Source organism: Schistocerca cancellata, chromosome 3, assembly GCF_023864275.1.
Source record: "Schistocerca cancellata isolate TAMUIC-IGC-003103 chromosome 3, iqSchCanc2.1, whole genome shotgun sequence".
Taxonomy (NCBI): Eukaryota; Metazoa; Arthropoda; class Insecta; order Orthoptera; family Acrididae; genus Schistocerca; species Schistocerca cancellata.
Window position 1 is genome coordinate 680,034,829 of NC_064628.1, and position 1,153,433 is coordinate 681,188,261.

General features: G+C 42.1%; 3 protein-coding genes, 1 long non-coding RNA gene and 1 other non-coding gene across 5 annotated transcripts; 2 read left to right on the forward strand and 3 right to left on the reverse strand.

The window, feature by feature from the left end:
• Positions 1-33,371: 33,371 nt before the first annotated feature.
• LOC126176505 (26S proteasome non-ATPase regulatory subunit 2-like) lies at positions 33,372-247,093 on the forward strand. Its single transcript, XM_049923661.1, has 17 exons — positions 33,372-33,395; positions 50,310-50,366; positions 58,160-58,288; positions 58,469-58,644; positions 66,901-67,128; positions 73,214-73,372; positions 93,861-94,008; positions 112,585-112,789; positions 131,150-131,256; positions 154,147-154,273; positions 159,255-159,506; positions 180,757-180,926; positions 201,785-201,976; positions 215,218-215,402; positions 240,088-240,293; positions 243,538-243,656; positions 246,895-247,093. The coding sequence occupies exons 1-17, from the start codon at positions 33,372-33,374 to the stop codon at positions 247,081-247,083; spliced, it is 2,673 nt and encodes an 890-aa protein (XP_049779618.1). The 3' UTR covers positions 247,084-247,093.
• Positions 247,094-247,127: 34 nt separating this feature from the next.
• LOC126175658 (betaine--homocysteine S-methyltransferase 1-like) lies at positions 247,128-326,166 on the reverse strand. The gene is made up of 9 exons (XM_049922566.1): positions 326,042-326,166; positions 284,771-284,900; positions 283,662-283,780; positions 267,349-267,540; positions 255,366-255,525; positions 255,117-255,287; positions 254,898-255,012; positions 249,745-249,858; positions 247,128-247,727 (listed from the first exon to the last, which is right to left on the reverse strand). Exons 1-9 carry the CDS (start codon positions 326,051-326,053, stop codon positions 247,556-247,558), a joined length of 1,185 nt encoding a protein of 394 aa, XP_049778523.1. The 5' UTR covers positions 326,054-326,166; the 3' UTR covers positions 247,128-247,555.
• Positions 320,595-512,572, forward strand: LOC126175659 (uncharacterized). Its single transcript, XR_007535599.1, has 3 exons — positions 320,595-320,803; positions 511,934-512,127; positions 512,504-512,572. It is a non-coding gene; the product is annotated as an uncharacterized LOC126175659 (long non-coding RNA).
• On the reverse strand, positions 480,754-877,340 carry LOC126175657 (ABC transporter G family member 23-like). Its single transcript, XM_049922565.1, has 18 exons — positions 877,278-877,340; positions 713,307-713,394; positions 650,998-651,115; positions 630,411-630,570; positions 615,547-615,701; positions 596,028-596,135; positions 560,252-560,345; positions 550,253-550,393; positions 539,721-539,816; positions 539,374-539,480; positions 532,285-532,519; positions 527,128-527,305; positions 516,628-516,743; positions 513,288-513,358; positions 513,038-513,126; positions 497,765-497,941; positions 497,291-497,377; positions 480,754-482,724 (listed from the first exon to the last, which is right to left on the reverse strand). Exons 2-18 carry the CDS (start codon positions 713,329-713,331, stop codon positions 482,498-482,500), a joined length of 2,184 nt encoding a protein of 727 aa, XP_049778522.1. The 5' UTR covers positions 713,332-713,394; positions 877,278-877,340; the 3' UTR covers positions 480,754-482,497.
• On the reverse strand, positions 616,397-616,471 carry Trnas-cga (transfer RNA serine (anticodon CGA)). Its single transcript has one exon. It is a non-coding gene; the product is annotated as a tRNA-Ser (tRNA).
• Positions 877,341-1,153,433: the final 276,093 nt, after the last annotated feature.

Below are 1,153,433 nucleotides of genomic sequence, written 5' to 3' on the forward strand. Positions count from 1 at the left end.
ACACCGCTATGTCTTTCCAAAATATTGGAATAACAGGTTCGCTTCCCAGGTTGTTGTCATACTTATTGACGATAGTCATCCAGGACAGTGTAGATCGCTGTTCGTGGCTGAACATAATGCGACGTAATTCATCAGTACAACATTGCAGTCCCTACAGCAACTACAGCCATCATGAAATGTATTCGCAATTGCGAATATAGACAAGCATCAGCTGTTTAATGGAATGACAAGAACAAAAAGATCTGCCAGACGGGGACTCGAACCCGAGCTTCCCTCTTATCACGAGTGATCGCTTGGGTCCCGGTCCGGCACAATTTTTCAATCTCGTGATTCCATTCCACAGTTGAAGGTTCCGCTGTAGTGCCTGTTCCTTCAGACATGCATGGATGTCCCAAGGAACTTTGCATAGTACTTCTGAATAACACAGGCACTGCGATATCATATTTACCCGCAGAAACCGGCCAAGCGATGTATAATTAAAATGTCTCCCCTGTACGGGAAAATACACAATGGATCTACGAGTGCAGGTTGTAGACACATGGTTGACGACATAAGGAAGTTCGGGTCTGGACGTGATTCGTGCTCGGATAGCCGAATGGCGATAAATGGGAAATACGGTGTCGAGTTCCGGTTCTAAACAAATTTTGATTGTCGTAATTCCATTACACAGCTGACGGTTGCCCATACGCGCAACTGCGAATATATTTCATGTAATTCATCAATAGGCCACGCTTCCCAGTCATAGCACCACTCCAAACGCAGTCTTTTGAACTGCGTGGTTAACGGCAGCCAACGCATTGAACGGTAATTCTCTACTCTGCCTGCTGTTAGTTTCCAACCACTGGTGTGGGATGACGCAGAATGTTGCAGAAGAAGTAAGCACATTACAACTTTAACACTTTCACTTGTTACTGTGCTCTGTGTGCCAGACAACGAAACTACCACAAAAATGTAACTAACGCACTAAAAAAATGACTAATCGTACTCATCACATAATTTACACACTATAACACATTTATCTTCCTGAATATCTTTTTCGAAATGTAACCTCAGCGGCACCCACAGCAAAGGAAGCTACCCTCACTTCGTATTAATGACAATGTGAAATTAAGTGCACATGCACCTAACGATGGGAGCATGCTGGCGAAACGCTTCGTGCTCATAAAATATTAGTAAAACGTGATTGTTGGATATATATTATTGTCCTTATATATAAAATCCCCCCCATGAACCATGGACCTTGCCGTTGGTGGGGAGGCTTGCGTGCCTCAGAGATACAGATGGCCGTACCGTAGGTGCAACCACAACGGAGGAGTATCTGTTGAGAGGCCAGACAAACATGTGGTTCCTGAAGAGGGGCAGCAGCCTTTTCAGTAGTTGCAGGGGCAACAGTCTGGATGATTGACTGATCTGGCCTTGTAACATTAACCAAAACGGCCTTGCTGTGCTGGTACTGCGAACGGCTGAAAGCAAGGGGAAACTACAGCCGTAATTTTTCCCGAGGGCATGCAGCTCTACTGTATGATTAAATGATGATGGCGTCCTCTTGGGTAAAATATTCCGGAGGTAAAATAGTCCCCCATTCGGATCTCCGGGCGGGGACTACTCAGGAGGACGTCGTTATCAGGAGAAAGAAAACTGGCGTTCTACGGATCGGAGCGTGGAATGTCAGATCCCTTAATCGGGCAGGTAGGTTAGAAAATTTAAAAAGGGAAATGGGTAGGTTAAAGTTAGATATAGTGGGAATTAGTGAAGTTCGGTGGCAGGAGGAACAAGACTTTTGGTCAGGTGATTACAGGGTTATAAATACAAAATCAAATAGGGGTAATGCAGGAGTAGGTTTAATAATGAATAAAAAAATAGGAGTGCGGGTTAGCTACTACAAACAGCATAGTGAACGCATTATTGTGGCCAAGATAGACACAAAGCCCATGCCTACTACAGTAGTACAAGTTTATATGCCAACTACCTCTGCAGATGATGAAGAAATAGATGAAATGTATGACGAGATAAAAGAAATTATTCAGGTAGTGAAAGGAGACGAAAATTTAATAGTCATGGGTGACTGGAATTCGTCAGTAGGAAAAGGGAGAGAAGGAAACATAGTAGGTGAATATGGATTGGGGGGAAGGAATGAAAGAGGAAGCCGCCTTGTAGAATTTTGCACAGAGCATAACTTAATCATAGCCAACACTTGGTTCAAGAATCATAAAAGAAGGTTGTATACCTGGAAGAATCCTGGAGATACTAAAAGGTATCAGATAGATTATATAATGGTAAGACAGAGATTTAGGAACCAGGTTTTAAATTGTAAGACATTTCCTGGGGCAGATGTGGATTCTGACCACAATCTATTGGTTATGAACTGCAGATTGAAACTGAAGAAACTGCAAAAAGGTGGGAATTTAAGGAGATGGGACCTGGATAAACTGAAAGAACCAGAGGTTGTACAGAGTTCCAGGGAGAGCATAAGGGAACAATTGACAGGAATGGGGGAAAGAAATACAGTAGAAGAAGAATGGGTAGCTCTGAGGGATGAAGTAGTGAAGGCAGCAGAGGATCAAGTAGGTAAAAAGACGAGGGCTAATAGAAATCCTTGGGTAACAGAAGAAATATTGAATTTAATTGATGAAAGGAGAAAATATAAAAATGCAGTAAATGAAGCAGGCAAAAAGGAATACAAACGTCTCAAAAATGAGGTCGACAGGAAGTGCAAAATGGCTAAGCAGGGATGGCTAGAGGACAAATGTAAGGATGTAGAGGCTTGTCTCACTAGGGGTAAGATAGATACCGCCTACAGGAAAATTAAAGAGACCTTTGGAGAGAAGAGAACCACTTGTATGAATATCAAGAGCTCAGATGGCAACCCAGTTCTAAGCAAAGAAGGGAAGGCAGAAAGGTGGAAGGAGTATATAGAGGGTTTATACAAGGGCGATGTACTTGAGGACAATATTATGGAAATGGAAGAGGATGTAGATGAAGACGAAATGGGAGATAAGATACTGCGTGAAGAGTTTGACAGAGCACTGAAAGACCTGAGTCGAAACAAGGCCCCGGGAGTAGACAACATTCCATTTGAACTACTGATGGCCTCGGGAGAGGCAGTCATGACAAAACTCTACCATCTGGTGAGCACGATGTATGAGACAGGCGAAATACCCTCAGACTTCAAGAAGAATATAATAATTCCAATCGCAAAGAAAGCAGGTGTTGACAGATGTGAAAATTACCGAACTATCAGTTTAATAAGTCACAGCTGCAAAATACTAACACGAATTCTTTACGGACGAATGGAAAAACTGGTAGAAGCCGACCTCGGGGAAGATCAGTTTGGATTCCGTAGAAATGTTGGAACACGTGAGGCAATACTGACCTTACGACTTATCTTAGAAGAAAGATTAAGGAAAGGCAAACCTACGTTTCTAGCATTTGTAGACTTAGAGAAAGCTTTTGACAATGTTAACTGGAATACTCTCTTTCAAATTCTGAAAGTGGCAGGGGTAAAATACAGGGAGCGAAAGGCTATATACAATTTGTACAGAAACCAGATGGCAGTTATAAGAGTCGAGGGGCATGAAAGGGAAGCAGTGGTTGGGAAAGGAGTAAGACAGGGTTGTAGCCTCTCCCCGATGTTATTCAATCTGTATATTGAGCAAGCAGTAAAGGAAACAAAAGAAGAATTCGGAGTAGGTATTAAAATTCATGGAGAAGAAGTAAAAACTTTGAGGTTCACCGATGACATTGTAATTCTGTCAGAGACAGCAAAGGACTTGGAAGAGCAGTTGAACGGAATGGACAGTGTCTTGAAAGGAGGATATAAGATGAACATCAACAAAAGCAAAACGAGGATAATGGAATGTAGTCAAATTAAGTCGGGTGATGCTGAGCGAATTAGATTAGGAAATGAGACACTTAAAGTAGTAAAGGAGTTTTGCTATTTAGGGAGTAAAATAACCGATGATGGTCGAAGTAGAGAGGATATAAAATGTAGACTGGCAATGGCAAGGAAAGCGTTTCTCAAGAAGAGGAATTTGTTAACATCGAGTATAGATTTAAATGTCAGGAAGTCGTTTCTGAAAGTATTTGTATGGAGTGTAGCCATGTATGGAAGTGAAACATGGACGATAACTAGTTTGGACAAGAAGAGAATAGAAGCTTTCGAAATGTGGTGCTACAGAAGAATGCTGAAGATAAGGTGGGTAGATCACGTAACTAATGAGGAGGTATTGAATAGGATTGAGGAGAAGAGAAGTTTGTGGCACAACTTGACTAGAAGAAGGGATCGGTTGGTAGGACATGTTTTGAGGCATCAAGGGATCACAAATTTAGCATTGGAGGGCAGTGTGGAGGGTAAAAATCGTAGAGGGAGACCAAGAGATGAATACACTAAGCAGATTCAGAAGGATGTAGGTTGCAGTAGATACTGGGAGATGAAGAAGCTTGCACAGGATAGAGTAGCATGAAGAGCTGCATCAAACCAGTCTCAGGACTGAAGACCACAACAACAACAACATATATAAAATTCTCGTGTCACAGTGTTAGTTGCCATACTCCTCCGAAACGGCTCGATCGAGTCTGATGAAATTTTACACGTCCATCGGTACGTCTGAGAATCGGTCGTAATCCATTTTTCATACCCCTAAGTGATAAGGGTTGTCCACCCTAAAAATTTTTTTCTTATTTTTGGACAGCACTTTTTATTATTTTTTTATGATGTGGCATTAACAATACACTCAACCCTAAATTTTCACCCTTCTACCACCAACCCCTATTTTTAATAGCGATTTTAGTAATTTAATAATTTTCAACCCCAGTCGATAACTGATCAATTACCACTTGATCAGTTATCCCCTCCAGGTGTCTACCGGTGATAGTCTTTCACTATTCTATAGATAGGTAATTGAAGAAAACGTACCAAAAGCAACGACTCGAATATCCCTCTTTGTGTCGACGTAACTAGACCGAGAAGTTTATCTAGGTAGCACGCGTCATTCGCCAAACCGACATTTAGGCCTAGAGCACACGCATCGATTTTTATCGTGCGGAAATATATCGTAGATCAAATTCTTTTAGTGGAACAAAGAAGTTCCTATGCTCTCCTTTGTTCCTTTAAAAGAATTTAATCGTACAACATTTTTACGTACGATAAAAATCGATGCGTGTGCGCTTGGCTTATTCATAATGCTGGTGAACACGTTTCGACACGAAATCGCCGCTGTTTTTGTATGCTCATGGGCAAGCCGTGTATCGGCTGCAATTGTTAAATCCGCGCGATCTACCGTAGAAACGCTAGAACTAATAATGACCGATACTGCCGGATCCCCTAAGCCTTTTCTCACTCCCTATAGAGTTTTCGGCCGTTATTATTGTTTGTGTCACGAGTTCCCGCCAACACCGGCTATTGTGTTACACGTATACATTGTGTTACCCGTATACATTATTCTTATAGACTAGAGGTAATTTATATGGCAAAACAACGTTTGCCGGGTCAGCTATAACTTATAAAGGTTTTCAGAGGCGGAACGAAGTTCACCGGGTATAGCTATTTATTTCATAAGACTCTTGCAATAAAGTCGCAGGCTTCTACATCCATATAAAATGGATAAATTTAAGCTATTACTGGATGCCTGCAGTCTGTACCACCCACCAAAGTTAATCATGACAGGTATTGCTGCCCTGAATGTCTGTAGTGAGGTTGTTGCAATTGTGGAAAGCACGGGTCTGATCGCCCTGCATAGCGACCCATTACATGGTTATGCACCAACGATCTAGAGACTGAGATCGAGGAGAAGCTTCATGAAGAACAACGTCTTGTAAAACGATTCCGCGCACTGCAAGAATGGAAATGTAGAAAGCACAGATTATAAACGATCCACTTTGGCCTCAACAATCTGTAAATCTCCGTCTTAGCCAGCAAGAAACGTGGATTACGTGGTATGCTCTCAGACGTCTATGCTCGGAAGATCCAGATGTAGTCTCTAAAACGAGGATTTCCAATTGTCATTAGCAACTGCGACAGCAGAAAAGCTCAAATCAAAAACCACTCGCTTTGCTGCCGGCCATAAACCGAGGGCGATGTACTTCAAGCAGCTCCAAACGCTCTCGGTAATCCATGGTGTAATCTTCTATGCGTTTAGATGCGTAATTTAAGTTATTGTTTTACGTATTCTGTAATTTCTCCTTTGTGTTTCTTTGTAATGGAAGGTGGAGTAAAGCGGCCAGGGCGGGAAAAGAGGGCATTGCATATGTTTTGCGCAGAATAGTGTTACTGCCTGCCGACACGTGGTTAAAGAAGTTATAACATGCACCATCTTAGTTGTAAACATGTTTAATAAAGGAAGTTTGTTTCGCTATTTTCTAGTAAAAATGTTCTGATTTTCAGTCGTATGATGTAAGATCAGTCATTTGTAACCTCATTTATAGGCAGAGTAAGACTTTTTTTATAGTATCAACGTTTAACTAACATCTTTTGGCTTACACATTTGGTTCCTTGTTGTTTCTTTTATAGTTTCATCTGTGAACCACTAACACCGAAATGGCGTCCGATCGGGCAAAGTGGCCACATTACTTGTTCATTTTTGTATGTTTAACTCATAAGAGCTACAAACAATCCAGTCGGAGGAACATCCGCAACTGAGTATTATATCAGAGGTTGAAAATATCGCTACAGTTGTAACATTTTTTTATTTAACACACGGCCGGTTTCGTGCTCTTATACGCCCATCTTAGGATGTCGTTAACTTCGTACTGTGACCCCGAGCGCCGCGGTGGACGTGTACAAGACACGGTGTCCTACCAACGACCGTATTGCGTACTGGTGGGCGTATAACAGCCAGAAACCGGTCGTGTGTTATGTAAAAAAAGACCTTACAACTGTAGCGGAATTTTCAACCTCTGTCATAAGAATTAGTTACTTCCGTATATTACGCATAATACTCCAGATTGACTTCTAAATCCAATTATAAACAAAGCTGTCATCTGTTATTCATCCCTTTGTGACGATTTGGAAGTAATTGATTACTGATTTTTAATACTATCTCTGTTCTCTTTGACCCAGTAAAAGATTCCGATTGAAAATGGTCTGCCGCAACAGTAATGAGGCATCAAGATGCATTGAAAATATGTCCGGAAATCAGAGCAACAAACATGGGATACCACTGCGACGGAACATGCAACTGAACTGGCGAAGAATGGAAATGCCTTTTTCTGCAGCAGCAAAGCAATTTAATGTTCCACGCAACATGCCGAAATGAAAGATATAGAGATGCAGTTGGAAGTAAAAGATTACGGGAAGCTTAATGAGTGTGTTCAATGAAGAACAAGAAAACCCTAATTATATTTTTAAATGGGAAAGCAATTTTCTGAATTTGCAGTGAATGATCAACGGAGACTAGCATTCCAGTTGTCGGAGTGGAACAAAATACCAAATCGTTTCTATTGTAATAATCTACACTGATGAGCCAAGATATTATGACCACCTACTAAACAGCTCATTTGTCCGTCTTTGGGACGAAATACATCACTTATTCCGCGTATCAGGGATCTGACATTTCATTTGTAGGTTTGTGGAGGTATGTGGCATTAGAAGCCTACACACAGGTCATGCGGTTCGCGTAAATAACGGGCCGCTGATATTCGTATGGAGCATGGGGCCCGATAGCGACCCAGGTGGGTTCCATAGGATTTACATCAGGCGAATTCGAGCGCCGAGACATCAACGTGAGTTCTCTATAATGCTCCTCAACCCGCTGTAGCACGGTTCTGGCTCCAGAGCATGGACAATGATATTGCTGGAAGATGACATCGCCGACTTCAAGCATGAAGGGATGCAGGTGGTTCGCAGCTTTCAGCGTGTTTTCGATTACTACCACAGGTCCCATGTGAGGGCAGGAGAATGTCTCCCACAGCATAATACTGCTCCCACAAGCCTGCGTCCGTGGCGCGCTGCACGTTTCGAGCCGCCGTTCGCCTCCATGACGGCGTTTATGGAGAGACTATCGACCTAGCGTAGCAAAAATGTGATTCACTCAAAGAGCCGACACGTTTCCATTGATCGACGTTCGAATCCCAATGGTCCTGTGTCCACTGCAATAGTAATTGACTATGTCGTTGGGCCAACATCTGAACAAGCAGGTGTGGCGCTGCGGATCTCCATGTTCAACAATATACTATGTATGAACGGTGTACTTGTGCGTGCACCTCTTTCGGCAGAGATGCCACATATCACCATCTATGCTACTTTATACAGAAGAAAAGCCTCCAAACCCCACTGCCTGTGATGAGTCGTGGACGGCCAATCATTTAGTGCCTAGTGGTAGTTTCACTTTCCTTCTACCTCTTACCGTAGATGCTCACGACAGTAGCACGTGAACATTCGATCGGCTTCGCCGTTTTCGAGATACTCGTTTACTGGTTTACTGGCTCTGCGTAATAATAACCTGCTCTGTGTCAAAGTCGCTTATCACAATGGATTTCCCCATTTGCACCCCATATCTTCAATAGGACAAACGCCGTTCATGTCTGCTCCGATTACACACTTCTGTTACTACGTCACATGCCCGCAAAGCCACCAGGCGTCATCCAACGTCGTAATGGGCAGTGGTCATAATGGCTCAAAATGGTTCAAGTGGCTCTGAGCAGTATGGGACTTAACATCTGAGGTCATCAGTCCCCTAGAACTTAGAACTACTTAAACCTAACTAACCTAAGGACATCATACACATCCATGCCCGAGGCAGGATTCGAACCTGCGACCATAGCACCCGCGTGGTTCCGGACTGAAGCGCCTAGAACCAATCGGCCACACCGGCCGACAGTGGTCATAATGTTTTGGCTTATTAGTGTATATGGAAAAGTAGCCAGACACTGACCACATTATCACCTAAGGTGGGAAAAAGCCTACAGAAAATAGCATGAAGTTCCTACATATTATTTTCCTCTTCACTTAAAAATATTTGCCATAACACTTTATAATCTGTAGGTTCAGAATGTGTAATCGGTTACTGCTATCAATAACTATGAATTGGTGAAATGTCAGTTTTCCTTATAGTGTCCACTTTACCCTACTTTCCCCCTACTGATGCTTCTGATATGAATAAACAAATAAATTGAAGAGAAGTTTTCGGCAACACTAATAATTGCTCTAAACGGATCATTATCATTGTTAACTACAAGTAAGTTTACTGGGAACCGCTCACAGTTAAGTGAACAAGTTGCTCACGTCTCACTGTCCTATAGTCCGCCTCGATAGCTGAGTGGTGCAGGCACGATAGCTCAGCGTGTTCGGTCAGAGAGATAGCTATCATCTGTAACAAAAAAAAAAAAATGGGAGAATGGATGAACAACGAACTTGAACAAGCGTCATGGGACGCCCCGAACAAATACAACGACCAATCATGAACAAAATTAGATTTAAAAAAAAGTGGTCAGGGCGGCAGAATGCCATACAAGGGGCGCGGGTTCGAGTACCGGCTGAGTTGGAGATTTTCTCCGCTCAGGGACTGGGTGTTGTGTTGTCTTCATCATCATATCATCCCAATCAACACGCAATTCGCCGAAGTGGCGTCACCTAAAAAGACTTGCACCAGGCGACCGGTCTACCCGACGGGAGGCCCTAGCCACACGACTTTTCATTTCACTGCCCTATAAGCCCACGATCGTGGTGGCTCACAAAATACAAGCAAGAGCGAACTTCACAGATAAATATCGGATTGATGCCTTCTGGGACCTCCAAGTTTTTCAGGTCAGTTCCAAATGCTATTATAATGTTTTTCCTCCCTCTATACATCGTACTCGTAGGGAGCGTCGCTCGTAATTACGCATTCCCATTTTACTGTGGCGCCACAGACACAGCATAAGAGTGAGCCCTGTGCAGTTGCGGCGCACCCTCCGCTCCGCTTCGTTCTTCTGCTGACTCACCGCAGTGGTTGCATCTTTGGTTACGCCCGGCGCCCGAAACACCCGTATCATCGCCGGCACATTGCAGCCGGCACTCCACCGAGCGCACCGCTATCAGTCATCACGAGGAACGCGATGATGGTTCGTCGCGCTCAAGAGCAGGTACTGTGCTTCTTGACTGCTTCTTGCCTTCCGCTCTGCTGCTTATTATGTTTAGGTTCATATGCAGTTGCTCTTATTTGGCATGAAGAGTGTCAGCAGCTAAGTGCATGAGCTTCACTATTTTTCGAGTCTCGGAGTTTTTTCTGTTCTTTATTTCTTCTTATTGTACGACGAGATACGCTTAAAATGGCTACGTGAATCATGTTACCATGTCACGAACTTCTGTAACAATTAAACTGTTATTTATTAATTGTGCAAGACGTAACTGTTCATTGTGATAATGTAAGGGGTCGTACTAACATTAAAATGTGACACCTTTCGAATGAGTTCTGTTCATTTACTAAGTCTAAATGTGGCTCATAAAACTGGCTTTCGTAACTCGACTTTCACAGCCTGGTCAAATTTCGGTTCCTCCATCGTCAATTGTTTTACTCAATGGTCTCTGGAAAGCAGCTATTTCATTTTCCGATTTAGTCAGCATGATGACTATTTCCCTTCAATTAAATATGGGGTGTGGGTAACTTCGTAGCCAGTCCCATATTTCTTCTTCCCCTTTGCTGCACAGAATGTCACTCCATGCACATCAGCTGACATTTTTAAAAGCAAGAATCTGTGAATTCCAGCATACTTACAAAGTGGTTGAGCGTTACACAGAAGCCAGCAGATTCAAAATGTGACTGGTCATGTAGAGACTCAAATAGTGTTCTGAAAATACTAGTTGCCGGATTTCCTCTATCGCAATCGATTTTGTTGTTGTTGTGGATTTCAGCTCTCCACAATGGTCTATTTTGTACAAGCTTCTTGACTACATCCATAATTTGAATCTTCTGTATCACATGCAAACGCTTAACCATTTTTGAAACGTGCTGCAGTTGCCAGATTCTTACTGTTAAAAATGTCGGCTAATATGGATGGAGTGACTTTCTATGCAGCGAAGGAGAAGTATAGGATTAACTAAGAAGTTATCCACCTCTCATATTTAATTGAAGAGAAATAGCCATCATGCTGACTAAGGGAAATGAAACAACTGGATTTCAATGGTCGGTCATGTAATACAATCGATGAAATCAAAAGCCAAAGAAGTCCTATACTCAGAAAATGATAGTAGGCGAACAGATGCAGCAATCCTGCGTAACGTCCTGGTGGAGATGTTTTGTCGTTTTCTTCCTACGACCTGTTAGGAAGTGTCAGGTGTGTGCGTGTGTGTTGCTTGAGAGTACTTGTACAGTGTTGTGTTGGATTTGTGTTATTATGTGTGAAGGGAAGAGACAAGACGAAACACGGTGCCGGCATATAGCCTACTCCTCTGGAATAGCACGAAGTGGCTGCCAAGTTTAACGATCGACAGTGCCATATGCCCTCACTTCATGAGACACTGCGGAGAGGCTTAGAATTTAATCCAGAACATTGGCGCAAAGACTGCCGATCCGGAACTTTACGTAACCTCTTATTCTCCCCTTGCAGAGCAAATACCGACAGTGAAAATTTTCCACCACCGAGATTCGCACCGCCTGACCTGCCAGTCGAAAGCAGCGGCTCAAGTGTGCCTTAACTACCTCGGTTACGGCGATGGGTAGGACTTGACTGGTCTAGGAAAATCGAGTCAGATATTAACAAGCTGTCAAAGAAAATCGGTTTACGATATTCTGTTTTAGTCTTCAAAAAGTTTTGTTGCATATAAACATAGTGATTGTTCGGCATATGACATAGGGAACTAATAAATTATCGTCATGTTTGGTCTACATACGGTCCCTATATAGCAGTGGGGAACTGGAGACGGTAGTGGCTCCCTGATTTTGATTTCATGTCTTCTTCGTCCTGATTTCCATAGTAGTTTGGATGATAAGGAAGACGCTAGCGGCAACGACACGTACACTTAAGGGCCAAAACATTGTGACCACCTGATTAATAGCTTGTTTGTCCGTCTTTGGAACGTCATACGTCACTGATGTTTCGTATCAGGGATCCGACAGGTTGCTGTCCTTTAACTTTTTGTCAAGATCTGTGGATCTTTTCCTTCTTTTTTGAAGAAATAGCCCAATGGAATCTTTTTGATTTCAGATATATCATTTATTGCTTTCTCCTTCAGCTTATTTATATGAAGTCTATTTTCGGATGGTTTTGATTTATTGAGAAGTTTAGTTTCCATTGACAACTTTCGACAGCATGTTTGGTTCTCAGCCATGGATTAAAAACATTCCACATTTCAACTAGTGTAATAGGGTGTTCCATTCATTGAGTGACGACATAGCATGCGAATCTGATGACGTTATCTCCACTGAGCATTTCCTACGCTTCATCAGCGCTGTTTAGTGGAAAGCGTGCCACTGAAGCACACGTGCGGCAGAATAATCGGACTTCTCTATCCCCGTATTCCTCCTTTAGTACCAGATCTTGTATTTTCTTGCACAGATATTGGTTGAAGTGAAAACTGTGACCGAAGAAGGATATTACAGGGATCACTGTTTTCATAGCTTTACTTTTAGCCATTTGCAAGTCTAGCACTGCAGTTTTCGGTGATCACACACTGATCTTATTTTTTCAGTCCAGAAACAAGCCTTTCACATATTTTTCATTTTCATCTGAAAGCAAAGCAAATGAAACCGGAAACACCTTCGTCTCTTCTTACGTGCTTGCGACGTCAACGTATGTACTGTACAGTTGTTTGACCTGTTTCGAAGAACCGTCAAATGTCTTGTCCACAAGATCAGTTCCTTTTTCACACAGAATTTTCTTGAAACACTAGGAGTCTTCCTTTCAGAAAAAGACCTATCGTCAATTTTCAAAGAAGTATGACTTTCAGTTAATTTCAAAATGTCTTCGCTTAGCTGAATCTGCGAACTAGTAGCTGGGTTCTGGGACGTCCCAACAGCTTCCCTTCTTGTTTTACGCAATGCAGTCTTAGAGCTAGCCTAATATGGCATATTTGTGACGAAATCTAAAACTTTATTTTTTTAAATCTTGAAGCTCGTCTTTCAAAATTTGTAAAATAGTCGCTGTCTTTTTTTTTTTCGTGGACTCTTTTCGAGCAGGTATGCTTTTATGTCTTAATCTCTACACCAGCTTCGTCGCCTCTCTTCAACGGCCTCTGCACTTACTCTGTTCGGAATTCACGCACCAATTCGTATATTCTGTGCACCCGGTAGGGATGACCATTCTTGAGAAGATACAGCTTCCCTTTCGTTGTTGTAATTATTTTCATTACCGACAGTGTAGCTCAGGCTTACGAAACGGCTAAGACAACCGGCGGCCCGTGGGCCTGGTCTAGCCCGAGTTTTATTTCAATATGACCCCGGAAAGAAATTCGTGGGAGAGAGAATCGCTGCAAATTTTTTTAACGGGTGGTTTTAAGACAGCTATTGTAAAACGTCGTAAATAAAGACACAATGTTCACGACGCTTAAATAAACGTAAACATCTGAAAATGGGGTGAATATAAAATTAATGTTATCTCAAAAACACGTGTTTTGAGCCATTATTTGTTGGCAAAGCGTTTCGGGAAAGGGGTACCAATCAAATCGGTGCTTTATCTCATAAACATTAACGTGAAGGACGCTTATAGATTTGACTTCATGCGCTGAAAGCATTGCTATCGCGTCATGTGACGAGGTGGTCAATGAACTTAAGTATAGTGTAGGCAAATTAGATTTTTGGTGGCCAATAAATATGCACAAGTTAGAAATAATTTTAATCGACGTTAGGCATCTGAGACAAAAGTTAAATGAGTCTGCAACGATTCTTGGATTGAGCTAAACTTTGGAGGTCCGAAAAATCATAATTTTTTTGTAATTTTTCAGCTTTTAGCTTATAATTCTAAAACGATAAATCATACAGAGAATTCTGAAAAACACCAAAATGAAAGGACATAAAATTCCGCGTTGAATGACAGACTTAAAAGTTAAAATCGATTCAGCCATTTTGCCAACTTGGCAGGCATGTCCGTTATGTTCATGTCCGAACACCTGTAATTCAAAAACAACTACTCCAAATGGAAAGTGCCATGCATAAAAGTAGCAGAACATCAAATTCTGCGTAAAAAGAGCTCCTAAATTTTAAGATTCACTTATTCCTTTGCAAAGCCACAAATAAAAAACGTGAAAGTCCTCGTAGCGCTAAATTCCTGTTAAGACTGTTTTCTGTCGTCAGATTAATTTTGAACGCCAAATCATCCAAATTCCTCCAAATATTGAGATTTAAGGACAATTTAGTTAGGTACCTGCCGATCAAGGCCGTTACCTGTATGTGTTAACATTAATTAATTAGCATCCCAGTCCAAGGTGACAAACGGGTTAAAATGAAGAAAATCATATCAAATAAAAGGTTTTATTAATGGAAAAATACTTCAACTACCATGTAAAATTGATGACAATTTTTTCACAAATATTCCTTAAGAAATTGTTGTTCCGTATTTACATTCATTTCCAATTTCCAATGGCTCTGAGCACTATGGGACTTCTGAGGTCATCAGTCCTCTAGAACTTAGAACTACTTAAACCTAACTAACCTAAGGACATCACAAACATCCATGCCCGAGGCAGGATTCGAACCTGCGACCGTAGCGGTCCAGGCTGTAGCGCCTAGAGCCGCTCGGCCACTCCGGCCGGCATTTCCAATTTATTATTTTTTTATGTTTTTCTGCGTTACGGGAAGGTGGTCCCACAGAGGAAATGTCGTCGTCCAATTCTTCATCTTCTTCTAGGATACGATCTAAATCAATTTCGTCCTCGGTTATATCAATCTCATCGTCGATTTGCGTCCAATCAAGAAGACGTCCTCTTCTTTTATCATATTAAAGCATGGAAGCTCATTGGAATCGCTGCATGCAGCCAAGCACTTTATACAGGCTTTCCTGTAGGAACTAGCCGCTTGGCATTCCCTCTTGCGCTTGCAGGATATTGTTGAGCATTTCCTGGGGCCTTGGTGGTTGTGTGGTTGCAATGGGGATCAGACCGCTTTTCTGTGGTCTACCAGCCCCAATTCAGATCCAGATGTTTGATCCTCTAGATCTGAACATACAAGTAGACACTGAGGGAGTGCTGCCGAGCGGCGGCTCCGATTGGAGGCAAAAATGCCAAACTAAAATTATTAGTTTTCGATAAAGCTCTCTGGAACATCAGCAGACAAATTTTATTCAAATGTATGGAGCTGCCACCTGTACAGTAACGCACAATGAACTTCACTCCATAATTTCCTTTACTTTACGTTTATGGTCACAATTTTTTTTTTTTTTTTGTCACCAGTCTACCGGTTTCAGTCTATAATGACCATCTCCAAAGCCGTTTTATAAAAACCTCTCCTAATGTACTGCAGGCTTTGTTTAACATTTGACGATGCCACTATGGCTGCTGTACATTAGGACATGTTTTTATAAAACAGATCTGAAGATAGTCATTATAAACCGAAACCGGTAGTCTAATGACAAAAACATTTGTGATCGTGAAGTAAAGGAAATTTATTCTATATTCGGGTCACTGTTTTATTTGCGACCATATCGCAGCTTGTGGAACTCCACTCCATCAGCGACCTTGGAGGTACGCGTTCTGTTGAAATGCGTTTGTGAATTGATTTTACCCAGCCGAAAAAATGTAGATGTGGTGTCACAGCCACCGATCTCGTCAGGAAATAAAACGTGGCTTTTGTTTTGGCTTCTTCAGAGAGCTTAGATCCGTTGGGGATGTAAATGAATGTGTCTTGGTTGCCTGTTCCAAGTTTCATAAGGAAGATATTGATGGCGGGTTGTTCCCGCTCACTATTATGCAAAGCTGGTACTTTTTGCCGATGATACAAGTATAGCTATCACACCCAACAGAAATGAATTAACTGGTGAAATTGTAAACGATGTTTTTCAGAAGATCATTAAGTGGTTCTCTGCAAATGGACCCTCATTAAAATTTGGCAAAACACAGTATATACAGTTCCGCATACTAAATGGAATGACACAATTAATAAATATAGACTTCGATCAGAAATCGGTAGCTAAGGTAGAATATTCAAAATTTCTAGGTGTATGTATTGATGAGGGGTTGAACTGGAAAAAACACGCTGAGGATCTGCTGTAACGTTTGAGTTCAGCAACTTTTGCTATTAGGGTCATTGCAAATTTTGGCGATATACATCTCAGTAAATTAGTTTACCACGCCTATTTTCATTCTCTGCTCTCGTATGGCATCATATTCTGGAGTGTTCATTGCACAAAAGCGTGTAATCAGAATAATTGCTGGAGCTCATCCAAGATCATCCTGCAGACACTTATTTAAAGAGCTAGAGTTCTTCATTGTAGCCTCACAACATACTTGTTATTAACAATCCGAACGAATTCAAAAGTAATAGCAGTGTACATGGCTGAAACACTAGGAGAAAGGATGATCTTCACTACTCAAGGTTAAATCTAACTTTGGCTCAGAAGGGGGTAAATTATGCTGCCACAAATGTCTTTGGTCACTTACCTAATAGCATCAAAAGTCTGACAGATAGCCATATAGCACATAAAAGGAAATTAAAAGAATTTCTTAATGGCAACTCCTTCTACTCATTAGATGAATTTTTGCAAATAGTAAGTGAGTAATTTCCCCAACTCCCACAAAAAAAATTAAAAATATTAAGTGTCATGTAATATTTTGTGTAATGTAATATCTTGTATAGACACCTTTTATAAACCTGACACGTTCCACATCATTACGAAGTGTCGTATTCATGATCTATGGAACGAGTACTAAACTAATCTAATCTAATTATCAACTATGTGGTCAGTCAGAATCTTCTCCGACAATGAAAACGTTGTCTCCTTGTTTCGACTTTTCTATTGCTGTGCCAACAATCAAGGGCTATGCGGTACTCCGTGGCCTGCTTGACCTGATGCCCTTCACCATGTAATTTTTCTGTCAACATTGACATTTGACTTTTCTTATTAAATTGGTTTAGTAAGAAACGATCATCTGACACAGTTGATTACATTGTCTCATCAAATAAAACAGAAGCCAATGACATAACGCGGGCACTTCAAGCACATTCAACAGATTTTATGCTTTTCTCAACTCCCTCCTAAGGTTATCCATCAAACACTATGGTGCAGTAGGACCCAAAGTGTGTTGTGCTTTTTGTTCAAGGATAGAGGAAAACAGTTCATCCGAATTCCACACAACTCGGTGTAAGAGGAACGCGCTGTCAAGAACGAATTCTGTGTTTCTTGTGGTTTTAACATTCACTGTATTGTACAGTTTAAAGAGATCTGATTTTCTTGTCTTGTGCATTATTCCATCGTCATCCAAACGAGTTAATACATGCGGAGCTAACGCAAAGGGAAAGTATGACTCAAGCTGTTGTGATGATTTCACATGCAAAAGGATTCGAGGGAAAATAGTTTCAGGACTGACAATGACTGGTTCACCACTCACTTCAGTACTCCTTGATCGATTATCATAAACACAACTAATTAACACAAAAACAAGATAAATTACCTACTTGAATAATTAAATTAGTAAACAGAGCTAACTATCTGGGTGGATATATCCGAAACTAAACTGCCCTTAAAGTTGAGTATGACGAATGGGATGATTGGTGTAGTGTTGGCAGAAGAGCCAACACCTTGTTACGAGAGACCGAAATGCACGCGTTTAGCTCACGCAGGCTGGCGTGAGGAGGGAAGGACTATACTGACGTGAGGTCTGGAACATGACAAGGAATTAGAATTCAGAAAGCGGACGTAGCTAGTCTGATACTTAACTTTAATTCATTAATAATGAACGTTGCTCTTGACAGTACATGAGTCACAATTTATCTGTTCAGAAGACATATATGGCGCCTTGCTAGGTCGTAGCAAATGACGTAGCTGAAGGCTATGCTAAACTGTCGTCTCTGCAAATGAGAGCGTATGTAGTCAGTGAACCATCGCTAGCAAAGTCGGCTGTACAACTGGGGCGAGTGCTAGGGAGTCTCTCTAGACTAGACCTGCCGTGTGGCGGCACTCGGCCTGCAATCATTGATTGTGGCGACACGCGGGCCCGACGTTTACTAACGGACCACGACCGATTTAAAGGCTACCACCTAGCAAGTGTGGTGTCTGGCGGTGACACCACAATTGGAGTTCAAAAGTAAATTGACTTAGAGTAATTTGACGTCACAAAAAGTCTTAGCAGGAAGTTAGCTCTACGAATACTTCCACGTTTTTATTTCTATCTTTGCAAATTGGTGAGTGAATTTTAAAATTTAGGAGCTCTTTTTACGCAAAATTTGATGCTTCACAACTATCATGCTGGACAATTTCAGTAGCCGTTTTTTAGTTAAAGGCGTTGGAACAGGAATGTACTGACTTTTCGCTAAGTTGGTAAGAACTGCGATTTTTTTGATCGATTATGGTGAACAGCTGGACCGATTTTAACTTTTAAGTTAAATTTTAAGCTGAATTTTATGCGCTTTCATTTTAGAATTTTTAGAATTTTCTGTAAGGTGTATCGTTTTCGAGTTACAAGCAAAAAACTGAAAGAAGTGCAAAAATTTCGTGGTTTTTCGGCCCTCCAGAGTTTAGCAGAAGCCAGATATTGTCGCAAACTCATTTAATTCTTTTTTGGGACATCTAACGTCGATTATAATTATTTCCAGCTTGTGCTTATTTATTGGCTAGAGGGGCGTTTTTTCGGGCCAATTTTACTGAGGTAATAAGTGAATCAGGCCCGATGGTCAGTAATGGTAGCCTATACACAGAAACGAAGGCTGTCGGCGAAGGCACTCCCTGACTGACGGTGAAACGCATCTGCTGCTGCTGCAGTGGGGGACGCCCTGCTTGGAAAACCAATAATGCACAAACAACTCCTTGGTCGGAAGTCCCATGGTACCTACAAAACAGCCGCAAACACCTCGGTGATGGTCGGGTAAAGGAGCGTTGGGGGTGGGGGGCAAGCTGTGTTTTCCTCACAGAGTGCCGTGCTGACTTTACGTATGTCAGTACTTTTTTTGCATTGCAAGGAACAACGATGTCTTCGAATGTGCTACATTCACACCTGCACTCTATTGTTGGATCGCCACCATTGGCAGCGCCGAAGTCGATCGACTTCCGCAATTCAGAACTAGGGAGACATTGTTCAGGACGTTGTGAACAGATAGTGAGTATACGCTAGTACTATGTGGAACAACATCAGTATGAATAAAGAATTTTCCTATACTTAGGGTGATTTTGTGTCTTATAATTTAACTGTAACGTGTAAGCAGTTCTCTAAGTTTATCACTCTGTAAGATGCTCCGCAGAAGTTTAGAATATTTGCCAGATCCATCGGTCCGCAATCTGTTCATGTGACTGTTAGATGACTAAGGCCGTGCAATTTTTCACCAAATATGAAGTAACCAAGAGATTCTGAAATCTATAGTAATAATTTTTATTCAATTACTTTCTTACATGTAGAGAATTGTTGAGTGCAGGAGTGGGCAAAAAATTAACAGGCGTAAGTTACTGCCAAAGAAAGTCACATAAAATTGCATAATTTCATAAATCTAGGGACATGCAGAAAGTTAAGGTATCTGTCATTTGACCAACTCTAAGAGAAGGGAGGGTGTCGAGGTCTTTAGAGACACAAACATGGATGTCACAAAGAAGGGGAAACATATCGGATGTGTCTTATTCAAAGGAATCGTTTGGGCATTTGCCTCAGTCTGTTTCATGAAATCTCTAAAACCCAAATCCGGATAGCCAGTCTGGGATTTGAACCCTACACCTCTTCAATGCTAGTCCGTTTCTTTAAATAGTGAGCCACCTCCTTCGGCGATCGTTAGAGAAGAGCGGATACAGGAAGAGGCTGTAATATAGCCATCCGGTAATTAACTGCAAAAGGTTTGCAGAAAGGACAAAACGTGTAAATCAGAACATCTTGACAGTTGCCAACGCTACTCCTCTGTTCGAATTCCACGTTAAACTGTAGATCAGCGGTAGTCAACCTTCTCCCTACTGCCGGCTAGTGGAGGTTCCAGCTTTCAATGTGGGCGCTAGACGGTAGGGGTTTTAAAAATATTTTCATTAAGTTTTCATAAAATTTTGACATAAAGTATTTGGCAAGTTAGCCAGTATCCCTGCTTCATAAATTTTGTAAAGTTACTTCCCTAATTTATAAATCACCATAACGAGGAGCTGCTGGGTTTTAGAAAATTTTACTACTACCAGAGTTACAAAAGTGAGCAGTTGGTAAAGAAGTTGAGTACTCCTGCTGTAGATCCTCCTATAACTGGCTGTGTATTATTCGGGCAAAATAAGTTGACACTTAGCGCGGTGGCTGACAGGAGCGACCATAGAGGTCTTTCTTATTTTACGGTCGGTTCCAACCATTGACCTATCATGCTCGCTGTATTAACTCCGTATGACAGCGTGATTTTACAAATAAATAAATAAAAAACTGCTTTCCAGTCCTTGCACTGGCAGATTTTGGCATTTACGTGTTACATTTATATGTAGGATATATTTGAAGATAGAATATACAATGTTCAGTTACAGCCCTGCAGTGACGCACAAGAGATGTCAAATAAAATGTTTTATGCTATTGTTATTATTCTTCCAAACTGTAAATAACATTCTAGGAAAACAGATATATTTATCCTGACACCAGCGGCTTTATGTATGAAGGTTTTACCTATCGATGACACATGAAAATTTGTGCTACACCGGGGCTGACGAGACTTGTAATATTTATTTTAACCATGCCCGAAGAAACAAACATTGGCGACGATCTTGCAGCTGTACTTAATTCATTAAAATTATTCACGATTGAGGAATCTTTCTGACATTGGCTACATTATGTATGAGGTTCGTCACCAACGTCTGCTTCATCTGACATTGTTACAATAAGCATCATTAGCCTCGGGGGTCAAAATGATTATCGTAATACCATCGTTGAACACGTTTGCCTCCTTGAAACCCTGTGGCTGGAATCCAAGTAAAGTTGTTTGCAATGGGGTCAGTATGAGACACGAAAGTTGGGGCCGGTCACGTAATCGTGCTCAGATACCATAAGTGTTTAAGACGGCTGCTCGCAGCAAGCTGGACATCTGAGTTTGAGTCCCGGTTCGATACAAATTTTCATGTGTCACAGGTAGGTAATATCTTCTTACGTAATGCAGCTAATGTCAGAAAGATTCTGCAGTTGTAAAAAAATTTCATAAATTTAGTGTCGCTGCAAGATCGTCACCAATGTCTGTTTCTTCAGACAGTGTTAAAATAATATATATTTATGGTTGCATACTACGCATATCATTTCCTTAATCCACTGATTTCTTCGTTCGCTGTCCACAGCCACAGAAAACATTGTGGACACAAAATGTTTTAGCCTTTGTTACTTCTATCTGTTCGACTGTTAGGTTGGTAGCGAGAAGCAGTTATAAAATTCTTTTTCAGTAATTCGTACAGCAAAATACAGTTAAACAATAATGTAACAAAATATCCACGGGTGTACTGCCGGTCTACAGTGTCCAACGGGCCCGTTGGGCGCTGTAGACCGGCAGTATACCCGTGGATATTTTGATTATCAAATACGCCGGGAGAAACTCAAGAATCACACAATAATGTAACAGTTTGAACAGAAGCTGATTACAGAACAAAGTTTAATTCTATCCAAAGTTATGATAACCGTGTAGCTTTTTTAAAATGTGTTTTGGATAAAAAATTACTGCTCTAAATCCGTTCCCTATGCTCATTCGATGATATTGTAAATTTAATGAGCTCAGAATAGTGGCATAAATAATTTTTTTCCAAATTGTGGTCTCTGACTATGAGTGGTATAGCAATGAGTGCAACGACTGTATGATTAAGTTATTCTTTGTCTTATTTGATTTCCAGTTAAAAATTTTGTACACAAGAGACGCATGGAGGGAGTTAATAACAGCTTGTGAAGATCGTAAAGAAAAATAGAGAGGGCACAATGGATTTATATGAAATCAAAGTAGACCGCAAGGCCCAAAAACTCTGAAATCCTCTGCAGTAATGGCGTTTCCTCATGCATTAAATTTACTCCTGACTAACTGTTAAGAAGAAAGTCAGTAAGAAAACATAGATAGTGCGAAGCTGCTGCTGTCATACCCACTGTTTACTGCAGCTTTCTTCATTTATTTACATATTCATTCCTTAGTAGTCAATCACCTTGTCAAAATAATGGACCATCACAATCAAAACTCCTTTTTGAATTATTTGTGCTTCAAAATTTAAACAGTCTGCTATTACATTTTAACATAGACGCGCTTTACTTGTACTACTATTAATTATAATTCTGCTACTGCTACTGCAACTACCACTACCACTACCACTGCCATAAGTCTTATACCAGATTCAACCACAAATACAAAGACAATAGTTACTGCTTTTAGTATTAACTCGTCTCTGACCTATGCGAAGTTATGCTGCCAGGCCTATTACCATCGTTGACTAGTGTTGTAACTTCTCTCACAATTTTCGCAGGCTTTCCGCTCTAAAGTCAGAAAGGTAGACTTTTGATATTTAACCAGTTTTCAACGTCCTATGTCCTATCATTCATGTTGACAGATTTTGAGTCATTATATTGAGTCTACATTACATGATTGCGAATCATTAAGAATTTTTAGTTATCAATACTTACCAACATCTCGTCTACAACACGTCCAAAAGTGATAACTAAGAACTATTGTTTTGTGCATGAGATCTTGCTGTGTAAGAAGAAAAGTGCAACGCAACGTCGTACCGCAAATTTACGTGAACAAAAATCGAAAAAATGAGAAAATCGTTTTATATTTAATTTTTTTCCAAAAATCAGCAATTATGTTCAGCAAGGAAGTTGCTGATTTAGTTTAAGACGTCTGAAAGGAAGTGTTGCTATTATCTTACTTATCTGAGTTTACAGTTACTTTCGTGAAATGTATGATTAGGAATCTAAAGGTTTGGGGTTCACTTCCCATATGTTCCTATTTTTCTAGAAATTACTGTGACTTTCGACTTGGACAATACGTTGTGTGCGTGAAAAATGTCAAGTCGAACTATCGTTTGGATTTCATGTAAAATGCCTGACTGGACGAACTGGTTCTAAACTCTGAGGAAACATGAGCACCTTTAATCAATTTCATCATGCCCAGGAAAGCACTGCTGCGCTCAAAAAAATCAGAGGTTTGCTGTTTGGCTTAATTGATCACTGTACAATAGCAAAATATTCTACTTTTATTCATCAGCTTGTCCTCACACATTACGATTAGAGTCCTAAGTAAAACAGGCTCTTCCAGATTCTCGTTATAGTTGCAGGAGGATTACATCATTCACTGTAACATCACACCACTGGTGAACATATGTTTGTAACTGATACATCTATGTAAAATAGGTTGCTGTCAGGCAATTTGATTTTACTAACCTGCGAAAGCAGCATAGAGCTGTGGTATCCTTCTCCGAATGACATCCCTCTCTTGCAGATCAAGTGGCATGTCTGTTTTTCACCTGTATACCACCTGATAATAAGAAGTAAAACCAATAATTACTTAGTGTCTTCTAGTCTCGTTCACAAACATAAAGTTAAAACAACAGCTACATTGCATTACTGGCAGTATTAGAGTCCAACAAGAAACTTGCATAAGTAGTTTCCTTGCGAAATGGCAATACAGTATTTCCACAATAATTTGTTGCACGAAAACTTTCAGTTTATTTAGATCATTAAAAATATCTAATAAGGGCTTAACATGATTTCAAGTGGAGACACCTCATTGAAAACTGAATTATTATAGTGTTTTTAGTGCAGTATGTTGTTGCATTCATCTTTATAATGATTACAGGATTCATTCAAATACCTTCTGATTAAGGACTTGTGGAGGTTGAGCACAGAACATAAAACTACAGGTTGTCCTACAACTACAGTCAATTTGACAGTCAGAATTTTCATGAAACTAGTGATCACTATAAAGAGAAATAGGCCATACAATTTGTCCAGTTTGGCCCATTACCAAGAATATCATGAGGTTTTTGTTATATTCTAACAGCAGTTGATGTGTTTTCTAGATTCATTCGACTATACTCTTTGAGAAAAGCTACTGGTAAAGCTGTGTTTATAAGCTTATTTTGCAAAAATAAGCAAATGTAAAGCTATTTATTTGATAATGACCCACAATTTGGTTCCAAGATACAGAAAACTAGCATGCTGGTTGAAGGAGTAGAACTAAAATATATAACAGCAAGTAATCTCATGGAATATTATATGATGGAGATAGGGAAATTTTGTCGGACATTTTCCCATGATAAACGTAGCAGTTGGGGAAAATATGTACCTGATATTGGAAATATTTTAAATAACCTTAGACATGGAATTACAGAAATTACACGTAATGAAATTATGAAAGGACTAAAAGAGCCTAATAGTATAGCAGAGAATGTTAAATTTCATTCCAAAATTAATATCCTATTAACAGAAAATAAACAGTAAGTCAAAGTATGGAGAAGCAAAGGAAAATCTGTAAAGAACAGCCGCGCAGGATTAGCTGAGCGGTCTAAAGCGCTGCAGTCATGGACTGTGCGGCTGGTCCCGGCGAAGGTTCCGAGTCCTCCCTCGGGCATGGGTGTGCGTGTTTGTCCTTGAGATAGTTATGTTAAGTAGTGTGTAAGCTTAGGGACTGATGACCTTAGCAGTTAAGTCCCATAAGATTTCACACGCCTTTTGTAAAGAACACATAATGAAAAACTAACTGAAATACAATTAGGAGACATATTGATCAAGCCCCATGAAATATCCAAAGAAATTACTGCTAAAACATCTAAGTTATTCCACATGTACGAATATACCTTTGAGGTGGCTGAATACTTCATTCCAAAGCCTATTACCTGATTTTTCCTGAATCTGGAAGCAAGTATGGAGTAAAAAATACTGTGAACTTTCAATTTAAATAGTAAATGAGTGGCGAGTGCGTGAATGTAGTAGATATAATGTTGTAAATACAAAGGCACTAAATACTTATTAATATACAAAAAACATAGAAAAAACTGGACTGTGCAAATTACCAGTAAAAATTCTTGACAGCCAAACAGAAAATGAACTGCACATGTTCAACAATTAAGTGGTAACTAACACTAGATATAGTAGGGGTCAGTGAAGTGAAGTGGAAGGAAGACAAGGATTTCTGGTCAGATGAGTATCGGGTAATATCAACAGCAGCAGAAAATGGTATAACAGGTGTAGGATTCGTTATGAATAGGAAGATAGGGCAGAGGGTGTGTTACTGTGAACAGTTCAGTGACCGGGTTGTTCTAATCAGAATCGACAGCAGACCAACACCGACAACGATAGTTCAGGTATACATGCCGACGCCGCAAGCTGAAGATGAACAGATAAAGAAAGTGTACGAGGATATTGAAAGGGTAATGCAGTATGCAAAGGGGGACTAAAATCTAATGGTCATGGGCGACTGGAATGCAGTTGTAGGGGAAGGAGTAGAAGAAAAGGTTACAGGAGAATATGGGCTTGGGACAAGGATTGAAAGAGGAGAAAGACTAATTGAGTTCTGTAACAAGTTTCAGCTAGTAATAGCGAATACCCTGTTCAAGAATCACAAGAGGAGGAGGTATACTTGGAAAAGGCCGGGAGATACGGGAAGATTTCAATTAGATTACATCATGGTCAGACAGAGATTCCGAAATCAGATACTGGATTGTAAGGCGTACCCACGAGCAGATAGAGACTCAGATCACAATATAGTAGTGATGAAGAGTAGGCTGAAGTTCAAGAATCAATACGCAAAGAAGTGTGATACGGAAGTACTAAGGAATGACGAGATACGTTTGAAGTTCTCTAACGCTATAGATACAGCAATAAGGAATAGCGCAGTAGGCAGTACAGTTGAAGAGGAATGGACATCTCTAAAAGGGGCCATCACAGAAGTTGGGAAGGAAAACATAGGTACAAAAGAAGGTAGCTACGAAGAAACCATGGGTAACAGAAGAAATACTTCAGTTGATTGATGAAAGGAGGAAGTATGAACATGTTCCGGGAAAATCAGGAATACAGAAATACAAGTCGCTGAGGAATTAAATAAATAGGAAATGATGAAGCTAAGACGAAATGGCTGCAGGAAAAATGTGAAGACATCGAAAAAGATATGATTGTCGGAAGGACAGACTCAGCATACAGGAAAGTCAAAACAACCTTTGGTGACATTAAAAGCAACGGTGGTAACATCAAGAGTGCAACGGGAATTCCACTGTTAAATGCAGAGGAGAGAGCAGATAGGTGGAAAGAATACATTGAAAGCCTCTACGAGGGTGAAGATTTGTCTGATGTGATAGAAGAAGAAACAGGAGTCGATTTAGAGGAGATAGGGGATCCAGTATTAGAATCGGAATTTAAAAGAGCTTTCGAGGACTTACGGTCAAATAATGCAGAAGGGATAGATAACATTCCATCAGAATTTCTAAAATCATTGGGGGAAGTGGCAACAAAACGACTATTCACGTTGGTGTGTAGAATATATGAGTCTGGCGATATACCATCTGACTTTCGGAAAAGCATCATCCACACAATTCCAAAGACGGCAAGAGCTGACAAGTGCGAGAATTATCGCACAATCAGCTTAACAGCTCATGCATCGAAGCTGCTTACAAGAATAATATACAGAAGAATGGAAAAGAAAATTGAGAATGCGCTAGGTGACGATCAGTTTGGCTTTAGGAAAAGTAAAGGGACGAGAGAGGCAATTCTGACGTTACGGCTAATAATGGAAGCAAGGCTAAAGAAAAATCAAGACACTTTCATAGGATTTGTCGACCTGGAAAAAGCGTTCGACAATATAAAATGGTGCAAGCTGTTCGAGATTCTGAAAAAAGTAGGGGTAGGCTATAGGGAGAGACGGGTCATATACAATATGTACAACAATCAAGAGGGAATAATAAGAGTGGACGATCAAGAACGAAGTGCTCGTATTAAGAAGGGTGTAAGACAAGGCTGTAGCCATTCGCCCCTACTCTTCAATCTGTACATTGAGGAAGCAATGATGGAAATAAAAGAAAGGTTCAGGAGCGGAATTAAAATACAAGGTGAAAGGATATCAATGATACGATTCGCTGATGACATTGCTATCCTGAGTGAAAGTGAAGAAGAATTAAATGATCTGCTGAACGGAACGAACAGTCTAATGAGTACACAGTATGGTTTGAGAGTAAATCGGAGAAAGACGAAGGTAATGAGAAGTAGTAGAAATGAGAACAGCGAGAAACTTAACATCAGGATTGATGGTCACGAAGTCAATGAAGTTAAGGAATTCTGCTACCTAGGCAGTAAAATAACCAATGACGGACGGAGCAAGGAGGACATCAAAAGCAGACTCGCCATGGCAAAAAAGGCATTTCTGGCCAAGAGAAGTCTACTAATATCAAATACCGGCCTTAATTTGAGGAAGAAATTTCCGAGGATGTACGTCTGGAGTACAGATTGTATGGTAGTGAAACATGGACTGTGGGAAAACCGGAACAGAAGAGAATCGAAACATTTGAGATGTGGTGCTATAGACGAATGTTGAAAATTAGGTGGACTGATAAGGTAAGGAATGAGGAGGTTCTACGCAGAATCGGAGAGGAAAGGAATATGTGGAAAACACTGATAAGGAGAAGGGACAGGATGATAGGACATCTGCTAAGACATGAGGGAATGACTTCCATGGTACTAGAGGGAGCTGTAGAGGGCAAAAACTGTCGAGGAAGACAGAGATTGGAATACGTCAAGCAAATAATTGAGGACGTAGTTTGCAAGTGCTACTCTGAGATGAAGAGGTTAGCACAGGAAAGGAATTCGTGGCGGGCCCCATCAAACCAGCAGATAAAACTTATTTTCAGCAGATAAAACTTTATTAAATGATTAAAAGCACACATGAACAGTTTATGTATCTAACATCTAAAGAATTGTGTAGGGGAAAGGTTAGTTTAGGAATGATCTATTCTTTATTTATTTTTCATGAGCAATATTTTGAACTAGTCACGTCTTCTGTGTTTTAGATATTTAGTGCAAGGATAAGATAATTATGAATTGTTGATTATTATAAATAAAAATACACATGTCTGAGTAGATTGAAAGATAGATAAAAGAATGAACAAAGTAATCTTCCATAATAATTACTTATAAAGATACCTATGTGTTTACATTATGTTCTATAGGGTGGCGAAGTTAGGACTGGCAGTGTTACAGTTAACAAAAAAATTAATAGGATACTACTGGTTGGTTTAGCTAACAGGTTTGCAGAAAAACCAAGTCCATAGTTGGGTAAAAAGTTTTTTAATACAGCAGAGAAGCAGACACTTTCACTTAGACAAGGTAGCCGGTTTTTCCATGTCGTCTTTTGGATCCTGGTGCGACAAAATTCCTAAAGCCATTTGGAAGGATAAAGTGCAGGTTGGGATCGTACAAAGAAAAAACTTGGATTTTTTTTGCGGCATAGTTTGGTTGAAAAATTAGAAAAATACAGTCGTTTAGGTGTCTGTAGTGTTAGATGAGGTGTCCTGTGTCTTGCGCAGGTCAAAAGGAGGGGTATTTTAAAACTATATTCAGGAAGCACAATTGTGCAAGTAATGGCAGTGCTTTGGGCTGTTATTTTAGAGAAAATGGCTACCAGTTTCGTCCTACTGAAAACAATTTAAACATTATACATTTCGAACTCAAAGGCAACGATTTTGACATTTTAGTAGACCTTGGAATTTATGCTCATCGCCGTACTAACCCAGATAATGTAATCAAAGAACAAGTAACAAGTAACTGACAATGGTTTTTCAACATTTCTGTTGAGGTGCTAGCTTAATTTCTCCTTTACAGTTTCCACTAGTACTATCCTCTGTTTTATTTGTGACGTACACATAGTGTACATAAAACAAGTTATATATAGTTTTTATGCGTAAATTTTATCTTTTTACTTTAATATTTTAGCTTTTACCATGTGTCTTAAATATATTTTGTTTTGCCTATATGTTCGCATGAAATACCCGCCACTTCAAATTTGTATAAATATCTATTCCTGTAGTAAAATAAATCACACGAAAAAGTAATGATTCACTATCCTGCGCCACCACCCGTAGGCTATCTAGCATCAGCGAATTTACTTACGCAGTACTGATAGCTGCTTTATTCATTCGCCAATTGCCTGTGTATATGTCAAATCAGTATTACTGTCCTTATGTGAATGTAGTTATTTCATGTCTTTTAAGTCGGAAGGCCTCTTTGTCACAGCAATCTAATCATACTGCGTTGTGGTACGTATTTCAGTATACAACTTTCATGAATTTCAGTTCAAACCACTTTGCCTGTATAGATGTGTTTCTGCATGCGTTTACATTTGTAGCGTAAAAATGTGTTATTAGTTAACAGGTCATGTCATGATGGACCACGCCCGAAACGCGTTATGGAAATAAAGGAGTTCCATTAACATTTAGTGCCTGCTTCTTGCGATCTATCAGCTATTTTAGAATCATTATAAAAATCGTACAAGTCTGTGCCACCACATACTTGTACAATGTTTTCGACTTATACATTTCTATACCTCCTATTAATGATTGATTATAAAGTAATATAGGATTTATTTATTCAGAACTTATTCGTGAAGTGCATTACATCCATGTTTCTGTATCGATATATAGTCGTAAAAGTCACATGTCTTTGAGAAACAGTCTTTCTACACTCATGGTCTCCTGCTGATATTGTGTGTACCGTCTGTTTAGTATTATGTTATCTGATAATGGCCTAGAAAGCAGAAAGCTTGTTCATAACGAATTGTTAAATAAATTTTACTGTGAAACATCAACATAGTGTATTCAAGATTTTAACATTTCTGTGTTTCTCTAAGTACCGACGGAATATTCCATAAATACTCTGATAAATACTGTACTTAGAAGCACTCTAGTTTTAACAGTCTCGTTCCATTCCTCAGTCAGCAAAATTCGAATGCCTACAGCCAAACAGTGTATTCGCTTCAGCATGAGCTCGCCCAACGTTTGAGATCTTAACAATACTGTAGCGAAGTTGTAGCAACAGCTCCAGTGTTGGACATGAGCGAGCAGCCTGGGCCTCAATTGTGTGAACCAAGTGCACTGTTGCCACGTATACAATGGCACCCACAGGTGTATGCTTGGATGAAATGACACTGACAAGAGCGTGCATTTACAGTCATCGGCAGAGGGAAAGGCTTCTTGTAGGCAGAAGATAAGAACACGTGGGGTAGGAGAACTCACGTATTTCTCTCGGTTAATTTTTAAACCGTCTTTTTTTTCAGCTGGTCAAGTTTTGTGCCGCCTTGTGCCTGCGCTCTTGGCGGGGGTCTATCTTAACCTTGGGAATTTATATTACTAAATTACTATAGGGAAAACTAAAGTTTTATTTTCAATATTTCATATATTTTAAAATGCTATCATAATCTACCCATTATGAGGTATTATCTTACATTGAAGGTTTAACACAAAATTCAAGTATTTAAGTTAAAAACAGTGTATGTGTCTCCAGGCAAGGTAACTCACTGCACTTTAATTAGCCGGACTAAATGCATCCAGTACTTGTGAATGGCAGCATTTTGTGTGTTCCAACCAACTTTATACGTAGTTTCAAACCTTTTCGAAACTTTTTCTTGCTGACACACCCACTAAATTGTATTCCAGTTGCAAAAAAAGGCTACCAAATTTAGAGCAGTACTTCTCCAAGAGAATCTTGTAAAGGTCACTTCAAAGAGCTCAATATTTTGACAGTCCCTAGTTAGTCTCTATATATAAGTTGCGTTTCAATGTTAAAGAAAATTTAAACAATTTTAACCTTAGAACGTCTGCCCATGGACACAACACGAGAACTGGACAATTAATTAATATATCCTACACTAAACTAGCTAAGGTACACAACAGCCACAGATATCTAGGTACCAGATTTTTCAGTAGACTCTCAAAACCTGTCCACTCTGTTCCCTAGTTCCCTATAATGCATTTAAAATTGTTTTAGCAGAGTGGTTTAGGAAGAAAGCACACAACTCCATAAACAAGTATGAGGAATCAGATGTAATTTACATCAAGTTCTAATTACTGTCATACTAAGTTGTAAAAATTCATTGGTTAAAAGATTCTTGCATACATAGTTTTCAAATTATATGTAACACTGCGTCACTGATGTAAACCTCATAAAATTTTATGCGCTTCATGTCTCTTAGCTTTAGGTAAAAATAGTTGCACCAGTAACATGTAAAGGGATGTAGTCTTTCGCCTGTACTGTTTAGTCTACACATAGAAGAAACAGTGATGGAAATAAAAGAAATGTAGACGAGTGGAATTAAAATTCAAGGTGAAAGGGCATCAATGATAAGATTCGCTAAGGACGTTGCTATCCTCGGTGAAAGTGAAGAAGAATTATAGTATCTGCTGAATCGAATGAACAGTCTAATGAGAGCAGAATATGGACTGAGAGTAAATCGTAGACAGACGAAAGCAGGAGCAGCCAAAATGAGAACAAACTTAACATCAGGGTTGGTGATCACGAAGTACGTGAAGATAAGGAATTATGCTACATAAGCAGCAAAATAACCACGATAGACGGAGAAAGGAGGACATCAAAAGCCAACTAGCATTGACAAAAAGTGCATTCCTGGCCAAGAGAAGTCTACTAGTATCAAACGTAGGCCTTAATTTGAGCAAAAAATTTCTCAGAACATTACAGAATTTTATGGTAGTGAAACAATGACAGTGGGAAGACCGGAATAGAAGAGAATTGAAGCACTTGCGATGTGGTGCAACAGAAAAGTGTTGAAAATTAGGTGGTCTGATAAAGTAAGGAATGGGGAGAATCAGCGACGAAAGGACAACAATAAGGGACAGGATGGTAGAACATCTGCTAAGAAATCACGGAATAACTCCCATGGTAATAGAAGGAGCTGTAGCGGATCAAAACTGTAGAGGAAGACAGAGCTTTGCGCGGCTGACTACCATGCGGAAGAACTAGGTTCGATTTCCGGTACTGCCCGGGAGGACTGTAACGGGGTGCACTCAGCCTCTTGAGACCAACTGAGGAGCTACTTGACTGGGTAGTGGCAGCTCCAGGTCACGAAAAACTGACAGTTGCCGGAAAAAATGTGTGCTGACCCCATTCAATGATGCCACTGGCAGACTATGACATGGCGGTCGGTCGATCCCGATTTGCCCACCAGCGTCTGTTGACTGAGTATACAAGTTTATCCACACGTAACACTGAACATAGTTGAAAAATTGTATCACTGTACGGCACATAGTTCAGAAGATATAACGTCATAAACGTTCAAAAGCTTGAAAAACTAGCTGTTTTTCTAAAACTATGTCCACATTTTGCAGACTTTACTCATCCAGTGTTTAACAATGAAAGCATTTAACGACTTCAGACTAGATTTAAACATAGTTTCAAACCTATTCTAAACTTCGTCTGTTTGGTGATCTGCTAGTGAATAATCTGAGACTAATAAAGCCGACATAATTAGGATGTTGCGTCTTCAACCATGCATGCTTAACGTCACATATTTAATACATGAACTCATTTGTAAAGTAATGGGATATATATAGCTGTTTTTCACATGGGAGTTCGATTCCTTCCAGAACGGTGGTTATTTTACTAACAACTAAGTTCTCTGCAAGTACGGCTCGCTGAAGGGCAACATGGAGCTCTTCATAATTTCGTAATATATAGACCCTGTCCAAATAAAAAAGTAGTCACCATTTCTGTAGGAGCCGAATCAATACATAACAAACCATTCGATGGCACTTATCTCGGGGCAAGAACGTGTAACAACAAATGACACGAAAACTGAGTAGTAGCTCTGTTAACAGGTGAAACGACGTTAACTATAGATTACTTAGGATATGTACTACAGTGTGCACGTCGTAAAAGCAAAACAATGGGGCCTATTTCAGAGATTCGAAACACAATGGGAGACCTACCTTACTCAGTAGCAGCGGTAATTACTTCTGATCCCACATTACACTTGAGGTAACTGATGTATTCTCAAAAAATTTTCTATTTTATCCATTGACGTCGATTAGATTTGTAAATGATAGCACGGTGAACTATGCATCACAGATATTATTCCACCGCACAAGAGCTAAATATTAGATCAAAAAATCAGCGAATACTGTACCGGTGCAGTTAACAGAATCATGGAAACTTCGGTTCTAAAACAACTGAAGATATTTCAGATGAATTTTTGTGTTTTTACATCGTACACCGGCGTTAATAAAAACGTCACTTCCACTGATGTGGCAGGCAAGCATCGCTCAGTTGTTCTGCTTTCATCCTTTGCTCTTTGATTAGTACTAGCGCCAGTGCACATGAGATAGGTGTCTTGTTATATACACTGCAATTTACTACAGAAATGGCAGCTACAAAGGATGAGGAAGTAAGTGACTGTACTGTAATTTTCGCAAAAGAAATCGACCGAGACGATAGTCATTATATTCGCTGATTTTTTTTTCCTTTGACACTATTTACAGATAGAATCGTGCATTACTGAATTACCGGTAGTGATGTTACATTGTTATTACACCTTCTCATTTTATTATTTCGTACCAAACTCTAGAAAAGTGCATTGTTGACCCATACCTATCGATGAGCATATACATTAACTACAAATCGACATTTATCCCCACGTTAATGAACAAGCTAATTTGTCACACGAGTCGAATGCAAGGGTGATCGGCAAAAGTGTGGGACACTGAATTTTTCGTTTTTATTTAAATCTCACCATGCAGTGATGTGTTGCTCATAATGAGAACTGTTTATTTTCATGATCGCAGGATGGCCAACATTTGAGCAAATATCGCATAGAAATAAACGCTTCACCTCTGTTAAATGTCTGTTCGAGACAACAGACGTGTTTCAGCACCAAAAATGTAAGCTTTAGTGTCACTGTAAACCACAAAAAGTTTTCTTTATATCCCTCTGTTTAATCTACATTTTATCCTACGGTACCTCATCTGATACCTAACTGTATCCTATTTTACAGCAGATGTAGACTGGGCTTAGGACATTCAAAAGACATTTGTCTCACTTGAATCTCATTTAGAAAATTACTCAGTGAACTAGAAACATATTTCCTCTTATTTATTTGCCACTGTTCCTAATTTTCGACTACCCAGCTTCTGAGGAACTATTCACTTTCGCGTGGTTCCCCATTTCTGGCCGGCCGTTGTGTCCGAGCGGTTCTAGGCGCTTCAGTCTGGTACCGCGCGACCGCTATGGTCCCAAGTTCGAATCCTGCCTCGGGCATAGATGTGTGTGATGTCCTTAGGTTAGTTAGGTTTAAGTAGTTCTAAGTTCTAGAAGACTGATGACCGCAGATGTTAAGTCCCATAGTGCTCAGAGCCATTTGAACCATTCTTTGAACCCTATTTCTGAAACGGTGTAAGTTGGAAGACTTGGTCCGCTAGTGTTTATCATCCGGTCGCTGCCAGTGTTACAACACAATTTGTATTAGCCGGCAAAGCAAATGGGTAACTGGGCAAGGTGGAAGCTCCTCTGTGTACGCCACATGCAACACGTCTGGCTGCGCCTCTGTATCATGTGCCCCTTGAGAATAAGAAAAGGGACAGTGCGTACAGTATATCGCGTACAGTATATCGCACTCACCATGGCTGCTCACGGCTGCTCTGGCGGTATCTCTAAAGCTGCCTTCCCTGTTTATGTCGCTGTTTTCCACAGCTGTGTCTGTTTAGGATTTCCAGATGCCCCGATTGTCCTGAAAAATACTTTCAGGACAGAAGTTCGTCCCGGACTTCTGATTTCAGAGAAATATTCTCATTTTTTTTCTCCAGCCTCTTGCTTGGATCTATATTTCAGCTCCAGCTGTTAAGGTGAGATGGAAGACAATTTGTATCCCTATTCTGCCAATGCTATTTTACCCTATGAATAGGTACACTTTTCAAAAGAACTATAAGTGATAAAACAATGAAATTTTTACTGCATATATATATATATATATATATATATATATATATATATATATATATATATATATATATATATATATATATGCCTCAATTTACAAGTAAAATGAACATAATACCTCTTATGGTTTTGAAGGAAAAAATGTATTCTTTCCCTAGTAAAATTTAATTTTTTTGTGCATCAGTTATAATAAAACAGTTTCTGATTGTTTGGGGTTCTCTATTGACTTGTAATAACAAATAACCATCCGCAGTACAACTTGACCAAATTTCATATTTCTAACCCCATTCGTTTATCAAATAATGGTACCTGAAAGTAAAAAAATGTAGTTTTGAGAAAAATCCATTTAAAGTTTAATATTGCTATTCTAGTATAGTTATTGATGGGAATTACTTACCACAAATATTTTCCTGCGCCATACTGAGCATCCCCTCTTCTTTTCTGTCTGGCTTCTTTTGTGCATTTCAAATTAGCAACATTTGCTATGCAGATTCTCTCTTCATCTATTTGCACCTAGGATTTTGCAGTATTTCCACAAGATTTTAAGTCGAACATCCAGTTTTTTAATTACACCATCATTTAAGCATAAAATAGCATCATGAACACTAAATTTGGGGGTTGTAAGCCGAACAAATTCAGTTTTAGGTAAATGGAACCAAATGACAGAATTCACACATTGATTTAAATTTTGGGTTTTCCCATGAAGACATTTCTTCAACAAGGTATCTTTACAAAGATCTCTAAATATGGGTTTAATTTCATTCATCATTGATGCAGGTAGAGAACGTTTGTGGTCATATCTGGCACTTCTCCTATACTTGCGTCAAGTGTCAGATCATTCGGGCAAAGACCGTGCACTGAATTTTCATTTGTGGAGAGCTTATGGAAAAAGATAGCCCATACAACTTTTTTCATGTTTTCTGAATTCCCTACATTTCTTCTTATGGCCATGCCGAGGATACCAAGTTTCAGGAATGACCTCTCACCAGGACAACGCAGTGGCCGATGGCCTGCACTTAACGATAGAGAGCAGCGATGTTTGCGCTAAGTTGTGAGTGCTAACAGACAAGTATATCGATAGTAGATACAGGGTAGGAAACATTGAAGCGTTAAAACAATATAAGCGTGAAATAATATACAAGGACTAAAAGAATACTGCGCATTATCTCTGCATGGCGCAAAATGGAAGGCGTCAGAGCATATCTCACGAAAAAATGGCCGTATTTATATAAAACAAAAACTGTTTCACGCAAGTAAGACCAGGCATTTCAAATACGCTAAAATCTAAAAATCGAATTTTTGAAGCCCACTTGCCTTCCGTCTCCCCTTAAGATAAAAGTTGTTAAGGAGTCTTACTGCGCGATAACGCTGCTGAGTTTCCATTATTGTCCCTCATCTCAGTTCGGTTTAAGCTTCGCAGCAATGTGGTTCTCTGTTCATCTGCCTGAGTCGTATCGCGGTTAATTTGTTATCAAAGTGATTGTTTCAAGTGAAGTCGAAATGCCAAAGGAGAAGTGTACGTTCCAAGAAAAATATTCCGAAGTTGGTGCTACATAAAACAAAGGAGAAGTGACTATGAAGTAGAATGTGTAATTTGTCAGTATTACTTTTCTATCGCACATGGGGGGAAGGGTCATTTGGTTTGCGTTGGTTTTTGGTTAGTAATACTGAGGTCCCAGGTTTGATGCCTGGCTACCCTCTCACATTTTGCTCTGGTGAAAAGTGAAAGGAGGTCCTCTCAGCCTTGTGAGGCCAACAAGAAAGCTGCTTGAATATAAAAGCAGCGAAATAGACACGCTCACGTCTTGGAAGTAGTTTTTTACATCGAAAGGCTTGCACTAGGCTGAGTTCATGACGTTTATTTATTAGCAGCAAAAGCACCAGCTATTACTTTCTCAGTTTGGGGAACGAGATGCTTGACGTATTACGCCCTCGAATCTTATTCTTTGCAAGATTCCATACCAGTCATATATGATTTACGTCTAGTTGGTACAGCGACAGTGGGAAGTGGACCACTTTCTCGCAAAATTTTGTCAACGGAACGAATAGCTGAACGTTGGTCCGTTCACAGTGCAGTGTGTATGAATCCACGGTGCGTCTACGTAAACCACCAATTGCATACATGCAAGATCTACGTTGCATTAAAAATGAAACATATTAATAGCATATAAATCTCACCTATTATGTCTGAGCAAAAGATCTATGGAATATTTATCTGAATCGGAAATAGTAAATAGCTTAATTAGATTTAACTCTGCACAGGGTGATGTGTAACGAGATAGCGTTGTCTCCTGAAAAAAGCCATTGATGGAGACATTGATCGCCATCGTAATAAGAATAACGAATGTATCTGATGCTCCAGAATAGACTTATTTTCTATAACAAGATAGTGCTTAGAAGGAAAAGTAAGGCATTTTCTAATAAAAAGATAGATTTACACTCTGGAAGTTTTTATAGATAGCGACGCCAAAGTACTCGTAATAGATTTCGCTTTTATGTAATATAGCGTTCCTGAATTTAGCTTGCGCTTTTAGTTACCTGCAAAGAAAAGTGTATTAAATGTAGAGCAAAGATTGGTGATGACGAATTTGTCAGAAATTAGAACCGGCTGAAAGTATCATAGAACAGGGTTTCCATTCATAATGACACACATACAAGGTGTTCTATAACAATCTTTACAACTTTGATCACACATATTTCAGTAACTCAATCAGGTACAAAACTGCAGTTTACGGTGTAACGTTCATACATACCTATAGTCCTAGGGCCGTTTAAAAGAGTTCGCTGTGTGTCCCATCTGTAGGCAGTTGCGGATTTAAAAATTTTGTGCCCCTAGGCACACCATATTATATGCCCCCCCCCAAAAAAAGACATGTTTTAAATAATAACTATAACCCGATCACTTTACAATTGCCGTTTTGGGTGGGAGCGCTATGAGCTGTTACCGTACTCTGCTATTCGTTGTTCTGGAGGATGCGTCAGCGGTCTAGTTGCGCTCAATCAAAATGTAATACGGTTCCTGAACTGTACTTGGCAGCGTATTTAAACATTTTGCGCCCCTAGGCACGCCATATTCTATACTCCCCCTGCCCCCCTTCCCCCCAGCGGATAAAACAAACGTAAAACTGCATTGTGTTAACACATTCTTCTGTCGAAAGACAACAGAAACGAACACAAGGAAAATAACTTTTCTTTTATGGCCTAAAAATTCAGCACAGTGTGTAGGAGACAACGGATTTTTGTTAAACATTCACTTTTAATATGTTCTTTTACACGAAGCCGTTGAAAATGAAAATAAAAGTTTTGTTACGATCTAAAATTGAAGCGAACGTGTCACACATTAGAAATTAATAGGCCTACGTACATTTACAGAGATGCGTTCAAAATTAAAATGTCGTTTTACGATTTAATAACTTGCATGTGTAGCAGATAAAAAATACACGTTCGATACTAATACGTGATCTATAGGAAAGGGAAAAAAATGAAAATCAAATAGAGATTTCGGTGCACGAACTAACAGCTAAATACAGACAAACAAACAGAACTGGATTTGCTATTACATAATTTTACAGACTAGTGTAGAAAAATCTAATTTGTTTTATAATCTAATAGTTAACGTGTAAAGCGTTAGGGCCTGTGTAGCTAAATGCTGCATAATAAGTGTACACAATACCTGTAATCCATGTAAGGGCTGAACAGTTTTGTACTCAACTACTGCTCTCACCATAGTTCTTGCTAAAGGTATTAGCAAAGCTTTTACGTATTTATCGATAGAACCGAACTACGTTGTTTATTAACACTTTTTCATTTGAGCGTATTCTCCGATAACTTATATTTCCGCGGTACTATACATTCCAGCAGGCGCCAAGAATACGCATCAGCTGTAATACTGTATACTATAATACTACAGTATCAGTACGATGACTGTACAGCGCCGAGCGGCCTGGGTCATTCAGGTATTGTTTCGTATTGTCGGACGCCTTCGGTCACGTCTGCATGTACACGAGGTTTAGTTCCGCGTTCTGCCATCAGCAATTGTAAAATAAACAGGCAATACGTAGTTTGTAAATCCAATGAATATGCTCTAAGTTATAATAAAAACCACATTATAATCTTAAATTTTTAAAACTAATATAAGTAAATAAACAAACTCACTAGTTAGCAAAGTTTGCGTCTGGCTTTGACGGCAGAAAACTCGTTGATCATATCTTCATAATTCAGACGGTTATCAGTTAGGAGGTCAGCTTCGATGTTAAGAATGGACAAGGCGTTAAATCTCTCCTCAGGCAACGTAGAACTTTGGTACGATATCAATCTTTTAAGAGCCGAAAACGAGCGTTCCGCTGAACAATTTGTAAGTGCCATACATAAAAATATTCTAAGAGCAATGTCAACATTCGGAAACACGTAATGTAACCTCTCTTTTCGTAAAAAATTACTCATTTCGACTGTTATACCACTAATCTCAGTCAGAAGATTTCAAAAGTTCCGCGAAATGTGCACATTCACTAGTGAAGGAAGCCTATAACTTTGTGTCATATGACGCTTGGAGTTTTGCTGCACGTTCAGCAATATCGTCAGGTGAACTGTTTGTTCTTAAGGTTACTGAAAACTGTGATGGAGTCCAACAGCGTCCTATAGCTTTCCTCCCTCCTAACTAATTTAGTGTACAAGTTGTAGAATACTGAGGGAAATGTTTCGGCTATAAATTTTTCCCTTCCAGTCAGAACTTCTTCACCGTCCGCTTCTTCGTCATCATGAAGTTTGCGTTTTCGTAGTCTTTTATAGGTTCACAGGGGCGATTCTAGAAGTCGGTCAAGGGGGGGGGGCGGCTAATGGGGGGAGGGCGGGGGTTTCTTGAGGAATGAAATATCCCTTAACAAAAGGAGAGTTGGGGTCCTCCACCGACAAATTGGTAAAATTTGGTGTTGCTTAAAGTAGTTTTTGGTAACTGTTTTGGAGTTCAGGGTAAAAAAATGTGCATTAATAAATAAAATTAAAGTTTAAGCTAAATGATATTTATTGATTTAGACAGTAAGCTATTTGCCACTATTATTCTTTTGTTAACATGTGTTTGAAATACATCGCAACTTACATTGCTACATAATTATAAAAAAAAAGATTGGATCTGTTGGAGTAATATATTCGCTGATTTCGGAAGTCATTTTATCCAGTGTAATATGATACTCAACTGGGGGGGGGGGGGGGGGGCTATAGCCGCCATAGCACCCCCCCCCCCCCCCCCCCCCCCGCTGCCACCGCCCCTGTGCAGTTATAGTCTATACCAGTCACAGTCTCCATGGATTTATTTTCATAATAGTCAAACATGCCACGAATGCAATAAATCCTACAAGTGATTCATACAATTCATACGCTATTTTAGTATCAATATTTACACTTTGCAATTTCAGATTTACACTATTAAATCTCTGGAGTATGTCCTTCCAAACTGCCATCGTGAATACTGTTTCTAGTCTGCTGAGTTGATTCAGTTAAGCTGAAGCCTCATTTCGCACAAGTGGTTTTTCAAACGTATTACTGGCAATATGTGCGAGGGCATTTTAACGTCCTCCCAGTTTTCAAATAGACTTACACACTCTTCCTCTCTTGCTGACCAACGTATTTTTGATACACTTTTTACCGTTTTTCTTCCTTGTTTCATGAAAGAAAGAACTTTATCCCAGCGCTGTGTGGAAGCAGAGAATTATAAAGGTTTTGCACTACATTGAAAAATGAACATAGGCCTACTTCCCGTGCTGCAAAAGGCACATAATGTGCTTTCGGATTTCGTTCTTTAATGCGTGCATGCAAACAAGTGTAGGTTCCTGACATATTGTTTGCGTTGTCATATGATAGGCCTATATAGTCAGTATTTTCAACAGTCCTGTCTAGGACTTTTAGTACAGCCTCAGCTAAGTTTTCGGACTTCTGTCCCGGGTTTGGTAAAAACAGAAGGAAACGTTCAACAGGTTCACTATTGTCGTTCACAAATCTTAATATGAAAGATATTTGATCAATATGTGAAATGTCTTTAGTAGAATCTATTGTTATAGAGAAATATTTGACCTGCTTTATTTCACTTACGGTAATTCTTTTCATTCGTTCAGAAAGAAGCTCTATTATTTCATCACAGATTACTGAAGAAAGATAACTTGTATGTCCCTGCCCTGGATTTCCATATCGTTCAATGTGCTCTGCGAGAAAACGATCAAACTCGGCTATAAGTTCAAGAGACATAAATTGACAATTATGTAATGAATGGAATCATTCAACGTGTCCACGTAGGGGCAGCCCGCAACTTGTTAGCTTCTTCACTACTACAAACATCCTTTTCAACACACTGCGCCAGTAATTTTTTTCTGTCTCAACATATGACTCGAAACGGTTATCTATTGTTCCAAGTGACTTTTTTCCTTGTTACGTGTGATAACTCAGAACGTTTGTGTTCAGGTGGCTTATCATGATAAGATAAAATATTATAAATATTTTTCCAGTCTGCAATACCATTAGCAGCAATCACGGACTTACCTCCGAACAATTTACATGGTGCACAAAAAACAGCGCCGGCGCTACAAAAGTATACTAGAAAACCACGCAAAGCTGATTCACCATTTAAAAGTTTACGCTAAAAAACATTTTTGTTCAAACATCTGGTTTTATCGCCTACTGATCTCGAATTAGAAAAATCACCGTTACAATTTTGATTAATGCCACTTGTAAGAGAATGTCGATTATTGATTCATTGACACTACATTCTGCAGGATCATCACTAACGAGGTTATTTATTTTTGTAATGTCTGACTCGACACTTAGTTTTTCGTGGAATTAGAAATCAGGAACAATTTGCTTCTCTTCATTTTTAACGTTTGTGTCGTCTGTATTTACTTCTTTCAAAACAGCTGCAGCTGCTGTACTACTTGAACCAGAAGTCGAACCAGCAACATTTTTTGCGCAAAATTTATCTACTTTGCCAAGAGTTTTTAGAACATTGCCTTCTCGTTCTCGCCTTTCCTTCTATAATTTCCGAAATGCCGCCCCACTTAATTTTACAAGTTTGCTTTTTTCACTGTTATTCATGTTAACGCACTTACAAAATTGTCAACCAACAGTCAAAACAAAAGAAAAAAATTGTAAAAGGATAGAAAGAAAGACTCTATCCAGTTCCAGTCGTACTACACCGCACATGAGCACAAAGCTTTTTACTTTGAACACGGCCACAAAAGTTTTTCCTTTAAACACGAAGCGATGAAGTGACCAACTCGGACTACTCGACGTAACCGTGCTATGAAAGACTAGACGTAACCGTGTTATGAAAGAACGACAATGCAGAATAATTTAATTTCATTGTCGCCTGTTTCTCTATTGTCGGTGGACAGTAGAAGCACATCTGCCGGCTGGAAATCATTTCCTAAAGAAAACGGCACAGTCCCTTTTTTGGCTTGTTTCTCGCGTCGCCTGAATTTTAGCTGGGGCGTAAATATGTTCAGAATATTCGTGACACTGTCTTTCTAATTTAAAAAGCAAATAATTTTTGCAAGTTCTTGCAGTGAGGTGTGCTGGATTGACTCTCATCCTACTTATAACATTTTAGCTGTTTCTGTGGGCTGAGAAGACAAACTACAAAGTTTAAGTAGTCTTGTTGGCAGTTGCGGTGTATAGTCATTTGTGTGAACATTGCTGTTATGTGTACAGGCAAATGCACCTTTTGTTCCAACATAAGATAAAAATAACCTTTCCTCGAAGAAAAAAGCTTAATTCAGGAGTTTAATATAAAATTAGCAATGCTACGTACTATTCGACTGCACAGAGGGGGAGCTTTGATATCGCTCAGGCTACAGCACAATATATGAGACAAACGAAAGTTGGTTTCGTATACTTTTTCCGCCAAAAAAGGTAACTAAGTAAATAAATAAATAAAATTTTTAATCTGTTGTGAAGTGTATTTCACACGTTATTAGATATTCTGCGTATGTTCTTTTCGCATAAACATGTGTTTAAAAATGTAAAACATTCCCAGTATCAACATTTTTTGTTAAATGGGTGTCATTAAATCAAAGCTCAGATATTAAAGACCACAGAGCTTAATTACAGTAATGGGTCGCGTTTTACATAATGAAGTCCACACATGTTACAGTATTTAAGAAATTGCTGATTAGTTTATCACAGCTTTTCAGGGGTCCCGGTATTTTCACGAGGAAAATACGGTAGGGTTAAGTGGGAGCCGACAACATTCTCGAAATAATAACGTTTCAAACATTGTATTGTAGATTGCCGTCCTGACAGCTTACTTCAAAATATCTTGAACAATCATGAAGATGATACCAGACAGAAACTCAATGTTAAATTTCCATTCAGTCACCAAGTAGGCTAAACTATGTATATTTCCAAGCTTGTATTGTCGAATTTCGTCCTTAAGGCTTATTTAAACTAGCAAGCTGTTTAACAACATTACAAATTTTTGTCTTTTGTAAGCGCAGTTATTTTAAAACGTAAAAGATGCAAATGAGTACAGAGCAAAAAATACCACCCCCTCCCCCTTAAGGTGCAGCCCCTAGGCCCTTGCCTAGTGGGCGTATATGTAAATCCACCGCTGTCTGTAGGACGCAGGATATGCAAGAAGTATTCCAGTACCACCCATGTACGGCCTAACATGTCCTCTTTAACATGAGCAAATGTTGCCCTGATGCAAAATCGAACGATGTGGCCGAGCGGTTCTAGGTGCTTCAGTCCGGAACCGCGCTGGTGCTACGGTCGCAGGTTCGAGTCCTGCCTCGGGCATGGATGTGTGTGGTGTCCTTAGGTTAGTTAGGTTTTAGTAGTTCTAAGTCTAGGGGACCGATGACCTCAGAGGTTAAGTCCCATAGTGCTTAGAGCCATTTTGCAAAATCGAAATTTTTGCACAGAGGTCTGGTAAACAGCACAAAGCCCCAAAGAAACAAAATTAAAAGGGATTATGCCTGGAAACCCTAGGGGCTAAGAAATGGGTCCTCCTCTGGCAGTGCAGCGCGCTGGGAATGCGTCGTCCACAGCCTTCCTAACGATCGAGGCCCTGTTAGATGGGGCACCATTCTGATGCGGCATGATGTCAGGTTGCAGTTCTCCAACCTGTGGAAATGCAAACTGTTCTAACATATCGAGATTACTGACGCCTCTGCACAGAAAAATAGTCACGCAACACGATAATGAAGCAAACCACTCCACACGTTTACCTTCTGGACTGTGGATCACAATTTCCATGTTAAAGCAGGTATTCTCAGAATCCCAGGTTCTCACTTAGCCTGGACACATTAGAGCAAGCTTCGTTCGTGAACATCTCCTTCTGGTTCATCGCCATTGCGACTCAGAATCTCAACTGCAAATGCTGTGTGCTTTGGCCTGTCATAAGGTTGGAGCACATGCAGCATCTCCACCTTATAAGCTTAAAGCTTCAGTCTCTTCTGTAGCATCCTGTGAACTGTGACTGGTGGTAGCTGCAACTGTCGAGATGCTCTTGATGGATTGCTTTGGTTGGATTCTGGATAAATCACTATTGCACCCGCTCCACACCTACATCACTCGAGTTCGGACGCCCAGAATTCGCACCCTTCATATTTCCGAATCCCCTGAACCTTGTATACCACTGCTTGATCATTAGACGTGATGGTGGTGCGCTTGTGGTACTTCTGTAGTGTGTCCATATGATGTGCCGTCTGCAGGGGGGGGGGGGGGGGGGGAGCAGTAGGCGCTGGATGAGAGGCGGCGCGGGAAACAACCTGCACTTCTCTCGCGCAGTGCTGATACCATACATTCGAGGGCTGTTAAAAAAAAAAAATCCGGAACATTAGTAATTTCACGCTAGTGGCATTGGAACGAAATGCGGTTGGCATCCCTGCACACGCCTGTGTTTGGTGTGTAACTGGAGGACGTTTCAGTGTTGAATGTATGTAAGTTATTGTTCAGTGCTGCATAGTGCATTGAATAGAACGTCGTATCGCACAGTTGGCGAATTTCGACTGCATTAAATTTTGCGTGAAACTCAAGGAAACCTTTAGAAGACACACCGAATGATGCAGGAAGCCTACGGTGACGAGTGCTGAAGCTGTACTCTGTATTACGAATTGTCCACAGAGTTGACAAATAACCGGACGGATGTTACTCATGATTCTCCGTTCAGGACGCCCTTCGACGTCTGCCGAGTACGCTCAAGTAAGGAACGTGAACGAAATTGTGCGTGCCTGTCGAAGACTGACTGTCCGAGAGGTTGGAGAAGAATGTAGGCCTAACATTTCCGTTGGATCATGTCATGAAATCTTGATAAAGCATTTTGGAATGCATCGTGTTGCCGTAAATGTCGTCCCACGGCTCATGAGTCAAGACCAGAAAGACCTTCGCCTCACAGTCTGTGAAGAGCAAATGGATCGCTCAAATGATAACGAATGCAGTTTAAAACTTCAGCTTTCGTTTCGCTGTCTTAAACTGTCACAACTGACTGGTTAACAAGTGACTGGATGGAAGCCTTAGAGCTACTCAGCGATTTTACATATGACCAGAATTTTCTCAGGCCACATCTTTTGTTAAGGTATGGCGGTGGTAGTAGTTGTATGCTTCTCACATAGACCTTTTCACAGATGCACGAATCTGTACTAACCTTTGCTTGTTGTCATATTCGCATTCTCTTTTGAACCAAGAGTGCAACAGCCTCTGATTTTTCAGCATTTTTCGAATCTCGTTATTAAACCATCGTGGGTCATTGGCATTCTTAATACACTTGTTGTTGTTGTGGTCTTCGGTGTGAAGGCTGATTTGAAGCAGCTCTCCATGCTGCTCTACCGTGTGTGGTCCTCTTCATCTCCAAATAACTACTACAACCTACATCCTTCTGAATCTGCTTACTGTATTCATCTCTTAGTCTCCCTATACGATTTTTACCCATCACACTTCCCTCCAGTACTAAATTGGTGATGCCTTGATGTTTCAGAATGCGTCCAATCAATCGATCCCTTCTTCTAGTCAAGTTGTGTCACAAATTTCTTGTCTCCTCAAATCTGTTCAGTATCTCCTCATTAGTTACGTGATCAGTCCATCTGATCTTAAACTTCTACTGTATCACCACATTTCGAAAGCTTGTAGTCTCTTTTTGTATAATACACTTACTAGGCACATAATCCTCCATGCCACAGTTTACTGTCTGTTTAAACTTTGCCCATAATTCCTCTGCATCTATCTTACTGGAAATAAGTGATGTCAGTTCACTGTCTAAGAGAGATGCTAACAACTGCTTATCTTCTGTTTCTAGCAGAAACACTCTTCTGGCCTCCATAGCTAATTTATTAACTTTAGAAATCATAGTTGCTATAGTGAGATTGTGATCACTAATCATCGTTTCTGTACTTATGTCGGCCTATTTGTAGCTACAGGTTCTTAGATATTTCCATTGGGTGTGGGCTGCCAAACTAGGTGCTCAAGACAGTTGGTGGTGGTGGTGGTTAGTGTTTAACGTCCCGTCGACAACGAGGTCATTAGAGACGGAGCGCAAGCTCGGGTGAGGTAAGGATTGGGAAGGAAAGCGGCCGTGCCCTTTCAAAGGAACGATCCCGGCATTTGCCTTAAACGATTTAGGGAAATCACGGAAAACCTAAATCAGGATGGCCGGAGACGGGATTGAACCGTCGTCCTCCCGAATGCGAGTCCAGTGTGCTAACCACTGCGCCACCTCGCTCGGTTCAAGACAGTTTTCAGAAAACGTGTTCAATAGTACTTCACATTACTGTCTGTCTGTACCCCCATAGACATCCCAGTTTATACTTGATAGGTTAAAGTCACTTCCAACTAGTTATGCGTGATCTGGGTATTTACACGCCACTGACCATAGACATTCCTTGATTGACTCTAGAAATGACAGCAGAATTAGGTTGCCAGTAGAAACATCCGACAATTAACTTTGTTTCTCATAGACGTGTGATATGCAATCAGATAACTTCAACATTAATAGAGACAATATTTTGGTCAACTGCAATAAACACTCTCCCTCCTATAGCTTACACTCATTCTAGTCCACAAAAATCTTCATAATGGACAGGTCAACAGGTGTGGAAACTGTCTCAGGGTAGTGAGAAATGATCAATAGTGTGAAGAGTGCATATGTGTTTCTCCTTTTTGGCGCTGTGAAGCGACCATTCCTTGATTATGAAGAAAGAGCAGGTGATCGTAAAACTCAAAGCTAATTTACCACTAGCACAGCCATAATTAAATTCATTGAGAGCTACAATCTGTAGCTGTAAAGTTAGGAATAGGATAGATGATTCAATTGAAGTCATAAGTGCCATATGATATGATAAGATTGACTATATTCTTTTCTTCATCTGATGTTAATGTGACAACACAACAACAGCTGAACATCAGGAGGCTATAAAAACTGGCTAATAAGCTTACTACAGGTTCTAGGTTCCCATTAGAAAAAAAAAAGTGTGTGTCGGTCTTAACCATTAATATTGGAGTACTAACCAAAGCTGAAAATTGATAACATTTTTTATCTTTTTTATTTTAGGAATGTGTATGATCCAAGCCCAGTAGCTAACCTGTATGCCACACATTTAAGTCTTGAGAACATCATCATCATCATCATTTAAGACTGATTATGCCTTTCAGCGTTCAGTCTGGAGCATAGAAAAGCATAGAATCATTGAACATTTTAGAAATGCCTGTACAGAAAAATTTGTGATGCTGACAGGTCCTGTCTGCTGCAGAACATTTGTAAGGTCCCAGTTAGATCAGGGCAGCATTGTTTATGGATCAGCTTGACCCTCCTTTACTAAGAAGGGTATCACCTTAAAGTATCAGGCTATCAACATATGCCTATGTGACCAGATCAGTTTTGAGTCTGTGGCTAGACCCTAGTGAATCATTACTCCACATACAGTAATGCCTCCTCACAGCAAGACAGACACTGAAAATATTAGCATCACCTCAACCATTGGCCCTTAATGTAGTGGGTTGTCCGAACAATGAACAGATTTCAGGAATAGGTCACATGTGACCAAGCACTAGGGCTTTGTGTTAAAAAATGTCTCATGGATTGGATGTGTGAGGCATCAAGATAAGGAAACAGCAATGAAACAAACTATCAGCATGGCATCTTCAAAGCCCAAACTGATTTTATACTTGACAGAAATCTTGTACTTCATAACATTTTTTAGAAAGTTTGTTTACTTCAGTTTTAGGAATGTATGTCAAGATTTTACGATTGAGTATATGGCTCAATCTAAGGAGAACACACTCAGTCATTCATCTGTTTTGCCTGATAGAAACTTCCGAGTTTGCCTCTCAGAGCAAATAACAGTTTATGATGTCAAAGAATATGGAGCTCTGAAGGCACTGGAGCATTTGAGATGTCATAACAGTAAAAAGTTCACAGCAGATCCAGTTCTGTTGGTACAGGGACACACTGTGTTATGAGGATATAATGCTGTTGACAAAGAAAGCAAAGGTGTGTGTACATGTGGCATTGTGTTTGTTTTCTGCCCCCCTGCATGCTGTAATCTTATTGTCAGACACAAGAGCCACTTTCCAGTCCAAATATGGTGGTAGCAAGTGATAAACAAAAAACTATAGGTAATAAAATCAGCCACCCAGACATGCAAGCATGGATCTAGTGTAAGATTCTTGGGAGGGGAATGGGAGGAGATCACAGTTTTCACTTTGTCTTCCCCCTCTCCCCTCTCTCCCACTTTTAACATGCTCACAAGAGTTGCCTAGAATTTAATAATAACGTTGAAGTATATATAATGTTTTGAGTTAATAATTTGTTTACATTAATGGATAGTAGCTTGCATTAGCATAAGTTACAAGAAGACTAATTTACACAACATGAAACTGAAGTGTATACTCATGATTACAGCAGTTCACATCGCATCATAGTTGTGCACAGGTCTGTAGACTGTAGCTCTGTGAGTGTGTAAATGAGAGGAATGCTGTTTACTTCAGTTGTTTCTGACTCTTTGGGATAGTTAGTCTTTCTGTTATTTTTTCCTAGTGGAGGGTCTTTCCTTCATTTCTTGTGTTACCATACTTCCTGTAGTTTGCCAGTTCTACCTGTGGACTTACAATGGCCTGTTGTCATGTTTTCTGCAGCTAGTCAGCTGACAAATGCATCCCTGTGGGCTAGCCCTTAAACAAGCAATTGGAAATTGTCCTGTATTAAGCATAGCTTGGAATTTTCTAGAACTCCCCACGTTTTTAAAGACAGTTATGAATCCTCAATATGTGAAACTTGTGGACTACCACTATAGATACGGTACTACATATTTCAACTATATGTTTCATATACTGAGGTATGGGAAGCCTCTTCTTGGTTGGAGACATGTCCACCAATCTAGCTGACAATGGCAACTGTGAAAACTTCTTATGAAATGTCAGGCCTCACCTATCGATGCAGAGAATCAATGACTTCGAAGTGGATAATTTGGCATCTGATTTTTAAGCAACCATTGCTCATATAACAGGCAGTTTGTCATTAAGAGATTTTTAAAAATGATTGGAGAATTTTAATACATGCAGAGCATGTGTTTGTTGTGTTTGTTTTGACACAGCCACACATTCTGTAGAAATCTTCAGAATTTTAACACTATCTCATTTCAATTATATATGCTTTGTTAATCCATTTTTTGATAAACTTATGTTCTTCCATTTCATCTTTTCCTTGTATGCCCCTGGTAGCTGAGTGGTCAGCGTGACAGACTGTCAATCCGAAGGGTCTGGGTTCGATTCCTGGCTGGGTCGGAGATTTTCTCCGCTCGGGGACTGGGTGTTGTGTTGTCCTAATCATCATCATTTCATCCCCATCAACGCGCAGGTCGCCGAAGTGGCGTCAAATCGAAAGACCTGCACCAGGCGAACGATCTACCCAACGGGAGGCCCTAGCCACATGACATTTCATTTCATTTCATCTTTTCCTTTTTCAAGGGTTGTAAAATAATGAATTTTCCATTAACATGTTTTTAGAATCTAGCATTGATAGAGTAATTGTGGTTCAGTTAACAGCATATGTGTACTAACTTTGTGTTGTGGTATACTCATGACATGTATGTGAGGCATCTTATGAACAGTGAATTGATTAATACTGAATGTATTTAATGTTTATTGTTGGATTGAAAGGCAGTATTTGGCCTCATTGCTATAACTGTCAGCATAATTTTTAAAAAAATGCTTAGTGATTCTATCCTAGGACAACTTTTTTTTCCACTGTTAAATAACCCCAACAGTGGTTAGTGTACATGAATTGGGCATCATGGCATGCGGCCCTTTAATTTTTATTTCCTTTTCATACTCTGACTGTTTGTGTTGTTATAGATGCACTTGTAAGACAATTATATTTTTCTTTTGTTTTTAGTCTGAGGAGAACAAGCACATCGAAGAGGAAATTAACCTAATGATGGAAAAACTGAAGGTTAGTGCATGATGCAATCTACATTCATTAATGTTTTAATATATTTGACTAATAACGTATTTTAAAATTGTAAAGAGATAGAATGTTAGGATGAGGAGAAGCAAAGATGAAGAAGGAGGTGTTAGAGAGAGTACTGTACTAGGATAAAGGTAGTAAGTATATTGGTAAGCACTGTTCCAGCTTCAATCCAGAGATGATACGATAGAATGAGAAATGAATATGAATACAGGTAAACAAAGAAGAATTGAAATAAATAGCACAATTACTAACTGGGAAGGCAAAAGGGAAGAAACAGTGTGAGACAAGGAAATGTGGATAAAATAGTACTTGAGTAAATAAATAAAAACATAAAATAGTGTAACTATAATATCAGGTCTCGGGAGGGGGGAGGAGGTTATATTAAGAGATTATTTCCAAGAGGTTAACTCAGGAAGTGATAGGTGTTTATTATTCTACCATAAAGACTACATACTCTTATTTATGTGGATTACCTATCAGAATACACAATTGCTGACACCAGTTAGGAATGTTCAAGCCTTTCTATGAAGAGTATTCTCAACTATTGGCTAAATTCAACATAGACAATGGACAACAACAATAAGCTATTTCATGCCATCATCAACAACATTAACAGATTCTGCAACATATGAGTTTTGGAGCTTTCTCATCTGTCAAATGTAAACATGAATCCTATGCAGCGCAACAAAAAGTATGCTAATTCTGCAGCATTCACTCAACACAGTGTAGTGAATAAATGTGCCAAAGTGGGACCACATTTCAAATCAATGGTGACCTATTCTCTACCAGATCCAACGTTTACCCAAACTGTGTCCACAATTATGGGCTCCGCCCTTTACGCCAATCCTAGTTCAAATGTGATTTGTGGTAACGGGAAACATATTTCAGCAGCAACAAGTGATCAACAATGATGAACAGTTTACTTTGGTTATTACTACTTTGGACCTCTAATCCACAGCATTAGTTTCAGACATTATTGTGCACCTGCCACCAGATTGAGCTTACAGAAGACTAGAAGACAAATTTATTTCTCTCTTTACAATATCCATCAACCTCTGGTTCAGACAAATGGTACATCAGGAGAAACATGTCACCATGAAAGGTCCGGTGGCATCTGTGTAATTTACTAGACAGCTCCACAGTGTCCGACAATTTGTTCCTACACATTCGGCAGCAACAACTAGTGGCACAAGTATGAACAGTGTTGGCAGTATACAATGATAAATAACTTCGCAAATTGCAGGTTGCCAACAGGGTCTACACAATACTCAAGTTGCCTGCAACAATTGACGTGACAACATTGATGGACTTGCTGGCCAAATGACTTAGCGATGTCAGTCATGCCTATAGCATACTTGTCAGCTGAGGTGTTCACAATATCCGTTGCATGATTCATTGCACCCTCAGTGGATTTTCCTTTCCTGAAACCATATTGTGGGGCGCTCATGCTTTCTTATTGTCTGTAGTCCCTCAGGCAATGGCACAAAAGCTTTCATTTCCTCTACTTTGGCCACAACATTTACCAAGAAAGTCGGCCTGTAAGATCTTGGTTCTCTTGAGTCTTTGTCTTCCCCTTCTTTAGTGTAATGGTATTTGAGGTTTTCCAGATTCTGGGCACTCAACCCCACAAAAGATTTGTTTAATAACACTGTTATCTAAGGCTCAATTTGATCCACTATCTGATGCAAAACTTCTGCTTGTATTTTATTAGGTTTTGATCCAGTAGCTGATGCAACACTTCTGCCACTATTCTATCAGGTCCAAGCGCTTTCTTCTTTTTTAACTTTATTATTACCAGCCTCACTTCCTCCTGGGCAAATGAATTCATAACACTGTTATTCACATGCTGCTCTATCAATTCAGAGCAAAGTTGCTGATGGAACTCCGTGTCTTCCATTGTTGTATCATCCAACAATCAAGTTGTGAGTATGCGCTGCTCTGATGTTTCCCTCTCTGTTGTCATTGTGCCATTGGATCTTCTCAAGGTTGATAATACAGGGGGTGATCGAGCCTTATTTGTTGTCAGTTTTTGTGGAAAACCCGAAACATCTGGTGCGATTTGGTCCTTAATGTATGCCTCCCATTTTTGTATTCATGTTTGGTGTAGCGTGTTTTATATTATTGTTTGACTGTTCAATAGAAAATCAGCCTACTTTGTCATTCTGTTTCCCCTTATGATATATATCTTCACCTGCCTTGCACTAGGTCTTAAGGACTATGAGGCAGGACTCCAGGGAATTATAAACCCTTTTGACTTCCTAACAAATGTTGGGATCACTTTGTCTCGTGCCATCTGCAGTACTCATACCAGTTCATATGCTTTGGTGTCAACAGCAAATCTGCTTCCTTGCAGTGGATGTATTTTGAATTCTGCCTCTAAAAGTTCCCAGTCTGCTCTGAGTGGATTGTATAATTGCTCGGGCTGGATGTTAGTGTGTCATTATCTGTGTTTGTAATTGTGAAGTAAATGAGACATGACCACTTGTTGTAAGTCCGTCACAGACTTCCAGTTGGCAATGTGGTCACTGACTTTCAAGTTTGCAAAAGTGATATCTATATTTGTTGCCACACTTGCACAATTTTGGAAAGTAGGTGGTTTTAGTAGCCTATTAATGACATGAAGGTCAAGTTCTTGTGTAGTGTACTGAAGGCAGAGTCCTCTTTTATCCATCACTCTGCTAGGCCACAATGTTGATTTCACGTTTGTGTCCACTACAAAAATGTGTCTGTCATGTTGATGCATTGTTTCTGCTGTTTTTAATTCTTCTATGTGTGATTATATGTCTTGACTGTACAGAAAATATTGATTAGTTATGTAAAATTTTTGTAAGACAGTCATTATTTCTGTTGTCACCACTTTTCCATCACAGAGTTTATGTGTCTTTGCTACTGTCATGTCTTTATCCGGCACTACAATCATGGCCACTGGATGTTGACCTGATTCTATGATCTGTAATGTAACTGGCATTTGGGTCAATACCCTGCTTTTGGAATGTGGCTCCTGAACACATAGTCGCAAGGCCTTGTATCACCATGACACTGTGCATCGCATTTATTGGGCTGATTTTAATCATTTTTCTCTGTTCCATCGCATTTGGTGTGCAATTTGGTTGTAAGTGAATGCCATGGAAACCTAGTGAGCACATAGCTATGGAGCAAGTCTAACCTGTCTGTTTGGCCGTGTATCATCAGTAACTCCCTGCAGAGATGCTATCAAGTGTCTACTGCCTCCTCTTAAAGACAATATCAGGTAGAGTCTGCAGTTCCTTTGTATTTGTAGGCAAGTTGTTGACACTGAGCTGAATAAGATCAGCTTCCTCCATGACAGGAAAATTTCTGGTACAGCCTTCTGGATGACTGTACCTAACTGGATGGCTTATTGCTATGGTTAATAAATGCTTATCCTCTAATTTAGCAAGTCTCACTGCGTTTTCATACATTTCATAGACAGGCTGCAAGTCCGGCCATAAACTTCTTCCATTTTTCTTCTCATGTCCATCACAGTCTGTATCCTTTTCGTAGTTCCTGTAGCCATATGTAGGTTCTATGATTTGTATATTTCTGTAATCTTCCTCTATTAGCTGTTGTATGCTATCCCACTCCATTACTACAGAGTGTTGTGTGCTGTCACATCTCGCATTTATTGCAATTTGAACTTTTTCTGAATTTGGTAGTATATGCTTCTTTAAGTCTTCATTATCCAGAGGTAGGCACAATCTCCATTCCTTGTTTTCCTTTCTTCTTAGCCACTTCCAGAAACTCCACTCCTTCTCTCCATTATTCTTACCATTGGTCTTTTTATTGTCCATCTTATTATTGCCTCATCCATATGGTCAGTCACGTTTGGTTTGTGTTGCTATGTGTCTTCTCATTCTGCCCTTCACAGTGGATGAGAATATTTTGGCCATTTTGGCTCTTGCAGCATCTCACTTTCTTTTCGATGGAGGTTTCCTTTTCTTACAAAGATGACAGGTAATTTTATAATCTGCTTGATCAGTGGGTTCAGGTTTAGTAGTTTTCTTTCTGGACAGTGTTTCATCTTCTTCAACTGTCACCAGTGGATTGCACAATGCACAATCCATATTCAGTTCTTTGAATTTACCTCTCCAAGAACATTTGGCACATCACAGTCTTTACCTCATTGGCTGCATGATTTTTTTCCTTTTCACATATGTTGTGCACATTGGAGCTCACTTGGTATTTTTACAGTTCATTTTTAGATGGTCACACTCTCCGCTGTTGGAGCATCTTGACTTGTTTTCCTTACAGTACTTTGCAATGTGCCGTTAGTCATGGCAGTTTGGTGACTGGAGCATAGTCCTTTGTAATGGTTGATTAAAATCCATTTTATATTCTTTTCTGCATAACCAATTGTGCTCTTACTTTTGGATTTACCTTCGGTACATAATTTACTGTCAGCTTCACCCATGGGCATATTTTAAACCTGGCTTTTGTTTCTTCTAAGAATTGCTCCCTATCTGTCATTCCCTCCAAGTTCTGTTAATATAGTGATTCAATTAATTTACTTTCTGGCATAGTAGCTGGAACATTGTACACCAGAGGTCACAAAACTTCCTTCACTGTGGGCCAGATACCTGAGAAAATGATGAGTGTGGATTGCACCATCATTCCGTACAGCATTTACAGGTCAGAACAATAGCCCCGAGAAAAAAGATGAGGAGCTAAGTTCAGCACTCCATGTTAATCATGGGTGATTGGCATGGCACAACCAACATAAGTACTTACTAAAAAATTTATCAAAGAAGGTGATGTTAGCAGAAAGATAGTTACATTAGATCAAGTATGCACATATCCCCATCTCACAGACTAACAATAAGCAGCAAAAAGCGTTAGTGAGATTTGTGAAACTGGCATTTCGTTTTCAAAATTTCAGCCATGTTTGGTTTGGTTTTGCTGCATCCAATCAAGAAAATTGCTTTCAAATGTTCATCAGTCAGTCTCACTTGGTGTGCTGACTTCACGTACTTCATTTTTGAAAATGTTTACTCATATACATAAATGCCATAACAGTGACAGATTTATTTAGTTTCAGAAACTCAACATCAGATAAGCAGTGATAAAATTCAACAAGGTTTCCTTTTCTGTACTTCTCTTTCAACAAGTCATTTGCTTGCGAATCAGTGAAGTTCAACTGGTACAGCATCAAGTTTACAGTCATACAGATCTGGAACAAAAGAGTGCCTTTCAGTTCTATCAAAATATGATAATATTTTGAAAAAATGTCTCTTTAGCTCACGAATATTTTTCTTTTTTCAGGAAACAGAGTTGACCTCTCCAAGGACTGGAACGAATATGAGAAATGTTTTCTCCTTCCAGTTGTGCTTCAAACAATGACAGCTTTCTTTGAAATCCTTTAAAGATAGTTTGCGAATCACAGATGAGGTTATCCCTTCCCTGAAATTTCAAATTCAGTTCATTCAGGAGGGAGGGGATATCAAGCAAAAATGATTACTTTGACAACCAGGCAAGATCTGACAGCTGTGGATCAGCTCTCCATTTCAGTGAGAAAAAAATATGTTTCCTTTCAGAGCTTACAAGAACAAAACAGGGCTTTACTGCAGCTCAGCCACCTCACTACTTTATGATAAGGCAAGTCACAGAAATCTGAATCAGTTTCTTAAAAAAAAGCCTGGAACTGATGGTGACTGGTTGCGTGTCACGGAACACACTGTAACATGTAACACTCATGTAAAATGTTTGTAAAGGTGGTTTGACAGAGTATGTTCCCAACATAACATGAGAACACATCTGCAGATCCTTGTGTATGAAGATATCTTGGTCTATATGTCAGGATGGCAGTGACGAATGAAATTTAGAAATGAAACTCTTGACTTTCTGAAGCTGGGACAAAGGTTCACATGATGAGTGGTCATGTTGTTGCTTGAAAAATTCAGAAAGGACTGTGAGTGGGTCACCATACACAAATTCTTCTGCAGAAGCTCCATTGTCAGATTTAACAGCTGTAACATCAGCAACATGGCAGAAATGTCTCATGTACCATACAGTCATCAAGCAAATCAGGTATTGTCGACATGCCGGATGAACAGCTGTCACAGGACGGATCCAGCCTGTGGGCCATAGTTTGCCGACCCCTGTCATACACTGTCACTTTCGGCCTACTTTCAGCTCCCTGATTTCTTCTTCTGTTTCAGTTATGTCTTCATTGTCTGCTGCCTTTGTTTTCTTGATTCTTATCTTTTCTTTCTTCAGGTCAGTTACGTCTACCACAGGTGTCTGTATTTCCTTTTTATCTTTTTTGTGCTTGGTCTTGGTAAATAGTATGCTACCCTGCTTGGCTTGTGTGGTCTCTGTCTTTCATTTTGTGGTGACCATCTGAATGAGCGGACCAGTGATTGCCACATTAGCAAATGAACGGATCGTCTTGTTTTTGTTTTCTTCCCTAAGCATGGCATTGTCTTTTTCTAATTGTTCTATATGCCCAGTCAGTTTTGCTTGTGATATTGTCCAGTGAGTGAGTTTGCATTTCAACTCTAGTATTTTCACAGCAGTAGCCATTCTGGTTACAAGGAATTCCTCATCGGTGTATAGTACTATGTCCTCACGTTTGTCCAGCTGCACATTACTTCTTTCTGAATGCTCAGAAGTTCTTGTGGAGGGCTTTGTTGCAATCTCTGTGTTGCTTTTTGACTGATGCATGTTTCTTAATATGTAAATGAGATACCTAGAAGTTGATATGTTGATACTCTCGTATATGTACAGACGTCATTGTTACTGACGTGTCTGCTGTCTCTGAGTTGCCAATGTCACACACCTCCCTGCCACCGAAGCTGATGCCCCCCCAGTGGCCAGCAGTGTGACAGCTAGTGCTGGTGTCACTTCTCATGCAAGTTGCACTCCACATGGCCTGAACACTGATGCTTCACAATCCAATGTGGCACACCACAACAACCCTCTCAAGCATAAACATCCTGTATAGTGGCATGCCCTTAAAAGAACTTGTGAAACTGGTGTGGATCTTTCCCTCAAGTATTCCAGATGTCTCACAAATACTTCACACCATGACAAGTCCAGAGTCATGAGATCACACTCCCTAGACACTGATCAGCCCCATCTCACAGCATGTGGATAGCCTTTGCTGCAGCTACTCAGCTTCATGGGCACCACAACATCTGACTTACACAAGGCTTGGTTTTTGGATCAAGTTGCAGTGTAAAGACATTCTTGAAGGTCTGCACTATAGTATTGTATCCCAGTGATGCATTTTATGCTGATGCCTTGTGAGATTATCGACAAGTGCACAGGATCTCTCTGAAACTTATTTTTACTATCTTTGCCGTAATCTGTAAGTTTACTTCTTATCCTTATCTTTTTGACTTAGTACATTTTAGTTGATGAATAAAAGGTTATATCCGTATCTTGAAAGGTTACATACTATTTCTTATGTGGATCACTTATCGGGCTACACTGTCTTTGACCTCTTACTCCCTCTGACTCTGATACTTTCCTTTTATTGTTTTTCCTCCCTCTTCTTCACAACTTGTGGATCCCCCACAGTCTAAGATCTGAGTGACCTGTTCCTCCATTCTAATCTTTCCAGTCTGTTCTTCTTCCCTGAGGAAGCAGATAATAGTTATGAATAATAGGAAAATTTTCACTTTTAAATTTGTGTAGTAGGCAGTATTGGTGTTTCACCTCCTTATGGTAAGTTTTGGTTAACTTTTCTTCTCTTTATACTTTTTTAGTTTTCTCAAGTGAACTTTCCTTTTGATACTAACAATATATTTTCTTTTCAGGAAGATGATTACAGCCAATATAGACATGCACTTGAAACTCTTCGTAATCTTATCCGCTCAGCAACAACCTCAATGACAAGTGTTCCCTTTCCTTTAAAACATATGCGTTCTCATTATCCTTCACTCAAGGTTTGTGTAATTTTTTTTGCCATATATTGTAGAAAAGTGCAGTAATCTGGTAATCAAATGAAAGTTGCTTCTTCCAACAAATTAATGGCATTCTATTCTGCCACAATTTCTAATAAATATCTGCAAAGCTGTACTCTATTTTTCCTCTGAAATTTATTTAGATAGCATTTCTTATAACAGGAAATTCACAGAAAAATGAAAGAAGGGAAGACTCGAAGCCTGTGTGCAGATGTAATATCTGTTGTATCAATGGCTATGTCAGATGTTAAAGAATTAGAAGGAAAACGAGAGTGCCTCAAATATTGCCTCCAAGGTCTGCAGAGAGATATTGCTGATTGGGGACATGAATATGTCAGGTGGGAGATGTACACTTCTATTCTAAATATTACTATAAAAGTAGGTAACCGGACTTATTCCACAGAATTTTATATGTATGTCGGTAATCCCATTATCCCTGTTTGTTATCAGAAGAAAAGCAGTTATTCATGTATAATTCATAATGAAAAAGTAATTAGTTTTAATTTTTTTCACATTTGTTTAGTAGTAAGTAGGTGCAGGTAAGTAGTTGCAGATTGTAAATAATCAGGATTGCCACAGATTCTGGAAATCAGAGAATATGAGGGAAATTTGAAAAAAAAAAACACTGTAAAAATCTCATTTTTGTCTCAGTAGATGAAATGGTTTGTTTACTGAGGTGTCATGCATCATCACTGGCTGGGTGCAGCTGAGTATGTGCACCACTTCCCCATTCCCCAATTCCTACTGCTTCTCCCCTTCCTATCATGCCCCTCGGCTTGCGGTCAGTGCTGCCACCATTTCTTGCTGCTAGCCTAGCAGCTGCCAAAAAGAGCCAGGGAGGCATGAGGAGTGGTTTATTTGGATATTATTCTTAGAGATTGTAGACACAGCAGCCAGAGATGGCGGTCGTGTGTGCATGAGTTGTGTCTGAGTGATTGTGTTAATGTGTGTGTGCTCTCATTTTCTGACAAAAGCTGTGGCTGAAAATTTAGATGTGAGATTATGATGTTTTTTATTTCTACTTGCCTGTCTGCAGCTCAGCAGTCATCCTATCCGCCTTATTAATAATTCTCAGAGTATTTGAACAAGTTATCTACTGCACAGATTGATCACCGTGGTCTCATTTCATCAACATGCTGTCTGAGGCTTGTGAATAGCTGGCCACATGAGTGGATTTCCGCAACAGGCCAAAACCACAGACCATTTCTGCGGGTATCTGTAATGGATCAGGCTTGCTGATCTGAAGCCATTCGGTTCCCAATAATGTGCAGGCTCTGCCTGTCAGATCTGGTCTCACCGATCTGTCCGCATGCCGGGTCTGTTTGAGTGTGATGTAATGCAGCGGATTTTCATGGTTTATCCATGGACCCAGGACTGCAATCCTCCTCAGCAGGCCAGAGGCCATGGACATGGATTTCCGAAATTGCAGCTGTCTCACCGCACATACGTTGTACATTGTGACATTTTATAGAAATTTTATTTGTTCTGGTACATTCTGGCTCTTCAAATGTAGTTTATGTGTTAGAAAGTATGGACAATAAGAAGAAGAAATTTGTGTCAGTCACTGGTGGTTTGCATGCTATGTACTCATATATTTCTCAAAAGAAAAGTCATAGCTGTAAAATAGTAGATATAACACAGTGGGCAATAACTAACAATAATGAACATATTAGAACCAACATTTTATTGGCAGTCACCTGCAATATTGGTTTACACAATTCTTCCCTGCCTTATACACTTCTTTCAAGAGCCCTACTTTTTCTGAGGCTATTTCTGAAATCAGTGAAGGTATTTTAAATCTGTCTTGTGACTCCAAGGAAATGTATATTTTTGTCACCGAGTATGTTTCATTTGTTTCATTTTATTGAAATAAAATAACATCAGTGGTTTTAATGAAACACAGATACCATTTGGCTTGCCTTCCCCATCTAACAACAATTCATTAAAAAAGGTGTTGAATTTATCACTTAAGATTTGTGCTCACATCAAGAAACACCATTTGCTTGCAGTATTATTATTATTTTTTTTTAGATATTTCCTCATTTGCACTATTGTTTCGTGTAACATAGCTGCAAAGATAGTTTGTCAACTTACTTCGTAACTTACTCTTGAGATCTCAAAATCTGCCAGGAAAAAATAATAAAACTTGTTTGTAAATCAGGAAAATATCATGACATTTCATGTGGGAAAACTTGTGGCAACCCTAATAATGCTCCTGTATTATTTTGCGACTCAGCATCTCTGCTATATGGTGAGTAGCAACTTTCCTTCTCTGGTATTGTTACATTCCATCCTGGATTTTCCATTGTTAGATTACATACTGAAATTAACATCAGCTGCAAATATTATCAAGATATAGAAGATGTAATAACAATTTTCTCTAAAATTTATGTTGCAGTAAGGTACTTAAAGGGCTCTATAAAAAGAATCATGACTAATTTTTTTTTTAAATAGTGGTTATTCCAGCTCTTTTGGTTGGGAATGAATACTCTCCTAAAACACAGACCTGAATCTCAAATCAAAGCAGCAGAAATGATACTTGTATATGCAGATAAAACTGCTCCAAAAGAAACCACATGTCTTTCAGAGAGTGCTTCATTATTGATAACTGCAAAAAATATGGTTTTATTATTAACATTGTCTTCTGTGTTATTAATACACAACATGGACAGCAAGGATATCAACACACTTTCATCAGGCATGCTGGAAACTAGTTCTATATGTTTTGATGACTCTCATACATAATAAAATTCTATGTCCTCCCTACCAAGAAATCCTCAATCCAATCAAAATTTTTGTTTCGTATCCCACATGACTGTACTATCATTAATAATTGTTGGTGTCACATTAACTCAGCTGCATTTACCTGTTACCTTGAGCTAGGCTTTGAGAACATTCTTTGAAAAGTGCAAGTTGGATATTCACATGACCGATGCTCTACGAATCCATGGTGGTTTGCATGGAGGAAGTCATACTGTTCAAAATAGCTCATCATATTTGAGCTCAGAATATGTTCCAGTGTCAATGATAATGGATGGTAGTTTTGTAAGTCACTTCGTCTACCATACTGGTTGACAGGTGTTACCCATGCCTTCTTCTAATATCTGGGTAGAGTTTTTGTTTGAGTGATCTACCGTATTTAACAGTTCAGTAGTAAGCTAATTCCATCAGTCCCTGGGGCCTTGTTCAATTTTAGGAATTTCAGCTGCTTCTCAATGTCACTGGCACTAACGTATGAGAGATTCACCAAAATTGTCACCGCTTTTTAGACAAGTAAAGGAACAAGCTGGCTTTAGAAATGAGTACAGTGAATGGACCATTTACAACTCATAAATGAAATTACAGAATGGTGCAATGAGTACCGTGCAATGTACCACTTTATATGGGATGCATAGATTTTCAGAAATCTTTTGACTCAATTTCAACAGTACTGAACCACTTTTGAGAAATAGGGTGTTGATCCAACTTATTTTAATACACTGAAAAAATAGACATTAATGCAACAGCTTCCATTACATTCAAATTCTACAACTTTATTCAAATATGACTGAATAAATTTATTTTCATTATTGGCCAACTTTGGGATAATGTCATTAGTAAGTTGGCAGTATGAGTGTAACTTGTGCTAGCCCCAGCAATAGTGTGGCCACTAAAAACAAAAGTTTATTCATCCACATGCAAGTAAATGACAGATATAGAAACACTACAATAAGCAGTAGAACACAATCTGAGTAGGAGCTGTCTTTAATATAAAGGAAGACTTCTGCAGGCAGCATGGTGGACATCATACCATCTGCACCAGAGGCTGTGTGAAGTGGGTCCACTGCAGGCAGCGTCTGGTGGCCGGCCTGCACAGCTGCCAGTGGCAGACTATTTGAAGTGTAGTGTGATGGCGGGCTGGTGCCGCAGTGCTTATCCAGTTGTTGCATATGGAGTTATAGCATCCCTCCCCCGGTGGGGAGGGGATGCTCCTCTGATGTGAGGGTTGGGGCAATTGAGGACACATCCATGGCTTCTGTGGTGGGTGCCGCATGTGATGATGGTGACAGTGGAAGAAGATTCTGGGCTGGAACTGGTGAATAGGTATGGAAGTGGTGCAGCCACAGACACGTGCAGAGTACCATAAGGGAGGGCCAGCAAACACTAAAAGCAGAGACAGAGGGAAAGATAGTTACATAAAGGATCAGAAGCCCTGCCCGGAGGCCCATCCAGCCAACCATTACAAACGATGTGAGCAACTTGGCACAAAACCAGATCAGCAGCAATAGCATCTGCAACCCAGGAGCCTGTAATAGGAAACCCTTCCACTATATGTTGTGCTTCAACATCTAAGTGGAAAAAAAAAAAAAAAAAAAAAAAAAAAAAAAAAAAAAAAAAAAAAAAAAAAAAGTCGAGCTCATTCTGACCAAAAGTAGCATCTGGCCCCATCGGAATCTGAGATTGAGATATCGCATCAGCACTGGCATACTGTGCATTAGGCTGAAAATGTGCCTCATAGTTGTAGGGAGATAGAAACAAGGCCCAATGCTGTAGGCAGTGTGCTGCTTGGTCAGGCAATAAAGCATAAGGATTGAACAATGAGAACAAGGGCTTGTATTCTGTAATGAGGTGGAACTTAGACCCACACAAGAATACATGAAACTTCTCTAGATGACAGTAAGTGCTTCCTTTTCAACTTGGGAGTAGCATTACTGAGTGGAGTTGTATGTTTTGGATGCTTAAATTATTGGATGTTTGAAACCATCATCATAGCAATGTGTAAGAGTGGCCCCAAGGCCATACTGAGAGATATCTGTAGCCAAGACCAGGTGTTTGACCAGGATGGAAGGTAGCCAAACAAGGAGCAGAATGCAATTTAGATTTCACAAGCATGAACATACATTCAGAGGCCAGTGTCTACTGAAAAGGAATGTCCTTGTGGAACAATTCACGGAGAGGATGGGCCATCCTGGGCACACCCAGGATGAATTTATGATAGTAGGAAATTTACCCTAAAAATGCTTGGAGTTCTTTGACATTGTAAGGGTGAGGCAGAGCTGTAACAAAGATGACATGTTGACATAGAGGCTTTACACCATCCCAAGAAGCCTCAAACCCCAATTACACGGGATGGCTGAAAGAAGCATGACTTGGCCAAATTTCACTTCAACTCTGCAGTGTGTAAAACTATGAACAAGAAGCATAATTCGCATAAATACTCTTCTGTGGATGCCCCCATCATGACAGTGTCATTGAGATAGTTGATGCATCCTGTAATGGACATCATCAGTCATTGCAAAAAGTGCTGAAAAATTGGTGTGGCGCTAGTCACTCTAAATGGAAGCTGATATTGTTACAGTCCGAATGATGTGTTATTTACAAGGAGGAGTTTTGAATCTTCATCCAATAGAACCTGTAAACAGGCTTCAGATAAATCAGTTTTAGAGAAAAACTGGTCTCCATCAAGTTTGGCCAATAATTTGTCCTGATGGAACAAAGGGTAGGTGTCAACGATAGACTGAGTGTTAACAGAAACTTTAAAGTTCCAGCAGAGGCAAAGCTGGCCTCTTCATTTTTTTAACAAACACAAGGGAGTTGGCCATTCACTTGATGTAATAGGCTGTGTGACCCCAGTGATGTCTGCCTGTACAATTCTGATTTCACTTGATCATGCAAGGCCACTGTTATAAGGCACACCTGGAAAAACTGTAGATGAACCATAGGTTTCAGCACAATTTGGGCCATAAAATTAGTGGCACAACCTAACCCATATAAAAAAAAGAGATGGTCTAACTCCTGGTAAGGGCCCTGGGCTGAAACAAGGTGCACTGCATCCACAATGGAACCAGTACCATGCATCACCAGAAAAGACAAGGAATGAACCACAGATTTATACAAAGCAGGAGTCATAGATTTCCCCAAAATTGGAATATATTGCTTGTTGGAGCTCACCAAACATCAGGTAATGGAGACAATGCTGGAGATCCCAAGTTCATATAAATTTGTGAATCAGCAATGTCACAGCTGCACCTGTGACCAGGTGTTGTCAGAGCACTTTATCCATCAATTGCACTTCCATAAACAGTTTGTTATTATTTGTAAGCACTGGAGACACACAATTAGCTTCCTCATCCATATCTGCAGGGGAGGGCAAGGAACGACACACAGATGCTATTGTCCTTTTTTTTCTTACAGTTGTTACAATTCACCCAACACTTAGGACACACAGCCCTGTCATGTTGCACGAAACAGTATGGGCAAGATGGGAGTGCTGACCACTGCTGCTACTGTAGTTGCTGTTGTTTGGCACATTACTGTCCAGTCCAGTGTGGTTGTCATATTTGTACAGCTGCCACGTTGTCCTCCCCTGAAGAACTAACTAATGCTCAATGACCAGAAACAGGAGCCACTGTGGTCATGTCACACCAAGCCTCAATCTGATCACTACCAGCACAAGATGCCTCAAAAGATTGAGCAATCTTCAAAACTTCAGCCAAAGATGGATCCTCACTCTGTAGTGTGTATTGACACACCTCCTAGTCAGGAGCCAATCAAATGATGGTGTCACAGACCACTGAATCAGCATAGGAATCATAATGGGAATCAGTAACAAACTGACATTTGTGGCTGAAGCCGTAGAGGTTGTCCACTGAAGCCTTGTAGGGCTGTTTGGGCTCTTTATGACAATGAAAGAACTCAACACGTGCTGCTGTGACTTCTGTGTGAGTATCTTGATAATTGGACAACTGACACATTTTGTCAAACAAAAGTAACGCTGGTTCATGGAGCTTGGCTAACTGGTACATCAAGTGGTAAATTTGAGGGGAAATCCAAGAAAGAAACAAAGCTGTACACAAGTTTGTATCACTGACACCAAAAGCAAGGAAATGTTGCTGAAGCCACTTCTCAAAGCCTTTCAGTTTTCGGCTGCATCGTAGTAAGGGGAAAAGGTGTTAGGTAAGGTAATGGCATAGAAGCCTGATTAGTCAAGATGGCCCACAAATTTGTGATAGCCACTGTAACAGACTGCTGCTGCTCGAGGAGAGATTTGAGCACTGCCTCCATGTACAAGAGAACTTATGGAACAACCAAATAGACTGAGCCTATGTAAGTGAACACCACATTTGTTGATGGGGTTTACATGTCCTCAACACCAAGGTTATCAGCAACTCATTGCCAATTGCATCTTAACAACCAATAATGTGGTTGCGAAGAACTGAAGCTTATTTAACTACATTCAAGTAAATGACAGACATTGAAACAGCGCATTAAGCAGTAGAACATAGTCTGAGGAGGAGCACCAGCTGTGCTGTCTTTATTGAGAGAGGAGGGCTCTGGTAGGTGGCATGGTGAATATCGTGCCATGGCCTCTAGTCTTGTGACCCACAATAGGCAGCCTCTGTCCACTGGCCCATGCAGCTGCCAGTGGCAGACTAGTTGAATGGGAAGTCAGGTAAAGAAATTTTATATCACCAGTTCTCAGCAGTCCTAGACAAAATTTAAACTGGGAAAACAAATATGTGTTAGTGAAATATATCTGAACAATCATTGTCAAAAATAATGCATAACCATCACATGGAAATGTAAATAATGGAAATTAACAATGAAGTCATAGAAAACATTTTTGGATTTTGTATTTAGGGCAATTACAAGCAGTAACTAGGTGAACAGGAAAACAAGAAAATAAAAGAATAAAAATCACCTGATTTGCATTTAGTAAACCAAACAAAATTTTTCAAAAAGAAGTGTCAGAAATATGTTTACATTATTTGGAAAGGAGGGATAGTTACTTTTGGATACTGCATACTATAGATTTAAGTGTCAGGAAGTCGTTTCTGAAAGTATTTGTATGGAGTGTAGCCATGGATGGAAGTGAAACATGGACGATAAATAGTTTGGACAAGAAGAGAATAGAAGCTTTTGAAATGTGGTGCTACAGAAGAATGCTGAAGATTAGATGGGTAGCTCACATAACTAATGAGGAGGTACTGAATAGAATTGGGGAGAAGAGGAGTTTGTGGTACAACTTGACAAGAAGAAGGGACCGGTTGGTAGGACATGTTCTGAGGCATCAAGGAATCAACAAATTTAGCATTGGGGGGTAGCATGGAGGGTAAAAATCATAAAGGGAGACCAAGAGATGAATACACTAAGCAAATTCAGAAGGATGTAGGCTGCAGTACGTACTGGGAGATGAAGCACTTTGCACAGGATAGAGTAGCATGGAGAGCTGCATCAAACCAGTCTCAGGACTGAAGACCACAACAACACTTCATCCGCTATTATAATTATTAATGGCGTATCAGTAAAGAATGGAATTTAGTTAAACTTTATTTAAATAGATTTGGAAGAAAGCTCACATAAGCATATGGTTGAGTTGCTACAACTAATCTTATTTTCTGAAAATAGTGAGTTAAACTTTTAGTGTAAGTTCTGTTTTCATACTTTCTTATTCCTTACAGAAGGCCTGAGGCACTTTTCTTCAGTTACCGGTATTGCATTTTGTTTTGTGTAGTAGGGTGCTCAATTTCTACAAAGGTTATTAGTTTTGTCTATATAATAATTAATTTTTGAAATTTACTTATGTAATTTCATGTCTGCATGTTATAATGCAGGCAATTGGAGACAGAAATAGCTGAAGAATGGTTGGAGACCCCTTTGTACAATAATGACAGTACTAGAGAGCAATTACTCAAGCTTGTCAAAGCAATAGTAGAGTTTGATACAAAACATAATGCAGAAATACAAGCCTGTGATCTTTTAATGGAGATTGGTTGCCTTGATGTCCTTGAACCCTATGTTGATGCAGCAAATCACTCACGCATTTGTCGTTACCTTGCAAGGTAAGACTGATACATATTTATTGCAGAACAGACATTTTACTAGCAAAAAATGTTTTGTTTTTTATCTTATTGTAGCCAGGATGCATTTTAAGTGATGATAAAAACTGATAAATTACTAACAGCAAATCTCTCCACTATATCTAGTTATTTTATTGAGAACTGAACATTTGCAATGACGCAGTCTTTATCACATGTACATACTAATATGGTAGGGAAGTCAGTGAATTTCAAAAATCTAATTCAGTATTACACTTTCAAAACTCTTTAAAAATGAAAATAGTATTCTGATAGTCATTTGTACAACTTTTATTTTTAAAACTGAAATGTTGTCAGCTATTTCAGTGGAAAGGCAGTGCCAATTTTTAAATAAAAAATATTTTGTTTGTTTCTGGACTATCTTACAACTTACTGTTAGGACACAGACTGCAGACAGGTGGTTTCAAGGTTTTGTTTGAAAATGGAAAAGGATTTTGTTGCCATTGCAAAGAAAAGAAGGCAAAACTGTATTCTCTGAAATTTACCAGAAACTCCTGCATGACATTTCTAACTGAAACACTGAAAATCTGTTATCAGAGCTTAGGACATTTTAACTACTGACCTAAATGTGCCCCCTAAATATGTGGAAGGAATTAACGTTTGAGGTATGAAGACACCAGAATTGTGCATCATCTGCATTTAAAGCAAGCAAACAAGACTTCCACGTCACAAGAGAATGAGCAATATGTCAACTGGAGGTAGTATACAGTGAAGTCATGGGTTCTATTACTCCTATGTCTTACAACAAAAAGAGATACAACATTACATTTCTGTATGACTGTGCCCATTTCACAGCTGTATATATGATGGAAAATAAATTCAAAGTACTGGAATGTGTTAAACAGAATGGAATTGCAGCTACTGCTCATTTTAGTTTGAGGATTAATAGGTTCTGCTATGATAATGGACATGAATATTTGTCAAACAAAATTAAAAACTGTTTTAGAGATAAGGGAATCCCAAATCAATTGGCAGTGAGATAATCACAACAAAATGAAGTGAGTGAGTACATGAATAGGAACATAACAAACAAGGCTCACTGCATGTTGTTGACAGTGGACTTAAAAAATGTTTTTGGACAGACACAGTATGCATTGTGTTCACTTGATAAATAGAAAACCAATATATACATTGAAAATAACAGTTCCTGCTATTCTGTCATATTGTGAATTCCCAAAGTTGCAGACACTTTCTTGACATATTCATAACTTCATGGAGAAGTAATCACTGAAAAATTTGATTGCAAAAGAAAGAAGTACTTAGTGTTCATATTGTGTTAATGGATGTCAGCTAAGTTGTCTGGAAGAGGTTGCATCCCTCTTGGAAGAGATGTCAAGATTGATAACAATCGTTTTGATTTTAGCGATGACAATTGGTTCTCTTGCAAAAAAGACACAAATGATGAGGTTATCATTGGTGAAGAAAATGCCAATGACTAAGAAAATTACTCTCAAATGATAATGCAGCTGAAGACATGAAATATTCTAAAATCCACAAAGTGTAAGAGAAAGAAAATATCCATCGTGGATGGAAGATTATGCTGTATTAGCAGAAACGAAAGTCGAGCATGTTCCGGAGAGTTTCAATGAGATCTACAGCAGATTGAATAAAAGAGAATGGTTTCACATTGTAGCAGAAGAGATGTGAGTAATAAATGGAAATAGGACATTACCTGAATTACCTAATAACAGAAAGGCTATCAATACAAAGTGGATTTGTAAAGTTAAATTTGATGATGTTAGCAGTGGTTGTACTCAAAGAAAAGTTTTTGACTATGATGAAACATATATGCTCCTGTAGCAAGGTTGACAACTCTGATATCATTACTTGCTGTTATGAATCATGAAAAATTGATTGCAAATCAAATGGATGTAAAAGATACTTGTCTCAGAAAAATTTAAGTGAAGAAATTGATTGCAAATCAAATGGATGTAAAAGATACTTGTCTCACAAAAATTAAGACGAAGAAATTTGTGTAAAGATACCAGTAGGATTTAAGTAAAATGAGGTACTGTAGGTAAGCTAAACAAAGTAATTTATGATCTAAAGCAGGCCGCAAGATCTTGGAATTTAAAGTAAGAAAGTATCTTACAGGGAGTTATTAGGATGTTTGCTCTATGTAACTCAAACAACACAACCTGATTCTCACTATACTGTTACTTATTCTAGTTGTTATCAAAGTGATTGAAAGAAATCACATTGAAGTAAAATATTGCATTTCATAAAAGTCACACTAGATTGTAGGATGTGTTATAAAAATGAGGAAAACAATGAAACTGTAGTAGCTTATGTTGATGCTGATTGAGTCAATGAGTCAGACAGATAATCAACATCACGTCATGCTATCAACCTGTTTGATATCACTGTAAGTTGGGGAAATTAAACCAAAATACTAAATGGTGTCTTCTACAGATGTTGAATTTCTATCACTTGCAACTTAGATTGTAGAATATTTGTGATTTTAGGTATTCCATTACCTAAAAAATTTTCAAAACGAAAAACTTACGATTTATGGAGAGAGTGTCTTGACTTTCTTGTCTTTGTAAGTGAGAATATAAAAGGTAAAACACATAGGTACTAAACATGTGTTTTTAGAGGTTCATGATTGAAAAGGAAAATAGACGTGTAGTACATTTGTTCAGAAAATCGTTTAGCTTACTTTTTTCAAAATCATTGTGCAAACAAAGATTTGAAAAATTGTCACAAGGACTGAGAATGTGTAAAATTGTTGACTGATGTTATGTAGAATTGAGGCAGAGGGAAAGAACAGCAGTTCTATATTTTGCTCATTAAGATTAGTGTACAATGCATTCACCTATGGTAATGGAGAGCCTTCAAACTGTTCAGAGTATAGAGAGAGAGAGAGTGTGTGTGTGTGTGTGTGTGTGTGTGTGTGTGTGTGTGTGTGTGTGTGTGTGTGTTTTGTTGTAAAGTAGTATGTATGTTGTCATTGTAAAGTATGTCTAATATATCGTTCTTTCTTCAGTGAATAAATTTATTAAAACTAAACTTTCTTGCCTGCTAACTATGTTGTATTACCAACACCATATAGCACCTTATAGCCATCTCTATGAAGAAGAGCTAGAAGAAATTATGGTGTAAGATCTTGAACTCATCAATTTATCAACAGAAACAATCAATTTTTGAAAATGTACTGTAACTGTATAGATAAAAATTTACTCACCAAGCAGTGGCAGCAGAAGCACACATATAAGTTTGCAAGCAATCGGAGCCAGTGGCTCCTTCTTCTGTAGGAGTGTTGAAGAGGAAGGAAGAGGGGTGAAGGTAAAGGACTGGCATCGCTTGGGAAAAAGGAGTAGAGTTCAGAAAAGTTGCCCAGAACTTAGGGAAGTCTTACCAGGTGGGATAAAAAGGAAAGACTGGTTGGTGGGGTCTGCACTGGATGAGATTTGAAAACCTGAGAGTTTAAAGGTGGAACATACACAAGACATAGATAACTGCCAAAAGATAGTGCACTGGTTAATAAGAGTGGAAAGCTAAGTGCATTGCATGTAATTGGGGGGGGGGGGGGGGGTTAAAAAATAAACAGGTCAGAATATGAAAGATATAGAAAATGAAAAGGGAGTGAAGAAAGGAATGGATACTGTGAAGAAATCTTGAGACTGAAGAAATTAATGTAAATTAAGGCCAGGTGGGTGGCAGAAACAGAGATGTCTTGTAGCACCAGTTCCCACCCACCAGCAAGTTCTCAGAAAATGGTATCTGTGGGATAAGCCAAGATGGTATGTGCGGTGAAACAGATACAAAGGTCATGAGTGACATGTTGTAGAACATGTTCAGCAACAGGATATTGTGTTTTACCATGCCTGTGTCCATTCATCTGAACTGACAGCTTGGTGGTAGTCATACTGATGTAAAAGGCCAATCAGTGTTTACATAACAGCTGTTATATGATGTGTCGTTCACATGTGGCTCTCCCTGTGCTAGTATGTTTTGTCAGTTACAAGGTTGGTGTACATGATGGTAGGGGATGCATAGGTCAAGTCGTACAGTGGGGATGGTCACAAGTATAGGAGCCATCAATTAGGGAGATAGGTACAGAAGGAGCATACGTTCAGACAAGGATATTGGAGAAACTGGAAGTACGGCGGAGACCTATTCTAGGTGTGGTGGACAAAATGTCAAACAGAATGGACTTCATTTCAGTGCATGATTTTAGGAAGTTATAGCCTTGTCAAAGTAGCTGATTAATACATTCAAGACCAGGATAACACTGAGTGACAAGTGGTGTACTCCTAAGTCATTTTTTGGAGGGATCAGCAGTACTAGGACTGGATGTGATGGCCCAAGAAATCTGCTTTGGAACTGGCAGACAACTTCATTTCAGTATATGTCAATTTTCTCCATTTATGGCACACATCCAATCCAGTAACAGTGATATGAAGAACACTGTTCTGAAAATGAGATTTTTGAATCTTGTATTTGACAAAAATATCACCTGGGGAATCTAAAACGAAGCTTGCATAAAGTACTTCTTATGATGTCTTAACTACACATTGTGGGGAGCCTTTTCTTATGTTGAAGCTGTGAGCATTAGGTTCTCTCCCAAGGTTGTGATGAGAATGGCTTCTCATAAATTTCATTAGCAATTGTAAATATTCTGAGGGTACAGTTGGAATGCTGATCCCTTGAAGAGGTGTGAAAAAATGATAAAAATTATGAACAACACAAATTATACTCACAGATAATGCTTGTGTGGTAACTAATTTCGATATAAGTTATGAAATAACCCAAAATATTGGGCCATAAAGCATTAATGGGAAGTAATATACCAAATATGTAAAAAAGTTGATTTGTTTGTTTCTGAGACTAGTAATTACATGAAGAGAAAAAGTTGCATTCTTGCCTAAAATGCATTATTGAGAATTTCTTCTGATGTTTGATGTCTGCTTAGTGGAATTTCTTTTAAATACATAATGTAGTAGAGTGCACATAAAATTGAACCTTCTAGGGGCCATGTGTTTTTTCTCCCAATTACCAAAATCTCCTTTCCTTCCTTCATTCATTGAACAATTCTGAACCCATTAAAAAAAGTGGGATTCATAGCTGCTGTGTAATTCATAGCTGTTGTTTGCATGCCATAGCTGCAAGTTTGAAAACAATATTGTACAATAAGTTGTGTGGCTATTTACTGTCCCGTCAATAGCCAATGTGAATTATTTGCCCATGTATACTTTAGCAATGATTTCTCATTCTTTTCTTGTCTCATTATTTGGGATGTGGTATAAGAGAGAATATATTTTCACATTCCTTAAGATTTCCACTTCTTTTGCTCAAAATTTGTTATTAACTTTGCCAAAGGCTGGTGGTTCACACTCATGTAAGAAGACACGTCAAGTTCCAGACAGGTTTAATTAAAAGAGTTTCTTTTAATCATGCCTGTATGCAGCATGACTTATCTTCTTTATTGTAAGTAGCAATCTAGCAATCTGCCTTTTCCTACATTGTTGATATTCCTACCTGGAGTTTCCATTGTTTGATCATTGCCTAACTTCTTTAGAAACATCTATAGTTCTGTTGAAACTACCATAGCTTTACAATATACAAACTGTGTCTGTTAATGTTTTGTCTTTGAAAGTTTTGATTTGATAATGTTCATTGGATTGTTCGTAGTTGAAATTAGAAGTGCTGGTTTTCAGTGAATAAAATAACTTGTTTAGTTAGATGTTCTTTGCGATTTGTGTTACCCAATCCATCCATTGAGTGTTAGGGGCTATTACTTGAGTATATATTTATATAGTTAATGGAGGTGAGGATGCAACAGAAGCAAATAGCAAATGGAATGCAAATCATTCATAAGAAATATGACTGCCGAAACATCTAAGACTTTAAGTTGACAAAAATTTATTTTACATAGGGAATGACACAACATTACACTAGTGTGCAGAAACTGCAACACTTCACCATGATTGCTAAAATCTGTTGTTTTTTGTGTATATTTTAGTTATGTTTTCTTGCCATAATAAGTGATTTGTGTGAATTCTTCAATTACGGGTAGAAATTTGAAGTCTGTTTTAAACGTTTTCAGTTGTGCTTTATATGTTGATGAAGCTGAACGTTCTGCAATACTAAATACTGTAATGAACACATATATGAAGTTTCAAGAACATGGCCGTGCACTCTGCTTAGCATTGCAGATAGGTGACATGGAGAAAGTTGGTGCAATTTTTAATGCATGTACAGATCTGTAAGTACTTTGTTAATAATTAAGTATTAATTGTTTAAGAAATTTAGCCCACAAAAGCCTTTTGTGCAGTGATGATAATGTCATTAACATATTTTCATTGATTGAGAAGCTACTGTGACTTGATAACCAGCAACTACAAGTGACAAAGTGTAAGTGGTCAGCATTATTGAAAGAACTAAGTAGAGATGATGTAGGGCTCATACTCATTTTATTTTCATGGGGGCATATAGCAGCTGAGTAGTGGCCTGAGTTATTTCAAATGCTTGCACTGTTGACACCAAAATAGGGTTGGTGTGCTTGTGTACTATGGTGGGTGCATCTTTGACTGACACAGAAGTGAAAATCACATAGAAAACAAAGTCATTACTCGTAAATACTAATTTTTACACTGGTGAGGTTGACAGGTGACTTCCTGATTGCAACTGAGGCCACATGAGACAATCAGCTATGCCAAATATGATTGACAGGCTAGTGAAACTGAAGATAGGCTAACACTTCCTGGTACTGGGTGCATGGTACATGAAATTTAAGTCTTTAAAGATATACAGATTTCAGAAAATGGCATGCATACATTATTTATGAATTGGAATAATTTATAGAAGAGCTGATATGACTTGTGGTCCAATCAAGGTTTAAAAGTTGCATCCTTTTTATTAGGGTAATTTACCTGGAATTACATTAAATTATAGCAGAGTAATTGCCAGCTGCAAGGGTATTATGTTCCTTGACATCAAACAGTTAGTAAAGGAATAGAAAGATAATGCCATGACTAAGATCAGAAGTACCATAAACAGAGAAATAGACTATTTTGAAATACTATCAACTTTACCTCAAAGGTATTACTGTTTCCAGATTACATTCTAACTCATTTAATCCAAATAATAGTTTGACATTATATGTGCTGTTTCAAGTGCAAATGACCAGTCTACCAGTTAATTGTGACCTTATGCTATGATGTGGAACAAGTTAGCTGTACAATTATGGTATATCTTCTCAGCAGAAAATACTACAACAAGCTAACCATTTATATGATTTCTTATAGTTTATTTATTTATTCTATATTTATTTCTGTTAAGTGTCTCTCTCTCCGTCTCTGGAACACACACACACACACACACACACACACACACACACACACACACAGTAGTACTACTACTAAATTAAAAATTCTTGAGTAGAAGAAATTTTCAAGTGGATGCGATTTCAGTGTTTTGTGTTTGAAGCTAATTTTATTATCTTTTAAGTGCTTTACGTCCATGGGCAGATGGTCAAAGATTTTTATGACTGAATTCCTCACTCATTTCTGTGCCATACTAACAGTGAGTGATCGTTTGTGTAAATCGGTCCTCCTTCTAGTATTACACACTGCCAGGAAAAAAAAATAGTACGATCTCGTAGAGTTTTCCAATTCACTCAAGATGTATTGTTGCAATAGTGCATGCGGAGTTCTTGAAATGATTACAGTTACAGATCAGTAGCACTAGCAGTTCTGAGGTACCACATATCAACCCATGCTGAAACACCCACATTAATATGTGGTGTAGCCTCCACGGGCAACAATGCAGGCACTGACTCTGGCATCCAGCCAGTTGTCAAGATGGTGAATACTGTCCTGAGATGTGTTAGTCCATGCCTACTTGACCTATTCACATAGTTCTGTAAGAGTTGTTGGTTGATGAGTCACTCAAGTCACTTCTCATTCCATCATATCCCACATGTGTTCAGTTGGAGACAAGTCTGGAGAATGTGCTGGCTGGGGAAGCTGCTGTGCATCTTGCAGAGTACATTGAGATCCACAAGCAATAGTATTACCCTGTTGGAACAACACATCACCTTCCTTTTGTAAGAATGGGAAAACAGTTGGTCTAACAACATTCTGTGTGCTGAGTGGATGTTAGCATCCCCTCCAGAAACAGCAGAGGTGAATGAGAGTTGTAGCTTACCACACCACAGACCATAAGACCTGGGGTCAGGTCAGTGTGTCTTGGACAAATGCACTCTAAGAGACAGCAGTTACGAAGTCTATGTCATGTGCACAAACTACCATCACTTGCATGCAGGCAGAATCCGCTTTTATTGGTGAAGTCCACAGCATGTCATTCCATCTTCCAAGTGATCCTTTGATGGCTCCAGTCAAGCCATGTGTGTTGATGCTGTGGAATGAGTTGAAAACAGACAAGGGGTGTGCATGTCCATAGACCAGCTGCTAATAATTGGTTTGCAACAGTTTGTGTTGACGTGTCTGGGCACATAAGACCTCTTATCTGTGCTGTGGTTGCTGTACAATCTGCCACTGCTGCCTTTACTGTACAACAATCTAGGTGAGCATCTGTACTGCTTGGCCATCAGAACCTCATCTAAGGATGTGAGAATGTTCACATGACCACTGATACAGCATTGTTGCATGACTGAACAGCACATACACCTTGTGTGGCAATTCTCCAAAAGAACCCTTCCACCGCTCAGAAAGCCACAATTTGACCGCTTTCAAACTCACTCATTTGGTTGTAGGAAACACAAGTACATTTCTGTGGCACAGTTGCCTGCTTGCTTCACATGTTTGCACCACACTGAGCCTTCTGTCAGTGAGCATTCCCTATTGAAGGGTAGGCACATATGGCACTACAGTGACTGTGCCAGTATGTCACCTGTTGGCAGATGATGTTGAAAACATGAACAGTACATCTAGTACCCCCAGGTATCATGTGTCATCATCAGATTAAAATCGATGCTGTCTTTCCACGTATACTATTTGTTTTTCTGGCAGTGTACTTATGAAGTTATTGTTGTTTTAAACTGTGATAACAAACTTCATAAGGGAGTAAATGTACTGTTAGACTGTTGTACGTATGCCCACCTGTTAAAAGGGCTGTCTACAAGAGATTCTAGAGTGGACATCACATATTACCTGTATAAAATGTTCTTGGTTTTCAAACTGTGTTGGTTTGAATTGACACGGCCTGAATACTGAGAAAGACCTGAGGACACATTTTATATTACCCTTATTAGGTCCTTCTATACAACAAACACTTTTTTTCTCAATGATGAGTTACCCTAGAATATGATGTCATAAGACATTAGCAAATGAAAATTTGAAATGTAAGTCAGCTTTTTGAAATTGTAATCTTAAAAATCTGATATTATCCGTAACACAAATGTTGCAGAGCCTATATGTTTAAGAATATATGTAACATGTAACTTGCAGTTCAAGCTCTTATCAGTAGAAACACTTAAGTATTTAGAATATTCTGTTTCATATATTTATTTTTCCTCATGGCAGAAACAGTTCACCTGCTGACCAGTTAGGTACTCATAGGTACTCATTGTTCTACCCTGCCTATATGTGCAGATTGCTCCAGATACTTATGTTATATCTGGTCTTTGTTGATTAAAAACATAATCAGGAGATAAAGGTTATGCAATGTGTATTATGTTCTCATGTGGAGAACAGGGTTAGAGCCATACAGCCTTGAGTTTTCTTAAAGTCATTCACCACAGCAAGGAAACTGCTTATTATGATGGTTCTTTTTAACATTAAGATGATTGCTTGTATGTTGTCACAAGCACCAGCAATTGTAAAACCAATTGTAGAACCAAATCAGAACAAATACACAAGCTTTTGTATGTAAATTGACCAGTATTCAAATATTCAAAATTTATTCCAGTTAAGATGTGTTGCCCCCAAGCAGACAAAGAAAACAGAAGCAGTGACAAAGTCTTCTTGGGTGATCAGCCAAGTGGTGATGTCATCTTGTCACAACATTTCAATGAGTTCTGTACCCTTCACCTTCAGTTAAAGGGTCACTTTGCCCGAAGATGAAGAGTATGAAATTCATTGAAACACTGTGGCAAGGTGAGACCACCACTTGGCTAATCACTTGAGAAGATTTTTGTCTCTGGAATATACCAAGAAAACCTCCAGTCACATAAAAGAAAAGTAGTTACTTCCAAAAGAAAGAGTCATTATGTGAAAATAGTAAATGTCTAATGAAAATCAGTAACAACACTGAAAGGACAGTACTAAAACAAACACATCCTATTTCTGTTGTAGTGTACAACAAATTATAAGAGTACACCTCTAATGACGATAAAGAATTTGAAACATTCCTCAAGGGACCAAAAAGCCCTTTCCATGAACCACTATAGGCACATGTCCCCAGATTGAAGCTAGTGGTAGGGATAAAATCAGTAGTGGCAGGGATAAAATAAAATCACATCAATATGGTGACTCACATGCTATAGTGTAATGTAAATGAGTTGAGAATGCATGTGGAGCAATTCTGTATTTAACTGCAAATCAGGCCACTATTCTGGACCTGCACTCTTCCTTCCATGTCTTAACATGTGTTCCTGACATTATAAACAATACACTGCAGGAAATGGTTGACAGTTTGAATTGCTGTGACCATTCGACAACCTGGTTACACAAAAGAAACTGAGAAGTATCTAAAAACAGACCACAGTGATGGATGGTCGGATGGTCACAGAGGCTAAATTGATGCTGTGTAGCCAATTGGCTGTATTTTAACATCAAAACAGCTTTTAAAAATGTGCAGAATGCATTACAAACATGACTCACAACACTGCTGATTTACTCTTTCATAGCCTTCAGCTCATTTATGAAATCCAACCATTTTCTGGTGCAGTAAGTAACTCCACTCTGCAGTCAGTCATAAGCATATAGTACTGTAACTTTTGAACAGAGAACCTTACAACTATTAGTATAACAAAGACAATGTTTCACCAAAATAATACTATAGAGATTATGGTGTGAATTTCTGATCACAAGAAAACATTCAAATAAATTCTCAGTAGTCAGCAGGACAAACCTCGAGTAAAATTTTTGAGTGTCATGGGAGGTGCTGAGTTACTGGACTGATGCAAATTTGTGCTCTCCATACCAACCTTAAAGAAATAACCCAGGCTGTGGTATAACATCTGATTACAGTGAGAGCCCCCACCATTCAGATCAGTGTAAGTGCCAGTTGAGACTTTTGTTCAAACAAGGAAGAACTTCACAGATTTTCCTTCACAATGTGGTGACTGAAGTCGACACTGTCTACAGCAGATGTCACAACACCAAGTCATGCTATTCCCATTACACCATAGTCTTCACTTCACAGGGCCAGTTAATAAAATACTCCTCACACTGTACGAGTAAATATGAGAAACAAGACACTTTTCCTACTCATGGAGGGATAAGATTTTCTAAACCATAATTACTGTACATGCCCAAGTAACTACCACCATTCAGCATTAAAAACAATGTAAAAAACTCCTTGGAGCAGATAACTAAGTATCATCTTGTCTATGTCTCATATTTAAATTGCTCCTAAGTTGTGTACCTTGAAGTTTTCTTAGAATAATTAGTATTGGGTGAAGTTTTGGAATTACAGCCAGATATTTTGACTTCTTGTCGCAATATTTCAGCTGACAGTAGATGTTGTTGTTGTTGATGTTGTTGTGGTCTTCATTTCTGAGACTGGTTTGATGCAGCTCTCCACACTACGCTATCCTGTGCAAACTTCTTCATCTCCCAGTACATACTGCAGCCTACATCCTTCTGAATCTGCTTACTGTATTCATCTCTTGGTCTCCCTCTATGATTTTTACCCTCCACACTGCCCTCCAATACTAAATTTGTGATCCCTTAATGCCTCAGAACATGTCCTACCAACCGATCCCTTCTTCTAGTCAAGTTGTGCCACAAACTCCTCTTCTCCCCAATCCTATTCAGTACCTCCTCATTAGTTATGTGATCTACTCATCTAATCTTCAGCATTCTTCCGTAGCACCACATTTTGAAAGCTTATATTCTCTTCTTGTCCAAACTAGTTATCGTCCATGTTTCACTTCCATACATGGCTACACTCCATACATACAGTATATGTTCAGAAACGACTTCCTGACACTTAAATCTATACTCAATGTTAACAAATTTCTCTTCTTCAGAAACACTTTCCTTGCCATTGCCAATCTACATTTTATATCCTCTCTACTTTGACCATCATCAGTTATTTTGCTCCCCAGATAGCAAAAGTCCTTTACTACTTTAAGTGTCTCATTTCCTAATCTAATTCCCTCAGCATCACCCGACTTAATTTGACAACATTCCATTATCCTCGTTTTGCTTTTGTTGATGTTCATCTTATATCCTCTTTTTGAGACACTGTCCATTTCGCTCAACTGCTGTTCCAAGTCCTTTGCTGTCTCTGACAGAATTACAATGCCTTCGGCAAACCTTAAAGTTTTTATTTCTTCTCCATGGATTTTAATACCTACTCTGAATTTTTCTTTTGTTTCCTTTACTGCTTGCTCAATATACAGATTGAACAACATCGGGGAGAGGCTACAACCCTGTCTCAGTCACTTCCCAACCACTGCTTCCTTTCATGCCCCTCGACTCTTATAACTGCCATCTGGTTTCTGTACAAATTGTAAATAAGTCCTTTGCTCCCTGTATTTTACTCCTGCTACCTTCAGAATTTGAAAGAGAGTATTCCAGTCAACATTGTCAAAAGCTTTCTCTAAGTCTACAAATGCTAAAAACGTAGGTTTGCCTTTTCTTAATCTAGCTTCTAAAATAAGTTGTAGGGTCAGTATTGCCTCACGTGTTCCCATATTTCTATGGAATCCAAACTGATCTTCCCCAAGGTAGGCTTCTACCAGTATTTCCATTCATCTGTAAAGAATTCTTGTTAGTATTTTGCAGCCGTGGCTTATTAAACTGATAGTTTGGTAATTTTCACATCTGTCAACGCCTGCTTTCTTTGGGATTGGAATTATTATATTCTTCTTGAAGTCTGAGGGTATTTCGCCTGTCTCATACATTTTGCTCACCAGATGGTTGAGTTTTGTCAGGACAGGCTCTCCCAGGCTGTCAGTAGTTCTAATGGAATGTTGTCTACTCCCGGGGCCTTGTTTCGACTCAGGTCTTTCAGTGCTCTGTCAAACTTTTCACGCAGTATCGTATCTCCCATTTCATCTTCATCTACATCCTCTTCCATTTCCATAATATTGTCCTCAAGTACATCGCCCTTGTATAGACCCTCTATATACTCCTTCCACCTTTCTGCTTTCACTTCTTTGCTTAGAACTGGGTTTCCATCTGAGCTCTTGATATTCATACAAGTCGTTCTCTCTTCTCCAAAGGTCTCTTTAATTTTTCTGTAGGCAGTATCTATCTTACCTCTAGTGAGATAAGCCTCTACATCCTTACATTTGTCCTCTAGCCATCCCTGCTTAGCCGTTTTGCACTTCCTGTTGATCTCATTTTTGATACGTTTGTATTCCTTCTTGCCTGCTTCATTTACTGCATTTTTATATTTTCTCCTTTCATCAATTAAATTCAATATTTCTTCTGTCACCCAAGGATTTCTAGTAGCCCTCATCTTTTTACCTACTTGATCCTTTGCTGCCTTCACTACTTCATCCCTCAAAGCTACCCATACTTCTTCTACTGTATTTCTTTTCCCCATTCTTGTCAATTGTTCCCTTATGCTCTCCCTGAAAGTCTGTACAACCTCTGGTTTAGTCTGTTTATTCAGGTCCCACCTCCTTAAATTCCCACCTTTTTGCAGTTTTTTCAGTTTTAATCTACAGTTCATAACCAATAGATTGTGGTCAGAGTCCACATCTGCCCCTGGAAATGTCTTACAATTTAAAACCTGTTTCCTAAATCTCTGTCTTACTGTTATAATCTATCTGATGCCTTTTAGTATCTCCGGGATTCTTCCATGTATTTACACAGAAAAACAAGTATGCTAATGTACCAGATGATTGTAATTAAAATGAGGGTGTTCTGAGTGCTGTAGTGCAGGCTGTATACATTATTGCAGAACACTGAAACATTTTAGTTACGTTCATTAATTTTGTGCTCATAAGGTATGTTGAAAAATTAATAGTTCCACTTTCTGCCACCAGATGAAAGTGGGCCCAATGTGGTGTGGATGCAGGAAAAGGGGAGGAATTATCAAACACGTGATAGAGTGGTTCTGGCATGTGTATTAAGATATGATCACAAGTTCAACATGTGTACAGTATGGTCTCCCAACCCAGCAACATGCTTTATCTGTAATATAGCATGGACAACAGTTGCACAAGGAGGTCATTATAATGTGCAGATGTCACTGTACATTAACAGGCTTGCAACGTGCCTCCTCTCAAAGAAAAACAGACCGAGAATGAAGTATATTGTGATATGATGCCATGCAGTCACATAAGCTGAGTACAGTGGATATTCCTGCACAGCTTGTGGTGGAGTAGAGGCCCATGTGCAGCAGTTCTACACATTCAGCCATTGTGCAGAGCAACATGTGCCTTGTCTGTCCAAAGAACATTCACCAGCTACATTGCACCCATTTCCATGCATCCCAAAAAATGAAGGGCAAAGTCACGGAGTCGTAGCCTCTCTCGGGGCTTTATTTGTTGCACATTCTGAATCTTGTTTTGTTATCAGTGTTAAACATGCTGCAAACCTTTTGAAGTGTTGACCAGGGGAGAGACAATTCTCTTGACACTGCACGAACACTGGCTGCAGAATTTGAGGTATGTGCTGCATGGTCAGCTAGAGCTACAGCAACTTCATCATCAACTGTCACAGGAATGGGCCATCTCCCTCTCTCTTCTACACCAGCTAATTCTCCTGTTTCTTCAAGTTTCTTGATTATATTCTTTGGCTCATTTATTGACATGAAGCCTCTTTGCAGTTGTTTCTGACAGTGATATTCCCACAATTCAATGCTGCTATTGCTGCCATTCTTATGAGAACTTTAAAAGGAGTGCAAGATCTTTCTTGTCAACTGTCATAGCATTTCTTTGGAAAACATGAACCTTCTTAACCCTATACACAAATAGTCACTTCACAAAAGAAATCAAAATGCATCACCAAGCAACAAACAACATGCTGACATCAAAACAGGAAACATTTCACATTCTGGTTGCTTACAGTGCTATATTTTCATCTGGTGGCAGAAAGTAGAACCTGTTATGTTTTTCAGCATACAAGGTCTGTTCAGAAGCTTTGGAACTTTATCTACAACATTTTTCTATGCTTATCTTTTGCTTATTGTGTATGTTCCCTTTCAAACTACTCTTCTCCACAATTAATGCACCACTCCCAACTCCATTTCCACTTCCAGAAGCAGGCTTGGCAAGTCTCTTGCTGGATTGTACAAAGTACTGTCTGTGAATTTGCTTCTGTCATGTCTATCATTGCCCATCTTCATCCTTTCAACAGGTTTTTCAACTTTGGAAATAATAAAAAGTCTGCAGGGGCTAGGTCTGGAGAGCACAGAGGATGAGACAGCAGACTGATTTCGTTTTTTGTGCAATAGTCATGCACCAAGAGGGATGAATGTGCAGGTGCATTATTCTGATGCAAGAGCCATGAATTGCCTTGCCACATTTCGGACCACTCTCTCATCTTCTAGCGGGTATTGCAATATGTTCTGATAATACTTTCGATTAACATTTTTTTCCTGTGGCATGAATTCATGAGGAACTAATCCTTCAGAGTCAAAGAAAACCGTCAGCACGGTTTATGATATTTGACTTGACCTAATGATCTTTTTTTTGTTCTTGGAGAATGTTCCCCAACCCATCACAAAGATTGAACTTTAGTATAACCATATACCCACATCTCATCACCAGTTATGATTCTCTTAAGGAACAACTTGTTCTCATTTGTGTGCTCGAAAAGCTCTTCACAGAATGCAAGGTGAAGGTAATTCTGGTCTTGACTCATGGGCTGTGGGACAAATTTGGTAGCAACATAATGAATTCCAAGAAGCTATGTGAGAATTTCATGACATGACTCACCCGAAATGTTACATTCTTCTGCAATCTCTCGGACAGTCAGTCTTCGATTGGCATGCACAATTTTGTTGATATTCCTGACATAAGCGTCATCAGTAGATGTCAAAGGGTGTCCTGAACGAGGGTCATCTTTAACTTCTGTCTGCCCATTTTTAAACTTTGGAAACCAATTGTAACACTGAGTATGGCTTAAGCCCTCATCACTGTAGGCTTCCTACATCACTTGTTGTGTCTCTGTAAAGGTTCCAAACAAAATTTAATGCAGACACATTGCTCCTCTAACTCTACAATCTCGAGATCCGCAAACTGTGCGACACAACATTCTGCTCGATATAGCACTAACAGACTAACTAACAGACATACAACAATGAAACTTTCAGCAATTACGCATTATACACAGGCATGTGCAGAGATGCCAACCACATTTCATTCTACACACCATTGGTGTGCAATTTCATATGTTCTGGAATTTTTTGAACAAACCTCATACTCTGCAAGCACACTGATTAATGAACATAGCTATGATGTTTCAGCATCCTCCGATGGACACAGCCACTCTGCAGCTCTTGGAATACAGTCAGTTTAATTATAACCACCCAGTACCTTCCACAGATCCCAAGCAAAATGGTCCTCATGGCTGTGGACTTGGTCAAAAAATCTTAAACATGTTTTCATATAAACAACAATGAATAACCTGCAACAAAACACATAAATGTTGTATACACTCAGGTCCATATGATAATTCTTAGGCTACATGTGGCCAGGCGTCATCTAACACACACACATAAACACCTATTTACAGTGATTGCACTACTCGACTGAGTTTGTACAGCACTCTGATTGTTCTAATACTCACATTATTTGGTATTATTAGTAACACATACACATCAGTTGCTTCTACTTAGAAATTTCAGTGGAGTAGGAGGAGTTGGCCACCAATAAATCTCTTAGGCTCCTCTCAAACTGAAATTTATTAGTATTCAAATTATTTATGGCTACTGGCAGCTATTGAAAACGTATAAAAATCTCTTGTGATATTGAATGTAAGTAAGCTTAGTGTGCTAGCTTTTTTTATTTTTATATCACCTATGCCTCCAACATTCACAGAGATTTGTTTAGGTGCTTCAGCATTTCTATGGTATGCTTCTCCAAGATGAATTTATTATCAAGTTGTAATTCCAAGAATTTAACAATGTCAACATCTTCAATCTGTTTGTTGTGGTGACGAGTGCAACAGGTGCCAGCAGCTACCCACATAACATACATCATAACAGTGGTACTGCATTCTGTGTGAGGCAGAAATCCAAACAGGCCAGCTTACTAGCAGATCAACAGAGAGTGATACCAGTGGCTGGGCCATTGGCAGCTCCAAGGTGCACACACAGCCCTGATCAGCATGCACAGGCCGAGTATTACCTGCTTCTGCCGAAACTAAGTTTGAGTCAATGAAACAGAAATGTCACTCCACAAGATGGCTATTTAGGCCAGTATCACAATGGCACTCAGCAGTTCCAGTGCAGCAATCCACACCGGGAAGAATTCTCTGAGATGATGCACTACCATGATCAACTCCTCTGCTCTACACTCTCACCCTGAAGTGAGATTTTGCCAAACAGGATGGCTCTGGCTGGAGAGGACTTGGTATTCTAGTTTTCTACATTTTCCATACTTGGAAAATATTGGACTTAATGTCAGCATTATGAAGTGCATTGATACAGACTTTAAAGGGTTGAAACTGTGACAGTTACTTTTTGGGACTCAGTCAAATGAAGAAAGTTTTTTTTTTTAATTTTCCTTTTCCTCAGAAGTTAGTTTTATATTAATACCATATCTGTGAAGTTATTTCTTGTGTTGCAAGATAAACTGTTTAATGGTGTACCTGGTGAATGTTTCAAGTAATATAAATTAAGGAAGGGGCATATCACTGTTTGCCATCATATTTTTAGGCATATGCTGGTGGAAAACCTCTTACAAGTTCTAAACTGCATGTAATTGTTTTTTTTTTAAGTAAAGTGACAAAGAATTTATTAATGTCAATTAAAATTTCTTTAATCTATCCTTCTAAGATTACAGTTGATTTTCTATATATTGCAATGTTTGTTTCATCTGCAAGCAAAACAAATTTGGTATCTGGTTACATTACAAATGAAAGGTGATTGATAACTAAAGAAAAAGTAAGGGCTCTAATATAGCAACCTGTGGGATACCATATGTAATTAGTTCCCACGTAATTGATGCCTGATAGCTTAATACAGGTCTCTTCCCTAGTGAAACCCTTTATTTCCTGTCAGAATTGTGGAGTTTGAACCATTTGACAGCATTTCTTGTCACCATATAATACTGTTATTTACTTAAGAGAATAGTGTGATGTACACAGTCAAATTTCTTTGCACAAAGTTAATGGTAGTGTGTAATTTACTGTCTAATCAGTTAAGTATATTTGCACCTTACATATAGACAGTCTTCTCAATATCAGAATCCTTTAGAAATACCAACTGTGACTTTGGCAATATATTATTTGTTATCAGATGTTTAAGAAGCTGATTGTATATTACCTTTTCTATATTTTTGAGAATGCTGACAAAAGTGAAATTTGGCAGAAATTTGTCCATATTTCACCCGCTCCTTTCTTAAACAAAGGCTTAACTTCAGCATATTTCAACCATTCAAGTAATGTTCCATGGCTAAATGACTGTTTTTAATATATTACTATACTCCAAAGCACATTCTTTAGTTAACTTTGTTGATGTTTTATAATAATCACCAGAATTTTTATTTTAAATATTTTATGGTAGTTATTACTTCTACTGGTATAGTGAGGATTGTATTCATATTACTGAAGTTACTGGTATTGACTGGTCAGAAATATTCCATGGCAGCATCTACTGACCTTGACAACCTCATTCTTCCAGTAACAATTGTGAAATGGTTGCTAAGAAGTTTTGCAACACTGTGCACATATGTTACCAGCATACAATTTATTCATAATGCTGTCTTCTATTCTTTATGTCTGTCCCTACCAGTCTCCCCCTTTTCTGTATCCCATATTATATTTTTCATGTTATGTATTAGCTTTGTTATCCATATTACTTCTGTAATATTTTGCAGTATATCTTGTAATGAGCTACAGAATCAGCATCAGAGCTGTTTCTGACTGAAAGATGCAGTTTTCTTTGTGTTTTGCAAGACAAATTTGCCTCTTAAGTAATCCATGGCTGCTTTGATGACTTTGGTCCAATCTAGGTTACTTTTTTTGTGAGGGGGGACAGTAATAGAATAAGGTAATGGTTTTATTAATAAAAGTATTGTATTTTTAATTCATGCCATGAGCACTGTCCACTCCAGTTCTCATGTCTCAGGAGTGTCCTAAAACAATCAGTTTTTGGCTTGCTGACTGTCCTCTTGAATTCAGATTTAGTAGTCTATTAGTGCTGTTCAGTGTTAACATTTAACAGAATTAAGTGCTTTCATGATCTCAGATATTGGTTTTGTAATATAAGTCTAGCTGCCATCGCCCTGCACAAACCATGGGAGTCCTTAGAAAACTGGTGAGCTGGGCACTTGTCATGTCTGATAGCAACAGCCTTGAAATGGAATTGGACCACCTACAATCTGTGTTCAAGGGAGATTTTACAGTTTTAGAAAGGAATAAATATGACCACTCATGTGATACAGAGAATAAGTAGGGTATTCTGCCCACATGTGGACAACATATGATTTAAATAGGCTTAATCATAAGTTTCCAGCAACTTAAAAAGACCATTGCTCTTCTCAGCTTAGTAAATGATAATCTGTGTTTGCAGAAGTTTGGAGTCTACAGGACACTATGACAAAGTCTACAGACCACATGCACAATACATGAAACTTGATTGAAAAATGATTGCCACACAGTCTTTTTCAGCCCAGTAAATCAGCCATAGCTGAGCATTGTGTCCCCACACAACATTCCAGTTATTATTCTGTCAAAAAAATATTGCCCTAATGATATCCATTTTATATGTTTTAATTGAGGATCAGTTTGACCATTGAATTTTAACTCCACCGATCTGCAGTTTAACAGCATGCTTGCGATAACACCACATGAAGCAATACTCAACAGTTGATTCTAAATTTGAGAGGGGGCAGTTATTGGTAAAGACTTGTGTGCATGTGTGAGCATAACAATATTTGGTATGACATTAATGACATGCACCAGCAATTTGCAGTAGTAAAACTCACCTGGAAATGGCTGCCCAGTTGTCAGTTAAAATATGGTGGCAAGAAGTCAGTATTATAAGGCCACAAATTCAAACCTCATGGAATAGCTCGTAGACCCTTATTCACTTCCTCTGTGGGTTCTGGTGATATCATTCCATTGTGGTAAAAAAGAAGAAAAAGTTCATTTGGCTCAGACCCTGAAGCAAACATTTTGATTTGATGCCAATTTGGTAACTTGCATGTGAAATTACAACTGAATATTGACAGAGGCATCTCGAAAACTAGCTGATGTTATGCGCACAACACTGAATTAGTGTCTTCTTAGAAACTGAAGATATATATACTAGTGCTACTTGGAGGCATAATATCCTTGAATGGTTTCATCACAATGCTTCCATGGACATTTTATTGTCTTTTTAAGGTTACCCATATTGTATAAAGAGTGTGGGGTAAAAATCATAGAGGGAGACTAAGAGATGAATACAGTAAGCAGATTCAGAAGGATTTAGGTTGCACTAGCTATTCACAGATGAAGAGCTTGCACAGCATAGAGAGCTGCATAAAACACGTCTTTGGACCTACAACCACAACAACAACAACAATATGGTCCTTTTTATTCAATCACTATTTCACAAATTGAATGCTTTTTTCTGTCTGACCATTTGACAGCAGAATTTTGCCTGTCAAGAAAGTATTCTAATTGTTATCATCATCATTTTTAAACATAATATTCACTATCAGAAGACAAGTCGAGTTACCTATATTCCTGGATGATTTTCCTTCAAAGCAATAGCAGCCATTGCTTGCAGTTCACCATGGATTAAACTTACCAGGTTTGAGTGCTCAATAGAGAAGTCTATGTCCACTTACTCCACAAACTGCTACACACTTCTTAGTTGAGGATACTTTTGTAACAGTATTAGATCCTCCATGTCATAATCATTTCATGGATAGCTCTGAGGGAGGGGAGGGGGTGACTGAGGAATCCCAGTGTGCACTGTGTAACAGTTTGGGTATGCCATTTGATTACTTGATATTTATTTTCTTAGAAGTCATTTGGTTCAGGAGTTTATGTTTTGCTACTTGTAAGTTTTCTCGATAATTCTCTGAGTGAATAAGACTAAATAGACATCAGTGGATTTGGTACTAACAAACAACAAAGACTTCTGATGTAACAGTGCTGTGTTATAGTCGTGTGATAGCTGAAAGGGTACTTCAGCTGCAGTAAAATTACAGTTAAGCCCATGCACTGTGTATACTGGAGATAGCCTGTAATAGTTAACATTTTAAATTAATAGGAGGAATGGTGAGGTTAGCATGTATTTAATTCAAAAAGATTTTTATTATACTGAACTGATTGAAAATTAGAAATTAAAAGATTAAACAATGGAAAATCCAGGATGGAATGTAACAATACTATGAGAAGGAAAATTGCTACTCACTAGGTAGTGGAGATGCAGAGTTGCAGATAGGCACAACAAAAAGACTCTCACAATTAAAGCTTTCAGCTATTAATGCCTTCGTCAACACTAGACAAACATACGCACACACGTCCAGTCATGCAAATGCAACTCACACTCATGACTGCAGTCTCTGGCAACTGAAACCACACTGTGAGCAGCAGCACCAGTGCATGATGGGAGTGGTGACTGGGTGGGGGTAAGGAGGTGGCTGGGGTGGGGAGGGGGGAGGGATAGTACGGTAGGGGCGGTGGATAGTGAAGTGCTGCAGCTTAGATGGAGGGCAGGAGAGAGATGGGAAAGGGAGGGGGGAAGTAGAGGAAAAGGAGAGAAATAAAAAGACCGGGTGTGGTGGTAGAATGACTGCTGTGTAGTGCTGGAATGGGAACAGGGAAGGGGCTGGATGGGGGAGGACAGTGACTAATGAATGTTGTGGCCAGGAGGGTTACGGGAACATAGGATGTATTGCAGGGAAAGTTTCCACCTGCACAATTCAGAAAAGCTGGTTCTCGTGGGAAGGATCCATATGGCACAGGCTGTGAAGCAGTCATTGAAATAAAGGATATCATGTTTGGCAGCGTGTTCAGCAACAGGGTGGTCAACTTGTTTCTTGACCACAGTTTGTCAGTGGTCGTTCATGCGGACAGACACCTTGTTGATTGTCATGCCAACATAGAATGCAACACATTAGTTGCAGCTTAACTTGTAGATCACATGACTCATTTCACAGGTAGCCCTGCCTTTGATGGGATAGGTGATGTTAGTGACCGGACAGCTGGAGGAGTCATTCCACCAGGTAATCCTTGCATTTCAAAATAACAGTGGTGGAGCCTTTGTCTGCAGGTAGGATTATAAGGTCAGGATCAGTTTTTAGATGGTGGGCTGTGGTTCTTTCTGTGGATGTAAGGTTAGTTTGCATGTTGGAGGATTTGGGGAATGATGGCAAGGCAAGGTTCGAGCTTAAGAAATTCTGGAAAGTTAACAGGGGGTGGTTTTGGGGCAGTGGGGGTGGATCAAGGTTGGATGGAGAAGTGCACTGAGTTACGCAAGATTCAGTATTGGTCTTTGGTCAAGTCTCATTGGTAAGGTTGGTGGCGAAAAAGTGTTTCCACTGTAGGGACCAGGAGAGGGAGAGAAGCCTTCAAAAAGTCCTGCGTGACTGAATTTGGGAGTGGGGAAAAAGGGGAGGCCTTTGGGAAGGACTGCTGTTTCTGTGGGGGCTGAGGCTTCTGGAGGAAAGGCTCATGACTGTGTTGCAGGTATGTTTAGGTTCTGGATTATGTGTGGTGGTGGGAGGGAGTTTTGGAGTGTGGGGTAAGCGTAGTAGGTCTGCAAGACAGGTTTTGTCAGCTATGAGGGGAAGTGGGGAGGTTTGATGAACAGTGGTACTCCAAGGTGGGAGTAGGAAGTGAGCAGGATGGGGAGCTTTTTGAGGTGTCATTGTGCATTTTTCTCAAGTTCCTGCAGGGCAATAGTTTCAATGTGTGTTATGGGTTCCAAGAATTTGGGACTGCAAGTGGACCACCTTGTTGCTGAACACGCTGCCAAACATGATATCCTTCATTTCAATGACTGCTTCACAGCTTGTGCCATATGGATCCAACCCACCAACACCAGATTTTCTGAATTGTGCAGGTGGGAACTTTCCCTGCAATACATCCTACATTCCCATAACCCTCCTGGCCTCAACCTTCATTAGTCACTGTCCTCACCCATTCAGCCCCTTCCCTGTTCCCATTCCAGCACTACACAGCTGTCATTCCACCACCACACCCAGTCTTTTTATTTCTCTCCTTTTCCACTACTTCCCCCCCCCCCCCCCCCCCACACACACACACACTTCACACCTCTCACCTGCAGCACTTCACTGTCTGCCACCCCTACCATACTATCCCTCCCCCTCCCCACCCCAGCCTCCTCCTCACCCCCACCCAGTCACCACCCCCATCATGCACTGGTGCTGCTGCTCACTGCGTGGTTTCAGTTGCCTGAGACTGCAGTCATGTGTGTGAATTATGTTTGTGTGAGTGGGTGTGTGTGCACATGTGAGTCTATTGTTGACAAAGTCATTAATCACCGAAAGCTTTAATTGTGAGAGTCTTTTTGTTGTGCGTATCTGCAACTTAGTATCTCTGCTCTATGGTGAGTAGCAACTTTCCGTCTTATAAAATTAAAAGGTTAGTAGGTTATTGTAGTGGGGCAGAATATTCTCACTTTGAAGCCTATAGAAACACATAATTTCACAGAAATCAAGGGCTTTCTTGAATTATATGAGTTGCTGTAGTAGTCATCATCAGTGTTACAGTTGTACCGTAATAAAATAATTAATGAAGTAATATTGATGAATCCAGAGTAAGCATTAACTATCAGAAATCACTATATTTCATTTCAAAAGTTTCAGAACAGTTGTCATTGTCACATGAGAGGTAGTGTGTTCATACACCTTAACTCCCATTGGCAATTAATCTGTCTGCACACTGACACTATAAGGCAGAGTGTAGGAGAGCTAATCAGTCACAATTACTGAGGCTCTGTAGTTTCATAGTAATGATTGGTGATATTTATAAGCTGGGATCTCCCAGAGTGGTACCTTTTACCTTTCTTGGTATCCTGGATGGATGTTGCAGATTTAAGCAACCTACCTCTAGAGCCCACGGAGGAAATATAAATTCCAGAGGCAGCCTATCAGTGGACAGAGTCTGTAACCTCACTATGCTTATAATCCAGAGCACAGTACTCATGTTTGTTTGTTACTGCTGTGTGTACATTAATTCAATGATAGAACTGTTGGTTTGGACATTTGGAACTTTAAGTGCATTGCCTAGCTATTCAGTGAACTTTTGGCTTACTTCTTGCTCATTGTTTGCCCTGTTAAGAGTTCTAGTTGCCCAGTATAGACTGTGAATCCCTATTGTTAACTTTTTATTAACTTGTTACTAAATATTCACTCATTCATCATCTTGCACAGACTTCACAAAGGAAAGTGTTGTGAAATGAGTTTAAGTTCTATGTTAACAAACAGAATAAGCTGTTGTTAACAGTTAACAGTTATTAAACGGTCATAAACTCTTTGTGATTACTCAAACTTAGTTTAACAAAGTAAAATCATCATGAAATTTGCTACTTTGGTGGAAGCTACTGTTTATTTTTCCTATTAGCTTAATATGAATATGATGAAATTTCTTTCAGTCAAAGAGCAACATTTGACTACATTTGCAACAGCTAAGGCCTGATTACAAAGAATACTGCTAATTCTTATCAGCTAACATGAAACTTTAATCCATCATCAATATAACTAGGTAATTTTTGGAAGTTGTGACTAATTAAGTACGTCTCTAATTTTCATTTAAATTTGCAAGGATTCCTAATTTCTTATTTTATGTTAAATTGAAGCATCATAAAAACCTCTTCCACAGAAAATAGAAGCTCCATTCTGAATCATAATCAATGAGACAGAGACTACTTGAAAGTTCTTATTGTCTATTGTAGTGTTGTATAAGACACAGTGGTGGAAACTATCCCTAAAAGGGGGAAGAATCAGCAATCATCAATGGCATGAGGATGCACTCCATTGGCAAAAATTCCAGATTTGTTCCCTATTAAGATATCCAGGAGGGGACTGCTGAGGAACAGGTAACAAAGAGAAGAAGATGGAATGACGTAATGATAGGATAACATTCTACAAGTTGGAGCATGGGATGTCTGAAGTTTGGACTTAATGAGAAAGCTAGAAAATCTGAAAATGAAAAATCAAAGACTCAATAGATGTATTGGGTGTCAGTCACGCAAAATGGAGAAAATATAAGGATTTCTGTCCATATGAATATAGGGTAATATCAACAGTAGCAGAAAATGACCAAGGTTACCAAGAACTGTTACTAATTTTAAATTATTATGCACGCTAAAGTTCACATTGAGTGTAAGATCATAGTGCAACAGACACTGGAAATTTTATTTTGAGACCCATTTGCCTTTAGTTATTTAGTTCTGAAAGTGATAGCAAATGGTTTATTTAAATGTATGTGATTGCTCAGCAAATTTTATTGTTATATTTGACCAATTGCTAACAATGAAACTTTCTGACCAGTTAAATGAAGATTATGTAGGGTAAACATTGTATAATGTTGTAATCAATGACTCACCAACAGTGGTGAAAGCTTTTAATGTAACTCAGTGTTCTTGTCATTCCCTCTTGTGCTTCTGCAATCATTTGCATTGAATTGCTGCAATTTGCCTTTGGTTTTCCTTTCATTTCTTCATTGTAAATTTTGTTTTTATATCATTATAGTTATCTGGAAACATTCTTTGTTTACTAGAGTACTATTTGCAAATTTTCGATTTTAAACCTTTGAAAAAACAGGGAAAAAACATAAGATAGTGTTGCACTTACCATTCATACTGCATGTCTGTTAGATCTCCAGTCACTCATGGTCTTGTATGTCTACAGAGAGTGGAAACAAATGCTATACAGTTTGTAGTAAATTTTATTAAATTTAAGAACTTGACAAATGTCTGCCTACATTGCCACATTTCACAAATAAGTAAGCTGAGAAACTGATAGCTGTTGTAATGTGCTTTTGCATAAATCAATAATTGTATGTAAATTCCTGTGCCTAAAATGTTGACTATTATACAACAATCAGTGATACTTGCTGTGATAAGTTTATTGTTTGGTGTTTCACAGCACAGCTCAAAAGAAAAATGTGTTTTCTTATTAATAATTGACTTTCAGTTATTCATTTGAGGAACTCTTTAACCATATTATCACTTAGTAAACATTTAATGAAATGACTACAGATCAGTAGTCGATATTATAGAAGAGTAGTTAAATATTACCTACAGGAACTTAAACATGCATAACTTTTTCTTTCATTATCTATTTATGATATGATCCCAAATTAAAATCTATTTTCACTGGTGGGACATCAGTGTTGTTATTATAATTAATTGTGAAACAAATCTAGCAAATGAACCCCTTTTTAATCTTTTATGATACTGCTATTATGCTTTTGAAGGAGCATGCGGAAGCAACTGGCCTTTATAGCAGCACGGCAACTTGTGTTTGTGGACAGTGTTGATGATGAAAGTGTAGGAGCTCAGGAACTAATCAGTGTGATGTCAAACACTCACCTTAGTGATCATTTTCACAAATTGGCAAGAGAGGTAAGACTCTTAATGAGCTCAGACATCAGAGCTTTATATTCATTATCATTTTACATGCTCAGAGCTGAAGCTGACAAAAGTCATAACTGAAAGATAGCTTCATTGTTTATATACTTATCTCACAAAATCTTAATATCTGATTCTAAAAGTTCAGAACTGTCTTTACTGACAGACAGGGAGAGTCTATCTGAAGTCAATGTTTATGTGTGGTAGATATTGTTTCTGCTTTCTGCAACAAAAAGTTAAGAAAGAATTTGTGCCAAATACTTACCTTATATTCTATCAGTTGGCTGTGATTTATTTATCTCTGTTCATTTGCTTTGGCTACAGGAGACATGAAAAAGTGTAGCTTATTTCAGGAACAGAAAACTTATGTTGAAGAGATATAGAAGTATGATATATTAATGTTAATGTTGTTAATATGATGCTTTTTTCGAAACTGGGAATGGATGTACACTTATATTGGTAATTATCATTTCATCCATCATCAGTTCCTAATGAGTAGGAATATCTAAACAGAGATTCATAGAATTTTGGCTTCATGTCATGGAATTTTAGCTTCATGTTCAGCATTTTCTTGCCTTTTAATTTTTGTATTCTTTTGTTCCCATGTATTGTGAAGTACATGTGTATTTTTTATGTGATGAATCATATGCGTAAAATTATTTGTATCCTTTGCACTACCAGTACATGAATGTTCTTAATGATTTTCCATGAACAGTTAAATTTTACTGTATAAGAAGATTACATTTCAGTAGATACATGAGGGATGAACTGGTGAAAATTGTGGGTAATGTACTTCACAGCAGATTCAAAGTAACAATGGAATGCTACTTTCCACATGTTTGTGCAGGTGGCAATGAATAACCGTGCGCTGCAAATGAAAAAAAATTTAGTCCAAGAGATTTGAGACCCACCTTCATCATGTATTCATTTTTATGACTTATTTCAATTTCATGATTTTTGCTGGATCTGAACTGTACTGTACCGGAGTTCTTTTTAGATTGTCAGGGAAAACTGAAACTGTTTGTGAGCTATGCATGCATTAAGAATTCAGTTAGGAATTTGTTATGTTTCATGATTTTCAATTAATACACCATATTATTTCCAAACAAAATTCACTGAGACTTTATGTTGATGAGTAAATCAATGACATAGAACAGTAACAGATTTAGTAGTAGAATGAATTGAGAGGCACTTTCTTTTATTATTCGTTTTCAGTTTGAAAGGGTAATAGATAAGTAATTGAGAAAACAATTATACTTCACCCTATGGGAAAAGGTGCAAGAATGTTAATGGAGATAAGCCCAAGAGGGTGGTGGAAATAGAAGGTTGGAGAGGAAGTGCCCAACTCTGGAGTTCAAGCAAAGTAGTGGGTGGGGGGATCCAAATCACCTGTGTGACACAGCAAACACTGGGGTCTCTTGAGGCATGCTGTAATGTATGCACCTGTGTACTGGGATAACAATGGCAAACAGTTCTTTCTGTCCATCCATGCATTTTACCTGTTCAGTGATGATCATTCCTGTATAAAAAGCTGTACTGCTAAACACATGAATAGTTTCAAATGCTCTGCCTTCAACGTTGTAACACCAGTTTTGTAGATTGAGTAAGGTAATCAGTGAGTAGGTTTTGCAGTGGTAACAACTGCAGGGGTAGAAATGTTGGTGTGGATGATGTGTAAATTTGGAGTTCAGCTGAAAGTGAAAGTGATTAGTAAGGCAAGGATATCGACAGAGGTTGTCTCAATTGAGAGCTTGACTTTAATATGTGATAGCACATCTCTCTCTCTCTCTCTCTCTCTCTCTCCCTTCCTCTCTCTCTCTCTCTCTCTCTCAAACACACACACACACACACACACACACACACACACACACACACACACACCATCACCACCACAACCACACGACAGGTTACCTAACTTCTGTGCTTGTGGCTGTGAGGTCTGTCGGTGCCCATTCACATTTACTCATTATGATGACCAGTCATCATCATTCCAGTTAGTTAGAATTTTCTTAATATATAGCAATTTTTTCATTAAGTAAAATTATCTGATCTTACAGTACACAACATTTTTCAGGATTTACTGTAACTAGTAATTCAGTGTTCTTAAAAGAGAAGAACAGCCATATCTGTTGTCCCAGAAGACCTTCATCAAAATAAGTGCATATATTTCAGTAGTAACTGTAATGTGATAGTGTGTCATTCTGTTGTAAATAAATTCTCTACTCCTGCAGTGTGTAAGTATGGTAGATAAAAAGGAACATGCACGGACTTATGAAGAAACTTGCTAACTTACTATACATTTTGTAAGTTCCCTACTCTTATTTCCATATCCAAATTTATCACCAAAGGAGGTTACTCACTCGTACTACATCAGTACACGGCTGTATATCAGTATACAACTTATATAATATTTCTAACTGTATACCCCTAAATTGCTAGCTGCATTCCTTACAACTTGCATGTACCTACTTAATTGTTGAAATATCTTCATTTACATTCAATTAATGGGTATCTAAAATCAAAAACATGTTTTACCAAAATTGCTAATAATGATAAGGAAAATTTTATTTTAGATGCATTTTCCATAGATACATTGGTGTGTGTAGACATTTACTTTATTACATACATGTCATTTCTATTATGATTCTTTACGTAATGATTCCCAAATGAATTGGATTGTGTACTGATATGAAACTTCCTGAAAGATTGAAAACTATGTGCTGGTTTGGGATTCAAACATGGGACCTTTGCCTTTTGTGGGAAAGTGCTCCACCAACTGCGCTACCAGAGCATGACTCGCAATGCCTCCCCAAAGCTTTACTTTCATCAGTACCTCATCTCCTACCTTCCAAACTTCACAGAAGTACTCCTGTGAAACTTGTGGGACTAGCACTCCTGGAAGAAAGGATATTGTGGAGACATAGCTTAGCCACAGCCTGGAGGATTGTTTACAGAATGAATTTTCACTCTGCAGCAGAGTGTGTGCTGATATGAAACTTCTGGGTAGATTAAAACTGTGCACCAGTTTGGGACTTGAACCTAAGACCTTCTACATACCAAATATTTAACATTACACACACAGATAAAAACAGTCATCTAATTATGAGTTACAGAATGTAATTAAGATATCACATAGAGATTCATCTAGCAACAAAGAATAGTATTATTTGTTGTAGAACATTAAAAAAAATGTTTAATATAGCACAGAAACAGCAAACTGACTTATGTGGAAAATAGTCTCTGCATATTTGATGCAAAATTCATATAGAGATTAAAAAGATCATTCAAGCAAAAAGCCTTTCAGCTTGCTTTTAATTAACTTATTACCTCATAGGCATGTAACATCACTTGGAAGCAAGTTAAATTTTTGATACTACCGTTTTTCAAGCCTTGAGAAATTCTTCATGACAGTGTAGGTCATGTTTTCCCATTGAGTTGCAACTGTGATGTGAACAGCTCATTTCACAGTGAGATGGATTATCAGTTATGAAGGTCATAATTGAACAGATGTAGTATGTGGTGGTGGTGGCCACTTTCCCAGTTGTTTGAAAAGACTGTAGCTGAATATTCTTGGAGGCATTCCATACACAATTCTGATGCTTTTTTCTGTGTGGTAACTACTTTGTTTGATAATGGTGTATTGCCCTGTACCGTGATTCCAAAATGCATAAGTTAATGAAAATAAACAAAATAGCATACTTTGGTATACTCATATCTCAAATACTTGAAATTATCTTGATGACAACCTTTTTTAAGATTTGGAGAATGTGATGGTTCCCAGCCAAGCCTGCTGTCTGTATTGTGACCGGGATTTAAAAAACGATCAGGGACAACTCAAGAAATCAGCTGGAGCTGGTTGACCAGCCTGAAGCTTGCAGTGGCAGATCACTGAGTACAGACAGGAGACAACAGTGAGGAAAATGAGCAGTGGAGATGGCACTACATACAAACAAGTTCAGCACATATCCCAAGAGAGAAACTGAATGTAACAAAACAGAAACCAAGAAAAATGGTGTGTCATGGCTAGTGATATGATTACAAGATGGATACAGCTCCAAAAGCAGGGCCAGAGTGCAGCAGAACTTATAGTCCTGCTGCAAGAGAGGTGTGGTACCACGGCAGGGCAAGGCAAGCACTGAAGAACATCATTGTGCATGCTCATGGACATAGCATCTTTGCCTGCAGACTGTGGTCAACTTCCTTCCATCCTTTCTAGTTGGCTTACAAAGTCATCAGACCAGGATACCTGATCCATAACCCTTGAAATGAGCACTTACGGCTAAAACAATCAGGCTGATATTTCAGGAGTTGAAGTGGTGGTGTGGTTGGTGCCCTGGTGCGAGGACCCGGGAGTAGCCAGCATCGAACTGGGATGTGGTAACATGAGCATTGTTGGCCATATTTGCGAAGGCCAGGTGGAGACCTCCACCCCCCTGCCCATGTCCACAATAACTGCCGCTGATATTCTGGTACACAAGCTATTGTGCAGTTGTGGAATTGGCACAGATTGTCTAGAAAAGGGTGGCCCACAGGTGGCAGTGCAGTCAGTATGTGCGGATAGGGTTGATTGGTACGATGGCTCCCCAAAAATTTCAGAGTGTTAACCGGCACAAGGTGCTGTCCAGTAGCTGGTGTCCATGTGTTTTTTGCACTGAATGATGTGGTGGTGGTGGTGGTTCCCACTGCTTTCAATGTTTGCTGAACAATATGCTCCACATTGCCATTGGAGGACGGTTGAAAAAGGAAGATTAAAAGAGTGTTTAATGTCATTGAAGGGCTCAGTCTTCGACATCATGATTCAGGGTAGCTTTTCAGTGGTGACAATCTGTAGGAGTGTGTTAATTGTGGCATCTGTTGTGGTGGACATCGTGCTGACCACAAATGAGTAATTAAAGTAAGCATCCATGACTATGAGCCGCATAGAGCCCAGAAAGGAGCCTGCAAAGTTTAAATGAATGTGGTCCCAGGGGTGATGGTGGGTGTGGCCAGGGGGTGAAAGAATGGGGTGGAGTGACCTGATCCTAGCGCAAGTGGAATGTCGTGCACCATCGCTCCTACATCCTTGTTTAACTCTGGCCAATAAGTATGTTGCCACACTAGGGATTTCACCATTGACATTTCTCAGTGTCTGTGATGGAGTAGTTGTGAAATCTGAGATCCCATGGCAGTCAGAATGATGACATCAGTGAGTATCTGCTTCAGCATCAATCAGGAGGGATGTGGAACAAATAGCTTACAACATGACATATTAAAACCCTGATTATACTAACTTACGATCCTGGCTCCAAATACTAACACCGGTACAAGCCCCACTGTCAAATGGCTGATTCCTGGGTTTTTGACAAAACATCAGTCATCAAGATGGCATTTACAACTCATCAACGAAGAAGTACTTGAAACATTGGTTTGGCACTACAAGCAACCACACAAAGTGGAAAATGGCATCTACTGCTACCAGTAAGTACCTACACTCCTGGAAATTGAAATGAGAACACCGTGAATTCATTGTCCCAGGAAGGGGAAACTTTATTGACACATTCCTGTGGTCAGATACATCACATGATCACACTGACAGAACCACAGGCACATAGACACAGGCAACAGAGCATGCACAATGTCGGCACTAGTACAGTGTATATCCACCTTTCGCAGCAATGCAGGCTGCTATTCTCCCATGGAGACGATCGTAGAGATGCTGGATGTAGTCCTGTGGAACGGCTTGCCATGCCATTTCCACCTGGCGCCTCAGTTGGACCAGCGTTCGTGCTGGACGTGCAGACCGCGTGAGACGACGCTTCATCCAGTCCCAAACATGCTCAATGGGGGACAGATCCGGAGATCTTGCTGGCCAGGGTAGTTGACTTACACCTTCTAGAGCACGTTGGGTGGCACGGAATACATGCGGACGTGCATTGTCCTGTTGGAACAGCAAGTTCCCTTGCCGGTCTAGGAATGGTAGAACGATGGGTTCGATGACGGTTTGGATGTACCGTGCACTATTCAGTGTCCCCTCGACGATCACCAGTGGTGTACGGCCAGTGTAGGAGATCGCTCCCCACACCATGATGCCGGGTGTTGGCCCTGTGTGCCTCGGTCGTATGCAGTCCTGATTGTGGCGCTCACCTGCATGGTGCCAAACACGCATACGACCATCATTGGCACCAAGGCAGAAGCGACTCTCATCGCTGAAGACGACACGTCTCCATTCGTCCCTCCATTCACGCCTGTCGCGACACCACTGGAGGCGGGCTGCACGATGTTGGGGCGTGAGCGGAAGACGGCCTAACGGTGTGCGGGACCGTAGCCCAGCTTCATGGAGACGGTTGCGAATGGTCCTCGCCGATACCCCAGGAGCAGCAGTGTCCCTAATTTGCTGGGAAGTGGCGGTGCGGTCCCCTACGGCACTGCGTAGGATCCTACGGTCTTGGCGTGCATCCGTGCGTCGCTGCGGTCCGGTCCCAGGTCGACGGGCACGTGCACCTTCCGCCGACCACTGGCGACAACATCGATGTACTGTGGAGACCTCACGCCCCACATGTTGAGCAATTCGGCGGTACGTCCACCCGGCCTCCCGCATGCCCACTATACGCCCTCGCTCAAAGTCCGTCAACTGCACATACGGTTCACGTCCACGCTGTCACGGCATGCTACCAGTGTTAAAGACTGCGATGGAGCTCCGTATGCCACGGCAAACTGGCTGACACTGACGGCGGCGGTGCACAAATGCTGCGCAGCTAGCGCCATTCGACGGCCAACACCGCGGTTCCTGGTGTGTCCGCTGTGCCGCGCGTGTGATCATTGCTTGTACAGCCCTCTCGCAGTGTCCGGAGCAAGTATGGTGGGTCTGACACACCGGTGTCAATGTGTTCTTTTTTCCATTTCCAGGAGTGTATTTCTCTGTTTAGTGCACTGAAGGGTTCCCATGTAACTAACAAAAAATTTTTCCATTGGGTGTTCTGCTCTGTGCGAACTTAGTTTTCCTCTCTGTGAACTTAATTCTCCTCTCTTGGAATTAGGATTAGGACATTCTTAATTAAGGCTGACCACATTAAACTCTCTTTAATTTTCATAATAGTTTTGTACTAAGTACCCAGGTGCCCTATACAAAGAGGAAAATACTTAAATATAGCTGGAACTAAATCACATGGTAAACAGATCTTAACTTTTCTGTCACACCTAATTTTGTAATTAAAAATTCCCTTGCTCAATATATACTCTAGAATCACCTTTCCTGCATCCAGTGTACTCTTAAGAACACCTAAATGAGGGTCATTGTCTTGCTTGGCACTTAGATTATCAAACAGCTATGGCACTTCACTAAGGACAGCCCCAACACAAAATTCATTGAATACATCAGATGACAATTCCTCAGGTTCCTCCTCATGCTGAAACATGTGGCTCTTATGTCATTGGCGACTTGGTTACCAGTTTCTCTAATGTGATGAACCTTGAAATAGAAAGCAGATACACAAACCACTCCCTTGCTAGTCTCCCTGTCTTGCAAGGATGCACCAACATCCAGGATAATGCTTGGTTGTTAGTTTCCAACAAAAACTGCCTGTTTTCCAAATAAAACTTGAACCTTTCAACACCAAACAACACCACCAAAGCCACCAATTCATAGACTAAATATTTTAATTTTTTTCTGCCTCTGGTAAACCCTGGGAAGTGTAAGCTATGCAACAGTCTGAAATATGAATTAGTTATTAAAATACAGAATCCCTAAACCAGGTGCACTGGCTAGGGCAATCTTCAGTGTGTCAAATGAAGCTCATTGTAACACTCTTCAACTAGAAGGTTTCCCATTCCATCATGACTGTTTAAGTGGCACGGCTAACTGAGCAAACTTTGGAACAAAATTCCAAAATAAATTCACCATGTCTATGAATCTTACAATATCTTTCTTTGCTTGTGGAAATAGGGAACGTATGCTTTGTTGCTGATCAATAACCACTCCCTCAGCAGAAACTTTATGACCCAGAAATGAAATTTCTGTGCACGTTAAGTTAACTTTGGAAGGCTTAACAGTAAGACCAGCCTCACATAGCTGCTCAAGCTCCTGGGAAACAGACAATAAATGATCTTCAGAGTTATTGCTATAAAGAACATCATCATTGAGAGAGTTGTACACACACTTCTATTTGAGGTCTCCTAATACCAACCCAACCAACAGGACAATACAGCTGTTCTTGTGGCAAGACCAAATGGGACCCAGTTGTATTCGAACAAATTCCAGTCTGTGGTAAATACAATTATAGGTTTAGAGTCTTTTGCCAAAGGTATTTGATGAAACACTTGATTTAGCTCAAGGATGGAAAAATACTTTTCCATAGAAAACCAAGCAGAAGTATTGTGTAGACCAGGAAGAGGAACAAATTCAAGAACGACCCTTTGGTTGCGGGCCCTGTAGTCTGCTATCCTTGGAGTTTCATCATCAAAAACATTGACGAGCCATAGGGAGATTTGTAACATGTAGTTACTCCTTTCATGAGCAACTTATCCATAAGCTTCCTCAATTCCCTCATTTTAGGTGGAGATAAACGATAGGGAATTGATGGACTGGCAATCAGGTCTTGCTAACACTATTTTCATATTTTGTGTAAAACATTTAAAACATAGGTGACTCTTTGAGGATTTGAACATGTTACCTGCTGAACTTCAGTCATATGTGCTATTCACTGCACCACAGAATGGCTGACAGATGCATTCTTTCTGCTGAGGGTTGTAGCTCATGACTAATGGTTGGCAATCTAGGTATAATATATGACCCATTTGCAAAAGTTACAATTCCTTAGTTTTGAGTGAGTTTAATGATTTGCAGGAAGCAGGGAAAGGAATGTCTGTTGTTGAGCACATAGCCGCTCTAAATGGGTGGAGCACAAACGATCAACTTTCTCAAGGCTTCCACTATCAGTATTCACAAAATTCCTTTCTATTGTTATTTTAAAGTTGTAATTGCATTTTCGATTACTAAATAGCTAAACTGTTTGCAGTAAAAGTACATAAAAACCTAGTAACTTTGGCTAACACTCCTATAACACAAGTATAGCTTTGTCTTACTCCTAGCCTGTGGTGTCATCAGAGCATCAGCCAATAACAGAGAATTTTCGATCATGTGAACAGACCTTGATATTTTATGATTTTTAAACTTTAATTACATAAAAATAACAGATATTTTTTGAGAATATTGGCTGTAAATGCTATTTAAATGTTCTAATCAATCAGAATAACAACAATCTGAACTATATTTTTAACATAGCAAAATAGCCTATACTACAATCCGGCCATCTGGTAGTCAGGCACAGTTGGCCAGAACCTCAATGATGATTATGCCTGCCGTCATGTTCATATATTGCCTAACACTGTGTGGGGTGGTAGGTTAAATTATTTAGAACATTTTAGTTGTTGTTTATGTAGTTAATTAATGATTTTAGTTTGCTGCCTTTCTCATGTAAACCTGGCAACTATTTTTGTGGTCAGCCAGAAAGCAATGGAGAACATACTGACAATAGTTTCCAGTCTGCATGGCCACATTCTGGTCCAGCCCACTGAAAGAAATTACTACTTAGTGGGATCAGGACTATTATTATAAATGAAGGTATAAAGTTCTCGTTCATACATATATTTAGTAAAGTATCTCTCGCACAACACTTTGAAAATCACTATGTTCAATTGACAGTAAATATTTCTATCCTAAACAGCACTTTTATCAGTTCAGAGGTGACCTCTGTAGTACATTCCTACCAAATTGCTTTCGCTCTGACTACTAATACTGAAACACATGTTCAAAATAAATGCTCGCCACAAAAGTGCAAATAATAGTCACCACTTGCCACTCAGATTTATAATTGTCATGGATGGCACACTAACAGTTACTTTAGCAAAATCTAGGTGATGGTGTACAGTCCTCACGAGTTCACTATCAGTTATTACACAAAATACGCATTTGTCACAGCCCGTCTCTGACGTCAGCTGAGGCAGAACACAATCCACCATTTAACAGACGTGGATCTTGGCTGTTATTAATACTACTATTCAAAAATTTGTTACAGCTCTATTATTTAGTAGGTTTTATCATGCGTGGTAACCAAAATGTTCTATCATGAAAATTATAGGTACTTAATCTACTACAAATGGGTATATTTTAGTTACAAATTTGGTTTTCATTAAATTACTCAAAAACTACAAGAGGTAGCTTAACGTGGTCTCTTAGTTATTGTTTTTAGGTTGACCTGACGCATGGTATAAATTTTTATATTTCTAAGTCTAATATTTAGCACCTTCAATTTTTCTTAAAAATGTGGATTCTGACTATAATTTTTATTCTATTATTTTGAAACTTGTACCATTTATTAATGACTTACATAGGCACATTCTGACCAAATTCTGGCTTTCTAGCTTATTTAGCACCACTTTTTTTTCTTAGAACTGAATTTTATTGAAAACTATTGATTTAACTACTTTAAAACTTGACATTTAAAACTTTATTACATTAAAGTATATGTTGACAAAGCTTGAATATAAAATTTTGACTTTTAATTTTATACGTAATTATGGCACAATACTTGTGTGCTATGTGCAGATGCATTACGGTGACATGGTGCTACTAGCAGTGAACTGGGGTAAATCCTGGCACACTCGTTGCCTTTGTATCTCACCAACGATACAGCGCTTGTTTCACTTCATTGGTACATCCAAATGCTTCACAAATCTGGGCATTCCACAGTTCAACCATTTGCCCAAATGGAGGGTCACAGTGAGGACCTGTCCAAACTCTGTCAAGTGCAGGCAATGCTATCCCATGAGTATGTGTCAACATGCCGTTCATGCCCCTGATATACCTAAACATGAACAACACTAATGTTCTCATGTGGCCGTTCTACCTACCATAGACCATTGCAGCCCTAATCATTTACATACCCACCAATAGTGTGTAAGTATATCAATTTATACTGCTATTTGACCATATTTTCTAGTAGCTTCATTTTTCTGTTAGGCAGTGTATATTCTCAAGTTCTAATGAGCAATTTTTCCAAAACTGTTGATGTTTTTGCCACATGTAGTTACCCACATTTTTTCTATAATTTTGCAAAGTAAGGTCACTAAATAGTCTTTCAGTGCCACTTTTGATTAAGTCCATGATTGGTGTGAAGTTCTCTATTAAATTTGTATACCTTAATAAGCAAGTACACAGATCGCTGCTTAGTGCTTATTTATATTTCTCGCTACTTTATTTACACAAGAAGATTGAACTGAATCATGTCTATGGGAAATATCAAGAACAATTATGTGGTACGTGCAGAGCTGTTCTTAAGGTATTAACAACAAGTATTGTGTTCGAAGGCATTTGAGCTACTGCAAATCGCAGTTAGCACCAGGTCATGCAACTTAATGCACTTCTGATGTGTTTCTAATTTCTTGAGGTATGCTTCAAAGATACTTGTCACCCAACAAAATTACCTGGTTTTTCCTGCCATCTTCTGACAGGTTTATTACATTTCCTGTCCTCTTCAATGTTGATTTCCTGATGTTTCTCTTTTTGAATGACCATTTTGGCTGATATGGATCTGCAGTTTATCTAATAATTTTGTGTGTTTGTTGATACAGTTCTTTGCTATATGGCGCCAGTACAAAATGTAAGAGAATCTGTGTAATTATAAATTTGGCTCGAGCACTATGCGACTTAACTGCTGAGGTCATCAGTCGCTGTGTAATTATAGTCTCATTTATGTATTGATTGGTAGATGTCTCTGGACAATGTCCAAATGTTTCTTACATGGTTTGTTGCTGTGTAATGTGTTCTGTATCTCTCCTGGTGCCCATCACAAACTTGAATTGAGATTCCAAACTATTATGAATGCATGAAACTGTTACTTGATTTGGTTTTTCTAAGACGTTCTCATGTTTCTCCTGTCACTGGCCTTTGACAACATTCTCAGTTTTCCAAAGCCACTCTGAAATGTTATTTGGTGATAAAATGACTCTTGCCATTCAGTTTTGTATTATAATGTGATAACAGTAAGACAGTGCTAGTATCTTACATGTAAGTGTGATTTGTTAATCCATCCATCCATTCTCTAGGAGTAAAAAATACAGTAGTTGAGCACCCATGATTGTTTGCACTTGCGACACTGTAACATGCAGGCTTGCAGGTCTTTGTAGGTGCTTGCACACACGTATGCATGTATGCTCATGCGCACGCACACACACACACACACACACACACACACACACACACACACACACACACACATGCTGGAGTTCAACTTTATGTACTTTAAATTTATGTGCAAAAAGCAATATTTGATATTATGCTGTTGAGAATAACCATGAGAATTGTGGGAAAGAGAAAATGCTTCTCTAACCTCTAGAATATCTCCTCAGGGAGCATTAATCCAGAATGGATTAGTTATTTGCTTGCTATTTTTTTCTTTAATTATGGTCAAAAAATTTTTATGTGGAACATCCTTTTGAACAACAGCTTAATTATTTTTGAAAATGATGGGTATACAACTAATTATGGAGGACCTATTGATATGTAAATTACAATTTATTTTTGTTGAAAAGTTTTCTATGATACAGAAGTAGTTCCTACAGAGGAATTATTGCAATTTGGATTCAAAATTATCTCTTTTCTCTGTCAAACATTTGACTTCAGGGCTAGAATATAAAAGATCTGTGTAACAGTATACTTAACTCTTCCTTCAGGCAAAGCTATAGTTGCTAGAGGGTAGTGCAAGTCATTATAACTCTATATACGTATTTATGAATATAATTGTTATTCTCAAGTTGGAACTGATCTTGACAATAAATTCCATCTGTGGTGAAGCTCTCAGAGTGTTGTCAGTGGATTGGAATGTTTCAGTGAACCATTAGCTCATCATCTTCAGTCAGTGTCACCTGAAAATGAAAAGTGGTACTACACTGAATTTTCGCAAGTCTCACCCATTCCATCTACTGCTTCACAGGATAAGCTGTTGTTTGAAGCCTGAAACAGAAATAAATATATTGTGGGGCTGTTACTATGACCAGTTGCTGAGGTAGTTATTCACAGTCACATCTCATTGTAATACACACATAAATGAATTATCTTTTATGTGATCTGTGAATGTATATGAACCATTATCTAAATGAAAAAGTCGTTGAAGAATTCAAACTGTGATGGACTAAGTATCCCATAATTGCTCAGTTGGGTAATATCCCATGAGCACATTGCCTTTTCATAGAACTTACAGGACATAGACATATTGACTGGGAACCATATAGATCTGTGGAATCGTCATTCTTATATGTTTTGATTTAATTTGATTTGAACTGAATTTTATTAATCCCAGAAATCTTGTTGAATGCTGTTACACATGGATGTTGAACAAGACTCAGTACAATTACATTGTAATAAACTCATTATGATAAAAAACAATAGTTACATGTAGAATGAAATAAACCAGTTAAAAACTAATTTTAGAAAAACCATTAAACTCGGTCATTTCAAAATTGTAATAAGGAAAATAAGAGTATCCATCTCTATTCAGCTTTAAGCTTTTGAGTAGGTTTTTATTTTTATTTTTATTTTTATTTATTTATTTTTTATTATAGAAGAATTCACATGTGTGCCTTACACTGCTGTGTCCTTTATATAGCCTTTTACTAATTATAGCTGCATCAGTGAAATCACAGGACAATTCTATTGATGGTGGATGTTTTTTTTTTTTTTTCTTTTTTTTTTTTTTTTTTTGTAAAAAAGGTAAATTTTCATGCATAAACCACATTGTTTCATGAATATAACTACAAGGCACTGACAGGATACTGAGGTCCAGAAATATATGTTTAGTGGTGGAGGAGATGGGCACTAGTCTCATTATCTTAGTTATTCTCGTGCATAGTAAATATCTCTGTATATGAGATGTCCCAAAATGGAAAGCAGTGTGTACAAGTGCAAAGTATGCACATTTTATTGTTTTGGTGTCATGGACTTTACTCAGGGCATTAAATGCATGGCATAAATTGCTCATTTGTGTGTCATCTATCCACATTCTTAGGAATTTAGTGGTTACCTGTTGGTGTACAGGTACATTTTCAAATCTAGCACCTTCTGTCCTTGTTGAAATAACATGTGATAGTTGAAAATTTATATACACAGTTTTGTCCTTATTCAGTGATAGTTTGTTTGTGCTTTACCAATTTACCAGGTTGAAGTTTATATCAGAAATAATTTTACGCGTTTCATTAGAATGTGATTCAAATACAATATACCAGTGGCATCATTACTGGAAGATCTCAAATGCTTTGGGGCAAATGATTGATTAACATAATAAACAGAAGTGGACCAAGCTGGTACCTTGACGAATGCCGTGTCTTATTATATGCTCCATTAACTGTATGCTTCCAACATTTTTTGAGGTGATTACATCTTTTTATACTGTCTGAGAGAAATTATCTAAACCAATCATTGCATTTTCTTCTAATTTTATACTCTACCTGTTTATCCATAAATAATAAATGGTTGATGAGATCAAAGGTCTTTGTGAAGTTTTTTAATACTCCTGTTGTATGCTTTCTGTCATTGAGAGCACTACAAACTTCATTTAGAAATGAATATAGAGCCCCATTTGTTGATCATTCTTTTTGAAAGTCAAACTGATAAGGGCTCAGTAAGTAGTTCTTTCCAGTAACTTAATAACATGAGTATATACTGCTTCCCCTAGAACCTTGGATGTGCTTGATAAAATCAAGATAGATCTGCAGTTATTGTCATCACTCCTTTCCCATTTCTTAAAGAGAGGAATCATTTTTGTTGCCTTGAAAATTTTGAAAAATTGGCTTGGCTCATTCAGGAAGGAGAAGTTTATTATATCTGACAGGAGATAAGACACATAATGGCAGATTTATTTGGGAAGGTAACTGGATATGCCATCAAAACCACTTGTGCAAGAGTTTCGTTTCTGTTTTATAACACTGCAGATTTCACGTATTTTGAATAGACTAAGAAGCAGTGTTTTGGGGAATAACTCTAGGTCAGAATACAGAGAGGGCACTTGGTTACTGATCTGAGAAGAAAGTTTGTTGCCAATGTTTAAGATGTGAATATTAAATACCCCCTTTGTCAGAGAAATTACAGGAGAGGGTTTTTATTTCTGAGTTTGCAGTACTAAATGGGAACAAATGTTGTTTTTATGTTACCTGGTATGTGTGGATCCTTGAAATACCCTTGGCCATGTTTCCATGCAAACTCACTAGGTGGCAGGGCTGTGTTCAGCAACACACTGTTTGGGTTCTTGATGCATTAGTTATGGTGATGCAGTCACTTTAGATTGTCAGCAAAGAGTGAACATTAAGTGCTGTGTTAAGTTCAGGAAAACCCCTAATGAAATTTGGGCATGATTTAGCAATCATATGGAGGCAAGGCACTTTCATGAAGTCATGTTTTCAAGTGGCACAAAAGGTTTTGTGAAGGTAGAGATTCATTGCAAGATGATACCAGAGCAGAGTGGCTATCTACAGCATATACTGATGCAAATGCAGAGTATGTACCACAGTTATTGCAAGGATACAATCATGTAACTGTGCTTAGTGATACCAGAGGAACTTAATTTGAATCATGATGTGTGTCATAAGATTTTGTGTGAAGCTTTAGTCAAATGGAAACTCAATGCAAAACTCATCCCTCACACACTAACAGAAGAACAGAGAGAGGGTAGTTAAAGAATTTCAGATGAACTACTGGATAGAGCTAGGTGTGATACTACATTTCTGTTAAAAATTATTACTGGAGATGAAAGTTAGTACTACCAGTATAAACCTCACACTAAGCAGCAGAGTGCTGAATGGTGGAGTCCTGGATCACCAGCCTAAAAAAAAAGTCAAATGACAACCTTCAAGAACAAAGACAATGTTGATAGCATTCTTTGATAGTGAAAGATTACTTCACCATGAATATGTCCCTTCAAGTCAAACAACGAACCGAAGTCTTGAAACATTTGTGACAAGCAGTTCAATGTTGATGCCCTGATTTGTGACATTCACAGGACTGGTTCTTACTGCACAACAGTGCAAGACTCCATACTTCATTATCTGTTACTGAGTATCTGGCCAGACGTCCGGCCAGACGTCTTGCCTTGTGACTTTTGCTTGTTTCTGCAAGTGAAAAAGTGACTGAAAGGAAAGCTTCATGAAGATGTAGCAGACATCCAACAGACTGCGACAAATGAGCTTACAAGCCTCACAGTCGAAAATTTCTCTGCTTGCTTCCAAGGCCTCCAGAAAAGTTGAAAATTGTGTATATGTAGCCAAGGGGACTACTTCAATAGGAGCTGGGATCTTTACTTGGTAAGTGCAATTTTATATTTTTAAAAGAACCTATTCTGCAACTTTTCTGACAAAGGGAGTACTTCACATACTTACTCATTCTTAATGTATGTTATTGAGTGACTCCTTGCTTTTCTTCCCAACTGTTACATTAATAACTTCTCACATGGTCTTAGATTCGTTCCTAGAGTTGACTGTAAGCTGCCAGTCATCAAATAATGTATTGTCTGTATTTCTGCTATACAAAAGCAATTTTTTTTTTGCATTGGTACATTGCAGATGTAAACAAGATTGGAAGTGCTACATCATCAGAGTATTGGAGAGTATTCATCAATTCACCTGCCCTACCTGCCCTATTGTCAACATTACAAGCACTACAAATACTTGTCTTGTGAGCTTCGTGGAGAAAATGTGTGAAAGTTGCTATTTTTTTCATGTTGTACACTATGCTCATTTGCATGTGTGTTGTTATGTTCTTGTCTGTGTTTGGAAAGGTGCTATTTCTTTCTTGCTGCACACTGCTGTTCATTTGCCTACATGTTGGTATGTTTCTGTCTGTGTTCAAAATAGCTATATCCATTGTGAAACAGTTGTGGCTGGATATACCATTGAAAATGTTGTTTAATTTCCATGTTAATTGTAATTTGGTATTAATTGTGAAAATCTGTTAAGAGCAGAAAAACTAGTAGCTTCTATTCTTGTAAATTTGTAGTTCATGTTTTCCATGTTATAGCATTTTAACACACTCACTAGTTTTTGCCAAGCTGAGGACTCTTTTAAAATATTTGTTTTAAGGTCACCATAAATCAAAATATTTGGGCACTTTTGCCTGAAAAGTTGTAGCCCTATGTCTATTTTTGAAACAAATATTAGTACATGATCAACAGATGATCAGTATTAACATGTAACTAAAACCTTCATAAACTTCATATTTACTGATACATGTTCAAAATGTTTTTCATGGTTCAGCCATTTGGTTTTAAGTGTGGAATTGCACTCTACATCGTCTCTCATAAGAACTGGACAGCTTCTTTCCTTTTTGTCAGTTCCACTGAAATTATTAACACAGTGGTGATCTGGAAGATAAAAATAGGCAACTTCACCATCTTTGAACCAGTGATCAGCTACACAGAGCAAAGCTACAATTTCTGGGTGGTTATTTAAGAAAATCAGTGTAGTAATCCGCTGGTTACTACACATACCACCAAACGAACATGAGCTGGTCCAGTGTGGCAAGTGTAGTGGGCACCGACATTCAATCAACATGCCCACAAATTCCCAAGGCAGCCATCAGGTTAGCCTGGTCACCGACAACAGTCACCTGGCCTGCCGTGGATTCACAGCACTACTAAAATGACACTTTTTTTTTTGATAGTGTCTTTATAAGGACATGGAGGGGCCTCTGGTCCCTCAGTTGTTACTATATTTGATACATGTACGCTGCTCGCATTATGGTCTCATTGAAGTCACTCCACGACCCTCATTACCTGCATTGTGTTCTTGTTGATATCACTACATGATCCAGTAAATTTGTATTTCTTTTACAGCTGTGTGCTTCCTGGTGAGTATATTATGTAGTTCTGCACTTTTGTTTTTTACATTTTTAAAAATTTTGGAAAAAAAACACAAAATTCTGATTATTTTGTATGGGTGCACTGCTTTTAGTTATTATTTCTGCTGCTTGCAATCATTTTTAAAATTTGGATTCTTGTTGAGGCAGAATACCAAAAATCATTAAGGCTTATGACTTTTGGCTTCTAATGTTCTTCTGTTAACTTGTATTGCTGTTCCTGCTGACTGCTGAACATCGGGTGTTGATGGAAGTGCCTCTGTTAGTGGTGATATTGCGTCTGCTGTATGTGGTAGTAATGTTTTACTTGGATATTTCTCTTCTCATTTTTATTACATGTGACTAAAAAGCCATTTGGATGATGAGGATGAATAGTTTCCTTGCCATTCACTTCACTATCCCATGTCACATCTGTTGATTCCTCTTTTTTTTGTTATTTTTGCTATTAATGCATTTTTTTGGTAAATACAGCTATAATGTATAACGATGGCATTTCCAATCTGTGTTGGAAATATCAGCAGTTTGTACTATATATTTGATTATATAGCTGCAGTAGTCCAAAGCCACATGACTCTAAACCTATTGTCTGATAACTGTAACAGATTATGTGCCATGTAAGCCACACTTAAGTGTAATTTTGTAATATTATAAGCTCTTTTCTGTAGCATGTTCAACAGAAAAAAACTGTGTTACAGTTGGATATTTTAGAACCTAAGACACCAGAAGATGTATACAAAACCTGGCTGGAAAATACTTCATTGACCTTTCCTACTCTTGACTCAGCACGAAATAACCTTGCTTCAAGCATAGTAAATGCTTTTGTCAATGCTGGATTTTGTTCTGACAAGCTCATGACAGCTGATAATGGGAAACACTGGATATACAGAAACAAAGACCGTGGTGAGTTTCTGTCATTTTTTCTATCAGTCCGAATGTTCAAGAAATGATGCTATCTTCTAAATGAAACTGCTAGCTGAGATACAAGTTTCATTAAGTATGTTGGGTATCATGAACCTATCCCGAAATACTGTTTATATTCACAATTATAGTTTATAACAGTATCCACCATAATATTTTAGATTTAAACACACAATTTATAAATAGTAATATTGTTACCCATTTGAAAACGCATGTTAATAATACTGAACTGTACAGGAACTGTGTAAAACAGGAAATACGAATGTATCTGAACTATCTGAATTGACTTTTAACATTTTAATTGCTTGCATTTCACATATCTATTGCAAATTTGTGCTTGCTCTGTGCTAACAACATATATATAGAGCTGGAGTCAATAGTGTCAGTGGTACTAATGTCAATTGTATATGTTTCAATGTTTTATCATGACATGAAAACACAATGTGACCTGTGCTTCATTCAGTTTTTAGTGATATTAATAAGTTTATTAAAGTCACTCATAGGTGGCAGAAGAAGCTCAACAAGCTCACTAGTGCCACTGAATTGGCACCACAGAAGCATGGGCATCCACAGAAATTTATGCAGGGAGAGGAGGGGGAGAGAGACTCTAAAATTGTCAGTTTTGATGTAATTGCATTGGTCAGTTTTGAAATGTGTCATACAACAAGGACTAAATTTTATAGATGGCACAAAATCTTATTATATGCCTGAAGACTGAGGATTATTAATCTAGTATATCAAATATCAATACAAACTCTGTACTCCATATTCAGAGCAGTGGGGGGAGAGGGGGGGGGGGGGGGGGGAGAAGGCTAGTACGTCCCACCCCCATGTCCCTACTTGCAGATGCCCATAATAGAAGAGATGTATGGATGTTATCCATGTGTCATGTAACTGAAATTGCATCAAAGTATTAATTGCAAAAGACTGTTTTGAAACAAACATGAAATGGTATAAGAATTCTTTTTTCACAGACTAGACATACATGCAATAAATTCTCACATTATTTAGTAAATCCATATGGAGAAAACATTTATCAGTGTCATACATTCACTGACCATCATTTGTGGGATTCTCGACAAACATTATAAGGAAAAAAACAAAATCAAAAGATCACCGACTAGAATAGAAAAATCTCTTGTGACTGTGAGGAAGGCACTTCCCAAGCATTGTTGAGTCATCTCAAAAAGGCCGAGTCATCTGAAAAAGGAAGCCACTTAGTGAAAATACATCTCACTTGCAGAAATAAAAATAAGCAGGAATTGCAATATTGTGATACAGGACATATGGAGAGCCGAGATTAACCTATGGTTCCTGAAAACAGGGCAGGGGGATGCTGTTTCATTAGTTGTAGGGATGTCAGTGTAGATGATTTACTGATTTGGCCCTGTGACATTAACCAATATGGCATTTCTTACATTGGTACTACAAATGGCTGAAAGCAGTGGGAAACTGCAGCTGTTATTTTTTCCTGAGGGCTTGCAGCTCTACTGTGCAGCTTAATGGTAGTGGCACCACTTGACCCCCTGAGTAAAATATTCAAGATCTCAGAGTGGGGACTACTCAGGAAGATGTCATTATTCGACAAAATGAAATTAGCATTGTTCAGGTTGGAGCATGAAATTTTAAATCCCTTAATTCGGTAGATACATCAGAGAATTTAAGAATGGAAATGGATAGGTTGAGGTTAGATACAGCAGAAAGTAGCATGGCAGGAAGGACAGGATTTGTTGTCAGGACAGCACAGTATTATCAAAACAAAGTCAAATAGAGGTGATGCAGCAAATTGGAATGAACAGGATAGTAAATGGATCATTGTAGCCAAGATAGATACAAAGTCAGAGTCCAACACAGTAGTACAAATTTATAATCAGCCTAGCTTTGCAGAAGATGAATAGATTGAAAGAATGTGTGATGGAATAAAGGAAATTATTTAAGTAGTTGAGGGAGATGTAAAGTTAATTGTGATGGTTGACTGGAATTTGCTAGTAGGAAAAGAAACAGATGGAAAATTGTAGGAGAAAATTGTCAGAGGGAAAGGAATGAAAGAGGAAGCCACCTGTTTAGTGTTTTGCGCAGAGCATAATTTAATCTTTGCTAACACTTGTTTCAAGTACCATGGAAAAGGGTTGTATACAAGGTGTTAATTTTAAATAAAGACATTGGAATATTTTGAAAACTACACATGAGATCAAGAAAAGTTATAATTCCAATTTTTTTGTTTCAGAGGGGCCATCCAATGATACCACACTTGATTCCAAGCCACCTCACACATGAGCAACTTGGAAATCTTCAATGGGAACTCCAATTTTTTATTGCAGATTACAACTCAATGACAAAATCTATAGACATTTTGTCTGATGCATTTTCTATGTTTTGCCACAGATGACACTGTAATCAGAGGAATAGAAATGGGTACATAATCAAAATTTACGACTTGCTACTCAGTGGCCCACGAATATCCAGTGGCACATGGTACTCCACCTCCACGCTACAAGGGTAGGACAGGCCAGTATTTCATAACTTCTAATTGGAAACTCAATTCGCATACTGAACAGGGGACTACTCGATGTGCCACTGTAGCCTTGGCTTGAGCAAACACTACTCTACTTTTCCGATTACAGTAAATGTTCAGACATAGTACTGCCGACTTCAACTTCCTTAGTGATCTCCTTTTTAAATGATTGTACACAGGACAGAAGCATATCTGTGGGAATATCAGCACAGGCATTTCTGATGCAGTTGACCATGTCTTCATGGCCCATTGGCACTTGATGGTACACCTTATCTTTTAAATATCCCCACAGAAATAAATCTGGCAACGTCGAATCTGGTGACCTAGTAGGCCAATTAATAGGGCCAACTCTGCCAATCCACTGACCAGTAAACACAGTTGAATACCTCCTGTGCTTCAATTGCACAATGTGCTGGGCAACCGTCATGCTGAAACCACATGTGTTGTCAAACGTCCAGAGCAACATCTTGCAGTAGTAACAGTAGTTCCTGTTCCACAAACGTTAGATATTTGCACCCTTTCAGGTCTTGTCAATAACATACAGACCAATGAGAGTGTTCCCCATGATGCCATAACATATGGTGACCAACCAAGGACATTGATGGTCAACTTGCCGTAACCAGTGGGGATTTTGTACACTCCAGTAATGCTTGTTACGCTGGTTAATGTTACCATGGTTTGTACATATAGACTCATTGGAAAATAATACCTTGGGAAGAACATGTGGGTCATTTGCCTTTGTTGACATGCCCATTAATAAAACACTACCAATTATGGAAATTGGTGCCATGAAGGTCTTGATGCAGTGACATGTAGTATGGATGATACTTATGGCAATGCAATATCGTAACAATACTACCTATGGACATACCAGAATTGCAGTGTAAGTGCTAGATGCTTATCTGTGGGCTGTGGTGCACTGTCACTTGTACAACCATTTCATTAACTTCTTCTGTAACATATTTTCTTGATTTCCTTTTGCCTGTCTGTATGCTGCCATTAGACATAAAGGTGTCCACAACCTTGTAAAGAATGAACAAGGGCAAGCTTTCTCTGGAAAACATTCAGCATACAAGGAAACAGCAGCCTCAGCATTCCACCTACATTCTCTGTAAATCAGGATAATTTCAATTTTTTTTCTATGGTTGCAACATTTATTGTCCAGTTGCATATCTGTTCTCCAAATGATAGATAGGTGTGCAGGCAATAGACAGTGCCCAAGTACTGTAATGTTTAGAGATGCTATCTGTTCCATGTCTGCTTGATAAGTGAGCTCCAGTCACTTTTACTGCCTGTTATGATACGTTGTAGCTTGCTACATGGCCACAGTGTTGCATCAAGTAGTCCCCTGTTCAATATGTCAGAGGAATACAACATTGCAAATTGGGTTTCCAATTAGAAGCTATGAACTACTGGCAAGTCCTACCCTTGCAGCATAGAGGTGGGGTCCCACATGCCATTGGATTTTCAAGGGCCTTTGAGTAGTATATCATATATTACAATTGTATGCCCATTTGTGTTCCTGCAATTACAGTGAAGAAAATGTTTAAGTCAAAACGTATGTAGACTTTGCCGTAGAATTGATATCTGCAATTAGAAAATGGGGATTCCCTTTGAAGATTTCAAAGTGCCCCCCCCCCCCCCACCCATCTCCCCCCCCCCCCTGCCACCATCACCCACACATGGCATGAGATGGAGTGTTGATTGTGGTATTTTGATGCCCCCCTCTGAGACAAACAAATTGGAATTATAACTTTCTTTTTTTATACATTAAAATGAATGCCCTGTATACAGAAAAGTCCTGAAGATACTGGATGGTTTCATATTGATTAGATAATGGTAAGACAGATATTTTGAAACCACATTTTAAATTTTAAGGTCATGTGGCTGTTATTAGTGATCTATAAGCATTGGTTGTAATTCTTATAGATAAAAAGACAGGACCTAGTAGAAATCTTTGGATAACACAGGAGATATTGTATTTAATTAATTAAAGGAGAAAATATAAAAATGGAGCAAACGTAGTTGGTGCCAGAGAACAGTGAATTCAGAAAAAATGAGACTGAAACAAAATGCAAAAGGATAAACAGGAATGCCTAGAAGACAAATGCAAGGCTGTAGAAATATGCATTATAAGGGGAAAGATAGATGCCACCTATAGGAAAGTTTGTTATTAGAAAAAAGAAGTGGCTGTATGAGAATTAAGAGCTCAGCTGACAAGGCAATACTAGGCAAAGAAGGGAAAGCTGAAAGGAATATATAGACAGATTACATAGGTGGAAATAAAATTGAGGACAATATTATAGAAGGAGAGGAGGAAGTGGGTGAAGATGAAGTGGGAGACATGATATTATGAGTAGAATTCGACAGAGCACAGAATGACCTAAGTGGAAACAAGGCTCCTAAAGTAGAAAAAATGCCCTGAGAATTGTAGAGGTCCTTGAAGAATCAAGCCATGGCAAAACTATGCCACCTGGTGTGCAAATCATATCTAATGACCTCATTGTCAATGGGACGTTAAACAACTAACCTACCTTTTTCGTGTGTGTGTGTGTGTGTGTGTGTGTGTGTGTGTGTGTGTGTGTGTGTGTGTGTGTACAAAATATGAGAGAGGGGCAAAATACTTGTAGAATGTAGTTTAGTAGTTTAGAAGGGATGAGACAGTGTTGTGGCCTATCTGAGTAACTTGTGAAGAAGTCAAAGGACAAATTTGAAAAATGAATTAAACTTTAGGGAGAAGAAAAAAAATTGCAGTGCACCAATGACATTGTAAGTCTGTCAAAAATGGCAAAGGACTTTGAGGAAAAGTTGAAGGGAACTTATAGAACATCAATAAAAGTAAAACAAGACCAGTGTAATGTAGTGAAAATAAATTACATGATGCTGAAGAAATTAGATTATTAAATCAAACACTGCAAGTACCATAATAGAAGTAGAGACAGTACAAAATACAGACTGGCAATAGCAAGAAAATCATTTCTTAAAGCAAGGAATTTATTAACATTTAATATAAATTTAAATGATAGAAAGTCTATTCTGATTGTATTTGCCTAGACTGTAACCTTATATGGAAGTGAAACACCGGTGAAAAACAGTTCATACAAGAAGAGACTAGAAGCTTCTGAAATTTGCTGCTATAGAAAAATGCTGAAGATTATTTGGAGGGATAAATTAACAAACGAGGTAATACTGAATCACACTGAGGAAAAAAGAAATATGTGCCACAACTTGACTAAACGAAAGGATCCTCTGCTGCCTTCCCCATTTTCTCTCTCAAAGCTGTGAATTCATCATCTATCTTATTCCTTTCCGCTATTTCAGTCCAGTGTTGCCTGATTCTCCCTGTGAAATTCTCTGCAACCCCTGCTTAATTTACCCAGCTTCCATCTCCTTAAATTTCTACCTTTTTGCAATTTATTCAGTTACGTAAAGGATATTAAATGATTAAAATTTCATTGCATCCAGAACGGATGGCCATTTTCAATGTCAGTATGTGCACTAATACACTCTTGTATTCACACTTTTCTCACATCCAAAACCATTATTCATTGTCAATGATAAAATTTGCTACAGTTATAAAAATTATTTATTTCTAAAAAGGAAAGCACCACCCAGTTTCAGTATACATGTTCCATCTTCAGGTTCTTATTAAAGTGCAAGTCCACAAAGGATGCATAACTAAGGTTAAAATATGTTAAAATAGAGCATACCTGGTACATGAAATGCAAGAAAACATCCTCTTCAGTCCTAGGTCAGCGAGAAAGCCTTTAGCAGAGGAGGACAATGGTCTGATCCAAATGAAGACAGGATGAATGGTCTTTCGAACACAGGGATGCACTATTTCAACATACTTTAATCTATTTTAACCTTAGTTATGCATCATTTATGGACTTGCATTTTAATATGCACATGAAGATGGGGCACATGTCCCGAAACTGGACAGTGCTTTCCTTTTTAGAAATAAATAATTTTTACAACTGTACCAGATTTTATAATTGACTCTTGTATCATTGTGGCATGGAAGCAAAGAGCTACTGAATGTCATGTTGAGGATTTTTGTGCCATGTCTGTACCACATGTTGTGTCAGTTCAAAAAGATTGCTGACTGTAGGCTGGCATCTCAGACAAGCTCTGTGGGTAACAAATCAGAAGACTGAACATGCAGTCAAGGATCTGTACATTCATCAAGTTGTTTATGATGTCAACTTCAGTAGATAATCTTGCCTTATCCTGCCATTTGGTAACCTGGTCATGAAGGGTATGAAAAAAGAATCTGTGATTCTCGCCACATATAGTAAGCATTCAGTATCTTTTCAACAGTTACCAGATCAATCCTGTTTTCATATTCAATTGATCCTCACACCATGATGCCAGGTTTTCGAAAGGTATGGTTCTCAAGAACTGCTGCTTCATGTGGCCTTTAACCATGATGTCTGTGGGCACATTGATGTTGATCCTATCACCACAAACAGAAGTGAGGCTTATAACTGAACATCACAGAATATAACTCATTGTCCCAGTTGGCTCTGGTTCTACATCATGTATGTCACTGGTGTCTGTGTATGAGTTCAGCAGTAAACAGTGCACAATAAATCAAGATCTCTACCCACCTTTCAGTAATCTGTTCCCATCAGTTCATTGTGACACTCTGCCTGTAATTTCTATCCCGATTTAGCTGTTGTCCATCAGAACAATTGTATGATGATGTTCTTCTGGGAGGACCAATGCCTACTCTTCTTACCATGCTGGTGCTCTGAGTCCATCTCACCACCACTCGATCTGCAGTCATTGCAATATAACCAGTCGTCTGTTGATGCGATGGCCCTTTTATCTCTCATGTCAGTGTTTCAACTTCTCTCGATGGTGATGTTGACATCCTCTGAGCATGCTGTGTTGCAATCTCCACATGAAAATTTCCAGTAACATTAAATAATGGAAACTCCAGGTAGGATTATCATCAATGTAGGAGAACACAAATTGCTACTTACCATAAAGAAGACACATTAAGTTGCAGACACGAACAATTAAACGGCACTTACATATAGCTTGGCCACAGTCTTCATTAGTAATGTGTCTTTTAAGTGTGCCTATCTGCAACTTAACATGTCTTCTTTAGAATAAGTAGCAGTCTGTCTTTTGCAATAACAGTAAAATGTGCCCAACAACCATCTTGTACTCACACTATTTATCTGTAGTAATGTTTCATTTTCTGTACTGAAAGTACTGAATAAAAGCTCGCATAAGGATTATAAGTGGCCAAGAAAATCTTGTCATCTAATGTACAATGTCCCGTCAGGATGGTGCTTAGGTTCTGAGGTAAAAATGAAAAGAGTGAAAGAATACCATCACTGAGAGAAAAAAGTGTTATACTCAACTTCGGTACAGAGTGTCTTTGTCAAAATCCATAAAGTCCTTGGCAAAGCCAGGGTAAATCAAATGCTATACCAGTTCATAACACAGAAATAAACTTAAGTCTTGAGCCAGTTCTGATGGACTACTTTTGTTGAGAAAGTTCAACTGCAGTATGATGATCCTTGCTTGTTGCTAAATCGAACCACTCAACAACTGGGCAAAAACTCAGCAAGAAGTGGCTAGAGTTGCAGTTCGGCAGTCTCTTATCTATGTGATCCTTTGCAACACACTGGAATCTCTAATGACATGCTCTGTACATGCAGAAATTGCCCCCATGAGCTATTGACTGGTTACAATACCACAAATCAAATTTTAATCATTATATCTCACAAGCATAGAAATACTAGAACTTGTTTGATATCTTTTGGTCAAGGTGTTCATGGTGTAACATTTCCATGTGCAATTCTGCAATCCCCCCCATCTTATTCCCCAATCTGGGTCTGCGGCATAGTACATGTTATAATACAACATTTTGAAAAGGAAACATCCCGCTAGCTCCAAAAAGCTATTGGTATTTACATGTAGTTTGATGCGACATCCATATTCCATCTGTAGTAAATTGTTATTCTCTAATTCATAGAGATGATGTGACATATAGTAGTTATGAACATATGAAATATGTTTTGTCACTTATTTGATAGTCTGTTTATTATAAAGTATGATTTGATTTTTATTTGACAGTTTGTTTACTCTGATGCTATACTCCGATTCTATATGTTTACAAAGTATAGTTAGCTAAGCAATGGTAGTGTTGTGCAGTATTTCACTGAGTGGATTTTGCTGTGAGCAAAAATAAAGAAAAGTATGAAAAATCTAATGCAGTAGTGACACACAATGGAAAGAAAACATACGTTTTAATTAACCCATGCAAGCCAATACTACATGCTCAACCAAAAGAACATAAAACTTTTAACTCCATCTTCCCTGTAGTGAACTGTATCAATTGTCGAACGTATCTAATAAGTAAAAAAATAAACAAATTACTAACAAACTCACATACTTTCAACAAAACATACACAACAAAAAACATATATAGCCTGGCAAAAGCTATAAAAGATAATCAAGTTATAGCCAATGGCAGATTTGTTTCTTTTAATATTACAAACTTATATACCAATATGCCAATACAAAAACCATAGAGACCATAAAACACAGTGTCTTACAATACAGGAAAACGTCTACCAAAGGAAGCCATGAAATTAAAGACCTAAAAATTACCTTATCTCAAATTCAGTGACAAAATATTTGTGCAATCAGATGGAGTAGCTATGGGAAACAATGTAGCTGGTGCAATAACTAATATTTTTCCCAACACAGTGGAAGAAAAAATTTTCAACTCTTAACTACCAGTACTCAATAAAATCATTTACTGTTGTAGATAAGCGGATGACACCAGAATGCTAACTGATGGAAATATTACAGACATCCAAGAAACCCACCAAGCACTTGACAACCTACATCCCAAAATCAAATTTACCAAGGAAATAGTAACAGGCAGTTCAGTAAACCACCTAGGCCTGTGGAAGGATGGGGAGGGTGGGGGGGGGGGGGGAGGAGGAAAATGCCACACACTTGACATTTACAGAAAATCTGCCACTTCTTAGATAACATTATAAATGCCAAATCCTGTCATATAAAATCACAAAAGCACGCATACTTTCACTCAGTGATCAATAGTCTAATCAATAAATCACTAGAAAAACCAGCAATACAGACAGGGAGGGCTCTCAACAGGGAAGTGTCCAGGTATCTCAGAGAGAACCAAACTGATGTTGTTCAGTCATGGAGGAGATACAGAGAGACAAGAACTGTCGATGACATGCCTCACCCAACCCAAAAAACCAAAGAGGGAGGCCAAGAGATGAATACAGAAAGCAGTTTCAAAATGATGTAGCTTGCATGCAGTAGTTACTCGGAGATGAAATGCGCAGGATAGGATAGTGTGGAGAGCTGTATCAAACCATCTTTGGACTGAAGACCACAACAACAACAGTTGCAGTTTGAGCATCTTGAGACAAAGAAAGCTGGGCACCCTCACCCATATACTATGTTTTCTTCCCTCATAATTATTATTTTATTCCCAAATTTCATATATCTCTGCAAAAACGTGGACATAGTATGTGGCAGTGACATAAAAACTGCAAATCATTAAATAAGCCTTCTTTCAATCATTCCGCATCCAGTGGTATAATTAGTTTGCCTAGAGAATATAGTAACTGAAAAATATCATAAACTGAAAATTTTCATGCAGTATGACCCTGAAGATTTGGGGTGAGCAAGGAGACATAATTATTTTGATATAAGGACCCTTACCATTCAGAGTGCAATATTCCAACTTCACAGTATAGATTTTCATTTTTCCTGAAATTAATTATCTTCCATGATAATTGAATTTGAATTTCAGAGAGGCTGTCACTTTCCATTGCAAATTCTGCCATAACTACTGTGAGATTCTGGAATTTGACTACATACTTTTGTTGCCTGAACCTTTCTGAATAATTATACGAAACAGAAATAATTACACAAAGAGTTCTTATGGGGCAGCCACAACTTAAGTAATAAATTACTTCATTAATTAACAGTTTCATGTAAGGTAATATAATTTTCAACATGACTTATACTCTTGTAAATGATGGGATTCACCTTGCAGAGAAAAAATGTAGCCACATATTTTTCTAAATTTGTAACTAGTAACATTTTCTGTAATCCAAAATTCTATTGGTTCTTGTAGTTAATCAAAAACAGTAAAATTCAACCCAGCACTTCTTAAAACATTATGTAGATTTCAAAATAAGTTCATTCTTATGTCACTATATAAGATCCAACCCTGTCACAAAAGAGTGAGTCTGAGATGAGTCTGTAATGGAGTAATACCAGTGTCTGCCTATATGGAAAATGTGTCGCAGTTGGTCTGGTGGATAAGTTAAATCAAAAATGTGTGCCACATTCATGACATGTTTTGAGTCCTACTTATTACTCCATAATTCAGGGAAAGTCTTTGGTAACTTCTTTTAATGTGATCTTATATGTGATATCAATGACTGTGTCAGTCTCTAACGATGACTCATAGTGGCAGTATTTTTTAATGAGAACAAAGTCTTATTGTGCACATTATGTTCATTGTGATTTGTTCATTTTGCTCAGAAGTACAGCATATTGAGTGATTTATTAAGTGACTGTGTTGACTGCTAATTTGTCGCATGAAGACATTTGTGATTGATCAAAGTCAATATTAGATTACTGCACTTGGAGAGCAGCTATTGTATGACATAAACCAAGTGTAGTATGTGGCTTCCCATTTATCTCTACAAAACTGATATATGTGAGATCTGTACTAGCCATAAACAACAGTTCAGAAAATATTAAAATGGCACAGTCTTCCATTGAAGAGATTTTCACCAGGTAGCTACCACAGCATGGGCACTGCTAGAGCTGTGTTTTAGAGGCCACTCACTGTATATATACAATTATTACTGCATAGCACAAACATTATAAGATCCACCAGATATGCACCAGCAGAAGGAAACAACATAAATGAATCTTTTAATAAAATAATTGGTTTTTTCTGTTTGGGCTTATTGAGGGGCAGGGCAGGAAAGGGGAGGAGTTCATACATTTTTATAAAAGGCTTATGTAACTTTCGGCAGTAGCTATACATCATAGGGAAAAGCAACACGTAAAACAGTTTCTTCAGAGTTTCTGGTGTGCATATTAAGAAGAACTTGAAATGTAAATCAGATATTACAGGTTTCTTACTACTTAAGTTAAACAATTTTTGCTTTGTGTGCAGTTACTGATATTGTAGGGGAAAAGGTAGAAAGATTATTCCCTGTGGTTGCTTCTGTGTGTGCATTAATAGCAAGCAGAGCAGCATTTCTAGCCAAACTTACTCTTAGCCTTAATACAGTAATGACATAAAATTATTCAGTAAGGGTTATACATGGTGTGCAATGATCAGCCTCCTACAGTACTGATTAAACTATTAGACATATTAATAGACAGCTATATAACCCTTTTTTCCTTCTGAAGTTTATCACTAACAACCATTTGAATACAGCTGCAGCATTCATAAATGCTAAGAATGTAAATTGTTGTAAGTCTGGTGTTTAAACAACACAGATTTTATGAAGCACAAATTAGTTACAATTAAATGATAGAAAGTAACAGTTTATGACTCTTTTGGAATTACACAAAACCAAAGGCTTCTGTACCTGAATACATTGTGTTTAATACTGTATTGTGGAAGCTGGGGAGCACTATTTTCAGGTTCAACTAGAAAGCACTTGGATATAAACCATGCTCTCACATCTAAACCTCCTGATGTGAGACAGTCAGATCTGCATCAGAGATTGTATATCGATAAAATATCAACCAAAATTCCAATATAATTTGTACTATGTGCTGTCCAGTAGGATGTGTGTAAATGGCAAGTAATAAGTAACACCTGACTCACAGACCACAGGAAAAGCATAACTGTGTGTATCTTTCATGTAGAGCTCCAATGGGGAAGTCGATAAATCATAGTTTGTCATACCAAGGGTTCTGGGTTCGAGCGCTGGTCATGCCAGTTTTTGTACTGTAGTTTGTATCAAACTGTTACATGGGATGTGTAAAAGGGCTGTTTTCTCTTCATTTATTTGAAAGTAGCAAACCTATTACATTTGAAGTTTCATAGAAAAAAAGATAAACAGTCAGAACAGAAGAATAAAGAAATAGTTGCATCACACTTGTGGAAGTATTAATAGTAGTAGTAGTAGTAATAATAATGATAACAATAATCATAATAGCTCTTATTTTTAATATTAATACTTTCACGCATGTGATGTGATTGTTTATTTTTATTCTGTCAAAATATAAATGTACTCTATAGGTTTGCTACTTGCAAAGAGATGAAGTGAAACTGGACTGCCAATAGAACTGTGCTATATAGTCTGAACAGGCCTTTTACAGGTCAGGAACATATTTTCCCATATAACAGAACAAAAACTGGCATCACAAGGGCTCAAACCTGTGAACCTTGGTAACACATATGAACGCTCTACCAAATTCCCCATGGGAGCTCTATATGTCAGACACTCACAATTATGCTTTTCCTGTGCTCCTTAGATTAGGCATTACATATTACATAGTATTTATGCCCCCCCCCCCCCCCCCCCCCCCATGAACCATGGACCTTGCCGTTGGTGGGGAGGCTTGCGTGCCTCAGCAATGCAGATAGCAGTACCGTAGGTGCAACCACAACGGAGGGGTATCTGCTGAGAGGCCAGACAAACGCGTGGTTCCTGAAGAGGGGCAGCAGCCTTTTCAGTAGTTGCAGGGGCAACAGTCTGGATGATTGACTGATCTGGCCTTGTAACACTAACCAAAATGGCCTTGTTGTGCTGGTACTGCGAACGGTTGAAAGCAAGGGGAAACTACAGCCGTAATTTTTCCCGAGGGCATGCAGCTTTACTGTATGGTTAATGATGATGGTGTCCTCTTGGGTAAAATATTCCGGAGGTAAAATAGTCCCCACTCGGATCTCCGGGCGGAGACTACTCAAGAGGACGTCGTTATCAGGAGAAAGAAAACTGGCGTTCTACGGATCGGAGCGTGGAATGTCAGGTCCCTTAATCGGGCAGGTAGGTTAGAAAATTTAAAAAGGGAAATGGATAGGTTAAAGTTAGATATAATGGGAATTAGTGAAGTTCGGCAGCAGGAGGAACAAAACTTTTGGTCAGGCGAATACAGGGTTATAAATACAAAGTCAAATAGGGGTAATGCAGGAGTAGGTTTCATAATGAATAAAAAAAATAGGAATGTGGGTAAGCTACTACAAACAGCATAGTGAATGCATTATTGTGGCCAAGATAGACCTGAAGGCCACGCCTACTACAGTAGTACAAGTTTATATGCCAACTAGCACTGCAGATGACGAAGAAATTGAAGAAATGTACGATGAAATAAAAGAAATTATTCAGATAGTGAAGGGAGACGAAAATTTAATAGTCATGGGTGACTGGAATTCGGTAGTAGGAAAAGGGAGAGAAGGAAACGTAGTAGGTGAATATGGATTGAGGGTAAGGAATGAAAGAGGAAGCCGCCTGGTAGAATTTTGTGCAGAGCATAACTTAATCATAGCTAACACTTGGTTCAAGAATCATGATAGAAGGTTGTATACATGGAACAACCCTGGAGATACTAAAAGGTATCAGATAGATTATATAATGGTAAGACAGAGATTTAGGAACCAGGTTTTAAGTTGTAAGACATTTCCAGGGGCAGATGTGGACTCTGACCACAATCTGTTGGTTATGAACTGTAGATTAAAACTGAAGAAACTGCAAAAAGGTGGGAATTTAAGGAGATGGGACCTGGATAAACTAACTAAACCAGAGGTTGTACAGAGTTTCAGGGAGGGCGTAAGGGAACAATTGACAGGAATGGGGGAACGAAATACAGTAGAAGAAGAATGGGTAGCTCTGAGGGATGAAGGCAGCAGACGATCAAGTAGGTAACAAGACGAGGGCTAGTAGAAATCCTTGGGTAACAGAAGAAATATTGAATTTAATTGATGAAAAGAGAAAATATAAAAATGCAGTAAATGAAGCAGGCAAAAAGGAATACAAACGCCTCAAAAATGAGATCGGCAGGAAGTGCAAAATGGCTAAGCAGGGATGGCTAGAGGATAAATGTAAGAATGTAGAGGCTTATCTTACTAGGGGTAAGATAGATACTGCCTACAGGAAAAATGAGGAGACCTTTGGAGAAAAGAGAACCACTTGTATGAATATCAAGAGCTCAGATGGAAACCCAGTTCTAAGCAAAGAAGGGAAAGCAGAAAGGTGGAAGCAGTATATAGAGGGTCTATACAAGGGTGATGTACTTGAGGACAATATTATGGAAATGAAAGAGGATGTAGATGCAGATGAAATGGGAGATATGATACTGCGTGAAGAGTTCGACAGAGCACTGAAAGACCTGATTCGAAACAAGGCCCCTGGAGTAGACAACAGTCCATTAGAACTACTGACGGCCTTGGGAGAGCCAGTCCTGACAAAACTCTACCATCTGGTGAGCAAGATGTATGAGACAGGCGAAATACCCTCAGGCTTCAAGAAGAATATAATAATCCCAATCGCAAAGAAAGCAGGTGTTGACAGATGTGAAAATTACCGCACTATCAGTTTAATAAGTCACGGCTGCAAAATACTAACACGAATTCTTTACAGACGAATGGAAAAACTAGTAGAAGCTGACCTTGGGAAAGATCAGTTTGGATTCCGTAGAAATATTGGAACACGTGAGGCAATACTGACCCTACGGCTTATCTTAGAAGCTAGATTAAGGAAAGGCAAACCTACGTTTTTAGGAATTGTAGACTTAGAGAAAGCTTTTGACAATGTTGACTGGAATACTCTCTTTCAAATTCTGAAGGTGGCAGGGTTAAAATATAGGGAGCGAAAGGCTATTTACAATTTGTATAGAAACCAAATGGCAGTTATAAGAGTTGAGGAGCATGAAAGGGAAGCAGTGGTTGGGAAGGGAGTGAGACAGGGTTGTAGCCTCTCCCCGATGTTATTCAATCTGTATATTGAGGAAGCAGTGAAGGAAACAAAAGAAAAATTCAGTGTAGGTATTAAAATCCATGGAGAAGAAATAAAAACTTTGAGGTTCGCCGATGACATTGTAATTCTGTCAGAGACAGCAAAGGACTTGGAAGAGCAGTTGAACGGAATGGATGGTGTCTTGAAGGGAGGATATAAGATGAACATCAACAAAAGCAAAACGAGGATAATGGAATGTATTCAAATTAAATCGAGTGATGCTGCGGAAATTAGATTAGGAAATGAGACGCTTAAAGTAGTAAATGAGTTTTGCTATTTGGGGAGCAAAATAACTGATGATGGTCAAAGTAGAGAGGATATAAAATGTAGACCGGCAATGGCAAGGAAAGCGTTTCTGAAGAAGAGAAATTTGTTAACATCGAGTATTGATTTAAGTGTTAGGAAGTCGATTCTGAAAGTATTTGTATGGAGTGTAGCCATGTATGGAAGTGAAACATGGACGATAAATAGTATAGACAAGAAGAGAATAGAAGCTTTCGAAATGTGGTGCTACAGAAGAATGCTGAAGATTAGATGGGTAGATCACATAACTAATGAGGAGGTGTTGAATAGGATTGGGGAGAAGAGAAGTTTGTGGCACAACTTGACTAGAAGAAGGGATCGGTTGGTAGGACATGTTCTGAGGCATCAAGGGATCACCAATTTAGTATTGGAGGGCAGCGTGGAGGGTAAAAATCGTAGAGGGAGACCAAGGGATGAATACAGTAAGCAGATTCAGAAGGATGTTGGTTGCAGTAGGTACTGGGAGATGAGGAAGCTTGCACAGGATAGAGTAGCATGGAGAGCTGCATCAAACCACTCTCAGGACTGAAGACAACAACAACAACAGTATTTATGCTTGGTCTTGTGGATGACAGCACATAGCAGAAACTGTACTAGAGTTTTGGTTGATACTCTGCCGATACACAGTGTTTGATACTGACCTGGCTCTCTGACATCTGAAGGTTTGGATGTCAGTGCACCTATATGTCATTGTTCAGTGACAACACTATGGTTAGCTGTACAGCCCTACATTAGACAGACAGGCAAGTCTGAGCCCTTGTGAAACACTGGGAGTAAGTAGCAAAAAGTCCAAATCACAGTCTACGAGAAAACCATGTAGTGCAGGGTCATGGTCAAAAGGCACACAAGAAAGCTTGCTGGGAACATTGGCTGTGAGATGTTGGTGTTTCACGGTAGTCCTTGAAACTGCCAACAGTGTTGTGTCATGTGGTCTGATGCTGGGGGAATTATCATTCCGCACTGTGCCTAGTAATCCTCCCAGACATATGCGATTACATCTATTAAAATAAATAAAACTCCGCCCAAACAAACAATGAAGGCCCAATGGTACCAAACAGCCGCCGTGCCATCCTCAGCCCACAGGAGTCACAGGATGTGAATATGGAGGGGCATGTGGTAAGCACACCCCTCTCCTGGCCATATGTCAGTTTACGAGACCAGAGCCACTACTTCTCAATCAAGTAGCTCCTCAGTTTTCCTCACAAGGGCTGAGTGCACCCTGCTTGCCAACAGTGCTCAGCATACTGGATGGTATCCAAGTGCTAGCCTAGCCCGACAGTGCTTAACTTCGATAATGTGACGGGAACTGATGTTACCACTGTGGCAAGGCTGTAATTATATCAAGTGATCTGCCAATATATCCACCAAGATTACAAGAAAAATTACTTTGACTATTCAAAGTATTTTAATGTCTGAAATTCTAATTACTTCTTGTACACAGAAATAGATATGAAATAATGAAATCACTATCAAAAATGAAAATAAATGGTGTTATTTGTTTCCACTGTAATTCATTCTTTGAGTAAATGAAGATACTGAAGACAGCATGTAAGGTAATATAAACAGAAAAAGGAACGACACATTCCATTCCATCAAAGTAGTTGTAATATACACAGTATGTAGTTGTATTTGGCAGGATGGAAGTTTTGAGTAAAATGAATGTTCTTGTCAGATAAAACTTGTGGATTGGGCAGGGACTCCAACTCAGATGTTTGCCTGTCAAGACAGCTCATTTCAGTGCACATTCCAATGCAGTATAGAATTGGAACTTTGATAGTAGATCCATCCATTGTGTTGTACGGCTGCTCAAGGGCACCCATACAATAGTTTGTGGGGAGGGGGGGGGTCTAGACCTGGGGGGTGTGGAGTATTTTTAATATTTTGGAAGACAAATGACAACTTGTAAGCAGCCATAAAAATTTCCCAGTTCTGACCCTGTTAAAAACCTGCCTAATACCAATTTTTAAATTATTGTCTTGAAAGAAAAGCACCTGACTAAACCGTTTTTTTTTTCTTTCTGTGTGAGCTGGGGGGACAAGGGAATGTCCTTGCTGCTGCTGCTGTTGTCCCCACACTATGTGATATCTGGCAAGGTAGGTTGGAACAATGGACTTACTGGAGCATTCCTAGAGAGCTCAGTCTCCACAAAAGAAAAAAGCCAATCCAGAATGGCATATATTTTTTTTATTTTTAGGAATCTTCGTAATAAAATGATTACTTAATAGGTAGCACTATGGGGAGATATCACAACATTAAATTCTCATACACAAATTACATTTCTTGTAAGGCAGGATCAAATCACTTTCCCACAGAAATAAAAATTTCATTTTTTGAAATTTTTTCTGGTGTCAGATTATTGCAAAAATTTCTGGCAATGATGTGACTGATTTTTAAGTTCTCTTAGAATGAATATTGTAAAATTACTTGTATTCAGTAAAATGATCTTTTCTCAACACTGCTTTAGAATTTCACAGGAGAGAAACAGTGGATTCAGTGTCAATAAATTGTGTGTTAATGTTCGTTCAGGAATGTTGTCAGCAACTGCATCACTGGGACTCATTTACTTGTGGGATGTAGAAGGAGGTCTTTCACCAATAGATAGATATCTATATACAAGTGAAGATTTTATAAAGGTGAGTTTTAAATATATAAGGACTTCATGTTGTAAGTCTTTGTAATTAATTTAAAGATTATAACAATTTCATTCAGTGTTGGAAAACTTCCTTCACATCTAAAAGACCCATTATATTAGATCAGCAATAAAGATAACATTCCTTTTTATGAGTTGTCAACTTTGTTATTTATGTAATCAAAGCCTGTATTAAAAAGCTATCAGCTGTTTTAGAAAAATAATAAACACGAATAGCAAAAACTGAACCCTCTGTAATCTATAGACACTAATCTCTCACTTACAGAAAGTACTAAAAGATACTTTTAAAAGATTAAGTAGACCATTATAAATTACTTCACCATTAACTGCTGTTGTTGTGTACTTGGCACAGAGCAAAAATTTTGTATTACTGTTATTGAATTATTTAGTGATGACATCTTCAATACTAAACATGACCTAAACATCCATATGTCCTGTTGTTATATAACATTTCAGTTAAATTCTTTAAAAAATGTCTGATTTAGATGCATATATTTTTCTTGTGTACTATTTTGCTAACCATTTCCTAAAATTAAGTAATGATACATTACTTTTCACAGAACCATGAACATATAATTGTAATCTATTCACTCAATAAAATACAAAATTATTCGCCTAGTTTTAGGAGAGTACATTCAGAGTGAACAATGACACTTTAAAAGTTTGCACTTGGACATAAACTGATCACAGAATGGTTCTCATGTAATTCCTTTGCTAATACTGTACGTGAAGATTGTACCTTGTAGTTTTTAAGATTCATTTTGTGTTCCATTGGTAATTGAATATATGTCCCAGCTACATTCAGTTTCTGCCATACCACATACAGCATAGTGACTTCACTGTCTTGAAGTTTGTTGTAGTTACTTGTCCCAAGCTTTTCAAATATAGTCTGCAGAGTTTGTGTAAAAATACTATCTTTGATAAGTCATCAGAGGTAAAGTGTTGCATCCAGCAAATGAGAAAGTTGCACAATGGCTCGAGCTCAACCAGCCCACTGACTTGAAAATTAGTCATTAAGGAAATCCTGCATTTCCCCAAAGTAGTGTGTTGTGTGCCATCTTGATGAAAGTTTCCCAGTAATACAAGTTACATTAACTCACTGCTTGCTCTCTCTAAAAAAATAAAGCACCCTAAACTTTGCTCTTGCTTGAGGCATGAAGACCTTAAATTTTGAAATTTTACAAATGTGTTTTAAAGATTGTGATTAATTCATAGCACCACAAATCTGAATGTATTTTCTTTGCTTCACAAGTGGAAGTTGACTTGCACTGAAGATTATGTTCCCAGTATTGCCTTTATCCCACTAATTTTTTAATATTTTATCATAAATCTCATTACAAGACACTTAATATCTTTTAGTTCTTGCACCATTGTAAATATATTTGGCTTAAAGATATTTATCCTCAGAATATACAAAACAAATTCATGTGGTTTGCAAAGCTCAAGAGATAGAAACAATGTCAGTTTTGGTGTATTATTAACAAAATGTTGCCCATGCAGTTTGTCATCAGCTGGCAGACAAAGATGTCATGAAGATTTATTGTGACATTCTAAATAGCCAGTAATAAATGTTATGACTGCAGGAATGATGTCTGCAACATATGGTATGAAAACTTTTATACAATTGTCACAGACTGCAGTACTTCCTAACAAGACACAGAGTGAGAATTTTTGATAGCAGCGTGTTTTGAAAGTAGCCACCTCTGAACAACTGAAAGTATATGAGGAATGACTTAAGTGCTGTAGTTTAGCATTGAGCCATTGCATGTTTCAGAACTTGATATATCTGTTAAGAAATATGCTTTGAGATCAAAAGTATGCAGACACCTGGCTAAAAATGACTTACACATTTGTGGCACCCTTCATCAGTAATACTGGAATTCACTATGGTGTTGGCCCACCCTTAGCCTTGATGACAGCTTCCATTCTTGCAAACATATGTTCAGTCAGGTCCTGGAAAGTTTCTTGGGGAATGGCAGCCCATTCTTCACAGAGCGCTGCACTGAGGAGAGGTATTGATGTTGGTTGATGCGGCCTGGTATGAAGTCGGTGTTCCAAAACATCCCAAAGGTGTTTTATAGGATACAGGTCAGGACTCTGTGCAGGCCAGTCCATTACAGGGATGTTATTGTCATGTAACCACTCCGCCACAGGCCGTGCATTATGAACAGGTGCTCAATCAAGATGAAAGATGCAATCGCCATCCACAAATTGCTCTTCAACAGTGAGAAGCAAGAACGTGCTTAAAACATCAATGTAGGCCTGTGCTGTGATAGTGCCATGCAAAACAACAAGGGCTGCAGGCCCCCCTCCATGAAAAACACGACTGCACCGTAACACCACTGCCTCCGAATTTTACTGTTGGCACTACACACACTGGTAGATGGTTTTCACTGGGCATTCACCATACCCACACCTTGCCATCAGATTGCCACATTGTGTACCATAATTTATCACTCCACACAACATTTTTCCACTGTTCAATCGTCCAATGTTTACACTCCTTACACCAAACAAGCAATCGTTTGGCATTTACCGGTGTGATGTATGGCTTATGAAGAGCTGCTTGACCATGAAATCCAAGTTTTCCCACATCCCGCCCAACAATCATAGTACTTGCAGTGGGTCCTGATGCAGTTTGCAATTCCCATGTGGTGGGGTGGATAGATGTCTGCCTATTACACATTACGACCCTCTTCAACTGTCAGCGGTCTCTGTCAGTCAACAGACGGGGCTGGCCTGTAGGTATTTGTGTTGTATGTGTCCATTCACACTTCCACTTCACTATCACATCAGAAACAGTAGACCTAGGGATGTTTAGATGTGTGGAAATCTTGCATACAGACGTATGACACAAGTGACACCCAATCACCTGACCACGTTTGAAGTCCGTGAGTTCTGCGGAGTGCCACATTCTGCTCTCTCACGATGTCTAATGACTACTGAGGTCGCTGATATGGAGTACCTGGTAGTAGGTGGCAAAATAATGCACCTAATATGAAAAACATTTGTTTTTGGGGGTGTCCAGATACTTTCGGTCACATAGTGTAACACCAGAACTTGATACGTGGTTCATCACATTAAAGTTGTAAAGTCCTAGTAGAAACATCCACACATGATAAAACATCTCAAATTACCTATATTTGCATTTTTGACAATATTATTTGAAGGATAGATGGTATTTCACAATATAGTGGAAATACTGAGTCACAAACAAACACAACAAAAGACCCGGCTGCAGGAGACAGTCGTCTCTTGTGTGAGAGTTAGAACTGTGTAAATGTGTGTGTGTGTTTTTTGTCTAATCCAGGAGAAGGCTTTTTGGCCAAAAGCTTACTTCTTTAGCAGTTTGCCTATCTGCAATCTATCATTTTCATAACATTGTCACTATTCCATCCTGTATTTTCCATTGTTATATTGGTAGTAATCTTGATTGTAGCTGAAGTGGTTCAGGTTTCATGAGATCCAGTGAACCAAAACCACTTGTTCATTGACAAAGATTATTAATTCACAAAATGCTGATAAAAATGTTTTTGAATATTTGGAAAAGATTAAATGAGATCACTGTACATCTTCTAATAGATTTTACAATGGCCATACTGCCAAAACTTGCTATTCCAGCAAACAAAAAAAAGGTGAGCAAGACTGTGAATTCTGCAGTTTAATAAGAAAAGGATATTAAAATCCCAGAGATGTAAGATTTGTGGTAGTATATAAATGAATTACACAATAGAATAAAAGGTTCTTAACTATTTGGAGAATCTCCTGCACAGTATAAAAGGACTGTAATGATGAAAATCTAATTGCATGTGGGATTTTGTCTGTTCATTGCTGTACATGACAACATATTTTAGATGACATGAACATGTACACTCAAAGATCAGTTATTAATTAGCATAACCAGTTTTTAGGCTGTCAAAACCAATTTAGCACAAGTCTTCAGCCCAGAATGGACAATACAGTGGCAAAGTATTCAGTTGTGGCACAATATAAATGATTCACATGTACATGGAATTATCAGTGTTCACACTCAGCACAGTCCTTTAGTAATTCATTGGATTTAATTACACTGCAACAGTTCATTGACATCAGTCCCTAATTAGATTCACCATATCCAACAAAAACCAATTTTGATGAAGATATACACTCTTGACAAACCCAGTGCAGTTCAGAAGGAGTGTTCATTAATTTTATCTACTGAAGTCACTCAAAAGCAATTAAGAATTAAAGTTCACGAATTTAATTTGTTCTGTTGCACATATTCTCATGTACAGAAGTTACATAATTCAAACAATGGAAAATCCAGGATGAAATGTAACAATACCAGAGAAGGAAAGTTGCTACTCAACATATAGCAGAGATGCTGAGTTGCGATACGCATGACAAAAAGGTTCACACAATTAAAGCTTTCGGCCATTAAGGCCTTTGTCAGCAGTAGACACACATACACACACGCGCGTGTGCACACACACACACACACACACACACACACACACACACACACACACGTAAACGCAACTTGCACACACATCTGCAGTCTCAGAGAGCTGAAACCACACTGCGAACAGCAGCACCAGTGCATGATGGGAGTGGCGACTGGGTGGGGGTAAGGAGGAGGCTGGGGTGGGGAGGGGGAGAGACAGTATGGTTGGAGTGGCGGACAGTGAAGTGTTGCAGTTATCCACAAGTCAAACAACAAGAGCAACTTGACATGGATGTTACTCATTTACTTTTAAACGGGATTGACTGTTTTGGGTGACACCTTACAACTTACAGACAAAAATTTTCATTTATTTATAACAACACCACACACTCTCAGAACTCTGCCCTGTTACCATTGTAATGGTAGGAAGCATGGGTCTAGGAATGGTAGCTGGGCATAGAAGACTCAGATATTTCACACTATTATTATTATTATTATTTTACTTTTAATTCTCAATGTATATGATTTCTCAACTGTGCCCCAGAGGCACCCAAAATTATTGGCAGCAGCTTAGAAAAAAAAATCTTTTGTATGATACTTTAACACCAGAAACATTTAAGAAAATATACATTAAAAAGACCGTCTACTAAAGAGTCAAAATCAGAGGCATTTGCTTACAGTTTTGAAAGACAATTTCAAGGAGCTTTTAATACAAGTGTTAGAATAACTGCTGTTGAAATTTATAGAAAAATATTTTAGGTTTTTTACTCAGATAATCTTTTAAATTCACCAACACAACAAACAGTATCAAGGTACCAGTACAAGAAAAATTTAAAATACTCAAATCACCACAAGTAAAAACAAATGCTCTGATTAACAGGTTCACAGCATAGTTAAAAGGGATCTGAAATTTAATGCATTTACCAAGATGGGGCTACCAACATGAACTCAAACTGTTGCTTCATTCAGCTCAGATTCTAAAACATACAAGGGATACACATTAGAATTATATAGCAGATATGCATGTGGGTGCTTTCCCACAGAAGAAAACAGACAGTTGAACATACAAATATTTTAAAGAATTTGAACACCTGATGATTCAGAATGAAATGCTGAAATAATTCTAAGGAATCACCACATCAGTGATTTAAATTTAAAAACTATTAAAAAGTCTGAAGCCCTGAATGTTCAAAATAAGGCACATATACAGATTTTAAAGAAACAATCTTGGTACTTAATCAGGTAATAATGGAACTATAACTGGCCAAAATGTGATCCCCCCCCCCCCCCTTTATAACTATCTTAAAAATAACTCTATCACCTCATATTTCTGTGCCAGATCCCTGAGGCACAAGGAATGCTGGAAGGCCCACATCCTTCAACCAAGACACTGTAAATGGGAAATGGCCAACTCAGAAGATGCAACCTGTATCTCTGAAGACAAAGTGAAGGTACGATTCTTCAGATGGCACTGGTACACTCTTCATGGTAAACAGTCAACTGCAATGTGGCAACCATGCCTTAATCCTAAGTGAGTGAGCCCACATAACATGCAGAACAGACAGCCAGACAAGACACCACAGAGAGCTGCAGATGCTGTTAAAATCCCTTCAAGCTGTGAAGCTGCCCCTAGCGAGATGCCAGGAAGGTTGTCGCAAGGAAATGAAATCAGAAACATATTCAAATAGCACCTGAAATTGATATGAGTGCATTATGGCTGAATCCTCCCTCCACATTAAAAAGGCACAGGGAGCAGGAGTGGGATCCACTAAATTAAGGATGTGTGGCTCAGTATCCTGGTTATTCGAACCAGCCTTAAGCCGACACTAAGGGGCTCTGTCTTGCAAAGGAAAGCAGATTGGGGATATAAACTTGATGAAATCATGTGGACTAATAATGCAAGGAAGCATCTTGGCTGAAATCTTCTGGCTAGCCTTACTTTGTACCCAAAAGTTTTTTTTAAATAACTACATCGCTAACTTTTAGTGAATTGGGGCCTCCCTTGTTATACCTTGGGGCAACGGCCTTGCCGCAGTGGATACACCAGTTCCCGTGAGATCACCAAAGTTAAGCGCTGTCAAAAAAAAAACATCATAACGACCGCGAGAGCGGTGTGCTGACCACACGCCCCTCCTATCCGCATTCTCAACTGAGGATGACATGGCGGTCGGATGGTCCCGATGGGCCACTTGTGGCCTGAAGGCGGAATGCTTTTTGTTATACCTTACAACCTCCCTCTGGCATTTGTGGCGAATGTTGTTTGCAGCTTGCAGAATTCTGTTTTGTGACTTTGCGATTAATTTCCTCTGGAAGGAAGTCATTTATTGATCATAGATTAGATATAGTTGAGTTAACTGGATACGCAAACATCAACCTGACATGTGTTTTCCTATGAGTTTTACGCACTGCCTAGTACAGAGGGAAAGATCCTATTATGCCTGAGACTGGGCATGAAAAGTCTGATATCGATTTACAGTGGATTCATTCTGCAAATGATGGTTACAGGTAATAGTTTGTAGTCATGATGTGAGAAACTGCAGTACTGGAACAAAATTTCTTAAATTTCCTGGAGCAAAATGTTGTTGCATATTGTTTATTAGGATCTTGGATGCACCAAAAACAGAAAATATCTTTGCCATATGCTGGAGAGTGACATGGGCTGTCACAGATTTGCTCAAAGGTAGCCAAATGAAATGAGTGTGTGTGTGTGTGTGTGTGTGTGTGTGTGTGTGTGTGTATCAGTTGCCATTTTCAGTACAGAGGAGAGACACCAAATAATCAAGAAAAACTGTATCCATGGGCTTCTCCAGTCAGCTGAAATCAAGATGCTCTGGCAAACACTAGAATTAGACTTGGGCATACTACAATCCGAGATTGCCTAACTATTTTGTTACATCCAAGTTCAGACTCTCCCATGTTCGATGCTCCTTTATTTTCATGATGGTTTTGTTAGTCCACAAATGCCCCCCCCCCCCCCCCCCCCACAGGGATTGGCAAAAATATTTAATCCAACTAGAATTAGCTCTTTAGGAAGACAAATCTTCTATTTGCCATCATAGCAGATACAGTAACACAAAAGACTTTTGTTTATAAATCACCATGAAACCTGTTGACCTTTTTTTGAGTTGCCATTATATGTTGCTTAACTAAGCATCTTGCCCCTGTTTTTGTTTGAAGTCACTGAATATGGACGGTGTCTCCCTTAGGGCAGTATACACACAGATGGATTCCTGGCTTACTTGCAGGATCTCAGTTATTTCTGGCTCACACTGAAACATCAAACTAAGGGCATACATGATTTGGTTGTTGGCAACTTGGAAACAAAAGGCAGAAATCCTAGCAGCCCCATGGGCAATTCTGCTTGTTTTTCAGGACCTGGCCAGTACCAAGTTCGAAGCACTGAATAGTTAATTTTGGCAGATGTAAAGGCCCTCAAAGCATAGACTACCAGCTTCCATTCACTGTCGTAGTCTTGGAGTAACATAGTGTTTATCTTATAATGACATCCATCAGTCTGGAGAATAAACCCACACTTGAAATCAGGAATAGCTTGGACAGGAGCGCTACATAAGGCCATTTTCAAAGCATCAAAAGTGAATTGCTGGGTGTCAGTGCACTGAAATTTTTTCCCTCATGATGTAACAGATTTAAAGGCGCACCCAGTTAGGCAAACTTGTGGGCGAATTTCCTAAAAAAAGTTTCAACATGTCCATCAGCCAAGACTATGTGTCCCAAAAAGAAAATCTTATGATGGTCCAAATTAAACTTGGAAGGTTTGAGGGTTAAGCTGGCTTCCCATAAACAGTGCAGAACATGCCCAAGATGATCAAGGTGATCAGAAAATGTTATACTCTACATAACAACATCATCTAAATAACTGTAAGTGCATTTGAACTTAAGTTCACGTAACACAGAAGCCAACAAACTTAACAACCACCCTCACGGCCAAACCAAAAGAGACACAGTTATAGCCAAACACAAAATACAGTAAGGAGCTTTGGCTCTTTGCCCACTCGGATCTGATGATAGGCTTGGTTAAGATTGAAAATAGTAAAATGTTGAGCTCCAACAGTTATGGAGATCAGGCAAGGGTACTAATTCCAATACCATCTTTTGGTTCTGGGCCCTGTAATCTACCACCAGCTGATAACCAACACTATTGGGTTCTGGTGCTAGAAAAATAGATGACACATATTGTGAACCTGACAGTCTAATTGCCCCATTAGCCAAACATGATCTTATATAGTTCCTTCATTTTAGGAAGAGACAAGTCATAGGGAGCTTGACAGACAGGAATTTGATGAGTAAGCTGAATTTGGTGCTCTTTATTTATTCATGACCCCTAATTTGCTGGTATGAACATCAGGAAGTTGATCAAGTACCTTAAGTAATTGCAGACTGTGTGGTTTGCCCAGGTGAGCCGTATCAAAAGGGAGAGCCTTATCTTGAACACTAGAAATTCCCTGGATGTATTCATGACTACACAGTCAAAACTTTTTTGGGGGCTGGAATTTAAAATAAAATTTTTTACCCACATAATCTAAAACACAGCCTCTTTTATTTATGAAGTAGCAGCTAGTGGACAACACTTTCACCTTGGTAAAATTTATTGACTGGGACAAGCCATAAATTCTCAATCTGCCATAGACTTCACCTAACACAGGCAGCAATTCCTCATTAATAGCATGACATTTGCCAACAAGGTGCTCACAATACATTTCTATGCTGGTCTCCAGAGGCACAAGGAATGCTGGAAGACAATATCCGTCAACTGAGACACCAGAAATGAGAACTGGTGGACTCAAAAGATGTAAACCACATCTTTGAAGGCAGAGGGAAACAATGAGACAGTATCAACATACTCTCCACGGTAAACAGACAACAGCCACTACATGGCAACCACACCTCCATCCTCAGTGAGTCAGCCCTCTTAGCTTGCAGGATAACCAGCCAAACAAGACTCCACAGTGAGCCATGCATATTCTTAAAATCCTTTCAAGTCACAAGGCTGTTGCCAAAGAGATGCCAAGATAGACTGTCACTAGGGAATGAAACCAGATGCATTGAACTAGCATCTGGAATTGATATGAGTGCAGGCATGGCTCAGATAGATTCAATTTCCTACTTGCTTGATTCCAGTTATTTCATGTAACATAATTATCAAGTAACACCAGCTGCTAAGAGCTGTGGATATTTATTTGCCAGTACCAATGAAATTTTGTTCCATTTGCAACCTACTGACAGGACGTGATGATTAAACAGTTTGCACAACTCTGGTGTATCAGTAACAGATTCACCTTCTCACAAAAGAGATCTACTATGTTGAGCACTCACTTATGGACCATTTGCTTCTCTCCAAGCTGCTCATATAGTTTTAACTTTGATCTGAGAGCTTCGTATTCTCTTGGCACATTACAGAATTTTAGCATGTCTAATGGCATTATTCAGCACTTTTCAGCAGTTTCTTAGCAATTTTTTTAAGTAGGCTGTAATTGTCATGATAGTTCAGTGCTGCTAGTTATCTGTAATGGTTACTTATTAGTACTGCATTTATGACTGCCTTTTTTAATTGAAAAGGTGATGGTTTGTAAAAGTTTTTCATAGACTGCTCAAATAAATCTTTGCACTACCCTCACACATGCATAATTTGTGTGTTTTTGATCATAAAACTCTTCGTCAGTACTCTTTTGATCATATGAAATTGCTACATACAGCCACTTGTGTCATGGAGATAAAAATAAACCATCAATCATAGTGTAGTTCAGTAGAGCATGCTGTGTTTCTAATTGTGAATGTGATAATGTGTCACATGTACTGTGTTCAGTCTAGCAACATGCCTTAAGGATCATTTCAAGCTTAGACTGTGTGGGCATGAACACTTTGCAGCAGTAACGTCTGTCAGCATGGTAAGTTGCCTACCACAGCAACATTATTCAAACATTCAACCAATATCATGAGACAAAATGTTAAAGATCTCCCATTTGGTGGTCGCCTATTGTCAATAACACCAGCTACAAATAATGGCTTGTAGGTGCCCAAAAAGAAGTCAACAGAAGTGTGCACTGCCATTTGGTGGCAACTGGTGGAGTTACGTCAACCCAGATAGTGCACAACATTCTCCATATGGCCATTTTACTCTCGAGACAGCCATTACAAGTAATAGTACAAACCCCACCAGCACTGTAATGTGCTTAGGTGATGGGCAAGAGAATACTTGGAGTGGAACTTGGATGAGTGCCATGGGGTTCTCTTCACTGACAAGTGTAGGATTTCTTTGACCCTTGATGATTGTCATAGGAGAGTGCAGAGGTGGGTACCAATGCATGCCTGGGTCATTCATATTTTTGGATGATCTTATATGTGGATTAAAATTTCTCATGTAAGGAAATGAGAAAGAGAGATCTGTTTAAACAGGAAAATGTTATTTATTTTCAATGGGCTTTGCTGTCATCTCCTGGTCTTCAGAAAGTTTTGTTACAAAATTTTTCATTGTGAGTTGGAACCTTATTCCAAGTCTCTGTTGATCCAATGTGGATGTGGGACAGTGGTGGTGAAATATTTAACAAGGAAAATTATCAAATAGCCATGCAATTTGAAAAGTTATTTTATTTTATTTTCATGAGGTTCAGCAATTCAGTATGCCATCTTCAGCTGTCATATGACCTTATGTATAGACATTCAAACTTGTCGATATAGGCATACTGGAGCCATTAGTACCTGGATGTTGTGAATTCATATACCAAGCCATCGTATTAGTTGATAAAACGTTGCATATTATGCAGACGTTAGTCAAAAATCAAATGTTTACACTCAAAAAGCACTTTGTTCACATGAGTGCTACATTTCTGGACATTACCGTCTGCACAAGGTGTTTTTTGAGTGTATATGTAGTACTCATGTGCACAGGCTGCTTTTTGAATGTAAACATTTTATTTTTTACAAACCTTTTCACAATGTGCTGCATTTTATCTGCTAATATTACAACTTAGCATGAGGTTCCAACTCACAGTGAACATGTTTTGTAACAATGTTTGAAGACCAGAAGATAGCAGCAAAGCCCTGCGAAACTGGTTGTCAAAAATAAATAAGTATTTATGTGATCTTGGTTATATGTGGATACTGGACATGTTTCACTACTATCAAGGGCAACATAAGGGCTGTGAAACATTAGCATAGAAATCTCCATTTTGTTGTCCAGCTCTACAGCCAAAGTTTTGGCAGTGGGTCCTTATCAACAGAAGTTTGCAGGATTTCCGCTCACTGTTGATGATGAAAGGAAGACAGCTGATAAAGTGTGAGACATACTTGAGCAGCAGTGCCTCAGACTCTTTGTGGGTAGCATGTCAAGAGGGATCCCAACATATTACAACGCATGTAGTGGAGCAACTTGGAATTGAATGTTACCCAACAGCAGACTTTGATGTCATAGTTGTGAAAATATTTGCACTATTAAAGAAACTTCTTATATTTTGGTTGTAGTTTTGTTTTTCTTTCACAGTAAAATTATTTTTTATGTTTCATAAGGCTTAGTCTGTTATTTCTTAGATTTTTTAAATCTTATGCTGGTGATAGAAAACTTTTGTTTGAGAAGTTTATATGTCATCAAAGTTATTTGTATTGTAGACTTATTTTGAAGTGTGCCTTTCATGTTTGGCTTTATATGTCTGCTTTGCTAACAAACTCTTCTCTTTTATTACCATGTAAACTGACTATTATATTTCCTTTCGGTGATAATGTTGTGCAGCAGGTTCTGACATTCCCATACTATTTCATCTCATAGTGTTCTTCACAACTAGTGAAAAATCTATGAAGATATTATCTGTGAATGTGCTACTGGTTTGATGGGCCTTAGCTTGATATTGACTTTATCTGGCTGCAGGACTCTACTAGACCCATCAACATATTGGACCATGGAGAATCACTTGAAAAGTTAATTTTGAAAGCCCCACATGAAAGTAACTTTGCATGTTTTGCAAGGACTGAGCATAATGTAGTTTCAAACCTGGAGAGTAAAACACTGCATTCTGAACTGGAATGTCTTTAAAGGAGATGCAAATACTCCATCACAGCTTTTAAATGCTTGTTCTGCAAAATATTTTTGTGTGTCAATATTTTTGAATAAAGTATTACATTTGGCATCAATGATCACTCTACCCCTTCTCCAAACCTCTTCACCCAAAAATTGCGCATTATATATCTCTGTATAAGAAACCTAGCAGTCTTCTCTACAAATATCATTTATTTATCACATGTCATTATTACAAATGACATTGATGAACATAAGCAAAGAATAACATCCTTATGGAAACATCAAGGTTATGTGTGGTGTCAAATGAACCATCAGTCATATTCAGAAAGTCTTTAAATTGTCTGATGTAGGCTTTTAATGAACATGTCTGTACTGTATGCTTGATTATCTGCCTTTCTGATCCACAGTTGCACATTGTAACTGTATTTAGTTTCCATTTATACCATGAGTTCACACATTTACATTGGTTAGTTTTAATTCCATGTAGCCGTATCCAGGATTTTCTCTGCAGCTCAAAGCTGTTTATTTTTTCAGAGATTTCTTGAGATCTGTAGCACTAGCTTCTCAGGTTTTCTCCCAGTGTTACACAATATCAAAGTTATTATTTTCAAAGCAAATAGCTTTTGAAAATAATTTTTCTAGTGTGGAGTCATTTAATATTCATGTAATCAGAGAATGAATGAAAAAGCTAGAAGGTAGAAGTACTCTTAATCATGCTCAAAATCAACTGAAATGTGTGGTATAGCTTCATGGGTGTTTTCCTGGTGTAGAAAATATTAAGCCAGATGAGGGTGCAGCATTCTCCTACTGAATAAATCAGAGCTAAAGCTGTTGTTTGTAACTAGATACTATAGAGCTACTGTAAGGTGTTATACCTTGTACACAGTTTTTCAGCCATCTTTGTAAGGTTTTCCTTATAGAATTGAAGCAAAATTCTACAAAAACAGTGATTGGGGATACAAATAATCTTGGAGTCTAGGTTGACCAGCAGTGCATGAACACTGTCCATGATTCCCCATGTATTTCGATGAAACAGTCTTAATAAGCTTCTGTATGCATTACCACTTACTGAACAAATTTTTCCCACTAAAGAACACTTCTTCTATAAAGATACCTCTTAAACGATTCCATCATAAAAAAGTCTTGTGTTTTATCAGTTATAATAAAAATGTGGCTTTGACTGGGTGCAGGTCCACTAACTGAATTATTACTTATAAGCTTAAACAACATTTCATTCCCAGTGGTATTGAGGGGCAAATCATGTATACTGTAAACTGACACAGGGGTCAGTTCCAGAATGAAGCTCTCTCTTTCCAGTGGAGTGTGTACTGTTTTAAAACTTCCTGACAGGTTAATAGTGTACACTAGGTCATCCTAGATCCACAGGGTATGAACATGACTCATTTGACACCATCAAATTGTTAATCTTGTCAGCAGTCAACAGCACAAATTAAAGTTTCATATTAACTCATTTTGGGTTCACCATAGCTTGGCAGTGCTGTACAAAGTAGACAATAGTGGTGAAAGGCTGAGTTTTACCCTTATCCAAGTTATCACTCATATTATAAGCTCAGTTTCTATCAAGGCTCATGAATTAATCTTTCGCTATCGTACAGTACGTATGTTGTTCTGAAACTTCCTGACAGATTAAAATTGTATGCTGGACTAGAATTCAAACACAAAACCTTGCTTGTCAAATGTAACCAAAGTAATAAGTGATTGTTTCCTTGGCACTGCTTTGTAAACAGAAATTTTTATTGGTTTCAGTTCATCTTTGAACACCCACATAAGTGATTGCTGCTTATTTTGGAATGTTACTATCCTGGATTTTCCTCAGTGGTCTCACTGCTGCTTCCTGATGCCTGGTTGCTTGCTGTAATTTGGTTTTGTAACAAGTTTGAAATGCTGGAGACAATACTGCATTAGTTAACTTGACACATTTCCTCAATTATTATCACTATTAACATGCAATGTTAAGCTTTTCTACAACAATTCATACAGAATATTAATCACAGGCTAGTACAATGACTAAACAATGAAATATTTCGACAGTGGCAACTTTTATTCCCCAATTCTGATTGTCACATGACCTAAAGTTAAATTTGCTTGTGAAGGAACGATAACTGTTCAAATTTTCATTAGTGATCAATTTTACACTATTAACAAACTAACTGAAGCAGAAGTGTTCACTTTTTGGGGAAGATTATTATTGAAACAAAATGTGACTACATAATATTACCCAATTGATTTCCAAACATCAACATTGACTGGGAGATATTGACTTCATGCAAAGACAGACTGACTGTGGCATTATCCATTACTTACATTTATGGACATGAGTAATAATAAATTTCAAAATATAAACATACACATTGATTATTGATACAAAAGAAAATAAATATAGGGAGTACAAAACTATACTGTGCAAAATATTGATTTTGTTTAACTGTGAGGCTGTATAATGAGAAAATTAATAAGATAATAGGAACTATGTTGTGAGTAAATACAATGTATGCTCTCATGGAGATTCACAATTCCCATTTACAATTTATGTGAGATACTAACTCAGCATTAATGACTCAAATCACATTTTTCAACATTTTTTAATCAACCACCTTTAGAAAAGACTGTTTACAAGGATCTTCATGTTGTAGTGTGTTGAGTTTCATGCAGCAAGGCTGAGCCATGGTAGATTTATGTGGTTAAAGAAGACACATGTATCACTGATCATTGACGCATCATTTGTGCATCTGCACATAGTTTGTCCTTTGAAGCTTTACCACATTGTGATGCAATTTTGTACATTTTGGGTGCGAAAATTTTTGTGAGAAATGATAGTCACTTTACCGTAAAAAATGTTATCACTCAGAATAATATCTACTGTGGGAGTATCTTAAAAAGACTTGGGGTTGCTCCTTTCATGGGTCATTGTTTATACAGGTTGATATTCCACAGAAGATGCATAAGGTGGCTACAGATATATGAACTGAAGTTTTAAGAGATTCTCTTCTGGTCACAGACATACAGTCTACAAAGAGAAAGAATTCCTCTCAACTGAGATTTTACTGGCCGTGCTTCAGCATCATTCTCAGCCTAAAGTTTTAACTTCTGCTACAGAAGACATTGCCAAAGTTTGTTCAGTTCAATAATTTGAATTCTCTGATGTTATTCCTTCTAAAAATAATGCTTTGTCCTAGTAGTGACAGTAAAAAAGCACAATTAATTTTTACTAAAAAATGCTTTAGTCTGTGTTTTAAATCCCATAAATCACATGTTGGTTGGTTGGTTGATTTGGGGTAGGGGAAAAAACAGCAAGGTAATCAGTTCCATCAGATGAGGGAAGGATGGGGAAGGAAATTGGCCATGTCCTTTCAGAACCATCTTGGAATTTTCCTGAAGCAATTTAGGGAAATTACGGAAACCCAAATCAGGATGGCCGTACATGGTGCTAACCACTGTGCCAACTCACTTGATCATAAATCATACATATAACTAAGGAAGTAAATGTCAGGCACAAAAATCAGTTTTGCAACATTTATTGCTATGACAGAAAGCTGCTGCATTTTGATTCATTAAAAAGAATCTTATGTTGTGAAATAAATATTGAAGCAGTTTGTATTATCGTATCACTGTTTTTATTTTTATAATGTTGATGGATTCTTCATCATATCATCAGTGTAAGTTATAGCCTGAATACTTCAAGCTTTTTGCTGTAACAACTTTATACAGATGTAAGTGACAGTTTTTCTGAAAGAAGTATCATTGACAATACAGCATGTAAATGGCATAATATACACTATGTGAACAAAAGTATCTGGACACCAGGCTGAAAATGACTTACAAGTTTACAGCGCCCTCCATTGGTAATGCTGAAATTCACTATGGTGTTAGCCAACCCTTAGCCTTTATGAGAGCTTCCACTCTCGCAGGCATATGTTCAATCAGGTGCTGGAAAGTTTCTTGGGGAATGGCAGCATATTTGCTGCACTTAGGAGAGATACTGATGTCGGTTTGTGAAGCCTGGCATGAAGTTGGCATTCCAGAACAAAAGTGTTTTATAGGATACAGGTCATGACTCTGTGCAGGCCAGTCCATAGCAGGGATGTTATTGTCATGCAATCAGTCCCTGCCACAGGCCGTGCATTATGAACAAGTGCTCGATCATGTTGAAAGATGCAACTGCCATCCCTGAATTGCTCTTCAACTGTGGGAAGCAAGAAGGTGCTTGAAACATCAAAGTAGGCCTGTGCTGTGATAGTGCCATACAAAACAACAAGGGGTGCAAGCCCACTCCATGAAACACATTACCACATCATAACAACACCACTCTGAATTTTACTATTGGCATTACACACACTAGCAGATGACGTTCACTTGGCATTCGCCATACCCACAGCCTGCTCTGGATCATCACATTGTGTACAGTGATTCGCCACTCCACACAATGTTTTTCCACTGTTCAATAGCGCAATGTTTACACTCCTTACACCAAGCTAAGCATTGTTTGGCATTTATGAGCATGATGTATGGCTTATGAGCAGCTGCTCCACCATGAAATCCAAATTTTCTCACCTCCCGCCCAACAGTCATAGTACTTGCAGTGGATCATGATGCAGTTTGGAATTCCTGTGTGATGGTCTGAATGGATGTCTGCCTATTACACATTACAATCCTCTTCAACTGTCAGTGGTCTCTGCCAGTCAACAGACAAGGTCTGCCTGTATGCTTTTGTGGTGTACATGTCCCTTCACTTAATAAACATTCTCGGGTTTCAAGCCGCGTCAAGTGGTTTACTGCCGACGAGCTTTCAGCAGAGATCTCCTCTGCCATTGTCAAGTGGATGACTGTCGGGTGATTGTCATTGCCATGCTTATATAGCCACACTGTCACTCGAGACGTCGCTCATGACATCAGTGGTGCTCAGTCCTGCACCATGCATGGTAATGTTTTGGTCGTGCGACTACCGGGTTCGCTTCAGCTCCCTCAGCACTGGATCCCACACTGTACTCAGCTGCATTCCACTGTCTCTACTGAGGGTGTTGTCAGACATTCTAACCTCTATGGCCTCGTTTATCATGCTATCCCAGAAGCCATTAGTCCATTTCATAATAGACGTCATTTTCCAGAGCATGTTCTGCTACAGCAGACTTTTCAGGCTAGCGCAGACAGTAACACCTTTCATGTTCTATGCAGTGCTGTTCAATAGCGTGAACAGTGTGAATGACATAGAACTGCCCACATCCACACAGTATCATGTAAATTCCTGGCATTCTCAGGCCTACATCATCTTTCACAGATTTCATTAGTTGCCAGATCTTTGCCAGAGGCCCAAAGATTGTGTCTATTTTATGCCTCTCCAGGAGTCGATTAATCTTCCCTGTTGTCGAACCACAAAACGGTAAGAATGCAACCTGCTTGGTGTCTTCTTCAGAGGTCTTCTACCATTGAGACTTGTATGACGCTGCTTGTAAGATCTGTTTGTCGTTGCAACCATTTCCCTTAAAAACTTTGCATAAGTGGCTCAAATCTCTCAGCACGTTTTCAGCATCTGAGGCAGTTTCATCTCGATGTACTAAGGTCCTCAGAAGTGACTGTTTCTGTGCTGGGTGATGGAAGCTGGCGGTGTGCAGATACCAATCCATGTGGGTAGGCTTGGGGTAAATGCTATGACCTAAAAACCCATTGGGTTTATGGCAGCAAGCAAGTCCAAGAACAGCAGGGAACACTCTTTCTCTACTTCCATTGTGAAGTTGATGTAGTCATGGATGCTGTTGAGGTGCTCCAGGAACTCTTCTGACTTGTCATGTCCATGTGACCAAATGACAAAGGTATCATCGACGTAGCGATAAAAATGGCTCGGCTTTGCAGGAGCAATGTCCAAGGCGATGTCTTTGAAATGCTCCATAAAGAGGTTGGCTACTACTGGAGTTAATGGACTTCCCATCACTACGCCGTCAGTTTGGTTAAAATATTCTCCATCCTGTATTATATATGATGACACCAGAGTGCGCCTAAATAAATCCATGATGGTGTCATCAAAGAGCTGGGACAGCAAGTCAGTAGAGTCTCTGATGAGAACACATGTGAATAAAGAAACCACATCGAAGCTAACCATAATATACCCTTAAGCAAGTTGCAGACCTTTAATCTGATTGATGAAGTCTGCCGAATTCATTATATGGCGTCCACAGTGTCCAACGTGTGTAGAGCGTAGGCTGGCCAGATGTTTAGCAAGTTTATAGGTCGGCGATCCAATGGTACTCACTATCAGCCTCAAGGTGTGCATCTCTCTAACTAACTAACCGCTTATGCGCCCAAAAATCAGAGTTACAAGTACATCAAAGATCATAGTGACAAAAGAAAGAATACACATAAGAATAATATCATTGCAATACAAACATATCGATATATCAAAGTACCTCTACATTAATGAAATCAAATCTGAATTTTGTCTCAGAAATACGTCAACTACTTTACAGAAACGCAGTAGAATATTGCTGGTATCGAGAGGTTGAGTTGAGGTGCCGTAATGGTTACATAATTCAAGTACCATTACAACGTGGGCAGTGTTGGTGCCTTGGGGAGGAGGTTCTTCATAGTATTTTCTTCCAGCGATGACCATTTGAGAAGCTCTGAAGTCTTCCTCACTATTCTGGGTGTTGGTTTCTCAGGTAATTTTTGGTATGTGTCTTCCTGAAACATCCGTCTGATTTTTGCATCATAGTCGGCTCGTTCCATTAAGACAGCAGCATTGCCCTTGTCAGCTGGTAGGACTGAAACATGTTCACTATTTTTATATACTTGAATTTCGCATATTTTATGACAGTACTCACTTTTGCATAAAATGTTTATAAGATGATATTTGACTTTTTTGTGTTGGCTTCAGTTGTCTAGTGAAAGTATGATTCCATAATGCTGTTTCGTCAGCTGTGGAAATGTCCTGGTTCAATGCATTTGCCTCATTTTTGGTACTTCAAATACCATTTTTCTTAATGTGCTACCTTCTCGATGTTTATATGATAAGGTGGTAGAATAACTCATTTTTGCTGGTCATTTGCAAATTATTATAATGGGGACCAGTACATTGTTCCACCGTGACACACCGAGAGTTCACTGCCGACTGACTACGGTCAAAGACTCCAGCATCAAAGACATTTCACACATCACAGAAGCTTCCACTTGTAACCAGTCTCTTTGATATTCTTCGTCACATCTACTAATATTAATCAATATGCTGTCACTCTCGAACATATAAGCAAATTAGCATAAAATAAGGCAAATTACAATTCACAAAAAATATTCTGACAAAAATATAAGAAAACATTTACAATCTCCCTCATTAGATCTGGTATAGACAAATCCAGTAGAAAATAACACATCTCATCTCCCAGATCCATTACAGGACAACAGTGAGAGGATCATTCTGGAGAGCATGGAGGCCACTGTGTTCAGCTCTAGTCATCTTTGAAGCTGCTAGTTTGGATTTTAAAAGAACACAGCTCGTTTCTCTACGAATTTCATCAGCCACATCACTTGTAAACTTACAAACCACTTGTTTAACACCACTCAATAAGTCAGCGAAGGGGATGCTTTGTGATGAAGGAGCAAAGTTAAGTCCCTCCTAGTGAGTACCATCAGATCGCTGACCTACAAACTTGCTACACATCTGGCCAGCCTCCTCTCTATGCGTGTCGGACACTGTGGACACCATATAAAGAATATGACTGACTTCATCTATCGGACTAAAGGTCTGCGACTTGCTGAAGGGGATATTATGGTTAGCTTTGATGTGGTTTCTTTATTCATGTGTGTCCCCATCACAGACTCCATTGACTTGCTGTCCCAGATCTTTGACGACACCATTGTGGATTTATTGAAGCACACTCTGACGTCATCATATTTCTTACATGATGGAGAATATTTTAATGAAACTGACAGCATGGCAATGGGAAGTACATTAGCTCCAGTAGTAGCCAACCTCTTTATGGAGCATTTCGAAGACTTAGCCTTGGACACGGCTCCTGCAAACCCAAGCTGTTTTTATCGCTACATCGACGGTACCTTCGTCATTTGGCCACATGGACAAAAAAAGTTAGAAGAATTCCTGGAGCATCTCAACAGCATCCATGACCACATCAGTTTCAGAATGGAAGCAGAGAAGGAGGGTTCCCTGCTGTTCTTGGATGTGCTTGCCGCCGTAAACCCAATGGTTCTCTAGGTCATAGCATTTACCACAAGCCCACCCACACGGATCGGTATCTGCATGCCACCAGCTTCCATCACCCAGCACAGAAACTGTCACTTCCAAGGACCTTAATACATCAAGCTGAAATCATCTCAGACGCTGAAAACTTGCCGAGGGATTTGAGCCACTTACGCAAAGTTTTTAAGGGAAATGGTTGCAACGACAAACAGATCTTACAAGCAGTGTCATCCAAGTCTCAATGGTAGAAGACCTCTGAAGAAGACACCAAGCAGGTTGCATTCTTACCATTTGTGGTTCAACAACAGGGAAGATTAGTCAGCTTCTGAAGAGGCATAAAGTAGACACAATCTTCTGGCCTCCGACAAAGATCTGGCAACTAATGAAACCTGTGAAAGACAATGTAGGACTCAGAATGCCAGGAATTTACAAGATACCATGTGGATGTGGGCAGTTCTATGTCAGCCAGACTGTTCGCACTATTGAACAGTGCCGCATAGAACATGGAAGGTCTTACTGTCTGTGCTATCCCAAAAAGTCAGCTGTAGCAGAACATGCTCTGAAAAACGAACACCAAATTTCATTCGATGAGATGTCTATTATTAAACGCACTAATGGCTTCTGAGATAGCATTATAAACGAGGCCATAGAGATTAGAATTTCTGACAACACTTTCAATAGAGACAGTGGATTGCAGCTGAGTACAGCATGGGATCCGGTGTTGAGGGAGTTGAAGGGGGCCCAGCGGTCGCACAGACAAAACATTACCATATACGGTGCGAGACCGAGCACCAGTGACGTCACGAGCAATGGTGCGGCTATATAAGCACGGCAATGTGGGCAGTAAACCACTTGATGCAGGTTGAAACCCGAGAAAGTCGTATTAACAGATATCATTGCGAAAGCATGCATTCATACATGTCCCTTCACGTTTCCACTTCACCATCACATTGGAAATGTGGACCTAGGGATGTTTAGGAGTGTGGAAATCTTGTATACAGATGTATGACACAAGTGACTCCCAATCACCTGACCACGTTCAAAGTCCGCGAGTTCCGTGGAGCACCTCATTTGGCTCTTTCATGATGTCTAATGACTACTGAGGTTACTGATTTGTAGTACCTGGCAGTAGATGGCAGCACAATGCACCTAATATTAAAAACGTATGTTTTTAGGGGTGTCCGGATATTTTTGATCATATAGTGTAAAAGTGAATTTTATCATAGATCTTGTAAATAGTACAGTGGTATCTTAAAAACAACAGTCTTAGCTTATCTATAAGGAAAGATTTTGGGGCATCATAATTATTTTGATTCATCCTGTTAAACAGATTTGCACAAAAAGGCTCATCTTTGATCTTCTTGATTGTGTGTGTGTGTGTGTGTGTGTGTGTGTGTGTGTGTGTGTGTGTGTGTGTTGTGTGTGTGTGTGTGTGTGAACTTGTGCATGTTTCGGAGAGAGAGAGAGAACTGACATATTTTTGGGGGCCTAATATTCTGGTCTCTTAATGTTACATTGTTTATCATTTATTTATCCTTCTCTACCTTATAAATCTTTTCTGTGTGCTGTTTTTGTTCCCTTGTAAAATTTGTGCAGTTATTTACCTAAATCTGTACTGTACTGTAAAATCTAGTACATCATTATATTTTTACTCATAAAGTTTTTTGTTTGTCTGTAACAGTCACACACCCAGTATATAATATAGATGATTCTTCTCACATTATAGAAAAAAATTGTAAATAATGCGGACTGGAACATGCCCTTCATGTGTGTGTGTGTGTGTGTGTTGTGTGTGTGTGTGTGTGAACTTGTGCATGTTTCGGAGAGAGAGAGAGAACTGACATATTTTTGGGGGCCTAATATTCTGGTCTCTTAATGTTACATTGTTTATCATTTATTTATCCTTCTCTACCTTATAAATCTTTTCTGTGTGCTGTTTTTGTTCCCTTGTAAAATTTGTGCAGTTATTTACCTAAATCTGTACTGTACTGTAAAATCTAGTACATCATTATATTTTTACTCATAAAGTTTTTTGTTTGTCTGTAACAGTCACACACCCAGTATATAATATAGATGATTCTTCTCACTTTATAGAAAAAAATTGTAAATAATGCGGACTGGAACATGCCCTTCACTGACATTGCTTCCTAAAAAAATTTCCCCATTGATAATTTAATTTCTTTTTCTAATTTAATTTTTTACATTGCTCTTTGTGCAGTCTGGAGCTCTCTTAGCCTTGGGAGTTGTTAACTGTGGTGTAAGAAATGAATGTGAACCAGCAAAAGCACTGCTGATGGATTACGTTTTACATGACAGCAATATACTACGTATTGGATCAGTTCTAGGTGATTATCAAATTCATTTACATTCTGCTATTTACCATAAAATATAAAATAATTTTTTTACCAAAGTAACTATAGCAACGTTTTTGAAAAATTTGGAGAGCCAGGACAAAGTTAATGAAATTCTAGAGGGGAATGTTTTGTTTCCTGGCTGTAATAATAAAGTTGCACATGCATATGAGGAATTAACATGAAAAATGAAAAATAGCCTAAAATTATAATTGATAATGGTCAGATTATCACTTCATATTTATTTAGTACTGTAACACTTAAGAGCAACAGAATGAAAAGTAATTGCTGTTTGTAGAGAGTGGAAATTGGCTTTATCAGATATCATGTTTCATTCTATTGCACCAAAATAATTATAAAAAATGTGTGGTTCTTACTAATAAATAACTTATCAACATCTCAACATATTTATGATATATGGCAAAAAATTTTGCTGCTATATGGTAGACAGCAGCACAGTCATGTGAAGTAACATTGTTTTTCTGTAAAAATTAGTTAATCTGTTTCAGAGCCTCATGTATAATTATGACTTGTTCCATATCCATGAAATTCTCTTGTATACTGGATCAACAAAATATGAATTAATTAATAAATAAACCATTATGATGAGAAATAGACCATTATGATGAGAAAATACTGTATGCATGTATATTCATTTCTTAATGGTTTCCAAGGAACAACAATTTAAAACTTGTGTCATTAGCAGTGTTGGGCAGTTAAATGTGTACATTATTTGTATTGATATTTGTTGACCACTTGCATAAAGGAATGACATGGCAGATTGTACTGTTATAACCTCACTGAGTTAAAAAAAAAAAAAATAACTTAGTAGTGCAGTTTGTATTCCATTCTGTAATGCCAGCAATGATTATACACAAAGATCCATTATATGATGAAAAATACCCTTATGTAGATGAGAGGGCCATTGAAAGTGCTATACAGTCATGTGTATGTCTACAATAACTGCAGTAAGACTGTGAGGTCATCTGTTTAAGAATGTCAGTGGCAGTTTCTTGTGTGAAGAAGACTACAAAGAGCAGTGTTTCCTGTGATTTCCAACTTTAGTGTGAATATGAATTTCTCACAGTAACCTTGTTATATTTGAACACCAAATCAACATAATGTAAATGATAGAGAACACTGTGCTAGCAACTGATTGTTGCTCAACAAATGTCTGTGGAAATTTTTTTGCATGACTAGGTATTTAGAACACTGTGCTAGCAACTGATTGTTGCTCAACAAATGTCTGTGGAAATTTTTTTGCATGACTAGGTATTTCAAAAATTGCTAGCATGTATGCCAATTTGTGTATGCAGAGAATGCCAGCTAGATGGCATTTTATGTCTGGGTAATTATTAATGATGGATTGATTGAACATGTTATGTTTATGAGTAAACTAATGTTTTCCCTCTGTGGAGCCAACAGAAGTCATAATTGTGACATGAACAGATGAAAATTGTAATATGAAGTATAACAACAGAGTGGATAATAATTTTCAGTCTTGTTTTGCAATTATGATCTAGTGTATTCTTATTTACAACAGTCATTAATCCAGGTTTTTAGTGACCAATCTTAGTGAAGCGCAATATCTGAAGTTTCTTTTGAGAACTTTTGCTGGGTTACTTAAAAAATGCTCTTATCACAGATAGATATGGAATTTACTAGCAATAAAAGAATAAAGCATATACAGAAAGATTCAAAAGAAAGTATTCATGTGATTACAGTAATGACTTTATTTTGGAAATCTGGATATAGACTGAAAGATTAGCTCTCACAGTTTCTATGGACATTCACAGACATTTGGTGTGGGCTCCATTTGTGACATGCCAAATGTCCATATGATGCTGTATTTTGCCAGACCCAATACAATGTAACTTGGTCAATGGATCTAGGTTAGCTGCTATAACTCCTGTGGAAAATAGGGGTTTGTAAACCATGCTCTTCACACATTCCCAAAAGAAAAACAACATTGGTGTTGGGTCAGGTGATCCAGGAGGCCACAACAAGAACAACGCATCATTTGACCCAGCATGACCAATCCAGCACTGAGGAAGATTGTCACTGAGGTGACTGCATACAAGGTTAGAGCAATGTGGAAGGGCTTGGTCCTGGTGCTAAATGAGGCAGCAACCATAGAGGAAGCATATTGAGATAGGTTGTGTCTGTAATGGTAGAATCTGTGAAGAAGAGAGGACCGGTTACTCTGCAATTGGTTATTCCAAAGAAAACATTCAGTTTTGAGACATATGTTCATGTTCCAGAGAGGCATTTGTATTTTTTGTACTCCGTATTCTCAAATGATGCTTGTTCACTTTGCCACTTAAGTGAAGTGTAGCTTCATCAGAGAACACAATCCTGTCTGTGAAACCATCCACTTCTATATGTGCTTGAAAATCATTGCATAACTGTCTCAGTTATTATTTATAGGATAGTTTTAGGGTCTGGAAATTAGAATTCTGTAAGGCTTGAATTGTAGACATTCGCACAACACCATTGATCTGGCACAATGTGTGGATTTTCTGGGGCTGTTTTCATGATCGTACAAATGTTTCTATCTTTGCATTCACAACAGATGGCCATCCCGTGCTTTTCTTCTTGCATATGCATCCTGTTTCCTCAAATTTCTTGGCCAGCTAGCAATGTTGTACCAGTGTAGTAGCACTTTACCAAACCTGATCTGAAAATTCTTCAAGGAACGATTATTGGTGATGATTTTGTGTACTCTATAACATGACACCACTGATGGACAACAGCAGTGACTTTCCATTGTTTCATTGTTGCCAACCTAAACTGTGTGAGTTAATGTTTCAGTCTATATGTGTATTTCTAAAATAAAGTCATTACTGTAGTCAAAAGAATATTTTCTTTTTGTCCCATTCCTATCAAATCACCCTGTATTTACATCATGGTTTCTATTCAGAATTATCCATAGTTCATCTCTTAACATTCATCTGTTAAACCTTCCAAAACGTAGGTGTATCAGTGCTTTGTTACTCCCAATATAGTAAGGAAAGTTATGGCAGACTGTAAGTAATTTAGGAGTAAAAGGAGCAGCAGCAGCAGAGGTTTTGAGTCCTCGACAATCATACAAAAAAGAATGAAAACTTTTCTAGCTTTCAGAAGAAATCCTTTGATGAGTTAGAGTACAAATACACAAAGATGCACATGCATATGCACATGCGTCTGTGTCTGTGTGTGTGTGTGTGTGTGTGTGTGTGTGTGTGTGTGTGTGTGTGTGTGTGTGTGTGTGTGTGTGCACCTCGACAATCATGGGTTGATTTTAAGTGATCGATATATTGTGAGATGCCAAGTCTTTACTCTTCCCTGTAGTAACAGTTAGCTTCTTTTCCGAATTTCCTGGTCACTGTCTTGTTCTCTCTTGATGTTCTGGTCCTGCTATGCAGTGCCACATATCTGACCACCGACTTCTTTTCCAATTGCAGAGGAGAGAGAGCTATAAGAGAGCTTCTACAATTAGACAACTCACTACAAAATCACAAAATATGGTTTCCATAATTCTTCTATATTCAGATAAGTTCTCAATTCACAATAACATATAATTAATAAAGCTTTTCAGACAACATGTTCATCCATGATGCTTCAGTGCTCGACCAAAATCATAAGTTTGTACTTAAGAGAGCATGGCACAGAGTGTATATAACAATATTCTTTCTTGGTTAGTGCTTGACCATTGTCATCAGGCCACTTTCTTCTTTGAAGAACACAGCATCCCCAAAGCATGACTGCAAAGTGCAATTGACCCCTCACTGGCCAGTCCAAATTACTTATTGCTCATCACTTTCTGTGCTGTACTCACATTTTTCTTTCTCATATCTGCACATGAGTTCCAACAAACACAGACACAGTGATGCTCTTTACACTACTACTAATTAAAACTAGTCAAAGGAAAGTGAGATGTGCTGCTCTCTTCACAGAAACATGTACCACTCCAGTGTGTGTGTGTGTGTGTGTGTGTGTGTGTGTGTGTGTGTGTAGGTACTGTAGCTCATAAAAGGGTTTATTCCAAAAGATAGCAAAGGCTTCATTCTTATTCACATGCCTGACCATGACTCAACACTCGCTATTTGGTGTATGGGCTCCATTACTCATAAATTATGTACGTCATTACTATCAGGTATTTGTATGACCTGATGCACATAATCTGTGACCTACTGACAATATAGTCAAAGTTTACTGTACATTTAAATGAAGTGGAGTGTACACAATAATGTTCTTCCGTATCTAGAACCAGCTACAGTTTTTCCTTGATACCTTAAATTACTTCTCTCTGTTAATGTGTACAATTATTCATTCCTGAAAGTCTTTCTTTGTGATAGACTGTACAGGATAAAACGTATGGAAGAAAGTATAAGTGCTGGATTATTTAAATACCAAATGTATTTTTGCAATGTTGAACATACAGGCTTTTGCATACTTCAGTTGGTAACATTGTCCCATAAAATTTGAGACAGAAGATCATATGTCAGTATTTGTTTGGTGTATTTATGATATGTGATGATTATAATCCTCTGAGAAACACCCACACATTTCTGATGAAATGTTTTTAAGATAATTCATGTGATATTAGCAACTTCTGCTGGGATACCCAAAAGCTTGGTTTGAGCCCATCGGCATGAGTTATTGAGTATTCCACTGAAGCAGTTCCATACTAAGGTAAGGTGAACCACATGGATGCTAGTCTTCTAAGCCACTTAAAGAAGGCAATTACTGAATCTTTAGCAAACATTATGTGCCACAGGCATGTGCTTCTGGTCAGTCTTTCTCTCTCTCTCTCTCTCTCTCTCTCTCTCTCTCTCTCTCTCTCTCTGTGTGTGTGTGTGTGTGTGTGTGTGTGTGTGTGTGTGTGTGTGTGTGTGTATGTGTAAGATAATGACATTTTCAAGAATGTGAAATGTGTCTTGACTTCAGGAACATAAATAATATTGCTTGTGTGTACTACCATTTTTGTCAACAGGTCTTGGGTTAGCATATGCTGGCTCGAATCGTGATGATATTTTGGAATTACTGTTGGTTGCTCTGGCAGACGAGAACTCCAGTCCTGAAGTGGTTGGTCTAGCTGCTGCAGCTTGTGGTCTCATTGCTGTAGGTACTTGCAATGACACTGTTGTCAGTGCAATTGTTCATCGTTTGCTCCATATATCAACAATATTGAAAGCTAGCACATATGCTCGTTTTCTACCACTGGGCCTTGGTCTCTGTTTTCTTGGTAAGTGAAAATATTTAAATATATTTTTAATAATATTCCCCCATCATCAGTGGGTTCCCTTTATTTTTCTGTCAGATGTGTGTACCTGTAAATTGTAACTGTAATTGTAAACATTGGCCAGGAATGCCCTCTCACAATTTTATAGTTTTTGGAAATGAAATTTCCTTTTAACACGGTGTACACCTAAATATCACACACTAACAAAATTGAAAGGGTAGATTGCTACTCACCACGCAGAGGAGGTGCCGAGTGACTGACAGACGCAATGAAGTACGCTACTAAAATAGAAATCATCTTTATTGTTCCTGTCTGCTGTTCAGCACTTTCTCTATGTGGTGAGTACCAGCCTATCCTTTCCATATTGTTGTTATTCCATCCAGGACTTCCACATCACATACTGTTGCTCACATAACTTCTTTCATCTGCAGTACAATTGATATTTTTGTATAGTAATCATAACTGGCTAAGATTGAAACTTCTTGGCAGACTCAGACTGTACGCTGGATCAGGACCTGAGTTGAGAAGTTTGCTTTTCAAGGGCAATACAAATACTAGTTGAGGTATGTAAGCAGGACAGACACTCAAATCTTAAATCGAGCCAGCAGCTCTATTCCTTTTCCGAACTTCATATTTTTCATCTGTCAAGAAGTTTCAAAACAGTAACGTACTAGTTAGTTAGTTAATTATTGCAGAGTGAAAGATTCATTCTGGAATAACAGAATTAATTACAATAATGTTTTATACAAGATAAAATGCTGTTTTATATATCCACAAGTAACAAATATTATGATTTTGAGACACTACTGGTGAAGTATCATGAACTATTAGTGAAGTGTAATGAACTTGAAGTGGCAGTAACCAATAAAACCACAAACAATGAACTCGTTATCCACACACCGAACGTAAATATCAGTAACAAAAACTGGCATTTGACGGGACAACGTGCTACGAGAAATAGTCAAGCCGTAAATTGTGCTCAGAATGCAATGCTCCGAAATCGTGTGTTGTCTAGCGCCACATGTGATCGTAGCCCTGTAAAATCTGAATGTAAACAAACTGCGACTGAAAACAAAGCTAATGTGGGGGTACGCCTACGTGAAATGGATCCAGAAAGTGATTTTAAAAGTGTAACTACTGATAACCGCCGGGTGCAAGATGCTAGCAAGGTCAATTTGCAGTCTAACTTTGCTCAATATCTTATGCAAAAATGAACCCAAAGTGAACAATCCACCACAAAGTGTATGAATAATCCGCCGATGAACATAATCTCTCAAGCACCAATATGTGTGCAGGACAAAAACGAAAGAAATTCCAGAACGTTACATAGCAAGAAAATCTCAGAAAAAATGAAAGTACTAATATTAAATGACAGTCATGGAAGAGACTGTGCTCAAATACTGTAATACAAACTAGGGCCCTCATACCAGGTGAAAAGCATAGTAAAACCTGGCGCCCCACTAAAAGAAGTGATGAAAAACGCAGAATATTTGACAAGAAGCTTCGGTACATGTGATACTTTGATTGTAATAGGGGGTTCTAACGACATAGACAAACCTCTCGATCTAATGTTGAAGCATGTGGTAGAACCATTGGAACCAATACTCACTCTAAGTCACAAAATGAATATCATTATCCATCCTATACCCAGGAGATATGATGTTCAAATTAATACTGCAAACCTCCACCTGATACAGGCTCTGAATTTAGCTAAACAAGTGTACAAAAAAAGAATTGCTGTGAACTTTGAAATAGAGAGACTAGCCAGAAACCACTTCACAACACATGGCTTACACCTAAACAAATGTGGCAAGGAGATTATCTGCAATAGACTGGCCTTCCTGACAACTATGGGTGACAATAAGAAACCAAAAGTCAGAAACCATAAACAGACGCTAATAAGCAATTGGATAAAGACGAACAAGATGGGAAATAAAAAGAGTAATAGTGGCCATACTGTGTAAACTACACTAGACAAATGGGTCACAAAGTCACAGAGATGAAACACAAACCCCCTGACCCCTCAAAAAGGTCAGGAACCTGAAAGGATCAATAATGTGATGGTGAACATTATCGAGACATCCCTCCAAAATGTCAATGTGATGCCCCAACAGTGTGAAGTGCATGTGGATACTTTTCAGGCCCACCTGGAAGATGAGATGGCTACCAAGGACGACCAACAGAACCAGCACAACTGCTCAGAAGTAAACACAGCACAATTTAAACTAAAGGTCAGTGACACAGTAAATATGACTTCGAGCCCCCTGAGTAAACCCCACTCAGACCTGAAAATCTATTATCACAATGTCCAATCCTTGAGCAACAAAACTGATGACTTAAGCATTTTGCTGACCAGTGAACTCAGTGATATCTCAGTAGTATGCCTAGCAGAGCACTGGCTCTGCACTGATGTGGTTAAGCTAATCTCACTACCCAACATCAAATTGTGTGAACACTACTCCAGATCAAATGATGGACATGGTGGGGTTGCCATCTTCATCAAACAACACATTGAATATAGCCCACTTCCTACCCTAAAGGAAATATGAACAGATAAGATCTTTGAATGTGCAGCCATTAAGCTTACAGATCTAAATCTAATTGTAGCTACAATCTACCGTCCCCCCTCCAGTAGTATTAATGATTTTCTGTTACAAATGGACTTATTTCTATCCAAAATAAGTCAGTGGAAACAGGAGGTGATTATATGTGGTGACTTTAATATAGACTTTTTCACCCACAACAGAAGCAGGGAAACATTGATTAACATTGCAAAAACTTATAATCTGCATGGCCTTGTAAACGAGCCCACTAGAATAACACCCACATCCAAGACAGCTCTAGATCAAATTTATGCAAATAGAAATAAACTTAATCCAACTCTAGAAGTATACAATGCAGGATTCAGTGACCACCAAGTTGTCATTCTAAAGGTCGATGTTAGCAAAGATACCTCAAACTCAGTCCCACCTAAAACTTTACGAAGGTTTTTCACCTGAGAGAACTTGAACAAGCTAAATGCCCTCCTTAGTAAAGAAAAGTGGACAGAGATGTACACAGCCAATGATGTCAACATGAAATTCAACATATTTCTTCACAAAATGATCCACCACTTTGAAGAGGCCTTTCCGCAAATACCAGTAAGAATAAATAATAATAGAAACAAGAGTTGGATTACACCAGCTATAAAAATCTCTTGCAAACATAAAAGAATACTCCACATGTTATGTAAACAAAGTAGTGACTCCACCCAACTAACAGAATACTATAAAAACTACAGATGTATCCTAAGAAGAGTGATAAGACAAGCAAAAAGGATGCAGAATGATGAGTACATTGACAAAACCAGCAATAAAGTAAAAGCAATGTGGAATATCATAAAAAGGGAAAGAGGGGAAATGAAAGCTTCACATACGAACATAGAAATCAAACTCCACAATGAATCTATATCTAATCCCGAAGTTGTGGTGAACTCATTCAACAATTTTTTTACAAGCATAGCTGAAAAACTGGTCCAAAATAATCCTAACACAAATTACCAACCAGCAAACCAAAAATATCACACATGTGCAGAGTCAATTTTCATTACCAAAGTCACTGAAAATGATGTTGCAAAAGCCCTCAGAGAGTTAAAAAATTCATACTCAGCTGGAATTGATGGTATCCCAGCAACTGTAATCAAAAATTGTGAACACACAATTGCTGAATCATTAACTCACCTCTGTGACTGTTCTTTCCAGGCAGGTATCTTCCCTGAAGCTCTGAAACTTTCTAAAGTAATGCCTGTCTTCAGAAAAGGTGATAATAAAGATATGAATAACTACAGGCCTATCTCAATCTCATCCTGCTTTTCTAAAGTTTTTGAAAAAATAATGTCTAAAAAAATGATGGACTTCATTGAAAAAAAAGGTTTACTAAGTTTAGCTCAGCATGGGTTCAGAAGCAACAAATCTACTGAAACTGCAGTATATGATTGCATAAATATGCTTTTAGAGCTGTTAGATAGAAAACAACCCATAACAGGCATATTTCTGGATCTGTCAAAGGCTTTTGACACTGTTGACCACAAAATATTACTGGAAAAATTAGAACACTACGGTATCAGAGGAATTGCAAACAACTGGATTGCTACATTCCTAACCAATTGGATGCAGAGAGTCAGCATGAAATATACTAATAGACAAAGCAACTCAATAACCGAAATACTATCAAGTAATAAAACTGTAAAGCAAGGTGTTCCACAGGGCTCAGTATTGGGATGCCTACTTTTCCTCCTGTATATTAATGACTTGAGCCTGAATGTTGATGCACACAAAACAATAATATTTGCTGATGACACAACTGTACTCCTCAAAGGGGAGAATACAGAGGCTGTGCAAAAAGCTGTGAACTTGGCTACTGATCAACTCAGCAACTGGGCAAAAATCAACAGATTAACTATCAACATCAAAAAGACAGCTTCCATGAACTTCCACACAACACAAAATGCAAATTCCTCTCAGCCATCTGTCACTATAAATAACCAGTCAATAGATACCAACACTGTTTTCAAATTCCTAGGTCTGTGGGTTCAAGATAACCTGAAATGGAATACACATACAGGAAAGGTAAATGCCAGGATTTGTACTGGCTGTTATGCATTGAGTGTACTGAAAGCATGTGCTAGCCTGAAAACATTAACCAGTGCATACTACGCTTATATACAAGCCCACCTAAAATATGATGTAATATTCTGTGGAAATGCTCCAACTGCTCTGAGCACATTCAGAATCCAGAAGAGAGCAATGAGGATTATTACTGGGAGCAAACCCAGAGACTCCTGCAAACCCATCTTCAGAAAGTTGGAAATCCTTACACTGCCTTGCCTCTACATTCTTGAGACTCTAAAATTCTTCAGAAAACACATAGTGCCAACTGACCCCAGAGTCGTAAAAAATAATGAAATACATGAACAACACCAGGAAAAACGCAAACCTGCATGTTATACATACAAACACTCAACTGTGTAAAAAGGGAGTTTTCCACATGGGCCTCCAACTGTTCAACAATCTTCCCACTAGTATTAAGTCCATCGAAGACAACATAAAATTTAGCAAAGCTGTGAAGTCATATTTGTTGTGTCACTGTTTTTACTCTGTAAATGAATACTTAGAACAGTAATCTTGCTGTTTGTGTTTAATTGAAAACATTGAGCAATATAATACATTAGGATACTATAGGCTTACGTTAATACATGTTAACAATGTTAAATGATATTTTCCGACATCTGCAACACACTGTGTACCATCAGATCACATGGAATAAATAAATAAATAAATAAATAAACATGTAGGTCTTAAGATGACTTTTTTATCTACAGTACATACATTACTTGTTCATAATTTTTATTCAGTACAGGTACACTCATGATTATTTTGTTATCAAAAAACAGTACTTAAAAATTCCTATTACTCCATATGGCAGTTTTACCATTGTACATTTTTAGTTTGCATGAAATTTTGAAAGGTTATTGACAAAACGTTTGTCTCCCTTCTGACTCACAGCAGGTGGGCCCCTTTCAGCCTGATGTCTGAGTGATTTGTCATTCCTTTTTAACCTTCCCAAATTGATCTTTCTTTACCCTCTCAAGAAGAAATTATGAATTCAAAAAGCTAGAATACTTTCTTGTAATTTTGTATGCCTATAGTCAGTGCTAAGAATATTGCCTCCTGAAGTAAGTACTGTCCAGCAATCCTGGCCTATCTTTTTATAGTTTTTAAAAAAGTCTCTTTAGAAGTACACCTTTAACAACAGGAGTATTAGTACAGATTTAGCCTGCTGTTCCATTTTCCATTTCAGTATTTGATTTTTCCTCCTCTTGGCTATTTACCACTGGACTCAGTGACTGATTACTTTATACTTTTGGAATAAGACTAGTGAAAACTCATCTCAAAAATGGCCTTACTCTTTGATTATTTGACCAATTCTTGAGGACTGGTTGTAATCTAGAACTCTACTTAGATTCGATTACTAGAAGAGACTAGATATGATTACTAGAAGAGACAGAGAAGATCCAAAGAAGAGTGACACTTTCATCATGGGGTTGATTTAGCATGCATGTAAACATTATGTTGTGCTCATCATAAGCCAGTGGCAGATGCTGCAAGACAGGCATATATCATACAGACATCAAAAAAAGTTTTGCACCACACCAGTTCCCAGAACTCCTGAAGATAGATGTTGACTGTGGTTATTGTATCACAGACACAGTCCCTTTGACTGTTCAGAGATGTCACTATACCCGCCCAAAGAGTAAACAACCATGCATGATCAGCGCCTATTAGATGGAGGGGGTCCAACAACCAATCAGTTCCAGTCATTCCACCAGGAGATACATGGCTCATGTTGTCTGCGGTTCAACCATGCCTAGACAGTCAGTACCACGGTTCAATCACGTCTACATTTTTACTTTGTACTAGGAAGGGCTCTCAACAAGGGAAGTGTCCAGGCATCTCAGTGTGAACCAAAACAATATTGTTCAGACATGATGGAGATACAGAGAGACAGGAACTGTCAAAGATATGCCTTGCCCAGGCCACCCAAGAGCTACTACTGCAGTGGATGACCACTACCTACGGATTATGGCTCGGAGAAACCCTGACAGCAATGCTACCATGTTGAATAATGCTTTTCATGTAACCACAGGACGTCATATTACGATTCACACTATGTGCAATATGCTGCATGATATGTAAATTCACTCCCAATGCCCATGGTGAAGTCCATATTTGCAACCAAAACACCATGCAGTACGGTACAGATGGGCCCAACAACATGCCGAATGGACCGCTCAGGATTGGGATCACATTCTCTTCACTGATGAGTTGGTTGGTTGGTTTGTGGGATTAAAGGGACCAGACTGCTATGGTCATCGGTCCCTTTTTCCAAATACTAAAAACACCCACAGAAAATAAAAACGAGTAACAGAATAGATCACATATGACGCAGAACAAGAGAAACTTAGACAAAGACCAGACAAGACGAGCTAAAATCACATAGAGTGTGACGGTGGTTGGCAGACCATAGAAACAAAAAAGGAAAAGCCAACCACCGAGAAACACATTAAAAACTCAGATTAAAATCGTAGGCCAATGGCCAGAATCAACACAAAAGAACATAACAAACACTCAGATTAAACGATAAAAACCCCCTGCCCGAATAAAACGCAAAACTAAGTCCACCATGGCAGAGTCATCGATTAAAAGGGCAGAGAGCGTGTCAGACAGCACAAACATCTGCCTGAGCACAGATAAAAGTGGACAGTCCAACAAAATGTGGACCACTGTCAATGCCGAGCCACAGCGACAGAGACGGGGGTCCTCACGACGCAATAAGTGGCCGTGGGTCATCCGTGTGTGCCCAATACGCAGTCGGCAGAGGACGACAGACTCCTTGCGAGAGACCCGAAGGGACGACCGCCACACAGTCATCGTCGCCATGATAGGGCGAAGTTTGTTGGGCATGGGCAGGTTGCGCCATTCAGTGTCCCAGAGGTCGAAAATGTTGCGACATAATAGTGCCCGCAAATCAGTCACTGGGAGGCCAATGTCCAGAGACGATGTACTGGTGGCCTCTTTCACCAGGCGGTCAACATGTTCATTGCCCGGGATACCGACATGACAGGGGGTCCACACAAAGACCACAGAGCGGCCGCAATGGGCAAGAGTATGCAGGGACTCCTGGGTAGCCATCACCAGACGTGAACGAGGGAGGGAAACACTGGTCGAGAGCTCGTAAACCGCTCAGGGAAACGCTACAGATAATGAAGGACTCACCTGAGCAGGAGCAGATATACTCTAGGGCACGAAAGATGGCGACCAGCTCAGCAGTGTAAACGCTGCAGTGATCCGGCAAGGAACGTTGTTCAGAATGGTCCCCTAGAGTTAGCGCATAACCGACGTGACCAGCAACCATCGAACCGTCAGTGTATACAATGCCAGAGCCCTGATACGTGGCCAGGAAGGAATAAAAGTGGCGGCGGAAGGCCTCTGGAGGGACTGACTCCTTCGGGCCCTGTGCCAAGTCGAGCCAAAGGCAAGGGCGAGGAACACACCATGGGGGTGTACGCAAAGTGGCCCGGAAAGGAGGTGGAACAGTGAAAACCCTAAGCCCGGAGGAAAGCTCTTTGATGCGGACCGCGATCGTACAATGGTGGGTGCGAAACGAAAGGCTCCGACGTTCCATCCGCTCTTTAATGGAGCGGAAGGCCAGGGGGTAATTCACAGAAGCGGAACTCATAGCAAAATGCTCTGCCAAGCAGTTTGCAATGACGTCGGAGTCAGTACAAACTGCTCCATTCAGTGAGAGCGCAGGGACGCTGACAGGGGTCCGATAGCCATAGACGCGTCGAATCTTGGCCCAGACCTGCGATGGAGTGACATGGAGGCCAATGGTGGACACATACCACTCCCAGCACTCCTTCTTGCCTTGGCGGATAAGGAGGCAGGCCCGCACACGCAGCCATTTGAAGGCGATAAGGTGGTCTATGGAGGGATGTCGCTTGTGACGCTGGAGCGCCCGCCGGTGGTCTTTAATCGCTTCAGCGATCTCAGGCGACCACCAAGGCACAGTCCTCTGCTGAGGGGACCCAGAAGAACAGGGAATGGCAGATTCGGCGGCAGTAACGATGCCGGTGGTGACCGATTGAACCACCGTATCAATGCCATCACTAGAGAGAGGCTCAATAGCGGCAGTGGAGGAAAACAAGTCCCAGTCAGCCTTATTCATAGCCCACCTGCAAGGGCGCAGAGAAGACTGATGCTGTGGCAGTGACAGAAAGATCGGAAAGTGGTCACTACCACACAGGTCATCATGCACTCTCCATTGGACAGACGGTAAGAGGCTAGGGCTGCAGATCGAAAGGTCGATGGCGGAGTATGTGCCATGCGCCACGCTGAAGTGTGTGAAGGAGCCATCATTTAAAAGTGAGAGATCGAGCTGTGCCAATAAATGCTCAATGATGGCGCCTCGACCTGTCACCACTGACCCACCCCACAGAGGGTTATGGGCGTTTAAGTCGCCCAGTAACAAGAAAGGTGGCGGCAATTGGGCTATCAGAGCAGCCAGGACATGCTGCGTGACAGCACCATCCGGTGGAAGGTAAAGACTGCAGATGGTAACAGCCTGTGGTGTCCACACCCGAACAGCTACAGCCTCTAAAGCTGTTTGTAGAGGTACAGACTCGCTGTGAAGAGAGTGAAGGACATATATGCAGACGCCACCAGACACCCTTTCATAAGCCGGCCAGAGTGGCCGAACGGTTAAAGGTGCTACAGTCTGGAACCGCACGACCGCTACGGTCGCAGATTCGAATCCTGCCTCGGGCATGGATGTGTGTGATGTCCTTAGGTTAGTTAGGTTTAAGTAGTTCTAAGTTCTAGGGGACTTATGACCACAGCAGTTGAGTCCCATAGTGCTCAGAGCCATTTGAACCATTTTCAACCCTTTCATAAGCTGCCCGGTTCTTATAATAACCCTGATAGCGACGGAGGGTGGGGGTTCGCATTGCTGGAAACCACGTTTCCTGAATAGCAATGAAGAAGAAAGGGTGAAGGCTGATAAGTTGGCATAGCTCAGCTAGATGGTGGAAGAAACCGCTGCAGTTCCACTGGAGGATGATATTGTCCACGGATGGGAAAGGTGTGAAGGGACTGGGGAGACAGATTACGCCTCCTGGGCTCCCGCCACTACTGAGTCACCACCTGTGCAATAGCCATCCATTGCGTCCGAGGGACTGGCAAGATCCAGGTCCTCAGCGGACGCCAGAATCTCCACCTCATCTTCGGATGCAGAGTTTGAAGGTTGCGGTGGTACAGGTGCCACCACAATGTCAGGATGCTTGGGAGCCTTTTTCTTGGACTGCTTTGCGCGCTGTGCCTTTGGTTGTTCTGGCTGGGAGGGCCTCACTGAGTCAGTCTCAGGGACTGAAGACAACCGTGACGCCCTACGACCAGCAACCGGTGGTTGTTTGAGATACTTGCGGGTGTCCGCTTTGGTACTGGGCAAAGCCTGGGACGGGAGGGCCCCAAGGGACCCCTTCTGGGCGTGAGGAGCCGAAGAAGGCTCACGCTTCTCCGGCTGGGAAGGGGGAAAAGATGTCCCCGATGGTTGGGGTGGTGTTGCTCCTGAAGTAGATGGAGCAGGAGCAACAGGGAGTGAAGTGCCCCTCACAACCAAGGGGGCCGGTGAATTCTGACAGAGCTGAGATCGAACTGTAGGTGACGACACAGTAGAGGGTCGAACCAGTGTTGCAGCAGCGGCATAGGTGGATGTCATGGGCACAGGAGGTAGCCGCTCATATTCCCACCTTGCCTCGGTGTAGGTCAGGCGGTCCAGGGTCTTATATTCCATTATCTTCCTTTCCTTCTGGAAGATCCGACAGTCTGGTGAGCAGGGGGAATGGTGTTCTCTGCAGTTAACACAGATAGGAGGCGGGACACATGGAGTAGTGGGATGGGAAGGGCGTCCACAACCTCGACATGTGATGCTGGAAGCACAGCGGGATGACATGTGCCCGAACTTCCAGCATTTAAAACACCGCATCGGAGGAGGGATATATGGCTTCACATCACAACGGTAAACCATCAGCTTGACCTTTTCGGGTAAAACATCACCTTCGAAGGCCAAGATGAAGGCACCGGTGGCTACCTGATTATCCCTCGGACCCCGATGGACGTGCCGGACGAAGTGAACACCTCATCGTTCTAGGTTGGCACGTAGTTCATCGTCGGACTGCAGAAGAAGATCCCTGTGGAATATAATACCCTGGACCATGTTCAGACTCTTATGCGGCGTGACGCTAACTGAAACATCCCCCAACTTGTCACAAATGAGCAACCTCCGTGACTGAGAAGAGGATGCTGTTTTGATGAGTACTGAACCAGAGCACAATTTGGACAAGCCCTCCACCTCCCCGAACTTATCCTCTAAATGCTACACAAAAAACTGAGGCTTGGTCGACATAAACGATTCCCCATCAAGTCGCGTACACACGAGGTACCAGGGGGAATATTCTCCACAGCCTTCGTTAGCCATACGTTCCTCCCATGGAGTGGCCAGGGAGGGAAATGATCTTGGGTCATATTTGTTGCCGTTGAGGTTAGACCTCGATCGTTTAGAGACTGCTGGTGGAGGCCCACCAGCGAGAGATGATGTACCACGCTTCATTGCGGGTCATCCGCCCCGATGCCACCCACTCCGACCAGGGGCTCTCCCCACGGGCGCCACGCAGCCACAGCAAAGACCACCTGGCAGGATGGCCTTTGCCGGGAGTCCCGATGCCCCAGAGGGATAGGCATCTACTCCTCGGCATACATGGGGAAGTAGCAGCTCAGGCATCAGCAGTGCGATCCCTGTGTAGTCAGGGGGCTACCACCAAGAGGGTACATGACGACCCCACCACAACGGACTGGCTACCGTGCTGGATGTCGGGTGTCGAATATCCATATGTGTCAGGAGGGCAAAGATGGAAGTTCATAATGGAGGGCATGTATGCTGCCCGGAACACACAGCAGCTGATGTGGCCGGAAGCTCGGTGTAAGGCCAACTCCATGACAATATCGATTGTGCCAGATCTTAGGGCAAGATGGATATATAATACACCACGTAAGGCATCCTTCCCCAAATGGTACGCACTAACAGAAAATTTTGAAAGGTGGTGGTCAAACCCCTTAGGGGACCATCACATTAAGGCCGAAACGTTTGAGACTCCTTTTAGTCACCTCTTACGACAGGCAGGAATACCGCGGGCCTGTTCTTACCCCCGAACCCACAGGGGGAACTGATGAGTTGCATATGCCTGCAACCAGACAATAATCAGAGACATTTTTGGAGGCAACTCTATCAGGTTGAATGCCTTAGACACACTGTCCAGCGATTGAAGCAAGATGGATGTTCCCTGCTGATTTTGAATGGCATTATTTGGGGCCGACGCACATCGCTGGTGGTCATGAAAGGCACCGTAATGGCTGTACAATACGTGAGTGCCGTCCTCTGACCAATAGTGCAACCATATCGGCAGCATAATGGCAAGGCATTTGTCTTCATGGACGACAACTTGTGCTCCCATCATGCACATCTTGTGAATGACTTCCTTCAGAATAACGACATCACTTGACAAGAGTGGCCAGCGTGTTCTCCAGACATGAACCCTATCAAAAATGCCAGGGATAAATTGAAAAAGGCTGTTTATGGACAATGTGACCCACCAACCATTGTGAGGGCTCTATGCCAAATCGCCATTGAGGAGTGGGACAATCTGGACCAACAGTGCATTAATGAACTTGTGGATAGTATGCCACGGTGAATACAGCCATACATCAATGCAAGTGGACATACTACTGGGTATTAGAGGAACCAGTGTGTACAGGAATCTGGACCACCATATCTGAAGGTCTCACTGTTCAGTGGTACAGCAGACAGTTTGTGGTTTTCATGAGCAATAAAAAGGGCAGAAATGATGTTTATGTAGATTTCTAATCCAATTTTCTTTACAGGTTCCAGAACACTCAGAACCAAGGTGATGTGAAACCTTTTTTGATATGTGTATGTTGGTTCACTGTTAAAAGTCCAATAGCATATTTTCCCAGAAGAGTCAAGCAATGTAATACTTCCTCACACATTCACTTTGCGAACGTAGCACATAAGAAAAATCAAAGAAATTAGATATCATAAAGGTTCTTACTAAGCCATTCTTCCCACATATTATTTGCAAATGAAACAGAAAAGGGGGAAGGGGATGATAGTGTATCAAAAGTACCCTCCTATTTGGAGCCATATTTCAGGTTTGTAACTTCCTAGTGAAATACCGGACACAAAATTTTTACTTAAGAAATATAATTGTTATTGGCACTTTCTTTCCTTGCTATCAAATCTTCACAGACAGTAGACCACAAACAGAATTTTAGAAATGTAAGAGTTACTTATTTTCATAACATGCGAGTACATAAAAATCATGTGTGGTCCAAAGGAGTATCTGCAGGAATGCCACATATATGTGAAAGTTTCTAACTAGCTCATGAAACTTGAATTTATAAGCCCTTCACACTTTTTACATATTATTCAAATGAAACTTTACTAAGAACTGGAGGATAAGCTTTTACTTACTATGAGAATTAAGGAAACCAACCAGGATGGATACCACTGTCCAATCTAAACATGTTGTACAACTATCCTCAAAGTAGTAAATCTTGATGGACTGCTTTATAGGGAACAAATATGGATGAAATGCTCACTAACTTGCTCTGCAGACAGTGTGATAAGTCAAGCTCTGCTGATTGTTGATCAGTGTTGAACCAATCATGTTGATCTATGCCTGACCAAAAAATACTCTGGTCTGCATTGCTGTGAGTGTAGCAGCACTGAGTTAGGTGATGCAGTGCTAAGACACTGCACCTGCATTCAGGAACATTGCAGTTCAAATCACTGTCTGGCCATACACAATCAGGTTTTATGTAATGTCCCTAAATTATGTATCTAAATCCCTTGGAAAGAAAATGGTTAATCTTCCTCTTTATCCTTCCTCAATGTGAACTTGTCTTCCATCTTTAAAGACCTCATGGTCAACAAAACATTGAACCTTAGTCTTCCTTCCTTTTGTCAGCCTACCCCTGTCAAGATTTATCACTGTTCACTGTGTCTTGGGTAACTCTTTGGTCTCTGGCAGGTTAGTGTAACACGAGCAGGTTTGTGCAAGGTCCCCACTACCATATGATGTCAGTATATGGGCATGGGTGAAATAATACTAAGATTAATGGACTGAGGAAACTCAGCCAATTGCTTTAGGCTATGGGGCACACTTTACTACATGCCATTTGGCTAAGTAGATAAAAATGTCGACCTTAGAAACACAACTGCTTTATTTCAGAAGAACAGTTTGCCAAACTGTCAGATATGAACATAGATTAGTGCTATTGCAAAAGGAGTTAAATTATATGTGTTTTTTCCCTGTTACTTTATACTATCCAGTATTTATCAAAAATAAAAAAGTAGTTAAAAAAGAAAAATGAACAATTGCTGGATCACAATACAGATATAGTTATTCACACAGTGAAAAAGATTGCTCAACAAAATATCCACATGTAACTCATCACCTCAAGTGTCTCATCATCATAATCTATTAAGGTAAGGTAAAATTGTTCTCAGTTTAGTTTGAATACTGTAGTTCTTTATTAGGTGTGGTCCTGTTGAATGTGACATGCCCTCACATTTATATGATTTTCAAACTGACTTACCCAGCCACTTATAGGATGACCTACAACAAAATATGGACCTTGAACCACAATTTGCTTTGATATTGTACACATACACAAATCATTGTCAGAGGTGTAAGTATCAATAACTGGCAGTAAAAACTTATATTCAACTGGAAATAGATACATGGAGCTGTAGTTTGTAGTATGAGACTTTCTGACTCAATTGATTTACAAAAATAGGTACTATAAGATTCCAAACAGAAGTTCAAAATAAGCAAAAAGATTGTCAAATCATGATTATGTGAAAATGTCATCAACAAGATGAAAGCTGTATTTAATACTGCAAGAAAAGACAACTAAAATAACACAACATGAAGCTCCTGATAAACTTGGGTGTATCTGCCACATTCATAAGAACTTTTAGATGCTATTAGGGACTTACCTCAGAAGTCTTCCTAGTGATGACAGCATTCCAAAAGCATGCCCTCCCTCACTGCTGTTCTTTAAATTAAAATAAAAAAAATATGCACAGTAGTAAAAACCTTTATGGACACCTGCAGTTTTTCATTAGCAGATTTTATCTCCCAGAAAAATTGTAGAAACTGCAGCTGCTGAATTTGAGAGAGTTAACAATGTATATGCCCATTCTGTGAAAAATTTGTAAAACACAGGTAACATAACAGTTTTTTCCAGAGACAATTAAAGAAGATATTGAGACTGCTTCTTTGGCCAACAACATTAGACTTCAGAGAAATTTTAAAAAGTGGACCAGAGTGAAGTCTACAACAGCACAAATTCAATATATTTCTCAATAATTTTGTATTTATTTATGAAAACAATGTGCCTCAAAAATAAGAGTGTCTGCAGACATAGATGGAACATCTGTGAAGTAACTAGACTCAGAAATGAGATACAAACACTTATTACAAACAGTACCGTAATATATTAAGAAAAGTAGCAAAAATCTCATTCACATTTTGTCTGGAATTCAGAGCTCATGTAGTGGTATAACATCAGTGCAGAATAATGTTAAAAGACAGATAAGGAAAGATGTCATTTAAGAGAAGACAGATACTAGGGTAATTTTTAAAGTAAGAAACAATTTGTAATGGTGTAAGAGAAACTTCATTTATGAATGTAAATTGTATGACAAACTACAGTATGCACAATTTTTCACTTTTAAAAATAGTCACCATTAACATTTAAACATTTGTCAAGTTGTGGAACCAGCTTTTGGATCCCAGCATCAAAGAACTCCACTACCTGACCATTAAATGAGCTAGGAACAGTTTCTTTCAACATTTCATCATTTCCCAAGCACTTTTCACCAAGAAATTCCTTCACTTTTGCAAACTGATGAAATTATGATGATACTAAGCCATTGCTGTATGGTGAATGATCCAGTAATTCCCTATGGAACCTGTCCAGTTGTGTCTTTGTTTGTGCTGCAGCATTAGGTCGAGCATTGTCGTGAAGCAGAATTACACTGTTAGGAAGGAGTCTCGCCAGCAATTTTGAGTACGCACCTAAGCTTTAATAATGTTTCACAGTACCTCTCAGCATTTATTTCGATTCTTCTCAAAGTCTAACAGAAGAATGCCTTCCTGGTCCCAAGAAACTGTGGCCATGATTTTCCATTGTGAAGGTTCTTGTTTGAATTTTCACAGTTTCGTTGGGGTGTTTGAATGATGCCACTCATTGGATTGACATTTATTCTCTGGAATGTAGTGTGCAATCCATGTTTCATCATTGGTCACAATGTGACTGAAGGACCCATCACCATCCTTGTGATAGGGCTCCAAAACAGACAAAGAATGTGCCATTTGCTTTGTTTTGTGTTCTTGTGTCAACATTTTAAACACCCATCTCACTTTTTTGTTGTTAAGTTTGTCACCAATGATGTGATAAACTACTGATCTTGAAACTTGTGAAAATTTCTGATGCAGCTCATCAGTGGTGAAGCGCCAGTTTTGGCAAATTGCCTCATCAACTTTTTGTGTCATGCACATTTCCATCATTCATTACACCTGCACCATAAACTTCAACATGCTGACAGTGAATTTCTGCAGGATGAACTTTTTTTGCACTTAAGAACCAAATAAATGAGTGCACTTCACAATCAGCAGGATTACTGATTGACATGATGGTGAACCAAGCCATATAACCATGACGTCACATGAAAGGGTGTGCGTGCATGATGCGCTATTAGTTCTTACTTTAAAAGTGACCATCTTAAGTTTCATTAGCTTAAAATATGGCTGTTGCCAAGGTGATGAACATAACATGAATACTTTGCACAGTATGTCACATCATTATACTACTTCCCTATCACACAGTAATTTTCACTTAGTAGTCACTATGTAGTGAATTTCACTCTGTCATTAAAGTTGCAGTCTCTCTTATGTTTACTCTCTCAGTAATTTTACCACTGATGAACCAAGTGTTCAAATTTTGTAATGCTTTCCCTTGGTAAGATATTCCAGTCATTTAGTTCTCTACTGGCATTCCAGACTGTTATTCCAGATTATGCATTTATTTTATAATGATTTATAATGATGGTTTTTTCTTCTCTTACATACTTTATTTGTAGCTAGCCTTTGCCTTGTGTCTTACCATCCATGTATACTTGGTATATTCTCCAAATTTGGACTCTTCTTCTTTCTTTCTGGAAATCTGTCCTTTTGAAATCTCACCATAATTTTCATGATACTTGTACTTCTGTAGTCCAACAATACACACCTTCTGCAGCACACTTCATTGTGGTTTGCAGAGTAAATAAGTATGTATGTAAGTATGTAGACATCTGACTGGCTTCTGCTGCACTCCTTCTATCTGTTTTGAAAGGTATTTATGCAAGGATCCTATATCCCTGCAAGATATTCCTACTGAGGTCTAAAAAGTGACTAGTAGGCTTAATCTTACAGACATTAACTTGTGCCCTCTTACATACACTTGTTTGTACCCTCATTAACAAGTGCAGGAACTTAAGATATTTACTACATCACCTACATGTAGCCCTAGTGTAGTTTCTCAGCATCCAGTGTCACATCTAGGTTATGGCATTGTCCCTCTACTGTGATGTTGTCTGGCCATATTTTATGCTAATGTTTAATGATAGTCCTGTTGTATATGAAAGTTATTAGTTGACTCTTCTTTGCATTTCCAGTTATTTGTCCCAGTACAGCTTCTGATGATGAGTTCTAAGTCTTTTTGCTGTTACTTGCAATGTTTTCAATTTTTGTTTCCTTTGGCACTACTATTGGCATTATCAAAGTCTTATTTCTTATTGTACTCCATTACCATAGTCATTTATATACATCAGTAAAATTAATAGCTCTAATTTACAGCCTTATAGTGAATCACTCTCTGCCATCATTACTTGTGATGCAAGACCCACCTCCCTTACTCTGTGTTGTAGATATGGTGACACCCAGTTTACTTATCTTGCATCAAGTCCCAGCACTCATAATTTTGTTAAAAGTCCCATGTTATCTGCCGAATCAAAGGTTTGGTAGAGATTAACAGCTGTACAGTCGAGTTATACTTCTCTGTCAACCAGTTCCGATAAATCCCACTTTAAACCTGCTAAATGTGATACACATGGAAACCATATGCTGAATAAACTCTGGCTCCTACAGCTTCATTTTGTTTCTTGCTTTCTACAATCTTACCAAGTGGCAACATAGAGATAGAGATGTTTGAAGTCTCATCAGCCAGTGCCATGTGTATGGAATCCAGTATGTTGGGGAATGAATCAGTGAAGTGCACCACTTTGCTCCTTGTGTCAACTGCTTATTATTCACATTTCACCTCTGTACAAGGCTCACTCCAAACAAATATCTTCTGGAAAAGACTTCCTGATACTTAAATTTATATGTGGTGGTGGTCTATCTTATGTTTTGATTGAAAATAATGTACATCAGTAGATGGTATGGGCTTTGAAGACTGTCTTGTTGTTACTGGGTTCACAAATTGCCTTTGCTGCAATGAGACGAATGAGCCACAGAAGAACTTTAGATGACTATTATGACTGTTGCTGGCAAGGTCATAAGTAGCACTGATGTAAGAAAGTGCTAGCCCACTATATCACATGAAATTAACAGTACAGCAAACCACTTTTCTTCTCTTTTCATGAGGCATCTAGGAACATATAATCAACAGTTCAATGATAAAGACACTGTTATTCCACCTGGACTTTCTTAGGTTACTGCCAAATTGTTGTTCACTAATTTATGTTAACTTCATATGTAAGTTCTAGTTGTAAGCTGGCTCACAAGTTACGCTATTATTTTGTTTGCTCTTTTTCATCTTGATTTGATTAAAACCTCTTCATTAATTAGCTGACCTGCCCATCTAATGCTTAGCATTCTTCTTAGCACCACTTTTTCAAAAGCTTCCATTCTCTCCTTGTGTCAACTGTTTATTGCTGACATTTCACTTCTATGCAAGGCTACACTCCAAACAAATACCTTCTGAAAAAGACTTCCTAATACTTAAATTTATATGTGGTGTTAACAAATTTCTTTGTGGTTCATTCTGGTGTTTTGATTGAAAGTAGTGAACATCAGTTGACTGGTATTGGCACCGATGACTGTCTCACAGTTACTGGGTTCACAAATGGCATTTGCTGCAGGTAAAGAATGTGACCACAAAACTTGTGATGGCATTATAATACCAAACAACACAATTGTAACAATTGATATTTTCCCAAATGGTGCAATCTCCCCATCTAGTATTGTACTATCTGTGTAATTACAAAATTTAATGCAGATCATATAAAAGTATTTGGAAAAGGTATAAATTTAACTACCTTAGATCTAAGTAGAATGACCAGGGAATGTTATATGAGAATTACCCTTCATTTCAATAACAGAGACAACAAATAAGTGAAGAGGTTATCCCAGCAGTTGTTGTCATGCATGGCACTTCTTCCAATAGAACAAACCTGACTGTGATTTTTGACCACTCAATTTATTTTCAGCTTTGTATACTTGCTTGTGCATATTTATGTATATCTCATCAATTGTGAAGCAGTAAATGCAATGTCGAATAGAAAAATGGAATGCATATGCTCTTCAGGTGTAGGAATACAGCAGGATTAGGATTGTTGGTGTACATTGGACCAACAAATGATGAACTGCATGTTAGTTTCTAATAGACCACTGGAAATGCGAGGTGCGACAATAAAGTAATGAGACTGATTTTATTTGCAAGATGTGGCAACCCTGCAGGCTTGCATAGGCACAATATCTTTGGCCTTGGTCTATAAGCTGCTTCTAGTCCAAGCTACACATCGATGCAACTGCTCAGTCGTGAGTTGTGCTGTAATAAGTTAACATGTGTTTGTGTCTGTCGTCACAGAAATGGAACTGCATAATATTGCAAAGTGGTATGTAGTTTCTTTTTGCGTTAAATTGGGTGAAAACGCAATGACTACTTACAGTGAGCTTCAGAAGGCTTTTGGAGAGGAGGTTATGTGAAGAGCTTAAGTTTTTCGTTGGTATAAAATGTTTAGTGAAGGCAGAACGAATGTTGAAGATGAAGACTGCAGTGGACGACCATCAACCTCACGGATGAATGTCAACATAGTCAGGGTCCGTGAACTCATACAATCTGATTGAAGATTAGCCATGAAAATAATTGCAGAAGAATTGAACATCAGTCGAGAAATGGTTTGTCTAATAATAACTGAAGATCTTGGTATGAGAAAGATTTGTGCAAAAATGGTCCCCAAAAATCTCACACCACAACAGTGAGAAACACGGAATAATGTGGCTGCCGATCTATTAGAGCAAATGGAAATCAATCCAGAACTGTTGAGCTGTGTTATCACTGGTGATGAAAGTTGGGTTTTTAGTATGATCCAGACACAAAACGCCAAAGTTTGCAATGGTGCTCAAAGGGATCACCCAGAGCAAAAAAAGCTCACGTGTCAAAGTCAAAAGTGAAATGCATGCTTGTGTGCTTTTGGATTCCAAGGGAATTGTTCATAAAGAGTGGGTGCCTCCTGGACAAACAATTAACCAATATTACTACAAAGAAATTTTAGAAAGACTTCCTAAAAGAGTTCTTCTTGTCCGTGACAACATTGCTGATAATTGGATTCTGCATCACGATAATGCGCCATCCTAGTACAGCTCTGTCAGTACACCAATTATTAACCTCAAAACAAATTTCAGTACTACCACAGCCAACTTATTCACCACATATCGCTCCATGCGACTTTTTTCTATTTCCAAGAGTCAAAATGGCGATCAAGGGACACCATTTACAAACAACACAAGATGTCCAGAAAGCTGTGACGAGGGTCTTGGAGGATATTACAAAAGATGAGTTCCAGAAATGTTACCATCAATGGCAGAAGTGCAGGGAAAAGTGTGTGCAATCAGAAATGAACTACTTTGAAGGAGACAACACTAAACTTGACTAAAACAGTAAGCAACATTTTTTTTACATCACTCTCATTATTTTATTGTCGCAGCTCATAGTCATACCTTCTGTAATTTTTAATGTTACCTCATATTAGGCTGCAGTGCTAACTCTGTTGCAATTAGAATGTTTTGTGTGACATTCATTCATTCTCGAATTGCATTTCCTGACATCAGCCTTCTGTTTTGTTGCTCTGTTTAATCCCTGGGCCTCTTGCCTTCTCTTTGTACATACTATTCATAAAAGCAAAATTAGACTTTTCATAACAAAAGACTTAGATGTATGTAAGGAATAGCCATATGTAAAGTCAGTGTGACATGTCCTATCTGAAATTTTATTTTTGTTGCTGCAATCATTCTAATAGAGACAGTGGTTAGTGTCATTGACCTTTATTTGTAATTTGTCTCCGGTTTTGGCTAGAAGTTGTTAAGATCAGTTACATCATGTTAAACTCTTAACGAATTCTGTGTCATGTGTTTGTGGGGACTCTTTCAAAATAGAAGACAAAGACTAATAAAGAGAACAAATTTATCAACAGACTTAGCAATGGTTACATTATTTATGTAAATTATTATTTTATTGTTTTGTTTTAGCACAGAAGGAAGCAGTTCAAACATGTGTAGCAGTTTTGGATGATGTGTCTGATCCATTAAAACAAGTTGCGCAGACAATGCTTCAGATATGTGCGTATGCAGGAACAGCCAACGTGCTAGTAATTCAGCAGATGCTTCACATATGTTCTGAGCATCATGAACCACAAGAGGTGATTGTCACATTATGTTACTTTCAAGGATAATGATGGTACATGTAAAAAAAGATAGCATATCTTATTTTATCTGTAAATTAACATAATCAAACACTGGAAACTCCAGGTAGGAACATCAACAATGTACAAAAAGACAGATTGCTACTTACCACAAAGAAGACACATTACACCGCAGACAGGCACAATTAAAAGATACTTACCTAAAACTTTCAGTTACAGGCTTCATCAGCAAAAGAGAATAGACATAGACAGAAGCAAGCACACCTCATGCACACTTGACCACCATGTCCGGCAGCTCAGACCAAGCATCCAGAGCTGGTTGTCATGTGTGCGTGGGCTGCTGATAAAGGCTGTTCAAAACTAAAAATTAAAATTGAATTCTCATTATTAAACAAATTATATAAAATCCACATGAGGTTAATATAAACTTGTTGTTGATGTTGTTGTTGTTGATGGTGGGGGGGGGGGGGGGGGGTAGTGGTGGTGATTTGGAGCTACTTTTTATTAAACATGTTGTTCTTTTTTCTGGATACTGCCACTATGAAATTACTTCACTAATTAATAGGTTTCAAACTTGCTTTAGATACATGCAGTGCTATAGGGCAGTAAGAATATGCCCAGTAAATTAATCCATTGTGTCATTTTCTTTTCTTATATTAATTAGTTTTACTACTTTTTAGTGTTATGATTATATGTTATTAATTTGCTATAACTTATCCAAGAGTGGCTGTAATCAGCCCTAATTGAAAATCTTAAAAGTTACTATTTCTTTCTTTTGTAATACAGTGCTAGACACAATGCAGTCTATCCTTCAAAGTCCACCACACGCAAATCATTTTTGAGAAGAATGGAAACCTCAAATCTTGGGTACAGATAGATGGTAATTAGCTCCTATAAAACTTTGATTAACTTGTTAATTTTACATCATAATGAAATATGTACATATGTTCAGTGGTAGACTTAAGTAACTCAGTACCTACAAGTTTGACCTATTTACCCAATTTAACTAATTAGCAACCACCGTTTGTCATAGGAAACAGACAAAGAGAGGAAAATAAATGAGTGGAATACTAATAGTTGAGAAGGCATTATAAACATAGCCAAACATACAAAAATCACAAAACTACTTGAGAAATACTTATAGAAATTGACTAAATCATGATAATTGAACGATTTATTGCAGCAGAATAGCCATTATAGTTTTACATTAGATTACAATCATTTGAGAGTGAATTATAAGGATGTATTGAGTGTCTGCATAATTCTTAGTAGATTACATGCAGTGCAGGTATTATAACAGATTATCATTGGAACCATTTATTGCATAGTCTCTAATTGATCTGGTCTTCTTGTTGCATGTTACTATATGGTATCTCTCACAAGGCTGCCCACATAGTGTACACTTGCAAAGGTTTGACAGTTCATGGTATGCTGTATTTGCACAAATTTCATGGTGGAATCCGTGTACTGCGAGTCTTGTAAGTACGTGTCTCATCTCAAAATTTGCTGCTGTCCAAGTGCGGTCGATCATGGCCCCGGATCCATAGAATTCCGTTGGTACTTCCTCTCTTTTCTTGAGTAGTGATCTTAGCAGGTTCTCCGATGCTGATGTGTTGGGAAGTAAGAACATTGTCCTTAGATCCTCGATGAGGAAAGATTCTCAGGCGAGAAGGTAGACTAATCTTGATCTTGTGGTTTTTGCTACCCCTAATGCTCTTTTGATATAGGTTGCTTTTACTCTTTCCAATGTTTCTAAGTTCTTTTCATTTAGGTGTATCCATATGATTTCTATCCCATAAGCCAGTATCGGTATTATTTTTGATTTGAAGAGTGCCATAGCTGTGTCTAGATTTAGTGTTCTGATGGAACTTATTTCGTTTATCGCTCTGATGGCCTGCGTCGCTTTCTCTGTTGTGTGTTTAGTGAAGCACTTTGCAGACGGCTGGAGTGTTATCCCTAGATATTTGTAATCTTTTGTGATAGATATTTCCTTTCCTTGTAGTGCAATTCTTGTTTTTGGGATTTGCCCACCTGGTCTGAATACCATCATTTCCGTTTTGTTGGTGTTGATTACAAACTTGTGTTTTCTACACCATTTTTCCACGTCTTCTATAGTCTCCTGTAGTTTCATTAAGTTTTTTGAGCCTATCACGATGTCGTCCGCGTAGGAATATGCTTCGACATCTTCGTCATGAGCGATTTCCATAATGTCCTTTGCTGCCAGAATGAACAGGAGCGGGCTTAGTGAGTCTCCTTGGAGTACTCCATTTGTTTGCCTTATTGGTTCAGACAGGTCGAGGTTGTCCGAGATTCTTATCTCATTCCATTCATTTATGGAGTTTATAATCCTCGTCCAGACGCTGTCTCTTCCCAGAGTTTCGTCGAGCATCCTTTTTACTAATGATTGGTCGAGGAGATCGAAGGCCTTTGTGAAGTCTGTGAATACAGCATAATGTTTTTGCTTCTTATCGATGGTTTGCCATATGTTTTTTAAAAGCAGCTCCACTGCTGTGATAGTGGATCTTTTTTCCCTGAACCCAAATTGAGATTCTGGGAGGTGGTCTTCCAAAGTGTGTCTTATTCTTCCTGTGATTAGTTTTGTGAATGCCTTAAAAGGGTTGTTTTCCAAGGCTATTCCTCTGTATTTGTTTGTGTCCTTTGGGTCGCCCTTCCCTTTGTACATTACCCTTACTATTGATTTTCTCCACTGGCCTGGGATTTTTGCTGTTTCAATGCATTTGTTATAAAGTTTTGTCCAGGTTGGTGCTAGCAGATGGGCTGTGTCTTTAAGGTATTCATTGTAAAGCATGTCCGGTCCTGCTGCTTTCTTCCTTTTTGTTGATTCAATGATGTTTCGGACCTCATTCGGAGTGAGTGGGGACCAGGCTGCCATCTCTTGCGGTGTGAGCTCTTGACTTGCTACCTGTGCTCCTTCTGTACCATCTTTGTTGAGAATGTCTTTGAAATGTCTCGTCCATTCGTCCATGCTTATATAGTGTGACTGTTCCTGCTTTCGGGGGCGGATTGCAATGAATGGGTCTCTCCTGGCTTCTTCAGCTAGTCTTCTTCCCTCTTCTTCCCTGTGTGCCGTTCTCTTCTCCCTTGTTAGTGTTTTGTAGGATCTTCTTTTCTCAGCATATGTTTGTAGTAGTGAGTGATTATCTGTGTCCGTTTTTAGTCGGTGTAAGGCTTGGAGTACTTCTTTTCTTTGCTGATAACACTCTTGATCGAACCATGGTTTAGCTCTTCTCACTTTCCTTGCTTTAGGAGTTTCTTGCTTTAGGAGTTTCTCCAGTTCAAGTGCTGTCTCCTCTACTTTTGAGTTGTCAATTAAGGACTCAATTTGTTCTATCTGGTCGTGGTATTCTTCCACTTTCCTTGGATCCAGTCTCCTTGAGAGCAGTCTCTTCTCTTGGTTCTCTCTTGCCTTCCAATCACTTTGTATGACTATGTTCATTGGGATGTGTTTTCTTATAGGTGTGTGGTTTGCATTCCAAAGTGGGCTTATGTCCCCTTTTATGTTTCCTCTTATGAGGGCGATATCATTAGCACTTTTGCCATTATGGCAGAAGTACGTAGGGACATTTGTGTCGTTTAGCAGGATGAGGCCTTCTTCTTGTAGTGACTTGATTACTAATTTTGTTTTGTGATTCAGTACATCCAACCGACAGTTTAAATCCCCTGCGATAAGTAAAGGGATTTCTTTCTTGCTCCGTCTTATTTGTTGGCCCAGTTCATCGATTATGTCTATGGCTGATTCGCTTGGCTGGAAGTAGGTTGCTAATATTGTGATGTGTTTTACTTCTATTAGAATGGAGTGATTTAGTTCTGTTGTCGCTATAATTGGTGTTATCCACGGTTTCAGTAGGACTGTTATTCCCCCTTGGGGTCGCACCCTTTCTCCTTGCTTTGCCAGCATATTTATGTTATAGAATTTAGGGTGTTGCCAATGATCTGTGAGAAAAGTTTCTGTGAATATTGCTACGTCATAACCTTCGAGAAAGTCTGTTGGAGCTATGCATGCTGCGTTTTTCAGTCCTTCTACATTCCATAACATTATCTTCATGTTTTTTCTCCCTTCATTTTCTCCTGGTTTTGTCGTCTCCGGGTACATCTGGTTTTGACACTCTAGTACTGGTGTGCTTCTCATATTGTCTGCTATGTTGTGGCATTGCTCGTCTTGTGCCAGTGAAAATCCTGAGTCTCCTTCAATGACAGCCTCTTGTAGGTTGGCCGGTTTCGGGCTTCATTATATAGGAAGTCCTGATCCCTGATAGGTTTCTTTTTTCTTTCTCCCCTCCCATATCTTATCTGTCGGGTCTCTGATGACCTTACTTCTTTTCCTGTTGTTTGCATTATCTGTTCCTCTTTTGGGGGTGGGGGTAGTGGGTCCTCTTCTGTTGCTGATGATGTTGCTTCTTTTTCCTCTATCGGGCATGGTGAGGTTTGTGGGTCTGCTTCTGTTGGTGATGGGGTTGTTTCTTTTTCTTTTATGTGGCACAGTGGAGACTTTCCTGCCTCTTCCTTCATTGGTAGCATTATGGGTATGTGTGTCTGCCCTTGTAGTTTGTCAAATTTTTCCAAAATTTCTTTGCACAGAATAGTTTTTCCATGGAAATAGATAATATTGAGGGTGGAAAAACCAGAATGATACATGAACTGATGCAATAAACAGTGTTCATTTTGTTCTTGATTATCAGAGGTGCCATAAATGGTGCACTGAATTGTGAAAAAGTCAGAAGAATGTGAAGAGGTCAGTTTCCATCAACTATTTGATGGTATACCTTATAAAATCCAACTCTGTAACCTTATACCTGCAGTCTGTGTTGAACTCATGATACTTTCAAATAAACCTCCATTAACTAATCATCTTGAAATGTCAGGCTTCTAAATACTACTGAATTGTGAATATCTTTCTGTCCTCCACATGTGCATTTTTGTCTATCTGTCAATATCCTGTAGTTGTCATTCTGTTGATAAAGAAACTACACTAGTAAAACCAATTACACACCAGTCAAGATGCCCTGATTCATCTTGTGGAGAATGTGGTCTCTGGTATTACTTGGTCTACAACTCTTCAGTAATACTGCATAATGAAATAAGAGACTATTCTGGCCACCTTACACTCAGCTATATATTTCAAATATAAGCATGTCTGATAGTGTAACATCATTAATAAAGTTATTTAACCTTTTGAAAACTGTTTACCCATAAAGGTAACTCAAATCGAACAGAAGTCAAAAATTAATCATGGATTACACAAGGAATAAAGACGTCATATGGGACAAAAAGAAAACTGTGTATACTACCTGTGAACAATTCAGATGTTAGCATTATAAAGCATTACAATGAATACTGCAAAACTACTGAAGCAAGTAATCCAGAAATCTCAGCAGCTTTATTATGAGAAAAAGATAATTACGTCAAGCAACAAAATGAAAACTATATGGGATATAGTGAAGACAGAAAGAGGTAGGGCCAAAAAGGAAGAAGAACAGATAGCTAAAAATAAACGAGACATTGGTAATAAGTGTATGTAATGTTGCGAACCTCTTAAACAAGTACTTTGTTTCTGTTACCGACAGATTGGGGTTGTCAGGTTCGGTAAACAGTGCAATGGAGTATCACTGTTACAATCAAAATTAAGTAAAATGGAAATGACAGTCTTGTCTCCTAAAGAAGTAATGTGGACCACAAAATCCTTGAAATATGAGTATTCTAGTGGTTATGATAACATATCAGTGAAGTTAATCAAAGAGTGCTCATGTGACTTGAGTTCTTTCTTAAGTTATTTATGTAATCAATCTCTTATCGGCAGGGCATTTCCAGACAGGCTAAAATATACTGAAGTTAAGCCTTTTTGCAAGAAGGGGCATAAAAGATACCATGAAACTATCTACCAATTTTACTTTTGCCAGATTTTTCAAAAATATCTCCTTAAGCATCTGACTGCAAATAGTATATTGTCCAAGTCACAGTCTGGGTTTGTTAAGGGTTCTGATATAGAAAAAGCTATTTATATATATGGTAAGAATGTAGTTTATTCATTAGATAACAAATTAGAGACTACTGGCATTTTCTGTGATTGTCAGAAGCCTTTGACTGTGTGAATCACAACATTCTCTTAAGTAAATCAGAATATTATGGTGTTACCAGCAGTGTTGTGAAACAGTTTGAGTCTTACCTAACAGGAAACAAAGATCATCATTGCAAAATACCTATCCAGTAAGCAGTCAGTCTTCATCTGATTGGGAATTAATTACATGTGGTGTTCCTCAAGGTTCCATCTTGGGCCCATTGTTTTTTTGTGTGTACAGTAAAGACCCCTAGCATGTTACTTTGCCAGATGCTAACTTTGTTTTGTTTGTAGATGATACAAACATTACAATAAGTAGCAAGTCAAGTACAGATTTAGAAATGGCTGCTAATGAAATTTTCCCTGTCATTAAACGTTTAAAAGACCCACTATATGCAGTTCAGAACATGTAAGAGATTTCCTTCCAGCATGTTTATGACATATGAAGACACACAGATTGAAGAGGTTGACAGTGTTAAATTTCTGGGATTACAGCTTGATAATAAATTCAGTCGGGAAGTGCATACTGCAGAATTACTGAAGTGCCTAAACAAGTCTGTATTTGGAGTGAGAATGATGTAAGATGTAGAAGATATGAATATAAAAAATTGCATATTTTGCTTACTTTCATTCTCTTATGACATATGGATCATATTCTGAAATAACTCATCAAACCGAGAAAAAGTTTTTAGCATGCAAAAGCATATGATAAAGTTCATTTGTGGTGTAAATTCAAGAACATCACGTAGAAACCTGTTCAAGAAATTTTGTATTCTAACCACTGTATCTCATTATATTTATTCCTTAATGAAATTTGTTGCAAGTAATACATCTTTATTTCCAACCAATAGCTCAATACATAGCACCTATACTATAAATAAGAACAATCTACATAAAGACCTAAAATCCTTACCTTGGTCCAAAAGGCACCAATATTCAGGAACAAACATTTTCAATAAATTAACAGCAACCATTAAAAACTTGATTTCAGATAAAGCATAGTTTAAACAGAGTTTTAAAGTCTTTTTGAGAGACAACTCCTTCTACTCTATTGATGAATATCTTTACAGGGTCTGTTAGATCACTTAAGTAAAAATGTCTGTTAGATTTCAGTTTTGGCAGCCCTTGATCACAACAGTCAGGATTAGATATTTTGGGTATGATCAGTTTATTAAAAGTGTATAACTATGTTTCATTCTCACAGTGTATTAATTCTGTAAATATTAGCACTTCCAGTTTACCATAATGTATTCAATTCTTTTGAAAATCTCCTGACAAATGATCAAAGTTGTGAGCATTACATTCAAATTTTTTAATGCTTTTTTGTGTTATTCTTTCTGACTTGTTCCACAGCCATGAGAATCATTGATTTTTTTGGTCTATGGAATGAAAACTGAATCTAATCTAATCTAAGCACTTGAATACAGCGTCAGTAAATCATGTGTCTGTAGTGTAAGTATCCACTTCAATGGGAGTGAGTGATGTACAACATGGCTTGTTGGAATGTGTTACATGGCAAGCTTTTGGTTGCATAGAAGATATCAATCACAGTGTGGGGTAACAAATTCCACTAGGTGTCCCAAAATTTAATTTTGAAGCTTTGAACTCATTCTCAAAGTGTAATATGTATTCTTAAAAGTTCAAGTGATATCATCCTTCAGTAATCACAGCCATAAATGATATTAGTCCTCAAACATAGGCTGCTATAGTAGGTGACAGACTGCCCTTCAATGGCAAGTCAAGTAAATGCAATAGCATTCATTTGAGGGGCAACATGTTACAGATGTGTGAGTATTATTCAATAGCCACAGTCATTATGCTCCAGACCTTAATCCAGTTGAGCATGCTTCAGATTCATACATTACAGATCTTATTGCTGTTGCTGAGCTCAAAATTTATCTTCTCAAGGAATGGAAAAATTTCACTTCGGAGTGCATTACAGTTCCATGTAATCAATGGCATGCAAGTGGAAACCAATGCTTTGCATTCACAGTGACCACTCGGAATGTTTAATTACATTAATTACATATTTTTTAAATAGTGGTAACAACTCAGCATATAGTTTAGGTGCTGAGTGATAACTAGTCACGTAAATGAGATTGAAAACTTTTCTAAGTCATTGGACAATGTCCTTCTTCACAGAACACACACACATGTGAAACCTCTTTATAAAAACAGCAGGGAGCACACACAAAGATGCAATACATTGTAGATGAAAGAGCGCATTTATTTTAACATACATGCAGGCATAATAACAAGAAAACAGAAAAATATACGTCAAAGTTCACACGACAGCTAGTCCACCTCACTGACAACTCCCTTCATTCTTGACCCCCATTAACTTCTGATGATAAGTTTTCAACTTCAGGTCGTCAGTTGCTTTCGTTAACAATCAGCCACATTCTTCTCACTTGCAGTATGTTGTTGGCTTCCATTTTCTACATCTACATCTACATTTATACTCCGCAAGCCACCCAGCAGTGTGTGGCGGAGGACACTTTACGTGCCACTGTCATTACCTCCCTTTCCTGTTCCAGTCACGTATGGTTCGCGGAAAGAACGACTGTCTGAAAGCCTCCGTGCGTGCTCTAATCTCTCTAATTTTACATTCGTGATCTCCTTGGGAGGTACAAGTAGGGGGAAGCAATATATTCGATACCTCATCCAGAAACACACCCTCTCGAAAACTGGCGAGCAAGCTACACCGCGATGCAGAGCGCCTCTCTTGCAGAGTCTGCCACTTGAGTTTGTTAAACATCTCCACAACGCTATCACGGTTACCAAATAACCCTGTGACGAAACGCGCTGCTCTTCTTTGGATCTTCTCTATCTCCTCCGTCAACCCGATCTGGTACGGATCCCACACTGATGAGCAATACTCAAGTATAGGTCGAACGAGTGTTTTGTAAACCACCTTCTTTGTTGATGGACTACATTTTCTAAGGACTCTCCCAATGAATCTCAACCTGGTACCCACCTTACCAACAATTAATTTTATATGATCATTCCACTTCAAATCGTTCCGCACGCATACTCCCAGATATTTTACAGAAGTAACTGCTACCAGTGTCTGTTCCGCTATCATATAATCATACAATAAAGGATCCTTCTTTCTATGTATTCACAATACATTACATTTGTCTATGTTAAGGGTCAGTTGCCACTCGCTGCACCAAGTGCCTATCCGCTGCAGATCTTCCTGCATTTCGCTACAATTTTCTAATGCTGTAACTTCTCTGTATACTACAGCATCATCCACGAAAAGCCGCATGGAACTTCTGACACTATCTACTAGGTCATTTATATATATTGTGAAAAGCAATGGTCCCATAACACTCCCCTGTGGCACGCCAGAGGTTACTTTAATGTCTGTAGACGTCTCTCCATTGATAACAACATGCTGTGTTCTGTTTGCTAAAAACTCTTCAATCCAGCCACACAGCTGGTCTGATATTCCGTAGGCTCTTACTTTGTTTATCAGGCAACAGTGCGGAACTGTATCGAACGCCTTCCAGAAGTCAAGAAAAATAGCATCTACCTGGGAGCCTGTATCTCTTCCATGACGAAATTTTTAGATCCATGTGCTTGGTTATTTCCAAAGCCTCATGATTTTCAGTTTCCTTGTGCTATGATTCTTGATGAAAATCTTCATAGGACAGGACAGAAAAAAATCTTGACTAGTCTTACTGAGAAAACTGTTCATCCAAATTGCTTCTCATACTGTTTCACTCAGTGCAACAAACTCTGCTTCAACAATACTTATTTCATCAATTCGTTGTTTTCTGCTGTTCCAGCTGGTAGCAGCACTCCAAAAACTGTTAAATATCCACCAAAGGATTTATGGTGATGTGGCTCAGCTCCCAGTCTGCACCAGTATACATCTAGGTTTTCTTATCAATCTTGTGGTAAAAAAGCGCATCATTTATTGTCCCTCACACATAACATAGTGTGTGTTTGATGGCTCGCCAGTGCTCCTCGCTCAGATTGATGATGAACTGTCTGAAAAGTCAGTAGATTTGCCACATCAGTCCTGGTACCCATTGTCAAGTATAAGCTTCCACTTGCAGTTCTATATTTTTGTGCTTCATGTTCACTGAGCTTGTCTTTATCTTTTGCATTTTGTAGTTTTATATTCATGATGAGAGGTGTTTATACAGGATCGCAGTTTTCCATTTGGAATTCTCTTAAGATTTCTTTTGCATATGCTGTTTGGTGTAAAATCAGTGTTCCATCTTCTCTCATAATTCAGACTGACTATACCTGTCATTTTACTCCAAGATTTTACTTAAGATATTTTCCATTTTCTTTATTTCACTTATCTCATCATGCAACATTATATCATATACTTATGAAGTTAGTATGAGTTCACAGCGCAGAGTATAATAAACACATGGGTCAGCTGCTGATCACAAAATCCCTTGTTTGCACAAGAACTCTTCGAGTGTCTTATTCCATCTTCTGTCAGATTGATGCAACCCAGAGATGCACTTTTCAAGTGTGCATATCCATTTGCCATTGTTCAGTTCCTCTTGATTTGCTATTCTCTTGAATTTTCTTTGAAGTTTCTCAGTGGTATCTCTGAAACCAATGGGTAGTTCCACATAGACCTCATCTTCTATGTTAGCCATCAAATATGCCACAATGACATCTAAGTAATGAATTTCCAAATCTTCTTCAACTGCTATTCCCATATGTAGTCATATAGTTTTCATTTTCATGACTGGACTGTAACATTTGTTAGAACCAGTTACTGGTCTCTGCTCATTGCATAAAGCTACTACGTGTGTACTATGCCAGGCAGTTCTTCCAATTTCAGCGTACTTCCGCTTCAAAACCTATTTTGTGGGTATCATTTTTGTGACACAAATATCGAGGTCCAGCTTTGCATTAGGTGTTCCAGCTCTTGTGACATTACTTCTTGCCATTTGTTTTTATTGTCAGCTGACATGGCCTGCTTTATGGACCTTTTTCTCTTGGAGTATTCTCTTTTTCAATTGCACATGCCTTCTTATTTTCATTTGTCTTGTAGTCCATCAACATTATGGTGGTTTAACTTGTCACCCAGAACTTTTTCTGTAGTTTCTGTTCATTATAAGTTCTTGTAGTTCACAGTTATTATCATCTGTTATAGGGTAATTGTCCTCATCACTCTCATCCGCCCCTCATTCTCCTTTCCTTCATCAATGTGTTTGGAAGCCACACGTTTCCAGTCTTCACTTTGTTCATCATCAAGTGCTTCTCCTCTTTCCGTAATATCTATATTCTGTAATGCTCCTTCATCATTTGTGATAGTTGTAGTCTTCAGATCAATCACTTTTGTAAACCTTCATTCAATTCTGCAGTAAAGATACTGTTATCAGATACAACATCCCTGCCAATTGTTAGATTTACTGTTTATGGATTCCTCAGTCTGCAGGCTTTCATGACTTCCGAATATACAATCATTAAATGACGTTATCCTTTTGGTTCAAATTTGCCATGTCTGTTTTTCATTTTTGCTGATGCATGACAGTCGAATAACCATAGATGATTAAGTTTGGTTCTCGTCCATGCCATCATTTGCAGAGAGTTTCTCCATCATTTGCTCTTGTTAGATATCTATTTTGCAACTAATTTGCTCTTGCTATTGCTTCACCCCAAAAATTTTGTGAAATTCCTCTCTCCAAAATTGTATATCACACAATATTTGAAAATGTTTGGTTAACCCTATCAGACCTGAATTTTTCTGGGGGAAGGAGAATTTTTATTGATGTGGTAATGCTCTTAGGTGATTTTTTAATTATTTTAGGTGCAAGGCTTATACAAAAACATATACCTGTTTTCAAAACATACTTTCTACAGTTGGCTTAATTTTATCAACTAAAATAACTAATTACAAAATACTTTCTATTGTAATAGACAGTGAAATGATCATTCAATAATTATCATGCAGAATAAGAGTAGCAGTATTCAATTAAACAGTGGAATATAGCGAACCAACCACATCTGTCTATGCCGGTGGTCTGGTGGTTACAAGCTGCTGTGCACTGTCATGAGCTGTTGCACACTGGTACATTGACTGGCTGATATTTTCATAGTGATGCCCAACAGTTGTTAGCACTTGCATATAATGAAAAGATTTAACAGTCACACATGTGTACCTCAGGTTTCCATTAGGAAAAATACTTCTGTTGCAGCTAAGGCATACTAAAAGTTAATGTACTTACTTATAGCCGAAGAGTCTGAAAGGCTTAAATCATTTTGCAACACTGTTTTGTTGAGGTGTGTCAGGGACAGTCAGTTGCCTCCAAATTCCTTCTTTTAGCTGATATTCTTCAAGTTCTTTACTCATATATTCTTCTCCATTGTCCAAACATAGCATTTCTTATCTTCTCCATTGAAAATTTTCTGCTTACAGGGTGTATTCGTTGAATGCTTGAAATACTTCACTTTTAACTTTAAGTAAAGCTATTACAGCATATCTCAAGATCTCATAAATGAATGTGACAATGTATTTCACTCCCCAACATGACTGGAGTCCATATACATAAATTACATCAGAGTGTATCAAATGTAGAGGTTCATTTGTCCTGTTTTCAGTCTGTTTGGGGAAGTGCTTGGCGCTCATATTGCCTTCGTGCACATACTGCGCTACTCTTTAATTTGGTCTACTGACACTTCAAGAATTATTCCATTGCATTTGACCTTTTCTTAGCTTTACCAATGTGAATGTACCCTAGCCTTCAGTGCCATGAATCCATTTCCCGACTAATGGTAAGATTTGTGACAGAGCCGAGTCCTCGCATTGAGATACTGGAGTTTCTGATACCAATGTAGTACAAATTGCCTTTCTTTGAAGCATTCATGATTATTTCCCTGTTTTTTTTCCTGATTCTAGCTTCGGTTTTTGCAAAAGATATTATCAGTCCTTTACTGGTCACCTGAGGGACTGATATCAGATTGCACATGATGTCTGGAATGAGCAATGTATTATGCAATTTGGTTGACCTACACATTCTTCTGATAGGTTTACGAAGTCTGTCTAAAAAGTATCTGATCTTTGATTTTCCCAAACAAAATAGAGATGCTAGCGTAGCACCACTGTACACAGTAGAGGAAGAGAGCTTCATTCGCATGCGTGAATTTTGTCCCTGCCTTCCAGCACATCAGTTGCTGCCTGTCGGTTGCTGAGTGAGGTGCTACACAATGTGTTTGTCGGATTACCGATTCTCTCAAGATGACTGAATGTGTTGAGCAAAGATACTGCATCAAATTTTGACAAAACCTTGGTGATTCTCAAAGCAAAACAATTCATAAGATTCAGCAGGTGTTTGGAAAATACGCAATGGGTGTAACACAAATTAAGGAGTGGTTCAACCGATTCAAAAATGGCTGCACATCAGTGGAGAGTGGCCAGCACTCTGGCAGGCCCCAAACTGCTCAGAGTGCAGCTGTTGTTGAGAGGGTGCAAAATTTGGTTGTGGCATATCGTCGTTTGACTGTGCGAGAAATTGCCCAAGAGGTTGGAGGGAGTAAAGATTCTGCACATGCAATTTTTTGTGATGATTTGAACATGCACTGAGTGGCTGCAAAATTTGTGCCCAAGTTGTTGTCGCCAGATGAATGACATTGCAAAGGACCTTCTGGATACCACCAACACTGATCCTGGGTTTCTAAACACTGTGATAACTGGAGATACGTCATGAGTGTTTGGGTACAACCCAGAAACAAAAAGACAGTCATCGCAATGGAAGCATCCCGAGTCTCCAAGGCCGAAGAAAGTACAGCAGGTGCGAAGCAAAATCAAGGTGATGCTGACTGTCACCTTTGATGTCTGTGGAATTGTGCATCACAGATATGCACTGGAAGGACAAACTGTGACAAAGGAATATTACGTAGATGTTCTCTGGTGACTCTGTGATGCAGTTTGGCACAAAAGACCAGACATGTAGACAGCGAAAAATTGGCAACTGCATCATGAACGCACCTCACACATTCATCCCACTTGATCAAAAATTTCTTGGCCAAACATGGAATTACAGCCATTCGCCAACCTCCCTACTCTCCAGACATGGATCCTTGCGACTTCTGTTTGTTTTCAAAATGAAGATGCCACTGAAAGGATCCTGTTCTGAGCATAGAGAAGAGATATTGTGGAACACGATGATGGAGCTAAACACGATTCCAAAAGAAGACTTCCAAAGGTGTTTCCGGCAATGGAAGGATCGGTGGACTAAGTGTGTGCAAGCACAAGTGGCCTACTTTGAAGGGGATTAGGGTCCCAATCCCGTCAGGTATTCGAAATACTTTTTCTAGCCAATGGTAGGATACCTTGTAGACAGGCCTCATATGTGCACAATGCTGAAATCAGTGCTTTTCAAATGCCCACTACTGGCTACTTGCAATGATTCTTCATGTTTGGTGAGAGTGACAAATTTGTCGTGCCGGTAAGTCATGTAGTTTGTTACTCCACTGTCCAGAATCCACACATCATCTCTTTAATTTTCTCGTAAGTGATGTTTGTGCTTATGAATATGTAACAGTGTCCAACATGGTTGCACTTAATACATTTGTAGAACGACAAATGTATCATTATGTTTCACTCTCAGTAATGCACTTATGCTAGCAGAGAGTGTTAAAGAATTTGAAGACGTTTTGTCTGCCTCTTTTCTATGGTTTGCTTGCTCATTGTTTGAAATGCGGTCAACAATTTGTGGGTAATATTTAATAATATGTCTGTGCTCTGTACAGTGAAAGTGTCATTGACAACTATGATATGCTTTTTGTGTAATTGCTGTGACTGTTATCATACTGGCTGTTGACATAGCCAGTACATTTCTGCTCCACTTTGTTTGTTGTGACTGGCATTTTCTGACAGCTGAAACTTTTAATGCTCTCATTGACTTTCACATTTTGTGCTTGTAAGTCATTGAGCTTCTTCTAAGAGATGATTTTTTTTAATTTCTGAAGAGAGAAATCCATCTCATTACACTGCATTCTTCTTGAAAAAGTCTTGTATTTGAAAGAAAGACCCATAGAGGTGTGCACAGCTGCTTGTTTGTCATATAATTCTACACCAGATCAGCATACTTTTCTCATCAGGGCATTGCACCTCCCAAGGTAATCTAACATTGATTTGTCCACTTTCTTTTTGATGTTTGTGTATTCCTATAGTGCAGGCATTCCTCCCCACAAGTTAAAATCTGTATGGGAATCTTTCAACAAGTCGCATTATTTATTTATTTCACAGTTTCACAGAATTGTGTATCATCATCTAAACTATCATCTGCTGTTGTTAGTAGACTTCCAGCACAATTTCATTTGCAGTTTATTTGTCTGGTGCCTTTAATTCCCCTGCCAGGGTCAATTGCATGCTGACACTGTTTACTTATGAGAATTCTGTTAATTCCTTGCAACTAGTACTGGCAGTTATCTTGATTGAACTGTTCAATTTTTCACTTGTCTACTGTGTTTGATCATTTATCTATTATGCTGTAAATACACTCCTGGAAATGGAAAAAAGAACACATTGACACCGGTGTGTCAGACCCACCATACTTGCTCCGGACACTGCGAGAGGGCTGTACAAGCAATGATCACACGCACGGCACAGCGGACACACCAGGAACCGCGGTGTTGGCCGTCGAATGGCGCTAGCTGCGCAGCATTTGTGCACCGCCGCTGTCAGTGTCAGCCAGTTTGCCGTGGCATACGGAGCTCCATCGCAGTCTTTAACACTGGTAGCATGCTGCGACAGCGTGGACGTGAACCATATGTGCAGTTGACGGACTTTGAGCGAGGGCGTATAGTGGGCATGCGGGAGGCCGGGTGGACGTACCGCCGAATTGCTCAACACGTGGGGCGTGAGGTCTCCACAGTACATCCATGTTGTCGCCAGTGGTCGGCGGAAGGTGCACGTGCCCGTCGATCTGGGACCGGACCGCAGCGACGCACGGATGCACGCCAAGACCGTAGGATCCTACGCAGTGCCGTAGGGACCGCACCGCCACTTCCCAGCAAATTAGGGCCACTGTTGCTCCTGGGGTATTGGCGAGGACCATTTGCACCCGTCTCCATGAAGCTGGGCTACGGTCCCGCACACCGTTAGGCCGTCTTCCGCTCACGCCCCAACATCGTGCAGCCCGCCTCCAGTGGTGTCGCGACAGGCGTGAATGGAGGGACGAATGGAGACGTGTCGTCTTCAGCGATGAGAGTCACTTCTGCCTTGGTGCCAATGATGGTTGTATGCGTGTTTGGCGCCGTGCAGGTGAGCGTCACAATCAGGACTGCATACGACCGAGGCACACAGGGCCAACACCCGGCATCATGGTGTGGGGAGCAATCTCCTACACTGGCCGTACACCACTGGTGATCGTCGAGGGCACACTGAATAGTGCATGGTACATCCAAACCGTCATCGAACCCATCGTTCTACCATTCCTAGACCGGCAAGGGAACTTGCTGTTCCAACAGGACAATGCACGTCCGCATGTATCCCGTGCCACCCAACGTGCTCTAGAAGGTGTAAGTCAACTACCCTGGCCAGCAAGATCTCCGGATCTGTCCCCCATTGAGCATGTTTGGGACTGGACGAAGCGTCGTCCCACGCGGTCTGCACGTCCAGCACGAATGCTGGTCCAACTGAGGCGCCAGGTGGAAATGGCATGGCAAGCCGTTCCACAGGACTACATCCAGCATCTCTACGATCGTCTCCATGGGAGAATAGCAGCCTGCATTGCTGCGAAAGGTGGATATACACTGTACTAGTGCCGACATTGTGCATGCTCTGTTGCCTGTGTCTATGTGCCTGTGGTTCTGTCAGTGTGATCATGTGATGTATCTGACCCCAGGAATGTGTCAATAAAGTTTCCCCTTCCTGGGACAATGAATTCACGGTGTTCTTATTTCAATTTCCAGGAGTGTATATCATACAGTAAGAAAATTTTCCAACTTATTTTCATCAGATTCAGTCACATCTAACACTTTTCACACTAATTTTGTATATATTGCATAGAAATCCTCTTCTCCATATGCAAAATGGAAAATTTTTCTGCATTAACAGCTTCTCAGTGTTTTGAAAGGTGTTCCAGCCTGAAACTTCCTGACAGATTAAAACTGTGCTCTGGACTGAGACTCATGCTGAGGACCTTTGCCTTTTATGGACAAGTGCTTTACCAGCTGCGTTACCCAAGCATGACTTTACTTCTGCCAGTGCCTCATCTCATACCTTCCAGACTTCATAGAAGTTCTCCTGCAAAACTTGCAGGACTAGACTCATGGAAGAAAGGTTATTACAGAGACAAGGCTTAGCCACAGTCTGGAAGATTGTTTCTGTAATGAATTTTCATTCTGCAACAAAGTGTGCACTGGTATGAAACTTCCTGGGCAAATGTCTCCCGTTCAAGTCCTGATGCAGCACACAGTTTCAATATGCCAGGAAGTTTCATATCCACTTCATTACCATCTCATCAAAAATACAAAAACCATGTACCATGCATAAAATATTCCCAGAAAAAAAAATCAAAAGCAATTTGGAGAATTATTAAGGATAAAAATGAATAAACTCAGTAAGATTATGATATCCAACATCTTGATTACAGTAATGGCAGCAAGACAGATGAGATCAAATTCAAATCATTAGCTAATAATGTCAGTAATTTTTTCCTGGTGGTAGTTGAAAACACAGAGACAAATTAAAGACCAAAGGAAACAGGTCCAAAGGATTTACTTTGTCAGACATTGCCTATTCCATCTCAAGACATCAGTTTTACCAAATCATCAGAATACTAAAATCTTGTTGTGACTTGGTAGTACAGCTCCCTCCCCCATTCCCCCATCTTCCTTTGATTAACATTGTAGCCAGTCAGTGGGTCAGTATGTATTTCCCTAAAGACTGAAATATGTGTTAGTAGCACCCGCTTATAAAAGTGGAGATAAGCAAGTGATCTTTAATTACTGAGCTACCTTCCTATATTCTAATAGAATTAAAAATTGTAATGGTCTTCATCCCAATATAATGTAATTACAACTTGTGATAACCAGTTTTGGTTTACTAGCAACCATCCTCAGATCATACTCAAGGTATAAATGGTGCTGAAGTACAGCGTTAACTACAACAACATCCTTACTAAGCATAACTTTTCAGTATTAAAAGCCTGGTCAAAACATGAATAACTAGTAGGGTAATGATTGCTGCACAGCTTCCTACTAGTTTATATGCTAACAGTCATGCTTTGACTATTCTCTTAATATTGGCAAATTACACCGATGATTTTGTGGTTAACGCTGTTCTTAGGTGCCATTTACAAGTGAAAATAGTTGCTATCAACTAACAGCTTATAATTTAGTTGCAATTATTGTGATCAAGACCATCAAAATTTATAATAAATAATAAAGACTGTTGTTTCTCCTCCACCTGATTTCATGTCTTACAAATAATGCTCTTAGAACTAAACAATAAAAATTACCCCATTGTTATTTTCTGTGATCTTTTCAAGGCCTTCAGTTATGTAAATCATAAAATTCTACTAGGGTGACTAAAATGGTACAGTTTTAAAGGCATTTTCCTTGCATGAATGGCATCATATGTTAACAATTTTAAACCAAGTGCCACATTAATAAATGATATTACAGGAATAAGTGGGGAAACATTAACTTACCTGTGGTATCCTGCAAGTTTTGTATTGCGTCTGCTTTCCTTGTTGCACTACATAAACGATTTACCAAGGATGTTGGAGAACTCATAAAAAAACAGTAAAGTTTGTGATGTTTGTATACTGGTAAATGGCCTGAATTATCAATCAGTAATGGAACAGGCTGACAAACTGGTTCGCAGCTAAAAGCCTAACCATTAATCTTACAAAAAGTCAGATTATATAATTCCAAACAAATAAAAATGACTTACAGTTACCAGAAGTGGACATCAGTTAGTATATACTGGCTAAGTCATCATGCATGAAGTTCATAGGCATGCAGATTGATAATAAACTGAGGTGGTAATATCTTGTGGAAAAATTAGCCAGTAAGCTCAGCTATATTTGTATTGCTCTTAGAAATCTCTCTCTTTATGTTACTAGTGTAGTTTTCGTAGCATCACTCATTATGTCTTACAGAATAATTTCTGTGGTAGTGCAGCTAAGGTCAAAAAAGTATTTAGTCCAGAGATGCTTGCATTAAGGATATCAATCAAATTTGATAACCAAACATCTTGCAGAAACCTCTTGAGGGAACTAGGCTGTCTTACAATCTAAAGCATATTATCCAAAATTATATTTGTTGTTAATAACAAGAATGGATTTAAAATGAATTGTGCTGTTCACTGCCTCAGTTCTAGAAGTAAGAATAATTGTAATATAAACTACACCTCCTTGTGTAAGTTTCAGAAAAGAAATTTATATTTTGGTACAATTATCTAGAATAAGTTACTGGTAGACATTGTGCAGGAAAATGAAAATCCCCAGATATTTATAAGTAAAGTGAAATACTGCATTCTTAGCATCTCCTACAATTCATCAGAAGACTTGTACTTACGGATTTAAATTTCTCATAACTCTGATGTTTATGTTAAACACATCTTGAATTTGTCAGTATACAGTTGTGTCTTATGAGAGGTAACACCCTTTTATTTCATGAATGGTTCAGAATATCACAGTTAGGTTTTTGGCAAACTATAGTATGCAAAGGCTCATGCAATTCTGAGCTATGTTTAATCCTTGTAACTCTTCTATCAACTGAGATATTGGAGAAATTATGTTTTTTAGGAACTACATACTTTTTAAGGACTAATGTGTTATAGATTAGATTAGATTAATACTTGTTCCATAGATCATTAATACAACACTTCATGATGATGTGGAACATGTCAGATTAATAGAAGGTGTCTATACAAGATATTACATTACACAAAATATTACATGACACTTAATTTTTGTGTGTGTGTGGGGGGGGGGGGGGGGGGGGAGGGGGGGAAATTACCCACTTACTATATCCAAAAATTCATGTAATGAGTAGACAGTTGCCATTAAGAAATTCTTTTAATTTCCTTTTAAATGCTATATGGCTATCTGTCAGACTTTTGATGCTATTAGGTAAGTGACCAAAGACTTTTGTGGCAGCATAATTTACCCCCTTCTGAGCCAAAGTTAGATTTAACCTTGAGTAGCAAAGATCATCCTTTCTCCTAGTGTTGTAGCCATGTACACTGCTATTACTTTTGAATTCGTTCAGATTGTTAATAACAAATTTCGTAAGTGAATATATATATTGTGAGGCTACAGTGAAGATCTTTAGCTCTTAAATAACTGTCTGCAGGATGATCTTGGATGAGCTCCAGAATTATTTTGATCACATGCTTTTATGCAATGAACACTCTTTTACTCAATGATGAGTTACACCAGAATATGATGCCATACGAAAGCAGAGAAAGAAAATAGGCATGGTAAACTAATTTACTCAGATGTATATCGCCAAAATTTGCAATGACCCTAATAGCATAAGCAGCTGAACTCAAACGTTTCAGCAGATCCTTAGTGTGTTTTTCCAGTTCAACCCCTCATCAATGCATGCACCCAGAAATTTTGAATATTCTACCTTAGTTACCGATTTCTGATCGAAGCCTATATTTATTAATGGTGTCATTCCATTTACTGTGTGGAACTGTATGTACTGTGTTTTGTCAAAGTTTAATGAGAGCCCATTTGCAGAAAACCACTTAACATATGTTAATGTTGGTGTCACCAATAATTGAAAGTAAGTGCAGAGTTCTGGTTACTATCTGTTAACTTAATAACTATGTTTGCAGGAACCGGAAAGTGTGTCCACTGATAAGAAGCAGACTAAAATACACCAGTCAAAAAGTGTGAGGTCACAACCAGAGGTTCCCTTTAGTGAAGATGTGACCTCTGTCCAGTCAGTAGCAGCACTTGGTGTTGCTGTTATAGCTATAGGAGAAGAAATAGGAAATGAAATGACTATCAGAATGTTTGGTCATTTGGTAACATTATAAATTTTTATAAATTGGTTTTATATTGGTTTTACCCTATTATTAATATCATGAGCATTAATTAAATCGTGTTGCCTGACAAAAAAGGTGAAGCCCCTGGAGGGGAGTAGGAAACAAAATGAATGTTCATGGGTTTAGAGAGTATGTGATGTTATTTCAGAGATTAAAAAATAAGGTCTCAATTTACAAAGAACTTAGCAGTATGAGCCCACTTATCAATAGCATGTTCCACCCCCCTCGGGCCTCAATGCATGCACTGATTCAGCTGAGAAGAGCGTAATACATCTGTTCTATTCTCTCCTGAGGTAAGCTGGCCCTCAACTGTTGTAAGTAGTCCTTAATATCCTGGATCAGGCTCATCCAAGAATTGCGCCCTGCGGGCACGCCCGCACCCCGGGGGCGCAAGGCAGTGTAGTTCAGCACTCGATACACAACAGTGTGTCACTAGTGTCAGCGTAGGAGTGAGAGAGATAGCTGTGGAGTGAGTGAGACTGCACAGCACTGCTCTGCTCTGTACTGTCCCGCGGTCAGATCAAACGTAAGCAAAATATTCTATTTTAGAAATAATTTTATGTAAGGGGTATAGAGTCTCATTCTTACTGTTAGTAGTTACAAGTAATTATTTTTTGTTATACTTCATGCTACAGCTTTTTGTGTCCCTTTTCAGAGTTTAGAAATCGGATCCTTAGTTTGCCGTTTTGTACGTAATAATTTTAACTGACGAAGTTAGAAAACTTATTAAAAATAGAATTAAGGTTATAAAGCTCTTTAATTCTTACAGTCAACATTGTTAAACAAGACAATTAACATTTTACACGTTTTTCTTTTTTGAGGAAATGATTTTGTCTAGGTTTGGCACAATATTCCATGAGACTGCTAACCTCAAAGAATTAGTCAAATTTTTATCGCCAAGTAGTGAATGGTTCTTAGTTTTAGCAAGCTTGAAAAGAGAGTAAAAGCGCTCACAAATATACATGGAATCAAACATTGAGAGAACTTTGGCCACATGCTTGTGCAAAATAGGATATTTCTCTCGTGGAAGACAGCTGTAAAAGTCATTCAAAGTTTTACGTATAAAAAAGTGGTCCTTCAGGCAGATATCACACTGCGGGTCAATCAGCTCTAGTTGAAGCACTTGTGAGATATCCTCTGCCCGAAGGGAAAACGGGTGAACAAATATATCTAAGGCCAGTTGAAGCTCACTTATCTCCAAAAATCTGTTTTCAAACTGTTCTTGTAATTCGCAAATGATTTGAACATATTCTGAAAAATCCACATCTTCTTTAACACTGTCTAGTGCAGGAAAGTGTCCACAATTCTTCTTGTGCAACTGTTTCTCCCACAAAATAAGTTTCTTTTGACATGCTTGAATCATCTGCACTAAATCAACAACAGAGTGATTTTTGCCTTGGAGTGAAATGTTCAAAGTGTTTAAATGACCAATAAGGTCACACAAAAAAGCCAAATTCGCCACCCACTAAGGTCACAAAGTAATTCATCTGGTCGTCTTTTCGTTTCCAAAAAGGTATTTATTTCACCCCTCAAGGAGAAAAACCAATGAAGTACCTTTCCCCTGCTCAGCCATCTTACTTCGGTGTGGTAGGGGATGTCTGGGTATTCCGCTTCAATATCAGCCACAAATTCTTTAAATTGGCGATGTGTGAGTCCATGTGATCAAAGATAATTAACGGTTTGAAGAACTGTGTCCATAACATTTTTCATGTTGACAATCTTCGCACAAAGTGCCTCCTGATGTATCAGACAATGGACTGCTGCAAATAAGGAACAGCTGACTTCAGCCATTTTTGACCTGACGTAACCCAGGAATCCAGTGTGTATCCCTCGTAGTGCAGGGGCTCCATCCATTGTTACACTGGTCAGGCATTCCCATTTTAAACCAATTGACTCTAACACGTTTTACATGGCTAGAAAAATATCCAAACCCACGGTTGTGTCTTTTAATGGTATAAGGTCGAGAAATTCTTCTGTGACACGCAGATTGTCATTGACACCTCGAATGAATATGATGAGGTGAGATATGACCGCAACGTCCACGGACTCATCAAGAGCGATAGAAAATGAAATGAAGTTTGCCGCTCTCTCCCTTAATTGCTGCTCCATATCTAAGGCCATATCTTTGACTCGGCGAGCAACAGTTTGAAGCAAAAGAGCTATTTTTTCAAATTTTTCTGTGAGATCTGCAGGATAAATACAAGCTGCCAAGTTGACCAGGCCATCCTTGATGAGATTCCCAGCTGCAAAGGGTTTCCCTGCTTTCGCAATTCTCAGCAAGCATTTGTAACATGCGCGCAAACTCGGCCCACCTGTTTTCTGCTCCTACCATGACAAAAAAAGAACACATTATTAATTTTGTACAATCCTGTTTTTTAAAACACTTTTGTCATTTTAACAATTAATTGTTTCATTCATTGAAATTCAAATAAAATACCAACTAAAAAAGATTGGTTTTAGGTTTGTTTTCCCCCAGTTCCTCTGAAAAGCTGCCTTAGATGCTAGCAAGGACAGTGAAATGTGGTCGCAAAATAAATTTTTATCTATTGAAATATTTGTGTTGTAATTAATTGAAAACATAGATCAAACTACAACATATGTTTTCCCGCCCGAGAGAGCATTTGTGATGGCTTTTCAGAAAGTGGAAAAAAATGATGCACATGAAACTTTTTCTTATGTCTGTGCAACGCGATTTAATGCAGCTCAAATATAAAAATTAACTGAAAAGAAATGTTCCTTGTTGCTGACAATCTGATATTCGATAACTGGCACATTGCTAAGTGACATATCAGATTATAAAATATAGTTATGTTTATCATCTTTATAAATAATAAAGTCATACGATAGGAAATACTTACTTCGCTGTAATGCTGCTTGAAATTTTCTTTCATTTCTTCAAGCACTGACTGGCATTCCTCTAGTGACAAATTTTCGAACTGATATTTGTGACAGGTATTAAAATACCAAGCAATCGAGTACTTTTTTAAATACATGAGGTTCTGATGACATACTAAACATTTGGCATGATTTTCGACAGCAGTACAAAGGAAATTAATTTCCCACTTGCGTTTAAATAGTGCGGACGCGCCACTCTTCCTTCTTTTTGACTGCTGCTGTTGACCATCCATCTCAATCCTCTGTAGCCTTACTTCTGCTGACTAACGGCTCTGCGTTGCTTTTGACTGCTGCTGGTGTAGCGGTCTGTCATCCTTACGAAGCGCGCGTACAGGGGCATGGCGAGGCGCGGCGGGCGGTTGCGCGGTCCGCACAGCCAGCTGAGCGACACGGCTCGACCACTGCGACAACATACGAATTTGCCCAGGGAGCTGGCCATGGGCAATCGCGAACGCTAGCGTCCCAGGGGCACAGATTGGACGAGCCTGTCCTGGATACTGGTACTTGGAGGGAGCTGACATACAAGCTAGCCTCACATGTGGTCTATTTTGGATAGACCTGGCGATGGGAATACCTCAACACCACACAGATAGGTCAAAAGACTGGCTGCGTGTGGATGAACATTCTCATATTGTAAAATGGCACCACCATACTGTCATACGAGAGGTAAGACATGAGGAGGCAGGGTGTTTGTGATGTACCATTGTGCCATCAGAGTTCCCTTAATCTCCAACAGCCATGGCCTGAAGTCATACCCGACAGCTCCCCAAACTGTGACACCTGGAGTAACATGACTGTGCCTCTCCAAAACGCTGGAAGGATGGAACTACTCCTTAGGTCAGTGCCACACTCACCGGTAATTCAAAATTGCAAATTCGTCACTGATTACAATGTGTGATGCCATTCATCAGCAGTCCATGCTTCCAAAACACAGCACCACTCCAAATGCAGCCATTTGTGTTGGGATGCTTACAGCAGTCTGTGCATGGAATGGTAGTCTAGCTGCTGCTGGTCTCCACCCTGTGGTGTGAAATGACACAGAATGTTGCAGGGAGTCCATTTCTTGTCTCTGGATGGCAGGTTTAGATGTAAAGGGGTTACAGTGTGTTTGGTGCACCCTACAGCAATTCTCTGTTATCATGGTCAGACATGGTCAACCAGAATCTTGACGAAGATTATATCTGCCCTCACATTCCCATCCAGTCCAACATCTGGCCATTGTCCCATCCAAATGTGTGTCTCAGATAAGTGTGCAGCATATCTGTGTTCTGCAATGTGGTCACTCAACATCTGATGCTATTCATGCCCCTTATATATAGGCCAATTAACAATTCTAAATATGAACAACACTGCTCTGGTAGGTGTTCTGCCTATCACAGAGAATTTCAACTCTGCCAACCATGTCTTCTGGGTGCTTCCCTTTTTTGTCAGGCAGTGTATACACAAGAGCATTAAATTGCAAAGTTTAAACAGATGCTCATAGATAAATAAAGAATAAAAGAAGTAGGAGATTGGTGGAGAAATAATGAAATGAAAATTACATATGCATTATGATTTTCGCAAAATAAAGCGCTTTTGAATGAAGGACATAAGTTGGGGTCAGATGGATAGTTAATATTCTTGTTTCTGAATTTCAGTACACATATAAATGCATTCAGATATTATATATGGCCTTAAGAAATTTTCAGCAGCTTGTGACATGTGGAAAAGAATAAGATGAATCAAACAAATGTCATCTAGTTTTTTGCTGATCTTCCTTGAACCAAAGCCCTGATGGCTTTCCTTCTTATCCCTCAATATTTTCCTAGCCCTTACTAGACTTGAGCACCCCTGCTTCCACAAAACAGTGTTTTTCAACTTATGTTTCTGCTCTGCTCTGTACTGTATCTGTAACTGGTGATATTTCATCTCAGTCCTTAGACAGATTCATAATAGACTGTGAGTGGAGCAAAGGGTACTGAAACTTTTTACCAATTTATACTAGAGAAGTAATTTGCACTTTTCAAACCCTTCTGATAATCATATACGAATTTTCATCAGCTTTTGGAGAACAAATACAGGGTGGCTATAAATAAACGTTTCCTATTTAACACATTATAACATGGCAACTAATTACCATATGATTACCAAACTTGGTAGCATTAATGTCCAGAGTATGGAGTGTATGATTTCCATGTGTCACAGCACCACTATACAGTTCCAACTATGGTCAACAGGTGCTGTGATCAGTCATTGTTATTCATAGTCTCACACGCTTGACCAGTTGCAGTGCACTTGTTGACATATCAACATGAACTTAGATAAAATGAGTGGGGCATTATTGGTGATGCTCTATTATCCCAGCTGCACTTTGAGAATATCATCAGCTGAAAGGATTATGTAAGGGTCCTCTTTCTCCACTACTGTGTAGAGCATGATGAAGTAGTTCAAACCAACTGGAGAAGTGGGTGTCACTCCAGGAAGAGGCTGATGACCGGTTGCACCTCAGTTGGTTGACGAAATCACTGTTGCTATGGCAGACAACACTGTGTGCAATCCCTGATTGCCAGGCAGCGTGTGTGCTAGGTCACAACAGCTGAACACTGCATGGTCCACTGTACGAAAGGTGCTTCGAATCATTCTCAAATGGTACCCATACGAGATCCATATTGTACTGCAGCTTGCACCACAGGACACACAACAACATGTTGACTTCACTCTCCACTCTCTCACAAGGATACAGTTGCCAAGGGCTGGCCCTGGACCATCCTATGAATAGATGAAGTTCATTTTTCTCTGATGGGTGAGAGGAACACACAGAATTGCTGAGAGTTGAGATCTTCACCTCCAGTCATGGTGCATGAAGTTCATCTATATGGTAAACATGTCACTGTATGGTGTGGCTTTGTGGCCACATTTATCATTGGCCCATTTATTGAACAGGTTTGCAGTCAAGTACCAAAGATGTGCAGTGTCACTGGCCAGCATTACTGTGATATACTTCGCCAGCATGTCATACCTGCCCTACAGACAGACACTCATTGAACTCAACAGTTTTCATGCAAGATGGGGCCCCACTGCACATTGCTCAAGTTCATCTGCTTCTCCGAAACACATTTGGAAATGATAGAATTATCAGCCAATCATTTCCAAATACTTGGGCAGCACGATCACCTGATCACACTCCATGTGATTTCTGGTTGTGGGCCTACCTGAAGGACAGGGTTTACCAGGGGGACATTCACACATGTGCTGATCTGAAGCACAACATATCAAGAGAGGTAGCCAGCATAGTTATGGAAATGCTTCGCTCTGCTGTGCTCAATGAATCCTCTGCTTTCAGGCACTTCTGGACACTGTTGTACTCATTATTGAGTCCCTTCTGTAGCATAATGGTACCAGTACGTAGTAGTATGATGTACCGTAGCAGCACATTTAAGTGTTTCAGTTGAATTTATTCTGCATTATTTCTCTTCCCTGTGTCCTTGACATTAATGCTACCAAGTTTGGTCCTCATACAATAATTAGTTTCTGTGTTGTAACTATTAAACAGGGAAGTTTAATTATAACCACACAGTAGATACACAGTCTTGTTCAAACTTTCAGATCATGTAACTGTTGCTTGCACAATTACAACATCAAGGACAAAGACTGACCAAGTAAGTCTTACATGCTACATAATGTATAATCTGCCATTTAGGTGTTATGTTTTTACAGATAAGTTCAAAAATTTAATGTATCTGAAAATTTATTCCATCATTTTGGTCCTACTTTTTTCCCTAAATCACTTTCATATTGTTCTCTGCATTGTTACTTATAGTTACTGTTCATTGTTGGCAACATCACTGCAGATATTTCAATACAAATTACATGAAAGAATGTTGAGTAATGCTTACTAAGTAAGAAATATATGTGTTTCAAATATGATGACACTTTCACTGCCTACATTGTCAGGCACTGTGAATATACAAAAAATACTCTCTCTCCATGTAGCCCTCCTTTACTTGCCCATACCTCCTCCCCTTGACTCCCACATACTTCCTCTCCCAGCTTTCTCCTTTCCTGTCTTTGCTGCAAATTCTTCCCGAGTAATTCTTTATATCCCTTTCTTCAGTCCCTCAGTCCCATCATCGTCTAAGCATCATCCGTCCACTCCGTCCTCTCTCTGTCCTTCCAACCACATCCTTTCCTCACTTCCCATTTCTCCCTCTCCCTAATTTACCTTCCACTCCATTTCTCTCTTTCTTTCTTTTCTTGTGCCACTATCTCTATTTCTCACTCAACTTGTTTGTCTGTGTGAGATCTGTAGAGAATTAAAAATTTCCTCTCTTGGTAAGACTGCCCTTGAGCTACCTTTTAATCGTACAATGACTGAAAGACCTAAATCATCTTTATTGCTTCTCCATGATAGGAAGAATTGTGCTGCCAGTAGCAGAGAAAATTGGCACAAGTTAAAGAATATTCACTTACTGTCAACAATCAGCTAACAAACTAAATGTTTTTGAACATATAAGTAACTGGCTAGACTAAAAAAAATCTACTCTCCCTGTGGCAGCAGGAGAACGCTCATATAAAAAGGCATTACAGTTTACACGCTTTCAGAGCCATTGGCTCTTTCTTCTGACAGAAGTGTTGAAGGAGAAGGAAGAGAGATGAAGGCAAAGGACTGGTGAGGTTTAGGAAAAGGGGTAGAGTTCAGAAAATTTGCCCAGAACCACAGGTCAGGGGAGACTTCTCACTCAGACAGGGTGAGAAGGAAAGGCTGATTTTGGGGACTGCACCAGATGAGATTTGAAAACCTGAGAGCTTAAGGGTGGAAGATAGAGATTCAACACAGAGATTACTGCTAAAATATCATGAATGAGTTAATAAGAGGTGGCAGGGGGGTGGCAAAAAATAGACATGTCAGAAAATGAAAGCTGCAGAAAACTAAAAGGGAATGAAGAAAGGAATATTTACTGTGAGGAAACGGTGATACCAAAGAAATTAATATATATTAAGGCCAGGTAGGTAGTGAGAAGTGAGGACATGTTGTAGCACCAGTTACCACCTGCAGAGTGCTGAGAAATTGGTATCTGGGGGAAGAATCCAGCTGACACATATGGTGAAACAAGCACCAGGGTCATGACTGTCATGTTGTGCAGCATGTTCTGCAGCAGAACATTGTGTGTTGCTAGTATACATGCTCTGACTGTGCCTGTCCTAAGTGACAACTTGGCAGTAGTCATGCTGAAACAAAAGGCTGAATGCTGTTTTCATAACAGCTGGTATGTGAATGTGTCATTTCACAGGTGGCTCTCCCTTTGATAGTATATGTTTTGTCAGTTACACAGCTAGTATAGATGGCAGTAAGAGGGTGCATAAGGCAAGTTTTGCAGCGGGGGTGGTTATAGGGGTAGGAGCCATAGAGTAAGGAGATGGATGCAGAAGGAGCGTAGAGTCTGACCATGATATTGTGGAGATTGAGAAGCGATGGAAAGCTATTCTAATTCTGCTAGACAATATCTCGGACAGGATGGACCTCATTTCAGGGCATGATTTTAGGAAGTCTAGTCTTGGTGAAGTGGCTGATTAACGTGTTCAAGATTAGGATAATACTGAATGACAAGTGGTGTACTACAGATGTTTTTTGGAGAGATCAGCATTACCAGGACTGAATGTGATGGAGAGAGAAATCTGCTCTTGAACTGGGCTGGAGGGGTAATTACTACCAGTGAAGCCCGAGATGAGAATGGTGGCATATTGCTGTAAAGAGTCTGCATCTGAACAAATACATTTGCCTCGAATGCCAAGACTGTATGGGAAGGAACTTTTTACATGGAATGGATGAAAACTGTCAAAATGTAAGTAATGTTGTTTGTTACTAGTTGACTATGAACATGCGTGTATAGCTGACCTTCAGAGACAATGAGATTGACAGCATCAGAAGTGGTATGGGTTTCAGAACAGGATCATATGAAATTTAACTGGGAGAATGTATTTAAAGACTCCAGGTCACCATAAGTCCATGCGACAAAGATGTCATCAATGTATCTAAACCAAACCAGGTGCCGAAGGCTTATGGATCTGAGGAAAGCCCCCTCAAAGCAATGCATGAAAAGACTGGTATAGGAAGGAGCCATCATGATTCTTATGGCCATACCCTTTAGCTGTATAAAATTGCTTAAGATGAGCAGGAAGGATGTCATAGATTTGGAAACACACTGTTTTGATAGAACTGTAGTACTCATCACTAGTTTACTTTACTGTGCCATGTTTATGTGTTTTCCTGTTTCGTCAGTATCTTGTTACATTGTAAAATGAGTGAAGGGGCCTTGTCTTGCTCATTAAGGGAATCATTTAATTCACTATCAATACAACATGAAAAAGGAGATTCATAATTCATGGCTCTGAGTGGAAAATGATGAAAACATATTAAACTGCAGTGACTGCTGTTGTGCAGTCTAAAATGAGAGCTGCTACATACACAGGCAAAAGCAAATCCAGTTTAACAAGAGTAAGCAGGTTTTCCCAATCTCCCTATTGCATCCTGATTGTTTTAAAATGTGTATTCTGTTATTCTTGAAAAACTTTGTATGCCTCTTTCTGAAATGAATACTAAGACTCATCTGTAAAATGCAGATAAAGAAGTTCCAGTCTCAGATATTTGAACCTTTCCAGCATTTTCAGCAAATCTTGAGAAAGTGCCTGCACAATGGTAATCAACTTTTCTGACCATAGTGTTTATTAAGTACCTCACAGTGTTTGAGGTGATATTCTCTTATTGTGATCCAGAAGGCTATATCACTTATGCTGTACACAGTGCAAACAACCAGTTGGGTGGAGAATTATCTGAGTAAATGTCTCAATATTCATTTGGCTCCAAGACATCAACTGCTTCATATTGCACATTAATTCATCCACCATGAAACATTTCCCCCTTATGCATGTGTAATAGTTCAGGAAGTGGAAAGGATACTAGCACAGCCAGGTACTATCTTGCATAATTGTGTTGATGGTATCAAACAACAGAAAATGCAGGATGGAATAATGACAGTGTTACAAAAAGGACAGATAGCTACGCACCATATAGAGGAGACGTTGAGTCACAGGTATGCACAACAAAAAGATTGTCAGACAATTAAGCTTTTGGCCAAAAAGGCCTTCTTCTGAGTAAGAGAACACACACAGCTGGAAGAGCAGTTGAATGGAATGGACAGTGTCTTGAAAGGAGGATATAAGATGAACATCAACAAAAGCAAAATTAGGATAATGGAATGTAGTTGAATTAAATCAGGTCAAGCTGAGGGAATTAGGTTAGGAAATGAGACACTTTAAATAGTAGATGAGTTTTGCTATTTGGGGAGCAAAACAATTGATGATGGTCAAAGTAGAGAGAATGTAAAATGTAGACTGGAAATGGCAAGAAAAGTGAGTATAGATTTAAGTGTCAGGAAGTCGTTTCTGAAAGTATTTGTATGGAGTGTAGCCATGTATGGAAGTGAAACATGGACGATAACTAGTTTGGACAAGAAGAGAATAGAAGCTTTCGAAATGTGGTGCTACAGAAGAATGCTGAAGATAAGGTGGGTAGATCATGTAACTAATGAGGAGGTATTGAATAGAATTGGGGAGAAGAGAAGTTTGTGGCACAACTTAACTAGAAGAAGGGATCGGTTGGTAGGACATGTTTTGAGGCATCAAGGGATCACAAATTTAGCATTGGAGGGCAGTGTGGAGGGTAAAAATCGTAGAGGGAGACCAAGAGATGAATACACTAAGCAGATTCAGAAGGATGTAGGTTGCAGTAGATACTGGGAGATGAAGAAGCTTGCACAGGATAGAGTAGCATGGAGAGCTGCATCAAACCAGTCTCAGGACTGAAGACCACAACAACAACAACAACAACAATTCTTATTTCGATCTTGGCCTATAGAATCCAGAAAATAATAGAAAATTATTTTTTCGCAAATATTAGGCAGGCTTGTAGTCAGATTTATACTAAACAGACACAAACCCGTACGGCGAGAGATGAAATAACTGTCGCCCTCAAACTTGGGGCTCGATTAAATAGAAATCCATAATTCATATATAAACCTGAGAAATCGTGAGAAAAGACCCACATTGAAGCTGGAGGAAAATACTGATCTACCCTGAGATGAGAGATATGCGGTATTGGAACTGAAAATTTAAGCCGGATACGAATATACAAAAAATTAATGTAAGGACCAAAGTGCATGAGCTCCTGTTTTCGCACGATTTTGCAATCGATAGTACAGCAGATAATTCATGGTGCACAGTGAATATTTGCAAAATTCTGCACTTCAGGTAATTATAAATGAAACAGAGAGTCATTAAGCGAAAACAAGGGACATTTTATCTTTGTAATCCATTCAAGTTCACATACCATGCCATATTTAAAACTATATGGGTTTGTACTACTCTATTTAGAGTGAGTGTTTATGTATGCAACTTTGACTCGTGTGAAAATACGTACTGTGATTGGGCATCAGATATGGTAAAATTTGGACGTAGAATGAGATCAGGACTCAATTCAGATTTAGTGTCACAGGAAGATGTACCTGAGTTAGGTAATGCCAAAAGTGATAGCGTAGCCACTGCTGCAGTAGTTACTATGGTGGGGGTAGGTGGCGACTGTCAAACAGAACCCATTTCACGTATTGCTAATCAGAGTATAGGAGCAGTAGTTCAGGCAGCACATACTCTGATGGGAAGTAGGCTGCAAGCAGATAGAACAATAACGGCACCGATATGTTCACTGCTGCCATATCCTTTTGCCGAATTGTTACGAAAACTTGAAGAACTAGATAAAGAAAGGAATAGGCAATTAGAGCAGAACTTGGTCGATCGTGACAAAGAACGCCGTGGACAATTTGAACAAAAGTTAGCCGAGAGCGACAAGAAACTAGTGTCACAAATAAGCAATCAGTTCGAAAATGTACAATGGGAAACATCCGAAATGGAAAAGTCTTCCAGATTTAATTGGCAATCTTGCTATTGAAGTACAAACTTTACAGTCTGCACCTGCAGGGTTTAAAGATGATGTGCAAAACCTGGCTAGCCACATAGAGAACCTTGAAATAGTGCATAGAGGAAACATCCATCAGCACTTAGCTGAACAGGCTAAGAAAGCCGAGAAAGAGTTTAGGGACTAGCTAGAGGCTAAGGACAATGAGATTGCGGTTCAGATTAATGCAAAGGTAATAAACGCAATCAAGCATGCCAGCAACGGTGTAGCTTTCGGTAATAATCAGCGCCCTGAAGTGATTAAAACCGAGCCAGACTAGAGACGTTGAGTCACAGGTATGCACAACAAAAAGATTGTCAGACAATTAAGCTTTTGGCCAAAAAGGCCTTCTTCTGAGTAAGAGAACACACACAGCTGGAAGAGCAGTTGAATGGAATGGACAGTGTCTTGAAAGGAGGATATAAGATGAACATCAACAAAAGCAAAATTAGGATAATGGAATGTAGTTGAATTAAATCAGGTCAAGCTGAGGGAATTAGATTAGGAAATGAGACACTTAAAGTAGTAAAGGAGTTTTGCTACTTAGGGAGTAAAATAACCGATGATGGTCGAAGTAGAGAGGATATAAAATATAGACTGGCAATGGCAAGGAAAGCGTTTCTCAAGAAGAGGAATTTGTTAACATCGAGTATAGATTTAAGTGTCAGGAAGTCGTTTCTGAAAGTATTTGTATGGAGTGTAGCCATGTATGGAAGTGAAACATGGACGATAACTAATTTGGACAAGAAGAGAATAGAAGCTTTCGAAATGTGTGCTACAGAAGAATGCTGAAGATTAGATGGGTAGATCACGTAACTAATGAGGAGGTACTGAATAGAATTGGGGAGAAGAGGAATTTGTGGCACAACTTGACTAGAAGAAGGGATCACTTGGTGGGACATGTTCTGAGGCATCAAGGGATCACCAATTTAGTATTGGAGGGCAGTGTGGAGGGTAAAAATCACAGAGAGAGACCAAGAGATGAATATATTAAGCAGATTCAGGAGGATGTAGGTTGCAGAAGGTACTTGGAGATGAAGAAGTTTTCACAGGATAAAGTAGCATGGAGAACTGCATCAAACCAGTCTCTGGACTGTAGACCACAACAACAACACACACACATTCATTCAAACGCAGCCAAAGACAGTGGTCATATGTGTGGAAGAAGGTCTTTTTATCTACATTATCTGTTGATCGTATATCACATCTCAGTTACTAGACATATGTGTACACCTCTAGTGTAATAATGAAACATTTTTATTCTAGAATTTCAGGAGTTGTTTCAATCTCAGCTAGTAACAAAGTGAACAGATCTGTAATACTTTTGCATTTTTTGCAGAGTCGCTACGGTGAGCTCGCTGTACGAAGAGCAGTCCCTTTAGCTATAGCACTTAGTTCCATTTCAAATCCTCAGTTGGCTCTGATTGAAATGCTGAATAAGTTCTCCCATGATTCTGATCCCGAAGTAGCGCAGAATGCCATTTTCTCAATGGGACTGGTTGGAGCCGGCTCTAATAATGCAAGGTCAGACACAACACAGAGGAATTCCTTCTATGTAATAACAACTAACTACAATCAATAATAATTAACAGAATCCATTTACAAGTAAGGAGAGTGGAGTTTTATGCAATTTGCTTTTGTAGTTCAGGCAATGCACTTCTCTTATAACTATTTGCATGGGCTCTCTCTTAGATTAGAAGGTAGCAAATTTGGTTTAATGTTCTCCATATCATACTCATGATAAACAGTACACTGTAGAAGAAAAGATGCATATATATATATATAAAATAGAAAGAAACATTCCACATGGGAAAAATGAATTAAAAACAAAGATTCCATGACTTACCAAATGGAAAAAAAAAAAAATAAAAAAAAATTTCAAGCTTTCGCAACCCACAGTTGCTCCGTCAGGAAAGAGGGAAAGATGAAAGGATGTGGATATGATGTGACTTGCCAAACGAAAGCACTGGCACGTCGATAGACACACACACACACACACACACACACACACACACACATATATATATATATATATATATATATATATATAAAAAAACAAAGTAGATGTGACTTACCAAATGAAAGTGCTGGCAGGTCGACAGACACACAAACGAACACAAACATACACACAAAATTCAAGCTTTCGCAACAAACTGTTGCCTCATCAGGAAACAGGGAAGGAGAGGGAAAGACGAAAGGATGTGAGTTTTAAGGGAGAGGGTAAGGAGTCATTCCAGTCGAAATGAAAGTGCTCATATATATATATATATATATACACTCCTGGAAATGGAAAAAAGAACACATTGACACCGGTGTGTCAGACCCACCATACTTGCTCCGGACACTGCGAGAGGGCTGTACAAGCAATGATCACACGCACGGCACAGCGGACACACCAGGAACCACGGTGTTGGCCGTCGAATGGCGCTAGCTGCGCAGCATTTGTGCACCGCTGCCGTCAGTGTCAGCCAGTTTGCCGTGGCATACGGAGCTCCATCGCAGTCTTTAACACTGGTAGCATGCCGCGACAGCGTGGACGTGAACCGTATGTGCAGTTGACGGACTTTGAGCGAGGGCGTATAGTGGGCATGCGGGAGGCCGGGTGGACGTACCGCCGAATTGCTCAACACGTGGGGCGTGAGGTCTCCACAGTACATCGATGTTGTCACCAGTGGTCGGCGGAACTTACCAAACAAAAGTGTTGGCATGTTGATAGACACACAAACAAACATACACACAAAATTCAAGCTTTCACAACCAACGGTTGCTTCATCAGGAAAGAGGGAAGGAGAGGGAAGGATGAAAGGATGTGGGTTTTAAGGGAGAGGGTAAGGAGTCATTCCAATCCTTGGAGCAGAAAGACTTCCCTAAGGGGGAAAAAAGGACAGGTATACACTCGCACACACACACATATCCATCTGCACATATGCAGACACAGGCAGACATATGTAAAGACAAAGAGTTTGGGCAGAGATGTCAGTCGAGGCGGAAGTACAGAGGCAAAGATGTTGTTGAATGACAGGTGAGGTATGAGCGGCGGCAACTTGAAATTAGTGGAGGTTGAGGCCTGGTGGGTAACGGGAAGAGAGGATATACTGAAAGGCAAGTTTCCATCTCCGGAGTTCTGATACGTTTGTGTTAGTGGGAAGTATCCTGATAACCCGGACGGTGTAGCACTGTGCCAAGATGTGCTGGCCGTGCACCAAGGCATGTTTAGCCACAGGGTGATCCTCATTACCAACAAACACTGTCTGCCTGTGTGCATTCATGCAAATGGACAGTTTGTTGCTGGTCATTCCCACATAGAAAGCTTCACAGTGTAGGCAGGTCAGTTGGTAAATCACGTGGGTGCTTTCACACGTGGCTCTGCCTTTGATTGTGTACACCTTCTGCGTTACAGGACTGGAGTAGATGGTGGTGGGAGGGTGCACGGGACAGGTTTTAATGTAGGATGGATCTCATTTCATGTGCTGGCCGTGCACCAAGGCATCCACCTTCCAAATCCTCCCCACTCCACCAAGAGTGTCTTTCCGCCGTCCACCTAACCTTCATAACCTCTTGGTTCATCCCTACGAAATCCCCAAACCACTTTCCCTACTCTCTGGCTCCTACCCTTGTAACCGCCCCCAGTGTAAAACCTGTCCCATGCACCCTCCCACCACCACCTGCTCCAGTCCTGTAACGCGGAAGGTGTACACGATCAAAGGCAGAGCCACGTGTGAAAGCACCCACGTGATTTACCAACTGACCTGCCTACACTGTGAAGCTTTCTATGTGGGAATGACCAGCAACAAACTGTCTATTTGCATGAATGGACACAGGCAGACAGTGTTTGTTGGTAATGAGGATCACCCACGTGATTTACCAACTGACCTGCCTACACTGTGAAGCTTTCTATGTGGGAATGACCAGCAACAAACTGTCCATTCGCATGAATGGACACAGGCAGACAGTGTTTGTTGGTAATGAGGATCACCCTGTGGCTAAACATGCCTTGGTGCACAGCCATCACATCTTGGCACAGTGCTACACCGTCCGGGTTATCTGGATACTTCCCACTAACACCAACCTATCAGAACTCTGGAGATGGGAACTTGCCTTTCAGTATATCCTCTCTTCCCGTTACCCACCAGGCCTCAACCTCCGCTAATTTCAAGTTGCCGCCGCTCATACCTCACCTGTCATTCAAAAACATCTTCGCCTCTGTACTTCCACGTCGAGTGACATCTCTGCCCAAACTCTTTGCCTTTACAAATGTCTGCTTGTGTCTGTATATGTGCGGATGGATATGTGTGTGTGTGTGTGTGTGTGTGTGTGTGTGTGTGTGTGTGTGTGTGTGTGTGTGTGAGTGTATACCTGTCCTTTATTCCCCCTAAGGTAAGTCTTTCCACTCCCAAAATTGGAATGACTCCTTACCCCCTCCCTTAAAACCCACATCCTTTCGTCTTTCCCTCTCCTTCCCTCTTTCCTGATGAAGCAACCGTTGGTTGCGAAAGCTTGAATTTTGTGTGTATGTTTGTGTGTCTATCAACATGCCAACGCTTTCGTTTGGTAAGTTACATCATCTTTGTTTTTAGATATATTTTTCCCTTGTGGAATGTTTCCCTACACACACACACACACACACACACACACACACACACATATATATATATATATATATATATATATGATATGGTTATAATAGAAGGAAACATTCCACGAAGGAAAAATATATCTAAAAACAAAGATGATGTGACTTACCAAATGAAAGTGCTGGCAGGTCGACAGACACTCAAACGAACACAAACATACACACAAAATTCAAGCTTTCGCAACAAACTGTTGCCTCATCAGGAAAGAGGGAAGGAGAGGGAAAGACAAAAGGATGTGGGTTTTAAGGGAGAGGGTAAGGAGTCATTCCAGTCCCGGGATTTTTATTTTCATGCACATTACTGAACAGTTTTTGACTATGAAACCATTTTCAGATGTAAATCCAGAAACATACATTAACATAATACCATACAAAGATAAATAATCTCATGTTTTATTATTAAAATTTGACAAAAGCGCCATTTGCATTCACAGAAGACATCTGAGTAACCAAACTTAATTCAGGGTGCAACAACCAAACAGTTTGTGCACACAAAAGTGTGACAGTAAGACGTTGCTCAAATAGGCAATAAAATTTTTCATTGTTAAAAATGTAATTAAAAAACATTAGGTAGTAGTAACTAAGTGGCCAAATCACAAGGTGGTGAAACTTAACAATATGAAATGCTCCATCATTTCTTTACTCCCATGTAATAACAACCAGAATGGATAAATGTTATCATTTAAACAATTTGTTGTAGCTGTGGGCCTTGTTGTAACAGAAATCAACACAACCAATGTATTTGTTACAAGAAAACAACAACTGTATTGATATTTAAAACATTTTTATTGTATTATTTATTGTTCTGTCCAAATTGTACATTTTGTTTATGTAGTGTGACGTTTTGATCTCTCTGATTCATCTTCAGACCTGAATAGTTGCATCAGCAACTCATGATATCTGTATCAGAATCACACATCAGAATACTATCAGTATTCTGTAGTGTGTCTATATGGCTACATGTTGGCTTTATGTTGGCCATTTGGATACAAGACATACTCTATGGCATAGAAGGAGATGTTAAGGAGAAACAACTTTGACCTATATTTGAGTTGATTTATTGGTCCCCTTCATATTTCTATGGATGAGTACAATGAGATATAGCATAAGGTAATTTATGATGAGAATATATTCAAATCATATTGTAGACATATGCGAGGAAGACTTAAAAGACCTGTTGAAAAGAATAGACAGCACACTTAACACAGAATTTGGCTTAACAACAAACAAAGCAAAGAAACAGGTGATAAAGTGTGCTAAATGATGAATAGTGAGTTACTTATCATCAAAACTGGCTCTGACACAGTAGTGAAAGAAATGAGAGAATTACATGTATAAAGGAAGATTACACAAGATGGTCAAAACAAAGAAGGTGCTAGAAATAGGCTGGTGCAGGTGAAGAAGACTTTCTTTAATGAGATATTTACACAGAAATCATCAACGTTTGTGTCTGGAGCAGAGAATTATATGGAAGTAAATTGTGGGCCATAGGAAATATGGAGAAGCAGTAAATGGAACCAATATGGTACTATTGAAGAATATTAAAATTAAGCGGGCAGATGAAGTGCAAAACGAAGAAGTACTGATAAGAAAAGACAAGGAAAGAAATCTATGGAACACCCTTACCAGAAGATAGGTGTCCATCTAGTTGTTTTCAGTTGACCTAAGTATACAAATTCATCAACTGTTTCTATAATTTATTCATCTGTCTTTACTATTCGCCTTTTGGCATACTGGTTTTTGCATTATTTTAGTCTTACTATAATTAATATTCTGGCCTGCTGTCATAACTCCTCTGTTCATTTCCTCCATCCTATGCTTCGTATCTAGTGGCTCTAAGAAAATAAAATGTCATGTACAAATTGAAGGGGGTTCATCAGGTTAGATCCTTTTATGTGTATTCTTTCTTCACCCAGTTTAATGATCTGAAGACTAACTATGGAAAATAGTTTTAGTGAAACTAGGTCAACTTTTCATTATTCTTTTCTCAAGTGTTAACATGTCATTCTCTTAATGCCATCGAACAGAAGCCACAGACCTGTTGTATATGTTCTTCAACAAACTAATGTCAGTTGTTTCTCTTCTTGGTTCTCAAGTTCTGGCTGCACAGATTTTATTGTGACAAATGATTTATAATAGTCTAAACCCCATGCAGATTGGCAACTGCTAATCATTGCTTCTTTCTGTAACTTCAATGAAAACATCTTACTAATCCATTGGTTTATACCCATTTCTAAGACCAGCTCGTTCTTTCCATTTGGTCCTTTTTACAGCCATTTCCTGCCTGACTTTTTCTGGAAATATGTACAGCTAGTTATTCTCAGTGCATTGCACTATCATGACTACTCTGTCTTATGCTGAATCCAAAGATCCTGCCTGATGAGTCACTTTTTACTTTCTCCCTGCAGTTGAATTAAAGTTGCTCATTGCTAGCCTATAGCAAGAGTTTGCCTGTTTTTAATTGTTGTTGTAACTCATCAAGATCATCAGCTTCTTCATCATATTCTGAGGAGGTTGTTGGAGCAAAAACTTGTGCTATTTCCAATGAGCATCTTATACCTATTTTCAATATTATTATTTTATTTATTTGTTGTTCTTTTACAAAACATGCACAAAACATACATTTAATATAGGACAGTAAGTATGATGTTCGCCTGCTTTATTTCTTCATTGAGAGTCCTCAGTGTTGACGTACTGCATTGTTGTACTGGCTGAAAAAAATTGGGGGTGGAAGTTCAACACTGACTACTGTAAATAATGTAGCCAACAGTTCCACAACTGTGTTTCACAGATCTTTACTTCCCCAATATTACACAATTATATGGCCAGTTCACTATTGGTAAAGGTTGATAAGCCTCATTAACAGGTTGCAGGCAACATCAGCATACTGTTACAATAGTTTGCTGTTGAACACCTATGAGCAGTAAAAACCTAACCACACAATTCACAGTTCTTGCAGAATAATATGATACGTGTGACACTATTTTTCAAATAAATCAAACAGACATTGTCATTAATTGTTCTAATAAATGGCCTATCTGTGTTACACTTATTCCACTGTTAAGTTGGTGCATTGTTGTTAATCTAACCAATACACATTTCATGTCTGAAAAACAGCTGTGGACTGACTGTCTCGGACCAAAAATGGGTCCTTTATATATCCTCACAATAATAGGAACTGAAACTATAGATTGTTTGATGTTTAAGTCACAGAAATTACAATTAAAACATAACTCATTTAGTTAACTGAAAACATCAAAAAATTCCTTCTTTTTAACAGTTCCTTCTACCACAAAGATTAGACTGAATTATTTGCTTAAGTAATGAAATTAACAGATATGCAAAAATGCTTTCAACAAACATGGTCATTATTTTGGAATTAATTAAGGGCTGGCTTTGCTAATATGTTTTCAAATAGAGCCAAATAAATACTTCAAGAATCCTAGTAGTTCTTCTTCCAAATGTTTATAATTAGTACAGAATTTATATTTGTCTATAAGTCAGCAATAGAATCTAAGTTATGAAACAATTCCTGATTTCACCCTATAATGATCTGTAGCAAGCAATATTAACTAGAAATGGTGAAAATAAATTAGGAAATTAGTTACATACACAGACTAAGCACAAAATTAGATCTGGTTCTATATTCATTAAGACTGAGGGCCAGCCTTTCCCTTGTATGGAAATGCAGATTATACTCTACATGTTAATGGTAATTAGGCAAAAATGAAAATAAAATGAATTTAAGGAAGCAGATGGCAGAACAAGAGAGGAAGTAAAGAAATCCCAGCTTGCTTCGTCACATAAGGTGTGATGATTTGATGATGTGAAGTGATGCAATGACAATTTACAAAACATGATTCTACATAATTATTATTTCTTACAGTTTTATTTTAGTTTCATGTCACTCTCACACATATGCAAAACAAGGACCTGGTTGGTACAGTTATGGATTAAAACTCATTACAAAAATATTACAGTTTCACATTTACCTCCATCCCACCCCCTCCTCCTTCTCCTCCTCCTCCTCCTATTCTCTCATCCCCCCTCCCACCCCACCCCCCCTCCCTTGCTCCTTCCTCTTCTCTTCTGCAGAAACACATTATCATGAGGAACCCCAGTGTTTATTTGTTCTGGATCTGAAACATACTTCTCAGTACATCTGGATGCATTTCGTATCTGAGGTACCCACCTGTTGAAGTCTGTGTTTCATAAGTAGGACTGCAATCATTTGTTAACTATCCAGAAATCTCTCTATCTGTAGTTTGTTGTTGATGCTGTTGTCACTGACATTGTTATTGTTGTTGTTGTCATCAATCTGAAGACAGATTACATGCAGCTTCTCATGCTGCTCTACCCTTTGCAAGAGTCTTCATCTCTGAATAATTACTGCAACCTTTATCCACTTGAACCTGTTGCTGTATTCATGCCTATAGTCAAGATGACATAAGAAGGTCTATGACAGTTAGCAGTGCATTTACCAGCTTTCACCTGTGAATCCCATACAGCTGCAGGTGAGAGAATAGCTTTTTTTAGAGCTACAACAACACTGAGGCATTGGCATAGAGGCGTTTAAAGAACCACATTACATGAGTGGTTGAGGGAGGTGCACAAACCTGCCATGCCAAGCCCACCGCTCCTGCCTTGGCCATAGGTCTCCCTATGCTTTTTAGCCCCCTACCTCACACTTTCAGGAATGAAAACTGGCCAGTAAACTCAGTAAAAGTCAGTACTTTTTCTGATTGATCAGTTGTAGTCTATATTTTTCAGTTTTGGTTTGTTAATTGTACACCATAGTTTTCTTAGAAAAAGATTTATGTTTCAGAAGCAAATTTTGTTACCAATAAAGTTATGTTTGGCGTGGCAAATGGATTGAAAAATTAGAAAATACCATTGAGAAGGCTCTGAGTTATAGCTTCATTAATATCCTTGTGCAGCAGAGGTTGATTCTTGATCTCTATATTGGGAATGTTATCCAGCTGATGTAATGTCACTGAAAACATCAAGACATTTGACAGGTCTCAAGATAAGTTACAAAATTCACACAATAAAAATGATACAATTAGATATGAAGCTGTTGGGTCCTAAATTTATGAAACTTGTTTCCTCTAGATGGAGAGAGACTTCTAGAACAATGGTCAACTGTAAAAAAGTACTTTCTTCAGATCATATCCCAGAGAGAGAGACATTTGGAACAATGGTCAGTTGTTAAACTTCTAAAAGACAACACTACCAAAGCAGTAACTATGCCTGCTTGTGCAAGTGCTCACCCATCTTCAAGATTCACTGGTTTCTTCAGAAGAGACAGGCTTTAATGCATCTAATCTCTAATGGAGCCACAAACTTCGTCAAACTTTCATGAATTGATTTGGTGTTAGTGCTGCCACATTGAGTCTGGAAGTGTATTGTGACAAGTATTACTTGCCATTGAAAAACTTAGTTAAATGATAAATAGAATGACATCCACTTAAATGTAATAGTGATTTATTCAATCCACGACCAATTTTGTGATCTTAAAATCCCATCTCAGGTGTTTAACAATTTTTTTAATGTAAACTTTCATTTGTTTGAAATTATCTAGATGGCAGGTGGTTTGGATAACAAAAATTTTGCATAAATGGAAGTCCCCCTGTTTTCACCTGTGAAACCACCCGAATTGCGTCAGCACCACAATATGTGATCGTAAAATGTGTGTAGGGTATGTAGAATGTTATTGATATGGTTGTGAATAGGCCTGCATGTTTTGACTAAAAAAATTGTGTTGATGTGTTAAAAAGGTGCCAAAGTATGATTGAAAACTCAAAGTTTTTAAATGCTGAATAACAAAGCTAATTTATTTTGCATTCTTATTATCAATGTAGGTGAAAATGCGATCAGTAATGTTTCAGATTTCGAGGTAGAATGGGATAGGAATGATGATGGAAATAGGATCACATTTGAGGAAGTGGAAAAAATGGTCAATAGATTGCAGTGCAATAAAGCGGCTGGGGTGGATGAAATTAAGTCGGAACTCATCAAATACAGTGGAAAGTCAGGTCTTAAATGGCTACACAGGATAATTGAAATGGCCTGGGAGTTGGGACAGGTTCCATCAGACTGGACAAAAGCAGTAATCACACCAATCTTTAAACATGGAAACAGAAAAGATTGTAACAACTACAGAGGTATCTCTTTAATCAGCGTTGTGGGTAAAATCTTCTCAGGCATTGTTGAAAGGAAAGTGCGAGTATTAGTTGAGGACCAATTGGATGAGAATCAGTGTGGGTTTAGGCCTCTTAGAGGTTGTCAGGACCAGATCTTTAGCTTACGGCAAATAATGGAGAAGTGTTATGAGTGGAACAGGGAATTGTATCTATGCTTTATAGATCTAGAAAAGGCATATGACCGGGTTCCTAGGAGGAAGTTATTGTCTGTTCTACAAGATTATGGAATAGGAGGCAAACTTTTGCAAGCAATTAAAGGTCTTTACATGGATAGTCAGGCACAGTTAAGAGTTGACGGTAAATTGAGTTCATGGTCCAGAGTAGTTTCAGGGGTAAGACAAGGCTGCAACCTGTCTCCACTGTTGTTCATATTATTTATGGATCATATGTTGAAAACAATAGACTGGCTGGGTGATATTAAGATATGTGAACACAAAATAAGCAGTCTTGCATATGCAGATGACTTAGTTGTGATGGCAGATTCGATTGAAAGTTTGCAAAGTAATATTTCAGAGCTAGATCAGAAATGTAAGGACTATGGTATGAAGATTAGCATCTCCAAAACGAAAGTAATGTCAGTGGGAAAGAAATATAAACGGATTGAGTGCCAAATAGGAGGAACAAAGTTAGAACAGGTGGGCGGTTTCAAGTACTTAGGATGCATATTCTCACAGGATGGCAACATAGTGAAAGAACTGGAAGCGAGGTGTAGCAAAGCTAATGCAGTGAGCGCTCAGCTACGATCTACTCTCTTCTGCAAGAAGGAAGTCAGTACCAAGACTAAGTTATCTGTGCACCGTTCAATCTTTTGACCAACTTTGTTGTATGGGAGCGAAAGCTGGGTGGATTCAGGTTACCTTATCAACAAGGTTGAGGTTACGGATATGAAAGTAGCTAGGATGATTGCAGGTACTAGTAGATGGGAACAATGGCAGGAGGGTGTCCACAATGCGGAAATCAAAGAAAAACTGGGAATGAACTCTATAGATGTAGCAGTCAGGGCGAACAGGCTTAGATGGTGGGGTCATGTTACACGCATGGGAGAAGCAAGGTTACCCAAGAGACTCATGGATTCAGCAGTAGAGGGTAGGAGGAGTCGGGGCAGACCGAGGAGAAGGTACCTGGATTCGGTTAAGAATGATTTTGAAGTAATAGGTTTAACATCAGAAGAGGCACCAATGTTAGCACAGAATAGGGGATCATGGAGGAACTGTATAAGGGGGGCTATGCTCCAGACTGAACGCTGAAAGGCATAATCAGTCTTAAATGATGATGATGATGATGATGATGATGATGATGACAGAAAAAATCCGCCTTATTTTGCAGCAGGAAAAAATAGGATTTTTAATTTTATTACCTACTCTTTTGAATAAAAAATAAACTACTCTACAAAATTATGAAACAAATCTAGAGATTACTCAAAGGAATGAAAAGTTTGTCAAGAGGAACTTTAAAGTAAAAAAAACAAAAAAAATTAACTTATTAATGTACAAGTTCTGGGAATTTATTTTTTGGTAAAAAAGGCTATAATGGTTTTTTGTTTTTGGTTTGAGAAACTTTTGTTGCGGCAATATATCTCCAATGTTGGAAACAAACTATTTCAGGATAAGTCTTCTCCTCCTGTTCGCTGATGTACCAGGGGGGTTTGCATCGCTTTGTAACCGAATGTGTGAGAATTTTTTTTCTCTGATCCATCATTAGAGACATATTCTTCTGATGCTTTCTGATTGGTCAGAATTTGGATGATTTCTTCCTCAGTCAAATCAGAAAAGTTGTTTTCCATCCACTCTTCAACATCTTCGAAGTTCGCGTCTTCACAGCCCAGTAGTTTCTCCAGTAAATTCACCAAAATTAAGTCATTTTCATCTGTTTCTGACACGCCAGCTTGAGTTTCAGTGTTGCCTCCTCCTTCTCACCATTGATGAGTTGCCTTATGATCTAAGAGCTGTTCCTAAGACCTAACAAGAGAAATTGGAGGAATGAGATTCCGAGCCTCAGCAATCCAATGAATGACACTTAAAACATCAATTTTTTTAAGAGCTTGCACAAGATCTTCTTCAGCATCAACTGCAACAATTAAGTATTCCACCAGCTTGTGCCTGGGTTTTTCCATCGGTTGACATAGAGATATTGACATTTGGTGGGAGAAACACAACTTTAATATCCCCATATTGTAGATCATCTGTGTGAGAAGGAGCATTGTCCACTAGGAGCAGCACTTTTCCTCTCTGTATTTTTTTATGGCAGGAACAAACTCTGCCTGGAACTACTCTTTGTAGGTGGCATCATTCATCCAGGCCTTAGACTGATCTGTGTACTGAAATGGCAGAGATTTATCAGCTGGTTGCCATCTAAATGCTCTTGGTTCTTTGGATTTGCCAATTAAATTAAGGTGCAGTTTATGATTGCCAGTGGCATTACTGTATGCAAGGACTGTAACTCTTTCTTCGCTTCTTTTATATATCCAGATGGTATATTTTCTTGTTTAGAGGCAAGGGTTTTCACCGGCAACATTTTGTAATTCAACCCAGTTTCATCACAGCTGTAAAGTTGACCACTGTTATAACCTTCTTTGTCAGATGATTGTGTGCAGTTTCTTCTTAAAATCATTGATAGCTGATTCATCCCCTGATAATGATTTGCCACTGATGGCAATTTCATGAATGCCATGCCACTTCTTGAACTGATCCAGCCAGCCATCACTTCCAAAGAATTCTTGCTCCTTTCCTTCAATCAGTTCATAAAAAGTCATCGCTTTTTGGCAAAGTAGAGGACCTGAAACTGGCACACCTTTGGCTCTTATTTGCTCATGCCACAAAAATAAGGCCTCTTCTAACCAAGGCTGTGCATGTTTTCTCATTGTTTTTCTGGATTTCACTGTGCTACCTGATGCTTTGATGGAATAAAAATTTTCAATTTATGATCGATTTGTCTTCCAATCAGTAATCAAACTCCTACTGACATTCAAATCTGTAGGAACTTTTGTGGGTGGCTCCCCACCATCAATTCTCTGCAATGCACGGAGCTTTTGTTCCAACGAGATCACATTCTGTGTTCGTTTCGCACCGGTAGTCAAGTTACGCGTTCTTTTTACTGACACTCAACTGATTCTTTTTTTGTCTTTAGCCACTTTTATCTCTTGACATTTTAAAGCATGTAGCATTAGCACGAAACATTAAATCAAAAACACACAGATGCACAACTTGACAACACACAAGACGCACTAGACAAAGCTTTTGACTTTTGAAACCAGGCTGTGGCAGCCATCGAATGAATACATTCAATACATCTGCCCCTCTCCCCTGTCCTACCCAAGCCCTGACACCAACATGACAGTGCTTTGTATTTACTGTTAAATTGTTAAGTGTTGGCTTCAGCTGTTGTAAAGACAACAGGAGGAAAGTCTTTGGCACCGCACTCTCATTGTCGGTTTCGACAGGGCTATGTCACACTGCATAGAGCAATACTATATGTACTGTACCTCCAAGGAGTTCCAACAGATGGCAATAGCATGAAACCATGCAATATTAACAAGAAACATGCTATAACTTCAAACAACACACACACAAGTTGATGACACTCAGACTTTTGACACTCGACAGTGCGCAGATTAGCAGTAGATTACGGAAAAACACCACTGAATGCGTGGCCCCAGATGCAGACAAGTTGAAACTTGTCAAGCATCAGTCTTGCTATAATCTATTCCTCATAAGAATAAACCTGATTTAAACAAACACAAATGTGATGATTGGTCAGAAGCCATAGCACACATACACTGGTATTGTTACGCTCTTGGAAGTAGGTCCTACTTACGTATTAGATATCTTATTACTAAGTTACGTTAAATGAAACTTTAAGATACTCTAATGTATTAACAGACATCAACATTATTCTCAACCACACTTTAGCTACATAGTTTTTATTTCAAAAATCATGTACAGTCATAGCCTCTGCAGCGTTGTGCACTGATTGTCGCGCTGCTAACGTGCAGTATGAAAATGACTGAGGCTGCTTTCTATTCTGTAGTGAAACACATGCATTGGACCTTGTTAAAAAGTGCCGAGAAATAAGCTGTTCTTAATGTTTTTCATAAATTTGTGGAGATAATTAGCTTTGAAGTTTTCCGTGCCTTTACATCCTTCAAGCTGTGGTCTTGTATTATCGCTAAGTCAATGTGTGCATAATGCACAGCACAAAACATACCCTTATTATCATACTTGACAGTACTTGAGACAGCTTGGCTGCAGTCCCACGTGAAATGGAAATCCAGTGAGCTTCCATCAAACGCGGAAGAATACATAGTGAAATGTTTGTATCAGTTTATTCTTATGATGAACAGATTATAGCCAATAGCATAGCTGTGTGATGCATCAGACAGCGACAGTGTCAGCCACAAAAATCGGAAAAACTTGTTCAAAATAAAGGCAGATTTTGGATAAATGCGATTCAGATAAGTGGGAGTTTACTGTACTTGGTTATGTATAACAAACAGTTGGGCTAGTAAGTGCAATTTTCTGAAAAATATAGTGTTCAACATTTAGAGAAAGTGAATATCTCAAGAAGCTAAGCACACAGGACAGGTGCTATATTTCCATGCAAACTAGAAAGCTCTATGAGTCTGCTTGTACATGTATTTTGGAAAAGTCTTATTTTAATAAACCTGTGTTGTGGTATCTTCAGTGCTTGTGCCCTGGGAAAAGGGAGAAAGAAGAATTGTTCAAGAACATAGTGAAATTAGCTGCAGTTCTTCCAACTGAGTACTGTGAGCATACAGTAATTAATAAACGGGAGCTATTGATGTGAGAAGAAGAGAAACAACATAGTGACAAGAACCTACTGGATGTCTACTAGAGTCACTTTTATGAGAATACATATACCTCTGAAGAAAAGAAATGCCCTAGTGTTATGAAAATTGTGAAGGCTGCACTTGCACTTTCACGTGACACTGTAGATGTAGAAATGGGATTCTCATATAGGGGAACATCTTGAATGAAGATGCTGCAAATATGTATGAAAGAATATTAATGCTCATTTCACTGTGAGAAATGACATGGTGAATGTGTTTGAGGGAAGGCTCACTTAGTAATTATCATTCAGCAACTTCTCCAATTGTGCAACGGTACCTAATGGTTACTGCAAGTGAAGTTTTTCTTCCTAACAGCATTCTATACAAACAAATCGCTTGTAACTTTGCCTGATATTACTTGTACCTTAGGCACCTGGCTATGCATGACTGTTTGAAAAGAATAGCTTAATGTAATCATAAGGTCAAGCCATGCACGAATGTTTTCATGCCTTGCAGACAATTCAGTGTGCAAGTAGTAATCTGTAGCTGTGATTCTGTACTTAAAAAGTCTATGCATTGGCTATAATTGTGAATTAACAAATTACACAGAAACGCAAAATAAAAGTTAACTGAATGATAACCAGTGTTCTATTCTAACATCTGTAATTGATGTAGATGGCAGAGAATCATGTTGAATAATGTTTGTTCAAAAAAGGACATTCCAAATAAATGGGAAGGGGTCCTATAGTATTCAGCCAATAAATTGTGGTCATCAAATCTGTCCTTGGAAATGTCTTACAATTTAAAAACTGGTTCCAAAATCTTTGTCTTGCCATTATATAATCAATCTGAAACCTTCTGGTGAAAGAGTTCACATATACAGCCTTCTTTCATGATTATTTAACCATTTGTTAGTGATGATTGAATTATGCTCCATGTGGAATTAAGCCATGAGACTTCCTCTCCCATTCCTTTCCCCCAGTCCATATTCACCTACAATTTTTCCTTCTCTTCCTTTTCCTACTGTCAAATTCCAGTCCCTCATCACAATTAAATTTTCATCTTCCTTAACTATCCGAATAATTTCCTCATTTTAGATTTCTTAAATCTCTTCATCGTCTTCGAAGCTAGTTGTCATATAAACTTATACTACTGTGGTGGATGAGGGCTTTTTGTCTATCTTGGCTACGATAATGCATTCACTATGTTGTTCATAGTGGCAAACCTGCATTCCTATTTTCTTGTTCATTATTAAACCTACTCCTGCATTACTCCTGTTTGATTTTGTATATGCAAACCTGAATTCACCTGACCAGAAGTTCTGTTTCTCTTGCCATCAAACTTAACTCATTCCAACTTTATCTAACTTCAACCTATCCATTTCCCTTTTTAAATTTACTAACCTACCTGCTTGATTATGGGGTTTAAATTTCCAAGCTCTGATCTGTAGAATGCCAGTTTCATTTTTCCTGATGACAATTTCCTCCTGAGTGCTCCTCACCTGGAGATCTGAATCTGTTTAACCTCCAGAATATTTTACCCTGGAGGATGCCATCATCATTTAAACATACAGTAGAGATGCATGCCATCAAAAAAAGTTACTGCTGTAGTTTCCCCTGGGTTTCAGCCAGTCACAATACCAGCACAGCAAGGGTGTGGATTGTTATAAGGCCGGACCAGCCAATCATCTAGACTGTTGCCCTGTGATAACTGAAATGGCGACTGCCCCTCTTCAGGAACAATATACTTGCCTGGCGTCTCAACAGACACCCTTCCCACGTGATTGCACCAGTGGTATGGCTATCGGTATCACTGAGGCACACAAGCCACCCCACCAATGGTGAGGTCCATTGTTCATTGCGGGACTAAACTGATATGTTACAACTATATTTAAATAAAGAAATGTCATAAACATTTGGCCATCCTACGTTCATTTACCTTAAATATAAGCAATAGTTGGTTCACAAATAATAAGCCACCATTCTTGCACAAGTGTGCTCATTATTAAATGACAACAGATTGTCGTTAAATGTTACTTACACAATTACTTACACCTTCTTGACAGAAATGTCTTTTGGTTCTCTTTTCAAATGTGGTGTCTGCTAACGCATGTGCTTTACCATTTTAAAATTATCACAATTTTAATGCACTTGCAATCAACATTTAAATAAAGTTACTGGAAAAATAGTATTCTGTTCATTAAATAACTGCACAAGTATGACAGTATGATGTATTGATGCTATATTCATTGCTTTGCAAATGTAGTGGATATGTTGCTCTGACAAACAATTGCATAATGAAACAGATACAAACACACACACACACACTGGTCGTGTGTGTGTATGAGGAGCTTGATTTGTGCGTGTGTGTGTGTGTGTGTGTGTGTGTGTTGTGTGTGTGTGTGTGTGTGTGTGTGGAGAGAGAGATCACCAATATATTCAGATTTGCATTAATATGTAACTGTGATTTATTTTCAAATGTCAGAGAGCTGTCAAATGTCAGAGAGGTGTCAATTAGGCATCTTTGAGATAATCTGACACTCCGCCATTTCTAGGAGCATTGTCCGTCCTCCTAAGCAACCGTCCATCACCAAAATTCCCTGTACTGACATTAACCCACATGCAGTTCTTTGCTGACACACCTGGGTCGCTTGGAGTGGCTGTGGGATGCCCTGAGCACTTGGGCCTTCTACCGTTCAGTTGTACATCAATTTCACATTACCTTGTAGCAATTACAGGTAGGCAATTAGCCTGCCTACATACTCATAACATTACAATTGGCACACATAGCTCATGTCAGATACAAGTAGTTCTGTGAAGATTAGAAGAGAGTGGCTGAGGAAAAACTGAGGAAGCAAGAAGAACAGTAAAAAGAAAAATTGTTGTAAGCAAGTATGAACAGAAGTTTGAAAAACAAAAAGTAAATATTGAATATGGTGAACAGGTAGTGAAGAAAATGAGAAAGGAAGACAAGAAGGAAAGATGGACTGTTGGAAGATAATACAGACAAATGCTTAAAAGAAACAATTAAGGAAAAGAACTTGATGGGAACAAGAAGTGAAGAAAATTAAAGATGTAGGGAAAAAAAGCAGAAAGCAGCTGATTAGCAAAAAAATAGTGTTTTAATATTTTACCAAAAAAGCAAAAACGAATTGAAACTTTATGACCTAATTTTGTAGAGAAAGATAGATGATTTGCTGAATTACATTTAAAAATTAAAAGTTGGAATAAAATTTGTATTACTCTGAAAATGGTATGGTACAGCTGCAATTTAATACTTTCTTTGTAGTTTTAGGTATATTTGTGCTGGATAGGAGCATATCATAATAAACTGAAATGATTTTCATTACTGTATGGTGTGCTGTAATTTTGTAGTAGTTTTATTTGTTGATTTGAATTTAAAAAATAAATGAGTGTGAGTTGGCTTGTTATAGGCCTGGGAAAAAAGGAGTGAGCTTTTGACCCTTCTTTCCTAATGAGAAATATGATTCAGTATTTAGTCTGCTTTTTTTATGTCGAAATCAGTAAAGGTCAGTTAGTCAGTTATTCGAGTATTGTACTTGGTTTTCATCCTTTACTTCACTCCTTTACTAAATTGACTATTCCCTGATGCTTCAAAAAGTGTCTAGTCAACCAGTCCCTTCTTTAGTCAATTGTACCATAATTTTATTTTTTCCTCCAATTTGCTTCAGTACCTCTTCATTATGCAATCTACCCATCCAATGTTCGGCATTCTTTTGCAGCACCACATTTCAAAAGCTTCTATTCTCTTCATGTCTGACCTGCTTACTGTCCACGTTGCACTTCAGTACAAGGCTTCACTTCAGCCAAGCATCTTCCGAAAAGACTTCATAACACTTAAATGTGTATACATCTTAACAAATTCCTCTTTTTCAGAAGTGGTTTTCTTCTTGTTGCAAGTATTCATTTTATATCCTATCTCTTTTGGCTACCATCAGTTATTTTGTGCCTCAAATATAAAATTGTATCTACAACTTTTATGTCTTGGTTGCTAATCTAATTCCCTCAGCATTGCCTGATTTAATTCAACTATATTCTATCACCCTTGTTTTATTTTTGTTGATCTTCATCTTATAACTTTTTGCAAGTCACTAACCTTTCTATTCAACTGCTCTTCTAAGTTGTTTGCCATCTTTGATCTGAATTACAGTGTCATTGGCAAACTTCAAAGGTTTTTTTTCCTTCTTTCTGAACTCTAATTCAGTGTCCCAATTTTTCCTTGGTTTCTTTTATTACTTGCTCTGTGTACAAGTATAGGATTGCTATCAGGGGTAGGCTAAAATCCTGTCTACTTCTTTCTCGGCCACTGCTTCACTTTCACATCTTTCTACTCTTGCAACTGCAATCTGGTTTCTGTCCAAGTTGTAAATAACCTTTCAGTCCCTTTATTTTTCTTCTGCTGCTTTCAAAATTTCAAAGAGTGAATTCCAGCTAAAATGGTCAAACGTTTTCTCTAAAGTTAAGGCTTACCTTTCTTCAATCTATCTCGTAAGATAAGTCATAGGGCAGTATGATCTCATGTATACCTGTATTTCTCCTTAACCCAAACTGATCTTTCCCAAGGCTAGCTTCTACTAGTTTTGCCATTCTTTCACAAATATTTTGTGTCAGAATTTTAAAACCTCCATTGGTTAAACTCATAGTGTGGTGATATTCACACCTGTCAGCACTACCTTCTTTGGGATAGAAATTACCACATTCTTCTTGAAGTCTGAGGATATTTTGCCTATCTCATATATCGTGCACTCAAGGTGGAATAGTTTTGTCATTTGGGATCTTCCAAGGATCTAAATATTTCTGAGGGGATGTTGTCTACTCCAGTGGCCTCATTCCTACTTAGGTATTTCAGTGCTCTGTGAAATTCTGCTCGCATTACCCTGTCTCTCATTTCATCTTCATTTGCTTCCTTTTCTCCTTCTGTAATGTTGTCTTCAGGTTTTTTTCCCTCATTAGACCCTCTATATATTCCTTTCACCTTTCAACCTTCCCTTCTTTGTTTAGTAAGGGATTGTCCTCGGAGCTTCTGTTTTCTCCAAAGGTCTCTAACTTTTCTATACATTGCAGGTATCTTTCCCCTTAGTTCTGCATGCTTATATTGCCTTGTATTTCTCAGCCAGCCATTCCTGCTTTGCCAGTTTCAACTTCCTGTGAGTCTCACATTTTTGATATCTATCTTTCCTTTCACCTCATCTTTCAAAGCTACTCATTCATCTTGTGTTGGATTCTTTTCCTACATTACAATCTATTGTTGCCTAATGATTTCTGCAAAACTCTCAACTACCACTGGGTCCTCCAATTTATCAATGTCCCACTTCCTTAATTTCCTACCTTAGTAATTTATTCAGTATTAATCTGTGATTTACAATCAATAAATTATGATCAGTGTCCACATCTGCCCATGAAAACGACTTACAGTTTGAAATCTGATTTCAAAATATTTGTATTACCATTATATAGATCAATTTGAAAACTTCCAGTGTCTCTACATCCCTGTCCATGTTAACAGCTTTCTTATATGAATCTGAAACAAAGTGTTAGTGATGATTAAATTATGCTCTGTGCAAAATTCTACCAGGAAGCTTCCCCTTTCATTCCTTTCCCCTTTTTCTATTACTTTCCTTCTCTTCCTTTTCCAGCTATTGAATTCCAGTTACTCGCCACATCTAAATCTTCATTTCATTTGACTATCTCAATAACTTCTTTTATGTCATCATACATTCTTATAAATTCTTTCAATTTTTCATCATCTGTGGAGCTAGTTGACATATAAGTTATTGTGGTGTGTGTTGGCTGTGTGTCTAGATTAGTTACAATAATGTTTTCACTATATTGTTAATAATAGCTTACCCACATTCACATTTTCTTATTCATTATTAGATGTGCTCATGCATTACCCCATTTTATTTTGTATTTATAACCGTGTACGTAAACCAGAAGTCCTGTTCATCCTGCCATTAAACTTCACTAATTCCAACTTTAACCTATCCATTTTTTTTTAATTTTCTAACCTACCTGTGGATTAATGGATGTAACATTCCATGACACTCCAATCTTTAGAATACCAGTTTTGTTTTTCTTGATGAGGATTCCTCCTGACAGTCCCTCAAAAATCAAAACCTTTCTGTTGTACATGATAGAACTTGAATTAAAAGAAGAGCGATAATGGCAGGGCTATATTCTAATAACTTTTCATCCTACTTTTCTTAACACACATTTCTGTGCAGAAAATGAGACTACTGATTTTTGCAGAGATCTACATAAATATTTACTCCATTCTCTCAATACAATTTGGAGCTGAAGAGAGAAGTTTAGTGCACAGCACCCAAAATCCTGGTCACCAAATAAGCACACTACAAAGCCAGAATTTATGGTCCTGGATGTGCCTTGTCTATTCCAGGTGATGGATGTTTCACTGGCAGGCCTGGCCAGGCACATGGCGTTAGACATGAAGATCTGCTGTGTATGCCGGCAGCCAAATGGCAGTCAATGTGTTAAATGCAGTGGTCACATTTTGACTCTTAAGTCATTGCTCTGATTTATCCAAATGTAGTACATAACTGTGCACCTTAATAACCTATAACAAACTCTCATTATGCATGTTCCTTACTTGGGTATTCTATAATTTACATTTCGCTCAGTACAGCTTTCTGACAGCCAGAGAACTCAACTCAAATTTCACTTATTCATTTGTGCATGCATATAATGACAGTATCATCAGTGTAGTACTGAAATTCATATGTTAATCTCTGACTACCACACGTATAATGATGGATGTTTCACTGCCAGCCAAGCCCAGACAATAGTGTCAGTGTGGGGTTCTGCTGTGACCATTAGTGGCCTCATGGCATTCAACATGTTAAATATAAATACACTACTGGCCACTAAAATTGCTACAGCATGAAGATGACGTGCTACAGATGCAAAATTTAACCGACAGGAAGAAGATGCTGTGATATGCAAATGATTAGCTTTTAAGAAAATTCACACTAGGTTGGCGCCGGTGGCGACACCTACAACGTGCTGACATGAGGAAAGTTTCCAACCGATTTCTCATACACAAACAGCAGTTGACCGGCGTTGCCTGGTAAAATGTTGTTGTGATGCCTCATGTAAGGAGGAGAAATGCTTACCACCACGTTTCCGACTTTGATAAAGATCGGATTGTAGCCTATCGCGATTGCGGTTTAACGTATCGGGACATTGCTGCTCTTGGTCGAGATCCAATGACTGTTAGCAGAATATGGAATCATTGGGTTCAGGAGGGTAATACGAAACGCTGTGCTGGATCCCAACGACCTGGTATCACTAGCAGTCCAGATGACAGGCATCTTATCTGCATGGCAGTAACGGATCGTGCAGCCACGTCTCGATCCCTGAGTCAGCAGATGGGGACGTTTGCAAGACAACAACCATCTGCACGAACAGTTCGATGACGTTTGCAGCAGCAAGGACCATCAGCTCGAAGACCATGGCTGCGGTTACCCTTGATGCTGCATCACAGACAGGAGCGCCTGCGATGGTGTACTCAACGACGATCCTGGGTGCACGAATGGCAAAACATCATTTTTTTTTTTTCGGATGAATCCAGGTTCTGTTTACAGCATTATTATGGTCGCATTCATGTTTGGCGACATCGTGGTGAACACACATTGGAAGCGACATTCATCATCGCCATACTGGCCTATCACCCAGCGTGATGGTATGGGGTGCCATTGGTTACACGTCTCAGTCACCTCTTGTTTGCATTGATGGCACTTTGAACAGTGGATGTTGCATTTCAGATGTGTCATGACCTGTGGCTCTACCCTTCATTCCATCCCTGTGAAACCCTACATTTCAGCAGGATAATGCACGACCGCATGTTGCAGGTCCTGTACTGGCCTTTCTGGATACAGAAAATGTTCGACTGCTGCCCTGGCCAGCACATTCTCCAGATCTCTCACCATTTGAAAACGTCTGGTCAATGGTGGCCAAGCAACTGGCTTGTCACAATATGCCAGTCACTACTCTTGATGAACTGTGGTATCGTGTTGAAGCTGCATGGGCAGCTGTACTTGTATACGTCATCCAAGCTCTGTTTGACTCAATGCCCAGGTCTATCAAGGCTGTTATTACGGCCAGAAGTGGTTGTTCTGGGTACTGATTTCACAGGATCTATGCACCCAAATTGCGTGAAAATGTAATCACATGTCAGTTCTAGTATAATATACTTGTCCAATGAATACCCTTTTATCATCTGCGTTTCTTCTTGGTGTAGCACTTTTAATGGCCAGTAGTGTATCATGTAAATAGTAAGTGTGCTTGTCCATGCAATGTTGCAGTCAGGATGTATTTAGGCTGTGGGATCCAGTTGTGTAAGTTCTTTAACCACTTCAAAAATTGTGTTTTAGAAGGGTATGGCACCATGTCAATCAGTATTGAAATAAAGGTAAAATACAGAGTTATTCAAAACGATCTAGATTTATTGAAACAGCAGCTCAAGAAGTTTTTCAAGCCATGTTCAGAAATGTTTAGCATGTGGACCATTAGTCAAATAGCACATGTCCAGTCTATTGTCCAGTACAACCCCCCACTCATCCTAAATTGTCTGCACCAATGGCAGTTTATCCTGATAAGTCAGTGATGTTGTGGGGAAGTGGAGATGTGAAAAGAGTGCCTTTGATGTAACCCCAAAGGTAAAAATCACACAGCAGCAGTTCCAGAAAACTTGGCGGCCATGTCAGCAACTGGATATTGATACACAACCAATCCATCATCACAGTTGCTAAGGATCCAAGAACTCAAGAACTTCCTGTTGAAAATTAAATTATCACTGTTGACTTGTAATTGCAGCGTGAACTACACAAAATGCCTTCTCAATGGTCTGGCAGTAATGTTGCTGGATAGCACTGTAACAAAACAAACTTTCCAGAATATTGAATTGTATAGTATCATACCTGAATAAAAACATTTTTATACAATCACTTGAAAGAATCTTGATCGTTTTGAATAAACATTGTACTGTATTGTTTTCAAGTGGTTGCTGCATGTCTCCACAGGCATTGATCTGCCCTTATATGCAAAATATGAGGGCTGTTCCAAAAGTAACAGACATTGGTCTGTTGAAGCAGTGATTGGAGCTGCAGCTGCCATCTTGATGTTATAATGTGCCCACCCTCAGTATGCATCCAGTGGTGGTAGCATGTGGTTTGTGTTTCAGCTACTTTGCTTTCTCCTACGTGCTGCAATAGAAAATCCCACAACCTTTGTGGTTCATTAGGTAATTAAGTTTCTGTTGCTGAAAAACTGCAAACCAATCGAAATTTATCACAACCTTTGTGCTGTGTACGGAAAGGGTATAATGAGTGAAAGCTGATTAAGCAGTGGTGCATTGATTTTAAAAATGGCTGTACCAAAGTTCATGATTAGGATCACAGTGGTAGTCCTATCCTTGTGGCTGACAAACTGGTGATGAAAATCAATGAAAAAATTCATGATAATTGTTGTTCACGATTGCGGAACTTTTACAACATTCACTCCAGATTTGATGGAGTTTGGTACATTACATTGTGGTGGAGAAACTTGGTTACCACAAATTTTGTGCTAGGTAGTTCTCAAAAACCTAACACGAAGACCACAAAAAACAGAGACATATGGCAGCACTGACCTTCCTTAAAGATTGAGAGAAAAATGGCACTGTACTGTATGTAACAAGCTGAGACATGGGTGAACTATGTCAACTGTGAACAAGAAGGCAGTTGTTTTGGAATAGGGACACTCAAATTTTCCAAATAAACCAGGAAAGTGTTTGCTAATGCTGTCAAGGCTGTTGTGGGTTGGGACTCTAAGGGAGTGATTCTCATTGATTTCCTTGAATGTGGCAAAACAATTAACTCAGAGAGGTATTGTTTAACACTGACAAAGTTAAGGCGAGTGATACAAACCAATTGTTGGTGAAAACTTAGTGCAAAAGTTTTGTTTTTACACAACAACATACAGCCACACACGGCCAACGCACCTGAGACGTACTGGGTTACCTACTGGGTTTTGGATGGTATGTGTTCGATTATCCACCACACAACCCAGAATTGGTGCCAAGTGACTACCACCTATTGCAGCAATAAAGACATAGCTCACTACACAATGCTTGGATACTGGTACTTTACTGCATGCCAGTATAGACCAGTGGTTGCAATCAAAGGTGGCAAATTTGTACAGAGATGGTATTGAAAAACTTTTGCCACAGTATGGTAAGTGCCTCAACTTGAATGGCTTATGAAAAAATAGCTTAAGATTATACTTTTAAAATGTATATAATAAAATTTGATTTTTCCATACTGTTAATTTTTTATTTCAAAACATCTGTTACCTTCTGGATAGCCCTTGTACTTAATAACAAGAAAGGGATGCTGAAGCATCCATGATTACTGAAAAGAGCAACTAACAGAAAATAACTGCTTCCACTGAACTCTATACCCTCATCTCATTTTCCCACATCAGATACATCTCCTTTTCATGCTTTGTATATAATGTTTTTGATCTACATATTTCAGTACATGTTTACTAATGGCTTGTTTGTATTACCTAGGTTGGCCACTATGTTACGACATCTAGCACAGTTTCATGGAAAGAATCCTGAAATGTTGTTTATGGTGCGGATTGCACAGGGCTTAACACACATGGGAAAAGGTACCATGTCATTGGCACCATTTCATACTGATCGACAAGTGCTGAGTCGTGTGGCACTTGGAGGCCTCTTAATTGTCCTTACTGGATGCCTTGATATTCGAAATAGTATGTGGCTCCTTTTATAGTTTCAGCTTCACTCGTTAACTTAATTAAATGCTATAACTTATGTTACAACTGTTTCAATTACAAGTACTTTCTTGAATTTGGCTATAAAATGATAAGTAATATAAATATAATAAAAACACATTCACAGTTTCAGCAATAGCGATACTTTCTTCACAGCAAAATTTCGTGACTGTTCAGTAAGTTCCTCATACCATAACAATGTTATGCTAGGAAAGACTGATTGATAAACATGAGAAAATAAGAAAACTCTTATAATGCAGAAAACTTGGCTATAAACATGCTGACTGCAAATGCTTAGTAATGTATGGTTCACTATCAGAGCAGGCCAGGACAGGCTCACGGCTCTAAGTGTGAGGCCTAAGGCCATGTGGCAGTCAACATTTTAATGATGCATAATGATACGTGGCTTGAATTTAGTTGTTTGTTATGCTCTCTGAGAATTAAAGTTACCGGAGAGGGCTGGAGTGTACTCACAGGAAATTTCTTAGAAGGAAACCTCACCAACTTTACCTCATATTATAAGGAGAAAGAAACACACTTTCAGGGTATCCACTCATGAAATCACTTCCTTGTGAAAAGTTGGACCATAATTCTGATTTTATGCACGGCTTTTAAACTTTTGAGCACATCAGTTGTTTTCCACTTGCTCTGCCCCACTGCAGCTGCCTCTTGTCCGAGCACAAAGTATGGTATAGTGGAGTAAGTAAGAGGTTTGAGAAGTAGTGTTTTGATATTAGTAACATGCTTTGTTCATTGTGACGCAGTGCAAGGCTCTAACATGTAGCTGGTGTCAGAGATCCTTTACTTTGAACATTTTTTTGTTGATTCAGAAAAGCAATCTAAATAAATGAAACTAGTTATTGTGTCATTAAAGCAATATCATAGTTCTTTTTAATTATTAACTATGCTGTTGTACATTATTTTCCTTCTTTCTTAATGCTGTCACTGTTCAGTTAAGAACATTTGCAGGAGTTGTGCTATTCTTCGACATGATCTAGGTAATTCAATTGAAATAAAAAAATCATTAACTTCATTCGATAATAATTTTTCATTTTAATTTTGAAGCATGTATATAGCTGCAGAATATCAACACAAAAATATTGTTAAATAATATTGAAGATATACTGTATGAGCACGAGATTAACATATTATGTACTCTCATATTACTTACTATTTTACCCCTAGAATGATGTGTTCTCAAACGAATATTTCATAAATGTTGGTAAGATGTGTCCACCTCCCACTTCTCTTTCCTCATCTTTAACATCCCACGAATAGGGCTCTAGTTGTCACTCCACTGAACAATACTTTGCACTTGGGCATTAGGTGGCTGCAATGGATTGGCCTTAGTGATAAACAACCTTTGTGTGCAAAAGTTTAAAAGCTGTACTGTCAGAAGATCATACCTGCATGCTTAGCTCACAATCAATTTTTGGGGGTAATATCTTGCAGGTGCACTTTTTCCTCCTTAAAATGTGAGGTCAAGTTGGTAACACTTCCTTGTTGCGTGAAATGCACTGTCTTTCAATTCAGTCTCTTTATACATCCATTAACAATATGCATTGTATGGATGTAGTCAATTACAATATAGTTTCTTATATTTAATTTGTTTCAAAAACTTGGATAATGAATACAAATATTTTACATCAGTATATATAAATAATGTTACTTTTCCATATTAAGATATTCTTCAATTTTATAAAAACTACGTGTTAGTAAAAACTGTTTAAGATCTACCTTGAATTTATGAAATTCTTTCATTTTCTTTATTGTAGAAGGTAATGCACTAAAAAGTATTTTGGGCTGGTAGTTTACACCTTTTTGGTAGAATGCTCCTTTGTGGGTGTGCCTGTGAAAATCATCCCTGTTCTTTGTTTCATGGTTATGAACCTGATTATTTAATGTTGAAAATTCCTAGTGAGTTTTCAGAAAGCACACACATTTTATTTCCCTGCATGACACACTGGAGGGAACCCCTTTCATTATTCTAATAGCCCCCCCCCTTTTTTTTTTAAGCTTGAAAGCTTGTTTTGTCATACCTGTATTTCCCCAGTTTCCCCAGAAGATCACACCATATCTAAGCAAACTGTTCATGTAAGCATAATAGGCACATAGCAATGATTCTGTGTTGCAACATTCCCGAAGCTTTCTTAGCACATTGCAGCATTTACTTAATTTTTTTCTCAAAACTTGTAGATGCTTTTCCCATCTCAAGTGCTCATCCACCCATATACCTAGGAATTTTGTGTATGGAGCTTGTGCATTAACATAGTTCCCTAACTCAGCTTTTAGTCTTCTTCCAGCTTTACTTTTAATATTACTGAAATTCATCAATGCTGTTTTATCCTTATTTATGATCAAAGTGTTATCGCTAAACCATTTACCTGTCTCAGTTATTGTCCTAGAGACACTTTGCTGTAGATTATCCTCAGTGTATCCTTTTATAAAAATGCTAGTGTCATCAGCAAACATCACCAATTCTGTAACTGTCAGATGGTTTGGCAAATCGTGTATGTACATCAAAGTAGGATACAGAAAGAATTACATTTTTTTTGTATAAACTATAGTTTTTCAGTGTCTCAGTTTTTCTTTTTTTTCCCCTTGGCCTTTTAAACATAATATGGCAGTAATGCCATTCAGCAGCTGTATGATCTGGGATGAAAGGCATGATTGGTTTCACACATTCAAAAGTTAAGTTTTGGATTCTTCTATCAGCTACATCATTAAATTGTACTGTCTGAAATAAATACCATAATAAATCTGTCTGCTCATGCTTTGAAACTGTGCAGTATGATATTGTCTGTCATTATAACAAACAATTTAGATGTTACATTGGCATAAGTTTCTCTTAATGTTCTGGCCCTCTAATTACTAATTCTTACATGTAACAGTAAATAAAATGGATAGTAGTATCTATCTTAAGAAAAAATCCAGTATGCATTAATAACTATTAATTCACAGGAAGTGTTTTGCTTATTGACTCTTCCTACACATTTAACATTAGTTACATAAAATTTTTGGACCTTTTTCATTTCATGTAAATGTTTCAGTTAGCAAATCTAATTCATTTCTATCAGCCTCAGATTTGTACTTTTTGTTAATTACAGAAAATCACAATACTGTATTGTCAACTTATGATACTTTTTGTATTTTGAAACTTTAAACGCATTTTAAAGAACCCAGGTATTTCTGTTCTGGTACTAACAGATTTATTTTGTTGCAGTTATACTGGGCAAATCTCATTACCTTTTGTATTGCTTGGTAGCTGCTATGCATCCACGCTGGCTTATTACTTTGGATGAAAACTTGGAACCTGTGAATGTATTTGTTAGAGTGGGACAGGTGAGGGCACATACACAGATACAAAAATATTTTTATGATTTTGGACACTTAAGTTTTGCAGTTACTTAGCACTTTTCAAAATATTATATGTAAGTAATTTGATATGAAATTCAAAAATTTCTCATTAATTTGTATTTATATAGTGTTCATTGTGGGTTTGATTAAATGAGTCAGTATGGAGGTACTTTATCATACCACAGTTCTGAATCAGATTGTTTCAGGTTTTCTGTAATTATGCATAAAGTCTTCAATGAACCTTCAATTTTATATATCCCATTAAACAGTAACTATTTTTACAACCTAGCTGTACATGCTCTTAATTTTTGAATATTTTTTTCCAGCACTAAGTTTTCTAGTTTTCTTTTTGAACTTTTAACAGCAAATATGAACCAGTAGGTTTAATGAACTGCTTTTATGAGTAAATATGTTTTCCGAAAACCAGTTACCTGAGCACACATGTTCGTAGTGCTGATTATGTATCACTGAAAATTATTTTACTTTTAGAACTTCATCTTCATGTGGCCTTTGCACTACTCATTTGTGTAATGTTAGGTAGTGTTTTGTTAATGTTAGCATATATTGAGCAAGAACCTGACATTGAAGGAACAAATCTAAGACATATTATCCTTTCCTATGTGGCAAACAAAATAGCTGCTAATTCCAAGCACATTGCTATGTTAAACAGGGAGGGGAAAAAGATAGCACATCTCAGTACATGCACTAAAGAACTTCATGCATTTTTCATAAACCATACTTCTCAACACATACTAGTATGTGAGCACACTTCTGACATGACTATTCCATGGCACTCAGCATGTCTTAGGATAACATTAGGCTCAGATTTTTGTGGAATGTGCCAATACACAGAGTTAAACAGAGGTGTAGCCATCTAATTTACAACAAATATGCAATCTAGTAGACCTGCTATGCCAAAAACATGAGTAAAATTTGGTTATTTCTTTTGAGCTGTATAATTTGGTATAAGTAGGGGATAGTTTTACTAAGCTAAATACTTGTAATCTATACTGATGGTTACAAAAGAGTAATTGTGGGCCTGAGAATATTCCACATATTTCACTTTATTTTCTGGAAGATGTAATTTGTTCCCAAAAGATATTACTGTTGAAAATTGAAAAACAGTGGGCATGCTTAGCTATTTGAAGGCCCCTAAAAATTTCAAGGTCATCAAGCAACTAGTAGCTCCTCTTTGTAGGTTGTTAGTGCAGGTATGACTGATAAGTGCATTTTTCTAGTGGGTAGGCTTTTTTAAGTTCATTAGGTACAAAACCTTTTGATTGGGTCATTGTAAGTATGGTATGCATTAGATCATTTCCTCTGTAGAAGCCTTACATTATTTCTTCCTTACCTCCCTCTGCTGCATCTTTATGCTATGTCTAAAATGTGCGTGATGTGTTTGAGTCTAAGTATTTCTGCTCTGGAAGTTGCTTAGGAGACAAATCACTTACAAAGAATGTTTGCTTAAGATTTTTATTTGTATTAAATCAATAAAACAGAATTCTGTACATCACTTATTAGGCGGAGAAAGTTATTGCTATGACTTAATACGTCACTCCTTTCATTGTCACACCAAGGTTGGTTGATGACTAGTGTAAATCAGTTTTAGTCTTATGTAATTATAAAAGTTACAGTTTACAAACTGCAAATGTTCACAACAAACTTTGTAATGGAGTGAACATTCTGTGACACTAATTGCCTTTGGTGCAGGATTCTGAAATGTTCCACAAATTTTCAACATGTGCAATTCAGCAAACAGTGCGATAGAGGAATCTGATAGTATTTTGGAATATCCTTAGTACCACTTTTCCATTTAAAGATAAAATTTACACCCACACGGATTGCAACTCTGTATTCTGGAGTCACTAAAGAAACTGTTGTACTATATATTTTATTTTGTTATCCGACAGTGGGAAAAAAACTTATGATTTTGAAAGTAAAGTTTTGAACTAAGATAAGTCATAACCCACTTCAGTGGAGTAGTAAATAAAGCTTTATTTAGAGGAAATCAAAATGCATTTGTATCGTAAAATTATCCAAATAGGCTTTTATTTCTGTTATTTATTTTTGTAAATAAATATTTCCACATAAGAAGCCAGATGTCCTGGCACATCAATCAAGAATGTGCCAATTTAAAGCCACATACCTATATTCACAACTGCTGCTGCTACTACAGGTGACTGTTTTGTGCTCTTAGTAGCTGCTTTTGAGACCACACAAAAGTCAGTCTGCAAGAAAATGTTATAGCTACATTCTTTGAGAGTAGTTCCTACACAGTCAGTCAGTCAGTCCATTTGCATACAGCACAGTTCAATATTATGAGCTGCTCGAGAATTTTATTCCCCTTGAGACTCTAGTGAGATAATCCCATCCCTAGTGTTAAACACAATCTTCCACCATTTAACAGAATGGCCTCTTCTATATATATTTTTATTTTCTTATAATAGAAGGAAACATTCCACGAAGGAAAAATATACCTAAAAACAAAGATGATGTGACTTACCAAATGAAAGTGCTGGCAGGTCGACAGACACACAAACGAACACAAACATACACACAAAATTCAAGCTTTCGCAACAAACTGTTGCCTCATCAGGAAAGAGGGAAGGAGAGGGAAAGACGAAAGGATGTGGGTTTTAAGGGAGAGGGTAAGGAGTAATTCCAGTCCCGGGAGCGGAAAGACTTACCTTAAGGGGAAAAAAAGGACGGGTATACACTCGCACACACACACATATCCATCCACACATATACAGACACAAGCAGACAGGTCTTTAAATATGTCTGCTTGTGTCTGTATATGTGTGGATGGATATGTGTGAGTGTGCGCGCGCGAGTGTATACCCGTCCTTTTTTCCCCCTAAGGTAAGTCTTTCCGCTCCCGGGACTGGAATGACTCCTTACCCTCTCCCTTAAAACCCACATCCTTTCGTCTTTCCCTCTCCTTCCCTCTTTCCTGATGAGGCAACAGTTTGTTGTGAAAGCTTGAATTTTGTGTGTATGTTTGTGTTCGTTTGTGTGTCTGTCGACCTGCCAGCACTTTCATTTGGTAAGTCACATCACCTTTGTTTTTAGGTATATTTTTATTTTCTGATTTTTGAAGTATGCTTATGTACTATCTGCTGTTTTATGTATTCCTGTCACAGTATTTAACAGATATTTTTAAAAAGCTTTTATTGTTTCATAAAAGTATATCTAATGAGATACATTCAACAATTTTTTTTAGGCTTTGGATGTTGTTGGGAAAGCAGGGACACCAAAATCAATCACGAGAGGTCAGACACACACGACTCCAGTTCTACTTGGCGTAGGTGAACGTGCCGAATTGACATCTGAAGAGTACATACCGCTTTCACCAGTAATGGAAGGCTTTGTTATATTACGCAAAAATCCAGATTTTGAATTAACTAACTGAAAATAATTAAGTATGTATAACAGCCACACATATATTCTTAATGTCTGTAGTAGAATAGGTCATTTAAAATACTTATTTTAATGAAATACTTCGATATTGTTTAAAGTTTTCAAGAAAGGGCTAATTCATAGCTCTCTTTTTGTATTTGAGTAAATGTATTCATCAAATGAGTCTCCATGAAGAATGATTTCAAAGACAGGTCAGTAAATAAGACACTATTGCTTGTTTCCATTTTAAGAGAAGTGATTTTTTTTATTTTTTATTTTATTTTTTTTTTTTTAACCCAGGAGCTATACAATTGTCCTTCATGAAACATGGAATAGTGTAACAGATTTCATTGTTGTTGATCACATACTTTTCTTTATATAATGGTAAACAAGATCAAATTGCTATACTCTAACTGATCAGTCTTAAGTCAGTACTTCATAATAAGCAACCAACAATACATAACACTGTGGTCTGAGTAATTTAATTATTTCTTGAAAGAAGCCAGCTTCTTTATTTCATCTTCAGTTGTGGCTTCTTTGTGCTGTTTGAGATCCGCATTGCCAGCTGTGATGCCCCAGTCATCAGGGTGTGACATGGATGGGCAGTATGGGCGGCCTGACGCTGGTTTTATATTTTCCCAATAAGACCTCTGTGCTCTGTAAATGTATTGAAATTAATTTCTTTGTCATGATTAATGGATCTTCTATGTATTGTGAAAATAACAATTATTTGATCTAACTGCACTATTTAGTTCACACAAATAGTTTAAGGCCCTGCCTGTTCTGAAGTGATATGTGCACAAATTATGGTTAGGTTATACACATACTGATTACATTACTGGAGTATAATGTACAATAATAGCACGGGTATGTCTCAGAAAGTCGTTTTGGTGGAACACTAGATAGTGCCTGGTGTGCAATTTTTTGCATGGTTTACTTTCCACTTTATGACATATTACAAGTATATTACTTATGTAAAATAAATATGGATTGCCACTGACAACTGGAATGATAGACAACTTTCAGAGATTATGTGAAGCCTTTCCAGATAAATACCTAGTATGTGCAGCTCTAACTCAAGAAGAGGAAGGAAGAGTTTTGGTGAATTTAGAGCATTAACAACTTTCATCATAGGTCTTTACTTAGTTTATAATTAGGATGTTTGCACTCCCCTATGGTTCAGTGAACAGATTTGTTCACTCCAGTAAGGCCCTGTGTTGGTGTTGCAACAAGTACTGAAATTCTGTTGCCACGTATGACAGTAACTGTCTACTGTTACTCTGCCTGACAAAGTTCCATACCACCTCCACAAAATTTTACCATGCAGTACATGGAAGAATCGAAGTATAAATAAGAATGAAGACCAAGAACTAAGTATCTGCATTAAGAAGGGTGTGAGACAAGGATTCAGTCTTTTCTCCGTACTGTTCAACCTGTATGTCAAAGAAGCAGTGACTGAAATAAAATGTTCTGGATTTGGGATGAATTCATGGTGAAAGTGCAATTGTAGGATTTGCTGATGTGACAGACTCAGTGAAAGTGAAGAACTATGGCAGGACTTTTTGGAGGGAGTTCATAGTCTGATGAGCACACACTGTAGATTGATAGGAAACCAATGAAATATCAAAGTATTGAGGATTAGCAGAAATGAGGTTAATGAAAAACTGCAACATTTGGGTCACAGAGTAGACCAAGTGAAGAAATTATGCCTTGGAAGCAAAGTACCACATAGTGAACCAAGCAAGGACATATAAACAGACCAGGATAGCATTCCTGGCCAAAAGAAGTGTACTAGTATGGAAACATCATCCTACATTGGAGGAAAATGTTTCTAATAATCTGTGTTTGGAACACGGAACTGTATGAAAGTGAATCATGAACTGTGGGGCAACCAAAAAAGAAGACAAAGTGAAATGTAGTGCTACATAAGGGTACTGAAAATTAAATTGTCTGACAAGGTAAGAACTGAGGCTCTCCAGAGAGAATAGTGAGAAGAGGGACATGCTGATCACAGACAAGAGGAGGCAGTTAGATGATAGGACATCAGAGTCACTTCCTTTGTACTAGAGGGAGCCATAGGGATGAAAACATTTGGGTGTTTGAATCATTGTGGTAACAGGTTCAGTTGGGAACCTGTAAACTATTTCCGTCTGTTGTGAACTGTGGAAGGGACACTGGAAAAACATTACAGCAGCATGGGTGACACGAGGACATGCAGTACACTATTATCCAGGTGCACAATAAAATTTTTCTGGTTTTAAAGTTTGAGATATGGCAAGTGTTGGTGAATAGAAACTGTGAAAAAGTAAAAAGTATGCATTGTCACTTAAGGCTTAACACTCAAATTAACTCAGTCTACAATGCTTTTGAATTAGTTTATGTAAACCAGAAAATTTACCAGTATTAGAGGGTCACTGGTTTCATGAAATACAGTACTTCACATGTCTTGTCTTACACCTCTGACATTCGAGAATTCTGCATAATTATGTCAACTTTCTGCAAGCAGTAGGCTTGTACAGTTTCTATAACTGTATAGAAAGTGTTGTCTGGTTAAGTTTCAGTTTCATATCAAATATTCTGCTGAACATAATTTAGCTGTGTCAAAAATATAAAAACAATTTGAAGCCGTTGCCAAATGAAAACCTCTAAATTCAAAATTGTAGAATTACCTTACCTGGCTCTAACCCATGGCTTTGTGTGCATCATTAAACCACCACCCCATAAATCATGTTTTTCAGTGGCCTTTGACTGTTTACCACGCTCCTCAATAAGTTCTTCTGAAATTGCCCTGTAAATGAAAAATGTATATTTTACACCATCTGAATGTAACTGTTTTGTGCATATATCCATATAAATAAACATTAAAGAATCAACAGATAATTTTCCCTAATTGTGGCTTGAACACAGTGTCAAATTTCTGCTGTGTTAAACCCAGATGTACGTCATACAAATAAAAAGGACTTATTTCACTGTAGGCAAGGAGAGAGTAAAGAGGTGATTCATTCAGTATAATTGAAAATGTATCTCAAATTTGAGCTACCAATCTCTGAAGCATGTGTATTATGTTACTATTCTATGTAGAAAACTGCAAAGGTCCTGCACAGTATTTGTCTACAGGTGTTAGATGTAAATAAGGACAAAACAAATATAACACGATTGGTTGGAGTCCAGGTTGTGAAAACACACGAGACTATTGCTTATGGCAGTTTATGGAAAAAAGTCCGTTGTCAAAGTACTGTATGTGAGCAATCCAACTGGACCACCTGAAATCATGATGTACATCTTTACTGACTTCAAACCATCTGCAAATAGTGACATCTTGTTTGCAATTTTAGTGGTAACACCTGTGGTCTATTGCTCATTGCTGTCTAACTAATGAACTATTGCTATGAAAGGAGTGTCACAGTTAATAATGACATCAATAAAGGGTAAGCTAGCAATTTTAGTAGTGTTGTATAGCTCTAATACTAGAAGATGATACCATTGTTGCAATACTCTGATACTTCACTGCAAATATTAGCAAGCTTGCTTACATGGAGTCTGCAGAGCAAGAGTTTCATACTATAAGTTGATTCTAGATTCTGATTACAAATTGCTACAGCTTATGGAGGGACACCAGCAGTTTGAGTTTGGATTAGAATGTTTGTCTGGACTGTATTCTTCCCATTACAGGGGAAACTTTTGCTGCTTACCTAAATATTTCACATTGTGAAATTCCCTGAATTTAGTAGAAGCAGGTGTGTTCTTACATTCTTGTGTCCAGGAAATTTCTCACATCTTTCAGCCGAGTATTAGGCCATATTCAATGCTTTCTTGTCAAGCCGAAGGTCATCAACAGTACCTCTGGTGGTGTAGTTGGGCCATTGTAAAAGATGTTCCATTGCCTGGGCTTCATTACATTGGCATTTGTTGTCTGCTCCATCTTTAAGAGTTCATTTAGTTAGATTTGTTTTGACTGATGTTACATCCATTCTGATGCAATTCAGTGTTCTCCACATCTTCCAGCTTAATGTATTGTCACTTTGCAACTCTTGGGAGGCATAGTGGTCCTTCAGAGGCTGATGTAGCTGATCACTAAGGAACCTTGTGGATTTAAGTCTCCCCATTCTACATAAAGCACCATGTACAGGGTGCCACTTGTTAAGAATCTGTTTAAATTTTTGTGTACGCTTGTGTAAAGTACATCGGGATTTATGGTCTTGGAATCTGAACGCACTATATAGTTTCCAAAGTGGGGTGGGTTTCATGCATTCTGTTAGCCTGCATATGTCATTTAGGAGCACACAGACTTTTTGGCACGTGCAGATCCGCAAAGTGCTTGGGCAGATGTTTCCTTGTTCATTTCCTATTCACTTTTTTTTCATAAGCTGTTTACAGTGACAATCTTTTGGTGAGTCTTCTCACAGTGATATTTGAATGTCAGTGATGTGTTGAGCATGAAACCCAGATATGTTGCTTTGTGTTCCAGATTGCTGCCATTCCAGGTGACATTCATTTTCTGTTTGCTTGTTTTGAGCTAGAAGCAGGATTCTTACATTTTAAAGTTGTCAGGTCAACAGTCATTCATTTAATGTGTCTTCTGGCCTATATGTCAAATTCTTTCTTCAAAGTTATTTAGACCCTATAAGGGCTTGGGTGAGTTAGTGTCACCAGAAGAGGTTGGCCACTTATGGTGGTACAATTTACAGTAAAATGCACTGACATGCACTACTCATGTTTATGAAGATAATTTTTTTAGAATGCATGATGATTCTTCTTTCTATCAGGACATGAGTGGCTCTGGTGAAATGTGTGTTTAAAGTCGACAGATTCAAGACAGGGTTCTCAAGAAACTTGAAAGCTAGAAGAAAATCATTACTTCATGAGGTGGAAGCCATCCCCTGCATAGGTACAGTACACTATGCACGGCACACACTGGAGTGTGTTGCACATTAACTGCAGCTGCGTGGTTACCCTGTTCATAATGTGCATACATTGACTATCTAGTTCTGCACAATAAGCCAACTTCTCTATGTTTTCTGTATTTTTGTCTGGGATCCCTGTCAACATTAAACTGTTCTCCCACGAAGCTGAACTAGCTGAACTCACTAGGCAAGATAACCACTGAGACACATTGCATACCTGAAAAGCCACCTGTTGCATACCTGAAAAGCCACCTGTGATATATTCCATGGATTCCAGGGTATGTTCAACACTAGTAAGTGGGAAGTTTGTTCCCATATACCTCCAACTGCACAAGCCCACAGCATTACAGAACCTCCACCAACTTTAACAGATTCACAAGGTTGTCTCCATACATTTACACATCCATCGACTCAATAAAATTTGAAATGAGACCCATCTGACCAGGCATTATGTTTACAGTCATCTATAGACCAATGTCGGTGTTGATGGGCCCAGGCAAGGTGTAAAGGTTTGTTTCATGCAGCCATCAAGGGTACACAAATGGGCCTTCAGCTCAAAAGCCCATATTATTGATGTTTCATTGAATGGTTCACACACTGACACTTGTTGAGGGACCAGCATTGAAATCTGCGGCAGTTTGCACAAGGACTACACTTCTGTCACATTGAAAGATTCTATTCAGTCATCATTGGTCCTATACTTCCAGGATCTTTTTCCAGCCACAGTGATCGAGATTTGATGTTTTGCCAGATTCCTGATATTCATGGTACACTCGTGAAATGGTCATACAGGGAATCTCTATTTCATCACTATCTCTGAGACGCTGTGTCCCATCGCTCGTGTGCTGACGATAACGCCATGGTCAAACTCACTCAAATCTTCATAACATGCCGTTGTAGCAGTAGTAACCAATCTAACAACTGCACCAGATACTTCTTGTCTTATATAGGCATTTCTGACTGCAACTCTGTATTCTGCCTGTTTATGTATCTCTGTAGTCACCTAGTAGCGATACTGAACAATTTATGGGGTTCTTATAAAATCTGTTTCTCTATGCAGAATAATGCCAAATACTATATGTTAATTTTTGTTGATTTAAACTTTGATATGATCTATAAGCTCTTCTGTATAATTTATTCCAATTCTACAAGGCATCTTACCAATCTTGATCTCATTACATGTGTGAAAAAATTTACTTCAAACTATGATTACTTACCATTTACTGTCAGAATGCAAAGAAGTATGGGTAAAACTTACAATTTAAGATCCAGAAGAAGATTTTTAAATTCAGTAAGGCCTCCATTAGGGTAATAAATGATAAAGACTTAACAGCTTCTGAGATAAAATGGAGAAGCCATACTGTAATAATATATATGCTGGCAAAATCTTTAATTCCTTTGGGAAATTTGTCAGCACACACAAATTTTGACAGCCTCTGCCCAATTGTTATAAAACATAATAAAACAAAAGTAAGGAGACATGCAAAAAAATCATAAGTAGTTCACACCTCATTTACAGAATCTAGGATGGTTATTTATACTGTGTCATAAGTTCAAAAGTGGTATAATAGCGTAAATTATGTATAAAAGACAGTATATATCAGAAATTATATTAAGGGAACAATTATATCGAAAACTCTCTTACTAAATCAATGTTACTTTGAAAAATCCAGGAGGGAATGTAAAAATATTATGAGAAGGAAAATTGCTACTCACCATATAGCAGAGATGTTGAGTTGCACATAGACACAACAAAAAGATCCTCACAATTATAGCTTTCAGCTGTTAAGGCCTTCGTCAACAAAACACACACACACACACACACACACACACACACACACACACACACACACACACACACACACACACACACACACAGTCTCTGGCACTTTGAGTATCATTGTCATTGATAATTAGAAGTAGGCATGAGAGTTGCAAATGCCAGTACTACTGCAGGTAACTTTGATCTTATTTGTTAATGCTACAAGGTCCAGTGCCTCATTATTTGCTAATACTGAGTCCAAACCTAATACTGCTTGTGCTTATCCCTTTCTACAAAAACCTGCATACAATGACACTGTGTACCCAGTAATAAGTAGAAGTACAAGGCGATACTGAATCAATGGTGAAACTGAACTGCTCTGAGTCTTAAGACAAACGTGTCCCATCAAACTTTGTAATTAAAGAGATAAAGGAGTTAATAATACACGACATCCTCTGTGCACATTGATAAATTGGTTCTTTGTTGGCAGTACTGTCCAGTATGTCTAAGAAAGACAATGGCTGTTATCTCCATGAAAGGGGTGACAAATATTGTACTAAGAATTATTGGCCAGTTTCTCTTGGTCCCTATGTTTCCCAAAATAACTTAATGTTTATACACCAGCAAATAGGTCTGCATTTGACAAATAATATCATCTTGACAATCTCATGGTTACATGCCAGCTGTCCACAGCCAAACCTGTTTAAAATGTTATTTCTTTTGCACAGATCTCTTATGAAACAAACCTATGTGCTGAAGCTACACTAGTTGATACGATCAAGACATTTTATTCACTAAACCATAAAATATTGCTGGATAAACTGTAGTGCTATGGCATGTTGGACTGAAAGTCTTAAGTCTCTCCAACAATTCCTACTGCAGTAATAGGATACAAATCACACTAAAGCATTTTTTTTTTTTTTTAAGTTACTCAAGTTGTTTCCAAAAGCCAGTGCTAAGACCACTGCTGTTTATAATATTTATAAATAACCAGCCCAATAAACATGCTGTGTAAATATGTACTTTATGCAGATGACATTCATTCATAAATTCTGGAGAGATGCGAACAAACCAAATGTAAGAATACTTCATAGACACTGAAATCATAGGGGGGAAAAGCACCTGTTTGTTTACCACTAAGGAGAGAGGGAAACAGCTTACCTAATGTGGTATGGTTCAAAGCCACAGCAGCCTCCAATGTAGCGTATGCCAAGTTTGTATGCTTCTCGAGCATAGCGATGAATGTCCCAGCGAGTAACAACTCTAGGTTCTAGAGCTATAAAATTAGAAATTACATTATTTAGTGACATAGCTAAAATTAAACACAATATTTTCACAAGATAAACATATTTGAAAACTTTGCAATTATTTACTGCCTACCAAATGGAAATTCTGGCAGATCAATAAAGCCTTGGCGACCAGCATCTGGAGTGTGGTACGCTAGTGGCTGGCTCATAAGGTGAACTTTGATTCCTTCTTTATCAAGAGCTTCCTTCATCAGCTTTACAGTGTCCAGCACAACAAATGGATCAAAATGACAGTTTACACCAACTGCAAGAAATGATGGCTATAAAAAAATTCTGTAGAAGGAAGAAAATTAAGAATAAAAATTTAACAATGTTTCATTACCAATATCAGCTCCTGCTTTTGCCATTCTCACTGCACATGCTCCTGCTGGAATATTGTGTAAGTCTCCAAGTGGACCAATGCACATTGTGGCTGCTACTGCTTTGCCAGATGCTTTGCAAACTTCAATAGCCCATTCCATTTCTTCTACATGTTCAAAATACTGTTAAATATTTCAAGGTTAGTGCATATATTATGGATTCTAATTTGATATCAGACAAAAGAAGGCTGTTTCTTTAAACAGCAATAGTAACTTTTAAAGAGTCTTACAACATTAGTTTCATTTTCATTTAATGAAAGATACGCAAGTCTTAACAGATAAATAACAAGATGTTAAGGAGGGCAGAATGTAATGTAGGGAAACTTTTGGCTATAACAAGTTCAGCAAGTTAAAAATCTAGTATTAATCTTCTATGGCTACAACAGAATATTACCCATCTTGGAAATTTGACATCTACATGTTTTGGATGCTGATATTCACCAAATGTGCTATTCCATTACACACATTTTTGTGTGTCCATTAAAATGCCAGTACATCTCAAATCCTGCAACATTACCCACCAGCAAATGTCATTCGTTCCATACTAAGTTTTAATGTTTCCACGGCTCATGAATTATAATCTAAGGCAAGGGCAATGTGTTTTCATGCCCATATATGGTCAAGGAAATCCTGCTACAATTGAGAGGATGTGGATGAACTTTACTGGTTGAAGTGTGCCCTTCCAAAACATTAATTTGAAATTTAAATGTGGAGAAATAATTTTATTCCGTGTGTCTTAAATATAACTGGAAAAGATGTGTGATTTGTCTTAGAGTAAGACAAATGTAACAAAATATTTGAGTCAGTCCCAGGCCAAAAGAAAGTCTTAAAATAAGACACACAAGGCTGGCTAGTGGTAAGGAGCCAATAAGGCACTTCCATGATATCAGAGGAAGAGAAGTGTGTGGGCATAAGGGACACTAGACCATTCTGACCTATGCCTGGAAGCAGACTGCCACCATTATTACAGAAAGTATAATCGGAATGCTACTGTGGGAGGGATGGGAAGAATAGTGAGTAGGACAATCCTCATTCCTCATTGTTGAGCAATGTCCTACTCACTATCCTTCCCACCCCTCTCACAGTGGTATTCCACTGCCCACTGACTCTACAATTTATCATCATCCATCACTACACAACCCTGCTCCCAAACCCTTGCCTCGTGGCTCATACCTGTAAAAGACCTAGAAGCAAACCTGTCCCATAGATCCTCCCACCACAACCTACTCCAGTTCAGCCACAAGCATCACCTATCCCATCAAAGGCAGGGCTACCTGTGAAACCAGTCATGTGATCTATAAGATAAGTTGTAATCAATGTGCTACCTTCTACACGAGTATGACCACCAACAAGCTGGCTGTCTGCATGAATGGCCACTGATAAACTGTACAAGTGGACGATCCCATTGCTGAACATGCTGCCAAACATGACATCCTTCATTTCAATGATGGCTTCACAACCTGTGCCATATGGATCCTTCCCACAAACACCAGCTTTTCCGAATTGCGCAGGTAAGAACTCTCCCTGCAATACATCCTACGTTCCCGTAATCCTCCTGTCCTCAACCTTTGTTAATCATTGTCCTCACCCATCTAGCCCCATCCCTGTTCCCATTCCAGCACTACACAGCCCTCCATTCCACCAACACACCCACAGTCTACTTGTCTCCTTTTCAAGTACCCACACACTTCTCTGCTTTTCAAGTACCCACACCCCCTCCCACTCTTCAGCCTTCGTCTAACTTCCCAATCACACCTACCTGCCCTACCTTCTCTCCATGTCATCCCTGTGTGCTCTGACAAGTAGCACTTTTCTGTCCCCCACCCATACCATGCTGTCCCTCCCTGTCCCTGTCCCAGCCTCCACCTCATCCCCACCACCAAGCTGTGTGCCATCATGTGCTGCTGCTAGCAGTATTGTGTCAGCAGCCAGAGACTGTGCTACTGTGCTCCTGTGTGTGTGTGTGTGTGTGTGTGTGTGTGTGTGTGTGTGTGTGTGTGTGTGTGTGTGTGTGTGTGTGTGTGTGTGATTTCCGATGAAGGCCTTGCTGCCTGAAGCTTATTTTCTGACAGGACAGCCTTTTTGTTGTGCCTATCTGTGATTCAGCATCTCCACTATATGGTGAGTAGTAGCTATCCTTTTCATAATATTCTGACATCTTTAAATACATATGAAATTTGACAGACTTTATGAATAATTAACTTTCACTGTATGTAGCACATGTGAATGGAAGCGTGGGCACAACACAGCTTCCATTTTCTCTAAATTGGAGATAGACCTCTTGGCAAAAGAAAAATGCACCAGCCTCCCAGTGTAGCACATTGGCAAGCTGCCACTTCAAAGTGAACACAGAATTTGTTCATATCAGCTAGGCAGGCAGCACCTGTTCTCTGCCATTGGCACTGACATATTTTGTATAGCAGACTGAAGGGAACTGTCATTAGCTTCAAGGCTCATCCGACTACGGCTGAGCCCCACAGCTTGCTGCTCATGGTTTAACTAACAGGCAATAATGTGAACCTTACAAGCAGTTGTTCTGTTACTACCAATTTGGGGTTAAAAATTGCTAAACCCTAGGTCTGAAGACATGTTTCAGATTTGAAATGGAATTTAACAAGAGATCAAACAATGGAAAATCCAGGATGGAATGTAAAAAGAATAGTGCTGTATTAAGTACGGTGAAAAAATGAAGTCTTAATTTGAATTAAGATGAGGACAGGAGTTGTCATGGAGAAACAGAACAGATGTAGACGTTTTGTAAATAAGAAAGTTAAAAAAATCAGTTATTTAAGGAGTTACAGGCAGAATAGCAGGGCTTTATTTAAAAATAATTATACACCCCAGAAATTGTTGGTATCTGTGCACCAATGAGGAGATGGAAGCCCCATTATGGAATGCTAATGATAAATTTTAATTTAGTATTAGTGAACCAGTAAACAAGTTTTCAGGAGAAAACTTTGGGTACAGAAGAAACCATAGGTATACATTAGTAGAATTGGACAAAATGTTCTCTCTCTTCACCCTCTCAGAATAAAAATAAGACAAAGGCCAAATTTAATGAAGTTTTGTTTGAAAACATGTGTACTTCAACTTTCAAGCACTAGCTCTTTCTTTAGCTAGCATGAATGCTGCTTTCTGTTGTTTGTTCTTGTGCTCCACTCAGTGTTCCACTATAGGTTTGTGGTTGCCTTTCCCTTATTTTGCATAAAAATTAGTTTGACTTTTTTCAGGATGGATGGATATGTTGGTATGGGCACATGACAGCAAGGCCTACAGTGCATGCACAAACACAGTTTGAGACAAATCTCAGTAAAATGCACTAAACAGGAGTATAAAACAACATGTAAAATAAAGGTAAAAACGGTTGAAAAACTGTGTGCATACCCATACAGGAGCATGGACAAAGTATCATGTCAATATTAAAACATTAACTGAAAAGGAAGAAAGTGGTATAAGGAGCTAAAACAATAGAGCAGATAGATGTGACTGGTTGCCCATAAGAATACAAAAGGAGAAACCAGCCACTCAGCAACACACTAAAGCCTCCAGCCTTAAAGCTTAGGCCAGAGTCCTTTCACCCAACTTTAAAACCTTAGTCACACACATATCATCATCAGCAGCAGCAGCAGCAGCAGAAATAACAGGCAGATCCCCACCAATATTTGCTTCTGCCCTTGCATCATGGTATAAAATACACACTGTTAAAATATGGCAGATAGAGATGTGGTTGCCAGAAGCATCACAAAATGGGGAATCCTCTCACCATAGTAAAAAACGATGTGTAAGAGAGCAGTGCCCAATGCAAAGATGTGTGAGGGTCACTTCATCCTGCCCGAGCAACTGGCAAGAGAAATGTCATGGGTGGACAGTCTACTTCACCAGCTGCAGCTTATTGTCCATTACTGCCAGCCATTCCTCATTCCACAACTGCATTAACTTCCTGTGTAGTGAAGAAACAACAGCCTGCAAGGGAATAGGACAACGTACCACATCTTATTCTCTGCAGGCTTCCTTAGCAGCACAATTGGCCAGTTCATTTCCCTGTATCCTTACATGACCTGGCACCCAGCAAACAACACCTGCTTTCCCTGTCATTGGAGCAAGTGTACCTGGTCCTATATCAGCTGGGCCAATTTCACAGCTGGATGCAAATTCTGTAACAGTCTTCCGACTAACATCACTTCGACTTTTTTTTTCTCTCTCCTTCAAACAATAATGCTGGTTATCTCTCAACAGTTACATCATCAGTGACAAGCTGAACCCTAATCTTCAACTTTTTGAGAATTTCCCAAGTTTTGTGACTAATGTGAACCAAACAAATACTAGAGGGACTCCTGAAAATTCCTACATTTTAAAACTAATTATTATGGAAATACATTGAAAATTATTCAGTTTATTATGAAATAAAGTAAAATAAGTACGTTTCATCTCAGAAATTAGTTTGATCAGCATAGCATGATTAGGCGTGGTCTTTAAGTCAGCTCTTGCTGCCTGCTGACTTGAAATTTCCTTAGTCAACCCATTATTATGAGCTCTCCAGTTTTATATGGAATCCAAATATTGTTCTTAATGTTGTACACATACACATAAAATTATCAGTTGTCAAAGTGAAAAACAAGTCTTAATACTAACTGGGAATCAAATTTCTGAAGTTAGTTTTATGAAATGTCAATTATCTTGAGAACTTGATAAGCGGATTACAACACGTAAGCATCAAGAGTCATCACACAAGGTGTGCCTCTGAGCATGCTCATGCTTCACGGGGACATCAAAGTAGGGTTTTTAACAAGACTACCCATAGTGACCATCAGAGCTTGATTTGTAAAGAAAGAGGTTTCAGTACTGTGGCCTTCTGGACTGGGGGGGGGGGGGGGGGCTGTTTTTTAAATTTAGACTTCTTAAAACATATTAACAGAATCTTCCGTCAGTTCTTGGTAGAACAACATTATAATAATAATAAATGAAAAGCACCATTTTGCTTTTGTTTTTGTGCTTTTCATTTATTATTACTTCTTAAAACGTTATTTTAATCATTTTTTGCACATTTTAAAAGCATGAATACAATATTTGTACTGGTAAAAATAAAGTTTTGTTGTACCACACCTCTATCTGCAGTTCTGATTCTTTCTAGGTACTGGCATTGAGGGCCAGTGCATACTATCACAATTCAAGCACTAGTGAGAGATATTTTGGAACTGATAAAGATACATTTTTCCAATGAGAGAGAATTTTTTGACAGCCATTAGGGGCTTCTTAGCAACAAGTAGGCAGAGACATTTCACAGGAAATGATTACAAAGTTTCTTTCATTCGTTCATTATCCTATCAAGGAGGCAAAGCTTTAGGAATGTGGAACAAGCAAAGTATACATGAACAAAAGACAAGTAAATCAAGAAATTGACCTGCATGTTGTATTAATCTATTCACTATACTGCTTATTTTAATCAAGTAAATTAGAGAAAATTTGTAACATTTTCAGTTCTACTATACAGCTGCTGTGTATCACCTGTTGGTAGGTGATATTTACTTGATAATGGCAGTTTTTGAAAAAAATTTACATTTTTAAATACTGAATCTTATTTACCATACTTATTCTGCAACTTAACAGCACACTGCTAGTTGCTCTGCAGCCGACAAAAATTTTCAGTCATTAAATCTAAATATTTGAATAATGTGTGGAAAGAATGGTTAATGACATCTGCTTTTAATTTTCTTTTTAACAAGTTGAGACTCCCAATAATCTAAGACAAAAAGGTAAATTTATATGAAAATTATTTTTATGTCCTCTTTTGTGATTTTGCATCACAGCTGAGCTGAAACATTTTCCCCCCAACAAGAAATAAAAACTTTAAGAGTAAATGAATTCTCCATCTACATCCATATTCTGCAAACTACTGTGAAGGATGTGGCAGGTGCTTCTCATTCCATTCACATATGGAGTGTGAGAAGAATGACTGAATGCATCTGCATGTTCTATAATTAATTTAATTATGTCCTCACAATCCCTGTGCGAGCCACACTTTGGGAGATGTATATTCCTAGAGTCATCACTTAAAGGTAGTTTTTGAAACTAAGTAGGCTTCCTCAGAACAGTTAACACTCATCTTATGGTGTCTGATAGATCAGTTACTTTAGCATTGCTCTGACACTTTTCATGGGTCAAACAAACCTGCAACCATGATCTGTATAGGTCCAATGTCACCTGTTAGTCCTATCTGGTAAGGATCTACCACACTTGAGCAATTTCTGGCATGATCACACTTGAGCAATTTCTGGCACGATTACATCTTATGTCAGATATGGAAGAAGTGACAAAATACATTCTTAAATTTTATATAACTGTTTACATCACATATGCTATGAAACATTAAAATGTTATGACCAGTTTCAGTTGAGCTTAGTCAACCATCTTCCCATCATTCATGGTAAAATAAATGTCAACGTAAAGCATAGTGACAAAATCTGTGCCATGTATGTATCCTGGAGTATGTATGTGTGTGGCACTTTTAATACAAAGCTGAATAACCAGCAATGTAAAACCAACTAATTGAAAACCAAGCTTAATGAGATTCCAGCTATTCAGTCTTATATTCAGTGTGTGTGTGTGTGTGTGTGTGTGTGTGTGTGTCACATACAGATGTGCTCCAAGCTACATAGAAGTTGCAGAGTTTGTCAGTAATGACATTTAGTTTATCATGAGTGACCTGAAGATGGTTTCTTAGTCACCTGAAACTAGTCTTCACATTTTAATGTTTTATACTGTAAACAGTCTGGACAATCATAAAAAGTTGTTAATTTTTTTTAATTTTTAAGAATTACAGAATGGGTTACATGTGTTGTTGACTGACTACATTTCCCTAGGACAGTCTGTGCATGTGATCATCTAATTTCATATCCTTGGAAGTAGTTACATCCATGTACTTTTAAGAGTTTATGTTGATATTTTAGTCACACATTTCTACTTTTTTTTCATTTTGTGATGTGCACAATTTTGAATTTTTGAACATTTAAAGCAGATTGCTAAATTTTAGTTTACATCTCTTACAGTTGCACTTTTGATAATATGCACAGGTGTGGTACCAAGTCAATGAAAAGCGAAAAGTGCTGCGTCCACCTAACTGCCACAATCCATGGCTTTCAGGATTTCATGTGAGAATTGCTAGTTGGATTTCATGTGATTTAAGTTTCCAGAATCCACACCAGTTGGCATAGAGTTTATTCCATTAGAAATCTCATTACATCTGAGCTCAGAATACTTGAAGACTCTACAACAAATGTGTGTCAAAGTTATTGGACAGTAGTTTTGTGGATCACTTCTGCTACCCTTCTTGTAGATGTGTGTGACCTGTGCTTTCTTTTAACTATTGGGCACAGTTTTTTTGTTTGAGAGATCTGTTGGATCACAGTTAAAGAGGGGCTAACTTGCCCACAAGTTTGATACGGAATCTGATAGGGAATCTATCAGGCCTTGGAACTTTGTTAAGTTGTAGTGATTTCAGCTATTTCTCAACATCATTACCGCTAATATTTATGATATCTGTTTTACTTTCATTTGTAATGGTGCAAGAATTAAACTGGGACAATACCCCTGGATTTTCATTTGTTAAGGAACATTTCAAAACAGAGTTCAGCATTTCTGTTTTTGCTTTGATACCCTCAGTTTCAGTCCTTGTTTTGTTTATGAGTATGTGGACACTAACTTTGGTACCATTAACAGATTTTTACATATGATCAGAATTTTTAGTTTTTGAGAGATTTTTTTAGAACAGCCTAGTGAGGTATATAAGCATTTCAGGACACATATGTGCAAGATGCATGGTTACCTATGGCACACAACATTCTTACTGCTTGCTTCAGCTGAATGATCACTATTAACTCTAAATGCTCTAAACTAGAACATTATACCACAAGACAGCATGGAGTGTAAGTATGCAGAGTAAGGCAACACACTTCTTCAGGTCAACACAATGAGAGATGGTTCCAAGGGCACAACACACTCAGTGAGCATCTTGATTAGTTTGTTTACCTCATAAAATCTGAGGCATTTTACACAGTTGCTTCACGCACTGTGTGACAATGTCTTCTCCTGGCACTAATGGGTCACAGTTTGGTTGTTTGCTATCTCGATAATGAGAGAGAGTTGGTTGTCAGCCCTGGTGCAGATTGCGCAGACTTTAATATTGAGCTTGTGAAGATAAGTAATTAATTCTATAATAACTGTCAATTATGTTAATATTATACTGTAAGGAAGTTAGAGTGTTTCATATTATCTATTGAAGGTTTCATTTGTTTCAAAGCATTTCTCTGAGAGGGGGGGGGGGGGGGGGGACTTAATCTATGGGCCGGTTTCCACTTAAGACATAGGTTTACATACAAATTTAAGACATTTCATTAAGTATTAAGTGAAGAATTTAGATTGTTTTCATTACACATATATTTAGTAGTGGCATATCTATTTTGGAAATTAAAGGTTTTAAGTTCTATCTTATTTCCTTTCAAAACACAAAGTACGTGTTGCACATACACAATCTTAGGCCCAATTTTTCGGGTATACGAGTTTTTATTTTTAATGTTAGTTTAAGTGCATTGTGTTGCTATATTAATAGTATACATGTATATTAGTGTTCCACATAACATTAGTGAATCTTGTGATCTGTAGGTAATATAATATTACTGTTATTGCCTAGATAAATTTCATAAAAGTATTGTAAACAACCATGAGTGAGAAGTGTTTAAGCTGCTGTAAGAAAGTCAGTTCTGGGATTCTGTGCAGCTGTTGGGGCAGATAGTTATACTGGGTTGAATGTAGTGCCATGGGAATTGGGGAAGTAAATGGGTCTCTTCAATGGTATTGCGAAGGATGTTCAAAGCGATATGAAAATAGCAGACCAGGAAGGGAGGATTAGAGCCCTTATGGCTGACCTGGATAGTGCTAGGGAGAGACTGATGACGTTAACAGGGGAGAAGGGTGAAGATGGTGGGAAGTGGTAGCAAGGAACAAGGGCCACAAAAAGAGAACAGTATCTGATAGTTTCATCACTGGCACAAACAACAGATTTGCCTTGCTACCTCAGTCACCTAAGGAAGAGGCTCAAGTAGATGTAAGTGTAGTGAGCACTCAACAGACTTTCACTAGGAAACCAACTGTTTCAAAAAAGTAGAAATTAGGAGGAAAGTTCTCTTTGTTAGATAGTAGATGTGGAAGAGGTGTGGGCCAGATCTTGCAGGAAAAAATTAGGTGACAGGTACCAGGACATGTCTTAGCCAAGTGATAGATGATGTAGGATCATTGTGCAAGGGCTTTATAAAGCAAGATCATGTTTTAGTAGTGGGTGGAGCAGGAAACAGTATTGATGGGGATTAGGGCTACAATGTTGAGTGTGACCTGGTAAAAATAGCATCTGCAATGAACCACACAAATGTTGGTTAGGTTCCTGCTTTCATGTGGTATGATCAGCCTCAATTGAACAGCTCTGTCAGGAGGATCAATATGGAGCTAGATCAGCTGCTTTGGGCAGCTGCTTTGTCAGGCATAGGTTTGATTCCTGCTGATGGTATTAGTTGGTGGGACTTCACAAGACATGGCCAGCATCTCAGAAGGAAAGGGAAGAGTAAATTGGCTGGGATGATTGCAAAATCTTTAAGGGGGCACTGAAACTCAAAGGAGTACTTCTTTCGTAGGCTAAGATCAGTGTCCAATCATCCAACATCAATTGAAATTAAGCTTAATGAGAAGCTCAGACAGACAGGTACTAGAGATGTTAAAATATAACCAGAATCTGATAACAGTACAGTGAAAAATAATGTTAGTATATTGCATCAGAATAACGAGGGAATAAAAAACAAAGTATATGAGCTTCTTGTTTGTTTGGAAGATTTTGAAACTGAGGGTGGAATAGATGTACTATGTCTGTCTGATCATCATAAAGTCGCAGGTGTGGAAATGGTAAGTCAAGGTGGATATAAGCTTTCAGAGATTAAGACAAACTGTTAGTTATTAACTACTTTTGGGCCTGCTTAGCTATCATCTAAGCAGAATCTGTTAAGATTGAGTTTGGACCTTTTTTATGTTGGTCATCAGAAAACATATTTGAACCATACTTTAAGTGTGTTGAGTGTCTGAGGCAACTGTAGTGGTAGAATGTAATTTTACCTCGACTTACATGTCATAACCCATTTACAAGACTGTCTCCTTACACTTTATATATTTCCTAACTGTTATTGCTGAAGTTTATGTGGCAAACAATCAAGAACTTCTTTCAATAATACACTAACACTGTTTAAAGTATACATTGCTCCATTTCAAAAAATATTTTCTTCGATAGCTTTGTGAAGTATGCAGTAGAATATATGCCTAGTCTTAGCAGTGGCTTTGAGGCCTCTAAATATGACTTCCATACAGATCATGAAGGTAGAATTAGATTAATACCAGTTCGTAGAAATGCTTTAGCAGTAGACCACACGATGATCAATCTGAATTGAGCAGGAGAAACCAATAAATAAAAGCACCTAAGCAGTGCATAGTTATTTGCAAATTACATATGTGGGTTTACCATTGGATCATGACAGTGTAACTGTCTTTTGTATTATAATAAGAAATAGGAGCATGAAATGACAGTATTCAAGATTGGTAAAGCTAAACACTGATTGGGCAAAAAACTGTAGAAAACATAGGGTATATCTTGAGTCCAGATAACAGACTAGAACAGTGAGTAACACATTGACTGCCACATGCTTAGTGGTGGATGTTTCACCACCAGGCCAGGCACAAAGCATTAGGCCAGAGGCTCTGCTCTGGCTGCCTGCAGCTATACAGCAGTCATTGCATTAAGGAGAGCATGTAATGATGTGAGTTGAAGCAGGGTGTGATCATCAGCTGATGTGCATCTGACCTGACTGTTGCATTCAAATCATGAATTCCACTGATCAGATAGCTCATTGAGGCTGATGACTATGCCATTAAGCATATACTGAAAAAGGCTACTCCAACACTGACATATGGGACAAGTGCACATTAGCTCACCTGCAGGCAGGCGCAATATACACTAATTGGCTACCCTCCAGGTGGGCCTATTTCAAGTGTTCTGTGCATGCACAAGCCATCTGACCGCACCACCCTATGGCCATGGTCACAGCCACAGCAGTGAGGTCTGTCACACAGCCCCAGCTGCTTGACTGCTTGTGCTTCAGTTATTTACCTACTTGTAACTGCAGACACCTGGCTGCCCAAATCTTGACAAAGAGATCAAATTCAACATTATGACTAATCAGTTTCAACTTTCATTCACTTGAGAACTGCTGTCAAAGTGTTTATGCACATACATTCCCACCACACCATTTGCCAGGAAGTGAACCATTTATGTTTGTGTATCATTAAATAATTGTGATAAATATCACAACAATACGCCTTCTTATAGTTACATAGTACGTGAAAAACGTTTTCCTACCACAAGCAGAGATTAGTATTTTTCAGTCTGGAGATTAGACATCAAACTAAAGTCTAACATCAATATTCACAGGCATGGTTATATTAACTGCTAGAACCTTCTTATCTTTCTTATACCCTTACAGTATACAGAATGAATACTGTATTGATGTCAGATTTATGTTTCTTCCTTATTTGTGATCACGTTTGTTTGGTATACCTGTATCCTCCTCAAAGAAGTGGTCTGGAGTAACAAACTGCTATGGAACCAAGCTCCCTTATGTTATCTGTTGTGTAGTGTCTGATGTTTTGTGATCTTAATAAAGGTATAGACTTATCATGGTAAGATACATACAATGTAATCTTCCTGGACCTTGAATATCAGCTTTGCTCAAATTACAAGTAACATACACAGGTTAATGTTAGTATAAGTAATCAACATGTTTAGACATTTAATTTGGCTTTCAATACAGCAATCGCCATATTTTACTCTGGGAATGGATAAAGTTGCAACTACCATACCTCACATATGAGAAAATCAACATCATTTTGAATGAAGACATCAACTTGGTTCTGGAACTCCTTCTGAACTTGTTCTTTTGTGCCACCACTGAGATAGGTAGGAGTCTGGCTCAAACCTCCTGCCACAAGAGCATCCCCTTCAGCAGCAACCTCTTTAGCTATGTCACATGCTGCCTTATTGATTGCTTTTCCCTGCAAATTTCCAGATATATCAGTTTAATCATTGCATCTCCTAGATCCTATTGAGAGTGAGGCCCTCTAGGGATATCTTTCAAGTCTTGGTAAATGTTATCCACACCATAATGCTTACTGTGATTATGGTCCATGAAATTAATGAACTAGAAATTAGTAGCTGCTTCTTTCCATTTATTGCCAAACGTGCTTACAAAAGTAAAAGCTAACAAAACTATCAACAATGTTAATTATTTAAGAAAAGCTATTTCCTCATTTATATTTAATAATTGCTGCTTATCTTTTACTGCCAGCTATATGCTCACATGACCACATTTCTACTTATCATAAAGTTATCTACACTCAACTCAAGCCAGTCTACAATGAACATTGCTAGTTGTAATGCAAGTAGGTTATTTCCACTCCACCAACCTAGATAACCAGATTATCAAATGAACCATTGTTAATTTCCCATTCACTTCAGCACGCATCAAAAAATTATTCAATTTCATTCTCTCCAGCAGCCATGATATATCAGTAACAGCGGTGCTCCATTTTTGTTAAACAAAGACATCCAAAGGAAACAGTTTACTGAATGTATTAGTCTTTTGTTTTTATCACTATCTGTGTGTTTAGTTAGCAGTACTACAAAGAAAAGGTCACAGCCAAGCTATATCAAACCAAGATAAAATCCAGGATTTGTTCAGAGATTCTGTAGGGAAGAGGGGGAGGTTCAGCTTGGCTTTGTGAGAGCACTGTGATGAGTCCATTTTTTTTTTTTACATTGTCACCTTAGGTCACTTTTTTAAAATTTGTTACATTTTTCAACCTCCTTTGTTCTTTTAGGATCAAAATAAGTTATTTACTTTTATTTACAGGTTTCTGTATTCATGCTAATTTAAATTTTTAGAATGCTTCAATGATAAAAGTAGATAAAATCTAACCTGAGGGACTTCTGAAGTTTGAGATTGATTTTTTTTCATTTTTCACTTTTGAGCATTTTTTATATTTTCTTCAACTCTTATTAGTGTCTAATATTCCTCTATTACTACTGCTTCTTTTTGTTCTGGATTCCAGTTTTGCAGTAGTAACAAAACTCCTTCTGTGGTACTTGGTTCAGTTGTGAAAATAAACTTTGAGATATCCACAGCTACTAGTTTGAAAAAGATAGTTTGAAAAGTGAAGTGTCTGTCTGGGGAAAAAAGTTAGTGAAAATGATGGATTTTGTAGTGTGTGTTCTTGCTCTATAAATGGTGACAAGAGGTTTTCAGGCAATTTTTAACCACTCACTTTCAACAAAACTTAAGAGTAACTATGAAATTAAGTGCAGACGATAGCAGGTACATTTGTAACTTTCACACCAGACAATCCTCAAGTTGAAGTTCAGTAAGTGTGCCAATAATATGGATCTTAAGTATCAAGGATAGTTACATCATTTCTGAATTGATTTGGAAAACAAAGTAAATGATAATTATGCTATGGATTTGTCAAATGATGTTTATAATATTTTTAAGATGGTCCTATGATAGTGTTCCTGAAGATGAAGGAACCATTTCATGGCATTCACTTCAGAACTATTCCAGAGATTTTACAGGCAGTAGACTGCACCATTCGCGCCATCAACAGAACAGGCTCTGCTAACGGTATACTATGCCTTCCACATTGCTGGCAACGGGTTCTACACAACAATGGTGACCACTTTGAAGGACTTTAACATATGCAAACATTTAACTCTTTTGTGTCGGTTGTGAGTAAATAGTTGCCACTATGTAAGTTCCAACCCTCTAATTTTTTCCTTTCATTAATTAAAGTCAGTATCTCTTCTGTCACCCCAGGATTTCTACTAGCCCTTGTCTTTTTTACCTACTTTATCCTGTGCTGCCTTCACTATTTCACCTCTCAAAGCTGATACCATTCTTCTTCTACTCTATTTTCTTTCCTCTATCTTGTCAATCGCTCCCTAATCCTTCTTCCTTCCATCAATCCTATACCCACCTCTATCTATTTATCTAATCTATATCTACCTACCTACCTATCTCTCTCTCTCCTACCTCTCTCTCTCACTCTCTCGTCTCTACTCTCTCTACTCTCTCTCTCCTCTACTCTCTCTCTCTCCTCTACCTCTCTCCTACCTCTCTCACTCCTCATCTCTCACTCACACTCTCCTCACCTCTCTCTCTACCTCTCTACCTCTCTCCTCTCTCTCTCTCAACACCTCTCTCAACCTCTCTCTCTACCTCTCTACCTCTCTCTAACCTCTCTCTCTCTCTCTACCTCTCTACCTCTCTCTCTCTCTCTACTACCTCTCTCTCTCTCTCTACCTCTCTCTCTCTCTCTCTACATCTCTCTCTCTCTACTCTACCTCTCTCTCCTCTCTCTACCTCTCTCTACCTCTCTCTCTCCTCTACCTCTCTCTCTAACCTCTCTCTCTACCTCTCTCACTCTACCTCTCTCTCTACCTCTCACTCTACCTCTCTCTCTACCTCTCCTCCTCTCTACCTCTCTCTCTACCCACTCCTCTCTCTCTCTCCTACCTCTCCTCTCTCTCTCTACCTCTACCTCTCTCTCTACCTCTACCTCTACCTCTCTCTCTACCTCTACCTCTCTCCTCTACCTCTACTCTCTCTCTCTACCTCTACCTCTCTCTCCTCTCTCTCTACCTCTCTACCTCTCTCTCTCTCTCTCTACCTCTCTCTCTCTCTCTCTCTACCTCTCTCTCTCTCCTCTCCTCTACCTCTCCTCTCTCTCTCACCTCTCCCTCTCTCTCTCTCTCTACCTCTACCTCACTCTCTCTCTCTACCTCTACCTCTCTCTCCCTCTCTACCCTCTCTCTCTCTCTCTACCTCTCTCTCTCTCACCTCTCTACCTCTCACTCTACCTCTCTCTCTACCTCTCTCTCTACCTCTCTCTCTACCTCTACCTCTCTACCTCTCTCTCTACCTCTCTCTCTCTACCACTCTCTCTCTACCTCTACCTACTCTCTCTCTACCTCTCTCTCTACCTCTACCTCTCTCTCTACCTCTACCTCTCTCTCTCTCTACCTCTACCTCTCACCTCTCACCTCTACCTCTCTCTCTCACCTCTACCTCTCTCTCTCTACCTCTACCTCTCTCTCTCTCTACCTCTACCTCTCTCCTCTCTCTCTACCTCTACCTCTCTCTCTCTCTCTACCTCTACCTCTACCTCTCTCTCTCTCTCTACCTCTACCTCTACCTCTCTCTCTCTCTACCTCCCTCTCTACCTCCCTCTCTCTACCTCCCTCTCTCTACCTCTCTCTCTCTACCTCTCTCTCTCTACCTCTCTCTCTCTACCTCTCTCTCTCTACCTCTCTCTCTCTACCTCTCTCTCTCTACCTCTCTCTCTCTACCTCTCTCTCTCTACCTCTCTCTCTCTACCTCTCTCTCTCTACCTCTCTCTCTCTACCTCTCTCTCTCTACCTCTCTCTCTCTACCTCTCTCTCTCTACCTCTCTCTCTCTACCTCTCTCTCTCTACCTCTCTCTCTCTACCTCTCTCTCTCTACCTCTCTACCTCTCTACCTCTCTCTCTCTACCTCTCTACCTCTCTACCTCTCTCTCTCTACCTCTCTCTCTCTACCTCTCTCTCTCTACCTCTCTCTCTCTACCTCTCTCTCTCTACCTCTCTCTCTCTACCTCTCTCTCTCTACCTCTCTCTCTCTACCTCTCTCTCTCTACCTCTCTCTCTCTACCTCTCTCTCTCTACCTCTCTCTCTCTACCTCTCTCTCTCTACCTCTCTCTCTCTACCTCTCTCTCTCTACCTCTCTCTCTACCTCTCTCTCTACCTACCTATCTACCTATCTACCTCTCTCTATCTACCTATCTACCTCTCTCTATCTACCTATCTACCTCTCTCTATCTACCTATCTATCTCTCTCTATCTACCTATCTATCTCTCTCTATCTACCTATCTATCTCTCTCTATCTACCTATCTATCTCTCTCTATCTACCTATCTATCTCTCTCTATCTACCTATCTATCTCTCTCTATCTACCTATCTATCTCTCTCTATCTACCTATCTATCTCTCTCTATCTACCTATCTATCTCTCTCTATCTACCTATCTATCTCTCTCTATCTACCTATCTATCTCTCTCTATCTACCTATCTATCTCTCTCTATCTATTTATCTATCTCTCTCTATCTATTTATCTATCTACACTCCTGGAAATTGAAATAAGAACACTGTGAATTCATTGTCCCAGGAAGGGAAAACTTTATTGACACATTCCTGGGGTCAGATACATCACATGATCACACTGACAGAACCACAGGCACATAGACACAGGCAACAGAGCATGCACAATGTCGGCACTAGTACAGTGTATATCCACCTTTCGCAGCAATGCAGGCTGCTATTCTCCCATGGAGACGATCGTAGAGATGCTGGATGTAGTCCTGTGGAACGGCTTGCCATGCCATTTCCACCTGGCGCCTCAGTTGGACCAGCGTTCGTGCTGGACGTGCAGACCACGTGAGATGACGCTTCATCCAGTCCCAAACATGCTCAATGGGGGACAGATCCGGAGATCTTGCTGGCCAGGGTAGTTGACTTACACCTTCTAGAGCACGTTGGGTGGCACGGGATACATGCGGACGTGCATTGTCCTGTTGGAACAGCAAGTTCCCTTGCCGGTCTAGGAATGGTAGAACGATGGGTTCGATGACGGTTTGGATGTACCGTGCACTATTCAGTGTCCCCTCGACGATCACCAGTGATGTACGGCCAGTGTAGGAGATCGCTCCCCTCACCATGATGCCGGGTGTTGGCCCTGTGTGCCTCGGTCGTATGCAGTCCTGATTGTGGTGCTCACCTGCACGGCGCCAAACACGCATACGACCATCATTGGCACCAAGGCAGAAGCGACTCTCATCGCTGAAGACGACACGTCTCCATTCGTCCCTCCATTCACGCCTGTCGCGACACCACTGGAGGCGGGCTGCACGATGTTGGGGCGTGAGCGGAAGACAGCCTAACGGTGTGCGGGACCGTAGCCCAGCTTCATGGAGACGGTTGCGAATGGTCCTCGCCGATACCCCAGGAGCAACAGTGTCCCTAATTTGCTGGGAAGTGGCGGTGCGGTCCCCTATGGCACTGCGTAGGATCCTACGGTCTTGGCGTGCATCCGTGCGTCGCTGCGGTCCGGTCCCAGGTCGACGGGCACGTGCACCTTCCGCCGACCACTGGTGACAACATCGATGTACTGTGGAGACCTCACGCACCACGTGTTGAGCAATTCGGCGGTACGTCCACCCGGCCTCCCGCATGCCCACTATACGCCCTCGCTCAAAGTCCGTCAACTGCACATACGGTTCACGTCCACGCTGTCGCGGCATGCTACCAGTGTTAAAGACTGCGATGGAGCTCCGTATGCCATGGCAAACTGGCTGACACTGACGGCGGCGGTGCACAAATGCTGCGCAGCTAGCGCCATTCGACGGCCAACACCGCGGTTCCTGGTGTGTCCGCTGTGCCGTGCGTGTGATCATTGCTTGTACAGCACTCTCGCAGTGTCCAGAGCAAGTATGGTTGGTCTGACACACCGGTGTCAATGTGTTCTTTTTTCCATTTCCAGGAGTGTATTTATCTATCTCTCTCTCTATGGCTCTATCTCTCTCTCTCTATGGCTCTATCTCTCTCTCTCTATGGCTCTATCTCTCTCTCTCTATGGCTCTATCTCTCTCTCTCTATGGCTCTATATCTCTCTCTCTCTATGGCTCTATATCTCTCTCTCTCTATGGCTCTATATCTCTCTCTCTCTATGGCTCTATCTCTCTCTCTCTCTGGCTCTATCTCTCTCTCTCTCTATGGCTCTATCTCTCTCTCTCTCTATGGCTCTATCTCTCTCTCTCTCTATGGCTCTATCTCTCTCTCTCTCTATGGCTCTATCTCTCTCTCTCTCTATGGCTCTATCTCTCTCTCTCTCTATGGCTCTATCTCTCTCTCTCTCTATGGCTCTATCTCTCTCTCTCTCTATGGCTCTATCTCTCTCTCTCTCTATGGCTCTATCTCTCTCTCTCTCTCTATGGCTCTATCTCTCTCTCTCTCTCTATGGCTCTATCTCTCTCTCTCTCTCTATGGCTCTATCTCTCTCTCTCTCTCTATGGCTCTATCTCTCTCTCTCTCTCTATGGCTCTATCTCTCTCTCTCTCTCTATGGCTCTATCTCTCTCTCTCTCTCTATGGCTCTATCTCTCTCTCTCTCTCTATGGCTCTATCTCTCTCTCTCTCTCTATGGCTCTATCTCTCTCTCTCTCTCTATGGCTCTATCTCTCTCTCTCTCTCTATGGCTCTATCTCTCTCTCTCTCTCTATGGCTCTATCTCTCTCTCTCTCTCTATGGCTCTATCTCTCTCTCTCTCTCTATGGCTCTATCTCTCTCTCTCTCTCTATGGCTCTATCTCTCTCTCTCTCTCTATGGCTCTATCTCTCTCTCTCTCTCTATGGCTCTATCTCTCTCTCTCTCTCTATGGCTCTATCTCTCTCTCTCTCTCTATGGCTCTATCTCTCTCTCTCTCTCTATGGCTCTATCTCTCTCTCTCTCTCTATGGCTCTATCTCTCTCTCTCTCTCTATGGCTCTATCTCTCTCTCTCTCTCTATGGCTCTATCTCTCTCTCTCTCTCTATGGCTCTATCTCTCTCTCTCTCTCTATGGCTCTATCTCTCTCTCTCTCTCTCTATGGCTCTATCTCTCTCTCTCTCTCTCTATGGCTCTATCTCTCTCTCTCTCTCTCTATGGCTCTATCTCTCTCTCTCTCTCTCTATGGCTCTATCTCTCTCTCTCTCTCTATGGCTCTATCTCTCTCTCTCTCTCTATGGCTCTATCTCTCTCTCTCTCTCTATGGCTCTATCTCTCTCTCTCTCTCTATGGCTCTATCTCTCTCTCTCTCTCTATGGCTCTATCTCTCTCTCTCTCTCTATGGCTCTATCTCTCTCTCTCTCTATGGCTCTATCTCTCTCTCTCTCTATGGCTCTATCTCTCTCTCTCTCTATGGCTCTATCTCTCTCTCTCTCTATGGCTCTATCTCTCTCTCTCTCTATGGCTCTATCTCTCTCTCTCTCTATGGCTCTATCTCTCTCTCTCTCTATGGCTCTATCTCTCTCTCTCTCTCTATGGCTCTATCTCTCTCTCTCTCTCTATGGCTCTATCTCTCTCTCTCTCTCTATGGCTCTATCTCTCTCTCTCTCTATGGCTCTATCTCTCTCTCTCTCTATGGCTCTATCTCTCTCTCTCTCTCTATGGCTCTATCTCTCTCTCTCTCTATGGCTCTATCTCTCTCTCTCTCTATGGCTCTATCTCTCTCTCTCTCTATGGCTCTATCTCTCTCTCTCTATGGCTCTATCTCTCTCTCTCTATGGCTCTATCTCTCTCTCTCTATGGCTCTATCTCTCTCTCTCTATGGCTCTATCTCTCTCTCTCTATGGCTCTATCTCTCTCTCTCTATGGCTCTATCTCTCTCTCTCTATGGCTCTATCTCTCTCTCTCTATGGCTCTATCTCTCTCTCTCTATGGCTCTATCTCTCTCTCTCTATGGCTCTATCTCTCTCTCTCTATGGCTCTATCTCTCTCTCTCTATGGCTCTATCTCTCTCTCTCTATGGCTCTATCTCTCTCTCTCTATGGCTCTATCTCTCTCTCTCTATGGCTCTATCTCTCTCTCTCTATGGCTCTATCTCTCTCTCTCTATGGCTCTATCTCTCTCTCTCTATGGCTCTATCTCTCTCTCTCTATGGCTCTATCTCTCTCTCTCTATGGCTCTATCTCTCTCTCTCTATGGCTCTATCTCTCTCTCTCTATGGCTCTATCTCTCTCTCTCTATGGCTCTATCTCTCTCTCTCTATGGCTCTATCTCTCTCTCTCTATGGCTCTATCTCTCTCTCTCTATGGCTCTATCTCTCTCTCTCTATGGCTCTATCTCTCTCTCTCTATGGCTCTATCTCTCTCTCTCTATGGCTCTATCTCTCTCTCTCTATGGCTCTATCTCTCTCTCTCTATGGCTCTATCTCTCTCTCTCTATGGCTCTATCTCTCTCTCTCTATGGCTCTATCTCTCTCTCTCTATGGCTCTATCTCTCTCTCTATGGCTCTATCTCTCTCTCTATGGCTCTATCTCTCTCTCTATGGCTCTATCTCTCTCTCTATGGCTCTATCTCTCTCTCTATGGCTCTATCTCTCTCTCTATGGCTCTATCTCTCTCTCTATGGCTCTATCTCTCTCTCTATGGCTCTATCTCTCTCTCTATGGCTCTATCTCTCTCTCTATGGCTCTATCTCTCTCTCTATGGCTCTATCTCTCTCTCTATGGCTCTATCTCTCTCTCTATGGCTCTATCTCTCTCTCTATGGCTCTATCTCTCTCTCTATGGCTCTATCTCTCTCTCTATGGCTCTATCTCTATCTCTCTCTATGGCTCTATCTCTATCTCTCTCTATGGCTCTATCTCTATCTCTCTCTATGGCTCTATCTCTATCTCTCTCTATGGCTCTATCTCTCTCTATGGCTCTATCTCTCTCTATGGCTCTATCTCTCTCTATGGCTCTATCTCTCTCTATGGCTCTATCTCTCTCTATGGCTCTATCTCTCTCTATGGCTCTATCTCTCTCTATGGCTCTATCTCTCTCTATGGCTCTATCTCTCTCTATGGCTCTATCTCTCTCTATGGCTCTATCTCTCTCTATGGCTCTATCTCTCTCTATGGCTCTATCTCTCTCTATGGCTCTATCTCTCTCTATGGCTCTATCTCTCTCTATGGCTCTATCTCTCTCTATGGCTCTATCTCTCTCTATGGCTCTATCTCTCTCTATGGCTCTATCTCTCTCTATGGCTCTATCTCTCTCTATGGCTCTATCTCTCTCTATGGCTCTATCTCTCTCTATGGCTCTATCTCTCTCTATGGCTCTATCTCTCTCTATGGCTCTATCTCTCTCTATGGCTCTATCTCTCTCTATGGCTCTATCTCTCTCTATGGCTCTATCTCTCTCTATGGCTCTATCTCTCTCTATGGCTCTATCTCTCTCTATGGCTCTATCTCTCTCTATGGCTCTATCTCTCTCTATGGCTCTATCTCTCTCTATGGCTCTATCTCTCTCTATGGCTCTATCTCTCTCTATGGCTCTATCTCTCTCTATGGCTCTATCTCTCTCTATGGCTCTATCTCTCTCTATGGCTCTATCTCTCTCTATGGCTCTATCTCTCTCTATGGCTCTATCTCTCTCTATGGCTCTATCTCTCTCTATGGCTCTATCTCTCTCTATGGCTCTATCTCTCTCTATGGCTCTATCTCTCTCTATGGCTCTATCTCTCTCTATGGCTCTATCTCTCTCTATGGCTCTATCTCTCTCTATGGCTCTATCTCTCTCTATGGCTCTATCTCTCTCTATGGCTCTATCTCTCTCTATGGCTCTATCTCTCTCTATGGCTCTATCTCTCTCTATGGCTCTATCTCTCTCTATGGCTCTATCTCTCTCTATGGCTCTATCTCTCTCTATAGCTCTATCTCTCTCTATAGCTCTATCTCTCTCTATAGCTCTATCTCTCTCTATAGCTCTATCTCTCTCTATAGCTCTATCTCTCTCTATAGCTCTATCTCTCTGAAACACTCTACAGCCTCTGGTTCTTTCATTTTATCCAGGTTTATTCAGGTCCACCTTTTTGCAGTTTCTTCAGTTTTAATCTACAGTTAATAACCAATGAAGTGTGGTCAGAGTTCACATCTGCCACTGGAAATATATTACAATTTAAAATATTGTTCCTAAATCTCTGTCTTATTATATTATCTATCTGAAGCCTTCTGGTGTCTCCAGGCCTCATCCATGTATACAACCCTCTTTCACGATTCTTAAACCAAGTGTTAGCTCTGATTAAGTTATGTTCTGTGCAAAACTCTACCAGGTTGCTTCCCTTACCCCAGTCCATATTCACCTACTACTTTTCCATCTCTTCCTTTTCCTACAATCGCATTCCAGACCCATGACTATTAAATTTTCGTCTGCCTTAACTATCTGAGTAATTTCCTTTATCGCATCATACATTTCTTCAATCTCTTCATCTGTGGAGCTAGTCGGCATATAAACTTGTACTACTGTCAGACGTGATCTTTGTCTTTATCTTTGCTACAATAATGTGTTCACTATGCTGTTCGTAGTAGCTTATCTGCATTCCTATTCTTTTATTCATTATTAAACCCACTCCCGCATTACCGTTATCTGATTTTGTATTTATAATCCTATATTCACCTGAACAGAAGTCTTGTTACTCCTGCCACCATATCTAATTTTAACCTATCCATTTCCCTTTTTAAATTTTCTATCCTACCTGCGCCATTAAGGGATCTGATACTCCATGCTCCGATCCATAGAACACCGGTCTCATTTCTGCTGATAACGACATCCTCCTGAGTAGTTTGGAGATCTGAATGGGGGACTATTTTACCTTTGAAACCTGCATCATCATTTGCTGCATGCCCTTGGGAAAGATTACAGCTGTAGTTAGCCCTTGCTTCCTTCACCATATATGATTTTAAAAAATATTCTGCTACTGTTTAGTCCAAATCCTATAATGTCATTGTGAACGCTGCAAAAAGCCATCACTGAAAGTTCCCCCATAACTCAAAATATGGACAGCAAGCATATGCAAATTCTCGTACTATCCATAAGGAAGAATGTGAAAGGTGGAGAAAATTTGAATTAGAATAAAAGCAAAAGGAAAATCAAAACCAAAGGTATCTTGATGAGACTAAAAAGATGAATTACATGAAGCAACAATTGACTGAGACCAGTCTATCTAAATAGGCAAAAGAAGAACTTCTCTTGCCAACTTCAGGTAAACCAAAAAGAGCACTTCAAAAAAAATTATTTAAATGAAGCACAATTGGACTGGGGTGAGACTGAATGTGCAAAAACCTTGAAAGAAGAAAAAAATGAAAATCTTTAGAGAATAAATATAGTACGATTACTTCATTTCTGCTAATATTCCTAAGAAACTTTAATCTAAAAATATTTTGTTGATCTTTCTCCAATATTAAAATGTAGAATGTCATTAGATGCAAAAATGTGATTTACATTTTGCTCATGCAGTACGATTATCAATTTTGAATTACCAATACTGGATTTCCTATGTTCCTGCATATATTAATAGACCTGTATGCAGGGGAAAAAAATGGCAATTTCCATTCAGGATCACGAAAGAGAAAGTTAAATAAATCTTAGGTGGCCTGTTTGGTAGGTTATTACAAACAATTAAAACAAATCATTTGTGCCACATCCGATAAGTGAAATAATTTTTCACATTTCCAAAATTTTTCAAGTGCCACCTTGGCTCTTCAGCCTGTGAAAGGAGGTGGTGTGGAGGATGCAACTCTCATTTTCTTGAAAAGTAAACTTTAAACTGTTTATAATGTAGGCCTATTGAACAAAGTATAGTTAGGATGAAATTTATAAATTTTAATCTCTAGCAGGTAACATTCAGATACATACAAATACTTAATACATTATTATTTTTAGTAGTTTTTTACACTGGCTGGTATAATGAGGAAAAAACATCACAAATTAAAGTATGACACCACTGCGGCCTTTTGGAAACTACCACCACCTAACATTTTCAATTACATGGATAAATAATTAGAATAGTAAAATATTTTAGAGATTTCACAACAGATGGTTCTGAATACATTTGTTACACATCTATATTCATTGTGTGTTTCACAGTTTTCTTTGTTCTGCTACTGGCCTGAGAATTCAGTCTGTGTGATGGGCAACATACGAGTTAACTTTGCGAAAGTCAAAATTGTTTGCTAGTGGGGAGTGGGAAGCTTCTTGCCCTCTCCTGTCCCTCACTGGACACATCCATGTATCAAACTAATTGGAGTTGGAAGGGGAATAAAGCAAAGAAAGAGAAACCACACACATTATGAAATGCAATTTTAACTAGGAAGATGATTAGGAGGAGTCATAATAAGCTCAGTAGTTTATCCAGCATCTTGGCATTTAGACTATACTGCAGCAGAGGACTAATTATCATCAACAATTTCTAACTCTTCTGTCAGACATGTTCTAGGTATTCATACATACATAAAATTTCTGGTATAAATTTATTATTTTTCATACTCGATCCCCAAGTATATATATATATATATATGACTTACCAAATGAAAGTGCTGGCAGGTCGACAGACACACAAACGAACACAAACATACACACAAAATTCAAGCTTTCGCAACAAACTGTTGCCTCATCAGGAAAGAGGGAAGGAGAGGGAAAGACGAAAGGATGTGGGTTTTAAGGGAGAGGGTAAGGAGTCATTCCAGTCCCGGGAGCGGAAAGACTTACCTTATGGGGAAAAAAGGACGGGTATACACTCGCACACACACACATATCCATCCACACATATACAGACACAAGCAGACATATTTAAAGACAAAGAGTTTGGGCAGAGATGTCAGTCGAGGCAGAAGTGCAGAGGCAAAGATGTTGTTGAATGACAGGTGAGGTATGAGTGGCGGCAACTTGAAATTAGCGGAGATTGAGGCCTGGTGGATAACGGGAAGAGAGGATATGTTGAAGAGCAAGTTCCCATCTCCGGAGTTCGGATAGGTTGGTGTTAGTAGGAAGTATCCAGATAACCCGGACGGAGGCAACTCACTCACCCTTCACAACCTTTCCAGCAAACCTCAACCACCTCTCATTGCACACAAACCCAGTCTCTCCCATCTACTCAATCTCCCACTTCCAGCTCCACTCCCTCCAAAACCTCAAAATTCCGATCAACACAATCTGGCACCACAACACCCTAATTCAGTAGTTAACCTTTCCTCCAAACCTCTCTCCCAATCCGAAACCTCTGTCCTATCCAAAGGCCTCACCTTCAGCCCCACTCCCAGATTCAACCAAACAGCCCTCGTCAAAGATTTACTATCCTACACTCGTACTCTCTGCTGGAAGTATCACTTTGCCACGAAGAAAAATGATCCTAATCCTACCCCTAATGATCCAACTCCCCAAGACACTATCAAAATTGAACCTTGCCTGGAACAGTTCCGTCCTCCGTCACAGCGTGACCCACCTCCTCTTCCTCAAAATCACCCTCTCCAAACCTTCCAGGAATTTCTGACTTCCAGCCTTGCCTCTCAATCCTTCTTAAAAAACCTTAATCCTACTCCCAACATCACCACTGCTGAAGCCCAGGCTATCCGTGATCTGAAGGCTGACCGGTCCATCGTCATTCTTCCGGCGGACAAGGGTTCCACGACCGTGGTACTTGACCGTCGGGAGTATGTGGCTGAGGGACTGCGTCAGCTTTCAGACAACACCACATACAAAGTTTGCCAAGGTAATCCCATTCCTGATGTCCAGGCAGAGCTTCAAGGAATCCTCAGAACCTTAGGCCCCCTACAAAATCTTTCACCTGACTCCATCAACCTCCTGACCCCACCGACACCCCGCACCCCTACCTTCTACCTTCTTCCTAAAATTCACAAACCCAATCATCCCGGCCGCCCCATTGTAGCTGGTTACCAAGCCCCCACAGAACGTATCTCTGCCTACGTAGATCAACACCTTCAACCCATTACATGCAGTCTCCCATCCTTCATCAAAGACACCAACCACTTTCTCGAACGCCTGGAATCCTTACCCAATCCGTTACCCCCAGAAACCATCCTTGTAACCATTGATGCCACTTCCTTATACACAAATATCCCGCACGTCCAGGGCCTCGCTGCGATGGAGCACTTCCTTTCACGCCGATCACCTGCCACCCTACCTAAAACCTCTTTCCTCATTATCTTAGCCAGCTTCATCCTGACCCACAACTTCTTCACTTTTGAAAACCAGACATACCAACAATTAAAGGGAACAGCCATGGGTACCAGGATGGCCCCCTCGTATTGCAACCTATTCATGGGTCGCTTAGAGGAAGCCTTCTTGGTTACCCAGGCCTGCCAACCCAAAGTTTGGTACAGATTTATTGATGACATCTTCATGATCTGGACTCACAGTGAAGAAGAACTCCAGAATTTCCTCTCCAACCTCAACTCCTTTGGTTCCATCAGATTCACCTGGTCCTACTCCAAATCCCATGCCACTTTCCTTGATGTTGACCTTCACCTGTCCAATGGCCAGCTTCACACGTCTGTCCACATCAAACCCACCAACAAGCAACAGTACCTCCATTACGACAGCTGCCACCCATTCCACATCAAACGGTCCCTTCCCTACAGCCTAGGTCTTCGTGGCAAACGAATCTGCTCCAGTCCGGAATCCCTGAAGCATTACACCAACAACCTGACAACAGCTTTCGCATCCCGCAACTACCCTCCCGACCTGGTACAGAAGCAAATAAACAGAGCCACTTCCTCATCCTCTCAAACCCAGAACCTCCCACAGAAGAACCACAAAAGTGCCCCACTTGTGACAGGATACTTTCCGGGACTGGATCAGATTCTGAATGTGGCTCTCCAGCAGGGATACGACTTCCTCAAATCCTGCCCTGAAATGAGATCCATCCTTCATGAAATCCTCCCCACTCCACCAAGAGTGTCTTTCCGCCGTCCACCTAACCTTCGTAACCTCTTAGTACATCCCTATGAAATCCCCAAACCACCTTCCCTACCCTCTGGCTCCTACCCTTGTAACCGCCCCCGGTGTAAAACCTGTCCCATGCACCCTCCCACCACCACCTACTCCAGTCCTGTAACCCAGAAGGTGTACACAATCAAAGGCAGAGCCACGTGTGAAAGCACCCACGTGATCTACCAACTGACCTGCCTACACTGTGATGCATTCTATGTGGGAATGACCAGCAACAAACTGTCCATTCGCATGAATGGACACAGGCAGACAGTGTTTGTTGGTAATGAGGATCACCCTGTGGCTAAACATGCCTTGGTGCACGACCAGCACATCTTGGCGCAGTGTTACACCGTCCGGGTTATCTGGATACTTCCTACTAACACCAACCTATCCGAACTCCGGAGATGGGAACTTGCTCTTCAACATATCCTCTCTTCCCGTTATCCACCAGGCCTCAATCTCCGCTAATTTCAAGTTGCCGCCACTCATACCTCACCTGTCATTCAACAACATCTTTGCCTCTGCACTTCTGCCTCGACTGACATCTCTGCCCAAACTCTTTGTCTTTAAATATGTCTGCTTGTGTCTGTATATGTGTGGATGGATATATGTGTGTGTGTGTGCGCGAGTGTATACCCGTCCTTTTTTCCCCATAAGGTAAGTCTTTCCGCTCCCGGGACTGGAATGACTCCTTACCCTCTCCCTTAAAACCCACATCCTTTCGTCTTTCCCTCTCCTTCCCTCTTTCCTGATGAGGCAACAGTTTGTTGCGAAAGCTTGAATTTTGTGTGTATGTTTGTGTTCGTTTGTGTGTCTGTCGACCTGCCAGCACTTTCATTTGGTAAGTCGCATCACCTTTGTTTTTAGGTATATTTTTCCTTCATGGAATGTTTCCTTCTATTATAACCATATATATATATATATATATATATATATATATATATATATATATATATATATGTGCTTGGGGATTGAGTATGAAAAATAATAAATTTATACCAGAAATTTTATGTATGTATGAATACCTAGAAAAAAAAATATATATATATATATATATATATATATATATATATATATATATTTGAAACTCTTTGCCTTTACAAATGTCTGCTTGTGTCTGTGTATGTGTGGATGGATATGTGTGTGTGTGCGCAAGTGTATACCTGTCCTTTTTTCCCCCTAAGGTAAGTCTTTCCGCTCCCGGGATTGGAATGACTCCTTACCCTCTCCCTTAAACCCATATCCTTTTGTCATTCCTTCTCCTTCCCTCTTTCCTGACGAGGCAACCGTTGGTTGCGAAAGCTAGAATTTTGTGTGTATGTTTGTGTTTGTGTGTCTATCGACCTGCCAGCGCTTTTGTTCGGTAAGTCTCATCATCTTTCTTTTTGAATATATATATATATATATATATATATATATATATATATATATATATATATAGCTTTCGCAATATTTGTGTAATGGTCAGATGTTTGAGAGTTATCTGCTTTGATTACAAAATGTCATACATATTACAATAACTTTCCAATGTTATTTCTATTAGAAACCTTTTTTTTACTTACTGTAAATTTTTCTCCTGCATCATGACCTCTGTTTTCAAGCTTCGTGTCACATGCATAAAATGTGAAAGCCTGCATCACATCTGCACCAGCACGTAAAAACTCACGATGCAGCTGTCGTACTGAAATAGTAATGGATGGAAATGTAGCAATTTAAGTGATTCTTAGTATCAGGATGTTATTCTGTAACTTTTCATGGATATTGTTAACTTGAAAAAAATAAATAAATAAATAAATAAAAGGTATTGAATTAGGAGAGAGAGAAGAGAGATCTGAAACTTAACTGTCTCACTTCCCTCTAGCTGCAGTTGCCTCTGAACATCATTTAAGAAATACTGTAAAACATTTACATAATTTTAGGTATGGTAAATGCCCAACATAAGTGCATGTGAAGTAATTAACTACTTAGAAAATTCTTTTATAACAGTAAGTACACACACATTTTGTCTCGTGTTCCACACTTTCTGTGTTTCAAATAAAATTCTGATGCAAGCTTTTGACTATTGTTTCCCATACATTTTACACTATTTTGATATTATCTCATGAATTTATGAATCTTAAAATACACTAAAATTACAAACACAGGATACTAAAAAAAAGGAATGCCAAACACAGGATACTAAAAAAAAGGAATGCCAAACATTTTGCAATAAAACGGCACCTGGGTAAGTTTTACCATTTGCATAACTTAGCAAAATGTTGTCTGAGTGGCAATTTGTTCTTTGCATATGTTGCATTATACTTGCTATCAAGACAAAGTAATTTGTACTGGCTTTATTGGATTGATCTTTCCCTCTCACTTTTATCACAGATTTTTTTGCTTATTGCTGCACAGTTAATTCCTCCATTACTACACCTTTGCTGTTGTATTCTCTCCCATTACCTATTTACTGCCTCTTTTATTTAGACTTCATTCTGATGAGAGTCAGTATTTTTACCTTTACTATTTCCTATGTTTTAATGTGTGAGAAAGACCTGTATTGAGCTTTAAAACATCCAAAATTTTAGTCTGTAACATACAACAACTCTTCATCCAAATTCTATTCCACACATTTTGACAACAGCAAATCTATGTTTTACATGTCTTCTGCTAGTACAGATTTACACCATACCTGCTTCAGGGTTTTCTACAGTAGCCTCTGGAGTCCATGGTCCAGCTTTCACATAACCCCTTTTTTCCAGTGCAAATACAAAACCACCATCACCAATCACCACTCCCTCTTCTAGACGTTCCAAGATCCCCTGTAATCACAAAATATGTTTTAATATTTTGTTTTGTTTTATGTTTTACAGAAATCATATGTGAAGTGAGAAAAAATAATTCATCTTCTTTTAAATAAGCAAAACTCAAAAGTTTTGCTCAGGTCACTTCTTAAATCATCCCCTTTACATAAACTACAAAGCACCTTTTTACCAATACTTTAATACTGGTCATCAGTCTGGGATCCATACGAGATAGGATTGATAGAGGAAATAGAGAGGATACAAAGAAGAGCAGCATGTTTCATTACAGGCTGATATAATAAGCACAAAAATGCCACAGAGATTCTGAGCCAATTCTAGCAGGTGGTGTTGCGAGAGGTGCACTGCAAGAGATGTGTTCTACATCGTGGTATGGTCTACTGTTAAAATTCTGAGTGTCTACATTCCTAGAAGAGTCAACCATTATATTTCTTTCTCCTATGTATACCTCCTGAAAAGACCATGAAATGAAAGAGGTGTGAGCCCACATTAAGGTTTCCAGCAATTGTTCTTTCTGCAAAAAATACATAACAAGCAGGAAAACGGGGAAGTGACAGTGGTACAAAAAATACCCCTACCATGCACCACTAGGCAGCTTGCAGGGAGTAGATAAAGACATATAGTGAAATGCCAAATAAACTGGTATATGCATGCGTATTCAATTTCAGAGAGATGCACACAGGCAGAATACAGCACTGCATTCAACAATGTGTATTCAAGACAACAAGCATCTGGCGCAGTTTTTAGATCGCTTAATGCTACTACAATGGCAGGTTATCAAGATTTGAGCGAGTTTGAACATGATATTATAGACAGTGCATAAGCGATGGGACACAGCATCTCTCAGGTAGTGATGAAGTGGGGATTTCTCCATATGATTTTTCCATGAGTGTACCGCGAATATCAGGAATCCAACAAAACATTAAATCTCTGACATCGCTGTGGGTGGAAAAGATCCTGCAAGAACAGGACCAGTGATGACTGAAGAGAATTGTTCAAAGTGACAGAAGTGCAACCCTTTCACAAATTGCTGGAGATTTCAATGCTGGGCCATCAACAAGTGTCAGTGTGCAAATCATTCAACAAAACACCATTGATATGGGCTTTCAGAGCTGGCTTGATGACTCCATGACAAAGCTTTAGGCATCACTTGTGCCTATCAAGACTGACAGTGGTCTGTTAATGACTGGAAACATGCTGCCTGGTTGGATGAGTTGTTTCAAAATGTATCGAGTGGGTGGACGTGTAAAGGTATGGGGACAACCTAATGAATTCATGGACCCTGCATGTCAGCAGAGTACTGCTGAAGCTGGCAGATGCTCTGTAATGCTGTGGGCATGTGCAGTTGGAGTTATATGGGACCCCTGATATGTCTAGATATGACTCTCAGGTGACACATATGTAAGCATCCTGTCTGATCACCTGCATCCATTCATGTCCATTGTGCATTCCGACAGACTTCAGCAATTCCAGCAGGACAATGTGGCACTCCACAAGTCCAGAATGGCTACAGAGTGGCTCCAGGAATACACTTCTGAGTTTAAACACTTCCACTATCCACCAAACTCCCCAGACATGAACATTATTGAGTGTATCTGGGATGCCTTGAAAAATGCTGTTCAGAAGAGATCTCCACCCCATCACACTTACAGATTTATGGACACCTCTGTACGTTTCATGATGTCAGTTCAATCCAGCACCATTTGAGACATTAGTTGAGTCCATACTATATTGTGTTGCAGCTCTTCTGTGTGCCCTACAGAATATTGGGCAGGTGTACCAGTTTCTTTGGCTCTTCAGTATAGATGTACAAAAAGAATGGTCCTGGACAGTGTCTCGAGTAGTTGGCAAAACTGTGAGATGGAATGTGGGTTTTGCTGCAGTTTTAGAGACTTGTCAGTGGCAAAGATTGTCCAGTGTGTATCTGTTCCGTGTCTGCCCTGTACAATGACACAAGAAACTTTTACCCTGGTTCAGAAATTTTGCATGCTGCTGTGTTTTTCTCTAAATTGGTGCCGACTTCTTTTCTTGTCCAACAGAGTAGTGTCATTGGTATCTGCATGAAGGGAAAGAATAATCTGTATGTTGAAGTTGCATTATGCCAAACACAAAATGCTGAACTCTCACACCCACACTTCTGGAAATGTGTTATTTGAGAAGAGGCTAATGCTGTCATAAATACCAGGATACTTTTATCTGTTACAAACACAGACAACAGCCTTTCATATAATAGTGTTCATTATCACATCATCAGCACACTCTATTGCCTCTATGGCAGCCTCAGAAACTGCCCCTCACCTCTAAAATCCTGTTATGTCTGCCATTTAGACTGAACCTTACCATGTGTGGATCTAGGGCGTCTTAGTTCTTTACCAACCGCCCCCCCCCCTCCCCTCTTTATCTATTCCGGAACCCTATGAATGCAATTATGTTTTGAAATGATGTCTTTGTATTAATGAATATTTGTCTTGATGAATAATGAAGCTTGTTACCATCAAATTGTGATGTACATCCAATCTGCCAAGACTGCAATTTTCAGCTTTCTGCTTCGTGAATGTGGTGCAAGAGGACTACATTGCTACTGATCTGAAAGAGGGAGGGGTCTTTTATAGAAAGATGTGTACAATCTTTCAATAAAATGTCCGACATTCACCTATAAAGAATGAAAGTGTTGCAGTACAACACAACTGCTTTGGTGGTGGTGGTGGTGGTGGTGGTGGTAACTATTGCAACATAGTGCTAAATTATTTCATAAGAAATCTAAGGAAAAAATTATGACTGACAATGTTCTACTATTTCACTTGGCAATGGTATCATTTCACATTGATTTATTGTAAGGCTGAAAATCAGAGGGAAATTTTTTTTTATGTGAAGCTATATACCACAAATGGGTGTCACAGTCTGCCTGTCTGCTTGTTTAGCCCCTGTTCACTCAGTGTAGCTAATGATAGCACAAAAGTGATGTCATTCCACATGGTTTGAGTGGTTGCTTGGACTGAGGGAGAAAAGCAGGACAAGCTTCAGGCTACAGGCAAAACCTATAGCTGTATACAGGTGGACCTATTCATGCAGCACAGAAGGCATTATACAGTGGTACAGATGACATGCTTCCACTACAAAGACAATCACTTGGATAACTGATGGAAGGTTTCAAGAGTACAGCCCAAATTAGCAGTCAAGGGCCTTCATTTAGTGCACAGCCATTGAGATCGTCTATTGGTACAAGGAGTACTAATTTACTTTTTGTAGTGGTTTTCAGTTTGTACTGGTTTAGGCCTACACTAGTTAATGGCCCTCGCTACTTTTTGTACCCCAATTACAGAACAATGAAACTATTACAAATAGAGCATGTGAATGATAAAAACCCAAATCTGAGTCTTAGTCCAGAGAACACAGTACTTCAGTATTGATAGTGATTGCTACTTCCTTAGAAACAAAATATATACAAAAATTTAGGTTAACGTGAGTTCAAAGTAAGCAGCCTAAAATTTTTGTTACTACAAGGTGTACAACTTTGCTTCTCCCATTTTTTCCCCAACATTTGATCCTTTAATGAAACAAGTTGGTTACTTTATGTATCATTTAAAGTGTTTTCCATCGCTGGCACTACTTTCTCCCAATTTTTGGGCAGTGTATGAATCCCGAACACTTTTTCATCTTCTTGAAGCGATCCACGAATCTATCCAGTTTGTGACTTCATGAGATCGGAAGTGTTGGTCAGCCAGGCCATGTGCCATTGATCTAAACAGGTGATAGTCACAGGGAGCAATGTTTGGAGAACACAGCGGGTGGGGTAGGACTTCCCATGTTAATGTTTCCAAGTATATTTTGACCTCTTTTGCAACATGGGGTCGAGTGGTGTCGTGCTGCAAAATCACTTTACCGTGCCTCTTGCTGTATTACAGCCGTTTGTCTTTTAATGCTCTGCTCAAACACATTAATTGCATGCGATAACGAGCATCTGTGATTGTTTCATTTGGTTTTAACACCTCTTAGTACACGACGCCGAACTGGTCCCACCAAATGCAGAGCATGATCTTGGAGCCATGAATATTCGGTTTGGCCGTCTAAGTGGAAGTATGGCCAGGATATCCCCATGATTTTTTGCATTTAAGGTCGTCATAAGGAACCCATTTTTTGTCCCCGATCACTATGCGATGCAGAAATCCCTTCAGTTTTTGCCTCTACAGCATCTGTTCACAAACACAGAAATGCCATTAAACATCTCTTGGTTTCTGCTCACACAGGACTGAAGTTCCTTCTTTCTGAATCCTGTCCATAACCTTGAGACGTTTTGAAATGGCTTGCTGTGTCACTCCCACTAATCATGCCAATTCTTGAGTTTGAGGCGAGTCTTCACTCAGCAATGTCTCCAATTCTGCACCTTCGAAAACATTCTTTCTTCACCACTTTGCCAGTCTACAACGTTAAAATCACCGTTCTTGAAGCGTTGAAATCATTCACGACACGTTCTTTCACTAATCGCGTCCTTACCATACATACATTGAGAGCATTTATGAGATTCAGTCGCTGTTTTCTTCATATTTAAACAAAACAGTTGGTTGGTTGGTTGGTTTGGGGGATGAAAGGGACCAGACTGCTACGGTCATCGGTCCCTTTTTCCAAAGACAAAGAACATCCACAGAGAATAAAAACGAGGAACAGAATAGACACAGACGATACAGAACAAAAGAAACGGAGACAAGGACAAGACAAAACGAACTAAAACCACACAGAGTGTGACAGTGGTTGGCCGACCATAGAAATAAAAAAGGAAAAACCAACCACTTAGAAACACATTAAAAGATCAGTGTAAAATCATAGGCCAAAGGCCAGAATCAAAACAAAAAATAAAATAAAACAAACACTCAGAGGAAAGAATAAAAACTCCCTGCCCGAATAAAACGTAAAACTAAGGCAGCCATAACAGGGTCATCGGATAAAACGGCAGGGAGCGTATCAGGCAGCGCAAATGTCTGCCTGACCACAGCTAAAAGGGGGCAGGCCAACAGAATGTGGGCCACCGTCAAAGCCGCCCCGCAGCGACATACAGGAGGGTCCTCCTGGCGCAGTAAATAACTGTGTGTTAGCCGGGAGTGGCCAATGCGGAGCCGACAAAGGACGACTGAGTCCCTGCGGTTGGCTCGCATGGAGGACCGCCACACAGTCGTCGTCTCCTTAATGGCACGGAGTTTATTGGGTGTAATCCGATCGCGCCATTCAGCGTCCCAAAGCGCAAAAACTTTTCGGCGGAGGACTGCCCGCAAATCAGCCTCTGGGAGGCCAACATCCAGAGATGGTTTATTCGTGGCCTCTTTCGCCAGGCGGTCAACATGTTCATTGCCCGGGATACCGACATGACCGGGGGTCCACACAAAGACCACAGAGCGGCCGCAACGCGCAAGAGTATGCAGGGACTCTTGAATGGCCATCACCAGACGGGAACGAGGAAAACACTGGTCGAGAGCTCGTAAACCGCTCAGGGAATCGCTACAGATAACGAAGGACTCACCTGAGCAGGAGCGGATATACTCTAGGGCTCTAAAGATGGCGACTAGCTCAGCAGTGTAAACGCTGCAGCCAGCCGCCAAGGACCGTTGTTCGGAATGATCCCCTAGAGTTAGCGCATACCCGACACGACCAGCAACCATCGAACCGTCGGTGTAAACAATTCCAGAACCCTGATACGTGGCCAGGATGGAATAAAAGCGGCGGCGGAAGGCCTCTGGAGGGACCGAGTCCTTCGAGCCCTGTGCCAAGTCGAGCCGAAGGCAAGGGCGAGGAACACACCACGGGGGTGTACGCAGAGGCGCCCGGAAAGGAGGTGGAACAGGGAAAAACCCAAGCCCACAGAGAAGCTCCTTGACGCGTACGGCGATCGGACAACCCGACCGGGGCCGACGGTCTGGCAGATGGACGACTGACTGCGGGAACAGGACACGATAATTTGGATGCCCGGGCAAGCTTAGAACATGGGCAGCATAAGCGGCCAGCAAACGTTGGCGCCGGAACCGCAGTGGGGGTACACCTGCCTCCACTAGCACACTGTCCACAGGGCTGGTGCGGAAAGCACCAGTGGCAAGGCGTATCCCGCTGTGGAGAATTGGGTCCAGCACCCGTAACGCAGATGGGGATGCTGAGCCATAAGCCAGGCTCCCATAATCCAGACGGGACTGGATTAACGCCTGGTAGAGCCGCAACAGGGTAGAGCGGTCGGCGCCCCAGCGGGTGTGGCTCAAGCATCTCACAGCGTTGAGATGCCGCCAACACGTCTGTTTAAGCTGCCGGATATGAGGCAGCCAAGTCAACCGGGCATCGAAAACCACCCCCAAAAACCTGTGGGTTTCCACCACAGCAAGGAGTTCGTCGCCAAGATAAAGCCGCGGCTCAGGATGGACTGTTCGGCGCCGGCAGAAATGCATAACGCGGGTCTTGGCTGCCGAAAACTGAAACCCATGCGCTACAGCCCAAGACTGCGCTGTACGGATAGCGCCCTGTAGCTGACGTTCAACAGCTGCAATGCCAGTAGAGCTGTAATAAAGGCAGAAGTCGTCAGCATACAGGGAAGCAGAGACAGAATTTCCCACGGCCGCAGCGAGCCCGTTAATGGCTATTAAAAACAGACAGACACTTAAAACAGAACCCTGTGGCACACCGTTCTCCTGGACGTGGGTGGAACTATAGGAGGCTGCGACTTGCACGCGGAAGGTACGATACGACAGGAAATTGCGGATAAAGATCGGCAGAGGGCCCCGAAGACCCCATCCATGAAGCGTAGAAAGGATGTGATGACGCCATGTCGTATCGTACGCCTTCCGCATGTCGAAAAAGACAGCGACCAGGTGCTGACGGCGGGCAAAGGCAGTACGGATGGCCGACTCCAGGCTCACCAGATTGTCGGCGGCGGAGCGGCCTTTCCGGAACCCACCCTGAGACGGAGCCAGAAGGCCCCGAGACTCCAGTACCCAATTTAAGCGCCGGCTCACCATCCGTTCGAGAAGCTTACAAAGAACGTTGGTGAGGCTAATGGGGCGGTAGCTGTCCACCTCCAGAGGGTTCTTTCCAGGTTTCAAAATGGGGATGACAATACTTTCCCGCCATTGCGATGGAAACTCACCCTCGACCCAGAGACGGTTGTAAAGGTCGAGGAGGCGTCGCTTGCAGTCCACTGAAAGGTGTTTCAGCATCTGACAGTGGATGCGATCTGGCCCGGGAGCGGTATCAGGGCAAGCGGCAAGGGCACTCTGAAATTCCCACTCACTGAATGGAGCGTTGTAGGGTTCAGAAGCGTTGGTGCGAAAAGAAAGGCTCCGACGTTCCATCCGCTCTTTAATGGAGCGGAAGGCCTGGGGGTAATTCGTAGAAGCGGAACTCATAGCAAAATGCTCTGCTAAGCGGTTTGCAATGACGTCGGAGTCAGTACAAACTGCTCCATTCAGTGAGAGCGCAGGGACGCTGGCAGGGGTCCGATAGCCGAAGACCCGTCGAATCTTGGCCCAGACCTGCGATGGAGTGACATCGAGTCCAATGGTGGACACATACCGCTCCCAGCACTCCTTCTTGCCTTGGCGGATAAGGAGGCGGGCCCGCGCACGCAGCCGTTTAAAGGCGATAAGGTGGTCCATGGAGGGATGTCGCTTGTGACGCTGGAGTGCCCGCCGGCGATCCTTAATCGCTTCAGCGATCTCAGGCGACCACCAAGGCACAGCCCTCCGCCGAGGGGACCCAGAAGAACGGGGAATGGCAGACTCGGCGGCAGTGACGATGCCGGCGGTGACCGATGTAACCACCACATCAATGGCATCAGTTGAGAGAGGCTCAATAGCGGCAGTGGAGGAGAACAAGTCCCAGTCAGCCTTATTCATTGCCCATCTGCTAGGGCGCCCAGAAGAGTGACGCTGTGGTAGTGACAGAAAAATCGGAAAGTGGTCACTACCACACAGGTCGTCATGCACACTCCAGTGGACAGATGGTAAGAGGCTAGGGCTACAGATTGAAAGGTCAATGGCGGAGTAGGTGCCATGCGCCACACTGAAGTGTGTGGAGGCACCATCATTCAAAATCGAGAGATCGAGCTGCGACAATAAATGCTCAACGGTGGCGCCTCGACCTGTTGCCACTGACCCACCCCACAGAGGGTTATGGGCGTTAAAGTCGCCCAGTAATAAAAAAGGTGGCGGCAATTGGGCTATCAGCGCAGCCAGGACATGCTGCGCGACATCACCCTCCGGTGGAAGGTAAAGACTGCAGACGGTAAAGCCTGCGGCGTCCACACCCTAACAGCGACAGCCTCTAAAGCTGTTTGGAGAGGGACAGACTCGCTGTGAAGTGAGTTAAGGACATAGATGCAGACGCCACCAGACACCCTTTCATAAGCTGCTCGGTTCTTATAATAACCCCGATAGCCACGGAGGGCGGGGGTGCGCATTGCTGGAAACCAAGTTTCCTGCAGAGCAATGCAGAGGAAAGGGTGAAGGCTGATAAGTTGGCGGAGCTCAGCTAGATGGTGGAAGAAACCGCTGCAGTTCCACTGGAGGATGGTTTTGTCCATGGCTGAGAAAGGCGTGCCGGGACTGGGACGGCAGATTACGCCGCTGGGTCACCTGCTGCCTCCGATTGAGCACCCGTGCTAGTGCTATTGCTATTCACGGCGTCTGAGGGACCGGCGAGATCGAGGTCCTCAGCGGACGCCAGAATCTCCACCGCGTCCTCAGACGCAGAGCTAGAAGGTTGCGATGGGGTGGCTACCACCGCGCGTTCCTTGGGCTTAGAGCTGCTCTTCTTTGATTTCTCACGCTGCTCCTTGGGTTTAACTGGCTGGGAGGGCTTCACCGATTCAGTCTCCGGGACTGAGGAGGATCGGGAAGCCCTTCGACCTGCAGATTGTGGGCACTTACGCCACTGTCTATCGTCAGCCTTCCCGCCGGTGGAAACCTGGGAAGGGAGAGACCCAAGGGACCCCTTGCGAGCGTGAGAAGCCGAAGAAGTTGGACACTTCTCCGGCGTAGAAGCGGGGACCGACGTCCCCGATGGGGGGGATGGTGTTGCTCCTGAGGGAGGTGGCACAGGAGCAATCGGGTGGGTAGAGCCCCCCACTGGCAAGGGGGCAGGAGGAGTTGTACCACTCGTCGATCCGGCCGAAAGGCGCGAAACTGATGGGGCTAGCACAGGTGTTGTAACAGCGGCGTAGGAAGTTGTCATTCTCACTGGATGTAATCGATCGTATTTCCGTTTGGCCTCAGTATAAGTCAGTCGGTCCAGGGTCTTATATTCCATGATTTTGCGCTCTTTCTGGAATATTCTGCAGTCTGGCGAGCAAGGTGAATGGTGCTCCCCGCAGTTGACGCAGATGGGAGGCGGGGCACATGGAGTATCGGGATGAGATGGGCGTCCGCAATCTCGACATGTGAGGCTGGAAGTGCAGCGGGAAGACATATGGCCGAACTTCCAGCACTTGAAGCACCGCATCGGGGGAGGGATATAGGGCTTGACGTCACATCGGTAGACCATCACCTTGACCTTTTCCGGTAACGTATCACCCTCGAAGGCCAAGATGAAGGCACCGGTAGCAACCTGATTGTCCCTCGGACCCCGATGAACGCGCCGGACGAAATGAACACCTCTACGTTCTAAGTTGGCGCGCAGCTCGTCATCAGACTGCAAAAGGAGGTCCCTATGGAAAATAACACCCTGGACCATATTTAAACTCTTATGTGGAGTAATAGTAACGTTAACATCCCCCAACTTGTCACAAGCAAGTAACCTGCGTGACTGGGCGGAGGATGCCGTTTGTATCAGTACTGAGCCAGAGCGCATTTTAGACAAGCCCTCCACCTCCCCAAACTTGTCCTCTAAATGCTCGACGAAGAACTGAGGCTTTGTGGAGAGAAAAGACTCCCCATCAGCTCTCGTGCAAACTAAGAATCGGGGCGAATAACTGTTACTTCCATCCTGGGACTTACGCTCTTCCCACGGCGTGGCCAGGGAGGGGAACGTTTTCGGATCGTACTTCTGAGCATTAAATTGAGCCCGAGAACGCTTAGAGACTGCTGGCGGCTGGCCGCCAGCGAGAGATGATGTACCACGCTTCATTGCGGGTCATCCGCCCTGATGCCACCTACTCCGACCAAGGGCCCTCCCCACGGGCGCCACCCAGCCACAGCAAAGGCCACCTGGCAGGATGGCCGTTGCCGGGAGTCCTGATACCCCAGGAGGATAGGCATCTACTCCTTGGCATACGTGGGGAGTTAACGGCGCAGGCATCAGTAGAGCGATCCCTGTGTTGTCAGGGGGCTACAACCAAGAGGGTACATGGCGGCCCCACCACAACGGACTGGCTACCGTGCTGGATCTTAGGTGCAAAACTGTCCAAGGTCGTCGCCGCAGTTAAAAGAAACACTGCAGAGGGCAGCGTGGTAATCGCACCCAGGGACGTATCCCCGCCCTAAAGATCGAAAACGAGCGGGACACCATGGCAACGACGTGAAAGCCGGCTAAAGGTCTAATTGCACGACGGATACAGTGCACCACGTAAGGCGCCCTTCCCCAATTGGCTCGCTCTTCGGAATAATTTAGAAAGATGGAGGTCAAACCCGAGAGGGGACCATCACATAAGGCCAAAACATTGAGACTCCTTTTAGTCGCCTCTTACGACAGGCAGGAATACCGCGGGCCTATTCTAACCCCCGAACCCGCAGGGGGGAAACAAAACAGTAACACCTCCCACAAATGATGAGAATTAGGCTCGTAAACTGACATTTTCAATCGAGAACAACTTTACGATTTAGACACAAATCGACTAATGTTTGAATGACGTTATGTTGACCGAGATCGAAGCTAACTGCCTGATGTCTGCGATCTGTTTCTTTCGACCGCTACTTACGGTTGTCGCCACCTATCGGCAAACGGCGTAAGCAAAGTTGTGCACCTTGTAATTACGTACATTATAAGAATTTTTAAAAAGCCGAATTATCAAATTTGTCAGGCATAGACATAAATAAATGAGTATAATTCGGAAGTACTCGTGATGAAAGAGTTCGAAGTATGTCACAGCATTAGTTTGTTTTCAAGGCGTTAAAAATTATACGTTCCCATAAAAATCGAGACAACAATATTTTTGGATACAGGTAGTGAATGAAATACAGACAAAGATCATTTTCGACGGAATAACAGGAAAGTATTACTAACTATAACCGCCAAAACCAAATATGTGAGATCTGAAACTGACACAGTTTGATTATAATCGTGCTTTCGCTACCTAAAAGGGCCCCCGTGGAGAAACGAGTGACGGTAGGATAATGAAACTTCGTGGAAACATTTGTGAGGGCACACAGAAGAGAAATAACTTATAAATCATTAAAAGAAAACATTTTAATTTCCACATTTGTTAACTGTGTACCAAGTTCACGTTCCAGTTTACAAACTTTGCTCGACGTGATGACTGACTGTCCACCACAGCTGGAACCACACTACAGATTGTTCTACTGTCCGAAGCATTGCAGGTGGGATATTGGCTACCTCGCTCACTATGCTCATCTTCAACCTCCAACGTGTGTTAGTGTGCCGTGCCTCAGCCATGACGGTAGTTATTTCAACAACATGTGGTGCGATTGGCCGTCAGCCTCTCCCAGGAGCATTTCCTAATTCGCTATTTAATTCGAACTCTAATCGTTCTTCAATCCCACTGAGGAAAGAGGATCTCTCCATATTCCATTAATGCATCGATATTCTCAAAGACAGCCGCCTTAATACTTACACTATTAACAACGCAAATCTTGCAACGCAACGTCCGAGCCTCGTTTCTATAATGTTAGGTCCTCATTTGGAAAATGCACTGCTCAAAATAATTGTGGGAACATGAATTTGGGCGTCTGCCACACTCCACTGAGGAATAGCTAAGAACTGGGTAGGCCTGTGTTTTCAAATTATTACCTTTATCTTTCAAAAACTAAGTACACAATACATCATTACAACCTCGATTGTTTACGTAAAAAGAACTGAAATGTCCGACAGGTGTCGAAAACAAAGTGGAAACAATCATTCATTGCGTAATTCTTGAGAGCTTCAATAATGTGAGCCTGACACCTACATGGCACACACTGTGAGAGTCTACAAGAGGTCACCATGTAGTATCGATCCCCATTCTTCAACGAGAGCCCAAGAGAGCTCTTTGAGAGTTTGTGATTGAACGGGACGACCACGAATTCGTCTGTCAAGCGTGTACCACATATGCACGATGGGGTTAAGGTTATGGCTCACTGCCGGACATTCCGTTACTTCAATGTCTAGGCTTCGCAAGACACTCCTGCTGATGCCCGCTACAGAGTCTGACATTAGGTGTCCATAGCCACTCCGTATGCAGCAGCCACCATGTGGTCCAAGAGGATCTGTTTGCCGCACTGCCATGCAGTAAGACGACCATCGACGACAAGATCCGTGTGGTTGGCAACACTGAAGCTGCCTCAGTACTGTACTCCAACATAATGAATCACCTCAAGGAAAACTGTTTACTGACAAATAGCCAACATGAATTCAGAAGATATCGTTCTTGTGTTCTAGCTCTTTATTCTCACAAAGTAATGAGTGCTATCGACACGGGACGTCAAATTGATTCCATATTTTTTTTTATTTCCAGAAGGCTTTTGACACCTTTTCTCACAAGCGACTTCAAATTAAATTGCGTGCCTATGGAATGTCGTCTCAGACTGGATTCGTGATTTTCTGTAAGGAATTTCAAAATTCGTAGCAATTGACGGAAAGTCAGATAAAAACGAAGTACATGGTGTTTCTCAAAGAAATTTTGTAGGCCCCTGTTGTTCCTGATCTATATAAAAGATTTAGGAGACAATCTGAGAAGTCTTCAGATTGTTTGCAGATGCTACTGTCATTTACAGTAACACAATATCATCAGACAACCAAAACCAGTTGCAAAATGATTTATGTAATATATCTATACAGTACAAAAAATGGCAGTTGACTCAACCATGAAACGTGTAAAGTAATCCACATGAGCCGTAAAAAGAATCCGCTAAATTTCAGTTACACAATAAATTGCACAAATCTGAAGACGGTAAACTAAACTAAATATTTATGGAATACAGTTACGGATAACCTGAATTGGAACGATCACATAGATGATCATGTGAGGAAAGCAAAACAAACCAAAGACTACGATTTATTGGCAGAACACTTAGAAAATTTAACAGGAGTACTAAAGAGACTGCTTACACTAAGCTTGTCCGCCACCCTCTGGCGTATTGCTGGGCAGCGTGGGATCTGCATCAGATAGGATTGACGGATAAAGTTCAAAGGAGGACAGCCCCTTTTGTATTATGGCGAAATAAGGGAGAATGTACCACAGATATGATATACGAACTGGAATGGCAGTCATTAAAATAAAGGCGTTTTTCACTGCGGCAGGATCTTCTGATGACATTTCAATCATCAGCTTTCTCCTCATAGTGTAGAATATTTTGTTGGCGCACACCAACGCAGGGAGAAATGATCATCACAATAAAATAAATCAGAGCTCGCACAGAAAGACATAAGTATTCATTTTTCTCGCTCGCTGTTCGAGAGTGAAAAGGTAGAGAAGTTCTTAAAGGTGGTTCGATGAACACATTGCCAGACACTGAACTGTGAACTGCAGATTAATCACGTAGATCTAGAAGAACCTAGGAAATCTAGTCGATTTCCTGGGCAACAATAGGCAAGTATCGGTCACAACGGGTTTCCGCACAAGAAGACGGTCATCGTCGTGCGGCAGTGGCTACCTGTACTCGTCTGTGACTAACACGTTTCGCCAGTTGACATGGAAACGGCAGAACTGGAAGCGAGCTGCAAGATGACGTGTCAAGTGGGGTACTCTGACAGGAAGTCTGCGACATAAGGTCCTTTCTCGTGACATTTTCGTTACAGTCTGATCGGACACAGCGACTCCAATGGCCCTCCTGAGATAGTCTTGCAGTGCTCTGGCTGTATCCGCACAACGTTGCAACGCAGAGATGGTCAGACATCTGTCTTCACGTGCGGTTGTAACGCGTTGGCGACCTTGTCCAACTCGCACTATATACTGACCTGTCTCCCTGTAGCGTGTCCACGACGTATGGATGACAAGGTGAGAGGCATTGGCATCAGCAGCAACGCTACCGAAATTCCATCCTTTTGGATCAAACAGATCGCCCTAGCAACCTGCACTCCAATAAGACGTCGAAATGCATGTGCTTGGTTGAATACAACGTCCAGAAGACAACTGCCATCTGCGCACCTCCTGTGGGATCACCTGATACTGTAATAATATTGAACAGCCAGTAGTTGGCGAATAATTTTAATTTTCTTTTTAACAATTCGATATGGTAGTTAAGTGAAAAATACAGTGGCGTTGTTTATTGTTACTACTAACTAAACTGAGTGGGAATTGATGTCAGTTAAAATGAGTGGGCAATTCAGTAGGCAAACCTCTCCGACTGCTGGACATGTGGAGATAGTAACTTCAGTGACAGTATTTCGCATAATTTTAGTGTGCAAATGCGAAGGATCACAAGTTATGATCAGGTTGATATTCTAATTATAAACCGATAAGCCATGAATACAACTTTTCTGTATTATGTTAAAATTGGCTGCGAGTAAGAAAACGAAACTGCACATTTTCATTGCGCAGTATTTTATAGCTTGCAGCTGGTCTCAGCAGAAAACCTGCACATTATTGCTGATGTCTATATGGATGTTTATTAGAATACCGTGTAAATATATGAAGTGAAATCCGTCAACGTTTCGAGATTTTTGGCAACTATGTTACATTTTCACTTGGCTTTGTACAGATATCCAAATCACAAAATACTACAGATCCGAATTATTTTATCGAAGAAATACTGATGAAAAGAACTGCTTCTGTTGTACCCTTTGTACAGATATTAATTGGTCATTCCAGAGGGGGGGAGGAGGGGGAGTGATAAAACGTGTCACATCTCTATTCAATAACTTATCTATTCTTTGTCATACCATACAGGAACGTATGCTCTACTATTTTCAACGAACTATTACTAGGGTGACCAGATGCAATCCTTTAAAAAGGAGGACAAACAGCTTCAAAAAGGAGGACAAAGGAAGAAAAAAAGAGGACATACCAAACGAGTCAACTGCAGATGAGAATACCACCCGTCAGTTTTGGACAAGTCACGTGACTGGCGAGAATTACCGGTAAAACTAGTAGTTAATTATTACTGATAGTCAGGTGGTGGTTAACTGAGCAATATAAAAAAATTAAAAACATTGAGTGTGCTGACAGTGTGGCGTCAATTGTTTTTTTTGTCAACAACACGGAATTGTTTACAAAGCGAAAAACGTACGACCATTCACGTACCCCTTCATTCGACGCACTGCTACCAACATCTACAATTCAAGCAGCGGCTGACGACATGTAAATTGCATGATTATGACACAATGAAATAAAACCATGACAGTTAATCTGTCGAGTTATTTGTTACCTTTATTGGCCACTGAGACGTACGTTCCAGCTCCACATTTCTTACATTCCGTTTCAAATTCATTTCTCCCTTTCTTGAAAGCCGGATATTTGCAGGAAAGGACATAAGGAAACGTATACTTTCGTTTACGCACAGCCAAATATTTTACGTAACTCACTCGGTTAAAAATTACACTCAAAAATCGCACGTGCACTACAGGAAGCCAAGCCAATACAAATCGAAAATTTTAAATAGTCAATATTTGCATTCGCTCATAGGTCGATCAACGATAACATCGACGATCCTGGTGCCACCTACTAACACCACCTTCGTGCGTGTTTATCACGAAGGCTGTGCCAATAGTTAAAGTATTTAAGGAAAGAGCAATAGAACGGTATGAACTGTAAATTTAACTGTACTACGCTCAACTTTGCGTAAAAGCCGGACATTGTAAAAATCCACCCGGACCCCGGGCAAAGAGCTAAAAAGGAGGACATGTCCGGATTAATTCGGACGTCTGGTCACCCTAATTATTACTAACATGATGTTTCAAAACCACATTGTGTTAATGAAATATCGCCCTACTGTTAAATACACGAAGTGACCCTCCATCAGTCAACTTCAAGGAATATTTGAATATAGTGCGTCCTCATAACACGTTTCTTATTTCGACTTCGTAGGTTGGGGGAGTGCAAATGATGTGCTGAACATCGCTCTGCTTATGACACAGGTTGCTCGTTTAACACTGGATTACTAAACCCTCGTAAAATTTACGATTGCGGTTTGTAGTCTTCCTGGTTTTCACCAATCTGGACGACACGTGCCTTCATGGCAAACACTATAGCTAACAATGGCTTAATTATTTATTGTCGGACTAACGGTTTGCTTATACTGGTGCTCTTGTTAACATTACGACTGTCTAGTACTGGTATGTCTAATAAAAGTGTTCTCTGGTTTGCAGCCGGATTATGAAGTCACCTGGACACAATGTTTCGGCAGTCCACTTGGCTGCGATCTTCATATACGTATGTTGTTGCTAGAACTCGCCGGAACTTAATTCGGATTGCGAGCGGCGGTTGCGCATGAAACTTTAACTGCCTTACAGCACTTTAATGGTGGTAGCTGGCGAAACCAATAAATCGCTATCAAAAATTATTCTGTTGGCAGAATGCAAGACCATTGTTTCCTACTGTCTGATAAGACAGGGTTCCAAGTATTACGTAAAGGGTAGCCCTGGTTCCTATTTATAAGATGTCAGTTATTCGAATTTCAAAAGATTCTTTTAGAGCACTGTGAGCCGTCGCTCGCAGTCTGATTCGGTTCCACCGAGTTCGTGGAATAGCATTCTACCCTGAAGATGTCAGCACGTGGACTACTGAAATATTATGTCCCGATGAATTCATGATCCGGCTGCTGACCGGACAAGAATATCAGTTACTACGCTGGAAAAGCCTACGCAGTCACGATGGCTTGTGATTTCTAGTAGTAGGTATATTTGTTTTATCGTTTAGAATAACCGATCTTAGTGTGGCATCTTAGATGAAATATCAGGCAGTCAAAAAATGGTTCAAATGGCTCTGAGCACTATAGGACTTAACATCTATGGTCATCAGTCCCCTAGAACTTAGAACTACTTAAACCTAACTAACCCAAGGACATCACACACATCCATGCCCGAGGCGGGATTCGAACCTGCGACCGTAGCGGTCTCGCGGTTCCAGACTGCAGCGCCTAGAACCGCACGGCCACTTCGGACGGCCCTCTTCAGTCCTAATCTTGTCTTTTACTACTGAAATTAGCAGAATATGGATGGCGATGAGTGATTTTGACACTTATATACTGGTTATTTGCTTGAAGAAGCTGATTGACACACACACACACACACACACACACACACACACACACACACAATGGATAATTAAATGATCATTTCCCTGAGTAAGACAATGTCGTGCGCACAAATGACAGTGAGTTTGAAGCACCAAATGAGGAAAACGAGGAATTTGAAGAATAATCCATGGAAACTTGAAAGACCAAACTAGGTCTAGCTTAGACTGAAATAATAGTGTCTAAAACAGAAGACTACCCTTTTGTATGCAAAAAAACCCTTGGGATCATAACTTTTAATTAGTTCGTAACATAAAATTTAACTTTTTTCCCAGTAACATTTTTAGCAGCAAAACTTTTGTAGGGTATAAAACTGGACATTTTGTTATTTTGTATGTAGCGTCCCACTGGAGGTCTAGTAATTGTAATTAACTAGTGCATTACCTATAAATTAAGACTACCTTTAAAGAAAGTTTATAGTAGTAAAATTTACGATGGCTTAGTGGCAATGTACCATTTTCTCCCTTTAGTGTTAGGGTTGAAGTTTGTCGTTGTCTTGTTAAATTTAAGTTTTATTTAAAATGCATGGCTGCGTTGTAACAGGGGCGCCTCTCATAGAATAGGAAGAAAAGACGTGGATATAATCTACCACCATTAGTTCCCAAAAGACTATGACGCAAACTGTAAGCAATAGGTTGGTGATGCACAACTTCACTCCCAACATCCCCTGGCAAGGTCCATCTTTGCAACCACGACACCATGCAGCTCGGTACAGATTGACGCAACAACATGCCGAATACACCGCTCAGGATTGGCATCTTCACCAATGAGGGTCGCGTATGTCTTCAACCAGACAATCGTCGGAGACGTGTTTGGAGGCAACCCTGTCAGAGTGAACACCTTAGACACACTATCCCGCGAGTGCAGTTTTGGGGTGGCATTATGTGGGGCCGACGTACGCAGCTGGTGGTCATGGAAGGCAGCCGTAACGGCTCTACAATACCGATAGTGCAACCATATCGGCAGCATATTGGCGAGGCACTCGCCTTCATGAACGACAATTCGCGCCCCCATCGTGCACATCTTGTGAATGAATTCCTCCAGGATAACGACGTCGCTCGACTAGAGTTACCAGCATGTTCTCTAGAAATGAACCTTATCGAACATGCCTGGGATAGATTGAAAAAGGCTGTTTATGGACGAGGTGACCCACCAACCACTCTGAGGGATCTACACCGAATCACCATTGAGGAGTGGGACAATCTGGACCAACAATGCCTTGATGAACTTGTGGATAGTATGCCACGACGAATACATCCATTCATCAATGATAGATGACGTGCTACTGGGTATTAGAGGTACCGGTGTGTACAGCAGTCTGGACCACCACCTCTGAAGGTCTCACTGTATGATAGTAGAACATGCAATGTGCCGTTTCATGAGCAATAAAAAGGGCGGAAATGATTGTGTTGAGCTATATTCCAATTTTCTGTACTCGTTCCGGAACTCTAGGAACCGAGGTGATGCAAAATTTTTGGTGTATGTATGTGGCTATGGAGAAAACTCATTTGTCAATCTGTATGTGGCGGACATGCTGGTATCATTACTATCGCAATTTATTCTAAATTAATCATAACATGTATCTAATGTGCCATCTAACGCAGGTATGAAGCCTCCGTGAGGAACCATCTGGTACTCCTGTCTCAAGTCTTCGCCACCACAGCTTTACATGAGTGGAGGAGAAGGCCCAATATACACTTTTGGGGAGCCTCTCGAACCTAATCACGACAGCAACTGGAGGCTAGGTGGTCAGTATGTGAGGAAGGCACGCAACCGTTGAGTTCGGGTAGGACAAGGGGAACGTGCTAAATCTAAAGCTCTTTATTAATCTACACCAAGTCCAACCAGCAAAACCACTTCCCCGCGGGGAATAAATGTTTCAGCTGAAGTGATTGAGCCCGCATCTCGTGGTCGTGCGGTAGCGTTCTCGCTTCCCACGCCCGGGTTCCCGGGTTCGATTCCCGGCGGGGTCAGGGATTTTCTCTGCCTCGTGATGGCTGGGTGTTGTGTGCTGTCCTTAGGTTAGTTAGGTTTAAGTAGTTCTAAGTTCTAGGGGACTTATGACCACGGCAGTTGAGTCCCATAGTGCTCAGAGCCATTTGAACCATTTGAAGTGATTGAAGTGTGCAACTATACCTATCAATATCTTAATAGGAATATTAAACATCCCATCGACAACAAGGTAATTAGAGACGGAGGAATCGCTCTGACTTGTGAAGGACAGCAAAGGAAATTGAACATGTCTTTGCCTTAAGCGATTGAGACAAACACTAAGCTACACTTGGGTGTCCAGACAGGGAGTTGAATCGTCTTAATAGCTGAGCCACCCCTTTCGAATTTATCTTTAAATTTTACCGCTTTGTAGACCGCCGACCACTATGTAAGTCACTGCCCCAGCAGAAATCTCTGACTGCTTGCAAGTACTCCATTTAATTATCAGTTTTCCGGACAGCGTATTGCAACATCTCCATCTAACAACAAAGGACCCTGAGCTTTAGATATGAAATGTAAGGATCTTAATACATTCTGCAGTTTAGTACCACAGTTAACTGCACACATTTTTTAGATTGTAGTGAAATACCCATATGCAATGAATTTAATAGTCCATAAATGTTAAGCCTTACAACTGCATTAATCATATGTAAGTTCCACAGTAAAAAAGCGATCCTACAGCTTGACATCCAGTTGGTGGAAAAGGGAGTCTTCTCCCGTCTCGAGCAAAGAAATGTTCGTGTTTTGACACCCGCATACAAATGGCAGGATATATCGCCTCTGCGCTACGTAAAGCCAGGCGCGACATGCGTAAATACGTAACTAAGAGCGCATAATTTTAATTTTTAACTAGAGCTTAACGTTCCGTTAACAGTCAAGTCATTGGAAATGAGATAATAGTTCTGTAAGGACGGGGATTCCCTGCAGCTTTGTTTGAGAAACCGTAACGACATTCGTCGGAATGGAATGTCTTTTCTACTCAACAACCGAGCAAGGTTAATAATTGGCTCCTTTTACCGACCCCCCGACTCAGCAGCATTAGTGGCAGAACAACTGAGAGAAAATTTGGAATACATTTCACATAAATTTTCTCAGCATGTTATGGTCTTAGGTGGAGATTTCAATTTACCAGATATAGACTGGGACACTCAGATGTTTAGGACGGGTGGTAGGGACAGAGCATCGAGTGACATTATACTGAGTGCACTATCCGAAAATTACCTCGAGCAATTAAACAGAGAACCGACTCGTGGAGATAACATCTTGGACCTACTGATAACAAACAGACCCGAACTTTTCGACTCTGTAAGTGCAGAACAGGGAATCAGTGATCATAAGGCCGTTGCAGCATCCCTGAATATGGAAGTTAATAGGAATATAAAAAAAGGGAGGAAGGTTTATCTGTTTAGCAAGAGTAATAGAAGGCAGATTTCAGACTACCTAACAGATCAAAACGAAAATTTCTGTTCCGACACTGACAATGTTGAGTGTTTATGGAAAAAGTTCAAGGCAATCGTTAAATGCGTTTTAGACAGGTACGTGCCGAGCAAAACTGTGAGGGACGGGAAAAACCCACCGTGGTACAACAACAAAGTTAGGAAACTACTGCGAAAGCAAAGAGAGCTTCACTCCAAGTTTAAACGCAGCCAAAACCTCTCAGACAAACAGAAGCTAAACGATGTCAAAGTTAGCGTAAGGAGGGCTATGCGTGAAGCGTTCAGTGAATTCGAAAGTAAAATACTAGGTACCGACTTGACAGAAAATCCTAGGAAGTTCTGGTCTTACGTTAAATCAGTAAGTGGCTCGAAACATCATGTCCAGACACTCTGGGATGATGATGGCATTGAAACAGAGGATGACAAGCGTAAAGCTGAAATACTAAACACCTTTTTCCAAAGCTGTTTCACAGAGGAAGACCGCACTGCAGTTCCTTCTCTAAATCCTCGCACCAACGAAAAAATGGCTGACATTGAAATAAGTGTCCAAGGAATAGAAAAGCAACTGGAATCACTCAACAGAGGAAAGTCCACTGGACCTGACGGGATACCAATTCGATTCTACACAGAGTACGCGAAAGAACTTGCCCCCCTTCTAACAGCCGTGTACCGCAAGTCTCTAGAGGAACAGAAGGTTCCAAATGATTGGAAAAGAGCACAGGTAGTCCCAGTCTTCAAGAAGGGTCGTCGAGCAGATGCGCAAAACTATAGACCTATCTCTCTGACGTCGATCTGTTGTAGAATTTTAGAACATGTCTTTTGCTCGAGTATCATGTCGTTTTTGGAAACTCAGAATCTACTATGTAGGAATCAACATGGATTCCGGAAACAGCGATCGTGTGAAACCCAACTCGCATTATTTGTTCATGAAACCCAGAAAATATTAGATACAGGCTCCCAGGTAGATGCCATTTTCCTTGACTTCCGGAAGGCGTTCGATACAGTTCCGCACTGTCGTCTGATAAACAAAGTAAGAGCCTACGGAATATCAGACCAGCTGTGTGGCTGGATTGAAGAGTTTTTAGCAAACAGAACACAGCATGTTGTTCTCAATGGAGAGACATCTACAGACGTTAAAGTAACCTCTGGCGTGCCACAGGGGAGTGTTATGGGACCATTGCTTTTCACAATATATATAAATGACCTAGTAGATAGTGTCGGAAGTTCCATGCGGCTTTTCGCGGATGATGCTGTAGTATACAGAGAAGTTGCAGCATTAGAAAATTGTAGCGAAATGCAGGAAGATCTGCAGCGGATAGGCACTTGGTGCAGGGAGTGGCAACTGACCCTTAACATAGACAAATGTAATGTATTGCGAATACATAGAAAGAAGGATCCTTTATTGTATGATTATATGATAGCGGAACAAACACTGGTAGCAGTTACTTCTGTAAAATATCTGGGAGTATGCGTGCGGAACGATTTGAAGTGGAATGATCATATAAAATTAATTGTTGGTAAGGCGGGTACCAGGTTGAGATTCATTGGGAGAGTCCTTAGAAAATGTAGTCCATCAACAAAGGAGGTGGCTTACAAAACACTCGTTCGACCTATACTTGAGTATTGCTCATCAGTGTGGGATCCGTACCAGATCGGGTTGACGGAGGAGATAGAGAAGATCCAAAGAAGAGCGGCGCGTTTCGTCACAGGGTTATTTGGTAACCGTGATAGCGTTACGGAGATGTTTAACAAACTCAAGTGGCAGACTCTGCAAGAGAGGCGCTCTGCATCGCGGTGTAGCTTGCTCGCCAGGTTTCGAGAGGGTGCGTTTCTGGATGAGGTATCGAATATATTGCTTCCCCCTACTTATACCTCCCGAGGAGATCACGAATGTAAAATTAGAGAGATTAGAGCGCGCACAGAGGCTTTCAGACAGTCGTTCTTCCCGCGAACCATACGCGACTGGAACAGGAAAGGGAGATAATGACAGTGGCACGTAAAGTGCCCTCCGCCACACACCGTTGGGTGGCTTGCGGAGTATAAATGTAGATGTAGATGTAGATGTACCAAATAACAGCCACTTCATTATCCACGCCAAACGAAATACGTAAATTTATGGTGGCAGGGTGTATGTGCCCGGGAAAAACCTGAAATTTTTTAGAATTTCGGGAAATTTTAAATTAAATTTTTGTAGGTTTTAACTGGTAAGAAATGATATTCAAACAATTTTTCTTTAGCCCACTACTGCAAAATAATACTGCAGAAGCAACACAAACGAAAGAAAAACACCCAATAAAACATCAGCTCCAATGAAAATGCGCCATTCGTAACAAAACACAGTGCACACACTATAGAGTATATGCCACACACAAGCGGAGACCTCATTATTTATGGTCTATGCACACAAGCGTCAGACAACATCAGAATGTGTCAAAGGCTTTAGGACGAAGTCGTGCAATACTTCGTAACAAGAAACTAATTTCGATGAGCGTGACGTGACAAATATTTGCGTTTATAACAGGTAGCGGAAAAATGTTGTAAACGGTAGCTCTAGAGGCGTTACTTTCAAAGTTTCCTTGCACGCAAGATGAATTATGTTACGTGTGAAATACGCGATGAATGTCTTAAATCACGGAGCATTTGACGCTCATTCAAAACTTAACACTTGGACCAACCACTCGGAAAACGGGTCCGGAAGACCAGCCATTTATGCCCTCATTTAATATTATACTGGCACATTTGAGTTTTATATATCAAACGGCAACACGTGCTAAAAAATGACCAAGCTTCGAGGTTAGTCTTCCATATTTATTTTACTTCCTTCGTATATCGCAAATCTTGCAATAACGATGGCAAAAGTATAATTATCCTTAAAAAAAGTGCGACATGAGCTCTGGAGTAATTTCACATGTAATTGGCTTTTCTATGGAAGAGTCGAAGGGCTCGATGGAACATGTATTCAGGTAGGTGCACAGCAGTGAAAGTAACCATGCGTGTCAGAAATATTCAGCTGCTCCAATTTAAACTTTGCTCTTAGGATCCTGCCTAACCACACCTTCGGAAAAAATAGCAAAATAGTTTTGACGACCAATATTGTATGGGAAAACTTAGCTTTTTTGTAGCTGTACTTCATAAATATTAACTTTTCGTGTGTGTGTTCGTGCTTCTTAACAGTGATGTTGCTATTCGCTGACTACATTACGAGTCCTATGCTCTGAATATCTGTTGTCGTTGGCTGGCGAGATCATGTGATACGGGCTATGATCATCCGACGAAAGTGTGGCCGCGCAGTTAGAGGCACCACGTCACGAATTGCACGGCCCCTCCCGCCGGAGGTTCGAGTCCACCCTCGGGCATGGGTGAGTGTGTTGTCATTAGCGTAAGTTAAAGTAGTGAGAGTCTAGGGACCGATGACCTTAGCAGTTTGATCCCTTAGGAATTCACACATACAAAAGTGCATCGCAGTCTCTATCTCAGTGTTTCGGAAGCTACCGTACTTTAGTGGAATTCGATTTTATACATTCATAATACAAAAATATGTAGTGTACCATGACAGCACATCGTAAATCTTTTCAAAATACGTTTTTTGCTGGGTTTCGTTTGCTAAAATGGCGGGAAGTTCTACGACAGTGTACAAAAAAACCTTCAACATTCGTAGAATTGATAAGTTTTATAGCTCCGAAGGAAAGTATATTGAATTTTCACCTGGGAGAAAGTGTATCTAACTGGGGAAAGTGTATCCCAGAACTTATTTTTTTTTTGTCCGCGTATATAGATTGGCTAGCGAAATCCGGATGGTGAACTATTAACAGGCAAAATAAACCGTTGTTCCACCTGATAAATTTTATCAACTGAAAAGGAAATGAATTTGCTGAAAATACAAGTTCGAGTAAAGCAGAAGAGTGCGAGTCTATGGAAAATCTTGAGTTTTAATGTGCCAGGGTGCACCTATAGGTCCAATAATCAAGTCATGACTGACCAAGGAGATGCTTAACGTCCGAAAAGTAATAAGAAACCTTCACCACATTAGATTAAATGATGAGAAAGAAGCAACCATAAAACTAACTATATAATACGTAGTATGTGGAAAGCTAGTCTGGGGGGGGGGGGGGGAGAGGGAGGGTGTAACCCCGTGGTTGACTCACTTCATATAAACGACGTTGAAGTCGTAGGCTACATATTCAGGCTTCCGCAGTTTTTCTCAATCTCAAGGTATATGCCAGGATAGTTATCTGAAAAGGACAAGACCAGTTTCCTTTTGCAGCCTGTGCTTGTGCTCTAAAACCAATTTGTCGCCATCGAGTGTTTAACCTCAATTTTTAAAAAATCTTAGTGTAGGTCTTAAGTAGAGCTAAGAGACTGGTACTACAGCGCAGAAAAACGCCTGAAATTAGCACGTGTTCCGCGGTCACATTTCGTACGAAGAAAAGAATTCACGGAGTTCTTCTGGGCCCTATTTTGATATAGTGGTCAGGGCTGACAGACAAAAGCATGGGCGTAGTAGAAATGGATTACGAACAACCTGAAGGGTTGAAACTAGCACTCAATTACGAAACAAAGCGAAAAATTGACTTGCTTTATAGCATCGCCTTTTGGAAAACATTTGAAATCTTATGTAATTCGCGAACAATGGTAAAACTACAATAACAGTGAAAATTCGTTTTCAACGAAATTGTACAGTGCAGCTTACAACAGCGGTGTGGCATTTAGACAATTTCCACCCACATGAACATTTGAGAAAAACACTTTGGTAATGGTCGAGCCTTGCACTAACCATCAGCGTGGGAGAACTCAGCACGGGCAAGAAAACCTCCATACAGGCAATTGACCGAGCGATGTGTGTCCGACGCGTGAAACTTCGTGTGAACGCTGAGGTTTTCATATGTCGCTATGTCAAGGCTGTACCGCAGATTTAATGCTGGGTGGCGGTCAGTGAGCAGCCTTATCGTGCAGAACCACCACTTCGAAACAGGGTGCAGAATCGACCTCAAGTTTAATTACTTATCGCACGTCACAGGATAGAGATTTGAGTCGCCACAGGAACATTGTCGTTATTCGCCCAAAGCATGGCATATGGCATCCACTTCCAAACAGCTTTGTTCAGGAAGGTGGTGAAGAAGTTGTCATGGGGAGGGAGGGAGGGGGGGGGGTGTACACGGTATAACGTTTGATCCCTGACACGTCAATAATATTCTCATGGGCAAATGACGTAGAAACGTAACGAGGAGTAAGTTGCACGTGTTGGTTCGCAAGAGCACACCGCAGGTGGCCTGTACAATGAGGCGACAGTCATGGGATAGCTGTACGTATACATAAAAATGGCGGTAGTACCGCGTACTCAGGTGATTAATGTGAAAACGTTTCAGAGATGATTACACTGTTCGCTGAAAATGACAAGCTTATCCTGGACTTGGCTGTTACGCAGGGTAAGCGTTTGGTACGCTATTCCTGCGGCACTTCTCCTTCTCGGTGTTTTGCCTCTCACTGTGGATTTTCCGCTTGGCCTCTTGTGTCGTCGTCCTCAGGCTGCTGTTAGAGGTGCTTACTCTTGCAGCAGTTCAGGCCAACGCGTTGTCGGCCTGCGGCGTATTTGGGGCCCCAAGTCCTGAATGAGCCTGTTCCGGGAATGTTCTGCCTTGTCGTAGAACTGGCGTGCTGTGTTCTCCAACCTCTGGCGCACAGCGTGATCCCAGTGTCCTGGTGCAGGAGTTGCGAGGTATATCTTCTCGGAAGACGCAGAGCGACCTTCAACGCTCTGCATCATTCCGATGTTGGTGTCTGCCGCATTGCCCCACGCTGCTGCTGCTGCGTTTTCTAACAGTGGTCTGATCAGTAAAATAGAATGTCGTGTGACTAGGGCCTCCCGTCGGGTAGACCGTTCGCCGGGTGCAAGTCTTTCGATTTGACGCCACTTCGGCGACTTGCGCGTCGATGGGGCTGAAATGATTAGGACAACACAACACCCAGTCGCTGAGCGGAGAAAATCTCCGACCCAGCCGGGAATCGAACCCGGGCCCTTAGGATTGACATTCTGTCGCGCTGACCACTCAGCTACCGGGGGGCGGAAGGTCTGATCAGTGTCAGATACAGTGTTATGCCGTGGTGTGTAGGCAGCGACGACGGGTTGAGTAGAGGGTACAGGGTGCGAAGTCGACCTATTGCTTTGCTCTTTATGTGTCTGATATGCGGCAGCCATGTCAGTCGCTGGCCGAGTGTAACTACGAGGTAGCGACAGATCTTGCCCCTTTGTATGGTGCCTCCCATATTTATGACCGGCGGCAGATCTGGAGGCAGCAGCTTTCTCGTGAATACCACTGCCTGACTCTTGGCGGCGTTGTAATTCAACCGTCATTTGGTTGACCACACGGTATGGGCGAAGCAGCTAAGTTGCAGAAGTCGGCCCACTTCTGCTGCGTTCATACTGAGCGCAAGTAGAACTTCACGCGCACCACTCGCGGAGCGTCGGCAGTGCAGAGGGAGTAGAGCAGGAGGCCGAGCACCGAGCCCTGCGGCACTCCCGCTCGCATCGGCTGTTGCGTTGACCTTCCGTCGTCTGTGAAGACGGGGAATGGCCGTATGCAAGGTAGGAGCGGATCATGACTTCGTGTGACGTCTGTACGACGTGCACAGAGTTTGTACACGAGGCCGTTGTGTCACACGGAGTCTAAGGTCCTGCAAACGTCGAGTAGTACCGCCCCAAGGTACTCTCGCATCTCCAAGGCGTGCATGGCTGCTTTTACCAGCCGCAGCAGCTGGTGAGTGGTAGAATGTTCGCTCCTGAAGCCAAACTGCTCGACGTGGCGCAGCAGCCTCTTGATGTAGAGCCGCTCCAACACTTTCGAGAGGGACGGAAGCAGGCTGATGGATCTGTAACTGCTGGCCAGACGAGCATCCTCTTTTGTGGTCGGTACTGCCACGACTTCCGCGTGTTTCCATACGGAAGGGAAAACTTTAGACCGAAGGATGCTGTTGAGTATGCTCCTCGGGGCCAGTGGACTCCGCCGGCAGGTTTCATCTCCTCCTCCCCCCCCCCCCCCCCCCACCACCCACCTCCTGGCGTTCAGCGACAGCAGCTGTTCCGCCACTTCTTATTCAGCAATGACGGTGATTTCATCATTGTCTTACCTGGCTGCCAGTTCTTCTTCCACACGGCGGATGTGATCCAAGTCGGCCGGCCGCGGTGGTCTAGCAGTTCTAGGCGCTCAGTCCGGAGCCGCGCGACTGCTACGGTCGCAGGTTCGAATCCTGTCTCGGGCATGGATGTGTGTGATGTCCTTAAGTTAGTTAGGTTTAAGTAGTTCTAAGTTCTAGGGGACTGATGACCATAGATGTTAAGTCTCATAGTGCTCAGAGCCATTTCTTTTTTATCCAAGTCGGCTCCGATGCCGTCGTCAATAGCTGTAATGTTTTCAGCAAAGATGTGCCAGTACACTACTGGCCTTCTCGTCTGGTCTCAAGACGACGATCTGGCCGACATGTAGCGGCGGGATGCGTTGCAGCCGGCGAAGGAATCTGCCGTCTTGTGGATTAAGCGTAGCCACCATGCCGGCCCAATCCTGATTTCTGGGTCCCTAGATCGCCGTTCTGACGTCTCGCATACACTTCAGGTGGCGTTTGGTCTCCGGCTGGTGTGTGGTCTGCCACGCGCGGAAGGTCCTTTTCTTCTCTCTATCGTCTCCATAATGCGAGGTGTGGGTTTCAGAGTGGGTCCTGCTACTGACATGGACTTCGGCTGCTCGTAGTAGCTGACGATTTAAAAATTCCAGTGCGGCGTTGGCACCCGCGGCGTCAGTGTGTGGCAAGTCCTCCACCAGGTCGAGAACTTTGGCGTGGTTACGGCCGCACGACGGGAATTAATAAACTTGAACGCGGAATGGTAGTTGGAGTTAGACGCATGGGACAGTACATTTCAGAAATCGTTAGGGAATTCAATATCCCGGTATCTACATCGCCAAGAGAGTGCCGAGAATACCAAATTTCAGTCATCAGCTTTCACCATGGACAACGCAGTCGCCGACGGCCTTCACTTAACCACCAAGAGCAGCGGCATTTGCGTTTAGAGTTGTCAGTGTTAACAGACAAGCAATATTGCAGGAAATAAACGCAAAAATCAATGTGGGGCGTACGACGAACGTATACGCTAGTACAGCGCAGCGAAATGGGGTGTTAATAGGCTATATGCCACCAGCCGACCGACGCTAGTGCCTTTGATGGTCCCGTATACTCTGTTTTAACTCGCCAGCGTGACCTATGACTTCTACGAGCTCGCCGTCTCCGTGTGTCCGGAGACTTCTCTTGGGTCTCCACTGCAGCCCACTCGTCACTTCAGTGTCTTGTCGCCTACAAGTGGACTCGACTGGCTCAGAAATGAGAGCGAATACACGAATTTGCGAGTACAACAGCGGATTCACGGTACTCCCGCTACAAACGCAACCGTTTTACACAAACATGATTTCGCCTTTATAGCGATTCTCAGGTGCAAGTGGAAATGTCACAAAATGCCTAAATGACAGAAGCAAGTTTTGTACCAACATAACGACTGATCGGTTAGTAGTCAATATTGTTCTATTTATACAGGATGGCTCAAATGTCACTGGAAAGTTGGTTAAAAGAAAAAAGTAACAGCAAGACGTAGTACAGTAGAAAGTTTTAATCCGTTAAGTTGCTATTACCAAATGGTGATACTGCGCCTTGTCAAATTGGTGTACAATCCAATGACAAACGCCAGCCGAAGTGGCCGTGCGGTTAAAGGCGCTGCAGTCTGGAACCGCAAGACCGCTGCGGTCGCAGGTTCGAATCCTGCCTCGGGCATGGATGTTTGTGATGTCCTTAGGTTAGTTAGGTTTAACTAGTTCTAAGTTCTAGGGGACTAATGACCTCAGCAGTTGAGTCCCATATTACTCAGAGCCATTTGAACCATTTGAGCCAATGACAAACAAAACAAACACAGTAATCATACTAGTGAATTGTTGAAAGCATGATCTGCGAGACATGTTTACCGCTGTAGTTTTCCGAATTATCACAATGTTAACGAAAAGAACATTTTATAAATGTGGTGCTACTGCAGTTTTTAATGAATGGAGAGGACACTTTAGATCAAAACCACCGCCTACACGAAGAGTGTACGACATACGAGACATATTTGAAGATCCACCACGATCTGGCCGCCAACTGCGAGTATGTTCAGCTGTGACCAGAAGTCACAAAAATCAGCCAGGCGATTAGCAGCTGAGCTGGATTAACCACGACGGTTAGTGCAAAGAATGTTACACAAACAGAAGTTTAAAGTTTACATTCCACGTTTACGATAAGTGTTACTTTACGATCCAGATCGACGTCTTCAGTTTTGTGAACCTATTCCATAAATTGTGTTGTCTGAAAAGGGCGATTTTAAGTTAAACTGACAAGTTAACAGAGATAACTGCACTTACTGATATACTGACAAAAACAACGTTGAGCGAGTGTTGGGAGTGGGGCAATATCATCATTTGGCGTACTTTGACCGTATTTTTTGAAATAACGATGACAGTAGATAACTATTTGGTTATGCTTCAGAATTGCATGGTACCAGACCTTATGACGTGCGCTGAAAACTTTCAAGAAACTCACTTTCAACACGATCATCTCCATCACATTATGCCACTGCGGTTCGCGATTACTTTAATACAACTTTCCTAAGAATAGTGAATGGTCGAAGGGGAGGTATGACATGTCTCCACGTTCACCAGATATACCGCCCACGAACTTTTTATGGGGTGCCGTCAAGGACCATTGCTGAATGAAATGACTACACTCACGGCGCATTTCATGATTTGGACAGTGGAACCACACTGTCAGTATGTAACAGTGTTCCAAAAATACTTCAAAGATGATAAGACGAAAAACAGTTTGAATATAAAAGAAATTATAAGTACTGTTTGCATTTGTAATGAAACTATTTCAATCTTGTTTAAATCAGTGCCCAGTGATTTTTGCGCCACCTTGTACAGAAATTTATGTAGATAAAACATTTTGGAAGACTCCTATAAATTTATTTTACTATTTAATATCTTAAGTCTAACATTCCGAGGCGTTACCGAGTCTGTCTGGGCAGTAACACCAAACATGGTGTTTAATTATTAAAACAAATTACAGATATGAATGATAAGCTACACAACTCGCTCTTAGACCACGAACGCGAGATGTCATGAGCAAATACAGAAATATCGCGTTTTTTGTCGCATATATATGTAACAGTGGCTTTGCTCTGTGACCATTTGTAGTTTGCAGCAGCCTTGTGTGTGCCTGTCCGTTGCTCGTGGTCTCGCGGTAGCGTTCTCGCTTCCCGAGCACGGGGTCCCGGGTTCGATTTCCGGCGGGGTCAGGGATTTTTCCTGCCTCGAGAAGACTGGGTGTTGTGTCGTCTTCTTCATCATCATCATCCATCCCTATCACGGTCGGAGGAAGGCAATGGCAAACCACCTCCACTAGGACCTTGCCTAGTAAAGCGGTGCGGTGCGTCGTTCCCCTACGCTCTGTATAGAAGCATGGGACATCATTTCCATTTCCATTGTGTGTGCCTTGCTGGAGATAGAATAAACAAGAATTTAACCATTTTATTTGCAATGGACGAATTTATCTTTGAAGCGTGGATTACAGCGTGAAATTTATTCCAAGTTATTCTCTAGTGAAACACCTTTGAAGTTGTGTACTTCGCATCAAATTTTGGGCCAGCAATCTGGCATTTCTTTGTCAGTGCTACTTTACAGCAACATTATCGTGTAATCTTCCATACTAAAAATGTCGCGACTACACTATAGGCCGGTTCCCACTAGGGCTGCCGCGCGTCAAAACCGCGCGTCAGCGGCGTGGTTACCATGGAAACGGCGTCAGCTGCACGGGGCGGCGGGCTCTGCGTCGCGGTTTGACCATGTCGAACCGCTTCCGCTGCCGCGTGACGCGCCCCAGGTGCGCGCCGCCAATTACACACCGCGCTGAGCGTGACGTCAGGTACGCAACCCCGGACCACGCGAACTTTCGCCGAACCGCTGGCGCGGACGCGGCGGCAGCTATGAAATACTTATCATCCGATTCCAAGGAAACTATTCCGTAGAAAAATTTGATTCTTGGGCATGTTACAGCCTGATATCTCCTCTCGATAAAGAACCGAATTTATTTTCTTTATTCGTGGTGGTTACTTGCTGTTTCGCATTTACGTAAACCTTTACACGAAATTTTAATGAGTGTGCAGAGGTAAAAACGCATTGCGTGGGCTTTGCGTACAGTTCATTTTAGGTAATACATTATTGCGTATGAAATTTAGTCAACATATCGAAATTGTTTTTAAAGCTGAGAGCAGATCGATAGCTATCACCGTTCTCGAGATATTGACTGATATGTCGGCGAACGGGCTGTGCCGTGACCGTGCGCGGGTTGCTCGCGACGCGACCGGTACTTCGTCCTGCTCGTCGTAAACCATGTGGTTGTATCAACCGCAAATTTCGTAAACGGTTCAAGAAATCGAATCGTGTTTTTTGCAAACGATAACTTGTGAAAAGTCATGTATTTCGTCGCATGATAAATATCCTAAATCTGTTTATCTACCGAGATATGAAAGTAACTACAGTTTTCAGAAGGGATAGATGAATTTTTTTAAATGGCATTAATAGCATGTCGAATGACAAGTTAAACTGAAACTAATTTGCTGGTATGTCATAAGATGTAATTTACTAAATACACTCCTGGAAATGGAAAAAAGAACACATTGACACCGGTGTGTCAGACCCACCATACTTGCTCCGGACACTGCGAGAGGGCTGTACAAGCAATGATCACACACACCGCATAGCGGACACACCAGGAACCGCGGTGTTGGCCGTCGAATGGCGCTAGCTGCGCAGCATTTGTGCACCGCCGCCGTCAGTGTCAGCCAGTTTGCCGTGGCATACGGAGCTCCATCGCAGTATTTAACACTGGTAGCATGCCGCGACAGCGTGGACGTGAACCGTATGTGCAGTTGACGGACTTTGAGCGAGGGCGTATAGTGGGCATGCGGGAGGCCGGGTGGACGTACCGCCGAATTGCTCAAGACGTGGGGCGTGAGGTCTCCACAGTACATCGATGTTGTCGCCAGTGGTCGGCAGAAGGTGCACGTGCCCGTCGACCTGGGACCGGACCGCAGCGACGCACGGATGCACGCCAAGACAGTAGGATCCTACGCAGTGCCGTAGGGGACCGCACCGCCACTTCCCAGCAAATTAGGGACACTGTCGCTCCTGGGGTATCGGCGAGGACCATTCGCAACCGTCTCCATGAAGCTGGGCTACGGTCCCGCACACCGTTAGGCCGTCTTCCGCTCATGCCCCAACATCGTGCAGCCCGCCTCCAGTGGTGTCGCGACAGGCGTGAATGGAGGGACGAATGGAGACGTGTCGTCTTCAGCGATGAGAGTCGCTTCTGCCTTGGTGCCAATGATGGTCGTATGCGTGTTTGGCGCCGTGCAGGTGAGCGCCACAATCAGGACTGCATACGACCGAGGCACACAGGGCCAACACCCGGCATCATGGTGTGGGGAGCGATCTCCTACACTGGCCGTACACCACTGGTGATCGTCGAGGGGACACTGAATAGTGCACGGTATATCCAAACCGTCATCGAACCCATCGTTCTACCATTCCTAGACCGGCAAGGGAACTTGCTGTTCCAACAGGACAATGCACGTCCGCATGTATCCTGTGCCACCCAACGTGCTCTAGAAGGTGTAAGTCAACTACCCTGACCAGCAAGATCTCCTGATCTGTCCCCCATTGAGCATGTTTGGGACTGGATGAAGCGTCGTCTCACGCGGTCTGCACGTCCAGCACGAACGCTGGTCCAACTGAGGCGCCAGGTGGAAATGGCATGGCAAGCCGTTCCACAGGACTACATCCAGCATCTCTACGATCGTCTCCATGGGAGAATAGCAGCCTGCATTGCTGCGAAAGGTGGATATACACTGTACTAGTGCCGACATTGTGCATGCTCTGTTGCCTGTGTCTATGTGCCTGTGGTTCTGTCAGTGTGATCATGTGATGTATCTGACCCCAGGAATGTGTCAAAGTTTCCCCTTCCTGGGACAATGAATTCACGGTGTTCTTATTTCAATTTCCAGGAGTGTATGTAGAGCTATTGATTATTTCCTTTCTTTTTTCTTTATCCAGTGTACTTAACTGATTCAAGACGCGTTTCGCCTTTTACTTTAAGGTATCTTCGGTGGAATCTAGAATGACTCAGTTTTGTTTTGATCTGTGATACTTGCAGATTATAAAACAGTTCACATTTTTTTTTTACGTGAATGACTGATTACTTACAGTGAATTGAGTTTTTGGCGGACATATACGTTTCCCCTCACCTGGTCACATGCTGGAGGTTGAACTAAAACTTAGATTTTGGAACATAAGCATATCTTCATGTTCGCTCTTTTTTCTTCTGTCACTAGCAGTAGACGTTTTACCGAAAACTCTGATTTAAAGTCGTAACTACAGTGTGTTCACCTCATGTCCATTCCTGTCTGGTTTGTTTATGTACATGTTGCGAACCTGCAGAATTATATGCTGAAAACTAATGTTTGTTTATTTTTGTTCTCCTTATATCTGTATGTGTGTGTGGCTAGCTAGTGATAGTTATAGAAAGTTGAAAGTGAATCCAGTAGTTGTCAGACAGTGGTTGAAAGATTTGGTGTTCAGCTGATTTCAGTTTTGGTTTAAATGTTTGAAAGAGTGCATGGAAGAGTAAATTCACTGCTTACATTAATAGATAAAATAGTAGAATAGTATTTCAACAGATGATTATTATCAGAATACTATCACCCAACCCCTTTGTCCTCACTCTTTGACGCCCCATAATACGTCCTGTCAAGTAACCCCTATTGTTGTCAAAGTTGTGCCGTAATTTCCTCTTCCTCCTCTATTTAATTCCGTACCTCCTCTTTAGTCACACGATCCTCTTATCTAATGTTCAGCATTCTTATGAATCACCACGTTTTGAAAGCGTCCATTGTCTTCTTGACAGAGCTGTTCACCGTCCACGTTTCACTTACATACAAGGCTGCACTCCACACAAATACCTTTGTAAAATAGTATCCAACCAGTAGCATTTATATTCGGTGTGGACAAATTTTCTTTTTCAGAACGCTTTTCTTGCTATTGACAGTCTTCAGTCAGGTTTGCGTCTGCACCAGGAAATGCCTTACAATTTAAAATCTGATTTCGAAAACTGTTCCAAATATATATTATTCTTTCGTGATTCTTAAGCAAGGTGCTGGCGATGATTACATTATGCTCTGTGGGAAATTCTATCAGGTGGCTTCCACTTTCATCCCTTCCACCTAGCCTTTGTGTTCTTACTGTTTTCGTGTACCTGCTACCGTACCACATTTTAAATTTTTGTCTCGCTTAACTATCTGAATAATCTCTCTTGTTGTACATTGTTTCATTGTGTTAGGAGATAGTGAACAATCGTGAACGGTAGTCATGAAATCTGTTTATGGTGAAATGAGAAAACATGAATAATGAAATATGTGAAAGAGTACATTGTACAGAAAATGAAAAATTGGTATGTCTTCACCCAACTTCGTCTTTCCTTCATGTAGGTGTAAGATATAGTTAATCAAACGCACCGCGCGTTTCAGTGGGTCCTGCCCCGTACCTCAGTGGCTGTCCGTCATTGGCCACCGCTAACGTCTGCCGCTTCCAGATGGGAACGCCAATTCCGCGAGCCGCCGCGTCAACGCGGAAAACGCTTGCCGCTGCCGTTCCCGCACGCCGCGCTGCCGCGCTCTAGTGGGAACCGGCCTTTACACTCCTGCATGCTTCAATAAGGGGTAACGAGTCGACGAGTCTGAAGCGACAGAAGCGCCACAGGTCTCCACTCGCGGAACTACAGCGGGAACGAAGGAAGCCCGTTAGCAGTGGTGTAACAGCGGCGTCTTTGTGACGTATCCAGTCCGGACATTAGCCTCTTTACTTGCTGCGTTTCAGATCTTTAGTAGGCAGTGCGTCTGAAGCCCACATTTCTGTGCTGTAAAAAAGATTCCAACTCGATGGCAGCAAAGTCACTAACGCAGCTACACACGTAACTACAACCTTGATAGACATGGATATGCAAGGTATTTGTGCAAGCATGCAGAAAATCTTCGCCTCTGACGGTTTAAGCACGCTTCTACAAGCACCATGTTATGTTTCTAACATCCTTTGAGCCCTACCACAAACGACAACTCGCTCGTTTTGGCCCGCTTTGGCGTTTTAAGGCGGAAAAAAAGAGGAAGAGCTGTATGTGGTGTAAAGGTTGAGCAAAATTTCCCTGCAAACGGTCAAGCCTGCTATAACCAAGTGCCTGATCGTTATCATAGGGCTTCCAGTTACGTGTACAGAAACAAGCAGGACTGGAGGTAATTAGTTGTGGTTTGGCGGAGAAACTGTTGTGACATTCACTGGAAGTAGTACTGCTCAACCACATAATTGCACTTGTCCGTTATCGGAAACGCAGTGACGTTACAGTAAGCAATTACACTGCCAATAGTCGCTGGTCAGTAGTGCATATACTGTCAACTCCAATAACGCACTGACACATAAGCCGACCAAAGCGCTTTTTGTAGACGCGAGTCCATTGTCCTAACCACTCCTCACTTCACGTTGTCCCTCTGATGTAGAAATCACAGAGCAGCATTTAGTTTCTCAGCAATTGTCAAAGGAAAGATAGCCAGCAAAAACCAGGAAGATTGTTTCCTTGGAAAAATTCTGATGCAATACCTCACTTCCGTCCAGTCATCTCAGACACCAGAATCACTAGGTGTTGCAAAAGACGCAGGTTGCTTTCTTTGAAGCAAGATCAGGTCATTAGGGACAGAACGCATGCCCAGATTGGGAAAGGCTATTTTATTCCTTCAAAGACAGATTTCTTGCTGTTAACTGATCTAGAGAAACTTTTAAAAATGGGCAAAAACAGTCTCGACAGTAATAACATTTATTTACAGAAGATAACATTTTCGGTTACATTCTGATCGAAACCGGTAACCATTGCAAATAAATACTGTTTTTAAACAATTTTCACTGTATTTTAGCCAGACTGCTGTTTCTCCACCAGAAATGTTCTCAAAAATTACTGACCGACTAAGCGGAATCTAAATGAGAATGGCTGGCGGTAAAGTGAACCGCTAACCTTCCAGAAGCGAATCTACTGCGCCTTATGATTATTTTGAACTGACTTACGAATTAAGTATCGTAGGCGGAAAAAAATTAACCACTGTAAGATTTCAGGAGCCCGCGGAACCCAGTAGAGAAACTTCTGTTACATGTTCCGTCAGCCCGTTTCACACCGAAAAAACTGGTTTCGGAGGGCAGATGCTAAGTTTACTTCAGACTAAAAATACAGCAGCTCTTGTAGGCTGAGAACTTTAAAGAAACAACAGAGCTTGAGCCTCAGATTTATTACTCTACCTGGTAACTTCCGAGCAAACTGGAATTTTCACTAATTTCCCAAGTATTGTAGATCAGCTACGTTCAAATGGCTCTGAGCACTATGGGACTTAACATCTGTGGTCATCAGTCCCCTAGAACTTACAACTACTTAAACCTAACTAACCTAAGGACAGCACACAACACCCAGCCATCACGAGGCAGGAAAAATCCCTGACCCCGCCGGGAATCGAACCCGGGAACCCGGGCGTGGGGATCAGCTACGTGGACACGAAATAGTAGTGATCGATTTGCATAAAAATCTAAAGTCGTTAATGCGTTTGAGAGGCAAAATTGTCTTGTTAAAAGATACCTGTAGGTGTAAATTTTATGAAGAATCTAGCTATTCTGCAAGAAGACTAAAATGCCTTTGTTACCAAGTTTAATCACGGTAAAAGTGAAGTATAAGTTCGACGTTCGCTGGTACTGCTAGGCGAAGGCACTATTGTGTTTTACACTCTTATTTTACTCTAAGATTTTGGATGGAACACTCAACTGAAGTTAATGATTCGCGAGTTAGAGTAGTCTAACAAATTTAGAGGGCAGAGTGTAGTCCTGTGGGTGTCAGACTAGGAATCTAAGAATGAAGATTGGAGTTAAACGTTCTGTCGATGACGAGGCTATCAGAGATGTAGCTCAAACTATGGTCAAGGATGCGGGAAAGAAATCGGCCGTGTCCTTTCAAAGGAACCACGTCAGTATTCGCCTTAACTAATTCATGGCAACAAGCAGAAACATATGAATGGCCTGACGCATTTGAACTGCCATCCTCCAATATAGCAAAAGAGTCCAGTTTCTTATTACTCCGCTACCTCGTTTGGCCATTATAAATTCTAAGGTCCTGGTTTCATTCACAGCCGGTCCTAAACTTGCTTTATTTTTTTTTCCGTGTCACTTGTCGCTTACTTTCACCTTTGGCAATGGCGCATTTGTGTAAAACATGACAAGACGCGCTGTGGTCCGAGTCCACAACCTGTGCATTCCCTACATCTGGCTGGGTTAAGTCAGTTCGAAAGTCTGAGTAACCATAAGGGCATATCACTTCAAAAAAAGCATGCCAAGTTCAAACGAACGCAAAATCTCCAAGACTGGCGATCTTTTACAGAAGCACGAAATTTAGCGCGAACATGAATGCGAGATGCTTATTATTGTTTCCACAACGAAACTTTATCTAGAAACCTGGCAGAAAATCCAAAGAGATTTGGGTCATGTGTAAAGTATGCTAGTGGCAAGACAGTCAATGCCTTCTCTGCGCGACAGCAATGGAAATACTATCGACAGTGGTGCGAAAGCAGAGTTACTAAACACAACTTTCCGAAATGCCTTCACATAAGACGAACTAAATATTCCAGAATTTGAATCAAGAACAACTCCCGAAAAAAAGTAACTTCGAAGCAGGTATCCTCTGAGTAGTGAAGCAACTTAAATCACTCAATAAAAGGAAGTCTTCTGGTCCAGACTGTATACCAGTTAGGTTCCTTTCAGAGTATGCTGATGCAATAGCTCCATACTTAATCATGTACAACCGCTCGCTCGACGAAAGATCCGTACCCAAGGACTGGAAAGTTGCACAGGTCCCACCAATAGTCAAGAAAGGTAGGAGTAATCCACTAAATTACAGGCCCATATCATTAACGTCGATACGCAGCATGATTGTCTAACAACATTGAGTTTGAACATTATGAATTACCTTTAAGAGAACTGTATTGACACAGTCAACACGGATTTAGAAAACATTGTTCTCATAAAAAAAAAAGACTGTGCAATTGTATTAAGTGAAATTGACAAGGGATTTCAAATTGATTCCGTATTTCTAGATACAGGATTTGGGATGAACACCATTAAAACAAAGGCGTTTTTCGTTGCGGCAGAATCTTCTCACGAGATTTCGACCACCAACTCTCTTTTCCGAATGCGAAAACATTTTGTTGACGCCGACCTACATGGGGAGAAACGATCATAATAAAATAAGTGAAATCATAATTCGAATTGTTCGTTTTTTCCACGCCCAGTTCGAGAGTGGAATAATAGAAAATTATTGTGCAAGTGGTTTGATGAGCCCTCTGCCATTCGCTTAAGTGTGATTTGCAAAGTACCCATCTAGATGCAGGCCGTACACAACAGTATCCAAACCAATCTTCCAATCGAAGGTGACTTTACGAGGCGCACAGAACTGTATCGGCAATAGATGCTAATTTCCATTCTCTAATGAGTGCTACTTAAGAGACTTTTCAAAATCCCTAAGTCACTTCCTATGAAATTATCGACCATTGCGTTCATTACGCTAAAGTGACAAATTTGATTATTCAATGCTCAGCATAAAAACTTAAATTGCATTTGACACGGATATTGGAAAGCAAAAAGCTGCAATCCGATGTTAAAGTATTCCGTATCCAATTATTACGAATAGCTGCTTTTTACTTAATGAGATTGGACACAATATTACATTTTGTATTGCGATACACCAAAATATTTACCTGGGGGTGAAGATACGAAGACAAATTTGTATGTCGAGTGTTTTTACAGTGAGAGATTGCACATTGCTTAAAAATACTCCCATTCGGCAAAAGCTTAAATAAACGTACGCCCAGCCACCTTAATTTAAGATTTCCACAGTTTCCCCGAAGAGCATCAGAATACTGGAATGGTTCGTTCGACAGTGGCTCAGTCAATTTCCTTCACGCATTTTCGTCCACGCTAACGACAAAAAATGTATTCCCTTAATCAACATTTCTTTCGGGTTCACGCAAATTTCATGGGGTCAACTCGTATGAAAGTTCATAAGGTGTTGAGGGATTTTTCCTAAATAATTTGGTGTGAGAGACCCACGGTCTCTTGCGACTCGATACAGAGTAATGTAGAAATTATTTATTGTTTGCTACCAATGTTACCTCTGCCTCTGTGAAAACTTATTCGAAACAGCTTAAGTTTATAATATGTAATCACTAAAAGTCACAATGTAAACACAGTAATGCAAGAGAAGCACTAGAACAGCCTAGATCGTTGTGCCGCTCTTGCATTCAGTGAACTATACACGAGGTACATATCGGACAGCTCTTCTTCAGTAAATCTATGCACTGTGCTGTGTATCACTATTACCGTTGAACTAACGCTGTGGGAGAAAAAACAAGAAAGAGAATCGAGCAGTACTTAATGCAAGCTTTATGGCGAAGAGTAAAGTCGACTTTAAAATCATCAGGAAGCAGCGACAGTGAATGGAACAAAGTTGTTTCCAAACAAGACAGCGCATAGCGTCTACAAATGCACTGTTCTACAGATATTTTCAATGCGGCATAGATACACATACGGCGTAAGAGGTCGATCTAAATACAATTACTCTGTAACAATCCACAGGATACCTCGGATTATTCCCACCTAAATACTGAAAACATTCCAAGAAACGTCCGAAATTTTGTCGGAGTTAAGGTTTATTCTGTGTACGTTACTGAAAAGCATCCAATTTACAAGTAGTGCAGGAGAAGACGTTTGTTTGAAAATTTCAGAAAAATTATACCTACGAGGAAATTGTATTTTATAAAATTTTAATTATGAGTCTTAGTAATCAGTGGTTAGAGTTCAGCAAGCGCTTCTAATTAGTTCCGTAATGAATTAAGGCACTATATCTTCACAAAACTATAACAACCACCATGGACGACGGCCAGTGGTCTTTTGAGGGATGTACAAAAGCGTTCAGCAGAACACTTGTTGCTTCATTTGTCGGAAACATAAACAACGCAACTCGCATGAAACAAGGCACAGTAAATATCAACACATTCCGCCTGCTGTAGAACGGTTTAGAATTTTTCAAAATGAGAGATGCAGAAGAGCGAAACAAAGCCACCACCGGTTACCGGGGGAAATGCACAGAGGTCGTTGACGTGTATCCTTACCTTCTTCGGCATGACGCTCGCCAGAGATGCAGCTGTGGTACAAATCCAGACGCAATAGCTGCCGGGAAGTGAGTGGATGATCGGCTAGTGCAGCGTGCTTGCGTCAGACAACTTGCACGCTCCCCCCCACCGGCTGGCAGCCGGCCAATGGGAGCTACGCGTCGCTCCCCACCGGTGTGGAATGCCCCACGCCACGCGAGGCGAGATTTGAACGCATTTACACCTATAATACACTACCGATGGTTGTTAAAGTAGCGTCTATCATCTGGACGAGCATGCTAAGTACGGCGTTGGTCTACTTTCAATGTGACCTCCTGCAGCTTCTAGCAAATGAATGCACACAAATCATTATTTATTCTCAGAGAAATTTTGTATAAAGGAAAGCAGTTTCTACAGGTGCTTGGGAAAATGATAAGACTGCCCATCTCATATGGTTGTAGGGTCACCTTTGGCATCCAAAAAGCCTAAAGCTCTCCTGGACATCAATGCGTACAAATCCTAAGATAGTGAGCAAAGCATTATTTTGCCATTCCTTGCGAAAGAACTGTTCCAATTTTTAGGAAGCTGCTGATCAAGGGCAACAGGTTTTAATTCTCTCTTCCCTAGCCCGGGGACTGGGTGTTTGTGTTGTCATCATTTCATCATCATCATCATTCGTCACAGTGGCTAGACTGGAGTGCATAAAAGTTGGACTGTGTAAAAATTGGATCTTTGTACGGCCACTGATAACCGCGCAGTTGAGTGCCCCACAAACCAAACATCATCAAACATCTCTTCCCTAGCGTTTCTCCCACTGTATCTTGTCCACTGTTTTTCATGATTTCCGATGTTTATAAAAGAAATAATTTCAGACTAAATAACTACGACAAATCAGTTGTTGCGAACCAAATGTACGAAACAAGCCATCCCATTAAGGGAATCCTGCACACAGAAAATAAGAGACGAAAACTCGACTTGCTAGAAAAATTGGAGATAGCCAGTTATGAAAAGAAATATGACAGTATTCTTAACGCACAACTTGAAAGACAGCCGAACGCAATTAATAACGAATTTTATAATTGTTTTAAAGTGCATGCATAATTACAAATTTGCAATACTTCTTTAGCAAAATAGCTAGTCTGGCGCTCGTGGGACGCAACACACAAGTAGCGTCTTTGAAAAGATGATATGTTGGTGGGCTGCATCTACACTCAAATACCTCAGAAATGTCACCTCACAACTCCCGGGCACCCGGAGAAGCTCCAACTTAACGCTCGTAAGTAGCACACCGCACCATCCTCGATCAAAAAGCAAGATAAGCAACGTTCCGAGACCTCGGTTAAAAGTAAACCGCGCTTAAAATGCCTCTGCGGTGGACCAACGTTAATCACTGGTCAGGCAAACCTTCTCCAGCCAACAGTGTATTTGACCTCGGTTTCTCTTTTCGTTCTTTTTTCCGTTCAGTTGGAATACTTACGCCATTTAAACATAAAATCATCAGATATATGCTAATTAACACGTCTAATGTCATTTTTATGAAAAATTCACGTCTTCTTATTTCTAATTTTATAATGCATACAAAAAAACCGGCTTTGATGGCAAGCACAAATTCTTAATGACCAGCCGGCCGGTCTGGCCGAGCGTTTCTAGGCGCTTCAGTCTGGAACCGCGCAACCGCTACGGTCGCAGGTTCGAATCCTACCTCGGGCATGGATGTGTGTGATGTCCTTAGGTTTAAGTAATTCTAAGTTCTAGGGGACTGCTGACCTCAGATGTTAAGTCCCATAGTGCTCAGAGCCATTTGAACCATTATAATGAACGATATTTATAAAATACTGTTAATTAAGACTGTATAATTAAAAAAATACAAATTAATTTTTCTCTTTTTTGCATTGCATGCTTCACGTAAATGCCCATAGAACATGCATATTTGTTTAAAAATTTGCATCTATCTCGAATCGAACCCAGGCCTCCACACAGGGAACAGGCACACTACCAATGAGCCACATAGCCTATCGAAAAATATATCTGATTTTAGCATGTTAAACACGGATGGAAAACTTAGAAGTCGATTTTCTCGAGAATTTTTGAGAATTGCATCGAATTGCTTTGGGAGAGGTGTGTTTGAGTTTTGAACTCCACGTACCATAAATTTAAAAAAATTACAAAAATTCAATTGTTGTGTGATCCCCTTGTTAGAAAAAAACAGACAATCTGGTCATATGTGAAGAAACGATTAACGAGCTGGTAAGTCTGGTAAAATAGCAAGAAAAAATGTTTGCTTCTCGACAGTCTTCTTTGAGGGATATACTCATGGCCCAGCGCTCCTCCAGCGTTTTCATTCCATCGGAAAAACAGGTTCTGTCAAACTCTGCAAAATACTCGTTAAAAGCAACATCACTTCCTCATTTGATAAAAATTACTTCCCAGGAAGCCAAAGTTTCAAGATGATGATGATGATGATGTTTGGTTTGTGGGGCGCTCAACTGCGTGGTTATCAGCGCCCGTACAATTACCCAATCTTTGCTCAGTCCAATTTCGCCACTTTCCTGGATGATGATGAAATGATGAGGACAACACAAACACCCAGTCATCTCGAGGCAGGTGAAAATCCCTGACCCCGCCGGGAATCGAACCCGGGACCCCGTGCTCGGGAAGCGAGAACGCTACCGCGAGACCACGAGCGGCGGACGCCAAAGTTTCAAGATAGGGAGCAGAAAGAAATCACTTGGGGCTGAGTCTGGTGAATAAGATGGGTGAAGAATCAATTCAGAGCCCAGTTCATGCACCTTCGCCATTGTTATCGCTTATGTATGGGATGGAACATTATTTTGATGAAAGAGCATTTTTTTGCTTGCCAACCTTGGTATATTTTTCAGCCAATGTAAGTTTAAAAGGATCCAACAATGAAGTATAATTTGATCCATTTATGGTTCTGCCTTTTCCCAAAAAACAGTGGCCATCTCCTTACCAGCACACAAAGTGGTCTTTGCCTTCTTCGCTGCACTTTCACCTGCCTTCGTTTATTGTTTTGACTGCCGTTTTGACTCTGGTGTGTAATGATGGATCCAGGATTCATCAACAGTCACAAATCGGCGCAAAAAGTCTAGAGATTGCGATGGAACATCACACATTGTGTTGAAATATTGTGCTGGATGCGCTTATTGTCGACTGTGAGTAATCGCGCCACACACCTCGCATACAACTTGTTCGTAGCCAATTCTCCGTGTAGGATGTTATGCACTCGCTCAGTTGAGTTGCCTACAGTGTCAGCAATCTCTCGAATATTTGTTCGGCGGTCTCGCAGTACCACATCATGGATTTTGTCAATGGTTTCTTTTATGGTGACCTCAACTGGGCGGCCGGAGTACACTTCGTCTTCAGTGTTTGTCTGACGACGTTTAAATTCATTAATCAAAAAGTAAATGGTCTTCAGTGATGGTGCAGAGTCCGCGTGAACTTCGTCCAATTCTGTTTTGATTTACGCGACAACAGTGCAACCCTTCAAATGAAAATGTGTAACAACACGAGCCGGCCCTTTGTGACCGAGCGGCTCTAGGCGCTTCAGTCCGGACCCGCGCTGCTGCTACGGTCGCAGGTTCGAATCCTGCCTCGGGCATGGATGTGTGTGATGTTCTTAGGTTAGTTAGGTTTAAGTAGTTCTAAGTCTAGGGGACTGATGACCTGGGGTGTTAAGTCCCATAGTGCTTAGAGCCATTTGAACCATTTTTTAAATAACACGAAACTGGGTTTTGTCCATTTTCAAACACAGTCGACACACTGACTAATTCAGACGGTGTCAACAATGAACTACGTGCTGTACCTTGCTGAAATTGGAATAATCAAGCTTACCAACTATGAATGCACAGCAAAAATGTTCCATTCTTCCATGAAAATTTACCAAACTTATTCAACCACCCTCGTAATTTTACTCCTGGTAAGTTTGATGCATAAATTAATAGACTTTCTGTGCTCATCTTACATACAAGATACGGTATACGATGTCTTCAGTGTGTCTCAGTACATCGAAGTGTACTTCCATCTTAATACCGTACGGTTAAAAAGCCCTGATCATCTCGAGAAAACGGGGTAAGAACCAGGGTAAAATTTAACTACGTTTAGCTGTCTCGTTTAACTTTGATCGAGGTCGACGAACCAGAATTTTGCGTTGAACAGGGTTAAAAACCGACTTTAGGTCGGTTAACTTTTAATCAAGGTTGGTGTACTGGGCCGTTGGAGCCGACAGAGGTTAGGAGGACGCGCCCTGGTGCGCGATATGGTGTGAGGTAGGATGGCTAAGGACAGAAGTCGACGGTTTTAGTAACTTTTACTTATCTTTGTGGCCGGATGCCTTTCCCGTCGCCATAGTAGTCAGTTAACCCAAGGAGCGGTCCACACGTAACGGTGCGTCTGGCTCTGAGCACTACGGGACTTAACATCTGAGGTCATCTGTCCCCTAGAACTTAGAACTAGTTAAACCTAACTAACCTAAGGACATCACACACATCGATGCCGGAGGCAGGATTCGAACCTGCGACCGTAGCGGTCGCGCGGTTCCAGACTGTAGTGCCTAGAACCGCTCGGCCACACCGGCCGGCAACGGTGCGTCTCTGCAGATCTGTATGCACTTCACATCTGTACAGACAGGTCGCATTGTTTGGAAGCCAAATTTTTATTATTTTTGTTTATTTTTTTATGGGACTTAACATCTCAGGTCATCAGTACCTAACTAACCTAAGGACATCAGACACATCCATGCCTGAGGCAGGATTCGAACCTGCGACTGTAGCAGCAGCGCGTTTCCGGACTGAAGCGCCTAGAACCGCTCGGCTACAACGGCCGGCCAAATTTCCACAGATAAGAAAGGTGCCCAAATCTGGAAGTTAGGGCTGGACCTCTGAGCAAAACTGTTCAAATCCAGCTGTGCAAAACACACCTGTAAAGAAAATTTCAGCTGTGGACAGGATATCGCCGCAGACCTGGCGCGTGACATGCTTCTGAGTCGGCTGTTTTTCGGCCTACATAGTGTTGCCCGTCTTTCTGTGTAAACTGAATTCTAAAACGATTTATACGCTTCGGTGCTCTAGAGAGTTCAATGCTGAATTTATCGAAATATCTAAGAACGACAAATGTCTGGAAACTTAAGAGCGTGGAGCAGCAGTGACCGGAAGTGAGAAATGAATGAACAGTATAGCACTAGCCTTTTACATTATTAAATAACTATGTGAAACAGTGTTGTACACTAGGGATAAACCGAAGGAGGCAGCACCGTTTTAAACACACTAACATTGTATTTGGGAGGGTGATGGCTCCAGTCTTCATCCTGTCATCTTAATTTAGGTCATCTGTTTCCCTACATTACTTCGGACCAATCTCAGGATGGTTCTTACTGTCAGACCACAGCCAACTACCTATCCCATTCTAGTCAAACTACACTTGTAAGTGTGTAAATAGCTGTATACAGTGTGATTTTTTCCACCGTGTATAAACTCTAGGGACTGATCTATTTGAGGATACGAAACCAAAAAGGTTTAATGAACTTTTGTCCGGAAATACATGCTTCCCACGCTGGAGGCCATTTATTCAATCATTCTTTGTTACAGAGACTGCGGTCTAATACGCCCTGTACCGTGCAGTCACAGTTACAGTACGCATGGTTTCCTCCCAGACGGTGGTACTGTTCCTCAATATGTTATACTCTAGCGCCCTCTTCTGCCATAGTAATTGGTAATGTGTCCCATTCACTTCTCTTGCTGGCTCACCTTGTGTGCATTGTACACAATGTTTCTGTATTTGAGTCTAAAGCTTGCCGGAAAGGCAAATGCCAACGGGCGGCGGGCAGCAAGATTGTATCAGGAGGCCTATCCTCGCCGACAACAACCACAGCATTCAATGTTTGCAACAGTGTTCCGTCGTTTGCCTGAGACAGGGTCGTTTCAGGAAGCAGGAAATCGTGAAGGAAGTACCCGATATGTTCGGACACCAGACTTGGAGGAAAATGTGATCAACACTGTGGAAGGCGATCGCTGTGTCAGTAGCAGGCAGTTGGCCCGCCAGTAAAGGGTAAGTCAGACGGACGTGTGGAACAGTCTCCGGTGTTATTACTCTTATCATTTACTGCGACTGCAGGGCTTACTAGTTATAGACTTCCTTCATCGGGAGCAGTTCTGTCACTGGTCTCTTCACCAGGCAACCACGATTCCGGGATTTGTTTCATCCATCCCATTTACTTATGAGGCTACCTTTACGCAGGGTGGTGTCTTCAGCTTTCATGCGTCATCTGTGGGATAGTATGCAGAACGCCTATGGTATGGTGACAGCGAATCATCAGCATCGGTGCAGCCTGAATGTGTGGGCCGGGATAATTGTCGACCGTATTTTGGGACCAGTATTCCTTCCACGTCGCCTAACAGGCCGGAACTATCGGCGTTTCTGGTGTGTGACTTTGCCTCTCCTGCGGCAAGAAGTGCCGTTGGTGATTCGAAGGGTTATGTGGCTGCTACATGATGGTGCTCCAGCCCACTTCGCCGTTAACGTCCGGACGCATCTCAATCGCGTCATCCCTGGTCGATGGATCGGACGAGGTGGTCCAGTTGCATAGCCTGCTCGTTCACCAGATCTCAGCCCGTGCGATTTCTGCTTATGGGGCCATCTCAGAAGTATCGTGTATTCAGAGCCCATTCAAGATATGAAGACACTGGAGCAGTGTATTCGTGCTGCCTTTGGCACTGTTCGAATTCAGTCTGGCCGATGTAAACGTGTGAGACAGAACACGCTACAGTGCGTACACGCATGCGTTGAGGCACATGGAAACCATTTTCAACACATACTGTAAACTGTGGCTGCATGGTACAGCATGGTACCGCATTCTTCATAACAATGTATGACTGTTAAATGGTCTCTGGCATGGAAAACCATGCATTTCCGGACATAAGTTCGTTAGACCTTTTTTGTTCCGTATGCTCTCATCGATCAATCCCTGTGTACACGGTGGAAAAATCACCCTGTATATGAATTGTCTTAAGTTTTAATACCAAGACATGTCCAGTATCCTTGTAAAAGTAATCTACGGATGAATACAGCTACTGCAGGCTCCGGCGAAAAAGACCTCCCGTATTCAGACAGGCCGCCGTGTGAGTTGTGGTGGGGATACTGAGGTAGACGGGGGGTACCGATCGATACCGGTGTACCGTGTACATGCCATTTTCAGTAGGTGCAGCGGCTTGACTAGGTGAGCATCGTATGTTGTAGAGAAGTAGAATCGTAATGTGGTTCTGTGATTTCGCATTCGGTCCGAACATGGCCAACACGATTCCGTTCCCGATGGAAAAACTATTCGACTATGGGTATCAAATTTATAGAGTATCAGATTCTGCACCGAAAAGAAAATCTGCTGGCCAACCTCGGACTGTAATGACGCCGGTAAATGTGGCCCGTGTGGGAGTATCCGTCCAGAAATCTCAAAAGCGTTCAACACTTAAGCATGTGGCTGCCCTGAGATTGGCTGACAGGATAGTGTGCTCAGAGATCTTCAAATACACCCGTACGAAATGATGGTTACCCGAGAATTAAGTGAGAGATTTTGAAACTTGCCGAGTTCTGTGCGAGGAAATTATTCAGAATATTCCCCTCGGTGCTGTTTTGATTCTTCTGTTGAGGCCCACTTCCACTTGTCAGATACTGTAAATAAACGAAATTTTCGCTACTGGGCAGCATAAAACCGTTACAGTTTGAGATTTGCGGCGATTTATTACACGCACAGACAATTGCGTAGATATCTGCGCAGACAGTTCGTTGCACACGGACCGGCATTAAGGGACGGCAGAGCGCAGGACACCAGATTAGAAGAAGTGCAAGGCCCGAATTACGATACAGAAATAGGCCTAGTGACCTGGCAGTCAACTTCGAATACGGGAAAATACAAAACAGTGAAAATCCGTGTTTTTGCTCTGCAAAATACAACTATTAGATGATACTATTTTTCATTTATACTTCATGGGTGGGCCCGGTAGTCTGGTACAACGTGTGTATCTGGAAACGTTTTTGTTTATTTATTTATTTATTGTTCCGTGGGAACTAATTAAGGAGAAGTCTCCATGGTCATGGAACGAGTCAATACATGAAATTATAATACGACAGAAGAAACAGATAAAATGAAATATAAGAAACGTATTCAGGCGACAATTCGTAAGTTTAAATAAAGAAAATCAACAATGTAACACTGGAATTTGCTTAATTTTTCAGCTCTTCCAGGAGCTCCTCGACAGTATAGAAGGAGTGAGCCATGAGGCAACTCTTCAGTTTAGACTTAAAAGTGTTTGGACTACTGCTAAGATTTTTGAATTCTTGTGGTAGCTTATTGAAAATGGATGCAGCATAATACTGCACTCCTTTCTTCGCAAGAGTCAAGGAAGTGCATTCCACATGCAGATTTGATTTCTGTCTAGTATTAACTGAGTGAAAGCTGCTAACTCTTGGGAATAAGCTAATATTGCTAACAACAAACGACATTAAAGAAAATATATACTGTGAGGGCACTGTCAGAATTCCCAGACTATTGAATGGGGGTCGACAAGAGGTTCTCGAACTTACACCACATATAGCTCGAACAGCCCGTTTTTGAGCCAAAAATACCCTTTTTGAATCAGAAGAATTACCCCATAAAATAATACCATATGACATAAGCGTATGAAAATATGCGAAGTAGACTACTTTTCGTGTTGAACTGTCACTTATTTCAGATACTGTTCTAATGGTAAATAAAGCAGCATTTAGTTTCTGAACAAGATCCTGAACATGGGCTTTCCACAACAGCTTACTATCAATCCGAACGCCTAGGAACTTGAACTGTTCCGTCTCGCTTACAATATGCCCATTCTGTCTGATCAAAATATCGGTTCTTGTTGAACTGTGAGTTAGAAACTGTAAAAACTGAGTCTTACTGTGATTTAGCATCAAATTATTTTCCACAAGCCACGAACTTATTTCATGAACTACATTATTTGATACTGTTTCAATATTACACACAAGATCCTTGACTACCAAGTTGGTGTCATCAGCAAACAGAAATATTTTTGAATCACCTGTAATACTAGAAGGCATTTAATTTATATAAATAAGAAACAGCAGTGGCCCCAGCACCGACCCTTGGGGAATGCCCCACTTAACAGTGCCCCATTTGGACTGAACATCACTACCACTCTCAATATTGTGGAGAATTGCCCTCTGCTTTCTGTTCTGAAAGTAAGAGGCGAACCAATTGTAAGCTACTCCCCTTACTCCATAATGGTCCAATTTCTGCAGTAATATTTTGTGGTCAACACAGTCAAAGGCCTTCGTTAAATCAAAGAAAACACGTAGCGTTCGGAACCTTTTATTTAATCCGTCCAAAACCTCACAGAGAAAAGAGAATATAGCATTTTCAGTCGTTAAACAATTTCTAAAACCAAACTGTACATCTGAAAGCAAATTATGTGAATTTAAGTGCTCCAGTAACCTTGTATATACAACCTTCTCGATAACTTTAGCAAACACCGATGACATAGAAATAGGTCTATAATTGTCCACATTATCCCTGTTTCCCTTTTTATAAAGTGGCGTCACTACCGAGTACTTTAATCGGTTAGGAAACCGACCACTCCTAAAGAAAAAGTTACAGATATGGCTAAGTACTGGGCCAACATATATAGAACAATACTTCAGTATTCTGCTAGATACCCCGTCATATCCATGAGAGTTCTTGGTCTTTAGTGATTTAATTATTAACTCAATCTCCCTCTTGTCAGTATCATGGAGGAGCATTTCAGGTAACAGTCTCGGAACACTTTTTTCTACAAGCGCTATATGATTCCCTGTTGGGACTAGTTTCCTATTTAGGTCACCTGCTACACTCAGAAAGTGATTATTAAATACTGTACATACACTCCTGGAAATGGAAAAAAGAACACATTGACACCGGTGTGTCAGACCCACCATACTTGCTCCGGACACTGCGAGAGGGCTGTACAAGCAATGATCACACGCACGGCACAGCGGACACACCAGGAACCGCGGTGTTGGCCGTCGAATGGCGCTAGCTGCGCAGCATTTGTGCACCGCCGCCGTCAGTGTCAGCCAGTTTGCCGTGGCATACGGAGCTCCATCGCAGTCTTTAACACTGGTAGCATGCCGCGACAGCGTGGACGTGAACCGTATGTGCAGTTGACGGACTTTGAGCGAGGGCGTATAGTGGGCATGCGGGAGGCCGGGTGGACGTACCGCCGAATTGCTCAACACGTGGGGCGTGAGGTCTCCACAGTACATCGATGTTGTCGCCAGTGGTCGGCGGAAGGTGCACGTGCCCGTCGACCTGGGACCGGACCGCAGCGACGCACGGATGCACGCCAAGACCGTAGGATCCTACGCAGTGCCGTAGGGGACCGCACCGCCACTTCCCAGCAAATTAGGGACACTGTTGCTCCTGGGGTATCGACGAGGACCATTCGCAACCGTCTCCATGAAGCTGGGCTACGGTCCCGCACACCGTTAGGCCGTCTTCCGCTCACGCCCCAACATCGTGCAGCCCGCCTCCAGTGGTGTCGCGACAGGCGTGAATGGAGGGATGAATGGAGACGTGTCGTCTTCAGCGATGAGAGTCGCTTCTGCCTTGGTGCCAATGATGGTCGTTTGCGTGTTTGGCGCCGTGCAGGTGAGCGCCACAATCAGGACTGCATACGACCGAGGCACACAGGGCCAACACCCGGCATCATGGTGTGGGGAGCGATCTCCTACACTGGCCGTACACCACTGGTGATCGTCGAGGGGACACTGAATAGTGCACGGTACATCCAAACCGTCATCGAACCCATCGTTCTACCATTCCTAGACCGGCAAGGGAACTTGCTGTTCCAACAGGACAATGCACGTCCGCATGTATCCCGTGCCACCCAACGTGCTCTAGAAGGTGTAAGTCAACTACCCTGGCCAGCAAGATCTCCGGATCTGTCCCCCATTGAGCATGTTTGGGACTGGATGAAGCGTCGTCTCACGCGGTCTGCACGTCCAGCACGAACGCTGGTCCAACTGAGGCGCCAGGTGGAAATGGCATGGCAAGCCGTTCCACAGGACTACATCCAGCATCTCTACGATCGTCTCCATGGGAGAATAGCAGCCTGCATTGCTGCGAAAGGTGGATATACACTGTACTAGTGCCGACATTGTGCATGCTCTGTTGCCTGTGTCTATGTGCCTGTGGTTCTGTCAGTGTGATCATGTGATGTATCTGACCCCAGGAATGTGTCAATAAAGTTTCCCCTTCCTGGGACAATGAATTCACGGTGTTCTTATTTCAATTTCCAGGAGTGTATATGCGACTTATCAGTAACACGAACATTCCCACTACGCACTGATTCTATATTCTCGACCTGTCTCTGCAGACCAGCCACTTCCTTTACGACTGACCATATGGTTTTAATTTTATCCTGAGACTTAGCTATTCTATCTGCATACCACATACTTTTTGCATTCCTAATAACTTTTTTAAGCACCTTACAATACTGTTTGTAATGGGCTGCTGCATTTAGATTTTGACTTTTTCTAACGTTTTGATATAATCGCCATTTTGTTCTACAGGATATTCTTATCCCTCTAGTCAGCCACCCAGGCTGCCTGTTTGTGATAGTACCCTGTTTCGAACGTTCTAACGGAAAGCAACTTTCAAAGAGCACGAGAAAAGTCTTGAGGAAAGCCTTATATTTATCATCTACTGTATCAGCACTATAAACATCTTGCCACTCTTGTTCCTTGATAAGGTTTACAAAGGTCTCTACAACAACTGGATCAGCTTTCCTAAAAAGTTGAGAACTATATGTAACATGTGTTGCAGCAAAAAAATCTTTTAGAGTTAAAACTTGTGCATCATGATCTGAAAGGCCATTCACCTTTTTGCTAACAGAGTGCCGTTCTAGTAATGAGGAATGAACAAAAATGTTGTCTATGGTTGTTCTACTGTTCCCTTGCACTCTCGTTGGAAAGAATACCGTTTGCATAAGATTATATGAATTAAGGAGGTCTACCAGCATCCTTTTCCTTGCACAATAACTTATACAATTAATACTGAAGTCACCACATATAACTAACTTTTTGTATTTACTATAAAGTGAACCAAGAACCTCCTCTAGCTTTAGCAAAAATGTTGTGAAATCGGAGTCTGGGGATCTATAAATAACAACAGTTAGAAGTTTAACTCCACTAAATTTAAACACACCTGCACAACATTCAAACACCTTTTCAGTGCAGTACTTTGAAACATCAATTGACTCAAATGGGATACCGTTTTTCACATACATGGCTACTCCCCCACACCGCAAAGAGCTCCTAGAAAAGCTGCCAGCCAACCTGTATCCTGGTAAAGGAAGCCTCTGAATTTCCTCCTTATTTAAGAAGTGTTCAGATATACCAATAATTTCAGAGTCAACATCTATAAGCAGTTCACTAACTTTATCTCTAATACCTTGTATATTTTGATGAAATATACTAATTCCTTCATTACTCGGATACCTAAGCTTTGTCGAAAGTAGTTCCTTTGTTAGAGAGACTTCCCTTAAGCAGGAATACCTATCAGCTGACTTACCTTGTCAAATAATGTATTTGATAAACTCAATCAAAAACAAAAATTAACTTCTCGTAGCTAGGGTTGACAGACATGTAAAATTTTGTAAATGACATCGTGGCCGCTTTTTCAGTGTAAAATTACTTACTTTTAAAACAAGATGTTGCTATTTCAACCACGTGGCCATTAAAATCACCTCACATGACATGACACAGAGGCTGGTTTCACAGTATTATGTTCCTGATTACGTCCTTGTTGCGTGTCCTACACTTCTTTGATTTGTACTGTAAATATGTTGCACATATTCTGTTTGATTTTTGCACGCATTCGTAATATCGAGTCGAGTAAATGATTCCAGATTTGTTTTTGTTTGAAATAATACATAAGCTGGTTTCATCGCATGGTGTTTTGTGGACTCATCTCTGTTTGTTACTGCTTTCGAAACAGTGTATGGACTTCTCAGTTTAAATGTGCTGTAAGCATATTGCTCGTAATCTACGTTATTTTTATTCCTATTCATTTTTCGTACTTTCTCGCATTTAACGGACTCGTCCGAAAGTTTCGTTGGAGAGTATGAATGTAATACACTGATTTCCGCGAAAAAGTATAGTACCTGTTAATAACGTGTGAACACATTTACGAACCAGTAACTACTGTTGCATATTTAGCATTTTCAAGGAAAAATACTCTTGTCGCTAACACTACAAAGCATACACATTTACTTCTACATCCACATTCTGCAAATTACTGTGAAATGCATGGCACTCAGAGACAAGAAGCAAAACCATTCAAAGCAGAATTACATACTCATTCTGCGACAAGATATTGTAAAGTAGAATACCAATTTCGTTAAAAGCTGGAAACATGTAGTACTCTAGTCAACACGAGGAATTACAGAAAACAAATGCAAACAAAAATAAAGTAAAAGCAGTGTACTTACAACGCATTTAATTCGAACAGCTCACACATGGATTCGTAAGCAGTAGCAGAAATACATATGTCCACAGAACACAATGCGACCAAACCAGCTTCTGTTTTATATGAAACAAAAAGAAATACAGAATCATTTACTCGGCCCAGTGTTACGGATGCGAACAGAAATCAAACAGAATGCAAGTACCTTTACAATGCAATCCAAAGAATCAGTGCACCAAAAGGTCGTAATAAGGAACATGCTGCTGTGAAACCAGCTTCTGTTTACTTCGAAACAAAAAGGAATTTATAGGAATTTATAATACACTCCTGGAAATTGAAATAAGAACACCGTGAATTCATTGTCCCAGGAAGGGGAAACTTTATTGACACATTCCTGGGGTCAGATACATCACATGATCACACTGACAGAACCACAGGCACATAGACACAGGCAACAGAGCATGCACAATGTCGGCACTAGTACAGTGTATATCCACCTTTCGCAGCAATGCAGGCTGCTATTCTCCCATGGAGACGATCGTAGAGATGCTGGATGTAGTCCTGTGGAACGGCTTGCCATGCCATTTCCACCTGGCGCCTCAGTTGGACCAGCGTTCGTGCTGGACGTGCAGACCGCGTGAGACGACGCTTCATCCAGTCCCAAACATGCTCAATGGGGGACAGATCCGGAGATCTTGCTGGCCAGGGTAGTTGACTTACACCTTCTAGAGCACGTTGGGTGGCACGGGATACATGCGGACGTGCATTGTCCTGTTGGAACAGCAAGTTCCCTTGCCGGTCTAGGAATGGTAGAACGATGGGTTCGATGACGGTTTGGATGTACCGTGCACTATTCAGTGTCCCCTCGACGATCACCAGTGGTGTACGGCCAGTGTAGGAGATCGCTCCCCACACCATGATGCCGGGTGTTGGCCCTGTGTGCCTCGGTCGTATGCAGTCCTGATTGTGGCGCTCACCTGCACGGCGCCAAACACGCAAACGACCATCATTGGCACCAAGGCAGAAGCGACTCTCATCGCTGAAGACGACACGTCTCCATTCGTCCCTCCATTCACGCCTGTCGCGACACCACTGGAGGCGGGCTGCACGATGTTGGGGCGTGAGCGGAAGACGGCCTAACGGTGTGCGGGACCGTAGCCCAGCTTCATGGAGACGGTTGCGAATGGTCCTCGTCGATACCCCGGGAGCAACAGTGTCCCTAATTTGCTGGGAAGTGGCGGTGCGGTCCCCTACGGCACTGCGTAGGATCCTACGGTCTTGGCGTGCATCCGTGCGTCGCTGCGGTCCGGTCCCAGGTCGACGGGCACGTGCACCTTCCGCCGACCACTGGCGACAACATCGATGTACTGTGGAGACCTCACGCCCCACGTGTTGAGCAATTCGGCGGTACGTCCACCCGGCCTCCCGCATGCCCACTATACGCCCTCGCTCAAAGTCCGTCAACTGCACATACGGTTCACGTCCACGCTGTCGCGGCATGCTACCAGTGTTAAAGACTGCGATGGAGCTCCGTATGCCACGGCAAACTGGCTGACACTGACGGCGGCGGTGCACAAATGCTGCGCAGCTAGCGCCATTCGACGGCCAACACCGCGGTTCCTGGTGTGTCCGCTGTGCCGTGCGTGTGATCATTGCTTGTACAGCCCTCTCGCAGTGTCCGGAGCAAGTATGGTGGGTCTGACACACCGGTGTCAATGTGTTCTTTTTTCCATTTCCAGGAGTGTACTTCAAATCACCCAATGATAAAATGAGAAGATGGACGATAATCTTGAGCGCTTCAGGTGGTCTGGCAACGAACTATGGTAGTGTTCCTGGAATTCCCTGTATGAGTTTCACTCACAATGGTTAGAGAGTCTATAGTTCCTCTAAGTGAGCGAAGTTGTGTGAGCCATCGGTCTGTGAATCGCGTCAACTCACTTGTGATTGTTACCATATTTGCTGAGGGTAAGGTTGGGAACTAGCTCTGTATTTGCCTAACTGAGTGTGAAAAATCGACTGAGAAATCACACTGACTGCGTACCAACCTTCCATCACGCGCACTGGATCCGAATTTGGTTCACTTCCCTATCTCGCATGCTAGGATCCTGAGCATTAAGCTCTAAGAATTGCTTCAACACGCCTTTACTTATGTTTTACAGTATACACTGCAGTGGCTTACTTGATTCAGATCCACCATATGTAGCTGTCAGAGAAAATTTGTTATCTCGTTCTAATGTTCGTCAAACTAATCTTGTACATTTCCTCCCATGTTGGAGGTGGTGTTATCATTTGGAAATGCGTTGTAAGTACATTACTTTTACTGTACTTTATTTCTGTTTGTACCCGTTTTCCATAATTTCTCTAGTTGAATGGAGAACTCCATGTGTGCAGCTTTTAACAAAATTGGTATTCTACTTTATTACGTCTCTTAGCAGAATGAGTATGTAATTCCGCTTTGATGGTGTTGCTTCTTGCCACTGAGTGCCATGCATTTCACAATAGTTTGCAGAATATGGATGTAGATGTGTATGCTTGTAACTGTAGTTAACGGTACGCAAATGTGTTCAAACGTTATTAACAGGTACTACAAACAATACACTGTTAAAGTGTCGACTTCCAGCATTTTAGTTTCAGCGGTTACGTTGAAACACTGGTTCCTTAGTTGCTTCCAGGAAGATGTCCGCTGTTATTTCTGAAAAAAAAGTCGGGAAATGGGACGGGGGTACGCTGACTACTCATAAAATTTTCCTTTCCACTTGAAAAATGTTACCGTCGAACAATGTCACTCGAGACCACATATTTTGGGGGCAACCCGCAATTACAAAATGTTTGACGTCTCATCCATTGGCACAGCGATGTTACGTCATAACTAACTATGAGGTTTGTGGGTGAGTTGGGGGTCTTCCTTTTAAAAAAAGTCGGCTGGATGTTTTACAAACGTTCGTACTTCTCACGAAATGAGGCGTTCTTGAACCCACAAGAAGTATATGGAATAGTAATTCCTGCTGCGAAATACTACGAATTTACATTTAATAGTTTTTTATTGCTTCAGAATAATTAAGGTGCGGGATGTAGATAGTAACAGATGCCACTAATATTAGTAGTAGTTTTTGTTGCTGTGGCACATGTAGTTGCAGTCATGGTTCTAATACACTGAGGGAAACAAAATCACAGCACGAAGGAGTAGTTATGCGACGTAAACGAAATTTGGTAGGTGTGTTTCTACATCTGGAAGATGACGTCTATTGACGTTTCGCGGAAGTCACGTAAGAGTTGCGCTTGTAGCACAACTATGAGGTTGCAGATAAGGTTTGCTTCAAAAACACGCAGAAATGGACGTGAACGTTAATTATCTTTGAGAGTGGGCGTGGCCAGCAAATGTTAGTGACGAATGTCTTTAAGGCGACAAAGACGTCATTAGCAGCGGTGGTCACGAGAATGTATGGCGGCAAGAAGACTAGCTCCGAACGGCCACATGGCACCACCGAGAGGAAAGACCATCGTGTTCGGTGTACGGCTCTGGCTCATCATACTGCACCTGCAACAGCAATTTCAGCAGCAGTTGGCACCACAGTGACACAACGATCAGTTACAGGACGCCCTGTAGCGTACATTCCACTGACCCCAAACCACACCCATTTGTGACTTCAGTGGTGTCAATCGAGAGCTCATTGGAGGGCAGGAAGGTGTTTTTTCCGATGAAAGCCTCGGTGCCAATGAATGCCGTGTGTTGGTTAGGAGGAGGCCAATTTGAGGGCCTGTAACCAACCTGTCGACGCGCTAGACGCACTGGACTTACACTTGGAGTTATAGTCCGGGGTGCGATTTTGCACGACAACAGGAACACTCTCGTCCTTATCCCACACACCCTGACTGCAAATCTATACGTCAATCCGGCGATTCGATCTGTTGTGCTATCATTCATGAACAGCATTCCAGCGGTGTTTTTAAACAGGATAATGCTCGTCCACAAACCACTGTTGTTACCCAACGTGCTCTATAGAGAGAAAAAATAAAGACACCTACTGCTGTCCTTATAATTTTATTTTATTTTGTCGCTACCAGTTTCAACGCTTCATTGCGTCATCTTCAGGCTGTTTTTTATGCGGTACAGCCTGAAGATGACGTAATGAAGCGTTGAAACTGGTAGCGACAAAATAAAATATAATCATAAGGACGGCTGTAGGTGTTTTTAGTTTTTGTCACGATAGTAAACAGCCGTCGTCCCAGAGACCTCCTGCTAAAAGGATGGACATACAAAATGTTCTATAGAGCGTCGACATGTTGCCTTCGCCTGCTCGATCATCAGATCTGTCTCCAATCAAAAACATATGGGACATCATCGGATGACAACTCCTGCGTCATCCACATACAACACACCGTCCCTGTAATCGCATTGACAGAGAAAGTGCAACAGACACGGAACTTCATCCTATAAACTGACATCCGGCACCTGTACAACACAACACATGCACGTTTGCATGCTTGAATTCAACATTCTGGCGGTTACACCGGTTATTAATGTTCCAGCATTTGACATTTGGAATGGCTTATCTCGTCCTTACGTTAACCTAAGACTTTGGAATGTTGTTTATTTAAATACGTTGCCTAGACGAATGTATTTCCGAAATTTCACAACCCTACATTATTTTTTGGTGTTGCGATTTTTTTGCGTCAGTGTATAAATAATAATAATAGGTGACAAAGATAGCAGTTAAATCAGTTAAAACAGCCTGAGAAAAGAAACAAAAATCTATTGATCTTTTATGTAACAGAAAAGGGAGAACTGAATGAAAACTGGAAGCGATATTGTAAGATAACTGCATGTATAGTAAGCCTGTAGATAGCTATCGAAATGTTAAGTTTGTGTGGTAGGAATAAACGAGAATAAAAAAAGGAGTATAACATTTATTGTTAAGTTATGAGGGGACGAGGCCTACTCATCATCACCGATTTCGTCCAGAGTTTTGATATACGCAGGGCTTGGCCAGGAATGAGTGACAAGAGGCGGGCCGCGCGGGATTAGCCCAGCGGTCTAAAGCGCTGCAATCATGGACTGTGCGGCTTGTCCCGGCGGAGGTTCGAGTCCTCTCTCGGGCATGGGTGTGTGTGTTTGTCCTTAGGATAATTTAGGTTATGTAGTGTGTAAGCTTAGGGACTGATGACCTTAGCAGTTAAGTCCCATAAGATTTCACACACATTTGAATTTTTTTTTTTTTTTTTTTTGACAGAGGTGGCAGCTCCAGATGGGTAAACGTTTGGAAAAAAATAGCGTTCTTGGTGCGGGTCAGGAGAGGTATCCATCTTTTGGCGTAGTTTTCAGGGACCGTGTGGTGCAGTGGACAGATTTCAGAACGGTAGTCTTAGGGTCGTCAAGTCGACTCCTCATGTGGAATTTCTTTATTTCTTTTATTTTCAGTTTTTATGTTACTTACACGCAAATAAACCGAAATAATGCTCAATATATTGTGTTTGTTAATATTTTCTTGAAAGGTATGAAAGGTAAAGATGATTTGCATTTTCTGGGGTGATATTCATCGTAAATCAAGAGAAGCAATAAATTTTTTCTCGCCGTATTGCACGTAATAAATGGTGCATTTTTACAATTACATACATGGTTTTTTGGAGTGTCTATAGAAAAACTTTTGTAAACCCTCGTCGCCAGTTTTGTAAACCTTCGTCGCTTCTGCTGGGAGGCCGAGTTGTCACTGTTGTTAAGGTAGACCGAATTGTGAACTCGTGAAACGGCTTCTGGTGCAGTACACCATTAAGACAATTTCTCCCTGCGACTATTACACAGCTGCGCCCCAGGGTCAGGTAACATGATAAGAGAACGCAAGTTCTACGACACCCCAACAAATCAGTAACAAGGTCACACAAATGAGTTAAAAAGGTTTACTTATCTTTGTGACTTGTCGAATAATGAAGTCTGTTCACTTCTAAGAGTTTACTAAACGAAGTCTCTGTCTAAGTCAGCCCTGAACGATAATCTCTAATGAAACAGGTGAGAGCTGTTCTTATATCTTCCGAGTAGGCTTCTGTCCGTTGCGTCCGGTCATTGGCTGATTGTACTCGGTTGGCAATTGGCCGAAGCGAAGTCGATATCTTCATCCTCAGCGCCGCCCGTGGTGTTGATGGAACTAGCACAAGTGGCGAGTCTCTATTGCACTGGCGCCGGCTCGCATCTTTGCGCCTGTGGCACTTTTCCCCTGGCTGTGTATTGTTCGGACGACACAGCAAAAACAGCCCTGGTTTACATTCATAAAAGGCTGCGCCTCATCGCACATTTCAGCAGCAAACCACACACAGCACAAAATTTCGCCAAATATTGGCGAGGACAGCCAGTGACGTACAGTAGAATTATTTCGGTGCAGTCTTCTCCAAGATCAAAATGAAACTAACGCAGTACAAAGTCCTGGACGCTTTAATTACAATCTCTTCTTGAAATATTATCTTCAGAGTCCTCATGAGCGCCGTAAGTACAATCAAATGGTTCAAATGGCTCTGAGTACTATGTGACTTACCATCTGAGGTCATCAGTCCCCTAGAACTTAGAACTACTTAAACCTAACTAACCTAAGGACATCACACACATATATGCCCGAGGCAGGATTCGAAACTGCGACGTAGCGGTCGCGCGGTTCCAGACTGAAGCGCCTAGAGCCACTCGGCCACACCGGCCGGCTAAGTACAATCCTTTCTTGTAAATTTATTTGCAGTCCCAAATTTTCCTTTGCCTTTCCTTTTCACGCCTAATTTGAAAATATTAGTATAAACAATATATTGAGCACTGTTTTGGTTTATTTGTAGTGTAAATAATGTAAAAACTGAAAATAAAAGAAAGTTTCCGCATGAGAATTGGACCCCACGACCATAGGATTACCGCTATGTGATTTTTCCACTGCGCAAAATGCTACTTGGAAACTACGCTCACACCTTGCCTGATCCGCGCCAGAAACGTAATTTTTTGTAAGCGCTTGGCTATGTAGAGCTACTGGTTCTGTCACTTTCTTTTTTGGCGAAGACCTGCGTACACCATAAAACTGGGCGAAGTTGGTCATAACGAGTAGGCGCGGACCCCTAGTTACATTAAGAGTAGTAAAAGAAAAGAAGAAAACTACAATGATTATGATTATGATTTACGCAAATGTAAAATTGATTTATAACCGGCAATTGTTGTTATTAGAAACTTTGGCAGAAATTAGTCATTTGACTCGGTGCCCCATTGATATTCTTTGAAGGGAGTAAGCTGTGTGCTAGGCTGATCTGGTTTAGGGTGGTAACACATAAGTCCCATACGGTTTCCAACCATCAATGAGGAAAGACTTTTTTATTTGCTGTTCACGTAGTACTTAAATAACGAACTAGGCTAATAAATAAATGTAGCAATAATCTACAAGAGATCCATGAGGTAACATGAGTTCCTCACATTGGCCGGATTTCGGAAATCATGTGAAGATGATGACGTTTCCGTTGGTGAAACACTCATTTCTACAACTTATGTTCTGTAATAAAACGCATCGTTGTCACTGTGGCTAACTAGCATAACCTCAAAACTGTAGCATCTAAAAACATTACACAGAGCAGAAACAATGTACTCTACTGTGCTATTTGTTCATCGACTGAACTGTTTACGTTCATTCCAACAAAAGGTTTTGTTCGGGGTGTTCAAAAAGTCTCTTCGCAGTGCCGTATAATTATTAGCTGCGCGTGCCGTATGATTGTTCGCCTGCCTGAGTAACTTCCCTTCAAGTGTACTCTCCCAACATTCCACTGTTTCGTTTATCTCAGCCAGCGTTAGTAGTATCGTTGGTGTGTGTCGTTACGTGTTGACGTGAACGTTCAAGTTTAGTTCCTTTGTTCGTTTGTTTCGTTTTTGTCACTGTTAAAATGCTAACCATTGAGGAACGTGTGTTTTTAGTCGAACAAGTGCTCAAAGCTGGCGGTATATGCGCAGTTTCAGTTCGTCAAACATATAATTCAGTTTTCCCGGAGACAATACTCCCACATCGCGATACTGTGCGAGATTTGATTAACAAATTTCAAAGTGCGGGTTCAGTGTCAGATGCACCGAGAAGTGGTCGTCCTAGCGTTTTATCTGAGGATAAACTACTCGATATTTCCGATAAAATGTCCACGAGTCCAAACAAGTCAGTAAGAAAACTCGCCCAGGAAATCAATTTTAGTGTCGGAACGGCCCACACAGTTGCAAGGAAAAAATTAGAACTTTTCCCATACAGAGTGACAGTCGAGCTGAAAAATGCTGATCATGGCAAGAGACTGCATTATTGTCAATGGTTCAAAACTTTCGTTCAACAAAATGGAAGGGATATTATTAATGAAACGTTTTTCACTGATGAGGCGTGGTTTCATTTATCCGGGTACATGAACTCGCAAAATTCTCGTATGTGGACTACTACAAATCCATTGTGTATTCATGAGGAATCATTTCATTCTGTGAAAATAGGATTTTGGATTGCAATTTCTAGACGTCGGGTTGTGGGTCCCATATTTTTCAACTAAACAATAAACGTACAGCGATACTGCAGTGATATTCTGTGCCCATTCGTAGGAGAACTTGTGTTAAGTGAAATACTGAACGGTTATTTTCAAAAAGATGGTGCAACCGCGCATACAGCTCGCGTTTTAATGTCACTGATTGCTGATGTTTTTGGTGATCGCATAATTTCACAGGGACTTTGGCCTCCACGATCACCTGACCTAACACCACGTGACTTTTACGATTAGACGAATTGAATTTTGTATTCAACAAAAGGGGGGAGACTTTCAACATTGAATGTGAAAATTTGTAAGTGAAAATGAATATTCAATAAATGAATAACTTGTATTTCAGCGAGTTTCATTTCGGTATATTCACTGCGGCATATGGCACGCGCTGCTACCAATCATAAGGCACTGCGGAGAGACGTTTTGAACACCTCGTAGCTTCCAGCACCTTTCAATGGAAGCCGCCGCTTTGTCGGTGTCAGCCGACTTTTTCCCACGCTCTGACTCCGCCTTCGACTACATTTTGTCGGTGTATAGGCCTATACCTTATCGTTCGCACTGAAATATGTACGCATAAATCATAAACAATGTCGCACTTCAGCTTCTTCGGTATACGGAACGTACAGTTACCTTACAGGAAATCATCTAGGTGAACTCCTCGACAACCGTCGATAATTCCGCAGGTAAACAGTCCGCCACTTTCGAGGAACAGTCTCTGCTGTTGGTCACACTGAACTCTGCATGCTCTTTTGTATGTGCAGACGATATATTATTTGACTTCGTGGCAGTGAGAATTTGCAGAGATTTTTAGTACATCTCAGTTCTGTTCATCCTAATATTCGCTTCACTATTGAGGTGGAAACGGATGGCTGCCTTCCTTTCCTTGATGTGTCGGTCAGAAGGAAGGATGACGGTGCGTTGGGACATCCGTTTATAGGAAACCAACGTGACTTGCACCTTCAGGCTAATAATTGTCACAGTCGGGCTCAGAGGCAAGGGGTACTTCATACCTTGGTACATAGGTCCCATATCGTTTCAGGCTGAACGTTTGTCAGTTGAATTTGCTCACCTTTAAGGGGATTTCCTGGTTTGGAGGTCCGACTTTACCTCATTTTTTGAGGTGAAATCGAAAGATAAGTAAAACAATGTTTAGCCTATATCCATTTATTCATCTATCTTTTACCTGCATTAAAATTTTTTGTCCAAAAATATTAAGGGACTATTAAACAAAATGGCGGCAAAGGTCGTAATGCACGCCGTGCACCGGTAGACGGGTGGACTTGGTTCAGGTAGCTGGGTGGTCTGAAACAGACCAGACCAAAAATTTATTAAAATATATGAGGGTAGCTATAGTCAGAACCTCCGAAAAATGAAAAAAGGTCATTTTTTTACAAAATGGCGGCTTTTTGAAAAAAAGTGAGAGAAATCGACTTTGTTTGCGCATTCAAACGTAGGCTACATAAAAATCGATATTTTGAAAATTGTTTAACTTTTAGAGATCCCGACCCTAGCCAGTTCAGTTTCCTACAAAAATAGCTAAGCAGCATCATAATTGGCGGAATAGTTTTGCGGCAATCCAAACGCCCAGCAAAAAAATGTGACTTCTAGGATATTGTATTTAAAGTTTTGGAAAAGGTTTTCGTCGGTTTTTTGGAACCTACCACTAGTCTGCGATGCCTGGAACATACAGTACGCCTTTCTCGATCTCGTTAATCTCGTTCGCGTGAAGCGCTTCCTTCCGGGCCGCTGATTTGGCTTCTTTACTGGCCGTAGACGAGCGGTGCTCTGAACGTACAAGGCGGTCCGGGTTGCGCCTTCTGCAAAATTCGAAAGCCGTGTTGCCAAGTTGAATGCCCATGATATTCATTGTCTGTGCGAGTTCCATAAAGCTGTCTTTAATTTTAGCTCGTTCGTACCTGGATCGAGATGATGCAATGAATTATAATCGTGTTTCTTCTCTCTGTGTTTTCACTAAAATCGGACTTTGTAATAAGACAGCACCCTAAGACGACGGTGGATCGAGCCGGACGACTTTTTGCTTAGAAATACGAAACCTTTTGCCATGCCAACAATCTTACAATGACTAAAGATACAAAATAAAACATACATAGGTTAGAATAATAAGTATAACAGTATATTCTGAAATAAAACACAATTAAATTACGACACTTACATTGAGACTTGCGTTATGCAATTACGAGTGCCGTCTCGTCGCAACTCGTGTATGTGTTAATAAAACAATGTAGTATTAATGGCGGTGTGCCAAAATAGTCCGATCTGGACAAGACCTAGAGCACAAAAGGTGCCTCCTATTCCGCAAATAATCTGACGATCAAAAAGCCTCAAATGTTTCCAGCAGCGGCATGTAATATTTATACGGTCATTGACTATATCTATGGCTCAAATTATTTCTTTATTTCATTACTTATAATTACGTTTTCTGATAATAAAAGCTCAGCTTGCAAATGTACCTTTAAATGTCGTTGAAGACAACTGTAGCCAAACTGTTTGCAATTTCGACTATTTCATTGCCGGAATATATGTAGTTTGGGGAAAGCGTCCAAATCAGCTAGTTTATCAACACATTTTTCCAGTTAACTGTTATTCGATAGGCCTGATTGCCTCCGAGCTCCGACCGTTAGTGCTCGAAGACGCGGGACTGCCGGTCCAATGATAGTGTATTTTCATTATATGCAACAGTTTAGGGGCAAAACGCTTTCGCCCAATTTTCTCCATAGTACAAGGTATCGAAATATTCAATTGAAAAATCGATTTTTTGATGCTTCTAGACCAGAAAACCCTTTTAAGTTACATTTCGGTAAAAGGGAATGGTGGCAGGCCAACCGTGGATCGAATGAGTGATGATAAGAACAGTACGTAGCACCTCATTCTACATCTACGCAGGAAGAGTTTCCAACAGGTTTGGTCGTATTCTGTGAAAAAACTGAGTGGATAGTGTTTTTCGACTACCATCTAAGATTAGGGCCCTGTTAGGGACTGTGAAGTCTTGATTAGAGAAAGGCGAGTGTGTACCGTATCCCATACATTTGTGGAATGTTACGCGTTGATCAGACCATCCACGTCGTAGGCTACCGCTGTGTAGAGCATAAGCATCGCACACCCTTACAATTGCAGAGCAAATCTGCAACTGCTGAAAATTACCTTGGTACGGGTTATCTAATGAAATACAGCAACACAAGTTCTACCGTGCGCTTCCAGTAACTGGGATAGAGTTTATAACGAAACTGTTAAGATTTAACTTGCTAGTAATCTTATAAATAGAGACGAAAGTTTTTCGCACGTCTGCCTCTCAGACCTGGTTAAAAAACAGAGGAAGAGAGGAAACGGTACCTTCTCACTCCTTGTGAATCAATAGGCTACACTGGTGTGCAAAACTTAAGGGCGAAAGTAACTTTCGCATGATGTTCCACATGATGTGTAACATAACTCGATGAAACTTGGACCGTACGATGAAACAACTGCAGGAGTATAGTACAGAAGGTAACTGAAAGAAGTACGCAATGAGACGAATAGAAATGACACTTTTGTTCGGAGATAATAATTACACTGCAGTCACCGCTTTTTGTTAAGGTTCCCTGGGCTTTAGTAAGGGCAGCACATGGTTCTAAATAGAGTGTGAGGTCATTACGGATGTCACTGCATGCTCTACAATGTATTCCCATTCTGAGCAAAAGGATGGCAAGGTGATCTTGTGGTAGAGCGTTCCATTCTTTCACCAGCGCGGTAGGCAATACATATGGGCAAAGTCGTTCATCCTTGGGAACTAGTTCACTGGTGATCGCTCTTTTTTGGGAAACGTTCACTGTGCTTTTCTCATGAAAAATTGAAAATTAGTAGCATAGGTGACCGAAGATGAAAGGCGCCAAGAGGGGGCACTTGCCTCCCCCCTGGAGTACATACTTTTTATTCATAACAGAATTCTCACACACTTTTAATTTTCGTGATTCTGCAAAACATCTCGTTTAGCCAACTGTAGCGTTATGTGGCTGATCGCAGTGAAATAATATAAGGTGGGCGGTTCTAGGCGCTTCAGTTTGGAACCGCGCGACAGCTAAGGTCGCAGGTTCGAATCTTGCCTCGGGCATGGATGTGTGTGATGTTTTTAGGTTAGTTAGGTTTAAGTAGTTCTAAGTTCTAGGGGACTGATGACCTCAGATGTTAAGTCCCATAGTGCTCAGAGCCATTTCAACCAATATAAGGTGGCGCACGAAAAACCGGTTCCGAGTACAGACTGCTCGCCAATTACGCACGATTTGTTGACCGCTACGAGCAGAATAGATAATCATGTAATTATTAGGCAGTGAGGAAATAACAAGAAAGCTAATGCAAACAACTTTGAAACAATAGATGACGATCGGTAAGCGACAATGAGCAGCTAGTTCACTGGGCCGATTTTTCGTGCGCCACCCTGTACCACTGAAATAATATTGTAGGAGTTACCATATTCTCTTTATAAAATGTGACACCATACACTCGATTACGAAGCGCGGGCTTCATTCGGTTGTAAGTCGGTCTGCCTTCCATAACAATGAACATGCTCTTTTAGCTTGGACCAAAAAGAGACTAGTGTGGCCGTGTCGACGTCCTTTGCATGTGTAATAACAAAAAAATCTTGCCTTTTTACAAGTATTTCTTCTGATGTTTATCGAAATAGTGAAGTAAGATGATACGCCGTTTTGTTACCTGAGAAGATGTATATATTACATACCAACCGAGCGAGGTGGCGCAGTGGTTAGCACACTGGACTCGCATTCGTGAGGACGACGGTTCAATCCCGTCTCTAGCCATCCTGATTTAGGTTTTCCGTGATTTCCCTAAATCGTTTCAGGCAAATGCCGGGATGGTTCCTTTGAAAGGGCACGGCCGATTTCCTTCCCAATCCTTCCCTAACCCGAGCTTGCGCTCCGTCTCTAATGACCTCGTTGTCGACGGGACGTTAAACACTAACCACCACCACCAATAATACATACCACGTAATTTTTACTTAATTTACGTAATTATAAAATGCATTTTAATTACCGGTCGTGGACGCTGAATAGAACACGGAAAGAACCAGCAGTTCAGAGTTCAAAAGAAGGTTTGAAACAGATCTAAAATGGGCGTGCGAAGCGAACGGAACGAACAACAAAAACTCGATACTGACCTAACTCACATCAGTCGGCAGTGGAACTAAGACGAGTGGCCACGCGAAGAAGGACGAGTCTGGCCGAACGAGACCGAGACCGAGACAGACGGGAACGGGACGGAGGCTGAAACGAGACCGGCCGACGTGCCGTTGCGGGAACGAGACCGACCGTTTCCCGTTCCCGGGAACTGTAAGTAGAAGCCGCGACCGAAGTGAACTATGAAAGAATGTTCCTTAGGATTCGTTCCTCGCACGTTCCGTTCATCTTGGTGAACCGTTCCTTTGGACCCGTTAATTCGCGAACGACCCATCTCTAGTAGGCAACGGCTGTGTGGTCGGTGATGCACGTAGGCGTGCTGCGTCCACCCACTGCATCCCACACGCACTCGATAGGATTTAAACAGGGGGGGACGAGCAGGCAAGACCATTCGCCGAATATCCTCTCGTTTCAAGAGCTCCTCGACATCTACATCTACATCTACGTGATTACCCTGCTATTCACAATAAAGTGCCTGGCAGAGGGTTCAATGAACCACTTTCAAGCTGTCTCTACCATTCCACTCTCAAACGGCACGCGGGAAAAACGAGCACTTAAAGTTTTCTCGGCGAGCCCTGATTTATCTTATTTTATCGTAATGATCATTTCTCCCTATGTAGGTGGGTGCCAACAGAATGTTTTCGCAGTCGGAGGAGAAAACTGGTGATAAATTTCATGAGAAGATCCCATGGCAACGAAAAACATCTTTGTTTTAATGATTGCCACTCCAATTAACGTATCATGTCTGTGACACTATCTCCCCTATTTCATGATAATACAAAACGAGCTGCCCTTCTTTGTACTTTTCCGATGTCATCCGTCAGTCCCACTTGATGCGGATCCCACACCGCACACCAATACTCCAGAATAGGGCGGACAAACGTGGTGTAAGCAGTCTCGTTAGTAGACCTGTTGCACCTTCTAAGTGTTCTGCCAATGAATCACAGTCTTTGGTTTGCTCTACCCACAATATTATCTATATGATCGTTCCAATTTAGGTTATTTGTAATTGTAATCCCTAAATATTTAGCTGAATTTACAGCCGTCAGATTTGTGTGACTTATCGCGTAATCCAAATTTAGCTGATTTCTTTTAGTACTCATATGAATAACTTCACACTTTTCCTTATTCAGGGTCAATTGCCACTTTTCGCACCATGCAGATATCTTATCTAAATCATTTTGCAAGTCGTTTTGATTATCTGATGACGTTACAAGACGGTAAATGACAGCATCATCTGCAAACAATCTAAGATGGCTACTCAGATTGTCTCCTATGTCGTTAATATAGATCAGGAACAATAGAGGGCCTATAAAACTTCCTTGGGGAACGCCGGATATTACTTCTGTTTTACTCGATGACTTTCCGTCTATTACTACGAACTGTGACCTTTCTGACTGGAAATCACGCATCCAGTCGCACAACTGAGGCGATACTCCGTAGGCACGCAGTTTGCTTAGAAGACGCTTGTGAGGAACAGTGTCGAAAGCCTTCTGGAAATCTAAAAATATGGAATCAACTTGACATTCCCTGTCGATAGCACTTACTACTTCATGAGTATAAAGAGCTAGTTGTGTTTCACAAGGACGATATTTTCTGAAACCGTGCTATGTGTCAATAAATCGTTTTCTTCGAGGTACTTCATAATGTTCGAATATAGTATATGTTCCAAAACCCTACTGCAAATCGACGTTAGTGATATAGGCATGTAATTCAGCGAATTACTCCTACTTCCCTTTTTGGGTATTGGTGTGACTTGAGCAATTTCCCAGTCTTTAGCTACGTATCTTTCTGTGAGCGAGTGGCTGTATATAATTGCTAAATATGGAGCCATTTTAGCAGCATATTAAGTGATTTAAGTTGCTTTGTTACTCCGAGGATATCTACTTCTGTGTTTCTCACCTGCGCTGTTCGATTTGGTCGCTCATTGTCATCCAGAAAAGGCCCAATGCACCCCTGAAAATACGCTCTTGGGGTAAAAATACAATGTCACAATAAAATTGACTGATGAGTGTACCGTATTCAAAGATTTCGAGATCAGTACGCCCATGCAGCATTATACCTCCAACACATCATAGCACATGGACCACCAAAACGATCATGTTCCTCAATGCATTACGTATTCCCACCTCTCGCCATACGAGGGTACGTCCATAATCACAGACTGAATCTGCTCACATCCGAGAAGAACACGCGACCCCACAGCGTCACTAACAGTGCCGCCAATGTACAGATATCAACGGAACACAACACACTGGACCGAGCGAGGTGGCGCAGTGGCTAGCACACTAGACTCGCATTCGGGAGGGCGACAGTTCAATCCCGCGTCCGGCCATCCTGATTTAGGTTTTCCGTGATTTCCCTAAATCGCTCCAGGTAAATGCAGGGATGGTTCCTTCGAAAGGGCACGGCATACTTCCTTCCCCGTCCTTTCCTAATCCGATGAGACCGATGACCTCGCTGTCTGGTCTCCTCACCCGAAACAACACCAATCCCCTCCCTCCCCCTTCTTCAGAGAATCGCCATCGGGCGAGGAGACTACCCCGTCACTGTGAACGTGAGGTAGATTTGATTTGATTTTTTATTGGTCCAGTTTTATCATACAGCACAAATTGTACAATTGATGTTGGACGGGTCAAAGATAAGTTACAATAATACATAGTATTAGCAAATTAGTAGGCAAATTAAAAATAGGTACCTATTACAATTAATTTTGTTAGGTATTCAGAAATTCTCTGACGGAATAGAAACAGTGCTTTATTAGAAATGCCTTAGTTTAGCTTTAAATATTGGATGAGTAGCATTTTTAATTTTTTCTGGTATCTTATTGTGTAGTATTACACCAATGTTAATTATGCTCCTCTGATAGGTGGTTGTTCTGTGATTTTTTATGTATATTTTATTTCCCTCTGGTACTATAGATGTGTATATTTTTGTTCTGTAGCAGTTTGCCTGTTTTCAGGAGGTAGTCCCTAGTGAACAAGATAGTTTCATAAATGAATAAACTTGGGACATTTAGAAAACCAAGCTCAGTAAAATGGTATTTACAGGACTCCATCTTTTTAAGGCCACAAATTATTCTTAGAGCTCTTTTTTGCATTCTAAAAACTTTACACTGTGAGTTGAGCATCCCAGAAAACGATCCCATATCGGACTAGTGATTGGAACTGTGCATAGCATGTCTGCAGTACTGTTGTTTTGCTTGTTGTAGCCTTTAAAATAGTTAGTCCATAGTACACAGATGATAGTTTTCTAGACAAGTTTTTTATATGTGTGTCCCACTTTAAGTCTTGCTGAACCCATAGACCGAAAAATTTTGTGACACATTTTCTAGGCGATCATTTTTAACTGTGCTTGAATAGACATTTGATGAGTTGGAGGAATTAAATGAAAATCGACACACACAGTTTTCTCAGTATTTATAATGAGTTTGTTTTTTGTGAACCACTCAGAAAGTCTTTCCATTGAACTTTCTGCAGTGGATTGCAAAGTTTCTGGACTGGATCCAGTGGGCAATAAGCTGGGGTCATCGGCAAACAGGATAGTTTTTGTGGGACTCATATATTCCACTAAGTCGTTGTAGTGGGACGTGAAATTGAAGCGTCCCCCATCCACCAGTGTCAGCCCAGTTTGCAGGTGAATATATGTTTAATTTACTGTTTTGTTTATGTATTTTTGTAATATTTGTAATAGCTGTGAATTATCTAAAGTTTGTATTTATTTTTTATGTTTCATGTACGGAGAGGGCGGCGCAACGACCGGAGACAGCATCTTCGCTGCCGGGAACAGAGAGAAAATTGCTGGCCACTATACGTCGCGGGGCGACAGCCAAAGAGCAACAGAAGATCCTGAAACCGAGTTGTTGCGTCGTGCTTCTAAAAATGAAATAATTGAGAATTTGTAATGTTTGTACAACAATGACGTCGTAGAAAGTTTAATCATGTTGTAAATGTTCAGTTCTGTCTTGTCAAGGCTCAGGTTCACGTCTATATGTAGGAAGATAGTAAATTAGTGGATGCTACAAAAGTTGAAATACGTGTTCCGAGAATTTATTTATGAAGAATTATGTGAATGAATTAATAATATATTTGACAAGATTATTAATTTTTGGCAACGTTCATCGCGAGTTTGAATCTCGAAAGTTTATTCAATGTGGTTCTAATATTTATTAAATCAGATAACGTGCATTAATATAATTTCTGAGGAGAAACAAACGACATATAAATTGAAAAAGTTTGCGCAAACCAATTGGCCTGAGTGACGTAATTCTGCGCATACGACTCAAAGGATGATGTTTTAATTACAGTTTTGTTTCGATCAAGAACCATTCAGAGACAATTTTAAAAAAAGAATTTAAATAATTTTGAAGTGTGTTGTAACTGACGTAGGTGACGAAGTCTGCACATGGTCATATGTCAAAAGAAAATCATTTATAAAAAAACTTACGTCGTTACACTACATCGTCCACAAAAATCAAGAAGATTAGTGGCCCTAAGATTGAGCCAGGACGGGATCTTCCAGTACAGCGGTGAGTGTGGAGTCAAGAAGTGTGTCTCAATAAAACATTCTTTATTATTCGACAGTTCGCATTCAGTAGGTAGATGGCGGCGGCCCGTGTGCTGATCGTGGCTGGCGGCAGCGGAATGCTCGAGCTGGCGACAGCAGCCTATGTAACGCAGTGAGCTCAGGGCTTATTCTCGGCCGGATGTGGTACACCATTTTTTATTGGTAAATCGCTAGAAAGAAAGGGGTTATTTCTTGTTTTATTCATTTTGCCTTGCAGTTCTGTGAAATGTGTTTGCAATTGCACCCGCTGTTTGACGTGGGTCCCTTCTTGCCTGTTGGGTAATGTAGCGCTTATCTGCTGCTGTGTTTGACCTTGGTCGACTGCTTCCTCTCTTCCGGACAGTACTGCCTGTGATTCGGAACACTCCCCACGCGCATGAAACAATGCTGTGAGCCATACCGAACTCCTAGCCTATACTCGTCACACTTCGTTCTTTGTTCAGTTTCCGATGATTCTTTCCCGTGTGAAATCATCCGTATGTTGCAACTTCCTGGCAGATTAAAACTGTGTGCCGGACCGAGACTCGAACTCCGCTGCAGAGTGAAAATCTCATTCTGGAAACATCCGTATGTTGTCTGCGCACTATCTTGTAACGAATAACACCACTAAAGCGAGCCGGCCGGAGTGCCGTGCGGTTCTACGCGTTGCAGTCTGGAACCGAGCGACCGCTACGACCGCAGGTTCGAATCCTGCCTCGGGCATGGGTGTGTGTGATGTCCTTAGGTTAGTTAGGTTTAATTAGTTCTATGTTCTAGGCGACTGATGACCTCAGAAGTTAAGTCGCATAGTGCTCAGAGCCATTTGAACCAAAGCGCACCACAACTGCTCCCTTATCGATACACACTCGGTCTTTCCCGTTTCTTCAACTGCCTCATGTTGCGGAACCAGCCTCATTTGGCGCTGTACTCACCCTGACCTCACGCTAAGTGACGTAAATGTTTCTGTGCACGTCTAGGAAACCTCTGGCAACATGTTCTCGCACTTTCATTAGTTTCCACCGAGTAATTAATGTTATTTTATCTACCTCGTCCTTAAGTTCTGCAGAACAGTGCGTTTCACTGTTGATAACGCCAGGCAGTAGTTTTCTTGGTATGTGTGGCGGCACTAATTGTTTACTGTGTTTTGTCTTTCTGCTAACGCCGTCTTTTGTTTCTGGGTGACGTAGCCCAGCCTATCGAGGATTTAAGTCGCTATGCATAGTTATCGCGATTCATTTGTGCCTTGAAAAGACGGGCTGTACACCTGCGGAAATATCAGCTATTGTCAAAGATATTACACCGCTTGCGTTCTCGTAAATTATTTATAACATACCAGAAACAGTTGACCGGTCTCGCTGGAGTTCACAGCGAGTCGGACCATCGTCACTTTGCCCCGTCTCTATGACCGAGTGACGTCACGGCCGGGGAATTGCTTTCATTGACTGCAGCTTTTTGTCTGTCAATTACAACCATTACCCAGCCATTGGGGTATGACCTTTTGGCTCGAAAGCGAGTTCACTACTTGTAGGAGGACAGGAAGATTTTCAACAGTGTGTACCTCAATAGTGTCCTAAGTTCCTCTGTTAATTTCTTCATTTCTCAGCAGTCCGAAGCGGATGATACTCAGCACAGAGATGCTTCCTCCTAGACAGAGAAAAATTTCAATGAAGTCAGAGGGAAAAAGTCTGTTCGCTTGATGAGTTCACCTATTTTACATTCTCTTCCGCTCAATGTGAGTGATCGGTGGAGACAAAGTTATATATCCACATTTAAAGAAATCGTTTTCACAAGGTAAAGCGCTTCCTTGGGATGCATATTTGAAAGCTGAATGAAAATTAACAGCGAGAACGTGCAAACATAGTACTATACTTTAAATTTGGTTCCGCGACAACGTAGGCGACAGAAAGTGAAAGAAATCTCTTATAAAGCATTTGGACGCCTTTCGCTTTAGAGCATGCTCTTCGTTTTATTGTTAGAAACTATCTGAAGGCTGGGCATTATCTGACAAATGTACACATGCATAGGGAATTCAGAAAGGAAGTTACACGTGCCGTCCTACAGTAAGACAATTGCGCAATAATAGTGGCACGCTGTCAGTAGGGAGTACAAGTTCCAGGTTTCCTTGAGACACAGATCTGCTTCGGGGCGGATAACAAGTGCATCAGAGTGTGGGAGTGAAATGGCGAGTCGGCCGTTGTGGCCAAGCGGTTCTAGGCGCTTCAGTCCGGAGCCACGCTGCTGCTACCGTCGCAGGTTTGAATCCTGCCTCGGGTATGGATGTGTGTGATGTCCTTAGGTTAGTTGGGTTTAAGTAGTTGCAAGTCTAGGGCACTGATGACCTCAGATGTTAAGTCCCATAGTGCTCAGAGCCACTTGAACCAATTTTGAAATGGCGCAGCAATTGGAAACGTACGTGAATGTTGAAGTACGCCAGCCAATACAATTCTTCTGAATGAAACGTCTAATTTGCACACGGGTTCACCGTAAAATTATGGCGGTATATTCACCAAATGCAACGTCGCGTCCAGTAGTAGTGAAACGCTAGCAACAGTTTGACCAAGTACGCACAGAAGTACGTGGTGCTGATCGGGAAACAAGACTATCGACATCCACCACAGATGACAATGTCCGAGCAAACGAGGAAGAACGTCTGGGTGAAACAGATTTTTAAAGATGACAACGTTCACGCAGCGGTTCTCGAATGGCTCCTTCAAGCAGCGTATTTTCAGTTGCCGACGAATTGAAAGATCGTTAAAACATACCAACTGTTTTTACAGAGACTTGGTAACTATGTTAAAAAAATGGTGTCACATATCTGCGTCACCTTGAAGTGTAGTGCAACATTCAATAAAAGTTACTTGGCCTGCCATAATAATGTGTAACTTACTTTTTGAAGTCCCCTCGATTAAGGGACACAGCTATAGAGACTTTCAGGATCAAATTATACATATGAGAGCGGCGTCTAAACTGATAAGTATGAAATAATAATCTAATTGTCGGAAGTGAATGTTCAGTTTTTTAATTACATAAAAGACGTGCGTCTTCTAGCAGTAGCTATGGTCACAGCAAGTGTTCAGAGTGACATCAGGTAGTGACAGTGCTTGCATTACAACAGTACATAATGTACTGAAGCGCCAAAGAAACTGTTACAGGCATGCATATTCAAATACAGAGATATGTAAACAGGGAGAATACGCTGCAGGCGGAAACGCCTTATGACGACAGGTGTCTGGCGCAGTTGTAGATCGGTTACTACTGCTACAATGGCAGGTTATCAAGATTTAAGTGAGTTTGAACGTGATGTTATACTCGGCGTACAAGCCATGGGACACAGAATCTCGAAAATAGCGATGAGGTGGGGATTTTCCCGTACGGCCATTCCACGAGTGTACCGTGAATATCAGTAATCCGATAGAACATCAAATCTCCAACACTGCTGCCTGCCGGAAAAAGATCCTACGAGAACGGGGCCCACTACGACTAAAGCGAATCATTCAACGTGACAGAAGCTGATGACCTCGATGTTGAGCGCCCATAAACCCCCCCCCCCCCCCCCTCAACGTGACAGAAGTGCAATCCTTCCGCAAATTGCTGCAGATTTCAGTGCTGTGCCATCAACATGTGTCAGCGTGTGAACTATTCAGTGAAACATCATCGATATGGGCTTTCGGAGCCGAAGGCCCACTCGTGTATCCTTGATGACTGCACGACACAAAGCTTTACGCCTCGCCTGGGCCCGGCAACGCCGATATTGGAAACATGTTGCTCGGTCGGACTAGTCTCGTTTCGCGGATGGACGAGTACGGGTATGGAGAAAACGTCATGAATCCATGGACCCTGCATGTCAGCAAGGGAGCGTTCAAGCTAGGTGGAGGCTCTGCGGTGGCGTGAGACGTGTGCAGTTGGAGTGATATGGGACCCCTGATACGTCTAGATACGGCTTTGACAGGTGACACGTACTTAAGCATCCTGTCGCATCACCTGCATCCATTCGTGTCCACTGTGCATTTCGACGGACTTGGGCAATTTCAGCAGGATAATGCGACACCCCACACGTCCAGAATTCCTATAGAGTGGCTCCAGGAACACTCTTCTGAGTTTAAACACTAAGCTGGCCACCAAACTCCCCAGACACGGACATTATATAGCATATTTATAAATTATAGAGTGCAGCAATCAGTTGTTGTTTCTTTTTGCAGGTTTTATTACGCAAATCCAGATTTCGGCTAGTGCCTAGCCATTATCAATGCACTGTTTTCTAATCTCCATTCATGTCAGTTCCCTTTGTTCGGGCGTCAGTCACAGTTCTTTTAATACTACTGAGTAGTAATCAAGTACTTACTTGTAGAAGATGATGATTGGTTCGTGGGGTGCTCAACTGCGCGGTCATCAGCGCCCGTACAAAGTCCCGATTTTTTCACAGTCCACTTCTTACACAGTCCAGTATAGCCGCTGTCACGAATGATGATGATGATGATGATGATGAAATGATCAGGACAACACAAACACCCAGTTCCCGGGCAGAGAAAATCCCCAACCCGGCCGGAAATCGAACCCGGGCACCCGTGATCCAGAGGCACCAATTCTAGCCACTAGACCACGAGCCGCGGACGTATTTACTTGAATTCATAGCTCTTAGATTCGTGTGATTTCCTGTGTAACCGAAATTTAGGGGATTCCTTTTAGTACTCATGTGGATGACTTAACTTTTTTCATTATTAAAGTCAATTATCATGTTTCACGCCATAAAAATATACTGTCTAAATCATTTTGCAATTGGTTTTGATCATCTGATGACTTAACAAGACGGTAAATGACAGCATCATCTGCAAACAGTCTAAGAAGGCGCTCAGACAGTCTCTCAAGTCCTTTATATAGATGAGGAACAGCAGTACGATTATGAAACGACCTTGGGGAACGCCAGATATTACTTCTGTTTTTCTAGACGGTTTCCGCCAAACTGCAACAGACTGTGACCTTACAGACAGGCAATCACGAATCCAGTCGCACAACTGAGATGATACTCCATAGGCACGCAAGTTGATTACAAGTCGCTTATGAGAGACGGTGTAAAAAGCGATCTGGAAATCTAACAATTTGGAATCAATTTGAGATCCCCTGTCAATAACACACATTGCTTGGTGAGAATAAAGAGCTAGTTGTGTTTCACAACAACTACATTTTTTGAATTCGTGTTTGTTGTTTGTCAGTAAATCGTTTTCTTCGATGTGGAGCAGCTGGGGATAAAGCCTCACGTTGGGTAAAATCTCGCACCGAGTTTTTAAACTGACCGCCATAGAATCAGGTGCTGATCACCAGGTGGTAGGTACGTCTTATTGTAACCTACTGATCCATGAAGCGTAGTACCAACAGGTAGCTCCAGAGGTGAGAGAAAGAGGTAAGTCTGTTTTTCAATACTTTCATGCAAATTTTCTTACGTTATACAAGAACATTGTACGAGGGGGGGGGGATCAAATACAAAGGGGAGTTTTGTTCCTGAACATCAACAGTTGGTAGGACTGGCCCCGCGCTTCTGGTACTGTAAGCTTAAGCGGGACCATTAGAAGTGAGGAAAGTTTGCTGTTAGATATTTCCCGCCGTTTCGTCAGTAACGCTCACGGTGGCTGAGCAACAAATGCACACCTCCATTACGCAACGCATAATTATCAAATTTGTTGCTTGTGAAGGAGTTACAGCGGCAGAAATTTGCCAGAGATTGACTGCACAGTTCGGTGATAAAAAGTTATCAAGGACGCGTGTGTTTGCGTGGCATAAAAAGGACAAGAACGTGTGGAAAATCAGCAACACGATAGGCGTCCTCGGACCAGCATTACAGACGCTGGGACAAATGCATTTTTAAAGCAGGAGACTATGTGGAAAATAAATTATAATTGTCTTCAGTTTTTCAACAAATGAATTTATATAAAAAATAAAATCGCGTTTATATTTGATCCGCCCTCGTATGATGTGGGGTTTGAAAAAAAGAATCAACGAATTACTCGTTGATATTACTGCATTCAAGCTTCACTATCGCGAAGAATTAATTGTCACAGTTGGTCCCTAAAGTAAAAGAAAATGGCGCATTTACCAGAAAATGGCGAAATGGGGTGAATCCCCGCAGGTGTTTTGGCCTAAATCCCCGCAGCTGCAACAATGTGACGACGATTCTGTAGTGATAATCTCCGCAAAAGATGAAACTCAACACCACTGCGTGAAGTAACCTTACCTGAAGATATAATTTCGCTGTATAAAATACAGATTTAGGGGAAATGTTCTAGCAATGTGTTAAATCTGTACTGATAACTTCGACACCTAATAAACAAAGAATGGAAGAAGAACGCATGGCAAAAGAAAAGCTTGCTCTGAGAAAAGAGCGTGCTACAGAAACAAAACGACGTAAGCTAGATATCATTATATCAACGCCTGAAAACAAAGAATTATTCAGTTGCAGATTAAGTCTTATCACATCATGAAAGTAGCTTAATATAGATAAGGAGTTACTATTTGGCAAAGAAGAATCCGGAGATGAAGGAGAAGAAGAATAAGGGCTTGGGACTTCAAAAAGAATCGGGAGTCGATGCACACACACACACAGCTGACTCATGAGCGAACAGGGAGCCAAAAATCGTCTTCCGGTAGGACGACCGACCAACGATCCACCAAGACCGTGGCCAGGCTCAAGCGATGCGTGGCGGCAATGATCGGGCGAGCTATGTCAACGCATATGTCACTGCTGCTCCAACCCGACTGCATTAGTGCCGTATTGCAACTTCCCGACTGCAAGTCCGGACTGCGCTCCACACGCGTTCCAACTGACTGGCAGAGCCGAACTCGCGACCCGAACTCCCGACCGGAACTGCTTGCGACAGGCAACCACCGTGGAGTAACAACCATGGAGGTAAGAATAGAGGGAGACGCCGTGACGTCACAGCTGTGAAGCTATGTGAAGCCGAGGGTAGCCATCTCAATCCGAACAAAACATTGCTGCTGTAAGCTTGTGTGCATAGGCTTGTCGCTCGCTTTTGGAAGGATTTTGCGCTATTATGGTGACTTGTGTGGTGTTCGGATGTACGAATCGTTCTGATTGTGATGCGAAATCGAAGGGAGTAACATTTCATGTGTAAGTTGTCTCGTTAAGTGTGATTTTACAACTTCATTGTGAATGGACGTGTGCTACATCGGTACTTGTACTATAGCGTGTTTTTCTCCTGTATGATTTTAGATTTCCTAAAAATGAAAGTCGGAAAGCTCTGTGGGAGAATGCCGTGAGGAGGAAGAATTGGCGTGCGTCTAAATGGAGCACTATATGTTCTCAGCACTTCCGAGAAGAGGACATAGACCGAACTTCCCTTTCAGCAGTAAGGCTCCGAGAAAATGCTGTACCATCAGTTTTCCCTACACACCCAAAACATTTGCAAAAGGTATGTTAATTCAAGGGAATTAAATTCTTAGTTTTCAAGTTCACGTTTCAGTATAATACGTACGTATCGTCGATAATCGAAGTGTTGAGTAACTCACTTTGTCTTCATCATGTACCAAATTAAAAGCTAACACTACATTAACTGGCGTAAAGTATAGGCCTAAACAGGACACTGTGTAGATTTGCCATTCTATGTACCGTATTTCAGTAAATATTGGTGGTAATGAACAGTGTTAGCCAGTACTGTAACGTAACTGAAATGTCCCAGTACGTATTGCAAACAAGATGTATTTATGGGGCTTTGGAGGGAGGGTATAGCTAACTTAGTTTTCAGTTTCTATTATTTAGTTTGTGATACACGTTTATTACTGAATTAATAAAATTGTATCGTTTACATTGAAGGCTAGCTATTCGTAATATTACATTAAAAACTATTTTTAATCAGAAGAAATGCGGAATTTCGCCTTTACGAGATTTTATTTTAAACAAAAACTTTGAAACAACCAATATGATGACGTTACATGTGTATATGGTGCAATTAGCGCTATAGCACACTGTAATGTTTTGGTCAGAGTGTCATGGCAGCGAGCCACGCCCCCTTGGCTTCTAAACGTAGTACGGCTGGGATACGTAGCGCCATCTCCCTTTATTCTTACCTCCATGGTAATAACAGTCAAGCAAAGATACTACGAAAGGGGATATATGGATACGCGCTGCTAACGCCGCTCGCCGTAAGGCAAAGCAGCAGCTCAGTGACAGCACTAATTTAAATCAACGCAGTGAGGTGGAAGTACGATAAAAACAGGGTGTGAAATACATGATGCCGGGAACACGAGCCACGCACGGCTCACGACGCATACTGTGAATGAGAGAGCCACGGAGACTTCGTATTTGGTCAGCTGTTGCGTTGCAAAGTGGGTGAAGAGCACACTAACGATTATGCTCATTGAAAAATCTGCAAAGCATCTTTCTACAGTGTCGCTTTCGAAAGCCACTGTTTCGCATTAAATTAATGATCTCACAGCCTACATCAAACAAGAACTGTTTGGTCACCTTCAAAACAACGAATTAGTCTTGCAAATGGATGACTCAACTGACGTTGCTGGACTGGGCACCTTGATGATAATCGTAAGATACCCTTGTAAACATTCACTTGAAGAATTTGTGGGCGTCGCTGCCAACTAACACTATCGGAAAAGAAATTTTCAACATGATTAACTTTTTTAATAAATAAACCATCTCGGCTGGAACGATTGCATCGATATTTACACAGATGGGACCAAGGCGATGACTGGTAAAACAACAGGAGAGGTATTACCAATAAAAAGTAAAGCGCCCAACTGAAGTTGCAGCTATTGTATTCTGCACAGCCAAGCACTCGTGATGAAGAAGATGCCGCCAAATCCAAAACTGATTTTTCATGAATCAGTAAAAATATTCAATTACGTTAAATCTTGCCCTCTTCCGTGCTGTTTGTTTTCAATATTGTTTAAAGAATATTGGAGCAGACATAAGACTTCTGCTCCACACCGATGTTACACTGAATAGCCTAATATCGTGTAGGGCCCCCTCGAGCACGCAGAAGTGCCGCAACAAAACGTGGCATGTCTGAAATAGTGCTGGAGGGAATTGACAACATGAATCCCGTAGGGCGGTCCACAGATCCGTAAGAGCACGCCTTGCAAGGCATATGTTGTTGTTGTTGTGGTCTTCAGTCCTCAGACTGGTTTGATGCAGCTCTACATGCTACTCTATCCTGTGCAAGCTTCTTCATCTCCCAGTACCTACTGCAACCTACATCCTTCTGAATCTGCTTAGTGTATTCATCTCTTGGTCTCTCCCTATGATTTTACCCTCCACGCTGCCCTCCAATACTAAACTGGTGATCCCTTGATGCCTCAGAACATGTCCCAAAAACCGATCCCTTCTTCTGGTCAAGTTGTGCCACAAACTTCTCTTCTCCCCAATCCTATTCAATACTTCCTCATTAGTTATGTGATCTACCCATCTAATCTTCAGCATTCTTCTGTAGCACCACATTTCATTTCGAAAGCTTCTATTCTCTTCTTGTCCAAACTATTTATCGTCCATGTTTCACTTCCATACATGGCTACACTCCATACAAACACTTTCAGAAATGACTTCCTGACACTTAAATCAACACTCGATGTTAACAAATTTCTCTTCTTCAGAAACGATTTCCTTGCCATTGCCAGTCTACATTTTATATCCTCTCTACTTCGACCATCATCAGTTATTTTGCTCCCCAAATAGCAAAACTCCTTTACTACTTTAAGTGTCTCATTTCCTAATCTAATACCCTCAACATCACCCGACTTAATTCGACTACATTCCATTATCCTCGTTTTGCTTTTGTTGATGTTCATCTTATATCCTCCCTTCAAGGCACCATCCATTCCGTTCAACTGCTCTTCCTAGTCCTTTGATGTCTCTGACAGAATTACAATGTCATCGGCGAACCTCAAAGTTTTTATTTCTTCTCCATGGATTTTAATACCTACTCCGAATTTTTCTTTTGTTTCCTTTACTGCTTGCTCAATATACAGATTGAATAACATCGGGGAGAGGCTACAACCCTGTCTTACTCCCTTCCCAACCACTGCTTCCCTTTCATGTCCCTCGACTCTTATAACTGCCACCTGGTTTCTGTACAAATTGTAAATAGCCTTTCGCTCCCTGCATTTTACCCCTGCGACCTTTAGAATTTGAAAGAGAGTATTCCAGTCAACATTGTCAAAAGCTTTCTCTAAGTCTACAAATGCTAGAAACGTAGGTTTGCCTTTCCTTAATCTTTCTTCTAAGATAAGTCTTAAGGTCAGTATTGCCTCACGTGTTCCAGTATTTCTACGGAATCCAAACTGATCTTCCCAGAGATCGACTTCTACTAGTTTTTCCATTCGTCTGTAAAGAATTCGTGTTAGTATTTTGCAGCTGTGGCTTATTAAACTGATAGTTCGGTAATTTTCACATCTGTCAACACCTGCTTTCTTTGCGATTGGAATTATTATATTCTTCTTGAAGTCTGAGGGTATTTCGCCTGTTTCATGCATCTTGCTCACCAGGTGGTAGAGTTTTGCAGGACTTGCTCTCCCAAGGCCATCAGTAGTTCTAATGGAATGTTGTCTACTCCGGGGGCCTTGTTTCGACTCAGGTCTTTCAGTGCTCTGTCAAACTCTTCACGCAGTATCGTATCTCCCATTTCATCTTCATCTACATCCTCTTCCATTTCTGCATTTTTATATTTTCTCCTTTCATCAATTAAATTCAATATTTCTTCTGTTACCCAAGGATTTCCACTAGCCCTCGTCTTTTTACCTACTTGATCCTCTGCTGCCTTCACTACTTCATCCCTCAAAGCTACCCATTCTTCTTCTACTGTATTTCTTTCCCCCATTTCTGTCAATTGTTCCATTATGCTCTCCCTGAAACTCTGTACAACCTCTGGTTCTTTCAGTTTATCCAGGCCCCATCTCCTTAAATTCCTACCTTTTTGCAGTTTCTTCAGTTTTAATCTACAGGTCGTAACCAATAGATTGTGGTCTATATGCTCAACAAAGTTCATGTCTGCGGAGTCTGGTGGCCAGCTTTGTGTTAGAAGAGTGTTCCTGGAGCCACTCTGTAGCAATTATGGACGTGTGGTTCAAAAATGGCTCTGAGCACTATGGGACTTAACAGCTATGGTCATCAGTCTCCTAGAACTTAGAACTACTTAAACCTAACTAACCTAAGGACATCACACAACACCCAGTCATCACGAGGCAGAGAAAATCCCTGGCCTCGCCGGGAATCGAACCAGGGAACCCGGGCGCGGGATGAGAGAACGCTACCGCACGACCACGAGCTGCGGACCTATGGACGTGTGGGGTGTCGCATTATCCTGCTGAAATTGCCCAAGTTTGTCGAAATGCACAGTGGACATGAATGGATGCAGGTGATCAGATAGGATGCTTATGTACGTGTCACCTGTCAACTCCAACTGCATACGCCCCACATCATTTAAGAGCCTCCACGAGCTTGAACAGTCCCCTGCTGACATGTAGAGTCCATGGATTCATGAGGTTGCCTTCATACCTGTGCACGTCCATGCGCTCGATACAATTTGAAACGAGACTCGTCCGACAAGGCAACATGTTTCCAGTCATCAACAGTCCAATGTCAGTGTTGGCGGGCCCAGGCGAGGCGTAAAACTTTGTGTCGTGCAGTCGTCAAGTATACACGAGTGGGCCTTCCGCTCCGAAAGCCCATATCGATGATGTTTCGTTGAATGGTTCACACGCTGACACTTGCTGATGGCCCAGCGCTGAAATCTGTAGCAATTTGCGGAAGGGATGCACTTCTGTCACGTTGTACGATTCTCTTCTTTTTCGTTGGTCCCGTTCTTGCAGCGTCTTTTTCCGGCCGTAGCGATGTAGGAGATTTGATGCTTTACTGGATTCCTGATATTCACGGTACAGTCGTGAAATGGTCGTACGGGAAAATCCCCACTTCATCGCTACCTCGGAGATGTAGTGTCTCATCGCTCGTGCACCGACTATAACACCACGTTCAAACTCACTTAAATCTCGATAACCTGCCATTGTAGCAGCAGTAACCGACCGAACAAGTGCGCCAGAAGCTTGTTATCTTATATATATTTAAATACGCATGCCTTATCTCGGGATAAGACCTTAATTAGATTATTCGAATTAATAACTGCTTACAAGCTTTTATAACTAACGTTTCTTTTAAAATAAAAGGCCTTTTGCTTGGTTGAATTGGTTATTCGGACTAGATTTTTTGCCAGATATATGAGTAGATGCTAAAATTAATGAATTAACTCCATCTTTACAAGGAAAAGAAGGAACAGTTTTCACTAACAAGCCGGCCGCGGTGGTCTAGCGGTTCTAGGCGCTCAGTTCGGAACCGCGCGACTGCTACGGTCGCAGGTTCGAATCCTGCCTCGGGCATGGATGTGTGTGATGTCCTTAGGTTAGTTAGGTTTAATTAGTTCTAAGTTCTAGGCGACTGATGACCTCAGAAGTTAAGTCGCATAGTGCTCAGAGCCATTTGAACCATTTTTCACTAACAATAACCAAATAATCGTCTTAAAAAATTAAATTTTTGTATTGGCAAGAGAGAACTAGAAAGCCTACTCCGAATACGTTCGTTGGTAACCAAACATACAAATTCCTTTTAGAAATGGCATAATAATCAAGCATGGAATCATTGTTTAAAACAATGGCACTTGATGATTTTTGCTGCAGGATTTGTGATGAAATCCACAACTTGCCACACATGCTCTGACTTTTCTTCTACCGCTCCCATAAGCAGCATACTTACGTGAAACTGGATCCTCAGCATAAGTAGGTACAAAGACAAAATATTGCAATAGACTGGATGCTGAACCTGACATTTGCCTTCAGCACTCTAGTATCATGCCTGGGATTAAACAGTTGGTCAAAAATAAAAGAATAGCTTGATAAGTGCCATTAAATGGAAAAAATTTATCAGTTTACAGTAGAATTAATACAGTGTTATTTTGTGAACTGCATTACTGTGTGTTGTTTTCTATTGTTGCAGAAGTCGGTAATGTACTCTGGACCTACAGTGTGTGTTTTACTTATTTTAGTTTTCCGTAAAATTTTTGATATTCAGAGGGGTTCCGTCGCCATAAAATGTTTGAAACTTCCGCTCTAAACCGTGTTTTCACAGTACATGACCTGTAGTTCGTCTTGCGAAATCAGTGTGCACTTAAAGGAAGGAAGAGACGGAGCATCTAGGACTGAGGAATGATGAAGAAGGAAACTGACGATGTCCTTTCAAAGGAATTATCCCAGAATTTACCTTGAGGGATTTAGGGAAATAGTGAAAAATTTAAGTCTGGATTACTGGACGGAGATCCGAACCGCCGTATTGCCGATTGCGAGTCCAGTGTGTCACCATTGCGTCAGCTCCCTCGGTTGCCCTCGTGAATGTATCACTGAGATTTTTCTTTAGCTTGTGGCAGTCCGTCAACCACTGCCGGTAACTGCCTTGGCTTGGCGTCTGTGTGTCAGGAAATCGCCGATGTGTAGCGTTGTCACGTCTTGCGTGACTTGCACTTAACACATTTTGGACACACTGTCCTATTCTCCATCTCGTTTCGAAACAGAAGACGTTCGCCAGCAGCTGTGAGTCACACTAGTTTGTGTCGCAGCGGAAGTCAACTTGTGAGTTTCATAGCGGATATCTCCATAAATTCGATGCTGGTGCTAGCATATCGAGTGAGTGTGTGCGCGTGTGTCGGTTGAGATTACAGCGAGAGAGAGAGAGGGAGAGAGAGAGAGAGAGAGAGAGAGTAAGCAGCTCAGATCCACGTGTGTTGCTTCGTCCCTTCATCGTGTCATTGCTGCTCCTTCCGCCGCTGCTATGTCGTTGAGGCGAGCAGGAAGCCATTGTAGGCTTCCGTGGTAGACAAACAGGGGTAAAAAGGATCACGACACGTGGCCGGAGTGGAAAGCGAACGCAAGGTCACGAGCAGCGTCTCTGTGTGCTTGGAACAGAAGATTCATTCCAGTGAGAAACAGTTACGGCACGTGTGTGATACGTAGTAGGCGCATGCGGCCAAACTCTAGGTGCGAGCCGAGTGTCTTTAAGTAGAAGCAATACGGCCTACAAATCGTTGCAAGTTTGAGTAATACAATGCAAGATAACTCCAGAGACATACAATAAAATGCTCACATGCGTGGAATAACGTCTTTTAAAATAATCTTCAATCATTATATAGAGAGATATTCTTTTAAAAACTGATATTGTTAAGCAAAACGTTAAATTGTCTCAGTACTACATGGATGGATACCCAAATGTTTCAGTGAGAGAAATGCCTAACTACAGTCGTATCTGATGAGCCTTTTTTCTTTAAAGATGTTAGTGTCAGAATTTGTTATGTGCCACTGTATTTTCAGCGGAACGAAGTTGGATTAAACTTCGCCTTACTGATTATGAAAGTCCTAATGAACCTTTTAGAAACTCTAAAGCACTGTTCAGAGTACAAATTTATCTAACAATTGTTGATACTTTGTAAAACAAAAATCTTGCTTGATAGTTAACGTTCATAATCAATCACTCAAAAATATCCGAATACGAGCGTTTTTTTGTCTAAAAAGGCAACACTGAACAGGTATAGGGATTATGTATGTTCACTTAGCCGGCCGGAGTTGCCGAGCGGTTGTAGGCGCTACAGTCTGGAACGCGCGACCGCTACGGTCGCAGGTTCGTATCCTGCCTCGGGCATGGATGTGTGATGTCCTGAGGTTAGTTAGGTTTAAATAGTTCTAAGTTCTAGGGGACTGATGACCTCATAAGTTAAGTCCCATAGTGCTCAGAGCCATTTGAACCATTTGTATGTTCACTTAAGGGTAAGTCAAACTTAATTAGCACTTTGTGTGTAAGCGCGGTTGCCAAAAGAGCATTCAGGGAGATGGTGGACGTATTCTCGGATGGGAGATGTTCACATGAAAAAAAGAGGCATCAGATGCATTTTTTTCTTTTATTTCCGTCTACAGCACTTCTCTACAGATTAGTACCTTCAGAAAGACATTGCTCCCACATTGTTTCAGAAATGTTTGGTGAACACCTCGCGGGTATGAAAATGCTTTTGTGTTCCTCACCTTCCCTCATGATTTCAGCACTATTGAGCACATATGTCTCCTCTCCTTCCCCTCCCTAGCGACCGATGCTGACCCAATTTCGTGAATTTTGGGCGGCGGCCGGAGTCAGGGGGGCTATTTAAACGCTTTCGTGGTGTGTCAATGCATTCACGTCACGATGAGTCGCCGCAATCAGCACAAAATGGGAGTTCCCCATTATTACTATGAGTAGGTGTCTATAACGCTTAAATTTAATGTATGTTGCGGACTGGAATAAAGTTTGAGTTAGGAAGGCACAACATTTAATCAAATTTTTGCCTGAAGAATAACCTGAATATCTATGCTGTATATATGCAGAGTGAAGTGAAGAATGAAATTTTTTAACATGGCCGGGATTCGAACCAGATCTCCTGCTTCATTTGTCGCATCAGTCAGCATACAGCTTCATTTAGTGAAAGCATCTCTTCCTGGGTTTCAGGCAGGATCCTCATTTGCTGAGGTGCTATGCCCATCCATTTGGAGATCTTCTGCAATGCTGTTTCAGTTTAGGTGGAATAGCAAGTCGGCTAAGGCGTGAATGGAAATTTGGACTGACGAGGGAGGCGTGATAGGTGGTCCGTGCAGTCGTGCAAAGCCACTGTGTCAGGGTGGCGTAGTGGGTGGCGCATCTGCTTAGTGAGCGGGAGACGCAGGTTTGAATACCGGCCGTGCTACCAATTTTCAATCATCACTTCAGTCTGCATGTACAGGGTGATCCATTGATCGTGACCTGGCCAAATATCTCACGAAATGAGCATCATACGAAAAAACTACAAAGAACGAAACTCGTCTAGCTTGAAGGGGGAAACCAGATGGCGCTATGGTTGACCCGCTAGATGGCGCTGCCATAGGTCAAACGAATATCAACTGCGTTTTTTAAAATAGGAACGCCCATTTTTATTACATATTCGTGTAGTACGTAAAGAAATATAAATGTTTCAGTTGGACCACTTTTTCACTTTGTGATAGATGGCGTTGTAATAGTCACAAACGTATAAGTACTTTGTATCACGTAACATTCCGCCAGTGCGGACGGTATATGCTCCGTGATACATTACCCGTGTTCAAATGGACCGTTTACCAATTGCGGGAAAGGTCGATATGGTGTTGATGTATGGCTATTGTGATCAAAATGCCCAACGGGCGTGTGCTATGTATGCTGCTCGGTATCCTGGACGACATCATCCAAGTGTCCGGACCGTTCGCCGGATAGTTACGTTATTTAAGGAAACAGGAAGTTTTCAGCCGCATGTGAAACGTCAACCACGACCTGCAAGAAATGATGATGCCCAAGTAGGTGTTTTAGCTGCTGTCGCGGCTAATCCGCACATCAGTAGCAGACAAATTGCGCGATAATCGGGAATCTAAAAAACGTCGGTGTTGAGAATGCTACATCAACATCGATTGCAGCGGTACCATATTTCTATGCACCAGGAATTGCATGGCGACGACTTTGAACGTCGTGTACAGTTCTGCCACTGGGTACAAGAGAAATTACGGGACGATGACAGATTTTTTGCACGCGTTCTATTTATCGTCGAAGCGTCATTCACCAACAGCGATAACGTAAACCGGCATAATATGCACTATTGGGCAACGAAAAATCCACGATGGCTGCGACAAGTGGAACATCAGCGACCTTGGCGGGTTAATGTATGGTGCGGCATTATGGGAGGAAGGATAATTGGCCCCCATTTTATCGATGGATATCTAAATGTTGCAATGTGTTCTGTATTTTAATTTAAAAAACCTACCTGTTACCAACTGTTCGCCTAAAAATGTGAGCCATATGTTTGTGACTATCACAGCGCCCTCTATCACAAAGCGAAAAAAGTGGTCCAACTAAAACATTCATATTTCTTTACGTACTACACGAATATGTAACAAAAATGGGGTTCCTATTTAAAACAACGCAGTTGATATCCGTTTGACCTATGGCAGCTCCATCTAGCGGGCCAACCATAGCGCCATCTGGTTTCCCCCTTCAAGCTAGACAAGTTTCGTTCTTTGTAGTTTTTTCGTTTGACGCTTATTTCATGAGATATTTGGCCCAGTCACGATCAATCGACCACCCTGTATACATCATAGATGTTTGAGACTTGAAAAAGTCTCTGGAACCTTATAGTTTCACCTGATGAAAGCTGATTATCGCCTGTTACGAGCTAATACAGACATTGCGATGTGCTGAGTCTATCGCGCTGGACCATTGTATTTCTCCAGGTGGGAGCTTTGGGGTCTACCACACATTGCGTATTTCGAGCCAACTTACTTTCTCTTGTTTTCAAGGGAACGAATACGAGAGTAGAAAATCATTATCAGCCAGTGTTCAAGGGACACGTCTCCGACACTGTGATAGAAAGGCTCACCGGTGAAAATAAGGAAAAATAACTAAGTATATCTTTAACACCAGACCAAGCTATTATATTGATACAGAGTTTTAGAAATATTTTCTTGACTTTGAACCTTTAGTCAGTGGGTATATTTGTAAAATATGGTAGAATTAAACATGACTCTCTGCTTGGGTTATGTGTGGTACATGATGTATTCAGCCACAAACTGGATTAACATCCTGACATTAGTAACTCAGTACTTCCAGAAGGACAACTGTTCGTGCATGTATTGAGAACTAAGAGTTGCTGTGTACATGGCAAGAGGTAAGCAACAGACCACAGGCACAACCGCTCAACTGGATCCTTCTTAGCGGCGAGTAGCCGCCTCCAGGGGCCCTATTACATATCTTTCCCCCATTTTGCCGATCGGTTCGGCACGCGAGATATATTTAGCTTCAAAATTCATGCAGGTACATTCCGTCTATGCAACTAATTGAAGGCAATTTGTTTATTATCGTATGCATTTCGCTTCCTTTCTTCGTGACGATGCTTCACAAATAAAAGAAGCGAAACGTGGGAATAAACTGCCCTCAATTAGATGCATAGACGGAACACATCTCTACGAACCCGAAAAATTGTTTAAGAGAGTGTCAAAGAATAAGAAGATGCACAGAATGTGGCTGTAACTCGCAAAAATTGTGAATTATTTGTGACAGGAGGTAGCATAAATGTCACTGTCAATTGTTTCACGCACAGTAATTTCATCTTTAATTCCCTGTTGTTGTTGTGGTCTTCAGTCCTGAGACTGGTTTGATGCAGCTCTCCATGCTACTCTATCCTGTGCAAGCTTCTTCATCTCCCAGTACGTACTGCAGCCTACATCCTTCTGATTATGTTTAGTGTATTCATCTCTTTGTCTTCATCTACGATTTTTACCCTCCACTCTCCCCTCCAATATTAAATTGGTGATCCCTTGATGCCTCAGAACATGTCCTACCAACCGATCCCTTCTTCTGGTCAAGTTGTGCCACAAACTTCTCTTCTCCCCAATCCTATTCAATACCTCCTCATTAGTTATGTGATCTACCCATCTAATCTTCAGCATTCTTCTGTAGCACCACATTTCGAAAGCTTCTATTCTCTTCTTGTCCAAACTATTTATCGTCCATGTTTCACTTCCATACATGGCTACACTCCATACAAATACTTTCAGAAACGACTTCCTGACACTTAAATCTATACTTGATGTTAATAAATTGTTCTTCTTCAGAAACGCTTTCCTTGCCATTGCCAGTCTACATTTTATATCCTCTCTACTTCGACCATCATCAGTTATTTTGCTCCCCAAATAGCAAAACTCCTTTACTAATTTAAGTGTCTCATTTCCCGATCTCATTCCCTCAGCATCACCCGACTTCATTCGACTACATTCCATTATCATCGTTTTGCTTGTGTTGATGTTCATCTTATATCCTCCTTTCAAGACACTGTCCATTCCGTTCAACTGCTCTTCCAAGTCCTTTGCTGTCTCTGACAGAATTACAATGTCATCGGCGAATCTTAAAGTTTTTATTTCTTCTCCATGGATTTTAATACCTACTCCGAATTTTTCTTTTGTTTCTTTTACTGCTTGCTCAATATACAGATTGAATAACATCGGGGAGAGGCTACAACCCTGTCTCACTTCCTTCCCAACCACTGCTTCCCTTTCATGTCCCTCGACTCTTATAACTGCCATCTGGTTTCTGTACAAATTGTAAACAGACTTTCGCTCCCTGTATTTTACACCTGCCACCTTAAGAATTTGAAAGAGAGTATTCCAATCAACATTGTCAAAAGCTTTCTCTAAGTCTACAAATGCTAGAAACGTAGGTTTGCCTTTTCTTAATCTAGCATCTAAAATAAGTCCTAGGGTCAGTATTGCCTCACGTGTTCCCATATTTCTACGGAACCCAAACTGATCTTCCTCGAGGTCGGCTTCTACCAGTTTTTCCATTCGTCTGTAACGAATTCGCGTTAGTATTTTGCAGCCGTGACTTATTAAACTGATAGTTCGGTAATTTTCACATCTGTCAACACCTGCTTTCTTTGGGATTGGAATTATTATATTCTTCTTGAAGTCTGAGGGTATTTCGCCTGTCTCATACATTTTGCTCACCAGATGGTAGAGTTTTGTCAGGACTGGCTCTCCTAAGGCCGTCAGTAGTTCTAATGGAATGTTGTCTACTCCCGGGGCCTTGTTTCGACTTAGGTCTTTCAGTGCTCTGTCAAACTCTTCACGCAGTATGATATCTCCAATTTCATCTTCATCTACATCCTCTTCCATTTCTATAACATTGCCCTCAAGTACATCGCCCTTGTATAGACCCTCTATATACTCCTTCCACCGTTCTGCTTTCCCTTCTTTGCTTAGAACTGGGTTTCCATCTGAGCTCTTGATATTCATACAAGTGGTTCTCTTTTCTCCAAAGGTCTCTTTAATTTTCCTGTAGGCAGTATCTATCTTACCCCTAGTGAGATAAGCCACTACATCCTTACATTTGTCCTCTAGCCATGCCTGCTTAACCATTTTGCACTTCCTGTCGATCTCATTTTTGAGACGTTTGTATTCCTTTTTGCCTGCTTCGTTTACTGCATTTTTATATTTTCTTCTTTCGTCAATTAAATTCAATATTTCTTCTGTCACCCAAGGATTTCTACTAGCCCTCGTCTTTTTACCTACTTGATCCTCTGCTGCCTTCACTACTTCATCCCTCAAAGCTATCCATTTTTCTTCTACTGTATTTCTTTCCCCCATTCTTGTCAATTGTTCCCTTATGCTCTCCCTGAAACTCTCTACAACCTCTGGTTTAGTATGTTTATCCAGGTCCCATCTGCTTAGATTCCCACCTTTTTGCAGTTTCTTCAGATTTAATCTGCAGTTCATAACCAATAGATTGTGGTCAGAGTCCACATCTGCCCCTGGAAATGTCTTACAATTTAAAACCTGGTTCCTAAATCTCTGTCTTACCATTATATAATCTATCTGAAACCTGTCAGTATCTCCAGGCTTCTTCCATGTATACAACCTTCTGTTTTGATTCTTGAACCAAGTGTTAGCTATTATTAAGTTGTGCTCTGTGCAAAATTGGACCAGGCGGCTTCCTCTTTCATTTCTTAACCCCAATCCATATTCACCTACTACGTTTCCTTCTCTTCCTTTTCCTACTATCGAATTCCAGTCACCTATGAGTATAAAATTTTCGTCTCCCTTCACTATCTGAATAATTTCTTTTATTTCATCATACATTTCTTCAATTTCTTCGTCATCTGCCGAGCTAGTAGGCATGTAGACTTGTACTACTGTCGTAGGCGTGGGCTTCGTGTCTATCTTGGCCACAACAATGCGTTCGCTGTGCTGTTTGTAGTAGCTTACCCGCATAGGTATTTTTTAATTCATTATTAAACCTATTCCTGCATTACCCCTATTTGATTTTGTATTTATAACCCTGTATTCACCTGACCAAAAGTCTAGTTCCTGCTGCCACCGAACTTCACTAATTTCCACTATATCCAACTTCAACCTATCCATTTCCCTTTTTAAATTTTCTAACCTACCTGCCCGATTAAGGGATCTGACATTCCACGCTCCGATCCGTAGAACGCCAGTTTTCTTTCTCCTGATAACGATGTCCTCCTGAGTAGTCCCCGCCCGGAGATCCGAATGGGAGACTATTTTACCTCCGGAATATTTTACCCAAGAGGACGCTATCATCATTTATCCATACAGTAAAGCTGCATGTCCTCGGGAAAAAATTACGGCCGTAGTTTCCCCTTGCTTTCAGCCGTTCGCAGTACCAGCTCAGCAAGGCCGTTTTGGTTATTGTTACAAGGCCAGATCAGTCAATCATCCACTGTTGCCCCTGCAACTACTGGAAAGGCGGCTGCCCCTCTTCAGGAACCATACGTTTGTCTGGCCTCTCCACAGATACCCCTCCGTTGTGATTGCACCTACGGTACGGCTATCTGTATCACTGAGGAACGCAAGCCTCCCCACCAACGGCAAGGTCTATGGTTCTTAAACATGTGGAAGCCAGGAAATCGGAGATACTCATTACTGAGAAAGCGCGCTCTGACGTGTAAATTAGAAAGAATATTTCAGAAAAAATGCTTAACTTTGACGATTAACGAAGTCTCAGAATGCGTTGCAAACACGAGTAGGAAAAAAAAAGAAAAAAGTCCGCATCCAGCAGTATACGACCATACGCCCTTTACCAACTTCGCTACTACAACTAACATGCTGTGAGCGCTTTATTTTATGTAATTCCACTCGAGGGAGACGCAGGCTGACTTCGTTGCCGAATGATGCGGGCATAAGCAGTAAATGCATGAACTTTTGGAAGGTTTCCTCTATCAAACTCCACGAAATTCTTTTGCATTGTTACTTAAAAGCTTTAATAATAGATAGTAGATAATTAATAAGTAAACCATTTGCGAAAAAGAATAGGCGAAGTCACTAGTAATTTCAGCTAACATTCATGTAATATACGTAAGCATAGCTGATGTGTTGATATTTAATGATATTTAACCTCTTAATTGCATAAAAATAACAGGTGTTTTGAGAGAATATTGGCCGAAAACGTTTTTTTGGATGTTGTAATCATTCTCAGTAACAACCTAACCTAGCCGTATTTACAACAAAGGAAAACAGTGTATTATGAACTCACTTTCCAACCAGACACATCCTGTGGTGATTCTTTAGTAACACAGTCACTAAATCCAAAGCTAAAACCGCTTAATATGTTTAAAATAACAAATTATAGGTGCAAATAAACCACAACTACCCAAACGACAGGGCAATACCGAAATCCAAAACCTCTCGGTACAATTGTCGAAAAATCGGCGGGAGGACCGTTCGGTAACAGGCCTCAGCAGCTTACTGAATAGGAAATTCGGATAAAGATTAGCACACTGGACTCACATTCCGGAGGACGACGGTTCAATCCCACGTCCGGCCAATCTGATTTAGGTTTTCCGTATTTCCCTAAATAGTTCCAGACAAATGCCGGGATGGTTGCTTTGAAAGGGCACGACCGACTTCCTTCCCTGTCCTTCCCTAATCCGATGAGACCGATGTCCTCGCTGTTTGGTCTCTTCCCCAAAACAATCCAATCCAATCCAATCCAATTGGATAAAGAATTGAAAATGACGTCACTACCGAGACTAACCTACTGCACAGATCGGTGTGATCGATATAGAATAGGGCCCCAGATGACACTTGCTAATCAGGACTACACTTTGCTTCCATGCCAACTCCATTAGCGCGTTGTATTCGTCTGCTGAAGTCACAGTTCACGTTGCTGCTGCCAGGTTTTTCCAACATTTCAAAAAATTAAATCTGTTAAGAGTAGATTACTCAGTTCCAGCGTATGATTCACTAATTCATGATGTACTCATCATGCACTACCTTAACAATAAATTAAAGAAGAACCTGCTTACGCAAAGAAACCCATCTTTACAAGATCGTCTGCCATTGATTTGAGTGTATGAACAAACGTATATATTTGCTGAAGCAGTAGTGAAGCACTACAGTGCGAGGACGCTGACACGTTCACTATGCGTCAACAACTGGCATAGCCAAGCTACCAGTGCTGCTAAACCCAGAAAATAAAGGGAGAGCACATTACTCGACTCAAGGAGTCAGTCAACAAATTCAGAAACGCCACATTACGCTCTTGTTCACACTGTGGCAGAAACCACAAAGACGACAATTGTTTCTCTAGGAACACATAACGTAATTGCTGTAGAAAGAGGGCTGAGGCGTGTAAAACGAAGCACAGCAAAAAAAAAAAAAAAATCAAACGCACAAAAATACTGCAGTGATACTACCAAACAGTCAAGTAATGTTCATAACGAACATGTACAAATTCGAAAACTTTCACGGACGATACGTCACCTGAATTCCATCTTTTCTATCAATAACAAATAACTATCTATAGCTGATCGAGTTAACAAAGTGCCAATCAATTTTCGAATTGACACAGGGTTGTCAGATTCAACCATTAACCCACAGGCATTCCGAAAATTTGGCCTGCCGACGTTAACACACTTTCAGTTGTCGCTATTGAGTTACAGCAGTCGGAAGATTCCAGTAAAATACAACATGTTACGCATAAACAGTTCACAAAACAGGCTACATTTATAGTTGTAAATTCAAATAAAGCAACAGTTTTCTAGGACTGGATCTCTTCAATGATTTGGGCTTCACCATTCATGGAGGAGCGAATCACATTCAAACTGACGCTCTGAATGGAAAGTTAATTCACAAGCTGAGTTACAGATTACGAGGTACTCATTATGACGTGGTGCAAAAATTTTGCAAAGCACACATCATTCCTTTTGCGTTGAAAGATTAAAGTAAAGCAGGAACTTGACCGCCTTCAACAGAATAAGGTTATACAAACCGTAACCAGTAGCCAATGGGCAATGCCTATCGTAGTTGTGCGGAAACCAAATGGCTCACTATGCATCTGCGGAGATTTCAAAGCGATGGCCAATTCTTAGTTTGTTATTAACTCATATCCAATTCCCAAGCAGAAAGAACTGACATCAAAATTAGCTGGTGGTGTGAACTTCGCCAACCTGTATCTCAAAGAAGCGTATTTGGAAACCTCTTTGGACGAAAACAAACAGAAATTTATGGTAATAAGTACTCCATTTTGGTCCACGCTGTTACAAACTGTTACTCTTCAGAATATCTAGTGCACCGAGTTTGTTCCAGTAGTATTTAGAACGATAAATTCAGAAAGCTTGGAATTCTGTGAACTACCTCGACAACATAATTGTCTCAGGACGAACTCCATCTGAGCTCTTACAGAATTTGAATCTGTTTTCAAAATCCTCGCAGTAGCAAATTTGAAATGCAACAAAGACTACTGCATTTTCTTCCAATGCGAAGTGCAATACCTACGACACGTACTTGCACGTGGCACCAAGCAGATGCCGTAACATATTGACGACATTAGAAACATTCCGGCTCCCAAGGACGTTAAACAGCTATGTGCCTTATTAGGGCAAGTAAATTATTATATGAGTTGTATTCCTCACGCAGCTTCTGTCAGTGAACAATGTACAAGTTCTTACGTAAAGGGAACAAATGGAACTGGAACACCGAATGTCAATATGCATTTAAGAAATTAAAACAATGTTTGCTTGACACCAAATATCTTACGATATACGATCCAAACAAAATGCTCACAATTGCTGCGGATGCTCCAGACTATGGCATGGGCGTCGTTCAGTCTCATCATCATGGCTGTGAATGATCAATTGCGTCCTCTTCAAACTTTGACCGTGGCGCAAAGAAAATACAGTCAGATCGAGAACGAGGCTCTTGCGATTATATTTTCAGTCAAGAAATTTCACGATTACATTTATGGACACAATGATAAGAAGTTACTTTATCAGCCAGGGTTGAAATATTACTGGAATATGAGGCATTCATTTACAGTGGATAAAGGTGTAATTCTCGTACTTTCAGAATCACGCAAGACATAAATAACTGGTTACCCCTGTAGTGCTTACAAATAACGTGCTAAAGATCCTACATTTTTGCCACTGGGGTATAGTTCATAAAAAATGCATTGATAGAGAGCATTGCCACTCGCAAAGCATTGCCAAAGCGATTGGAATGATGCTGCTTACAATCAGCTCCGCCTCGACAGTATTTACCGTCGCCAGAGGCATCAGAACCCTAGTCACGTCTGCATATTGATTTTTCTGGACCACTTCTAGAAAATTACTCGCTCATCCTCATCGATGTTTTCCCAAAACTTTCGTTAGTAAAGATTATTCACGCTTTGCCTAAGGTTTTCTCTATTGAAGGACTACCAAAATCTATTGTCACTGACAATGGTACAAATTTTTCTTCTCGGGAATTTAAATTGTTTTGCGAAACCAACATTTTAAATACTGCACCGATTCATCCTGAGGCCAATGAATTCGCACAAAGATTCGTACGAACTATCAAATCGCATATGACAAAGCTTGTCCAACAGTACAATATAGGCAATGCTTTGCTTATCTTTCGCAGTACGGTACAGAGCCACTCCACACGATGCAGAAACTACATGGAAGACCGTATCGAACGTTAATCTACATCTACATGGATACTCTGCAAATCACATTTAAGTGCCTGGCAGAGGGTTCATCGAACCACCTTCACAATTCTCTATTATTCGAATCTCGTATAGCGCGCGGAAAGAACGAACACCTATATTTTTCCGTACGAGCTCTGATTTCCCTAATTTTATCGTGGTGATCGTTTCTCCCTATGTAGGTCGGTGTCAACAAAATATTTTCGCATTCGTAGGAGAAAGCTGGTGATTGGAATTTCTTGAGAAGATTCCGCCGCAATGAAAAGCGTCTTTGTTTCAATGAAGTCCAGCCCAAATCCTGTATCATTTCAATGACACTCTCTCCCCTATTTCGCGATAATACAAAACGTCCGGACCTTCTTTGAACTTTATAGATGTACTAGGTCAATCGTATCTGCTAAGGATCCCACACCGCGCAGCAGTATTCTAAAAGAGGACAGACAAAGGTAGTGTAGGCAGTCTCCTTATTAGATCCTTAACATTTTCTAAGTGTCCTGCCAATAAAACGCAGTCTTTAGTTAGCCTTCCCCACAACATAATGTGTTCCCTCCAATTTAAGTTGTTCGTAATTCCAATTCCTAGGTATTTAGTTGAATTTAAGCCCTTTAGATTTGACTGGTTTATCGTGTAACAGAAGTTTAACGGATTCCTTGTAGCATTCATGTGGATGACCTCACACTTTTCGTTATTTAGGGTCAACTACCAATTTTGTCATCATACAGATATTTTTTCTAAATCGTTTTGCAATTTGTTTTGATATTCTGATGACTTTATTAGACGATAAACGACAGTGTCATCTACAAACAACCTAAGACGGCTGCTCAGATTGTCTCCAGATCGTTTAACAGATAAGGAACAGCTAAGGGCCTATAACACTACCTTGGGGACGCCAACTGTAAAGCCACTTGTGCAAACAAAAGTGAGATTCAACGGTTGATACAATTTTTTTTAACTGAATGATCCAGTGCTAGTTCAGTGTACAGGTACGGGGAAAAAGACATAGATACCAGGTAGAGCAGATCATCAGTGTAATGTTTAAAGTTAAATGTTCAAATGGAGTCGGAACGATCAAGAAAAATCAAATCAGGCCTCACCGTGATCACACGCATTTAGGCAGCACTACGAGGGTGTTTTCTTTTACAAAATCAGAAAACCTGTATGCTGCTAGCCATCTGGGGGATCTTTCCATTTAGCAGGCAGCCACCACCAGAAACGTCTCTAGCAGTAGGGCCCAGCTCCTGCCAGACGTTGACAAGCCAATGGATGTCGCACCCCAAACCCCAGACCAGTCTCTGGGTATGGAAATGACAAATACTTGACTGGCAGCCCCCTCACCGTGGTTTTGCATTGGTTTCCCGCAGTGCAACAGGGGAATGCCAGGGAGAAGCAACAGGTGCGCACTCACTAAATACGCAGGCTGGCAAGATACGAAGCAGGACGATCATGAAGTCAGCCAGCTTCATCAACCTTCCCAGGAGAGGGATGCTGTGTATATGGTAAGAATTTACGCACCAAAAACACAAGAGGCTACCACCACACAGGCACAACCACCAGTAGACATGCAACGTGAGTACGAGGACATAACCTGTTATAACCAGTTACTTATCTCAAGATCAAGTGTGTCATGCTACACCTGAGACAAGTGGAGGACTAGGTCATCTCCCATTTCCCTCCCTCTAGAGAACCACCACCCAGCCCAGCCCTGAAGGAATTGTGTGAAGTCACCCAGGACAATCCCCATCCAACCCACACACCCCTCTCCCACCTCCCGTGCCCCCTTGGATCAATAGGAAGGCTGAAAACACCTACACCAATAAGATTCAACCCCCCCCTCCCCTCCTCATCCTTTATAACTAGAGCAATTGCGTAGGTGTCCTTCTTTGAGGTCTGTGCACTGCAGATTGACAACAACAACAACAACAAATACCCACAACCTGACTCTAACAGAGTCAGGTTGTGGGTATTTGTTGTTGTTGTTGTTGTCTTCAGTCCTGAGACTGGTTTGATGCAGCTCTCCATGCTACTCTATCCTGTGCAAGCTTCTTCATCCCCCAGTACCTACTGCAACCTACATCCTTCTGAATCTGCTTAGTGTATTCATCTCTTGGTCTCCCCCTACGATTTTTACCCTCCACGCTGCCTTCCAATACTAAATTGGTGCTCCCTTGATGCCTCAGAACATGTCCTACCAACCGATCCCTTCTTCTGGTCAAGTTGTGCCACAAACTTCTCTTCTCCCCAATCCTATTCAATACTTCCTCATTAGTTATGTCATCTACCCATCTAATCTTCAGCATTCTTCTGTAGCACCACATTTCGAAAGCTTCTATTCTCTTCTTGTCCAAACTATTTACCGTCCATGTTTCACTTCCATACATGGCTACACTCCACACAAATACTTTCAGAAATGACTTCCTGACACTTAAATCTATACTCGATGTTAACAAATTTCTCTTCTTCAGGAACGCTTTCCTTGCCATTGCCAGTCTACATTTTATATCCTCTCTACTTCGACCATCATCAGTTATTTTGCTCCCCAAATAGCAAAACTCCTTTACTACTTTAAGTGTCTCATTTCCTAATCTAATACCCTCAGCATCACCCGACTTAATTCGACTACATTCCATTATCCTCGTTTTGCTTTTGTTGATGTTCATCTTATAGCCTTCTTTCAAGACACTGTCCATTCCGTTCACCTGCTCTTCCAAGTCCTTTGCTGTCTCTGACAGAATTACAATGTCATCGGCGAACCTCAAAGTTTTTATTTCTTCTCCATGGATTTTAATACCTACTCCAAATTTTTCTTTTGTTTCCTTTACTGCTTGCTCAATATACAGATTGAATAACATTGGGGAGAGGCTACAACCCTGTCTCACTCCCTTCCCAACCGCTGCTTCCCTCTCATGCCCCTCGACTCTTATAACTGCCATCTGGTTTCTGTACGAATTGTAAATAGCCTTTCGCTCCCTGTATTTTACCCCCGCCACCTTTAGAATTTGAAAGAGAGTATTCCGGTCAACATTGTCAAAAGCTTTCTCTAAGTCTACAAATGCTAGAAACGTAGGTTTGCCTTTCCTTAATCTTTCTTCTAAGATAAGTCGTAAGGTCAGTATTGCCACACGTGTTCCAGTATTTCTACGGAATCCAAGCTGATCTTCCCCGAGGTCGGCTTCTACTAGTTTTTCCATTCGTCTGTAAAGAATTCGTGTTAGTATTTTGCAGCTGTGGCTTATTAAACTGATTGTTCGATAATTTTCACATCTGTCAACACCTGCTTTCATTGGGATTGGAATTATTACATTCTTCTTGAAGTCTGAGGGTATTTCGCCTGTTTCATACATCTTGCTCACCAGATGGTAGAGTTTTGTCAGGACTGGCTCTCCCAAGGCCGTCAGTAGTTCTACTGGAATGTTGTCTACTCCGGGGGCCTTGTTTCGACTCAGGTCTTTCAGTGCTCTGTCAAACTCTTCACGCAGTATCGTATCTCCCATTTCATCTTCATCTACATCCTCTTCCATTTCCATAATATTGTCCTCAAGTACATCGCACTTGTATAGACCCTCTATATACTCCTTCCACCGTTCTGCTTTCCCTTCTTTGCTTAGAACTGGGTTTCCATCTGAGCTCTTGATGTTCATACAAGTGGTTCTCTTATCTCCAAAGGTCTCTTTAATTTTCCTGTAGGCAGTATCTATCTTACCCCTAGTGAGATAAGCCTCTACATCCTTACATTTGTCCTCTAGCCATCCCTGATTAGCCATTTTGCACTTCCTATCGATCTCATTTTTGAGACGTTTGTATTCGTTTTTGCCTGTTTCATTTACTGCATTTTTAAATTTTCTCCTTTCATCAATTAAATTCAATATTTCTTCTGTTACCCAAGGATTTCTACTAGCCCTCGTCTTTTTACCTACTTGTTCCTCTGCTGCCTTCACTACTTCATCCCTCAAAGCTATCCATTCTTCTTCTACTGTATTTCTTTCCCCCATTCTTGTCAATTGTTCCCTTATGCTCTCCCTGAAACTCTCTACAACCTCTGGTTTAGTATGTTTATCCAGGTCCCATCTGCTTAGATTCCCACCTTTTTGCAGTTTCTTCAGATTTAATCTGCAGTTCATAACCAATAGATTGTGGTCAGAGTCCACATCTGCCCCTGGAAATGTCTTACAATTTAAAACCTGGTTCCTAAATCTCTGTCTTACCATTATATAATCTATCTGAAACCTGTCAGTATCTCCAGGGTTCTTCCATGTATACAACCTTCTATCATGATTCTTAAACCAAGTGTTAGCTATGATTAAGTTGTGCTCTGTGCAAAATTCTACCAGGCGGCTTTCTCTTTCATTTCTTAGCCCCAATCCATATTCACCTACTACGTTTCCTTCTCTCCCTTTTCCTACACTCGAATTCAAGTCACCCATGACTATTACATTTTCGTCTCCCTTCACTATCTGAATAATTCTTTTATTTCATCATACATTTCTTCAATTTCTTCGTCATCTGCAGAGCTAGTTGGCATATAAACTTGTACTACTGTAGTAGGTGTGGGCTTCGTATCTATCTTGGCCACAATAATGCGTTCACTATGCTGTTTGTAGTAGCTTAACCGCATTCCAATTTTCCTATTCATTATTAAACCTACTCCTGCATTACCCCTATTTGACTTTGTGTTTATAACCCTGTAGTCACCTGACCAGAAGTCTTGTTCCTCCTGCCACCGAACTTTACTAATTCCCACTATATCTAACTTTAACCTATCCATTTCCATTTTTAAATTTTCTAACCTACCTGCCCGATTAAGGGACCTGACATTCCACGCTCCGATCCGTAGAACGCCAGTTTTCTTTCTCCTGATAACGACATCCTCTTGAGTAGTCCCCGCCCGGAGATCCGAGTGGGGGACTATTTTACTTCCGGAATATTTTACCCAAGAAGACGCCATCATCATTTATCCATACAGTAAAGCTGCATGTCCTCGGGAAAAAATTACGGCCGTAGTTTCCCCTTGCTTTCAGCCATTCGCAGTACCAGCACAGCAAGGCCGTTTTGGTTATTGTTACAAGGCCAGATCAGTCAATCATCCAGACTGTTGCCCCTGCAACTACTGAAAAGGCTGCTGCCCCTCTTCAGGAACCACACGTTTGTCTGGCCTCTCAACAGATACCCCTCCGTTATGGTTGTACCTATGGTACGGCTATCTGTATCGCTGAGGCACGCAAGCCTCCCCACCAACGGCAAGGTCCATGGTTCATGGGGGGGGGGGGTATTTGTTATAAATTATAATAACAAATTAATTTTATTATTATTCCAATATAGCCAGTTTCGTCATTTTCGGTCTGGGTTCCATAAATAATAAATAAATTATAGTGGTATTCGAATTACATGAGTTTCGTCATTTCAGGTCTACTCACTGTAATGAGAGTATTAGGGAATGGGTATTTGATCTAATTAATAAATTAAATATATTATTATTACAACTAAGTAAATTTCGTCCCACTGCTCTCGATGTCACGTCAACATGTCAAGGCAACGTTGTGTCTTGTCATATAATATGAACATCATAATGCTCTCAGCAAAATAACGGAAAATATTACGAGGAAAAACACTCTGATGGTATAAATTAATGGCTTTAAACAATATTACACAAAATGGCGCTAAATGTTAAGTAAATTTATGGTGTAAGACATTATTACAATGAGGTCTACGGCTAAATTAATGACGTCACGATATCTCATGCAAAATGATGGTAAATATTGACGTAATTTATGGTGTAAGGCATTTTCGCAATGCAGCGTGTGGCTAAACTGATGACATCACATTATATTATGCAGAATGGTGGAAAATTTTGTCCAGATACGTGGAAGACCCAAACATACTCATTATGAAGCATGACATTGTTTCCACATTTGAAGCTTGCTAGTTATTAGATGTTTTTGCACAAAGTTGGAAAATTTTAGCCTATCCGATCCTATAGGCGAACTGCGTGCGTCCATCACCTCGGTATGGTTAGCCTCGAGGGAACACCTGACAGAAATGTCACAGCTCGATATATAAACAAACTCTTGCTAAGTCGTCCTTACATTATTAGTGTGTGTGACGTCATAGTATATGTATAAAAACGAGCGTATTCTCCTAGAGGTAGTAATGGTGACATCACGATATATTATTCAAAATCTTGGTAAATATTAACAAAATGTACGCCGTGTGACACTAGTGTGACATGTCACAGCAAAATTCTGTAATCACCGCAGTTTTACCAATTTTCCAAAATGGTCAACCGAAGAAAGGCATAAATATGATATGTAGAAGAATTAGCACAGTGCTGTAAATACGAACCTAAAGAGATGATCAGTACCGTTTAGCCTGTGTTGATTCTGGCCGCTGTCACCCGAACGAAACTGAGGAGCTGACACTACGTTACGCTAACCCATCCCCCCAAGCAACGGAGGGGAAATGTGCATTATGAAAACAGTGTTTGTGTAATCGTTACCCACGCGACTGATCTGGCTACTGGCAGAAAAGACACTGTTGCAAAATCAGTTATTCAGGAAGTGGCATCCAGCGCATAATAATAAGAGCAAACCTGTCGTATCACACCAGCGACTACATATTCGTCAGCAAAAACATGTAGACATCTTTGCAGGTAAACATTGCTAATAGTTTAGGCGAGAAGCACTCCCCGCCCGTCCCTCCTCTCACTCTGGACCAATAAAAAACAAGGTCCACTTCCTCCCCCAAAAATCCCGTTTATAATACTAGAGATTATGCGTGGGGTACATCATACTTGGTCAGCTAGCGCTCCCAGACAAAGTAAAAAGACGAGCAATCACAATTAACCTGTCACAACACGATATTTATACAAACAAACTGGTGCCATACCACTAAATTAGTAGTGTGTGACATTACTAAGAGGGTTGGAACTTAAATAGTGGCAACTATTTATTCACAACGGATACAAAAGGGTTACATGTTTGCACCTGTTACTGTCCTTCAAAGTAATCACCAACGCTATGTAGAACCCGTTGCCAGCGATTTGGAAGGCGTGGTATACCATTAGCAGAGCCTGTTCTGTTGATGGTGCGAATGGAGCGGTCTACTGCCTGTCGAATCTCTGGAACATAGCTGAAGCGAATGCCACGAAGTGGTTCCTTCATCTTCGGAATCAAATCAAAGTCACAAGGACTTACGTCCGGGGATTATGGTGGGCGGTACAGTACTTCCCAGTCCCGTCGACCGAACAGAGCAGCCACAGCTTGCGCTGTATGCGCCCGGGCATTGTCGTGCAAAATGATGGATGGGTTGTGCAGAAAGTGTCGTCCCTTTTTTCGCAAAGCTCGTCGCAGGTGATGCTCCAAAAACGAACAGTAATACTTTGCATTGACGGTCTGCCGTGGAGGAACGTAATGCATTAGGATAACACCATCTGAGTTGTACACGAGAATCACCATAACTTCAAACCGCTCCATTCGCACCATCAACAGGACAGGCTCTGCTAACGGTATACTACGCCACACATAGCTGGCAACGGGTTCTACATAACGCTGGTGACACTTTGAAGGACAGTAACAGGTGCAAACATGTAACATTTTTTTATCGGTTGTGTATAAATAGTTGCCACTATTTAAGTTCCAATTTTCGTATAAGACTCATAAATAACTGAGGAAAAATACGATTATCTACAACTACAACACATTGCTATACACAATTTATGCACATCATTACTATAACAAAATACCTAATACCCATGATGACGAAGATCATCCCTCCATTACGAATAACAATTTTATCGATTCTCCGTCAACATTCCAAAGAAACACACATAAATGCCAAACCGAACTATTTGCACATAAACTATCTGCAACTTTGAACAACACACACACTTTAGTTTCCAGTAACTGCCGGAAAAGACCTCTTACACATACTTGATAAATGAAGAATTCCCGCTAGTGGATAGGAGTGGTAGAGAAATTAAAAATTTGTGAGTAAGCGAACTAGCGCAACCTACCTTTGTAGTTGGCTGGCGAACGAATGGCGCATTGTGAAGCTGCCCACAGTATCCCTACCACCTACGCAACTCTCTGGTCACAATATGCAAGTCCTAGAACACTGAGCGACCGCTCTGTGGTCGTTAAACGATACGCTATCTTCGGAATACCCTGTATGCTCACGCGCGCCGTTACCTTCGAGCGCTGGAAGCGAGAGCTTGATAAGGTGCCACCAGTCGAACGGGTGTTGCAACAGAGCAGTATTAAAACACACTCTAGCAGTCTTTATTACATATCCCTCTAATTCTCGGGGAAAAACGACGTCAGTGTTCTTATCTTGGTTGTTAGAAACACTTATATCCTCATTGTTTATTTCGTTTACATTCGTAGGTAATAATAACCTCGCTGACTTAAACTTTATGTTACTTCGAGGTTTGTAAGGCAGCAGGCATCCGCCTGTAACCAGCACGGTAAGGTAAACGCAGAATAACTCTACAACCACCAGAACACATTTCTTGCAACGGCCATGAAGATAAGAGAAATTATGACTCCTGCAGAGGCAGCCAGACAGTCGTTTCTTTCCCTCGTTCTGTTTGTGAGTGGCACAAGGTACCCTTCTCCACGAACCATACAATGACTTGTGTTATGTAACTGGAAGTATATGTGTTGTAAAAAACTGGGGGTCATATCTGGAAGAGAAATCATCACTTTTAGCTATATGAAGTTCAGACTAGCATTATGTGTATTAACAGAAACATGGGAAAAAAACGAAGAATCTGTGACATGTGCGGGATAGCGAGCATCTAGTTCTTCGTCCATATTCATATGTAAACCCAGGACTGGTTTTCTCGTCTCCACAGCAAAATAGGCTTCCATGGAAGACATAATTTTACTGTTCGGGCATCCACAGGTTAGACGCACGATAGAAACATAATTTTTTTAAAACGATTAAGATTTTGCCAAAATACTGGGCTGTTAGGAGGCCTGGCCTTTTGACCTTCGTACTTCAGGCGTAGTCTGTCTCTACCACGTGATTTTTCGGGTCGTTTGTTGTTTTTTCTTCACAGTTTCATGCCCACGGCTCAAGTGGTCATGTACACTTTCTGCGTCGTTACCCATTGGAATTTTTTATTTTCACCTTGTAATCATACAATTTAGGCGCTTCTGGCAATTCCAGCGCCATCAGAAAGTTGGGAACCGTGTATTTTTAAGGAACCAATGTTAAATTAGTAATATGTATACACCTAAGGATGCGATTAAATCATTGCGAAACTGCTTGTGTATGGTTCTATAATAAAGGCACTAGTAACAACTAATGAGGCTCCGAAGAGTTTTTAAAAAGATTTTAATAGCTATTTAAAAATTAAAAAAAAAATTCTTCCATGGAAGAGCGACAACAGATTTCTGGCGAAAATCAGCTGGGTGATATTTTTAAAGGAACGTATGTTTGATGTAGGTTGTATGATAATTATATCCCACATCTGTTAATCCAAACTGGTAATGGTCTCACCTTGACGGGCAGCTCCCATACTTTGATGAATTTTTTAAAGTAACACACCATGAAAAGCGCGTTTGAAAATCCGAATCATTTTCCAAAACATGTTATGCAACTGGTAAATAATTATAGATTAGATTGATCGTGATGGGTAATCGTAGGTTTTTTACAATAGCATATTGATTTCAGCGCACCATGGTGGAATTCTAACACACATAGCCACATGCGGTATGATTTCATATCTTGTGGAGTTAGAGAAGTGTGTAACCCAAATCAAAAACATCACGAACCAGCCAATCACATTATGCGATTTTTCTATTCATAGTGTTAAAACATACTCTAAATTTTTAGGGGTCATAACCTGAAGTGACGTTGTGACCATGTGATCACCTTATAATACATACTTGGTTGTTCGGTAAAGACGAAGATTGCAGTACTTCTGGTCACGTGATGGTTTGATCATACCTTCTACCATTTACACTATTTTGCGTGTGCTGTGACGTGCGTACTCTAGAAGTAGGGTGTGGGAGGGGATCCAACAACGAAAACCAACGTGCATGTGTTTTCTTTTGTATGTGTAGTGGTACCCTACTCACCGAACCGCATACTACTGGAGGAAATTTGATGGCATATGGTGATTAAAGTATCATCCCCGACGTCTATAAAATGCGAGATGCTACTCCCAAATGAACAGTACGAGCCAGCTCCAACAACGGTATGGAAGGACTAGATAATGCTACCGTTGGATGTCACCCCTGCACAGAGGGACGTAATAATGTATGGATGACTTTGATACCACTTTAAGTAGAACTACGACGAGTATTTTGACGAAATAATATGGGCAGTCCAGACTTGGCCCTCAATCCTTACCTATCCCATGCTTACGCATCTTCTGTAGTAAACGTCTCGGAATACATAATATTATACAAGTACCCCCAACAGCACGAGTTTGTGTAATCAATTTCCTCGTCAAATACTTAAAACTATAGACAGACGGATAGTAGTTTGCTCTATATCCCCATCTGTCAAACACAGCATAGTCGTACGCAGTACCTGTTTTATAAATTGTGGTGTGGAGTAGATGGAGCCTAAAATATGCTTCACCAGCGTTTTAATAATAGTATGGTGCTTGTGGATAATGTGTGTATCATCTTCGCGAAGCTGTTGCAATATCTCAATATAACACTTTTTTTCACTCTTCCACTTTATAGCAAGAATGTAAGAAGCTGACAGGCACTCATTGGCTGAGAGATAATGATATAAGGTGGACAGCAGAACAGTATTTACTCTGACCACATCTCCGGCAGTCTCTTTCCAGTATCCGATAACTCTACTCCAAAACAGTCAATTGTATTTGTGTCGAAATCAGTAAATATCGCACCGCTGATACTGCTGGAGAGAACAACCGAAAAAACATGGTTAAATTAAGATAAATGACTTAAAAATTAGGCGAACGTTGAGCAGCATTTGGTGCTGGTAGGCATGGTGATCCTGTTGCTATGACAAAACACATTCCAGTGTTTGTCTTACATATTTGCAGATACTGAGACAGACTGATGTGAGATCTAAACTAGCACCTTACTGAGAACTGAAGTAAATACTTTTGCTGGTTTTGAGAATGTGGCAAAACTTATAGGGAGAGGAAAATTCAAGAAGTTTAAAGAAGGGATTAAGACTGAGTTTCAAGATTACGGTCTTATGGCTGCTACGGTATCCCTAGTCTTCGCCGTGTATGTAATATAAAATGATTATGTAATCATGGCGTCACTTCAGGTTACGGTCCCTAAAAATATTACAATACATTTTGACGGTAAGGATAAAAAAAGGTCGTGTAACGTGATTGGTTGGTCCGTGATGTTTCCGATTTCTGTTAAACAACTCTCTCACTCTACAGCAGATAACATTACGTGTCGATGTGTGTGTTACAGTTCCACCACGCTATGCTACTCTCAATACACTGTTGTAAAGTACCTATGACTATCCGTCATGATCAATCTAATCTATAATTATTTATCACTTGTATAAAACGTTTCAGGAAATGATTCGGATTTTCAAAAGCATTTCCATGGTGTGTCACTTAAAAAATACACCAGGTTATGGGATTTGCTTATCAGCCTGAGACAAGTACGAGGTTGGATTAATAGATGTGAGACAGAATTATCACGCAACTTACGTCAAATGTATGTTCCCTAAAAAATTACCCTGTTGTTGCTCTACCATGGAAGCCTATTTTACTGCGGACATGGGTAAACCAGTCCAGGGTTTACATACATATGTGTCCAATAAAATGTCGGACTGAATCATGAAACAGACCAATGTTCGCTAATGCCTCACACATGTCACAGGTTCTTTGTTTTTTTAATGTCTTTGTTAATATATGTTTGCTGGTCTGAATTGTAGACCACTTTGAGCTTATAAGTTGGTCTCGTGATCATGATGTCTCTTCGGGTTATGACTCATATTTTTTTAGAACATTTACTTCTACACACACGCTCTGCAAGCAATCATATGGTTCATGGTGGAGGGTACCTTGTGCCACTCACAAATAGAAAGACTGTAAAAAACGACAGTCTACATGCCACTGTACAAGCCCTAATTTCTCTTATTTACGTGATCCTTACGCGAAATATGTGTTGGCGATAGGGGAATGTTCTGTACTCACCTACAAACTCCACTTCTCTAAATTTAGTGTTTTCGCTACTGCAATGAAGCATCTCTGTAATACGCACATGTTGATTGAACCTGCCATTAACACATCCCTCTGACATAGCATAATGTCACTGATTTAGAGAAGGCCTTCTACAAAGTTGGTCATCAGTGCCTCAAGAGTGTATTACAGCAATTTCTCATTTCCGAAAGAAACAATATGTTTACCGCCACAAAATAATTTCCAGAGTGCAGGTTACAGACGGTTGCCTCCAACTTCACAAACCACTTGTTACGAACATCCTTGCACGCTGCGTGGTTCTTTAATGGATACAGAAGCGAGAAATAGATGCTGATCATGAACAGAGAATACAGATATTAATTTTTTCTACGTCTAATGTGAAATAGTAAAAATAATACGTAAGTCTGTTGCTGTAGTTGCAGCCTCAGTTGCTAACAGTAGCTTTGAATGTTGAAACACGTATAGATACCGCAGATTTAAAACTCAGTCAGTCGTCCATGCAATAACTACTCAATATATCACGAGCCCTGGCCACTATGAAAGTCTGTACATCTTATTTTAACTTTCAAACACAAAAAATGGTTCTGAGCACTATGGGACTTAACATCAATGGTCATCAGTCCCCTAGAACTTAGAACTACTTAAACCTGACTAACCTAAGGACATCACACAACACCCAGTCATCACGAGGCAGAGAAAATCCCTGACCCCGCCGGGAATCGAACCCGGGAACCCGGGCGCGGGAAGCGAGAACGCTACCGCACGACCACGAACTGCGGACACTGTTTTTTCAAACACACAAAATGGGGTCAGTGCATAAATGTTCGAATTTAAGTATGCCTGCTACTGGAGCACCGGAGAGGGGATGCTTGCATTTCATTGGCAGTGGCGCAATCGCCCCTGCCCGACTTGGAAGGTACGGAGGGAGGCCTGTGCCGTAGATAGCGTTTAGGCTGGTTGCTTGGCTGGAGGAAGAGTAGATCGCCCGCGTCGCGACATTGCACCAGGGAATCTGCCCGGGAAAACCAGGCGCAGGGTGCAACCGAAACCACAGGTACGAGCCTACAGGATGCTGCAGAGGGTGCCGGCCACTAACCGACGGTGACGGCGTCGATGTCCATGGGAGAGACGAGCTGCGGCGTTAGCGGCAACGGCGTCGCAGGTCGGCAGGTAGAGACTTCCGTCGCTGAGGCGGCCGCGCGTGGAGGCACCCGCTCGGTAAGCTGCATAGGAAGCCGTGTTGCAGCGGACGGACGTAGCTACATCACGGCGGATGGACGTCGGGCAGCGAAGAAATGTGAAAATGTTTGATCTACTGCAGGATCACTGAATTCACAGAGCCGAAGCTGATTTCGGTGGCTCTGATGCGTGGCGTGCCTGCGTTATCGCGAATAGTAGACTGCACTCTGGGAGCTGATTTCAGAATAATATCGATTCCCATAAATGTGACCTGTTGTAAGATAGATATTTAACTCTGACGTTCGGGCGAAACTTAGTGGTTAAGTCTGAAGCTGGAGCACAGCGGTAAGGACGAAGCAAATGCAGCAAGGTCTGACGGCGTGTTCCATTCAAACATTCTCCCAGCGAAGTGTCAGAAGCAGGCAAAGTACCATATGATCTCGGAAACAGCAGTAAGGCATTTTCACATGAATGCGAAGATTGAGGATTTGACATTGGTGTCTTGAACATTCAAACGGAACGTTCGGCCTCGCCTTTAGACTGTTGTTGTGATTGTGTGAGATTAAAAACAAGAAATATGATTACCGTGGCTGGCTGAGCATGAGAATAAGAAAGGAGGAGCCAGCCACTCCGCAACACATTAAAACCTCCACCTTCAAACTCTTAGGGTGGAGGACACACAGGGACAAAGGACATGCGCTAAAACTCAGATCAAATGATAAAATCCACCCTCACGAATAAAACGTGAAACAAAAGCTGCTGCTGAGGCATTGTCACACAACACCGAAGGTAGGGTGCTGGGAAGGTTAAAAGTCCGCCACAGAGCGGCTAAAAGTGGGCAGTCCAGCAAGGTGTTGGCGACAGTCATATGTGAGCCACAGTGACAACGAAGTGGATCCTCGCGACGGAGGAGGTAGCCACGTGTTAGCCATGTATGGCCAATGCAGAGCTGGCAGAGAACCACAGAGTCCCTGCGAGAGGTCCGCTTGGAGGTCTTCCACACATTCGTAGTCTTCTTAATGGCACGCAGTTTCTTGTCTCCCAAACCAGAAAAACCTTGGTGTGTAAGACAGAACGCAGGTCAGTTTCAGAGATGCCCAGGAGCGGTTTCCACGTAGCCTGTTTTGCCAGCCTGTCAGCAAGTTTGTTGCCTGGGATTCCGACATGTCCTGGGGTCCACACCATTGAATGATTGGACCATTCCAGGGCAGAGATGGACTCTTGGATGTTCGCTACCAAAGGATGGCGAGGTACCCCTGGTCGATAGCTTGTAAGCTGCTCAGGGAGTCAGAACAGAGAAGAAACGACTCACCAGAACAGGAACGGATGTACTGAAGTGCACGAGATTTAGCCACAAGTTCTGCAGTGAATACAATGAAGCCAGCGGGCAAGGAATGTTGTTCAACATGGCCTCTGTGGACATAGGCGAAGACAACATTACCATCAGCCATCGATCCGTCGGTGTAAACAACTTCAGAGCCCCGGAACACGTTAAGAAGCGAGAGGAAGTGATAGTTGAGAGTGGCAGGGTTAACGGAGTCCTTAGGGCCATGCAAAAGGTCCAGACGAAGCTTCGGCCGAGGTGTACACCGTGGAGGCGTACGTGAATGGACCTCAAGTAGAGGCGGTAAAGGGAAGGACACTAGTTCGAAGAGAAGGGATTGCACGCGAACCTCAGTCATGAGCCTTGACGTGGGCCGCCGATGCAGGAGATGAACTACTGCAACTGGGAAAAGGAGACGGTAATTCGCATGCTCAAGAGAACTACGAATGTGTGCAACATAAATGGCGAGCAGGATGTGCACGTCGGATCCGTAATGGAGGGACTCCCGCTTCCACCAGGACACTGGTCACCGGACTCGTTCTAAAAGCTCCCATCGCTAGGTGAGCGCCACAGTGGTGCATTGGGTCGAGCAAATGCAACGCTCAGGGCGCCGCCAAACTGTAAACCAGTCTCCCATAATCAAGGACTCTGTAGAGCTGAAGCAACGTACAATGATATGCACCCCAATTGCTGTTGCTCAGGCAGCAGAGGGCATTGAGCTGCTGCTTGCACTTCTGCTTAAGCTGATGAAGGTGAGGTAGTCAAGTCAATCAGGCGTCGAAAACCAGTTCCAAGAACCGATATGTCTCCACTACAGTGAGTGGATCGTCATTAAGATAATGTTCTGGTTCCGGATGAATGGTACGACGCCAACAGAAGTGCATGACACACGACTTCGTGGCTGAAAACTGGGAGCCGTGGGCTAGAGCCCATGACTGTGCCTTGTGAATGGCTCCCTGTAGGCGCCGCTCAGCAACACCAGTACTGGAGGAGCAATACGAAATGCAGAAGTCATCCGCATACAGAGAAGGTGAGACCTACGGCCCTACAGCTGCTGCTAGGCCGTTAATGGCCACTAAAAATAGAGATACACTCAATACGGAACTCCGCAGAACGCCATTCTCCTGAATACGGGGGGAACTTTGGGAGGCACCAACTTGGACACGGAAAATACAAAGCGACAGGAAGTTTTGGATAAAAATCGGGAGTGGACCCCGGAGACCCCACTCATACACTGTGGCAAGGATATGATGTCGCCAGATCGTGTCGTATGCTTTGCGTAAGACAAAAAAGACGGCAACCAGGTGTTGGCGTCTGGAAAAGGCTGTTTGAACGGGAGACGCTGGGGACACATGATTATCAGTGGTAGAGCGACCCTGGCGGAAGCCACGCTGACATGGAGCCAGTAGGCCACGTGACTCCAGGACCCAACCCAACCGCCAACACACCATACATTCCAATAGCTTACAAAGAACGTTGGTGAGGCTGATGGGCCGATGGCTATCCGCATCAAGCGGATTTTTACCGTGTTGTAGCACGGGAATGATAGTGCTCTCCCGCCATTGCGATGGAAAGACGTCATGGCACCAGATCCAGTTGAAGATGGATATAGCCTGTTCAGGAAATAAGTCGGTGGCAGCAGGTGACCCTGAGGCGTAGACTGCTTCCCAGTCTCACGATCACGTGATCATCCAGTGGAATTGGGGCGGTTTTTTCCACCACCTGGCTGATCTACGGCAACTATTACGCTTTACACCTGCTTTCTGCATTGCCCTCCAGGAAACCTGGTTCCCAGCAATGCGGACCTCTGCCCTTCGCAGCTACAGGGTATATTACATGAAACGTAGCGAATATCATTAAGTGTCAGGTGGAGTTTGTGTTTATGCTGTGTATGTGTACTCAGACGAGGGATGTTTAATCATCTGTCTGGAGATCCGCTCCATCCCAGGAACTGTGTTGAGGCAATGTGTAAGGACGCTGAGGAGCTCCCACTCTGTAATGGGGGCGTAATAGGATTCACTGTGGCGTGTAGTGAATGAGAAGACTTTCCATCCGCCGTTTGAGGGTGCGAAAGGCTGGAGGGTAGTTCTCCGACGCAGAGGCTCGAGCATAATGCTCAGAAAAGTTCTCAGCATGCCATTGATGTTAATGTCAGGGACACCTGTTGGGGTCTGTCATTCAAAAAGACGTCTGATCTTCGTCCATACTTGGTAAGGTGACGTAATGGTCGACGAATACCTCTGCCAACACTCCTGCTTCCATCGTTTTATAAGCAGGCGAACGCAGGCACAGAGCCGCTTAAAGGCTATTAGGTACTCTAGGGAAGTGTGCCACTTATGTCGCTGTACAGCTCGCCGACGCTCTTTAATTGCCTCAGTGACTTCCGGCGACCACCAAGGGACTATATTTCCCGGGGGCACCCTAGAGAACAAGGGTTCGCGTTTTCCGCCGCAGAAACGATTATTGTAGTGAGATGCCCAATCACAAAATCGATGGCACCAAGGAAGATGGGGAAGTGGTCACTACCACACAGATCGTCATGTGGTCTCCATTGGATAGATGGGAGAAGTCCTGGGCTGCAAATTGATAAATCGATGGCCGAGTAGCTACCATGAGCCACACTGAAATTTGCAGCGGCCCATTATTTAAAAGACGGAGGTCGAGTTGGGACAGTAAATTTTCTACATCTCTGCCACAGCCAGTAAGCATGGTGCTACCCCACAAGGGGTTATGGGCTTTAAAATCTCTCAGAAGTAGGAAAGGTTTAGGGAGTTCATCAATCAGTGCAGCCAATACATTCAGGGGTACCACACCAACTGGAGGGAGATATACGTTGCAGACAGTTATTTCCTGTGTCGTCCATATCCTGACAGCCACAGCTTCAAGAGGAGTTTGAGGGGCCACAGGTTCACTACATACCAAGTTCAGGCCATAAACACAAACTCCACCTGACACTTAATGATATTCGCTACGTTTCATGTAATATACCCTGTAGCTGCGAAGGGCAGAGGTCCGCATTGCTGGGAACCAGGTTTCCTGGAGGGCAATGCAGAAAGCAGGTGTAAAGCTTAATAGTTGCCGTAGATCAGCCAGGTGGTGGAAAAAACCGCCCCAATTCCACTGGATGATCACGTGATCGTGAGACTGGGAAGCAGTCTACGCCTCAGGGTCACCTGCTGCCACCGACTTATTTCCTGAACAGGCTATATCCATTGTGAATGGCTGGCGAGATCTTAGATCCTCAGTGGACGCCAGAACTTTCAAAAAAATGGCTCTGAGCACTATGGGACTCAACATCTTAGGTCATAAGTCCCCTAGAACTTAGAACTACTTAAACCTAACTAACCTAAGGACATCACACACACCCATGCCCGAGGCAGGATTCGAACCTGCGACCGTAGCAGTCCCGCGGTTCCGGACTGCAGCGCCAGAACCGCTAGACCACCGCGGCCGGCCCAGAATTTTCACCTCATCCTCAGACGCAGAGCTGGCAGGCAGCGGCGGTGTGGGTGCCACCACAATTCCTGTTGTTTTGGGGGACTTCTTTCTGGATTTCTCTCGCTGATCCTTGGGTTTCTCTGGCTGGAAGGGCTTCACTGATTCTGTTTCCGGGATGGAGGATGATCATGAAGCCCTATGACCAGCTGCTTTTGGCCACATGGGCCACTGGCGGGTGTCATGTTTCCCACTAGCGTAAACCTGGGAAGGGAGTGACCCATGGGACCCCTTCTCAGCGAGAGGAGCCGAAGAAGACCTACGCTTCTCCAGCTGAGAAGTGGGGACTGGTGTCCCCAATGGTTGGGGGAACATTGCGCCGAGGTAGGTGTTGTGGGAGCAATATGAAGGGAAGTGTCCTCCACTATCAAGCGGGCAGGTGCAGTCTTCCGGCTCTGAGAGCCAACTGGAACTCGTGCAACTGATGGGGCTACAACTGTTCTCGTAGTGATGGCACAAGAGGAGGTCATAGCCACAGGATGTAAGCACTCAAACTTCCTCCTAGCCTCAGTGTAGGTCAGTCGATCCAAGGTGTAGTTCCTGGCGTGTTACCACAGGTTTGTTCTGATTAACGAGGTCTGGGTGGCACGCCCCGAATGATTAATTTAGTAGCAGTGTCTTTTCTGCCAGTAAACAGATCAGTCGCATTAGAATCTATTACACAGGCACTGTTTTCATAACACAAATTTCTCTTCCATTGGTGGGTTGGATGGGTTAGCAAAGTGTCCGTTGCTCAATTTTGTTCAGTGACTGCAGCCAGAATCAACACACGGTAGGTGGTACTGGTCACCTCTTTAGGTACTACATATTTATAGCATTGTGCTAACTGTTATAAAATCGTATTTATGCATATCTGTGGATGATGATCTTGGAAAAAAGGTAAAACTACGGTGCTTTCAGAATTTTGCTATGACATGGTACACTAGTGTATTTTGTAAATATTACCAAAATATTGAGGAATATGCCGTGATGTCATCATTTCTGTCACTAGGAGAACACGCTCGTTTTTTCACATACGCTATGATCCCGAATGAAATTTCCAATCTGCGTCGGAGTGTACGCTGATATGTAATTTCTTGGCACATTAAAACTGTGTACCAGACCGAGACTAGAACTCGGGGCCTTATCCTTTCAAGGGAAAGTGCTCTATCGTCTGAGCTACTCAAGCACAACTCACGACTCATCTTCACAGTCTCCTACCTTCCAAACTTCAAAGAAGCTCTTTTGCAGACCTTGTAGAACTAGCACGCCTGGAAGCACTCTTCCAGGAGTGATAGTTCTACAAGGTCTGCAGGAGAACTCCTTTGAGGTTTGGAAGGTAGGAGGCGAGTCGTGAGTCGTGCTTGGGTAACTCAGGTGGTTGAGCACTTGCCTGCGAAAGGCGAAGTCCCGAGTTCGAGTCTGTCTGCCACACAGTTTTAATATTCCAGGAAGTATCATACACTATCACGTCACAAACACTAGTAATATGGGGATGACTTATCAAGAGTTTGTTTGTTTATATATCATGCTGTGGAATTTCTATTTGGTGTGCCCTCCATGATAACCTTACTGAGGCGATGGATGCACACAATTCACGTAGAGGGGTGGATACACTAACTTTTTCAAACATTTTTGTAAAAAACTTCAAACAACGAGCAAAAATAAAATTTGGAAACCATATCATGCTTTACAATGAATAAGTTTGAGTCTCCCGCATTACTGGACAAAATTTTCCACCATTTTCCATACTATATCATAACGTCATTATTTTAGCCACATGTTGTCAAAGTGTCTTACACCATAAATTGCATCAATATTTAACGTCATTTTGCATAAGATATTGTGACGTAATTAATTTAGCCACATATCTCATATGTCATAATGTCTTGCACTACAAATTTTACAAATATGTGTTATTATTTGCAGCCATTTTGCATAATATACCATGATGTCATTAATTTACAGTATCAAAGTGCCTTACCTTGTAACATTTACCACCACTGTGCTCAGGACACCATGGTGTTGACATGTGTGATGTTCAGAGCAATAACAAAATAAAGAATGTTCTAGGCTCAACGGAAGATGCGGTCGACAAGTTAAAACACCGCAGGACTGTACGAAATCGGTTGAGAATGTGGAAAAGTGTGTATAGGCGAGACGGGGAGGCTGATCAGCAGGTGAATTTCAGAGCATGAAAGATATGTCCGTTTGGGACAACGCATCAGGTCAGCGGCGGCGGAACACCAGGCTGCGTGCGATAAAGAAATAATATTCCGTGAAGTCCGCGCACTGGCGAAACAGCCGTTTACATTGAGGAGGAAGATAACAGAGGCGATAGAAATAGCCAAGCGATCCGCCAACATGAATAGAGAGGACGGGTACAGTCTCCCGCTGTCCTGGCTGCTAGCAGCGGCAACGCTGAGGACAGCGCGCAAAAACAAACCACACAGGCGTGTGGTAGACCGCGGTGGTCGTACGCACACAGAGCGCAGGCACGCCGCAGCCCGCAGCTGCCAACAAGTAAACAGCGTTACGTCACAGCTGCAGCCAGTTTCTAATGCATCTGGTTCGACCAATGACAAGAAATAATGTAAACACCAATCAGGCACGTCTTTGTCCACCAATGACGGGGAATAATATAAAGACCAATGAAAAACAGCTAACACCCGTCCTCCTATCATCAAGTACCCTAACAAATTACGTTAATAGCTTCTTCCACTACTGTATAAGATCTGAAGCCTCTCTCATCAGCAGTCAGCTCAGCACATCATATATTCTTCAGGTATAATTCGCTTCTTTGGGTACAATTTAGTACTTGAGATACAATTTCGATCTAATATTTCAGCGCAGAGACACTTTAAACCTACACGCTATTACTGTTGCTAATAACTATGACAAGAAACGCCTTCCACAGTCCAGCCAACAGTAGCAGCACTGATTGAGAATATTTAGTTTTCAGTAGCACTGGTTGAGAATATTTATTTTACAATTTTCCAGGACATAGTAGCACTGGTTGGGAATATTTATCCAATTTTCCAGGAGATAGTAGCACAAATTGAGAAAATTTTGTACATGGGTCTAACACAACAAAAACTAAACAACTGGATGTATGGCATCAAGTGAAACTTTAACACTAGACTATTTACAGGAACTATTTACACTGTACATACATACATATACATGGTGTGTGAATGTTAATGGATGCAAACTGACAGAAGTCACATTTGATGTGGATATATTTATTTACGCTGTGCACATATCCTGTGCAAATACTTACAGATACACAATGATAAAAACCCACACATGTTGTCTATATATATATATATATATATATATATATATATATATATATATATATATATATATATATATACTATTTACACATGCACACATATTTACATTAAAAATAATTACTCTACGATAAATGAGCCATACTGTACCTCATTGTATTGTATTGTATGTTAACCGGGAACCTAGAAACGGTGGAGATGCTCCGTCCCCACCGCAGCCGCAGTGGTCCACAACCCCACGACGACTACCGCAGACCACTTCACCCCTCCGCCGCCCCACACCGAACCCAGGGTTATCGTGCGGTTCAGCCCTCGGTGGAACCCCCAGGGAACGTCTCACACCAGACGAATGTAACCCCTATGTTTGCGTGGTAGAGTAATGGTGGTGTACGCGTACGTTGAGAACTTGTTTGCGCAGCAATCGCCGATATAGTGTAACTGAGGCGGAATGAGGGGAACCAGCCCGCATTTGCCGAGGCAGATGGAAAACCACCTAAAAACCATCCAGAGATTGACCGGTTCATCGGACCTCGACACAAATCCGCCGGGCGGATTTGGGCCGGGGACCAGGCGCTCCTTCCCGCCCGGAAAGCCGTGCGTTAGACCGCACGGCCAACCGGGCTGGCCTGCTGTTCCACATACACCCTCTCACTCTATCTCAGTCACGCACAAAATCTCGAATGACTCATTTATCATGATGATGCGACATACCGATTTTAGACTGCAGCACAGTGTACACCTTATGCCCTCGAGACTGAGTACTACACACATCAAAAAAAGTTTTGCATCACCTCAGTTCCGAGAGTTCCGGAACCTGTACAGAAAACTGGAATAGAGATAAACATAAACATCATTTCCGCCCTTTTTATTGCTCATGAAAACCACATATTGCATGTTGTACCACCATACAGCGAGATCTTCAGAGGTGGTGGTCGATATTGCTGTACACACCCGTTCCTCTAATACCCAGTGGCACGTCCTCTTGCATTGATGCATGCCTGTAGTCGCCGTGGCATACTATCCACAAGTTCGTCATAACACTGTTGGTCCAGATTGTCCTACTCCTCAACGGCTACTCGGCGTAGACCTCTCAGAGTGGGTGGTGGATCACGTCGTCCATAAACAGCCATTTTCAAACTATCCCAGGCATGTTCGGTAGGTCTCATGTCTGGAGAACATGCTGCCCGCTCTAGTTGAGCGCTGTCGTTATCCTGAAGGAATTCATTCTCAAGATGTGCACAATGGGAGCCCAAATTGTCGTCCCTGAAGACGAGTGCCTTGCCAATATGCTGCCGATATAATTGCACTATCGGTCGAAGGATGGCATTCACGTATCGTACGGCCATTACGGCGCCATCCATGACCACCAGTGGCGTACGTCGGCCCCACGTAATGCCACCACAAATCAAAAACCACCACCTTGCTGTACTCGCTGGACAGTGTGTCTAAGGCGTTCAGCGTGACCGGGATGCCTCCAAACAAGTCTCTGACGATTGTCTGGTTGAACGCATATGCGACACTCATCGGTGAAGAGAATGTAATGCCAGTCCCGAGTGGTCCATTCGGCATGTTGCTGGGCCTATCTGCACCGCGCTGCATGGTGTCGTGGTTGCAAAGACGGACTCGCCATGGACGTCAGGAGTGAAGTTGCGCATCATGCAGCCTATTGCGCACAGTTTGAGTCGTAACACGTGGTCCTGTGGCTGCACGATAACCATTATCAAACATGATGGCGTTGCTGTCAGGGTTCTTCCGAACCATAATCCGTAGGTAGCGGTCATCCAATGCAGTAGTAGCCCTTGGGTGGCCTGAGCGAGGCATGTCATCAACAGTTTCTGTCTCTGTATATCTCCTCCATGTCCAAACAACATCGTTTTGGCTCCGTCTGAGACGCCTGGATACTTTCCTTGTTGAGAGCCCTTCCTGGCCAAAGTAACATTGCGGACGCGATCGAACCGCAGTATTGACAGTCTAGGTATGGTTGAACTATAGGCAACATGAGCCGTGTACCTTCTTCCAGGTGGAATGACTGGAACTGATCGGCTGTCGTACCTCCTCCGTCTAATAGGCGCTGCTCATGCACGGTTGTTTACATCTTTGGGAGGGTTTAGTGACATCTCTGAAAAGTTAAAGGGACTGTGTCTGTGATACAATACCCACAGTCAACGTCTATCTTCAGAAGTTCTGGGAACCGGGTTGATGCAAAACTTTTTTTGATGTGAGTAGTTTGCTCCACCATGTACGGCAGCTACGGTGGAGCATCAAGAACATCTCTGTACAGGCGCTTCGAACATCCTCAATCTCGAACGTCCTTGATTCTGCTTAATACACGCCCTTGGCACCTTCCAATGTGCAATACGCATACATCTTGGACCTTAGACCCACAAACTCCACCATTGGTGACCCATTCGCTTCCTCTTTTATTAGGCAAATAACCTTGTTCTATGGAAAAATACCATAAGGATTATTGGCTGTGCATGAACGCGTGTCGAATCCTTCACAGTGACACCTAATTACTTCACATGAATTGCAGTACTTCGCCCTATAGATGAAGGTAATATATACATATGAAGTAACTTAGGATCAGTGAAATGAGGATTTGCAAACTCATAATGGAATCGGCACATGTGGAATTTGGACAGATCTAGTAGTATGCACATCCCACGTACACAGATTTCACGAATTTTACTGCAGTCTTCGACATCTCCACAGCAACTAAGTTCTTTTTGAAGGTAGTGACCCATTTGAAATTTGGTCGGGTGATACACTTTCTTACGTATCAACGCACTTCCCAATATGATATAATAAGAAATACACGATTTTTTCTCAAATTTTACATTGTCTTGCCAAAAACTTCATTATTCATCAATTTATAAAAGATTTTTTCGAAGTCATTTTTCGTAGATGCCCTCTTTCTAGTATTTAAACCAATATTCTACTACTAGAAGGAGACAGCGTGCTCAACTGCAGTTAGTTGCATCCCTAAACTGAAACCTTCCTGTAGGTTTCTGTATCACTACTTGTTCCCCACCGTTGTCATCAACTTGGGGATGGTTCTTGGGGATGGTCCCGTCCTGTGGAACTAGTTACTCTGAACACAACGGCAAATCGCTTGCGCGCCATGCAAACTATTAGGGTACGCAAGGTCTGCCTCCACAACATACCCTACACCAGAATCAGCCGCCACACTACGGATAGTTTCATCTGATCCTCTGCATTCTAATTTAGATAGCCAATCCAGCTCGCCAGTCAGCAGCGATCCTTGCATGGCATGCCTGTATATATTACCGACATCCAGACACACGATACAGGATACATGATGGCAATCAAGGGATGTGTTGCACCTCTCACCCATAGGTCGGTTATTCGTCTTTGGCTGCTCCATGTACACATTGCACACTGGCAAAGCACCCATGAATCACTCACTCAAAGAAAAGAAGCATGTCAGCATAGGTCTAAAGCTCGACGTTGACTTTCGTTTTCTTGAGCATAGTGTCCCAAGACAACCCCGTTGCTATGTAATAGAAGGCAGGGTCCAGAGAATGTGTAGTCAAGTATACATCCTGGAATTTCTCGAAAATATTTGCTAGCAAATGCACATCTGTGTTCATATATAGTCTTGTACAATCTGCGAAATTTGGGATGTTAAATTCCTGCCAAACATTCACAATATTCTTTTATTCTACATCCGATATGGCGCCGCCTGTGAGGTTACTGGAGAACGTGCTATGTCAGGTAGTCTGGTTTCATTGTTTCCCCACACAACCCAGATACTTGTATAGGAATATCCCCTTCCTTGACACAAGCTGAAACTTTGCGTCATCGGGACAAGCATATCAGGTTACGTGCATATCCTTATCATACAGAGTTCAATAAGTTTCTGGAGTAGTGCCTGCCTAAAGTTTTACGAGTCCAGGAATCTTGGCATCATTCATTTGGCGAATGAGATATATTTAGGAAGCGGAGCGTAATTCTTTGCGTCATTTGTCTGGCGAATGAGGTATTTTTCTTGACACTCTCAGGCAGGGCACTGACCAGATAATTCTTCAAACTGAATTTAGCCAAATGCTCACTAATAAAGTGAGCACCATACCAGCTTATATTGTGGAGAAGGACGGGTGTCTGTCGCGGTAACTAATACTCCAGGTCCCCCGTGTTTTATGGGCAGCACTGCCAGTCTTTCCCATTAGATGGCAATGGAGCTTTTGCTTTCCATTCTTAAGGCTGCCGAGAGATATGACAGTCAAGAGCAAATTGGGAATTTGTGGTAAGGTCTTATGGGACCAAACTGCTGAGCTCATCGGTCCCTAAGCTTACGCACTACTTAAACTAACTTACACTAAGGACAACACACACACACACACATGCCCGAGGGAGGACTCGAACCTCCAACGGGGGAAGCCGCGTGGACCGTAACAAGGCGCCTTAGACCACGTGGCTACTGCACGCGGCAGTCAAGAGCCTTCATGTACAAATCATCATTTTCCTTTGACTTGGTCATGAAAATGTTGCTGCTGTAAAACTTACCAACCTTCCATGAAAGTTCCTCAATGTAGGTGAGAAACCAAATCGCAAGATTATCTCTGACATGTTAGATTAGATTAGATTAGATTAATACTAGTTCCATGGAACATGAATACGATATTTCGTAATGATGTGGAACGAGTCAAATTTTCCAATACATGACATAATTAAGTTAATTTAACAACATAATTAAGTTAATATACCAACTTGTTTATTTATTTTTTTATTTTCATTTTTTCCTTAATTTATATCTAAAAATTCATCTATGGAATAGAAGGAGTTGTCATCCAGAAATTCTTTTAATTTCTTCTTAAATACTTTTTGGTTATCTGTCAGACTTTTGATACTATTTGGTAAGTGACCAAAGACTTAAGTGACAGTATAATTCACCCCTTTCTGTGCCAAAGTTAGATTTAACCTTCAATAGTGAAGATCATCCTTTCTCCTAGTATTGTAGTTATGCACACTGCTATTACTTTTGAATTGGGTTTGGTTGTTAATAACAAATTTCATAAGAGAGTATATATACTGAGAAGCTACTGTGAATATCCCTAGATCCTTAAATAAATGTCTGCAGGATGATCTTGGGTGGACTCCAGCTATTATTCTGATTACACGCTTTTGTGCAGTAAATACTTTATTCCTCAGTGATGAATTACCCCAAAATATGATGCCATATGCAAGCAATGAGTGAAAATAGGCGTAGTAAGCTAATTTACTAAGATGTTTATCACCAAAATTTGCAATGACCCTTATTGCATAAGTAGCTGAACTCAAACGTTTCAGCAGATCATCAATGTGTTTTTTCCAATTTAATCTCTCATCAATGGACACACTTAAAATTTTTGAATATTCTACTTTAGCTATATGCTTCTGATTAAGGTCTATATTTATTAATGGCGTCATACCATTTACTATACGGAACTGTATGTACTGTGTCTTATCAAAATTCAATGAGAGCCCGCTTAGAAGGAACCACTTAGTAATTTTCTGAAAGACATTATTGACAATTTCATCAGTTAATTCTTGTTTGTCAGGTGTGATTACTATACTTGTATCATCAGCAAAGAGAACTAACTTTGCCTCTTCATTAATATAGAATGGCAAGTCATTAATAGATATTAAGGACAACAAAGGACCCAAGACCGACCCTTGTGGAAACCCATTCTTGATAGCTCCCCAGTTTGAGGAATGTGCTGATCTTTGCCTTTTATGAGAACTGCTTATTTCAACTTTCTGCACTCTTCCAGTTAGGTACGAATTAAACCATTTGTGCACTGTCCCACTCATGCCACAATACTTGAGCTTGTCTAGCAGAATTGCATGATTTACACGATCAAAAGCCTTTGAGAGATCACAAAAAATCCCAATGGGTGGTGTTCGGTTATTCAGATCATTCTCTGTGACGACTAAGACTCTAATCATGCATACATATGACCTGGTATGCTCCTACATATGGTACACGTTGTTATGTGAAGGTTGTATGTGGGGCTCTAGGGTCACTTTCAGAGCGTATCACAGAAGCCAGGAGGCATCCAATATCAGCATAAACAATGAAGAGGCAACGCTCCTGGTGCCAGGCGTTCTTCAACTTTAAGAATTTGTTTTCCCCAGTAGGCATTGTAACATGTACCTGGTTCCTGGTAGATCAATCAATTTAATGCTTTGCTAAAAACTCGCTTCTTGAGAAGGCAAATAAGCTTTTTACACATGTCTTTACTCATCTGAGAGGAAACATGATGGGATATGTCATTGTCTTCGTTCTTATTCTCTTCATATGGGAATAACAACATGTTCACATGCATCTTACGCTGACCTGCAAATTCCGAGAAGTGGACGAGTCCGACGACTCTGTTCGAATCTTTACCATTATCTGACTTGCACTCATCCAGGGTATGAACAGGAACCGATATATCGGTATTCCGTGCTTGACGTTAAGGTGTACCCTGGGGTTTAACTGGGAGCTTGATACAGTAAAAGTTATAAAATCCACGAATGTCAGTACCTCTACTGTATCAAGATGTACGCTGAGGATGATCCCTATAATTTTAATTTCAATCAAAAGCCAGGACTGACTACACAAAGTAACAATGACCATCATTTTGGACATTAATATATGTCCTGTTGGGTGCTATATCATCAGGAAGATGGGTATAGTTGGACCCTCCTTTGACTGGAGCATGGACATGCATTGCTTTACCTGAGCTTCTAACTTGAATCTCAGAAAACTTGTCTCATGTAGCACTCCAGGTGAAATCTCCAAGCCCAATTGAGGCTCTCCGTGATACCACTCAATTTTTCCCCCAAATGTGGACGATTCTGGTCTCCTCTGCAGCCGCCTTGTTTGGGGGTATGTGTGAGCTCGCAGCACGCACTACACTGCACTTATTTGGAAGGGCACCGCGGATTATTAATAAGGCGAGTTAGCTTTCTCTCTGGCAGGGGAAGGCACGATTTCAGAATCCCATCTGGACCTTTGGCATCCCCCTACTGTGTTCTGAATTGGCGAGAATGAGATTCGCTTATCAAAAGTGTCCTCAACCACCACATAGTTTAGCTCTGGCAAGACGTTACTAACCTGGTGCTGATTACTATTACGTCAGGAGAGGGAGCTGCTGCCAGCAAAAGAAACATTATTACTAGGAGGTGAGGACTGCGTCCATCCTTTTGATGAAGGTGGTTGCGGGATGGATGGAGGAGATGGACAGCGTGGCACACCAGCCTTGTGGGACTGCTGTCTTTGGGGTGCAGCTGTGCCGGACATGTGTGATCACCCTTCCTGTTGTGAGCTGGCGGTTGGACAAGGAGAAAATGCTCCGTCAGAGAAGTGTACGCATCCAAGCTGTGGGTATGGCTGCCATGAGCTGCCTGCAGCTTACAGCTCCAAGCCGGTTGTGTGAGGGGGCAGAGCTACTGTAACGTGCCAACAGAGCCGTTCCATGAGAACTTCCTACTAACTAAAGCAATTATGAATTACGTGGCTCACCGTGTAACTGGTTGAGCGTATGAACCGCCGCAGAAGACTTCAGTAGGTGGCCTGACGTCATAAAATGTTTTTTCTTGCCACAAAACCAAGTATTTTGCAAAAGGACATCAGTGTTTGATTATATCATGTCATTTATTATGTTCCACGTTTCCACCTGTATACCTATTCCTTTCCCTGAACCGTCTTGTGTGTGTGTGAATGTGAACAAATGAGTGTTTGAACGTCCTTCCTGTCTATTTGTGGTGGAAGTTGAGTTGGTCGTCGCCTGCTGGTGCGAGAGCTGTCTGCTCACTGCTTGGAGGGGAGACCAGGATGACCAGCTCAGGATCCTTGTACCTTTGCAGAGAGGTCTATTCCTTCTGGAGGTGGTATTGCTTGTCGGTCAGGTTGGTGACGGAAGCTCTTTCTGGTTTCCGTTTTCACGTAGTAGCTGATGAAACCTTTGTGGAGAGGAAGGCATTCTGCTGCTGGTTACTGGTGAGTACAGACGCAGTCCTATGTTGATGTGCTAGGAACGCCAGAAATTTGCGTTTTGTCCGTTGTAATAGCCTGAAATATTTAAGTTCAGTTTCTGAAACGCTATGGGTCTCCCAGCACCTTTGTGCTATGAGGTAGCAGTAATAGCTGACAATTATGTGCAATTTTTGTACTGATCAGACTTGACTTTGTTCCAGTGGAACAAAGTGGTGCAGTTCACCCACCACAGAAACTTTACATCATGTTTAAGTTAGAATAAGTTGCCCATACGTCGTGTACGTTTTTAAATTTATTTACGCCCTTGTTTTCTAACCTGATCCTTGTGCCCTTTGAGCGAATTGCAACGGTTGTCATTATTTGAAGAGACATCTGCTCAACCTTTGCTGTATAATAAGCTTTTTTCGTTGTGACCTTAAGTAATTAAATGTTATGACATTATTTCAGAATTCTCGAAGTTTTCATTATAGTGTGGGAATCTGGCGTAACAAATCTGTTGTGTCGGAACCACGTGGGTGTGGAATAGATGGAGGCCTTCAGCTGGAGCAGATTATTCCCCATCGATTTGATTTATATGGCTGCCATCTTCTGAGTCTGAACTGAGTAACTGAGTGTATGGCCATTTCCTTATTACTACATGTCCTTTCCCTTCCACTGAATATCTCAAATATTACAATCTTCTCATTAAGGAGAAGCAGGTTATTTTGTTCCAGTATCAAGCAACTGTTTTCTTTTATAATGTAATTGATTCCCTCAATTATTGAGCACTGCTAATCGAATAAACCAGTGATAAGTTGTATACCATCAGTTTCTTTTTCTTTCTTTTCTTTTGCTACCACCTTTATCCCGCATTGAGCGCACGGTAAGTACGCATTTGGCATGGTTAATTTGAAGGGGTGGCCGGATGCCCTTCCTGCCGCCACCCCATACCCCCCGGGACGGAACCAGTGTACCCCTGCTGTCTGCGTCTTGTGTAAATGACGAAATAGTGTGAATGAGTTTCAAATGTCTGCGAGTCGTGTAACTGAAGTGGGACGTGGGGATCAGCCTGGTATTCCCCTGGTAGGATGTTGAAAACTGCCTAAAAACCACATCCAGACTGACTGGCACACCGGCCATCATCGTTAATCCGCCGAGCGGATTCGATCCGGGACCAACGCGCCTACCCGTGTCCTGGAAGCAGCGCGTTAGTGCTCTCGGCAACCCTGGCAGGTAAGTAGTATACCACCAGTCCTGCGTATTATTTCATGATTGTTAGAGTAATACCCGATTTCAATTGTAAAATCAATATGAATGCTCTGATCATTTCGTAAGGTGACAGAATAAATGAAGGTCAATTTCGCACCTTACATAAGAATTCTATACATCGTAACGGGAAGGTGAATATGACACCTAACTTACTATGGTGGTAATGAGCAGATTAGCCTATAAGTATTGTAACATTTGTGATACTAAATGTAACTGGGTTCTCTCTTTTGATGCTAGTCAATTGTCAGGATGAGCATTACTGCAAAGGGCATTGGATTCTAAGGCATTATGTCAGGGTGAAAATACTAAATAAATTAACTTTTCTCTCTTAACAACATGTGGGCAGGGTGGGTTCTTCCTTGGCTCGGGTATGAGGTAGAATGAAACAGCATTTTTACATCAGATAACTTCTATTGAAAGTTTTGTACAACTGTTTCTTACTGGATGTTCTGGCTCGGAGAGCGGCAGCTGTGTCGTTTGCGAAGCCTTCTGCTGCGGCAGCGGCGGCGTCTGATTACGCGTAGCGGTGTGTATCTCATGTCGTCGTCTCGTCCAGTTGACTGGAGACGCGCCTCGTGCGGTGGCCCGTTTAATTATTGAGAGCGAAGTCGTGCATCGGATGGTGATACCTTGGATGTGGCGTCCCAGTGTTTCTCTTCTCCAAGCGGCCGCGTGTGTTGTGCGTCGCCCAGCGGAGCGGCGTGGCGGGGGAAGGCCAGTGTCCCGGACTCGAACAACGGACTCCCGCTTTCCAGTCTTCGGCTGTCAGATCTTCATCCCAGCTCACAGGTGACTGTTGATGTGAGGCTGTCTCCTTCCCGTCCTCACGAGTCACCCGGGTACGTAAAAATCAGACTTCAAATACCTTTTAACTTCTGTCTTCTGGTGTCGAGGCTTCTGCTTGCTATTCCATTACAGCGGCGGACTTCGTGCGTTTGTACATGATGTAGTCTCTTCTTGCATGACGGTCTTCAGCACCGAAACTGACTGAAAACTACTGCTACTCTTCTCTTCTTCCTTCGTCTTCTGTCGGGCCCACTGCGTCTCGCGTATTTATTCACTTCAGTTTACTGGACGTGAACGACTTCACGGTCATTGCCTCTTCTGTCACGTTGAAAAGCTTCTCGAAGAATCTTCTTAACGTCGGACATTGTCTCTTGGAATGTAGGCGAGGGCCTTCGATCACATGTGACGACTGAGAAACACGTGAGCCAGTCATTGCCTCTTCTGTCACGTTGAAAAGCTTCTCGAAGAATCTTCTTAACGATGGTCATTGGCTCTTGGAATGTAGGCGAGGGCCTTTGCTCACATGTGACAACTGAGAAACACGTGAGCCGGTCGGGCGATGCCCTGATGGCTGAATCGACAGCGTCCGCTTATGTGGAACTTGCTGACTTCATGGTCATTGTCTCTTCTGCTCTGCTGCTCTGCTCGCTGTTTGCCAGTTTTTGCAAGTTTTCCATTTATACACTCCTGGAAATGGAAAAAAGAACACATTGACACCGGTGTGTCAGACCCACCATACTTGCTCCGGACACTGCGAGAGGGCTGTACAAGCAATGATCACACGCACGGCACAGCGGACACACCAGGAACCGCGGTGTTGGCCGTCGAATGGCGCTAGCTGCGCAGCATTTGTGCACCGCCGCCGTCAGTGTCAGCCAGTTTGCCGTGGCATACGGAGCTCCATCGCAGTCTTTAACACTGGTAGCATGCCGCGACAGCGTGGACGTGAACCGTATGTGCAGTTGACGGACTTTGAGCGAGGGCGTATAGTGGGCATGCGGGAGGCCGGGTGGACGTACCGCCGAATTGCTCAACACGTGGGGCGTGAGGTCTCCACAGTACATAGATGTTGTCGCCAGTGGTCGGCGGAAGGTGCACGTGCCCGTCGACCTGGGACCGGGCCGCAGCGACGCACGGATGCACGCCAAGACCGTAGGATCCTACGCAGTGCCGTAGGGGACCGCACCGCCACTTCCCAGCAAATTAGGGACACTGTTGCTCCTGGGGAATCGGCGAGGACCATTCGCAACCGTCTCCATGAAGCTGGGCTGCGGTCCCGCACACCGTTAGGCCGTCTTCCGCTCACGCCCCAACATCGTGCAGCCCGCCTCCAGTGGTGTCGCGACAGGCGTGAATGGAGGGACGAATGGAGACGTGTCGTCTTCAGCGATGAGAGTCGCTTCTGTGGTGCCAATGATGGTCGTATGTGTGTTTGGCGCCGTGCAGGTGAGCGCCACAATCAGGACTGCATACGACCGAGGCACACAGGGCCAACACCCGGCATCATGGTGTGGGGAGCGATCTCCTACACGGCCGTACACCACTGGTGATCGTCGATGGGACACTGAACAGTGCACGGTACATCCAAACCGTCATCGAACCCATCGTTCTACCATTCCTAGACCGGCAAGGGAACTTGCTGTTGCAACAGGACAATGCACGTCCGCATGTATCCCGTGCCACCCAACGTGCTCTAGAAGGTGTAAGTCAACTACCCTGGCCAGCAAGATCTCCGGATCTGTCCCCCATTGAGCATGTTTGGGACTGGATGAAGCGTCGTCTCACGCGGTCTGCACGTCCAGCACGAACGCTGGTCCAACTGAGGCGCCAGGTGGAAATGGCATGGCAAGCCGTTCCACAGGACTACATCCAGCATCTCTACGATCGTCTCCATGGGAGAATAGCAGCCTGCATTGCTGCGAAAGGTGGATATACACTGTACTAGTGCCGACATTGTGCATGCTCTGTTGCCTGTGTCTATGTGCCAGTGGTTCTGTCAGTGTGATCATGTGATGTATCTGACCCCAGGAATGTGTCAATAAAGTTTCCCCTTCCTGGGACAATGAATTCACGGTGTTCTTATTTCAATTTCCAGGAGTGTATTCTAATTTCTACTTCACTTTGATTTCACTAATTTATTTACTTAAGTACCACTCAACAGTATGTAATGCAAAAGGGATGACACTCAATTGACATTATTAACACACCACACCTATATGATGCCTGTCGATGAGCAGAAGGTGAAACAAGCAGCGAGAGGAAACGTTTTGGGTGGAAGCCAGAACAGGCAGATGCAGAGGCCGCACCCTGGGAGGCACTACAGAAAGCTCTTAAGGGGGCGCATCCTGCAGCGGGTCAGCGACCAGACAGGTGACGCATACTGCAGGACGAGTAATGGGGCCACCAGAAGTAGGACAGAAAGAAGCTTTAGAAAACTGCGTTTCGGAATTCCAAATAAATATGAACAAAACCATTTACGCATTTGATCACGTGAACTGCAAGTGGTACAGACGTGATAGACATATGTAGCTTTTTAGGCGTCTGGAGCAGGCACGAAACGTCCGATTGGCGGAAACGCACCGGGAAGGAGTAAAGTGCCGAGATTTAGATGCTGTTCAATGGTAGGATCCTTGCGAGTGGTAGAGGGAGTTTGCACAAAATAAGAGGAACACTTCTATTGATCGAAAAAAGCCATGACATGGAGAACGAAAGAACCCAGGTGAGGAGATAGTTCGGCTACGTGAAAGACAAGAGCGAAATTTTCGAGGACTCTTTGCTGTCTTCCGCTGAACTGCATTTTGACGCTGTTTTCCCCTGAACTGGCAGCCACGCCATGGTGTACTGCTGGCTTTGTGGAGAGGAGGCGCACACCCTCGGCAATGTTGACTAGCCTTTTGTAGAGAAAGAATAGCGATAAATAAGTACATATATTATAAACTAGCCTGCTACTGCTGCTGTTGCAAAGAAAGAAGGAACACTGATTATATGTACAACAAAAAATAAATTAACTATGTAATCCCCTGTCTGCGGCGACATCTCTGCCTCAAAATGATGGTGCAACATCTCCTCCTACTCCATTTCCTCGCTCCATTGCAGCTTCTCTTCATCTGGAACGGCATGGAGCCACCGCTCCATCTAACTGATATCGCCTAAAACAACAACGTGTAAATTTAAAAACCTATACAGCACTATGAACAAAACGTAATAAAACGCATCCGTGATAAGTTTAGCGGGGGTGGTGTAACACCCCTCAATCTCCTCAAAATCACCTACAGAAGCAAGAACATATACACACACACACATACTGCAAAGATGCAAAAGTGCAAAAGACACCACTGTCGCAAATTTTTTTGTGAGGATATGTACCTAATGACAGCTGTGGTGGTGAATTCCCGCTGGAGGCTGCTCAGACTCATTGGCCTGCACGCCAACAACCTCCAGCTGCCGCTAGACCGGTGTGAGCACGTATACTGTAACGATAACAACAGGAACTGGAAACTTTTCTAACAAAAATATACTACGAAATTTGAAATTCGACGATTTTTTTAAGCATACCTGCTACGAAACTTTTCTAACGAAAATACGAGTGTACTACGAGATACAAACACAGATTTCAGGAAATAATGAAAATATATTACCAAAATATGTACTTACATGGCTGCTGTGGTGGTTGAACCACAGCTGGAGGCTGTTTGGACTCGCAAGCTTGCTACTGTCTTTCACCTTGCAGCCATCGGCGAAGCTCACCCAACCAACATTCCAGAGATATACGTTGCAACAACAGCATGAATTGGAAACTTCTTTTTATGGAAATATACTATGAATATTGATGAGATATTTTAAAATACGTTTGCTACGAAACTTTTTCTACGGAAATATACTATGAAAGTTAAAAGATGTGTGGCGTGCTCTCATAACCGTGGCTGTGTACAACATGAAAAGGAAATCGCTTAACTCGAATGAAATGTCCCCCAAAGAGAGGGTGCAAAATGACTAAATCCGGTAGCTCAAGGCGACAGTATTTCCAGTTAAGTACATGAGAATGGCTTTCGACTGATTATGGTGCCATATGGCACGTTACCGACAAAGGACGAAGAAAGAAGTATTATTTAACATATTAAAATCGCATGAAATCCGAGATAAGTTTCATGAACTAATATGTATTTAATTTTAGAATGAACCAATGCATGAATACTAAACTCATTGATCTAAGGGCACACGTGGATACATTTCATCACAGACAAAGATTCGCTCATTAAACCACATTCTACAAGTAAAAAAATGGTTCAAATGGCTCTGAGCACTATGGGACTTTACTGCTGAGGTCATCAGTCCCCTAGAACTTAGAACTACTTAAACCTAACTAACCTAAGGACATCACACACATCCATGCCCGAGACAGGATTCGAACCTGCGACCGTAGTGGTCGCTCGGTTCCAGACTGTAGCGCCTAGAACCGCTCGGCCACCCTGGCCGGCTACAAGTAAAAGTTGAATAAATATAACCAAACATATGATCACAACATAAGCTACTAAACTGTGGCTCAAAACGAAACCGACTGAAACCTGCTACATGATGAAATGAAACAAATCAATGTCTAACTCCAAATCAGTAATGTTGCAGGGGCGTCGATAGTCGAACACGGGACTCCAGATGACAGAGCTGAAGCTGGGACCCACCACGCCGCTTCTTGTCAGCAGGCCGAGCAAGTTCAATAGTGTCAAGTGGCACTGCAGAGTGATACAGCGGTATTCGGAAGCATTTCTTTATTCACGTAGTTTACAGAAGCGTAATGTCGGTGCGCCGCCCACGCGCTGTTCTGTGAGTCCGGCCACCTCAGCACTCCTGGACTGCCGACTCCGCTGCTGCGGTCGACAAGGCCGGCCGACGATGGAAGTCAGCCGCGCTCGCCCGGTCGCCACCCGCCGAGCATTGCCTGCTATTTCGGAGACATCGTGCGTGCAATAACGCCGTCACAGCTCCGCACCCTGTTTACTCTGCCAGGCTTACTGGCTGCCGACTATTACTACACACTGCCAGCGGCACTAGATTTTGTAAGTAGGCTGTTTAGGTTTTTATGTTGGTAACGCCACGTAGCGCTCTGTATGAAAATCACTGACTGTGCTGTGTGCAGTCTGTGGCTGGTTTGCATTGTTGGAATATTTGCTATTGTAGTGTTGGGCAATTGGATGTGTACAGTGCGTAGTGAACAGTCCCTGGTCCCCGCCTTCCTCTGCCCTGTTAGGCCTGCTCTGTCCGACCATGGGACAAAGGTGGCTGTACTGGTCACCTGTGGCCCTCCGTCCACCACTGCTCCCAGGACAGGACAGGACTCGAATCCACACCCTCCTGGATGCTGTTTTGCAACATGCCGCTAGTGGTGCTTGCCGGAAGGCAACACCCGCTGCCGTCTCCAACGCAGTTTCAGCGTTGCTACGCCTACTGCAGCGTACACCTCACCCAGACGCCAGTATGCCAGGTGGGAAGTGAACGTGGCCCGTCCTGGACCTGCTGCAGACTGATGTCACCGGCCTCCTTCAGGCAGACTGTGCTATCTCCAAGTGCCCGGCTGCCATTCTGTCCCACCCCGGCGTTGCATCCACGGAGGTGGAATACATCCCGAACATGTACATAGAAATAAAAGACAGGTTACACAGAATATTTACAACATCGCTGCCAGACTGGCCCCTACAAGCGTAGACCAGCACAGGTCTCACCTGACTCTCATCTGACCTGGCACATACGAGGTGCATTCAAGTTCTAAGGCCTCCGATTTTTTTTTTATAATTAACTACTCACCCGAAATCGATGAAACTGGCGTTACTTCTCGACGTAATCGCCCTGCAGACGTACACATTTTTCACAACGCTGACGCCATGATTCCATGGCAGCGGCGAAGGCTTCTTTAGGAGTCTGTTTTGACCACTGGAAAATCGCTGAGGCAATAGCAGCATGGCTGGTGAATGTGCGGCCACGGAGAGTGTCTTTCATTGTTGGAAAAAGCCAAAAGGCACTAGGACCCAGGTCAGGTGAGTAGGGAGCATGAGGAATCACTTCAGAGTTGTTATCACGAAGAAACTGTTGCGTAACGTTAGCTCGATGTGCGGGTGCTTTGTCTTGGTGACACAGCACACGTGCAGCCCTTCCCGGACGTTTTTGTTGCAATGCAGGAAGGAATTTGTTCTTCAAAACATTTTCGTAGGATGCACCTGTTACCGTAGTGCCCTTTGGAACGCAATGGGTAAGGATTACGCCCTCGCTGTCCCAGAACATGGACACCATCATTTTTTCAGCACTGGCGGTTACCCGAAATTTTTTTGGTGGCGGTGAATCTGTGTGCTTCCATTGAGCTGACTGGCGCTTTGTTTCTGGATTGAAAAATGGCATCCATGTCTCATCCATTGTCACAACCGACGAAAAGAAAGTCCCATTCATGCTGTCGTTGCGCGTCAACATTGCTTGGCAACATGCCACATGGGCAGCCATGTCGTCGTCCGTCAGCATTCGTGGCACCCACCTGGATGACACTTTTCGCATTTTCAGGTCGTCATGCAGGATTGTGTGCACAGAACCCACAGAAATGCCAACTCTGGAGGCGATCTGTTCAACAGTCATTCGGCGATCCCCCAAAACAATTCTCTCCACTTTCTCGATCATGTCGTCAGACCGGCTTGTGCGAGCCCGAGGTTGTTTCGGTTTGTTGTCACACGATGTTCTGCCTTCATTAAACTGTCGCACCCACGAACGCACTTTCGACACATCCATAACTCCATCACCACGTCTCCTTCAACTGTCGATGAATTTCAATTGGTTTCACACCACGCAAATTCAGAAATCGAATGATTGCACACTGTTCAAGTAAGGAAAACGTCGCCATTTTAAGTATTTAAAACAGTTCTCATTCTCGCCGCTGGCGGTAAAATTCCATCTGCCGTACGGTGCTGCCATCTCTGGGACGTATTGACAATTAACGCGGCCTCATTTTAAAACAATGCGCATGTTTCTATCTCTTTCCAGTCCGGAGAAAAAAAATCGGAGGCCTTAGAACTTGAATGCACCTCGTACTTCTCTAGCTAAAATTGCCCATCTATTTGTAGTGCTTTTCCCCTCGCTTCTGATGTAGTGTCAGAGAGAGACAGAAACTATGGCAGGAGTAAATTCCCATACGTCAGCCATTTACACATCGACCTCCAGGCTCCGGCCTAGTGCTCCTGCATCGTACATTACAATAACTTCAAGCACCGCTGCAGATCTCTGACTCGCTGTTGCTTCACACCAAACACATCTTGCGTGTAATAACGCCATTACAGCTCCGTACCCTGTTTACTCTGCCTAGCTTACTGGCTGCCGACTATTACTACACATTGCCAGCGGCACTAGACTTTGTAAGTAGGCTGTTTAGGTTTTTATGTTGGTAACGCCACGCAGCGCTCTGTATGAAAATCACTGACTGTGCTGTGTGCAGTCTGTGGCTGGTTTGCATTGTTAGAATATTTGCTATTGTAGTGTTGGGCAGTTGGATGTGAACAGTGCGTAGCGTTGCGCAGTTCGAGGTGAGCCGCCAGCAGTGGTGGATGTGGGGAAAGAGATGGCGGAGTTTTGAGAGTGGATGATCTGGACGTGTGTCCATCAGAAAGAGTAAACTTGTAAAGATGGTTGTCTTGAATTGATAGATACAGGGTGTTTCAAAAATGACCGGTATATTTGAAACGGCAATAAAAACTAAACGAGTAGCGATAGAAATACACCGTTTGTTGCAATATGCTTGGGACAACAGTACATTTTCAGGCGGACAAACTTTCGAAATTACAGTAGTTACAATTTTCAACAACAGATGGCGCTGCAAGTGATGTGAAAGATATAGAAGACAACGCAGTCTGTGGGTGCGCCATTCTGTACGTCGTCTTTCTGCTGTAAGCGTGTGCTGTTCACAACGTGCAAGTGTGCTGTAGACCACATGGTTTATTCCTTAGAACAGAGGATTTTTCTGGTGTTGGAGTTCCACCGCCTAGAACACAGTGTTGTTGCAACAAGACGAAGTTTTCATCGGAGGTTTAATGTAACCAAAGGACCGAAAAACGATACAATAAAAGATCTGTTTGAAAAATTTCAACGGACTGGGAACGTGACGGATGAACTTGCTGGAAAGGTAGGGCGACCGCGTACGGCAACCACAGAGGGCAACGTGCAGCTAGTGCAGCAGGTGATCCAACAGCGGCCTCGGGTTTCCGTTCGCCGTGTTGCAGCTGCGGTCCAAATGACGCCAACGTCCACGTATCGTCTCATGCGCCAGAGTTTACACCTCTATCCATACAAAATTCAAACGCGGCAACCCCTCAGCGTCGCTACCATTGCTGCACGAGAGACATTCGCTAACGAAATAGTGCACAGGATTGATGACGGCGATATGCATGTGGGCAGCATTTGGTGTACTGACGAAGCTTATTTTTACCTGGACGGCTTCGTCAATAAACATAACTGGCGCATATGGGGAACCGAAAAGCCCCATGTTGCAGTCCCATCGTCCCTGCATCCTCAAAAAGTACTGGTCTGGGCCGCCATTTCGTCCAAAGGAATCATTGGCCCATTTTTCAGATCCGAAACGATTACTGCATCACGCTATCTGGACATTCTTCGTGAATTTGTGGCGGTACAAACTGCCTTAGACGACACTGCGAACACTTCGTGGTTTATGCAAGATAGTGCCCGGCCACATCGCACGGCCGACGTCTTTAATTTCCTGAATGAATATTTCGATGATCGTGTGATTGCTTTGGGCTATCCGAAACATACAGGAGGCGGCGTGGATTGGCCTCTCTATTCGCCAAACATGAACCCCTGTGACTTCTTTCTGTGGGGACACTTGAAAGACCAGGTGTACCGCCAGAATCCAGAAACAATTGAATAGCTGAAGCAGTACATCTCATCTGCATGTGAAGCCATTCCGCCAGACACGTTGTCAAAGGTTTCGGGTAATTTCATTCAGAGACTACGCCATATTATTGCTACGCATGGTGGATATGTGGAAAATATCGTACTATAGAGTTTCCCAGACCGCAGCGCCATCTGTTGTTGAAAATTGAAACTACTGTAATTTCGAAAGTTTGTCTGCCTGAAAATGTACTGTTGTCCCAAGCATATTGCAACAAATGGTGTATTTCTATCGCTGCTCGTTTAGTGTTTATTGCCGTTTCAAATATACCGGTCATTTTTGAAACACCCTGTATATATAATGAATACTATTAAGGTAAATACATTGTTTGTTCTCTATCAAAATCTTTCATTTGCTAACTATGCCTATCAGTAGTTAGTGCCTTCAGTAGTTTGAATCTTTTATTTAGCTGGCAGTATTGGCGCTCGCTGTATTGCAGTAGTTCGAGTAACGAAAATTTTTGTGAGGTAAGTGATTTGTGAAAGGTATAGGTTATTGTTAGTCAGGCCCATTCATTTGTATGGGTTATTGAAAGTCAGATTGCGTTGCGCTAAAAATATTTGTGTCAGTTTAGTGATGATCAGAATAAGTAAAGAGAGAAATGTCTGAGTACGTTCAGTTTTGCTCAGCTGTTTGAAAATCAAATAACGTAAGAGGTTTATCAGCACTGTAATTCATTAATTTTTCTAAGGGGATGTTTCTACTTCATCGCCCAACCGCTCCTTTACTGAATTTTAACAAAATTCCCCTTTTCTACGACTAACACTAATACTAGCGCAGCAATAAGCTGTAAAGGGTTGACCGTGTTAAACTCATGAGTTCCCAGCAAAAAATATCTGACCATTCGCAAAATTTAGGGGTCGCCCTCGTCGGCAAGTGGTGGGGAGGGTCAAACCGTTACTTTCTATTAACTGCTGCTGTTCATTAGCCTTAGAAAGGAACGTACATCTTTGAGTCATCCTGCATTTGATGTTAACCCCGCAACTAATAGGACACTGTAAGGTCGTTACAGCTCACGAATACAGATGTTAAATTTCTGGCGCCTCATGGAACTTTCAAAATAGACTGCTGCATTCATCCAATCAGCCAGAAAGAAAGCAATGTGGATCAAAAAGATATTGTATAATAAGTAAACACATTTTCCCGCTCTCCCACTGGCAGCTCAACACAGCAGTAGAAGAGTGTTTGGAAATGCCAAGTGACAAATATTATGAAAGAGGACTGACAGTACCATTTGAATGTGGTTCGAGAACGCCCGTTTTTGTTCCCATGCGTCCTTTGTTGTGGCAGTTCCCAGTAGTGGCCGCAATCTCACCAGCGCGCCGTACGAGCGTGTGGCTGCATCCCGAGTTGTCGTGAAAGCAGCCAATCAGCGACAAGCCCGCCTGTTTGTAAAGCGAAGGTCTGCGCTTCGTCCGAATGTCTGTAGGCGCACGTGATTTATCGGACTGCCTCCTACCGCCCGACAGACTTTATGCGGGGCAACTCTTCTGTAGCGAGCCGAACGCTTCAGACGCCGTCGCTGCGTGAGTTCTGGGAAAGGCTCACGAGAGCGAGCGTAACAACAAGAACACCGCCTGTTTGTACCGGAAAGGCCATCGCCTCATCAAGTGTCTGTAGGAGTCCGCTGCCACATAGCGGTACCCGGCGGTGAGCGACATCATGGGCGGGTGAGAAGCCATCTCTATATAGCGTGAGAAAATCACACGCACCAGCTGCAACGTAATGTGTACCCTCGTCGTCAGCTCCTGGCGTCACGTGGTGGCGATGTATTACACAGTCCACACTTTTTCTGCTGTTTCTGTAGTAGCACATCCAAACGTTTCGATTACCTACTTTGCTGCCTTCCCCACAGTTCATGGTTCACTAAGTAACTAGCTTCCACACATTTCTGCTTTCCAGACTTAAATTGTCAAAATTTTTTCCTTTGATTTAGCTTAATACTACTACTACTGTTTTTGCCGCGCGGGATTAGCCGAGCGGTCTTAGGCGGTGCAGTTATGGACTGTGCGGCTGGTCCCGGCGGAGGTTAGAGTCCTCTCTTGGGCATGGGTGTATGTGTTTGTCCTTAGGATAGTTTAGGTTAAGTAGTGTGTAAGCTTAGGGACTGATGACCTTAGCAGTTAAGTCCCATAAGATTTCACACACATTTCAACATTTTTGAACTACTGTTTTTTATTTTTATTATTTATTTATTTTTTTGCGGAATGCCCTCTTTGCCTTTTGTAATCTGCTTCCTGTATTCTCCTTTATTCGTCGGTCTTCACACTTTACTTCCTTTCCCAAAGTAACATAAATTTCATTGACTAAATGATCCTCAGTTACAATAAAAGTTCAAATAAACAGTTTTCTGCGTCGGTCACTCTTTTTATTTCATCCCTCGACGCGTTTCGAGAATTTATACTCCCATCTTGAGGCTGAACAATGACATCATGTTACATTTTTGCTAGCTGGATGCACCCTGTTGTTTGTTGTTTCATTTTGCTCCAGCTAGTAAAAATGTAACATGACGTCATTGTTCCATCTGAAGATGAGATTGTAAACTCTCGAAACGCATCGAGGGATGAAATAAAACGAGTGACTGACGCATACAATTGTTTCATTTGAATTTTTATTTTCATAAACTGTCGCAGTTCCTTACAACTGTTCGACATGAACGACATAAGGTCGCCAATTACGATGCCAAGTTTATACCTAATCTCATTTCTGCCCCTTCTCACCACTTTCACCTCTCTCTGCTTTACTCAGAGTACATTATCTGTGGGCAATAGACGTTTCGTGCTATTTAACAGGTCCTGTAATTCTTCCTCATTTTCACCGAGTATGGCAATGTCATCAGCGACTCTTGTTACTATTGATATATTTTCACCATGTATTTTATTTCCATTCCAGACTTCCTTTTATTTCCATTACCGCTTCTTCGATGCACAGGTAGCACATTAGTGGACGAAGAATGCATGCTTGCCTTATATTCTTTTTAACCCAAAGGCTTTACTCTTGGTTCTCCATTCTTACTTTTCCCTCTTGGTACTTGTAAACATTGTATATTATTCGATTAATTATCTTTACCTATATTTTATACTTATTTGTCTGAGAATTTTAAACAACTTCCAAGTTTTGTGTTATCGAACACTTTTACTAGGTCGACAAATTCAATGAAGGTTTTGCGATTTTTCTCACGTCTTATTCCTCTCATAAAGCAGAACCTGAGGATTACCTCCCCAGTACCATTCTTAAAGACAAAGTAATCGTCAGTGAACACACCCTCAGTTTTTTTTTTTTCATTCTTCTGTGTATTATTCCTGTTACCAACTGGGATATGTGAACTGTTAAGCCTATTATGCGATAATTATCGCATTTATTTGTCTTTGATGTCATCACAGTTGTATGAATGATGTTCTTTCGAGTGTCCAATGTTTCCAGCCCCATTGGTTCTATTCGTTAATTTGAATAATTGTTTGGTTTCTACATCTTCCGACAATTTTAGAATTTCTGAAGGAATGTTATCTGTGCCTACTGTTGTCAGTATATGCAGAACTTACACTTGACAACCAAAGTAAATTAATAATTAATTCATTTTGTTCTTTTTGCTGCTCCCAGACTCAGATGGTATAGTTGCTGAAAGATTCAAGGAAAATTTGAGTGTCATTCGAATAGGTATGCGACTCATACAATTTAGTTGGTAGTTTTACTGTTTCTCCTGGGTGGACTGGGGTTTAAAAAATGTAAACTAAATATTACGATAAATTTTATAAATAATCGACAAGTACGCCAAAGAAGAAAAGAGAGGACTACAATGGACATGTCATTCCATGGACTCTTGCGCTTCTATGCATGAACTATCTTTCCTTTGTCATTCGCTTATCTTGTATGCTTGGATTCGGACCTAAGAGGACATTCTTGTGTAAAGCTCATCTTGCTGTACCAGCTGATAATGTAAGTTGTGAAACTTCCTGGCAGATTAAAACTATGTGCCCGACCGAGACTCGAACTCGGGACCTTTGCCTTTCGCGAAAGGCAAAGGTCCCGAGTTCGAGTCTCGGTCGGGCACACAGTTTCAATCTGCCAGGAAGTTTCACATCAGCGCACACTCCGCTGCAGAGTGAAAATCTCATTCTGGAATGTAAGTTGTTCTTAAAACCCGAAAAATGTAATGGTTATTTTGTCAAAAGAATTTTTGTATGTGGTCAATCTATTGTTAGTCTGATACCTGTATTGTCTTAAGTAGATATGGGCCTTAACAAAGAATTTTCATTGTTAGGCGCCATCTTAGAAAAATCTTTAACATTTTTCTTTTAGCTCATCTACGAGACGTGCCGTCGGTTAGGAAAATTAACTTTATTTCAGATCCCACGAGACTGGAGGCAGCTACTAATAATTTAACAATTTTATTCACAGATTTTCTTTATATAACGAGATAACATCCCAGGCAGAAAACGTCTGGTCACAGGGTTCCAGTTCCATTATAGGATTTCATTTGTAGATGCTACTCTTGTTATCTTATATTGGGGAATCGAGATGAAACCACGATATGTTACACATTACAGTAATGTACATCGAACAGACTTGGCAAATATTCTCTGGTGCAAGAAGCACACGACTTCTCACGAGCTTGGAATAATATCCGTAGTGTTGGGAAATAAGAAAAGGACAATTAATTATCGACGATTACGTAACTATCCTAAGAACTGAGCTAGTTAACTGAGTGTTTATACACGTCGGGCTAAATTAAACAACATATTACACTGTTAATAATATTCCTACATTAGTTATTTCTCTTTTATGCTGAGCCATTGCTTTAATGTGTGTTTCTTTTTTATGTAAGTCACGGCTCATATTCATTCTGTTACATACCACTGATAGCAAAGAAAATGAGTCACAAATAAAAAATTTTATTTTATTATATTACATAGTGACATCAGTCTAACAGCGAAATATTGGCGAAAATACAAGTTTAAAGTCGATGATATGCATAAAGCTTCGTCCAAAATTGTATCAGACGCTTTCTACTCAAAGTATACCAGTTGAAAGACGCAATCAATACCTTCACCGCACGTTTGCAGTGGTAGTGGTACCGACAACAATGCCACCAAAGCGGAATTACTTAACACGTTGCGAAAGAAGACGAAGTAAATAGTCCAGAATTCGAATCAATAACAGTTTCCAACATGAGTAACTTACAAATAGATACTTTCGGTGTAGCGAAGCAACTTATGGCCCTTAATAAAGGGAAGTTCTATGGTCCATATTATATAGCAGTTAGGTTTATTTAGCAGTCATGTACAGCTGCTCGCTCGACGAAACATCCGTTCGTAAATATAGGAAAGTTGTATGAGTCACACCAATACACAAGAACGGAAACAGAAGTAATCCGCTGAAACCATATCACTGACATTGGGACATACATTGTGTTCGAAAATTATGAAATTCCTCGAAGAAAAGGAAGGAATATTGTGTTAAATGTCCCGTCGACACGAGGTCATTAGAGACGGAGCACAACCTTGGATTGTGTCAGGGATGGGGAAGGAAATCGACATTGCCGAGAGCGATTTTGGGAAACGCGAGAAATCTAAGTCTGGATGGTCCGACGCGCATTTGAACCGTCGACCTCCCGAATGCGAGTCCTGTGTACCGCGAAGAAAAACGATGTATTGACACACAGGCAGCCATCAATGATTCAGAAAACATCGTTCATATGAAACGCAAATGGCTCTTTATTCACAAGAAGTACCAATTGCTATCTACAGGGGATAACAAGTCGATTCCGCATTTTTAGATTTCCAGGCGGCTTTTGACACAGCTCCTCGCAAACGGTTTCTGATCAGAGTGACTGTCTAAAGAGTATCGTCTCACCTGTGCGACTGGATTCTTAGTGTCGTGCCAAAAACGTTGCTGTTCGTAGCGTCTGACATGAAGGTGTCTACTGAAATCGAAGATATCTCTGGGGTTCCGTATGGAAATGTTACAGGCCCTCTGCTGCTCTTGATCTACACATCCTTATTTAGGAGAGAATCTGAGCAACGTTCTTAGAATGTCTGCAGATTATTTGTCGTTTGCAGCTAAAAAAGTCGTCACAAGATCTAAGAATTACAAAATGATTTAGGCAAGATACGTGATACGAAAAATGAAGTGCCAATTGACCCTGAACAAAAAGTGCGAGTTGCTCCACATGAGATCTAAAAAAGTCCGTTGAATTTCGATGATAAAGTAGGGGAGACCGGGGACAAAAGTAACTGGGTATGAAAGTAACATCCCTCCCCTACCTTCGCATGTGGCTCCGAAAGTAACGTGATTGCAACAATGTATTTCCTTCATGTTTCCCAACTGCCTACCAATTGTTGGCCAGTATTGGAGAGTCCCTGTTGAGTGTGGCGCACTAAAACGTTTTTTCAGTATCTTACGTAAGTTTTCTCAGTTTTCTTAGTTTTGTGGTAAATGTGGCATTACGCTGTAAACTAAGTCTACTGTAATAATTTAACTATGAGAAACTTTCAGTTTTATACCACCATTATCAACTTTTTCATTACTTGTATAGATTGTGTCTAAAATATCAATTAAACAAAAAAGTGTGGGCGGGGACAAAAGAAACGTTACTGCTGGGGACGAAAGTAACTATTTCTTTCGTTCCCGTTACTGAAAACGTATTATTATCTGCAGGTCCCCTGGTTTTTTTCCGTTAGCGAACAGTAAATTAGGTATGATACTTGAGTAGCGGTGTCTTTCTGAACAAACTCGTTACTACTGAACAGACTCGTTATTCACTTGGTTATTTCGTTACAGGGAATTATGCCACGAACACGGGCCCGTCCCCAGGCGAAAAAAGCGGAAAAGAAGCTAAATTTAAAAGCTGTTGGCTAAGAGTGCAAAAGCGGAAAAAAACTGAAGAATCATCAACGGGAGACAGTGATAGCTACTGCCTTGTATGTGTCGGGCCTTTCCGCCACAGTCATCCCAAAGAGAAGTGGATTCAGTGTTGGGAATGTTTAGGTTTGTCTCATGTTGCTTGTACCAAAGGGGGGAATAGTTATGTGTGCCACAATTGTGAATCTGAATAGGACTAAGATATGCATTACTTTTCTCTTTTATTGACTCACTGAACATTTACACTCAAAGCCTGAATTCGTTCAGTGCTATTAATTGCTATTTCAATTAATATAATAATTGTAAACGAATGAGAATTGAAGTTTATTGGTGTTTAATGTTTTGTAATGGTAATGTACTTTAAGTTACTGTATGAGTCCTTTGGGTAATAAAATATGGCTTAACTTGTTATGTTACTTTCGTAACCTACCTGTGTTACTATCCTTCTCGGTAATGGGGACAAAAATAACACTACGAGAACCTCATATTCCACACGAAACTAGCACTTTCGGTGCACAAACTACATACCTTTGATGGATCCATCCAGCGAGGTTCGACGTCTTACAAATATGCGTGATTCTATTTATTTACCTCTCTGTTCACAATGAAATTAAGTTCATCAGTAAGCTGTTGTACGTTAAAGGGAAACGACAGCTTTCGATCGGCTTGTGTGTCAGCCATTCCACAAACTAAACCTGGAGATCTTTCTCATACCTGGCGAGATGTTTACAAGGGTACCATTTACGTCAGGCCGAAATTCTCGTTAGTGATTGTAAGGTAGCAGAATAAATGAATGTCAAATTTAGCACCTTACATAAGATTTTTATACATCGTAATAGAAAGGTGTATATGACACCTAATGTATTTTGCAGTAATGAGCATATTTGCCGATAAGTATGTAATACAAAAGGGATGACATTCAATCGACGGTAGTAACACACCGCTCCTATAAAATGCATGTCAATGAGCATAAGGTGAAACAAGCAGCGAGAGGAAACGTTATTGTGTGGAAGCCAGCGTGGGCAGATGCAGAGGCTGCACCATCGGAGGCACCACGAAAAACTCTTAGGGGGCGCCCCACAGCGTGAGTCAGTGACCGGACAGGTGATGCATTCTGGAGAGCAAGTAACGGGCCACCAGAAGTAGGACAGAAAGAAGCTTTAGAAAACTGTTTCGGAATTCCAAATGGATACGAACAAAACCAGTAGTGCAGTTCATCACGTGAACAGTGAATGGTACACGTGTGATGGTTGCATGTAACTTTTAGGTATCTGGAATGGGCACAAAACGTCCGTTTGGCGGAAACAAACTAGAAACAGTAAAGTGCCGAAATTTAGACGCAGTTCAATAGTAGGGCCCTTGCGATTGGCTAAGCGGGTTTCCACAAAATAAGAGGAACGGTCCTATTGGTCGAAAAATGCCGTGACGTGGAGAACGAAAGAACTCGGGTGGGGAGAGAGTTTGGCTACGAAAAAGACAAGAGCGAAATTTTTGGGGACTCTTCTCAGAACTGGCGTCAAATGCAGAACAGGACGCATAATGCTCTATACGACGCAGAGGAGAAATTTTAGTGAACACTGCGATCACTGCGGCTGACATTCAACTAGATATTAACTGAAGTATCGTTGAGTTCCTACTGTGGAGAAACGAACCAGCCAGTTAGTTAATTGTTCTTGAGAGGACTGAGAGGGCATTTTAATATGCACGCTGCTCCAGCCATGCGCACGCATATCGCCATATTCGAAGACTAGGGATGAGTGCGTGTTTTCTCACATAACGAGAAACATAGGGAGAGTTTCTGCTGAAAAAAAAATCAGCAAAGGCTTAATTAGTTTTTATAGGAATTTCAGAGGACGTGAGCAGCCATGCAGACGACAGCTCATCACAGCTTAAGGTAAATACCGCGCGCAGAGGCGTAAACTTGTTGGTTCACCACCTTGCATCCACTGTAAACTCCAGCGACCTTGGGTAATCTTTTGCTCAACTTGTCACAAAACTAACCATCCTTCGTAGACTTGATTGTCATCCTAAATAGCACTGAACTTTGAACCAGAACCGGATGATTTATCATAGTACTGATCAACATCATGACGTAGTCGTAAGAATAATTTTGTAGAGAAACTTCTAGTTAAAATTTACCATTGATGTTCAAAAATGTTTAAATGTGTGTGAAATCTTATGGGACTTAACTGCTAAGGTCATCAATCCCTAAGCTTACACACTAATCAACCTAAACTATCCTAAGGACAAACACATACACCCTTGCCCAAGGGAGGACTCGAACCTCCGCCGGGACCAGCCGCACAGTCCATGACTGCAGTGCCTAAGACCGCTCGGCTAATCCCGCGCGGCGATTACCATTGATGTGTTTAGGATTATTTCACTTCCTGAGGACGAGATGCGTCCGTTTGACAATAGTCATAACATTGTCAACTGTGTAATTGCATGTATTTCTGTTATAAAATTGCAACATTAAACCAAAATTATTTACAGCTTACACAGTTGTTGTTCTGACCTCCACATCACCTTCCATGATGTATGGCTGACCCGGTTTCCTGCGAGATGTCTCGAGTGTTCCCCCTCTGGACTGTCATTGAAGAACAGCGGTTTATGTTGCTTCATACGTAGCCATTTTCATTTGTCCAGTTTTCGTTTAGTCTCCGACACAACGAGTTTCATGGAATGTCTGTCCTTGTACTTTCGGGGGAATAAATACACATCCACTGAGAATGCACAACTGTTGTGAAACATTTCGGCTGAAGACTAACATATGTAGCTCCGAGACTGATTTTATTCCTGGGGTATAAGTGATGTAAGTGCAGCAACTATGGTGGCAGCGTGAACTAAAAACTGTAAACAACAGATGCGCATTCGATCAGTCACTTCCACAACTGTTTCACATGTTAAGCAGTGGACGATCGCTCGTAGTGTGTCAGCATTGTTGTGTCACATATCGCAGAGCAATACAGCATAGACGCTGCCGCAACTTCACGGACATACAAAACCTGATAAATTCTTTTCTGGAAAAACTCATCACGGGCAATGAGACCCGGTGCTGTCAATACGATTCGACCACAAGACGACAAGTGCTGAAATTCACATGATGCGTCAACACTTCGATAACATAATCGACATTCAAGGCAATTTGACGCGCGAGTTGAACAAAGTCCCAAAGTAAACTTTTGTGACAGTTTCACATGAACGTTCTGTCCGTTGTACTCCGGTGGTGGAAGTCTATGTAGACTACTTGAAGCATTAAAACCACCATATTAACTTTTCTATTTTTTTAAATCCAGTTCAAATCTGATGGGATATAACTGTGTTATGATGCAGGACAGACCCTGCTGATCGTATTAATAACGAAAGCTAGGCTGCTGTTCCCACTCGGGATGATCGCGAAGTCCACAGTGTTATGGGATCGAGCCTAGAAAGCCCATTATTCGCACATCAATGAAGGGTTACCAGGCTTGGTTTAAGATCGAACGGGACTCAAAGCTCTGATGAACCAGGGAACCTCTGTTCAGTCATTGTTGTTAGTTTTTGTAATGAGTTATATTACCTCTATATGAAGCTAACTTATAATGAAATTTTATATCCCTGCTTTAAGAACTAGCGACAACATAATCAACGTTATTCAATAAACTAAAACTATCTGTCATAGTTGATTCTTATTAGCTCAGTTCGCTTAGCGAGGGAAAAACACTATTTACCAATTAATCAGTCTCCACATCACTAGAATGAAGTAAATATTTTAGATCAGTGACTACTTCAGAATTACCAGAAAAAAAGAAAAAAAATGTTACCAGCTGTTTTAGGCACTTACCTGTGCAGAATGTCTCGAATTTGATTCCGGTTTATTAAAGCTCACGCTAAAAACTAAAATACTTCATATTGTAAGGGAATTAAACTCATAAGGCAGGTCCGCTATTTATGGAGGAGGTCGTAAACTAAATGCGGCCCTGGTCGTTGAAAACAGAAATGGGAATAAATCTGAGTGATTTTTCCCTCCCACTGACTCAAGTGTGATTCTAATGACTGTACATAGTGGAAACTGAAGTAATTTATTGGGTAGCCTCATCGAGTCACTGTATGCCTGTATGCACGCCATTATTAAACAAAAGGATCCAGAATCATCGAACTTCTGTGAAATTAAAGAGGGAGTTACAAATCATAATGAATTACAAAAAGATTGACAAATAAATAACATAATAGGCAAGTAGATTTTCAATTTCCTCTCACAAATTATATGCCATACACTTAATAAACATGAAATTATGCCAGAAATAAGACTGAACAAGTGAATATCTACTGGATTGAGCTGGCAGTGAAGACTGGTGAACACTACACAAAAAATATCAATCACATTGAATATGTGATTCCTTAATAAGACTGATGGTTGCCGTAAGCTTTACTGCAAATGTAATTCATGTGGAAAGAAAATGGATAACTGTACCGAGCCAAAGCCAATGAATATTGAACTGAGCTGGTATTTAATTCCCTGAAACCATAAGTTAAATACGCCTAATGAATGAAGCAAGCACTCCAAGCAGTGTGGATGGGACAGCGTACTCTTACCAGTCAAAATCCAAGTCCACGCTGAAGAGGTGGAAACAGGATCCTCGCCCCAGAAGAATGCCGGTCAGATTCAGAAGCTGGGACAGAATGCCAACTATCTTCTTTCCAGCTCATATTGAAGACTAGCTACCCTCTCTCTTCCTAAAAGTTCAGCTGAATTTCCTCCAATTGAGTTAAATTAAATTCCTCCACTTGAGTTAAATAACGTGAACAATTTCTTGTTAAACTCCCACTCCTCTACAGTATTATAACACCGCCAATGAACAGAAGGCTATTGCTTTGCTCTCCCACCACAAAACATTTTAATATTGCCAGATAATCGCTGCAAAAGTTTCGGTTTCTCTTGGTCTAAAGTAAACTGTCCAGATTTGCTGATGGCAAGACATCTTGGGAAACATTAAACAGCTGCATTCCCATGAGCTGGCTAACATTTTTACTGGCAGTTTGTGCAGTGTAATTTTGTCTGGCTTGTTATATGTCTGATAGCTACTCGCACTGTGCCCAGGTTGGGTAGCAAAAATGCAGACAGCACTCCTAAAGTCACCCATTCACAGGCCGACTCATCTGTGAATCCTACCTGCTGAATGGGTTGCCCCAACATGTTTCCCTTCGTGAGGGCGATTTTGTAGTGGTCGCGTCTGTGGTCTGAATGTGTTGACTCCATCATCCCACGGCTACCTGCTAGCCCCAGCTGCCACTTGTCCCGCCCTTTTCCCTTCTGTTTAGATACAGAGAAGGCTGCCACTCGACTGGTCGCAGGTAGGGTCCATCACACAGTCGCACTGTGCCCGCACACAGTCAGATGGATTGGTGACCTGATCAGCAGGGGGCGGGGAGGAAGGTAGGGGAGGGAGAGGGGATTGCCGACTCACCGACCTGTGAATGGGCCGTGAAACACTAAGGGTTCACGCTGTGACTGATGAGTAGTCAGAATACCGCACCATGCCGCCACCTCACCGATCCCACTCCGTGTTACAAGAGCCAACCACTATATACAGACAGCCCCAGGATACTTCAACAAAAGCGGGCAGGACCTGGTCGAGTGTATCAGGCAATCTGGTGTCATCCTCTAGTCTGCTAAGCCGGTCCTATAACATTCTGGCCACGTCGCCAAACGGGCCCACAGTCTATCTAGCCCTATGAAAATCCCAATGGCTTTAGCCCAAGCCAATGTAATTGTGCAGTAAGAATCCAATATTAAATTAAAATGAATATTCAGCCAATCAAGACGTTACTGCCGCGCCAAGCATCACATCAATATGTATTAATAAAATTTAAGGGGAGTAGGAACGCCTTATCCCAACAATGTTAAATTTAGTGACTTGACTTCCCTGTATTTCAGGAACCACTGTAGCCATTGATATGAAACGTTTACACGTCATTAAACTGTATGTTCTGAATCTACTGAACTACAATAATTGCATTTCAGCCAGTGCTTTAGGAAATACAATTTTTAATTACATGGTTAAAATTTTGTGTACTTTTTTGTACGTTATCCTAAATAATTTTAATTATACAGAACATTATGTTCCTCTTTTGGTTCAGTAGACTAATAATATGTATGTTATTACTCCCTGAAAATTTGAATACTCTACTCGAAGTGCTTTCTGAGATTTAGGGAAAAATGCAACAGAAAATGTAAATTTTCAGGAACTTCTTCCTAAGTTTCAACTCACCTAATATATTCTTAAGTTAGTTATTTTTAGTCACTCAGAGACACCTTGCACCGTACTGTATATCATCCTCTTGATCTTTTTCCAAGTTCTTTCTTCTATTCTTCTTTCTGGACTCCTTAGTGGCCAACTGTGCTGCATACTCTGCTTTATCAATACGAACATTGTCCATCTGTTTAAGTTCTCTGATGCAGTATGCTCTAGGATTAATTCCCATATGCTGAAACACTTTCACCCTACCAATGTTGCCATCATTAAAAGTAATAACAGCATCTGTGACCCACACACTTTAGTGTCTTCATTCCAAGAAAAACAGTTTTTGGTAATCGAGTCCATATAAGATTATTGAACGACTCATTTGGCTTTGAGTCTGACCATGCAGACACTTCTTCAGTAATTCAGGATTTGTCAGGTCTCTGTAAATAGGTTTTATGATATCCATGACTGCTGCTGGGATACAATGTTTATGGCTGTATGATCTGTTTGAGTACTGAGCATTGCGGTAATTTGCACCATGAGTCAGGTCCAGGAGGGCAAAGGTGGTGTACTGGTTTTTCATCAGCTGACAGCCTGCTTCATTTTCAACAGATTCTCAGTATTATTTCTAATGGCCATCCCATAATACTGCTGTATTGTGTGCATGGCTTTGTGGCTGCATGGTGTCTGCACCATACTTGAACCCTACCATCAGCTCTTACCAATTGAAATTTAGACTCATTTAGTCAGACTCATCTGGACAGGCCACGGTTCTCCAGTCGTCTAGGGTTCAACAGACATGGTCACGAGCCCCGGGGAGGCGCTGCCTGCGCTGTCGTGCTCTTAGCAAAGGCACACCCGTCGGTCGTGTGCTGTCGTAGCCCACTAACGCCAAATTTCGCCACGTTGTCATAACGCACACGTTCGTCGTACGTCCTACATTGATTTCTGCCATTATTTCATGCAATGTTGCGGTCTGTTAGCACTGACAACTCTACGAAAACGCCATGCTCTCGGTCGTTAAGTGAAGGCCGTCTGCCACTGCATTGTTCGTGGTGCGAGGTAATGCCGAAATTTGGTATTCTCGGCAATCTCTTGACACTGGGGATTGCGGAATATTGAATTCCCTAACGATTTCCGAAATATGCTATTCCGTGTTAAAAGTCTGTTAATTCGCATCGTGCTGCCATAATCACGTTGGAAAGTTTTTCACATGAATCACCTGAGTGCAAATGACACCGCCGCCTATGCACTACCCTTTTATACCTTGTGTACGCGATACTACCGCCATCTGTATAAGTTCAAAAATGGTTCAAATGGCTCTGAGCACTATGGGACTCAACTGCTGTGGTCATAAGTCCCCTAGAACTTAGAACTACTTAAACCTAACTAACCTAAGGACAGCACACAACACCCAGCCATCACGAGGCAGAGAAAATCCCTGACCCCGCCGGGAATCGAACCCGGGAACCCGGGCGTGGGAAGCGAGAACGCTACCACACGACCACGAGATGCGGGCATCTGTATAAGTGCATATCACTATCCCATGTCTTTTGTCAGCTCAGTATAAAACACAAAGTGAAAGTTTTGCATGGCACAAAGACAGCACGTCATCTGGTAATAAATGTTTGTGACATTTTCCCCGTGATTTGGCACTTGAAAAAAGTCTAGGTACATGCAACAGAGGCGCGCCGCGGTGGCCGAGCGGTTCTAGGCTCTTCAGTCCGGAACTGCTCTACTGCTACGGTCGCAGGTTCGAATCTTGCTTCGGGCATGGATGTGTGTGATGTCCTTAGATTAGTTAGGTTTCTAAGTTCTAGGGGACTGATGACCCCAAATGTTAAGTCCCATAATGCTCAGAGCCATTCGAATCATTTTGAACATGCAACAGAGTAAAGGGAACTCAACAACACTGAAACCGCATTTCGTGAAAAAAATCGAATTTAGAACGTTTGACATTTACACTCTTCAAACGGCTTCGTTGAAAACTGAAGAGGCTGTAAGTCTACTCCAAGAAGTGAAGATGAGGAAGTTCCTAGTAAGGCACTTGTAATACGTGACAGGTCGTTTAATGGAGTAAAATTATGTCATATGCATTCTTCAAAGTTCAGAAATACACTATATTTTATGTCACTGATCAGTTAGACTGCTGGAAAAAAACTTCCGACACTCTCAGGGACTGTGTTCAGTGGCACCACTCTATAACATACCCATACAGAGAGGTTGAAGTGTTAGTGATTTATTTACCACGGTCATTGGCGATCAGATGTTTCTCAGGAGGCCTGTTCGTGCACCCTCTGTGATGACTCTGCAAGCCGTAACTGTGCTGAAGTTGGAGGTGAACAGTGTGCGCAACGTGCATTCTAGGATACAGCCATACCCCAATGACGAGTACGTCGTACTCTTCTCGAACAGCTTCAGCCATTTGAACGGGGTCGCATTCTGGACCTACGGGAAGCTGGATGGACGTATCGACGGACTGCTGCACAAGTTGGGGACAACGTATCGGTAGTGTGTCGCTGCTTTCAACAGTGGTCTGTGGTACGTTCCCACATCTGTACGAGGTCTGTTCAAAAAATTCCGGAACTTTCGTGATTTCGCGCCAGTGGCGTGTTGGAGCGAAATGCGACTGGCTTCCTTGTACACCACTGTTTTGTATAAATGATGACTAACTGAAACCCTCAGCTGCCGACAGGTGTTGTTGATGTACCTCGATGTGGACAGCTGAAAATGTGTGCCCCGACCGGGACTCGAACCGATCACGACAAGACACTAACACATTCATGCCTGTTGGTGCGTGACTATTGCACAGAAAACGAAATCATTGTCCTGCTTCATCCCCGTACTCTCCAGACGTACTCTCCCATAGGACTTTATTTCCAAAGTTGAAAATCCCGTTAAAAGGATGAATATTTGTGACGATAGACGAGATAAAAGAAAATTCCCTGACAGCGCTTGGCGCGATTCAGCAAGAGGTGTACCAAAACTGCTTCCAGAAGCGGAACCGGCATTGGGAGCAGTGTATCAGTTGTTGAGGAGAGTATTTCGAAGGAGACAATGCACAATAAGTAGAAGATATGAGCATAAAAATTTTAAGGAGAGAGTTCTGGAATTTTTTTGAACAGAGTTCGTTTATGAGGTTCTGGATATCCATGTAATACAGACGCACGTCAAAGTCGACTCTTTGTGCGAGCAGCGGTGGTCGACCGAACGTTATCCCGGGACATATCGCAGCTGCTGCGTCATGAGGGACGGTCTGCATGCAGCACGATGAGGATCACGTCTGCTTCCGGCCGGGCTGTCACTGACACCACGACGCCGCCAGGCAGGACTTCTCTGTTGTCGTGACAGAGTTGCCTGGAGAGTGGAACAGTGCTCAGTTGTCTTCACTGATCATAGTAGTTTCTGTCTGCGTGCGAGTGATAGCCGTACATGTGTATGGTGTAGACCTGGCTAGCTACCTATTCCAGAGAGCACACAGGTATCATCATAGGCTTCATGGTGTGGGGGGCCATCGGTTACAACTCCTGGTCACAGTTCTTATTTGAGCAGGATAAATCAAACAGTGTCCACTACATTGCATAGGCTGTTATCGCTGTGCTACTATCATTTGTTCGACGGGAAGGTGCTTTTCAGCAGGATAACGCACATCCACATACCGCTGCTGCTGCTTCGTGGTGCACAGCAGCTGCACTGGCCAGCGAGATCATCAGATCTCTCGACAACTGAGTGCGTATGGAAGGTGATGAAGGGAGTGATTACTCGTGCACCAGGGCCTGCAATAATCATTGCCGAATTGCAGCAAAAGGCGCGAGTTGCTTGGGAAAGTCCATGGCACGATGCCATTCACCACCTTTACGATCGTTTGCCTGCGGGAATTCAGCCTGTGTTACTGCCAGAGGAGGGTGCACGGTATACTGATTCAAATGTTTGGGCACACTTTGCTGTGATGTGTGTCTCATTTGGTCTGAATTTGTTGTCATGTACTCCTTGAATGACTGACGTGTTTATCTTGGAGCTCTTCCATTTGGTCCGTGTTTGCATAGAAAAACAACAATATCAGAGTCCGCCCTCATGCAAAACACCTTGTTATTCGTTTATTTCCTTATTTTTCCAAACTTTTTTTTTTGCGTTTTTACTTAGCGAACATAGTGTCATCCGCAAATTCGTTGGATGCTATGTAGGTGATTTAAAAAAAACTGATTTATAAAACGAAAACTTTCGCACTTTGTTTATGATCAAGGCTATTACGCCATCTTGCTGTTCGCGCGTGTCGCGAGAGGTGCCTTTTCAGCAGGATAACGCGCGTCTACATACCGCCGCTGCTGCTTCGTGGGGTACATCAGAAGCATTGGCCAGCCTCCGGCCCCATATAGCCGCCGGCAGATACCCGGCGTTCAAACAAGCCCACAGAAAATATGTCACAAACAGCGACACTAATTCTCAAAAACATGCTGTAACATACAATAAATAAGTTTGAAAAAAAAAAGCCACTGATGATGGTAATATTTGTCGCCGAAACTAGTTTGGGAAAATAAAGAAATAAACGAATGACAAGGTGTTTTGCATCAAGGCGGACTCAATTTCTGATATTGCTGAGTGACGTGTTTCTCATTTGGTCTGAATTTGTTATCATGTACTTCTACTGTGATGAACTGTCACCCTGAGGATGTAGTTTTTTACGGCAGTGCATTTCCGGCGCTTTAAAAATACTCCACAACGGAGCACATATAATCTCGTTTTCAGTCCAGTACTGCTTACAGTTAATTTCCCTTTGGAAGAAAGGCTGTCCGTGAGAGCGCCGGGCCTGTGGCACGTGCGCACGGATAAACCGTCTGTTGAGACCCGCGTAGGTCGCGGCCCACGCGCCAGCACTCCACGTGGCCAGGCTGCCGAGCGTGTGTGGAGAAAAAAGCTCCCCCATCGCGCGGGCGGGGGGCTGGCCAGGGGGAACCGGATGCGACCGGCGGACCTCGCCTCCGGCCCCAGATAGCCGTCGCCAGATACCCGGCGTTCAAACAAGAGCGACGGTCACTCCGATAACCTGTTCCATCCGCAGCGGTACTCGTCTCGCAAACGTAGCGTGCCGTCTACTGACGCAAACACACCTTCAACAGTGTGAGCTACTCCCTGCTTACCGATGTTATTAGCACTCCTGTTAGATTTTTGAAGCTCTCGTGATTGTTTTAAACCAGATTATTTAACGAATTTCCAAATATAAAACACCTTGTGTCATTATTTTACAAATGAATTAACGTGGTAAACACTTCTCTTTAAGCTCAACCCAGTGTGGGTACAGAAAGCTGGATAAAGCCAGAAACAAGATCAGCTGAAATTCTTCCGAAGGACTTAGCCGTGTTCAGAAAGGATAGAATAAATCAGGTAACCTGTGGTGGAGTGTTTATTGCTGTGAGCACCACTTTACCTTGTAGTGTAATTGACGTAGATAGTTCTTGCGAGTTAATATGGGTGAAGGTTATACTTGACAACCGGAATAAATTAATAATTCTTTCCTTTTACCGGCCCTCTGACTCAGATGCTACAGTTACTGAACAGTTCAAAGAAAACTTGAGTCTTATTTCAAATAGAGACCCCACTCGTACAATTATAGTTGATGGTGACTTCAATCTATCCTCTATATTCTGGCAAAATGCATGTTTAAAGCCCCCCTTCTAACAGCCGTGTACCGCAAGTCTCCAGAGGAACGGAAGGTTCCAAATGATTGGAAAAGAGCACAAGTAGTCCCAGTCTTCAAGAAGGGTCGTCGAGCAGATGCACAAAATTATAGACCTATATCTCCGACGTCGATCTGTTGTAGAATTTTAGAACATGTTTTTGCTCGCGTATCATGTCGTTTTTGGAAACCCAGGACCTACTCTATAGGAATCAACATGGATTCCGGAAACAGCGATCGTGTGAGACCCAACTCGCTTTATTTGTTCATGAGACCCGAAAATATCAAATACAGGCTCCCAGGTAGATGCTATTTTCCTTTACTTCCGGAAGGCGTTCGATACAGTTCCGCACTGTCGCCTGATAAAGTAAGAGCCTACGGAATATCAGACCAGCTGTGTGGCTGTATAGAAGAGTTTTTAGCAAACAGAACACAGCATGTTGTTCTCAATGGAGAGACGTCTACAGACGTTAAAGTAACCTCTGGCCAGCGTGTTTTGCGACCATTGCTTTTCACAATATATGTAAATGACCTAGTAGATAGTGTCGGAAGTTCCATGCGGCTTTTCGCGGATGATGCTGTAGTATACAGAGAAGTTGCAGCATTAGAAAATTGCAGCGAAATGCAGGAAGGTCTGCAGCGGATAGGCACTTGGTGCAGGGAGTGGCAACTGACCCTTAACATAGACAAATGTAATATATTGCGAATACATAGAAAGAAGGATCCTTTATTGTATGATTATATGAACACTGGTGGCAGTTGCTTCTGTAAAATATCTGGGAGTATGCGTGCGGAACGATTTGAAGTCGAATGATCATATAAAATTAATTGTTGGTAAGGCGGGTACCAGGTTAAGATTCATTGGGAGAGTCCTTAGAAAATGTAGTCCATCAACAAAGGAGGTGGCTTACAAAACACTCGTTCGACCTATATTTGAGTATTGCTCATCAGTGTGGGATCCGTACCAGATCGGGTTGACGGAGGAGATAGAGAAGATCCAAAGAAGAGCGGCGCGTTTTGTCACAGGATTATTTGGTAAGTGTGATAACGTTACGGAGATGTTTAGCAAACTCAAGTGGCAGACTCTGCAAGAGAGGCGCTCTGCATCGCAGTGTAGCTTGCTGTCAGGTTTCGAGAGGGTGTGTTTGTGGATGAGGTATCGAATATATTGCTTCCCCCTACTTATACCTCCTGAGGAGATCACGAATGTAAAATTAGAGAGTTTCGAGCGCGCACGGAGGCTTTCCGGCAGTCGCTCTTCCCGCGATCCATACGCGACTGGAACAGGAAAGGGAGATAATGACAGTGGCACGTAAAGTGCTCTCCGTCACACACCGCTGGGTGGCTTGCGGAGTATAAATGTAGATGTAGATGTAGAATGGCATTAGATAGTACTTTCGGACGAATCCAGGTTCTGTTTGTTTGAAAATGATGGCCGCATTTTGGTTCGCCAGAGACAAGGGGAGAGGCATCATAGTGATTGCACTCGCACAAGACATTTAGCGCCAACTCATGGTGCTATTGGGTACTACCGGTATCAAAAATCACAGTTGGTGCGTGTCTAGTTCACTGTGACCTACGTGAATGACATACAGCGAGTCATAGCCATACCCTTTCAGCACAACGTCCCAGACGCCATTTTTCAACAGGAAAATGCACGACCACATGTTGCTGCACGAACACGTGCCTTCTTTGTGTCACAAGAAGTCAGCTCTTTTCCCTGGCCCGCTAGATCACCAGACTTGTCGCCAATCGAAAACGTAATGGGTATGCTGAAACGACAGGTACAGCGCTGTGACCCATTGCCAACCACCACAGATAAACTTTGGAACTTGGTGAATGCAGCATGGATGTGTGTACCACATACGCCATTCGTACCATATACGCGTTGACGCCATCACGCATGGAACAAGTTATATGGCCCCATGGCGGATCCTTTGCTTACATAACAGGACACATGCTGAACTGAGGTGACTGAAATGATAATCATTTCTGCAGAACATACTAATGTACATGTCCTGTGAATATGAACGTTCTATGCCTAGTCGTTCAAGGTGTTTTGTTTTTGCTTCAATGGCTCTGAGCACTATGGGACTTAACATCTGTGGTCATCAGTCCCCTAGAACTTAGAACTACTTAAACCTAACAAACATAAGGACATCACACACATCCATGCCCGAGGCAGGATTCGAACCTGCGACCGTAGCAGTCGCGCGGTTCCGGACTGAGCGCCTAGAACCGCTAGACCACCGCGGTCGGCTTGTTTTTGCTGAACGTGAATATAATTTGCAGGTGCATTCTATGATATAAGTGGATAATGTCCGCAAGTCGTGTTGCGATTAGAGTCGGTAGTAAAGAAGTAATAAATTAATTCGTCATGTCTGATTCTGAAATTTTACTGTATGGACATCGAAAATGTAGTTAGCGATAAACTTTTTCGTTTCAACATTTTGTTGCTATGTCAGCGAGAAAAGGTTTAAGATGTGTATAGATTGTTGGAAGTTGCTAAGTGCTCTCATTCTCAAACACTGGGTGGATATATGACCACGATTTACGCGACATAAATTGTGCTAACTCAAGACAAACACACGATTTCTTACTATAATACTTGTCTTAATGTGTTAAACTTGGTTGGCCGGGGTGGCCGAGCGGTTCTAGGCGCCACAGTCTGGAACCGCGCGACCGCTACGGTCGCAGGTTCGAATTCTGCCTCGGGCATGGATGTGTGTGATGTCCTTAGGTTAGTTAGGTTTAAGTAGTTCTAAGTTCTAGGGGACTGATGACCTTAGAAGTTAAGTCCCATAGTGCTCAGAGCCATTTGAACCACTTTTTGTGTTAAACTTGTAAAGTAAGGATATACCGCTCAATGAGTAGATTATGACACATTTAAATTTTTAAATTCGGTTAATAATACGCGAAATGCTGAAAATGTAATTTTTGTTGTCCATGGAAGCCACTAGATAGAAAACCTGCAACTGGTAGTGGGTTCCGGGATAGCCGGTTAGCAGATACAAGGTATAGCGTCCCCAAACGAAAAGGCAAGATATGTGACTATTAATCCAAGTGGGATAATTTGTTTACAGTTTTTCCAAGAACTTTTTCCTTGTGAGAGACGTTTCATCTCAAAGGGAATTCTGAATACAAAACCAAATAATAGTCAGACGCGAGGAAAAGATCTGAGTACTGAACATTACATAACATTAAGGATGTGTATGAAGTAGTATCCATGAAAAGGGTATTATGTAATATTGTCTCTTTTTTACGCTATAAAGAAGCGGGATGAGTAGCCGACTTCGCTCTCTTACGTTTTGTTTTGCCTCGAATGCAGTCGCTGTAACTGACAAAGCGACATTATGGTGTGAAATTGTATACTTAAAGGTTGACATATGTATCAGGTATTAACTCAGTTATCATTTATAGAAACCTTGCTTCTCCCACGTCATGATTGTAACTATTTCAGGATTTCTTGCGCCAACAATTAACAGAGCATCGCTGGTGAACCACAATACGCCGCCACTGCGCGGCAAATTAAAATTTACTCAAATATCGCTTTTCGACTTTTTCAGTAATAGGCGGAAACTATCTAAAATTATTTCACTTAACGGTGTCTGTCAGAGCATCAAGATATTTTTAAAGGTTTCTCAGTCTTTACAGTTTTTCATATCCAAGTTTGATATTTCAATAATATAAATTACGTTCGCTCCCGTAAATGGTAGAAGTGTTTTTGTTTCAAAGATAATATTCAGATTAATATTCACTTTTACAATTCTTATTTCGATCTTGGCCTATAGAATCCAGACAATAATAGAAAATTATTTTTCGCAAATATTAGGCAGGCTTGTAGTCAGATTTATACTAAACAGACACAAACCCGTACGGCGAGAGATGAAATAACTGTCGCCCTCAAACGTGGGGCTCGATTAAATAGAAATCCATAATTCATATATAAACCTGAGAAATCGTGAGAAAAGACGCACATTGAAGCTGGAGGAAAATACTGATCTACCCTGAGATGAGAGATATGCGGTATTGGAACTGAAAATTTAAGCCGAATACGAATATACAAAAATTTAATGTAAGGACCAAAGTGCATGAGCTCCTGTTTTCGTACGATTTTGCAATCGATAGTACAGCAGATAATTCATGGTGCACAGTGAATATTTGCAAAATTCTGCACTTCAGGTAATTATAAATGAAACAGGGAGTCATTAAGCGAAAACAAGGGACATTTTATCTTTGTAAACCATTCAAGTTCACATACCATGCCATATTTAAAACTATATGCGTTTGTACAGCAGATAATTCATGGTGCACAGTGAATATATGCAAAATTCTGCACTTCAGGTAATTATAAATGAAACAGAGGGTCATTAAGCGAAAACAAGGGACATTTTATCTTTGTAAACCATTCAAGTTCACATACCATGCCATATTTAAAACTATATGCGTTTGTACTACTCTATTTAGAGTGAGTGTTTATGTATGCAACTTTGACTCGTGTGAAAATACGTACTGTGATTAGGCATCAGATATGGTAAAATTTGGACGTAGAATGAGATCAGGACTCAATTCAGATTTAGTGTCACAGGAAGATGTACCTGAGTTAGGTAATGCCAAAAGTGATAGCGTAGCCACTGCTGCAGTAGTTACTACGGTGGGGGTAGGTGGCGACAGTCAAACAGAACCCATTTCACGTATTGCTAATCAGAGTATAGGAGCAGCAGTTCAGGCAACACATACTCTGATGGGAAGTAGGCTGCAAGCAGATAGAACAATAACGGTACTGATATGTTCACTGCTGCCATATCCTTTTGCCGAATTGTTACGAAAACTTGAAGAACGAGATAAAGAAAGGAATAGGCAATTAGAGCAGAACTTGGTCGATCGTGACAAAGAACGCCATGGACAATTTGAACAAAAGTTAGCCGAGAGTGACAAGAAACTAGTGTCACAAATAAAAAATCAGTTCGAAAATGTACAATGGGAAACATCCGAAATGAGAAAGTCTTCCAGATTTAATTGGCAATCTTGCTATTGAAGTACAAACTTTACAGTCTGCACCTGCAGGGTTTAAAGATGATGTGCAAAACCTGGCTAGCCACATAGAGAACCTTGAAATAGTGCATAGAGGAAACATCCATCAGCAATTAGCTGAACAGGCTAAGAAAGCCGAGAAAGAGTTTAGGGACTAGCTAGAGGCTAAGGACAATGAGATTGCGGTTCAGATTAATGCAAAGGTAATAGACGCAATCGAGCATGCCTGCAACGGTGTAGCTTTCAGTAACAATCAGCGCCCTGAAGTGATTAAAACAGAGCCAGACTAGATAGACGAAAAACTAAAAGTCAAGCTACCACGCTGGCAACATGACGTAGTAAGAAGCATTTCATATCTGAAACGAGAATGTCAAGCAGTAAGAAGGTAGGACGCAACACAGCACCTCGAATGAACACACATGGTAGTGCTCCGAGTGTTCCGGGTACTTACGAACACCCGCACGATTTGTCCGCCGCTCGTGGTCTCGCGGTAGCGTTCTCGCTTCCCGAGCACGGGGTCCCGGGTTCGATTCCCGGCGGGGTCAGGGATTTTCACCTGCCTCGAGATGACTGCGTGTTTGTGTTGTCCTCATCATTTCATCATCATCCAGGAAAGTGGCGAAATTGGACTGAGCAAAGACTGAGTAATTGTACGGGCGCTGATACCCACGCAGTTGAGCGCCCCACAAACCAAACATCATCATCATCACCCGCACGATTACAGTAACGTAAATTATAGCCAACAAAGAGAACTAACCACACCAGCTAATGTTACGGGGGCAACTCCATCTATGTCGAGTATGGTGCTTGGAGGAAGTCTTATTAAACACAGACACTTTCAGACGTTTAAGGCTGAAAAACGATCCGTTCACGTTTTCGACTTCATTAAATGTCTTGGCAGTATACTACCCAGCGCCTGGACAGAGAAGCCCAAAGTGCAGTTTATTGTTTAGCATATCCAAGGAGATGCTGGCATGTGAGCCAACGAAAAGATAGACAATTGTCATACTATCGAACAGTTTTGGCTAAATACTGATCGTCCTGGATTGAGGAACACCTACGTACTGAGGCTTACAGCCAAAAAATGTATAATTCCAAGTAAAAAGTTTACGAAAGTATTTTGAAAAGAATATTACCAAAACAAGGTACAGAGATGAACCAACTACAAGCTGAGACGTGATCAGGTTACTGAAATTAAGACTGCCTATCTGCATTGAAGATGGCAACGGCCTTGCCGCAATGGATACACCGGTTCCGTAAATGTGCGTCTTGCTGTAAGATAATCTCTGTGGAAGTGTCGTAGTTATTGTCCTCCGAAAGCTAAGTTCTGCAGAAGTCAATGTACTTACCTCATGATAAACAAAAGTGAAATGCTTTGCGTATAGATATCTTAGTTATTACGCTTATTGCCGTGATGAAGAAATTACTGTGCTGTAACGTATTGCTGTGCTACGGAAAAGGCTGTCTCATTGTAGCTATACCACAAAAGTTACTACTAAAACATGTTTTACTTTCCAGAATAATTCAGAAAAACTGTGCAGATATAAAACAGAAACACTGCAAAACCAACATTGTCCATTATAATTATCCGGGCTGTTATGCTGTGGTCGGTTGATGAATGCTGTGGTGATTCCCAACATTGTAAATTGTCACTCATTAGTAGCGTCGTGATAAAATCGTGTAGCTGTCACATAAACTAACCACTGTGTCGTCTGTTCACTATAACAATGCATTCGCAATATCTGTTTAAAAATGTTCCCCAGGTTCTAGACTGGATATTTAACTTCAAACATTGTTGCATGGTAACAGTTTCTAAGTCTGACAATGCATACTAGAAATGTGAAGTGAAACGTTTTATGGCAAAGACAAAGTTAAAAAGCAGATTATCTTTCAATAAACGGTTTTACATGTGAAATGTGGTGTAAACCTTTGCTCTTCTTAGTATGCAGAGTTTCAACTTTAACGCAATTATCATGTGGTATACGTCGGTAAAGAATACTGGAATTTTTCTCAAGATTAGCGTCTATGTTATTTTTCTCTGAGCCAGCCGGCACACGCGGCAGCCTGCGGTGCGAGTCATTGTCTGTTCCTTTGTTGGCGCGCATCGTTATTGGGATTTGGAGACCTAACTTCTACAAATTCGCCTTGCCGAGAGGGCCCAGCTTTGTTAGAATCCCGCCAGTTCTGATGAAAATCACGTCTGTCGTTATGATTATATCGTCTGTCGTCATGTCGGTAGATTCCATAGTTTCTTTCTTGTTGGTCACGTGGTGGAGAATTTCTCCCTGAATCGTAACTGTGCGCTGGACCGTTGCGTCTAGTTATTCTGTCTCCCTTGATAATAATTATTTTGGTTCCCATATTGTCTGTTTCTCTGAGTGTCTCTGTCATATTCATTACTACGGAAATGCGATCTCTCTCTGTAACTATTACTCTGCCAGTGGTTGTCATACGGGTGGTGTCTCTTTTGGTCACGATTTACGTTATAAGAATAGCCTTGTCGCGTATTATTTCTGTCATCGCGGAATTGTGACAGATGTGACCTGTAATTGCTGTGCTCCTGTTTTCGCGTTCCGCGAATGTCAGTGTCAATTTCCAGTTCTTGTAACAGTCCCTGAAAAGCTTCAATGTCGTCTTTGCAACGTCCTGCTAAAATAATATGTCGTAAATGTTCAGGCAGTTTGATTAAGCAAATGCGGATGAGTTCTGAAGGGCTGTATGGGTTTGAAAGATACTGATTCTTATGCAACATGTCTTCAAAATATTTCATAAGACTGGAAAATTCAGATTGTTCAAAACGTTTCATCATTATGATGCTATGTTTTACTCGGTCTTGTGTAGCTTGAGACCAATACGCTGAGAGGAAGGCATGATAAAATTCTCCTTCACTGTGACAATCGTGAATGATCGATCGCATTCTTACAGCTGGTTCATTCTCCAAGTAGCCACACATAAATTCTAACCTGTGCTCCAATGACCAGTTGGGAGGAAAACAATGAGAAATTTGATGGAGCCATGCTTGTGGATGAATGTCGTTGCCAGAATTCTTAAATGTTTTGAATTTACGTGTAGTAATGAACAGCTTATAGTCAAAATCATCATGTCGGCGAGTCACATGTCGGTCATTGTTACGTCGTTTCGGCGGTTCCATCTCAAAATTCGGTGCGCCTTGCCAATTTCTTTCATAATTTCCGAAGTGTCCTGTGTTATTATTTTGTGGCTGTTCCGTATTTCTATGTCCCTCTTCCCGTATTGGAGCGCGAGTGTCCTCTGAAATACGTAATTCTTGTATTACCTGTGTCAGCTGATCTTGTACTTCCCGGATTTCTCTTTGGTGTTGCGTATCAATTTGATTCAGTTTTTGTTTCAGTTTCCTAATTTGTTCGCACTCTTCTGTATCATTAAAGACTACCGGTTTTGTGTCATTCAGATTATCATCTATCTTCGTAGATAAATTATTTAGCTCCATGTGTCTTTCTACTGTGTCCTTTAAGTTTTCCTGAGTTTTTGCAAGTTGCGTAGCCGAAACGGTAGACGCAACTGAGTCAATTTTAGCTTGCAAGGTCTCATGATTTTCATGAACAATAGTTTGCAGTTCTTTTATGGCTGCTTCGTGATTCTGTAATGCATTTTCATGACGCGAAAAAATAGGTTGGAAATGATCACAAATTTGTGTTTTTACGTCATTACAGGCTTTTTGACATTTCGAATCTATTTTATGTAACTCAGTAGTTAAATCTTCACGTGTTTGTTCAAGCGTGGTGTGAAGATTTTGTTCCATTGCGTCTAACTGTTGCTGTGTTTGTCTCTGATATTGTTCCATTGTGTCTAACTTTTGAAGATTTTCTTCCATTGTGTCTAACTTTTGAAGCTTTTGCTGTGTTTGTCCCATTTGTTGTATTAATTGTAATAACAATGCATTAGTGTCTGGAATCTGTTCCTCTACGCTTTTCGGCAGTGCATTTGCACCGGCAGCATTCACATTTTGACAAGCAGAAAATGTGTCTTGACTCATTTGAGAAAACGGTGAGGACCCAAAACCTAAGTCTACAGTATTTGCAGTATTGTGTTCTGTCATTTCGGATTCCTGAGGCGAGCTGTTGCCGACCGATCGATCGATAATGCTTCCCTGTTCACTACCTGTTTGACTGTCTACACCATTATTTGCCGCCCGCTCCATTTCCCTATGCACAATTACCAAATTACTACTTCGAATGTCTGTTAATTCACTACACAGTGGTGCTGATAAGCTACACTCGTCGTCACTATTATTTCTCAGTTTACTTTGGAGCCTAGTGTTACGTTTTTCACACGCCATTATTGTCACAATATTTCACACGACAACACAGAAAAGCACAATTTGAAGAGCAAAAATAAGAGAACACGTTAACATAGCACTGAAAATAATATCTAGTTAATTGCAAGCGCAGCTGCGAAATACTTGGTGCAAATCTACATGCATGCCACAACTGTTTTACTGTACAACAATGAAAGACTGCAACTACAAAGGAGATTCTCTCTACAATCACGCAATAGCAATAAACAAAATCTACACTAATTACACAAACTACAAGAAAAAATCAGAAGATTCCAGTGAGGTATCCTCGGCTAAGGGTCGACATATGTAACGTCCCCTTAGAAAAATTATACAAGACTGTGCTTAAACTGACACACAATATTTTTAGCGCTACGCAATCTGACTTTCAGAAATCCCTACAAAAGAATGGCCCTGACTAACATTAACCTATGCGTTTCACAAATCGCTTACCTCACAAAAATCTTGGTTACTCGAACTACTGCAATACAGTGAGCGCCACTACTGCCAGCTAAATAAAAGATTCAAACTATGGAAGGCACTAACTACTGATAGGCATAGTTAGCAAATGAAAGATTTTAATAGAGAACAAACAATGTATTTACCTTAATAGTGTTGAAAACCCATAATATACATGTTTATGACATCCAGTCTTACAAATTTCCAAACTCCGCCATCTCTCTCCCCACATCCACCACTGCTGGCGGCTCACCTCCAACAACTGTGCAACGCTACGCGCTGTTCACATCCAACTGCCCAACACTACAATGGCAGACAACAATGCAAACTAGCTACAGACTGCACACAGCACAGCCAGTGATTTTCATACCGAGCGCTACGTAACGTTGCCGATAAGAAAACATAAACAGCCTACTTACAACACCAGTTCCCGTGAGATCACAGTTGTTAAGCGCTGCCAGGCGTGGTAGGCACTTGGATGGGTGACCATCCAGGTCAGGCCAGTTTTCGGGGTGCACTCAGCCTCGTGATGCCAATTGAGGAGCTACTCGACCGATTAGTAGCGGCTTCGGTCAAGAATACCATCACAACGACCGGCAGAGCGGTGTGCTGACCCCACGCCCCTCCTATCCGCATCCTCAATGAGGATGACACGGCGGTCGGATGGTCCCAGTAAGGCCACTCGTGACCTGAAGACAGAGTGAATATTGAAGATGCGTTGATTAATGTGCCGGAGGATGAACTTGATAAACACTTTTCTGTGTTAGATGCTATAGACTTGGCGCAGGAGGATACGAAAACAAGTAAAGAGCATGGGAATAACCAAACATCTCCAGTTAAGCACGAAAGAAAAAAACTTCAATCCTAACTGTAACAATGGCAATGGAAAAGGCTTGAGCATCAGCAAGGTAATGGGAGGCTACAGAATGGAGATGGGCACCCACAATTTAACCGTAAACAAAGGTATGAGGACAGATTTAATCCCAAGTAGAGTAACAGCCCGCACAGGACCAATAGTCGAAACCAGTGGCACAATAACTATGCACCACCACAACGCAGGCCACCACCAGACAATAACAGTGCATACCAAAATGATAATAGGAATTCAGGGCAAGAATAAGAATACAAATCAATCACACTGACCTGAACCAAACTAGAATGCGCAAATAGTGGAGGTGACGGATGAAAACCTTTGGGGATGCTCGTAGCTGACAAACTGACTGTGACCGCAATACACTCTCTCCATTGTTGGTTGACAGGAGGAGAGAGGCACAACCCCTGGTGGGCATGAGAATGTAAGACATGCTGCGGTGTATCGACGGTCTCGCGATGCAGAAAGAACTGCTGACAGAACCAAGCAAGTGCAAAAGCACTGGAGTTGATACAGTCGGTGATAAAACCAAAAATAGGTAGCATACATGTGGATGTGTACAAGACACAGAACGACAGCTAATGTTCTAAGCTATGACCTATTCAAAGCAATAAATAGGGCACAGAGCCTATTCACTTAATCCAGTCAAATGTGTAAGATGACTGAAGCCATTGGTGCACAGTCCCAAATTACTTACCACCAGGTGCAGGTGGAAGTGAGAATGGGATAGGAAGCCATAAAATGCTCTTTCTCCTTGGTATACTGTCAGAATATCCAGATAAAGTGCAAGGGGCTGCAAATACTACCTATTAGTACCCACATCAGCAAAGAAAAATATTGTTCAGACAGTTTTGGTAGACTGAAATTAATTAGCTCCAAAGTGAAGGAATACAATTACTTGAATAGCAACCAGCAGGATCATCTAACTCATCTATTAATGGAATATCTAGAAGTATTTTCTGAAAACCAATGTATAATTAAAGAATATACCTGTAATATTGAGTTTGTACCCCATGAAACATTTTGTTACGTCATGTAATCCATCCCATGGAATTTGTTACTAAGAAAAAACGAAAAATGGTACAATGGGGAATCACAGAGCCATCTTTATCACTGCACAAAAGTCTCTTGCTCGCAATAGCACAATCTGGAGGAAATATCAGACTAGTAGACTGCAAGGGACACAAATTAAATAATAGTACTGCTCTGTGCTAGACCTGAGAACTTTGAAGAACAACTTCAAAGATTCTGTGGAATGAAATATTTAACTTCAGTAGATTTAAATATTCTTATTGGCAGGTACCACTGATGGAAGAGTCAAGACAGTATACTGCATTTATTTTTGGAGGCAGGAGTTATCAATTCAAAGTACTTCTATTTGGACTTAAAGGTGAGCACCTTGCCCGCGAAAGGCAAAGGTCCCGAGTTCGAGTCTCGGTCGGACACACAGTTTTAATCTGCCAGGAAGTTTCATATCAGCGCACACTCCGCTGCAGAGTGAAAGTCTCATTCTGGAAACATCCCCCAGGCTGTGGCTAAGCCATGTCTCCGCAGTATCCTTTCTTTCAGGAGTGCTAGTTCTGCAAGGTTCGCAGGAGAGCTTCTGTAAAGTTTGGAAGGTAGGAGACGAGATACTGGCAGAAGTAAAGCTGTGAGACCGGGCGTGAGTCGTGCTTCGGTAGCTCAGATGGTAGAGCACTTGCCCGCGAAAGGCAAAGGTCCCGAGTTCGAGTCTCGGTCGGGCACACAGTTTTAATCTGCCAGGAAGTTTCATATTAGAGCCGATGTTTTTGGAACGGACAGAACTTATTCCGCGAGTCCATATTCATAGATTTCCAGCAGGCTTTTGATAAGCGACTATTAATCAAATTGCGTGCATATGGAGTATCGTCTCAGTTGTGTGACTGGATTCGTGATTTCCTCCCTGAGAGGTCACAGTTCGTAGTGATAGACGGTAAATCATCGAGCAGAACAGAAGTGATATCTAGCATTCCGAAAGGTAGTGTCATATGCCCTCTGCTGTTCCTGATTTACATAAATGATCTAGGTGATAATCTGAGCAACCCCCTTGGATTGTTTGCAGATGATGCTGTAATTTACTGTCTAGTAAAAGCTGTAATTTACTGTCTAGTAAAATCATCAGACGATCAATTCCAATTACAAAATGATCTAGAGAGAATTTCTGTATGGTGCGAAAAGTGGCAATTGGCACTAAACAAAGAAAAGTGCGAGGCCATCCACATGGGTACTAAAAGAAATCGGATACATTTTGGGTATACGATAAGTCGCACAAATATAAGGGCTGTCAATTCGACTAAATACCTAGGAATTACAATTACGAGCAACTTAAATTGGAAAGACCACACAGATAACATTGTGGGGAAGGCGAAACAAAGACTGCGTTTTGTTGGCAGAACACTTAGAAGATGCGACAAACCCACTAAAGAGACAGCCTACATCACACATGTCCGTCCTCTGCTGGAATATTGCTGCGCGGTGTGGGATCCTTACCAGGTGGGATTGACGGAGGACATCGAAAAAGTGCAAAGAAAGTCAGCCCGTTTCGTGTTATCGCGCAACAGGGGTGAGAGTGTCACTGATATGATACGCGAGTTGGGGTGGCAGTCACTGAAACAAAGGCGATTTTCTTTGCGGCGAGATCTATTTACGAAATTTCAATCACCAAGTTTTTCTTCCGAATGCGAAAATATTTTGTTGATAACCCACCTACGTAGGGAGAAATGATCATCATAATAAAATAAGAGAAATCAGAGCTCGAACGGAAAGATTTAGGTGTTCCTTTTTCCCACGCGCTATTAGAGAGTGGAATGGTAGAGAAGTAATATGAAAATGGTTCGATGAACCCTCTGCGAGGCACTTACGTGTGAAGTGAAGAGTAACCATGTAGATGTAGAACAGTTCGCATTCCTGCCTCTTACTGTGTTAAACTTGTAACATAAGGGTATACGTCCAAAGAGTATATTATGACATAAAAATGGTTCAAATGGCTCTGAGCACTATGGGACTTAACTTCCGAGGTCATCAGTCCCCTAGAACTAAGAACTACTTAAACCTAACTAACCTAAGGACATCACACACAGCCATGCCCGAGGCAGGATTCGAACCTGCGATCGTAGCGGTCGCGCGGTTCCAGACTGTAGCGCCTAGAACCGCTCGGCCACCTCGGTCGGCTATGACACATTTTTCAGTTTTCAAATTCGGTTAATAATTAGGCAAAATGTTGAAAATGTAATTTTTGTTGTCACTGGAAGCCATTAAATAGGCAACCTGCAACTGGTGGTGGGTTCCGGGACATTCGGTTAGCAATGCAGGGTGTCCCAGGAGGAACGGTCACTATTTGGAGCTCTGAGATGAACGATCATTTGAAGTGAAAATGTTTGGTAAACATCGACTCTAAAATGCATACCTCACAAGCTATGAGTACTTGTCCATCTTTACTGTAAAACATCCGTCTGAACAAGCTCTTAAGGTAAGCGCATTAGAGCCTAAGCGCATTACAGCCCTTGTTTACTGGAGATTTTTTCTTGTTTTGCTTCATACCATACCTGTCCAAATACGAGGTGCATTCAAGTTCTAAGGCCTCCGATTTTTTTTCTAATTAACTACTCACCCGAAATCGATTATACTGGCGTTACTTCTCGACGTAATCGCCCTGCAGACGTACACATTTTTCACAACGCTGACGCCATGATTCCATGGCAGCGACGAAGGCTTCTTTAGGAGTCTGGTTTGACCACTGGAAATCGCTGAGGCAATAGCAGCACGGCTGGTGCATGTGCGGCCACGGAGAGTGTCTTTCATTGTTGGAAAAAGCCAAAAGTCACTAGGAGCCAGGTCAGGTGAGTAGGGAGCATGAGGAATCACTTCAAAGTTGTTATCACGAAGAAACTGTTGCGTAACGTTAGCTCGATGTGCGGGTGCATTGTCTTGGTGAAACAGCACACGCGCAGCCCTTCCCGGACGTTTTTGTTGCAGTGCGCTGTAGTGCCCTTTGGAACGCAATGGGTAAGGATTACGCCCTCGCTGTCCCAGAACATGGACACCATCATTTTTTCAGCACTGGTGGTTACCCGAATTTTTTTTGGTGGCGGTGAATCTGTGTGCTTCCATTGAGCTCACTGGCGCTTTGTTTCTGGATTGAAAAATGGCATCCACGTCTCATCCATTGTCACAACCGACGAAAAGAAAGTCCCATTCATGCTGTAGTTGCGCGTCAACATTGCTTGGCAACATGCTACATGGGCAGCCATGTGGTCGTCCGTCAGCATTCGTGGCACCCACCTGAATGACACTTTTTGCATTTTCAGGTCGTCATGCAGGATTGTGTGCACAGAACCCACAGAAATGCCAACTCTGGAGGCGATCTGTTCAACAGTCATTCGGCAATCCCCCAAAACAATTCTCTCCACTTTCTCAATCATGTCGTCAGACCGGCTTGTGCGAGCCCGAGGTTTTTTCGGTTTGTTGTCACACGATGTTCTGCCTTCATTAAACTGTCGCACCCACGAACGCACTTTCAACACATCCATAACTCCATCACCACATGTCTCCTTCAACTGTCGATGAATTTCAATTGGTTTCACACCACGCAAATTCAGAAAACGAATGATTGTACGCTGTTCAAGTAAGGAAAACGTCGTCATTTTAAGTATTTAAAACAGTTCTCATTCTCGCCGCTGGCAGTAAAATTCCATCTGCCATACGGTGCTGCCATCTCTGGGGCGTATTGACAATGAATGCGGCCTCATTTTAAAACAATGCGCATGTTTCTATCTCTTTCCAGTCTGGAGAAAAAAAATCGGAGGCCTTAGAACTTGAATGCACGTCGTATGGAAAGAAAAGCGCTGGCAGTAGAAGGCTTTGTTCCATAGTAACAAAGATGTGAAGTGCTCATAGCTCTTAAGGTGTGCGTTTTGGAGCCTATATTTACAAGAATTTTTTGCTTCGAATGATTGTTCGAGTCATATCCTGATTACTGATCACGCCTCCTGGGACACACTGTATGGATGTTGCATCAATACCTAGGGTCAGCCGGTAAGTAAGTTTCAGTGGGCCCATAAACAAAAACAAATTAGAACTTCCTGGTAACATTTATTGTAACAGTTGACAGCAATCATTGAAAAATCTTTCAATACTATCACCATTGCAACACGCCAGGAAATAGTGGCTGAATGCAGTACAATCGACGATTGATCGAAACATTTCTGCGAATAAATGCAGTATACACTGCAACAGCTTTTGGTGCTCAACGACGCCGTACTTTACATACATGGAAGCTATGTAGCATTGTTTACAGTTTTTTCTGTAGAATCCGGGCAACAGTGGTTCAAATCGTTCAAATGGCTCTGAGATCTATGCGACTTAACTTCTGAGGTCATCAGTCGGCTAGAACTTAGAACTAATTAAACCTAACTAACCTAAGGACATCACACACATCTATGCCCGAGGCAGGATTCGAACTTGCGACCGTAGCGGTCGCTCGGCTCCATACTGTAGCGCCTAGAACCGCACGCCCACTCCGGCCGGCTGGGCAACTATGGATCACATATAAAGACTACTTGTGAGTTCTTCCTTCCGGTGGTATTTCTTCTTTCTTTCTTCGCAACATGTTTTCTTTCTTTCATTCTGCTGTTTTCCCTGTTCGTCAGTGAAGCTCCAGACGCGTCTTTTGCCGTATCGTGACGTACACTTGTCAGCAACAGTTCTCCAAGTTGGGAATGACACTTTAAAATCGTACTAAAACTTATAGTTGTAACGCTGAAGCACAGTATTTTATTTGTTTCTCTGACCTTAACTTTCAGTCAGTTTATCTAAAAGCATTCTTTACTAGACTTTTTTTAACGAATTGTCCTCATATGTTAACGGAGCCATATATACATGTAACCACATGAGATTACTCCCATATGTATCACTGGCCATGCAAGAACTAATCACTGATTGTGTCTGCCATACTCAACGTTGCTCACATTGTCTTCCTGCTGCGTCTCTCTGTTGTCCATTCTCTTTCTTTCCTTTGCTTTCTTCATTCACTTTCTTCTTGTAGCTGTGTAAGTGCTATAGAACATGAATTATTCTTTTCATTTACATTTACCAGAGAGGATACTAAGAGCGCTTACCCAAGTCTAGCGCATTGGTACCTTGTCAGCACAAGTTCCGAGACATTTTGCTCCTGGTGTATAAGCGTCAGCGAAGAAACTGCGGTGGCAGCGTCAATTAACAATTGTGAACAACAGATGTGCATTCGACTAGTCAGTTAGTAACGAACTTGTGGCCGTAGTGTGTCATCGTTGTCTCACAAGCCGCAGTGTAGCAACAAATATAAATCAAGAGTTCAACACATTCTCCACAGCGTGTTGAAGAACAGAAAAGTGTGTGCCAAGTTTGTCCCACACTCCTTGACTCCCGAACAAAAACAGTTATACGTAGACGCCTGCCGCAATGTGATTGAAATGCAAAATCCGGACCATTCTTTTCTGGAGAAAATCATCGCGGGAGATGAGACTTGGTGTTATCAATACGAACCTTCCACAAATAGCAGAAATTCAAATGAAGAGTTAACGGTTTGACAACATACTCAACATTCAACCCAATGTGACGCGTGAGTTGACCATCATTCCAAATAAGAGCTTTTTTTGACAGTTTCACATGGTTAAAAGTACTTTGTGTGATTGTACTCGAGTGGGGACAGAGTATGTAGAATAACTGAAGCCAGATAACCACCATCTTAACTTTTCTCTACTTTTTTAAAAAATCAGTCAAGAAATGTTTTGGACTGAGGGAGCACACTTAGCCTACTCAACGCATGCACTCTTCAAGTGCATTCAAACAGGTCAAACCACAGTATCGTCAACTGCAGGGTCTGTGTCGATGGATAAACTGTATTATGTACCATACCTCGCCGGTTGTATCTTCCAATCTGCGGGCAGTGGTACATGGGACCACTTATATCCACAGGTCCTGCTGTTCCAGTAGATAATGAAGATGTTGTTTGAGAGCCTTGACCTATTTTTCGACGGGATTCCCGTTGTACTAGGTAACGTTTAACTTCCGGAGGGGTTGGGTCAGCACGTCAACGGATGATCACCACCTTCTCTCCGGATATTCCGTGTGCACGAAATTTGAGTTGTTTCTCAGTGCCGCGTTCAGTTATTTATACGTCTGTTGTTTTCGCAGCCGCTCGACGGTCGATCGTAGGAACTTCATTGTGTTCTTCTTCAAGCAAATAATTTCAGAAGACCGATTTTATTACACTACTGGCCATTAAAATTGCTACACCAAGAAGAAACGCAGATGATAAACGGGTATTCATTGAACAAATATATTATACTAGAACTTACATGTGATTACATTGTCACGCAATTTGGGTGCATAGATCCTGAGAAATCAGTACCCAGAACAACGACCTCTGGCCGTAATAACGGCCTTGATACGCCTGGGCATTGAGTCAAACAGAGCTTGGATGGCGTGTACAGGTACAGCTGTCCATGCAGCTTCAACACGATACCACAGTTCATCAAGAGTAGTGCCTGACGTATTGTGATGAGCCAGTTGCTCGGCTACCATTGACCAAACGTTTTCAGTTGGTGAGAGATCTGGAGCTGTATACAGAAAGGCCCGTACAAGACCTGCAACATGCGGCCGTGCATTATCCTGCTGAAATGTAGGGGGTTCGCAGGGATCGAATGAAGCGTGGAGCCACGGGTCGTAACACATCTGAGATGTAACTTCCACTGTTCAAAGTGCCGTCAGTGCGAACAAGAGATGACCGAGACGTGTAACCAATGACACCCCATACCATCACGATGGGTGATACGCCAGTATGGCGATGACGAATACACGCTTCCAATGTGCGTTCACCGCGATATCGCCAAACACGGATGCGACCATCATGATGCTGTAAACAGAACCCCATAGGGGCCAAAGGAATTAAGTCAAGTAAGTCAAGAGATAACATATTAACACAACCGAATTTCAATTACAGTAGATTTTCAAAAATGCCTCCATTGACACGTAAACAATGGTTACACTGTCGGATCATGTTCTGTCTGACACGGGCAAAAACCCCAGGAGTATCCTGAATTGTTCCTGTTGCTGCTACTATCCGGGCAACCAGATCCTCTTCTGATGCAACAGGAGTTGCGTAAACAAGGTTGCGCATCTATCCCCACACAAAAAAGTCCAGAGGGGACATATCTGAGGATCGGTTAGGCCATGGTACAGGACCACTTCTGCCAGTCCACGTTTCTGGGAACTGTCGGTCAAGGAATCGACGCACACGACGACTGAAATGTACCGGCGCCCCGTCATGTTCGAACCACATGCGTTGTCTTGAAGGGAGCGGTACGTGTTCCAGCAATTCTGGCAATGCTCTGACGAGAAAATTTTAACAGTGCTTGCCAGTTAATGGCCTAGGTAGCAGATACGGCCCAATTAAATAGTCCCCAACAACACCGACCCACACATTAACGAAGGACCACACTTGATGAGCGCTAGTAACTGTGGCATGTGGGTTATCCTCACTTCAGGCATGCGATTGGACATGTTGAAGACTCCATCGGTAAACAACACAGAGGATGGAAATGTAGGATGCATTTCACACTGTTCCAGGTACCACTGCGAAAACTGTGCTCTGAGTGGATAATCAACTGGTTCCAGGTTGTGGACACGCTGTAAGTGAAATGGACATAACAATTGCTCTCGAAGGACTGATCATACATTCGTCTGATTCGTCCCCATGTTACGTGCAATTGCACGAGTGCTGATTGAAGGATACCGCTCCACATGCTGCAAGACAGCTTCCTCAAATTGCAGCGTTCTTACCGTGCGACGGCGTGCTAAATGACCCGGTCCCACGCACAGGTTGGTACACAGCAGCAAAGGAAGTATGATGCGGGATACGGCGATTAGGATATTGTTGTTGATAAACCCGCTGTGCAGCGCGCCTGTTGTAGTGCGCTACGTAGTACGCACCAACCATATCAGTGTACTCACTCCAGGTGTATCACTCCATTAGTAAACAGAAACAATGCACTACCACACTGGTGGACAGCAGTTGCCTACAACTGAAGAGCGTAATTCGCCCTCTAACAACTGAAGATCGTAATACAGCATCTAAAAACTGAAGAGCGTAATAGGGCCTCCACCGGTTTAAATAATCCTCATAGGAAAAAATGACAAAGATTGTCGGTTTTAATACTTCTCACCCTGTAGTGCTTAGTGCCATTTATGCTTACAGTAGCTACATTTAATTAAGTAAATTAGAAAGAAATCTTCTAGTTTGAAACGAGCTGCTGCCTTCTCAGCTATACTGATGTCTATCAGCAATTGGTAGGTTAATATGCACTGGTGTGCAAAACATAACGACGAAAGTTACTTTCACATCATGTACCACCGCCAAGTAACGTAGCACAATGAAACTTGCATCATAGATAGAAAAAACTGTTACAGCATAGTCGAGAATAACTGAAAGAAATACGAGGTGCATTCAAGTTCTAAGGCCTCCGATTTTTTTTCTCCAGACTGGAAAGAGATAGAAACATGTGCATTGTTTTAAAATGAGGCCGCGTTCATTGTCAATACGTCCCAGAGATGGCAGCACCGTACGGAAGATGGAATTTTACCGCCAGCGGCGAGAATGAGAACTGTTTTAAATACTTAAAATAGCGACGTTTTCCTTACTTGAACAGCGTGCAATCATTCGTTTTCTGAATTTGCGTGGTGTGAAACCAATTGAAATTCATCGACAGTTGAAGGAGATATATGGTGATGGAGTTATGGATGTGTCGAAAGTGCGTTCGTGGGTGCGACAGTTTAATGAAGGCAGAACATCGTGTGACAACAAACCGAAACAATCTCAGGCTCGCACAAGCCAGTCTGACGACATGATCGAGAAAGTGGAGAGAATTGTTTTGGGGGATTGCCGAATGACTGTTGAACAGATCGCCTCCAGAGTTGGCATTTCTGTGGGTTCTGTGCACACAATCCTGCATGACGACCTGAAAATGCGAAAAGGGTCATCCAGGTGGGTGCCACGAATGCTGACAGACGACCACATGGCTGCCCGTGTGGCATGTTGCCAAGCAAAGTTGACGTGCAACGACAGCATGAATGGGACTTTCTTTTCATCGGTTGTGACAATGGATGAGACATGGATGCCATTTTTCAATCCAGAAACAAAGTGCCAGTCAGTTCAATGGAAGCACACAGATTCACCACCACCAAAAAAATTTCGGGTAACCACCAGTGCTGAAAAACTGATGGTGTCCATGTTCTGGGACAGCGAGGGCGTAATCCTTACCCATTGCGTTCCAAAGGGCACTACGGTAACAAGTGCATCCTACGAAAATGTTTTGAAGAACAAATTCCTTCCTGCACTGCAACAAAAACGTCCGGGAAGGGCTGCGCGTGTGCTGTTTCACCAAGACAATGCACCCGCACATCGAGCTAACGTTACGCAACAGTTTCTTCGTGATAACAACTTTGAAGTGATTCCTCATGCTCCCTACTCACCTGACCTGGCTCCTAGTGACTTTTGGCTTTTTCCAACAATGAAAGACACTCTCCGTGGCCGCACATTCACCAGCCGTGTTGCTATTGCCTCAGCGATTTTCCAGTAGTCAAAACAGACTCCTGAAGAAGCCTTAGCCGCTGCCATGGAATCATGGCGTCAGCGTTGTGAAAAATGTGTACGTCTGCAGGGCGATTACGTCGAGAAGTAACGCCAGTTTCATCGAGTTCGGGTGAGTAGTTAATTAGAAAAAAAATCGGAGGCCTTAGTACTTGAATGCACCTCGTACGCAACAAGACAATAATTACACTGAAGTCAGCGTGATTCCTGTTAGTCCCTTGGATATTACTGTAGGCGGGGCACGGTTCTTACTGAGATGTCTGATCACCACGGACAGCAATGCATGCTCTGCAACGTGCTGCCATACCAGCCACGATATAGGTAAGGAGTTCTTGTGGTAGGGCGCTCTGTTCCTCCATCAGCGCCGATGACGACTGTCAGGTGGTCGATGGTATAAGGGTGATCAAAAAGTCAGTATAAATTTGAAAACGTAATAAACCACGCAATAATGTAGATAGAGAGGTAAAAATTGACACACATGCTTGGAATGACATGGTGTTTTATTAGAACAAAAAGAAAAAAAAACAAAGTTCACAAAATGTCCGACAGATGGCGCTGGACAGCAAAACGTCAGTGACTGCGCATGACAATCGTGCATAAAAGAAGCTGCAATGAGAGAGCGAATCAGATGCACCAGCAGTCGCAGCATGTTGACGTTACCTGAAAAGGAGCTTTTAGTGAAGCTGTATTATCAGATTGGGGAATGTGCTAGTTCAGCGTTACGATCCTATCTCCATAGGAAGGGGCGAGAATGATTTCGAAGTTCGAAGCCACTTGTTGTTTAGACGAGAGACCCCGCAGTGGCCGACCGAGCACAAGGCGTAATGCTGCTGAGACAGTTCAGGAAGAAATGGAGACTGCAGCGGGTTTGTCTATGCACGGGGAAATCAGCGCTCGTGCAGTCGCACGTCGCACCGGCATTCCATACATTACTGTTTGCTTGGCACTTAGCCGTACCCTCCGATGCTATCCGTACAAAATCCATCGGCATCATGAACTGTTACCTGGCGATTTAGTGAAGCGGAGGGCATTTGCGGTGTAGGCGTTTCAAAAGATGGCGGAAGATGACGATTGGTTGAGTAACGTGTAGTGAACCGACGAAGCTCATTTCACGCTCCGAGGGTCTGTCAACGCCCACAACTGCAGAACTTGGGCTACCGAAAATCCTAGAACTGTCGTGTAAACTCCATTGCACGATGAGAAAGTCACCGTATGGGTTGGATTTACCACATCTACCGTTATTGGACCTTTTTTCTTCGAGGAAACGCGTGATTCTGGTTTTGTAACTGCTACCGAGACGGGTGAGAGGTACGCCGATATGATACAGAATCGCATCATCCCCATCCTGGCTGATAAACACCCGCTGGAACGTACGATGTTTATGCAGGATGGCGCTCCACCCCATATTGCTAGACGCGTGAAAGATCTCTTGCGCGCGTCGTTTGGTGATGATCGTGTGCTCAGCCGCCACTTTCGTCATGCTTGGCCTCCCAGGTCCGCAGACCTCAGTCCATGCGATTATTGGCTTTGGGGTTACCTGAAGTCGCAAGTGTATCGTGATCGACCGACATCTCTCGGGATGCTGAAAGACAACATCCGACGCCAATGCCTCACCATAACTCCGGACATGCTTTATAGTGCTGTTCACAACGTTATCCCTCGACTACAGCTATTGTTGAGGAATGATGATGGACATATTGAGCATTTTCTGTAAAGAACATCATCTTTGCTTTGTCTTACTTTGTTTGCTAATTATTGTTATTCTGATCAGATGAAGCGCCATCTGTCGGACAATTTTTAAACTTTCGTATTTTTTTGGTTCTAATAAAACCCCATGTCATTCCAAGCATGTGTGTCAATTTGTACCTCTCTATCTACATTATTCCGTGATTTATTCAGTTTTCAAATTTATACCGACTTTTTGATCACCCGGTATATGGACGTGCCGCAATACGTTTCCCCAACGCGTACCACACTTGCTCGGTGGGATGTAAGTCGGGGAAATGGTCAGGCCAGTCCATTCCCCGAATATCCTCACTTTCCAAGAGCTCCCTCACCTGCTCGATCGCGCATTGTCATCCATAGAAAGGAAGTCAGGCTGAATGCCCACCTGAAAAGATGCACATGGCGAAGAAGTACAGTGTCATAATAACGTTCCCCGGTGGGTGTACCTTGTGCAAAGATCTGGAGGTCAGTAAGCCCAAGCAGCGTTATGCCTTCTCACACTACAGCATCTTGACCACTAAGGTGATCATGTTCGAAAATGTTCCTAGGTACACTGCGTGTTTCCATTTCTCGCCATTTTCGGACATGACCCTTTCGGTGGTCCAGGTATTACGGTGTACTGACCTCCAAATCTTTGAAGATGGTACACTCACACGTTAGTGTGCAACTGTATTCCTTCCCCACACGCGTTTTTTCAGAGGTGCGTACTCCCTGACTTCATTTTAATGGATGACAATTGGAGACCACATCGAACAGCGCAGGCGGAGGAACGAGAGGGTATTCCGTGAATGATCTGGCCTGCCGTTTTCCTCTAGTTACATCCCATCGAGCATGTGCGGGATGCGATGGGGAGACGCATAGCAACACGTGCATATGCACCAACGTCCTTCCAGTAATTGTAAAATGAATGATTTCACGACCGGATGTTTCAACTGCCGAGAACTCTTCCAGCTTGTATGGCCGTGGTCCATGGAACTCTTCTATCCCTGACATTTCGTCCAAAGCTATGTTGGACATCTTTGGAGGTGATCCTGGTTGTGCTGAGCCTTGTCGACTGACGAGTCGGACATCGAAGAACGGCCTAAATACCGTGGAAAGTGGGCGTGATTTGGATTTCACGTGATAGCAGACATAAACCTTACCAGGGAAAAAAAATATCTATCGATCATAGTACGTCAAAGATAAAAACTTCTCTTAGATTCTGTAGCGCACTGTCCATATAACACGGAGTTTCATGGCTTCTTCTTTTCTGTTAAAACTATCCCCATGCTTATATATTTCGATGGCTTCACTATACAGCTGTGGACAGTGTTTTTTTCTAAAAAAAAGTTGACCGTACTCCGATAGCAAACGCAAACGAATAAAGAACAACAAAACAAAGATGGCAATGAATCGCATAGGATCATGGTAGTGGGACCGTAGAGACATCTATCGGTAGCTCGGCGTTTGAGCGTACGCATATCCTTTTAGCACTTCCCATCGCCCACTATTAGCGGGCGAGGGCACTACATGCTTGTCGAACTGGCTGCCAGCGATTCAGTTGTCGAGAACGGTTGTTGCAGCTTCTAAATGCTTGAAACAGTCAATGACATCGCTTTTCCATCAAAAACTGCACTGGTGTCGTTAGTATTGCAATTACCAACACGAAAAAATGAAATAAAAAATTTACATCCGTGAAATAAATCTTTGGCACTCTTCCAAATTCTCAACATCGTAAAAAATTTACTTTGTCCACGAAAACGTTTAGGGCTACGCATCCCCCAACGTTCCCCCAGAAAAACAGCACTGGCTGTGGATAATAGTAGCTATGGACGAAACGTCAGGGATAGAAGAGTTACATGGACCACGGCCATACAACCCGGAAGAATTCGCGGCAGCTTCCAGTAACTGTCAACAGTGATCATGGAGGAATGGAACGCCCTCGCATAAGAACTCCTTACCAACCTTGGGAGCACTTTGTAGGACATGTACTGTCGTATGTGATGGTTACGCACTTTATTCAGAGCCCTTTCCTGCCTTTTGTAATGTGCAGACGGCTATTATAAATCGCGGTGACTTCAGTGTAATAATGTCCTTGAATAAAAGCGTCATCTTTGTTCGTCCCATTGCGTGCTTCATTCAGATACCTTCTGTCCTATAGGGTGGCAGTTCTTTCTATCTATAGTCGAAGTTTCGTCGAGCTACATTACTTGGCAGTGACACGTCATGAAAAGTTACTTTCGTCCTCAAATTCTGCTCACCAATGTGCAATGATATTTTTCAACGAAAATATTTACCTACATCTGTAAACATTGGTTCCTATTTACAGTAAATCACTACTTCTCATGCAGCTTTACAACAAACATTTCTACCTTCCATGTAGCTACCAGAACTTTTCAATCCTTGAATCTAGAAATTCTGGTAATTTATAGAAAGAATGACTAATGAAACATGTTTTAAATTTTCGCACCAGCTTTAAGCTCCGTTGTTAATAATCATATCATCTATGAGTCTTTAAACACGTATATTTGTTTCTTAAAAGCCGAAATACATATTAAGAATGTTCCAGTATTATATTTCCTTGTGAACGTGCTTTCAGCTTTCTAGCCTTGTTGTTGTGGTCTTCAGTCCGAAGACTGGTTTGATGCAGCTCTCCATACTACTCTATCCTGTGCAAGCTTCTCCATCTCCAAGTAACTACCACATCCTCCATCCTTTTGAATCTGCTTTCTGTTTTCATCTCTTGGTCTCCCTTTACGATTTTTACTTCCCACACTTCCATCCAGTACTTAGTTGGTGAGCCCTTGCCGTCTCAGGATGTGTCATATCGATCGATCTCTTCCTTTGGACAAGTTGTGCCACACATTTCTTGTCTCCCCAATTCTATTCAGTACCTTCTCATTCTACCTAGCAATCTTCAACATTCTTCTGTAGCACAACATTTCGAAAGCTTCTATTCTCTTCCTGTCTAAACTGCTGTCGTCCATGTTTCACTTCCATACATGGCTACACTCTGGACATATACCTTCAGAAAAGACTTCCTAACACTTAAATCTGTATTCGATATTAACAAATTTCTCTTCTTCAGAAATGCTTTTCTTGCAATTGCCAGTCTACATTTTATACCCTTTGTACTTCGACTATCATCAGTTGTTTTGCTGCCCAAATAGCAAAACTCATTTACTGCTTTAAGTGTCTCGTTTCCTAATGTGATTCCCTTAGCATCATCTGATTTAATTCCACTACATTTCATTACCCCTGTTTTGCTTTTGTTGATGTTCATCTTATACCCACCTTTCAAGACACTGTCCATTCCGTTCAACGGCTCTTCCAAGTCCTTTGCTGTCTCCGACAGAACTACAATGTCATCGGCAAACCTCAAAGTTTTTATTTATTTTCCCTGAATTTTATTTCCTACTCCAAATTTTTCTTAGGTTTCCTTTACTACCTGTTCCGTGTACAGATTGAATAGCATTGAGAATAGGCTACAAGCCTGTCTCACTCCCTTCTCAACCGCTGCTTCCCTTTCATACCCTTCGACTCTTATAACTGCCATCTGGTTTCTGTAGAAGTTGTAAACAGCCTTTCGCTCCCTGTCTTTCACCCCTGCTACCTTCAGATTTTCAAAGAGAGTATTCCAATCAACACTGTCAAACGCTTTCTCTGAGTCTAAAAATGATAGAAATGTAGGTTTACCTTTCCTTAATCTATCTTCTAAGATAAGTCGTAAGGTCAGTATTGCCTCATGTATACCTACATATCTCTAGAATCCAGACCGATCATGAGGTCGGCTTCTATCAGTTTTTCCATTCTTCTGTAAAGAATTCGTGTTAGTATTTTGCAACCATCACATATAAAACCGATAGTTTGGTAATTTTCACATCTGTAAGCACTTGCATTCCTTGGAATTGGGATATTACGTTCTTCTTGAAGTCCGAGGGCATTTTGCCTGTCACATACATCTTGCACACCAGATGGAAGAGTTTTGTCATGGCTGGCTCTACCAAGAAGGAATATCGTCTACTCCCGGGATCTTGTTTCGACTTTAATCTTTTGGAGCTCTGTCAAGTTCTTCTCGCAATACCATATATCCCACCTCATCTTCATCTATGTCCACTTCCCTTCCTATAACATTGCCTTCAAGTTTATATCCCTTGTATGGACTCTCCATATACTCCTACCACCTTTCTCTTCTTCGCTTAGGACTGGTTTTCCAACTGAACTCTTGGTATTCACATAGTTGCTTCTCTTTTCCTCAAAGCCTCTGTAATTTTTCTGTAGGCGGTATCTATCTTTCTTATAATGAAATATGCTTCTAAATTCTTACATTTGTCCTCTAGCCATTCCTGCTTACCCATTTTGCACTTTCTGTCAATCTGATTTTTTAAGCGTTTGTATTCCATTTCGAATGGTTCATTTTCTGCATTTTTATGTGTTCTCCCTTCATCAATTAAATCCAGTATCTCTTGGGTTATCCATGGATTTCTGCTAGGTCTTGTCTTTTTTTACCTATTTGATCCTCTGCTGCCTTCACTGTTTCACCTCTTAAAGCTACCCATTCGTCTTCTACTGTATTCCGTTTCCCTGTTCTAGTCAACCTTTGCCTAATGCTCCCTCTGAAACTCTCAGCAACCTTCGGTTCTTTCAACTTATCTGGGTCCAATCTCGTTAATCTTTTACCGTTTTCCATTTTCTTCAGTCTCAATTTACAGTTCATAAACAATAAATAGTGGTCAGAGTACACATCTGCCCCTGCAGATGTTTTACAATTTAACACATGGTTCCTGAATCTCTGTCTTACTATTGTTTAATCAATCTGAGAGACCTTCCGGTGTCTGCAGGCCTCTTCCACGTATACAACCTTCTTTTATTATTCTTAAATCAAGTGTTAGCGATGATTAAATTATACTCTGCGCAAAACTCTGCCAGGCGGTTTCCTCTTCCATTCCTTTCCCCTACTATTTTTCCTTCTCTTTCTTTTCCATCTTTCGAATTCCAGTCCCACATCACTACTAAATTTTCTTCTCCCTTAACTATCTGAATAATTTCTTTTATCTCGTCATACAATTCTTCAATATCTTCATCATCTGCGGAGGTAGTTGGCACATAAACTAGTACTACTGTCGTTGGTGTAGGCTTCGTGTATATCTTGGCTACAACAATCCCTTCACTATGCTGTTTATTGTAGCTTTCCCGCTTTCCTATTTTCTTGTTCATTATTGAACCTACTCCTGCATTACAACTATTTGATTTTATATTTAGAACGCTGTACTCACCTGACCAGAAGTCCTGTTCCTTTTGCCACCGAACTTTCCTGATTCCCGTTATAGCTGACTTCAACCGATCCATTTCCCTTTTTAAATTTTCTAACGTACCTGCCCGAGTAAGGGATCTAATAATCCACGCTACTATCTGTAGAATGCCAGTTTTGTTTCTTCTGATGAGGACATCCCCCTGAATAGTCCCCTACCGGAATCCGAATGGGGAAGTATTTTAGCTCGAAATATTTTACCCAAGAGGAAATGGTTCAAATGGCTCTGAGCACTATGGGACTTAACATCTATGGTCATCAGTCCCCTAGAACTTAGAACTACTTGAACCTAACTAACCTAAGGACATTACACAACACCCAGTCATCACGAGGCAGAGAAAATCCCTGACCCCGCCGGGAATCGAACCCGGGAACCCGGGCGCGGGAAGGGAGAACGCTACCGCACGACCACGAGCTGCGGACTACCCAAGCCGACGCCATCATCCTTCAGCTATGCAGCAGAGCTCCTTGCCCTCAGGAAAAATTACGGTTGTAGCGTCCCCTCGCTTTCAGCTGTTCGCAGTACTAGCACAGTAAACTTATCATCAGACAAGTATCAAGACCCTAGCGTTATAAAGTCTAAATCAAATTCAGAAGGAAATATAAAATAAACATCATATTGGAACATTATTGCTACGTATTTCTGATTATAACTTATTTATGTTCCTCCAAGTTCTCAAGGACTACTCCACAAATGTTGTTTCTTCGTTTCCAACAGTTTCGGAATTTCGAGAACGAGCAGGTTTTCTCAATCCTTAACTCCTAGGATGTCATTTACAAAGCTTGCAAGTTCTGTTTTGTGTATAACAAGTGTAATGTATCATACCCGGGAAAGAAAAGTGACACAAATCGAAAAACGGCAATTTTTAGTTCGTCATTGAGAAATATGTATGAAGTGCCCCAACGTGCAAGGAAAATATAATAGAATTTACTGCAAACAATACTTACCTGAAATTTAAAGGAAGCTTATAGTATTTTAATATAAGTTTTATAGAATTAATTCTTTATGTCGAATTTTTACAAGTACCGCATTATTTAGTTGCGTCGCTGCTCTTGCCGGGGTGCGATATACCAGAGAGCTTCTGCCATCTGCCTGGAATTCCAAGAGCTTTTGCACTGTTTTACTTCATGATGATAGTTGGTTCAAAATTACAGCACAGTCGAGGATTTTCTTCTGCACGTGATGTGTGTCAGTGATATGAGGGTAATAATAATAATAATAATGGCGTGTGACGAGGGCCTCCCGCCGGCCGCGGTGGTCTAGCGGTTCAGGCGCTCAGTCCGGAACCGCGCGACTGCTACGGTCGCAGGTTCGAATCCTGCCTCGGGCATGGATGTGTGTGATGTCATTAGGTTAGTTAGGTTTAAGTAGTTCTAAGTTCTAGGGGACTGATGACCACAGAAGTTAAGTCCCATAGTGCTCAGAGCCATTTGAGGGCCTCCCGTCGGATAGACCGCTCGCCTGGTGCAAGTCTTTCGATTTGACGCCACTTCGGCGACTTGCGCGTCGATGGGGATGAAATGATGATAATTAGGACAACACAACACCCAGCCCCTGAGCGGAGAAAATCTCCGACCCAGCCGGGAATCGAACCCGGGACCTTTTTGTTTTGCATTGTGTTCGTTGTTAATCGTTGTGTTTGGTCATTGCGGACGTCACATGACATCCGTTCAAGTTCGTTTGTTGATCTTTCCACTCAGTTTTTTTGTTACAGAGGCCAACCAGCTCTCTGACCGAACACGCTGAGCTACCGTGCCGGCGGCCCTTAGAATCGACAGTCCGTCGCGCTGACCACGCAGCTACCGGGAAAGAACGCAGTACCCATCCGAAAGAAAACAAGAATCAGCATAATTATATACCCTGCATCTCGGAAGGAGAAGAAAAACTCTCATCAGATTAATTGAAAAGTGCGTTTTTCCTGGACGAGTACTGGAGAAGAGTGTGAACGCATAGGAAGCAGTCATTCATGCCTTTAACAGGCTGAATGCAGATGCGCCGTAAAAACACGGCAACAGGGCTAAGCACCATCTTCCTCAGGCACGCATTCCTTACTGCCTAACTTCTCAGCACTCCTCTCCATAGCCATTTCAGAAGAATAACAGAGAAAGATCTTAAAACAGAATACGACCAATTCGTTCCCACCTCTTTCTCCGCTTGACCTGCTGTTCTAACTTCAACGACCCAGACTTTGATGTAATAAATTGTAATCTTCCTTTACACTGGCTGCTTTCCTTGCTCAAGGTTTATTACAGGCAGACTTTTCCGAATTTCTAGTACCACTGAACACATTTTATTTGTTCACCTGTTGCCACTTTCACATTTTTTTCTTCTCTTTTTCAAAGGCTGTCAACACAGTAGAACTCTAAGCTCGAATATTGAATGTCCTAAATATACTTCGTGTCTGTTCTTGTAATATTTACGTTCTCTTTCTTGGTAGCCTCCGTTTGAAATTCAGCTGTGGTCTCAGTTTTATTGTGGATCAATGATTTCTTTTCCAAGTGTCGTGTTGAGTACATTCAATACTGACGGTCGTTTGGACGAACGCACCCCTTTGTTTTCGAAGATGGATCGATCGCAATCCACTGCAGATTCTCCCCTATTCTTAAGCGCCACCCTTTCCCATTGTGCTTATATATCCAAAATCACGACAGCACAAAGTTTTACTTGTAGTTACTGTTTGTCCCCACGGATTGTACCTAAGTCTCCTAGAGAAACGTCCCATTTTTTAAAGAACGGCATTTTGGTCGTTTTGGAGACGCCAGTTATTGTTCAAGTGATAATTCAAAAGTGCTTTATTTTCCGACATAACCGCTTTTAATTTCCAACAAGATCTTACGGATTTCAACCGTCACCAGTTATCTTTATGTCATAAAAAGGAAGCAGTAGTTTAGTGCCAAACACTGAGAAAACATCATTGTCTATGGATATGGGTGAAGTGTCTCGTGTAACATGAGCTGACGGTAATTTCTCATAGGAAATAGATTGTCTGATAAAAAAAGAATGAACCACCCAAAAGGCATGGCCAAATCTCAATTTAACTTCGTACGCCTACACACTATCTCCGATTACGTAAATGCTTAAAGACTTGCAAGTCGTGGGACAGCGATATGCATATATACAGATGGCGATAGTATCGCGCCCACGTAGTATAAAACGGCAGTGCATTGGTGGAGCTGTCATTTGTAATCAGTTGGCTCATGTGAAAAGGTCTCCGATGTGATTATGGCCGTACAACGGGAATTAATAGATTCTAAAATCGGAACTGTAGTTGGAGCTATACGCAGGGGACATCCCGTTTCGGAAATCGTTACGGAATTCAATATTCCGAGATACACAGTGTCAAGAGTTTGACGAGAATACCGAATTTCAGGCTTTACTTCTCACCACGGAAACGCAGTGGCCAACGGCCCTCACTTAACGAACGAAAGCAGCGTGAAATAAACGCATAAATCGAAGTGGGACGTACGGCGACCGTATCCATTAGGACACAGAGGTGAAATTTGGTATTAATGAGCTATGGCAGTAGACGACCGACGCGAGTGCCTTTACTTCCAACATGACATCGTCTGCAGGGTCTTTCCTGGGCTCGTGACCATATCGGTTGGACCACAGACGACTGGAAAACAGTGGCCTGGTCAGGTGAATCCGTGTTTCTATTGGTAAGAGCTGATTGTAATGGATCCAGGTTGTCAACAAGGCACTGTGCAAGCTGGTCGTGGCAGCATAATGGTGTGGTCTGTGTTTACATGATATGGACTGGGTCCTTTGGTCCAACTGAACTAATAATAGAGTGGAAATGGTTATGTTCGACCATCTGGAACACTTTACAGCCATTCATGGACTTCGCGTTCCCTGACAACGAAGGAATTTTTATACAGGCAGCATGGTTCAATATTTCTACAGAGAACTTCAAATAACTTATTTAATCCCTGCCACGTCGAGTTGCTGCACTACGTCGAGGTAGAAGGAGGTCCGATACAATGATAGGAGGTATCCTATGAATTTTGTCACCTTGGTATAGTGTTGTTAACAGGCCTGGAAGGCTGTATATGGCGGTGGACAGCGTCAGATATTGAGAGATCACTGTCAAGGACACAGAGATGCCACGCACTCTTGGGAGACAGCCTTATCAATAACTGAAAGAGGTTGAAAGAGGACTCACTGTGGGTGTACATTGGGTCGAGTAGGGGCATATCTAGATCTGCGTGGTAATGTGAGAGCAGACATACCAACTTAGCTATCCAGGCATCACTCACAACCTGCCACCACAGCTGTAGTCCTAGCAATACTTCTGTCCATTTACTTTCCAAACTTGAAAGAAGCTCCGGAGAATACACTGCTAGACTAACAGCCATATGAGGCGAGAGACGCAGTCAAAGTCATCTCTGAATAACTGTTGCTAATAGAATTTCCTGTCTCAATCAAAGACTCAATCAAAGGGTGAAAGGTTCATTAGAAACAGATCTACACTGTAGCTTAGTAATTTTTTAATATATACTCCATCCAGCAATGCCTAACCAGCAAACTCTGAAGTTTAGAAGGTAGAAGAGAAGTACTATCAGAATAGGAGCATTGCTGATGGGTTGTCAGATATATCTGAATACCTAAAAAGCCAGTTTCAGCAGTGCTCATCAGAGGATGGGGGGAGGGAGGGCCAACAATTTGATACTGTTCCCTCCCTTCTGCCCCAAAGTACAGTTTGCAATCACAACCACTTTTAACAAGGTACTGTTTTTAACAACAAAAGTAAAGCTATAAACAATATAAAATACTTAACTATAAGAATGATAACTTGTTTACATCAATTGTTAGCCCATTACCAAAACCCCCATGAAATAGCAATTCTGGGAACTACATCACACAAAAAAATTGTCCAAATATTTGAGAAGTACTTGTGTCCTCAAAATGATTTGCATGACTCTAACAACAATAACAACAGCTACATAATTTATGTGGTACAAAACTGAAGTATGCATTCACCATTATTAGTATTACATTTAGTGCTAAGATTGTGAACATAGTTTCTGCGCACTATGTCCGTGCGTGCCTCAGTGATACAGATAGCCGTACCGTAGGTGCAACCACAACGGAGGGGTATCTGTTGAGAGGCCAGACAAACGTATGGTTCCTGAAGAGGGCAGCAGCCTTTTCAATAGTTGCAGGGGCAACAGTCTGGATGATTGAGTGATCTGGCCTTGTAACACTAACCAAAATGGCCTTGGTACTGCGAATGGCTGAAAGCAAGGGCAAACTACGGCCGTAATTTTTCCCGAGGGCATGCAGCTCTACTGTACGGATAAATGATGATGGTGTCCTCTTGGGTAAAATATTCTGGAGGTAAAATAGTCCCCCATTCAGATCTCCGGGCGGGGACTACTCAGGAGGACGTCGTTATCATGAGAAAGAAAACTGGCATTCTGCAGATCAGAGTGTGGAATGTCAGATCCCTTAATCGGGCAGGTAGGTTAGAAAATTTAAAAAGGGAAATGGATACGTTAAAGATGGATATAGTAGGAATTAGTGAAGTTCGGTGGCAGGAGGAACAAGACTTTTGGTCAGGTGAATACAGGGCTATAAATACAAAATCAAATAGGGGTAATGCCGGAGTAGGTTTAATAATGAATAAAAAAAATATCTATGCGGGTAAGCTACTACAAACAGCACAGCGAACGCATTGTTGTGGCCAAGATAGACACGAAGCCCACACTTACGACAGTAGTAGAAGTCTATATGCCAACTAGCTCTGCAGATGATGAAGAAATTGAAGAAATGTATGATGAAATAAAAGAAATTATTCAAATAGTGAAGGGAGATGAAAATTTAATAGTCATAGGTGACTGGAATTCAGTAATAGGAAAAGGGAGAGAAGGAAACGTAGTAGGTGAATATGGATTGAGGGTAAGAAATGAAAGAGGAAGCCGCCTGGTGGAATTTTGCACAGAGCACGACTTAATCATAGCTAACACTTGGTTCAAGAATCATAAAAGAAGGTTGTATACATGGAAGAAGCCTGGAGATACTAAAAGGAATCAGATAGATTATACAGGGTGATTCAAAAAGAATACCACAACTTTAGGAATTTAAAACTCTGCAACGACAAAAGGCAGAGCTAAGCACTATCTGTCGGCGAATTAAGGGAGCTATAAAGTTTCATTTAGTTGTACATTTGTTCGCTTGAGGCGCTGTTGACTAGGCGTCAGCGTCAGTTGATGCTAAGATAGCGACCGCTCAACAGAAAGCTTTTTGTGTTATTGAGTACGGCAGAAGTGAATCGACGACAGTTGTTCAGCGTGCATTTCGAACTAAGTATGGTGTTAAACCTCCTGATTGGTGGTGTATTAAACGTTGGTATAAACAGGTTACAGAGAATGGGTGTTTGTGCAAAGGGAAATGTTCTGGATGGCCGAGAACGAGTGATGAAAATGTAGCACGCATCCAGCAAGCATTTGTTCGCAGCCCAGGAAAATCAACTCGCAGAGCTAGCAGAGAGCTGCAAATTCCACAATCAACTGTATGGAGAGTCCTACGAAAAATTTTAGTTATGAAACCTGAACGTCAACTACCCGAGGCGATGGATCGGCCGCCAGGCAGCCCGTGACAGAGCACTTCATCACTGGCCTCCAAGAAGCCCTGATCTTACCCCCTGCGATTTTTTCTTATGGGGGTATGTTAAGGATATGGTGTTTCGGCCACCTCTCCCAGCCACCATTGATGATTTGAAACGAGAAATAACAGCAGCTATCCAAACTGTTATGCCTGATATGCTACAGAGAGTGTGGAACGAGTTGGAGTATCGGGTTGATATTGCTCTAGTGTCTGGAGGGGGCCATATTGAACATCTCTGAACTTGTTTTTGAGTGAAAAAAAAAACCTTTTTAAATACTCTTTGTAATGATGTATAACAGAAGGTTATATTATGTTTCTTTCATTAAATACACATTTTTAAAGTTGTGGTATTCTTTTTGAATCGCCCTGTATAATGGTAAGACAGAGATTTAGGAACCAGGTTTTAAATTGTAATACATTTCCAGGGGCAGATGTGGACTCTGACCACAATCTATTTGTTATGAACTGTAGATTAAAACTGAAGAAACTGCGAAAAGGTGGGAATTTAAGATGGGACCTGGATAAACTGGCTAAACAAGAGGTTGTACAGAGTTTCAGGGAGAGCATAAGGGAACAACTGACAAGATTGGGGGAAAGAAACACAATAGAAAAAGAATGGGTAGCTTTGAGGGATGAAGTAGTGAAGGCAGCAGAGGATCAAGTAGGTAAAAAGACAAGGGCTAGTAGAAATCCTTGGGTGACAGAAGAAATATTGAATTTAATTGATGAAAGGAGAAAATATAAAAATGCAGTAAATGAAGCAGGCAAAAATGAATACAAATGTCTCAAAAATGAGATCGACAGGAAGTGCAAAATGGCTAAGCAGACATAGCTAGAGGACAAATATAAGGATGTAGAGGCTTATCTCACTTGGGGTAAGACAAATACTGCCTACAGGAAAATTAAAGAGACCTTTGGAGAAAAGAGAATGACTTGTATGAATATCAAGAACTCAGATGGAAACCCAGTTCTAAGCAAAGAAGGGAAAGCAGAAAGGTGGAAGGAGTATATAGAGGGTCTATACAAGGGTGATGTACTTGAGGGCAATGTTATAGAAATGGAAGAGGATGTAGATGAAGATGAAATGGGAGATATCATACTGCATAAAGAGTTTGACAGAGCACTGAAAGACCTGAGTCGAAACAAGGCCCCTGAAGTAGACAACATTGCATCAGAACTACTGACAGCCTTGGGAGAGCCAGTCCTGACAAAACTCTACCATCTGGCGAGCAAAATGTATGAGACAGGCGAAATACCCTCAGACTTCAAGAAGAATATAATAATTCCAATCCCAAAGAATGCAGGCGTTGACAGATGTGAAAATTACCGAACTATCAGTTAATAAGTCACGGTTGCAAAATACTAATGCAAATTCTTTACAGACGAATGAAAAAACTGGTAGAAGCCGACCTTGGGGAAGATCAGTTTGGATTCCGTAGAAATATGGGAACACGTGAGGCGATACTGACCCTACAACTTATTTTAGAAGCTAGATTAAGAAAAGGCAAACCTACGTTTCTAGCATTTGTAGACTTAGAGAAAGCTTTTGACAATGTTGACTGGAATACTCTCTTTCAAATTCTGTAGGTGGCAAGGGTAAAATACAGGGAGCGAAAGGCTATTTACAATTTGTACAGAATCCAGATGGCAGTTATAAGAGTCGAGGGACATGAAAGGGAAGCAGAGGTTGGGAAGGGAGTGACACACGGTTATAGCCTCTCCCCGATGTTGTTCAATCTGTATATTGAGCAAGCAGTAAAGGAAACAAAAGAAAAGTTTGGAGTAGGTATTGAAATCCAAGGAGAAAAAATAAAAACTTTGAGGTTCGCCGATGACATTGTAATTCTGTCAGAGACAGCAAAGGACTTGGAAGAGCAGTTGAACAGAATGGACAGTGTCTTGAAAGGAGGATATAAGATGAACATCAACAAAAGCAAAACGAGGGTAATAGAATGTAGTCGAATTACGTCGGGTGATGCTGAGGGAATTAGATTAGAAAATGAGACACTTAAAGTAGTAAAGGAGTTTTGCTATTTGGGGAGAAAAATAACTGATGATGGTCGAAGTAGAGAGGATATAAAATGTAGACTGGCAATGGCTAGGAAAGCGTCTCTGAAGAAGAGAAATTTGTTAACATCGAGTATAGATTTAAGTGTCAGAAAGTCGTTTCTGAAAGTATATGTATGGAGTGTAGCCATGTATGGAAGTGAAACATGGACAATAACTAGTTTGGACAAGAAGAGAATAGAAGCTTTTGAAATGTGGTGCTACAGAAGAATGCTGAAGATAAGATGGGTAGATCACATAACTAATGAGGAGGTACTGAATAGGATTGGGGAGAAGAGGAGTCTGTGGCACAACTTGACTAGAAGAAGGGATCGGTTGGTAGGACATGTTCTGAGGCATCAAGGGATCACCAATTTAATATTGGAAAGTAGTGTGGAGGGTAAAAATCGTGGAGGGAGACCAAGGGATGAATACACTAAGCAGATTCAGAAGGATGTAGGTTGCAGTAGGCACTGGGAGATGAAGAAGCTTGCACAGGATAGAGTAGCATGGAGAGCTGCATCAAACTAGTCTCTGGACTGAAGACCACAACAACAACAACATGTCCGTGCAGGCATATAAGTAGGAGGAATGCTCATTATTTCAGTCATCTGGGAATCAGTCTTCTTGTTATTTTTTTCTTACTGGGGTGTCTTCCCCCTAATGTTTTGCATTACTCAGTTCCTGTGTTTTGACATTTGCAGCTTAGGACTCACAAATCATTCTAAAACCATTATTGGCAGCATGGTCAGCTTTTTGAACTGGCTTCTTTTGCTAGTCAGGACACAAACAGATCCACGTGGCCTAGCCATTATGGAAGCAACTCAAAAGTAAACTGTGTTAAATGAAGCTGGTACTCTTGTTAGAATTTTCTGTTATTTGATAGACTATTTTCATGCTATTTTTATCCTTCTGAAGTTAATGTATGCAAAAATAGAAATGATTTTAGTAAAATGTTGTAGTTGGCGGGGGGGGGGGGGGGTGAGTAGGGGAGGGGACTTGTCCCCCATGCACTTCCCCCTTCCCTCCCTCCCCTCTTGGATCTACACATGGAGGCAGTAGATTTTTTTTCAGATCTACAAGAAGAATGTAAGCATTGTTGGAATGATCAAGGATTGTTTCAAGGGCTTCTTCAGCTTTTGGTTTCTTTTTGTTTTAGTAAATGAATATCTTCACTCTACTGAGAACACGTTAAGGAAATGAATACCTTTTCTCTCATTACTTACTGTCATTTTCTTGGTGTAAAAAATTGAAGTAAGACTATTATTTGAATAAGTACTAACATAACATTTGTTTTAAAATATTTATTTGATCATAAATAAGACACTCATCTGATATATTAAACATGTGTTACATCTTAACTTCATCTACTGTTTACAAATCTGTAATTTGTTAAAACAAGTTCTGAATAACTTAAAATTTGATCTGATGAAGATTTTTCAACTTACTGCTCATATTGGTACCACAGGTAGTACTTTAAATGGCAGTGACAGTCTGAGAATACTTCATCACATCAGAGCACCAATAAAGCTTGCATTTCTGTAGAATTTTAATTTTCAAATATGCTGACAGTGCAAAGAGGGTAATTTAATTTTGTCAATCATAGATTATTTTCTCCAAAGCCTGAAACTTTATAAACATAAATTCAAATGGTGAAAAACTGCTGTATCAGTTGACATTTCTTGTGTAAAGTAAGATGCCTTCAAAAACTTGAAAAATGTAAGATGCAAAATGCATCATAAAAAAAAGAATGCAGTCCTGGTTTTCACTCTGGCAGTAACTTCCCATCTTTTGAATACACAAAGAAAATATTTAATTCACATTTCTGTTAATGTAACCATCTGTCTATGTTCAGCAAGCTTGTAAAGAAGTGAAATATAACAGCAAGCACATGTTCTAGGCATAAATAAAGTCTTTTGACTGAACAAAAAAATTTAAACATATGATATTGAAAATACAAGAACACAAAAATCACACAGCCAACACATACAAACAGCCACACAGAAAAGACACACGTCGCCTGCGACATTTGCAAATATATTGTGACAAAAGTTATGCTAATGCACTGTGCAGCAATTTTAACTTAACACTTGCTGTAACGGGACCACAGATTCTTTTGGCAGATTAAAGCATCATTTTGTGATACAGAATGGACAATGTATTTCATGGACATGTAGCACCATATGGATGCAGGATTACAATGGTAGTGAACAAATTTTGTGCATGTTGCATACACATAACAAATAATGTGTCACTAAAAATACACTTAGCACAATACAATGCACTCCAATAAAATTTCTGGCAGCTTAATACCATTTGGTGGATGGAGCTCAAACACACTGTAGCAGCTTTTTCAGAACTGTCAGTCACAAGAGTCAAGGGTCCTGTTTGAGTCCCACTTTGGTACACAGTTTTTATCTATTAGACAGTATGTATCTGCAGTAGAGGGAAAGCTTGATGTCACACTGCAATAGTTTCTGCTTTGCTGTGGCAAAAAATGTGTAATATAAACTTCTTTCATTAAATCATAGCACATGGCTTACATAATACTGGCATTGTGAGTTTCATATCTAACAATATTTTGAACAATAAAGTTTTTCACATGTTTCTATACAAAAATCGCAGACAAACTGGCACCTGGCACGGGTACCTGTTCTTCCATTCACGAAAAAAGTAAAGAGTATCACAGTAAGTGCTTCACTGGACATTCAGTGCTGGTCTGAACCTCTTGAAGTAACTGCACAAGTGTCAAGACTGATGGTTCTAGTGTCTTTTATAACATGTGTATACATAATTGAATCCACCAGAAAGTGCAACATCTATGAGTCAGACTGCTTTAAGTGTTACACATCTGTCATAAAAACCTGATGAATCAAAAGTAGCAATCACACCAGTTATGTTACACTTCAGAGGGTACAGAGCAGTGCAGTGCTCAGAGCCTGGCAAAGTCCCACTCCAGTTTAAGTGGGTGTTGTGGAGAGGAGCACAACCATAAGACCCGGATGAAGAGTACTGTGAAAGTACTGCTGATTCAGATCATAAACTGGTGGCACTGAGAGAACTTCACTGCAAATACAGCTTCCTCTTCATCGTCATGAATCCAACACAGAAAGCACATTGGCCAAAGATCCATGCAATGGTGATGAGGAAACCAGAGAGAACTGCAGGATGGGTAAAGCTCCAGCCTCGCTCCAGAACATAGCGTGCAGACTCTGTGGGGAGTGTACCAGGCAGGCACATGCTAAACCAGCGCAAAGCAGTCGGCATTGCTTCCTTGGGCCATAGCACTCCTACAAGTGAAAGTATCAAGGAAATTAATACATAATTAATATTAAGTTACATTACATTGATGCATAAATTACATCCAATAACCTAACCATTAAGTAAAATTACAACAATTTCCAGTATACCAACATCTGCACTCTGTAGAGCATATTTTTATTATACTAATACTTAAGCTTTCTTCACTCTCCCTTCATGGATGGACTGTGGGAAGCCTCTGTGCTTCTTTATGAAGTATTAATAGTTTAATATTACCTTCTGAGCCTAAATGAGTGGATGAATATTCATAGGTTCCACTCTAAAATCTTAGTAGGTTTTTGTAAGATATTAATGCCATTCTACAAGTCTTATATCCCCTATAAATTAAAATAGCTAGTCATACGCTGTCATTCCTTGCCATTCACTAACACATCATGATCCATGTATCCCATAATGAAGGAGAACCTTCAGTCATGTGGATGAATCAAGTTATTCATTAGCAAGCTACTTCAGCGAATGCAGGGTACATCTATAAAGCATACCAACAATAAATTATGCCTAGTGTTAATCTGATCACACTGATAATTATAGGAACTACTTTTAGATTACTTATCCATTTAACTGCTGGGTAATGGCCTCCTCAAGACTTGTCTAGACGGATGTGATCTGTGCTTTTTCCAGCCATGGGACACTTCTTTCTGTTCATGGTATCTATGGAGCATTACTGTTAAGAGAGGAGGTAACTCAGTTACAAATTCTGTATGGTATCTGTCAGGGTTTCCTTCAGGCACTGGGGTATAGTTCAGTTTTAACAATTTCAACTGTTTCTCAACACCACTGATACCACTATCAGTGTCACTCATTGAAGTGGTGTAAGAACTAAACAAAGGCAGTACTCCAAACTCTTACTTTGTAAAGTAACATTTGAAAACATAGTGTATCATTTCTACTTTTGATTTACTATCTACAATTTCAGTGCTTCTTTCACTCATGAGTGTCTGAACGCTAACATTGATGTCACTGACAACCTTACCATATGGTTAGCATTTCTTTGGGTTTTGTAAAAGGTCTTTTTGCCACAGAGAGAGACCTGTGATAAGACTGTATGTGCTTACACACACACACACACACACACACACACACACACACACACACAAACACACACACACATTGTGTGACGTTCACTTGTGCTGGCGCAGCGGCAAATTATAGTTACATTGTGATTTAATACACGTGTACTACTTCAAATCTCTGGTGATGGATTGTTAAAGAAAAAAAAGGGTCTCTGGGAGGTGCCGGAATGCGTACCAGCCGAAATTAAGCACTGGTTGCATGATAGGCAAATGTATTTCCTTTAGAATCTCACTATTTGTAGTCCCATGTGTTGTTTTACATCTATAGAGTAGCAGTTGCTGTTTCTTTAAAAGTTTCTCCACAGAGACTTTATACCATGCAGAGTATTTACTCTCAAAAGTTTTTTACTAAGTATATATCTATCCAGTACCTGGTCTACTATCCTTCAAACTTAATAAGCGGTAGTTACTTACATGCTCCTAACCAGAGTTAAATCTTTCAAATTCCTCTTTCAAACATGACAGTACTGCCCCTTTGTATAGTGTATTGACCAGTTACGTCTTTCTTCTTGTTTTAGTTTTCATTTGTGCTTTGGTAATCATTGTTGCTACATCTGCCTCATAGTTGCCAATACATACTAGTTTCAGTGTGGACATCTTCAAATAAGTCTAATATATTTGTTGTGATTAGATCTAGTATATTTCCATTATGAATGGGCTTTTCAAATGTTTGTTCAAAGTAGTTTTGAGAGAAAAATTTAGTATTCTTGTCACAACCATCACTTACAAAACTACACATCCAGTTGACATGAATTTCTTCTTTATGTTACAGGCTAATGATGTAAAGACTTCTGAAATTTTGTTGCTTGACTCTTCTTTCAGTTTTGAACTTCTCACTATCCTGATTAAGTCTAATGGGGACTACAACATTGTCCTATATATCCTTAGTGTACTACCTATGTTTCTCAAGGGCTGTAAGTAAAGATGTGGTTTTCAAGGTGGCGTCGAGTGAACATTTTTCGTGTTGTGATGTCTCAGTTTCTTTAAAAAGTGATAGTGAGGTTTGTAAAATCTGCATGAAGAAGATCAAAAGAGGTATCCTGTGTGTCGACTGCAAGTACTGGTACCACGATAAATGTGTCAAAGTCAATTTGAAATATATAAAAGACAAACATGACTGGACATGCCAACAGTGCTTCATAAGTGCCATGGAAAATGAAATAACGGACATACTAAAGACAAAAGAAAAAATAATAAGCGTGTTAACAGATGATTTAGTGTCAATCAATACAAAATATCAAGAACTTCTGAGGAAATATCGAGAGCTGGAAACTAAATATAAAGCAGTGGATCAGAATTATTGCCTAACTCAAGACAACGCCGTTGTTAATAGTTATTCCACACAGAAAATGTGGTGTGTGCCGAAAAAAACAAACAAGGAAGAACTACATGTAAGTACAGCCCCAGTGATATCATTATCAAACAGATTCTCAGCACTAGTAGCGGATTGTGATAACACAACAGACATAAATGAACCAGAAAGTAATCACAAAACTCCTGCTAAAGAACCAAAAAGAACTGCCAACCTTAAGATACACCAAAGGGCTCCTTCTGTATGCCAACAGTCATGGAAAAGATCTATCCAAACAAAACGAGACAGCCCTGTGATGCTTCCGTAACATATTACCAAAACTATTTCAAATGAACATTGTCATGACAAACGTGCCAGCGTGACAAGTTTTACCACTGTGGTCATGTGTAAACAAAGAGATTCGACACTACAATTCTGAGCTAAAGAAGCTGTGTGATAAATTTAGCCATGTACATTTGATAGACTTAAGTAAGATGAGTCATGATGAACACACAAAACATGGATTCTACTTAAACAGGAAAGGGAAGGCCAAGCTAGTTTCCTACATAAGCAAACTGTGCGAGAAAGACAGTGTGGAGAAAGCTCCAATTGCTCTGGGCTACAACCATGAGACTTTTTTAGAATAAAGAACCATAATAATAGTTTTCAGGGATGTATTTCGGATATGACTGAGTCCCATTCATGGAAAGAAAATCCAGGCTGTGAAATAAGTGATCAGTCATTGCAGGTCAGTTCTAAAAATCCAGTGCATGCAAAAAGTCATAAAAAGTGTAACTCAAACAATTTTGATTCATGCAAGATGGTAAATAAACAAGAAGGGATAACACCCTTAAAGTTAGTGCACTTAAATGTGCAATATCTCACAAACAAACTAGACATTCTACAAATATTCATAGAGGAACACTTGCCACATGTACTAGTAATAATGGGGCATGTGCTAAAATGCAGTGAAATAATATATTATAAATTAGAAGGTTACTTACTAGCAAACAGTTATTGTAAGCAAAACCATAAAGGTGGTGGTGGGCATTTTATGTTAATAAGGATATAGAAGCTAAAAAAATTTCCTATCTTGAACACCACACCAAAGAAGGATCAACTGAAATAACATGTATTGTATTCCACAGTAATGATCTTAAGTTACCAAAGCATAAAGTGATTGGAGAAAATAGGCCACCAAATGCTGATGTAATGCTGTTTATGGATAAACTTAGTAGTGTTGTTGGTCAGGCCGGTTCTAATGACCTTACTATATTAGGTGACTTTAATATGGATGCAAAATCAAATAGTATAGTAAACTTGAAACTCAGTGATATACTAATCTCATACAATCTTGTAAATATAGTGAACTCTGACACTGGAGTGACAGTCACATGTTCCACTAGAATAGATTATGCTATAATCGACAAATATGTTATAGAAAAGGTAAATTACAGTAACTTAGATTTTTTAAATTCTGACCACTTTTGTTAGGTGATAGAATACAAAAATTCAGTTGTGCCTAAAATAACAAAAATTGTGCTACAGAAACGAATGCTGAATATCTCAAATATTAATGCTCTTAAAGACAAACTAGCGAATGAGAAATGGAATTCTGTCTACCAGGTAAGAGGGTCGGATGAGAAATGGAATGAATTCTACTCTACCCTACTGCATCATTATAAATATAGTTGTCCAGTCAGAGAAATCCAGAAGGTAGTTAAACACCATCGAAATGGAAGTAATCCTAGACTAAAACTCCCAACAAATCTGATTGGGCTCAGGCAGCAAGTACATGATCTAAACCAGCTTTATAAAGCTACTACTATGCAGGTTTTCAAGGAAAAATACAATAGGGCCAAGGAAACTTTTAAAACTGAAATTGTTAGCCTAAGGAAGCAGATTAACAGCAAAACAATAGAACAGTCTGACAACATAAGCAAAGCATCTTGGAAGCGGATTGACAAAAACCGAAAAGGTCCAACAAGATGAACATGGAACCACTCAGCATAAGACATGATGGTAACATTATAAAAAACCCAGATACTATATGTAATATTTTAATAACGACTACATTTCTGGTGAACAATCAACCCATATTATAAATTCACAGGTAGATACCCGATGCCATCTCACCCAGTGTACCGAATTTGGATTTGTGGAAGGGAATGAGCAGGAGGTTTGCAGGGCAATATACATGCTAAAGAAAAAATTTTCATCTAGATGGTGTATTCAATGCTATTACTAAAGCGTGCTTAAAAGAAATCTCTAGCCCTCTTACTCACCTGATTAAATGCAGCATTAGAGAAAACATGTATCCAACGGTTCTAAAAATGAGTGTAGTGAAATCAGTGTACAAAAAGGGAAGTGAGGAAGATGTCTCCAACTACAGACCAATATCATTAATTCTCACTTTTAGTAAGATATTCAAAAGCATTATCCTTTCTCAGCTAAGTGCCTTTTTCACAAAACATAAACTGATTGTAGATTCGCAGCATGGCTTCAGAAAAGAGCTAAGTACAACCACAGCAATTACACAGTTCATTCATGAAGTTTACTGTCTGTTGGACCAGAAGATGCAGACTGCAGGTATATTTTTGGACCTGACAAGAGCATTTGATAAGGTAAACCATAGGGTACTTCTTAAAAAGCTAAAATCTTATAGTATTGGAAATCAAGCCATGAACCTTCTAACCACATACCTGCTGAATCATAAGCAAAGCACTAAATTGTCATACAAACTAAATAATAAAATCATGAACTCCCAGTCCACCAGTGAATCTGTATTACACGGTGTACCACAGGGCTCAATCCATGGACGCTTTCTGTTCCTTATATATATTAATGACATTGCACAACCCATTAACTCCCATATTATAAGCTATGCAAATGACACATCAATCTTATTCTATGGGAGTGAATCTAATGAGCTAGAATCTCTTGCTACTAGTGGTGTAACAGAAGTAACGAAATACACTCCTGGAAATTGAAATAAGAACACCGTGAATTCATTGTCCCAGGAAGGGGAAACTTTATTGACACATTCCTGGGGTCAGACACATCACATGATCACACTGACAGAACCACAGGCACATAGACACAGGCAACAGAGCATGCACAATGTCGGCACTAGTACAGTGTATATCCACCTTTCGCAGCAATGCAGGCTGCTATTCTCCCATGGAGACGATCGTAGAGATGCTGGATGTAGTCCTGTGGAACGGCTTGCCATGCCATTTCCACCTGGCGCCTCAGTTGGACCAGCGTTCGTGCTGGACGTGCAGACCGCGTGAGACGACGCTTCATCCAGTCCCAAACATGCTCAATGGGGGACAGATCCGGAGATCTTGCTGGCCAGGGTAGTTGACTTACACCTTCTAGAGCACATTGGGTGGCACGGGATACATGCGGACGTGCATTGTCCTGTTGGAACAGCAAGTTCCCTTGCCGGTCTAGGAATGGTAGAACGATGGGTTCGATGACGGTTTGGATGTACCGTGCACTATTCAGTGTCCCCTCGATGATCACCAGTGGTGTACGGCCAGTGTAGGAGATCGCTCCCCACACCATGATGCCGGGTGTTGGCCCTGTGTGCCTCAGTTGTATGCAGTCCTGATTGTGACACTCACCTGCACGGCGCCAAACACGCATACGACCATCATTGGCACCAAGGCAGAAGCGATTCTCATCGCTGAAGACAACACATCTCCATTCGTCCCTCCATTCACGCCTGTCGCGACACCACTGGAGGTGGGCTGCATGATGTTGGGGCGTGAGCGGAAGATGGCCTAACGGTGTGCGGGACCGTAGCCCAGCTTCATGGAGATGGTTGCGAATGGTCCTCGCCAATACCCCAGGAGCAACAGTGTCCCTAATTTGCTGGGAAGTGGCGGTGTGGTCCCCTACGGCACTGCGTAGGATCCTATGGTCTTGGCGTGCATCCGTGCGTCACTGCGGTCCAGTCCCAGGTCGACGGGCATGTGCACCTTCCGCCGACCACTGGCGACAACATCGATGTACTGTGGAGACCTCACGCCCCACGTGTTGAGCAATTCGGCGGTACGTCCACCCGGCCTCCCGCATGCCCACTATACGCCCTCGCTCAAAGTCCGTCAACTGCACATATGGTTCACGTCCACGCTGTCACGGCATGCTACCAGTGTTAAAGACTGCGATGGAGCTCCGTATGCCATGGCAAACTGGCTGACACTGACGGCGGTGGTGCACAAATGCTGCGCAGCTAGCGCCATTCAACGGCCAACACCGCGGTTCCTGGTGTGTCCGCTGTGCCGTGCGTGTGATCATTGCTTGTACAGCCCTCTCGCAGTGTCCGGAGCAAGTATGGTGGGTCTGACACACCGGTGTCAATGTGTTCTTTTTTCCATTTCCAGGAGTGTACTTCAATGATCAGGGACTCAAGGTGAAAGTCACCAAATCTCAACTACTGACATTTAAAACAGGCAGTTCTCGCCACAACAATATGAACAGTGTGTGTAATATCTCTGCAACACAAAATGGTAACTGTAAATTCTTGGGTGTGTATGTTGGTGAAAATTTGCAGTGGGCATACCACATTAATTTTGTATGCGGAAAAGTTAGTAGTGCCATATATCTCCTCAGCCAGCTTGCAATGATAGTTTCTAGCCAAGCACTGAAATTAGTATATTATGGAACACTTTACTCCTTTCTCAAATATGGAATTGAACTATGGGGCTGTGCAGCTGATGTACATTTAAAAAGAATACTTCTACTACAGAAAAGAGCAATAAGACATATACATGGGTTGGGATATAGAGATTCATGTCGTGAAGTGTTTGTGTAGCACAAATATCTGACAATATATTCTCTATACATCTTCAAAATAGTTTTATTTTTTATAAGTCAACCAAAGAAGCTATCAAGGGCAGTGTTGTACATGATCCCAACACTAGAACAACGTGTAACTATTTCCGTAACAGAACAATGTTAGAAATGACTGATAGAAGTCCATATATCAGTGGTTTGATATGGTATAACAAGCTACCAAATGCTCTAAGAACGTACACTAGAAATGCTTTTAAAGCAAAATTAAAATCTTTTCTAATAGAAAAATGTTTATATTCTTTCAACGAATTTTAAGATACTGATTGTAACATGAGGCATTAGCATATCAGTTGTAATGTGATAAATGTAAAAAATAGACATAAGAAGCAACAGCTACTGAATATAGTGTATTTTATAAGTGTAAATATAACCATAATATTAAGTCTGACATTTGCAAAAGCCATCATTATGATGGCTCCACGCAAAGAAAAGGTAAATAAATAAATTTACACAAAACAGAGTCAACTTGTTCCTTTGCCTGATTAAGTTATTTTCATTATGGTTAGTAATAATTTTAGTGAACGCTTTGCCCATTACAAATTGGAGTCTTGTAAGTCTGTAGCTTTTTATGTATTGTCTAATCTTGTGTCTTGTGAAAGAACATAGTTTTAAGGAATTGTCTCATTTTGCAAATGTTCAATACATAATTTTACAAGTGTTTTTCTATAACTTTTTCTCCAACTCTTATCATTTTATTTAAACATCTCCTCCCACTTTTCCATTTATCATTGTGAAATAGCTTTATACACCTCATCTGTCATTACATCTGGAATGCCATTATGTTCACTATTGCTTATTCATCTCTTGAGTAATACAAACACTGAAATAAATCTTAAAATCTTGAGACAGATTTCTCCCTCTTGGCAACATTATTGAATAAATGGATTCACAGATTCCTTGCCACATCAGTTCTGTATCTAATCTCAAACTTTTGAAACCTCCTTCCATTGTCATCATCAGGAGATTGCAGTAGGCCAGTAGGTACTTTATTTAGTTGGCCAAGCTATGTCATTCACATGTTATGAAGTCATAGAAGTTCTGTATGCTACAGAGATTATGTTGATGTCTACGACTGAAGAACATTGATAGTGATGCTGATATTATTATATGGTGGATGGCGCCATTTTTTCCTGGCATTTGATGCTGAAAGGCAACAGAGATATAAGCTAAGATCTAAGAATAAACATCCAACACTTTCTTTCTGGTTGAATTTCATTAAAATTTTATGTAAGAATATTACAAGAAGGAAAGTTGCTACTCACCGTATAGCAGAGATGCTGATTGTGCGACTCAGCATTCCGCTATATGTGAGTAGCAACTTTCGTTCTCATAATATTGTTACATTCCATCCTCAATTTTCCATTATTTGATTAAAATTTTATGTGTAGACTGCATATGGCAGATGATGTTGAGTAGGCTTTCCTGTTACAATGCTGGATTCCTTGTGATATTTTTTCTTTTAGAAGAAAATTTTCTAATCTCAATGCAATAGTTTTTTCTAATATTTTACTAAGGATCATAATTAAATTGATTGGTTGGTAATTTTCAACTTGGTCAGTATTACCTTTTTTATGCAGAAGATTGACTATTGTAAATTTTAATTCAGATGGAAACAAATATTTATTTAAACTTTCACTGTGAACGAGAAGCGGAAAGAATGAGTGCTTGTATCTCTTTGAGATAATAGAAGAAATTCCACCCCACACAGTAGGGGCCTTATTTTGCATTTTATTTATGATTATCTCTATTTCAGCTCTATCTGTTTCTCAAATCTACACTGATTTTTGTACTTCAAAACGAGATCAATAATTATCGCAACCAGAGTTCATTCAAAAAATATCTGAATCTATAAAATCGGCATTAACAGTGCTTCTGATCATATAATAGTGTAAAACAGTCTCATTATCACTCCTCACTTGGTTATTGCTGACACTAAGCTTTGGTTTCTTGCTAAGTCCCACATTTATGTAGTTCCATACTGATCTGCTCTGGCACACGTATTCACGGCTTGTTTATATACTTTTTGACAAGACTGGTAGCTATTCCAAATGATGTCTCTGGGAACACTTTATACATTTTCCAAGTAATAAACATTTTCTCCTTCAGGTGTTTTACTTCTAAAGGCAGTAATAGATGGTTTTGGGCAGTTTTCTTTTTGAAAGTAGTGGCAAATGTTACATTTGAATAGGTAAATAAAGTGTTACAGAAGTTATTACACTTGTCTGCAACATTTTCTGCACAATATGCATCATTCCATGTCTCAGACTGCAATGAGGACTCTTAACTTCCCTAAAGATTTTTCATTTACATATAAAATTTCTTTCTTCTTCTATGTGTGCTGTGAATTTTGCATATTCAGTACGTCCACTGTCTGGCAAAGGCGATCACAGAGATGAAGGTAAATTGTGTCAACTTTGCAGTTATCTAAATTGGTGTAAATATGATCTATATAGCAAAAGGTGTAGTTAATTAGTCTGGTGAGGTTATCAACTCTGTCTCATAAATTATAACTACATAGAATGTCATTTACTTTTTCATAATCTTTAGTGTATTTCAAGATATCTATATTAAAATCTTCAGATAAACAATACCTATGTTCTTATATTTCCCACATAGAGTGTCAGTCATTTTTTCCATATTTTGTAACATATCATTGACTACCGCATGTTATTTGGAGATCTGTACAGCCCTGTAACAATCAGGGGTACTATGATTACCAACTAGTTTTATTAGACATTTAAAATGTCATTTCTAAAATGGGTTTTGTTATAAAATTGAGTTTTGTGAAATTCAAATGTTCTTTATAATATCTATTCTGATTGACTGAAATTATGGATAGAGCATGGCTGTTGAATTTAGTCATAATTACTAAATTATTAAATGAACTATGTTCTGTAAGAATGTTTCCACTGATCTCTACTTCTGTTACTGGCAGGTTAACTTTAATTGTTTAGATTTGAAAATATAAGTCTTTGTAAGATTACGACTTAAAGTCTTTGATGTGAACCAGTTGTATGTAAGTCTGTTCCATTATTCTTCTGGTTGTTCCTGGTGTGGATGAATTTGGGTTCAATGTCAGTATACTTTTCTCACCAGCTAACGCCTCTGTTTATGAAGAGTACTTCATTGTCATCTGTAAATTATTTATTTAGGTCAAGGAACTGAATATAGTTTTACTCTTGTGATATGATTTGTTACTGTAGCACTTTTTCTATTTTTAGCGGAGATGCTGAGTCATGATAGGCATAATAAAAAAATCACACAATTAAAGCTTTCGGCCATTAAGGCCTTTGTCAGCAGTAGACACACATACACACATGCACACACACAAATTCACATAAACACAACTTGCACACACATCTGCAGTCTCAGAGAGCTGAGACCACACTGCGAACAGCAGCATCAGTGCATGATGGGAGTGGCGACTGGATGGGGGTAAGGAGGAGGCTGGGGTGGGAAGGGATTGTATGGTGGGAGTGGCGGACAGTCAAGTGTTGCAGTTTAGATGGAGAGAAGGTGTGGAGGGGGGAGGGGGTAAGTAGTGCAAAGGAGAGAAATAAAAGAAATTAAAAGACTGGGTGTGGCGGTGAAATGATGGATGTGTAGTGCTGGAATGGCAACAGGGAGGGGGCTGGATGGGTGAGGACAGTGACTAACAAAAGTTGGGGCCAGGAGGGTTACGGGAATATAGGATGTATTGCAGGGAAAGTTCCCACCTGCACAATTCAGAAAAGCTGGTGTTGGTGGGAAGGATCCATATGGCACAGGCTGTGAAGCAGTCATTAAGATGAGGGATATCACGTTTGGTAGTGTGTTCAGCAACAGGGTGGTCCACTTGTTTCTTGGTCACAGTTTGTCAGTGGCCATTCATGCAGACAGACAGCTTGTTGGTTGTCATGACTACATAGAATGCAGCACAGAGGTTGCAGTTTAGCTTGTAAATCTCATGACTGGTTTCAGAGGTAGCTATGCCTTTGATGGGATAGGTGATGTTAGCGACCAGACTGGAGGAGGCGGTGGTAGGAGATGTTTGGGACAGGTCTTGCATCTAGGTCTATTACAGGGGTATGAGCCATGAGGTAAGGGATTGGGAGCAGGGTTTGTGTATGGATGGATGATTATATTGTGTAGGTTCAGTGGACGACGGAATACCATGATAGGAAGGGTGGGAAGGATAGTGGGCAGGACATTTTTCATTTCAGGGCATGACGAGAGGTAATCAAAACCCTGGTGGAGAATGTAATTCAGTTGCTCCAGTCCCCAATGGTACTGAGTTACGAGGGGAATGCTCCTCTGTAGCCAGACTGTGGGACTTTGGGAGGTGGTGGGAGACTGGAAAGATAAGGCACGGGTGATTTGTTTTTGTACAAGGATGGGAGGATAATTACAGTCAATGAAGGCTTCAGTGAGACCCTCGGTATATTTAGAGAGGAACTGCTCGTCACTGCAGATGCAAAACATGTCCCATACATCCTCCTACCACCACCTACTCCAGTCCAGTCACTAACATCACATATCCCATCAAAGGCATAGCTACCTCTGAAACCAGTCATGAGATTTACAAGCTAAACTGCAACCTCTGTGCTGCATTCTATGTACACATGACAACAAACAAGCTGTCTGTCTGCATGAATGGCCACTGACAAACTGTGGCCAAGAAACAAGTGGACCACCCTGTTGCTGAACACACTAACAAATGTGATATCCCTCATCTTAATGACTGCTTCACAGCCTGTGCCATATGGATCGTTCCCACCAACACCAGCTTTTCTGAATTGCGCAGGCGGGAACTTTCCTTGCAATACATCCTATATTCCTGTAACCCTCCTGGCCTCAACCTTCGTTAGTCACTGTCCTCACCCATCCAGCCCCCTCCATGTTCCCATTCCAGCACTACACAGCCGTCATTTCACTGCCACACCCAGTCTTTTAATTTCTTTTATTTCTCTCCTTTCCGCTACTTACCCCCTTCCCCCTCCACACCTTCTCTCCTGCCCTCAATCCAAACTGCAACACTTGACTGTCTACTGCTCTGAAATGAGAAATTTCCTGCCCACTATCCTTCCCACCTACTTACCCCCTCCCCCTTCCGCACCTTCTCTCCTGCCCTCCATCTAAACTGCAACACTTGACTGTCTGCCACTCCCACCATACTATCACTGCCCACCCCAGCCTCCTCCTTACTCCCACCCAGTCGTCACTACCATCATGCACTGGTGCTGCTGTTCGCAGTGTGGTCTCAGCTCTATGAGACTGCAGATGTGTGTGCAAGTTGCGTTTATGTGTGTGTGTGTGTGTGTGTGTGTGTGTGTGTGTTTGTGTCTACTGCTGACAAAGGCCTTAATGACCAAAAGCTTTAATTGTGTGATCTTTATATTGTGCTTATCACGACTCAACATCTCCACTATACGGTGAGTGTCAACTTTCCTTCTCTGGTATTGTTACATTCCATCCTGGATTTTCCATTGTTTGATTTTTCTATTTTTAATATGATGTCATCTACACAAGGAAAATGCCCCCCTTTGATGCCAAATGTTTCAGTTCTCCTAACCATATTTTATCACCTACACCACTGAAGAGCTTAGCAATGTCACAATGAATCACAACAGGATAATTTTGCTTGTTTAGGTCTACCAGAACAGATTTCGTGAGAATATATAATGCTTTCTCTGTACAGAAACCTTTCCTGAAGTGAAGGTGAGCTGTTGTTCAAAGATTCTTTTTAAGAAGTTGCTTCAGTATACTGTTATAAGTTACCTTTTTACAAATTTTTAAGACTGTAGGAGGAAGAAAGATTAATCTATAATTAGAGGTTACGTGTTTGTCTCAATTTCTAATAAATGAGTGTTGCTAGTGGATATTCCACTCTTTCATGATAAACTCCTTGACTCACTGAGATTACCAAAGTATCTGAAGGGGTTATTCCTAAGTCAGTATAATAGAAGAGAATCAAAGTATTTGAGATTTGGAGCTACAGAAGATTGCTGAAAATTAGGCCGACTGCTAAGATAAGAAATGAGGAGGCTCTCTGCAGTATTGATGAAGTGAGGAACATATGGAAAACATTGACAAGAAGAAGAGACAGGATGATAGGGCATGTGTTAAGACATCATTGAATATTCTCCTTGGTACTAGAGGGAGCTGTCATGTCATTTTTACCCCCTACCTAATGGATCACATACTAAATCAATATATCAAAGAGCGTTGTATATTTGATTTGCTGCTGAGTCTATATTACACTTACACTTAATTCTACCATGTATGCTGTCTGGCTTGACTGACACCAGTAGTAACTTATTACTTATGTACTCTAAGGCTGCTATCTTTTTGTGAACTGCATGACTAATTTCTCTACATCAAAAACAAGTTGACAATCTTTTCTAAAGAAATGCCTGGATATTGCAAAGATTTACATAAGGAAAAACCTCCTACAGATAAGTCCATTACCTGTAAAGAATTTGTTTTCCACACTCATAGATTACAAGGAATCCTTCAAATATTACTAGTATACTACTTGTAAAACATGTAATCTACAGGACCAAATAAAAAAAAACTAATAAAATCAATTCTCAGGTTATCTCTAGATGTGCCTGCATCTGCCATGTTCATAGAGTTTTGTGTCAGCAAGAAACAAACATTATTCACCATGTGATTAATATATATCATGAACAGTAATAGCCCTTTCACATTTATGTACCTGGCAGCTTACAATTATACGTCAAGTTTGCTCTTGATCCCAGGCTTTTGCTTTTCCTTGACAACTCTTACTAACTGACTCATCAGAGTACACATCATGGCCTAACTCAAAACTTAACTCTGAATAATCTTTCTTACTCTTCCCTGACACACAGAATTGTGTAAATAATGCATCCAGGAGAACTGCACTGCAGGGTGAAAGCTCATTTCCGGGAACAATACTTAGGCTTTGACTAAACTGTTTTCTGCTATTTCTTTCACCTTGGAAGAGCTTATACAAAGTTTGTAAGAGTATCAGATAGGTGCTGATAAACTGATGCTTTCGGGCATCCTGTCAGATGTGTTTGACTGTCTGAACTGATAAAATTGTTGCCAGTAAAAGGCAAAAGTCAGAAATTTGAGAAACAGTGCAACATAAAATACCAGATTATGTTTTTACATGTAACTTTGTAACTGTAAAATACAACTGAATATTTACCAGCACAAAATGGAAGTTAAGATGGTGCTTAATGTGCAATGAAGCAAATATAAAAAGAAGATACTATTAACAAAATTTGAAACCCTATAACACATTGCCTTCATCTTATGTATTAAAAATGTGTTTCAACATACCACTGAGGTTCAGATAGGGGAAATAGCTTCCCATAGACACATAGTTTGCCATTGTGAGGTCTGAGCAGACAACTGTTATCACCAAACCTGTAATGAAAACATATTATTAACAGTGATTTCAAAAACTTTAAATCACAAGCTACACAGCAAACAAACAAGTTCCAGTGATTATGCACTATGTTATGTACAATCTTTTAATGGTGCATTTGAAGTATTGGTGCACACTGCCTAACTATACTGCCTGATAAAAGAAGTGAAGCATCCAGAATGTACAGTTGGCACTGCAGTAACTGTGTGATGCCCACAATGTACAAAAGTAAGTGCTGAGGCAGTCCTGTTGTGCTCTATGTAATCTTAGAGTTCCATTAGATTTAAAGTCTTTATCACTTGTAAATGGCCCTTGTAAATTAATAAACTGCCAATTTCATACATCATTTTAATAATGAGGAGCATTATTACACTGTATGAGCTTACCATAACATATTCCACTGAGACCTTGGAGGAATGCCAGAGCTGACACTGTTGCATAGTCTCCATCACAATTGAGATCAAACACTAGGAATGTCATGAGCAGAACCTCAAACAACTGAAGAGCCATCCAGAAAGAGTAGCACAGCAGATGACACAGCAGTACCTCCAACATTGTCACACCTAAAATAAGTCAAATCATCACTGTGTAATGCTTATCAAACTGTCTCATAGAATAAGTACTCTATATCCATTATTTTAGTTAACACTGTCACATTTTATGTTGCCCTAGAGTCATTATAACAACACGAGACTGTGGAAAAGTGGAAGTGCACTGTTAAAACACTATAATACAAACTTTGTTAAAATGTGTACTTCAAAAGCAATTAATTGAAGGTTGTGATTGCTACTGTTTCCTTTTTAATCTTTTTAGAGCTAGAGCTGTGACATAAAAAATATGAAGATATAAGATGTCACATTATAACTTTATGTGTTTTTGTTTTCTTAGAGAAGTGTCAAGTTCATATTTTGTATCAGAGGAGTCAAAATGAAAAATGCACAAATTTAACATTTCCTCATTTATTGTTCCCCAGTTTTTGCTTAGGTCTTTCTTCAAATATTATCTTGCAGATTGTGGACACTATCAGACAGAACACACAGTACTGTTTTCATAAGTAAGCTTCCAGCACCTACTACACAGTTGGCTAATAACAAGGGTATTCCTGGGTATGTTACCAAAATAATAACGTTTTGAAAATATAATATAATGGTATGGGCAAAAAATCTAATCACCAAGTGGCAGCAGGAGAAAACAAAAATAAAAGTTAAGGAAATGTGCAAGCTTCTGAAGCCAGTGACTCCTTCTTCTGCCAGAAGGGCTGAAGGGGAATGAAGAGGGATGAAGGAAGAGGACTGGTGAGGTTTAGAAAATAGGTAAAATTATGGAAAAGTCACCCACAACCCTGGATTGGGGTGACTTAGTGGCTGGGATGAGAAGGAAAAATTGATTGTTGGGGACTGCATTGGATGAGATTTGAAAACCTGACAGCTTAAAGGTGGAAGATATAGTAATATGCAAAATAGATATTAATGACAGAACACTGTGTAAGTGATGATAAGAATATGTTACAATGGTAGACATGTGAGGTGCTAGGGTGCAGAAAAATAGATACGTTGAGAAGTAAAAGATGTAGAAAACTAAAAAGAAGTCAAAAAATGGATAGTTACTGAGAAGAAATGCTGAGACCAAAGAAATTAACATAAATTAAGACCATGTGGGTGGTGAGAACCAAGGACATCTTGTAAAGCCAGTTCCCAGCTGTGTAATTCTGAGAAGTTGGTGTTGGGGGAGTCCTGAGTGATCATAGTGCATCCTAATTGATGTTTAACTAATTTAAGTAACTGTAAGTCAATGAAAAATATGTTATTAACAAATCTCACACTGCCCTTAACTGTTACAAATATATGTAGACCAGAAGCTGTGGCCTCCAGGAGAGTGTTAAGGCAGTGTTTGCATGGTAGTGTGTTTGAAATCAGTGTAAATTCAGTTAAAGTTATTTTCATAAAGCTCCAATAAAAATAAAATGTGTGTGTTTGTCACTTATTTAGAACACCACATTAATGTTTTTTCAAAATTAAAAACCACAAAGACAGAGTCTGTAGCAAAGACCTTAAAATCCTCATTCTTGATGTGATAATGATGATGCAAGATGAGTATTATCCTTTATTTTGGTAACACACAACTACCTCTTTTATCAGATTTGTGAAATGCTTTGTTCTCATTATTTTAAAGAAGTAGCACACAAAATGACAAACTATGATTTTTATAATGGCTTTGTTAGTTGTTTATTTTACAAACTCATATGTCAAAATTACATTAATGTTAAACAATGGAAAATCCAGGATGGAATGTAACAATATTATGAAAAGGAAAGTTGCCACTCAGCATATAGCGGAGACACAGAGTTGCAGGTAGGCACAACAGAAAGACTGTCACAATATAAGCTTTTGGCCAACAAGGCTTTTGTCAAAAATAGATCTCTCTCTCTCTCTCTCTCTCTCTCTCTCTCTCTCTCACACACACACACACACACACACACACACACACACACACACACACAAAATCAGGGCTGCTACTCAGGTAGCTGATGTGTGTGGAGTGTACACAAAGCTTTTTTTAGTTAATGCGACTCTCCATCCAATCCAGATAATGATAGCAATAGAAATATCTGCATAAGCTTGAGAGAAATATCTCATATACACGAGAGTATTAAAATCATAATAGTAAACTGGTGAAGCATTCACAATGAAGTGCTTGAGTCTGAAGTGCTCCTGAAAAACAGAGAAGCTCACATAATATGAGGTACAGAAAGCTGGCTGAAACCTGAAATTGGTAGCAGTGAGCTTTTTGGGGAAAAGTGTATATTGAAAGGATAGGCAAATTGGAAATAGAGGTGGTGCTTTTGTCGTAGTAGACAGGAAACTCAAATCCACAGAGATGAGAACTGAAGCTGCTATCAGGGGTGGACTTAAAATGATAATTGAATCCTTCTGTTGCCCACCAGACTCATTTCCTAATGTAGCCAAAAACTTCAGAGAAGACTTCAGTTCACTTGTACATAAGTTCCCAAATCATACTGTAATCATCAGTGGAGACTTTACCCATCCAACAATTAGTTCAGGAAATTACAGTTCTGTTAGTGGTGGCTGTGATAAGGCATCCTGTGGAACATTACTAAATGCCTTTCCTGAAAAGTACCTAGAACAGATAGTAAGGAACCCCACTTATGACAAAAATATATTGGATCTAATAACAACAAATAGACCTGACCTCTTTGAGGATATCCACATTAAAACTGGTATCTGTGACCATAAGATGGTTGTGGCAGCAATTATTACCAGAGTACAAAAGACAACTAAAAGAGGCAGAAAGATGTATATGTTCAGTAAACTACATGAAAAATCAGTAGTGTCATACCTAAGTGAGGAATTTGAAACTTTCAGCACAGGGCAGGAGCATATAGAGGAACTATGGTTCAAATTTAAAAGATTAGTTGACCATGCATTGAATTGATATGTACCCAGTAGAACACTTCATAATGGGAGGGAACCTCCATGGTATATGGTCACTATAAAGAAACTTATAAAGAAACAGAGACTACTGCTTAATAAGTGTAAAACAAAGCATAGGACTATAGAGCTCTAAATGAAACGTGTTTGGCTGTCAAGAGAACAATGCATGATGCCTTCAATGTCTATCATAACAGAATATTGTCAAATGATATTTCATAAAACCAAAAGAAATTTTGGTCATATGTAAAGACTCTTAGTGGCACAAAAGTTAGTGTCCAGTTCCTAGTGAATGAGACAGGAACTGAGATTGAGGATAGCAAAGCAAAAGCTGAAATGCTTAACTCCATTCCTTTACCAAGGAAAACCTAGGAGAAATTCCCCACTTTAATCCTCATACCATGAAAAGATGAATGAAATAAGTATTAGTGTCAGTGGCGTTGAGAAACAGCAGAAATCTTCAACACTGAACAAATATCCAGGGCCTGATGGAATCCATGTCAGATTCTATATTGAATTTGCAGCTCAGTTCAGCCCTCTTCTAACTACAAAGGGAGTTCAAAAAGTTTTGCACAGTCGTCTCTAAAATTTTTGTTATTTTTTGCAGGAGGAGAATGAAATTTTTTGTGAACATACTTGGAACATTTAGCTATAAGTTGTTATATAAAAGTACTTTCTTTTATTTACACATGAGCCATATCGACTGTGAAGTAGATGTTAGTTGCGACAACGTTCGGTGATGAAGTTGCTCTTCAAAACCAGCGATGACTTTACCACATCAATTCACAGGAAGTTGCTTCCTGTTTATGGGGAGGACGCAGTGGATCAAAGCAGTATCCAGTGGTGGTTGCAGAGGTTTAAAGAAGGTGACTTTCACAAACAGCAGGGCAAAAGCTGATGGCCTCCTTCTTCTGGGATCAGTGTGGTGTCATTTTCATTGACTTTTTGGAACCTGGCTCCACAGTTAACCGGGACCATTACTGTTTGTTATTGGACAAGCTGTGATGTGCCATCAAGACTCACAGACCACAGCTTCAGGGTCAGCTCATCAGACTACACCATGGCAATGCCAAATCCCATACAACCTTTATGACACAGGAGAAAATCAGAAAAATGGTCTGGAAAATTGTTCCTCAACCTCCCTACAGTCTCGACTGGGCTCCATCTGATTTTTACTTCTTTGGTAGTCTGAAGGCCCATCTGCACAGTAAAACATTTGATAGTGAGAAAGATCTTGTTTCCTGTGTCAAGCGATGGTGTAAAAGTCAATACCCAGAATTTTACCAAAGTGCATTTACATCATGGAAAGAACATTTTGCCTGATGTGTCACAGCTGTTGGAGACTACATTGAGTAGGCTCAATGTATAGCTAAATCTTCCAAGTATGTTAAAAAAATTTCATTCTCCTGCTGCAAAAAATAAAAAAAATATAGACGACTGTGCAAAACTTTTTGAACACCCTTTGTATAATCTATCAGAGATCTCTCAAATAAAAAAACCATTCCCAATTCTTGGAAAAAGCACAGATCACACCTGTCTAGAAGAAGAGTAGGAGAAATGATCCAAAAAATATTCTCCAATATCTTTGACAACAGTTGGTTGTAGAATCTTATAACATATTCTGAGCTCAAACATAATGTAATATCTCAAACAGAATGACCTCCTCAATGCCAACCAGCATGGATACAAAAAACATTGATCATGTGAAATCCAACTCAGACTTTTCTCACATGCCATACTGAAAGCTTTGTATCAAGACAGTCAGGTAAATGCAGTATTTCTTGATTTCTGAAAAGCATTTGACCCAGTGCCACTCCTACACCTATTGTCAAAAGTATGATCCTATTTGGTATCAAGTGAAATTTGTGACTGGATTGAGTACTTTTTGGTAAGGAGAATGCAGTATGTTACCTTGATGTAGTGTTATCATCCAGATGTAGCAGTAACTTCAGGTGTGCCCCTGGGATGTGTGTCAGGGCCATAACTGTTCACATTTTATATTAATGACATTGCAGACAATATAAAAAGTAACCTCAGACGTTTTGCAAATGATGCAGTTATCTGTAATGGAGTACTGTCTGAAAGAAGCTGCATAAATATTCAGGCAGCTCTTGATAAGATTTAAAAGTGGTGTAAAGATTGTCAATTTGGTTTATATGTTCAGAAATGTAAAATTGTGCACTTCACAAAACAAAACAAAAAAAGGAGTGTCCTATGACTACTACGAGGTGCATTCAAGTTCTAAGGCCTCCGATTTTTTTTCTCCAGACTGGAAAGAGATAGAAACATGCGCATTGTTTTAAAATGAGGCCACGTTCATTGTCAATATGTCCCAGAGATGACAGCACCGTATGGCAGATGGAATTTTACTGCCAGCGGCGAGAATGAGAACAGCTTTAAATACTTAAAATGGCGACGTTTTCCTTACTTGAACAGCGTGCAATCATTCGTTTTCTGAATTTGCGTGGTGTGAAACCAATTGAAATTCATCAACAGTTGAAGGAGACATGTGGTGATGGAGTTATGGATGTGTCGAAAGTGCGTTCGTGGGTGCGACAGTTTAATGAAGGCAGAACATCGTGTGACAACAAACCGAAACAACCTCAGGCTCGCTCAAGCCGGTCTGACGACATGATCGAGAAAGTAGAGAGAATTGTTTTGGGGGATCGCCGAATGACTGTTGAACAGATCGCCTCCAGAGTTGGCATTTCTGTGGGTTCTGTGCACACAATCCTGCATGACGACCTGAAAATGCGAAAAGTGTCATCCAGGTGGGTGCCACGAATGCTGACGGATGACCACATGGCTGCCCGTGTGGCATGATGCCAAGCAATGTTGACGCGCAATGACAGCATGAATGGGACTTTCTTTTCATTGGTTGTGACAATGGATGAGACGTGGATGCCATTTTTCAATCCAGAAACAAAGCGCCAGTCAGCTCAATGGAAGCAAACACATTCACCGCCACCAAAAAAATTTCGGGTAACCGCCAGTGCTGAAAAAATGATGGTGTCCATGTTCTGGGACAGCAAGGGTGTAATCCTTACCCATTGCATTCCAAAGGGCACTACGGTAACAGGTGCATCCTACGAAAATGTTTTGAAGAACAAATTCCTTCCTGCACTGCAACAAAAATGTCCGGGAAGGGCTGTGCATGTGCTGTTTCACCAAGACAACGCACCCGCACATCGAGCTAACGTTACGCAACAGTTTCTTCGTGATAACAACTTTGAAGTGATTCCTCATGCTCCCTACTCACCTGACCTAGCTCCTAGTGACTTTTGGCTTTTTCCAACAATGAAAGACACTCTCCGTGGCCGCACATTCACCAGCTGTGCTGCTATTGCCTCAGCGATTTTCCAGTGGTCAAAACAGACTCCTAAAGAAGCCTTTGCCACTGCCATGGAATCATGGTGTTAGCATTGTGAAAAATGTGTACGTCTGCAGGGCGATTACGTCAAGAAGTAATGCCAGTTTCATCGATTTCGGGTGAGTAGTTAATTAGAAAAAAAATCGGAGGCCTTAGAACTTGAATGCACCTGGTTTATCAGTGGGTCACTGCTGGAATTGGTCAACTCATACAAATACTTGGCTGTAACAGATTGCAGGGATATGAAGTGGGACAATCACATACGCTCAGTTGTGGGTAAGTCAGGTGGTAGACTTCAGTTTATTGGAAGAATACTGGGGAAATGCAATCCTCTACAAAGAAAATTGCTTACAAATCACTCATGCAACCAGTTCTAGAATACTGCTCAAGTGTGTGAGACTCATACCAAACAGGACTAACAGGGGATGTTGAATATATACACAGAAGGGCAGCGTAAATGGTCAGAGGTTTGTTTGATCCATAGGAGTGTGTAACAGAGACACTGAAGGAAATGAACTGGAGGACCCTTAAAGAAAGTCAATTAACAAAGTTTCGAGAACTGGCTTTTAATAATGACTCTAAGAATATACTACAATCCCCTTCACATTGCACACATAGGGATCATTAGGATTAGATTAGAATCATTATGCATACACAGAGGCATTCAAACAATCATTCTTCACATGCTCAATAGGTGGATGGAACAGGAAGAAATGCTAATAACTGGTACAACAGAATGTACTCTTTGCCATGCATCTCACAGTGGTTTGCAGAGTATGGATGTAGACACCGATGGCACAGAGTAGATGCAAAAAGGACAGTTTAATTACAAAGGTGAGTTCTCCTACCCCTAGCACTCCCATCTTCTGCTTACAAAAGGAGCCTTTGTCCCACCCTGCAACTGTAAATGCATGTTGTTGTCATACTGTCATTCCTAATTCCTACAGTGTCATTTCATCCACATAACACCATAACAACATGACAACTAGTGAACAGAGACCTACCACTGGCATGGTCTGTGTGGAAACAGTACACTTTTTTCACACAGCTGCCGCCCACAGCTTACTCATGTTTGACAATGGAGTTCTTGTAGCTACTTCACTATGGTACTGTAGGATCACAAAAGTCAGTTAGTGACTGCTGAAGGAAATACGCTACTTGACCAATGGCTTCAGATTTTTGCCATTCAAGAACTGCAGTGAGATGTGGAGTTGTTGTGCCTATAGACAGCTAAACACATTTCACCCAAACTAAAATCTTGTATAAACAAATGTGAAAGGGACATTTTCTGAACTCTCAATTACAGCCCATTTCTTTCATTTATAATTAATAATTACTTCACTATTAATCATTTATGAGTTGTTAATAGTGTTTGTTGCCACTTTATGTCACAATAAAATCAATGTACAGTTGCTACCAGAAACAACAAGAGTAACAGCTTCATACACCAAAGTTGCACATCCTGTCACTGTAGCACCACAACTAAAATGTACTGAAAATGACTTATTTTGGAGAGATCTTTAATGTGGTATATTACTGAAAGTGCATATTTTCATAATATGTTAGTATAAATATTATTGGAATTTGCGCAGCTGAATAAGTATTAAGGAGAAAAAGGGACATCTTACTAATAACTATATTTGCACATTCAAGAACAAAACAAGATTCCAGCGAATGCAACACAATAATCAGCGCACACAGAGTGTTAGGCAATGCCAAAGAGGTCTATTTTACACAGTGCACTTTGCTCCGTCACACACGAAATATATTGTTCACACAATTCCAACACCCCTTCTTGAACTTATATTTTGTGTGTTGCTTCCACAAGATAAACCAAATAGTCCCACAATCTTCTCAAACTTCTCCCTTTCCAAGGGTTTGGTCAGAAGGTCAGCTAACATGTCTTCTGTACACAGATAGTCCACAGCAATGTTCTGTCGTTCTACGTGGTCCCGAATGAAATGGTGCCGTATATCAATATGCTTTGTCCTAGCAATAGTAACATCATTTTTAGCTAGATTTATGGCTCCTTTATTGTCACAGAAGATGGTTGTAGGTTCCTCAATTAAATTGGGTTCTATTTCACTTATTAATGTTCGTAGCCATAATGCTTCCTGTGTGGTGTAGGATAGTGCCATATACTCGGCCTCTACGGTGCTCAATGCAACAGTTTTTTGCTTTTGACAGGACCACGATGTGAGGCCCCCCACTAATTTAAAACAGCAGCCAGTGGTGGAGTATCTGTCTCCCAATTCACTCCCCCAGTCCGCATCGCTATATCCCTCTAGTTTTGCATTACCATCTCTATGGTATTTTAGCTCATAGTTTGAGGTTCCTCTTAGGTATCGGAATATCCTCTTTACAGCTTTCCAGTGCTTTTCCTTTGGGTCTCTGCAATATCTGCTCACTGCATTGGTGGCAAAAGCAATGATGTTTGAGATAAATATAACAGACTCCCTACTGCTTCTAAATAAGGAACTTTCTTGTCACATTTCACATCAGTCTCATTTACACTTAACTTCACTCCTACTTCCATTGGAGTACTTATGGGTTTGCAATCACTCATGCCAAATTTCTTTAATATTTTCTCCATGTATGATGATTGACTTATGCTCAATTCTTGTCTTTCTTCATCCTTAGTAATTTGCATACCTAAATAACGTTTAACTTCTCCCAAATCATGCACCTTAAACTTGGTTTGCAGCTGTTTCTTGAAAATTCTCATTTGGCCTTCACTTTCAGTCAGGATAAAGAAATCGTCCACCCATATCGCCATTATTATTATTTCTTCTTTTCTCGCTTTACTTCCTTTATAGTAAATGCTGGGATCTGCCTTGGATTGCTTCATATTCATATTTATTAGAGTTTCATGTAGACATCGATTCCAGCAACGTCCACTTTGTTTAAGTCCATAAATACTTTTTCTCAAACGCCAAATCTTTTTACTTTCTGACCTGGTTTTTATGGCTTCCCTTGGTGGAATGACATATATCTCCTCCTCCAATTTCCCATTTAAATATGCCGTTTTAACATCCATATGATGAATTATTAAATTTCGTTTTACTGCCAAGGCTAAAAGATATCTCAATGATGCATACTTGACTACAGGTGAAAAAGTTTCTTCGTAATCTACCCCTTGTTTTTGTGAATATCCTTTTACCACAAGTCTTGCTTTGTATTTTGGTGATGAGCTTTCAGGGTTCTTCAAATTGAATACCCATCTTGCCTGCAGTGGTTTCTTATCTCCTGGCATATCTACCCATTCAAAGGTTTCATTTTGGTATAAAGATTCTAATTCTCTCTTCATCGCTTCTTTCCATTCTTGAGAGTTTGGGCCACTCATTGCTTCTTCTGCTGTTCTTGGCTCATCATTAAAGGACTGTGCTGTATACATCTCAAAATCCGGATATTCCTTCGGTTTTGGTACACGAGAAGAACGCCTTACATTGGTTTCTTCATGTTTTTCATCCTCTAACTCATTGTCATCATAAATTGCTTCCATTTGTCCTTGGCTGTCGTCTTCCTCTTCTTCACTTCCTATTTCCTCACACAAGGTTTCACCTTCTGAACTAGATGCAGTTGACTTAGTGGTTTTGCTCTCTTCAGAGTCCTTTCTATTTTTAAAGAATATTACATCTCTACTTGTGACAATCTTTTTAGTCAATGGATCCATTAATCGGTAGCCCTTTGAATTTTCACAATAGCCTACAAAAATATACTTTTTAGCTTTTGGATCCCACTTTCCTCTTAGCTGTTTTGGAATATGTGCCATTGCATCACACCCAAAAACCCTTATATTGCTTAGATCAGGTTTCTTTCCTACCCATATTTCATAAGGGGTTCTACTCTTTAATGCTTTTGTAGGTGATCTATTGTTCAAATATACAGCTGTTGACACTGCCTCTGCCCAAAAATCTTTGGATAATTCAGTGTGCTCCTTGCTTTCTCAACAATGGTCCTATTAGCCTTCTCAGCAACCCCATTTTGAGATGGGCTGTACCTTATGGTAGTTTGATGCCTGATTCCCTTTTCTGCCAGAAGTTTCTTCAATTTCTGGTTAATATATTCTCTCCCATTATCAGACCTGATGATCTTGATCTTCTTTCCTGTCCATCTTTCAACCATATTGCAATATTCCTCAAAGATATCACTCACTTGGTCTTTAGAACTAAGAAAATAAACATGAGTATATCGTGAGTAATCATCAATAAACGTAAGAAAATAATTACTCCCACCTATGGATTCACACTCCATCGGACCACATACATCTGTGTGGATTAACTGTAAGACTTCTGTGGATTTACTCTTACTAGTCTTGAAGGGTAACCTTGCTTGTTTTCCCTTTATACATGTCTCACAAGGATCCTTGGACACACTAAAATTCTGTATTCCTTTTACCATATCCTTTATTATAGACATACTCTTTCTATTTAGATGTCCAAGCCTCCGGTGTCATAAAAAACCTTCTGCTGAATATACTGAATCACTAACATTTTTATGTTTACTGTCAATGATATCCAACTTAAAAATATCCCTTTCGTTACTTGCTGTAGCTATAACTTCACCACTTTCACTGATTACTCTTGCACCCTGCATGTCAAAGGTGACTGTATTTCCTTTCTTGACAATTTCCCCTACAGACAGCAGGTTAGTTGCCACATTTTTCACATAATGAACATTGTGTGCTGTAACCATATCTGATTCACCATTTACACTTACATGTAGATCTAGTTTCCCAGCCAGGTGACACTGGAGTTTGTTGCCATCAACAGTAGATATCCCCATATGAGTCCTATCTTTGATGTCATAAAGAAGTGATTTATCTTTAACAATATGCACATATGCACCTGAGTGTAAAATCCATTCCATATCACGGTTGCTCATCCCACCAAAAGAATAAAAACATGAGAGTGCTTTACCTTTGTTATTGGTCCTTCTCTCTGGGCTATCAGTAACATACCTCCTTTGCTAAGTGTCTGATCCTGGGCTTACTTTTTCTTTGCACTGAGACGCAATATGTCCCATCTTCTGACATTTATAGCACCTCACCGGTTTCTTCTTTTTGTTTTTTGAGTAGAGAGCAGACGCACCTTCCTTCTCCAGTGTACAACAGCTTGGAGCACACTTTATGTCCTGCAGGATTTTCACCTTAACACTGTCGCCTGTGATTGGTATACCCGAGCTTTCAAGTCCCATAATCATAGGTGCATACCTTTCGGGCAGTCCTGCCAAAAGCAATGTTCCTATCCATTCTTCAGCGATCTCGAATCCGATGTTTCTCAGTCGGTTCGACGTGGTTAATATTTTGTTAACGTATTCATCTACACTCTTACATTTGTCCAGACGAGTGGTAATTAACTCGCGTAATAATCCTACTTTTCTCGTAAGACCACCATCCTCGAATGCACTTCGTAAATTGTCCCAGACTTCTTTCGCTGTAGCAGCTTTTTCAACGTGAACATAATTCACCAAATCAATTGGTAATATCAATTTTGATTTTGCTTTCCTATCCTTACTTGAATAATTCTGATCTGTGGATTTCATTGTCCCATCTACCACGTCCCATAGGTCGTCTAAACGTAAATACGCTTCTACTGCGAACTTCCAGGTTGCATAGTTTTCGCGACCTACAAGTCTTTCAATCTGTGGAATTTGTGCCGCACTCATTCTTAACGGTAACTTGCTTTTTATTGCTGTAAAGAACACCGAAAAATAATGCGGAAAAAAATTGCGATCGTCTTGTAAGGATCACTCGCACTTCACGTAAATTGGAACTTTTCCAATACTTTCTCCTTACTATTTTGTTGATATACTTATTCCAAATGCAGGCTGGGCCCATAACCTATTGGAATTTGCGCAGCTGAATAAGTATTAAGGAGAAAAAGGGACATCTTACTAATAACTATATTTGCACATTCAAGAACAAAACAAGATTCCAGTGAACACAACACAATAATCAGCGCACACAAAGAGTGTTAGGCAATGCCAAAGAGATCTATTTTACACAGTGCACTTTGCTCCGTCACACACGAAATATATTGTTCACACAATTCCAACAAATATGAAAACCAAAAAATACAGCAAATTAGCTTCAGAAGCACTGAAATCAATATGGCAGCTATTCAATTTTCTTCTATCAGTCAATAACAGCACAGGACACATGATGTAATCAGCCAGTCACACAATAAGCTACAATCTGTCATGGCAACCAGATCATTTTGCTTTCACATTTGTTGGCTTCACCAACTCCCAATCAAACTGTTGCTTCCACCTAACTACGGTTCAGTCTGTCACCATGACCAGGTTTTTTGCTTTCACATTTGTTGGCTTCACCAACTCACAACTATGCTGTTATTTTCCAAAATAACTTAGAGCTTGGGCTATGCTATAGATCATTCCATCACCACAACCAGGATTTTCAGGAAAAATCCTAGATATTTGTGAGAAGCAAGAATGTAAATGTGTGCTATGATAGGCTGATGAATTCAACTGTGACAGACTGACAGAAGCAAACTGAGGAGCTACCATCTCAAATTCAGTGTTTATAAAGTCAAAATGCTGAATTCGGTGGTTTTCATATTAATATGTGCATATTACAAAAATATGCACTTTCTATGATACGCCACATTAAAGATCTCCCCAAAGCACACCAATTTTAGTATTATTTATTGTGCTGAAGTTGCAAGAGGTGCGACTTTGGTACACACAACCTTTGCCAAGAAAGATATAGATTTTATTCCTTTTTTCAGAAATTTTACATTTTTCATTTCCGTAGTTGGATTAGATACTATTTTTCAGTCATGTTAATTCTTATTAAATCTATGTACAAATATTATAAAATTTGCTGAATCTGCCTAGGAAAAATTTCAGGAAGGCTTTTTTTTATGGAAAGGAGAGGGGGGGGGGGTTACAGCTTTGCCAATTCTGACAGGGGCACAGGATCATCTTGATACAGCTGTGGACAAGAAACTGTTGGAAGAGGTAGATAAACATGATTTTGCCAGAGATTAGTGTTATAACAAAATAATAGATATTAATGTTCAATGCTTCAAACAATGGAAAGTCCACATTGGAATATTAACATCTGAGGTGTTGAGATCAAGAATGGGGCTTGTCATCATTTCTGGGGCATATGAGTTATTAAGGTGTTGAGATCAAGAATGGGGCTTGTCATCATTTCTGGGGTATATGAGTTATTACTGTAGTTGTTATTTCTACATGGTTACACATCTGTTGGTTCTAAATGGGAATTGCCACAGAGACAAGTCCCTAAATTACACGAAAGAACTTCAGGTGTGATGACAACACTGTAGCGGGATGCAGTAAACAGCTGTGAGATTTCAAAATAGCTTTGGTGATGGACCTGTCAGACTAATACAGAGATGATTTACAAGGAGAAGAAAGGAATGATGCCCTGAATTGCGGAAGAGGTATGGGATTAAATAAAACAATGCCAATGATTTGGAATATACCAACTGGAAAGGAAACATTGTTTCAAAAAGGGAAACAGGTGCAGCTTGCTAGAAACTAGTCATAGTATGTTCATTGTTTGTATTCTCCATGCTTAATATAATAGTAGAAACAAGTTGTGTAGAAACATTATACTGAAATGAGTTTATAGATTCCTTTCATTTATGCAAATTTTCAATTTATATTTAAGTTATAATATGGGAAATCAGTAAAAATGTTATTTGGCAAAATATATAGGTTAATCATACACTAATATCTGTTTACAGATGCCAGCATAAATGTTTTAAGAAGTTTTCAGTTGCTGAGAAGGAAATATTGTTGACAGAATTCAACAACGCCTAACAAAGATGGACCGGGGGGTACTTGGGTGCTCAAACTCTTTCCTTTATAGCAAGAGCAAGGAGACCTCACCCAAATTCCATTACTAACTGTGGAAGGACAACAAAATTATTATTGTAAGGTAAATGGCATGACACCAGTAATATTATCTTATTAATCATTTTGTTCTCAAATTATGTAATGGATTGATTCACTTTTTGTAGAGTAATTAAAATTAAATAACATAAAAGTGTGATTTGTGACCCAAGAATTTACATTTCTATGCTTGTTAGATTATTTGAAGATTTCACTTTTTGTATATTATGAACATTCCAGTGATGGAAAAGTTAAGTTTATGTTGAAAAATTAATTAAAACCCTTAGTTTGTTCATATTGTGCTAGCACAACACTGTAAGTTAAATGGTTAAGAAATGTATTTAATAGGGTTACAGTGTTTCAAATACATAAGTTTTCTGTTTTATGATAATAAATTGATTGGGTCATATTTATATCCGCAGGTTAAAGTTGCCTTCAAGGAAACTATATTATGCAATAAAGCCTCTATTGCACTCCATGTTAAAAAAAAAGGTCAAGTAGAGAGACTGTGCCATCTAATTCAAGGAGGAGTTCCAGAAAGTGCTAATGTCATGACAGCTGAACTCATACAGTATTGTCCAGTAAAGGTAGCACATTATAAACATTATGGTAGGAAGAAGAGATATCTCTAAGTTCTTTATCTGTGAAGCTCATGTGGAAAATAAAAAGAAACCATAATGTACATAATTTACAGATCTCAAAGTAACACTGCTGACCCAGGATTGTTCATGGAACATGGAAAAAAAAAATCATTCAAATTCATAACAGTTTACATTTAATGGTATGAATGATAGATGTTGACTATATAACCAATTTTTACAACATTCTTGTACAAACATAATTTTGTACAACTCATAACAACTGCCTGGTTCTAACAGTAAAGATGATTAACAACATAATGATAGTGCATGAAACTATTGTAAATTAAAATTACAAATATATTAGAAGAAAGTTACCTGACACCAGGTTTCGATCCCAGACTCCTTCTATCTGTTCTGCGATGAGGACAGTGCACGTCAGAATTGTAGCAAGGAAATAAATCATCCTAATGGAATACAAAGCATTATATTTACTAAACATATAAGGGTCCCAAAAATCACAAGAACAAATAGTAATTGGTGTAAAACAATCTTCAGATAACCATCTCATTCTGTCATTTAAATTTCTAACAAGTGAGTTACTATCATGATTTGTTTCAGTACTTACGAGTACATAATCCCAGGAGCAAGAAATCCTGCATATGTTAGATCTTTGGAACCATGTACAGGCTTGTTGAACTGGAAATGGAAAGATAAGAATGAAAGGCAATCTCAGTAAACATAAATTAAATGAATAAAAAAAAAAAAAAAAAAATAAAAAAAAATAAATACACTCCTGGAAATGGAAAAAAGAACACATTGACACCGGTGTGTCAGACCCACCATACTTGCTCCGGACACTGCGAGAGGGCTGTACAAGCAATGATCACACGCACGGCACAGCGGACACACCAGGAACCGCGGTGTTGGCCGTCGAATGGCGCTAGCTGCGCAGCATTTGTGCACCGCCGCCGTCAGTGTCAGCCAGTTTGCCATGGCATACGGAGCTCCATCGCAGTCTTTAACACTGGTAGCATGCCGTGACAGCGTGGACGTGAACCGTATGTGCAGTTGACGGACTTTGAGCGAGGGCGTATAGTGGGCATGCGGGAGGCCGGGTGGACGTACCGCCGAATTGCTCAACACGTGGGGCGTGAGGTCTCCACAGTACATCGATGTTGTCGCCAGTGGTCGGCGGAAGGTGCACGTGCCCGTCGACCTGGGACCGGACCGCAGCGACGCACGGATGCACGCCAAGACCGTAGGATGCTACGCAGTGCCGTAGGGGACCGCACCGCCACTTCCCAGCAAATTAGGGACGCTGTTGCTCCTGGGGTATCGGCGAGGACCATTCGCAACCGTCTCCATGAAGCTGGGCTACGGTCCCGCACACCGTTAGGCCGTCTTCCGCTCACGCCCCAACATCGTGCAGCCCGCCTCCAGTGGTGTCGCGACAGTCGTGAATGGAGGGACGAATGGAGACGTGTCGTCTTCAGCGATGAGAGTCGCTTCTGCCTTGGTGCCAATGATGGTCGTATGCGTGTTTGGCGCCGTGCAGGTGAGCGCCACAATCAGGACTGCATACGACCGAGGCACACAGGGCCAACACCCGGCATCATGGTGTGGGGAGCGATCTCCTACACTGGCCGTACACCACTGGTGATCGTCGAGGGGACACTGAATAGTGCACGGTACATCCAAACTGTCATCGAACCCATCATTCTACCATTCCTAGACCGGCAAGGGAACTTGCTGTTCCAACAGGACAATGCACGTCCGCATGTATCCCGTGCCACCCAACGTGCTCTAGAAGATGTAAGTCAATTACCCTGGCCAGCAAGATCTCCGGATCTGTCCCCCCATTGAGCATGTTTGGGACTGGATGAAGCGTCGTCTCACGCGGTCTGCACGTCCAGCACGAACGCTGGTCCAACTGAGGCGCCAGGTGGAAATGGCATGGCAAGCCGTTCCACAGGACTACATCCAGCATCTCTACAATCGTCTCCATGGGAGAATAGCAGCCTGCATTGCTGCGAAAGGTGGATATACACTGTACTAGTGCCAACATTGTGCATGCTCTGTTGCCTGTGTCTATGTGCCTGTGGTTCTGTCAGTGTGATCATGTGATGTATCTGACCCCAGGAATGTGTCAATAAAGTTTCCCCTTCCTGGGACAATGAATTCACGGTGTTCTTATTTCAATTTCCAGGAGTGTATAAACATAAATTAATATGTTTTTGCAAGAGATGCCAACTGTGCAGACAGTGATGAATGTTTTTTGAGATAGAACACATTTAATATATATTTGTTTTTGTGCTAGTGGTGCAACAGTACTTGTCTTACCTTAATCACTAGATTGATAGTGATAGTACAATTTACTGAGAACCAAGATCACCAGACCTTACACAATTAGATTTTTGTTTATGGTGTTGGGTAAAGTCTGAGGTGTACAAATAAAAGGTGAGTATGCTAGATGAACTGCTTAATCATGTTGTGGATGCTGATGCACTCATTAGGAAATGTACAGAGACACAACAGACAGGCAACACATTTTTCCAAGAGTGCATAAATGTAATGAAGTTGGCAGCAGGATATGTGAACATTTGTTGTGAACTGTGCAACAGTTATGCTTGGATGTGAATGTGTTAAAAATATGTATTTTTCAATTGATACTTCATAAAATGCATGTTGTAATGTTAAATAACTGTGGTACAGTGTAAACTTGACAATGTACTGAAATATACGTAAAATAAATAACAATGATGGAGGTGTCTCAGGTCCCCAGCTGGATGGTAGCATTGATATAATGTACCATTTTGGGAAGTGTCATACCACCCATCTACTCTACCAGAAGATGGGTACTATGACACTTCCTGAAACGTCACAATATATCAATGCTACCACCTTGCTGGTGACCCGAGAAACCTTCGTCAGCAGTGTATGCCAGGGAAGCCTACAGTCACATAAATAACAATGTTTTATATCTTGGAAAGGATTTGGAATAGGGCATATGTCCATTTGAAGCTTTTTTCTTCAAATCATTGTCTTTTCATATCCCTCAATATTGACCAATCCTCTTGGGACACCTTATATACCAGCCCACCATTCTGAGATATACAGCATATGTCAGATTTGTAATGAGGGGATAAATCATTCTATTGGAATACAAAGCATTATAATTACCAAACACATAAGGGTCTCAACTATTACAAGGACAAATCCTACGTGTAATGTGCCATTTTCCCAACATCATCTCCTATACACGATTTTTCAGTACTGTTTTGAAACCAAACAATTATTATAGTAAAGCAAATTATATGATCTCAGCTGCTAGTTGTGATGCATTGGGGAGTAATGTTAAATGCTGGTTAGAATAACTCTAACAGCCAAACAAGTCACAGTTGCACAATAATATTTTACCCATGTCTGAAGAAATATCATAACAAACTAAAGTACTGTTTTCTGGTAATATTCTGTAACTAAAAGCAAAGTTAAGAACATATTAGCTTTTATATTTATAAAGGAAGTTCAGCCCAAAGATTGAGAATAAAATCTGAATTGTTATGCAATAACTCTTGTATTTTCTGGACTACTGCTCTGTTATCAAGTCTTAGAATTTAACAGTAATTCCCATCTGAATCTACTTCTTTCATTTTACATAGTAGACTATACTTTTTTTCTAGAAATAAGTTATAATAATGAAATAAGTTATAATAATTCAACAGAAATTTCCATTGGAAACCATTTCTTTCATTTTACATGTTATACTTGTTTCAGAACTGTGAAGTAAGTGATAACTGCTAGAGAATAATTCTATACTAGGTCTACAAAATATGACAAATTGCTAAACATTACTGATCACATACATTACAAAGAATTTTTCAGTGTAAAGTGAGCTTATATTTGCTAGAAATACTCTAATAAATTATGCAGATGAATTTATCAATCAAGTGAGTAATGGTGCTTACATGCATGGGCAGCGTGACATGTCTGTAACTGATTTCACATCTACCAGCAATATCTTTGGCAACTTCTTGATAAACAGAATAGAGCTCTCCTTGAAAGTGAACACCTTTTATCCGATCTGAAAAACAAAAGAAAGATTAGTTGTATCAGTGTGTCATTCCAATAGCAGATTGGAGACAACATGGTGTCGAGTAGAGGCTCCTGAGAAAAGCTAGCCCACATGTGCTAGTAACAAGGGCTCCACAATAAATGCACCACTTTTGGTAGTGGTGGGGCTGAGGATGGTAGTTATGTGCCACTGAAACTAGTTGTGTGAGACAATAAAGTCATTCTCAAGATATAGCTGTGGTGGTACTTTTTCTCGTAGTTATTAGTCTCTTGGCTGTTGCAAACAAGTTAAACCTTGTCAAAAATTATGAATACACCATTGCTGGATGTGTGTATGCACATGTATATCAGTTAGTACTGACGAAGGGCATTGTCCTAAAACTTAGCTATCATTTTAATCTAGCTTATGTGTCAGTTGATATGTCAAAACATATACAGTGATTGATTACCTTTACTCCCTCCATTATCTGTTTTCTACCCTTGATCTTCTGATATTCCATCTTGCAAGTGATAAAGGAAAAGAAGAGCACACACTGTGGTCTATGGCAAGTAATAAATAATACTGTAGAAAAGTATTGTAAATGTACATTTTATTATATTTGATTAGAGTAGGTTATTACTGCAGATCTTACAAGTTGAGCACTGAATGTGAGACCAAATCCACCATGAATGATTCTAGCGATAACCCATAAATAAGGTTAGTGTTATTAGCTAATCAGTTCACTACTTGTGTTCTATAGACCCCTCACAGAAGAGAACATTCAAGGATACAGAATGAGTTAAAATGTACATTAATCGTGGAGAGTATCATTTAATAACTAATTTGCACTCTGTATTAATAGTAAATTAACACTACCCTGTTACTACCATTGTTTTTACACAAGATAAACACAGCAAAGTGTGAGGGACATACTGAAAGGTGTGAGCAACCTATCATTAAAATTCTAATTCCAACAATGTAACAAAAATGACTGCAGGTGTGTAATCTACAGACTTTACACAACATGTTGCCTTATTGTGAAGCCATTGGCATCTATCACAGGCAATAATTACAAAATGGCAGACTTCAAAGTTTTATTTCAACCACATGCTGTTATAGAATTCCTTGTTACAGAGGGAAAATGTGCTACTGAGTTCACCTTCGACTTCAATGTGCCAGTGGGGGTACCTGCATGGACTCCAGCAGGGTTAGGAGATGTGTGAAACATTTTAAAGATGCAAGCATGAGTATCCATGACAAGCCTCGTAGTGGTGACCTTCGAACTGCCTCCACAGAATGCACCAAAGAAAAATTCTTCACTTAAAACTTCCGGGCTGATAGGCCATGGTCAATGTATAAAACTCTCTCCTGACATTTCGTCTCCAACTGCGAGGGACATCCTCTGAGGTAAAGCAGTTCGCCTCTTTACCTCAGAGGGTGTCTCCTGCAGCTGTAGATGAAATGTCAGGGGATAGTTTTCTACATCGATAATGGCCTATCAGCCTGGAAGTTTTGAATGAAGGCAATACCGGCCGTGAAAACCTACATTGTATGAAGGAAAAATTCTGATAGATTTTCTTCAATCACGACAAACTGTAAATGCTGCCTTCTATATACTGACACTTTTGAAGCTCCATCATGGGAATAGGTTAATGCACATACTCACACTGTCTGTTTCACTGTAAAGAAGATCAGGGCATTTGGGTGGGCAACTCTTCTATATCCCCCTCCAGTCCCAACTTAGTACCCTCTGCTACCGTCCTTTTGGTTCTGTTAAGAAACAGAAACAAGACCAACACTAAAAGACAGTGGAGACTGTTTAGCAAGCAGTGGGTCAGTGTCTTTATGAAGTTGGAATGGACTTATACTGTAACAGTGATTTCAGAGTTGCAAGACAATGTAATTTCCACCAAACATTTAGATATAACCTGTACAACAAGCCACATTCATTCAGAAATATTATGAGTTAAGATTTGTATCTACAACTGTTCATTACAATAAAAACTATAAAATTATAGTGCACACACACACACACACACACACACACACACACAAACGCGCGCGCACGTGTGCGCGTGCGCACGCGAAACAATGTATATTTATGATTCATGATCATTTAGTAATTGCCAGTCCTTCTGTTAACTTAAAATGGAACCTTCATATCACAATTTACTATTACTTGTGAAAGTGGCAACAGTGTTGTTCATCTACAGATAGGTGATGTGCTGAATTAGATGCAGAGCTCAAAAATGTCAAAGTAGTCCTCACAATGGAGTTGTAGGTTCAAAATATGTTGAACTTAAACATGGGAAAAAATAGTGTCACTGAAGATGGCATATAGGCTGATTCAAGGAGCCTCACACATTTAAAATGTGAATAAAACAAAAAGTGTTGCAGCTATAAACTTGTTTATTAAGAAATACTAAATTGTATTGAAAACAGTTTTTAAACTAAATACTATGTAATGAGTTGAATTACTCTATGTTAATGTGTGACAATGACACAACTGACTATACAATTATTGTAAATAAAACCCAGTACCAACCAATAAACCTCCCAGATTTTGATCATCTGTAGCGTTGTCAGTGGGAAGGGGGGGGGGGGGGGGTGGAGGGGTGAGGAAAGTGGTGTCTGGCATCATTTTCATTCTCCACTCTCTTGCCATTAGTGGGTCGGAAAGGGGAGGGGAATTGGAAGATTGAGGAAAGTGGTGTTTGGCACGTTGACTCACCATTCTCCTGTCGTGTTCAGTCATTATTACAACAATGAAAACAATCAATTATTGGCGAAATTATTTAATAGGATAGATAAAAAATCTACTCATTAAGCAGCAGCAGAACACACACATAAAAGATGGTTGTAATTGGTAAGCTTTTGGAGCCAGTGGGCCCTAATTCAGGCAGAAGGGTTGAAGGGGAAGGAAGAGGGGTGAAGGAAAAGGACTGGTCAAGGGAGACACAATACGGGACGAGAAGGAAAGACTCTTTCCTTCTCATCCCGTACAATAAGTCTCCCCTGACTCGCAGTTCTAGGTGACTTTCCCAAAATCTACGCCTTTTCCTAGACCTCTCCAGTCTTCCTTCACCCTTCTTCCTTCCCCTTCAACCATTCTGCCTGAAAGAGGAGCCACTGGCTCCAAAGGCTTGCCAATTACAAATGGCTTTTATGTTGTGTTCCGCTATCGCTTGGTGCATAGATTTTTTTATCTATCCTATTAAATAATTCAGTCATTATTATGTTTTTCTCAGGAGCTTAACATATGTACACAGTTGAAATGTTTTTAAAAAGCATCAATTCGCTCATTACAATGAACAGAGCTCTCACATAAGTATTGCTATTCTACATGGTGAAAATGTCCCTGATAAGAAGATTTTCTTGCAGTAGGTCAAGAATTTCTGAAAAAGGAATTCAACACTGGAGAAAACAAAATTGTCTTGCCAACCTACAAGTGCTCACACTGGGGATACTGAGGCTATAAGAAATTCTGTTTTGCAGTCCACGAAATATTTTGCAAGGAAGCATGCACCAACTGTTGAGCTTCCTTGGGAGAGTGTATGATGTCCAAGAATTTAAATCAGCAGGTTTTGTATGCTGTCAGCAGTCACATGAGAATATCCTGCAAGATGTCCCAGAAGATGCTGTGCGTTTGTGTAGTAATTTAAATGGTTGTCTAAACAACTGACATTCCTGTATTGGTCAGATTATAACCCCAAAATTCTGCACAAAAGGCTACTGCACTCTACTAAACTGACTGTGTTTTATGCAGTTTACAGAGATGGAATTATTGGTCAGTATTTTTTTAGAAGAGGAGCATGTAACTGTTATGGTCACATCCCAACATTATGCTGTCATGCTTTGAATTTCTCGTCGATTCAACATCAGAATTTAGGACTGGGTAACCATGATGCTTAATTCAAACAAGATGGCGTTACAGCACACACTACTGGGACAACAATGAGACAGCTCAGAGACCTGTTTCCTTGAAAACTGATCCTGTTACTTGGAGATTTTGCTTGGTGCTACATTTATCAGACCTCGCACCAAATGATTTTTTCCTTAGGGGTAACCTTAAAGTTATGGTCTACACACTTTGGCTCAACACTCTTTCTGATCTCAGGAGAGCAGTTCAAGTGGAGATAGCAGCAGTTTTGCAAGACTTGATATGTTGGGTCATGACAGATTTCAGAAATCATTTTGAAAAGTGTACAGTTTTCAGTGGACAACACTTATGAGGCATCATGTTTGAAACATGACAAACTGCTGCATATCAAATGTATATCTATGAATAAACAAGTTTTTCTCTGCAATCCTTTTTCTTATATTATCCTTCCAAATGTGGAAGATTTTCTGTGTTACTAGCAAAAAATCACTACCAGTAACTCTACTTTTACTGGTACATGAAAAACAAATTCTGTATTCATGATAGGCTGAAACTGAATGTCAGACTAGGGCTTACATTCAAACAACTACAAATCAGGAGCAGTGATTTACCAACTGAGTAATCATGTTTACTTTCCAGTCCCACTCACAACTGACATCTGTCATTATAACAGTATGAATATGTTCAGGTCTTTTCTAGAGAACCGTCAACAAGTTGTGTGCATTGGTAGGGAGAAATCAAATTTGGTTAATGTTAGGTACGGAGTGCCTCAAGGGTTGGTGCTTGGACCTTTAGTGTTTATACTAATGATTAATGACCTGTCCTTATTCATAAATTCTCACACAATATTGTATGCTGATGACACAACTTTACTACATAAAAGCTCTGATTTAGGTACAATGAAAACACTGACCAAAAATACCCTTGCTCAGTCCTCATTATGGTTCAAAGCTAATGGCTTCTTACTAAATGAAAACAAAACCCAGACACTTTAATTTAGTCTCAAAAAGATTGCTAACCACCAAGAATTAGAAACTTTTAAATTTTTAGTGTTACTATTGACAATAAATTGACATGGGAATCACACATTAAAAATATATTGGCTAGGCTTTCAAGAACTATTTACCTAATTAGAAATTTAAAAAGACATGTTCCCAATGACTATGTGAGATCAGCATATTTTGCCTTCTTCCAAAGCATAATCTCTTATGGAATATTACTGTGGGGTAGTAGCTGTCATGTAAATGACATTTTACTTTTACAGAAGAAAGTAATAAGAATAATAATGGATTCTGATAAAACAGAACATTGTAAACCTCTGTTTATTAAATTGCAGTGCCTTACAGTAGTAAAATTATTCATCTACAATGTTTTATTGCACATTAGAAACAGTATCTCTAATTTTGTGTTGAGAAGTGATATTCATAGCCATAATACTAGAAACAGAACATATGTAGACGTGCCATATCTTATATTATCAAAGTCGCAGAACTCCTACCTAGTTCTTGTACTAAGGATGTTTAATAGACTAAGTGCTGACTTTACAGAACTGCCTGTAAATATTTTTGAAGCTAAATTATATAAGCTACTAGTGAACAATCCGTTTTACACCACTGATGAATTTTTTGAAGATGAAAATTCTGTATTCTAACATGTACCTATTTTATGTAAACCAATTTACATTGATATAGTAGTTTATGCAGAAATATATGCTCTTGACTTTGTCTATTGCTGTAGTCAGCCAAATGACAATAAAATTATTATTATTATTTCTTTCCTTTCTCAGACGTTATGTCTGGTTAAAAATGGAAAGTGACACAGACCTTGATCAAGCATGACTTCCTTTTAACTGTATGGTATATGTTACACTGCATTTAGGAACTTTTGGGTAATTGAACATGTATCAATAATTGCAGATTTCTGTAGTTGTATATATATGTTTGGATGTAGCTCTATTGTGTTGATGTACTGGTGGATATTTTGTGGTATGACTCCTGTAGTTGATAGTATAATTGGTATAATGTCAACTTTATCCTGATGCCACATGTCCTTGACTTCCTCAGCCAGTAAGATGTATTTTTCAATTTTTTCTCCTGTTTTCTTCTGTATATTTGTTGTATTGGGTACAGATATTTCGATTAGTTGCGTTAATTTCTTCTTTTTATTGGTGAGTATGATGTCAGGTTTGTTATGTGGTGTTATTTTATCTGTTATAATGGTTCTGTTCCAGTATAATTTGTATTCATCATTCTCCAGTACATTTTGTGGTGCATACTTGTATGTGAGAACGTGTTGTTTTATTAGTTTATGTTGTATGGCAAGTTGTTGATGTATTATTTATGCTACATTGTCATGTCTTCTGGGGTATTCTGTATTTGCTTGTATTGTACATCTGCTTGTGATGTGGTCTACTGTTTCTATTTATTGTTTGCAAAGTCTGCATTTATCTGTTGTGGTATTGGGATCTTTAACAATATGCTTGCTGTAATATCTGGTGTTTATTGTTTGATCCTGTATTGCAATCATGAATCCTTCCATCTCACTCTATATATTGCCTTTTCTTAGCCATGTGTTGGATGCATCTTGATTGATGTGTGGCTGTGTTAGATGATACGGATGCTTGCCATGTAGTGTTTTCTTTTTCCAATTTACTTTCTTTGTATCTGTTGATGTTATGTGATCTAAAGGGTTGTAGAAGTGGTTATGAAATTTCAATGGTGTAGCTGATGTATTTATATGAGTGATTGCTTTGTGTATTTTGCTAGTTTCTGTTCGATCTATAAAGAATTTTCTTAAATTGTCTACCTGTCCATGATGTAGGATTTTTATATCGATAAATCCCCTTCCTCCTTCCTTTCTGCTTAATGTGAATCTTTCTGTTGCTGAATGTATGTGATGTATTCTGTATTTGTGGCATTGTGATTGTGTAAGTGTATCGAGTGCTTCTAGGTCTGTGTTATTCCATTTCACTATTGCAAATGAGTAGGTCAATATTGGTATAGCATAAGTATTATAGCTTTTGTCTTGTTTCTTGCTGTCAATTCTGTTTTCAGTATTTTTGTTAGTCTTTGTCTATATTTTTCATTTAGTTCTTCTTTAATATTTGTATTATCTATTCCTATTTTTTTCTGTATCCTAGATATTTATAGGCATCTGTTTTTTCCATTGCTTCTATGCAGTTGCTGTGGTTATCCAATATGTAATCTTCTTGTTTAGTGTGTTTTCCCTTGACTATGCTATTTTTCTTACATTTGTCTGTTCCAAAAGCCATATTTATGTCATTGCTGAATATTTCTGTTATCTTTAGTATTTGGTTGAGTTGTTGATTTGTTGCTGCCAGTAGTTTTAGATCATCCATGTATAGCAAATGTGTGATTTTGTGTTGGTATGTTCCAGTAATATTGTATCCATAATTTGTATTGTTTTGCATGTTGGATAGTGGGTTCAGAGCAAGGCAGAACTAGAAAGGACTTAATGAGTCTCCTTGGTATATTCCACACTTAATCTGTATTGGCTGTGATGTGATATTATTTGAATTTGTTTGGATATTAAGTGTGGTTTTCCAATTTTTCATTACTATGTTTAGGAACTGTATTAATTTAGGATCTACTTTGTATATTTCCAATATTTGTAGTAACCATGAGTGGGGTACACTATCAAAAACTTTTTGGTAATCAATGTATGCATAGTGTGGTGACCTTTGTTTAGTTTTAGCTTGATATGTCACCTCTGCATCTATTATCAGTTGCTCTTTACATCCTCGTGCTCCTTTGCAACAGCCTTTTTGTTCTTCATTTATAATTTTGTTCTGTGTTGTATGTGTCATTAATTTCTGTGTAATGACTGAAGTTAATATTTTGTATATTGTTGGCAGGCATGTTATGGGGCGATATTTTGCTGGGTTTGCTGTGTCTGCTTGATCTTTAGGTTTCAGATAAGTTATTCCATGTGTAAGTGTATCAGGGATTGTGTATGGGTCTGCAATGTAACTGTTAAATAATTTAGTTAGATGTGAATGTGTTGAGGTGAACTTCTTTAGCCAGAAATTTGCTATTTTATCTTTTCTAGGGGCTTTCCAATTGTGCGTAGAATTAATTGCTCGGGTGACTTCAAGTTGCAAAATTATCACTTCAGGCATTTGTGGTATCATCTTGTACGTGTCTGTTTCTACTTGTATCCACCGTGCATGCCTGTTATGTTGTACCGGGTTTGACCATATGTTGCTCCAGAAGTGTTCCATGTCTGTTATGTTTGGTGGATTATTATTATTATTATTATTATTATTATTATTATCTATCTCTTACCACTCCAAACTAGAATATCATGATACCTGAATTGAAAGAACATTGCTGTTGGAAAAGAGTTATCTAGATCTGAGTTATTGTGGCACACAGTTCCAACCAGTCATGAATATTCAGCACAGTAAACAATTATCTCTAAATAAAAACTTTTAGATGATATCTTTGTAGTATTGTTGTTGTTGTTGTTGTGGTCTTCAGTCCTGAGACTGGTTTGATGCAGCTCTCCATGCTACTCTATCCTGTGCAAGCTTCTTCATCTCCCAGTACCTACTGCAACCTACATCCTTCTGAATCTGCTTAGTGTATTCATGTCTTGGTCTCCCCCTACGATTTTTACCCTCCACGCTGCCCTCCAATACTAAATTGGTGATCCCTTGATGCCTCAGAACATGTCCTGCCAACCGATCCCTTCTTCTGGTCAAATTGTGCCACAAACTTCTCTTCTTCCCAATCCTATTCAATACTTCCTCATTAGTTATGTGATCTACCCATCTAATCTTCAGCATTCTTCTGTAGCACCACATTTCGAAAGCTTCTATTCTCTTCTTGTCCAAACTATTTACCGTCCATGTTTCACTTCCATACAAGGCTACACTCCATACAAATACTTTCAGAAATGACTTCCTGACACTTAAATCTGTACTCGATGTTAACAAATTTCTCTTCTTCAGAAACGCTTTCCTTGCCATTGCCAGTCTACATTTAATATCCTCTCTACTTCGACCATCATCAGTTATTTTGCTCCCCAAATAGCAAAACTCCTTTACTACTTTAAGTGTCTCATTTCCTAATCTAATACCCTCAACATCACTCGACTTAATTCGACTACATTCCATTATCCTCGTTTTGCTTTTGTTTATGTTCATCTTATATCCTCCCTTAAAGACACCATCCATTCCATTCAACTGTTCTTCCAAGTCCTTTGCTGTCTCTGACAGAATTACAATGTCATCGGCGAACCTCAAAGTTTTTATTTCTTCTCCATGGATTTTAATACCTACTCTGAACTTTTCTTTTGTTTCCTTTACTGCTTGCTCAATATACAGATTGAATAACATAGGGGAGAGGCTACTACCCTGTCTCCCTCCCTTCCCAACCACTGCTTCCCTTTCATGCCCCTCGACTCTTATAACTGCCATCTGGTTTCTGTACAAATTGTAAATAGCCTTTCCCTCCCTGTATTTTATCCCTGCCACCTTTAAAATTTGAAAGAGAGTATTCCAGTCAACATTGTCAAAAGCTTTCTCTAAGTCTACAAATGCTAGAAACGTAGGTTTGCCTTTTCTTAATCTTTCTTCTAAGATAAGTCGTAAGGTGAGTATTGCCTCACATGTTCCAGTATTTCTACGGAATCCAAACTGATCTTCCCTGAGGTCGGCTTCTACTAGTTTTTCCATTCGTCTGTAAAGAATTCGTGTTAGTATTTTGCAGCTGTGGCTTATTAAACTGATTGTTCGGTAATTTTCATATCTGTCAACACCTGCTTTCTTTGGGATTGGAATTATTATATTCTTCTTGAAGTCTGAGGGTATTTCGCCTGTTTCATACATCTTGCTCACCAGATGGTAGAGTTTTGTCAGGACTGGCTCTCCCAAGGCCGTCAGTAGTTCCAATGGAATGTTGTCTACTCCGGGGGTCTTGTTTTGACTCAGGTCTTTCAGTGCTCTGTCAAACTGTTCATGCAGTATTGTATCTCCCATTTCATCTTCATCTACATCCTCTTCCATTTCCATAATATTGTCCTCAAGTACATCGCCCTTGTATAGACCCTCTATATACTCCTTCCACCTTTCTGTTTTCCCTTCTTTGCTTAGAACTGGGTTTCCATCTGAGCTCTTGATGTTCATACAAGTGGTTCTCTTATCTCCAAAGGTCTCTTTAATTTTCCTGTAGGCAGTATTTATCTTACCCCTAGTGAGATAAGCCTCTACATCCTTACATTTGTCCTCTAGCCATCTGTGCTTAGCCATTTTGCACTTCCTGTAGTATTGTATTGCAGTAAAACTAGAGAAGTCATTAAGGAACAAAACTACTTTAGGAAATAACAGACTGTGACTCTAGGTAAGAAAAGAGCAGTGAGCTATAAACAGATTATCAAGAATGGAAATGAAAATCACTTAATTTTTCTTGAATTACTTAACTCTTTATGATTATGACCACACTTTTTGCATCTATGATATACTATAGAAGTTGAATGGTTCGAGAATAAGATCTTGAATGTTATGTGAATTACCAGACATGTCCATGTAGACAGCCACTGAACTGCTGTTGAGAATCTCATCTGATGCTGATCTTCCCACATACTGCCTTGTTTCCAAGTCTTTGCTGAAAGTTGGGGAAAAATATAACACTGCAATAGCTGACCCATCTCTCACTAGCTGCAAAGCACTGTCAAGGTCCCGGTAATATTTCTGTATGTCAAAAGACCAAAAACAGTTAATTATTATTTGTAATGCACCAATTTGATTGATACAAATTTTCAGTATAGTCAAAGTATGATGTAAAAATTACACAAATCATAATATGATACAAGAAATACCATTTTGAAAAAAGTAAGGAACCATTGGGTTTGACGTGCCATTATTTGAAACATTTTGCTTCATTTATTTTAATTAGTTACTGAAGGTAAAGAATGTCAGCAGACCCTTTTGATAGAACAGCAGTGCTAATAGTGTCAGCTGAAGAGAAAGTAATAAATAATGGATATCCAAAATCACACAACTGGGGGGGGGGGGATGAGGATGTTTATTGTGAGAAATAAATGGCACAGAATTAGAATATTGTAAGCAATGTAATGAGAGTAATGTTTATTTGCATGAAATTAAAATAGATACATTAGTTTGTAAAATGTAGACATCCCTGACTGTTATCTTCTTTCTTCTTTAGTGTATCTATCTTGTGACAGGTTTCGACTGTAGGCTCTCTGTCTTGTCCTGTTCTGAGAATCTTCTTCATTTGTTTGTATGTTTGTCCTCTTCTAATGTCATCCATCATTCCATTTCTTTTACTACCTCTTCCCCTCATTCCTTCCACTTTTCTCTCACAATTATTTGTTGCAGACAGTCCCTGTGCATTGTATGTCCCACCCAAGCTTTTTTCCCTTTCTGATTACTTCCAATAATCTTCTTTCATCTCCTATTTTCTTCATTATTTCTTGATTCTTCAGTCTGTCAGTCCATTTCACCTTCAGCATTCTTCTCCACAGCACATTTCAAAACTTTCTAAATATATTTCTTCTCCTTTTTAACTGTCCATTATTCACTGGTGTATAACATTACACACCAGTCATAACAGTTAGCAGATCTTTTCCTCAGATCCACTGGAATTCTTCTAGATGTTAGTAACTGCTTCACTTTTTCAAATGCTGTTTTTTTTCTTGTATATCCTCCTTCTTATTTCTTATGTACAGTTTGTATTCCCAGTCATTAAACATTCTAGGCACAGAAAGGATTTTACGTGTTTTATTTTATCTAGGAATATGTTACTTCTTCCCTACTCTCATCACTTATTCCTTTTCTATGTTTATCTTCATTCCATACTCCTTCCCCCTTCTTGCAATACTCTTCAACATCTTCTGTAGCTCCTCTTATCATTCCACAAGCACAGCTTGATCAATTGCGCATTGTATAGTCTTTGTACTTTCTCCTTCATTTACAGTGTCTCTTGCAACCTCTGTGATTTTACCTGTAAGTTCTTCTCCACATATGCTCAAGAACACTGTCAAGTGACAGTGAACACTCATGCCTTATAACCCCTCCAACGCTCAGCTCTTCTGTCACTTTTTTGTCTTGTATACGTTTCCTTTATTAACCTTTTATTTTTCCAGTATATTCCCATATCTTTTGAAATTCCCAGCAGTATACTCCAGTTGACTCTTATCAAAAGTCTTCTCCCAGTTGATAAAACAAATGTACACCTCCTTGTTCATTTCTGTCATTCTTTCTCCAATCATCCTCATACAACCTACAGCATGAAACTTCCTGGCATATTAAAACAATGTGCTGGACTGAGACTTGAACTCAGGATCTTTGCCTTTGGAGACAAGTACTCCACTAACTGAGCTACCCAAGCATGACACACAACCCATTCTCACAGCTTTACTTCCACCAGTACCTCATCTCCTACCTTCCAAGGCAAAGGTACCAAGTTCAAGTCTTGGTTTGGTACACAATTTTAATTTGACAGGAAGTTTCGTATCAGTGCATACTATGGTGTACAGTGAACATTTCATTCTGGAAATATCCCCCAGGCTGTGGCTAAGCCATGTCTCTGCAATATCCTTTCTTCTAGAAGTGCTAGTCTCACAAATTTCACAGGAACTTCTATGAAGTTTGGAAGGTAGGAGATAAGGTACTGGCAGAAGTAAAGCTGTGGGGATGGGTTGTGAGTCATTCTTGGGTAGCTCAGTTGGTAGAGCAGTTGCCTGCTTAAGGCAAAGGTCCTGAGCTTGTCTCAGTCTGGCACACAGTTTTAATCTGCCAGGAAGTTTCATATCAGCGCTGCTGAGTGAAAATTCCATTCTGGAACCTATAGCACCCCTTGTTCCTATACCCTTTCTGAATCCATACTGGTATTACCTAGTATTTTCCTCAGTTTTATTTTCAATTCTCCTTAGCATTACTCTCTTCATTACACTTTTTAAGTAAAGGTATTAGAATGGTCTTAAGAAAATCTTGAGGCAAAATTCCTGTGTCATAAATTTTATTTACTATCAGTCAGTCAGTCTGGCTATTGAATATGGACCTAAGACTTTCATTGCCTCAGATGGTATTCTTTTCCTGGACCTCCTGAATTGCTTTCTCCAATTCCCATTTCATTATCTCAGGACCTTGGTCTTCTTCATTTTGTCCCCCTTCATATTCCAAAAGCTCTCAGCCTTTGCACCGTGTAAGTATTCCATATGATCCATCCTCACTTCCTTCTCCTCTTCTGTACATACTGTCTCCTTACCATGTTTATTAAACATTCCTTGTTTGCATATTTTCCTTACTTCTCTGCTTGTTAAGAATGTCACTGTTTTATACATTTCTTCCAATTTTCCTTTTTTCGAATTCTTCTCTTTCCCCACACTGTTTCCACAGCCAATCCTCTGTATCCTTAACTTTCATAGTTCATTGTTCAGTTTTACGTACTGCCTTTTGCCAAGTTATCATTTTTTCTTTTGCTGCATTCATCCATTTCATCCAACACACTTCTTGTTATCCACTCTTTTTTAATTCTTGATCTGTTTACTTCTCCAATTTCTATCTTAAATCCTTCCAACATTGTGTGTATAATGGTATTACACTTTTCAGTGGCTTCTGCACTTCCCCTTATGCCTTCTAATTTTATTTTCAACATAGTGACTGTACTCTTTCTCAAAGTTCTCATTTTTCCATTTCTCAACATCCCATTTCAACATAGTGACTGTACTCTTTCTCAAAGTTCTCATTTTTCCATTTCTCAACATCCCATTTCATCATCTTTTCTTAATGTGCTTTAATCTTGTCCTAATATCTGTTGTGAAAAAATTATAATCTACATCAGCATCTACACATGGAAAGGCTTTTCCCAGCTTCATACAGTTTCTGAATCTCTTATTGGTTATAACAAAGTCTATTTGATGTCTAACAATATCAGCTGGAACTTTCCATGGGTATAATCTTCTTTGATGGTGCTTAAACAAACTATTCACACATAAAAGAGGAATCAAATGCTCAAAACTTGTAAATAAAAACTATATTCAGATAGTACATGAACTACAGTGCCAATGAAGGTTTTAATTACATGTTTTTCTCACAAGCCTTCTTGTGTCTGCATGTAATTCAGTTCACAGGGTGTCCACTTTAAGAAAAATATCTCTTCTATTCGAGTAATGTGTCACAGGATTTAGATACATCTCCTTATATTAATGCTGATGCCACATGCATTTTAATGAAAGTAATGATGTTTTCCAAACAGCCTAAGTTAAGTTATCCAGAAACTTACATGAGACAACACGGCAGAGAAGAAAAAAATAGAATGTGTACCAAAAATAAATTTCTTGGCATGACATTGATTATCAGTTGAAGTGGGATGAATATACCAGCAAGATAGTAGGAATTTTGTCAGAATGCTTTGATATTAGAATTTTAATCCCAACATGTATCAATACCTGCCTCTGAACGTCATATTTTTCACACATTCACTTAATGCTAAGCTATGGCATTTTTGTTTTGGGAACAAATCCTCAGATTATAAGTAACACACACACACACACACACACACACACACAAGTGCTAATCTGTTTAAGATTCTTCGCATCCTGACTCTTCCTTTTAGTTACATTTCCAAAGCAGCATGTTGTTAGAAAACACATTAAAGCATATGCTATATACATCTCTGTTTACAACCATAATACTAGAATTAGACAAGCTATTCACATTCCAAGAATAAACAGGAGTGAAAGCTTGAAGAATATGTCCTACCAAAGGATAAAACTGTTTGTACAACAATTTGCCACAGTATTTTCAATATACAACATCACTTGCACCAGAAATTTTGTGTTAATCAAATTTCATATGTCTGCATTGAGAAGGAATCATATATTGTCTGTCCCACTAATAATTGTTTTTATGGTAACTTATGCAATGTAAATTTATGCTTATTTCTATGCACATACCTTGCAAACTACTGTGATGGGCATAGTGGAGGGTACTTAGCATTATGCTGCGTGTTAGAGTTTCTTCCTGCTCTGTTCTCATATTAAGTGCAGGAATAATGAGTGCTTAAATGCCTCTGTGTATGTTTTAATTGTGTAATCTAGCCTTTGTGGTTCCTTTGATAGTGGCACATAGCTGACTGTAGTATATCATAGATTTTTCACTTAATACTTTGCAAGTTGGTATCTGTGGGATAGTTATTCTACATGTTCTTTATATTCCCTGTTTAGATAATTTTCAGAATGTTCAAAGTGCTAAGAAATTATACGAGTTTCATTGGTCAGTGTGACTTACAGAAATACTAGAAAGTATTTATTCTATGCTTGTATCTGAATAAGAACTAAGGCAAATATAATGTTGGTTTGCAATTCTTTCAAATCATACTAACAATTTTCATAACTGATGCTACTGCAAAATCAAATTACTAATGTCTTAATGATAATTAGCAGGATCAGCTTTATTACTACTTAACAAATGTGTCTTTCTCCATGTGACTGATTTGAAACAGGTAGAACCAATAGAGATAAGGTGAAAATTTATATGCAGAGAGAACATTAACATTTTCCATTTTCCAGAGCAGACAGCATACCCATGTGTGTCAAATAGGTGTGGATTATTTGTCAGTGTTAGACCTGTTTGTTGTTACTATAGTAATTACAACAGTATAACTACAGAGTTAACAATTATTTTTAGATTAACTTAGGACTTACTTTTGTTGCAAGAGTGTTGTCAATTCTCTGTACAAACAGACAGCTGATATGAGATAATTCACAAATATAATCATCATTCATATGAGCTGTCCAAGGTTCCATTTTTTCACAGCTCGTTAAATTACCAAGTTCCTCATTCACTACAACCACTGTTAAACCTTTTGGATCTCTTCCCACAGCTAAGAAGAAGAGTGAAATCTGCAAGACTGGAAATACCACAATAAACAGCACCCACCTGAAAAAAAGATAATCCAATTAACTCCAAATTTATACCATGAAAGCCAGTTTTCAAATCCAGTTCCAGCCTCCATGTTACCTTCATGTGTCTCTTCTCTTGTTCTTTATGGGTATTACATCAGGCTATACTAAAATATGATTTAAGCAGTGAATACTTCTACTCATTAAATGTATGACCATTCTTTTCTTTATATAACATTTTTTAAACACAACTGCAGTAGCAACCTCCAGCACGATCATGTAAGGGATAGGGGGGGGGGGGGGGGGGGGGGGGAGGGGACTTAAAAAAACAAAAAAAAAAAAAAAAAAAAAACACTGTTTTCCTCCTGTTGGTATTAAACTGCTGGAAACAGAATAGTTTTGGCTTCCCCCTAAATTAGTGCTATGTGAGTTACACTGGATTGGTTTGTTCAATGTTTTGTGTGATATCTACGATGAGCACTCTATTGTCTCATATGATTTATCTAACAACAAATTACTTTCAGATTCAGACTGAGACATACAAACAATGTCTTTCAGTTCTATTATTTACCTTGAGGATATGCTGGATAAGGTGATGAGAATGTAATCTTTCATTAATTCACTGTGTTCTATAGGTCCTATCATGAAGTAGATTTTACAAGCATGTGGAATGAATTAAGACATACATTAATAAAGAGAAGCAACTGTTTGTAGCTGATTTGGTTCAACATATTAATACTTAGATACCACTAAAGTTCTGTTTACTATTTGAAATACAAATTCTAAAAAATCTTGATTGTAACAAGAAGCTGTTTAATATTACATGACTATAACAAGCTTTAAGAATAGGTTTTGTTTATAGAGAAGAATGTTACTTGTAACACTGTCTGCAGGCACATTAAAACTTTGAATGTAGAAAACCATTTAATGTTTACAATAGCTAACTAATAAAATAAAAGTTATAAGAACTAATTCCTTTGTGATGAGTCTGTTGTATTAAATTTTTCTTGCCACACATGTTATGTTAATACTCTATTAAAAACCAAGAATTTGACAATATCCACCATTGCTTTCATCAACATCAACTGTCAAAGCAGTATCAGAATCACAGTCCTACGTGTTAACAATATTCCATGTGGATGTGGAAGTGGCTATGTGAGACAGTCAATTCAAAGTGTTTCCCAGCATTATATTGAACTTAAGCAGCACATCAAGTACAGAAATCTAGGAAAATCTGCTGCTGATGAACACAGTCTTACAAATAAACACAAGATCTTGTTTGAGCAGACACAGTGACCCCATGTTACACATTGTAATGAAAAGAAAGACACAGTGAGTGACATTTAATTGTTGGTACCAGTATAATCTCTGGTTGCACTGACCACTACCATGTGATTTACAGTTGTGTTATTCTATTATCTCTTTAATAATCAATCATTTCCCTGATGAAGGCTATGGTGCACATTGTTAAAAGCTCGGATTTTCAGAAATAATCATATTAAGAATAGTGCTTGATTTTATTTTGAATTTACAGATATTTCCAATTTGTTGCTTTATGCTTGCTTGTAACATCTTAAAAACTTCCAAACTGAAATAAAAAAAACTACACTTTGAATCTTAGACAAAGAGGCAAAATTTACATGAAAACTGTTGGCCTTGAATTGTGCCAGTGTAAATCACAATTCATTTAAACAGACTTTTTGTTATCACAAATGGAAGAAATAAAGGTGAACACTCAGTACAAAGAGCCACCATTAAAGAGTTAACATCCTGTGCAATGAGTATACAAAATCATACATATTTCAACTGATATCCGCAAAATGTGTGGTTATTCACTTTACACTTAGTTCCTCTTGCATAACATTGCTGCTTTGTTCCAGAAGATAAATCCATGAGACAATGGAATGTACAATTGCACAGAATAAAGTAGGGATCATATTTTCAGGTTAGGACTATGATAGATATTTGTAATTGCTAAAATAAATTTCTTGATTAATTTGACTTGAGTTTAGCTTTTTATTCAACTGATCTCCAAGGAATGAACATACAGTGTTTCAGTTACTACACAGCCATTAATGGATATTTCTAGTAGCAGCAGAAAAGTAAATTCCAGTTAACACTATGTTCATATACAGGGTGCCCCAGAAATGTTGTAATAAACTTCAAGGTGTTTTAGAGGGTGTTTTAAGGAACATATTGAGGATAAGAACCAGTGCCACCAAGGCAACAGAACATTGAATTCCTGGGAGACAAGGTCTGTCTATGCACTATCTAGCTCCATCTTATCAACTGGTGATAATGACAATCACTGATATAACAAACAACATTTTGAGACATTTTGCCTACTGTCCAACAGCATACAAAATCATATTTGCTACCAAAGGGGTGGCCTAATGGCAGATGCCACTGCCTGTAACTTCAACACTCTGTAGTGTCATTGAATGACATTACCGGGAACTCCTCAAAGTTAGCCACATTTCTGGTATATGCTGTAGAACAGGAACAAAATGAATGAATGAATGATTTAGCTAATCATACTATGAAGTCCATCCTGATTTTCCATTGTTTGATTTAGTTACTTAAGTAGTCAAACATTTTATGTAGATGAGAAATGGGAGTGGACCCAGTATCAGGTCATGTGATACTGCATATTTTATGTTTACAAATTCTGAGTTTAATTTCACTCATTTGGTAGAGATTGTTAGTGATTACTGGCCAGTTCTGTTACAATGGTAAAACTGCTTCTATGCATGAGGAAAATGGAATTAATCAATTTGTTTTATGAAGTAAGAAACTGCATAAATCTTTTTTACCAATCTATTACTGCTGCAGTACTGTTAAAAATGACAAGTATAATAATAATGTAATTGGATAGGTAAAAAATCTATTCACCATGTACTGGTGAGAGATCACATATGTAAAAGGTATTACAGTTTGCAATCTTTCAGTGCCAGTGTCTCCCTCTTTTGCCGGAAGGGTTGAAGAGGAAGGAAGAGGAGTGAAGGAAAAGGAATGGTGAGGTTTAGAAAGAGGGGTAGAGTTCAGAAAAGTCACCCAGCACACTATGTCAGGGGAGACTTACTAGATGGGATGAGAAGGAAAGGCTAGTTGTTGTGGACTGCACTGAATGAGATTTGAAAACCTGAGAGCTTAAAGGTGGAAGATAAGTTAATATGTAAGAAATATCATACATGTTAAAACAGGCTCATAGTCTGGCTTCAGCTGTCAAAGACTATGGTCATGTGTGTGTGAACTGCATTTGTGTTTGTGTGTGTGTGTGTGTGTGTGTGTGTGTGTGTGTGTGTGTTTGTGTGTGTGTGTGTGTAGAAAACTAAATGCGTGGGAGTTAAGAAAGAAATAGTTACCACGAATAAATACTTTAACCAAATAAATTAACATAAATTTTTACAGGTTGGTGAGAAGAACCAAGGTCATGTTGTGATGCCAGTTCCTACCTGTGGTGTTCTGAGAAACAAGTGTCTGGGTGAAGAATTCAGATGGCCTATGCGAAACGGGTACAGAGGTCATGACTGTCATGTTGTAGAGCATGCTGTGCAACAGGATTTGTGTGCTGCTGGTATACACCATGTGCCTATGCCCACTACTTCTAACTGGTGACTTCGTGACAGTCATGCCAAAGGAGAAGCCGAAACAGTGTTTACATAAAAGCTAGTGTATGACACATGTTGTTTCGTAGGTGACTCTCCCTTAGGTAGTATATGTTTTGCCAGTTACAGGACTGGTATAGGTAGTGACGGGAGGGCATATAGGGTAAGTCTTGCAGTGTGGATGGACACAGGGGTGGGAGCCATGGGATAGGGAGATGGGTGCAGAAGGAGTGTAGGGTCTAACAAGGATATTGCAGAGATTGGGAAGGCAATGAAAAGCTGTTTTAGGTGTAGAGGGCAAAATCTCAGACAGAGTGGTTCTCATTTCAGGGCATGATTTTAGGAAGCCATAGCCTTGTTGAAGTAGCTGATTAATACATTCAGGACCAAGACTTCCTAAAACCATGTCCTGAAATGAAGTCCATTCTGTCTGAGATTTTGCCCACCACACCTAGAATAGCTTTTTGTCTTTCTCCCAATCTCCATAATATCCTTGTCAAACCCTGTACTCAGTGTGCGCCCATCTCCCTACACTATGGCTCCTACCACTGTGACCAGCCCTGCTGCAAGACTTGCCCCAAGCACCCTCCAGCCCTGTAACTGGAAAAACATATACTATCAAAAGGAGACCCATCTGTGAAATGATAAATGTCATATACCAGCTGTTAAGTAAACACTGTTTGCCCTTTTACATCTGCAAGACTACCATCACATTATCAGTTAGGATGAATGGGCATGGGCAGAGTGTGTATACTGGCACCACAGAATATCCTAATGTAGAGCTTGCTTTACAATATGATATTTGTGACCTCAGTGCCTGGTTCACCACACGTGCCATCTTGATTCTTCCTCCAGACAGCAGTATCTCAGAACTCCACAGGTGTAAAGCTGTGCTACAACATTGTCTTTCATTTTCTGACCTGTCTATTTTTCACTGTCTCCCTCCTAACTCTATTGTATACAATGCTCTTCACTTTTTGCTCTTATTAACTTGTGTATGATATTTCAGCCGTAATCTATGTTCTGCATATTATCCATATTCTTGCTTTAAGCTCTCAGGCAAATGCTCTTCACTTTTTGCTCTTATTAACTTGTGTATGGAATTTCATCAGTAATCTATGTTCTGCATATTATCCATATTCTTGCTTTAAGCTCTCAGATTTTCAAATATTGTCCAGTGCAGTCCCCAACATTTAGTCTTCCCCTCTCATCCTGTCACTTACGTCTCACTTGACCTGTGGTGACTTTTTCAAACTCCATCCTTTTCCTAAACCTCACGTCATTTTCCTTCACCCCTCTTCCTTCCCCATCAACTCTGCCAGAAGAGAGGGTCCTGGTTCCAAAAGCTTCCAAACTGTAATAACTTTTATATTTGTCTTCTCCTAATGCCATTTGGTGAGTCTAATTTTATCCATCCAATTACATTATACACTCCTGGAAATGGAAAAAAGAACACATTGACACTGGTGTGTCAGACCCACCATACTTGCTCCGGACACTGCGAGAGGGCTGTACAAGCAATGATCACACGCACGGCACAGCGGACACACCAGGAACCGCGGTGTTGGCCGTCGAATGGCGCTAGCTGCGCAGCATTTGTGCACCGCCGCCGTCAGTGTCAGCCAGTTTGCCGTGGCATACGGAGCTCCATCGCAGTCTTTAACACTGGTAGCATGCCGCGACAGCGTGGATGTGAACCGTATGTGCAGTTGACGGACTTTGAGCGAGGGCGTATAGTGGGCATGCGAGAGGCCGGGTGGACGTACCGCCGAATTGCTCAACACGTGGGGCGTGAGGTCTCCACAGTACATCGATGTTGTCGCCAGTGGTCGGCGGAAGGTGCACGTGCCCGTCGACCTGGGACCGGACCGCAGCGACGCACGGATGCACGCCAAGACCGTAGGATCCTACGCAGTGCCGTAGGGGACCGCACCGCCACTTCCCAGCAAATTAGGGACACTGTTGCTCCTGGGGTATCGGCGAGGACCATTCGCAACCGTCTCCATGAAGCTGGGCTACGGTCCCGCACACCGTTAGGCCGTCTTCCGCTCACGCCCCAACATCGTGCAGCCCGCCTCCAGTGGTGTCGCGACAGGCGTGAATGGAGGGACGAATGGAGACGTGTCGTCTTCAGCGATGAGAGTCGCTTCTGCCTTGGTGCCAATGATGGTCGTATGCGTGTTTGGCGCCGTGCAGGTGAGCGCCACTATCAGGACTGCATACGACCGAGGCACACAGGGCCAACACTCGGCATCATGGTGTGGGGAGCGATCTCCTACACTGGCCGTACACCACTGGTGATCGTCGAGGGGACACTGAATAGTGCACGGTACATCCAAACCGTCATCGAACCCATCGTTCTACCATTCCTAGACCGGCAAGGGAACTTGCTGTTCCAACAGGACAATGCACGTCCGCATGTATCCCGTGCCACCCAACGTGTTCTAGAAGGTGTAAGTCAACTACCCTGGCCAGCAAGATCTCTGGATCTGTTCCCCATTGAGCATGTTTGGGACTGGATGAAGCGTCGTCTCACGCGGTCTGCACGTCCAGCACGAACGCTGGTCCAACTGAGGCGCCAGGTGGAAATGGCATGGCAAGCCGTTCCACAGGACTACATCCAGCATCTCTACGATCGTCTCCATGGGAGAATAGCAGCCTGCATTGCTGCGAAAGGTGGATATACACTGTACTAGTGCCGACATTGTGCATGCTCTGGTGCCTGTGTCTATGTGCCTGTGTTTCTGTCAGTGTGATCATGTGATGTATCTGACCCCAGGAATGTGTCAATAAAGTTTCCCCTTCCTGGGACAATGAATTCACGGTGTTCTTATTTCAATTTCCAGGAGTGTATTTTCAGAAACTGAATATTTTCACTGAATATAGTATTAATATTTGCAGCAATAATAACAACAATAATAAAGTCTTTCCAGAATGAATTTCTCAATAATCAGTGTAGTGTGTTGTGTTTGCCAACATCCTGAAGGATTAAAAGTGTTTGCTCGGCTAGACTCAGACCCAGAACATTGCCTTTTATAGGCAGTGATCCTACCAACAGAGCTCTCCTGGCACTACTTGCAGCTCACCCTCACAGTTACACTTCTGCCAGTAAGAGCATTGTCTGCAAAAGGAAAATTTCCAGTTCAAGTACTCTTCGGGACGTTTTAACCTGCCAGGAAGTTCCAGCAAAGTATTTCCTGTCCTTACACACTACACACACTAGCTGCAAAATTCTTTCATGCTGATGGTAGCTTATCAGATATATGTAATGTATGCACCTTACCCAGGATTTCTAAGAACAAGTAAAAGATTCTTATATATGAGAGCCTTCATTCTCAAAATTGATGAACGCAATGCCTTAGTAGGAGGCTCCTTCTTCTTGACTGGTTCCTGAAACAGATTTTGATAAAATGGTAAGTAAGAGACCGAAAGATGGCAACTCAAGAAACAAAGATTTTGAGAGTTGTAAGGAAAAATATACAATTTTGAGGAATGAATATCTGAGATATAATGTATATCTTCTAGATAGGCTTGAAATACATGATAATTTTTTTGTTATAAAATTAATATAATGACAAAAACGTTTCATTTCATCCATGACAAAATGTAATATATTATATTTATACTTACTTGTACAAGCTCAGTTGTACTGCCTAATGCCAATGTTTCCTTGGAGCCATCGATATTATAGTTGTCGATGCTGGTTGTGTCATTTACATCATTTTCCTGATAAATAAAATGTAAAGTTATTTAACAAATTTTGCTTACTGGAAGATGCATAACAGTAAAGAATATTTCCAACAACATATGTGTGTCTGCTGTACAACTTATGTGTTATTAGCATTGCTTTACAAAATATTATTGTTACTATTTCAACAATTTATGTAATTCAAGTAGTGTACTGCAATATTTTGAAATCTTTATGTTTACGGAATTTAAAACATTGTACTAGAATTACAGAAAGCTACAGGATAAACATTACTTGCTTCAAATTCGTATTCCTTGAGGTGTGCCAGAAAATAAGAACATCTGAAAAGTGCTTTACTGCGCAAGAGTGATAGAGATGTCTATGTCTTAAAAGTTATTTGCACTATAGGATGTTTACAACAATAATGTATAATTTAAATTGACTGACAAAAAAAGATGTAGAAATATGTTGGCTTCAAAGGAAATTTCTCATCTGTCAACAATGATTTCTTGTTATATAACTAAATCAAATGGTCTTATGGAAACTGATGAATCAAAATTAAACAAAGTCAATTAAATTAGATATCCTGAAAATTGGTGCAAAAAGCATTTGAAACTGTGGAACATAACCAGTACCTTGGGATTTATCATGTTTTGTTTTAAGTTATGGAAATGAATTCGAACTCTAGCACAGTGGATGAAATGCATTAAGTTCTATGTCTGATAGAATATCATTATTTCATCTCTTGATAAGTATATTACTACCTTCTAAATTTATTGCTGATCTTAATATACAGGAATGGTATGCCTGTGATACTGTCAAAAAAATTCTCTGTATCTGGAACCTCTTCAAACTTCCACAATTTTTTGTTACTGATCTCCTTCTGGTTAGCAAACTATTGCTCCCCTTCCTTTTTCCATCTGTCTAACCTTCTTATGCATAATCAACCACTATAACAGCTTGAATATTTGCGTGTTGAATGAGAGACAAAGAAGGTGCATCACTGAATGAATTACTCAGACAGGAGTACCATCATTTCGGTTGAAGTCAGACTTTTGTCGAAGCAGCTTCCTTTACTAGAGGATGACGGCTCACCACCAGTTAATGTACCCTGTGTAGGGTGTGGCAGTTAAATTAAATAAATGTTCTAGGATTAGCCCAAGTTATCAACACCAGAATGAAAATTGTAATAAAAGTCACCTGGGAAAGAATGAACACCTACAGATTTGCATGGAAGACTTCCTGCTTATTCATAGATTAATACACCAATGCATAGTCTCTGGAGCTCCTTTCAGTATGAGACACGCAAACCACAAGGATTTTTGTGAAAAACTGTTGTTGCAGAGAATACATGCCAGTGTCTCTATGGTCCACAGAGTGGACTAGCGGGGAAAAAGGGAAAAAGAAACAGAAGGGGTGTTGTTTGATAGCCCTCAGAGGGAACATAACATGACCTTTTTAGCAGATAAATCAGTTCTTGCTATCTTCAGGAACCACAGGAAAATGTATTACATTTTTGAAGATGTACTACTCTCCATTTGCTACTGAAATCTCTGGGAGGTTGTCAAAACCTAGATAAGTTACTTTATAAGCCAATGTGTTCTTCTTTTGAAAGAATGGACATCAGTTAACAGTTTATAAGTTGGAAAACAGTAGCAAATTCGTAAAATAACAAAACACTTCTTCATTAAGTAATGGAATTGCTTTGCTCAATTGTATTCCTTGCCATGCAGTGCAGAATAACTTTGGATTTCATGTCAGACTGTGAAGGAAATATTCCCTTTTAGGAAAACAAATTGTGAGAAGATTAGATCTCAATCACATGTAGACAGACAAGTCTCTATGACTGTACTACAGTTTGTTTCTCTCACTTCTTCAAATGCCAGTCAGGACAATTTTCTAATAAGGAAGCTCTTGCACTAGGTGTGTCATCATCTAATCTAGGTGAGGTGGTTAATGGGAATAACTTAATCAATAGAAATTAAATGAAACTAAGTAACTTCTGATCTCAGCTAACATCAACTAGCAAATAACACCGTGTTTATCAGAGCTAATTTTTCAATAAGTAAGGTGATTTCAAACTCAGATATGTATAACATTTAAGCAGTTCCTTTTGTAGATACACACAAAACATAGTTTTGTCTGGAAGGCCTAGCTAAAATTTGCAGGGACCGTAAAGCATTTAATAATGGTTATGTGATCCTTTCTCCCTCACCTCTCTCTATTTCTTGCATTCTGCAACTCTCATCAGCCACCTCTGATAGTGAGTATGTGGTATACAACAGTGTAGGCCTATGTGACCAGTCACCAGGAATAAGGTCAATATGATTATGACACAATGTGTTGCTTAAATTTCAAACTAGAACAACAACACAATGAAGATATCAATATTTGTATAAGTGAGTACAAAGCACAGAACTCGAAATACACAAAATTCCTTGAACAATAAGTGATGAAAATGTAGATTAGGGTAGGCACTTTTATTGAATAAATGGAAAACTGAGCTTAAATCTAAATGTGCTGCAGAAACTCATCTACCAAAAAGACACAAATATTATGAAACCGATGTAGGTCTACTGTGCACTAATCCATTTGACATTAAGTTACAGCATAATTTTGTGGGGATGTAAAATAAATAGTTACATAGCACTCAAATTAAAAAAAAAAGATCAATAACGAATAAATGTAGGGAATCACATAGGCCAGCATTTAAAAGCTCTTAAGATATTAACACTACACGGGATATACCTCTTTGAACTCCTATGCTGGGCAAAATTCAAATATACTTCTGATACTGAAGATAAGACAACACAACCATGAAACAAGAAAATAGAGCCTCTTCCATGAAATCATACACATCACCAAGACACACAAATCAGTGTCATCATATGCAGGACCAAAATTCGTAGAAAAACTCTCTTCAAGTTTGAGAGGTAAACAATAATATTTTCAAAACCTCTCAAAACATTTTTTGGTTAGAAACAGTTACCACAGTATATATGATTTTTATATGCACTACAGCTTAACAGAAACTGCAATGCAGTATTGTAATAAAAAGAGATGTCATTAGATCTACAAGTAAATGTAACATAAACAATGTAAACAAATTTTAAATTACTATGATGTAGTCCTAAAATAATATTGTACACAATAATATTCTTTAAAATGGTGGTTAGTATACACTGAATACTTACCAGAGCACATAATACAATTTTACCTGATCCATACAGTGTATTTTGTCTGTGGATCTAATAAACAAATCACTGGGAGAGAGTGAAATTAATAATAGTGCTTTAAATGAACAATATAAGCAATTTTTTAAAATTGTATGTTTCAGTCTTTGACCACACACATGGTACTGGTATCATTACCAGTTTTGACTTCTTTGCAAGTCACATCAAAGGATCAGTTTAAAAAGGAAGAAAAAGGGGAATAATAGTAAACTAAATTCTTAAGTAAATTATCTTCAATGCAAAAGTGCAGGTATTTGGAGAAGAATCACAGTAACTTGTCAAAGTGCAAAGAACAGACCAAGAGAGGCACTCAGAGTATAAACATATTATGCTCTGACTTTTAGAACTTAAAGGCTACTGATAACTCAGTAATAGTAAAAGTTGGTAACTTTTCAATCACAAATACAAGATTAAAATATTCACAATACAAAACTGGCTCTGAGAAATTCTTTTCTTGGGGTGGAAACTAGTAAAAAATTATGGAACTACTAGTGTAGGTAAACTAGACATACAATAGACATGGATTAAAAGCCTGTAGCAATGGTCAGTGAGTGGCAAACTGGTCACAGGTGACCACAAGTGTACACTAAATATCCAGTATGAAGGAAATGTCCCAATTTTTCTTTCTTTTTAGACAGATCGCCTCATGATGACTTGCTAGGAACTGGAAACCAATAATTCTATGCTTTGTCTGACCTGAGGCTGAAATACACTGACAGAAATGGAAATTATTACTCCACGGTCACCTTTGTCAAAAGCTACCAAACTGACACTCTGGGATGTCTGTGTACATGGAAAATAATGATTAAATTTCAATCATATGTTCTCACATTTTCAGTATTTCTGAATTTTTAAGATTTTCAAGATTGGAAAATAATGATTAAATTTAAATCTTATGATCTCACATTTTCAACATTTCCAAATTTTCAAGTTTTGTTACCCAGAGAGAAAACTTCTCCTTCAAATAAACACTGACATGAGTACATGATCACTACTGGATGTGTGTAATGTCACTGGAACATTTCAGGTGGAGAGCACAACACAGCATGCCAAGAGGACGTCCAAGTGCAAAAATTTATTGCCATCTTTCAGACTGTGAGAAAGGTTGAATCATTGACATTAAGAACACCATACCACAGGATGCACAGACATTTGGCTGTGGTCCAATGACTGCAGAATAAGTTGTGCACAGATGAAACCAGGACAACACTAAAGGCACTAATACCCAGAGGCAATAGAGGATTGCAAACACCCCACCCCCTCCCCCTGCACCATCACCCTGCCCCACTCTTAAAAAAAGAAGAAAATGTTGTATAGTCAGGTGTTTTCCTTTCCAGAAGATGATTTAAAAGTAGGTTTCTAAAAGGGTCAGAGCTGTAACTTTTTTATGGGTACTTACTTTAGTCATTTGTCTTCCAAAATATTAAAAATACTCCATACCCACAGGTATGCACCCCCCCCCCCCCCCCCCCCAAATAACATACTACACTACAAGAGGCTCACCTGTTTCTGATGGATACACAGATGATAAAAGCTCAGATCTAGACTCAGGTTACAGGTGGCTTGTCAGGACAGACCATCAGGACACCATGCATTATTCACTGCTGACACCAGACCACAGACAACATAGGCTCTCATGTTGCTGAGTCATAATCAAGTGAGAGTTTTTGTGACATTGTGTGGTGTTCAGCAGTGAGTCTTGCTGTTGGTAGCAGCATTCAGATCAACATCAATGTATCTGTAGTTGACCTGGCAAAAGCTCATGAGAAGCAGCAATTTTTGAGGCAGGAATAATCGTGGGGGAAGCTATTGGATATGACAACATAACTGACTTGCTAATTGTAGCAGGAATACTTAATGTTTGCGACTATGTGGCAAGAATGATGAACTCTGTTGTCATATTCTTCACAACCATTGAGACAAATGGTGTTCTGCTGCAGATAATGCAAGATCACACACACAGTTCACACCTTAGATGCCCTGAGGGAGTTCAAGATTCAAGAACAGATTAATAAAAAGTAGAGAAAAGTTAAGACGGTAGTTTTAATGCCTCAGGTGTTCTATATAGTTGCCCCCTCTCTTTTCCCCCACCTCCCTCCCACTTGAGTACAATGCATAGGATGTTTGTTCAACCATGTGAAACCGTCAGAGAAGTCCTCAAATGGTTCAAATGGCTCTGAGCACTATGGGACTTAACATCTGAGGTCATCAGTCCCCTAGAACTTAGAACTGCTTAAGCATAACTAACCTAAGGACATCATATACACCCATGCCCAAGGCAGGATTCGAACCTGCGACCGTAGCGGTCGTGCAGTTCCAGATTGAAGTGCCTAGAACCGCCCAGCCACACCGGCCGGCTGAGAAGTGCTCCCTTGGTTGTTATTCAACTCGCAGATCACACTGGCCTGACTCAGTTATGTTGTTAACGCATTGACCCTTTATGTGAATATCTGCACTGTGTTGTTTTGTAATGTGTGTTCATATTAATAGCAATAAGTCATGTCACCCATGAAGATTTTTTCCATAAAAGAATTTTCCATGTTATGCATTTTAATCAACTCACATCGGGTTCACACGTTTTGTTCAGGAGTCAACGTGTGCAAGGCAAACTTTGCACACACCTTTCTCTTCTCCAAAGCATTCTGGAGAATGCCTTGAACATTTGATTTACAGAAGTTGCTCCATTCTGATCTGTGTCACAAAAACGTTGATGCAGTACAGATACACATCTGCCACTTAACACTGCCTTCTCACAGCTGAATGGTTGAACTGCACGTATGTTGTTTATACAGTTGTTATGTCAAGCTGCCACCATAGTTACTGCACTGACATCACTTATGCAACAAGAGTAAAAACAATCTCAGACCTTTTTTAGATGGACAGTGTATGGATCCTTAATTGGCACGCCTGTTGCTTGATTTGTTATCCATACAGTGTGTCTGGCATATAGCATACTCCAACCAGTCATCTTCATGAAATTATACAACATGTGTTTCAGGTATGTTAACAAACTCAAGTTGATGTATGGAGGCTGTGTGCTATGCCACAATGAATAGAAGAGTTTAGTCAGGCCTGTAGGTTCACATCTGATACTGACATTGATGATGGAGATCAGTTCCAGGATCAAACGAAAGTTTAATTACACTGGCCAATGATCGAAAAACTTTTTTGTTGAAAATACCTTATTCTTATGTTTTTTAGGGTGGGATATCCAAATATGATACTTAAAAAACTGTATCAGCCATCATTTCTTCACATTTTACAGTTAAATTTATTAAATTAAGCAATTTTTTAAAGAATTTAACAGCTTTTATATAGCAAAAATAATTTAAAAAGGAGGTGCAATGAAAGTAGATGATGTTGTTAGCACTGCTGAAAAACATTTGCTGGCAAAAAAAGGTCGATTCTATTTTTGTGTTAACAGATGGTGTTTTGTTTACTGTCGATCTAACCTCACTTTCCCGTTTCCTGTACATGTGCTCAGTACAGTGTCTAACCATGGTTATAAAAACTCTGCTGACAGTTTTTGTTGTATTTGTGGTGAATTTGTGATTAAAAACCACCAAAGAAACATTATAGACTTTGTGAAAAAGGTTTATCTCTCATACTTTGGATCTAAACTTGGTGATCAAGATAAATCTTGGGTGCCGCATGAGGTATGTTATGTGTATGTTGAAGAGGTGAGAAAATGGTTCAAAAAGGAGATAAAAGCCTTTAGATTTGCTGTTCCTATGATATGTAGGGAGCCAAGAAATCATTCTGATGATTGCTACTTTTGCAGTGTTGATATTACTGGTCGTAATTCGAAAAACAAGAAGGTAATAAGCTACTCTAACCTTCTGACCGCCATCCGACCAATAGGGCATGGTGTAGATTTGCAAGGTTCCTGTACCACCAGTTGATTTAAATTCTATTCCAACAGAAGTATTTTCTGATGTACAGTCTGATTTACATGAACCAGATGATGATGAATTCCATTGTAATACAGAAAGTCTAGAGCCCAAATTGTTTACTCAGACCGAGCTTAACAAATTGGTTACAGATCTGGGCTTAACGAAAGAAAAAGCTGAATTGCTTGGCTCTAGATTAAAAGAAAAGAACTTATTGGCAATTGCAACCAACATATTCATGTATAGAAGGAGAGAGCAGCAATTTTCCAAGTTTTTTCAACAAGAAGGTGATTTAGTGTACTGCTCAGAGAGTCCCAGTCTGATGAATGAGTTTGGTATTGAATACAAAAAGGAAGACTGGAGGCTGTTTGTTGATTCATCCAAAACTAGTTTAAAGGCTGTTTTATTACACAATGGTAATATTTATGCATCTATACCTGTTGGACATTCTGTACATATGAAAGAAAGCTATGAAAACCTAGAAATAGAGGTAAATATAATAGGCTATACTACTCATGGTTGGATGATATGTGGTGATCTAAAAGTAACATGCATGCTCCTTGGTCAGCAAGGTGGCTTTACCAAATTTCCATGTTTCTTGTGTGAATTGGTGGGGCTAGGGATAAACACTGATGCAGAAAGAAATGGCCTGTGAGGGAGTCTTTAAAACCTGATGAGAAGAACATTCTATGCAAAAACCCTGTAGATTCAAAAAACGTACTCCTACCACCTCTACATATAAAGTTAGGTGTAACGAAACAGTTTGTAAAGGCTTTGCCTAAAGATGGACCATGAATTGAGTATCTCTGTCAAAAGTTTCCACACCTTTCAAAAGCTAAACTAGAAGAAGGTGTCTTTGTCAGACCTGACATTAGAAAATTGATGTTAACTATGAATCCACAATGACCTTTAATGAGAAAGAACTTCCCGCGCCCGGGTTCGATTCCCGGCGGGGTCAGGGATTTTCTATGCCTCGTGATGACTGGGTGTTGTATGATGTCCTTAGGTTAGTTAGGTTTAAGTAGTTCTAAGTTCTAGGGGACTGATGACCATAGATGTTAAGTCCCATAGTGCTCAGAGCCATTTGAGAAAGAAGCATGGGTATCATTCAAGCAAGTCGTTACAAAGTTCTTAGGACATGAAAAAGACCCAGGATATGTTTCTATTATAGCTAGAATGATAAATAAGTTTAAAACTTTGGGATGTTTAATGAGCCTGAAAGTTCACTTTTTAAACAGCCACCTTGATTACTTCTCGGAGAATATGGGAGATGTTAGTGATGAGCAAGGAGAGCGTTTTCACCAGGACATTAAAGTGATGTAAAAACGATATCAAGGCCCCACAAACATGATGGGGGACTACTGTTGGTCACTTCACCAAGAAGTTAAGCAAGCAACTCATTGTAGAAAAAGCTACACAAGAAGCTTCAAAGAAAATAAGAGGAAGAAAATACAAACCGATTCCAGCTGACAAGTGAAACCTCTATTAACACATATCATTGTTATGTTGTAACAAAGCGTTTCATTAATTTCCCCTTTTACCATATATCATAGGTTTTTTACACTAAATAAAAAAAGCACATTGCTCGAAAACTATGGGTGATACAAAAAAACTAAAGCTAGATTTGGATTCAGCTCATAAAAATCTATAAAGATCGGCTATCAAAGCAAAAGAATTTTTAAAAAAAATTTGCTGGCCTGTGTTATTTAAAACTCTTTAGGTGATCAGCATTTACAGAAAGTATGATAAATATCAGGCTGTGCTTCAAGGTATGATACTTTCAACCTCTGTCAGTGTACATACACTAAAAAAAATTGTTTACAAAAGGGTCACTGTATTCCTCTAATGCAGTATGCCTAAACTGTGAATATACACTACTGGCCATTAAAATTGCTACACCACGAAGATGACGTGCTACAGACGCGAAATTTAACCGACAGGAAGAAGATACTGTGATATGCAAATGATTAGCTTGTCAGAGCATTCACACAAGGTTGGCGCCGGGGGCGACACCTACAACGTGCTGACATGACGGAAGTTTCCAACCGATTTCTCATACACAAACAGCACTTGACCGGCATTGCCTGGTGAAACGTTGTTGTGATGCCTCGTGTAAGGAGGAGAAATGCGTACCATCACGTTTCCGACTTTGATAAAGGTCGGATTGTAGCCAATCGCGATTGCGGTTTTTCGTATCGCGACAATGCTGCTCGCGTTGGTCGAGATCCAATGACTGTTAGCAGAATATGGAATCGGTGGGTTCAAGAGGGTAATACGGAACGCCGTACTGGATCCCAACGGCCTCGTATCACCAGCAGTCGAGATGACAGGCATCTTACCCGCATGGCTGTAACGGATCTTGCAGCCACGTCTCGATCCCTGAGTCTACAGATGGGGACGTTTGCAAGACAACAACCATCTGCACGAACAGTTCGACGACGTTTGCAGCAGCATAGACTCTCAGCTCGGAGACCATGGCTGCGGTTACCCTTGACGCTGCATCACAGACAGGAGCGTCTGCGATGGTGTACTCAACGACGAACCTGGGTGCACGAATGGAAAACGTAATTTTTTCGGATGAATCCAGGTTCTGTTTACAGCATCATGATGGTCGCATCGTGTTTGGCGACATCGCGGTGAACGCACATTGGAAGCGTGCATTCGTCATCGCCATACTGGCATATCACCCGGTGTGATGGTATGGGGTGCCATTGGTTACACGTCTCGGTCACCTCTTGTTCGCATTGACGGCGCTTTGAACAGTGGACGTTACATTTGAGATGTGTTACGACCCATGGCTCTACCCTTCATTGGATCCCTGCGAAACCCTACATTTCAGCAGGATAATGCACGACCGCATGTTGCAGGTCCTGTATGAGCCTTTCTGGATACAGAAAATGTTCGACTGCTGCCCTGGCCAGCACATTCTCGAGACCTCTCACCAATTGAAAACGTCTGGTCAATGGTGGCCGAGCACCTGGCTCGTCACAATACGCCAGTCACTACTCTTAATGAACTGTGGTACGTGTTGAAGCTGCATGGGCAGCTGTACCAGAACACGCCATCCAAGTTCTGTTTGACTCAATGCCCAGGCGTATCGAGGCCGTTATTACGGCCAGAGGTGGTTGTTCTGGGTACTGATATCTCAAGATCTATGCACTGGAATTGCGCTATAATGTAATCACATGTCATTTCTAGTATAATATATTTGTCCAATGAATACCCGTTTATCATCTGTATTTCTTCTTGGTGTAGCAATTTTAATGGTCAGTAGTGTATTAAAGTTGCAGATCAGAGTTTAGTGATTAAAAGTGTGTTACTGATTGCTATGAAATGCGCACACTGCCTTACCAGTTGCCGGACTTCCCGTGAGGTCTCCTGCTGCATGCTGAGCAGCAGGAAGACGTCCTCCAGTGTGGAGCAGCCATGGCGCGTGAGCAGCGTGTCGGGTGGCGCCTCTGCCAGCAGCCGGCCCTGCCGCATCAGCCCTATCTGCAAGCAGACCGAGCAAGCTGAGAGTTTAACGGCATTGACTCCACTGCAGGCAGAGCATGGTTCAACAACCCGGTAGTTATAAATAAAGTGCAGCTGCTCACGGAGGTCCAGTGTGTGCTATAACTATCATACGGCAGCAAAACATGGTAGACATGATAATATGTTAAGACAGAACTGATCTACACCAGAAAAAATTAGTTCCAATTTGGCCACCAGACGCAAATCTGTCGCTGTACAGCTCTTGTCAGTATCTCTGCTGCTCTTATTGAAAGTACTGTGTAAGCAGCAGTTAATAATAAAATCAACATTATGCCTTTTTAACTTGTTTGACCTTTTCTGCTCAACTCCAGTTCCTAATCTACTACATATGTAAACACTCCTATACGTCTTTCTTCCATTTACATCGCTACATTTGCACCTGGTGGCCAAAATTGGAACTAACTTTTAGTGCCGCATTAATGTGTCAGAATATCTATCCAAGTTTCGCTGGCATACTATAATTACAGCTCACACTGGGCGTCTGCGAAGAGTTGCACTATAATTATAACCACCTGGTACATGAGGAACTGACAATATCAACAGTTGCTTGTATTGTCGCTTTTCTTCTCCAGTCTTTCTATTTCCAATTGTGGCAGTTTCTTTTGTCATGGTGTGTGAGCAAAGTGTAAAACTCCTAACCCGACACAGAGAAGAAATTTATTTTTGTTGTGGTGGTATAAAAATGCGTCATTATGATACTCGCAGCAATTTTTTTTTTATTCTTTTATGGCTCTTTAAAGCATTCTTACTGTGTTTTTCCTTCACTTGCATTAACTGGAACACCATATTATCAGAAAATTCTTTGTTTTAGACTGTTCACTTGCAACAAAAATATACGCAATACTGATTAAGATTTAGTCTAATCTCAGAGTTAAGAATGGGCGACTAAATTAAAGAGTGTCTGTGTATTTTCTTGATCATAATCCACGTTAAGTGCGAACAAATAGTATAATCTTAGATGAGGACTTACAGAAAGTGCATAGGATGGTATTGGACCATTAATTTCGGTGTAAATTAGTGGACATTCAAATTTCTGCAAGTGAGACCAGTTCAAATACTCTGGAGGATTCAGCACAATGTCATTTTAATGGACAACGTTAGTAGGGCTTTTAATGACACTTGGCGTATATACGATCGACCTACAAATCAGCAGAAGGGTGCCGAAACTAGCTCAGAAAAGGCAAGTTTCAAGAAGTAAGGGAAATAATTGGTAAACTAATAACTGTCAGGAAAGTGCTCAAACGATGGATGACAGGTGAAATGCAGTAGTAATTTTCCTGATCATGCCGCTGTAATTGGGGGCGACTTCAACTTGCCAGGCATAGATTGGGAGTGTTATGGCATCAAAACTGGTGCCAGAGACACAGATTCATGTGGCATTACTCCGGATGTCTTGTTCGAAAATTACCTTCAGCAGATAGGTAGGGAACCAACTTGTGAGGATAGCGTCTTAGACCTTCTGGCAACAAACAGACCTGAGCTTATCGAATCAGTTAACGTAGCGGAAGGTTTCAGCGATCATAAGGCTGTGACATCTATGACGACGGGCCCTACAAGGAATGTTAAGAAAGTTTGGAAGATATATTTATTTAGCAAGGGTGACAGGATACAAATTTCAGAATACATCAGTCAGCATCAAATATTCGGTGATGACGACGAAGATGTGGAGAACAAATGGGGAAAATTTAAAGGCTTCGTTCAATATGCCCAAGACAAGGATGTTCCGAGTAAGGTTTTAAGTGATGGCAAAGATACACCATAGTTTAATAGGCGTGTTGGAAAAGCGTTACGTAAACAAAGAGCACTTCATCTCAGATTCAAGAGGAGTAAAACCCTAGCTGACGAATAAAAGGTGAATGAAGTGAAAATGGGCGTAAGGAGATCAATGAGAGAAGCGGTCAATGGTTTTGAAAGTAAGATGTTGTCAACCGACCTGAGTAAAAACGCTAAGACTTTTTTATCATACGTAAAATCAGTAAGTGGGTCAAAATCGTCTATTCATTCTCTCAGCGACCACACCGGCACCGAAACGGAAGATAACAGAGAGAAGGCCGAAATACTGAATTCGGTCTTCCGAAGCTGTTTCACCGGAGAAGATAGTAACACTGTCCCTCCTTTCAACCGTCGTTGTTGTTGTTGTTGTTGTGGTCTTCAGTCCTGAGACTGGTTTGATGCCGCTCTCCATGTTACTCTATCCTGTGCAAAGTTCTTCATCTCCCAGTACCTACTGCAGCCTACATCTTTCTGAATCTGCTTAGTGTATTCATCTCTTGGTCTCCCTCTACGATTTTTACCCTCCACGCTGCCCTCCAATACTAAATTGGTGATCCCTCGATGTCTCAACAATATCTTCAACCGTCGTACGACCGTCGAAATGGCAGGTACTGAGTGAGGTAACCGATCGCGGAATTCAAAAGCAGCTACAATCACTTGGTAGTGGAAAGGCGTCAGGACCAGATGAGATACCTATAAGATTCTATAAAGATTATGCGAAAGAACTTGCTCCCCTTCTAGCAGTAATTTATCGTAGATCGCTTGAGCAACGAAAGGTACCTAACGACAGGAAAAAAGCGCAGGTCATTCCCGTTTTTAAGAAAGGCCGTAATACAGATCCACATAATTATAGACCTATGTCGTTGACGTAAATCTGTCGTAGAATTACTGAACATTGTTTTATGTTCAAGAATTATGACGTTTTTGGAAAATGAACATCTCCTCTATAAAAATTAACTTGTATTTCGCAAACAGAGATCTTGCGAAACTCAGCTCTCTCTGTTTCTCCATGAGATTCGCAGCTCAGTGGACAACGGCGATCAGTTTGATGCCGTGTTCCTTGATTCCACACCGTCCACACTGCCGTTTAATGGAAAAAAAAACGAGCTTCCAGAGTATTGGAGCAAACTTGCGATTGGAATCAAGACTTTCTTGCAGATAGAACTCAACACGTCGCTCTTATCGGAACAAAATCAACAGATGTAAAGGTAATATTCGAGTAACACAGGAAAGTGTGATAGGACCGTTTCTGTTTCCAATATACATATATAAACGGTCTAGTAGAAAGCATCGGATGCTCTTTAAGGCTATTCGCAGATGATGCAGTTGTCTACACCAAAGTAGCAACACCAGAAGATAGTAAGAATGTGTAGAACGACTTACAGGGATCTGATGAATGGTGCAGGCTCTGGCAATTGACCCTGAACGTAAATAAACGTAACATATTGCGCATACATAGGAAAAGAAATCCACTACTGTACAGCTACACTATTGATAACAAACAGCTGGAGACAGAGTGCTGTAAAATATCTAGGCGTAAACATCCAGACAACCTTAAGCGGAATGACTACATAAAAAATATAGTGGGAAAAGCAGATACCAGACTCAGATCCATCGGAAGAATCTTAAGGAAATGTAACTCATCTACGAAGGAAGTGGCTTATAAGGCGCTTGTTCGCCCGAATCTTGAGTACTGTTCATCTACCTGTGACCCCTTTCAGGTAGGACTGAAGGAAGAGATCGAGAAGATCCAACGAAGAGCGGCGCGTTTCGTCACGGGATCGTCTAGCTAGTAAGAGAGCGTTACGGAGATGCTAAACAAACTCCACTGGCAGACGTTACAAGAGAGGCGTTGTCCATCACGGAGACATTCACTATTGAAATTTCGGGACAACACTTTTAAGTGGAAGTCAGATAACATATTACTTTCCCCACATACATCTCGCGTATTGGCCACGAGGAGAAATTCAAGAAATGAGAGCCAATGCAGACGCTTACCGACAATCATTCTTCCCACGCATTATTCCCGAGTGGCACAGGATTGGAGGGATCAGACAGTGGTACAGAAAGTACCCTCCGCCACCCAGCATTAGGTGACTTTCGGAGTATGATGTAGATGCAACGCATCTATAACACTACCAGTATAGGAAGAAGAGCCATTGAGTTCGGCCAGACGCTATGGTAGTAGCGAAAATGAGTCACCTAATCCTACATGCATCCTAATTATTTCTGCAGATTTATTATAAGGAGGAACGAGAGATTTGTGGAGAAATTGGAACACCTGAATGCGTCAGGATAGAATGCATCTATCAAAGGCTCACAGTTCAAGCAAAGACAGACAGTTTAAGAGGTTGTTGTTTGTATGACATTGTACATGACAGAGAAGCACGTGCTATCAGCAACTGTTCCAGGGAATCTTAATCTTCAATGAAGAGAAAGCCAAGGCTTTGTAATACCTAACAGCACTGAATCACCATAGACAGAGCATCAGAGGAGAATATGCCAATAAATGATGACTGACGTCACGAAGTGCATGATGTTCACAGTATGAAGCAAAAGTCTTGTCTTGTCTAGTCTCCAGAGTTCGTGGTAAATACCAGCGATTCCCGCTCGGGGCGCACTCCAGTAGAAGAAGGGAAGACAGCATGTCCAATACCGCCTGCAGTGCCGAAGAAAGGAGAGAACGACAGTCACATCTGGTGGATGACACTCTACATGCCAAAAAGATGAGGATCAGTTTGAACGTCAGGCTGAATGATTCAGGTCACTTTTTCTGAGTCTGAAGTCGAATGCTGGAGGTGCTTCAGTTTCAGTGTTCCGGATACGAAGTAATGATCTGCAGCCCGACCGGTTAGCCGTCCGGTCTAACGCACTGCTTTCCGGGTGGGAAGGAGTGCCGGTCACCGGCACGAATCCGCCCGGCGGATTAGTGTCGAGGTCTGGTGTGCCAGCCAGTCTTTGGCTGATTTTTAAGACCGTTTTCCATCTGCGGTGAATGCGGGCTGGTTCCCCTTATTCTGCCTTGGTTACTCTATGTCGTCGATTGTTGCACAAACACTTTCTACACATAGCCGTACACCAGGGATTAACAACTGGCCGGTTTTGAGCGCGAGTACTCGCGTCTGGTCAGGCACGTGCTCGCGAGCAGGTGCAAGGTTGTGGAGTAGGGAGGGAGGGGAAATGCGCGCGCACGTTTGAATGTGATCTCGCGTTCTTAGCAGATTTAACTAGCCATCTGAATGCTTTGAACATTTTACTACAAGGTAAAGATCTGCTAATTACTCATTTCATAGATAGAATACGAGCCTTTAAAATGAAATTGACACTTTGGGTGAGTCAGCTGGAAACAGGAAACCTAGCTCATTTTCCTAAATTATCATCCATGCAAGATGTTCACAAAGACTGTGAACGTTATTCACATAGTTTAGTTGATCAGCGCTTTCAGACAGCACTATACAGTGATTTTGATCTGTTCTCTCCATATTCAGCGAATATTTAAGAGATTCGTCCTGAGCTGCAGCAAGAAATTATTGACCTGCAGTGTGACAGAGAATACAGAGACAAATTTCGGAACAAGAAAAACATTTTGGAATTCTACAGACACTTCCCTCAGGGTAGATTTTGTACTTCAGTGAGCCAATGTCTGTGCTGTGTGGGTCCACCACAACAGTAGTAGCACTCCACCAACAGAGATGTAGTCGATTTCACCTGATAGAAAGGCCAGTTTTTCTGGGATGCGAGGTTAAAACAGTAATTGCAGAATTTTCTCAAGTCTTCTAGATTATATGGATGAAAATAAATGCGAGAAGAAGACTACAGAGTGAAAGAGAAAAAAAATCTTTCTTCAGATCAACAGTTTCGTGAGAAAAGAGAGGTATCTGAAATGTAAATTGTGTGAATATTCAACCTGTTCACCATATCTGGCGCCATAAGACTGCCTCCACTTTCCACATGCTTGAAAATTTATGCATAGAAAACGTCTGGAGTCCAATGAGGAGGCAGCCACAGATGGATGTTTTGCAGGTCTTCATGATAAGCATTTCAGGCATGGAGTGATACATGCACTGGAAAGAACTGGACAAAGTTTACTGACCCGAAAGGAGACTACATCGAAAATCAGTGAATTTTTTGTTTTTACCGTAAAACACAGTTTTTCAGCGTCAAGTTGTGTCCTAGACTTCGAAACTTTTTCTCGAAAAATTTGCAGAACACTACTACACTTCGCAAGCTTTACTCATCACTCTTGGTTTCAGTTGAGAAATGACGGGCAGTACAGAACACGATAAAAATTTGCAGGTATTGCATTACGGAAAATTCGAACCTCGAAGAATGACTTACGCAACTTGAAACAGGTCCGAAGTACTAATTGACTAGTTACAGCGACTCCCTTTAAAATACCTATAACGTACATTAACAATGCCTTCTACAAGTGTCGAACATGCACGAGTAAAATCTAAAAGGACATTCTAGCAAGCTATGCATTTCTAGGATTTTATACATCGTGTACTAGTACTACAATAGTAAAAACCAATCCGAATACAACCAATCCGAAAAAACCAATCCGAATACAACTCCCAAAGAATGGACACACAAATGAAATTGTAGACCACCAAACCATACGGTGCAATGAAGTAAAAAAAAAAAAAAGGACACAAGCTGAAAATAAATGAAACGAAATAGTAAGGTAAATTCCAAAGTGTGGCTATATACTGTTATTCAGTTTTCTAAATTGAGGTTCATCTTAATGTTCTATATCAGTTTTTATCCTGAACTCAATTTCACGAGCCATGGAAGACCTCAATCAGGATCTTCAGAAGGGTATTTGAAAACATGACACATCAAGAGACATATGTTGAAACGGCTACCGGATGTGGATTTCAGAACAACTAAACCACAGTCTAACAGAACAGTCGCGACATTCACTGCTGAAGTTGTCACCATTTGACAGCTGGAGCGAAACTAGCGCTCCACGCGGCGAGAAAGGAGAACGTCAGATGCGTCGTAAGCATAATGTTTGTTTTGCATCCATTTCCTAAGTGATGTATGAAATATTTGAATTATTCTTTTGCCTCAACGAGTTTGTGTAATAGCAGAAGACATATATGTTTCGAAAAATGTTTCTATAATAAGCCGAAGTTGCGATGAAAATCATGAATCCACTGGCAAGTTACAACACATTCGTGAAAAAACACTTCTGGCGATGGATGGAACTGCAGGTGACCATGTTGATATCAGAAGAATATAAACACACAGATTCACACATAAGAAACACATACATGTACCTCTACGTGCAAAAGGGATCGACACCCCATTTGTCGCTCCGCAGGCCTACTGTGTTTTAGTAATTGTCGCCTGTTGCCACATTGTATTATTCTAAGTGGGACAAACAGCTGCCAAATAGTGGGAGAAATATGGTGTGCGTGTAAACCCCAGGTCCTCAAAACCAATAACACTGTCAGAATTACTGTCATATTAAATTTGCCATTAGAGACATTTCATGCAATGACATATTAACTAGTTTATCAGTATCGGAGGAATGGTGTACCTTCTGCTTTAAAAGGTGGAATATATTGTCATTTACCCCCCTTTTTTTGTATGCCTTCCACATTCCTCTGTAATGTACGCACTGATGGGAGCATAAAACATTCTGAAAAAACTGTATGCCTGAGTGCTGTAATATAATTAATTTAGAGCAAACAGATTATTTTCGTCTTTCCATCTTGCAGAACGTTTCTCCTTCAGTAGCATTCTAATCTGACTTAACAGCAAGTCAGGGGAATTATTAAATATCATTATCCCAGAGCCTTCAAAATTTGTTTGCCCTTCTTCACTTGGTCCTTCTGATACAGTTTCTGTTGCTGTGTGTACTTAAAATGATAGGCACTTTCCTCGTCTCGTAATAATTTTGCATGAAGTCTAGCGATCTGTTCATTCTGACACGTCACACACTTTTGCAAGACACGAATTACTGCGCTTAATTTAACCACTTCATCGTCAAAGCAGGTCTGTGTTGACGATTCGGATAAATCTAGCACTGATATATGGAGAGTTGAACTGGCTGCTTCTGTTTTATAGATTTAGATGGATTACCAAACCTTTGTGACAGTTTCCTCTTCATCGTCAGTTGAGGTAGCTTATTCGGGATGTCAAACAGTGTGGATACTGCATTCCACACAAGTTTATTATTGTCTGCATTCATGAAATTGTTGGTTCGCAGTGTGGTGAACAAAACATTATTATAAAGGTAAATGGCATCCTTTATCCGTAAGATCTTCTCGTCTGCTATTCACTAGCCATTTTCTGCTCCTAAAACGAAACACTAATCATTAACGCACCTGTAGTGCAAGCGAATTCTGACGACACAGTTTAGTAACATGATGGTATATACCTCTCAGGGTCCTTACGAAACCCAAAAAAGACATGTGGTATGTTCTTCTTGTTGTTGCTGAAATTTATTGCGCTACAGATGCTCTCGTTTGTAAAAACCGTTGTACAAACCGAAATAAACAACTACCATTCACTTTCGCTTTCACGATCGCGCCTAACTCCACAGTTTTACTTACTGGCCGCTTGGCGCGCTGCTGGCGCAGCAGCCAGCAAAATCGAGCCGAAGTGTCGCGACTGTTACGTTACACTGTGACTAAACCACATAGCTGATGTTGCCTGCAATTCGATCAAAGTCCATCCATGGCCTCGACTAAGCTACATAAACCATTAAAGGAATGTTTTATTTTCTAATAAAATAATTACAACTGCTAAAGATTTGGTTATGTTGCACTTACTGATCTTCCCACAAACTGAGGAAGAACACAACCTAATTGGTTTCCAAAAACATTCCGCATCTCAGCTTGCAGATGCCAGGAAGATACTTGTAACGAGCTATGAATGAAAAAAGAGTATGTAATACTAATAATGATGCTAATGATGATGATGCTAATGATGTTGATAACGACGACGATTATGTAGATGACGATGCGAAATATGTTCACACAAAGAGGATTAAAAAAAAGAAACACGACACACTATGAAGCAAATATTCAAATTTTACGGAATTCAGTAGATGCGATGTACATGTACAGAGAAACGTATGATTACAGTTTGAGCAAAAAGATATGATTTATTCAAGAGAAAGAGCTTTACATATTGAGCAAGTTATTAACGCTTTGTTCCGCCTCTGGCCCTTGTGCAGGCTGTTGTTCGGCCAGGCATTGATTGACAGGATTGTTGGATGTCATCCTGAGGAATATCGTGCCAGATTCTGACCAACTGATGCGTTAGAGTGTAAAATTCCCGAGCTGGTTGGAGGGCTCTAAAAGTTCTCAGTAGGGGAGAGATCCGGTCACCTTAATGGTCGAGATACAGCCTGGCAAGGACGTCCCGTTTTGTTGCCCTTCATGGGAAGCCATCCTGGGCTTACGTTTCAGCAAGATAATGTCCATCCACACAAGGCGAGAGTTTCTAATGCTTGTCTTCATGCCTTGATAAACCCTACTTTGGCCAGCAGGGACCTTTCACCAGTTGAGAACGTTTGCAGCTTTGCAGGCAGGGCCCTCCAAGCAGCTCGGGATTTTTGCGATGTAACGTGACAATTCGACAGAAGTAGGAATAGTATTCTTCATTAGGACATCCAACAACTCTGTCGATCGATGCAAAGCTGAATAAATGCTCGCATAAGGGCCAGAGATGGACCAGCGCTTTACTGACTTGCTTAATTTGTGAAGCTCTTTCTCTTAAATAAATAATTATATTTTTCTGAAATTGTACTCAACTGTTTATCTGTACATGTACATCACATATACCGATTTCCGTCCCATTCGGATAATTGCTTCGTGGTGCGGTTTCTTTTTCTTCTTCTTTTTTTTCCATATAGTGTATTACCAGTAGTTGAGACAGGTCACATGCAACATTGCTAATGACAGTTACAAGGCAGTATAAAAGTAACCAAAACGCCGCAGCCAAAGAACCAAGGCTGCTTGGAAATTAATTTTTGAAATGTTTTATTTATTTATTGGTGCTTTTATTTTACTTGGCAGAATAACTTACTCTGTGAGCCTGGCGTGCCTCATCGATGTAGTGGGTTGTTATAATTATGGTCACTTTCTTGGCGGCTGTTATCTCCACCAGGTGATCCCAAATACTGGAAAAAAAGTAAAGGGTGGAATTATTACAGAAGGAGTTTTAGTTACGAAAGTCATCAAGAAAGTAAGCTACAGACGCAAAGACAATGTAGTTAGAAGAATGTGTCTGTATTACTAACCCGCTATACCGGAACGCCAATTCTGTTGCAGGTTGCCTATCTAACGGTTTGCAAGGGCAACAAAAATTTGATTTTCAATATTTCTCGTGATTATTGGATGGCATTTAAAAATTTAAAATGCTGTCACAATCTATTCATTAAGAGGTAATATAACCTTGAGTTAAAAATTTAACACAATTACGCAAGTGCTGCAGTTGGAAAGTGTGTGCTTGTCTTGTGGCAGCTTTAACTGACGGTGTGCCAATAGCTGGACTACATTCATCTAATATTTGGAAATGAGAGCACTTAGAGACTTCCAACGAAGTTTACACATAATTTCAAACCATTACGAAACTTTTTCTCGCTGAGATCCCCCCTCCCCCAACCCTCCCCCTTCCCCCAACACCCCCTCCACCTGCAAAATGAGGAAAAGAAGGTAGTCTATACTTACTACATTTTCGCTCTTCATGCAGTCAAACTTTAGCGTCGGGGATGACGTTTTAATTAAAACTGTTAACTGTATTTGCAACACAGTTTGCAGATAATTTCCACGTATACCACTGAATGTACCTGCATTGTGCGATGCATAATTCAGGAGATATATCATCATAAACAGTTAGATGCGTGAAAAATTAGCTTTTGCTTAATGTGGAGCGCAAATTACCAGGATTATATTCATCTAATGTTTCATAATGAGAACATTTAGCGACTTACAACAAACTTAAACCGTAAATTGAAACTTTATCTGCGCTTTTCGTCGCTTACGTGCTCTACGTCAAATGTTTACCACATTAACTCATTTTTAAAATTATCATATGTTTGAAGCTGTCCTATACATGGCAGTTAGATTGTTCAGTTAATCGGGGTTTACTGATTAGAACTTACTCAGAAGTTGTTGACTTAGGTTAGATTATGTGGTTTCAAACAAATGGAAATGACTAGGAGGTATCACATACTATTCATGGCCGCACTCTAAATTAATGTTCCGCAGAGGTTAGCTGGATAACTAACAAGTGAAAACTGAGTGAACACACTGATTAGTCAGACAAAAGTCCGCTCCTGGTAGCTGAGTGGTCAGCGCGACACAATGTCATACCTAACTGCCCGGGTTCGATTCCCGGCTAGGTCCAAGATTTTCTCCGTTCGGGGACTGGGTGTTGCGTTGTCCTTATCATCATCATTTCATCCCCATCGACACGCAAGTCGCCGAAGTGGCCTCAACTCGAAAGACTTGCACCAGGCAAACGGTCTACCCGACGGGAGGCCCTAGCCACACGGCAATTCCATTTATTAAACAAGAAGGTCTATACTGATTAATTAAGCAAGAATGTCAATTCCGCATGTTTCGCGCTTATAAATAAGTATGTGTCAGTGTTTTGACATCAGTCAGGGTTACAGTCTTTAAGAATTATCTTCAAGGGGAAATGTAGGTAAAGAAAACAAAGTATTTACTCAGCAAAAGCAGCACATCTCACAGAGGTCTCCTAATCACATGGTCCAAATGGCTCTAAGCACTATGAGACTTAACATCTGAGGTCATCAGTCCCCTAGACTTAGAACTACTTAGACCTAACTAACCTAAGGACATGACACACATCTATGCCAGAGGCAGGATTCGAACCTGAGTCCATAGCAGCAGTGCGGTTCCAGACTGAAGCGCCTAGAGCCGCTCAGCAACAATACAGGGTGTAACGAGTACAAGTGTGGATGTTTCTCTAGGTGACTGAGGACAGTGTGCAACATAACATCAGTATTTACGTCATTTGCAGACTAATAATTACAGCCATTACAAATCATATGTTTTTAAGCTGGTTAGTACCTACATGCACACATGACAACAGCAAGCCATTAATACTTATTTTCCCCTGGGCAGCAGATCAGGTGTTGAAAAGGGGACATATTTTCTCTCTGTGTATTTGCGGATCCATTTTGATGTTTGGAGACCTATATTTGAAATTTCTGTTTACATTTCTTTTTCAGTATATTTTTTGAATACCCTTTCTTTCATATTTTCATCCTTTCTCTAAAAACATTGATTATTTCATGTAGATCATGTGTTAAAATGTGGACATGTGGACGCAAAGGGGTTAGCCTATACCGACAGGAGTAGTCCACTTAGTGGTGCAGTACGACCATGTACACTCCTGGAAATTGAAATAAGAACACCGTGAATTCATTGTCCCAGGAAGGGGAAACTTTATTGACACATTCCTGGGGTCAGATACATCACATGATCACACTGACAGAACCACAGGCACATAGACACAGGCAACAGAGCATGCACAATGTCGGCACTAGTACAGTGTATATCCACCTTTCGCAGCAATGCAGGCTGCTATTCTCCCATGGAGACGATCGTAGAGATGCTGGATGTAGTCCTGTGGAACGGCTTGCCATGCCATTTCCACCTGGCGCCTCAGTTGGACCAGCGTTCGTGCTGGACGTGCAGACCGCGTGAGACGACGCTTCATCCAGTCCCAAACATGCTCAATGGGGGACAGATCCGGAGATCTTGCTGGCCAGGGTAGTTGACTTACACCTTCTAGAGCACGTTGGGTGGCACGGGATACATGCGGACGTGCATTGTCCTGTTGGAACAGCAAGTTCCCTTGCCGGTCTAGGAATGGTAGAACGATGGGTTCGATGACGGTTTGGATGTACCGTGCACTATTCAGTGTCCCCTCGACGATCACCAGTGGTGTACGGCCAGTGTAGGAGATCGCTGCCTACACCATGATGCCGGGTGTTGGCCCTGTGTGCCTCGGTCGTATGTAGTCCTGATTGTGGCGCTCACCTGCACGGCGCCAAACACGCATACGACCATCATTGGCACCAAGGCAGAAGCGACTCTCATCGCTGAAGACGACACGTCTCCATTCGTCCCTCCATTCACGCCTGTCGCGACACCACTGGAGGCGGGCTGCACGATGTTGGGGCGTGAGCGGAAGACGGCCTAACGGTGTGCGGGACCGTAGCCCAGCTTCATGGAGACGGTTGCGAATGGTCCTCGCCGATACCCCAGGAGCAACAGTGTCCCTAATTTGCTGGGAAGTGGCGGTGCGGTCCCCTACGGCACTGCGTCGGATCCTACGGTCTTGGCGTGCATCCGTGCGTCGCTGCGGTCCGGTCCCAGGTCGACGGGCACGTGCACCTTCCGCCGACCACTGGCGACAACATCGATGTACTGTGGAGACCTCACGCCCCACGTGTTGAGCAATTCGGCGGTACGTCCACCCGGCCTCCCGCATGCCCACTATACACCCTCGCTCAAAGTCCGTCAACTGCACATACGGTTCACGTCCACGCTGTCGCGGCATGCTACCAGTGTTAAAGACTGCGATGGAGCTCCGTATGCCACGGCAAACTGGCTGACACTGACGGCGGCGGTGCACAAATGCTGCGCAGCTAGCGCCATTCGACGGCCAACACCGCGGTCCTGGTGTGTCCGCTGTGCCGTGCGTGTGATCAGCACGTGTACAGCCCTCTCGCAGTGTCCGGAGCAAGTATGGTGGGTCTGACACACCGGTGTCAATGTGTTCTTTTTTCCATTTCCAGGAGTGTAGAAAACATCAGGTGGTAAGATTTGTGACACGTTTGTGGAAGGTTGTTCGACACAGGGAAAAAACAACCGACAGACTGATGTGTGTACATATTAGGGTACCGCATGTAAATGCCCATTACACCCTGTATATTCGGAGTGGTCCATTGATAGTGACCAGGCCAAATATCTCACGAAATAAGTGTCAAACGAAAAAACTACAATGAACGAAACTTGTGTAGCTTGAAGGGGGAAACCAGGTGGCGCTATGGTTGGCCCGCTAGATGGCGCTGCCGTAGCTCAAACGGATATCAACAGCGTATATTACAATAGGAACCCCCTTTTTTAATAATTAATTCGTGTAGTACGTAAAGAAATATGAATGTTTTAGTTGGACCACTTTTTTCGCTTTGTGATAGATGGAGCTGTAATAGTCACAAACATATGGCTCACAATTTTAGACGAACAGTTGGTAACAGGTAGGTTTTTTAAATTACAATACAGAACGTAGGTACGTTTGAACATTTTATCTCGGATGTTCCAATGTGATACATCCACCTTTGTGAACTTATCACTTCTAAGAAAGCCTGCTATTATAGCGTGATTAGCTGTAAATACCACATTAATGCAATAAATGCTCAAAATTATGTCCGTCAACCTCAATGCATTTGGCAATACGTGTAACGACATTCCTCTCAACAGCGAGTAGTTCGCCTTCCGTAATGTTCGCACATACATTGACAATGCGCTGACGCATGTTGTCAGGCGTTGTCGGTGGATCACGATAGCAAATATCCTTCAACTTTCTCCACAGAAAGAAATCCGGGGACGTCATCAAATATGGTATTCAATACCGCTTCAACCGCACGCGAGCTATGTGCCGGACATCCATCATGTTGGAAGTACATCGCCATTCTGCCATGCAGTGAAACATCTTGTAGTAACATCGGTAGAACATTACGTAGGAAATCGGCACACATCGCACCATTTAGATTGCCATCGATAAAATGGGGACCAATTATCCTTCCTCCCATAGTGCCGCACCATACATTAACCCGTCAAGGTCGCTGATGTTCCACTTGTCGTAGCAATCGTGGATTTTCCGTTGCCCAATAGTACATATTATGACGGTTTATGTTGCCGCTGTTGGTGAATGTTTGTCGCTAAATAGAACGCGTGCAAAAAATCTGCCATCATCCCGTAATTTCTCTTGTGCCCAGTGGCAGAACTGTACACGACGTTCAAAGTCGTCGCCGTGCAATTCCTGGTGCATAGAAATATGGCACGGGTACAATCGATGTTGATGTAGCATTCTCGACACCGACATTTTTGAGATTCCCGATTCTCGCGGAGTTTGTCTGCTACTGATGTGCGGATTAGCCGTGACAGCAGCTAAAACACCTACTTGGGGCATCTTCATTTGTTGCAGGTCGTGGTTGACGTTTCACATGTGGCTGAACACTTCCTGTTCCCTTAAATAACGTAACTATCCGGCGAACGGTCCCGACACTTGGATGATGATGTAGTCCAGGATACCGAGCAGCGTACATAGCACACGCCCGTTGGGCATTTTGATCACAATAGCCATACATCAACACGATATCGACCTTTTCCGCAATTGGTAAACGGTCCATTTTAACACGGGTGATGTATCACGAAGCAAATGCTGTCCGCACTGGCGGAATGTTACGTGATACCACGTACTTATACGTTTGTGACTATTACAGCGCCATATATCACAAAGTGAAAAAAGTGGTCCAACTAAAACATTCATATTTCTTTACGTACTACTCGAATATGTAATAAAAATTGGGATTCCTATTTAAAAAAAAACGCAGTTGATATCCGTTTGACCTATGGCAGCGCCATCTAGCGGGCCAACCATAGCGCCATCTGGTTTCCCCCTTCAAGCTAGGCAAGTTTCGTTCTTTGTAGTATTTTCGTTTGATGCTTATTTCGTGAGATATTTGGCGTGGTCACGATCAATGGAACACCCTATAGCCCCTCTTATACAGTTCCTCCATGATCCCCTATTCAGTGCTAACATTGGCGCCTCTTCTGATATTAAACCTATTACTTCAAAACCATTCTTAACCGAATCCAGGTACCGTCTCCTCGGTCTGCCCCGACTACTCCTACCCTCTACTGCTGAATCCATGAGTCTCTTGGGTAACCTTGCTTCTCCCATGCGTGTAACATGACCCCACCATCTAAGCCTGTTCGCCCTGACTGCTACATCTATAGAGTTCATTCCCAGTTTTTCTTTGATTTCCTCATTGTGGACACCCTCCTGCCACTGTTCCCATCTACTAGTACCTGCAATCATCCTAGCTACTTTCATATCCGTAACCTCAACCTTGTTGATAAGGTAACCTGAATCCACCCTGCTTTCGCTCCCATACAATAAAGTTGGTCGAAAGATTGAACGGTGCACAGATAACTTAGACTTGGTATTGACTTCCTTCTTGCAGAAGAGAGTAGATCGTAGCTGAGTGCTCACTGCATTAGCTTTGCTACACCTCGCTTCCAGTTCTTTCACTATGTTGCCATCCTGTGAGAATATGCATCCTAAGTACTTGAAACCGTCCACCTGTTCTAACTTTGTTCTTCCCATTTGGCACTCAATCCGTTTATATTTCTTTCCCACTGACATTACTTTCGTTTTGGAGATGCTAATCTTCATACCATAGTCCTTACATTTCTGATCTAGCTCTGAAATATTACTTTGCAAACTTTCAATCGAATCTGCCATCACAACTAAGTCATCCGCATATGCAAGACTGCTTATTTTGTGTTCACATATCTTAATCTCACCCAGCCAGTCTATTGTTTTCAACATATGATCCATAAATAATATGAACAACAGTGGAGACAGGTTGCAGCCTTGTCTTACCCCTGAAACTACTCTGAACCATGAACTCAATTTACCGTCAACTCTAACTGCTGCCTGACTATCCATGTAAAGACCTTTAATTGCTTGCAAAAGTTTGCCTCCTATTCCATAATCTTGTAGAACAGACAATAACTTCCTCCTAGGAACCCGGTCATATGCTTTTTCTAGATCTATAAAGCATAGATACAATTCCCTGTTCCACTCATAACACTTCTCCATTATTTGCCGTAAGCTAAAGATCTGGTCCTGACAACCTCTAAGAGGCCTAAACCCACACTGATTTTCATCCAATTGGTCCTCAACTAATACTCGCACTTTCCTTTCAACAATACCTGAGAAGATTTTACCCACAACGCTGATTAAAGAGATACCTCTGTAGTTGTTACAATCTTTTCTGTTTCCATGTTTAAAGATTGGTGTGATTACTGCTTTTGTCCAGTCTGATGGAACCTGTCCCGACTCCCAGGCGATTTCAATTATCCTGTGTAGCCATTTAAGACCTGACATTCCACTGTATTTGATGAGTTCCGACTTAATTTCATCCACCCCAGCCGCTTTATTGCACTGCAATCTATTGACCATTTTTTCCACTTCCTCAAATGTGATCCTATTTCCATCATCATTCCTATCCCATTCTACCTCGAAGTCTGAAACATTACTGATCGCATTTTCACCTACATTGAGCAACTCTTCAAAATATTCCCTCTATCTGCCCAAGGCATCCACAGGATTCACCAGCAGTTTTCCTGACCTGTCCAAAATACTTGTCATTTCCTTCTTACCTTCCTTTCGAAGTCTGCTAATTACACTCCAGAATGGTTTTCCAGCAGCTTGACCCATAGTCTCCAACCTGTTTCCAAAGTCTTCCCACGATTTCTTCTTGGATGCTGCAATTATCTGTTTGGCTTTGTTTCTTTCTTCAACATAACTTTCTCTGTCTACCTGGGTTCTGGTATGTAGCCATTTTTGGTACGCCTTCTTTTTCCTTTTACAGGCTGCCTTGACTGTATCATTCCACCAAGCTGTTTGCTTCATCCTACTTTTACACACTACTGTTCCAAGACATTCTTTAGCCACTTCTAGTACTGTGTCCCTGTACCTTGTCCATTCCTTTTCCAATGACTGTAACTGACTACATTCAACTAACTGGTACCTTTCTGAGATCGCTGTTATGTACTTGTGTCTGATTTCCTTATCCTGAAGTTTCTCCACTCTTATCCTCCTACATATGGACCTGACCTCCTGCACTTTCGGCCTCACAATCCCAATTTCACTGCAGATTAAATAATGATCAGTGTCATCAAAGAATCCCCTGAATACACGTGTGTCCCTCACAGCCTTCCTGAATTCCTGATCTGTTATTATATAGTCAATGACAGATCTGGTTCCCCTGCCTTCCCAAGTATACCGGTGAATGTTCTTATGTTTAAAAAAGGAGTTTGTGATTATATAATAATATATATATATATAATATATATATTATATATATATATATATAATAGTATTGAACAAAAAGAATTTATTTTTTAGAGTAAAATAATTTGTTATCCAGGCATAATTCTGTTTGTATTTGAAGTTAATTTTTTCATCTATTAGATTTTTGATATCACTGGGTAAGCGGCCAAAGATCTTACGGATAAACACTCACTCCTTTCTTTGGCACACGAAGTAGTGTGACGGATAGTGTACGTCATTTTTCCCTTTAGTATAATATTTATGGACGTTAATATTGTTTTTGATTGGCTGTTGGCAACTAGCTTCATCGGGCAGGGTTGTTGTTATCCATAGCACGCAAGAGGAAGCTGTTCGTATCTTTGCGACTATCCTGCCCGGTACCAGTTGCAGGTTGCCTCTCTAACGCCTTTCGGGAGAAACTGTTATTCAAAATCAAAAATTGACTCAAACAGAAAACACGTAAAGTTTTGAAAATTTCGTAATATATTCTAAGACTTCAAGCGAGTCCATCATAACATGGATAAACTTATGCCACTACTCTGTGTTCATAGTAACTGTCCTGTCTTGAAAACATAAAATAAAAATCATAATGTGCTCAAATAACTAAAGGGAATGCAGCCGGGCGACGTCTTCGACAACTACCGATACTTCGACAGATGCACATCCTATCATTTTCAAGACAAAACTGCATCAAGTAAGCACTGTGAAAGGGAATTTAAAACCTCTGTTTGCAGAGTAAAGCCGTTAAAACACACACACACACACACACACACACACACACACACACACACTGTAAGCACTAGCGCCGCCACACAACGAAAGATTATCAGCGCCAGAAGTTACCTGTAGCGAATATTAATAACAAACAGATGAGGTAGCGTTGACTCTGTCCCTTTGTTGTTTTACCAGGAAAGCTCAGAACGCCAAGCAAAATTTAAGCAGAATCCTCCATAAGGTTACTTGCTAATTAAATCTCAACTGCTTTCCTAATAACACTACCCCAATAGCTGGAAGTGGATGCCAAGATCTCTGTGTTGTTATACTCTGTATGATGACCGGTAGCAGGGTATTGTTTTGCGATAGCAGATTTGCTTTGTTGTTGTTAGCGTGTGTGATGCTTATTCTCAATACACTGGTCCTCCGCTCTCCTGATGGTCTGACAAATATATGACATGCATTGGTGCCTTGAAAATGACAAGGTGTGCCCCTGTCGAAATATCAGCGGTTGTTGGAGTCCTGGCTGCATTTCTGTAGGTTATTTTTGAAACGCAACAGGCCGTAGCAGTTAATAGCAAATACTCATCTTCGTTTCTCGGCGATCTCCGATGCTGCAGTGGCTGTAAAAGTATTTGCGATTATCAGCTCCACCAAAATTTGCTGTGAGTTGCTTGACAGTGTAGCTAATGATTGGTAGCACCAAGAGAAATTTCAAGAAATTCGGGTTGACATTTCGTTTCTCTTTCAGAATCAAATGTTTGATGAGTAAAACTATAACAAAACTGGCTCACAAACACTGTGAGAAAAACGGAGATCCTGATGGCTGATTCACCACTGCTTATATATTATTTTAACAGTCACTGATTACGTTATCCATTATCACACATAGAAAACTTAAAGATTACAATAAAAAACTTGCGGGTGTATACAGAATGACATCACGAATTATGTATTAATTCACTCCTCTCACATTGCAACATAAAGTTTTACACTGATTTTAGCTTTTAGTATTGATATTCTTAAAATCAGTTCATTAACAATGTTTTTCATAAAGTTGCTTACATCAAGAAGACTATTAGTTGAAAAATTTTCGTAACATGTGGACGTGTTCTTTACATAAATACTAACAAAAAGCTAGTTTAACTTCTTGTAAGAGCTATTCTGGAATTACAAAATGAGAATTGTTGATGTTCTATGCTCAAGTGTCGATTAGTAACAGTCCAACTAGAGGAGAGAAATAATGAAATTAATGACAGCATAATAAACTGAGCTTTAAAATGATCATATAAATGAAATAAGAATGTTGCAAAATTTATATAAGCTTGCAAACGTGGCAACCTGATGTCAACACTTCATGTCCTATTTTTCCTAATGGTCGTATGTTGGTATGTTTCAGTTTGAACATTTTATATGCTGGGAGGAACTCTAGTTTGAAACTCAGTGTTGAGATGCAAGAGTCCATTCTCGGTGTGACAAGTCCTTTGTTTTCTGTAAAGTCCATTAATCACCATTACAGTTGTTTTTCTACTGCTCAACTTATACTGGTTGCTGATTGCATTGGTGACGTCAGTGACAGGTAGAGGCATCTTTTCCTATAAATGAAACTTTTCTATTCCGATCAAGAACTTTTGTATGCGGAATAGTAAATACCACTTGTGAGCTTTGGTCTGACGAGTGAGTGCATGCTGCGGGCTGAGATCTCTGCAGCGGTACGTTCAAAAGGACTGGTGATTACTTCCGATACTCGTGCTGACACGAGGTGGGCTAATGTCTGCGGTTAACCATGCGGAGGTACTCAGACGACCAGCGGTATTTTGCTGGGCGCTGTTTCGGTGGACCCATAAATTCTTGTCCGTGAACTGTAGGATGACAATGCAGACCGCACGGGTGCCGCTAAGGAATGTGAGGATCTAAACAGTGGAGAGAGTCACCTGCAGCAAGTAAATATCCATTTTACTACTAGCGTGCAGATTAGCCAAAACACGCTTTGCAGAGGGCTTTGATCTCCGCACAGTGACTTCTCAGAAGGGAATTGGAATGGGAAACAGAGTGAACAGGCTCCTATCTCCAAGGGAAGCGACGCTATTCAGTTTTTTATGCTGTGTTTTCGTTCTCACAGAATTGCGTCAAACTGACGCTAACCAGGTTGGTGTGAGAACTTCTTCCACTAGAAGGTGAGAGATGTTGTTGTTAGGCATCTTAAAAATTACTTGACAGTGAGAGATTAGGAGCAGACATTAGGAGCAGACGCTGTAGAAATCCTGTATGCTGGAAAACCAGGGGTCGGCGGACTAAAAAAGGAATCGATGATGTAGGATAGCTAGACCACTGTTGGGTGGCTCAAAAAGAGTGCCGGTTTTGAGATATCAAAGTAAGAAATTTCTTCTTTCTTCTTTCTTCGTATGGGTCATCTAAGGACCACGCACCAATTTCAGTGCTTCCTTCTTTGTTGTTCTTTCTTTTTCCTCCAGTATTCTTTCATCTTTTCACTATGTATCCTTTTTCTCTCCTCGGATCATTTTGACCCTGTCTTCTCCTCTTGTCTTGGAATCCTTCCATTTTTAATACTTTCCTCTTGAAACTCTCTCTTTCTTATGTTGTTTCTTTCCAAACCTTTTCTAACTTCTTGAATCCAGGCTATTGCTGACTTCTTGTCCCAAAGATATTCAAAAATCTGTTTGGTTAACCTGTTGCTGTTGTCCAAAAAATAGCAGTCGCCTCTTTCGTAGTTTCATTTATGTTTTCTATGTTGCGATAAACTTCTTCATTGCTTCTTAATTTCCATATCTCTGTATTTTTTGGTGGTCCAAGTATTTTTCGAATGATTTTTCTTCCTAGGATTTCATGTTTGTGTAATTTGGTAGTTCAGTACTAAACATTCACTTGGATAAAGACATTCTGGTTTTACTACTGTGTTGTAGTGCTGTATCTTCAAATTTTTAGACAGGCACCAACTGTCGTAAACATTCCTAGTTATTCCATAAGCTCTCTCCATTTTATGTACTCTTTCTTCTATAGCGAATTTTTCTAAGCCATTTTCTTGAGCAATTTCTCCCAAATATTTAAATTTATTTACCCTCTTTATCTGGCCAATATCTGATGCTAGGGGTTCCGGAGCATTTTTTATATTTGTCATAAATTTTGTTTTTTCTACAGATATTCTTAAACCTGATTTGTTGGCTATTTCTTCTAAGAGATTGATTTGTATTGCAGCATTTGTTAGGTTTTCAGAAAGAATAGCAAAATCATCCGCAAATGCTAAACAGTGAATTTCAGTACCTTTGTTTTTAGTTCCCAGTCTGATTGGTGATAGCTTCTCTTCTTTTAGTTTCTGTTTCCATTCTCTTACTATTTTCTCTAGTACGCAGTTAAAGAGGAGTGGAGGCAGGCCATCACCTTGCCGTACACCTGTTTTTATGTTGAATGCCTTCGATATTTCACCCTGAAACTTTACTTTTGATTTGGAGCCCGTGAGCGTTTCACGAATAAGGTTTGCTCATTTAGATTTGATGCCAAATTCTCTGGTCACTTTAGGTAGTGTTTCCCTATCAACTGAGTCAAATGCCATTTTAATATCTATCATTAAGATTAAGAAATTTATTTTTACAAAAAACACAAACAAAATTCATAAACACGTTCATCTAATATTCGCACTTCATGTATAAAAAATGTGAGACATATGACCTCCTCTGCTGCGGTGGCATGCAAGAACTCCGGCCATGAAATTCACTATGACTGCATGACAAGTTTCCACGTCCATTTCGCTGGCAACTCGTCGAATGTCCTCCTTAAACTCGTGGATGTTTCGGGGTTTATTGGCATACACCGCTGCCTTAAGATGACCTCAAAACAAAAAAGTCAGAAGAGGTTAAGTCACATGACCTAGGTGACCATTGATGATCAGCCTTGCGCGAAATGAGGCGATCCGGGAACCGCTCACGGAGCAACTGAATTGTTTAGCGAGAGGTATGGTAGGTGGTACCATTCTGCTGAAATCATAACTGTTGAATGTTCATTCTATCCATATGAGGCCACAAAAACTCCCTTATCATAATAAGTTCTCGGTCTGCATTGACTGTCACAGCTTGCCCTGCCTCATCTTCAAAAATAAGGACCGATGACGCCGCCCGAGTAAAAACCGCACCAAATTGTCACTCGTTGTGGATGCGTTTCCCTCCCGTGGATCATGCAGGGATTTTTTGACATCCAGATACGGCAGTTCCGCTTATTTATAAAACCATTTAAGTGGAAGTGTGCTTCACCACTCAAGATGATTTTATTTGCGAAGCTATCGCCCTCTCAGAACCCACTCAACAAACTGTTGTCTCTTTCAGCTCCTGCGTCTACTGAACTATATAGAGGAGGTAATGGAGATCGTATCGCAGAATTCTCCGTACTGAGCAATAGCTTAGTTCCAATTGGTGGGAAAGGTGACGAATTGATTTCATTGGGCTAACAGCCACACTGTCACGAACCAACGCAATGTCCTGCTCACTTCCGCCAGGACGATGACACCAAGAATTTTAAGGTTTATTGTTGAATCCGTCTCAAATAACATTGTCACAGGTCTACAAACTGTTGATTCATTCGGAGCCTCATTAGGCCCTAGGATCGCACGAAGTCACCTGACGGTTGTTGTATGACTTTCTCCTTTCTGCTAAAACGTTTCCACTATTAGCACCCGTAGAGCACAAGCTACTGCTCCAGGGGTTAGGCACCGAATGAGAGAAATTCAAACAGAGTCAACAGCCGGAATTTTCCTGGATATTCTTTGGTGGGCGATCTGATTCTCAGTAGCCCAGCTGATGCAGATAACTGTAGCAGTCGAAAGGCGCGTGCTCATAGTTCGATTGGCGCTTGTCAAGGTGAACAACCGAATTATTCATTATGTTCCACACACTGAGATATGGTAAGTGTGGTAAAAAGCAAGAGAAGGTTTGTTTCGTAAACAGCTCACCTTACTTCTCGACATAGTCTCCGTTGAGGGATATAAACTTCGTCCAACGATTATTCAGCTTTTTCATCCCATCCCTACTTAATGAAAATTTTTTCTTGTTTCAATTTATGAAACAGGAAGAAGTCACTAAGTATCGTGAATAGGATTGACGAGGAAGTAATTCAAAGCCCAATTCATACAATTTCGCTATTGTTATGACGTGTGGGACGGTTCATTATCCTGGTGAAAGAGAGCACTTTTTCATATCAACCTTGGTCTTTTTTCAGCCAACGCAAGTATCAAACGATCCAACAATGAAGCATAATAGGGTTTACTTATGGTTCTGTCTTTTTCCAAGTAATCTATGAGGATTGCCCAAAAAAACAGTGGCCATTATCTTAAGAGCTAACAAAATGGTCTTTATCTTCTTCAGTGCACGTTCACCAGCCTTTGTCTATTGTTTTGAGTGCCGTAATAATGGATCTAGGTTTCATCAACAGTCACAATAGGCGCAAAAAGACCTGCGGAGTGCGCAGTGAAATATTGTGCCGGATGCGCTTTTGATCGACTGTGAGCAATTGCGGCATCCAATTCGGACACGGCTTCTTTATTGCCGATTCTTCGTGCAGGATATTATGTTCTTGGTCAGTGGAGATGCCTAAGGTCTCAGCAAAATTTACTCGGCCGTTTTGCATTCCCATATCACGGATTTTGTCAGTCGTTTCCTTCGCGGTGACCTCAATTGGCTGGAGTACACTTCGTCTTTGGTGCTTGTCCGACCACGTTTAAATTCACTAATCCAAAAGTAAATGGTCTACAGTGATGCTGCAGAGTCTGCGTGAACTTAATCCAATTTTGTTTTGATCTGTGCGGCAGTCCAATCCTTCAAATGGAAATGTTTGATAACAGCAGGAAACTCTATTTTCTCCATTTTCTCTAGCTGTCAATACAATGACCGATTCAGATGGCTGTCAACAGCGAACTGTACTCTGTACATTGTTGGAATTCTCTATACGATTCTTGGAATAATCAAGCTTACCAAACATGGAGACATAACAAAAATGTTCAATTCTTTCATGGAAATTTGCCAGACTTATCAAACCACCCTCATAATGCCTCCCTCACTTTTTGTGAAAGTACACAATTGACTATTCAAACTGTGACACCGTGAAGGCGACCTATAACAACCATCAAATTGGCATGATGTGCATGGATATGTAAATGCTTAGCATTTCTGCTTTAACTACACAAAGGAAGTTGGAGAAACGCAATGTGCTTCGTTCACTTCTACCTGGCGACGGGTCAACGCTGGTAATGACGATCATGTAAGGCTGAGGGAAGCAAGTAGAACTGCATTGCAACGAGCTGTGGTTACACATTTTGCACAAAAGGAGATAGCAATTGCGACCATGAAATTCAAGAGCAATAAGGACCAGGTCCGGATGGAATATACCCTGAAGTTGAAAACAAGACAGGACAGTTTATAATGTCATCTGAACCCTTCGCTTTAATGAGGCTGTAGTAGACGGAGGATTCAGAATACGTGATAGTAAGCAAGGGTACAGATAAGATTGTGGCTGTTCCCAGTGCTACATACCTATATGTCTGTTGAACACACTGGTTACGGTCACAGGGCACCTGTTGTGCGATTAGTTTTAGGCCCACCGGGGGCTCCTGGAACTCAGTCGGTGGCAATATAGCTTCCAGAAAGGCAGATCTTCTGACGATGCAATGAGCTGACTCCCTAAAATTGTCGATGGCTCCAGAAAGAATCTCGTAACAGCAACCATGATTGAAACCGCGGGCACATTCTGCAACGTCAAATGTCTCAGGGACGTAGAGATCCCAAGGTGCTTGTATATCACTTTCACAGATTATTGTTATGGATGTACTGTTGAGTGAAATGGGAAACAAACGGCAGTTTAAGAGATAACAGGAGGTTGGCCACAAGGCTCTGTTTGTTGCCCTATCTTCTGGAAACTAACTATTGCACCACCATGTTTCTCTTTAATGGGAAGACTGTAGGTAGGCTAGGGCGTACGCAAACGACGTCCTGGTGGTGGACTCCCGGGAGAAATTAGAAGATGGTGTGCTCGAGCAGTTAGAATAATAAACTAGGCATAGCAAGACACAAAGCTACCTACATACTACTCAAAAGCCAACTGTCTCAGACACGAAACACAGCGATTAACGTTATTAACACCTCCATATCATATAGCCAGGGGGTCCAATTGAATAAAAGAAGGAATTTTATGAAACATATTAAGCTAGCCACAGAAAAAGAAGTGACACTTATGCACAAATTTTTGCGAACCGGTACCTTGTTTACAAGTTACAGTCGTGCTGTTTGAGCATACCACAGCATTATCTCCTATGCCGTAATTGACTACGCAGTTAGGATATGGGCGCATTGGCTGCGATTCGAGAACTGCAGATCCGACCTTAGACGAGTGCAGAGATGCTTACTCTTCAGGCTTACTAGAGCCTTTGATACAACACCTGTCGATGTCATAATGGTAATACTGGGGATCTGCCCCATCGATATTCAAGTACGATATAGAGCAGCATATTAATGATCAGGTCCAGCCGGACTCGAGTGCAAATGATTAGGGATAACATCAATAACAAAATCAAACTCCGGACTGGAGAACAGTTCAAGGGCACTGTCGGTAGGCACGTATACAACATTTTCCCAAATGTCGAAGGCAAAGTGAGATCGTGCCTGGATGGCCCAAATAAAGGTATGGTGCACTTCACTATTGGACATAGTTCTTAGCCCCTCCACATATACAGAATGGGGAGACAGGCAATACTGAGAAGCCAGATAAATAGGGACGCCTGAATATGTTGTGTTTCAGTGTAATTTGCACCAAGTAGAAAAGAGGAACGAACTGGATAACTTGATCTTGTCAAGATACCGAAGGATGGAAGTTCCTTACCTGTACTATGTTAAGGCACTATAGTATCACTTTTAGAATGGGAAACAAAGATATCATTGTCGACATACAGGACAATTCAGTTGGTAATCAAATGGAACAAGATCAAAGAGGTCTGAAGTGTATGAATACAAGAAGACCGGCAGAACCAGAACTACCTCGAGAAGCAGTACAACAATGTAACAATGAGGAGGGAATCTCATCAGACACACTAAGTTCAGACAGAGATGATCGTAATATGCAGGGATTGAATACTGCGGAGTAGCTAATTACTGCTAAAATGTGGTCAATTAGAGTTGCCTAAATAGCGCCTAAAAATGTGGAGATAAAAACTCAATTAGTAGTGCGAAGGCTTGAGTTCTGCCGAACCACACAGGATCATTTAGCAGTAGTTTATTACAGGGATAAACATAACGTACGTCCGCAGCTCGTGGTCGTGCGGTAGCGTTCTCGCTTCCCGCGCCCGGGTTCCCGGGTTCGATTCCCGGCGGGGTCAGGGATTTTCTCTGCCTCGTGATGACTGGATGTTGTGTGATGTCCTTAGGTTAGTTAGGTTTAAGTAGTTCTAAGTTCTAGGGGACTGATGATCATAGATGTTAAGTCCCATAGTGCTCAGAGCCATTTGAACCGTAACGTACGGAACTGGAGGGTCAACAGTCTTGAGCATTTCTCAAGGGTTGGGCCATGACCCCTATGGTGGAAAGTGGATTGGGCTGCTGATAGATTAAGATGAAGTATAGATTTCTGACCAGTGTGTGCTCTGTAGTGGTGATGTCGGCTGGAGTCCTATGATGACCTGTCAGCTTAAAACATCTCTGGTTAAGAAAATGTAGTCAGCCACAGTTGTGGCAATGTTCCGGTATCAGAATTTTCCTGCCTAGAAGAGGGCGCGTCTGCGATGATGGCTGGTGGTGGTGGGTTGCTTCAGCACATCAACAGAATACTGGAATAAGGCAGAAAGCAACTCTGGCTGCTGGCCTGCTTCCATAGCTGTCATGTTCCGCCCACTGGAGAGCGAGTGGGGTTAAGCTGCAGCCTCTGGCACAGCTGGCGACGAAAGTGTGCGTCCACTGTGGGTGATGGACAGCAACACTGCAGGTCCACCTGAGGGGCGGGAGACAGCTACAGTGTGGCAGGGCATGTAGATGGCACAGGCTCAAACCCACGGCTCAGCAGAGACGGTCGTCAGCAGATGTTAGTCGGCCAGCGGGTAGCCCAATGGTACAAAGGCATCAAGCTGACTGCTTACAGGCTTTGCTCAGGCAGAGGCTTGCAGTTATTGACAGTAAGGCCTGTTCATGGCGACTGGTTGCTTCATCTCAAACTGGAAGCGGGCTTCTTCCCATTGTTCTCTGCTGGCGTCCACTGTGTCATTCACCATACTGTAGACACCTGAACTCTACTGACCACATTGAGGCGAAATGTCCAAATTAGGTGGTATGTTTGTGAGCCCAGCTGGCTAGTATTTCTCCATCGACAGCACTCTTGACCTGAAATTCACGACAGACTGGAGTTCTACTTTTTTCCTTTCTTTTTCTATTTGAGCCATTAGTCTTCTGACAGTCTCTATGCAGACCGCCAGGGATTCCTCTCCTGTGCTAGCCTTTACATCTCAGAATAGTCCTTGCAACCTTCATCCTCAATTATTTGCTGGATATTTTCCAATCTCCGTCTTTCTCTATAGTTTTTCCCTCTAGTACCATGGAAGTTATTCGCTGTCCCTTCTTTTAGTCAGTGTTTTCCATATATTACTTTCTTCGCTGATTCTGCACCGACAGAACCTTATCAGTCTACCTAAATTTGAACATTCTTCTGTAGCACCACATTTGAAATGCGTCGATTTTCTTCTGTCCCGGTTTTCCCACAGTCCATGCTTCACTAACTTACAACGCTGTGCTCCAAACATACGGTCTCTGAAATTTCTTCCTCAAATTAAGACTTATGTTTGATACTAGTAGACTTCTCTTGGCCAGGAATGCCCTTTATGCCAGTGCTAGTCTGCTTTTTATTTATCCTTGTTCCGTCAGTCGCGGGTTATTTTGCTGCCTAGGTAGCAGCATCCCTCAGCTTCGTCTACTTTGTGATTCGCAGTTCTGATTTTAAGTTTCTCGCTGACCTCATTTCTGCCACTTCTCATTAATTTAGTCTTTCTTCGATTTACTCTCAATCCATATTCTGCACTCATTAGAATTTTCATTCCATTTAGCACATTCTGTAATTATTCATTGAGGATAGCAATGTCATCAGCAAATCGTACCATTGATAAACTTGCATCTTGCATTTCAATGCTAATCTTTAACCTTTCGCCGGCCGCGGTGGTCTAGCGGTTCTGGCGCTGCAGTCCGGAACCGCGGGACTGCTACGGTCGCAGGTTCGAATCCTGCCTCGGGCATGGATGTGTGTGATGTCCTTAAGTTAGTTAGGTTTAAGTAGTTCTAAGTTCTAGGGGACTCATGACCTCAGCAGTTAAGTCCCATAGTGCTCAGAGCCATTTTTGAACCTTTAACCTTTCTTTAATTTTTGCCGTTGTTTCTTCGATGTCCAGATTGAAGAGTAAGGGTGAAAGACTGCATCTCACCCCTATTTTTTCTCAGAATTTCAAATATTTTGCACCATTTTACGTTGTCAAATGCTTTTCCCAGGTCGAAAAATCCTATGCACATTTCTACATCTACATACTCCGCCAATATTTACATCTACATCTACATTTATACTCCGCAAGCCACCCAACGGTGTGTGGCGGAGGGCACTTTAGGTGCCACTGTCATTTCCTCCATTTTCTGTTCCAGTCGCGTATGGTTCGCGGGAAGAACGACTGCCGGAAAGCCTCCGTGCGCGCTCGAATCTCTCTAATTTTACATTGGTAATCTCCTCGGGAAGTATAAGTAGGGGGAAGCAATATATTCGATACCTCATCCAGAAACGCACCCTCTCGAAACCTGGACAGCAAGCTACACCGCGATGCAGAGCGCCTATCTTGCAGAGTCTGCCACTTGAGTTTGCTAAACATCTCCGTAACGCTATCACTCTTACCAATAACCCTGTGACGAAACGCGCCGCTCTTCTTTGGATCTTCTCTATCTCCTCTGTCAACCCGATCTGGTACGGATCCCACACTGATGAGCAATACTCAAGTGTAGGTCAGAAGAGTGTTTTGTAAGCCACCTCCTTTGTTGATGGACTACATTTTCTAAGGACTCTCCCAATGAATCTCAACCTGGCACCCGCCTTACAAACAATTAATTTTATATGATCATTCTACTTCAAATCGTTTCGCACGCATACTCCCAGATATTTTACAGAAGTAACTGCTACCAGTGTTTGTTCTGCTGTCATATAAAAAGAATGGGGCATAATGGTTGAGCAGCTCCTCATAACTACGAATTTCTGTAGTCAATGCTTAGTGATGCTTGAAGGGGTGTGAAGAGTGACGCCACTGGAGAGTGATTTCGAGTGCTAAATCACGCTAAGCCCTGCGGCAATTTGATGGAAACGTTTGGGCTTTGTGAATGCATGGGGAACGTTACCTGCCACCATGTGTGGTTCCAACAGATAAGGTCACAATTCGTGGTGTATTCGCAATACATTACATTTGTCTATGTTAAGGGTCAGTTGCCACTCCCTGCACCAAGTGCCTATCTGCTGCAGATCTTCCTGCATTTCGCTGCAATTTTCTAATGCTGCAACTTCTCTGTATACTACAGCATCATCCGCGAAAAGCCGCATCACGTAAGTGCCTGGCAATCCAGTTTCCATTATCGACCTCTCTCGTATCTTTATCTTTCATGAAGCCAAACTGAAGTAGCCGGGCATAATAGTTGGGCAGCTGTGACTTCATTCGCACTGGTTTTCCCGTCTGGTCAGCTCTTCCTGAAGTTGGTGCTGTAAGGTGTCGCAATTCGGCTTTCAGAGATGCATCGTCAGCATACTGGATGAGTGTTCCTCTGTGCTGATTACTCGCTCCGTAACACCTATTTATCGAAGTGACAGGCGCTTCTCTCCAAATGATGACATTCTGCAGAATCCACGCAGGAGCACATCATTAGCATAGTCAAAGCTGTGGCGCAACAATTTGAAAGATTTTTTATTCCATGGTTGCAGGAGAGGAACAGAGGATCCATTGCTAGTGGGATTTTCTTTCACTTTCGCTTCCCTCGTCTTGGTTTTATTCATTTCCAAAGTTTTATGTTATTATGTCTGTAGAATTTAACTGTAGGTGTTTGACATTATGTATTCAATGTCATACTGAAATAAATATACAGGGTGAAGAAAAATTCGCGCACTCGGACTTCGCAGTGCGATTCCTCACATACTAGCAAAACAAAAATGTCTGTCACAAGATTTCGTCCTGCGCATATTTAGGGCAGTAAGTGGATGTTAAAGAATTGCAATCTGGGAAAATTGTAATGACATGTACGGTAACTACCTCAGTCGGCATATAGAGCAATGCTGTGTAGTTGGTGTAGTGGATAGCATTTTGGGTTAGCATGCAGGGGGTTGAGTGTTCAGTTCTGGGTCGAGGCTTGTTTGTTTTTATTTGCTGAAAGTAATCTGCGCGGTACGGTATCTGACGTCTTAATCGCCATAAAGTGATTACAGTGGGTCTTCTAAAAACATTTGCTGTTACATACGACGAACACAGAAATTGAAGTAAAATCGTTTTTATCTGTTATCCGTCTTGACCTGACTGCAATCTAATTACCAAGAATTACACCAAACGCATTTTCTGTGATTATTGGCGTTTCTTTACATGATCTGCTCCTTCCCTCCTTGCACGTTGTGAACGAAAACAAATGAACAGGCATAAACACTGTGACAGTGCAGAATGAAAAACAGTTTAAGGAAGTCAATTGTGAATACTGCAGCACAGGAAATACTGCAGAAAGCCAAAATACTGCAAAGTGCAGGCGTGAAATGAAGACTGTCGACACCAACCACTGCGAACAAGGAGGGAAGGAGCAGATTATGTAAGGAAACACCAATAACCGTAGAAGATGCTTTGTAAATAAAAGCGAAATGAGACTGCAGTCACCTCAAGACGGATAACCTATAGCAACAGATGCTAACATCTGATGCGGAAGATGTCCACGCAAACAACAGTAAAATCGTTTTTATTACAGCTTTTAAAGAAGCCTTTTTCACGTCGTGGACGCGAACTGTTTCGCACCACTGCATGTAATAGATTCTGAAACGGAACAGTCTAATTGAAATTAATTTAAACACGTAAATTTTAGCCATGAACAGTAATTTCTGACATACAGATGTATGAAAATATGTACTTGTGAAAAAGTTACGAAGAAAATAAATACGGAATCTTGATTCCGCTGAAGTCCGTTAATTGGTAGGAACATTTTATATGATATGAATCTTCTATAATTGGTAAATATAACAAGGGTATTGTTAACATTTAACATCTAAGCGTTTGTACACTATACAATTAGTATATAGATTAGAATTCACTCATGTGTTTAATAAATAAGAATCGAAGTAATCATTGAAATGTGTAATTTGTTTTAGGATGAGAGTTTTAATTGTTAATTAATGAAACAATAGTTTTAAACAATGCCGAGGATTGCTCGGGATTGTTAAGAAAGTATAAATAATAACTGCCATGTTGGCATAGAGAGTCAGTCGGGTTTTAGTTTTTGAGCAGTGAGCATGTGGCTGCTCCATTTGTACTGTAAGTATTGTTTGCCTTTGTATTAATATTATAATTTTGTTTTGAAAGTATAATAAATGTGTTTAAAACATAATACAATATTAATTTTAAATTGAACTTTTCCGAAGTTAAATGTTACAGTGACCGTAAATGTACTCGGGACCACGACTGCACCAGATAAAGAACCACAGCATGTACTAGATTCCAAACTTGGTTTGTGTGTACCTTCCCCCATGGTCCCATCTATTAATACATACTACTGTTCTTTCCACGTTCAGGTCCATTACACTACGTTAAGGCCTTACGTCATCAGTAGGGCTAGCAACGTGCTTTGCACATAAAACACAAAAAACAGGTTTGGAATCCAGTAGATGCAGACTTCTTTAAAAGCTGACCAACGAAAACGACTGTACTTCGATTCCTGTATTCGTAGTAAGTAACCGCAAATTTTTTGTAGAAGAACCACTGTAATAGCTGTACGACAATTAAGATTCCAGGTACCTAGCACGCAGTCTATATTAAATAAATAAAAACAAATACGCCTCAACGAAGATTAGAATCATCGCTCTCCTGCATGCTAACCCAGAACGCTGTCCACTGTATCAGCTGCACAGCACTGCTCTACATGCTGAGAGAGGTAGTTACCGTAAATTTCATTACAGTGTCGCCAGATTGCCAATGGTTAAAGCCCATTTACTGCCCGAAATATGCACAGGACGAAATTTTGTGAGAGACATTTTTGTGTTGGTGGTATGTGAGGAATCGAACTGTGAAATCCAGGTGCTCGAATTTTTCTTCACCCTGTAGATTGTATACAATATAACGACCTAGTCTTGAATCAGAAGATGGCTGAGTCAGGTGTGACAGAAATATGTAAAATAAATATAAAGATACCATCTAAATTTTGTATTCCGTCGCTTGTCGGCAGATTCGAGTTACCAGGACCATCTCTGGCTTGGGGCGGTGGCACCACCTGGATGCCGTTCCGCGATGATGTCTCCGCAGCGGGGAGAAATGGGCAGTATGTGGAGAGCCAGGGAGTATTACGGTTTGTCAAGGAATTGGAAACAATTGGCTGAGTTAGCAAGCGCAGCAACAGGAAGTGTGCCAGGGTTGTGCCATGGGTGCTGTAGTTGAAGGCTGAGCGGCTCCGCATTGCTGCCCAGTGTTGCTTGGATCGGAATTAACTACAATGCCGAGGTGGATTACAGGAGCACTGGTAAACTTCCAAGAGGGGAGTTGTTTACTTGAGACACCACGGCCGTACAAGCAATATTAAGTTTAGCGGTACGTTTCTTCTATGACTTAAAGTGTTTGGTTTAGTTGAGAGCTGTTCCTCGCCAGTTGATGAAATGAGTAATTACTATTTAAAGTACGTTTCCGAACACTGCAGTCTAGTTAAGAAAGCTATTGATTCAGAGCTCACATGTGGAGTCTTTGCTTTGACATTGGTCGTTTCTCACGTAACTAGCAAGACACTGAGCTTGTATGAACGTCTTGTCACCGTGTGGCATTAATGTCGAAAGTCATAGAATTATTACGCTTCACTTTTAATGTTTAATGTTTAATGTACTGACTGATCTAATATTACGAACCACAGAGGAGTACAAGAGGAAAGATGGAAAGAACTTTGTGATTGTGTCTTAAGAAATACAATATAAGGCAAAAAAGAAAGAAAAAAAAAACGGCGCATCACGAAGGAATTATCCGAATGAGACAGAAATCGGTAAATGTGATGTACATATACAGACAAACAAACGATTACAATTTCGGAGAAACTGGACGATTTATTCGAGAGAAAGAGTACGCCTGGCTAGCCGCGCGGTCTAACGCGCTGCTTCCCGAGCGGGAAGACGTGTCGGTCCCCGGCACGAATCTGCCCTGCGGATTAGTGTCGAGGTCCGGTGTGCCGGCCAGCCTGTGGATGGTTTTTAAGGCGGTTTTCCATCCACCTCTGCAAATGCTGGCTGATTCACCTTATTTCACCTCAGTTACACTATGTCGGCGATTGCTGCACAAACACTGTCTCCATGTACGCGTACAATTTAATTACTCTACCACGCAAAAATATGGGGTTAAACTCGTCTGGTACGAGACGTTCCCGGGGAGAGGGTGGAGTGGAGGGGGGGGGGGGGGTCCACTGGTGGCCCAACCGCACAATAACCCCTGGGTTTGGTGTGGGGCTGCTGTGGCCTGTTGTGGGGTTGTGAGCCACTGAGGGCTACGGCGGGACGATGCCTCTCCGTCGTTTCGTAGTCCCCAGTTTAAGGGGCTCCGGAACGGCTCAAAACCATGAAAAGTTCAATTTTTACTTTTTTGCGTTTTCTGAATCTGCAGACTATTACCTTTTAATAGATATATAATTTATTCAATTCCGAAGACTACAACTATTTTTAAATTTTTTTTGAAATATGTTCTACATGGGCGTGACCCACTGTGGCGCTGTTAAACTGCTGTCAAATGGTGTTATTATTAACGTCCGTGTTCATCAGGTACATTTTAGTGATGTGAGATAAAGTATGTGTTGTGGCTAACCTGTGATGGTTCAATATATATCGCTGGTGTGATTGTCGATTGTTTCATGTTTATTTACTCTGTCGTTATCTCGAAAATATTCGTAATTAATTCTGTTTCTTGAGAATCCCCAAGACTGTATTTGTTGGAATAGAAACACTTCACTTTGGTGTGTATGATGTTGTTGCGACTTTCAATGATGGCAACATTGTAAGGTGCAAGGTATTTAGAAATATGGAAATGAAGATAGGTTCTAACATGGTACGAGCGATGCTTGCTTTAGACAAGGAACGCCTTCGGGCTGCAGACAGGGCTGTAAAGAGTCTAGAAATACAAGCAAGAGTAAACAGGAGGAGGAACAAGAGGAAACTGGAGGAGGAGTTTGCAGAGGATGAAGATAATCCATCCTATGGACCTGGAATGCACTAAAAAGTTAATCCAATATTTGTCGCTCGATTCCCAAAACTTTTATTTTCTCATACTAATTACATGTTTTCTAAGGATCTTCCAAACATATTTGTTTCAAACTTTCAGTAAATGTTACACAGTACCTTCTGCATAATTTAACACAGCCTTTTTCCAAAAAACTGTATATTTTTGAATATATAAATAAAAAATTGCAAAAAAATGTTGTGAATTTTCATTACAATTGAAAAAAAATCATCTTTAATAACTGAACTAAAATTTTGTAAATTCCCTGTGTTAAGTTGTAGCCCATATTCCAATAAATACTCTGTAAAAAGTTCAACTTCCTACCTCAAATACTTTGTGAGGAAAGATGTAATTTATAAGCGTTATTTTAACATTGCAAGTATAGGGCGTTCCGGAGCCCCTTAATACACAGTACACAAATACACAATAAAAGATAAAGAGCTTCACAAACTGAGCAAGTCAATAACACGTTGGTCCACCTCTGCCCTTTTTGCAAGCAGTTATTGGGCATGATATTGATTGATAGAGTTGTTTGATGTCCTCCTGAGGGGACACGCCAAATTCTTTGCAATTGGTGGATGAGACAGTTGAAATCCTGAGCTGATTGAAGGATCCTGCCCATAGTGCTCCAAACGTTAATTCGGCCAGCAAAAACTCTCACCGTATGCGGACGGGCACTGTCTTGCTGAAATGTAAGCCCAGCAGGGCTTGCCATGAAAGGCAACAAAACGGGGCGCAGAATATCATCGACGTATAGCTGTGCTGTAACAATGCCACGTATGACAACCAAGGGAGTACTGCAGTGAAAAGAAACGGTAACCCAGACCAGCACTCCTGGTTGTCGGACTGTATGGTCGGCGAGAGTCTGGCAAGAATCCCCAGGTTGCGTATTCGGTCTGAAATCTCTTTGAGTGGAGTAGAATTGCCTTCAGTGATGAGTTGTGCTTCGAACTGAGTCCCGTTGACCAGCGAAGACGTGTCTGGATGATGATGATTTGTTTGTGGGGTGCTTAAATGCGTCGTTATCAGCGCCCGTACAAATTCTGAATCTTTACTCAGTTCAACCTCGTCACTTTCATGAATGACGATGATGATGAAATGATGAGGCCAACACAAACATCCAGTCCCCAGGTGGAGAAAATACGTATCTGGAGACATCCCAGATAGTTGTGGGATACCAACTTGACTGTCACCACCATACAGCCCGACAACTAGAAGTGATGGTCTGGAGAGCCATTTATTTTCATGGTAGGATCCGTTTGGCTGTCATCCGCATGACCCTTACAGCGCAGCGTTACGTCGACGATATTCTACGCTCTGTTTGTTGCCCTTGATACCATGCCATCCTGGCCTTACATTTCAGCAACGTAATGACCGCCTGCACATGGTGAGAGTTTCTACTGCTTCTACTGCTCGTCTTCGTGCTTGTCGGATAGCTCCTCAATTGAGAATGTTTGGAGCTTAGGGACAGCCCCCCTCCCCCCAACCACCTCAGGACTTTGACCATCTAACGCACCAATTGGACAGAACTTGGTACGATATCCTTCAGGAAGACATCCAACAACTATGTGAATCAGAGCCAAGTCGAATAACTGCTTGCAGACTGGCCTGAGGTGGAACCACTCGATATTGACTTGGTCAATTTGTGAAGCTCTTTTTCTTCACTAAATCATCCAATTATTCGGAAATTGTAATCATTTGTTTCTCTGTACACCTACATTAAATCTACCAATTTACTTCCCATTCGGACAATCCCTTCGTGGTGGGTGGGTTCTTTGTCTTAGGGTGTATTTTTGTAATTGCTTTTCATCGAATATTTTGCCTTGTTTTCCTATGTTTATTGGATTGCCGAGACGATTTAGAAGATAAGTGGAACTCTTTGTGGTAGGGATCTGATGAAAAATAACCTTAAATTATTCATTGGTCGGGCTCATTAAATCTTGAACATGCCCAGTGTGGGTTAAATTATTTAATGGTCGGGCTCATTAAATTCTGAAGTGGCTTTATTGTAAATTATTTTACCGTAAGAAGAGTAGCTTCGAGTGGTACTGTGTTGTTATAGCTAGAGTCGTGGCGGATCTGGACTAAACATAACAGCCACAGGTCCAAATTGGAATGATAAGAATTCTTATCGTCATTTGATGCCGGCCGCTGTGGCCGAGCCGCTCTAGGCGCTTTAGTCTGGAACCGAGCGACCGCTACGGTCGCAGGTTCGAATCCTTCCTCTGGCATGGATCTGTGTGATGTCCTTAGGTTAGTGAGGTTTAAGTAGTTCTAAGTTCTAGAGGACTGATGACCTCAGATGTTAAGTCCCATAGTACTCAGAGCCATTTGAACCACTTTTCGTCATTTGATGTATGATAATATTTGTTATTTTTAAGATGACCAGGATTATTTTTTTATACAATCTAGCCGGCACGGAAATTAAGCATTGATATTTGTATCGTGCGGACGCGCTCCGCCTATGTAGCTTCCAGTGCAATTTCGTGTGTTTTTGTTTTTGTAAAAATTCGGTACCGATTTCTTTGGCAGATGAGGCTGGTTTCGTAAAACAATTTTTATGTTTGGACGTAAACGTTTAGCTGGTTTCTTGGGAAAATAAACTCTGTTTTAAAAAAATCAGTAACTGACCATTTGCAAGTTTTTTTAATTAATAAATGTTTCAAGTTCTCATTCTTCACGTTGTTCACCAAGATCTCGTTACCCAAATCCTTATAGTACAGTTTTAGGTAAAGATCACGCATAGGTTTTCTCATTCAGAAATCGTGTCTGAATATTGTCTGTTTGTGAGAAGATCGTGTTATCCCTATTATCGGGAGAAGAAATGTGTCCTGCATGTGTCACAACTCGACCGCGGCGGTAATACGAGCTACAGAAAAAGAGATTCATCGCGTTGCGATAGTGATGCTTGTGTTGGTCGGAATCCTATGACCATCATGCGAATAATATATCGACAGGTTCAGCAGAGTCATACTCAGTGCCCTGCAGGATGTCAACGGCCCATGTGCCCACACCGGGTTCGATTCCCGGCGGGGTCAGGGATTTTCACCTGCCTCGAGATGATTGGGTGTTTGTGTTGTCCTCGTCATTTCATCATCATTTACGAAAGTGGTGAGATTGGACCGAGCAAAGGTTGGGAATTTGCACGGGCGCTGATAACCGCGCATTTCAGCGTCCCCAAACTAAACATCATCACCATCATCATCATTATCATCATGTGCCTACAGCCCCAAAGAACAGACGCATTATTCGCTCGGCCGTGCAGGGTCAACAACGACGTCACGTACCTTGAGTCAGGAAGTGGGCTTGTTTGCAGCAAGACAGATATCGCACGGACACTGCAACGACGTCAGGAGCACGCGACGAATATTGTTGCGGTTTCTATTGTCTTTTAAGACGCGTCACGTTACAGCGTACTGCATCACAATGAAGGCTCAGAGAAGACAAACATTACCAGATTGCGTTCGTCATCGTAATACGGGGCCCCACACCCAGCATACTGATGTTTGGCGCCATTGAGTACACCATCGTGTAGCCGGTAATTTAGACAGCAGCCGTTACCTTTTTGATGTGTTAAGTCGGTGGCTGTTCTCTCTCTCCAAAGTCGACGTGAAGTTACCGTTCAACGAGATAACGGAAGACCTAATGTTGCCGTGCCGTTCTGAAGTACTTCGATACAGACGCTATTCGTGTGTTGCCATAGCCATTAGCGCACATTGCAAAGATCTCTCATCCATTGAAAACATCTCGCTCTGGGTTGTCGAGAAGCGGCCGCGCCACCACGCGGCACTTCTCTGGCACAGAAATAAAACGCTGTGGATCGTACCCGCATCCATCATCCAAACTTAATTTGAGTCGAAGCCCTTGCGGGGCTACAGTGACTGAGGCTGCGAGAGGTGGCAGCTGCGTATATTAAATTTCGCAGCCCAAATAATTTACAAATGGTTGAAATGGCTCTGAGCACTACGGGACTTAACTTCTCAGGTCATCAGTCCCCTAGAACTTAGAACTACTTAAACCTAACTAACATAAGGACATCACACACATCCATGCCCGAGGCAGAATTCGAACCTGCGACCGCAGCGGTCGCGCGGTTCCAGACTGTAGCGCCTAGAACGGCTCGGCCACCCCTGCCGGCAATAATTTACAAATTTATACGTGTACAAACTACGCTCCGCGGTGTTACCCGCAGTTAAAGAGTTATTTACAAAGAAATACTTATGCCGAAACTCACTATTGAGGAGCGAACCACTTGTGGCCCCGCAAACCGAGTGGCCCCGCAAACCGCGCGACATCGTAAAAAGAAAAAGACCAAATTTTGAGATGATGAGAGAAGTTGGCAGAATACATTTCACTTACAACTTACTCGTATATTTAAGGAAGAAACTGAACTCTATGCTAAACTTATAGCATTCATTTGACAGTTAACTTTCATGGTGGCCGTGCGGTTCTGGCGCTGCAGTCCGGAACCGCGGGACTGCTACGATCGCAGGTTCGAATCCTGCCTCGGGCATGGATGTGTGTGATGTCCTTAGGTTAGTTAGGTTTAAGTAGTTCTAAGTTCTAGGGGACTGATGACCTCAGAAGTTGAGTCCCATAGTGCTCAGAGTCATTTCAACCATTTTTTTTTTGAAGGCCATAGAAGCACGATCTATTCCGAATGTACTTCTGACCAGAAAACGATTTTGGTAGCCGGAGTCCAAGATTTTTGTTTGTGATGCCTTTTGCTTTCTTGTGATGACATTTCCGTGGAAATTTTCATCCCCTTCTTGAAGACATATTTCTTTACATCTAACGGAGAAGCGAAATACCAATTTTCGATTAAAATGCTTTTAATATAACGAAATATATTCGTAAACTTTGCATCCCATATTTCAAATCCATAGGGGTTTAATTTAAAAAAACGGCGAAACACTTATTATTCTTTTTCTAACCGAAAAGTCTTATTCCAGTTTTCATAGACGTGCTTTAAAAATGCTTTCGTAGTTCTTTAATTATGATTTATTTCCAAAAAAATTTCACCCATTGTTTTCCCATCTTAGAAGCTGAATTTCCAAAACTGCTGAAACACACTTTTTTCTGATTAAAAAAAAAACATTTCATCTCCTATTTCACCTTCTTAGAAGTGGGCGATGTTAAGTAAGTGAATCAATCTGGCTCCATTTCACGCCCCCCCCCCCTCTCCCCATGAACCATAAACCTTGCCGTTGGTGGGGAGGCTTGCGTGCCTCAACGATTCAGATAGCCATACCGTAGGTGCAACCACAAAGGAGGGGTATCTGTTGAGAGGCCAGACAAACGTGTGGTTCCTGAAGAGGGGCAGCAGCCTTTTCAGTTTTAGTGGTAATGCAGGAGTAGGTTTAATAATGAATAAAAAAATAGGAGTGCGGGTAAGCTACTACAAACAGCATAGCGAACGCATTATTGTGGCCAAGATAGACACGAAGCCCACGCCTCTTACAGTGGTACAAGTTTATATGCCAACTAGCTCTGCAGATGACGAAGAAATTGATGAAATGTATGATGAGATAAAAGAAATTATTCAGGTAGTGAAGGGAGATGTAAATTTAATAGTCATGGGTGACTGGAATTCGGCAGTAGAAAAAGGAAGAGAAGGAAACGTAGTAGCTGAATATGGATTGGGGCTAAGAAATGAAAGAGGAAGCCGCCTGGTAGAATTTTGCACAGAGCATAACTTAATCATAGCTAACACTTGGTTCAAGAATCATGAAAAAAGGTTGTATACATGGAAGAACCCTGGAGATACTAAAAGATTTCAGATAGATTATATAATGGTAAGACAGAGATTTAGGAACCAGATTTTAGATTGTAAGACATTTCCACGGGCAGAAGTGGACTTTGACCACAATCTATTGGTTATGAACTGTATATTAAAACTGAAGAGACCGCAAAAAGGTGGGAATTTAAGGAAATGGGACCTGGATTAACTGAAAGAACCAGAGGTTGTACAGAGTTTCAGGGAGAGCATAAAGGAACAATTGACAGGAATGGGGGAAAGAAATACAGTAGAAGAAGAATGGGTAGCTTTGAGGAATGAAATAGTGAAGGCAGCAGAGGATCAAGTAGGTAAAAAGACGAGGGCTGGTTGGTTGGTTGGTTGTTTTGGGGAAGGAGACCAGACAGCGAGGTCATCGGTCTCATCGGATTAGGGAAGGACGGGGAAGGAAGTCGGCCGTGCCCTTTCACAGGAACCATCCCGGCATTTGCCTGGAGTGATTTAGGGAAAGCACGGAAAACCTAAATCAGGATGGCCGGACGCGGGATTGAACCGTCGTCCTCCCGAATGCGAGTCCAGTGTCTAACCACTGCGCCACCCCGCTCGGTTACGAGGGCTGGTAGAAATCCTTGGGTAACAGAAGAGATACTGCATTTTATCGATGAAAGGAGAAAATACAAAAATGCAGCAAGTGAAGCAGGCAAAAAGGAATACAAACGTCTCAAAAATGAGATCGACAGGAAGTGCAAAATGGCTAAGCAAGGATGGCTAGAGGACAAATGTAAGGATGTAGAGGCTTATCTCATGAGGGGTAAGATAGATACTGCCTACAGGAAAATTAAAGAGACCTTTGGAGAAAAGAGAACCACTTGCATGAATATCAGGAGCTCAGATGGAAACCCAGTTCTAAGCAAAGAAGGGAAAGCAGAAAGGTGGAAGGAGTATATAGAGGGTCTATACAGGGACGATGTTCTTGAGGACAATATTATGGAAATGGAAGAGGAGGTAGATGAAGATGAAATGGGAGATACGATACTGCGCGAAGAGTTTGACAGAGCACTGGAAGCCCTAAGTCGAAACAAGGCCCCGGGAGTAGACAACATTCCATTAGAACTACTGACAGCCTTGGGAGAGCCAGTCCTGACAAAGCTCTACCATCTGGTGAGCAAGATATATGAGACATGCGAAATTCCCTCAGACTTAAAGAAGAATATAATAATTCCAATCCCAAAGAAAGCAGGTGTTGACAGATGTGAAAATTACCGAACTATCAATTTCATAAGTCACAGCTACAAAATACTAACACGAATTATTTACAGACGAATGGAAAAACTGGTAGAAGCCGACCTCGGGGAAGATCAGTTTGGATTCCGCAGAAATGTTGGAACACGTGAGGCAATACTGACCCTACGACTTATTTTAGAAGCTAGATTAAGAAAAGGCAAACTTACGTTTTTAGCATTTGTAGACTTAGAGAAAGCTTTTGACAATGTTGATTGGAATACTCTCTTTTTAATTCTGAAGGTGGCAGGGGTAAAATACAGGGACGAAAGGCTATTTACAATTTGTACAGAAACCAGATGGCAGTTAGAAGAGTCGAGAGACATGAAAGGGAAGTAGTGGTTGGGAAGGGAGGGTTGTAGCCTCTCCCCGATGCTATTCAATCTGTATATTGAGCAAGCAGTAAAGGAAACGAAAGAAAAGTTCGGAGTAGGTATTAAAATCCACGGAGAAGAAATAAGAACTTTGAGGTTCGCCGATGACATTGTAGTTCTGTCAGGGACAGCAAAGGACTTGGAAGAGCAGTTGAACGGAATGGACACTGTCTTGAAAGGAGGATATAAGATGAAAATAAAAAAAAAGCAAAACGAGGATAACGGAATGCAGTCGAATTAATTCGGGTGATGCTGCGGTAATTAGATTAGGAAATGAGACACCTAAAGTAGTAAAGGAGTTTTGCTATTTGGGGAGCAAAATAACTGATGATGGACGAAGTAGAGAGGATATAAAATGTAGACTGGCAATGGCAAGGAAAGCGTGTCTGAAGAAGAGAAATTTGTTAACATCGAGTATTTATTTAAGTGTCAGGAAGTCGTTTCTGAAAGTATTTGTATGGAGTGTAGCCATGTATGGAAGTGAAACATGGACGATAAATAGTTTAGACAAAAAGAGAATAGAAGCTTTCGAAATGTGGTACAACAGAAGAATGCTGAAGATTAGATGGGTAGATCACATAACTGATGAGGAGGTATTGAATAGAATTGGGGAGAAGAGGAGTTTGTGGCACAACTTGACTAGAAGAAGGGATCGTTTAGTAGGACATGTTCTGAGGCATCGACGGATCACCAGTTTAGTATTGGAGGGCAGCGTGGAGCGTAAAAATCGTAGAGGGAGACCAAGAGATGAATACACTAAGCAGATTCAGAAGGATGTAGGCTGCAGTAGGTACTGGGAGATGAAGAGGCTTGCACGGGATAGAGTAGCATGGAGAGCTGCATCAAACCAGTCTCAGGACTGAAGACCACAACAACAACAACAACAACCTTTTTCATTATTTTGCCGGAGGTGTCAGCGAGAAAAATTTTCGTGAAGTTAATATTTTCAACATTTTGCGGCCCTGTCAGCAACTGTATAAATATTAATTTTACATTAACAACAGCCTCAGTTGCAATGTTTACCTACATTTACCTACGTTTCAGTTGGGATAACCCAACCTTCTTCAGAATAAAAGGAACTACGATTTGTCTATAATGGACAACGTGAAAACTAAAAACTATATATAGAATGCATCGTCGTATTGCAATGAGTTATCCGGGGAACAGCCTCAGCCCCACTTCGCGACCGCAGTACGGCAGCAACTGGTGTTGTACTGGATCTGGCTATTGACTCGAGAGCGCATGCGCGATGGTGTGTCATGCGTACTTGTTAACACTGGTACCAACATGTACTCCTAAACTTAAAACTCTTATGAATAACTAGGTGCGGCTAACGAAATTGACGTATATGTTATCCTGTAAGGAACAAAGATATATCAACTGTCTTAACATTTGTAATAATTTGTTGGACGTCAAAAGTGAAGTTACCAATGCGTTTACTATTTTAAGCTAACCTAGCATATTCGGCTAGTCATCGAACTTGACCGCATGAGGATAACTACGGGTTTGAAATACCAGATAATCCCAGCTATTAAGCAAACGGGAGTGCTAAAAACATGTTGGCAAGGGTATAACGATAACTCCCTAAAATTATGGCGAATGGAATAACTGTTGAAAACCTTCAAAAAAAAGTTTCTGTTTCGCAGCTGCAGCTGGTCGTTAAGGGGGTAGGACGTCAAACGGACCGACTTGGAGCAGGAGAGGCACCACAGGATATTTTAATTTCCACTGTCTATACTTTTACAAAAAAAACAAAAAACAAAAAAACAAAAAAAAAAAAACGATAAAACTTTGTCGGCATGGCCAGGAAATATTCAGAATTCACAGGCACAGCAGTGGAAGTTCGAAAACATAACAAAATAATTTCTTTTATATGTGAAATTTCATCATTTTTTTCACTTACTAATGGCAGTTTTTGATGCTATAGGTACACTTTTCTTCATAAGTAAGAGAGATTCTTCGTTGAATTGTGCACATCATACAAACCATACTTAAAGGTGTATGAAACTCTAGAATTTTCGAAATCTATTAAAAACTGTGGTAAAATTGAGGTAATTAACTATAAAATTTGTGTTTTTCCTAAACATGAAGTTTAAAATATAACAGTTCATTCGTTTTTTCCTAAATTAAATAAATTCTAGAGTTTCATACACCTGTGAGTATGGTATGAAAGATGTGTAAAATTCATCAAAGAATCTAACTTATGAAGAAAAGTGTACCTATAGCAACAAATGCAGCCATTAGTAAGTGAAAAAATGATGAAATTTCAGACCTAAATTTTTTTATTTTGTTATGTTTTCGAACTTCCACTGCAATGAGTGTGAATCCTGAATCCTTCCTGGTGATGCTGACAAAGTTTTACGAATTTATTTGTAAAAGTATAGACACTGGAAATTAAAATGCCCTGTGATGCCTCTCCTGCTCCAAGTCGGCCCGTTTGACGTCCTACCCCCCTTAAGAGGTTATGTTTGTCATATAAACTGGTTCAAATGGCTCTGAGCACTATGGGACTCGCCGTCTGAGGTCATCAGTCCCTTAGAACTACTTAAACCTAACCAACCTGAGGACATCACACACATCCATGCCCGAGGCAGGATTCGAACTTGCGACCGTAGCGGTTCCAGACTGAAGCGCCTAGAACAGCTCGGCCACCTCGGCAGGCCTGTGTGTCATATAGTAAGTGTTTAAAAATTTGCATTTCTTCCAAACTATTCAACCTCGCACCCTTCACTTTGCTATGCATTGCGAAGTGAATTACTTGTGTTACCCTTTTTTCGGCTACTAATGTTCGCGGGCGTACGGAGAACAACTCACAAAAGTTTCATCACAAACGGATGAATGTTTTAGGAACGCATAGATGACAAACATGCATTTTTATTTCTGTAGATATAGGTGCTTAACTGTATACGGACTATAAGTAAAATTTCCTTATTTGTTGTCCTCCCTTGATTTTGAATTTTAATGCCCAGCAGTGTATCTGACTTCCTGTCTTTTGTTTTAAACGGGATACTGCAGCAGCTTAACAAGAAATGAGAAATGGCTGCTCCGTACGGGACAGAGCGCCGATGGCAGTGGAACGAGTGGTAGGGGGAGCGGGGAGCACTGACTCACCTCTGCCGGAGCAGGGGGTCCAGGCCGACTGTGGGCTCGTCCAGGATGAGCAGCTCTGGGTTGTGCACCAGCGCCGCCGCGAACGACACTCGCCGTTGCTGCCCGCCGCTGCAACAGTCACACCAACGAGACAATACAGTGAACAACGAATATCATGATGGAGTATACGAGTAGGAATGGCAGCTAGAATAGACAAACACTTCCGAGTCAGAAACTGTATGCCTTGCGCTTAATTCAGCCTCGATCTGTTCTCTGAAAGCCAAGTGCATATGTTGCCGAATAACTTATTACACTACTGGCCATTAAAATTGCTACACCACGAAGATGACGTGCTACAGACGCGAACGTTAACCGACAGGAAGAAGATACTGTGATATGCAAATGTTTAGCTTTTCACAGCATTCACACGAAGTTGGCGCCGGTGGCGACACCTACAACGTGCTGACATGAGGGAAGTTTCCAACAGATTTCTCATACACAAACAGCTGTTGACCGGCGTTGCCTGATGAAACGTTGTTGTGATGCCTCGTGTAAGGAGGAGAAATGCGTACCATCACGTTTCCGACTTTGATAAAGGTCAGATTTTAGCCTATTGCGAGTGCGGTTTATCGTATCGCGACATTGCTGCTAGCGTTGGTTGAGATCCAATGACTTTTAGAAGAATATGGAATCGGTGGGTTCAGGAGGGTAATACGGAACGCCGTGCTGGATCCCAACGGCCTCGCATCACTAGCAGTCGAGATGACATGCATCTTATCCGCATGGCTGTAACGGATCATGCAGCCACGTCTCGATCTCTGAGTCAACAGATGGGGACGTTTGCAAAACAACAACCATCTGCAAGAACAGGTCGACGACGTTTGCAGCAGCACGAACTATCAGCTCGGAGACCATGGCTGCGGTTACCCTTGACGCGCACTGGAAGCGTGTATTCGTCATCGCCATACTGGTGTATCAGCCGGCGTTATGGTATGGGGTGCCATTGGTTACACGTCTCGGTCACCTCTTGTTCTCATTGACGGCACTTTGAACAGTGGACGTTACATTTCAGACGTGTTACGACCCGTGGCTCTACCCTTCATTCGATCCCCGCGAAAGCCTACATTTCAGCATGATAATGCACGACCGCATGTCGCAGGTCCTGTACGGGCCTTTCTGGATAGAGAAAATGTTCGACTGCTGCCCTGGCCAGCACATTCTCCATTCTCTCACCAATTGAAAACGTCTGGACAATGGTGGCCGAGCAACTGGCTCGTCACAATGCGGCAGTCACTACTCTTGATGAACTGTGGTATCGTGTTGAAGCTGCATGGGCAGCTGTACCTGTGCATGCCATCCAAGCTCCGTTTGACTCAATGCCCAGGCGTGTCAAGGCCGTTATTACGCCCAGAGATGGTCGTTCTGGGTATTGATTACTCAGGATCTATGCACCCAAATTGCGTGAAAATGTAATCACATGTCAGTTCTAGTATAGTATATTTGTCCAATGAATACCCGTTTATCATCTGCATTTCTTCTTGGTGTAACAATTTTAATGTCCAGTAGTGTAAATTGTCTCACGGCAAGTTACTTTGGAGTGTACCCGCTTGTACAGCATTATCTAAATTATGTTTCAGTAAAAATTCATTGTTTTAATTACATTTAAATGAAATGAATGTTAGTGAAACAAATGGTGTGGAGTAATTGTTTCTTCTTTCCCTTGCGGCCCATATGTAGTCACAGCTGGAGTTTGCGGTCCGAGATACCAGTCTGTCTTCACAGCGCTGGTCTATAGGTTTCGATGAGTCGAGTACCAAAACATGTGACATAAATGACCGTATCTTTTGTTTGCATCGAATTTGACGTTTAATTGCGTTGACTCAGGAGTTTAATTTTGTAGACCTTCAACGGACTGTAGGCCTTAGTATTTGACAAAAAATCAGTTTGGTACGTCTACCCTTTCCTGAGAAACAGGGGTGTTACCAGACGGACAGACAGACAGACGGACCACAAAGATCCAACTGAGCAACGGAAGCATAAAAATGAAATCAAGGTCGAATGCACCCCTGAAAATACGCACGTAAGGAAGGAGTTAGTAACGTTGACCGATGAGGTATCGTTTTCAGAGAACTGGAGGTCAGCACGCCCATAAAACATTATATCCGCCCACACCATAACACCTGGACCACCAAACCGATAATGACTGGCAATGTTGGACGTATGCCTGTATGGCAAGGAACACGTAATGCACCTGGAACATTGCCATTTCCCATTTCGCATTTCGTACAGTTATTTATTCATCGTCTGCTATTAAAACCTGGACGTGTATGCTACAATTGGCATTTAAATTACTCCAGCGGAGGACCTAAGAAAACAAGTACATCAGTTATCATGTACATTAGTTATAAAGCAGATATAAAATATGGAATAAAGTGAACGATATGCGATGCGGTGGACTGTAAAATGACCAGTAAATCAGGTTGTGATGAGAGCCAACAAAAAGAAAAATAAATTGTGTATTAAGATGAGCATTTGAATCAACATTAAAGTCAGCAATAAAAAGAATACTGAAATGAACAACGAAATGGACAATAAATGTACACTAATAAAGGTAACTGGATTAAGGGACATGGGTAGCAAGCATCCTTACACAGGGCTATACAGCTGCCCTTGCCTCAGGGTTTTATGCAACCCTCTATGCCTTCAGATTTTCATATTCTCTCGCTCGCTAGGTGCAAACTATTAACCCTACAGAAAAATGAACAGGGCCTTTTTCCAGAAAAATTAATGTAATCAAATTTCGTAGTGGGACGTGTTTTCGTGTGAGAATTGACACGTTATGTCTGTGCTTTTCGTCCTTAGTGTGATGTTTACTGCAGCATGCAATGGGGCAGCCCTGCAAGCGTATTTTTCACTGGCAGCCATGAATGCGAATGTTTCTTCAATTGTTGTCACAATGATGAAATTGATTTATCCAACCCCTGCACATGTAAGTGACGAGTCCATCTAAGTAGTAGACTTTCTGACTGGTATCCGAGGTTTATAAGTGTACGAAAAGAATAATACGGTATAGATCGATGAACTTACTGCGTCTGCAAAATTTTAAACATTTACGTACATGTTAACTATCAAATAGGGAATTTCTAATAGCTTAAGCCTCAATATTAATCTTCCATATAAAAATATTATATGTATACACTTGCCATCTAGAATCGCGATCGTTTGGCAAGAACAATGCAGTACGTCAAAACTCGTTCAGGGAAGATCCTAAGGGAACGTACAGTCTACAATCCCCACCAAGACCTGATCTAAAGAGCGTAGTTTGTCAAGATGAACCAAAAGACAATTTGTAAGATGAGACTTGCGCATGGAAGTTTAACCGTCTCGCGTGTGTAAAATCATCGTCACGAGAGCTACATTTTGTGACTGTCAATAAGTCGGCTGGAGATCTAGGTCATCTGTTGTTTTCTTACAGCAAGTATGAAGTTGCGAGGAAAACATATATGCAGCAGTTGAGTTCATAACGTGTCCAGCTCCCACAGACCATTACTTCACCGAGCGAGGTGGTGCAGTGGCTGGCACACTGGACTCGCATTCGAGAGGACGACGGTTCACTCCGGCGTACGGCCAGCCTCATTTAGGTTTTCCGTGATTTCCCTAAATCGCTCCAGGCAAATACCGGGATGGTTCCTGTGAAATGGTACGGCAGACTTCATTCCCAGTCCTTCGCTAATGCTATGAGACCGATGACCTCGCTGTCTGGTCTCCTCCCCCAAACAACCCAACCATTATTTCACTTACAATGAAAACAATCTGCACGTTCTTACAGCATTCATTGACTGATTTCAAAAAGCAGTTTTGCTGTTAGTATTTGAGCGTAATTAAACTCATAGCTTTAATACAGTGGGAGATCATATTGTGCACTATTTTAATGTGTTCCATGCAATATGTGTTTTATCATGTATTAATGCTTGTTTAGCATTCTGCTTGGTTCACTGAAAGAGGTTCGTTCAGAAGTCTTGATCTTAAAAAATTAAGGTAACTTTTTTAAATACAATAATTGTAATGTGAACTGTCAACAACCGAACACGACAACTGTCAAAGCTTCATGAGCAAATGTCAACAAAATAAATAATCAAAATAAAAAATGTAAAAATACTAATAGCGTCAGGCGTTTTTGTTTCCTTGTAGATTTTTATGAGCTAGGGGAGAAAGCGCCAACGGCCTTGCCGCAAGGGTAACACCGGTTCCCGTCAGATCACCGAAGTTAAGCGCTGTCGAGCTGGGCTAGCACTTGGATGGGTGATCATTCGGTCTGCCGAGGTGTGTTTGCAAGCGAGGTGCACTCAGCCCTTGTGAGGCAAACTGAGGAGCTTCTTGAATGAGAAGTAGCGGCTACGGTCTCGTAAACTGACACAGGGCCGGGAGAGCGGTGTGCTGACCACATACCCCTCCATATCCACATCCAGTGACCCCTGTGGGCTGATTTTAGATTAGATTAGATTTACTTTCATTCCAATTGATCCGTAGTGAGGAGGTCCTCCAGGATGTGGAACATGTCAGAAAAACAACAATACATGACAAATATTTACAACTAAAACAAATAAGCTAATGTACCATTCCACAGGTCCCAAGTGGAATGATCGTCATTTTTTAATGAACACCAAGAGTCATTTTACAAATACTAATGCACTGAATTTAAAATAAAAAAGTTTTTTATTTATTTATAAGGTAATAAACATGTAATACAACTACTGTAATATTTATTTACAATGAACACATTACTGCACTGAAATGGTGCAGAAGTTAGATTATACTTACACACACACACACACACACACACACACACACACACACACACACACACAAATTTTCAGTGAACACATTACTGCACTGAAATTGTGCAGAAGTTATGTTGTACTTATATACAAATCAGTTGGTTTTACTAAGAAATTCATCAATGGAGTAGAAGGAGTTGGCCAGCAATAAATCCTTTAGGCTCCTCTTAAACTGAATTTCATTGGTTGTTAAGCTTTTTATGGCTGCTGGCAAGTTATTGAAAATGTGTGTTCCTGAATAATGCACACCTTTTTGTACAAGACTAAGTGACTTTAAATCCTTGTGAAGATTATTCTTATTTCTAGTATTGATTCCATGAATTGAGCTGTTGGTTTGAAAAAGTGATATATTTTTAATGACAAATTTCATTAAGGAATAAATATATTGGGAAGCTGTAGTTAGTATCCCTAGTTCCCTAAACAGGCTTCTGCAGGATGTTCTTGAGTTCACACCACATATAATTCTTACTGCACGTTTTTGTGCCCGGAAAACTTTAGTTTGCCTTGATGAATTACCCCAAAAAATAATCCCATACGACATTATGGAATGAAAGTAAGCATAGTATGCCAGCTTTTTCATTTTTATATCCCCTATGTCTGACAAAATTCGCATTGCAAACAGAGATTTGTTAAGACGCTTCAGCAGTTCTGTGGTGTGCTCCTCCCAGTTGAATTTATTATCAAGCTGTAATCCCAAGAATTTAACACTGTCCACTTCTTCTATCTTCTTGTCATCGTATGTTAGACATATACTCTTGGGACACCCCAAGATTTCTGAGGATGACACGGCGGCCGGTCGGTACCGTTGGGCCTTCCAAGGCCTGTTCGGACGGCGTTTAGTTTAGTTTAGTTTAGAGGAGAAAGCTTAATATGACCTACAGTTTATTTTATATATTATTTCTGTGTTTCATCAGTGCGCTGTGTCATTGTCATATAGGTAGCGACAAATTAGAGACCAATATCCCTAACTTCGATTTGCTGCAGAATCCTTGAACATATTCTCAGTTCGAATATAATAAATTTTCTTGAGGCTGAGCAGCGTATGTTCACGAATCAGCATGGCTTTAGAAAGCATCGCTCTTGCGAAACTCAACTTGCCCTTTTCTCACATGATATACTGAGAACTATGGGTGAAGGGCAACAGACAGATTCCATATTTCTAGATTTCCGAAAGCATTTGACACGGTGCCCCATCGAGGCTGTTAAGGAACGTAAGAACGTGTGAAATAAGTTCACAGATATGTGAGAGGCGCGAAGACTTCTTAAATAATAGAACCCAGTATGTTGTCCTCGACGGCGAGTGTTCATCAGAGACGAGAGTTTCGCCTGGAGCGCCCCAGTGAAGTGTGATAGGACAGCTGTTGTTCTCTATACCCATAAATGATTAGGACAGCGTGGGCCGAAACCTGCAGTTGTTTGCTGATGATGCCGCAGTGTATGGTAGGGTGTCGAAGTTGAGTGACTGTAGGAAGATACAAGACGACTTAGACAAAATTTCCAGTTGGTATGATGAACTGTAGCTAGCCCTAAATGTGGAAAAATGTAAGTTAATGCGCGTGAGTAGGAAGATCAAACCTGTAATATTCGGATACAGTATTACTAGCGTCCTGCTTGACAGTGCCAAGCCGTTAAATATCTGGGCGTAATGATGCAAAGCGATATGCGAAACGATCATGTGAGACCTGTGTTAGGGAAGCGAATGGTCGATTTCAGTTTGTTGGAAGAATTTTAGGAAAGAGTGGTTCACCTGAAAAGGACACCGCATATGGGACGGTGGTGTGACCTGTTCTTGAATACCGCTCGAGTGTTTGCGATACGTATCAGGTCGGATTGAAGGAAGACATTGAAGCAATTCAGAGGAGTGCTGCTAGAGTTGTTACCGGTAGTTTCGAACAACACGTAAATGTTACGGAAAAGCTTCTGGAACTCAAATGGGAATCCCTGCAAGGAATGCTGCGTTCTTTCTTAGAAACACCATTGAGAAAATTTAGAGAACTTCCCTTTGAAGGTGACTGCAGAACGATTCTACTGCCGCCAACATACACTGCGCGTAAGGACCACGAAATAAGCACGAGAAATTAGGGCTCATACGGAGGCATTTAGGCGGTCGATTTTCCTTGCTCTATTTTCGATTGGGACAGGAAAGGAAATGGCAAGTACACAGAACACCGCGCCATTCACCGTACCGTGACTTGTGGAGTATCTATGTAGACGTAGATGTAGACAAGCTGCCGCTGTAAACGGGGACTTTACGAATTTATTAAATGAATAACAAAGGCTACTACACGAATTGTTTGGTCGTTCTCGAGTCCCAACGTGCGACTGCACAAATTATAAACCTAATTAGTCAAAAGCACTGTTCCCGAATTTCTGAGCGCCTAGTTCGTCTTTGTGATTTGGCTATGCATTTATCGCAGTTACCCTTGAAAACTACTCACAAATGTTCAATAATTATTATGCAGCCACGATTATGTGGTAAAAAATATTGACACTCACAGTACTTTTGATTTAAATATAACTTTAAATATAACTTTTTAACACCGAATCAAAGTAACGGCTGTTTAACATTGAATCAAAGTAAAGACTGTGCGAGAGCTTAAAGAAAAGCGGAACAGTACCTCGTGTCATTTAACGCGTAATTACCGGTAGAAGCTCGGAAATATTTCAAAGTACACTTAGAGTATGTATTCTAATGTTCTTTAATGGCAAACCAAATAAAACCAGAAGTTCAAATCACTCTCAAAATTACTCAAAAAATGTTTCCGACTTCTGCGCTATTTACCTTACGAGAACTATTCTTTCACAAGCTAGCTCTCTTTATGTAATGTTGTAGAGTATTCGCTGCCGACACTCACGAAAGAAATACAAGTCCCCGAGTTAGCACTTATAAATCTTCAGGACACTAACGTGACGCCAGCTTCACTGCATAAGCACTTCACTGCTCCGGCTCTGTCAAACGACTTCCCCAGGAAGGTCCACACAAGACGGCTGTCGGCTTTTTGAGCACTAGAATACTTGCTAGCCAAACCAACCCGTTCCGTTTTCCGGTACATATTTATTAAGTGTTAATTTTATACACTGAAGAACCAAAGAAACTGGTGCAACTACCTAATAACGTGTAGGGCCCTTGCTATCACGTAGAAGTGCCGCAAGACGACGTGGCATAGACTCTACTAACGTCTGAAATAGTGCTGGAGGGAACTGACGCCACGAATCCTGCAAGGCTGTCCATAAACCCGTAAGAGTACGACGGGGTGTAGTATTCTTCTGAACAGAAGGTTGCAAGGCATCCCAGATACGCTCAGCAACGTTCATGTCTGGGGAGCTTGGTGGGCAGCGGAAGTGTTTAAACTATTAACAGCGTTCCTGGAGCCACTCCATAGCAATTCTCAACTTGGGGTATTGCATTGTCCTGCTGGAATTGCCCAAGTCTATCAGAATGCACAATGGACATCAATGGATGCAGGTGATAAGACAGGATGCTTACGTATGTGTCACCTGTCAGAGTCGTATCTATACGTATCGGAGGTCCCATATCATTCCAACTGCACACACCCCATTCGCTCGAATTGTCCAGAATGTTCTTCAAACCAATCGCGAACAATTGTGGTCCAGTGTCACATCGCATTGTCATGGGAACATGAAGTACATGGTCTAGCGGTTCTAGGCGCGCAGTCCGGAACCGCGCGACTGCTACGGTCGCAGGTTCGAATCCTGCCTCGGGCATGGATGTGTGTGATGTCCTTAGGTTAGTTAGGTTTAAGTAGTTCTAAGATCTAGGGGACTGATGACCACATGTGTTGAGTCCGATAGTGCTCAGAGCCATTTTGAACCATGAAGTACATGAATGGCTGCAAATTGTCTCCAAGTAGCCAAACATAAACATTTGCAGCCAATGATCGGTTCACCTTGACCAGAAGACCCAGTCTATTCCATGTAAATACAGTCTACACCATTATGGATCCACCACCATCTTTCACAGTGCCTTGCGCGACTGCTACGGTCACAGGTTCGAATCCTGCCTCGGGCATGGATGTGTGTGTCGTCCTTAGGTTAGTTAGGTTTAAGTAGTCCTAAGTTCTAGGGGACTGATGACCTCAGATGTTACGTCCCATAGTGCTCAGAGCCATTTGAACCATTTGAACAGTGCCTTGTTGACAACTGGGGTCCATGGCTTTGTGTCTGCGCCATATCAAACCTTACCATCAGTTCTTACTAGCAGCAATCGAGACTCATCTGACCAGGCCACGGTTTTCCAGTATCTAGGGTGGAACCGATAAGGTCACGAGCCCAGGAGAGGCGCTGCAGGCGATTTCATGTTCTTAGCAAAGGCACGCGCGTCGGTCGTCTGCTGCCATAGCCCATTAACGCCAAATTTCGACGTACTGTCCTACCGGATATGTTCGCCGTACGTTCGACATTGACATCTGCCGATATTTAATGCAATGATGCTTGTCTGTCAGCACTGACAACTCTACGAAAACACCGCTGCTCTCAGTCTTTAAATGAAGGCCGTTGGCCACTGCTTTTCCCGAAGCGTGGTATTTTCGGCACACTCTTGAAACTGTGGATCTTGGAATACTGAATTCCCTAACGATTTCCGAAATGGAATGTCCCATGCGTCTAGCTACAACTACCATTCCGCGTTCAAATTCTGTTAATTCCCGTTGTGCGGCCAGAAATACATCGGAAACCTTTTCACACGAATCACCTGAGCACAAAAGACAGCTCCCGCAATGCACTGCCACCTTATAAATTGCGCACGCGATACGATAGCCATCTGTATGTGTGCATATTGCGATCCAATGACGTTTGCCACTTCATCGTATTAATGTAAAAACAACATCAAAACAAGACGTATTCGTCATCACAGAGTGTCCGCAATCGTTATTTGTACAGAACTGTCCAAATTGTCTCTATATCGCTTTTCTTTATTTCCACGTAATCGTTTTCGGCTCAGCTGCCCATCTTCAGATGTATTACAAAAAAATTTTAAATTTCAGTTGTTTTAGATTAAAACTGGTGTAAGATTTATGCCTATAAAGCTTCAAAATTATTAAGAAATTAGTTACAGTACAACAGTTGAGTAACATTGTATTGCATTGTACGTTAACCGGGGGTCTAGAAACGACGGAGAAGCCGGCCGCGGTGGCCGAGCGGTTCTAGGCGCTTCAGTCCAGAACCGCGCGACTGCTACGGTGGCAGGTTCGAATCCTGCCTCGGGCATCGATGTGTGTGATGTCCTTTGGTTAGCTGGGTTTAAGTAGTTCTAAGTTCTAGGGGACTGATGACCTCAGATGTTAAGTCCCATAGTGCTCAGAGCCATTTCAACCATGTTTTGAACGGCGGAGAGGCTCCGTCCCCGCTGCAGCCGTAGTGGTCCACAACCCCACGACGACTACCACAGTCCACTGCACCCCTCCTCAGCCCCACACCGAACCACTCTTTCAGGGCTATGATGCGGTTCAGCCCCCGTTGTACCTCCCCCCCCCCCCCAACCCTCCCCCACAGGGAACGTCTCACGCCAGACGAGTGTAACCCCTATGTTTGCGTGGTAGAGTAATGGTGGTGTACGCGTACGTGGAGAACTTGTTTGAGCAGCAAACGCCGACATGGTGTAGCTGAGGCGGAACAAGGGGAACCAACCCGCATTCGCCGAGGCAGATGGAAAACCACCTAAAACCTTCCACATATTGGCCGGCTCACCGGCCCTCGACACAAGTCCGCCGGGCGGATTCGTGCCAGGGACCAGGCGCTCCTTCCCAATCGGGAAAGCCGTGCGTTAGACCGCACTGCTAACCGGCCGGGTGCGTAACATACTGTTTGTTACATTTACAGAGTAGCCCGTCGAATGTAGAGCTGGACGTTCACTGTAATAGCTTGTCGTAGACTAGTCTGCTGTGGCTTCATATGTTTTTGTAAGAAACATGATTGGTGCAATACTTACTTTTTGAGCTTTTAACTGATATTAATCCTTGATTTATGTTTGAAATGTTATGCCTAGGAATATTCTTATGTGTAAATTATTTCAATCCGAGCGCTAAGCCGTCCGGTGTGGCCGTGCGGTACTAGGCGCTTCAGTCTGGAACCGCGTGACCGCTAGGGTCGCAGGTTCGAATCCTGCCTCGGGCATGGATGTGTGTGGTGTCCTTAGGTTAGTTGGGTTTAAGTAGTTCTAAGTTCTAGGGGACTGATGACCACAGATGTTCAGTCCCATAGCGCTCAGAGCCATTTGAACCGAGCGCTAACGGCTCTACGATCGACAAATGGAGGAGGTATTTTTAGACTTTTTTTTTTTACAAGAACACACCGCGATTTGACTGTTTTATTGTTTATTTAAGTATAACCCAGGTTTCGGCCTTTTATCCCATTTTCAGTATTTGACTTTATGTCTTTAACATATATTGTAAGACACCTAATGTGTTATCAAATTCAAAAAACTAAGAAAAATATTGGCTCAAATACTTGAAAATGGTATAAAAGGCCGAAACATGCGTTGTACTTAAATAAACAATAAACAGTCAAATGGCGGTGTGTCCCTTCGAAAATGTTGTGTAACAGTTACTCAGCAACAACAAAAATTATTTTTGGAGGATTTTAAAGATCTTTTAAAGTTTTTAATAATAATCTCCTCGTCCATGTTTAATATGTTACATTTAGGAACACCTTTTATAAATTCTACCTGTTCCTGGAAGACACTTTAGAGCGCTATGAAATGCCGTAGGTGTTGCAGCAATTAGGTTTCTTAAAAATTTATGAATCCGCAGAAGGCTAGTGTATGGCCAGTTCGATAGCGAACTTTCTGATCCATATTTGGCAGGTTACACTTAACGATAACAAATGGTACGTTACTGCACTGTCGTACTATAATTTCTTAAGGATGTCGAAGCTTTCTAAACATAAATCTTAAACCATTTGTAATTTGAACCAACTTAATTTCAATTTTTTGTGCTAGAACTGAAGAGAGGCAACTGGCCAGAAATATATCATGTGGAAATAAAGGTAAGCGATCTGGAGACTTAACTTCGACACTTTTGTAGAAACAGTATGACCGTATCGTGATTATTTGAGGATGTCCCAACGACACAGTGCAGTGGCGAAACGCACATTTTATTAAACACGCTATCGAGTATATACTAAAATGTTATTATATTTTTGTTCCTTCAGGAAAAACAATCCCACATACATGATTACTTTTAAATTTAAATAATTAAATGCGATACGTAAACAAGGAATAGGAGAGAAAGTAGGTCAGAAACGCCTAAATCTTTGCAAACACTCTTCGTTCCTGGATCCCCACCAGTAACGTTTATTTGTTTTTATTTATTTATTATTACGGTTCGAAAGCTGAGCTCCCGGTCGGAGATTATCCATGTAGGTGGAATTCCACGCGGCACTTTGGTTTACCGGGTCGCACAGGAGCCCAAAAAGCGAGAACCTCTCTAGATGTAGACCTCTGCCTCTTGAATCTTATGGGTGATCATTTTCTTCACCAAAAAAGCTCTACGGAAAACAATTAGCGCTTTCGGACCTTGTTAGTAAGATAAACGGAAATATTTGCAATAGCCGAAAATATGATTCGCTTCTTATTTTGCGTAGCCAGTGTTCTTAGTTGCTTTACTGTTATTCAGGGTATTAAAAATTCGTATTTGCAACTACCAAAAAATTACTATTTGCCTTACCATACGCTACCACTATGACGTTTAAATCAATAGAACAAAACAAAAGGAGCGTGGAAAAGTAACTAGGCAGTTTTTAGTAGCCTCAAAGATGGATTTTAAATACCCTGAATTCTATTCGCTGTTACATAGAAATAACGTCATAGATGAGAACCTTCTAGTTCTTGGGAACAAACGAGGGAAAATTATCGGACGTGCGTCAGCACATAACAAAATCAGCCCCCCTGTCGGATGAGTGACTCTGCTAAAACGTTAGATTGCGCAGCTGTAATGTTATTTCGCTGGTGATCTTCGATGTGAACTCTCGGGCAGGAGAAAAACGTTACCACAAACTGTTTCTTTTTGCGCCTAACTGATCTCAAAATCGCAAGCGCCATGCTTCGAGGAAGGCCTTTACATTTCATTTGCATGACAGATGGTTCTGACCTCGCTGAACTTGACTTGTTACTCATTTCGCTATGCAATTACGAGCTCTACCATTCATCCAGAGATATAAAGTGTGCTGTTAACAGGAAGCTGTAACAATGAAAGGTGACTAGGATAAATGAACTGTCCTTGTGGAAAAGTAATGTCCAGATGATGACACTAAGTAGTTGCCTCCATTGTGCGCGTAATAGAATAATAATTTATGTCGAAAGTGCAGGAGGCCACGTTACACAACGTCCTATTCGCTATCTAGCAACACGAAGCTTTAGTGCAGCAAATACTGGTGACGTCAGTGTTTAGCTTAAGAGGCGTAAGCAAGGAGGCGAAATAGAACCTACAACTGTCTGTAGTCCAACATGTTAAGGAGGGAGATATGACTGGAGTATCCAACAGGCCCCATATGGAACGGAGAAGCAGAAACTGAAGATTCTAATTCTGTTTTGGCTGAGGACGTGTTTCTTCACTCCCACAAGGCCTTCGTTATTGTTCCACACCATCGACTAGTAAACAAAATAAATGTACACTGAGGTGACAAACGTCATGGGATAGCAATATCCACATATACAGATGGCGGTCGTATCGCGTAGTCAAGGTATAAAAGGGCAGTGCATTGGGGGAGCAGTCTTTTGTACTCAGGTGATTCATGTGGATAGGTTTCCGACGTGATTATGACAGCAAGACGTGAATTAACATTCTTTCAACGCGGAATTGTAGTTTGAGCTACACGCATGGGCCATTCCATCTCGGAAATCGTTAGGGAATTCAATATTCCGAGATCCACAGTTTCAAGAGTGTGCCGAAAATACCACGCTTCGGGAATTACCTCCCACCACGAAAAAAGCAGTGGCCAACGGCCTTCACTTACGACTGAGGCCGGCCGGTGTGGCCGAGCGGTTCTAGGCGCTTCAGTCTGGAACCGCGCGACCATTACGGTCGCAGGTTCGAATCCTGCCTCGGGCATGGATGTGTGTGATGTCCTTAGGTTAGTTAGGTTTAAGTAGTTCTAAGTTCTAGGGGACTGATGACCTCAGAAGTTAAGTCCCATAGTGCTCAGAGCCATTTGAACCATTTTTTTACGACTGAGAGCAGCAGCGTTTGCACAAAGTTGTCAGTGCTAGCAGACAAGCAACACTGCGCGAAACATCCGCAGATGTCAATGTGGAACGTACGACGAACGTATCCGTTAGGACAGTACGTCGAAATCTGGCGTTAATGGGGTGTGGCAGTAGATGACCGACGCGAGTGCGTTTGCTGAGGGCATGACGTAGCCTGCAACGCCTCTCCTCGGCTGGTGACCTCATTCGTTGGACCGTAGACTATTAGAAAACCGTGACCTGGTCATATGAATACCGATTTCAGTTGGTAATAGCTGATGGTAGAGTGTGCCGCAGACGAAGTCATGGATCCAAGTTGTCGATAAGGAACTGCGCAGGCTGGTGGCGGCTTCATAATTGTTCGGACTGTCTTTACATGGAATGGACTGGGTCTTCTGGTCAAACTGAACCGATCATTGACTGGAAATGGTTATGTCTGGCTACTTGGAGACCATTTGCAGGCATTCATGGACTTCATGTTCCCGTCAGAATGCACCATGACACTGGTCCACCATTGTTCGAGATTGGTTTGAAGAACATCCTCGGCAATTCGAACGAATGATCTGGCTACTCACAACACCAGACATGGATCCCATCGAACATTTATGTGATATAATTGAGAGGTGAGTTCGTGCGCAACATCCGGCACCGGCAACACTTCTACAGTTACGAACGACTATAGAGGCAGTATAGCTCAATACTTCAGCAAGGGACCTCAACGATTTTTTGAGTCCATGTCACGTCGAGATTCTGCACCACGCTGCGTAAAAGGAGGACCGATACGATATTTGGAGCTATCACATGAGTTTTGTCAACGCATTGTATACGAAATATCAGAATCGATACCGGATTGGACTGAAGACTTCCTAGAAAACAAAACTCAGTGGGTCGTCCTGTAATGTAAAAATATAAAAACAGTGATACGTTAAAAAATACGGCAGTCTGCCAATGTAATCGTATTCTTAATGACTCAATAGTAGCGGTTGAAAACACTTTTCTGAAAGTGACTCACAAGAATGTTCTTAATAGTGCAATATCTTTTAAGTTAGCCCGACACTGATCAGTAATTAAGAAACTAGCTCAGTTCTCAGGGTAGTTACGTAATCGTCGATCGTTAATTGTCCTTTCCTTCTTTACCCAACACCACGGATATTATTGCAGGCTCGTGAGAAGTCGTGTGCTTATTGCACCAGAGAATATTTCACAAGTCCGTTCGATGTAAAGTACTGCAATACGTAACTTAATATCCCCAATACAAGATAACAAGAGTAGCATCTGCAAATGAAATCCTATAATGGAACTGGAATCCTGTGACCAGACCTTTTCTGCCTGGGATGTTATCTCGTTATATAAAGAAAAGCTGTAAGTCAAAATTGTTACATTATTATCAGCGGCCGCCGGGCTCGTGGGATCTGCAAGAAAGTTAATTGTCCCAACCGACGGCACGTCTCGTAGATGAGCTAAAAGAAAAATGTTCAACATTTTCTAAGATGGCGACTATCAATGAAAATTCTTTGTTAAGGCCCCTATCTACTTAGGACAATCCAGGTATCAGATTACAAATTGATTGATCGCATACACAAATTATTTTGACCAAATAACCATTATATTTTTCTGGTTTTAAGTACAAATTACATTATTATCTAGTACAGCAAAACGAGATTTACACAAGAACGGCCTCTTAGGTCCGAATCCAAGCAGATAAGATAAGCGAATGACAAACGAAAGATAGTTCATGCATAGAAGGGCAAGAGTTCATGGAATAACATGTCCATTGTAGTTCTATCTTTTCTTCCTTGGCGTAACTTGTCGGTTCTTTATAAAATGTATCATAATATTTAGTTTACATTTTTTTAAGCCAAAGACCACCAAGGAGAAACAGTACAGTCCTTCACGGGACGAATCAGAAAATGCAGCGTTCGACGTACCTAAAGGTGCAGTGATAGACCCGCTGCTTGAAAAAAAAAAAAAAAAAAAAAAAAAAAAAGTGGAGTACTCTGAAAGGAAGGAGCAAATGTTATGAAACGGTTGAGATAGTATGTGATAGTATTTTATTCATTACAAAATCGAGTCAGTTTCGATGGCCTCTTTAGACTACAGGACGATCTAATTAATAAAGACAGCGGCCTTCAACTTAGTCAGGCTTGGAACTCTGCACTCAGTCTGGAGAGAAATATTCGGTCCCAGAGATCGAGGACCGCCCCCCACGGCGGAAGCAGGGAAACTGCAGACCCCAGTTCAGACCCAGGCGCCGTTTCCCCCACCACCTCCAGTAGCCGCCGTGCCGGCCGCAGCGAAGACACCAGGAGAGGAACGGTGGAGGGGGTAATGGCTAGTATATATAGGGCGCCGAGAGGAACAGCACAGCATTCGTCAGGAACCACCTGAAGATGGCAGCGTGTACGTCTGCTGAAATATTGTGGAGAAATTACGACGCTACCCGGTCGGATACCCGAGAACTGTTCAAATTGGAAATTCGCCGGGAAAACTTCAGATCGCATGGCATTTTTTGTTCTAAACATTAGTAAATGATCAAGAGAAATGAATGATCGTGAAATAAAAACAGCCCAATCTCGCTGATTCACTGACAAACTTCAATTATTCGTGAAGAAATATTTTTAAATATGCTTCGTCTGCTGAAAGCAAGAGAATATAAACACATATTTAATGGATAAGGAGCATGTTATCTGATGTTCTCCATTCTTGTAATGAAGAGTACTTTCCTTGACACGTAAAAGTTTTGTATGGAGTCTAATGATTCTCACATTCTCACAATTCACTCGCCTTCCTAATACACGAATGTGTTTTAAATGTAATTTCTTTCGCTCCAAAGGCGAATGTGTTGAAGATTCTCGCAGCTTGTGGTTTACATGTAGCAACAATTGTGAAACTGGATTCTTCTGTGTTGGGAAACAGTTGTATTGCTTTTGCCATTTTTTTATCACGTGTACATGGTTTTCGCTTTAGTTGTGCTGCCTTATTTGGTACGTTAAATGATATAGACGTTGCATTCCGTACAAGTTTTCCTACGTTCCGCAATCACTGACCTGACCGGAAGCGTAATCGGGAAAATTCCACGCTGTCCAACAGAATACGTCTTTCTGCAAGAGGTCAGTTCTGCCATTTACTAGCCTTTTTTTTTCTTAAAAGAATATAACATTCTTCAGTAAACGTCTGTAGGATACAAGAGAATCGTAAATAAACTGTCCTGTAGTGTACTGTTTCCTACCTCCCAGGGTCCTTAGGCAACTAAAAGACAAATGTGGTTTTGTCTTACTATCAGTGCCGATTTTCATGACACTACGTACGCTCCCTACTGTAAAAACTATATTACAGATAAGTATAAACTGTTCTGTTCAGACTGATCCGATATCGCATTCAGAAGTGTAGCTTTTTGTCCGCTTGGAGTGCCGTTGTCACAGTGTACAACAAAAATCAGCGGGAATGGTCGTGACCGTGTTAGACTGTGGCAGGACGGTGATCCATCACTGAACGCAATGCGACGCCATTCATCGGCTATCCTTGCTTCTCGGTCGTGGCAATATTCCAAACGCAGCCATTTGCGTTGTTAAAAACAGCCTAGACACGAGGTGGTAGTATCCTAGTTCGACTGCTGCTGATTTCACCTTCCACACCTCAAAAAAGCTTCGATTTTCTTCATTCATGGTTTTCGTCCAGTCTATGCTGTACTTCCATACAATGCTGCTTCGACAGGCATATTCTAAGAAATTTCACCCTCCCATTAAGACTGTTTGATATTAATAGACTCCTTTTAGGGAGATTGGTAGATCTCCAGCCTTGTAGATACCACACACCAACTTGAATGACCGATCGGTTACCGCTTCCCAAGTTATTTCACCAATTCGCAAGGAATGTTGTCTATCCTTTCTGCCCTGTTCGATCACAAGTCTTCCAAAGCTTGTGCCAGTATCTTTATCTGAGAACAGCGTTCAATCTCAACGTCCTCAATTACTTGATTTACATATTCCAGTCCCTGTCTTCCCCTATAATACTTGTCCTATAAGGCTCTCTCTAGACACCATCTCTGCCTTACGCTATTCTTAACACGAGATCTCCGTTCTGTACGGACCTAAATGTAGCACTACGTCAATATTGTCATCCGTGGGTCCGATACAAAGACGGTAAACCAAATTACAAATAAAACAGACTACCCAGATCGCAGTTGTTCTTAATGAAACGATGCAAAAAACCGGAGGTTTACGAACCCTTATTACAACGTCTATATCTACATCTACATTTATACTCCGCAAGCCACCCAACGGTGTGTGGCGGAGGGCACTTTAGGTGCCACTGTCATGACCTCGCTTTCCTGTTCCAGTTGCGTATGGTTCGCGGGAAGAACCACTGCCGGGAAGCCTCCGTGCGCGCTCCAATCTCTCTAATTTTACATTCGTGATCTCCTCGGGAGGTATAAGTAGGGGGAAGCAATGTATTCGATACCTTATCCAGAATCGCACAACTACACCGCGATGCAGAGCGCCTCTCTTGCAGAGTCTGCCGCTTGAGTTTGCTAAACATCTCCGTAACGCTATCACGCTTACCAAATACCGCTGTGACGAAACGCGCCGCTCTTCTTTGGATCTTCTCTATCTCCTCTGACAACCCGACCTGGTACGGATCCCACACTGATGAACAATACTCAAGTATAGGTCGAACGAGTGTTTTGTAAGCCACCTCCTTTGTTGATGGACTACATTTTCTAAGGACTCTCCCAATGAATCTCAGCCTGGCACCCGCCTTACCAACGATTAATTTTATATGATCATTCCACTTCAAATCGTTCCGCACGCATACTCCCAGATATTTTACAGAAGTAATGCTACCAATGTTTGTTCCACTATCATATAATCATACAATAAAGGATCCTTCTTTCTATGTATTCGCAATACATTACATTTGTCTATGTTAAGGGTCAGTTGCCACTCCCTGCACCAAGTGCCTATCCGCTGCAGATCTTCCTGCATTTCGCTACAATTTTCTAATGCTGCAACTTCTCTGTATACTACAGCATCATCCGCGAAAAGCCACATGGAACTCCCGACACTATCTACTAGGTCATTTATATATACTGTGAAAAGCAATGGTCCCATAACACTCCCCTGTGGCACGCCAGAGGTTACTTTAACGTCTGTAGACGTCTCTGCATTGAGAACAAAATACTGTGTTCTGTTTGTTAAAAAGTCTTCAATCCAGCCACACAGCTGGTCTGATATTCCGTAGGATCTTACTTTGTTTATCAGGCGACAGTGCGGAACTGTACCGAACGCCTTCCGGAAGTCAAGGAAAATGGCATCTCCCTGGGAGCCTGTATCTAATATTTTCTGGGTCTCATGAACAAATAAAGCGAGTTGGGTGTTAAGGCACGCCAAGTTTCGGGAGCATATCCTATGCTACTCGTTCCGTTGTGGTTATACAATCCTTTGAAGGGCCCGTAGAAAGCATTGCGACTGGAGTGGCTGCTGGGGCCTTACTTTGGACTCACCTGAGGTTTTTGACGAGTCGGTCCCCTGGAGGCAGCTCCAGCAGCCGCGACAGGAAGACTGCCCGCTCAGTGATGGCGTCGTTCTCCATGCAGAAGATCCACCCGAAGTACCACAGCACCTCATCCACCGTCAGCTCGCCTGGCAGCGCTATCTCCTGCGGCAGAAATCACAGTTCAGCTCTGGCCACAATTCTATCTATTGCTTGGGCCATTGTCCCGCCTTGTGCGCGGGGTTGGCGTGGTTAAATCGGATTTGGCATGTTAATGTGAAGGGGTGGCAGGATGCCCTTCCCTCCACCACCCCGTACCCCCTGGTACAGAATCGGAGTACCCCATCTGTCTGTGTCTAGTGTAAATCATGGAAAAGTGCGAATGTGTTTCAACTGTCTGTGAGTCGTGTAACTGAGGCGGGACGTGGGGACCAGCCCGGTATTCACCTAGAGGGATGTGGAAAACCGCCTATGCCTACCTGAGTCCAGGAAGCAGTGAATTAGCGCTCTCGGCTAACCTGACGGGTCAGCTCTGACTACAATGAAGGACTCTAATTCTACACTTAATTAAGAAGTGCTGCGACGCTTACAATGAAAGCTTTCACGTCTGCATGTCTCAGTAGCTGGTGAACCTTCTCGATTGTGAGGTTGTCGTCCACGAAATTTCTTAGATCCTGACGTTTCGTCCAGAGAAACGCTGGGCATCCTGTCGTGCCCTAGTAGAGATCCAAGTTACCAGTATACATTCAGTGTCGCCTGCGTGCCGCAATTAGGAAGTTGATGACAATATTTCCAGAATGAGATTTTCACTCTGCAGCGGAGTGTGCGCTGTTATGAAACTTCCTGCCAGATTAAAACTGTGTGCCGGACCGAGACTCGAACTCGGGACCTTTGCCTTTCGGGGGCAAGTGCTCTACCAACTGAGCTACCCAAGCTGACTCACACCCCCTCCTCACAGCTTCGCTTCTGTCAGTACCTCGTCTCCTACTTTCCAAACTTTACAGAAGCTCTCCTGCGAACCTTGCAGAACTAGCACTCCTGAAAGAAAGGATATTGCGGAAACATGGCTTAGCCACACCCTGGGGGATGTTTCCAGAATGAGGTTTTCACTCTGCAGCGGATTGTGCGCTGTTGTGAAACTTCCTGGCAGATTAAAACTGTGTGCCGGACCGAGACTCGAACTCCAGACCTTTCTTTGTCTTTCGCGGGAGAGTGCTTGAGTAGCTCAGCTGGTAGAGCACTTGCCCGCGAAAGGCAAAGCTTCCGAGTTCGAGTCTCGGCCCGGCACACAATTTTAATCTGCTAGGAAGTTTCGATGACAATATTGTTTGTTGTGTTTCAGTCTAATTAACCTGTATAATAGAGAAGTGAGGGAGTAGAACTTCCTTGGTTGTTTCAGAGTTGGTGTTGGGGAATAGAGAACGACCATTGACAGGATTGGTAATTTGCCAAAGTAGCAAAATGGTTTGAACTCGTTAAAGAAGTTTATTTATCATTATATTATTTTATTTGTTTGTTTGTTTTGTTATTTATCATTAGACATATACGAGATGTCTAACCAACTAACATATACTCTAAGACAAAAAATGAAAATGAAAGAAAACGACGCACCACGAAGGAATGATCCGAATGTGGCGGGAATCGATAGATGTGATGTAAATGTATACAAAAACCAATGATTAAAACCTCAGAGAAACTGGATGATTTATTCAAGAGAAAGAGCTTCACAAACTGAGCAAATCAATAGTGCGTTCAAATGGTTCAAATGGCTCTGAGCACTATGGGACTTAACATCTGAGGTCATCAGTCCCCTAGGACTGAGAACTACTTAAACCTAACTAACCTAAGGACATCACACACATCCATGCCTGAGGCAGCATTCGAACCTGCGGCCGTAGCAGTCGCGCTGTTCCAGACTGAACTGCCTAGAACCGCTCGGCCACCGCGGCCGACCAATAATGCGTTGGTCCACCTCTAGCCCTTATGCAAGCAGTTATTTGGATTGTCATTGATTGATAAAGTTATTGGATGTCCTCCTGAGCGACATCGTACAAATTTCTGTCCGGCTGGCGCATTACGTCGTATAATCTCCAAGATGATTGGAGGTCCCTACCCATAATGCTCCAAACGTTCTCAATGGTGGGGAAGTCCGGCGATCTTGCTGGCCGAGGTACGGTTTGGTAACCACGAAGATAGGCAATAGAAACTCTCGCCGTTTGCGGGCGGGAATTATCTTGCCGAAATGTAAGCTCAGGATGGCTTGTCGTGAAGGGCAACAAAACGCTGAGCAGAATATAGTCGACGTGCTGCTGTGCTGTAAGAATGCTGCGGTTGACAACCAAAGCGGTTATGAAAAGAAATAGCACCGCAGATCATCACAGCCGGTTGTCTTAGTTCGTACGTCGGGCGACAGACAGGCTGGTATTCCAATGCTGTCTGCTCCATCAGTAGATGCTGTTAACCAAGTTGCGGCGCTACTCTGCTTATTCGATTACTACTGACTAGTCACTATCACTGTACACTACTGCCCATGGCCGACCCTTTATACCTTTCCTGAGTGACTTTTTCCACCCGGCTCTACACTCATGCTCTTAAATTAAGGATAATGCTGATACATGGTGAAACAACGCTCTGGTGGGCGGCTTGCGTGTTTAAATCACCTTGGGGTATGACCATGCGGTGCATCTGACCTGCGGTCGTCGCACAGTGGCGCTGGCAGCAGTATACATACGCAGAGGTGTGTTGATACATGTCAGAGTATGGTGCAGCGAGTTAGTGTGCAGACGTTTTCAGACGTGCTAATGGTGACTGTATGTTGAAAATGGCTCAAAGAACACATATTGATGACGGTATGAGGGGTAGAATACTAGGGCTACTGGAGGCTAGTCAAACACAGCAGGTCGTAGCACGGGCCCTCCGTGTGCCACAAAGTGTGATCTCAAGATTATGGCATCGATTCCAGCAGACAGGAAACGTGTCCAGGCGTTACAGTACGGGACGTCCACAGTGTACAACACCACAAGAAGACCGATATCTCAGCGTAAGTGCCCGCAGACGGCCACGGGGTACTGCAGGTAGCCTTGCTCGGGACCTTACCGCAGCCACTAAAACAGTTGTCTCCAGACACACAGTCTACAGACGACTAAACAGACATGGTTTATTTTCCCGGAGACCTGCAAGGTGGATTCCACTGACCCCTGGTCACAGGAGAGTTCGTAAAGCCTGGTGTTAAGAACACAGTACATGGTCATTGGAACAGTCGTCCCAGTTTATGTTCACGGATGAGTCCAGGTATAGTCTGAACAGTTATTCTCGCCGGGTTTTCATCTGGCGTGAACCAGGAACCAGATAACAACCCCTTAATGTCCTAGAAAGAAATCTGTATGGAGGTTGTGGCTTGATGGTGTGGGGTGGGATTATGATTGGTGCACGTACACCCCTGCATGTCTTTGACAGAGGAACTGTAACAGTTCAGGTGTATCGAGACGTCATTCTGCACCAGTACGTCTGCGTTTTCAGGGGTGTAGTGGGTCCCACCTTCCCCCTGATGGATGATAACGCACGGCCCCACCGAGCTGCCATCGTGGAGGAGTACCCTGAAACAGAAGATATCAAGCGAATGGGGTGGCCTGCCTGTTCTCCAGACCTAAACCCCATCGAGCACGTCTGGGATGCTCTCGGTCGACGTATCGCTTCACGTCTTCAAACCCCTTCGACACTTCAGGAGCCCCAAACAGGCACTGGTGCAAGAATGGGAGGCTGTACCCCAGCAGCTGCTCGAACATCTGATCCAGAGTGTGCCAACCCGTTGTGCGGCCTGTGTACTTTGCATGCTGATCATATCCCATATTGATGTCGGGGTACATGCGCAGAAAACAGTGGCGTTTTGTAGCACAAATGTTTCAGGACGGTTTTCTCAACTTATCACCAATACCGTGGACTTACAGATCTGTGTCGTGTGTGTTCCCTATGTGCCTATGCTATTAGCGTCAGTTCTGTGTAGTGCCACGTTGTGTGGCACCACATTATGCAATTACCCTTTATTTATGAGCATGAGTGTAGTTGCATACGACCCTCTTTATTACATCTACATCTACATTTACACTCCGCAAGCCACCCAACGGTTTGTGGCGGAGGGCACTTTACGTGCCACTGTCATTACCTCCCTTTTCTGTTCCAGTCGCGTATGGTTCGCGGGAAGAACGACTGTCTGAAAGCCTCCGTGCGCGCTCGAATCTCTCTAATTTTACATTCGTGATCTCCTCGGGAGGTATAAGTAGGGGGAAGCAATATATTCGATACCTCATCCAGAAACGCACCCTCTCGAAACCTGGCGAGCAAGCTACACCGCGATGCAGAGCGCCTCTCTTGCAGAGTCTGCCACTTCAGTTTGCTAAACATCTCCGTAACGCTATCACGCTTACCAAATAACCCTGTGACGAAACGCGCCGCTCTTCTTTGGATCTTCTCTATCTCCTCCGTCAACCCGATCTGGTACGGATCCCACACTGATGAGCAATACTCAAATATAGGTCGAACGAGTGTTTTGTAAGCCACCTCCTTTGTTGATGGACTACATTTTCTAAGGACTCTCCCAATGAATCTCAACCTGGCACCCGCTTTACCAACAATTAATTTTATATGATCATTCCACTTCAAATCGTTCCGCACGCATACTCCCAGATATTTTACAGAAGTAATGCTACCAGTGTTTGTTCCGCTATCATGTAATCATACAATAAAGGATCCTTCTTTCTATGTATTCGCAATACATTACATTTGTCTATATTAAGGGTCAGTTGCCACTCCCTGCACCAAGTGTCTATCCGCTGCAGATCTTCTTGCATTTCGCTACACTTTTCTAATGCTGCAACTTCTCTGTATACTACAGCATCATCCGCGAAAAGCCACATGGAACTTCCGACACTATCTACTAGGTCATTTATACATATTGTGAAAAACAATGGTCCCATAACACTCCCCTGTGGCACGCCAGAGGTTACTTTAACGTCTGTAGACGTCTCTCCATTGATAACAACCTGCTGTGATCTGTTTGCTAAAAACTCTTCAATCCAGCCACACAGCTGGTCTGATATTCCGTAGGCTCTTACTTTGTTTATCAGGCGACAGTGCGGAACTGTATCGAACGCCTTCCGGAAGTCAAGGAAAATAGCATCTACCTTGGAGTGCCTGTATCTAATATTTTCTGGGTCTCATGAACAAATGAAGCGAGTTGGGTCTCATATGATCGCTGTTTCCGGAATCCATGTTGATTCCTACAGAGTAGATTTTGGGTTTCCAAAAACGACATGATATGCGAGCAAAAAACATGTTCTTAAATTCTACAAGAGAACGATGTCAGAGATATAGGTATACAGTTTTGCGCATCTGCTCGACGACTCTTCTTGAAGACTGGGACTACCTGTGCTCTTTTCCAAACATTTGGAACCTTCCGTTCCTCTAGAGACTTGCGATACACGGCTGTTAGAAGGGGGGCAAGTTCTTTCGCGTACTCTGTGTAGAATCGAATTGGTATCCCTGTCAGGTCCAGTGGACTTTCCTCTGTTGAGTGATTCCAGTTGCTTTTCTATTCCTTGGACACTTATTTCGATGTTAGCCATTTTTTCGGTCGTGCGTGGATTTAGAGAAGGAACTGCAGTACGGTCTTCCTCTGTGAAACAGCTTTGGAAAAAGGTGTTTAGTATTTCAGCTTTACGCGTGTCATCCTCTATTTCAATGCCATCATCATCCCGGAGTGTCTGGATATGTTGTTTCGAGCCACTTACTGATTTGACGTAAGACCAGAACTTCCTAGGATTCTCTGTCAAGTCGGTACATGGAATTTTACTTTCAAATTCACTGAACGCTTCACGCATAGCCCTCCTTACGCTAACTTTGACATCGTTTAGCTTCTGAGAGGCTTTGGCTAGGTTTACACTTGGAGTGAAGCTCTCTTTGCTTTCGCAGTAGTTTCCTAACTTTGTTGTTGAACCACGGTGGGTTTTTCCCGTCCCTCACAGTTTTACTCGGCACGTACCTGTCTAAAACGCATTTTACGATTTCCTTGAACTTTTTCCATAAACACTCAACATTGCCAGTGTCGGAACAGAAATTTTCGTTTTGATCTGTCTAGTAGTCTGAAATCTGCCTTCTATTACTCTTGTTAAACAGATAAACCTTCCTCCCTTTTTTTATATTCCTATTAACTTCCATATTCAGGGATGCTGCAACGGCCTTATGATTACTGATTCCCTGTTCTGCACTTACAGAGTCGAAAAGTTCGGGTCTGTTTGTTATCAGTAGGTCCAAGATGTTATCTCCACGAGTCGGTTCTCTGTTTAATTGCTCGAGGTAATTTTCGGATAGTGCACTCAGTATAATGTCACTCGATGCTCTGTCCCTACCACCCGTCCTAAGTCATCTGAGTGTCCCAGTCTATATCTGGTAAATTGAAATCTCCACCTAAGACTATAACATTCTGAGAAAATTTATGTGAAATGTATTCCAAATTTTCTCTCAGTTGTTCTGCCACTAATGCTGCTGAGTCGGGAGGTCGGTAAAAGGAGCCGACTATTAACCTAGCTCGGTTGTTGAGTGTAACCTCCACCCATAATAATTCACAGGAACTATTCACTTCTACTTCACTACAGGATAAACTACTACTAACAGCGACAAACACGCCACCACCGGTTGCACGCAATCTATCCATTCTAAACACCGTCTGTGCCTTTGTAAAAATTTCGGCAGAATTTATCTGTGGCTTCAACCAGCTTTCTGTACCTATAACGATTTCAGCTTCGGTGCTTTCTATCAGCGCTTGAAGTTCCGGTACTTTACCAATGCAGCTTCGATAGTTTACAGTTACAATACCGATCGCTGTTTGGCCCCCGCATGTCCTGACTTTGCCCCGCACCCTTTGAGGCTGCTGCCCTTTCTGTACTTGTCCGAGGCCATCTAACCTAAAAAACCGCCCAGTCCACGCCACACAACCCCTGCTACCCGTGTAGCCGCTTGCTGCGTGTAGTGGACTCCTATCCAGCGGAACCCGAAACCCCACCACCCTATGGCGCAAGTCGAGGAATCTGCAGCCCACACGGTCGCAGAACCGTCTCAGCCTCTGATTTAGACCCTCCACTCGGCTCTGTACCAAAGGTCCGCAGTCAGTCCTGTCGACGATGCTGCAGATGGTGAGCTCTGCTTTCATCCCGCTAGCGAGACTGGCAGTCTTCACCAAATCAGATAGCCGCCGGAAGCCAGAGAGGATTTCCTCCGATCCATAGCGACACACATCATTGGTGCCGACATGAGCAACCACCTTGAGATGGGTGCACCCTGTACCCTTCATGGCATCTGGAAGGACCCTTTCCACATCTGGAATGACTCCCCCCGGTATGCACACGGAGTGCACATTGGTTTTCTTCCCCTCTCTTGCTGTCATATCCCTAAGGGGCCCCATTACGCGCCTGACGTTGGAGCTCCCTACTACCAATAAGCCCACCCTCTGCGACCGCCCGGATCTTGCAGACAGTGGGGCAACTTCTGGAACAGGACAAGCAGCCATGTCTGGCCGAAGATCAGTATCAGCCTGAGACAGAGCCTGAAACCGGTTCGTCAGACAAACTGGAGAGGCCTTTCGTTCAGCCCTCCGGAATGTCTTTCGCCCCCTGCCACACCTCGAGACGACCTCCCACTCTACCACAGATGAGGGATCAGCCTCAGTGTGGGCAGTATCCCGGGCAGCCACAATCGTAGTCCGATCGGGGGATGCGTGAGACGAGCTGGCCGTCCCCGACAAACCCCCATCCGGACCCCCACGGTGATGCCCATTGGCAACAGCCTCAAGCTGTGTGACCGAAGCCAACACTGCCTGAAGTTGGGAGCGAATGGATGCCAACTCAGCCTGCATCCGAACACAGCAGTTAACTTTCTGGAGCATTCGATCTACACACGACCTTCTTAATTTCCATCTAATAGTCGAAAACCGAGCTGTCATAAGTTTGACTTCGACCCTCGACTCATTTGAAGGGCTGACAAGTGTTACCCACATGGTGTACCCTTGGCAAGCCGTAAAGAGATACCGGAGAGTCAGCCGCTTCCGAAGGCGTTATTGTTTACAAATAGTCGGATTTGCGTAGCCCTTGTGGTGTCTGGCTGTACACACCCATGGGCGTTTCCCACGAAGCTCCGTCAGAAATGTTCCACTTATTTTCTAACATTTATTATACTCTGATCAAGATAATACTCAGAGGGGCTCCTTGTTTAGCTGTTTTCCCGACTGTTAGTGGAACCAGAAGCACCTCTAAGAACGTCCAGCGTATCTCTGGATCACGGCCATACAACACGGAAGACCACTGTGAGGCTGTTCGCGGATGATTCTGTCATCCACACGGTGGCCAAATGTTATGAAGGCACAGCGACACGAGTCGATCGTCGGCTGATGAAGCCTATGTGTTGAATTTGTTTCCGTACAGTGCTCGCAGGAATGGGTTTCTGACGCCACACATTCTAATCGGAGGCGATCTTACTTAGAGTAGACCGTCGATCATCTCATATGGTTCTGCGAAGGTGACGTGATGTCTGCTCGTCAAAGACTGTTGGTCATCCTGTGCGACAGTGTATGCGTGTAAAAACATTGTGATATCGAAGAGCCACTGTAGGTACTGGTGACCTCGTAATTGTGTAATCCCCGATACGCAGCCACTCATGTGTCTTGCACCAGTCATCATCCCACTTTCATAACTGGGTAACTCGTGAAGTTCTCCAAGTTCACTTCGCACCTGTCAGTATAACTTGTTTGTAAAGTAAGCAGTGAGAAGCGCTTGTGGTGGGGGGAAGTGGCCTATCCCAAAAAAGCTCTACAATTGGCCAGGAATCCATTTCCCGTCTGGCTCCGCATGCAGCGTTGATGATTTGAGTGGATTCGGTTCGCGGGTATTTCTTTCTTTACTTACTTATCTGTGAATTCCGTTAATGCAATTAGTGGAAAATAAATACTGGCCGGGTGTGGGACTTCGCAATGGGTTGTCACTGATTTAAAAGGCGAGGTGCGAAAAGGTCGGTATAATCTTGTGAAATAGCCTGCAGATGCTCCTTGTGACAGTAGCGTAGACAGAGTCTGTTCATTCTTTAGTTTATATACAGACTATAACAGACTGTTGAGATATTGTGTGCAATAACAATACGTTAAGCTGTATGTATTTACGACGAGTTTCAAAAAATGGATCTGAGGTCATCAGTCCCCTAGAACCTAGTACAACTTAAACCTAACTAACCTAAGGACATCACACACATCCATGCGCGAGGCAGGATTCGAACCTGCGACCGTAGCGGTCGCGCGATTCCAGACTGAAGCGTCTAGAACCGCTCGGCCACTCCGGCCGGCCACGACGACTTTCGGTGGTACAATTAACAGTCTTCAGATGCTTAGATACAGCACACATATTCATGATACTATACAGAAACAAAATCATAATATCTATATTTAAAAAAATGAGCGTATGGCATTGGTGGCCGGGAGACCTCTCGCGGGGCGTTTCGGTTCTTTAACGGCACTACGGCGACTTGCGAGTGAATGAGGATGAAATGATGATGAAAGACACACAACACCCAGTCATCTCGAGGCAGAAAAAACTCCGTGACCCCGCCGGTAATCGAAACGGGGACCCCGTGCGCGGGAAGCAAGAACGCTACCGCAAGACCACGAGTCGCGGATATCTATATTTATTTTTTAAATGATGAGATTTTACTGTATTGCAATGAACCAACTGTAATTACATATATATGTGTGACAGCTACAGCTGTTCAACAAATGTTTAGAACCAAGTAAAGTAAGAAGCCACCAACAAGTAAGCATCCACACGAATGCATTGAATTTGAGCATGATTCCCCAAAGGTAAATGTTTTTTGTACCTTGTGCAATGAACCAACTGTAATTACATATATAAGTGTGACCAAAATAGTTTTAAAATCGTCGCTTCTGTCAGAGGATTTCCCCATTTGCGGCCAGTCTCTGCTCTTCTTATATCCTTTCCATACCTCATCACATGCTCACAATGCAACCAGGCAGCACTGAATCTCGCGGTGGGTAATGGTCATAACGTTTTCGCTCATCAGTGTAGGCTTCTGCGTATTACACAGCGTGGAATACAAAAGAACAAATGCAGAGTGTTTCAAAGTCTTTTTTTTCAAACGTTTAGGGGTGATGGATCACGTCATGGGGAACAACTTATGTTGGAGACAATATGTTCGCTGACGCTTCCCAGCGATGATAGGCGTCTAGTATTTTCCGGCCCTGGGACGACATTTCACCGAACTAGCAAAGTCTACTATCCACGTGTGCGGCATCTACTATCCACGTGTGCTGCATACTGCCCACCCCAGTTAACTGATAGAGTTTCAACAATAAAACATTAAGAATTACTTTCTGTAAGCGGAGAAATATATTATACAAGTGAATCAAGAATCTTGATGCAGGCCGGCCGGAGTGGCCGAGCGGTTAAAGGCGCTACAGTCTGGAACCGCACGACCGCTACGGTCGCAGGTTCGAATACTGCCTCGGGCATGGATGTGTGTGATATCCTTAGCTTAGTTAGGTTTAAGTAGTTCTAAGTTCTAGGGGACTTATGACCACAGCAGTTGAGTCCCATAGTGCTCAGAGCCATTTGAACCAATCTTGATGCGCCTACGCCGTTTCATACGGGGTAGAAGACAGGGTTATTGGTAACACGTAGACATATGCACGCCGCACAGTGTCTACGTCCTGCCGCCCCTCAGGATATTTTTTTTATTTGATTATTTTTGAGTCATTAGCCTTACAACTGGTATGATGCTCCAGGCACAAAATCCTCTCCTGCGTCAGTCTCTTCACTTCATTGTAGCATCTGCAACCTAAGTCCTCAATAATTTACCGGATGTTCTTAAATCTCCGCCTTTGTCTACAGTTTGTACCCTCGCAGTCCCTCTAGTATCATGGAATCTGTTCCATGATCCATTAAAACATGTCCTATTATCCTATCTCTTCCCCTTGTCAATGTTTTCCACATATTTCTTCCTAAGCCGATTCTTTGGTCAACCTTCTCTTTCCTTACCTTAACAGTCCACCTGATTTCTTCTGTAGCGCTACATGTCAAACGCTTCGTTTCGCTGCTGCCCCTTATTCCCTACCATACAATGCTGTGCTCCAAACGTACCTTCTCAAATTTCTTCCTCAAATTAAGGCCTATGTTTGATACAAGTAGACTTCTCTTGGCCAGGAATACCCTTTTAGCCAATGCTAGTCTGCTTCTTATGTCCTCATTACTCCATCTGTCATGGGTTATTTTACTGTCTAGGTAGCAGAATTCCTTAACATCATCTACTTCGTGACCACCAATCCTAATTTTAAGTTTCTCGCTATTCTGATTTCTGCTACTTCTCATTACTTTCGCCTTTCGTCAGTTTACTCTCAGTCAACATTCAGTACTCATTAGACCATTCTAGTCAGTAGATACTGTAATTCTTCTTCACTTTCACTGAGGGCAGCAACAGCACCTGCGAATCTTATCATTGACATCCTTTCACCTTAAATTTTAATTCCACCTTTGGATCTTTCTTTTATTTCTATCATTGCTTCTCCGATGTATAGATTGCACAATAGGAGCGAAAGGCTGCATCCCTGTCTTTCACCTTTTCGTCTTCGAATCCTACTGTTCCCACGTGGTTCTTGTACATATTGTTCATCACCCATCTTTTCCTGCAGCCTGCTCCAATTTTTCTCAAAAATTCGAACATTTTACACCAGTTTACATTGTCGTAATCATTTTCTAGATCGACAATTCTTGTGAGCTTATCTTTATTTTTCTTCAGACTTGCTTTCACTATCAAGCACGAAGAACTGTCTCTCTGGTGCCTTTGCGTTTCCTAAACTCCAGTCAAGTCGTCAAACGAGGCCTTCAACTCAGCAACATAACCAATACAAAAGGACGCTTGTGACATGTCTGTGACTGGTAAAATAAAGTGAATGGGCCTGAAAATCCCTCGGACTCCTGTCCCGATGGAAAATTCCTTTTTCTCCAAGTCTGATGACCCATAAATGAAGTTTTTACAACATAATCTGACTTCAGGAATAATCTTGACACAGGCAGACTTATTGGAACGGTTAATAGCGCATTGCAAATCACTCATTGCTTAAAAATGCAAAAATTCCTTACCAGAAAAGCTAACACGTGGTCTTCTAAACATTCTTTATATTACACCTAACAGGGAAAGTGAGTGTAAGAGGCACGTTCGGCTCTTCCTTATAATCCAGAGCATCCTTTCACAGCGAATCTCAGAGCACACATTTTCTACACAAATTACTTGGAGCGTGGCACCGCCGCTGCGGACTCGAATTTTTTTTACGTAAACATACATTGTGAAACCTGTAATAAATATACTAGAATACTCCAAATAATTCTCGTGAAAATAACGGTTGTGCTGTTGGCTACAAAATCATGATTACTTGTCGTTACTGTACGATAAAAAATGCATCTAGTCTCATGTCTTTCAAACACAAATTCTATAAAAATATACTTTCGTTTTTAATTTTCTGAAGGAACAACATGTAAATAAATGGAAAAGACTTTGAAATAACGAAAGATAATTAAAAATCCACGAATTACTTACACAGGTAACATCGCAGATAATAACACAAGAGCCACCTGATACCCACAGCCGCGATGTGTCAAACACTTCACCCACAGTGTACTTGTAAATCTAGCAAAACGTAAGAAACCTGTTTTATCAACTCAACCGCTAGTTCTGCTCTGTTATTCACTCTGCTTCAGCACTCAAAGGAGACTCATTTTCCCATAGGGCTCGGAAAGCAATTATAGAGAATACTACCTTGTCTTCCAGATCAGACGCATGGACAAATATGGTACGCAATTCTCGGCAAAACCTTACATATGCAAACCCAACGCTGAGTTCGTACATCATGCTTCTTTCTTCTCTGTAATTTCAAGCATCCGCGCTTATTATCACACGTAACATATGCGAGCGAAATGCACATCTCAAACAGCCAGAACAGGAGTTGAAAAGAAGAGAACGAAGGAAGCCTTGTTCTCTTTGAACTTACAAGGAGTGCGGACAGCAACAGTGCTTTCAATTCTCATTGGCCAAGCCTGCAGAAATCTTAGTCAACAGAAGCGACTACATAGATAATCGATCAGTGGACGCAAAGATTGCTCGCGAGCAACAGATCTCAAGCATGATAGATGGAAGTTGGAAAATCATAACACACAACTCTCATGGCTCATGTTGCTGGGAAGCGTCAGCGACATTTTGTCTCAAACAAAAGTTGTTCCCCTTGGTCCCCTCCCCAAAACCAACCAAACAACCACAAGTTGTTCCCCATGAGGTGATCAGTAATCCTTAGACGGCTGATGGAAAGACTTTGAAACACACTGTCTAATATTTTTGAGAACGACTACGTAAGGGATCGTGGTATCACCAAAAAACTATTTCAGCTCACATTCGTGGTAATGACGTAATAGCATACGAGGCATGTTTTTTAAGTAAGTACCGTTTTCAAATTAAAAAAAGGCGTGCTAAGATACCTCAATAATTTTATTTTTACATGAAAGCCTGTACCTTAATCTACGCACTGACGCCATTACAGTCTGATTCTTCCTTGTTTACGTTGTGTACTGAGTGTTTAAGATGCCTCCGATGATCTTGAGTCCCACTGACTGTGAAGTATGGGCTAATATAAGATTTCTTAGTGCTAAAGACCTAAAAGCGATCGATATTCATCGTGAGATCTGTGCAGTTTACGGAGAAAACATTATGAGTGATAGAATGGTAAGAAAGTGGGTGAGAGCATTTAAAGATGGCAGCACAAATGTGCAAGATGAACAGCGGAGTGGGCCTCCTCCGGTCTTTAATGAAAGTTAGATGCAGGAAATGGACAATAAGGTGAGAGAAAATAGACGCTTTACTATTTCCTCCTTGCGGGATGACATTTCTAATATTTCTTGTAGTGTTTTTTATGACATTGTGACCGAGCACTTGAATTACCGAAAATTGTGCGCACGTTGGGTACCGAAAAAGTTGACGGATGTGCACAAAACCAAACGTTTAGACAGTGCATTGACTTTCCTTGAGCGGTACCACAACGGGTGGTGAAACATGGGTGGCCTACGTCACACCAGAAGCAAAGCAACAGTCCATGGAAGTTGAGTAAGGACATCGTTTTGCTGCAAGACAATGCCCGTCCGCATGTGGCGAATCAGACGAAAGATCCCATCACATCTTTTCGATGGGACACTCTAGATCATCCTCCGTACAGCCCCGATCTTGCGCCCAGTGACTACCATCTGTTCGTGCACTTGAAGAAACACCTGGGCGGTCAGCGTCTTCAAGACGATGACAAAGTCAAAACAGTGGTGATGCAGTGGTTCACAAGTCAGGCGGCAGACTTCTACGAGGAGGGTATTCAAAAACTGGTACAACGTTATGACAAGTGCCTCAATATTGACGGAAATTATGTAGAAAAGTAGATTAAGATACAGGCTTTCATGTAAAAATAAAATTATTGAGATATCTTAGCACGTCTTTTTTTAATTTGAAAACGGTACTTACTTGAAAAAAACACGCCTCGTATTTATGCATTTATTGGTTAGCAGTCATGGTTTTTCAAAAATACTTTATTTTTCACTCTGTGAATTCATACAAACCTATGTGCTGACCGAACTTGCTCCAGTTCAAGTGCTGGAAAATGGCTAAATAGCCGAATCTGCAGTAATACAAACAAAAGTTACAAATTCTGACAGTTGTGGAACCACGTTGTCATTTATAAAATTCGTAGTGTAAGAGGACCAACAAGCACCATAGTTGATGGGGTTACTTGCAGCGTACCTGTGGCATGTATCCGACACGCGGACCCGGCACGCCGCTGCCGGCGCTCCCGGGCGTTGAACCGAGGACCCGCAGCACGCCGGAGTTGAAGGTCCGCCGGCCCACGATGCAGCTCAGCAGCGTCGTCTTGCCGCAGCCGCTGGCGCCCAGCAGGCCGTAGCTGCAACACACGGGCGCGTAGAGCACACACACCTTTACTTCACGGTAGAGCAGTACTAAAGTCACGTATCAACCTCTCAGTGGCACTGAGAGATAAGTCACATTTGTATTCCCGGTACATTTATTCTGTAGCTTGTAATAATCAATAATTTAGAGACGAAGGCGAATTCGGAAGAGGAGAAGATCTCAAAAGGGCTAAGAGGGAGAAGGAAGACAATATTTGGAAGAGAGAAGAGATTGGGAAAGATTCGTCGTAGAAGACGACAAAATGTATTTTGAAACTACTAGATACCCAGAACGTGCCAAATACAGTCGGTGGTAAACTGGAATCATTCAGCTAGACCACAGGCCATTCCGGAATATACAGAATTAGATATATGAGCGAAATTTAGATTCGAAAATAATCTCTGATCTCTGTTATGTTGCCGAGACAAATACACTACTGACCATTAAAATTGCCATACAACGAAGATGACGTGCTACAGACGCGAAATTTAACCGACAGGAAGAAGATGCTGTGATATGCAAATGATTAGCATTTCAGAGCATTCACACAAGGTTGGCGCCGGTGGCGACACCTACAACGAGCTGACATGAGGAAAGTTTCCAACCTATTTCCCATACACAAACAGCAGTTGACCGGCATTTGCTGGTGAAACGTTGTTGTGATGCCTCTTGTAAGGAGGAGAAATGCAGTGAACGCACATTGGAAGCGTGTATTTGTCATCGCCATACTGGCGTATCACCCGGCGTGATGGTATGGGGTGCCATTGGTTACACGTCTCTATCACTTCTTGTTCGCATTGACGGCACTTTGAACAGTGGACGTTACATTTCAGATGTGTTACGACCCGTGGCTCTACCCTTCATTCGATCCCTGCGAAACCCTATATTTCAGCAGGATAATGCACGACCGCATGTTGCAGGTGCTGTACGGGCCTTTCTCGACACAGAAAATGTTCGACTGCTGCGCTGGCCAGCACATTCTCCAGATCTCTCAACAATTGAAAACGTCTGGTCAATGATTGCCGAGCAACTGGCTCGTCACAATACGCCAGTCACTACTCTTGATGAACTGTGGTATCATGTTGAAGCTGCATGGGCAGCTGTACCTGTACACGCCATCCAAGGTCTGTCTGACTCAATGCCCAGGCGTATCAAGGCCGTTATTACGGCAAGAGGTGGTTGTTCTGGGTACTGATTTGTCAGGATCTATGCATCCAAATTGCGTGAAAATGTAATCACATGTCAGTTCTAGTATAATACATTTGTCCAATGAATACCCGTTTATCTTCTGCATTATCTCTTAGTGTAACAATTTTAATGGCCAGTAGTGTAGATATATCACTGAAATTTAGATTCTAAAATAATCTCTGATCTCTGTTATGCTGCCGAGACAAATAGGATGAATTACCGTCGTTGGTATACTACACTGTATTGCACCGTTAGATGCAGTCATGGTTGGTATTATATCGACGGGCAGAGCGTCAAATATTGTTTGACTATGAGAAGTACGAATAAATGGGCGAGCTGCATAATAAGGAATGTCTCAGTCAGCTGTCTAAGGCTGTGCTGACAAGGAACTCCTTGGGTGCGAGGTCACAAGATCAATCTTTAGTAAGGCTCATTTGAAAGTGTTGTGTTAACAATTATGACATGAAAAATATTAGCTGGTTGTGACACACCATGTGCATCAGGAAAGCGTCAGGAAATGAGTGTCCGGGAGGGATTTATGTATTACACTTCACAAAGTGGACATCGTCGACATTCAATAAATTTTCAAAACAAAAACATTAAGATGCACCATGAACACCGAATGAAAAATAGCGCGCCACAGTGATCACAAAGGTTCGCACCAGCGAGGTCGAAGGCGAACTTTTTGGGAGTTAGAAACTGCGCAGGACGTTCAGCTAGGCATCCACTCTTAAAGAATGCAGACAGATCGTATTGGAATAACGGGGTGATGCAACCTGATGATATGTGACGTAATGCAGCCGAATGCGAAACAGTCTGTCGAGGAGCTTATCGTGAAACTGGCTACTCTTTAAGGCGTATCGGCAGACAGTACAATATGATTCATAGACACGGAGAAAACAAACATCCAAAGCTGAATTTGACCAGTGGTTCCAGGTGGTACGAATTGCAGTATCACACATACCGTCGCGGTCGCGGTTACAACAGTCCTTAAAACGTCTTCCACGAATGGAATCCCTTAATGGCCCAGAAAAGTGTAAATCCGACGGAGCTAGGTCAGGGCTGTAGGGTGGGGTAGCACTGTCCCGACCCTGTTTTGCGGTGCGTTCAATATTCCTCAGGCTTGTGTAGGCCCGAGCATTATTGAGTTGCAGCAAAACATCATAACTGTACCGGCGGAAGCAGTTGCTTTGAATTTTTTCTTCTGTGGGGAGTGGGAATGGCGCCATTCCATCGACTGTCGTTTTGTTTTGGGCTCAAAATTGTGAACCCAAGCTTCATCACCTATCACAATCCAGGACAAGAATGCCTCCCCCTCAGCTTAACAACGTTGCAACAAATCAAGACAAACGTTTTTTCTGTGCGATTTGTGATCCACCGTTAGATACCGCGGGACCCATCTTGCACACACTTTTGAATATCGGAGAATGCGGATAATTGCATACACACTTCCTTCGCTGATTGACAGATGCAGCGCCAACTGCCGAGTTGTAATGTGTCTGTCGTTGCAAAGGACAACATCAGCTCACTGCAACATCTCAGGTGTGGCAGCTGTGGATGGTCTCCCCGACCGCTGCAAATCGTCGAGCTCCGACGAACCGCTTTCTGACGACCTCATCCTCCGTGTCCAGCGACTAAGTGTACGTCTGTCGACAGCAGATACTCCACAGACTTTACACAAGCGTTTGTGAATATTCAGGAGAAATAGTTTGGTCTAAAAGAGTATGCTTTTTATACACAGGCCAGGAATTAAGCAAAAGAAAGTTATTTTGACCAGCTATTGGCCAAAAGCAGTGCTCATACCATAGTTGTAGTTCCCTTACGTCGATTTTTCCACTCTTGCACGCTGTAAAGTAAATATTTCCTACCGCCGTAGACGAGAAAGAATCGTAGGGGACAGAGCACCTCCAACTTCTCGCAGCACAATAAATAACTTTCCAACCAATTTATAGCCCAGATTAACACTCGGCATAATTGTATACGATTGCGTTAAAGCACTGATATTAGTTGATCTTGATACACCTCTCTTGGTACCTCTGATTTACAGAGTTCCTATCACATACACGCCTTCTTCAAATCCAGATTGGTCTGGCTTGAAAACAAAATCCTTACTGAATGATGGGATAAGTTTGTTTATCTCATCTGAAAATTTTCTGTCCGATTCTTCAGTTTGTTCTGCACCATCAAGTTGACGCTTTGTTTGAAATTTCGTTATCTTAGACTTCCAATTCTGTAGAACTGTTCGAAGTTATGCAGCCATAAGCTGCTTCCCTTGAAATCGCTGTAGTCTATGTCGCGCGCAATTTGTTGTGCATAACGTAGTAAGCCGCTATCATGTACATTCTGTAAATTGCATCGAACATTCTTGAAATGTGCAAATACCTGTTTTTGTAACGAGTGCACCTTGTCCTCCCTTGATTATCCGTAGCTTTTATTATGCACTACAAGGTAATATTTCTGCGGACTTATTCGAAATCTGTTCATAAGTTATTTTTTACTATGCTCCTGATGCTGATCTTCCATATACGTAGTTTTATTTAGTAACTGCTCCTTGGACAACGATTGGTCTTTACTATTTTCACTAGACACATCCTGTACGACCAGGATGATGAACTACATGGCTCGATACCTGTTTCAAAATCAATTGCACTTGTAAAGCACGCATGGTCATCATTTTACTCCTCGTATACATTGTCCGCACAGTCGATCGTACGAGGGCTGTTCAGAAAGTAAGCTCCGATTGATCGCGAAATGGGAACCACAGTGAAAATTAGAAATGTTTTATTTTTAACAGTTAGCTACACCATCCAGCTACTTCTCTACGTAGTTGCCGTTCTGACTAAGACATTTGTCGTAGCGTTGTACCAACTTTCCAATACCCTCATCATAAAAGACAGCCGCCAGTGTTTCCGCCAATTCTCTACGCTGGGCTACAGCTCGTTTTCTGTGCCAAAATGTTGTATTCATAGCCAGCGGTTCATGTGAGCAGAAATGAAACGCAGGGTGAGTCAAATACGGGCTGTATTGTGGGTAGTCAAACATTTCCAATTGAAAACGATGCAGGAGCATCTTCATTGCCCCTTCAGAATGCGGCTGAGAATATTGCCTTGTAGAAGAAACTGCACGACAGTTATGTAATGTTGGCTGTATAGCTTCGGGCGAAATTTCTCACCAGGTCCTCGTACTTGGCGGGAGACACTATTCTCTAGACAACTTTACGCGATCACTGTGAGCTCAGAAATGAAAGGAGTGACGTGATGCTATCTAGGGTCATACTAGAGACACTGCCCAACATATCTGTGCAAAGCTTTATCGGATTATCATAGTCGTTTCCATTTCGCGATCAATCGGAGCTTACTTTCTGAACAGCCCTCGTATATAACGTCACGCATTCCACTGACCCGTGATGCTAATATTTTATCTGCCACTTCTTTCTCACTCTGCGAATTTCCTTGGGTTCCTTTCTGACGGAAGTCAACTTCAGCAACTGTTGTTTGCTTCGTTTATCGTAGCCATTGCTCTGCTTTGTATGAGTACCACTAGTACTGTAGTAATTTTATTACTACTCTTCGGCTAAGAAGTTCAACTACGCTCCGTAGCCTCATGCTGTGCTCACCAATGGATACCTCCATTTATCACCCAATGTTGTGGTTGCATGGTAGACAATTTAGGGGGCGTCGAATGCCGTAAACAGTCCTTTTGCGCCCTCGCGCTTGTGAGTTTCCTTGTGAGTTCCATATCATCGGTCTGGTATGTCTTGACACGTTTTACGGCGGAGCACTCAAAGTTGGTTTCTTTTTCTGTGTGTGCAATTCGACAGTGTGACTCTTCGGAGCAGACGTCGCAGTATTATTAGGTTCTGGATCCGCTCCATACGATTTATGGCGAGACAACGAAGCATCGGCACCAAAGATATCGCAGCAGTCATCCGACGTGGGGAGCATCTAAAAACACATTTGTGCAGTCAAATGGCATTTGTCAAAGAAAATAACCCGAATATAAAACGTGTCACATCGATGCTTGTCAGCTTTATATTTATCTATTTTATAATTCTCTCGCAGTAGCCCAGCAGATTAAAATTACACATGTGCTATAAATGACCATTTAAGTACAAGGATTGTATGTAATTTTTATTTAAAAAGCTGTAGCACCGTAGTAACTAGTCATAATCTACATTACTTGGGTTGTTTCTTTTCAGCCAAGTAATGTAGATTATGAATAGTTACTACGCTGATACAGTTTTATACCTGCTATGGCCAAACTTTGGCTTGCAATAGTTTAGTAGCTTCTGAAGAAGCCCAAATTATTTTGGCTGAAACATGGGTAAAGTTTGGTTTCTATTTGCAACTGAGGCTGACGCGTTACATGTTCTATCTCATTTGTATTCAATATTTTTCCCATGAAGCCGGATGTCAAACAAAATTATTGGATTTTTTTGAGGGTCCATTCGAAATGGCTGATGTTATAAGCCATGCTACTGTAGCACGAATTCAAAGTTTGATCTTGATATCGCATGTGTCTCGGCATTCAGTGCAGACAATACAAACACCAATTTTGGAAGAAATAAATCTGCATATACCCTGCTGATGGCTAAAAATCCAAATACATTTAAAGTTGGATGCCTGGCTCATGTTTTGAATTACACATTCAAACACGCTAAGAACCAGTTGGAACTCGATGTAGAATCTGTGGTTTTCAAAATTTTCAGTATTTTCTCGTTTTCCGCCTTATGAAGGGAACATTAGAAGAAGTTTGTAGCCTTTGTGCAATTGGAACGGACGGAGCCAAACAAACATGTGAGTACAAGGTTACTTTCTTTGGATACAGCTATACAAAAGATTCTGAAAGTTTACCAAGCAATAATTTCCTATTTCATACGATTGGTAATGAATGTCCTAAATCCATTAAGACATTGTTATCCAGACGATGAAAGCGATGTGGAATCGCTTATATTGAGTAAGCCGTCTTTATACTTAGATTTTTGTGCCAATGTATGCACAATGTTTCCAAAACTTGGCGTTGCAGGACACATCCGCTTCGACCCAATTATACAGAATTTTAGAGAATGTGGCAGAACTACAGACAAGAACTGATGAAAAGTTTTTTGGGGCGCATTTACACCTTGCACGAAACCGCGCTGATCAGAAAGCTTATGAAGCATCTGTTTTAGATTTTAAATTATTTAATCAAAATGCACTTGCTTATCTCCAGAGCCACTTTGATTTTAATGAATCAAACCCATTAAAAAGCTGGAACCAGTTTCACTCACAGGTGAGTTGACGTTTATAGAACGTGGTGATGCTACTTCTGTCTTAGGATTCAAGTCAGATGAAGGATTTTCAGATTTTCAGCCGATGAACTATTTGAAGACTACAGAAAATATTGACTCACAGCGACCAGAATCAAAGTGTAGATAGAAAATGGGTACAAATATTTAAAACCGCAAAAGATCATAAATTATTTGATATTGTATCTCACGCTTTGAGCATACCGCCCCCAAATGCATATGTAGAACGCGTTTTTTCTTTAATGACCATGAAATGGACAAATATCCGTAACCTTGCTCTGTGGACTTAATAAGAGCAGAGTCGTTAATTTCACTTAATGTGGACATAACAGGTTTGGAGTTTGTTAGTACCTACAAAAATGACGCCACATGGTTGAAAGCAAGTCTTAGTAACAAAAAATATTCATGGAAAAAATAATAAATAAATATATTTATGTAATAATAGTAATAATAAAATAACACATTATTTGTTTTCCAACACTCGATGGTCCATAACCCCCCCCCCCCCCCCCCCGCCCCCTTTTTCAAGCAATTGTCCCGATTTTTGTACCTCGACAGGTGGTAATTCTACTGTTACCCACATTCCCAAAGATGTTTATCATCACATCAACACTTAAAATATTATTTAACAATTTATCTACTTGTGTGAATATCTTACTTGTATTCATTTTGTGTGTGTGGTATTTGTGTTTTCTGTCCGCAACCTCGGTGAAACAAGTAGACGTTTGCTTGTTTGTAGGCCCCTGTGGAATAGGACGCATAGCTGGTCTACAGTAGTATTAACTTTTCATGTTATTGTTGTGGTCTTCAGACCGAAGACTAGTTTGATGCAGCTCTCCACGCTACTCTGTCCTGTGCGACCCTCTTCATCTCCGAATAACTACCGCAACTCACATCCTTCTCAATTTGCTTAGTGTAGTCATCTCTTGGTCTCCGTTAATGATGTTTACCCGTCACACTTCCCTCCACTATTAAATTGGTGATTCTTTGATGTCTCAGAGTGTGTCCTGTCCTAGCAACATATCTTTTCCTCTAGTCAAGTTGTGCCATAAATTTCGTTTGTCACCAATTATATTCAGTACCTCCTCATTAGTTATGTGATCTACCTATCTAATCTTCACCATTCTTCTGTTGCATCATTAAAAAAAACTTCTATTCTCTTTTTGTCTAAACGTTTATCGTCCGTGTTTCACTTCCATACATCGCTACACTATATACAAATACTTTCTGACACTTAAATTTATATTCGATGTTAACAAATTTATCTTCTTCAGAAACACTTTACTTACCATTGCGAGTCTACATTTTATATCGTCTCTACTTCGGCCATCATCCGTTATTTTACGGCCCAAATATTAAAACTCTTCTACTGCTTTAAGTGTATAGTTTTCTAATCTAGTTCCCTCAGCTTCAACTGATTTAATTCGACTACATTCTATTATCCCTGTTTTTCTTTTGTCGATGTTCATTTTATATACATCTTTCAATACACTGTCCATTCCGTTCAACTGCACTTCCAAGTCCTTATCATGTCAGAGAATCTCAAAGTTTTTATATTGTCTCCCCGAACTTTGATTTCTTTTTTAAATTTTTCTTTGGTTTCCTTTACTGCTTGCTTAGTGTACAGATTGAATAACATCGAGGATACTACCATCTGAGCTACACAAGCACGACTCACGACCCGTCCTCACAGCTTCAGTTCTGCCAGTACTTCGTCTCCTACCTTCCAAACTTCACAGAAGCTCTTCTGCAAACCTGGTAGAGCACTTTCCAGCGAAAGGCAAAGGTCCCGAGTTCGAGTCTTGGTTCAGCACACAGTTTTAATCTGCCAGGAAGTTTCATATCAGCGCACACTCCGGTGCAGAGTGAAAATTTCATTCTGGAAACATCCCCAGGCTGTGGCTAAGCCAGGTCTCCGCTATATCCTTTCTTCCAGGATAGGTTCGCAGAAGAGCTTCTGTGAAGTTTGGTAGGAGACGAGGTACTGGCCGAATTGAAACTGTGAGGACGGGTCGTGAGTCGTGCTTGGGTAGCTCAGATAGTAGAGCACTTGCCCTCGAAAGGCAAAGGTCCCGAGTTCGGATCTCGGTCCGGCACACAGTTTTAAGCCCCCAGGAAGTTTCATATCAGCGCATTCATAGCTGCAGAGTGAAAATCTTACTCTGGAAACGTCGAGGATAGGCTACAACTTGCCTCCTCCCTTCCCAGTCTTTTTTTCCTTTTTTGCCTCTCGAATATAACTATTACCGTCTGCTTTCTGTACAGTTGAAAATAGCCTTTCACTGCCTGAATTTCTGCCCATACTACCTTCAGAATTTCAAAGAGAGTATTGCACTCAACATTGGCAAAATCTTTCTCTAAGTCAACAAATGCTATGAATGTAGGTTTGTCTTTCTTCAGCCTGTGTTCTAAGATAAGTCTTAGGGTCGTTATTGCCTCGCGTGTCATGTAACAGTGACAGTTGAATAGGCACAGCAATAGAAACCAGTTAAAGGGAACTGAAAGCAGTTACCATCGTTATATCAGGATATTTCAAGCGCGGTTCTTCTAAAATTTATCTCTGTACGCTCTACTTTGTCTTTAGTTTTAACATCGAGATAGCGAATATATAAGCGCAAGCGCACACACGCACAATGTTCGTAAGAGCTGAAGTGTGTATTTGGAAGTCAGTACTCTCTACAGTTATGGTGTGAGCCTGGACGTCACGCCTCTCCTTTTACCGTTCGGTGTAGCAGTTCGTTGACTTCCGTGTGGGTAATTACTGCCTAGACAGCGACGACCAAGTTACGCAAAACTGTAATCCTCTTCGTTGAAACCAGGAAGCAGAGAACAGCTGCATCGCGGACAACTGTTTCTGAATTATTCGGGGACGTGTCGTCCCGCCAGTGACGCAGATCCGTTCGATCGGTGGGCGCGACAGCCAAAGACATGCAAACGCTACGAAAGGAAGTACACTGGGGGAGAAAGTCGTGCAGGTCACTGACATGTTACGCATATCACTACTGCTACTTTGGGAGCAGAAGAAACTGGGGAGGTCAGTGGCTTTCCAGAAGGAGATCCATACAAAGTGGGGAGGGGGCAAAGTATAGAGGAAGTGACATGCGCTTAGTTTCTCCGTGTTCATTGTCAGAATATCTAACTTGCAGTAGTGTGCTGCCTGATAAGTTGTATGTTGGTGAGGAAATTGGAATGCAGTCGACGCAGGCAGATGAAATGGCAAAGTTTGCAGAAGGCAGGAGAGAACTGATACAAAATTAATATGACGTCGAAACGCTTATGAGTTACGAACTTCAGAACTACGTCCTTTATATTTAATTATTCGTCGTGTCACTCTCAAACAACATACTATTCTAATATCAAATCTTAACGAAGAGCAAAATATAAATACTGAAAATCTTAGATCAGTGCAGGAGAGAATTTGGTAACCTCACGGGCAGTAATAATAGTTTCTGTTACGTCTTCCGCGGTAGACCATACAGGCAGTAAGTGAAACTGTAAGGAATCGATTGACATCTGCACATCCTCACATTCACATTACGCATACTCCGCGCCCCCTTATGATATCAAAAAGGATTCAGTTGAGCGAGTTATATGTTGTCCAGTATTCAGTGTGTCCACGAGGGAATCATTTGTCGTGCATCACCCATATTTCCAGATGTTAGTATGTCTCAGTTGTCTTCAAGATTCGACTTCAATCGTGAAGGTACTTGCTGGTATCTATACAATGAACTTCAATTATTGGTTGGTCATTTCTCGTTATTATTTCTCGTCGAATGGCAGGAGGTACAATGCCAGCAAGTCAGTAGAATGTCTGTAGAAGAATGGACTGAAGACAGTCTGTGTTGGTGCTGAGTACCTCACTTATAGCACTGCCTTGATGTGGTGAGATCTGTATCATACCGTGTAGAGTTATTCAGCTGTAGAATTGTACAAAGAAAGTTTTGATCGGCTTGACGTTCAGACCGTGCTGTTGAAAGACAAGGTGCGATGTAATGTCGCTCTTAGGTACTTTAGCGTTGCGCTGTGTTCAGTGATTCCCGTCCCAGGAGAGGTTTAGACTCTTCTTTGTCTCTCTCTATCCCTCAGATGGAAAAAGCGTGAGTGTTTTTTCAGTGGGTTCAGCTTGAACTGGTTCCTATCAGATTGTGGAGAAGCAAATTTTCCTCTGTTGTCTGAAACTTCTTCTCATCCGCAATAGTACATATGATAATCAGCATGGATGAAACTTTGGATCCCACTACATCTACACACATATTCCCTAACCACAGAAAGGTACATGGCGGAGGGTACCTTATATCAGTGCTAATTTCCTCTGCTCTTCCACTCGCGAATATAATGAGGGAAAAACTACTATCTATATGTCTCCGTTCGGGCCCTAATTTCTCTTTTTCTCGTGGTCTTAGTGTGAAATGCATGGAGACTACAGCAGACTCATTATATGCAGTTAGCTCTATATTTTCGCAATAGTGTTTCGGGAAAAGAACATCATCTTCCCTCGAGGGACTCCCATTTGAGTTCACGAAGCATATCAGTGACATGTGCGCGATGATCTAACCTACCGGTAACAGATCTAGCAGCCCGCCCCTGAATTGCTTCAGTGTCTGTCTTCATTCCGAAAGCAAAACTACAGTCTATTTGCCTCTGTACAAGCCCTTATTTGTCTCATTTTATCTTGGTGGTCCTTATGCGAAACGAACGTTGGCGGCAAGAGTATCGTTCTGCAGTCAGCTTCACATGTCGGTTCACTATCTTTTTTCGACAGTGTTTTGCGAAAAGATCGTCGTCTTCCCTCAAGGGATTCCTATTTGAGTTCACGAAGAATATCGGCAAAACTGGCGCCATGATCGAACCCACCAGTAACAAATCTAGCAGCTCGCCTCCCCTGGTGGGGAACCCAAACACACGAACAGTACTCAAGAACTAGTATTCTATACACGCCGCGTGGGATTAGCCGAGCGGCCTAAGGCACTGCAGTCGTGGACTGTGCGGCTGATCCCGTTGGAGGTTCGAGTCCTGCCTCGGGCATGGGTGTGTGTGTGTTTGTCCTTAGGATAATTTAGGTTAAGTAGTGTGTAAGCGTAGGGACTTATGACCTTAGCAATTAAGTCCCATACGATTTCACACACATTTGACCATTTTTTCTATACACGGTATCCTTTACAGATGAACTACACTTTCCTAAAATTCACCCAATGAACCCAAGTCGACCATTCCCCTTCCCTACTGCCGCCCTTGCGTGCTCGTTCCGTGTCATATCACTTTGCAACGTTACACCTAGATATTTAATCGACGTGACTGTGTCAGGCAGCACACTACAAGGGTGGGAACTTAAATAATGGCAACTATTTATTCACAACCGATACAGAAGAGTTACAGGTTTGCACCTGTTACTGTCCTTAAAAGTAATCACCAGCGTCGTGTAGAACCCGTTGCCAGCGATGTCACAAGGACTGAAGTCCGGGTAGTATGGTGGATGGTACAGTACTTCCCAGTCCCATCGACCGAACAGAGTAACCACAGCTTGCGCTGAATGCGCCCGCGCATTGTCGTGCAAAATGATGGGTGGGTTGTGCAGAAAGTGTCGCCGCTTCTTTCGCAAAGCTGGTCGCAGATGATGCTCCAAAAACGAACAGTAATATTGTGCACTGACGTGAGTGGAGGAACGTAATGTGTTAGGATAACAGCATCACAATTGTATACAAGAATCACCATTAACTTTAGACCGCTCCATCCGCACCATCAACAGAACAGGCTCTGCTAACGGTATACTACGCCTTCCACATTGCTGGCAACGAGTTCTACACAACGCTGGTGACTACTTTGAAGGACAGTAACAGATGCAAACATGTAGCTCTTTTGAATCGTTTGTGAATAAATAGTTGCCACTATTTAAGTTCCAACCCTCGTATTAATGTTGTAATCGCACATTAAGGGTTTATTTTCCCTACTCATGTTGGTCCCCTTACATTTTTCTATATTTAGAGCAAGCTGCCGTTCAGCATACCAAATAGGGATTCTGTCTAAATCGTCCTGTATGCTCCTACAGTCAAACTTGACGATACTCCCTCTCCTCCCCCCCCCCCCCCCCGCCAACCCACCCTGGTAGACCACAGCAACATCAGCAAATAGTCGCAGACTGCTGCTCACCCTACCTGTCGAATCATTTATGTTTTTAGAGGACAAGAGCGGTCCTATCCTATCATACTTCCCTGGGGGATTCCTGACGTTACCCTTGTCTCTCATCAACATTCTATTACTTAAGCAATATTTCAGCCACTCACATATCTGGGCACCTAATCATTATGCTAAGACTCTACAATGGGGCACCCTTCAGAGCGATATTTATACTGAAGTTAAACAAAGAGGGAGCTAATGCTTCTCCTGGAGGTAAGCATATTTTCTTAGACGAACGAACAAGACCACTTGCTTTTTTCGAAATAACAATGACGTTCCCTATGTACTGCAATACACAGGTTCGGGAGAGCAGATTGGTTTGATACAGTCCTCCATTAACTTGCGAACAGTCCTCTTAATTTAAGAGTAATTTCTGAATCCTACTTGATCAACTTCTTCCCAGTGTTGCGTACACACAACACGATGTTTAACTTCATAAAATGAATTCAAAATGAACTTATTACACAAAATTCCTCATCAGTGAATTACGAGGCATTCACAAGTTCTCTTTCTACGTTTTTTACATTTCACAATTAATCTAACATTTAGTGAAGAAAAGAAATTACTGAAAACTTCATGTTGTATATACATAACAATGGTAAAAAATGCGTTAATGGGCAATCTGTCCTACAGTACGAGGGGGAGTCAATAAATAAGTGGCAAACTGGGATAGAGACATCAGAGCCGTGTGTACCAGCCTGAAATTTATTTTGCTTTTCAGTATACTGCCCTTGTAAACTGAAAACACTTATTTCATCGCTCGACAAAATGTTAAAAGCCTGCAGCACAGAATTCTTGCGGCAGCGTTCACATCTAGCAAGTGACCTCTCGGGATATAACCAGCTTATTTGGTTCCTTAAATTGCTGCAGCCCACAAGACCGATGTGTCCTGCGGGTAGCGAAATACCCCTAGACGGTGAAACAATGTGCCGTCACTGGATAAACAGGACGGCCAGGAGGCTCCTTGTTTTTGAATTCTTTGCCCTTTGCTGAATCCCTGTATCCTGTTGAAAAAAAATTCCATGAAATACTCGAAAAGTTCTAACCATATACGGGACAAATTTCGGTATTGATGTACTATGTGGGCAGTGCCTTGGCTCACGAAAATCGCGTTGTTCTAATCGGGTACACATACTCATATAGCGCACATGCCATCTTGGTGTGACTGCAGATCATTAGTCATTGCCATTCTAAATAAGTATAGGTGCAAGATTTAAAACGATATGCGGTATTCTGGGGTTTGCGACTTACTTATCGACTCATATATGACGCGATGGGCCCCTGCATATTCGGCTACCAAACGCGCCCATCTGCTTCGCCGGCCAGGCACTGCTCCTGTAAGTTGTTTATCAACAGAAGACTCACTGAGCTGTTTACGACCAAGCAACCTGCATCCGCCACAGCGTCCGGGGGTGCAAGCCGCACCGATATGTTGCGTGCAGGTCGCGCTAAATAGCACTGCAGTCGCATGCACCTATTCGCGTCCGTGCCGTCACGCACCAGCGTGATACCGCGCATGTATTCCTCCGCATTCGGGCACTTACTACCCGACCACGATGTAATTACACTTCACCGCCGGTGGCCGCTATCGGAAGCACTCGGTGATGTTACAGTAAACAAGTACAATTGTGACTAAGGAAGGAATCACATTGTGAGTGATTTCAAGACTCTTGTGCATAGACGATCGAGTGTTTCGGATTATCCTTGCTAAATTTCACAATAAGAAATCGACCGACGCTCCCTCACTTCGAGATGTTATAATGTTTGGGCCGACTAATAGGTCATCGCTCAGCCCTTGATATCCAGTTTAGATCCGGTGTCCAGACCGATCGCCGGCTGCCCTCAAGTCTATGATTGAGACCACAACGGCTGTCTGTAGCGCAATCCATCCGACAGCGCTTTACTCACGTTTTCGCTAGGATATCAGCCTCTGCCGACCGAGAGCTGCTTCCGATGGCCCACTTTCTCAGCTCATCGCCGCTACCAACGTTTGTGTACTTTGTCATAGTGACCTTCATAACGCATCGCCTCGGAACAAGATTTTAGTTGTACTCCCAGTGTTACTAATTAAGTTCTTGGCTACCAGGGCACACTTGTCTTCTTGTGTGCATCATCCACATCGAGATACTAATCCTTACACACTGACGTGAAATCGGTAGGATAGTTAGAAGGTGCAAGGATTCAGCCGGCAGTCATCTGCTTTTGATTGCAGCCAGCGCGACCCAGCTGACAGTGCCTTGTCACGTAACCATCGTTGTCTGCTGTGTTACTGTTTTGCGCTTCACTCCTTTTAAAACTGCTCCATTTTCTTGCGATGATTGTACGTAATTGTCGCAGTTAGAATCATTGTGAAACATGTCAATACGTAAAATAAAGGACATCGAAATGGGTGGTACGTTATATCAGTTGTCAGGTATTATTCCATGAATACAGAGGGTGCCCAAAACGGTACGTGGTTTAGACACCCCAATTAAGACACTGAGCTGTTAGAAATCTAACGTTTAAAACAGAAATGCCCTTATTGAGCTATCTGCTAAAGACAAAAAAGTTACCTTTGTTTTTCTTCAGGCGTTACGATGATATTTTTCTTCAAGGTTAATGCAAGTTTGAATGAAAAGAGAATAAAAACGTTGTACATATTTCGAACTGTGAGTCTGACTTGATTTGATGTTTCGTCGAAAATATAAAGGCAATGGAAAAACAATCTCTTCTTAGTTTTCGTATGAACTATAAGGACAAAAAGTTAATGTTTTTCTTTTTATGTGTGTTTGACATTGTGTCAACTAATGGGGACGATCTGAATTGTTATATTATCCTCAAGTATCATGTATGTTGTGAACTTCGCTTCTTCATGAAAGCTATTGTATACAGTTATTATTATAAAAACTTTTTTACTGCTATGATGGGCTTAAAAGAGCAGATTACTCTTATAACTTTCCAGCTGTTTATGCCGGGTTATGCTTGACAATGATCATTTCATCGAATCTACACTCCTGGAAATGGAAAAAAGAACACATTGACACCGGTGTGTCAGACCCACCATACTTGCTCCGGACACTGCGAGAGGGCTGTACAAGCAATGATCACACGCACGGCACAGCGGACACACCAGCAACCGCGGTGTTGGCTGTCGAATGGCGCTAGCTGCGCAGCATTTGTGCACCGCCGCCGTCAGTGTCAGCCAGTTTGCCGTGGCATACGGAGCTCCATCGCAGTCTTTAACACTGGTAGCATGCCGCGACAGCGTGGACGTGAACCGTATGTGCAGTTGACGGACTTTGAGCGAGGGCGTATAGTGGGCATGCGGGAGGCCGGGTGGACGTACCGCCGAATTGCTCAACACGTGGGGCGTGAGGTCTCCACAGTACATCGATGTTGTCGCCAGTGGTCGGCGGAAGGTGCACGTGCCCGTCGACCTGGGACCGGACCGCAGCGACGCACGGATGCACGCCAAGACCGTAGGATCCTACGCAGTGCCGTAGGGGACCGCACCGCCACTTCCCAGCAAATTAGGGACACTGTTGCTCCTGGGGTATCGGCGAGGACCATTCGCAACCGTCTCCATGAAGCTGGGCTACGGTCCCGCACACCGTTAGGCCGTCTTCCGCTCACGCCCCAACATCGTGCAGCCCGCCTCCAGTGGTGTCGCGACAGGCGTGAATGGAGGGACGAATGGAGACGTGTCGTCTTCAGCGATGAGAGTCGCTTCTGCCTTGGTGCCAATGATGGTCGTATGCGTGTTTGGCGCCGTGCAGGTGAGCGCCACAATCAGGACTGCATACGACCGAGGCACACAGGGCCAACACCCGGCATCATGGTCGAAGGGATACTGAATAGTGCACGGTACATCCAAACCGTCATCGAACCCATCGTTCTACCATTCCTAGACCGGCAAGGGAACTTGCTGTTCCAACAGGACAATGCACGTCCGCATGTATCCCGTGCCACCCAACGTGCTCTAGAAGGTGTAAGTCAACTACCCTGGCCAGCAAGATCTCCGGATCTGTCCCCCATTGAGCATGTTTGGGACTGGATGAAGCGTCGTCTCACGCGGTCTGCACGTCCAGCACGAACGCTGGTCCAACTGAGGCGCCAGGTGGAAATGGCATGGCAAGCCGTTCCGCAGGACTACATCCAGCATCTCTACGATCGTCTCCATGGGAGAATAGCAGCCTGCATTGCTGCGAAAAGTGGATATACACTGTACTAGTGCCGACATTGTGCATGCTCTGTTGCCTGTGTCTATGTGCCTGTGGTTCTGTCAGTGTGATCATGTGATGTATCTGAGCCCAGGAATGTGTCAATAAAGTTTCCCCTTCCTGGGACAATGAATTCACGGTGTTCTTATTTCAATTTCCAGGAGTGTAGTAGCGAAGCGGATTGTGCAAAATAAAGCACAGCTGAAGGTTCACCATGAATTTTAACTATCACGTACGCCAACGTCGTTTGTAAATCATTTTATTGATTACCGGTTTCGGCAGATCCGTGCTGTCATCATCGTATCCTATAACATATTAACAGAAGTCTTGTAAGTTTCTAAAGATCATGGGCTTCTGTTAATATTTTACATGATACGATGATGACAGCACAGATCTGCCGAAACCGGTAATCAATAAAACGATTTACAAGCGATCTTAGGGAACCTGATTTTTGAGGATAATATTTTTTCATATTATTGGATCATCACTCTGCTATCTGGTTCGATGCACACTGCAAGACTTCCTCTCTTGTGCAAACCTCTTAATCGTAAGGAGCACTAATACCCAACGTCTTTCTTAGTTTTTAACATACTCCAGTCTCTGTCTCTCCATGCACTTTCTTGCCTCTACGGCTCCCTATAGCGCCTTGCGAGTTATTTCCTTGTTTCTGAACGGATTTCCTACCATGCAATCACTTCTTGTAGCCAGTTTCCCACACATTTTTTTCTTTATCGACTCTCTGAAGAACCACCTCATTTCGTACATTCTATGCCCGCTGCGCACAACACGTACGTTCTTACAAATTTCTTCCTCAAACAATATATTTGATACTGATCGGCTTCTTTTCGTGAGGGATACCCTAGTTGTCTTCGATAATCTGTTTCTTATAACCTTACTTAGTCCGTCGAGCGTTATTTTATTACGGGCTGGAAAAATTCGTTCGGTTCGTCTGCAACGCAGTCCAGAAAATTTATAGTAACTGTATTACCAATTTCATTTCCAGTATTCCTCATTATTGTTGCCTTTCTTCGACATACTTTCCGCCCTCCTTCTATGCTCATTATATTGATCATTGCATTCAACGGGTTCTGTAATTCTTACTCACTTTCACTGATTTAATCAGCGAATGTTATCATTTCTTCCACTCTTGAAACTCTGTTTTATTTCTGTCATTGCTTCTTCGACTCCAGGTTGAAGGGGAGAGAGATTTTTACTTTACGCCCTTTTTTAATCTAAGTACTTCTCTTTTCGTTTACTTTCTTACTGCCCCCTCTTGGTTCTTGTACTTGCTGTATCATATGTCTATTTTTCTAAGAATTTCAGACTTCTTCCACCACATTTCGTTGTAAAATACTTTTCCTACAACGACAAGTCCTATGAAGATTCCTTTATTTTTCTGAAGTCTCGACTACAAGTTGGTAAACCCAACCTATTTGAAGAATTTGAAACATACATTTATTATTTAGTTAGCAGTGGGACGTCAGTTATTTTGGTAAATTTATTCCAATCAGCTGTGGTTTGTAAATGTTACTTATTATACTTTGTGAGGTAACATCTATGATTTGATATACGTTTGGTTTCCAGATTTTTTTGTGTTCTGATGTTACATACTAGCTTTGTCGTGGAGCTAGTCAGAAGTATGAAAATACATAGTTATCTAAAGGAAATATTAGTCTATGTTAATGGTCAGTAGAATCTTGGAAGATATACAGGGTGTTCAAAAACGCGTGTCGAATACTTTGAGAGCTGATAGTGCTCACTGAAACAAGAAAAATAAGTTCAATAAACATGGGTCTAGGAACGCATACTTGCCGAGTGAAGACGTGTTTACAGGAAGGGCTACGCGACGCTTGGTTGCTTAAATTAGCACAGTCGTTGGCGCTCTGTTAAATCTGTCGGCAGGGTATTATGATATCCTACCCACAGTTCTACCTACCATTAGTTGGTATGCAGTCAAATGTGAGGTTCGATTCGTGTCGTAGGCTACGTTAGATTTCGTCGGTTTGTGTGCCTTATTGTACAAAACTGTCAACCCTGTGTATATAATCATGGTGTTTTACCATCTTCCAAATGTGGATTCACTTATGTGTTCACTGTTACTGTTTGTACTTGCTCATTTACATTTTCCCTCTTCCATCGTTTGTTAGAAATGGGAGCCTACTATTCGACAAGTAAAATGGCGGATATGATATTCAGGTACGGTTTAGCAAATGGACGTAGCAAGAAAGCCCGTGCCGTCTACGCTGAAAAATATCCACAGCGCGGGGTGCTCTCTGATAAAGTGTTTGACAGACTTTTCCAGCGTCTCAAGGACACATGTGCCCTTGCACCTTGGGAGATTGACAGTGGAAGGCCTCGCACACATCCTCACGCCTGACATGGAGGAGCGTGTGCCAAGTTCAGTGGAAGGAACCACTGGAACCAGTTTGCGACCATTAGCAGCAGCAGAAGGCGTGTCCCAGTCTCTTAGCTTGCTGTAACCATATCACCTGCAGCGCGTTCAGGCCCTAACGTCACACGACGGCGGTTCTGTCAATGGCTGTTGCAGAAGTGTACCGCAGATCCAATGTTCACATCCAAGAATTTGTTTACCGATGAGGCAGGGTTCACATAAGATGGTGTTGTGAATTTCTATAACCAGCATATACGGGCTGTTTTAAATCACCAAGCAATTTAGGAAAGAGGGCATCAACACCGATTCTCAGTCAACGTGAATGGTGGCGTACTTGGCGGTAGCTCAATAGGGCCGTACGTACTACCACAAAGATTAACTGGGGTGCATTATCTGGACTTTTTCATTAATGTATTGCCTACCTTCATGGAGGCTGTGCCATTGCTGCAACGAATACAAATGTGGTTCATGCATGAGGGTGCATCAGCACACTTTCGTCACAATGTGCACAAGCATGTGACGCAGACATTTCAGGACTGCTGGATTGGGTGGGGAGGGTGGGAGGAAGGGAGACACACCTTAGCCTGGCCATTCGTTATTGGTCCACATCAAGACAATCAATGACGTGTGGACACTACGAGGTCGGGTCTTCAATGCGCGCCAACAGGTACAACAACAACCGGGTGTATTTCAAATGGTACATCATTCCTTAAGCCGGAGAGCAAAACGATGCATTGTCATGAATGGACGCCACGTTGAACACCTCCAGCAAAACCCGTGTTTATCGCTGAAAGTATGCATTTCCAGGCCCATGTTTATTGGACTTATTTTTCTTGATTCGATGGGTACTACCACCTCTCAAACAATTCGCCACTTTTCTTTACACCCTATATAATAATGATAAAGGTAATGAGTTGCTGAGAGCGAGTATTTAAACCACTAGCCGAACGCGAGTGACAATTTGTTGGTGGTAATTTTGCTACATTACTGATTTTAGCGACTGTGTGACCAAGAATACTTTATTATTGAAACATTAATAGAGACAAATTATCGTCTTGTTGCAATGTCTCTGAATCTCTGGACGAACGTGATGACAGTTAGGTCTGTAAGAAGACAACTGTGCAGCAGTCAAGGTAAACTTGGAAAAATGATTGCGTACATTCAGAGGAAAAGCGCACTTACATGGATCCGACGGCTACAGTCATGTTGAGGTTGTCCAACACCAGATGGCTCTGAGAGCCGCGACCGTATTGCTTGCAGGCTCCCCGCACCACCACCGCGTTCTGCATCTTGGAGCCTTCTGGAAAACAGAAACACGCATCCACATTCTTAACTATTGTGCGTACACAACAACAGTGGCGGAAAATGCTAACAGACAAGTAAAGGAAAGGGCAGAAACAATTCATAATAAAACTTTGAATATAAAATTAAGTTATTAGAACAAATGAGGTCTGTTTAGAGCAATAATCTATTTCTTTTAAGCGCCAACGACGCCCTACGTGCCGTCACTAGCACTGCATCCGCACCCATCACAGCCTGTACGTCTGTCCTCTGCAATCCATTGTGAAGTGCATCTCAGAGGAAACCTGCCAACGTTCCGTGTATTATGGTTTCCTCCCGGCCTGCCGTTGTGGCCGAGCGGTTCTAGGCGCTTCAGTCAGGAACCGCGCTGCTGCTACGGTCGCCGGTTCGAATCCTGCCTCGGGCATGGATGTGTGTGATGCCCTTAGGTTAGTTAGGTTTAAGTAGTTCTAAGTGTACGGGACTGATGACCTCAGATGTTAAGTACCATAGTGCTCAGAGCCATTTGAACCATTTTCTTTCCTCCCGTTTCATTAGCATATGGAGAAGGAAATATGATTACTTATGAAAGAGACTGTGCTCGTTGCAATAGTCCAACCTTGTTTATGCGGAGGCTACCGCACTGATAGGTAGGGCGTTGTACTATATTGAGATCCTTCACTTACAACTACTTCGTGAAACTTTGTAAATAGTCTTTTGCGCGATAGTTTGAGTTTGTCTTCAATCTTCCGCCAGTTTAAGAATTTTAGTTACTGTATGTAGCGCAAGCTGCGAGAGTTACTTACGCTCATTCTTTTGAATTTAAGAGCATCTACAGGGTGTTACAAAAAGGTACGGCCAAACTTTCAGGAAACATTCCTCACACACAAAGAAAGAAAATATGTTATGTGAACATGTGTCCGGAAACGTTTACTTTCCATGTTAGAGCTCATTTTATTACTTCTCTTCAAATCACATTAATCACGGAATGGAAACACACAGCAACAGAACGTACCAGCGTGACTTCAAACACTTTGTTACAGGAAATGTTCAAAATGTCCTCCGTTAGCGAGGATACATGCAACCACCCTCCGTCGCATGGAATCCCTGATGCGCTGATGCAGCCCTGGAGAATGGCGTATTGTATCACAGCCATCCACAATACGAGCACGAAGATTCTCTACATTTGGTACCGGGGTTGCGTAGACAAGAGCTTTCAAATTCCCCCATAAATGAAAGTCGAGAGGGTTGAGGTCAGGAGAGCGTGGAGACCATGGAATTGGTCCACCTCTACCAATCCATCGGTCACCGAATCTGTTGTTGAGAAGCTTACGAACACTTCGACTGAAATGTGCAGGAGCTCCATCGTGCATGAACCACATGTTGTGTCGTACTTGTAAAGGCACATGTTCTAGCAGCACAGGTAGAGTATCCCGTACGAAATCCTGATAACGTGCTCCATTGAGCGTAGGTGGAAGAACATTGGGTCCAATCAAGACATCACCAACAATGCCTACACAAATGTTCACAGAAAATCTGTGTTGATGTCGTGATTGCACAATTGCGTGCGGATTCTCGTCAGCCCACACATGTTGATTGTGAAAATTTACAATTTGATCACGTTGGAATGAAGCCTCATCCGTAAAGAGAACGTTTGCACAGAAGTGAGGATGACACATTGTTGGATGAACCATTCGCAAAAGTGTACCCGTGGAGGCCAATCAGCTGCTGATAGTGCCTGCACACGCTGTACATGGTACGGAAACAACTGGTTCTCCCGTAGCACTCTCCATACAGTGACGTGATCAACGTTACCTTGTACAGCAGCAACTTCTCTGACGCTGACATTAGGGTTATCGTCAACTGCACGAAAAATTGCCTCGTCCATTGCAGGTGTCCTCGTCGTTCTAGGTCTTCCCCAGTCGCGAGTCATAGGCTGGAATGTTCCGTGCTCGCTAAGACGCCGATCAATTGCTTCGAACGTCTTCCTGTTGGGACACCTTCGTTCTGGAAATCTGTCTCGATACAAACGCACAGCGCCACGGCTATTGCCCCGTGCTAATCCATACATCAAATGGGCATCTGCCAACTCCGCATTTGTAAACATTGCACTGACTGCAAAACCACGTTCGTGATGAACACTAACCTGTTGATGCTACGTACTGATGTGCTTGATGCTAGTACTGTAGAGCAATGAGTCGCATGTCAACACAAACACCGAAGTCAACATTACCTTCCTTCAATTGGGTCAACTGGCGGTGAATCGAGGAAGTACAGTACATACTGACGAAACTAAAATGAGCTCTAACATGAAAATTAAGCGTTTCCGACACATGTCCACATAACATCTTTTTTTATTTGTGTGTGAGGAATGTTTCCTGAAAGTTTGGCTGTACCTTTTTGTAACACACTGTATGTGACAGACTTAGTTCAATACACTTCCTATGATTTTTACAGAAAGGGACGAGTCATAAAAATGAAATTTTGATAGGATATTTGAACACTCTGCAGCATCAGAAGCACTAAAATAAATGTCGTGTGACTAGGGCCTCGAGTAGGGTAGACCGTTCGCCGGGTGCAAGTCTTTCGATTTGACCCACTTCGGCGACTTGCGCGTCGATGGGGATGAAGTGATGATGATTAGGACAACACAACACCTAGTCCCTGAGCGGAGAAAATCTCCGACCCAGCCGGGAATCGGACCCGGGCCCTTTGGATTAGCATTCTGTCGCGCTGACCACTCAGCTACCGGTGGCGGACATCAGAAGCACTAAAAGAATATTTTTATTAAGTCAAAAATGGTTAAAAGTTTAATAACTTTTATTTTTATTTCAGTATTTTCAGTGAACCCGGCGATCTGAAGAGCTTCTCTGATACACAAAGTGGGTATATCACTTCTATCTGTTTGAAACCCTGCAACAGGTCACAGCAGTCCATCCACCCCACCGCCGCCCCACATCGAACCCAGGGGTTATTGTGCGGTTAGGCCCACAGTGTCCCCCCGCCCCCCCCCCCCCCCCCCTCCGGAAACGTCTCATACCAGACGAGTGTAACCCCATATGTTTGCGTGGTAGAGTAATTATGGTGTTCGCATACGTGGAGACAGTGTTTGCGCAGCAATCACCAAACATAGTGTAACTGAGGCGGGATAAGGGGAACCAGCCTGCATTCGCCGAGGCAGATGGAAAACTGCCTAAAAACCATCCACAGGCTGGCCGGCACACCGGATGTCGACACTAATCCGCCGGGCGGATTCCTGCCGGGGACCGGCACGCGTTTCCGCTCGGGAAGCAGACCGTGCAGCTACCCGGGCAATAGTCTCTTGTATTACTAAAGTATTCAAATAAAGGAAACTAGCAAGAGGTTTGAGAGGAACGATGGGATGAGAATTAACGAAAAAAGTGAGGTGAGGTCGCTAGGGGTGAGGGGACGGTACGCTGTGTCAAGTTTCAGCCTGGGCGCCAGTTATCATAACAATGCCACTTCCAAAAGCCAGGAAGGCCCTCGAGCACAACTGTCGACGCTCATCTTCACAAAAGTGAATGATCTGCAGCGCGCCAACCGTAGTCTGTCGAAGAGGAAGAAGTTGAAACACAAGTTTGTTTTAGTGACGAAATTTCAACCGATAAATTGACTATGGATCAGGTCGAATTTCAGTAAACGTTGTTCCTCGCCAGAAGATGCCTTACGCAAAGAGAGAGAGAGAGAGAGAGAGAGAGAGAGAGAAAGTGATAGACAGAGCGTGTATGTGTGTGTACGTGTGTGTGTGTGTGTGTGTGTGTGTGTGTGTGTGTGAGAGAGAGAGAGAGAGAGAGAGAGAGAGAGAGAGAGAGGTAGACACACCGTAATAGGGAAGTTTGAAGGGGCATCCAGAATTACTCACTGCCAGGTTCTGCAAATATACTAAATATCTTTATCTGCTGGCGGAGGACATGGATTCAAGAACGCTTTAAAACTCAGACTGCGCTCACATTACGGAGGAGGACGGTTCAAATCACGGTCAAGCCATCCAGATTTAGCTTTTCCGTGATTTCTCTAAATCGCTCCAGGCAAATGCCAGGATGTTTTCTTTGAGAAAGATACGGCCGATTTCCTCCTCCATAGTTTCGTTAATCGAACTTGTGCTCCGTCTCTAATCACACGCTGTCGAAAGGACGTTAAATGCAATCTTCTTTGCCCTTTCTCCCTTCCTTCGTTGACGCATTTTTAGGTACCAACCAACCTAAAAATATACGACAGCAAATTTGTCGCAGATCAAGTCGACAAGTATGCGAAACTTGTACCAACACAACTAAAACAAATCATGGAAATCAATGCTGTCTCTGTGCCAGGGTGTAAACTACAGAAAAATTGTAAATAATGATACTTTTTAAATACGATAGGTTAAAGAGCCAAGACAAGATGTATATTACCGTCGTTTTTCCAAATTACATTTTCTGTAATTCCTTTTTTTTTGCTATGGAAAGAGCGTTTCGCGTAATAGCTAGGGAACTCCTAACAACTCTGGATGTGATCATAAGATAGTCGCAACACGCCAAACAGGGACCACTTAGGCAGCACAGTGGCGCATGAGTCAGAAAACCTGTGGCCGCCGGAAATGATACTGCCATATCTGACGCAACAGCATGTAAACCGTGGCTACTGCGGCAAATTATTGAAATGAGTTCCACAGTTCTCTCCCTTATGTAAGACGCGAGACGCTTCCAAACAGAACTAAGAGACTACTGACATGTAATGGCTACTTCTCAATTTTTCATGATCATCGTGCTTTTTTTACTCATAATTGCAATGATCTTTTCAGTCGAATTGTTTAAAATCTAAAGTTGCAGTTTTAATATTAAATATTTTCTGATTACTATAGATCAAAGCACGCATCAGACCACCTAACACACAATGGCAGCTCGTGCTATGTATTGTCACACCAACAATTTTTATATATATATATATATATATATATATATATATATATATATATATATATATATATATATATATAGAGAGAGAGAGAGAGAGAGAGAGAGAGAGTGTTCAGTATCTTGAAGTGAAGAGAGAGAGAGAATATTAAAACAGCGATGGGATAAATGAAAACACACGGTACGATGTATATTGTAAAAGTCGTTTGCTAATCGCCATATTTCATGCTGCCTGTTCATGCGTGCTGCAATTGGCACTTGTCTCTCTCAAATAATCTGTATTTATTTATTTATTTATTTAACCTGATCAGATTAGGGTCATCAGGCCCTCTCTTACATCGGACCAGTGTTCCACACATGCAGCATTTCACACATCAGAGTTACATCATGACAATACTTTAAATAAGAAAATTAGATTACTCCAGTCACAATATGAATAAAGAATAATGACTAAGACCTAATAAAGTAAGTAATGGCAGTATTTTTACGACAGGTGCTATACATACAAATTATGATAAAAGTAATAATAGTTACAGTAAAAAAATTAAACAATAATGATAAACATAAGAAAAATTGGCAATAGTAATGAAGATTTGTGCAGATGTACATTAATATCTTGGTGTGTAAAGTAGATGTTTACTAGTATAGCGAGTTTTGGGGGAGGGAGACTTAAGGAGGGGGAAAGAGGGAAGTAATGAGGTGAAGTGCATTCGTGTACAAAGGAAATCATTACTGTTGCTTAAGTAGATACGTCCTTAACTGTTTTTTGAAGCTGGATATGTTTTTAAGTTCTCTAACATACCGAGGGAGGTTATTCCAGAGTCGGGTTCCCGCTACTGTAAAGGACTTGGAGAAGGCGACTGAGCGATGCAGTGGAACAGAGAGGATTTTATTATGATGGGAACGTGTGTTTCTATCATGTTGTTCAGACATAAGCGTTAAGGACGAGGAGAGATATGAGGGACAGTGTACATTTATAAGGCAGTAGATGAGACAGAGTGTATGGAAATCTCTGCGTTTGTCTGCACGCAGCCAGGACAATTTTGCATATGCTGGTGAAATGTGATCAAAAAGTCGAATGTCACAGATATATCGGACACAGGCGTTCATGACCAGTTCCAGACGTCGCGAGTTTTCCTGAGAGAGGCCTTGTAGGATAATATCGCTGTAATCAATGATTGGGAATACAAGCGTTTGTACTAATTTCTTTTTCAGATCGAAAGGGAAAATTTTTTTATGTTTTTGTAGGACATGGAGGGATGCTGATGCTTTTTTGCACACTGCAGTTACGTGCTCTGTCCAATTTAGATTTTCATCTATTATTACTCCCAAACTCTTTGCTGAGGGAGAGAAGTTAATATTTGTTCCATTTAGGATAAGAGATGGTACGGATTCCCGATGTTTTGGGCTAATGAGCTTAGAGTGACCAACAAGTACCGCTTGGGTTTTAGATGGGTTTAGTTTTAGTCCTATGTCCTGTGCCCATTTTGATAGTGCATCGAGATCAGTATTGAAGTTTTCAATAGCTTTCTTCAGATTGTTTGGATCCGCACTTAGATACAACTGAAGGTCATCAGCATACATATGATATTTGCAATAAGTCAGAACCGATGACACATCATTGACATACAGAGAGAAGAGTATGGGACCTAGTACTGAGCCTTGGGGAACGCCTGACACTACCTGCCGCCATTGTGATTTTATATTCCCGGACAGGACGCGTTGCTGACGAGATGTCATGTATGAGCGAAACCATTGCACTGCACTTGGTGCGAAATTTAGACCGCTAGTAAGATGTCGAAGTCGACAGTATCAAATGCTTTGCTGAAATCTAAGAAGCAAATGATAGTCGCTTCTTGTCTGTCCATGGCAAGTTTCAGGTCATCTGTCACCTTTATTAGTGCGGATGTTGTGCTTCGATGTTTACGGAAACCTGATTGGTATTCGTCTAGTAGGTTGTTAGTAGTTAGGTAGTTGGTGAGCTGGTTCAAAAATGGTTCAAATGGCTCTGAGCACTATGGGACTTAACATATATGGTCGTCAGTCCCCTAGAACGTAGAACTACTTAAACCTAACTAACCTAAGGACAGCACACAACACCCAGCCATCACGAGGCAGAGAAAATCCCTGACCCCGCCGGGAATCGAACCCGGGAACCCGGGCGTGGGAAGCGAGAACGCTACCGCACGACCACGAGATGCGGGCGGTGAGCTGGTCATGGACTACATATTCTAAGGCCTTTGATAGTGCAGGAAGAAGGCAGATGGGGCGGTAGTCAGAGGGTGCTGTGGCGATGTCCTTTTTAGGCAGTGGCTTAATTTGTCCCAGTTTCCAGGCCTCAGGGAAAACACTTGTGATTAATGAGTCGTTGAAAATGTCTGTTATAGAGGGCAGTAGTTGATCAATAATAAGTTTTACCATCTGGATAGTGATGCCATCATGTCCAGTAGATGCTGATCTAATCCGCATTATGGCTTTCTTGACGGTATTGCAAGTGACGTGCCGTAGATAGAATTTTTCTTTGCTACAGTCGTTCATCCCCATGAAGTAATCAATGATTCTCTGTTTTTTTTTGCGGTTCAATTGTGGTTGCAGGTAATGTGAAGAATCGGTTTAGTTCTTCAGCTGAGACCATGGGATTTTCTGCAACTTTTATTTTGCCTAAACCGAGACTACGGAGATTTTTCCACAGGATAGCTGGTCTACATCTATTGTCACCTAATGTACGGGCATGCCTGAGCTTAGCGTTTCTCACCGCTTGACTGACTTTGTTTCGCTTCTGCTTGTATTCAATGTGATTTTCAGGTGTAGGGTGTATCTTGTATGCTTGATGAGCAGCGTCTCTGAGATTCATAAGCTATTTTAGTTCATCAGTCAGCCAAGGTGCAGGTTTCCTTTTTACTTTTCTGGCCTTTATTGGAGCGTATTTGTCATATAGTTTAGTAATTTTGGTAGTGAAATCTTGGAGTTTGTCGTTTATGTCCATGAGGGGAGTAGAGGTCATCCCCCAAACTATTTCTTGTGCCTCAGTTTCGAGTTCAGGCAAATTTATGCGTTTGAAGTCTCGGTATGTAGACAGTTTTTGTTTTTTTCTATGACATTCTAATGAATACGTCATGAAAATGATGTCATGGGCCGACATGCCAGGTGCAGATATTTGAGAGGTGCGGATTATTCTGTTTGGAGATTTTGTTGCGAATATATCTATGAAAGTGTGACTGGTAGTCGTGTGATGAGTAGGTGCCAGCTGAAGTAGCGTCATATTTGAGGAAGAAAGCATCCTCTTAAATTTCCCAGTGGAAGGACTATTGCACAGAAAATTAATGTTAGTGTCACCTGCTATAATTACATGTTCATATGACGATTCGAGACTAGAGAGGGCAGTTTCGAATCAGGCGAACCCGCCTACTTTAGGAGGTTTGTAAAGGACACATATTAAGCACTTTCTGTTAAGGGATTTGATCTCTATGAACATACACTCCTGGAAATTGAAATATGAACACCGTGAATTCATTGTCCCAGGAAGGGGAAACTTTATTGACACATTCCTGGGGTCAGATACATCACATGATCACACTGACAGAACCACAGGCACATAGACACAGGCAACAGAGCATGCACAATGTCGGCACTAGTACAGTGTATATCCACCTTTCGCAGCAATGCAGGCTGCTATTCTCCCATGGAGACGATCGTAGAGATGCTGGATGTAGTCCTGTGGAACGGCTTGCCATGCCATTTCCACCTGGCGCTTCAGTTGGACCAGCGTTCGTGCTGGACGTGCAGACCGCGTGAGACGACGCTTCATCCAGTCCCAAACATGCTCAATGGGGGACAGATCCGGAGATCTTGCTGGCCAGGGTAGTTGACTTACACCTTCTAGAGCACGTTGGGTGGCACGGGATACATGCGGACGTGCATTGTCCTGTTGGAACAGCAAGTTCCCTTTCCGGTCTAGGAATGGTAGAACGATGGGTTCGATGACGGTTTGGATGTACCGTGCACTATTCAGTGTCCCCTCGACGATCACCAGTGGTGTACGGCCAGTGTAGGAGATCGCTCCCCACACCATGATGCCGGGTGTTGGCCCTGTGTGCCTCGGTCGTATGCAGTCCTGATTGTGGCGCTCACCTGCACGGCGCCAAACACGCATACGACCATCATTGGCACCAAGGCAGAAGCGACTCTCATCGCTGAAGACGACACGTCTCCATTCGTCCCTCCATTCACGCCTGTCGCGACGCCACTGGAGGCGGGCTGCACGATGTTGGGGCGTGAGCGGAAGACGGCCTACGGTGTGCGGGACCGTAGCCCAGCTTCATGGAGACGGTTGCGAATGGTCCTCGCCGATACCCCAGGAGCAACAGTGTCCCTAATTTGCTGGGAAGTGGCGGTGCGGTCCCCTACGGCACTGCGTAGGATCCTACGGTCTTGACGTGCATCCGTGCGTCGCTGCGGTCCGGTCCCAGGTCGACGGGCACGTGCACCTTCCGCCGACCACTGGCGACAACATCGATGTACTGTGGAGACCTCACGCCCCACATGTTGAGCAATTCGGCGGTACGTCCACCCGGTCTCCCGCATGCCCACTATACGCTCTCGCTCAAAGTCCGTCAACTGCACATACGGTTCACGTCCACGCTGTCGCGGCATGCTACCAGTGTTAAAGACTGCGATGGAGCTCCGTATGCCACGGCAAACTGGCTGACACTGACGGCGGCGGTGCACAAATGCTGCGCAGCTAGCGCCATTCGACGGCCAACACCGCGGTTCCTGGTGTGTCCGCTGTGCCGTGCGTGTGATCATTGCTTGTACAGCCCTCTCGCAGTGTCCGGAGCAAGTATGGTGGGTCTGACACACCGGTGTCAATGTGTTCTTTTTTCCATTTCCAGGAGTGTATATTCCTTTTGTTTATCTACATTGTTGTCGGATGTGTGTAGTACAGCAGGTGACAAATCAGAGCGTATGTACGCCCCTACTCCGCCCCCTCGTCTGTTGCATCTGTCGTGCCTGAGGATGATATAGCCATCTAGGTTTACGGAATTTGTAGGAATACTTGGTTTCAGCCAAGTCTCTGACAAAAGTATTACGTGTATATCAGTAGTCTGAAATATATATTTGAACTCGTCGAAGTGAGCTGGCAGAGATTGGACATTTGCATGTGCAATATGCAGCTTGGTGCGTTCGGGTGTTGATTTCCCGAGGAGACTGCCGACAGATGTTTGCAGGTCGTGATTAGCGGTGACAAGAGGGTCTGGCATGTGGAATGCGGAAGGCTTGTGAAGGAGAGGGGGTGAGGGAGTGTCCTCCCAGTTCTGAGCAGGGAGAGCGGCCGAGAGTGGGAGGGGGTGGGTCCCCGGGGAGGCAACTTGAACTGCGGCCAAGGTCAGCGAGGTCTGCAACGGTTCTGGAAGTAGCCGTGGGCCGGCAGGGGAAGGAATTTCGCTAAACACAACGGGAGTAATCTGCACGAAACGGTAGAGTGTGATATTAATTGCACTTATGAGGATAACAACTAAAGTATGATGGTGGGTTGCTAATTAAAGATGGAAGTGAGACTACCTTATGTAATAATTAACAAAAATTACATGTAGTCATCTAGCTTCTGCTGGAGTAGTACAAAGTGATTCCCTGATGTTAAAGACCTTCAGGGATGATGGAGAAGGACAGATCTATCAATCTGAGGTAACATACCTTAGTCCGGAAACGACGCCTAGAATGGTATAAACGAAAATCCGCAGCGCTCAAACTAAGGGCTCCAACTTCTGAACCCTGATTACGAAGTTCAGAATTCCCACTGCATACTCTCCAATACCCTCAGATAATTTCCCTTGTTAATGGATTAGTAACGGCGCTCGTAACCTGATGCCTGACAAACCGAAAATCCCAAGTCTACAGTACAGTAATATTGAATTCCAGTTACCTAGACAAGTTTTATAAGTTGCTACATTTACAACAGTTGTTGAGAATAGCGTCCCCCCGCTTTAATGGAGGTATGGCATCGACGCAAAAAGTTTTGTCGTACCCGTTCTAATATACCGCGTGCCGTTTGAACAGCGTCGCAGGCAGCGACAATTCTTCCCAGCAGAACCTCTTCTGTCTCGACAGGCGTCTATTACGCAAGAATTTTCACGTGGACCAGCACGAAGAAGAATGATGTGAGATCAGGAAAACGTGCTGGCCACGAAACAGGACCTCCTCTTCCTATCCACTTTTCAGGTAATGTCTGATATAGGCGTTCCCGAACCCTCAGTGAGATGGTTCTGCATCATGTTGGAACCACATCCGTCGGCGAATAACAAGTGGGGTGTGTTCCAGGAACCTGAGTGGTATGTCCCTGATAAACACTGCGTACAATTGGACATTTAAGCAGGGATGAAGACTACGCATGCCCACACGTAGACTGATAATCTGTGTTGACGGCTGACCATAATTACAGCGTTGAGATTGTCATAGACCCTGCCACTATTCAGCATTCCATCTCTGGTGAAACAGGCTTCATCCGTGAAAGATACATTTTCAGGAAACTGAGGATCGACTATAAGACGCAGCAAGAACCATTGGCCGAACAAAAGGTCCAAAGTCATCAGGAATCGAAGAACGCACTTTCTAGGCATTTCTCATACTACTCGCCACACAGTACTCTGCGAAAAATTCACTTCACGTGCAAGATGGCCACATTGAAGGAACTTGTTTCTGGATTATGGTGAGATGATTACAGTCTCGCATGCTTGCGATGCACTTACGTGCTGATTGCAGACGCCCCACCCGCTCGAGCAAGCACTGCATCGGCACGTCTGGTGTCCGTACAGTTCGCTGTCCACGGTCATTATACTGTGTAAACAGTTGCCCTGCTTCATTTCATCGTTGGAACAGTCTTGGAAACATGGTGTGAACCGAATACTTTTTACGTGAATATTTGTTCTTGTACACTTCTCGCTTCTCTGCTGCTTCCATTTGCGTGCCTGTACATGAAAATCATGTCTGCAAGTTCCGTCACAGGGTACAACCCAATTTGGTTAGGGTCCATCGACGTTAGTGCATCAGCTTGTAAACACAGACTGCAGTGTACTACAGCACAGAGATTGTAGACCAGGTCTGCTCATGTCAGTACACAGTACACCATCTGCATTGGATGAGTTGAGTTGTTATTCCGAACTCTTTGGGATCGCCTGTCCTACAATCTTAGCAACAACAGTACTGGTACCTGTGTTCCACTGTCCGAAGTAACAGCAGAATTTGGCTTATAACTTTCGACTCGGTCGTTCCCAGACCAGGATCCCTTCCCTCAAATTGATGCATTTACCTTTCTCCACCACCACTGAAAGTTTGTAACATCATGTCGGAATCACCCTACATATCGCTAGGAGGAAGTCGCGAGCTAGGTCTCAGCAAGTCGTCCGAGCTTTCTCGTGAGTCAGCCAATATGAAACCTTGGCGGCAGAATCAGTTTGCCGTCGGCAGAAAAAGGATCACTTTCGACTGGACACTCTTCTACCGCTGGCTGCTTTGAGGATGAATCGATGTTTTTAGTTCAGATGCTTGTCTTGTGATACGGAGATGGCAACACTGAAGCGAGTTAGTTCTAGATTATGGTGAGATGGTTACAGCCTCGCATGCTTGCGATGCATTTACGTAATTATACATTACTCGGTTCTCCAAGTTAGAGAACATTACATTTCTTTAGGCGCGTTACTCGGCAATGTGGTCAACGTTAGGTCTTTGTTCGAGTTCACAAATCCCTTAGGACCCGTGGGAATCAATATCCAATTTTTATTCAGCCATCCGAGCTGCAAGTTGCTTTTCTCATTGCTCTCCCAGTCATCAAACAATATTTCCGGGCGTTAATGTTAGTATGTGGTGTTTTTGTATTTCCTATTGTATGTGGATGGTGATGTAAAGAGACATGGTCAGTTCAGCTGGCTTTGTACGGCAAGGTAAAGCGGCCGTGGCGGGAAAAATGCCTCGTTCGTATATTTCGCCCGGAACAGTGCTGCTGCCTGCCGAGAAGTTGTCAAACCATTTTCGTCAGTGAGTTCGACAGAGGAATCTAGTTCCGATATTTTTTAGTAAAACGTTTTCTGTCGTCTGATCTAAGATAACAGATTTATATTATTTTTGTTACCTCACTTATTCGCAGAGTAATACCTTTCGCAACATCAATGTTTAAAAAACTTCTTTTGGGCTACAAATGTAGTTCCTTGTTATTTATTTCGGTCTGAGAGTTTCATCTGTGAACCACAAATGCCGACATGGCATCCGATCGGAAAAATCGGCTTCATTACTAGTAGGGAAAAGTGAGGAAGGTGTTTATCCCTGTAAGAGTTAGTTACTCCCATATATCACGCATAACGCTACAAAAATATTCCCTTCTAAACCCTTTCATATACAAAGCTTTCATCCGTCTTTCTATTCCTTTGTGACGAATTTGAATTAATTAATTTATATAACTGAAAATCATCTTTGTTCTGCTACATTTGCCCTACTACAAAAATCAGGTTGCAGACAGTCAACTGCAGCCGCTTGGTATTGCTTCAGGTTCCAGGGCATCAAGATGCCTAGAAAACAAGGGATTCTGTTGCCGCATTACCCCCTTGAACCTAAGGTGTAGTTGTCCACTACAGTGGACAGCTGTTAATGTTGCTTCTTTGGAGTTTTTAAGCAGTCCTGAAATTGAAAATGCATGCAGTCTACTACAGTGGATACTTCGTACTGGTACTACGCCCTGCATGCATTTTCAGCCTCAGGTCTGATTAAAAACGCCGAAGAAGCGACATTAACAGCTGTCCACTATACTGGACAGCAGCACCATAAGGTTAACTAGGGAAAAGTGGTCACTACATAAGTCTTCAGAGAAATGCATATGGTTCGTTTATATTATTTTCATTTTACTTAAAATATTTGGTGTCACCACTTAATATGAAGATTCAAAAGCTGCCATCAATAACTAAGGTTTGGTGAACATTCAATTTTCCTTAGAGGACCCCTTCACCTCATCTTCCCCTGTCTGAAACATATTTTTTATTCAGTCACTAAACAATATATATAGAGTGAATGTGATTTGGGACTCTTACGAACTTATTTTTTACTCCCTTTGATCTTTGTTAACATTAACTTTTCATGTGTTTTGTAACAGATTTCACTTAAGAAGTGTGTTCTTGAATGTACTACATTCGCTCCAGCGAATTTAAAACCAAGACGTAGTAAGATGACTTTCGTAGTATTTGATTTTTATTTTAAATGAAATTTTTCAGGTGTTTCAGAAGTTTTTCAGTTGCTGTTGAACTTCAAGGTACATATTTGCAGAGACGGAGGTTTCGAGATAAAATTCACACAAGCTCAGATATTCGCAAGTTATTTGAATAAAAAGAACAAAATCATTTATATCACACGAATTACATCTATTATGGTTTCAGTTTTGCTTAGGTTTAACTCTTCTTAAACCCCTTTTTAATTATTCCGTTGTGTTATTTGAAAGTTCTTGCCAGTCTGAAACTTAAAAAGGAAGTTAGTCACGTTTGGTTTATTCACATAAAGGGTAATGTTTCAGACCATTAAAAACCTGGATCACAGATTCTTACGAAAAGTAAAATGTAGTGAGTAGGCTTTCAATTGTGATGGACATCGTGCATTGGAGCACACAGCATACGGATGTTGTCATCAAGACTTACAAGAGAGCATTCCCTAGTGTCAACAGACGATTTTTATGAAACTTGATGGATCTGTGGAGGAGGCAAAATAATGCAATAGAATTTTTTTGTTTGTGCCCAGTTACACTCTTTAGGGGTAAAACAAGCCCCGAAGAGTAATTTGGCATGTTAGGTTTTGAGGGAATAGCCTGAAAATGATGACACGTAAAAAAAATGTTTTTCATATAAAAGTTGATATGTACTTAATTTTCGTGAGAACTGTGTAACTAACTTTTGTTATAATATGAAGTTCTGCAAGATACCCCACCACCATTAATTAATTTTGAGAAATGAAAACTTTTGTTGTAACATAAATTACTAAGCTTTCAAGCCACATACATACCTGTGTAATACAGCTGGTTTCTGAAATAGCGTTTTTGAAACATAAACTGTACACAATGTGCTGTCAGAATATTTTCGACATTTTTGATTAAAATATCTAAATATTCGTTACAATTCTAATTATTCATTTTACTTGTATAAGTTGTATGTTTCAAATTGTTATGTTCCGTTTTAAATTCATGGCTTTATTGCGTTTCTTTTTTAAATTTAACAATTAAAATGCGTGAGTTTTGTTAATAGAAAATAATAGTCTAACCCATAATTCTTACAAAAAATAATTGCAATAAAGGTAATGTGTAAGGAAATGTTCCAAACATAACTTTTTTACTCCATGCACATGAAGTGAGCGAAATTTCTTCGTGTAATATACATGAGAAGGAAGCCTATACATAACAAAATTCAGCAGGATTTCAAATTGTCGTGGATGATCCTCTAAATATCCTGATTTGTATCAGGCCTAGTTCTGAACATTGTTAAGCCTTGGAGGAAAGAACTGATTATGTACTAGTGACTGCAGCTTAATTATATTGTTTCTCAAAATCATTCAACAGAACCAGATCTGTAAAATCTTCTCACAAGGTTCTCCTAATATCGAAAGCCGTATACTCCTCACAACTGTAACTGTGCCATTGAGCCTTTTGGGATCATCGGATAAACGAGTTATTTCTCCTCAGGTACGATGCCTGTACGGTTCTTTCACACTGACAGCCCTAAGAACCTAACAATATTACAGATTTTTCTCCATCATTGGGAAAGAAAACATCTTTCAGATATGAAACTTCCTGGCAGATTAAAACAGTGTGCTGGACCGAGGCTCGACCTCGGGACCTTTGCCTTCTGCAGGCAAGTGCTCTACCAACTGAGCTACCGAAGCACGACTCACGACCCGTCCTCACAGCTTCAGTTCTGCCAGTACCTCGTCTCCTACCGAAGAAGACCTTCTGTGAAGTTTGGAAGGTAGGAGACGAAGTACTGGCAAAATTGAAGCTGTGAGGACGGGTCGAGATTAATAGGGTGCAGCCTGCTCAGTCACTTAGATTAAATATTTAGGCACAACTTTGCAAAGCGATATGAAATCGAATGAGAATGTCAGGTTGGTAGTAGAAAAGGCGAACGCTCGACTTCGCTTTATTGAAAGAACTTCGGGAAAGTGTAACTCGTCCATAATGGCGTATAGAACGCTAGTGCCGCCGTTTTTAAGTACCGTTAGAACGTTTTGGACCTCTGCCAGGTCGGATTAAAGGAAGACATCGAAGCAATTCAGAATCGGGCTGCTAGATTAGTCAACGGAAGGTTCCATCAGCGCGGAAGTATTACGTGGATGTTTCGTCAACTGAAATGGAACTCACTGGACAGAAGACGATGCTCTTTCCGCAAGGCACCGCTGCGCAAATTGAGAAAACTGGCATTTAAAGCTGACTGCAGAACGATTCTACTGCCGTCAACCTACATATCACGTAAGGACAACGAAAATGCGAGAAATTAGAGCTTGTACAGAGGCTTTTAGACAGTCGTTTTTCCCTCGCTCTATTTGTGAGTGAACAGGAGAGGAAGTGGCTAGTAGTAGTACAAGGTACCCTCGGCCATACACCGTACGGTGGTTTGCGTTGGGAGTATGTATGCAGGTATAGAGTACTTTTAAAGCTACGGGCGAAAAATCTGTTGAAAGGTAAGTGTATTTTTCTATGCCAAAGTCATTTCAGATGAGTATAAGTTTAGTTTCGTAAACACAATAATTATGGAAGATAGTTTCGATATTTAGTTAAACACAGACATCATTTGACCTGTAAATAGCAAAAGAACATCATCGGGAGGCAGCGCAAGTATTCGACATTTTGAATAAACAATTTATGAATGGCTTGAAGGGGAAGGGCTCTGTGTTCAGGAAGCTTAGCGATTCAGACATTACTTGTCTAATGAACCTGCGTTTTCTAACACCCCGTGTAAGGAAAGCAGTGAAGGATCATGTAAGTCAGACTACAGAATCGCATATTTCTTTATCGGTCGTTATGGAACTCAACCGCCTTTCAGCAGAAATTGAGTAAAAATTATTGTGAGAAATCCATTTGGTCCACTGCGACGTACTGCCACTCTTTAACTCATTATCGCCAGTCTTGGTAGAAACAGCGATGAGCATATCAGATAGGGGAATCACGACACCTTCGTTTCTTTTCTCTATTGGAACTGTGTGCTTTTTCTGTGGAATCCAAAAGAAGCTTCCGAGAGAACTTCAACGACGTAACATTTATGGGATTTGATCAAACGGTATAAAGGTAACAGCGCCGAAAACCATTATTCAGCTGTCAGGAAAAGAGGTTCCACAAACGTTTACCCTATTACACCAAATGCAAGAAAACACGAAACTAAGGTAGAGTAAGTGTCCTTATTATTATGGCTGTCATAGCATGTGCTCAAAAGATTGACCTTGAGCACTTTTACACACTGTAAAGTGGTTCTAGAGAAACATTACTGTACGCTGAATTTCATCTGGAGTTAACGGCAACAAAGGCCCGTTTTATAAGACATTTCATGGCTTCGAGAGTGCCAGTGTTTCCCAATAGATTCTCGTTTTAATTTTCGCCGCGACTTTCTACGCTCCATAGCTGAAGCGATGATTCCCGATAGCATGCACGTGGAATAGTCTGCAGTCGTTGTCTTAATAGCCGTAGGTGGAATCGATGTTTACATTTCCCGTCGACCCTGTAAGCCAGTTAAGTCGGTGCAGCGATGCACTTAACTTTTTGCTGCGCCAAGGTCGACTGCTTTTCCAGTCTTCTGCTGTATTTAACTATCTTGTTGTTAATACAATCTCGCATCACTTTAAAAGTATAAAAGACGATGAAACTTAAATGGAAGCATTTAGCATCTTCTGCTATCTGTACTATAATAAATAGAAAATAAAACAGAAATCGCGTTTTTTTTATAAAATCGTTCTGAACAAAATTACTGTACTACATAAATTAGTCAACGGCAGATATACAGGGTGATCAAAAAGTCAGTATAAATTTGAAAACTTAATAAACCATGGAATAATGTAGATAGAGAGGTAAAAATTGACACACATGCTTGGAATGACATGGTGTTTTATTAGAAAAAAAACGAAGTTCACAAAATGTCCAACAGGGCGCTGGGCAGCAAAACTGCTACCGTGACGGGTGAGAGGTACGCCGATATGTTACAGAGTCGCATCATCCCCAGCCTGGCTGATAAACACCTGCTGGAACGTACGATGTTTATGCAGGATGGTGCTCCACCCAATATTGCCAGACGCGTGAAAGATCTCTTGCGCGCGTCGTTTGGTGATGATCGTGTGCTCAGCCATCACTTTCGTCATGCTTGGCCTCCCAGGTCCCCAGACCTCAGTGCGTGCGATTATTGGCTTTGGGGTTACCTGAAGCCGCAAGTGTATCGTGATCGACCGACTTCTCTAGGGATGCTGAAAGACAACATCCGACGCCAATGCCTCACCATCACTCCGGACATGCTTTACAGTGCTGTTCACAACATTATTTCTTGACTACAGCTATTGTTGAGGAATGATGGTGGACATATTGAGCATTTCCTGTAAAGAAAATCATCTTTGCTTTGTCTTACTTTGTTATGCTAATTATTGCTATTCTGATCAGATGAAGCGCCATCTGTCGGACATTCTTTGAACGTTTGTATTTTTTTGGTTCTAATAAAACCACATGTCATTCCAAGCATGTGTGTCAAATTGTAGCTCTCTATCTACATTATTCCGTGATTTATTCAATTTTCAAATTTATACTGACTTTTTGATCACCCAGTAGATACATTTCTATTTGACAACACTGGGGTAACAACCGTCATGTGATAGCGATATGCACGTATACAGATCGCGACAGTATCGTGCACACAAGGTATAAAAGGGCAGTAAATTTGCGGAGCTCTCATTTGTACTTAGGTGATTCGTACGAAAAAGTGTGCGACGTGATTATGGGCGCACGACGGGAATTAAGAGTTTCAACACGGTTCTTAGAATTAGACCGTATGGGACATTCCGTTTCGAAAATCGTTAGGGAAATCAATATTCAGAGACCCATAGTGTTAAGAGTGGGCCGACAATACCAAATTCGAGGAATAACCGTTCACCATGGACGACGCAGTGGCCAACGACCTTCACTTAACGACTGAGAGCAGCGGCGTTTGTGTTGAGTTGTCAGTGCTAACATGCAAGCAACCCTGCTTGAAATAACCGCAGAAATCAATGTGACACACACGACGAACGTATCCGTTGTGACAGTGCGTCAAAATTTTGCGTTAATGGGGTATGACAGCACACGACCGACGCGAATGCCTTTGCTAAGAGCACGAGATCACCTGCAGCGCCTCTCCTGGGCTCGTGACCCTATCGGTTGAGCCTTAGACGACTCGAAAACCGTGACCTGGTCATATGAAACACGATTTCAGTAGGTAAGAACTGACGGTAAAGATAGAGGGTGACGCAGACCCGAGGAAGTCTTGGAGCTAAATTTTCAGCAAGGCACTAAGCAAGCTGCTGGTGGCTCCATAATGATGTTGGCTGCGTTTACATGGTATGGACGTGGTCCTCTGGTCCAACTGAACAGGTAATTACTGGAAATGGTTATATTCTGCTACATGGAGACCATTTGCAGCCACTGAACGATGAAATTTTTATGGACGACAGTGCGCCGTGTGACTGGGTCGCAATTGGTAGCGACTGGTTTGAAGAACATTCTGGACAGTTCGAGCGAATGATTTGGCCACCGAGATCACCAGACATAAATGCCATAAAACATTTATGGGACATAATTGAGGGATCAGTTCGTGCAAAAAGTCCTGAACCGGCAACACTTTCGTAATTATGGACGGCTGTAGAGGTATCAAGGCTCAGTATATCTGTAGGTGACGTGCAAAGAGTAGTTGTGTCCATGCCAAGTCCAGCTACTGCACTATGCCGGGAAAAAGGAGGTGCGTGGAGACATCAGGAGATATCCCATGACTTTTGTCACCTCTGAGTATCAGCAGGAAATTATTAAAGAGGAGCGAATGTAATGAAGACATTATGGTAATAACAAACAAAAAGGGAATTATAAATGAAAGGAATGTATGCTAACATGGACAGTTGGCACCAGCATAAGAGAAACTATGTAGAAAGGAGAACACAGAAGAGACCAATTTAAACAAGCGATGTCCTGTTTAAGGAGAGCGAAAGGCAAACTTCTGACAATATGAATTTTAACTTAGGAATAGATTAAGTTATGGTGGAACAACGTAACACGAAAATAAACAGGCCTAAAGGAATGGCGATGATCTGTGACAATGTGGAAATATGAACTTCGAGAATATGTATTCGTGAGATAAACGAGTATAAACAAGTTTATTCATTTACTTACCAATGACGGAAAACCGCAAGTTTTGCAGGGAGCAAAGGAAGATATCTCACGCAAAAGATCCTTTTACTAAAAAGAAGAAAACTGACATCTAAAAGTAATACTACAGAAAGTAGTTTAAATCTTTTGAAAGCATGTGATGTTGAGTGGTATTGCACAGGTGTGAGACCTGGATTCTATGGAATGCTGTTGTATGTCTATCCTGGAAATCAAATGAATTCTTGATATACGAGGGTTGTCCAGAAAGTAAGTTCCGATAGGTCGCGAAATGGGCACCATAGTGAAAACCCGATGAAGCTTTGCACAGATGTGTTGGGTAGTGTCTCTAGTATGGCTGTCGATCGCATCAAGACGCTCTTTTAAGTTGTGAACGCACTGTGAGCGAGTAAAGCTGCATGGAACAACGATGTCTCCTGCCCTATAGGAGGGTCTGCTGAGAGGCTTCGCCTTAATGAATGCAGCCCACCTAACACAGCTGCCAAGCACTTCCTTCTTCATGGCAATTATCTGTAGGAGCAGTGAAGACTCTCCTACAGCCTTTTCGATGGGAAGTGTTCGATCACCCACAATACAGCCCTAATTGGCTCGTCCTGAATATCATCTCTGTTCGCATGAAATGCTGGATACGAAGACAACACTTGGGCGCAGGTTACGATCTATAGGCCAGTGTAGAGAATTATCGGAAAGCACAGGCGGCTGCCTTCTATGACGATGGTGTTGGAAATTTGGTATAACGCTCCAACAAATGTCTAACTCGAAGGGGCGACTATGTAGAGAAGTGTCTGGAAAGTGTAGCGAACTTTTGCAAATAAAATGTTTCTGATTTTCACTGTGGTTTACATTTAGCAACCGAACGGAACTTAATTTCTGGACAACCCTCGTATAAAATGTTAAAGTACTAAGAAAATTGACGAGAAGAGAAATTAGTGAAAAAGTATAATAGATAGAAAAACAGAGGTTGTTGCCTTCTACTGAGATGTGCGGCTATGCTAAGTGCAAAACTCGACGAAGATAACGAATAAAGTACATGAAATATGTTAAGAAAGATGCTGTGTGAAAAGACGTGATATGCTGATATCCACATTCCCGTCATGCAGACTCCGGCAAATTAATCCTCTGATTTCGCTTAGTCCAAATATGAAAGGAAGGCGAACTTACGGAGGAGAAGGAAAGGGAAGGAAGTAGCCAGTACACAGTACTTCGCTGTGTAGCGTTCTATGTGTACTTGCGAAAGCATTGCATCTAAAACACACACTTAAGAGCCAAAATGTTGTGATCACTGCCCACCGCGAAATTATATGCCGTGTGGTGGAGATGCACTCACCTGATGCGGTAAGCGGAGTAGAGATGAATAGGAAATCATTCCAGCGACGATACGAGTCGAAAATCAGGAACATTAGCCACTGACAAAGATCGACCTGTGATCGAGTATGCTTGGGGAACGAGTATCTTCCAAAAGGCAGAACTGGTCATATGTTCGCGTACTACTGCTGTGAGCATCTGTGGCAAGTGGCTGAAGGACGGTGAAAGGCGACAAGGTGCTGGACCTGCTCATCTCATCGTGGAGTTGGAAGACTGGCGCGCTCTGCAGTGTAGGATAGGCAACTGTCTGTGACGTGTCTGATGACAGAATACAATGCTCGTGCAGGCACAAGTGTTTCGGAGCACACCGTTCAGCGGACACTGCTTGGACGTGCGTCTCTGCAGGAGACAACCTCTTACGTCGATAAATTCTTCTCCGGTTACCAGCCGAGTGGTGGCGTTGTCTTGTCGCAACGTTTCGATGAGTTTCGTACCCACCATCTTCTGGTGAAGTGTCGGGATGCTGTGTTCTGCATATCTATCTATATAGCTGCTTGGCTGTCGTTCGCTTCTGTAGGCCGGCCAATCACGTTCCCCCGGGTGCTGCTGGATGATTCCTTAGCTCTACTTGAAGATCACTTCGATGAGGACACATTCATACTCTTTCATCTCGTGTTAACCACAACGTACTTCAAATGTAGTGGGAAATGCTATGAGCAAACAGATGGTGTTGCCATGGGTTCCCCCTGGCCCCAGGTATTGCCAACTTGTACATGGAGCACTTTGAAGATGTGGCCCTGAACATCGCCCGCCATAAACCAAAGGTGTTCTACAGATACGTAGGCGACACTTTTGTAGTGTGGCCCCATGGCAAGGAAAAACCACAGGAGTTACTAAGCCATCTCAGTGGCATACATGACAGCATCAAATTCACCATGGAGGTAGAAGAGAATGGCTGCCTTCCCTTCCTGGATATTTCGATCAGTAAAAATCCGTATGGTACGTTCAGACACTCGGTCTACAGGAAGAAGACGCACACGGACTTATATCTCAATGCTCGGAGCTGCCACTATCCACCACAACGTAACTCGGTGCTACACAACTTAGTACAAAGAGCCAGGTCGGTCTGTGACAGCGAGAGTTTGTCTTGTAAGTTAGCACATCTGCGGGAAACCTTCCGAAAGAACGGCAACACCGAGACACAAATAAGACGCGCCTTGCTTGCAGACAAGCGGCGGGAGGAGAAACCAGAAGAAGCAAAACGTGTGTCGTTTCTGCCGTTTACTGGACGCCGACAGCCAAGATTGCAAGAATATTACAGAAGCACGAAATAACGACCATCTTTCGCGCACCGCAAAAGTTAAAGGTATACTTGGCTCAACCAAAGACCATCTGGGGGTGCAGACACCGGACATTTACAGAATTGAGTGCGAATGCGGGATGGAATATATCGGGCAGACACAACGATTTATCTCCCAGCGCTGTACTGAACACATTAGGAACGTAAGACTAGGCCAGACGAACAAGTCTGCGGTAGCAGAACATAGCATTATCGAGGGACACACTTTCGAATTCGAAAAAAACGAAAAAGTTGTACAGCGCCAACGGTTTCTGGGACTCTTATCTTCAAAGAGGCAGTGGAGATACGTCTGCACAACAATTTAGTAAACAGGGATAGCGGTTTTCAGCTCAGTGCAGCGTGGAATTCCGCAATTGACAAAATACGTCAGGAACGTTCCGATCTGAAGGCAGCAGCGTCCGCAGACAGATTGGATAGCCACCGGGGCTAGACGCCGGGACGCTCCGAGGCCGCCCCCTCTCCTCCCCCCCCCCCCCCACCAACACTGACGCTGTAACCTCCTCCCGAAGGAACGTGATTGGCCGACGTAAGGAAGTGGACGACGTCCAAGCAGCTATATAGATATGCAGAACACAGCATCCCGACACTTCGCCAGAAGATGATGGGTAGGAAACTCATCGAAACGTTGCGACAAGACGACGCCACCACTCGGCCGATAACCCGAGAAGAATTCATCATTGGAATACGCCGAGAAAGACTGCAATCGCATAAACCTCTTATGTTCCAGTGTTGACCCAATGACAGCATCAGTTACAACTGCCGTGGGCACAGAATCATCCATATTGGACTGTGGATCAATGGAGACGTTGTACCTAGTCAGATGAATCACAGGATTGCGGTGGGCATGAGGCCATGTACATTAGACCGTGGATCAATGAAAATGTGTACGCTTGTCAGATGAATCACGGGATTGCGTTGGGCATGAATGAAATAATCGAGAGTGGACCATGGGTCAATGATGATGTGTTGTTTAGTCAGTTGAAACACTGGATTTCAGTCGGCATACGATAATCGAGATTGGACCAAGGATCAATGGAAATACGATGGCTGGTCAGATGAATCACAGGATTGCAGTGGGCACGGGATTATCGAGATTAGACCATGGATCAATGGAAACATGTTGCATGGTTGTATGAAGCACAGGATAATAGAGATTGGACCATGAATTAATGGAAACGTGTTGGCTAATTGGAAGAATCATGGGATTGCATTGGGCACAGGATCATCGAGATTGGACCTGGATCAATGAAATGCCTTGTCTTGTTGGATAAATCATGTTTCTTGGTACGTCATCGATGCACCGTCATGCAGGCGAATGACTGCTCAAAACATGCACTACGCCGCATACGCAGATCGGTAGGAGCAGTAATATGTTTTGAGGGCAAACGTCAGAGCTCCCACGGGACCTGTGGTAGTAATCGAAGGTACCATGATAGCTTTGGACTTCGTGTACATTGTTGCGCAACAGTTGCATCCTATCGCGCTTGATGTCTCTCCTGACGATGGCGGCGCCGTCCAGTAGGATAGCTGTTTGTGCTACAGTAGTTTGACAAGCAAGACAGTGAATTCTTGTTCATATCGTGGTCACCAGGTTCACAGCGTTGTTCTAGGACGCTTCCGGGCGTCAGTTACATGTCCACAGACCACTGGCCCGTAATTTAATTGGCGTGACCTGTGTGTACACAGTTGGTGCGACATACTTGCAAAAATCTACAAGGTCTTGTCGAAACCACGGCATGCAGAATCACTTCTGTTTTGAGAGCCAAAGGTGGACCAATACGCTATTAACCACGTGATGAAAACGTTTTGGATCATCATTGGATTATCTCGTGTAATACGTTCACGTAAGCATCTAAGGACGACACAGCGTGTCGACTTATCACTAATAAATGTACTCAACATGATGGTGGTGCTGTTACTTTACTCAGCTATGGCTATTGCTAGCAGTCTTCCCTTCACGACACTGGAATGCTTAACTTAACAGCGCGTTTCGGCTTAGTGAAGTGATTCACTGGTAGAACAAGAGCAGACCTGATCTAGATGGCGATGAAAAATCTGAGTAGATTTCAAGAAAAATAGTTGAACGCAGCATTCCTACTAGTTAAAATCCATTACATGTTCTGGCTTTCTTCAAACTGCTACTGAATTATTAGAGGAGTACTCATAATGTTTTACTTACTACATCGAAAAATTAAAGTTACGTAATTACATTTTGTGATGTTTGTAGTACCGTAGTACCCCATTTGAGGAGGCTAAACAGGATGCCGTGGGTTATTTCATTAGTGGACTGGGCCAATTCGTTTTGATTCCTATTGTGGTGTGGGGATTTCAATCAGTACCAGGGCAGTAGACAGGCAAACAATTAATTACGTATGCTGTTAAAACGTTTCGGCTGCCCTCCTACGTCTGTTTAGCGAGAAAGTACACGGGTTCGGATTCTGAAGACTTTTTACCATAGGGGATAGGACCAGTTGTTCCTCCCTATCCCTCCCTAAGTAAACAGCCGCTTTTCATCACATTTAAGTTTCCATGGCCGAAAATATTTTCAGATTGTTAAGCTGCGCTGTACTATGGTCCAATGTCTTTGCTCGACAAACTCCCTTGAGTTGCTGGTAAAATTCTATATTTACACAACCACTTTCAGTTGTCTGACTAAGTTCGTAAAAGTGTTCACAGCATCAGTTTTAGACAAAATCCAAAAACAATATCGTCAAGTGATAAAATCATGATTTATACACTGCTGTCATATCGTAATGTAAATTATATCGTCAATCTATAATTTACATTATGATATGATAGCATGATAGCAGTGTATAACTGGTGGTTTTATCACCTGAAGATAACGGTTCTATATTTCACCTAACAGGAAACTGCTAATACTTTTATGAATCTGATGATGATCAGATGACTGAAACTGGCTATGTAAATAAAGAATTTTACCAGCAGCTCAAGAGGTTAATATAACATTTATTCAAATACACAGGGTATAATGGGTATAAGTGGAGATATTTTTATATGTGGTACCTTAATATGTACACACAATAGAATACTTGCTGTTTTTTCTCTGCGTAGATCAGTCCCCACGCAAACGGATCGCAAACTTTACGACCTGATGTTTTCTGGATGGCCACCACTGAGACTAATCGTTTTGCATCCACATGTCCACACTTCAACACTTGCCTGCTGCCCAGGGGAAAATAAGTATTAATGACTTGCTCTTATCACATGTACTAGGAGGTACCAATTTAAAAACATACTACTGCTAATACTAATTATTAGTCTGCAAATGAAGTAAATACTGATACAATGTTGTTCACTATATCGTCCTCAGTCACCAACAGAAATATCTGTACTTATACCCGTAACACCTCATATAAGAGCTGTGGTGCACCACCTCCTATATTACTAAGAGTGACTGTGAGCCTGTAAGTAATTGTAATAAAAGTTTATTTGCATTTAATGTCAAGTTGTTTCGTTGGGCCTATCGGACGTCGGAGCTCGATTATACCGATCCATTTATTGTTCCTAACTGGAACAGGACTCGGTTTATTGAAAAGCATTGGGAAGAATGTCGTGCGATGAATATTAAATTACAGTCTCTGACCGCTCGTAAATTGATATATTCCGGCTGGTCTAAGAAAGTTCTACCAAAAATGGCTCTGAGCACTATGGGACTCAACTGCTGTGGTCATCAGTCCCCTAGAACTTAGAACTACTTAAACCTAACTAACCTAAGGACATCACACACACCCATGCTCGAGGCAGGATTCGAACCTGCAGCAGCGCGGCTCCGGACTGGAGCGCCACCGCGGCCGGCAAAGTTCTACCCTCAGCCGCGTACCGTACGATGGATTGTGGAGTATGTATGTAGATGTAGATGTAGATGAGATGTAGATGTAGATGTAGAAACTAGTTTATCCTCGTCTGTGGAGGACATCTTCAAGACCAATTCACTGCACACAGTGGCTTGCAGGTCGCAGATGGAATTTTGAATTGAAGTACTTCCTTGCCCATGGGTGACATCAAATTTTATAAACTCGAGTGCAGATCTTTTATATTTATGGAAATCCAGTTCATCAGGTACAGTTGCTTCACACAATGAAACAAACAGGGCAGTGATCTGGGTTCATTACAAAATATAAAACATAACTGAACGAGATAGTTTATGAGGTACATTAGTTTGACTACTCCAGCATTTGGACGAAAGCGCATTTCACACATATCTACAAGAAGGGCAGCAGCAGTGATCCACAGAACTACTGTACAATATCTTTGACATCTATTTGTTTCATAGTCTTAGAACATAGCACTTGAGGTATCTCGAACAGAACGACTTTCATAAATAACAACTAGAATGCATATCGAAAATACAAATCATCTAAAATCCGACACGCACCTTCCCCACATGACATCCTGAAAGCCACTGATCAAAGAAGTCAGGTAGTTACAGTATTTCTCTATTTCCGAAAAGCGTTTGACTCAGTACCGCATCTGCGCTTATTATCAAAAGTGCGGTCGAATGGAGAATCATGCTAAATTTATGCCTGAACTGAAGATATTTTTGTAGGGCGGTCGTGCTGTCTTAGATGGAGAGTCATCGACAGATGTAGAAGTAACTTCAGGTACGTCCCATGGAAATGTATTGCCTGCCTCACTGTTCATGTTGTGTATTAATGACCTTGTGGACAATGTTAACAGTAACCTCATACTTTTCGCAGACGATGCAGCTAAGTATAACGAAGTATAGTCTGAAAGAAGCCGCACAAATATCCAGTCAGACCATGATAAGGTTTCAAAGTGGTTCAAAGATTCGCAGATTGCTTTAAATGTTCAGAAATGTAAAACTGTGAACTTCACAAAATAAAACAAAAGAGTAGTGTCAGTGAGTGGCAGTTGGAATCATTTAACACATACAAGTACCTGGGCGCAGCGGTTAGTAGGGACATGAAATGGAATGTTCACATAGGCTCAGACATGGGTAAAGCAGGTAACAGACTTTGGTTAATTAGTAGAAACGCAATAAATATGCAAAAGATACTTACAAGTCCCTCGTGCGACCTACCCTAGAATATTGCTTGAATGTGTGGGACCCGTATCAAGTAGGAGTAACAGGTGATATTGCACGTACACAGAGGGTAGCACGAATGGTCACAGGTTTGTTTGACCCACGGAAGAGTCTCACAAAGGTGCTGAAAAACCTGAACTGGCAGACTCTTGTAGATGGACGGAAAATATCCCGACGACGTCTGCTAAGAAAATTTGAAGAACCAGCTTTAAATGACGACTCTAGGAATATTCTACACCCCATGCCCCCCCCCACCCCCACCCCCCCGCATATAGCTCACACCGAGATCGTGAAGACAAGGTTGGATTAATTACAGACATTTAAACAGTTATTCTTCCCGCGCTCCACACGTTATGGAACTGGTAGAATGGAATGTACCATCTGTCAGGCACTTTACAGTGGTTTGTAGAGAATAGATGCAGATTATAATAAAAACCATAAAATTTTAATATAAAATCCATTTATAAACAGGTTATTAAAATATTCCATGTTTTGAGAGTTGGAAGAATGGAGCAAAACAAGACAAATATATCCATTAAACGCGAGCTCTAAAAGACTTACCTTATGAGCCATGAGTACAGTACACCGTATTCAGGCTCTTCTATGACTCTGAGGGATCACGTTGGTACCGGAAATTACTTATGCCTTACGTAGAAGTTCCAAAGCATCGTAGTCCACCAAACTGAAGTTTCGTTCCAAGGTGGGTGACGCGTATTTCCTTTTCAGTGCACAAGTCAAATAACACTTCCTATTTTGGATTTCAATTACTGAATGGAGTTTGGACTGCCACAGAATGGTCAAATTAGTATACAAACTTCTGTGGAAAAGGCTTTTTCACTTTTCAGTAATGATACCACTAATCGTATAGCAAACAAGGTGTATCTCTACTGTGTGAAACCCTACAAGCAAGATAAAGGAGTGTATATAGGGTTAGCAACGGACGCTCAGCAACTGCTTGAAAAAGCAGGAGTGTGCAGAATTATTCGAGGGCTTGTTTATGCGGATACTGTTGACAGAATGATGGTTCTAAACAGTAAGAGGAACTGACAGGCAAGGTCGAAGAGAAGAAGCAGGTCAACTGTAATAGAACGTCCTCTAAAGTAAAAAGAAAGGTCCTAATCGTAAAGGAGTTTTTCTTCTTCCGCCCACAATTTTTCGCCTCCTCGCCGTGTGCTAGTTCTAGACGTATCTGTCTGTCGACTGTTGGTGACTGTCACGAATGAGCGAATGTTGTGTGAGGTTATATTTGTATTGAGAGAAGGTGGGTGGTGAACCTGGTGCAGACACATAGCGTACACCTCTCGAGTAGTACAAAGAGGACCACCGAGATTAACGCTCCCATTATACGGAGGGATCACCAACAAAAGCGTGACAATTCGGAGGTGCCTCGAATTTAATCTAGGAAATTGGCGCAGTCTGGTCATTAAAACGTCACGTCACAACTTCTGCTGTCCTTGGCATTCAAACAATGGCGATGAAAATATCTTCAACCACGAGGTTCGAGCCGAAAACCCCCGTGTCGAGCGGCAAAGTACAATCGTGAGCTAGCGATCTCGGGTGCAGGATCGGACACTGTGGAGTTAATATACGACAGGAGTCACTTTGATGAGGCCCCATGTCCTGGCAGTCACGAACGGTACGACAGGACGCACAGAGAGGCACTACCGGTTGCCAAACGACTACTGTATCAGTCGTAAAGAGGAAGATGTTAAGTTTTCTGGTGTCCTCCGGTACTGAAGACGATGTGTACTAGTTACATGCCGAAGGACGGTAACAACATAGTCTGCAGCTGCCAACTGTGTTCGAATTTTTTTAATTGACTTCCTCCTCTCTCTCTCTACACATCCCACCGCCAAACCTTCACATCCTCTATTTTGCTACTTGCAAATATACTATCAGGTCGAGTTTGTTTCATACTCTTGTGAGGCAACATTACACTGCTGGGAAAAGAAATTAGTACACCTGAAAAGGCCCGGTCTAATGCACGGATTTCCGGATTTGGAATGAGCACCTGGTCCCCGGCCCGAATCTGCCCGGTAGACTTGTGTCGAGTCCGGTGAGCCGGCCACACTGAGGATGGTGTTAGGTGGTTTTCCATCTGCCTCGACGAATGCGGGCTGGTTCCGCTTTATTTCGCGTCAGCTACAAAGTCGGCGATTGCTGCGCAAACAAATTCTCCACGTACGCGTACACCAGCATTACTCTACCACGCAAACATAGGGGTTACACACGTCTGGTGTGAGACTTTCCCCGGGGGGGGGGGGCGGTGTCTACCGGGGGCTGAACCGCAAAATAAGCGTGAAAGAGTGGTTCGGTGTGGGCCGGCGGAGGGGTGAAATGGACTGCGGTAGTTGTCGTGGGGTTGTGGGGTTGTGGACCACTGCGACTGCGGCGGGGACGCAGCCTCTCCGTCGTTTCTAGGCCCCCGGTTACATACAATACAGTACAATGCACGTGGAAAGATTACGTCGATTTGGACCTGATGACCGCATGTGCCATCTGGGGGATAGTAATGTACTGATAATAGTTTCAACGTCGTCCGCCATCAGATAACGTAGCGATGTAACTACCAGAGCGCTATCTGTGTCTACACTTCAATTGGTAATGCTCACAGCCAGAAGGTTCAGTGTGGTGCGGACGTGTGAAGCAAGTAGGCAGCGATGCTACGGAGACGCAGCAGCACTTGCTACAGCCAACTGAGCGAATTTGAAAGGGGATGAAATTGTGGCCTTCCGAGTGGCAGGACGGTCCTTTCGGAGAACTGCCTCACAAACTGGACGTTCTACGCCAGTTGTGCAATGATGCACAACATTAGCTTATTCCCAAGAATAAGCAGCTTTCAATCAGTTAATACTCGCCAGAATTCAAACCTGCATTTGTGTCGGACTTCCTTAACTCTTGTACAGAAAGGCGTGCAGTATACTGCTGCATCCATTTTCAATAAGCTACCACTAGAATCCAAAAATCTTAGCACTAACCCACTCGCTGTCAAATCGACACTGAAGAGTTTCCTCATGCGTCACTCCTTCTATTCTGTCGAGGAGTTTCTTGAAAAGTTAAGCTGATTCTTGTTGTATTGTTGACTACGTCTACTTAAACTTATGGCTTGACTTTTTTCGGGTTCATAAACATCTTATTTTTGTCTGTTATTACTTTTATGTTGTAATTTCATGTACTGACACGTTCCATGACCTTGGAGATTTGCTCCTCAATTTCGTCCTACGGAACTTGGTGTAAATAAATAAATGCTGGTCTCAGTGGACACGTGAACATTCTCACACCTATAGACGAGATTCTGGAAGTCCACACAGCACATATGCTCACCAGGATAGTCGTGACACCAGTTGTGGAAGATCGTACAGCTACCACAGAACAGAGAAGACGGCTTTTGACCTACCTTAGACTTGTCAACACGAACTGTTGTGAACTGGTTATTAGCAGTGGGACTATGGGCACACACAGCTCTAGCCTTTCTTTCACTCACGCCACAGCATCGACATGTAAGGCTCAACTGGTGCCGTCAGAGATTCACTTGGAAGGTGGAATGGCGCGCCTTGGTCTTCAGTGATGAAAGCATGTGCTGCCTGCATGCAAGTAATGGTCTTTGTGCGTACGACACAGACCTGTCGACTGCTGCCTTGTGGAGCATATTCGTCAAAAACACCCTGCCCCACTCCAGGCCTTATGGCCTTGGGTGCGATGAGCTGCAACTTTGATTCACGATTGGTATTTCTGATGGGGACGCTAACCAGCGTTCGGTACGTGGAGAATGCAGTTAGACCCATTCTTTCACCATTCTTGCAAAAGGAAGATGATTCGTTCCAACAGGATATGCTCGACAACACACTGCCCGTGAAAGCCAGCGTGCTCTGCAAGACGAGACGTTCAGCAACTTCCCTGAGCAGCATGATCTGCAGACTTGTCTCCAGTCGAGCTCCTGTGGGATATGATGGGTCGAGAAGTGACTCTTGCGACCCGTTAGCCGGAAACTCTTACAGAAGTACGTGAACAGGTCGAGCATGCGTGGCATAACGTATCTCAGGAAAGTATTCACCATCTGTGCGATCGATTGGATGCCGGAGTCAGCGCCTGTGGAGGCTACAACACGTACTAATATGGATGTTTCAGGATGGTCGAGGCCGGGCACCTCAGAACCGCTTGTGCTATTGAGCTATAAATGTGCTTACTTCATGTACTCCACATGCACTCTTTCGACAATAAATCTTGATTGAATTGGAAGCCTCTAAACAGGTTGTGAGGTAACGGGCGAATTGTGGCGCCCTGGAAATATTATGTGTTCAGAGTTGGGGCGGCAGCACAGGACGCCCGTCAAAGCCTGGGCCCAGCAGCAAACACTTGGTGCCAACGTTAGCCGGACGAGAGGGGTAGCCCCAGCGCATGGTCCAGCCGCGTGGACGGGAATTCCGCTGTGACGAGGACGGTGCTTTGTGTCGATGAAGGAGAGTGCCAAAGATGGCGGACTTTGTGAAACCTTAATGGCAGACATTTCACAGTTTGTATAGAAATTAATAGTAGCCAGATGAATCATAATAGCTCAAAAAGAAACATGTACATTACTATTATTTGCACGGCGATTCTGATGGTGTAATCAGATTTTCAATGTCTTTATTAGTTTAAAGTTTAGTATCTGACGGTAAATTGTGCAAGTAAAACCCAGCAACGAATTTTCAAAATCTAAAAGGTTCTTCCGATTTCAACGATCTACGTGTCTTTAGAAAGCTGTTAGTGTAAACCTAAATTGGTATGAATTACAGGCATGTAACTTAAATAGTACATGAGTTATTGGAGGTCAAAGTGGCCGATTACTATCGATCGCGTCAGGCCATAAGTACTCTACAGTTAGACGAAAAAACGGTAGCAGCATGCTTATAAATATATTAGTTCATCCATGTCTTTGTTAATATCCGATATATGCTATTCATGAAGACACTGGTCAATTATTTACTGTGTTTTAGAAAGCACAGAGACATTAGGCTCCTGGCCTACCTTTTGCTTCTTTTCTTTTGATATACGTTAATTTGATTGTTTATGTATTTAGTAATGTGTGTTAGAGCGTGTTATTGTCCAGCCGTAGGAATATTCATTAAATTTCAATCTAGTATTTCGTATGTGCTTAAATATGTGTGTGGGTGCGTTGGTTTGAAGATATGGCGCGAGCGCTCTAGCCAATCACAGCGCTCGTGACTGGGAAGACTGGAAGGAAGCGGGAGAAGAGCATCGTTTAGAGACAGGACATGGGAGAAGTGCAGGACGGTACGGCTCACGACACGGGGGCCGGGACGCGACGGCGCGAAGGAGTCGCGACAGGGACTTGGGGTTTGTGGAGAGGTGTGCGCGTCGTCGTGAGAGGTAGAAATACTTCGGAGTACGGACTTGTGAACTTGTGAGTTTTCAGAGGTGTCTACAGTGAAGACGTAGTGTGCGTTTAGAAGTGAATATCTCGCCAGCTATGTTGTTCATAACGAATTACATGCAGTAGGAATCTATTGTTTCCCTGTTATTCAGCTTATATTTCATTTAATTGCTGGACCATCGACACTAATAAGTGTTTTGCAGAAATATACCACATTCTCAGAAGTACTTCTACTATTGTACTCATCATTTAAAGTGGTTAAGATAGTACCTGCAGATTTTATTTAATTGCAATCTTTCATTTATAAATTTCTACGTTACATTCGCAATTGCCGAGTGATAGGAGCCTTCGACCATTCGATTCATGTGTATATTCATATTGTATACTGTAGACTCAGCAGCATTTGGCTTGTAATGCGACAACTACGTATCCCAGCCCTTAGACAACGAAATCAGCCAAAAAAAAAAAAAAAAATCAGCCAAAAACTTTTAATATTGCAACTCTTGAGTTGGAGGGAGCGTAGTTATTTGAAAGCCCGCAAGGTGTACTAATTTTTTTCCGGCCGTGTGGTTTTGAAATCCTTGTTTTTTTTTTAATCACTTATTATCTATGTTGGGATTGCTGCATTTATTAACACCACGAAGGATGACTTTCTACATCATCCTCAAGACTGACCTGTCGCCTCACATCTGCACTCTGTAATGCAAAACAGTAATTAAAAAAAGCTATCACGTTACCGTCCCTTACAACAAGAAAGGCATCACTAATGTTTATGTCTATAAGCGATCTGTATCCTGCTATCGTTAAAGACACGTATAGCATCACACTGATGCCCACAAAAAGATGTTCAGAACCACTCGTAGTGGCTGAATTAGTCTCTGCAAAATATTGTTACAACCACCTAAAATCCTCCAATCGGTATAGAGCATGCCACATGCGTATTATTGATTCGCCTCAGTATTCCTCGTAATTTGCAGACGTTAATGGATTCGAGGTTACTCTTTGTATTCTTCGACCTTCTTAGAAGTACCAGAAATAACTGGAAGAAAAGAGGGGTATACACGATCTGGAAAGCGGCGCACGCATTCACCACTACCGCAGGAGTGAACTTCCCAGGTGTATTTCCGAGAAGACACGCGGGGCTGACTGCCAAGCTCCCGCTTTGTCATGGAAACACAACACGCACGACGTACAGACCAAGCTTAGACGTACAGTGGATATCACACCAGGCGGAATCAACGATACCACTTGATTGTCTATTACTGTAAATAGGACGTGACTCTTATAAATTGTTCGCATAGCTATATCACGTAATGTTCTAGGTAATCTACATCTACGCCTACATGACTACTCTACAATTCACAATTGTGTGCTTGGCACTATTTCTCTAGCGCCCCACCCTCTAACAGTGTGCGAGAAAAACGAACACTTAAATCTTTCCGTGCGAGCTCTGATTTATCTAATTTTATTTCGATGATCATTTCCCCCTATGTAGGTGGGCGTCAACAAAATATTTCCGCATTTGGAGGAGAAAATTGGAGACTGAAATTTTGTGAAAAGATCTCGCCGCAACAATAAACACCTTTGTTTTAATCAGTGCCACCCGAAGTCGTGTATGATATCTGTGACATTCTCTGCCATGTTTCGCTGTAATACAAAACGAGCTGCCCTTCTATGAACTTTTCCGATGTTCTCCGTCAGTTCTATCTGGTAAGATCCCATACCGCACAGCAGTATTCCAGCAGAGGACGGACAAGCTTAGAGTAGGCAGTCTCTTTAGAAGACGTGTCGCCTTTTTTAAATGTTCTGCCAATAAAAAGCATTCTTTGGTTGGTCTCCCTCACAACATCTATGCTACTATACCAATTTATGCTGTTCGTAATTCCATTCCCTAGGTATTTAGTTGAACTGTCCGCCGTTGGATTTGTGCGATTTGTCCTGTAAACGAAATTTTACGGATTCCTGTTACTAATCATGTGGATGACCTCACAGTTTTCGTTATTTAAGATCGATTGCCACTTTTCTCACCATACAGATATCTTGTTTAAATAATTTTACAGTTGATTTTAATCTTCTAATGACTTTGCTAGACAGTAAATGCCAGCATCATACGCAAGCAGTCTAAGATGGTTTTTCAGATTGTCTCCGAAATCATTTGATCATTAGATCAGAAAGAGCAGAGGGCCTGTAACACTTCTTTGCGGAAGGCCAGATATCAATTCTGCTTTACTCGATGACTTTTCGTCAATTACTACAGTGCAGGTTCGTAAGTGCACTACTAGCAGCTGGATTCGAGCTATTTATCATCTTCGTAAGGTTGTGTACATGCCTTCTTGACGAAAGGGATATTTGCCCTGGCAAGCGACGTTAATGCCATAATACCTTTTACCATACGGGCACGCATAGCACAAGAGCTCTAAATCTTCGTGCATCTGTTTTTAGCCAGACCCGTTGGGCCAACCGATTTTTAATCGTGTGGGGGTATACGTGGCTTATCACAGGATACTGTTACCACTAGAGTAAAGGCAGTGAAAGACTTTCCTTATTACGTCAAAATTGATTTTGTTTTCATAAAATGAACCCTATTTCCATAAAGAGGCCTTTTACAATAATGCACTTTGATGTTTTCCGAGCGAGCAAATGCCGTTCTTGAAGTGATTGTTTGGGAGATCTGCAAAATATCCGTCTGTCACCGTTGCAGCCTCTCCATTGGCTTCAAAATTTTTTTAGTCATTTTGTTTTTAATGTCGGGGCAGTTGTAAATCTGCTGAATACGGTGAAGGTTTCAAGCAATTCGGACTTGAAATCCCACAGTTTCCACACCAGCAAAGCATCCGCTACTGCTGCATTGTCCTGAAATAGATCAGATTACTTGCGCGAGTTGTTGCTTTATTCTTTGTAAGGTAATCAATAAAAACTTTTTACATCCCTGAAAACATATCGTAATTTGTAACTATTGTACACAAGAAAACTGTTTATGGCCCTTGTATTACACCTTTTGCGCTATTTTCTGAGAAAAGATCTTACACAGACCCTTGCGTAGAAAGTCGGTATTTTAACAACCATTTCGCAACACATACGTTTATTATTCTTTCATCTTCGGCTCCCCGTCCGCCGCTCGTGGTCTAGTGGCTAGCGTTGCTGCCTCGGGATCACAGGTTCAAAATGGCTCTGAGCACTATGCGACTTAACTTCTGAGGTCATCAGTCGCCTGGAACTTAGAGCTACTTAAACCTAACTAACCTAAGGACATCACACACATCCATGCCCGAGGCAGGATTCGCACCTGCGACCGTAGCGGTCACGCGGTTCTAGACTGTAGCGCCTAGAACCGCAAGGCCACTCCGGCCGGCTCGGGATCACAGGGTCCCGGGTTCAATTCCCTCCGGGTTGGGGATTTTCTCTGCCCGGGGACTGGGTGTTTGTGTTGTCCTCAACTTTTCATCATCATCATCGTCATTATCATTCGTGACAGTGAGTAGATTGGACTGCGAAAAAAATTGGACTGTGTAATTATTGGGACTTCGAACGGGCGCTGATGACCGCACAGTTGAACGCCCCGCAAACCAAACATCATCATCATCTTTGGTCCCAGAATGTGATTCCTTTGCTGTTTGCTAGTGCGTCAGCATCTATCGATAATCACTTAAATTTGTTACACACTATTTTATTTGATGGACAACCGCAGTAATAAATAGACGTCTTGAGTAATAAGCGCTTGCCTGCTCTCGTAAATAATTTATTTAAGGAGCGGTCTCGTAGTCTAGAAGCCACATCATTAAGCTGAATCTGTCAAATTACAAAAAGCGTTCACTACATTTGAGGTCAAATTATAGCGACAATCAGTAATGAAAAAAAGCAGATTACTTACATGGTGAATCATGACATTAAATCTGCAACATGAAAGGGACCGAACATGCCTTGTCTATGAATAAATGACGCAATTATCGGATTTTGAGGTTAGTGGAAAGTATGGGTCCACAGTTCCTCAAGCGTGCCTAAATTTTCATTTAAAAACTGTAAGAAACGCCAAGAAATATCCTCCCAACCTAATGCAATAAATACCAATAATGGGATAAAATACAGTCAGAAATTAAAAATTAAAAACACTTATCAATCCAACTGGACGATAGTAGGCCGAACATAACCTGTTAACGATTAGATGTAGGGGAACAATCTATCCAGAGTGCTTAAAAATTAATGAAAATGGTGGAAGTATCAACAAGAACACACTTATTAATAAAAACAGTATAAAGACGATAACTGACGGGGAAATCTGTGTGAAAATGGCATAGTAGAAGTACAGCAGACCGTGATGCATTGAGAAGCAGGTGAGAAAGTTCCCAGCTATGGACTAAGCGACAAGCCGTAACGATGGCGGAAATCGGTCTACCAAGCGCAGTGAGGCGATATGGCCTACAGAAATTCGAATGGCGTGGTCACATTGGTACACAAAAATGTTAGGATACTACCCTGAATAAAGTAACAGAACAATTGCAGGTGACAAAAAACCACGAGCAGAAAATAATTCGATTTGTCATATGCTAACATGTGTTTAATTCGCTTATTGCAGCATTTATTCATAATCAAGGAATGTTCGGTCCCGTTGCTGCAACTTTGTCATGGTTCACCAGGTAAGTAATTTGCTATATTTCTGCCTACTAATCGTGACTGTAATTCGGCCACAATTGCAGCGAACAGCTTTTTTAATTTGACAGATTTAACATGATGATATGGCTTCTACGCTACGAAACTGGTAGTCCAATAAAGTACTTGCAAGAGGAGCCAAGTGGTTATTGTTCAATATGCCTTAAATGTGTCTTCCTGGAGATCTTTGTGGATATGGGAAACTGTCGAGAGGATACACCCTCTAGATGATGACTCTAAATTTCGCAGTCCTGTCCAGTTATTAAACATAACTTGGTTACCCATCTGCATCAGGGCTGAGTCACTTCCATAAAATAAGAAGAAGATCCTTCCAAACGGTAATCAACATTATGTCTCTAAGGATATGACACACTAAAGAATAGGGTCGGAGGGAAGGAAATGGCGAATCATATAAATTATTAAAATGTGTTTTACTCACTAATTTAGTGTTGAAGATTATATGTAGCAAGATAGCACACTGCATGAGCTCTTCTGACACTGTAAGTATTTGTTCTGTGTTGATTACTGTACATTTTATTTATAAGAATTTTCTTGTTTGCTTTCCTTTGACAAATGAAGGGCTTATTTCAATAGTGGTACAAGTCCATTTTTGTTCATTCTGAGATACAGAGCCGGCCGGAGTGGCCGAGCAGTTCTAGGCGCTACAGATTGGAACCTCGCGACCGCTACGGTCGCAGGTTCGAATCCTGTCTCGGGCATGGATGTTTGTGATGTCCTTAGGTTGGTTAGGTTTAAGTAGTTCTAAGTTCTAGGGGACTGATGACCTCAGAAGTTAAGCCCCATAGTGCTCAGAGCCATTTGAACCATTTTTTGAGATACAGAGTCATAAAGTTAAATGAGCGCTGAAAAATCTGCAGTTGAGATACCAGAAATATTCAAGTATATCTGAAGTTGAGATAGCAGAAACATTCAAGTATATATTCTTGAATATTTCTTGTATCTCAACTGCAGATTTTTCAGCGTTCATTTAATTTTAGGACTCTGTATCTCAGAATGAGCAAAAATGGACTTGTACCACTATTGAAATAAGCCCTTCAAATAATGTGCGACGTACTACGACTGAAATCACGCTTCTGACGGAATGCAAGGTCTCGCAGCTGGCTGTATGACGTCTGTCTAAACTTACGCAGTATTCTGCAGAAGAAGCGCGCTTTCCGGTCGAGTTCACTGGAGCTGCATTATTCATGAGGCACGGTCGACGTTCAGCACCGCGTTTAAGATCCAGATGGAGGCGATTCATTACAGGATGACAGTTCGAAAAGGGATCGGTAAGAAATAGAGCACCTGTGGTCGGTAAATGGTTTTGCATCTCTGCGATAAAAATAGGATTGTAATCCAGATGGAGGCGATTCATTACAGGATGGCAGTTTGAAAAGGGATCGGTAAGAAATGGAGCACCTGTGGTCGGTAAATGGTTTTGCGTCTCAGCGATAAAAATAGGCTTGTAATCAAAAAGTTACTCAGACCTGTGGGGATTTGGAATCCTGATATAAAGTAGAGACTTCATCAAATTTTCTCATATTGAAAACTTAGAACTAGCGTTGGAAAAAAATTTCAGTCGCCAAGATCGTATAAATTAGTGTTCCTGTTGACAACCACTTCCGACATTTGTAATCGTCACCATCTGATCTAAAATAATAATAATAATAATAATAATAATAAAATCCATTGTCAGTTAGTACTTCACTCTGTGTTATCATTATGGTGAATAAAATACAGCACTTGTCGACAGCAAAACCGTTTATAGTTAAAAAGTACCTTGTGTGGATGCCCGTTGTCGACAAATTTGTATATGCTGTGCTGCATTTTATCCACCATCGTGACAACATGGCATGAGGTACTAACCCACAATGGAAAACGTTTAACAACAAAAAATTTTTGAAGACTAGAAGATGACAGTTACAACCGTCTCAACAGCTTGTCAAAAATAAAGACTAATTTATGTGATCTTGGCTATTGAAAGTTTTTCTCAAGTAGATACGTCAACTGTAAAACTCTCCTCCTACTTTAACCATAAGGGCAACGTCCTTGCCGCAGTGGATACACCGGTTCCCGTCAGATCACTGAAGTTAAGCGCTGTCGGGCGTGGCCGGCACATGGATGGGTGACCATCCTGGCCGCCATGAGCTGTTCTCGAGGTGCACTTAGCCTCGTGATGCCAATTGAGGAGCTACTAGACCGAATGGTAGCAGCTCCGGTCAAAGAAACCATCATACCGACCGGGAGACCGATGTGCTGAACACACGCCCCTCCTATCCGCATCCTCAGCTGAGGATGACACGGCGGTCGGATGGTACCGATGGGCCACTTATGGCCTGAAGACAGAGTGCTTTTTACTTTAATCATATGTTCAACAATCGAATTTTAGAGGGCTCCATGCAGCGAATGTACTTGTATCAGTTGTAGCAAATGCTATGGGCATGAGTAGTTTTGAATTGGAAATATCAATACCTTATTTAATGGAAAACCGCACCAGATGCTGATAACGACTTTGAGTCCATACCGGTTTCGGCCTTTATATTAGGCCGTATCATATGGTTCTGAAAAATTATGCCGTAGAGGAGCACCTTGCACGGAAGATGCTGTTAAAAGATTACGTGCCCAATGGAGAGATTAATAGTAATGACACAGTTCTAGCTTATTCTTTGCAGAATTGGTGAGGGGAGAGACATGGAATACACTGACGACTGGATGATAGAAGAGTTAAGACACTAAGAAAGTACCTCCATGTTACTTGAAGGAGCTGTAGAGGGCAAAAATTGTAAGGGAAGGCAGTGACTAGAGTCTATCCAAAAGGTAAGTGAGCAGGTTTGGTATAAATGCTACCCTGATATGAAGAGGATGGCTCAAGAGAGGAATTCATAGCGAGCCGCATCAATCTAGTCAGAAAACAGAAGACAAAAAATCATATGGGTGAGTGTGCAGAGTTTAAAAGCAATGGAAATAACTGGTCATTCACATAAATCGCTGAGTACCTTCAACGTAACTCTATTTCATTAAATCAGAGTTTAAGCTGTGTTCACACGAGGGCTTTTTTATTCACAAACAGAATACCCTCAGAGACGTTCTGCTGTTTTTGCAATCCTGATTTTGTCTTTCCTTCCTCTAATTCTGAGTTTAAGCATAATGCGTCTACTGCATGTACTGATTGTTTTCCACTGTTGCATAATTTCGATTTTTATGCCACTGTCAAGCATAAAACTTATTACAATGTTACGAACTGTTTTATGGTGGCCCTCCATGTGCTGTGTGCGAACAGCTTTGCGCTCTTTCCACAAATGCTTCAACTGCTGCTTGAAAATGGCTAAATTGTCGAAACTGTACAGGATGGAAAATAAACTATAATTACATCTGATGGAGGACATGGCATTTCAGAAATTTTTGCTTTACTTTGTTGATATTATTTTATTTTATTTTTGCTGCCGTGTAGAATTGACCTGACACCAGTGACTAACACAGATTTTGTTTCCACAACATAAAATTATACATATTCATGATGTGAAGCTTATTTGATCCCTTATTATTTTAAAAAAGTTTCTACAAAGTTGCAGATTTAAATGCTTGTAATCTTAAAACTAAAAAGGAAACGGAAGAGCTTAAAATTAACAATTTACGTATTTAGAAAACAGGAAATTAAGATGTTAGGAAGATAGGAAATAGGAACACAGGAAGGCGCTTAGATTTATGGTAGCTCAGATGGACAGTGAGAATCATTGTAGCTTGAGAACGCTTCCGTTGATTCCTGTCTGCGTAAAACAACTTGGGATTATGTGTCCGCCTTGATGGAAAACACTTCTGTTTATTTTCTTCCCCAAACTAGTTTCAGCGAAATACCACCTTCATCAGTGGGCTTCTGTATTCCGAAACAAGCAAAAATAACAACGTTACAAAACATGACGACAAATGTATTACATGTGTTCTGGTGATTCCAGATTCTGCATCGCGTGAATGGTTTTATAAAGCCGTTGCACTTTACAGTCTTTTCTTATAATTTCTATTTTTGTCGCTGTTTCTTCGGCATACAGCATTTCCCCGTAAGAAATGATCGGCTGTTATTAACAAATATGAGAATGTGGGTTTACAAGCGTCAGTGTTATTCCTATTTGAATTTAATTTTCAGAACAGAAATACCACATACACACACACACACACACACACACACACACACACACAAACACAAAGGTGATAATGTTACATATTTCTACATTTTTACGGCAACAAAAAAACAAATCAACAAACATGAGTACGTGACATTGTATATTACAATCTAGCACCCAGCAAAATAGTATTCACAGCACTATTGCGAATTCCAGTAGTAGTATTACTAACGTCTGTAAGTTCTTGCTAATTACAGCCGCTCATACCTTACAGATGACATGCTGTATGCTGAAAATACGGCAACAAAAATAGAAATTATGAGAAATGACTCTAAAGCACAACGGTTTTATAAAACTATTCACGCGATGCAATGTCTGGAACCAAACAGCACACAAGTATCACCGTTTTTCGTAAAATTTTGTAACGTAGCTGATGTTTGCATGTTTCAGGGTAAAGAAACCCACTGGTGATGACGGCATTTCACTGCAACTTGTCTGGGGAAGAAAATAAACATCAAGGAGGACGTTCAGTCCCATACTAAAGACATTGAGCCTCTCGCTCCTGGGCAGCCACCACCCGATCCACTACGACTGGCTGGCGTAGACCTGAGAAATACTTTGAGCCTCTCGCCCTAGGATGGCGTCATCCTACGTTAAGTTACACACGGCAGCGTGTGTCATCGCCTATCTCTACATTTCTCTTACAATTACTGCCTAATGAACATTTGTTTTCGTGACACTATGGTAATTACACGTATACTTAGTCGTTATTCTATAGTTGCCCGTCTTCGCCTGTGGTGCTGTCGTCTGATTCGCTACCACTACTGCTGTTGTCTGTGGAGTCATTCGTCACCCGTTGCCACCAGTACGGAAGAGCACGTAGCTGTTCTTTTATCAACAATGGCATCCGGGTTCCTGTGTCATCGCATAGGTCATGAAGTGCTGTGGACATCGTATGCCCTGACGAGCTGAATTGACAATCAGTCGCTCCCATGGCGCAGCGCGTGATTTCGAAGCAGACTAGGTGCTGATATGCACAAGGAAAACGGACCAACTCTTGTAGTTGCCACAGTAGTGTAGATGCTACCACAGTAGGAAGTTCAGTTGAAGAGGAATGGACATTCCTACAAATGGTAATCGAATATGTTCAACAAACATAGGTACGGAGAAGGTAACGAACAACGACGAAGAAACATTGGAACGGACGATATCCTTCATCTGATGGACAACAGAAAGAAGTACATAAATGTATAGGGAAAGACACGAATGCAGCTACACAAGTTTTTTTTTACTATCAAAAACAGTCTTGATCACATTTTATTTATTACGGTGACCGGTTTCGACCACTACTGTGGTCATCTTCACACCAATGAGTAAGAACCTCCTTCTGCTGTGATTTTCCAGCAGAATGAAGTTCTTACTCATTGGTCTGAAGACGACCACAGTAGTGGTCGAAAGCGGTCACCATAATAAATAAATTGTCATCAGGACTATTTTTGATGGTAAATATTTGTAACACACTGATCACTGTTCTCTCCCATAATGTATTCAAAAGTAAGTAAGCTACACGAGTTATTTAGGAACGGAATAAATAGTAAAAGCATGGAAGCCGAGGTTAAAGTGCCGTAAGAAAAAATGTAAAGAATCGAAAAAGAAATGATTGTCGGAAGGACTGATTCAGTATATGGTAAAGCCAAAACAACTTTTGGTGAAATTAAAAGAAAGAGAGGCGACGTTAAGAGTGCAACGGTAATACCACTGTTAAACGCAGAGGAGAGAGCAGATAGGTGCAAAGAGTACAGCGAAGTCCTCTGCGAGGAGAGAGGTAGCTTAGAAATTTAAAAAATTGTTCAAATGGCTCTAGCACTATGGGACTTAACTTCTAAGGTCATCAGTCCCCTAGAACGTAGAACTACTTAAACCTAACTAACCTAAGGACATCACACACATCCATGCCCGAGGCGGGAGAATAAATGGGAGGGAATATGGATGCTATAGAGGATTAGGTGTTAGAACTGTAGTTTGAGCTGTGGAAAACTTACGATTAAACAACTGAGAAGAGATAGACGACATTCATTCAGAATTTCTAAAACTGTTGGAAAACGCGGAAACCAAACGATAAATCTTGTTGATCTGTAGAATATATGACTCGAGTCATACCATCAGACTTTCGGAAAAATACCATACACTCAGTCTAGAAAATACCAAGGGCAGATAAGTGTGAGAACTACTATCAAAAACAGTCTTGATCACATTAGGCTATAGGGAAGGTAAAAGCATCAGAGAAGCAGCTCTAACGTTGCGCTTGAAGAATAGGGACACATTCATAGAATTTGCCGATACACAATGAGCTTTCGACAACGTAAAATGGTTCAGGGTATTTGAAATCCTGAGAAAAGTAAGAGTAAGCTATAGGAAAAGACGGGTAATACATTGTTCCCTCTTGGGTTTTGTACATAATGAAAGGCAGACCAAACCCGAAGTGTTCGTATTATAAAGGATGTGAGACAGGTATCTCACCGCTACTGTTAAATCTGTACAGTGAGGGAGTATTGACGGAAATAAGAGATTCGAGAGTGGAGTAGAAAATCAGAGTGAAAGGACGTTGCTATTCCTTAGAGAAAATGAAGGCAAATTAGAGGATCTGTTGGATGGAATGAGCTGTGTAATGACCAAAGAATGTGGACTGAGAGTAAAACGAAGAAAGACGAAAGTATTGAGGAGTAGCATAGATGAGAACGGCAAGAAACTAAAATCAGAATTGGTGATCACGAAGCTGATGAAGTTAAGGAATTCTGCTACCTAGGCTCCGTGAAGGACGGAGCAAGAAGGACATAAAAAGCAGACTAGCAGTGGAAAAAAGGCCTTAATTTGATGAAGAAATTTCTGAAAATATATATTTGCATCACAGCATTGCTTGGTAGTGAATCAGTGACATGGGAAAACTGGAAAAGAAGAGAATCGAAGTGTTTTAGATGTTGTACTATACAAGGATGTTGAAAATTAGGTATCGATATGGTAAGGAGTGAGGAGGTTTTCCGCAAAATCAGCGAAGAAAGGAACTTGAGGAAAATACTGACAAGAATAAGCAACAAGATGATGCGATATACGTTAGCACACAAATAACTTCCATAGTACTAGAGGGAGCCGTAGAGGATAAAAACTGTTGGGAAAGTCATAGTTTGGAATATAACAAATAACTGAGGACATGGCTGCAAGTAGTAGTTGGCACAAGAGAGAAATTGGTGGCGGGCTGCATCAAACCGGAAGAATGATAACTCAAAACTATTTTTCTATACCGTCTGTTTAATTCTTTCTGTAAATATTTTATTTTCCTTACCAGCGCCATAAGCTGTTCAGACTATATAATCAGGAAGGCAATTTACTGGCGTTCCAGTCTCCCATGATTGTTAGATTACTATCTCCACTTACATTTTCAATTACCTATTTAATAATTCTCAAGTACTTTCTCAATCTTTTCATCTTCTGATTGTGACGTCGGCATGTATAACCAAACTGTTGTTGGCGTTGGTTTACTGATCAATACATCATATTCGATTTTCTCATGAGAACAATCCTATTAGTGAACTGTTTACAGCAGCTTATACTCTCTGTCCGACTGTCCTACTCACACCGAATCCTTCTTTCGTTACACCATTTTCTGCTGCTGTTGTTTTTGCCATCTATTTCTCTGATTAGAAGTCCTTACTTATCTTCTTTCCACTTCACTTCATTGATCCCCCTCCGGACCTACTAGCCTATATCGGTATTGAGCCTTCGCATTTTCTTTTTCAGTTTTTTTTAGCTTTCCATTCACGTCTAACATAGAGAAATAGCGCGAACCCACCTGGATTACTTCATAATCATGCAGAGATTCGGTAAATACAGTAGATGTTGGACTGTAAGGTGTACCCAGGACCACAATTTAGTAGTGATGGTGAGCACATTGCGTTTGAGAGAATTGTCTGGAAGAATGAATGTGGAAAGAAGTGGTATACTGGGGTAGTGAGGAATGATGGGGGACGTTTGGTGTTTTGTAAGGTTGAAGATCCTGCGATAGTGAATACAACAGTAGCCAGCTGAGTTTAAGAGGAATGGACATCTCTAAAAAAGGCAGTAGATACAGTGAAGCCCTCTACGAGGGGAGGACTCGGCTTGCGAAGTGGCAAAGTAACCTAAGGCAACAGAAGTAGTCTTTCAACTGATCGACGAAAGAAGAAAGTTCAGGGAAGAGGCAGGAAGACAGCAACTATAAGTCAGTTACGAATGAAAATGATAGGAACTGCAGGGAAGCCAAGGCGAAATGATGGAATAAAAAGTGTGAAGAAACTGGACGTGGCGCTTGATAATGAAAGCAAGAAAAATCAGGAACGTCCGTAGGATTTTTCGATCTAGCAAAAGTGTCGGACATTGTAAAATGGCTCAAGATGTACGAAATTCTGACAAAAATAGAAGTAAACCATAGGAAAAGACGAGTAATATACAATATTCACAAGACAAAAAAGGAACAATGATAATGGAAGACGAAGAATGCAGTGCTCGGATTAATAATAGTGTAAGACAGGGATGCAGTCTTTCGCTATTATTGTTCAACCTCTACACCGAAAAAGCAATGACAGGAATAAAACAAGGCTTCATGAGTGGGATTAAATTCTGAGTGAAAGGATATCAGTGATCAGAATAGATGAGGAAAGGAATAAACGGAAAACGCTAATAAGAAGAAGGGACAGGATGGGTGGGATGATATTACATCTGTTAAGACGTCAGGGAGTAAGTTCACATCAGGGAATAACTTCCACTGTGCTAGAAGGAGCTGTAGAGGGTAAAGACTGAAGAGGAAAGCAGAGACTGGAATACATCCAGCAAATAATGGAGGACGTAGATTGCAATTACTAAACCGGCCGCCATTTCCGAGCGGTTCTAGGCGCTTCAGTCAGGAACCACGCTGCTGCTACGGTCGCCGGTTCGAATCCTGCCTCGAGCATGGATGTGTGTGATGTCCTTAGGTTAGTTAGGTTTAAGTAGTTCTAACTCTATGGGACTGATGACCTCAGATGTTAAGTCCCATAGGGTTTAGAGCCATTTGAACCATTTTTGCAATTTCTTCCCTGAGATGAAAAGGTTGGCACAGGAGAGGAATTTTTGGCGGGCAGCATCAACCAAGTCTGAAGACTGATGACCAGAAAAAAACACATAAAATAAATTTTCAAAGCATTTTAAACTACACAGTTCACTACCTGAACGCATCATGTAAGTACCTCCCCTACCACGTTATCACTGACCTTTTCATCTGGATGCCGATATCTCGATACTTCAGAAAATGTTTCCATCAAAAAACTAGAAGGAAGTTATCACCGTGAATGTATGGGAGAAAATTCCTCAATATGCAGGTGTCAGCTCGTACGTAAGGTGCACACGTCGAAAAATATACTGTGTGGTGTACTGGAGAAGCTGAGGAAGTATGACGTAGAACAGGGGAGAGAAGTCTACGGTATGCGGAAAACTTCGAACAGTACAAGAGGCAGGTTATTGGGGCTTGTATAGATTTAAGCGAATATTGCCGTGGAAACTAAAGGACTAGCAGAGAACTAAAGGGGTTTGAGTTTGAATGGGTGTCATTCAGCCATTCAGCACGTTTGACGAAGGAAAAGATAAAGAAATTAGCACTGAATAAAAATAAATGCAAACTGAAACATAGTTAGGTTTATTTATACACGACATCTTGCAAACAATAAATGTACGTTGTAACGTGACAGAATGGGACAAAATATTCAGAATACATCGATAGAGTGTCAATAGAAAATTACGATATCCATATTGGTCATTGTGTACGTTCATTACAGTCAATTATCTGTTCTACAAATCAATGTCTATATCAAATAAACACCTTGCAGTATAGTTAGCTGGTCATTTCAATATGTACTACTGTTTAAAGGTCGTCACCATAATTTGAATGTTAACAAACACAAGCATCTTGACTTTTCGAATTTTCAAGCAGAAAAGCAATAGTTATATTTAAAGTATCGTACATAATATTAACAAAAATATGTTAGTAACTTTCGAATGAACATATTTAAAAGTAATTAACGTTTTCGTGTAATGTATTGTTTGCTCAACTGGAATTACATATTTGCGGGACATAATTTTTGTAAATCACCAAAACTATACTGAAATTCTATAGAGTAATTCGAATCAGAAGTCAACTTTATTCATAAATAAACTGCTCAGATTTGCGGAACTTTAACTGTAATTCTAAAAAAGTAGGCAACCCAAAATGTATGTACTTAATTTTCACTATTGCTATTTTATGTAAGCCGCGCGGTTAAATCCATGGCGGAGGACTGTTGTGTTGGTTCAGTGCTCAGTTTCTGTTATCGCAGTGCATGTTTTGTCTCAGTGCTGTTACAGTTTTCGTCAAGTCATTTTTGTGTATGTTATTATTACAGTCTCATTATTGTAATAGGTAGTTAAAATCTAAGTATGGCGTGTCGTCTGCGTTTATTCGTAATTAGTATGCAGAACATATGCCTTGATAATGCAAATTGGTTCGTAGGCACGACTTACTGGAAAAATATTTATATTTCGACACCCTGAGTCACACCACCCAAACAGCCCGTAGCAAATACTTGGAAGATTTATAGCGACGGCGACGGTGGTTTCATCAAGTTTCGTTTTTCTGTCACGCTACAAGGTTGCCACATTCCTCATGGTCTTCGGCAAAATCCGAACTTGAATTATCCCAACTTGTCTTCACTGACAACTTTATTAGTGAAATTGTGAATGCGCCAAATACGTTTGCTAAAGAAAAGATACAGAAAGTCAATCCACTTGCCAAACGGTCACTGTGCAGCATGGACGGACGTTTTATTAGAAGAACTTGGTGTAATACTGAATGTGTCTGTTAGATTTCAGTTTTGACAGCACTTGGTCACAACAGTCAAGATTAGGTGTTTCGTGTATGATAAATTTATTAATAGTGCATAACAATTTTCCATTCTGACAGCGTGTTAATTCTGTAAATATTAGCTGTTCCAGTTTACCGCATTCCATTCACCTATTTCGACAATGTTCTGACACATGATCAGGGTAGTAAGTATTATATTCAAATGTTTTATTTTTTTATGTTACACTTTCTGACACGTTCCACACGCAGGAGAATCATCTCATTTTTTTGGTCTATGGAACGAAAACTGAATCTAATCTAATCTACGGCCTTTAATTTGAAGGCAGAATTACTTAACCATTTTACAGAAGACTACCTACAACGAACTCCATTTTTCAAGGATGTTTCCTCTCATCTCCGTTTTTTTCATTATATATATGACGCTTCTTTTAGTCCCACCTGTTATGGGGATGCCAACGTACAAGAAGGAGCAAGGTGAGGAACGCTAGTGAGTGTATTCACAGTGAATGCAAAGAAATTTATATAACAATGAGAAACGTGGCCGTAGATGAGCGCACAGCAGGATTCAAAGGAAGAATGCAAGTTCTATTAACCAAATAAGTCTACGAGGCGTGTTTACGAGTTTTCTGTCTGTGTGATTGAGAAAATATTCTATATTATGGTAAGAGAACTACAGAAAATCTAATTCGTCCTGGTTCTCCTTTTTCAACCCGAATAGCGGTTCATTTGGGGCAGCAATTGATAGCTTGCGCGATTGGTTCAGGCTATCACATCCTTAGTGATAGGTTCCACACAAGCCCTCAACTTACTCGGGAATTGTACGAAATAAAATTTTATCTAACAAGTACAGTTACGCCATCTATTAAGGATTTCATGTGACCTGAACAAGACGAAACTTGCTGAATGTGAGTTATGTCCATATCAATGGCTCTGAGCACTATGGGACTTAACATCTGAGGTCATCAGTCCCCTAGAACTTAGAACTACTTAAACCTAACTAACCTAAGGACGACACACACATCCATGCCCGAGGCAGGATTCGAACCTGCGACCGTAGCGGTCGCGCGCTTCCAGACTGAAGCGCCTAGAACCGCTCGGCCACTCCGGCCGGCTATGTCCATATTACAATAAGATGAAAAATATGTGCCTTTCATTCCATGAAAAGAGGATACTGACAATTGTGAGTCCTCAAACCCAGTTGATCACTGGTTATTTGGAGAAAGAGGTTCTGCAGTTCCTGAAACCCATTGTTATTCTGTAATACACTAGGCTTATGGGAGGGGTGGACAGGGCAGATCAGTACTTTGGTTGCTATTGTTTTACAAGTCGGTCATACAGGTGGAGAAAAAAAAATTACTCCTCTGGCTCACTGAAGTTGCTGTAGTGAACTTAATTCAAGAGAGAAAAACAGATGTGAAGAAGAACTACAGCCTTATCTTTCCTATAAAGGAAATATTATCAGACAGCTAGTCGGCCACGTGAGAAATACAAATTCAAAGCAAAGCCTGATCTGAGGAGAGACTGAATGGGAAGATGCGTTTTATAACGCAAAATGAAAAAAAAAATCGTCAAAGACTGCATGGTCTACAGCCAAAGCAAGAAGAAAGCAGAATCCGTTTTCCGCTGCCAAAAATGCAAGAGGAAGCCTAGAATTTAGCCGGGAAAATGTTCTACGAAATGTCACGCAAAAAAAAAAGAATGAGCAACCATAAACATGAACACCGCGTGTAGTTTCAAAAACTAGTGTAAAAGAAAATAAAGTTGTCAAGTGACCTTCTACTGCATTTTATTATTTTAATACAGTAGCGTACTAACCCGTAATCCCTTACAGTCTTCTTCAAGTAAAATAAATGAGTTGGGGAGAATGCAATGAGTAGAAAAATTGGATTGGAAAAGGTTAAGTATTGTTATGCTTGGCCCATTTCAACATGGATAGACGGATCTGTCTTCCTAGATTTCCGAAATACGTTTGACACATACGATCTTTACAAATACGTCATTGGTTCGAAGAACATTTGATCAATAAAACTCAGAATGCTGTACTGGACAGTGGCTCAAAATGGCTCTGAGCACTATGGGACTTAACATCTGAGGTCATCAGTCCCCTAGAACTTAGAACTGCTTAAACCTAACTAACCTAAGGACATCACACACATCCATGCCCGAGGCAGGATTCGAACCTGCGACCGTAGCAGCAGCGCGGTTCCGGACTGCAGCGCCTAGAACCGCACGGCCACCCGGCCGGCACTGGACAGTGAACGCTCTGTAGAAACAAAAGTATAATGGTCTCAATTAGAGCCATAAATTAAACAAAATTATTGCACGGTGGGCTCCAAGGAAGCGTCATAGGGCTCCTAATACACTCCTGGAAATTGAAATAAGAACACCGTGAATTCATTGTCCCAGGAAGGGGAAACTTTATTGACACATTCCTGGGGTCAGATACATCACATGATCACACTGACAGAACCACAGGCACATAGACACAGGCAACAGAGCATGCACAATGTCGGCACTAGTACAGCGTATATCCACCTTTCGCAGCAATGCAGGCTGCTATTCTCCCATGGAGACGATCGTAGAGATGCTGGATGTAGTCCTGTGGAACGGCTTGCCATGCCATTTCCACCTGGCGCCTCAGTTGGACCAGCGTTCGTGCTGGACGTGCAGACCGTGTGAGACGACGCTTCATCCAGTCCCAAACATGCTCAATGGGGGACAGATCCGGAGATCTCGCTGGCCAGGGTAGTTGACTTACACCTTCTAGAGCACGTTGGGTGGCACGGGATACATGCGGACGTGCATTGTCCTGTTGGAACAGCAAGTTCCCTTGCCGGTCTAGGAATGGTAGAACGATGGGTTCGATGACGGTTTGGATGTACCGTGCACTATTCAGTGTCCCCTCGACGATCACCAGTGGTGTACGGCCAGTGTAGGAGATCGCTCCCCACACCATGATGCCGGGTGTTGGCCCTGTGTGCCTCGGTCGTATGCAGTCCTGATTGTGGCGCTCACCTGCACGGCGCCAAACACGCATACGACCATCATTGGCACCAAGGCAGAAGCGACTCTCATCGCTGAAGACGACACGTCTCCATTCGTCCCTCCATTCACGCCTGTCGCGACACCACTGGAGGCGGGCTGCACGATGTTGGGGCGTGAGCGGAAGACGGCCTAACGGTGTGCGGGACCGTAGCCCAGCTTCATGGAGACGGTTGCGAATGGTCCTCGCCGATACCCCAGGAGCAACAGTGTCCCTAATTTGCTGGGAAGTGGCGGTGCGGTCCCCTACGGCACTGCGTAGGATCCTACAGTCTTGGCGTGCATCCGTGCGTCGCTGCGGTCCGGTCCCAGGTCGACGGGCACGTGCACCTTCCGCCGACCACTGGCGACAACATCGATGTACTGTGGAGACCTCACGCCCCACGTGTTGAGCAATTCGGCGGTACGTCCACCCGGCGTCCCGCATGCCCACTATACGCCCTCGCTCAAAGTCCGTCAACTGCACATACGGTTCACGTCCACGCTGTCGCGGCATGCTACCAGTGTTAAAGACTGCGATGGAGCTCCGTATGCCACGGCAAACTGGCTGACACTGACGGCGGCGGTGCACAAATGCTGCGCAGCTAGCGCCATTCGACGGCCAACACGGCGGTTCCTGGTGTGTCCGCTGTGCCGTGCATGTGATCATTGCTTGTACAGCCCTCTCGCAGTGTGCGGAGCAAGTATGGTGGGTCTGACACACCGGTGTCAATGTGTTCTTTTTTCCATTTCCAGGAGTGTATTATTGGCATACATAAAAGCCTTGTTAGATAGTATCAGCAACAGTATAAGACTGTTCGTGTTTTTGTACGGAAGAGAGTCACCGCAGGACGATCGTAACGAAATACAGAAAGAATTGGACAAAATTCGCACTCGTTAATGAATGTGAATGAAAGTAAGATATTACATAGGTACTTCGGGAAGTAAGTTACACATGTCGTCCCACAATAAGGCCACTACGCAACAAGAGTGGCGCATTGTCAGAAGGGAGTAAATGTTCAGCGTTTCCTGCAGACACAGCTATTCTGTTATACGAATAACTGGCGCATCACAGTGTGCCACTGAAATGGCGCGGAAATTAGAAGACAAAACAAAAAAGATAAATTGAAACCAGGTAACCAGAAATCAGTGTAATTGACTGTACGCATTATTTACAAATAACGCTTCCTACACATAAGTGAACGTCTCAGTTTCCTATTACAGAAGTAACTTCTCTACTAATTTGGCAATAACTGACCAGAAAATGAAACAAGGAACTTGGTATGTGTGGTATGAGTAAGGTCGAAGCAAAGGGGCCATTCGAAATCGCCACATTGTGTACAAATAAATTCACAGGTATAGTTGTGCATTGCAAGGACTACTACAACATAATTATATGCAAAAGTTTTTTATCTACTTATTCCATTGACTAACACGTATAAAAAGCTACAACTCATGACCAGATTCCTAACAGCGAATAGAGGAACGTGATAACCACAAATTGTTTTGACGATTAACAAGAAGTCATAAGTAAATTCAAAAATTATTACATTCTCAAAATGATTCAAATGGTTCTAAGCACTGTAGGACTTAACATATGAGGTCATCAGTCCCCTAGACTTAGAACTACTTAAACACAACTAACCTAAGGAGATCACACACATCCATGCCCAAGGCAGGATTCGAACCTGCGACCGTAGCAGCAGCGCAGTTCCGGACTGAAGTGCCTACACTGCTCGGTCACAGCGGCCGGCTATTATATTCGCAGTAAAAGTTTAGATGACTGCTTAAGCTACACATAGCGACTGTAAAAATATTAATACTTTCATCACTTATCTTATTTATTAGAAAAATAAGTTGCCATTCAAGTCTTCAAACATGATTTCCCACAAATAAGCTTTTTTGAGATGTAACACTGCTATTGTTGGTGTGTAAATCTAGCAGTAAATGGTTCAAACCTGACAAGACTTAAAAGATTATAGAATATCTAAAAGCCCGGACTTGCCCTTTTGTACGATTTGGTTTGAAACGGCACCCATGAACCGCGCAGGTAAACCTAGTGAGAGGATTCCCGGCTGGCGGTATTCGGATGTCGCCCCCCCCCCCCCCCTCCCACCCTCCAGCCACGCCGCGTGATTACGTGCTGCGTTGCATCACGGAGAGTCGGCCCTGGGGGCATCGCTTTCCACACGGCTGCCCAGGAGACGCCGTTCCGTGTTTCTCTCTGGTATCAGCGCACCACTCCACAACACTCTCAACACACCTGGTTCACCAGCACAGCTAGTGACCCGCGTACTTTTTCTTTTCAGCCTTTCACATTACAGTTGTCAGGTATTTATACAATTATCCGGTCACCTGTTAGTGGGCACTGATACGAGATGTGTTCATCATTTGTGTTGGCTTGAGCTCTGCGAGACACTTTGAGTGAGCTCGCCGAACGTAACCAGAGAAGATCGCTATGTTGGATGCTGGGGACTGGAATAAAGTCGACGCTCTAATGGGTTCAGATTGGAACAATCGGCAGGCAAGTCCATTTCAGGACTGTTATTGTCTTTTCATTGTGAGACGATGCATTGACATACTCATACAATCATCGTCTCCGAACTGTTACCATACTGTAAGCAGTACACGATGCTGTAAAATCTCTTCATATGTTCATCATTTTGATTTGCAGCTCCTTGTGTTGGCCGTGTTTGCAGTTAAAATTGTTGGATGTGAGGTCCGCCAGCTATGCAAAACACCGTTTTTTCTCAGTACCCAAACATGTTTCGGCAACACTGTGCCATCATCAATGGGTTTTCGTTTTTATTTATTCTGTAATGTGAACATTTTTGTTAAATGATTATAAAATTATGTGCATTTTTAATTCAAACAATAGATCGTTTCTTTTTGTAGATACCTTTACATTTGGTGTGCGTGAATTTTATGGATCACTTGTGTGTTAATTACTACAGGTAGCTTGTCATCTGCAACGAAACGATGTTGATGAGAAACTTTCTTGCTGGGAGTTAACCTATCTTCTAGAATGTAATTCAGTTTGTCGCGATGTTTTCTCGCCTAAATTCGTTTCTACTTACGTTTTCGTATGGTAAGCACTTCCGTTCTCCGCATCATGCTGAGGTGTTGTGATGCACAAGTAACTATAACAAGTATTTCCCACAAATAACGTAGTAAAACACTTTTCACTTCACCAAAACACAATGTGATTGTGGTTTGTTGTGTGTCCCAAACCAGTCAGTGTTCATTTGATCACCAGAGCGTTCGGCGCCATATTTGTTTTTTTTTTTGCATTTTATTTTTGTGCGTGTGTGTGTGTGTGTTTTCTGTGCGCTTCTCAGCTGTGTGTGTTGTCTTGTATATAGTATTCCTTTTGTGTGTAAATGGTGCGTCTTTGCAGATCACAACACCTCAGCATGATGCGGAGAACGGAAGTGCTTGCCACACGAAAACGCAAGTAAAACGAATTTAGGCGCGTAAACATCGCGACGAACGAAATTACATTCTAGAAGATAGGTTAACCCCCAGCAAAAAACTTTCTCATCAACTTCGTGTGGTTGCAGTAATTAACACCAAGTGATCCAGAAAATTCATGCACACCAAATGTAAAGGTATCTACAAAAAGAAACGATCTATTGTTTGAACTAAAGATGCACATAATTTTATAATCATTTAACAATAATGCTCACATTACAGAATAAATAAAAACGAAAACCCACGGATAATGGCACAGTGGTGCCGAATCATGTTTGGGTACTGAGAAAAAACGGTGTTTTGCATAACTGGCGGACCTTACATCCAACAATTCTGTTCATGTGCTTCCACATTTAGCGTATTCTTAAGTGCAATAACGGGATCACACTCTAACCACGCAAAGTACTCCCACACTGTGGCACCACTTCCTCTGTATTTCACTGTTGGCACTACATACGATGCCAGGTAACGTTCTAGAGGTATTCACCAAACCCATCGGATTTTCACATGGTATAGCGTGATTCATCACGCCAGATCATTCGATTCCAGTGCTCCACTGTCCCTGGTGGATTTGTTACTCGGGTGGCCTCTAAGGAGTGGTCCACGTTCGAAGACACTGAGCTCTCCGGTCCTAGCCATTGTGTTGTTACTCTTATCTACTGACAACACAATACTCTCTGCCTCTTTTTACACTGGCGTGTACGCCTTTCGTGACATATAGCGGTCAGTTCCGCATGACATAGGGGTGTCCGGATGCTTTTGATCACAAGGGTACAGTGGCTCTGAGGGCTATGGGACTTAACTTCTGAGGTCATCAGTCCCCTAGAACTTAGAACTACGTAAACCTAACTAACCTAAGGACATCACACACATCCATGCCCGAGGCAGGATTCGAACCTGCGACCGTAGCGGTCGCGCGGTTCCAGACTGTAGCGCCTAGAACCGCTCGGCCACTCCGGCCGGACAAGGGTACAGTACGTATAAACAAAGAAGGCAGGTGTGAATGTTATGAACTCTACTACTGAACAAAGGCAAACCTACGTTTATACCATTTGTTCGTTTGTAAAAATCTTTTGACAACTTTGATTGGAATACCGTCCTTGAAATTCTGAAAGTTGCAGAGATAAAGTTCTCTTGAAGGTTAGCTACAGCTTGTACAGAAAATAGACTGCAGTTATTGGTCAACGGACACGAAAGCGGCCCACCAGATACAATAAGTGTCAGTTGTTCTCATGGCGTAGGTGATAGGTCGCGGAACTTCTCACGCTTTGGCTGGGGTTCGATCCATGCTACTGTCCCATGTCCAAAGTTTTGTATCGTTTTCTTGTTCGGTTTTAGGAAACCGAACGAGGAACACGTTTGGTGACGCTGTCTCTGGCGGGCCAGTTGAATTTGCGTGTTCAGCGGTCTGATTAGCTAACTTCAATAATAATTAACTCGGAAACGGCGCAACGTATCGAAGTCTTTTCCCAAAAATTCTTTCTCACCACACCCTATCTTGCAACACCTTTACAAGCTTTCCACATTGCTTCTGACCACCCTGTATAAACTTATATGGATATGGAGCCTGTTCTTTCGGACATGTCCGAAAGAACAGACAGCATACCTATATAAATATATAGTTCTGGCAATACCGGCCATGACCTTCTTCTTCTGTGCGGGTGCACACATATTCCCCGAACTCTTAGAGGACTTGGTAAGAATGTCTTCCACGAGTAACGAGTGTTTTGGGGTGGGACACTACGAATGCAGTGTGTGGATACAAGGTGAGAATGTGGGTCGTGCGGGAGGCGTGCTCGAGATAGTCCCTGCAGTCGCACTGTCCTCTGTGCCCTCGGTGGCTCAGATGGGTCGCCGGCACGGTAGCTCAGCGTGTTCGGTCAGAGAGCTGGTTGGCCTCTGTAATAAAAAAAACTGAGGGGAAGGATCAACAGACGCACTTTAACGGATCTCATGTGACGTCCGCAACGACCAAACAAACGAAAAAAAAAAGAGATGGTTAGAGCGTCTGCCATGCCATGTAAGCAGGAGATCCCGGGTTCTAGTCCCGATCGGGGCACAAATTTTCACCTGTCCCCGTTGATATACAGGGTGAGTCACCTAACGTTACCGCTGGATATATTTCGCAAACCACATCAAACACTGACGAATCGATTCCACAGTCCGAACGTGAGGAGAGGGGCTAGTGTAACTGGTTAATACAAACCATAAAAAAATGCACGGAAGTATGTTTTTTAACACAAACCTACGTTTTTTTAAATGGAACCCCGTTAGTTTTGTTAGCACATCTGAATGTATAAACAAATACGTAATCAGTGCCGTTTGTTGCATTGTAAAATGTTAATTACATCCGGAGATATTGTAGCCTAAAGTTGACGCTTGAGTACCACTCCTCCGCTGTTCGATCGTGTGTATCGGAGAGCACCGAGTTACGTAGGGATCCAAAGGGAACGGTGATGGACCTTAGGTACAGAAGAGACTAGAACAGCACATTACGTACACATGCTAACACCTTTTTATTGGTCTTTTTCACTGACGCACATGTACATTACCATGAGGGGTGAGGTACACGTACACACGTGGTTTCCGTTTTCAATTACGGAGTGGAATAGAGTGTGTCCCGACATGTCGGGCCAATAGATGTTCAATGTGGTGGCCATTATTTGCTGCACACAATTGCAATCTCTGGCGTAATGAAGGCGTACACGCCGCAGTACATCTGGTGTAATGTCGCCGCAGGCTGCCACAATACGTTGTTTCATATCCTCTGGGGTTGTAGGCACATCACGATACACATTTTCCATTAACGTACCCCACAGAAAGAAGTACAGAGGTGTAAGATCAGTAGAATGGGCTGGCCAATTTATGCGTCCTCCACATCCTATGAAACGCCCGTCGAACGTGTACCTCACCCTGATGGTAATGTACATGTGCGTCAGTGAAAAAGACCAATAAAAAGGTGTTAGCATGTGTACGTAATGTTCTGTTCTAGTCTATTCTGTACCTAAGGTCCATCACCGTTCCCTTTGGATCCCTACGTAACTCGGTGCTCTCCGATACACACGATCGAACAGCGGAGGAGTGGTACTCAAGCGTCAACTTTAGGTTACAATATCTCCGGATGTAATTAACATTTTACAATGCAACAAACGGCACTGATTACGTATTTGTTTATACATTCAGATGTGCTAACAAAACTAACGGGGTTCCATTTAAAAAACGTAGGTTTGTGTTAAAAAACATACTCCCGTGCATTTTTTTATGGTTTGTATTAACTAATTACACTAGCCCCTCTCCTCACGTTCGGTCTGTGGAATCGATTCGTCAGTATTTGATGTGGTTTACGATATATATCCAGCGGTAATGTTAGGTGACTCACCATGTATATCAACGCCCGTTATCAGTTGAAGGTATTAATATAATTCTAATTTCACCCTGTATAAAAGTGTATTTTTGGTCGTTACCCGGCCCCCGCAAGGAACTCTGGCGTCTGGTCCATGCATCTAATGTTTGAAACGTAGTACACGCGTCGCGGCGAGTGGCTTACTCGCTGGGAGTCATCAGTTCGTGTTGGACGACGACAGACTCGCATAGCCATAAGCGGAGTATCATCATTCGGAATTTACTGTGCCTCGTGTTGTTATTACTAGCGATATCTTAAAAAAAAACGCGGGCTTTAGTTTATTTATGTCATGTACAACTGGAGTTCCACAGCTTACTTGAATGAAGATGAGAGCTGACGCTCTAAGACAATAGACGCGACGGCATTGTAAAAGAAAATGAAAGCTTGTGTGAACCGTTCATCGATACTCTCCAGTCCCAGAATTAACAAGAACAACAACTCTGGTGGATGTTATTGTGAAGGGCGAGACAGTGTGTGGATGGAGAAGTGAGCAGGAGACGATGTGTAATGCGATCGTTTGGGGCAATAAAGGTATATTTATAGGTTGCGTTTTCTTCTTACTTTATGTGAATAATGTACCCTGGAGAATCCAGTAACAGTGAAATTATATTCACATAGTTTTAGGGTGTAAACTATTTTTGTTTGCATAAGACCTATCAAACAAATGCAGGTTACCGACGACGGTGAGCCGGCAGTGTGCAAGACGCAGCCTTCAGCGATTCTAATTTTATGAACCGCATGGCGCAAAACCTTCAAGTAAGTGCGTCTCGGCATCGGTTGAACAGTTTACAGGTGAACTGGGAACCTTGCCTGTACGCTGGAATAAAGCAAAAGGTCAATAATAGTGGATCAGAGTTAGGTATTCCGTAGCCATTGAAAAAAAACATCGTACATAGCAGTTAATCGACCATCGCCCGCTTACGAGGTCGACCATCTCGTATTTTTCTTGCGTAAGATGAAACAACGCCAATCCGCTGCAAATGTAAGAAACGCCATATGACATTCAGATACCGAATGAAGGTCCCTTTTGTGTGTAGCACAAATTCAAGAATATTCACAGAATTTTTACTGCTATAAATAGGTGAAACTTTCGAAGTTAACCCTGGTTGCCACAAAGTTAAGTCTTGTTGTCTAACTTATCTTTGCAGAAATAGTGTTACTCATAACCGTATATAAAGTTGAATACTTCATATATCTTCCGGCATACTAACTCTTAACTGCAGGCGGCAGCACTAGCAGTGGAGGGTGTATATAGCGTGCTGCGGGGCGGAGGGGGGGGGGGAGTCATTGGAAACGGAGCGATTTATCTGACGTCCAAAACGGCATGACCATTGGCTTTCAGGCGAAGAGTGGAAGCATTTCTGAAACGGCTGTCTGTAAAGTGTTTGAGTGCCGCCGTGATTAAAGTATACAGTGCGTGGCAAAATGGTGCTAACCGAAACTGGCACCGAAGCAAATGTGGTGCCCCAAAGGGCCATAGACGACAAGGGTGAACCACAGTTGCGGATGTGTGTGCGTGCGGGACCATATTCACCCCTACCTGCACGATGGCATCTCCCAAGAGGACAATGCAATGTGTCACAGTCTATGGTTGGAAAACCACAAGGATGAGCTTACCGTACTCCTCTGGCCAGCAAGTTCCCTGGATTTAAACCCGATCGAGAATCTTTGAGACCAGTCGAGCGGGCTGTTCGCGGCATGGATCACCAAACGAGAAACCCAGTGCAGCTGGAGATGGCACCGGGGTCGGCCTAGCTCTACATCCCTGTCGCTACCTTCATCACTGATTGCCTTCCTGCAAGTCACGTAGCAGTTAGCTCTGCAAAAGGTAGTTATTCAGGCTTCTGACTGGTGGTCTCACTCAAGTGACTGGATAGTGCAGAATACTACATTACGCCCAGTGGCTCTTTCCTCTGTCGATCGACTTCATCGGTTTCGAACTCGGCGAGTGCTTCTGTCATTAGTGTCCATTTGTCTGTTTATACTTCGTTCAGATTTTAACCTCACATGGACTGGTCTATCACTCAGCGGTATAACTCTCTCTGGTTTTGTACATACTTTCCAGTGTCCGTAATTAAGGCTTGGTGTGTCCTTCCTATCCCTTATTATTTTCCGTGGCACATACGTATGACTCTTAATTTACAATATGTGTGAATTCCTGCAGAGAGTATGCAGCTCGTGGCCACGCGGTGGCGTTCTCGCTTCCCGGGTTCGATTCCCGGCGGAGTCAGGGATTTTCACCTGCCTCGAGATGACTGGGTGTTTGTGCTGTCCTCATCGTTTTCTCATCATTCATGAAATTGGTGAGATTGGACTGAGCAAAGGTTGACAATTTGTACGGGCGCTGATAACCGCGCAGTTGAGCGCCCCGCAAACCAAACATCATCATCATCATCATCATCATCATCATCATCCTGCAGAGATCCTCCACACAGTTCTCCCAAAGTTAAATATTTGCAGCGGGCATAGTTCGTAATCTTTTTCTTGTCGTAGTTTCTAAGCAGTAGTATCTCCCTATCTTCCTAACTTTTTGCTCAATACTAGCGCCAAATTCCTATTACTCTACTGTTATATCTCTGCGTTCTCTGAATCGCAGAGATAAGGTAACTGCAAGACAGTTTCAAAAAGGCGTCTGTTGGTGATGTACGATATAAACAAGGTTCCATCATTGAATTTCTCGCTGCAAACAAAGAAACATTGGGGAATATTCCGAAAACGCTTGTGCAAAGTCTATGAAGTATCTGGTATCGGCAGAAGTACAGTTAGTCACTGGGCACGAAGGACGAGGTCATCAGAAGAAGGTTTGCCGGAGCTCCACGATTTGCAAGTCCGGGAGGCCATCCACAGCTATCACACCCGACAGCCCTGACCTAGCCCCCTCGGACTTCCACTTATTTGGGCCATTAAAGGGTGCCATTGGTGGAAGACATTTTGAGGACGATGAGGAGGTGATTCACACAGTGAAGCACTGGCTCCACCATCAGGACAAGGTATACACGCCCTTGTTTCGCGCTGGAGGAAGGCCTTAGAACGGTGTGGACATTACGTGGAAAAATAGCGTGTGTAGATAAAACACCAGTCTTTCGTGTGTTTAATTCTAATTATGGCCAATAAAAATTGTTGAAGAAAAAAAATGCGATGCATTACTTTCTGGGCAACTTCCGTATGTTAAACTGTCTTGTGGTATGCCATTACTCACGTAGTTCAGTTACGGAGACAAACTCACCTGTAGAATTGACTTGCGACGACATTCCGTTGTCCTCAGAGAACGGGTGATTCACCAGGTAAGTTTACCACTTGGAGCTGTCATCTACCTGTAAATAAACAGAGGAGAGTGATCAGACTGACACAACTATTTCATCTAGGTTCAAGCTACACAAAGAAAAAACGCCCGAAGGCTAGGCGAATAGGACCTGTATCATGTGGATAGCGTTCTGCAGTACAGATACAATCCACTACGACAGCTAATAAACATTAAGAAGATGATATTTCAAAGATGCTAACATTGGCAGATAGGCTGCAGAGAAACATTTATAGTTCGAGAAGCGTTGTCCTTTTGAAAGCAGCCTTTTGAGGATAGTGGCCGTGTGTAGCCGACTAAACATGTTAACCCGTCAAGATTTGTAGTACTGGTTTGGTACAAGAGTGAGACCTTCCCCTCGGCATCATATGCCCGTCCTTGATGTTGTTTTGTAATTTGAATACGCACTGATGGACCACAACATTATGATCACCTACTTAATAGCTTGTTTTTTTATATTTGGAGCAAAATATACCACTTATTCTGCTTATGAGGGATCCGGCAGTTTGTTGGTAGGTTTGTGGAGGTGTGTGTCATTAAAAATGTTCAAAAGTGTGTTAATTCTTAAGGGACCAAACTGCTGAGGACATCGGTCCCTAGGCTTACACGCTACTTAAACTAACTTAAGCTAAGAACAACACACCCAACCATACCCGAGGGAGGACTCGAACCTCCGACGGAAGGGGCTGCGCAATCCGTGACATGGCGCCTCAAACCACGCGGCCACTCCGCGCTGCTGTGTGGCATTAGATGTCTACACACAGGTTATGTAATTCGCGTAAACGACGGGCCGCTGAGTTGCGTACCCGGTGATGGTGCCCGGTAGCGACCCAGATGGGTTCTATAGGAATTACATCAGGCAAATTTGGTCGCCGAGACGTCAACATCAATTCACTGCTATGCTCCTAAAACCACTGCAGCGCGGTTCTGGCTCCGAGACATTGACAATTATACTGTTCAAAGATGACATCGCCGTCGGGGAAGACATCAAGTATGAAGTGATGCAGCTGGTTCGCAGACATCAGCGTGTCTTCGATTACTACCACAGGTCCCATGCAAGGGTAGGAGAATGTCTCCCATTCCATAGTACGTCTCCCACCAGTCTGCTTCCGAGGCACGCTGCACGTTTCTAGCCACCGTTCATCTCGATGACGGCGTTTGTGGAGACGATCATTGACCTAGTGTAGCAAAAATGTGATTCATCCGAAGAGCCAACACGTTTCCATTGATCGACTGTCGAATCCCGATGGTCCCGTGCCCACTGCAATAGTAACTGACGATGTCGTTCCGTCAACATGTGATCATGTAGGAGTGGTCTGCTGCGGAGCTCCATGTTCAACAATGTACGTTGAACGGTGAACTCCGAAATACTTGTGCGTGCACCAGCATTGTGCCTTTCGGCATAGACGCCACAGATCATCATCTATATTACTTTACAGAACAGACAAGGCTCCGAACCCAACGTTCTGTGAAAGGCCGTTGACGTCCAACCATTTAACGCCTAGTTGGATTTTCACTTTCCTTCTACCTCTTTCCGTAGATGATCATGACAATAGCACATGAACATTCGACCACCTTCGCCGATTTCGATATACTCGTTCACAGGACCAGCTCCGCCGATTTCGATATACTCGTTCACAGGATCTGCGTAATAACAATCTGTCTTTTGTTAGGGGCTGCTGTCTGAATGGATTTCCCCATTTGCAGCCCATATCTTCGCTAGGGTGATCCCCCGCCCGAGTCAGCTCCGGTTACAAATTTTTGCTACCGCAACGCCATCAGTCTGCATCAAACGTCGCGGTAGTCAGTGATCAAAATGTTTTGGATTATCAGTGTAAATACACGTAACTAAGACAGTTACTTATGAAATATTTCTTTGAAAAATATAATCTTCAGGTTGAAGGAGTTTTATTTGGCGCCGATCGCATAAAATACATAAGTCGACGACTAGTTTCGGAAAACGTAAATTGCCATCTTCAGATCCATAACACACATTGATCTAGTCCCACTATGTGTGGTGCATTCTCATCTAGTCCTGAATACATAGGCACTTACGTCTCTGGACGCGATATTTTAATGTGATGTATGTTAAGGACTTGAAGATAGCAGATACAGTTTGCCGAATTTAGTTGTCCACATAGGTATTTCATGCGATCTGGGTTAAATAAAGCTTTTCCAACCAGAAGATTCCATCGCTGACTATTTCCGGATCATCTCAGCCGCTGCGTCTTGTAGTCTTATACGTTGAGCCTGTTCCCGGATCCCGAAGTGGCCGTGCGGATCTGGCGCTGCAGTCTGGAACCGCGAGACCGCTACGGTCGCAGGTTCGAATCCTGCCTCGGGCATGGAAGTGTGTGATATCCTTAGGTTAGTTAGGTTTAACTAGTTCTAAGTTCTAGGGGACTAATGACCTCAGAAGTTGAGTCCCATAGTGCTCAGAGCCATTTGAACCATTTGTTCCCGGATATCCTCATTCCAGATTCTATCCCTCCGAGTCTTCCCAACAAGGCTACTAACAAACCTCATCTCGGCTGCCCAATTTCTGCCAATGCCTTTACTTCACAGGGTCCATGTTTCATTCACAACCATACATCAAAACGTGCTAGTTGAATATAAACAAAAATATGTTTACAAAAAAGGTAGAACATACGATTCCCTCTTTAGGACAAGAGACAGTAGATGCGAAGAAATAGCATCCTTCCGCAGACTCACAATAAAAAAGTTGCCAAGTCGTGGATGGGCGATTATGCATCATTAGCTGACCTTGCCAGGGCAGAGAGAAACACTGAAGAAAAGAAAAAGAAGACCGAACAATTCTGTGCCATAGAAGCAGCTACGAGCGATCCCTGAGTAATATCACTGCGTTTTCTAATCGGAATCACTGTAATAATGTGTTTACTCTTGCACAACTGTACAATCCTGTCGCGACCTACTAGTTCCAGATACGTTGTGTCACATACATGGCAAATAAATAGGAAGGCAAGCGAAGTTGCGCCACTCACGCAACAGACAGCAGATCCATAATGTTTTTGCGTAGCATCTGCACCGCCGCTACTTTCATAGTTCCGACGGCTACCTCGCCTCCAGCAGCACGGATGTCCACGCTGGCTCATTCACAGACTCTATGCCACCGCCTTCGCGAGAGGAGAAAACTTTTAAAAGCGCAAGATCAATCTGAAAACGAATCTAGTGGCATCAATATGTGTGACTAATTGTAACCGTCCGTTTCTCATAAACCTGCCTTACGCCTGTGGTCTACGCTTCGGTTAATCTTGTGTAGTTTGTCTGCGGTCCTAGCGTATGTTACAATTTCTTACGACGTGATTGCGGCTTTTTCAGACGACTGCTATTGGAAATCAATTCTTTCATTGGTACTCTTACCCTACAACGTTCTCGAGTTGCGCCCAGAAATTCCAATTCGCACTATTTATGTGACGTTTACCTTAAACAAACGCAGTTCCTTCGACAGAGCCAGCCGCTGTAGCCGAGCGGTTCTAGGCGCTTCAGTCCGGAACCGTGCGACTGCTACGGTCGCAGGTTCGAATCCTGCCTCGGGCACGGATGTGTGTGATGTCCTTAGGTTAGTAACGCTTAAGTAGTTTTAAGTGTAGGGGACAGATGACCTCAGGTGTTAAGTTCCTTAGTGCTTAGAGCCTTCGACAGATTACGTGTTTCTTACAACACGCGGACGTGCATTATCCAGTGGAATATAACTCTAGACATGCGCTGGAGAACAAAACTTCCGAATCTAGAGGTTTCCTCATGTGGAGGACGCCGTTGGGATTACTGTCGTCCTGGACAGCTGGCCAAACATTTCTTCTATCAGGGGCATATCTGGGCATCTTGCTGGCCACGAGTACTTCAATACCACGTAGACAGTTCCTGGAGACACTTGCCATGTATGGACAAGCATTGTTATGTTGAAAAATGGCACAACGAAGGTATCATGTAAGAGGTGCTACATGAGGACGCACTGTGTCCTTGAAATACTGTTGTCTCGGGAAATTTCCCTCAGTCATTATCAGGTGTGACGCGAAGTCATACCCGATGCCTCTGCACATCAAGATGATGGGAGTAAAACCGTTGTTCCTGTCCAAAACACTGGAAGAATGAGACCACTCCCCAGGTCGACACCATACTAGCCAACGACAGTCGTCCATCTTAGTGCAGAACCGCAGTTCATCATCGACACAATTCTATGCCATCCATACATCCCGGTCACGGCACCATTCAAAATGGAACCGTTTGTGCTGTGATGTTAACGGCAGCCAGCGCATGAGACGGTAACTCCCAAGTCTGGAAGTTGCTAATCTCCAACCAGTGGTGCAGGATGACAGAATGTTGCAAGGGCTCCATTACTTGTTATCGGATGACAGGCGCCGATGTTACAATATGCTTGGCGACCAGCACTGCGGTTCTCCCTTGTGGCGATCAAACGTCGACTACCGGAACCGTGACGACGAGTATGCCTGCACTCACGTTCCCGGGCAGTCCAACCTAACACCACTCTCACATCCGAATGCCCCACATCTGGGACATTCCCGGCCTAGGTACAAATTTTCACTCGCTGCTTCAGTCTAAATTCATAAAATCACATCCGTACGAGACTAGTAAAGTCCCTGAAATTATGTACACTACTGTTTATTAAAATTGCTACACCAAGAAGAAATGCAGATGATAAACGGGTATTCGTTGGACAAATATATTATACTAAAGCTGACATGTGCTTACATTTTCACGCAATTTGGGTGGATAGATCCTGAGAAATCAGTACCCAGAACAACCACCTCTGGCCGTAATAATGGCCTTGATACTCCTGGGCATTGAGTCAAACAGAGCTTGGATTGCGTGTACAGGTACAGCTGCCCATGCAGCTTCAACACGATTCTACAGTTCAACAAGAGTAGTGACTGGCGTATTGTGACGAGCCAGTTGCTCGGCCACCGTTGACCAGACGTTTTCAATTGGTGAGAGATCTGCAGAATGTGCTGGCCAGGGCAGTAGTCGAACTTTATCCATAAAGGCCTGTGCAGGACCTGCAACATGCGGTCGTGCATTTTCCTGCTGAAATGTAGGGTTTCGCGGGGATCGAATGAAGGGTAGAGCCACGGATCGTAACACATCTTAAATGTAACGTCCACAGTTCAAAGTGCCGTCAATGCGAACAAGAGGTGTCCGAGACGTGTATCCAATGGCACCCCATACCATCACACCAGGTGATACGCCAGTATGGCGATAGTAAATACACGCTTCCAATGTGCGTTCACTGCGATGTCGCCAAACACGGATGCGACCATCATGATGCTGTAAACAGAACCTGGATACATCCGAAAAAATAACGTTTTGCCGTTTGTGCACCCATGTTCGTCGTTGAGTACACCATCACAGGCGCTTCTGTCTGTGATGCAGCGTCAAGGGTAACCGCAGCCATGGTATCCGAGCTGATAGTCCTTGCTGCTGCAAACGTCGTCGAATTGTTCGTGCAGATGGTTGTTGTCCTGCGAAAGTCCCCATCTGTTGACTCGGGGATCGAGACGTGGCTGCACGATCCGTTACAGCCATGCAGATAAGATGCCTGTCATCTCGACTACTAGTGACACGAGGCCGTTGGGATCCAGCACGGCGTTCCGTATTACCCTCCTGAACCCACCGATTTCATATTCTGCTAACAGTCATTGGATCTAGACCCACGCGAGCAGCAACGTCGCGATACTGTAAACCTCAATCGCGATAGGCTACAATCCGACCTTTATCAGAGTCGGAAACGTGATGGTACGCATTTCTCCTCCTTACACGAGGCTTCACAACAACGTTTCACCAGGCAACGCCGGTCAACTGCTGTTTGTGTATGAGAAATCGGTTGGAAACTTTCTTCATGTCAGCACGTTGTAGGTGTCGCCACCGGCGCCAACCTTGTGTGAATGCTCTGAAAAGCTAATCACTTGCATATCACAGCATCTTCTTCCTGTCGGTTAAATTTCGCGTCTGTAGCACGTCATCTTCGTGGTGTAGCAATTTTAATGGCCAGTAGTGTAATTTTATTTGTATGAATACCTACAACCGAGTTTTAGATTGGATCTCCCATTTACGTTCGATGCTAAGGTGCTATTCCATAACATGGAGAACTTCGACAATTCTGTGTGTGTGTAAGAGTGAATTGAAAGTAGATTGGAGCGGCGGTGGGAATTTGAATCGAAGAGGGAGGCGTGGCCGGGTAGTCCGTGCAGTTGTGTGAACCGCTGTGGCGAAGGTGGCTTAGTAGCTAACGCATCTGCGTAGTAAGCAGGCGACCTGGGTTCGATTCCCGGCCTTGGTACAAATTTTCACTCACTGCTTCAGTCTATATACATAAAATCATACCCGTATGAGACCAGTAAAGTCTCTGGAATTGCATCACTTCATTTCTACATCTGGACGTTCCACGATTAGACCAGCAGCGACAACAATGTCACTTTCACTGTGGGGTGCTGATAAACCTGTCTCACGCGAGTATGCGGCATCTGCATGACCTCCACAGTGAGTGCTCAATATCTGACGCTGTTCACACTCATTATATACCCTAACAGGCCTGGTAACAAACATTAAACACGAGCAACAGTAATTCATACTGACCGTTCCACCTGCCACAGAGAACTGTAATTCTAATACAAAATTGTTGAGGCTTTCGTGGCCACTTGTTGACAAACTGCCTTTTGGCTTCTGTCTCGGGTTCTTCGGCCGACGTTCATCTAATGATTTTTCTGACGTTTCGCTAGCACGAGTGGCTGGCATTGTCAAAGCTTCACCCTCCATTGCCGGTGGTGAACTGGAGCCGAGCTCGCGGGCGCAGACTATATGTACCTGGCGCGCCAATGTCCGAGGGCTTCTCCGCGGTCATTTCCGGTGCGGTTCTCCTCTTGCTACCTGCGACGGTCGTTCGCTGCAGTACGGGAAGCCAGGATCCGTTTACCTTAAGGCTTTCCTCTTTCTTGTTCAAACTGTTCGCGTGTTTTTGTATCTCTACAGCTTCTCTGAACACGCGCGTGTGATAGTGGTTCTCTACAGCCAGAACTTCCGTGTCGGCGAATTTTATTACGTGGTCGGTCTCATTCAGTGCGTGCTCTGCCACGGCCGATTTCTCCACCTGCCCCAACCTGGAATGTCGCTTATGCTCTTTGATCCTGGTGTTAATGGATCGTCCAGTCATTCCGACATAAACTTTTCCGCATGTGCATGGTATGCGCTATATTCCCGACATTACAAGTGGGTCTCTTTTCTCCGACAAGGAAAATCAAAGAGTGTCTTAGATCGGCGAAGGAGAAAAGAGACCCACTTGCAATGTCGGGAAGATACCGTATACCTTGCACATGCGGAAAAGTTTATGTCGGAATGACTGGACGATCCATTAACACCAGGATCAAAGAGCATAAGCGACATTCCAGGTTGGGGCAGGTGGAGAAATCGGCCGTGGCAGAGCACGCACTGAATGAGACCGACCACGTAATAAAATTCGCCGACACGGAAGTTCTGGCTGTAGAGAACCACTATCACACGCGCTTGTTCAGGGAAGCTGTAGAAATCCAAAAACACGCGAACAGTTTCAACAAGAAAGAGGAAAGCCTTAAGGTAAACGGATCCTGGCTTCCCGTACTGCAGCGAACGACCGTCGCAGGTAGCAAGAGGAGAACCGCACCGGAAATGACCGCGGAGAAGCCCTCGGACATTGGCGCGCCAGGTACATATAGTCTGCGCCCGCGAGCTCGGCTCCAGTTCACCACCGGCAATGGAGCGTGAAGCTTTGACAATGCCAGCCACTCGTGCTGGCGAAACGTCAGAAAAATCATTAGATGAACGTCGGCCGAAGAACCAGAGACAGAAGCCAATAGGCAGTTTGTAATTCTAATCATTTGCATACCCACCGATATTGTGTACGAGTGCAAACCTACATGTACATCTGACCAAATGTTTCGGGTGTTTCACTTTTTTCTCAGGCAGTATTGTTGTTCCACATTAAACCTCTCCAACAGATACTCCTACATACTTGAAAGTTGTGGCTGATTCCAGGGGCTAATGGCCTAGCGCCTTGTCAAACTATATCGGATTACTGCGTTTATTTGCCACACTCCATTACATTTATTTATGCTCAGCGACAGCAGCCAGTCTTTCTACGAGGTGCTCACCGACTAAAAGTCTTTCTGCGTTCTGTAATAGTTTCATAACGTTATCCCCTTCCCGTCTAGAAATGCGTTATTTCCAGAATTCCAGAATTCGAACCGAGAAACAACTGCCAAAATGAGTAACTTACATAGTAGATGCCCTCAGTGTAGCGAAGAAACTTAAATCACTTTGAGCGGTGCTGCGGCTCGCGTTGGTGCCGTTGCTAGGTTGGCATCGTTTAGTTCGTATAGTTACGGTTGTCGTCTTCTTCTTGTGTTCATTGGCGCCACTCCGTTTGCAAGCGTTGTCTGTTTGCTAGTGACAGCAGCGGTGGTTATCGATATCTAGTAACGGTGGTACTATCTTTGAGGCGATGTTGTGGTGTTTCGGTGGTGTGAGTTGGCAGTTCGAAAGGGGGACGGACGAACAGCCAGGTCCGCGCAGCGCGAGAACACGCTGGAACCACTAACGGCACGCATGCACAGCCGGATGGAAGGGCTATAGCCGCCAGGGGTACAACCTCGTTGTCAACTTGACCCGGGAAGTTTAAGTTGAGTGGACCTTAATGCAAGTAGTGAAACCTCCAGCATTGTGAGATCTCGCCATTTGCTTGCGTGTTGCTGCTCGCAGTGTCGCCGAGACGAAGAGCAGCGAGTGGCGCGTCTTGGGAAGGCGAACCTAATTAGCCGTCCTCCACTTCTTATTATTAACTGTTGCATTCTATACGTTATTATTTGTGAAGTTCAACCAGTGGTATTATTCCTGCCTAGTGGCCGCTAACGCCCCAGTTACCTGCCCTGGGGCATAGTGTGTGTTACGGCAGTGTAGTTTTCCTCGCGTTGCCGCTGATGTCTGGTAAGGCGCGTAGTTCAAAAGCTTCCTTGATTTGTGGGCCGGGTGCTGTGTTTTTTTTTCCTATTCTGATAGTAGTGGTTCCTTTCTGCTTCTGGATGCTCTAAACACCGGAGTCTGAAGACGTAGTGCTGACCGTCGGTTCGGCTTGAATGTGTTATTCCGTCGTTGCATTGGTCATCGGACGTTAGGTGGATTCTGCAAAAGATTATTGGTCTTGCATTTGAACTGCCACTTGTCTGAGTTACCACCTCGTGAAGTGAATGCAACACTTGGCTGCCTGTCTCATCGCTTGCGAAGTTTTGAGGGACTTTCCCAGATCGATCCTCGGAGCAACGTCTGCGCCCCCCCCCTCCCCCCCCCCCACCTCCCTCTCCTTGATTTGGTCAGATTTGATGATTTTTTTTAAATTTTAATAACTGTAAATTCAAGTTTGAATATGTTTAACTGATTCTTAAAGGATTTCTATTCAGGCCTTCAGCCATCAAACAGTTTTTAAATTATTACTATTGGGGACTTCAGTCGAGAAATGGTTTGATTTTGCTGTCATTAAGGCCTTTAGTCGTGAGTGTTACTTGTCTTAAAATTTTAAATAGACAATTGTATTCTAGCAGTGGCATTTTGATGATTGTTCTTTCAAAAATATTTTAATAACTGTAGTTGCAGGTTGAAGTAGCTTAACTAGTTCTTAAGATTGCTGTTCAGGCCTTCAGCCGTGAAACAGTTTTAAATTATCACTATTGGGGCCTTCTGCATCTGGTGAGCAAGATGTATGAGACAGGCGAAATACCGTCAGACTTCAAGAAGAATATAATAATTCCAATCCGACAGAAAGCAGGCGTTGACAGATGTGAAAATTACCGAACTATCAGTTTAATAAGTTACAGCTGCAAAATACTAACGCGAATTCTTTACAGACGAATGGAAAAACTGGTAGAAGCTGACCTCGGGGAAGATCAGTTTGGATTCCATAGAAATGTTGGAACACGTGAGGTAATACTGACCATACGACTTACCTTAGAAGAAAGATTAAGGAAAGGCAAACCTACGTTTCTAGCATTTGTAGACTTAGAGAAAGCTTTTGACAATGTTGACTGGAATACTCTCTTTCAAATTCTAAAGGTGGCAGGGGTAAAATACAGGGAGCGAAAGGCTATTTACAATTTGTACAGAAATCAGATGGCAGTTATAAGAGTCGAGGGACATGAAAGGGAAGCAGTGGTCGGGAAGGGAATGAGAGAGGGTTGTAGGCTCTCCCCGATGCTGTTCAATCTATATATTGAGCAAGCAGTAAAGGAAACAAAAGAAAAATTCGGAGTAGGTATTAGAATCCATGGAGAAGAAATAAAAACTTTGAGGTACGCCCATGACATTGTAATTCTGTCAGACAGCAAAGGACTTGGAAGAGCAGTTGAACGGAATGGACAGTGTCTTGAAAGGAGGATATAAGATGAACATCAACAAAAGCAAAACGAGGATAATGGAATGTAGTCAAATTAAGTCGGGTGATGCTGAGGGAATTAGATTAGGAAATGAGACACTTAAAGTAGTAAAGGAGGTTTGCTATTTCGGGAGCAAAAAACTGATGATGGTCGAAGTAGAGAGGATATAAAATGTAGACTGGCAATGGCAAGGAAAGCGTTTCTGAAGAAGAGAAATTTGTTAACATCGAGTATAGATTTAAGTGTCAGGAAGTCGTTTCTGAAAGTATTTGTATGGAGTGTAGCCATATATGGAAGTGAAACATGGACGATAAATAGTTTGGACAATAAGAGAATAGAAGCTTTCGAAATGTGGTGCTACAGAAGAATGCTGAAGATTAGATGGGTAGATCACGTAACTAATGAGGAGGCATTGAATAGAATAGGGGAGAAGAGGAGTTTGTGGCACAACTTGACAAGAAGAAGGGACCGGTTGGTAGGGCATGTTATGAGGCATCAAGGGATCACAAATTTAGCATTGGAGGGCAGCGTGGAGGGTAAAAATCGTAGAGGGAGACCAAGAGATGAATACACTAAGCAGATTCAGAAGGATGTAGGTTGCCGTAAGTACTGGGAGATGAAGAAGCTTACACAGGATAGAGTAGCATGGAGAGCTGCATCAAACCAGTCTCAGGACTGAAGACCACAACAACAAACGGGACCTTCAGCCGAGAAGTAGTTTGAATTTGTTGTCATTAAGGTCTTCGGATGTGGAGCGCTTATTAATTTATTGTCACCTTCTATTTGTTGTTGTTTCCAAATAAAGTGTACGTGATTGAAAAAAATAAACTAACGAATTACAATTAATTACGGCCTCGTCCACAGTCATAACCCAATCCTGCCATCCTTGGTACCAGGTCTCACGTAATAAAAGCAAGGCCTCCAGTCCAGATTGTATATCAGTCAGGTTCGTTTCAGAGCATGCTGATACAATAGTTCCATACTTAGCAATCATATACAGTCTCGCGCTTATCGAAAGTTCCGTACCTAAAGACTGAAGAGTTGCACAAGTGACAACAATAGACAGGAAAGGAAATAGAATTAACTCATTGAATTAGACCCAATCACTGTCATCGATTTGCAGTTGGGTATGTAATATGTACTGCGCTCGAACATTGCGAATCGCCTCGAAGAAAACGATGTATTGTCAAATGGTCAGCACATCGTTCTTCTCCGAAGCAATAGTACTGTTGAATGGGGACATCAAATTGATTCCATAGTTTTAGATTTCCAGAAAGCACCGTTCTTCACAAGTCTCTTCTACTCGGATTGCGTGCCTATGGAGTGTCGCCCCAATTGAGCGACTGGGTCCGTGAGTATCTGTCAGTAAGGTCACAGTTCATAGTAACTGATGGAAAGTCATCGAGTAAAGCAGAAGTAATATCAAGCGTTCTCTGCTGTTCCTGAGCGACATAAACGACGTACCAGACAATCTGAGCAGCCCTCTCAGGTTGTTTGCAGATGACGCTGTCATTTACGTCTTGCAAAGCCATCAGATGATCAAAAATAATCGAAAAATGCTTTAGGCAAGATATCTGTATGGTGCCAAAAGTGAACATTGGCTCTAAATAACGAAAAGTATGAAGTCATTCACATGAGTACTAAAAGAAACTGCTTAATTTCGGTTACGCGATAAATCACACAAATCTAAAGGCTGCAAATTCAGTTATTTACTTCGGGATTACAGTTACGAATAACTTGAACTGGAATGATGACACAGACGACGTTGTGGATAAAGCAAACCAAAGACTGCAATTTATTGGCAGAACACTTAGAATGTGCAGCACGTCTACTAAAGAGAATGCTTACACCACACTTGCCCTCCCTCTTCTGGAGTATTGCTGAACGGTGTGGTATCTGCATCAGATGTGGCTGATGTAGGACATCAACCATATTCAGAGCAGAGCAGTTAGTTTTGTACTACCGCGAAATAGGGAAGCGAGTACCCCAGATGTGATACGTGAATTGGTGTGCAATCATTACAACAAAGGTGTCTTTCGTTGTAGCAGGATCTTCTCGTGAAATTTCAATCACCAACTTTCTCCTCTGATTACAGGGCATATTCTGTTGGCGCGTACCTTCGTAAGGAGAAACGACCATCATCCTAAAATAAGAGAAATCAGAACTCGCTCAGAAAGATTTAGCGCTCGTTTTCCTCGCGCGCTGTTCGAGAGTGGGAAACTAGAGAAATAACTTGAAGGTGTAAATGTAGTGTGACTAGGGCCTCCCGTCGGGTAGACCGTTCGCCGGGTGCAAGTCTTTTAATTTGACGCCACATCGGCGACTTGCGCGTTGATGGGGATGAAATGATGATGATTAAAACAACATAACACCCAGTCCCTGAGCGGAGAAAATCTCCGGCTCAGCCGGGAATCGAACCTGCGCCCTTAGTATTGACATTCTGTCGCGCTGTCCACTTTTTTTTCCTCTTTTAATCTTATTTTGTTCACTTTTGTTCTTTGCATCTGCTTGGGGCGGACGTCGTAAAACATCCGTTTAAGTTCGTTGTTGATCGATTAACTCAGTTTTTTTTTATTACAGAGGGCAGCTAACCCTCTGACCGAACACGCTGAGCTACCGTGCCGGCGACCACTCAGCTACCGGCGGTGGACGAGTTGAAGGTGGTTCGATGGAATATCTGCCAAGCACTTAGTTGCGAATTTCAGGTTAATCATGTAACGTAGAAGTACTGTTTCAACGACCCTGTCATACATCCTTGTGGGACACTGTCTTCCTCCCTGACGACATGCTGGCATCTGTTTACTTGGAAGTCTTCAGTCTAATCACATATCTGTTCATATATTCCGCACGCACGTATTTGGTTTACAACGGTATGGAAAAGTATTTAAGGCTTTCTGGAAGTCAAGAAACACGGCATCAACATGAACTGCTCTGTGGCTCTCATGAACAGAGAAAAGTGGTTTTTCGTATGATCTGTGCGAGTGAAAAGTATATTGACTCCTGTATAACAAAACACAAATATTTCACGAAAATAAAAGTAAAACAGACAGATAATTATATAAAAAAAGAACGCGCTCGCATAATGTTAAGAATGAACTCGAAACTGAAATCATAGTTCCGCATCAGCTGTATAATACTGTATTACAGAACAAATTAAAATTTGTACCGCACTGGGACTCGAACCCGGATTTCTCGCTTGTCGGGAGAGGTCGCTTTAAATAATTCGGTTATCCGAGCACGCTCCCAGGAACGCCCAATTCTCCATTTGTCCTTGTGTCTTCACTCCCTTGTGTTCGCACCTTATTTATGTGTTCCCACACAGAGTGAGACACCGTTCTCTCTCATCATTACCTTGCTATACGGTGCGAGCACAAGGGAGTGAAGACACCAGGACAAATGTAGATTTGTGTCGGTCCTGGAGGTGTGCTTGGGTAGCCAAAGTGGCTGAGACGGCCGCTCGCGACAAGCGGGAAATCCGGATTCGAATCCTAGTGCCGCACAAATTTTCAATCGTTCTGAAGTATTCTGCAGCTGGTCCGAAACCATAATCGCAAATTGCGAGTTCATTCTTAATTGAAGGGCGGTTGTCGTGAACACAGTGTTTCACACTGCACTATAGTGGTCCAAAATGTTTCGAGACTGGTTCAAAAATGGTTCAAATGGCTCTGAGCACTATGGGACTTAACTTCTGAGGTCATCAGTCTCCTAGAACTTAGAACTACTTAAACCTAACTAATCTAAGGACATCACACACGTCCATACCCGAGGCAGGATTCGAACCTGTGACCGTAGCGGTCGCGCGGTTCCAGACTGTAGCGCCTAGAACCGCTCGGCCACCCCGGCCGGCTTCGAGACTGGATTAGCAAAATTAGAGAAAAGTTAAGAGGTGGTTTTAAAGTTTCATTTGTCCTAAATAGTAGATACAATCGCGGGAAACTGCCAGAGAAGTCCTTCTTTGGGAGTAGTTCAACCCGCGCGTCACAATGGCTTGAATGTCGGTTATGCGATCAAAGCGTTAATCCTTGGTCGTTTTGTGGTATATTCGTACTGATAGCATCATATCTTCTCACCAGTGACGATTTTTTCCAGAAAAGGTCCGGTTTTTGCATTTCATTCAAGTCGTCCACACGGTGTTTATTTTTGTTCGGGAGTCAAGGTATACGGGACAAACTTTTGCACTGCTGGAGAATGTTTTGAACACTTGATTTAGAAATGTTGCTCCATTGCGATTCGTGACACAACAGTATTAACACACTACAGCCGCACGTCTACTGCTAGACACTACCAGGCGGCCGTCGTGGCCGAGCAGTTCTAGGCGCTTCAGTCCGGAACCGCGCTGCTTCTACGGTCGCAGGTTCGAATCGTGCCTCGGGCATGGTTGTGTATGATGTCCTTAGGTTATTTAGGTTTAAGTAGTTCTAAGTTCTAGGGGACTGATGACCTCAGATGTTAAGTCTCATAGTGCTTAGAGCCATTTGAACCATTTGACACTGCCTGCTCACAAATGACTAGTCGAACGCAAATCTGTTGTTTACATTTGCTAGTCCAAGCTAGTCCTAGTTACCGCGCTGACTCCACCAGGTGTTGTTCTGTATCCAGAAATTTTCACAACATGTACAGTTCCTTCCTCGACCTATTACTTTTCTTAATTTTGAAACGTTTTGGTCCTGGCCGAACTGACATTTGTCAGTGACATAAGTGAGGAAGTTTCTCCAGGTGAAACCCCGCATAGCTGTTAAATTTCCCATGCCACTTCCTTCCGTGATGTATACCTGAGGCGTGTTGAAACAACTTAGCAGGTAGTTTTGCAGACAGTGTGTGTTCCGTATGACAGAGCCTTTCCTAATAGGTGGGTTAAACAGCTGCTTGCTACTCACGCAACAGGAAGCAGCGTAGAGACGAGGTGAAGCATTGCCAGAAATGTGACGTAACGGTCAATAAATACTGCAGCCTGAGCAGGAAAGAGATAGTTTTCCAGTTAGTCCGTTATTGGCTTCACGTGTCATATCTCTGGCAATTCCTAACCCACTGCACCAATATGTTCACGGTCAGCTCATCTTAAACATCTTGAAAATGTTTCTACATGCCGAATATTTACGTACTAATTCGTAGCACTATTTACTTTACAGCTACGTTAAATCAAAATCACCTCTCCGTTTACTATTACAGAAACATATTAAAGAAGTTATACATATCGAGAGTCCAACACTTGTACACACGTTTTAACAGGCCATAAGTATGTGATGACTATCGGATCTAAAATGAAATAGAATCTCAATCTGCAGGAAGATACTCTCTTATCAGATCTGTTAGCGAATGACATATCAATGTAAGCGATTGATATATCAATAAACAAAGTGAAGTCGCAACTGTCCCTCGAGCAATGAAAATGCAAATGAAAATTGGTACTGAAAAATTGTCGAAATTCAAAAGCGATAGAGACATTAGCACAGAACGGGAGCACATAAGCAACTGTCAGTTTCCCGCGTTCGTGATATGTGTGAAACTCCTGAGACCTTGTGGTATGTAGAGAAGGGAATAGCTGAGTTACCCCAATCAGCTTCAAGCCCTGATTCCTCGAATGTAGTTGAAAATTTTGCTGGGTCACTGCAGAAGTCTAGAAAAAGAATATGTACATTTGAGCACTTCATGCATTGCAAACACGTGGTAGAATATCAATGTACAATGAATAAGTCACACATAGGATCAGTTATGTCATACAAGCACCTTGCAGAATCACTATGTACGAAAGGGACGAATACATTAGCTCAGGTGTAGGTAGCACCAATGGCTGGCTTTGATTTATGGGTACTGTGTTGGGGAAGTACAGTTTGTTGATGAAAGAAATCGCTTACGCATCATTTGTACGACCCACACTGGGATACCGCTGAAGTGTGTGAGACGCATATCAGATCGTAGTAAATGAGGTCGATGGCATACAAGGAAGGGTTTTGCGAATAGTCACAGATTTGCATGACTGACGGTTCAGTGCAACAAAATTCTTGCAGGTACCCGAAGAAAGTCTTTGTATTTCTCGCAAGCACATGCTTAAAAATCACTAAACTCAGTTCTCAAGACAAAAACGAAATTTTCAATTCTCTAAAGTTAAAATTAACTCACACAGAGGCTCTGATGTATGGTGATTTCAAAAGTAGCCTCTTCCACATTCTTTATGGCGATTAGCAGAACGTCAGGCTACTGGACGATCAACAATTCGATTTCGGCACGGGAAAGAGTAATAGTGACGTTACGCTAAGTAATGAAAGAATGACTGAAGACATGCACAAATCTAATCTCCCTAGCATTTGTGGACCTACAGAAATACTTGAGAACGTAGAGTGAAATCAGACATTCACAATCCTTGGAAGATCGGTTCTAATTTATAGAACAGACAAACAGTCTACAAGATCTACTAAAGCCAAGTGGCAGTAATGAAAGTGGGAGGTCACCAAATGAAAAGTTCACGTAAAAAAATGTGTAAAAGCAGAACTGCTGAGACTCACAGACGACATACGAAGGGGTGTTGGAAAGCGATTCCTCCGAAGTTCTTAAGTGAAAACTCTTTTATTCTCCATGCTTACATATTAATTTCTCAACTGTCACCCTGGCGAAGAACACAGTTTTCCCAAAGAGAGACCAGCTTGATCGTACTGTAACCGTAGAATGTTTGAGTTTGTTGACGGAGACACAGCATCACCTCCGTTTGCACCGCTTTATCACTATCCAAATGAAGTTCTGGAAGGTGTTCTCTAATACTGGAAAGAATTGAAAATCGGATGGGGCCAGGGACTGTACGAAGGATGATCGATGACAGTGAATCCAAGGCGTCTGATTATTCCCGATGTCGCAGCCCTCGCTTGTGGTCTGGCCTTGTCATGCTCAAGGAGTGGGTGCTCCAAGTGTGCACGGTGTCTTACAAGGGAATCTCCCCATCGCATCCCCCCTCAGATTTAGTTATAAGTTGGCACAGTGGATAGGCCTTGAAAAACTGAACACAGATCAATCGAGAAAACAGGAAGAAGTTGTGTGGAACTATGAAAAAATAAACAAAATATACAAACTGAGTAGTCCATGCGTAAATAGGCAACATCAAGGATAGTGTGAACTCAGGAGCACCGTGGTCCCGTGGTTAGCGTGAGCAGCTGCGAAACGAGAGGTCCTTAGTTCAAGTCTTCCCTCGACTGCAAAGTTTAGTTTGTTTATTTTCGCAAAGTTATGATCTGTCCGTTCGTTCATTGACGTCTCTGTTCACTGTAATAAGTTTAGTGTCTGTGTTTCGCGACCGCACCGCAAAACCGAGCGATTAGTAGACGAAAGGACGTGCCTCTCCAATGGGAACCGAAAACATTTAATCGCAAGGTCATAGGTCAACCGATTCCTCCACATGAAAACTCGTCTGATATATTCTATACGACACTGATGACGGCATGTGCGCCACATGACAGGAATATGTTGTCGAGCCACCTAACTTGTACAAGTGGCGAATGGGTAAAAAGATTCTTCTACCTTGCCCGAGTTAGGTTTTCTTGTGTATGTGATAATCACTCCCAAAAAAGTGATGAAAACATAAGAGTTTGTCACGTAAACTGCAACAAATGAATGCAACAGTTTCATAGTCGCACAGTTTTTCCTGTGCTCTGTCAAAACATATGTCTTTAATGTTTTCGTAGACCGTCAAATCCTGCATATGTCCAAGCAAATCTGAACATGTTCTGGAATTTTGGAGAGCGAAGTTGATTATGTGTGAGTGCCTCAACTTTGATAATTGTCTGAAAATAAAAAAAATTAAACCTTTCACTCGAGGGACGACTTGAACCAAGGACCTCTCGTTTCGCAGCTGCTCGCGCTAACCACGGGACCACGGCCCTCCTGAGCTCACAGTATCCTTGATGTTGCCTATCCTGCGAATGGACTACACAGTTTGTATATTTTATTTATTTTTTCCATAGTTCCACACAACTTCTTCCTGTTTTCTCAATTGATCTGTGTTCAGTTTTTCAAGGCCTATCCACTGTGCCAACTTAGAACTAAATCTGAGGGGGGTGCGATGGGGAGGTTCCCTTGTTAGAATTCAAAACTCGATTACAGCACGCTGTTTGTTAAGCACCATAGTTACGTTACACATCGCCATGTTATTCCCAAGAATTCGGAGACATCTAGCGGCAGCGCCGGTGCTGCCATCTCTCGGACTTTGCAAGGACTTTTGAAACGCCCCTCCTACTTCTGTTGATCCATTGAGCCTTCCAGAATAACGAGATTACCCAAGGAAGGCCTCGAAAACATTCCCAGACCATAACGCACCTGACTGGGTGTTGTGTGATATCCTTAGGTTAGTTAGGTTTAAGTAGTTCTAAGTTCTAGGGGACTGATGACCATAGATGTTGGCCCATCGTGCTCAGAGCCATTTGAACCATAACGCACCCTCCTTTGCTTTCAGATGTTTCACGCCGTACACGCCATGTTACTCGCAAGAATTCGGAGACATCTAGCGGCAGCGCCGGTGCTGCCATCTCTCGGACTTTGCAAGGACTTTTCAAACGCCCCTCCTACTTCTGTTGATCCATTGTGCCTTCCAGAATAATGAAATTACCCAGGGAATGCCTCGAAAACATTCCCAGACCATAACGCACCCTCCTTCTTTGCTTTCAGACGTTTCACGCCGTACACGCCATTGGCCATCTGTCCGAAGGAGCATAACACGTGATTCAGCTGAGAAGGTCTCATGTAACCAAGCAGTGGACATACAGTTGCTGCACGGCTGTGCGGATTCCGGCCTTGTCGGCGATAAACGGCAGTCGTGATGGGTACACGAACCAGGCGCCTGCTGCAGAGTCCCATACGCAGCAACGTTCGCTGAACGGTCGTTGAGGAGACACTGTTGGTACCCTCTTGGTTCAAATGGTTCAAATGCCTCTAAGCACTATGGAACTTAACATCTGAGCTCATCAGTCCCCTAGACTTAGAACTGCGTAAACCTAACGTAAGGACATCACACACATCCATGCCCGAGGCAGGATTCGAGCCTCCGACGATAGCAGCCGCGTGGTTCCGGAATGAAGTGCCTAGAACCGCTCGGCCAATGAGGCCGGCCCTCTTGATTCATCTGGGCTTTTAGCTCTCCAACAGCTGCACGCACCTCTGCAGCCGTCGTTCATCCCTGTCATCATCTATAGTCCGTAGTGAACCACAGTTGCCTCGGCGCCGGTTTTGGATAGCACCATTTTGCCAGGCACGGTACACTTTAACTATCGCGGCAAGCGGATAGTTTAAAAACTTATCTGTTTCGGAAATGCTTCCAACTTTGATCCGAAAGCAAATGATCATGCCCTTTTGGATGTCAGATAGTCCCCAGCTCGTGGTCGTGTGGTAGCGTTTTCGCTTCCCACGCCCGGGTTCCCGGGTTCGATTCCCGGCGGGGTCAGGGATTTTCTCTGCCTCGTGATGACTGGGTGTTGTGTGCTGTCCTTAGGTTAGTTAGGTTTAAGTAGTTCTAAGTTCTAGGGGACTGATGACCATACATGTTAAGTCCCATAGTGCTCAGATCCATATGAACCATATTTGATGTCAGATACACTATGTGATTGATCAAAAGTATCCGGACACCCCCAAACACATATTTCATATTAGGTGCATTGTGCTGCCACCTACTGCCAGGTACTCCATATCAGCGACCTCAGTAGTCGTTAGACATCGTGAGAGTGCAGAATGGGGCGCTCCGGGGAACTCGCGGACTTCGAACGTGGTCAGGTGATTGGGTGTCACTTGTGCCATACGTCTGTCTGTTTCCGATGTGATAGTGAAGTGGAAACGTCAAAGTTGTCTGTTGACCGACAGAGACCGCCGACAGATTAAGAGGGTCGTAATGTGTAATAGGCAGGCATCTATGCAGACCATCACATAGGAATTAGAGACTGCATCAGGATCCACTGAAAGTACTATGGCAGTTAGGCGAGAGGTGAGAAAACTTGGATTTCATGGTCGAGCGGCTGCTCATTAGCCACACATCTCGCCGGTAAATGTCAATTGATGCCTCGCTTGGGGTAACGAGGGTAAACATTGGACGATTGAACAGTGTAAAAACATTGTGTGGAGTGACGAATCACCGTACACAATGTGGCGATCCGATGGCAGGGTGTGGGTGTGGCAAATACCCGGTGAACGTCATCTGTCAGCGTGTGTAGAGCCAACAGTAAATTCAGAGGCGTTGGTGTTATGGTGTGGTCGTGTGTTTCATGGAAGTGGCTTAAACCCCTTGTTGTTTTGCGTGGTACTATCTCAGAACAGGCCTACATTGATGGTTTAAGCACCTTCTTTCTTCCCACTGTTGAAGAGCAATTCGGGGATGGCGATTGCAAAAAAAATGTTCAAATGTGTGTGAAATCATATGGGACATAACTGCTAAGGTCATCAGTTCCTAAGCTTACACACTACTTAATCTAAATCATCCTAAGGACAAACGCACACAACCATGCCCGAGGGAGGACTCGAATCTCCGCCGGGACCAGTCGCACAGTCCGTGACTGCAGCGTCTGAGACCGCTCGGCTAATCCAGCGCGGCTGCTATTGCATGTGTCAACAAGATCGAGCATCTGTTCGTAATGCACGGCCTGTGGCGGAGTGGTTACACGACAAAAACATCCCTGTACTGGACTGGCCTCACAGAGTCCTGACCTCAATCGTATAGTACACTTTTGGAATGTTTTGGAACGCAGACTTCGTGCCACGCCTCACCGACCGACATTGATACCTCTCCTCAGTGCAGCACTCCGTGAAGAATGGGCTGCCATTCCCCAAGAAACCTTCCAGCACCTGATCGAACTAATGCCTGCGAGAGTGGAAGCTGTCATCAACGCTAAGGGTGAGACAACACCATACTGAGATCCAGCATTACCGACGGAAGGCGCCATGAACTTGTAAGTCATTCTCAGCCAGGTGTCCGGATACTTTTGAGCACGTAGTTCGGTTTCTGAATTACAGCTACTGTATTGTTTTTCCGCGTTCCACCGACACGCTTTACAGACCCTCCACTGCTACTGGTATCACCTGCCGTCTGTGAGTGATCATTGCAGGTTGACGTCTCACATATGCGGTGGTGTCATTAATGCGACTCGACCGTCTATATGGAGATGTGTATATGCTGTGAAAGGATATCAATGATACGATTCGCTGATGACATTGCTATCCTGAGTGAAAGTGAAGAAGAATTAAATGATCTGCTGAACGGAATGAACAGTCTAATGAGTACACAGTATGATTTGAGAGTAAATCGGAGAAAGACGAAGGTAATGAGAAGTAGTAGAAATGAGAACAGCGAGAAGCTTAACATCAGGATTGATGTTCACGAAGTCAATGAAGTTAAGGAATTCTGCTACCTAGGCAGTAAAATAACCAATGACGGACGGAGCAAGGAGGACATCAAAAGCAGACTCTCTATGGCAAAAAAGGCATTTCTGGCCAAGAGAAGTCTACTAACATCAAATACCGGCCTTAATTTGAGGAAGAAATTTCTGAGGTTCTACGTCTGGAGTACAGCATTGTATGGTAGGAAACATGGACTGTGGGAAATCCGGAACAGAAGAGAATCGAAGCATTTGAGATGTGGTGCTATAGACGAATGTTGAAAATTAGGTGGACTGATAAGGTAAGGAATGAGGAGGTTCTACGCAGAATCGGAGAGGAAAGGAATATGTGGAAAACACTGATAAGGAGGAGGGACAGGATGATAGGACATCTGCTAAGACATGAGGGAATGACTTCCATGGTACTAGAGGGAGCTGTAGAGGGTAAAAACTGTAGAGGAAGACAGAGATTGGAATACGTCAAGCAAATAACTGAGGACGTAGGTTGCAAGTGCTACTCTGAGATGAAGAGGTTAGCACAGGAAAGGAATTCGTGGCAGGCCGCATCAAACCAGTCAGTAGACTGATGACAAAAAAAAAAAAAAACTTACGTATGCAAAATTTTAGAGTATTTAGAGGAGACAAGCAGAAACACTTTTACATGTGAAAAAAATGTCGCAGGTACACCGTTTCCCTACTAGGGGTCCGTGAATGCTTTGACACAATAATGTTTAGACACGCAGTTCAATCTTCCAGTTTTTTTTTTTTTTTTTTTTTGTCGGAGATGAAGCATTTGGTGCACTAGACAGCAACAAACACTCCAGAAGGGCTCGTTGCCCATTTGGCTGAAACTGAAGCCATCTTTGGGAAACACCAGTTTCACGACAGTAGAAAATTTTGGAAATTTGTGGTAAGATCTTATGAGACCAAACTACTAAGGTGATCGGTCCCTAAGCCTACACACTACTTAATCTAACGTAAACTAACTTACTCTAAGGACGAGACACGTGCCCATGCCCGAGGGAGGATTCGAACCTCCGACGGCAGGAGCCGCACGGACCGTGACAAGACGCCTCATATCGCGAGACTACCCCGTGCGGCACCTTAGAAAATATTTATAATTTTAATTACATGTCAGATCAGAAAATTTAATGATTTTAACTACGTTAGATCATTACTAGAAGCGGCCACAGGCTTTCAGGCGCATGGAACAGACAGGTGACAAACAGGATGAGATAACGAGTCACGAGGCAACCGAAACTTCTTTGCTTCTCAGCGGTTGACCAAACACGCCAGCGAGGATCATTCTCGATGGTTCGTCGAGGGTCGAGGTCACAGGCGTTAGTGGTAACCTTCCGGCCCATGCAGTGGAGGACTTTCCAGTGGAACTTAGAATGATAGTCAAATATTAAAACCATCACATGTCGAGGAAAGCTTCCAAGGTAACGTTTCCGATAGATACTGCAGAAGGTCGTGTGCACCCAGAATCAATATAGGACAGAATGAAAGCTCACAGAGGGGCAGATTAAAGGAAAGCAGAAACTCAGCGAGTAATCCGAATAGCCGGAGCGCACTAATGGTCCTCAGCAGAACCTGATGGAGCAGCAGACACTTCAACTACGAGAAGACAAAGACAGACTCTGGGGGACACATGGCAGCTGGACTCTAAGAAGCAGTTTTCAGTATTCATTCGAACAGCATTGAACAGAGACTGTCTGTGCCTGCCTCAAAGAATTAAGTTGGAGAAATTTCAGTGAATAGCAGGAATAAGTTACTGATTGGTATATTTGTCTCTTCGGCTATAGGGCAAGTGCCCGTCGATTGATACGCAATTATTTCAAAGTGCTGATGATTTATGATTTAGGCCAAATGGTCACTAGTTAGCAGGCCGAGTGGCAGTGACGGAGTGAGGTGGCGCAGTGGTTAGCACACTGGACCATTCGGGAGGATGTGCAACGAATGGACGCATGGTGCAGGGAATGGCAATTGAATCTCAATGTAGACTAGTGTAATGTGCTGCGAATACACAGAAAGAAAGATCCTTTATCTTTTAGCTACAATATAGCAGGTCAGCAACTGGAAGCAGTTAATTCCATAAATTATCTGGGAGTAGGCTTTAGGAGTGATTTAAAATGGAATGACCATATAAAATTAATCGTCGGTAAAGCAGATGCCAGACTGAGATTCATTGGAAGAATCCTAAGGAAATGCAATCCAAAAACAAAGTAAGTAGGTTGCAGTACACATGTTCGCCCACTGCTTGAATACTGCTCACCAGTGTGGGATCCGTAACAGATAGGGTTGATGGAAGAGATAAAGAGGATCCAACGGAGAGAAGCGCACTTCATTACAGGATCATTTAGTAATCGTGAAAGCGCTACGGAGATCACAGATAAACTCCAATGGGTGACTCTGCAAGAGAGACGCTCAGTAGCTCGGTACGTGCTTTTGTTGAAGTTTCGAGAACTTACCTTCACCGAGGAGTCAAGCAGTATATTGTTCCCTCCTACGTATATCTCGCGGGGAGACCATGAGGATAAAATCAGAGAGATTAGAGCCCACACAGAGGCATACCGACAATCTTTCTTTCCACGAACAATACGAGATTCGAAGAGAAGGGAGAACAGATAGAGGTGCTCAAAGTACTCTAAAAAAAAAGGTTCAAATGGCTCTGAGCACTATGGGACTTAACTTCTGAGGTCATCAGTCCCCTAGAACTTAGAACTACTTAAACCTAACTAACGTAAGAACATCACACACATCCATGCCCGAGGCAGGATTCGAACCTGCGACTGTAGCGGTCTCGCGGTTCCAGACTGCAGCGCCTAGAACCGCTCGGCCACTCCGGCCGGCTCAAAGTACTCTCCGCCAAACGCCGTCAGGTGGCTTGCGGAGTATGGATGTAGATGTAGGACGACGGTTCAAACCCACGTCCGGCCATCCTGAGATAGGTTTTCCGTGATTTCCCTAAATTGCTTCAGGGAAACGCACGGCCGATTTCCTTCCTAATGCTTCCCTAATCCGAGCTTGTGCTCCGTCTCTGATGATCTCGTTATCGACGGGTCGTTAAACACTAATCTGCTCCTCCTCCGAGAGGCGGTGAAAGTACTCGTCTCTGATAAAGGTCCTTCCTAGTCATTATTGAAAGCAACTTTAAAGTGTATATATATATTTGGTCTGAGATCTGAATAAACAAAATGTGTTGATTGGAACAAAAACAGATTGACTAAAAATAATAAGTTGCTACTTCAGCAGATCAGTCCTGCTAACTTAAGAGAATTACCAACCTGTTGTAAGAAACACCCATTCCAACCAAGGTGAGCTCGTACCTCTCATCTCCGCTATAAAAGCCCCGCCCCCCCCCCCAAAAAAAAGAAAAAACGATGTAGGGAAACTGAATCGGGATGCAACAACTCCTTCTTTTGAGCTTGTTAGACAAGCAGTAGCACGAAGATGCGAGTTTTGCTTTAACGTAAACAATTTTTTCAGTAGCAACTTCAAAAAAAATATTTGTAGTACGGCAGTCACCGTCACTTAAAACAAATAACTTAGAGGGTAAATGTGATATTTCTTCACATTAAAAAGTATTTGTTTTTATCTCTTCTAAACACTCTAAAATTTTGTATACCTATATTTTTAAACATTTGTACGGAACAATACAAAGGCTGCAAAAGTAGAAAAAATAAATGTAGATAACTAAAACTTGCGGTAAGATTTCATTTAGTTAAAATTTCACTCTCATTTACAAACATCATACCCGGAGAACTGCAGAGCATGTTTGAGAATATCTTCTGGCTTGTTCAAAGCACGCAAGTGAAACATAGTACCCTAAACTGCCTTATACGTGTTCTACGAGGACAAGATAGTTACATGGAAGGTCCTTTTTCTGTCGTGAGGTCTGCTTGTACAACCGGACAAAGGGAAAAAGTAATTTTGCAAATTCCGAGCTGGTAGTCAGAAATAAATGAAAGTCTTTGCAGCCCGTGTTCTGGGTTAATTTGTGTGGAGTCGAGCATCTCGTGTGCGTGCAAACGTGATCTCCTATGCACTGCAGCCCGAGGAGCCGACCTTGGCATTCCTGAGTGTGTGCTCGTCAGCCGTGTAAACTTGCGAGATCTCCGCGTAGAACAGTCCGATGACGACTTGACATGTTCGTGTGAAACGCGTAGTTTACCCTCAGTATGCTGAGTCAACACGCGATCTGTCAATAAAAATTGTTTGTTATGATGCACGGCAGTATTGTGTGACGGAAGAGCCTCGAGAAACAGACGACGTAAGTATTAATTTTATCTCGTACCGCAAATTTTATCTGTACATATTGACTCACAGATTACAACAGACGCGGTATCGATACCCTTGCTGTTTAACATATCTCTCAGTTTATTGGGGTTACGCAAGAACCATCGACACTAGAAAAGAAAAAGAAAGATTTTCATGTCCCGCCGATATTCAATTTATTAGTGGACGGTGGTTATAATGGAGGTACACTAGATGTCACTAAGTGCATACCGCCGGTATAAAAGGAGACTGGGAATATTGTGTTGTCAGTAGAATAGCACTAACAGCAGAATGTGTCCGCCATGAGAGCTCAGTGACTTCGAACGTGGACTAGTCACTGGATGTCACCTGAGTAACAGATCAGTCAGAGACACTGCAGTCCTTTATGGGGTGTCCAAGACGACCGTTTGTGATGTCATTTGGAAGCGAACACACGAAGGAACAACAACAGGTAAACCAAGATAGGCTGATCCCATGTGCTAGCGGACATGAACCGTTGAGCATCGCGGAGGGTGGTTGTAAAAAGTTGCATGAAATCAGCGAATTGAGTCACTTGTGGATTCCTAAGGTCTACAACAGTCCATCCTGCACAATGAGGTATAATGGTCTAGCAGCTCCTTATAAGCCACAAGCTAAGCGACATCTGAGGTTGTATGGCGAGCGACGCCACTGAACAACGGATGACTGGAAACGAATTATATGGAGTGATGAATCATACCATACCATGTGGCAATGGTTTGGATTTGGCGAACGCCTTGAAAGTTTTATCTGCCATCATGTGTAACGCTGACAGTCAAGTATGGAGGTGGAGGTATGATGGCGTTTTCCGGAGTTATTGTGTGGTTCCGTTATTATGTTTAAGAAAACGTTAATGTGGAAGGATATGAACACATTTTGCAACACTGTGTTCTCTGTATCGTAGAAGAACAGTCGGGAGACTATGACTGGGTGTATCAGCATAACAATGCACCCTGTCATAAAACAGGATTTGTGGGGCTATGATTTGTGGGCAGTATCACTGCTGCAGTGGAGTGGACTGCCCCAGGTCCCGACATGAACTCAATGAAACATCTTTGAGACGATAAAAAGATAGACTCCGCTCCAAGGTACATTGCTACCTTCTCTGGTTTCGGCTCTTGAGGAAGAATGGACTGTTATTGCTCCAGACATTGAGACACCACGCTGAAAATGTCCCCAGCATAGTTCAAGCCGCCAAAGGCTAAGGGTGGACACACCTCACTGTAATATACCTGTTAGGTGTACAGAAAGTTCGGTCAGATAGGCTATTTACGGAATATTAATATCGCCTTTGCAGGAACACAGTGGCCGCCACAACCACATGGATTACGCTAGCACACTTCCCGTCAGACCCAAATTCTGATCTTATACCAGACACTACTGACATAGTGCCCCTGATCCTTAGCCTCATTACTTGCGGAATCTCGCCGATTCCCTCAAGAGTTCTAGACCAGTGCATCTGCACTCAAGGGATCACTGACCGTCATCAAACTTAATTTTATACACACAGTTTTGCATCACCTCGGTTCCGAGAGTTCCGCAACCTGTACAGAAAAGTGGAATAGAGGTCAACATAAACATCATTTCCGCCCTTTTTATTGCTCATGAAAATCACACATTGCATGTTGTACCATCATTCAGCGAGACCTTCAGAAGTGGCGGTCCAGATTGCTGTACACACCGGTATCTCTAATACTCAGTAGCACGTCCTCTTGCATTGATGCATGCCTGTATTCGTCGTGGCACACTATCCACAAGTTCATCAAGGCACTGTTGCTCCAGATTGTCCCACTCCTCAACGGCGATTCGGCGTAGATCCCTCAGAGTGGTTTGTGGGTCATGTCGTCCATAAACAGGCCTTTTCAATCTATCCCAGGCGTGTTCGACAGGATTAATGTCTGGAGAACATGCTGACCACTCTAGTCGATCGATGTCGTTTTCCTGAAGGAAATCATACACGATGGGGGCGCGAATTGCCTATGAAGACGAATGCCTCGCCAATATGCTGCCGATATGATTGCACTTACGGTCGGAGGATGGCATTCACGTATCGCACAGCCGTTACGGCGCGTTCCATGACCACCAGCGGCGTATGTCCGACCCACATAATGTCACCCCAAAACAGCAGGGACCTCCACCTTGCTGCACTCGCTGGACAGTGTGTCTAAGGCGTTCAGCCTTCAAACACGTCACAGACTGTTGTCTGGTTGAAAGCACATGCGAGACTCATCGGGAAGAGAACGTGATACCAATCCCGAACTGTCCATTGGACATGTTCTTGGGTCCATCTGTTCCGCGTTGCATTTGGTTGCAAAGATGGACGTCGAGAGTGAAGTTGGGCATCATGCAGCCAATTGCCCACAGTTTGAGTCGTAACACGACGTAGTGTGGCTGCACGAAAAACATTATTCAAAATGGTGGCGTTGCTGTCAGGGTTCCTCCGAGTCATAATCCGTAGGTAGCGGTCATCCACTGCAGTAGCAGCCATTGGGCGGCCTGAACGAGGAATGTCATCGACAGTTCCTGTCTCTCTGTATCTGCTGCATGTCCGAACAACATCGCTTTGGTTCACTCCGAGACGCCTGAACACTTCCCTTGATGAGAGTCCTTTCTGGCACAAAGTAACAATGCGGACGGGATCTAACCGCGGTATTGACCGTCTAGTCATGGTTGAACTACCTCCTTTCTGGTGGAATGACTGGAACTGATCGGCTGCCGGACCCCTTCCGTCTAATAGGCGCTGCTCATGCATGGTTGTTTACAACTTTGGGCGGGTTTAACGACATCTCTGAACAGTCGAAGGGACTGTGGGATACTACACTCCTGGAAATTGAAATAAGAACACCGTGAATTCATTGTCCCAGGAAGGGGAAACTTTATTGACACATTCCTGGGGTCAGATACATCACATGATCACACTGACAGAACCACAGGCACATAGACACAGGCAACAAAGCATGCACAATGTCGGCACTAGTACAGTGTATATCCACCTTTCGCAGCAATGCAGGCTGCTATTCTCCCATGGAGACGATCGTAGAGATGCTGGATGTAGTCCTGTGGAACGGCTTGCCATGCCATTTCCACCTGGCGCCTCAGTTGGACCAGCGTTCGCGCTGGACGTGCAGACCGCGTGAGACGACGCTTCATCCAGTCCCAAACATGCTCAATGGGGGACAGATCCGGAGATCTTGCTGGCCAGGGTAGTTGACTTACACCTTCTAGAGCACGTTGGGTGGCACGGGATACATGCGGACGTGCATTGTCCTGTTGGAACAGCAAGTTCCCTTGCCGGTCTAGGAATGGTAGAACGATGGGTTCGATGACGGTTTGGATGTACCGTGCACTATTCAGTGTCCCCTCGACGATCACCAGTGGTGTACGGCCAGTGTAGGAGATCGCTCCCAACACCATGATGCCGGGTGTTGGCCCTGTGTGCCTCGGTCGTATGCAGTCCTGATTGTGGCGGACACCTGCACGGCGCCAAACACGCATACGACCATCATTGGCACCAAGGCAGAAGCGACTCTCATCGCTGAAGACGACACGTCTCCATTCGTCCCTCCATTCACGCCTGTCGCGACACCACTGGAGGCGGGCTGCACGATGTTGGGGCGTGAGCGGAAGACGGCCTAACGGTGTGCGGGACCGTAGCCCAGCTTCATGGAGACGGTTGCGAATGGTCCTCGCCGATACCCCAGGAGCAACAGTGTCCCTAATTTGCTGGGAAGTGGCGGTGCGGTCCCCTACGGCACTGCGTAGGATCCTACGGTCTTGGCGTGTATCCGTGCGTCGCTGCGGTCCGGTCCCAGGTCGACGGGCACGTGCACCTTCCGCCGACCACTGGCGACAACATCGATGTACTGTGGAGACCTCACGCCCCACGTGTTGAGCAATTCGGCGGTACGTCCACCTGGCCTCCCGCATTCCCACTATACGCCCTCGCTCAAAGTCCGTCAACTGCACATACGGTTCACGTCCACGCTGTCGCGGCATGCTACCAGTGTTAAAGACTGCGATGGAGCTCCGTATGCCACGGCAAACTGGCTGACACTGACGGCGACGGTGCACAAATGCTGCGCAGCTAGCGCCATTCTACGGCCAACACCGCGGTTCCTGGTGTGTCCGCTGTGCCGTGCGTGTGATCATTGCTTGTACAGCCCTCTCGCAGTATCCGGAGCAAGTATGGTGGGTCTGACACACTGGTGTCAATGTGTTCTTTTTTCCATTTCCAGGAGTGTATATCGACAGCCAACGTCTATCTTGAGAAGTTCTGGGAACCGGGGTCATTCGAACCTTTTTTTGATGTGTGTATGTGGTGTCCGTTCTTTCGGACTGACTTCAGCGCAGATAGTGTAAAACAGGATTCTCTTCATCCACTCCTGCCTGATGGGCAGTACAGGATTATTGCTCGAGGTACAAGGAAGAAACCTTTTAGAAAAGGAAAAGGTTAAAATGTAAGCTAGGTGCAGCCCTTAGAGGCGCTACGAGTAAGTATCGTTTTCCCCGCAGCCGCGCCGTTGAAGAACGTATGTTTTAAATCCTCGTATCAGGCTTTCTCATTGGTTCATAGTGTTTACATATCTAGAGCGCGAGCTTTCTCATGTGTCTCTGTTTGTCAACGTCAGAATCGTAACATGGAGGGGAGAGGTTTTCTGGTTTCCTCTTCATGCCACAGCACTACTGGTTAATTATAGCAAAGTCCGAAGCAGTAGGAGGTTTTTTACTCTTTTTACAAAATCATTACTAGGCAGAATTGACAGTATCTGCTACCACTGGCAGACGAGATTCCTACTCTGTCAGGAACAGCCCAGTTTCAAAGCGTTAAGGTAGAAAACGCTTGCTGCTAGATGAGCGCAAAGTGACGACTTGCCGCTGGGGGACCAAACAGTAAACACCTACAGCCAAACGAGACTGCTTATGTAGAAGGACTAGTTTAGCGCCCGCTGCTCCGTATGCGTAGCCTGTATGATCTCCAGAGATTTTTCTTCGACGCAACAGAGTCAGAATTATAAAGGGCTAGGCATGATGCTACGTAACCCTCGCCAACAATCGTGAGTTCATATTCGGAGTGACCGCAAGCGCAATTTCTTGAAATTGTTCTAACAGCATTCAGAACGTTCTGTGGCTTCGAAAGTATCCACATCCGTCAAAATAACACAGCTTGAGGACTTTCTACGAGCGAACGCAAGTCTGCTGACGGATGGGTTGCCTAGCGGCAGGCGCTGGCTGCCTCAAGTATGACGCTCTGTAGCCTCTCTCAACTCGTTCATCAGGACACCGCCTACAACCACTCTAAAAGACGACAATGAAACAAACAAATAATCCTGATAAAAATATGTCCGGATACCAATGTTTTCAGACAGTACACATTTTAACGCAGTCCCAAGGATCCAAACTGCAAATACGCACTTCAGGACAAACACATTACACGGTATTATTGGTGTGCCCCACGAAAGTTAGCAACGCTCGTCGGTTCCACAGACATCAGCGACGTCTCCCTACAATCCGCAACGACGGATAGGAGACGCTCCTGAAGACACGCCCTCTCCTTTAGCACAACAGCACCATCACACAGAAGTCAATATACAGCCGAGCGTGGACTCACTCTGTCCATTTCGTGACCTCTGATGAAACAGTCACTGTCATCTAGTTAGGACACCATTGCTACCCTTGTCCGCAGCTCGTGGTCGTGCGGTAGCGTTCTCGCTTCCCGCGCCCGGGTTCCCGGGTTCGATTCCCGGCGGGGTCAGGGATTTTCTCTGCCTCGTGATGACTGGGTGTTGTGTGATGTCCTTAGGTTAGTTAGGTTTAAGTAGTTCTAAGTTCTAGGGGACTGATGACCATAGATGTTAAGTCCCATAGTGCTCAGAGCCATTTGAGCCACCATTGCCACTCAAGCCTCTGATGGAACTTAACTTTGTAAATTTTGAAACTGTACATCAAGAGAAGAGCTTAGAATTATGTGCATAGAGTGGTGCTTTATTGTTCAGAGACACTTTTAAATGTTCGACACACTCCGGTGGCAATTGATTGTGTAGAGTTGAGCAAATCTTTTTATCAGTATTGTAATAAAATGAACTAATGTTACATATATCATAACTCCGGTCAGACACCTCCCAGAGCAATCAAAGTATCCACAGTTAAGACAGGACTATTGTAGTTTCGTCACATCATAATGCATTACCACATGAGTTCTACCCCGTTCGTGTGCTGGCAGGTTTCAGCACGTCTCCTCATCGACGGCCGTAAACGGTCAAATATCCCTGGAGTATTGTATTGTGAATACATAGAAAGAAGGATCCTTTATTGTACGATTGTATGATAGCGGAACAAACACTGGTAGCAGCTACTTCTGTAAAGTATCTGGGAGTATGCGTAGAAACGATATGAAGTGGAATGATCATATAAAATTAATTGTTGGTAAAGCGAGTGCCAGGTTGAGATTCATTGGGAGAGTCCTTAGAAAATGTAGTCCATCAACAAAGGAGGTGGCTTACAAAACACTCGTTCGACCTATACTTGAGTATTGCTCATCAGTGTGGATCCGTACCAGATCGGGTTGACGGAGGAGATAGAGAAGATCCAAAGAAGAGCGGTGCGTTTCGTCACAGGGTTATTTGGTAAGCGTCATAGCGTTATGGAGATGTTTAGCAAACTCAAGTGGCAGACTCTGCAAGAGAGGTGCTCTGCATCGCGGTGTAGCTTGCTGCCCAGGTTTCGAGAGGGTGTGTTTCTGGATGAGGTATCGAATATATTGCTTCCCCCTACTTTTACCTCTCGAGGAGATAACGAATGTAAAATTAGAGAGATTCGAGCGCGCATGGAGGCTTTCCGGCAGTCGTTCTTCCCGCGAACCATACGCGACCGGAATAGGAAAGGGAGGTAATGACAGTGGCACGTAAAGTGCCCTCCGCCACACACCGTCGGGTGGCTTGAGGCGTATAAATGTAGATGTAGATGTAGAGTGTTCCGAATGGCACTGACAACTATCCGCAATGCGTTCTCGAAGTTTATCGACACTATCAGCAGGACTCTAATTCACGAATGGTTTTAAATGTCCCCACAGAAGAAAGAGCAGCGGGTACAGCTCGGCGGACCTGGGAATTCACGGTACGGCGAGTTACGATCGACACATTTCTTGTTGAAACTCTGTTTACCAGTACTTGGGTATCCGGAATGACGATAAAATCAAACGAGGGAAGTTCAATAAGTGATGCAACACATTTTTTCTCTGCCGTATTCGGTTGCAAAATGCGGAATTTGTTGTGTAACATTGTGGAATATTTCCTTAGTGTGTGTGAATTACCGAGGGATCAAACTGATAAGGTCTTCCGCCCCTAGACTTACAAACTACTTAAACTAACTCACGCTAAGAACAACCCACTATCACAACCACAGGTGGAAGCACAAGCGGCCAAAGACACTGCTAGCTAGGGCATAGCCACCTATGGTAAACTAACATACGCAAACAGCGACAAACGTCGGTAAGCCCCTGCATATCAGCAACACTGACTGGCAACTACCAGCTGCTATTAGAGCCGACCAACAGGCCACAGCAGGGACACCGACGAGCTCGCCCACAGACGCACAAACAATCTGCCAACATTCCCTCACACTGTGCCCCCGGTATATGACCTATCGGACACAAGATCGATAACAAACCTAACTGTTGCAGGTTGCTGACGCTGAACGAGGACTCTGTACCAGCACCCAGCGCCAGCCGCCGAGCAGCACAAACGCACAACGTCAAGGTATCGACATGCATGATATCCACTACTAACAAAGCCTATCCTTGCACGACCTATCGCAGGCAGCAAGACAACCGCTACTGCTCTTACCACCCGACCTAACTATCGCAGAGGTTTTTTTCCCTTGGCTCTTGCCTTGGCACTTTTTTTTCCTCTGCCCTTCAAACCGCTACCCTTCGCCGATTTCGACCAATCTATCTCCAGATGAGCGCGTATTAATGGTTAACTCTAACCAGACGTACGCAAACATCCGAGTACCCACATCCTGCGACATCTCACTTTAGTGAATACTAACCCTTATGCAGAGATGGCAGTAGACCTTTTGTGTTGGCCATCATGCCGGTGTGGGCGTGGAGGGGCTCCACGTCTTTGGAAAAAAAAAAAAAAAAAGAACAACCCACTCACCCATGCCCGAGGGAGGACTCGAACCTCCGGCGAGAGGGGCCGCGCAATCAGTGACATGGTGCCTCTAACCGCGCAGCCACTCCGCGCGGCTGGAGTATTTGGTCTCCAGCCCCTATAGTTTAATGACTTTTCGACTTATGGCGGGTCTATAGGTAGCTTTCAGAATGGCATCTGTAATGGAGGTACGTTCCAAGCAGAAAGCTTCCACCTTCTTTTGGCGAAAAACCAAAGTAGATACTCATAGGTGCTTGCAGAATGTCTAGGAGACATGGTAGTGAACAAAAGCGCGGTGAATCTTTTGGCGAGGCGCCTGTTACCGCATCAAGGTTGCGCAGACCTGTCCGATATCCCGCGTGCTGGCCGTCCGCACACAGCTGTGACTCCTGCAGTGTTGGAACGTGCGGACACTCTCAGTCGAGGTGATCGTTTTTAGCATGGATAGGGACTGCAACTGCTGTGTTCGGATGCAGGCTGAGTTGGCATCCCTTCGCTCCCAGCTTCAGGCAGTGTTGGCTTCGGTCACACAGCTTGAGGCTGTTGCCAATGGGCATCACTGTGGGGGTCCGGATGGGGGTTTGTCGGGGACGGCCAGCTCGTCCCACGCATCCCCCGATCGGACTAAGACTGTGGTTGCCCGGGATACTGCCCGCATTGAGGCTGCTCCCTCACCTGTGGTAGAGTGGGAGGTCGTCTCAAGGTGTGGCAGGGGGCGAAAGACATTCCGGAGGGCTGAACGGAAGGCCTCTCCAGTTTGTCTGACGAACCGGTTTCGGGCTCTGTCTCAGGCTGATACTGATCTTCAGCCTGACATGGCTGCTTGTCCTGTTCCAGAGGTTGCCCCTCAGTCTGCAAGATCCGGGCAGTCGCAGAGGGTGGGCTTACTGGTAGTTGGGAGCTCCAACGTCAGGCGCGTAATGGGGCCCCTTAGGGATATGGCAGCAAGGGAGGGGAAGAAAACCAAAGTGCACTCCGTGTGCATACCGGGGGGATTCATTCCAGATGTGGAAAGGGTCCTTCCGGATGCCATGAAGGGTACAGGGTGCACCCATCTGCAGGTGGTCGCTCATGTCGGCACCAATGATGTGTGTCGCTATGGATCGGAGGAAATCCTCTCTGGCTTCCGGCGGCTATCTGATTTGGTGAAGACTGCCAGTCTCGCTAGCGGGATGAAAGCAGAGCTCACCATCTGCAGCATCGTCGACAGGACTGACTGCGGACCTTTGGTACAGAGCCGAGTGGAGGGTCTGAATCAGAGGTTGAGACGGTTCTGCGACCATGTGGGCTGCAGATTCCTCGACTTGCGCCATAGGGTGGTGGGGTTTCGGGTTCCGCTGGATAGGTCAGGAGTCCACTACACGCAACAAGCGGCTACACGGGTAGCAGGGGTTGTGTGGCGTGGGCTGGGCGGTTTTTTAGGTTAGATGGCCTCGGGCAAGTGCAGAAAGGGCAACAGCCTCAACGGGTGCGGGGCAAAGTCAGGACATGCGGGGACCAAGCAGCAATCGGTATTGTAAATGTAAACTGTCGAAGCTGCGTTGGTAAAGTACCGGAACTTCAAGCGCTGATAGAAAGCACCGAAGCTGAAATCGTTATAGGTACAGAAAGCTGGCTGAAGCCAGAGATAAATTCTGCCGAAATTTTTACAAAGGCACAGACGGTGTTTAGAAAGGATAGATTTTATGCAACCGGTGGTGGAGTGTTCGTCGCTGTTAGTAGTAGTTTATCCTGTAGTGAAGTAGAAGTGGATAGTTCCTGTGAATTATTATGGGTGGAGGTTACACTCAACAACCGAGCTAGGTTAATAATTGGCTCCTTTTACCGACCCCCCGACTCAGCAGCATTAGTGGCAGAACAACTGAGAGAAAATTTGGAATACATTTCACATAAATTTTCTCAGCATGTTATGGTCTTAGGTGGAGATTTCAATGTACCAGATATAGACTGGGACACTCAGATGTTTAGGACGGGTGGTAGGGACAGAGCATCGAGTGACATTATACTGAGTGCACTATCCGAAAATTACCTCGAGCAATTAAACAGAGAACCGACTCGTGGAGATAACATCTTGGACCTACTGATAACAAACAGACCCGAACTTTTCGACTCTGTAAGTGCAGAACAGGGAATCAGTGATCATAAGGCCGTTGCAGCATCCCTGAATATGGAAGTTAATAGGAATATAAAAAAAAGGGAGGAAGGTTTATCTGTTTAGCAAGAGTAATAGAAGGCAGATTTCAGACTACCTAACAGATCAAAACGAAAATTTCTGTTCCGACACTGACAATGTTGAGTGTTTATGGAAAAAGTTCAAGGCAATCGTAAAATGCGTTTTAGACAGGTACGTGCCGAGCAAAACTGTGAGGGACGGGAAAAACCCACCGTGGTACAACAACAAAGTTAGGAAACTACTGCGAAAGCAAAGAGAGCTTCACTCCAAGTTTAAACGCAGCCAAAACCTCTCAGACAAACAGAAGCTAAACGATGTCAAAGTTAGCGTAAGGAGGGCTATGCGTGAAGCGTTCAGTGAATTCGAAAGTAAAATACTAGGTACCGACTTGACAGAAAATCCTAGGAAGTTCTGGTCTTACGTTAAATCAGTAAGTGGCTCGAAACATCATGTCCAGACACTCCGGGATGATGATGGCATTGAAACAGAGGATGACAAGCGTAAAACTGAAATACTAAACACCTTTTTCCAAAGCTGTTTCACAGAGGAAGACCGCACTGCAGTTCCTTCTCTAAATCCTCGCACCAACGAAAAAATGGCTGACATTGAAATAAGTGTCCAAGGAATAGAAAAGCAACTGGAATCACTCAACAGAGGAAAGTCCACTGGACCTGACGGGATACCAATTCGATTCTACACAGAGTACGCGAAAGAACTTGCCCCCCTTCTAACAGCCGTGTACCGCAAGTCTCTAGAGGAACAGAAGGTTCCAAAAGATTGGAAAAGAGCACAGGTAGTCCCAGTCTTCAAGAAGGGTCGTCGAGCAGATGCGCAAAACTATAGACCTATCTCTCTGACGTCGATCTGTTGTAGAATTTTAGAACATGTCTTTTGCTCGAGTATCATGTCGTTTTTGGAAACTCAGAATCTACTATGTAGGAATCAACATGGATTCCGGAAACAGCGATCGTGTGAAACCCAACTCGCTTTATTTGTTCATGAGACCCAGAAAATATTAGATACAGGCTCCCAGGTAGATGCCATTTTCCTTGACTTCCGGAAGGCGTTCGATACAGTTCCGCACTGTCGCCTGATAAACAAAGTAAGAGCCTACGGAATATCAGACCAGCTGTGTGGCTGGATTGAAGAGTTTTTAGCAAACAGAACACAGCATGTTGTTCTCAATGGAGAGACATCTACAGACGTTAAAGTAACCTCTGGCGTGCCACAGGGGAGTGTTATGGGACCATTGCTTTTCACAATATATATAAATGACCTAGTAGATAGTGTCGGAAGTTCCATGCGGCTTTTCGCGGATGATGCTGTAGTATACAGAGAAGTTGCAGCATTAGAAAATTGTAGCGAAATGCAGGAAGATCTGCAGCGGATAGGCACTTGGTGCAGGGAGTGGCAACTGACCCTTAACATAGACAAATGTAATGTATTGCGAATACATAGAAAGAAGGATCCTTTATTGTATGATTATATGATAGCGGAACAAACACTGGTAGCAGTTACTTTTGTAAAATATCTGGGAGTATGCGTGCGGAACGATTTGAAGTGGAATGATCATATAAAATTAATTGTTGGTAAGGCGGGTACCAGGTTGAGATTCATTGGGAGAGTCCTTAGAAAATGTAGTCCATCAACAAAGGAGGTGGCTTACAAAACACTCGTTCGACCTATACTTGAGTATTGCTCATCAGTGTGGGATCCGTACCAGATCGGGTTGACGGAGGAGATAGAGAAGATCCAAAGAAGAGCGGCGCGTTTCGTCACAGGGTTATTTGGTAACCGTGATAGCGTTACGGAGATGTTTAACAAACTCAAGTGGCAGACCCTGCAAGAGAGGCGCTCTGCATCGCGGTGTAGCTTGCTCGCCAGGTTTCGAGAGGGTGCGTTTCTGGATGAGGTATCGAATATATTGCTTCCCCCTACTTATACCTCCCGAGGAGATCACGAATGTAAAATTAGAGAGATTAGAGCGCGCACAGAGGCTTTCAGACAGTCGTTCTTCCCGCGAACCATACGCGACTGGGACAGGAAAGGGAGATAATGACAGTGGCACGTAAAGTGCCCTCCGCCACACACCGTTGGGTGGCTTGCGGAGTATAAATGTAGATGTAGATGTAGATCACAGTCAAACACCTCGCACCAAACCTGGACGTCTCTGTTGGTAGTGCTTACACACTCATCCACCAGGTGGGGCACTCAGAGGTGTGTGCCAGCTCAGTTCCTCGCCGCGTAACAGAACACAAAGCAAGCAACTTCATATCATTTGTACCAAGTTGGTTGCTCGTTACGAGGCTGATCGTGACAATTCTTTGTCGAACATTGTCATAGGCGATGAAACATGGGTTCGCCACTTCCAGCTGGAAGCAAAACGGCATGCATGGAGTGGCGCCACACCACCTCTCCTGAGAAGAGAGAGTCTCGGTCTCTGAAGGGGTTATTCTGTTTGATGTACACCCTCATGGTCCAACGATAAACCCTGAACTGTATTGTGCTACCGTCAGGAAACTGAAGAAGCGACTTTAGCGAGTTCGTTGCCTCAAAAATGCAAACGAACTTCTCCCTCTCCATGACAACGTAAGGCCTCACACAAGTCTGCGCACTTCAGAGGAGCTCAGAAAACATCATTGGACTGTTATTCTTCTTTCATCCAACAGCCTGGATCCGCGCCATCCGACTTCCATCTGTTTTTTCCATGGAGGATGCAGTTTGCGGGAAGCAGTACATGGATGATGAGGAGAAACCTCCATCCAGCAAGATGTTGGCTCCGCCTGCGTGAAACGCCCCCGCCCCACGGAAAGGTAGCGTAAGGCCGTCACATTAAATTGAAATTATGGTGAGAATTAGGTTTTTGTAAGCAAAAGAGAGGTGCATAATACGGTGTGTTGAAATCCTGAGTAAAACCTACCTGCTTTCAGAAAAAAAATTTTGCATTACTTATTCAGTGCCCATCATAATATGAACGTTTCTTGCTGTGTATCAAAAGAAACATGGGCACAGACATTAACAGTGTTGTAACATTGGCATCACTGCATTTGTGTATACGTTGCGTCGGGGAAACCATTGGATTCTGAAACTATGTTTATAACGGTTATTTGTTTATTTTATTGTCTTCCACCCGCCCCTTCCTTTGTAAAACACTAATCAGCCCGAACATTATGAACACCTGCCTAACAGCCGGCAAGTCCACATTTGGCACGGATAACAGCGGTGACGCGTCGGCATGGAAGCAATGATCGCTTGGTACGTCGCTGGAGGGAGTTTACCTAACTTCCGTAAATTCCGGAGCGAGGGGCGATGAGCACACTAATACACTCTGATAGCCGTTCTACTTGTCAAATAAAATTGCAAGTGATGACGTACATGGCCTGCGATGCTGTGTACGTGTACACTGTCATTCGACCTTGTGTTTGAGTGTTTATATGTCAGACAGTGGTTTAGGGCAACTATGGAGAACCTACCGGAACCATTGTGACAAATTGTTCTTAAGAACTACAAGAAAGTTACGCCGTGCCACGTGGCCGTACAGTAGCGATTGCAACGTCGTTGCCGCCGGCGCCAGAACCGCCGTGCTGCCGCAGGTCAACGCGCCCGTAGTGCGTCACTTCCCGCGAAAACAGACACGCCCGCCGACTGCTTACTGACAATGTGTAGGCGGCACACGTCCGATCGCCAACTCCGAATCCCAATGGGGACAGCTACGGCGGCCTTTCGGAAAATTTCCAGCCTAACGCTGTTCGGTGAACGATCGCAAGAACGGCGTTGCTGTTTTCGTATTTGCATTATGGTTACGATAGGTACGACCGGGGATAAACTCTATAAGATTCAAAGCAGACGCAGACACTGACGGAAATGCAAGGTCTTACCCCAATAAAATCATGACCACACGGTTCCAAACTGCCGCGCCCGCTTACTGCTTACTGACAATGTGTGGGCCTCACACGTCCGGTCACTAACGCCGAATCCCAATGGGGACAGCTACGACGGTTTTTCGCAAGTATTTCCAAGCCTGCGGAATACGTTAATTACAGTTTCATCTTTAAGGAAGGCTATTTTCAGTACAGAGAAAAGAAATAAATGAAGATTGGTGTAATTGCAGGACGGCTGTTGCGTGTGTCTGAAGGCTACTGGAACTTTTCAGGTGGAGATCGCAACGCAGCGTGTCCAGAGAATGTGCACGTGCAGTTTATCGCCATCATATCGAATCATTGGCATTATACCTAAAAGTCGGTAAGCCCATCTTTGGCACGTGTCATGGAAGCAATGAGTTATGAGTAGGACGATGGAGGGAAGTGGCACCACTTCTCCCACAAAGGTCACCAATTTCCGTAAATTCCATGGGAAGGGGAGGGGGGGGGGCAGGGCTATGACCTCTCTGACGCCATGTTCTATCACACGCCAGATGTGTTCAAATGTTTCAAATGGCTCTGAGCACTATGGGAGTTAACATCTGAGGTCATCAGTTCCCTAGAACTTAGAACTACTTAAACCTCACTAACCTAAGGACATCACACACATGCCAGAGGCAGGATTCGAACCTGCGACCGTAGCAGTCGCGCGGTTCCGGACAGTAGCGCCTAGAACCGCTCGGACACCGCAGCCGGCCAGATGAGTTCGATCGGGTTCAGATCTGTTGAGCTGGGGGGCCAGCACATCAATTGGATATCACCATTGTGTTCCTCGAACCACTCCAGCACACCCCTGGCCTTATGACATAGTGCGCTATCTCGTTGAAAAATCCCACTGCCATCGGGAAACATGATCGCCATGAAGAGGTGTATGCGGTCTGCATTAAGTGTACGATACTCCTTGGCCTTCACGGAGCCTTGAATGAGCTCCACTGGACCCACAGATGGCCAGGGGAAATGTCCGGCAGAGCATAACGGAGCCACCGCCAGATTGTCTCCGTTCCGCAGTACAGGTGTCAAGGAGCTGTTACGCTTGAAGATGACGGATTCGCGTGCTCCCACCGGCATAATGAAGAAGGTATCGGGATTCATTAGACATGCAACGCACCGCCACTGCGCCAACGTCCAGTACTGATGGTCACGTGCCCGTTTCAGTCGCAGTTGTGTTAACATTGGCATATGCATGGGTCGTCGGCTACGGAGGCCCATCGTAAAGGATGTTCAGTGCGCTGTGTATTCAGACACGCTTGTACTTTGCCCAACAATAAAGTCTGATTTAGTTCCACCACAGTTCGCCACCTGTCTCTTTTACCTATCTACGCAGCCTACGACGTCCGACATCTGTAACGAGGGGTGGACGTGTTTTCACCATGGTTTCACCATATGTTGAAGACCCAGCACTCCTCGAACACGCGACAGATCGTGCAGTTTCCGATATGCTCGTGCCGAGCCTCCGGGCTATCACAATCTGTCCTCGCTCAGACTCAAATACGAGGGTTGGAACTTAAATAGTGGCAACTATTTATTCACAACCGATACAAAAGAGTTACATGTTTGCACCTGTTATTGTCCTTCAGAGTAGACACCGGCGTTGTGTAGAACCCGTTGCCAGCGATGTGGAAGGCGTAGTATACGGTTAGCAGAACCTGTTCTATTGGTGGTGCGAATGGAGTGGTCTAAAGTTATGGTGGTTCTCATGTACGACTCTGATGTTGTTATCCCAACGCATTACGTTCCTCCATGGAAGACCGTCAATGCACAGTGCCACTGTTCGTTTTTGGAGCATCAACTGTGACCAGTTTTGCGATAGAAGCGGTGACACTTTCTGCGTAAACTGCCCATCATTTTGCACGACAATGGGCGCGCGCTTACAGCGCAAGCTGTGGCTGCTCGGTTCGGTCGATGGGACTGGGAAGTACTGTACCATCCACCATACTCCCCGGAATTAAGTCCTTGTTACTTTGATTTGATTCCGAAGATGAAGGCATTCGCTTCAGAACTATTCCAGAGATTCGACAGGCAGTAGACCGCTCCATTCGCACCATCAACAGAACAGGCTCTGCTAATGGTATACTACGCCTTACGTATCGCTGGTAAAGGGTTCTACACAACGCTAGTGACTACTCTGAACGACAGTAACAGGTGCAAACATGTAACTCTTTTGTATAGGTTGTGAATAAATAGTTGCCACTATTCAAGTTCCAACCCTCGTAGATAGCACGCTTTCACTATTCTACACAGAGACAGTACTCTCACAGATTCGACGTGCGCCTTGCATGTGCCTGACTAGCAGTCATTCCTCGCCAGGTGATGCTGCTATATCTTCGATCGGTATATATCGATACTAGATCGGTGGTCATAATGTTGTCGCTGATCAGTGTATACTCTACTATCCACCGTGAAATGCTTGATAGAGGGTACGACCCATTGTACCAGTTATTGGGACTTTCACCTGTTCCATTTACGTTTGGATATCGGATGGAATGTTTTCTTAGCCCCTTCGTGACCGAATTAATTGAAATTTCGAACAGTGCGGTAAAAATTGGTTTTGGAATGGATACAGAGTGAGGCCATGTTTCTAGATAGCGTCTTTGATTAATAATTAAAACGTCCTCTGTCCCTGGTTTGAACCCAGCCAATTTCGATAAGTAATCAGCATTGGTGGCCGAAGACTTCCGGCATAAGAAGCCACCCTCATTCTGCCAGCACCCTTTTCGAAGAGGGCGGAGGAGCGGACAGAGGTTCAGGGCACTCTCTTGTCCTGGGAGTGGGAAAATGCCCCTAAAGGCGGAAGAATCAGCAATGACCAATGGCATGAGGATGCAGAAGGCAATGGAAAGGACTGCATTAAAGACACTTAACGTGTATCCAAAGGACACGTGACCTGTAACTGAAAAAGTATCATGATGATCTCTCCAGTGGCAAAAGATTCCGGAATAGCCTCTATTCGGATCTCCGGGAGGGGACTGCCTAGGGGGAGGTGACCATGAGAAAAACATTGAATAACCAACGAAAGGATAACGTCCTGCGAATCGGAGAGTGGAATGTCAGAAGCTTGAACGTGGTAGGGAAACCAGAAAATCTAAAAAGGGAAAAGCAAAGGCTCAAGTTAGATATAGTAGGGCTCAGGGAAGTGAAATGAAATGAAAAGAAAACAAGGGTTTCTGGTCAGATGGGTATAGGTTAATATCAACAGCAGCAGAAAATGGTAGAACGGGAGTGGGACACGTTATGAATAGGAAGGTAGGGCAGAGAGTATGTTACTGTGAACAGTTCAGTGATAGGGTTGTTCTTATCATAATCGACAACAAACCAACATCGACAACGATAGTTCAGGTATACATGCCGTCGTTGCAAGCTGAAGATGAAGAGATAGAGAAAGTATATGTGGGCATTGAAAGGATAATATATTACGTAGATGGAAACGAGAATGTAATAGTCATGGGGGACCGGAATGCAGTTGTACGGGAAGGAGCAGAAGAAAAGGTTACAGGAGAATCTGGGCTTGGGACAAGGAATGAGAGAGGAGAAATACTAATTAAAGGCTGTAGTAAATTTCAGCCAGTAATAGAGAATACTCTTCAAGAATCACGAAAGGAAGAGGTGTACTTGGAAAAGGGCGGGTGATACGAGAAGATCTCACTTAGATTACATCATAGACAGACAGAGATTCCGAAATCAGATATAGGATTGCAAGGCGTACCAACGAGCAGATGTAGACTCAGATCACAATGTAGTAGTGGTTAAGAGTAGGCTGAATGTTAAGACATTAGTCAGGAAGAACCAATACGCAGAGGACTGGGATACGGAAATGCTAAGGAATGACGGGATAAGGCTATAGACACGGCAACGAGGAGTAGCTCAGTAGGCAGTACAGTTGAAGAGGAATGGATATGTCTAAAAACGGCAGTCATAGAAGTTGGAAGAAGGTAACTGTGTAGAAACCATGGACAACAGAAGAAATACTTCATTTGATCGATGAAAGGAGGAAGTACAAAAATGGTACGGGAAACTCATGAATGCAGAAATACAAGTCACTGAGTAATGAAACAAATAGGAAGTGCAGGGAAGCGAAGACGAAATGACTGCATGAAAAAGTGAAGAAGTCCAAAAAGAAATGATTGTCGGAGGGACTGATTGGGCATACAGGAAAATTAAAACAACCTTCGGTGAAATTAAAAATAAGGGTGGTAACATTAAGAGTGCAACGGCTATTCCACTGTTAAACGCAGAGGAGAGAGTAGATAGGTGGAAAGAGTACATTGAAGGCCTCTATGAGGGGAAGATTTGCCTAACGTGGCAGAAGAAGAAACAATAGACGATTTAGAAGAGATAGGTGATACAGTATAGGAATCAGAATTTAAAAGAGCTTTGGAGGAAGTAAGATCAAATAAGGCAGAAGGTATAGATAACATTCCATCAAAATTTCTAAAATCATTGGGGGAAGTGGCAACAAAACGACTATTCATGTTGATGTGTGGAATGTATGAGTGTGGTGACATACCATCTGACTTTCGGAAAAATATCATCCACACAATTCCGAAGACTGCAAGAGCTGACAAGTGCGAGATTTATCGTACAATCAGCTTAGCTGCTCCTGCATCGAAGTTGCTGACAAGAATAACATACAGAAGAATGGAAAAGAAAATTGAAAGTGTGTTAGACGACGATCAGTTTGGATTTAGGAAAGGTAAAGCCAACAGAGAAGCAATTCTAAAGTGGCAGTTGATAATGGAAACAAGACTAAAGAAAAATAAAGATACCTTCATGGATTTGTCGACCCGGAAAAAGGGTTCCACAATGTAAAGTGGTCCAAGATGTTCGAAATTCTGAGAAAAATATGTGTAGGCTATAGGGAGAGACGGCTAATATACTGTATGTACAAGAGCCAAGAGGGAATAATAAGAGTGAACGACCAAGAACGAACTGCTCGGATTAAAAAGGGTGTAAGGCAGGGATGTAGTCTTTCGTCCCTACTGTTCGATCTGTACATCAAAGAAGCAAAGATGGAAATAAAAGAAAGGTTCAGGGATGGAATTAAAATTCAAGGTGAAAGGATACCAATGATAGATTCGTTGATGCCATTGCAACCCTGAGTGAAAGTGAAGAATTGCAGGATCTGCTGAATGGAATGAATAGTCTGATGAGTACAGAATGTGGATTGAGACAAAATCGAAGAAAGATAAAAGTAATGAGAAGTAGCAGAAATGAGAACAGCAAGAAACTTAACATCAGGATTCATGGTCACGAAGTAGATGAAGTTAAGGAATTCTGCTACATAGCCAGAAAAATAACCAATGGCGGACGCAATAAGGACATCAGAAGCAGACTAAAACTGGCGAAGAGGGCATTCCTGCCCAAGAGAAATCTACTAGCATTATACATAGGCCTTAATTTGAGGACGAAATTCCTGAGAATGTATGTTTTTAGCACAGCATTGTACGTATGTGAAACACAGACTGTTGGAAAACCAGAGCAGAAGAGAATCGAAGCATTTGAGATATGGTTCTACTGGTGAATGTTCCAAATTAGGTGGACTGATAAGGTAAGGAATAAGGAGGTTCTGCGCAAAATCAGAGAAGAACGGAATAAGTGAAAAACACTAACAAGGAGAAGGGACAGGATGATAGGACATCCATTAAGACGTCAGGGAATATCTTCCATGGTACTAGAGGGAGCTGTAGAGGGCAAAAACTGTAGAGGAAGACAAAGACTGGAATACATCCAGAAAATACTAGAGCACGTAGGTTTCAGATGTTACTCTGAAATGAAGAGGTTGGCACAGGAGAGAAATTTGTGGCGGGTCGCATGAAACCCGTCAGAAGACTGTATATGTCTGGCTGGCCGCCGAGAATAAATTTATTGGGATCTGTAACAAGAAGAAAGTAGTTACGATTATTGCGTTAAACAATTTCCAAGATAATAAGCCAGTTACAGTTTTGTCACCCGAAAGATATAAGATACGTCACAAGAAAAAAAGAAAAAAAAACGAGATGGCACAACGTAAGCTACATCCTGCACTGCGTCCATAGGAGATTACACAGCTGTATTGGGAGCTATAGAGTGGTTCGACCAGCGGAGAGAATATGTTGTTAGCAGTAGATCACTAAAATGGTTGCGTTGTCTTTCTTACATTCTTTTGGATGTTGCAATAGTAAACACTTTCATCATGTGCAAGTGTAACAATGGAGGAAAATGTGACAAACTTTCCATCCGCCTTGCTTTTGTCAGGCAGCTTTCAACTGGGAGAAATATATCAGATCAAGGGAAATAAAGTAAGATTACAACACCAAATGAAATATATCGACGTAAAAATTTAGATGCAAATATGAACAAAATAGAAGTTCTCTACACACTGACCATAATGCAAAAGCACTAAACGAATTTAAAAATGTTTTACCAATAAATATTGTACGGATCTGTATACTTCTATGACTGTAAAAAAGACAATAAATACTTTTACTGAGCTAATCTATTGCCGACAAGAATAAATAATTTCGGAAAACCACCAAAACACAAGGCATGAAGTGCATAACTGAAAGAATTAAGCGATATATCTTGCGTTAGGTTTCAAACAATGAGTCTGTTGGCACCGAACAACTGATACATTCGACGCCAGACAGCAACGCCACACAGACGTGGGATTTTCATATTCCTGTCAACTCAGGGAAATAACTCTGCATGGGGGATACATATGTCCCACTGGTCACGAAAGGGATAAATTCCTCTGTGCATGCTGTAATTAGTCTAATACTGTCTTCGCAATCGCCATGGGAGCGATACACAGCAGTTGTAGTATATTTCTAGATTCATCACTTAAAGTTGATTCCAGAATTGTGATAATTCTAACGCTCTGCCAGGAGCTTAACTGTGAAGTGCATCGTAATGATGTACATGTAAATATAGAAACCTTCTAAGTAGGTTTTCACGGAATAGTTTGCTTCACAAGCGTCCGCCATTTCAGTTCATCCAGCATACCCCGGACACTGTCCCACAGGTCAAACAAACCTGTGACCATTGGTGCTGCTCTTCTTTGTACACGTTCGCTAGCTATCCCCTCTTTGTCCTATTTTCTATGGATCCCAAACTTTTGAGGAATATTCTGGAATGGGCTGCACGAGAGTTTCATATGCAGTCTCCTTTGTATATCTACTGCATTTTCCTAATATCCTACCAATGAATCGAAGTCCGTCACCTGCTTTACCTACGACTGATTCTATGTGAATTTCCAGTACATATCTTTACAAATCGTTACGCCCAGGTGTAAGCATGTCATTCCTTGATATTGCTTGTGGAAGTTTTTTTTCTTGGTTTCATGAAATACACAATTTTACATTTACGAACATTTAAAGCAAGTTTCCAATCTCTGCATCTCTTTGAATGATTATCAAGATTTGACTGATTGTTTGAGCAAACTCCTTCAGACAGTACTTCATTATAGATGCTTCATCGAAGAAAAGTCTGAGGTTGCTTTTAATTTTGCCGAAAAGATCATTAAAGTGCAACACGAACAGCAAGCGTTCCAACACACTTCCTTGGGGGGCGCACCCGTAGTAACTTCTACATCTGTCGAGGAATCTTTGTCCAAGACAACATGCTGTGTATTCTGTACCAAAAATCCTCAACGATTCGTTATTGATTTGAAAAACAGGGCTGAATTTGCTTCTCGTTCACCGAATTGGAGCTTGTGCTCCGCTTCTAATGATCGCATTGTGGATAGGACGTTAAAGCCTAAACTTCTTTCCATTCTTTTTCTTTCGAAGGTACCGAGGGTCCCACAGAGTTTAACATCCCCATCTAACAGACAGTTCACCATAACAAGTATCACATGCTCGGTAAATAACGTCGTAGAGGGAGAGGAGTTACGCACTGCGCATATCCATGTTTATCCTTCTTTAAATGCGTATATAGCGTGTCTGCAAAATATTCACCCTATTTCACAATGCTGTAACTTGTACACGAATGAAGATAGATACCTACTGTAAAGGAATAATATAAAATTTTTTTATGAATATATAGATACTAGTTCAACTACCAGAGCTTAATGCGTAAAGCATTTGCTGAACAAATGAAGTTTTACGCTCTTGGTTTATTAGTTTTAGAATAAGTTACCCTCTCGCTGTTATCCTGTCCCAGTGTTAAGACGTGTTGTGCCATTTCTTACTGATAACATTGGATTAAATAATGAAAGTGATTTTGAAGCAGAGCGATTTCGTCTTTTGTGACACCATGGGTCCTAGCTCCTGATATTCTGGAAAATTATTACTATCATTTTAATTTTATGCGGAGAATTTAGATGGAGGCGACGATCTTCACGGCGACGCTACTTAACAATAGAGGTTACGTGAATGTGTTCATCTTTTTCCTTTCGTGGCCGCTACCGTCAATTTCATTATATTTTCCGCGACATTCAGAACCTGCAGTCTTTCTTTTCATTTAATTTCGAAGTCCGCGCATTTACGTTCTAAGATGAATAAATGCATTTAACTGTAATTATTTTTATCCAGGCCACGGGGGATGATTGCACTCAAAATGTACGCGCGTCTATCCCGTTCGTTTGTTGTCATATATTTGAGTGTGTACAAGCGTAACTATATTTAAGGCTCATTTCCTACACAGTATTAACGCTTTTTTTTCTGACCACTCATTCGCGAATGAACGTGCCCTCTTATTTGATGTAGTCAGTCGGCCGTGTTCTTTAATAACATTATTTGTAATATTCAGTGGCTTAGTTTCCACAATTGATCTTTGCCTGTGTCGCAACAGCGCTTCACGCGAAATATTTATTACGTGACATCCACAATAACTTTTATTTCAAAATTTCGACGACCCAGCCGCCTAATAGGAAAAGTTTTTCCTATCCTTCATGCACACTGGCACCTTTCCTCCACGAAGAGTGTCTCTTGTGTGTTCACGTGTAACTGTTAAGTGTCGGTGACTAATGATGATGAGAGAAAGAAGACGGTGAAACGAACGGTGCCTACTCCAGAGAAGTAGCTCCAAGGGGGCCGCCAAGCTTAACGTCCCACCCGACAGATCACCATGAACAGCGTCGCATGCCCTTACGTCGTGAAACACTGCGGAGATCGGTAATACACTGAAGCGCCAAAGAAACTGGTATAGGCATGCGTCGATAACGCCTATATAAGACAAGTGTCTGGCGTCGCAGTTTTTAGATCGGTTACTGTTGCTACAATGGCAGGCCATCAAGATTTAAGTGAGTTTCAACGTGGTGTTATAGTCGGAGCCCATTGATGGGACACAGCATCTTCGAGGTAGCGAATAAATGGGGATTTTCCCGTACGACCTTTTCACGAGTGTACCGTGAATATCAGAAATCCGGTAAAACATCACTCTCCGTCATCACTGCGGCGGGAAAAAGATCCTGCAAGAACGGGACCAACGACGGTTGAAGAGAATTGTTCAATGTGACCGAAGTGCAACCCTTCCGCAAATTGAGGTATATTTCTATGTTGAGGTATCAACTAGTGTCAACGTGTGAACTATTCAACGAAACATTATCGATATAGGCTTTCGGAGCCGAAGGCAGACTCGTACACCCTTGATGACTGCTCGACTCAAAGCTTTTCCGCCTCGCCTGAGCCCGTGAACGCCGACGCTGGGCTGTTGATGATTGGAAACATGCTGACTGGACGGACGAGTCTCGTTTGAAATTGTATCGAGCGGATGGACGAGTACGCATACGGAGACAACCCCATGTATCCATGGACCCTGCATTTCAGCAGGGGACTGTCCCAGTTGGTGGAGGGTCTGTAATAGTCTAATAGTGTGGAATTGACTATCATTCGATGGTCGTGCATCCAATAGAGGAACATTAATCATTGGTGCAAGGTAAATGAAAATTTGAACCTTAAATATACGGCGGATCTTCTATCGTTTCGCTCTATGTTTTTATAAGTGAAGGCGGGTGCAATATCAGAGGTTGAAGATACCGCTTCAGTTGTAACATTCTTTTATTATCACTCGACCGGTTTCTGGCTCTTATACGTCCATCTTCAGGTGTCATAATTTGGTGCTGTGAGCTCCGAGCGCCACGGTAGACGTGTACAAGGCGCGGTATGCTACCTACGAGCGCAGAGCGTGCAAAAGAACTTTACAACTGAAGCGGTATTTGCAACCGCTGGTATAATGCTCAGTTGCAGATGTTTCTCCAACAGGATTGTTTGTGGATGTAATATGTTCCCGTAACCTACAGAGGTCAGTCCACACAATAGGGGTCTAAATTAAATCCGCTTGTAATCGTTAACTGCAATAGTTAACAAGCCATGAAATATTTGAATTGTCTGACTTCGTAATGTCAGAGTAGGAATAAATCCCGGGTACCGCTATTGGTGAAAATCGCGGGTAGTACGCATTTCACAGGACTTCATGCAAACGTGACGTCATAGACAATATCTACAACCGCCGGAAACTGCTATCGACTTTCGTTAGCGTTCGATGGGGGCGTCTCTGGCATGGCTAACAACTTACACAAGTCGTTAGCGGCAGAAATACACCAGCCGCAAGTGCCTTTGGTTTGCAGGAAATCTTCTGAGATGAGTGTTAACCGCGAAATATTGACGACAAGGAAAAATATGAAAGCTATTGCTCATAGTTTCACTCACAGCAATTTAAGCTATCCTCTTAGGCTCCTGCCTAACCACACGCTCGGAAATCATCACATATTCTGAAATAAGGAGCCAACTATTTGTGAGGAGAAAGAATATGTTTATTGCTGCTCGGTTCAAAAGCAACAATTAAAGCCGTCCCGTTAGCTTCATACCTAACCATACACCTGGAAATCGCCACATATTCAGAAATACACAGCGAAATATTTGTGACAAGGAAGTACTTAAATGTTATTATTCCTCATTTCTTAAGCTGTCCTCTTAGGTTCCTGCCTAAATACACACTCTGAAACCACCAACTATTCGAAAATAGACAACCAAATATTTATTTCATCCATCATTATCTAGTCAGATGAAAATGTTAAATAATATCAACTACTGAGCTACCCAAGCACGACTCACGCCCCGTCCTCACAGCTTTACTTCCGCCAGTACCTCGCCTCCTACCTTACAAACTTTACAGAAGCTCTCCTGCGAACCTTGCAGAACTAGCACTGCTGAAAGAAAGGATATTGCGGAGACATGGCTTAGCCACAGTCTGGGGGATGTTTCCAGAATGAGATTTTCACTCTGCAGAGAAGTGTGCTCTGATATGAAACTTCCTGGCAGATTAAAACTGTGTGCCGGACCGAGACTCGAACTCGGGACCTTTGCCTTTCGCGGGCAAGTGCTCTACCAACTGAGCTACCCTAGCACGACAATGTTAAACTACTAATCACAAGTAGACAAATGCTGTAAATCAGTGGCATGTCATCAGGGTAACTTTGTACTCCTTTCCACAAGTTTTGGAAAATATTAGATACAAAGTAAATTAAACATCAAAGCAGACATTGTAACATTTTACATCTATAGTTACTCAGTGCTTGGATAGGTGAAAATGCATGCTAACTAAGCCCCAGTTGAGTAATATTTCAGTTGTAATGCTGGTACAAAGTTACATTGTGACAGGATAACTTTAGACCAGTCTTAAAAAAACAAAGGAAGAAAATCAGGCATTAATTAGAAGTAAACAAACTGTATTAATTGAGTACCGCAGATTTCCATTGAAATATAAAGATTTTACATTGACCTGGCATTCTTCAACTTAATTAACTGTTACCAGAATCTCTCTTCACAGCCAACGAAATAAGAAGTTTATCACAAGCCTAACAACCGGTACAAAGTTGGAAAGACGTCTGAAATACTAACTAGAAATTATAGAGGTAATATAACTATTACTTTTAGCACAAAATAATGCAAGCAGTCGGAGCAGCAGCCATTTGAAACAAAAATGATAAGTGGTACAAAGATATCCTGAATGGCAGAAAGATACCCTGATTGACTGTATATCCATCTTTTTATACAGATACTGTGCCAAGGATTCCTTGGCTGTTGTTGATCAGTATTATTTCAGTTCAGTTCCGATAAAGCAAACCTAGCTTGGCGCATGCATGCTATACACGACAGTACAACACAAGACTTTGTACAAGAATGGTTTATAACAATATAATCACGTATTTTCGGTCTTCAGCGGGCGCAGTCGTGTCTCCCTCGTCCGCCTCTGCATTATCGCCACGCTGTCAGATAGCTCACTGCTAATGGCCCGTTGCTTTTCGTCCACCGGCTGCATCAGTGGCAGTGTAGTTCGAGCAACTACAGTTATAATCCATTTAACACACAGAAGATCCCCCCACACCTGTAGCTCGTTGACCTCTCAGCAGTCATGTTATTAAAAAATCTGGGAAATGAATCGAATACTCAAATGTTGTTGTTGTCTTCAGTCTAGAGACTGGTTTGATGCACCTCTCCATGCTACTCTTATCCTGCGCAAGTCTCTTCATCTCCGAATGACTACTGCAACCTGTATCCTTCTGAATCTGCTTAGCGTATTCATCTCTTGATCTCCCTCTACGATTTTTACCCTCCACGCTTCCCTCCAGTACTAAATTGGTGATCGCTTGACGCCTCAGAAGTGTCCTACTAACAGATGCCTTCTTCTAGTCAAGTTTTGCCATAAATCCCTCTTCTCCCCAATTCTACCCAGTACCTCCGTATTAGTTACGTGATCTACCCATCTAATCTTCAGCGTTCTTCTGTAGCACTACATTTCGAAAGCTTCTTTTCTTGTCTAAAATGTTTAACGTCCATACATGGCTACACTCCATACAAATACTTTCAGAAAAGACTTCCTGACGCTTTAATCTATACTAGATGTAAATGAATTTCTCTTCTTCAGAAACGCTTTCCTTTGCTCCCCAAGTAGCAAAACCCACTTACTACTTTAACTGCCTCATTTCGTAATATAATACCCTCAGCATCATTAAAATTAAATCACGACAGTTGCTATAGGTGATCCGTCACAAATGTATTCGTAAATATTTTCCCAAGGTTGCAAATTGTTCAAATCGCTCTGAGCACTATGCGACTTAACTTCTGAGGTCATCAGTTCACTAGAACTTAGAACTAATTAAACCTAACTAACCTAAGGACATCACACACATCCATGCCCGAGGCAGGATTTGAATCTGCGTCCGTAGCGGTCGCTCGGCCCCAGACTGCAGCGCCTAGAACCGCACGGCCACTCCGGCCGGCCCAAGGTTGCATGTATGTAAAAGATAGACCCTCAAAACGGGACAGTTTTTTTTTAAAAAAGAGCTTTGTAGTCTCACGTGTAGGTAGAACATAAAGATCTGTGAAGGTTAAATTTTTCTGTAAATTCTGTATATTTACCCTTCACTTGTTGGTTTTCGCATGTCACACTCTCACTGAACAAATCGAGCTTTTTGTTAATTTCTCAGAATTAAGAGTATTGTTCTGTTGAAGAGAGTTATTTTGTGAACTGTTAATCTTCAAGTGGAGTAATAACGAAGTTTATCTTCGACAAGGATAGAAGTTGAAGCAATGAAATAGAATTTGTGCCACGGCTGGGACTTCAATCCTGGTGTCCTGCTTACTACTACAGGCTAGTAAGCAGGAGGCCCGGGTTCAAGTTCCGGCCGAAGCAGAAATTCTAATTCATTACTTCAACTTCTATCCTTGTCGAAGGAAGAGTTGAGACTCATTCGTCCCCAGGAAAATGTAATTCCATCAGATCAACGACGAACTTGATTGTGTGATGGTAAGGCTCTGGAACTGACGCGACTTCACCAGTGAAAAAACCGTGGGTAGGTGCACGGTGAAACATTAAATAGATACGTACAAGTCTGCACCCAAACCTGATCATAAACAGGAACTACTTAAAAGAAAAGCGTCGTACCCTCGCACCACAAGGACACACAAAGCGGTCAAATAGTAAACAACAGAACAGTACGGCACAGTTAATTTATGAATGCTGATCACGTAGGACAAACGAGTAAGCTTGCGCTCCAAATTGAACTACACTTTTGCCTTTGACAAATGTGGCACGCGCTTTATTGTATGCACAGCCTTTTGTGTTTTATGAGGCATGTGTTTCATCCAGAAATTCTCAGAGTACGACCATTTTCTGGCCCGATGCTGGCTGCCTGATGTTCTCTGTTTGTTGGACCTCTGCCAAACGTGAACGCAGCTTTTTCAGACAAGTATTACATATAGCGTTACCGCGAGACCGGTCTGCCGGCTACTCGATGATCATTAATGTTCGCAACACACGTGAGATAATTCATGGGTACAGTAGGTACAGCATCTGATCACCTGATGGTTTGTGCCATCAGGTACCAATTCTACAACGTCTGCAGCGCTCCTCGGTGACTAGTGAGCTCTTTGCGCGCTTCGTTATAATCTTTTCATATTAACATGTCCCGAGGGATCAACAGCAAAAGCAACAAGAGAGAATAATAGTGGTAGCAGCAAAGAGAAACTGTGGACTTCTTCGGTGACGAGGTGCTGAGAATGACAGCGTGGTAAAGGCTAAATGTTTGTGGTAATGTCGCGCTCGGAGAAAGCCAGTCACTAGACTATAATAAGGGAAAGTGAGAAATGTGGCTACGGGAAATTGGTCAAACCCACAAACACCTCACGCAGAAGCTCTGCAGCGTATGCTGGTCTGGTGCAACGAAACTATTAAGCATTTATATTTACGAATGACAAGACAAGATTTCCAGTATTTTGGTCTTTGTTTATTTTCGTTCAGACATCCTCGTTGTCTGAAGTGCGTGAAACGGCAAACAGAATCCACCAGTTAGAGCTGAAACATATTACACATTTACTAAATCGGCTTTCTAAAAGCACAGGATTGATCTGATCGTACAGCTTAACGCGCCGCGAGCTAGCTTGCGAGACAGAGAGTGGATTTAATGCGCGCCATGGCATGATGTCAATTATATCGGCCAGCTTGAGTTTCTTTGTAGGCGGTTTTCCATCCTCACTTAGGATAATGCTGGGCTTATTCCCAAGATAACACGATACAAAAGCAATAACACTCTCTACGTATAATTTATGTGAATTGGGAAGAAAATATTACGCTATAAAAATATCTGTACTAAAACCTACCACGGAAAATTTCTGGTTAGATAAAAAAATTTTCATCGAAAACAAGGTGCTTGAGCAAGTCTCCATTTTGACTTATTAAGGTAGCGACAATAGTCTGGACATAGACAAAGACATAGACAAAAATTCAACAAATATTTACATATATGTGGAAATAGGAACAAAACTTTATTTTTTTTTAAATTTGCAAAGCCACAAACTTAGAATGGTGTAAAACAAGACAGTGCCTTTATGCCATCGAATCCTAGACAGGGAGAAAAGGTGAGCAAAATAATTCACACAGTCAGCAGAAATGAGATTTTTAAGAAGTGTCAATGATTGCCCAAGGAGGGACCACATAAAAAATGATGATGTTCGGGCAGACTTGATAATTTATAATTGAAATGAAATGATTGAAGGGTACAGGGAAAAATGTAGACAACACCTCAAGTGGATGGATGAAGACAGAAATCCAGTCGTTGAAAACCAGTAGAAGCCCTCTGAACGGAGAGACGTAGGAAAGCCGAGAAAAAGATGGATTGTATGAAATTGGACGGACATATTGCCTCAAGCCTTGAAGTGCAGAAGAAGAAGAAAAAGAAGAAGAATCGGTTAGAATGCAGTACCTCGCACAACAAAGTTTACACGATTCAGGCGGCGACCAGGTTTCCCTTCCTCGAGTTAACATACTACTGTAGTGACGCAACTATTTGCCATATCGTGAAAAAAGCTGGTCCCGTAGAACAAGATAAACGAGAATTTTTCTTAAGGTCTAGGAAATGACAAGTTGCAAAAACAACTACGCAGGGCGTCAGCAAGCTGTAGACCCGTTTTCTCCAGAAATCAAACCACAATTCCTTCTAGCGAGCCAAGTAAAGCATTGCTTCCAATACCATAACAAAATGAAATGCATTACATATTGAAAATAAAGTGACTAACACTTTGTGCTTATTATCGAAAATGTTGGTAGTGGTCTATCTACGGTATCCTCTACAACTGGCCGTAATGGCAACAAAATCCTGAAGACGACATTCGGAGACTTGTTAAACTTCTGATGCAATAAATAAAATTATTCCCCTCGTAATACAGTTGAAACAAATCCTGTATGTAGTTCTTGGTATGTTTCTTCTAGGACTACATCTCGTCTTCGTTGGATTATAGTGAGTAGTGTAACTCCAAATCCAATAATGAATAGGTTGATATTGAATAAGTGAAATCACACCACACCAAATACAAAAGTGTTCGTGTCCATGGAGGCCCGACCTGATACTGAAGTTGATAATGGACGTCAATTACGAACAGAATGAAAGTTCGCGTTATGTAAAGTACATCTCCACAAGCATGATAAATATCAGACTACATCGTCTCAAGAACGTGAGTGTGTGGATGGCTGTTGCAATCTAGCAGTTCACGGGGAATTGCAGAGTAACGAGCAGACAACAGGCATAGGTCGGCAAAGTTTCGTTTGCTCACCTTGTATCTTCTGAAAATGTGCCCCTCTTGCAGAAGACCTCGCATGGTCGTGGTTGTGTTGATGATAGGGCTCTGTGCGTCTCCTCTAAGGGAACGGGCAAGTCTATTTTCCAAAAATGAAAAAAAAACTAATGTCTCAAGGGATGCAAGTAATTTATTTCACATTGCAATGTTTGACGCAACTCCTAAACATTGGTGATACAGTTATATCCTGCTAGACATTTCCAAATTAATGATAGTGAACTGTTGTACAAGGTCATATGAACTATTGCACAGTGCTATATATTCATATACACTGAGCTAACAAAAGTCATAGGGTACCTCCTAATATCGTGTCGGACCTCCATTAAATGGCGCACTGCAGCAACTCGACGTATCATGGTCTCAACAAGCCGTTGGAAGTCCCATACAAAAATGTTGAGTCATGCAGCCTCTATAACCGTCCATTGTCGCCGGTGTGGGATTTTGTCCACGAACTGAAATTGCGATTATGTCCCATAAATGTTCGATGGGATTCATGTCGAGCGATATGGTTGGCCAGATAATTCGCTCTAAATGTCCAGAACGTTCTTGCCAGTGGGATCCTGGTGAGATCCTCTCCTGGAACTGCAGGTTATGTAGCAAGAGTAAGTTGATAGAGGAGCAGGAGCGTAAGATCTGTGCCCTTCAGGTGCAGTTGAAAAACGCACAGGAGGAGCTAGGTAGAATGAGGAGGGAGAAGGGGGTTGGGGAATGGGAGCTGGCTGTTGGCAAGAGATCTGCTAGGAGAAGAAGATTTTCAGATAGTTTTACTATTGGTGTTTACAATAGATATGACCAACTGTCAGAGTCTAGTGGAGAGGAATCTCTAGTAGCTGTAGATGTAGGAAGTATGCAGCAGACCTCAGTAGTTACGGTGGCTAGAACAGTTGCAAAGTCGAAGAGGAAGAAGAAGGTTCTGCTGTTAGGTAGTTCTCATGGCAGAGGTGTAGGCCAGCAGTTGCAGGAAGTGCTGGGGAGTGAGTACTAGGTCACCAGCATTGTGAAGCCTAATGCAGGATTGGCTCAGGTGACTGTTAACATAGGGGGGTAATGTAGGGATTTTACTAAAGAGGATCAGGTAGTGATTGTGGGTGGGGCTGGTAATAGTATTGATAGGGATGGGGAGTAGGACATAGATGGTGACCTGGAAAAGATAGCCACTCAGGCTGGCAACACGAATGTGCATTTCGTGGAACTGTTTCACCGTCACGATCGGCCTCATCTTAATACAGCCGTCAGGCGTAATAACATGAGACTTGGGGGTGCGCTGATGACAGAAAGCATGGGTCACATTTCGGTGGTGTCGGTGGAGTCTATCAGCAGGACGGGTTTCACTAGACATGGCCTGCACCTCAACAGGTATGGGAAGGGGAGGTTGGCAAAGCTTATAGGTGACAGCATAGGTGGGGTTGGTGGGATCACTCATGGGAAAATTCCTGCAGTAGTGGGTGTTAGAGCTGCACCTTTTTCAGATTGAAGTCAGCTGATAGGTATTCCTGCTTAAGGGAAGTCTCTCTAACAAAGGAACCACTTTTGACAAAGCCTAGGTATCCGAGTAATGAGGGAATTATATATTTCATCAAAATATACAAGGTATTAGAGATGAAGTTAGCGAACTGCTTATAGATGTTGACTCTGAAATTATTGGTATATCTGAACACTTCTTAAATAAGGAGATAATTCAGAGGCTTCCTTTACCAGGATACAGGTTGGCTGGCAGCTTTTCGAGGAGCTCTTTGCTGTGTGGGGGAGTAGCCATGTATGTGAAAAACAGCATCCCATTTGAGTCAATTGATGTTTCAAAGTACTGCACTGAAAAGGTGTTTGAATGTTGTGCAGGTGTGGTTAAATTTAACAACTTCTAACTGTTGTTATTTATAGATCCCCAGACTCCGATTTCACAACATTTTTGCTAAAGGTAGAGGAGGTTCTTGGTTCGCTTTATAGGAAATACAAAAAGTTAGTTATATGTGGTGACTTCAATATTAATTGTATAAGTGATTGTGCAAGGAAGAAGATGCTCGTAGACCTCCTTAATTCATATAATCTTATGCAAACCGTATTCTTTCCAACGAAAGTGCAAGGGAACAGTTGAATAACCATAGACAACGTTTCTGTTAGCAAAAAGGTGAATGGCCTTTCAGATCATGATGCAGAAATTATAACTCTAAAAGATTTTTGTGCTGCAACACGTGTTAAATATAGTCATCAGCTGTTTAGGAAAGCTGATCCAGTTCCTGTAGAGACCTTTGTAAACCTTATCAAGGAACAAGAGTGGCAAGATGTTTATAGCGCTGATACAGTAGACGGTAAATATAATGCTTTTCTCAAGACTTTTCTCGTGCTCTTTGAAAGTTGCTTTCCGTTAGAACGTTCAAAACAGGGTACTAGCACAAACAGGCAGCCTGGGTGGCTGACTAGAGGGATAAGAATATCTTGTAGAACAAAGTGGCAATTATATCAAAACGTTAGAAACAGTCAAAATCTAAATGCAGCAGCCCATTACAAACAGTATAGTAAGGTGCTTAAAAATGTTATTAGGAAGGCAAAAAGTATGTGGTATGCAGATAGAATAGCTAAGTCTCAGGATAAAATTAAAACCATATTGTCAGTCGTAAAGGAAGTGGCTGGTCTGCAGAGACAGGTCGAGGATATAGAATCAGTACGTAGTGGGAATGTCCGTGTTACTGATAAGTCGCTTATATGTACAGTATTTAATAATCACTTTCTGAATATAGCAGGTGAACTAAATAGAAACCTAGTCCCAACAGGGAATTATATAGCGTTCTTAGAAAAAAGTGTTCCGAGACTGTTACCTAAAAAATCCTCCATGATACTGACAAGAGGGAGATTGACTCAATAATTAAATCATAAAGACCAAGAACTCTCATGGATATGACGGGGTATCTAGCAGAATACTGAAGTATTGTTCTATGTATGTTAGCCCAGTACTTAGCCATATCTGTAACTTTTCCTTTAGGAGTGGTCGGTTTCCTGACCGATTAAAGTACTCGGTAGTGAAGCCACTTTATAAAAAGGGAGACATTGATAATGTTGACAATTTTAGACCTATTTCTATGTCATCGGTGTTTGCTAAAGTTATCGAGAATGTTGTATATACAAGGTTACTGGAGCATTTAAATTCACATAATTTGCTGTCAAATGTTCAGTTTGGTTTTAGAAATGGTCTTTTCTCTGTGAGATTTTGGACGGATTAAATAAAAGGTTGCGAACGCTAGGTGTTTTCTTTGATTTAACGAAGTCTTTTGACTGTGTTAACCACAAAATATTACTGCAGAAGTTGGACCATTATGGAGTAAGGGGAGTAGCTTACAGTTGGTTCGCCTCTTACTTTAAGAACAGAAAGCAGAAGGCAATTCTCCGCAATATTGAGAGTGGTAGTGAAGTTCAGTCCCAATGGGGCACTGTTAAGTGGGGCGATCCCCAAGGGTCGGTGCTGGGGCCACTGCTGTTTCTTATTTATATAAATGATATGCCTTCTAGTATTACAGGTGATTCAAAAATATTTCTGTTTGCTGATGACACCGGCTTGATAGTGAAGGATCTTGTGTGTAATATTTAAACAGTATCAAATAAAGTAGTTCATGAAATAAGTTCGTGGCTTGTGGAAAATAATTTGATGCTAAATCACAGTAAGACTCAGTTTTTACAGTTTCTAACTCACAATTCAACAAGAACCGATATTTTGATCAGACAGAATGGGCATATTATAAGCGAGACGGAACAGTTGAAGTTCCTAGGCGTTCGGATAGATAGTAAGCTGTTGTGGAAAGCCCATGTCCAGGATCTTGTTCAGAAACTAAATACTGCTTTATTTACCATTAGAACAGTATCTGAAATAAGTGACACTTCAACACGAAAAGTAGTCAACTTCGCATATTTTCATACGCTTATGTCGTATGGTATTATTTTTTGGGGTAATTCTTCTGATTCAAAAAGGCTATTTTTGGCTCAAAAACGGGCTGTTCGAGCTATATGTGGTGTAAGTTCGAGAACCTCTTGTCGACCCCTATTCAATAGTCTGGGAATTCTGACATTGCCCTCACACTATATATTTTCTTTAATGTCGTTTGTTGTTAGCAATATTAGCTTATTCCCAAGAGTTAGCAGCTTTCACTCAGTTAATACTAGGCAGAAATCCAATCTGCATGTGGAATGCACTTCCTTGACTCTTGTGCAGAAAGGAGTGCAGTATTCTGCTGCATCCATTTTCAATAAGCTACCACAAGAATGCAAAAATCTTAGCAGTAGCCCAAACTCTTTTAAGTCCAAACTGTAGAGTTTCCTCATGGTCACTCCTTCTATTCTGTCGAGGAGCTCCTGGAAGAGCTAAAAAAATAAGCAAATTCCAGTGTTACATTGTTGATTTTCTTTATTTAAACTTACGACTTGTCACCTGAATATGTTTTTTTATATTTCATTTCATCTGTTTCTAACATCGTGTTATAATTTCATGTATTGACTCGTTCCATGACCATGGAGACTTCTCATTAATTTGGTCCACGGAACAATAAATAAATAAATAAAAATCAATTGCAAACAACTGTGCCCCGGTGACATGGTACACTGTCATCCATAAAAATTCCATTGTTTTTTTCGAAACATGAAGTCTATAAATGGCTGCACATATTCTCCAAGTATCCGAACATAACCATTTCTAGTCAATGACCTGCCGCTCTGGATTAGCCGAGCGGTCTAAGGCGCTGAAGTCATGGACTGTGCGGCTGGTTCCGGAAGAGGTTCAAGTCCTCCTTCGGGCATGGCTCTGTGTGTTTGTCCTTAGGATGATTTAGGTTAAGTAGTGTGTAAGCTTATGGACTGATGACCTTAACAGTTAAGTCCCATAAGATTTCACATACATTTGAACTCTAGTCAATGACCGCTTCAGTGGGACCAGAGGGTGCCAGTCCATTACATGTAAACACAGCCCACACCATTATGGAGGAGCCACCACCAACTTGCATAGTGCCTTGTTGACAACTTCGGTCCATGTCTCTACCATCAGCATCAGCTCCTACCAACTCAAACCGGGACTTATCTGACCAGGCCAAAGTTTACAGTCGCCTGGGGTCCAACCGGTGTCGTCGCGAACCTAGGAGAGGTGCTGCAGGCGATGTCGTGCTGTTAGGAAAGGCATTCGCGCCGATGGTCTTCTGCCATAGCCTACTGACACCAAAGTCCGTCGTAATGTCCTAACGGATAAGTTCGTCGTACGCCCTATATGGATTTCTGTTTTTATTTCACGCAGTGTTACTTGTCTGTTAGCACTGACAACTATACGCAAACCCCGCTGCTCTCGGTCGTTAAGCGAAGACCGTCGGCCACTGCGTTGTCCGTGATGAGGAATAATGCCTGAAATTTGGTGTTCTCGACACACTCTTGACACTGTGGATCTCGGAATGTTGAATTCCCTATCGAATTCCGAAACTGAATGTCCCATGCATCTAGCTCCAAGTAACGTTCCGCGTTCTAAGTCTGTTAATTACCGTCGTGACAGGTCCGCCAATGCACTCCCCTTTTACACCTTGTATACGCGATACTATTGCCATCTGTATATGTGCATATCACTACCCAGTGACTTTTGTCACCTCAGTGTATTTAACTGCTTTGTCCTTTGACCTTATCGTCTGAACGCTAGCCACGAAGTCACTGACATGGAACTGAAGTAGAATAACACTGTATTAAAAATATATACTCCCGACTAGTGACGCCACTTCTGCTCAGGCCACAAACTTACTCTGACCCTCCTCAGTGACTGTTCACTGAAGACTGCTAGTGGCGTCTTACGGCAACCAACTGTTGTCTAGGTATAGAAGAGTCTCTCTCCCTTAGTTCTGGCCAATCAGAGTCCAGAAAAGGCAACGCCGTAATATAGGGCCGTGCTACAACCAACCAATGAGAGTTGAGAGCACAAGTCTTCACGTGAACGCCCACGCCTTAACTCGTGATCACGACGCAGCAGGCTATGCCATAATTTAAGCCGTATTCCATAACGTTATAGTTTGCACTAGGCCAATTAGCCGTGAGTATTACAAGACTGGTGCTTCGTCGTGTAAGACTTTTCATTCCAACCAGTGCATTTAAGTAATGCTAAGAAACGATGTGAAATTGAACGAATGAGTAAAACGAGTTGTAGGAAAGACGAATGGGAGAGCTTCCTTACTGCGAGGAATTATGGCAAAGAGCTAAGGGTCTATCTAGGAAATTGGGGCTGTAGTGCGACCGTTTCTAGAATACCGCTCCAATGTTTGGAGTCATTGTCAAGTAGTTACGGCAGCAGCATCGAACGAATTCATAAACTCTTTGCTAGGATCAGGAAAGGTCAATGTAGCCCGTATGAAAGTGCGAAAGCCTTACTGAAATGTGTATCTTTGGAAGAAAGGCGACATTCCTGCGTTACTTCGTCGAGTCAGTACAGAGAATCGCTGTACGAGGAAGAGTGTGGAACCATTGTGCTACCTCTATCTCTTGTAGGTTTTATGGTAAGAAGGCATGACAGTTCAGGGCACCGAAAGTGACATAGAGTAAATTTTTATGTAGCGCAGTATGGATCTCCGCGCTATGCTTAAGAGTGATACAGCCGATTCCTTTTCTGGCCACGTGAAACCCGAGCAAACCCAAGTAAGTTTTGTTGGCAATTGTTCTGGAGGTGCAGGACTCAATTGATCATACCGTCAATTTGGTTCACTTGGTTGCCGGGATGATTCCTTCACCAAGGACATAACCGATTTCCATCCTCATCCTTGTTCGACTAAGACAGCAGTTCTTCTCGGAACGACATCGACGACGCTTTGTCCGTGTTTGTTGCTGCTCCGCAATAATACAGATGTAAAAAGGGAAAAAATCGAATAAAACCCTTTTAGGAGTTAGACCACATTATTATGAAACACTAAAATAGCCACAAAGCCCGCTTTTTTACTTTTTTTGTAGCGTTAGCACAAACGGTCGAGACTTCGGCTTTATAGTTGTTTCTGTGCTTCATAATGATGCGCCCAGACACGCAAAAGGCTTTTATTCAAATTGACGCCTAAACACTTATAAGGGAAGAGTTGTACAACACTCACTTGCCGGCAAACATACACTGGTAGATGTGACAATACGGAAAACTGTTCAGTCAGTCGATTCGGTGGAACCTTTCCCTTGCGGATCTAGACGAGGTTCATCTGTTTAGAGGTGACGAGTGAGGTACAGTATTACATTTGCGTTAATGCTACTAGTAAAGAAGGAAAGGCAAGGGAAAGGGTGAAACATACAGACCTTCACAATTTACTTCTCTAGAAAAACATCAAAGATGGCACCAACTTCTAATAGATTAATCAACATCAACGGTATTTCGTGTCAGTCATAAGACGCTCCGAAGTATTCGTAACTTGACTCGAACATAAGCGCACAAGATGGTACACCGTCACTTGCCTTCCCTTTGTCTACAGAATTCTGATGAAAAATTCTATCTCTGTGCCCACAACCTATTTCGTACCACGTACTACTTTGTACTACTGTGTCCACCGAGGTGCGTGAGCCAAAGAAGAAAATTAGAGGAAAGGAAAATGAATAAAAGGATAGCCCAGAAAAATTTGAAATTCCTGTTCCTTTAACATTTTTAACAAGTTTGTGATATCTGTTTGCTGGCCGTCATGTTTCCTCACTAGTTCAATGCGACGCTCCACGACTACCGTTCCTGTATCAGTCATTTCGTCTCAGATTAACACTTTCACCGCTCATTCTGGATTATTTGATAATTAAATTCCAGTCTCTACTTTACAGCATACATTTTACCCTATACGTTTCCCTCTCTTAGTACGGAAGATATTCCCTGTTCTTTTTACACACATTCTAGATTCTTTTCCTTTTTAAGGTTCCTTACCTCAAACGCTGGAAACAGAACGCGTACAGGATCACTTTCTTGTCCGTCACTCGGTTTTCCGACTCTTAAGAAATTGTTTTCTCAGGAACGGTTTGACGTATCACTCTGAAATTTGTGTCACATGCTAAGACCAACGTTCTCTTGACGGTGTACAAAATTCAAGCTTCTAAGCCAACACTATCAGAAGTTAAGGCCGATTCCGTCATATATTTTGATACTAGAACACTCACTCATCAAAACTGATAGGGTACTTCCCGTTGCAATAGAATAATGAAATTTGCAAAGAAGCAAGGTTTCATAATACAACCAAAGGAAAAAATTCGAAAACTGTTGATTTGTAATTATCATTTGTTATCTGACTGTCTATCTGTCCGTCCGTCTGTTAAGACCCATTTTCCTCAGGTACGGGTAGTCGTCTCCAGGTGAAATTTTTATCGCATACTGTGGTGTATGGTCCCTTGGCGGAATAATAAACATTAGCATCTAAGTCAATGCAGTCAAAAGATACGGCTATTAAAACGAGGATAATGGACTGTAGTCGAATTAAATCAGGTGATGCTGAGGGAATTAGGTTAGGAAATGAGACACGTAAAGTAGTAGACGAGTTTTGCTATTTGGGGAGCAAAATAACTGATGATGGTCGAAGTAGAGAGGATGTAAAATGTAGATTGGCAATGGCAAGGAAAGCGTTTCTGAAGAAAAGAAATTTGTTAACATCGAGTATAAATTTAAGTGTCAGGAAGTCGTTTCTGAAAGCATTTGTATCGAGTGTAGCCATGTATGAAAGTGAAACATGGACGATAAATGGTTTGGACAAGAAGAGAATAGAGTGGATGAGAACGACATCCACCGGGAGAGAGTCTAGTTTACCTTTCCACGTACCTAGACGTGGTTTTCTGTTTTTAAAAAACTCATGAGACAGACAGCACTGGGCGACATAAACTTTACGACCGGGTAGGTGCGTTAGAAAAGGTTATCCGTCATCTCAAGTCACTCGTCTTTGAGATTCCATGTTTTTTGTTGCCACTGACTCAGACATAGTCGACCAAAGCTTTGGCGGTAAAGGTACTTACTAGCAAACCTCCTAGTCTTTAAAGAATCGCTTTCCCAGGTGTAAAACAGCTTCAAAGGCCTGAATACTTAACAAATGGGTTAACGGGTTAAACATTTGACTTTAAGCATGTAAGCGAGAAAAAGTTTCGTAAACGTTTGAAATTATGTGTAAAGTTTACTGACAGTCGCTAAGTACTCTCATTCTCAAATACTGGATGAGTAAAGTCCGGGTATTTGCGCACCGTCAGTTGCACTTCTCTAGAAGTTCTACAGAGAACCTTTTCATTCCTTACCTTATCAGTCCACCTAATATTCAACATTCTTCTGTAGCAGCACATCTCAAATGCTTCGATCATCGTCGGCAGAGGCTAGATAAAACAAATATATGTCACTAGCGAGATCGACTTTTTAACTGCGCTGACTTGCCTCTTCTAAACCCGTACTGGTGAGGGTTCGCCGGCCGGTGTGGTCGAGCGGTTCTAGGTGCTTCAGTCTGGAACCGCGCGGCCGCTACGGTCGCAGGTTCGAATCCTGCCTGGGGGACTGATGTGTGTGATGTCCTTAGGTTAGTTAGGTTTAAGTAGTTCTAACTTCTAGGGGACTGATGACCTCAGATGTTAAGTCTCATAGTGCTCAGCGCCATTTGAACAATTGGAGAAGGCAGAAAGGATACAAACATGATGGGCAAAATTATAACCATCAAAAACAGGCAATTTCAGCTTCCCCTGGAAACAATCTGAGCATGCCACTAATCTCGTAAATTAGCATCAGTCGTAGAATATGATGGTAGCGTTTGAGCCCATAGATTGCTACTTGTGAAGCCAGACTCATTAGTCATAAGAGTTCAACAAAGGCTGCAACAAGATTAACGGTCACCTACTGTACGATCCCGAATGATGCTTTGTTAGTAGTTCTAGAAATATGCCCTCTGGACTAGCCAGTTAGGAAAAGGTGAGCTCTTTATTGGTTGAAGAAACTTGGAACTGAGGCCAATACGAAAAAGTTAATACTAGATTGGATATCACAGTTGTGGCAAAATGAATGGGACACTTCTGGCACAGACAGGGGGAGACAGGGGGAGACAGAAAATGAGATTCCTTAGCCCATCGATGGAACTGATGTTTTACGTGACCGGTCATGGCCCGTATATTACGTATGTATACAAAATCAAAAGAAAGATGAATGATAGTCGCGCCTGTGGTGATATGGGCACTTCAGAACACACATCGTGAGACTGTACGCTCTACGAAGACGCAGCGGGTAATGACCGTCATGATTTAAGGATGCTGGATCTCAAAGCAGCACTGAATAATGAGCCAACATGGAGCATCTTGGATGGTACTGCAACTACGGCATTCAGGAAGGCCAAGGAAGACTTCACCACCTCTTCAGCCACATGTCAGCATGCTGCCATACCGACTAGACAACATACTCTAACGATGCAGAAAAAACAACTGAAGCTGGCAACCACTGAATGAGATGAAGTGTTTACATTCATTGGTGCAAGTGACCACGGAAGTGTGGATTCGGAACCTTAATACTGAGTCATGCATTTTATAGTGGAAATGCTGCTGACACGTTGCCCTACGCCCAAGGAATCTAGCGGACAATGGTTGTTGATCAGGGTAGTGTGAGGGCGGATCCAGCAGAGAAGACAATCATCTGCAGTTTAAATGCATCAAGGTAAGGAATAAAAACAGAGCAGATACTATAGTATTAACAGTAGTATTAATAGCTTGGTAACTGGTTAAGGCCTTTATTGTAGCTCTGGAGTAGTAGTAAGTAGTTGTAGTTTTATCATTTTTTAAGTATTTTCATTTTATTAGGCGACAGGAATAAATAATTAATTACACAGTTATAAGTATTATGCACGAAATTGTGAGTTGTAAGGCGTACTTTAGCTTCTCATATAAGAGACTGAGACTGTGAAAGATAAATAATAATTACTAATGTACGTTTGGTCCAAATAGACAAGGAAATATGAACCTCGGACACCCTACAGCTTCTATCACCTTTTAGGGGCAATTAATCTCGGAATATTAGGACCCGAAGATGGGATAGTGGAGTTGAATCAGGTGCTAAGTAAGATCAAATGGGTTATAGTAGAAGTATCAAAGGTGTGGAGGAAAAACGAAGAATAAAAATTATTAACAGCAATCTGTGTACTTTACTACAGACGAACAGAACCGGGAGGAAGGTGTAGGGTTTACTTGGAACAGAAAGTTTAAGACAGTTTCATACATAATGAAAGTATACGAGGACTGCAGTCATGGACTGTGCGGCAGGTCCCGGCGGAGGTTCGAGTCCTCCCTCGGGCATGGATGTGTGTGTTTGTCTGTCTCTAGGATAATTTAGATAAGATTTCACACACATTTGAACATTATACCAGGACTTTTTTTTTTTTTTTTTTTTTTGGCGAGTCGTCAGTCTTCTGACTGTTCTGACTGGTTCGATGCCATCCATCACGAATTCCTGTCCTGTGCTAACCTCTTCATCTCAGAGTAGCACTTGCAACCTACGTCCTTAATTATTTGCTGGATGTATTCCAGTCTCCGTTTCTTCTACGTATTTTAAAAATAAGCAAAAGATATTGCACGTCAGTCATCCACCTCTACACAAAATCGTTTTCAGCAGCTGCGGAGATGTTGCGTCTGTGTCAGGCGTATCCACATGACTTCTTTTGTCGTCTGGTTCTTGTGCGCCAGGACTGCAGACATGTAGCATTACGCAAGTTTATTTCTTAGACGTGATAATCAGAAAATTATGACTGCCCTTTCTTACCCGTAAGTAGTTTCTTGAGCTAGTTCTTGGCTAATTTAATGCACATAATCCGGTATTATCGAGTGCGTATACTGACTGGAGGGTGTTGTCTTCCGTCCGTTGCAAAGTGGGCGTTATTGCTGGTAGCTGTATGTAAACAGTGCAGTGAGACCCTAGTTTTAGCTAGCCTATGTTACGCGACCGTGTCGCTGTCACGTAACGTCCTGCAAACAACTAACTAAAGAATGAGAACTCTGGTGACGATAAACGAGTTGCCAACTACTCTACTCTAGTTGAGTGCCACGCAGTCGAAGGAGGCGACCATGTGCCTTGATCGGATTTCTCGTTTCCGGCAGCATGCGTCACTGGGAAGAAAAAAAAACATCGGGAGACCGCGATCTCAACTCTCCTGATCTAAAGGCCACAGCGGCCTTCTGGAATGGCTGCAGGTGGATTAATTATCTATCAGGTAAATTGTCTCTGCTATCCTTAATGACATGAATTAGTCATAATCTTTCTTTATAATTGAGAAAAATAGAGTATAATAGAGTAAGATTACGTAATTAGACGCTTAGCGTGAGATGAAGGAACTTAGTAAACAAGGTCATTCACTAAAGAAGAAAATAAGTGACTGGAAACCACAGCGGTACAATTAAAATTGCAACAAAGATATACATACAGTCGATAAGATTTTATAGTTAGAACAGTTAAAAACAATGACTGGGTGAACAGGAATAGAAGTAAGATGAAGATTAAAAAATGATGTTATGGCGGATATTGTTGAACACCGCTGCCGTTACGAATTGTTGGTGAGGAAAGCAACGAGCCTCAATTACCTTTACGTTTTATTTTAATGCCATTACAGATTTCGGGCTATCACAACCATATTGTTGGTATATCTTCCGGGTTTGTGTGGTCATGGTCCAAGAAACTTTAGCGTTCCTAACGTTTCCTCCAGAGCTGCGATGGATATCTTCAGAGGTTCCAACTGTCGGCAAGACTCAGCGGAACCACGGGTACGTTTGAAGGTGAAGACGAAACTGCGGAACACAAAAAGTTTCGTGGAACACGACCATACAGCCCGGTCGTGAATGCAGTCATTGTATTATCATGCCTACTGTTAGACGGCTAACTTTTGCAGTTAGAATAATCTATGCGTTTGAAGTGTGCCTTCCGCTCCTGCAGTATGTTCAAGAGGACGACGTTTCGTTTTGCTTCGGTCATTGTGCCTTTTCAGGACGATACACCTTTCCGGGACGATGCAAACAATGTAAATAAAAACAATGTGAACAAAAATATAGCACTTGGAGCACCTGTTATGAGGAATATTATGAAGCTTTTGTGCGGCACAGTGTTCCTTACACTTAAACTTCCTGCATCGTCCTGAAAAGGCATAAGGACAAAAGCATGACGAAATGCCGTCTCCTGGAACATACAACAGGAGCGGACGGCACGCTTCAGACAAATACGTTACTTTTAAATTTATCGACGATATATGGTTGTTGTTTGAGGTCTGCGACTGTATTATAAGATTATGTGGAATAATTCATACTGCTGCAGTCACTTTTTACTAATATTTTAAAAGCACAATGCATTTCGGCAGCACGCTGCCATCATCAGGTGCATTGTACAGTTACTTAACATCAGCTGATAGGTTATGTACATTAGCTTTGTGTGCCAGTGGGGTTAAGAATCGAAAAATATACTTGTGTGGAAGAATAAATCTGTTACAGTGTGAACATTATGTGAATAGCATGATTAGGTAATATATTAATACGTTTACTTTCATTTCTGTTGGCGATTTCATTTTCTGGAACACACAGCACAGTAACAGGTAAATCGCAACTTCGCATTTTCACAAATGTTTACATCTTTCCAAAGAGTTTTAAAATCTAAGATAAACTACTTACAATTTGAAAGACTGTTAACATCTTTCCAGAGAGTTATAAAATCTAAGCTAAACTAATCACCATTTGAAACACAGTAATATATACCTGTAGTGAAGATGAGGACTTTTATGTAGATGTATTGGCAATATGGAGAATGTTACATGAATACTTAATGAAAACAATTCTGTCAATGAAATAACCATTTAATGTAGGAAAAGTTTTTGAAGAAGTTCACATTATTACTTCAAGCATATCATTTAATAATACATCTCCATGTGCTGTGCCATGAATGAAGATTTCCAGTTCTTCATATAAGTCCATTTGGTATCACTTATTCTTTTTATCCTCCCCCCATATGAACCATGGACCTTGCCGTTGGTGGGGAGGCTTGCGTGCCTCAGCGATACAGATGGCCGTACCGTAGGTGCAACCACAACGGAGGGGTATCTGTTGAGAGGCCAGACAAACGTGTGGTTCCTGAAGAGGGGCAGCAGCCTTTTCAGTAGTTGCAGGGGCAACAGTCTGGATGATTGACTGATCTGGCTCTGTAACACTAACAAAAACGGCCTTGCTTTTTTGGTACTGCGAACGGCTGAAAGCCGCATGCAGCTCTACTGCATGATTAAATGATGATGGCGTCCTCTTGGGTAAAATATTCCGGAGGTAAAATAGTCCCCCATTCGGATCTCCGGGCGGGGACTACTCAAGAGGATGTCGTTATCAGGAGAAAGAAACCTAGCGTTCTACGGATCGGAGCGTGGAATGTCAGATCCCTTAATCGGGCAGGTAGGTCAGAAAATTTAAAAAGGGAAATGGATAGGTTAAAGTTAGATATAGTGGCAATTAGTGAAGTTCTGTAGCAGGAGGAACAAGACTTTTGGTCAGGTGACTACAGGGTTTTAAATACAAAATCAGATAGAGGTAATGCAGGAGTAGGTTTAATAATGAATAAAAAAATAGGAGTGAGGGTAAGCTACTACAAACAGCATAGTGAACGCATTATTGTGGCTAAGATAGACACGAAGCCCATGCCTACTACAGTAGTACAAGTTTATATGCGAACTAGCTCTGCAGAGGATGAAGAAATAGATGAAATGTATGATGAGACAAAAGAAATTATTCAGGTAGTGAAGGGAGACGAAAATTTAATAGTCATGGGTGGCTGGAATTCGAGAGTAGGAAAAGGGAGAGAAGGAAACATAGTAGGTGAATATGGATTGGGGTTAAGAAATGAAAGAGGAAGCCGTCTGGTAGAATTTTGCACAGAGCATAACTTAATCATTGCTAACACTTTGTTCAAGAATCATGAAAGAAGGTTGTATACACGGAAGAATCCTGAAGATACTAATAGGTATAAGATAGATTATATAATGGTAAGAGAGAGATTTAGGAACCAGGTTTTAAATTGTAAGACATTTCCAGGGGCAGATGTGGACTCTGACCACAATCTATTGGTTATGACCTGTAGATTAAAACTGAAGAAACTGCAAAAAGGTGGGAATTTAAGGAGATGGGACCTGGAAAAACTGAAAGAACCAGAGGTTGTACAGAGTTTCAGGGAGAGCATAAGGGAACAATTAACAGGAATGGGGGAAGAAATACAGTAGAAGAAGAATGGGTAGCTCTGAGGGATGAAGTAGTGAAGGCAGCAGAGGATCAAAAGACGAGGGCTGGTAAAAAGACGAGGGCTGGTAGAAATCCTTGGGTAACAGAAGAAATATTGAATTTAATTGATGAAAGGAGAAAATATAAAAATGCAGTAAATGAAGCAGGCAAAAAGGAATACAAACGTCTCAAAAATGAGATCGACAGGAAGTGCAGAATGACTAAGCAGGGATGGCTAGAGGACAAATGTAAGGATGTAGAGGCTTACCTCACTAGGGGCAAGATAGATACTGCCTACAGGAAAATTAAAGAGACCTTTGGAGAAAAGAGAGCCATTTGTATGAATATCAAGAGCTCAAATGGAAACCCAGTTTTAAGCAAAGAAGGGAAAGCAGGAAGGTGGAAGGAGTATATAGAGGGTCTATACAAGGGCGATATACTTGAGGACAATATTATAGAAATGGAAGAGGATGCAGATGAAGATGAAATGGGAGTTACGATACTGCGTGAAGAGTTTGACAGAGCAATAAAAGACCTGAGTCGAAACAAGGCCCTGGGAGTAGACAACATTCCACTAGAACTACTGACGGCCTTGGGAGAGCCAGTCCTGACAAAACTCTACCATCTGGTGAGCAAGATGTATGAGACAGGCGAAATACCCTCAGACTTCAAGAAGAATATAATAATTCCAATCCCAAAGAAAGCAGTTGTTGACATATGTGAAAATTACCGAACTATCAGTTTAATAAGCCACAGCTGCACAATACTAACGCCAGTTATTTACAGACGAATGGAAAAACTGGTAGAAGCCGACCTCGGGGGAAGATCAGTTTGGATTCCGTAGAAATGTTGGAACAAGTGAGGTAATACTGACCTTACGACTTATCTTAGAAGAAAGATTAAGGAAAGGCAAACCTACGTTTCTAGCATTTGTAGACTTAGAGAAAGCTTTTGACAATGTCGGGAGATGCTGAGGGTATTAGATTAGAAAATGAGACACTTAAAGTAGTAAAGGAGTGTTGCTATTTGGGGAGCAAAATAACTGATGATGGTCGAAGTAGGGAGGATATAAAATGTAGACTGGCAATGGCAAGGAAAGCGTTTCTGAAGAAGAGAAATTTGTTAACATCGAGCATAGATTTAAGTGTCAGGAAGTCGTTTCTGAAAGTATTTGTATGAAGTGTAGCCATGTATGGAAGTGAAACATGGAGGATAAATAGTTTGGACAAGAAGAGAATAGAAGCTTTCGAAATGTGGTGCTACAGAAGAATGCTGAAGATTAGATGGGTAGATCACATAACTAATGAGGAAGTATTGAATAGAATTGGGGAGAAGAGGAGTTTGTGGCATAACTTGACTAGAAGAAGGGATTGATTGGTAGGACATGTTCTGAGGCATCAGGGTATCACAAATTTAGCATTGTAGGGCATTATGGAGGGTAAAAATCGTAGAGGGAGACCAAGAGATGTATACATTAAGCAGATTCAGAAGGATGTAGGTTGCAGTAAGTACTGGGAGATGAAGACGCTTGCACAGGATAGAGTAGCATGGAGAGCTGCATCAAACCAGTCTCAGGACTGAAGACCACAACAACAACATTCTTTTTATGTAATACATGAAGATTATTCGCAATACCATGGAATGGGTGGCCTGGGTCTTTTATGTGGGTGGCTATTGCTGATCTCTTGTAATTGTTATTGTGGTAAGCATTTATGTGTTCATCATATCTTCTTTGGAAGTCTCTCCCAGTTTGGCCTATATAGAGGGGTCTGCATGTATTACATACTATTTTGTAGATGCCTGATTGTGAGTGTATATCCGTCTGCGATGTGTGTACATATTGTGTCTCAGTGTGTGCTGCAGTTTGTTGCGTGTTGTAAAGGCAATGTTAATGTCCTGATGTATAAGTAACTGTATAATGCACCTGATGATGGCAGCATGCTGCCGAAACGCATTTTGCTGATAAAATGTTAGTACAAAGTGACTGCAGCAGTATAAATTATTCCACATAAATACATTACTGTAACTCGAAAAGTTAGCCATCTGGAGGCGGGTATGACAGTCCAAAACAGGTAATACTATTAAAGTGAAACTTTTCAAAAAAACACACATTACGTTGACTACAGCCATTATGAAATACATTAAGTGTATTTGCATTTGCGATTACGAACAATCCCAGCTGTATAAAGGCATGACAACACTAAAATTTTGTACCAGAACGGGACTCAAACCTAAATTTCCAGATTTACGCGAGCTGTCGCTTTAACCGCTTTGGCTAAGCATTAGGATTTGGGCTCCGCGATCTGTTACCGGTGGGTTTGTACAACACTTAAGTGTTCTGGAGATGCTTCGGGAACCAAAATAGGAATCCCCGGAGGGAAGGCGACGTTCCTTTCGAGAAACGATGTTGAGAAAATTTGTATAACCAGCATCTGAAGCTGACTGCCGAGCGATTCTACTGGCAACAACATACATTGCGCGTGAGGACCAGCATACAGCCTGTCGTTTTTCCATAGCTGTATTTGCGAGTGGGACGGGAAAAAAATGGCTAGTAGTGGTACAGGGTACCCTCCGCCACGCACCGTATGGTGGCTTGTGTAGTATCTATGTAGATGTAGATGTAGGCTGTCCGTGCAGAACTCTATGCCAGACCCAAACTTCCATATGTCCGTCATTTCAGCGTGACAACCTGTACTCGTACACACTTTATGTAATTCCCGTACAGGGGAGGACATTTTAATTAAAAGTTGCTGCCTGGTATCTGCGGATAAATACGAAATTGCAGTGTTTTTGTTATTAAGAATGCGTGTGTACGAGTACAGGTTGTGACGCAGGAATGACGACTTATGGAAGTTTGGATGTGGCCGTGACTCGTGAACGGATAGCCAAAGTGGTTTCGGCGACCGCTCGCACAAAGCAGAAAATCCGGGTTCGAGTCCCGGTCCGGCACAAATTTTCATTGTCGTCTTCCCTTATACAGCTGATGCTACTTCCTCGGGCGATTGCGAGGGACCCAACGTGCGGATTAATTACAACAGCATCAAGAACACTAATTTTCCCCTCTTCTGTCGTCACTTGTTTCCTTCTATTACGTTGTCTAGGTTTTACACTACTACTTTCACGTAACTGGTTGAAGAGGTTGATAAATAATTGACGAGATGGTTTATGCCTTTTGCGACATCTTGCCACTTACACTGCATTCTTCCTACAGTCTCCATACACCAATAGCATGTCGGCTTTTTCTGCACTGGTAAATCCCATCGTTCACTCACGATCTACTTTTTGGGCCTGCCACACACTAACTGACTAGCAAGTCGCATTGCGCTCGAGGAACACACAAGCATACTGTAAGCAAACATAACAACATCGTATATAGCCACTTCGCAGGCTGAATGGCACAAACAAGTGTCTATGTGGGAACTGTTCACAATACGGTGTCTCGTAAACGACTCTCTCCAGAATACTGTAACAAAAACCACTGACATTCTAATTTATCCTACTTTTAGTTAATGTCAATAGGCATTGTTCCATTTAAATAAGTGCAAGTTTGCACAAAAATACACTTTCTAAGTGTTATTACAGTCTGTTTATTGGCTAACAAAACGAGCCCCTGACGACCAACCCGTTCTTGAAAACTGCACAAGAATAGCACTTTCCATTTCCGCAATATTTTCGGCGCAAGTTTTAGATGATTCGCCCTGTATACAGAATAAAAACAGATGGCACTTCATTGAACTTTTCAAGTTATAATTTAAGTAATAGTGAGCCTTAGCCAATTTATAAGTCCCATTACTGACTCACAGCAAGATCAGCTGACTCACGATCTAACAAGGGGAAGTCGCGACGTTTGGAACGCGGATTTACTGAAAACTTCGTACACTCGTAGTACTCCACGAGGACAACAAAATGTGTAAGCAGTAGCGCGTACTTCTCAAGCGTTACTGAGAAAATCGCAGGATAATTTCGGTCGTCAATTGTATATCTGCGCGTGGCCATTTTTACCATGAAGCAGCGGAAGACGAGTGGTTAGCGTTCAAGCCCCGTAATCGCTGGCTCGATGTATCGAGTCCCGTTCGTCAGGTTCTTTTTTATTTTCAACACAGTCATTTTCTTTACTGTTTATATTACAATTCATATAATGGGAAAAATACGTGTAATCGGATGAAATTTTATTAAATTTACGATGTTATTTGTCTGTCTACAAATTTTTATTACGACAAATAATATAATATTCATAACCATCGACTAGTAAACGACGAAACACATAAAGTGATGCTGAAAATGTATGCTTGTCGGTGATTTGAGAAATTTCTTATACCTGGAAGAAGCCCGAAACTATCTGTTACCTGAAAGTTTTGACCGGCACACACGGCTTTCGAAAGACGTACAATTAATCGTCGCTTTCGACATTAATAGTACAAGTTGCAGGATGGTATTTTTCGTCAAAACGTGGAAAAAATAAGGTTAAGAATATCATATTATTTGTGAAAATAAAAATTTGTAGACTGCCACATAACATTGTAAATTTAATAAAAGTGCATCCGATTACACGTATTTTTCCTATTATATCTATTGTAATATAAATAGTAAAGAAAATGACTGTGTTGAAAATAAAAAAAAGAAACTGACGAACGGGACTCGATCCATCGATCCAGCGATTACGGGGCTTGAACGCTAACCATTCGTCTGCCGCCGCTTCATGGTAAAAATGGCCACGCACAGGTATATATTTGACGACCGAAATTATCTTGCGATTTTCTCAATAACGTTTGAGAAGTACGCGCTACCGCTTACACAGTTTGTTGTCCTCATGGAGTACTACGAGTGTACGAAGTTTGCAGTAAATCCGCGTTCCAAACGTCGTGGCCTCCCCTTGTAAGTGCTACATCTGTGGTGGGGTATGAACATCGGATGAGAACACCAAGTTTGTGGGTACTTTTAGAGATTATGTGTTCTACTTTGATATGGCAAGAAGCAGCTATGTCTCTTCCAGTCTCTACTTCAGTACCAATGAAGACAGTCGTGTTACATACAAAGTAGGGAATCGCGAACTCTATCGCTCTGATGACTGACCACTAATCAGTAGCAACGACAGTGTATGTTAACAACACGCATTTAGCGAGGATCACCCTAGAGTGCATATGATAATCGAAGGAACTTGTGCTTATGAATCGCCAACTTTGAATGCGAAAGCACAGCGCATTATCCACTGAGCGACTGCTGTGCAGCGGGTGTTATTGACCCCAGAGAGCCTCCGGGCGGTTGCCGCCGGTCGCAGACCAATGATTTTTGCTCCGCCGCGGGAGAAATTCGTCCTTGTGCTTTCACCGTCGCCCCGGACACGGTCCCAACACTCGCCGGATGTAGCGGTCACTGTGATATCTGGTTGTCTTAACGTGCTCCTTCACTTGCATTGACGTAGAAATTGACAGCGACCACGAAGCATCGTTTTGAGATGTAACTGGTAAATCAAACTGCACTTCCGAAGCTCAATGATCGATCGTTTGAAAGATGCATTCGCCATCCCCGAACTGCTCTTCAACAGTCGAAGCAAGAAGACGCTTAAAACATCAATGTAGGCCTGTGCTGTGATAGTGCCAGGCAAAACCACAAGGGGTGTAAGTCCCCTCCATGAAAAACACGACCACACCATAACACCACTGCCTTCGAATTTTACTGTTGGCACTACACACGCTGGCAGAAGACGTTCACGGGGCAATACCCACACCCTGCCATCGGATCGCCACATTGTGTACCGTGATTTGTCACTCCACAAAACATTCTCCCACTGTTAAATCGTCCAATGTTTACGCTCCTTACACCAAGGGAGGCGTCGTTTGACATTTACCGTCGGGATGTGTGGCTTATGAGCAGCCGCTCGGCCATGAAATTCAAGTTTTCTCACCTTCCGCCTAGCTTTCATAGCATTTGCAGTGGATCCTTGTGCAGTTTGAAATTCCTATGTGATGGTCTGGATATATGTCTGCCTATAACACATTACGAGCCTCTTCAACTGTCGGCGGTTTGTCAGTCAACAGACTTGGTCGGCTAGTACGCTTTTGTGCTGTACGTGTCCCTTCGCGTTTTGACTTTACTATCACATGCCCGCCCGGTTGGCCGCGAGGTCTAACGCACGGCTTTCCGGGCGGGAAGGAGCGCCGGTCCCCGGCACGATCCGCCCGGCGGATTTGTGTCGAGGTCCGGTGAACCTGTGGATGGTTTTTAAACGGTTTTCCATCTGCCTCGGCGAATGCGGGCTGGTTCCCCTTATTCCACCTCAGTTACACTATGTCGGCGATTGCTGCGCCCCGGCCGGTGTGGCCGAGCGGTTCTAGGCGCTACAGTGTGGAACCGCGTGACGGCTACGGTCACAGGTTCGAATCCTGCCTCGGGCATGGATGTGTGTGATGTCCTGAGGTTAGTTAGGTTTAAGTAGTTTAAGTAGGGGACTGATGACCTCAGATGTTAAGTCCCATAGTGCTCAGAGCCATTTGATTGCTGCGCAAACAAGTTCTCCACGTACGCGCACACCACCATTACTCTACCACGCAAACATAGGGGTTACACTCGTCTGGTGTGAGACGTTCTTTGGGGGGTCTACCGGGGGCCGAACCGCACAATAACCCTGGGTTCGGTGTGGGGTGGCGGAGGGGTGAGGTGGACTGCGGTAGTCGTCGTGGGGTTGTGGACCACTGCGGCTGCGGCGGGGACGGAGCCTCTCCGTCGTTTCTAGGTCCCCGGTTAACATACTATACAATACACTATCACATCGGAAACAGTGGACCTGGAGATGTTTATGAGTGTGGAAACCTCCCGTACAGGCGTATAACACAAGTGACACCCAATCAGCTGACCACATTCGAAATTCCACAGAGCGCCCCATGCTGCTCTCTCACGATGTCTAATGACTACTGTGGTCGCTGATGTGGAGTACTTGGTAGGAGGTGGCAGCACAATTCACCTAATATGAAAAACTTATCTTTTTGGGGGTGTCCGGATACTTTTGATCACATGATGTGATGATGTCCTCCTCGCCGTGTCCGGCGACAGCGACTCCGTCAGTCTTCTCTGTCCTTGTTGTGGTAGGCTCGGATGTGGCTCGCGAATCCGAATTTCGCTTTGAATATCCTGTTGCATGAAGCACAGTGAAGTTGACCAGCAGAATTATGAGTATACGTGTAGACAGGCTTGAGCTGAGATTTTCGGAGCTCTCTTTTAGCATCCAGGTTCATTAGACGCTTTTGCTCGATTTGTTCGATGCTCTTATGTACAGTTGATCGCCACTCCGATCGGCGCAATGCTAGCTCCTCCCAACGGTTGCTTGGAATGCCACAGGCTGCAAGGTGGCGTTTAATGGTGTCTTTATATCGCAGGTGTTGACCACCTTTCCTCCTCTTCCCGCACGAGAGCTTCGAGTAGAACACCGCTTTAGGTAGCCTACTGTCATCCATGCGTACTATGTGACCACTCCATCTCAGTTGATGTTTCATTATTAAAGCTTCAATACCAGCCAGTTTCACGCGGCGCAAAATCTCCGTGTTTGGGACACGGTCTTCCCATTTGATGCGCAGAATTGATCTCAGACATCGAAGATGAAATTTATCTAGCTTCTTAAAGTCAGCTTTGTAACAGCACCAGGTTTCTGAGGCATAGAGTAAGGTGGGTAATACTACTGCTTTGTAGACTGCAATTCTTGTTTGTAGTTTGAGGTCATGTGATTTCCATACTCGGTCATTAAGCTTACCGAAGGCTGAGGCTGCGCTGGCTATACGCGCTGCGATTTCCGTTGTCAGGCTGTTGTCACTTCTAATTTGGCTTCCCAGGTATTTGAAATTTGTCACATTTTGCAAGGGTTTGCTATTTATCTCAATACTGGAGTCATCTGCATTAAGAACTCTAAGTGGCTGTTTGAGAACTTGCGTCTTAGTGATGCTAATGGCTAAGCCAAATCTTCTGCAGGAGGCATTTAGCAGATTTATGTAAGTCTGAAGAGTTTCGCAAGAATTAGCCATCATGCATACATCATCCGCGTAGAGAATCTCTAAGATGGATAGTTTGGTTACACGACTTTTTGTTCTGAGGCGAGAGATGTTGAAGACACTTTTGTCTGTCCTTGTGTCGAGACTAATTTGATTACTACAGGCTTTGGTCGAGTCTCTCATAACAACTGCGAAGTAAAGTGAGAAGAGTGTGGGAGCCAGAACACAGCCTTGTTTTACACCACATGTCACGGGAAACTGTTCTGAGAGCTTGTCCTCATGGTGGATTTTTGCCATCATGTTTTCATGAAGCTGCCGAATCAAACTGACAATTTTGTCAGGGCACCCAGTTTTCTTTAGTATGATCCAGAGTGCTTCCCGTGGGACACGATCAAAAGCTTTTTCCAGGTCTACAGAGCACATGAACAAAGACCGATGTTGCTCTAAGCTTTTCTCTTGCATTTGTTTGACAACAAATATGGCATCCACTGTGCCTCTGTTTGGGCGAAAGCCACACTGGGTCTCTGGTAGCAGTTTTTCTGCAAAGTGTGTTAACCGGGTGTTAATTATGTGGGCAAGGACTTTTCCCGCTGCTAAGAGAAGAGAAATGCCCCTGTGGGAGCTGCAGTCTGATATGTCACCCTTGCCTTTATAGATCTTGGAAATACAAGCATCTTTCCAGTCTTGTGGAATCATTTCATACTCCCAAATCCTTAAGATCAGAGCAAACAACGGTTTCTTGATGTCTGGCCCCCCATATTTATATATCTGTGATGGCAAGTTATCTAATCCTGCTGTTTTGTCATTTTTTTGATCACATAGTGTATCAGTGTAATCAGGAAGGACTATAGAATATAGTGAATTCTTAAAAAATCGGTTTTCCACCATTCAAACGTACCCCGCGTCGTTAAAGGTGTCGAGCGTGTCGTGTAGTTCACTTCGACCTGCAGAGGGCGTGAATGAAGCATGCTAGTAGTAAGTGTGAAGCCGCCCCTCTGCTTGGCACGCACTCAGCTGTGTCCACGTGGAATGTGTTCTGCAGCATTTGCGCAGCTCTGCTCGGGAATAAGAATGCCCGCAGTGATCGGGGAGGGCGTGCAAGTGTGCCGGGGCGTGACATCCGCCGGCGCCGTGACGTCGGCCGCACGCCGCAGCTAGCACGTGTCGCCTAGGGCGCAGACGCGTCCACACTCGTGTCCCAGCAAGGACGCCGGCGCGCCGAGATCTCCGGCAGGTAGCCGACCCACTTCACCTGCCGTAGGCGCCGGCTAGACGCAGCTCGGTTTGTTTTTTGCCGACCGTGTGCAACTTGTCGTACCCTGTTGTCATCTCTGTTCACTCCATACTGCAGCCTAGCGGAACATTCAAGACGTTAATTATCACCCGACTGTGGATATCTGGCCGGCCAGAGTGGCCGAGCAGTTCTAGGCGCTTCAGTCCGGAACCGCGCGACGGCTACGGCCGCAGGTTCGAATCCTGTCTTGGGCATGGATGTGTATGATGTCCTTAGGTTAGTTAGGTTTAAGTAGTTCTAAGTTATAGGGGACTGATGACCACAGCCTTTAAGTCCCATAGTGCTCAGAGCCATTTGAACCATTTTATTTGTGAATATCTAGGGTATTCAAATTCGTAGTTCGATAAATCCACACGCACAAGCTAAAACTGTGCTCCCGTTCAAGTAGCACCCTTTAATAGACACTATCCAGAGTCGTGCTTGGGTAGCTCAGTTGGTAGATCACTTGCCTGCAAAAGGCGAAGATCCCGAGTTCGAGTCTCGGTCCGACACACAGTTTTAATCTGCCAGGAAGTTTCACTATCCAGTTACTTAAGCTTAAATCCAGGTTTCTTAGCGTGATTGAAACAGTGAAGGTAGGGACGTTCGGGCACCAGACTGAATTTGTTTAGGCGAGGGGGAATTTTACGCCCTGCAGTATTGCCACGCCTCAGAGAGATACAAACTTTGCAGCATACGACATTTGTCCAAACACTTCAGGAACATTCCTAATTTCGTGCCAATGGTGTGTTAGAGCGAAATGCGGTTGGCATCCCTGCGCACGCCTGTGTTACTGGCTTCATTGTCGAATGTTTGTTGGTTACTGTTCAGTGGTGTACTGAGTAGAACGTAGTATCACACAGTTTGCGAATTTCGAGATGGTAAAGTTAGAGGAGCAACGCATCTGCATTAAATTTCGCGTGAGACTTAAGAAAATCTTTACAGAGAGATACCAAATGATGCGGGATGTGTGCCTTGAATGAACTGTGACATAATCCCGAACAACAGGGGCTAACGTATTAGGACGTGTATTGAAATTATCAAATAGTGCACTGATGATGGTTAGACACTAGCCGAAATCTAGATTTGCTTTAATAAACCCTGAAAGGAAAGGATGACTGATTGATATGCTCCATCATTTTGAAAGTCATTGAGCCGTGTGGCTCGATCAGTGATATTCCTGCCGCCTGTATTGGTCATGTTTCCCGTGGTGTGCGGATAGCGCGCGGTGGGACCACGTACCGGGCCGATCGGAGAGCGAGGGCTAAGCTCTAGCAAGAAGTGAGGATTTTGCTTTGGGACGCCTAGCAGTAACGTCGTTTGGGAAGTCTGGCGTACAGTACAGGCAACGTGCGAGGCAGCAGGAAGAGCGCATCTAAAAGGGGCTGTTTACCCGGGTGGCGGCGCCGTAGCAAATATCGCCGGCGTGGAAGCAGTCACGTTACTGGTAAACCGTTGGTGTATTTCCGCTACTTCATGTCTCCTGGCACCGGGATCTGCGGCGGCTGGCCTCGTCGATCAAGCAAGACGGTAATGTGGCCGAAATCGACTACTGGGATCAGTGCTGTTGACTTCATTTTCTTGGCCTGCCGTTGCTAATCCTACTGTCCTCGAATGTGTTAATTTCAACTTGCTTAGTACGCAGGGTTCTAGTGAGAGCTGTATGTAATGTGATGATTAACATTTACTAGGGTCTGCAGCGCTAATACATTCTCTTTGTAGATTGCTACTGTCAGTGTTAACCGCCATTGAAAACAGTTTGGCTGGTCCTTGTCTAAGTGCCGCCTGGTTATTGTATTTATATCACACGACGGAGTTAAGCTGGTCAGTTGCTATAGATATACATGGATAAATTTACCCTCGATATATTTTGCTGCGAATTGCAGAAACATTACTGTTACGTTTCTATCTGAAGTGATGGTGTGTCTGAGAGACACGTGCAACTCTAAATGAGTAGTTTCATAAATTCTTACAAGTTCTGAGAGGCCAGTTGTTATTGTGTGTTTAGATAGTTGAAAACTGATTCTATTAATGAAAGTACAAGAATTCCTTCGATGACAGTATGTGGATATGATAACTAATCTTGATATTCTGATTTAATCACAAATTTAAGTGTGGCTATTTGCTGTAAGTCGCCTGTAAGTAATGCAGATGTCAGTTTGTTGTAGGTACCCATTAATCCTGGGATTTTTCGTGCCTATTCGTGACCGTTGCTGCTCCCGTTTGGGGTCCATACCGAACCTGTATTGGAAACAGCTGAGTGGGCAGGCGTCCACTTCTGGGCACAATTTGTTGAATCCCACGAGGTTGCTTGGTCACATTAAATTTTATATTTTATATCCTACATTGTAGGGTGCCTGCCATTTAAGTAACGTGGTTGTGTGCCATAGTATCTGATTTGTTGTTGCCTGTACTCTAAATTACTTTTGGTAATACCAATCATTGCAGTAACAAAAGACTACATTTCATCCTTAAATTTTAGTAAATTATGCTTCACGTTGATAGTAGTTTTTGAGTAAATAATTGTTAACTCATTTCACTAAATGTGTAATGGGCCACAAGTGCCGTGGCTTATGAATGCTTAAATTTTGAAATAACTTGCTCTCACCTAAATGGTAATTTTAAAAAAAAGTGTTGATCGTCTTGTTATTTGTTTTGTTTAAATGTGCCAAATAAATGTTCAGGCCAACTGTCGATGGTGATTGCCTGGTCCATTCCTACCACCCCACAGCCTATTGTGCTGAGCTTGTGTCGTTGTGTAAAAGTTATTTTCCATGCTCTGCTGACACATCTGTCATATCACAGTCGTTGCGTGCATTGCACATTCCTAATGGAAAGTAGTATGGTGTTTTAACTCAAGTTATGTGCTTCTATGGACCTAACAGGTATATGCTGTAGAAGTGGCACCAAGCTATCATACGCCCTTCATCGATGACCTAACCAATGGCAGTGCGTTGTATGAAATCAGCACAGTAAGGTGGGTCGACCTAGAGATGAAACGAGCCATAATGCTTGATTGTGCCCATAACCACAACGTGAATGGAGTTCCCGATTTCTTCGTGTAGCAATGTGGACTGTCCAACAAGTTTACAAGGAATGGGGCACCGCTTATAGACATGTAACATGGCATAAAAACAATGGCTGTAAGAGGATCCTAACCGACAAAGTCCTGAGACGAATGTCACGCCTTGTCAATGACTATTAATTTCAAGTTCGACAGGAAATTCTAACGTCAGTGAATGCACGTTGAGCTTAACGAGTTTCCAAGTGAACATTGCCAAGGCAACTGCATTCCATGGACGTCAGAAGTCGCGTGCCTCGCAAAAGAAAATTGCTCACAGTGACAGGTAAGGCTGCACGTCTTCATTATGTCCAACGACACAGAAACTACTAACTGAGATCTGAGTTTCACAAAGTCTTGTACAGATAGTATTTACCTCTGAGAGGTTTGCAGAGAGGGAAAGGACCACATCAACCTCCAGGATGGAACGGCGGCGCAGTGGCAGCGTCTTGTGTGTTACTGACAACTTAGTTTACGTGCCAATCGACTTCTGTGATATAAATATCACACAGAACGAGGACAGCATTTAAAAGATGCTCGCGTTCAAATATGATACAAAATGACTGTAACAACAGGCACACAGCTCAAGTGCAAGATTTGGCGTCACTGTTACCACAATGCATTTCAGCAGCATGCTTCGAACCAAACGATAGATCTCCAGGATTGGCAGCGGTGAGACGAGGCACGAAGTACAGCTATTTCTACCGAGCGAATCTAGGACGCCTGAGCTCATCTCAGACTTTAATTCACACGCTGCATGTTGACGTTGTTTGTATTTTCCTAGTTCTGTGGGTTCATCGGGATTCCCACAAAATCGTCGTTGCTGGTCACCTGGTTAATTTCTGGTGTGAACTGACCGAAAACGCGCGGCTGTGCCCCCGCTGACCCATTCTTACCCCCCGCCCCCCTCCTCTTTTACAGTGGCAAATAATATAATTATATCTCTGCCCGCAGAGCTCTTCGACCTCTTTTCACATTGCACTTGCTTTCTCGATCAGTACAGTATCAATGGAAAGAAAATTAAATACGTTGCCTTTGAAATCTCTGACAAACTTTTATTATGGTTGTGGAGGTCGCTAGAATATTTTTACTTGGAAAGGGGTCACGTTCTCAAACAGGGTAAAAAACACTGCTTTACACTCTTCATGTTGTTATTACAGTAAGGTAAAACACCCAACGATGTATTATAACTTTTATGTTCATAGTTATAGACCATTATATTAAGACCATCGCTTACTTATGTATTTACAGAGCATCTGATTGTGACAGTATGGCGATCTGGGTTCATTGTGAATGATTAATAAAATACAAACCACTTAAAGAGCAGTGTAGCTGGCTGATATTCGTAATAATCATGCCATTGAAAGATATTTTCCAACATAATCTGCGTTCAGAGCGACGGCCCTACGTCACAATACTGGGGAGCCTGTATGCCCATATTGTACCACTCTACTGGCCTACGTCTTATTGCATTAATAATCTCCCCATCATCCACGTACTGCTTCCGACGGAGTGCATCCATCACTGGGCCCAACAGATGGACGTCGGAAGGTGCTGCAGGGTGGATGAGGAAGAACAGTCCAATGAAGTTTTGTGAACTCCTGTCAGGTGCATAGACTTGTGTGAGGCCTTGCGTTATCATGGAGAAGTTTGCATCTTTGTGGCGAGTACCCAAACTGATGGAGCAGTATGTCAGCACTACCAAAGGAGACGTACAGAACTGCAGCGAGGTGTTTATGATCCATCGATCTCCTCGAATGAGAGTATTCGTTCGTTCCAACGTTGCAGGAGTCACAGCTGTGTGCCTTTGGCCGGCACGTGAAGCATGGGTCAGGTTTTCGCGACCTTGTTGCGATAATGATGCAGGTCTCGGCCAACGACTCACCGTGCTTTTGTTCGCTGCCAGGTCTCCGTAAAGATTGTGCAAGTGCCAATGAATATCTGCGATGCTTTGGTTTTCCAGCAAAATAAACTCAATGACGGCTCTCTGTTTGGAATGCATGTCTGTTATAGACGGCAGTTTGATGACTACGTATAGCACTGCCACCTATCGGAAGCTCATGAGACTATAGGGACCGACGCGAGAATATCCCACAACGTCGCACAACAAGCCGGCCGCGGTGGTCTAGCGGTTCTGGCGCTGCAGTCCGGAACCGCGGGACTGCTACGGTCGCAGGTTCGAATCCTGCCTCGGGCATGGGTGTGTGTGATGTCCTTAGGTTAGTTAGGTTTAAGTAGTTCTAAGTTCTAGGGGACTTATGACCTAAGATGTTGAGTCCCATAGTGCTCAGAGCCATTTGAACCATTTTTTTTTTCGCATAACAAATTCAGATTTTTTTTCAAAGAAACTGGACTAGAAAAAAATGTATTGCATTACTTGTTAAAAGACTCGAATTTGAACGTGTGTGCTGACTGGAGGCATATATTACGGTCCGACGGGTCGCGATTTTGCATGTATGGTGCACCGACGACAGTCCAATGAGATGATTAACCCGTATTGTGTAGAGGGTGTAGCGAGGGCTGCAGGCGCTCCTGCAGGGATTTGGAGATGTTTTTCGTACTATGACCCAGGTTCAAAATGGTTCAAATGGCTCTCCGCACTATGGGACTTAACATCTGAGGTCATCAGTCCCCTGGAACTTAGAACTACTAAAACCTAACTAACTTAAGGACATCACACACATCCACGTCCGAGGCAGGATTCGAACCTTCGACCGTAGCGGTCACACGGTTCCCGACTGAAGCGCCTAGAACCGTTTGGCCACAACGGCCGGCCCATGACCCAGGCCCCACTCATTGAGGTTACCGTAAACCTGAACCGGGATGAAACTTCCTGGCAGATTAAAACTGTGCAGGACCGATTCTCGAACTCGAGATCTTTGCCTTTCACGGCAAAGATCCCAAGTTCGAGTCTCGGTCCGATTCACAGTTATAATCTGCCAGGAAGTTTCATATCAGCGCACACTCCGCTGCAGAGTGAAAACCTCGCTCTGAACCGGGATGTTTCTTTCAACAATCCCAGAGACCGAAAGTTGCCCTTTCTTCTCGATCTTCATGATAAGTATGCTGTGGATGCTTCCATTCACAATATGATAAAACGTAATTATACAGGTGAGGGATGCTTTTGTAATTTATGTTGTGATAGACCCAGTTACCAGTATGACAACATGTAATTATGTAGCTGAGGGGAGCTTTTTTAAGAGTATTTCTCTCTTTTCTTTTCTTTTCATTTTACATATATTTTCAAAAGTCTGATTATTAGTATTTCTAGAATATGGTAATTGGAAATGTCTGTGTACATCATATAATCCAGTATATGTATAAGCTTCTTTGTAACGAGAGTTTGCGCAGACGACGTGAAGAATTGATTGCTGGGGGCGGAAATGCGTGTGTGGTTGCGGGCGGATTTTACATGTTGCACTATCGATTCAACATGTAGACAACATTGTGAATTAATAAGTGCAGCCGGTAGAGAGTGATTAACGGCAGCTACTTGATGAACAGGAACAATAACACAATCTTGAAAAACGTCTCCGCCAGTGTTATAGAGGACGGGCGCCATTCCGTAGTTGAGACAATATGTACACGACACGAATATGAACTGTGCGAGGACTATAAATAAACTGTGAATCAATGTGAAACACTCTGAACTGTAAGTTCCAAACCATATACCATAACAACTTCAATAACGTGCTAATTGAGGACTGTAATAAGGGTGTCAATCTGTACTGAGTGATCAACTGTGCGGTTCTTGTTAACACCACGTAAATCCTGATGTTGAAATACTGCATCAAGAGCTCAGTAATAATTAATAGAAGAGGATATTGTCTAGAACATCACCTGAAATTGATGAATAATTAAACAGGAATCATGAGTTTCATTACATCGACGAACACCACTTTCCGCAAGCCAGGCCGACGTAACACTTCGAAACCAAGACACAAAAACTGCCTCAAAACGCAAAAACGTACGTTATGAACTGATACCAAAAGGAATCGCTCACTGACACAAAAATGTCTGACAATTATTCTTCATCGAAGCTTCTGTAATAAATCTAAAGGAACAATAATGATTTCCACTGTCACTGTACGCACTCGTTACACTTTTACATTCTTATTTCCATCCAGATCTTCCTCATTTCGCCGGCCTGTGTGGCCGAGCGGTTCTAGGCGCTTCAGTCTGGAACCGCGCGACCGCACCGGTCGCAGGTTCGAATCCTGCCTCGGGCATGGATGTGTGTGATGTCCTTAGGTTAGTTAGGTTTAAGTAGTTCTAAGTTCTAGGGGACTGATGACCTCAGATGTTAAGTCCCTTAGTGCTCAGAGTCATTTGAATCATTTTCTTCCTCATTTCCATTATTCTTAGCTGGTACAGTCTCCTTAAATTTTCTTTCCTCAGACCTCACCATTTAAGGAAACATCTACTTTCTATACTATAAATTCTGTTGTGCCTGCCACAATCATTGTTGTTACTATTGTCATTATTATTATTATTATTATTACTATTATCGCTATTAGTGGCAGCAGCAGTAGAAGTACAAGGACTGCCAGTATTAACTTTATCAGTTCGTAGTCAGAATTACTTACATTGTCACTATGGACACTTAAATCATTTTAATACTTTTTTCGTATTAAAATTGTTATTTCTTATGTAATTACGATGTAAAAAAGATACTGTATGTTGTGAACACCTGGTCCTATGTAAGAGCGGGCCTGTTGGCCCTAACCAGATCAGGTTAAATAAGTAAAGTTTTTTGTCAACACACCGATGTTTCTATGCCAGCAAAACTCACCACCTATTTAATACTTTTTCTCTGATGATCGTTTCATCCTTCCTAGTAATTTTTAAATTAAATCTATAACTTTGCCAAAATAGTTTAAACAATTTACGGGGGTATCAGACATTGTAATCCATAATTTGAAGTGACGAATGTCAAATACTCGGTGTACGTGAGAAACTCTTATTTCTGACTGGCAGAGAGTCTTGACACTGTAGTACACAAACTGGGCACCTGAGAATCAGGAGTTTTGTTGTTTATGTTGATTTTCTGCCACATATTTACAGGGAATGGAGGGCGGGGAGGGGGGGGGGGGGGAGGGGGGGGTCCAACGCCATCAAATTTCTGGTGCATGATATGCTTTGTAGTTCAGTACGTTTGCTAAAAGTCACTCAATAAATAAATTTAACGTCACTGACGTGAAATTTACTAAATTTTGAGGAGGAGGAGATTAGAGTTTAACGTCCTGTCGATAATGAGGTCATTAGAGACGGAGCACAAGCTCGGCTTAGGGAAGGATAAAGGAAATAGGCCGTGCCCTTTCGACGGAACCATACCTGCATTTGCCTGAAGCGATTTAGGGAAATCACGAAAAACCTAAATCAGGATGGCCGGACGCGGGTCTGAACCGTCGTCCTCTCGAGTGCGAATCCAGTGTGCTAACCACTGCACTACCTCGCTCGGTACTAAAGTTTGAGAATTATATTTCCGTAGGTAGTACGTATTTTGATAGTCAATATATAAGTGAAATGGCCAATTAAACCCACTTTCATGGGTGTATTGCAGGGGTAATTTAAATCTTTCATAATTAAAATTTTTCAGAAATTTAACATTACATGTAACAAAAGTTTAGGTCGACATGTACACAAATTCACGGTAAATTCAGCTTCTTTTTTTAATAGTTCTGTAATCCCTTATTGTTACAAAACAGCCGTGTTCACAGGGCGGCACGCATTAATTCCAGGTCTGATGAACACTCACGCACCTTGTTTCCCCCATATCAAAAATGGCTCTGAGCACTATGGGACTTAACTTGTGAGGTCATCAGTCCCCTAGAACTCAGAACTACTTAAACCTAAATAACCTAACGACATCACACATGTCCATGCAAAGAGGCAGGATTCGAATCTGCGAACGTAGCGGTCGCTCGCTAGAACCGCTCGGCCACTCCGGCCGGCTCCCCCATATCATTCGTGATTAATCCCATAGCGAATAAGTTGGATTTTGGAACAACGAGTGAACCGTATCAATCAAAATCCTCGCAGTTTGGTGATTCTACGCGATGTTGATAAACAAGTGGTTATAGCTGGAAAGAGCATACTCCCCCTCCCCCCCCCCCCCTCCACACACACACAAGACAAAAAATTGTGGACGCTCTTGCTCGCCAAATTAAGACCTTTAACACGGCTACATGCGGTGCTTCTCTGTATTAGCGTGATGGCTTGTGGGAGTGACTAACTTTCTGCTCAGTGTGGTTAACATTTACTTTGATACTTTGTTGTAACTGACGTGTGCAATCAAAATATCTCTTTGTCCAATTACCAGCTTGTATTGGTGATTACAACATTGCTTAAACATTTACAAACTGTGGATAACAACACGCATAAAATATATTATTCATTGCGTCTCACTATAAAATATCCCCCTGCTCTACATGTACCTGTTGCCGGGTTTAGCCGGTCGCTGTGGCTGAGACGTTCTAGGCGCTTCAGTCCGGAATCGCGCTGCTGCTACGGTCGCAGGTTCGAATCCTGCCTCGAGCATGGATGTGTGTGCTGTCCTTAGGTTAGTTAGGTTTACGTAGTTCTAAGTCTAGGGGACTGATGACCTCAGATGTTAAGTCCCATAGTGCTTCAAGCGATTTGAACCGTTTGTTGCCGGGTTTCAATCTCCATTGCCAGTGTTTTTTGTTAAAAGATCAAGTCGAATGTTCCTGCAACTAATTTAGACTATTCCCGGAAGCGATCGTAATACACTGGTATGTAAAATATGAGGACGAAAGTATTTTTTGCACGATGTGTCGCTGACAGGTAACACAGCTCGATGAAACTCGGACCATACGTAGAAAGAATTGTTACAGTATAGTACAGAAGATAACTGAAACAAATACGCAGGGAAACAGAGAAAAATACTATCAAAAGACAACAATTATACCGAAGTCACTGCGATGTATGGCGATCCCCTGGGTACTTCAAAAGGCAGGACATGGTTCTTAACAGGGTATATGATCAACCACGGATGGCAGTGCAATGGGCTCCCACGCTGGCCAAAAGATTAGTAAGGAATTTTCTGGTGATGTCATCCATCCGCCACGAGTGCGATTGATACCTGCTGGATGGTCCTTGGTGCATTTGGACGTGCTGCAATACGTCTAGCCAACGCATCCCACAATGTGCCTGGATGCATTTCGTATTACTACTTCTCACCATACGACGGTACGTGCAGCATTCACGAGAGGATATTCGACGAACGGACGGACTTGCCCGTTCCTCCGACTTAAATCTATTCGAGCACGTGTGGGATGCGTACTGCAAAACGTCCACATGTGTGAACTATCGTCCAGTAGGTGCCAACTGCGCTGGTGGAGGAATGAAACTCCCTAGCACCAGAAGTTATTATCAACCTTGTGGCCAGCATGGGAGCACGCTACAGAGCAAGCGCGCCGTCCGTGGCGATCAGACAACCAGAAACAACCGTGTCCTACCTTTTGTGATGTCCAAGGGACTATCATAAACTGCAGACATTTCATTGTAATTGTTTACTTTGAATAAAAGTGTCACTTCTGTTCGTCTGATTGCGTATATCTCTGACCTACGTTGCGTGCTGTGCACTAGTGCAGCAGTTCTTTCAATGTATGGTCCAAGTTTCGTCGAGCTACGTTACTTGGCAGTAACACATCATGCCCAAGGTATTTTCGTTCTTATGTTTTGCACTCCAGTGTAATTCGTAATCACGATTCGGTTGTTAAACAAACTTACTTATTAACACTAGAATACTGATCAGCTATGTTGTCAGTCGATAGTAGTAATGTTTTACCGTTGATTTCGATTGCCGTGCTGGTATCTAGTCCTTGACAGCACGATGTAACTAGAGAGTGCTACGAATACAAGCTTCTTTTTTTGTCTGAAAGTGTATTGTCGTGTATTCTCCTTGGATAAATTTCATCACGTGCTACAAGCACATTCTGAGTAATCCAGATTTTGTTGTTTTTCTTTGATTTACGAAAAACTATAGCGAATCAGTCTCCATCACGATGTTTAACCTTGCCTCTACACTAAACATGTGTATAGCACAGTTTGAACTATAGTAACTGACCTAGTCTGCGCATCGTCCCTATTTTCAAGATTATGAACAACAGAGTTACAAAACTTGCGTTGAGCGAGGTCGATCAGCGTTTAAAGGCGTTCGACTCAGTGCCGCACTGTCGCTTGCTACAAAAAGTGCGCGCTTACGGTCTATCCGATGACATATGCGGTTGGATAGAAAGTTTTCTAACAGACAGGGAGCAGTATGTCGTCCTGAATGGGGTGACTTCAACAGAAACAAGCGTAACTTCAGGTGTGCCCCAGGTCCTCTGCTTTTTACGAAAGTTGTAAACAAATCAACGAGGATTTGCCGAAAATAAATGCGTGGTGTAATGACTGGCAGTTATCACTGAATATTAGTAAGTGTAACCTAATGCGTATAACAAAGCGAAAATCCCCTTTAATGTACGAGTACAAAATAAATGTCCAGTCTTTGGAAGCGGTAACATCCGTCAAGTGTCTGGGTGTGCCTATTCGAAATCGTCTCAAATGCAATGATCAGATTACACAAGAAACGGGCAAGGCGAACTCGAGATTGCGGTTTATTGGTAGAATCCTGAAGACATGCAGTCCTTCAACAAAGGAAATAGCATACTATACGTTAGTTCGTCCATTCTTATTGTTCGTCTGTATGGGTCCCTTACCAGTTGGGTCTGATTCAAGAGACTGAGAAGGTCCAAAGAAAAGCGGTGCGAAAGCTTTACAATTTCATAGACAGTTTGAAATGGGACACACTTGCAGATAGACGGCGAGCTAAGCGGAAGGGGCTGCTCACAAAATTCTGAAATACGATCTTCGCCGAAAATGTAGAGCATATATTATTACCACCAACTTTCAAATCGTGCAATGATCACCATTCAAAAATAAGGGAAATTAGAGCTCGTACTGAGGCGTTCAGACAGTCGTTTTTCCCTCGCGCGATCCGCGAGTGGAACAGAGGGCGGGGGGGGGGGGGGAGGCAATATGACGTCGGCGCGAATTGTGCCCTCCGCCACACACCGCTTGGTGGCTAGCGGAGTATATATGTAGATATATAGATGTAGATTTTCTCGAAAGGAAATGGAAGAAGACCAGCAGACGGAAGCAGTCTTGGGTTAGGTCTGTGGCTGAGCCCCTGGCCTAAAGATACAGTCGTTCGCCTTGATCGCGTGACCCAGAACGCAGCAAGGCCTTCCAGCTGGAATTCGACAGCCGAAAGGTAGCCACGGGGCCTACGATACCCTTTGCGGTGTCTACCCAGCACGCTGCTACTTTGCGGTGGTGCGTCGTGCTAGCAGCTTTCTCCAATTCCACGTTGCCTCGGTCTTTCAGCGCTACCGAAATCCAGTGCGGAGTGGCGGATGTCAGACGGAAAGCCGTCCAGTGGGTCGCTAAGATGGAACTCTTCCCAACACCAAACAATGAAGCAACGGATTATAAGAGAAAACGTGATTTCTGCAGCTATCCCGACAGAATTGTTGGTCGATGCACACGGCATTGTTCTTTAGTTTCTCCCGGCGTATTTGTTGACAGAATAGTCACCAGTTGCACTGCCGGTTGTCGATGTCCAACGGACACACAATTTCCGTGAGAACCGGGTCGCGATCATCAAATGCACTGACGAACTAGCCTCCTGTGCCATGCGGGTCACTTGTGATTTGGTTTTCATAATAGGCATTCTTGTTGATAGAAGAGCAAAAAATGGTTCAAATGGCTCTAAGCACTATGGGACTCAACTTCTGAGGTCATAAGTCCCCTAGAACTTAGAACTAGTTAAACCTAACTAACCTAAGGACATCACACACATCCATGCCCGAGGCAGGATTCGAACCTGCGACCGTAGCGGTCTCGCGGCTCCAGACTGTAGCGCCTAGAACCGCACGGCCACTCCGGCCGGCGATAGAAGAGCAGACAGCACATTTGGCCAGAGATTTTATCGTAACAAGAAATACACGGTTGTATACTTCCATGTGGATAGTTGCTATGACTGTTAATATTTTTAAAAATATCAAGAATTCGATGTATCGATAATTGGAAACATCATGATTTGTCCTCATTTGTTCGAAAAATGTGTCGATGTACTGAAACAAAATATATCGACGTACCTGCCTAGAAAAATATCGGCTGAACATTGAAAATATACTGCCGGTTTTAGAGCTATATATTTAAATACTGATTTATTATTAGATATTCTGTAGATCAACAAGCTAGCACCCTGCCTACCCCCTCATTGCAAGAACTGAAAGAAAAACGATGCACATTCACGCTTGGTGATAACAACTTCGTTATCAATGGTAACTACGTGTAAGTGGCACAATAAAAGGTGTTCGATGGATCAATCGTTCGATTTCATTACATATCGGATTTGTCCGGAACACTTCATGTCGACTTCCCTGTTTTTTTTTTTTTTCGTTACTACCAACACCAGCGACATAGCACTTGTACGGTCAAAATTGCATATTGAAACTAAACCTTGCAATTTCTGTTGGTAACGACGAGCCCCAATTACGTCAGCATTTCCTCTCAGAAATCTCCGCCCACGGCAAAGACAAATGTTGTCATTTAGATTTTTGTTCATTATTTTCAGTAACTATTTTTGATGAATGTCGACGTGAAGTAATAGTAATGCCCTGCATTAACTTTTTTTTTTTTTTTTTTTTTTTTTTAAAGTGCAGCGGTTGTGCTATTTCTTCAGGGTATAGGGAATCCTGTTATTCCATTCAGACCGCCACCTCAATCGGACTTCTTCTTTTGTGTCACATATATTTGATTCACACAGCTAAAGAGAAAGCTCAAAAAGTAGTACTGCTTCACACAATGACAGTAAATGTTCTACTACAATTTCGAAAGAGCTACTTCAAATATTTAATGAAAATTGTGAGATTATATAAAATAAAAATATCAGCACTCGATATTGCCATTTTGGTATCAATATATTGATATAATGGGAAAATTTTCTTCGATATATGTCGATATTTTTTGGAAAATGTTTATCTATCACTATTTTATCAACAGCCCTAATAGCGGCATGCATCCGCTGCAGAGAAAATACGATACGTAGGGCTAATACCTCCTCAGACACGGAAAGTCTCTCACAAGAATTGGAATATTTGGAAACGGCATTCCGGAGATACGGCTGCTCAGAATGTCAGATTCGACGAGCTTCACGTCAGCATGACTTACAACCAGTAGAAGAACGGGTAAAGAAGTGGCTACAGCCTTTCTACCACACATTGGCGGTTTGTCTGGGAAGACAAAACAACAGGTTAAGACAGTCTTCTGTCGCTGATTGCAACTAATGCACTACTACGGCGCGTCAAGGATTTCTCTGACTACATAAAACCAGGGCAAACCAAATCCCCCGAGATTGCAAAAAGACGTTTTTCATTTCTTGTTCTGACAGCAATTGTTATTTTATTGTCAGTCAAAACATATAGTTGATGTCATTCGAAAGTATTGATTAGTGTATGCAACCAAGGAACGCTAGATGAATCGTTTAGCAGGCGGTACCATAGTTCCGCGGGCTGCTTCATTTAACTGACGTGACACCGGTGGAGCGAACCTATGCTTTGATTCTCTACTGCGTAGCTACATATTTACCAAAACTTGTAAATTCGTTACTTATTTCTTGTTAAATAAGACATCAAATGGAAATTTGAAAATGTGTAAAAGATCTTTCATCAATTCAGTCATTAGACAGCACTAATGATAATAGTCTGACAAAAACATTTGAGCCGCAAGGGTAGTTATGAACAGCCCAAAACACCTAGAGTGTTGTGTTGTCGCGAATGGTGGCGCACGAGAAAGATCCACGCTGGCTTTTTCTAGTATTGCCGGCGACCGGTGAATTTGTATGGGGCAAATAAGAGGGTTACACGGTTACTGTTCAACTCTTACTGGCAGCCAGTAAAGATCCATTTCATGTCTCGAGTCTGCTGGCAAGGCAGGCCTATTACATATCAGAAAAATGCATATGCATATGAAAAGCATATTAAATACGGGGCGCTATTGTGTGTGTCGGTTCGTAGTTTGCCTATCAATTTGAGCATACAACTGTGTGACGACTGTGGCTCTATTATTTTAAAAAACCATAATGTAGTGAATAAAAGAACTGGTATCTCTTTTGAAATTTCGACTACATCACTTGACAGTGAAATTCAAGTCACTTTTTTTTTTTTTTTTTTTTTTTTTTTTTTTTTTTTTTTTTTTTTTTAGCCAGCAGTATGCAATCTAGTGATCTAGATGCGACGCCTCTCCTTTAAGCTAGTAATGCGACAAGAGGCTCATTTTAAGAACCGACTGGTCTCTCGATTGTTTCTTGTTCAGTCGGTTCCTTTTTCCAATCGAATGAAACAACCAAATGAAACATGAAACTAGTTTCTGTGGACACGTATTCATCGTGAATGTGTTTCACTCCCTCTCCAGGTTTGAGTGGGTTCGTGGCCGAGCGGTTCTAGGCGCTTCAGTTTGGAACGCGCGACCGCTACGGTCGCAGGTTCGAATCCTGCCTCGGGCATGGATGTGTGTGATGTCCTTAGGTTAGTTAGGTTTAAGTAGTTCTAAGTTCTAGGGGACTGATGACCTCAGATGTTAAGACCCATAGTGCTCAGAGCCATTTGTACCATTTTTTTTTTTTTTTTTTGAGTGGGTTCACCTAACGTGCGACCGAGCGAGGTGGCGCAGTGGTTAGCTCACTGGACTCGCATTCGGTCCAGTCCCGCGTCCGGCCATCCTGATTTAGGTTTCCCGTGATTTCCCTAAATCGCTCCAGGCCAATGCCGGGATGGTTCCTTTGATAGTACACGGCCGACTTCCTTCCCCGTCCTTCCCTAATCCTATGAGACCGATGATCTCGCTGTCTGGTTTCCTCCCCCAAACAACCCCAACTTAACGTGCGACATCAAACCGACAACTCTCTGACTGTTACATCAGCTATCGCTTGACAGCATGCGGAACCCCTAAACGCCACGCATAAATCTAAATTTTTTCGGGTCTCATACTTTGGGTTCTTTTGGTGATAGAAAGATAAGGTCAAGTGTTTTGGATAGCCCTTAGGCTAGTGACCATTTGTATAAAAAATACAACGATCGTCTTACTGCAATTATCATACAGTACATGTTCAAAATTTAAATAATACACAGCGTAGCCAGACGGAGCAAATCGGTTGGTTCTTTTTGCATTAGATGTGGTTATAGTACACGTTAAGTGGTTTATGGAGATACCATTTAGTTCATAGGCAGTTCCTGAGAAAACTCGAAAAAACGTTTTCCACAAATTTTTCGCGGTCAGCATCGAATTCTAAATAACTAACACCAGCCTATTGTACAAATTTTGAAGTGAGTTCTCTAGGTATTTATATAGAAGAGCCATCTTAGAAGTGCCATCTCCTCGTTGTCAAAAATTTTCATCTGTTATCGAGAAACAGACCAAAGACATGCTTTTTGGGTTGCTATGCGCAGCAAATGGCAGTAATTTTTACGAGATATTCCTAACATTTCGATCTCGAACAACCCTGAAAATTTTCTTGTTACCTTCATTGGTTTCCGAGATACAGAGATTCAAAATTACACCACTTATACACGCAAATACACACTAAGATGCGATACTAGGTGTAAAATTTCACGTAAGTATACTATCAACATTTTAATGAACCATGAAGGTCTTTTCATATGAGTCACATGCACTGCAATAGCAGGGAAAAGAAGGGAACCAGTGGAAAAATGCTCCTACAAAAGGCGAAAATGTTCCTGTCTAAAAGTTTCTAACTGAAAAATAGGATAGCTGCTGCCTCATTCTGCCTTCCTCAGCACCTTTAAAAATTTTCCCAAAAATTTTGGCATCCGACCATGTACGCACATTTTTTGTGCTGAGAGAGAAGGCCAAGCGGTTAAAGGCGCTACAGTCTGGAACCGCGCGACCGCTGCGGTCGCAGGTTCGAATCCTGCCTCGGGCATGGATGTGTGTGATGTCCTTAGGTTAGTTAGGTTTAAGTAGTTCTAAGTTCTAGGGGATTGATGACCATAGAAGTTAAGTCCCATAATGCTCAGAGCCATTTGAACCATTTTTTGAGAGAGAAGGAGACAGTAACAGTTGGTTAGAGACGCAAAAGTAATAGATATTGGAAGACAGTAGACAGTGGATATGGTGTAGAAAGAGCGAGGTAGGTAGTGGCAGTGCGAAAGAAAGAGAAGGACACAGTAGCAGTGGAACATAGTTGACAGTGACAGACCAGTGCTAGGAAAAGAGTGAAGGAAACAGTGCCAGTAGGAGAGGAATAAAGATAAGGAGAAAGTACAATTGGATGAGAGTCAGTGATAATGAGAGACAATGACAACGAGGAAGACAGTGGCATTGAGAAAAGACGCGAGTTTCAGGAAAAAAAAAAGAAATGGTTCAAATGGCTCTGGACACAATGGCACTTAACGTCTGAGGCCATCAGTCCCCTAGAACTTAGAACTACTTAAACCTAACTAACCTAAGGATATCACACACATCCATGCCCGAGGCAGGATTAGAACCTGCGACCGTAGCGGTTGCGCGGTTCCAGACTGTAGCGCCTAGAACCGCTCGGCCACTCCCGCAGGGTTTTAGGAAAGAAGGAATGAGATATTGGGAGTAAGAGAGCAAGAGGGAAACAATGATAGTGAGAGGAGACTTTAATAGTAGGACAAAACACTTAGAGAGAGAGAGAGAGAGAGAGAGAGAGAGAGAGAGAGAGAGAGAGAGAGAGATCACAGTGAGACGGGCTGAATGAGTGAGTGAAAATGGGCAAGTGTGAGTGCATGGGTATGAGCGATCTACAGCGATGGACTAGTGGGTGTGAATGAGTTACAGTTAAAGAAGCTTTTGGGAATGAGAGGAGATCTGCAAGTTAAGAAGGGCGAGAATACGTTGGCGTGCCAAAATGTTTGGGAAAATTGTCGAAGATGTTGAGGAAGGTGGAATGAGCAGCTGGTACCCCATTTTTCAGTCACAGTCTTTTAAAAAGGAACAAAATTGCCTTTCTTGTCCTCCAATACGACCGTTTTTCAGCTGGTATAAATGTTTTCACTCAGTGTGTAGGTGGGAGTGATTTCACGTAAATACTTGTCCAGGCTTTGCGGATACGCGTGGGCCAAGGTAATGTTCCAGTTTTCTTAGAGACAAATAACCATTTCAGCCCCATCGACGCGCAAGTTGCCGAAGTGGCGTCAAATCGAAAGACTTGCACCCGGCGAACGGTCTACCCGACGGGAGGCACTAGTTACGCGACATTTACATTTTATTTTACATACGGTATTTCAAGAAAAAGGTAAACAAATATTTATATTCTAAAAATGTCTTATCTGACAAGGTAGCTACGGACGCGATGTTTGAGAACTGGTGATGCTTCCTTTTCAAGTGGTCCCCTATATTGCTGGAAATGTATTTCCCTTTTTACAATAGTACAGACAGCAACATCTCTGCCACTTCTTGTGTAAAATTCCCACTCAATTGAGTGTTTCGGCACCAAGTTCAGTATTACTCAAACGTACTATTTACAAAATGCGGGCAAAATACTAATTAAAAACTACTTATTGGCACTTAAAAAAACCAAATATCGGAAAGACAGTAAGAATGAGGACAGACGTGCTATCAAAATAATGAATTAACAACACCAAGAAAATCGACTGTTTCCGCTCAGAATTGAATGCACCGGGACTCACGCGAGCCACGTTACCGCTCCCTGCATTCCAGAGGCGGGCGAACTCGGTTACACAGTGTTTGCAATGTTGGCTAAAGATAGGCTTAACAGTGAATCTGAAGTACTAGTGTGTGAAAGTGACTAGCAATTCTTCATACCTGTGAAATATTATACGTTCTACCTTTCAGGAGGCATGAAATGTAAACAGGTTTGTGTGCATTGGTGTGATATGTACGTCCGAGGCCAGTGACGTAATTTTCTGCTCAAAATATTTCGTCATCACGTGCCCTCGTGGATAATGGTACCCTCCGGAGGTATGAGTGTCCTGGTTGTAAACCACTCCTTTAGATCAGCCAGTGAAAGTACTATAGACTTGTTGTAATCATCAGATGGATATCTCACACTAAACACTAAAGACTTTTAATGCTTTCAGCTAAAAGAACCAATGCATGTCCGCCCCGATTGCTGACTGGTGCCGGCACGGTAGCTCAGCGTTTTCGGTCAGAGGGCTGCTTACCCTCTGTAATAAAAAAACTGAGTAAGGGAATCAACGATCAATCTGACGTCATCTGACGTCCCTCAGACCAAACGCAACGAACGGTACTGAAAAAAATGGAAAAAAAGTTGTCAGCGCGACGGAATGGCATGCAAAGGGGCCCCTGTTCGATTCCCGGCTGGGTCGGGGATTTTCTCCCCTCAGGAACTGGGTGTCGTGTTGTCTTCATCATCATATCATACCCAACGACACGCAAGTCGCCAATGTGGCGTCAGCTACAAGAACTTGCACCAGCCGACCGGCCTACCCGACGGGAGGCCATAGCTACACGATATTTCATTTCATTTAAACCAATACATGATTCAATCGACAGAGAGTAGAGACTGGTTTCACTTGAAAAGAAAGAATGAATAATTCCTACCACCAGCTTTCATTCGGTTGCCCAGACTGGTTTCACTCCAAAGAAATGATAAAGAATAATGCAGCCGATACGTAAAACTAAATTCAAATAAATCGATTGTTTTTATACGAGTTCTCACAGACTGGTTTCACTCGAAAGCAGGAATGGATATTTCAACAGTTGCGTAAAACTACACCCGAAAGAATCAGTTCTTTTCAGCAACCGGCTGAATCGATTGTCTTCACTCGGTTCTTCCCATCACTACCTTTCACTGTGCTGGGGCAGCTACTTGGACTGAAGACGCCAGGTCAGTTCAATTTACAAAATTTTGTGATATATTCCGAGGCGTTAAGATCGAACTGCGAGCCCCACACGGAATGCTGTTTCAGTATAAATGAGGCCAGTTGCGTGGAATCAGTGGTAACATTGGTAGGGGGAAGGTTTTACATTAATAACGAAGCCATCGTTACCTACACTATGTAATGAAAAGTATCCGGAGACCCCCACATTAGGTGCATTGTGCTGCCACCTACTGCCAGATACTCCATATAGCGACCTCAGTAGTCATTAGACATCGTGAGAGAGCAGAATTGGGCGCTTCATGCAACTCACGGGGTTCGAACATGGTCAGGTGATTGGGTGTCACTTAAGCGTCTGTAGGCGAGATTTCCACACTCCTAAAGATCCCTAGGTCCACTGTTTCCGATGTGATAGTGAAGTGGAAACGTGAAGGGACACGTACAACACAAAAGCGTACAGGCCGACCTCGTCTGTTGACTGACAGAGACCGCCGACAGTTGAAGAGGGTCGTAATGTGTAATAGGCAGAATCTATCCAGACCATCACACAGGAATTCCAAACTGCATCAGGATCCACTGCAAATACTATGACAGTTACGTGGGAGTCGAGAAAACTTGGATTTCATGGTCGAGCGGCTGCTCATAAGCCCCACATCACGCTGGTGAATGCCAAACGGCACCTCGCTTGATGTAAGGAGCATAGACACTGGATGGTTGAGCAGTGGAAAGACGTTGTGTGGAGTTACGAATCACGGTACACAATGTGGCGATCCGATGGCAGCGTGAGGGTATGGCGCATGCCCGGTGAACGTCATCTGCCAGCGTGTGTAGTGCCAACAGTAAATTCAGAGGCAGTGGTGTTATGGTGTGGTAGTGTTTTTCATGGAGGGGACTTGCACACCTTTTTGTTTTGTGTGGCACTATCACAGCACAGACCTACATTGATGTTTTAAGCACCTTCTTGCCTCCCACTGTTGAAGAGAATTCGGGGATGGTGATTGCATTTTTCAATACGACTGAGCAGCTGTTCATATTGCACGGCCCGTGGCGGAGTGGTTACTCGACAGTAACATCCCTGTAATGGACTGGCTTGCACAGAGTCCTGACCTGATTCCCATAGAACACCTTTGGGATGTTTTGGAACGACGACTTCGTGCCAGGCCTCACCGACCGACATCGATGCTCAGTGCAGCATTCCATGAAGAATGGGCTGCCATTCCCTAAGAAACCTTCCAGAACCGGACTGAACGTATGCCTGAGAGAGTGGAAGCTGTCATCAAGGCTAAGGATGGGCCAACACCATATTGAATTCCAGCATTAGCGATGGAGGGCGGCAGGAGCTTGTAAGTCATTTTCAGCCAGGTGTCCGGATACTTTTGATCACACGGTGTATATTGGTGATACGGTGCGCACGGATAAAAAAAAAGTCGGAGATTTCAGAGCGCTGTTCGTCCAAAATAAACTTATAGCATACCATCTTACCAAATGGTAAATCGTGGCCGGCCGGAGTGGCCAACCGGTTCTAGGCGCTTCAGTTTGGAACCGCGCGACTGCTACGGTCGCAGGTTCGAATCCTGCCTCGTGCATGGATGTGTGTGATGTCCTTAGGTTAGTTAGGTTTAAGTAGTCTCAGTTCTAGGGGACTGATGAGCTCAGAAGTTAAGTCCCATAGTGCTCAGAGCCATTTGAACCATTTTTGATAAACCGTGAATGCAGGCCCTGGGACCCTGTCCTCGATATGATTAAGGGGAAGAATGACGTACTCAGCAAGTACAACATTACTTCAAAGCTGTTTGGTTCATCAACAGCTATGGCGCCTGTACCGTCTTTGTAGCGCCACAAGATCGTCGCTCAAAAGACGCGCGAGGATGCCAGAGAAAGGGGGGGGTATATGCACTATTTGATAAAAAGTATTCTCACACCCCCTACGGAATGTAGAACTGACAACTAGATGTGACGACAGTATAAAAGAAGGCGGGGAGTATCGTGTTGTCACCACAGAAGCAGTAACAGCAGGTCGAGTCAATCAGGAAAGCCCAGTGACTTCGAACGTGTAGTAGTCATTGAATATCAGCTTAGTAACAGATCCATCAGGGACATTTCAACCCTTGTAAAACAGCCTACTTCGACAATTCATGATGTGAATGTGAACCGAAAAAATAACCACAGGTAAACCGAGACCAGGTAGACCTCATGTACTGACGGAGCGTCAAGCACTGCGATGTGTGTTTGTGTAAAATCGCATGAGTACAGCTGAAACAAGAACTTGTGTGTTCCAGCAGTACACGTAGCACAATAACTGTGCATAGGTGTTAAAAATAATGGGTTGTGGTCTGCTTCCTGCGTTCAAGAAAACGGTAAATGCGGAAGGATACGAACATATTTGACAGCACTGTGTACAGTAGAGGAACAGTTCGGAGACAATGACTGTACGTCATGGCAATGCAGGCTGTCATACAGCACCATATTTGAGGCAATGGTTTGTGGCCATTAATGTTTCTGAAATGGACTGATTGTTACGAGTTCCAACCTGATTACGTTGGAACACCTTTGGGTTGAGTTAGAACGTCGACTTCGCTCCAGACCCCATCGTCCGCCATTACTTTCTCTAGTTTCGGTTGTTGAGGAGGAATGGGCTGCCAGATATTCAGATACCTCAATGAAAATGTCTCCAGAAGAGTTCAACCAGTCATAAGACGATGGGTAGACAGACTAATAGGTGTCCTGGCACATCGTTTGTTAGCACAGTTGATGACGGTGGCAGCGTTCTTCGGCGAAATATCGTGTCCGTTGGGCACCGAGAACCGGCGATGCGGAAGTAACTTCAGGTGTGCCCCTATAAACTGCGTTGGGGTTCCTGCCGTTCATGTCGTGTTAATGACTTTGCTGACGTTATTACTAGTAATCTCAGACTTTTCGTGGTTGATACAGTTAAACAAAATAAATTACAGTCTGATGCACAAATATTCAGTTAGATCTTGATAATATTTCAATATGGTGCAATGACTGACAATTTGTTTTAAATTTTCAGAAATTTAAAATTGCGCACTTTACAAAACGAGAAAAATGTTGTGACGTTCTACCCAATATCAATGAGTCGGAATTTGTAGGATACTAAGAATGTTAAAAAAAAACGCTTGTGGGACATATCTTAGGATACTGCCGAAATGTGTGGGAGCCGTACCCAATAGGATACTGAACGTACATACAAAGAAGGTTTGTTTGGCTCGTGGGAGAGCGTCACTGACAGCTGAAGAAACTGAATTTGCAGGCAGTTGAAGAGAGAAGTCAGCTATACTATGCCAGTCTACTTAAAAAAGTCAAGAACAATCTTTAAGTCAGGAATCCTTGTATATAATACAATCCTCTCCGTACCGCTGCCGTAGGGCTCTCAAGACAACAAATGTTACACTAATGACAGCTCTCGCACAGGTGTTTTAGTAGTCATCATCGTCACAGACAATAACTGAAGGGAAAGCGAGCAAGCCCAAATAACTGGTTCAGTGGAAGTACTCTCTGCAATGGGCTTCACAGAATAAAGATCTAGAAGTGCTCCTGTGGACTGATCTATCGTCATAAACGGCGTTTCTGCGGTACTGAAAAAAAGTTTCAGAGACAACTGAGAAACCTTAGTGTATCAAAGATAGTAATCCTCATCAGCAAACAACAGTCCCGAGGTCCACGGGTACGGGTTGTGTTTTCACACCGAGTGGTTTCCTATGTTAGACAATGATGCAATTGGGGTGAAAAGAAATCAAATACTCTCTTAAGCAATTACTGATCATGGCCGCCCACTGAATTACTTGCTGATGGCAATCCTACCTCGGGCATGATGTGTGTGATGTCCTTAGGTTAGTTAGGTTTAAGTAGTTCTAAGTCTAGGGGACTGATGGCCTCAGACGTTAAGTCCCATAGTGCTCAGAGCCATTTGAACCATTTAGAGTGTCGTATACATTTTACGAGCAAGTTACGTGACTGCCACTACAGCATAACACAGACTGATGAGGTTCAAGCGCACACATACACAAAAGAACCGTACCTGAATTATATGTTTCTTTACATTTAGTATAATAATGTAGATATTTATGGAACCTCTTCTCCTCATGGCTAGACAGTGGTTTGAGCACACTTATACTGATACTGTTTGAGTAAATTGCGTACATGTTACGTCGTTGAAGTTCTCGTAGAAGTTTGTTTCAAATGCCACAGAATAGTTTCATCGGAAAAAAAGAGTCAATGCCGAAATTTGGAGACTATAGACGATAAAAATCACTTACGAGCGTCAGGAAATTCGTCATATTGTCCGCTATAACTAGGCGAAACCTGCACTTCGATATATTTGTTCATCCTGGATTCTTTCGGGTGGCCTGTCTTCGCTTTCTCATACCGTATATGTTGGACACAGCTGTAGCAGGAAGGTTGCCCGTGTGGTGGCTCCTCTTGCCGCACCGAGCCAATCCAGCGAGCTCTGACGCGTGCAGGTCGTAAACCGGTTCCCTCGCAATCAGCTGATCTGCGTAACCTGCGTGTGAAATCAACATACCGCCAGTTGGTCTCGTGGTCCGCAACAGTTCTCCGCTAGTCACGTGTGTGGGTTCTTCGTTGATGTTTCTCCAGACTGCGACACGGATTCGTATTTCCGTGAGGCAGGTTTCAGATCCACAGCCCATCTCCCTACATAACTGCTGGCATCAAATTGGGTCATTCACTGGCGGGACAGCCCCAAAATGATAGTCAACTGCCCCTTCGCGATCATCACACCTGATACGCTGTTCAGGTTCAGCTTTAGATCTCCCAATGATCCCAAAACTGCTGGGTAAACCAGTTCAAAGGTCATGGGGAGGCAAGGGCATACCATCTCCAATAGAACTACGCTTAATAAAACTCTGTGCTGCTCAAATCAACGTTTGTGTTGAGCACTATTTTATTTTTAAGTGATAAAAATATTACGTCTACAGGAAAAAAGTCTATTTAGTATGGGTATCATTAAATGTCTGGTTTACAGTGACCAAATCTGTAAAGTAATAGACGTATGTAGTTATATGACTGTCTGGTAAAGAGAGTAATACATGACACTAACATTAATTTTCTCCTCTTACTTAGTAGCCACTACCAATAGGACAATTCGATTTTGCCTGGTGTACGAGTACACAAGTTGTGATAGTCTAAGATCACTCTGCGATGAATTGCACACCATATCAACTCTATTTAAAAGCCCTCCAGCATGTTGAAATTGGAGATATGACATTTCGAGGTTCGAGAATAAGTCAAAAAAATTCGTTGGAATATGTTATTTCCGTAGATTCTACTTATGAAGTGCTTGTTAATAGATGCATCTCTTAATTAGCGCCAGGTGCGTTATTCTGCTGCGGCCGAAACGCTGGACAGCCAGTTGTAAACTGCTCGCCACCGGATTTTCAGGCCGTAGTGACTGGCTCTGCCTTTTGTAGCGGAAATTTCCAGTCTGCCGGGAATTTGAGATTTAACTCAACTTCGACCGTAGAAGGCCATCAACATCCTCTCTGCTTACATAGGATCACAATTACCAAATAGACTGAGGAATTCTTTCTTTTTTGGGGGGGGGGGGGGAATTAGACGGCAATAAAAGAAATTTAATTATGAAAAGAGATTACAGTCTTACAGTCGTATATAATCTGAGGGAATTCGTAAAAATATTGCCAACTGCAGCTTTTACTGACGAGTTAATGCTACTTACTTACACGGATAGAAGTCTACGAATCCAAGAATCAAGATATAAATTAGGTTTGTTTACAAATAATTCTTCTGCTACCATTCACTATTTTATTTATTTTACTTTCACACGACGCATTTCGGGAAATGATTCCCATTTCGAAGTGCGCTTTTTTGTGTTTGTTATGCCATTTCTATGTGATGTTGTCGATGTGTGAGAGTCTGCTTCATTTCGTTGACTTTACTGCAATATATAAGAAACGCGGAATTTATAGTTGGTTGTCAATCTTTTTGTGAAGTTAGTGGCGAAATTTAGAAGAATTTGTACTTACAGTTTTGTTATGGTCCAATTGTGCAGAGTTTCACACACACTAAACATCACACACAACTTGCTGTACACTTTAAACATTGAAAATACTTTACATAAACAAAACTGTTACAAAGATGTTCCTACAAGTAGTCAACAGAGATAACATTATAGGTCTTCCACAGAGTATGATGTGCTTTTGTACACTGGCTATTTATCTTAACAATTTGGATCATAATATACTTATATAGATTTTACAATCGTGCTTATTTCTATGTGTTACTATTTTTATTTATGTATACGATCGAAACATAAGAAGAAATTCACTGATTCACTTTCAAGTTCTTCGTTTAATATTTTATCTTCATATTTTCTGTAATGTGAATATATCTCCAGTTCTAGCAAATCCATTTTATATCCTTTATTTAGTCAGTGGAGTACTTTCACATTTTGTTTTATTTTTCCAAATGGGTATCCTGCATTATGTATGGGTGTTGCTACGGCTGGTGTAGTGTGTCTGTTGTGTGTGTAGGTTTTAATGTGCTCTGTGTACCTACTGTTGAAATTTCGGCCTGTTTGCCCTAGGTAGAACATGGAACATTCCTGGCATGTTACATTGTATATTCCAGAGTCTATATATGGATCATGGTTCCACTTTATATTACGTATTAATTTTTGTTGTAGCTAATTAGATGTAGAAAACCCAATTTTTACTTAGTGATTTTTAGAAATATTTGCAATCTTCTGTGATACATTGCCAATGTATGGGATACTAGATATATATTTTTTATTCTCTTTTTCTTCTGTGGAGCAGTTTCCACCTGGGTCTTTCTTCACTTTGTCTAGGATTGTGTCAACCACGGAAAACCTATAATGTTATCTCTGTTTACTTGTAGGAACATCTTTGTAACTGTTTTGTTTATGTAAGATATTTTCAGTGTTTAAAGTGTACAACAAGTTGTGTGTGATGTTTAGTGTGTGTGAGACTCTGCACAATTCGACCATAGTAAAACGTCCAGAAAGCAAGGGCCAGGTCCGTCAGTCGTTTCACTATAGCCGGAAGTATCGTGTTAGCCGGAAGTGTGTCGTCCGCATCGGAAATTGTACTGGGGACAGTGGTGTCGTTGTGGTCGACGGAACCTCAGCTAATGCACCGTAAGTGTTAAGAGTTGTAGGTCTCACTTTCTCTCGAAAAGGCGCAAGAAGATTTTATTGTTCGGGGAGGAAAACGGATTGAATCAGGCGTATAATGATGTACAGTGTGTGTGGGTCATATGTTTCCCTATGTCGCCACTTAATGTGGATACAGTTTTGGTCATCGTTTTCCATTCATCATCATCTTGCACAGTTTCTAGGCTCTGGACGAGTATGTTTGGGACAAAAGTCTCTCCATCGTCTTCATCTCTCCATCGTCGCCTTGATACATTCTCCTTTCTCTTACACGTTCGCAGCTCGTGGTCTCGCGGTCTCATTCTCGCTTGCAAAGCACGGGGTCCCAGGTTCGATTCCCGGCGGGGTCAGAGATTTTCACCTGCCTCGAGATGACTGTGTGTTTGTGTTGTCCTCATCATTTCATCATCATTCATGAATGTGGCGAGTTTGGACTGTGCAAAGGTTGTGAATTTGTACGGGAGCTGATAACCGCGCAGTTGAGCGCCCAACAAACCAAACATCATAAAAAAAATACGTTCAAATGTGTGTGAAATCTTATGGGACTTAACTGCTAAGGTCATCAGTCCCTAAGCTTACACACTACTTAACCTAAATTATCGTAAGGACGAACACACACATCCATGCCCGAGGGAGGACGCGAACCTCCGCCGGGACCAGCCGCACAGAAACATAATCACATTTTCATCTTTACACGTAGTCCTTCACTCTTTTCAGCCACATCTCTTGGACGTTTTCCCTTCCCTTTCATCTCTTGCATGTCCGCTCCCGGTAGCTGAATGGTCAGCAGTCCGCCCAGTGACTGGTTGTTGTGCTGTCCTCATCATCATCTTTTCATCCTCGTAGACTGCAGGTCGCCGAAGTGGCGTCGAAAGACCGTGACCCGGCGAGCGGTCTGCCCGACGGTGGGCCCTTGCCATACGATTAAATTTAAAAAAAGTCTCTTATATCTTCCTGTGTACTCTTTTCTTCTCCCTTCTCTTGCCATGTGCACAGCATTGAACCCTCGACTCCTCTCTATACTACCATGTAATGCTTCTTCCTTCACTACTTTCCTGATCCTTTCATTTCTTACCCTTTCCATCTTCGTCACTTCAGTACTGTTTCTCAAAAATTTCATCTAACTATCTCGTATTTAGCTCCTCTCTCTTCCTTTCGTTCCCTGATCCAAGTCAGGATTAGAACATAGTTTGAGGGACATTACTTCACTAAGGATAGCAAATAATGCATCTTCAATGCAGACATGAAAACGTCCATTGAATAGGGAGCAACTGCAGAGTTGTTTATTCTGATGTTACAGTCGCAAACATTCTTCCGACTTTACTCATTCAGGGTAAGATACTCGAATTCTGATCAGTAAGGTCCAACATCTGTTCGTTCGGTTGAAGAAATGCGCCTTCTTGGGGAGCGCTTTCGTAAGTGGAAACCTATGGGAAGTGAATTCGCATTTTCATGTTCAAACGTATAAACTGGGCGTGTGCGTATAGAGTTTCCTGGTGTATGAGGGGCGCTCAAAAAGTTTGCGTTCGAAGGTCTTCCCGTCCAGAATAGGTATGTCACTCAAGCAAAATCGCCAGGAGTACTAAGGCAGTCATCCCACCAACGCACCAATTTCTAGATACCCGTTCGGTAAAACACCGTCTCCTGCTGGGTGAAGTAGTCCGTAACTGCCTTCTGCACATCCTTGTCCGATAGGAATCGTCTGCCCTTCAAGATCGTTTATAAGAGACCGACATCGTGATAATTCCATGGGGAGAGATCAGGACTATAGGACGGGCGTTCGAGTGTCTCCCACTTTAGTTGGCGTAATTTCCGCATTAACATATTTGCGATATGGGACGTGTGTTGTCATGACACAGCAGCACCATATCTCAACAGTGGTTTTCGACAAACGTGCTGCCCCGTATACATTCTTTATTCTCCGATGGATATCTACCGGTGATTGTCCTTCAGCAGCCAAGAAAGGAGTAACAGTACGTTGGTCGTGTTTGGACGAATTTGGTAATAATGTCGCCATAGTTCACGTTTGCGCCTTAGCGGAAGCACGCCGGGGAGACGCGAATGCCATACTAGCCACATTCCTACAAGTTGGAGCTTATAACCCGCATTGCATTACGGAAAGACGCGAATGCCATACTAATCGCTCTCCTACAACTTGTCGCTTATATACCTCCATTGCAGGCGTGCTACACTGTATACGCTGCAGCAACGCCCTCAAACGGAAAGTTTTTGATCGCCACTTACATACGAGGTATTACTGATCTACAGCACTCGAGCTTCCAGCCGGCTGGCTGTGTTGACGTTTCGTCCTTGTGCTGAGTAGTTCTTCCTGCCTAATGTAGTCTATAGGCAGCTGTTTGAATCTCTACCTTAACTGTTACAAGCTTCAGTTCCACCTCAACAGTAAAATAAACCCTAATCGTCCTTTATTTTTCGTAGTCTGAACAATACCAACAAAGTGGAACTAATCTAATTTTGTTTATTTAGCTATGACTCATTAAAAATACGAAAATATTGCAAGTATTAAAGTACGGTCTAGTTTCTACTTTGCCACCGTGTGTGCAAGGTACACTAGACATGTTTGTTCACTGCTGATCACTAAAACTCCAAACCAAGAAGGATAGCAAATAATAAAATGTTACTTATTGTGTGTACTCATTAAAGTGGGAAGAATACGTGTTTAACTTCGTAGGTTATTTAGGGATATACGAGGTGTGAAATATAGTGGGTCATTCTATGCTGCTCTGCTCCAGTTCTGTGCCAGAGTCCATGAGTCATAGTGGTTGACGGGTGTTGGCTTGCCAGTCTCCCGGCAACCCAGAAGCGGAGGACGTGCTGGTCTGGGCAATATTGGAACACCATTTCTATCGAGGTAAGTAAGGGCAGCATAAGCAACTTGCGGTCCGCTGTTATCTTGCTGAAAGGTACGTATTTCTTCTTACACTGGGCACACACGATTTTCCCATATACAAACAATTTAAATGGGACTTCTGAACGTGAAACACGCTACGTAATCTTCCCTTACTTGAAAATGTTGACGGCGTTAGTACTATCTACTTTGTGCGCTTGCACCGAAATGCCAATGATTCACATATCAGAGTTTCGTTTATAGTATAACCAGCGGGAAAATACTCCTATTGGGACACAAAAAATACGAATATGTTCCTGTTTATTTAAAAGACTCTGAATGGAATGTGGGACACAAGCTGCCTCATTCTACGTTCCTCAGTATCTTTAAAAATTTTCCGTAAAACTTTGGCATGCGAAGATATCCGCGCTTTTCTTTTAACACGCAACTCACCTCAAACTCCGACAAGCTCCTCTAACTGTAACTCATTCACACCCACGACTACATCGCTGTAAGTTACTCATACCCATTCGCTCCCAATTGGTCATTCAGCCTAACTCATTGTCATTATCTCTTTGTCTCATTGCCTCCTGTCTCACAGCCACAGTCTCATTTCTGTCCTACTATTACAGTCCCTTCTCACTGTCACTGTCTCCCTCTTTCTCTCTTACTGCCAATATCTCATTCCTTCCTTCCTAAAACTCGCATCTTTTCTCAATGTCACTGTCTTCCTCGTTGTCATTGCCACTGTCTCTCATTATCACTGATTCTCATCCACTTCCACATTCTCATTTTCTTTATTCCTCTGCTACTGGCACTGTATCCTTCACTCTTTTCCTAGGAATGATCGTCTCCTTTGCTCTTTTCCTATGAGTGATCTGTAACTGTCAACCATTTTCTACTGCTACTGCGACTCTCTCTTCCTCCCACACTGCCGCTGTCTCCTTCTCTCTCTCTGTACCACAACCACAGTCTTCTGTCTTCCAGTGTGTAGTACTTTTCCGACCCTCTGCCACTGTGACTGGCTCCTTCTCTCCAAGCATAAGAAGCGTGAATTTGTTCGCATGCCAAAAGTTTTGGTAAAATTTATTAAAGGTGCTGAAAAAGATAGAATGAGGCTGCTCGTACCCTACTTTTCAGTCACAGTTTTTAACAGGAACATATTCCTATTTTTTGTCCTCCGATGTAGCATGAATCCACCGGTTCTTTTCTTTTCCCTACTCCAGCAGGGCATGTAACTCATATGCAAAGAGATGCATTGGTCAGTAAAATTTAAATGGTTACTCATGTGAAATTGAAATAACACAAAACTAATTTTACACCTAAGATTGGATTTTAGGTGCAAAATAGTTTTGCATGTACTTTAGTACTACAACATGGAGTTCCCAGATGCTAACGGAGACACTTCACGGCATATCTCTCCGTGATGCGTCATTTTATGAACTACGTTTTCGTCTCACACCGGATATTATGTGCATACTTTAAGTGTGCAATTGGGGTAACTTTGAGCCTTTATTCATTGAAATGGATAAAGTTAGAAAAAAAAATTCAAGGTTGTTCCAGATCGAGATCTTAAGAATATATGGTAAAAATTTCAGCCATTTGCTGTGTATAACCGTCTTGTGATCTTCGGCTGGTTTTTGATCAAATGGTGACTGAAAATAGAGTAAAAATCCCTTTCTGTGGGTTTTTCCGAGGATCCGTCCGTGAAGTGATGGCCCACATCAAGCTCACCGTAGACTACATCAAATGCTACATTTGACTAAGCAAGAGGAAGTGCATAATATTCATACTTTGAGCCTGTACTGTAGGGTAGTGACACTGAGACGATCTAGCCCACGGGGCTACCAAAATACTTGACCCTACCTTTCTATCACCAATAAAACCCGGGGTATGAGGGCTGGACAATCCCGTTTTTATGCGCGGCCTTTTGTAAAATAATAGGTAGGGCATGCTGTCGCACGCATACCGATACCTGCCAATTTGACATTAGTTGCATGCTGCCATCGTGGTGTTACAGGAGTGCAAACTGCAGTGAAGTCTCTGAAAAAACAAAACACAGTTTCCATATTTCAGTTTTACTCGTGACCTAGGACTTACACAGTAATCAGCTTCAAAGTTACCAGCGCTGCTGGGTGCTTCGTGGCCGGTCCCTGGGAACACTGAGGTCAATGCACTAGCACCGGGACTATGCTCTGTGTACCTGCCAACTACTTGCCGTCCTCAGCAGGTACACTCTGTATGTCCCACTTTCTCGGTACCAACTGTTCAAAAGGAAAAAAAAAAAAAAAACGTGCTCAGGGTGGCGAAATAATCGTCCGCTTAGGTTCCATTCGCCGCCGAGACTTGGACCCACTAACCTCAGGTGGAGACGGTATCGGCTTGAAACTCCTCGGACCTGGCTACTGGCTGTGTGCAGACGCTGAGTTGCGAAAGTAAATATCACGCCGATCCGCCTGCGTAGGGAGCTGAAGCCGCCCACCTTGACCTGAATGCAAGGTTCTCGCATCACGATGGCACTGAATAAGCGATGAAAATCGTCTGAATTACGACAGACGTTTTCATTTAGTTTGTATGTTGTTTACAGCTCCTTAGACCGTTTCTCGCTACTTCGTATCCAAGCCTCTTGATCCTTGTATAGATCGTCCTTCAAATGTCTTCGTTGCATATCTTTCTCGACTTACTTTTTTTTCTAATCTGCACATCCTCTTCCTCTTCTTATCTTCTATGGATGTTTCCGCACAGTAGCTTACTTTTTTCGGCCATCGTTCATCCCTATTTTCATGCCCATACAATTTTACACACTGTTTTTCCATCCCTTTGATGTACGTGGGAGCGTTCATTCGCTTCCTGACTTCTTTATTTGGGGCCTTTTCTCCATTTACGAAGCTTAAAGTCTTCTTCAGTCTTATTTCGTCACTTCCCAGGATTCCGCTTCATATAAACAAGTGCTCTGCATTACTAACTGATATAAACTTTTTCTGTCTCTTCCGTAATTTTATCTGACCAAAGTATGGAATTCAGCTTATTGATTGCTTCTTTACCTTGTCCTCTTCCTTATTTCTTGTTTACTGGAGCTCTAATCCGAGATTATAACTCTCAGATATTTATACTTTTATATATGAAGATGGTATCTCTTTCGGACATGTCCGAAAGAACAGATACCATCTTCATATATATATATATATATATATATATATATATATATATATATATATATATATATATATATATATATATAGGCTCACCGGCCAATGCCCGAACTCTTACGGGAATCGATAATGGGCAGGAGCACTATGAATATAGTGCGGGACAATAAGTTGGGAATGTGGGTCTCACGGGAGGCGTGCAGAGATAAGTCCCTGCAGTCGCACTATCCTCTGTGTCCTCGGTGGCTCAGATGGATAGCTGCCCTCTGTAATAAAAAAACTGAGTCAAAGGGGCAACACTGAACTTGAACTCGTGTCATGGGACATCCACACCGAACAAATGCAACGAATTATATCGAACAAAATGAGATCAAAGAAAAAAAAATGGATAGAGCGTCTGCCATGTAAGCAGGAGATCCCGGGTTCGAGTCCCGATCGGGGCATTCATTTTCAACTGTCCCAGTTGACTTATAACAACGCCTGTATGCAGCTAGGCGTATTCATTTCATTGTAATTTCATTTACAATTTTGACATGACCCATTAGTTTTTGCATAAATGATTATGTAATATTGGTTACTTCCGACGAAGACGTATTTTATCTTATTATTCTCGAAGAATAAAGTTAGCCAAAATCTCTGGCAATTCGTTATATTGCTATGACCGGTTGCGACAGATCTGCGCTGTCATAATCGGATCTTGTAACTGCGTAAATCTGTAGAAACCGGCCATAGTAATAAAAAGAATTGTTAGCGATTTTGGCTAATTTCAATCTTCGAGAATAATATAACTTTCAGATCGCTCCCAAACAGTGTCAGACATGTATATTTTCTTCAGAAAAATTTGTTATTAGTTTGACCTTATTGCATGTTTCTAAGATTTTATTCATCAGTCATCTGCAGCCAATGTTATTTGATCATCGGCGAATAGTAATCCCCAACAACGTTAGCTCCCTTACTTCATGGTTTTTCATCCACTGTTTAAGAATTTCTTTCAGATGAAATGTAAACAGAGTACGTGTCATACAGCGCCCTTTACTAAAGCTGCTAGTTCGCGTTATCACTCTATAGCGTTTTTTTCCTACTTCAATACTTGTCTTTAATGCTTCGTAAAATTTTTAACTGTACCATCTTATATCTTATTTATTGTGCTCTCGTCAAGATACGATAAAGATTCTTTCTTGGTACGGAGTCACATTCTTTTTGTAAGTTTATGAAAATGACATGTGTCTTCCCCCTGCTCTTCTTATTTCAGCTGTCACTTTTATACTAAATATGTTATCTAAATAGGATCGGTCTGCGGTAGGACGACTCCATTCTTCTCCTGTTATAATCTCATCCTTTAGAAATTTTAAAATTTGAGCTTCCCACCGATGCAGCAACGATAATCCTCTTTAGTCCTCTTTAGTTATTGCAATCCTTTTTTTTATTCCTTCTTAAGCGATGTTTCTTTCCATTCTTTTGGAACTCTTTTCCTTTGATGAAACAACTGTTAAGGAAAAGTTGAATTATTATTCAATTTCACTAAAGTAATCAGCGATCCCTATGGGTGCTGATTTCACTAACCTATAGCAGCTCATTTCACTAAGCATCTTAAAAAATGCCAGTACGAGTGGAACAAGTAGAAATTACCCTTTTTACCCGTCATCAGGAATACACTAAACTATTCATGAAACTACGAAATGTATTTTTTCTGCTTCTTTGCAGTAATGGAAAATTACGCAACGCTGTTTTGTTACTCAGTACGATGCTAATACCTACATTAATTTAGTGTTTCGGAGACATTATAGACCCACGAAGGGACCGCGTGGCCATCGGATTTTTGTATTTTTTTTAATTTCAGAACTGAAATATCAGTCCCCTAAAGCAGTACGATGTAGTTCTCAAAAATTCTCAGAAAAGTGGATTCAGAGTTTTCCGACCGTCTTTAATATACTAAATCAAGGTCGATTTTTCTTGACAAGTATTATGGCTGTGTGGTAGATTGTTCGCCCATCACGTACGTGGAAGGGATTCGATTTCCAGCTCTGCCGAAATTTTAAGCGAAGGGGAGTGTTCCACGGACATTTCTACAAAGCGTAAAATGTGTAAAGATGAAGGAGAATTTAATTTGTATTTTTTTTTAAATTTAACGGATCAATTATCAATTTAAAAGATCAGTAATTAAGAATTATATTTACAATGAAAACTGAATTAAGTGTGCGATATGTAAATAGAATTTTTCATAAAATAACAATTACGTATCTCTTAATTAGCATATATTTGATCAACCTTATGTTCAAATGAAGTAGGTATTCCAACTGAACGGAAAAAACGAAAAAATATAATGACCGAAACGAGACTCGAGCCAATAATTACCAGTCTCCAGAGCTGCTGATTTTGCCCCCATCTTTACGTATTTTAAATATACGGAATAAATAGGTGAATATACACCTCTGTTTAAAAATTTACATCACCCGGGTATCGAATCATTAACCCCTAAATTACAGGCAAGCATTCTACCAGAGAGCCACGCATACTGTCGAAAAAACTCTACCTTGCTTTTGCATATTAACGACGTTCGCTAAACTTCACAGTCGATTTTCTAAAGAATCTTTCAGAGTTTCAGAGAAGTAATTTGTTGGATTGACGTTTGAGTTCTGAACTTATAAACATTAAAATCACAAAAAATCCTTCTAGCTGCGTGGTCCGCTTGTGTTTGGCTAAAACTCACGAAAAGACACTGGCTGTGATGTTCTGCTGTAGGTTGCTGGAGCCTCTGAGGTGCAGTTATCTCCGTGCAGCCTTGGGTCCCCGGCGCTCGACCTTCAGAATGGTGGCGGTCAGAAACACATTACTCAGTCGATCGCTCCGTATGGCTCTGAGGAGGCCGCGTGACGTCCGGTCGTCAAACGGCTGCGATCGTCCTGTGCGGAGGCTCTCGAGTGAGCAAACGTTGTCTCTCTGACACTGAAGATCCATTACAGGCACTACTTACGCTGATGACGCTGCATCTGGGTGTCAGAGCGGCAGATCTTCAAACGAGACGTTACTTCCCGTGATTTTGTTCACTTGTTAGTCAACAAAAACTTAGTAGAAGACGTCGCAGCCATTTTTGCACCTGAAACTTCACTTGTCTCAGCCACACTTTTAACTGGATGAAAACTGCCTTACAACTTTCGGTATTACCTCGTATTCTAAGGCTACAAAAAGTATGTACAAGATGTCATAAACAGGTACCGTAATAGTTACATTAATTTCACAATGAACCTGCTAAAGTTTGTGGAGAAATCTTACAAAATTTTAAAAATATAAAATATCTTCATTCACTGTTGACAATACTGACTTGACTTATGGGTGCCTCGTCTTCTGCTGTAACAACCAAGTGCAAACTAATCGTAAAGTTACGTGGTCTCAATTCAAGCTTGTCTCAAGAGGGAGCTAGTGTAGCCATGCATTGTGCCAATTACCTATAGTTTTTGTGTAAAGAAATTTTAAAAATTTAAAAAACTGAACGAAATAACTATAAGACTAGTAAAATGTATATTACGTTTGTCCCATAAGTAATTACATTGTCAAAGAACTAAGTAAAGTTACAACACAAACCGAGATACGGTTTCGCTTATGGAAAAAAATACTAAGTACAGTTGCATCACAGACTTATAGATGGTACTGCTTATGGTGACAAAATTCAGTATGTACTTATATAACAACTACAAAGCTCATAATAAAATTCTCGCAGTTAAATTTACAGCATGTGACAGACTGCTAATGCAAAAAATGCAGTGATGAAATGAGTAAAATTAATTTACATCGATGAAATAGCAGAATTCTACATATGACGTACATGGGAGTAATATCGTAGTGCAGATACAAAGTTGGTGTCTTTACTTATGAGTACTATAAATATTGAGTATTATATGTGGTTCGTCATGGACAACATTATGAACGTACACGAACTATATAAAATTCATGAATTAAAATACAAGTCCATGCATCCCAATGGGTATGTATTTATCACTGTGTACATTTTCATAAATACTACTTTTCATGTATACAAGAAAAACAGAAAGAAGACATGAAAATATCGTTATAATGCGTAGGGGTAGGAGGACAAAAAAGGTACGTGAGAGGGAAGAAGACGTCTTAAGCGAGGCTGAGGGTGAAGTAAGGATAGCAATGGGGGATGCGAGACGGTGAGGTCAACGTAGATAGCAATGAGGAAGGAGAATGAATGGGGGAGGGCTAAGAGAGAGAGAGAGAGAGAGAGAGAGAGAGAGAGAGAGAGAGAGAGAGAGAGAGATTGTATTGGGAAGCGACAGCTAAATTAAGGGGTTATCGAAAGGTAACAAAGTAGGCATGAGACTAGTACATTGTCACTTACATTTCTCATACAGTTAATTGCATTGCGGTCGTAGGTAGATCACAATCCAATACAAAATACATTTTATTGCTTATGGAGACCAAATTCACTGAATTAATGGATGTCATATTCATCAAAAAATCTTTGTGCCCAGCATGTTAGGCAGCGTGAGATGAGCCCACTACTACAGAAAAATTGACTGAATACCTCAGAAGTTAAGTTGCATAGTGCTCAGAGCCATTTGAACCATTTGAACTACAGAAAAATTATTGTACGCTAGCAGCAGATATGCTGGCAGTGTGTTATTTGTAAAGTAATATGGACAACACAAAATGAAACAACTAATAAACATTTATTCAGAATACTCAGATTTAGTGATGACTGATTTGTGACTCTGTAGGTAAAATCCAACACTAATCTAACACTGAAAGAGAACTATTTAATTTATATAAGTTCATGACCTAGTAGAGAGCTTATATCTAGGAACACTAATGTGCTGAGCAAAGGAAAAAAAAAGAAAACTCCCTTTTTATAATATTAATTGTCCTCAACGACATTATAACACTGAGAAAAGAATCAGAAAGGGGTTGTAACAACCACTATAAAAACTTTAATAACTACGACAATGAAAATACACAACATTTACCAAACCACTTACAGAATCAGCCTTAATAAGCTCAGCTGTCTCCAAACAATAATTCACAAGAGAACTGAAAACATGTGGTGCGTTAATATAAGACTATCAGCTTCAGCTTGCTCAGATATTGTTCGTCCCTTCAAATTTAAAACATACACAGATAAAACTAGACAACAGCAAATCGCATATCAGAAGGCCCCCCTTACAACTTTAATTAAACAATTCAAGTTTGCATAATCTTTAACTAAAGAAATTACTGCAGCAATTTATATAAAAGCAAACTATTGGAACAGCTGACGGTTTTACCAATGGACAGTTAAAAGAAAGCACATAATTCAAAAAAATTAATTTCTTTTAAATGGATGAAAATACAAAATAAGGTTTTCATTAAAAGATCAACATTAAAATATAAAATTCTGTTAGCCGTTTACAAGTAGGCTCAAAATAAAGGCTCGAACTGTTAACTAGGTAAGCTGACCCATATAAGAATCTGAGCAAATATAACCGTTACTAGAGAAAGGGAACCACCGTTATACGGACAACCCAAAGCGAATTTCGCTCAACGAACGAGGGATTTCCCGAAAGCCAAGAGTCTTTTAGGCCCTTTAGCTACACGTAACAGTAGTGTTCACCAGTTTCTTAGTACGTCTGTATTTTGGTCTGAGTCCGACAGCACAGTGTCCACATCCAAGGCGGTATTGCCGACTCCGAAAATAAAAATACAAAATAAGATTTTCACTAAACGACCAACATTGAAGTAGCTATAAAATTCTGTTAGCCGTTTACAAGTAGGCTCAAAATAAAGGCTTGAACTGTTTATTATTATTACTCTTCCTTTTCGAAGAAACGTCATTTGTTTTAGCGATTCAGATGTTTGGAGAAAGTTTTTGGGGAAAAATAGTGAGGCGTCGATGGAGTACGGGCTCACTTCTATTCTGCAGTCTTAGCCGATTGCGCTAACTTCCGTGTTCGACGGCTCTTGTTCCCGTGCACTATTCAACAGACTCTCAGAACTATGCACCTCGGTTTCTATAAAATGTTGAAGACAGCATCGTACTCGAGCATCAAGTATAGGCCTACTGCAATTATGTGAAAGATGAGGAAAGATTTTATTATCATTTTTTCAGTCATGTAACCTGGCAACAATTGTAATTACTATACATCGCAATTAACACATATATAAAACAAACATGTATTACGGGCCACTGAAAACACTTCACAAATAAAAGAAGCGAAACGCGTATGGCACAAAACAATCTGTTTCTCCTGAGGGTATTTTCGGTTTTGTCATTGTAACTACAGGAAAATACGTGCTTTTCCCCCAGATGCGGCATGCAATTAAAGATATTTACGATTTGACTTGTTTTTAGGGTCGAAAAACAGTTAGTTAACAATATATTGCTTTTTACATTCGCCGATTTCCGCTTGGTTTCCCGCCTACATCTAGAAATGACGCCTGTTAGCATATCTTTGGAGTTTTTTTCATTAGACACTGATACTCTTAGTCTAATTTTTAGTTTCTCTGCAGAACTAAGCATTTCTTATGTTTCATGCAGAACGCTTTTTCGCACACCATTGACTTCTGTTTATTTTTACACTCCTAAGTGTGTATTGTGGTTTGTGTTTTTTAATGTTGCCAACATTACATTGCCACATTTGTCTTTGACCTGTCGTTTTTGGATTTTAGTTAACTGTATGTGTGTCATTCTGTTTATGTTGCTGTGTATTTCATTTCACTTCTTGCTCCTCAGCTTCTGCTCCAACTCACACTCTGTCACAAATCACACTACTGTACATTTATGACCACTCACACTCAGCATAGCCTATCCCTCCCCCAACAAAAAAGAAAGGACACTAAATTACTATTTATTATTACTCTTACATTGCATATACGCAGCACCGCAATTAAATAGAATTACAAACATACAATTAACTAAAATAAAAAAGTATAGGTCAAAGACAAACGAGTGGCAATGCTATGTTGGCAACACTACAAGACAAAAACCACAATACGCACTTAGTAATACAAAAATAAACAGAGAACAGTGGTGTGCGAAAAAGTGTGCTGTGAAAACATAAGAAATGAATAGTTCTACAGTGAAACTAAAAACTAGAGTACGAGTGTCTAATGAAGAAAAACACCAAAGATATGCTAGCAGAAAGCGTCTCCCGATGCAGGCGAGAAACCAAGCGGAAATCACCTTAAGTACAAAAGAACGTATTGTTAATGAACTGTTTTTCGATCTTAAAAACAACTCAAATTGCAAATATCTTTAATTACAGGCCACTGATGATGCTTTACCTCAATAAAGCGAAATGGGTGTGGTGAAAAAAAATACCCTTTTTATCGCAGTTGCAAGTTGTAATCTAATATTTAGTTTCTCTGCAGAAGTATGGTTTTCTTATGTTTTACACATCATACTTTTTCGCACATCACTGTTTTAACTTTATTTTTATATTTCTATGTGTGTATATTGGATTTTGTTTTATAGTGTTGCCGACATAATATTGTCATTAGTTTATCTTTGACCTGTACTTTTTTATTTTAGTTAACTGTATCTAATTCTGTTTCATTATGTTGCTGTGTATTTATACACCCCCAGGAATGGTAAAGTAATTACGGATAATACAGCCACACAAATGAAGAATCTGCCTCTCATTTAGTTGCAGAGATGCCACACATGAATGTTGAAGCAACTAAGGAACGGCGGAAAGCATATAAAATCACGATTTAGTTATAACTATAGTGCAGGAATTGCGTGCTTCTTTCGCGAGCGTAGGTAACTGCTGCGTCCATCGTCACACACAATACACAGCTATAGGCACAGAGGGCGCCAGACATTATGATCAGTCGCCACACAGATGGTGCACGTGACAGGAACCTATCGATTTTCTGCCACACGACTCTCAAACAGTTCGATCCATACGCCGATAGTTATGTCTGACACCACAGAGGCCGTTGATTCCAGGGATGTACCTACTGAATCCGCGAAGTAGTTCACAGACGCAACATTCTTCCGCCTTTAGAGGATAAAAGTGGCCGTATCCCCTTACTCCGCAAGTTTTCCAGATGTCTCAGTTAGCGCAGATCAGCTCATGTCACATATTATCAGCTGCCGACCAGTTCCAGTTGCTTAAGTCATTGCCGAGTAGCTATCAGTGAGTATCTGATAGTTAACGATGAGTGTCAAAGTGCGTATCATTATCAGAGGCTCTACTGTAAACTGTCTTAGAGTATTCCACACTGAAAACCTATTAGATTAATTAGTCAATGTTCACTGAGTTACTTGAGACCAAGGTTCAGAACTGTAAGTTTAATCCCCTTCTTATAATCAAACTACAGATGAGTATTTGTGTACATTATTTTAATAAATACACTTAATTTGTTACTTCTGGTGTTGCTATACACTAAATATTCGTGTTTGGCTTGTCCTTTGATGAGTCTAGTTGCCAGCGTGCAGGCAAGCCACCTAAGTGCAGTTTTCTATGATAGGGGGTTCACTATCTGCTACCCGTTATGTTGGGTGCTAAGATAAATTGGTGTATATCACGTAAAAGTTTAGTAAGTCACGGCTGCAAAATACTAACACGAATTATTATTTGCAGACGAATGGAAAAACTGGTAGAAGCTGACCTTGGGGAAGATCAGCTTATATTACGTAGAAATGTTGGAACACGTGAGGCAACACTGACCCTACAACTTATCTTAGAAGCTAGATTGAGGAAAGGCAAACCTATGTTTCTAGCATTTGTAAACTTAAAGAAAGCTTTTGACAATGTTGACTGGATTACTCTCTTTCAAATTCTAAAGGTGGCAGGGGTAAAATACAGGGAGCGAAAGGCTATTTACAATTTTTACAGAAACCAGATGGCAGTTATAAGAGTCGAGGGGCATGAAAGGGAAGCAGTTTTTTGCGAAGGAAGTGAGTAGTCTACCCCGATGTTATTCAGTCTGTATGTTGAGCAAGAAGTAAAGGAAACAAAAGAAAAATTTGGAGTAGGAATTAAAATCCATGGAGAAGAAATAAAAACTCTGAGATTCGCCGATGATATTGTAATTCTGCCAGAGACAGCAAAGGACCTGAAAGAGCAGTTGAATGGAATGGACAGTCTCTTGAAAGGAGGATATAAGATGAACATCAACAAAAGCAACACGAGGATAATGGAATGTAGTCGAATTAAATCGGGTGATGCTGAGGGAATTAGATTAGAAAATGAGACACTTAAAGTAGTAAAGGAGTTTTGCTATTTGGGGAGCAAAATAACTGATGATGGTAGAAGTAAAGAGGATATAAAATGTAGACTGGCGATGGCAAGAAAAGCGTTTCTGAAGAAGAGAAATTTGTTAACATCGAGTATAGATTTAAGTGTCAGGCAGTCATTTCTGAAAGTATTTGTACGGTGTGTAGCAATGTATGGAAGTGAAACATGGACGATAAATGGTTTGGACAAGAAGAGAATAGAAGCTTTTGAAATGTGGTGCTACAGAAAAATGCTGAAGATTAGATGGGTAGATCACATAACTAATGAGGATGTATTTAATAGAACTGGGGAGAAGAGAAATTTGTGGCACAACTTGACTAGAAGAAGGGATCGGTTGCTAGGTCATGTACTGAGGCATCAAAGGAACACCAATTTAGTATTGTAGGGTAGCGTGGAGGGTAAAAATCGTAGAGGGAGACCAAGAAAAGAATACACTAAACAGATTCATAAGGATGTAGGCTGCAGTAAGTACTGGGAGATGAAGAAGCTTGCACAGGATAGAGTAGCATGGAGAGGCGCAGCAAGCCAGTCTCCGGACTGAAGACCACAACAACAACAACGTAAAAATAGGACAATTGTGGTATCGTCCAGAGATCGCGATGAAACACCAAAGTCGGGAGGCATATCGACACCGCGGACGTTAACAACGTTTCGCTGTAAACCGCAACGACGAGTCGGCAGCGCCCTCGTACTGAGGTCAATTCAGAGCCAAACTAGGAAGCGTCTGCCGCAGTTTCTGACCTGAGCTGCAGCAGTCGACATCATCTAATACGACAGTGTTAGTCAAAGTGTCAGTGGAATCTGTACTTGTGTTAATGTTGAGCTTTGTACTTCAAGAGAACAGTTCGTGATTGTATGCATCAAGTAATGCTTTTATATGAATATGCGGTGTCTGCTCTTTCGGACATATCCAAAAAAACAGACACCGCACATTCATATAACTGATTCGCCTTGATGGGCCATGAATCCACCACCTTCAGTGTGGATGCACAATTACGTTCGAACCCATGCAGGAATCTCAAAGCAGCGAGCATGGAGAACGTGGGGAGAAACTGCGGGAAGATGGCGCTTGTGGATGTGTGAGTCGGAAGGGAGGCGCGCAGAGATAGTTCATGCAGCCACGATAAGCACTTGGTTAACACACTTGTCTAGTAAGCAGTAGATCCTGGGTTCGAGCTCGGTTCGGCACACGTTTTCACTCTCGTCGCTGATTCGGCATGAAGTCCGGATGCAGTTGACATCACTACCTCCTTTCCTTTGTTTACCTTTTTCCCTCCTCCCCTTGCAGGTAGTTATGCTTCAGTTGTTACTAATACACTGAAGCGCCAAAGAAACTGGTATATACATGCGTATTCAAATACAGAGATATGTAAACAGGCAAAATACGGCGCTGCGGTCGGCAACGCCTGTATATGACAACAAGTGTCTGGCGCAATTGTTAGATCGGTTACTGCTGATACAATGGGAGGTTATCAAGATTTAATTGAGTTTGAACGTCGTGTTATAGTCGGCGCACGAGCGATGGGGCACAGTATCTCGAAGTAGCGATGAAGTGGGGATTGTCCTGTACGACCATTTCACAGTGTACCGTGAGGATCAGGACTCCGGTAAAACATCAAACTTCCGACATCGCTGAAGCTGGGAAAAGATCCTGCAAGAACGGGACCAACGTCGACTGAAGAGAATCGTTCAACGTGACAGAAGTGCAACCCTTCCGCAAATTGCTGCAGATTTCAGTAACGGGTCATCGACAAGCGTCAGTGTGCGAAAGTTTCAACGAAACATCATCGATATGGGCATTCGAAGCTGAAGGCTAGCTCGCGTATCCTTGATGACTGCACGACACAAAGCTTTACGCTCGCCTTGGCCTGTCAACACCGACACTGGACTGCTGATGACTGGAAACATGTTGCCTGGTCGGACAAGTCTCGTTTCAAGTTGTATCGGGCGGACGGACCTGATCGGGTATGGAGACAACGTCATGAATCCATGGACCCTGCATGTCAGCAGGGGACCGTTCAAGCTTGTGGAGACTATGTAATGGTGTGGGGCGTGTGCGGTTGGAGTGATATGGGACCCCACATATATCTAGATACGATCTGACAACTGACACGTGCCTAAGCATCCTGTCTGATCACCTGCGTTCTCTCATGTCCATTGTGCATTCCGACGCACTTGGGCAATTCCAGCAGGTCAGTGCGATACCCTACACGTCCAGAATTGCTACAGAGTGGCACCAGGAACACTTCTGAGCTTGAACACTTCCGCTGGCCACCAGACTCTCCAGACATGAACACTATTGAGCATATCTGGGATGCAACGTGCTATTCAGAAGAGATTTCCACCCCCTCGTACCTTATGGACAGCCCTGCAGGATTCATGCTATCAGTTCCCTCCAGCACTACTTCAGACATTAGCCGAGTCCACACCACGTCGTGTTGCGGCGCTTCTGCGTGCTCGCGGGTGCCCTACACGTTATTAGGCACGTTTACCACTTTCATGGCTCTTTATGATAGTTGTAATTATTCTGCACTCTCCTGTGACCTAGAACTGTCTCGAATTATGTAAATCTTTGTATTTTTTCAGGTAATAAAGTGAAGTAATATTTCATCTGTTGTAATTAAAAATGAAGCATCTCCCTGAGCTTTCAGAGAGCTCATAGCTGTAGCCGGACAATTGTAGCTTCGTTTGGCCACAACAAAAATTACATGTGTGATAATAAAAACCGATGTTGGCGATTAAGCAAGTGACTCATTTAGGGAAATAAACACCGTTACAAAGTTCCCCCCCCCCCCCCTCCATACCGCCTCCACCGTGAGTCAATAGCGACATGGAGAGTGTTTACGTATGACTGGAAGGTCGTGCTCGAATGCGTTCTCGAGTGGCGTGCAAATACCAGAAACCTGGTTACAGTTAGTTGCGTGTTAGAAGTGACGTGCTTCACGAATATCCTCTCAGTGGAAGCCTATGCTGAGCTCGAGGCTAAGTGACCAACGCTTCCGAAGTGTTTGCGTGCGGTGAAGCGGAGTGGACCCCAGAAGAAAGGTGGGAGCAGACGGCTGGAGAAAGTTCAGCGTGGAGGCGGCGTCGTGGCGACACATCCGACGAGCGAGCAGACACACACACACACACACACACACACACACACACTTACGACGGCGGCTGCTGGCCAGGCAGGCGTTGCGCAACTGTTACGGAGCGTAGCGTAGCGCCGGTTCTCGTGGTAGACCGTTCGCATTCCTCGCAACCACTACACGACACGACACGCTACGCACTCGGTAAAACAGTCGTTCACCCAGAACCGGTCTTTCTGTCGGCTGCTGCCTTATACCAGTCGACGAAGCCCAGGACCTTATGCTGCAGAATTAGCATATTTCCCAGGCCCTATTAACTGATTAATTGAGGAAAATGGAAACTGAGGACCTGTCAAACAAGGAACAGTTTGGCTTTCCGAAAGGTAAAGATAATGGAAGCATGAATTCAGAAAAATTACGACACGTCCACAGGATCGGTCGAGCTACAAAAAGCGTTCGAAAGTGTAAAATAGTGTAAGACGTTCGAAATCCTGAGAAAAAGACATTGAAGAGCCAAAGAAATTTGTACACCTGCCTAATACCGTGTAAGGCCACGCGAGCATGCAGAACTGCCGCAACACGACGTAGCATGGACACGACTAATATCTGAAGGAGTGCTGGAGGGAAGTGACACCACCAATAGTTCAGGGCTGAACGCAGGGGTGGAGATCTCTTCTGAACAGTACGTTGCAAAATATCACAGATATGCTTCAGTGGAAGTGTTAAACTCAGAAGAGTGTTTCTGCAGCCATTCCGTTGCAATTCTGGACGTTTAGGAAATGGTTCAAATGGCTCTGAGCACTATGCGACTTAACTTCCGAGGTCATCAGTCGCCTAGAACTTAGAACTAATTAAACCTAACTAACCTAAGCACATCACACACATCCATGCCCGAGGCAGGATTCGAACCTGCGACCGTAGCGGTGGCTCGGTTCCAGACTGTAGCGCCTAGAACCGCACGGCCATTCCGGCCGGCGACGTTTAGGATGTGGCATTGTGTTGCTGGAATTGTCAAAATCCATCGGAACGCACAATGGACATGAATGGATGCAGGTGTAAAGAGAGGATGCTAAGGTATCAGGGGTCGCAAATCACTCCAATTGCACACGTCCGAGAACGTTACAGAGACTCCACCAGCGTGAACAGTCCCCTGCTGGCATGCAGGGTCCATGGATTCATGAGGCTGTCTCCATACCCGTACACGTCCATCGGCTCGATACAATTTGAAACGAGACTCGTCCGACCAGACAACATGTATCCAGTCATCAACAGTGCAATGTCGGTTTTGACTGGTCGAGGCTAGGTGTAAAGCTTTGTGTCGTGCAGTCCTCAATGGTACTCGAGTGGGCTTTTGAATCCTGGAGCCCATATCGACGATGTTTCGTTGAATGGTCCACACGCTGAGACTTGTTTATTGCCCAGCAATGAAATATGCAGTAATTTGCGGAATGGTTGCACTTCTGTCAAGTTGAGCGATTCTCTTCATTCGTCGTTGGTCCCGTTCTTGCAAGATCTTTTTCCGACCGCAGCTATGACAGAGATTTGATGTTTTAACGGATTCCTGATGTTCACGGTACATTCATGAAATTATTGCACGGGAAAATCTCTACTTCATCGCTACCTCACAGATGCTGTGTCCCACTGCTCGTGCGTCGACTATAACACGACGTTCAAACTCATTTAAATCTTGATAACTTCCCATTGCAGCAGCAGTAACCGATCTAACACCTGCACCCAACACTTGTTGTCACACATAGGCGTTGCCGATCGCAGCGCCGTATTCTGCCTGCTTACCTATCTTTCTATTTAAATACGTGTGCCTATATTAGTTTCTTTGGCGCTTCAGTATAGCAGTATGCTATAGGGCAAGATGGGTAATGTACATTATGTACAAGAACTAAGGGGACCCCCTAGAAACGATGACCAAGAAAGCAGTGCTCCAATTAACCAGGCTTAAGACAGGGACGCAGGCTTTCACTCCTACTGTTCAAGGTACACAAGCAATGACGGAAATAAAACAAAGATCCAAGTGTGGGGTTAAAATTCACGGTGAAAGAATATTAATGATAAGATTCGCTTCACAGTGAAATTGAAGAATTACAGGATGTGTTGAATGGAATGAAAAGTCTCACGAGTACAGAATATGAATTGAGTGTAAATAAAAAAAAGTTGGAGGTATTGAGGCGTAGCAGAAAAGAGATTAGCAATAAACTTAACATCAACTTCACTGACCAGTACACGCAGTTAAGGTATTGTGCTACATTAGATGCAAAATAACACGCATGACGGACGTACCAAGGAGGACTCGAAAACAACTTTTAGCACGGGTCTAAATAAGTATACTTGTATCAAACATAAGCCTAAATTTGAGGAAGAAATTTCTGATACGGTACGTTTGGAACATAGTATTGTAAGGTAGTGAATTATGGGCCGTGGGAAAGCCAGAAAAACAGAGTATCTAAGTGTTTGAGATGTGGTGCTATAGGAGGATGTTGAGAATCAGGTGGACTGATAAGATAAAAAATTAGGAGGTTCTGCGCAGAATCAGCGAGGAAAGGAAAATATGGAACACGTTCACTAGAAGAAGGGTCAGGATGATAGGATATGTGTTACGGCATCAGCGAATAACTTGTTGGTTGGTTGGTTGTTTTGGAGAAGGAGACCAGACAGCGTGGTCATCGGTCTCATCGGATTAGGGAAGGATGGGGAAGGAAGTCGGCCGTGCTCTTTCAGGGGAACCATCCCGGCATTTGCCTGGAGTGATTTAGGGAAATCACGCAAAACCTAAATCAGGATGGCCGGACGCGGGATTGAACCGTCGTCCTCCCGAATGCGAGTCCAGTGTCTAACTACTGCGTCACCTCGCTCGATAATAACTTGTTCCATAGGGAGCTGTGGAGGGTGTAAACTGTAGGCAAAGGCATCGGAATACATCGAACAAATAATTAAGAACGTGTGGTGCAAGTGCTACAGTGATACGAAGAGATTGGCACAGGAGAGGAACTCTTGGCGGGTCGCATTCAAGCAACTGATGACCCCTCCCCCCCCCCCCCCCCCCCCCGAAAAAAAAATCGAGAATCTCTTTCTTAGTGAAAAGTCTCGTGTGACTGGAATACATCACAGGTCACTCCTCTTTACAAAAAGGATAAAGCGCAGTAGTATTACCGCCTGTTTCTGGGATTCTAGCAAGAACTTGGAGAGCTGTCAGTGTGAAATCTGGAGCGAGAATAACTGACTGAACGCGTGTGGGGTGACGGTGAACGCCGTCCACTGCACCTCCATCATGTGCGACGGATTCTGCCAATTGACATCTCCACAAGATTTTGGTATCACACAACCACGCAGCATCAAGGGCTCCATCAAAAAAATTCAAATGGCTCTTAGCACTATGGGACTTAACTTCTATGGTCATCAGTCCCCTAGAACTTAGAACTACTTAAACCTAACTAACCTAAGGACATCACACACATCCATGCCCGAGGCAGGATTCGAACCGGCGACCGTAGCAGTCCCGTGGTTCCGGACTGCGCGCCTAGAACCACTAGACCACCACGGCCGGCAAGAGCTCCATCTTCGGCATATCTTGGGTAATAGAATTCCGTGAATTAATCTCTGGAGGATGGTTCCAACCAACATACCCGTCAATGGGGCCAACTTGGTGGATGCTGATTACGACTCGTTGTGCTCTTGTTGTGGTCTTCAGTCCGTTTGGTCTGATGCAGCACTCCATGCTAATCTATCCTCCGCAAGCCCATGTCTATTTGCCCTGTTTACTGTATTCAAGCCTTGATCTCCTCTGCGATTATTGCATCCTCCCCCTCTCATCACACACACACACACACACACACACACACACACACACACACCACCTACCATTAACAATCTTATAATTACTTGGTGTCTCAGAACGTGCCTTATCAACTGATCTCTTCATTTAGTCATATTGTGCCCCAAACTTCTTTTTTCTGCAGTTGAATTCAGCACTTCCTCATTAGTTATTCGATCTGCCCATCCAATCTTCAACGTTCCTCTATAGCACGATATACCTATCTAATCTGCAACATTCCTCTATACTATCACATTTCAAATACTTCTCTTCTTCTCTAAAGTTTCTATCGTCGACTTTCCACTTCCAACAAGTCGCACTACAGACAACTATCTCCATAACAGACTTCATAACACTTAAGCGCATACTAGATGCTAACCACTTTCACTCTTTCGAATAGCTTTTCGCTATTCCGTAGTCTGTATTTTATATGATCCTTACATCGGCTATCATCAGTTACTTTGCAGCCCAAATGTCAAAACTCGTCAACTACTTTTAGTGACTCTTCTCCCAGTCTAAATCCTTCAGCTCTGTTACCTTTGTTTAGCCGTGCGGGATTAGCCGAGCGGTGCCGGCACGGTACCTCAGCGTGTTGGGTCAGAGAGCCGATTGGCCTCTGTAATAAAAAAAAACTGAGTGGAAGGATGAACAAACGAACTTGAACGGATGTCATGACGTCCGCAACGACCAAAACACAACTACCAAGAAAAAAAAATCGTTCTAAAGGCGCTGCAGTCATGGACAGTGCGGCTGGTCCCGGCGGAGGTTCGAGTCCTCTCTCGGGCATGGGTGTGTGTGTGTTTGTTCTTAGGATAATTTACGTTAAGTAGTGTATAAGCTTAGGTACTGATGACCTTAGCACTTAAGTCCCATAAGATTTCACACACATTTTTTGTTACCTTTGTTTACTTTTACTGACATCCGTCTTAAGTAGTTTTTCAAGACACCATCCATTCCGTTCATCTGTTCTTCCATGCTCTTAGCTGTCTCGGGAAGAGTTAAGTTACATCGGCCATAGGTAACAATCCTGCCTCACTCCCTTCTCAACTATGGCTTCTGTGTCATGTTCATTCACTCTCATAGCTGCAATCCGGTATCTGTGCAGTTTGTAAGTAACCTTGCATAGCCTGCATTTTTTCCCAAATATCTTCACATTTTCAAAGATTATCGTCCAGTACACATTGTCAAAAGCCGTCTGTAAATCTACAAATGCCATAAACGTAGGTTTACCTCTCTTCGACATATCTTTTAATGTAAGCTGTAGTGTCACTATTGCTTCTCCTGTTCCTACACTTCTCCGGAACCCAAACTCATCTTCCCCAATATCGGTCTCTACCATTAATTCTGTCCTTGGTGTACAGAATTCGTGTTGGTATTTTGTAACCATTTCTTGTTAAACTAGTGGTTTGATAGTATTCACATCTGTTAGCACCTGCCATCTTGGAACTGGAATCATTCTTGAATTCTCAGGTTATTTCGCCTGTCTCATATCTTGTACATCAGGTTGAATAATAGTGTTGATTGCCTCTCTCAAGCATATCAATAACTCTGAGGAAATGTCTTCAGCTAGAGGGTCATTGTTTCTATTTGGGTCTTTTCGTACTCTGTCGAATTATTCTCGCTGTATATCCCACATCTCATCTGCACCTACTTCATCTATTCTTTCAATAATACCGTCCTCATGTTTGTTCCTCTCATAAAGATCCTCTTTATATTCCCTACACTTTTCAGCTTTCCCTTCTCTGCTTAGTTTTGGCTTGAAATTCTTCAATTGTTCCTCTATTCTCCAATGGTCTCTATCAGTTGTCCTAGTTGTTTTTGTCCTCTAGCCATTCCTACTTTGCCATTTTGCGCTTTCTCTCAATCTCATTTTTTATACGTCTGTGTCCTCTTTTGCCTGCTTCATTTGTTGAATTTTTAAATTTTCTCCTTTCATCAATTAAATTCCGTGTCTGCTGAGTTATACAGCGATTTCTACTAAGCCTTGTCTGTTTACCTAAGTGATATTTGCTGTTTCCTATTCCATCCTTTCAAGACTTCCCATTCTTCTTCTACTGTATTTATTTCCCCTGTTTCAGTCCAAAGATACCCAGTTCTTCGTCAGAAGTTCTCAGCGTCTGGTTCTCAGTAGAAGGTCGCGGATAACAGCTAGTAGTAAATATTTTCGGTGGTTGCAGTGTAATTCGAATACAACTTTCGTATAACGCGTGTCCAACTTTTATTGGTTACGGAGATACAGTTGTTAGAACAAAAGCCAAAACACTGACAGGAGGTATTAATCAAAGGCAAATGAAGTTGAAAACTGTTTTTTGTAAATTCCATCTCTGACTTCAGTGCATTTTCGAAATCTCTTGACAGCAACACGCGCTCCTCTTCTGTGGTTGTTTTCGTGTTCTTTCCTGAGAGAATCACTATTCATAATCCAAGCTATCAACCCGTTCTCATGTTTAGTTCTTCTTTGTTCACCTCGCCTTCCATCCATCCCCATATACAAAAATCTAAAGGGGTAGGGTCCAGGGACAGAGGTTGAAAAGGAACGCGGCCGTTCTTGCCGATCCATTTTCATGGGGTTGTTAGGTTTAGACTATTTGTCACCTGACAAAGTAACATCTTGCGGTAACACTGAGAGTTCATTTTGAAAGCCGCGCGGGGCAGCCGCGGAGTCTTGGGCACCTTGTCACGGTCCGTGCGGCTCCCCCCTTCGTAGGTTGGAGTCCTCCCTAGGGCATGGGTGTGTGTGTTGTCCATAGCGTAAGTTAGTTTAAGTTAGACTGTGTAGGCTTAGGGACCGATGACCTCAGCAGTTTGGTCCCATAAGACCTTACCACAAATTTCCAATTTCATTTTCGAGAAAAGACCCTGTAAGACAATGCACTAATGCAAATGCCCTCATCAGCGTACCACACAACACATTTACAGCGATCCGTTCTTGAAAATCTGTCTCTACAAAGGTATGTGGGTTTTCGTCGGATCACTGACGTGAGTTGCGAGTGTTATTGATATTACCATCAGTAAAAGTTGTTTCGTCAGTAGACAGTGCTAATGAGATTACGCTGGGATTTGTAATTAGCCAACGAACAAATTCCAATTGACTACCTTCATCTCCTTCTCGAAGATGTTGAAGCAGTTGCAAATGTAATAGCCGCTACATTCTAAACGTATGGAATTCTGCTTGTGCTTATTGAAGGACTATGCTCTACCACCTGAATGATGCCTTCTACACTCCTGGAAATGGAAAAAAGAACACATTGACACCGGTGTGTCGGACCCACCATACTTGCTCCGGACACTGCGAGAGAGCTGTACAAGCAATGATCACACGCACGGCACAGCGGACACACCAGGAACCGCGGTGTTGGCCGTCGAATGGCGCTAGCTGCGCAGCATTTGTGCACCGCCGCCGTCAGTGTCAGCCAGTTTGCCGTGGCATACGGAGCTCCATCGCAGTCTTTAACACTGGTAGCATGCCGCGACAGCGTGGACGTGAACCGTATGTGCAGTTGACGGACTTTGAGCGAGGGCGTATAGTGGGCATGCGGGAGGCCGGGTGGACGTACCGCCGAATTGCTCAACACGTGGGGCGTGAGGTCTCCACAGTACATCGATGTTGTCGCCAGTGGTCGGCGGAAGGTGCACGTGCCCGTCGACCTGGGACCGGACCGCAGCGACGCACGGATGCACGCCAAGACCGTAGGATCCTACGCAGTGCCGTAGGGGACCGCACCGCCACTTCCCAGCAAATTAGGGACACTGTTGCTCCTGGGGTATCGGCGAGAACCATTCGCAACCGTCTCCATGAAGCTGGGCTACGGTCCCGCACACCGTTAGGCCGTCTTCCGCTCACGCCCCAACATCGTGCAGCCCGCCTCCAGTGGTGTCGCGACAGGCGTGAATGGAGGGACGAATGGAGACGTGTCGTCTTTAGCGATGAGAGTCGCTTCTGCCTTGGTGCCAATGATGGTCGTATGCGTGTTTGGCGCCTTGCAGATGAGCGCCACAATCAGGACTGCATACGACCGAGGCACATAGGGCCAACACCCGGCATCATGGTGTGGGGAGCGATCTCCTACACTGGCCGTACACCATGGTGATCGTCGAGGGGACACTGAATAGTGCACGGTACATCCAAACCGTCATCGAACCCATCGTTCTACCATTCCTAGACCGGCAAGGGAACGTGCTGTTCCAACAGGACAATGCACGTCCGCATGTATCCCGTGCCACCCAACGTGCTCTAGAAGGTGTAAGTCAACTACCCTGGCCAGCAAGATCTCCGGATCTGTCCCCCATTGACCATGTTTGGGACTGGATGAAGCGTCGTCTCACGCGGTCTGCACGTCCAGCACGAACGCTGGTCCAACTGAGGCGCCAGGTGGAAATGGCATGGCAAGCCGTTCCACAGGACTACATCCAGCATCTCTACGATCGTCTCCATGGGAGAATAGCAGCCTGCATTGCTGCGAAAGGTGGATATACACTGTACTATGGCCGACATTGTGCATGCTCTGTTGCCTGTGTCTATGTGCCTGTGGTCCTGTCAGTGTGATCATGTGATGTATCTGACCCCAGGAATGTGTCAATAAAGTTTCCCCTTCCTGGGACAATGAATTCACGGTGTTCTTATTTCAATTTCCACGAGTGTATTTCATCCACGCCCTCTTAATTTGGTCGCTTAGATGAGACATGACTGCTAGTCAGTATGCCAGTGTCATGCACTTTAGTGAAAACACGGGTAAACACTCTTGGATATGCTATTCTGCGGTTAGCAAATCGTCTACCGTATTCTGTACATTCAGGAGGCGGTGCTTCAGTTACAAGGTCCCTTACACACATTTTCCGCATTCTCTGAGCTTCTAAATGCGTCTGGAATGCTTAAACGGTACAGTAAGACTAGTCAACAATTCAGTCAGAGCCACTGTTCAAAAACTCAGTTATCTAAAGCACAACCTTACAACTCTAACTTCAAAACCAAAATTTCAATCGATAAGTAAATCCATAGCGACTGAAAAATTCAGTTATCTTAACTCAAGCACAACCTTACAACTCGAACTTCAAAACTAAAATGTCAGTCGACACATAAATCAAGAGCAACTAGACCATCATCATGCGAAATGAAGACTTCTCTTCAGAATCAGTTTTCTCGCACTGGAAGCAGTAATAATTGGCACAAGTTGTATCGGATGTTTAATTCGACCCTATACGGCTATATAAAATATTTACTATTCCTCCAGAAACACCCTGTATACCAAACCTGAACTGGAAAGCAGGATAGAACATGTGGTTCAGTGTTCGAAAAAAGTGGGATCTGTCAGTTGCACAATTAGCTGTCGACAATTCTGTAGGTTTAACAGAGCCTCATTCTGGATATGCAGTTTCGTTGTCGTTGGTATACTGTAGACGATAGGCGAAGCGAAGACCTGTTGCTGATATGCGCAGCCAGTAGCATCTACAATGAAGAGCCAAAGAAACTGGTACACCTGCCTAATATCGTGTAGGGCCCCCGCGAGCACGCAGAAGTGTCGCAACACGACGTGGCACAGACTCGAGTAATGGCTGAAGTAGTGCTGGAGGGAACTGACACCATGAATCCTGCAGGGCTGTCCATAAATACGTAGGAGTACGAGGGGGAGGAGATCTCTTCTGAACAGCACGTTGCAAGGCATCGAAGATACGCTCAAAAATGTTCATGTCTAGAGAGTTTGGTGCCCAGCTCGATACAACTTGAAACCAGATGTTGGTGTTGACAGGCCAAGGCGGGGCGTATAGCTTTGTGTTGTGCGGTCATCAAGGATACGCGAGTGAGCCTTCAGCTTCGAATGCCCATACTGATGATGTTTCGTTGAATCGTTCGCACGCTGACACTTGATGGCCCAGCATTGAAATCTGCAGAAATTTGCGGAAGGGTTGTACTTCTGTCACGCTGAACGATTCTCTAGAGTTTTTAACATATTGCAGCGCGTCAGCAACTGTGAAATGTACAGAAAATAAACAATTTTTTCAGCCTTCAGTTGCAAGGTAATTTTTACTCGTTTACCTAGGTTTCGATTCCAGAAATGGAATCTTCTTCAGAACCTATAAATTAAACCACATACTGACATATATTACTCACTGAAATGCATTATCAGTCTAAAGATTGAATAATAAAGAAATCGTGATACTTGCAAAAAATTAAATTTTTTGAGAGCCAAACACTGGCCATGTCACAGATTAAAAATTAAAACAATAAAGACGCATAATCATAAGATTATGTCTGTCGAAATTAAAACCATTATGGCGAACGTAGACGGGGCTACGCCGGCCAGACATAAGGACCACACGTGAGCGGCTCGGAAACTAGGCGTCGCGAGCAGTTCCGCGGCGAGGCTCGGCCGCGGCCAAGCGCATGCGCGAGCCCAGGCGCGAGAGACAAACTGTCTCAAAATTACTTAGAGCAAATATACATATAAACAAAATGTGACTGAAAGCCGTCCTACAAATGGACAAACCTATCTATTGGTATAGCAACATTAAACAATTTACCTGAGAACAAATTACAAAGCCAAGGTATAAAAATTATTTTGCATTTAAATATTATAGTAAGAGGGCTTCGCTACAGTAACTAAAAATTAGTGTCGAAACCAAGCGTGCTAAGCATAAAATGTCTTTAACATAAAAGCGCGTTAGCCACTATGTGTCATTACCAAGCATATTACGAAATATAAAGACACACATGTACAATCGCACAATAATAAAGGGACAAAGCAGATAGGGAAACAGCATCGGCCATTCGAAGCGGACTGTGGGTCAACTCCACTGGAGTAATGGTTGAAATCCTTCGAAATAACTTCTATTTTTTAGTTGTAGCTGATCATTAAGTAAGTTGTCTCTATCAATAATAAGATGTTTAAAAATTTGCAATTCTTCGAGGGTGTCTAGCCTACATCCCTTAACTTCATTATGCAAAAGCTCTGCGTCTTTTAGAGGCTTGGGAGCATGCGCCTTTTGATCAGGTGTTCAGCAAATGTAGATCCTCATGTTCCATCACCGCTTTTTGTCGGCAGATGCTCTTTAAACCTAACAGACAGGGCCCCTCCTGTCTGGCCAATGTAATAAGAAGGACATATGCTTGGTAATGACACATAGTTGCTAAGGCGTTTTTATGTTAAAGACATTTTATGCTTAGCACGCTTGGTTTCGACACTAATTTTTAGTTACTGTAGCGGGGCTTCGCCCTCTTACTATAATATTTAAATGTAAAAAAATTTTTATACCTTGGCTTTGTAATTTGTTCTCAGGTAAATTGTTTAACGTTGCTATACCAATAGATAGGTTTGTCCATTTGTGGGACGGCTTTCAGTCACATTTTGTTTATATGTATATTTGCTCTAAGTAATTTTGAGACAGTTTGTCTCTCGCGCCTGCGCTCGCGCATGCGCTTGGCCGCGGCCGAGCCTCGCCGCGGAACTGCTCGCGACGCCTAGTTTCCGAGCCGCTCACGTGTGGTCCTTATGTCTGGCCGGCGTAGCCCCGTCTACGTTCGCCATAATGGTTTTAATTTCGACAGACATAATCTTATGATTATGCGTCTTCATTGTTTTAATTTTTAATCTGTGACATGGCCAGTGTTTGGCTCTCAAAAAATTTAATTTTTTGCAAGTATCACGATTTCTTTATTATTCAATCTTTAGACTGATAATGCATTTCAGTGAGTAATATATGTCAGTATGTGGTTTAATTTATAGGTTCTGAAGAAGATTCCATTTCTGGAATCGAAACCTAGGTAAACGAGTAAAAATTACCTTGCAACTAAAGGCTGAAAAAATTGTTTATTTTTTATATTCTCTAGAGTCGTCGTTTGTCCCGTTCTTGCAGGACTTTTTTCCGTCCGCAGCGATGTCGGAGATTTTATATTTTACCTGATTCCTGAAATTGACGGTACACTCGTGAAATGGTCGTACGGGAAAATCCCCACTTCATCGCTATCTCTGAGTTGCTGTGTCCCATCACTCGTACGCAGACTATAGCACCACGTTCGAACACACTGAGATCTTGACAACCTACAAGTGTAGCAGCAGTAACCGATCCAACAAATGCGCCAGACACTTGCTGTCTTACATATAGGCCTTGACGATCGCTGCGCCGTCTTCTGCCTGTTTACATTTCTCCGTATTTGGATACGCATGCCTATACCAGTTTCTTTGATGCTTCAGTGTTCATCTACGAGGGCTTGCTAAAAAAGTAATGCATTCGAATGTTTTATTTTGTTCTCAATTTCGGTTGAGGTAATACCTTTCATGCATATTACACCGTCGGCTTTCCTGCTTCGCTGACGCGACACTCTGCCGTTAGATGCCTCCGAATTGTAGCGTGTAACATGACGGTGTGTAGCGTATCTACGTTGGTCTACTGCGTGGCCCCCATAAAACGAAAAACATAAATCCGAAGAATTCGTCCACACATGGAGAAGCCTCCCCATCAGTATGACAATACAAGACCACACAAGGGCGTTGCGACATCTGCTACAATACGAAGCCTTGTGTTCACTGTCATCGAGCATCCTATATGGAGTCCCGACTTGGCCCCAGACGGTTTTCATCTGTTTCCTAAACTTAAATAATACATTCGCGAAGCTCACTTTGATAGTGATCGATCGGTACAAACAGAGGTAAGGTTGTGGCTGCGTCATCAAAGCTAAACGTTCTACAGTGCCAGTATCTCACGTTGAAAGAAATGTGTTCGTCGCAAGCGTGACTATATTGAGATATAAATGTGTAGACACGAATAATGAAGATGTAGAGTGTCAATAACTTTTGTTCTAGTTAAAAGCTGCAACAGTTTTCATATAAAAGTTCTGGGGCGTTACTTTTCAGCACGCCCTAGTACATCTGCATCTACATACACGTACATACTCCGCAAGCCACCCCATGGTGAGTAGGTGAGGGTAACAGATTGAAAGGATAACACAGAGTGCTGCTGTTTCATTGGCCAGCCATTGAACGATGATTAAAGAAAGGTTCAGAATTGGGAATAGAATTAACAGTGAAAAGATGTCATTGATAAGACAAGTTGATGACATCGCTATCCACAGTGAAAGTGAGGAAGAATTGCAGGATCTGGTGAACAGAATGAACATTCTAATGGCCACAGAATGTGTAAACGGAGTATACCAAAAAAAGACGAAAGTAATGAGGAGCAGCGAAAAAGAAATTAGCGAGAAGCTTAATGTCAATTTTGGGGTCTAGGTAGTATAAGGCATGAAGGAATTCTGCTACACCGAAAGAAAAATATCGCATGACGAATGAGGCAAGGTGGATATAAGTAGCGCAACATCACAGACAAAGAGGGCGTTGCCTGCTGAAAGAGGTCTATTTCTATCAAACATAGGCGTTACTTTGAAGAAAAAATTGCTGAGAACTTACATCTGCAACAATGAATCATGGACATCGGGAAAGTAAGAAAAAAATCGAAAGATCTGAGATTTTGTTTTCGAGAAGGATGTTGTAAATTAAGTGGATTGATGAGGTAGGAAATTAGGACGTCCTCTGCAACATCGGCAAGGAAATGATTATGTCCAAAATATTGACTAGGTTCAAATGGTTCAAATGGCTCTGAGCACCATGGGCCTTAACTTCGGAGGTCATCAGTCCCCTAGAACTTAGAACTACTTAAACCTAACTAACCTAAGGACATCACACACACCCATGCCCGAGGCAGGATTCGAACTGTAGCGCCTAGAACCCTAGAACCGCTCGGCCACTCCGGCCGGCTATTGATTAGGGAAAGAGACTCAAGTAAGACATTAGGCAATAATTTCGATGGTACTATAGAGAGTCGCAGGGGCAAAGACTATATGGAAAGATAGGGCAGTTGACCCTGAACGTAACTAAATGTAACATACTGTGATTATTGAGGAAAAGAAATCCACTATTCTACAACTACAGTATTGATGACAAACTGCTGGAAACAGTATCTACCGTAAAATATATAGGAGCAAGTATCCAGAGCGACCATAAATGGAACGACCATATAAGACAAATAGTAGGAGAATGAGATTAATAAGAAGAATCTGAAGGAAATGTAACTCACCCACTAAGGAAATGGCTTACAAGGAGATTGTTCGACCGATTCTTAATTACTGTTCATCAGTCTGGGACAACATATTATTTCCTCCCACATACATCTCGGTGGGCCGCTGTGCCCAAGCGGTTCTAGGAGCTTCAGTCTGGAACCGCGCTGCTGTTACGGTCGCAGGTTCGAATCCTGCCTCGGGCATGGATGTGTGTGATGTCCTTAGGTTAGTTAGGTTTAAGTAGTTCTAAGTTCTAGGGGACTGATGACCTCAGATGTTAAATCCCATAGTGCTTAGAGCCATTTGAACCATACATCTCGCGAAATGACCACAACAGGAAAATTAGAGAAATTACAGATAATTAGAGCTAACAGAGAAGGGGGGATCAGTTGGTGGTATGTGAAGTACCCCCACGCCACAAATCGTTAGGTGGCTTAGAACGGATAATATAGATGTAGAGATTGGCTTACATCCAACAAATTCTCAAATATGTTATGTGTGGGCGCGACAATGTGGAAGGGGAAGAAGTCGTGGTGGGCCGCATGACACGAATCAGAAGAGTGATGACGAAAAGGGTTTTTTAAGGAATACATAAAAAGTTTGGCAATTTCAAGCAGCTGTTGGCGAAACGTTTGCTTGTGTTACATATGAAATTCTGCAATTGTGCCTAGAGTAATAGGATTTATTAGAATATGTACTGATAAAACAGTAGAACAATTATTACTGGAATTAACCTTATTTGCAGAACAAAAAGTGGAAAAACCACTTACGACGGTGAAACACATATGCATAAAAAGAAAAAAAAACTATTATTTTCTCCGGAATATTGATATGTAGACGTAGGCAAACTGTGCATACAGATGCAGTTACCCCGATGGCCCTAGTGAGTTGGACACCAGTTAAGAAACCATTGCGCTAGTCGCAGATACCTCTAACTGTGAGCGCTTTAAACATCTGTGGAAGGCTTTGTCTACGCAGCGAAACCGAATCTGGTTCCGGCGGGAGCGAGAGATAGTTTCGCTTTCGACAGAAGGCGAACAGAACACGAATATTGCCCGTTATGAGACGGCGGCGCGGCCCGGGGCACTCTCGCTGCTTTCTCCGCCTATCTTACCTCACGCCAGAGACGGCTGCACAACGCCTCTGCAGACAAGTGCTGGCCGCCGGGACCATGGGGATTACAGTGGTATTCTGCAGCGCTCTTCTTAGTGCTTCGAGCATCCTGAGGCTGCAAGATGAAGCAACAAGCCCGTGACGCTGATGCTGTTACAGGATGGACTACACCGGCTGTGTTTGACACACTATCTGATCAGAAGCCCGCGAACACTCCTATGTAATACAGAATTTATTGGATGTCACGAGAGACGAACCCACCAGTGTAAAAAGAGAAACAGGACCTGCAGAATGGGGTAGTCAGAAGTGATCAGTGACTCAGAGCGTCGACTAGTCACTGGATGCCATCTGAGTAACAGATCCATAAAGAGCATTCCCAGTTGTTGAAAGCGGTGCGAGTAGACTGTTGGTGATGTGACTATACAGTACAAACTCTAAGACCAAGACCAGACATACCTCATGCACTGACGGACGGACTGTGGACCATTGCGGAGGATGACTGCAAAAAAATCGTATGCAATCAGTGCAACGAAAAACTCAGAGTCCACACGGAATGGTTAATGCACAGTCAATAGTCCACTGAGTCCAAGTATTCTGAAATGTGATCCATAAAATTTCGGGCGTGCAGCCACACAAATTCGACTTCTTCTTCTAATACACTACTGGCCATTGAAATTGCTACACCAAGAAGAAATGCAGATGATTAACGGGTACTCATTGGACATATATATTATACTAGAACTGACACGTCATTACATTTTCACGCAATTTGGGTGCATAGATCCTGAGAAATCAGTACCCAGAACAACCACCTCTGGCCGTAATAACGGCCTTGATACGCCTTGGCATTGAGTCAGAGCTTGGATGGCGTGTACAGGTACAGCTGCCCATGCAACGTCAACATGATACCACAGTTCAACAAGAGTAGTGACTGGCGTATTGTGACGAGCCAGTTGCTCGGCCACCATTGACCAGACGTTTTCAATTGGTGAGATATCTGGAGAATGTGCTGGCCAGGGCAGCAGCCGAACATTTTCTGTATCCAGAAAGGCCCGTACAGGACCTGCAACATGCGGTCGTGCATTATCCTGCTGAAATGTAGGGTTTCGCAGGGATCGAATGACGGGTAGAGCCACGGGTCGTAACACATCTGAAATGTAACTTCCACTATTCAAAGTGCCGTCAATGCGAACAAGAGGTTACCGAGACGTGTAACCAAAGGCACCCCATACCATCACGCTGGGTATACACCAGTATGGCGATGACGAATACACGCTTCCAATGTGTGTTCACCGCGATGTCGCCAAGCACGGATGCGACCATCATTATGCTGTAAACAGAACCTGGTTTCATCCCAAAAAAATGACGTCTTGCCATTCGTGGACCCAGGTTCTTCGTTGAGTACACCATCGCAGGCGCTCCTGTCTGCATGCAACGTCAAGGGTAACCGCAGCCACGATCTCGGAGCTGGTAGTCCATGCTGCTGCAAACGTCGTCGAACTGTTCGTGCAGATGTTGTTGTCTTGCAAACGTCCACATATGTTCACTCAGTGGTCGAGACGTGGCTGCACGATCCGTTGCAGTCATGCGGATAAGATGCCGTTGGGATCCAGCACGGCGTTCCGTATTACCCTCCTGAACCCACCGATTCCATATTCTGCTAACAGTCTTTGGATCTCGACCAACGCGAGCAGCAATGTCGCGATACGATAAACCGCAATCGCGATAGGACACAATCCGACCTTTATCAAAGTCGGAAACGTGGTGGTGCCTATTTCTCCTCCTTACACGAGGCATCACAACAACGTTTCACCAGGCAGCGCCGATAAACTGCTATTTGTGTATGAGAAATCGGTTGGAAACTTTCCTCATGTCATCACGTTGTAGGTGTAACCACCGGCGCCAACCGTGTGTGAATGCTCTGAAAAGCTAATCATTTGCATATCACAGGATCTTCTTCCTGTCGGCTAAATTTCGCGTCTGTAGCACGTCATCTTCCTGGTGCAGCAATTTTAATGGCCAGTAGTGTATTTCGGCTGAATAACGCCCACCAAAATAGATGGATGCCTTCCATTTTTTGATGTGTTGGAACGGCGCAAAGAAGATGACACTTTGGACACAGTATCGAAAACCGACCCATACGGATTTATATTTGCGTGCAAATAGCTGCCACCATCCTTCGCAGACGATTAATGTACTCAGAACTCTGGTATACAGAGCACACGTCATTGCCGACGAGAGTAGATTGGAGGACAAGCTTTTACACTGGAGAAGAGTTCTTGGAGCCACCGAGTACTCTCCACAGCAGATACGTAAGGCACTACAAGTGAAATCGACTCTGGGTATAACAAAAGCGGAAGAAGACAGGGAAACTTTTAAATCCATGGCTTTTCTGCCATTCGCGGGAAGCCTATCGCCAAAAATAGGATGGATCCCCAGTAAGCACAAAGTGAAAGTGATTTTTCGCTCTCCACCAAAGACAGCAGCACTCCTGAGTTCCGTTAAAGATTATTTGGTGATTCGGAAGCCTGGGGTTTACAAGATCCCCTGTGAATGCGGCCGTTCATACGTCGGACGGACGACACATACTGGCCAGGACATATGCACAGATCACCGCAGTTACACTCGGCTCTTAGAACTTCATAAATCTGCGGAGGCAGAGCACTGTATTGACACTGGCCACTCCATGGTGCACGAGAACGACAAAGTTTTAGCCTCGACTTCATCTTTCTGGGACACAGTAGTGAAACAAGCAACTGAAATTCGGTTGGCGACGAATTTAATTAATAGAGATAGCGGGTTCAGCTTGGTCAAGTAATGAAATCGGTCAATTTCTGCAATAAACTCACAAAGACGTTGCAGCTCGCTGTGATACTTGGATATCACTGTGTGGACCGACTGTGCAGCCATAGATCTAATTGCATACATATGTCAAACCTCTTTGCCGCCGATCAAGTCTCTGGCGCCTTGTGGCCCCTTGAACAGTGGTGAGGTCCACGGGTTTAAAAGGACGGAGCAAGTGCTGGAGCGTCAGTCACCTCGGCTCACTCTGAAGACGGCTGGACGGTATTCAGCCGAAATATTAGAAGAAGAAGTCGAGTTTATGCGGCTGCACGCCCGAAATTTTATGAATCAGTCTTTGCGCCGCGAAAATATGAAGATGCACATTCTGAAATGTACTCGACAATAGTTTATTTCACAGTTCCGTTAAAAATATAAATTTGTGGTATCGTACAGAGGTTACAGTGCCACACCAAAATAGGGAATGCGAGTCGGTGCCATAGACATTATGGAGAGCTTGCTGCAATCCGCAAGGTACATGAGAGGCGCTCCTTAAGACCACGCCTCTCACCCAGTACTGCAGCAGCCTCAAACTGACATCAACATAGAGCTGAGCTTGGAGGAGCTTGGTCCAGTTAGAGATCTCGGCTACAGCAATCAGCTTCATCGTGTAGGACAATGACAGTTAAAGTTCTTGAAGAAATGTACTTTGCAGCCGGCCGAAGTGGCCGTGCGGTTAAAGGCGCTGCAGTCTGGAACCGCAAGACCGCTACGATCGCAGGTTCGAATCCTGCCTCGGGCATGGCTGTTTGTGATGTCCTTAGGTTAGTTAGGTTTAACTAGTTCTAAGTTCTAGGGGACTAATGACCTCAGCAGTTGAGTCCCATAGTGCTCAGAGCCAACCAAATGTACTTTGCAGATGTTCCTTTTTCTACTCTAGAGAACAGTTTGTTAATCTGAGCAACAAGTAACGCTTTCATTGACAGTTGTAAATTATCAAGCAATCCTGTGGCAAGAAAATGTGTCAAAGTGCAGTAAATCTTTTATTCGGTAACATAATAAAATGAACTAATATTTCTCGTGTTCTAGTTTGAGGACCCTTCTCCCAGAGTAATCGAAGAACCAACATTTACGGCCAGATGAAAGTGGTTTTGTCTGGTCACAACAAAAATAGTAATTACTTTTTTTTGTTGAGTAAGGTTTGTTATTAACCACTTTTACTTCATTTTCGTGGAGTCGGCCACATACCGAATACAGTTTACTTCGCGTAATCTGTTCCTGATTGTATACATTTGATCATTCTTAAGTAACCTTTAGTTGTCTGGTGAACAGAAACCATAAAAAAAACACTGATAGGACTGGAAGGGTGCCAAATAGCTGTTTTCAGCGTGGGGTCCTCAAAATATTCATTACATGCGCCGCGTGGGATTAGCCGAGCGGTCTCATAGGCTGCAATCATGGACTGTGCGGCTGGTCCCGGCGGAGGTTCGAGTCTTCCCTCGGGCATGGGTCTTTTTGTTTGTCCTTAGGATAATTTAGGTTACGTAGTGTGTAAGCTTAGGGACTGATGACCTTAGCAGTTAAGTCCCATAAGATTTCACACACATTTGAACATTTTTTTTTTCATTACATCCAGTCCAGCAAAACATATTGGCTCCCCAGAAAAGAGGACTCATCCACAAACTTCTGACGTCAGTGAACCGAGCGAGGAAAATAATGTATGAAGTGGGAAATAAATCGCTCGTTTAGGCATCCAGGGCGATGTTCCAGTTGTCATCTGCGGTTCTTCACGCAGCTTGACGGCAGTTTCCTACAATTGGTTGTTTTCATCTCCGCTCTCATGTTTTTCATGGATACTGTGAACAGGCGCTGGATGAGGTCCAGTCTATTCAGCAAAATTCATAAATGTTATTAATATTACTAGAAACCAGCACATATAGCATAAAGAATTACTGCCCTCTACAGTATAAACTGATCAGCCAGAACATTATGACCATCGACCTACTATGGACATAAACCCATCCTGGCGATAGCAGCGTCACCTCGCGAGGAATGACTGTTAGTAAGACACACGCACAGTACGTGTAGTGTCAGTGAGCGTGGTGTCCGTGTGTTGAATCGGGAAGGCCTGCGATGTATCTGAGTTTGACCGACAACAGATTCTGCTGGTCCGGAGGCTCGGCACGAGCATTTCGGAAACTGCATGACTCGTCGGGTGTTCGAGGAGTGCCGTGGTAAGTGACTTCGGCATGTGGCGAAACCAAGGTGAAACCACGTCCAGACGTGATGGGGTTGGGCGACCAGCCCTCATTGCAGGTTTCGTACGTTGTAGGCTGTGCAGACTGGTAAAACAGGGCACGCGGCGAACTGTGGCGGAACTAATATCAGACTTTAATGCTGGGCAGAGTAGAGGTGTGTCTGAACACACGGTGCACAGAACACTTCTAACGATGGGCCTCCGCAGCCGGCGACCCATGCATGTGCCAAAGTTAACACCAAGACACCGACAACTACGACTGACCTGGGCATGAGAACATCGGCACTGGACCTTGTCGCAGTGTCAGAGCGTTGCATCGACTGATGAATCCCGATACCTTCTTCATCAAGCCAATGAAATGGCGCAAATCTGTCGTCTTCCAGCGGAACAGCTCCTTGATGCCTGTCTGCGGGATGGATACAAGCTGGGGGCGGCTCCATTATGCTCTGGGAACATTCACGTGGGCATCCATAGGACCAGTGGAGCTCGTGCGAGGCACCATCACAGCCAAGGAGTATCGTAGATGCTGCAGACCACGTACATCCCTTCATGTTTCCCGACGGCTGTGGCGTTTTTCAACAAGATAATACGCCATATCATAAGGCCAGGAGTGTGATGGAGTGGTGCGAGGAACTTAGTGGCGAGTTCCAATTGATGCGCTAGGCCCCCAACTTGCCAGATCTGAGCCCGATCGAACATCTCTGGTACGTGACTGAACGTAGCGTCAGAGGTAAACTGCACTCCTCCATGGAATTTACGGGAATTAGGTGACTAGTGCGTGCATATGTGGTTCCAAAACCGTCCAACGACCGACTAAGGCCTCATTGGTTCCACGTTATGTCGCTGCAGTTATCCGTGCCAAAGGTGGACACACACCGCCTATTAGGTAGGTTACCATAACGTTCTGGCTGTTCAGTGGTATAACTAACATTCTACACATGTGATTGCAGGCTTTCTCGGCTTATGTCAGCTATGAAATCTTCACGTGTTATAAGCCGAGTGGCGTCGACTTCTAGTCGCAACGTTTCAATGGATTGGGTATCCATCTTCTTCGCCTGAAGATGATGGATACGCCATCCATTGAAACGTTGCGACTAGAAGACGACGCCACTGGGCTGATAACCCGTGAAGATTTCATAACATTCTACATAGTTTCCCATCTCTCAGAGAGTTTTTATTACCCTGTGATGACTGTTGCAGTGAAAATTAATACCAAGAGACCTGAATAATCGTACTGCACAGTATGTCAAAACACTACATTTCACCAGTCACGATTTATGACTTGGCAAACAACTGTCGGTAGAGTTGGTGGTCTTTCGGGACTCCTACGCGTAAATTGAAATTTACCACGTTGTAACAATTGAGACTACAAGTTTACACATACCATTTACAATTTATTTGACGATGCTGGTGCTGATTCCGCATTTAACATTTAACGATGCCACTATGGCTGCAGTACATTAGGACTTTCTTTTTATGAAGCAGGTATGCCTCTTCATATTTAAAGCGCACAAATGTAAATTTTGTCAGTACTACTTTTCATTATGGTATGTGTTTGTTCTTAAGCTGTATACAGTTTGCGAGTGTATTTATGTTTTTCCCATTTGCTGCAAATCTGATGATGGTCATTAAAAACCTAAACCGGTAATGTGTTATCAAAGAGTCTGTGACCAGTGACGTAAATTAAAGGAAACTGATTTATTTTATTCCCACGGCGCTTTTCAGAGGTTGGTTTTATGTGAGACGAATTTACATTACTTAACACAATATATAAGTGTTCAGTAGCTGCGGTCCTTTCTCCACAAGTTATTGGCTCCTTTCTCTGTCATGTTTACAACACATAAATACACGGAGACAGTCACAAGTTTCCCCAAAGTCGACACTTAACGCATACAGGTCGTATTAATTCTCATGTATCCCTCTCACATAAATCCGACCTCTGAAACGCGTTATGGAAATAAAATAAATTGTTACTGGTAACAGTAAACTTGTGGTTTCAGTTGCCATCAGTAGCAGTTTCTATGTATCCAAACGTAAAAAGTTCGCATTTGAAGTGAGACTTTGTAGTTATTTTGTATCAGCGCTAGACCGTACTTCGACTTTAGTAGCGGTATTTCAGTACAGTCTTCGTGCAGTTATGTTTTTTTTTTTTTTTTTTTTTTTTAAGTCACAAACTACTTTTGTTTTATGAGGAATGCACGAAACTCTATTTTGATTGGTAGTGACCGATTGAGGACTCAGTGCTGAATGGAAAACATATATCGCCGTATTGTGATGAAATAAACAATCTCTCATTCGATGGCGTAGGTTGCATTAGCTTGTTGCAGCATATTCTAAATACATTCTAGTTCAAAACTACTAAAAATAAATAGATGTCACCTTTATTTATCGATCGCATGCTGAGGCTGTGATAAACAATCTTCTTCGTGCAGATACTACCACCTACTAGCGACACGCAAAAACAAAAACAAGTGAGCCGCAGAAAGCACTTGGTGGAAAATATTGTACATACTACAGTCAGACATAGAAGTTTATTCCATTAGATAGACAAAAATAAGTTGGATGTAGCTTATTGTCTACTTAAGGACTGAGGAGGATAAGCGAACCACCTCTCCGGAACTAATGAAAGCTGTGCGCAGTACAACATGCTTAGCAAGGCCGCAGGAAGTCGTTGGACGCGTTGTTGCCGGCAGTTAACGTACCCTGGTTCTGATGGAGCCCTGACACACATTACTGGCAATGGCTGTGCTGATGCAATGAATTCTGGTTCTTTATTCGGTATTGTCAAACGATAGCGGAATTTACGTAACGCAGCCCTCGACTTACTAGCTTCACCATCGTCTGTAGAAAGAGGAAGGAGCAATAAACTCGGTGCTGGCACATCGCCCATCTCATTCAGACAGCACCAAGGGTACGCAGTTCTCAATGTGTGGCTGTCATCAACATCACGCTCTCTCTTCATGGGACACTGCGCAGAGAGCTTTGTGATGTAATCCAGCGCGCTTTTTGGGCATCGTGAGCATGACTCCACCACCTCTTGTTCCGTTGCCGGCAAAACACCGGCGGTAAAAAGTTATATCACGCGCCAAAGTTCAAGGAGTCGAATTTCCCACAAGAGCATCAATGAGATGATAAATTTTAGCTATTATATGTTCTAAAAATGGCAGACTTCGGCCATAACGCTGACACCTAACAGGAGTCAGGCAATTTTAAGAAAAATCCATACTCATGTGAAACTAGCTCAGTTTAATTATGTTACACAAGCTTATGAAACGTCGTCAGACGGGCGGATTCGACTGAGAAGTGTGATATCACTTCCACTTATATATTATGATGGAAGAAGTTGTTCTTACCATTACTGGGTGTGTAATGCCGCTACCAAGCAGTGGTAATGCGAGCGATTTCCGTTATCTTCGGAATGCAGCAGCCCGAGATCTGCTTTAAAATGCCCAAGTACAATTGTTCATCTCTATATCCTATCGTACAACAATTCTCTGCATGTGGTAGGTGCACAACAACAGCAGGAATTATTAAAACGCAAACGTCGCCACCGGATTTATACCCTGAATAAAGAAAGCAAAGTCAAGATAAGCCTAAATTTCATTACTGTAATCATTCCCTACTTATAACAAAGTGCTGAAGTGTTTTCATAAAGTACAAGTAAAAAATTATGTTTTAATAATTTACTTTAAAGTACCTGTTGATAGTCAATCGAGAAACGTAGAAGATGGGCCACATGTAACCAATATTACACACGACTACAGTCTATCGCTAACGAGGTCTCAGAACATCGACCGATCGCAAGGACCCATTAACAAGTGTGCCTCTTTCCCGTCTCCTCCCTAGACAGGCTCGCACAACCTGTGTTAGTGTAAACCACTCTGGAGCCGATATCTCCCTCTTGATTGCTCTAGCCTGTACAATGTTTTTATATTAAGTGCTGGCTTGAAAACAGTAATAAATCTCCCCAGATGACTTGATGAAAGATATACGCTCTTTGCCTGTATGTATTGACTATATTGTTTATTCCTTATAGCAACAGAACAAATAATATTCATATGTTGGCTTGTTTCATTACAGGTTCATTTATTAAGCACGAAAGTGACACAGAGATGATCAACCAACAACAATGGAAGACGCTACAACAGAGGCATCTTGTATCACGGTTTGGTTTACTGTTAAAAATTCCGAGAGCGTACGTTCCTAGAAGAGGCAAAATGGTTCAAATGGCTCTGAGCACTATGGGACTTAACATCAATGGTCATCAGTCCCCTAGAACTTAGAACTACTTAAACCTAACCACCCTAAGGACATCACACAACACCCAGTCATCACGAGGCAGAGAAAATCCCTGACCCCGCCGGGAATCGAAACCGTGAACCCGGGCGTGGGAAGCGAGAACGCTACCGCACGACCACGGGCTGCGGACTAGAAGAGTCAACCGACGTACTGTTTGCTCCGGCGTATATCTCACGAAAAGCCTTTTAAGATAAAATTAGAGAGATTGAGCCCGCATGGAGAGTTTTGCGCAAACTCTTCGCGACGAGATTAGAAAGCGGGTGAAGCTACAGTGGTACATAAAGTACCCTCCACGACACATCGCGAGATGCTTACGGAGTATAGATGAAAATACATACACTGAAGAGCCAAAGAAACTGGTACACATGCCCCACGAGCACGCAGAAGTGCCGCAGCACTGCGTGACATGGACTCGGATAATACCTGAAGTAGTGCTAGAGGAACTGACACCTTAAATCCTGAGGGGCTGTCCATAAATCCGTAAGAGTACGAGAGGGTGGAGATCTCTTCTGAACAGCACGTTGCAAGCCATGCCAAATATTCTCAATAATGCTCATGTATGGAGAGTTTGGGGTCATCGGAAGTGTTTAAACGCAGAGAGGTGTTCCTGGAGCCACTCTGTAGCAATTCGGGAAGTTTGGGGTGTCGCATTGTCCCGCTGGATTTGTCCAAGTACGTTGGTATGCACAATGCGCATGAATGGATGCAGGTGATCAGACAGGATGCTTACGTACGTGTCACCTTTCAGAGTCGTATCATTCCAAATGCACACGCTCCGCACCATTACAGAGCCTCCATCAGCTTGAACAGTCCCCTACTGAAATGCAGGGTCCATGGATTCATGAGGTTGTCTCCATAGGCTTACACACGTCCATACGCTCGATGCAATATGAAACGAGACTCGTCCGAACAGGCGTTGACGGGCCCAGGGAGACGTAAAGCTTTGTGTCGTGCAGTCATCAAGGGTACATGAATGGGCCTGCGGCTCCGAAAGTCCATGTCGATGATGTTTCATTGAATGGTTCGCACTATGATCTGGTTGATTGCCCAGCATTGAAATCTGCAGAAATTTGCGGAAGTGTTGCACTTCCGTCACACTGAAAGATTCTTTTCAGTTGTCGTTGGTCCCATTCTTGCAGGATCTTTTTCCGGCCCGGATTCCTGATATTTTCGGTACACTCGTGAAATCGTCGTATGGGAAAATCCCCACTTCATTGCTATCTCGTAGACGCTGTGTCCACATCTATCATGCACCAACTATAACACCATGAACTCACTAAAATCTTGATAACTTGCCATTGTAAGAGCAGTAACCGATTGAACAACTGCGCCAGAAACTTGTCTTATACAAGCGTTGCCGAGCGCAGGGCCGTATTCCGTCTGTTTACATTTCTCTGTATTTGAATATGCATGGCTATACCAGTTTCTTTGGCGTTTCAGTGTAGATGTGATTCAACAATTTTGTATCTTTGCCGTTACTTACGTTTTGGGCGTCAAGTGAAAACGGTCTGTTGACCACCGATGCTCTCAGCACTGCGGGACAACTTTATCCGACACCCACTCCAGAAAGACGCCCGATTTCCGCCATTTTACACAGGATTATTCTCTATTTTCGTCGGCCGCGGTGGTCTAGCGGTTCTGGCGCTGCAGTCCGGAACCGCGGGACTGCTACGGTCGGAGGTTCGAATCCTGCCTCGGGCATGGGTGTGTGTGATGTCCTTAGGTTAGTTTGGTTTAAGTAGTTCTAAGTTCTAGGGGACTTATGACCTAAGATGTTGAGTCCCATAGTGCTCAGAGCCATTTGAACCATTTTTATTCTCTCTTTTCATTCCCGCTCAGCTTGACAGCTGTTTCCAGCAACCTCCGACTACATTCCTGTTGGAACAATGTCACAGCAGCTGGCCTTACACCGTTTGTCTCTTCATTAATTACTTCGTTACACTGCAACACACGTATAGCAGAAGTACATCGTTTTGATGAACAACCTGAACAAGAAAATTTAAAAACGTGCTTGTTCTACTATCAGCTGCTTATAAGCAAAACTGTGTAACTGACTACTTAGCTCCCCACACTGTCCAGTCACATTAATATATCACCTGTCAAAAGCCTGAATAACGACTTCTTGCAACGCGGGGCGCTGCGAGATGTGCAGGAATAGAGTCAATGCGGTTTTGAAAGGTACCGACAGAGATGTGGAGCCATGTCAACTTCAGTGCTGTGACCAGTTGCGCTAGGTTTCTCGGTTCAGGATCCATGGCGCGAGCAGCCCGATCGAGGCGGACCCATAGACTCTCGATTGGGTTTAAATCTGGAAACTTTGGTGGCCAGGGGAGTACGGTAAACTCACACGTACACCGCTAGCTGTATGACGCATTGCACTGTCTGGAAGCCATCGTCCCGAGGAACAACGGCTGAATATAGGGGTGGACATGGTCAGAGGCATAGGAAACAGAAGCATCGGAAACAGATCATTTTTAACAAATGAATGTTCATGCTAAACCTAATGTAGAGCAGTCTTCGACATGCCTAAAGATTCCTCCACCTTGCACTAAGCCACACGCCGATGCTTTTCAATCGTGTTGAGCACAGATCGGTGGTTTTTCGGGACAACGACATATTTTGGTAAACCTTCACGAAATTCATCGCGCACGGAACCAAGAAGACGACGAAATTCTGCTGACGAATAGTATACAATACTCTCTGAAAGTGAGCAATTACGAAAAAACGTACAACGAGATTCGAGACATTTCTGCTGAGTTTAATGTTCACGAAAAACTGAAAAAATCATCCAACAAATATCTTCACCAGAAATTACCATTTTTTCACAATCGTATTACTTTAAACGCTCACTGTAAACAAATTACGGTGCTTGACAAAAAAAAAACTGACGCGCTCGGAAGACATGTTCGTGTGTCAATATGTACTTCGTACATGTGCTCATCAGCGGCAGATGTGTAAATGATTTAGAGTTGCAGTTCTCTGTGGCAGGTAGAATAGCCGCCAGAGTACAGTGGTGTTGTTTGTGTTTAGTGTAGTTACAAGCCCTGTTTTGGTACATAAGGAGCGTGAGCACCGTCCGATGTGCAAAGATCACAGTGAAGGACAATGTGACGCCGCGTACTCGTGTGAGACAGCGCTATAAGCATCTGAGAGCGTTTGAAAGAAGCGTCGTTGTGGCTCTCCATGTGGCCAGCTAGTCGAACTGTGCAATATCCAGATATGTGCGGCCCAATGTTGGACCCCATGGGAACGTGGGAACAGGCACAATCGTCGCCAAGGATGTGACCGTCCGCGTCTGATCTAGGCTCTGAAAAACCGATCGGTTAAAGCAGATACCGGTATTTTAGTTCTGAATAACCGGTATTTTTCGGTATCTGTTTGGTCTGTTATAACAGATTTTTTTTAAAAAATTTTATTTAATTAGTCGCAGCTGCAATGCTACAATTTTTCGTTTTTAATAAAATATTTTTTTTAAAAAAGAGTATTTTTATTCGTAAATTTGCATTGGTTTGAGATACTGCGTTATTATAAAAATTGGAAAAACCGACTAGCGATATTTTAAAAACAGCACCGACAGAAACGAGCAACAAATACAGGGCATAACAAATGGTACAGCACTGCTGAGACAATAATGTCGCTGCTGCCGTGTGTCGTGGCTTACGGTAAGCTGTACGTGCAGTGTGCAAGACTAAGCTCCACTTGGTCTATACGGTAGTTTCTCAAATGGCTCTGAGCACTATGGGACTTAACATCTCAGGTCATCAGTCCCCTAGAACTTAGAACTACTTAAACCTCACTAACCTAAGGACATCACATACATCCATGCCCGAGGCAGGATTCGAACCTGCGACCGTAGTGGTCGCGAAGTTCCAGACTGAAGCGCCTAGATCCGCTCGGCCACTATGGCCGGCGGTATTTTCTCGTTCTCGTCGCCGGACACCCGTTGTACTGCAAAATGGAACAAAACATAGCTGGAAATACGTTTACGAAGTTCCGTAGCATTGAAGTATAATGTCCATTTGCTTTAAAAGATTAAAGTTTTGTCTCTCATTTCTATGAAATCATAAAAGAGAAAGGAAATTATGGTAACAGTAATAAATTAAAAACTTTACAACAGTTCATTCGTACTCTACAATAAAAATGGAAAATAGCAGGTCTGCTGCCTGTGTCTACATACCGGCTGCTTATAAATAAACTTTTCCAATTTAACACGATGTAACACGGAAACTAATTACCGTACGAGTACCGAACGTGGTAGCATTACTGTCAAGGACATGGGGAAGAGAGATATAGCAGAACCAGTTCAATTGAAACACTTTTGATGTTCTGCTGCGGTACATCATCCTATTTATTACATTCGGCACCCTTACTGCTACAAAAGAGGCTCAATATGGCGCCCATCAGTGTCCAGAAGAGTTTATAAGCGCAGGACTGCATCCTGCACAGCAGAACGAAGCATGTCCATAGGTATGCTGGCTACCTCTCTTGATATGCTGCTCTTCGGATCAGCACGTGTGTGAATGTTCCCCTGGTTAATCCTGTCCTCCAGGTAGCCACACGAACAGAAATAACAGGGAGTGAGATCAGGTGATCGTGCCGGCCAAGCATTTGGAAACGATCGGCTGATAATTCGATCGTTTCCAAATGTGTTTCGGAGAATCAGGTGAACTTTACGAGCAATGTGTGGTGGGACCCCATCATGCATAAAAAGCGTTTAATGCGTTTCTCTCCTGTAGGGCGGGTATGAAATGCCGGCGAAGTATATCGCGGTAACGCTGGCCGGGCACACTGCACGTCTTTGGTCCTTGAGCGCCGACCTGTTCAAAAAAGGATGGGTCAATGATGAACGTAACCGTGAAGCCACACCATACAATGACACGTTCACCATACAGAGGAACTTCATGTACAGTAACTGGAGGTGAAGACCCCCACTCTCGGCAATTCTGTGTGTTCACCTCACCCGTCAGAGAAAAACGAGCTTTGTCTGGTGTGAGGTAACGGGCGAGTTGTGGCGCCCTGGAAATATTCCAAGTTCGGAGTTGGCGTAGCCGCACTGGGGCCTCTCGGCGAGCCGCGTCTCGTCGGCGGCTGTTTGGTGATGAACGTTAGCCGGGGTCCGGGCCGACCACGTGGCTGGGAATTCTTGGTGACGCTGTGTCGATGAAAGAGACTTGTATGCCGAGAGTGCCAAAGATGGCGGGCTTCGTGAAACCACCATGGCAGACATTTCACAGTTCGTCTAGAAATGAATAGTAGCCTGTTGAATCATGATACCTCAAAAAGAAACATGTACACTACCATTATTTGCACGACGATTCTGATGGTGTGATCAGATTTTAACCATATTTATTAAAGTTTAGTATGTGACAGTAAATTATACAAGTAACACCCAGCAACGAATTTCCAAAATCTAAACGGTTCATCCGATTTTGTCGATCGACATGTCTTTAGAAAGCTATTAGTGTAAACCTAAATTGGCAATGATGCAACTTGAATAGTGCATGAGTTATTGGAGGACAAAGTGGCTGATTACTATCGACTGTGTCAGGCCATAAGTACTTCACAGTTACGTGAAAAAACGGTAACAGCATGCTTGTAAATACATTTATTCATCTATGTCTTTGTTTATATCCGATATACGCTATTCATGAATAAATGGGTTAACTATTTACTGTTTGTTTAGAAAGCAGAGAGACGTTAGGCTACTGGCCTACTTTTGCTTGCTATTCCTTTGATTTATGTCTATTTAATTTATTTATGTATTTAATAATGTGTGTTTATGGTCCAGCCATAGGAATATTTATTTAATTTACATTTATTTAAATGGAAATCCAGTATTTCGAATGTGTTTCATCATGTTTGTGAGTGTGCATTGGCTTGAAGGCATGGCGGGAGTGCTCTAGCCAGTCACAGCGCTCGACCGGACACAGAGGTGCGGGAGGCGATGGCGCGACGGACGTACGGTCGCAGGAAAGACTTGGAGAGTGTGGAGCGGTTTACGCGTGATTGCGGGAGATAGAAATACTTCGGAGTGCTGGCTTGTGAACGTGTGAGATTCCCGTGGTGTCTACGGTGAAGACGTAGTATGCGTTTAGAAGTGAATATCTCGCGAGCTATGTTGTCGTACATAACTAATTACGTGAAGTAGGAATCTATTGTTTCCTTGTTATTCAACTTATATTTTATTTAATTGCTGGACCATCGACACTAATAAGTGTTTTGCATAAGTACACCACATTCTCAGAAGTACTTCTACTATTGTACTCATCATTTAAAGTGGTTGAGATAGTACCTGCAGATTTTATTTAATTGCAATCTTTCATTTATAAATTTCTACGTTACATTCGCAATTGCCGAGTGATAGGAGCCTTCGACCATTCGATTCGTGTGCATATTCATATTGTATACTGTAGACTCAGCAGTATTTGGCTTGTAATGCGGTAACTACGTATCCCAGGCCCTAGACAATGAAACCAGCCAAAACTTTTAATATTTCAACTTTGAGTCTGAGGGTACGTAGTTGAGGGCCCTTACATCCTTTAATCGTTTTATTTGAAAGCCCGCACTGTCCATAGGATAGTTCAGGGCCAGCGCTCGTCAATTTCAATCCTTGTTAGAAAGTGGAGAGCGAAGTCAACACGACATTGTACGTCCCGTAATTCAAGCTGCTGTTCGGTATGGATCTTGTACGAATGCCATCTGAGAATGGTTGGAAGCATCTTTCGTGCAGAGAACCACAGGATGTTCAATGGCATGACAGAGCATGTGCACTGCCTGACGATTGGGGATTGTGGGCAGCGTTTTCTGCCAAATCAACAGTGACTTCATCAACCAATTATGGTGTAACTGATCGTCGGCCTCTTGCCGGAGCGACGCCCACTTCTCCAGTTGATTCGAACTTCATGCTCCGCACAGCAGATGGAGAAAGACGACCCTACCGTAATCCTTACAGCCGGCGATATTCTCGAAGTGCAGCTGCAGCATTAGTGTTGCTTTGACAATAGAGCTTCACCAATAACGCCCTGCTCCTTCTGTCCAAGCTCATGTTGACAAGTCAACAAGGGCACTGCGACTGTGGTGTCACCGCCAGACACCACACTTGCTAGGTGGTAGCCTTTTAAATCGGCCGCGGTCCGCTAGTATACGTCGGACCCGCGTGTCGCCACTGTCAGTGATTGCAGACCGAGCGCCGCCACACGGCAGGTCTAGAGAGACGTCCTAGCACTCGCCCCAGTTGTACAGACGACTTTGCTAGCGATGCTACACTGACAACTACGCTCTCATTTGCCGAGACGATAGTTAGCATAGCCTTCAGCTACGTCGCTTGCTACGACCTAGCAAGGCGCCATGACCAGTTTATATTGAGATTATATAATGTATCAACAAGAGCGATGTTCACCAATTGTGGGTTAAAGTTAAGTATTCTACCAGTTACTCTTGTTTGGCTAGTCTTATTTCTCTGACCTGTTCCAGACCTCACGCCAGCCTGCGTGAGCTTAATCGCGTGCTATTCGGCTACAAGTCATAGTGGATTGGCTGTCGGGTCAGTCCACTACAGCGACTATGAATCACGATGACTGCTCACGGCACCTGGTGGCTATAGTTCGAAGTGGACGATGCCGCTGTGTTGTATGGAAATCATAAACCCCATACTCTGGACATTAATGCTAGCAAGTCTGGTACTCTTACGGTAATTGGTTTCCGTACCATAACGTGTTAAATGTGGAAAATTTAATTATAGCCGCTTGGTAATGTGCCTTTATCTGCTTGCAACCTCTGAAACAGGAAAATTAACATGAAAGACTGACTTTTTGAAATCTAGTTTTCGCCCTTTAGCACTGACTATTCGTAATACCCAAATAGCGATTTCAGTCAACATGATTTTTGGGAGAGCTTCAAAAATTAGAATCAATATTGGTGATTTTTTGCAGAATTTAATTACTTGTCACATTCTAAGAAACGCAGCGAACGGTGGATGGACTAAGATTTCTTTCATTTGCCTATTTAATTTAATATTTCGATTCAGTGTATCTTGAAACTTGGACAGTCAAAATTTTTGAATCTTTGTTCGATTTCTATGTTTGTTTCAGGAAATAATAGAAATAAAAATACCGAGAATCGGTTATTTCAGAAACTGGTAATTCTGAGCGATTTTAACACTCAGGTTAAACTGGGGTGGAAAAAAACGATATTACCGTAAATGGGTGGTTTCAGCGATAACCCCCATCCCTAGTCAGATTAGCAGACCATTTCCGACATCAGCTCCCTTTCAGCGTCAGTATCCAGGCTATCAAGGCCAGTTACAACAGTCGTGCTCCATCGTCCCTCAGAAGAGTATACAAAAGCATCAGTGCATGCATTCTGGCCTGAGTGGATGAAGTTTCATTTAGTTTCCTTTTCTCCTTCTCGTTGCTTCACTTTTTTGTTAGTCAGTGTGTTCAGCCAATTTCCGAGATGCCAGTGTTTTAACAATAGTAAATGAAAGTTTTGAAACAATAGTAATGGTGCACTCAATAGCGCGATTTAGTGGAGCCTTGTAAAAAGTTAAAAAGACGACACTAGTGTAAATGACTAGAGCTGAGCATGCAACCTTGCACCCGTGAGCCAACTTGCTGGTGCAAGTGTTTACGTTGGCACGCCGACAAGCGCAAAGAAGGGGCCGGTGTGACGTAATAACGCAGCTGACTGCTCGCGAGACGAGCAGGTGTCTGCGTGGGCGATAGGGGGAAGGTGACTTGCGCATTTCTGCTTCTGCTCGCCCGCAAAACTTTTTAATGTATTACACGTGCTTTGGCTTATGTGTCCTGAAATATTTTCAATGAAATCCTTTTGTGCTGACTATGTCACGATGAAAAAGTACACCACCACTTTGACAACTATTGTAGATAGCCTTCATAAAATCGTAATATCAAAGGTATAGACTTCTCTGCGGTTGCTAATGAAAGCAAGAATGAAGAAAAATCAAGACATGTTAATAAAATTAGTCGACGTGGGACAAGCGTTCGACTGTGTAAATGGTGCAAGATGTACAAAATTCTGAGAAAAGGGGGCTAAGTTATAGGTAAAGTCGGGTAATATAAAATACCAGCTTAGCGCCCACTGCTTTGCTCGTGTAGACTGTATGGCCTGCAGAGTTTTTTGTTTTTGTTTTTATTTAATCGAATTTTTATGTTGTTCCCAAACTGAGGCTATATAGGCTTAGTCTTTTCCGAATGTACGTCGGACCAAAATGCGATTCTGGTAGCCGGAGTCCAAAGTTTTTGTTAATCATGCCTTTTGCGTTCTTGTGGAGATATTTCCACAGCAACTTTCATCCCCTAAAAATATTTCGTTGTATGTAATGAAAAGAAATACCAAGTTTCATAAATTTAGCTTTAAAATTTTTATAATGTAACGAAATATTTTCTTTAAAAATTTCATCCCCTACTGCACTCCGTTATGGGTTGAATTTCCAGAAACACCGAAACACGTATTTTTTTAATATTTAAGCGAAAAATGAAATACCAATTGACCTAGACGTAGTCATAAAAGTGCTTTAGTAGTTCTTTAGTAATTATATTTTCAAAAAATCTTCCAACCACTATTTTACCCCCTTAGCGAATGAATTTCCAAAAACACTGAAACACGTATTTTCTATTTTGTAACTGAGAAACCAAATATCTGTTTCCGTAGTTCCAGCTTCAAAATTACCTTACGAGCGACACACTTTCAAAAAGCCTTTCATCCCCTTTTTCATCCCTTGGGAGTGTAATTTCCGACAGTCCCTTCTCAAACGATGCCTACAGTACACTGATAAGCCAAAACATTACGACAGCCGCTCACCGCGACCTTGGATGCCTCCTGGTGGCGTTACGGGCGCGTTATGCAGTAGCAAAAGTATGTAAGTAAAGAAGACACGGACGGAGGATCACCCCAGCGAAGATATGGGCTCAAAATGGGGATATGCCTTGAGACAAGCGGCAGATTATTATTACGCAGAGCTTGTGAACGAGTATCTCGAAAACGGCGAAGGTGGTCGAGTGTCCACATGCTAATGTCGTGTGCATCTATGGAATGAGGTTGTACAGTGAAACTACTACTGCTGAAGGCAAGATATGGTTTATAACACGGGCCTATGCTGCTATTAACTCCAGAAAAAATTCAACATCCATTAGGCCGGCCGCTGATTGCACAAAAAATGAATATTAATGTTTCTTCACCCACGGTTGTTCTGTGCTTGCTGCACCGGTTTGCGTCCTACGTTATAAAATTGAATACGGTGCTGAAGTTTAATTAAACATTTTCTTAAGAATTTTGTTGTGTTGTGACGTGAGAGCAAAATTATTCATAAATTTAAATGCTCGTTGCACTGGTTTGTAGTTTTGTGCTATGATACTGAACACAGTGAGAAATTTTAAACCAATAAGCTTTTTCTGTTATTGCTTTCATTTTTGCGAATATTGTATGAATGAGTGTAACTTCTATTTCAGATCAAATTAAAATTGCTTTGTTACCAATAAGAGAATAATTGTTGTATTATTAACTGCCTCAATCGATTCCTACCGTTTTTTTTTCCTTCGTGGCAAGCTGCACCCCACAATATTTTTGACCTTCCAAGAATTAGCAGCTTTCAATGAGTTAATACTAGGTAAATATGTAAACCGCATTTGGATAGAACTTCCTTGACTTGTGCAGAAAGGCATACAGTATTCTGCTGCATCCATTTTCAGAAAGCTACGAAAAGAATTAAAAGATCTTAGCTGTAATCCCCACACTTTCAAGTCAAAGCTGAACAGTTTGTTTATGTTTCACTCTCTCTGTTCTATCAGAGAGTTCCTGGAAAAAATAAGCTAATTACTGTGTTTTATTCTTGATTATACTAATATTAACCCACCAGCTTGTCATCGGCGTAGAATTAGTGTAAATTTTATTTTATCCATTGTTAACTTTTCTGATGTTAATTTCTTGTATTGACTCGTTACATGACCATGGAGGTTTGCTCCTTAATTTCGTGCTACGGAACTAGACATGTAAAATAAAAAAAAATAAAAAAAGAAGTTCGCAGTAAGAACAAGCATCGGCTATTTTCTTCCACTGCTGCCAACCTACGTTTGCAAGACATTCACAGAAATAAAAGTATTGCAGGTGTCAACGGCCTACCTCACTGTCACTCAGTCTGAACTGGCTTTTGGTGTCTCTCACAAATCTACTGTATTTAGAGGCATTCCTCACCCCATCAGTTTCAGGGGAACGACATCACGGAAACGAAGTAGGAATGTGTACTTCATAGTAGAATTAAGCTTCCTGATGATTAGTGCTATTTTAATTTGTTTTTGTTTCTACTCAAGAGCTTTTCTTTTTATATTAAGTTAGTCGGAATTTAGTTTTCACGACATTTAAAACAACATCGAATTGATGAGTAAAGTGTCTCATCTTACATGAAATTTTGTGCAGTTTCAAAATTAATCTTAGACTTTGCAAGTTCATAATATTTGTGAAGTTATGGAAAATTTAATATTTAGATTAATGTGTTATTAATATTAATTCCGCTGACGCGTTTACCTTACAGTATTTTGCGTCGATCGTGATCTTTTGTCCTCTAACATTCGTTGAGTTTACGTTACTTTTGAAACCAGGCGTTTAATATAATTTCGGTATTGCCCCACAACTTCTTTCGTTAATGCTTGATACACTTTTGGAATTAACCAAATGATTAGGTCCTCCATGAGGCCTATTATCCAATTATCATCTTTATTTGTTATAAATCCTCAGTTCATGACAACAAAATATGGAGTGATGAATTTAACTTTTCTCAACATTGGAAATATGGATTTCTTACAGGACTCCTAAAACACAAGTTCAGAAAGATTGTGTGGTATCTGTGGAATCAGCAAGGAATAAGCAATGTTGTGCTGCTGTTGTAAACAAATGTTATGTGCAAAAAAGTAGAATTTACGAGATAAAAATTTGGTTGGAGTCAAATAGTCTGTTGGAAGGTGCCGGGATTGGCTTTGTTTTAATAAACGATATTGGATATTGATTCAGCACGCTAGTATCTCTTATCTTTTTCTTTTCATCTTCTGTGAACGAGATATATACATCGGTGAAGGTGACAGGATTTTGTGCAGCCTTTATCGAAGACCGGTTCTCTAAACATATCCAGCAGGGTTTCATTAGAACGACGTAACTTTTCTTCGAAGGATTCTCTTTTAAAATTCCTGAACATTCTGCTACCATTTCGTATGTTTAATGCTGACCGAGAACGAACATAGAAGTGCGCCTCTGAATGATTCCAGTTGTAGCTATCATGCCTAGTAGACAGTGACGTCAAACGATGTTAACAGTAGGAGCTTAGCAGCTAGCTCAGTTAAGACCAACCTATGCAGCAGATAGAAATAGTGCAGATTGTGAGATCTTGATCTACATTTCGACTGCGTTCTTTGAGCGGTGCATATTGCCATTAGTACATCTAACAAGAGAATCAGTAACAATGCATTACATGGAACATGAGTGAGGGCTGCCCTGTAGCATGATGTTGTATTCGGTTCAAACGCTTGGCGCTGGTCGATAACAGTTAGGTTAATGCTACATATTTTAATGTAAGAATTAGTCGACGTCTGTTATCAAGCATAACTTTTCCTTAATACATCCTAGTTGCTGGATACTAATTCCTTCAGATCCTTGTTCGAGTTACTCTAAAATAAAAATTAAGAAGAAAAAAGAGAAAAAAAGAAAACACACACACGCACAACAAAATAAGAATGGAAATTCCAGCAAGTCAGTGATGTACAGTTCAGAAAAAAGAAAACAAGATTATCATTTGCCTTGGTACTCACCGTTTTCCCGCGTTAAGAGACCGCTGGAACAAACGATCCGAACTTCTTGTATCCGAAATCCTGGAGGAGAAGAGAATAAACACAGTGAGAATAATGAGATTAAGTAATAGACAGCCAACACGAACGTAAATCTTTATACAGGCAGTAAGGGTACAAAAGATGTACACTAACTTTCAGATTTTTGGACATTTTTGTTCCTAAATCAGACTAAAAGTTGTAAATAAATAGCTTCCATAACATAAAAGATAGTGAAGCTACTTTTGTCCATAGTGTTTACGTCATAAAACTTCGTTCTTATCTAGCTCATGAAGGACGGGGAAATTTCAGTTCAACTAGTATTGCAGTAATACTCGCAATTGTTCTTATGAAGCAGCTATCCTGCATTTCAACGGAAGTACCTGAAAGAAATCTATGAAAATTTGTGTGTTTCCCGGCGCATCGACGCATGAATGAACCCATCTTCCGAATAAGCGTCCGTATCTTGCCTACCGCGAATCTAAATTAATGTACATCAGGTACCGTTTTCGGTAACTCCACGAGCCGAGTACAAGCAAAATGGTTCAGTATATCTAGCGATCAAGGTGGCGCAGTGGTTAGCACACAGGACTAGCATTCGGGAGGACGACGGGTTAAATCCTCTTCCAGCCATCCAGATTTGGGTTTTCCGCGATACTCCCAAATCGATTCAGTCAAATGACAGGATGGTAGCTTTGAAACGGCACGGCCGATTTCCTTCCCCATCTCTGAAACAATTCGAGCTTGTTCTCAGTCTCTAATGACCTCGATATCGACGGGACGTGAAACCCAAATCGCCCCCCTTTCTTCATTATACACAGAAGTGAGATAAAAATTTTGTTCCCATCGGCAATTCTCAGAAGCTGCCAATCGTAAATAGGGAAATGTTGCCAATGTTCTCAGAAATACAACGCCATATAAGAAGTTTCAACTGTGGTAAAGTACAGTAACGACAGAAACATTTATTTTGAAGATCAACCCATATGCAATATCAGTAAGTGGAACAAAATCATCTATTCATTCTCTCAGCGATCACACCGGCACCGAAACGGAAGATAACAGACAGAAGGCCGAAATACTGAATTCGGTCTTCCGAACTTGTTTCACCGCGGAAGATCGTAGCACTGTCCCACCTTTCAATCGTCGTCCGAATGTCGAAACTGCAGACATTGAGATAACTGATCGCGGTTGAAAAGCAGCTACAATCGCTTCATAGTGGAAAGGCGTCAGGGCCAGATGAGATACTTGTAAGATTCTATAAAGATTATGCGAAAGAACTTTCTCCCCTTCTAGCAGTAATTTATCGTAGATTGCTTGAGCAACGAAAGGAACCTAACGACTGGAAAAAAAACGCAGGTTATTCCCGTTTTTAAGGATCCACACAATTATAGACCTATATCGTTTTGAAGTCAATCTGTTGCAGAATTATGGAAAAAGTTTTATGCTCAAGAATTATGAAGTTTTTGGAAAATGAACATCTCGTCTACAAAAATCAACATGGATTTCGCAAACAGAGATCCTGCGAAACTCAGCTCGTTCTGTTTCTCCATAAGATTCACAGCTCTGTGAACAACGGCGCTCAGTTCGTTGCCGTGTTCCCTGATTTCTATAAAGCATTACACACCGTCCCGCACTGACGTTTAATGAAAAAAATACGAGCTTCCTGAGTATCGGAGCAAACTTGCGATTGCAATCAAGTTTTTCTTGCAGACAGAACTCAACACGTCGCTCTTAACGGAACAAAATCGACAGATGTAAAGGTAATAGCCGAGTACCACAGAAAAGTGTGATAGGACCGTTTCTGTTTCCAATATACATATATAAACGATGTAGTAGAAAGCATCGGATGCTCTTTAAGGCTATTTAGCAACACCGGAAGATAGTAAGAGTTTGTAGAACGACCTGCAGAGAACTGATGAATGGTGCAGGCTCTGTTAATTGATCCTGAACGTAAATAAATGTAACATATTGCGCATACATAGGAAAAGAAATCCACTACTGTACAGCTACACTATTGATGACAAACAGTTGGAGACAGCGTCAGCTGTAAAATATCTAGGCGTTACTAATCAGAGTAACATTAAGTGGAATGACCACATAAAACAAATAGTGGGAAAAGCAGATCCTAGACTCAGATTCATCGGAAGAATCTTAAGGAAATGTAACTCATCCACGAAAAAAGTGGCTTGTAAGGCGCTTGTTCGCTCGATTCTTGAGTATTATTCATCTGTCTGGGATCCCTATTAGGTAGGACTGATAGAGGAGATAGAGAAGATCCAAGGAAGAGCGACGCGTTTCGTCACGGGATCGTTTAGCTGGCGAGAGAGCGTTGCGGAGATGCTAAACAAACTCCACTGGCAGACGTTGCAAGAGAGGAGTTGTGCATCACGGACAGATTTACTAATGAAATTTCGGGACAGCACTTTTAAGGAGGAGTCAGACAACATATTACTTCCCTCCAAGTACGTCTTGCGTATTGACCACGAGGAGAAAATTCGAGAAATTAGAGCCAATGCACTGGCTTACCGACAATCATTCTTCCCACGCACTATTCGCGAGTGGAACAAGATTGGAGGATTCAGACAGTGGTAAAGAAAGTACCCTCCACCACACACCATCAGGTGGCTTGCGGAATATGATGTAGATGAATGCTGCCTGATCTATCATATCTGTAAAGCAGATATGATATTCTTCGTAGACCACAAGAAAACCGTAAACTCACCACGTTCGCATGTTGCACTATAGAAATGTTCAATGAGTGCCCCTCTTGTCCTGTGTCCAAGATGAAGACAGTTTCGTTCCATAAGTTATGTCCTGTGAATGGCCACAACAGCAGGGTCAAATGGTTCAAATGACTCTGAGCACCAAGGGACGTAACTTCAGAGGTCATCAGTCCCCTAGAACTTAGAACTACTTAAACCTAACAAACCTAAGGACAGCACACACATCCATGCCCGAGGCAGGATTCGAACCTGCGACAGTAGCGGTCACGCGGTTCCCGACTGTAGTGCCTAGAACCGCTAGGCCACAGCGGCCGGCCAGCAGGGTCAGGCGACCGATCTGGGGAGGTGTCTAATGACACAGAGCCACATTACCTTCACCACTATACCAAATGCAGCGACACGGAAAATTCGTTGCTTAGGTAGCGAAGCACAGCGGTGCTCCAGTTAGGGGGTGCCCCGTCTTTTTGGAAGACGAATTCTCGGCACTAGCAGTTAGTTGTGGAAACAACCACAACTGCAACGTATCAAGGTAAGAGGTAGCTATTACAATCTCCTCGCAGAAGATAAACGGCCAATACAGATTCGTCTGTGAGATTGAACATAAAACATTAACCGTCGGCGAATCTCATTCATGAGCCACAATTTCATGAGGTTTTTCAGTGCGATGACGACTAAGCTTTCCAGACAAATGGAAAGGCGCCTCGTCGCTGAAAGCTTTGAGTTGAATCATCCTCAAGTGCTTCCTGCCTTCTGATGCAAAACTAAAGGCACCGGGCATGAGCTTCCAGATTTAAGTGTTGCAGAACTGTAAACGGTACGGTGTGAAATGTAACCCCGTCGCAAAGTCTTCCACACAGTTTGCTGCGGTATCCCAAGGTTGTGGCTTGTGTGGGCCATTCTTTTTTTTTAATGCTAACGAAATTTTTCCTCACCCTGTGCACAGTTACATCTGACAAACTTGTTCGGCGGGTACTTTTGTGTTTACAGACACAGCCAGTGTTCCTAAATTGTCGATGGCAAAGCACAATGCCCTGTTTACATAGCGGTTCTGTTCCATAACTCCTCCTGTAACAGATAAACATGTCGCATATTCGAATATACAAAAATTCCTTTTTTCTTTTTTTTGCTTTGTCGACATTTTGTCAAGGCATTACACGTGTAACACCAACTGGTGGGCACTATGATGCACACTCAGCGAGTTATTCATGCAATGCTTTGGTAAATATAGTAGTTTGAAAACGAATTTAACTTTTGTAGTAGCTCTATCAATCGATGTAAAATTCATGATGGAATAATGACAATGTGATGAAAAGGATAGATGCTACTGACCATACAGCGGAGATTCTGAGTCGCAGATATACACAACAAAAAAGACTGTCACAAAATAAACTTTCGGCCTTTATCAGAATAGGCGACAATCACACACACACGCATACACACACACACACACACACACACACACACACACACACACACACACACACACACACGAGACCACAGTGTCTGACTGCCAAGGCCAGACTGTGGTCACGTGTGTGTGAGTTGCGTGTGTGTGTGTGTGTGTGTGTGTGTGTGTGTGATTGTCGTCTATTCTGATGAAGGCCGAAAGTTTATTTTGTGACAGTCGTTTTTGTTGTGTATATCTACGACTCAGAATCTCCGCTGTATGGTCAGTAGCAGCTATCCTCTTACATTTTAACTAAAGTACAGTATTGATCACAACGCTTATGTCTCAATAACATAGGTGACATTGAGACATAAGTGTTGTGATCAAGACAGTACTTTAGTTAAAATATAATACTCTATTGATCACTGTTTTCAAAAATGTTTACCAAAATTGTACAAAGGTATCCTTTTCATAAAATTCTGTAGTAGCCCTGAATTTTATCCCTGCTTCCTTTCGAATATTAGCGAGACTATTTCAGTCAATATTATCAAAAACTTTCTCTAAATCTAAATGTACTATTAATGTGAATACGTCGTAGGGGCAGTATTGCCTCCCGTATTCCTAGATTTATTCGGAGTCCAAAGTAATCTTCTCCAAGTCGACTTCTACCAGTCTCTACAATTATCTGCAAATAATTTCCATTAATATTTTTAAGCCGTCTGTCAGCATCTGCCTTATTTGAAATTGGGTTTCTGTTACATTATTCTTGACGTCTGAGTGTATTTAGTCTGTCGCAGACGCCTTCAATACCAACTGGAAATGTTTCGTGACTGTTGATGATGTTATGCCACATTAAAGGAGTGAATTCGTGAGGGATAGGAACTGTACGCTTTACACAACCCTGTGTTCATGTTGATGAGAACTACAGCTGCTACAAAGTCAAATTATCCCTGTGCATGACAAGAAGGCATTGGAACAGAACTGAGTGAAACTTTGAAGACTGTAATGGTATTCGACATAGACATCGAACTGAATGTGCACTGCCGGCAGCTGTGGCCGAGTGGTTCCAGGCGCTTCAGTCCAGAATCGCGCTGCTGCTACGGTCGCAGGTTCGAATCCTGCCTCGGGCATGGATGTGTGTGATGTCCTTATGTTAGTCAGGTTTAAGTAGTTATAAGTTCTAGGGGACTGATGAGCTCAGCTGTTAAGTCCCATAGTGCTTAGAGCCATTTGAACCATTTGAATGTGCACTTGCAATTACTGCAACAACATGAATGTAAACTCGCTTGAACAGAATTCCGTGAGATCCGGGATGTGCGAGGGCGCTTGGACATGTTATGCTGCCAGTCTTGGTAGCGGCTCTGTTTTGCAACGCTGGTACAACTTGCGTGCGTGTTCTGTTACGAAACGCCATACAGCGTAAGACGAGTCAGCTTGCCAGATAGACACGCACGTTGCCGGTGAAGGACTGGACAGTCACGAGCCAACCGGAATCCCTATGAGTGGTTTCATCTCTCCAGCAATTATCAGACAATTACAGAGTATTTTCGCACGAGAGGTGTTCGTGCTGGCGTTAATGAACATAAAAGGTCTCGTTATTTATCAACTGCAATTATAAAACAGCACTTCGCGTTCAGGCCCAGGGAACTGCGTGTGACACCCATTGCTGACACACGCGTTGCCTTTGGAGTGATGATACGTTGATGCGAGGTAAGTTTAGGCGCCTAATTCCGTCCTTCCTCCTAATTTCGTCCCCATAGGAGTTTCCGGTTTCCACAGTTGGTAACAAATATTTAACTGCGTGCACGTGCGTGATGTTATTCCACTGTCCTGATAAGACAGTCTGTTGTGTCTAGCACGCTTAATTCCGTGTACGAGGGAATTAATTTATAAACGTTGACGTGAGTTCGCGCAGCCGTCTAAATAACAGCCTGCTATTCCTAGTGTCAGCATTTGATTGTGTTCAAATATTGCGCTGTATTTCAGTCGTAGTGTGGCGCATGAACGGGAGTCGCCGAAGTTAATGTTTCCTCTGCGTCATAAACTAAGCTGCATGGGCTGTTTTTCTTCTGTTAGAAGATTGTGACAGGTACCTCTTACCTTGAAAAGTGGTTATTTCCAAAAATGTTCAAATGTGTGTGAATTCTTATGGGACTTAACTGCTAAGGTCATCAGTCCCTAAGTTTACACACTACTTAACCTAAATTAACCTAAGGACAAACACACACACCCATGCCCGAGGGAGGACTCGAACCTCCGCCGGGACCAGCCACAGGTTAGTTCCACAACTGTAGCGGTCATTATAATAAATCTGGTAGGGTTCGTAATTTAGTTCCTCTGGGTGGACTGTTATTAAAATTCTATTTCATTTGCTATTTATAACGATTATTTTCCTATTTCTCAGATAGGTTAAGCGAAACGGAGATAAATGGATCATCTGCTCAAAATGCTTGGTTTAGTAGCATATTTTTAGTTCTGTTTGGCGACGCTGATTATTTTTTTTTTTTTTTACGCGATGTGTTCAATAAGTAAAGCACCTTTTTTTTTTTTAACAGGTAGGTTCGCAGGGGAGTTTCTGTTAAGTTTGGAGGGTAGGAGACGAGGTACTGGCAGAAGTAAACCTGTGAAGACGGGACGCGAGTCGTGCTTGGGTAGCTCAGTTGGTAGAGCACTAGCCCGCGAAAGGCAAAGGTCCCGAGTTCGAGTCTCGGTCCGGCACACAGTTTTAATCTGCCAGGAAGTTTCAGGTAGGTTTTATCAAATGGTTCAAATGGCTCTGAGCACTATGGGACTTAACATATGAGGTCATCAGTCCCCTATAACTTAGAACTACTTAAACCTAACTAACCTAAGGACATCACACACATCCATGCCCGAGGCAGGATTCGAACCTGCGACCGTAGCAGTCGCGCGGTTCCGGGCTGAAGCGCCTAGAACAGCTCGGCCACCGCGGCCAGCTTGGTTCTATCAGGGATTGCAATACACCACGTTATTAACCACTCTTTTGGCCACACAACTCCACTGTCGACATAATTTCCATTCAATGGAACAGCCTTATGCCACCTTACCGGCATGATCTGCAGCATGGTATGCATGGTACCACTCTACTGGTCGACGTCGGATAACCTCCCCATCATTCACGTACTACTCTCTGCGAAGTGCATCAAAAATGTTCAAATGTGTGTGAAAATCTTATGGGACATAACTGCTATGGTCATCAGTCCCTAAGCTTACACACTACTTAACCTAAATTATCCTAAGGACAAACACACACACACACCCATGCCCGAGGGAGGACTCGAACCTCCTCCGGGACCAGCCGCACAGTGAAGTGCATCATTCATTGGGCCAAACAGACGGAAGTCGGACGGCTCGAGATCTGGGCTGTAGGGTGGATGAGGCACCTAGCGGGCACAAACATATGAGTAGCGCAGCTGGTGGACGCGTGTGTTGAAACGTCCCCTTAGGAAAATTAATGAATTACTGTGCTGATAAACCTCTTACATTATTTGATTTTCAAACAGCTGAGCAGAACTGAACGTACTCAGACATTTCGCTCTTTACCTATTCTGATCATCACTAAACTGACACACAATATTTTTAGCGCAACGCAATCTGACTTTTAATCATCCCTACAAAAGGCCCTGACTAACAATAACCTATACCTTTCGCAAATCACTTACCTCACAAAAATCTTCGTTACTCAAACTACTGCAATACAGCGAGCGCCAATACTGCCAGCTAAATAAAAGATTCAAACTACTGAAGGCACTAACTACTAATAGACATAGTTAGCAAATGAAAGATTTTGATAGAGAACAAACAGTGTATTTACCTTAATAGCGTTCAAAAGTCATAATATATAGTTCATGACATCCAGTCTTAAAAATTTACTGGCTCTGATGGACACACGTCCAGATCATCCGCTCTCATAACTCCGCCATTTCTCTCCCCACATCCACCACTGCTGGCGGCTCATCTCCAACTGCGCAACGCTACGCGCTGTTAACATCCAGCTGCCCAACACTACAATAGCAAACAATAATGCAAACCAGACACAGACTGCACACAGCACAGCCAGTGATTTTCATATAGAACCCTACATGGCGTTACCAACATAAAAACCTAAACAGTCTACTTAGAGTGTCAGCAATACTGACAGAGACGTCCAGTTGTGCAGCGAAGTGTTCTTTTGTGATTAGATTAGATTAGATTAGATTAGATTAGATTAATACAAGTTCCATGGATCATGAATACGATATTTCGTAATGATGTGGAACGTGTCAAATTTTCCAATACATGACATAATTAAATTAATTTAACAACATACTTAAGTTAATATAACAACTTTTTCATTTTTTGTGGATTTTTATTTTTATTTTATTTTTTTTTATTTTTTTTTAATTTATATCTAAAAATTCCTCTATGGAGTAGAAGGAGTTGTCATTCAGAAATTCTTTTAATTTCTTCTTAAATACTTGTTGGTTATCTGTCAGACTTTTGATACTATTTGGTAAGTGACCAAAGACTTTAGTGCCAGTATAATTCACCCCTTTCTGTGCCAAAGTTAGATTTAATCTTGAATAGTGAAGATCATCCTTTCTCCTAGTATTGTAGTTATGCACACTGCTATTACTTTTGAATTGGGTTTGGTTGTTAATAACAAATTTCATAAGAGAGTATATATACTGAGAAGCAACTGTGAATATCCCTAGATCCTTAAATAAATGTCTGCAGGATGATCTTGGGTGGACTCCAGCTATTATTCTGATTACACGCTTTTGTGCAATAAATACTTTATTCCTCAGTGATGAATTACCCCAAAATATGATGCCATATGAAAGCAACGAGTGAAAGTAGGCGTAGTAAGCTAATTTACTAAGATGTTTATCACCAAAATTTGCAATGACCCTTATTGCATAAGTAGCTGAACTCAAACGTTTCAGCAGATCATCAATGTGTTTCTTCCAATTTAATCTCTCATCAATGGCCACACCTAAAAATTTGGAATATTCTACCTTAGCTATATGCTTCTGATTAAGGTCTATATTTATTAATGGCATCATACCATTCACTGTACGGAACTGTATATACTGTGTCTTATCAAAATTCAGTGAGAGTCCATTTACAAGGAACCACTTAGTAATTTTCTGAAAGACAGTATTGACAATTTCCTCAGTTAATTCTTGTTTGTCAGGTGTGATTACTATACTTGTATCATCAGCAAAGAGAACTAACTTTGCCTCTTCATGAATATAGAATGGCAAGTCATTAATATATATTAAGAACAACAAAGGACCCAAGACTGACCCTTGTGGAACCCCATTCTTGATAGTTCCCCATTTTGAGGAATGTGCTGATCTTTGCATATTATGAGAACTACTTATTTCAACTTTCTGCACTCTTCCAGTTAGGTACGAATTAAACCATTTGTGCACTGTCCCACTCATGCCACAATACTCGAGCTTGTCTAGCAGAATTTCATGATTTACACAATCAAAAGCCTTTGAGAGATCACAAAAAATCCCAATCCATCCAATCCATCGATCATCTCGAGTCAGAGTGTCCTCATGTGTGAGGCCGGCTGGCACCGGGAGATCGGACAGGTTTGCGCGACCTTGTTGCGATAATGACAGACGTGTCATCCAACAACTCACCGTCCTTTCTCTGTATGCCCATCTTTTCAGAGATGGTTGCGGGACTCGACTGTTCGATACAGAATGTCAAATCAAACACCTTTCAACCGTCTAGTTCCCAAACTTATTGTATTTGACTACCAGTTTCGGCGATTTACTACGCCATCTTGAGGCCCCTGACAGACATGTATGAAGATTCAAAACAGGGGCCAGAATTCGAATACTGGTGTCTAGATTTCTGATCGCTTTAGGAAGCAGGAATCTACAGATATCAGCATTCGAATGCTGGCCACTGTTTTAACCAGTTGGTCAGGGGTCTGAAGACGGCTTAGTAAATCGACGAAAAGCCGAGCGGTCTCAGGCGCTGCAGTCATGGATTGTGCGGCTGGTCCCGGCGGACGTTCGAGTCCTCCCTCGGGCATGGGTGTGTGTTTGTCCGTAGGTTAAATAGTGTGTAAGCTTAGAGACTGATGACCTTAGCAGTTAAGTCCCATAAGATTTCACACATATTTGAACAAATCGACGAAACTGGTAGCCAAATGAAATACGTTTGAAAACTGGACGGTTGAAAGGTGTTTGGTCTGACACCCTCACCGTTCTTTGGTTCACTGCCAGGTTTCCGTAGACATTCTGTGAGCGCCTATGAGTATCTTCCATGGTCTGCCTTCCCGACGAAAGAAACTCAATGAAGCTTTCTGCTTGGACCACACATCCATTCCAGACGCCATTTTGAAGCGTACGTATAGCGCCGCCTACTATCGGACCCTCAAGAAACTGTACGGACTGAAGTGGGAGTATTCCATGATGTCACACGACAAACTTCGCAGTCTTTCAACGAAAATTGTCGCAGAAAATATTTTGAGTTTATCCATACTGGATGAGAGGTCGTGGTTGTGAATGTCAATGAAAAAAATATATAGGCTCAAAAACTTGTTTATAGTGTAAAACACTAAGATTGACGCGTTTCGAAAGTCAAGCTTCCATTATCAGAATAATAAAAAGTAAAAGAACCTGTTAAAACTCGCTAAAATGGAACATGCACCAGGCACAATAAAATTGATAATAAAATTAAAACGTCGTGGCTACTTCCCTTGTTGCAGCCGTGTCTTCCAAGGCGCATCTCCACATAGTCGTCAAAATATAAAAAACTCTAAAATGGTGTCGCCTATGGTGTTCAACATCTAACCACATGGCTCTCTCCTCTATCGTCGTAAACCGCCCGTGCGTCTTCGTTGATACCACACACCACGCAGCCAAACACGACACTGAAACACGAGTGAGCTCACGCGCAAGTAAACAAGGAAGTCACAGAGATGTCTATACAAACAGATAACGTATACATGTTCCAAGGACCTCATGAAATGATGGTATCCTGCCAATTGATAAAAATGTAGTTACAAAAAGAAACCAGTGAAATGTTTGAAAAAGTTACTTGTATCACCAGTTAGCTGTTCATTCAGTGTGTTCTGATTATCCACGCTATGTATCGTAATTTCCAGCTGTTCTAGTAGATCCAGATTTTTGCCTTTGTTCTGTCTATGTAAAATAACGAGATCCTGATCTATTCCCAACACGGGGTGTCCCGTTTCCCAAATGTGTTTATTGTGCCTGGTGCATGTTCCATTTTAGCGAGTTCTAATAGGTTCTTTAACTCTTTATTATTCTGATGATGGAAGCTTGACTTCCGAAACGCGACAATCTTAGTGTTTTACACTATAAACAAGTGGTTGAGCTGATATTTTTTTAACACGAAGAAAATATTGAGCCGATATATTTTTTAACACGGAGAAAATATGTTTTATATTTCTTACTGAACGCCATTCGCATATTTCTTGAAGATGGCAGTCTGGCTTATTACATTAGGGCACGTTTTAAACATATATGTGAAGTTGGTCACAACGGAAATCGATAGTTTGATGACAGTATCTGTGGTCGCAGACTATAAAAAAAGACACAAATACAGGCCCACTACCCTTCGTAGTGTTGCTAATTTTACCAGATGGCTGCTTAGCGGGTACCACGTAGCCCTGTCGCCAGAGAGCGGCTTTGATCCGACAAGATCGGTTTTTACACCAGACTACGAAAGCCTCAGAGCCACGCAGAGGTATGCACAACAGCGCGCGGCGACCGGTCAGCACGCAGGGCAGGTAGACTGTTCGATATAGGATGTCAAATCAAACACCTTTCAACCGTTTAGTTTCCAAACCTATTGTATTTGGCTGCCAATTTCAGCAATTTACTACGTCATCTTCAGGCCCCTGACCGACATGTAGGAAGATTCCTCCTCGTCTGGTCAAAACAGGGGCCAGAATTCGAATACTGGTGTCTGTAGATTTCCGATCGATATAGCAAACAGAATTGTGTAGATATCAGCATTCGAATGCTGGCCACTGTTTTAACAGTCGGTCAGGGGTCTGAAGATGGCGTAGTAACTCGACGAAAGTGGTAGCCAGATGAAATAAGTTTGGAAACTAGACGGCTGAAAGGTCTTTGGTTTGACACCCTCACCGTTCTTTGGTTCATTGCCAGGTTTCCGTAGACATTCTGGGAGCGCCTATGAGTATTTGCGATGGTCTGCCTTCCCGACAAAAGAAACTCGGTGAAGCTTTCTGCTTGGAACGCACTTCCGTTCCAGACGCCATTTTAAAGGCTACGTATATCGCCGTCACCTATCGGACCCTCAAAAAACTGTAGGGACTGTAGCGGGGAGTATTCCATGATGACACACCACAAACTTCGCATTTTTTCAACGGAAATTGGCGGAGAAAAAATGTTTCACATTACTTAATGAACGCCATTCGTATGTTTTTTGACGATGGCAGTCCTGGCTTACCGCATTAGGATACGTTTTAAGCGTATATGTAAAGTTGGTCACTACGGACGGAAATCGATAGTTTGATGACAGTATTTGCATGGCTGATGGGAAAAAAGACACAAACTTAGGCACACTACCCTTCGTGGAAGAGCAGCTGAACGGAATGGACAGTGTCTTGAAAGGAGGATATAAGATGAACATCAACAAAAGCAAAACGAGGATAATGGAATGTAGCCGAGTTACCTCGGGTAATGCTGAGGGAATTAGATTAGGGAATGAGACATTTAAAGTAGGAAAGGAGTTTTGCTATTTGGGGAGCAAAATAACTGATGATGGTCGAAGTAGAGAGGATATAAAATGTAGACTGGCAATGGCAAGGAAAGCGTTTCTGAAGAAGAAAAATTTGTTAACATCGAGTATAGATTTAAGTGTCAGGAAGTCGTTTCTGAGAGTATTTGTATGGAGTGTAGCCATGTATGGAAGTGAAACGTGCACGATAAATAGTTCGGACAAGAAGAGAATAGAAGTTTTCGAAATGTGGTGCTACTGAAGAATGCTGAAGATTAGATGGGTAGATCACATAACTAATGAAGAGGTATTGAATAGAATTGGGGAGAAGAGGAGTTTGTGGCACAACAACTAGAAGAAGGGATCGGTTGGTAGGGTATGTTTGAGGCATCAAGGGATCACCAATTTAGTATTGGAGGGTAGCGTGGAGGGTAAAAATCTTAGAGGGAGACCAAGAGAGGAATACACTAAGCAGATTCAGAAGGATTTAGGCTGCAGTACGTACTGGGAGATGAAGTAGCTTGCACAGGCTAGAGTAGCATGGAGAACTGCATCAAACCAGTCTCAGGACTGAAGACCACAACAACAACAGCAACAACCCTTCGCAGTGTTGCTAATTTTATCAGCTGGCAGTTTAGCGGGTACCAGGTAGCCCTGTCGCCAGAGAGCGGCTTTGATCCGAGTGGATCGGTTTTTACTCCAGACTGCCAGAGCCTCAGCGCCACGCAGAGGTATGCGCAACAGCGCGCGCGCCCGCTCAGCACGCAGGGCAGGTAGGCGGGGCGGCTCATCGCTAGCGGGCCAGCGCGGCGCGAGGCGTCCTGAATACGGCGGGACGGCGGGCAGCGGCCGCTGCGACGCGACGGCTCGCCCGCGACCGCCGACCTCGTTGGCTGGCGGCGGCACTTGCCCGGCTGCGCGGCTGCAAACACTGTTTTGTTGTAAGTCTAAAGTCCACGAAAGTTCGTGTGAAGGCAACGAAACAGATATCTGTTTCGGACAGCAGCCATGTTCCACAAGTTGTGATGGTACACCGTCCGTGCAAGAAGTCCCGAGGTTTATTTCATTCCTGGCGTATAACTGACATCGACACGAATGGTCACAGACTTGTTTGACCAACCCGAGAGTGTCGCGAACATGCTGAAATAACTGTACTGCCAGAAGCTTAGAGACTGATGCAAACCATCCCGCGAAAACCTGGTTAGAAAGTTTCAGAACCAGCCGTAAGTGTTTAATCTAGGAATGTAGCCATATTACAGTCCCCTACATATCACTCCCTTACAGATCGTGAAGACAAGATTAGGCTAATTACAGCGTACATGCCGGCCGCTGTGCCCGAGCGCTTCTAGGCGCTTCAGTCCGGAACCGCGCTGCTGCTACTGTCGCAGGTTGGAATCCTGTCTCGGGCATGGATGTGGATGATGTCCTTAGGTTAGTTAGCGGACTGATGACTTCAGATGTTAAGTCCCATAGTGCTCAGAGCCATTTGAAACATTTGAATTTTGCAGAGCGTAAACAGAGACATATAAACAATCATTCTTCCCACGATGCATACCTGAATGGAGCAGGAAAAAGCCCTAACAACTGTCGTGCCTTCTGACATGCAGGTCATAATAGTTTGCAGAGAGTAGAGACACAGCCGGCCGGTGTGGCCGTGCGGTTCTAAGCGCTTCAGTTTGGAACCGCGTGACCACTACGGTCGCAGGTTCGAATCCTGCCTCGGGCATGGATGTGTGTGATGTCCTTAGGTTAGTTAGGTTTAAGTAGTTCTAAGTTCTAGGGGACTGATGACCTCAGTAGTTAAGTCCCATAGTGCTTAGAGCCATTTGAACCATTTTTTAGAGTAGAGACAGACTTGATGCATGAAGTGAATAGTCTAATGAGCACAAACTATGAACCTTTACTAACACGAAGATAGACAAAAAGTAATGGAGAGTAGTATAAATGACATTAGCTGTAAACTTACTATCAAAACTGGGGACGACGAAATAAAAGTAGTTAAGGAATTCTGCTACCTTTGAACGACACTAGCACATGGTAGACGAAGCAAGGAGTACATAAAAAGCAAACCAGCACTGTGAAAGAGGGCATTACTCAACAAAAACGTATACTGGTACCACTCGTTGGCCTTAATTTCAGGAAGAAAATTCTGAGAACGTACATTTGGTGCACATTCATACAGAAGTGAATCATGTACTATGAAAAAACTGCTGAAGGAGATAACCAAAGTGTTCAAGATATTGTGCTATAAAGGAATGTTGAAAATTAGGTGGACTGATAGGGTAAGAAACGAAAGATTTTCAACAGAATCGTCAAGGCGAGAAAGCGTGGAAAGTATTGACAAGAAAGAACTTCAGGATGATAGTACAGTGTTAAGACATCAAGGAATAACTACCACGGATCTCAGGAAATTGTAGCGGAAGATAAAGAATGAAATGCGACAGGCGTGAGATCTGAAGAGACATCTTCTTTCAGATGTTGAAACACGCCTACCAACTTTCGTTTATGTCGCGCAACTTCTTGTTGGTGTTGCGGTTTTAGCGTACATCGGTTTCCCCATGCGCCCTATCAAGGCACCTGAAGATGAAGCTATCCAGATTGGAAATTGATAGCCGGCCGGAGTGGCCGTCGGGTTCTAGGCGCTACAGTCTGGAACCGCATGACCGCTACGGTCGCAGGTTCGAATCCTGCCTCGGGCATGGATGTGTGTGATGTCCTTAGGTTAGTTAGGTTTAAGTAGTTCTAAGTTCTAGGGGACTGATGACCACAGCAGTTAAGTCCCATAGTGCTCAGAACCATTTTTTTTTTTGGAAATTGATAATATGTAAAACTAAAACCTGTAAAAATACCTGAAAGAAAAGTCTACCATGATTTACAGCAAGTGAGGTGAGGGATAAGAGGCCTGTTTGGAAGAGCCAGCACGCCAGAGAAAACTTTGTTCCGGCTTAAGTATTACATTATTCAGAAAACGAACGAACAGGCTCTTTATCACTACAAACACGACGTGGCTGAAACAAATCAAGTGAGAGTGTACGTAAAGACATTGAAAGCAAGCAAAAAGTTAGTGATCTGTGAATTAAAATAACAACTCCGAAAAAACTTTGCACGAGGCAAAGTTGAAATAAATATTAGAAACGGTTAAAGCGAAAAATAAACATTGCATTTTAAAATGAATTGTTTCAACAAAAAACACTAAAATTACGATAATTTATCTTCGGGCACTTGGGAATGAACTTTAAATTTGCATTTAAAAGCCTACTGTGAGATTCTGCAACCACATTGACTATCGCAAGTGGATCGATCATTGGAAGTGCAGTATATGCCTTGGATTCCAGGCCATTTCATGGAGATACCGCGCTATGCTACGTGGTTTGCAAAGCTGACAAAGAAGAACATTGAAGGAACCAACCATTTTCCTCGAAAAAGTAAAAATTGCCAGGTTGTTAACACAGGAAGCATGAAGTGGTGTGAGCCTGAGTTTCTGCTGGCGTATACAACTTTCAAGCAACTTCCGGGAATTCAGCCAGGTAACACTTTCAGCGACCGCCGATAGTCTTAACACCTATAGTGCTGTTCCCCCTAGGTTATATGGCCTTCCGAAGGTTCACAAGGAAGGGGTTCCTTTCCGTCCTACAGTGAGTAACATCGGCGCTCCGACATATCGTGTAGCCAAGCTTCTTGCTTCTCTGTTGAGTCCACAGGTAGGTCGGTGTGAACAACATATCAGAAACTCAGCTGATTTTTTACGTCGTTTGGAGGGACTGCAGTTGAATGAGTGTGAGTGTGAGTTTCGATGTGGTCTCTCTCTACACTCGTATTCCTCTGTCTGATTCGTTGCGGTTAATTGAGGCAAGGTTTGGTGCTGAATTAACTAATCCCTTTCGGCATGTGTTACTTTTTATTTAATGACCAGTATTACGAGCAGACAGATGGAGTTGCGATGGGTAGTCCGTTGTCTCCTGTGATCGCAAATTTGTTTATGGAAGACTTTGAGGAACGTGAATTGGAGTCGGCGCCTTAGAAACCCGCCTGTTTCTGTAGATACGTTGAAGATATCTTCGTTGAACTCGATCCACCCGAACATTCGTTTTACGATGGAGGTGGAAGAGGATGGTTGCCTTCCCTTTCTTGACGTGTTTGTTAGGAGGAAGGATGATGGATCATTGGGACATGCTGTCGACAGGAAACGTACTCACACCGACTTGTACTTACAGGCAAATAGTTGTCACCATCCGGCTCAGCGTGGAGGGGTACTTCGTACCATGGTATGCAGGGCACATGTCGTTTCTGACGCTGAGACTTTGCCTGCTGAGGTGTCCCATCTTGAAGTTACATTTCGTCAAAATGGTTATAGTGATAGACAGATTAAACGTGCGTTGCGCTATCGATAAACTGTACATCGGGTGATTGATGATAATTCTGAGTCAACACCTAAGTCTACTGCCTTTTTGCCTTACGTAGGAAACACGTCCAACAAGATCGGTCGTATTTTACAGAAATAAGTTGTGAAATGTGTTTTCCGACCTCCATCTAAAATTAGAGCACTTTTGAGTTCCGTTAAGGATGATCTTGGACTGCGTAAGGCGGGTGTATATCGTATTACTTGTAGCTGCGGCATGGCATATATTGGTCAAACTAACAGGACCGTGGAGGACCGATGTACTGAGCATAAACGGCACACACGACTACAGCAGCCAAGTATATCTGCTATTGCCGATCACTGCTTGGATACTGGTCACCCCATGTTATATAATAACACCGATATATTGGCATGCACGTCCAGCTATTGGGACAGTGTTATTAGGGAGGCAGTTGAGATTAAATTAGCGAGCAACATCGTTAACAGGGATGGAGGTTTCTGTTTAAACTCTGTTTGGAATCCGGCTCTCTCCCTTGTCAAAAAACAGAGGGACAGAGTCAATACTACCTCACTTCCGAATTCATAGTCTCACTATCGATAGCTCTGACTTGGTCATCTTCGGTGGCACTAGTGTTCAGTGCGTATGTTATCTTTTCTGCTTCAGTCCGAGAACCGAGGTTTTAAATTTGCATGTACGCCGCCTGTCCGTTGCAGTTTGCCTTGAAAATGGCAAGGTGTTCTCCCGCCGAAATATCGGCGGTCGCTGAAAGTGTTACCTGGCTGAATTCCCAGAAGTTTGTTGAATGAAGTGGTGAACAGACTGGCACAGATTAGGGAAGAATCAACGACCATGCCCTATCAGCCGAAAAAAAGGGTGACGAAATGTTTGTCCCCAATTGTCGAAGATGCGACTTTTCTACTGTGAAGCGTATCAGTTCCGCACTCATACCATGGGCAAACTATCCATTTTATTTTAAATAAATAAGTGCTCTTGTACAGTGCACAAGAACCGTACACCACTGTAACAGGTACCTCCCCGCTTCACTAAACTACGCACATGTACCACTACATTCGGAGAGTGACATCCGCGAACGTAGCATATGATAACAAAACGTATTGCTCTAGTCCCAGATGTAAGGATCATGTTGCACAAAATTGTGCACGATGTTGGTGATGAAGTTTGGTCTGAATTCAAGACGTCTTCCGTGATTTACGCACTAGTGTCAGCTAATAAATTACACAAAGTCATGGAAGCTACACACTGTGAAACAGACGCTACACATGTCCAGATATTTCAATATCACTGACAGTGTCAGATTCTTTTATCGCTTGTCTAAAAATTACTACAATCTCCAGCTTTTTCTTCCACTTTCACTCGATCGAGGACTGGTTGACTTACGTGACGTAAGATAAATGAAATATAACTTCTTTCTCGTTATGACAAAGAATTCGAAGATTCTAGCTAAATCTTATTCTTTTTTGCAATAACTCGTGTAGTGTAGACATACCCTACATTGACGACAGAACACAGAGCAATTATAGTTCTCTTTGAAGCTTCATGTGGTACTTTCAGTACCTAAGAACTTAAGAATTTAAAATGTGAGACGTAACTGATGATGAGTTCGTGAGAATAAAATTCATTAACTACATGAGTTCCGTAACAGGAACAGTACGCACTTTGTTTTATTGCAGTTATGCGTCAATCTGATTTCTGAAAGTCTATCCACTATCGCATTTGCTTATTCTTTTACAATGACACATGTGATTTGTAAACAGACAAAGTCTGAATCACTGGACATGTTTATTAGCATTATACACTACAGGCCATTAAAATTGCTACACCAAGAATAAATGCAGATGATAAACGGGTATTCATTGGACAAATATACTAGAACTGACATGTGATTACATTATCACGCAATTTGGATGCATAGATCCTGAGAAATCTGTACCCAGGACAACCACATCTAGCCGTAATAACGGCCTTGATACGCCTGGGCATTGAGTCAAACAGAGCTTGGATGGGGTGTACAGGTACAGCTGACCAAGCAGCTTCAACACGATACCACTGTTCATCAAGAGTAGTGACGAGCCAGTTGCTCGGCCACCATTGACCAGACGTTTTCAGTTGGTGAGAGATCTGGAGAATGTGCTGGACAGGGCAGCAGCCGAACATTTTCTGTATCCAGAAAGGCGCGTACAGGACCTGCAACATGCGGTCGTGCATTATCCTGCTGAAATGTAGGTTTCGCAGGGATAGAATGAAGGGTAGAGCCACGGGTCGTAACACATCTGACATGTAACGTCCACTGTTCGAAGTGCGGTCAATGCGAACAAGAGGTGACCGACACGTGTAACCAATGGCACCCCATACCATCACGCCGGGTGATACCCCAGTAAGGCGATGACGAATACACTCTTCCAATGTGCGTTCATCGCGATGTCGCCAAACACGGATGCGACCATCATGATGCTGCAAACAGAACCTGCATTCATCTGAAAAAATGACGTTTTGCCATTCGTGCACACAGGTTCGTCGTTGAGTACACCATCGCAGGCGCTCCTGTCTGTGATGCAGCGTCAAGGGTAACCGCAGCCAAGGTCTCCGAGCCGATAGTCCGTGCTGGTGCAAACGTCGTCAAACTGTTCGTGCAGATGGTTGTTGTCTTGCAGACGTCCCCATCTGTTGACTCAGGGATCGAGACGCGGCTGCACGATCCGTTACAGTCATGCGGATAAGATGCCTGTCATCTCGACTGCTAGTGATACGAGGCCGTTGTGATCCATCACGGCGTTCCGTATTACCCTCCTGAACCTACCGATTCCATATTTTGCTAACAGTTGTTGGATCTCGACCAACGCGAGCAGCAATGTCGCGATACGATAAACTGTAATCGCGATAGTCTACAATCCGACCTTTTTCAAAGTCGGAAACGTGATGGTACGCATTACTCCTCCTTAGACGAGGCATCACAACAACGTTTCACTAGGCAACGCCGGTCAACTGCTGTTTGTGTATGAGAAATCGGTTGGAAACTTTCTTCATGTCAGCACGTTGTAGGTGTCGCACCAGCGCCAACCTTGTGTGAATGCTCTGGAAAGCTAATCATTTGCATATCACAGCATCTTCTTCCTGTCGGTTAAATTTGGCGCCTGTAGCACGTCATCTTCGTGGTGTAGCAATTTTAATGGCCAGTAGTGTATATGTTAAATGAACGAACGATCCCAGAACAGAACCCTGGGATATCCTTCCTTGACAGCACCTCATTCAGGTTAATTTTTTCCCCTGTTTGTTGACACTGTGATACAACAAAGTTTTCTGCGAAAAGACAACATTTCGTTTGCGGAGACGGTGATCGACTTGTGCTAAGGTATTATTTTTTATTTTTGGCACAATCACTTTTTATCATACAGTCTTTCTTACACATGAAATAATTTTTTTTCACGAGTTAACAATGGTCCAACGTATGAAGAAACTTACTGCTGAAACAAAGCTCCGGTCGCCGCCGACAACGTAGTGTACTTCTAATGGCTACATTTCAACTATTCTGCCCATGCAGTGGCCTCCTTCACGTTAACTACCAATGAAAGGAATTATAGAAGCGATCTGCTGCTCCCACTTAAACAGTAACTCCACCAGTCGATGTGGGTTACACTTTCGTCCTAAGGATCAGCCCCCCGCCCCCCCCCCCCCCTTAGACGAAATCTCGTCGCTTCTATCCGCAAAACACTAACCCTTTCCAGTTTTCCTTTCCAACGAACCTAACCTGCTATACACCTTCTCTAATACTTATTTTAAATCATCTCTTCTTTGTGTTTCTCCAAAATACTTTAGCCATCTGACCTGCTCAAGGTGACCACCACTAATCTTGCAATCAGACACTATCGAGTTCGTTCTCTTTGTTAAATACACAATCTTACTTTTATTCACATACACTGTGTGATCAAAAGTATCCGGAGACCTGACTTACAAGTTCGTAGCGCCCTGCATCGGTAACACTGGAATTCAGTATGGTGTTGGCCCACCCTTAGCCTTGATCACAGCTTCCACTCTCGCAGGCATACTTTCAATCAGGTGCTGGAAGGTTTCTTGGGGAATGGCAGCCGATTCTTCACGGAATGAGCTTTCGACGTTCGTCGGTGAAGCCTGGCACGATGTCGGCATTCCAAAACATCCCAAAGGTGTTCTACAAGATACAGATGCATGTCAGTCCATTACAGGGATGTTATTGTCGTGTCGTTTTGAAAGACGCAATTGACAGTCCAGAATTGCTCTTCAACAGTGGGAAGCAAGAAGGTGCTTGAAACATCAATATAGGCCTGTGCTGTGATAGTGCCTCGCAAAACAACAAGGGGTGCAAGCCCCCTCCATGGAAAACACGACCACGCCATAACACCACCGCCTCCGTGTTTTACTGTTGACACTACACACCCTGGCAGATGACTTTCACCGGGCATTCACCAGACCCACACTCTACCATCGGATCACGACACTGTGTACCGTGATTCGTCACTCCACACAACGTTTTTCCACTGTTCAATCGTCCAATGTTTACATTCCTTACACCAAGCGAGGCGTCGTTTGGCATTTACAGGCGTGATGTGTAGCTTATGAGCAGCCGCTCGACCATGAAATCCAAGTTTTCTCACCTCCCGCCAAACTGTCATAGTACTTGCAGTGGATCCTGTTGCAGTTTGGAATTCCTGTGTGATGGTCTGGATAGATGTCTACCTACTACACATTACGACCCTCTTCAACTGTGTCAGTCAACAGACGAGGTCAACCTGTACGCTTTCGTGCTGTAAGTGTCCCTTCACGTTTCCACTTCACTATCACATCGGAAACAGTGGACCTAGGGATGTTTAGGAGTGTGGAAATCTCGCGTACGGGCGTATGACACGAGTGACACCCAATCACCTGACCCCGTTCGAAGTCCGTGAGTTCCGCGGAGCGCCCCATTCTGCTCTCGCACGATGTCTAATGACTACGGAGTACTTGGCAGTAGGTGACATCTAATATGAAAAACGTATGTTTCTGGGGGTGTCCGGATACTTCTGATCACATAGCGTATAAAGAAAGTTGCCATTCATTATACCATGTTGAGTTTTTGTCCGTTCCGATCTCCCTGTAGACAACGCCATCGTTAGCGAACAATCTCATATTGCGTTGCTGATAAGTCTTAATGTACATTTCAGAACATTAGAGGTCCTACAATGATCTGAAAACCTTGACGAACTAGAGGAAGGAACACAACCTATTAAACACGTGGTGGAAATGAATGATAGTGTGGGAGCACTTTACCAGAGGTCCTTCAGTCGTGCACAGAAAGTTGGGCGACACATGGCGTGAGGTCAGCGTGGCCATAGCGCCAAACGGGACAGGTCCTGCAACACGAGTTTGTTGAAGGAACGGGAAACCAACGTCTTGATATATCAATAACCTCCCTATCATTCACGTATCGCTCCCCACGTAGTGTATCCTTCATTGGTCCGAGTAGGTGAATGTCGGCAGTGCGAGGTCCACGCTGTATGGTGGAACACTCCAATTAGGTTCTGTGAGCTCCTCTAAAGCGAAGACCGCATAAATATCTCCCCCTTTACCAACAACCGGTTTCGATAGACTTTTCTGCATCTTCAGGTCTGTGCGTTTTATTGTGTACTTTGTTTCAAAAAATGTTCAAATGGCTGTGAGCACTATGGGACTTAACATCTGCGGTCATCTGTCCCCTAGAACTTAGAACTACTTAAACCTAACTAACCTAAGGACATCACACACATCCGTGCCCGAGGCAGGATTCGAACCTGCGATCGTAGCGGTCACGCGGTTCCAGACTGAAGCGCCTAGAACCACGTGCCACACCGGCCGGCGTACTGTGTTTTTTTTATTACGTAACACTCATATATGAGGGCTACATATGTGGACATGGCAATGTGCACTTGGTGTTTCTTGATTTTAAATGTTTTATTTATGACAAATCTTTACATTATGTGCTATATTTTATTCACATGACAACTAGGCGTTAGGTGCAACTCAAATTAAATACATTTTATAATACAAATAATTTCTGAAGACCTGACGATGAGAGTAAAGACTGTGGAAACTGGTTGTTCGTAAACAAAGAAATATTTATGCATTCATGGCATCAGAAAGTTATTACTAGGTAAAACGCATCGCTTCTTCTAATTTCTCAGCATGAGAAAATTCAATCCCTTCAGAGTTCCCGAAGGAAACTGACGTGCGGCCGGGAGAGCGGTGTGCTAACCACATGCCCCTGCATATCCGCATCCAGTGACGCCTGTGGGCTGAGGATGACACGGCATCCGGTAGGACCGTTGGGTCTTCATGGCCTATTTCGGAGGAGTTTAGTTTAGTTCTCGAGTCCCAGAAGACAGTCACCATGACCCTACCAGCTGAGGGGACGGCCTTCAAAATCTTCGTCGGAGGAGAGGTGATGTGGTGCCACTCCGTAGTTTGCTGTAAAGTTTCCGGTACGATGTTCGACAAAAATTTTCAAAATCAGCCTCGTAACGCGCAAACTGTTCCGCACAGATGGTCCTTCGTTGCTCTTCATGGTCTTCTGTTAGGCGCCGAATAATCCAGAGGGTACACCCCCTGTGAGTACCCCAACTGGTAGACGACTGTGTCAGCGTTACCAGGAGACACGTGCTGTTGTGCAGGGAGGTGTTCCATTGTGGTCCGTCGATCACCTCTAGTGAGAGTGTCTGCACGTTTCAACATTAAGGCGTCGCAGCTGTGTGCGACCGGCCGGCACGCGAGAGATTGGACAGGTTTGTGCGACATCTTTGCGATGACAACAGTCGCCTCGCCCAACGACAGACCTTGCTTTTGTTCACTGACAGTCTCCGTAGACGTTCTGCTAGATCCTACGAATATCTGTGATATTCCGGTTTCTGACAAAGAAACTCGATGACAGCACTCTGTTTGGAACGCATCTGCTCTAGAGAAGCCATTTTGAAGACTTCTTATCGGAAATTCCTGAAACTATAGCCGATGAAGCGGGAATATTCTACGATGTCTCACAGAAAATTCAGCATTATTTTCAACCGAAACTGGTCGAGGAAAAAAAAAGTATTGCTTTACTTACTGAAGGCCTCTCGGCGTCATGTGTGAAGAAAGCGTATCATTTCGGAACGACACACAGGTACATACACTACTGGCCATTAAAATTGCTGCACCAAGAAGAAATGCAGATGATAAACGGGTACTAATTGGACAAATATATTATACTAGAACGGACATGTCATTACATTTTCACGCAATTTGGGTGCATAGATCCTGAGAAATCAGTACTCAGTACAACCACCTCTGGCCGCAATAACGGCCTTGATACGCCTGGGTATTGAGTCAAACAGAGCTTGGACGGCGTGTACAGGTACAGCTGCCCATGCACCTTCAGCACGATACCACAGTTCATCAAGAGTAGTGCCTGGCGTATTGTGACGAGCCAGTTGCTCGGCCACCATTGACCACACGTTTTCAATTGGTGAGAGATTTGGAGAATGTGCTGGACAGGGCAGCAGTCGAACATTTTCTGTATCCAGAAAGGCGCGTACAGGAGCTGCAACATGCCGTCGTGCATTATCCTGCTGAAATGTAGGTTTCGCAGGGATAGAATGAAGGGTAGAGCCACGGGTCGTAACATATCTGACATGTAACGTCCACTGTTCAAAGCGCCGTCAATGCGAACAAGAGGTGACCGAGACGTGTAACCAATGACGACCCAAACAGTCAGATACGCCAGTCTGGTGATGATGAATACACGCTTCCAATGTGCGTTCACCGCGATGTCGCCAAACACGGATGCGACCATCATGATGCTGTAAACAGAACCTGGATTCATCTGAAAAAATGACGTTAATTGAAGGCGCTTTGAACAGTGGACGTTACATGTCCCTGCGAAACCTACATTCAGCAGGATAATGCATCGCAGGCGCTCCTGACGGTGATGGAGCGTCAAGGGTAACCACAGCCATGATCTCCGAGCTGGTAGTTCATTCTGCTGCAAACGTCGTCGAACTGTTGGTGCAGATGGTTGTTGTCTTGCAAACGTCCCCATCTGTTGACTCAGGGATCGAGACGTGTCTGCACGATCCGTTACAGCCATGCGGATAAGATGCCTGTCATCTCGACTGCTAGTGATAGGAGGCCGTTGGGATCCAGCCTGGCGTTCCGTATTCTGCTAACAGTCATTGGATCTCGACCAACGCGAGCAGCGATGTCGCGATACGATAAAACGCAGTCGCGATAGTCTACAATCCGACCTTTATCAAAGTCGGGAACGTGATGGTACGCATTTCTCCTCCTTACACGAGGCATCGCAACAACGTTTCACAAGGCAACGCCGGTCAACTGCTGTTTGTGTATGAGAAATCGGTTGGAAACTTTCCTCATGTCAGCACGTTGTAGGTGTCGCCACCGGTGCCAACATTGTGTGAATGCTTTGAAAAGCTAATTATTTGCATATGACAGCATCTTCTTCCTGTCGGTTAAATTTCGCGTCTGTAGCACATCTTCGTGGTGTAGCAATTTTAATGGCCAGTTAAGAACTTGTCACGACAGTGATTGTACCGTGTCGAAGCACGTGACATTATGCACAGGTGTACCACACTGGAGACGTGTAACGCTGGGAGGGATCTGGCGTTTATACCCGGTGATGCGCGGAGAGCCGGGCGCCTGCAGCAGCCGCAGCCCTGCCGGCAGACCGACGTCACCTTCGGGCAGGTCAGGGCCGGAACTGGTAGCGGGGGCAGCGACAGCGGCGGGCGCTTCTGGGAAGCGGCGGGCTTTCTCCGCCGCTGACGCTGGGGGGCCGCGTCCGCCCAGATGAAAGGGACAGCGCCGCGCTGCGCTACGCCCGCCGGCGGCGCTCACAGCCTGACGCTGCCGCCAGGCGTCGCCGTGCTCCGCTCTTCATCTTCCCCACATTAATCTTCGGCTCACACGCGTCTTTTTTATTTTCGTGCAGCCTCTCTTTAACTAGCACAGCCTACAAAGTGTTCTCAGAGGTTCTCCAAAATGATTGGAACTCTATTGAAGGAGGTGTGAACTCAAGAACATCCTGCAGAAGCCTGTTCAGGGAACTAGGGATACTAACTACTGCTTCCCAATATATTTATTCCTTAATGGAATTTGTCATTAAAAATATATCACTTTTTCAAATGAAATTTTTCATTAAAAATATATCACTTTTTCAAACCAACAGCTCAATTCATGGAATCAATACTAGAAAGTACAATAATCTTCCGAAGGATTTAAAGTCACTTAGGCTTGTACAAAAAGGTGTGCACTATTCGGGAACACACATTTTCAATAACTTGCCAGCAGCCACAAAAAGCTTAACAACCAATGAAATTCAGTTTAAGAGAAGCCTAAGAGATTTATTGGTGGCAAACACACAGTAACAGAACGTACCGGCGTGACTTCAAACACTTTGTTACAGGAAATGTTCAAAATGTCCTCCGTTAGCGAGGATACATACATCCAGCCTCCGTCGCATGGAATCCCTGATGCGCTGATGCAGCCCTGGAGAATGGAGTATTGTATCACAGCCGTCCACAATACGAGCACGAAGAGTCTCTACATTTGGTACCGGGGTTGCGTAGACAAGAGCTTTCAAATGCCCCCATAAATGAAAGTCAAGAGGGTTGAGGTCAGGAGAGCGTGGAGGCCATGGAATTGGTCCGCCTCTACCAATCCATCGGTCACCGAATCTGTTGTTGAGAAGCGTACGAACACTTCGAATGAAATGTGCAGGAGCTCCATCGTGCATGAATGACATGTTGCGTCGTAATTGTAAAGGCACATGTTCTAGCAGCACAGGTAGAGTATTCCGTATGAAATCATGATAACGTGTTCCATTGAGCGTAGGTGGACGAACATGGGGCCCAATCAAGACATCACCAACAATGCCTGCCCAAACGTTCACAGAAAATCTGTGTTGATGACGTGATTGCACAACTGCGTGCGGATTCTCGTCAGCCCACACATGTTGATTCTGAAAATTTACAATTTGATCACGTTGGAATGAAGCCTCATCCGTAAAGACAACATTTGAACTAAAATGAGGATTGACACATTGTTGGATGAATCATTCGCAGAAGTGTACCCGTGGAGGCCAATCAGTTGCTGATAGTGCCTGCACACGCTGTACATGGTACGGAAACAACTGGTTCTCCCGTAGTACTCTCCATACAGTGACGTGGTCAACGTTACCTTGTACAGCACCAACTTCTCTGACGCTGACATTAGGGTTATCGTCAACTGCACGAAGAATTGCCTCGTCCATTGTAGGTGTCCTCGTCGTTATAGATCTTCCCCAGTCGCGAGTCATAGGCTGGAATGTTCCGTGCTCCCTAAGACGCCGATCAATTGCTTCGAACGTCTTCCTGTCGGGACACCTTCGTTCTGGAAATCTGTCTCGATACAAACGTACCGCGCCACGGCTATTGCCCCATGCTAATCCATATATCAAATGGGCATCTGCCAACTCCGCATTTGTAAACATTGCACTGACTGCAAAACTACGTTCGTGATGAACACTAACCTGTTGATGCTACGTACTGATGTGCTCGATGCTAGTACTGTAGAGCAATGAGTCGCATGTCAACACAAGCACCAAAGTCAACATTACCTTCCTTCAATTGGGCCAACTGGCGGTGAATCGGGGAAGTACAGTACATACTGACGAAACTAAAATGAGCTCTAACATGGAAATTAAGCGTTTCAGTACACATGTCCACGCCGGCCGGAGTGGCCGAGCGGTTAAAGACGCTACAGTCTGGAACCGCACGACCGCTACGGTCGCAGGTTCGAATCCTGCCTCGGGCATGGATCTGTGTGATGTCCTTAGGGTAGTTAGGTTTAAGTAGTTCTAAGTTCTAGGGGACTTATGACCACAGCAGTTGAGTCCCACTGTGCTCAGAGCCATTTTTGAACACATGTCCACATAACATCTTTTCTTTATTTATATGTGAGGAATGTTTCTTGAAAGTTTGGCCGTACCTTTTTGTAACACTTTGTATATATAACTTGTGCACAATTTCAGTGCAGTAATGTGTTCATTGTAAATAAGTGTTACAGTAGTTGTATTACACGTTTATTACCTTATAAATAAATAAAAAAAGATTTTTATTTTAAATTCAGTGCATTAGTATTCGTAAAATGACTCTTTCATATAGTGTTCACTAAAAAATGACGATCATTCCACTTGGGACCTGTGGAATGGTGCATTAGCTTATTTGTTTTAGTTGTAAATATTTGTCATGTATTGTTGTTTTTCTGACATGTTCTACATCCTGTAGGACCTCCTCACTACGGATCAAACGGAATGAAAGTAAATCTAATCTAATCTAATCTAATAGACGAGAAGTAAGTGGGCTTTATGAAGTCTCTTTCTACCACGGATCAGATATTTCGACTGAAAGAAACCGTATAAAAATATTAGGAATATTGCTCGTTCATTTTAAGAAATCAGTGCAACGAAGAACCAGCCAACGTTGCAAATTCCAGTGGAAGTTCGATTTTAGGAAAACCTAAGATAGCATCAACAGAGAACAGTTTTGTGAGAAAATACAAATGTTTGGAATGCCAAAGAAGATTACAAATCTCGCAAACGTTACTCTGCAAGGCTCAAAAGGGATAGCTAATATGGATGGAGGATATTCGATAGCTTTTGACATAAAAACAGGAGCCAGGCAAGGGGATGGAATACTGAAACTTCTTTATTTAAATGAGTGTGGCTGTACTTAAATTGCTGAAAGACTGACAGCCACAATATCCTAGCGCAACGCAATCTGACTGCTCAAAAAAATTACATCCTGACTTCAAGTAATTAATTCAAAAGAAAGGCCCTGTTTAAAAAGAAATCTTAACAATAACTTATACATTTCATTAAGAACTTACCTCACAAAAATCTTCATTACGCGAACTACTGCAATACAGCAATAATGCCAGCTAAATAAAGGATTCTAACTACTAAAGCCACTAACTACCATCAGGCATGTGGTTAGCAAAGGAAACATTTTGTTCCAAACCAAATAACGTATTTTTTTTACCTTAATAATATGACATCCAGTTCAAACATGAATATAAATCGTCTTTGACATCTAGTACAAAGGTATATATAATCATGATTAATTTTCAATCTCCAAGTCCGATACTTCCAGATCCGTAGTCTATGGTAACACTTTAGACATCTACCCTCCATCTATGCTAACTTCTCACATTTAACATCCATCACTGCTGGATGTTCACCTCCAACTGCCCAACAGTACTTCCATCACAGCTGGCGACTAACTTCCAACTGCCCAACAGCCCAACCGGCGATTAACTTCCAACAACGAGTCCGACCAGCCACAGAGTCTCTTACGAAGAAAGCGCAGTCAGAGATCCAATGCAAAGCGCTACACAAAGCTGCCAACACAGAAGCAGCCCACTTACAATATCACCACTTCTGTTCAGTGTAATAATACAGGAAGAACTAGATGCACCAAGTGAAGCCGAGGAGGGAATCACCATGGGAATAAAAACAAATGTACTGGCGATTCCAGATGACACAGCATGAATCGCTGAACACTTTCAAGACCTGAAAATACTGGCAAGAAAGCTATTTCAAAAGCCAAGGAAATTGGATTAGCGCTAAACGACGAGAAAACAAAATTTATTGGGGTTGAAAGAAACGGCAAGGCAAAAAGGCGGGAAAACCATACAGCTCGATAACAATGTGAGGGAGGAGAATGGCGAAGAAGAAAAAACGGGTAGCTCATGGAGTTGTTAAATGAACCAGATATTGTTGCGGAGCCGGCCGGTGTGACCGAGCGATTGTAGGCGCTTCAGTCTGGAACCGCGCGACCGCTACGGTCGCAGGTTCGAATCCTGCCTCGGGCATGGATGTGTGTGATGTCCTTAGGTTAGTTAGGTTTAAGTAGTTCTAAGTTCTAGGGGACTGGTGACCACAGATGTTAAGTCCCATAGTGCTCAGAGACATTTGAACCATATTGTTGCGGAAGTTAACACAAGAAGGCTGAGATGGGCTGCGCACATCTATAGAAGAGACATCAAGACTGAGAAACCGTTGGAGAAGAAACCCGAAAAGACCTTTCGGCAGACTGAAAATGACATGGAGAGACTAAGTAGCCAAGGATTTTCAGACCCTTGCAGCAAGGAAAGAAGATGCCAAGGACAGAACGCTATGGAGGAGGCTGCTTGACAAGACAAGAGAACCGACTGCGGTTTGAGGGGCCAGGGGAGGAAGAGTAAGCAAGCAGCGTTTGATATTCCAGGCTTCATAGCGGCAACATTGTACGACGAGAATCACTCTTTATTTCCGCCAAACGCCATACACAGATCGTGGCAATGTGCCAGTTTACAAGTTGCCTTTCAGCTGCACAGTGTTTTGGTTCAAAAATGGTTCTGAGCACTATGGGACTTAATATCTGAGGTCATCAATCCCCTAAAACTTAGAACTACTTAAACCTAACCAACCTAAGGACATCACACACATCCATGCCCGAGGCAGGATTCGAACCTGCGACCGTAGCGGTGGCACGGTTCCAGACTGAAGCGCCTAGAACCGCTCGGCCACTCCGGCCGGCAGCACAGTGGTTTATTTCCACAGTTTTTGCGAGTGTAAAATGACATCAAAGACCAAGAAGGTGGTCGTGTTCATGAACAAAAAGTTACAGGGTTGGAGAAAAGCATGAAACACAGTGCGAAATGGATGCTGGAACATAAATTCAAGTCATGCGGAAGTTAAGAATTAGACATATTAAAACAAGTAACCCTCGCAAACGAATTTGCGTCGTACATAGTGAAAGATATACAACAAAATTAAGAAGAATATAAGAAGAGAAATGAACAAGTAGAGACGGAGTCCGATAAGGTCAAGTACGCCACCATGAAATACATAGGTAAAACTTCAGATAGAACTGAGCACATATTCCGGAAAATGGGACTTAAAACAGCGTTGAGATCAGCAGATAACATAAAAACACGAGTGCGTCGTTATTTGCCGCATAGGAGCAATAAATATGAGGGATCTGGTGTGTACGAAATATCTTGCCGTGATTGTGGTAGAAGTTAAATCGGCCAGACGGGCACGTCCTTTGTTTTGACATTCAAAGAACGCCCCTACATCAGCAATAAAATAGCATTAGGCTTACGTATCCAAAAGGAGGGGCATGATATTGATAGAAGTGACCAACAACCAAAAATTTTATATAATTTCGAAAAAACTAGACGATTAGACATTTTGGAAGACCTGGAGACTTACGCAACGAATCGCAAAGAACCGGAGAAACTCCTTAATGAATGAAATGAGTTTGCAGCTAATGCACATTTTAGAAATTACGACGATTTTCTCAGGTCAGTTAGTCGCTGTTTCCTGCACACACGCTCCAGCTGATCACGTGTCGCCTTGAGATGAAGTGCCGCACTGCGATGTTCGGCCCGCGACTGCTCTTGCTAACATCTACCCAACTAAAGCAAACACTTCGCAATCGGGAGAAGAGTGCCAGCGAGCTGCAACAAGGAAGTGCCCTGGTCTTCCAATCCGTATCGTCTCTCGTCAACGTAAGTGTAGTGTGTAAACATCTACCAGCCTGAAGTGCAACTCCACCGGGTACCAAAAAATATGGAAGATTGCTACTGTGTCTCTTTTACTGTAAAGACCTCACTAGGTTCTAAATACATTTTACTGTTTGAAAGACCTGTATTTACTTTCGTATTTGATGAATGATCTACTGAAATATTGACGTTTGTAGTATAGAGGATGCGCGCATCTAGCGCAAAGAGTGGCGAAGGGAAAGTACACTTCGTCATATGTATATAATTCAATGATTTCTGATTTTATGTTTAGATGACGACGCTTGAACAATCGTTTGTCAAATGCCGCCCATAAGTATGGACTACACGCATTGTAATGGCACTTAACTAAGCTCACAAGTACATCTAATGAAAATAATTACACTTGTTTCAGATCTCCTAAATATAAAGTCAGAAATCAGGGAATTATATTTCATACGAGTAAAACCAGATATAATATTCTTTCGCCACTCTTTGCGTTAGTTGCGCGCGTTCTGTATAAGAGGCTCTCTCGTTAACATTTATGACGTCCCATTTCCTTTCTTAAAAAGAGAATCTTCCGTAGTGTGGGAGAGACCGATACGAAATTGTTACACGTCTCTACACTTTTCAACACGAACTACTGACCAGCAAAGGCAATACAGGGTGAACACAAACACCATCGACAAAATTTCAGAGGTTAATACGGGTTTTGTCCGCAAACGGAATGTTTGTAAACACCATAAACCATTTCTGTTATATAACAGCCACGATCCCCAGCCATGTCTATTTATGACCAAATTGCATTTGTGACACGGTTTTAACTTATATATTAATGCCTGATTCTCCCTATGTTCTTGTATTCAAATAGCCTTGAAGATAGCTACAGAGTAGCTGAAAGCGATCTGCAGTAAACAGATTAAAAATTTACGACCGTTGCTGCCATTCCTTCCGTCTTGGGACTAATTACTTGCTCGATCTGCATACTACCACTGGTGCAAGAGCATCGTCATTTAACGCGCAATGAATGTAAAAAGATCGCCTGCAATTCCAAGTGCTGAGCTGTGGAACACATCGATACCAGGTTAAGAGTATCTTGCCTAAGACATGAAGCGATGAATCCCGCTTGTCAATCTAGTTCCTCTAAGCAATGATTAGAGGTATCTCATATGTTAACTTGGCATTTTATTGACGGCCTGATCCATCTGTTGCCGTCTCTCACCTGTGACCGATACAGAAACCTATTGTTCGCCTGTTTATTTCCTTGTTTACAGTGAGCGTGATGGCGCAATCGTTAGCAAACTGGCGTCGCATTCGGCACGACGTTAGTTCAAACCAGTATCCGGCCATCGAGATTTAAATTTTCAGTTATCTCCGTAAATCGCTCCAGGCAAATGCCGGGATCGTTCTTTTGAAAGGGGAAGGCCAATTTTCTTCCCCATCTTTGACACAATCCGAGCTTGTGCTCCGCCTGCAATGATCCCGATATCGACGGGACGTAAAACACAATGCTCCTTTCTTTTCCTTGTTCACTTACATCAGTGTTCATAAAACTGCGGCTCGAGGGCAGCAAACGGCCAGAGTCAAGTACACGAGCGGCCCGCCCTTCTCAGCCGTATTTTACAGTAATATGCAAAATGGTTCAAATGGCTCTGAGCACTATGGGACTCAACATCTTAGGTCATAAGTCCCCTAGAACTTAGAACTACTTAAACCTAACTAACCTAAGGACATCACACACACCCATGCCCGAGGCAGGATTCGAACCAGCGACCGTAGCAGTCCCGCGGTTCCGGACTGCAGCGCCAGAACCACTAGACCACCGCGGCCGGCACAGTAATATGCCTGCAGCAACTAACAGCTGTATCCAAAAATGTGTCCGCAGCTCGTGGTCGTGCGGTAGCGTTCTCGCTTCCCACGCCCGGGTTCCCGGGTTCGATTCCCGGCGGGGTCAGGGATTTTCTCTGCCTCGTGATGACTGGGTGTTGTGTGATGTCCTTAGGTTAGTTAGGTTTAAGTAGTTCTAGGGGACTGATGACCATAGATGTTAAGTCCCATAGTGCTCCGAGCCCAGCCTCCAAAAACGTCACGTCAGCTAACATTAAGAGCTTCTTAATAGTGTAGTTTTCGTGCTCAACAACAAACAAAAATACTTACAGTAATATTTTAATAAGTGATTAATTTGCCCACATCTCGTGGTCGTGCGGTAGCGTTCTCGCTTCCCACGCCCGGGTTGCCGGGTTCGATTCCCGGCGGGGTCAGGGATTTTCTCTGCCTCGTGATGGCTGGGTGTTGTGTGCTGTCCTTAGGTTAGTTAGGTTTAAGTAGTTCTAAGTTCTAGGGGACTGATGACCATCGATGTTGAGTCCCATAGTGCTCAGAGCCATTTGAACCATTTTTTTTATTAATTTTAATTGACATTGGTAAATTCGGCCATGAACTGATTAAAGTTGGCAACTTCCTCAAGGGCAGAGGAGTAAGTAGCACGGCCACTGTGCGATTAAAGTATGCGAGAGAGGCATGTGGTGTTGTTTGTCTTCCAGTATTACCTCACAAGTGTGAGCAACGCGTATTGATCAGCTGCTATGCAATAAATTTTGATACGGAAGTAACACGGATTCGTGAATGCGCGTTACAAAGACGGTCGTATTCAAATGAGATACATGTCTGTAGCAAGGAATATTAAACTGAATTAAGGCTGTTGTAATACAACGCAAAGAGTTGATGAAAAATGACATTTAAAACATTTAGTAAACATTTCTGATCGTGTCTCATATTTCATAATGAACTCAAAGATAAGTACAATTACTGTTATTTATCAACCAACCACCCGCTCAAAAGACAACAACACTTCGTCAGGCAACTGGGGCCGCTGAAGGCAGCAGCAGTCTGAAACAGAGAACAGTCGACACGAAGTGCTCCGCATAGTGCCGACTTTCAATGATCAATACCTGGTGGCCGGCGGTCAGCATACCACGCCCTTACTATAGCTTGTCCACTAGGGCTCACAACATACTAATTTATGTGGTCTACCAATTAATAACAAGATCGGCCGAGGTATGTCAGCACTGGTCCTTAAGCAAAAAGTTAGACGACCACTGACCCACAGATTAACGCCGGCATTCTTTATATCACTTTCGAATTGTGTGATAACGGTTTGAGCTACACTCCATGGCCACGAGGATGCTTGCCCCCCCCCCCCCCCCTCCCCTCTGCCCTACCTCTCAAGGTGACCTTCTCTATTCCATAACAGGACATCCGGGACGGCACAGAGTGAGAAGATGTGCTCAACTCGGACCCGCATGCCGTAATCAGGAAAAAAGATGGTAGTATACGGTATCTCTAGTTCAGCCGCTCGTGACTGTAAACCCGATTAATAGAGGAGTGGACCTTATTGGATACGGGTATGATTCTACATAGGAGGGGCGTTTGAAAAGTCCGTGCAAAGTTGAAAAGATGTCACCCCTCGGGGCGTATCAAGGTCATATTTAGTTAATAGCATCTTTGGAAAGAACGCACACCAAGTTTCAGCCATATTGGTCTGTTTCTTTGTGTTTGGCATTCGTGTGAATCAAGGAAGTCGAGTGATTGTCAAAAAATGGACGAAAAAGAATTTCGTGTGGTGATTAAACATTACTTTACGAAAGGCAAAACGCTTCAGGAGACTAAAGAGAAGCTTGATAAACATTGTGGTGACTCTGCACCTTCGATTAGAACAGTTTATAAGTGTTTCAGATAACTGCAAGGAATTCAGCCATGTAACACTTTCAGCGACGCGGTGGCTGGCTGAATTCCCGGAAGTTATTTGAAAGTTGTATACGCCAGGAGAAACTCAGTTTATAAGTGGTTTCAAAATTTTCGGACTGGCCATATTGGCACAAGTGGTGCTGAACGTTCTGGACGCCCCGTGGAGGTTACAACTCCAGAAATCATTGATAAAATCCATGATATGGTGATGGATGACAGAAGAGTTAAGTTCCAGCATCTTTCGGGTGTGCACTCGGGACAGTGACAATTCTTCTTGCGATATTTCGGCTAGAAACCTCCCAGCCATCTTCAAGGCGAGTCAGAGACTGAGTTCATAGCGTTTGCGCGTGCCTATTTATACGGAGAGTCACGTGATACAAAGCTGCTGAAGATTGAAAGCGCATGCGTCAAAGATATCAAAGTCGCCACTACTGCGCTAGTCATAGATAAGATGTGTATAGCAAAGATAAACATATAAGCGCAGAGTGCAAACAAAATAGTGCTGCTGCAAATCCACTGTGCTTGTAAATAAATAATTAATCTTTAAAAGTGGTAACATCTGTCGGAAGTGAAGATGCAGAAATTCTTTCCGAACGAAAGTGTGAAATAAGCGGTTTCCAAGCATTGTCAAGATGAAATCCTTCAAATGGCTCTGAGCACTATGGGACTCAACTGCTGTGGTCATAAGTCCCCTAGAACTTAGAACTACTTAAACCTAACTAACCTAAGGACATCACACACATCCATGCCCGAGGCAGGATTCGAACCTGCGACCGTAGCGGTCGTGTGGTTCCAGACTGTAGCGCCTTTAACCGCTCGGCCACTCCGGCCGGCTTAAATCCTTCGTCACGGTTTAGCAGGTTGTCGGCTAGTTGTATTTCTACAGCTTTTCTCCCATACGTGGGTAATGTTTCTTCTAAAATCGCTAGAATCTTGAAGAAACATAAAGTGGATGTGATATTCCGCCCACCAGCTAAGACTGCAGCCTTGTTGGGATCCGTTAAGGATGATCTGCTCTTGCGAAAGGCGGGAGTTTATGAAATCCCTTGTGAGTGTGGCAAACGTTACATAGGGGAAACCACGCGCCATGTACAGGAACGATGTGTCGAGCACCAGCGGTACAGACGTCTTCTTCAGTCCAATAAATCAGCAGTTGCCGAACATTGCATTTCTACTGGCCATGCCATGGATTATAAAGATGTTAAGATTTTAACTACTGCTTCATCTTTCTGGGACTCAGTTGTTAAGGTAGCTGTAGAAATACAACTAGCCGACAACCTGCTAAACCGTGACGAAGGATTTCATCTTGACAATGCTTGGAAACCGCTTATTTCACACCTTCGTTCGGAAAGAATTTCTGCATCTTCACTTCCGACAGATGTTACCACTTTTAAAGATTAATTATTTATTTACAAGCACGGTGGATTTGCAGCAGCACTATTTTGACTGCACTCTGCGCTTATATGTTTATCTTTGCTATACACATCTTATCTATGACTAGCGCAGTAGTGGCGACTTTGATATCTTTGACGCATGCGCTTTCAATCCTCAGCAGCTTTGTATCAAGTGACTCTCCGGATAAATAGGCACGCGCAAACGCTATGAACTCAGTCTCTGACTCGCCTTGAAGATGGCTGGGAGGTTTCTAGCCGAAATATCGCAAGAAGAATTGTCGCTGTCCCGAGTGCACACCCGAAAGATGATGGAACATTATGTCCGCCGGGAAAACTTCACGAATCACACAGAAGAGTTAAGGTTCGTGAGATTGCTAGTGCTGTGGGCATCTAGAATGAATGGGTACATAATATTTTGCATAAACATTTGGACATGAGAAAGCTATCCGCAAGATGTGTTTCGCGATTGCTCACCCTTGACCAAAAACGGAATCGTGTGAAGTGTTGCAAGGATGGTTGCAGCTGTTCAGGAAGAATTCGCAGGACTTTAAGCGTAGTTTCGTCACTGTGGATGAAAACTGGATACGTTACTATACTCCTGAGACCAAACAACAATCTAAACAATGGGTTACCAAGGGAGAATCTGCACCAAAAAAGGCGAAGACCATTCCTTCGGCCGGCAAGGTTATGGCGACTGACTTTGGGGATTCCCAAGGGATAATCCTCATCGACTATCTGGAAAAGAGTAAAACTACTACAGGTGCATATTATTCATCGTTATTGGACCGTTTGAAAACCGAGCTGCAAGACAAACGCCGACTATTGGACCGCAAAAAGTCGTTTTCCATCACGACAATGCACCAGCACACAACTCAGCAGCTGTGTTCGCAAAATTAATAGAAATATGATTCCAACTCGTTTCACATCTCCCCTGTTCTCCATTCGCTCCCCCGGACTACTATTTGTTCCCCAATTTGAAGAAATGGCTGGTGGAACAAAGATTTTATTCAAACGAAGAGGTGAGTGCAGCAACTAACAGCTATTTTGCAGACTTGGACAGTTCCTATTATTCAGAAGGGATCAACAAATTAGAACAGCGTTGGACGAAGTGTATAAGTCTAAAAGGAGACTATGTCGAAAAATAAAAAAGGTTTACCCAAACAAGTAAGTAGTTTTTATTTTTGCGCGGACTTTTCAAACGGCCCTCGTAGAGTATGCGAAACAAATTGCTCTTCTTCTACCAGCAGTTTGCTGTAGGTCGCCGGAGGAGCGAGGCGTACCAAGTGACTGGAAAAATACACCGATCATTCCAATTTTCAAGAAGAGCCCTCGAACACACACTCACAACAAAATGACTATTTCGCTGTCAGTATCTGAGTTTTAGAGCACTTTTATGCGTTCTATCACCCTTCTGGAGACCGAAAACCACCTCTGTAGGGAATAGTATGAATTGCGATATTTACCCTTTGGGTCCTCTAAACATATAAAGAAAAATAAATTTTAAAATATGTCACAAAATGAACCTTTATCGTCATAGTAAGCAACGATTACAAGAAGAAATTGGAAAAAATTGACAATACATTGTTTTAAGGCGGAGGATCCACTTTGAAATATAATTTGAAATTTGTTTACAAAATTAATCTTTATTATCATATTAAGCAAGAAATACAAGAAGAAATGGGCAAAAAGTAAACAATCAATTGTTCTGAAAAGGTGGTTTTACTTTGGAACGTCTAAGACGTACATTTTTCAACCAGGTATCATTTCATGAGATACAGTGTGCTCAGAAAGAGTCTGAAAAGCTTGTAAGTGTGTTTCAAGGTAGGCTGTACTGAGCAATAATTGTTGAGGAAAAAAATCCAATACCTTGCGCCGTTTCCGACTTTCTTAGGAGCGACATTAGCATTGAAATGAGCCAATCAGGGCGCTGAGCGATCAAATTCACACGGCTCACCAGAGACGGAGTCGCCAAATGTGATCTTCGTTCGGTTTCGTAAAACCGAACAAGAGAGTGATACAAAAATTGGAGATGGAACGGTAGCAAGGGTTGAATCTTAGCCAAAGGCTGAGCGGTCTCGTGAACTATCATATATCCTATGAGAACATCTAATTGTTCGTGGAAGTATGTTTTGTCTGTGCAACTAATTGACGGCAGTTTCTTTATTGCTATACGCGTTTCGGTTGTTTTATTTGAGAAGCATCTTCAGTGGCTCGTAATACATGTTTCTTTTTATACATATAATAAATGTATTATGTGGTAGTTACAATACGTTACTATGTTACATTTCGTCATGTTTTTTTAGGTTAGAATCAACTTTTGTAGCACAACTTTAGTGATATGAAGCTATCTTTCGGTGTTACTAACGATTTCCGTAAGGGTCTGTATTACAAATGTATTCACTAGATGCCACTAGTTGCTTATCATGTATTCGTACACTCCGTTTACCTTCTTAGGCAATAATATTCTACCCTTACATATTTATTACGTGTTCAAAGGCACTGACCAATTACAACAAATAGCACTATTTACATTCTTGAGTAAAGAATTATCAGAATTCTATTCATGTTCATACAAAGTTCCATTACAAAATCTTACACAAATGTAACTATAATACAACATAATGATATTAACTAAATAACGAAACGAGAAGCAGCTCCAATGGGTCATATTATGTTAGGACCAGTCGCCGTAACACTTTTACCAATCTTACGTATGCAACCATCTGTTCATCCAAAACATCATCGAAATTAACTGATGCATATTCGTTAATATAAAAAAAGAGATCAAGTCGTCAAAATACCTACATAACAGCAGCAAACTCGTTAACAACTCGTTGCAAGCACTGTTTTTAAAAATCATACTGCTACAACAGTAGCCGGGCGCTGGTGGCCGAGCGGTTCTAGGCGCTTCAGTCTGGAACCGCGCGACCGCTACGGTCGCAGGTTCGAATCCTGCCTCGGGCATGGATGTGTGTGATGTCCTTAGGTTAGTTAGGTTTAAGTAGTTCTAAGTTCTAGGGGACTGATGACCTGAGATGTTAAGTCCCATATTGCTTAGAGCCATTTGAACCATTTTGCTACAAAAGTAGTCAAATAAAGTGGTATTAATTATTTTAAAAGCGTAAAACGATGCACATTAATTGTGGCTACAAATGTACAATGTCTTGACAGTGACATACAGTGTCACAGTTGTTAGCTCAATAATGATATTAACTAAATAACGAAGCGAAAAGCAGCACCAATGGCTCATATTATGTTAGCACCAGTCGCTGTAACACGTTTACCAATCTTACGTATGCATCCAAAACATCATCGAAATTAACTTCTGCATATTCGTTAATATAATAATAATAATAATAATAATCAAAATACTTATACAACAGCAGCAATCGCATTAACAACTCGTTGCAAGCACTGTTTTTAAAAATCATACTGCTACAAAACTAGTCAAATAGAGTGGTATTAATTATTTTAAAAGCGTAAAACGATGCACATTAATTGTGGCTGCAAATGTACAATGTCTTTACAACGACATACCGTGTCACAGTTATTAGCTCAATGGTGATCACTGAGTCAATCATTATCTTCCTTCCTCCTGCAAGTATCTCGCTGAAAGCCAAGACGGTTAAATTACCGAGATTCGAGCTGACATGGGGGCTTACCAACAATTGCTCTTCCCGAGTACTACTCGCGGTGAGGAACAGTGGTACGCAAAATACCCTCCGCCACATACGTAAGGTAACTCGCGGATTAATGATGTAGATGTAACGTTACTTGCCAACAGCGTCGAACAAAAAGTCAAGTGTGGGGGCAACTGCATGTTGGTAGGCGGATTTGCAGACAGAATTGCTGGACTCTGGCCCTTCTTGGTGACGATGATGAATATCAATTCCAGAATCGTTCCAGCTATTTATCCATCCATCCGAGGCATTGGAAAGTAGCAAATAAAGCCTCTCTCGGAACCAGCACAATACACAACTTTTACATGACAGTGCACAGATTGGTAGCTCGTCCCCGACTGACTCTTGTTCCACCTTTTCTACCTAGGCCAACCACAATTTGCGCGCGCTACACAGTTCCGTTCCCGAGGGGAACCACTACTCCTTTTATATACTAAAGAACTAAGAACCCTAAGTGAGGATCAGCAGTTTACATAACAGCAACCAAACACATTAAATAAAACAGAACATTTGCAGATATTGACATTTCTACAAAAAATTATTCACACAGAAATTACAATTATATATAGTAAGTTTTGTTCCCTACAAATGGGACAAAGAATTTAAATGACAGATATACTACATTGCATAGAATCAAGCCACGACATCTAAGAAAGGAGTATACAATTTTGTGTTATCGATTCAAACACATTCACAGATATTCAATGTTATAACAATAAATAAAACAAAAGACAAAATAAATCAGTAGAGCATTAGAGCTATGGTGTTACAAGCGTTACGGAGGTGCTCAACAAATTCCAGTGACAGACGCTGGAAGAGGAACCTAGTGCGTCACGGAGAGGTTTACTATTCCGAGAGAGTACTTTCTGGGAAGAGTCGGAGAACATAGTACTTCCTCCCACAAACATCTCGCGAAATGGCCACGTTAAGAAATCGAGAAATTAGAGCTAATACAGAGGCTTACCGACAATCATTCTTCCTATGCTCCATTCGAGAATGGAACAGCGAAGGGGGTACCAGAAGTACCCTCTGCCACACACCGCTTGGTGGCTTTTGGAGTACTGATGTAGATGCAGGCGTAAATATAGACCTCTTCCTCCTAGCCTGAGTGCTAGATTGTCATTTCCGAGACTGGTGCTGATGCGTAGCCACGGGAGAACGCCTCAGGGTCCATCGAAAGCTCCAGCACTCTCTCCCACAGTCTTAAATGCCACTGAGGCTCCGCTGCGACGCACCAAGACTAGCGCCTCCGAGTGAGATGATAGTGCAGAGAAAGGAAGGTTCGCGCCGCCTAATTTCCGTTCCCGCATGGAATTTTCCACTGAGGAGCCGACAGCGGATCTCGGAGTGAGAGTCTGGCTGATTGACGCTTCGCATCAGCCGTGACACACGAGCGGACAGCACAGATGGTGAAGCGCTGACCGTGAAAGCCAGGCGCCTCGGCACTACGCACCTGTCATAAAGGCTATACTGATTCGGAAGAAAGGTTTCTGACACGTGAATATAGCGTCTCTGCCCGCGGGGTGTGCTTCGTTACAGAACAAGAAAATCGTTGCTGCTACATTTCACCAACACTTATTTTGGCATAATAGATATACGAGGGGTGTTCAGTATTGATTTTCGCTTTATTTTTTTCCACCAACCATGGTGTGCCATTTGACCCGGCGTTACAGTTGCAATCACGTACTTTAGTCTAACCAAATGCGGCAGGACACTCTCTAAAAGTGTAATCTCTGCACAATTTCCAAAGTGCTGTCGCTACGTGAGCGGACAACCTAGACTGTTTTCATCAACGGCAGCCCTGGATGACTTGGTTTCTGTGGAAAGAAGCTGCAGATACGGCGGACATTCACAGGTGATAGGTGGCAGTACTCCACAAGCCGATGTACTTTGGCTCAAATGGCTGTGAGCACTATGGAGTTAACATCTGAGGTCATCAGTCCCCTAGACTTAGAACTACTTAAACCTAACTAACGTAAGGACACCACACACATCCATTCCCCCGGGCATGATTCGAACCTGCGACTGTAGCAGCAGCGCGGTTCCGGACTGAAGCACCTAGAACCGCTCGGCCACGACGGCCGGCTACAATGTACTTTGTACCTGAATCATTTCCCTCCTTCCATATTCCTTATGCTCAAGGTGGAAACTCATTTCGATGGCCAAACTTTCCATAATTTTACCCTCGTGGTCCTTACACATTTCTCGAGTCATACTGGAACACGGATCGAAAAGAGACAGGGATGCAGTCTTTCGCCACTACTTTTCAAGAGTGAAGAAGAATTACATAATCTGTGGAACGGAATGAGCAGTGTAACGAGTACAGAACATGGATTGACAGTAAAGCGAAGAATGACAAAAATAATGAGAAGTGACAGAAATGAGAATACCAAGAAATTTAACATCAAAGTTGATAATTGCGAAGTAGGCGGAGTTATGGAATTCTGCTACTCTGAAAGCAAAATAGCCAATGACAAACGAAGCAAGTAGGACATAAAAAGCACATTAGCACATGTAAAGATGACATTCACGTCCAAAGGCAGTATATTAGTATCAAACGTAGGCATGAAATTTCTGAGAGTGCGCGTCTGGAGCACATCATTGTATTGTAGTGAATCATGCACTGTTTAAAAAATCTGGAACACAAGAGAATCTAACCGTCTGAGGTGTGGTGCTACAGAAAAATGTTGCAAATTAGACGTGCTGATAAGGGGAATGAGGAGGTACTCCGCAGAATAGGTGAAGAAAGGAACAAATGGAAAACGCCGACAAGAACGAGGGATGGAAAATGGGTTAAGACGTCAAGTAGTAGCTTCCGTGGTATTAGAGGAAGCTGTAGACGACAAAATCTGTAGAAGGAGACAAAGACTGGAATACATCCAACAAGTAATTGAGGAAGTAGGTTCCAAGTGCTACTCTGCGATGAAAATGTTGGTACAGGAGAGGATTTCGTGGCGGGCCAGATCAGACTAGCCAGAAGAATTAACTGGAATCGGGCGTTTTTAGGAAGTCTCAGTGCTTTGCACGACGGAGTCGGTTAACATTTCCGTGACGCACTGGCACTGACTAAACGTTCTGTTGCTCATGTAGCGTAGCGCGCTAGCTTCCGATAAGGGAGGTGCGCGAGACCCAAAGCGAACCCGCGCAGTGGGTTAAGGACCTTGGGCTGGTACACAGGTAAACTCGGGTGTTCTTTCTAAGAGGGCCTCCACGCCCGTTTAGGCAAATTCTTGGCTGATCCTCACATTCCGGCATCGAGGGTACAATACATTAACAGTTAAAATATGGAACAGTGTTTACATGATTCACAGACAGACCCTGTCTTAGGTGACCTTGACTGTGGCATCAGAACAGCACTAGGTTTTCGCTTACATCGGTTTCAAAGGCGGTTTTATTTGCTGCGATATCTATTTACGAAATTTCAATCACCAACTTTCTCTTCCGAATGCGAAAATATTTTGTTGACACCCACCTACGTAGGGAGAAATGATTATCATAATAAAATAAGAGAAATCAGAGCTCGAACGGAAAGATTTAGGTGTTCCTTTTTCCCAGGCGCCATTCGAGAGTGGAATGGTAGAGAAGTAGTATGAAAATGGTTCGATCAACCCTCTGCCAGGGACTTAAGTGTGAATTGCAGAGTAACCATGTAGATTTAGATGTAGATCTGGATCTCAACAGCTGAATGTAAATTATGACGATACGAACGTAAGGACGACACAACACCAAGTCCTCGAGCGGAGAAAATCTCCGACAGCCGTAAATAGAACCCGTGTCCCTTCGCTTATCAATCCGTCGCGAAGACTGCGCAACTACAGTGGCAGATAGTCATGTGAATGGATTCAACTGCGACAAAGGCCCACTCATTTTCTTGCAGAAGCTCAACGGCCCCACGATACTAACGTCCGAGAAGACAGACAATTTCATTTCTTGGCCGGGCTTATCCTACAATAAGTTTCATGCCTTGAGATGGAAATGAGACTATCTGCAGTAAGACAAGTACACACACGAACACTGCCACGACGTCTGGAGTAGCACTGACTGTCAGTTCGACGACTTCTGTTGGCGGCCTTCCATGGTGCCAACAGAGAAGTGCGCCGGCAGTGGTAACACTGGACACAGAAGTGGCATCCTCTGATATTTCGTCGCGCGGGGTTAGCCGCGCGGTCTGAGGCGCTGCAGTCATGGACTGTGGGGCTGGTCCCGGCGGAGGTTCGAGTGCTCCCTCGGGCATGGGTGTGTGCGTTTGTGCTTAGGATAATTTAGGTTAAGTAGTGTGTAAGCTTAGGGACTGATGACCTTAGCAGTTAAGTCCCATAAGATTTCACACACATTTGAACATTTTTTTCTGATATTTTCAGTTGAGCGCTGGTTCTGCGTAAATATGACTTATCCTTGTGTAGAGGGTCCGAGGAAAACGACCGATGCCATGTAGCATTCGAATGTCGTCATACCGTCGCAGCATCTGGTGTGATGGTATGGGGTGCCATTGGCACAAAACATGAACACCACTGGTTAGCATAGACAGAAATTTGGAAAGCACCTGTTACATTTCTGAGGTATTATGGCCATCGACTGTGCCTTAAATGGTTCAAATGGCTCTGAGCTCTATGCGACTTAACTTCTGAGGTCATCAGTCGCCTAGAACTTAGAACTAATTAAACCTAACTAACCTAAGGACATCACACACATCCATGCCCGAGGCAGGATTCGAACGTGCGACCGTAGCGGTCGCTCGGTTCCAGACTGTAGCGCCTAGAACCGCACGGCCACTACGGCTGGCGACTGTGCCTTATTTTTGAGACCTCTCAACAAGATAGTATTAGACTACACGCTTCCTCCTGTTGTGCTGACCTACCTTATCCTTACCGTTACTCTAACCAGCTTCTTTCCCAGCTCTCTCACCCACTAAAACATCTGATCATGAGTCTCCGAGAAACTGCCATGTCAACACTGGCTAGCTACTGCGATAGAGTTGAACCAGTACGAAATGACGTTCCGTATCTATGATCCAAGCTAGGTTCGACCACATGCTCTGACAAATGGAAATGGTTCAAATGGCTCTGAGCACTATGGGACTTAACATCTGTGGTCATCAGTCCCCTAGAACTTAGAACTACTTAAACCTAACTAACCTAAGGACATCACACACATCCATGCCCGAGGCAGGATTCGAACCTGCGACCGTAGCAGTCGCGCGGTTCCGGACTGCGCGCCTAGAACCGCTAGACCACCGCGTCCGGCCACATGCTCTGACAGTTTGAGTCATTGTTTCTGTCAGATGTGGGAATTCTGAGTACTAAATTTCATACACCGTAACAGCCTCAAATCACCTACAACTCTTATCATTTTTTCTCACTATTATACTATATACGTCCAAATAAGTAAAAGTTCATTGTTTCCTTTTCTTCCTGTTGTTGGAATTTTAATAGTGTCTTGCAGGCTGAGAAACAGAAAAGAGCAACAGCGTTTTCGAGTGACACATCTTAGCTTTCTTTTGAAGCGATTCTAGCACACCTTGAAAAAGCTAAATAAGAAAGATCATACATGAATTTCAGTCCAGTTTCCTAGAATCCCTCGGCGCCAATTTCCTCCGAATGGCACAATCGCCCTTTTATTCTGTTCGCGGTGCTGTGAGTTTTGTTCCCTATTATTCTCTCACCGGTGATTTGATTCTTCTGGTCATTTACATATACATAGCATGTGAATACATCTTCCTTTAAACGACACTTCCCGTCAAAATGTGCTCTTATGTTAAATGATACACTCGGTATGGTTCCTAACAGTTAGTGTATAAGCTGCTGTACTGCAGTGTTTAGTCGCGTACATCACAACTCGTATAAACTGGCGGCGTCGAAACCAAAGGTTTTGAGGCCAGGGACGAGAACCGGCACTTTCGCTAGTGTACGCCAAGATCCCTCTCTCTGTCTTTCACTTTATCTCTCCACCTGCACAATGCAATCATTGGCTCCTGACGCCTCCCAAATGTATACATGTAGAACCTGTGACCTCAATATGATGTTAGTTTTTTTTTTTTTTTTGTGACGGCGCTCTCGCCGAAAAGATTGCTGTGGGCCTAGGCTTCCCGTTTCCCTTGAACTAGATAATAAGCAGACGGTCGCTTGATAAACAAAAACAAGACTTCAGTTTCTTCTTGTGGGATTCCGCAGCGTCGAAGTAATTTCGGAGAGATAAAACCATTTTAAATATCCAGTTTTTAAATATGACATACATATCACTGAAAAAAAATGGTTCAAATGGCTCTGAGCACTATGGGACTTAACATCTGAGGTCATCAGTGCCATAGAGCTTAGAACTACTTAAACATAAATAACCTAAGGACATCACACACATCAATGCCCGAGGCAGGATTCGAACCTGCGACTGTAGCGGTCGCGCGGTTCCAGACTGAAGCGCCTAGAACCGCTCGGCCACACCTGCCGGCTACGCACGAGAAAATCCATTGCAAATATGAAATGCTGGTACATTAATAATCTGTGTAGCCGCCAGAATCTTGAAAGCAAGCATGCAAAGGTGTATGCACTGTGTCGTAAAGGTACCGGATGTCAGTTTGTGGGATGGAGTTCCTTGCCTGTTGTACTTGCTCGGTCAATACAGGAATGGTTAATGCTGGCTGTGAATGACGCTGGAGTTGTCGTCCAATGATGTCCCATACCAGCTCGATTATAGACAGATATAGTGATCGAGCAGGCCAAGAAAACATGTCGGCACTCTCTAGAGCTTGTTGGGATACGACAGCGGTATGTGGTCGAGAGTTATCCTCTTGGACAACACCCCCTGGCATGCTGCTCATGAACGGCAGCACAACAGATCGAATCACCAGACTGACGGACATATTTGCAATTAGGGTGCGTGGGATAGCCACGAGAGTGCTCCTCCTGTCATATGGAATGGCACCGCAGACCGTATCTCCAGGTGTACATCCAGTGCGTCTAGCACACAGACAGGTCGGTTGCAGGACCTCAACTGGCCCCCTTCCAACAAACACACGGTCACCACTGTCAGCGACGCAGAACCAGCTGGTATCAGAAAACACAACACACCTCGAGCCTGCCCTCCAACAATCTCTCGCTTCACTCTACTGAAGTCGCAAAGGGCGGGCGTTGGGTGTCAGTGGAATGCACGCTACAACGGTCTGGCCGGGAGTTGTCCTTGAAGTAACAGCTAGTTGTGTTACTATGGAGCCACATGCCTCTCAAATTGCTGCTGCAGATGCAGTAAGATGCGCCAGAGCCATACGCCGAAGACGATGGTCTTCCATCTATATCTACATCTACATTTATACTCCGCAAGCCACACAACAGTGTGTGGCAGAGGACACTTTACATGCCACTGTCATTACCTCCCTTTCCTGTTCCAGTTGCGTATGGTTCGCGGGAAGAACGACTGCCGGAAAGCCTCTGGGTGCGCGCTCGAATCTCTCTAATTTTACATTCGTGATCTCCTCGGGAGGTATAAGTAGGGGGAAGCAATATATTCGATACCTCATTCAGAAACGCACCCTCTCGAAACCTGGACAGCAAGCTACACTGCGATGCAGATCGCCTCTCTTGCAGAGTCTGCCACTTGAGTTTGCTAAACATCTCTGCAACGCTATCACGCTTACCAAATATCCCTGTGACGAAATGCGCTGCTCTTCTTTGGATCTTCTCTATCTCCTCTGTCAACCCGACCTGGTAAGGATCCCACACTGATGAGCAATACTCAAGTATAGGTCGAACGAGTGTTTTGTAAGCTACCTCCTTTGTTGATAGACTACATTTTCTAAGGACTCTCCCAATGAATCTCAACCTGGCACACGCCTTACCAACAATTAATTTTATATGATCATTCCACTTCAAATAGTTCCGTACGCATACTCCCAGATATTTTACAGAAGTAACTGCTACCAGTGTTTGTTCCGCTATCATATAATCATACAATAAAGGATCCTTCTTTCTATGTATTCGCAATACATTACATTTGTCTATGTTAAGGGTCAGTTGCCACTCCCTGCAAATGGTTCAAATGTCTCTGAGCACTAGGCGACTTAACTTCTGAGGTCATCAGTCACCTAGAGCTTAGAACTACTTAAACCTAACTAACCTAAGGACATCACACACATTCATGCTCGAGACATGATTCGAACCTGCGACCGTACCGGTCGCGCGGTTCCAGACTGTAGCGCCCAGAACCGCTCGGCCACTTCGGACGGCAGTATTTTACACTGAAAAGCCAAAGAAGCTGGTACACATCCCTAATATCATGGGCGGCCCCCCGCGAGCACGCAGCAGTGCTGGAGGAAACAGACACCATGAGTCCTGCAGGGCTGTCCGTAAATCCGTAAGAGTACAAACAAGTGGAGATCTCTGCTGAACAACACGTTGCAAGGCATCCCAGATGTGCTCAATAACGTTCATGCCTGGGGTGTTTGGTGGCCACCGGAAGTGTTTAAACTCAGAAGAGTGCTCCTGGAGCCACTCTGTAGCAATACTGGACGTGTCGGGCGTTGCATTGTCCTGCTGGAATTGCCCGAGAGCATCGGAATGCACAATGGACGTGAATGGATGCAGGTTCAGAAAATGGCTCTGAGCACTGTGGGACTTAGCATCTGAGGTCATCAGCCCCTAGAACTTAGAACTACTTAAACCTTACTAACCTAAGGACATCACACGCAACCAAGCCCGACGCAGGATTCGAACCTGCGACCGTAGCGGTCGCGCGGTTCCATACTGGAGCGAATGGATGCAGGTGATCAGACAGGATGCTTAAGAACGTGTCACCTGCCGTTATAGCAGCAGTAACCAATCTAACAACTGCGCCAGATACTTGTTGTCTTACTGTATATAGGCGCTGCCGACCGTGCGCCGTATTCTGTTTGCGTATCTCTGCATTTGAATATGTATGACTACACCAGTTTCTTTGGCGCTTCGGTATAGTACCACACTACGAGTACTTTTAACTATATTCATTTTGGATCATTAATAGTGCATTTAATTTATTTGGAAACACCCGAAATCGTTGAATTACGTTAGAGAAGACAATACAGAGCACCAAGAAACGCGATGTGCAAAGACAAACAAATACCATTGTATGCCATTTGAGTGACTTCTCTGACATACTCGTACCTTGTGACATTGCATTTCACGACATTATATGCCTTCATGACTTGCAAGCATAACAACATGCTCTATCTGTATAGATGACAAGTGATGTCAACATATTTTGCAACTCACGTTAAAGCATTACAATAAATTTGGAACTCCATTTAATCAAGCATGCGACTAGGTGTCCTCGGCATAGGTACTTGAAATTCATTCATAATTGAGTGGAAACCTGTCTTGTGAATAACCGGCTGTAATTTGCAATGGCGATGTTTTCGAAGTCGTTTAATAGGCTATAAGCACATAATTGCACTGCGTAGCCGACTGGATTGACATCGAATCAGTAACCTGTGTGCCTTTGAAAATTTTACGACACTTTGTTTGCTTTGTTACGGAGCCTGGCAATTTGCCCAATGGAAAAGCAAGATACTCGAAATACCATACGAAGCAAAATTATTAAATGTTTTATACGCTATTGTAGAAGACATCTACAGGCAATTGCAAATAATCTTTGCGCAGTGGTACAGCCAGTTGCTTGAAATAACGTAAGAAGCAAACTATTTAATTTTTAATCTGCTTCTTTCCTATTGCAGAAGACATCTGAACTGTTTCTGGAAATTCTGTTGTGTAAAAACAAATAAAACACACCTGCTTTTGTTATCATACTGAGAAGCTATTGACACACTCCCAGGTGCATCTGTATCAACAAGTTGCGTCATACAGTATAGCTGTTTGATGCAAATCCTGGGATTGCGCGGATATTTTCGCCACGTGGTACCATTCTCACTACAGGAATGGAAATACAGTACTGCACCTATCAAAACAATGTAGCTTTCGCCACGTGACACCATTGTCACTACAGGAATGGAAATACAGTACTGCACCTGTCAAAACAATGCAGCTTTCGCCACGTAGCACCATTGTCACTACAGGAATGGAATTACAGTACTGCTCCTGTCAAAACAATGTAGCTAGTGATCTTGTAACGCCTGCCACTCGTCAGTAACTTTTATTTCTGTAAATAAGAGGCTTTGAGCTTTCGTCCTGACGTCATATTCGTTTAGAATTGAATAATTGTTGGCAATATGATTTTTATGAGTGATAGAAACTAAATGTACTAAAATGGCGCAATAAAAACGAAATCTCTTCAGTAGTTTCTTCTGCTAGATTTATTGAAAAATGTGTGATATAAAATGTCGTTTCCAAATTCTAAACCAAAAGATGGATTTTAGAAGCACTGATGTGCTAGGATAAGAATAATAGATAAACGTAATGCAACAAGCAAAATCTGGAATCCATATACACGCACAAGTATTTCAGGTTCGTTCTTCCATAACAATAATGTGTGGATGATAATTAAAAAAACAGGAATATTCTCCTATGAAAATTACGCTCGACGTAAATATTTCACATAGCAGATATCTTAGTCTGTGGCTAGGTTAATGCATGATGAGCAGTTGTGTAGTTGACCTCAGGTACCATTCGAGCACAAAATTAATTTTCTCTCTGATCTGACGTTTCTTCGATAAGCACAAATCGTACATACTGTAAGCTATTCTATTAAATGTGACCTCTGTCATTTAGCAAAACTCTGAAGAGGTTACATGTATTTCAGGCCGGCCGGCGTGGCCGAGTGGTTCTAGGCGCTACAGTCTGGAACCGCGCGACCGCTACGGTCGCAGGTTCGAATTCTGCCTCGGGCAAGGATGTGTGTGATGTCCTTAGGTTATTTAGGTTTAAGTAGTTCTAAGTTCTAGGGGACTGATGACCTCAGAAGTTTAATCCCATAGTACTCAGAGCCATTTAAACCATTTTTTGGTTACATGTGAATAAACAAAAAGGCATCGAAATATTTCAAAAAATAGTCAGTAATGGTAACCATTACGCGTCACGACATTTTCAATGTGCGTTGTTGATTTTTTATATTCCTTGATGCAAAGACTGGCTATAATGCTTAAACGGCCGTGCGGTTCTAGGCGGTTCTGGAACCGGGCGACCGCTACGGTCGCAGGTTAGAATCCAGCCTCGGGCATGGATGTGTGTGATGTCGTTAGGTTAGTTAGGTTTAAGTAGTTCTAAGTTCTAGGCGGCTGATGACCTCAGAAGTTAAGTCGCATAGTGCTCAGAGCCATTTGAACCATTTTTGAATACTTAAACATCGCCAAAACATGTTTCGGTTAGACAACTAACAGAGTGTTGTTGCATGGAGCTGGATGTACTTATATAAATTCTACAAGACACAACGGAAATTATGTGAATGTGTCGTTTCTGTTCTTTTCAACATGCAGATAGGTGGCACTAGGTGGGAATGTGGGTCGTCCGGTAGGAGTGCTGAGGTTCACTGAAGCGCCAAAGAAACTGGTATAGGCATCTGTATTCAAATACAGAGATATGTAAACAGGCAGAATACGGCGCAGCGGTCGGCAGCGCCCATATAAGACAATAAGTGTCTAGCGCAGGTGCTAGATCGGTTACTGCTGTTACAATGGCAGGTTATCAAGATTTAAGTGATTTTGAGAGTAGTGTTACAGTCAGCACACGAGCAATGAGATACAGCATCTCCAAGGTAGCAGTGGGAATTTTCCAATACGACCATTTCAGGAGTGTACCGTGAAATCAAGAATCCGGTAAAATATCAAATCTTCGACTACGCTGCGGCCGGAAAATGATCCTGCAACAACGGGACCAACGACGACTGAAGAGAATCGTTCAACGTGACTGAAGGGCAACCTTTCGGCAAAATGCTGCAGATTTCAATGCTGGGCCATCATGGAGTGTCAGCGTGCGGACCACTGAACGAGACATCATCAATATGGGCTTTCGGAGCCGGATACCCACTCGAGTACCCTTGATGACTGCACGACACAAAGCTTTACGCCTCACCTGGGCCCGACAACACAGACATTGGACTGTTGATGACGGGAAACATGTTGCCTGGTCGCACGAGTCTCGTTTCATATTGTATGAAGCAGATGGACGTGTACAGATATGGATACAACCTCATGAGTCCATGGACCCTGCAGATCAAATGGTTCAAATGGCTCTGAGCACTATTAGACTTAACTTCTGAGGTCATCAGTCCCCTAGAACTTAGAACTACTTAAACCTAACCAACCTAAGGACGTCACACACATCCATGCCCAAGGCAGGATTCGAACCTGCGACCGTAGCCTGCAGGTCAGCAGGGGGCTGTTCAAGCTGTTGGAGACTCTGTAGTGGTGTAGGACGTGTGCAGCTGGAGTGATGTAGTACCACTGATACGTCTAGATGCGACTCTGACAGGTGACAAGTAGGTAAGCATCCTGTCTGATCACCTGCATCCATTCATGTTCATTGTGCATTCCGACGGACGTGTGCAATTCCGGCAGGAAAATGCGACATCCCACACGTTTAGATTTGCTACAGAGTGGCTCCAGGAACACTGTTCTGAGTTTTAAACACTTCCGCTGGCCACAAGACTCCCCAGGCATGAACGTTAGTGAGCATATCTGTGATGCATTGCAAAGTGCTGTCCAGGAGAGATCTCCACGTCCTCGTACTCTTCTGGATTTATGGACAGCCCTGCAGGATTCATGGTGTCAGTTCCCTCCAGCTCTACTTCAGACATTATTCGAGTCCATGTCACGTTTTATTGCGGCACTTCTGCGTGCTTGCGAGTGCCCCACATGATATTAGGCAGGTTTATCAGTTTCTTTGGCTCTTCAGTGTAGTTCGCACAACTGTGACAAACACTGTGTCCGGATGGTGCAGTGGTTTAATGTAACTCTCTAGTAAGTGGGAGATCCTGAGTTCGAGTCCAGGTGTGGCGAACATTTTCACTCGTCGCCGCTGATTCCGCATAAAGTCCCGATGCAGATGAGATTAGTACTTCCTTCCCTTTCCTTTCCTTTCGCCCCCCTCCGTACAGCAGACAACGGAAACACAATTTCAAACGTCTGACGAATAAAAACATAATGTGAATAGTGCGAATAAACATACTGCTGATTTACGTCGTTATTAATTTTTAAACAATATTCTTCACAATAATTGTGCAGGACTACCTTTTATTGCAGCCATCATCATATCTGTAGCAGTTCCGTGTTGCACAATACAAACAAGATTTAAATCCCCGTGCTATAAAACCATTTTTACACTATGGCTCCATATACATTCAGTTTCGGGCACCAATGCTCTGTCAGTATGTATGGACACTTAGAACAAATAATTGTGCAGGACTATCTGTTATTGCAGCCATCATCATATCTGTAGCAATGCCGTACTGCACAATAAAAACATGATTTAAATCCTTGAGTATTAGTTTTAAACCATTTGTACAAAAAAAAAAAAACATTTTTACTCTATGGCTCCATATCCATTCAGTTTCGAGCACCAGTGCTCTACTAATATGTATGGACACTTAGAACAAATTTTTCAGTCTAAGTTCCAATGTATAACGCTACCTCATATTCATATAGACAAAGACATCCCCTCTCTCCCGCTTTAAGGGCAGCAGTGTGTCGTCCTCAATGTGACATGTATACGTTAGATAAAGCATCACTTGACTCTTCCTTTCATATATCCTATTTTAAGTAAGGCAACAAAGTGTGGTACCTTCCTAGTGTAGACACCCATATACACTGCTGGAATATAAAACTGAAACATAAGTGAGGATAACTAAGGAAATTTTACTCATAGTCCATCGACAATACAACAGGCAGAATACATGCAGGTGATTATGAGATTGTTGTAGATTTTTTTTAAGGGGGGAGGGGTACACAGGATGCAACCCCGTGGACCACCAGAATGGAATAAAGTTTAATGAGCGCACGCTATGAACCGAAGAAGAAATTAATGAGGAGTTGCAGAAATAAGATTAACGACATAGTTGACGTCAGAGTAGGACACACGATGTAGACGAAGTTAAGGAACTGTGTTACCTTCAAAGCAAAAAAATACTTGACCGACGAAGCAAGGAGGACACAAAAAGCAGACCGGCACAGATAAAGAGGGCATTACTCGACAAGAGAAATCCACTAGTATCAAACGTGGCGTTAATTTGGGAAAGAAATTTCTGACAATGTTCACTTGGAGAAAAACACTGTCTGGTAGTGATTCGTGGTATGTGGGTAAACCAGAAAAGAAGAGAATCGAAGTGTTTGAGAATAGTACAATGCTTTCCAGTGAGGGGGGGGGGGGGGGGGTAATTCTCTGAGAGGTAAAAACAAAAGGGTTTAATCGGGTTTCACTCATGAAACCAAATTAAAAAAAAACATGTTTCGTTTCATTATTTCCTGAGTCTGTAGTGCTGATTAAATAAGTTACCAAAAACTGTTTCTTCCAAATATTTCCACTGACGCCAGACACAATGTCGTGGAGATTACAGCTTGGGAAATTAATGTATGAACAACTTCATCCTGACTTAATACATTGACTGCAGACGTACTTCGTACTCTCTACAATGAATCCATGACAGTAAAATTGAGACACATACATCACATATGCTTAAATATCGTATGAAGATGCCTCCTCTGAGAAGTAGGTAGTTTCTGAAATGGACCAGAAATTACTTCACTATTCACTTCATAACAATAAAAGCACTACCAGTCAACACAACAGTAACTATGTAATGGCTAATGTATCTACACTGAATTATTATTACTATTTTTATTATTATTACTGTATCCGGCCACGCGCTGTTGTGGCTCAGTCTGGTTAAACGGAATAAAAAGAAATGAGTCAAGGAATAACGTCCATGGAACTAGAGGCGGCTGTAGGGGAAGAGAGCGACAGAACACGTGCAACAAATAAATGAGGACGCGTGGTTCGAGTGCTGCTCTGGGATGAAGGCGTCGGCACAGGAAAGGTATTCGTTGTGATGATGATGATGTTTGGTTTGTGGGGCGCTCAACTGCGTGGTCATCAGCGCCCGTACAATTTCCCAACCTTTGCTCAGTCCAATTTCGCCACTTTCCTGGATGATGATGAAATGATGAGGACAACACAAACACCCAGTCATCTCGAGGCAGGTGAAAATCCCTGACCCCGCCGGGAATCGAACCCGGGACCCCGTGCTCGGGAAGCGAGAACGCTACCGCGAGACCACGAGCGGCGGACAAGGTATTCGTTGCGGGCCGTATCAAATCAGTCAGAAGATTAGTGACCACACAATGAAAATAAGTTATGCAAAAAAAAGTGTCAAGTTTACTACACGGAGCCGTCACACGCGACAACATCAGTGGCTCAGATCTGACAGGCCACAGAGTGGAACTGAGCTAGGCTGACAGATACTTATAGGTCTTCATGCTGCTTTATGCCAGACTTCATCAATCGTAGTGACGCGAATGGTGGCGTACGAGTCTCTTGGCAGACCCAGTGGTCAGATGTTTTGAGCGGGTGGAAACGTTCTGGCCTGGGTAACGATCGAACGCTCTCCTTTCATCGTGGTAGGTCTGGACAGCACGAGCAACGCGTGGTCGTGCGTTATCCAGTTGGAAGGAGACATCAAATATAGTGCACAGCCACCGGTCTCAACAGACGTCATACGTAGCGCCTGCTGTTCACGTTGCCGGCTGTGCAATGATCACGCTGTGTTCCAATGGCACACCCCATACTATTAATCCGGATGCTGATCCCGTATTACGTCGCCGAATACAGCATCGTTCTTTCTCCTACGAGTCTCCACACACGGATAAGCCCATCGTGATGCTGTACGTAGAAGCGGAACTAATCTAAAAAGACCACGTGGTGCCACTTTTGAGTCCAGTGTTGGTTTTGGTCACATCACAGCTGGCTCGAATCTCTCTGCGTTGGCCGGCGCGCTGACACGTCGTGGGGATCTACACGCCGTAGCACCGAAAAATGATCGTGTGGCATTGATGGCCGACAGTCCTCCACCAGGTGAAGTTCCGCCTCCGTGCTGTAAATTCTGGGCGACTTGCGTGTCGATGACGATGAAATGATGGTGACGACAAACAGCACCCAATCCCCGAGCGGAGGAATCTCCGACCCGGCCGGGAATCGGAGCCTGGCCCATTGCAGGGCAGTTAGACGCGCTGACCACTCAGCAAAGGAGATTGAGGTCGTAGCACTGTCGGTGTGGACATTTACCTATCTCCTTATTTGCTGACTCAATGTACATGATGTGGCTGTTGATCCTGCAGGGCCAATGTGGCGTGGGACCTGCTTCACGTTGAGTATAATCTTCCTGAACTCATCAATTGCATATTGGCATGACAGTCAGGGAATTTCGATCAACGCAAGTAACAATATCGCGGAACGATAACTTACAGTGTAAACTGGCCACGATCCTTCAGCTGTACAGCTGCAACACCTGCTGGCACATGTTTCACTTTTTTACACAAGCCCTAACACGATCGTGTTACAAACAAACAACATTAAACAAGCTGTTCAACTAAGCTCCGTAGTCTCATGCTGTATTCACCATTGGATAGCTCCAATCCCACCACTGTTGCCATTTGAAACCAATATTGCACTTGCATTGCAGACAATATGTGGGGTGTCGAAAGCCGTAAACATCATTGGCCTTTTTCGATCTCGAACTCAAGGGTTTCGTTGGTAGTGCGGTTGCGCTGAGAGGCTAATGGTTTACTAAACAAAGGTAGTGAGTCAGCTACTTTATTTTTTTTCTGTAAGTGAATTGTTTTTAAGTTTTTAATTTATTGCTGTTACCATAATTTCCTCTCCCTTTTTTTATTTCATAGAATTCGGAGACAAATCTTCTATTTTGTAAAGCAAATGAAGAATTTTACTTCATTGCTATGTCGCTTCGTAAAAATATTTCCAGATTGAAGTTGGTGCAATTCTGCAATATATCGGAGGTCCAGGGACGACAGCGAGAATCTTCCGTATAGGCCAGAAGGGGCACGTCTTGCACACTGCACGTAAACGCGTATCTAAAGCCACTACAAACGATAACAGGTACATTATTGTCTCAGCAGCGTTGTATCAATCCTTACGCCATGTGTTTATTCCTCGTTTCTGTTGGCGTTGTTATGAAAATAGCACTGATTGTTTTTCCCATTTTCTATAATCACGCAGTATTTCCAACCAATGCAGTTTTATGACAGAAAATTATCCTTTTTTAAAAAAAGGTTTGTATATAAACGAGACATTTTAACATTGTGTTATGGCTAAATGATATTTCCTTTTGTATGTTCGCTTATTAGTAAAAAATTAAAAAAGCACCTGTTATAACCAAGACCAAACAAATACCGAAAAATACTGGTTATTCAGAAATAAAATCACGGTATCGGTTTTAACCGGTCGGTTTTTCCATCCCTTCGTTGCATCACTCAGCGCTTCTATAATTGTGGGACAGTTAAGGTAGTTTCTCTTTCTTGATTAAGAAATGACAAATCCAGCAATATTCTAAAGTTTTTTTTTCAGTCTTTGCAAAGAAATAAAATTTTGCAACATTTTCATCTGTTGTGAAGAAGTGTGAAAGGTATATGAATATTTGGCGGTTGGATTCCGAGCGACCTTATGTGAAATGACCATATAAAACAAGTAGTAGGAAAAGCAGGAAAAAATGGTTCAAATGGCTCTGAGCACTATGGGACTTAACATCTGAGGTCATCAGTCTCCTAGACTTAGAACTACTTAAACCTAACTAACCTAAGGACAGCACACACATCCATAACCGAGACAGGATTCGAACCTGCGACCGTAGCAGTAGCGCGGTTCCGGACTGAAGCGCCCAGAACCGCTCGGCCACAACGGCCGGCCGGAAAAGCAGAAGCCAGACAGATTTATAGGAGGAATCTTAAGGAAAGGTAGCTCATCCATGAAAGAAGCAGATTACGAGGCGCATATTCGACCGATTCTTGACTACTGTTCGTCAATCTGTAACCCTTACCAGGAAGGAATGACAGAAGAGATAGAGAAGATCCAACCAAGAGCGGCGCGTTTCGTCACTGGATCGTTTGATCAGCTTGAGAGCGTTACAGAGATGTTCATCAAACTCCACTGGCAGACACTACAAGAGAGGCGCTGTGCATCATGGATAGGTTTCCTGTTGGAATTTCGAGACAGTACTACCTGGGAAGAGTCGGACAATGTATTACTCCCTCCCATATACATCTCACGAAGTGACCACAACGAGAAAATTCGAGAGTGAGAGCTAATACAGAAACTTACCGATAATCATTCTTCACATGCGCTGTTCGCGAGTCGAACAGCGAAAGGGGTATCAGTTAGCGGCACTAAAAGTACTCTCCACCACACACCGTCAGATGGCATGCGGAGTATTGACGTAGATTTAGATGTCTGACTTTTTATTTGAAATTCTACAACTTATTTCCTTGATCAAAAATGGTTCAAATGGTTCTGAGCACTATGGGACTTAACATCTGAGGTCATCAGTCCCCCTAGACTTAGAACTACCTAGAGCTAAAGACATCACACACATCCATGCCCGAGGCAGGATTCGAACCTGCGACCGTAGCATTCACGCGGTTCCGAACTGAAGTGCTTAGAGCCGCTCGGCCACCGCGGCCGGCTATTTCCTTGTTCCCTAATCATTAAATCTAATATTAAGTCTTAGTATCTGCTGTCATTTCTCTGCTTGTTATTTGGTTCAGGTATTTACTGTCTTATCCAACGTTTTAGAGATAATGATGAAAATATTTTTACACGTAGCTGGCTGTTGATCTCTTCCTGTACTCGCTGCATACAGTGTAACTGACAAACATCTGAGGTGTATACAAGAATACGCTTCTTACGACCATTCTGGCGCCGCTATGTTCTGCTGCGTTCGACGCTTGCTTATAGCAGCCTGCATATCGATTCGACCTCCTGCACAGCACAAGGCACTTAACGACCTTCTCAAGTGCACTGCCACGAGTCAGGTCAGGCACAAGGCCAACTCTGGCGAGGAAAAGACAGACAAAAATATACATTAGAATTTATTGCGAGTCTAGTCGGAGGTTGAATCTAGTCGGACGTTGTTTTCATGTAAGCTTAGTAACTGTGTTTTCTATGCGTGGCGTAGTTACCGTAATATGTATGCCAATAAAATCTTGTCATTAGCAGAGGCATCGTTCCTGAATAAGCGCAGTCAGCTCCTAGCCACTGCCCCGACGTTCCGTCTTATGTAAACCAGGTACAGCTCTGTAAAAGAAACTTGGGGCCGCGAGCGGCCAGTAAATATTTTTAGCAGCAAGTCTCCCCGCAACCAGCCTGATTTTGAAACAGTCGTTCTTTTTGTATAGCGTGTCACAACACATGCATGTGATTCGTTGGAACTGACTGTTCACGCTGAAAACTTGTTACAGAAATCTTTACTTATGTTCCATAAAGAAATCTGAAAAAAATTGGGCCAACCGGAAGCTATCGTTGGAATACATACGAAAGTTACTACGCTGAGTTAAACGCCTTAAGTAATTGGAGGCCGCGTGATGCAGTTTATATTCTCTGTCATTAAAGCTCTCGTAAAATTTTCGCTACATAAACTTCAGGACTGAGGTTATAGTCTCTCTCGTAAAACTTGCGCAACATAAAATATAGGACTGACGTTATAGTCTCTCTCGTAAAACTTGCGCAACATAAAATATAGGACTGAGGTTATAGTCTGGAATTTCTTGAGGGGACCTTGAGCCAGAAAATGACAAATATTTCGTAGAACAGACTTTCCTCTTTAAAATATGTATGCACTTTTATTTAGCTCATTATTATGTTATTTTTTTAATTTCTTTTCTGAAAATATGCTCATACAGCCTTTTTGCAACAGGTTGCCCGAGACAAAGTCTCATTCAGACTTTCCAGTGATTCTACAGATAATTTGTCTGTGGAACATATTCCCACAGTAGGCTAACATGACACTGAAATCAACTGCATCTTCTCAGACGGCAAGTCTCAAGAAAAACATAATTTTTTTTAAGTTTGTGAACTGTACTGCCATTACAGTACAAACAATCGGAGGATACAAAGGGCTTATGACGCCTTCGAAACCGAACCAGTACATGCGTCCAAGCCAGATGAGGCGCAACGTAATACAGATAAGTGAACTCATACTGCGAAGTTTTTTTTTGTGAATTTGACTAGATTTTGTAATCACTGAAATAATACCACATACCTTCTCAGTCCCTAAAGTTAAATTTCGTTACCGCCTCCCTTTCTGGGCTGTTCACTCATTTTGTCGGGCGATCTATATGGTGAATCAGCCAAGGAAGAAAGCCAGACGGTGTGGGTCGGAAGAAAGCCAGACGGTGTGGGTCCACTAGGTGGTGTCGTGGGCTTGCTGATCGTGGACATTGCGGCCCGTGACGTTGGTGATGTTTCCAAGCACAAATATATTAGCCGTGGGTTTTCCGACCGTCCAAGAAAGTCACAACAGTGGGGAAGCTCTGCTAACTGTTTTGTAGTAAGAATATTCCTTGACATTTTATCCAGGCTAAGAACAGTCTACATATATAGCAAATAGCCATGTTTTAATATACACTCCTGGAAATGGAAAAAAGAACACATTGACACCGGTGTGTCAGACCCACCATACTTGCTCCGGACACTGCGAGAGGGCTGTACAAGCAATGATCACACGCACGGCACAGCGGACACACCAGGAACCGCGGTGTTGGCCGTCGAATGGCGCTAGCTGCGCAGCATTTGTGCACCGCCGCCGTCAGTGTCAGCCAGTTTGCCGTGGCATACGGAGCTCCATCGCAGTCTTTAACACTGGTAGCATGCCGCGACAGCGTGGACGTGAACCGTATGTGCAGTTGACGGACTTTGAGCGAGGGCGTATAGTGGGCATGCGGGAGGCCGGGTGGACGTACCGCCGAATTGCTCAACACGTGGGGCATGAGGTCTCCACAGTACATCGATGTTGTCGCCAGTGGTCGGCGGAAGGGGCACGTGCCCGTCGACCTGGGACCGGACCGCAGCGACGCACGGATGCACGCCAAGACCGTAGGATCCTACGCAGTGCCGTAGGGGACCGCACCGCCACTTCCCAGCAAATTAGGGACACTGTTGCTCCTGGGGTATCGGCGAGGACCATTCGCAACCGTCTTCATGAAGCTGGGCTACGGTCCCGCACACCGTTAGGCCGTCTTCCGCTCACGCCCCAACATCGTGCAGCCCGCCTCCAGTGGTGTCGCGACAGGCGTGAATGGAGGGACGAATGGAGACGTGTCGTCTTCAGCGATGAGAGTCGCTTCTGCCTTGGTGCCAATGATGGTCGTATGCGTGTTTGGCGCCGTGCAGGTGAGCGCCACAATCAGGACTGCGTACGACCGAGGCACACAGGGCCAACACCCGGCATCATGGTGTGGGGAGCGATCTCCTACACTGGCCGTACACCACTGGTGATCGTCGAGGGGACACTGAATAGTGCACGGTACATCCAAACCGTCATCGAACCCATCGTTCTACCATTCCTAGACCGGCAAGGGAACTTGCTGTTCCAACAGGACAATGCACGTCCGCATGTATCCCGTGCCACCCAACGTGCTCTAGAAGGTGTAAGTCAACTACCCTGGCCAGCAAGATCTCCGGATCTGTCCCCCATTGAGCATGTTTGGGACTGGATGAAGCGTCGTCTCACGCGGTCTGCACGTCCAGCACGAACGCTGGTCCAACTGAGGCGCCAGGTGGAAATGGCATGGCAAGCCGTTCCACTGGACTACATCCAGCATCTCTACAATCGTCTCCATGGGAGAATAGCAGCCTGCATTGCTGCGAAAGGTGGATATACACTGTACTAGTGCCGACATTGTGCATGCTCTGTTGCCTGTGTCTATGTGCCTGTGGTTCTGTCAGTGTGATCATGTGATGTATCTGACCCCAGGAATGTGTCAATAAAGTTTCCCCTTCCTGGGACAATGAATTCACGGTGTTCTTATTTCAATTTCCAGGAGTGTATTTCATGTTTCGTCATTTTTACAATTTTTCCTTCTACAGCTTTACTACAGCAAATGACTGAATTTTTTGTTTTATGTTATAAATTTTAACCTCTCATTCATTTTTTTAAAATAAGAAAGCCATATATTTTAAACGATTTACAGCCTCAGACTCATTATAAATTCCTGTAACGCCTTTTAACCTTTTGTCAGTATCAATGTATCTTTTTCTTCTTTTTTAAAGAGGCATGCCAATGGAATCCTTTTTAATTTCAGATACAGCTTCTTCTTCAGCTTGTGCATCAGAAAATATAGATTCGGATGTTTTTGATTTATTGAGGAATTTAGTTTCCTACGCCAACCTTCGGGAGCATTTGTGGTCCAGTGGATATAGAGATAGAATTAGTTGCCAGAATTTTAGCTGCCTGTGATGTGATTTGAAAGACACCTCGAACATTTCTCAGGGTGGGTCAGAATCTTGTTTGCCGATGGCAAACTTGCATTGAGGTTGATGGCCGTCAGTTTTAGCACATCTTGAAAGATTCAGTACAAATGGTATGTTCATTGTGTCAGTGATGGTATTTGCAGTTAACTGTAACTAATGTAAATAAAAAGTACACAGTAATGTCATTTCATTCCTATTATTTCTGTAAACTGGCATCTCCGGTAAAAAGAATAAACCTCCCGAATGGTACGTAAGTAACAGAATAAGGATAGTTCCATGTAAAAAATCGGACAATGCTACTAACGGTATTGGGGTTGTATATGACGATTCGTCAGTTCTCATATCCACAATGAAAGGTAATGTATTACAAGACGATAATTTTGGCCCGAATGACATTATTCACACTTCCATTCTGTTCATGTGAACAACCATGTACATACACTTACGGAAAAAAAAATCGCGACACCAAGGAGTTATGCGACGCAAACGGAAGTTGGTAGGCGTGTTTATACATCTGAAAGATGAAGCGCCTTGTGAGGATGCAAATCCGGTTTGTTTTAAATAAACGCTGTAACAGAATGAGAATTTCACTCTGCAGCGGAGTGTGCACTGATATGAAACTTCCTGGCAGATTAAAACTGTGTGCCCAACCGAGACTCGAACTCGGGACCTTTGCCTTTCGCGGGCTAGCACTCCTGAAAGAAAGGATATTGCGGAGACATGGCTTAGCCACAGCCTGGCGGATGTTTCCAGAATGAGAATTTCACTCTGCAGCGGAGTGCTAGTTCTGCAAGGTTCGCAGGAGAGCTTCTGTAAAGTTTGGAAGGTAGGAGACGAGGTACTGGCAGAAGTAAAGCTGTGAGTACCGGGCGTGAGTCGTGCTTCGGTAGCTCAGTTGGTAGAGCACTAGCCCGCGAAAGGCAAAGGTCCCGAGTTCGAGTCTCGGTCGGGCACACAGTTTTAATCTGCCAGGAAGTTTCAAACGCTGTAACGGTCGTGAGCTGGACATGGTGATTTGATGTTAGTCAAGAAAGCTTGAAGGCGGCAAGACGCCATCATCAACACCTCACTGAATTTGAACGAGAGTAGGGCTACGAGAAGCTAGATGTTGCTTCTGCGATACTGCAGAAAGACTTAGCATTAATGTAGCCACTGCACCCCACTGCTGGCAGCGGTGGTCACAAGACTGTACGGTAGCAAGAAGACGGGGCTCGGACGGTCAGTTGGCATTACCGATAGGAAGACCATCGTGTTCGGCTTACGGCTATCGCATCGTACTGCATCTAAAGCAGCAATCTGACCAGCAGTTGGCACCACAGTGACACAATGAAGTGTTACAAATCGGTTAAGGGCAGCCCCGAGCCACACACCCTCTGCCGTCCATGCCACCGCCATTTGCAACTTCAGTGGTGTCAAGCGAGAGCTCATTGGAGGATAGGAGACAGGTCTGTACTGTTGCCTGATGAAAGCTCGAACAGCAGATCAGTTTCACAGTTTCCGAGATACTCGTTCCCAGACCCCGAGCCGTAACGATCTGCTCTTCGTCAAAGTTGGTTATGTCAAGGTGCGACGCGGCACGTTACTTTTTACCGCCCTGCCAGTGTCCAGCAATGTTCATTTGTCTAGCTAAAAGCTGTAGTAGAAAATACTAGACCACTACTGTCTATTGCAGGTCGCAACATACACGGAATTGTCCGGTAACGGGATGTGGCTAGCTACTGAAATAAAAGTTTTAACTTGGCAATGTAAATTTTCCAGTGTATTTTTACGATAAAGATCACAGTTAATACTGCCAAGTCCGTACTAAGTGGCAACACAATGTAAAGTTCACATGCACACCACAATCAGACACCTAATACGGGGCTGAGGGTTCGAACTAGTAACATCTCATTGAAAGCAGCTCCGACGAAAGTACTGTAACATCGCGGAAAAATGCAAATTACGAGTTCGCGAAGTAATACAGAGTGTATTTAAGTGAATGGTATAGTGGAAGTCGTGTGGAATTTCGGACGGAATATCAAAATTATTGCTTTTGACTGTTAGTTAAAATCGCGTGGCGTGTTGTGCGATCTAAGACTGGAACAGGTATGACGTGTAGAGCAGAGTGCACAACATTTGAGCGAGCATTTTCATAACTAAACGATCCGGTGAACTCTATTAACTTCGGTAACGGGTGTAAATACCATAAACTGGCTACGTGTGTGATTGTGGTGTGCATGTGAACTTTACATTGTGTTGCCACTTAGTACGGACTTGGCAGTATTAACTGTGATCTTTATCGTAAAAATACACTGGAAAATTTACATTGCCAAGTTAAAACTTTTATTTCAGTAGCTAGCCACATCCCGTTTACCGGACAATTCCATGTATGTTGCGACCTGCAATAGACAGTAGTGGTCTAACATTTTCTACTACAGCTTTTAGCTAGACAAATGAACATTGCTGGACACTAGCAGGGCGGTAAAAAGTAGCGTGCAGCGACGCAAAGGGATCGCCTCATTTTTGGCCCGTATCACTGCTAGAGTGATTCCCCCACTCGCCTCTGCTCCGATTACATTCTTTGATTACCGCGTCTCATGTCCACAACGCCACCAGGCAGCATTCAATCTTTGTGTGATCGTAACATGTTGGCTCCTCAGCGTATGGCTCTATTGCTACTGAGAACAAAGGAAATACTAACGGTCCAGTTACATTAGTCTGACCACCGTCTACGTTCGAAGACGACGTGCAATAACCATAGGTGGCAGCACTAGCAGAGGAGGGTAGATAAACCGTGTCTGGGGGACGCGGTGAACACTACAGCCATTGATGTAATGCTGAAACGGAGCGATACATCGGTCTCGCAAAAGGGCACGATCCACGGCTCTCGGGTCAGGGGTGGGGGTGGGGGGTGGGGTGGGGGGGGTAAGCGTGATAGCGTTACGGAGATGTTTCGCAAACTCAAGTGGCAGACTGCAAGAGAGGCGCTCTGCATCGGGGTGTAGCTTGCTGTCCAGGTTTCGAGAGGGTGCGTTTCTGGATGAGGTATCGAATCTATTGCTTCCCCCTACTTATAGCTCCCGAGGAGATCACGAATGTAAAATTAGAGAGATTCGAGCGCGCACGGAGGCTTTCCGGCAGTCGTTCTTCCTGCGACCCATACGCGACTGGAACCGGAAAGGGAGGTAATGACAGTGGCACGTAAAGTGCCCTCCGCAACACACCGTTGGGTGGCTTGCGGAGTATAAGTGTATATGTAGATGTAGGGCATTGCGGAACCATACCAGAGTTGGCAACACGCGTCGATACCACACACATTAGCGATGTCTCGCTGCAGTCCGCAACGACAAATCGAAGGCGCTCCTGAACACATACCTTCCCTCTCAACACCACAGCGCTATTACACGGAAGTCGATGTAGAATCAAGCATGGATTCACTCTGTCCCAGTTCGTGACCTCCGATGAAAGCAGCAACGTCAGCTAGTTAGGACACGAGTGCTACTCAGGTCTCAGATGGAACGGCACTTTCGTAAATGTTGAAGTTGTACTTCAAGGGGAGAGTTTGTGATTTTGTGCATCAAGCGATGCTTTACTGTTCGAAGATAGTTGTAAACATTCGGTTCATTCCTGTGGCAATGGACTGTAATTAAGTGAACTGTGCTGGCGAACGTCTTCGCCAGCACAACGGTCGGCTCTAGAAAACATTGTATAGCCGCCGCCGACCGAGCTGTCTCAATCTCTCAACCTCGGTACCTCAGTACGTCGCATCGGGATAGCGCGCATTGCACCTCAATACGTCACACTATGTCCTAGTCTCTCAGAGGGTAGTCATCGCTTCGCACCTTAGCCAGCTGTGAGGGAACGATAGTCATTGTACATAGTTGTGATATGGGCATGGACAAGATTATAGAATTTGTACATATTATTTGATTGGTGTTAACCACAGAGCTTCAGGTTGGACGTCATTGAAGTTAAGTACTCAATTGGTTCTTGTGATAAAGTGCATTTTAACCACGTGAGCATTTTATGTGGTAGTGAGAGGAAACCGGCCACCCACCTATCATACCACCCTCTCCTCATCCAACAAGGAACCACAAAACATTACAAGAAGGCACAACCACAACATGAACTAATGTTTCGTATGTTGTAGTTCAGATCAGAGCATCAAAGCGATCAAAGAAGGCACAATTATGACCGTACAATTGTAGTTTCATCAGGTCATAACACCCCCGGTCACCGTGATCGGGCTGTATGCGTCACGGATATTTAACTGAGACATGTAGTGCAGCTGGCTACTCCATATCCCAATTGGTATCTTTCAGAACCTCCCCGACTCTTTCCCTGCACGTCCCGCAGGAGTCCGCACTGCAAAAGGTGGTTATTCACGCTTTTGACAGGGGTCACATTAATGTTGATGGACACTGTAATAAGTGCACGTGCTCTGAAAAATCATGGTCAGTGCTATGTCATTCACAGACAATGAGACGAAACAGACGGATTTAATGAGACAAGCTACTAGATAGCGGACGAAATCTGCTTAAAGGTTTTAAAGTGTTTGTGAAGCATGTCAGTTTACGTTTTCTCATTGGTTTTCCATAATATGCCAAATATAAAAGATCAGTATGCACAGAGGTTGGCGAAAAAAATACGAATTTCATCCCGCTACAAAAATATTATTTCCTAAAGAATAATTATCAATATAATAAAATCCATTGACGAAAGGTGTCGAAGGTACCCATCAAACTATCCACAGCTAGTCCACATGACGCATACGAAAATGTTCCTTAAATTTAACCAGAATGACGTCACACCAAACTACATTGTGATTTCAGTTTCCATTTGGTCTCTATATTTCTCCGAATTACGAAGTTTCTGGTTGATAAAACAAACACCTAAAACTGAAGGTCAGGAAGCGAAACCTAAAATATTAGAAATGATATCTCACTAGTGAGTGAAGGTCATCGTATTTCCGTAAGTGCTTGACTATTTTTCAATCTTAAAGTGCGTTCTTATACTGTGTCAAGTTTGCCAAAATCCATCAGTAGTCAAGCTGTTTGCTGCTGACGTGCTTTTGCGCTGTGCTGGAAAATTGTTACGGGAAACTTGACACAAAAGAACAAGACTGAAGGTGAAAATTTGTATACCTAACAGATGTGTTCAGTAAATGGTGCTCGTCTTCAAATTAAAATTTCCATTTCCAGTGTCGCTACTACCCGAATGACGATGATATGATGAGGACAACACAAGCACCTAGTCCCCGGGCAGAGAAAATCACCGTCCCGGCTGGGAATCGAACCCGGGACCCCGTGAACCAGAGCAGCAACGCAAGCCACTAGACCCGAGATGCTGTCTTAGGAAATTGAAGAAACTACTTCAGCTTGTTCGTGGCCACAAAAATGCAAACGTCCTTCCCCTTCTCCACGACAACGCAAGGCTCACACAAATCTGCGCACCCGAGAGGAGCTCACAAAACTTTCCCATCCATCCCACAACCCGGATCTCACACCTTCTATCAGTTTGGCCTAGTCAAAGATGCACTTCGCGGGAGACAGTATGTGGATAATGCTCAGGTTATTGATGCAGCAAGACGACTTTTGGAATGGTTTCATGCGGGCATACAGGCTCTTCAAATACAGTAGCATAAGGCCGGCGCATTGAACGGAGATTACGTTGAAAAATAGGGGTTTTCAACCAAAACACCGGGGAATAGTATGGTGTATCGAAATCCTGAATTCAACTAAGCAGTTTTCAGAAAAAAAAATGCATCGCATTACTTGCTGAACATGTGTTCAGCACCTGTGACGATATTCCAGCACGTGTTCATCACTTCGAACCGGAAACAAAACGGCACTCAATGGAATGGCGCCAAACCACCTCTCCTCAGAAAAAAGGTTAAAAGTCAGACTTTTGAGCCGGCCGTGGTGACTGAGCAGTTCTAGGCGCTTCAGTCTGGAACCGCGCTCCTGCTACGGTCGCAGGCTCGAATCCTGCCTCGGGCATGGAAGTGTGTGATGTCCTTAGTTAGGTTTAAGTAGTTCTAAGTTTTAGGGCAATGGTGACCTCAGATGTTAAGTCCCACAGTGCTCAGAGCCATTTGAACCATTTTCACACTTTGAGCTGTCATAATTGCTTGACGATGTAGCTTATCCTCGAAACTTGAGGTATAAATAAAGGCAATGTATCCACAAAACGGGACTGGCTGCTTTTATTGACGCAACATTTATTAATTCGGTTTAACAGCCGCATAAAAAGAACAAGTACTACGGCTGGCGATCGCGATTTCAGACATTTCTGTCGACTGTCCTGATGATAAAAGCCACCACTATGCAGGTTTCAGTGCAACCACAGCGTTTATTGCCGTCCATTAGAGATCCCTATAGAGAATAACAAACGAAATCGCATCGCGTGTGCTGCTTCGACCTACAGTCTGACGTTAGAGGTCAGAGCTCATGCGTGAGTTGCAACAAGACGGAGTGCAGCCATCCAACACAGACTATGCAGGCCGGAGCGTGGGCGGTGAGGTAAGTACATTGCGTCAAGCCAGCTGACAGCCAACGTGTCTCCCTGCCCCCTTTCAGCATTACGTGTTTGTGCGCAACGTTAGAAATACTTATTCATGCTCTAACCACACGCAATTTGTCAGAACCGTCAGTGTATCGCATGAGGTTTCTACTAAAAAAAAGCAGCGTCACATAATAATTACAAACATCCACTATCCAGCAGCAGATGGCATTCACCTGCAAATGCGATTCAGTTCGAGCATCTTACTAAGGCTGTTTACGATATACGCTAAATATGGAATGTCATACTGAAACCATAAGTACGACAGAATATTTCCGTGATACGAGGGGTGTTCAATAACTAAAGCAACACATTTTTTTCTGGAAGCAGGATAGTTTTATTGAGGATTCCAGTACACAATATCATTCCTAAGTCTTTGGCTACAACACCCGATTTTTTAATTTAATCTTCTTTCAATGCGACAGCTTTACGTCACCATACTGGGAGAGATGTAGAGTAGGCTGAAGTTTAAGAGGTTAGTCAGCAAGAATCAACACGCAGAGAAATGGGATACGAAAGTACTAAGTAATGACGAGGTAGGCTTGAAGTTCTTTAAGGCCATAGATGAATCAATAAGGATGTATAGACAGTACAGTTGAAGAGGAATGGACATTTCTAAAAAGGGCAGTCACAGAAGTTGGAAAATAAAACGGAAGTACAAAGAAGGTAACTACGAAGAAACTGTGGGTAACAGAAGAAATAATTCAGTTGATCGATGAAAGAACGAAGTACAAAAACGTCCAGGGAAACTCAGGGATACAGAAACAGAAGTCGCTGAGGAATGAAATAAATAGGAAGTGCAGGGAAGCTAAGACGAAATGGCTGCATGAAAAATGTGAAGAAATCGAAAAAGAAATGATTGTCGAAAAGACTGGCTAAGCATACAAGAAAGTTACAACAACCTTCGGTGAAATTAAAAGCAAAAGCGGTAACATTAGGACTACAACGGGAGTTCCACTGTTAAATGCAGAGGAGCAGAGGAGAGAGGCGATAGGTGGAAAGAGTACGCTGAAGTCCTCTATGAGGGGCGAATATTTGTCTGATGTGAAAGGAGAAACAGGAGTCGGTATAGGAAAGAGAAAGGGGATCCAATATTAGAATCGGAATTTAAAAGACCTCTGGAGGACTTAAAATCAAATAAGGCAAACGGGATAGATAACATTCCATCAGAATTTCTAAAATCGTTGGAGGAAGTGGCAACAATGCGACTATTCACGTTGGTGTGTAGAATGTAAGAGTCTGGCGACGTACCATCTAGCTTTCGGGAAAGCGTCATCCGTACAATTCCGAAGACGGCAAGAGCTGACAAGTGCGAGAATTATCGCACAATCGGCTTAACAGCTCATGCATCCAAGTTGCTGACAAGTACAATACACAGAAGAATGGAAAAGAAAATTGAGGATGCGTTACATGACGATTGGTTTGACTTTAGGAAAAGTAAAGGGACGAAAGAGGCAATTCTGACGTTGCGGTTGATAATGGAAGCAAGGTTAAAGAAAAATCAGGACACATTCATAGGATTTGTGGACCTGTAAATGGCGTTCGACAATGTAAAATGCTGCAAGAGCCAAGAGCGAATAATAAGAGTTGACGACCAAGAACGAAGTGCTCGGATTAAAAAGGGTGTAAGACAGAGATGTAGTCTTTCGCCCCTACTGTTCAGTCTGTATATCGAAGAAGCGTCCGCCTCCGTAGCGCAGCGGTAGCGTTACCGCCTACTACGCAAGGGGGCGCAGGTTCGATTCCCGGCAGCGGACTGAGTGTTGTGTGTCCCTTATCATCATTGACATACAAGTCACCGAAGTGGCGTCAACTACAAAGACTTGCAATACGGCGGCCGAACTGAGAAGGCCAATAAATGCAATACGATCATTTCATTTCATCGAAGAAGCAATGATGGAAATAAAAGAAATGTTCAGGAGTGGAATTAAAATTCAAGGTGAAGGATATCAGTGATACGATAAGCTGATGGCAATGCTGTCCAGAGTGAAGTGAAGAAGAATTACATGATGTGCTGAATGGAATGGTCTGATGAGTACAGGATATGGACTGAGAGTAAATCGAAGAAAGACGAAAGTAATGAAAAGTAGCAGAAATGAGAACAGTGAAAAACTTAACATCAGGATTGATGGTCACGGAGTAGATGAAGTTAAGGAATTCTGCTACCTAGGCAACAAAATAACCAATGACGGACGGAGCAAAGAGGACATCAAAAGCAGTTTAGCTCTGGCGGAAAGTGCATTCCTGACCAAGAGAAGTCTACTAGTATCGAATATAGGCCTTAAGTTGAGGAAGAAATTTATGAGTATGTACGTCTGGAGCGCAGCATTGTATGGTAGTGAAACCCAGACTGTGGGAATATCGGGACAGAAGGGAATCGAAGCATTTGAGATGTGGTGCTACAGATGAATGTTGAAAATTAGGTGAACTGATAAGGTAATGAATGAGGAGGTTCTGCGGAGAATCAGTGAAGAAAGGGATATGTGAAAAACACTGACAAGGAAAAGGATGATAGGATATCTGTTAAGACATCAGGGAGTGACCTCCATGGCACTAGTGGGTGCTGTAGAGTGCTAAAACTGTAGAGGAAGACAGAGGTTGGAATACATCCAGCAAATAATTGAAGACGTAGTTTGCAAGTTCTACTATGAAAAAAATGTTCAAATGTGTGTAAAATCTTATGGGACTTAACTGCTAAGGTCATCAGTCCCTAAGCTTACACACTACTTAACCTAAATTATCCTAAGGACAAACACACACACCCATGCCCGAGGGAGGACTCGAACCTCCGCCGGGACCTTCTACTATGAGATGAAGAGGATGGCACAGGAAAGGATTTTGAGGCGGACCGCATCAAACCAGTCAGATGATTGACGACAAAAAAAAAAAAAAAATGGTTGCCGTCGTAGCCAATGTCTCGCTGCATCAATAACCTCCCCATCATCCACATACTGCTTTCCGAGGAGTGCATCCTGCATTTGGCGAAACAGACGGGAATGGGAAGATGCGAAATCCGGGCTGTAGAGTGTATGAGCAAGAACAGTTCAATGAAGTTTTGTGAGCTCTTCTTGGGACCACAGATTTGTATGAGGCCTTGCGTTGTCGTGGAAAAGGAGAAGTTGGTTTGCTTTTTGTGGCAACGAACACGGTAAAGTCGTTTTTTCAGTTTCCTGAGGTATCACAGTGCAGTTCAGAGCTGATCGTTGCATCTTGATGGAGGGCATCAAACAGAAAAACCCCTTCAGAGTTCCACGAGACCGTCGTCATTTTACCAGATGAGGGTGCTGCTTCGAAGTTTTTGCTCGGAGTAGAGGTGGTATGGCGCCACTCCTTTAAAAAATGGCTCTAAGCACTATGGGACTTAACATTTCAGGTCATCAGTCCCCTAGAACTTAGAACTACCTAAATCTAATTAACCTAAGGACATCACACACATCCATGCCCGAGGATTCGAACCTGCGACCGTAGCGATCGCGCGGTTCCAGACTGAAGAGCTTAGAAACGCTCGGCCACAGCGGCTGGCTGCCAGTCCCTGGACGGCCGTTTCGTTTCATAGCCTGTGACGATGTTCCATAAAAAATTGTCACTATCAAGCTCGTAACGTGTAAGCAACTCCACACAGACGGTTCTTCGCTGCTCTTTACGGTCTTCTGTTAGTTGGCGAGGATCCCAGAGGGCACAAAACTGGTGGACGGGTGTGTCAGCACCACCTACAGAGACGCCCAGCTGTGCAGCGAGGTGTTTGGCCGTGGTCCATTGATAACCTCGAATTGGAGTGTCTGTAGAAAATGTGAAGGCACCAGAGAGGCAATTCTGACCTTGCGGCTGATAATGGAAGTAAGGTTAAAGAAAAATCAAGAGACATTCATAGGATCTGTGGACTTGGAAATGGCCCTCGACAATGTAAAATGGTGCAAGATGTGCGACATTCTGAGAAAAATAGGGGTAAGCTATGGGAGGAAGGGGTAATGTACGACATGTGCAAGAGCCAAGAGGGAATAATAAGAGTGGACAACCAAGAACGAAGTGCTCGGATTAAAAAGGGTGTAAAACAGGTATGTTCAGTCTGTACATCGAAGAAGCACTGATGTAAATAAAAGAAATGTTGAGGAGTGGAATTAAAATTCAAGGTGAAAGGATATCAATGATACGATTCGCTGATGACACTGCTGTCCTGACTGAAGTGAAGAAGAATTACATGATCTGCTGAACGGAATGAACCCTCTGATGTGTACAGGATATGGACTGAGAGTAAATCGAAGAAAGACGAAAGTAATGAGAAGTAGCAGAAATGAGAACAGTGAGAAACTTAACATCAGGATTGATGGTCACGGAATAGATGACGTTTAGGAATTCTGCTACCAGGCACCAAAATAACCAGTGATGGATGGAGCAAAGAGGACATCAAAAGCAGATTAGCACTGGCAAAAAGTGCATTCCTGGCCAAGAGAAGTCTACTAGTATCGAATATAGGCCTTAATTTGAGGAAGAAATTTCTGAGTATGTACGTCTGGAGCGCATCATTCTATGGTAGTGAAACCCAGACTGTGGGAATACCGGGACAGAGGGGAATCGAAGCATTTGAGATATGGTGCTACAGATGAATGTTGAAAATTAGGTGAACTGATAAGGTAATGAATGAGGAGGTTCTGCGGAGAATCGGTGAAGAAAGGGATATGTGAAAAACACTGACAAGGAGAAGACATCCTGTGAGCGCCTACGGATGTCTGCGATGCTCTGGTTTTCAGCCAAAAGGAACTCAGGTCTCTCCTTCAGACGCACCTCCGCCACAGGAACCGTTTTGAAGACTACGTATAGCGCTGCCATCTATCGGAATGTCATGGCACTCTTTCTTCGTGCATTATCACTCCTTACCTCCGTGAAGTATGAGGGTTGTGAAGTAGATGTCCCTTTTGAGTGGAGTTTACTCTCAAGACTTCATATGGATTTTCAGTGTTGTGTTTATGACGATGAGAGGGATGAGCGGAAATCCCACGGCATCACATAGTTCCACTCTAACAGTAAGTACCAAGGACGCTAAAGAACTTAATACCCCTGTCTGACAGCCAGGTCACTATCAGCTGTGTCATGTGCCTTATCTTCAAGAAACGCTAGGCACAGCTACTGCAGTTTAACTTACGACATTTGTGAGAAGTGCCGTGCCATGGACTTCATGGTGGTTTGCAGAGTATAAATGAAGCATAGTAAACGCATTATTGTAGCCAAGATAGACACGAATCCCACGCCTAGGACAGTAGTATAAGTTTAATGCCAACTAGCTCCGAACTCCGCAGATGAAGAGATTGGAGAAATGTAGGATGAGATAAAAGAAATTATTCAGATAGTGAAGGGAGACGAAAATTTAATAGTGATGGGGGACTAGAATTCGACAGTAGGAAAAGCAAGAGAAGGAAAAGTTGTAGGTGAATACGGAATGGGGGTAAGGAATGAAAGAGGAAGCCGCCTGGTAGAATTTTGCACAGAGCGTAACTTAATCATAGCTAACACTTGTTTTAAGAATCATGAAAGAAGGTTGTATACGTGTAAGAGGCCTGGAGACACTATACGGTTTCACATAGATTATATAATGGTAAGACAGAGATTTAGGAACCAGGTTTTAAATTATAAGACATTTACAGGAGCAGATGTGGACTCTGACCACGATCTATTGGTTATGAACTGCAGATTAAACCTGAAAACAACTGCGAAAAGGTGGGAATTTAAAGAGATAGGATATGGATAAACTGAAAGAACCAGAGGCTGTAGAGAATTTCAGAGACAGCGTTAGGGAACGATGGACAAGAACGGGGGAAAGAAATGCAGTAGAAGAAGAATAGGTAGACTTGAGACATGAAATAGTAAAGGCAGCAGAGGATCAAGTAGGTAAAAGACGAGGCTAGGAGAAATCATTGAGTAACAGAAGAGATATTTAACTTAATTGATGAAATTAGAAAATATAAAAATGCAGTAAATGAATTATGCAAAAAGGAATACAAAAGTCTCAAAAATGAGATCGACAGGAAGTACAAAATGGCTTACCAAGGATGACTAGAGGACAAATGTAAGGACGTAGAGGCAAATATCACTAAGACAGATACTGCCTACAGAAAAATTAAAGAGACTTTTGGAGAAAGGAGAACCACTTGAATAAATATCAAGAGCTCAGATGGAAAACCAGTTCTAAACACAGAAGGAAAGCAGGAAGGTGGAAGGAGTATATAGAGGGTCTATACAAGGGCGATGGTCTTGAGGGCAATATTATGGAAATGGAAGAGGACGAAGACGGAAATGAAATAGGAGATATGATACTTCGAGAAGAATTTGACAGAACAATGAAAGATTTAAGTCGAAACAAGGCCCCAGGAGCAGACAACATTCCATTAGAACTACTGATAGCCTAGGGAGAGCCAGCCCTGACAAAAGTCTACCACCTAGTGAGCAAGATGTATGAGACAGGCGAAATACCCTCAGACTTCAAGAAGAATATAATAATTCCAATCTCAAAGAAAGCAGGTGTTAACAGATGTGAAAATTACCGAACTATCAGTTTAATAAACCACGGCTGCAAAATACTAACACGAATTCTGTAAAGACGAATGGAAAAACTGGTAGAAGCCGACTTCGGGGAAGATCAGTTTGGATTCCGTAAAAATGTTGGAACACATGAGGCAATACTTACCCTGCGACTTATCTTAGAAAATAGATTAGTGAAAGGCAAACATACGTTTCTAGGATTTGTGCACTTAGAGAAAGCTTTTGACAATGTTGACTGGAATACTCTCTCTCAAATTCTGAAGGTAGCAGCGGTAAAATACAGGAAGCGAAAGGCTATTTACAATTTGTACAGAAACCAGATGACAGTTAAGAGTGGAGGGGCACAAAATCGAAGCAGTGATTGAGAAGGGACTGAGACAGGGTTGCAGCCTATCCCCGATGTTATTCAGTCTGTATATTAAGCAAGCAGTAAAGGAAACAAAGGAAAAAAATAAGGAGTAGGAATTAAAATCGATGGAGAAGAAATAAAAACTTTGAGGTTTGCCAGCGACATTGTAAATCTGTCAGAGACAGCAAAGGACCTGGAAGAGCAGTTGAATGGAATGGACAGTGTCTTGAAAGGAGGATATAAGATGAACACCAACAAAAGCAAAATGAGGATATTGGGTGTAGTCGAGTTAAATCAGGTGATGCTGAGGGAATTAGATTAGGAAATGAGTCACTTAAAGTAGTAGATGAGTTTTGCTATCTGGGACACAAAACAAGTGAAGATGGTCGAAGTAGAGAGGATATAAAATGTAGATTGGCTATGGCAAGTGTTTCTGAAGAAGGGAAATTTGTTAACACTGAGTATAGATTTAAGTGTCAGGAAGTCCTTTCTGAAGTATTTGTATGGAGTGTTGTCATGTATGGAAGTGAAACATGAGCGATGAATAGTTTGGACAAGGAGAGAATAGAAACTTTCGAAACGCGATGCTACAGAAGAATGCTGAACATTAGATGGGTAGATCACGTAACTAACGAGGAGATAATGAATAGAATTGGAGAAAAGAGAAATTTGTGACACAACTTGACTAGAAGAGGGGATCGTTTGGTAGCACATGTCCTGAGGCGTCGAGGGATCACCAATTTAGTATTGGAGGGCAGCGTGGAGGGTAAAAACCGTAGAGGGACGCCAAGAGATGAATACGCTAAACAGATTCAGAAGGATGTAGGTTGCAGTAGGTACTGGGAGATGAAGAAGCTTGCACACGATAGAGAGCTGCATCAAACCAGTCTCAGGACTGAAGACCACAACAACAACAGATGTAGATGTGGATGTAGATTTAATATTCACCATCTCGTCTCCTCCCTTTGTCTGATGGTCAAATTTCGAAGCAGTTGCCTCTGATTAGAGCGCCACCCTGTTAGCGTGCGTTAGCTACTGAATGAAAGGACGTTTCCATCAATCGCAGATGGTATACAATCGCAAAGATCTATAACAAATTATTTACTCCTAGTCACTTAATAATATCATGTTTAATTTACATAACTATGTTTGTTAGAGCTGATGATTAAAACTTTATGAGTAACTCTCGTACGCACTGGCCATCCGAAACGTGCTGACACCTTCTCGCTGTGGAAATCTGTTTTGGCTTTTTGACTGGATTGAGAATCCTGAACGTATATTGAAATTTTTATGATAAATTTTGTTACACACATTAAATACACCTTTTGATTTCAGTATATCTTCACAAGGGAGGATATATTTTGTTAGTTGTGGAAGTCAAAAATATTTTTTCCGCTGCATCTCCTCCAAAAATATGTGTGAACTTGGTAACCCAGTGCTCAAACAGCTGCATTTTCGGTGACGGAACACATGTGATTCTGTTTAGCACAGTATTCTGACAAGAGACGTTAGCAGAGAGTGGAAAGTACATTTGAATTTGTAATTGTTATTGAAGTCATACGAATTTTGTTGTGTATCAAGGATTGTCCCGGGTATGCCAAACTGCTGTAATATGACGCAATGGTTTGTGTGTGACAGAACACCCATTTTATTTTATATGCCGTCAGCTGACAGAGTGTGTGCAAGGCCAGCTAGCTGACAGTCCCCAGAAGAGCGACAATACTCGTTCAGCGTCTGCTGTCTGTGATGATGCTGACAGTTGTCAATTCTTTTATGTCATTATAGTATGTTGAAAACTGTTGCAGTAGAAAGTTGTATAGAAACGGGGGAGTAGGTGGTGGATAGAGACAGGGGCAGAGAAGGGAGGCCGGAGGATGGAGAGGGAAGAGAGAGGACAAGATACACAGATAAATGGGGGAGAAGTTAATGGACAGAGAGAGGGGAAAAGAGGAAGGCATGGACCAAGAGAGGGGGCGGAGAATATGGACAGAGATTTGGAGGAGGAGGGGGGAGAATCCTGTGACACAGCAACGCATGGCCGGCAACAGCTAGCAAAATTTTAAAACTTACTACATATACGTAGAAAAAGTTTCAGAAAATTAGTTTTAAGAAGGGAGCGCACAATTTTAGCAGATATTCCAGGGGCCCAGGATCATCTTAGCAAGGCTCTACATTTCTGCCCAAGGCAGTTGTTTTCCTTTCAACTGAGGTACTCAAGGTTTCATGTGAAAAGGCAAGCGCCTGCACGTCACATGCGTCGGAAACTCACGATCTGGATGCGATAAAACTGAGCTGACGTCATGCATTTTGCCCATCCGCTGCTCCACTCTCACGCTGGAGCCCAGTGCAAGGTCTAACGACTTCGTCACGTCACAGGCCGAGGTATTCTATTCATCATGAGGTAGGTTTGCTCTCCGTCCAACGAAACAATTACCTCTGATTCAGATGCCCACGAACGCAAAACTTTTGTTTAAATCAACTGCGCCGGTCGGAGTGGCCGTGCGGTTCTAGGCGCTACAGTCTGGAGCCGAGCGACCGTTCCGGTCGCACGTTCGAATCCTGCCTCGGGCATGGATGTGTGTGATGTCCTTAGGTTAGTTAGGCTTAATTAGTTCTAAGTTCTAGGCGACTAATGACCTCAGAAGTTAAGTCGCATAGTGCTCAGAGCCATTTGCACCAAATCAACTGCACTTGTTAGTGCTACTGAGTAGGGAACTCACCAACTTCTTGGTACATTTTCCATTCTCCAGCCGTTCGACCCATTATAGAATTTTCTTCTTCTTCACTTAACTCACGCGATGCCAAGAAAGGTTAGGGAGAGGGGGGGAGGGATACTCTTTGCGTACATTTTGAAAATATTGTAATCTAATCAGGTATTTCGTACTTAAGAATTTTGAAAAAAATTTATTGTTTTTAACGAAATCTTCTACCAGTTTACGTATATGTTTTAAAATTTTCGGTTAACTTTACCCCAAAATTTCTGCAGTAGGTGCGACTTTTCACAATGAATGTTCAAATGTTCAAATGTGTGTAAAATCTTATGGGACTTAACTGCTAAGGTCATCAGTCCCTAAGCTTACACACTACTTAACCGAAATTATCCTAAGGACAAACACACATACCCATGCCCGAGGGAGGACTCGAACCTCCGCCGGGACCAGCCGCACTGTCCATGACCGCAGCGCCCCAGACCGCTCGGCTAATCCCGCGCGGCTACACAATGAATGTCATATTCAATATTTTCAGTTTCTGGACCCTACTTACACATCAGTACCTCTATAAAAAGTACGCTGTTAATACAAGTTAACAACAATTATCGCATTTTTTTAACTTTTTTAGGCATCATTGATGCGTTGGTATTGCTAGGGTTAATGGATTAGTCATTCTTGCCCATTCCGACTTCACAGCTGTCTCTAGCGTGTCGCGGCTCATCCTCGATCCCTCATTCCCCACCGGCATTCAATCTGCCTTGGGAAGACTGGTATTTTTCATTCCTTGTTATTGAGTGGTGGTCCTTGTGACACTTGTACTAGGAGGTACTACCCAACCTAAAAACAAATAACTTGTAACAGCTATAATCATTAAACCGAAGATGTCGTAAATACTGATGTACTGTTATTCAGTACACCGTCCTCAGTCACTAATAGAAATATCTGTGCTTATATCAGTCCCACCCTGTATTTTTCCATTCTTTGCTTACATCTTCATCTTTGGGTGTCTCCATTACAGCTTCTGTAACTCTGTCTTTACAAGGAGTTCTTCAACTTCATTCTAGCAGGAGATGTACCTTACACACTTCATTTTCGAGTTTGTGTTTCGGGCTACTTTTCCTCCATTTTGAAATTATTATATGTTTTGAAATTACGAGATGGTGGTCCGAATATAATACTATCTCCGTGTACTGCAACATCCAGTACTGTGGCACTTAATTTATTATTGACTGTTACACAGCCTCTAGTTTGAGTATCTTTCCTCAGAGCCGCGCGGCGTGGCCGCGCGGTTAAGGGCGCAATGTCACGGATTGTGCGGCCACTCCCACCACAAGTTCGAGTCCTTCCTCGGGCACTGGTGTGTATGTTGTTCTTAGCATAAGTCCAGGGACCGATCAACTCAGCAGTTTGGTCCTTTAGCAATTCACACACATTTGAAAATATGAAATCTTTCCTGTGAAGGTAGGTATTTGTTAAATTCAAGTAGTTGAAAGTTGCGAAATGCGCACGCACCTCTGCATTTTAATTTTTTGTTGCTTCTGCGAAAAACCCCAAACATTTGGAATAGATATTTCACCTAATCGAGTATTTAAATCTCCACTAACAATCAGTTGGTCGCTATTGATGCATTGTGGTGTCAGGGACTTTTTCAGGCACATATCGGGCAAGCTGGACGGAGAGAATCCCAGATGAGAAAATTTGGCACGAATTTGCCTTTTAACCAAGGAACGCCTCCTGGAAACCTTGGTGAGACCCATGGAATGGGACCTGTTTAATATCCTAGACAAAAGTTGCGAGCCTAGTGCGCGAAAGTAGATGACGTGTTCGACCGCTGTAGTGTACCACGCTTGGGAAGTTATAATTACTTTCACTTCGCAAAGTTGCATAATGAGAGCCGACCCGGACTGAGGCCGTAACTCTGAGGATGGCCGCCGGGCTGCGCCGCCGTCGCGTGTGCCGGTATATGTATGTAGGCAGCGCCAGCCCCTGGCAGCTGGCTTCCCGGAAGCACCTGCTGCTGACGTGATAATGGCTGGAGCTTCCTGCGCCCTACAGCATGCGAACCCCATTATCTGCAACCGCGCACACAGCACACGCTCTCACGGCCGCTGCCCACCGACCGACGTGGTCCGCTGCATATCTCTGCGTATCATCACGCTTTTGTTTGCACCGGTGATTCGATCTTATGTTTCCCTCTGGCATCAGTCACTGTACATTCTGGACTGTTCGACCTCGCACTTTGTTGCCAGCAGCATTTGTTCATGTGCTGCTCGATTTCCTTCTGCTCACTCTACTACTTATGTAGAACTGAGCTCAGTGATAAGATTGTTAGCCATTCACTCGGGGGGGGGGGGGGGGGTCTAAGAGAAAAACATGGGTACGTATAAGCTAATGTAACGTTTACTGTTTCAGAGATACTTGTAACAAATTTTGCACATATTATCATTATATTATTGGTTATAATATGGATTTTTAATAATTTGTTCAGAACGCTGCTGGACACCTTTAGGATACGTACTATCAAATGAGGGACATTTTCTCAAGGGTGTCTTAATACATCACTTTCAGAACGTGGTAGATTATTCTAAGGAATGTCTGATGTTGTTCCTAGCTAGGCATACGTGACATGGCTACAAAGTACTTTATTTTATTTTTGACTTGAGATAGCTGCTGTAAAATCTGACCATTGCTTTCTCGCAATGTAATTTTACGGTTTCTCTAAAGTTCATTCTGATGAAGGCACTCTTAGTAGGTGTCGAAACCTAGGTCAATGTACCAAACAGTTATTTGAAATCGGTCGACTGTGTAATTCCTATGTTTGAAAATTATTTACCTTTCCTGAGAAACATGCTCAAAACTCAATAAAATCTGTGTACGAGTTTTATAACATCAGTCTTTCTTTTTAATGTATGTGTATTAAATATAGCAGTTTTTATTTCATATAAATTTAAATAAAATTGACAGTAACGAACTTCGAAACATTTTGTACCAAATTTCACCTTTTTATCTGCAATAGTTCAGCAGAAAATGTTACTTATACACTGTAAAATGAAAGCTGCGTGGGGTGGGGGGGGGGGGGGTGAGGGGGGGGGGGGATGCATAAGAAATATTTTGTTAGCATTTATGCCAGAAACAAGTATCTTAATGTTGGCCATAACAATACATTTGGTCTATTTGGCCTTCATGTAGTTCTTTTCTTCTAATCTGAATCTTCTGGCATGCCCTTTCAGCAATATCCTTCATTGATACTTCAGAAACAGCGTCATAAGGATTCTGATTCTTTCAGTATTACCGTCACTGAACATCTGACCAGCATCATGAGAGGAAATTTAACTATAGTAGATGAGCATAATGTCTTTGCGCGTCTCTTCTAGGCGACTTTATAACAGCTTTCGTTTGGGTTTTGTGTTTCACCATGTGTGCATTTCTTTAATAAATCGTAATTAATCGCATCGTAAATGGGTTCATAGCCTTATACACCCTACAGATGTCCTCTCTGTTGGCAGGTAGTAATAAAATATTCCGAATGAGGACAATCATGTAGAGAAGGAGGCACGTCAGTGCGCACTCATTGAAAAAAGATAGCGTTTGCATCATTTATAGCACGGATTAACTCGGAAAATTGGAGACAATATTTCTAATATGTCCGCCGCTCGTGGTCTCGCGGTAGCGTTCTCGAGCATGTGGTCCCGGGTTCGATTTCCGACAGTGTCAGGGATTTTCACCTGCCCCGAGATGGCTGGGCGTTGTTGTGTCGTTTTCATCATCATCATTCATCCCCATTACGGTCGGAGGAAGGCACCGGCAAACCACCTCCATTAGGACCTCCCCGGGTCTCCCGCATCGTTCCCCTACGCTCTGTCAAGAAGCATAGGACTTCATTTCCATATTTCCATTTCTAACATGCTACAGAACAACCTGCTGGCAAAAATTTCAACATTTTTCGCCAATTTTACACATGTCCCTTCTTAAAAGCACACTTGGTCACTTTGGAGCGCTGAAGATGGGTTCAAATGGTTCAGAGCACTATGGGACTTAAGGTCTGACGTCATCAGTCCCCTAGAACTTAGAACTACTTAAACCTAACTAACCTAAGGACATCACACACATCCATGCCCGAGGCACGATTCTAACCTGCGACCGTAGCGCCTAGAACCGCTCGGCCCTCCGGCCGGCCTGAAGATGGGGTGCAACTGCTGCCAGGCACTCATGTGATTTTCCAGCGCTGAATAACTCATGGTAGAGAAGTGTTGTGCATGTCCCGTTCGGTTCTCTCGAATAAAAGCCGTAACATAAGTCGACGTGGAGACGCGACTGAATATCAGAAAGGAGCTGTTGAGCTTGGACGTGCCCATTACCACATCGCGAGTTGCCGATTTATTGGTGGGACAACGAGGTTTTCAATCGTGTGTACAAGCAATGGTGCACCACTTCCAACCATGTAACATGACGTAAGAACCGCGATCTTCAGAACCAACTTCAAGTGGCGAGTCTAGAAATATACACTGTCGTGCAAAACTTAATAGATGAAAGTAACTTTCGCGTAATGTGTCACTGCACAGTAAAGTAACTGGATGAAAATTGAACCATACATAGAAAGAACTGTTACAGTATAGGACAGAGGGTAACTGAAAGAAATACGCAATCAGACGAACAGAAACGACACTTTTACTCAAAGACAATAATTACACATCTTCGACAATGCTTGATGCACTCTCTGATGACGAGAGGTGGGACCATGTAATGCACCCAGAACATTAGCCCACATGATGTGGGCAGGCTTAATGTTGCATGGTCATCTTGAACACGGTACATCCAGCGGTCAACGTTCCTGACACTGCACTCCTTCACCACTTGCGTCTTTTCAGGGGAGCATTCGGCTCTGACTTCATTCTTATTCACGATCACGCGCGACCGCATCGAACAATGCAGTTCCGGGACCGGCGAATGGACTGGCCTGCCCATGAGCCCGACTTAAACCCCATCGAAAAAGTGTGGGACGCATTGGGGAGACGTTTACCAGCAGCTCCATATCCAAGAAAGATTATCCAGCAGTTGCCAACCTCGCTCGTGGAAGAATGGAACGCCCTACCAAGGACTTCCTACTAACCTTGTGACCAACTTGGGAGAACGTTGTAGAACATGGACCGCCGTCCGTTGTGATCACACGCCCTATTAAGAACCATGCACTGCCTTTCATAAAGTTCAAGGGACCATGGTGAATCGTTGTGACTTCAGTGTAGTTATTGAGCTCGAATAAAAGTGTAATTACTAACTTGGAATGCATTGGATGGCTGTTGGCGCAGCGGCCGTTTAGTATTCAAATTGAAGGAAGGACAGCAGTCATTCGAAAATCTGTAATTTATTGCAAATTTAGATTTCGATTACAAAATGGTAATCATCGGTGCCTTACCAAAGAATCATATAGGTGTCTACCAAGTAAAGGCTACTAACGTATTGTCATACGTTATGGTTGCTTGGTTTAAGGATTAAAGGGACCAAACTGCATACGTTATGCTTTGACACTTTTGGATATACAGGGTGTTACAAACTGTACGGCCAAACTTTTAGGAAACATTCTTCACACACAAAGAAAGAAAATATGTTATGTGGACATGTATCTGGAAACGCTTACTTTCCATGTTAGAGCTCATTTTATTACTTCTCTTGAAATCATATTAATCATGGAAGGGAAACACACAGCAACAGAACGTACCAGCGTGACTTCAAACTCTTTGTTACAGGAAATGTTCAAAATGTCCTCCGTTAGCGAGGATACATACATCCACCCTCCGTCGCATGGAATCCCTGATGCGCTGATGCAGCCCTGGAGAATGACGTATTGTATCACAGCCGTCCACAATACGAGCACGAAGAGTCTCTACATTTGGTACCGGGGTTGCGTAGACAAGAGCTTTCAAATGCCCCCATAAATGAAAGTCAAGAGGGTTGAGGTCAGGAGAGCGTGGAGGCCATGGAATTGGTCCGCCTCTACCAATCCATCGGTCACCGAACCTGTTGTTGAGAAGCGTACGAACACTTCGACTGAAATGTGCAGGAGCTCCATCGTGCATGAACCATATGTTGTGTCGTACTTGTAAAGGCACATGTTCTAGCAGCACAGGTAGAGTATCCCGTATGAAATCATGATAACGTGCTCCATTGAGCGTAGGTGGAAAAACATGGGGCCCAATCAAGACATCGCCAACAATGCCTTCCCAAACGTTCACAGAAAATCTGTGTTGATGACGTGATTGCACAATTGCGTGCGGATTCTCGTCAGCCCACACATGTTGATTGTGAAAGTTTACAATTTTATCACGTTGGAATGAAGCCTCATCCGTAAAGAGAATATTTGCACTGAAATGAGGATTGACACATGTTGGATGAACCATTCGCAGAAGTGTACCCGTGGAGGCCAATCAGCTGCTGATAGTGCCTGCACACGCTGTACATGGTACGGAAACAACTGGTTCTCCCATAGCACTCTCCATACAGTGACGTGGTCAACGTTACCTTGTACAGCAGCAACTTCTCTGACACTGACATTAGGGTTATCGTCAACTGCACGAATTATTGCCTCGTCCATTCCAGGTGTCCTCGTCGTTCTAGGTCTTCCCCAGTCGCGAGTCATAGGCTGGAATGTTCCGTGCTCCCTAAGACGCCGATCAATTGCTTCGAACGTCTTCCTGTCGGGACACCTTCGTTCTGGAAATCTGTCTCGATACAAACGTACCGCGCCACGGCTATTGCCCCGTGCTAATCCATACATCAAATGGGCATCTGCCAACTCCGCATTTGTAAACGTTGCACTGACTGCAAAACCACGTTCGTTATGAACACTAACCTGAGTCGCATGTCAACACAAGCATCGAAGTCAACATTACCTTCGTTCAATTGGGCCAACTGGCGGTGAATCGAGGAAGTACAGTACATACTGACGAAACTAAAATGAGCTCTAACGTGGAAATTAAGCGTTTCCGGACACATATCCACATAACATCTTTGCTTTATTTGTGTATGAGGAATGTTCCCTGAAAGTTTGGCCTTACCTTTTTGTAACACCCTATATGTGACTGTTTGGTAATGCACCGATGACTGTGTTGACGCTTTGGGACCTATATGACCCTTTGGTAATGCACCAATGATTCTGTTATAGTCGAAATCTAGATTTGCAATAAATTACGAATTTTGCGACTGATGCTGTCCTTCCTTCAATCTAAGATGTCATTTCTGTTCGTCTCATTTCCTTTTTTTTCAGTTACCTTCTGTACTACTTTCGTCCTTTAGTTTTGAACACCAGTGTACTACAGCCCCCTACATACCACTCCCATAGAGATCACGATGACAACATTACACTAATTACTCCTGCTACACATTTGACAGTGCTCTTCAGAGTATGAAAATGGGTACAGTTGTACAACATCCCAACCAATAGCGACCGGAGACGAGTATTGTGCCTTGGAATTGGTCAACAGTTTAAAGAAAACCGACAGGAAACTGCTGACAGAGAATGCAGGTTCATCTCAACCAGTTTCCGAGCGAACGTCGAAAAATAAACGACTTGCAATGGCCATTTGGAGTCGGTAACCTCTCGAAGGCCATTGCTCAGAGCTGTACGTAAGGCTACTCGACCTTAGTGTGCCAGGCCATCCTGATTTAGGTTTTCCGTGATTTCCCTAAATCACTCCAGGCCAATGCCGGGATGGTTCCTCTGAAAGGGCACGGCCGACTTCCTTCCCAATCCTTCCCTAATCCGATGAGACCGATGACCACGCTGTCTGGTCTCCTTCCCCAAACCAACCAACCAACCTTAGTGTGCCCAACGTCGGAGAAACTGGGCGGTAGTTAACTGGAGTCGAATGTTGCATAACATAACGATTTTGGCTCTAATCAAATGATGTGATGCATCGAGTACACCGACAGCGGCACGACGCGTGTAACCACGCGTGTAACCCGCACTGTGAGAAGGTTGTAAATGAAGCTGGAGAAGATTCTGTGTTGTTTTTCGGGGTGTTTTTCGTACCGTGACTTGAGCCCACGAGTTCAGTTTACCGTGAACATGAACCACGATATTTATTTAATTCTCCGTGACCAAGCGTTGCTATCTTTCATATGGACAACACATGATGTGGAAAACACGGGGCTGCACCTATAGTTCAATGGTTTGACTAATACTCTGGTGAACAATAACAACTCGAGGTGGCAGTACGGTAAAAACAAGATGTAAAATAAGGAATGGCACGAACACGAGCCACGCACGGCTCACAACCTCTATTCACATATTAGAATAAAAGATAAAGATGCTACCAGATTTTAATTAATTTGATAATGAGACGGCAGCATTCAGATGAAACAATCAGGACGATTAATCGAGAATTAAATGCCGAACAAACGAAATGTATCTTAACAAACTGATTGTAATTTTTATAGCGAGAATGAATTACAGCTGCAAGACTCATCTTGCAGATATTACCATCAGACGTCTCCAGATCACGGGAGATATGAACAGAACCACGATTGCAGTTTTTATTTTAATCCATGTTTAACAGTTATTATTATTATTATTATTACTAAAATTCACAGAGCGTTGAAAACCCTAAGACAAGTCGTTGTGATAATACCAACAAAAGTCACTAGAGGGCATGCCGATCAAAAGATCGAACAGAAGCCGAAATTTCCCGGACCCTTGCGTAAACTCTTTCGAATAGTCCGAGTCGTGCTCAGACACAGCTCTATCCAGCACTCGCTCTTCTTCTTGCAATGTTTGGGATGTACATCGTTCTGCCATCTTCAAAGAGAGCCGAAAGACTGACGCTCCAGTCTTCTTTATTGAATTTCAATTCCCCGTTCGGGGCGGGCTGGAAGCAGGATAGGCGCTGCTCTTCAGCCGAGAGACAGTAAGTACATAACATGAAGACATTTAGAACAACATAAAGGAGAAAATATGGCGGAACATAGATATAAGAAGGGGGAACATTATGGAAGAGAGCGTACAAAAGGGGGTGACTGTAAAAACGGAGATAAAAATCTAAAAAAAAAGTATGTTACACAAAAAAACCACACACTGTAACGATTAAAAGAATACAAGGCGAAGTACGGCCGGAAGATAAAGTCAAGCACAGGATTAAAACCACAGAACTTGACGTCACTGTAGATTGGCATCGAACACAACACTGATGTAACACACTGATAACGAAGAACAAGCTGGGAGGATCTGCCAGGGGTAGGAACAAGAGGGAGAAGGGAAGGAAGGGGGGAAGGGGCGGTGCTAGAGGGGGGAGGAGACGCTCCAGCACTCGCTCCGTCCTTTAAAACACGCGGACCGCGCTACGGCGCATGCGGCCACAGATACACAAGGCGCCAGAGACGTTGATTGGCGGCTAAGAAGTATAATGTGGATGAGTTATATCTGCGGCCGTGCAGTAGACCCACGGTGGGATGTCGATGTATCACTCTAAGCTGCACTGTCGCAAGGTCTACGCAAGTTTGTTACAGAAAGCGCCGGTTTTCATGACTAATCCAAGCTGAATCCGTTATCTGTATTTATGAAATTCGTTCCTAAGCTAAATCCAATTACTCCTTTCATCACCGAGTCCCGGAAAGACTATGTAGACGCTAAAATTTCGACGTTTTCGTACAATATAGAAGGATCAGTATCAATACACTTTTCTGCTACAGCCTATTTGTGTGACTGTAAGAGGCGAGCGTATCTGCAATGTTCCGTAGGTCTTTCATAGACTGTGCGAATCGTCTGTCCGATGTACAAGAGAGCACATTCGCAGGGAATCTTTTAAACTATAGTCTCCCAGGGCATCAAATCGTCTTTAACGGAATGCAACAGTGCTGCTGTCTTCGATGGAGGACGAAAACTCACCTTTACGTTGTGACTGCTGGGGATCGGTCCTACTTTTGACGATAGACTACCCGCATATGGCAGGAAAGCCGTGGTTTTAAATCTTTCTGTGTCTTCTTCTGCATTGCTTATGACCACCTTTTGTTTCCTTTGTAGCGCTTGACGTATCTGCCGTGGAGAATACCCGTTGGCTTCAAAAACTCTCTTTAAGTGTAGGAGCTTGTCCTACAGACTGCTCTCGTCAGCAGTGGCGTGCGCTCTGCGAACCGAAACTCTAAGACTACTCGTCGTCTGCGAAGGATGGTTGCAGCTATTTGCACGTCGGTTTCTAGTATACTGTATGCCCCAAGATGCCACCATCTTTGCGCCGAACTAAAATATCCAAAAATGGATGGCATCCCTCCTTTTCAATTTCGGTTGTAACCTGGATTTGTGCATCCATGGAATTCACGTGTTTTAAAAATTCTTGTAATTTATCTTCACCGTGGGGCCACACTACCAACGTGTCGACAGCGTTCTTCCAAAATACTGTGAGCGATGAGGTAGCAGACTCCAGTGCCCTTTCGTCGAAATTCTTCACAAATGAACTGGCCACCAAGGGCGACAAGGGACTTCCGATGACGACATTGTCAGTCTGTTCCAAAAATTCATTATTAAATAAAAAGTATGTCGAGTTCTTTACGGGTATGAACAACGCTGAAATCTCTCTAACACAACTTGTACCAATAAGTGATACAGTTTCTGAAAGCGGGAGCTTTGTGAATAAAGACAGCACATTGAAGCTCACTAATTTAAAAGGACGGACCGAGTACTGGAGCGTCAGTCCTTCGGCTCATTCTGAAGGTGGCTGAGAGGTATACAACCGAAATATTAGAAGAATTATCTGAATTCATACGGCTGCACACCCGAAATTCAGTGGAGCAATCACTGCGACGCGAAAACTCGAAGATGCACAATGTCTAGGACTATGTGGAACGGCAGGTGAAACGTTCCAATCAACGTTGCCCCACAGTTTCATAACTTTATAGCCTGTAATTATTGTCAATAAGTGGATTCAGCTGGACATGGTATATCTGAAGAAACTCGTGAACTGTCTTCCCCCCCCCCCCTTCTCCCCCCCCCCACACACAAATTCTGGTCATTATCAAGGCTAGAGATAGTACTGGAAGGCATTAACGTGATGACTCCTAGAGGAGAGTAATTTTTGTGTGGTGTACGTATTTATATTTATTGTTTTATTTTATTTTGAATGGCCTAGTGCAATGGCTTATACAACCAAGCACATAATTAATACGAGACAGGATTGAACTGAAAGTACTTCATATATACAGGTCATGAACGTACAGAAATTATAAAATTAATATATGTAGTCATTGTTTTCGCAAATATAAACATACGGAAAATTGAATCATTCGCTATTAAACTTTCCCGTAAACCATTCAAAGTAAATAACCATTCAGGTAACGAGTACGATACATAATGTTCATTCTACAATGCTGAAGCCGTGACACCGGTTCATCAGCCGCATGGCTAATACTGTCGGATTATACAATGGAGAGTATGTGTAGAACATTTGTCATACAGTGCCAAATGTCAATGGAGGAGTTGTCCACATGGTGGGGTAAAAGAAACTACTATTGGTATATCGTTCCTTGAATCAAGATTATGAATTTATTTCAGGCGTCGTAGTGGACGGACGTAACACAGACTGTGCCGTCTCACACCACACAAATAGTTCCCATCCATCTGTCATCGTTCACGGGATTCAAGCTTGTGTTCAGAGTTAGATCAGTGGAAGTGAAATATTACCAATATTGCCAGCTACCATCTTCACAATCGATACACGTAATGTATAATTTCTCTTAATTGTTGTGGATCCATGTTGCGTTCAGCTTTCTCGTAGTTTGCCTAAACCCTATTTGGCCCTGTGATTAGACTCTACACTCTACTGCGTGCAAGCAAACCGCTTCAATAATTGCAACCACTTTCGGTGATAGGCGGCCCTCTTCCTGTCACGTTTATATTTGACGCCAATAGAATTTGGCAAAAACAGCACACTTTATCATGCCTCATGTAGGAGTCACCAGCGCCAATTGCATACTTTACTGAAATAAAGGGTATACTTCTCTCAAGAAACTCCAAGAACTTTATTTCACTCACAATAACTAAATCAACGTGAAAAGCTGCCTCTTTTTACTTTTATCGATCATCTGCAATAGTCTCAATGCCTTCAATCACGTAATTACAAACATACGTAATTGCTATAAATTAATAGATACCTCTGCCAGACACTTTTCCCATGTTTCGAAAGACAGGTACACCAAAAGTGACAGTTTCAAGCACAAAAAAATCTGCACCAACTTCGGGTATAATGTCTCTTTATTTTCAGTTCTCCCGCAGAATGAAAAATGTACGTACAATTAAATGCTACATTGACTCGTTGTGTTATCGTGGCGTAAAGGTTTTGAGGTACTGCACTTGCATTCGGGTGCACAACGGTTCAGATTTAGGTTTTCGGTGGTTTCTGTCGATCGCTTGAGGCGAATTCCAAGATTTTTACTCGGAAAAGAAATATCCTTCCTAAATTAATGATCTCGTATAGGGGGCGTTCAAACATAATATTCCTTCCTTCTTGTTGATTTGTTTCGGAGGACTTTGCGTTACATTAGTCAACAGCGTGATTACTGAAAAACTGTGATGTTGTAAACTGTTATAAAGAACGGAAAATTATTTTCAACAACGTTTCTTCCCAACTTGTTTGTTACAGTTTTGTGTAGACAAGTACCAAAAATATTTTCCTAAGAACGTCATTTCCATCAGGTTGCTACTTTAAATGAATATTTTAACAACCACTACTAGCTAATTTCGAAAGTGCGCTCATTCTCCAGTGAAAATATGGATGCGCACCTATCATCCTCGTAGGTTCAAATGGCTCTGAGTCCCCTAGAACAGTCCCCTAGAACTTAAACCTAACTAACCTAAGGACATCACACACATCCATGCCCGAGGCAGAATTCGAACCTGCGACCGTAACGGACGCACGGTTGCAGACTGTAGTGCCTAGAACCGCTCGGCTACCCCGGCCGGCTCCTCATAGATATATCACCATTAAATATGGGGTGGTCCTCAATGGATATGACATTGGCATGAATATCCACACAGACTCATCTGTTTGCAGACTAGCCAATGTGATTATGAATATACACGGGACAGTTTAAAACTGCTTGCATGGAACCATATGTGTAATCATGTGCCCGATGGGAAGTTTAAAATTTTCCCGTATAGAAAATACCGATGGTTTGCGAATATTTGTTTCGAGGTCGTGCCCACTGTCAATAGACCTTATGTACCTTTCCATGATATGTGATTTTCTTACATTATTTCGAGGACAATGTGACACTTGAGGACTTGCATACGTTCGGATGTAGCTAGCAGCGCCTAATTAAGTACCCATTTAAACTAACTGCCTGGTGGAAACGATGTCTTTCATTAAATTTATCGAGGCCTTGGTGGCCCACAGCACAGGTCAAATATTCTTCTTTCCACTTAAATACATATGTGTAGAATCTCTCATTAATTTATTTATACTGTTGTAGCAACGCACAACTATTTCGTATTTTCTCTGGAGTGCGAACGAGGACATAGCAGTTGTGTCTGCTGTTCTGCAGCACCAGAGTACAGTCAGGGTCAAAAGCCAAAAATTGACGCTCCATTTCGATATGTGCGCTGAATATGATACAGGTGTAACTTTCTTCACACAATAAACTGAAAACTCCTTTCGCCCAATTTCTTTCCTTCTAGTCAGTGTTTATTAGTTCACGCCTTCTCTTTCATTTTTTGAATTACGTAACTAGAGACAGAATTAGCATCTACCAACATTAATCGAGGAGCTATACAAAGCTGCCTGCTGTCCCCATCATTTTCAATGTTTATACTGACCATGTCATTCTTAAATGGTTGATTATATTAAACGGCTCATTAGGAAGAGATAATTTTAATTTCATGACGCTGATATTCGCTGACAGAGCTTATAACCGGAAAATATGAAGAAAAGCGTAACGTTACAGCACATATGTTGAGTCAAACTGCCGTTAAATACGGACGGCGAATACCGATATATAAAACAGAAATACTGGCATTTCAAGTATTGGAACCCATAAGCGGTAAAAGTGTCATAGATGGACAAATAATTATTCAAGTAAGAGAGTTTAAATATCTAGCGTGCAATTTGAAATTCCCAATATTCAAATGAAGTAGAGTTAAAACTGCTCAGATTGAGACTTTCGTGTAGTGCCATACAACGTACATTAAAACATCTTACGTAAAGAAACGTTAATTATAAGCTAGTAATAACTTTTCTTCTGCTGCTGTACGGTAAAGAATGTTGGACCCTGCGATCAGCTTAGTTGCAAATCGAATTATCGAAATGAACCTAGAGTCCAAGGTTTTTGTTAATCATGGCTTTTGCGTTGCTGTGCTGATACTTCCAAAGGAAATTTCATCCCCTAATAGATATTTCTTTAAAACTGCAAAGGGGAGAAACTTCTGTTCTGGACCATAAACGAAGTATCAATATTAGACAAGAACTAGATGTAAAATCCATTACAACTATAACTAAAAAATACAGACCGAATGGGAAAGCGTACGTCCAACGTGTGTCTAATAATAGGGTAATTAAAGCTGTAATACTGTATAACCCTGTACGAAAGAGAAACGACGAAGTCCCTTCAAGAGATGACGTGAGCAGCTCGGAGGCGGAAGAGGCTAACAATTCGAATCCTTGAAAACGATGATGTTGATGATGACTAGGGGCGTAAATGCAGTGTTATCAGAAAAATTTTCATGCCTTGCGTTTTCATACATGTATAATATTTAGAGTGCACGTCTGCTGGAATTCTCTGAATGAAATTCCTGATATTTCTTGAAACCGACGCCACTCATGCTAGTGGATGCAAATGAAAGAGAAGATGAAAGGTAAATATGGTAGCTTCCGCCGTTTCGTAGGTGTGCATTACTCGAGTCTACAAGCCGCCTTCTGGTAAATCCTCAGTGCTAACTGAAGATATGTTCAGCATACTAAAGAGTGTGACAAGTCGAATAAACAACGACTGATAATTCTAGGTAGAACGGCAGCCGACCACCTCTCTGACATAAATGTTTCTCGTACTTACTCGAATGTACTGAAACCAGCTTAGCGCCCGCTGCTTCGCTTGCGGAGTCTGCGTAGTCTCCACATACTTTTTTGTTCGTCTTTAATCAATTTTTTATGTAGTTCACAAATTGCGACACCCTCTAAACCTTTCACGCTAAGGTCACAGAAGCATGGTCTTCTCTGAATGTGTTTCTGGCCAGAAAGCGATTCTGGTACCTGGTTCAAATGGGTCAAATGGCTCTGAGCACTATGGGACTTAACATCTGAGGTCATCAGTCCCCTAGAACTTAGAACTACTTTAACCTAACTAACCTAAGGACATCACATACATCCATGCCCATGGCAGGATTCGAATCTGCGACCGTAGCAGCAGCACGGTTCCAGACTGAAGCACCTAGAACCGCTCGGCCATATCGGCCGGCTCTGGTACCTGGAGTCCAAGATTTTTGTTGATCATGCATTTTGCGTTCCTGTGCTGATATTTTCATAGGAAATTTCACCCCCTAATACATATTTCTTTATAGCTACCTAGGAGTGGAATGCCAATTTTCATAGGTTTAGCTTTGAAAATGTGTTCATAACGAAATAATTTTGTAAAACTTTTCATCCCCTCTTTCACTCCTTCAGGGTGCTGAATTTTCAAAAACGGTGAAACACGTATTTTTTATCTCTAGCCAAAAAGCCAAATTCAAAATTTTATAATCTAGCTTTAAAAATGCTTTCGTAATGAAATAGTTTCATAAAACATTTCATCCCCTATTTCACCTCATGAGGGTTTGAATTTCCAAAAACACGTATTTCTTCATTTGTAAATGAGAAGTCAAATACCAGTTTTCATGGATGTAGCTTTAAAAATATTTTAGTAGTTCTTTAATAATGATTTATTTTTAAAAAAAAGTTTTACCACTATTTCACCCCCGTAGGGAAATTCCCAAAAATGCTGAAACACGTGTCTCCTTATTTCTGGCCAAGGAATTAATACCAGGTTTGGTAGGTCTGGCTTCAAAATTGTCTTAACATCGACATTTTTCAAAAACCATTTCATCCCACATGTCATCGTGCTAGGAGCGGAATCTGGAAAACATCCCATCTTAAACGTTGCCCTCTACAAATTTCAGGTTGCTATCCTTAGCGGTTTGGACTCTACCATGATGAGTCAGTGAGTCAGTGAGTAGCGACATTGCCTTTTATATATAGTGTTTGTGTCAAAAGGAAATGAGTTTGCAAAAGACACTATCTCATATTTTTATGTTTGTGTCCCTTTGCTGAACAAGTGCCCTCTAGCCTGGTGCAGATACGGCTTCTGGTATGGCCATCAATCTCCTGTGGCAATGGCCTCGCATTTGTTAGCTCCGATACGGTAGTCAGGGAGTATTAAGATAAAGCTGCAGTCGGAGTGTGCTACAGGTTGCCACTTCTCAACAGCCCTCACAATTTTTCCATAGTGGAACGAGCTGTCAGATTTTGCGATGCGACTTGACTTTTTTTACCGGAACATCCATCGTACCATCTGCCATTTCTTACGAATAAATCTATTAGTTATTACTTTGTACGTACAACTCCAGGACGTTGTTTTCATTTGAATGCAGGAAGTCCGTCAACGCGATCATTAGCAATCTATCTGTGTTATTGTACATACATTATTCAAAGAAATTTGAAAGGGACAATAAATTAAAAACAGTTCTATAAAAGTGTAGGAAACGTTCGAAATAGAACTGGTTGCTTGTATCAGCCTGAACCTCTTTGAATACGGTAGTTAGCTTTCAATGACTGCGGCTCTTCGAGCCTAAATCCTGTCGACAAGATAAATAAACATTATAGGACATCCGTAGCTTGTCTTGCCATTGATGAACATAAAATTTTTATAACAATAGGAGGAGGAAGAACACATCTTCCAGCAATTGCAGGTCTTTCTCCAGAGAGTTTCTCTGGCACTAATTTGGAAACTTGACGTGTCTGGTTCATCATAGTCATATTATACGGTTATGAGCTAGTGGAGACGGTACTTTGCTCATATGAAATCATTCTGCATACAACTGTGAACAACCTCTCAAGGATTGTCTTTAGAATTGATATCCGTTCATCATATCTCGCAACAATCAACACGAAGCAGAGATTCGTCTTGTGAAAGTCGTCACTAAAGTTGCCCCTCTCTATGGTGGTTCATGAACGAGAGCTTGTTAAGAGTTCATACATTTGTCCTCCGCGGCTTAATGAGTTGATTCTCGGTAACAGAAAATATTACTCTCCTCTTTTCTGTAATGTTACAGTTTATCCATGCCGGAAAAAATGGAAATGAGCGTTTGGCGTTATTGGCCGGGAGGCTCCTTGCGGGGCAGGTCCGGCCGCCTTGGTGCAGGTCTTATTACATTCGACGCCACATTGGGCGACCTGCGCGCCGGATGGGAATGAAATGATGATGAAGACAACACAACACCCAGTCCCTGAGCGGAGAAAATCCCCGACCCAGCCGGGAATCCAACCCGGGCCCGTAGGACGGCAATCCGTCACGCTTACCACTCAGCTACCGGGGCGGACATCCATGGCTAAGAAACCGGCATACCGAAATCGTTATTGTTGGTCTGTTTTTGCGAAACGGATATCTGCAGAATATCTATCTAACATGCCACTCACTCTATCGCGATCACGGTCATGACGCTAGGGGTCTAGGCCACCAGATCCGGTTAGCCGGCGTGTAATGCGGAACAGAATACTTGATCCCAGTTATTTCCGGTACTACCGTAGGAGCCTACGAGATACCGTAGACCGGCCGGAACAAGCGCTGCAGACAGTGTAGCCATTTGCCGAGGCAGAGACAGCGATCCGGCGCGGCTTTACCGACCAGTGCACTTCCAAAGGCTAAAAAGAAAGTACAGATGATGGCGGCGCCCATATGGCAAAAAACAGCAGATGGCGTTTCACACTGGCCTGTGGTACACTTCTAGTTCCGCATGAAGCAGCATTTCCTCTGAGAGTGCTATAGCTTTTCTTATTACGAGCTACATTCCAAGGGGAAAAAGAAATCATCACGAAAGAATTATCCGAACAGGACGGAAACCGCTAGATGTGATGTCAGAGGAACAAATGATTACTATTTCTGGAAGACTGGATGATTTATTCGAGAGAAAGAGATTCACAAAGTGAGGAAGGCCCACCACTGGCCTTTTTGCAAGAAGTTATTCGTCTTGGCATTGATTGACAGAGTTGTTGCTTGTCCTCCTGCGGGGACGTCGTGCCGAATTCTGTTTAATTGGCGAGTTAGATCGTCAAAATTCCGAGCTGGTTGAAGGACCCTGCCCATGATGCTCCAAACGTTCACAGCTGGGAAAAGATCCGTCGACCTTGCTGGGCAAGGTAGGGGTTTGGGAAGCACAAAGACGAGCTGTAGAAATTTTCGCCGTGTGGGGGCGGGAATTATCTTGCTGAAATGCAAGCCTAGGATGGCTTGCCATGAAACGTAGCAAAATGAGGCGTAGAATATCGTCGACTTACTGCTGTGCTGTATGGGTCCCGCGGATGACAAGCAGAGGGTTCCTGGTATGAAATGAAATGACACCCCAGACCATCACTCCTGGTTGTCGGACTGTATAGCAGACGACAGTCAGGTTGGTATCACGCTGCTGTCTGGGGCGTCTCCAGACACATCGTCGGCCTGGAATCTCTTTGACTGGAGTAGAATTGTCTTCAATGATGTGTCCCGATTCTGAGTCCCGACGACCAGCGAAGATGTGTGCGGACGCTGATCTCTTAGAGCGTCTTCTATGTGTAGATAGAGGTCAGCAGTATGGCTCAGTGGTTCAAATAATATTTCATAAGCGACGGGTAGCATAAATTTATACTAAAATTGAAGGTAACCAGAATTACTAAACATTTATGAACAGTATATACTCATTATTTATTATTTTTTTCGAGCGTATGTCATCTGTTTAAGGGAATTTGCCTAAGTCCACGAATTATGTTATCTGGTTCATTGTTTTTACAATGTTGTCTATGTCATGAGAAGTTGATTCATATAAATCCACCGACAAATTCTTAAGGTTTTAAAACACGTACGGGGTAACCTCAAAAAGCATATAGCACATCACCAGGGCGGGCCGAGCAGCTTTTATCGAATGCTGCAATACTCTTCCAAGTTGCACACAAACATGAAACTATTTCTTAATATAGTCACCAAGTCTCTGTGAACAACTGCTACAACGTTCTACCAATCGTTTGATTCTTCTTCGATAGGACGTCCTTGGTGACGGACCCTTGAGAACCGCTGTCTGAACGTCCTCATCGTTGGAAAACCTGTGATTGCTGCGAATCAGTTAAATCGATTGCGTGGACATGGTATTCGATAGACTTCCTTTCCGATCAGCGTTACTCACGCCCGTGAGGCCTTGGTCAAATTGTTGGCACCATTTCACTATGACTGGATGCGACATTTCATTTGGTTCATGTACCACCAGAATTAATTATATCTTTCCAATGATTAATTGAAGGGCTTACTTCAATAGTGGTACAAGTCCATTTTTGTTCATTGTGAGATACAGAGTCGTAAAGTTAAATGAGCGCTGAAAAATCTGCAGCTGAGATACCAGAAATATCCAAGCATATGGCTTCTTGCTAGAGATGAACCTTTCGTTCTGTTTGTTTGGATCATTAATTGCAGAAGCATTATAGACAGAAAAGCGGAGGTAATGGACTTGTACCACTATTGAAATAAGCCCTTCAATTGTTGTAATCACCTGTTCTGGTCTCTGTCATCCATCCATACATCTCTTACGAGATTTATCTAGTATCTCTTTCCAGTCGATCAATAATTCCTGATGTATTTCTTTTTTGGCAATCTGTTTTCCGTCCGTCTATCAACGTCAGACTTCCGTTTCATTCTATTCTCTTCTACCTTGTCATTATCTTAAAAGATTTTTAAACCTGATCTTATTGTTCCATACCTCGATTTATCCATTTTAATAGTGTCTAACATATCTCATAAAATTCGTCTCCGTTGCTTGTATACATAATTTTTCTTTTTTGTTTTACAAGAGAAGGTAGAGCCATAATTTTACAGAACTTCATTTGTGTTTCTTTCCTTGTTCCCAAGAAAGTTCTTCAATTGTGCCGCAGATTACTTGATATTTACTGACTTTCTTTTCAATGTCTTTGACATAGTTAAAACTAATTATCCTAGATAATTTAAGTGGGATAATTTTTCTAAAATTTTCTCATTTAATATTATTTTTGATCTGACAGGATTCTTAACTTTGAAAACCATTAGGTTTATCTTATTTGCATATATAGTTAAGTTGTAATATATTGCGTTTTGGTTCAATCTATATACTGCCATTTGCAAATTATCTTCCGTTTCCTGTATAATTATCTGGTCATCAGCATATAACAGAGTATTTAACGCTACACTACATACTGTTTTAATTCTTAAGTGTATTTTATCCTTCCACTTCATAACTAAATCGTCAATATATAAATTAAATAAAGTGGGTGATAAACTGAACCCTTGTTGATCACCTTGGTTTATTAAAATTTCAAGTGTTATTTTCGAACCTGAACTTATAAGTATTTTCATATTTACATACAAACTCTTTATGGTATTTATTAGATGTTTAGGAAAAACTTTTATTTCAAATACTCTTCACAAAAGGGGTCTTTTTACCTTATAAAATATAATACCTCTGATATTATTGCATCAGCGATAGTTTGTGGGCTTTGATTAAGAATTTTCCCAGAAATTTTATATTCTGCACTTAGTAAACTTATTCCTCTACATTTCCTGTATCTTTCCTTTTGCCTGTTTTAAATTTAGAAATCACTTTAGCTATGTTCCATTGCTGAAGTACACAACAGTTCTTCCAACACATATTTAAAAAATGGGTGAAGCAAAATTCTTAAATGAACCTCCATATTTGATTTATTAGGTATTTATGGCGTCTAGGCCAGTAGCTTTTCTGTTGTTTTTTTACGTTTAAGATTGCTTTTAATTCTTTTATGTCTGCTTGACATACAGAGTTATTATCAATTCTTATAGAACAACTTTCTTCAGTGTCTTCATCATACCATAAATTTCTGTAATCGTACTACCATTAATTTTCTGTTTTTATATTAATGTTTGCAGAATCCATCTCCGTTTTATTCATCTGCTTCATAAGTTTAAACGATATATTCTGTTTTCCGCGAATGTCATGTTCAACATTAGCACTGTATCTTTCCCAGGATTCAGCATGGAACTTTTTTTTAAAATCCTTTGTTTTATTTCTTTTCTGTTTATATTTTTCCCAGGTCTCATTTCAGGATGACTCTGCATGCAACTTGTTGTATGTTGTTGTATGTTAATCGGGGACCTAGAAACGACGGAGAGGCTCCGTCCCCAACGCAGCCGCAGTGGTCCACAACCCCACGACCACTACCGCAGTACACTTCACCCCTCCGCCGCCCCACACCGACCCCTGGTTATTGTGCGGTTCGGCCCCCGGTGGACCCCCCAGGGAACGTCTCACACCAGACGAGTGTAACCCCTATGTTTGCGTGGTAGAATAATGGTGGTGTACGCGTACGTGGAGAACTTGTTTGCGCAGCAATCGCCGACATAGTGTAGCTGAGGCGGAATAAGGGGAACCAGCCCACATTCGCCGAGGCAGATGGAAAACCGCCTAAAAACCATCCACAGACTGGTCGGCTCACCGGGCCTCGACACAAGTCCGCCGGGCGGATTCGTGCCGGGACCAGGCGCTCCTTCCCGCTCCGGAAAGCCGTGCATTAGTTAGACCGCGCGGCTTACCGGGCGGGCTATATGCAACTTGGATGTTTCGCCGATAAGAATCTTACTGTCCCGCGTACTTCAACTTTGGAGTACGTTTCCGACTGCCACGCGATTTCAGTCAGCCGGCCGCGGTGGTCTAGCGGTTCTGGCGCTGCAGTCCGGAACCGCGGGACTGGTACGGTCGCAGGTTCGAATCCTGCCTCGGGCATGGGTGTGTGTGATGTTCTTAGGTTAGTTAGGTTTAAGTAGTTCTAAGTTCTAGGGGACTTCTGACCTAAGATGTTGAGTCCCATAGTGCTCAGAGCCATTTGAACCATTTGATTTCAGTCACACCCCGTGAAGCACCTGTCGCCCTTACAAGATAACTGTGTCTGCAGGTAACCCTGAAAATCTACTGTCCTCTGACAGTGTGCCACTCCTTTTACGCAATAGTCTCCGTGAGGGACGTCATGTGTGACTTACTGTCCAAAGTCTCCACGTAACTGGCCTCGTAAATGTCATTCTGAGGACAGCAGAACGTGAATAACCAAGTAAATAAAAACTGTAAAGGAAAAAATTGTTGCAATTACCACTTTCATGGGTAAAAAGCGCTGTCCATACTTAGAACTAAACTTTAACACTTATTTATTTATACGTTTATTTGATAACTACTGTGGAGACACAACAGCTGCAAAATCAGATATTATTTTCGTTGAGAAAAACATCTTTCTTTTTCAGTTTGGAGCATTACTTTCTTTTGTTTTCGAGGAACGGACGTTCATGTTTATGAAATAGAAAATAATTTCAAGTACGTAAAGACATCATATGTCATGTTCCTTTATTTCAGCTTGCATTTATCTGCGGCCAATAATGAGTATTTTAAGCAGAAAGAAGTAAACCAAATCACCTAAGTTTAAAAATACAAAGAAAAACTAAAAGAATGTTACTTGGGGAAGCATCACATCGACGAAGACGATTTTGGTGAGCGAAAGATGGGCTTTAAGGGGCGGAAAAAAGTGAATAAGTGCCATACTGCTAACGCATAGGTTTAGAGTTCCATCACCAGTCCATTTTGAGAACTTATCTTTTTGTGCACCTCCGTCAATAGTTCGTGAATGCGAAAAATTCCCAATTATATCGTGCCACGCTGTCCACATTAAACTTGGTAAGTCATTTTCTGAAGTACACGTGCTGTGGTGTGGGCAGATCGGTATGGCTAGAAAACAACACCGTAAGTCGCGATCGTAGTGTAGACACTTTTATTGCTCCAACATAGCCGGTTTCAACAGTCTTAGTCTGCCGTTATCTCATCTTGTGGAACTTGTTGTAAGACTGTCATATTACATTACATCGCATCAAAGCATAAAGAGCACACCCCGAGTGTCTAAAATATGATAGCGGCATACGAAGTGTGTCCATTAGCTCAGTCAGTCACTTCGAAGGCTGAAAGAAGGCATGACGTGTCAGTAATAGTTATTTAAAGCAATCGTCAGGGTTACGACGGCTACCCTTTCTTGACGACAAACCGAAGATTACACGTGTAGCAGTTGTTACAAAAACAACTGAAGTAGTTTATTTCTGCGTGGAAATGATGTTTGTTTATGACTCACTGCACGTTTAACGTTAGTAAAACATTTTCTTTTATTTTACGTAGGAAAAATTTATTTTGTTGTTCTTTATTTATTTTTCCTGCTTTCTCATGTCAAAATGAACAATATTCTCGTAACTTTTAATTCAGTTGCGCTCTTCAAACCTTCTCATACCCAAGAGTTTAGTTCTCTTGGAGAGAAAAAAAAAAGATACCTGCTTGTCTCCTACTAACCAATATTAATTTGATGCGTAATTCACTATTAAAAAGACACATTTTAAACAAAGTTTTTTTTCTATGCGTTTCCACTCTCTATTAAGCACACATGAATGGGAAAATTCCTGAAGTTTTTTTTTTTTTTTTTTGTATCGGAATGCGGAATGAGTCAACAAATGACTATAACGGAAGAGAATCAGCTCAATCCATAAATTTCTGTGCTTTCTATCGCAACGGAGCAAGTCGGTGTCTCCAATTGGAAAGACGCGAATGCACCGGTTCCAAAAACCTTCGCCGGCCGGAGTGGCCGTGCGTTTCTAGGTGCTACAGTCTGGAACCGCGTGGCCACTACGGTCGCAGGTTCGAATCCTGCCGCGGGCATGGATGTGTGTGATGTCCTTAGGTTAGTTGGGTTTAAGTAGTTCTAAGTTCTAGGGGACTGATGACCACAGCAGTTAAGTCCCATAGTGCTCAGAGCCATTTGAACCATTTGAACCAAAAACCTTCGTGTCAGCACGAAGCTACAATGGTATCTGCATTCGTAGCAAACATATATCCGGAGTGAAACCTTAAACAAATCTTTCTTTATCTTTGTGGTTTACGCAGTACTATAGTGTTTTTGACTGTCTCTCATGGCTTCCTAGGCTGATATTGCAGACATGCAAGAGGACAAACCTAAGCAGCAGTTGAAATAATAGCATCAATAGATGGCTGCGCGTCCATTGCTTTGATGAGTAATATCGATTAATATTAGTAATATCGATTAATATTATGAAATGCGAGTGTAGCCTACAGCCACCATCACATCCCTTTTCATTGACCATAGAATGAAGAGTACTGCCATAAACAATGGCAATAGTAAAAATACCTTTGAAAAGGGAAAGTTCACGAGTATACGAGGGGCTTTCAGTAATTAATGGGACACTTTTTTCTGAAAGCAGTTTGGTTTTATCCAGCATTCCAATACACGATATTATTCAGCAAACGTTTGGCTACAAAACCCTATTTTTCAACACAATCTCCGTTCACTGCGACGACCTTACGCCATCTTACTGCGAGGACCTGTATGTTCGCACGTTAACACTCTACTGGTCGACGTCTGAGTCAACTTCTTGCTACAGCAATAACCTCGACATCAAATGATTCAAATGGCTCTGAGCACTATGCGACTTAACTTCTGAGGTCATCAGTCGCCTAGAACTTAGAACTAATGAAACCTAACTAACCTAAGGACATCACACACACCCATGCCCGAGGCAGGATTCGAACCTGCGACCGGAGCGGTCGCTCGGCTCCAGACTGTAGCGCCTAGAACCGCACGGCCACTCCGGCCGGCAACCTCGACATCATTGGGTGTGGGGTGGAGGGGGAAGAACAGTCCAATCAAGTTTTGTGAGCTCCTCTCGATTGAGCAGAGATGTGTGAGGCCTTGGGTTGTCATAGAGAAGTTCGTTTACATTCCAGTGTCGAAAACATACTGAAATCGTTTCTTCAGTTTACTGAGGGAAGCACAATACACTTCATAGGTGATCACCGTCTCCATGACTTTACCGGCTGAGGGAGCGGCTTTGAGCATTTTCTTCGGAGGAGATTGCCGTTTTGTTTCGAAGTGATGAACTCATGTTTCATCGACTGTGACGATGGTCGACTGCTGTGTGTCCATCGGAGACACACAGCACAGCCAGTGATTTTCATACAGAGCGCTACGTGGCGTTACCAATACAAAAACCTAAACAGCCTATTTACAATCTTCCATTGTCGGTAGCGCTTTAGCGACAGTGCTTTCGGAGAAAAGTGGCCCTTGCGTAAACGTGCCCCCGTCTCCCCCACATAATTCAATGGACATGTAGATTCTTGCTAATAATGTTATACAGTTGAAATTGACCTCCATTACTTTTACGTTTTTATTTATTTGCGTTTGTGTGATAGGCAAGAACAGGGCCTCCAGGCACTCTCTTAAGTATTGAGGTTATCTTCATACTTAACATAGTAATGTGCAATGCACATTAGTAACACATAATAATAACAATAATAATAATAATAACAACAGTAAGTGTAACTCATAATGACAAAGCAGAGGTAGTGCAGTGGACTCGCATTCGGGAGGACGGAGGACAACGGTTCAAATCCCCGTCCAGCCATCCAGACTGAGGTTTGCCGTCATATCCCCGAATCACTCCAGCCAAGTGCCGGGATGGTCCCCTATAAAGGGCACGGCCGGTTCCCTTCCCTATCCTTCCCCACGCCGAGCCTGTGCTCCTTCTCTAATGACCTCATACTACACTCCTGGAAATTGAAATAAGAACACCGTGAATTCATTGTCCCAGGAAGGGGAAACTTTATTGACACATTCCAGGGGTCAGATACATCACATGATCACACTGACAGAACCACAGGCACATAGACACAGGCAACAGAGCATGCACAATGTCGGCACTAGTACAGTGTATATCCACCTTTCGCAGCAATGCAGGCTGCTATTCTCCCATGGAGACGATCGTAGAGATGCTGGATGTAGTCATGTGGAACGGCTTGCCATGCCATTTCCACCTGGCGCCTCAGTTGGACCAGCGTTCGTGCTGGACGTGCAGACCGCGTGAGACGACGCTTCATCCAGTCCCAAACATGCTCAATGGGGGACAGATCCGGAGATCTTGCTGGCCAGGGTAGTTGACTTACACCTTCTAGAGCACGTTGGGTGGCACGGGATACATGCGGACATGCATTGTCCTGTTGGAACAGCAAGTTCCCTTGCCGGTCTAGGAATGGTAGAACGATGGGTTCGATGACGGTTTGGATGTACCGTGCACTATTCAGTGTCCCCTCGACGATCACCAGTGGTGTACGGCCAGTGTAGGAGATCGCTCCCCACACCATGATGCCGGATGTTGGCCCTGTGTGCCTCGGTCGTATGCAGTCCTGATTGTGGCGCTCACCTGCACGGCGCCAAACACGCATACGACCATCATTGGCACCAAGGCAGAAGCGACTCTCATCGCTGAAGACGACACGTCTCCATTCGTCCCTCCATTCACGCCTGTCGCGACACCACTGGAGGCGGGCTGCACGATGTTGGGGCGTGAGCGGAAGACGGCCTAACGGTGTGCGGGACCGTAGCCCAGCTTCATGGAGACGGTTGCGAATGGTCCTCGCCAATACCCCAGGAGCAACAGTGTCCCTAATTTGCTGGGAAGTGGCGGTGCGGTCCCCTACGGCACTGCGTAGGATCCTACGGTCTTGGCGTGCATCCGTGCGTCGCTGCGGTCCGGTCCCAGGTCGACGGGCACGTGCACCTTCCGCCGACCATTGGCGACAACATCGATGTACTGTGGAGACCTCACGCCCCACGTGTTGAGCAATTCGGCGGTACGTCCACCCGGCCTCCCGCATGCCCACTATACGCCCTCGCTCAAAGTCCGTCAACTGCACATACGGTTCACGTCCACGCTGTCGCGGCATGCTACCAGTGTTAAAGACTGCGATGGAGCTCCGTATGCCACGGCAAACTGGCTGACACTGACGGCGGCGGTGCACAAATGCTGCGCAGCTAGCGCCATTCGACGGCCAACACCGCGGTTCCTGGTGTGTCCGCTGTGCCGTGCGTGTGATCATTGCTTGTACAGCCCTCTCGCAGTGTCCGGAGCAAGTATGGTGGGTCTGACACACCGGTGTCAATGTGTTCTTCTTTCCATTTCCAGGAGTGTAGATGGGCCTTTAAACTCTACATCTTCCTTTCTTAATCTAATACATCTTCAAATACCTTTGGCAAATGAACTCAACATTAAGAAGTATTTATTTTAGAGGTCAAGAGAGATTTACACATAAACGAAAAAAAAGAAGCAAAACTGTGTTATAATAAAAGTGTTACACCTGGAAGAATCCCATCGGAGACAGGAAAAAGAAACAAGTTCAAAATGGATCGAAGATACTTAGTGAAATCACGAAGAAATACAGGAGCAACACAAAAAAATAATGTAGAGAACTGTAATTGACAGGTGGACGTCAGAAATCCCAGCTTGACAAATAAAATAATGATAATAATACTGTTAATAAGAATAATAATAATAGTAATAGCCTGACGAAAAGACAGTTTACTTACTTTGGTAAATTAAAAACGGATAACAAATGGTGCAAAGAAGTTGAAGGGGCATGGACGAACTCCAGATAACTCCACAAGATACTGGGAAGACAAGGAGACCGAAGGTATTCGATAGAAGAAAGAAGAGAGAAACATCGACAAATGATGAGAGAAATGTGGAAGAGAATAAAGGATAAACAGTTCAAATAACTATAATCCACAGCGGCTCATACGTAGAAGAAGAAAAGAACAGTAATGAGCATAAATATGAAAGTAATGTCAGGACTATTCATACTAAGTAAAATTTATTTCTATAATATCAACTATCTATCAAGCGGGGGCAATGAAGTGCTAATATGGTAGAAACAACGAAATTCTCATATCTTGATCAGTCCAAAAAAGAGAAATAATGGAGTGACTAAGCAAGCGATGAAGAGTGAGTAAGACTCGCGCCACATACCTAGTCGCATCTATCCTAACTGAGCATAAGATGGACTAAGGTATTAAAAAAAAAAACAGAACGCTACACAGTAGCTTACGTAGACACTCAAGGATGGCTCGGATCCTCCGTATTTTTCACTATTTGCCTAATGTCTGTCTATAACATTAATAGAAATTGGGCAACAGTAATGAGATTTTGTTTTATTTTAGATGAAAGTATTTATTTAATTGGGTATAGAGAAGTAAGAGATTTACCAAATGCAGTTACACTCTCTTATACTCAATTTAGTTGCGTTTTGTGGGTTATGTCGAGATGATTTTACTGTTTTTTTGACAGCGTAAATGTGTACAGTAGAAAAGTATGAGAAGGACTATATGACGAAAAACATTACCTGATTAACTTCAGTTGTCATATCGGTATCGTCTGTAACTTGTTAAAATTCAGTGTGAGACCCATGGCATGTGCCCGTCTGAATAGCGGTGATCCAAAACCCAAAAAAAGTAAGGTGATGTGCGTAAGTAAGAGAAAAGACGCGGTACTGTTGGATTACATACTCGTCGATAATATGCTATAACCAGTCATTAGTATTTAGGGCTGTCTGTGGAGTAGCGACAAGAATGGTTCTGTAGAATAATGCCACGGTTTCGTAAGCGAGAGAGATGGCTTATGAAAATCTCGCCCAAAAAATCTTGAATATTGTTCTTTAATATGAGACTGTATTAACTTTGGCAAATGTATGAGACGAGAAAGTTTCAGCGAAAAAATGGCTTCATTTAGCATCCGCGGAAGCGTCACATAAATACTCAGTGAAATACAGCGACAATACAGCTGAGTCGTGTACGTGTGTAAATATCTTCCTCTTACATTTCCGAGAGCTTGTGTTCCGAGGAAAGGAGAGATACATACGCGGTGAAGTCACATTAACGTGACCACTTGTCAGGAGCCTGAATAATCTATTTTCACAGCGCAGACGTGTAGGAAAAAGAGTCAATGAGTTTCTAGAAGGATGTAGAGCCATGTCGACTCCAATGCCGTGTCCAGCCACTCTAAGTTTCAAGGTTGAGGATCCGTGGTGCGAACAGCCCGATTGAAGTGGTCGCACGGATTCTCGACTGGGTTTAAATCCGAGCAGTTTGGTGGCTAGGGGAGTATGGGAAACCCATCCTGGTGCACTTCGAACCGCGCATGTACAATGAGAGCGGTGTGACACGCTGTACTGTCCAGATGGTAGATGCCATCGTCCCGAGAAAACACAAACTACATATAGGGGTGGACATGGTCCCTAAGGATAGATGATGCTATTGTTCATCCATTGTGCCTACCCAGGGAATGACACGAAAACATCCCTCAGACCATAACGCGCCCTGCTTCGGCCTGGACCCCTCTGACGATTGTTGCAGGACCGTACACGTCAACGGCCATCTCTCCGATGGAGCATAAAACGTTATTTATCTGAAAAGGTCTGTTGTTACCACTCAGTGCTCGTCCACTGGCGTGCAAATTCCGACCTTCGTCGCCGACGAACGGCAGTCAGCAAGGGTGCAGGGACCAGGCGCCTGCTGCGGAGACCCATACGCAGCAACTTTCGCTGAACTATCGTTGATGAGGCACTGTTGGTAGCCCCTTATCTGGGCGGTCAAAATCTCAGCATCTGCATGTCTAATCGCCCGTACACACCTCCGTGGCCGTCGTTCATCCCCGCCATCATACGACACGCGAACAGTTCACAAACTTAAACATTAATGCTTTCACCCTTGGCCAGAAAGCCAATGATAGTGGCCTTTTGGACGTCAGATAAATTTCTCCGTTTCCACATTACGACAATGACGGCACTGTTTCCCGCGTTCCCCCTACACGCTTTACATACCCTCCGCCGCCAGTTCTGTCACGCGTCTGTGAGTGCTTATTGTAGGTTGACATCAGATATAGGCAGTGGTCAAATTAATATGACTGGTCCGCGTATTACTTCCCAAAATGGCTGTGAGCACTATGGGACTTAACATCTGAGATCATCAGTCCCCTAGACTTCGAACTACTTAAACCTAACTAACCTAAGGACATCACACACATCCATGCCCGAGGCAGGATTCGAACCTGCGACCGTAGCAGCCGCATGGTTCCGGTCTGACGCGCCCAGAAACGCTCGACCACAGCGGCCAGCGGTAATAATCATGACAATAAAAACAGAGATATTCAGGATTACACGGAGATGTACTGACAGTCTTTTTTATTGTGTGGTGTCAGTGAGTGAAGAGAGAAGGCAATGAAACACTACAGGTACCGCGCATCCTCCACAATACATTATAGTCCAGTGGATCCCAATAGGTGGTCCGCGCACCTCCAGGGGTCCGCGAGCTATGCCAGAGGGGTCCGGGCAAGATGCTATTAGAATAAAAAATATATTAAATATATGTCGTATAATAATAGATATTTTTTTGGTTTGGCCGCTTCCTGCATGAGCAGAGCTTTAGCGAACGCAAACTTCTGCGCCTAACGTCTTCCTAGAGCCAACTGACACTAGCACACACACACTCAGATTGAACTCATCTCATTAAGAACTGAAAATTAAAACTAACTGTATACTGATGGAGTACTCTGTTGTAACCGTATTTTTTCAAATAAATAATACCTTGTATGAAATTAGTGTTTTCTTATTTTTCACACATGTCTACTCAATGCAATCTCAAGTGCAGTACACTTGAAAGACCAATACACTCAGTTTTAATTTTTTCCTGGTATTTTCAGTTCATACTCAATTTTTATTTTTTTAAGGAGTTTGTTATACTAAACACCCAAATTTGAAGACAAAAATTTTGAGCAATAATCAAAAATTTAACTATAACAATGATGGCTAAATTGAAATAGTTTTAAGCTCAATATTTTTTCAATAACGAGTAAGTTTATGTTTTTTCTAAGTACCAAAAATAGAAAAGTATAAAAAGACTCTTAATTTGGCTTTTTTAGGTACTTGATACTGTGATATGACAAGGTACCAATCATGTTCGATGAGGGGGTTGTCGAGAAAATTTTGTTGGGAACCCCTGCACTATACTAAAGATACGTATCGTATGTGGAACCAGATCTGCTTACTTTAAAGCTTAAATAGAACCTATCCTTACCCTCTTCCTCTTCCTAGACCTGTGTAATGCAGTAGTGGAAATTGTGCAAATAGATATCCGCACATAATCATATTCACTTGATCTAGAACCTTCATCTGCTGGTACAATGATCTAGGAGATAACTGTCTTATCTATGGAGACCATTATTGCCACAGATCGTGTATTTCATGTAGAGGGCAGTGAAATCAGGGTGACTCAGTTGATTTGGAGACCTATCAACTTTAGTTCTTCTGACGCTCCGCTAGTCAGTACAACAGAAAATGAATGAAATGGTGTGGGTTCAGAAATTGCCGTCTGCCACTCTCCGTAAGGTAAATTATGGAGAACAGACGCAGATCTCGATATATGATTTGAACATATGACCGTAATAAACTTGAGTTTGACATTCGCTGATCTATTTCAGAAATAGAGCTTTTATTACATTAGCTCAAAAACTAAGCATTATGCTTGAAGTTTACTTAACTATAGAGTAAATAAGTTGTTCGATTTTGTATACGGCCCTACCAGTCGGTAGAAAGGAGCGATGTTCTTTTCTTCATTTCTGAAAGATATCATTGTGCAATAGTCATCAGTATGAATGGCGTACCTTACTGGGAACACCTACGTTGTTAAGCCACGTAAAAAAGGAAGTAGGTTAGCAATTCCACCTGACAGTCCTTCTTTTGCTTTCCATTCATTTCTCTAAATAACTTGCTTGAACAGTTTTTTCAACAATACTGCAGCAACGGTTTTACGCACACTTGTCCAATTGGACGAGAGATTAGTGTCTGATGAACTTCAGTTCACGGTTGGAGTAATTAGTCTTCGCACGGTTCCGATGAAAATCGGAATTGTGGAAGATGATTCATACGAGAGTGGAGACGTGACATGGGGTATGTGAGAAATGGGAGCATCGTAGTGAATCAGACGTACTGATCAGCGATGAATGGCGAATGGACACGTAAACAGAGCAGGGGCTTTCGCAACTAGTCTAGGGACTTCACCGCGCCGTAACATAACGGAAGAGACAGTGTCGTCACAGGTAAGAGTGCGCGATGTACCGTTCAGACACGCATGCAGTATTTCGTGTACACCTGCTGTCTGTCTGTACTATGCAAATGTGATCCTATTATGATGCAGGCAATATACAGAGTTGAAGTCCTGTCTCACGTCGGTTTACCGCAGAAGTATCGGTGAAGTTTTATGGTCGCATACAATCACTTTTGTGCACACGGAACTACTCCTCTACGGGAATTCATATACAGTCAACAACCTTTGATCTCTCGAAATTCGACTTGTTCTGCTCGTTTACGAAATACAGACGTCCCTGTTAATTCCGTGTTTCTCTAATTGCATCAAGTAATAAACAAGTTTCTTACTTACGGAATAGTGGGACATGTATACTTTTGGATGGAATACGCTGCTTGACAAAAACAGTGAGGCACCGGTAAGGGAATGAGGAAACTGAATGAAACTTGCCGGGTTGAGACGCATGTGATGTTATTTCAATGATTGTTACGTAGAGTGAAATTTACGAAAAACTTGTCAGTATTTGATCACTTCTCTAGTCGTAGTATCCTCTCCTGAGGCAAGCTGGTCCTTTATATCCTAGTTTCTGGCAATGGAGCGGCTTTTACGTTCAAGCTGTTCAAAAAGGCACGTAGCAAGGGTGGACGATCGTTATCCTGTTGAAAAATGTCACGTCCGTACTGTCGCATGAGAGCTCACACATGAGGACGCAGGATGTCCACGACGTATCATGGTGGGTCACATTTCCCTGTATCACTACTATCCGTGACCTGATGTCATTTCTGAAGGCTACCCATGCCGTAATGACATGCGTAACATCGCTGTGTCTCTCCAGAGCATTGGAAGAAGGGAAACTCTCCCAAGTTCGCCGCCATACTCACCGACGACGGTCACCCAGGACAGTCGAAGACCGCCATTCATCGCTGAACACAACGCGACGCCACTCATCAGCGGTCCATGCTTCCCGCTCGCGGCGCCAATGCAAACGCAGCTGTTTGTTTTGTGGTATTAACGGCAACCAACGCACTTGAAGCGAACGCAGCTGTTTGTTTTGTGGTATTAGCGGCAACCAACGCACTTGAAGCGTGTGAAGAACTTACGATGTTCTTGATGCACTATATGGTGATTCTCCCTCGTGGTGGTCGACATAGTAGAGCGGAACATTCATGACGAGTTTGCTTGCACTCTCGTTCCCATGTAGTCCAAACTCGGGCCACTGTCACACCGCAAATCTGCGTATTGCACGATTGTACCGGCAGGGACACCCTGGTGAGATCCCTTTCAATCTCTGTCACGTGGTGAGAACACATTAGTACGTGCCATCTCCGTGTCCTTCAGTCAGTCTGGAGCCGCGCGACCGCTACGGCAGGCCTATGGCATGAATGTATGTGATGTCCTTAGGTTAGTTAGGTTTAAGTAGTTCTAAGTTCTAGGGGACTGATGACAGTCTCATAGTGCTCAGAGCCATCTGAACGTTTTCTCTTTTTTTTTTTATCCTTCAGTGGTTATTGAACATAGGACGCTTTCACGCTCCTTATACGCCATAACAGGCATGGCAACAACACTAAATACAACACTAATGCATTCTGGAGGCCGTTTTACTTGTCACAGATAATCGCAGCTCCAATCATTTACATACACGCCGATGCTGTACACGCGTACAAAGTGCCACCTATACCCGACAATACCTTCTAGGTGTTTTACTTTAACTGTCAAGCAGTGTACTTATTTAACAGAGCGTAGTACGTCGTTTTTAATGGGAAAACATCGTCAGGGGCAAATGTGGTGTCAGATGTGCTATGAAGATAGAATGGCCGTCACAGTTCTCAATTAATCGAACGACCTGCGCTTGTTTTGACTTCTCTGGGTCAACAGACACACCACAGTGGTTTTCAGGTTGGTCATATGGTTAGAGGCTTATTACGATACACGCTCGGTGAAGGTGAAGTTGTAAATGTATGCCATGCAACGACCGAAAATAGACGGAAAGGTTCAATATTACTTTGTGTGGTCGACAGTCATGGGGAGTCACTGGATGGGATGGTAATTGCGGGTTGCGCCTCTGCCAGCGTGTTTGAATCGTTCGGGAGAGATATTGATCCACGAATTTTGCAGCGCTGCTCGCAATCTTTCTTGTGTAGTTGGTACTCGGTTCGTCAAGAGTACCCAGGTATCGACTCCATCCCATAAATACTCGACTGTTTTGAGATCGGATGGTCTAGGGGGACAAGGCGTGGTCGTGAATTCACTGGAATGTTCGTCAATGCAGATGCGTGCAACCAAATAGTGATTCTATTTGAACATTGGTGTTAGCCAGAATTTAGACCGCTAAGCCTAAGTGTTATGTTAAGTTATGTGTTAATGATGATCACTTGGTAGTCTACTGTGAATTTTGCATGTGAATCCTTTAATGAAAATTTTATTTTCTAAAATTGTTGTCTTTTATCTTATGAAGTCACTGTTCGCATAACATTTTTGTGAAAACGTAAGAAGCGGTAATCACCCTGTGCTGTTGATATTCTGTTTGTGATTTTGAATGTGAATGTTACCAGACTGGTGTTTATTTTCTATTTATGTTCAAATAACTGCAATTTACACCATAATTTGATGAACAACAACTTTGTGTTTCACTTCGGAAATTCTCACTATCGAATAGTTAAAACAAATATTTGAGCTGCCATAGCAACATATTTAGAAACGTATCTGCTAACTGTGGATTTCGACTACAGCGATACGGTGGATTGTTTAACTAGGTCATATTTCTGTCGTCCCTGGAAGCAGTTAGATAGGCAACCTGCAACTATACTAGGTTGAGTTTAGCCGTTTGATAATTAATAACGACCATCTGCTCGCCAGTTCTGTTTGGTCATTGCTTAAAACATGTTTTGACCTGTTAATAGCGAAAAGTAAGCACCAGTTAATCTCTGTAACATATAAATACATATTACAAACAACGACAGATGAATACACCCACGCGTCAAAGTTTCAGTTTCGTTTGCCGTCTGAAGGCTGACAAAATAAATGTGGTGTAAATCATGGCTTCACCTCACTCATCCAGGACAAAAAGCAGTTGCCACATTCGGGGAAGGAAAAGTATTTTCATGTATGAGGCTGTTACGACACAATATAAACAACTTTTGGGTTCAAATGGTTCAAATGGCTCTGAGCACTATGGGACTCAACTGCTGTGGTCGTAAGTCCCCTAGAACTTAGAACTACTTAAACCTAACTAACCTAAGGACATCACACACATCCATGCCCGAGGCAGGATTCGAACCTGCGACCGTAGCGGTCGTGCGGTTCCAGACTGTAGCGCCTTTAACCGCGCGGCCACTCCGGCCGGCTCAACTTTTGGGAAAAACGCTTGTATTCGTTTGAACATTTTCGTATACAAGGAAATTAACAATGATTTTTAAGTTATGAGCGATTCTGCTTGTCGCAAGTTCTCAAGTTCACATCTCTTTCACCCGTATTAAGTCATTACATACGTAGTTCTGTGCATCCTTGTTCGTCGAATAAACTTTTCCATCTGCGGTCATCGCCGTTAAGTATAGCACTTATATAGACTGCGTAAACCTCCATTTCGAGTGCCGAGAAATTATATGCAATTTGAATTCGTAACGCTCAGATCCGTAAAGCAGTAACTGAAGAGAATTATATAAACCATTCAAAAAAGTAGCCAGCCTTTGCCGCAAATCCAAGGTCGGCGTGTAGCTGACATCTGGGGAATATCTTCCGCAGACGAAAACAAACTTCCTCTTCTTCTTCTGTGTATGACTCTTAATTACTAAAGCTGTCACCTCACTCTTCGTACGCATATGACATTCATGATGGAATAAATAGAGCCGGCCGGGGTGGCCGAGCGGTTCTACGCGCTACAATCTGGAACCGCGCGGCCACTTCGGTCGTAGGTTCGAATCCTGCCTCGGGCATGGATGTGTGTGATGTCCTTAGGTTGGTTAGGTTTAAGTAGGTCTAAGTTCTAGGGGACTGATGACCTTAGAAGTTAAGTCCCGTAGTTCTCAGAGCCACTTGAACCATTTTGAATAAATAGACCGACCCTGCTCGATGAGTCTTACAAGCGCATACGTCTACTTCGACTACGCGGCAATATTAAGTCCCTTGCAGCAGAAATATCTTGTTGAAATTAATATGCACTAGAAGGGCGAAGTAGGAACAGATGCGAATACAATCACCACTCACAGGCGAGCTGCGACTTTATACAGCATAATTCTGCGATTTACAATCACAAGAACGAACGGAAAAAAATGTCGGTCAGTAACATCGAGACACAGAGATATGCAAAGTACAGAATTCTGGTTATCATAGGTGTGAAGATGTCTTCTGTAGAGTTGGATGTACGTATCCAAGAATGGAAACACTTTACACAGTATAAAACTGTCGACTTTACATAACGTATTCATAAAACGCTCTGTTTTGCATCTCACCTGTAACATTATCCGCTCATTCATCGGAGGCAATGCTATTTTCTCGTTTACGTCTGTAAATATACTAGAAAGATCAAAGCTCGCTCCCGTTTCTTCGATCCACTGACAGATGGCGACTAAGTATTATTTCACATTCTGAGCTGAAGAAGAATGAAGTTCATGCGTGACATTAAATCGTCAGTTGATAGATGAGTAAACGATGTCACACAAACACACATTGTCAAGCGTCTATCAGCCTACGTGAGCATCTTTAGAACCGTCACGTTCATTATTTGTGCCTTGTATTCATTGTGAAACTAAACTCCATCAACAAAATTTCGAAGGTTGTTCAAGGATATTTTCTGAGTCTTTTAGTACAAGGGGTCCGTAACCACTGCTAGCTCGTTGCAAATGATGTTAACTTAGATATTTTAGTTTGTTACTGTAATTATCTTTCTGTAAAAATACTTAAACGACAGTGAAAAATCATGAAATATGCAATCACCAAAACGTATCACACAAAACTTGAAGTAATGGTTATGTACAAATGCAAAAGTTTACGATCTCTGCGGGAACAGCTGAGCGTAAAGTAGTGTCTTATGTGCCCCTCTGCAACTGCGTTCAGTGCCAATACACGAGGAGCTTACCGACCAACTCTTCATCAGCAAAACTATACATACCGCGGTGGATCACAGTTACAATTGAAACACTGCTTGGGAAGGAAATTCGAGACAGAACCGATCACTACAGAGACGGAGCTTGAGATGGACGATTGTTGGGAGCAAGTGTCGTCAGCGAAAGAACCAGTTTGTTTGCAAACAAGACAGGCGGCTCATGCCGAACGCGTTTGCACTGCTGTACAGGTATTTTCAGCGCAATAAGGGTACAAAAATAAATGGGAGTAGCTAACCAAATGAAGCGTGCCTATTCTGTAACGAGCCACTGGACACGACGTACACTCGAGGTATACTGTTCGAGTAATGGTTTCCACTGTAAAAGTAATCAAAAATCTGTAGCTGTTTCTTGTATTTCATGCAATCAGTGAAGGGACATGGCAACGCCTACCATTCGTCCATCATCCTCCGGTTGCGCCATCACTGTATGGCAGATATGAGACTTAGTGCAGTTAGTGATGCGACAACGTAAGCTTCCTACGAAATTTTCGATATTCAGGGTGTAAATTTTAAGTTGACAAACCAGAATAACTCGAAAAATAAGCTTCACACGAAAAAATGTTTAGAATCCAAAGCTGATTATTTTCTAGAGGGACATCTGCTGGTGCTAAAATCTGCGCAAATATTAATTGATTCCGCAGACTCTGACAAGTTTTATTTGTTGGGTCAACATTTGTAAAACTCTAATTCCTCTATCTCAGACCCCACCCTATGGGGAGAGAGGGACAGTTTTAATTTTAGCGAGTCAAAATTTACGAAGCAAATAAGTATTTTTTATTTATCCGTAACCATTTTCCATGCAAAAATGAGAACATGGATTTTCTTCAATTACAGAGCCGACTACCAAGCATCAAAACCAATGTTTAAGACAAAATGTACGTCGTTTTTTATGTAGAATCTGAGCCTGCAGTAACAAAAGGGGGTTCCCATTTGAAATTTTAAACTTGCCTCCTACCCCACCCCCAGGAGGATGGGGTGGCGGGCTAATTTTAGCACCAGCAGATGTCCCTCTAGAAAATAATCAATTTTGGATTCTGCACATTTTTTCGTGTGAAGTATATTTTTCGAGCTATTCTGGTTTGTCAACTTAAAATTTACACCCCGTATAGCAAATTCTCCAGTAATTCAATACGTAGCTTAATGATCACCTGTGTGTGTTTAAGTAAAACCCTAAGAGGTTAAAGCAGATCGTCACCGATTTTGATACTGTAATATGTATACGTTCTGCAGACGTCTGCTGATTTTGGGGTGTACAAGTTTTATCAGTATCTGTAGGCTCGCGCCGTATATGTGAACATTCATGAAAAACTGTCTCACCAATTTATAGGATATTCATTTCCATAAGGGACCAAAGCACGAAACATGATTATATTACTTTGCACTGCTCAGTTGTTCGTTTGGATTTGAAAATATAATTTAGTGTCTACATCATGTAAGTAGCAGTAATGCTTCATAGTCACAGATGTATAGGCAGTTTTATCTGAATCTCGAACCACAGAATGTGCTTAATGACAATAATAATAAGCGTTGGAATAGGTCATAATTGTTTGTGTGTTGCATTTAGTATCTGTTCTTTATTCGTAATTTTTGAGAAAGTCTCTAGTGGAGAATGTTCTGATTCTGATTTCACATTAATTATAAACTTTACAACAGTCAAAAGACACTACTGTCACTAACCTATAAATGGAAATTTTGTGGAGTGACAATAATCATACTCGTAAATATAATCTTGAATATTAATTGATACTTCATAAAGCGGGTACATTATTTTTTGTAGGAAGTGTAGGGAGTTGAGACTTGCTTAAAAAACGGTTTAGGCCCTTGAGACAACTGGCTTTTCTACAAATTTTATTTCCACAGACTCTATTTTTCCCAAAACTTTGTTTTTGTGCTTTGGGCCCTAATGGTTCTCAGGGCCTCAATTAAATAGTAGACGCTGTAATAATGTGCTATGTAAGTCTTTCAACCAATTTGATAAAAATGATCCATGTGATTTTCGCACGTAAATAGTTAGTGAATGAATTATGTTGGAAGGAGTGAGACATAGGTATTCTTTACATGCGCGCACCACTTTTAACGTAAGCGGCGCGCATCGCATTGCAGGTACCAGACAGCCATGGTGCAGCTATACAGCCGGTGGAGTATCTAGATGTCAAAGTGATGGGTCCGTTGGATTAACTGGGTAGCCGACGGCCAGGCAAACTTTGATATTGTGGTCCCCCTTCTTTTCACCTGTTCTCACCCTCCCCGCCGACATCAAGTTTTGGTTTTACCTTTACAGCTGCTTAGCCTGTTTATTCGTTTAGTTATTGACATCAACACTTAAAAGAAGTAAAAGGTGGACATTTCAATATTTTATATGACGTATATGAGCAGACTGAAGCAACGAATGAAAATTTGTACCGATACCGGGATTCGAACCTGGATCTCGTGCTCACTAGGCAGATAGGCTAACCACGACTCTAACCTGACACAGTGGCTTTGCAGAACTGCACGGACTATCTTAGCACGCATCCCGCCTCAGTCCAAACTCCCTTTACGCTTCAGCCCACATGGTATTCCCCCTAAACACAAGCAGCATTGCAGAGGCTCTCCAACTGTTTGGAATAGCACCTCAAGCATCAAATGAAATCGGGGGTTCCGACTGAAACCCACGCATAGGTGTTTTAATCAAATGAAACTATAAGGTTCCAGAGGCCTAGCCAAGTCTCAAATATCTATGATGTGTATATGCAGGTTGAAGCGACGAATTCGAGACTTCAAAAGGTCGCCGGCCGAAGTGGCCGTGCGGTTAAAGGCGCTGCAGTCTGGAACCGCAAGACCGCTACGGTCGCAGGTTCGAATCCTGCCTCGGGCATGGATGTTTGTGATGTCCTTAGGTTAGTTAGGTTTAACTAGTTCTAAGTTCTAGGGGACTAATGACCTCAGCAGTTGAGTCCCATAGTGCTCAGAGCCATTTGAACCATTTTTTTTCAAAAGGTCGCTGAAACCTTATAGTTTCATTTGATTTCAATAATTCTCATTTTTCCATGTTTATTGGCGGAACTATTTCCTGCAGTATGTGTATAAACTTTCCTTTTATAAACTGAAACGCCATTTTCTTGCTGCAATCTATATTTATTGATGTCACAAATGCGCTTCAACTTTTACATGCACCATCGTAAGTGATTTTAATCAGGAATAAAGGAGTCTCATTTCTCTATGCGATACTTATATATCAGAACACAGGTCACACCATAATTTTTAAAGTAATACATCTTCACTTGTAGTTATTCATTTTTCTGATTGAAATCTGCGTTTCCTCTCATCTGCCTCGCTCTAAACTATTGAAAATGCATAGTTGCTCTTTATTAAAATGTAATTGAATTGTCTTGTGGCTGCAGGTAGTAGTTGACTTCCTGATAATGACTAACAGTCAACCGCAAGATTGCAGAGAAAAGTTGCGTAATAATAATTTTAGTACTGGAAAACAGAAACCGAAATTTTACATCAGTCGCGACTCATTGCACTATCGAGTCGTACCTAAATTCTTTCTTGCAAGTACAGTACTGCACTTTCTGGTTGAAAATGGGTGTGATATGCAACTATCGAAATGAATGTTTACACGTGAATATGAATTGATTTTAACTTTTCTTTAGGTCATTTTACTGTGGTTGCTGTTGTGAAACACGTTGTAGTTTGCGTCCTGTACCTCATCTGTGGCCTAGGTCTGTAACGTACGCTAGTGAAGTGATGGTTAGCAGTTCGAATCTTGGTGACTAAAAAATTTCAACACCAGTACTTGTCTGTTAAAGGGAGGAGAGACGCTGATCACCAGGGTCTACGTTAAAGTCCTGGGCTAAGTTCCAAACCCCAGAGAGTGAATGAATGAGGCACTGTGGGTGGTGACCACTCCATCGGAGAAGGACGTTTATCTGCCAGCGCCCTGGAGTGAACTGTGTACTGATATCGGGTTTCACCCTCTGCCTTGACTCAACAACATAAACGCAACACTACGCCGCTCACACATTCACTTAGGACACGTTACGTGGAAGCTGACCGAGTAAGGTCAACTTATAAACGCTCACACTAGCCCACGAACTACACGTATTCAGTATTGATCTTCACTGGCATTCTAATCATCGTTGTTGTACAGTGATACTAACTTCTGCAGAAGCTAGTCTTCTTTTGAGAATTGTGAGAAAATAAATTGTGATTCTTACGGTAACGTTTGTTTCTGCAAACATATTTCTCTGTTGGAATGAATGTAAATTACAAAACAAACATTTACATTCACATTTACATGCTGTTCGAAAGATGAAAATCGACTGCCACAAAAACATGGTGATTTTTTCTAAATATTTGACAGATGCTTCCTAATGTTTTTCGACTTGATTGCTGTGTAATTTGTTCGATTTGCTCTAATAGTTTGTTAATTGTCATCATTTAAAGCTTTAGCGTGTATCGAAAAATGATTCTGATTGCAAAACTTTTGCAGGCTATTATTATTTTTTTTACTGTTTTAAATTGTAATTAACCCCTAAACAATGAGGAGATCGACATAATAATGCATTTGGAGAAAAAGGCATCTAAGACAACAGATTATATTTTGCATATCAGCTTCAAAATAGATTGGTTTTTTCTTAGTGGCAATTTTCCTCATGTGCGCGTGAGAACTGTGGTAACTGATGAAAATATTTCCACAGCAGGAGCAATGCTTGAAGAACATTGACCGACATCTTACAGATTTATCAGAGTGACATTGGGCATTAGTTTGGATCAAAACATTTTACATCAACAGTTCGTCGTGGGATAGCATTGTTGCCGTTGGAGATCACATAAACTGACTCCCAATCGAAAACAACAACGCATTGATTGCTGCATTGAAGCTGTGAAAAAAATTCCAAGGCAGCCCTTCAGATTTGCTATGGAATATCGTTATTGGTGATGAAAATTGGATTCATTGTTATGATCCTGAAAAAAAAAAAATTCAATCGGCTTAACAGTTATAGGGAACGGAAACTAAGTCTACAAAAAGCCCGACGGATTCACAGTGCTAATAACCAAATAGTTTCTAGTTTTCTTTCTAAAACAGGCCATATTGCTACAATAGCATTAGAAGCTAGACGTACCGTTACTGCCAGTTGGTACACAAATGTCTGTTTACGCAAACTTTTGTAAAAGTTTGTGATAGAAAGCCAAAAGGAAAAAAATAATTTTACATCATGACAATACGTCGTCGCATACAGAACAACGAACGACAGAGTATCTGGATTCGTAACACGAACTGATCCATTCATTTCAGCTGTCATCGTAAGGGTGAGGAAACACTGAGAATAAAACCGTATATATAACTTAATATATTTTCGTTTATTGGACATTTCAGTTATTGCCATCATTAGGTCTGTAATTAATATGAGTGTTAACACACAAATGAGAGGCGAAGTGTACTTTAAAAGGAATGGAAGGCAACAAATTAAAACATTTAATTATCATTAGAAATCGTAAAATATCAGCACCTACATCTAATTCTATACTTCTGAATCACTCTGTGGTGCATGGCAGAAGGTACGTCCCACGTTACCGGTTATTAGGGCATTTTCTCGCTCCATTCACCTATGGAGCGCAGGGAAAACTGATTGACGAAATGCCTCTGTGGGTGCTATAATTAAGCTACGTAGGCGGTTGTAGTATATTCTAAGAATCATCATTTAAAGCCTCTTAACTTTGTTATTAGACTTCCTCGTGATGGTTTCTGTTTATCTTCGAGAGTCTTTCAGTTCTTTTCTTTCAGCATCTTTGTGACACTCTGCTGCGGGTCAGACAACCCTGTGAGACGATTCGTGCTGCCCTTCTCTGTATACGTTCAGCATCCCCTGCTAGTCCTATTTGGTACATGTCCCACACGCCTGAGCAATATGTTAGGATGGATCGCGTGTGTGATCTGTAAGCAATTCCATGCCATTAATGCATCAATAAAAAGAAGTCTCCTACCTGTTTTATCCACGGCTGAGCCTATGTGATCGTTCATTTGATATCCTTACTAAGTTTTACACCCAAGTATTCGTATGACTTAACCGGTGACTCACTAGTATTATATTCATAGGATACTATTTATTTATTTTCGTTCTGTGAAGTGCACAATTCTACATCTTTGCAAATTTAAAGGCCGGCCGCTGTGGCCGAGCGGTTCTAGGCGCTTCAGTCAGGAACCGCGCTGCTGCTACGGTCGCAGGTTCGAATCCTGCCTCGGCATGGATGTGTGTGATGTCCTTAGGTTAGTCAGGTCTAGGGGACTGATGACCTCAGATGTTAAGTCTCATAGTGCTTAGAGCCATTTAAAGCATTTCAACATTAAAAGTTCAGTGTTAGATGCAATAGACATACGAGGTGTTACTGAAACTGACAATGAACTTTGTTTTAAGAGTTCTAAATATTGGTGGTTGTTATCTCTTCTCTTACTTCGTAGTTTTGTCACCTGATAATGCAAACTTAACATTTCTCATTATTATGTTATTTTAATCTTAATTACCGATCTCATTATAGCTGTAGCCGAAACAACGTAACACATGGAAATATATTAAGCCATGCAGTCGCCTTTGTTCTCAGCGAACCACAATGATCACAGACTCATGTAAGAATGAGTTAACAGTGTTACAAAGTCATGTCCATTATAATTACCCGGGATGTTATACCGTGGTCCGTTGATGAATTCTGTGTCAATTCCCAAAGTTTCGTCCCCGTCTGCGGAGGACATCTTCAAGGGGGTCTGTAGCTCGATGGAAGGTCCAACACACTGTAATGGTACTTGAATTACGTAACCATTACGGCACCTCACCTGAACCTCTCGATACCAGTAATATTCTACTGTATTTCTGTAAAGTAGTTGACATATTTCTGAGACAACATTCAGATTTGATTTCATTAATGTAGAAGTACTTTGATTCATCGATATGTTTATATTGCAATGATATTATTCTTGTGTGTATTCTTTCTTTTGTCACTATGATCTTTGACGTACTTGTAACTGTTGATTTTTGGGCGCGTAAGCGGTTAGTTAGTTAGAGAGTCGGACCTTGAGATGGTCAAGTCTTGGACGTCATATTGAAAAGACGTATATTGTAGTCAGCTTATCAAATGTGAACTTTAACAGTGAGGAAGATATTTTCAAGTATTTTTTGTATTGTGAAGTGATGTTTTGTGTGTTACGTGATACTGCAACAAAAAGAAGTGTAACTTAAATTCGGAGTGCTGATTACTTTTCTTACATCACCATTGGGCTAACTTTCAAAGGTTTAATCTTCAAGAATGGTTTGTGAAACGCATCTATAAAACATTTGAATATAGCAGAATAAAACCTAGGCCTCTTTGCATCCGAGCTTGGAATCATCACCACCTAGAATTTCGACGATTGAGCCATGATTTTACAACGAGACCAGCGTGGAAAACACAAAAAGATGAGTGCCTAGTTTATCTATTATTACATGAAATTACTTTATTAACTGTGCTCTAATGACGCCTGCCACGTAATAACTTTGTTGTTGCCCGAAAATGGAGTATTTAGCAGCGTGAGCAACACCACAATCATTATTAAATTTTGACCTTTGTTGTGGTAGGGTTGTTAGAACATCCACTGGCTACTCAGTAGCGAGCCAGTGGGTGTGTTGGACCTTCCATCGAGCTACAGACCCCCTCCGCAGACGGGGACGAAACATTGGGAATTGACACAGAATCCATCAACCGACCACGGCATAACAGCCAGGGTAATTATGATGGACATGACATTTCCGGCCGTGAAAGTCTACATTTTAGTATTAGTGTTACAAAGTTTCCACGAAGGAAAGAAAAAGCGCTGTTGTCGATGCCGGGAATCGAACCTCGGTCTCCCGGATAGTATAGGGACACGTTGAAAGCTGAGTTACAGACGTGATCGATTTCATTTTGTGGCATTTGTACAGTCACAGATGAAATTTAGGCGCAGTCACTCAGCCACAGTGGGTGTCTTGGACCTTCCAACGAGCTACAGACCCCCTTGAAGACGTCCTCCGCAGACGGGGACGAAACGTTGGGAATTGACACAGAATTCATCAACCGACCACGGCATAACAGCCCGGATAATTATAATGGACATGACATTTACGGCCGTGAAAGTCTACATTTTAGTATTAGTGTTACACAGTTTCCACGAAGGAAATAAAAAGCGTTGTCGATGCCGGGAATCGAACCTCGGTCTCCCGGATAGTATAGGGACACGTTGACAGCTGAGTTACAGACGTGATCGATTTCATTTCGTGGCATTTGTACAGTCACAGATAAAATTTAGCCACTGTCACGCAGCCACAGGCAGACACTTTGAGCGAAGGCAATTACGCTCGCCACAGCACCCTTCCCAGAACGGAGCGCCGGCTGCACTAAGCACTTTCTATTGCCGAAGCCGGGGCGCTGCGGTTGCATATTGGACGGGGGCGACTTTCGCTGCTTGGCTTACCTGCCGTATGTGGGTCGTGAGCGGCGTGGTGACTGGAGAAGTGAGACGCCGAACTGAGGTACGCACTTGTTGCGAGCTAGGACGCGCGCGGACTGCCGCCGCGGCCGGCGTGGCCAGCCGCTGTCAGATGGCGCCTGGAGGGGCGGGAACGAGGTGGGGGTAGCGACCGGCAGCCAGCGGGTAGCCGCCACACAGAAGGGACACCTCACGTGGCGCGCACGCGCGCCGTCTCCTAGACCACAGTGGGCACGTGGCTGACGTATGACCACTTCTCGACTATAATATATAGTAAAGTAACTGTCTCTGCTTTCTGACGAAAGAGTCTGGTCTCCATTACAACGAAGTGAAGCCAGCACTAGTAACCAAGGGCAACAGAGACGGTGTTGCGCATATAGAATCACGTACGCCTCCTTCAAGGGCGCCCGCAGAAAAAAAAAGAAAAACGATGAAGCACCACGAAGGAATTACCCGAATGGGAAATAAATCGGCAGATGTGATGTGCATGTACACACCAACAAATGATTACTTGGATGATACATTTAAGAGAAAGAGCTTCACAAACTGTACAAGTCAATAACGCTCATACAATGTAAGCTTTCACGGCCGGTATTGTCTTCACATAAAACTTCCGGGCTGATAGGCCGTGGTCGAAGTATAAAACTCTCTCCTGACGTTTCGTCTCCGACTGCGGGAGACATCCTGCGAACTGCGAAGAGAACTCGAAGAAGCGCTGATTATATCGGCAGTACAGAGGGCGCCACTGTCGATCACGTGGCGTCGGCTATCAGATTGTCTCTGGTAACGCCAACATTCTCGATTGAAAGTAATCGATCGTCACGCTTGCGGTGCAACGCTGACATCCAAATTTTATCCAGTTTAACACCTTCGTCTTTCCTGTGAAAATTATTACGATGTTTATCGATCTCGATAGCCTCTCTATACAAGCGTGCATAATAATGCGAGGTTTTTGATATGACGCTCGTCTCGCCGAATTTTATTTCACGATCACCTTCCTGGTAAACATGTTCCGCTACGGCCGATTTATCCGTGTGACCCAGGCGGCAATTCCTCTTATGTTCCACAAGACGGTTGTTCACACTTCTCTTTGTGGTAGCGATGTAAACCTGTCCACAACTACAAGGAATTTTATATACCCCCGGTGTAGCCAAAGGGTGTCGTGCATCTTTTGCCGACATTAAAAATTCTTTTATTTTCCTGGTGGGTCTGAAAATACTTTCCACCCAATACTTGCCTAAAACTTTCCAAATGCGGTCTGTGACCTTACTAATGAACGGAAGAAAAACTTTGCCCTTGGACGACTGTTGTTCGTCGTTACTCCTGATTCTGTGCCTAGAGAGAGGCGCTCGATCTATATCCTTGCTAGAATAGCCATTCTTGTGTCTGTGATTAAACGACGGGCCGGAACTTTGGGCCATAAGGTATATAGAAAGCCCACACATACTGATGGTTACCTACACAAAGATTCAAACCACCACCCTAGACAAAAAAGAGGTGTAATGAAAACTTTGGTAGACAGGGCGTACAAACTTTGTGAACCTGTTTATTTAAGAGATGAGATTGAACATCTACGGTCAACTTTCGTGAAGAATGGCTATTCTAGCAAGGATATACACTCCTGGAAATGGAAAAAAGAACACATTGACACCGGTGTGTCAGACCCACCATACTTGCTCCGGACACTGCGAGAGGGCTGTACAAGCAATGATCACACGCACGGCACAGCGGACACACCAGGAACCGCGGTGTTGGCCGTCGAATGGCGCTAGCTGCGCAGCATTTGTGCACCGCCGCCGTCAGTGTCAGCCAGTTTGCCGTGGCATATGGAGCTCCATCGCAGTCTTTAACACTGGTAGCATGCCGCGACAGCGTGGACGTGAACCGTATGTGCAGTTGACGGACTTTGAGCGAGGGCGTATAGTGGGCATGCGGGAGGCCGGGTGGACGTACCGCCGAATTGCTCAACACGTGGGGCGTGAGGTCTCCACAGTACATCGATGTTGTCGCCAGTGGTCGGCGGAAGGTGCACGTGCCCGTCGACCTGGGACCGGACCGCAGCGACGCACGGATGCACGCCAAGACCGTAGGATCCTACGCAGTGCCGTAGGGGACCGCACCGCCACTTCCCAGCAAATTAGGGACACTGTTGCTCCTGGGGTATCGGCGAGGACCATTCGCAACCGTCTCCATGAAGCTGGGCTACGGTCCCGCACACCGTTAGGCCGTCTTCCGCTCACGCCCCAACATCGTGCAGCCCGCCTCCAGTGGTGTCGCGACAGGCGTGAATGGAGGGACGAATGGAGACGTGTCATCTTCAGCGATGAGAGTCGCTTCTGCCTTGGTGCCAATGATGGTCGTATGCGTGTTTGGCGCCGTGCAGGTGAGCGCCACAATCAGGACTGCGTACGACCGAGGCACACAGGGCCAACACCCGGCATCATGGTGTGGGGAGCGATCTCCTACACTGGCCGTACACCACTGGTGATCGTCGAGGGGACACTGAATAGTGCACGGTACATCCAAACCGTCATCGAACCCATCGTTCTACCATTCCTAGACCGGCAAGGGAACTTGCTGTTCCAACAGGACAATGCACGTCCGCATGTATCCCGTGCCACCCAACGTGTTCTAGAAGGTGTAAGTCAACTACCCTGGCCAGCAAGATCTCCGGATCTGTCCCCCATTGAGCATGTTTGGGACTGGATGAAGCGTCGTCTCACGCGGTCTGCACGTCCAGCACGAACGCTGGTCCAACTGAGGCACCAGGTGGAAATGGCATGGCAAGCCGTTCCACAGGACTACATCCAGCATCTCTACGATCGTCTCCATGGGAGAATAGCAGCCTGCATTGCTGCGAAAGGTGGATATACACTGTACTAGTGCCGACATTGTGCATGCTCTGTTGCCTGTGGTTCTGTCAGTGTGATCATGTGATGTATCTGACCCCAGGAATGTGTCAATAAAGTTTCCCCTTCCTGGGACAATGAATTCACGGTGTTCTTATTTCAATTTCCAGGAGTGTAGATCGAGCACTTCGCTCTAGGCACAGAATCAGGAGTAACGACGAACAACAGTCGTCCAAGTCACTATACTCGAACATAGTACGTGTTTCCTTTCATAGCAGGACTGCTTTGGTTGGCATCTGCGGCATCATTACAGCACAGCGGTACATCGACGATATCCTAGGCCGCGGTTTGTTGCCCTTCATGGCAAGCCATCCAAGGTTGCGGTTGTTTGGGGAAGGAGACCAGACAGCGAGGTAATCGGTCTCATAGGATTAGGGAAGGACGGGTAAGGAAGTCGGCCGTACCCTTTGAAAGGAACCATCCCGGCATTTGCCTGGGGCGATTTAAGGAAATCACGGAAAACCTAAATCAGGATTGAACCGTCGTCTTCCGAATGCGAGTCCAGTGTGCTAACCACTGGGCCACCTCGCTCGATGCAAGCCATCCAGGGCTTACATGTCAGCAAGATAGCGCCCGTCCGCACATGGCTTGTCTTCGTGTTTGCCAAAACCCTACCTTGGGCAGCAACGTCCCGAATCTCTCCCCATTGAAGAACGTTTGGAGCCTTCTGGGCAGGGCTCTCGAACCTACTCGGGATTTTGAAAACCTAACGCGCCAGTAGGACATAATTTAATACGATACGCCTCAGGAGGACATTCATTAACTTTATGAGCCAATGCTAAGCCGAGTACACTACCGAGCATTAAAATTGCTACACCGAGAAGAAATGTAGATGATAAACGGGTATTCATTGGACAAATATCTTATACTAGGACTTGTGATTACATTTACACGCAATTTGGGTGCATAGATCCTGAGAAATCAGTACCCAGAACAACCACTTCTGGCCGTAATAACAGCCTTGATAAGCCTGGGCATTGAGGCAAACAGAGCTTGGATCGTGTGTTCAGGTACAGCTGCCCATGCAGCTTCAACACGATACCATAGTTCATCAAGAGCACTGACTGGCATATTGTAAGGAGCCAGTTGCTCGGCCATCATTGACCAGACGTTTTCAGTTGCTGAGAGATCTGGAGAATGTGTTGGCCAGGGCAGCAGTCGAACATCTTATATGTCCAGAAAGGCCCGTACAGGACCTGCAACATGCGGTCGTGCATTATCCTGCCGAAATGTAGGGTTTCGCAGGGTAGAATGAAGGGTAGAGCCACGGGTCGTAACACATCTGAAATGTAACCTCCACTGTTCAAAGTGCCGTCAATGCGAACAAGAGGTGACCGAGACGTGTAAACAATGGCATCCCATACCATCAAGCCGGGTGATACGCCAGTATGGGGATGACGAATACACGCTTCCAATGTGCGTTCGCCGCGATGTCGCCAAACACGGATGCCACCATCATGATGCTGTAAACAGAACCTGGATTCATCCCAAAAAATGACGTTTTGCCATTCGTGCACCGTGGCCCGTGCTGATAGTCCATGCTACTGCAAACGTCGTCGAACTGTTCGTGCAGATGGTTGTTGTCTTGCAAACGTCCCCATCTGTTGACTCAGGGATCGAGACGTGGCTGCACGATCCGTTACAGCCATGCGGATAAGATGCATGTCAACTCGACTGCTAGTGATACGAGTCCGTTAGGATCCAGCACGGCGTTCCGTATTACCCTCCTGAACCCACCGATTCCATATTCTGCTAACAGTCTTTGGATCTCGACCAACGCGAGCAGCAATGTCGTGATACGATAAAGCGCAATCGCGGTAGGCGACAATCCGACCTTTATCAAAGTCGGAAACGTGATGGTACGCATTTCTTCTCCTTACACGAGACATCGCAACAACGTTCCACCAGGCAACGCCGGTCAACTGCTGTTTGTGTATGAGAAATCGGTTGGAAACTTTCCTCATGTCACCACGTAGTAGGTGTCGCCACCGACGCCAACCTTGTGTGAATACTCTGAAAAGCTAATCATTTGCATATCACAGCATCTTCTTCCCGTCGGTTGAATTTCACGTCTGTAACACGTCATCTTCGCAGTGTAGTAATTTTAATGGCCAATAGTGTAACTGCTTGCATAAGGGACAGAGATGGACCAACGCGTTATTGACTTGCTCAATTTCTAAAGATCTTTCTCTTAAGTAAATCATGCGATTTTTCTGAAATTGTATATCACATCTACTGATTTCCGCCCCATTCGGATAACTCCTTCGTAGAGTGAACTATATGAGACAGACGTAATACCCACAGATCTCAAGAAGAATATCTTCAGTTTCAAAGAATTTTGATGTTGGTGCTGACAGGCATGAATACTTACAAAGTAGTTTACAATAAGTCGGGGGTACAAAATACTGGTGCCAATGATTGACAGAAAAATGAAAAAGAAAACTTGGTACAAACCGATGACTTAGCACTGACTTCCGCAGCTCGTGGTCTCGCGGTAGCGTTCCCGCTTCCCGAGCACGGGGTCCGAGGTTCGATTCCCGGCGGGGTCAGGGATTTTCACCTACCTCGAGATGATTGGGTGTTTTTGTGTCGTCTTCATCATCATTCATCCCCATTACGGTCGGAGAAAGGCAATGGCAAACCACCTCCACTAGGATCTTGCCTAGTGCGGCGGTGCGGGTCTCCCGCATCGTTCCCCTACGCTCTATCAAGGAGTATGGGACTTCATCATCATCATGATTTCTCTTAGAAAGAAGTTGAAGAAAGGTACACCTATGTTCACAGCATTTGTAGGTTTTGAAAACGCTTTTGAAACGGTGAGTGGATTACAGTCATCGAAATTTTGGAGGTCGTAGGGATAACATAAAGTGAGCGAAAGGTGATTTACAGTCTGTACAGAAACCAGTCTGTAGCTATAAAAAGTCAAAATACATGAAAAGAAAGCTGTGGTTGAGAAGGGAGTCAGACAAGGTTGTAGCCCGTTCCAGCGTTACTCAATCGAACGACCAGAAAAAGAAACAAGGGAGAAATTTGGAGAGGGGGTTAAAGTTAAGAGAGAAGAAATAAAAAATTTCAAAGTTTGCTGATTATAGTTAGTTTCATGTTTCGTCGTACATTTTGCACGATAAGTAGTAATGATTTGGAACGAGTCATTTTACATTCACATCGCAAAATAATTTGTAAATATGGCTACATGCTGAACATTTATAAGATTTATTTTATTTTTGAAATATACAGGTGGTAGTTAGTGATTCATCCCCACCATCTTCTATAAATTACAATAACAGAAATTATTCTATGGCATAGAATGAGTTCTCGATGAAAATGTTTATGTGTGTTGTCAAATTTTATTTTTTTGACTGTCAGACATTTCAAATCACTGGGTAAGTGATCAGAAATTTTTGTTGCAGACGTCCTTAGTGGTTGGGTTGTTTGGGCAAGGAGGCCAGACAGCGAGGTCATCGGTCTCATCGGATTAGGGAAGGATGGGGAAGGAAGTCGGCCGTGCCCTTTCAAAGGAACCATCCTGTCATTTGCCTAGAGCGATTTAGGGAAATCACGGAAAACCTAAATCAGGATGGCTGGACGTGGGATTGAACCGTCGTCCTCCCGAATGCGAGTCCAGTGTCTAACCACTGCGCCACCTCGCTCGGTCAGAAGTCCTTAATGTGAACTCCATTTTTCCTTCTGGTATTATAACTATGTATATTACTATTACTTGTGAAGTGTAGTGGATTATTTACAATAAAATTAATCAGGGAATAAATATACTGTGAAGCAGTAGTCAGACATCCCAACTCGTAAACAAATGTTTATTTGATGATCGTGGGTGGGCATCACATTTTATTTTTACCAGATTTTCTTTCTTGAAGGTGAACTACCTCAGAACATTATTCCATATGACATTAATGAATGAAAATATTAAAAATATATCAACTTACAAATTTGTCTCTCCCAAAGATTTGGAATGATTCTCGTATGGACGACATGCAAATAAGCGTACCTGGCGTAGAGAAACAAAATCACCAGTTAGAATTTACAAAAAGTACTCTACGGTATTGCCCATTTACCCAGCTTGCATTTATCGTGAATCTCTCGTCCAGCACAAAGTCCCAAGCGACTGAAAAAAGCGCAGGTGACTCCAGCATTTAAGAAAGGTAAAATAACGGATCCGCAAAATTACAGACCAATATCCCCAACTTCTATTTGCTGCAGAATAATTGAACATATTCTCAGTTCGAATATATTAAACTTTCTTGAGACTAAGCAGCCTATGTCCAAGAATCAGCATGGTTTAAGAAAGCATCGTTCGTGCGACATTCAGCTTTCCCTATTCTCACATGACATATTGTGAACCATCGACAAAGGTCAAGAGGCAGAGTTCATATTTCTAGATTTCCGGAAAGCATTTGACACGGTGTGCCACTGCGAGCTGGTTAACGAAGGTACTAGCGTATGGAATGAGTTCACACATATACACTTCTGGAAATTGAAATAAGAACACCGTGAATTCATTGTCCCAGGAAGGGGAAACTTTATTGACACATTCCTGGGGTCAGGTACATCACATGATCACACTGACAGAACCACAGGCACATATACACAGGCAACAGAGCATGCACAATGTCGGCACTAGTACAGTGTATATCCACCTTTCGCAGCAATGCAGGCCGCTATTCTCCCATGGAGACGATCGTAGAGACGCTGGATGTAGTCCTGTGGAACGGCTTGCCATGCCATTTCCACCTGGCGCCTCAGTTGGACCAGCGTTCGTGCTGGACGTGCAGACCGCGTGAGACGACGCTTCATCCAGTCCCAAACATGCTCAATGGGGGACAGATCCGGAGATCTTGCTGGCCAGGGTAGTTGACTTACACCTTCTAGAACACGTTGGGTGGCACGGGATACATGCGGACGTGCATTGTCCTGTTGGAACAGCAAGTTCCCTTGCCGGTCTAGGAATGGTAGAACGATGGGTTCGATGACGGTTTGGATGTACCGTGCACTATTCAGTGTCCCCTCGACGATCACCAGTGGTGTACGGCCAGTGTAGGAGATCGCTCCCCACACCATGATGCCGGGTGTTGGCCCTGTGTGCCTCGGTCGTATGCAGTCCTGATTGTGGCGCTCACCTGCACGGCGCCAAACACGCATACGACCATCATTGGCACCAAGGCAGAAGCGACTCTCATCGCTGAAGACGACACGTCTTCATTCGTCCCTCCATTCACGCCCTGTCGCGACACCACTGGAGGCGGGCTGCACGATGTTGGGGCGTGAGCGGAAGACGGCTTAACGGTGTGCGGGACCATAGCCCAGCTTCATGGAGACGGTTGCGAATGGTCCTCGCCGATACCCCAGGAGCAACAGTGTCCCTAATTTGCTGGGAAGTGGCGGTGCGGTCCCCTACGGCACTGCGTAGGATCCTACGGTCTTGGCGTGCATCCGTGCGTCGCTGCGGTCCGGTCCCAGGTCGACGGGCACGTGCACCTTCCGCCGACCATTGGCGACAACATCGATGTACTGTGGAGACCTCACGCCCCACGTGTTGAGCAATTCGGCGGTACGTCCACCCGGCCTCCCGCATGCCCACTATACGCCCTCGCTCAAAGTCCGTCAGCTGCACATACGGTTCACGTCCACGCTGTCGCGGCATGCTACCAGTGTTAAAGACTGCGATGGAGCTCCGTATGCCACGGCAAACTGGCTGACACTGACGGCGCCGGTGCACAAATGCTGCGCAGCTAGCGCCATTCGACGGCCAACACCGCGGTTCCTGGTGTGTCCGCTGTGCCGTGCGTGTGATCATTGCTTGTACAGCCCTCTCGCAGTGTCCGGAGCAAGTATGGTGGGTCTGACACACCGGTGTCAATGTGTTCTTTTTTCCATTTCCAGGACTGTATGAGTGTCTTGAAGACTTCTTAAATAATAGAACCCAGTGTGTTGTCGACGGCGAGTGTTCACCAGAGATACGGATATCGTCAGGATTGACCCAGGGAAGTTTGATAGGACCGCTATTGTTCTTTATATTTACTCGTGCTTGTGGTGAAACAACGCTCTGGTGGGCGGATTACGGGTTTAAATCACCTCGTGGTATGACCATGCGGTGCATTTTACCTGCGGTAGTCGCACGGTGGCGCTGGCAGCAGTCCACATACGCAGAGGTGTGTTGGTGCACGACAGACTACGATGCAGCGAGTAAGTGTGGAGACCTGTGCGTTGTAAATGGCTCAAAGAACACATATTGATGACTTTATGAGGGGTAGAATACTAGGGCGACTCGAGGCTGGTCAAACATAGCCGGTCGCAGCACGGGCCCTCCGTGTGCCACAAAGAGTGATCTCAAGATAATGGCAACGATTCCAGCAGTCAGGAAACGTGTCTAGGCGCTACAGTACGGGACGTCCACAGCGTACAACACCACAAGAAGACCGATATCTCACCATCAGTGCCCGCAGACGACCACGGAGCACTGCAGGTTGCCTTGCTCGGGACCTTACCGCAGCCACTGGAACAGTTGTCTCCAGACACACAGTCTACAGACGACTGAACAGACATGGTTTACTCGCCCGGAGACCTACGAGGTACATTCTAGTGTCCCCTAGTCACAGGAGAGCCCGTAAAGCCTGGTGTCAAGAACACAATACATGGTCATTGGAACAGTGGTCCCAGGTTATGTTCACTGACGAGTCCAGGTATAGTTTGAACAGTGATTCTCGCCGGGTTTTCATCTAGCGTGAACCATGAACCAGGTACCAACCCCTTAATGTCCTTGAAAGGGACCTGTATGGAGGTCGTGGTTTGATGGATGTCTTTGGCAGAGGAACTGTAACAGGTCAGGTGTATCTGGACGTCATTTTGCACCAGTATGTCCGCCTTTTCAGGGGATGATAACGCACGACATCATCGAGCTGCCATCGTGGAGGAGTATCTTGAAACATAAGATACCAGGTGAATGGAGTGGCCTGCATGTTCTCCAGACCGAAACCCCATCGAGCACGTCTGGGATGCTCTCGGTCGACGTATCTCTGCACTTCTTCAAACCCCTGGTACACTTCAGGAGCTCGGACAGGCACTGGTGCAAGAATGGGAGGCTATACCCCAGCAGCTGCTCGACCATCTGATCCAGAGTATGCCAACCCGTTGTGCGGCCTGTGTACGTGTGCATGCTGATCATATCCCATATTGATATCGGGGTACATGCGCGGGAAACAGTGGCTTTTTCTAGCACATGTGTTTCAGGACGGTGTTCTCATCTTGTCACCAATACCGTGAACTTACAGATCTGTATCGTGTGTGTTTCCTATGACAAGTTGTGTGCCACCACATTCTGAAATTATCCTTAATTTATCACCATGAGTGTACGTAAATGATCTGGTGGATAGGGCGGCAGCAAACTGCCGCTGTTTGCTGATGATGCCGTGGTGTGCGGTAAGATGTCGAAGTTGAGTGACTGTAGGAAGATACGACTTAGAAAAAGTTTCCAGTTGGTGTGATGAATGGCAGCTAGCCTCAAATGTGGAAAAATGTGAATTAATGCGGATGAGTAGGAAGAACAAACCTGTAACGTTCGGGTACAGTATTAATAATGTCCTGCTTGACACAGTCGTTTAAATACCTGGGCGTAACGTTGCAAAGCGATATTAGGTTAAAGGAGCATGTGGAAACCGTGATAGGGAAGGCAAATGGTCGACTTCGGTTTATTGGGAGAAATTTAGGAAAGAGTGGTTCACCTGTAAAAGAGACCGCATGTAGGACACTGGTGCGACATATTTTTCAGCACTGCTCGAGTGTTTGAGATCCGTACCAGGTCGGATGCAAGGAAGACATCGAAGCAACTCAGAGGCGGCCTGGTAGGTTTGTTACCGAGAGGTTCGAACAACACGTAAGTTTTACGGAGATGTTTCGGGAACTCAAATGGGAATCCCTAGAGGGAAGGCGACGTTCTTTTCGAGAATGAGAAAATTTAGAATCCAGCATTTGATGCTGACTGCCGAAAGATTCTACTGCCGCCAACATACATCGCGCATAAGACCACGAAGATAAGATACGAGGAATTAGGGCTCACACGGAGTCGTACAGACAGCCGTTTTTCCCTCGCTCTATTTGCGAGTGCAACAGAAGGGGAAATGACAAGTAGTGGAACAGCGTACCCTGCCACGCACCGTACGGTGGCTGTCGGAGGATCTAAGAAGGTGTCGAAATGTGGTTGAACTGGGTTATTTTGGGAGTCCCAAAAACTGCTTTTTCTAGTTTAAATTCTCATCAACATGGACAGCTAAGAATTTTGAAGTTTGAACCCTATTTATTAATTTCTCACAATTTGTAACACTTCTTGTTGGTGTAGTACCCCTAGATGTGCGGAACTGAATGTGTAGTGTCTTTTTAAAATTGAGTGTTAGACAGTTCGCAGGAAATCAGTCAATGATACTTTTAAGAACATTGTTCACCATTTCTTCGGTTTCTGAATGTATGCTTGGACTGATCACAACACTAGTGTCATCTTCGAAAAGAACTAATACTGCTTGCTCTATATTAGATGGAACATCGTTTACATACATGAGGAAATATAGTGAACCCAAGATTTAGCCTTGAGGAAACCCATACGTGATTTATCCCCGGTCGGAATTACATCCCCGGACTACACTGGTTTAATCACTACGTACACCTCTGATGACATTGTGATGACATGAAATTGTGACTCTCTCAGATATCTGAAGAGCAGCTGAACCGAGTGCATAGTGTCTTGAAAAGAGATTATAAGATGAACAGAAAAAAAGTAGTGAACTGTAGTCGAACTGAAGCGAGCCGCGCTGGGGGAATTAGATTAGGAAATGAAACATAAGAAATACTAGATGACTTTTGCTCGTTGGGCAGCAGCCTGACAGGAGCAAAAAAAGGTTGCCTGAAAAAAGGAATTTATAAACATTTAATACAAATTCAAGCGCTAGGAAGTCTTTTCTGAAGGAGGTATTTGTCTGCAGTGCAGTCTTGTACAGAACTGGAGACATGAACGATGAGCATTTCAGACTCGAAGAGAGCATAAGTTATTGAGATGTACTGCTACAAAAGAATGCTGAAGATTACGTGGGTACAAGATGTAACTAAAGAGGAGGTATGGAACGGAAGTGAGAAAAAATTATGGTACAACTTGACCGAAAAAAGGAATCGGATGATAGGACACATACTGCGCTGTGGGCGAGCGGTTCTAGGCGCTTCAGTCGGGAACCGCGCTGTTGCTACGGTCGCAGGTTCGAATCCTGCCTTGAGCGTGAATGTGTGTGATGTCCTTAGGTTAGTTAGGTTTAAGTAGTTCTAAGTTCTAGGGGACTGAAGACCACAGCTGTTAAGTCCCATAGTGCTCAGAGCCATTTGAACCATTTGAACCATATTTGACACATTCTGAGGCATCAATGAGAAATCAAGTTTAGGGAGCAAGAACTGTTGTGAGAGACTTAAGCATTAATACAGTAAGCAGGTCGAAATGGAAGCAGGTTTCAGAAGTTATTCAGAGATGAAGAGACTTGCATAGGATAGAATAGCGTGAAAGCTGAATCAAACCAGTCTTCCGACTGATGACAGCAACAAAAAATCTAAATGATAAGTGTTTCGTTAATGTAAGGAAAGTACATCTTTTGATATTATAGGTGAGATATTTTGTTGAAGTAGGTAAAAGTGAAATGTGAAGCTGTCATCAACCCAAAGTTTGGTCTGAGCACCATAGTGCTTTACAAGGAACGCTCCAGTTGGAGCCTTTCTTCTGGCTTTCGGACAGTCCCCATCCAGTTACAGGGGGACTTACAAATCAATGTGCACTCTGAACTAACTCGACATTTCTCACATTAACAGACGTTGCCAGAGAGTACAAAATGATACGCGAAAGAAACACAATTCCGAATAATCTTAAAGCACAGATGAACAACATAGTGCTTTATGTCGCCTGCTGCGACCTCACCGTATTGCAGACAGCGGGCGGTTGCATGCATCCATGTGGCAAATGCAAGACAAGTGGGCAAATCAAGTCCATTCAGTGTGCTGAGAGGTATCAGAGTGCTTTGTGCCTTGCCCGCTTGAACCGTCGCAGCTGCATTTGTGCGGCCAGCGCACCTGCTGGACGACTCTGGTCAAAGCTACCATGTACCCCATGTACCCCTAAGATGACCCTTTGCAAAGATGTACCTTTTCTGCAGGGTGAGCCGCCTAGCATCGGATCGTCTTTAACACAAATGACTTACGCATGGCGTGCGAGTTGCACCATAAGGACAGACTCGCTGAAGTGTCCGCCTTTCAAGGTGTACTCAAACGATCCTCATACACTGGAAGATCTAAAGCAGAACAGTGAAAACTCTAGTGCTGCTATCCCTCAGGCAGAGCGGTTAGCGTGTCTCACGGTTTGATGAAATCCAGTACAGCATCGATGTCAATGGTGGCAATTTACAGCATTTTCCGTGATGTTCATTATTAACAAGGGTCTATCCCTCACCAGAATAATTCAATCTCGTAATGATCATCTTCAGTGCTGGAAGTTAAACACTTCACTTTTTTTCCTTTATTGTAATTTTGATACCTGATACAAACAACAGGTAGGCTGGCAGCAGCATTCAACGCCGCTTTTCAGCCTGAGAGTAGACAATGAGAAGAACAGAAGGAATACACATAATTGACATAATGGCGGGTAAAAAAAAAGACATAGAATACAAAACATGGAGCCGTTCACACTCGACGATAAACCACACTACAAACTGGTGACACGATGCACAAACACTGATGATTTCCATGGCACATGTGAACGATGGAGCGGAACGGTGAACACTAAACACAAAACACGACGGCGCACACGAGAAACGGATGGCGATGATCTCCAGCGCGCGAGTGTCCATGTAACGTGTGCGAGTCCGGGGACCTGCCAAGAGGGGAAGACGGGTGAGGGAGAGGGAGAGGGGAGAGCAAAGATGCCAATGGCAGAGGAGATGGGAGGAGGAGTGGAGGGACGGGGGTAGGGGAAGCCTGGGGGAGGAGTGTGGAGAAAGGGAGGAGGGAGGGAAGGGGGAGAGAAGGGAGAGAGGGTGCCCAAAGGAACAAACACAGGAGGAGGGAGGGAGGATCAAAGTTGGTAGGTGGGGTAGATGGAGGGGTGGAGGTCATCATCAGGGAGGGGGAGCTGGCGGAAGCCACCTTGTGAGAGGGTGTGGTGAGATGGAGAGCAGGTGGGACATGGAAGTACAGGCGCGGCAGTGGATGAGGGTGGGAGAGGATGGGAGGGACCAGCAGGTGAGGAGGATCGAGTTTGTGGGAGGTATAGAGGATCCGTATCCATTCAAGGAAAAGGAGGAGGTGGGGGAAGGGAATTAGGTCGTACACGATCCGCGTGGGGGAGGGGAGACGGATGCGATAGGCGAGGCGAAGAGCATGGCGTTCTAGGACCTGAAGGGATTTGTAAAAGGTAGGGGGAGCGGAGATCCAGGCAAGGTGGGCATAGCAAAGGATAGGACGAATGAGGGATTTATAGGTATGGAGGATGGTAGAAGGGTCCAGTCCCCAATTTCTGCCGGAAAGGAGTTTGAGAAGACAGAGGCGGGAGCGGGCGATAGGATGGCCATAGATGGTGATGTAGAAATCGAGGAGGTGGAAGGAAGGGGTGATTTTGCCAACTATGATCGCCTGTGTTTTGGCAGGATTGACCTTAAGCAACCACTGGTTGCACCAAGTGGTGAACCGGTCAAGATGGGATTGGAGAAGGTGTTGGGAGCGCTGCAGGGTGGGGGCAAGGGCAAGGAAGGCAGTGTCATCGGCGCACTGGAGAAGGGGAATGGGGGGTGAAGGCGGCGGTATGTCTGCCGTATAACACTTCACATAGCGATAAGTGAATAAGAAACAAAAGACCACAAATACACCTGAGTATAAACCAGCTTTTGGCAAGGACTTACCTTTAGCGTACAAATTAAAGCTCGTAGGCACTGGTGTCTAGTTATTAGCAGTAACAGAAGCTATGAAACGATCACAATAACTGAAGCCGCTGTTTACATTCACCTATACAGCAGACCTCGGTGTGACAGGGCCTTGGAACGCGCTCTATGTGACATGTGTCACGTGAAGACTTTACTTTATTTGGCAAGAGATTGCCATAAAATATCAAATGTGCACTTGCAAATCATTAATTGAATATTTCAAATTTAAAATTGTACATTAGAAACGCATAGTAAAAAGGGATGGGGAAATACACGTCTTACCAACATACACTGAATGTTATTTTCAAAACAACTTAAAACAACATGCAAGAATAAAAAATACAGGTAATTATAAGGTGTCAGATTACAGGACTAGAAAAAAAAGAAAAATATACAAATAACATGACATCAAATATGACAGAATTTGTTATAGCACAGTAACCGCCATCTGGCGTGGGAAGTCAGAGGTGCAAAGTTCTTAATTTACGTAAAGTTACGTTGAAACCAAGAAGTCAAATACATAAATAGTGGTGATTGTACAATATATGCCACGATTTAACAGGTCAAAAGTCATGAAACACAATATTCTTTATAAATTTTTTTTTAGTGCAGACTAACAATTCTTCATCGTATTTAACGACATGATGATACACATCCACATCTACATCTACATGGATACTCTGCAAATCACATGTAAGTGCCTGGCAGAGGGTTCATCGAACCGCCTTCACAATTCTCTATTATTCCAATGTTGTATAGCACGCGGAAAGAATGAACACCTATAGCTTTCCGGACGAGCTCTGATTTCTCTTATTTTATCTTGGCAATCGCTCCTCCCTATGTAGGTCGGTGCCAACAAAATATATTCGCATTCGGAGGAGAAAGTTGGTAATTGGAATTTCGTGAGAAGATTCCGTCGCAACGAAAAACGCCCTTCTTTTAATGATGACCACCCCAAAACCTGTATCATTTCTGTGACACTCTCTCCCATATTTCGCGATAATACAAAACGTGCTACCTTTCTTTCAACTTTTTCGATGTACTCCGTCAGTCCTATGTGGTGAGGATTCCACACCGCGCAGCAGTATTCTAAAATAGGACGGACAAGCGTAGTGCAGGCAGTCTTTTTTTTTTTTTTTTCCTTTCCTGTGCTAACCTCTTCATCTCAGAGTAGCATTTGCAACCTACGTCCTCAATTATTTGCTTCACGTATTCCAATCTCTGTCTTCCTCTACAGTTTTTGCCCTCTACAACTCCCTCTAGTACCATGGAAGTCATTCCCTCATGTCTTAGCAGATGTCCTATCATCCTGTCCCTTCTCCTTATCAGTGTTTTCCACATATTCCTTTCCTCTCCGATTCTGCGTAGAACCTCCTCATTCCTTACCTTATCAGTCCACCTAATTTTCAACATTCGTCTATAGCACCACATCTCAAATGCTTCGATTCTCTTCTGTTCCGGTTTTCCCACAGTCCATGTTTCACTACCATACAATGCTGTACTCCAGACGTACATCCTCAGAAATTTCTTCCTCAAATTAAGGCCGATATTTCATATTAGTAGACTTCTCTTGGCCAGAAATGCCTTTTTTGCCATAGCGAGCCTGCTTTTGATGTCCTCCTTGCTCCGTCCGTCATTGGTTATTTTACTGCCTAGGTAGCAGAATTCCTTAACTTCAATGACTTCGTGACCATCAATCCTGATGTTAAGTTTCTCGCTGTTCTCATTTCTACTACTTCTCATTACCTTCGTCTTTCTCCGATTTACTCTCAAACCATACTGCGTACTCATTAGACTGTTCATTCCGTTCAGCAGATCATTTAATTCTTCTTCACTTTCACTCAGGATAGCAATGTCATCAGCGAATCGTATCATTGATATCCTTTCACCTTGTATTTTAATTCCACTCCTGAACCTTTCTTTTATTTCCATCATTGCTTCCTCGATGTACAGATTGAAGAGTAGGGGCGAAAGGCTACAGCCTTGTCTTACACCCTTCTTAATACGAGCACTTCGTTCTTGATCGTCCACTCTTATTATTCCCTCTTGGTTGTTGTACATATTGTATATGACCCGTCTCTCCCTATAGCTTACCCCTAATTTTTTCAGAATCTCGAACAGCTTGCACCATTTTATATTGTCGAACGCTTTTTCCAGGTCGACAAATCCTATGAAAGTGTCTTGATTTTTCTTTAGCCTTGCTTCCATTATTAGCCGTAACGTCAGAATTGCCTCTCTCGTCCCTTTACTTTTCCTAAAGCCAAACTGATCGTCACCTAGCGCATTCTCTATTTTCTTTTCCATTCTTCTGTATATTATTCTTGTAAGCAGCTTCGATGCATGAGCTGTTAAGCTGATTGTGCGATAATTCTCGCACTTGTCAGCTCTTGCCGTCTTCGGAATTGTGTGGATGATGCTTTTCCGAAAGTCAGATGGTATATCGCCAGACTCATATATTCTACACACCAACGTGAATAGTCGTTTTGTTGCCACTTCCCCCAATGATTTTAGAAATTCTGATGGAATGTTATCTATCCCTTCTACCTTATTTGACCGTAAGTCCTCCAAAGCTCTTTTAAATTCCGATTCTAATACTGGATACCTATCTCTTCTAAATCGACTCCTGTTTCTTCTTCTATCACATCAGACAAATCTTCACCCTCATAGAGGCTTTCAATGTTTTCTTTCCACCTATCTGCTCTCTCCTCTGCATTTAACAGTGGAATTCCCGTTGCACTCTTAATGTTACCACCGTTGCTTTTAATGTCACCAAAGGTTGTTTTGACTTTCCTGTGTGCTGAGTCTGTCCTTCCGACAATCATATCTTTTTCGATGTCTTCACATTTTTCCTGCAGCCATTTCGTCTTAGCTTCCCTGCACTTCCTATTTATTTCATTCTTCAGCGACTTGTATTTCTGTATTCCTGATTTTCCCGGAACAAGTTTGTACTTCCTCCTTTCATCAATCAACTGAAGTATTTCTTCTGTTACCCATGGTTTCTTCGCAGCTACCTACTTTGTATCTATGTTTTCCTTCCCAACTTCTGTGATGGCCCTTTTTAGAGATGTCCATTCCTCTTCAACTGTACTGCCTACTGCGCTATTCCTTATTGCTGTATCTATAGCGTTAGAGAACTTCAAACGTATCTCATCATTCCTTAGTACTTCCGTATCCCATTTCTTTGCGTATTGTTTCTTCCTGACTAATGTCTTGAACTTCTGCCTACTCTTCATCACTACTATATTGTGATCTGAGTCTATATCTGCTCCTGGGTACGCCTTACAATCCAGTATATGATTTCGGAATCTCTGTCTGACCATGATGTAATCTAATTGAAATCTTCCCGTATCTCCTGGCCTTTTCCAAGTATACCTCCTCCTCTTGTGATTCTTGAACAGGGTATTCGCTATTACTAGCTGAAACTTGTTAGAGAACTCAATTAGTCTTTCTCCTCTTTCATTCCTTGTCCCAAGCCCATATTCTCCTGTAACCTTTTCTTCTACTCCTTCCCTACAACTGCATTCCAGTCGCCCATGACTATTAGATTTTCGTCCCCTTTTACATACTGCATTACCCTTTCAATATCCTCATACACTTTCTCTATCTGTTTGCGAATATTTTAACAGCATATTGATAGGTCAGAACTGTAAAGTTAATTATTTTATTTCATTTTTTTATACTTGTAACATCTCTGTCTGTCTTTCCGACTATTCAGAACGGGTGGACGTATCAAGTTGAAATTTATGTCGCATACTAAGTTTTATAAGTTCTTGGTGATGTCTCCTTAGTAGGTCTGTTACATTTTCTAAGTGTCCTGCCAGTAAAACGCAGTCTTTGGTTAGCCTTCCCCACAACATTTTCTATGTGTTCCTTCCAACACACACATCTCATTCGTCCCACATGTTAACACATTATAACTGTTTCTGAGGCTGAATTATAAAAAAAAAAATTTCGTAATTGTGAAAAGCAGAATGATATAAAAGCACATTGTTGACCTTTCTTCTAATTTTATTTATCATATGTTCGTTGTGCACACAGCACTCTATGGAGTCGCCAATCAATATTATTGGTTTACCAGTTTTGGATTTGTTAGTCTTTCCCATTTTTCTTAGGTGGCCCTGGAAATTTTTCCGTGTTGTTTATTATTTATTAATGACATACGATAAGTAACTACAAATTAACTATAGCGCGTTTAAAATAAATTACTTCTTTTGACAGTTCAGTACGGAGTGAGTGGAGGGAGACGTAGTTGCTAGCGTGTGCCGGACCTTCAGCAGGTGACCACAGCATAACGACAGGCCTACTAGGTGCGGAACCTATCAGGTTCGCTTGACAGCGTGAGCAGAAAGCCGCCTAAGCCGGCCGGTCTGCGACCTTTCTCAAACGTTTTTAGAGAAACTATTCGGTAATAAACTCTAATTATCGCTCATATTTTAATTTAATTCGTCAGCTTCATGTTGAACCGGCTATCGTTTCAGTAATGGTCATAGTTATTGTGATATTTCGATAGTAGGTAATCTACTGCAAGAAATTCTTAGTTTGCAGTGAAAAATAGGTATCGCTATGAATTTGTGTTTGGTGTGTGATAGGTTACACGTTGCTGCGTACTAAATGTAGATTTTGTATTGAAATATTCTTTAAACTTGTAAGGATATCGCCGTCCCCATTCCCAGACTGTACTGAATTCTAAGATTTATCATTTGTTCTACCGTCTCAAATGCACACATATTTTTGTGATTAGACTAGTTTCGACCACTCGTATAAATACGTAATCTTTGCCGGCGTCATTATCCTGCTGAAATGTAGGGTTTCGCAGCGATCGAATGAAGGGTAGAGCCACGGGTCGTAACACATCTCAAATTTAACGTCCACTGTTCAAAGTGCCGTCTATGCGAACAAGAGGTGACCTAGACGTGTAACCAATACACACCATACCATCACGCCGGGTGATACGCCAGTATGGCGATGACGAATACACCCTTCCAATGTGCGCTGACCGCGATGTCGCCAAACACGGATGCGACCATCATGATGCTGTAAACAGAACCTGGATTCATCCGGAAAAATAACGTTTTGCCATTCGTGCACCCAGATTCGTCGTTGAGTACACCATCGCAGGCGCTCCTGTCTGTGATGCAGCGTCAAGGGTAACCGCAGCCATGGTCTCCGAGCTGATAGTCCATGCTGCTGCAAACGTCGTCGAACTGTTCGTGCAGATGGTTGTCGTCTTGTAAACGTCCCCATCTGTTGATTCAGGGATCGAGACGTGGCTGTACGATCCGTTACAGTCATGCGGATAAGATGCCTGTCATCTCGACTGCTAGTGATACGAGGCCGTTGGGATCCAGCACGGCGTTCCGTTTTACCCTCCTGAACTCACCGATTCCATATTCTGCTAACAGTCATTGGATCTCGACCAACGCGAGCAGCAATGTCGCGATACGATAAACCGTAATCGCGATAGGCTACAATCCGTCCTTTATCAAAGTCGGATACGCGATGGTACGCATTTCTCCTCATTACACGAGGCATCACAACAACGTTTCACCAGGAAACGCCGTTAACCGTTGTTTGCGTATGAGAAATCGGTTGTAAACTTTCCTCATGTCAGCGCGTTGTAGGTGCCGCCACCGGCGCCAAGCTTGTGTGAATGAGCTGAAAATCTAATAATTTGCGTATCACAGCATCTTCTTCCTGTCGGTTAAATTTCGCGTCTGTAGCACGTCATCCTCGTGGTGTAGCAAATTTAATGGTCAGTAGTGTATTTGTCATCTTCAAATCTTAACATAAAACAATCCACAGCTGCAAATATTCTAAAGTGTGATTCTATACGGATACGACGAGTTGCTCATGTAAGTAAATTCAATAGTTGTTTGTAAAATTTTTCTGTTGTAAAGTAATGTAAATCAGATACTTGGCTCTTCAACTTTTCATTGTTTTTAGTTCTGAAAATGACAAATATTGATCGAAACTAGTAGTATCATAAAAATAAACGTGCAACAGAGAAGGTAAAATCACAGACAATTTTTTTTTGTTGGACACTCCATCATTTACAGCCGCCTTTTCATTCTTCGTACCTCGAATGATTAAATTTCAGTGTCAGTAAATATCAATTTTTGTTTACAGTAACATGTATCCTCTGAGACTGTGTCGAATGACATTGCAGACTAACATCGTAGAAATGCAATTTCACATAAGTATGCAGCAATTGAAGTAACAGCAACGTCAACTGATGGCTGCTCTTTAATCATCGCAATAAGGAATTTGCACGCATTGTTTATTAACTGCGACGAGGAAACAAATAACTTTCGGAAGGGCTAAGTGCAACAGCAGTCGCCACGACTTCACCTCTCATTCACTGTCAACGGAAAGTGCCCGCGAAGCTACGCGTCTCATTATGAATGAAAGATAGATGTTTTGGCAATATGTGCTAGTGCTTTATCACTTGAACGACAAAAAACGTGTAACATACTTGAGTGCCTTAAAAATTTTCTTCCGTTCGTAGTTTTGTGCTGTCTGGAATCTGAATTGATGAATTGAGATGTCTACCCGACATGAAGCTTTGCTGTATTTTCTCCATATCGTCATTGCTTTCAATCGTTTCTCTCACCACTTATGTCAGGTACGAAACCTCGTTCTGCATGTAATCTACATGATTCCTCGAAACACTTTCAGACTACTTCCCTACCATTCCACTCTCTAACAGCGCGTGGGAAAAATGAATACTTAAATCTCTCTGTACTACCTCTGATCTCAGTCATTTTATTACGGTGATCATTTCCCTCTATGTAGGCTGGTGACCGTAAAATATTTCCACATTCAGATGAGACAGTTGGTAATTGAAATTTCGTGAAAAGATCAAACCACAACGAAACACGGCTGTGTTTTAATGATTTCCGTCTCATTTAGCATATAACATCCGTAACACTCTTCCCTATTTCGCGGTAATACAAAACGAGCTGCCATTTTTTGAACCTTTTCGATGTCCTCCGTCAGTCCTAGATGATGGTGGATCCCATACCGCATACCAGAAGAGGACAGATGATCCTGGTGTAAGCAGTCCCTTAGAATACCTGTTGCACTTTGTGTTTTGCTAATAAACCACAGTCTTTGGTTTGCATTACCTACAACACTATCCATTAACATTTAAGTTACGCGTAATAGTAACCGCTAAGTATGTAGATGAATTTACAACCTTCAGATTGTGTGATTTATCGTGCTATTGTAGCGTAACAATCTATTTCTTTTCATACTTGCATGGATGATCTCGCACTTTTCCTTAGTCAGAGACAACTTCCACTTTTCGCAGTATACAGATGTTTTGTCTAAATCATTTTGCAACTGTTCATGATCTTTTGAAGACTTTACTATATGGTAAATGAGAGCAACTTCTTCAAACAATCTAAGAGGGCTGCTCACATTGTCTCCTAAATCGTTTATAGAGATAGGAAACACTAGAGAGCTATGCTATAACACTTCACTGCGTACTGTGACCTTTCTGACAGTAAATAATGAATCCAGCCGCGCAACTGAAGCGGTATTTCACAGGCAAGCAATTTGATTAGAAGTCTCTTTGAGGAACGGGTCAAAACCTTTTGGAAATATGGGATCAATTTGAGATCCCCTATTGATAGCACTCATTACTTCGTGCGAATAGACAGATGTTTCACAAGAACGATATTTTCTGAATCTGTGTTGGTTATTTGTCAATAAATCATTTTCTTCAAAGTGATTCATAATTTCGAGACAGTATAAGCTCCAAAATCCTACTGCAAATCAACGTTAGTGATATGAATCAGTAATTGAGCGGAATACTCCTACCTCCTTCCTTTGGTGACTCCTGCAATTATCCAGTTCTTGTGTACGGATCTTTCTACAACTGAGCGGTTGTATAAGATTGCTAAATATGGGGCTGTTGTGGAAGCAACTCTAAAAACAACCTAATTGGTATACCATATGGACCAAAAGAGTTGCCTTTATTAAGTGATTTAAGCTGCTTTACTAGACCGAGGAATCTGGTTCTAAGTTACTTACGTTGGTAGTTGTTCTGGATTCGAATTCTGGAGCATTTACTTCGTCTCCTGTGCTTAAACGAGACTCAGAATGGCACCCTTGTATCGGCCGTGTCCCACATACTCCTCTCCTCTTAGCTCGTATGAAACCAGTTCCCCGAACGAACGACTAATGCGCCGTCACGATCGGTTAAGGTCACTCGCAAGCTACGAGAAAAAAAGCTCATTAGCAAAATAAAGAGCTTTCTTTTTCACGGCGTGGACAATGCGCTAGTACTTTTCTGTGCAGTTTATTTCCTACTGCGAACTGCTAAACGAAAGTAATATCGACTTTTTTGCGAAAATGACACTAATCTTTTTCTCTTTTTGTCTCATGACTAGTACTGCAAAGGGAAAGTGTCTCTTGTCTTCTCCGAAGCAGCCTCCCCTCCTTCCTTTTTATTCATCGTCCTTGCTGTTTCGGAGTAAAATTGGTGTGTATTTCCTTCACTGTGTAAGGTATCCCCACATATACTGTTCTCTTTATCCCATGCCATACCACCGTGTGTCTGCCAAGCAAGAGAGTGAGTGCTTCAAACGGTCTTCGCGCGAGCATCAACCAATGAGCGTTTATAAAAATGTTCACGGCAAGTGAAAGTGATTACGTGCACTGGCCTATGTTAAAGTGGCGCTATTCATACAAATCTTCGGTAGGCAACTACATATGTATAAAGTTTACAAGGGCGATTTTATTATATTCTATATGAAGAGTGATTTTTTTTGTTTTTTTTTTGTTTTTAGAAAGAAGTGAATTACCACGTCACTCGTGGGAATACGTAGATAAAGTGATGGTCTATATTAGTCTACCTATTTTGTTATCAAAACTTCTGTTTCTCAAAACGTAGGCGATCTCTACAGCTGATAAATGAAATTTGGGAACATGTCAGACGCCAGTTAAATCAAACTCCCTGACATGAAATTAATGGAATCAGTAGAGATGAAATCATTGAAAAGCAAAAGAGATGAAATCATATCTTAATTTAAATTAACAGTCCACGGTCCTATAGCCGCTGCCCCAGCTACTTCCCCACAGCCAGTGGAAGAATCTCCAGTTGTCTTCGGAAGTAGTGGCAGGAAAAATATCACTGAAACTGCAGATCTGAGGGTTCAGCAGAGCACGCTCGGATGGCCTCACTTGTTAAAGCGTCTTGTCAGCGTACTTGGGTTCGGCACAAATTCTCCTTTGTCATGATATATTCAAAAGCTACGTCCCATCTAGCTCTGCCAGACAGTAGCAACATGAAGAAAAGAGGATGGTGCGAATTCTAATACCTATACTGTGGCTCAACTGAGGACTAGATTTCCGTCTGATTAGAGTTGAGAAATTAGTAAATACATATACGATTATATTTCGTACACTCTCTTCTTTGGTCTCTAGCTGGATTAGGTCGCCATTCGTCCACAGAATCTTTCTGATGCAACTTACTTCTATCCGCAGACGATTACTACTGTGTCATTCGTACTCCTTACTCTTGTGTTACCTGCTTTGCAATGAAGTCAATAGTTTTACAGTTGATGAATTTTCGTTAAGTGGCTATACGTTACGCCGTCGGAGGATTAAATCCTAATCATCCTTCCTTTCACCGCCACAGCAACTCAACACTGCGTTGACGAGATGCAGCAGACTTTTCTGATAGCTATATACTAACTCGTTCCCTGACTGCTGTATTTCATAGACGTATGTTTTAATAATACTGGCACGCGACAGTTATCAATGGATGACAATTTTTCAACAATTAGCACGCATTGTTCGTTTACACGAGTAATAATAAGGTCGTTACATTGAAGTTAGTTACAGCGTTTATGGTTAATTTACTCGTGGTTATTGGTGAAGTTACTCAGTCTGAATGTAGCTGTTAAGCCATACTGCTCTCTACGTGTGGATGTCACTGTGTTAACGTACTGAACTACTTCCATGAGAACCGATCGTAGAAAATTTCCACCTTGCACTACTACAAGCATATTTTAAGATCGGAGCCTTGTACAAGGCAAAAACTAACAACTTTATCAGAAAATGAAGTTACAAAAATTGTTGAAAGGGCCTCCATAATGTGAGTCACGTAATTGTATCAATACCAATTTTTATGTTCTTAAATATACAGGGTGTCCATAATTAAAATTCCAGTTTCAAAACAGTGTAGAGAGAGAACCACTGGTCAGAATGACGTCAAATTTGAACAGAGTATTATATACACAGGGGAAACATGTAATAATAAAAAATGAAATTTTTACCAATGGATGGTGCTGTAAGCGTCATATCGTAAATGGGGTCGGCTACGAATGACAGATGAATCGCAATACGACGACTGTGGTTTGAGATACACATTACACCATCCACACTGTTCAACGTGCGCGACTGCACATGTTTGTAGTCAGTAGCTGCAGCACTGCTGGGTAAGCCCATCCAACACTCGAGGTTTTTAATTGTCCTGAAACCATAAACCACATAGAAATCAAAATGACATTGGCTTTTGATTGTCCTGGGTCAAAAACCGCATAAAAATCAACATAGCCGGCCGCGGTGGTCTAGCGGTTCTGGCGCTGCAGTCCGGAACCGCGGGACTGCTACGGTTGCAGGTTCGAATCCTGCCTCGGGCATGGGTGTGTGTGATGTCCTTAGGTTAGTTAGGTTTAAGTAGTTCTAAGTTCTAGGGGACTTATGACCTAAGATGTTGAGTCCCATAGTGCTCAGAGCCATTTGAACCATTTTTGAATCAACATGAATCGCGTTCTAATTTTCGCGAGACTGGCGCAAGATATGTTCAGTATGTTATCCACAGTTTCCTGCCACAAACTGAACCCGGAAAATAGAATGTTCCGCGACAGATCGTAGTGTCTCGGGGGTCACGTTCAGAATGGTTCGGGCAACACGTGCCTTCGATTCAGCTACGTTCGTAACTGGATCGCTGAACACAACTTCTTGCAGATAACCCCCCAGCCAGAAGTCGCACGGATTAAGATCAGGTGACCTGGGCGGCCAGGTTGTAGAGAAATGACGTTTGATAATTTAAGCATTTCCGACATTCCTCTGCTGCTTCACTCGCACTGCAATGCACAGAGCAGTGCCATGTTGCATAAAAATGATCTTCCTCACAGATCCACGATGTTAAAGTGTTGGATTGACGATGGTGCGGAAAGTACTCTCATAACATTTACGAATGTCACAGGATTCACAGCACTCATCTCCTCGAATAAATACGGCCCCACGATAAATGATGCCGTCAGTCCGCAACACATAGTCGCCTTTTCAGAATGATTTGATACAGGTTGATGTGCGTGCAGATTTTCTATTGCCCATATTCTAAAGTTCTGAGTATAGACATGCCCTTGGAGATGGACTTGTCTGCCCACAGAATGTTAATTATTGGCTGTACAATCGCAATAAAGTCATGAAATGTTTAATTGACTCTTTTCTTAGAACATGTTACGCGTTTCAGGATTACACCCATCTTCAGACATCACAAACTTCAACTCCTTCCTAACGAACTAGGCGTACAGCCTTGACAACTCAAAGAAAGTGTCAAATAACATATGACTATAACTGCGACACAAGCAGTTTTGAAGCAGAGTGTATACTGATCGCAGGCTTCAGACGGTATTTTATGTCCTTTATATCACAACTGCTTCAAAACTGCTTGTGTCGCAGTTATAGTCATATGTTACTGGACACGTTCTTTGAGTTGTCAAGGTTGGTTATTTTGGGGAAGGACACCAGACATCGAGGTCATCGGTCTCATCGGATTAGGGAAGGATGGGGAAGGAAGTCGGCCGTGCCCTCTGAAAGGAACCATCCCGGCATTTGCCTGAAGCGAATTAGGGAAATCACGGAAAACCTAAATCAGGATGGCCGGACGCGGGATTGAACCGTCGTCCTCCCGAAGTTGTCAAGGCTGTACGCCTGGTTGGTTAGGAAGGGGTTGAAGTTTGTGATGTCTGAAGATGGGTGTAATCCCGAAACGCGTAACATGTTCTAATAAAAGAGTCAGTTGAACGTCTCATGATTTTATTGCGGCTGTACAGCATTGGTTGCCAATTATTAACATAAAAATCATCGCAGGCCTCAGACGTGATTTTATGTCCTGTATATCATGTCTACAGAATGTTCCATGTGAATTCATTGTCTACTTCTATGCGAGTAAGAATTTCTGGAGCAAGCTTTCCTCTTACTTGCAGCTCAGCATGAAGCAACTCCTGACCATTGGCAATTTGTATGGATAGCAATGCAGGAGTTTCGTAAAATTTTGAGTACCGTGGTCATAGGCATGTCCAAAGTATGGGTAATCCCCTGCACTCTGCATATTTGCGTACCACCGCTCGACTCCTCTTGCAATGCTGCGACCACATCTTCGACAAACTTCGATCAACTGTCTTACTCCCTCTGCCTCATTTCATTTTAAAAAATTCAAATGGCTCGGAGCACTATGGGACTTAACATCTGCGGTCATCAGTTCCCTAGAACTTAGAACTACTTAAACCTAACTAACCTAAGGACATCACACACAGCCATACCCGAGGCAGGATTCGAACCTGCGACCGCAGCAGCAGCACGGTTCCGGACTGAAGCGTCTAGAACCGCTCGGCCACACCGGCCGGCGCACTTCAGCAGAACCTGTGTTTCCAAATTCTGTAATCATCTCCAGACCTTTATCAGACATCTGACCAATGCCGTTTTTCATACATTTAACTGTCCTGAACGTCTACAGGGCTACTGGCACGCAGTCAAAGAACTTCACCAGCGGCGTACGATCCTTCAGCGAGACAGTCATGTTGGGTGTCACGGATGCAAATTGACGAATAGTCATGCGCCGCGAGCGTGTCCTGTGCATATTCTGACGCTCATAGCGCCATCTATTACTCAATTTTTCTTCTATGACGTTTCCCCCTGCGTCAAAAATTTGCTGTTCAAATTCGACGCCATTGTCAGTAGAGTTTCCTTTTTTACAGCGTTTTGAAACTGAAATTTTAATTGTGAACATCCTGTATGTTGTAACGTTTGTTGAAAAATAGTGGTAATAGATCACTCACTTTCTCTCAACATTTCTGGAACAGTGCAACGATGAATTTTGTATGCAGCATGCTTAAGGTATGGTATACCCTCAAGCAAAATTCATGTGTCTGCAAATCAGGAGACCGAGGTCGCCACAACTCTTTCTAAGACATTTGTCCACGAAAACACTGGTCAGAAAAGAAATGGTGTGTTTGGCTGTAGAGCTCGAAAATTGTCCTGACGGAATCACTTTTACTAGTCTTCAGATATGTTTTTTAGCAAATTCGTGCACGATCTGTTACCAGCGCTCACTGATCACAGCACCATCAGCGACATAGACAAACATTCACGGTCCTAAATTTTGCACCCATTCGTCACAGTCATCTATACTAAATAGCTATACTTCAGGCATAAACCTCTCAAATCGCGAAGGTGTCAGTGACAATACAAGAAGAAAATCCAATTTGATGGTGATTCCCGTCAGGGTTCCTCGATCAAATATTTCAATAGAGCTTACCTTACATTTACGAGGAAAGTCTGTCGAAATCCCAGATTTTTTTCTTACTTGACTTTGATTCATTTACTCATATCGCTAACACTTTGGAGCTACGTAGAGGACATTTGCTTATAAATTTCGCACTAGAAATAATTTACCCATGTAACTTACAGCTAAGGATTCTTTACATGACATCATCTGTAGCTGGAAGAGAATATAAAATACAGAGCACAACAGGGCGTGGGGAAGATACACCAGGATATTACAGTGTTAATTTAATCATTATAATACACTAAATTTTGTTAACATATATTACTGTCTCGCATAAAATAAAAAACCGTATCTGTATGTAGATACCTTCATGAAACAGTAGGAACGGTGCAGTTGTTGGCCGGCAGATAGTGGGGCCATTAAAATTGCTACACCATGAAACATGACGTGCTACAGACGCGAAATGTAGCCGACAGGATGAAATTGCTGTGATATGCAAATGATTAGCTTTTCAGAGCATTCACACATGGTTGGCGCCGGTGGCGACACCTACAACCTGCTGACATGAGGAAAGTTTCCAACCGATTTCTCAAATGGCTCTGAGCACTATGGGACTTAACTTCTGAGGTCATCAGTCCCCTAGAACTTAGAACTACTTAAACCTAACTAACCTAAGGACAGCACACAGATCCATGCCCGAGGCAGGATTCGATTCTGCGACCGTAGCGGTCGCGCGGTTCCAGACTGTAGCGCCTAGAACCGCTCGGCCGCCCCGGCCGGCTTCCGATTTCTCATACACAAACAGCAGTTGACCGGCGTTGCCTGGTGAAACCCTGTTGTGATGGCTCGTACAAAGAGCAGAAATGCGTACCATCACGTTTCCGACTTTGATAAAGGTCGGATTGTAGCCAATCGCGATTGCGGTTTATCGTATCGCGACATTGCTGCTCTCGTTGGTCGAGATCCAATAAATGTTAGCAGAATATGGAATTGGTGGGTTCAGAAGGGTAATACGCCGTGCTGGATCACAACGGCCTCGTATCACTAGCAGCCGAGATGACAGGCATCTTATCCGCATGGCTGTAACGGATCGTGCAGCCACGTCTCGATCCCTGAGTCAACAGATGGGGACGTTTACAAACTCGAACGGTTCGACGAACGTTTGCAGCAGCATGGACTATCAGCTCGGAGACCACGGCTGCGGTTACTCTCTATGCTGCGTCACAGACAGGAGCGCCTGCGATGGTGTACTTAACGGCTAACCTGGGTGCACGAATGGCAAAAGGTCATTTTTTCGGATGAATCCAGGATCTGTTTACAGCATCACGATGGTCGCATCCGTGTTTGACGACATCGCGGTGAACGCACATTGGAAGCGTGTATTCGTCATCGCCATACTGGCGTATCACCCGGCGTGATGGTATGGGGTGCCATTGGTTACACGTCTCGGTCACCTCTTGTTCGCATTGACGGCACTTTGAATAGTGGACGTTACATTTGAGATGTGTTACGACCCATGGCTCTACTCCTCATTCGATCCCTGCGAAACACTACATTTCAGCAGGATAATGCACGACCGCATGTTGCAGGTCCTGTATGGGCCTTTCTGGATACAGATAATGTTCGACTGCTGCCCCAGTCAGCACATTCTCCAGATCTCTCAGCAATTGAAAACGTCTGGTCAATGGTGGCCGAGCAACTGGCTCATCACAACTCTTGATGAACTGTGGTATCGTGTTGAAGCTGCATGGGCAGCTGTACCTGTAGACGCCATCCAAGCTCTGTTTGAGTCAATGCCCAGGCGTATCAAGGCCGTTATTACGGCCAGAGGTGGTTGTTCTGGGTACTGATTTTTCAGGATCTATGCACCCAAATTGCGGGAAAATGTAATCACATGTCATTTCCAACATAAAATATTTGTCCATTGAATACCCGTTATCATCTGCATTTCTTCTTGGGTAGCTATTCTAATGGCCAGTAGTGTATTTCCTTTCCCCTCCCCAACAAAGTCAAGGTCATCACCCTAACCCTTTCGTAGAACAGTTCTGGTCTAGAGAAAGGATTCCCCCACTCGTCCCCTCTACACCTATGAAGTCATAATTCAGGACAGCACATTTATTTTAAGTTTAAAACAGCGGATGGTTAAAAAAATCCATGATGAGTCAATTGTGTGGAAGTTCTATGCTTGGTATCTGCGTCCGAGGGATGTCCTGAGCTAAGGCAATATAACTCGAGGTCACTTTGACACCCAATGGCAGCCCTCCCCCGCCCCCTTCCCACCACCCCCCTACCCGCGACCCACCGCCAAGCCAAGCGGCGAGCGGCGGGCGGCAGCTGCTCGCTAGCATACTCTGTAACTTTAAATGCATATCCTCTTGTAGAAAATAGATGTGCAATGAAAATGTGCCTGCACTTTTTATGGCTTAATGCCTAATGACAAGGAGCATGAACCACTAAAAGGCAAAATCTCGATTCTAGTGTTGTAATCCAGTGCCGGTGGCAGTGATATCAAGCAGAGATTACTTGCAACTGGTTTGCAGGTACAAGCAAATTTAAAAGATATGACCTGAGGCAACGTCATAATAAAATGACTTTATGTCGTAACTGACTTTGGAGTATATAAGAAGCTTTGACATCTGCATGTGGTCAGCATTCTTGGTGCCAGAAAGTGTCCACATTGTTTCCCCTACAGTGCTTAACATCCCTCAAACCCTTGGGAGGCAGACAAGCGACGAATTCTTTGATTTGTGGCTACTGGAGAACATGGAGAGTCTTGTTACTGATATCGGTAGTATCAAAAATGAGACGGCCCTTCGCAAGAACAATTTAAACACCCATTACACAACCGTTCTATAACAATATTATGGTGGCTAAAATCTACGACCTAGTGTGTTAGAGAAGGGACGTTATGTGATGTTAAAGAAGGAAATGTGTATTTAACGGCTATCTGCGAGGTAAATACTCTTGTACGAGTGACTGGTAATGTGACTCAAAGAGGAATACTGGGAAATATTGGTAACCAAGCACTGGAAACCATTTCAAGACAGTATAAAAATTCTGTGTCTGTACAATACAAATTGTATCTGCCTGAAATGAAAATGTATGTTCTGGTGGACTAACTGCATGGAATATTCCAGCAGTTTCTAATACATGATATTACCTTGTTGACCTAGATATAACGTGAGATTTTTCTGGAATTTTTAACAAAATAGAGGTTTGTGATTGCCTAACATAGCATCACAACTTCGGCGTGCAGGAAGACTACCAAAGAAACAGCAATGTGATTAAAAGAACAATAAGAGAGTTGGAGTAGACTGTGTGATATTGGTCAGCTCTAATTGAAGGGAAAAGGCTTAACAAATTTATATGTCAAACCACAAGCCCGGAATGAACGAAGACAACGGTAACCATCTTATCACTTTTATAAAGTGCCCTGATATGCGCCTGCAACAGTTTACATCTTCACGGGATAAAGAACATGATAGTACCAGATTCAAGTTACGATTTATAACAACATGATCAGAGGTATGTTATATCCCGTAGAAGACTAAGTATATTAAACGTCAAAAAACAACATTTAAAATGTGCTTCAATGTGCTCTGTGACAATCGGTTCAGTGTGATATAAACGATCTGAAAACTTACTTAACAGTTGCTGTATTGTGTTTACAGTGCTTTACATTTCTTCTACTGGAGCAATAAGAACACATGAGAGTCGACCGGAGCACAAATAAATCTTACAAATAATCAAGACCAAGTAAAGACCATAAACAATGTTCTGTCTGTATATAGTTTTAATTATTTATCTGTAAACTATGTGCTACTTGTTAATCTAGTTAGCATTGTAAGTGTTTGTTATATTAAACAAGGAGAAACGTATTTTTGTTATTTAGGCTATTGTCTTGGATTGTACCGTCATATGTAGATACAACCAAATCATGATGTTTTAGAAGAATAATTTTATTACATAGGTTTTAAGAAAAAGAACCCACATATCTAACATACTTAAAACATTCCTTATTAAGGAAATTCCATCTTTAAATGCAGTTAATGCATTATGTGTATGTAAAAGAATACTGAAAATGGAAGATATCGAAGAAAAAAAAGCAAGCAGGAGAATTTGAAGAAACCGGTTGTCATTCAGGGAAAAAACATAAACAGTTGTTGTGGAAAGAACAAGCCATTGCAAATTACTTCAAAGAAAAATATGGATGCAACTGGGGAATTAAAAGAATTATAAGTACCAATGGAAATTAACCACATGTTGGAGTATTCGCAGTACATGATATAAACAGAGGTGAAAGATAGTCATGGGATAGCGATTTGCACATATACAGATGGTGGTAGTATCGCTTATGCAAGCAATAGAAGGGCAGTGTATTGGCGGACCTCTCGTTTGCACTCAGGTTGATTCTTGAGAAAAAGCTTCCGACGTGATTTTTGTCGCACCACGGGAATTAACAGACTTTGAACACGGTATGGTGGTTGGAGCTAGAATGGGACATTCCATTCGAAAATCTTCAGTGAATTCAGTATTCCGAGATCCACAGAATACCAAATTTCAGGCATTATTCTCACGGAGTGCAGCGGCGTTTGCGTAGAGTCGTCAATGTTAACAGACAAGTAACAGTCCCTGAAATAATCGGAAAAATCAATATGAGAGTTACGACGAACGTGTACTACTGGATAGTGCGACCAAATCGGGCATTAATTGGCTATGCCAGCAGAAGACCGATGCGAGTACCTCTGCTAACAACATGACATCGCCAGTCCTGGGCTCGTGACCATATCAGTTGGACTCTAGACGATTAGAAAAATCGTGGTCTGCTCAGATGAGCCCCGATTTCAGTTAATAAGAACTGATGGTATGGTTCGAGTGTGTGAAGACCGCACGAAGCCATGGAACCAAGTTGTCGACAAGGCACCGTCCAAACTGGAGGTGGCTTATTAGTGGTGTGGACTGTGTTTACCTGGAATGGGCTGGCTCCTCTGGTCCAATTGAAGCGATCATTGACTTGAAATGGCTATGACACAATTTTCAGCCATTCGTGGACTACAAGTTCCCAAAAAACAATGGAATTTTTATGGATGACAATGCGCCATGTCACCAGGCCACAGTTGTTCGCGATTGATTTGGAGAACATTCTGGACAGTCTGAGCGAATCATTTGGCCACTTGTTGAGTTCATGCTACGTCGAATTGCTGCATTACGCCGTGCAAAATGAGGTGAAACGTGATTTCAGGAGGTATCCCATGACTTTTGTCGCATCATTGTACTAGACATTTGTTAAATTACGAAAAATTTAATTATAAACATTCATCACCGTTGGGATCTGCTTTAAAATGGATGATTGCATTGTATATAAATGTTATGAACTGGACATTGTGCATGTAGCGTCATAAAAGTTATTCGCAGTCTTTAAAACCAAAGAGTCAATAAATTTTTAACTACTAATGGTCTGTCAAAGTAATAAAAAACCTGAAGTTCTAAGTATTTGGTGGACAAGAGTTGATGTGTTTAACAGTGTTATCCAGTGTGTCGAATTATTTACGATATAACATATCTGCTGAGAAATATGTGGGGCGAGCAGAAGTTGTATAACAATGAACATATGAGAGCCTGGAACTCTCGGATAAATATCTCCACATGTGCAGAACGTCTCAGAGGCAATCACAATGCAACCTCTAAGGAAGAAGACATGAAAATAATCAGAATAAACAATAAAAACACCTTCTGACCCTGCAAGAAAAGTGTCATACACAAAACCAAAGCAGAAGAGAAAACCCTTTTATACAACCGTGTGTGCATAACCCACAACTCACTATTCACAATAACAGAGAAAATATTAGATTAGCCTCCAACAGACGATAGTCAGAACAATGCTACGCTGCTCATTTCTGCTCGTTCTTTCCTGACCCCCTCCAAATAATACCTAAATAAAAAAATCCAGTCGCCTGATTACTTAGAACCCTTCACTCACTTTCTGAGAGATGCTTGGTCCACATTTAACGCTCTGCAACCATTTTCCCAAACTGCTTAAATCACAGTCTGGTACATAATGTTAATATCTCTGCAGTATCCGTGTCATCACATTACACATAAAAGAGCACGCGCACACACGCATGCGTCCATACGCACACGAGAGAGGGAACAGAATGGAACAGTCGTTGCGCTGGTAGTACTTACAAACTCAAATTAACATGGACAAGGCAAGTGAACAACGGAAATAGCTCACGGTTTTCATACGAAAACCTTTGTTCTTGCCAGATCAGTAGTGGTGTTCCTCAGCAGTTAGCTAACGAAACACACAAAACAACATAGAGATCTCGACGCGAATGTGCGTCTGTTTTATAACTGAGGCGACAGTGCAGCATCTAACCTATGACCAAATAAGAGGAAACACATTTTGGCAGATTAACAAAAAATAACGAAAAAGTTCTGACGTGAACTTTTTGTAAACAGTAAATGTCTCACGTAAAAAAGGGGAAAAACAGCAGAGCTGTGTTATTTCAGATTACATCTACTAAAGATACATTGATACTAAAGATGAAACAAGAGTGGAACCTAAACATTAGATTCCAGAAAAAAGACGTTTGAATATGTAAAACGAATAAGTGGCCAATATGTGAGTGCCATTTCTTCAGTTCCATATAAGACATATCCAGAATTATGACAATGTAACACAGTGAGAAGCAGGGTTCATACACTGAAGCGCCGAAGAAACTGGTATAGGCATGAGTATTCAAATACAGTAATATGGAAACAGGCAGAATACGGCGTTGCGGTCGGCAAAGCCTATATAAGACAACAAGTGTCAGGCGCAGTTGTTTGACCGGTAACTGCTGCTACAACGGCCTGTTATCAAGATTTAAGTGAGTTTGAAAGTGGTGTTATAGTTGTTGCACGAGCGATGGGACACAGCATCTCCGAGGTAGCGATGAAGTGAGCACTTCCCAGTACGACCAATTAACTAGTGCATCGTGAGTATCAGGAATCAGGTAAAACACCAAATCTCCGACATCCCTGCGGCCTGAAAAACTTCCTACAAGAACGGGACCAACGACGACTGAAGAGAATCTTTCAACGTGACAGAAGTGCAACCCTACCGCAAATTGCTGCAGATTTCAATGCTGGGCCATCAACGAGTATCAGCGTATGAACCATTCAACGAAACATAGATATGGGTTTTCGGAGCCGAAGGCCCACTCATGTACCAATGGACGACACGAAGCTTTACGCTTCGCCTGGATCCATCACCTCCGACATTGGACTGTTGATGACCTGGACACATGTTGTGGGGTCAGACGACTCTCGTTTCAAATTGTATCGAGTGGATGGACGTGTACGGGTATGGGGACAACCTCATGAATCCAAGGACCCTGCATGTCAGCGGGAGACTACTGTTCAAGCTGGTGGAGGTTCTGTAATGGTGTGGGGCGTGTGCTGTTGGAGTGATTTGTGACCTCTGATCCGTCTTGATACGACTGACAGGTGGAAAGTAAATAAGCTTCCTGTCTGATCACCTGCATCCACTCATGTCCATTGTGCATTCCGACGGACTTGGGCAATTCCAGCAGGACAATGCGACACCCCACAAGTCCTGAATTGGTACAGAGTAGCTCCAGGAACATTATTCTGAGTTTAAGCACTTCCTTTAACCACCAAACTCCAAAGACATGAACATTATTTAGCACATCGTCGACGACTTGCAACGTGCTGGTCAGAGGAGATCTCCACCCTCTCTTACGGATTAGGGATACTACTGCAGGATTCATGGTGTCAGTTCCCTCCAGCACTATTTCAGACATCAGTCGAGTCCATGCCATGTGTGCTCGCGGGGGCCCTATACGATATTACGCAGGCTTGCCAGTTTCTTTGGCTCTTCATTGTACCTAGCTATAGCGATTAGGTTTTCGATGGCTTTCTCAAATCACGGGAAACAAACATTGGGCTCTTTAGTCATAAAATGGCTCTGATCAATATGCGACTTAACTACTGAGGTCATCAGTCGCCTAGAACTTAGAACTAATTAAAACTAACTAACCTAAGGACATCACACATATCCATTCTCGAGGCAGGATTCGAACCTGCGACCGTAGCGGTGACTCGGCTCCAGACTGTAGCGGCTAGAACCGCACGGCCACTCCGGCCGGGGCTCTTTAGACCAATCTGCGATTCTACATCTACATCTACATTTATACTCCGCAAGCCACCCAACGGTGTGTGGCGGAGAGCACTTTACATGCCACTGTCGTTACCTCCCTTTACTGTTCCAGTCGCGTATAGTTCGCAGGAAGAACGACTGTCTGAAAGCCTCCGTGCGCGCTCGAATCTCTCTAATTTTACGTTCGTGATCTCCTCGGGAGGTATAAGTAGGGGGAAGCAATATATTCGATACCTCATCCAGAAACGCATCATCTCGAAACCTGGACAGCAAGCTACACCGCGATGCAGAACGCCTCTCTTGCAGAGTCTGCCACTTGAGTTTGCTAAACATCTCCGTAACGCTATCACGGTTACCAAATAACCATGTGACGAAACGCGCCGCTCTCCTTTGGATCTTCTCTATCTCTTCCGTCAACCGGATCTGGTACGGATCCCACACTGATGAGAAATACTCAAGTATAGGTCGAACGAGTGTTTTGTAAGCCACCTCCTTTGTTGATGGACTACATTTTCTAAGGACTCTCCCAATGAATCTCAACCTGGTACCCGCCTTACCAACAATTAATTTTATATGATCATTCCACTTCAAATCGTTCCGCACGCATACTCCCAGATATTTTACAGGAGTAACTGCTACCAGTGTTTGTTCTGCTATCATGTAATCATGCAATAAAGGATCCTTCTTTCTATGTATTCGCAATACATTACATTTGTCTATGTTAAGGGTCAGTTGCCACTCCCTGCACCAAGTGCCTATCCGCTGCAGATCTTCCTGCATTTCGCTACACTTTTCTAATGCTGCAACTTCTCTGTATACTACAGCATCATCCGCGAAAAGCCGCATGGAACTTCCGACACTATCTACTAGGTCATCTATATATATTGTGAAAAGTAATGGTCCCATAACACTCCCCTGTGGCACGCCAGAAGTTACTTTAACGTCTGTAGATGTCTCTCCATTGATAACAACATGCAGTGTTCTGTTTGCTAAAAATTCTTCAATCCAGCCACACAGCTGATCTGATATTCCGTAGGCTCTTACTTTGTTTATCAGGCGACAGTGCGGAACTGTATCGAACGCCTTCCGGAAGTCAAGGAAAATAGTTTCTACCTGGGAGTCTGTATCTAATATTTTCTGGGTCTCATGAACAAATAAAGCGAGTTGGGTCTCACACGATCGCTGTTTCCGGAATCCATGTTGATTCCTACATAGTAGATTCTGGGTTTCCAAAAACGACATGATACTCGAGCAAAAAACATGTTCTAAAATTCTACAACAGATCGATGTCAGAGATATAGGTCTATAGTTTTGCGCATCTGCTCGACGACCCTTCTTGAAGACTGGGACTACCTGTGCTCTTTTCCAATCATTTGGAACCTTCCACTCCTCTAGAGACTTGCGGTACACGGCTGTTAGAAGGGGGGCAAGTTCTTTCGTGTACTCTGTGTAGAATCGAATTTATATCCCGTCAGGTCCAGTGGACTTTCCTCTGTTGAGTGATTCCAGTTGCTTTTCTATTCCTTGGACACTTATTTCTATGTCAGCCATTTTTTCGTTTGTGCGAGGATTTAGAGAAGGAACTGCAGTGCGATCTTCCTCTGTGAAATAGCTTTGGAAAAAGGTGTTTAGTATTTCAGCTTTACGCGTGTCATCCTCTGTTTCAATGCCTTCATCATCCCGGAGTGTCTGGATATGCTGTTTCGAGCCACTTACTGATTTAACGTAAGACCAGAACTTCCTAGGATTTTCTGTCAAGTCGGTACATAGAATTTTACTTTCGAATTCACTGAACGCTTCACGCATAGCCCTCCTTACGCTAACTTTGACATCGTTTAGTTTCTGTTTGTCTGAGAGGTTTTGGCTGCGTTTAAACTTGCAGTGAAGCTCTCTTTGCTTTCGCAGTAGTTTCCGAACTTTGTTGTTGAACCTCGGTGGGTTTTTCCCGTCCCTCACAGTTTTAGTCGGCACGTAACTGTCTAAAACGCATTTTACGATTGCCTTGAACTTTTTCCATAAACACTCAACATTGTCAGTGTCGGAACAGAAATTTTCGTTTTGATCTGTTTGGTAGTCTGAAATCTGCCTTCTATTACTCTTGCTAAACAGATAAATCTTCCTTCCTTTTTTATATTCCTATTAACTTCCACATTGAGAGATGCTGCAACGGCCTTATGATCACTGATTCCCTGTTCTGCACTTACAGAGTCGAAAAGTTCGGGTCTGTTCGTTATCAGTAGGCCCAAGATGTTATCTCCACGAGTCGGTTCTCTGTTTAATTGCTCGAGGTAATTTTCGGATAGTGCACTCAGTATAATGTCACTCGATGCTCTGTCCCTACCACTCGTCCTAAACACCTGAGTGTCCCAGTCTATATCTAGTAAATTGAAATCTACACCTAAGACTATAACATGCTGAGAAAATTTATGTGAAATGTATTCCAAATTTTCTCTCAGTTGTTCTGCCACTAACGCTGCTGAATCGGGAGGTCGGTAAAAGGAGCCAATTATTAACCTAGCTCGGTTGTTGACTGTAACCTCCACCCATAATAATTCACAGGAACTATCCACTTCTACTTCACTACAGGATAAACTACCACCAACAGCGACAAACACGCCACCACCGGTCGCATGCAATCTATCCTTTCTAAACACTGTCTGTGCCTTTGTAAAAATTTCGGCAGAATTTATCTCTGGCTTTAGCCAGCTTTCTGTACCTATAACGATTTCAGCTTTGGTGCTTCCTATCAGCGCTTGAAGTTCCGGTACTTTACCAATGCAGCTTCGACAGTTTACAATTGCATTACCGATTGCTACTTGGTCCCCGCATTTCCTGACTTTGCCCCGCACCCTTTGTGCCTGTTGCCCTTTCTGTACTTGCCCAAGGCCATCTAACCTAAAAAACCGCCCAGTCCACGCCACACAACCCCTGCTACCCGCGTAGCCGCTTGCTGCGTGTAGTGGACTCCTGACCTATCCAGCGGAACCCGAAACCCCACCACCCTATGGCGCAAGTCGAGGAATCTGCAGCCCACACGGTCGCAGAACCGTCTCAGCCTCTGATTCAGACCCTCCACTCGGCTCTGTACCAAAGGTCCGCAGTCAGTCCTGTCGACGATGCTGCAGATGGTGAGCTCTGCTTTCATCCCGCTAGCGAGACTGGCAGTCTTCACCAAATCAGATAGTCGCCGGAAGCCAGACAGGATTTCCTCCGATCCATAGCGACACACATCATTGGTGCCGACATGAGCGACCACCTGCAGATGGGTGCACCCTGTACCCTTCATGGCATCCGGAAGAACCCTTTCCACATCTGGAATGACTCCCCCCGGTATGCACACGGAGTGCACATTGGTTTTCTTCCCCTCTCTTGCTGCAAGTACCAAAAACACGCAAAGAAATTAATTAAACTATGTAACAAATAAGTGAGCTAGGAGTATACGACTTTCTGCTGGCAGCTGCTTATCCAACGGCAGCAGAGAGCACACTGGCTGTGACCAACCGACACTGGCCGTTCAAAACAAAAACAGAAGACAGACGACTACGCGAATTTACACTATTCAGGTACTAAAACGCGATGCTACAACTCTCAAATACTATAATACGCCCGAAATTTATGAATTAAACAATGCAAGTACCAAAAACACGCAAAGAAATTAAGAATTAAACTATGTAACAAATAAGTGAGCTAGGAGTATACGACTTTCTGCTGGCAGCTGCTCATCTAACGGCGGCAGGGAGCACACTGGCTGTGACCAACCGACACTGGCCGTTCAAAACAAAAACAGAAGACAGACGACTACGCGAATTTACACTATTCAGGTACTAAAACGCGATGCTACAACTCTCAAATACTATAATACGCCCGAAATTTATGAATTAAACAATGCAAGTACCAAAAACACGCAAAGAAATTAATTAAACTATGTAACAAATAAGTGAGCTAGGAGTATACGACTTTCTGCTGGCAGCTGCTTATCCAACGGCGGCAGAGAGCACACTGCGTGATTGTGCTTTGTGGTGATACACAGTATACCAGTCCAGAGGAATGGTTTGTATTCCTAAGCGTTCTTACCAACGAATGATAGTAGAGAACAAATATTGTGCGAATTTCTTATTTTGTTTGCATATAGCGAACAGTCCCGAGGGGGAATCTGCAGGATGGAGCGCTGATCAAGAGAGGAAACTGAAACGGCAGGGAACATGAGAGTGACAGAGTGGATGGTGTTGGTGGTTTTACTAGACAAATCTCAGTTCACCATTTATTAAGTGATGAAATAAATATAAGCATTACAAATAATTATAAAAGCGATTTCACCCTGACTGATCACAACAGTTTGATCTCCAGGCCATAAGACAAGAAATGTTAAAAGCACAGCCTTAGTTAGGAATATACTTAAGGACATTTGACTATAAGAAGATGAATATTTGGTCTTACAACTGGTAGTAAAATTTGTGTGGCTGTAATTTCTCATGCACATTGTACAGAAAACAAAAGATCTCAGACATGCGAACTATTAAGTCACATAGCTTCACGAAAGGTGATGACAAAAATGAATGCAAATGATCAATGTGAAACCCAACACTGCTATGACAAATATTTAAATTTACTGCACATTACGACCAGTGATACTTTATGCTTGTGAATTGTGAAAAGCATTTACGAGCAATCACCAACTATAAAATAAGTGTTCACGTAAAAGCGCATACGTCGGCCGGAGTGACCAAGCGGTTCTAGGCACTACAGTCTGGAACCGCGCGACCACTACGGTAGCAGGTTCGAATCCTGCCTCGGGCATGGATGTGTGTGATGTCCTTAGGTTAGTTAGGTTTAAGTAGTTCTAAGTTCTAGGGGACTGATGACCTCGGCAGTTAAGTCCCATAGTTCTCAGAGCCATTTGAACCATTTTTTGAATAAAATCATACAAAGCTTATGTACATTAGTTAGATTAAACTTAGCGCAACTAGAACACTAAACGTTACAGAACAGAGTGGTGACACATTTAAGAGCAGGCAAATTCTTTAAAAATAAATATCCAACATAAAATTCCGAAAAAAAGAACGTACATATCGTGTCTACCAACTAGATTAACGCACATCGAAATATTCACACAATCCAAGCGCAACTGACACACTAAAAGTTACAGAGCTGAACGGTAAAATGGAAATGCCGTGTGGCTAGGGCCTCCCGTCGGGTAGACCGGTCGCCTGGTGCAAGTCTTTCGAGTTGACGCCACTTCGGCGATTTACGTGTCGTTGGGGATGAAATGATAAGGACAATACAACACCCAGTCCCTGAGCGGAGAAAATCTCCGAGCCAGTCGGGAATCGAACTCGGGCCGTTAGGTGTGACATTCTGTCGCGCTGACCACTCAGTTACCAGGGGCGGGCAGCTAAACGGTAGGAACCAGCCATCAACAGCTTCACATATTTGGAAGCAGCTACTACACAACTCCAGCGCTACAAGCGCAGTACACATTTAACAGTACTGGAATGTCGAGAAGTTTCACATTTTAACCTCTCAATAAACATAGTGTCATTTGCAGTACATAACCCGCATGGACGCAGACACTGGTAGACAACCGAGAAGCCAAGCTAATTCAACCAACAGGAGCAAACAAGAAGGAAGTTTCACATTCGAAAAAGATCATATACTTCTACTAGATCCCACACGCACTGAGATACACAGTTTAACAAGAACAGGGGCGGCAGGCAACACCAACACAACTTAATGAACTAGACAAACGGCACATCAAATGCTCTAGAAAAATACGGTGCCACACGAACCACAGTGGAAGACGATCGACCTCTTGTAGCTGTAGTTGAGCACCATGTTAATTGATGCCGTCACTTAGTAATCCACACCAATAGGGATGTGACAGACATAGTATTTACCAGCGTGCCTTACCCCATGCGCGGCAGTGAGAAAGTGATGGTGATGTTCGGTTTGTAGGGCGCTCATACAAAGTCCCAATTTTTTCACAGACCAATTTTTATACTACCCAATCTAGCCACTGTCACGAATGATGATGACGATGATGATGTTGATAACACACCCAGTCCCCGTGCAGATAAAATCCCCAACCCGGACGGGAATCGAACCCAGGACCTCGTGATCCAGAGGCAGCAACGCTAGCCTCTAGACCACGAGCTGCGGACAGTGAGAAAGTGACACTCTGATAGCTTACAGCCATTACTGATAAGCTCACAGTGCTCATCCGGGCGTCTTATTTCTGTACACAGCACGAAAGTAATCACAGCAGACAGCCTGCCTTCAGTACTGGAAATGCTACAACATCCGTACGGGTGAAAACTAGATAAACTTGACATCAAGGGCTCTAGAAAAATACACACCAGCACACGAACCATTATAGGAGACAAAACAATGCTATTCCCACACATGATCGACCTCTTGTGTCCTCCCCGTAGCTGAGTGGTCATCGCGACGGACTGTCATACCTAACGGCCCAGGTTCGATTCCCGTCTGGGTCGGAGATTTTCTCCGCTCAGGAACCGGGTGTTGTGTTGTCCTTATCATCATCATTTCATATCCATCGACGCACAAGTCACCGAAGTGGCGTACACTCGAAAGACTTGCACCGGTCGAACGATCTACCCGACGGGAGGCCCTAGCCACACGGCATTTCCATCGACCTCTTGTAACTGTAGCTGAGCACCATGCTAGCTGCTGCCAACACTTTGAAACCCACACCAACTGGGATGTGACAGACATAGTATACACCAGCGTGCCATACCCCACAAACAGCAGTGTGAAAGTGGCAAGCTGACAGCCATTACTGTTAAGTTCACAGTGTCCATCTGGGCGTCTTACTTCGTACACAGCACGGGTAGACAGCCTGAATTCAATACTGGTTACGCTACGATATGAGAAGTGGCAGACAAACGAACAGCCTGCGCTAGCCTAACATGATCCAGCGCTGCCCTCATCACCGAAGGTCGCGGCCACAGCTTCCGCACACGAGCTGGCTGCTACTCAAGGTGCTCGAGTGGACCACGTGTTCCCTTCCACGTCCGTAAACCTACTCCTGACTGAGAGCCCTCTACAGCTGTCGCTGCTGCACATCTACATCGGTCAGAGATAACGACCTCCAGAGCACACTCATGGCAAGGCTCTCTGAAATCCATTCCCAGAGGCGTGCCGAAAGAGTTCAGAAGTTCCTGTGTGGCCGCGAATTAATGCTACACGATCAAAAGTATACGGACACCTACCATTGGACATCGATAGAAAGTACGTCCACGCTTAGCCTTTATGACGGCTTGAACATTTCTGGGGAAACTTTCAGTGATATTTCTGAATGTTTGTGGAGAAATGGCTGCCCATTATTCCTCAAGATTCAACTATCTGTGGAACGTCAGTATGAATCTATCGTTCTTTGTGTAAGCTTGACGTTTGATGTTACCTGAACGATATTGTAAATTTTTGTGAACAATATTATCGGTCTGTGCACGACAGTTCACGGTACCAGTATGTTCCAAATAGCCCCGCGAGAACATGCAATTTTTCAAGGGGCCACACCTCGGGTTCTGCTGACCACAGAGATAAGACGTAAAGTGTTTTGGATAGGTCTTTGCCTAGCAATCATTTGTATACCTATCGGAAGAATGTGCATACTGCAGCTTTCGTACAGAACAGGGTCAAAATTCAAACGTTACACACTTCCTCCAGCCCAGGCAAACTACACTACTGGCCATTAAAATTGCTACACCAAGAAAAAATGCAGTTGATAAACGGGTATTCATTGGACAAATATATTATACTAGAACTGACTGTGATTACATTTTCACGCAATTTCGATGCATAGATCCTGAGAAATCTGTACCCAGAACAACCACCTCTGGCCGTAATAACGGCCTTGATACGCCTGGGCATTGAGTCAAACAGAGCTTGGATGGCATTTACAGGTATAGCTGCCCATGCAGCTTCAACACGATACCACAGTTCATCAAGAGTAGTGACTGGCGTACTGTGACAAGCCAGTTGCTCGGCTACCATTGACCAGACGTTTCCAGTTGGTGGGAGATCTGGAGAATGTACTGGCCAGGGCAGCAGTCCAACATTGTCTGTATCCAGGAAGGACCGTACAGGACCTGCAACATACGGTCGTGCATTGTCCTACTGAAATGTAGGGTTTCGCAGGGATCGAATGAAGGGTAGTGCCACGGGTTCAAAAAATGGCTCTGAGCACTATGGGACTTAACATCTACGGTCATCAGTCCCCTAGAACTTAGAACTACTTAAACCTAACTAACCTAAGGACATCACACAACACCCAGTCATAACGAGGCAGAGAAAATCCCTGACCCCGCCGGGAATCGAACAAGGGAACCCGGGCGCGGGAAGCGAGAACGCTACCGCACGACCACGAGCTGCGGACTGTGCCACGGGTCGTAACACATCTGAAATGTAACGTCCACTGTTCAAAGTGCCCTCAGTGCGAACAAGAGGTGACCGATACGTGTAACCATCACACAGGGTGATACGCTAGTATGGCGATGACGAATACACGCTTCCAATGTGCGTTCACCGCGATTTCGCCAAACACGGATGCGACCATCATGATGCTGTCAACAGAACCTGCATTCATTCGAAAAAATGACGTTTTGCCATTCGTGCACCCGGGTTCGTCGTTGAGTACACCATCGCAGGCGCTCCTGTCTGTGATGCAGCATCAAGGGTAACCGCAGCCATGGTCTCCGAACTGATTGTCCATGCTGTTGCAAACGTCGTCGAACTGTTCGTGCAGATGGTTGTTTCCTTGGAAACGTCCCTATCTGTTGACTCAGGGATCGAGACGTGGCTGCACGATCCGTTACAGCCATGCGGATAAGATGCCTGTCATCTCGACTGCTAGTGATACGAGGCCGTTGGGATCCAGCACGGCGTTCCGTTTTACCCTCCTGAACCCACCGATTCCATGTTGTGCTAACAGTCATTGGATCTCGACCAACGCGAGCAGCAATGTCGCGGTACGATAAACCGCAATCGCGGTAGGCCACAATCCGACCTTTATCAAAGTCGGAAACGTGATGGTACGCATTTCTCCTCCTTAAACGGGGCATCACAACAACGTTTCATCAGGCAACGCCGGTCAACTGCTGTTTGTGTATGAGAAATCGGTTGGAAACTTTCCTCATGTCAGCACGTTGTAGGTGTCGCCGCCGGCGCCAACTTTGTGTGAATGCTCTGAAAAGCTAATCATTTGCATATCACAAATTATTCTTCCTGTCGGTTAAATTTCGACTCTGTAGGACGTCATTTTCGTGGTGTAGCAATTTTAATGGCCAGTAGTGTAAATAAATAAAATGTCGTGTGAGTAGGGCCTCTCGTCGGGTAGACCGTTTGCCGGGAGCAAGTCTTTCGATCTGACGTCACTTCGGCGACTTGCGCGTCGGTTGGGAATGAAATGATGATGATTAGGACAACACAACACCTAATCCTTGAGCGGAGAAAATATTCGACCCTGCCGGGAATCGAACCCGGGCCCTCAGGATTGACATCCTGTCGCTCTGACCACTTTTTTAAATTTTGTATTTGTGTTCGTTGTTGATCGATGTGTTTGGTCGTTGCAGATGGCACATGACATCCGTTAAATTCCGTTTTCTTGATCTTTCCAATCAGGTTTTTTGTTACAGAGGCCAACTAACGCTCGGACCGAACACGCTGAGCTACTCTGTCGGCTCCACTCAGCTACCGGGGCGTACCCAGGCAAACTGAACAAATCACTTGTTTCATCCGCATTATGTGTGGTCTGGAGTGGACCTTAGGCGTCTTATGGAGGCACCATTTGTTCACGGGAACCAAGAAAAAAACTGATCTTTGGGTACGAAAAGTACCACTTGTGGGAATCCCCACTTCTATCATTTCTGTTCATGGCAGATCGTCGAAATTTTTACCATATGTTCTTAAAATGATATTATCGGGGAACTTCGATACTTTTTTTAAGCCACTATTCGTTACGGAGATCAAGTGGTTCAAAATTACGGTACTCTACAAAAACCGCAAAAACTAGTTTTAGCCGTTTTTGCACCATGGGTCACAATTATCTAAAAAACTAACCATAGTAAATGGCTCAAATTTTAACTCTACGTTTTTCAACATTTATTCACACTTTCGAAAATATGTATCCGTTAAGATACAGCCGAAAAACCATAATTCGTCGGTACCAAAAGTACTATTTGTAGGGAGGCTATCTCTATAATTTCTATTCAAGGCAAATATTCGACATTTTTACATGTTTTAAAAATGATTTTCTTGGGGAAGTTTGAATGTTTCTTTCAACAGCATTATCAGGTACTGAGATTCAGAGCTTCGAAGTTACTGTGCTTACGAGTGTAATATAGGCATTTAATACCCGTCTGAAGTTTAATTGTAGTGTTAATTGATCAGGTGAACACACGGCAAGGTTTCTAGGGTCGTCAAAGGGTTCTGAGGTCACCATCCTATGCTTACAGTCAGTATTTCTCCACCAATGAACTTTGACTCACTGACTGTATAATGGGTAATCCGCTCCTATACAGATATAGGGAAATTGGCACTGCGACGACGAAAAATGGGCTTAAACGGGTGTTTACGTGCATGAAAAGAACTTAAAATGACTGCCAAAAATTAGGTAAACCTGAAAGACAAAACTATTCAAATTCAGTAAAATACTTCTAATAAACATTTTTCTCTTTTAAGACACATTATGAGAAACACGTTTTCGATGAAATGCGATTGATTCGCTAAGTGAACAAAAAAAAAAAAAATAAAGCAAACGATTTTGTGTTCATCTTATATTATGCGCACTTGTTTGTTGTTTATATATATCAAAGTATACAAATGTGTCTGCCTGTATAAACAAATTGTCAAAAATTTACTGAGCTGTAGAATTCGTTTTATATAAGCAGCACATCCTGCTGTATCAGGAAAAAGAAGAGAACCATCAGAAAAATGCTCCCGTCGGAGCACACAAAAAGCCAGCATGTTCTTCTTCAAAAGACACAGACAGTGAAGTGGGGAACCATCTGCCTTCATCCTCACACCGCCTTCATCACAAAAACTTTGTCATGGGAACATATTCGCTTTTTTTTTTTTTTTTTTTTTTTTTTTCCTGAAAGAAAGCAGCAGAGAGGCATCGATGACGGGTGAGAGAGGAGCCTGGGCCAGTGTGAAAGAAAGAGAAAGGAGACAGCGGAAATGAAAAATACAGATAAATGGAGACCATACGAGGCTTCGGAGGTCTGGACCCTTCCAGATAGGCGAATTGTAACACTCAGGTACAGGGAGGGCACGTTTTGGACGGAAATGATGCAAAAATAAATTGGAGCCTCCGGAGTTTTTGAGCTGCCGAGGTATAGTATTTAGAAACAACAGCCGCGGGAAACAAATACAAAAGCAGACGTATAAGTGAGAGAGGAAACATTCGGCAGTAGGATATACCGTAAAACAGGTGCAGTCATCCTTTTTTCCTGTCCACCTCTTTCGCAGCCCCGTTAGTGGTGAAATTTTCTAGCCCCCAACCGGTTCCACAAAAGTGTTGATTTATATAATAGGGAAGTTACTTTACCTTCTAAAATTTACAAAGCAGAGTTAAGCAAGTATTTTTTTTTAATCATCAGTCTTCTGACTCGTTTGATGCGGCCAGCCACGAATTTCTCTCCTGTGACAACGTCTTCATCTCATAGTTGCATTTGCAACCTCTGTCCTCACTTATCTGCTGGATGTATGCAAATCTCTCTCTTCTTCTACAGGTTTTGCTCTCTACAGCTCCCTCTAGTACCATGGAAGTCAGTCCCTGGCGTCTCAACAGATATTCTATCATCCTGCCCCTTCTCTTTGTCAGTGTTTTCTACATATTCCTTTCTCTCCAATTCTGCGCACAACGTCTTCATTCCTTAGCTTATCGGCCCACCTAATTTTCAACAGCAAGTTACATCATATTATAATAATTACTTACCAAATACTTTACATAAAAATTTTGTGAAATCCCAATGACAATGTTTTTAAAACTCCTACCGCCTGCCGCTCATTGTGTAGCCTGGAGCGTACGCTAGTGGGCGGTGGGGACATAGTTGACTAACACTGCTGTAAATAAATGGGAGAAAGACTCGACGTTAGGAGACAAATGTAGTGCCAGTGGGAGCGGGATACTGACTATGGAGGCTTAACTACGAAGAGGGACTGGGTTAAAGGATTCAGAATGTTCTGCGTTACGAGAGTGCGAATACGTTCGCATGCCAAAATTTTTTGTGAGGGAGGTGGATTGAGTATTGAGGCAGTTGGTTTCTCACTCTTCTGTCAGTGCCTTTAAAAGGCATCTAGATAAGTTCTCCTTTTTTGAGCTTCTATGGGAGCATTTTTCCGCTAGTGGGAAATATGTCCGAAAACAATCCGCATAATTATTCAGGAAATGTAGAAGTTACTGTATTGCTTTTGCTTCCAGACAGAATTCATCGCCGCGTAGAAGAAGTCTTTTATTGCTGCATCCAAGGCATTGTCTGAAGAAAGTAAGAGATTCACAACTAACCCAACTAAAACACTACAATTCAGTCTCTAATGAACTGGTACCTCGTACCACAACTAGCATCTTCTCTCCCTGTTCCACTCCCAAACAGAACGAGCACCAGCGGCACACACGGCTGCTTCAGCCTGAGAAATCTGCAGGGCTGGCCGCAGTGGCCGAGCGGTTCTAGGCGCTTCAGTCTGGAACGGCGCGACCGCTACGGTCGCAAGTTCGAATCCTGCCTCAGGAATGGATTTGTGTGATGTCCTTGGGTTAGTTAGGTTTAAGTAGTTCTAAGTTCTAGGGGACTGATGACCTCAGATGTTAAGTCCCGTAGTGCGCAGAGACATTTGAACCATTTGAACTGGTGATGGAACCTATGCGTTAGCAGTCTGTCACTTATCCACTTTTTTCCGCCCCTTACAGCCCATCTTTCGCTCACCAAAATCGTCTTCGTCGATGTGATGCTTCCTCACGTAACATTATTTTACTTTTTCTTTGTATTTTTAAACTTAGGTGATTTGGTTTACTTCTTTCTGCTTAAAATACTCAGTATTGGCCGCAGATAAATGCAAGCTGAAATAAAGGAACATGACATATGATGTCTTTACGTACTTGAAATTATTTTCTATTTCATAAACATGAACGTCCGTTCCTCGAAAACAAAAGAAAGTAATGCACCAAACTGAAAACGAAAGATGCTTTTCCTCAATGGAAGTAATACCTGATTTTACAGCTGTTGTGTCTCCACAGTAGTTATCAAATAAACGTATAAATAAATAAGCGTTAAAGTTTAGTTCTAAGTATGGACAGCGCTTTTTACCCATGAAAGTGGTAACTGCAACAATTTTTTTCCTTTACAGTTTTTATTTACTTGGTCATTCACGTTCTGCTTTCCTCGGAATGGCATTTACGAGGCCAGTTACGTGGAGACTTCGGACAGTAAGTCACACATGACGTCCCTCGCGGAGACTATTGCGTAAAAGGAGTGGCACACTGTCAGAGGACAGTACATTTTCAGGGTTACCTGCAGACACAGTCCTCTTGTAAGGGCGACAGGTGCTTCACAGAGTGTGACTGAAATCGCGTGGCAGTCGGAAACGCATTCCAAAGTTGAAGCACGCGGGACAGTAAGATTCTTGTTGGCGAAACGTCTAAGTTGCATACAGATACATCCTGAAATGAGACCTGGGAAATATATGGAGTTCGTTTGTTTGTATAAGAAATTGAAAGATTTAGGATAATCTAAGATTTTCTTCACATAGGCCTCTAGAATTTTTCATAACACATAAATACTAAATTAAAAAATGTGTCTTGCACCCACCAGCTATTGAGTCTAACCATTACACCAGACTGGGCTAGTAAACTGAGTTTAGAAACTCCACCATATAAACTAAACAAAATTGTTTTTTCTCGGATCCTAAAAGAATCTCAGTGGGAGGGTAGCATGTCTTTCAGAGCGAAAATGCAATGAAAAAGTTCAACACGAATCTGACAACACCAAAAATCGGTTAACACGAAAGAATAGTGCGTTCCCGACAAGACACGATGTTGAAACTTCCTAGCAGATTAAAACTGTGTGGCGGACTGTGACTCTAACCTGGGACCTTGGTCTTTCGCGAGGACTGCGCTACCCATACCAACAGTACGTCATTGTGGAAAATACTAGGTTAATTTCACGCATTACTGGTCTGTTTTTCGTGAGACGGAACAAAATAAATCAACTCCTCGGATACTGCCATTGTCAAAAGTCTTCACATTTAGAACTTGGTGATGGTTGCGTCGGAGTCTGTGAACCGTGTGTCAGAATCAATGCATTTTGTGTTTTATGTTTTTAAATACAATTTCTATAAATTCACTTTTTGAGTGCAATGGCAGAGAAATCGGAGAATTTTATACATGATTAGGCTGTTCGACATCACTGAATGGGTTTCTTGCTGTCGAAGACGTGTGTACTTCCCTGATAACGACAAACGAAGACATTTTAGAGATCGTTTCGAGCTCAAAATAATGCGTTGATGTAGACGGCTACGACTTACATTATGTGATCAAAAGTAACCTGACACCCCAAAAAACATATGTTTTTCATATTAGGTGCATTGTGCTGCCACCTACTGCCAGGTACTCCATATCAGAGGCCTCAGTAATCATTAGACATCGTGAGAGAGCAGAATGGAGCGCTCCGTGGAACTCGCGGACTTCGAACGTGGTCAAGTGATTGGGTGTCACTTGTGCCGTACGTCGGTATGCCAGAGTTCCACATCTCTAGGTCTACTGTTTCCGATGTGATAGTGAAGTGGAAACGTGAAGGGACACGTAAAGCGTACAGGCCGACCTCGTATGTTGACTGACAGAGACCGCCAACAGTTGAAGAGGGTCGTAATGTGTAATAGGCAAACATCTATCCAGACCATCACACAGGAATTCCAAACTGCATCAAGATTTATTCCAAGTACTATAACAGTTAAGCGGGAGGTGTGAAAATTTGGATTTCATGATGGAGCGGCAGCTCATAAGCCACACATCACTCCGGTAAATGCCAAACGACGCCTCGCTTGGTTTAAGGAGTGTGAACATTGGACGATTGAACAGTACAAAACCGTTATGTGGAGTGACGACTCACGGTACACAATGTGGCGATCCGATGGCAACGTGTGGGTATGGCGAATGCCTAGTGAACGTCATCTGCCAGCGTGTGTGGTGCCAACAGTAAAATTCGAAGGCGGTGATGTTGTGGTGTGGTCGTGTTTTTCATGGAGGGGGGTTGCACCCCTTGTTGTTTTGCGTGGCACTATCACTGCACAGGCTACACTGATGTTTTAAGCACCTTCTTGCTTCCCACTGTTGAAGAGCAATTCGGGGAGACGATTGTATCTTTCAACACGATCGAGCATTTTCTCATAATTCTCGACCTGTGGAGGAGTGGTTACACGACAATAACATCCCTGTAATGGACAGGACTGCACAGGATCCTGATCTGAATCCTACAGAACACTTTTGTGGTGTTTTGGAACGCCAACTTCGTGCCAGGCCTTACCGACCGACATTGATACCTCTTCTCAGTGCAGCACTCGATGAAGAATGGGCTGCTATTCCCCAAGATGCCTTCCAGCACCTGATTGAACGTACACCTGGGAGAGTGGAAGCTGTCATCAAGGCTAAGGGTGGGCCAACACCATATTGAATTCTGTCATTACCGATGGAGGGAATCACGAATCTGTAAGTCATTTTCAACCAGGTGTCCGCATACTTTTGATCACATTATTTGACAATAAAACAACATTGCAGCTCCTATCTCCGCTACATACAGATGTGGAATATCATAAAAAACTTACTCAGCTACTTTGATGCGCATGAATAAAACGAAGTAATGTATCATGTCACACAATTCGTCCCAAATCTCTTGTTGGAAGGGACAATGCAAAAAATAACAGATCCCCTCCCCCGCCCCAAAAAAAGCATTAACACGCTGTATGTGTATTCTTAATAATAAATTTCAGCAGGAAATTGGACTATTGTACTACCGCTATAGAAAACAGATTTCTTTTAATATGTAGCCATCTCATCTTTTACACGAAAAGCTATTTCGGTTCCTGAATTTGGTATCAGACGGTTTTAACTGCAGTTACGTCTGTTGAGTAGCTGTCCATCGTTTCACTGTAGGCTAATTCAATACCCAATGTTAGCTACTCAGATATTCTGAAGGTCTGTTGTGGCGCGTGCTCTTTCGAAGCTGCTACTTGCTGTTAATCGAGGACATACAGCTTCAGTAGGTATAAAATAACTCGTTGGATTCCGTAGGCTGCTTTTATCCTGAGACGTATACCCTTAAAACTCATTCAAAGGTAAATAAGGAGTGGCACCACTTTTTAAAGATACTCTTTTCTTTGATTAACGCTTTGGAATGTGGAGGTTTTTTACTATTCTTGGCAACGTGGCTGTCACGCGACCATGGAATTTACTTGACGGCCTTGGTTTACAGCTGACGTATGACGGCTTTCTAAGCGAACATACCATCAATGGTATCACGCGTCACTAGCGCGTGTGGGAATTTATGAGGTATACCCTTAGCTTGACACCGTGCATGCATTCTGCGGAGTGGCGAAGACAAGTCGTCAAGTACATCAAAAATCACAGCATCACCTCTTGTTAGCTTGTCAGTGTCGTTACTGTTGTTGTTGGTATGGTGGTTCTGTTGGTCTCCTGACCGAAGCACAAGGTGATACCACACCTCTAAAACAAAAAGAGGTGTATAAAAAAAAACTTTAAAGTCAAGTTGTGTGAAATGAGAGAGGGGGAGAAACTAGTAAGGTTACTTTTCAACATGGACAACTCTGTAGGATGCAACTCGTACTCTTCATGTGGAAAAGGCATATCAAACAGCCAATTACTCGAGAGGAACAACAGCGTCTTTCATTTGAGCACAGCTTTATTCATTCTCGATTTGTGTCGCATTCTGCACAGAACAAGGCGAATGTTGGCTACAGGATGTGCTTGACGTTGTAGGGTTGTTGTCAGCTTCACCCATTCCTCATGGACTCTTACCATGTACCTAAATCCTAGAACAAGCACCAACAATCCACTCCCTAAGGTGTGCAAGGTTTCTGATCCTCATTGTCCCCACAGATACAAATCTAATAGACTTAAATCTGATGAAAGTGGAGGCCACTCCACAGTACCTCTATGACCTATCCATCTCTGGGGAAACTGGACAAGTAGGTATGCCTGGACAACCAGCTCATAATTAGGTGGGGCACTGTTGTACTGAAAGACAGTTGGAAATGTCCCATCTTGATGCAGCAACGACCGCAGCACGTCTTTGTGCAACAAATGCAGCTTACGGCTGAGTGAAGAAGTATCCAAGAATACGAAAACCCAATATTCCACACCAAACCATCTCCTCCTCCTCCTATGTGCCAACTGCAATCAGTGGATCCATCCAGTGAGGATGGATCCATCCAACCAGTATCTATGGCACCATTTATAATCTATCTATTCACATAGAAATTAATTGAGAAACAATGGGTGTATGAGGACCAAATTCAAGGTGACAGAGCAACCTGATACCCCACCCACATCTGTCAGGCACCTGTGTGAGATACTTTCAAGGTTAGATTGTAACCTGATATGTGTCACATCCGTCCACCTCCCTCAACCCCTCCAACGTCACCCACACATCTTGGGCAGTTGCGTTAGCAAAAGGTGAGTCAGCCACCCACTGAGGCGGTACTGACACAGATAATGATCTAAGACAACATCGTCCTTCCCCTCCCCCCTCCCCTCTCTCTCTGTAGACCAATGAGGCTCCTTTAAAATGGCTAGCTCCCCCTACCTCTCCCCCTTTTCTCATTTGAGCAATAATGAGAGTTTCATCATTCAAGGTCTGTACACTGTAGTGAGAGAATCAACAGCAGCAGAGTTATACTTAAAAACGACAGTAAATATTAACATAAATTAGACGCAAGATGCTTTGACATTACAGTATGTGAATGGAGCGCAGACGAATTACGATGAAATAATGGCAGCATAATTTTTCTGCAACCATCCTAATGTATGATCACATTCCTTCATTGCTGTTTAGAATGTATTACGTTTTCGACCGATTTTTTCCCAAATAGTCGCGTTTAACCAACAGTGGAAACACACGCGCACACAAACACAAACACACACACACACACACACACACACACACACACAAACAAGTACTAACATGTGCATGCACACGCAACAAGTCGCTGAATTTATATTTTAAATAATTACTGCCACTGCCACTGGCATTGGACTTTATTGTTATCGTCTCAGTACTCACATGCCACTTACAGTGATTTAAATGTTTTATGTACTAATAATGTAGGTGCAAGTACCTTTAGACCTGGCATGAATTTGTTGCAATGTGCTATTTGTTTAATGTGTGATATGTGCACCTCATTACGTATTTTCTAAAGGAAGATAAGTTAATGTGTTACCATATTTTATTCCAGCCTATACTATCTCCACGTAAGATTTTAACAGAAACGACTTTCGCATCTCGGAGATGCTTCCCGGCCAGTGTTGCTGGGCAGGAGTAGCGACTAGCACGAGTGTTAAGCCACTGAGCATAATGTCCCACAGCAGTTGCACAAAAACCTCTGCATAGATAGCCCGAGCTCCTTTCTAGTAGACAGACAATAGGAGGCTGCTCACTGCATCTACCAACAACACAATGGTAGGCCTCTGTCACGACAAACTGATGGTTCGAAGAACCTCGATGAGGTGGGTAGTGCATACTTCGATATTTGAGAGCAGGTAGATTTAAGCTTTCAACAGCAACATCTATCACTACAGCTGACCTGACAGCCGTTCTGTAGCGAGAATTATGCAAAAGGACTCCCAGAGGACTCGTTTATAATATCACGATCAGAACTTATGGTTGTTGTTGTTGTCTTCAGTCCTGAGACCGGTTTGATGCAGCTCTCCATGCTACTCTATCCTGTGCAAGCTTCTTCATCTCCCAGTACTTACTTCAGACCTATATCCTTCTGAATCTGCTTAGTGTATTCATATCTTGGTCTCCCTCTACGATTTTTACCCTCCATGCTGCCCTCCAATGCTAAATTTGTGATACCTTGATGCCTCAGAACATGTCCTACTAACCGGTCCCTTCTTCTTGTCAAGTTGTGCCACAAACTCCTCTTCTCCCCAATTCTATTCAATACCTCCTCATTAGTTATGTGATCTACCCATCTAATCTTCAGCATTCTTCTGTAGCACCACATTTCGAAAGCTTCTATTCTCTTCTTGTCCAAACTATTTATCGTCCACGTTTCACTTCCATACATGGCTACACTCCATACAAATACTTTCAGAAACGACTTCCTGACGCTTAAATCTATATTCGATGTTAACAAATTTCTCTTCTTCAGAAATGCTTTCCTTGCCATTGCCAGTCTACATTTTATATCCTCTCTACTTCAACCATCATCAGTTATTTTGCTCCCCAAATAGCAAAACTCCTTTACTACTTTAAGTGTCTCATTTCCTAATCTAATTCCCTCAGCATCACCCGACTTAATTCGACTACATTCCATTATCCTCGTTTTGCTTTTGTTGATGCTCATCTTGTATCCTTCTTTCAAGACACTGTCCATTCCGTTCAACTGCTCTTCCAAGTCCTTTGCTGTCTCTGACATAATTACAATGTCATCGGCGAACCTCAAAGTTTTTATTTCTTCTCCATGGACTTTAATACCTACTCCGATTTTTTGTTTTGTTTCCTTTACTGCTTGCGCAATATACAGATTGAATAACATCGGGGACAGGCTACAACCCTGTCTCACTCCCTTGCCAACCGCTGCTTCCCTTTCATGCCCCTCGACTCTTATAACTGCCATCTGGTTTCTGTACAAATGGTATTAAAACACTATAGTAAAACAGCACAAGCAATTGTCCATTTTACCGCATCTTAGAAGAAGCACAGGAACTTTCAAGCCAGAAGAAAATCACGAGGCAAGGAAGTAGTGCACTCTAGAACAATAAAGTACGAGGAATTACCACTTTTCGACTTCCTGTGTACCATTAGGACTCGAATTAGGAATCATTGGAATGACAAGCTATATCTGTCACACACGAGTGAGACAAAAAATTATGCAGTATTGGTCTGGAATCTGCCAAAATATTCTTGGTATGACAAAAGTAATTGCAACAGAAACTTCCAAGTGACAATACGGCGCCTTTGATTTGCTGTCGTTGTTGTTGGTGGTCGTGTTGGTGGGGGGGGGGGGGGGAGGGTGCACCAATACGGCATTAGTGCGCTCTCGTCTCCCTACCGTGAGTGCGGCTCCAAAGAAGAACTACATTCCCTTTGGCTGCTCCACAAGACAGTATAAGATCATTACGTTATTACAAGAGTACTGTGTCGCTGTCACGAACATGAAATCCTGATTCGCGACAGGGGACACAACTAGACACCAACAGTAGGTATTCAGTGGAGCTCTAGTCGTTCAGCAGGGCAGAGCTCAGCGCCAGCAGCTCGCAGTTTGTAAACATCGTTAAGTTTATTAGTATTCTTACGTGCTTCGGAGAAGAAGTCAGCAGTGACTAGTTATCTCTTTATAGTGGTGCTGTTTATTTTGTGATCAAAGGTTGAGTATTTTTCGTTATTTAGAGTTAGTTAACTTCGTAGTGTACTTTTTCACCGCCATAAGCGCAAGTGTCGCCTTATATGCATTTTATGACCGTTGTTGTCTGCTTGTTCTTTCCCAGTTATTCTTAAACTGTCTGGTGTATTTTTTTTGTGATTTTATGTAGTTTTTACATAGTAGGAGATATAAAGAGACTGTGCTTCCTACACGTAGACCAAAGGTGGACTGAGCGCCGTCCGGAAGCTGCTAGAAGCTGCACTGGCCACGGTCGACAGGCTTCAAACTGCTGGCCTAGAGTGCGGCACTATTGAGGCAGCAGTGGTGAAAGCTGCGATATTTCTGGCGTCGCTGAAATCCCCAGGCAAATCCAATGTCACTGCTTCCGATGAGCATATCTGCACAATTTGTCCTCAGTTGAGAGTGAGTGGCGAACAAAGGTGCGTTAAACCATCTCCGGGGCGAAAGTGAGAACTGGCTTCATTGTTGCCCTCTTACGCCCTGGCAAAATGTATGAAGTGCTACCCTGTAATAATAAAACAGGCTGCCTCGTTTGTCTCCATCGTAGAGCGAAGATTCGTGGAGAGTGGATTTGTTAGTCATTGGAGCTCCAACGGTAGCCAGGTAATGCAATCGCTCAGGGACGGACAGGTTGTTTGAAATAGCAGCAGTATGCTCTCGACCGGCCGTAGTCTGATGATATAAAAAAATATGACCATAGACGTGAAATTTATTCTCGTTTCCCTTAGGCGGCTGGACTGCTAGCAACGCACACGGAGTGCAAGCACGGCTCACCACATGCAGCATCGTACCCGGAGTCGATTGTGGTCCTCTGGTTTGGAGCCGAATGGAAGCATTGAACTATACCTTCTATGACTATCCTGACTTCCAATTTATCAGTTACCTTTGCAATAGTGTGGAGAATTGTAGGGTCTACTGATAACTGCAATACACTACACAAAAGAACTCGGATAGCATAATATGTGAGCTGTGACGCGCACATTTTTTTTCTCTTTTTAGGCTGGTGGAAGCAATCCTTAGTTTCTTTGATGAAATGCCTGCCGAAAAGGAAGACAACGAAGTCAGAGTCCTTTCGGCCTTGGCGATAGAAAAGATGCTAGCATTAGTACTGCTTATTGAAGGTGATAATGCCTACATAAGGTTAGGAACAGAATGGTGGCTGAACTAGAAGTGAACAATAGCGATATCCTAAATTCAGACTGGAAAATACATCGCAAAGATAGGTTAGGCACCATTTGTGGCCGCGAATTCATTACCGTAAAGAACTGTGGAGCGCCTAGTGAGGTTATTCCAAATTCCGAATGTGAAATGATTTACACGTAGCTATGCACCAAAAGCAGCTCGAACATGATGATCAGATGCTTTCATAGACCATCTGCGTCTATAATGGTCGAGTGCTTCAGAGACAGATTAGAGAGTACCACGAATAAGTTTACTGATCATGCGTTGTAATAGAGAGAGACTTTAACTTGCCAGATGTAGAATTGAGAGTCACGCAATTAAAACTGATGTTAGACAAAGGAATACGTGTCAGAATGTTTTGAAAGTTTTGTCTGTTGCTTGTTGAAGGTAATAATCCCTACATAATATTAGGAACAGAATGGTGGCTGAAATAGAAGTGAACAATAGCGATATCCTAAATTCAGACTGGACTGCAGAACTAGCACTCCTGAAAGAAAGGATATTGCGGAGACATAGCTTAGCACAGCCTGGGGGATGTTTCCAGAATGAGATTTTCACTCTGCAGCGGAGTATGCGCTGATATGAAACTTCCTGGCAGATTAAAACTGTGTGCCGGACCGAGACACGAACTCGGGACCCTTGCCTTTCTGCAGGTTCACAGGAGAGCTTCTGTAAAGTTTGGAAGGTAGGAGACGAGATACTGGCAGAAGTAAAGCTTTGAGGACGGGGCGTGAGTCGTGCTTTGGTAGCTCAGATGGTAGAGCACTTGTCCGCGAAAGACAAGGGTCCCGAGTTCGTGTCTCGGTCCGGCACACAGTTTTAATCTGCCAGGAAGTTTCATCAGTTACTTTGCTTTGTTACACACACATCATTCGGTTGTAGTCATTTTCGGGAATCTTCTTATTCAATTGAAAGACATTACTAACTAATACCATATCTACAACATGAAGACATATATTCTTTACTTACTGTAATAGGACAGAAGAAGAGAATGAAACTTGAAAGGTAAATAAAATTTCATCCAGCTGGGACCGCATAGTGCTCCAAACTGTATCTGCCAAAGAATGGCAGACTCCCTACAGAATCTAGTTACTGTTGCTTTTGAATCTATTACTTATTTATACTGAATGGTCCTTGATGACCATGCATAAACTTCTTTGTTTCCGCTGTTGAGGGCTCTTTTATCAGAAATTCGATTTTCTGGCTGTACCTTAGCCTCTATTTCTTCAAGGATATAGTTCCCTTACGCATTAGCATCTTGCACATTATTACTGAATTCAGTATCTTACTGCAAGTATCCCTGCTTTATTATTACTGCCTCTCTGTTTACCAGAAATGTGATCTATTGTTATATTATCTATACCAACTGGTATCAAAGCCTACTGCTGTACTGGTCTAGAAACTTTTCCTTTAGCGCCTATTATTCTTAAACCACTTCCTATCACGTCAGCTAGTCCACTCTAATTAGGAATAGCATCAAAAACTGCTTGAGACAAGGCACTTGCTTCACTGCCTCTATCTAGAACACAACGCTCTGTTACTTGTTGGATGTCAGTTTCTATAATAGAGTGTTATTTTAGTTTAAACAGGTTCCTCGTAAAAGTATTCTAATAAATCCTTTTCAATCTTCTCCCAGCTAAATTAATTTTGCTCGCTCCCAGCTAAAGTAATTTTGTTCAGTTGCAAGTACGTTCACAATTAGATTCAAGGAGTCATCAATTTCTACATTCTCAGCTGCCTTTTTCAAACAGTCCACAAATTTTAAATCAAAGCGCTTGACGACTTGCTGTTTTTTCGTTTGCTGCACATCATTTAAACTACTCTCTACCCCTGAGCAACTGGGTTCCAGAGCAACATTGCTATCCATAATACTGTCGTCAGATTTTACAGTTTGTGGCAAGTCAATACAGCTAATAGGTTCCTTGACCTCATTATTATTGCTATCCCTTCATTCATCAAATCCTCCTCTTCAAAACCTTACAAAACTGACTACCTTCTCTACTGAAACTTTTGCCGTCAGATTGCCGTTATTCTCGAAGATGTAAGCCTTTAATTCACCTTCATCTTTACCAAATTCAAACCCCTTACTTTCTTCCTTCCAATCACCTGTAGAGTGCACTTTCTTCTCCTTGCCCTTCTAAAGTGACCAAAATGCTGTCAACCTCGCAATGAGAGTGGTTTGGCACATCACTCGTACTGTCTGTTCCTGTTTCATCATCCCTGTTATCTGTTTGCGTGTGCTGACCGACTGTGATTTGTGTTTTTGTTACTCGTTGTGTTACTGTTTCCACCTTGTGAGCGCCATTTCCCTCATGGACGGAACTTAGTTTCCCACACGCTGCCTGTTGTGTTCATTTGATACAGAATCAGATAGGGTAGTATTTGGCTCTCCGTCTTTTCTCAGCGGAACACTTTGCATTTCCGCATACGTCATAATAATTGTTTGAAAAAGCATGATGATTGTCTACCCCTCTTCCTCTGCCACGGTCTTGACTAAGATAATTAGATGCTGTATTCTGAACCTCCATACTTTTAACATTCACGTTCCCATTGTCATTATTTCTGTTGTTTACTTGATTGTCAGAAGGCCTATTATTATTTTGCACCAGCTCCTCAGCAACAGCTATTCTTTCTACTAGCTCCAAATAAGGTGCGGAAATGATTCTCTTTTGCCAATACCAAGGTAACTTATTCTAGTCCCATGATAACCATTTTCGGTTTCGTCTTTTCTGTCAGATGTGACAGCCGTGAAACCCACTTCCAGACAACTCTTTTACTCACGATCTGGAGCAAACGTCTTACCGCTCCAAAACTCTCTAAAGAAATCGTTTTGTATGATCAGTACTCATTACGAAATGCAGTTTTAAATTCAAAAAGAGTTATACATCTAATCATTACGTCAGCTGACCACAGTAAAGTATCTCCTGACAAATGACTTCTTATGAAAGAAATTTTCTGTCGCTCTGACCATGCGTTTGGCAAAACATCCTCAAAATCATTCCAGAACTCTAATGGGTGAATTTGCTTGTCTGGATCAAAAAGTAAAAACTGGTGGCATCCGATGAAAGCTGCGTCAACCGAAGCAACATGCTGAACAGTAGTATAACAAGAACTAGGAGAAGTTACTCTATTTTCAATGTTATTAATACTAGTATTTAGTACTTCCACTTGCAATTCTACTGATCCCTCCCTGTCAGAAAACTTTTTACCAGCATCTTTACAAAACTTTTCACAATCAGATTTTGCCTTCTTAATATCTTTTTGACAAGAATTTACTCTAGAAGTTACCTCTTCAAATCGATTAGAGGAAAGTTTGGATTTGTTGCCTATTCTTTCTGGCAACTTCCCTTTCATAAGTTCCGCTGCGTCTTTGAAATCTTTACGAACTTCACCAATTTTGGTTTTGAAAATATTATGCAATTTATTTAGCTGTTGCCCTCCTTTGACTTGCAGATCAACGTGGTTATAATCAGTTTTATAATGTATGTCATTCAGTTTTGAGGTCATTTCAGTCTTTAGTTCTTTATTACTATCCTTTAGTTCTTCAACAAAAGCAAAACGAGGATAATGGAATGTAGTCGAATTAAGTCGGATGATGCTGAGGGAATTAGATTAGGAAATGAGACACTTAAAGTAGTAAAGGAGTTTTGCTATTTGGGGAGCAAAATAGCTGATGATGGTCGAAGTAGAGAGGATATAAAATGTAGACTGGAAATGGCAAAGAAAGAGTCTCTGAAGAAGAAAATTTGTTAACATCGAGTATAGATTTAAATGTCAGGAAGTCGTTTCTGAAAGTATTTGTATGGAGTGTAGCCATGTATGGAAGTGAAACGTGGACGATAAATAGTTTGGACAAGAAGAGAATAGAAGCTTTTGAAATGTGGTGCTACAGAAGAATGCTGAAGATTAGATGGGAAGAGCACATAACTAATGAGGAGGTATTGAATAGAATTGGGGAGAAGAGGAGTTTGAGGCACATCTTGACTAGGAGAAGGGATCGGTTGGTAGGACATGTTCTGAGGCATCAAGGGACCGCCAATGTAATATTGGAGGGCAGTGTGGAGGGTAAAAATCGTAGAGGGAGACCAAGAGATGAATACACTAAGCAGATTCAGAAGGATGTAGGCTACAGTACGTACTGGGATATGAAGCAGCTTGCACAGGATAGAGTATCATGGAGAGCTCCATCAAACCAGTCTCATGATTGAAGACCACAACAATAATAATAATAATAATAATAATAATAATAATAATAATGTCTCTATCACAAACAGCACTATGAGCAGTTCAGAGGCGACCTCTGCGGTAAGTTAGAATTAAATGGTCTTTCACCCTGAATAGTAACCATCCGAGTTAATTGCTCGCCACAAAATGGAAAATAATACGTATCTCCACTTGCCACGCGGTTTTTGCTAACTGGCGGCACACTTGCGTGAAATCCGAAAGATCCAGGTAGGTGTACTGCCTTCGTGAGTTCATTTTCTATTTTTACCGAAAACAAACATTTGGTAGCAGCCTGGTTGTGACGTCATCGGAGACACAGAGAATGCCGTCGTTTGACTGACTCGGACGGATTGGCAGCCCAGCGTGAGGTGTGTACCACTGCCTCCCAGGCAGTATTTATATATCAAAATGGGCGCAGAGGCGGCCAAACGGGACATCTACCTTCATGTGCTCTAAGCCACGCTGGCGGCATCTAAATGTCCGCTTTCTCGGACACATATCGTTTATAACACTGTTGTGTATCAATTTAAAATCGTCGTAATTTTTGAAAGAACGCAGTTAAGTTGGCTTTAATTACAGAAAAAGTTTCATCTCGACTGCATCTAAACATACCGGCTAGAATTTTTTAGAACGGAACTGACAGTAGGACATTACCTGTGAACAACAATTCAGGTGACAGTGTATTAATTGATATTTACACTAAGGTCTTGAAACTTGTCATAGCTTTACTGTTTTATGGATATAATCAAGCACTGTAACCAGAAGTATCATTAATATAACTCTTACTTAATCCCTTAAAAATAAGAACGTTTTTGTTCCAAACTTAGTTTTCAGTAAATTACTTGAAAACTATTAGAGTTAGCTTAATGGGGTCACACAGTTAATGTTTTTGTGTCAAAATGAAGCTTCAAACCAATTTTCATCTTTCTAAGTCTAATATTTAGTGGCTTTAATTTTTTTTAAAACGCCGATTTTGATCAATATATTGCTCCGATCGAGTTTAGTCCTGTAACAGTTGATTACGACATACATCCGCACTTTCTGAACAATTTTTCGCTTACTAGCTTCATTATTTAGCTCCAATTATTTTTTTCTTAAAACGATGTACTAAGGGAAACATATTTATCTGATCACTCTGAGATTTAACAGTTTAAACGTTAATATACTGAATTACATGGGGACAAAGTTTGTAAAAGCTACTTTAATTTTTAATTTCATCCTTAGATTACGGTGTAATACTTCTATGCTATGCACAAGCGCGTTATGATAACTTGGCGCCAGTAGCAGTGAACTGGGGTAAGTCCCGGCACACTCGCTCGCTCCTGTAACTCTTAAATGATAAAGCGCTGGTTTCGCCACACACCCCAGCAGTATGGCCTACCTAAAGTTTGTAAAGAAGGAATACCATTACGGCTGTTAGTAAATAATACTGTGGCACTATATTTAATTTAGCTAAGCATCTTGCATCATTATGGAGTCCATTTGTGGGAACATTTTCGCACCACACATGGATCGCGGCGGACTTCGTTTAAGCAGTTCTCTCTCTTTGTTCACAGATTCCCAGGTACCGACCGACAATGAATTCCGTGTGGAAGTCCCAGCCTTATTCCAGCATGTTCTTATCTCAACTTATTTTATGTTTCGTGTGAATGAAACCGACAAGCTCGTCACAGGGACAGCTCTCTCTTCCTTTTAGAAAGGATTTTGAGAATCCACGCGAATCAGCAGAACATAAACAAATTTGCATATTTTGGTGATAAACATAACAGTAAATTAGCCTACTATGCCTATTTTCATTCACTGCTTTCATATGACATCATCTTTTGGGGCAATTCGTCGTTAAGAGAGAAAGTATACATTGCACAAAAGCGTGTAATCAGAATAATAGCTGGAGCCCACCCAAGATCACCTTGCAGACATTTATTTTAGGAACTCGGGATATTCACTGTACGCTGGTCGGTGTGGCCGAGCGGTTCTAGGCGCTTCAGTCTGGAACCGCGCGACTGCTACAGTCGCAGGTTCGAATCCTGCCTCGGGCATGGATGTGTGTGATGTCCTTAGGTTAGTTAGGTTTAAGTATTTCTAAGTTCTAGGGGACTGATGACCTCAGATGTTAAGTCCCATAGTGCTCAGAGTTATTTGAACCATATTGACGGTACCCTCGCAATACATGTATTCACTTATGAAATATGTCATTAATAACCCATCCCAATTCAAAAATAACAGCGAAGTGCATAGCTACAACACTAGAAGAAAGGATGATATTCACTATTCTGAATTAAATCTCACTCTGGTACAGTGCTGCCATAAAAATCTTTGGTCATTTGCGCCGGTCGCGGTGGTCTAGCGGTTCTGGCGCTGCAGTCCGGAACCGCGGGACTGCTACGGTCGCAGGTTCGAATCCTGCCTCGGGCATGGGTGTGTGTGATGTCCTTAGGTTAGTTAGGTTTAAGTAGTTATAAGTTCTAGGGGACTTATGACCTAAGATGTTGAGTCCCATAGTGCTCAGAGCCATTTGAACCATTTTGGTCATTTGCCAAATAGTGTTAAAAGTCTGACAGATAGCCAACCAACATTTAACAGGAAATTAAAAGAATTTCTGAATGATAACTCCTTCTACTCAGTAGATGAATTCTTAGATATGAAGTAATAACTGTAAAATAATAATAATAATAAATTAATTAATTAGTTATTTCATGTAAAGAAAACTTAGGTTAAAGTGTCACGTTCCACATCATTACGAAATGTCGTATTCATGATCTATGGAAGAAGGATTAATGTATGTATGTATGTATGTAAGCCAACTATTTTTTAGAAGTATGGTGATGGCACTTTTATAGTATGGCACCGCTCTATTCATAAGAACATCCAGTTTACCATGAAAACAGAAAAAGATTTTAGGATTCTGTAGTGGACTGACAAGACAGCCAGTCCACAGTGACGGGTAACCGAAAGGCACGCGTTTAATTCACGCAGGCTTGCTTAAGTCTGAAACAGGATACGTAATGAATGCTATAAAGAAAAGTACGTAGCTGCTGGAATACTTAACTTTAATCCATCATTTGTATACAGCATTCTGGATGATACAAGTGAGACTCTCTATAGAAATGGTTAATGGCGCCTTGCTAGGTCGTAGCCATGGACTTAGCTGAAGGCTATTATAACTGTCTCTCGGCAAATGAGAGAAAGGCTTCGTCAGTGTAGTCGCTAGCAAAGTCGTCGTACAACTGGGGCGAGTGCTAGTACGTCTCTCTAGACCTGCCGTGTGGTGGCGCTCGGTCTGCGATCACTGACAGTGGCGACACGCGGGTCCGACATGTACTAATGGACCGCGGCCGATTTAAAGCTACCACCTAGCAAGTGTGGTGTCTGGGGGTGACATCACATTCCTCCCCCGCAAATCGGCGAACGGTCGTGTCATAAGGCTTCCGCCCGCCGTGGGGAGGGCCCCATGTTGACGTATGCGATGAGGTGGGGAGCCTAACAACAGGCGAGGCTGTGCCACCCGCACCCGGCCATTCGGTCCGAGGGGAGCTAGGAAACGCCTGAAAACCTAGTCCAGGGTGCACGTCAACATGCGGTGTATGCGCCCGGAAAGAGACAGGAGGGGCCGAAGGGTCGACCTCCATTGCGTCGGGGTATCCGACGCGCGATGACGCCATGTGGTCCGGAGCGGGCAAGAGTTCCATGGCGGAGGACAGCTGGTCACGGGAAGCGATCGGCGGCGCGTGACCCAGGGAGGCGCTTGGCGGCTGCAGCGAAGCGTCCACTGCGGGCGGCGGCGGCGGCGGCTGCGGCGGCGGCGGCGGCGGCGTCGCGTCGCCATGGGGCAAAATGGAAGGCATCGTCGGTAACACCTGGGGATGAGGCGAGCTAGTAGATGGGTCCCCAGGGCACTGACCGGACGGCACCGTCGCTGAAAGCAGACAGGGAGCGGCAGAACCCGTGCGACGACAGAGGCGCAGCTGATTGAGATGCCGACGCACCTCACCAGAGGCCCCCAAAACCAAATACATCGCGCGGCCGAGGCAGCGAAGAATGCGCCCTGCGAGCCAACGCCGTGAACCGCGATAGTTGCGATAGAATATAACGTCGCCTGGAGCAAAAGCAGGAGGATGCCGCTGCACAGGAACCTGATGCGGCGGATGCAGCAAAGACATCAAGGTTCGATGAGGACGACCGTGGAGCAACTCAGCCGGCGAGCGACCATCGCGGGCTGAGAGCGATACGAGGACAAAAAGAGCAACTACGCGTCCTCCCGAGAATGTGACTCTTTCAACTTCAACATCTGTGACTTGAAAGTTCGGACCAAACGTTCAGCGGCACCGTTTGACTGAGGCGAAAACGGCGCGGATGTCAGATGTTGAATACCATTGGCCTTGCAGAATGACTGAAATTCTGCGGACATGAATTGTGGGCCATTGTCGGAAACAATAGTCTGTGGAAGACCTGCAATGCAGAAGATAGCGGATAACGCTTGGATGGTGGCAGATGACGTCATGGAAGACATCTGTACAACAAAAGGAAAATTACTGAAGGAATCTATCAGAACCAACCATCGAGCATTCCAGAACGGTCCAGCAAAATCGATGTGCAATCGTTGCCAAGGGGAAGTGGCTTTCGGCCATGCAAAGAATTTCCGTGGCGGTGCGGATTGTTGTTCGGCACACGCCATGCAAGAAGAGCACATATTCGTAATCACAGCATCGATTCCGAACCAAGTACAGTGCCGACGAGCAAGTTGTTTCGTCCGCACTATACCCCAATGTCCTTGATGGAGAAGCATTAAGACAGAGGACTGTAATGAACGTGGGACCACGACTCTAGACTGATAATTATCAGAACGCAACAGCAAAACACCACGTCGAACAAAAAGTCTCTCCTTGTGAGCAAAAAATCGGCGAACCAACGGATCCTCGATCCGTGACTTGGACAAGGGCCATTGCGTAGCAACAAAACGCAAAACGGTAGCAAGGACAGGGTCAGCTGCTGTGGCTGTAGCTACACGACGAAAATCAATCGGAAACGATTCGACCACGTCATCAGTTTCCGCATCAATGAACGTGCAAGCAAGTTCAGAAGAATCGAATGCTCTATCCTCAGCAACAGGCAAACGGGACAACGCATCGGCGTTTCCGTGCTTAGCAGTGGACCGATACAAGATATCGTAGCGGTACTGCGAGAGGAATATAGACCAGCGAATGAATTTCTGCGCTGTACGCGGAGGTACAGGCTTGTTCGGATGAGAAAGCGATGTCAAAGGTTTGTGGTCTGTGATGATGGCAAAGTGACGACCATACAAGAAATCATGAAACTTTGTAACACCAAACACGAGAGCCAAAGCTTCTTTCTCGATCTGTGAATAATTTCTTTGCGCAGACGCCAGCAATTTGGACGCAAAGGCAATAGGGCGATCATGCGAACCATCTTTGTGCGCAAGGCGCGTTCGCATTCCGTCGTCCAGACGAACGGAACACTTTTACGGCGTAAGCGATGAAGTGGAGCTGAAATGGAAGAGGCATGCGGGATATATTTATTATAATAGTTAATTTTTCCCAACACACTCTGTAGCTGCTTCAAATTCTGCAGCGAAGGCAAGTCCTGTATGGCACGGAGGTGTTCTGGACTCGGATGTATGCCTTGGGCATTGATTACATGTCCCAGATAAGGTAAGCCACGAATAAAAAACACGCATTTGTCCTTCCTCAAGCGAAGACCATATTGTCGCAAGACCTGAAATAATGCAGGGGCGGATGCACACCCGAATGGCAGTCTTTTGAATCGGTACAATCCAAGATGCGTGTTAACCACCAAGACGCGCTGGGAATCTTCGTTCACCGGTATTTGCAAGTACGCATCTGCTAGGTCCAACGTTTGTCAAAAAGATCTTCCGGGCGGGGCAAAGGAAAAGTTGCAGTCACTAGTTTTGGATTCACTGTTGCCTTGAAGTCCACGCAAAGTCGCAATTTTCCGGAAGGTTTTTGCAAAATTACTAAGGGTGAGGCCCAGAGAGAAGCCTGCACACGTTCAATTACACCTTGTGATTCTAAATCGTTTAATGTTCTTTCGACCTCAGCACGCAATGCGTGGGGAACATTGCGCGCTCTGAAAAATTTCGGTTGCGCGTTGACTTTTAGTTCCAAATGTGCTTCAGAGTTCTAAGCGCAACCAAGGCCCGGTGCAAAAATGTCTGCAAATTCTTCACATAGACGAGAAACACTGGCTGAAGGCACAGTCTGGTTCACTGGTAGGACCTGATTTACGATAGACAAGTTAAACAACTGAAATAAATCTAAACCAAACAAGTTCACTGCAGAAGAAGAACGAAGAACGTAAAATGACACAAGTTTTGTTTGTCCCCTGTATGTTGCAAGAAGGCTGCTCTGTCCTAACACAGGGATATTCTGTCCTGAATAACTAGCGAGCTGAACATTTGCGACACGCAACGGAGGTGCGCCCAGTTGTTTGTACGTGGCGTGATTGAGTAGTGAAACTGCAGCTCCGGTATCGAGCTGGAATGGTATCACGTTGCCATTAATTTCCAAGTCTACAAAAAGTTTATTGTCCTGCTGACGACAAGAGGGACTGTTTTGTGCAACGTGAACAGACACTGGGACAGAATCACTGGCGACTTGACGGAAATCCCATCCTCGTCGCCAAACTGTAGTGGACTGACAAGACAGCCAGTCCACAGTGACGGGTAACCGAAAGGCACGCGTTTAATTCACGCAGGCTTGCTTAAGTCTGAAACAGGGTACGTAATGAATGCTATAAAGAAAAGTACGTAGCTGCTGGAATACTTAACTTTAATCCATCATTTGTATACAGCATTCTGGATGAAACAAGTGAGACTCTCTATAGAAATGGTTAATGGCGCCTTGCTAGGTCGCAGCCATGGACTTAGCTGAAGGCTATTCTAACTGTCTCTCGGCAAATGAGAGAAAGGCTTCGTCAGTGTAGTCGCTAGCAAAGTCGTCGTACAACTGGGTCGAGTGCTAGTACGTCTCTCTAGACCTGCCGTGTGGTGGCGCTCGGTCTGCGATCACTGACAGTGGCGACACGCGGGTCCGACATGTACTAATGGACCGCGGCCGATTTAAAGCTACCACCTAGCAAGTGTGGTGTCTGGCGGTGACACCACAGATTCCATTATTAAGAGCCTGTGGCAGAAATCCTTATTAACCGAGACGTACGGAATTCCATCACTTCCACGATTTTCTCCGAGCAAAGTACAGAGTGGAGCAAAAGGAACGCCAGCCCGCTGGAATGCCGAGTTTCGCCTTTCCGTCACCGGGGACGCTGCCTGCAGGCAGTGTGGTCGGTCCTGCAATTACGATGTTAACACCTGAAAACTGCTGGCAGGTTCCGTGATGAAATATCGTGCTTGGGCGTAAATGACGACCGGCTGCACTCCCGAAGCGTCATCAAATAAAAAGAGCTGTATTCGTTAGCAGAGTGGTTTTACAAATATAATAAAAATATTTATTAGTACGTATTGCCTGTTGGTTTCTGTCCTAGGATCTTCGGCCGATGTTTGTGTAATAATTTTTTGGGTCACATATAAATCTGTAATGCGGGCAGCAACTGTCGTTAAACTTTATAATGTATGGAAGTAAAATGAACCGCGAGACAGTTGCATTTGGTGTTTTCTTTATTGTCAAAACAGGTTTCGTTGCTTTAAAACAGCATCCTCAACTGTATTGCATAAGGAGGAAAGGATCCCGTGGAGTCCATACGATCAAAATGCTCATCGTGTGACAACTTTCCACGTGAGTACATTCCTGACCGCCTTCCTTGCTGTAACTTTCCAACCGCCACTGGATATGTATAGATTTTTGTTTTATATGTTACTTCAAATTAACTTAGCAGCTTGCTGTCTTACTACGTTAAATTTCTGTCATGATTAAATGTCCTTTAATTTCATATAGTCTGCCTGACAAAAATATTTTAACGTGGCAATAAATATGTCAGTACGTTGCAGTTTCGCTCAATGTTCTCCATTTCATGGATTTCATGCGGATATGCTTATCGGTTTGCTGTTGAAACTGCCTTACGGTCTTGACATTTATTCATTACGATGTGAGGGTGAGTGAAGGAGGGAGGGCGTGAGAAAGCGGAAAGCGTTCGGTGGGGGGAGGGAGGAGTGTTGGTTATTATTTAATTCGCGGGAGGCCCCAGTTTCTGATATTTCCTTATTTATGTCTTTCATTTTAGCTTATTATACTTTTACATGTTTATTTTTTTCGCAATGCACCAAAGCATTATTTTCCGCGCCTCGATGTCCTATTTTATTTATTCTGACGACTTCCCGCCTTCAGGGTTTCTATGGTTTTTGACTACGAACTTTGGTGGAACCTTGGTGCGCTAATGTAACCATCTTCTAAGTACGTTTTAATTTTCATTTCATCCTACTTTTTAAATACTTTACAAAGGACCTACAAAAATATTTTGTTAAAATTCTAGAAAAAATTTTAAAAGATTCTTATAATATTTTAATCATATGTATTGAATAGAATCCTTTCTTCCTTATGTAGTTCGCCTGAAGATGATGTTTTAATGCAGCGAAATCGGTTGTGACAATAAAGAAAGCACCAATTAAGCTGTCTTGCGGTTCATTTGACTTCGATTCATTATGAATTTTCTAGCGTTTCGACAGTATGAGTGGCTGGCGTTGTCATTGACTCACCTCCGTTGACGGTGATGGACTGCTGGGTGAACCTTTGACAATGCCAGTCACTCGGGCTCACGAAACGTCAGAAAAATCGTGAAAACAACATTCGCTAAGATTCTGAGGCAGGCAGTACACCAACAAGTAGCCGGGAAAGCTTCAACAATTTTGTATTCATATTAGTTTAGTGGTTCATGGTGTGGGTTCCTGTAGTCATGTCCTAGTTCATGAACCACGGGCAACGTATGAGTGGCCAAGTAAGTGGTCCCGACAGTCGGGATACCAGTTACTTTGGAATAAGGCTGGGCATCTCGGACATATTCTGAGTCGTGGTCACCTTTGTGCTCATACGGCAAAGACTACCAAATCTACCGGTTAGTCCCTCAGCCGTTAGGGGTAAAACCCAATGGGACTCGGGGCAAGTAAGGCTAGCAACCTGCTTCCCTGGTACTTTAAATATGATGCTGGCAACAATCAGAGCAAAATGCCTCGGACCTTTGGAGGTGACGGAGTCCCACCTCTAACTGACAAACCAGGGACTCCTAAGATATGACTTGGCAAACAAATGGTAATGAGATGGGGAGCAGTTAATATCAATGGGGGCTACTCTGGGAAGAAGGTAGAGCTGGCAGAGGCTGCAAGTAAGATGGGGCTGGACGTTTTAGCTGTTAGTGACATTCGGGTAAGGGGTGAGAAAGAAGAGGAAGTGGGAGAATACAAGGTCTACCTGTCAGGAGTCAAAGCAGGAATAGCACAATGGGGTGTAGGGCTTTACATCAGGAAAGACATGGAACCCAGCGTAGTTGCAATAAGGTATGTAAACGAACGACTGATGTGGATAGATTTGACAGTGTCTAGCAAGAAAATTAGGATTGTGTCAGTATATTCGCATTGTGAAGGGACAGATCAAGATAACATGGATAGTTTTTATGAGGCACTCAGTGATGTAGTTGTTAGAGTAAAGGACAAGGACAGTGTTCTGCTCATGGGTGATTTTAACGCCAGGATTGGAAATCGAACAGAAGGGTATGAAAAGATTATGGGTAAATTTGGAGAGGATATGGAGGCCAACAGGAACGGGAAACTACTCTTGGATTTCTGTGGCAGTATGGGCTTAGTAATCACAAACTCCTTTTTTAAACATAAGAACATTCACCGGTATACTTGGGAAGGCAGGGGAACCATATCTGTCATTGACTATATAATAACAGATCAGGAATTCAGGAAGGCTGTGAGACACACACGTGTATTCAGGGGATTCTTTGATGATACTGATCATTATTTAATCTGCAGTGCAATTGGTATTGTGAGGCCGAAAGTGCGGGAGGTCAGGTCCATTTGTAGGAGGATAAGAGTGGAGAAACTTCAGGATAAGGAAATCAGGCACAAGTACATAACAGCGATCTCAGAAAGGTACCAGTTAGTTGAATGTAGTCAATTATAGTCATTGGAAAAGGAATGGACAATGTACAGGGACACAGTACTAGAAGTGGCTGAAGAATGTCTTGGAACAGTAGTGTGTAAAAGTAGGATGAAGCAAACAGCTTGGTGGAATGACACAGTCAAGGCAGCCTGTAAAAGGAAAAAGAAGGCGTATCAGAAATGGCTACATACTAGAACTCAAGTAGACAGAGAAAGTTATGTTGAAGAAAGAAACAAAGCCAAACAGATAATTGCAGCATCCAAGAAGAAATCGTGGGAAGACTTTGGAAACAGGTTGGACACTATGGGTCAAGCTGCTGGAAAACCATTCTGGAGTGTAATTAGCAGTCTTCGAAAGGGAGGTAAGAAGGAAATGACAAGTATTTTGGACAGGTCAGGAAAACTGCTGGTGAATCCTGTGGATGCCTTGGGCAGATGGAGGGAATATTTTGAAGAGTTGCTCAATGTAGGTGAAAATGCGATCAGTAATGTTTCAGATTTCGAGGTAGAATGGGATAGGAATGATGATGGAAATAGGACCACATTTGAGGAAATGGAAAAAAATGGTCAATAGATTGCAGTGCAATAAAGCAGCTGGGGTGGATGAAATTAAGTCAGAACTCATCAAATACAGTGGAATGTCAGGTCTTAAATGGCTACACAGGATAATTGAAATGGCCTGGGAGTCGGGACAGGTTCCATCAGACTGGACAAAAGCAGTAATTACACCAATCTTTAAACATGGAAACAGAAAAGATTGTAACAACTACAGAGGTATCTCTATAATCAGCGTTGTGGGTAAAATCTTCTCAGGTATTGTTGAAAGGAAAGTGCGAGTATTAGTTGAGGACCCATTGGATGAAAATCAGTGTTAGGTTGTCAGGACCAGATCTTTAGCTTACAGCAAATAATGGAGAAGTGTTATGAGTGGAACAGGGAATTGTATCTATGCTTTATAGATCTAGAAAAGGCATATGACCGGGTTCCTAGGAGGAAGTTATTGTCTGTTTTACGAAATTATAGAATAGGAGGCAAACTTTTGCAAGCAATTAAAGGTCTTTACATGGATAGTCAGGCAGCAGTTAGAGTTGACGGTAAATTGAGTTCATGGTTCAGAGTAGTTTCAGGGATAAGACAAGGCTGCAACCTGTCTCCCCTGTTGTTCATATTATTTATGGATCATATGTTGAAAACAATAGACTGGCTGGGTGAGATTAAGATATGTGAACACAAAATAAGCAGTCTTGCATATGCGGATGACTTAGTTGTGATGCCAGATTCGATTGAAAGTTTGCAAAGTAATATTTCAGAGCTAGATCAGAAATGTAAGGACTATGGTATGAAGATTAGCATCTCCAAAACGAAAGTAATGTCAGTGGGAAAGAAATATAAACGGATTGAGTGCCAAATAGGAGGAACAAAGTTAGAACAGGTGGACGGTTTCCAGTACTTAGGATGCATATTCTCACAAGATGGCAACATAGTGAAAGAACTGGAAGCGAGGTGTAGCAAAGCTAATGCAGTGAGCGCTCAGCTACGATTTACTCTCTTCTGCAAGAAGGAAGTCAGTACCAAGACTAAGTTATCTGTGCACCGTTCAATCTTTCGACCAACTTTGTTGTATGGGAGCGAAAGCTGGGTGGATTCAGGATACCTTATCAACAAGGTTGAGGTTACGGATATGAAAGTAACTAGGATGATTGCAGATACCAGTAGATGGGAACAATGGCAGGAGGGTGTCCACAATGAGGAAATCAAAGAAAAACTGGGAATGAACTCTATAGATGTAGCAGTCAGGGCGAACAGGCTTAGATGGTGGGGTCATGTTACACGCATGGGAGAAGCAAGGTTACCCAAGAGACTCATGGATTCAGCAGTAGAGGGTAGGAGGAGTCGGGGCAGACCGAGGAGAAGGTACCTGTATTCGGTTAAGAATGATTTTGAAGTAATAGGTTTAACATCAGAAGAGGCAACAATGTTAGCACTGAATAGGGGATCATGGAGGAATTTTATAAGGGGGTCTATGCTCCAGACTGAACGCTGAAAGGCATAATCAGTCTTAAATGATGATGATGATGATGATCAGTTTAGTTTCAAATCTTGTCTTCATTCCGTCACGCGTGTACTAAAGCGACAACATAAATATAGCAAAGACGGTTTACCTAGCATCTCACACTAGAGATGGCTCTGAGCACTATGGGACTTAACAGCTGTGGTCATCAGTCCCCTAGAACTTAGAACTACTTAAACCTAACTAACCTAAGGACATCACACACATCCATGCCCGAGGCAGGATTCGAACCTGCGACCGTAGCAGTCGCGCGGTTCCGGACTGCGCGCCTAGAACTCACACTAGAGACCTAGTTGCTCAGAATACAAGATATCTCATATTCTCGCACTGCTAGTAATTGTGTTTTGCACTCAGTGGTCATTAGATAAGGCAGCTGCTGTTTCCTGAAGGCTGAACAACAACACTAACGTAGACCACCTCGGCTCACATGGACTCGGCGTCCTCGGAACTTCGTTATGACGTGGAGCAGTGTAACGGTCTCTCCCGGGGTCAGTTCTGACGCACGAACTCAGGTGGCTCTTAAGGGGACCACACCCTGCCTATCTAACCCATGTTAATGTAGGCAAGTATTTGACGCATTTCTGAAAAAACTATTTGATGCAGGACCTTAATATTTTTACTGTATGTTACATGATGCTAATAGAGTCAACTGACTAAAATTTACTTTATCCATTTTACAGTTTTTAATAAATAACTTTTTTAAATTTATTAACAAAAAATATTAAGTTTTTTCTACAGAAAATATTTTTTGTGAACTTCATAATGGGGGAATATTAATGAATGTAGTATCAGAGGTGGCGTTTTATGTTACGCAGAGTCTCTGAAAATTTCATTCATTTATCTATGATAGTTTCTGATGGAGCATATGTACTGAAAATTTTAGTTGCGGGAAAGTGACTTTAAAGAAAAAACTTTTGAAATTTGTTACTTACGGTTAATTAAAACTGTCCTGCTGCATATCATGGCTCTTCTTTGACCTCTAGCAGGTCTTCCATCTTCTTTTTCACCTTCCTGGATGTTTGTCTTGCTTTCTTGGCCACATTAGATGCAGACCCGTCTGCATCGGATATCCTCATTTTATCGCAATGTTGCAGCCCAGTGATCATATTTTCACCAGGATTAATTCCCAGCTTTTTCAGTACCCAACACTTTCCAATATTACCACAATTGAATGTTATAACAGCATTATGAACTCCTAGTTTCATTGTATGCATGCTCTATAAATACAGTTTTAGGAAGGCGGTTCCCACTTATGCTGTTGAAACATTCATTTGGACTCTGTGTCTGCCCATGCAGACATTTCCTTAGATGGTCAGGATGAGCCAAGTCTCTCAAAATAGTTTGAATTGCTGTAATAATAGCAGCAGGAAGAGAATGCTGGTGAGAATAAGATTCTCCAGTTGCCTGAGCCCTATTGTATTTGCACCACGAATTTTCTCCTGATGGACACAATCCATGACATGACTTATCGTCAGTACAGGACTTATGGGAGAATATAGCCCAAACATCTCTCTTCATTGCCTCCAGATTTTCTTTATTTCTCATAATTGCCTGCTCATAGTGCACCTGCAAGTTTTCTATTTCAGTTTTACTTAACCGACCCTGTCCGGGCAACAATTTTCCATCTTCTAAGTTTCTTCCTCTCAAATCAACAGTTAGTTTTCTCAGCCTTGTTCCCAAACGTTGTTGAACATGTTCTACACATTGTATTTTTCTAATAATGGCATCTCCATATGGCTAAGAGCTCGCCACATTGTTGTATGCCTTACTGTCACCATCGCCCAAATATTTGGTGTACCGTACGCCTTTTGTTTCTACGGAGTGATGAGATATTTGTTGTACTCCATGAACTTCCATACCACAATTTGTTCCTCTAAAATTAGCCACAGAGTTGTATTCTTTATTTTCATAGACTTTACAACATTTGCAATATTTAGACATCTCCACATCTAACACTTTACCGGTGTCTATACTCGTGGCAGTCACTACTCCATTGAGAAGTATGTCCTGTTTTCTGCCAACTGCCATCAAGTGTAACTGCAATATTCGATCATCCATCATTTTCTTCCACTGCTACCCTAGCAGCCAGTTTCATGCTTTCCTCACCTACCTCACATACAGCTTTTTCTAATATTGCAGTCAGTTTTTCAAATTTATTTGGTGGTTGATGTAAGTTCATCACTGAACAAAATGTTCTCCCTGCAGTCATGACATTGCCAATGGATCGTAAGGCATAAACTGATCTTGTATTGATTTCATAAGAGCCACTTGCATCTGGTTTTGAAGAACTCATAAATGAAATCACATTGAGCATTTGTGCATGTGCAAATTAAATCCAAAGCAATTGCTAGGCCTTTTCTCCCACTGTCACTCTCACAAATTTTCACACTCGCAGACTCACCACACTGTTTACATTGAACAAATTTAGAAATTACATGGGATAATATTCTCAAATTTATAATAATGTTACTGCACCGTTTGTCACTTTCAGTAAATTCGTTGTAACTCTCTTGAAATTGTGAGAGCTTCTTTGATGATGCACTTGTTGAAGAATTACAATTAGAAACATCGTTGCCAGTCGACATAACCTCTTGAACAGAAAGCTTTCTAAACTTGTTTCCTCTAAATTGTCGTTTCTTGAAATCGCCTTTACGTTTCGCAATCTTCAATAAAAACAACTAAACACGCGTAAACAAGCACTGCAAACGTAAGTATAACAATTACTCGCAATCACACTTGAACAAAACTATTCGTGTGTTTGAAAGCGTGTTGTTTACAAACGGCAAAAACAAAATAATACCGACCGTTGCATTCCAAGGATAGCCAATACACTCTGGATTAAAAACATCCCTAACGTGCAATGTAGTGGATATAAAGATCTAAACTATATGCAGAAAAGTGGGTGACAGAAACGTGGGCGTGGCACATAAACACACGTGGTAGGAAAATGTTCTTTAAATGCGCGAAAAAAAATTTTTTCAGCAAAATCCTTTTCAGAGTACTTAAATAAAACGTGGCGGGCCGCATCAAACCAGTCAGTCGACTGATGACCAAAAAAATAAAACCTTAATCTATCGACATATGATGAAAACCGAAAATCGATTTTTTTCTACCTGAACCACGGTGTGGTCCCTTTAATCGTCAGACAACGTTTAAGTTTCCAGGATGTAGAATAAACACTGTGTATTCGAGGCTATCATAGAGGGATATGAAAATTATTAGATATCTCCGAAACAGTCAGCAGCAGAACATTCAGCTTTGTGGAAGAGAATGTGAATGATTTCTGGAAGAAGAACAACAATATGTGGCAGCTGTTACGAATGGTAACTGCTACGAATGATGGCAGCTGGTTGGACCGAACCAGCTGGTCCAATTGAACTTATCATTGACTGGAAATACACTACTGGCCATTAAAAGCGCTACACCACGAAGATGACGTGCTACAGACGCGAAATTTAACCAACAGGAAGAAGATTGATATGAAAATGATTAGCTTTTCAGAGGATTCGCACGGTGGCGATACCTACAACGTGCTGACATGAGGAAATTTTCCAACCGATTTCTCATACGCAAACACCAGTTGACCGGCGTTGCCTGGTGAAACGCTGTTGTGTTGCCTCGTGTAAAGAGGAGAAATGCGTACCATCACGTTTCCGACTTTGATAAAGGTCGGATTGTAGCCTATCCCGATTGCGGTTTATCGTATCGCGACATTGCTGCTCGCGTTGGTTGAGATCCAATGACTGTTAGCAGAATATGGAATAGGTGGGTGGGTTCAGGAGGGTAATACGGAACGCCGTGCTGGATCCTAACGGCCTCGTATCACTAGCAGTCGAGATGGCAGGCATCTTATCCTCATAGCTGTAACGGATCGAGCAGCCACGTTCGATCCCTGAGTCAACAGATGGGGACGTATGCAAGACAACAACCATCTGCACGAACAGTTCGACGACGTTTGCAGCTGCATAGACTATCTGCTCGGAGACCACGGCTACGGTTACCCTTGATGCTGCATCACAGACAGGAGCGCCTGCGATGGTGTACTCACCGACGAATCTGGGTGCACGAATGGCAAAACGTCATTTTTTCGGTTGAATCCAGGTTCTGTTTACAGCATCATGATGGTCGCATCCGTGTTTGGCAACATTGCGCTGAACGCACGTTGGAAGCGTGTATTCGTCATCGCCATACTGGCGTATCACCCGTCGTGATGGTATGGGGTTGCATTGGTTACACGTCTCGGTCACCTCTTGTTCGCATTGACGGCACTTTGAACAGTGGACGTTATATTTCAGATGTGTTACGACCCGTGGCTCTACCCTTCATTCTACCCTGCGAAACCCTACATTTAGGCAGGATAATGCACGACCGCATGTTGCAGGTCCTGTACGGGCCTTTCTGGATACAGAAAATGTTCGACTGTTGCCCTGGCCAGCACATTCTCCAGATCTCACACCAATTGAAAACGTCTGGTCAATGGTGGCCGAGCAACTAGCTCGACACAATACGCCAGTCACTACTCTTGATTAACTGTGGTATCGTGTTGAAGCTGCATGGGCAGCTATACCTGTACACGTCATCCAAGCTCTGTTTGACTCAATGCCCAGGCGTATCAAGGCCGTTATTACTGCCAGAGGTGGTTGTTCTGGGTAGTGATTTCTCAGGATCTATGCACTCAAACTGCGTGAAAATGTAATCACATGTCAGTTCTAGTATAATACATTGGTCCGATGAATACCCGTTTGTCATCTGCATTTCTTCTTTGTGTAGCAATTTTAATGGCCAGTAGTGTAATAACTACATTTGCACCCATTCATTCACTGCATGTTCCCAAACTACGAAGCGTCATGTCATCGGGCCACAATTGTTTGCGATTGGTTTGAAGAACATTCGGGGCAGTTCAGGTGAATGGTTTGACCACCCACATCGCCCGACATGCATGCCATCGAACATTTATAGGGCATAATCGAGAGGTCACTTCGTGTACAAAATCCTGCATCGGCAACACTTTCACAAGTATGGAGGGCTGTTAGAGGCAGCATGGTTCGGTACTTCTGCAGGGGACTTCCAACGACTTGTTGAGTTCATGCCACGTCGAGTTGCTGCACAAAGCCGCGAAATGGAGCCCGACATGATATTAGCAGGTATCCCATGACTTTTGTCGCTGCAGTGTATGTAGTATACTGTTTGTTGCTCTCCACTGTAGTCACGTTCAGGGGTGGACTCCCATCCCCTCCACATCTGCCCCGTTCGGTTCTGATCCAATACAGTATGCATTAGTCCGGGTAGATAAAAGCCTGCTGGTCGCTTCCATGTAGCTTTGATTAATCGGTGCTGCTTCGTGGAAGGTTGTTCCTGCCATTCACTGTTCCAGATTTGTTGTGCACTGATGTTACTGTCCTGCGGGGTGATTACTGTGCGCCACAATTTTTTTCTATAGATGCTACGCTGGGGTTCGGGGTTCTGAATGAATTGGTAATTCTGGGTTGTTTTTACTCTTATGCAGACATATATCAGTGATTGTGATCTTTTTATGGCTGGTGTGGAATGTTACTAAGGACCGGTAGCTATGGCGTGTTTGTGAGGTTGCATTCCGTGATTGAGCTGTGTGTCAATAACTTCAGTGTAAGCACTGTTTAGCCGGGTGGAACAGCAGTATTCTGCGACTGAATATCAAAGAGTATGAATATGACTGTTTCAGTGGCACCCCAGGTGGTTCATATTAACTTGTGGAGCATATTGTTATGAGTTTTGATTTCAGTTACCACATTCTGGAGATAGAATACGTATGTCAAAGACCTGTCCAGGGTCACTCCTACGTATTTTGGAGTGTGATAATATTGGAGAGTCTGATGTCTAAATGTGTTATTAGGGTTTGTAGTTTGCTGTTGTGGAAAGTTGATGCAAAGGTCTTTTGAGGATTCGATCAGAGAGAGTTATGTTTGAAGCATTCATCTAGCGTCTTCCTATTTGATACTAGCGTTGCATAAGCTTCCCTGCCGATGTAGTGAAAGCGGAAACATGACAAGTGAATGTCGCTTCCTTGTGTGTAACGGTGAATGCATTCTGTCATGACGTAAGTAACGGTTATTTGGGAGCATAGAGTGGACCAGAACGACACCTACAGGACTGTATGAAGCAACGACATACTGGGGCAACTGTGAGCGTTATGGTGTAGAGAGTCATAGCATGCAACGACCGTGCTCCTTTGTGTGTGTTGAGCGCATACTGACAGCAATATGTGGCAGCTGTTAGATAGTGTCGTCAGTTCCATGCGGCTTTTCGCGGATGATGCTGTAGTGTACAGAGAAGTTGCAGCATTAGAAAATTGCAGCACAATGCAGGAAGATCTGCAGCGGATAGGGGTGCTGGGAACGGCAACTGACCCTTAACATAGACAAATGTAATGTATTGCGAATACATAGAAAGAAGGATCCTTTATTGTATGATTATATGATAACGGAACAAACACTGGTAGCAGTTACTTCTGTAAAATATCTGGGAGTATGCGTACGGAACGATTTGAAGTGGAATGATCATATAAAATTAATTGTAAGTAAGGCGGGTGCCAGGTTGAATTCATTGGGAGAGTCCTTAGAAAATGTAGTCCATCAACAAAAGAGGTGGCTTACAAAACACTCGTTCTACCTATACTTGAGTATTGGTCATCAGTGTGGGATCCGTACCAGGTCGGGTTGACAGAGGAGATAGAGAAGATCCAAAGAAGAGCAGCGCGTTTCGTCACAGTGTTATTTGGTAAGCGTGATAGCGTTACGGAGATGTTTAGCAAACTCAAGTGGCAGACTGCAAGAGAGGCGCTCTGCATCGCGGTGTAGCTTGCTGTCCAGGTTTCAAGAGGATGCGTTTCTGGATGAGGTATCGAATATATTGCTTCCTCCTACTTATACCTCCCGAGGAGATAACGAATGTAAAATTAGAGAGATTCGAGCGCGCACGGAGGCTTTCCGGCAGTCGTTCTTCCCGCGAACCATACGCGACTGGAACAGGAAAGGGAGGTAATGACAGTGGCACGTAAAGTGCCCTCCGCCACACACCGTTGGGTGGCTTGCGGAGTATAAATGCAGATGTAGATGTAGATGTAGATGTAGTGCAAGATATATCCACAGTATCATCCAGCATATAATTTGTGGTCCAACAGCATACTGTCGACTTACCCAAGTCTATATCGACGTCAAGCATGTTGAAGTGCATAGAAGAAGGTGCTTTCCAGTTCACCACATGGTAAGTTTTTTCCCCGTTCCACGCTCATATGGAGCACGGGAAGAATAATTGCTAAAATTTCTCTGTGCGTGCTGTAACTGAAGACTTGAAATAAAAAAGTCTCTAAGTGCCCAAATCAGGAAGTTGAAGACAACGAGTTTTGAGTATACTAGACAATTCACGGTCATAACTAAAGTGTTTATGTGTTTTATCTGAAAGTTAAGCGTAGTATGGATTTAGTTTCCAAACGATATTGCATACAATGTTTTGTAGTAGTATGAAAAACTTACTGAAAGTGGAAACGCAATGAAAATCTCCACGTGGCACAATTCAATACTCAGCAAAAAGATAGTAAAAGTTAACCTGCTTTTGCAAAACTGTATCTGGTCCTTATTTGTGAGGTACTGCATACTTTTAATCAAATCTTTCTTATTTTATTCGCACACGTAGCATGTAACATCCAGGGTAGGTAGTTGCATTTTCTTGACGTCCTGTACTAGCACACGTTTCCTCAAAATATGGATACTTTGCAAGGTCTCAATAGCATTTAAGCTTCTCCCGTCTTACGTTTGTCTAGCCGTAGCCATTGTTCTTTGAATATGTTTAGATATGCTATATTCATACAACAATTCACTGCTTTCTTGAAATCTGAGAAGCAGACACATTCATGTTACTGACAACAGATGGCTTTATTTGTCTTGATAGCTGTATCATGCCCTTTACATCTTCTGGAAAAGTACGTCTGGTAACTCAAGAATGAACATCTTTAGCCGCCCTGGATTAGCCGTGCGGTCTGAGGCCCTGCAGTCGTGGACTGTGCGGCTGGTCCCAGCGGAGATTCGAGTCGTCCCTCGGGCGTGGGTGTGTGTGTGTGTTTGTCCTTAGGATAATTTAGGTTAAGTAGTGTGTAAGCTTAGGGACTGATGACCTTAGCAGTTAAGTCCCATAAGATTTCACACACATTTGAACATTTTTGAACAAACGTCCTTACAGTTATGGTGTAGATTAGGGATCCGTAAGAGACTTACCTCCAGTTCTGGACAAGCTTTTGCCGGGAAACATTTATTACTTGAACTTACGTGTTCATTCATTCCATTTTCAAGTTTTTCCTCGTTGCTGCCGCAGTACGTGCTCATTTAATTTGTCGTTTCTTTCCACTCAGACTATTACAAATACCTACATCTGCCTCCGTCATTTTATCTAACAATGAGTAGTAAGTGCGCTGAACATAGAGTCTTTCATACGGTGACAACTGTGTCTGTTAAACAGCATGCCATCTGTTGATTACATTTGGAAGTACATTTTCACTCGTGGCAGTTTGAGCCTTTTATATGTTACTGGGCTTGGCATGTACATCAGAACTTCAAAACTCCTTATTATGGTACTTAGAGACCTTTTAATTTGAATTCTCCCATTACCTTAATCTTGCCTTCGTGATTCTTAGTGGATCGATATGTGCGGATTATACATTCCTAGAATCCTCAAAACCGATTTCTTTGAATTTTGGAAGTAGGCTTTCACGTCTGTCTTCAAATGTCTGACTGTTCAGCATCCAAGTGACGCTTTCCGATGGATCAAACGAATCAGTGTTTATTCGTGCTGCTCTCCTTCGTGTAAGTTCAATAATCACTGTTAATTATATTTGGTACGGCTTACAAAAACTTTTGAAATGTTCGAAATTTGGTCATGAATGTGATTAGTACACGTGGCTACACACGTAACTGTATACTTCACAAACGTGCTTCTGCCAGCATGCACAAATTCCTCACACCCCCGAATGCCTCAAGTATATTTGTACAAGCACCAGTATTTGTACCAGAAAATGTCGAGCGTAGGATACGATGTGCTGGCTTTGGCAGCCATTTCGCTTTACTGGATACAATCATGGAAGAGGCTATACCATCACATGAATGATTAACAGCAACAATGCGATTTATCGCGACAGTGCACATCTATAATTTTGCCACAGGCACAAAGTGCTATTGACACACAGATTAAACATCATTAAAATTTATGATGCAAAATGGAAGGAACGTACAGTCCTAAAGCATCGAGTGCACGCCGATCAGCGCTGCGCCACGAAACGGCATCAGGAAGGCGCTGACCCGTGCGCCACCCGAGGAGGAGGTCGTTAGAGACGGGGTACAAGCTCGGATTAGGGAAGAATCGGGAAGGAAATCGGCCGTGCCCTCTCAAAGGAACTATTCCGGACCTTCGCCTGAAGTGATCTATGGAAATCACGGAAAACCTAAATCTCGGTAGTAGGACGTGGGTTGAAACCACCGTCCTCTCGAATGCGAGTCCAGTGTCTATCCACTGGGTCACACCACTTGCACCACTCGTCAGAGAGCGCAGCGCCGCACCTCCAGGAAGATAGAATTAAGCGCCCCCTGTCAAGCATCAGTACTGAGTAATGGTGTTGTGGTCTTCAGTCCAGAGACTGGCTTGACGCAGCTCTCCATGCTACTCTATCCTGTGCAAGCTTCATCATCTCCCAGTACCTATCAACCTACGTCCTTCTGAATCTGTTTAGTGTATTCATCTCTTGGTCTCCCTCCACGATTTTTGCCCTCCACGCTGCCCTCCAATACTAAATTGGTGATCCCTTGATGCCTCAGAATATGTCCTACCTTCTCCTAGTCAAGTTGTGCCACAAATTTCTCTTCTCCCCAATTCCATTCAATATCTCCTCATTAGTTATGTGATCTACCCATCTAATCTTCAGCATTCTTCTGTAGCACCACATTTCAAAGCTTCTATTCTCTTCTTGTCCAGACTATTTATTGTACACGTTTCACTTCCATACATGGCTACACTCCATACCAATACTTTCAGAAACGACTTCCTAACACTTAAATCTATACTCGATGTTAACAAATTTCTCCTTTTCAGAAACGCTTTCCTTGCCATTGCCACTCTACATTTTATATCCTCTCTACTTCAACCATCATCAGTTATTTTGCTCCCCAAATAGCAAAACTCATTTACTACTTTAAGTCTCTCAGTCCCTAATTCCCTCAGCATCACCCGATTTAGTTCGACTACATTCCAATCCCAAAGAAAGCAGGTGTTGACAGATGTGAAAATTACCGAACTATCAGTTTAATAAGTCACAGCTGCAAAATACTAACGCGAATTCTTTACAGACGAATGGAAAAACTAGTAGAAGCCGACCTCGGGGAGGATCAGTTTGGATTCCGTAGAAATATTGGAACACGTGAGGCAATACTGACCTTACGACTTATCTTAGAAGAAAGATTAAGGAAAGGCAAACCTACGTTTCTAGCATTTGTAGACTTAGAAAAAGCTTTTGACAATGTTGACTGGAATACTCTCTTTCAAATTCTAAAGGTGGCAGTGGTAAAATACAGGGAGCGAAAGGCTATTTACAATTTGTACAGAAACCAGATGGCAGTTATAAGAGTCGAGGGGCATGAAAGGGAAGCAGTGGTTGGGAAGGGAGTGAGACAGGGTTGTAGCCTTTCCCCGCTGTTATTCAATCTGTATATCGAGCAAGCAGTAAAGGAAACTAAAGAAAAATTCGGAGTAGGTATTAAAATCCGTGGAGAAGAAATAAAAACTTTGAGGTTCGCCGATGACATTATAATTCTATCATAGACAGCAAAGGACTTGGAAGAGCAGTTGAACGGAATGGACAGTGTCTTGAAAGGAGGATATAAGATGAACATCAACAAAAGTAAAACGAAGATAATGGAATGTAGTCGAATTAAGTCGGGTGATGCTGAGGGAATTAGATTAGGAAATGGAACACTTAAAGTAGTAAAGGAGTTTTGCTATTTGGGGAGCAAAATAACTGATGATGGTAGAAGCAGAGAGGATATAAAATGTAGAGTGGCAATGGCAAGGAAAGCGTTTCTGAAGAAGAGAAATTTGTTAACATCGAGTATAGATTTAAGTGTCAGGAAGTCATTTCTGAAAGTATTCGTATGGAGTGTAGCCAATTATGGAAGTGAAACATGGACGATAAATAGTTTGGACAGGAAGAGAATAGAAGCTTTCGAAATGTGGTTCTACAGAAGAATGCTGAAGAATAGATAGGTGGATCACATAACTAATGAGGAGGTATTGAATAGAATTGGGGAGAGGAGGAGTTTGTGGCACAACTAAACCAGAGGTTGTACAGAGTTTCAGGGAGAGCATAATGGAGCAATTGACAGGAATGGGGAAAGAAATACAGTAGAAGAAGAATGGGTAGCTCTGAGGGATGAAGTAGTGAAGGGAGCAGAGGATCAAGGAGGTAAAAAGACGAGGGCTAGTAGAACTCCTTGTTGGTAGGACATGTTCTGAGGCTTCAAGGGATCACAAATTCAGCATTGGAGGGCAGCGTGGAGGTTAAAAATCGTAGAGGGAGACCAATAAATGTATACGCTAAGCAGATTCAGAAGGATGTAGGTTGCAGTAGGTACTGGGAGATGAAGAAACTTGCACAGGATTAGGGTAGCATGGAGAGCTGCATCAAACCAGTCTCAGGACTGAAGACCACAACAACAACAACAACATATTCTTCTTAACGTCTCATACATCTTGCTCACCAGATGGTAGAGTTTTGTCAGGGCTGGCTCTCCCAAGGCTATCAGTGGTTCTAATGGAATGTTGTCTACTCCGGGGGCCTTGTTTCGACTTAGGTCTTTCAGTGCTCTGTCAAACTCTTCACGCAGTATCCTATCTCCCATTTGATCTTCTTCTACATCCTCTTCCACTACCATAATATTGTCCTCAAGAACATCACCCTTGTATAGACTCTCTGTATACTCCTTCCGCTTTTCTGCTTTCCCTTCTTTACTTAGAACTGGGTTTCCATCTGAACCCTTGATATTCATGCAAGTGGTTCTCTTTTCTCCAAAAGTCTCTTTAATTTTTCTGTAGGCAGTATCCATCTTACCCCTAGTGATATACGTCTCTACATCCTTACATTTGTCCTCTAGCCACCCCCGCTTAGCCATTTTGCACTTTCTGTCGATAACATTTTTGAGACGTTTGTATTCCTTTTTGCCTGCCTCATTTACTGCATTATTGTATTTTCTCCTTTCATCAATTAAATTCAATATCTCTTCTGTTACCCAAGGCTTTCTATTAGCCCTCATCTTTTTACCTACTTGATCCTGTGCTGCCTTCACTATTTCATCTCTCAAAGCTACCCCTTCTTCTTCCACTGTATTTCTGCCCCCATCCTTATCAATCGTTCCATTATGCTCTCCCTGAAACTCTCTACAAGTTCTGGGTTCTGTCAGTTTATCCAGGTTCCAGCTCCTTAAATTCCCACCTTTTTGCAATTTCTTCGGTTTTAATCTACAGTTCATAACCAATAGATTGTGGTCAGAGTCAACATCTGCCCCTGGAAATGTCTCACAATTTAAAACCTAGTTTCTAAATCTCTCTCTTACCATAATATAATCTACCTTAAACCTTCCAGTATCTCTAGGCTTCTTCCATGTATACAACCTTCTCTTATGATTCTTGAACCAAGTGTTAGCTATGATTAAGTTATGCCCTGTGCAAAATTCTACCAGGCGGCTTCCTCTTTCATTTCTTACCCCATTCCACATTCAGCTACTACGTTTCCTTCTCTTCCTTTTCCTGCTATCGAATTCCAGTCTCCCATGACTATTAAATTTTCGTCTCCCTTCACTATCTCAATAATTTCTTTTATCTCATCATACATTTCATCAATCTCCTCGTCATCTGCGGAGCTAGTTGGCATATAAACTTGTACTACTGTGGTAGGCGTGGGCTTCGTATCTGTCGTAGCCACAATTATGGGCCGGCCAGAGTGGCCGAGCGGTTCTAGGCGCTACAGTCTGGAACCGCGCGACCGCTACGGTCGCAGGTTCGAATCCTGCCTCGGAATGGATGTGTGTGATGTCCTTAGGTTAGTTAGGTTTAAGTAGTTCTAAGTTCTAGGGGACTGATGACCACAGCATTTAAGTCCCCTAGTGCTCAGAGCCATTTGTACCATTTTGAATCACAATTATGCGTTCACTATGTTGTTTGTAGTAGCTTACCCGCATCAGTATTTATTAATTCATTATTAAACCTATTCCTGCATTACCCCTATTTGATTTTGTATTTATAACCCTGTATTCACATGACCAGAAGTCTTGTTCCTCCTGCCACCGAACTTCACTAATTCCCACTATATCTAACTTCGCTTTTTAAATTTTCTAACGTACCTGCCCGATTAAGGGAATGGACATTCCACGCTCCGAATGTTTGTTTGCTTTCTCCTGATAACGACGTCTTCTTGAGTAGTCCCCGTCCGGAGATCCGCTATCATCATTTAACCATACAGTAAAGCTGCATGCTCTCGGGAAAAATTATGTCTGTAGTTCCCCATTGCTTTCAGCCTTTCGCAGTACCAGTACAGCAAGGCAGTTTTGGTTAGTGTTACAAGGCCAGATCAGTCAATCATCCAGAATGTTGCCCCTTGCAACTACTGAAAAGGCTGCTGCCCCACTTCAGGAACCACACGTTTATCTGGCCCTGCGTTGTGGTTGCACCTACGGTACGTCTATGTGTATCGTCGAGGCACGCAAGCCTCCTCACCAACGGCAAGGTCCATGGTTCATGGGGGATACTGAGTAATAGGAAGCTGATACTTAGCCAGCGTTCTGGGAGTAGTGACAGTGATAAGTACTTGCACGTGGGAGTCACAACAAGTTAAGTAATGGTTCCTTTCTTTTTAGAAATAAAGTGTTCATTTAATCTTCCAGTGTTTTTTTTTGAGATGATTTTGGATTCCTGCCACCAGCCATCGTAATTTCTTGCTTGTTTGTGTCGGTGCTGACTCCCACAGTCGTGACATAACAAGTAACTCGTGTGAGTCACAGCTGCCCACAGGTTCAACTTTTTAGCAGCAGTCACTACAAACCACATAAGATGTTGCACTAACATCACATATCGTGTGGGTGGGTTTTAATTGACCCATTTACGACGTGAATAAAGCATGATCTATTATTTTTTCTGCCACAAGTCTTTGTTCAGGGTCAGAAATGTCTCATTTTTGCAGCAACTGATTCCACAGAACTCCACGTTTTTCTTCTTCTTTCCTTTATTTTGTTGAATTGACACCTAGTATGCGCTCTGTGGCAGTACCACTTCTTCTTGTAGTGGGTCGTCTTTCTTTTGAGGTCACTAGCATTACTTCAGGAGCCTCTCATGTACTTTTACTTGGTATACTTCCTCACATGTCTGTGATTGAATATCAACTTGAAGATCCATCTCTGGCTCTTCCATAGGCAGTCTAACATCTACTTCTGTAGCTCCATTCTGCAAATAAGATTTAACACTCCCGAATACTGAAAATACAAACAAGAATGTAATACAAGACACTATTTGCTTTAAACCAAACACAGTATAGATGTGTTGCGTAAAAACATAAATACACAGATTTTCCTCATATGCAAAATAGCAAAATTCGAGAGTGATCTATTTGCCAATACGGTTTACTATGTGCTCTATTATGTGCTCGTGTTGACACATATATGTAATGGATGTAACACTAATATACTTTTCATTATAATGTTCATAAGTAATTTTTGGTAACAGCTTTAACATTAGGATCTAATGCTCGCCAAGTAAGCCCAATACGTCCTTGATTCAGGAAACAATCAGAGCAGCCATTTTAAATTTTTTGTAGATGATGCTGTCATTTACCGTCTAGAAAAGTCATCAGAAGATCAAAACCAACTGCAAAATGACTTAAACACGATGTCTCTGTGGTGCGAAAAGTGTCAATTGACACTTAACAAGCAAAAGTGTGAGGTCATGAGTACTAAGAGGCATCCGTTAAATTTCGTTTGCACGGTAAATCACACAAAACTAAAGACTGTCAGTTCAACTAAACATGTATGATCATGTATGAACAAATTAAAATAGAACAATCACGTAGGCGAACCAAAGGCTGCGTTTTTTGGCGAAACACTTAGAAGATGCTACAAATTATCATTACGCATGTCCATCCTGTGCTAAAGTACAGCTGCGCGGTATGGGATCCTTATCAGACAGAGGTTAACGGAGGACGTCGAGAAACTTCAAAGAAGTGCAAGAGGAGACAGTGTCAAGGATATGATACGCGAGTTGAGACGTCAATCATTAACACAAAGGCGTTTTGCGTTGTTGTGACATCTTTTCACAAAATTTCAATCTCCACACTTCTCCTCTGAATGCGAATATATTTTGTTGAAGCCTAACTACATAGGGAGAAATGATCATCGTAATAAAACAACGGAAATCAGAACTCGCACGGAAGGATTAATGTTTTCATTTTCCGCGCACGCTGTTTGGGAGTGGAACGGCAGAGAAATAGAGTAAAAATGGTTCGATGTACCCTCTGCACTGCACTTAAGTGTGAATTGCAGAGTTGTAGATATTCCTCATTTTTCAGGTTCCTAAAACAGAGCATGAGTGGTCCACTATAGCAAAAGATTTTTAGAAGGGATGGAATTTTCCGCACCCTGTTAGCTGCATTGATGCAGTACATGTAGAGATTGTTCCTCCAGGTCGAAGCGGTTCACTTTATTTTAATTACAAACATGCACTCAGTATAGTCTCACTTGCCACATCTGACGAAAATTATAGATTCATTCTGTTCGATTACAACACAAATTAAAGAATATCGGAGGAGGTGTTTTTCAGAATATAGAATTTTTAGGACACAAAAGAGCAAGTAATTGAACATTCCAAGAGAGACAAAAGTCGCGGGCACTTCGCGAGAACTGTCATATGCATTCGTAGGGGAAGACCCATTTCCTTTATGGGCTGATATGTGAAAGCATTCCGACAGAGCGAATTGAAATGCACGGAAAAAAATCAATAACTACGAATGAGCAGAGTTCGGTGCATTAGTGAGAACGTTTTTGGAGTCATGACAGTACGCTTTAGGATTTTTTTACACGGCTGTTAATTTTGATGTAGAACTTGCTGACAAGGAGATGAAAGTCTCGATTCCTTTGCGTAATTATTTAATGACCACTGTAGGTCACATCGATGCTCCACACAATTCTCTCGAATGTGAGGACATAGACCATGGCATATTCCATGATGCCTTGTTATTTTTCTTATGCCTTTCCGCCGCATCGGTGCAAGGTTGTCATTATTATGAACGGATTTGGTGTGCAGGTGTAATAGACAGCCAACCCGTTCCAATAAATGGTGGTTTGCAAATAACCTTTGCCATGATTATGACGGATTTAAACCCGTCTTCCTCAGAAAGAGAACAAACTTTACATTATATTTTGACTACAGTTCAGTCTTGATCACATCATTTATGATTTAATGATATACAGTAGGTAACCGGTTTCGGTTCTTTCTACTAAACCATCATCAGAACTGTGGATAAATTTTAAGAAATACTAGATACCAATCTTTAAATAAAATGAAAGTGCCTAATGGTGTCAAAATTTAACATCATCATCATCATTTAAGACTGATTATGCCTTTCAGCGTTCAGTCTGGAGCATAGCCCCCCTTATACAGTTCCTCCATGATCCCCTGTTCAGTGCTAACATTGGTGCCTCTTCTGATGTTAAACCTATTACTTCAAAATCATTCTTAACTGCATCCAGGTACCTTACCCTCGGTCTGCTCCGACTCCTCCTACCCTCTACTGCTGAATCCATGAGTCTCTTGGGTAGCCTTGCTTCTCCCATGCGTGTAACATGACCCCACCATCTAAGCCTGTTCGCCCTGACTGCTACATCTATAGAGTTCATTCCCAGTTTTTCCTTCATTTCCTCATTGTGGACACCCTCCTGCCATTGTTCCCATCTACTAGTACCTGCAATCATCCTAGCTACTTTCATATCCATAACCTCAACCTTGTTGATAAGGTAACCTGAATCCACGCAGCTTTCTCTCCCATACAACAAAGTTGGTCGAAAGATTGAACGGTGCACAGATAACTTAGTCTTGGTACTGACTTCCTTCTTGCAGAAGAGAGTAGATCGTAGCTGAGCGCTCACTGCATTAGCTTTGCTACACCTCGCTTCCAGTTCTTTCACTATGTTGCCATCCTGTGAGAATATGCATCCTAAGTACTTGAAACCGTCCACCTGTTCTAACTTTGTTCCTCCTATTTGGCACTCAATCCGTTTATATTTCTTTCCCATTGACATTACTTTCGTTTTGGAGATGCTAATCTTCATACCATAGTCCTTACATTTCTGATCTAGCTCTGAAATATTACTTTGCAAACTTTCAATCGAATCTGCCATCACAACTAAGTCATCCGCATATGCAAGACTGCTTATTTTGTGTTCACATATCTTAATCTCACCCAGCCAGTCTATTGTTTTCAACATATGATCCGTAAATAATATGAACAACAGTGGAGACAGGTTGCAGTCTTGTCTTACCCCTGAACCATGAACTCAATTTACCGTCAACTCTAACTGCTGCCTCACTACCCATGTAAAGACCTTTAATTGCTTGCAAAAGTTTGCCTCCTATTCCATACTCTTGTAGAACAGACAATAACTTCCTCCTAGGAACCCGGTCATATGCCTTTTCTAGATCTATAAAGCATAGATACAATTCCCTGTTCCACTCATAACACTTCTCCATTATTTGCCGTAAGCTAAGCTAAACCCACACTGATTTTCATCCAATTGGTCCTCAACTAATACTCGCACTTTCCTTTCAACAATACCTGAGAAGATTTTACCCACAACGCTGATTAAAGAGATACCTCTGTAGTCGTTACAATCTTTTCTGTTTCCATGTTTAAAGATTGGTGTGATTACTGCTTTCGTTCAGTCTGATGGAATCTGTCCCGACTCCCAGGCCATTTCAGTTATCCTGTGTAGCCATTTAAGATCTGACATTCCACTGTATTTGATGAGTTCCGACTTAATTTCATCCACCCCAGCCGCTTTATTGCACTGCAATCTATTGACCATTTTTTCCACTTCCTCAAATGTGACCCTATTTCCATCATCATTCCTATCCCATTCTACCTCGAAATCTGAAACATTACTGATCGCATTTTCACCTACATCGAGCAACTCTTCAAAATATTCCCTCCATCTGCCCAAGGCATCCACAGGATTCACCAGCAGTTTTCCTGACCTGTCCAAAATACTTGTCATTTCCTTCTTACCTCCCTTTCGAAGACTGCTAATTACACTCCAGAATGGTTTTCCAGCAGCTTGACCCATAGACTCCAACCTGTTTCCAAAGTCTTCTTGGATGCTGCAATTATCTGTTTGGCTTTGTTTCTTTCTTCAACATAACTTTCTCTGTCTACCTGGGTTCTGGTATGTAGCCATTTTTGATACGCCTTCTTTTTCCTTTTACAGGCTGCCTTGACTGTATCATTCCACCAAGCTGTTTGCTTCATCCTACTTTTACACACTACTGTTCCAAGACATTCTTTAGCCACTTCTAGTACTGTGTCCCTGTACCTTGTCCATTCCTTTTCCAATGACTGTAATTGACTACATTCAACTAACTGGTACCTTTCTGAGATCGCTGTTATGTGCTTGTGCCTGATTTCCTTATCCTGAAGTTTCTCCACTCTTATCCTCCTACATATGGACCTGACCTCCTGCACTTTCGGCCTCACAATCCCAATTTCACTGCAGATTAAATAATGATCAGTGTCATCAAAGAATCCCCTGAACACACGTGTGTGCCTCACAGCCTTCCTGAATTCCTGATCTGTTATTATATAGTCAATGACAGATCTGGTTCCCCTGCCTTCCCAAGTATACCGGTGAATGTTCTTATGTTTAAAAAAGGAGTTTGTGATTACTAAGCCCATACTGGCACAGAAATCCAAGAGTAGTTTCCCGTTCCTGTTGGCCTCCATATCCTCTCCAAATTTACCCATAACCTTTTCATACCCTTCTGTTCGATTTCCAATCCTGGCGTTAAAATCACCCATGAGCAGAACACTGTTCTTGTCGTTTACTCTAACAACTACATCACTGAGTGCCTCATAAAAAATATCCATCTTATCTTGATCTTTCCCTTCACAATGCGAATATACTGACACAATTCTAATTTTCTTGCTAGACACTGTCAAATCTATCCACATCAGTCGTTCGTTTACATACCTTATTGCAACTACGCTGGGTTCCATTTCTTTCCTGATGTAAAGCCCTACACCCCATTGTGCTATTCCTGCTTTGACTCCTGCCAGGTAGACCTTGTATTCTCCCATTTCCTCTTCTTTCTCAACCCTTACCCGAATGTCACTAACAGCTAAAACGTCCAGCCCCATCTTACTTGCAGCCTCTGCCAGCTCTACCTTCTTCCCAGAGTAGCCCCCATTGATTTTAATAGCTCCCCATCTCGTTACCATTTGTTTGCCAAGTCGTATCTTAGGAGTCCCTGGTTTGTCAGTTAGAGGTGGGACTCCGTCACCTCCAATGGTCCGAGGCATTTTGCTCTGATTGTTGCCAGCATCATATTTAAAGTACCAGGGAAGCAAAATTTAACAAGATAAAATGAAATTAATTATACCCATGGCTCCCTTAGGATGGTAGGCGGAGCTCTCCTCGCTGCTACGCAGTCAACTGATGGTTATGAGTGCTGAGCACGAGCTCCGCCTACCATCCTAAGGGAGCCATGGGTATAATTAATTTCATTTTATCTTGTTAAATTTTGACATCATTAGACACTTTCATTTTATTTAAAGATTGTTATCTAGTATTTCTTAAAATTTATCCACAGGTCTGATGATGGTTTTGTAGAAAGAACCGAAACCGGTTACCTATATCATTAAAACATAAATGATGTGATCAAGACTGAACTGTAGTCAAAATATAACAATTAATTGATCACTGCTTTCCAAAAATGTTTACCAAAATTGTGCAAACATTACATTATCTACCAGTCAGTAAAGCTGTCTCCACATGACATGTCAGCAACGGTATGTATGTCCATGGTCTGTTATTTTAAGGGAGTGCTCTTACTGATGTGACAAGCCCTTGATTCTTGGGACCTTAACTTTTACATATGGATATACAGACCGTTGCCGACACATGACACGTGGTTATAGCTTTGCTGACTGATTGCTAATGTGAAGTTTGTTGACCTTCTGAGGAAGACGGGCTTAAATCCGTCGAAACTATGGTCAAAGTTATTTGAAAACCACCATTTGTTGCAACTGGTTGGTTGTCCATTACACCCGCTGTTCTGTAACCCTTGCTGTAGCGTAGCCAGGCCCAATTATTGGATTTGGTATGTTTAATTTAAGAGATGGTTGGATACCCTTCATATCGGCATCCCGTTAACATCCGCCCTCCCCTCTCACCCTGAGACTGAATACGTGTACCCCCAAATGTTTGCGTGTAGTATTATTCAAATGAAAGTGAGCGAGTGTTCGAAGATATTGTAACTGAGGCGGGACTTGGATTACCAACCCGGTATTCACCTAATCCGATATGGGAAACCGCATAAAAACTACATCCCTGCTGGCTGGCACACCAACACCGCCAGGATGTGTTCGATCCGGAGGCGGTGCACCTTCCCGTCCCACAAGCGGCGCTTAAACACTCACGGATATCTGGGCGCCCTCTCACCCTGAGACTGAATACGTGTACCCCCAAATGTTTGCGTGTAGTATTATTCAAATGAAAGTGAGCGAGTGTTCGAAGATATTGTAACTGAGGCGGGACTTGGATTACCAACCCGGTATTCACCTAATCCGATATGGGAAACCGCATAAAAACTACATCCCTGCTGGCTGGCACACCAACACCGCCAGGATGTGTTCGATCCGGAGGCGGTGCACCTTCCCGTCCCACAAGCGGCGCTTAAACACTCACGGATATCTGGGCGGGTCATACTCCATGATGTCTTAACATTCAGTATGCTACCATTACAATGCTCTACCGGTGGAAATATGCCACCTGGTGATAAGCTTGTGAAAGACGAGTCCGTGTTCTTTCTAAATAAAAGACAAGTTCCATGGCAAGAAAATTCTGTGTGTTAACAAAACGAACTGTTGTTGTTGTTGTTGTGCTGTTTAGTCCTGACACTGGTTTGATGCAGCTCTCCATGCTAATCTATCCTGTACAAGCTTCTTCATCTCCCAGTACTTACTGCAACCTACATCCTTCTGAATCTGCTTAGTGTATTCATATCTTGGTTTCCCTCTACGATTTTTATCCTTCACGCTGCCCTCCAATGCTAAATTTGTGATCCCTTGATGCCTCAGAACATGTCCCGCCAACCGGTCCCTTCTTCTTGACAAGTTGTGCCACAAACTCCTCTTCTCCCCAATTCTATTCAATACCTCCTCATTAGTTATGTGATCCACCCAGCTAATCTTCAGCATTCTTCTGTAGCACCACATTCGAAAGCTTCTATTATCTTCTTGTCCAAACTGTTTATCGTCCATGATTCACTTCCATACATGGCTACATTCCATACAAATACTTTCAGAAATGACTTCCTGACACTTAAATCTACACTCAATGTTAACAAATTTCTCTTCTTCAGAAACGCTTTCCTTGCCATTGTCACTCTACATTTTATATCCTCTCTGCTTCTACCATCATCAGTTATTTTGCTCCCCAAATAGCAAAACTCCTTTACTACTTTAAGTGTTCCATTTCGTACTCTAATTCCCTCAGCATCACCCGACTTAATTCGACTACATTCCATTACCTTCGTTTTGCTTTTGTTGATGTTCATCTTATGTCCTCCTTTCAAGACACTGTCCATTTCGTTCAACTGCCCTTCCACGTCCTTTGCTGTCTATGATAGAATTATAATGTCATCGGCGAACCTCAAAGTTTTTATTTCTTCTAGAAACGTAGGTTTGCCTTTCCTTAATCTTTCTTCTAAGATAAGTCGTAAGGTCAGTATTGCCTCACGTGTTCCAATATATTTCTACGGAATCCAAACTGATCCTCCCCGAGGTCCGCTTCTACCAGTTTTTCCATTCGTCTGTAAAGAATTCGCGTTAGTATTTTGCAGCTGTGAATTATTAAACTGATAGTTCGGTAATTTTCACATCTGTCAACACCTGCTTTCTTTGGGATTGGAATTATTATATACTTCTTGTAGTCTGAGGATATTTCGCCTGTCTCATACATCTTGCTCACCAGATGGTAGAGTTTTGACAGGACTGGCTCTCCCAAGGCTGTCAGTAGTTCTAATGGAATGTTATCTACTCCCGGGGCCTTGTTTCGACTCAGGTCTTTCAGTGCTCTGTCAAACTCTTCACGCAGTATCGTATCCCCCATTTCATCTTCATCTACATCCTCTTCCATTTCCATAATACTCTCCTCAAGTACATCGCCCTTTATAGACCCTCTATACTCCTTCCATCTTCCTGCTTACCCTTCTTTGCTTAGAACTGGGTTTCCATCTAAGCTCTTGAGATTCATACAAGTGGTTCCTTTTTCTCCAAAGGTCTCTTTAATTTTCCTCTAGGCATTATCTTACCCCTAGTGATATGCGCCTCTACATCCTTACATTTGTCCTCTATCCATCCCTACTTAGCAATGTAAGCAAAAGGAAAGTGTATGGACTGAAGTATTGTACATTATTGTTTGTAAAAAGCGAAACACTCACTAGCAATGGTCTGCAACAAGCCACGACACGAGGACGTCTGATACAGCGCAACCACAGTAAGTGATTTAAATGGGAGGGGGCGTGCACACAGGCTCTTTTGTGTGACCGGACAAGTCAGTATTATGCAACGCTCAGGCTGCACGGAGCCGTCATATGAAGTGGAAGTGTGTAAAAACGTACCTCTAGGCCTCTCTGACATCAAAGCAAGGAGTATCGACGTATGATTGCGTTCGAACAAAACAGACCGATTCGTCTCCGGGAGGCGGGTCTGTCGTTCGGTGACACTGCACAGAGCTGTACAGGGCTTGCTGGCTGAACAATGATGCTTGTGTGGAACCAGTGGAGAGAAGAGGGCCGTACACAGCGCCGACAGGGTGCTAGACAACATAATGCTACTACAACGAGAGATGACGGACATCTTTTCCTCTTGAGCGTAACGGACAGAATAATTTCGTCCATAGTCTTGGCGTGACGTTGGAGCACTGTAACATATGTGAACACGTCTGCGTCAACAGTTCGACGCCGTCTACTGCGGGATGGACTGATGGCAAGACTGCTATTTCGTCGGCTTCCATTGACCAGAACCCATCAACATCGCAGACTGCAACGTGCACATGAATACCGACACTGGCGTGCTGAGTGGGGAAAATAGTGTTTTCGGACGAGATACAGTTCAACTTGTCCTGCAGCAATGGCTGCATACTCTTTCGAATCCGCTGTGGTGAACTAAATCGGGCAGACTGTTTTGTTGAGCACATAGCGCACAAACGCCAAGTGTTGGTTTAGGCACCAGGGCCTGTAATACGTAAACTCGCCTCCTACGTCTTGAGGGCAATTTGAACAGCTACCATTACATTAGGGAAGCTTTACACCCCTGCTGCAGGCCGTTCCACATGCGAAATTTCAGCACGACAACACCCGGCCGCATTTGGCATGTGTTCTTCGAAGAACGGCGGGTACCACTGCATCCCTGGCCTGCCCGTTCGCCTGATATGTCACCCATCGAATATGTCCGGGATTTAGTCAGTCGGCAACTTGTTCGTTCAGATCCTCCTGAAGCCACATTTGATACCCTGTGGACGCGCCTACAACCCCCGTGGGAGAGTATTCACCAGCTGCATATTCAGGCGGTCTTTGATTCCATGTCACGACGTCTAGCGGGTCTCATTACAGCACATGGCTGCACTATACCTTGCTTAATTTCCACAGTCAAAGTGTATGTAGGTCTGTAATGCTAATCATCTGTGTAGTGTCATGTTCCTAATAGGTGGAAAAAATTTCATTTTGACCACATCTCTCGGCCTTGGCGTTTCACTTTTTCCAAACATTAGTGTATAAACGAATAAAAACAAATATTTTGACTCTAACAGTACTATTGCAAATAAATATTACTTATAACGTATCTCAATTAACACTATTCCTACTACATTAGTTGGAGAGCACGTGGCAATCCTGCTCATATAAAAACATAAACGATTCGAAATATAAGAAAACGTGTTTATAGATTATCGTGGGCACCAGCCCATGGCTTGTAACTGTTTCTTCAGTCTCCTGTAAATCCCTTGTTGCTGTAGGACCTAATTTATTGTTCTTAGCAAGAAGTACTGTAAGTAGCATGTTTGTATGTTGGCAGCGCTATAGACTGTGTTAATATCGCTGACAGTGCTCTGCGCCCTCGGCAAGACATTCTGTGATTGGACAGACTAGCAGTTAGCTAGTGGACAGCAAAGTGTATGGACGTGATTTTCTTCCTGGAGACTCTGTGTTAGTAGGACACTCAATATAAAGTGAGATGAAATGATGTGTTTATAAGAAAATATGTAAGGAAATGTAAGACCATGGATGTTGTTGATAATGTCTGGGTAGTGGAATTATAAGCAACTATATAATTTTTGGAACTTGATGCCACATGAATAAGGTAAAGTTTTCTAAATACATTGTTTGCTCCCCAACAAAATCTTTCTGTTCCTAACAATATGCCTCCTAGTAGTTAGTCTATAGTAGTTAGAATCTTTTTATTTGCCTAGATGTTGTTGCTACTTGCTGTAATTGCTGTAGTTCGTTTTATGAAGATTTTCTGGAATAAAATGCGCCTTCCACTATCGGCAATCGTGACTGAAATGAGTTTAGGCAGTTAACAGAGTTGGAGGTAGTTTCATATTTCTTTAATTTCATATTTTTTCGATTTGTTATTCTAATTAGGATTTCTTGCAATTCACGGCCGTTCTGTTGTGTTAATTATTGGAATTCATGTTGTTAATGTATAGCAGTCAGATTGCTTTGGGCTTGTATATTGTAGGTAGTAAATGAATAGGTTAAGTTTGCGTTTTTGTCAGGAAAAATTCTGTAGGTCAGTATTCTAAAAAAATTAAACAGCTTGTTTCGTATGTAGCGTCCCTCTATGGTTTGTTGGTGAATTCTTTACCTTTTACGTTTCATAAGCATGGACGTCTTTCACAGGTACAAATTAATTTCTCCAACAGTTCGCGATTGTATTTCTTAGTTCAGGCGTGGTACTGGAAAAACAGTGCGATGTGTGAGCTTGTCAAGCATGCAGTCATGTGCTGGGGAACATAAATAATCTACACAGGGTGGACAAAAATATGGAAGCACCAAAAACATGACACCTAACCATGTCTAACATGGTGTAAGAAAATCGTTGCCATTCGAAGCAGCTCCCATTCGTCTCAGAACAGATAAATAACGGCCCTGTGTGATTTCCAAGGGAATCTTGTACCATTCTTCATGCAAAATAGTGGCAAGTTCACGCAGCTATGATGGAGATGGACAACGGTCAGCCGGCCGCGGTGGCCGTGCGGTTCTAGGCGCTGCAGTCCGGAACCGCGGGACTGCTACTGTCGCAGGTTCGAATCCTGCCTCGGGAATGGATGTGTGTGATGTCCTTAGGTTCGTTAGGTTTACGTAGTTCTAAGTCTATGGGACGGATGACTTCAGATGTTAAGTCTCATAGTGCTTGGAGCCATTTGAAATTTGAACGGTGTTTTCCCGCTTGCCTTGTATGCGGTTTAAATCTTCGACAGGGTGCCTCTTGAAATGCCAAACAATTCCGCGAACTTTGCTACGACAGCACCCACCATACGAACGCAAACAATTTGCCTACGTTCGAATTCACTTAGCTCCGATATAATGCGTTCATAACTACACAGAACACTATTCTGATGACGACTAGGACTTGCTACATTTTGAGGACATTGCTCAGGTGCCGTCTGTGGTCACACACAACAAGACAACCTGCAGGATTGGCGAACATCTGCGTTTATGTTCAAGCATGCATTTATCGAGCTGTTCGTACATTTCTGTCCAACCCCTGTACTTGGTAGGCTCATTGCGTGTTCCAAGTACCCTACAAATGAACAGTACCCTACCACCCGCTTTACCTATCATTGAGCCTATGTGATCATTCCATTTCATACCCATATAAATTCTTAGACCCAGTTATTTATGTGAGTCTCACAGACGAGCGTTCTGAACATAATGAAAAACCTGATCCATGAAGGTAGACGCCAACTATCACCCGAAAGCCTACTGAGAACCTGATCCATGAAGGTAGACGCCAACTATCACCCGAAAGCCTACTGAAAAATATTCAGGTTCCAGGATATACAGGGTAGTCCATTGATCGTGACCGGGCCAAACGAACGAAACTCGTCTAGCTTGAAGGGGTAAACCAGATGGCGCTATGGTTGGCCCGCTAGATGGCGTTGCCATAGGTCAAACGGATATCAACTGAGTTTTTTTAAATAGGAACCCTCAGTTTTATTACATATTCGTGTAGTACGTAAAGAAATATGAATGTTTTACTTGGATCGCTTTGTGATAGATGACATTGTAATAGTCACAAACATATGGCTCACAGTTGTAGACGAACAGTTGGTAACAGCTACGTTTTTTAAATTAAAATACAACGACATTCCTCTCAACAGCGAGTAGTTTGTCTTCCGTAATGTTCGCACATGCATTGACAATGCGCTGACGCATTTATCAGGCGTTGTCGGTGGATCACGATAGCAAATATCCTTCAATTTTCCCCACAGAAAGAAATCCGGGGGCGTCAGATCCGGTGAACGTGCGAGCCCTGGTGCTTCGACGACCAATCCACTTGTCATGAAATATGCTACTCAATACTGCTTCAACCACACGCGAGCTATATGCCGGACATCCATCATGTTGGAAGTACATCGCCATTCTGTCATGCAGTGAAACATCTTGAGTAACATCGGTAGAACATTACGTAGGAAATCAGCATACATCGCACCATTTAGATTTCCATCGATAAAATGGAAGCCAATTATCGTTCCTCCCATAATGCCGCACCATACATTAACCCGCCAAGGTCCCTCATGTTCCACTTGTCGTAGCCATTGTGGATTTTCCGTTGCCAAATAGTGCATATTATGCCGGTTTACGTTACCTCTGTTGGTGAAAGGCGCTTCCTCGCGAAATAGAACGCGTGAAAAAATCTGTCGTCGTCCCGTAATTTCTCTTGTGCCCAGTGGCAGAACTGTACACGACTTTCGAAGTCGTCGCCATGCAATTCCTAGTGCATAGAAATACGGTACGGGTGCAATCGGTGTTGATGTAGCATTCTCAACACCGACGTTTATGAGATTCCCGATTCTCACGCAATTTGTCTGCTGCTGATATGAGGATTAGCCGCGACAGCAGCTGAGCACGTACTTGGGCATCATCATTTGTTGCAGGTCGTGGTTGACGTTTCACATGTGGCTGAACACTTCCTGTTCCCTTAAATAACGTAACTATCCGGCGAACGGTCCGGACACTTGGATGATGTCGTCCAGGATACCGAGTAGCATACATAGCACACGCCCGTTGGGCATCTGGTTTCCCCCTTCAAGCTAGACAAGTTTCGTTCTTTGTAGTTTTTTCTTTTGATGCTTATTTCGTGAGATATTTGACCCGGTCACTATCAGTCGACCACCCTGTATATTCAGGAATCGTAGGAACCGTGGAAACAAGATTAGTCTAATTCCAGCGCAAAGAGATATTTTTAAAAATTCACTCTTGCCACTCTCTATAAGCGACCAGAATAGAAGTACCCTATGCCATCCACGGCGTTTTGCACACTGTAGAATTGGCTTTAGGTGTATAAAATTTCAAGATAACATTCAAATGGAACGTAAATTCAATTTGAATTTGGTGTTATGCGAAGAAACTTGTGTGTCTGGCACGTAAAGCCGATACCAAGTGGTTCTCAACCCCACAATATCTATAGCTCGATCCCTAAAAGAAGTTGTATACCCAACCATTCCACTTAAAAATTTCGATGGTTCATCAACCCGCTTCGTTGCTAATACATCACAGGAAGATAAATTCGAAACAGTTTTTCATTAGCTATCAAACAAATCGTTTAGGGAAACATAAATTTTTTCGTATTGGAAACAATAGTGCTATTGACTAACCTCTGCATATAATTAAGAACATTAGCGATTCCATTGTGCTTTATTTACGAGGTCCTTGCTTTACATGTATGGTTACTAGCGAAACATCCTTTTACATTACGACATGGCTTCATGTCACTAGAGAGAGAATGATAAACTTGCGTTTTCCTCGAGGGAGGAGAGAGTACATCTCTGTCGCGCAGATCCTTCTCAGATTCCTGTGAAAACAATACGTTTAACATCATCAGATAATAAAAATGACGTTCTCAGAGATGATGAAATCAGACGTTCGACTCAAGCCGATGCGTTTTGTCCTTTCAAGAAAAAGAGGAAACACTCAAAGGTGATTCTGTATCTTGAAAGACAGTTTGATGTAATGGTTGTTGCGTAATGCTTTGTCGGCGAAGCTTGAAGGACATCAATGGCTAAGCAAAATCTTGTATAAAATTGGAAAAAAAGGAGATGAGTCCCGTGAGGTGAAACTCTTGCTGCCAAATGTTCCTCGATATTCGAAGTTTTAACACGAACCTCTTGAAAGCCTTCTACTTCTCTTTTAGGGCTCCGTAACTCAATCGGTAAAAACGGAATCCTTGTAGGAGCACTTTGTTATCTACATGAACTGTATTCACAGTTGCGAATATGGACAACCATCAGCTGTATAGTGGAATGACGACAATGATAATTTGTGCTAGACCGGACTCGAACCCCGATTTCCGGCTTATCGCAAGTTGTCGCCTTGCCATTTTTTTTTAAATTCTCTAACAACTTTCTTTTCAGTTTGTAATGACAAAGCAAATAAAAACTTCTATTGTGGCAAAATAAGACGATGTTCTTGATAAAACACAATAAAATATTTTTCGAATACGTAAATAAGTGGATTTTTTTCAACATCATTTTTTACATAAATTGTGTAACAACAATAAAGAAAAATAAAAACTGCTACAAATGGTTCAAATGGCTCTGAGCACTATGGGACTCAACTACTGAGGTCATTAGTCCCCTAGAACTTAGAACTAGTTAAACCTAACTAACCTAAGGACATCACAAACATCCATGCCCGAGGCAGGATTCGAACCTGCGACCGTAGCGGTCTTGCGGTTCCAGACTGCAGCACCTTTAACCGCACGGCCAATTCGGCCGGCCAAACTGCTACATTCAGTACAAAACAATAACGGACCACGTCCCTTTTCGTGGACGCGTTTCTCTCCGAACCTCTCACGTTGGAGCCGGGCACGTCTTCACGAAAGGTGGTGAATCCCCTTCTCCACTGTCCTGGTCCTTGCTCGTTCACAATAATTATACGCCATAACTACATTCTCCCACCCGGTACACCCCAACTGGTAGCGGCATCAAGTAAGGCACTCCCTAAAAAACTAGCGTAATAAGTTCGATATCTCAAATTTTGCACAATCAATGAGTGACATTCATGTAATGTGGGCGGAAAGTCTAGCACATTCTCACTGCCCTCTAGGAAAAAGTAAAATACAGTCAGACCCCGTATCCAAGTCACTGCCTTCGTCTTCGAACGGGAAAAATGTGTCATATCTGGGAGAAGTAGTATCTGTTGTTCTATTGCTTGCACCACCACATAAAGGAGGAAGACGACCATTTTTTGGACCAAACACCACACTGCCGCCGAAGTCCCACACATCAGGTGATGTTCGTCTGTGTCTGACATTGCACTGTGGACACAGTGGCGTATCCGTTATGTGAATTGTATGTAACCTGGAACGTGTCACGTATTTCACCACAGTGCGAGCGTACCCGCATCGAGGTGTACGTGGTGCACTCTACGCCATAGCACTGACCATGACGCTGTTGGTTTTTTTTTTTTTTGTGGTTTTAGGGCGCAAAACTGCTAAGGTCATTAGCGCCCAGCCCGTGACTTAAGACAGTAAAAAACCGAATTTTAAAACCAGCAGCAATGGGAACAAAGTCAGAAAATTTGAGAAACTAAAAATAGAAGAATGCTTAAAAATCCACTACAGAAAGGGGGTGATTGTCCCCAAAAAAAGATTCAAATGACTGACGCCATTTCACTGTCACTAATAAACTGGAGAACGCGGTCGGCGGAGCGCGTGTCATCTGCTAAAATCGACGATAGATCAGACGATAGCTGTAGACGGGAGCGTAACGGATTAAAATAGGGGCATTCAATTAAAAGGTGTCTTACCGTCCACAGCTGAGAGCAGTGGGGACAGAGTGGGGGAGGATCGCCGCTTAAAAGATGTCGATGGCTAAAACGACAGTGCCCTATCCGGAGTCTAGCTAAAATTACCTCCTCCCGACGACGCGTTCGGGAGGAAGAGGTCCAAGCGCAAGGAAGGGCTTTCACTTCCCGCAATTTATTACAGGGAAGTGCCGACCAATGCGCATGCCATAAATGAGCAACTTGGCGACATAAACCGCTCCGTACATCGGTGAAGGGAAGCGACCGAATAGCTGGCCGAGGAAGAGAGACTGCGGCCTTGGCCGCTATATCAGCCGCCTCATTCCCACAGATACCAGCGTGTCCCGGGAGCCACAGGAACGCCACCGAGACGCCCCTCAGGTGGAGCAAGCGCAGACAGTCCTGAATCCGGTGGACCAGAGGGTGCACAGGGTAAAGAGCTTGGAGACTGAGGAGAGAGCTGAGAGAATCTGAGCAGATTACGTACTGTATCCGCTGATGGCGGCGGATGTAGTGGACAGCCTGGAGAACATCTACATCTACATCTACATTTATACTCCGCAAGCCACCCAACGGTGTGTGGCGGAGGGCACTTTACGTGCCACTGTCATTATCTCCCTTTCCTGTTCCAGTCGCGTATGGTTCGCGGGAAGAACGACTGTCTGAAAGCCTCTGTGCGCGCTCTAATCTCTCTAATTTTACATTCGTGATCTCCTCGGGAGGTATAAGTAGGGGGAAGCAATATATTCGATACCTCATCCAGAAACGCACCCTCTCGAAACCTGGCGAGCAAGCTACACCGCGATGCAGAGCGCCTCTCTTGCAGAGTCTGCCACTTGAGTTTGTTAAACATCTCCGTAACGCTATCACGGTTACCAAATAACCCTGTGACGAAACGCGCCGCTCTTCTTTGGATCTTCTCTATCTCCTCCGTCAACCCGATCTGGTACGGATCCCACACTGATGAGCAATACTCAAGTATAGGTCGAACGAGTGTTTTGTAAGCCACCTCCTTTGTTGATGGACTACATTTTCTAAGGACTCTCCCAATGAATCTCAACCTGGTACCCGCCTTACCAACAATTAATTTTATATGATCATTCCACTTCAAATCGTTCCGCACGCATACTCCCAGATATTTTACAGAAGTAACTGCTACCAGTGTTTGTTCCGCTATCATATAATCATACAATAAAGGATCCTTCTTTCTATGTATTCGCAATACATTACATTTGTCTATGTTAAGGGTCAGTTGCCACTCCCTGCACCAAGTGCCTATCCGCTGCAGATCTTCCTGCATTTCGCTACAATTTTCTAATGCTGCAACTTCTCTGTATACTACAGCATCATCCGCGAAAAGCCGCATGGAACTTCCGACACTATCTACTAGGTCATTTATATATATTGTGAAAAGCAATGGTCCCATAACACTCCCCTGTGGCACGCCAGAGGTTACTTTAATGTCTGTAGACGTCTCTCCGTTGATAACAACATGCTGTGTTCTGTTTGCTAAAAACTCTTCAATCCAGCCACACAGCTGGTCTGATATTCCGTAGGCTCTTACTTTGTTTATCAGGCGACAGTGCGGAACTGTATCGAACGCCTTCCGGAAGTCAAGAAAAATAGCATCTACCTGGGAGCCTGTATCTAATATTTTCTGGGTCTCATGAACAAATAAAGCGAGTTGGGTCTCACACGATCGCTGTTTCCGGAATCCATGTTGATTCCTACATAGTAGATTCTGAGTTTCCAAAAACGACATGATACTCGAGCAAAAGACATGTTCTAAAATTCTACAACAGATCGACGTCAGAGAGATAGGTCTATAGTTTTGCGCATCTGCTCGACGACCCTTCTTGAACAGCGTAAAGCTCCGCAGTATAAACCGAACACTGGTCGGGAAGCCGAAATTGATTTGGGGCGTCGCCAACAATATAAGCACTCCCTACACCTAACGATGTTTTCGAGCCGTCGGTGTAAATAAATGTGGCCTCCGTCATTGCTGCACATAGAGCAGCAAATGCCCGACGATAAACAAGTGTAGGGTCACCATCCTTGGGAAATTGACAAAGGTCACGGAGCAGGCAGATCCGGGGACGGAGCCAAGGCGGTGCTGTACCCCAAGTTGTCCAGAAGGTTTTAGGAAAGCGGAAGGAAAGAGAATGGAGCAGTTGACGGAAGCGGACTCCCGGGGGTAGTAGGGAAGAGGAGCGGCCTGCATACCCTACAACAAAGGAGGCGTCGAAAAAAAGGTCATGGGCTGGATTAGTAGGCATGGAAGACAGATGGCTAGCATAACGACTCAGGAGTACTGCCCGCCGATTGGACAGCGGAGGTTCAGCAGTCTCAGCATAAAGGCTTTCCACAGGGCTAGTGTAAAAAGCTCCAGACACTAAACGTAATCCACGGTGGTGGATAGAGTCGAGACGCCGAAGAATAGACGGCCGAGCAGAGGAGTAGACTATGCTTCCATAATCCAATTTCGAGCGCACTAAGGCGCGATAGAGGCGGAGAAGGACCACTCGGTCCGCTCCCCAGGAGGTACCATTCAGGACACGGAGGGTGTTAAGCGATCGCAGACAGCGAGCCGAAAGATAGGAAACGTGGGAGGACCAGCTTAGTTTTCTGTCAAACATAAGACCCAAGAATTTAGCGACGTCTGAAAACGGAAGGTTGACAGGACCTAGATGTAAGGAGGGCGGAAGAAACTCCTTACGTCGCCAAAAATTGACACAAACGGTCTTACTGGGTGAGAAACGGAAGCCAGTTTCGATGCTCCACGAGTGGAGGCGATCGAGACATCCTTGAAGACGTCGTTCAAGAAGGCTGGTCCGTTGAGAGCTGTAGTAGATCGCAAAATCGTCCACAAAGAGGGAGCCCGAGACATCAGGAGGGAGACAATCCATAATTGGATTTATGGCGATGGCAAATAGTACAACACTCAGCACAGATCCCTGGGGTACCCCGTTTTCTTGGGAGAAAGTACGGGAGAGAGTAGTGTTCACCCGCACCCTAAAAGTGCGCTCTGCCATAAATTCGCGAAGAAAAAGGGGCAGCCGGCCTCGAAAGCCCCAAGAGAACAGTGTGCGGAGGATGCCTGTCCTCCAACAGGTATCGTATGCTCTCTCCAGATCAAAAAATATTGCTACCGTTTGGCGTTTCCGGAGAAAATTGTTCATGATATAAGTGGAGAGAGCAACAAGATGGTCAACGGCAGAACGATGCTTCCGAAATCCGCATTGGGCTGGTGTTAAAAGACTGCGGGATTCTAGCCACCAAGCTAAACGGTAATTCACCATACGCTCCAAAACCTTACAGACACTACTCGTGAGAGAAATGGGGCGATAGCTAGAGGGGAGATGTTTGTCCTTTCCAGGTTTCGGAACGGGAACGACAATAGCTTCCCGCCACCGTTTGGGAAAGGTACTGTCGGTCCAAATTCGATTATAAAGGCGAAGGAGGTAACGCAGACTAGGGGTTGATAAATGCAGCAACATTTGGACATGGATACCATCCGGTCCCGGGGCGGAGGAGCGAGAAGATGAGAGGGCATGTTGGAGTTCCCGCATGGAGAAAACAGTATTATAGCTTTCGCGATTTTGAGAGGATAAAGGAAGAGGTCGCACTTCCGCTGCACGTTTCTTCGGGAGAAACGCTGGCGGGTAATTTGAAGAGCTCGAAATCTCAGCAAAGTGCTGACCCAACGAGTTAGAAATTGCGACGGGGTCCACTAAGGTATCATGCGCGACAGTGAGCCCAGAGACCGGGGAGAAACTAGGCGCGCCTGAGAACCGTCGAAGCCGACTCCAAACTTCCGAGGAGGGAGTGAAGGTGTTAAATGAGCTAATAAAGAATTTCCAGCTTGCCTTCTTGCTATCGCGGATGACGCGACGGCATCGCGCACGGAGCTGCTTATAGCGGATACAGTTGGCCAAAGTAGGATGGTGACGGAAAATGCGAAGAGCACGTCGCCGCTCACGTATTGCATCACGGCATGCCTCGTTCCACCAAGGAACTGGGGGGCGCCGGGGCAATTCGGAGGTGCGTGGTATTGAACGTTCCGCAGCTGTAAGGATAACGTCGGTAATATGTGTGACCTCATCGTCGACGCAGGGAAAGCGACGGTCATCGAATGTCGCGAGAGACGAAAAAAGTGTCCAATCGGCTTGGGCAAACTTCCAGCGTCGCGGGCGCATATATGGCAGTTGAGGCTGCAGTCTGAGGACACATGGAAAGTGGTCACTCGAGTGTGTATCATCAAGGGCGAACCATTCGAAGCGCCGAGCTAGCGGAACAGTACCGACCGCAAGGTCCAAATGAGATAAGGTTGTCGTGGAGGCAGACAAAAATGTGGGGACCCCAGTGTTGAGGCAAACTAGATCCGCTTGGTGGAAGACGTCTAGCAATATGGAGCCACGTGGACAAGGATGAGGAGATCCCCAAAGCGGGTGGTGGGCATTGAAGTCCCCAACCAGCAAATAGGGGGGTGGAAGCTGACCAAGAAGATGAAGGAGATCAGCTCGTGCCATTGGTGTGGATGATGGAATGTATACAGTACAAAGAGAGAACGTGTATCCAGAAAGGGAAAGACGGACGGCGACAGCTTGGAAGGAACTGTTTAAGGGGATTGGGTGATAATGGAGAGTATTATGGAGAAGAATCATGAGTCCTCCATGGGCTGGAGTGCCTTCAACAGAGGGGAGGTCATATCGGACGGACTGAAATTGAGGGAGAACAAAGCGGTCATGGGGACGCAGCTTTGTTTCCTGAAAACAGAAGATGACCGGCGAGTAGGAGCGTAAGAGGACCGACAATTCATCCCGATTGGCTCGAATGCCGCGGATATTCCAGTGGATAATGGACATGGGGTGAAAGGAAAATGGAGGAATGTGACCAAAGTTGCTGTCAACTCAGAGACTGCTCGGAGCTAGCAACCGACAGCATGGAATGGCATTCAGCCGAAGGCAGAAGATCCTGATCCATAGGTTGGTCAGGAGCAGTCCCTGCCACCAGCGATCGGCCGGTTGACCAGCCACCAGCAGTGCGCCTCGGCGACACAGAAGATGGCCGAGGGCGATTTCCGCCAGGTGGTGCTGTAGAGAGGGCACGCCTTGGCGGAGAAGGAGAGGAACTGGGTTTCTTTGTAGCCTTCTTGGAAGAATGTGGTTTAGATGAAGAAGGAACCGATGGTTGTGAAGTTGCGGTACGTAAAAACTCTTCACGAGTATGCTCTTTTTTCGAAGACTTGGCGTCCGACTTTTGGGCTCGAGATGTAGCAGAACTCGACGGAGGGTGAGCCACAGAGTGGGCAGGCGAAAGTGGTGAGGTTGAACGAGCGATCTTTGCGCTGGCCGATCTGACGACCGTGGTACTAAAGGTGAGGTCGCAAGTCTGCGTGGCCGCCTCCTTTGTTGGCCGAGGAGAAGCAAGGACAGTGCTGTATTTTCCTGTCTGAGGCACGGTGGGCTTGCGACTGGCGAATAATTTTCGAGCAGCAAAGGTCGACACCTTTTCCTTCACCCTTATTTCCTGGATGAGCTTCTCGTCCTTAAAAACGGGGCAATCTCGAGAGGAAGCAGCGTGGTCACCCATACAGTTGATGCAGCGAGGGGATGGAGGTGGACAAGCACCCTCATGGGCATCCTTGCCACACGTAACACATTTGGCTGGATTGGAACAGGACTGGCTGGTGTGATTGAACCGCTGACATCGATAGCAACGCGTAGGGTTTGGGACGTAAGGGCGAACGGAAATTATCTCATAGCCTGCTTTGATTTGCGATGGGAGTTGAACTGTGTCAAATGTCAAGAAGACAGTGCGGGTTGGAATGATGTTCGTGTCAACCCGTTTCATTACTCTATGAACTGCCGTTACGCCCTGGTCAGACAGATAGTGCTGAATTTCTTCGTCAGACAATCCATCGAGGGAGCGTGTATAAACGACTCCACGCGAGGAATTTAAGGTACGGTGCGGTTCCACCCGGACAGGGAAGGTGTGGAGCAGAGAAGTACGCAGCAATTTTTGTGCCTGGAGGGCACTGTGTGTTTCTAACAACAGGGTGCCATTCCGTAATCTGGAACAAGACTTTACAGGACCTGCTATTGCGTCGACACCTTTCTGAATAATGAAAGGGTTGACCGTGGAGAAGTCGTGACCTTCATCAGACCGAGAAACAACAAGGAACTGTGGCAACGATGGAAGAATCGTCTGTGGCTGAGACTCAGTATACTTACGTTTGTGAGCAGACTTAGTGGAAGGTGAGGAAACCATTGCGGAAGAATCCCCCATGATTACCGGCGTCTCCGATGGCGCGCTCCTCCCTTGTGGGGGCCCTCTCTGAGGGCACTCCCGCCTTAGGTGATTGTTCACACCTCAGGTCACACCTCCCGACAAACGGACGGAGGGACCAATCGGCATTTTCGGAAGGTATCAGCTCGGGTAATCACCCCTCCCTGGGCCTGGCCGTTACCAGGGGGTACGTACGTGTCCTACCTGTCTACCCGGGGCGGGGAATTACGCGTTACCCCGTCACCGGCTACGCACGAAGGGCGTGGGTCGGCCTTCAGACACGCACAGGGAGGAAGAAAGAGAAAGGGAAAGGAAGGAAGAGAGGTCTCAAACGCCGCAGCGGAGAAAAGGGAAACAGAAGAGGTAAGGAAAAGAGAAGGACAAAGGAAGGAAGAAGACAAAAGCAAGGAAGGCGAAGAATGCAGTACATTTACAAGCGTCCGTCTCCGGACGTAGGCACAAACCATACTCCCAGATGGGGAGAAAGGGAAGGAAAGAGCCAGAGGTGAGGGGAGGAGGGGCGAAGATAGGGATGGGGAAGGATGCGGAAAGGGAAGGTATGCAGCCCGGAAAGGAAGGAAGGCCACATTAGCTCGGGGTCCCGTGCTCGCTACGCACGTATCCACAAAAGAGTTGTGGACCCCCTGGGGGGTCGCTGTTGGTTGTCGCCTCTCTACGGCATTACTCGGCCTTCCTCGAGTCAACACGCGATATATATCTCGTGCCTTTGCTGTCCTGGTAGTCGGTAGTTCCATAAGTACATAACTGTGTTCCACCAAAAAGATTCGTATGTCGGCAAGCGATGGTGAGGTGTGAGCCACTACTACCGGTGCCAGACGAGAAGATGGTGCCAATTCGTCTATCAAGGTGCCCGCCAGACTTGTCTGGTGTCGTGTCCCTCATCTTGATCACCGTACTTACGTAAATCGCCACTGCTCGCTTCCGGACGTGGACTAGCCCAAGGCTTCCACGACTACTGTGGAGGGTGAGGGTTTTATGTCCAACCTTAAAAATAAGCTCTGTGCTTACAAAATACCCTAACGCCTCCATGATTCGGTGCGCCAACACCACCGGCATGGGCAGAACTTGGGTCATGTGGGGTATGCGAGAAGCTAGATAAGTGTTGGCAGAGCTGATCCATTGTATCACGTCGAGAGCCCTTAACCTGTGACTTCGAACACACGCATGAATCGTTTGCAGGAGATGTCTACAGCTGTGTGTCGCCTTGCGTGGAATGTCTGTAGTGAAGACAATTCCAAAGCATTTCATCTTGGCTATCGGCTGCAATGGTGCCACACAATTCCCGTTGGGAGTCCTCTTCCGTTGTTTATAGCTCCGGACCATCATGTTCGTGCGACTTCCCACAGCCATACCACACAAATTAATACAACGCAAAGCCGCTTTTGCTTCGTCGCCCAAATGTACTAATAACACAAAGTCATCCGCATATGTTCTACATACAAATTTGTGGTGCCTTATCGTCATTCCTTGAAGTCGGTTCCGGAACCCGCAGAGCAGCGGCTCGAGAGAAACTGCGTTAAGTATCGCCGACAGCGGACACCCTTTTCTGACCGATCGCGAGATGGTGATGGGCTCCACCGTGCGTCCACTGATGAGCAATCTGGATGAGGCGCCGTGGACTGGTCGCATCACGACGGTGGCGAAACTCTGTGGAAACTTCATTTGCGTCATCACTTCCACAAGATAGGCGTGGTCGCGGTAGCGTTCTCGCGTCCCGAGCACGGGGTCCCGAGTTCGATTCCCGGAGGGGTCGGGGATTTTCACCTGCCTCGAGATGACTGGGTGTTTGTGTTGTCCTCATCATTTCATCATCATCCAGGAAAGTGGCGAAATTGGACTGAGCAAAGATTGGGTAATTGTACGGGCGCTGATAACCACGCAGTTGAGCGCCCCACAAACCAAACATCATCATCTCCCTCAAGATAGGCGTGGCTCACCCTGCCTAAGGCGCGATCGAAATCTATGTATACCAGTCCACCCCGGAGACGACATGTTGTTGCCAGTGCGATGACATCGCGATAGTCGCTGAGAGCCGTCTATATATTACTGTCCCCTCCTCTTCTCCCCAATTCTATTCAATACCTCCTCATTAGTTACGTGATCTACCCATCAAATCTTCAGCATTCTTCTGTAGCACCACATTTCGAAAGCTTCTATTCTCTTCTTGTCCAAACTATTTACCGTCCACGTTTCACTTACATACATGGCAACACTCCATAAAAAATACTTTCAGAAATGAGCCGGCCAAAGTGGCCGTGCGGTTAAAGGCGCTGCAGTCTGGAACCGCAAGACCGCTGCGGTCGCAGGTTCGAATCCTGCCTCGGGCATGGATGTTTGTGATGTCCTTAGGTTAGTTAGGTTTAACTAGTTCTAAGTTCTAGGGGACTAATGACCTCAGCAGTTGAGTCCCATAGTGCTCAGAGCCATTTGAACCATTTTTTTTTCAGAAATGACTTCCTGACACTTAAATCTATACTCGATGTTAACAAATTTTTCTTCTTCAGAAACGCTTTCCTTGCCATTGCCAGTCTACATTTTATATCCTCTCTACTTCGACCATCATCAGTTATTTTGCTGTCCAAATAGCAAAACTCCTTTACTACTTTAAGTGCCTCATTTCCTAATCTAATCTCCTTAGCATCACTCGACTTAATTCGACTACATTCCATTATCCTCGTTTTTCTTTTGTTGATGTTCATGTTATATCCTCCTTTCAAGACACTGTCCATTCCGTTCAACTGCTCTTCCAAGTCCTTTGCTGTCTCTGACAGAATTACAATGTCATCAGCGAACCTCAAAGTTTTTATTTCTTCTCCATAGATTTTAATACCTACTCTGAACTTTTCTTTTGTTTCCTTTATTGCATGCTCGATATACAGGTTGAATAACATCGGCGATAGGCTACAACCCTGTCTCACTCCCTTCCCAACCACCGCTTCCCTTTCATGCCCCTCGACTCTTATAATTGCCATCTAGTTTCTGTACAAATTGTAAATAGCCTTTCGCTCCCTGTATTTTACCCATGCCACCTTCAGAATTTGAAAGAGAGCAATCCAATCAACATTGTCAAAAGCTTTCTCTAAGTCTACAAATGCTAGAAACGTAGGTTTGCCTTTCCTTAATCTTTCTTCTAAGATAAGTCTTAGGGTCAGTTCCAACATTTCTACGGAATCCAAATTGATCTTCCCCGAGGTCCGCTTCTACCAGTTTTTCCATTCATCTGTAAAGAATACGCGTTAGTATTTTGCAGCTGTGACTTATTAAACTGATAGTTCGGTAATTTTCACATCTGTCAACACCTGCTTTCTTTGGGATTGGAATTATTATATTCTTCTTCAAGTCTGATGGGATTTCGCCTGTCTAATACATCTTGCTCACCAGACGGTAGAGTTTTGACAGGACTGGCTCCCCCAAGGCTGTTAGTAGTTCTAATGGAATGTTGTCTACTCCGGGGGCCTTGTTTCGACTTAGGTCTTTCAGTGCTCTGTCAAACTCTTCACGCAGTATCATATCTCCCATTTCATCTTCATCTACATCCCCTTCCATTTCCATAATATTGTTCTCAAGTACATCGCCCGTGTATAGACCCTCTATATACTCCTTCCACCTTTCTGCTTTCCCTCCTTTGCTTAGAACTGGGTTTCCATCTGAGCTCTTGATATTCATACAAGTGGTTCTCTTTTCTCCAAAGGTCTCTTTCATTTTCCTGTAGGCAGTATCTATCTTACCCCTAGTGAGATAAGCCTCTACATCCTTACATTGGTTCTCTAGCCATCCCTGCTTAGCCATTTTGCACTTCCTGTCGATATCATTTTTGAGACGTTTGTATTCCTTTTTGCCTGCTTCATTTACTGCATTTTTATATTTTCTCCTTTCATCAATTAAATTCAATATTTCTTATGTTACCCAAGGATTTCTACTAGCCGTCGTCATTTTACCTATTTGATCCTCTGCAGCCTTCACTATTTCATCTCTCAAAGCTACCCCTTCTTCTTCCACTGTATTTCTTCCCCCATCCTTGTCAATCGTTCCCTTATGCTCTCCCTGAAACTCTCTACAACTTCTAGGTTCTGTCAGTTTATCCAGTTTATCTCCTTAAATTCCCACCTTTTTGCAGTTTCTTCAGTTTTAATCTACAGTTCATAACCAATAGATTGTGGTCAGAGTCCACATCTGCCCCTGGAAATGTCTTACAATTTAAAACCTGGTTCCTAAATCTCTGTCTTGCCATTATATAATCTATCTGATGCCTTTTAGTATCTCCACGGTTCTTGCATGTATACAACCTTCTTTCATGATTCTTGAACAAAGTTTTAGCTATGATTAAGTTATGCTCTGCACAAAATTCTACCAGGCGGCTTCCTCTTTCATTTCTTAGCCCCAATCCATATTCACCTACTACGTTTTCTTCTCTCCCTTTTCCTACTCTCGAATTCCAGTCACCCATGACTATTATATTTTCGTCTCCCTTCACTTTTATCTCATCATACATTTCATCACTCCCTTCGTCATCTGCAGAGCTAGTTGGCATATAAACTTGTAATACTGTGGTAGGCGTGGACTTCGTATCTATCTTGGCCACAATAATGCGTTCACTATGCTGTTTGTAGCAGCTTACCCACATTCCTATTTTCCTATTCATTATTAATCCTACTCCTGCATTACCCTTATTTGATTTTGTATAATTCTTGTTCCTCCTGCCACCAAACTTCACTAACTCCCACTATATCTAATTTTAACCTATCCATTTCCCTTTTTACATTTTCTAACCCACCTGCCCAATTAAGGGATCTGACATTCCACGCTCCGATCCGTAGAACGCCAGTTTTCTTTCTCCTGTTAACGACGTTCTCATGAGTAGTCCCCGCCCGGAGATCCGAATGGGGGACTGTTTTACCTCCGGAATATTTTACCCAAGAGGACGCCATCATAATAAAAATTGGCAATGGGGCCGCAAGAGGGATAGGCGGTTCCGTATTTGAGCTAGTGGAGCCCGACAGAACAGTCTACTAACCCAATGGCACCACGGCTCAGCACCTACCACTGGTGTAATACAGGAAACACTAAGTTCACTAGTAGGTTGTGACTTCTAGCGGCCACCTCCAGTACTACGTTTCGGAATAGCACGTATTTCCTCCCTGTTCTTGAATTTTAAATTATCGTTGTAGCTCAAGTAACTTATGTACTTCTTGGCCTGTAACTTATCTCTAGTTTGATTACTATATAATATAGACAACTTCAGCTTATGTTGACGGTAAGTGTTGATGAGCCTTTAAAATTACGTTTAGTGTGCCGAATATCATTACTAAGCATCAGCATTCGCACTACACAAGATAATGATGTGTAGTTTCATTAGGTAACCACTGGCACTCTCCTGAGCAATGGTATCACGGAATCTGCGTGCTGTTGACCTGACCACAGCAATAATAATAATCCTCAAAGGTCTCGTGTGTGTCTTTCGACTGTGTGTTACTTCGACGAGTGTAACCTATTAGCTACTGAATGAACTGCCATGTGATCGGAAGTCAATAACCTCCGATAGTGACAAAGTTAGCTAATGGCATCGCTTAATTCTGTACTCAATGGCATCAAAGTATTCAGCGAAATTATCGCAGAAAATAGAATGCGTAGAAGTTAAGTTCCTGTCATTTCAGAGCGCGTGGGAGCATTAACGTGAGAGAGAAAATGAAGCACTACACATCAGCTGTTTTAGACCATACGTATAAAATCTAAAAGGGTAAATGTTGCTGATACCCCACAGCGTACCAGATGGATGAAACAGACCTGTGGCGTTGGACTCTGTGTGAGGATTTGAGTACTGACATTGCCGCGAGCTGTGCTGCATGTGGTTTAGCGTGGAGGTGGCCGTCATTGGTTCAAAACCCGGCCACGCACAGTTATTTGTCACCAGTATTTATTATTTCTTGGAGGTTCTCCAAATTTCTTATGTTCATAATGTTTATATATTCTGTAATAGTCAATGTTTTTATAAATAGATGAACTCTCCGTCCAGTTCAGTTCTGTCCTGGCTGTACATTGGTACTCGAAAAAAACGCTTTCAGGGCTAGGTGTTATACGTCATTGACGAACCTACTTTGCAATATGGACGAGACAATATTCAAGAATGCCATTGAAATAAGAAACAATCGTTAGTTGATATACTGCAACATTATAGATTATCAACGGCCAGGTATCATTTCTTGTGAGTGTTCACAGCTCACATTTCGTGCAAGGATATGATTAAGGGAGAGAGGTTAATGGGGCCACATTTTTTAAAACTGTTCTGAGGTATTATCTGTGTAACTTGCCTGCAATAACTTTTATGGGAAATCTGGGTTATATGTTTCGTATACAACGATATGCTGAAAGGCTCTGTATTATTTTCTGTTATTGTGAAATCTAAACTAATTAACTCATTCGTACAGTGACAATTTGACGTAACGGGTAAGGTTAAGTTATTTGGTTCAGGTAGTGAAATCACTGGAACTATCACAAATCTTAACTTCAAAACGTTGTAAAAGTGCATTCTGACAACATTTAGTTCTTTTAACACATCAAATATAAATTAAGTTCTAAGTACTCTCTAAGGAAAAAAATAACCAACGTACCACGAAGGAATTATCCGAATAGGCCGGAAATCGGTAGATATGGAATACCTGTACCGACAAACAAATTCAGAAAAATCGGATGATTTATTCAAGAGAAAGAACTTCGCAAATTGAGCAAGTCAGTAATGTTGTAAGTAGCCTGTTTGTATGTTGGCAGTGCTGAAGACTGTATTAATATCGCTGACAGCACTCTGCGTCCTCGGCAAGAAATTCTGTGGCTGGACGGACTAGCAGTTAGCGAGCGGGTAGAGAAGGGTTTCGACCATGATTTTCTTAGTGGTGACTCAATGTGGTAGGGCATACATTGTAAGGTGAGGATGGATATAGTTGTTAATGTTTGGGTATTGGAATTATTGACAACCATATAATTTCTTTGGAACTGGATGTCATATGAATAAGGTAAAATCTTCTAAATACATTGTTTGTTCTTCAACAAAATCTTTCTTTTGCTAACCATATGCCTCCTAGTAGACAGAGTCTATAGTAGTTAGAATCTTTTTATTTAGCTGTCTGTAGTTGTTCCTTGCTGTAATTGCTGTTGTTTGTGTTATGAAGATTTTCTGTGGGCTAAGTGACTTATGAAAAAGTATGGGTTACTCTTAGGATTTCTTGCAATTCAGGGCTATTCTTTTGTTTAATTATTTGAAGCCATGTTATCACTGTATATCAGTCAGATAGAATTATGCTTGTATATTGTGGGTAATAAAAGAATGGTTAAGTTTGAATTGTCTTTGTCAGGGAAAATTCCGTAGGTCTGTGTTTTAAATGATAAAAAGAAGTGAAGAGACCAGTAGTCTCACCGACTCAGTAGTTTCACATAGAAGATTCAACGTGATGTTCCACCTATGGGCCTTGTGCAAGCAATTCTTTGGCTTGGAATGGATTGCCGGAGTTGTTGGATGTCCTCCTGGGGGATATCGTGCCAAATTCTGTCCAATTGGTCCGTTAGATCGTCAAAATCCCAAGATCCAAACATTCTCAGTAGTGGAGAAATGGCTCTGAGGTCATCAGTCGGCTAGAACTTAGAACTACTTAAACCTAAATAACATAAGGACATCACACACATTCATGCCCGAGACAGGATTCGAACCTGCGACCATAGCGATTACTCGGTTCCAGACTGTAGCGCCCAGAACCGCACGGCCACTCCGGCCGGCCTCAGTAGTGGAGAGATCCGGCTAACTTTCTGGCCAAGATAGGATTTGGCAAGATGAAGACAAGCTGTAGACACTCTCGTCTTGTCCGGGCGGGTATTAATTTGCTCAAATGTGAGCCGCTATGTTTGCCATGAATGGCAACAAAACGGGGCGTAGAATATCATTGACGAACCACTCTGCTGTAAGGGTGCCACGGATGACAAAACAAAGAGCCCTGCTATGAAAAGAAAAGGCACCCCAGACCACCATTCCCGATTCTCGGGCTGTATGGCGGGCGACAATCACGGTGGTATCTCACTGTCGTCCGGAGCCTCCCAGACATGTCTTCGGGGCTCAGTTCGAAACGGGACTGGTCACTGAAGACAGTTCTACTCCAGTCGATGAGATCCTAGGGCGAAGGCGTGGCTGGAGACGCCGCAAACAGTGGTGGAATGCCAAACTGACTGCCGCCCGCTGTATGGGCCGACAACCAGCAGTGATGGTCTGGGATACCACTCGTTTTCATGGCAGGATACCTTTGGTGGTCATCCGCGGTAACCTTACAGCACAGCGATTTATCGACGATACTCCCCTTTGCGGCAAACCATCCTGGAATTACATTTCAGCAAGATAATGCCTGCCCGCACACGGCGAGAGTTTCTACTACTTGTCTTCGTGCTTGCCAAATCCCACCTTGGCCAGCAATGTCGCCGGAGCTCTCCGCAGTTGAGAATGTTTGGAGCATTATGAGCAGGGCTCTCCAACGACATTGTGACTTTGACGATCAAAAGCACCTGCCGGGCAGAATTTGGTACGACAGCCTTCAGGAAGGCAGGCCGCTGTGGCCGAGCGGTTCTAGGCGCTTCAGTCTGGGACCGCGCCTCCGCTACGGTCGCAGGTTCGAGTCCTGCTTCGGACATGGAGGTGTGTGATGTGCTTGGGTTAGTCAGGTTTAAGTAGTTCTAAGTCTAGGGGACTGATGACCTCAGATGTTAAGTCCAACAGTGCTCAGAGCCATTTGAACCTTCAGGAAGTCATCCAAAAACAATCAGCCAATACCGAGCCGATTAACTGCTTGCATAAGAGTCTGAGGTGGACCAACTCGATATTGACTTGCTCAATTTGTGAAGCTCTTCCTTTTGAATAAACATCCATTTTTTCTGTAATCGTAACCATTTGTTCATGTCCATCACTCCTACCGCTTTCCGTCCCATTCGGATAATGGCTTCTTGGTACGTCATTTTTTTTCTTAGAGTGAAAAAACTGTGCTAGTGAAGGCTGTGGTCTAACGCATCAGTATCGATATAATTAATGTCTTCAATTATTTGACGTATGTCTTTAATGGGATGAGTGGCAATAAAAGTATTTTCCATATGTCATGGAAAATCTATCTGGAGGGATGGGAGTACATGTGAAACGTCCCCTTAGAAAAATTATATATGACTGTGCTTAAACTGACACACAATATTTTTAGCGCAACGCAATCTGACTTTCAAAAATCCCTACAAAAGAATGGCCCTGACTAACATTAACCTATACCATTCACAAATCACTTACCTCACATAAATCTTCATTACTCGAACTACTGCAATACAGCGAGCGCCACTACCGCCAGCTGAATAAAAGATTTAAACTACTGAAGGCACTAACTACTGATAGGCATAGTTAGCAAATGAAATATTTTGATAGAGAACAAACAATGTATTTACCTTAATAGTGTTGAAAAATCATAATAAACATAGCAGTTCATGACATCCAGTCTTACAAATTTCAAAACTCCGCCATTTCTCTCCCCACATCCACCACTGCTGGCGGCTCACCTCCAACTGCGCAACGCTACGGGCTGTTCACATCCAGCTGCCCAACACTACAATGACAGACAACAATGCAAACTACCCACAAACTGCGCACAGCACAGCCAGTGATTTTTCATACAGAGCGCTACGTGGCGTTACCAATAAGAAAACCTAAAAACCTACTTACATAGCCCCCATGCTCCCCACAAAAAATTTTACAAATTGTTTTGGGCAGTGGCCAATAATGATTTGATAAATTTTTTCATAATTACAATAACAAAGATATCAAATACACACACTTATTGATACAATGTTGGTCAAAAGCTAAAATTATCTCACAGTCCCATAAAGACAGTCCTGACCATTCATCACAGTAAAATAACAGTGTTTTTTTTTTCTCTCAAAGTCTGAGTAGTAAAAGAGAATGCACACGGAAGTAGTGGATTTCCATGCCATCTTGAAGAAGTAGTGTTGTCCTTCCAATGGAAAGACAGTGCTGACTCTTGACATGCACACAGGTAATGGGCCACAACAGAGCAAACCCACAACAGAGTCAGTCGAAGTTTTGAAGAATATTGGTAGGTAGGCCATCACAGAGCAGACCTACTGTAGTCCTGGTAGAGATTACGGTATTGGTGGGCCACCAGAGCTACAGACCCACTGCAGTCCTTGTAGAAATAATGGTATTGGTGAGTCATCAAAGGTGTAGACCCACTGTAGTCCTTGTAGAGATGGCCAGCAGCCATCTGCTGCGACTGTGCAGGTGCACAATCACCATCGAAGAGTCTTGCGGACAATATAGCAAGTCCATAAACCACCACTTGTGCACTCTGAAAGTTTTTGAAATTGTCCTTAGAACCAGCAATGCTGTTATCCAGTCCCTTGCTGAATTATCACCACACGTGCAAACACTAACAGACCCTACTTCTCACATATTGTCCATATACTATGACCAACAGAAACATGTGCAGTGAAATGTAACTTACAAGTTACTTAATTTGATGAACTGGTGTCAATTACAATTTTATAACATAAGAATACAATTACAAAGGTACAAAATACATCATTAAAGAACATAACAGTACAGATAACATTTGTAGTAACACAGGCTTTACAAAAGAATAGAAATAAACATATACATCAGTGTTACAGGAATTATGACATAAGTACATACATAAAAGATCAGAATAATTATTGAAACATCAACTTCGCACATGAGCATTAAAACAGAACAGAATTAATAATGTCTAACATCTTTACAAAGTAAATAACATATTATTAATGCAAATTATATTTGAGGATAACAGTATTCCTCATCATACTTCATGTAGCTGAGTATTAGAAAAATTCTACAACATAAGTCTTACCAGATAAACATATAAAGACATGAAGAACCTAAATACACAAGGGTACACAAACACATAGTGGGATAACACAAGGAAACGACAGGGTTTGTTTTACTGCAGCATTTTGCAAACAAAACTTTCTTTACTTCTCAGAAATCGCACTTTGTTCTTCATTATTTCCAAAAAGTCCTATCTATACCTGCTTTCTGTACTTTTCTCGTATAACCTCTCAGTGCATTTCTTCAAATTCATCGCAACTCACTCTCTTATAGGCTTCCCCCTCTTAAGCTAACTTAAATCTACTGAGCTCGGATGCATAAACTAAGGGCCGAGGCAATGCAGCAGCACAAAACAATTAACACAAACAGCAATGACAAAAAAAAATGGAAATTGGCAAAGCAAGCTACAGTAAATCTAAATTACCAAGCAATGCAACATTACAACTAATATGAGCCAATGTGCAGCAACAAGAAAAATAAATCAGTAGTAAAACCAGCTTAACAGAGTAATACAAAGTGAAATTTAGTAGCACTAAGCCTGGCAAAGAGCTGCAGCAAATGCAATAACTTATATCTAAACATGAGAAAGCTCAAGCAGAAAAAATATTACAGCAAAAATGGCCATGTTTAATACCTATGTCACATCTTAACACTAGAGTGATGCATCACTGTAACTTGCTCTAGCAGACAAGTTACCAAGTCACTGACAAAAATTATGTATGCAATTCCTGTGAAGTGGAAATGTCTTTTTGTGCTCCCTCATATTTTTGGAGTACATCCATCATAAAGTTATTTTTTACTGGATCTGTAGGCATAAAATATTTATATTGGTACATCTATAAAATTTTATTTTAACCAATGCTGCAGTGCAGCTAGGAACTAGATATTAAACAAAATAGGCAAAGCAAGGTGTGAAACGTCATTCACTAACCATGTGGCATTTCATAATGCAGTAAACAATCTTTCAACTAGCAAGACAATAGACATGAAATGTTTCTCATCATTTCATTTCAGTAAATATCATAAATTAAGAACTCTACAGTGTAATCATGTTTTCAAGTTTGAGGGTGTCGTATTTACGATGCTTTCTACAAAGGAATGTCAATAGCGAGGATAATGGCCTCCTTTTTTTTTCTTCTCCACCTGTGCCTCTGAAAGGCACACACTAATGGCTTTTTTCCAGGTGTCTGTCTTGCAGCTGGGTGCCCATGACGCATTACGTGAAGGTGGTCACTTATATTTCTTACCGAAATATTTACGACAGCAGTTTCCGCTATAGTGACAGTCCCATATAAAAATATTTCAGAGGTCAAGAATTTGTGTTACAAATCTGTAGAAACAAAATCCTATTGATAAAACAGTGTCCAAAAAATTTTCGTCGGCATTGTAATACATTCATGCATTTACGTACATTTCATAACTCTTAAAGTACGATTCTTGGTTTCCAACAACCTTTTTCACAAACCAGAGTCCCTAACCACTACTCATTATTCCTTACCTTATTCGTCGACACTTCTTCAATATTTCATCATAACAGATACGTAGCATAATCAAATAACTCATATAGCATCAGCTTATTGATCATAAACATACCGCAACAGCATAATACACACAGTCATCGTAATAATAACATCATAACACCTCAGTCAACTCTCAAAATCGTCGTAGCTTCCTCAAATAATTTCAAAACCTAAAAAAAAAAAATTCTCTGCTAATGTCAAAATGTGTCATCTGCCTCAAATGTACTTTAAAAATCGTGATCCCATACCAAATATATCATTCAAAGCTCTCATAATATCACAATGGGTCCAAAAAAATATGAACAGTTCACAAAGTACAGACAAAATACAATTTCGTAAGTGTGAAGTTATCCAACGGTGTAATTACGTAAACATCTGTGATTGACGTAGTAAAAAAGTTTGTCTCTCTCAGTTAAATGATCAGATAGCTGTGTAATTATGTGTTAGAGAAATATGGTACCGATGTGTAAAGTTGTGTAAGCAAATACCATATTAGCTAGGGCTCCTTGTGCTTGCCAAACACATGATACACAAAGTAAGTGTGTACCCCCATAAGGATTAATGTAATTATACCCTCAGGTGTTACAGATTACAGCAATGGAATGAAATGTATCACGGAAAACTTTCTCTGTAATTCAAAAATCTTGAAAAATAAATGGTTTAAGTACAAAATTAATCACTCAAATGCGTGTCCTGTAGCGCTAAATGTGCGTCTTGCTGTAAGATAATTCTGTGGAAGTGTCGTAATTATCGTCCTCTGTAAGCAAAGTTCTGCTGAAGTCAATGTACTTACCTCTTCATAAACGAAAGTGAAATGCTTTGTGTATAGATATTGTAGTTATTACGTACATTACCGTGATCAAGAAAGTACTACACTGTAACGTATTGTGCTACGAAAAAGGCTGTCACATTGTAGTTTACTACTAAAACATGTTTTACTTTCCAGAAGAATTCAGAAAAACAGATACACTGCAAAAGCAACAATGTAAATTGTGTCACACATTAGTAGCGTCGTGATATAATCGTGTAGCTGTCAAAGAAACCAAATGCTAAGTCATCTTTAGTCCCAAAGTACTCCAAATAAAGAATGTATTTTCAAGTGAACCAAAATGTTGTATTAAAATCTCATTAGCAGTACCTGTATATGTTCTAAGTATATGAGCCTTATAGTCGATACATGATCGTGCAACTAACAAGCAAGAATGTACAAATAACAACGCTGTGTCGTCTGTTCACTATAACAATGCTTTCGTAATTTCTGTTTAAATAAGTTCTCTTGGTTCTTGACTGGATATTCAACTTCAAACATTGTTGCATGGTAACAGTTTTTAAGACTGACAATGCATACTAGTAATGTGAAGTGAAAAGTTTTATGGCAAAGACAAAGTTAAAAAGCAGATTATCTTTCAATAAACGGTTTTACATGTGAAATGTGGTGTAAACCTTTACTCTTCCTAGTACGCAGAGTTTCAACTTCAACGCAATTATCATGTGGTATACGTCGGATTCTGTAAGGTCCATTGTAAACTAGAAAGAATTTGTGACTCAAGTGTTTCTTCTTATGTGACAATGAATGAGCTTTAATGAGAACTTTCTGAACAATATATAATTTCTTTGCATTTGCTTTACTGTGTAGTTTTCTCCTTTTGTCTGCTGCAGATTTTATATTTTTAAGAGCCAAATGAATTATGTCTTTGTGTCGAAGTTTACGTGTATTCGGGAAAGGTACAAGCTCTCTGATTCTGTTCGGTGGTTCTTCATTCTTTAGTACAAGAGTAGGTGGTAAAGCAGTGGAATCATGAGGCATTTCATTCAGCACATTTTGAAATAAGTGTAAATATCTGTCCCAATGCTGATGCTTTCTGTGACAATAAAGTCTGCAAAGCTTATTGATTTCTTTCATAATCCGTTCAGACGGGTTACAATGTGGTGAGTACAATGAAATAAAAACAGGTCTGATTTTATGATTCCGAAGCATGCGTGACCAAACAGCAGATTTGAAATGACTTTAGCAACGTGGCCAACTTCACGTTAGAAATTTTTAACAAAGGCGTTGGATACAGACCGTCCAGTGGCTTTACGTAACGGAGTGAAAGAAACAAATTTTGAAGTAAGTTCAACAGCGACTAGAACGTACGAAAATCCATTCGATGTTCTGACAAGGGGTCCCAAGAGATCAACAGCAGCAAATTCTTTTAATTTAGAAGGAATGATAGGAAACAACGGAGCACGATGTGAGATAGTAGATGGTTTCGCCTTTTGACGAAGTTTACAAATAAACAAAACTCTTCGAATTCTCTTTTCCATATTGTTAAAATAACAAGTCGTTCGAAGACTACGATAACATTTTCGTGGACCAAAATGTGCGTAGCTGAAATGAATGTACCTAATGAGCTTATTAACAAAATCGTCTGGAATGCAAAGTGCCCATAGCTTGTCATCAACAGTGCAGCGTTTGAACAGTATGTTGTTTCTAACCACGTAATAATGTCGAATCTGAGAGTGTGTCTTTTCATGCCATTTGCTCTTGATGTCTTTCCAAATCGGATCTTTATCTTGTTCATGAGCAATGTCCTTTAAAGATGTGGTGATGAAGTTTTCAAAGGCGACTTTCTGAATGTAAAAAATACTGAAATTTTTCTCGAGGTTGCCATCTGTGTTACTTTTCTCAAGCCCAGCCGGTGCGCGTGACAGTGCATCCGCAACAATGTTCTCCTTGCCGGGAATGTAGCCTATTGTGAAGCGGAATTCTTGCAGAAACAATGCCCAACGTTTTAACCTGTCATGATTTAATTTTGAAGACATAAGAAATTGTAATGCACGATGATCACTGTATACTTTTACGTGCTTACCAGAAAGAAAGAAACGGAATTTGTTAAATGTCCAAACGATAGCTAAAGCTTCTAATTCAGTAACGGAATATTTTTTTTCAGATTTCGTTAGCACTGGGCTAGCAAAAGCAATGGTTTTCTGAACAGTAGTGTCATTTTCTGTGGCTTCTTGAAATAAATGGGCACCAAGACCGACTTTAGAAGAATCCGTGCTAAGGCAGAAATCTTGTGACAGATCTGGATGAGCTAGTATTGGCGCGTTAAGTAGGGATTCTTTCAAAGAATTGAATTCCAACTGTGCTTGTTCGTCACAGTTCCAAACAGTATTTTTTCCAGTGAGAGAACAAAGTTTTGGAGTAACTAGAATTTGCATATTCAGAAAACGACGGTAAAAATTTACGAGACCTAGAAAACTGCGGCTTGTTTTTTTGTGGATGGAACTGGAATGGCTCTGATTGCTTCTAACTTTTCAGGATCCGGCTGAATGCCTTAAGAAGAAATAATGTCCCAAAAACTTCATCTTTGTCCTACCGAATTCAGACTTTTCCAAGTTAACTGTAATTTTTAAGAACTCAGGTAATATGGAATTTAGCCCGTGAATGAATGCTGCCGAAGAAATGTTCAAACCAAAAGGAAGTTACCGAAACTGATAACAAACGCCGAAACAAAGGAAAGCTGTGTATTTTCTACATTCTGGATGAAGTTCGATCTGATAAAAGCTGGATCTGAGATCAATAGAACACAACACTTTTACACCATTAAAATTTTGAAGAAATTCTTCTACCGTTTGCGGCCTGTCTGTTTCAGGAATGATGATAGTATTGATTTGTCTCGAATCTAAGACAAGCCTGATCGATCCATTTTTCTTCTCAACAACATGTAATGGATTGTTGTATGAGCTTACTGCAGGCTCAATAATGCCCATGTCAAGCATAGATTGTATTTCTGTTCTAACACGGTCCCTATAATGTGCTGGAATTACGTATGGTCTAACACAAAATTTAGTATGCTCACGAACACGAAATTGGTATTGAAATCCCTTGATTGTTCCTGTTTTGTGAGTAAAAACTGTGGAATGTGCTTGTAAAATCTCAAAAAGGTCTTGCCTATCACTGTCATTACAATTCTCAATTGTTTGAATTTTATTCTGAATTAACTCATTAGTATCACATGCGCCGTCGATATCCTCCCTGTCAGTACCTGCAGAGTGATTGTTAGTGTCAAGTTCCGGCGAAAATTCCGAACTGTTGTCTAACAGGAGGTAAAGCCGATTAATTTCTTCCTCACCGTTTGAGAGCCAATCTTCAAATTTCAAAGCTATTGACCTACCTTCTTTCTCTAAACTTATTTCAGCATCGTGAAAGTTTAAGATTACTTTGTATTCATTCAGAAAGTCTACTCTCAATATAATTTCCGTCGACAATAATGGAACAATAAGAAAGTTCATAGAGAAGCTGTGGCTTTGACAAAAGAATTCTAAGTTGGTTTGTTGCCGTACATCTACACTTTTTCCAAAGATTGCACCTTGTAATTTAATTTTACGTAATGGAAGTGTGGGACAATCGTTCGATTTGTTGCATTTGCTAAAGGCTGTTCCACTAATTACTGAAATGGGACTGCCAGAGTCAAGTACTGCCGTAAATTTTACATCATTTACTGTAATGTGAATCACAGGATATGCAATGTTGCTACGTTTTACGTCGTGCTCCTGGAGTAAGATGTCCCTAATGTCTTCCATTTTTACGTAATTACTAGCTACGGCAGCTGCGTCGTCAGTTTCATAAGTACATTTTGTGGCTGCCAGCGGTATGAGTCACTGCCTATTGTGTCTTTGTTGGCGCGCGTCGTTATTGGGATTTGGAGTCCTAACTTCTACAAATTCGCCTTGTCGAGAGGGCCCTGCTCTGTTTGAATCCCGCCAGTTCTGATGCAATTCAGCTCTGTCGTTACGGTCATAATGTCTGTTGTCTTGTCGGTAGATTCCATAGTTTCTTTCTTGTCAGTCACGTGGTGGAGAATTTCTCCCTGAATCGTAACTGCGCGCTGGACCGTTGCGTCTAAAGTTATTCTGTCTCCCTGGATAATAATTATTTTGGTTCCCATATTGTCTGTTTCTCTGATTGTCTCTGTGATAGTCACTACCGCGGAGAGGTGATCTTTCCCTGTAATTATTACTACTCTGCCAACAGTTGTCATACGGGTGGTGTCTGTTTTGGTCACGATTTGTGTTGTGAGAATAGTCTTGTCGTGTCCAGTTATTATTTCTTTCATCACGGAATTGTGACGGATGTGACCTGTAATTGTTGTACTCCTGTTTTCGCATTCCACGATTGTCAGTGTCAATTTCTAATTCTTGTAAGAGTCCCTGAAAAGCTTCAATGTCGTCTTTGCAACGTCCTGCCAAAATAATATGTCATAAATGTTCAGGTAATTTGATTAAGCAAATGCGGATGAGTTCTGAGGGGCTGTATGGGTTTGACAGGTACTGATTCTCGTGCAACATGTCTTCAAAATATTTCACAAGACTGGAAAATTCAGATTGTTCGAAATGTTTCATCATTATGTTGCTATGTTTTACTCGGTCTTGTGTAGTTTGAGACCAATATGCTGAGAGGAAGGCATGGTAAAATTCTCCTTCACTGTGACAATCGTGAATGACAGATCGCATTCTTACAGCTGGTTCATTCTGTAAATAGCCACACATAAATTCTAATCTGTTCTCTAATGACCAGTTGGGAGGAAAACAATGAGAGAATTGATGAAGCCATGCTTGTGGTTGAATGTCGTTGTCAGAATTCTTAAATGTTTTGAATTTACGTGTAGTAATGAACAGCTTATAGTCAAAATCATCATGTCGGCGAGTCGCATGTCGCGAGTCGCATTGTTACGTCTTTTCGGCGGTTCCATATCAAAATTCGGTGTACCTTGTCAAGTTCTTTCATAATTTCCGAAGTTCCCTGTGTTATTATTTTGTGGCTCTTCCGTATTTCTATGTCCCTCTTCCCGTATTGGAGCGCGAGTGTCCCCTGAAATACGTAATTCTTGTATTACCTGTGTCAGCTGATCTTGTACTTCCCGGATTTCTCTTTGGTGTAGCGTATTAATTTGATTCTGATTTTGTTTGAATTTCCTAATTTGTTCGCACTCTTCTGTGTCATTAAAGACTACCGGTTTTGTGTCATTAGATTATCATCTACCTTTGTAGATAAATTATTTAGCTGATCCGAAAGTTCAACTACTTTCTCTGATAATGAACTAATTTCCTCCATGTGTCTTTCTGAACCAGTTTTCAGTGTATCTACTGTGTCCTTTAAGTTATCCTGAGTTTTTGCAAGTTGCGTAACCGAATCGGTAGATGCAACTGAGTCAATTTTAGCTTGCAAGGTCTCATGATTTTCATGAACAATAGTTTGCAGTTCTTTTATGGCTGCTTCGTGATTCTGTAATGCATTTTCATGCCGCGAAAAAATAGGTTGAAAATGCTCACAAATTTGTGTTTTTACGTCATTACAGACTTTTTGACATTTCGATTCAATGTTATGTATCTCAGTAGTTAAATCTTCACGTGTTTGTTCAAGCTTGTGTTCCACTTTTCAAGCTTTTGTTCCATTGTGTCTAACTGTTGCTGTGTTTGTCTCTGATTTTGTTCCATTTGTTGCATTAATTGCAATAATAATGTATTAGTGTCTGGAAACTGTTTCTCTATGCTTTTTGGCAGTGCATTTCCACCGGCAGCATTCACATTTTGACAAGCAGAAAATGTGTTTTGACTTATTTGAGAAAACGGTGAGGCCCCAAAACCTGAATCTACAGTATTTGCAAGATTGTGTCCTGTCATTTCGGATTCCTGAGGCAAGCTGTTGCCGACCGATCGATCGACAATGCTTCCCTGTTCACTAATTGTTTCACTGCCTACACCATTATTTGCAGCCCGCTCCATTTCCCTATGCACAATTACCAAATTACTAGTTTGAACATTAGTTAATTCATTATACGGTGGCGCTAACACACTGCTTTCGTCTTCACTGTCATTTCTCAGTTTACTTTGGAGCCTAGTATTACGTTTTTCACACGCCACTATTGTCACAATATTTCACACGACAACACAGAAAAGCACAATTTGAAGAGCAAAATAAGAAAACACATTAACATAGCACTGAAAATAATATCTAGTTAATTCCAAGCGCAGCTGCGAAATACTTGGTGCAAATCTACTTACACATGCCGCTCCCAGAAAGCCACTTGAACGTCAGAACTAAGCGTCTGCGTCACAACAACTATAAAACTGTAACCTTGGTCTTTTTTTACTCCATGCATTTTAACGATCGTGTAGTAAATGGGTTTAATTTATGAAGAATCCTTATCGTCTTCAAAGTGTTTATTCCAAGAACTGTCAGCTTCTTCTACTTGACTTTTTTTTTTTTGCTCTTCTTTTTATTTTTCTTTCATTCTCTGGCAGAGACTTCTTCAAGGAAGGCCTTTACGGGTAAACTTGTGAGAATAAGAGATTCTCCTTTCTTTCGGCCAAGACTGTCGCTTTTTCGGTGACCACTTTGAGGGAATTGAAGTAACGCTTCAGGAAGCGAAATAAATCAGCATGGAATTATTATCCATTAAGACATGAAGGAATGAGATTATTCGTGGAAGTACTAGAAGTTAAAGGAACTGGATCAGTGGCAGAATCAGGAAAACATGGACAAACTGGATCTGTAGTAGGAACATTATTTTCTAAAACTATTCTTTTAGTTCCAGATGGCTCAAAAGCATGGTCTGTCACAGATGAATACAGTAAACCTGCTTCACAAACTACTTCATCGTTATTGCCAATAGTCTGATTGAAACGATTTAAAAAAAATTAGAAAGATATGTAAATTACAAATGTAAACAACTATAAAGTAGTTGACTGTACCGACCCGCATAATCTAACTGCCTTGGTGTTCAGTTAACCTAACAACTAAAACAATTGCAAAGGAGAGTTAATCAAAAACAAAACAAACTGCTGTAAAGAGTAAACAATGACAATTATTACGATTCAATTGTTTCCCCCCTCTCCCTAACTCTTCTTGAAGTAACAAACAAACAGTAAACAAAATGCCAGGGAAAAACTTTCTGAACTCAGGGGAAAAAAAGACAGTGAAAACAGTTGCTTGTTGCTTTTCGACTGCTCCTAATAGCTTGTTAGACCTGTGGAGTTTCTTGGGCCATCTGGTGGATGTTATTGGAAACAACTCGTGCTAGAATTTAAAAGCAAGTACCTGTTGACCTGATATGTCCAGCTAACCTAGCTCTCCCTTTCATTTAATCTCTTATCAGCTAATACTGTTGTATATTGTACATGTAATTTTTTTACGGATCTGCGTTGATGAATTCATTCAGAAACTTCTACAAGATAAAAGCCTAAATCGTTCGGTAATCGAACCTTGAAATCGATTCACAACCGATTGTAATTAATATTCTCTGAATTGAGTGCTTACGTGATACCTTAGAATTTCAGTTTTACACCGTGTTTTATATGACGAAGAGTTTGTGTTTTTCATAAAATACCAGTTTTGTTATTACGCTCGCCCCACAATGCCGCAGTGGCACGATATTCCCCTGTGCACCATGAAGCTACAACGGTATTATAGCTTTTCTGATATGCTGTTTGATGCAGTTTTTGCATAATAACAAGCAGGAAATTTTTTATTCATGTCTCACTTTCCACAGCGACTTAATATGCTGCGTATGTGTCTTCAAACAGCACTTAACCAAATGACTAGGCAACGAGTACCGGTGATTAGCTGAACACAACTAAATAAATGCTTACAGAAGTAAGGATTTCCTTCTTTATCCTGCTGCAGCAGGGCATGTCAGTCATATGAAAAGAACTTTAAGGGTCACTAAAATTTTGATAGTTTACTTATGTGAAATTGAAATAACTCAAAACTAATTTTATACCTCAGACAAAATGCTACGTGCACAAAAGTTTTGTATCTGGAAGGTATGAATTAAAAAACGACTTCAGTCACAACTTTTCGTATTTTATTAAATACACATGCTTTATTTTTTCCCTTGAATGCGGTGAAACGCATGTTCCTGTCACGAAAAGGTTTGATGTTAGGTTATGAATTTCGTAAGTCAAATGTGGAAAATATATGCGAGAAAGTGGAAAAATGAACAGTGTAAACTAACCCAACAAACGCGTTTTTAACGTTTTAACGCCAGCATGCATTCTTTTCTCCTTCGTTTCCGTACATATCACTTCATTCACGAGTCACATTTGCATACACATGTTTATAAACACCTCACAGATGTTTTTGTACGTGGTGTGGACAAAGATGAATATCTTTAGCACTACGAATAAATTCATGTTGACCACATCATGTACAGAAACATCTGAGAAGTGTCTACAAACATGTGTTTGCAAATGTGACTCTTGAATGAAGTGATATGTACGAAAACGAAGGAGAAAAGAATGTATGATGGCGTTAAAACGTTAAAACGTTTGTAGGATTATGTGTCAAGCTTTCAGCTTATCACGATAATTCGGCAGTTCCTATCTTGCAAATCTATTTTCTGCAGACTCTGATCAAGTGTAATAAAGCAATGTGAAAGAAACTCATCGCAGTTACTCCAAATTTCAGAGATGGGCAGAGAGATTAGAAGTAGAAGTCTGGCACAAATTGTTTTATCTGTTCTCTTCGTTGGTATTACATATGTGGAAGTTTTCGTATATGAGGCATCTAGTTATCTTGGAATTTGTGGGCGAGCGTGGTTGCGTGTTTCGACTTTATTTTGTTCATTGTTTTAGTGTGAGGAACTTTGAAAACGTTCAGTTGACAGTTGTTACTGGAAAATTAAAAGAATTTTGCGACAGCTGAGCTTGACTTTCTGAACAGATGGAACTCGTCGGAAAGGTACGTTCCATGATGAGCAGTAATAACTTATAAAGAAAATTTGTACAATTTCGTGTGTGGAACTTGATCGATTTGTAATTCAGTGTTGTAAAACGAAGAATACTTTGTAATAATCATAATATATTTGCATACTCACAATTTGAAAGTTAAATTAAGGTCTTGGATTTAATATTGTACCATCATGGGGAGCAGAATCTGTAGTTAAATTCAGCCTTTGTATTACTGAGAAAGATATCCAAAAACCAAGTATACACTGATGAGCCAAAACATTGTGACCACTTGCTTAATAGCTTGTTTGTCCGTCTTTGAATCGAAATACACCACTGATATGCGTACACGATAACGGCGTCCCACAGCGACCTAGGTGGGTTCCACAGGATTTACAAATGGTTCAAATGGCTCAAAGCATTATGGGACTTATCATCTGAGGTCATCACTCCCCTAGACTTCGAATTACTTAAACTTAACTAACCTAAGGACGTCACACACATCCATGCCCGAGGCAGGATTCGAACCTGCGACCGTAGCAGCACCGCGGTTCCGGACTGAAGCGCCTAGAACCGCTCGGCCACAGCCGCCGGCAAATTTGGTCCCCGAGACATCTATGTGTGTTCACTACAAAGCTCCTAAAACCGCCGTAGCACGGTTCTTGCTCCGAGAAACAGACACTTATACTCCTGAAAGGTAACATCGTCGTCGAAGAAGACGTCAAGCATGAAGAGATGCAGGTGGCTCTCATCTGTCGGCGTTTCTTCGATTACTACCACTAGTTCCATGTAAGCGCAGGAGAATGTCTCCCATAACGAAATACAGCTCCCATCAGCCTGCGTCGGTAGCACGCAGCACCTCTCGAGTCGCCGTTCACCTCGATAACGGAGTTTGTGGAGACGACCTGGTTTAGCAAGAATGTGGTTCACCCAAAGAGCCGACACATTTCCACTGATCGACGGTGTAATCCCACTAGTCCCGCGTCCACTGCAATCGTAATTCACGATGTCGTTGGGTCAACAGGTGAACACGTAGGGATGGACTGCTGGGGAGCTGCATGTTCAACAAGGCAGGACGAACTATGTGCTCCGGAACAGTTGCGCGTGCACCAGCATTGTCATGCCACAAATCACCATGTATCCTATTTTTCAGAGCAAAAAATCCTCAGAACGCAGCGTTCTGTGAAGACTCGTTGACGTCCAACCGTTTAGCACCTAGTGGTACTTTCACTGTCCCTCTGCTTATTTCACGACAGTAGCACGCGAACATTCGACCAGCTTCGCCATTTTAGAGATACACGTTCACAGACCTGCATAATAATAATCTGGCGTTAATCAAAGTAGCTTATCTCAATGGATTACCCCACTAGAAGCCCATATCTTCGTTAGTATGATCCCCCTTCCGTGTCTGCTCCGTTTACATACTTTTGTTTCATCGTCACGTGCCCTCGACGCCACCAGCCGTAATGGTGAGCAATGGTCATAACGTTTTGGCTTGTCTGTATATGTGGCAGAGCGCATCCTAAGCCGAGTAAGTGTGTATCTAGCCTCGTGTAAGGAGGAGAAATGCGTACCATCACGTTACCGACTTTGATAAAGGTCGGATTGTAGCCTATCGCGACTGCGGTTTATTGTATTGCGACATTGCTGCTCGCGTTGATCGAGATCCAATGACTGTTTGCAGAATATGGAATCGGTGGGTGGGTTCAGGAGGGTAATACGGAACGCCGTGCTGGATCCCAACGGCCTCGTATCACTAGCAGTCGAGATGACAGGCATCTTATCCGCATAGCTGTAACGCATCGTGCAGTTACGTCTCGATCCCTGAGTCAACAGATGGGGACGTTTCCAAGACAACAACCATCTGGACGAACAGTTCGACGACGTTTGCAGTAGCATGGACTATCAGCTCGGAGACCATGGCTGCGGTTACCCTTGACGCTGCATCACAAAGAGGAGCGCCTGCAATGGTGTACTCAACGATGAACCTGGGTGCACGAATGGCAAAACGTCATTTTTTCGTATGAATCCAGGTTCTGTTTGCAGCATCATGATGGTCGCATCCGTGTTTGGCGACATCGCGGTGAACGCACATTGGAAGCGTGTATTCGTCATCGGCATACTGACCTATCACCCGGCGTAATGGTATGGGGTGTCATTGGTTACAAGTCTCGGTCACCTCTTGTTCGCATTGGCTACACTTTGAACAGTGGAAGCTACATTTCAGATGTGTTACGACCCGTGGCTCTACCCTTCATTCGATCCCTGCGAAACCCTACATTTCAGCAGGATAATGCACGACCGCATGTTGCATGTCCTGTACGGGCCTTTCTGGATACAGAAAATGTTCGACTGCTGCCCTGGCCAGCACATTCTCCAGATCTCTCACCAATTGAAAACGTCTGGTCAATGGTGGCCGAGCAACTGGCTCGTCACAATACGCCAGTCACTACTCTTGATGAACTGTGGTATCTTGTTGAAGCTGCATGGGCAGCTGTACCTGTACACGCCATCCAAGCTCTGTTTGACTCAATTCCCAGGCGTATCAAAGCCGTTATTAGGGCCAGAGGTGGTTGTTCTGGGTAGTGATTTCTCAGGATCTATGCACCCAAATTGCGTGAAAATGTAATCACATGTCATTTCTAGTATAATATATTTGTCCAATGATTTTAATCACATGTCAGTTCTAGTATAATATATTTGTCCAATGAATACCCGTTTATCATCTGCACTTCTTCTTGGTGTATCAATTATAATGGTCAGTAGGTACTATCATTTTGTCATTTGGAGTAGTGATTGGAGCTATGGATGCTAGAAAATCGAGTGGAAAGAGAAGAAATAGAATCATCTCCTATATTTTGTTCTGTTTGAGTTTAACAGAGAGACGACAGCAGTGGAGGCAGTCAGAAACATTTCTGTAGTGTATTTTGCCATTGGAGGTATAATGTCATTGGTCAGAGCATGGCAAGAAAATGGTTTTCTTGTTTCAAAGAGGATCGTTTTGACAGTAGTGACTCTCCGTATTCAGGAATATCTTCCGAGTTTGATGAAGATAGTTTAAACGCATTAAACCACAATCATCCACATCGGTGTACTCGAGAACTGGCAAATGTGATCAACTGCGATCATTCCACCATCGTGCGACATTTATATGCGATAGGGAAGATTCAAAAATAGAGTGTGTGGGTACCGTACGCTCTAAGCTAAAATCACAAAAATCAGCGGGTGGTTGTATGTGCGTATCTGCTTGCTCGTCATCAATTGGTTCGTGAACAACACCTACCATTCTTATCCTGTATCGTTACTGGTGGCGAGAAATGGCGTATTTGTGCTAATTTCAGGAAAATAAAGGAATGACTGAGCTCAAACAAAGCAAAAACTCCCTGTACGCATCCACAAAAGATAATGTTGTGCATCTGGTCGAACAGAGACGGTGTGGTGTGCTACGAATTGCTTCCGCGAGATGTAACCATCACAGCTGACGTTTAATGTCAACAAGTAAAGTGACTTGTAGACATATTCCAAGGACAACGACCAGGAAGACTGCGTTAAGTGACGCCACTCCACGATAACACCTGTCCACATACTGCTCGACTGGTGAGAAGCGTTGCGCTGGGAAGTCATTTCGCATCCACCTTATTCATCTTATCTTGCACCCACAGACCTTCACCTTTTCTGCTCTCTATCAAACAAACTTACAGAAATTTCCTTTCCCAATGAAAATGCGCTCCGAACGTGGCTCGACAGATTTTTCGCCTCAAAACCACGTCATTTCTACAGTTGCGGAACCGAAAAGTCACCCCAGCATTGGCAGGCGGTTGAAAATTGCTAAGGAGAATATATTATTGATGATTAAAGTCCCTGTTATGTGTATCTGTTGTGTTTAATGAACTTACGGAAAAACGCTTCGAACCTATTAGCATTTCATTAAATTGAAAATTTCAATGTTCCCGATATTGAATGCTATACAATGCGCTATCCAATCAGCTTATCTCGATTATCGGCTTTTGGGGCATATAGCGCTTCCGTGTTTGTACCCTTGATGGCAAAGTGGTATGGGTTTAGTAAAACGCAATAGCCTGAAGTCGTTATCAGATGAAATGATTATAACAAGCTCGATATTTACCAACATGCGAAGCGGCCGTAAAATTCTTTAATCCTCTGGGATCGGCACTGGACGTGAATAATTTAGGAGCTACCGGCACAGGTCGTATTGCTGCTGAACTGAGCGCTTTAGTTGCTGAGGGACCCGCACGGAGCCACTGTCGAGGAGCAACAAGACGAAGGTACAGTGCACGCACGTTGTCTTTCATGTTATAAAACAGAAGGGCGATAATTATTCTTTGTGTTTAGCTCTGATTCCAAACTGAACAAGGGGTGGTTATAAAATTTTCATTATGATTTCGAAAACAGTTCATCATTCAGCCTTAATCATGGGCGAATGGCATGGAAAGCACAGAAAACAAGAATAACCAACATATTTATTTAGGGCCTAATGAAAAGTCATCAAACAAGACCTTAACAAAAATATAGTTGATCAGACCTAGTGTGAAAATATCGGAATCTCAAAAACTAAGCAGCAAAAGACGTTAGAGCTTTGTAAAACTGACGTCTGCCTTTGAAGATATCATCAGTATTTTGTTTGGTACTGCTGCATCCAGTCAACGGAATTGCTTCCAAATGTTCATTAGTCAATCTCGTTCGCTGAGCTGACTTAACGTACCTCATTTACGAAAACGTTTGCTCACAGACACAAGTTGTTCCAGACGCTGATGCCATTTTTTGAGTCATGAGTCTACAGACGTTGCCGTTAGTAGTGAAAGCAAGGCCATAGAAAAATCAAGACACATTCATGGGATCTGTCCACCTGAAAGAAGTGTTGGATATTTCGAATAGTGCAAGATAATCGAAATTCTGGGTAGAATAGGGGTAAGCTACAGCGAAAGACGGGTAATATACAAATTGAGAGAGCAGGGACAGTGTAAGACCAAGAACGCTCGGATTAAGAAGGGTGTAAGACAGGAATGTAGTCTTTCTCCCCTACTCATTAATCTATACATCGAAGAAGCAATGACGGAAATAGTGAAAGATGATTTCAGTGATAAGATTTGCTAATAACATTGTTATCTTTAGTGGAAGTGAAGAAATACAGGATCTGCTAAATTGAATGAACAGTCTAACGAGTACAGAACATGAATTGAGAATAAATCGAAGAATGACGAAGGTAATGAGAAGTAACTGAAATGAGAACAGCGAGAAATTTAACACCAGGATTTATGGTCACGAATTGAATTAAGTTAAGGAATTCTGCTACCTAGGCATCAAAACATCCCATGACGGACGGAGCAAAGAGCACACAAAAAGGCAGACTAGCACTGAAAAGGCCATTCTTGGTCATGAGAAGTCTACTAGTGCCAAACATAGGCCTTAATTTCAGAAAGAAATTTCTGGGAATGTACGTTCGGAGCATAACATTGTATGGTAGGGAAACATGGACTGTGAGAAAAACGGAGCAGAATCGAAGCATTTGAGGTGTGGTGCAAAAGAAGAACGTTGAAAATTAGGTGGCCTGATAAGGTAAGGAATGAGGTTATTCTCTGGGGATCAGTGAGGAGAGGAACATGCTGAAAACACTGACAAGAAGAGGGTACAGAATGGTAGAACATCTGTTAAGACATCACGGAATAATTTCCGTGGTACTAGAGGGAGTTCAAGAGAGAAAAAACTGTAGAGGAAGACTCAGACTGGAATACACCCAGCAAATAAACCGAGGACATATGTTGCAAGTGCTACTCTGAGATGAAGAGATTGACACAGCAGAGGAATTCGTGGCGAGCCGCATCAAACGAGTCAGAAGACTGATGAATCAAAAGAAAAAGATGACGATTAGTTTAGCTTTAAGAAAGTTTAAGGCACCACATACCTCTTTACAGTGGAAGAAAGACTTAACTGATGCCATAACAGCGACAGATTCCTTCAGATTCGTAACCTCAACTTAAGGACTTTTTGTTTATTTATTTATTTGAGTCATCAGTCATCTGACGTACGACGCGGCCCAACACGAATTCCTCTCCTGTGCCAATTTTTTCATCTCATAATAGCACTTGCAACCTACATCCTCAAGTATCTGCTGATTTGCTGGATGTATTCCAATCACTTTCTTCCTCTACAGTTTTTACCCTCTACAGCTCCCTCTAGTTCCATGGAAGTTATTCCGTGTTGTCTTAACAGATGTCCTATCATGTTGTCCCTTCTTGTCAGTGTTTTTCACATATTCCTTTCCTCTTCGATTCTGCGGAGAACCTCCTCATTCCTTGCCTTATCACTCCACGTAATTTTCAACATTCGTCTGTAGCACCACATCTACTAAGGAGACTGCCTACACTACGCTTGTCCGTCCTCTTTTATAATACTGCTGGGCGGTGTGGGATCCTTACCAGATAGGACTGACGGACTACGTCGAAAAAGTTCAAAGAAAGGCAGCACGTTTTGTGTTATCGTGAAATAGGGGAGAGAGTGTCACAGTAATGATTCAGGATTTGGGCTGGATATTAAAGAAAGGCGTTTTTCGTTGCGACGGAATCTTCTCACGAAATTCCAATCACCAACTTTCTCCTCCGAATGCGAAAATATTTTGTTGACACCGACCTTCATAAGGGGGAACGATCACCACGATAAAATAAGGCCGGCCAGAGTGGCCGAGCGGTTCTAGGCGCTACAGTCTGGAACTGCGCGACCGCTACAGTCGCAGGTTTGAATCCTGCCTCGGGCATGGACGTGTGTGATGTCCTTTGGTTAGTTAGGTTTAAGTAGTTCTAAGTTCTAGGGGACTGATGACCTCAGAAGTTAAGTCGCATAGTGCTCAGAGCCATTTGAACCATAAAATAAGGAAAATCAGAGCTCGTACGGAAAGATACAGGTGTACATTCTTTCCGCACGCTATACGAGATTGGAATAGTAGAGAATTGTGGAGGTGGTCCGATGAACCATCTGCCAGGCATTTAAATGTGTTTTGCAGAGTATCCATGGAGATGTAGATGTAGATCTCAGATGCTTGGAGTCTCTTTTGTTTTGGTTTTCCCACAGTCCATGTTTCACTACCATACATGGCTTTGCTCCAAACGTACATTCTCAGAAATTTCTTCCTCAATTTAAGGCCTATGTTTGACACTAGCAGAATGCTCTTGGCTAGGAATGTCGTTTTTGCCAGTGCTAGTTTGCTCTAGACGTCCTCCTTGCTCCGTCCATCAGTCGCTATTTTGTTGCCTAGGTGGTATAATTCCTTAAATTTATCTACTTCGTGACCATCCATACTGAAGTTAAGTCTCTCACTGTTCTCATTTCTGCTACTTCTCATTACTTTCGTCTTTCTTCGCTTTACTCTCAGTCCACATTCTGCACTCATTGGCCTATTCATTATTCCCTTCATCAGATCCTGCAAATCTTCTTCACTTTCACACAGGATAGCAATGTCATTTGCGAATCTTGAGTTTGATATTGCGTCCCTTTGAACGTTAATCCCAATCTTGAACGTTTCTTTTCTTTCCCTCATTGCTTTTTGGATGTGCAGATAGAAGAGCAGAGGCGAATGAGTACATTTCAGTCTTACACCCTTTTTAATCCCTGCACTTCCTTCTTGGTCTTTCAGTCGTATTGTTCCCTCCTGGTTCTTGTGCATATTGTATATTACATGTCTTCCCTATAACTTACCCCTATTTTGCTCTGAATTTCGAACATCTTGCACCATTATGACATTTCCGAACGCTTTTTTCAGGTCGACAAATTCTATGAACGTGTCTTGATTTTTCTTCAGTCTTGCTTCTATTATCAACCGGAACGTCAGAACTGCCTCTCTGGTGCCTTTACCTTTCATAAAGCCGAACCGATCGTCTCATAACAGATCTTCAATCTTCTTTCCCTTCTTCTGAATTCAATACCTGGTAAGCAGCGGCAAAATTTGTAAGGCGGCGGGGTATCACCTCATGTGTTATTCTCCAAAACAAGCCGATTGATATGGCACATCCCATACTTTGAAAATAATTAGCTTAACTTGCATAATGAGGAGTTCAATAAGCAATGGATATATGCATGGCTTTCGTGTACACAGTATTAACAGTCTCTTCGTAATTTGCATGCATATAAATGCGTACATTTTGATAGCAATGTGAACCGGAGTGAAAGGGGCCTATCACTCAAGTTAGGACGCAGAAACGCGACGTGAAAATCCACGCTAGGAAACATTAGCGAAGGACAGAAAACCTACTCTCACCAATTTAAGAAAAAAATGGTTCAAATGGCTCCAAGCACTATGGGACTTAACATCTGAGGTCACCAGTCCCCTAGACTTAGAACTACTTAAACCTAACTAACCTAAGGACATCACACACATTCATGCCCGAGGCAGGAATCGAACATTCGACAGTAGCAGCAGCGCGGTTCCGGACTGAAGTGCCTAGAACCGCTCGGCCACAGCGGCCGGCCCAATTTAAGAGACAATGGTTCATGTCCTCACCTCTGAACATTTCTAAGGCAGGTGGAAAAAATTCTCTGTGTATCAATTTTAGTTACCACTCGAATCAAGCGATCCTGTCTTGAATATCCAGTGGGCTTCTCATGTAAAGACACTTGCCCAGCCGAAACTTAGGCGCAATAATAAAAACTCTGATGCTGCTTGACCGAAAGAAAGACGAGGAGAGAGAAGGGGACGTTATTGCGATGATTGGCTCGAGCAAACAAGTACGGATTGTACTGGGCGCTCCCATGAGGCAGTATTGGTGTGAGGCAAGGCCGCTGCACACTGTGGGAAGTCCATGGTAGTATAATTAATTGCAGGTGGATAATTAAGGCTCTCTTCTCTTAAGAGGCGTCGACCTGTTGCATGGGGCGCTTAACGCCCTGTGGTTACGCAGAGAGAGGTTTTTCTGTACACATTTTTGGTTCACTAGCCTCTGTTTCAGCCATATTTGTGCTGAATCCCTCGTAGATCTCCAAAGCGGAGAAAACGAGACTAGACTTTCTAGTTAAAGTTCTTGCGAGAACTTTGAGGGCAATATTGTGACGACGCCCAACCTTGGCGAGTGTACAGAGCCATTTTGTCTTAGCCGGCCCCCGCCGCCACTGTCGTTGCACACTTGGAAAAGTAAATGACGCATTGCTCAGGCACTAAATGTTGAAATCACAAGTGTGCTTAGACTTCAGAACTGCCTAAGCTTGGAGTAACAGCTAGAATTCGCTTGTGTTCGTGCTAGCTACATCATCCTGAGGTTCAAATTCGGGTAAGTCATACAGTAGCTTAGTTTATATTGGCAGAGTGAATGTTTCTGATGGAAATTTCAGTTCAGATTTCTACTTGAACTTTTGACATATTTTTTCGTATTAAGTTTTGTTAAATATGATGAATATACTTTTCTTGCCTTATATTTTTGACACAAGATCTTCCAAGACTGTATAGGATTTTCCTGAGATTACAATTTTCGCATCCTGAATCCTAATGTATATGGTAATTCATGTAATAAAAAATTCCTGTATTAATATGTAGATTGTTTTTTTGTCCTAAAATAGAGGTCCCCTTTCCTCATCACCATACTTTAGGTACACCAACAATAGCTGTTCTTCTGATGTCTAACAGTGGGCGTGACTGGGATCTCCCTACTGGGCAGGGTGTGGGTTCACAGGCTTAATCTTTCCCTTTTCAAAGCACTCCGTGCGCGCTAAGTGGTGGGGTGGATTCCACAAAAATGAGAGCACTCCGCACATTAGAAATTCAACAAGTTTGCCTTCTCTGTTCTTTTCTTTCAACGTGTCATTTTGCCTGCATATCATTGAGCTCCAGCTGTAGTTCAACTGTCACATCATCAAGTTACAATGGAAGGAATTCTGGGACAGAAGAACATCGCGCTCGCGTCTGTCCAGATCTGAAAATCTCTTCAAAATATGTTTCTTCAGGCCACGAATAATTTTTTTCGGAAAATCAATTTTGACGTCTTCGAGGATTCTAGTAAAAAAAAAAAAGTTTTCTCTTTCCAGTTGTGCTTCAAACAATGACAACTTTCTCTGAAGCGTCAAGGGTAACCGCAGCCATGGTCTCCGAGCTGATAGTCCATGCTACAGCAAACGTCGTCGAACTGTTCGTCCAGATGGTTGTTGTCTTGCAAACGTCCCTATCTGTTGACTCAGGGATCGAGACGTAACTGGACGATCCGTTACAGCCATGCGGATAAGATGCCTGTCATCTCGACTGCTAGTGATACGAGGCCGTTGGGATCCTGCACTGCGTACCGTGTTACCTTCCTGAACCCACCGATTCCATAGTCTGCTAGCAGTCATAGGATCTCGACCAACGCGAGCAGCAATGTCGCGATACGATAAACCGCAATCGCGATAGGCTACAATCCGACCTTTATCAAAGTCGGAAACGTGATGGTACGCATTTCTCTTCCTTACACGAGGCATCACAAAAAACGTTTCACCAGGCAACGCCGGTCAACTGCTGTTTGTGTATGAGAAATCGGTTGGAAACTTACCTCATGTCAGCACGTTGTAGGTGTCACCACCGGCGTGCCAATCTTGTGTGAATGCTCTGAAAAGATAATCATTTGCATATCACAGCATCTTCTTCTTGTTGGTTAAATTTCGCGTCTGTAGTACGTCATCTTCGTGGTGTATCAATTTTAATGGGCAGTAGTGTAGTAAATTTAAGGGACACAGCAGGCAGGACGTTTCCGGAAGTCTGAAAATCTCCTAGTCTTCTAAATATAGTATCTAAATGTACAGTGCATCACATCGTCTCTTGTTCCTTATGTTTTATCAAGCAATGAAGCAAATTCAAGTACCCCCGGCGGGCCAGATGAACTGGTGTCGTGGGCCTGTTAGTACATCGTGGCGACCTCAGAAAACATGTAGCATCACCTCAACTGATGATGGTTAAGCATCCACCTTTCTCGGCGGCGGTGACTCCCCTCATTTCTACTGCTTGTTTTCCTACTTTGTACCGGTGTCATGACACACCCAGCATTCGTGCATGGTGATCTGGAGGCTATAGAAACAATCTGGAGTAGTATGACACAGCTGCAGCCTTTCCACTGCTACTTCGGTTCCGCCGGTCTTCTTAACGTCTGTAAGCAGTGGCGAAACGCAGTGGGCGGTTACCTGCGTCATACTCAAAATGTCCTGCTAGATATCAGTGATTTTCACTTTTTCCACTATCGCCTCTGTAGTGATGTTCCGCTCTAAGAGTACCAGCGCTTCCACTTTTCTGCAGCAACCGGTTTTTCACAGAATGATGGCTTACCATTTCGTTCGTCATTATTCAGACCTGTTTGACCAAACTGTAAGTGATTGCGCTACCTAACCAGTCAATCATTTGAAGAATCAAAGAGGAAAATATTCTAAGTGCCAAATCTCAGGTGTTTACAGATAACCAAAAAAACAATGTAGCTCTTTTTGTACATAACTTACTTCCATCCAAAAAATTGAGATTTCCCAATACCACAGAAGTATGTTTTCCGCCTCATTACTGTAAAAAATGATGGAAAAAATTAGTAGATAAAAGGAAAATACAGAAAACTGACTAATTTTAACCAAAATACGAAAGTTTTTGTTCCAGGATCCATTAGTACAGAGGCACTTCGTTGTTCTTCTGATAATAGTCATATAAAGAAATGCAGCAGTAATACATTAACTAGTAGAACAGTAATTAACAAAAAACATTTCTCATTTCTTTTGCTTTTTTTTTACAAAGTAACAATAAATTGAAATTCATGAAAAAAAACCTCAATATTCGCTTTTATTTCTTACACAAAACTCCATTCTTCGAATCAGATATTGAAAAGTATACTGTAAAACTCCTTGTGCTGTTGAGGGAGAATTGGAAGTATCGTCAACAACTCTTTCTGTTTCGCAACTAGTCTTTCAGATAAATTACAGCAAGGCGTACCTCTCCCGTAGTCTTTCCTCTTTTGAATACATTCACAGACTAAGAATTTTTAATAGCAATTTGAGATGGATGAGTATGAGATATTTTCATCATACGGTATTCTGATATCTTACACACCTGCATTGACAACATTGTTTGAGCAGTATCTTTAAAATCAAATAAATCAGCTGGATGTGTTGGAATTACATGGAATGCGTTCATAGCCTTAGCTGTCGGAACTCCTGAGGGAAGTAATGCTTGACACAAAGACCATGCACCGTCTAGTGCTGATTGTTTGAAACATTTCCTCTGTGATTTGACACTTGGAACAAGTCTAGGGACATGACACAGAGCACACATAGCACTGCAAACGCGTTTCTGAAAAAATTGGTCCTTAGAACGTTTTCCTTTCCCATTCTTCATATAATGTTGCATTGTTGCTACGTACTTCTACCAATTAAGCATGGATTTTTTTGAAGCGTTGTACACCTTCATATGCAGAAAACAAATTACCGCACGATAGTACACTTTATGAATGGGCTGAGCCACATTGTTTTGACTTCTCTGGCGGCGTACTGCGGTACTGTGGCGTGCTAATTAAAGTGATTTGAAGTTAATAATTAGCCCTCATATTCATCAGCATTACCTGAAAATTTGCTGATTACGTCAGATGACAGAAACATGTGCAGAATCGCCCTTGATTTAGACATTTTTCTACTATTATAGTTAAATGCATCAGACGAAATCAGTAATAAATTCAGAACAGCTTCATTTGTTTCGCTTAGAACTGCTAATTCACCATTTCCTTCTTCACCTTGCGAAGTTCCTGATAAGTTCGTCATATGGGCATCAATTCCTTATGAATTCAGTTTTCGCTCATGGGTTAATACTGTATTATGTGTACAATGCGAAACAACTTCTTGCTTTTGCTTTTGTACTAACACTGTTGTTGCTGATACCCTTGTCTATTGCCTTCTTTCGTCAGTCATCTGGTTTTTGTTGGTTTCAAATGTTTGGTTGCCCGCGTAACTAATGAGACATTCCTTCCACTACTTTTGTTGGCTCGGATAGAGTCGAGAACTGCAAACATATTGGAGCAGAGGTCCTTAGAACAGCGCAACAGCGTAGGAGCAGCGCGGTTCCGGACTGAAGTGCCTAGAATCGCTCGGTCACAGCGGCCGGCCAACTGAATGTCAGCTTCGTCAGTATGTAGTGTACGAGTATTGGTGGAATGACAACTGATAGAACAGAGACAAATGGAATGACGAGTATGAAAAGAGACAAACAATTTCAAGCAAATTTATTCTGTAATCGAAAGTGTCTGTTACATTTTATCAAAACGAATTTGATTTCGTTAAAATTTAGATTATGATGAGTATAGAATATTTATTTGGAAACAATCGATTAGATTTCGATCGATGCTTCTAATCAATCTTAGATTTGTAGAAATGTGCTCGATACAACGGAATTATCACAGTTTCCACATTCCTGATAAAAGTTTGGGTATTCACAGTCCATGTTAGTCATTTGTTCTGTATAATCTACAGATATCGTAGCTGATAGTCGCTTGTAATCCCTTATGAGAAGCTGACGTATACACTAAGACAAAAAGACACTCCACGAAAGCATACTCCGAATGGGGCGTAAATCGGTAGATACTGAAAAAAAAATGATTACAACTTCAGAAAAATCGGATGATTTATTCAAGAGAAAGTTTCACAGATTGAAAAAGTCAATAACGCATTAGTCCACCTCTGGCCCTTATTCAAGCACTTTGGTTTGACATTGATTGATAGAGCTGTTGAATTTCCTCCTGAGGGATTTCGTGCCAAATTCTGTCCAATTGGCGCGTTATGTCGTCAAAATCCAGTGATGGTTGGAGGTCCCTGCACATGACGGTCCATAGCTTCTCAGTTGGGGAGATATCCGATGACCTTGTTGGCTAGGGTGGTGTTTGACTTGCACGAAGACAATCAGATTCGAATAGTTCCTCCGAGGTGCACCGTTTCTTATTTTTAATTTCTATTTTTTTTATTTATGAAGGGTGTATCTTTGTTGGAAGAACGCTTGCTTTGCAGAGCCTGCCTTTGATTTTGTGGATTTATCTGTACTTCATTTGGTATCTTTTTCATCATGGTTCTCTTAAACACAAGGCACTCATCCCTTGTTTCCTCCACGAATTTATTCACCCGGTTGTCTCAAATTTCCTCTCTTGAAGACTCCTTTTTTTAATTCTAATTCGTAAATCCGTCGTTCGTGTGTAGGATCTCGAAGAGTTGTTATTTACTCATGCGTCTTGGTTCTTGGTGCACCATTTCTTGGTGAGTATGAGACATCTCAGATTGTGGCTGTAGAAGCTGATTTTACGGTAACATTTTCCGATTTCTATTTTTTCGCTTTGCTTCATTGTGGTGTCAAAGTGTTTAAACTGCAGTGAAATGTCAATCCAACAGATTGTTGCAATCTTGTATTGTTATTCTTAGCGCATTTGGCTTATTACTTGTGAAGTATGCTGCCAATACCTTTCATGGATTTATTTTTACCTTATCTGTTTCTTCTCACAGGAAAACGGTGTAGACAAAACAAGAGCTAGTACGGAGGTAATTGCGATCGAAAACGCAAACTGTCAAGCATCAGTGCCTGCTGGCACTTAAGGTAGGCTTGAAGGCTAGGAGAAGCAGCAAGCAAGGGAGTCGAGGTTTAATTATTGCACTCAGGATAATAGCGTAATGAGTATATTTTTTGCACATAATTACAAGAGTATATTCACGGTATGAAACAACGAGCAAGCGTGATGGTGTGTGTTGTGTGTGTGTGTATGTATTTGTGTGTGTGTGTGTGGGGGGGGGGGGGAGAGAGAGAGAGAGAAAGAGTGTCGAGGTGACTAATGGTCAAGTAAAATAGGTGACCAGTGACAAATGACAAGCACCAGGCATCGCTTTTGCATTATTGTCGGTGATCAATACAGCGGTTTCACATCGTGTGCACTCCTGCAATTGGCAATAATTCGTCACCGCTTCAGGCGCTGTGTGATAACTCCGGTTTTTCTTAATGACGCTCGGCAGCACCGCACCCTTGGAGTCTCTTGGTACTACTTGTTGACAGCCTTCTTTTGTCCTTCAATACTGAGTGTTTTAAAAGATTTTGGGTCCCCTCTGGCCACCGTGAGAGGTGGTGTAGACGTTAAGCCGCACATTCTGCTATACTCGGATTCATATCTCCATCAATGCAGGTATTTTATGGTTCCTCTATCAAATCCGAGCTTTTGTAATGTCTTATTTCCAGATCGGTGATCATCGTCTAGTGCTGATCCCTACTACGAAGGGCAGCGCCGGCTTTCCAGTTTCCGCTAAACTGGGAACATCCTCCAGCCTGGAACTAAAGCTCAGGCTTCCCATAATCCGGCTCAGCTGAGGTGGTCTAGCCCGAGTCGGCTGTTTTCAAACGCCAGTGCTTTCCACAGTATGCCTAGTGTCTGCCAATGTCCTATGGGAACAAACTTTTGAAGCTGTCAGGCGGCAACAGAACCTTGTAGCAGTACCATGAGAGGAAATGGCCAGTAGCAGTGCCCAAATTCTGCTATGGCAACTGATTCGCCAAGAGGCCTACATGTTAAACTGATATGGTGTGGCGGTTCGGAGCGCGTGAAGTCGAGAAGGCGGCCGACAACCCACGTACGGTACAGTTGGCTAGTATTGTGCCCTCTGGAGCGGAGGTGGTGTGGTAGTGTACATTTCGGAAGTCAGTAGTTAGGAATCAGTAAAGATGTTCTTTCTGTGTGAAAATTTTAGAAAGTGTTCGGAGATCCAATCCCGTGCGCTGCCGTGCGAACCGGCTTAATCAATTGGAAGTTTTCAACGAAGGTGTTGCTGTTTAGTGACTGTACACTGGCGGTTTAGGAGAGGCCGCGTAACAGGGCATGGAACATATAGGTTGTTGTCTAACAAGTTCTCTGACTAAAGACTGTGACCCTACTTTTTTTGGAGAGAAGGTGGTAGAAACTGGTTGGTGATTGTAAAGTAACTGATTGCAGCGCTCTTTTTCAGTCCAATAGTCGGATTTGGGAGTTTTTTGTACATGTGCCTCTACATACATATTTCGCAAGCCACGGTGCGGTGCGTGGTGGAGGGTACCTTGTACCACTACTAGTCGTTTTCGCCCCTGTTCCACTCGCAAATAGAACGAGGCAAAAACGACTGCCTGTGTGCCTCCGATGAGCTCTAATTTCCTGTACGTTACCTTCGTGATCCTTACCCGAAATGTATGATGGCGGCAGTAGGTTCGTTCTGCCGTCAGCTTCAAATGCCGCTTCTCTACATTTTCTCAGTAGTGTTCCTCAAAAGGAACGTAGACTTCCCTCCATGAATTCCTATTTGAGTTCCCAATGCATCTCAACCACACTTGCGTGTTGTTCGAACCTACCGGTAAAAAATCTAGCGGGCCGTCTCTGAACTGATTCAATGACTGCCTTTACTCCGAACTGATGAGGTTCTCAAACACATTAGCAGATGAACCACACTTCCATAAAATTTTCCCAATAAATAGAAGTCGACCATTCGCCCTCCCTACCACAATCCTCATTTGCTCAGTCCACTTGATACGGCTTTGTAACGTTACGCCCAGATTTTTAAACAACGTGATTGTGTCAAACAGGACACCACTAATGTTGTATCCGAACATTACTGGTTTGCTTTTCCTACTCATCCGCATTAACTCACATTTTTCTATATTTAGAGCTACCTACCATTCATGGCACCAATTAGAAATTTTGTCTAAGTCATCCTGTATTCTCCTACAGTCACTCAACCTTCCCGTACACCTCAGCATCACCAGCAAACAACCGCAGCTTGCTGCCCACCCTCTCCACCAAATCATTTATGTATTCAGAAAATAATAGCGGTCCTACGACACATCGCTGGTGCACTCCTGGAGATCCCCTTGTCTCTGATGAACATTCGCTGTCGAGGACAAACATATTGGGTTCTATTATTTAAGAAGTGTCGAGCCACTCACGTATCTGGGAACCTATTACGCATATTCGTATCTTTGTTAACAGTCGGTTGTTTTAAAGTAGTCGGATTACTACATGACACTGTTCAGTGGTATCAAAGAATTGACTGTTTTAACACGGTCTCGCCATTCTGGCAAATGCCGGTTCTCTAAATTTTCTCACTAGCTTTCCTCGAAAGGAACTGAGATGCCCTGCTAAACCCGCAGAACAGGACAGGTAATTGGAATTGCTGAAAGGGGCCAAAATGAGCGGCTGTCAGTTACACTCGAACACACATAACTTTATTTATTGGACCAAACATTACAGTTCAAATTCTTGAACTTAGTTATCGGCTGAATACGCCACTCTATCTTATGCCTCAAGGCACAACCACTTTAATGTAAAAAAAAAGGCTAAAAGTCGTTAACTCAAAATTCAGACGCCAAAAGGAATATTTCGAAGGCAGAAGGCCTCACGTTAAGTAAGTTCTATAATTTGGCTGAAGGCCCAAAAATCTAACACCTGAAAAGCAACAAGCTTAATTTAAAGACAGCTGAAGGCCGATGATTTAAGACTCAAGGTAAAATTAAATAAAAGAACACAAGGCAGAAGTCCTTATCTTCAATTAGGGTGAACGCCCCAAACAGTCTGATGCTCGAAAGACAAGGATCCTTAATTTAAAAACGGCTGAAGGCCCCAAGACTTAAAACTCAAGGTAAAATAAATTTAAACAACAAAGCCTTATCTTAAATTAGGCTGAAGGCCCCAAACAATCTAACACTTGACAAGCA

What these genes read in the sequence shown, in the direction of transcription:
- LOC126175657 (XM_049922565.1), bottom strand. Translation starts at nt 713,331, where the DNA reads ATGTCGTCGCAAGTCAATTCTACAG. An exon ending in CGACTCGTCAAAAACCTCAG is followed by an intron (nt 596,136 to 615,546) that starts GTGAGTCCAAAG and finishes TGACTGTTGCAG; the next exon opens with CGGCGGGCAGCAACGGCGAG. An exon ending in TGTCTACATGGACATGTCTG is followed by an intron (nt 516,744 to 527,127) that starts GTAATTCACATA and finishes TTTGTTTTTCAG; the next exon opens with ATCGGATAAAAGGTGTTCAC.
- LOC126175658 (XM_049922566.1), bottom strand. An exon ending in TGTAGAAAACCCTGAAGCAG is followed by an intron (nt 283,781 to 284,770) that starts GTATGGTGTAAA and finishes TTACTATTTCAG; the next exon opens with TACGACAGCTGCATCGTGAG. An exon ending in AAGCCATGGGTTAGAGCCAG is followed by an intron (nt 247,728 to 249,744) that starts GTAAGGTAATTC and finishes ATACATTTACAG; the next exon opens with AGCACAGAGGTCTTATTGGG.
- LOC126176505 (XM_049923661.1), top strand. Translation starts at nt 33,372, where the DNA reads ATGGCAGCTACAAAGGATGAGGAA. An exon ending in CTCATTATCCTTCACTCAAG is followed by an intron (nt 58,289 to 58,468) that starts GTTTGTGTAATT and finishes TTCTTATAACAG; the next exon opens with GAAATTCACAGAAAAATGAA. An exon ending in ATACAGAAACAAAGACCGTG is followed by an intron (nt 112,790 to 131,149) that starts GTGAGTTTCTGT and finishes ATGTTCGTTCAG; the next exon opens with GAATGTTGTCAGCAACTGCA.